This window comes from Colius striatus, chromosome 4 (genome assembly GCF_028858725.1).
Source record: "Colius striatus isolate bColStr4 chromosome 4, bColStr4.1.hap1, whole genome shotgun sequence".
NCBI classification, from domain to species: domain Eukaryota; kingdom Metazoa; phylum Chordata; class Aves; order Coliiformes; family Coliidae; genus Colius; species Colius striatus.
This window is the reverse complement of record NC_084762.1, coordinates 94,185,360-95,338,792: the sequence shown is the minus strand read 5'-3', so window position 1 is coordinate 95,338,792 and position 1,153,433 is coordinate 94,185,360. Positions and strand designations below refer to the sequence as shown.

The window sequence follows — 1,153,433 nt, the reverse complement described above, 5'->3', positions numbered from 1 at the left end:
TGTGTGTGTGTGTGTGTGTGTCTCACACTGATCTCTACACAGCCTAAAGGCTAATTTTCTCCTACATTGTGAAGCAAAGTGCTGATAAATGGCATTTGCCAAGGGGAGGACATTAGGAGCTCGTTGCCTCCCCAGCCATTGCCTCCAGCCCTGGGAAGGTGCCACAGAAGCAGCAAAGACATTCCACCCCCCCACCCCCGCCTAAAAAAAAAAGTCTCCAAGGAAAATGAGGAAGGCAAGGAGCTGGGCTGGGGGCTGATTCGTGCCTGGGGCAAGCAGCTGGTCATCCCTCTGAGACTTTGCCAACATTGCAGGCTGAGGAGTCCCGGACCCCAGGGCTGCCCGCGAAGGCACCGCAGCTTCGCAGCACTTTGCAGTTCAGCCCCGACTGGCTCTGCAGCTCTCCCGTCACGATTCCCAGCTCCTCTTCCCTCGCCTGGCTGCCTTCTCCCGTCGGAAACAACCCAGTCCCCAGCTCTTTTCCCCAGCACACGAATGCATTTCACCCCTCCGCATCCTGCAGGCATCAATATTTTCCACCGCCGCTTGCTGTTTGCCCACAGGACCCGCATGCACGAAAGTTAAAACTTCCCATGGCAGGGAGTGATTATGCTTCATCAGTCCAAACTGCAGAGCAGAGGGGGTAAAAACATCCTCTGGGTGTTGTTTCCAGGGGTAAAAGCAGAGGAGAGGGTACCCACAGCTGCCCCCATCCCTATCTCCCCCGGGGATGGAGAGAGAATCCCCCCCTCCTGCACTCAAGGCAAAGCGCAGCCTGGAGAAGTCGTGTCCCTCCTCTCCCTTCCCTCCGAGGAAGAAGGAAAGGTGGCCAGGAGCCCCTTACCTTGCAGAGCTCCTCAGGTTTTATATCCTCCTTCTTCCCTTCGTCAAATTCCAAATGGAAACCAGCAACATATCCAGGGGTAACCAGCCCAACATTGGGCAGCGCGTGAAGTCCAAAAGGATGACAGAGCTCCCTCTCCCTTCGCTCCCTCCACTCTTGCCTTTACATCTATATATACATACACACTTATAGATATAGATGTATATACTACACAGAAAAAAGGGGAGGGGGGGGGGAAGAAACCCTAAAAGAAACAGGGGTGGGGAGGGAGAGGTAAAAAGAACCTTTGGTGTCTCTGCAGACAGGCAGGTGGGAGAGAGCAGCTGAAAAGAATGAAGCCGTTTTTTGAGGAATCCTTAGGAGAGGGGGCACACGCCGTGAAAAGCCAGGAAATCATTAGATCCAAGCACACAATCAAGTCTTCTCCTTTTAAAAAACAAAACACACTGAAAAGAGAATGGACAGCAGGGTCGAGAGTAGCTTTCCCGGCAGCAAGGAGTGAGAACGGTCTTCTTCAGAAAGATGTGGTTGTTTCAAATCCACTCGGCTGCTTTTCCTTCTTTCCCTCTCTTCTCCCCCCACTTTTTTTTTGTTCTCTCCTTAAATTCTGCTTCTGAATCTCTCTCTGTGAAACTAGATCCAGTCTTTGTAGCCAGGGGCTGCATTAAGGATTACATCAGGCTTTTATAAGCTTTCCAGATCACACATTAGAGTGAGAGAGAGAGAGAGGGAGGGAGGGAGAGAGGGAGGGATAGGAGGGAGGGATAAAATGCACACACACACATACACACGCACACGCACGGATCGGAGCTCGGTAAAACAGGCAGCTATAGGCAAGGACCCTGACTGCCACCGCATCGCATCGGGCGTGCTCAGCCAGCCTATAGCAGGAGAGGATGGATGGATGGATGGATGGATGGATGGATGGATGGAGCAGAGGAGCCAGCGAGAGCCGGAGTGCGTTTGGCGGCTGGGCAGCACAGCCTCGCCGGGACAGCTTAGCCCTAAAGCGGGGAGCCAGGAGGTGAAGAGGGAGCCGGGATGGGGAATGGTAGGGATGGCAAAGGCTCTGCTATCCCTTTCCTCCCCTCCCTACCCGAAAAAAACCAAGCCCCGAACCTGCGGGGCTCGAGCGCGGGCGAGGTGCCGGTCGCCCGCAGAGGGATGCGCAGGGACGCGGCTCGCCGTTCCTCGGGTGCCGGCAGCGAGAAGGGGCTGCTGGGGCTCCCTAACAGCCAGCCTCCCCCTTCCACCCCCCCTCATGCAGGAGAGACGGGACAGGACGGCGGGGAGCCCCCGGGGCAGCGGCTCCCCCTGCCCCCCATCCCGGCAGGCGGAGGGAGGCTGGAGGTCCCCGCGCATCCCGGCTTTGCACCAGCTGTGCCCAGGCAGGAGACAGTAACAGCCATTAACCCTTTCATCTTTCAGTCTTTTTTTTACCTCTTTCCCAGCATCCCCCCCCCTCCACTCCATCAACTCACACACGGGGGGGATTGGAGGGGGGTGGGGGAGGGATTCTCACCCCAGTGCGACAGCCCGGAGTGGGATGGAGAAGGGAGAATTTGAGCAGCTGGGAGAGAAGGACATGGGCTGGGGTAAAAGGTACCTGCTGCATCCCAGCAGCTTTGGGGTAAAGGTGCTGCCTACAGATTTGCAGCCCCCGGGAAGGTCTTGTGGTAATGAGGAGCCCTGGAAGGGGACAGAGGGGAGAGGAATGTGGCTGGAGAAGGAGGGGAGAAGAGGGGGACTTCAGCATTTAGCCAGACTTCAGGACCTGCCCCTTGTCTTTAACCCTTTCTACTTGACAGGGAGGAAACAGCCCCAAAGCACCTCCCTCCTTTCTGGGGGCTGCTGCCCTCCTAGCAGTGGAGAGGCACAGATCTGCCCCAAGGAGCAGATGGAAAAATCCCACTTTCCCTCACCCTCTGTCTCTCTGCTTCAGGAAGGGTGAGGAGCATCCCGTTCCTCCCTCCAGGGTCTCTCCAGGGCATCTCCAACCCCTTCCCTTGGCCTTCTTCCCCTTTACTCCCTTCCTTTTACCCCATCCACCCTTTTTACCCCCATTTCCACACCTCCCAGCCTCTTCTTCCCCCTGAAAAGAGAAAAAAAACCTTCTAGTGGGTGGGGAAAATGAAGAAAATGCCTCATTTAGGGGAAATGAACAGCAAGTGCAGGCTGTGATGGAGCACAGAGAGCCAGCCTCTCCTCATCCCCAGCCAGCACTGCAGCATTGCTGGCCAAAGGCATCTGTGACATCTCCAGTTTAGCAGGGACTGGAGCAGAGGGGCAGCTGGGGCCTGAAATGCGTGTGTGTAGCCGACAGGCGGCTGTGCTGGATCAGCACCGTGCGTGCTCCCAATGGCAATCGCTCCCTTTCTCTCTCTCCAGCCTCTCCAGAGTTTGTTTAGCTGGTTTGTTTCCCTCCAGGAAGGTTTCTTTGCTCTTCAGAGTCCCTCGGGGATTTCTCCTCTGCTTCTCTTCCTCCAGTTTCTGTTTTCCTCCCAGTTCTCTCAAGCAGGAGAGTGGGGGGAGGCTCGTCTTCCTTGCCTTGTGACTGGGGAGGTGAGGCAGAGCAGGGTGCAGCCAGCATCTCTCCTGTGTTACAAGGAAGTTCAGCACAAGCTGAGCACAGCACAAGTTCCCTTCAGCACAAGGATGAAGTATCAGAAAGTGCCACTGACAAAACTAACCCCGTTTCCAACCCCCACTGCTGCAACGGGGTGTGATGGGAACTGCATCTTTGTAGGAACAGGGAAATGGGCTCCATGCAATGGGCTCCACTGCAGCCCTTTTCGATGCTTTTCTGGGTAGAGAAGGTGCATGAATCCCCAGACTCTCTTCTAATGGGTGTAAAACTGACCTACATCTCAAAAACACAGAGAAGAGACACCTGACCTCCCTGTTTCTCACTGTGTGCTCTCTCCAGGGAGAACTGGGGCTGAGCTGCAGCAGTGAACAGGGAGTGGGAGGATTTTGGATGTGCAATTGGCTGAGGTAACCAAATGCAACCACTCACCTGCTCTCTTTGGTTTTGCACATGTGTGAAGCCATTAAGAGGAAATAACTTCACCCTAAAGCCCAGGGGTCTGTGGAACTCACTGCTGCAGGATACCTCTGAGGGCAGAGAAGTCCATTTTTAGGGCAGGAGGTGCTGTCAGAACATCAGATCTTTTAAAGTTTGAGTCTGGGGAGATGTATATCCTTCCTTGCATCCTGACAACACAGGAAAAATATGTAATTCTTGAGGGAAATGTCCTATTTTATACCATTCTACCTCCAAGTCAGTTGGTTTGACCAGTCCTGAGGTCATTTTGCATCCTGAGCCACACACGTGGTGAAGAAAAGCAGCAGAGAAGTGAGTTACAATGCTGGAGAGAAGGCCTGGATGGGCAGCCATGCCATGGAAAGGGATGGAGAAGTTGCATTAACAGGGTTTTTTTCCCTCACCAGTCTCCATAGTTCCCAAAGGTGCCTCCAAAGGCAACCACTGAGCTGACAGCACTGAAACACGTTGAGATACAAACACCCTTTTGTGTTGGTGGTTGTCCCTCCCACTCCCCATCTACAAACCTTACTGGGACCATGCTGCCCAGCCCTAGGGCAGTACCATTTATTTATGATGCACAAAGCCCTGCAGCACAGATCCCAACCCCTGTTGGCTTGAAACTATGCCAAAGTCACTGAAAGACCTGAGCTCAGCCCAATCTGTCAGCTCCTGTCCCATCACGAGACAGTGTGAGGACTCCTGGAGTTCCTCAGGGCAGATGCAGAAGCCCTCAGGACTTTCCAGTGTCAGTGCCAAAGGAAAGGGAAGCAGACAAAAGTAGTAAAACCAGATGTTACAAGGCACAACATCTGGGATACACCATCCCCAGCACATCATGATGGTACTAAGGCCAACCCAAGCCTAGCAATTCTGAGAGATGCTGGGTGGGGTTTATGACAAACATCAAGAGACAAGGATTGTTTCCCTCTCCACTGGACTCCTGATGCTTTTGCCCCTGGTTTGTTTTCCATCTGGGCTTTGCAGATGGCAGGGCTGTAAGGATGGATCCAGCTGTAAGTCTCTGCTTCTCTGTGACAAAGTAAAAGAGCAAACAATAGAGATAAGCAATGCCTCTACCCTTACCCACCCTTTGAATGTAGACTGCTTGCTCGTGGCACAAAATGCCTCTCACTGTCAGAGGCAGAACTGGTCGAGATCAAAAAGAGATGGGATATGTCTGTGGTTAAATGAAGCATCCCTGGGAATCCTCAAAGAGATTTTGGGAGGGGGAATAAGCTGCACACTTCAGGGGCCTAAGCTGATCTCAGGCTACAAAGTACATGAAGGAGATACAAAATACAGACAAAAACATCTCCAGCCTTCCCAGTTCCTGCACCTTCTTCTGAAGCACCTGATATTAGTGGGAATAGGCTGTTGGAGCTGGTTTGGATTTAACTCTGCCTTCCCACATTGGGAAGGTAGGAATCTGGTCCCATTGGGTTAACAGGTCTATCCCTAAATCTGCTGGAAGCAGAAGTGTAATGTTTGTAGGAAGAGTCTCCTCCTGGCAGTGGTAGCCCCAGCTATCAGAGGGGCAAATGAGGATGGTAAGGAAGAAAAAGGCAATGTCTGGGCTTCCCAGGAGATTGGGGATATCTGTAAAGCAGGACAGCTTGTACATAATCAGTTTACTGGCTCTCCAGCAACAGATACCACTGTGTTTACATCTAGAACATCTTGCATTGTGTCTAGCTTGAAAGATCTGCTTGAAAACTTCCAATTTCCAGCCAGCCACATCCTTCTGCTGAAGGCTGACAAGGAATAACTCAGCTGGATGCAGGGCTGGAAAGGGATTTCCCTGTGCCTTTCCCTCACATGGCTCCTGGTTTGTGGCTTCTACATCACTTTTGTTGTTGTCATTGGGTCTTTTTTCTTCTTTTAAATGAATTTCCATTCCTGTTACCAGCTGTAGTGTCTGCTGGCAGGGGCTGCTCAGTGTTAATGCTCATATCATCACACATCCTCCTCACATGGGCTGTACTGATCAAGTGAAAGAATTGTCTCTGTTCAAGGAGTGGGTTTACTCAAAGCCCTCCATTCTTGGACAAGGTGCCAAGACACTTCTATACCAGGAATTTAGTGTTAAACCCATTTTATAGAGATGTAAAGTGAGACAAGACATCAGCCTCAGCTTCCAGAGTGATCATATGGGAAGTCCTAACTCCAGCCCTCTCCCCTAACAAGTCAGCTTTTCAAACCACAGCCAGGGGATAACTTCATGGAGCCCAAAAGAAGAATCCTAGTGAGCCAAACACCAGCACATCCATGGTCATGGACAGAGATAAGGGCTGGAGTTTAAATGAGTGACAGCACTGTTGGTGAGAAAGCCAAGCCATCACCAGGGTCCCAAAGCTCTTGGATCATCAGGGAAGGGATTAGAATCCCTCTCTGAAAGCATTTGTGATGCTGGGCTTGGCAGTATGAAAGAATGTTGGAGCCTCAAACTTAGATGTTCACAACTCCTCTCTTCTTCCCCAGAGGTTTGCACTGATCCTGGTTTGCATTCTTCCCTGCTCCTGCTTAAGAAGGGAAAGAGTGGAGAGGAGATGATGATGAAGTCCTCCTGCTGCCTTCCCACTCCACACTGACCACTGAGAAGCCTCCATTCCTCTTTCCCCTCTTCACCACAGCTCCTCTACGTGCCTATTCCCTTAACACAGATAACCTTATGGGGATCACATGAGCTTTACACATTACTCTTGGCCAGAGTACAGAGGCAGAGGCATCCACCATCTTCTAAAAAGCTGGTGGAGAGCTGAGAATCAGAGGCTGAGAACCAGTAATCTGAGGATAAAAGCAAAGTTCTTTCTTGGGGTGGGTTTTTTAGGGGAGGAGGAGGGGGGAAGCAGATTATCTTCACAAGTAGGAAGCTGTGCAATTTGTCCCAGAGAGAGCTGCAAGGTGTGTGCCTGCATTACACTGGGGCACAGGTTATTGCCAGTGAAGCCAAACCCAAAGCATCCCACACAGTGAGGTGAAAGGAACCTCTCTACCAAATTCCCAGCTATCCCTTGTTTGGAAACCTTCACAAGAGGGAAAGTGCTGAACACCTTAAAAAGAGCAACAGGCATAACAATTGCAGCTGCTATTTCCCCACAACAGCTGTTGGAAAGCCTTGGGTAGCACAAGAGGTTTCTTTGGTGGTGTAAAAGCAGCTTTCACACGCAGGGCTTTAGCCTTGCAAACGTGTTTTTCTCGAGCAGAGCCGTAGATGGCAGCACGTGGCATTTACGGAGTTGTTTTCCCCAAGTAAATCTCCTTGTTTTAGCAGGAAGAGAGAGAGGGATTCAGAGAGAGGATTTCATCTCCTTGCAGTTGCATCAGGCTGGGAATGAAAGCACCTGAACCAGTGGGGGAAGTGGAAGTGCACAGCAAGAAAAGCCTCCTTGCACAGGGGGATGGCACCAAGAGAATCAAACGGGAAAACAACTTTCTGGGCTGGCAAAAAATGATTTAAGGTGTTTCAACTGGCTGTCACATAAACCTGAAGTGAGCTCAGAATCCTGGGGTTGCTTTCACAAGCACTGAAGTTCCCTTTGAGTCCCCCCCCCTTCCTCCCCAAAATGACTGTGTTTCAGCTCTCAGATCTGCTAATTGGATGGAGTGGAGGTGAGCTCATATGTTCAGCCTTGCAGCAGAATTGATGACCATTGTGCCTGAAGTTAAATCAGAGACTCTGAAACAGAGGGAAAACAAAGCTCTCCTGGAGGAATACTGTCATCTTCTCACATTTCATATTCCCCATAGCAATGAGCCAACTAAAAGTGGCATCTCCTCCAGTCACTTCTAAACAATCCCAGCAAGCAAATGACCAAACAGGCTGAGGATTGACCTGCTGGAGAGCAGATCTGCAGAGACACACCTGGCAGTGCTGGGGGGGAATCAACTGAACATGGGCCAGCAATGTGCCCTCGTGGGCAAGAAGCCAATGGCAGCCTGGGGGCATTGAGCAGAGTGTGGGCAGCAGGGCCAGGGAGGTTGTGCTGCCCCTCTGCTCTGCCAGAGCTGCTGAGGTTCAGCTGGAGTCCTGTGGCCAGTGCTGGGCTGCCCAGCTCAGCAGAGACAGGGAAGTGCTGCAGAGAGGCCAGTGCAGGGCTGCCAAGGTGCTGAGGGCACTGGAGCATCTTCCTTGTGAGGAAAGGCTGTGGCACCTGGGGCTGTTGAGTCTGGAGAAGAGGAGCCTGAGCTCAGGGGGAGCTCATGAATAGTGACAAATATCTCCCTGGTGGGTGTCAGGAGGTTGGGGCAGCACTTTGTTCTGTGGTATCCAGCAACAGGACAAGGGGTGATGGGATGACAATGGAACACAAAATGTTCCATTGAAACATAAGAAAAGACTATTTCACTATGAGACAGCCCTGGCCCAGGCTGCCCAGTGTGTGGAGGCTCCTTCTTGAGGGGTCTTCAAGGCTCACCTGGACACTTTCCTGTGTGACCTGCTCTAGGTGGGAGCTGCTTTTGCAGGGATGTTGGACTGGATGAGCTCTAAAGGTCCCTTCCAACCCTACCATTCAGTGATTCTATGAAAACTATGGGTCACCTTCTTCCCCTTGTGTTCCAAGCACCCAGGGACTACATCTCAGATGTTCACATACAAGGCTCCAAGTCAGCTTTTCACTGGTGTCAGAAAAGAGACACAAAATTAAATCTCCAGAGTTTCACACAATGGCATGTTTCCAGCTTTGTTTTGCTGATTCAAGCAATTCAAATCATCTCCCAAGTCTAATTCTTGCAAGGCCACGTGCTTCCAGGCTACCACAGGAATTAATGGAGCTGGAGAGTGCTCAGCACCTTTTAGGTTTTCTTCCTCTGATGCTCACAGGAATGAAAATCCATGGTTTTCCCACAGCTGTACTTGACCCAAGATTGTTTTCTATCTACTGAAATCAAAGGCTGACCCTGTATAGCTCATTAGTGTGAGGGTGATGAGATCCTTGCCCAAGAGAGGTTGTGGCTGCTCCATCCCTGGAAGTGTTTAAGGTCAGGTTGAATGAGTCTGGGAGCAACCTGGTCTGGTGGCAGATGTCACTGTCCATGGCACGGGATTGGAATGAGATGTGCTTTAAGTTCCTGAGTTAGTATCCAGCAACAGGACAAGGGGTGATGGGATGAAGCTGGAACACAAACAGTTCCATTGAAACATAAGAAAAAGCTATTTCAATGTTTGAGTGAGGGAGCCCTGGCCCAGGCTGCCCAGGGAGGGTGTGGAGGCTCCTTCCTTGGAGGGCTTCAAGACCCAGCTGGGCACGTTCCTGTGTGAGCTGCTCTAAGTGGGAGCTGCTTCTGCAGGGGGGTTGGACTGGATGATCTCTAAAGCTCCCTTTCAACCCCTGCCATTCTGTGATTCTGTGATACTATGATTCCCTTCCAACCCAAAGCATTCTATGAGTCTATGGTATGATCTATGCATATACTCTATGTGCTGCAATAAAAGGTTGATCCCATAATGTAGAGCTTATTGATCTAACTTTGCAAGTCTATCAGAAGGTGGGATTAATCCTGAATAAAGGAAGAAGAAATAATGACCTTGAGACTCAATAAAAGCATTCATTCAGACTCAGCCCCATAACCTTTGTCTTTGGTTTCTTTCTCCCCTCAGGATGCAATTATAATGTATGCTGGACGATGTCTGTTTATGATAATGGAGAAGCCATTTATCAGATGGCTTATCAGTGTCTGCTGCCATAAATCATTGAGATCAATTGGAAAAGCCAGACTGTTGAGCCGTTGGCTACCAGTGTACAATTCATTCCTCGATGCTACATGTGTTCATAAAATACACTGCAGAGACTTCCAGGAAGGTTTAAAACTTGAGCAGGTGCAATGTTGGTTCTAAATGCAGTGACCTGGGCTCAATACCACTTTTTGATGGCCATGTGTTGTTTTAGAATTAGGCCACCCCCCTCATTGATTTTCCTGTGTGACCTGATCTAGGTGGGAGCTGCTTCTGCAGAGGGGTTGGACTGGATGAGCTCTAAAGGTCCCTTCTAACCCCCACCATTCTATGATTCTATGATTTAATTTCAGAGGCCAACTGTTTGTGTTTGGCAGCACTTTGCTTTTTTAACAGTGCCTTTGCAGCCAAATTCTCTGGTCTCAGAACACCCCCATTCCTACACCTCACTCTAGCAAAGGAGAAGGGCAGCACATCAATAGATGCCTTGCCCTGGGTCGTGTGGGAAGTCTGTGGCAGAGGAGGCAACTGAATCCAGACTTTCCCAGTCTTACTTTCATCACAAAGAGTTGGAAGAAATATTATAATGATGGACTTTATTACCTTCATTTTCCTCTGAAGCATGCCATGAGGCAGGAGTCTTTCTCTGCTTTCTCTGTCTTACCATCCTAAGGCTTTAAGGTCCTTCCCTTTGAAGGGAGTTCAGTGACCATTCTGTTGTTGGTGATCTCCTAGGGGAGAGTGACTTTTCTGCCTTCTCACAGCTGCTTCCTTTAATCTGGAAATAAGTCACCTCAGACAGAAAGAACATGTTTTTCTCCCTCTGAGTGCTGAACATAACATCATGTCTTGTGCATAAAGCCCTGTTTCAATTACAAGGAACTTTCTTCTGTCCTGTTAAACCTAAACCTCTGTGAAATCCATATGTAGCTGGGGACAGAACAAGAGAACAAAATTAAATGTTTAAATAAGCTTAAGGGACACAGTCAAGTCATATCAAACTCAAACTATACAAGCAATGCAACTGCTGTCTGAGGATTTATCTTCTGTTTGGTTGGGTTTCTCCTGGTTCTTATTCTGACTGACCCTCAAGTTTTGTAGCCCACTGTACTTCAAAGAAATGAATACAACTGCTGCAGTTGGAGTGAAAACTAACTCATTATTACAGAGCTGGTGGAAAAGAGGAGAGTGACTGATGTCATCTACCCATTGCTGTGTAAAATATCATCTCACAGAACATCCTTGTCTCTGAACTGGACAGACATGAGTTTAATGGATGGAGCAGTGGATGGACGAGGAGTTGGCTGCATGGTTACAAAAAGTTGAAGTCAACAGCTCGGTGTCTTTGTGGAGAGCAGTGACAAGTGATGTTCCTCAGGGGCTGATATTGGGACTGGTGCTGCTTAGTGTTTTGTCAGTGACATGGACAGGGGGAGTGAGTGCAGCCTCTGTAAGTCATTGTGCTAGAGGGAAGGGATGACATGAGAGGGACCTGGACAGGCTTGAGAGGTGGACCTGTGAGAACCCTCTAAAGGTCAACAAGGCCAAATGCAAGGTCCTGCACACAAGTTGGAGCAAAAATGATCCAGGGACTGGAGCATCTTTCTTATGAGAAAAGGCTGTGGGATCTGGGACTGTTCTGCCTGGAGAAGAGAAACTGAGGGGGGATCTCAAGTGGATGTGTCAGCCCTCATTTCTGTAGTGTCCAGTGACAGGACAAGGGGTAAAAGACAAAAACTGGAACACCAAAAGTTCCACTTGAACATAAGTAAAAGCTTCTTTACTGTTGAGGTGGGAGAGCCCTGGCCCAGGCTGCCCAGGGAGGGTGTGGAGGCTCCTTCTCTGGAGGTTTCCAAACCCACTTGGACACATTTCTGTGTGACTTGATCTAGGTGGACCCTCTTGAGCAGAGGGGTTGGACTGGATGATCTTTAGATCTTCCAAATCTTACTATCCTGTGATTCTGTGATCCTAAGCACAAATGTAGGCTGAGCAGAGAATGGATTGAGGGCAGCCCTGAGGAGAAGGATTTGTGATTCCTAATGGATACCAGGGATGTCTATGCCCAGAGGAGGCTGTAACTGTAGGCAGATGGTGTTGGATGGCACATCTGGAATAGTACCAACCATGGAGAAGACCCACACTAGAGAAGCTTGTGAGGAGCTGCTGCCTAAAGGAAGGAAGAGGTTCATTAGGGACTGTCTCACATGGGAGGGACTTCATACTGGAGCAGGGGAAGAATGTGAGGAATCTTTCCTCCTCTGAGGGAAAGGAGCAGCAGAGACCATCTGTGATGAACTGACCACATCTCCCATTCCCCATATCCTTGCATTGCTGAGGGGGAGAAGGTAGAGATATCAGGAGGAGGGAGCTGAGCTCAGGGAGAAGGGTCAGGGAAGGTGTTCTTAAAGAGCTGGTTGTATTTTCTCATCATCCTACACTTTTTAGGTTTTTGGTTTGTTTCCTTTGGCTGGTGATGGATTTAAATGGTTTTACTTTCTTCCCCAAGTCATCAAGTCTGTTTTACCCCTGTCCATAATTGGCAAGTGAGTCCTCCCTGTCCTGTTCTTGTCTCGATCCACCATGGGAGCAGGGGAGATAGAGGAATGAGCAAGGGGCTGCCTGATGCTTTCTTCCTGGCTAAGCTTAAACCACAACAGCTCTCAGCCTAGAAACCAACCACACCCTGGGCTGCATCGAGAGAACTGTGGCCAGCAAACTGAAGGAAGTGATTCTTTCCCTCTATTCAACTCTCTGCTGTGCCTATCTCTGGGGCTTCCAGCATAAGGAGGACGGGGACATGTAGGAGTCCACAGAGAGGATCAGAGGGCTGAAGCACCTCTGTTGTCAAGATAAGCTGAGAGACTTGGGAGTGTTCAGCCTGGAGAAGAGAAGGCTCCAGGGAAACCTTAAAGCAGCCTTCCAGTATCTGAAGAGGCCAACAAGAAAGATGGAAAGGTACCTGTTACAAGGGCATGTCAGGATAGGTTAAGGAGTAATGACTTTAAACTGAAAGATGGTAGATTTAGATTAGATGTAAGGAAGAAATTCTTCCCTGTGAGAGTGGTGAAGCATTGGCATAGGCTGCCCAGTGTTCAAGGGCAGGTTGGATGGGACTGGGAGAAACCTGGTCTGCTGAAAGCTGCCCCTGACCACGGCAGTGACTTTGAGCTATGTGATCTATAAGGTCCTTCCAACCCAAATTAGTCTATGGTCCCATGACTATTTCCATTATTTACTTTAATGGGAAGCAAGACTATTTGCACTCAAGGACCTTCCTCCTCCTCCTCCCAGCATTTCCCAGCCCACCCAAGGGGGACTGTAGACTCTAGAAACCATGTCCTGGTTAGAGAGGTCTTTGGGGTTTAGATGCAGCCTTTGGATGCTGCTGGAAAATTGAAAAGGCAAGCCAGGAGGCACATAAGAACCACTGATGTGCCATTTATTCAGGGAAAAGCTGCTTATCTGCTTTGGAAAACATGGGCCTAAGGAGATTAAGACAGAGAGAACAATAGTGGTCCAGAAGCGTGGGGATGGAGCAGATGATCCTGGGGCCATTTCCAGCACCAGCTGCATCTCCAATCCTGCCTCACCTTGATCAAACTTGGCAGCACAACCTAGCAGCCCATGTGCTGGTTCCATTTGTCCTTTCCCTCTTCATAAATGACATTTGCTTTCTCCATTGCCTTTGAAGCAGGCTGTACTGTTCAGGGGCTCAATTAATATATAATCAACTATATTGGTTTGCTTATTTGCTTGTTTGCTTTCTAATAAGAATGCTTTGACATCAGGAAAAAACATTTACAGTCAGACACTGCTAATTTCCTTCCCAGTCTTCCCATTCCTCTACATACAAAAGCTTGAGGTGTTCACCTCTACATACAAAAGCTTTGAAGGCTGAGGTGTTCATTGGTGCTGGAACCATGAGAAAGCAAAGCAGGCTTTGTTTTAATTTACTTGTTTGAAGCAGAGGGTGAGAAAAATTCCCCACATCGAGGGACACACAAATCTGTGCTTTGACAGGCACAGGCTTGGTGCTCTGCACATGTAGGCACACTCTTGTGTGGATGTTTTGTCCCAAGCACCACCCCAGTTTTACTTCAACTCCTCCAGACTTTATCACTGACTCCAAAGCAAACCTGTCAGAGAAAGCCCAGGAGCTTATAAAAGGGTTGCTGAAATGGGAATAAAGTTCTCCAGGGATGTTAAAATCCACAAAATCAGCAGCTTCACAGGAGTGAAGGAATGACTTGAAATAATTGGAAGAGACTGAGAACGTCCTACTCAATACAGCTGCATATTCTTCCCCTGAATCTGCTTTCTTTTTGCTTAGTGAGCTGATTTACTTCAAGCTGCATGGAGAACTCTTGGAAATCACAATGCCTTTCCCTTTGTTGCTAAAACATACTATCCAATGGCACAAGTGTAACCCTTTTACATGCATGACAAAGTGTGGAAGTCAGTCAGTGGTGTCAAACACTGCACACTGTAAATGATTTGGAGTAGACTCTCTTTCTGCACTGCCTTTCTTGAAGCTGTGCTGAAGGAGGCTGTAGACATGGCAGTTCATCTAATATCTTGCTATTTTAATAATGCATAACTTGTCTCCTGAATATAGTGTGTTCCCCCCAGGAGAGCTCAAAGCAGTGTTGGCCATGACCTGTTGGTCACTGACAGAAATGTTGATGAAGGCAGAAGAGCAGGAGCCTTCATCTTCAGAGCAAATACATTTTCATTCCATCTTTTTGCAGAATAAACCTGATTGTGCTGCACAGCTAGAAAAAAAACCCAATACCCAACACCATAATCTGCAAACAAATAGTGTTGCTACAGCAATGCTCCCACATGAGCACAAACTTACCTTTAGGCAAATATTCTCATGTTGGCATGAGAGCTGATAATGGGTTTAATCTTAGGCTTGTGCACCTTCCCTGCTTTAGTGCATGGATGTCTTTTACTTGACAGTAATTCAGACAACTCATCCTGAATGTTATCACTGAACACATGAAGGAAAAGATGGTTATCAGGGGGAGTCTACATGGATTCACCAAGGGGAAATCATATTTAACCTATCTGATGCCTTCTATGAGTGTATAACTGCCTGGCTGGATGAGGGGAGAGCAGTAAATGGCATCTACCTTGACTTCAGCAAGGCTTTGGAACCTGTCTCCCATCACATCCTCATCAGAAAGCTCAGGCAGTGTGGCTGGATGAGTGGGCAGTGAGGTGGATGGAGAGCTGCTGAGTGACAGAGCCCAGAGGGGGCTGAGCAATGGCACAGAGTCAAGTTGGAGGCCTGTGGCCAGTGGAGTTCCACAGGGATGGGTTCTGGGGCCAGTCTTGGTCAACATCTTCATCAACCACCTGGGTGAGGGCACAGAGGGACCCTCAGTGAGTTCCCTGCTGGCTCCAAACTGGGAGCAGGGGCTGATTCCCAGAGGCTGAGCTGCCAGTCAGCGGGATCTCGAGCGGCTGCAGAGTTGGGCACAGAGGAACCTGCTGAGGTTCAACAAGGACAAGGGCAGAGTCCTGCAGCTGGGAAGGAACAACCCCCTGCAGCAGCACAGGCTGGGGATTGACCTGCTGGAGAGCAGCTCTGCACAGACACACCTGGCAGTGCTGGGGGAGAATCAACTGCCCATGAGCAGCAACGTGGGCTCGTGGGCAAGAAGCCAATGGCAGCCTGGGGGCATTGAGGAGAGTGTGGGCAGCAGGTCAAGGGAGGTTCTGCTCCCTCTCTACTCTGCCCTGGTGAGGCCTCATCTGGAGTCCTGTGTCCATTTCTGGGCTCCTCAGCTCAGGAGGGACAGGAAAGTGCTGCAGGGAGGCCAGTGCAGGGCCACCAAGATGATCAGGGGACTGGAGCATCTTTCATACGAGGAAAGGCTGCAGGACCTGGGGCTGTTTAGTCTGGAGAAGAGGAGACTGAGGGGGGATCTTATTAACATTTATAAATATCTAAAGGGTGGATGTCAGGAGGTTGGGACATCCCTTTTCTCTATAGTATCCAGCAACAGGACAAGGGGTGATGGGATGAAGCTGAAACAAAAAAAGTTCCACTTAAACATAAGGCAAAACTGTTGGGGTGTTTGAGTGAGGGAGCCCTGGCCCAGGCTGCCCAGGGAGGGTGTGGAGGCTCCTTCCTTGGAGGTTTTCAAGATCCACCTGGACAGGTTCCTTTGCCACCTGATCTAGATGAACCTGCTTCAGCAGGGGAGTTGGACTAGATGATATCTAAAGGTCCCTTCCCACTCTACCACTCTGTGATCGTATGATTCTATGAATTCAGACAAATCCATGAAGAGCAAATTCACCAGTGCTTATTAAAAGAGTATCTTCAGTACAGAAAGTGTGAAATCTTCTGGCTGCATACAGCTGAGATCTCACACAGACCTTCTTCTGCAGAAGGAGAAACGTCTGCCTCTGGCATTTACTTGCAAAGGGGTGTCTTTTAAAAGAAAAGACTGATCATTAAACCAGATGAGAACCCACAAACCAGCTTGAGCTCAGAAGAAATTTCAAGCAAGCACAGAACTGTTTTGATTTCATTTGGGACCTTTTATACAGATATTCAGTGACTCCATCAGAACAGTGAATATCTGCAAAGAGAAATCATTCTTACCTGTTGAGTCAAACACTTTGAGGCAAAATATGATGGTGAAACACATACATAGTATTAAGTATGCAGTGAAAATGTCTCCAGAGAAGGAAAACACAGGGGAAAAGCCAAACCAGTTAGTGACAAGCTGGTTTTGACATGTGCTGGTAGGGTCAGAGCTTGTTTCTTCTCCTAGCTTGAGAATGCCAGCAGCACTCAGGACAGGGATGTGTGGAAGAACCTCTGCAAGAACATGACCTTGTAGCAAAAGTTTATAGACAAGTTGGCAGCTGTATAATTAGCTGGTGTAAAATACACTAAGACTCTGATAACAGTCTGTCTTCTGGTGCTACCTGTCTCTAGCTGCTTGTTCAAAGGAAAGAAACACAGGAATGAAAAGGAAAAACAAAACCCCAAAACAACCCACATGAGATTAAGAGAGTTACATCTCCTGCCCAGAGGGAAGGAGGAAAAAGAGATTGTTACTTCTCTTAAACTCCCTTGTTATTCTCATGGGCAGGGGGAACATGCATAGATGCTGTGATGGAGCTTGTTTTTCAGTTAAGTGAAGATGCTGTTGTTTGTCAGGCATGATAGCACAGACAAATGAAGTTGCAGAAGGTGCTTCCATACCCCTGCAGGCACTGTTCCAGAAGAAATATGCTCAGCTTACCAAACTACCCTGCTCCTAATAAAACCTTAGCTCCAGCATCAACCAGTTTTGATGCATTTGCAGCAGAGATTTCAGCACACAGGTTCTGAATATTCCTCTTCCCCAAGATCAGAATAGAAAGGTATTGTCCAGAAGACATATGTGCGTGGGTTTGAAGGATGTCTGATGTGAGAGATCATGCTCTGTCCCTGGTTCTAGCAGAAAGCAAATTCCAGACCTCCTGCTCATCTATCTACTGATGCTGAACTGGTTTTACACAGCTTAGCAGAGGTACATGGGTTCCTCTGGTTGGATTTCAGAGGTTTGGTTCAATCAAGAAGGCTGTCAGTCAATGTTTGAGATGCAGTATGAACCCAAGAAATGGTTCAATCTACCTCTAAGAGACTCATAGGATAATGCCTGTTTTCCTGACAGTGGATGAAACCCTTCCAACACTAAGATCCATGATTAAGAACCATGGCCTGGTTGTTGCAACCCACTAGTAGCCGAAACGGATTGGAAATCACCTGCAGCATATCAACTCAGGCACAGGTGCCTGTGATCCTACAGGTGAGATAAGCTCAGCAGCAAGTGCTCCTTGCTTGGTTTGCAGAGCAGCTTCCCTGGAAGCTTCTCGGGCATCTCCCACTCTCTGCTCCAGACTTGGGGACAACGATGACACCAGAGAGCAGCTTTCAGCAGAGGTCTTTGCTGGATGCTCTGTGGTTGATGACTGCAAGGTCTGAGAAGGCCAGAAACATATTAAGGTAGGAGCAATAAGTGAAACTGATATTCACTTCATGGAGATTTTAGAAGAGGCATTGAGTTGAGGTTTCATTTGTTCACACTCAGTGTGGAAAATCCAGTGAGCACCATTAACCCTCAACTGCTTAAATACGTCCTATTATTGTTATTATCCCTCTGTTGTTATTTCTATTATGTGTGTTATTTATTCTCAACTATATTAAAATGTTTTCTGGCAATCTAGAGCAATTTTTAGACCCCTCCTAGGTACAGATAGTGACATTCTATTTGCTAAACTGAGATGTGGGAATAACCAGGTGGGATTTTACTGTCAATCCCACGAGGTAAGCAAAGAAATAAAGAGTTGGAGGCAGATCTGAAATGAAACTAAAACAAGAAGAAGAAAATCAGCTGGCTGAAGATGGAAAACAAACAGACAGACTAACAAACCCAGCACATCTGAGTTGAAATGAATGTTGTCTTTCACCCACAACGTGTTGTTTTCAAGCTTTATTGTGGATTTCCTTAGCACAGTAGAGGAAAATATCTAAATGAAACATCAGTTCAAATTAAAAGAAAGCAAAAATAAAAAGGCAATGTCATTTTTTTTAAGCAGAAAATCAAAGGAACATGTTTTGATTGTCTTTGTCTGGTTTTTTGAAGATTAAAAAACTGAATCTGCCTCTTTTATCAAAAATTCAGATGGAGTTCCTGTCAGTTTGGAACCTGCTTTATGCAACACAATTCTTTCAGATGGGAATCTTTGACTGACTTATGGCAACTGTCAAAATAAGGGACTCTGTGTTTGGAGAGATGGAATTGCAGACCTGTATTTCAGAGCAACAGTCCCCTTGCTTTAGTCACCATTCCAAGCTTGGAGTCACTAGCAAAGTGGCACGTAATAAAGAAACTACTTGCTCTGGAATTACCTAAAATCAGAGAAAAGTAACTTTTTTTTTAAGCAGTGTGACTGGGGGTTGAACTGCTGGAGAGCAGCTCTGCAGAGAGACATGGGAGTCCTGATAGATAATAAGCTAAACATGAGCCAGCAATGTGCCCTCATGGCCAAGAAGCCAATGGCAGCCTGGGGGGGGCATCAAGAAAGTGTGGCCAGCAGGTCAAGGGAGGTTCTTCTCCCTCTCTACTCTGCCCTAGTGAGGCCTCATCTGGAGTCCTCTGTCCAGTTCTCGGCTCTTCAGCTCAAGAGGGACAGGGAAGTGCTGCAGAGAGGCCAGTGCAGGGCCACCAAGATGATCAGGGGACTGGAGCATCTTTCATATGAGGAAAGGCTGTGGGACCTGGGGCTGTTCAGTCTGGAGAAGAGGAGACTGAGGGGGGATCTTATTAACATTTATAAATATCTAAAGGGTGGGTGTCAGGAGGTTGGGACATCCCTTTTTTCTATAGTAGCCAGCAACAGGACAAGGGGTGATGGGATGAAGCTGGAACATAAACAGTTCCACTTAAATCTAAGAGAAAACTATTTCCCTGTCCAGGTGAAGGAGCCCTGGCACAGGATGCCCAGAGGGGTTGTGGATTCTCCTTCCTTGGAGATCTTCAAGACCCACCTGGACATGTTCCTGTGTGACCTGATCTAGGTGACCCTGCTTCTGCAGGGGGGTTGGACTGGATGATCTCTAAAGGTCCCTTCCAACCCCTACCATTCTGTGATTCTAGTGGGATGCAAAGTGCATCCAATTGTAAATTCAGCTTTAATTTCTACATGTTACTGGATATCGTGTGTTTCTGTGACTGTCAGGTGCACTGTAACTTCAGGGAGATGCATGATTCCAATGTGAATCATAGACCTTTAAGATCATCGAATCCATGAGTGCCACAGTGTTCATTAATAATGTAGATTAATAATTAAGTATTCAAGGATCTCTAACAGAGGAGTCCTTGTCTGAAGCAGCAAATTAATCTTGTCAGGACTCTACTTTTAAACTTTCTATGTTGATGTGCCTTTCTCACTAACATCTGTTGGGTGAGGGGCACTGGAGGATAGGAAACTGTCACATCAACAACCAAGCAGCAACATATGACAGGGAGAGAAAGCTTTGATTGCTTTCTTATGCAAGAAGTGCAGAGAGAAAGTTTTGAACAAGTTACCAATCATGGAACACTCTACAGAAGGTATCTCATGGATAAATGCTCACTAGAGGATCCTTTCAAGGTCAATGAGAAGCAGCTCACCTCTGCTGTGTTAGCATGGGTTGGGTCATAATCAAGAAGACCAGATCCCTATGATCTCTACATCTATGATCTCTCTCAGTTGCTTTCAAAACAAACTGAGACCAAACCTTTTCCTCTGGTCATTATCATGTCAGGCAGGTAAGATGGATCCTGTCTCCTCTTTATACACAGTTTCTTGCTTCTAAACAGTTCTGCTTCAGTTTTGTTCCTTCCTTGAAGTGCTGAGACACCTGAAGAGGCATCATCTCCTGCACTGAATCTTTCCCCACCTAGGTTTATTCACTTATCAAAACAAAGGTATGCTCCTAAATGCAAAATCTTCCCATTTTCTACTCAACAAAGGATAGATGAGCTGTGTTTCTGTATCTTTCTGGGAGCTGCCTTGGGCTACCTATGAATTTTGCAAAGTGAGGCAGCACAGATGATCACAGACTCAACTGGGAACATCACCCATAGCAGAGCAGGGCCAGGGACATCTGCTTCCACCTGAGAGGATTGCCCATGAGAAACAGCTTCTGCTTGAAGGCAAAACTCATCTTCTCGCCCCGTGTGGGCAGAGCCCTTCGCTTGCAATATTCTTTCTAGGTCTTTGGAGGAGAGAAACAATAAAGAAGATTGAGTGTAAAACTTGGACAGACAAAGCTGTAATGTGGACTAGTTGAAGGTTGCACTTAAGGCTTGGGATAAGGGGTATCCAGGAGAATAATCTATGAAAGGAGACCCAGGGTAAGAGATAATCTGATTGTCAAGGAGGTCAGAAAAGAAGAACTCGCATCAATGTCCCATAAAATGGTGCCTGTGATATACCTGGCTGTCCCCAGGAGGTATGTTGTCTCCCTTCTTCCTTTGCTGCTTGCTGTGTGGTCTCATCAAACAGTCCACAACGGTGGATTCCCACTTTGATCTTCCTGATAGCCCTTTTGCAGCTTCAGTTGAGCCCAGAGAGGCAGGTTACATAGAACTGGCCAACTAAAACATGACCAAGAATGAAGACAACATCTCAGGATTGTTTGCATTTTGACCTTAGAAACCAGTTTTCCATCTCATACCAAGTCCTCGATCTTTGAGTTGCTTTATAAATATTTAGTAAGTCTGAGCACAAATCCAAGGGATTGCCCAGTCTCCTCTCAGTGCAATGGGGGTCCTGCTCAAAGTGTGAAAACAACAGACTACAACCTCCATCTCCTCACTGATGTCAGGAGGTTGGGACATCCCTTTTTTTTCTGTGATATCTAGCAATAGGACAAGGGGTGATGGGCTGAAGCTGGAACACAACCAGTTCCACTGAAACATAAGGAGAAACTGTTTGAATGAGGGAGCCCTGGCCCAGGCTGCCCAGGGAGGGTGTGGAGGCTCCTTCCTTGGAGGGCTTCAAGACCCACCTGGACACGTTCCTTTGTGAGCTGCTCTAGGTGGGAGCTGCTTCTGCAGGAGGGTTGGACTGGGTGATATCTAAGAGTTCCTTTCAACCCCTTTCTGGGATTCTATGATGTATTTCCCATAAAAACCCTTTAAAGCCTTCCACAGTCTTCAGCAGTCCAAGAAAACAGGGTCAATAAAAAGAGATAGGGTTGTCTGCAGAACATGCAATCACTATTGCTGCTCAGGGGCCAACAAAAGACCAGGATAAACCACCTCAAGGGTTTTACCATAGAATCATAGAATGGTAGGGGTTCGAAGGGACTTTTAGAGATCATCTACTCCAACCCCCCTGCAGAAGCAGGGTCACCTAGATCAGGTCACATGGGAACGTGTCCAGGCGGGTCTTGAAGACCTCCAAGGAAGGAGACTCCACACCCTCCCTGGGCAGCCTGGGCGAGGGCTCCCTCACTCTCACGGTGAAATAGTTTTTTCTTATGTTTAAGTGGAACTGTTTGTGTTCCAGCTTCATCCCATCACCCCTTGTCCTGTTGCTGGCTACTATAGAAAAAAGGGATGTCCCAACCTCCTGACACCCACCCTTTAGATATTTATAAATGTTAATAAGATCTCCTCTTCTCCAGACTAAACAGCCCCAGGTCCCACAGCCTTTCCTCATATGAAAGATGCTCCAGTGCCCTGATCATCTTGGTGGCCCTGCACTGGCCTCTCTCCAGCACTTCCCTGTCCGTCTTGAGCTGAGGAGCCCAGAACTGGACACAGGACTCCAGATGAGGCCTCAGCAGGGCAGAGTAGAGAGGGAGAAGAACCTCCCTTGACCTGCTGCCCACACTCTTCTTGATGCCCCCAGGCTGCCCTTGGCTTCTTGGCCATGAGGGCACATTGCTGGCTCATATTTAGTTTATCAGGACTCCCAGGTCTCTCTGTGCAGAACTGCTCTCCAACAAGTCAGTCCCCAGCTTGTCCTGATTCATTGAGTTTTCCTTCCCAGCTGTAGGACTCTGCCCTTGTCCTGGTTGAACCTCAGCAGGTTCCTCTGTGCCCAACTCTCCAGCTGGTCGAGATCCCACTGAATGGCAGCACAGCCTCTGGGGAATCAGCCAGTGCTCCCAGTTTGGTGTCATCTCTGTCTACACCCAGCAGCTGCATCACCAGCTGGTGTTGGGGAAAGAAGAAGAGAAAATCAACAGAAAAGATAAAACCCCAACTCATAACCCTAATATTTACTGCCAAGAGTTCAAATTTCTCCAGAAAACAAATAGGCACAAAGAAATTCCACTGGTGTTAGCGAGTGACAGGCTCAGGGAAGAGGATCAACCTCTCCCGAGCACTAATTGAAAGCAGCCAGGTTACTGCTGCTATCACAGCAGCTCTCTTTATTGATTTCCTAATGGGAATGCTTGTCTCCTGAGCAAGGCTTTTGTGGAGATAATAAGGCTGCTTAGGAAAATGCAAAACTGAAAAGTAAGAATTGCCTCTCTGAGCCCTCATTTTCCTTCTCATTCCAAGTGCAATTGCAGATCTTTCCGATAGCATAAGAATTTAACGGTCATTTATGTACAGTTTAGGGTCCATTGTTAGCGACTTCGTAGTGAATAAGCCAATTAGATTAGCTGGATCATGCCTTCATGTAAAACAAATACATATCAAAGCTATTAAATGTGCAGTTTAATCTCTCCCAGAACTATGGAGAAGACAGTTGCCTGAAGGTCTCAGCTCTTTTTGTGCCTCCACTCTTCCAGCTCCTGACATCGATGTTTGCTGGCTAGGTTTGGGAAGGCTTATTCACACAAGTGAATTACTGACCTCAGTATTTCCCACGCAAGGAGGCTGCTGCCCTGAGGGGAGAGAGGTCACTGCAAGATGGTGAAGGTGGTAGCGAGACAAGGAGCATCTTTAATTTCTCCTCGTTGCCCACCTGTACTTGTGCCCTTGAGGATCTGTGTTCCCTCCCAGCCTTCTCCCACACAGATGATTTACTGCTGCTTAGCAGTGCTAAGGGCTGGCATGGCTATATTCTGACAAGCACAGCATAGGAGGCTACAAAACATTTCCATTTGGAATCAGCAGTTGCTACTCTGAGAAATGAGGGGGTGATCTTGTCCACCCTCTGGCAGAGACCTTGGAGGGAGAGGAGTCTTGAGGAGGGTGTCTATTGCTTCTTGCTGACACAGGAGTGGTCCAGATAGATTTAGAACCTTCTATCCAGGTCTCAGAATCACAGAATCTCAAGGGTTGGAAGGGACCTGGAAAGCTCATCCAGCACAACCCCCCTGCCAGAGCAGCAGCACCTAGAGCAGGGCACACAGGGACTCATCCAGCTGGGTTGGGATGTCTCCAGAGAAGGAGCCTCCACAGCCCATCTGGGCAGCCCCTGCCAGTGCTCCCTCACCTCAGCAGGGAACAAATTCTTCCTTATGTTGCTTTGGAAGCTCTTCTGTTGCAGCTTGTCCCCATTGCCCCTTGTCCTGTCATTGGCCATCCCTGAGCACAACCTGGCTCCAGCCTCCTCACACCCATTCTTGCTGTATTTATAAACATGAATGAGCTCACCCTTCAGTCTCCTCTTCTCCAAGCTCAAGAGCCCAGGCTCCCTCAGCCTTTCTTCAGAACGGAGATGCTCCATTCCATCATCTTTGTGCCCTGAATCATCATTATGGCCCTATGTCTGGTCACAGCCAAGGAGACCAATTCCTCTTCTTGAGCAAACCCAGGGCCACCTCTGTCCTCCTGCAGGGCCAACAGACAGCTCTGCATTACTTGGCACTGATTGTTTCCTCTAGCATGAAGCCACCCTTGATTTAATGCTTCCTCTGCTCAGCCCTGGTCATCCATTTCCATTCTCATTATGTGGCTGAAGGAACTGATCCAGGTCGACATTATAACAAGCCTTTATGCAAGGGTAGCAAGTTACTCTGGCTGCCTGCTGATGTCTTATCTCCTAGTTGAATGTACACCAGAAGATACAAGGAAAGTTGCACCCTTCCTAGAGGGAAACATCCCTGAAGATGCCTCTGCACTTGTGGGAGAAGCTATGGTGTATATCAGAGGAGGAACAGCATATTCAACAAAAAGCACTCCATTTTATAGCAGGAACACCTCATTCCATCACTTGAGCCATGTAGTAGCCCTGGCTACTCTTCTGCACAGGGCAGGGAGATTAAATTGCCTTCCTTCTCAGGTGAGACATCGCCTTTGGTGAGCTTTCATGGTCAGAATATGCACCAGCTGCATTGCAGAGAACTGAGATCTCAGATTCAGGTGATGGTGGTGGGACTTTTAGCATGGAGTTCATAGTTTCTTACTTAGTATCTTACCACAAATGAACTCTCTGGTGAGAAGATGGAGGCTGAAACTTCCAGAGGATGACTCTTTCGATGCTGTAGTCACTTACCTTGCTGTGAAATGAGTCTTCATGCTCAGATAGTTAAATGATGGGGGAAACAGCACAGAAAGTGGTGCTGAGGGAAGGTATCAGATCCCTGGATGTTTAAATAGGGCCATTTAAAGAAGAAGGAGAGTCTTTAGAGAAACAACAAAGTTACACTTGGTTTTTTCTTTACTAAGAGATTACCCAACCCAAGGACACTGTGAAATCTGCTGGGGCATGTTTCACTGATGGTCCTCTCCTACACAGCCACACAAAGTGGGGTTGCTCCTCCCTGTGTGTTTGTGTGTGTGCTTTTGCATCTGCAAATACTGCAGCCAGATCCTCCTCAGACACCTCTCTGTTCTTCAGCTCTAATTCCTCTCTCAGATGAAGCTGAGCCCTAGAACAGTTCTGTTCTTTTTTACTGATGGCATCTGCCCAGCTTTGCTCAGGATGTAAAACCCAGAGGTACCAAATCAAACAACCTTTCACAGCAAAATCCAGGCAACAAGCAGCTTTCTGCAAGTCTTGCAAATCAAGTCCAAATGACTGATTTTTGGAACAGCATTATGTCAAGCATTGTCCTATTTGTACAAGGCTTTTAAGGAGCTGTCAACTTTCTCCTTTCTCTTTTGCACAGTCTTTCCAACACTGTCAGTTCAGTCGAGCCTGGAAGCATGGAAATGCCAGGCAGCAGCATTAGCGATTGTACCACTGCAAGTGCAAAACTCATCACTGCACCAAGAGTAAAGAGCAGGGCACAGCCATGACACCAACAGCAAATTTAAAGCTTGGGAGAGATATTAAAACAAAGTGTTAAAACGTGCATTTGAGTCACTGTTTAAGGACTAGTCTTATTCTTGCAATTATGCAGATGATTCTGTCTGACTGAAACACTTAAAATGCCTCTTTTCCCTCTCCAGACAGTATTTTCAAAGTCAGCTCCCCTGTATGTCCCTGTTTACCAACTGCAAAACTTTCCAATGCTGCTTCTTTGGATGCTTCACTCCCAGCATGAGGAAAAACTACAAGATAGATATTGAAGTTCTGGAGCGTGTCCAGAGCTGGGCAATGGAACTGGGGAAAGGTCTGGAGCACAAATGCTGTGAGGAGTGGCTCATGGCCTCAGGGGTGTTTAGTCTGGAGAAAAGAAGGCTGAGAGAAAACAGGATCTCTCTTTAAAACTCCCAGAGAGGAGTTGCAAGTCAGTCTCTTCTCCCAGGTAACAAGTGATAGGACAAGAGGAAAGGGGCTCAAGCTGCCCCAGGGGAGGCTGGAGCTGAGGCTGAACTGTTTCCCTGAGAGGGGTGTCAGCCCCTGTGCCAGGCTGCCCAGGGAGCTGGGGGAGTGCCCAGCCCTGGAGGGATCCAAAGCCATGGGGCTGAGGTGCTGAGGGCTGTGGGTTAGTAATGGGTTTGGCACTGTGAAGTGGACTCAATCATCTTAAAGGTCTTTTCCAACCAAAATGACTCTATGAAAACAGTTTGAACAAGACACCATCCCTACAGGTGATGAGCCACAGTACAACAGCAATGACAACATACATTTCCATAGCAGCTTCCACCCAAGGGGCTTCAGAGAGCCAGTTTGTATTTTAGTGTTAACCTCTCTGCTTGTGTTCACTCCAAATTGTCAATTCTCTCTGTGAAAAGAGCTCTGAGGGATGACTCCAGGCTTGGGTAGCAAATCTCCAAGCACATGCTATAGTCTGGTTAGGATTCTCAAGCCCTGTCACCCAGGGCCCTTCCAGCTCAGGGGAGATAAGGTGCTGTAGTAGAAACTGAAATATCCCATGTTCAGGAGCCTGTTCTGCAACTGATTTAGAGAACATCACTTCCTTGCTGGTTTTCCCTTTGGCAAACTGGGAGGTGGATGTTGGTTTCCTCAGCAAAGGTGCTTTGAGAAGCAAGTGCAAAATGTGCTGTGTGAAAGCTTGGTGTTAGTATTTGTGTTACTTCATGTCTAGGAAGGGCTTAAGATCTAGGCCAGTAGCTGGTGGGAGTTTGGAGATGTGCCCTCTAATCAGTGCTGGTGAGCTACAGCTGGAGTCCTGTGTCCAGTTCTGGGCTCCTCATTACAAGAGAAACATGGGCACTGCAGAGAGTCCATCAAAGGCCATCAAGATGTTGAAGGAACTGGAATATTTCTCCCATGAAGAAAAGGTGAGAGAGCTGGGATTGTTTGCCTAGAGAACAGAAAGCTCAGGGAGAATCTTATTAGTGCAAATATAGACCTGAAGTGAGGGTGCAGAGATGATGCAGCCAGACTCTTTTCAGTGGTGCCCAGTGACAAGACCAGAAGTGATGGGCATAAGCTGAAACACAGGAACTTCCCTCTGAACATCAACAAACACCTTGTGTGAGAGTGACTGAGCACTGTCAGAACTTACCCTGAGAGTCTGTGAATATCTCCACCCTTGGAGACATTCAAAAGCCATCTGAACATGGTCCTGGACCATGTTCTCTCCAGAGATGTCCTTTCAATGTCAGCTGTTGCATATAACAAGTGCATAACTCAAGCTTCTTGCCCCAACCGGTTGGTTGATTCCTTCCTTCCTTCCTTCCTTCCTTCCTTCCTTCCTTCCTTCCTTCCTTCCTTCCTTCCTTCCTTCCTTCCTTCCTTCCTTCCTTCCTTCCTTCCCCCTTCCCCCTTCCCCCTTCCCCCTTCCCCCTTCCCCTTTCCCCTTCCCCTGCATTAATGCAGTTGTAGGTCAGGGACGGGACTACACAGTTCACTCTTATTCTCAAGCACCATCTCTCAGTGCTCAGCACTAGGAGTGTTACCCAGGGGTTTTTCTTACACAGAGAATCATGTAACAAGTCAAAATGCAGGTCAGCTAAAAATGATGTGAAACTTGGCAAGCACTTTATTAACTGTTACTCTCTGGCTTCGAGATGGCTTGGGGATTTAATAAGTGGGTTAAGGAGTTTTCCCATCAAGGTCAGTGGCAGGAATCTGGTGCAAAGTGGTAGTAACCACAAGGTTTTTCTGCCCTGCAGGGAATTCGGTGAGTCTGGATCTAAACTCCTGCTGCAGGGATAGTAACATTGCAAAACCCCTTCTAATAAGCATGGAAGGGGGCTGTTGTGGGGTTTTTTATCCTTTCTATTTTGCCCTAGATAGGAAAAGGTGTGAATGAATACAAACAGAACTGCCTTCTCCAAAGCAGGCTATGGAAAATAAAGGAGAGGACTTTAGAGGGCTCTATCCTGATGAAATGGTGTTTGCATGTTGTCTAGTGCCATGGGGCAGTGGTGTCTGCATGCTGTCCCTCACCTTTGCAAAGTCCCTGTGGCTATGAATGATCATGAGGTCCAAAGTGTGTGTCCTGCCATCACTTGGGTGACTTTTAATACTGGATCCTTCTTCTGTTAGAGAATCTGTGGAAAAAGAAGCATTCCCAGAACTGGATATTGAGGTTTTAGAGTGACCTCAGTGCTAAGAGATGCTTTTCCAAACAGAGGTGTGATGAAACTTGTTTCAAGACCTAATTCAACTCAGCTAACCCTGGTTGTCTAAAACTAAGCCATTTAGCCAATGCTAAGACAGGCAGACACCTTCATTAGATGGTTGATGACTTGATGGTTGATTATTTAGATGTTTATCATGGGATGGGACTAATTACACTCTAAGATGTCTTCACAGAGAAACTGTTAGCAAGTATTTCAGAATCTCAAGGGCTGGAAGGGACCTGGAAAGCTCATCCAGCAATCCCCCTGCCAGAGCAGCACCACCTAGAGTAGTTCACACAGGAATTCATCCAGGTGGGCTTTGTTTCCATTAGCTGGCTTGTAGACAACTTGTCTGGGATTCACCCTTCTAATTTTAGCTGTCCATATGTAGTATTTCCATCAGATGCCCGTTGTAGGAGTGGAGAATTAGTCAATGCCCTCAGTGAGGGCAGGGATATGATTCATTGGACCTGAGAGAGGCATTTTCTTTAGCATCAAACAAATCCTGTCCTGAGCTTTGTCAGTACCACTGACTCACTCTCCTCTGAGAAGAAAGAGAGACTGGGATGAATTGTTCAGTAGTTACTTCCCTTGTGGAAACAAACAAATAGTGGGATAAATCCCATCCCTAAAGACAAATCCCTAATGTATGAGATGAGGTCAGTCTTCACTGCCTGGCCACAGAGCTGTTACCAATCTGATACCCAAAAAAGCTCTATAATATCTATGTGCCCATGCTGGTTTTCACTGGGATAAAGCTAATGTTCTTCATAGTAGCTGTTATGGGACTGTATTTTGGATTTGGGTTGAAAACAGTGTTGATAACACAGGGATGCTTTCACTATTGCAGTGGTTAAACAGAGTCAAGGCCTTTTCTGCCTCTCACCTTATCCCACCAGTGATCAGGCTGACTCATTTGAGAGGTCTGACCTGATCTACAAGGTCCTGATTGTTACAGCTCCTTAAATCTTTAGATGCCATTCTTATATGTCCATCATCACAACAGAGAGATGAACATGAGTTGACTGCCCATGCAACTGGAAGAGAGAAGAAGGTTGGTCTCAGAGGTTCCCTTCTGTGCCCAGCATTTGTATGGCCCAGATTATCTTGCATCTGTGGACCTGTCAGACCTGCAGCAAAGCTCACCAGCTTGACATGGGTTGGCACACCAGCAAGGCATGGGGCTAGAATTTAGAATGCTCTCGTGTGAGTGTCTTGTTTTCTTGTTCCTCTGATTTACTCCAGGGTCACATATGGCTCGGCTAAACGACATACCAACATTAATTGTTCTTTTCAGGCCTTGGCTAATTCCTCTTTAGTAGAAAAATACAACTTAAGCAGTGATTAATTCTTGGTTTATGCCCACAAATTGAGGCTGTGAACTCAACCTTGGATTGTTACTGTCCATTTACAGATGATCAGTCAGAAAGGAGAGGCACCCAAGTGCTCCTGCCAGCAATATGCTGATGAGTTCCACTGCCTTGCAGTGATGCTTCCAACCCCACTTGCAATCTGTCAGGATGCCTACAAGGAAAAGCATCTGGCTCAGCCTCAGCCTAATGAGACTGAATGTATCCTAGCTTAGGAAAAGAACCTCAAATAAAACTTGAGAAACTCCCTTTGTCACTGAGTTTTAGCAACTTTGTCACTGTGTACCAAGGACTTGCTTGTATTTCTTACATTCAATCAGCCCTGGACAAGCTGAAGGTTGGGCAGGGAGACATCTAATGAAACTCAACAAGGGCAAGTGTAGAGTGTTGCATCTGGGAAAGAAAAAGCCCATGGACCAGCACAGGCTGGGGAATGAACTGTTAGAGTCGTGTAGGGACCTAGGGGACCTGATGGGCAGCAGGATGAGCATGAGCCAGCAATGTGTCCTCGTGGCCAAGAAGGCCAATGGCATCCTGGGATGGGTTAGAAGGGCTGTGGGCAGTAGGTGGAGAGAGGTTCTGCTCCCTCTCTCCTCTGCCCTTGTGAGACCACTTCTGGAATATTGTGTCCTGTTCTGGGCTCCTCAGTTCAAGGAGGACAGGGAGCTGCTGGAGGGAGTTCAATGCAGGGACACCAAGATGATGGAGTGGAGCATCTCCCTTGTGATGAAAGGCTGAGGGAGCTGGGGCTCTGCAGCTTGGAGAAGAGACTGAGGGGTGAGCTCATTCATATTACAAATCCATCAAGGGTGGGTGTGAGGAGGATGGAGCCAGGCTGTGCTCAGTGATGGCCAAGGATAGCACAAGGGGCAATGGGGACCAGTTGGAGTATAAGAAATTCCAAAGAAACATCAGGAAGAATTTGTTCCCTGTTGAGGTGAGGGAGCACTGGCAGGGGCTGCCCAGATGGGCTGTGGAGGCTCCTTCTCTGGAGACATTCCAGCCCAGCTGGATGAGTTGCTGTGTGGCCTACTCTTGATGGGACCTGTTCTGGCAGGGGGGTTGCACTGGATGATCTCTAAAGGTCCCTTCCAACCCCAACCATTCTATGATTCAAGCTGGTCATCAAGCTAATATCAGCTGTGCAGTCTTTTTCATCAGAGATGAAATGCAACTATTTTTTCTATCTTTCCCCTCCTCTCTCTCCCTTTTTTGTCTTGTTTGTGGGTTTTTTTCAATAAATCAATAGTCCACAAACAGTAAGAGTAGGAATTAAGTAACTGGACTGATGGCAAAAGTAAAATCTCCACAGTTCCATACTCTTGAAGGAGAGAACAAGTCACATTTAACCCATTTGATGATCTTTTTTAATCTACTTTCTTACTCAGGGGAAGGAAAGATGGCTGTTGCTGGCATGTTTCTCTGATGAATTTCTTTTCTTGAATGACTTCTGCATCAAAAGCAACAGTATTTCCTTTATGAGCATAGCACTAACTTTGGGAATTAGTTATTGAAGTGTTAAACACATCTTGGCCTTTCTCTGTATGCCCCACATTCTCACCTATGCTAAAGTCAAAAGAAGTTTGGGTATGCTCTTCGTATCCTAAATCCTGTCTAAGAAAAGGAATCTTAATGTTCCCCTTTGGTCCCTCCAGGCTGTAAGGGTCTGTGTTCTAACTCTGATGTCCCACTGCCTTACTTCTCCCTGTATGATGCTATTCCTGTGCCTGAGTGCCTTTGAAAAACAGGGCTTTGTGATACAGGTAGGAACAGAGGAAATTAGGTTACTGTTTAACTCCCATTCTCTTTCACTACTTTTAGAGATGACAAACTGCTTTTGCTCATTCATAAACCCACCAAGGTATCTTTTTAAATACTCTTGGAAACCTGACCTTTACTTTCTATGTCTTTCAAGTGAGAAATTCAAAGGATTTCAAAGCCACTCACATCAACCTGATGCAAGAAATAGTGTCCATTGCAGGGGTCAAGCATCAGTTCCTTGTCATTGCTGGTGGCAAATGTTTTCCCACTGATCCATGGCAAGTTGGAGACATCCTGCTCAATGTCTATGCACCAGGTCCTTGTAACTGGAACAGCACTGGCAAAGGATCTTCCCAGGACAGTTTCAAAAGCCACAGATTTTGTGGTTTTCCATGTTTCAGGAAGGGAGGCAAGAGAAAGGTCAGCTTTTTCCTTGTATACTCCCATCCCTGTGCCTGACCTTTTGGGGGAGAAGAAGAAGTCAAGTCTCTAAGACCTTTTCAGTTCTTGTTTTTTTCTCCTGAGACTGTCAAATAAGAATTCAGATGTCAGGCACCTCCAGAGAAGAACCAGCAGGAGTGTAATCATGTCCTGGCAAGGTATGGATGCTACCCTGGCTGAGGGCTGTTCACTCTGTGATCAAATGCCACGTCATCATCAGCCCTCAGTTAGAAATGATCTGGAGTTGTTATTGATCAAAGGCTGGGACTGAACAAGGAACCAAAAAAGAGTCAACATCACAGAGGTCTGATTGCCTCAAAATGATAACCAGATTGTTGTGATGATTGCTCAGGAGGCATCATTGTGGAGGTCACCTTCCTTCAGCAGTCTTCTCTTCTCAACAGGTCAAAGGAATTTCTGCTACTGTGTGTGGAATTGCCACCAAAGCTAATGCAGTGTCGTGTCTACATTTGCAAAGAGACTGGAAAGAAAGTAAAACACAATAGAAGCAAAGAATCAGACAAAATTAAAACATCCTGAGACTCATTGCACCTGTCTGTCTCATACTTATTATCTGTAAAATAACCCAAGATTATTAAAGAGAAGAGGAATATAATTTGACATTATTAATATCATCAATCAAACTTCACCTCTGCTGAGATGCACAAATCCTCATGTTCCTAAAGACAGGAATGTGCTTAAGTGCTTTGCTGCATTAGGTATGTGAAGGCAAGTGACTGTATGCATTAGCAAAGCCCTGTTACCTGAATTTCCCATTCTGTTACTCATTAACATGTTTCAGGAGGAGAGGATAGAGCATGGAGTATCAATCAGAGAGCTCTGGAAACACTTCATCAAGAAACACAAGCTTTAAAGGTAGAATATCTGTTTTTCTGGATTTTAGCAAAGAAGTTAGAGAATCCTTCAGAGAGAATCATTGTCACACTCCAGTATCTGATGGACAAAAAGCCAAAGCACCAGTTACCCTGCAACAGCAATGAGGGAGAGGGTGAATTAACTTGCTTCTTTTTCTGATAACATTCCAGGCTGACAATATCTTCAACTTCTGCTTCTACCTTTCATTACATCTCACTTTCATCTCTCCCCTAGCCCCAAGATGAAGGTCTAATCCCTAGGCCATCTTGCCAAATCCTTGAAAAGACAAAACAAGATGAAAAGATGAGACAAGAAACAACAGATGGATGTAAACTGACAATGTATTGCAGAGAAGTCATGAGACAATCTGGTGTGGCCATACTCAAGTTATCCCTCCTTGCAGTTTCCTGCAGGCACTAATTTCTGTACACAGCTGCTTGGGAAAGGTTTTCAGAGGTAGGTGTGCCAGAACACCCACAGCTTGGAAATCTATGGGCTTGAGGAAAGAGGATATTCCCCCCCCTCACACCCCTTATGTTCCAGAGCTCAGTGAAGTCCTACATCCTACACAGCATAAATCTCTACTGAGATGTTTCTCTATACCTACCTGCAGTCTGTCTCCATTTCCCTCCAGCTCCAGCACTAGCAAAGTAAGCTGGAACTCACACTAGTAACATTGCCACCACAAACAGCTATGGGAACCTCCCAGAGAAAACACGCTCCATCTGCAACAAAGAATACCTGGCTAGAAGTAATGAAAGGTCTGCAGCAAGGACAGTGGTCAGTCTAAGGCCATGCTGAGAAAGGAGGGTTCAATCAGAAACCACTGATCCATCCCTACTTGTGTCACAGTGTGATTGTGACTGTAAAATGCACAGTAACATCAGTCAGTGCAACAAAAAAGGAGAGCTGCAAATGTTCCATGAGCCTCATGACAGTCATCTCTGCATTAAACATGGTTTGCTTGGGCTGAAAATACAGCTTGGAAATCCTCCATGGGTTGGTATCCCTTCTGTCCACCAGCACCAGGGGAACAGTGACACATGATTTGGAATGGTGTCAGTCTTTCAGTGAGTGATAGGAACCAAGTTGATGAAAAGATACAGTTCCTCCACCTCCAAAAGTTCTTCTTGAGGTTGTAATCAACTGCCCCTTCCCTCATCTTTTGATCTGTGGGGACCTTCAGAGCTCGTGGGAGATGGTGGGCATGCCTTCTGCTTTCCATTCAGGATGAAGGCTGAGGCTGTTTGCTGTTTTCCAAACTGATGACAGGTGAAGCCACAGAAGGTGCTTTATGATGGTTGTCCCATCCTAGCAAAGCTGAAGGTCAAGTTTAACTCTGGATGCTCAGAGCTTTCCCTGGAAAATGAGGAACAACACAATGGTAGAGAATGGCTTGAATCACTGCTCAGTGCCTGGCTGGAGCAGAAAACAAAGCCAAAAGTAGTCATAAGAAGCAGAGAAAATCAGGGGGAAGCTGGTACCATGGTCTTGTGAAGGAGCTAAGAGAGAGGAACAAAAAGCTGCTGTTTATTCAAGTTCTACGTGGAAGTTGGATAAAAAATTCATTATTCTTAGCTCTTGGTTCCATTCCTTGAAAATACAGCTGAAAATACACCCCATCTCACTAGAAACAGTCTGGCAAAAGTCCCAAATACCATCTCACTGGTAGGGTCAAGAGAGGTTATATGGAGCTCTTAGGAAGAAAAGGAACGTGGCAAGCATTTCCTTCAGCTCAAACATGGCTTGAATTTGCTTCATAGGCAGGGGAGTATCTGTTCACAGCTCGTTATAGTTTCAGGCCATTGTGCAGGCAGGCAGAAGCGTGCACACCACTACAAATTCACAGGAGGAGGTATTCCTTCCTTACACAAGGGACTCCTGCTTGATTGCAGTCCAACTGCAAGCCTAGAAAAAACACCCAGAAGGTAATTTCCCATGTTAACAGAGCAATGGCTTCCACTGAAAGTGTTAGGTTTTTGCAGGGAGGTTGGGATGAGGAAGGTAAGTGAACTATTTCAGATGGCTAATGTTCATGAGACACAAAGATCAGCCCATCAGGAGCTATCTATTCACAAGCATTCATGGGAGATCTACCTGTCTGCACTTATCTCTGAGTTAATGATTAAACGTCCAGATTAGAATACAGGAGCTGTAATGCAAGAATGAATTAATGCTTCACCAAAGGAGGTTTTCAGCAGCAGGCAACAGCTGCAATATCAAGAAAGCAGAGTGTCTTTATTTTCCCTCTTTTTCTGACATTTTCTTACTCATTTCCATATCTACAGGCTGATGACCCACTTCATTCTTGTAAAAAACATAAGGATTTTCTTCTTGGCCCACTCTGCCTTAGAGATGCTCCTGGGAAGGGCGAAACACCAAACAGCTTTCTGTGCTGGTTCTTTTCCTGCTTTCATAACCTGACACCTTTATGAGAGGTGCAAAATCCCAGAGGGTGTTAAGATTCATTTGAAATGCTTGCTAAAGGCTTGCAGAGGTGCTTAAGTGAGAGGAACCACTGCTGTATTTGCCACAGCTGTACTCAGTTCTCACCACTGATAACCACTCCTTTGCCTTTCGAAACAGCAACAGCAGTTGAATTCCTTCAGTTCAAAGGGTGGAGAGGCATTGACTGAAGACTAAGTGAATGGTGAAACTGAAATGCAAAAGGAATCTAGAAACTTGAAGAGACACTAAAGGGAGTTGAGCAAAAAAACCTCTAACAAAAACCATGAGAAGTGATGCTGGGAGAAGCAAGAAGAGGCAATGTCCTTGTGTAAAAGAACCTTTATCCCATTTGTGGAACAGATGTCAAAGCCTTCAGGACTTGTTCACTGGACAGAGGCAGCCAAGACAGCATTGAAGTCTAGACAGGTCTTTTTTGACTGGTAAAGTTGGACCTTCCTGTTTGGTATTAACATTTTTTTCCATCCTAGGATGAACAACACTTTTTCACTGTATAGCTGAAGAAGAGACTTGTGTGGACACCACAAAGCACTTGCAAAGTGTTCTTCTCCCCCTTTGAACGAGCCACTGGATACACATCAGGCCCAAACGTGATCCCTTTGCTAAAAAAACAGTGGGAAACTTACACCTTTGCTCTTCTGGTCATTGGTGAGACAAACCCATCTCTTTGGAAATTTGGTGTTGTATCTCAAAACTAGTTGAAATGGAAAAGTTGCAGGGAAAGGTTCATAATCGTGAGGGAAAATAGACAATCTCTCAGATTGTCAGAGCAATCCAAAGTGTGACAGACAAGAGGACAATGACCTCGAGTTGCACCAGGAGAGGTTTAGACTGGAGATGAGGCAGAACTTTTTCCCTGAGAGGGTTGTCAGCCCCTGTGCCAGGCTGCCCAGGGAGCTGGGGGAGTCCCCAGCCCTGGAGATATGTAGAAGATGCAGAGATGAGATGCTGAGGGCCATGGGTTAGTGGTGGGCTTGGCAGCTTGAAGTTTGAGGTTGGACTCCATGATCTTAAAAGCCTTTTCTAACTAATCTAAACTATCTCCTTTCTTAAGAAAAGCAACAGCTGAGGGAACTGGGAGTGTACAGCCTGGAGAAGAGGAGCCTGAGGGAAGACAGGAGCACTCTCTGCAGCTCCCTAACAGGAGGCTGTGGGGAGGTGGAGGTTGGTCTCTTCTCGTCAGTAAGGAATGACAGGAGAGGAGGAAAGGGGCTGCAGTTGCCTCAGGGAAGGTTGAGGTTGGAGCTGAGGCTGAACTGTTTCCCTGAGAGGGATGTCAGCCCCTGTGCCAGGCTGCCCAGGGAGCTGGGGGAGTGCCCAGCCCTGGAGGGATCCCAAAGCCCTGGAGCTGAGCTGATGAGGGCTGTGGCTTAGTGGTGGCTGTGGCACTGTGAGGTGAGGGCTTGGATTTAATGATCTTAAAGATCTTTTCCAACCAAAACAGTTCTATGATTCTATGACAAGAAATTAAGGAATTTATCAATCTTTATAGTGAAGATAAGGTTACTATTCAAAGCTTTTCTTCCCCAGCACAATATAGAAGCCTGAAATCTTCACATCTTCAGGAGAAGTCTTTAAAGATTTGGGTCAACCAGTTGACCTTGGGTGAAACTACAGGGAGATGCATTGTCAGTAATATGTGAGGAAAGACACTGAGTACTTTGTTTTGATTCCTGTAGCATGCATGGCAAATGAGCAACAACCTAAACCTTTCCTGGGTGAGTAACTGCCCAAGAAATGCTACCGAGGGTGTTTTGAATTCTGAACACAGGCCAGAGTCTGGAGAACTTCAGGGTAGTCCTGAGGCTCTGAAGATGATAACCAGAGCCAATAAAAGTATTTAAAAGTGTAATTCCAAAGAATCAATGTCAGGGGAATGAAGCCAAAGGGTAAAATGAAAGATTCATTTCTCTTTTCCTCTGGCCTCGTGGCTTTGGAGGACTACTAGAATACACCTTTGGGCTGCAGTTGGGTAAGAAATGAATGACAGGAGCCCTAAAGGTCCCTCCCAAACCCCTACCATTCTATTATTTTCTGAAGCCCACTTTGAGGGAACAACAGAAAACAGGAGAAGGCAGTTTTCTTTAAGCACCATCAGAAGGGCAGGCATTGTCTGCAAGAGAAACTATTTTCTATGCCAAATTTGAATGTGGGACGTAACGTCAGCAGGACTCTATGATGAGAATGCTTCATAATTGATGTCCTTCTTCTGTTTCACAGTGCACCCTCGTTCAATCCAGCTGTTCCTTCATTAGACCAACTGGTGGTGCAAATCTCTGTGGATGGGCTACATCTGGTGTATGAATATGTAATTATATTTCTCTGCAAGCACCATATGAATGTCCAGGTAACTATGACATTTGGTATCTAAGAAGAAGGTGTGTTATCTAGGTCAAGTTAAAAAGAAGCATCAAAAGAAAAGAAAAAGAGCTCCTTCTAGAATCAAAATGAGAATGTGCTCAGTTCTTCAAGTGTTTGGAGGATGTATTTTCATTGTATTCACCTTACCCAGCTTGCTGTTAGGAAAGAAGAGAGAAAAAGCAATAAATGCATGTACCTTCAGCAAGTTGGCTGCTGGCACCAAACTGGGAGCACTGGCTGATTCCCAGAGGCTGAGCTGCCAGGCAGCGGGATCTCGAGCGGCTGCAGAGTTGGGCACAGAGGAACCTGCTGAGGTTCAACAAGGACAAGGGCAGAGTCCTGCAGCTGGGAAGGAACAACCCCCTGCAGCAGCACAGGCTGGGGATTGACCTGCTGGAGAGCAGCTCTGCAGAGAGACACCTGCGAGTGCTGATTGATAATAAGCTAAACATGAGCCAGCAATGTGCCCTCGTGGCCAAGAAGCCAATGGCAGCCTGGGATGCATCAAGAAGAGTGTGGGCAGCAGGGCCAGGGAGGTTCTCCTCTACTCTGCCCTGGTGAGGCCTCATCTGGAGTCCTGTGTCCAGTTCTGGGCTCCTCAGCTCAAGAGGGACAGGGAAGTGCTGGAGAGAGGCCAGTGCAGGGCCACCAAGATGATCAGGGGACTGGAACATCTTTCATATGAGGAAAGGCTGTGGGACCTGGGGCTGTTTAGTCTGGAGAAGAGGAGACTGAGGAGTGATCTTACTAACATTTACAAACATCTAAAGGGTGGGTGTCAGGAGGCTGGGACATCCCTCTTTTTTCTGTAGTAGGCAGCAACAGGACAAGGGCTGAACCTGGAACACAACCAGTTGCATTGAAACATCAGGAGAAAGTGTTGGAGTGTTTGAGTGAGGGAGCCCTGGCCCAGGCTGCCCAGGGAGGGTGTGGAGGCTCCTTCCTTGGAGGGCTTCAAGACCCAGCTGGACACGTTCCTGTGTGACCTGATCTAGGTGGGAGCTGCTTCTACAGGGGAGTTTGACTGGATGATCTCCAAAGGTCCCTTCCAACCCCACCATTCTATGATTCTATAAAAGTGTTCTCAGAAGTGATCCATAGAGAGAAATTTCTTAGGGGATCATGAGAACATTTTAAAATCCATCACATTTATCAGTTTCAAATCAATCTACTTCACACTTGGAACTATTACTTTCATTAATTCACAGAGAAATAATAGCAAAGAAAACGACATCTTGAAAATGTTTAGGCATTAACTTCTAAATTGTGTCAACATTATGATTAAACCCCTCCATGGGACACTTCATAAACCCCACAAAACTCAGAAAGTTAAAAAAAAAGTCCAAATAATCATCAATTCAGTTGGACTGGATGATCTCTAAAGGTCCCTTCCAACCCCTACCATCCTGTGATTCTGTGATTCAGCCTCGGGTGTCTTCTCTGAAGAGAACAAAACAAGAATCCCAAATTCAGGCACCTCAAGATTTTAGAGGAATTCCATTCCAGAGCTGCCATTTGCAATTCTGACCCAGGTTTGCATTCTTCAGAACAGCATGGTCTGAATTTTATGCAAAGCACAATGCCCCAAGCAGGCTGAGCTCCATTCCGAAGAGCTCTGCTCTGCACTATGGGAGAAAAAAAGGTTTCAGGCAAAATAAGAGTCTGAACTTCTGCCTGAAATTCAGTCTTAACTTTGCTTGAGGTCCTGAAGTTCACTCTCATTTCCCTCTCATGTACATGTGTGTTTTTAATTTGGAAAGAAAGGGTGCCTGTACTGCTGAGATCTGGAGCTAAATTAGCTGAGTTTAACTCATCTAATCAGCCTTATTTTTCTGCACAACATCAAATTATCTGTTCTGGTTTGCTATATTCTTACCATCTGCCCCTCTGGTAAGTATATTATGTTCACTACCATCCCTTTAATGATGTGTAAGGACTCGTGGTCTGGGTGTCTGGAGTTATGACATTTGTTTCTCCTCTGCACCAGTAACTCTGGGTGTGTACTACCAAGTTCTTCTGTACAGCAATGTGGGGAGGATGGAGGGATGGAAGGACGGATGGATGCTTGTGTGACATTGTGCTGGGGTCACTGCAATTTACTGGGCAAGCTCATGAGAGGTAACTCAAGTCTGATTTTACTTTTGTGATATCAAATACCCATTTAATGATGACTCTCTATTATTCAGGCAGCACCTTCTGCTCACAGGCATACATGAGGTTTCAGAGCTACTCTGCAGAAGTAGGTATGTGAGTTATCTGGCTGCATGAGACCAGGAATCTGCCCACCAAGTGAAATGAATGGAAGTGCAAAGGCTTCTGAAATGCAGCTGGGAGTTGTTCAAGAGCAAGCTGGTGAGTAAAGAGGCAGATACAGTCCTTGTTAGACTGGTGGGGTGACAGGGACACATGGATATAAGCAATGCTGTCTCCTGACTTTAATAAATATATCAAGGCTCCCAAGGACATAATTTCCTTCCCTCCTTAAATCAATGACTAGAGAAAGTGGATCCATCAACATCAGGAAATGAAACCTTAAATATCCCCCCTACTCTTTATTGCACAACGCTGGATCCACCCATCAGCTGCTTTGCCAGGGACTTCCCCAGCCCTTTCATTCTCTTCCCTGTACCGAAACACATTCATTTATACCCTTGCTCATTACCAGCCTGACTTACCCCAGTGTTTGTGTCACTTGCAGCTTTGACCTTTCCAATGGTTTCAAAATGTGTGGCCTTTTCTTCCATTAGAAGTTCCACAATCCCCTTCTCAGTCCCATGCTCACTTGCCTTTGTCCTCTCCTAGGCTTTGATTCTCCTAACAATCATGCCAAAAGGGGTCAACAATCCCAACCCTGAGTTAACCTCTTGTAAAGGACTCACAGTTGTTCCACCTTTACAGTTTCATTGATCTCTATAAAAAGCTCAGCAGCTCTGTTAAGGGTGTTAAGTGGATGAATGCACACAAATTATGATTCCAGCCAAAGGAGGGAGGGGGGAAAAACCTGAAAGGGAAATGTTGGATGTTTTTTAACTGTTTAATGGGTAAAAATCAGGCATAAAATCAGAACTGTGCATTTGCATCCCAACACACAGTCTCTTGCCGCTGTCTTTTGATATCTGTCCCTGCTCCTCTTGGGAGTGATTTGGTTGGTGGTTCAAGAAGGAGATTTGAAGGTGTTTAAGATACATGGGGAGGCCTGGAGGAAATTTCAGCTCTGTTTTCATCTTACATAACCGAGCTGCACACAAATATTAAAGACCCAGTCTTTAAAGGTACATCTGGAAATGTCTATGGGAGGAACCACATCAGCTTTGGCTTTTTCTCTGTTCCACAGAGAGAGATGGGCATGAGAAGTGACTCAGATCTAAGCTGGGCTGAGTCATCCCTGAAAGATGCTGACCTTTTCTACTGAAAACCTCAAATCCTCATCACAAAAAGGATAATAAGCTTCCCATCCTTGCTTCTCTGTGTGTTCATCTTGTCTCCTCCGATTGCAGGTTCCTTGGGAAGGAATTATCTCTGACTAAGTATTTTTAAGTGGCACAAAGAATATCAGAGTCACATTTCATTCAATAATACAAATTAGAAAAATAGCAACAAACACCCTGGAAGTTTAATAGTTGGGTTTGTGTCTTGAAAAGCTTGGCCTGAAAAGCTGCTTGTCAGGATTAGGGAAGTTTGGGTGAAGGTTTTAATTCACCCAATCCTACACACAACAAAAGTACCCTCTTCCAGATCATGGGGTTCTTTTATTGCTGCATTTTAGTAACACACAGAAGCTGACTGCAAAATAACAGAGAAAGTCATTCAGGTGGGTGCATTTGAGATGAAAGAGTAGAGGAAAAACAAATACATAACAGGTCAGTAAAGACACAACCAAAGGAACAAACTGAAAGGAAGCAGATGTAGGTCCACTGCTGAGCTGGGCTCAGAAGCCACTCAACAGCTCTCCCATAGTCATGGTACTCACTGGAGCACGGTATTATTCAGTAAAAGCATGCATTAGACTGTTGTCACCAATAAGTGAGGTTAGGTGAGCTGTGTGTTACAATAACAGGCTGCCCAGATGGGTTGTGGAGGCTCCTTCCTTGGAGGGCTTCAAGCCCCAGCTGGCCACGTTCCTGTGTGAGCTGCTCTAGGTGGGAGCTGCTTCTGCAGGGGGGTTGCACTGGATGAGCTCTAAAGGTCCCTTCCAACCCTACCATTCTGTGATTCTATGATGAAAAAAATCCCACCTGTCATTCAGGAATGGACACAGAAAACGTTCCGTTAGGACATTCCTCTTGCTTTGGACAGTTTAACAGATACAGAAGTTAGTAATTTAAACAAAATAACAATTGCCCTTTATAATCTCTACCCTGGAATAAAAAGCAAATCAATACACAATTAACTGAAAATACACTGTCATAAAAATCACTCTTCACAGCACTAGAAAAACTTCAAGTGTAAATTTTTGCCTAGAATGAACCCAAAAGCTTAAAAATTATACCAACCCTTCTTAGCATCCAGTAAGCAGCTTCCTTATGGAAGGTCAGGTGTTTGCTGCTCCTCATTCCTTTTAATTACACCTCCTACAGTCTTCAAACCCTTTATTCCACAGCAGCCAGTGAAACTCACACCATTTTATTGTCCCCTTCTTCCTCTGAATGACTCCTGTGGTCACTGTCACACACAGTCCTTGTTGTCCTTTTTACCAGGTCCACTACACTCTATTCATATTTCTCTCTGTCCACTTTTCTAGCCTCATCTTTGCAGGGAAATCCAGCTCATGCTGTGATTGTTTCTGTCTGTTCACCTCCTCAACAGCTTCTCGACTCTGACTAATTTCAGACAACTCTCAATGAACACATACAGTTGAGGGAAGAGTCACTGCTCCCATCCAAAGAAATGGCTGTTACATGTCAGCTTTTATTAGATAACAAGGAGCCCACATCAGAGAGGTATTATCAGAATGAAAACTGACAGGTTCCTGCCAGCTCTGGACAATGATTGCTCTCCTTTTGCTGAAAAATGTGGGTTTTTACATGCACAAGGAAAGTGGTGGGAAGAAATGCTTGAAGGCAGAGCCAGTCCACAAGAATGAGCATTAATGTGATGGCAAGACCAGAGACATTTCCTAACTTCTCTCTCTCTGCTTCCTATCTACACCAACCTCCCCTCTGGTTCCTGTGAGGAGATTGCCCCAGTGCTGGATTTGGCACCCATCAAAGGTGTCTCCAGCTTGCTCACCCCATGGGCACCACACAGGCTTCAAGGTCATGGTGAACACCACTGATGTTTCAGTTGGCATACATGACCTGAAGTGCAAGGGAGACCACCACTGTGTGTCAAAGGAATTATTGGCATGGAAAAATATGATGTCTCAGGGAAACATGAGCAGGCTACAAACTCAGGAGGGGCCAAGAAACATTGGATAAGGGGATGATGATTTACTATCACTTCTAGTACAAGAGGATAAGGAAACCACCACAAACACTTTGCTGCTTGCACGGTTTTAATTAAGGTTTGGATAAAATCATAGAAGAAAAATCAGTGAAATAGAATAGAGTCAGTATCATAGAATCATTTTGGTTGGAAAAGACCTTTAAGATCAAGTCCCAGCCCTCCCCTCACAGTGTCACGGCCACCACTGACCCACAGCCCTCAGCACCTCAGCTCCAGGGCTTTGGGATCCCTCCAGGGCTGGGCACTCCCCCAGCTCCCTGGGCAGCCTGGCACAGGGGCTGACACCCCTCTCAGGGAAACAGTTCTGCCTCAGCTCCAGCCTCAACCTCCCCTGGGGCAACTCCAGCCCCTCTCCTCTTGTCCTGTCATTCCTTACTGGGGAGTGAGCCCTATCTCACCAAACCCTCCTGTGAGGGAGCTGCAGAGAGCTGCTGTGTGCCTTCAGGCTCCTCTTCTCCAGGCTCAACACCCCCATTCCCTCAGCTGCTCTTCACAGCACTTGTGCTCCAGCCCCTTCCCCAGCTCTGGCCATGCTGCAGCCCCTCAGTGTCCCTGTGGCAGGGAGTGAGGGGCCCAGCACTGAGCACAGCCCTGGAGCTGCAGCCCCTCAGTGTCCCTGTGGCAGTGAGTGAGGGGCCCAGCACCGAGCACAGCCCTGGAGCTGCAGCCCCTCAGTGTCCCTGTGGCAGGGAGTGAGGGGCCCAGCACTGAGCACAGCCCTGGAGCTGCAGCCCCTCAGTGTCCCTGTGGCAGTGAGTGAGGGGCCCAGCACTGAGCACAGCCCTGGAGCTGCAGCCCCTCAGTGTCCCTGTGGCAGGGAGTGAGGGGCCCAGCACTCAGCACAGCCCTGGAGCTGCAGCCCCTCAGTGTCCCTGTGGCAGGGAGTGAGGGGCCCAGCACTGAGCACAGCCCTGGAGCTGCAGCCCCTCAGTGTCCCTGTGGCAGTGAGTGAGGGGCCCAGCACTGACACAGCCCTGGAGCTGCAGCCTCCCCAGGGCCCAGCACAGGGGGACAATCCCTGCCCTGGGGCTGCTGCCACCCCACTGCTGAGCCCAGCCAGGCTGCCACTGGCCTTCTTGCCCCCCTGGGCACGCTGCTGGCTCCTGCTCAGCCGCTGTTGGTACCAGCTCCCAAGTCCTTTCCCTTCAGATATCTTTCCAGCCTTGTATCCCCAAGCCTGCAGCATTGCCCAGGGCTGTTGAGGTCCAAGTGCAGGTCCTAGTCTACATGGTGCTGCCTGGTACCATCATATCAGCTCTTATGTGAAGTTCCCTGAGCCTTGCTGAGGTTGGGGTACCCCAGGAACATATTCCAATGAATTTAGTCTGCTCTTGCTCTCTCCTTGACCTCTGCTTTCGCTTCTCAGGGCTGCACTGCCTTTCCATAACCCACTACTGCAGTTGTGCCATCCCAGAGACAGTCTCTTTCTGAGGGATCACAGAGGAGGAACTGGTTGATTTTCTATTCCATGACATCCCCCAACAAGCTTTGGGCTGTCCTCTTCCCCTTGGCACTACTCTTGGCTCTCTCCCCTCTCCCCAGGGCTCTCTTTCCCTTTCTCTTGCTGGCAGTGATACTCCAATTCCCTCCTCTACACCCTGCCTTGTCCTCCCCTTCCCTCCCCTCCTTCCCTCACTCCTTTTCTTGCTGCTGTCATGTTTTCCACAGCATGCAGCCCACCTCAGCAAAGAGAGGCAAACAAAGGGGCTGACGTTATGCTTGTTGCCCGCCAGCTTCTCCAAGTGCTCCCAGGACCTCGGCACTGCAGCTGCTGTGATTCTTCTTATTCCTTCCTCAACCCCTCCAGCTTTTGTTGAACAATTGTCATGGAAGGGGAAAGAACTTGGTCTCTATTTAAGAGCTCTGTGCATCAGAAAGGAAAGTTAAAATTCAGAGTGGAGCTGTCTCCCCTCTTCTTTTCTTTCCCCTTCTTGTCCCTATTCCTGCCCTTTAATGCAGCTGGTGAGGCTTTCTCAGCCAAGGCAAGAAAGAACTGCAAGACTCATACAAGGATGCAGCTAATCTGCCCCACATAGCTTGTGCCCACTGGCATCACCACCACCAGCTCTCCCATCACCCCACAAAATGACAAAGGAACTTTGATTACTGACTCACCGTGCCAGCTGAAGGGGGAAGGGGGGAGGAGAGGAGGGGAAAATAATGCACTGCATTCGTTTATAATAGTGGGCTCTGAGTCTGCTGGGAGATTGGCTGGCATTTCAGCAGCTGAGGGGGCTGCCCCGTGTCTGAGCTGTCACACTGACTCACCTGCCACAGCAGCAGCTCTGAAAGGCACCTCGGGAGGAGTGGGAGAGGGAGAGGCAGGGGATGGAGAGAGATGCACACCCCACAGACACTCAGACCTTCCTCTCCCATATTGTGACTTTCAGGTACCACTGGCTCCCTGAATTCATTCAGCAGCAGCAGCACAAAGGCTCAGCTTACTCCTCAGCACCTCTCAGCCTCCCATCCGTGTTTGTCACAGCATAATAAAGCATGAGTAAGTCCAAAGTGAGGAAGACAATTGTCCTATATGACCTGCTGCCTCAGGTCACCAAAGCATCACTTTTTGGGGGGAAAAGGACCTGTGCAGGAGCCCACAACACTGTTTTTTTTGGTTACTGGAGCACTTTGCCTTCAGTGGGGCTGACCTTGACCATCCCTGGTCAGTGACTGCAGTCCCTCACCACGAACATGGAGGCAGGAGACAAGTGAAGGCTGTTCCTACAGGAGCTTCAAAGTGCCTTTCCAGTATTCATGAGTGAATCAGGCATATGATGAAGAAAACCAGTGTTCATTGAATTACCAACAACCTGTTTTTCCTTGTCTTTTTTAGAACCACAGGGAAATGGGTGGCAGGATGTTAAGTTCCTCTTTCTACCTTGGAAGACATCTTTTTCCTGACATCTTATTCCTCTTTTTGTCCCCCTGTATTACTTTTCATCCCATGTCTGGCCACTCCTCTTCCATATATTCTTCCCTCCATCCTTGCTGCTTCCTTCTGCCTTTGCAAGTCCCCTGAAGGAATGTTTTCACCTGCTTATCTGCCCTTTTCATTAACTAATCATCTGAAAGTCAATGGGACAAAGGGTGATTAGTCCCATGTTTCCCACCCCTCTCTTCATGAGCTTCTGCATTAAAACTTTTTCCACTGATCAGAGCCCAGTCAGCCCCTCTCTCTAGTAATGGCATCCTCAAAGGGTTCAGTTTCTGCTCTGAGGTGTCTGAATGAAGCACTGAGTGGAAAGGGAGTGCTTTGATAAGGAATTATCAAGAAATCAGTAAGGGAGGATGAGGTGAAATGCATCTGAGACCAGAGAAAGGAACATCAGTGGTGCAGAGGGGTGATAGGTAAGAGGTAATTAGCAGGAAGATGTGATGATGTATTCCAGCACCTGTCTGGCTGCAGCACCTATTGCTCCTGCAGTGAGCCCTTGGACTGCAGCCTGGGGTCCCACAGTGAGGTTTTCATGTGTGTTTGCAGCTCCTAAATGCTTCCAGATTAATAAGAGTTAGGAACTATTATTGGTAATTGTCATACACTGTAATAAATCTCCTTTTATTTCCAGTCCTCCTACAATCCAGAAAGCATCAGAATCCCAAAGGCATTACTATTCAGGACATTAAATCCCTAAAGAAGAAATCCAATAGTATACAAGCTACACACCACAGGACACCCATCTGATGCAAACAAAACCTCAATGAGAGGGAAGTGAGAGAAACCACTAGTTCCAGGGAGTTTTATTCCCCCTTCCACCACTGTGAGCACATGCTGAAGCTGTTTTCTTTCTCCTTACATAGAGGACTTCAGTGTTTGATTTATACCCCGAGGCCTTGTTTGCTGCCTTGCTTCTGAATCTGACTTGAATGGCACAAGACTGATGGGTGAAAGCTTTGCAGTTGTTTCACTCCTGGCAAAAGGAAAAGGAAGGGAAAGAAAAAAAAAAGAAAAGAAAAGGAAGGAAGGGAACACCACAAATAAGCCCAAAAGTTTGGAGGATTGTTGGGAGCTTTATGTTCATTTCCAGGGGTTGCTCCTTTCATCACTAATAAGTACTGAGCTAGAAATAAATCCACAGGATTGATGTGCACGTTACATTGAGGCATTTCATTTTAACTTGTACTGGAAATTCACTTCAAAGGTGTTTTCTGGTGGCTGGTATTGTTCCCTCCACCTCTGACACCCTGGGTTTGGCTGGGAAGCTCTGCACAGAAGAGAGGAACAGACTTAAAAGCATCACAGAAAAGTTAAAGTACAGGGTAACCCTTCAAAAAGAAGGGACGGGGAAAGGCAACCACAGAGGGAAGGGAGAAAGGAGATGGTTCCAAGCTGAGGAGTGTGATTCAGTGGCCAGAAGTCATCTGGTTTTCACTCAGGTCTGCTTTTATTTCTGGCTGATCTTTTCCACAAGTGTTGCTGTCTCTGATTTGCTGGGTGATGACTTGAATCCTTTCCTCTCCAGGCCCCATTCTATCTTCTCCAATCAAGGCAGATGGGAGCTGCCCATACTATCCTGTGCTAGCTCCATGGTTTATACTGTATAGGAGGAGCCCAGTATCCCCATCTCAGCATTTCAAATCCTTTCTCTGCTATGAAGGGTTGTTCTTATTATCTGGGAGCAGGTTGACTTGCTTCTGCAGGGGGGTTGGACTGGATGATCTCTAAAGGTCCCTTCCAACCACTACCATTCTATGATTCTATGATAGTTGACCTTAATTAGCTCCTCATTCAGACAGCCAAATTTGCTAAGCAGAGTTGTGCTTTCCTCAAGGAGTCACAGGTCCAGCATTTTCCTGGTGTGTCACCAGGATGATAAGAAAGGAATTGTGATGCACGTGAAAAACAAAGGTCCACAAAGAGGGGTCAGTGAAGCGAGATGGTCTTCCCTTTCCCTTTCTCTTTGACACAACTCTGGAGCTGTGGGACCAAACCACATTGCTATCCATCCTTGCCTACAGATCTCCTTTAATGTGTCTTCTTTCCTTAATTCTCCTTTGAGAACACATTTGAATTTATTCCTTGTTATCTCCCCAAACACAACTTCACTTTGGTCTTTTCTGCCACCAGTTCTAAATCCTGAACCTTCTCATCTTTTTTCAACCCTTAGTGCTTCAGGCACCTTTAAAAAAGAAGTCATTAATATGTCACAAGCTCACTTTATAACTAAGGTAATTAAAGCCTCCATGGGTTCTGTCTCTATTCCATTCTCTATGCTATGTCTGACCTTCTGCTTGCAGTTTTTCACCTGGTTTCCAGTCCACACAATCAGTGGAAACAAATCTGAACTTCCCTAAACTAATTCTTCAAGGAAGTTTCAGGAGACACACAGAATTTTCGACCTTTCCTGTGTTTGGATTAACCCTTCATGCAGCAGAAAAAGATCTAGCTTGCTGGATATAATCAGGCTGGATGTGAGGAGGGATTTCTTTGCTGCCAGGGCTGTCAGGCATTGGAACAGCTGCCCGGGGAGGTGCTGGAGTCACCGTCCCTGGAGGGGTTTCAGAGCCTGCTGGATGTTGCACTGAGGGCAAGGGGATGGTGGGTGATAAGGTTGGGACAGAGGCTGTACTCCATGAGCTTAAAGGTGTCTCCCAGCTGAAACCATTCCATGGGGTTGGGCTAGATGATCTGTAAAGGTCCCTTCCAACTCTACCATTCTATGATTCTATGATTTCTGGTCCTCCTTCTTTTGACCTTTGTTGATTTATGGATCTTGTGGTGTTTCAGGTTTCTTTGGTTTCCTGCTGGATTTAGAGCTTGCTCCAGAGGAAACCCAAGATATGAATGATGTGTCAATCAGCTTCCCCACCAGCTGGCTTCTGCATAATCAAAGCTTTAGCCATGCATAACATGCATAACACTTGACAAGGATGTCCCAGACAGGCACACCAACAGAAAGACTACCAACTCACTCCCTAACTCTTGCACTAAGCCTCCAAGAAGCCAATAAATCCTATGTTAGCCACCATGGAAGCAGCTACCAAAGGAGGCAAGAAGCTGACCTTCTTGTCTTTGCTGGTGTCAGTAGGAACATAAGAAGTTTCTCTCCCACACACAGTGTTCAACTCTCCGCTCCTTATCCCACTGGGAATGCAGGCACAGCACACGCCCCCACACGCATTGCAGGCACTAAAACACACCAGGCAAGATGCTGTTACCTAGGCAATGGTTGTCACAAGGCTTTGGAAAGGGAGTGGGGGGAGAGGTACAAGACAATGAGGGCTTGGAGAAGGAGAAAATGAAGCCACCAGAATGTTAGGCCTGAAACACTGTGATAGTGGCAGCCTCTGGTACTGGACATGGGGTGGCAGGTCTTTTTATTTAATGACAGAATGGTGGGGTTGGAGGGAGCTCTAGAGCTCATCCAGCCCAACTCCTCTGACAAAGTAGATTGCTCTCAATCAGGGGGCACAGGAATGTGTCCAAGAGGTTTTGGAAGCCTCCCAAGAAGGAGCCTCCACACCTTCCCTGGGCAGCCTGGGCCAGGGCTCCCTCACCTCTGCACCAAAGGACTCTCTCCTCCTGGGCCGGTGGAACTTTCTGTGGTACAACTTGTACCCATTACCCATTGTCCTGGGGTAGTTGCCACTGCAGGAAAAAGATTGGCTCCATTCTCTTGATACCCACCTAAGTGTCTATAAGCATTGATAAGGTCTCCCCTCAGTCTTCTCCAGACTAAACAGCCCCAGGTCCCACAGCCTTTCCTCACAAGGAAGATGCTGCAGTGCCTTGATCATCTTGGTGGCCCTGTGCTGGACTTTCTCCAGCAGTTCCCTGTCCCTCTTGAGCTGAGGAGCCCAGAACTGGCCACAGGACTCCAGATGAGGCCTCAGCAGGGCAGAGCAGAGGGGCAGCACAACCTCCCTGGCCCTGCTGCCCACACTCTCCTCAATGCCCCCAGGCTGCCATTGGCTTCTTGCCCACGAGCCCACGTTGCTGCTCATGGGCAGTTGATTCTCCCCCAGCACTGCCAGGTGTGTCTGTGCAGAGCTGCTCTCCAGCAGGTCAATCCCCAGCCTGTGCTGCTGCAGGGGGTTGTTCCTTCCCAGGTCAGGACATAAATATTTAACTCTAATGTGTAACTCTAATATTTGACTCTAATGTTTAATGTTAGATGCTTAACTCTATGTTAAAAGCAGTTCTGTGACAGGCAGGAAGATTTGGGCTCTTTGATTTCTTACCTGCCTGAGAAATGCTGCCAGCTTGTATGATTGTGACCTAACCTTTGCAGAAGGTCAAGCTGCTGGGCAGACTCCCTATGGTGCCATGGCTGGCCAAGATTTCAGAGCAAGGCCTGTGTTTCACACATATGAACATGATCAATGTCCCTAAGGAGGTGTAGCCTGAAGGTCTCTCATAGTAGAGATGTTTCCTCTCTTGCTGTTCTTCACCTCAGATGGAGTCTCTCTAAATTATCCCTGTTTTCTGAGACAGAAACTTACCTGGAAGTAATCCCAAGGCTTGCAGGCTCTCACCTCCACACTGCCCACTAATATGTGTTTCCAGTGTAGCTCCTCTCCCCAGTCATTGATGCCAGACCTAATGTCAGAAAAGCTGAGCCCAGACATCAGCAGGGAGAACTTCTCACACAGGAAGAACTCAAGAGCTAATGAACACTTCTGTGAAGCCTCCAAGCCTTTTGGAGGCAAGATCTGAACTACTTAGTGGCAAGTTTTCATGCATGTAAAAAGCATTCTGTACTGAAATCATGAGGAAACAGCCCTGCTGCAGCAAAACCACATGGCCAAGATATGACCAGCTGCAAACTCAGTTCCTGTGAGATGTCATGTTACCTGATGTCATTTCATTAACTTTTGCTGGGCTTGTGCTTGGCAATGTTCTGGAAGTCAACAAATTCAATAGTCCTCTCTTGGTATATGGGATGTAGAAAAAATCCCACTTGCAGCATTAACCCCTCCAAAAACCCCCGTTAGCTCCCCTTGTGCTCATCCTTCCTTCATCCTGTGGATGTAGAAGACACAAGATGAAATCTTTCTCCTTCCTCTTCAAGCATTGCAAAGAGTGAAGGTCCTGAAAATGAAGGAAAGGAAAACTTGGGAAGTTGGGGGTTGAGGGGGGAGACAATGCTCTGCTTTCAGGTTTCATTCTCAGTTGCTTTCAAATCAGCAAGAAGGGAAATGTGGAAAGCAGGACCTTTACAAATGTAAGAAAAGGGAAAAAACCCCACAAAAACCAATACATCCCCCTCTACACACATGAAAAATGCCAATACCTCCCCTCCTCAGCAGCTCAAGCCTCACAGGGAGGGGATGGATTTTGCTTGCTCGCAGCATTTCCTGTGTCTGCCTCCCCACAGGGTCTTTGTGGCTTTGTGAAAGGGAAAGGACGTTGTGTACAAAAGGGACAGAGCTGCCTGGGTGGAAAAGGGATGGGGGAGGATCAGAGAGAGGGGAAAAAGAGAAGGGAATAATAAAGGACAAACAAATATCTTGCACTAAGTAGAGGAGTTTGGAGCATTTAAGTATTTAAGCTCCTTGTTGGGTAGTTTGTTCTTTGCTAAGACAAAGTTACTGATTGGTGGCCAAAATGACATTTTGATGGTTACTAAAGTGGTGGAGAGAGGGAGATGGGAGGAAATGATGTATTTTCTATGCATGGCTTGGAGGGAAAAGCAGCACAGCAGAATAAAAGGAGGCCTTGTTAACACAGCAGTGGAGTTGTCCTTGTGATGGACAAGACTCCTTGGCGTGGGTGAAGGGCACCTGTGCTTTGCTGTGCAGTGGGTGTGCTCCAAGTACCCTGGACAGAGCACTGGGATCCCTCCTGGAGTAAAAATGAGCACAGACCAATTCACAGCCTGAGAGATTTTGGGGGAAAGGAGTTGCTTAAAGTCAGGAGAACTGCTATAATCAGAGTCTGCTCCATGGGAGTTCATCTCACCCTCATCTTTTAAATAGCAATGGTGGATGTAAAAGCAGTGTGACTGAGTACAGGGGTTGGATTTGTGTTGTATCACCTGAACCAGGCTTTGGACACATGTCCCACCCTTCAAGCTGTCTAGAAACCTCCACCCATTTCTGAGAGATATAAAGGTTTCCTAGGACTTTTACAGCTTCTGTATCATGCCTTTTAGACTGTGGTGATTTAAGAGCTTCTATTCTATGCCACAAGTCACTTAGCAAGGAAAACTCTCTTGAAATATGTCCCTTAATTTCAATTCTAGGTTTAAAGCCTAGCTGTCCTTAACTCCATCTGCAGTCCACAGAAGATTTACTTCACTCAAGAGAAGGCTGAAGATCTTCTTTAGGCAGCAGTGTAATGTGTGTGTGTGGGAAGCATGTAGTTCAGCCCTCTCTGTGTTTAGCACATGTACCATCAACCTCAAATGAACTGCCTCAAGGCCAGCTCATTGGATAGTTGTGGTGGCTTAGCCCAGGCTGGGTGCCAGATGCCCACCAAAGCTGTTCTGTCACTCCTTCTCCCCAACTGGAAAGGGGAATGAGAAATATAAAGAAAGGCTCGTGGATTAAGGATGGGGAGATCACTCAGCAACTAGAGTCACAGGCAAAACAGACTCAGTGTGGGGGGAAATGGTTGGATTTATGAACAATCAAAAGCAAGTAGGGAAATGAGACATAAAAGCTGAATCTTAAAACACCCCCCACCACCTGCCCTTCCTCACAGGATTCTCCCTCTGCCCCCTTGAGCAGCACAGAAGCATGAGGAAGGGGGGTTCATCACAGATGGACTTTGCTGCTGCTTCTTCTCAGGCCTCAAAATGGGTTGCACCATGGGCTGTAGGGGAACCTCTGCTCTAGTGTCTCGGCACCTCCTCTTCTCCACTCACCTTGGTGTCTGTAGAGATGTTCTCACATTCTCACTCCCTTCTTCTGCCCCTTTCCCCAACACACTAATCATAAAGGTATTACCCCCATCACTAGTTGGCTCAGCCTTGGTCAGCTGTGGGTCCATCTCAGAGCTGACTGGCACTGGCCCTGTCAGATGCAGGGGAAGCTTCCAGCAGCTTTCACAGAAGCCACCTCTGTAGTCCCCTGCTACCAAAACCTGCCCACACAAACCCCTACAGTACTATTTGCCTATTGATTTCTTTATGTAACATAGTACAAAGCATGCAGGACAGGGCAGGAGAAAGAGATGTGCTCAAATAGCTTGTCCTAAGAGCTGCTCCAAGCCCTTAACCTTGATACATGCCACCGCTCTTGACAAATCCTTACGTGTCACCATTACTCATTCTGAGGCAACCCAGGAGTTGTCATCCCACCATTAACCCTGGACTGTGGCTTCTTTGATATTCTTGCAGAGCCCTTAAAGAGCAAGAGATGCTGCATCTATTCAAATGCCTCCAACAAAGAGCTGTGAATAAGCAGCCTCCTGTCCTTGCAGATTTTCAGACAGTGAGTCTTCAAACACCTAATTTATGGAGAGGGATTTTGTCATAACTATTATCATCATCTTTGCTGAGCACAGGCAAATAGGGAAGCAGAAGTTGGGTGCAAACACAAAAACATCTCCAAAAATAAAGAAATAAATGACCAATAATAGCAACCAATGTTAATGACCAGGGAGTGGGTGAAGAATTTCATGTAGAAGCAAAATCCTGGAAGATTAAAGGAAGAACACCTCCCTGCCAACATCTGCCAGGCTTTCCAGGCAATCCTAGAAGAGTTATAAAAGTAAGACAGGGGAGTATGAAACCTTTACAACAATAAGGCCAAGTGATTAGGTTTCAAGCTGTTAGAAGCCAACAATTTGCAGACATAGCGGTTAAATGAGTTACATCAGGAGCATTTATCATCATCAGCTGTGGAGTGTTAGCAGTCCTTCAGGAGGAGCACAAAGTAGCAAAAAGAAGTATGATGTCTGGTTTTTTTTCTTTAAGAATGTTCAGAAATCCAGCTGCTGAGACAACTCCACACCCAGGGGGACAAAGGCAGAAGGAAACTCAGAAAGGCTGAGGTTGGGTGTAAATACCAGCTCCAGCTCTCATCAAAAAAGAGTTTCCCAAAACCAGACAGGCTGCCAGTTATCAGCAAGTCTCAGTTCTCATAGAATCAGAATGGTAGGGGTTGGAAGGGACCTTCAGAGATCATCCAGTGCAACCCCCCTGCAGAAGCAGCTCCCACCTAGAGCAGCTCACACAGGAACGTGTCCAGGTGGGTCTTGAAGCCCTCCAAGGAAGGAGCCTCCACACCCTCCCTGGGCAGCCTGGGCCAGGGCTCCCTCACTTCAGTACTAAAAGTGTTTTTCTTTATGTTTCAATGGAACTTTTTGTGTTCCAGCTTCATCCCATCACCCCTTGTCCTGTCGCTGGATACCGTTGAAAAAAGGGATATCCCGAGTTGACTAACATCCAACGACTTCCCTTTTAGCAAAACTCTGTCTGGATGTGGGATGAATCTGTTCCTTCCAGGTTAACATTTGGTGAAAATTCCTTATTCACATCTATCTGATTAAAATATCTGCTTCTGCAGGGGGATTGGACTGGATGATCTCTAAAGGTCCCTTCCAACCCCACCATTCTGTGATTTGAAAAGAAATGAAACAAAACAGACCTCAGAGAAAACTCTTTTCCCCTCCTCTTTGTAGAAACTGTTTTCCTTTCAATTAAACACTAATAAAAAAGCCACTGCCCTAAATACCAAAGCTTTGACTGGAGCTTCATGATGACACCAATTTGCTTTCCACCACGTGCCAACCACATCCCCCTTGCCCAGGAGCAACACACCTGGAGTTTCCAACCCTCCTGCTCCTATTTCTCTGACTGAAATCTCAACTCACTAAGAGGATTGATTCAGTGTACACATCTTTATATATGTATTTTTTTTTGCTGATGTTGTTTTATCCCTTGTCTCTAGTGGGGATGTATTATCTTTATCTCTTCTCAGAGCGCTCAAGATTGAGGGGAAAGCTGTTGAAAATAAATTAGACTAAAATAAACTCCGATTGGAAATGCTAAGTACTGCATGTTCCTGCTTTAGGAAAATGAAATACTTCATTCACATTCCTGAAACAGGACTTGGGACAGTTTCAAGTGTTGTGACTTTTTTTAAACCCTCCAAAAATAGTGGGTGAGTGTTATAAATTCTTACTTCTCTCATATGGGAGGCAATGCTTTCATTACTAATGTAGAGCAAAGCTTTCCTCCCTAACTCTGCATTTAGTCAGGACTGGGCCTCATTAGCTAATATATCAGCATATTACAACTGAGGACATGGGCTCAAGTTGCATCAGGGGAGGTTTAGGTTGGACACTAGGAAGAATTGTTTCACCAAGGGGTTATTAAGCATTGGAACAGGCTGCCCAGGGAGGTGGTGGAGTCACCGTCCCTTGAGATATTCAGAAGATGTGTAGATGAGATGCTGAAGGCTGTGGGTTAGTGGTGGGCTTGGCAGTGTGAGTTGAGGGATTGGGCTTGATGATCTTAAAGTTCTTTTCCAAGCAAAATGATTCCATGATTCTATGTGTCTCATTTGCAGTCCCATATTTACTTGGGTTAGGGAGCTCCTGTTCCTAGTGCCTTGTTTTCAAGGGATGATCTCCATGTAGATGGATCTCAGGCAAAACTGTAGAGCATAAGAATATTTCTTGCTGCTAAGACTCTTACCTCAAGGAATTACCTTCCAGTACCAGCCATTCAGCAAGGGAAAAATCTTGGTGTATGAAGACAGAGGGTGAGTTTTCCTGGGGTTATATATGTTCAAGACAAGTCGAATGACTTGACTTTATTTGCCCCATGGAGTTTATCCTTCTTCCCCTCCATTTTCCCTACCCCATCTACTCCCCTTAGAACTTTATCCTAAGTAATTCCTCCATCCCATTTCTTTCTTCTTCACCTTAAAATCCATGACTAGTATCTCTTTCCAGATCACATCCCCCCTCAAATTTGTTCTTCTCCAAAGTTCCCCAGCTGGTACTTGTGATCTCTGTCCCTCTTTATATCTAATTCTCTGTGTCCTTGTCCTGACTAAAAGGCTTGAGGATGACCAAGAGCTGCTGTCTCTTCTTAGAGCATCCTAAGACCTTGAAGCAGAAAGCTTTGTAAAGGGAACAGGGACAACTTGTCTGTTTTAACGTTGCCTCTCAGGGGAGGTAGGGAGTGAATGGAGATATGAGAGAGCAGAAAGAACCCCTGGCACAAAAACTCTTTGCCCCTTATGACTTTTCCCTCTCCTTCCTAAGGCTCCTTTACTCCTTTCTTACAAGACAAAATGGAGAAGTGTAATTGGGGTCACTGTAGATGAATCATGTCCAGCTCCATAGCTTGATAATACCTGTAAGAAGGGAAAGAATGATGCACACAGAGGGGATTTCTGGTGAGATTTTGCCTTGTCACTCAGCATACTTGGCACAAGCTTAATGACAGGTCTGAGAACCTGTCAGGGATGATTAAAGTGTAATAAATAATGCTAAGAAAAGGAAGGCTGTAGCTGGTTTGAATCAGTTGTATTCTAGGAGTTATTTGTTAAAAAGAGGTGAAATTGTTAATAAATGGTTAAAATGAAGTGACCACTTGTATCAGCCCTTTGGGATATTCTGCTTGGATGCCCCCTCTCCCCACTTTAGAAGGCTGATGAAGGTGATTAAGTATAGATAAGGAAAACACCCTAGGGAATACTGTAAAGTATTCCTTTTGTATCTCATCACACAGCTTCTGTTGTGGTACTCACAAGTTACTCCCATCTGCTACACTTTTTCGTAAATGACAAGCTTTGACCTTTGAGTTTCTGATAAGCTCCATTTGTTTCATTGATATCCAGGCAAACCTACCTAATTTTTCACTTTGGACCAGCTGACAGGTCCTGTTTAGTCTGTGGCTGGGGAGCACTCCAGGTTCTCAGACCTGTCAAGTCATATATTGAATAAGAGAGTCATACTGCTGACTCTCACCTCGTGTTACCCAGCAGCCTGGCTGGTGTACAGCTCATTTCCAGCACTGTCCTGCCTCTGCACTGCAGCCATCCTTGAGCCCTCAACTGAGAGTGCAGACCAGGAGACAGCACTGGGTACTGCAACCAGTGCAATGCCAACTGGGCAGGACATGATGCTTGGAAGAGCTGTGCTATGAGGACTCCACTTCCATGATGCTGCTGAGATCAAGCCTTCTCATCTACATGCACAAATGTGGCCTTCTATCTTTCCCAAAGGAGGAGAATGAGATGGACAACAGGAACCATCAAACTCTGTGGGGTCATCAATGCAGGCACAGCCACAGTGACCTGATCTGTTTCTGTGACAATGTGACTGTCTCAGTGGACGAGGAAAAGGCTGTGGATGTGGTGTCCCTGGACTTTAAGAAAGCCTTTGACATCATTTCCCACGGCATCCTCCTGGAACAACTTAGATGGACATACTCTTTGTTGAGTGGAAAGCTGGCTGGATGGGCTGGCCCAGAGTGGTGGGGAATGGAGTTAAATCCAGTTGGGAGATGGTCACCAGTGGTGTTCCCCAGGGTTCAGTGCTGGGGCCTGTTCTGTTTAATATCTTTATCCATGATCTGGATGAAGGGACCAAGTGCACCCTCAGGATGTTTGCAGATGACATGAACCTGGGTGGGTTCATAGATCTGCTTGAGGGCAGGAAGGCTCTTCAGAGGGATCTGGATGGGCTGGAGCAATAGGCCAAGGTTGATTGATTGAGATTCAACAAAGCCAAGTGCCAGGTCCTGCACTTGGGCTACAACAACCCCAGGCAATGCTACTCAGCACTGGGGAGGCTGCAGCTCGAGGGCTGTGTTCAGTGCTGGGCCCTTCACTCACTGCCAGAGGGACACTGAGAAGCTGCAGCAGGGCCAGAGGTGGGAAACAAAACTGGGGAAGGTTCTGGAGATCAAGCTTGATGAGGAGCAGCTGAGGGCCCTCATGGTATTTAGTCTGTAGAAGAGGAGCCTGAGGGCAGACAGGAGCACTCTCTGCAACTCCCTGACAGGAGACTAGCCAGGGAAGGGGTCAGTCACTTTTCCCAAGTGACAGGACAAGAGGAAAAGGGGTTCACATTGCCCAAGGGGAGGTTGAGGTTGGAGCTGAGGCAGAACTGTTTCCCTGAGAGGGGTGTCAGCCCCTGTGCCAGGCTGCCCAGGGAGCTGGGGGAGTGCCCAGCCCTGGAGGGATCCCAAAGCCCTGGGGCTGAGGTGCTGAGGGCTGTGGCTCAGTGGTGGCTGTGGCACTGTGAGGGGAGAGCTTGGACTTGGTAATCTTAAAGGTCTTTTCCAACAAAAATGGTTCTCTGATCACTACTGAGCAGCACCCAACAGATTGGCCAAAGAGTCTCCCCTTTATCTCCTCCCTGCAGCAGTGGCTGTTACATTCACTTCTCCTGTCCCTTTAAACAGTAGAGAAGAGCCTCATCACTCAGGGCTGCTCCTCTCAGCCCTCTATCCCTGTTGTCCTCTGTTTCTTTCCTTGGCAGCCTTTTTTCAGCCCTTCTTAGCCTTTGCCATTCAGAATAACAACCTCTGCTTTTGTTTACAGTGCCGAGAAAGAGCTGTCTCTGCCATCACTCTTTGCAGTGGCTGGAGCTGTGATGATTTAGAGAGAAAGCCTGAGTACCAGGAAAGGTAAGTCACCTCCTGAGAATGGGCCATTAACCCTTCATTTCTACAAGCCTTTATTTTTTCTTGGGGAATGCACTATCTGAGGTCACTGGACAAACCTCATTTCATATCAAGGCAAATCCTGAAGCCCTCTATTAATTTTTGATCAGTCTCTATTCCAGTAGACTGGATTGTCTCTCTTTCCAAAGCAGCACTCTGTATATTTAAACAGACTCTTAAAGACAGCTCCAAAAACAAATGGTTGGTTAAATTAAATACGATGAAATAAACAAAAGAAACAAAGGGAAAGCACAGCTAAGAATTTGGCTCTGTGACTGGTGTTATTAGGAGGGGAAAAACAGTTCATTTAAATTTTAAGAAGGATGCAATTTGTCAGGGTGGTTTCATTTGAACAGATCTATTTTGTCCGTGACACGTTGCCAGATCTCCTTTTCGTGAAGCCAACAGGGAAAATCAATCTGATTTTACCAGCCCTGTGCTGTGGTGAGATTGAGATGTATTGACACGAAGTTTTCCTACCAGAGAGAGAACTCTGGGCCTTATTTATTTGGTCATGCAAGCAGTTTTATATATGGGTAGCCCACTGAAGCCTGCTGAAGCCCCTTTAATCTTGATGTCCAAGGGTGTCCATGTCAGGATGTCACAGGACCAGAGATTTATCACTTAGAACACCAAATCCCCAGAAGAGCTTTCACTGGTGCATGTCAAGAGGCAGTCAGGGATCAAGGGAAGCACTAGCTGAGCTGTACAGGTTCACTCCAGCCCTACAATTCCTGCTTTTCTCAGCATCCCTGGTATCTTAATGTGTCTTCTCCATGATGACCCTGAAAAGTTTCTTCTCTTTTCTGAATGACAACAAGGGTCTCTCTGAGGGGCTTCATTGTGGTGTGTCCCCCCACCACTATTTCTGGTTTCCAAGCCTGACTTTGTTCACTTCATAGACAAATGTTACTAGTGTTCCATGCATGCTTTTCTTTCTCCAGCCCATCAATATTAATTAAGGAGGAACCTACCACTATTGACTAGAAAAACACATTAACTGCACAAATGGACACCAAAGGAGAAATGGAAAATGATCAGTCCTGTGGACCAGGGTGTAACTGTCACCATAGTGTTCAGCTCTGAAAAGGGAACAGCAAATATTCCTGACTCTAAGCCACTTAAATATTGTTCTTAAGCAGTAGAATTCAATGAAAATCCCCAAATCCCTTCATCTTTTCCTGATAACCCCTGAACTGCCACCCATACTGTCTCTAGCTCCTCTCATGTCCCCTCATCACCAGCTCAGCAAAAAGCAGGAGAGTCAGCAGTGCCTTCAGGGTGCACACACATTGATGTGTCACCAAACCAAAAGGAACAGGTAATTCTGCTTTTTGTGCTGGGAACCTGCCCTCCATAGGCCATAAAACATTGTCTTCTGTACATTTCTAAGAAGAAATTCTTGTGACTGTGAGTCATTCTTTCAATCTCATTGAAACTGGCAAGCAGATGGTAACAGTATTAGGAGGGAGAAGCAGGTCTGACAGCTAAGACAGATGGACAGTTACAGTATGATCACTTTAAAAATGAGAATCAAGGTAAGGAATCATTTCTGAAGTGCATCCAAAGGTTTAGCTACCTGTCAGTCCATGTTTAAGTGCAGTTAAATGGTTCTGAACCAGTGCAACTTCCAGCGGGACTGTATGATGGGATACAACTGCAACTGCAGGCAATGGGGAGCAGAGCCTTGTGCAGCCCTTTCCAGTCTTCTCCCAGTTGAAGGATGAACCTCTGTGGGTCTCAAAGGTAAGCAGGGATGTAAGAAAAAGCAGCATTTCACAGCTTGAAGTCGTCCAGGTGGCTATTAGTTCTACTTACTGACTTAGTATTTTGCATGGTGTCAGAGCAAGAGGCCACCTCAAGAGGTCACTTGCATTTGCAGCCACTCGTGTCTGAGCTCTGTGAGGTTTCCAGGTCCAGGTAAGCATCTCATCAGTACTCCAGTAAACATCAGGGTGAAAACTGTCACCCTGAATAAGGACAAGTGCAGAGTCCAGAAGCTGGAGAGGAACAATCCCCTGCAGCAGCACAGGCTGGGGATTGACCTGCTGGAGAGCAGCTCTGCACAGACACACCTGGCAGTGCTGGGGGAGAATCAACTGCCCATGAGCAGCAACATGGGCTCATGGGCAAGAAGCCAATGGCAGCCTGGGGGCATTGAGGAGAGTGTGGGCAGCAGGGCCAGGGAGGTTGTGCTGCCCCTCTGCTCTGCCCTGCTGAGGCCTCATCTGGAGTCCTGTGGCCAGTTCTGGGCTCCTCAGCTCAAGAGGGACAGGGAAGCTCTGCAGAGAGGCCAGTGCAGGGCTGCCAAGATGCTGAGGGCACTGGAGCATCTTCCTTGTGAGGAAAGGCTGTGGGACCTGGGGCTGTTTAAACTGGAGGAGACTGAGCAGGTACCTCATTAGTATTTATAAGTATATAAACGATGGGTGTCAGGAGGTTGGGGCAGCACTTTCTTCTGTTGTGTTCAGTGACAGGACAAGGGGTGATGGGCTGAAGCTGGAACACAACCAGTTCCATTGGAACATCAGGAGAAAGTGTTGGAGTGTTTGAGTGAGGGAGCCCTGGCCCAGGCTGCCCAGGGAGGATGTGGAGGCTCCTTCCTTGGAGCTCTTCAAGACCCAGCTGGACACGTTCCTGTGTGACATGATGTAGGTGGGAGCTGCTTCTGCAGGGGGGTTGAACTGGATGAGCTCTAAAGATCCCTTCCAACCCCCACCATTCTATGATTCCATGATTTGCTTCACAGGGTTTTAGCAAAACACTTTTCCATCACGATTCGCAGAGTCATCAGAATCTCAGCCTTCTTGAAGAACGTACTGATTTTGACTCAATGTTGCTTAAAAAAAGCTTTTACATAATGCATTTGAGCGTTGAGTTGTCAGAGTTACTCCACTGGAAATGTGGGTTTAGGATACATTGTTTATTCTGATGGATTCCCCGTGATTTATCACATTCTCTTTCATTCCCCGTTTATGTTCATGTTTAATTTTATATTCACTTCCTTATTTTAATTTCATGTTCTGCAGTTTTATATCTAGTAAAAAATGAAATACTGGAAGCCAAACCCAAATAAATATTGATATAGTTTTAGTGATATATTCTCATTGACCCAAAACGTGATGCTTTTCTAAATGCACACGAGAGGCAAAGAATCCAAACGCAGCGTTTGTGTTTCAGACTGCAATGAAAAAAACCCATCCCAGCCACTGAATGTTCCATAAAGCTGAGACTCACCAGCTCTATGAGCTCACTAGTCATCCTGATAGATTTATTTAATCACCCAAATTTAAAAAGTCTCTTTTTTTTCCCCTCCCCTAACACTGACATCAGTTATGTCATTAAAAATTCATTTACAAATATTTTTGCTTTGGTGAATAAACACTCCATTTCCCTGTGACATTTGAATGATATCAGTATTATGCCTGAGCATTTGATGTTGAATGTTTACACTGACTGTTTCTGAGTCTTCGGTCTCATTCTAGATACATCCTGCTTCTCGTCAGAAGAACTAAAGAGCACACAGATCCTGCAGAAGCATATGTGGCATTTGCTATTCCTTATCCTCAGGCTGAAAACATTGATTTCCTCAGCAAGGGAGAAGCAGCAGAACAATGCAGATTTTGCTAATTAGCTCTACACTGCAAATTCAGAAGAAGAAATAAAGGTCTGAGAACAACCACGCGCCGACAACTGCGTGAGATCTTTGCCTGCGACCGTTCAGCGAGCATTTAGTTGACAAATGCATTTAGTGGGAGCCAGGATTCATGCATCACTAGTGTTCTAACCAAAACATGTGTAGCAAACCCATCTCCAGCCTTTCCTTCCTTATGCTGCCTGCTCAGACAAAACCCTTGCAAGTACAGTAATCTGCCTTCCTATATCCCAAGCAACAGGGCATTAGGTAGAGATCTGCTTTTGTTTATGATTGCTTTTTAATGTCTTTCCAGTCCAGCAGATAGACCTGACGTCATTAAGCCCGTTGTTATTATGTTGTGAGAGGATTACTAAACACATAATTGATATCAGTTTCCCTTCCGTTATAGATTTGCAAAGTTTGGTGGTATTTATATAAGCAGCTTCTCAAAATGTTCTGTGAGATGAGAGAGCAAAACTGTCTCGTTTCATTACCTTAGGCAAGGCTGATGTGTGCTTTGGTTTGCTTTCTTTCTCTTTCTGGATACAGAACATTGTTTCATGAAACACTAAACTTTATGCAGATATTGGAAAGCTCATCAAGTTGAATGCTGAGGAGAAGCGGTGCAGAAAGTTGTCAAGGAAAGCCACTTCCAGCTGACAGGCAAGGGCTCTCCTGGTGTCACTCACATTTCACATGCACTGTTGAATCACAGGATCTCAAGGGTTGGAAGGGACCTTTAGAGATCATCCAGTGCAACCCCCCTGCCAGAGCAGCAGCACCTAGAGCAGGGCACACAGACCTCAACCAGCTGGGTTGGGATGGCCCCAGAGAAGGAGCCTCCACAGCCCATCTGGGCAGCCCCTGCCAGTGCTCCCTCACCTCAGTAGGGAACAAATTCTTCCTTTTACTTCTTTGAAACCTCTTCTGTTGCAGCTTGTACTCGTTGCCCCTTGTCCCATCATTGTCCATCCCTGAGCACAGCCTGGCTCCAGCCTCCTCACACCCACCCTTAATGTATTTGTAACATGAATGAGCTCACCCCTCAGTCTCCTCTTCTCCAAGCTCCAAAGCCCCAGCTCCCTCAGCCTTTCATCACAAGGGAGATGCTCCACTCCCTTCAGCATCTCTGTGGCCCTGCAGTGAACTCTCTCCAGCAGCTCCCTGTCCTTCTGGAACTGAGGGGCCCACAACTGGACACAATATTCCAGATGTGTTCTCACGAGGGCAGAGCAGAGGGGGAGGAAAATCTCTCTCTTATCTACTCCCCACAGCCCTTCTAATCCACCCCAGAATGCCATTGGCTTTCTTGGCCATGAGGGCACATTGCTGACTTATTGTCAGCTAATCATAGAATCCTCTCTTTCTTTTCTTCCATCAGACCTCCCTTGAAACACCCAGTTTCCCAAAAGCAGAGAGCCCATCCAGCCACTCCTACCTGGCTACAATGGGGATCTCAGGCAGACACAGATGGACAGACAACAACCATGGACATTTTGTATGAATATACACCACAGTCTCACAGATCTTTCCATGCAACGTGGTAAAGAAGCAGCAGGTAAAGCTAGTCCTGACTTATTTCAGTGCCTGTACCACAGTTGCCACACCCTGGGGAAAGGGAATTAGCTGGTTGAGAGGACAAGCATGAGAAATATGTTGGATGAGAGGGAAGTGGGATCTGTTGCATTCACAGTATGTGAATACTGTACATTTCTAAGTATGTTTGGAGGTGGCTTCTCCACTTCCCCAGCAAAGGCCACTCCTCCACACAGGGGTATAACTTACAATGCGAAGGAAGCAGCGTGGTGAATGGCAAAGCTCACCCGCGGCAAAAACATCCATGTTCTGCTAGATCCCTTCTCAGAGTCATTTGGAAAACTGTGCCTCTTTATATTACACAAAACAGAAATAGGGAAAGACAGCAAAAATCATAAAAACAAGCACCAAACCCTCAAGGCAGCACAGTTATTGCACAGGAGGCACAGTGCTCACTGCAGAAACGTCTCTCCACAGCTCTGAGGCTCAGCAAAGACTGTCTAATGGAAGCAGCAGGGGCTTCCAACAGCAACAAGGGCAGTTTAATGCAAAGGTTATTTGTGTCTCCTCTTCCAGTCTCATTTTCCAGCCTGGGGAGTGAACTCCCAAAAGGGTCTTTGACAAGGTTTCCGTTTCCATTTCTCAAAGCCAAGCTTTGCACACCAGCTGCTCTTTGCTCCATCTAATCTAGTAGCAATATTTCCCCAGGACAATGTGGAGTCACCTACCCACAATAGCCCAGGAGGAGTCCTCACAAAAAGCACTCGAGTGTGCAGTAATTTGTGGGGACTGAGCACTTGGGTCCCACACTGGTGCAGGCTGGTGCCCTCAACTGTGAAAGACCAGAAGTATTAACACTGATTTACATCCTGCCTCACCTAGCTGAGCTGCATATTTATATTCACCTCAGCACAGTGGAAAGTCTCCTGTGCTCTGAATCATACTCACCTATTTTTCACAGGAATGCTGAGCATACTTTTAAATTTACCACAGTGATAATTTCCCATTTGCTTTTATTTGGTAGGGTGGAGGCTGCTCAGAAGTGTTTTCATTGCACTGAGTGCATACATACCCTTTTGCCATCTCCTTCTCCTTTGCTTTGGTTTCTCTCATCTTTCAGAGTATTTGGATCACATCACAGAATCACAGAACGCTGCAGTTTGGAAGAGACTTCTAGAGATCATCCTGTCCAACCCCCTGCTAAAGCAGGTGTCCCTCAACCAGGAGGCACAGGAATGCATCCAAGTGGGTTTTGAAAACCTCTTGATAAAGAGCCTCCACACCCTCCCTGGGCAGCCTGGGACAGGGCTCCCTCATCTCAACACCAAACAAGTTTCTCCTCCTGGTCCAGTGACACTTGTTGTGTTCCAGCTTGTGCCTATTACCTCTTGTCCTGTCACTGCCCACCATAGAACAAAGACTGGCCTCATCCTCTCAACCTCTGTCCTTCAAGTATCTGTCAACATTGATGAGTTCACTCCTGAACCTTCTCTTCTCCAGGCTTAACAGCTCCAGGTCCCAGAACTGGACACAGGACTCCAGATGAGGCCTCACCAGGGCAGAGCAGAGAGGGAGCAGAATCTCCTTTGACCTGCTGCCCACGCTCTTCTTCATGCCTTCAGGCTGTTATTGGCTTCTTGCCCACGAGGACACATTGCTGCTCATGTTCATATTATCAACCAGCACTCCTAGATCTCTCTCCTAGAGCTGCTCTCCAACAAGTCAGTCCCCAGCTTGTCCTGGTGCATGGGGTTGTTCCTTCCCAGCTGCAGGACTCTGCACTTGTCCTTGTTGAACCTCAGCAGGTTCCTCTCTGCCCAACTCTCAGCCTGTCCAGATCTCGCTGAATGGCAGCACGACCTTCCACTGAATCAACCACTCCCAGTTTGGTGCCATCAGGGAACTTGCTGAGGGTCCCTCTGCCCCCTCATCCAAGTGGTTGATGAAGATATTGAATACAACTGGCCCCAGAACTGACTCCTCTGGTACCCCACTGGCCACAGGAATGTGTTAACAGACATGACAGTCAAAGTGTGGTTGTCTTGTCTTTCACATCAAAGGCAGCCCAGGCAGATGCTTCTCCCATCTCACTGCTGCTCCACATCCACTGAACACAGGGCTGAGCTTCTCTACTGCGTTTTTCTTCAAGAAGTAAAAATGATTGGAGATGCCAACTGAAGCAATAACCTTCCTGCAGAAACCCCAGCAAGGCAAAGGGCCACATGCAGAAGCTGAAATGACTGTTAGATACCTGGAGATTTTAATTTGCTCCAGCCTTGGCCTTCTCCAGTCCATCTTGGCAGGGAACAAGAGTTCTGTGAAAAAAAAATTGATATGAACAGTTTCATTTCACATCTCACAGGAAAAGAGAAAATGTCTGAGGTTTACAGTGTTGTTTTCTCAAGGCAAAACCTTTCCCCTGTGAGACAGTGAGGACAGGAGAAGCCTTTGCATTCCATACACTTTGCATCCAGCTAGCTTCACATCTTTTTTCTGAACAGTTACTGTGAGTCCTGCCCCACATTCTGTGCCAATGTTGGTTGAATTGGTAAATCTCTTGAGATCACAAAGGCTTTCTGCCCCATCAAATAACTGAGCTCTTCAGATTACTCACAAGTCCTGCTGTCTCTAAATCTTGCTCTTGGGTACTCTCCCTGGAAGGCAGCCCACCTATTGCCTCCCAAAACAAGACTTGCAAAACCTCCCTCAACAGCATGATGAGGCTGCAGCATGGGTCTTTCCATGAGACAGGTGAATTTGAAAGTGGAAGACATCAGCAACATCCAGGAGCTGCTTTCCATCAGTTCATTCTGCAGGAAACCACACTCCTTCCCTGAGTGTCTGTCCCTGCTGCTCCTCATTACCTGCTGCTCAATTGCTTTGGAAACAAAACAGCAGTTTTTTAATGCCCCATCTCCCCTTTTCTGCTGCATGTGTCTGAAATTAAATCCAGATTTAAAATCACAGGATGATTTATTGCCATGTGCTAATGGTCAGCCTCCCCCTGCTTAAATAGATGGTTTACCACTAGCTTCACACTTCAGGGCATGAAAGTCTAGTGCATTGAATGAATGATACCAGGGTCTTTGTTAGGAGGTGGTGGGCAGTGGAAAAGTCCCTGACTCACGGGATTTAAAACTCAACATGTGTGCCATTTAAGGGAATTCTCACTTCTTTCCAAAGGTGTCACAGATTATCTCCACCAGTAGCTATTTTCCCAGTGCTGGATTAGGGCCTCATTGTGATCCAGGGAAGTGGTTGTCACCACATCTGGAGGCAATTAAAAGACAGGTAGCTGTGATATTTAATGATATGTTTTAGTGGTGGACTTGGCAATGTTTACAGTTGGACCTTAAAGGTCTTTTTTGACCTAAATGAAACAGGCTGCCCAGGGAGAGTGTGGAGGCTCCTTCCTTGGAGGGCTTCAAGACTCTCCTGGACACGTTCCTGTGTGAGCTGCTCTAGGTGGGACCTGCTTCTGTAGGGGGGTTGCACTGGATGAGCTCTAAAGGTCCCTTCCAACCCCTACCATTCATTGTATAAAGAGTATAAGAGTTCAGTTACATGAGTTCAGTATAAGAGATCAGTTACTTGACAGACATTACCTGGGTTTCTCCAGGACCAAGTACTCTGTCCAGTTCTGGGCTTCCCAGTTCAAGAGTGATAGTGAATCATAGAATTGTAGCATCATAGAATCACTTTAATTGGAAAAGACCTTTAAGATCCTGAAGTCCAACTGTAAACCTAACATTGCCAAGTCTACCACTAACCCATGTCCCTCAGCATCTCAGCTCCACAGCTTTCACATATGTCCAGAGATGGAGACTTCCCATTTCCCTGGGTAACTTGTGCTGGTGTCTAGCAACTCTTTCAGGGAAAAGGTTCTTCCTCATTTCCAGTCTAAACCATCTGTGCTGTAACTTGAGGCCATTTCCTCTTCTCCTATCTATTGTTACTGGAGAGAAGAGACCGACCCCCAACTCACTACAACCTCCTTTCAGGTACTTACAGAGAGTGATCATGTCTCCCCACAGCTTCCTCATCATACTTGTGCTCCAGCCCCTTCACCAGCTCCACTGTCCATGTCTGGACATGCTCCAACACCTCAGTCTCCTTGTAGTGAGGGCTCCACCAGTGAACACAGCACTTGAGGTGCAGCCTCACCAGGGTCTGGTACAGGGGGACAATCACTTCCTTGGTCCTACTGGCCACAGTTTCTGACACAAGCCAGAATGCCACTGGCCTTCTTGGCCACTTGAGCACATTACTGGCTCATGCTCAGCTGCTGTTGATTAACACCTCCCATATTCTTTCCCTCCAGCAGCTTTCCAGCCCCTCTGTCCCATTCTGGAGATTTGCCTGGGGTTCTTGTGGCCCAAGTGCAGGACCTGGCACTTGCCCTTGTTAAACCTCATACAATTGGCCTTGGTCTGTCTATCCAGCCTGGCCAGGTCCTTCTGAAGAGCCTTCCTGCCCTCAGCTTCTGAAGAGAGTCCAGTGGAGAGCTACCAAGATGACGAGGGGACTGGAGCATCTCTCTGATGAGGAAAGGCTGTGACACTCGGAGCTGTGTAGCCTGAAGAAGAAAAGACTGACTTAGCAGGGGGTTGAAGTGGATGATCTGCAGAGGTCCCACCCAATCCTCATCATCCTGTGATTCCCCTTTTCTAGCCCCACTGCTGCATGAACCGCTTCCATCCAAGCAAACCAACAGGAGCTTCTGCTTCATGCATTGACACCAACTAGGGGGGAAGCTTCTGTGCTCAGCAACTTCCCACTCATACCATGTCTGAAGCTGTCTGTGTATTACTCCTTTAAGCAGAAGGAATGTTCCCATATATCTAAATTCAGCTCAGAGCTTTCTGTGGCCTGTGCAGCGATTAATGGCAGGCCTGAGCTTATTTCGTGCTGCCAGCATTGTAATCAGTTTGCTTGGGGATTCTCTTCTGGGATTAACAATTCCACAGAAATCCCTTATGTCAGAGACATTTCCCAGGGGTACAAATGTCGTTTTTGACATGATTAACTGAGGAAAGTTGCAATTATAAATAGACATACATGAGGCTGGCAGGAACTAAGGAACCGAGTTGCAAAGGGGTGTTCAAAGCTTGTTTTTACCACGAGTGACTGACAGCTTCTGTCACTCTCCCAAGCCTCGTGTTCCTTGAGCCCATCATTCAGCTGAACTTCTGGGACAGGTCTTTTTTGCTAGTGTAAATTGAAATCTGTGCCCAGTTTGCACTGGGAAAGGCCAGCTGATGTCTTCACACCAAAACATTGCACGGTGCTTTGCAAACCGCCTGACACTTTAAGCAGAGATGAACTACAACTTATTCCATTGCTGTTACACCCACTTTCATGTGGTGTGAAGTGCAGCAGATTTCAGGATGTTTCATTTCTGAGGACTGAATTTTAATGAGAGTATCTGTTAACCTCTAGAGTCCCAGCTGTATCAGACACACTGCAATTCAATACAAAGCCAATCTTACAACTCTCTGGTCCCTCCAAAGAAATCCCTGCCTAGTGAGAGGTCTAAGATGGCTGTAACATCTCCTACGTTGTTCCTCAAGCAACACATAAAGGACTCTTTCTGTGCTGCTTGCTGGATGACTCTGTGCCTCTGGAGACAGAGGATAGATGCTCTGAATTCTATAGAGAAGTTAGTCTTTCTCACACACCTCAATTAATTTCTATTTGCACCTGGTTCAGATCCTTTGCTGATAGCACTAGACAAACCATGTGTTTCAGCTGAATGAGCCTTTAGAGGTGCACAACTTGCTAGGGAGGAAACCTAGAGAACCATCTCAAATATATAGAGGTAATTTTCAGTGTTTCACAGAATCTTAAGGGTTGGAAAAGATCTGGGAAGCTCAAGCAGCTCAACCCCCCTGCCAGAGCAGCAGCACCTAGAGCAGGGCACACAGGGACTCATCCAGCTGGGTTGGGATGTCTCCAGAGAAGGAGCCTCCACAGCCCATCTGGGCAGCCCCTGCCAGTGCTCCCTCACCTCAACAGGGAACAAATTCTGCCTTGTGTTTCTTTGGAACCTCTTATGCTCCAATGTGTACCCATTGCCCCTTGTCCTATCATTGGCCATTACTGAAAACATTCTGGCTCCATCCTCCCCACACCCTGCCTTTGCATATTGGTAACATGAATGAGGTCACCTCTCAGTTTCCTTCAAGCTACAGAGCCTCAACTCCTTCAGCCTTTCATCAGAAGGGAGATGCTCCACTCCATCATCTTGATGTCCCTGCATGAACTCTCTCCAGCAGCTCCCTGTCCTTCTGGAACTGAGGGGCCCAGAACTGGACACAATATTCCTGATGTGGTCTCACAAGGGCAAATGAGTAAGATGTGATCCATATCACAGGAAAGGAATTGCCCTCCAAGACATAGACAGTCCCTTTGTGCCCCTAAAGCTGGGCTCAGCACACCCTTCAACTGTAGTTACCTACCCAGAATTCAGAACATCACCAGAGTGGTCTCCTACATCCTTCCCAAAAGGTCATGGTAAGGTTTGAGAGATGTCATTCCATCAAGCCATCTCTGAGAGCCCTCTCTGCCACAGAAAATGTCTGCTGTCATGTATTTATGAAGAAAACCCACATCACATATTAGATCAGAGTGTCAGATGAGCTGCTTCTGCAAACAGAAATAATAGCACCTTACACACAGATAAAAGGAAATGTAAGAGTAAAGAGCCCAGCCCATGGCTGAGATACAACAATTTCACAGAGCCTTTTTTCTTACTGTTTCACTTCCAGGTCACTTCCTGGACCTTTATGCACATTTTCTTCCATCAGTTTTTGCTTCAGTCACAAGAAAAAAGAGTGTACAAACAGAATTCGATGGCCAGGGTGATGCTGCTGAGCAGAGCACCCCCCTCCCCCCGACAGCCTGCTATTTTTGGCTAGATCCTTTTAAACTTGTGGATGGCTCTGTAAACCTTATTTACACTTATTTACTAAACTCCATCTGACAGACATAAAAAAAGAAAAGCAGCAGCTTTTTTCCCTTCCTCTCCATCACTCTGCAGGAGGACTCGTGCAGGCAGAACCACAGTGCCCACTGAAAGGCAGAAAATGTGATGGGAAAGAGTGTGAATCCTTGCTGTTAGAGGAAAGGGAGAGAAAAAGGAGCAATGCACGTGCAGAAATTTTCAGGGAGACCTCTGTAAGAGACCCCTGAAAGCTCAGATGAGGACAGCAATGCCTCACACTGGGTGAATTCAGAACCCTCTTCTGATTTGGGCTTTTTTTCCTAGAGTGGAGGGTGGCCTGTTTGGCAGTGGAACAGAGCAGCTGTTTAGCAACACAAAGCAACACCAAAAAACACAGTGGCAGGCAGTGAAATTCTGCACAGAAGTGAAATGGCTGGGAAAACTGAAGCAGGTAGGATATAATTTCTCAGCAGTGTGCAATCATAGCACCTGCAGGAGCACCATTAATCCAATAAACCCCACCACCTGCTTTGCTGGACTCAAGAGCACCTTGAGCAGCGTGAGGTCTCCAGAGACTTTGCTGCAAAAAGTATATGAAGGTGGTGCATGCCTGGACAGGTCCTAGAGCATCTGTGCCTCCAAATCTTTAGGTTTCCCTCTGCAGAGTTCATCCTGTGTGGCTTGGATGAGCTCCTACAATATGCCAGTCAACAAGCTCTTATGTGATATATGCTCTTCCAAACTACAGCAGAGACCTTCTGGCTCTTTCAGCTTTAAGAGACAAGCATGGCATGATCCAAGCAAACCCACAAAGGGCAACATGTACCACCACTAAGCCTATAAAAGCCATGAAGAATTTCATGGGTTCATCATGTCTTTTCCTTTACAGGACACCAAACTCCACACAATTACTCCCACAAGGGAGATCTTTTCCACTGAGAGATCACTAAAAGCCTTTTGAAGTTACTATATCACTAAGGCTGCTTAGAATTCAGGTCAAGGGTGGAGAAAATGTGCAGAGCACAGACGGATGTCTTTGTTGGGTACCTTTCCCAATGTAGGTTGCACTATCTTACCCCAAGAGTGACATCTAAACCCAGCAAAAATGTTTGGCATATAGTTTTGTCATAATCAGACCCCTCCCACAAGGCATTGATAATTAATAAGCAAATAAATAACTAACTATTAATCGGCTGCAACAGAGCAGCCCTTCTGCTGCTTGGTTCAAGGGATGCACTGCAGACACTAATGAAATACCTCAGTGTGATTTACAAGCACAAATGCACTTAAAACTGGGTTTGTAGATGATCTTTTGAGGTTCTTTCCAACCCTTGAGATTCTCTGTGTGTGTGTGTGTGTCTGATTTTGTGCAGAAACAAAAGACAACAGACATACTGCTGATTGTGGTTCCAGTTCCTGACAGAACACCTTCAGCAATGATGTCATTACACACTAATTTGAGGCTCACACACACTTGCTCTTCCCCAGGTAGGTTTTTCCTTCCTCCTCCAAATTTTGTCAGGGTAAAATTTCAAGTCTTTTCTGCATGAGCTGCTTCTCAGATCGAGGAATCTCTCCAGCCAAACATGGAGAAAGACTCAGGTCTGGATGCATCAGAATTATCACTGTGGTTTCCTTCTCAGTGTGCCTGATCATTGAAGTTTCACCCAGAGCTGGTGTTTACCTGCAGTTAAAAAACATTACTGCTTCTGGTGTATGGGGCTTTGGGGGTTTCAGTGCAGCTTTTGAAATCAGGAGGATGTCCTTGCCTTCACAGTACAGTGGCTTTCAAAGCAAAACAGTGGCTAGTGCATTTTGAAACAACCCCACAGCACACGTTGTAGCTCCACAGAACTCACACAAGGATGGGAGAGTTGGCTGTATACTGATACATTAACCAATGTAGGGAATACTGAAGGACATTGAAACATCTTCATATGTGTTACTGGGTCACTACAATGGTCCCTGGCATGGCTTTTGCCCTCTGGTAATTACCAGCACCTCTCAAAGGTCATTCTGCAGGGGGGTTGGACTAGATGATCTCTAAAGCTCCCTTCCAACCCCTACCATTCTGTGATTCTTTGCACCTGGTGCTTCTTCTAAGGGATAATGTGACAGCAGGACTCGAAGACTCAGGAGCTTCCTCTGCTCTCATAGCCCACATCCACTTGGCCAAGCCATAGGAGTTTCAAGCATCCATCACAAGTCATCTTCACAGTCAGATCCCTGAGGAAAGCAGGCAATGGATTTCATCTGAAAGCAATGCTGTACAGCTCTTTAATCACCAATAACTAATGAAAGGTGCACTGGGCAGGGCAACTGTGAAGATACAGAAATCACTGGAATGAATAAATAAAAAGCCCCTTTTCAGTGGAAGATTTTCTGTAGTGAAATGAACTGCAGGGAGATGCAAACCAATCTTGCCAGTAATGGATTGCATTTATCACATTCACAGATTCATGGAGCCATTCTGCACACCTGAGGTTGCTAACAATGTGGGGGACAGGGAGGGGAGTTACACTAAAGGCCAACATATGGCAGTAAATCTGGAACAGCTGAACACTGTGATAAACTCCCAGTAATAGTTCAAGATGCTTCTAGAAAGTTCTTGGGGCTGAGCCTTCCCAGTTGCCCTGTAGAGAGGCATCAAGGCAGAGGATTAAAAGCCTCTCCTTGACAATGATTTATATACAAGAAGCATGAAATGAAGCTTTCAAAGCCGATTTCTTGTAGCTCATTCTAAAAATTAGGCACCTACTGTATGCCAGGCTTCTACAACACTCACCAGAGACAGGCAAGCACCTCAGAAGAAAGGTGACCCATCTCTGGAGAAGCTTTGTTGCTTCCACTGATCACGTAGGGAAAGTAAGCTGTGTGAGCATCCTGAAGCTTGAAAAGGACAGAGTATTTCAATTACAAGGGAAAATTGATGTTTTAATTTTTAGCTTACTGATTATTTTCACTGGAACTCTGTTTGCCTCATTCCTGCAACCCTCAAAGGCATGTGAGGAAATAAGGCATAATCTCTTTTGCTTGGTAAAATATGGAGCAATAAATGGCTGTTAAGATTGATTAGGGGCTGAAGGAAAGCACAAGCCTGGGGTAGTTTTCACCTTGCTGTTGCTCAGGATGATGCCAAGAAATTGAAGTTGGACCTTTTGCAGGCAAATCACATCCCAAACTGGGGAAAATGAGCTCTATGCCCCATTTTTTAGGGGGGTAAATCTGAATGCTTCTGTAATGTTTCTGCTTCGTGTTGCTCGGAAGAACTGGGCCAAAATCTGTTTCCTTGAGTGGGTGATCACTCTTAAAAGGAAAATATAACTGAAAACCCAAGGTGAAATATTCATATACAGTGAAATATATTCTTTTCTGACCCATTTAACAGTCTGGAAAACCCCTTCTGTCTGCCCCAAAGCATCACCAAAGAGTTGTGGGGCAAAAATTAATGCTGGAAATCAATAAAGAGGTTTGAGTGCCTGGCTGAAGTGTGAGGAGGTCATGACAAATCCATGTAGGATGGAGAGGACAAAAGGAAGATTGTCCATTGCAGAAATGGTTGACAAACAGCTGAAACCAGTAAAAATGGCAAAAATCCCTTCTCCAGAAAGATGCTACATCTTGTACCATCTTCAAGTAACCCTTTCCTTTCCTTTCCTTTCCTTTCCTTTCCTTTCCTTTCCTTTCCTTTCCTTTCCTTTCCTTTCCTTTCCTTTCCTTTCCTTTCCTTTCCTTCACAGAGTTACTGTGTTAGTTCATCAGCTGCCTGCCCACATGGCTGAATACCTGCTTACCTGCCTTCTCTTCCCACTCTTGGGTCAGCTCTTGCTGCTCAACTATCTGCCTGAAGTGACAAAGACTGTGGAGGCTGTTAAGCAAGAACCATCACTTCAGTTTTTCCTGACAGACAAACCATGTTTTTGCTGCAAAAACAGGTGTGAGAAACAGTCACATGATCATTTCAGTGCTGTATAAAATCATTCCAGCTAAGGTTTCCCCCCATTACACTGATCACAGGGACTGATTGCTCCTGAAGGCAGAGGCAGCTGCAAGACTACCTGAGACTAGATTTATAAATAGGGGATGCAGGAGTCAAATCTGCATGTGAGCATCAGTGTGGCTGTACATTCACAGTCCCATGGCTGACAGTGACTGCTGTATGTCTCTACCTCCAGGCATACTTGTTTAAAACATTCTGTATCATGATTCATCTGGAATCTTGTGTCCAGTTCTAGACTCTCAGTTAAAGGACAGGGAGCTGCTGGAGAGAGTTCAGTGCAGAGACAGAAAGATGATGGAGTGGAGCATCTTTCTTGTGATGAAAGGCTGAGGGAGCTGGGGCTCTGCAGCTTGGAGAAGAGACTGAGGGGTGAGCTCAGTCATGTTCCAAACCCATCAAGGGTGGGTGTCAGGAGGCTGGAGCCAGGCTGTGCTCAGGGATGGCCAATGACAGGACAAGGGGCAATGGGGACAAGCTGCAACAGAAGAGGTTCCAAAGAAACACAAGGCAGAATTTGTTCCCTGCTGAGGTGAGGGAGCACTGGCAGGGGCTGCCCAGATGGGCTGTGGAGGCTCCTTCTCTGCAGACATTCCAACCCAGCTGGATGAGTCCCTGTGTGCCCTGCTCTAGGTGCTGCTGCTCTGGCAGGGGGGTTGCACTGGATGAGCTTCCCAGCTCCCTTCCAGCCCTTGAGATTCTGTGCTTCTGTGATTCCCATTCTGTGATATTGATCCTCCATGATCCCCAAGCTCACAGTTAGAAGTCTGAAGGACTCTGATGGCAACAAAGTGAACAGTGAAGAGTAAAGTGCCATGAATGTCAATTCTGACAGAAGCCAAGTTGTGCTGCTAGAGCAATATCAGTATGTGGCAGAGGTCTGCTGGTCTGAAAAGGGATCATGCACCAAACAGTCACAGTCTGTCTTTCTCCCTTCTTTATCCCCCAACAACTATAAAATGTACTCCCTGGAATGATTTTTCCCTTTTACTTGTGGAAGGAGTGGGTGACATCTAAATCCCAAGAAAGGAGCTGCTCTGGCAGGTGAATATTCCTTAAAAGCCTTTCTATGGCTTCACATTTTTCTCCCTTGCATTCTGGTCACGTTTCCCTTCTTATCTGTATCTCACTCTGTAATTACCTGTATCTGGACCTGTTCCTTGCAGGTTGGGACAAAGGAGGAAGGTGAAAAGAAGATGTACAAAATAAACTAACTTTGCAAAATGTGTCCCACATCTAAATGTATGAAGACACCTACAACAGGGAGGCTCAGCTTGAAGATTTCCTGGAGATTGATGGAAGCAATCATGAAGAAATCACTTGGATTTGATCAGTGGCAACTTAGAGATCTCCAAACTCAATCAAACCCTTGCTGTTTTCTTGATTTTTACTTCTTTCTCCTCCTCCTCCCTTCCTGATTCCCATGAGAAGCCCACCAGTAGCTCAACCTGCAGCTGATGTAACTCAGCTTCATCCCATAGGTCTGAGGGGATCTGACCTTAGTTGCCATCATGAGGTTGGGCTGCACTAACTACATGCAGAGGAGAAGGCTCAGGCAGTCTGAGCTGATGCAATTTACTCCTTGAGAGGAGTAAGAAGGCTTGACAAAGGGTGTGGAGAGGTTATTACAACTTGAGGCTTTCTCCACACTCCTGCCAGCCACAGCTATTGCTTCACTGAGCTGAGCTGTCTTACTTTAAAATGCTTTAGACTCAATGGTCTTTTAGTCCATCGAGTGTAATTTAGCATTGACTTCCATTAACTTCAGGGGAGCTACACAAATCCTACCAGCTGAGATCTGGCCTTCAATAGTCCATTAGACCCACTAACCCAGGTAAGAAACTACTGTGTACATCAGACCCTCCTTCACTATGCTCCTTCTCCTCTAACCTTCTATACAACACCTCCTCCTGTACTGAAGTTGTCCTGGACTTACACCACTGTGGCAGAGAAGGCAAAATCCAACTCTCCATTTGAAAACTAGGATTTGTTTTCTCTCCTACTTTTCTTTCCCTTGAAGACCCAACATTACCCTGGCTTTCTGAATTGAGGACAAAACAAAAGCAACTGGGGAATAGGATGCATGAGGAAAAGGCAGGAAACCTGCAGAGGATCAGAGAGATCATTTCTCACACAAGTGTCTACTGAAACCAGAGGTAATGAGCCGAGCCTTCCTCAACAGCTTTTCATCATACAAAGCATTGGGCAGCTGGTCAGGTGGAGAAAAAAACCCCTCAACCAACCAACCCTCCTTTTTAACTTCTTTCCTTTTATTTTTAGCTAGAAAACGTGTTTAGTCCAGGGTGAGGAAATCTGTCATGTTGGTTAGAGTCTCCTTACCACAGCAACACTCCGAAAAGGACAGCTACTCCAAATGGGTCACTTCTCCCATCAACCACAGGGTGAGCACAGCAGTGGCTGATTAACAGCATGGGGTAAAAGCCATATAGCACAAGGATGAGGCAAAAACCTTGCTCAGAAATGAAGCTGTGGGAGAAATTAAATGGGTTGATTGTAATTTCCCAGGAGCCTGCAGCCACGACCACAGCAATGTGAGTTCACAGTTCTGTGTTATGTTTCTGTTCTACTTGCAATGCTGGTCACATCTATGCCCTTACACAGTCCAGATAAGAGGCTCACAGTTATGTTCAGACAGTCTGTGAGGGTGGCAGGGAATGAGAAACACATCACTTGAATTGAGAGTCTACAGAGAGAAGGATGTCTCTGCAGTGGTCACCACACCAGAGATTTAGCCATGTGGTTGGCAGCTGATGGAATTGTATTCATATCTCTCACCTTTAAGTATTTGCATAGAATGATTTGTGTTGAAAGGCATCTTAAAGATCATCTTGTTCCAACCCCACTGCCATGGACAAAGACACCTTCCACTAGACCAGGTTGCTCAAAACCCCATCCAACCTGCCCTTGAACACTTCTAGGGATGGGGAAGCCACAGCCTCTCTAAGCAACTTGTTCCAGTGTCTCACCACCACCTGTTGACCTGAAATCCCTGCAGCTGATTAGATTCATCTTCTCTGTCTTTAGATGTCTACATCAACACTGTTCTTCTGGCCTCCTACTAGTGGAGATCTTTTCAACAGAGTCAGCAAAGGTAATGTCACAAGTCTGCCCATACTAGGGTAGATGCCTACTTTTTGTCAGATAAACCATGCCCTGAACTTGTCTCAGTGAAGAGAACCTGGGGTGATTGATTCAGATGAAGATACTTGTGTTGTCATCCTAAGTCAGATGGTTTTTCACCTTTAGAAGGTTATATGGAGAAGGCATCTTGCCTGGGTGTGCTCTATCTTTCCAAAGAAGCCTTAGTTCACCCCAGCACCTCCAAAGAAGACCTTGGGTGAGCAGTTGCCTGATACAAGTTCTGATCACAGAACTGTGCATGCCAACATCAGTTTAAAATCAGGGCTATCCCTCTGACACCTGATCTAACACAGGCCACCAAACACCACTCAGTCATGACCTTTCTGGGGAAAATTGTTACAGCTTTCTCCTTGCAGAGGGAAATGGCTGTACTACTTCATCTCTGAGGTGTCTGCCACAACACCTTAAAAGCTCACAGACTCACAGATCCAACAGGAATGGTTTTTCTTCCTGAAATAAGACCTTTTCTTCCTTTTTTAACTAGACATAAAATGGGTTCCAGTATGACCCAACTACTCATCACTCAATGGAGTAAGAGGAGCAAGTATAACCATCAAAAGACAACCTATGAAAGACCAGTAAAAGAAAACCAGAGGAGAGATCCAACACAAAATTAAACTCTGAAATTTCAAGTCACATAAGAACCTCAAGGTATCCTGCCACTAGATCTTGCCTACCTTGAAAGGGCGATTTCAACTTGCAGCCTTTATTTACAAGCACTGTACACTAATGTCCAGCAAGTGAGAAGTGGACTCATGCTTATGAGCTGCCTGGCAAATATGCACCTCCCACAAAAAACCTCTAATTAAATGTTAATTAAATGCAACACATTAGGCTTAGCAGACACTCTGCTGCTGAGTTATATACATACTCTGCAGACACCCTAATGAAATACTTGACTTTGATTTACGAACATGAATGCAGCTACAACTGGGTTTTGCGCTCAGTATCTAATGCTGGGCAAAACAAAAGAGGCCGCCGTGCCTCTGCTAATGCTTCCAGCTATTTAATGAATACTTCCCACGATGATGTGATTGCACAGTAACTTACAGGCAAGGGAATGACACAAGCAGAGAAGTGCCTTGCATGAAGAGAACCTCCTCCTCCGGCAGTGGGAAAAGGGGTTTGTCGAGTCTCCAGCAGCAAATGCCCTTCAGCCACCTCGTTGCTCTTGCTGCCATCACAAAACCTATACTTGATCTAAAGGGAAAGGAACAGCAGGTGTAGCTTCTGTGGTGTCATGCCAGTTACAGTCAAGATGATGAAAGGCCACAGGTGAAAATCATCAAGAGGGAAATTAGAGGTGTCACACTTCAGGATTAAACCCATTTATGCAGATGACTCCTGATAGAGCTCCTCGATGCCATATCCACTCATTATACAGACAAATTCATGAACATATCATTAACTTTTATTCAACTTGAAAGTAAGGAAACAGACCTAATTCTGGTCCAAGTGCAATCTCAAGATGGCCTCTTTCTCTTTTTTTTTCCCACTGACCCCTTCCAGTACAGACACTGGCTGGCAACTTGAGAAAAGAAACTCTGAAGTACTTCTCCTTATTCCCATCAAGCAATGTGTAGCCTGGTATATGGGGCAATTGAAATTCTACAAGATATATAATATTAATAATATTCCCCTGGGATTTTCTGTGGAACCCTCCTTCAGTATCCAGAAAGGGAGGTAGATTCTGTAACGCCACGTGTCACAGCTCAACGACAAACAGCACCCAGCACAGTGTATGCATCCAATATGGTACCCACTGTCAACACAAAATGCACTGGGAGAGGAACAGTCTTTTTTATAAGCTTCATATAAAAAGCCTTCTAGACCTCTGAGCCTCCTGGAATGTATCCACCTCCCAGAGAAGCCTCCCTTTCTCCTTCTCAAAGACTATTCAAGACCCTCTTGGACATGTTCCTATGCAACCAGATCTAGGTGACCCTGCTTCTGCAGGGGGGTTGGACTGGATGATCTCTAAAGGTCCCTTCCAACCCCACCATTCTATCATTCTATGATTCTTGTGCAATGACCCATTTAGTAAAAATGCAGACCAAAATGCCCCATGCCAAATTTGTGAGGCTTTAGACCCAGATATAATGAGCTCAAGCAGACTTTGTGCTGCTGCATTGCTGTCAGTAAGTGGGTTGATACTTGTAGCTCAGGTATCTCCTCCCTCCACTGTGACTATTTTCTTTTTCAAGCCTCTAACTCTTTTTTTTCCCTTGAAAATAAATGTCTCATTCCTCAGTGTGGAGAAGAATATTGTTTCCAAGCAAGCCCAGCAATATGGACAAGAGAAACTTGAAAATAACAACCCCTGCTGAAGTGGTAGGAGGCTGAAGTCAGTCATGTTGCACGGTACTTTGAGACTTCCAGAATGGAAAACATGGCTAAAATGCACATTTCTGTGTCAGGGACAAAGAGATCAGATGAAATAATGATAAGAAAAGGCAAAATAAATGAGTTCCTTGCCTCCCTGAGGGGAGTCTGTGCTGATTTTGTGAATGTGAGAACCTATTCTTGGCCTTACATGGGCATCTGTGAAAGATGTGTCCCTGTTGCATCTCTGTATGTGTATCCTGTCAAAAAGAGTGAGCGTGGGGAAATGTAGTGCACCTGACACATCCTGCAGAAAGGCTCGTGGAATCGACCATATCTTTCTGGAGGGCTCTGTGAACACTGCAGCTAACTAAAGGACCAGCAAGGTCAGAGACTACCTTGGATGTAGTCCTAGAAAACCATCCAGGCGCACTAAATAAAACAGAAGCCAGTAAGCATCTGGGGAGAAGTGATCTTAATGCATTTGGATCAGAGATGTCACCAGCAGAAGGCTCAAGCAGCAAAGCTTGGAAGATAGGACCATAGGAAGCTTTACCTTAAACAGAGGTCCTTACCTCTGGGGAAACAAAAACAGATACTGAAAACATGTAATTATTTGAGCCTTTCTATAATGCTAAGTGAAAAACAGAGAGTGTTCCTTGGGAGGACTCATCTCTAGCAAAATAAGATGCTGTTGTATGAAGAAGGAAGGAAAATGCCTGGTAAAAACTAGTAGATGTTGTATTGGCAATGCTGTCCTAGGATCACAGAGTTCCAGAGTGGTGGGGATTTGAAGGGACCTCTAGAACTCATCCAGCCCAACCTTCTGCTAAAGCAGGTTCCCCTCAATCAGGGAGCACAAGAATATGTCCAGGTGGATCTTGAAAACCTCCAAGGAAGGAGCCTCCACAGCTTCCCTGGGCAGCCTGTGCCAGGGCTCCCTCACCTCAGCACCAAAGGACTTTCTCCTCCTGTGCCAGGGGCATTTTCTGTGTTCCTGTGCCTGTTAGCTCTTGTCCTGTCACTGCCCACCATAGAACAAAGACTGGCCTCATCATCTGGACACCCACTCTTTAGGTGTTTATCAGTGCTTATGAGTTCCCTTCTCAGCCTTCTCTTCTCCAGACTGAACAGTCCGATGTCTTTTCACCTCAGAGAGATGTTCCAGTCCCCTCATCATCTCGATAGGCCTCCACTGGACTCTCTCCAGCAATTCCCTATCCCTCTTGAGCTGGAGAGTTTGGATTTGGACACAGAACTCCAGACATGACCTCACTAGAACAGAATAGAGAGGGAAGAGAACCTTCTTTGACCTGCTGCTCATAATCTTCTTGATGCCCCCCAGGATGCCATTGGCCTCCTTGCCCATGAGTGCACATTGTTGGCTCATGTTTAGTTCAGACACATTACTAGTTATCATGGAGCTGTGAGCTCACAAGATGTGTGTAGATTGCAAGAGATCAGACCACTCCATACCAAGGGAAAGTAACTATTTTTATGGTGTTTGATGACCTACTGTAGAAATCTCCTCTAGGATGAGAAGGTTCACACCAGACCAGTACCTCTACACTTTGTTGAGAGGGAAGACAGATGTTACCCTCAGCTTCTCTAAATCACTCCCTTTCTTTTTAGCAAGACTACAGGAAACTTAAAAGATTTTAATTCTTCAAGAGACACCATACACCAGTTTTAGCTCCAAAAAGAAACACAGTGCTTAATTTGGGAGGCTAAAAAATACAGTTCTAATGAGCTGTAGTCAGTCAGCAGTAGAACATACCATTGAACTCAACTCCTGAGCTCCACTGACCTGTTACCAAATGATGCTGGTTATTTAGAAACGTGAGAGAGTTCTTGTCTCATGCTAGCTTTTGTGTGTTAAACCTTCCACTGCCTGGAAGTCCACCCATTGTGAGAATTTACCTAAGCTTGTGAGAATTTAATGTTTTGCTTCTGTCAGATTTCACCTAAATTGGCAAATGGACTCAAATTCATGGGAAGGGAACAACTGAAAGGCTTTGGTAGCAGTCTCAGTTGATTAAATCTGGCTGAGCAGAACCCATCAATGGGGAGTTATGACACCCAGAGCTGCAGAGGCTGCCAGGACAAGAAAGAAGCATTGAGCCAGAGCTCATACTTGGAAGAGAAAAGTCAGAACAGAAGTAACTGTGTAAGTAGACTGAGGTACAGGGAGAGTCCTTAAGAAGAGATAAGTTTGAAGAAGGCACAAATCTGAGAGCAATGGCTGATACACCAGAGGATTGTGCTGCCATCCAGAGAGATCTGGACAGACTGTAGAAATGGGCTGAGAGGAGCTTCATGATGTTCAAGGAGGGGAAGTGAAGGGTCCTGCCTCTGGAGAGGAACAACCCCATGCACCAGCACAGACTGGAGACCACCTAACTGGAAAGCAGCTTGGCAGAAAACCACTTGAGGGTTTGGTGGACACCAAGTCCAACATGAGCAAGCAATGTGTCCTTGCAGCAGAGGAGGCAAGTAATATCCTCTGCTTCAGCACATAAAAGCATTACCAGCAGGTTAAGGAGGGTAGTTCTTTCCTTCTACCCAGCACTGGTGAGGCTACCCAGAGTCTTTTGTTCAGTTCTGAGCTCCTTGGTACAGGAGAGACAGGGACGTAGAGGAGAGAGTCTGCAAAAGATTGCTTCTCTTAGAAATATTCAGAAGCCATCTGGGCATGGTCCTGGGCAAGTGGATCTAATCAACCCTTCTTGAGCAGGGGGGTTAGACCAGTTGACCTCCAGAGATCCTTTCCCACCCCAAACATTCTGTATCTGAGATTCTGTAAGGAGGAAGCCAGAGGTTCAATTTTGAAGAGACAGATTGGCTGGAGAACCCTAGCAGCCACAAAAAGTGGAGAAAGTCTAGTTGGTAGTGCAAAGGTACTGCCATAAACCAAAGAGAAGGTGATTGGAGCATGGGCTGGAGTCTGGACTGTGGTGGAGAGAGATTTTCTGTTGGAAGGATTTAGAACTAAAGGAAGAATGAGAAACAACCCTTTTCAATAGAGGTGGTCAGTGAGGGGGAAAATAGCCACACTGTTTTTCAGGGAGAGGAAGGGGTTAGAGAAGATGGTTCATAACAGTAAAGCCTGTGTTAGTCAGCTTTGTGATATGTTCAGATAACATTGAGGAAGGGACCTGAGTTCCCAGGAAGCACAATGGAACACGGTTAATTTTTGGGATGGAAATAACTTGGCACTTAGTCAGGATGCCCAGCACAACTACTTAAAGAACCCACACGACCACTACTCAACAAACCACCAAAGAAGGAGATGTCTCGTGGGGAAAAGAGAGGCAGGGGAATTTTTGTGGGTGTTAAAATTGACTTTTTACATTTTAAGGGAGTAACCAGTGGTTGGTTCTAACAATAACACCGTGAAACTTTCTTGTTGTCCACAACCAATTATGCCCAGAAGCTGGATGTGCTGTGACCAGTTTAATAACAGAGGTGTCAGTTACCTGCAGACAACCCGTGATTAGGCTTGGCTTTGTCACACCTACCTACAAATTGGGCATCCACTAAGCTAGCTGGTCTTGGCTCCTTCCTCACTCAACAGAACAAGATCAGCACCTATACAGGTGATTCATTTTCCTGTCTCCCCACGTCTGATCTCTCTTCCAGCTTACGATGGGATGAATCATCCTACAGAGATATCATTCAACCTCTAATAGATGTTGAGGAAATCTACTTGACTGTCTTGGCAAATGGTATAATTTAGTTGTCTAAAAGTATCACTCCATCTTAGATGATGAGTTGGTTGCTGTGGTGGCTTCTCTTCACCTGGGGCATGAGTTTACTGGGTTTATGGGACAGAGATTATCTCCTCAAAGCACTATCCCAAGTGACAGGAGCAACCTTCAATCCAAACAGAATCTCATCCCCACCAGAAGAGCACCACTTTATCCAACTCCAGCTTGCAGCTCAGATCTCTTGATACTGCCAGGATACCACTTAGGGCTACAGGGAAGAGGAGTCCATCAACTTTTAGATAGAGAGAGCCAGTGGGTTCCTTGTTTATCCAGTGGTCACTGGGGTGTGTGCCACAGGGCTATCAAATCTTGGGGGATGAGAGGAGACACAGAAGGCTTCAGAGACTCATCTGTAATTTAAAGATACTCTACATGAGTAAACGACCTTGAGGAAAATATTAATAAGATGGTAATGAATCATTTGCATACACTGCTGAATACATTGTCAGTTCAAAAAAGGGGTTTGTCCAGAGCTCTTTGTCAGCAAATGGAGAAGCAGAATGAGCTCAGCAAGTAACTCTTACAGTGAAAATCCCAGCTGATACCTGAAAACATTGGCAACAAGCTTCACTGTCTTGCAAGGTTTGACTTTGAATGCCAGATCCCAATGAGAGGCAGCGGGACTTGAGTGCTCTAAAAACGTTACTCCGTGTTCAGAGCTGAATTTCACTCTGGTTTCATCTTTCTCCTCCTGATGTTTTCCTGTAACATCTCCTAAACATCATTAAAAAAGCAGGTTTCCTGATCCTGAGGATGTGAACGTGACAAATACATTCCAGTTGTGCTTTCTTTAAAACCCCACTAACATCTGAACTTAATTGTTAGCAATTAGTAACACGTAACAGAGCAAAACATCAAATCAGACTTGCCTGCACAGTTTTAGGTATTTTAGCTGTATTTTAACCTCCCTCTACAAGTTCCCTATAATCATTTCTTAGAGTGATTAGGAACTTTTGAAACTTACATCCCAAGATGAAAAAAACAACGCCATGCTGTAGACCTATAATTTCCTTCCTCCTCCTTGGTATAACTTTCCCCGTGGTGATTGCATTTATTATGGGCATAGAAAGGACAGTTTCAAACATGAAATATGTGCTTTGTTCACTAAAAAGGGCTAATTTCTCAAAGCTGAGAGAAAAAAAACCAGAGAAACTGACATCAGTGTAGACAGGAAATTGTGAATGAAAATTGAGAGCCTTTTAGGAAGAATTTATTAGCTGGCCAAAAGCCAAGCATCCACAATCAAGGCAGAGGATAACTTTGACTAAGAAAAGCCATTATGTTTTTCTGACCAAGTGAAAACATCAAGTGGAAATATATAGATATAGATATAGATATAGATATAGATATAGATATAGATATAGATATAGATATAGATATAGATATAGATATAGATAGATATCTATAGGTGTGTTATCTTTCATAGAATCATAGAACTACTTGGGTTGGGAGGGACCTTAAAGATCTTATTGTCTAACCCACTGTGGGTAGGGACATCATTGACTGGGCCAGGTTGCTGAAAGCTTCCTCCAGCCTGTTCATGAACACTTCCAGGGATGGGGTAGTCAGAGTCTCTCTAGGAAACTTGTTCTAGTGCTTCATCACCCTCACAAGAAAGAATTTCTTCCTTACACCTAATCTGAATCTACTCTCAGATTAAAGCCATTACACCTTGTCCTGTCACTATATACCCTTGTAAAAAGCTTTCTTTCTTCTAGTAGCCCCTTTGGCTACTAGAAGGCTGTTACAAGATCACAGAATCACAGAATCACAGAATGGTTTGGGTTGGAGGGGACCTTAAAGATCACCTAATCCCAACTTCCTTCCATGGGCAGAGACAACCTCCACTAGACCAGATTGCTCAAAGCCACCATCCAACCTGCCCTTGAACATTGCCAGGGACAGGACATCCACAAGGTCTCTGGGTTATCCAGAGACATCAATAATATCCAGAGACATCTAATCTAAATACATCCTCTTTCAATTTAAAGCCACAACCCCTTGTCCTATCACTACAGACACCTGTAAAACGTCTCTCTCTGACTCTACTGTAGCTCCTTTAAGGACTGGAAGGCTGCTCTAAGGTCCCCCTAGAGCCTTCACTTCCCTTCTCCAGGCTGAACAGCCCCAACTCTCTCAGTCTGTCTCCATAGAAGAGGTTCTCCAGCCCTCTGACTGTTTTCATGACCCTCCTCTGGATCCAGTCCAACAACTCCACATCCTTCTTGTTCTGTGCTCCCCAGAGCTGGACACAGCACTGGAGGAGTCTCATGAGAATGGAGTACAGGGGAAGAATCCCTCTCACTCTACCTTTTGATGCAGCTCAGGGTATGGTTGGCTTTCTGGGCTGCAAGTACACATTGTCACTTTGTGCCCAAATTCTCATCCACCAGTGTCTCCAAGTGCTTCTCACAGGGCTGTTCTCAACCCTTTCATAACCTTGCACATATAGATACTGAGGAATGCTCTTGACCTGGCTACAGAACCTTGCACTTGGCCTTTTTATGTGCTCTTTTTCTTTACCTCATCTTTTGTTTACTGCAACTTGGCCTTTATTTATTTACTTATAAATTCCAGGTCACAGAGGGCAAAGGACACTTAAAGTTTTCAGAAAGAATGAATGAAGTGAGGAAGTTCCAAACTGGCAGGAGTTAAGGATTGTGGAAGGAAGATTTTTAAACATATCAGAATAAGAATGAAGCCAAGAATGACAAAGAACAACGAATTAACCACCTCCAACTAATGGCATTGCAATAAACATTTCTGTTCTGTACTAGGACATCTCAGCCCTTGTTGAGATTTTCAGCCTTGGTTAATGTTAAGTTTTCATACACCTTGGAATCTCAGAGATATTTCAGAAGGCTCAGTAAGAGTTATGACTATTCTCACACCATAAAAGGGAAACCATGAGATAATAGACTGCCCAATGTGGCATCAGTCTCAAATACAACACTGAAATAGAGCTGTTAGTTGGTAAAGAACAGAAGGATGGGCATATAACTAGTGTAGGTCAGCATGGTTTTGTGGGAAAGCAGCATTGCAAAAAACTCAGTCTGATTTTACTCTTTCAGGGCATTTGCTAGAGTAATTTGGGAGGAAGTATGGGCATCTATAAGGAATTTGTCTCAGTAATCACAGAATGAGAGTCACTGAAGTCGGAAAGGATCACTTGACATCATTTATTCCACCCAAGCAGAGTCAGCTGGAGCACTTTGCCCTGGACCACGTCCCATAAGGTTTTTAAAACCTCTGTGGATGAAGACTCAAGTGATGGATGACAATGACATTAAAAACCAGACCCAAACAGTATCATTCCCACGTTAAATGACTGTAAGAAAGTTGACTGACAGACAGTACGAAATCACTGTTTGACAGATCTGCTCCTTAACAGCATTCTGCAGGGATCAGTCTTAGGCCTGCACTGATCCTGTATTTTCATCAGTAGTCTGAAAATCGATATAAAATGAATTATGATCAAATTTGCAGACAACAGGAAGCTGAGAAAGAGTGATGGGTAATGGGGTTGAGGCATCCAGCTCTACTCATTCCAGTAAAATGCAGCTGCATCCAACCAAATGCCAAGACCAAGGAGCATGGGCTGTGCCTACAGAGGAGAATGTGATTTTCTGGTTGCAAACAGTGTTTTGGGAGCTGAATGCCATTCAGCCATGACACAATATCATGGCAAGAGAAGCCTTTGGTTGGATGACCAAGGGAGAAGTCATGGGGAGAGAAAAGCAATGCTGCATTTACAGACACGAATTGGTCAACTTGGAACTGCTGAATCTGTGCCACTTTACCCATCCTTTTCAAAAGGTCACTGGAAGTTCTGGAAAATACTGCACTGTAAGTTAAGCTGTAGAGAAAGTTTCCTTATTAAATGAGACATAAAGAGGTCATACTGTTTATCAAGAAAAAACAACCCCAAAATGCAGTACCTAGGTGGTAGAGTAGATGTACTTGCATCAGAGGGTACTCAAGCTTCTTTAATCTACCAGATAAAGGCAAAGCAAATACCAAAAGCAAAAAGCTGAAGGCACAGAAGCCCAAATTAGAGGAAAGGCACACATTATTAATGGTGATTAGTCACTGAAACGAACCATCTAGGGAAGAGGCAGAATCTCCTCTCCTGATGTTTTCGGAGCAAATGTATTTGCTTTCTCAGGCTGGATGCTTTCAGTAAACATATGCTATTGGGCTTGATACAAAATGAACCAGTAAAACTTAAGAAAGAGTTCAAAAATGACCTGATGACCCTCATTCTCTTTTGTTTTCTTCTAAGGCTCATATAACTCTGTGAATCTTCACCTAATTGGCGTTATTCAGTCGTTACAGAGGTAATGAGAACATCTTGGCTGCATCAGAATCAAGATACATTTGCATAAGACACCTCCAAACAAGAGCAAAAATCTTCCAGACAAAAAAATGGAGTATTAATTGACAAACAAAGGAGGAAAAAGATATCCTTTTGCCATGTCACATTGATCCTCACTCTCATTTTGTCTCAGAGAGTTTGCCCTGAGCTGGATGTCTTTAATCTGAGATGCTGTGTGTTTCCACACCTGTCATTTTGCTTGCAAAGCTTCTCAAATATTGATATCCACTCAAATGTAAGTGAGATCTCCTCAGCTGGCTGTTTATTGCAGAAGCTGGATGCAATATCTGACTCGGTTTTTCAGTCTGAGTGCTCAGCATTGCTTATAAACCTCACTTTGAAGATGTCCCAGATGGTCACCCCAAGGTAGTGGAAATGTTTAGGTAAAGAGAGACTTATCTTGGTGGTTTTGATAGCAGCACAAATATGAAGGGCTGTCATATAATATCTGTGCATGAGTTGGTTTATGTTAACGTGATCTCAGAGAAAACTGTAGAAAGCTAAAAATTATAGCAACATTCTTACTATTATGATATTATTAAATCATGCCAAAATTAGCATTTTTAACAATATATAATGCCAAGACTGGCAGGCTGGGAACAGGATGATTCTGAGGGCTGGAGCGTTGGTTAAGGGCAACTGGATTCTGATTTAATCCATTCCTATTACTCAACACAGCTTAGGTGCTAGCTGTCTGATTCAGATTCTGTTTTTACCTCAGTTCCTTTGGCTTGTTAGTAGAGCATCCAGGATTCCTAAGCAGTCTCTCAGCCAGGCCTTGGGTTCAGATCCAAGAGCAGATGAAAGCAGCACAGTCCTTCCAAAACGGGCATAGGCCAAAACATTCAGTGCTGACAGCCAGCTGCTCATGAGCTCTCTACAACCCAAGGGTTACTGGCAGGCAGAGTAAGGCGAATATGTTGCTCTTCAGAAAGCTCTGATCTCTTTATGGGTCACTTTTAAGTAGATAAACTGACCAAATGGTTTGTTATGAATTATACACTCCATTTCTATATGCCACCAGATGTGTTTCAGTGTAAAATCACTGGTCTGTAATGATGAGTTAGCAAGCTGGATGTGAGGACAGCTTGGATGGGCATTTTCAGCTAGCTGGTTTTTAAACCTTTGCCAAGCTAAATGAAATTATGCCCAGGTATCCAACTGTGCCTAATAAATATCATTGCTGATAATGAGCACCTGTATTTTTCACTGATTTATCTCAGAGTTACAACAAAGATTCATCGTGAAGAGTAATTAGGGTGAGTGAGCATAACAGTGACTGTTACAATTGCTCTAGTAATTGCCAGCCACTTGGTGCTACTGATGGCAAAACAGATAAGAAGGAGTGGCAGAAGATTGCCATTGTGCTAAACACAGATCCAGGCTCAAGTTGTCCCAGGGGAGGCTGAGGCTGGAGCTGAGGCAGAACTGTTTCCCTGAGAAGGGTGTGAGCCCCTGTGCCAGGCTGCCCAGGGAGCTGGGGCAGTGCCCAGCCCTGGAGGCATCCCAAAGCCATGGGGCTGAGGTGCTGAGGGCCATGGGTCAGTGGTGGGTTGGTCAGGGTGAACTGAGGGGTTGAACTCAATGATCTTAAAGATCTTTTCCAACCTAATTTCTTCTAATTCCATGTTTTATTGTTCTCTTCAGGTTTAACTGAGCGTGGTATAAGTTTAAGCAAAAGCTGGACACTCCTCTATACAGAGGATTCCTTCACTGAGATAATTTTTTCCTGAATAGCACAGAGGCCATAAGAAACCTTGAAATAATTAGAAAACTGGAGAAGAGGGGTTTGTGCATCCAATAACTCAGAAAGTTATGTTGACCTGTCAGGGCTGCCCAAAGTAGCAGCAACAGATTGCCAAGGAGATCTTCCAACCCTTCAGTCAACACCTCAACAACAAACACTACTGGTCCTTACCTGGACAGAGATGCACAGTGTTCCTTGAAAGGATGGGGCTACCTCCAAGGGTGGATGATCACCAGTCCCAGGCATATCACATATAGCCTTGGCAGCTCAGTGAGGGGAACACTGGAGAACTCAGTCCCTACAAAGCCAACTGTATAGAACACAAGAATATAAACCCTCCCAACATCCACTCACTCTCATGTCATACTTTCTACTGGAGTAGCAGGTTGATTGATGCTGGAGTGTTCACCCAGGCTGGAAGGTGAACTTTGTCTCTGTGCTTGTATAGCCTGGTTTTAATTTAAGGTTCTTCTTTCTCCCTTAGGGGTTCCTCTCCCTGCCCTGCTCTGTGAGTTCACTGGATTTTATGAGTTTGCTAATCAGTCTGCTGTGTCTTTGCTAATTCATCATCTGAGCTTCAGCAGATGGATATAGTTGGATGTCTGTGTTCCTCACTCCATACTCCACAGCCTCCAGCAGTCTGAAGGAAGAGGGTGGTGGGCAGAGCTAGACCTGCTAGGCAAAGGGGAGGGGGGACTACTTGGCCAAATAGAAAGAGCAAAGAGATGCTCATTTCTCTCCATCATCTTGGAAGTGACTCACTTCTCTCCTTGTAACTTCTCCTCAAGACACAAGAAACCTGCTGAAGTCCAGTTTAAGGATGGAGTGCCGAGGAGCTTGTGAGAGCAGCATCAAGTGTCAATAAGCTGTCAGGAGCAAGCCTTATGCATCAAGGTTATTGGGTAACTGCCAAGGACTCTACAGTAATTTGGTTGAATTTCTCTGCTAAATAAGTATACAATGATAATAATATTTAATATTAATAATGGGATCTCATTAGGTTGGGATTCATTTACATTCTTGAAGATGTGTTCCCTTCTGGAAGACTTTGGAAAGATTGGGGTGGATGGGAAAACCAATGTCCAAATTCATTCACATTCCTAAATACTTCCAATAAGGTAAAGGTTTTAGAGCCTTTTATTGGTTTGATTTTTCATCTACATTGTTCTTTGTGTATTGTGGATTGATTTTCTACATTGACAGTAAAACCAGTGTTGTCTAGTCAAAAGTGCTCTCAAGAAAGATGATATTAAGGTTAGAAATTGAATCACAGAATCACAGAGTCATAGAATGGTAGGGGTTGGAAGGGACCTTTAGAGATCATGTAGTTCAACCCCCCTGCAAAAGAAGGGTCACCTAGAACAGGTCACACAGGAATGTGTCCAGGTGGGTCTTGAAGCCCTCCAAGGAAGGAGCCTCCACACCCTCCCTGGGCAGCCTGTGCCAGGGCTCCCTCACCTCAACAGGGAAATAGTTTTTTCTTATATTTAAGTGGAACTGTTTATGTTCCAACTTCATCCCATCACCCCTTGTCCTGTTGCTGGCTACTATAGAAAAAAGGGATGTCCCAACCTCCTGACACCCACCCTTTAGATATTTATAAATGTTAATAAGATACCCCCTCAGTCTCCTCTTCTCCAGACTAAACAGCCCCAGTTCCCGCAGCCTTTCCTCATATGAAAGATGCTCCAGTCCCCTGATCATCTTGGTGGCCCTGCACTGGCCTCTCTCCAGCACTTCCCTGTCCCTCTTGAGCTGAGGAGCCCAGAACTGGACACAGGACTCCAGATGAGGCCTCAGCAGAGCAGAGTAGAGAGGGAGAAGAACCTTCCTTGACCTGCTGCCCACACTCTTCTTGATGCCCCCAGGCTGCCATTGGCTTCTTGCCCACAAGGGCACATTGCTGGCTCATGTTTAGCTTATTATCAATCAGCACTGTCAGGTGTGTCTGTGCAGAGCTGCTCTCCAGCAGGTCAATCCCCAGCCTGTGCTGCTGCAGGGGGTTGTTCCTTCCCAGCTGCAGGACTCTGCCCTTGTCCTTGTTGAACCTCAGCAGGTTCCTCTGTGCCCAACTCTGCAGCCGCTCGAGATCCCGCTGACTGGCAGCTCAGCCTCTGGGAATCAGCCAGTGCTCCCAGTTTGGTGCCAGCAGGGAACTCACTGAGGGTCCCTCTGTGCCCTCACCCAGGTGGTTGATGAAGATGTTGACCAAGACTGGCCCCAGAACCCATCCCTGTGGAACTCCACTGGCCACAGGCCTCCAACTCGACTCTGTGCCATTGCTCACCCCCCTCTGGGCTCTGTCACTCAGCAGCTCTCCAGCCACCTCACTGCCCACTCATCCCAGCCACACTGCCTGAGCTTTCTGATGAGGATGTGATGGGAGACAGTGTCAAAAAACAGATATCAAAATGTCCAGAATCATCATTATTACTATCCAAGAATCAGGTGATGGACATGTAATAATTCCCTCCAAATAAACCCACCTTATACCAGAGCACTAGGAACCTGCCTGTGTGAGATAAGCTGTACTGATAGCACTGGTAGCTGTCCTCTCAATGCTCCAGTTATTGAAAAGAGGAGTTGTAGAGAGAAAGGGTATTCATGCTGTTTGTTTTGAGATCCTCTACTCCTCCTGAAAGAGATCCTCTACTTTATTTTCATTAAATTATAGATCTCCCCATGTGAAACCTTCTTTTTTGCCTGATACAGGACACACAAAAACCATCTTATGACATTTTCAATGGGGAACAGCAGTACCAGGGCACTGAATTGTTCAAGAAGTGAAGGTGTTACCGTGAGCCATGATACTCCAGAAGATCCACTGTAGCAAACTGAAGTAGAGACTTAAATTAAAACTTACTTTCTAAACCAAATACCTCAAAATATATCTCTGTGCTTCTTGTTCTCACTGGCTTCTTAGGTGAAGGTAGCCAGATCATCACAGAATGACAGGGGTTGGAAAGGACCTTTAGAGATCATCATTTCTTTTTTAGGGAGAAATTAGGGACCGGGATAAATTCACACAACAGTTATTTGGGCTCTCTGGCAGAAAAAGCAGACTGAAATTATTATCTTGGATACATGATATCCCTGTTATTGGAATCACTGACTGCAGGCATTTGTGGTGCTGAATTGTCCCTACCTACTGTAGGATAAAATGATGGATCATAGAGTCAGAAACACAGAATGGTAGGGGTTGGAAGGGACTGTTAGAGATCATCTAGTCCAACCCCCCTGCAGAAGCAGCTCCCACCTAGATCAGGTCACACAGCAACGTGTCCAGGTGGGTCTTGAAGCCCTCCAAGGAAGGAGCCTCCACACCCTCTCTGGGCAGCCTGTGCCAGGGCTCCCTCATCTCAGCACTGAAATAGTCTTTTCTTATGTTTAAAAGAAACTTTTTCTGTTCCAGCTTCTTCCCATCACCCCTTGTCACATCACTGAACACTAGAGAAAAAAATGCTGCTCCATCCTCTTGGCATACCTTTAAAATACGTTTGTTAATGAAGTCCCCCCTCAGGCTCCTCTTCTCCAGACTAAACAGCCCCAGGTCCCACAGCCTTTCCTCACAAGGAAGATGCTCCAATCCCCCGATCATCTTGGTGGCCCTGCACTGGCCTCTCTGCAGCACTTCCCTGTCTCTCCTGAGCTGAGGAGTCCAGAACTGGACACAAGACTCCAGATGAGGTCTTACCAGGCCAGAGCAGAAGGACAGTAGAACCTCTCTCAACTTACTGCCCACACTCTCCTCAATGCCCCCAGGATTCCATTGGCTTCTTGCCCACGAGGGCACATTGCTGCTCATGGGCAGTTTCTGATGAACCAGCACTCCTAGGTCTCTCTCTGCAGAGCTGCTGTCCAGCAGGTCAGTCCTGAAGAGCATTCCTCCCCAGATGCAGGACTCTGCACTTGTCCTTGTTCCTATGAAGCTCCTCTCCTTAGTATTAAGTGCAACTTGATTCTCTGGGCAAATGAGAAGCTTTTGCAGGATTTTCTTGGCAGATTAGTGCACAAGACATCAACTTGCACTCGTGTGCTCCCTGATAGACTCTTCACCAAATCTCTTCCCATTCACAGCACTTCTCAATACCTGTAAAATGACCCTTTCTCCTAGAAGCTCATACTGCAGGCAACAGGAAAATCCCTGATTTCACAAGGAATTCCTTTCCTTTAAGGAAATGTTTACTTCCCTCTCTGAAACAAAAATACATCTCAGTAAAAACTGAAATTTCAACTTTATCATCTTTAAAAGAAACCATTCTGTGTTGCATGGTGCTGAGAATCATTTTGAATACCAAAGATTTCACAGATTTCTGCATTAGAATGTGAAAAAAAAAAGGTGCAGACAAAAGAGAGGATATTTGTAATGAAACACCTTATTCAATACAACTACTCCCACGTTTTTCATCACAAATTCCACATGCAATGTTTTCATTGCCAGCTGTAGTTTACCTCTAATACCAGACTAAAATCCCTGTGATGCTAAAAACCTCCACATCCTCAGAGCTCATATTTCATGCCATTTTTGCACCAGAAGAGTGAATAATTCAGCAGATTGGAGTAATGAATCATTTTCTCATCCCAAGGTGGCTGCTGCTCACGATGATTAATACTGATTTATTTATTACTCATGACAGTCTTAACCAGGTCAGGGCTTCACTGTGTGACATACTGTATGGGATACACTGAATAAACTTCCTGCCCCAAAGAGCTAGTAGTGTAAGTTGTTCTTTGGGTTTTTGCTAGTGCCTGACTACCCTTAGTGAGCAGCCACTCTTATCCTCATCAGCCACTGAGAATAAAATTGGGATGGAATGGAATGGGATGGAATGGAATGGGATGGAATGGAATGGGATGGAATGGAATGGGATGGAATAGAATGGGATGGAATAGAATAGAATAGAATAGAATAGAATAGAATAGAATAGAATAGAATAGAATAGAATAGAATAGAATAGAATAGAATAGATAAATGGTTATCAGTGAAGGAGAAGATAATCTCCTAGCACAGAAACCTTGACAGTTTATCCTACCTTTGATAAATACCACAATCTTACTCTTTTTTTCAGCAGCCTCACCTCATGTCACCTGGTAAAAACTGGATGATGTGATGTTTTTGCAAGGAAGGATCACAGAAAGAGGCATTTAGAGGCTTCCTGACAGTGTTGCTAGGAGTTGCAGTTACATTATTCAGCTACCCATGCCTGGATGTGTTTAGGTTTTTTGACAGGCTGAAGTCCCTGGCCAACAAGGAACACAAAGTTGGAACACAGGCTGTGTGCAATCCCATTTCTCCATGTTTATTAATCCTTTTAAAGAAAGACACAGTATGTTACCTCTCTATATATCTCTCTGTATATATTTATATACACTGGTGGGATATACAGTCCCACCAATCCACACAAACACTGTCAACTACATTATAGCTTCTTTGCAAACAGTTTGCACTCAGCAAGAAAGGAGAGCACTGAACAACTGCAAAGGAATCAGAATCACTTCAGCTTCTCAAAACAGCACAATGGGCTGCACCTTCAGTGGGCTGTTTAGGAAAAAAAACAAAATAAACCAGAAAACCAGGGAAAAAAAAGCCATTTATTTGCTTCTAGGTGGAAAGTATGGCTTAAGAGCTCAGATGTGCTCACAAACACTGAAGAAGCCTGTTGTTCTTACTATTACTGTGATCATCATTATTATGATGTTACTATTATTGCCAGGAATTAATGGTATTAACATTATTAAATTGAGCATTATTATTATTGTTCTCTCCAAAGCAGAGATTAAATGGGCTGCTGTCAAATGCAAATGAGAAGGATACAAAAAAAAGAGGAAGCCTGTCTTTGTCCCCTGGTCCCTATGGTCCATAACACACTTCTGCACTGATCTCCCTGGCATCTTCCCAGCCCAGCCAGATGCTCTTTCTACACCAAAGCAGGGGAAGGATGGAGTGGCTGGGATCTTTTAGATACGTGCTGCTTTGCTGCTCATCATGATATTGCACTCAGCTCTATCTCTTAACTCATCCAGCCTCATTCATGATGCTCTTAGTGCTGTACTGAGCAGTGTGTGGTACTGTTTTACTCAGTTTCATCCTCCTTCCATATTTGACAGGTTCTTTTATCTAGTCATCTTTAGGGAGGTGGAGGGAGAAAGAAGTTCACCTAAATTCAAGCCACCAGAGTTTACCCACAATACTTTTTCTTATCCCTGTCACTCCATAATGAAGAATGGGATTTCTTTTCAGGAATCCTTAGTGATTTTGTCCTTGAAAGAGAAAATTATCTCAAGGGAGACTGACTCACACGTGCTCAGCTCATGTGTAAGTGAAGCAGCATCTACAGGGATCAAGCCTCACCTTCAAAATAGGATGGTTTACCTGTGGAATGAAGAAGTCCTCTTGTCTTTGGGTGATACCCCTGTAACGACATCACCCAGGAGGAGAAAACCATATAATTCAAGAGTATCTCTCAAAAAGTATTCAGGAACTATATGGGGTTCCTGTATACATGGCTACTACCCAGTGATGCATTGATACTGGCAGTGTGTCTCCTCCACAGTTTCCTACTCAAACAAGCATCACTCATCATGTTGTCCTAAACTAGGGAGGGACAACTCAGCACCACAAATGCCTCTAGTCAGTGATTACAATAACAGGGATATTATGGCTCAAAGAAAGTAATTTCAGCCTGCTTTTTTCTGCCAGAGAGCCCAAATAGCTGTTGTGTCAATTTACCCAGGTCTCTAATTTCTCCCTAAAAAAGAAATGCTGTTTGAAGTTCTTGTTCATACTCTAAGCTTGGTGTATCCTGTATCTTTAGGGAAATGATAGATCTGGGACTGCCTCTTTGTTGTTGTTCATCTCATTCATCTCCTTTCTGCACTATTTACTAATGCAGGGTTAAGAACTTGTTCTGTTTTTGTTCCTGCTTTGGTTTCTGTTGGTTGCCTCAATTTCTTTGTCTTGTTAGTAAAGCATCCAATTTCTAGACACTGAGCTCCATTCCAAATGGGTATCTCATCCTTTCTCTTTGTCATCAGCACATAAATGTCCCATTGGCTACTCAAATTAAGCTCATTTTGATTCTTTGTCCCAGGGCTTCCTTCCCTTCTTGTAAACCTCAGCTTAAAGCCCCAAATACCAGCAAACCAACACAGTATTTCCTAATATCTCCTTACTTAATGTCTGTGGCAAACATCATTTTCTCAACTGTCATATAGACCCTGAATGTGTATCAGCTTCAGACTGGATCTGTCTCTGATCCACTCATCCAAGCTGTGCTTTGGTTTTGCAGATTCACCTGGAATAACAACTGTAAAATCTCACCTTTTTGGCCCCTGCAGCTAAACTGGTGAGCCAAGGTCTCTCACATCTTCCCCAGGGCATTTATCTGTGCTTCCACTACATGTAACTCTGTGCATGTCACTGCTTTAACATATCTCTGTTGACTCCACCAGTTCTCTTTCACTGTACATAAAATCTACTGTGCAATGTGTTAAACACTGTCCTGCTCCTCGCCTCCCTGATCTTCTGCTGTCAGCTCTTTGGCAAGGTGCAAATCTGCTTCCTCACAGACAAGATTTCTCCATACCCAGTAGCCCTGTGTCCCTCTCTGCTGTGAGCATCACTTGGAGAGCCCAGGAGTTACTGAGTCCTGGTATGTAGGGCAGGATGCACCTGACCCATCTAGTGAAGCTTGGAATATAACCATCCATACCACATTGCTCATTGCTTAGAGGTTCCCTGTATAGTCAGTGGGATAAAAAAATAGACACTCTGGGGTCCAACTGACCCATTTTATTTGTGAGATGTCTATTCTTAACGACCAGAGGAGTTCTACCCAGCTCTATCACACTCCACTGACTATATTGACTATCTCCCTGAATTACAGTGGAGATGAGGGCAACTGTTTCTTGCAAAGACATCACACATAGATGAAAGCTGCTTATATTACCAAGTGTAAAAAGAATTTGTTGCTGTCAAGTGCAGAACGTGGTTTGTGGGGTTTATTTTTTCCACTGTGAGGTGAAAGCATTTAAGTTCCTTGCAGGAAGAAGCCACTGGCAAAGTGTAAGCTCTGAATACCAATCCAGAAATAACACTCAAAGAACTGACTGCTTCCTTGGGAATGAAAGTGCAGACAGAACATTTATGTGCATTCAGCCTGGGCCTTTTATTCAGAGTCCACACCAATTTTCACACAGGACATTTTGGGTTAATTAGGTCAGCTCAGATTAGTCACAGCTCTCTTAATGAATATTTTTAAATAGGTTTCTCTTCTTAGGGCTGTATGGAGTTAGTAAGAGACTGGTCAAAATACATGCACATAACAGCCCTTTCTGGGCTAGGGCTTTAGAAAGTTTATTTAGAGAAAGCCATTAAAAAGAGCTGAGCACTAGTTCAGCTCTCCCTGAGCACAAGGAAATAAATAGTGTCCCTGTAGTGCTAAGATGTGTCTCTGGAAGTAAACAAAACAAGGAATACTTGCCCTCTCTGCCCTTTGACTTCAGACCTCCAGACCAGACTGATGGCTGGTTGCCCATACACTCAATAAAATGTGTCCATTATTATAGGCTGTAAAACAGAGCACTAAGGTCATACTGTCCTACAGAAAATACACAGAGGAGGGAAAACAAGATCTTTTTTGTCTGCTTTTTTTAAACCTGAATGCTGTTTCTTGTCACCCATGTCAGCCTTGACCCTTCATCCCTTGTCTCCAGCCATCATGTTGACCACTGCAACTCAAGAAACAGCCTGGACTGATGAAAAAGCTTTTGTGGGATATTATAAACCCATATCTAGATCCAATCCTTGTGTGTGTCCCAGTGCCACGACCCACAGATCATAGAATCACAGAATGGTGGGTGTTGGAAAGGACTTTCAGAGCTCATCCAGTGCAACCCCCCTGCAGAAGCAGCTCCCACCTAGAGCAGCTCACACAGGAACGTGGCCAGCTGGGTCTTGAAGCCCTCCAAGGAAGGAGCCTCCACACCCTCCCTGGGCAGCCTGTTCCAGTGCTCTGAGGATACAGCTAATCCAAAATCCTTTAGAAGCCTCTCCTAGATATCTGCAGGAGATCAGTGGTTGTTGTGTTCACAGCAGGTTACTGACACTGTTAGAAGGCCTGAAGGATACTCCTGTCCTCCGGATCTGGCTTCTATCAAGACAGTGTCATCAAAGACCCTCACTATCAACAGTCCTCCTACTCCTTTAGTTGACCTTGCAGGTGTTTCAGCATGAGCAAGAGTTTGTCATGTGCACATTAAGGCTGGGTGAGGTTGTTGCCCCCATGGGCACACTCTCTCTAGCTGGATATGATGATGGACATGCCAGCTGTAGCTCTTGTGCTGTGGTGAATCTGCAGAGAAAGCTGGACAGAGTGCTCTCATTCCTTGTTGCACTTTGCCTTATTCCCACATCAGGCAAATGATGCTCAAGGTCATGGTGGCTGCTGGCATTTTATGAGGATGTAAATGAGGAGGTATAGCTGTCCATCAAACCATCACTTCTCCTAGGGTCTGTCTACCCACCAGCAGTGACACAACATCCTTCTGTAGGAGGAGATCCCTCAACCTGGCTAACTGTGGCCTCATTGTAAGTCTCTATCAGATCTTTCACTTAATCCATGTGCTGGTTGCAATCATGCCAAAGCATAACTTAATGTGTAGGAGTGGTTACAAGTTCTCTTTCAGTAACTATCATCCTGTGCATAGTTTGTTCTTTCCAAGTGGAGAGGAGGAGATAAGTATCCTCCTTCCAGTTGCAGCCTGGATTCCAACTTGTCTGGTAGATATGCTATGTTGATGTTGCTTAATCTGGGGTTGTTCAGTTTGGAGAAGAGGAGGCTGAGAGGAGATATGGAATCATAGAATCATTTCAGCTACAACTATCTGAAAGGAGGTTGAAGTGACGTGGGGCTTGGTCTCTTCTCCCACGTAATGAAAAATAGTACGAGAGGAAATGCCAGAGGGGGGTGAGCAATGGCACAGAGTGGAGTTGGAGGCCTGTGGCCAGTGGAGTTCCACAGGGATGGGTTCTGGGGCCAGTCTTGGTCAACATCTTCATCAACCACCTGGGTGAGGGCACAGAGGGACCCTCAGTGAGTTCCCTGCTGGCACCAAACTGGGAGCACTGGCTGATTCCCAGAGGCTGAGCTGCCAGTCAGCGGGATCTCGAGCGGCTGCAGAGTTGGGCACAGAGGAACCTGCTGAGGTTCAACAAGGACAAGGGCAGAGTCCTGCAGCTGGGAAGGAACAACCCCCTGCAGCAGCACAGGCTGGGGATTGACCTGCTGGAGAGCAGCTCTGCACAGACACCTGGCAGTGCTGATTGATAATAAGCTAAATATGAGCCAGCAATGTGCCCTTGTGGCCAAGAAGCCAATGGCAGCCTGGGGGCATCAAGAAGAGTGTGGGCAGCAGGTCAAGGGAGGTTCTTCTCCCTCTCTACTCTGCCCTGGTGAGGCCTCATCTGGAGTCCTGTGTCCAGTTCTGGGCTCCTCAGCTCAAGAGGGACAGGGAAGTGCTGGAGAGATGCCAGTGCAGGGCCACCAAGATGATCAGGGGACTGGAACATCTTTCATACGAGGAAAGGCTGTGGGACCTGGGGCTGTTTAGTCTGGAGAAGAGGAGACTGAGGGGGGATCTTATTAACATTTATAAATATCTACAGGGTGGGTGTCAGGAGGCTGGGACATCCTTTTGTTCTATGGTATCCAGCAACAGGACAAGGGGTGATGGGATGAAGCTGGAACACAAAAAGTTCCATTTAAATATAAGAAAAAGCTGTTCAGGTGAGGGAGCCCTGGCCCAGGCTGCCTAGGGAGGGTGTGGAGGCTCCTTCCTTGGAGGTCTTCAAGACCCACCTGGACACGTTCTTGTGTGACCTGATCTATGTTACCTTGCAGGAGGTTGGACTGGATGATCTGTAGAGGTCCCTTCCAACCCCTCTCATTTTGTGATTCTATGATTTTGTGATTCTATGATTTTGTGATTCTATGATTTTGTGATTCTATGAAATGTCCTCAGGTTACTCAAAGGTTGTTTAAGTTTGAGCTAGGGAAGAACTTTTTCCTCGAGAGGATTGTCAGCCCCTGTCCCAATTTGCTCAAGGAGGTGATGGAGTCCTCATCCCTGCAGAAACTGCAAAGCCATGGAGCTGAGGTGCTGAGGGCCATGGGTTAGTGGTGGCTGTGGCATTGAGAGGAGGGGTTGGACTTGATGATCTTAAAGGTTTTTTCCAACTAACTGAAACTTTTCTATGATTGTTTTAAAAGAAATTTGTTGCTATTAGTGTGAAGATTTGAGGTGACCAATTTTGAACAGAGTCAGGCTCATTATTTCCCATGAACAACAGGCTCCTGGGACAGAGAAGGGCAATGTAAATAGAAATGATCCCAAATGGAGGTCTGCCTTAATACACTGGTGAGCTCAGTGGATGAACTCATGTGCAACAGGGAAACAAAACCCGAAGCCTTATTTCTGCTGGGACTCTCTCCCAGTCTAGAGTAAAAGCATTCTTGAGATCAGCACTGCAAGTGTTGTAGAGGATAATGGTCTGGGATTGCACAGCTGCAACTCTCAATAGTCTCTACAATGAACACCTCAGACCCCTGTCCATCTTGTGTTCATCTGAAGATAACTTCTCAAACCTCAAACCCTTCTGAACCCTGTAGACAGGTAGGTGTAGTGCCTCTCTCAAAGCATTTAAACCTGACACAGAAGAGTGAGTGGTCTACCAAAAATCCCCTATCACTCCAAATGGGTGTGATGGAGACAGAAGGAGAAGAGTGAATGTCCTTCCATCCTCACTCCTGAGATGTATGAAACAACCCAAGGTCAAAAAAAATGCTTTTAAAATAGCCCTTTCAGTCTGATTCATGGCAGCAGGGAAAGGGACCATCTGTCTGGAACTGACATTCCTCCCAAATCCCTGACACACTTTGGGAGTCATTTTCACAGGAGGGAGTCAAAGAGGTCAGATACCTTCATGTCTGCCTTGTGCAACCACTCCAGGTATGTTCAGCACAGTGAAATAACACCAGCTAAAATCAGAAAGCAAAATGCACAAACAAGATGCACAAGAGGTAACATGGCAAGAACTGATGCAGTTCTAAAAATGACAGTCACTGCTAATGAGGGATGAAGCTCCCTGAATTCAGTTTTACATCTACCTTGTTCATACCTCCTGGTAATAGTGCACAGTCCACAATGCCATCATAAAACAAACTGGGAGGGAGTCCCAGGAAGAAGAAGGTGGGAATAAAAGTAGGATTTCTCTTGTGTACACCAGGCACAGGGAAGTACTGGAGCCTTCTGGTAACTTCTGACAAACAGAAACCTTTTAGCTTCCAGAATACATTTCTTCCTGTCTCACTGGATCATGCACTGACATGAAATTGTGCAGGTTTAGTGCTGGGTAAGCACAGACAAGATACAATAGTTCAGCAGCTATGTGTGAATCCCTGGGTGACAGGTACTCAAGTGTCCAGGAAAGATCTTCCGAAGCAGACTCCCACCCGAGCTCTGCAAAGCCCATCTGAAGCTGCTAAAGGGGTCAGGCACTGAATACAAGTGAGTTGCACAAGCATCTTTCCAGCTCCTGCTGTTAACATGACACCTCCACCCCGTTTCAGACCTTGTGTTCTCAGACACGGCAGGGTGCAGTGTCACCACGAATGACAGCTCTGGGACACCTCAAGAAACCAGCTGGAAACATCTCAGGTGTATAATTTTAGCATGCTACATCTACACTGTCAGCACTGGGCTTTACTACTGGAAAAGCAAAGGAAGACTGGGAGCTGGGAGACAGGGAAGTTGTCCTTGCAAGCAAATGATCACTATCATGACCTGAGCCTGTGCCCCAGCTTCAACCTCTTTCTCCCTTCTCACATCAGCAGAAATAAGGGAAGGACTAAAGTAATCTTCATGGTTGTTGGAGAGAGAAATGGAAGTTCTCTGGGGAGAGATGCACTTCCCTCATATTCCCTCATAAACTCATTCTGACTTTTCCACCCAGACTTCTGCAAAGGGCATTAAGTGCTTCACTCAACAAGTGAGACTTTCTGGCCCTCCCTCTGTTTGCCATCATCATTATTTATAAAGGGAGCCTTCAGAACCATGTAGAAATACAGCTTGTCACCAAAAACCCTCCAGACAACAACATTTGGATGGTTTGTAGCCTGGGACTGATGTGATTTGAAAGTCTGTGGGTCCTTTACACAATGGAGTGAGATGTCAGTCGTTAAGAGAACAGTATAGGAACACAGGAGAAGTGCAGGAGTGTAGGGAAAGGATGAACGTCTTTCATTGTCTGCAGCTAGTACATAGAATAACCTTCATTATTTTATGCAAATGCAGAAATGGCCACAGACTACCAGGCTGTGGAACAGAGCTGATGGATCAATGGGAGCCATGGACCAGCACAGATGTGACTCGGGACAAAAACTTGTCTTCTCCATCAATGCCTACCCACAGATCTTCTGAAGTTCTTAACTCTTCTGGTAATGCTTTTAGAGGGTCATAAATTATCCCTCCCCTGGAGCTTTGTGTTTTCCCCTGGGATGAAACAGCCAGCAGCCTGTGACACCCCTTGGGATGTACATCCAGGAGTCTGAAGTCTCAGCTGGAAGATGAAAGCTAGGGAGAGACATCTAAGAAAAGTCTTGATGTTGAGCTGGTAAAGCCTTTGAGCTTGTTAAAAACTGAAGAAAAAGTGTCTTGAAACAGTCAGAAACAGAAGGTTTTTGGTGGTGGTTCATGGGTATTGGTACAGCCAGAAGAACAGTTGTTAGGGGGCTTATTTCAAGTGGGTGGGATAAAGCCAGTGATGGAGATAAGGCACGAGGAGGGGTGGGAATAGCAGTCTCAGGGGGGGTTCTGCAGAGGAAGGTTGGACTAGGTGATCTCCAAAGGCCCCTTCCAATCCTAGCATTCTATGATTCTCAGAGGTAAATAGTCCATGAGAGACACTTGGGAAGTAAGTCTAGTCAGTGGCACTACTACAACCCACCCCTGAAAGCAAGCTGTTCCTCGACCTTGAGAAAAACACCCTTCAGAGCCCCCCATCTTCCACTCTGCCCCCACTTCTCCTTGACTATCAACCACCCCCAGAGAATTTGGGAAATCCTCTGAATACCTGGAACCTCAGGCAGAGAATTTCAGAGTTTTTGCATGTGTTAAAAAGAAAGTGACAGGAGGGGTGTGAAAGTGAGCAACACATGTTCCTCTGCTGGCTGGGACTCGATGTGCCTTGGATTCAGAAGCTGTCCTGATTAATACTCATCCTTGCATTTGCAAAATTAAATTAGGCTGCTTAAAATCAAAAATATATATTTATTTTAACCAGCCTGGGTGTTCTGAACCAACCAAAAAGGGAGGAAAAAACCCAGGATGGAATATTACAAATGAGATGATTAAGCAAAGCGAGTAGGAGAAACTGTATAAATTACAGTGCTGTGATGGAACGGTGCTTTGATGCAAGAGAAGGGACTGGGAAGGGCTCCAGACACCAGAGATGGAAAGTGTTGAGGAAAGGTGGTGAGAAATGAGTTAAAGAAGAGAGAAATTAACTTTGAGAAAATCCATTAGTGTTGATTTAAGGAGGCAATCAAGGGGAAGTGGTCTCAAACGGACAGGATGGAGTGGTGACAGTAACACGAGTGCTGTGATGCTCAGGGACTCACACAGCTCTTTCAACTGCAGAACTTCACTTCTGGGAGAGCTTTGGTCCAACTCTTGAATCTGCTGACCTGGTCAGAATCACAGAATCTCAAGGGCTGGAAGAGACCTCAAAACATCATCTAGTCCCATCTGCCAGGTGTGATGAAGCTCCTGGGTGTGAAACAGGATTGAATCAGACCTGATAACTCTTCTCTTGGACAGTGTTCAGAATGGAACCACAAGCAAATGGAAAGAGCAGGAGTGAAGGTGACTCACAGAATTCCAGAGTGTTGGTGGATGGAAGGCAACTGCAGAGCTCATCCAGCCCAACACCCTGCTAAATCAGATTCCCCTGGCTCAGGGGGCAAAGGAATGTGTCCAGGTGGGGTTGGAAACCTCCCAAGAAGGAGCCTCCACACCCTCCCTGGGCAGCCTGGGCCAGGGCTCCCTCACCTCAGCACCAAAGGACTTGCTCCTCCTGGGCCAGGGGCACTGTCTGTGTTTCAGCCTGTGTCTGGTTCCCCTTGTCCTGCCACTGGCCACCACACAACAAACACTGGCCCCAGCCTCTGGTCACCTGCCCTTTAGGGACTGAGCAGCACTGAGAAGCCTTCTCCAGGCTGAGGTCCTGCACTCTTTCCTCCTCAGAGAGATTCTCCAGTCCCTTTATCATCTTGGTGGCCCTGCACTAGCCTCTCTCCAATAGTTCCTTGTCTCTCTTGGACCAAGGAGCTTAGAACTGGACACGGGACTCCAGATATTCAATGGTTTAGTGGTGGGCTTGTTTTAGTGGTGGTCTTGGCAGCATGAGGTTAGTGGTTGGACTTGATGATCTTAAAGGTCTTTTCCAGCTGACATGGTTCTATAATTCTATGTGGCCTTACCAGGGCAGAGCAAAGGGTGAGAAGAACCTCCCTTGACCTGGCCAAAGTCGTCTTCATGCCCCCCAGGATACTATCGGACTTCTTGGCCAAATTGCTGCAATTGGAAGCAAGTCAATGGGAGAAGCAACCCAGCAGCTTCGCGACCTGCACCAATATGCTTTTTGGGAACAAGTAAAATTCCCAGCAAAACCAAAAGTAAACTGAAGAACACACCAGTCCCTCTCACCTGCAGGGATCACAGATCCCCATCACACTGAATCATCTGTGCAGGAAAATACCCCCAGGAAACATGCAGCGTTTCCAAGGAACAATAACAACCCATCGACTTTTCTATATGACATTTAGGACTGTCTGCCTTTCCCAAAGGAAGATAAAGCTGGCCATGGAGAGTGTTCACAGCTTTCTGGAGACTAGACATGCTCAACACATTGCAGAATCAAACCCCAGACATTTGAACACAAATACAAAGTAAAATAGCTTTTCACTTGAATACACAGAAAGGGTTTCCCTTGCTTTTCTACAACGAAGAAAATGCCACAGTGCTCTTGCAGGAGTGCAGGCATAAACCTTGACATAACCCTTTAATATATATAGGTATATATATACATACTTCTGTTGCACAAAGAGCTCTGAAGTACACACATTTTACTGCCATTAAATGGTCCTGCTCTCTGTGGAGTTCAAGTCCTCATAAAAGGGAAGTCAGAGAGTATGGAGAGGGCCTAGATCAGTCAGTTTAGCTCAACTGGCAGCACAGCCTCTGAGGAATTCCTCTGGGGAATCTCCTCTCACCAAACTGAGAGCACTGGCTGATTCCCAGAGGCTGTGCTGCCATTCAGTGGGACCTCGACCAGCTGGAGAGCTGGGCACAGAGGAACCTGCTGAGGTTCAACAAGGACAAGGGCAGAGTCCTGCAGCTGGGAAGGAACAACCCCCTGCAGCAGCACAGGCTGGGCATTGACCTGCTGGAGAGCAGCTCTGCACAGACACACCTGGGAGTCCTGGTTGATAATAAGCTAAATATGAGCCAGCAATGTGGCCTCGTGGGCAAGAAGCCAATGGCAGCCTGGGGGCATCAAGAAGAGTGTGGGCAGCAGGTCAAGGGAGGTTCTTCTCCCTCTACTCTGCCCTGCTGAGGCCTCATCTGGAGTCCTGTGTCCAGTTCTGGGCTCCTCAGCTCAGGAGAGACAGGGAAGTGCTGGAGAGAGGCCAGTGCAGGGCTGCCAAGATGATCAGGGGACTGACCATCTTTCATACGAGGAAAGGCTGCGGTAGCTAGTAACAGGACAAGGGGTGATGGGATGAAGCTGGAACACAAAAAGTTCCACTTAAATATAAGAAAAAACTATTTCACTGTTTCAGTGAGGGAGCCCTGGCACAGGCTGCCCAGGGGGGTTGTGGAGGCTCCTTCCTTGGAGGTCTTCAAGATCCACCTGGACATGTTCCTGTGTGACCTGATGTAGGTGAACCTGCTTCTGCAGGGGTGTTGCACTGGATGATCTCTAAAGGTCCCTTCCAACCCTTACCATTCTGTGATTCTATGAATCAGCCAGTGCTCCCAGTTTGGTGCCAGCAGGGAACTCACTGAGGGTCCCTCTGTGCCCTCATCCAAGTCGTTGATGAAGATGTTGAACAAGACTGGCTCCAGAACCCATCCCTGTGGAACTCCACTGGCCACAGGCCTCCAACTCGACTCTGTGCCATTGCTCACCCCCCTCTGGGCTTTGTCATTCAGCCAGCTCTTGATCTACCTCACTTCCACTCATCCCAGCCACACTGCCTGAGCTTTCTGATGAGGATGTGATGGGAGACAGTGTCAAAAGCCCTGCTGAAGTCAGGGTAGATCGCAATCCTTTACTTGTTTAATCTTTCTATATTTGTTCTAGTTTGAATTTTTGAGGAGTTTTGTTATCCTTTGAAGCAGTGACTTGGGAAGTAGATTCTATTACCTCTGTGTTACAGCTGATGGGGCATTTAAATGTTCTTTCTGTTTCTATTGATATACACTGTAGGTGTGATCTACTTGATCACTGAATATCAGCCCTGTTGAACACAATATTTGTTTTGTTTCAGAGGTTTCTGCAAAACCCAGCTTAGCTGTCTACTGCAGAAATGTAGATATAAATACATATATAACCACTACATAAATGTAAAGTGGTGTTATTAAGGGGAGAAGAGAATTGCCATATCAATCTAAATAATATGCTCTTAACTGTCAAAGAGCAAGCACACATTCTGCTAACAGGTTTGTCTAATTCTAGAGGAAGAATAACAAGGCTGGAGGCTGGAAGACATTCAGCACCAAATATGAAAATGAGTTTGTTTGTTGTCATTCTTTGTTCCTTTAAGCTCTCAGTGCTTTGCTGCAATGCCTGCTTTACAAAGCTGCAAAGCACTTTCACCCTACAGCAAGCTCTCAACGAGATTTCATGTGGCCAGTAGATCTGAGGGAAGGAGTGAAGGGGAAAGAGATTGACTTTTCCATATAAGAAAATGGAACATGGCATGGAGAGACCTGTGAGACATGAACCAAGAATGCAGTTGCAGGTCCATATTTCCTAAGGGCCTGGCTTTCCTCTCTTTAGTTGGTTTGTGCTGGTACATATTGATTTGGGTATCTTTTTAGGTCAAATCCTCTGTGTAACAAAACCCTGTTTGCTTTGATGGGTTTCTGCCCACTCCTCATGCCAACAGAAGGTAGAGATCCTCCACGCTGCTTTGTCTTTACCAACTGAAAGCCAACACAGTGCTATGGTCCAACAAACATCCTTCTGGCCTAACCTTTATGTCTGCATTGCAGCCTCCTATTTGGAGATCAAATTTCCTCTCTCCAAAGCCTGACATGGTGTTGATTAACACTTTTGTGTTACTTATATAGAGTATCCATGAACAACACAAACTCCATGAACAACAGCAGCAGCTGAATCAGCACTCTAAACAATCAATGGGTGTTCTCTGTGATTGAATTGCTGCATGCCTAGCTTCATGTCAGAGTACCATAAAGAAACAATAATGATGGGAAGGAACTAAAGAGATATCCAGCTCAGACAAAGAGATGTGGTCAGTTTTGTGCCTCAGCTAACAACCTCTGACTCTTCTCAGGCTATTCTGGTCTCCTCAGCATCTCTTCTCCATGTTTAAACATCTTCCTATTATCTCAAGCAGGGATATCCCATCTTTATACCCTGATAGGCAAAGAGCTAGAGAAGTAAGACAAATGTCATCTCATGCTCTTTGCTACGTGGTGTGATTTGCAGGGATGTGCAGTGTAGTCTCTGTGTATAGAAAATGGACAGGTTCCTTATGAGAACTCAAACACTGTGATGTGAGGACCTGAAAGGTCCAAGGTGATGGTGATGCTCATGTTTCAAATCTAGAGGATACCCATCTGTAGATGTTGATACTCATCATTAAAAAACAGTGAATGAGGAGAGTTGTGGCTGAGGGAGATTAAAGGCTTTGTTTTGGTCATGTTAAACTGATTTTAATGGTTTAGATTGGAGATTATCAGAAACTTCTCCACTAAGAGAGTTGTCAGACACTGGTCCAGGCTGCCCTGGGAGGTGGTAGAGCCACTATCCATGGAGATACTTCTTTTAAGTATAGATAAGGTGCTGAGGTATATGGTTTAGAGCTGGGCTTGGTAGTGGTTGGATTTGATGATATTAAAGGCCTTTTCCAACCAAAACCATTCTATGGTGCCATGAGTCTATGGTTTGAGGTTAGCTGCAAGGAGATGTTGGGGAGACTGCATGTGTTACTAGTTTGGACAGACACTTCAGCACTCATCTTGTTTTACTTAACATATCTGTACTAGAGATTGTACCCTCTCAGGTAATCATTCAGGATCCCTATACTTGATGGAGAGACACAAGTATTTCTTAAGTGCTTTTCATCACCTCCTTAGGGACAGCTCTGAAGTATGTCTGAAGGTCTGTGTTCCAAAAGTATCTGTTTGCTCCCCCTGACTGCAAAAAGCATTTTCATTGACAGCTGAGATGCAGAAGTGTCTCTTGGATCTGTATAAAACCAGTCCAGATTAATCCCACTTCAGGAGACCATCTGAAGAAAGAGAAATTCTTGAAGCAGCTACACAGGGATGGTAACCAAAATGGCAGATGAAAGTAGCAGGGCCACTAGCTGGTGAAAATCCCCAAACAGTTGGAGGATAAGGAGACTCCTTCACAAGAGGAGTAGAAGACAACAGTCATGGGAATGAATAGAGGGGAAGGAGAATCCATAACAAATGAAGAGTAAGCTGCAGTGCTGAGTCTTAGCTTGGGCTTGGGAAAGGTCGTTGGAGACTTCTGAAAAAGTCATTTCAGTACTTGGGGCAACATTGCTCCAAGAGTCTTGGAGCTCCACATATTGAAAACTCATGTTCAGAAAGGCTGGAGATGAGCAGGAACAAATGAGACACTTTTTCCTTTCAGAAAAGAATCCCTCAAATACAATAAAGCATGTTTGTTATCATAAGTGCATATCTAAGTAAATACACTAAAAATAGTGCAGTCAGATACAGGCATCATCTTCCTTTTCTGTCACAGAATCACAGCATCTCAAGGGCTGGAAGAGACCTCAAAAGCTCATCCAGTGCAACCCCCCTGCCAGAGCAAGACCACCTAGAGTAGGGCACACAGCAACTCATCCAGATGAGTTTCCACCTTTTAACAATCACTGATACAGTAGAATTGTGCCAGACTCTGGAACGATGCTGGACTTGGGCAAAGGACAAGGTAGAAATTTCCCCTCAAATGTAAGATGGATTTTTCAGATGTACCAGCATCCTTTTGTCCTCAACACCAACCTAATTGGTTAGATTTTAAGTAGCTTTGGAAACAGTTGTTAACAATTTTCTTGCCTTGATCAAGAGTAATAAAATGTGAATCCACTTATTGTCTGAGACACCAATTCTCTCTGTAGTATCAGCTTAAGAAAATCTCTCTGCCTCAGTTTCCAAATCCTAAACAAGTGCAAAACTATGTCTTTGTCCTGCTTGTTCTGACCAGAAATGCTCTGTGTTGCTTCAGTGTGCAGAGCAGTGCAATCTTCATCTCATTTGGGGTCCTGGAAACACCATGTTGCAAATAACAACTATAACCAATTTCCTGAAAAGTTTTTTCTCCTTCTGTCTATCTCCATATACATATGTCTGAATATTAATCCTGCCAAAAGAAGAGAGGGGGGAAAGAAAAAGGCAGAGAGGTGGGTAATAAAAATTCAGTACATCAAACTGGCTTTTCTTGATTTACAATAGGTAATTATCATTCTTCATGCATGGCTGGGCTCCCATTGTATGAAAGCAGAGCAGGTGGAGCACTGCTTGTCCAATATCCTTCCTCCCAATCACTTCCACCTCCAAGCTCCACATGCACTTGCATGAGAGAGACATTGCCAGGACCAGACAGAAGGATGGGTGAGAAAGATAGATGGAGTCAGCTGGAAAAGTTGGGTTTGCCCATGCTTGGGTAGACTTGATATCTCCCTTAGCATCCCCTTTCTTAACTTGCAGTGGCAATGGCTCTATCTTTTAACTGTGGGGTTAAAAAAAGAAGCAGCAGCAGTAAAATTAAAGGTCAGAAATGTGGAATGGTAATTGGAATTATTCAGGTAATGGATTAAAATTATTACAAGTACCATGATCTAAATCTGAATGGTGGGGGAGGGGGAAGAGGGGAGTAAACTAATAGAACTTGGAATTGATTTTCAAAGAATACTGGAAATTATTACCAGTAAAATTTACAAGCCCTGTAGATCACCCTCACCGCTGCCTTGTTTGTAACAGGAATATCCAACTCCAGAATGAATTGGTCTGTGCTAAAACTAACTCTTGCTGATGGTGGCAAGTTGTTAATTAAATGACACTTCTGTGCTGTTCATTTGGAAAGTCTCTGGAAAGATAACCTGAAGTTCTCAGCTTTTGAAATGGTTGGGAAGAGTTTTAAAGGCTCCAGGGGAAGAAGGAGAAAAAAACCCATCCCTTCAGGAAAATCATAGAATCATAGGATGGTAGGGGTTGGAAAGGACCTTTAGAGATCATCTAGTCCAACCCCCCAGCAGAAGCAGCTCCCACCTAGATCACGTCACACAGGAACTTGTCCAGGCAGGTCTTGAAGACCTGCAAGAAAGGAGCCCCCAAAATAGTCACCAAGGTAGGATTTTATCACATAGCCAATGTCAAGCAGAGGTTAAATGTTTAGAAGGGAAACAAATGGAGGTACTAGGGGTAGTATTCACAGCCAGACCTGCATGGTCTCTCCACATAGCAAGTTATGTCAGCAGAAGAGGTAATTTGTGAGTAGTTCACAGAGGATTCTGAGTGCCTATGGGCTGGAATGGTTGGTTTTTCCACTGACTGTGGGGTGTAGGATTCTTCCTAAATCCCAAGGAGGCTATACACAACCACAGAAACATAGAATGCTTTGAACCTTTCAGGATCATCTAATCCAACCCCTGTGTCATGAGCAGGGACATCTGCAGCTGGAGCAGGTTGCTCGGAGCACCATCCAACCTGATCTTGAATGGTTCTAGGGATGAGGCATCTACTACTTCTCTGGGCAACTTGTGCCAGTGTTTCAGCATCCTCATTGTAAAAAATGGCTTCCTTACGTCTAGTCTGAATCTCCCCCTCAGTTAGTTTATAGCTGTTACCCCTTGTCCTGTCACAACATCACAACAACAACAAGATACTTCACCATCTTCCTTACAGACCTCCTTTCGATCCTGAATAAGTTCTCCATGGAGCCTTCTCTTCTCCAGGCTGAAAAACCCCAACTTTCTCAGTCTTACTTCATAGAAGAGCTGCTCCAGCCCTTTGATCATCTTTGTAGCCTTCCTCTGGCCTTGCCCCAACAGGTCTTTCCTATGCTGATGAATCCAAACTTGGCTGCAGCACTGCAGGTGGGATCTCACTAGAGTGGAGCAGAGTGGGAGATCCCTCTCCTTTGACCTGTTGCTTGTGATGATGTCCAAGACACAGTTGCCTTTCTGGACTGTGATCACACATTGCCAGCTCATGCCCAACTTTTCATTCACCAAGACCCCCAAGTCCTCCTCCAAAGGGCTGGATGTGTGTAAAGCCGTGGTTGAAGGAAGGTCTAGATGTCCTGGTGTCAAAACCACCTCCACATCAGTTAATTATATTATGCCTTGGTAAATCCACTGTGCTTTTCACCAGATATCTCTGTTTGAACTGATAAATCTGTGCCTACATGACTGTGGGTGCTCTGGATGACCTTTTAACTATGAGCTTCCATGGTGGGGATGAGCAGTAAGTTTTACAGAGAGGATTCAGAAGACATGGAGACCAGTCATGCATAAAACCTGTCTCAAAATGGACTTGAGCCTGTCTCCAAAGAGTAAGCTCAAGATCTTGAATCTGCCCACAGACTTCAGTATATTTCCAGCCCCAACTGTCTTCCTCTGTCCTTAGAATGGACCTTTTATGGCTGCCAAACCTTACATGCTGACTTTGACACCCTGCCCCAGCTCTCTTTTCTGCAGTGCACACAGGGAAGAGTGAAATATAGTTGGTGAGGTTCAGCTTACGAAGTAGCTTGGTCCTCACAGGTATTTTTGACAGTGGAGATCTCATTTTCCTGCCTTTATTCATTTATTTCATATGATGGTGCAGGTTTTTTACTCCTTTGGGGTTCTTTGATGTGTGCAGGGAGGTTGTTTTAGTGATGACAGCAAGAACAGGAGGACCTTTGCTAGGAATAAGAGGGAAGCTATCAGCTGGGACACCTGTCTCTCCATTTTTCATCTCATATAATAGGTGATAAAACCTCTCTAATCTGTGCTCTCTCTGGCTTGGAATTTACTCAAGGGCTTACCATCAGACCTTCCAGTTTGCTATACAGTAGAGGAAGATAGAATTAGAAGCCACTTAAGTAAATGGGATATCCACAATGCAACTGAAGGTGCTGAGCAAGCTCACCACTGTCACGGTGAGGCCACTCTCTAGCACACATGAAAGGTCAAGGCAATCAAAGGATTTTCTGGTGTCTGGAAAAAGGCAAATGTCACAACCAGCTTAAAGAGTGGCAAAAAAGAAGGATCTAGGTAGCTGCAGGCCTGTCACCTTACCCTCACTCTGTAAAGGCTGCAGAGCAAATCCTCCTGGAAACTGTGGGCACATGAAAGACAAAAGTGTCCAAGAACAACCAGAATGAATTTATCAAGGGCAAGCCATGCATGACCAACATGATTACTTTCTATCAAGATATAACTGGCTCCAAGAAAACAGAGAACAATGAGTGTCTATTACCTTGTCTTTACAGTCTCTCACATAATACTCTTGCAGGTGTATTGTAGAGATATGGGCTACATAAGTGACCTAAGAGGTAGGTAGAAAATTGACAACATCATTGGGCTCAAAGGGTACTGGTCGGTTCATAGAATCATAGAATGGTAGGGTTGGAAGGGATCTTTAGAGATCACCCAGTCCAACCCCCTTGCAGAAGCAGGTCAACCTAGATCAGGTTGCACAGGAATGTTGTCCAAGTGGGTCCAATTGTATGAAATCCACTTGCTGGACAGTTGGATTCTTCTCCTCTAATGCAGTAAATCACATGTGGATTATCATGTCAAATGTGGCATTTCTCAGCTCAAGGCATGTAGATACTTGTGCAGTACAGATCCTCAACATGGTCAAGGGGATGGAGCACGATAGTCATGCAGATACTGGGATAACTCATTTTGTGCAACCTGAAAAAGAGAAGGTAAAGGGAATATTGATGTTTTGAACTACTTAAATATGGAATCAAGTTGGAGGTCTGTTACCAGTGGAGTTCCATAGGGATGGGTTCTGGGGCCAGTCTTGTTCAACATCTTCATCAACCACCTGGGTGAGGGCACAGAGGGACCCTCAGCAAGTTCCCTGCTGGCACCAAACTGGGAGCACTGGCTGATTCCCAGAGGCTGAGCTGCCAGTCAGCGGGATCTCGAGCGGCTGCAGAGTTGGGCACAGAGGAACCTGCTGAGGTTCAACAAGGACAAGGGCAGAGTCCTGCAGCTGGGAAGGAACAACCCCCTGCAGCAGCACAGGCTGGGGATTGACCTGCTGGAGAGCAGCTCTGCACAGACACACCTGGCAGTGCTGGGTGAGAATAAACTGAACCTGAGCCAGCAATGTAATCTCATGGGCAAGAAGCCAATGGCAGCCTGGGGGCATCAAGAAGAGTGTGGCCAGCAGGTTGAGGAAGGTTCTTCTCCCCTCTGCTTTGCCTTGATGAGATCTCATTTGGAGTCCTGTGTCCAGTTCTGGGCTCCTCAGCTCAAGAGGGACAGGGAAGTGCTGGAGAGAGGCCAGCTCAGGGCCACCAAGATGATCAGGGGACTGGAGCATCTTTCATACGAGGAAAGGCTGCAGGACCTGGGGCTGTTTAGTCTGGAGAAGAGGAGACTGAGGGGAGATCTTAGTAATATTTATAAATATCTAAAGGGTGGGTGTCAGGAGTTTGGGACATCCTTTTTTATGATGATATCCATCAACAGGACAAGGGGTGATGGGATGAAGCTGGAAAACAAAAAGTTCCATCGAAACATAAGGAGAAAGTGTTGGAGTGTTTGAGTGAGGGAGCCCTGGCCCAGGCTGCCCAGGGAGGGTGTGGAGGCTCCTTCTCTGGAGGGCTTCAAGACTCACTTGGACACGTTCCTGTGTGATGGAAGCTGCTTCTGCAGGGGGTTGGACTGGATGAGCTCTAAAGGTCCCTTCCAACCCCTTCCATTCTGTGATTCTATGATTCTAACAGAGGATTATAGCATAGATAGGGCCAGACTCTCCTCCAAGGTTCAATACAAAAGAATGTTTTGAAACAAGGAAATTTGGATTACTATGAACAAAAACATCACCATAAGAGCTGACAGACATTGGAATGGACTCACAGCAACATTGTGAAATCCACAGTTTTGGAGAGTTAAAAGATCAACTGGATGAGCTCAGAATTGAAAACTCAGACAAGGGCTTGAAGTCAAGTATACAAAATGTTCTTTTAAGATTTCACTCCAAAATAGTGTTGATCTTACTATAATATGAACATCTCCAGTTTCCCAGACCTCTATATCCCCAAACTGGCATGGCTGCAATATTTCATCCATCTAGAACTAAAAAAAAGAAATCTCAAAACCCAAACTCCAGATATCCACAGAAAAACCTTCACCAAAACCCAACAAGACAGAGAATATCCAATGTCTGGGGCAGGGTGGCAGTTTCTGCACAGGGATCTGAACTGCATCATTCAAAAGAACCAGATTCAAAGATTCTCCAATGTTCAGAACACATTCAGGAGGGGTAGAATGTTCATCTCAGATGTTTTCAGCTCCCTCAGACAAAAAGGTAAAGACAAATAGGTAAGAAAGTGTCTGTGGGATGTTCAAACACATGAAGCTGTGCTATCCCAGGCACCATCTACCAGTTGCAATCGCTCTGCACTTCCTCAGCTTGAAGAAGTAACCAACCAGCTTGAGCCTGGCTCAGGCCATGTAGCTGCAGATGTCTACAGAACTGAGGCTGAATGTGTCAAAGCAAACTGTCTTCATCATTAATGAAGAGATTTTTCAGGAGTGAGTCACCTGACCTTCCTTATAAATCTGCTTCAGCATCAGATGACTCATGTCCTGAACTCCACTGTCTGTGCTGACTAGCTCTCCATTTACTGACTCAATTTATTCCCCATTTGTTTTGACAAAGATATTTATTTAATCAGATGTATACCAGCCCAGGAAATGTAAGAAATCACCTCTTTAGACCTCCCATTTCATACCCTCACCCTAAGCATTCAGAGCTCAGGCTGTCAGGGACAGGGCAGTTGGGCTGATGGACAGAATGATCCACTGGAGCTGGTCTGACAAGTCTCTTAAAAATGATGTTCCTTCACCAACTCCTCTACATCCAAATGCAAATACAAACTGGGTTTACAACAGCTAATCAAAGACTCTTCCAACAACAGCTGTAGGTTTCCTGAGTGCTGATCACACATTCACTAAACTATCTCTTCTTGCTTTTCCCGATGGCATGAGCACAGCAAGGTCACCTACCCAGAAAGGCTTTACTGCAACTAGGATAAATCCTTTGGGAATTTGCTACTATCTTTAGAGAATCTGTGCCTAAAGGTCCCAGCTGTTGGCAATAGGGATGTGGGATCTTCCACCACATGGAAGAAATCTGTGTGGGAATTCTCCTCATTTCCAGTCACCTACTTTGATCTCCAAAGTGGGATTGGAAAGATCTTAATGTGTCTTCTAATGATCACAATTCCTAATCCTTCAGATGTCTTCCTCCTTCCCAGGACACATATTCCCTGGCTGAACAGTCAAATCACAGCATCACAGGATCTCAAGGGTTGGAAGGGACCTGGGAAGCTCATCCAGTGCAGCCCCCCTGCCAGAGCAGCAGCACCTAGAGCAGGGCACACAGGGACTCATCCAGCTGGGTTGGGATGTCTCCAGAGAAGGAGCCTCCACAGCCCATCTGGGCAGCCCCTGCCAGTGCTCCCTCACCTCAACAGGGAACAAATTCTTCCTTGTGTCTCTTTGGAACCTCTTCTGTTGCAGCTTGTGCCTGTTGCCCCTTGTCCTGTCATTGTCCATCACTGAGCACAGCCTGGCTCCATCCTACTCACACCCACCCTTGATGTATTCGTAAACATTAATAAGATCACTCCTCAGTCTCCTCTTCTCCAAGCTGAACAGCCCCAGCTTCCTCACTCTTTCAAAGATCAAAAGGAGTCCAGGAGCTGGACCCAACTCAGAGCTGAAGCCTCCTCAAGACATGGGGCTGAGAAGGAAGAAGGAGGCAGATTCACTCATCAATAGGCCACACTATGATTATTCTGTTGCCAGGACCAATTCATCCTTTCTGATGAAAGCCTCATGCTCAGAAATGCTGGGTGGTGGAAATAAAGCCACCATAAAATGCACCACGTTACGAGTGGCGAGCAGCAGGGAATGGATGCAAAGGGGTGTGAGGAATTATAGCATGAAAAATGGCATTCTTTGACAGAATTATAAAATTAGTGGGTGAAAGGAAATGTGCAGATTTAATATGCCAGTTAATGATGTGGCATTTGAAACGGTTTCTCACAAAGTGCTGCTCGCGATATTAATTGATATTGTCTCTGTGAGGACTGCTGAGTTTAAAATTGGTGGATGCATAGGAAACAAAGAATAACCTTTCTCCAGGCTACTGCATACCCCCAGAGGGCTCTGAATAAATCTGAGTTGTGGTAAGAAGCATTAATAATGTCCTTGATTAAGTAATAAAGAAAAGGAAGTTGTTTTGCCTTTTTTTTTTTAGAACAGAACACACCAAAAAAATAAAGTAATTTGCTCCTGAAGTAATTCACACTGCAAAGTTCACCCCTTCTGAGGCAACAGTGACAGCAGAAGGCTGTTGGAGAGCCCTAACTCTGGTCCTGTTTGCTCTAGTGACTGAATGAGGTGCTGCACACAGGTACCTGAGAAACCAGAGGACAGTGAAACATCTGGATTGCCACACATAGAGTCAACTCCAGAGTGACCAGGGGGGTCAGTCGACCATACACTCCACTTCTCAGTGTAAATATGTTTATGTGGCCACAAGCAACATAAGGATGTCCTGAAAGCTCACCCTGCAGAAGGGAGCTGTTGTTAGCTCTCCTATACCAAGGGACAAAATAGTTCCAAGGAAATAAGTTCCCTCTGCAAACACATCAGAAGCTAATAAGAGAGATGGACAAACTTCAGATCTCCACAATCCAAATTCAGGGCTTTAATAGCATCATGTCCTGCTTTGGGGTATAAGGTACATGTGAGTCACAAGGAGGTGTCACTTGGATCATGATCAGTGTCAGATCAATCTGCTTAATGTCCTTCTTAGCAACAAGGAAGAAAGAGGTTGGAGAATGGGGGTAGACCTGCTGGAGAGTAGCACTGCAGAGAGAGATCTGAGAGTGCTGGTTGATGATAAACTGAGCATGAGCCAGCAACGTGGGCTCGTGGGCAAGAAGCCAATGGCAGCCTGGGGGCATTGAGGAGAGTGTGGGCAGCAGGGCCAGGGAGGTTGTGCTGCCCCTCTGCTCTGCCAGAGCTGCTGAGGCTCAGCTGGAGTCCTGTGGCCAGTGCTGGGCTGCCCAGCTCAGCAGAGACAGGGAAGTGCTGCAGAGAGGCCAGTGCAGGGCTGCCAAGGTGCTGAGGGCACTGGAGCATCTTCCTTGTGAGGAAAGGCTGTGGCACCTGGGGCTGTTGAGTCTGGAGAAGAGGAGCCTGAGCTCATGGGGAGCTCATGAATGGTGACAAATATCTCCCTGGTGGGTGTCAGGAGGTTGGGGCAGCACTTTGTTCTGTGGTATCCAGCAACGGGACAAGGGGTGATGGGCTGAAGCTGGAACACAACCAGTTCCAGACCAGAAACCAGTTCCAACCAGAAACATCAGGAGAAACTGTTGAAGTGTTTGAGTGAAGGAGCCCTGGCCCAGGCTGCCCAGGGAGGGTGTGGAGGCTCCTTCTTGGGAGGTCTTCAAAACCCACCTGGACATGTTCCTGTGTGATTTGATCTAGGTGGGAGCTGCTTCTGCAGGCAGGGAGGTTGGACTGGGTGATCTTCAGTGGCCCCTTTTAAACCTACCATTCTTAGATTCTATGAGATTCTGTGAATCCTAATAGATACTGTGGATTGGAGACTGGCAAAGAAACCAGTAACAACATTGCATACAAAGAAGGAAAAGACAAATTGGGGTTAACTTCTCAGGCACTAAAGAAGATGTGTGAGAAAACACAGTCCCTGGTGCTCCGCAGGAGCATTACAGCTGAGGTGCTGAGCTCAGGTGAATAAAAGACCTGGGATGAAGAGCTCAGCTGAAATATCTCTGCAGAGCATCACCAGAGCTTCCCTTTGGAGGAGGCAGAGAGCAGGCCATGAAGGATTCCAGAGCAGTGAGTCAGGATCAATCCTAAGTGCAGGACAGGTTAGGAAATGGTTTATTCTTTTCCCCCCAGTGACTCAGGACAGTAAAAATCAGTGTTACTGCACTGGCTGTTTGGTGAAACACTAAACACCTCTCATTGTGAGCTACCTGAAAGTGCTGATTAGAACCTCCAAAGCAGTGTAACAACTTGTGATGAAAAGGGAAATCGATAGCAAGTGAGCTGAACAGTGACATCTGAAGTGTTGAGAAGACATACAGGGAAAACTGAAGGCATCAATTAAAAGGTCATGCCCTTTGGGACAGAAAGGAACAAAACAGCAGTGATATGAGGCCCAGTGTTAGACAGAGAGAGCCTAAGAAAAAGAGTTTTCTCTGTTTATCTTTACCCCTTTGGAATGAAAATAACTGGGGAAAATGAATATCAACTTTGGGAGTCAAAGCCTTCTGCAGTCATTCAGAAACCAAGAGCATTGCAGTGCATATCTACTGATAGAAATCCATGGCATGCTTAGGCAGAGAGACTTCTGCCCTGAAATTCTGAAAGACAGGGCAAATGACTGCAATATCTTTTGGGGTCAGCTCTTGAGATATCTCCAAACGTGAGAGGAGATGCAGAATGTGTGGGAGTGTGGGTGTCACACGCCTGCTGAACTGGAATGAAACTGATCTGGTGTTGCTCAGCTGCTTTGTGCATCCTTCTGTCCTTACTACAGAGCAGCAAAGCTTCCCAAAGCATTTGATTTAATAGTGATTACCAAATTAGCAGCTGGAGATATTGGTAAAGCACATGGTAAAATGAGGACAAGCTGAATGAGTAACTATTACTCATCAATGGGGAAAAGAAATGTTTCTAGTGGGATACAGGGGGTGATTTCTACACCTGAACTGCCTCTACCAACAGCACTAATAAAAATGCATGATTCAGTGAACTGGGAAATCAAGAAGGGTATGTCCAGCCTTGGAGAAAGCTGTCTTCATCCCTGGCTGAGCCAATGAACATGAGCTCCCAGTGCAATGCTGTGGCAAAGAGGCTTAATTCAGTCCTTGGTTTTGCAGAGTGGTGAATATGAATTCACCTTTTTATGGATGTCCTCTGTGTCAGCAGGCAAAGAGAAGTGCAGAAAAACAGAAACAGGGAAAGGACAGCACATCTGCAGGTGGAATGCTGATGGATTCTTCTAAAGGCTCCTCTAGATATCAGTAAAACCAGGAATATGTGAAAATGACAAACCATGGGGGTTTATTTGAAGAAAGAAATGAGGTTTTATCTGAAAGAAAACTCTTAAAGAACATATTGCAAATAGCTCCACTTAGTACTCTGGATGCAAGACTGAACTTCACGCCAAGGAAGGCTCTGTAGAAAGCAAATGAGGCACCAAAAGACTGTATAATTGCCCCATTAGCCTTCTTTCATCTTTTACATCTATGGCACAGTCACCACAGGCACCTCAAGAGTCTGAGAGAAACAGTTTTGAGTCACTTGCAGGACGATGCTATTAACTAGCTATAGGACAAGCTATCTGATTTGCACTGAACTCTCCCAGCCCAGTTAATTGCTGCTGCAATGAGACAGACAGCAGCAGCCTCAAAGGAATTTATCATTCCTTTCCTTCCATCCAGGGAAATACTGGAATGAAGGGCACAGAGTCACTGCCAAGGAGTTGCATGGTTGTCATTTAAATTGCAATTCACCCACAGCCTATGGAGGAGCATCAGCCTTGTTGGGCCTGGTGTTGCAGGATTAATAGGGCTGGAGCAGAAGCTTTTTACATGCAGTTCAGGAAATGTCTAGACTTTGTGAGAAACCTGTTAAATTAGAGTGACAGGATGCTGGGAACAGGGAAGCTCTCCTTGCTCTTGGCAAGAGGATCAGTTAGTGGAAGGGAGGGAGCAGCAGTAGGATGGATTGCTGGGGAGTGTGTGGTTGGTGCAATTTGGAGAGTGATGGAGTAGTTGGCAAGGCAAAATACTATCTGACTCAAGACTCCTGTCTCTAAATAAAGGTTGGGCATGGCTAGAAGGGAAATCATTTTTAGGCATCTCATGAAATTGTAGCCTCATGGCAAAACTGTTGATCCCAGCAACAGCTGAGGTTGGAGGAAGAAGGACTGGTCAGTTCCATCAGGCAAAGAAATTGTTTTAGGGTTTCCCTTTCAGAACACACCCATCCTGCCTTACCTTGATTTCTGTTCAAGCTTTCCCCTGCTGAGGCTTTCTAACAACCACAAGAAAACCTCCCTGCCCAGGGAGGGTGTGGAGGCTCCTTCCTTGGAGGGCTTCAAGACCCACCTGGACAAGTTTCTGTGTGACCTGATCTAGGTGGGAGCTGCTTCTGCAGGGGGGTTGGACTGGATGAGCTCTAAAGGTCCCTTCCAACCCCCACCATGCTGTGATTTTATGAAAAGCAAGTCAGCAAAAAGCAGCTAGACTAAGGAACCAGCAAATCTGGTTGCTTCATGTGATCTGGTGGTGGTCCCTGTGACTCTGTTGAAGACAACATGTGTAGAAACTTTCCAGCTGCCCAAGGATTTTGGCTGTTTCAGCTTGTCCTTGCTACTTGAAATCCCTTGATGTTTCCTTTCATCCCTGCTTAGCTCCCAGACTTGTGTTATTATCTTGGATCTTGTGCTAGCTCCAAATCTTCAGTTTATTAGAGGCAATGATGCCAGACTATTACAGTTGTTTTCCCAAGACAGGGCAATGGGTCTTGTGAAGAGAAGCAGCAGAGTTTACATGCTGGCATCAGAAAGGCTCTGCTCAGTGTTTCATGTGACCTTTTCCTAAGCAAGATGAGGAAGAATGATGAAGATGGATGTGAAATAGTGAGTACTCCAGAGTGATGAGTGTCACACTGCCAAAATGAACCTGCAGGAGCCTGCTCAGGTAGGTATACATCCAGAGGTACAGATTAAAAGACACACACTCACCTTTGCCCAAGGCTACTGATCCATTTTCTTTGGAGCCCCAGCAAGGTCTCTCACCTAGCTGTGATTTTGAGGATCATGCTTCAAAGAATGTGGACTCTTGGCTAAAAATGGTTGAGGGAGAGCAGAGGGCAGAGTTAAGTTGTCTTCAAGGTGTCTGGGTCAAGTGATGCTTTGCCTTCTAATAGTGTTACCTTGATGTAAAAGCACCAGTGCTCCCACGATCTCCATGAAGAGCTCAGTCCTGCTTTAAGAAGGAATGTCTTACATCAAAGAGTTTCATCCAGACACATTTTTGAGCCCTTTTGAAGCCCTTCTCCATCTGTAGCTTACAAAACATCACCCAGGGAAGCCCAAGCCCCTAAAGAAATGTTTCCAGAATCAAAGAGATGAAGGGAGATCTTGGGGAAATGTTCCCAGAAACTCTGCTCTTCAGATTTGGTCCTTGCATGGCCAAAAAACAGAAAGAAGGACTATGTTAAAAGAATAATCCTGCAGTCCTAGTCTCTTAAACATATTTAACTGAATATTTAAACAGTACATATTGTCCCCTAGGGCAACAGATCCAAAACTGCAAGTAAAGAGGCCAACTAATTAGGTAGAAGCTTTCCAGGAGACAAGTGACATCCCTCTGACAAAGGGCAAGTGTTTTAGGGATGAACCAGGGATGACCCTGTAGTTGCCATATCTCCTTTCTCTAGGGGATGGAAAATGAAGTGAAAGAGGAACCAGGAGTGGAAGAGTTCCACAGAGCTTTAGAAAACAGAGGGAAAGATGCTGTTAACACTCATCCTGGCTCCTCTGCACAATTAGTGCTCTGGCTGGGGATGGGGGCTCAAGTAATGTAGAGATTCAAGCTGGCAGATAGGGAGGGGAACATCTGAGGGCCTGACACACCCACATAGTCTGGTCTGCCAAATCAAACAGGCCATTTCCTAAATCTTTTATAGAAGACAGCAGGGAATGGGCCTCTTTCTTTACCACCTGCTCTCATTCTGTCACTGCTCTTTTAATTTTCTTTATCTATAACATTAATAATCCTCAAGGTATTTTTAGTGAGTTCCCTAGGAGATATATCTCTTCCAGTCTATGTGATTCCTTGAATATCAACAGTTGAATATCCTGATATCATGATTATGTGCTAAAATGAAGTCTTTTGTAATACAGTTTCCCACTAAAAATACCCAATAAAACTTGTTTTCTAAATTGCCTCCATCCTGTGAAAGTGCCTGTGACAGAAAATAGTTTTCCAAATGACATTTATTGCTGATAAATCTCCAAATTAACTGCAAGTTTAATGAGAATTATGGTCCCAGACAATCCCATATGAGAGCTTCCAAACTTTTATCTGTTGATATTTGCCAGCTACGATCATCTTTCATAAATCAGAATGCAGAACCATTCAGTTGTGTCAAGTGTGAAAGCTCCTTCTCTCGTTTGTTTACCAAAAAACACACCCCAATATTAAAGAAAAGCCTCTTTTTACTGAATAAGCATTTCTTCAGCAAAGCATTCAAACCTCTGCTGGTCTTTGCAGCTTCCTCCTCGTGACTAATTTGAACAACCATGTGTCAGGTGCATGTTTTGTCATATTGCAGCTACCTGGGCTTTTTTATCCAGGCCATACACATCATCTATGTTCTTGAAACCAACCCCTTGTTAACACAGCACTCACAGCTGCACACATCCATCTGACTTCAGCCTTTTAAGCATCTCTGAGCCCGTGATGGCTCTGCAGCACTTTGCCCATGGCCATGCACTTTCTCAATAGCCTCGTGCAGGACGTTATCTCAGGTCTTTTCTGGTGATGCACATAAACCCAACAATATTTCTCCTCATAGCCCTTTGCAATGGATTCTCCTTCGTTGTTGAGATACAGTTTTTCAGGCTCATTTGATGCCTTTATAAAGCTACACCTTGGTACTGAGGGTGCATGTTTCTATGCCAGGAGAACTGTGTTTAGTAATTCCACTACTCTAGAAATATTCTTCCAATATACTGTGCATGAAAACAAAAGTGTATTGCATCACATTCCTCATACATTAATCCATTGCTTTCAGACTGCAGCAGCATCCAGATACTATATCAACATACTGCTAAAGGACAAAGCCTTCCCCAAAGAGCTTAATACTGTACCAGTTTTATCATTTTGCTGAACATCATTTATGCTCCAGCTGCTCTCTCCACAAAGGTAATAACTACTTTCTGTCCAGACAAGGGTCCCAGGCAACTTTCTCATATCTATAATAAAAAGTCTTTAGAATACTGATCTGATTCCAGATTATCCCAGGACTGGGGAAGCATTGACCTTGCCCTTTTAGGGTTTGGCATAAGGAAGAGTGTGAAATAGCATCTTTAAAACTCATTCTCCAGGGAGAACATATATTTGCTCTTCCCCCAACCCCCTTCAGGAAAGTTTTCTCCACCTGATATTTCCTGGGAAGGTGAAGAGTTTCAGGAGAAGAGAGTGGGGACAGGCAGAGCAGAGAAAATAAGATAAGGAGGGATATAAAATGAAGTTACAAGGTGCCCCCAGCACTGCATAATCAATGTCCTAAATCAGCCAAAACATCCTGCCTGGGCTCAGAAAAAGCAGCACTTTCAGGAGGTGTTTTGTTTGCCTACTGCTTGGCCAGAGAGAAACTTGACAGTTCAGGCAGTAGCTCAAACTAACAAGTGTCTGTGTCCTCACTCTGCAGGAGAGGAAACAAGCAGGGAGAGAATTTATGTGCTGGTGAAAATCACCTTATTATTTTCAGCAGTAAATTAAACCCTGCAGACTAAGCACTGACGTGCTTTTGCTCACCAGCACGCTCGTGTGTCAGGGCCCCTGCACATCGATACCAAACCAGTCCATAAGAACACATACAAGCCCCAAGAATTGCATCCACAAGGTCACATGCAAGTAAGGATAAAACCCTGGAGACAGGCATAAATCAGTGATGTGGAATCTCAGGCATCTGCTGTGCAGCTGCATGGCTGTGTGGAAACACCTTTAGTAATAAGCAAGTCAATGACTTCCTCGGAATTCCTGATTCCTTCAAACACGAGGGAGCTGCTTTCAAGGAAGCTGATATTTATTCTAACAACTGGTCAGGCTGATTCCTTCAGATATCTATTAATTCCAGACTTGCTAGGCTAGAAATAAGCTAATGCTCATCTATTGCCAGCCCTGGCTGAGATAATTCCTTCAACCCACTTAAATCCATTTAACCCATTAAAAGAACTGCTTTCTCCCCTCTCTTTTTGTTAAGGAACATGAGGCTCAGAGCTGTGATCCTTTCAGCATGTTCCCACCTGTCAGCTGGGCTGTGGTAACTGTCAGGCTGTATGCTTCCCATGTTCCCTGTGGCTCAAGCTAAATCAATGTAAATCCCAGTGGGACTGAGCTAAGAACACACTGAAAAACAGTTGCTGCATCTGAGCTCGTAGGCTCATTGCTCCCCTGGGTGTCAGGACCAGGCCTATTCAGAGATCTCTGCTGTCCCTGTGGATACATACTCATATGGATTTGCAGGAGATGCTGAGATGTGCCTCAGTTAAGGAATCAGTGGTTCCTATGCACAAGGTCCCATTATATTTACCAGCACTCAATTCATTCAGCAATACCAAAAGACCTAAAATGAGCTGGTAGCTGCAGAAGGCCATATTAGCATCAATATGTTGGCTTTAACTGCATCCTTTTTTTGTTGTTTTGCACCAAAATAGCTTGCCTACATATGGTTGAGATCATCCCAATGATTTATCCAGCTCATTGACTTCCCAGTTCCCCAGCTGACGAAGATGTGGGGAGGAAGTTCATGTAAAGCATCAGAAAGAGGCAAATTGGGTTTTCATGGCCCCATGCTACTTTCTCCAATTATGCTTTCCCATGTGAGGGCATCCCACTGGGGTCTCACCCTTGGATTCACTCTTCTTAATGACATTCAATCATTTTGTGCTGAAGACAGTCATTTTCATAGCTGCTTGCATAATACACTCACGGAGCTGTATGCTCACTGGTTCTCTAATTATACCCCATTCCTGTAAAACAAAATGATTAAACACAAGTTCCAAGTGAAAAACGTTATAAGTCAGCAGTTTTGTTTCCCTGATAAAGTTGGAATGCATTTGATCTTGTTTGGCATTTTCTTTTGCAAATTGGGAGCTGGGTGTGTTGAAAGGTGAGAACTGAGGAAATGATTGGGCTAGTGGATAATTGTCACAGAATCACAGAGTCTCAAGGGTTGGAAGGGACTTGGAAAGCTCAGCCAGTGCAGCCAGAGCAGCACCACCTAGAATAGGGCACACAGGGACTCATCCAGATGGGTTTGGAATGTCTCCAGAGAAGGAGCCTCCACAGCCCATCCGGGCAGCCCCTGCCAGTGCTCCCTCATCTCATAGTGAAGAAGGCTCATGCTCAGCCAACTGGCATCAGCCTCCCCAAGATCCTTTCCCTCTGGGCAGCTTTCCAGCCTCTTTGCCCCACTCTGGAGCAATGCCTGAGGTTGGTGTGGCCCAAGTGCAGGACTTGGCTCTTGTCCTTTTTAAACCTCCTACAATTGGCCTTGGCTCATTGATCCAGCCTGTCTAGATCCTTCTGAAGAGCCCTCCAGCAGATTTATGCTCACGTACAGGTTTGTATCCTCAAATCCCCTCATCTAGATCAGTGATAAAGACACTAAACACAACAAGCCCAGCACTGAGCCCTGGGGAACACCACTGGTGACCATCCACCAACTGAATTTAACTCCATTCCCCACCACTCTCTGGGCTTGGGCCCATCCTGACAGTTTTCCATCCAAAGAAGAGTGAGTTCATCCAAGCCATAGGCAGCCAGTTTCTCCAGGAGGATGCTGTGGGTCACTTTGCTACACTCCTCTGCAGTGGCAGCAGAGCACACTTGTCTTAAAGTGGGATTCATCTCACCCAATGTATGGAATAGATTTTGTCTGATCAAGTAAAGATGGAGATGAGATGACTAATGTCCTAAAAACCACTGGCTTCACTGACTCACTCTTCCTTGGCCATAAAAGGCACCAGCAGTGATGGCCTCTGATATTGGCACTTACAAAATAGATACCCATGCTTAGTCATGCAAAAACTGCCCTAAGCAAGCTCAATTCCCTTAACCTGGTTCTTTTTTCACACCCACACAGTAAATACCTGCCCTTATGCACCCATTTTGCTTCTCTCAGCCTTGGCAAAGACATGCTTTGCATGGTTATTACGGTAGATATTAACAGAGGGAAAAGCCCACCTCCTACTCCTGCTGTCAGAATATGTCATAACATAGTAGGGTCCCCATGAGTTGAGGTTGTGCTCTTTAACCTTGTGATGCATGGCAGCTCAGACCACATACTGCCTGGCAGAGCTTGGTTTATGCAATCTGCATTCTCATCCATCTTGTATGGACTCTATGAGCATAGAATGAGGTTAGTAAGCCTGATATAGCCCAGGTAAACAGGTAAAGCAGTAGGAGTTTGTCTTCTGGGATTGCAGAGGGTATGTCTGCTGTGGGAACACCACTTTTAGGCTGATGTAACCAGTGGTTTCAATGGTTTTCACGTCCCTTCCATGCCTCGTTGCAAATCTTCTCTCTAAATGTCATACTTCAAGCTCCTTCATTTTTAAGACCCTACTGGCAAGGTCCTTAGTCCTTGTGGGCATGTCAATAAATGAACAAAGTTAATTGTGATCATGACTGTGTGGATAGAGGGTCTATGCCATCACTGTTTGTTTCCTACTGCTGGCTTCTGTCACCCCCTCATCCCTCATCTTTGTTGCCTTTCGACATCGTAAATTCTTCACAGCGCAGAACTCGCTCTCTAATCCCTCTGTTAAATATCTAGTCTACAAATTAGCCTCAGCCATCCACATTAACAATAGCTTGTACTTATTCCTTCAGAAAATGATGGATGAAAAGCTCTATAACAGTGCAAAAAAAAAAGAGGAGTATTATTTCCCCCAAGAGGAAGGTTTGCAATGTCATTGCTCAGAGAAAGGCAGCAGACTTTCCTCCCATCTAACTGAGATCCACTACAGCACAACTCTGTTGCCAGAAGCATGTTTTGTTTTCCTCTCTCTTTCTCCTCTCTCTCTCTCTTTTTTTTAATGTTACTTTATCTTCTGATTGATTCACTTATGAAATTGAAGGAGATTATGATTTTAACTCTTTGGTTTTAGAGCCATGAGCAGCAAAAGATACTAGCACTGCCATCTGCAAATTGCAAGAGACATAAAACATTGTGAAAGAGGGGGAAAAAAAGCCAAGCATTTTCCACTTAGCAGTATATTTCAGCAGCAGATTAATTTGCTGTCTGACACTTGATGCTTATTGTTTGCAAACTCCAGATCTGCAACTGCATATCAAGATGAAAAGCATCATCTAATCAAAGACAGGGTAAAGGAAGGAGAGAACCATGGAATCATAGAACGGTAGGGGTTGGAAGGGACCTTTGGAGATCATGCAGGCCAATTCCCTTGCAGAAGCAGGTCCCATCTAGGTTAGGTCATACTCACATGTGTCTTCCTTTCAGGTGATCCATGCACATACACACTGAAATTGTTGCAAGAACAGAGGTGCACTAACCTGGGTCCACATCTGTGACAATAACAGCATCCTCAGAGAAACTGGGATCCACTGACCTTTATTTTAGTTGAGACAAAGAAGTGCTACTGTGTCTAGTTCTGGGTTCCCCAGCTGAACAGGGACAGGGAAGTGCTGCAGAGAGGCCAGTGCAGGGACACCAAGATGATCAGGGGACTGGAGCATCTTCCTTGTGAGGAAAGGCTGTGGGACCTGGGGCTGTTTAGTCTGGAGAAGAGGAGACTGAGGGGGGTTCTCATTAATATTTATCAATATCTGCAGGATGTCAGGAGGTTGGGGCAGCACTTTTTTCTGTTGTAGCTAACAACAGGACAAGGGGTGATGGGATGAAGCTGGAACACAAAAAGTTCCACTTAAATATAAGAAAACTGAGTGTTTGAGTGAGGGAGCCCTGGCCCAGGCTGCCCAGGGAGGGTGTGGAGGCTCCTTCCCTGGAGGGCTTCAAGACCCACCTGGACACGTTCCTGTGTGACCTGATGTAGGTGGGAGCTGCTTCTGCAAGGGAATTGGACTGGATGAGCTCTAAAGGTCCCTTTCAACTCCTACCACTCTATGATTGTATGAGCACAGCTCTGCCAAGTCCTGTTCCAGAAAGAGGCATTCCAATGGGAATCAACAAGAAGGTCAAAAAGATGAAGCAAGTGCAAAAGACATCATTTGGGTCACAACATGCCCGACTCTTCAGATGTGGTGCTTCAGGTGAGAAGTTGACATAACAGCCCAGGAAATTCCCCTTCCCTACCTTCTAATACATGTAAGACATTATCAAAAGGGTAAAGCAGCAGCACAGCCTGGAGTACACTGCAGAAAAAGAGTACATTTGCCTAAAATCTACATTTGTTTGAACTCCATTAAATCTTTGCTTCGCTGGTTCTGAGCCTGTCCAAGCCAACCTGAATGATTATTGTTATTATTAACGGAGCTCCAAGTGAGAAAAGGGAGGGGTGGTTTATTCAAATAGGTTATTCTTCCTGCAGCTGGCTGTGCTGCAGAGGCCTGGCAACAGTTCATATTACAGGCATTACCAATTCCTTAGAGCTTTTCATGGGAGAAGCTTACTTTGACATTCTCATCAACTCTTCTCTCCCCTATTTATTGTCCAATGATGGGATGACGCCTCATAGCAATAATTGCATTTTTAGAAGCTACCTGTGCAGTTCTACCCTTGTGTTAGGATTTTTCTGTGCTATCTGTGCAGTTCTAGCTCCATGTACAGATTTTTCTGTGCTATTTCTGTTTCCTGCTGTTTACCAAATAAATGATTTTTGTTGCTTCAACAAGACTTTCCTACTTAGCAGAGAAAAGTCAGCTGTAGATGGAGGAATCTGAAATAATTCAGTGTGAAAACCTTAAATAAAAGTATGCTGTAATGAAACCACTGGGTCTGATCAAAATAACCCCAATTTCAGCCCATGTCCTGGCTGAGAGTGGTTAGAGAGGAGTACAAAAAGCAAAGTAGGCAAACACTGGCAGTGTCTGGTATATTAATAACCCTCAAAGGATTTTTTTTCCCCCATGAATTTTTCCCTACAAACAGCATTGTCCTGCTGGGCAAACAGTACCCCAGCTCAACCCCATGCTGCTTGTGAAGAACCTGCTCCATTCCTCATCACTGCTCCCACATCCATCATGACTTCAGCCTGACAAACCTCCTCCCCCAAACGGCTCTTTTCACGACTGAAATGTGCACATCAATTTAATCCTTTCCTGCTCTACTGCAGCTTTTCCTCACCATCCCTCTGTCATCTTCTCTGAGCCTTTTTCCAGGGTTGATGGAGCTTTTTGAGAAGGAAGGGCAAGAACTGCACACAGTATTCAAATAGCAGGTCCAAAAGGTATTTGTTCAGTGATATGATGATGCTTTCTCTTTGGCTTGCTATTGCCTCCTTAATAATCCTTAACATTGCATTTCCTTTTTTGATTGCCATAGAGCAATGAGCTCACAACTTCATTCAACTGTCCGTTATGAGCCCCAAATGTCATTCCTCAGTAGGGATAATCAGCTCAGAGCCCAGCCCTGTGCACACAGAGTTAGAACTGTTGCTTTCCTTGTGTGCAATGTCCCTGTTTCATGCCACTGAATTTCAGCTGATGTTCTATTACCCAGTACAGTAAGATAATGCCAAAACACAGGTGGTGTCAGGAAGCCACAAGTGTAAAGCTGATCCATAAGGGAAAGTGAGTTGAAACACAAGGGCAACAATAAGGCAAGGAGAGATCTGACCAGAAAGCTGTAGCAATTCCCTTATATGTGAGCTTTTCTTTGTAAAATCCACCATCCCTTCACTGTTCCCTTAGAGAGGAGAGCTGCAATTTGTTTCTTTCTGGCCCAAACACATCACTCCTTCATAAAAGCTTCACGTGGTGTCTGCAAAGCTGGTAGGTGAGACAGCTGTAGATGTCAAAAGCAAGATACAACCAAACTTCCCCTTGTGATTAGCAGCTAGGACAACAACTCCCAGGTCCCCAAGACGTCTTCCACAGAGATCTCTGCTGTTGGGAGAGATAGTGCCACAATTTGGGGGCCAGTTTGCACATCAGTTTGGTCACAGCTATTTGAGCGATGTGCTGAGAAGCCATAGAATCATAGAATCAATTTGGTTGGAAAAGCACCAAATTTAAGGCCATGAGGTGCCTTTCAACACCTCATCTACATAGCTTTGCAGTATCTCCAGGGATGGGGACTCCCCCATCTACCTGGGCAGCCTGAGACAGTGTCCAACAACCCTTTCAGTGAAAAAGCTCTTCCTCAGCTGCGATCTGAACCTCCCCTGGTGCAACTTGAGGCCATTAAAGTCAGTTTAGTATAACCAAACCAAAGCTTTTAATCTCCCTCAGCCACAACCCTCCTCTCTTACTAGCTTTTCATGATGGGTATCAACATCCTGCATATCCTCTAGATCTAGAATATGAGCATCACCATCAGCTTGGAGCTTTCAGATCCTCACATCACGGTATCTAAGTTCTCCTGATGAACTTTTTTCTATACAGAGAGATTAAACCTCCCCCAGCACAAGTTGAGGCTATTCCCTCTCACCCTATCCTTTGTTTCTCCTGACCTGAGAAGTGCTTCTTCTCAGATACCCTTAGTTGATGCCAAAAATTCAGGACAGAGTTATGGTTGCATAAACAAGAAGAGACAGCTAAAGGGGGCTGAATTTACTACACCTGCCCAGTGCAGTCTTTGTGTTGATTGCTTTAGTGGGTGAAGGTGTTCACAGGGCTTCCCTTTTGTGGAGGGATTACAGAACAGCTCTCCACACAGCAGGTCACTGAAAAGCTTTGGTTCACAGAGCAGGAGGCACACATACTCAAAGAGCAATGGTCAGAGCATCCTCCACGGGGAAGATGTGCCTCTGAGATCTGCTTGTGTCAAAGACCACGTTATCTTTATATTGTTCCTCATTTAGTTGCAAGGCCCAACCCAGGGGAAGGAGAAGAACATTGCCCCAGCAGGGCTTCAAGGGATTTGGAAGAACAGGTAGGAAAACTGTTCTTGCTATAAGAAAGTGCACACAGAGATGGGTGTTTGGATATGTGCTGCAAGCTGGGTTATTACAGTGCTGTTACTAATGACTCCAGTGCATCATTTTAACTTGGGGATTTTTCTCTCTCAATTTCCAGATGATCTGGCTGTTGCTTATCCTCCACTTACTCTGGGAGCAAACAGAGACATCCTATGCCTGAGCTGCTGAAAAAAAGTTACTTCCAGCAGCAATTGACTCCTGAGGGTTTTATCTCTCTTTCCCAGAAAAGACAATCTCTCCCATTTACCTTTCTGCTTTACCTTTTCCATCTTATCTTTCCATTTCCTTTCTCAATTTTACCTTTGTAACACCTCAGTGATTGATGGAAGTATTACCTCTGCTCCAGGAAGAAAGGAAATAGTGACAAAGAGGGGTTGGAATGACTTGCATAAAGTCTCAGGGAAAGTTTCTGAGAGGTCTCAAAGGAAAAGCTGCTTCTTTGGAGTCCCAGCTCTCAGCATTCAGTCTCCTTCCTTGGAGGGCTTCAAGACCCACCTGGACATGTTCCTGTGTGACCTGCTCTAGGTGGGAGCTGCTTCTGCAGAGGGGTTGAACTGGATGAGCTCTAAAGGTCCTTTCTAACCCCCACCATTCTACTATTCTATGAATGGGCTCAGACTAGATTCCAGTAAGAGGGTTTTTTTCCTCTCATGTTATGGAGATCCCAGGTATAGGAAGCTTCTCTCATTGCTACTTGAGATCTGGCTTTCCTTGTCCTCCCTCCCAGCCTCTTGGAGAAGTCCTGTCATGCACTAGCTACAAAAACTGTATGCAACACTTTGCTAGATGAATAGCTCAAGACAACATAGACAAATCTCCCAGAAAGCCCCAGTAGAGTCCAAGAGTCTTGGCAAGAGTGCCCAAAGGCCCTCTGTTACAAAATACAAAAGACCTGGAGCTGTCTGCCAACTCTTCCCTTCTTTGCTTTGGAAGTCATCCCCTTTTGTCACACTCACACAGGCTCTGAGGGAGCAGCTCTGTTTTGATAGGGCCATGAATCCGTCACACCCATCAGTCTTCAAGAGGAAAATAATCAACAGATGGTCATTAAACGTCACCTGGTTTCACTCAGGTCAGGAGGAGCATCAGACAAGGAGCTCTCTTCTCCTCTTGGTTATGCTTCTTCCAGTAGTTCAGCTGCATCCAGCCTAACAAGAAACACATGACAGTACCAATACTTTGTGTACCACACCAAAACCAGTACATAAATCCCCAGCCTCAGCCAGAGAAGGGTATTTCCACCTACTAACCAGAAGGAGAAAGACAGGAGTGTATGTGAGATCGATACTAGATTGCTGGGCCCTAGATAGAGTTTGGTCTCTATGCTTGGTGGGTAACCTGCAGTGGTCTCTCAACCTGACATCTCCCATTCAAACCACAACAAGGCACATCCATTTTTAATGCCATCAGGTGTGAGGGAGAAGCCTCCAAATGCAAATGAGACATCTCTTACTCAGATACTCTCATCTGAGCTTGCAGCAAGCCTTGGAGGTGTCAACTATCCACTCATCACAGCAAGGGATTCACAACAAATGTGAATTTTAACTACTTTTGCTTCAAGCAGCTTATTTTTTAAGCCTAGAAGGACAGATTTTGTCTTTGACCATCTATTACTCTCCTTTGGTTTATGTTTATACTATAGGCTTATGGACCCAGCCAAGATGGGAAGCCAGAGGTCACCAGAACTTGCACCCTGATTCCCTTTAGAGCCTGCCCGAACTCAAGTTGCAAATGATCCCTTGCTATCCTAGAGAAACATGGTTTAGGGACCTTTTTAAGTCAGAGTATCCAGGTTGAGTGAAATGACATCATCCTCCATGCCAGCTAGAAGGTGTTTGATGCTTATCCAACAGCTAAGAATTGAACTGATTAGAGAATGATGTCCCTTTGCTGATAAAAGTCTCCCAAAGGTAAGGAGAGACTTGAAGCAAGTCTTTCTGTTTGGTTGGTGTTTGGTTGCATTTTTGTCTTGGTAAAAAAATAAAAGTCATTGCAAGCATTATTTTCACTCAAAATATCTCTTTAAAGATCTCTTTGTGGCTGATGTCTAAGGAAGGGAGTTCATGGTCTGGAACCTACAGATGAGGTCCTGTAAAATCTTTTCACTGCAAAGTTCTTACTGTTGGGGGGGGGGGGGAATCCAACATCACTACATACCCCCCCAAAAAAAGCAAAACCAAAACCATATAAAACATCAAGCAGGGCAGAAAGTGAGCTGAAGAATTATTTCTTTAGGGGAAGCAAAGCATTTCAGGGGATATTTGAGTATTGTATTGTATTTCTATTATCGTAGAAAATAATTAATGTGCCCCATATTCATCTGCACAGTCCATCATTCATTCTTCTGTTCTTAGAGGAGGAACACGCTGTATTTCTGAGGCTGGGAGGTATGTTTCTGTCTTTAGATTCCTTTTTTTTTTTCCCTCTAATACATGCTTAAGGACTGGCTTGCTTTTTAATCTCTGCCTCATACCTACAAAGTGTGTGCTTGTCTTAAAAATGGATATCACCAGATGAAGCAAAATGCAAAGGGTGAGGAGCATCAAAGCAAAGAACCATAGAATCACAGAATGGTGGGGGTTGGAAGGGACCTCTGAAGATCATCCAGCCCAATCTCTCTGCCAAAGCAGGTTCACCAAAATCAGGTCACACAGGAACATGTCCAGATGGGTTTGGAAACCTCCTGAGAAGGAGCATCCACACCCTCCCTAGTCAGCCTGTGCCAAGGCTCCCTCACCTCAGCAGTAGAGAAGTTTTTCCTTATGTTTAAGTGGAACTTTTTGTGTTCCAGCTTTTGTCCACCATCCCTTGTCCTGTCACTGGACATTATATAAAAAAAGTGTTGCCTCATCCTCTTAACAAAGACTTTTCAAATACTTGTCACTATTCATGAGCTCCCCCTGAGCTCAGCCTCCTCTTCTGCAGACTGAACAGCCCCAGGTCCCACAGCCTTTCCTCACAAGGAAGATGCTCCAGTGCCCTCAGCACCTTGGCAGCCCTGCCCTGGCCTCTCTGCAGCACTTCCCTGTCCCTCTTGAGCTGAGGAACCCAGAACTGGACACAGGACTCCACATGAAGACTCACCAGGGCAGAGTAGAGGGGGAGCACAACCTCCTTCAACCTGCTGGCCACACTCTTCTTGATGCATCCCAGGCTGCCATTGACTTCTTGCCCACGAGGGCACATTGCTGGCTCATATTTAACTTATTATCAATCAGCACTGCCAGGTGTGTCTGTGCAGAGCTGCTCTCCAGCAGGTCAATGCCCAGCCTGTGCTGGTGCATGGGGTTATTCCTTCCCAGCTGCAGGACTCTGCCCTTGCCCTTGTTGAACCTCATGAGGTTCCTCTCTGCCCAGTGAGGAGTGTTTCATGTTCCATCATTGTAGCTTGGCAGTTTGTTTCAGTCAGATTTTAATGCCTGAGTATGGAAAGCCTTCATGTTGCAAATATTTCAGCTGCAACTTGCTCTTCCCATACCAGTGGGATGAGCACTCACATTGCACAGTCCCTTGAGGGTCATGGTAAAGCATGGAGTAGTGTTCCCATCATTTTTGTCCTGCCCTTGAGAATGATGCTTCTGTTTTCTTCATGCTTTCTCTGCTCCCAGTGGCTCTCCACTTCAAAATGTATATTGGGTCAGGGAAAAAGAAATCATTTCAGATAATCACTGCCAGTTCCCAAAGCCCACCTGAATCACCTCAGCATCAGTGTCTGTCATGAGTAATGCATGGGATGGAACCACACACAGTCTGTTCAAGTCATTGAAACCATGGAAACAGTCCTGACAAGAGCTGCTCCTTGGGATGATCATAGGAAAGAGTGGCTGAAGGAAGTTTGTCTTGTCAACCTCTATTGCCCAAAGACAGATCATTATGTAACATGAGGGATTTCAGGTGTCAGCCTTCACCCCCATAGTTTTGCTGACAGTTCCCATTGACAGAAACACTTAAACAAGGCCAGAAATGGGCAATCATGGAGTTTTTCTCCATGAGCTGTAAACACTCTGAAGTGGGAACAAGGCTCTCAGCTGTGACTCCATGAGACCAAACCACCTTCACAACCTTTGTCTGCCTTTAGAGGCCAACCCAGATGTGAAAGAAGGAGAGTTCACTTCAATTTCATCCTCTAGTGTGGACAGTGAGATGACCAGGACTGAGGACTTTACCAGACCCCAGTCTAGGGCTGCTTCTTCAGAGCTTAGACACAGTCTGGGCTTAAAAGACCCTTTAAAGGGCCAAGAAAGAGGACAAAGGTTATAACAAAAGCTCTATTCCATTTCTGCAATCAGCCTTTTCAAGAAGGCACCCATAGCCCTCCAGAAGCAAGCTGGGCAGTAACTTCTTGCTTCTAGGGAAGTTCATTTGCCCTGCAATGAATCCAATGGTTAAAACAGGTTGTAGGTTTTCAGTAGAATCACTTGGTGGGTTTGAATCTCTGTATTATCCTCCTTACCCTCACCCATCCTTGGAAAGACTGTCCAAATCTGGGCATTCATGACTGTCAGCTGTAATACTAATGTGGGAAGAGATTGAAGAGCATCAACAATTACCTAGCCTCCAGTCAGTGTCCTGTGTTCTTTAACCCTCCTGTTCAAGCATTTTAGTGACAGCAGAAACTAGAATGGATAGAGGAGAGACCTTTTCTTTTCACTTTGCTTTCTTGTCATGCTTGTGACAGACCAGAAACAGGAATGGTTTAAGTGTAAATCCCACTCCTCATTGTCTGATTCCATACAGTCTCAAAACCAGCCTTTCCATTGTGCCTTCTCCCCTTAACATCAGCTTTTCCATGCTCTGATCAGAATATCCACTTCCACAGCACCTGATACCTCTCCAATCTATTTGGAAGCTTTTACAGATCTCCTCTATATGGGAATCATAGGTAGGGTTGGAAGGGACCTTTAGAGATCATCTAGTCCACATTTAAATGACACAGAGCAGCCAATGCATCTAAAATACACAACCTCTGGTGCAGAAGAAGCAACTAAAACTGAGCTGCAGAGTGAAAGTGTAGGAGGGAGAGAATCTCAAGGTAGTTACCTAGTTATTTTACAGCTTCTTGAGTCACCCATGTAGAAGAAAGCAGCTGCTGGGCAGCACAGTTATACATACATTGCACTGGAAAGACACTGGTGCCAACAATAGCTCATAAGCACAGAGCACCTCTCATGATTCAGCTTCAGAAAGTAGCAAGATGTAGGGCACATGCTTGGAGTGTTTCATCCACCTCTGCAGCAATGTGGAAGAAAGGTCAGGTGAAGAGATTCCCAAAACATCTGCAAGCTCTGAAGAAGGACATTCCTGTTCCACAGGCCTCAAAAAAAAACCCCTTGCAGCATCACCAAAGCCTGAAGCTGTGAACTCTTCAGTCACTTTCCTCAATAGGTCCAGAAAAAGTCAATAAAGAGCTTGAAATAAACATGCTTTTAGATTATTGGCTCTCAAAAACTTCCTCACCTGTGCAATCTGGTTACGTGTCTGAGCTTAGATAGGAATAGACCCCAAATCTGGATGTGAACCAGAGCTTAGTCAATACTCCAGAGTTGTGTTTCATGTCTCACATCTTTCCTTGCCTTCTGTTGCTGGGGAGCATAAACAGCACATTCTGATTCCTGATCTCAGTTTCATTCCAGCAAAGAATCACAGAAGCACAGAAGAATCTTCAGGGTTGGAAGCAGGAAACAAAACAAACAAGACACAACCCCACTGACTAATGGCCATGGCTGAAGTTTCTGTTCCTATGTAGTTACTTTCCTCCCCCAAATCACTGTTCTTCATCAGGAGAGGCAGCCAAAACTGGGCTGCAAACTATCCCACCATAAAGATGTTTGCTAGGTAATTACTGCTATTTCAATTCTGGTGCATATACCACGTAGCATGAATGGCAGACATTAAAATGCAGAGATGACTTAATAAATTACAGTTATCCAGATGTGTCATTCTTCTAATCAGATGGCAGAAAAAAACCCCCACTCTGTTATATTTCAGACTTACCAGGTGTACAGTAAATAGAATTAGTGTATGATGTTCCAAAATCCCTGTAAGCAATCTTGTCTCTGTTAGAATGAAGATAAATGACACCAATAAAATAAGCAGGTTAGGAGATATCATTTCTTTAGGTGTTGAATCAGAAGGGCATGTAACTTGTTGATATGCACATTAGAATCAGTGTGAGTGAAAAAAACCCCACACAAATAATCCTATTAAAAGGAATGATTAAGAGGTAAAATCAGAGTGAAGGAGAGCTGAGAAGCTCCAAGAGGAAGGGGCAAATAATTTCTACTACCTGAGTTTCTAATCAGGATGCACAGTAAATATTTGCTCAACAGGGAATGTAGCTGCTGCTCAGATACACTCTAACTGACACACCTCAAGCAAAACAAACATGATACCCAGGGGTGTAAGGGCATTTTGAGACAATCTTGCAGCCAGTGCTCAGCAGTTGTCCTTCTTCATCAGTTACGAACACAAGGAGAACACAGGATTGCTTTGGATCCTTGTGATGAGAGTGAAGCTGGTGAATAACCAGGCAGGCTGGGCTTATCCCACTGCAATGTGTCTCAATTTGTCTCAGTGCAAGGTCTGGTTTGAAGAAGGAGTGGAAATTAGAGAGAGGGAAGGGGACTGAGCCTCCCAAAACACATTCAGCACGGTCCTGATGAGCAGTAGCTAAAAGAGGAAACACAGTCTTGTGTGTCTGGGAGAGTGGAGATAGATAATAATGTAACCAGCTCTAAACCAGCTCTGCTCCTGCTGTCCCCACTGTAGAGGGGAGCTGAGCACCTGGAATGGGTTCACAGCAGACCAAGAAGAATAAGCCAGGACCTGAAAAGCTGTAGGGATCAAGGAAGTTGAAAGAAAAGGTCAATTGGATCATCATGTTGATGTGTGTCAAACAAACCACCCTGCAAGTAAACCACCTCTTCAGGATGAGATAAAGAAACTGCTCCCTACAGGCAGCTCACTGTTAAACATTTCAAGCTAGAGCTACTGCCAGGAGTGTAGATGTTCACCTCTGGTTTGATGATGGTTCGGCAGAGGAGTCAGAGAATCACAGAGTCTCAAAGGTTGGAAGGGAGCTGGGAAGCTCAGCCAGTGCAACCCCCCTGCCAGAGCAGCAGCACCTAGAGCAGGGCACACAGGGACTCATCCAGCTGGGTTGGGATGTCTCCAGAGAAGGAGCCTCCACAGCCCATCTGGGCAGCCCCTGCCAGTGCTCCCTCACCTCAACAGGGAACAAATTCTGCCTTGTGTTTCTTTGGAACCTCTTCTGTTGCAGCTTGTGCCCGTTGCCCCTTGTCCTGTCATTGACCATTACTGAGCACAGCCTGGCTCCAGCCTCCTAACACCCACCCTTGATGGGTTTGTGACATGACTGAGCTCATCCCTCAGTCTCCTCTTCTCCAAGCTACAGAGCCCCAGCTCCCTCAGCTTTTCATCACAAGGCAGATGCTCCACTCCAGCATCTCTGTGTCCCTGCACTGAACTCTCTCCAGCAGCTCCCTGTCCTTCTGCAACTGAGGGGCCCAGAGCTGGACACAAGATTCCAGATGTGGCCTCACAAGGGCAGAGCAGAGGGGCAGTAGAACCTCCCTGCTCTACTGCCCACAGCCCTTCCAACCCACCCCAGGATGCCATTGGCCTCTTGGCCAGGAGGGCACGTTGCTGGCTCCTGCTCATCCTGCTGCCCACCAGCACCCCCAGCTCCCTTTCCCTCTCTGCTCCCTATCAGTTCATTCCCCAGCCTGTGCTGCTCCATGGGCTTGTTTTTTCCCAGATGCAGCACTCCACACTTGCCCTTGTTGAATTCCAGACTGCTCAACCAGTCCTCATCAACCAAACACAACTCCTGCTTTAACCTGACCTCCTCTGGAGTCTGGGGCTCCTGAGGACAGTAATGTCTCCAATTCAACATGTGCATGGGTATAATAATTGAGTTTTCTTCTACTTCTCTGTGTGTTTGGTACAGTCAGGGATATGGTTGCTTTTGGAAAGCTGGATTCTGTCATGCTATGAGGAAGAGTGAGATTTCACAGCAACATCAGTTCTCTTTAATGTGCACTGGTTTAGAAATGAGAAAAAGGAAACTAAATGAGAGATGGAATTGGAATTGCTTCCTGCAATTACTTTCCCAGAGGAAATTGTGTTTCTGGAATATCAACCCTTTTCCTATAGGAAAAGCACCGAATTTGGCTTTCATTCAGGATTTTCAGGACTGCTTAGGCTCCTATTTTTTTTTCCTAGAGCTGTCAGGCTGGGTTTCAGGCTCCTCAGTGAGCTTCAGACACGATTTAAAGGGAATCCCTTCACAACTTCATCTAAACCGAGCGTGAGAGCTCCCATTCCACAGGAGAGCTGAGCTCCCTTCCCTCTCAGAATAATCAGCTCTGAAAAGAAAACAGAGGGCATTTTTTTTTCCCTATGGAATTCCCAGGATTTTCCAGTTTTGAGCCAAATCTATAGATAGATGTAGTTTATTCTGTGCTCAGAAATAAACTGTGAATCTTTCTAGCCAGTATGGAGGATCCCTCAAGTCTACGGCTCCATACAGGAGTCCAGAGAGGACAGAAATAGATGGGGTTGCTTCCCTCACTTTGGCAGAGATCCCACCCTTAATCCAACTGTATTTGCAGCAAACCCACCCCTTTCTAGATTGCATCCTCCTGGGGATGGCAGAGCAGTGTAGTCTGAAAAGAGGTTGTGGATATGCACCTACATTTCTACTGTTTTCAGCATCTCTCTTGGTTTAATAAAGGATATTGCCTCCACCTACAACTCATGTCTTGCCTACCACATGGATAAGGGTACCCCAGTGCTGCTGAGATGTCCCAGAAGTACTATCCTTTAGCTATGGGGCTAACATGACATGGGGAAGAACGGAGCAAGTGGACGAGTGCCAATTACTTCTTAAACTCAGGCGTGGAGCGTCGTGCTCTCTGCTGGTTGTATGGCTTGGAAATTTGCTGCTTCAGCCTCAGATCTGAAGGAGAGCTGGTGGGCACTAAAGCCTGAAGTCCCAGACGTGGCAATCAGCATTGCAAATCTGAATCCTCTGTCCTGAAGCCAATGATTTTAGGCTTCAGTCCAAGTCCAGTCAAGAAGCTGCAGTCAAGAGAAGCCCTTAAGGCAGAAGTCAAGATTTTATGCCCCTAAGCCTTTACCATTACAAAGCACCACTAATAAACTAATGAATCATTACATTTAAGTCCCTAACACCTCTACATAGACAAATCTCTGGATGGTTGGAGCTGGGTATGCCAGACAGCCAGAACTTATGGTTGAGGGAACACAGCATCTCTACCTGTATTTAAAGATGGTGAGGGATTCCTTCATCCCTGACAACTGCCTAGCCCTGCACTGTGGGTGAGTTTTGAGGCTTGGCTCAGGGTAAATAGACCCAAAGGGATGGAGATCACCATGCTGATGATGTTCCATGCCTCCTCCATGGTGGTTTGCACAATGTATGAGGCTGTGCAGGTCTGCTTCTGTGTGTAGGTATGTCCTGGGACAGTTCAATGCCTCTGTGTGTCCTGGATTCCAGCTCCTCTATGCCCTGTCTTGCTTAGTCCTCTGAGGGTCTTCCAGCCCATTTGTTGCCTCTTAGCAAGCTCATTTGTATCTCTGCCTCAGGCAACAGCAACTTCTGCTTTCCCTTCAGCCTTGGTTCAGCTCTTTGGTTCCTTCAAAGAAGGCATTGTCACAAGAAAGCCAAGCAAATCAACTGGGGTTCAGTTCACCTCTGCAAGAACCCCACCTGGCTGCTTCTCCTCTGCCTCCTGATCCACATTAAACACCAGAATAAAATGCCACTCTTCCTTGCACACAGGCAGCAGGCTGGAGTCACGTGGACATGCCTGTTCCCAGAGGCAGTGCCTGGATGGGATGCAGAAACACAAACAATCCCTCTGTACTGTATGATAATCAACAAAAATTAGCTGCCTAAGGGAACCAGGAAAGTCTGCCATGAATGCAGTTAGAGACTGAGCCTATTTATTTAACAGGTGTCCCCTGAGCTGGGATGCCAGGTTGTTTGCCAAATCTGCACAGAGAGGAAGACAGCATGAATAAATACAGGCAGGAGGGAAACAGTCCTGAAGACATCTCTCTCTCTTGTTTTTTTGTGGGTTGTTCCTTCTTTTTCAACAACTGTTTTATTGCAAGAAGGTATGTACTTGTCCATATGCAGAAAGAAGGAGCTGTGTGAATATCCAGTTTCCCTCCATATGGAGGCACAAGAATGTGTCCAGGTGGGGTTGGAAACCTCCTGAGCAGGAGCCTCCACACCCTCCCTGGGCAGCCTGGGCCAGGGCTCCCTCCCCTCAGCACCAAAGGACTTGCTCCTCCTCTTCCAGGGGCAGTTCCACTATTCCAGCCTGCTACCCCTTATCCTTTCACAGGCCACCACAGAACAAAGACTGGCCCCATTCTATTGCCACCTGCCCTTTAGGTATTTATCAGCCTTGATAAGATTCTCTCTCAGCCTTTTCTATGTCCTTACCAGGGCAGAGCAGGTGAGGAGGATAACCTCCTTCCCTGATTCATTTCTTCAGTCTAATTAAAATACAGTATGGGGTACATTTTGGATGTGAAATGAACCCATGAAAGGCTGTCAGGGACCCAGAGCTAACAATGGCAGGATGCTGTGTCTAAATGATCTCCTTCCCCACTCCTGTGCAATGGAAATGTGCCTCCAAACACAAACTTGCTTTGTTAGGGCTGCAGGATCAAGAAGCCTTGGGATGGATCTGAAGACACAGCACTGAGCTTTCCATGCACAGTGTCTGGATGCTCTGGTTTTTGAGTGTTTTCACTCACTCTAGAGGCAAGAGGTGGATAATGGCAGAGAGGAACTGCTGCTGACATTTATTTACATCAGCTTTCAAACACAGGACAAAGCCAAGCAGCTCAGAAAGAGGTTTTGGGGCTATCCAGAAGGAGGAAGACCAAGTGAATCCTTAACTTTGATCTCATCAGGTCTCTCCAGGCAACTCTTTCATCATGTATCCACTTAAGTCAGGCCAAAAAGCCAAAGCAAGGTGGAAGAATCACCAGAAACACATCATGCAAAGGAGATGGGAGCAGCCCTGGCAGGAGCTGGAGGCAGTGAGTAAACAATATGCTCACCTGGTGAACAATTCTCAGATCACACCCCAACCAACCTCCCCAAAACACAGAAGGGGAAAAAAGCTTTCTCCAACCAGACACTTCTGCCTAAGAGAAAATGAATGCCCAGGGGCTGTAGGAACTGTTACTGACTGCTCCCTACAAGCTGTGGTAAATGTTTGCCTACTGCAGTGCTGGGTTGAGAGATAATCTCATCAATATACAAGATGACATCTAGTCTCCAGTTGTTTTTCACCTGGTTTGAGTGTGGAAGGCACTGGCCTCGTGATATCAGTCAAAGTACAGAGATTTCCTGGCTGATGACAGCATTAAGTCATTTTGTGCTGATTTCAGTCATCAACAGAGCTGACATTTACATCTCCTACAGCCAGAGCAGACACCTGGGAGATGTTCATCTCCATGGTAAGACAGAGGAGTGAAGATCTCATCTGTGCCTCCTTATTCCCGCAGCTGTGAGCTGAAAAACAGGACAACAGCATGAGCCAAAAGCTGCCCAAGGCATTGCTTGGCTGTGTCTTGCAGTAGCCATAAGTGCATGATAAGGAGCAGATCACCTGAGCCCTATATCACAAACAATTTTGCCCCCTGGTCATCCACAAGAAAGGAGAATCCAAAGGTAATTGCAGTGGTGCAGAATGAAGTAAGAGGAGCTTCTGTCTTTCAGCTTTGCAGGTGCACAAGGCTGAATTCCCTCTCAAAAGCTCTTTGTGGGTGATGATGAAATCTCTGTCTGCTCAAAGTCATCTCAGCTACCTCATGTAGAAGAAACAGAAGCTAGGATGGGGAAACTAGACACCATGCTTAAAGAAAGCTCTAAGGTTGGTCAAACAGGACTTCCCCTTGGTAAGGCCATGTTGACTGCTCCTAATGACCCTCTTGTCCTCTAAATGCCTGGAGAGAGCAGCCAGGATAAGTCATTCCATCACCTACCCAGGGATGGAGGTGAGGCTGACCAGTCTGTAGTTACCCAGCTCCTCCTTCTTACCCTTTCTGCAGACTGGAGTGACATTTGCTCTCCTCCAGTCCTCAGGCACCTCTCCTGTTCTCCACAACTTACTGAAAATGATGGAGAGTGGTTCAGCAATGAGTCAACAGGGATTTAGGGGAAGTTTAAAAACAAATAGAAAGTGAATCTCGTGTGTTTCTCTCTCCCTTGCCTCTGTGCTCAGAGGGCTTCCTACACTGCTCTGGGTTAGGTGTTTAGCTGCTAACCCTGAGCTGCTTCTCTACTGTCTGTTCTAAACTCTTTATGAAAAGATGTGGTTTTAACCCTCATGATTTGTCTAAAGGAGCTTCTTTCTACTTGCTTTAAACCTGATCATTTCACTAATGCCCCTGGGGTCTCAGAGTGTGAGAATTAATGAATAACCATTGCTTATTCACCCTCGCCATACTCGTCATCGCTTTGGGGACGTCAGCTGGTACACAGAATGACTCTCTGCTGCAATGAGAATTCCTGCTTCTCCATTCCTCACAGCAAAACTATTCCACATCTCCCATGACCCTTCTCTTTTTACCTTTTCTAAAGTAACTACCACCATTTCTTTGTATTTGGCATGAATGGAAGCACACACAGTGCCCCAGATTTAGGTGCACTCGGGATTTCTACACACAGTTCTGAGGGGAAGCTCTGCTTTCTATCTATTTCTCAGTAAGTTCTAGGGTTTTACTCACTTTTTCACTTGTACTGAGCACTTGCATGGTATATAAAAGCATTATTTGCAATGGTTCCAAGATCTCTTTCCTAGTGGTTCAGTGCTAATTTAAAATGAGGCACTGTGTATTTGCCTCCTGGCTGTTCCTCAGCTTTAGCTCAGGCTTTGAGGGTTTGTATGTGGTGTTCTGAGTCCCTAAAACTCCTGAGTCCTCACTCAAAAAAATCTCATGTCCCAGCTAGAGCTTCCTGGTTTACTATTCAGTCTCTGCTGAAAGGATAGACATGCCTGGGGCTTGTGGGGTTCCGTGGGGATCGGTTCTGGGGCCAGTCTTGTTCAACATCTTCGTCAATAACAAAGATGAAGAGACAGAGGGATCCCCAGTGAGTTCCCTGATAGCACCAAACTGGGAGCACTGGCTGATTCCCCAGAGGCTGTGCTGCTATTCAGTGGCATCTCAACCAGCTGGAGAGTTGGGCACAGAGGAACCTGCTGAGGTTCAACAAGGACAAGGGCAGTCCTGCAGCTGGGAAGGAACAACCCCCTGCAGCAGCACAGGCTGGGGATTGACCTGCAGAGACACACCTGGGGGTGCTGGTTGACTAAACTCACCATGAGCAGCAATGTGCCCTCGTGGCCAAAAGCCAATGGCAGCCTGGGATGCATCAAGAAGAGTGTGGGCAGCAGGTCAAGGGAGGTTCTTCTCCCTCTCTCTTCTCCTCTGGTAAGGCCTCATCTGGAGTCCTGTGTCCAGTGCTGGGCTCCTCAGCTCAAGAGGGACAGGGAAGTGCTGGAGAGAGGCCATTGCTGGGCCACCCAGATGCTGAGGGGGCTGGAGCATCTTCCTTATGAGGAAAGGCTGTGGGACCTGGGGCTGTTTAGTCTGGAGAAGAGGAGACTGAGGGGGGATTTCATTAACACAAGTATTTAAAAGGTGTTTTTCAAAAGTATAGTAAGTATATAAATGGTGGGTGTCAGGAGGTTGGGGCAGCACTTTTTTCTATAGTAGCCAGCAACAGGACAAGGGCTGATGGGCTGAAGCTGGAACACAAAACGTTCCATTTAAACATAAGGGAAAACTTTTTCAATGCTGAGGTGAGGGAGCCCTGGCCCAGGCTGCCCAGGGAGGGTGTGGAGGCTCCTTCCTTGGAGGGCTTCAAGACCCAGCTGGACACGTTCCTATGTGAGCTGATCTAGGTGGGAGCTGCTTCTGCAGGGGGGTTGCACTGGGGCTGTTTAGTCTGGAGAAGAGGAGACTGAGGGGAGATCTTATTAACATTTATAAATATCTAAAGGGTGGGTGTCAGGAGGTTGGGACATCCCTGTTTTCTGTTGTATCTAGCAACAGGACAAGGGGTGATGGGATGAAGCTGGAACACAACAAGTTCCAGTTAAACATAAGAAAAAACTATTTCAGTATGAGGTGAGGGAGCCCTGGCCCAGGCTGCCCAGAGGGGTTGTGGAGGCTCCTTCCTTGGAGGGCTTCAAGACCTGCCTGGACATGTTCCTATGTGATCTGATCTATGTGGGAGCTGCTTCTGCAGGGGGGTTGGACTGGATGATCTTCAGAGGTCTCTTCCAAACCCCACTATCCTGTGATCCTGTGACACGCTTGGGTGCTTATGTACACCCCATTTTTTGTCCCATTAATGGAAGCTAACACCCATAAATGTGTCTTTCCACAGTCCATGCCTCTGGTCAAAACGTGATTAATTCTGTCTAATTTCACCAAGAGGTAAAACTGCTGTTATCATCTACATTTTATGAGAGAGGCAGGAGAAATCCCATCATCTACTATGTCTTCTAGACCAGCCACCACTTCATAAGACTGGGAAACACAGCAGGAATAAGCACAGCAAAGAGCCCCAGGGATCTGAATCCCGTGTATGCTGGAGGTCTGCTCTTCCTACTTCAAATCAAAAATGGGGAAAAAAAGGTGATATGTATTCCCTCAGTTCATTATAGTGTCAGTCAAAGCCTGCAGAGGTGAGAAACTAGCTGTTAGATAAGATTATTTCACCTCTCAAAAGTTAGGAGGGAAGGAGAGCTAAGGAAGGTCACATTTACCCAGCAGTGGCTCAGCCACAGCCCAACAACCAGGATCACCAAGTCCTAGACAATTCCATAGCTGCTCCTTTTCCTCCAATTCTTTCCTCTCCCATAAGGAATTTGAGACAAGATGGATATGTCCTTTAACATTCCAAGCTATCAGCCTTGGAAACTTCACCATGAGTTGCTTCCAAGCTCACAAGCCCATCTGAGAGCACAAGGGCTGCTCACATCCCTGGAAGTTCATTGATCATCAGGAGAAGAACAATTAGTCCCACTAATGGTGCAATGTATCCTCTCTCACCAAAGTGACCTGGCCATGCTGTTGCTATGGGTCTGTGCACCTGTGCACTGGAGCTGGAGACAGGGCTGGGGGACAGAATGAGGCCCCTTTAGTCCAAGGGGAAATGGTGTGTGACCTGCTGCTCCACCTTGATGCACAAAAGCCAATGGAGTTGGATGGAATCCACTCGAGGGTGCTGAGGAAGCTGATGGAATGCTCAGCAGCCACCCTCCATCACCTACCAGCAGTCCTGGCTCACTGGGGAGGTCCCAGAGGACTCAAGGATGGCTAATGTGACCAGAAGGGCTGGAAGGAGGATCCTGGGAACTACAGCCTGTCCTTGGTGTTGGGAAAGGTTATGGAACAGACTATGCTGAGTGCCATCCTGAAGCACATTCCAGACAATCAAGGGTTCAGGCCCAGACAACATGGCTTTATGAAAGGCAGGTCCTGTTTGACCAATCTCATCTCTTCCTATGACAGGATGACCTGCTTAGTGGATGAGGCTGTGGATGTGTCTTCCTGGACTTCAGTAAGGTCTTTGACACAGCCTCCCACAGCACCCTCCTGGAGAAACTGGATGTTCATGGCTTGGATGGACCTACTGTGAGATGGATGGAAAACTGGCTGGATGGCCAGGCCCAGAGAGTGGTGGGGAATGGAGTTAAATCCAGCTGGTGACTGGTCACCAGTGTGTTCCCAAGGGCTCAGTGCTGGGGCTTGATCTGTTTAACATCCCTATCAGTGATCTGGATGAGAGCTGTAGTGAGGTGAGGGTCAGTCTCTTCTCCCGATTAATGAGTGATAGGACAAGAGGAAATGGTCAATCCCTTATCTCCAGTAATGAATGACAAGACATGAGGACAGGGGCTCAGGTTGCACCAGGGGAGGTTTAGGTTGGACACTAGGAAGAACTGTTTCACCAAGGGGTTATTAAGCATTGGAACAGGCTGCCCAGGGAGGTGGTGGAGTCTCCATCCCTGGAGATATTCAGAAGACGTGTAGATGAGATGCTGCAGGCTGTGGGTTAGTGATGGGTTTGGCAGTCTGAGGTGAGGGGCTGGACTTGATCTTAAAGGTCTTTTACAAGCATAATGATTCTATACCCAAGGAGTGGACAAGGGCTACACTAAGATGGACATACAGGACCTCAACCTGCCTATGGGACCATAAAATCCAAGTCTCTCTGGGTGTATCGAGGTGACTGCTAAATGGCACTTCTCAACCAAGTTCTAGTGTTACAGACTCATGCTGCTTCATCTTACTGCCTGAAAGCCAGTTCAGTCTCCATTATTACATTCCCATCACAGCTGCTGCCAGCAATGGCAGGAGTTCCTTTCTCCATCCACCCTTGATTGCTGCTCTGGACCTCCTTAGAGTGGAGGAGAGGAGCTGAATCCCATCTAGGGATGTTCTCTGTAATTCTGAGCACTTTTTGCATAGCCAGCATTGGGAAAGCACACAGGAAAGTGTCTGACATTTCCAATATCCTTTGTTTAGCTGTTGGGAATCCCACTGTAAGGACAAATCTCAGACCTAGCACAGGGGGCCATAATGCCACTGCTTTTTTCATAGTCCTTTCTATACTTTTGCATCCAGCCTTTGGCTTCTGACTTGAAACAGATGGCAAAACCAAAAATGTCTCTCACAGATGTGTTCATACAGAAAAGCAACAAGTCCCAATGCAGCCAAAGCTTCTCTTGTTCAACTGCATCCACATTGTGTGAGCCTGCTATGCCCATTTATGAGACCGCTCTCCAAGCACGAGCTTCCAAATGTCAACACACAATGCACGGCAGTTCAGAGGATGCTGAGCATCCTTCAATGCCCTGGCTTTTTGAATCTCAACTGGGACATTCATAACTTTGTTTGCTTTTAGAGAGGGGGGTATTTCTAGCCAGGGTTCCTGTGACTCCACAGAGAGAGGAGGTCTAAGGAAATAGCTGTATGACTTAGGAATAGAAAGTCGTATGGTTCGAGCAAGAGGCTCAACAGATAACCTGAGGCCAAAAGAAACCCACAACTTTGGCTCTGAAAGAGTGCAGAGACACTGCAGGATTATATTCTCTGAGCAGATCAGAGCTCAGCAGAGAGAGGGTGGCAGGAGTGTCCCAGAGAGACAGGAGGGGATAAAATACGCAGGAGTGTGACTGAGTACTTGAGATGGGAAAGTGATAATCGGGTGATCTAGCATCTCTTCCTAAATCTGCCATGACAAGAGCTGGAGTTAATCAGTCAGGGTATTCACCCCTCCTGTGCCTCTGCTCCCCTGCCTGGCAAAGAGGGATGGACACAGTTTTGCAGGGACTTTCCCTTGCTCCCATTCCCCAGGATGAAAAGGCCTTTCAACAGGCTCGATGGGATACTGAGTGCCAACCTTCCTCCTGCTATGCTGGACCTGCTGCCTTGAAAGCTCTGGTGTGCATATTTGCAGCTACTCTGTTCCAGCTGATGGGCTGTGTGATTTCTTTTTCTGTTTCTTTTTATTTTTTAAAAGGACAAGCATACCATTCACCCTGAAAAATCACTGTGACAGAAGGCAGCAGCAGCAGAGAAAACCATCATGATTTCCAGGCTGAACCCAAAGAAAGAAACAGTTAGAGGTGTGCAAGTGAAGAGATGTGGCTTTCTAGAGGTGAAAACTCACTTGAAACACTTGTAGCTTCTAAAAAGCCTTTTCTTCCTCACCCATGCTCTGTAGAAACCTACATCCAGGTGTCTCAAAAGGTCAATTTAATGGGGCTCTATGTTATAGAAACCTGAGTGCACGTGCACGTGGGTGTGTGGATGTAGGTGGTAATTTGAGGGTCTCACCATAACCAACCCTTCTGGGAAAAATTAAAACCCTATCCTCCTGTGGATGGGGATTTGAGGACCTTCTCCTGGCAAATGACAGAGCCCAGAGGGGGGTGAGCAATGGCACAGAGTCGAGTTGGAGGCCTGTGGGCAGTGGAGTTCCACAGGGATGGGTTCTGGGGCCAGGCTTGCTCAACATCTTCATCAACCACCTGGGTGAGGGCACAGAGGGACCCTCAGTGAGTTCCCTGCTGGCACCAAACTGGGAGCACTGGCTGATTCCCAGAGGCTGAGCTGCCAGTCAGCGGGATCTCGAGCGGCTGCAGAGTTGGGCACAGAGGAACCTGCTGAGGTTCAACAAGGACAAGGGCAGAGTCCTGCAGCTGGGAAGGAACAACCCCCTGCAGCAGCACAGGCTGGGGATTGACCTGCTGGAGAGCAGCTATGCACAGACACACCTGGCAGTGCTGATTGATAATAAGCTAAATATGAGCCAGCAACGTGCCCTTGTGGGCAAGAAGCCAATGGCAACCTGGGGGCATTGAGGAGAGTGTGGGCAGCAGGTCAAGGGAGGTTCTTCTCCCCCTCTGCTCTGCCCTGCTGAGGCTCAGCTGGAGTCCTGTGTCCAGTTCTGGGCTCCTCAGCTCAAGAGGGACAGGGAAGTGCTGGAGAGAGGCCAGTGCAGGGACACCAAGATGACCAAGGGTATGGAACATCTTTCATAGGAGGAAAGGCTGAGGGAGCTGGGGCTGTTTAGTCTGGACAAGAGGAGACTGAGAGGGGATCTTATTAACATTTATAAATATCTAAAGGGTGGGTGTCAGGAGGCTGGGACATCCCTTTTTTCTATAGTAGATAGTAACAGGACAAGGGGTGATGGGATGAAGCTGGAACACAAACAGTTCCACTTCAATATTTGAAAAAACTGTTTCAGTGTTTGAGTGAGGGAGCCCTGGCCCAGGCTGCCCACAGGGGTTGTGGAGGCTCCTTCCTTGGAGGTCTTCAAGACCCAGCTGCACACGTTCCTGTGTGACCTGCTCTAGGTGAACCTGCTTCTGCAGGGGGGTTGGACTGGATGATCTCTAAAGGTCCCTTCCAACCCTACCATTCTATGATTCTATGAAATTAGAAGCTTGTTTTTCTTCTCAGTGCACATGTGGGTGGTGAAACTGGGCTCACCTTCAGCAGCTTCAGTGTAAAAATAAAGCTTGTAAGACATTGAAATCTTCAGAGAGGATCTGAGACCTTCCTGCAGACAAATTAGCAACGACTATCTTACACATCTGTGGAATACACAGAGGGGTAGAGATTATTATTAGCATGATATTAACACCTCTGGAGATCCAGACTTAGACAGAGGTGTGGTGTGTAGGACACTGCAGGCACTGCAAGTGGGGTTTAGCCAATTTTCCTTTTAATTTAATCTTTTCTCAGGTTTTTAAGTCACTAATTGACTTTTTGCTTGTTCTTCATCCTCTTTAATGCATTACCCAATGTCCTTTGGTTACACTGAGAAGACTGAGGAATCTTGGTCAAAGTTCCAGGTGAATTGTAAGTAAAATAAATAAGTAAATTAGAAGATAATGGAACTGCCAGTCCTCTGTTCAGCAGCTCACTGGAAGGGAAAGGTCCTCACTGTCTGATCATGGGACATTTCACTCACCAGTGCAAAGTTAGATCTCCTTTAGGTCTTGAGGTGGTTGTATACATGGCCCAACAAGATGTATAAAGCCCAGATGATGAGAGTTGGGCAGAGAGAAACCTCATGAGTTTGAAAAGGGGCAGGTGCAGAGTCCTGCAGCTGGGAAGGAACAACCCCCTGCAGCAGCACAGGCTGGGGATTGACCTGCTGGAGAGCAGCTCTGCACAGACACACCTGGCAGTGCTGGTTGATAATAAACTAAACATGAGCCAGCAACGTGCCCTCGTGGGCAAGAATCCAATGGCATCTTGAGATGCATCAAGAAGAGTGTGGCCAGCAGGTCGAGGGAGGTTCTGCTTCCCCTCTGCTCTCTCCTGCTGAAGCCTCATCTGGAGTCCTGTGACCAGTTCATTGACCAGAGGTGAGCTGGAATGTTTGAGCTGTTCTCTTATTCCAGAGATGATCTAGTTGAACTCAGATGAGCTTCACCCTTGGATGGAAAGCTGCCAGTGCTTCTGTCTTACTTTGTGTCAGCCCTTGCTGGGATTTCTCTTAGATGCTTTATCTCTTTAATACTCCCTTTTCTTTCATTGTTTTTTTCAACTCAGAGATGTTTTCCAGTGAGACCTGCAGATCCTGATGAGCAGAAACAAACAGTGGTGAGACCATCATTTATACCTTTAGCCTGCTCAGCTCTCCTCCTGGAACACAAATGTCCTCTAGCTATATGATGAAGCAGAACGCCTGAGCCTGAGTACCCAAGGTGACTCCCAGCTTCATGAGGTTAAGTTCATTTCAAAGCAGAAGGCTTGCTTAACATTCCTGTGAACTCAGAAGTTTGAAGCCAGAAAAGAAAGGGAAGGCACTTGCTTGAATTTCAATGGACACACTGTTAGCTCAAGAGTTTCTCCTGGAGGATTGGCAAGATTCACTGTCTTTGAGGTTCAGAAGAACGTCAGTGCATCAGCTCTGTCCCCATAATGTAGCTTCCAGTAAAATCAGCTTGAAAGTCAGGCATGCATGGCATGATAAAGCCCATTTCTCACAGTTTGTTTTATTTCCAGATACATTTCTGGCAAATAAAATAAATCAGCTCCTCTTAACAAAGAGAAATATCATTAATGAAGGCAGTAACGACAACTGGAGGGCGAAAATGGCATTTCAGAGACTTTCATTTCATTGTCACAAAAAGAAATGAGGCAAATCAGAAGACACTGACAGAAACAACGTGTCAGCATTTGGGAAGGGGAGTGTAGGGAAAGGTGGGGAAGGAGGAAGCAAAAGACAGCATTGGCTCTAGGGGACAATAACACGTCCTGGAGAAGGAAAAGAAGGAGACTATTCCAAGCAGATGGCTTGGAAATGAGAATCATTAGTAACCTTGCTTAACTTTAGCCCTGTTGTATATAAGCATTACTTAACTACTTTAATCATTGTCTAGTCACTGCTCCCTTGCTTTCCTGGACTGTTTGAACTAGCTCTCAACAATCTGTCCTGCTGCATCTAGATGAGAAACTCCTGAAGCGGGATCTTGACCAGCTGCAGAGTTGGGCACAGAGGAACCTGCTGAGGTTCAACAAGGACAAGGGCAGAGTCCTGCAGCTGGGAAGGAACAACCCCCTGCAGCAGCACAGGCTGGGCATTGACCTGCTGGAGAGCAGCTCTGCACAGACACACCTGGCAGTGCTGGGGGAGAATCAACTGCCCATGAGCAGCAACGTGGGCTCGTGGGCAAGAAGCCAATGGCAGCCTGGGGGCATTGAGGAGAGTGTGGGCAGCAGGGCCAGGGAGCTTGTGCTGCCCCTCTGCTCTGCCAGAGCTGCTGAGGCTCAGCTGGAGTCCTGTGGCCAGTGCTGGGCTGCCCAGCTCAGCAGAGACAGGGAAGTGCTGCAGAGAGGCCAGTGCAGGGCTGCCAAGGTGCTGAGGGCACTGGAGCATCTTCCTTGTGAGGAAAGGCTGTGGCACCTGGGGCTGTTCAGTCTGGAGAAGAGGAGCCTGAGCTCAGGGGGAGCTCATGGATAGTGACAAATATCTCCCTGGTGGGTGTCAGGAGGTTGGGGCAGCACTTTGTTCTGTGGTATCCAGCAACAGGACAAGGGGTGAATGGATGAAGCTGGAACAAAAATAGTTCCACTTAAATATAAGAAAACTGTTGGAGTGTTTGAGTGAGGGAGCCCTGGCCCAGGCTGCCCAGGGAGGGTGTGGAGGCTCCTTCCTTGGAAGGCATCAAGACCCACCTGGACACGTTCCTGTTTGACCTGATATAGGTGGGAGCTGCTTCTGCAGGGGGGTTGCACTGGATGAGCTCTAAAGGTCCCTTCCAACCTCTACCATTCTATGATTCTATGAGAACTAGGACCACCACTCTGTTTTCTGAGCATGCCACTGCTTGTTTATGGGATCCCTTACATACCTGGTTTCTAGAAAAAATATATGGAAAACATTAAGCAATAATAAAGATGCTTAGGAGTTGTTACTCTCCAGGAGCTGTTACAGACAAACATACATTTGTACCTACTCAAATCAGGCAAGACAGGAAAAGACTGAGCTAACGAGCAGGACTGGAAGTATATTGAAAAGCTGTTAAATCATTTTTGAGGTTTCACTTTCTCACAACTGCATTAATTTAGGATGCTTCACATCAGTCACCTAAAAAAGGTGTTCCAAAAAAACCTAAGCATTTCTTAAATGGCTGAAAATCATTTGGACAACCCACTGCAAGTCAAAGTTACAGGCAGGAGAGATACCATGGAGTTTGCTCAAGACATAAGCTGTAGGAAAAAGAAATGGGAAGCATGGCTGTACATTTCATTCATGCTGCTTAGTGCATTCTGAAGAAGTTAATCTACAACAGGAATATTTTCATTTCCTCTTTTGGCAGCTTTCCTGGTTAGAAATTGTTTCTTGCCACGTGTCTGTCCTCTCAGCACAACAATCCCTTGCCATGGGGTTGGGAAATGTGGTCATAGAGTCACAGAATCTCAAGGACTGGAAGGGATCTGGAAAGCTCATCCAGTGCAACCCCCCTGCCAGAGCAGCAGCACCTAGAGCAGGGCACACAGGGACTCATCCAGCTGGGTTGGGATGTCTCCAGAGAAGGAGCCTCCACAGCCCATCTGGGCAGCCCCTGCCAGTGCTCCCTCACCTCAACAGGGAATAAATTCTTCCTTGTGTTTCTTTGGAACCTCTTCTGTTGCAGTTTGTCCCCGTTGCCCCTTGTCCTATCATTGGCCATCACTGGCCAATGCCTGGCTCCAGCCTCCTGACAACAACCACGTTCAGTGGCAGAGCTTCATCCACACTGACTGTAAGAAACGACCCTGATGATCATGGTTTAGCAGACAAGGTGCTAAAATTCATGGAAAGATACAGACACAACAGGGCCCACCTGTATGATTTTACAAGGCTGCTCATTATTTACCATCTTTCCTTCCTCATTAGCAGGACTGTGTGTAGACAGCCCATCTATTGGTGACAGCTCCTATGGAGCCTGTTTCCATTAATGATTTCAGCAAAGCTTTTCTGTAATTACATGTACTAATCAATGATTGAGGCAAAGCATCCAGAAAAAGAGACAATACTTTATTACAAGGAGTATTTTAGGGAAAATAACTGTTTCTGTTAACATATCATGTCTTTTTCTCTAAAGTGAGCCTCATAGTGCCCTCAAATATAGCACTGAACTGTTACAAGCTTCGGTTTGCTGTGTAACAAAAGGTCTCTCTCTAAAATATCTAATAAAACATTAATTTTAAAATCAATGAAAACATTTTACAGATAACAGGGATTTAACCTTAATACAATCAGTATATATCAGCTTCTGGAACTTGTTTGTTTATACAAAGAGAAGGTTATTTTCATAGCTGCCTTGAAAATAGAAATGGATGTAACAAATACTTCCATGTCTGAATGACTCCAAAATGCTTTATGCATCAAGATAGCATGAAGGGAGGGTGTGGAGGCTCCTTCCTTGGAGGGCTTCAAGACCCACCTGGACATGTTCCTGTGTGACCTGCTCTAGGTGAACCTGCTTCTGCAGGGGGGTTGGACTAGATGAGCTGTAAAGGTCCCTTCCAACCCCACCATGCTGTGATTTTATGAATTCCACAAAATCTTACAAAATGGGGAAAAGAATTTCATAGAGTCAGAGTGGTAGGGTTTGGAAGGGACCTTTAGAGCTCATCCAGTCCAACCCCCCTGCTCAAGTAGGGTCACCTAGATCAGGTTGCATAGGAACATGTCCAGGTGGGTCCCAAAGATCTCCAAGGAAGGAGCCTCCACAACCTCCCTGGGCAGCCTGTGCCAGGGCTCCCTCACCTCACAGGGAAAGAGTTTTTTCTTATGTTTAAGTGGAACTTTTTGTGTTCCAGCTTCATCCCATCACCCCTTGTCCTGTTACTATTTACTATAGAAAAAAGGGATGTCCCAACCTCCTGACACTCACCCTTTATATATTCATAAATGTTAATAAGATTCCCCCTCAGTCTCCTCTTTTCCAGGCTAAACAGCCCCAGATTTGAAGTAAACAATCTGATCACTTCTGAATGCATCATTATTGAGGCATGCAAACACACTGCACTCCACCTTTCACTTCATTCTGCCCTCTTGCTGATCCCATTTATTTCACAACGTTTATGACATCCTGGAAAAGTTCACTTTTTTATTTCTTTTAGAGCATGAATAAATTAGATTCAGAACATATTCCATGAAAGCAAACATCAGGGATTTCAGAAGTAGTTCATGCTGCTGAATTAAACTTGTTTCTTGTTTCTGCTCTGTTATCACATACTGTCTAGGTAAGAGATAAATGTATGACTAATTTACTCTAATTTTTCTTTTGGTTACTTTGTTATTCCTAAACCTCAGTGCAAGGGATTATTCTAAGCTTTAACATTCATAGAATCACAGAATGGTGGGGGTTGGAAGGGACCTTTAGAGCTCATCCAGTCCAACCCCCCTGCAGAAGCAGGGTCACCTAGATCAGGTCACACAGGAACGTGTCCAGGTGGGTCTTGAAGACCATTCTAAGCTTTAACATTTAAATCATAACAGACAGACAGACTTCTAACACAGTCCAAAGGACACATTAACACTCAATGATTATGACTCTGTCCTCAGTTTTGTCTTCTTTATAGAACTTAAGAGTTACATTGAGCAACATTCCTCTAAACATACCAAAGAAGGGGGTTTTGGCAGGAAAACACATTAAAATGTACATCTACTTTCTGTCTATGTGCATTGACATATTCCTGGTCCCAAGAATCACATGATGAAATATGTCCTGTAAATTTTAAACTCCTTTTGGAGGATTAAGAAAGGTCATTCAGCAATTCTGCACAGCAATCAAGGGCTGATTGATGTGATTGTGAGGCTTTTGCTCATTATCCTTGATAATAAGCAGATCCCTGATGACTGGGAAAAGGTTGATCTTAAAAAAAAATAATGTCTTTGTTAAAAAAAACTCAAAACCAAAAGCAAGCAAAAGCCAACAAAATGACTCAATCAGTAATGAGTCTTTAAGATGGTTGAGTCCAACCACTCATCTCACAATGCCATGGCCACCACTAAATCATGTCCCTCAGCACCTCATCTACATGGCTTTTAAGTATCTCCAGGGGATGGGGACTCAATCACCTCCCTGAGCAGCCTGGGACAGTGTTTAACCACTGGCTCAGTGAAGAAGTTTCTCCTAATTTCCAAGCTAAACCTGCCCTGGTGCAACTTGTGGCCATAGAACCACAGAGTCATGACAGTTGGGAAAGACCTTTAAGATCGTCGAGTCCAACCACTCACCTCACACTGTCAAGCCCACCACTAAACTAAACCACATCCCTCAGCACCTCATCTACACATCTTTTGTATATCTCCAGGGATGGTGACTTCACCAGCTCCCTGGGCAGCCTGTTCCAATGCTCAATAACCCTCTTGGTAAAGCAGTTCTTCCTAATGTCCAGTGAAAACCTCCCCTTATGCAACTTGAGCCCATTTCTTCGTGTCCTGTCATTCATTACTGGGGAGAAGAGATTGACCTCTTCATCTTGTCCTATCACTCATTAATCAGGAGAAGAGACTGACCCTCATCACGCTACAACCTGTTGTCAGGTAGCTGCACACAGTGATGTCTCTGCTCAGCCTCCCCTTCTCCAGACTCCCAAGTCCTTCAGCTGCTCCTCACAGCACTTGTGCTCCAAAACCTTCATCTGCTTTGCTGCCCATAACAATACTGTCCTCCATCATCCTCATTGACCTGAATGATGACACAGTTCCCTCTCAGCAAGTTTATGGATGGCACTAAGCTGAGGGAGTGTTGACATGCTGTGATGTGGCAGAGCCTTGACCCAAAGGAAATGCAATAAACTTACAGACCAGATCAACACCATGAGGTTCAGGATGGAGGAGCGTAAAGTTCTGCATTTTGGACAAAATCACTCCATATGTCAGCACAGACAGGAACTTGCCTGGCTGGGTACAGCCCTGTTCAAAAGAACCAAGGAGTTATGATGGACATCAAGTTGAACATCAGTTACTGAGCACTCTGACTGCAATTAGTCAAATTGTGTCCTGCACCAAATTGAAAAGAATCTGACCAGCAGGACAAAGGGGAGTTCTTATCCCTCTCTCCCTGGCATTGGTAACACTGTACCCAAATTACTACATCCAGTTTTGGATTCTCCATTCAAAAGTATGTGGAGCCACTGGAGAGACTCCAGCAGACAGCTTCTGTAACAGTAAGGACATGGATCCTATGAAAAGAGATTGACAGCTCTCTCAAAAAAATACTCTTGGGATGAGATTAATGAATGTATGAATAAATAGTGACTGTTCAGTAGAAACATCACACTATTTGTTGTCTATATCTTTACAGGTTTCACTTTTCCATCTCCTCATTCAGGAGATGGTGGCCACTTTATCCCCTGCTCCACATACCACTCCAGCTCCACACACACTTGCTGGCTTTTCTTTGGTCAATTGGTCAACGTGAGTGAGTTTAACTTTGAGTACTAAATTCTTCACTTCTATTTAGCTTGGAAGGCTGCTGATCCTACTCTGTAGCTGAAGAAGACTTTCATAGAATCATAGAATCACAGAATGGTGGGGTTGGAAGGGACCTTTAGAGCTCATCCAGTGCAACCCTACTGCAGAAGCAGCTCCCACCTAGAGCAGGTCACACAGGAACGTGTCCAGGTAGGTCTTGAAGCCCTCCAAGGAAGGAGCCTCCACATCCTCCCTGGGCAGCCTGGGCCAGGGTTCCCTCACTCAAACACTCCAACAGTTTTGCCTTATGTTTAAAAGGATTTTTTTGTGTTCCAGCTTCATCTCATTACCTGTAACTAGATACAACAGAAAAAAGTGCTGCCCCAACCTCCTGACACCCACCAGTGAGATATTTGTAACTATTAATGAGCCCACAGCAGGTCCCACAGCCTTTCCTCATATGAAAGATGCTCCAGTCCCCGGATCATCTTGGCAGACCTGCCCTGGCCTCTCTCCAGCAGTTCCCTGTCCCTCTTGAGCTGAGGAGCCCAGCACTGGACACAGGACTCCAGATGAAGCCTCAGTAGAGCAGAGCAGACAGGGAGAAGAACCTCCCTTGACCTGCTGGCCACACTCTTCTTGATGCCCCCAGGCTGCCATTGGCTTCTTGCCCACGAGCCCACGTTGCTGCTCATGGGCAGTTGATTCTCCCCCAGCACTGCCAGGTGTGTCTGTGCAGAGCTGCTCTCCAGCAGGTCAATCCCCAGCCTGTGCTGCTGCAGGGGGTTGTTCCTTCCCAGCTGCAGGACTCTGCCCTTGTCCTTGTTGAACCTCAGCAGGTTCCTCTGTGCCCAACTCTGCAGCCGCTCGAGATCCCGCTGACTGGCAGCTCAGCCTCTGGGAATCAGCCCCTGCTCCCAGTTTGGTGCCAGCAGGGAACTCACTGAGGGTCCCTCTGTGCCCTCACCCAGGTGGTTGATGAAGATGTTGACCAAGCCTGGCCCCAGAACCCATCCCTGTGGAACTCCACTGGCCACAGGCGTCCAACTCGACTCTGTGCCATTGCTCACCCCCCTCTGGGCTCTATCATTCAACCAGTAAACTCACAGGGTTTTGTTGTTTTTTTTCTCAATTCTGTCAGAATATCCAAAAGAAAGAGATATTATCTCTCACTAAAAGCTTTGCTAACACCACATTTCAGGTGAGCACAGACCAGCAGCGCTGCTTGTGCCATGACAGTCAGCATTAGTTTGTCATCTGTGAACGACCACACGTCATGAAGTCGATTGACTTTAATACATTTCTTGCATTTTCAAGCATTCCTAACGAATTTTTACTCATGTATAGGAAATAATTAAGCAGACAATATATCACTTCTCTTTCTACTATACAGGAATGAGCATCTGCCAGTAACATTTTTAACTTTTCCACTGTTTAAAGCACCAGTGGCCACAGAGAAAAATAAACCCTTTTCAACCAAGCCTTTAATGATTCTTTTGATTGAAAATGGAGCTAGCACATTACCAGAAATATGTAATGCTTTTGTTCTACCAAGATATATTATTTAACAATGGGTGAATTTTGCAGAACAACTCTATTTAATTTGTTCTTTCAATCTAATGACCCGTATGAATGTAGAGACTATTGTGGCACAGAAGTTGCTTCTGTCAGAGCCAGAATGTGTAATTTTCTTCACATCTTCATCAGGGAAAAACATTTTTGAGTGCTTAGATCCTGTACAAAAATTGTTTCACAAGTTACTTTATATGCTGCCTTGCATTTGATGGTCAAGTATGGACAATTAAGAAAAGCCTCTGCATCAGCCACAGTGATAGTAATAATTGCTCCCACTGATGATCCATGCAGATTTGTATCTGTGGTGAGTGCAAAGTCTCTTCTTTATAGATGCTGAACCTTTTGTTGCTGCAGCAGTGTTACCACCTAAAGCACTGTCAAGTCATGGTGCATAGAATTCATCAAAATCCACACATCAGTAATAATTAAACATTGCTGTTGACAAGGATCACGTCGTCAGCCTTGGAACAGCTCTTGTTGAGTCCCTACATACACCAGTGGATCCTGTTGTTCCTGGCCAGCTTTGTCTGGGGCCTTCTCTCACACATCTTGCCATTGCCTTAAGAGCTGTCTGAGATAGAAAGTCGGTGTTGAGCTGGGCACCTCACTACTCCTGCCTTATGATTATGGTCCTGCTTAGTGATCTGGACTCTCAGCTGAAACTAGTGACTCTCCTCAGTAGCCCTTTTCATTGAGTCCTGTGGGTCTGAACTGCCTGTTGAAAAGGGCTCTGCTTGTCTTGCTCTAAGCCTCCAATTTGCCTTTCTTCAGAGAACAACCCTAGTCTTGCTGCTACCCTGATACCTCTGAGACTCTAGAGTCCTGAGCCAAGCATGGTGGAGCTTGGCTCCCAATCTGTGCAGGATCTTACCCCTACAAGACACCCCTCTAGCCTCACATTGAACTTCACATCCTGCAAGAGACGACAGCATATAAAGGCAAGTCTAGAGCTCACTCAGCCCAATCCTCTGCTAAAGAACATTCCCCTCAATCAGGAGGCACAGGAATGTGGGCCGGTGGGTCTGGAAACCTTCCGAGAAGGAGCCTCCACACCCTCCCTGGGCAGCTTGGGCCAGGGCTCCCTCACTGAAACACCAAACAAGTTTCTCCTCCTGTTCAAGAAGATTTTCCTGTGTTCCAGCTTGTGCCTGTTACCTCTTGTCCTGGCACTGGCCATCACAGAAAAGCGAGTGGCCCCATCCTCTGGACAACTGCCCTTTAGGTATTTAGAAATGTTGATAAGATCCCCCCTCAGGCTCCTCTTCTCCAGCCTAAACAGCCCCAGGTCCCGCAGCCTTTCCTCACAAGGAAGATGCTCCATTACCCTGATCATCTTGGCAGCCCTGCCCTGGCCTCTCTCCAGCAGTTCCCTGTCTCTCCTGAGCTGGGGAGCCCAGCACTGGACACAGGACTCCAGATGAGGCCTCACCAGGGTAAAGTAGAGAGAGAGAAGAACCTTCCTTCACGTGCTGGCCACTCTCTTCTTGATGCCCCCAGGCTGCCATTGGCTTCTTGCCCACGAGCCCACGTTGCTGCTCATGGGCAGTTGATTCTCCCCCAGCACTGCCAGGTGTGTCTGTGCAGAGCTGCTCTCCAGCAGGTCAATGCCCAGCCTGTGCTGCTGCAGGGGGTTGTTCCTTCCCAGCTGCAGGACTCTGCCCTTGTCCTTGTTGAACCTCAGCAGGTTCCTCTGTGCCCAACTCTGCAGCCGCTCGAGATCCCGCTGACTGGCAGCTCAGCCTCTGGGGAATCAGCCAGTGCTCCCAGTTTGGTGCCAGCAGGGAACTCACTGAGGGTGCCTCTGTCCCCTCATCCAGGTCATTGATGATGATGTTGAATTAGACTGGCTCGAGAACTGACTCCTAAAGATCTCCACTGGCCAGGCTTCCATCTTGGCTCAGCTTCTTGTGCTTCAGTTGTTCAATTCCATTGTGCTTCTCTCCACTGTGAGAAGACTTTACACTGAAAAGAGTCTCAGGCAGCCCCAGGTCCTGCAGCCTTTCCTCCTCAAAGATGTGCTCCAATCCCCTCAGCATCTTGGTGTCCCTGCACTGGCCTCTCTCCAGCACTTCCCTGTCTCTCCTGAGCTGAGGAGCCCAGAACTAGACACAGAACTCCAGATGAGGCCTCACCAGGGCAAAGGGGAAGGAGAACTTTCCTTGACCTGCTGCCCACACTCTTCTTGATGCTCCCCCAAGTGTAAATGTGCCATGAGGGCACATTGCTGGCTCATATTGAGTTTGTTGCCCACCAGAGCTCTCAGGTTTCTCTCTTGGAGCTGCTCCCCCAGCCTGTACTGACAGATATTCCACCTCAGTTGTCCTGTAGTTGCTCACATCCCAGTTCACTGTTCCTTTTGGAGGGTACTGAGGACCTCCTTAAACATTCCTCTTTAGCAGTTGCTTCTCCCACATCCCCTTTAGTAGCAGGAAAATAGGGTCAATGAACCTCTCAGTAAGAAACTAAATCACAGATGCAGCCCTGTTTTTATGTCAGAATTTCCTGTTATGATTCCCTGGCACCACTGACACTGGGATGGGTTCATCTGTCTGTCTGCTGCCATATGCCACAGGGCCTTGCAGACCACCTACAGACATTGCCATGTTCCTCTTGGGACTGACCTTTAGAGGAAGGTGGGAGGGAGACTGGAATGACGTGAAGCATTTGTGACTTCCAGCCAACAAGTTTAAAACCCCATGATCAAAACACAACAAAGATCAATTCTATTCTTCAAATCCTGGGTTTTTGGCTTTTAGATGACTTCTGGTCTCTCTTTCAAGACTCTTTTCCCCTTAAAAAATGGGATTTTGGTGCTTGTTTTATTCAACAGAAGCTGAGACTTGTAGGTAATAATTTTGTCTTCAAACCTCACAAGAGGCAGGATTTTCCCCATGACACTTTGATAAAAACCCCCTGTACTCAATGGCAATCTTCAGAGTGTTTTGCATCACATCCCAAATGTGAAAACTTAAATTACAGGACATTTAAACTTTTATTATCTTAACAGTACAACCGGCTCAAATGAGCTAAGAAACAGTGTCCTGGTTCTTGTTTTTCTAATGGCTGTTTAAATGTCTTTTTGATGAAAGGATAAAAACTGAATGGCTTCTTCACATTGCAGTTAATGAATATTGTAGGTGGAATGGTTTGGCTTGGCTTCATGGGTTTTTTTCCTTCCTCTGTCAACAAACCAGCTCATACACCAACTATGACTCCCTTTAACAGACTAAAATAGAAGCAAAGACACTGCTATCACACACTGCTTTCGTTCTGAACATGTATAACACAGCCTTTCACCTGTGGGGTTTGAATGTCTCCCATGTACAAATGAGCACTTAAGGAAGCTTAAATTTTTCATCGGGATGCCCCTTTATTGTGGTCACATTCTGAAAAGGTACCTAAAATAAAATGCACTGAATACCTATGAAGCACAAGCATGTCTCAGTATGCAAATCTCCCTTATCTTCCTTCCATGCCATTTAACCTGTGCATTCAGAGAAATACTGAATGGATGCATGCCTTTCTATTTTAACCTATCTGTTAGAGGGGGTGAGTGTCAGGAGGATGGAGCCAGGGACTTTGCTTCTTATTCTGAGTTAATGAAGCAACAGACCAGGTGCAGATACAACCTGCTCTTTAGAAAGACATCTTTTTGGTTACTCCTTAAAATGCCCAGTTTTTGTTTTCTCTTTTATTTTTCCCCCCACTTGTAGTACCTCCAGAACCTCTGGACTTGTCTCTCCATGGTCTCTCGTGAGTGTTCTGTGGAGAGAAGGGGATGTGCTGATGGGAAGGCTTTTCCTTTTAGTACTATTGCATAGAGCAAGCCTAGAAGATGCCACTGAGAGTAAGCAATAAGGGATGAAGAAGAGTAAGCAATAAGGAATGAAGTAAGCAATAGGAATGCAGGGACAAATATTGGGTGTTGTTGATGATCAAGCTTCCCTACTGGTATGTGCTGGTGAGCTCTAGGGGCTGTTCTGCTTGGAGAAGAGGAGACTGAGGGGTGACCTCATTCATCTTTACAAATACATCAAGGGTGGGTGTCAGGAGGCTGGAGCCAGGCTGTGCTCAGTGATGGCCAATGATAGGACAAGGGGCAATGGGGACAAGCTGCAACAGAAGAGGTTCCAAATAAATATAAGGATTTGTTCCCTGTTGAGGTGAGGGAGCACTGGCAGGGGCTGCCCAGATGGGCTGTGGAGGCTCCTTCTCTGGAGACATCCCAACCCAGCTGGATGAGTCCCTGTGTGCCCTGCTCTAGGTGCTGCTGCTCTGGCAGGGGGGTTGCACTGGGTGAGCTTTCCAGGTCCCTTCCAGCCCTTGAGATTCTGTGATGCCCAGAAGATACACAGCTCTCCTTAAGAATCTGTCTGCTTATGTTTCAAACCACAGATAATGTATTCAGGTAATGAGTGTTTATTAAAAAGTCTGTAAACCAGGATGTGTTGGGCACAATTCTCTCATTTATACCCTGAAAGAGAAAGACCTGACTTCTTGTGGTTTCTGTGTCTTTCTGGATGTCAAATCAGGATGAAAACTCCCCACTTTGGAAAAAAAAGAAGCGATGCCTCTAGCAGATTGATATTGTGACACCTGGACTTGGACAGATCTTACTGGGTCAAGATTTCCTCATCTATCTGAAATGACTGTGAGGGAAAGGAAGCAAGGCAATGTAGAGTTTGATGTGTCAGGCATCAAGACTGGTATAAAAGGTGTAATCACACTCCAGGTAAAGCTGATATCCAGGTAACAAATAATTCTGATGAGAAATAAAAAGACTGTCAGGTGATGGAAAAGCTCTACTTGTATGGGACACAATGGATTTGATTGGAACATCTCAGATCATCAAGTCCTGCAGAAGCACAGCGAGAATGTGAGTTGTAAAGATGAAAACATGTGTTCCCTGAGTTTTTCCTAGCTGACTTCACCCTGCCATTGAATATGTCATCATGATCTATATCACCATCTATCTGTGTTCTCTCAAGTGAGGATTGTCCACAGAAACCCCCAAGAGATTGATCTTTTTCTAAAGAAGCACAGAAGGAGAGAGAATTTAGAGCATAAGTTCAGTTGCTACTGGATTTCCACCCACCTAGTTATGTGGAAAAAGACAACCTGGACTGGAGGGTCAACAGTGACTAAACAGTGTGATAACACTAACATGAGTCAAGGCCAGTAGCACAATGGGATAACCTTATCATAGAATAGTAGGGGTTGGAAGAGACCTTTAGAGATCATCTAGTCCAACCCCCCTGCAGAAGCAGGTTCACCTAGATCAGGTCACACAGGAACATGTCCAGGAGAGTCTTGAAGACCTCCAAGGAAGGAGACTCCACAACCCCTCTGGGCAGCCTGTTCCATTGCTACTAAATAGAACTGATACTATCAGTTCTATTTAGTAGCACTAAACACTGCCAACTAAACACTGCTACTAAATAGAACTGATACCAAAGAGAACTCTGCTTTATATTAAGCTTGACCAATACAGCTTCCTTAATCTCTTTTTTTCCTTGATGTGAGTTTGCCTGAGCAGATGAAACATGAAATGAGTGACTGGTCTTTTCTCTGGTGACCTCAGATGGAAGGGGATTGTGAAAAAGAGCTCACCAAAATGAGGATGATGGTGATTTGTCAGGAAATGGTACGTGCTGGAATGAAATCCTTTGCTTGTTGCTACAGTTGTAAAGATGAACAAGAGGTCGGGACAGTATTTGTGGATGTCTGTGTAGCAGCACATTGAACTGCCAGGGAATGGCCTCAGGCATCAGAACATGATCTATCTGTATTAGCAAAAAGTTGGAGAGGTCTTGGTGTGTGTTTGATATGTGCCAACGTGCATCTCAAAACACATCCCGTGCTGAGGCATAAGTGTGTTCCAGGGTTAGCATCCATTTGACAGTTTGCATGCAGCCACCCTCCATCTAAACAGGTTCCTAGCACAGAGATAGCTTCTGATGTGCCAGTTGCCCTTATTGCCCAGGAATTTTGCCAAGTACGTTTAATTTTTGAGTGCAGAGATAGTCTCCCAGGGAAAAAACCCACAAACCATGTTACATCTGCAGCTTCTATCTCTGCAAGCTGATGGGAATTTCTGCCCTTGCTTTGCTGGTTGCAATAGTCTGTAAAGGGCCTTAATTCAGAAATGCAGGTGTTTGTGTGCATTGCTAAATCATAGCCCATACAGCTGAAAACTCTTAAGTCTTACCTGACTTTCTTTCACCCTTTAATCACAGAATCTCAAGGGCTGGAAGGAACCTGGAAAGCTCATCCAGTGCAACCCCCCTGCCAGAGCAGCAGCACCTAGAGCAGGGCACACAGGGACTCATCCAGCTGGGTTGGGATGTCTCCAGAGAAGGAGCCTCCACAGCCCATCTGGGCAGCCCCTGCCAGTGCTCCCTCATCTCAACAGGGAAGAAGCTTTTCTTTGTATTTCTTTGGAACCTCTTCTGTTCCAGCTTGTGCCTGTTGCCCCTTGTCCTGTCATTGGCCATCCCTGAGCACAGCCTGGCTCCAGCCTCCTCACACCCACCCTTGATGCATTTCTAACATGAATGAGGTCACCCCTCAGTCTCCTCCAAGCTGAAGAGTCCCAGCTCCCTCAGCCTTTCATGACAAGGGAGATGCTCCACTCCATCATCTTTTTGGTCCTGCACTGAATGTCTTCCTGAATTATCCTTTTCCCCCTACAAAAGCTGCCAGTAGAAAAATGGAGGTTTCAGTCTGAGGATGATGGGCTCAAAGGGCACTTACAGCTATGTCTCTTATTTTACCTTCCCCAGTGTATGACAATAAAGCCTCAAATTCTAATCCTGTCCTGAGGCTGAGTGGGACTTGAATGACTTCAGTGAGTCTGGTAGGGATAAAAAGTGCCATTCAATGGATCACTGTACATAGTAAAAATAGAGAGCAGGTATTTCTGTCCCAGGGCAGGCATATTGAAGACATCTTCAGAAGTAGGTACCTAGCACTGTTAGAGTCCTAGGCTGCATCCTGACAGAGCCTGGTAGTTGCAGCTGTGATTCACACACACAATAGGTTGCAAGACCTCTGAAAATAGATGCTGAGGTATAACGGGCTGCACTAGTAACCCCCTCAAGTTAACGAGGGAGCTTCGTTCAGTGTGTGTAACGTTTCTTGTTCTCTGATTAAAGGAATGATTTGGCAGTAAACGTGCTATGAATGAGCTGACAGGACTCTATGCACCAACCAGCAAATGACTGCTGGTTTTATTAGAGCATGTATCAGCAATGAATGTTTATTGAGAAGGGGAATTCCAAGAGAGATGCAATGGACCTAAAGGCCATCGACTCCTGAAGCTTTTGGACTTTTTCATACTGAGCTATCTTTCTTTCCTACAAGAGGTGAGCAACTCCTGTTTCACTCCTCCTCCCAAATTGCCTTGAAAGGTATTTGTTTCTCCTCTTGCTGTCCATGTTGGTACACAGAAAAAAGTGGTGGTGAGGTTTGCTTTGGGTTTTTTTCTACACAGCTTTGAAGAAGCAGCCTTTGGGGATACAAACAGCAAGAGAACAAGAGAGACACCAAGGCTGAAAGTCATTTTTCTGGGCCTTCTCACCTTCTCAGGTACGTTATTTGTCCCCAGTTTGTAAACCTTTGCCCTAGTCCTTTCCTCTGCACTACGGCAGAATCAAGGATACCAACACTCTGGAGCATGTTTGCCTCAGGTCTTGTAATAAACATCCAAGGAGTTTTCACAGCCTCTCCAGACAACATTCACTCTTCATTTTCTTTTACAGCATTTAATTTCTCTTCTTTGCTGGAAGTTGAACAGGTTTCTTGTTATTCTAGTCACCAAGGGCACAGAACTATTGATCTTCATACTCTCCCTCTCCTTTGTTGGAAGAACATGTACCTGGCTTCCTTTAGGTTTCTCCTTCCAAGGCTAAACAAATCCAACCACTTTGCTTTTTCTTCACTTGTTGTTTTCACATCCTCTTCTCATTCTCACTGTTATTCTCCAGGGGTTTTTCTGTGTGTGTGGACTCTCTGTATTTCTACTGTGTCTTTTATTTTTTCAGGCAATTGCCACTGCTGAAATTAATCAGATTATTGAAGTCTGTGGCTTTCTGTTATCCAGTGAAAGAAGGCAAAAAGGGATGCTGACCTCCAGAGAATCCTGAAGCTTAACTCCTAGAAATCACTCTTAAGGAAAGAGCAGATAATTTCATCTCATTGGCCTAACTGCTCCTTTATCTATTTGCTCAGACTGCTGAAAAGCCTGAAAAATGATCAAAGCTTCTTAGTAGGGATTGAGACCATGGAGAAATGAATCTCCAAACTCACTAGAAATCAACTTGTCTTGGGTAAATTCTTTGTCCTTCTCCAGCCAGGAACTTGAGTAAAGCTGGGAGGTGGACAGACTCCCCCACCCCACGGATGGGCAGTACCCAGTGTGCACCACAATGGTCTTGCTCTCCCAGTGCCCTATGTGCTCAGTAAGTGGGATGGCAATTCTGATCCTCCTCTTGCTTAATCATAGAATCATAGAATGGTAGGGGTTGGAAGGGACTTTTAGAGCTCATCCAGTCCAACTCCCCTGCAGAAGCAGCTCCCACCTAGAGCAGCTCACACAGGAACGTGGCCAGCTGGGTCTTGAAGCCCTCCAAGGAAGGAGCCTCCACACCCTCCCTGGGCAGCCTGGGCCAGGGCTCCCTCACTCAAACACTGAAATAGTTCTTCCTTATGTTAAAATGGAACTGTTTGTGTTCATCCCATCATTCCTTGTCCTGTTGCTAGATACCATCAAAAACAGTGCTGCCCCAACCTCCTGACACCCACCATTGAGATATTTGTAAATATTAATGAGAACTCCCCTCAGTCTCCTCTTTTTTTCTTAAGTCCTTCAGGGCCTCTGTGTAGAGACTTTTTGGCCTCAAGAAAGATCATCTTTGCTAAGGGAGATGCAGGATTTACCAAGTCAATGGCCTGTGGTCTTAGGCTGCCCTGAGGTGGATCTCGTGAAATGGAGGAGTCATCAGGGCCATCAGGCAAATTAACACAAGGAATTATTCTGCATTTTAATGATCAGGTCAATAGCTGCATTGAGACATGAATATTGGTCTTCATAACACCAGTTTATAGCTTAAAGTTCCCTACTTGGTGATGGCAAACTTCAGGTAGAAGGGAAAGTTACTTGGCACTCCAGCCCAGATCCATTTCTATTTCTAGACCATGCAGTCAGCCTACAAGCTATGGGAAGAAAAGTCATTGTCTTGCCTATTTGAAGCACAGTGATTCCAGTTCTGGGCTCCCCAGCTCAATAAGGACAGAGAACTTCTGGAGAGAGGCCAGTGCAGGGCCGCCAAGATGATCAGGGGACTGGAACATCTTTCTTGTGAGGAAAGGCTGTGGGACCTGGGGCTGTTCAGTCTGGAGGAGACTGAGGGGGTAACTCATTAATAGTTACAAGTATTTGAAAGGTGTGTGTAAAGAAGATGGGGCAACACTTTTCTCTATTGTCTCAAGTGACAGGACAAAGGGTGATGGGATGAAGCTGGAACACAAACAGTTCCATTTAAACATAAGAAAAAACTGTTTCAGTGTTTGAGTGAGGGAGCCCTGGCCCAGGCTGCCCAGGGAGGGTGTGGAGGCTCCTTCTCCAGAGGTTTCCAAACCCTCCTGGACACGTTCCTGTGTGACCTGATGTAGGTGGACGCTGCTTCTGTGGGGGGGTTGGACTGGATGAGCTCTAAAGGTTCCTTCCAACCCCCACCATTCTGTGATTCTGAGAAATTCCAAATGCAATACCCTGTCACTGCCAAAACCAGAAACACTCCCATTCATTGCCCTAGTGCTAACAGAAGTGTTGTCTGACAGTGAGCTCAGGCAAGCTGTATGGCAGGGAAATAAAGGCTTTCCTTAGCAATCCAAGTTTAGAAGAGGACATAAGAAAATTTTGAAGACAAAAATAGAAGAGTTTTTTTTTGCAAGAGAAGCATCTTTCCTATTGCATCCTGTTTAGTGCTGCCTTTGAGATAGAACAGAGGAAGATGTGACCACATAGTCAATGGTCAAAGCCCTGAATGCCTTTTGCAGGTTGCTGTCTCAAGCCGACCCCTTGTTCTCAGTGTCTTTTGTGAGTTAGAACAACTTACGTAAGAGGAGGCTGGTTTGAGGAGAGAGGTTTTCAAATACAGCCTCTACCCTCAGGAAGAAAAAAAGAAACAACAAAAAACTTGTCAGAAAAATCTGACCATGGATGGCATGAAGCTTTTTCTCAGTGATCTGGAAAAAAGTAGGAAAACAAACAAAAATCAGTTGTCCCAGGTGTTTTAAGGCATCAATCCAATCCTGAGTGCCATCAGGAGGCACATATAGGTTAACCAAGGGTTCAGGCCCAGCCAACATGGCTTTATGAAAGGCAGGTCCTGTTTGACCAATCTCATCTCTTTCTATGACAAGATGACCTGCTTAGTGGATGAGGCTGTAGATGTGTCTTCCTGGACTTCAGTAAGGTCTTTGACACAGTCTCCCACAGCACTCTCCTGGAGAAACTGGATGTTCATGGCTTGGATGGACCTACTGTGAGATGAGTGGAAAACTGGCTGGATGGTCAGGCCCAGAGAGTGGTGGGGAATGGAGTTAAATCCAGCTGGTGACTGATCACCAGTGTGTACCTGTTCTATTTAACACCTTTATCAATTATTTGGATGAGGAGATAGAGTACACCCTCAGTAACTTTGCAGATGACATGAAGATAGGCGAAGTATTGATCTGCTTGAGGGCAGGAAAACACTTCAGAGGGACCTGGCAAGGCTGGAGCAATGGGCTGAGGCAAACTGCATGAAGTTCAACAAAGCCAAGTGCCAGATCCTGCAGTTGGGCCACAACAACCCCAGGCTCCGCTCCCCAGACTGGGGCAGAGGAGCTGGAAAGATGCCCAGAGGGAAAAGACATGGCTGTTAATTGACAGCAGCTGAACAGGAGCCAGCAGTGTGCCCAGGTGGCCAAGAGGCCAGTGGCATCCTGGCTTGGATCAGAAATAGTGTGACCAGCAGGACCAAGGAAATGCTTGTCCCCCTCTGCTTGGTGCTGGTGAGGTTGCACTTTGAATAGTGTGTGCAGTTTAAGGCTCCTCACTACAAGAAGGACATCATGGTGCTGGAGGGTGTCTGGAGATGGGCAACAAGGCTGGTGAAGGGTCTAGAGAACAGGTTTGATGAGGAGCAGCTGAGGGAGCTGGGGATGTTTAGCCTTAAGAAGAGGAGGCTGATGGGAGACATGATCACTCTCTACAGCTACCAGAAGGGGAGAGGTGGAGGCTGGTCTCTCCTCTCTAGTTAGGAACGATAGGATGCAAAGAAATGGATTTAAGTCGTCTCAGGGAAGGTTTAGATTAGACATTTGGAAGATTTTCACCAAGAGGTTTATCAAGCATTGGAAGGGGCTGCCCAGGGAGGTGGTGGAGGCATCATCCCTAGAGACAGTGAAAAGATGCACAGATGAGGTGCTAAGGGTTTAGTTTAGTGATGGGCTTGGCAATGTGAAGTGACTGGTCAGACTCCATGATCCTCAGATACTCAAATGCCAACATTAAGGAATTTCCTTCCCCAGGTAAGCTTTTTTTACTCTGATTTCCTCCAACTTGAGAGAGGATTTCTCCTTAATAAGTCCCTCACACTGTGTGCCATAAGCCAAGTAAAGCCAGACAGCCCACAGGTATGCCAAGTAGGAATAGCTGCTCTGTGAAACTGCCTGCACAGGCAGCAAACCACAACGGTGATGTAGTGTGCCAAAGTCTGGGATATTATTATTCCTTTAATTAAATTCAAGTCTGCTCTGCAGATACTATTTACATTCTCTGATTACTGCACACAGACTTGTATCTAAGGCATTAGGAAGTACTAAGTGGGGATGGTTACCAGCACCACTATTTAAGCCAACAGGGAACATCTGGATCATGAAAGATTTAGAGAGATAAAGATCATGAAAAGTGACAGGGTTGGAAGATAAGTCTATATCCCAAATTCAGAGAGGACAACTCTTATTTCACTGCAAGGCTGTGATTCATGAAGACATAGGGAGATGGTTTAACCCTTTAGAGGATGTGAGGGAGGTAGAACTGTGAATTAGCCACTGCTGCTCCCTACTTTTCAAACAATTGGGCAGTAGGTCACCCTTTGGGGCTATAAAATCTGATCATATCAGCTATGCATAAGGACTGGTACACAAAGCAGGGGCTGGAGAAATGATGCACACTTTCTAGTAGAGAGTAGGTTACAATGGCAACAAAGCAAACCCAAAAGGAAGGCATGCAGAGATCCCAGGACAAGGTTACATCTCAACTTAATAAAATGTACCAAGGATCATCAGACCTGATCCTCACCTTGTCCTGGAGATTGGCTTCCCAGTTCATTGGATCTGCCTCATCTCCATGAACTTGCTTGGTGAGCTGTCCTGTTCATTCTGCTCAGGGATGGGGCTGCTGGAGCTGCTGCCTGGCCAGTCATGTCACAGAGCTCAGTTGCAGCTCCCCATACCTCAGAAAGAGGCTGATCCTTGCTGCTCCCTGACATCCCTGTGGAGTGAGTGTCTGAGGGATGGTAAAAAGGAAGGCACAGATGCAACAAATTTCACTTAATCAGCCACTAAGAGTCAGATAAGAATTTCAGCCAAGATGCATGGCTGAAACAGCAGAGCTTGCACTGTTCCTGGAAGAAATACAGTTGGAGCAGTGAACAGGCTTCTGCATCTCAGTGATGGATGCCCAGAGGAAGACAGCAGGAGCTGCTGCCTTCTTACAGGAAAACCCATCACTCATAGCCTTGTGCACAGAGGAGGTTTCACAGCCCTCTCCCTCTCCTGCCCACAGGGTAGGACCTCCTTCACTGATTATTACTTGCCCATTAACTCATCCAGCTGGGTTTGAAATGTCTCCAGAGAATGAGACTCCACAGCCCATCTGGGCAGCCCCTGTCAGTGCTCCCTCACCTCAACAGGGAACAAATTCTTCCTTGTGTTTCTTTGGAGGCTCTTCTGTTCCAGCTTGTACCCATTGCCCCTTGTCCTATCATTGGCCATCACTGAGTACAGCCTGAATCCATCCTCCTGACACCCACCCTTGATGTATTTGTAAACATGAATGAGCTCACCCTTCAGTCTCCTCCAAGCTGAACAGTCCCTAGAGCTCACCAGCACATACCAGTAGGGAAGCTTGATCATCAACAACACCCAATATTTGTCCCTGCATTCCTACTGCTTACTTTTCTTCATTCCTTATTGCTTACTCTTCTTCATCCCTTATTGCTTACTCTCAGTGGCATCTTCAGGGCTTGCTCTATCCAGTAGTACTAAAAGGAAAAGCCTTCCCATCAGCACATCCCCTTCTCTCCACAGAACACTCACGAGAGACCATGAGGCTATACAAGTCCAGAGGTTCTGGAGGCACTACAAGTGGGGGGATAAATAAAAGAGGAAACAAAAACTGAGCATTTTAAGGAGTAACCAAAAAGATGTCTTTCTAAAGAGCAGGTTGTATCTGCACCTGGTCTGTTGCTTCATTAACTCTGAATAAGAAGCAAAGTGCATGTGTTGTACATCTGTCAGAATCTGACTGTAGAACCCTGGAATGCTTCTCTTCATCTTTATGGCATTGCCCACAAAATCCTTTCCCTGAAACAAAAGCTCTATTTCAGTTCAGGATGTCATTTTCGTTTTGGGTAACTTAGACTGAGCAATGAACTTTTACTGGGAATCTAGAAACAGCCTAGAAGTGAAGCCAAAAAGGTGGTTGTTTCGGGAACACTTCCTACTGACCTCGTAATTAATAAAGCCAAGAAAAACACAATTGAAGTCAAGCACTTCTGCCCCCTTATGGAGCATGGACACTGTTATTATAACTAAAGACTAAGTCTTAAGCTTTCCAACAAACATACAATAAATCAATGTCCTTTCCCTTCTTTTAATTTCACACACAAGATTTATGAACCTGTATATTTAGGCTGTTTATTTAGAGCTCTGGAGTGCAGGCTACTCTTGGCACAATAAAAGAGCTTTCTCTGAATCCATGCTCTGATGCTGTTTTGATTTGGCTTTATTTTAGTGATTTAAATGAAAGAATCCATCACTGCCTCCCAAAGATCAGCCCAAAGTTAGCAAGGTCAAAGGCATGTTTTGTGTCAGTCTCCTTTTCGTTGGAAGCAGCATGTTTGAACTGCATCTGATTCCATGAATGACAAAGTCTCTCCTTTCTTTGTAACATCCCTTTGGTTCCTTCATTCAATCTCAACCTTTTGTTGGTCTTCTGCATCCCCCCTGCTGCTCTGTGCTCTTATTTCTTCTCTTCTGCACAGAATTCTTGGCTTGTACCCAGATGCCACCTTGGAGCTGAACTAGGGGAGAAGACAGTTGTGCTCTTCAAGTCCCCAAAACAAAGATCATCCTTTGTCTTCAGAATAAATGCAGGTGTGTGTTGAATTCCTTTTGAATTGCTACCTTTCCCTTTAAACTACTGAACCTCTGTCATAGCAGCTCATAGCCTTTTGTATATCAGGAATATTCCTTGCTTACATACACCAAGGAGTGTTCTCTCTTATTATTATGGGAATAGAAGGGAGCTCTGGTGGTTTTCTCTTCCACATTCCTTTTTCCTCAAAAAAGAACTGATGTTCTGCAATTTTTATCACTCTGACTGTTCAGTGGATCACTTCCTTCCACACAACACGACCCATGTGCTGAGAGAATTTCATATCACTGACTATCACTTGAGTGTGGGTGTCTGAAAAACATTAATCACATGTAAACAGTTACGTTGATTACTTGGTGGGCAGCAGGATGAGCATAAGCCAGCAATGTGCCCCTGTGGCCAAGAAGGCCAATGGCATCCTGGGATGTATTTCAAGAGGGCAATGAGCAGGTTAAACACGGTTCTAGACAAGATGTTTAACCTTGTATTTCAATCCCAGTAAACTGAGAAAGGAGTTGAGTAAATTATCCCTTACAAGAGTGCAAAGGCATCGCTGAGTAAGGTCTCCTGACTGGTTCTGAACATTTCCTTTGGATATATCCTGTGAGTGAGCATGTCAATTGTTCAGTGCAAGTACAGCAGGTTGGACTTGTACTGAAAAAACTTCTCGTTCTGCTGAAATGTTTAGTCAGAGAAACTGGAAAAGGAAAGGACAGCTCAACAAGGACATGACGTCCTCACTTCTTGCTTGACACACATCCTTTGATTGCAACTGTGCTTGCTCAGTTTCAGTCCAGTAGGTAGAAATGCAAAATACAAACAAAAGATTTTTCTCCTCACTTGTGCAGACCCAGCCTGGGCATTAATCTTTGCTTAGATTCACCTTTGCTCATTTTTGATCTGATAATGGTGTTTTAACTAAAATCAGGATCACCTTGAGCTCCAAAGTGTCTCCATGTAGCAAGAGAGTTGCCTTCAGAGCATGACTTAAGCTCACAGACACCTCCTACACCTAAAGCAGAATCAGTAGAATCTTTCCTGCCTGGAAGACCTCAAAGTCTCACTCATGACCTGGCTAAGATAGGTTTGCACCATGCAACAGAGAATAATGCAGAGAGGTCAAGCTCTCAGAGACACAGTTCAGTAAATGCATCATTATGAAGACATGAAGGTGACACAACTGAACTCAGAGTACCCAGAAACTTTCTGGGCAAACAAAATCCATTCTGTACTATGGCTGGTGTCATATCTGCTGATATCTTTCAGTTTGTTAACAAATCTACCTGAAAGTAAGGTCTCTCATTCCCATTCTCAGGATTAGGACACTGTCCCAGACACTTCCACATTAATTCTGAACACATCCCAGACTAAACTCGTCCCTGTCCAATGTATTCCAATTTATTCTTTCAACAGTGTTCCCCTTCTGGTTAAAGAACCCTTCTCTGTTCCTTGAGTTCACTTAAAGAACAATTATACTCCCTCTCAGCTTTCATTTTCCCAGGCTATACAAAACTCCCAGGCTTTCTGAATCTGGTAATGTCTCCATGTCACTGATGGTCCTGGGTGAACTCCATGGCATCAGCCTCAAGTGACATTTTTTGTGTGTGGGAGCCGAGGGTTCTGTACACTTCAGTCTCATCAAAGACCACTCCTCAGCTGAGGCATCCCTAGGATATTTGCTTTTTCAGGGTTGTATCATTCTGTGAGCAGCAAACACAAACATGCCCTTTTCACTCCCTCATTTTCCACTGACAAGCTCTGGCTTTGTAGCCGATTCTCTTGTTATTAATCCCCACATGCACGACCTTGCTGTTTGTACCATTCCATTTTTCAATTCTCCATCGAATTCACCTCTCTAACACACCAATCCTCTCTTGAATTGCCTATACCTCCCAGCTTTGTGCTGTCTATGAAACTCAGGAGTAAATCTCTGGTTTTTAAGCCAGGGTCACCAACGGAAACATTAAATCAGATTAGTCCAAAGAGAGAGCATTGTGAAACTCCACTAAAAACTACCCTTCAGACTACAAGTTCTCTTCTCTACAGACTCCCCAGGTCATTTCTCTTTAGTAGTTACTTACCACATTAGTATGTTGGAAATGATCCACGTTTTCTCCAGTTAACAATATCCCATGTGGCACAATATTGATATTGCTTCATTGAAGTCTAAGTGGATTATGTCTAAAGTATTTTTCCCTTCCATGAGAACTGGTTATCCTTCTTAAGGAAAGATATCAGGCACAAACAGCCTTTGATGAATCTGTGTTTCTTCCCATCTTGATTTATTTTCACCTCCTTGTGGTCGTTTGTTTTCTTTAATTATTCATTCATTTTTGCTTTGCTGAAGATTTATTCTAAACTTTGCACATTTGTGGGGTCGGGTGGTTGCTTCTCTGCACTCAAATATGGACACAACATCCATTATTTGACATACAGATGGAAGCACCCCCAAACTTCATACATTTATTAAAGAGCTTGGAGATGGAGCACTGATTTCCTGAGCCAGCTCTTTCCAACATCAAGAATGCTGATTACCCAGCTCCATATCTCCTCCCTTTTCCCTAGCTAAATGAAACTAGTTTAGAGAGTTTTGTTTCCACTTTGGTAATAGAAATTTCCATGTTCACAGCCCTCTTACCATTAATCATCTTGTCTTTCCTTAGCAGGTTCTACATCACAGTCCTTAAAGAAACCCAGGCTGAAGGAGACCTTTAACTGCACGGTCATATTTCCATTCTCTTTAATGTCTGCCCTGTATTTCTTAGTCCACATTTCCCTTCTGTCTTCATGGTTAAATACTGAAGAAATCCTTGCTCTGTATTTTAACTCTCTTTGCCAGGATTCATCTGAATTGACTCTTTGCAATGCCTGTGCTGCCCCTTCATTTTTAGAGCTATAAAATGCAGGTTCCTCTATTGCTCTTTTTGCTGTTTGTAAGGTCTCTGCTTACTCCCTCTTTTCTATTAAGGTGATTTCAGGTGGAGAAATCTCCCTTCTGAGGAGCCAAATGAATTTCATCTTTGCAAAGCACCTATGGTTGGGTTTTTTGAACCTGATGGGAGACAGAGATTTACTGGCCCTTGTAACTGTTGGCCTAAAATGGGACACATCTCCATCCTCTCCTGATCTACTACCTCCTATGTTGCACTAAAGTCACAGAATCACAGAATCTCAAGTGCTGGAAGGGACCTCAAAAACTCACCCAGTGCAACCCCCTTGTCAGAGCAGGACCACCTAGAGTAGGGCACACAGGAACTCTAATACAAATGTTTAAGATTGTTATTTCAGCAGCAGATATCATCTTGGGGACAGGAAGAAAGCAACCACTGCTCATACTTATGAACACATCGCTTCTTATTGCTTCTGAAATCAATGACCACCACTGCACCATCTTCTAATTATTGAAGTTTCCATGACAACATGAGCCCATTGTGCCACTCAGAAATAAATCCCCAATGTTAGGGTATAGTTTCACGCTGTGCCTAACTTGATCTAGCTTCAGGTGGCTGCTGAAGAGGTGATTCCAGGCACAGGAATACGCAGCCAGGGTCAGCTGAAAAGTGGAAGGAACAAAACCAGCAATTCTTCTGGTGGCAGCCAACACTGGGGTCAGATTATATGATATTACTTTAAGGTCAGGAGATCTGTCTGACTCAAGTTCATCAATATCTTAAGCTGCTGGACTATGTAAAACATTTTGCTAAGTTAATAACTCTCTTTCTCTGTGTATATCATTCTGAGGAATGGATGTATTCTTCCTACCATCTCTCTTCCTGTCCCTAGTGCCAGTACTGTATTATCTCAATGGCCTGCAGGTGTGTAGGTTTGCCTCTCATTTTATGTGAGAAAGATGAAGTGGAGACACTAACTTGTTAAAATGAAGGAGTCAGCCTTGCTCTGATTTCACATTCTTTAACCTTGCTGATCAATAGGTTTCAGCTCCAATCTCCAAAAAGATAACTTAGTAAAATAAATCCAAAACAGAAAGGTTTCATCTTATGATATGCAAGTAAATGAAAACACTAATTTCTATTTCTATAAAGCCTTCAGCATAAATTATTCAACAGCACTTTGAACTGATGTAGGAAATCGATCCAAAGCCCATTGACTCGGCAGAAGTCCTCCCATTGACTTCACATGAACTTTGGACCAGGATGAAATGCAGCTGACCCATTGCTGATGTATAGCCACATCAGTGGTGGAGGGGCTATCTGACAGCACATCAACACCAGTCACCATGTAAAACTTTCAGACGTTACCTAAACTAGGCACATTGTTCATTTGAATCCTTGGTGAAGTTTAGGCAGGTAGAACATAACCCTTTGTCTAGTTACATAGCTTAAAACCACCTGTCCTGTCTTAACCATCCTTCTGTGTTTTTCTTGACTGCAAGTGATAAAGAGTTTTAACTAATTCAGGAGAGAAACTCTCCATAACTTGGTATCCTCCTGGACAAAAAGTAATAGGAAAGTTTGCTTTGTGGGTGTCTCGCTGTAGCATCCAGCCTCTTCCTTGGACATCTGCCATCAATGATAGCTTTGACATCGCTGGTGAAGGGTCTGGAGAACAAGTCTGAAGAGAAGCAGCTGAGGGAACTGGGGGTGTTTGGTTTAAGGAGGATGAGGAGAGAAATGATAGCTCTCTGCAGCTCCCTGAAAGAAGGTTCTGGGCTAGGGAGTCAGTCTCCCAAGTAATACGACGAGAGGTAACAGCCTCCAGTTGTACCAGAAGTTTAGACTGGCTATTAGGAGAAAATGTTTTCACCAAAACCAGTTGTCAAGCCCTGGCACAGGCTGCCTAGGGAAGAGGTGGAATCAGCATCCCCAGAGGGATTTAAAAGTCGTGACACTTAGTGACGTGGTTTAGTGGTGGAATGGCACCAAACTGGGAGCACTGGCTGATTCCCAGAGGCTGAGCTGCCAGTCAGCGGGATCTCAACCAGCTGGACAGTTGGGCACAGAGGAACCTGCTGAGGTTCAACAAGGACAAGGGCAGAGTCCTGCAGCTGGGAAGGAACAACCCCCTGCACCAGCACAGGCTGGGGATTGACCTGCTGCAGAGCAGCTCTGCAGAGACACACCTGGGAGTGATGGTTGATAATAAGCTAAACATGAGCCAGCAATGTGCCCTCGTGGGCAGGAAGCCAATGGCAGCCTGGGATGCATCAAGAAGAGTGTGGCCAGCAGGTCAAGGGAGGTTCTGCTCCCTCTACTCTGCCCTGGTGAGGCCTCATCTGGAGTCCTGTGTCCAGTTCTGGGCTCCTCAGCTCAAGAGGGACAGGGAACTGCTAGAGAGAGGCCAGTGCAGGGTCACCAAGATGATCAGGGGCCTGGAGCATCTTTCATATAAGGAAAGGCTGCAGGAACTGGGGCTGTTCAGTCTGGAGGAGACTGAGGGGGGATCTTATTAACATTTATAAATAAAGGGGGAGTGTCAGGAGGTTGGGACATCCCTTTTTTCTATAGTAGCCAGCAACAGGACAAGGGGTGATGGAATGAAGCTGGAACACAAAAAGTCCCACTTAAATATAAGAAAAAACTATTTCACTGTTCAGGTGAGGGAGCCCTGGCACAGGCTGCCCAGAGGGGTTGTGGAGGCTCCTTCCTTGGAGATCTTCAAGACCTGCCTGGACATGTTCCTGTTTGATCTGATCTAGGTGACCTTGCTTCTGCGGGGGTTGGACTGGATGACCTCTAAAGGTCCCTTCCAACCCCTGCCATTCTATGATTATATGATTGGAGTCAATTACTGTAAAGGTCTTTTTCAACTTAAATAACTCTGAAATTCTATGAACTCAAGAAAGCAAACTTAGTACATGTTGGTATGAGGGATGAAAGATGCCCAGGTGCTGTGGCATAAATCCAGGTCTAATGTTCCAGAGTTACAAGGCCATGGTTCAGTGCTGTGTTCCCTCTCCAGTTAGACACACTACACAGGTCTGTACTCATCTCTCCCATTCACATAACAATGAGTACAAAGCTGTCATGATGAGAGGCAGAGTCTATTTGCATTTAGTATTTAATTCATTTATTAAAAGGATGTTTGGCCTGAAGAGAATTAGTGATAAAACCTGTCCTATAAAACACACAGCTGTAGCTCACTGCAATAGGTAGTAAAAACTCAGTTTTAAGAGGAAAGGGAAAGTAATTTTACTGTACCTTGGCAATTTATTCAAGAGCAAGGATGAAGTGCAGCAACATTGCAAAGGGCATCCACTGAGGAAGGCAATCTCCTTTCTTTGGTGGGACACAATCTCCAGGGAAAAAAGTCTTTACCAAATGACAATGAGGGAAAATCAAGCAAATTGCACCCATTGCTTCCCTCTTCTTTATCATGTCAAACATGAGTGTTTAGCTTTAAAGGTCCTCTGCAGTACATCCTTACACTCCCTTCTACTCTCTCTTCCAAGAGATTAATAGGATCCCCCTCTGATGAGCTACAACGTTATGTTTCTTTTTGTCCCTTCCTTTCTTGTCTTTATGAAGCTTAAAGGCCTTTTTATTGCCCAAAGGCACAGATTTGCTGAGCAGGATAGAAACGAGCTTTAACTCAGTTGCATGATTAGCACATTTTTTTTCTAGGACATGGGAATAGTAGATTGGAAACCTCCCAACCTGAGATGCTTGAGTCCAAGCCACCCACTTCCTAAGCAAGCAAGCTAATTCCTATTATATTACAAAAAGGAAAGACTTTGCATTACTAGACAGTCAGCAGTGTGACTGGTCATCAGCACATGCACACAGAACATGCTTTTGAGATGATCTTCACTGAGGTGCTTGAGAAAAGAGTGATAGTGTCGTGAATCTCACAAAGTGCTGAGAAGAAAGTGCTCAGCTCCAGGATATGCACAGGAGAAAATGTCAGATAGCTAACATTTAACAGCAAAAGCACCAGCATTTATGGACATGGGTGCCTAAAAAGCTTAAGAAATCCTTTTGCAGGCAGTTTTGTAGAGTAACCACCTCAACCTTCCTTATGAAACAGGACCTAACTGCTAAAATTCCCTAACGTGGCTCTCTTCTCCAGGGCTAGAGGCAACCAGAGCTCCAATCAGTATTTGCAACCTGTACTACGAGCACCTTGTTAGCCAAAGTGCTCTGTGTGGGTCTGTGTGATATCTTGTTGTCTTCTTTCTGGCTCCCACTATTGCTACATGCAGTCACGACACTGAGAAATTTTCAGAGGGATTTAGTAACATAAATAAGGGCAGAGGAAAGCATATTCCCACCATCACAGACTATCTGCCAGCCATTCAGATGGGAGGGGAGGAGTTGATTTAAGCTGCTAAATTTAATTAAAGCATATGGTCTTGGGCTTTGCAGATGAATCTCCTTAGATCTCCCTCACTTTCTCTCCTTTTCAGGTCATCATGAAGTTTAAATCACATTGAAAGGTTCTTGTTTCATTATCACAGAATCTTAAGGGTTGGAAGAGACCTGGGAAGCTCATCCAGTGCAACCCCCCTGCCAGAGCAGCAGCACCTAGAGCAGGGCACACAGGGACTCATCCAGCTGGGTTGGGATGTCTCCAGAGAAGGAGCCTCCACAGCCCATCTGGGCAGCCCCTGCCAGTGCTCCCTCACCTCAACAGGGAACAAATTCTTCCTTGTGTTGCTTTGGAAGCTCTTCTATTCCAGCTTGTACCCCTTACCCTTGTCCTATCATTGGACATCATTTTTTGCCTCCCTCTACACTTCCTCCAAAGAAATCCTATGGAAACCCTTATCAATGAGGTATTAAGACCATCTTCAAGAGGATGGCAAAATTCCAATGCTCAGAGTATCAACCAGGAAATAAGTTAACACCCATTACAGATATTAAAAAATAGAAGACAACATAATTCATTGTTATAACATGTAAAGGAACTTGGAAGATTAGAAGCAAGCGATGAGTGGTCTGTGGTTGTGGACAAATAAGTATCAATGAGACAAGCAAGGGCAGTGCTGTGTGTGGAGGCAAAATTAAGGCTCCTGGAAAAGGAAACCAAAGACAAGAACCTCTATGGTAGTGTTTTCTGAAATGCTTCCTTATCTCTTGTAAGTTCTGGGAGTGTGGTGGAGACATAGAGCAAGAATTTCAGATAGCTTCAGGCTCCTCTGACATATGTAGAAGATTGAAAGCTACTACAGGAGAGACAGAGTTCATCTGAGGCATTGCCACTTAAAGCAAAGGAGGCTGTGAGTGTGCTATTAAAGTGAGGAGAGAGGGAAGCCAACCGGAGCAGAAGAGCATATGGTTTGGGATGACATTTCTAAAGATGAAGACACAAACATAGGTACTCCTCAACAAAGAATAGGTCACAGGAAGTAAATAATCAAACAGAAAATGGAAAACAAATAGATTGACATTTGAAAAGGTTGTCAAGGCAGGAACTAAAGTGGTGGCACATGTGTTACTAAACAAATGATGGAAACCTCCAAAACAAAGACGTCTGGATTGGCCTTTTTGAGCCCAAATGAAGAGATGGATACACACGTATCAAAAAAAATAGTGGAAGGAAGCCAAAGGGACACTACCAGGTGAGATATATGCTGCAAAGAGAGAGCAAAACACCTCATCAAGAATATCTCTGAATTAAATCTCCAGGCTAAGAAGGAACAAAGCAGCATTGGGTCAGCAGATCTCACTGCTCACCAGCACAGAGGCACTGGCTGCTGTTAACAGCAAAACAAAACTAAATAACAGAGAGAGGTGGGAAAGGCAGGAAATAAAAGCAGATTGGGTGACTGGAGTCCCACACAGAAGGACATGGACCTGTTGGAGAGAGATCAGAGGAGAGCCACAAAGATGAATCTCTGCTATGGAGCCAGGCTGAGAGAGTTGGGGATGTTCAGCCTAGAGAAGAGAAAGCTCCATGGAAAACTTACAGCCACCTTCCAGCACATAAAGGGGCCAACATGAAACCTTCCCATAAGGACCTGGAGTGATAGGACAAGGGGTAATGGCTTCAAACTGAAAGAGGGAGATTTAGACTAGATATTAGGAAGAAGTTCTTCCCTTTGAGGGGGATGGAACTGGAACTGGTTGTCCAGAGAGGTGGTGGGACACGCCATCCCTCAATGTGTTCAAGGTCAGGTTGGATGGGGCTTGAAGCAACCTGGAAGTCATCCCTGCCACAGCAAGTTGTTGGATCTAAATGTTTTTTAAGGTCCTTTCCAATCTAAAACATTCTAGGATTCTATGATGAGCTCAGTTACCTCCATGGAGACTGAGCAAAGGTCACATTTGAGTCTGAAGTAGCAGCTGCTTACTGATCCCAGAGAAATACATGTAACCCCTGGGTCGTTAGAAAAAGCTAGTCTGAAGTCTCATCATGAAGTCAACATCCTGCAGCAAATTCCACAACACACCTTACACCAACATCCCTAAGGAAGCCAACAGGGGCTGAGCAGTTCACCAAAGCTTTGCCCAAATTCAGCAGCAGGACCATCTAAAAATAAGCTCTCAAAAAGTGAAAAGGGGAAGCTAGAGGAATTAAACCCTTTCAGGTGTTGACAGTACTGAAGGGTGTTGAGTAGGAAATATACCAGTGCTGTATCACCTTTTTCTCTCTTAGAAAAGCCTGGAGAAAAATGTATGCCAGCATGGCTGAGCAGAAGTGTAAAGGCTGCTATTAGAATTAAGAAGGTATCCTTCAAAAAGCTAATGCTGTATCCAAATATAAAGCAAACAGAGTCAGGAACTCTAGCAGATTAAAAGTAAAATGAGGCAGGGCCAAAGGAGATCAAGGAGCAACACATGAAAGCAAATAACAACAATACTTAATTTTTCTTTCAACACACCAGAAAGGAAAAGCCTGCCTGTAAGACCAACTGATAGCAACTGTGTATAAGAATCATTCACAGAGAAAAAGGGCACTGTGGAGTACTCCAGTGAATTCTTTGCACTGATGTTTGCTACAAAAGAAACGGGGGTGATAAACAGCCCAAGTGTTCTTTGAGGACAGGATTCAGCAAAGAGCCTGACTGAAATGGAACTAAAGGTACAGCTTAAAAAGACAGGATAAGCACAGACAAAACAGCAGGGCTGGGTATATTTACCCAAGAGTTGTACAGACAATCAAAAATTAATTATCTGAATTATTAACACCAATGTGCAACGTTCCCCTGAAAAATTCCCTGGGATGTGGAGACTGGAGAGGATCCAGGAGAGATCAAGGGAACTACAAACTTACAAACCTGACATCTGAACCAAACAAATCAGCTGAAACTTCAATGAAAGAAAGTAGAAAGGTTTCACTTCTGGTGCATTGCACCTTACAGATCTCTTGATTTTGTTGAATGGGTTCATTTGCTTGTGGGTATCAATAACCCAGGAAGAAAATGTTCTTGGATTTCCCCCCCTAAAAATAATTACCAAAAGGTGTTTAAAGGAAATAAGCACCCATGGGAGAACATTACCCTTTTATCTGCTCCTGACCAATATAAATAAGCTTTGAAAGATAGGAAGCAGAAGGTAGGAGTGACAGGTTCTTCTAGGGTGATGATAGAAGGAGATGGGCTAAATGGGTCTGAAATAGCAGTGCAGGGCCACAAAGATGATGGAGTGGAGCATCTCCCTTGTGATGAAAGGCTGAGGTAGCTGGGGCTTGGAGAAGAGGAGACTGAGGGGTGACCTCATTCATGTTTACAAACACATAAAGGGTGGGTGTGAGGAGGCTGGAGCCAGGCTGTGCTCAGTGATGGTCAAGGATAGGACAAGGGGCAATGGGTACAAACTGGAACAGAAGAGCTTCCAAAGAAATACAAGGGAAAACTTCTTCCCTGTTGAGGTGAGGGAGCACTGGCAGGGGCTGCCCAGATGGGCTGTGGAGGCTCCTTCTCTGGAGACATCCCAACCCAGCTGGATGAGTCCCTGTGTGCCCTGCTCTAGGTGCTGCTGCTCTGGCAGGGGGGTTGCACTGGATTTGCTTTCCAAGTCTCTTCCAACCCTTATGATTCTGTGATTCCTGTGTTAAAACAGGCTTTAATTTCCTACAGGCTTAATCAATACAGTTCTTCCTCTTAATGCTGTTCCAATCACAGAATATATAGGGCTGGGAGAGGTTTTAGTAATCATTTGGTTCATCCCCCAAAACATCACCATGTAAAACACTTCTACAGGTAATTTGTGATTCAATCAGGTTTTTAAAACTTCCAGCAGCAGAAAGTCCAGCTTTACCATCCTTAATACTGGATAGCACTTTTTCATATCTAAATTGAATCTCCTCCCTGCAATCCAAGCCAATCCAAGCCAATGGCTTCTTGACCTGTTCTCAGCGAGTGTGGAGAAACAGCTTTTACTGTTTCTTTTTGCAGCATATCTGAAAAGTTACTCCCATTTCCCCACAGCTTCTATTTTCTAGATTCAACAGGCTCATCTCTTTTAATCTCTGTTCATAATGACATCATCAAAGTCCTGAATCTTTCTTGCTTTGTGGACTTTCTCTTGCTGTCTTATAGCTTGGATGGAAACCTTGACAAAGCTGAGTCCTTACAAGCATTGGAAAAAGCACATTTACCTTTGTCAGCAGATCTTCAAAACCTTGTGTTCATCTTTGGACCTTTTTAAGTGTTTCTTCCTGAGGTGGAAGATTTTATGACATTTCTCAGGACAGTGTTATTGTTTAAAAAGGATTGTGCAGTGGCACCTGCTGACTGAACAAATGGGAATCTGTTGGGAGAGGTGTAGAAAAAATGTGCAGAAAAAAGACGACTTTTCCTCAGAAATGTGTCCTTTGGGATAAAACCACATTAATTGTGTGAGGACAGAGGGAGAAAGGACAGTTTTTGACTAGTCAGTGGTAGCAACTGCAGCTGTAAGAACAGTAAGTAAATAGAGACGTGATTCTAATGGAGGGAATTTGGCCTTAAAACCAGGTTATTTGGGGTTTTTTTAGAATGAAATCAGAAATAAACATTTGAGACCTGGATGATTTTCTCCTTTTCTAGGTATCTGTGTATCTACTGGTATTTCAGGGTTCCTTGTTTTGGATGACGTGCTTACTCGTTTCACAAGCACATCACAAAACGGAGTTACGCTTTGGGTCAAAGACTCACAGAATCCTTAGGTTGGAAAAGACCTTGAAGAACATCAAGTCCAACTGTTCCCTCAGCATTGCCATGGCCACCACTAAACCATGTCCCTTAGTCCCATACCTACACAGCTTTTAAATACTTCCAGGGATGAGGATTCCACCACTTCCCTGGGCTGCCTGGGACAGGGTTTGACAACACTTTCAGTGAAGAAGTTTTTCCTAATCTCCAATCTAAACCTCCCCTGGTGCAACTTGAGGCTGTTCTCTTTTGTCCTATAACTTGTTGCTGAGGAGAAGAGACTTGTGTGTAAATCATTCCCCAGCTCTGCACATAGTCCAGCACATCAGTGTCCCTCTTGTAGTGATGGGCTCAACTCCAAACACAGCATTTGACATGTGGCCTCACTAGTGTCAAGTACAGGGGGACAATCACTTCCCCAGTCCTGATGGCCACACTACACCTGATATAAGCCAGGATGCTGTTGGCTTTCTCAGAATCACAGAATCTTAAGGGCTGGAAGGGACCTTGAAAGCTCATCCAGTGCAAACCCCTGTCAGAGCAGGACCACCTAGAGGAACTCATCCAGCTGGGTTGGAATGTCTCCAGAGAAGGAGATTTGCCAAATCAGTCAACTGTAAGGATCGTAGGAACAAATAGAAGTTGGTCTGAATTCTTCAGAACAAGAAGTCTGGTTCTTATTTCCAGAGATCTGTTACAGTGACCTGAGATTCCCTGAAAACAGTACAGCTCACAGAGCTCATCACAGCATATCTGTATGTTGTTACCTGTGAGCAGTTTAATAAAAAAGATATTACAGCAACAATAAAAGGAGGCTGGAGAATGCCAGCTAATCCCTGCACAATCTTATTTCAGTCTATTTAAAGTCCAAGAGAGACTTGAATTCTGGGACCCAGCAGATTCTGACATAAAACAGATGTTTCCATCATCTGCAGTGGCAGCTGTACATGTCCCAAGCTGGTGACTATCTGGCAGGACCTGTACGTCACAAAGAGGAATCACGAGCTATAAAGAGATGATTTTCGATACTTTGCACTCTGTTCCTGCATCAATTACACCTGGGTCTATCTGCAATAGCTGCAGATTCAGTGGCATTATGCCTGGATTTATCTTACCATCACTAAGCTCGACCCCTCCTTTCCTAGAAGCACGTTACTGTGTGTGGATTAGGAAAATAAAAGCCCTAAGCCGATACATAAAAACCCCCCCTTTGTATCCGAGGCAGTGATAAGTCAATCACCTCATCAACAAAGTGTGGCCAGGGCTCTCAGTAATCCTAGTGATGAGTTTTGTTTATGAAAGGTAGAGGTATTAAAGCAAGCTCCTCACTGCTCTGAGCAGGGATGACAAGTGGCGGTGGAAACGAGTGTTGACAGAACTAAAGGAGGAACATGCTGAGCACAACAGACGTAACACAACGGAGAGGGAACAAGGCTAAACTGAAGCTGGTAGGGAGGAAAATTTGAAGGTTGGAACAAATCCCTCATTCCAGTTAATGACAAAACACCATGGATGATTTGCTTGGTTCAGTAATGCAGTTCCTGCTGCACCTGTATAATACAGAGGAAACAGCGGCTGCTGCAGAGGAGCCATGGTACAGGAGTCATAGATACAAAGGATGTAAGGAGACTGAACTGAGGAAAGACTCAGCTCTCCAATTCTTAGTACCTAGTTCTTCCCTCCTAAAAGTATCACAGCACTGTGTCTTTTATCAGCACTACTGTGGCCAGCAGGACCAGGGCAGTGATTGTCTCCCTCTGCTCGGGAGTGGTGAGGCTGCACCTCGAGTGTTGTGCTCAGTTTTAGGCCTGTCACTCCCAGAGAGATGTTGAGGGACTGGAGTGTGTCCAGAGACAGGCAACAGAGCTGGTGAAGGGGCTGGAGAACAAGCGCTGTGAGGGGTGTCTGAGGGAACTGGGGGTGTTCAGTCTGGAGGAGGCTGAGAGGAGACAGGAGGACTCTCTGTAGCTCCATGACAAGAGGCTGTGGCGAGGTGGGGATCAGTCTCTTCTCCCAAGTACTGGGACAAGAGGAGGAGGGGAGGTTGAGATTGGAGATTAGAACAAATTTCTTCATCAAAAGGATTGTCAAGCCCTCACACAGATTTAAAAGACACATAGATGAAGTGCTGAGGGACATGGTTTAGTGATGGACGTGGCAGTGCTGGGAGAACAGTTGGACTTGATGATCTTAAAGATCTTTTCCAGCCCAAACAACTCTGTGACTATGATATTCTTTATCAGATGTCAAACAAAGAACCTCATTTAGCAACATAAAGAAAAGGCAGTGGCACTAGAGGCTGATGAAAAGCCAGGAGGTATAGCTTACAGCAAAACCAAATCAACACAGCTCAGGAAAATGTAACCAAGATGACAACAGGATTACCTTTCTATAAATACTTCAATAGCAGAGCTATTAAAAGGTTATGATTTCAGATGATTCACAAAGCAAACCAGTGAGCCAAGGGGAAACTCCTTCCAAACACTGGAAGAAATCCCCTAAAGACATAGTTGGCCTAACAGGATCATCATCTCAGCAGGGGAGATGAAAGCATCGTTCCTGAAGTGATTTAAATTCAGGTAGAGATCCTCTGATGCATCCAATTTCATCTGTGTAGAGGAAGCAGGGCAGTTTTCCAAAGCAGAAACACACCAACAACTTCATCCCCTGAGTCATCTTTGCCAGACTCCTCCAGGAATGAAGCTCTGACCTCCATGAGCTTTGTTAACCCTGGAATGAAATCATGGCTTCCACCTTGGGAAACGCTACGCAGCAGCTGGCAAATGGGCAACCTCCTCCCAGGAAGATGCCAAACAAGATTAAACTGTTTAAATAAACTTATGGCCTGTGGGCTTTTTGGTCCCCATACAGCTGATGGGAAATGTTTCAGATTTATAGATGCTTTTGCTATGGGATGGAAGAAGGCTGGACATGTTCCTATGCAACCTGATCTAGGTTACCCTGCTCCTACAGGATGATGGACTGGATGATCTCTCAAGGTCCCTTCCAACCCCTACCATTCTATGATTCTATGAAGGTTGATTTGGGGTTGTTTTTTTTCCTTCAATCCAAAGACTCCTCTTAGATGATGTAAAATGCTTTTCCTGAACATCCAGATTCCCACATCATGCCAAGATCCTTTTTCTTGCTACAACAGATCAATAAGCAGCTGGAAGTAACAGTCCTGACAGCCACCCTAGGAAGCTTTGCAAAAGCCCAAACCCCTCAGAATAAAAAAGTCCCAAGAGAGCACATGCTATTATTGTTGTATGGATAAAACACTTATTGATTAAGCAGCATTTCTTCAGCTACGAAATGCCAAAGCAGCAAGCTGCAGACTGCAAACCAAAGCAGCCACGTGAGGTTTTATCTCACTGTAATTTTTATGATTGCAGTCCCTTGGAATATTTTGCCTTATATTGGTGCATATTTATGTATTACTCTTCTTATTTACTTCCATGAGGCTCACACTGAAAGCAAATATGATTTGCACTGAAGATTTTGGACTGTCATCTGTGCTTCTTGCAGGATTAACCTGCTCTTCCTTCCTTCCTAATTACCCCCCCCACAAAACACTCATTAAGACACAGGATATTTCAGACAAGCAGGACAGATGTATTTTGTTATCAATCCACTTCTCTGACCCTTTGCCTAAGGGACTTTCTTTAGAGTTCACAGAAATAAATGATTTACCAGTGCAGCAAAAGACTGAGGAAACTGCTCTGATAGAGGTTTGGTGCTGTAAAAGCCCTGAAGTTTATGGAGGCTCAGGTGGCCCCTCAGCCCTTTTAAAACTTTTTTTGGCAGGGTTACAGAACCACATTTCTGAAAAAGCAGCTGGCTTGTCAACCCCTTGTTAAAATGAATTGTTGTTTAAAGGCCCTATCAAGAAAATCTTTGCTTTACAACTGCCTTTTTTTTTTTTTGGCAAAGCCAGCCACCAAGTACAGCTGCTGTCACTTCACAAATAAAAAGCAAATCCCTTCCAGGTACAGTGGTGAGTTGGACCAAATGCCCTGTGAGTCAGACTGTTCTATCAAAGCACTTTCATGGTGGACTTCCACTCTACAGTTTGTGGTGTTTGGAACAGGGTGAGTAGCTTCAGTAAGCAGTGAGTTGGTGATTGCTATTTATTTATTTATTTGCCTGTGTGGGATGTGCCAGGCAGAGTGTGACTGCAAAGGAGGGCACAAACCTGTCCTCAGAAAGCTTCTGCTGCTCTCAAGAGTAACAGTGTGTATCTGTTAACAATTAAAGGAGAATCAGCTCGAGAGCTGGAGGCGGAAGGACTGCTCAGCTGATGAAATCAAAGAGGAACCACATCACTCCCAGTCCCACCCATATCAAAGGCTAACCACATCACTCACAGCTGTACCCTAGGGCTCCTCACTGAGTAGGTGTCTGTGGCTGGATGCCCAAGGAGGTATTTGAGATGTTCACAGAATCTCAGAATGATGAGTCTTGGAAGGGATCCCCAGAGATTACCCAGCCCAGCCCCTGCTCAAGCAGGTTCCCCTGGCTCAGGGGGCACAGCAATGTGTCCAGGCAGGTTTGGAAACCTCCCGAGGAGCCTCCACACCCTTCCTGGGCAGCCTGGGCCAGGGTTCCCTCACCTCAGCACCAAAGGACTTGCTCCTCCTGTGCCAGGGGCACTGCCTGTGTGCCAGCCTGTGTCTGTTACCCCTTGTTACTGGCCACCATAGAACAAAGACAGGCCCCAGCTTCTTGATAGTCACCCTTCCGGGATTTTGCAGCATTTAAAAGGTTCCTCCTCAGCCTTCTCTTCTCCAAGCTGAATAACCCCAGGACCTGCAGCCTTTTAGAGTCACAGAATCTCAAAGGCTGGAAGGGACCTTAAAAGATCTCCGAGTCCAACCCTCCTGCTACAGCAGAGGCACAGAATAAGCCACACAGAAACACACCCAGGTGGGTTTTGAATGTCTCCATGGAATCAGAAAGATGCTCCAGTGCCTCCAGCATCTTGGTAGACATCTGCTGGACTCTCTCCAGCAGTCACTGTCTCTCTTGACCTGGAGAGCCTCGAACCATACCCAGGACTCCAGATGAGGAGCGGGGCAGGGCAGAGGAGCAGCGCAGGGCAGAGGAGCAGGGCAGGGCAGAGGGGCAGCAGAACCTCCCTCGACCTGCTGCCCACACTCTTCCTGAAGCCCCCCTGGATACCATTGGCCTTGGCTATCGAGGGCACATTGCTGGGTCACGGTTAGTTTACTGCCCGCCAGAACTTCTAGGTCACTAATTTTAGTGACGACATAGCGGAGGGGCGTAGCGGGGCTGGGGGATACGGCAGGACTCAAGCAGTGGGGAGGTAACGGCAGAGCCAGGAGCAGCCGGTGTGTGAGCGGCCACGGCCGCGCCCGGCGGTGGGAGGCGCTGAGGGGCGGGCGCTGAGGGGCGGGCTGTACCCGCCACGCGATTGGTCAGCGTTGACAAGGGGGCGTGGCTTCCTCGGCGCGGTGCCTCCTGGGAGCCGTAGTCCGTGGCGGCACCTGCGGGGCTCTGGGCTCCGGTGGGGGCGGAGCGGGGCGGGCACGTGGTCAGGGCGGGGCCCGCCGCGGTCACGTGATGTTTGGGTGCCCGGCGGCACGGCGCAGCCTCCCGGCGACGGGCGCGCGGCGGCAGGTGAGGGGCGCGCGCTGCGCCTTCCCCGCCCCCCCCCCCCCCCCCCCACCCCCCACACCAAGCGGGCATGGCGGGGCGGGCGGCTGGCGCGGCGGGGACGTGGCCTGGGGACACGGCTGGGCTGGCACAGCGGGTGTGTGACGGCTGGGGGCACGGCTGGCCTGGCATAGGGGCGGGATGTGTGTGTGGGTATATGTTTTGGGGACATGGCTGGAATGGCACAGGGGGTGTGTGTGAGGTCTGGGCACAGGGCTGGCTTGGCAGAAGGGTTATGTGTGGTTTGGGGACAGGGCTGGCTTGGAACAGGGGTGTGTGGGGTTTGGGGACAGGGCTAGGCTGGCACAGGGAGTTTGTGGTGTTTGGGGACAGGGCTGGCTCGGCAGAAGGGTTATGTGTGGTTTGGGGACAGGACTGGCTTAGCAAAAGGGTTATGTGTGGTTTGGGGACAGGACTGGCTTAGCAAAAGGGTTATGTGTGGTTTGGGGACAGGACTGGCCTGGCACAGAGGTATGTGGGGTTTGGGAACAGGGCTGGCTTGGCAGAAGGGTTATATGTGGTTTGGGGACAGGACTGGGTTGGCACAGGGGTGTGTGGGTTTTGGGAACAGGGCTAGGCTGGCACAGGGGGTGTGTGGTGTTTTGGGACAGGGCTGGCTTGGCAGAAGGGTTATATGTGGTTTGGGGACAGGGCTGGGCTGGCACAGGGATGTGTGGTTTGGGGACAGGGCTGCTCCGGCCCAGGGGCTGTGTGAGATTTGGGTATAGGGATGGCCTGGCACAGGAGTGTGTGTGGTTTGGGGACAGGGCTGGCTTGGCAAAAGGGTTATATGTGGTTTGGGGACAAGACTGGCCTGGCACAGGGGTGTGTGGGGTTTGGGAACAGGGCTAGTCTGGCACAGGGGGTGTGTGGTGTTTGGGGACAGGGCTGGTCTGGCAGAGGAGCGGTGTGTGGTTTGGGGCCATGGTTGGCCAGGTACAGGTGGTGTATATAGTTTGGGGACAGGGCTATCTTGGCACAGGGTGTGTGTGAGATTTCGGGCTGGGGCTGTCTTGGCACAGGGGGTATGTGAGGTTTGGGGACAGGACTGACTTGGCAGAAGGGTTATGTGTGGCTTGGGGACAGGGCTGGACTTGTACAGAGGGTGTGTGAGGTTTGGGGACACGGCTGGCCTGGCATAGGGGTGGGGTGTGTGGGTGGACGGGTGGGTGGAAGGTTTGGAGACACGGCTGGAATGGCACAGGGGGTGTGTGTGAGGTCTGGGGACAGGGCTGGCTTGGCAGAAGGGTTATGTGTGGTTTGGGGACAGGGCTGGGCTGGCACAGGAGCTGTGTATAGTTTGGGGATATGACTGGCCTACCTTAGGGGGTGCATGTGTGATTGGGGGACAGGGCTGGCTTAGCAGAAGGATTACATGTGGGGACAGGGCTGGCCTAGAACAGGGGGTGTGTGTGCAACTTGAGGACAGGGCTGGTTTGGCATGGGGAATGTGTGTGTGCAACTTGAGGACAGGGCTGACTTGGCACTGGGAGTGTGTGTGCTTTGGGGATAGGGCTGGAATGGCACAGGGGGTGTGTGTGAGGTCTGGGGACAGGGCTGGCTTGGCAGAAGGGTTATGTGTGGTTTGGGAACAGGGCTGGCTTGGCAGAGGGGTGTGCGGGGTTTGGGAACAGGGCTAGGCTGGCATAGGGATGGTTTGGAAACGGGTGGCCTGGCACAGGGGATGTGTTTACAGCCTTGTGACAAGGATGGCCTTGCATGGTTGTGTGTGTGTGTTGTTTTGGGGCACATCTTGTACCCAGAGGTCTGTGTTTGCAGCCTGTGAGCATGGTGGGCCTGGCATAGAGGGTGATGTGTGCAAACTTGAGACTGTAGCTGCCTTTGCATGGGATTGCACACGTACAAGCAGGTACAAGTGGAGAGAACCAGTGCTGCCCAGGGCTGTGAGAAGGAGGGACACATGTGCTGAGGGTGCTATGCTCTCCCAAGAACCATGCTTGTGTTCCACATGGTGACTAAGTGAAGATGGGAGGTCTCAGCTCTTGCTTCACCCCCGACAGTCACCGTGACCCTGTCCCATGTTGGCTTCACACAGTGATGATGTGTTGAGCTCTGGCGTGATGGCAACATTGGCAACTGTCCCATGACCCATGTTGCAGTCAAGTAACACACTTTAGCTCAGTTTTAACCTCATACAGGGTATAATGGTATTTATTTGGTAGTAGTTTCTCTTTCCAGGCTAAGTCAGGAAGCATTAGCCATAAATGAGTCAGTCAGATGGACTTGCAAGTGCAGGGAGAGGAAGTAAAACTACCTCTAAATGTATAAAGCACTATTTTTTGCAATAGTACTGGTCTGACTTTAAAAACTTGGTGGGTTTTTTTTGTGTGGCTTTTGTGCTCCAAAGTGTTTGTGGTTCAAAGCTTGTGCAGAAAGCTCGCCCTAGCTGTGTGGTACAATTAACCTGTGGCACCTGGCACCGGAGTGGACTTTGCTGGGGAGATCTTGCCTTTCCACTGAACTGCTCGCTGTCTTTGTGTACATATCAAAAACCAGAGGGCTTGCAAACCTGAAATAATGCTTTCATTCTTCCACCACCACACTCAGTAGTTTGCATTTGAAGTATCTGTGATATTTGCAGCTCGAGCTGTGTCCTTGTGCTGGGAGCTCTGTGTGAACAAGCCACTGTCTGTTTGCAAACCCGGGCGTGGGGTGGAGGCCTGAAGTTTTGCTCTGCAAACTCTTACATTTTTACTAGCTGTATGTTGTGTGGAGTGGATCTTGGAAAGCTGGACTAAACTATTTGTTGTTTTTTTCCCCTTTTTCCTTTCATCCAATAGCAATAAGGTACATATTTACCTCTTTCTTTTCCAGGCTGGTATTTCCCCAATACCCTCCCTGTATCTGTATCACTTTGGTCTAGGAATCAATGCAAATGGTTCAAGTCTTTAAATCAGCAATGCCTGAAGCCAGCTGCTATCTGATCTGGCACCTTGATGCCTTCCTGCTCCACCTTCTCCAGCTGCAATGTCCTCCCTCATCCCATCTCACCTCTAGGTCCATGTCTGGCCTCTTTCTGGGGTGCTAATGTTGTGTTGATTCCTTGTTTCTAGCCATTAAATAACAATAACCCCTTTTGCAGTCTCTCAAGCCTCTCACCTGATGATTTGCTTGTATATTAATGCAGTAATAACAAAAAAGCTCCAACCTTGGAACTTTAAGGAACAGTGGTGAGGCTGAGCAGTGCAGCCACGTGTCCTGCAGCAATCCGGGCCCTTCAGTGAGATCTCCATCTCTGTTACCTCCTTCCATTGTGTCTAAAATGAGACTGAGCTTTCAGATATGATCTGAAGTCTTTTATTCCATCCTCTCTTGTGTAAGAAACCTTATTCCCTTTCTCAGAACTCTCATTTATTTACTTCTAAACCATTATTTTAAACTTCTTGGCACATGCTCCTCACCACAGGACTCTCCACCATGGCCAGGTCTTCTTAACCTGCTCTGAGGCTGCACAGTCTTTACTGAGAGTGGAGGAGAAAATGATGCTTCTGTGTCTTGATAAATTGATGCATCCAAATGGAACCTCCTGAGGTTCCACAAGGACAAGTGCAGAGTCCTGCAGCTGGGAAGGAACAACCCCCTGCACCAGCACAGGCTGGGTATTAACCTGCTGGAGAGCAGCTCTGCACAGACACACCTGGGAGTCCTGATTGATAATAAGCTAAACATGAGCCAGCAATGTGCCCTCGTGGGCAAGAACCCAATGGCAGCCTGGGATACATCAAGAAGAGTGTGGGCAGCAGGTCAAGGGAGGTTCTTCTCCCTCTCTTTTCTGCCCTGGTGAGGCCTCATCTGGAGTCCTGTGTCCAGTTCTGGGCTGCCCAGCTCAGGAGGGACAGGGGAGTGCTGCAGAGAGGCCAGGGCAGGGCCACCAAGATGATCAGGGGACTGGAGCATCTTTCATATGAGGAAGGGCTGCGGGACCTGGGGCTGTTTAGTCTGGAGAAGAGGAGACTGAGGGGTGATCTTATTAACATTTATAAATATCTCCCTGGTGGGTATCAGGGGGTTGGGACATCCCTTTTTTCTATAGTAGATAGTAACAGGACAAGGGGTGATGGGATGAAGCTGGAAAACAAAAAGTTCCACTTAAACATAAGAAAAAACTCTGTCACTGTTCAGGTGAGGGAGCCCTGGCCCAGGCTGCCCAGGGGGGTTGTGGAGGCTCCTTCCTTGGAGGGCTTCAAGACCTGCCTGTACATGTTCCTATGCAACCTGATCTAAGTGACCCTGCTTCTGAAGGGGTGTTGGACTGGAGGAGCTCTAAAGGTCCGTTCCAACCCCTACCATTCTGTGATTCTATGACATCACTCAAGAGTAGATTTTTAAGTTATCAAGCTGCAAATGAATGAGTCTGTGCTTCCCCTCGCTGATAAATATATATCAAATGGTATTTTGAGTTGCTGGTTCTTCTGGGAATTGAAGGATATTTAAATAGCAAGTGTGAAAGGGTAAATAATATCAAGATAAAAATAATACCTTTGATTCCTTGCCTCTTCCATAAACACATTCTGCTAGATGAAAATGGAAAGAACTTTTCTGTGAAATAATCTGATTTACTTTCCCTGTCTTTGTTATTTAACACTTCAGTTAGTTTGGGCAGCGGGTGAGTGGGTGATTCTCGCTTCTAAGGACATTTTGGGCACTGCTGGTGCTGCAGGGCACCGTGGAAATCTGTGATACCTGTGACCTGATGGTCTTGTGTGGGTTGGAGGAGACTGTGGTTGATGTATGAGTGGAGGTGAAGGCTGCTTGTGCATCTGTGTGAGACTGAATGAATGGATTGATGGATGGAGAACTGGTTCCTTCCACCTCAGCCATGGTTGATAGTGTCTCCTTGGCCATAAGAGCAGATCCAGGGGATCATGTCTACATCTCTCTGACAAGACTGAGAGACTTGGTGCTCTTTACCCTGGAGAAGACTGAGAGGGGCCCTTATCAATGCTGGTCAATACCTAAAGGGTGGGTGTTGAGAGGCTGGGTTGAGTCTTTTTCTCTGGTGCCCAGTGACAGGACAAAGGGTAACAGGTACAAGCTGAAACAGAGGAAGTTCTACTTGAACAAGAGGAGAAAGTCCTTTGGTGCTGAGGTGAGGGAGCCCTGGCCCACCCAGGGAGGGTGTGGAAGCTCCTTCATGGGAGGTTTCCAAACCCGCCTGGACACGTTCCTGTGCCCCCTGAGCCAGGGGAACCTGCTTTAGCAGGGGCTGGGGCTGGATGAGCTCTGCAGCTCCCTTCCAACTCCCATAATTCTGAGCTTCTGTGAACATCCATTTGGTTTAAATTTCATCCAGATATTGAAGCACAAGTTTAATTCCCAAAATGAAGTGTAAAGTGCTTGCACACTGGGGTTTGGTAGGGAAATAATGCACAATGTGTCCTTCAGCAGCATCACCAACCCTGCAAATGGCAAGTGATTTTCTTAGCATACTTTTTGACACGTGCAAATAAAATCTGGGCACAAACTTGTATTGTTTGTGCTTTCCCAGCAATGATGTCACACAGTGTAAAGATGAAGGGAAGCTTGTGCCTGACCAATACTAAACTGGGGGGAGTGGCTGACACACCTGGACAGGCTGAGGATTGGGCAGGGAGAAATCTAAGGAAATTCAACAGGGGCAAGTGTAGAGTGTTGCATCAGGGAAAGAACAACCTCATGTACCAGCACAGGCTGGGGAATGAACTGTTAAGAGAGTAGAGGAGGGGAAAGGGACCTAGGTGTGCTGGTGGGCAGCAGGATGAGCATGAGCCAGCAACGTGCGCTCGTGGCCAAGAAGGCCAATGGCATCCTGGGCTGGATTAGAAGGGCAGTAGGTGCAGAGAGGGTCTGCTCCCCCTCTCCTCTGCCCTTGTGAGACCACAGCTGGAATATTGTGTCCAGCTCTGGGCCTCTCAGTTCCAGAAGGACAGGGAGCTGCTGGAGAGAGTTCAGCACGGGGCCACAAAGATGATGGAGTGGAGCATCTGCCTTGTGCTGAAAGGCTGTGGGAGCTGGGGATCTGTAGCTTGGAGAAGAGAGTGAGGGGTGAGCTCATTCATATTACAAATCAATCAAGGGTGGGTGTGAGGAGGCTGGAGCCAGGCTGTGCTCAGGGATGGTCAATGATATGACAAGGGGCAATGAGGACAAGCTGCAACAGAAGAGGTTCCACAGAAACACAAGCAAATCTTCTTCCCTGCTGAGGTGAGGGAGCACTGGCAGGGGCTGCCCAGATGGGCTGTGGAGGCTCCTTCTCTGGAGACATCCCAACCCAGCTGGATGAGTCCCTGTGTGCCCTGCTCTAGGTGCTGCTGCTCTGGCAGGGGGGTTGCACTGGATGAGCTTTTGAAGTCCTTTCCAACCTTTAAGATGTTGCAAAAACATCTATAAAATTATGTATAAAATTCATGCTCCCAGCAAAGGAGGTGGAAGTGTGTGTCTTTTGCTGTCAGAAAGGTTATTTGTGTTTTTTAATAACACACCCTGTTTCCACAGGACTATTGTCAAGATAAGGATCCTACTCTCTTTTATGTTTTTTTTTTTCTGCTTGCCTTGCAAATGATGGTATGTGAGATTAAAATAATGCAAAAGAGTTAAATTAATCTGATTTAACACTTGCAGGGAGGTTTCTATTTAAAACTCTTCTTTCTCTTCATAGTGTCACTAGTCAGGAAATTCAGTAGGCAGGTGCCACCTCTGTTGCAGCACATGGGCATGTCTCTACTTTTAAGTGTTTCTGATGAGGGCAAAAATAGCATTTAACTCAGAAGAAAAGGGGCAGGATGGGGTTTTCTTTTGTTCTTTATCCACATTCATTTTTCTTTCAGCACCATTAGAAGAATGTGAAGATTGCATTGGTGATCAGTTGCTTTTAATATATATTCTGGAGGGAAAAGCTTTCCTAAGGGCAGTTTAGGTGTGTTGGCTGCTCATCTCCAGGGACACTGCAAGCCAAACCTGCAAAGCATTTTCCAGCTTCTTGAATGAAGTCAAACTCAGCTGCAATACCTACACTTGCTTTTTCTTTAGCAAATTAACTTTTATGTTGTTGTTCTCTAAAGTGAGTGCTCATGTTGGGTTAGGCTGTGCAATTCCTTTGCTATCTTTGTCACCTCTTCCCTAAAGAAAAGCACAAAATAACTGCAAAATGTTTTCTACTCTTCGTTGTGTGCTGCTGGTTTGGGTCTTGTTCCATTATCACTCCCCCCCTGCAAAGCCACATGTTACCAAAAAAAAAGGGATTTTCTATTTTTGGAGGTTTTTGGGCACTTTATTTGTCTGCCTTCCCCCAGTGCATACATTTCTTATGATTGTAGTCTTGAATAACTTGGCCATGTATTTCTTTTTTCCCTGTAGGACTCATCTGGTGCATGGAGTAAGGAGTGCAGGAGACAGCCATGCTGTAGGATTTTTCCCCCCTCTTGTGCTGTAGGTTACCACAGTCCTTATATCTGTAAAATAAAACATTTCTTCTTCCACGAGAGTCTTTGATCGTGCTCATTGCTGAGGCTTGTTCCTTTTTTCCCTTTGTTCAGTTTATAATGAATCTTCTTGTGATGATTCTGCATGGAGGAGGGAGATGGTCCCAGTTTTCTGCATGGGGAAAAAGGGCAGATTGGGATGGATTGTGACACAAGTTTTTGGATGAACCTGTTGTTGGTAGGTGCAGAGAGGTTCTCCTCCCCCTCTCCTCTGCCCTTGTGAGACCACAGCTGGAATATTGTGTCCAGCTCTGGGCGCCTCAGTTCCAGAAAAACAGGGAGCTGCTGCAGAGAGTTCAGCACAGGGCCACCAAGATGATGATGGAGTGCAGCATCTTCCTTGTGATAAAAGACTGAGGGTGCTGGGGCTCTTCAGCTTGGAGAAGAGGAGACTGAGGGGTGAGCTCATTCATGTTTACAAATCCATCAAGGATGGGTGTGAGGAGGCTGCAGCCAGGCTGTGCTCAGGGATGGGCAATGACAGGACAAGGGGCAACAGGGACAAGCTGCAACAGAAGACATATAAGACATACATTCCAAAGAAAGGAAGAATTTGTTCCCTGATGAGGTGAGGGAGCACTGGAAGGGGCTGCCCAGATGGGCTGTGGAGGCTCCTTCTCTGGAGACATCCCAACCCAGCTGGATGAGTCCCTGTGTGCCCTGCTCTAGGTGCTGCTGCTCTGGCAGGGGGGTTGCACTGGATGAGCTTCCCAGGTCCTTTCCAGCCCTTGAGATTCTGTTGCTGTGCAAGATGTCAGAGTCAGATGATATGAGGAAACTCCCTAACTTGTTAATGACTGCTTTGAAAAAAGCCTCACATGATCAGATAGCTCAGCTCTGTGATGGAGGCATCACAGTCATGAATGCTGGTTTTCTTAATCCTCCTTTTTCCCCTGAAATTCCCTTATTGATCAGCATGTGATGCTTTGTGGGTGTAGCCACAGACCTTGAGCAATGTTGCTCCCTGTTCAGCTCATGTGCCCTGATTTTAGGGTGTCTTGGTGGAGAAAAATCCTCCCAGGCTGATGTCTCACTGGCTCTGTGAGCTGGGCAATGGTGACTTCCAGTTTAGGCAAAACTAACTGTAGGGAAGCTCCAGCCTGTACTCTGCAAAGGTGTAGTATTTCTTCCAAAGCCACTGCTTTTGGCCAAAACTTCCCCTTCAGCTTTAGAATCATGAAATCCTTTTGCTTGGAAAAGACTTTTAAGGCCATCAAGTCCAAGGCTACTAAATGCTGAGGGGACTGGAGCATCTTCCTTGTGAGGAAAGGCTGTGGGACCTGGGGCTGTTCAGTCTGGAGAAGAGGAGCCTGAGCTCAGGGGGAGCTCATGAATAGTGACAAATATCTCCCTGGTGGGTGTCAGGAGGTTGGGGCAGCACTTTGTTCTGTTGTATCTAGTGACAGGTAATGGGATGAAGCTGGAACACAAAAAGTTCCTTTTAAACATAAGGCAAAACTGTTTCAGTAAGGGAGCCCTGGCCCAGGCTGCCCAGGGAGGGTGTGGAGGCTCCTTCCTTCGAGGGCTTCAGGACCCACCTGGACACGTTCCTGTGTGACCTGATCTAAGTGAACCTGCTTCTGCAGGGGGGTTGGACTGGATGATCTCTAAAGGTCCCTTCCAATCCCACTCATTCTGTGATTAGCAGAAAAAAAGAAGCTTTTTATCACAGTGGTTGCAACTAACTAAATAATTGCAGGTACATTTGAGCTGAATTATTAGCAGATACTTTGCAGCTTTCCCTGAACCAGTCTGGAGATGTTTTTTATGCTCTGAGTTCTTCTCATTTTGGAGAGGAGAGATAAAAGTGTGTCTTACATCTGTCTGGTGGTAGGGAAGGGTGATGATGCTGCAGGAGCTGTGCTGACTTTGAGGGAAACACCTTACTTGAAATAATGCTGTACAGGACAGATTGTCTTTGTTTGCTATTTATTGTGCTTCATCTGCCAGGAAATGAAAGCTGCAGACAGTGATCCCTTGAGTTTGTGTCATTTTGCCATTCCTAAAACCACAGAAGTGGTTTGGTTGGAAGAGACTTTAAAGATTATGTAGTTCCAATCTACTGCCATGGGCAGGGACACCTTCCACTAGACCTGGTTGCTCTAAGCCCCATCCAACCTGCCCTTGAGCACGTCCAGGTACAGGACCTTGAATTTGGCTCCAATGAACTACAGTTTTTTGTTCCCAGCTAAAAAGTCATGTGGCTATATGAGACCAGGTGCTGTGCACTGAGGTGTGGATTGATCTACGTTGGTTTCTTACCATCTTCCATCTTTTGCCATCCTTCTAGTCAAAGCTGCTGATCTCCAGCTTTTCCTTCTTGTGAAGCAAGAGCTAAGACTTACTACAGCTTTTTGCTTTGTCTCCCCACAAAACAATTGATTGATCCCTTGTGACACTCTTATCTCTCTAAACTCTCATGAGAGCCTCCTAATTTCTAAACCACCTGATTTACACCCATTTAAACATTCTGTTAAAGAACTTGATATGGGATTTATCTTTCCCAATGTTTCCATGTCTTCTGTCTGCCTGCTGCATGCCCAGCTGCCCTCTTACTATGACTGCTGGAGAGACACTAATGTCATTCTCATCAAATATTCTCTTGTAGGTAGTGACCAGGAGTGGATGCTCTGAAAAAAAGGATGGGAAGTTAAACCTTTAAACCTATCTATATAATTAAATAACAATTTCTATAGGTAGAGCATAAGACCACATACAATTCACACACATATATAATATTAGTGCATAGTTTAGTTTGCTTTTATGCTCTGGGTTTGTGTTTGCTTTTTAACTAATTGCATCCTTCTGTCCTTTCTCTTCTGAAGCCACTGGTGGACAGAGCAGTGGGATCAATGTGGGCAGGATCAGGCCATGGTGAATATGTGTAGCTGTGGTCAAGGTGGTGTGCCCAGCCTCTTAATGCTCACCATCCTCTTACAAATCTTGTAGAGGTTGCAAAGCTCTCTAGATTTGTAGTGATGGTGAAGAGTCAAGTCAAGAATCAAGAACTGCTTCTCTTAATGATAAATAAGGTGACAATAAATAGGTGGCACTTGTGTTAAGGCCACTGCTGGATTTCTCAGTGTCAGGGACCTCAGCTTCCATTTAGTGGCAGTGGGTGGTAAAATGTGGGTGTTGAAGCCTCAGAAACGCTGTCCTAAGCTGTTTGACACTTCTATTTTGAAAGTAGATGCTTTCCAAAGCCCTCTGAAATATTGATCATGGACCACAGGGAAGGTTTGTAGCTGTGGGTTGTTTTTCCTAAAAACTGAGGGGATTGCTGTCACAGCCAAGTGCCAAAACTGATCCCTTGGAGATGCACCTGAGAGACTGGTGCAAACAGTGCTGCAGTATTTCAGTACAACGGGATGCTGAGACTGACTTGCCCTTGAGTTTGAGAGACTGCCAGTCTCACTACAGATATTTTCCTGATTATCATCTTTAGAGCTTCAGGCAGATGAGTTGCTTCTCCCTTTTTTAGCCCAAACACAGGGCAATGGAAAAGATGTAAATGATGTAGTTTGCTTTGTTTTTTCTCCCTCCATGGAAATACCTGCAGGCTAATTGTAAAGAACCTCTTCTCAGTGTGTGGAAACAAAGCTGTGCTTAGTTTTCCTCTTTGCATGTTACTTGGACATATCCTTGTTTCCTTTTGTGTGTAGAGGTGTCCCATGGACTCTGAGGTCTATAGATTTGCTTTTCTCTCTTTGTGCACTTACTTCCCTAATGCATTTTGTTTGCCATCCTTTTTAAATGAGTGGCAATGCAGCAGAATCCCAGAGCTGGAAACAGGGCTGTGGGTCCTCGTCCTGTTTGTGAGGTGTTTGGATAATGAATACACAGCGTGCAAAAAGCAGTCTGGAGGTTCTCCTGTCCCCAGGGTGCTCACCTCCTGCCTCCCTTCACCTCTTGGCTTTGACTATCCCTTTTCCTTTGGTTCCTGGTAAGACCAGGCAGAGCTTTTGCTTTTTTCTTGGCAGTTGCCTCATGGGCTGGAGATGCTGTTGGCTTCTTCAGCCTCGTTGGGTTTCAACATCCTGCTGCTGGGAGAGTTCAGCTTGTGCTGCTTTTCTCTGCTGGCTGAAGGAAGAGCAAGAACCTAAAGCTTGTCTCTTTGCAGACAAACTGCTTTTCAAAATCTGTGGTTCTTCCAGAGTTGAGGCAATAATCAAACTCCTTGGAAGCAGGTAGAGTAAGGCAGTGGGTGGTCTTGATCAGTCAGTTACATGCAGATGGAGCCCCTCATCTGCTTCCTTCTACAAGACCCTTGATGGAGGAAGACTTGGGGACCTGATGTCACTCTTGCATAGCCCAGAGCAGCAGGTAGCTGTCATGGCCAGTTAAGGGCTGAGTGGACATCATCTCAGTGCACGTCATCTCAAAGCCTGTGGGCCTCATGATAGTGATAGGTGGTTTATTCTGCTCCATTTCCATTACTTGCCTTCCTGGGCAGACTGAGTCCTGATTGATAATAAGCTAAATATGAGCCAGCAATGTGCCCTCGTGGGCAAGAAGCCAATGGCAGCCTGGGATGCATCAAGAAGAGTGTGGGCAGCAGGTCAAGGGAGGTTCTTCTCCCTCTCTACTCTGCCCTAGTGAGGCCTCATCTGGAGTCCTGTGTCCAGTTCTGGGCTCCTCAGCTCAAGAGGGACAGGGAAGTGCTGGAGAGAGGCCAGTGCAGGGCCACCAAGATGATCAGAGGACTGGAGCATCTTCCTTATGAGGAAAGGCTGTGGGACCTGGGGCTGTTTAGTCTGGAGAAGAGGAGACTGAGGGGGGATCTTATTAACATTTATAAATATCTAAAGGGTGGGTGTCAGGGGGTTGGGACATCCCTCTTTTCTATAGTAGCCAGCAACAGGACAAGGGGTGATGGGATGAAGCTGGAACACAAAAAGTTCCACTTAAACATAAGAAAAAACTCTGTCACTGTTCAGGTGAGGGAGCCCTGGCACAGGCTGCCCAGAGGGGTTGTGGAGGCTCCTTCCTTGGAGGTCTTCAAGACCCACCTGGACATGTTCCTATTCAACTTGATCTAGGTGACCCTGCTTGAGCAGGGGGGTTGGACTGGATGAGCTCTAAAGGTCTCTTCCAACCCCTACCATTCTATGATTCTATTTTACCTGTCTGGCTGCACACCACTTTGCAAAGTTTCTTTCCTAAGCAGATGAGGGTGACCTTGCACTTGCTGATTTGGGTAACCGGGCTCTGATGCTGGCTCCCCGCCCTGCATCTCATAAATAACTCTGTCTCTCATTTCCAGTTTCATTTCCCAGACCTGTTTGCACCTTGCCAAAAATAATTACAAGAGAAACCCTCATAGATGGGGTTTGCTGTGTGGAGGGGAGGTGGGCACACAATAACCTGCAATCCATGCTTCTTTTTGGGTGCTTTCAGCAATGTAGTGCTGCCAGTGGGACTGGGATATCCCTTCTGGAGCATGAATCAGGCTGCTCTCGCCCAGCATCACTTCTGTTCTGTGCATGAGGTTTCTTTCCATTCCTCTCTTCAGCATCATCTTAAATTCATGTCCTGGGTGGTGCCTCCCTCACCTGCTTTATTACTTCTTAATGTGTTTTCCCAGCTATGACTTGTGCCTCGATAAGCCTCCCCTGCTTGTCTTGACCGCAAAGCCGCATCTCTCTGGGGTCCATCTGCTGCGTGCATCCTTCCTCCATCCGTGCAGAGGCACTTTTCAGCTTCTGAGCATGGTTTTCTGAGCCTTTTGGAGCCTCTGCATTCCCTTCAAGAGGTGGATTGATGCCACAGCTCCTGGTTTCGCATCCGAGGCGGCGTTCGCTGTGGTCATGTGCGAAAGCCGGTGGGGAAGGCAGGAATATTTTTAGCGTGTGCTTCTGTGCTCTGCTCGGGGGGCCGCCCACAGTTGAGTATTAAAATAATAGCAGGGACATTGGGTAAGCTCTGCAGCAAAATGTTGATATTCAAATTGCCATCTTAAGAGCAAACCTCAGAGCGATTTCTTTTGGCAATGCACGCAAGGCTCCGGAGCGCTGTGGTTTGAATAAAGATTACAGCGAGGGATTTCGCCCAGAGGGCACGCTCAGCTCATTTATTCTGCAGCTTAGCAGAGCTAGGAATTCAGTGTTGGTAGCCAACAGGGTGAAGTGTGTGCACCTCTAAAAAGGTATTAGGTTAGCATTGGCAAAACAAAATGTAATGTCACCTCTGTAACTTGGATTTCCAGCCTTGCAGAAGCTTTAAATCTGGTTGTGTTTCATTTGCAAGTAGTTCCTGGGCACTGAGTGGAGGAAGAGGTGGTTCTGATAGATGCAGATGGGGTTCTGGAGGTTTGGAGGCATTATCACAGAATCACAGAATGGTAGGGGTTGGAAGGGACCTCCAGAGATCATCCAGTGCAACCCCCCTGTAGAAGCAAGGTCACTTAGATCAGGTCACATAGGAACATGTCCAGACAGGTCTTGAAGACCTCCAAGGAAGGAGATTGCACAACCCCTCTGGGCAGCCTGGTACTAAATGAGCTTGACTCAAAGCTGCTTTGATTTTGATCTTCAAGTTGGTGCTAGGCAGCTTGACTGTTTGAAACCTTTGGTAGGAAATTGGATAAAAGTTGGATGAGGGACTAGTTTTTGTTTGTTTTGGTTTATTTTCCTGGTTACTGAGTTCATGGTGGCACTGCTGGGAGGGAAACAGCAGTAAAACTGGAGAACCAAAGCAATGGTTTGATGGTTCCTTCCTGACTGTCCAAGCTGCTCCTGTGTCCATCAGTACAAGTCACAGATTCCATTTCTTCTTTTGCCCACAGGCTCAGTAGTATTCATCAGCTGCAGCTGGACAGCTGTGGTGAATTTTCAGGTAGGTAAAGCAGATACAGAACTACAGAATCCCATAATGGTCGGGCTTAGAAGGGCCCTCTGGAGCTCATCCAGTCCAACACCCTGCTAAAGCAGGTTCTCTTTGATCAGGGGGCACAGGAACATGTCCAGGTGGGTTTGGAAACCTTCCGAGAAGGAGCCTCCACACCCTCCCTGGGCAGCCTGGGCCAGGGCTCCCTCACCTCAGCACCAAAGGACTTGCTCCTCCTGTGCCAGGGGCACTGCCTGTGTGCCAGCCTGTGCCTGTTACCCCTTGTCCTGCCACTGACAACCACACAACAAACACTGGCCCCATCTTGTTGACACCTGTCCTTTAGAGCCACAGAATCATTATAGTTGGAAAAGAGCTTTAAGATCATCGAGTCCAACCACTCACCTCACACTGCCAAACCCATCACTAAACCACATCCCTCAGCCCTTCACCTACATGTCCCTTGAATATCTCCAGGCATGGGGACTCCACCCCCTCCCTGGGCAGCCCGTTCCAATGCTTAATAACCTTTGTGAGTGTCCAGTCTGTCCATTTATCAAGCTAGTTGAGATCCTCCTGAATGGCAGCACAGGCTTCCAGTGTATCAGTTATCCTGTGTCAGTAAGGCTGAGGAGCACTGAGGGAAAAGCTGTTACATGACAGAATCACAGAATAGTAGGGGTTGGAAGGGGACCTCTAAAGATCATCTGATCCAACCCCCCTGCTAAAGCAGGACTGCCTAGATCGCAGGAATGTGTCCAGGCAGGCTTGGATAACGTCCAGAGAGGGAGATTCTGCTCCCTCCCTGGACTCAGCAGAACTTGCCCTATTTAATATTTGAGGACTGAAAAGCAGGTGGCAGTTTTAGCCTCTTGGCAGTACCTTCTGCACTGGCATATCTTCATTTCTTACCCACTCTTGCATAATATTCCAGTGTTCCTGCTTTTGAACCTTATTTGACTTGTGGGGAAGAAGTTACTGCACAGCTGCTAAACTGCAGCGGCAACAGGGAGTGGGAATGTGAGAACACCTCTGCAGACACCAAGATCAGTGCAGAAGGAGGGGAGGAGGTGCCCAGGCACTGGAAGAAAGATTCCCCTGTGCTGCAGCCCATGGTGAGGCAGCTGTGCCCCTGCAGCCCATGGAGGTGACAGGGGAGCAGAGACACACTCACAGCCCATGGAGGAGCCCACGCTGGAGCGGGTGGATGCCTGAAGGAGGCTGTGACTCCGTGGGAAGCTCACCCTGGAGCAAGTTCCTGGCAGGACCTGGGAGTCTGTGGGGAGAGTGGGACCCAGGCCAGAGCAGGTTTGCTGTCAGGACTTGTGACCCTGTGAAGGACTCAGGCTGGAGCAGTCTGTCCCTGAAGGACTGTTCTCCCCATGGAGAAAAAAGCCACCACAGGTTATAACTACAGTCACTTAGCAGTTCCTGTGTGCTGAGTGTGAGTTTAATTCAGTAGATGTTTTCTGGACAGAATTGACCAAATATTTTTGCCTGTGGATCATTACAGCATTCACAGTAATCAATCAGGAAGGCTGGAAGTCTCAAGGACTTAATCAGACCTGAGCTGTGTTGGTTTGATGGGGTGTAAAAGTCCGTGATGGGCCACGGTTAGACTTGAGTGAGGTCAATGTGCCCAACAGAATGGTGGGAGAATGTGCCCTGGAGCTTGGTTTTCCTCATTGTACATCACATTGATGTTAGCTTTTTAGAAGTCTTGGTTGCCTCCTTAAGAGAACAGTTGAAAGCTTTGGTTGAAATTGAGCAATCTGTGTCCAAACCTTCCATGTTTTGTATAATGAATAGATTTCATAGAGGTTTAGTTTAATTACTTGCAAATTGAGAGTTTTAAGAGGCAGAGCTCAGTGGGCTTACCCCAGTGAGGTGACCACCTATGAGGTGGATTTGAGTCCTTCCATTTGTTCCAGTTCTTGAGGAGCGAGTACTGTGACTCTTTAAGAAATACTAATTTGTAGGTATTTTCATTATGAATCCTGGGCATGGCTGGGGGAAAGAGAAGTTTGGATCACAATAAATATGTAGCTGTAGGATTGGAAACTGGCAGTAAATGAGGCAACTTCTTGTGAGTTTTGGGGTTGGGTTGGTTTGTTTCTTAATTTAATCTCTTTGGGGTTGGTACCAGTCTGTGCCGTCTAAAGGCTGGAGATGGATGCTCTTCACTTGGAAAAGAAATGGTAGAGGATTTTTCTTTCAATGTAGTATGGAAGGACCAGGTGGCTGAGACTTTGTAGGAACATGTGCTCCTGAATTTGATAGTGTTTTATGTTGATCAGCTTTTGGTTCACTTGTGTCCTTTTACTTTAATTATACATTCCAACAACGTAAGACTTTGATATTTAAAAGTTGGAGGGTTTTCTCTGCCAGAACGGCATGGTTTAGGTGCAGATCCTGTTGGCAGGCATCTCAGAAGCTGTTGACTTCCCTCCTTTGTAACCCCATCCTCTCTTGCCTAGATTTTCCCTCCTTAAAAGTCAAACAGCATTTGATAAAATAGCAGAGCCCTTAAAAACATGAAAAGCAAGTACACAGAAACTCAGAAAGTGGTGGTCTCATGAATGTGTAGCCCTGTGAAGATCACTGTGTCCTCCTTGACAGTGCTGAGCAAGTAAAAGAAAAACACCTTCCTGGCTTGGATCAGGCATTCAATCAATCTTCTGACTATCCTTTGCTGTATCCTGCATCTCTATGGCATTAAGCACAAGCTGCTGGTTTTATCTTCCAGAGCCCTACTTGCGCTGCCTTATGCCTCGTTGAGTTGTTGACTTTTCCCTTCAAGATCATGAATCTCTGTACTCTGAAATGCTCCCAAGTCTCTGTTGCTCTGTACTTCTTCCCTCTTGATAATGTCACCCATGAACATTGGTAGGGTTGCTCTTAATTTCCCCCAAACCTTGGGTTTTTAGGATGGAATATCTTTGTGGAACGTCACAGCAGACTGTCATGATGATGTTTCTGTCTCCAGTTTGCCTCTGCATTCTCTGATGTTTCCTAATCTAGGTTTGAATCTGGCTGCACTCAGTCTCCTATTTTAAGGTCTTTAACACAAGAATCATCTCCTTACTCTGTATTTATACAACGTTTAATGTGATGCAGATGTGATTCCAAGGCGATGCCTTCCAATTGTTGTGGTAGTTAACAATCTTGGGGATGCTTTCCTTTTATATATATATAAAGATATGTCTGTATATATAAATATCTATTGAACAGGGACAAAAGTGAAGATATTGTAGCATGTGAACATTTGAAAACCTTCCAAATAACTAAAACCATGTCTTTTTGTTCTGTCCTTACCTTGTCTCATTTGGTAGTTATCACCTACTTTGTGTGGGGAAACTGGAATGCTGAACTCTGATCTCCCTGTGTAAGAAACATTTCTGCAAAGCTGTGCATTTAGACTAATTCTGTCTGCCATGCAGGCATTTGACAGATCTTAACTAGTTACGCTGTGTCTTGTCAATCAAAATTAAACGCCTACCTCACTCCTTCCTACTTTCTCTCTCTCTCCCAGCTTTTTTTATTTAGGTTGGTCATTAAAATTGCTTATAACCATAGAAACGAGGAAAACCCACCCCTTGCATTCCAGATCTTTAGTGTGATATTCCTGTACTGACATCATGTGAGTTATATACATGATGGCTTAAAAAAAAGCCTCCAAAACCCCTGCAATTAGGCAGAGTTATCATTAATTCCTCCCTATAACAGGGTCATTCCTACTGATGCCAACTTGAGATCGTGTCCCTCTTGCATCGCAGTATGGTGTCCAGCAGAAGGGGAGACTTTGCTGGGGAGAAACTGCCTGACAAGATAAGAGCTGGAGAAGAAAACAGATAGATCTGTGGGATGGGAAGGGTGGGAGGATAAGGAGAAGTCGCATGCGCAACGTGGTGCGTGTTGATAATGTCAGTGTTGGTTTCCATCCTCCCAGGGCTGCCTGCACCATGGAGTGCTCTGAGAAATGGGCATAATATTGGATACTTCTGTAAAGCTGGGCTGCCAGGTTTCTGTGCTGAAGGGCCTGACTCCCCAGTTGGCAGAGGGGGATGTGTGATGGCTTAGCTTGTTCTGAGGAGTGAAGATGAGTACTGATTCTTGTGTGTACAGGCAGTTTAAAAACGCTTGACCCAAGGCCGTGTGAAGGTGATGGAAGCTCTTACCTTGGGAGCCATCAGCATCTTGAGATTTCAGTGCTGGACTCTGTGTGCTGGATAAATAATGCTGCTTACATTTGGAGCAGGATTGTTACATGTGAGATTGCTTTAGACAAGGTTTCTGATGACTTCTCCCCACCTGAAGTTGCACTAAATCACACAAATATTAGTTTGTTTGTTTGTTTGTAGAGATGGAAGGAGTAGTTGATCAGATGATATTCATTAACTGCCAGTATTGCACACTAACTCACTCAGTTTTACTCCTTTTATGAACTATGGGAACTTGGTAGCACACAGAAAGTCATACAGGTGATCAAGGAGTGACTTTCTTGGGTCTGTGATGGCAGTGCTGGAGGGATCCTCTGCCTCTTTCACTTACTGGGACATCTAATAGCACTGGGACATGGTATGCACTCTTGAGACTGTTAAATATTAATACATAGACTTACTGTGTAGTTGCCACCATGGACCTGTGAATCAGTAGACAGTGCTACTTCATACTGACACCTCCTTAGATGTGTTCCAGGAGGAATAAGACTTGTTCAAGGAACCTTACACCTCTGTGGTGACAATGCACGTGCTTTGTGTGTCACTGTGAAGTGACAACAGAGAAGGAAGTCTGCCTCCTTGAGAAATTACAGCGTGTCTTGATATGTGGAAGGTCTCCAGGATGCACAAGTGGATTATTCCTGAGGATGTGGGAGTTCCATGGCTCTGTCTATAGGAAGGCTTGTCTCTTGGGAAGGTGGATTTTGACCTTTAGTCAGAGAAATAACGAGAAAGAAGTGTTGTGTGATGTAGTATGACAAGGTGTTGCTGAGCAACATCTTAAAATGTAAAGGTCTTACTTATTTACCTTGTCTTTGAAAGCCAGTGCCAGATACTCTATCTTAAAGGCTCTTAATGATTAATTTTTTTCACGTGTTGGAGCTTCTGTTGTTGGGTTTTGAAGGTGTTGATTGTGTTGATCAAATAAGAAGAAAGGGTGATTGTGTGGGTTTTTTTCTAAAGGAATGAAAACTCAGGGCAGGAGCTTCTTCAGCACCTCTAAAGGTCCCTTCCAACCCTACCATTCTATGAACCTTTTGCTGCTCTCTCCAGCCACAGTGTCATCTCATGTGATGTGGCTTTCTCCACCATCCCTTCATAAGGAGGGAGAAGAAAACTTTGAGCCCTGCATGATAATTCTCCTCCTGCTTAAAACAAACCCACCAGCCAAAATTTTCAGCAGCTCAATAAAAATACTTTCTTTGAGGAAGGATTACTACAAAAACAATGTAATACTTCTACATCCTTAACTTTACCCAGTGTGAAAGAGCCTCTACTAGAGTTGCCTAAGCCATTCTTTTCCTTGTTTTCTGTTTTATTCCATATTCAAATGTAATAAACTGGTTTAAAACCATGTTAAATTATTTCTGAAGCATTAGTTTCCAAGACTGGGACAAAATAATTCAGTTGTTAAAGTGTATGTGTGTGGGAAATGGGTTTATCAACCTCGGAGACTAGTTAAGGATGTGTCTGAGCTGTCCTGTCTTTATGGATGCTGTTCTAAAACACTCAGTTGTGCATCTGTCTATATAAACAGGTGCTCTCTGCCTATTGCTCTATACACAAGCATGTGCACAGGCACTCTTGGATGAATAATCCTCCCCAAAGTAATTTTTACATCTTTCTATGTGTTTTTAGTTAACAATCAATTATTAAAATGCCATAATGATTTTTCCCTCTCCTGACAACAGTTTGGCTGCTGTTATAAAACCATACAAAGGTTTTGCTCTTCTGTGCTGATACCTCTTCCAGTGCTGGGTCCACTTGATTGCCTCAGTTGTGTGCTTCTAGCTCAGCCACCCTTTTTGTTGTGTGGCCTTTCTTATTGTAGGAAATGTAGGAAAAATACTGACAGATCCTGCTTAACTAAGACTTGAAATATGAGATCATTAAGCAGGGAGAAATGACAGTTATGTGAAATCACAAATTGCAGAAAATGACTTGCTGTATCTCACTGGGCATCCCCTGATGCTCACACTCTGAAATTAAAGGGGAAGAGTGGGGGTTTTTGTGTGTGTGTGTTACATTGTCAAGAGATATTGTGTAGGCCAAAAGCAAAGCTTGCTTAATATATATATATATATTGTTTTCTTTAATAGATTCACAGGGTGTGAAAACACCCAAAGGCAGCTGAATCTAAAGATACAGCTACAACCTCTGTCTTGGGAATGCCTGTGCTTCAGGCCAGGGAAAACAGAGCAGATAAAAATTTAGATGAACTTTTCAGTTCTGCTTTTCATTGTTTTTTTCCCCTTCCCTGAACAGAGATGATTCTGCTGAGACAGGCCTTGGGTCCACTGGGCTGTTGCTACCTACTGCTGAACAAGTGGCTCCAAAACACGAGGGAATAAAATTGTGGATGACATGATGTGGGGTTTTTTTGCTTTTTTTCCTTTCTTTGACAATTCTTCCTGTTTCACAATCTTTTTTTTTGGTTGTTTTGATCTTTATCCCTTCAACTTGTTGGATATGAGACTACTTCTTTGTATTCTCAACCTCCACAGTAGATGTTTAGGAAGACTACAGGCTCAGAGCTTGCAGGTGTTCTCTGGATGTCATTTTCTGCTCTTGCAGTGGTTTCCCTGCTTAATATTGAGTGATCTCCATCCAAATTCTTCCTCTGACAGGTGATCTTGCCTGACTTGTCTGGCTCATTAAGCTCTGGGATGGCCCACACTCACGCTGCCATAAGTTGAGTTGAGCTTTCTGGCCAAAGCGGGTGTTAATGGGTGCTCTCTGCTAGGAACAGATGGTCAGTGATGGTTTCATTTTTCAAGGCATAATGGACTGTATTTGTAAATCCTATGGGGTTTTTATATCAGCAGAAATAGTTTTCTTAAACTACATCTGCTTTTCCCACCTGGATTACCATTAACTGTAATTTGTACCGTGGCTAGAACAGTTGTTTAATGTACTCCAACTTAATAGTAGGAAATAAATCTTTTCTTGGGAATTCTTGGTTTGGTGTCTGTTTCTTCTTTATAGAATACTTCACAAAGCATTCTGTAATTAGAAGAAATGAAGGGGTTTATATATTTATCTGAATCAATTGGTTATCTTGTACTTTTGATCCAGAAAACATGGTCTTTGAAACCAAGCCCTTAAAAAGGATTTGATTTCTCTACCTCAGTTTCCCATAGCATGGGGAGCATTGGCATGTTCCAGCCCTGTTTTGTACACAGAGCTAAACAGGTTTGTAACATTCAGCAAATAGCATGCAGAAAGTATGCCCATTAACATCCTGAGTAATCACCAACAACAGAGTAAATATGAGGTTAATGAGATTAACGTGAAAGAGGGAAGGGAAGCGGTTGAGTGCACCTCCCCATGGACCCTTAGCTGGTGGCAGCCCTGTTGCTGTTGACGAGCCCAGCATGGCTATAGAGGGTAACAATGATTTTGCTGCTGTTCCCAATGCAATGCTTAATGAGTTCCCACTGCTGGCATTTTTCTTTAGGTACTATATAATATGTATAATATGATTAAATCCTACTCCTTGCAAATGGATTTGATCGTTTGCTTCTTCTTTAGGAAATCTTTATTGGCATTTGATCACTGGTTTGTTTCTAGTGCTGGGACACAGTGGTAAAACATATGATTAGTTTGTCTTCTGAAGTCTTCTTCCAGGTATCTGGTACCTTCCCAGCTGTCTCCTTCAAGGCCACCAGATGAACTGGCCCAAGTCTTTTCTGTGAAACATGCTCCCATCAGGATATTGTGCTCAGAAATGCATTGAGATTTAACACTTATTTTCTTATCTCAAGCTACATCTTAACATGATTTCGTTTGTCTTTCTTCTTCCAAGTGCTCTGTATCACCTGCTCTTCATCAAATCCAAGATATTTCCAAGCAAAAACATGCTTTTTTTTCCTTTTCTCTACTGTAGTAGGTGAGTTACTTTTCTGGACGTGATGCTCCCTGTCCATCTCCCTCTAGAATCTCCTGACAGTCATTTTCTCATTGTCACTACGACAGGATTGTTTATTTGAGTTTTCTCCACCCAAAACTGCGTATAGGTGGTTGGCTCAAAGCTCTAGGCACCGACTCCCCTTACTGGCCAGTTGACAAACTGCAACCCATTGGGGTTTTTTCTTTTTTTAAGTGAAAATGCCTTACCAAGAAACCTATTATGTTTACTCAAGATAAATCTTGTACTTATGACCCTAACTTTCCTTTTTGTGGTGATTCTGATTAAACCAATAACCTTCAACTTAGTTCAGGTAGAGGATGGGCACTGTGTGTGGCCTTTATGAATGATTTGCCTCCTAGCTTTTGTTTTTATTTGTTGGCTTTCTTGTATTGGTTTTTTTTGGGTGTTTTCTGTTGTTGTTGGCTTTTTTTGTTGTGCCCAAGAGGGCAAGAAGGCCAGTGGCATCTTGGCTGGGCTCAGCAGTGGGGTGGCAGCAGCAGGGCAGGGATTGTCCCCCTGTGCTGGGCCCTGGGGAGGCTGCAGCTCCAGGGCTGTGCTCAGTGCTGGGCCCCTCACTCCCTGCCACAGGGACACTGAGGGGCTGCAGCTCCAGGGCTGTGCTCGGTGCTGGGCCCCTCACTCCCTGCCACAGGGACACTGAGGGGCTGCAGCTCCAGGGCTGTGCTCGGCGCTAGGCCCCTCACTCCCTGCCACAGGGACACTGAGGGGCTGCAGCTCCAGGGCTGTGCTCGGCGCTAGGCCCCTCACTCCCTGCCACAGGGACACTGAGGGGCTGCAGCTCCAGGGCTGTGCTCGGTGCTGGGCCCCTCACTCCCTGCCACAGGGACACTGAGGGGCTGCAGCTCCAGGGCTGTGCTCGGTGCTGGGCCCCTCACTCCCTGCCACAGGGACACTGAGGGGCTGCAGCTCCAGGGCTGTGCTCAGTGCTGGGCCCCTCACTCCCTGCCACAGGGACACTGAGGGGCTGCAGCTCCAGGGCTGTGCTCAGGGCTGGGCCCCTCACTCCCTGCCACAGGGACACTGAGGGGCCGCAGCTCCAGGGCTGTGCTCAGTGCTGGGCCCCTCACTCCCTGCCACAGGGACACTGAGGGGCCGCAGCTCCAGGGCTGTGCTCAGTGCTGGGCCCCTCACTCCCTGCCACAGGGACACTGAGGGGCTGCAGCGGGGCCAGAGCCGGGCACTGAGCTGGGGAAGGGGCTGGAGCACAAGTGCTGTGAGGAGCAGCTGAGGGAATGGGGGTGTTGAGCCTGGAGAAGAGGAGCCTGAGGGCAGACAGGAGCTCTCTCTGCAACTCCCTCACAGGAGGTTGTGTTAAGATGGGGAACGGTCTCATCCCAAGTAATGAGTGATAAGCCAAGAGAAAATGAGTTCATGTTGCCCCAGGGGAGGTTGAGATTGGAGATTAGGAGAAATTTCTTTCCTGAAAAGTTTGTCAAGCTGTGGCACAGGCTGCCCATGGAAATGGTGGAGTCATCACCTCTGGAGGGCTTCCAAAGCCATGTAGATGTGGTGCTGAGGGACATGGTTTAGTGGTGGATGTGGCAGTGCTGAGGTAACGGTTGGACTTGGTCTTGAAGGCCTTTTCCAACCTAAACAATTCTATGAGTGTCCCCTATCGTTGCTTTGCCTGGAGCTGAGATTTCCTTTCCAGACTGTGTTTCTGGAAGTCAGCCCAGCATCTTGGCATTGGCTGGGCAAAACAGAAAAGCTCTGAAGTGCTTCACCGGTGCTGTGGGAGGGAAGAGACATAATTCCACCAAATTGCTGTCCAACAGCACAGCTTGCAAAGGTCTTCTGGGTTCGTCTTGACATCATGATGTAATGGTTTGCTGCTCTCTAGAAAACTACGAATGATAGAACCTTAGAGTTGTTTGGATTGGAAGGGACCTTTGAAAGTCATCTTGTCCAACTTCCCTGCAATAAACAGGGATGTCTTCAACTAGATCAGGTTGCTCAGAGCCCTGTCCAAGCTGACCTTGAATGTTTCCAGGAATGGGTTATCTACCACCTCTCTGGGCAACCCACTCCAGTGTTTCACCGTCCTCATAGTAAAGAAATTCTCCCTTAGAAACTATCAAGTTGGACTTTTGTTGAGAAGAGTTCTTTCCTTGCCTTGTGACCACAGGATATAGAATCATTTTGGTTGGAGATCATTAAGTCCATATAGAGCAATCTGAAGGAGAAGTAGGTCTTGAGTTTGCTGGTGGGTTAATCTCTCTCCCCTCCCCCTCAGTTCCCATTATGGCTGGTAACTGGGAGACCAGTTGAACTCAATGATGATCTCTCTGTGCTGAGGCTTTGGTCATCAGTCACATTATTGGTCAGCAAGCAGAGATCTCATACTGATGCTTCCAGATGTTGCAGCGTAGCTGGACAAAGAGGTTGCTGGTATGCAGGACAGCAAGACCTTCCACGAGGGAAAAAAGGTGTTAAAAGCCACAGCATGATTGCTTATAGTTTGATTTTGATTTCTTTGCCGTTAGAGAAGTGATAGAAACAGCAAACATGTATGTAAGTGGAAGGGAGGGAGCTGCATGTATTCCTATGTGAGGGCAGGAGGAACTAATCAGCTTGCTGCAGCATGTTGCTAATATTTGTTTATGAGTGCTTAAAATTTTGCAGGGGACATTAAGATTTGAGAAATCTGCTTTGTTACCTCGTAAGTGGGTGATTCTTTTTCACTGTGGGATCCTTTAAGTCGTTAGGCTTGTTTTCTTTAGGAATCATATTAAAAGCAAAGAGTGGCTTCATCATTTATTTATTTATTTATTGATGGGAAGTGCTCCTTGCCTGTTGTATGCAAAAGCACTTCATTTGATCTTTCAGGCGCTTGAGAAGAGGGCAGAGAAGAAAATATTTAATGCAATGTGTAGCTCTTTCCAGTTTTGCCTCAAAATGAGAAGGCACTTTGCTAAGATTTATGTATCTAAACACATTTCATGCCCACGGTGCAGCTGTGTTTTATCTGCCTCCTGCAGCAGGCTGATGCAAAGAAATGCCTTGATCAATGGTATGAACTGGTTCAGGATGACTCCCAAACTGTTGCAGTGATAAATGCTGTGCCAGTTTCTTTCCACCTTGATTATAATGGTTGTATCTTTTTACATATGTGATTTATGAAGAAAAAACTCATCTACTTGAAGGTTAAAAGTTAAAATGCTGCAAACTCATTTGTTTCTGTGCTAGGATGAAGTAGAACAACACCCCACTAAACCAAGAGCCTTTCCTGTGCGTTTTGCAGGGCTTTGCAGGCAGGTGAGATGACTGTGCCTTGTCTTTTAATTCTCCTAGATACTCAATACAACATTACAGAGTTTATTGAAGGCTGGCAACTGAACACAGATTGTGTGAACAATAAACCATTACGTCAGTCAGCGTCAGCACCTCCCCTCTGTCTATTTAAGGTGAAACAACTTTGGAGGTTTGATGCTGTTGTACATTTGCCCTCGAGGTTTGAAGTCTGAGCTGCTGTATGCTGGCTGAGTTGGGAATATGTATGGATAGGAATCACCTTGGTTTGTCTCGCTTGTATCATAGAATGGTAGGGGTTGGAAGGGACCTTTAGAGTTCATCTAGTCCAACCCCCCTGCAGAAGAAGGTTCACCTAGATCAGGTCGCATAGGAACATGTCCAAGTGGGTCTTAAAGACCTCCAAGGAAGGAGACTCCACAACCCCCCTGGGCAGCCTGTGCCACTGCTTGTAGTCAAAGGTCAGATAAAATAGTGTGTATCAGCTCTCGTTTTGGATTTGTTGTGGCTGAGATGTGTTAATGCACACCTCAGTGGTTTGCCCTTTCAATACTGAACATTTCTGGACTTAACTGGAGATAGTCTTGAAGAGTCATCTGAGAGATGGTGTCTGAAAGCTCTCCCTGAAATTATGAGCTGTATCCCTTCATGATGGACTAAAGCAGGAGCTTGGTGGAGGTGTGTGTCAGGAAGCCATGAGAATGGTGGAGAAAGGACTGAGCTTGAATACCTCATCAGAAGCCTCCTTGCTGCATGTAGACAGAGCCACACAAATATATGTCCTGCTGTTGAAAGTACAGGTGGAAATCACTGAGTCTGAGTATTGCTGTGGCATATAGGTATTGTGAGCTGGAATCTGTGTAAGTGCAAGACAAGAGGGTTAGTTCCTGATTTGGATACCTTCAAATTTATTGGAGAGTAAAAGGAAGCAAGGAGATGGTGATTGACATCAAGAGCTGGTCACAGAATCCCAGAATGTTAAGGGTTGGAAGGGACCTCAAAAGCTCATCCAGTGCAACCCCCCTGCCAGAGCAGCAGCACCTAGAGCAGGGCACACAGGAACTCATCCAGCTGGGTTTGAATGTCTCCAGAGGAGACTCCACAGTCCATCTGGGCAGCCCCTGCCAGTGCTCCCTCACCTCAACAGGGAACAAATTTCTCCTTGTGTTTCTTTGGAACCTCTTCTGTTGTAGTTTGTAAGGAGGCTGAAAGCAAAAGCCAGCCCACAGCAAGGGTGTTTCAGGGCAGAAGGTTCTGAAGAAGTGTGATATGCCACAGAGATGCCTTTGAAAAGTCCTCTGGAGCTTGGGAAGACTGTGGAGGTGCAGCTGTGGGGTTGTTGGCACCTTCTCATGCTGGTGAATTTTTCCATGCAATTGAGTTAAAATACCTGGAAGTCACATGAATGCCTCAAGTAAGCAAAACCCCTGATTGAAATCAAGCTTTTTGTAGTTTGGAAGTTGAAATACGTTGTGTGCCATGTCCTAAGAGTGCAGTTTCAATATATTTTTGAGTCCCTCTTAGTTAATGTTGAGTTTGAGAAAAAACAACCTCTGAAAAAAACAAAAAAGGAAAAAAAGTGAGAAGTAAGCTAAAAGAGCTTGTTCTGAGACCTAAAGTCACTTAGAAATGGCTGGTTTAGAAAGGCTTATCCTTAGATGCTCATTCTGTACTTTTATTGCAAAGAAAGTGTTATACTGCTGTAGTATATCAGAGAACTGTGGAACAGCAGCTCCTCTGTCCTGAACAGCTGTCTAGAGCTGTAGGTTTTTGTGTTTAACCTGATGAATATTTTACCTTGCTGTCTCCTGGGGTAAAAATACAGGAGTAAGGGGATTAATATGGAGTGAATGAGATGGGAGGCGAGATGCTGCAGTGAGTCTGCCTGTTGCAGATCCACTTACTGAGGGACCAGGCTGCTGTGGGTGAAACACTGGTCTGATGTAGGTGTGGCGACATCCACCTGGACTGTAGAATGGAAACAGCTGGTTATTTGTTTAATGAGTGCTTAGATAGAGTTAGAGCAAGGAGATGCCCAAGGACTAGCTAGCAAGGAGATGCCCAAGAGCTAGCTAGCAAGCAGAGGATGACTGTGTCCTCTGAATGTGTTGCTCCTGCAGTGTCACCACACAGGTCCAGGAGCCAAGCAACATCTTTGATGTAGGTATCTGCTACCTAGGGGTATTAAGACCCAGTTTCCCACTATCAGAGTTATTCTGGTGACCCAGCAACGCCCTTGTTCTGTTGGCTGGGCTTGGTGCTGGTGTTTTGCCACCTTCTCAGAAATCACTCTCAACTCAGATGGCTTTTTTTTGGAAACGTGCTTTCATCATTTGTAATACTAAAGGCTCTCCTGCAATGGGGGAGTTTTTGGCTGTTATTTTTAACTGAATGTTTCATTGATGTGATTTACAGCGTGAGCTGGCGGCTGCTGTATTAGCGAGGGTGAGGACAGGCAGCCGTGGTGTGGGCTGGGAAAGGAGCAGTGTGGGGAGGTCTTGAGTTATCTCCCTTGTCAGAGCTAATGCATCATAGAGCTGTAGCCCAAAGATGCCTTTTTGCATCATTTTAAGCCAATAAAATGGGCTCCACTCTCTTTTAAGTGGATCTATGGACTTGAGCCCTAGCCAAACACTTTGGCGTTGGTGTACTGGTGCCTGCGTGGTGAGCCAGTTCAAAAGCCTGATTCATTCAAAATGAAACCCTACCAAAGAGAAAAGAAGTGACTTTGGTTTTGAGCAGATGAGATGTAGTCTAAACTCAAAAAGGTGGCTTGCTGCTCTTGCTTGGGTTTAATTAATCTTACTTGCATCCCCACCTGAAGAAGGTGAGTGCCAGCCATCAGGGTGCGGTGGGACCTTGGTTGGTGTGGTAGAGTGGAAGATGCTTTCTTCTAGGCAGTGCCATTGTCTGTGATGTGGGATGCAAAGCCTCCATTACTTATGCTTTGCTTACATGGTCAGTGTAAAACAGAACTAGGAGCACCTGAAACCTTCAGTGACAGGTCTGAGTGTTCAGCTGAGTCCTAACCAAGCTGGAAACCTGAGGAATGGGTTATTTTTTCTACTTGGTGAACCAGAAAATGAAATACAAATACACTGTTGGAGGCATGGGTGTGAAAGTGAGAACAGATGAGAGCTATTAAGTTGTTTTCAGAGGTGTAATTACTTTGGTCTGAAGTCTCTTACTTCCTTTGAGGCTTTCTCCTGTCACTGTCTTCTGCCTCTTCCACTTTAGTAGCTTGGTTGAGTTAATCACATGAGAGAAAAGAGTACACTTCACTGATTTGGGCTTTTCTCCTCTACCCAACCAGCAATGAATGTGTTCATGAAGCACATAAGGACTTAATAGCTCAAGGTCCTCAAGGGAAACACTAAAATTTAGCTATTACCTATATTTTTCTGGTATCATCCAACCAGTTAGCCCACACCCAGGTCTAGGTTTACCCATGTATGCTCCTTGCTGCCTCTCTGGTACTTGGGAGGATGCTTTGGAGAACAAATTGTGACATAGATTAGGCTTGAAATTTATTCCAGAGTGAGCTTCCCACAGAGTCACAGCCTCCTTCAGGCATCCACCCACTCCAGTGTGGGCTCCTCCACGGGCTGTGAGTGTGTCTCTGCTCTCCTGTGACCTCCATGGGCTGCAGGGGCACAGCTGCCTCACCATGGGCTGCACCACAGGGCACAGGGGAATCTTTCTTCCAGTGCTTGAGCACCTCCTCCCATCCTTCTCCACTGACCTTGTGTGCAGAGATGTTGTTCTCACCTTCTCACTCCCTGTTGCTGCTGCAGTTTTGCAGCTGTGCAGTAACTTCTTCCCCTTCTCCAATCTGTTAATCACAGAGGTGTTACCTCAGCCACTAACTGGCCAGATCTTGGTCAGCTCTGGGTCCCTCTCAGAACTGACTGGCATTAGCCCTGTCAGCTACAGGGGAAGCTTCTGGCAGCTCTTTGTTTAAAGAAGCCACCCCTGTAGCCCCCTGCTACCAAAACCTGGCCCAGGCAAACCCACTGTAGTGGACTTGGAGACTCTTCAGTTGAAAGGAAGCGTGCCATCTTTCAAGGTACTGTTCCAGAAGTTGAACATTTAGAGCATTTTCTTTAGCCTTCCTGATCCAAAATAACTGAATTGACTGATATTCAAGATACTTGATGTCTTCCCTGTCTTCCCCTAAAATGAAACCAAAGACATGGTAATGTCAAGGAACCTGATTATGCAAAGCAGTGCTCCTGTGAGTTCAGGGTGACCACCTTTGTGTTGGAGATCCTGAGTTGTTTGTGTCTATGTGGATGGTCCAAAGTAAGAAAGGAAGGTACAATGAGATTCAGCCTGTCCTCCTTAGGTTGAGTGTGTTCATATTTGCCTGTTGTCTCCTTTGGCCTCAGCATGAAGCTCCCAACTGGGGTTTTGCCCATGAAGTCAATGACAAAGTGCTGTGTGTCAGTTGTCTGCTGGTTTGGGTGCACAGGGTGCTGGGCCATCTTGTGTAGACCATGCATTTGCCAAGAAAGGTTGGGCAGGATGATCCTTGAGGTCCCTCCCAACCTGGTATTCTGATTCCACAGTGACATGCAATGCAGACCCCTCCATATTGTTATGCCTACAATACCACATAGTTTCTCCTTTACTTGAGAAACTGTTTGCATTCAGTGATAGTGTTCAGAGGGGAAAAAAAAGTGAACTCTACAGTCCTTGTCTCCTGTAACATTTGCAAAAAGGCTGAATGTTTAAGTCTAGCTACCTCAGGACTGCAATCCTGTGCACTTTGCTGAAGAGAGATCCTGGCTACTGAGACTTCTGTGCTGAAAGGAATGAGCCAGCTGGGAAATGGGAGATGACTCCAAACTGTTCTTTGTGTGGGTATGTATGGCGTTGCCAAGGAGGAGGTTCCTGTCACACTGAGTGCTACTATTGATGGCACTAATACAGATCTCATGTGCTTCATCACAGGATGTTCTGGGCCTCTGAAGATGAAGCTCATGCCTGGGGTGAGAGGCTCTTGCATACCCAGTCTTGCTCTGTGGTTGCTCTTTTCCCTGAATGCCCAAATTAGCTCCCTTTTTTCTGTTGAGATGTTGTTTGTAAACGTTTCTATTACCTTCTGCTTGCTTCCATTTACCAGTGACCTTTCTTGCAGCCTGAATGCAGGGTTCTGGCACCATGAGCAATAGAAACTGTCTGAAATTATACCTCTCACCCTCCATCCATCTCAGTTTAGTTTTGTTGGAGGATCATGCATTATCACTTGGAGTTTGCTTTCAGAATTGGGGATGGTGATAAATGCTGGGGGTAGAAACGAGAGAACATGGGCTGCTTTAGCTGGCTCCATGTGTGGAAAAGAAAGAAGAATGGATTTTTAGGGTTTTTCATTCTTTCCATATGCCTTGGATAGATCTTCAGCCTACATTTGCTGGGACTGTAGGCAGAGGAGCTTATGTCAGCTGATATTTTTCCCATCTCACAACTGGAAATGCCATTTAAGGTTATTGCAATAAAGGCAGCTGTGACTTTGTTAGAAGCTGGACTAATGCAAACTCATGTGCTTGCCTTTGTATGCTTCCTCTGCACCTGGAATTGCTTCCATCTCCACGAGATGACTTTTGATTGGAAACCTACAGGTGTGTTGCTGTATTTTTCTTAGTAATCTCTGGCACTCCCTTAATTTTTATGCTGCAGTTTAGTGGAAAGGCTGTTGAGATCCAGCTGTGTTGGCATTCATCAATTTGGCTCTGACTTGACTGCAAACAAGACTGTGTGTTAGGTGGCAAAACAGAAAAGCAAATGCATGCAATGAAGGATGTAGATGTAGTTTTTGGAGCAAAGTGACAAATAATCAGGTCATTGTTTTAACTCAAGTACACTTTTCTGATGGTTCCCTGCTCTACTTAAATCTCAATCTCTTGAACAAATGGGAGAGTAGTATGAGTGGATGCCAGAGCACGGTGGATGCTGGAAGCACACTGTGCAATTTGCTGGTTGGGCAATGTATGTTTGGGGAGCAAGAATGGAGTCTTGAGGTTGTGAAACATCAGCTCCTCATGGGAGGGTTTTGGGCAGCAGTATACTGATCCTCTGGTTCATACCAGACTATGAATATGTGAGGAAATCCAGGTTGCTGAAATGATTTTGAGGCTGGAGCAGTAGTGACTGGCTACACTACTGTTGGCTGCACCACTGAGATTGGCCTTGCTGTTGGTGGGATCACCAACCAGGATGTCACCAAAGACATGTCTAAAATAAAAGCCTCAGAAGGAAGATCTCCATCTGCTGTCCATGCTCTAATGTGCTTCAGACCAAGTAGAAGGGGCTTAGTTTCCTACAGATGTGCTTTTTCTGTCCTCACACATCTTCTGCCACTTGCCCTCTCTAGTTGTTACACCAACCACAAAGTAAATCATAAGTGGGTGGTTGCCCATTTGTTTACTCGTAGATAACCCACATGTAGTTGCTGCAAGTGTTGTGTTTTGATTTACTTCTCCACACTGCTGGTCACTGGTCTCTCTTTCCTTGATTCAGCCCTTAATATTTCACTCAACTGTAAGGGTGGTAATTATGTTTTAGAGTTCTTTCTTTGTTTTTCCTCTTCAATTTGTCTGAGGCTGGCCAACAGTTCCAGGAGCAGCTGAAAGGGAAGGAGAATGAGTCTAGTAAACAGGAAAGTCAGTGTAGACCTATGATGCTTCTTGCATGGCTCTAATTCTTTGTGGTGATCATCACTGTGTTGCTGGGAAAGGCTGAGAAAGTGGCATCTGTCACTCCATGACCATGAGAGGCTGGCCATTTTGTTTGCAAATATGGAAAAAGTAGAGGGTAAGTGTCTGGAAGCAATGCCATGCTAAAAGACTTCTCTCTCTGCTGCAGAACATCTGGTGGGGAATGTCAAGAAATGCATCTCCTGTGACTTCTGCATCCCTTGTGACAACAGCAACTCTCTTGACTTTTGGTAGCCTATTTGTGGAGGTATTCAGGGAACATATTCTCCTACATATTCTCCCATCTGTCTTTTTTTTCCCAAATTCAGTGGCCTTGGTGTGTGCTTAAGAATAGACTTGCTTGCTGTGTTATGTTCAGAAGGCAGTTAAGAATTTATTTTTTGACCTTCCTGTGTTTAGATGATGATATTTTTAGATTCTTACACGATGGCTGTTTCTGAGTTGAGTTGTAGTTTGGACTTTCTTTTAAATGCAGAGGTGGAAAGCATGATCAATGTCTTAATCCAAAAGATATTTAAGGGCTTCTTTTACCTGGACCAGGTTGTACAAGAGCCTTTTGCATGGTTCTTAATTACCCTTTTACATTGTTTGTAAAAGACTTTTCCAAGAATGGATGAACTGGTCTTGCAGCTACAAGAAGGTACAGCAAGCACCTTTAGTGAGTTTGCAGATGACACCAAGCTGGATGGAAGTTCTGATCTGCTTGAGGGTAGGGAAGTTTTACAGAGAGATCTACACAGGCTGGATGGCTGGGCCAAGGCCAATGCCATGAGTTTCAATAAGGCCAAGGGCTGGGTGCTGCACTTGGGCCACAACAAACCCCAGCAGTGCTACAGGAGGAGTGGCTGGAAAGCTGCCAGGCACAGAGGGACTTGGGAGTGTTGGTTGGCAGCAGCTGAACATGAGCCATCAGTGTGCCCAGGTGGGCAAGAAGGCCAAGGGCATCCTGGCCTGGATCAGGAGCAGTGTTGTCAGCAGGAGCAGGGAGATGATCATTGCCCTGGACTCGGCTTTGGTGAGGCTGCACCTCCAATACTGTGTCCAGTTTTGGGTCCCTCTCTACAAGAAGGACATTGAGGTGCTGGAGATGATCCAGAGGCTGGGCTACCAAGCTAGGAAAGGATTTGGAGCACATCTCAGATGTGGAAGGGCTGAGGGATCTGGGGCTGCTGAGCCTGGAGAAAAGAAGGCTGAGGGGAGACCTTCTCACTCTCTACAACTACCTGAAAGGAAGCTGCAGTCAGTTGGGGGTTGGTCTGTTCTTCCTAATAACAAGAGATAGAACAGGAGGAAATGGCCTCAAGTTGCCCCAGGGGATGTTCAGGCTGGATCTGAAGAGGAATTGCTTTGCTGAAAGGGTTGTCAGGCATTGGAACAGCTGCCCAGGGAGCTGCTGGAGTCACCATCCCTGGAGGGGTTTCAGAGCCAAGTGGATGTTCCACTGAGGGCAATGGGCTGGTGGGTGATGGGGCTGGGACAGAGGCTGCACCCCATGGGCTTAAAGGGCTCTTCCAGCCAAAATGGTTCTATGATTCCATGATTTGACTGTACAGGAAAGCATTGGAAAAGGGAGCCCAAAAGATGACCCTTCCCTCCTCAAAACAGTGTGAAATAGGGAAGAAGGGATTGTTTCTCTATGTAAATAGTTTTAAATTACTTCTCAGGTTCTTTTAATTGGCTTCCCCAATGGGCTTTCTTCTTCTGTTTGCCACTTATCCCATCTGAAGCTTGCTTCAGGTAACTAGGGGCAGTCTGTCATTTTCTAAACAAAAAGATAAAGTCAAGAGCATCTCAAAGGATCTTAAGATTGTAAGAAAAAGCTTCCTATAAGATTGTATCCATTTAAGGATGTGCTGTGTCTCTATAGTGCAGTGTAATTGGAGCAGGTTCAATGGTGGGACTTTTGACATGGCTTGGCATCTGGTTCTCTGAACACTTAATGGTGCTTTTAATTAGAAGTAGTCTAGGAATTGCCTAGTGAGACACCAGCTTCATTTAGCTCAAGAATCTCTCTTTTGGATGCTGACCAGTAATAGTGTGCCTAAGAGAAGAGGGAAGTAATGTCCTGACGTGCATATTGGTGATAATTTCTCCCTCGGTTTCTCCTGATGGTTAATCATTAAGGCTGGCTTAAGTATTTGTGTTACAACTTAGTTATAACAACTTTGGCTGGTCTTGTTATGTACTTCCCTGTGCCTTTGGGTGCTTGAGTTCCTTTGCTCTACAACCTTTTCTACAGTTGAATTACTCAAAAGATTTCACTTACCTCTTGAGAATTTCCCTGCCTTCATTTTTTTTGTGGGAGATTTCCCATTGGCTTTTCTGGACACGTGGTAGGAAGCACAGAGGTTGAGATGTCTTCTCTAGATTGTTCCTTATTGAGTTTGTTTCTTCTGTGTTTAGTGTCAGTCTCCTAACTAAATCAAACCCATTCCATTGCTGTGTCTCCTCCCTTCTCCCCTGTCACCATGAGGCAAAGACCTGCTCATCTCTTCTCTACTTTATGATCTCCTTCTCTGTTGAACAAGATCCAAAAGACACTGCACCACTTTATAATTTCACATAACTTATAATAGTCATATTTGACATTAATCTCCTGTTATTCTGTTTTCTTTCCTATACATCCTAATGTTCATCTGAAAGTAACAGCCTTGGGCAAAGTTGCTTTCTGAGGAGTCGGTGATGACAAGATCCACTTCTTTTGACTCCAGTTTGTGTTAGAAGGGGGCATGTTGTAACATTTCCTCTCCATCTTTGCTTTCTGTGCATGGCATAGCTAATTCTAACACATAACAAAGTACATTTCCCAAATGCTTTATGTAAGAGGGGAAAAAACCCAACTTGCATGCTCAAGGAAGCAGTGAATTGGCATTTTGGGGTCCATGAGCTGATGTGAGAGGCTTGGTGTGTTGTTCCCTTCCTTGCTCATCAAGTGATGTCCCCAGTGATCCTGGGAGGGTTGTGTTTGCTTCTGTGGTCAGGCTCAGGTATGGCACTGGTGCCAAGGGATTGAAGATGATACTGGAGACCCATGACTCCTTCCATTATCAGTGAAACTCCTTTGGGGAGGCTCCAGTCTCCTTCACTCGACTGTAGAGAAGCCAAACTCAATTCTTAGACGCAGCACTTCAGTTACATGAGTGATCTTGGCTGCACAATGGCTTCTTTCTCTCTTCTCTTTTCCTCAACACATTCCAGACATTTAAATGGAATTCATCTTAGTGTGTTTGCCACTTCTAGATGTGCTTTCTCAGCACTCTGGCTACTGTTCATACCTCTGCAAGCCTCTTCCTTGCACATCCCAATCCTTTCAACGATCCAAAAGCATTGACAAAGCTTTTAATTAGCTGTGTTACTGTCTTGCTGCCTGGACTTGCCAGTATTCATGGATCTGCTTATGTTTGCTTTCTCCTGAGCTGAAGTCCTGGCCAGAAAGGGTGACTGGGGTTATCAGTCACAGATCGAAGCTCGCTGGTTGTGAGCCTGGGACCTGGAGTCCCTCTGAGCTCATGCATCATCCATAGAGCTGTTGCAAACTTTCATCTCTGCTATTCCTGATGGTTTACCTACATTACAGAAACTCAGTGTAAAACTATGTGATGTTGGTATCTCTCAAATAGAGCCAGCAGCATTAAGTGCATTCAAAACTATTACTTTGAGCAGGCCACCATCACTTAAAACCCTACTTGTTGCATTTCTTTGCAGAAAGCATCTCATAGGTACTCCAAAGCCAGATCCTGGCTAGAAGTTGCAACCATTAAGGTCATATTTTAATTTGGGAAGATGGATCCTTGCTGTTTCTTCACAGAATCACAGAATGGTAGGGGTTGAGAGACCTTTACAGCTCATCCAGTCCAACCCCCCTGCAGAAGCAGCTCCCACCTAGATCAGGTCACACAGGAACATGTCCAGGTAGGACTGGAAGCCCTCCAAGGAAGGAGCCTCCACACCCTCCCTGGGCAGCCTGGGCCAGGGCTCCCTCACTCCAACACTCCAACAGTTTTTCTTATGTTTAAATGGAACTTTTTGTGTTCCATCTTCATCCCATCACCCCTTTTACTGTCAATGGATACAACAGAAAAAAAGGGATGCCCCAACCTCCTGACACCCACCATTTAGATGTAAATATTAATAAGATCTCCCCTCAGTCTCCTCTTCTCCAGACTAAACAGCCCCAGGTCCCACAGCCTTTCCTCATATGAAAGATGTTCCAGTCCCCTGATCATCTTGGCAGCCCTGCACTGGCCTCTCTCCAGCACTTCCCTGTCCGTCTTGATCTGGGCAGCCCATTTTGGACACAGGACTCCAGATGAGGCTTCACTGAGGCAGAGTAGAGAGGGACAAGAACCTCCCTTGACCTGCTGCCCCCACTCTTCTTGATGCATCCCAGGCTGCCATTGGCCTTCTTGGCCACGAGGGCACATTGCTGGCTCATATTTAGCTCTCCCAAATCTCTCTCTGCAGAGCTGCTCTCCAGCAGGTCAATCCCCAGCCTGTGCTGCTGCAGGGGGTTGTTCCTTCCCAGCTGCAGGACTCTGCCCTTGTCCTTGTTGAACCTCAGCAGGTTCCTCTGTGCCCAACTCTGCAGCCGCTCGAGATCCCGCTGACTGGCAGCTCAGCCTCTGGGAATCAGCCAGTGCTCCCAGTTTGGTGCCAGCAGGGAACTCACTGAGGGTCCCTCTGTCCCCTCACCCAGGTGGTTGATGAAGATGTTGACCAAGACTGGCCCCAGAACCCATCCCTGTGGAACTCCACTGGCCACAGGCCTCCAACTCCATTCTGTGCCATTGATCACCCCTCTCTGGACTCTATAGATCATCTAGTCCAACCCTCCTGCCAGAGCAAGATCTAGATTTCTTCTTTCCTTCCAAATAAGCCTGTTTCATTACCTTATATCCTTCCATTTCCCCCACCCCTCTTTAAGTAATCCTAAAATCTGGTTACAAGTTGTTTCCCTCTGCCCACACTCTGGATAAAACATCTCTTGCCAAAAACAGCAGAATGATGTTACCTGTTATTTGTCATAGGAAGAAAAACAGCAAGCTGGAGGTGAAAGTTATTTGAGAAGATAGGAATTGCTTTTGGGTTTTTTTTCCCCTCCTGTCTTATGGATTTTTTTCTGTTGTCAGTTCTGTACCAACTGTGACTGTGACCTGGTGATGGTGTGCAGGTGCTGCAGCTATTACTGGGAGAGTGAAGGAACAACAGAGAAAGGGCTTGTGAGAGCATGAGCAGAGCATTTCTGCCTTTTGAGAGGCTGCAGAGTTCACTTCCCCATCAAAGCAGGGCTGCAAGGAATGAATGCTGTTAAAAGGACCATTTCTGATGATTTTCACAATCAATCTGGAAAATATCGGAATGCCCTTCCATCCAGCTGAGGTAAAATAAAGGCAGTTCCAGGCAGCTTGAGTCTCTCTCTTCTCAGAGATTTTCATCAGATGTTCTGTTTTAAAACCTGGTGATCTTCATGGTTATTTGGAGCTGGATGTACAGTACCTGCTGCTGAATGGAGGAGCTCAGACGTAGCACTGGCTGCGTTTTCTTCAGTGTGGTGTTCCTCATCCTATTTTCAGGGGAGGAAGATACTCTTCACAGTCTCAGAGGGATTCTGGAATAGATAAAGTGTTCCTGTATGATAATTTCTGTGCTCCAGAGTTATGAGGAACCTTTGATCAGCCCCATGTATCATTATCTTAACATCACCAAGGCTGATGATGGAAATGAAGGTTTCAATCTTGACCTGATTCATAAACAGGATAAGTTAAGATGATGAATGTCATTGAGTTATTTTTCCCCAGCTGCTTCCAGGGCTGGATTGATTTGAGATTCTGCTGACAAGGTGTTCATACTGCAGGGAAAGGCATCCCTGAGCTTATTAACAATGCTAGGGAAGGAGGAGTGTGGCTTGATCGTAGAATGGTAGGGGTTGGAAAGGATCTCGAGAGATCATTCAGTCCAACCACTCTGCTAAAGCAAGTCCACCTTGATCAGAGAGCACAGGATCAGAGAGCCTGTTCCAAAGGGTGGGCTGGCTGGGCTCTGGAGCCTTGCTCTAATCACAGAATCTCAAGGGCTGGAAGGGACCTGGAAAGCTCATCCAGTGCAACCCCCCTGCCAGAGCAGCACCACCTAGAGTAGGTCACACAGGGACTCATCCAGCTGGGTTTGGAATGTCTCCAGAGAAGGAGACTCAGATCTTCTGCAATAATTTGGTCTGCTTTTAGCAAAAATAGTCAAAGACATACAATATTTTTTCCTGGATGGTGTGTTTCTGGTACTGCTGCAGTTGGTGCATCTCAGTGTCTGGGTTTCTTTGCATGGTACTGCAGGGTGAAGTATTTTCAGGGAAAAAATAGAATGTGAGCATTTAAATGCTGTTTTCTTGAATAAGCCTTCTCTTTGGTTTATTTGTGTGTTCTGACAACATTTCTATTGGCAAAAGTTTTCCCAGTCCATGGTGAGGTTCTGTCTCAAACCCAGATGCTGTGAAATGCTCATCTGTGAAGTGCAGGACCCAAATTGCTTTGGAAATCTCTCTTCTGCATCTCTGTTGCATCTCTGAATATTGGACTCCAATTGGTTTTCATTCTCCTGTCTTAAAATCACACCTAAGTCTAACTTCCATTCTAGTTTAAATTGGGTCTGAAAGCTTTGGCATCACAGAAATTCATGGTTGTGAACCTGCCAGGAGGATCTTTTGCCTTCTGGCTTTTGCTGTTGATGAGGAAGGAGCATCTCAGCAAGGATAACTATACTGAGTAGGATAGAGGATGCTGTCTTGACAGGTCCATTATGTACTTTACATGCTTGCACACACCTTTTGGAGTCCAGACCCAGATCTGTTTTCAGCCCATCTTGGTTTATCCTCTTTTCCATGTAAAGCAGATGCTCCACTGATCCACTAAATACTCTTATATCACTAGCCAGGTTTCCTTCAGCACATCCATAATATTCCTTTAAAAACAAGATATGTCATCTTAGCTAGAGGGTGAGAAGAGTCTTTCCATGATATATGCACGGCCCTGACCTCCATCCCTGGATGGGGTTGGTGCTGATACCACTGCTGATCTTGACAGCCTTTGAAATCTCCCTGAGCTGATGAGACCTTGGAGCTAATAACATTTAGATCTGTGTTTATAGGATGCTTTAAGTGAAAAGGTTTATATTCTTTTTCACAAGGACAATGTAGAATGTGGAAAAAGAGTATCAATATGCCAGATATATAATATATATATGTGTGTATATATATTCTATATAAATATATAAACAACTTACAATGCTGGGGCCTTTTTGCATTGCCAAGTTAATATAGCAACAGGGGGAAATTGCCTGAAGTAGAGTAGCACTAAATGAAATTGGTTTTTGCCACTTCCTACCCATTTTAAGCCCAATCTAACTCACTCAGCTCCAGCCTTTGCTCTGAACCAGCCACCTGAGTGCAGGATCCACGATGAACAAGTTGTGGGTAAGACTTAATTGTTGCAGCTCGCTTAGGTACAAGTGTGAGAGGCTTTGGACACAGAGGCAAACATATCCTGAAAGCCTTACAAACAGAAAGCCCCAAAGGATCTGGCTTACTGGTTTATTGATTCTGCTGTAGCTGGATATGTTGTTACATAAAAAAACCCAGCATCTCCCATTGTCAGTTTGCAAAGAAGATGGTCCATTTCTGGACTGGATCACAGGGGATACCAGCTTTTGTCTGTCTGATCACAGCTGAGTAAGGGCTCAAAACATGTCATTTGCTACTCTTTATTTTTGTCATCATTACTATTTCAGTGTTGGGGTGAGGGAGCCCTGGCCCAGGCTGCCCAGGGAGGGTGTGGAGGCTCCTTCTTGGGAGGTTTCCAAACCCAGCTGCACACGTTCCTGTGGGACCTGCTTCTGCGGGGAGGTTGGACTGGATGATCTCTAAAGGTCCCTTCCAACCCCTACTATTCTATGATGATTCTATGATGATTCTGTGATGATTCTTGCATTCCCAGCTTGTCCTTTAGATACCACATTTGTGTATCTGTTTTGACATAAGCCTCGTGCAGACACGTGCCCACAGAACTGCGCCGTGTTTGCTCTGTAAGAATTCATCCCCATCCTCATGTCTCATCTACCACCTCTGCTTTGCTAAACCTACAAAGAATTAAAGCACTTACAGGCTAGAAGCTGTGGCAACATGAATTAAAAGCCTTTTATAAATCAGTATTCAGTAGTCTTCATGTGCTGTGTAAAGGTAGATAGCTGCTGCTTCTCCCTCTCTGGCTGCTTCATGGCTACATCCTTGTGTTAACCTCCTTCTTCTTGCATTTCCTCTGTAAATCCTGCAGGTTGTAACAGGCTTCTAAATCTTGCAGTTTGGTGCAGAAAATATCTGCTATGTTTACTTGCTTGTTACTTTTGAGAGAGTCATTTGTATTTGACCAGCTTTGCACAGCTCTCTCTATATATATAATTACATCTCTTCTTTTTATTCTTTGCACAGCTCCTTCTCTCTCTCTGTGTATATATTCCTTTGTTTAAGATGAATTCCAAAAAGCTGGTCCCATGCTAGGCAAGTTGCCTTCACCTGTTGTGAAGCAATGCCTCATTTTTAGCAGAGACACAGGATTTAAATGCACAGTCAACACACCCTGCAGTTCAATGCACTGCTGCAGAGACCTTGCCATAACTGCTCCCATTGCTGCCTGACATCACCTGTTGGTGAAGACAGCAACCCTGGCTCAGCATTGATTTGCAAGACTGAGGTTTACTTGGTGCTTTAACTTAGGGAGGGGGCTGTTACAGCATCACAGAATCTCAAGGGCTGGAAGGGACCTTGAAAGATCAACTAGTCCAACCCTCCTGCCAGAGCATCCACACTTCTGTATTTATTATAGAACAGAGGTTTGTTATTCCTCTTCCCCCCCAATCACTCTCCAGGACTGCTGCTGTTTCTGGGACTTATTAAAACAAAGAAATAAATAGCAAATTTCTTCCTACTCAAAAATCAGAGTGGTATGTGGTGCTGGGAAGGCCTTTTACAAACACTGTGCAGTGCTGCTTGCTGGGAACAGCCTCCCATAGCAACCTGCAGCTTGGAAGCTGAAATCACGTCCCCTCCATCTGACAGCCTTATGATGAGATGGGCATGTGAACCCTTTTGGAATCAGTCTAGGTGGTGGGGAAAAAGTTCCTCTGAATTCTGTCTTTAGTGTTGGGGTTTTTTTTGTTACAGTTTGTGGAGTTTCCTTTATCACTTTGAGTTTAGGTTTTGTTCATTATTTACTCAGACTTAGTGTTAGACAGGTGAGAGATGCTCTTCTAGCTAAGACAGATCTCTGCCATGACGTGACACATAATCCCAACCATCAGAGAAGCAATTTGAAGTCTTCCACTGCTACACATGAACAAGACAAAGCCCTTGCTGGAAGGCCATGGCAGTAGTGGAGCCCAGCTCAGAGTGTGCTTTTGGGGGGATTTGAGTTTATTACAGTTGTTCCAGAGAGCTTTAAAGAGTAAGGGTCCTTCTCACTTGAGGAACCAAGCAAATGGGTGGCAAGAGCTTGAGGGGAATGCATTTGCTATCAGCACAGCAGCCATCTGACAGTTAGCAGGTAGCTTTTGAAGACATGAAGATGGATGGTGCAACTTTGCCTGCCACTGTCCATGGACACTGGGTGCTGTGGAGGTGCCCAGGCAAGGGGTCTGGGTCATTTGGTCAAAGTCTATCTAAACCATTTGTTGGTGGGACTGCAGAGTAGCTGTTGTGCTGTCACCATCCCCTAAGGAGTTGGCAAACAGGTTGTTTCTTGCAAGCTTCATGGAGTGGATGAGCTTGGCCCCAGGTGGGTCTGGAGTGTGGTTCTGAGATTTGCTAGGGTGGCCTCTCCCTTTGCTTTTGTGGTGGAAGTTATTCTGCCCCTAATCCATCAGCACTCAACATAAATCAAGACTGTGCTGACACACATACCATTCCTCTTCTCCAGCCTTTCTGCAAACTCATGTCACATCTCCATGCTGGCTTTGCTTCCTCAAAGCTTCTAGTGCTGAAGGGAAGGCTTGAAGGGTGGGTGAAGGCTCTGGAGAGCCAGGAAGGACTCCTGAGAGCTATTGTGGGGCCAAAACAGGACATTCCAGATAGAGTCTGAGATAAAGCTGGTGATGGGAGAGTTTGTCTTTGGGGCCTTTCGTTGAGTTTGGCATTACTGATCTGATGGACTCTTCCTTCCCACCAGCAAACCAACTGCTAAATGGCTGCTTGCAGTCTTCACCCACCTACATGGTGGCTGCCAGGGCCTGCAAAGATAAGAGAGACACAAAGCCTCGTGCTGTTGATGATACCAACTTACAGGATGGCCTTTGGTGATATTTCCCTGGTGCAGAGATAGTCCCATCTGTATTTGTGAACCACCGAGACCATGGGAGGAGCAACATCCCTTTGACAACCAGAGCTCCCAATTTCTCTTTTGGGAAGGAAGAAAGCTCAGCAAGTTGTTTTTGGGTGAAGGAGAGGGAGTGGCTTTCTGTGCTGGCTCTAAGCAAGGACACAGCCAGCCTCAGACCCTGGGAAAGCTGTGGTGATAGAGGAAAGGTTTTGGAGTTCGTGTGAGGAGCTGCCTTTCTTTATCTGTGGCTCCCTCAAAAGCTTTTCAAGCTTTTCTAACAGGCTTTGTGAATGTCTCCATCCTCTTCTTAAATCCTGTTCCTCTCCATCCCTTTTGCACTTTATAGAGGAGCAAGGAGTGACTCATTACACAGCCTATGAGGAAACTTTACTGAATAAATGTGTTTTAAGAGAAGAAAAGATAAAAACAAGAGTTCTGTCTGGGGCAGGGTGATGCTTTTGCTGTCTTGAACTCTGAAAGAATGTTAGGCTGCTTCTTTTTATTAGCTTTTAATTAATTGAGCTACAATAGTGTTGCTGTGAAGATTAACAGGACTTTGTTGGGGTTTGCTGGGCTTTGTTTATGACGTGGCTTTAATTTGCTCGAAACGTCAATAGCAAGATTAGCAAATGTCCCAGCTGTTTCCCTTCTTCTCTCTTCAAACCTCCTTGGCACTGGCAGCATCCCACGGGGAGGAGGAGCAGTTCAATGCTCTTTCTGGGCACCTTTGGCATTAATCAGAGGAAAGTGGTGTCTTCTGAGGCACCCACAATGTTTGGGAGGTTGTTGGGAGCTTCTTGTCTTTCCCAGGATCTATGCTTTTCTCTCCAGTCTCTGCCAGAAATATGTTGCTTTAGCTTTCTTCCTTTGCTGCTCTGATGGAAGGAGCCTCAATGATGCTTTTCAGTTTCTTCAGTAATACAGTAAACACTTGTACCTGCAGTTTTAGGAAGAAACCCCGTGCATCCCCTTTCTTGTGTCAGCATCTTCCCTTCTGGTTGGGGTCTCTGTGTTTGGGACTCCTGATCCCAGAGGGAGATGACACTGTGTACACACATTGATGTAATTAATGCAATGTAGGAATTCTGTACATGGAATGAATTTATACAATGACATAGTTTCTGTAAGTCATGCAGTGCATGGATTCTGGAGTATGCAGGAGCAAGAGGGTCGGTCAGCTGGAGCTGATGGCAACAACTGGGACTTTCACTTGGTTTTATTTGAAGGTGGTTCTTTCTTTCAAAGGTTCTCCTTGAATCCAGAAGCTCTTCTGCTTCTCCATAAGCTCCAAGCCTCTTCTCTTTGTTTAAATACAGGAAAGCAATGTTTTCAAAGGGAGGGAAGAGAGTGAGAAAGGAGTGTGGGTGCTCCTCTGAGATCGAGCCGATCCATTTTTATCTCGTTATATATCATTTTTGCTTAATGCTGTTACATTATTTCAGCTGTGCTTGGTTTTCAGATTCCATGCAGATATGAAGTTGCTATAACAACATGATGATTCATACAATGCCAGCAACAATCTGCTGGGATTTATCTTTCCATCATGACGACTCAGAATGTTTTTGGTGGGGATTTCTGTCTATTTTCAGATAGACGAGGCCATTAGCTCTCTGCAGTGATTTGCTTTGGATTACTTGGACTCAAGGTAACACCACCTACACTTCTGTAACAGACCTAGAGATCTCGAAGCACTTCACAAAGGTCAGTGCTGTCATGCCAGATTTGGGATGGGAGAGCCCTCAGATGTGCAACCACAACATCTGACACCTTGTACCTGTGCTGAGGTGATTCGCCAGCTCATTCCTTCTTCCAGAGGTAGAGCTGATAAACCAATGACTTCCAAGAGCCTCCTGATCCGTGTTGTTTCAAAAGAGAGAGGCACAAGCTAAAAAAGCTCCTGAATTTCTCCTGGAAACATGTTGTCAAGATGTTTGTTACCCCCTAAAGGTCCTCTGAATTCACTGGGGGGTTATGGGGTGGATCTAGAGGATTGGATTAATCTGCTCCTGCCTTATAAGTATGACTCAGTATTTAAATTGCAGCCTGCTATAATAAAAATGCCTTTTTTCAGGGGAGGGTCTTTCAGTAGACAAAAATAATGCCCAGAATTAGAGATGACTGATTTTTCTGATGGCAGATTTATCTACTGAATGCTGGGCATGAAGCTGCTTCTTTGCAAAGAGCAGTCGTGGTGGGAAGTGTTTCAAGTCTAAAGACTTTGTCAGCTTCTCAGTTCAAATCTGAAACTTAAGCAGTGGAAGTAAATGCCTTCAGCATCCCAAAGCTTCATGCTGAGAGCTGCCTCCTCTCTCCCCTGATGCTGAGAATTTCAGATAACACATCTGCAATATGCCCTGGCACCTTTCTTGGAGTTTTGGGTTTTTTCTGGTCTTAAAGATGAGACTTTTTTTCTTTTCTTCTCAGTGAAAACTTTTGCTTTCCTGCTGACAAATCCAAGATTACTCCATGGATGGGTGTTTTTGTTGCTTTTCTGTTTTTCCCCTCCATGGAGAGCTGAAGCAGGGTGCTGTGCCTTAGAAGAAAGTGTTGCTCCTCTTTGCAGAGTCCCATGGTAATCCACAAACCACCCAGAAGTGCTAATGTGCTTTTGGCCAGCCTGCCTGTTGAGCTGCCAACCCTTTTATCTTCCCCAACAACTGGAATGCAGCTGATCCTGTAAAAAGGTCTGGGATTTCTGTTCCTGCCTAATTGTGCTAAATGGCATTTAGCATAGGGACTGGGAAAGGATGTTGCAACCTTATATGCATGTTTAAATTGGTAAATGCCATCAGTGGAGTCTAAAGCATCAGATAACTGACTCTAAAGGCCTTGCTGAAGTGTGCTGATGTCTTTATGTCTCCCAGAGTCCTCTTCCCCTGCACTGAATCTCCATCCAGATCCTGCAGGTGTTGTCTGTCAGCTGTATCAGGAGTAAGGAGGAATCAATCATAGCTGAGAAAACAGCCATGGGAGCTGTAGTGTCTGTACAGGGGGTCACATTCTGACACCTGGCATTGCTGCTGTGGTAGGGCTTTTGCTGTTTACACCACTCTCCTCCTGCATCAGAGGAAACATCCTCTCCTGGTGCCCCTGCACGTGCCTTACCAATCCCCACTTTGCTTTTTCAACAGTTGAATATTTGGGCACCGTGATAAACATGCAGCAAAAATGGAGGCAATGGAAAACATGTCATTAAATTACAATTGGACATTAGGAAGAACTTTTTTTTACTGAAAGGGTTATTAAGCATTGGAACAGGCTGCCCAAGGAGATGGGGGAGTTCCCATCCCTGCTGATATTTAAAAGACATGTAGATGTATTGGTGAGGGATGTGGTTAAGTGATGGGCTTGGCAGTGTTAGATTAGTAGTTGAACTTGATGATCTTAAGTCATAGAATCATAGAATGGTTGGAGTTGGAAGGGACCTTTAGAGATCATCTAGTCCAATGCCCCTGAAGAAGCAGATTCACCTAGATCAGGTTGCATAGGACCGTGTCCAGGTGGGTGTTAAAGACCTCCAAGGAAGGAGCCTCCACAACCCCTCTGGGCAGCCTGGGCCAGGGCTCCCTCACCTCACAGTGAAATAGTTTTTTCTTATGTTTAAGTGGAACTTTTTGTGTTCCAGCTTCATCCCATCACCCCTTGTCCTGTTGCTGGCTACTATAGAAAAAAGGGATGTCCCAACCTCCTGACATCCACCATTTATATACTTATAAATACTAATGAGCTACCCCCTCAGTCTCCTCTCCTCCAGACAAAACAGCCCCAGGTCCCACAGCCTTTCCTCATAAAGAAGATGTTCCATAACCCTGATCATCTTGGCAGCCCTGCACTGGCCTCTCTCCAGCAATTCCCTGTCCCTCTTGAGTTGAGGAGCCCAGAACTTGACACAGGACTCCAGATGAGGCCTCACCAGGGCAGAGTAGAGAGGGAGAAGAACCTCCCTTGACCTGCTGCCCACACTCTTCTTGATGCATCCCAGGCTGCCATTGGCTTCCTGGCCACGAGGGCACGTTGCTGGCTCATGGTCAGTTTATTATCAATCAGCACTCCCAAGTCTCTCTCTGCAGAGCTGCTCTCCAGCAGGTCAATCCCCAGCCTGTGCTGCTGCAGGGGGTTGTTCCTTCCCAGCTGCAGGACTCTGCCCTTGTCCTTGTTGAACCTCAGCAGGTTCCTCTGTGCCCAACTCTGCAGCCGCTCGAGATCCCGCTGACTGGCAGCTCAGCCTCTGGGAATCAGCCCCTGCTCCCAGTTTGGTGCCAGCAGGGAACTCACTGAGGGTCCCTCTGTCCCCTCACCCAGGTGGTTGATGAAGATGTTGACCAAGCCTGGCCCCAGAACCCATCCCTGTGGAACTCCACTGGCCACAGGCCTCCAACTCCATTCTGTGCCAAAGGCCTTTTCCAACCAGAATTAATGTGTTCCTAAAGCTTATGAAGCAAGTAAGCCAGCATAGTAGATGAGATACTCCAGGCATCACTAAAGGTGTTGCCTTGACTTTGTTCCTAGATACAGCCTTTATCTCTTGACCACAGTGATCATTCTGATCTGATCCTACCCAGGCTCACCCATCCTCCCATGATGTCCTCTGCACAGGGGGATGAGAACCTTCATGTTGGGCATGGTGACTCCTTGCATGCTGCCTGGAACAGTGGAAACCCTCTTCTGTTCATCACAGCTGTCCTACAGTTTTAGCTTCTGCTTTTTGGGACTGTTGCTGCTTCTTGCCTCGTCTGTGTTTTCTCATGGGCACGTTACAGAGCTGTGCTGCTGGTGGTTAGTGTGATGCCAGTGGCCTGGGACAGAAGACAGTGTCTCATCCAGCTACTTGGCTGCATGTATGTGTTTCTGTGATGGTAGAAGATGACTCTCCCTCTGAGTCACACAATATAGGCTGATCAAATCAGTTGAGGGACAGGGAGGGAAGAAATGGAAAGTTTCTCTGGATTTCAAGAGGGGAAAAATAACAACCACTCCTCTGTGACAGTTATTTTAGCAGCAGTTTGCATCTCAATTTCAGCCCCAAAATGCAGGCAGCTGTGTATGCTGAGCCAGAAGGTGTCTGAGGTGGTGTCAGGTTCTTTTAGCTGTGGTCCTCATAGTGTGAGAAGCCATGAAGGAGATGTTAACTGTGGGCATGAAGGAGGTCATTTGAAAAGAAGGAGAAAACTCTGTTTGGGGTTTGCAGCAAGACCTTGGCAATGCCTTGGCTTGTCATTATGGTGCCTGGCTGCTTAACAGGGTGTTCACAATGGAGCCCTGACTGCCTTGAGATGCTCCCTGTTACAGAGGTGCTTATCTCAGCTGGAGATGCAGAGTCCTAAGACTGGGTGTAGCATGGATGAGGGGTTTGCTCTGGCCTGGCAGTGCCATGTTACATCTTTACCAGAAACCTGTCTGCAGAGTAAGCAGTTGATGTGTGCAGTGGGTGCAGAAGCATTGACATTTCATTCACAGAAGCTCTTTCTTCTGCCATACGTTGTGTCATGTCAGTATAACTCCCAAACTCTATGCTTGCTCCCACATGCTCTTTGGGGTTTTTACTAAGGTCTTTTCCATTTTCTCTTCTTCTCATACAGAGTCAGAGAATCACTGTAGTTGGAAAAGATCCTTAAGATCATGTAATCTCATCTCACACTGCCAAGCCCACCACTAACCCATGTCCTTCAACACCTCAACACCTGGCTTTGCAATATCTCAAGGGATGGAGACTCCCCCACCTCCCTGGGCAGCCTGTGTCTAGTTCTGGGCTCCCCAGCTCAAGAGGGACAGGGAAGTGCTGAAGAGAGGCCAGTGCAGGGCCACCAAGGTAATCAAGGGACTGGAGCATCTTCCTTCTGAGGAAAGGCTGTGGGACCTGGGGCTGTTCAGCCTGGAGAAGAGGAGACTGAGAGGGGAGCTCATTAATACTTACAAGTATTTAAAAGGTGTTTGTCAAGAGGATGGGGTAACACTTTTCTCTGTAGTGTCCAGTGACAGGACAAGGGGTGATGGACAAAAGCTGGAACACAGAAAGTTCCACTTAAACTTAAGGAAGAACTTCTTTACTGTGAGGCTGAGGGAGCCCTGGCCCAGGCTGCCCAGGGAGTGTGTGGAGGCTCCTTCTTAGGAGGTTTCCAAAATCCACCTGGACAAGTTCCTGTGTGACCTGATCCAGGTGGGACCTGCTTGAGCAGCAAGGTTGGACTGGATGAGCTCTAGGAGTCCCTTACTGAGATCATACCACAGCTCCTCTCAGCTTCCTCTTCTCCATACTAAACACTCCATGCTCCCTCAGCTGCTTCTCATCAGAGTTGTGCTCCAGCCCCTTCCCCAGCTCTGATGCCCATCTCTGGACACTCTCCAGCACCTCAATGTCTTTCTTGTAGTGATGGGCCCAACACTGAACACAGTATCCAAGTATCCTCACCAGTGCTGAGTACTTGTGTCAATGTGGTGGCAAAGCCAGAACATGCATGAAACCTTCAGCAATGGGTTTCTGAGAAAACACTCATGGTTGCTGTTAGGAAATGTGTGTTCCCCTGATCCTCCCACGTCCATTTGTACTGGGGGATGACCGTCATCCCTGTGTGTGAAGGAAAGAGTGCCTTGCTTTGTCTCAAGCAGCAGCTGCTCTGCTGGAACAGGCATGGTTTGGAGCTGGAGCCCTGCTTTGAAGTCTGGTAGCATCAGAGCAATGCTCTTGCTGCTGCAAATGGAGCTTCCAGTTCTCTTTCAGCTGCCAGGAGTCTCTTGCTGTGACGTGGGGAAGTTTCCTCGTGATGAGTTTCGGGGACTGAGGCGAGGGTGGGTGTACATGTTAATTTTAGATCTGCATGACAGGAGGTGCTTGTGTGCCCATCATACTCATTTCAAAAGCTCTTTGGCATTATGGCTGTTTTGCTGGAGTAATACAGTGGGTTGATTGGGGAATAAGTAAGCAAAGCAGGGATTTGGGCAACAATAAGACCAAGCCTGCAGATATAAGTTAGTAACCACCTGCACATCTTCCTTGACCCTGTTCCTACCCCTAGGAAAGAGGTTCTGACCCTGAAGGACCTTTGCATCTTCAGTCTTTTGGACTGTAGTTACTGGATTGGAAAGAGACCAGTTGTCCAGCTCTCTAGCTCAGCCATTTTCCACTAGTCCCATCTGCTAATTCATCCTCCAGGAGAAACAGAGTGGATGTCATGCCAGCAGGAACTGTCGTAAGCTATTTTCATGTCTAGTGTCTGGGCATGGCATAGGGGAAGGCATGGAGAATTCCCAGCAAGGCACTTGAGTAATGGAACATGATGGGTCCAGATGGAGCAGAGACATCTTTAGTAAAGGGCCCCTCTTCCTCCCCTCCAGTCTCCATGCAACTTAGCTTTGGCAGCATTAAAACTTCAGGTAACTTCCTTGTGAAAGCCTTTCCTTGCTCTAAAGGGGGAGATGACTGCAATCTCCTTCTACCATTTGAAGCTGTGAGGAATGAGCACAATGTAGAACCAAGCACAGAGGTGTGAGGTGACCCAGCAGCAAGGATGTGAATGCTGGAGGGAGGCAGCCTGGACTTTTCCACATAAAAAGTGTTGTTAGTTGCAGAAGTGCACAGGGCTGTTGATTTGCCTTGCTGCTGTCCTGATTTCACATCTTGATTGTGTTTCTAGGGGATGGTTCTGGAGAAGCCACCAGGCAAACTCCTCTAGTTAGCAGCAGTGTTGGGCATTGTACACGTGAGGCACAATCTGTGCCTCCACCTCACGGGTTTTGGTTTGGGTTTTTTTTCCCCTTCTTCAAATAAATACTGTGTTTGTGTGCTTGGATGGCATTTTCCATTCAAAAGGGGAGGGAAGGAATGAACGTGTCACCCACACCCAAGGTGCTGGGCACATAACTCAAGAGAATTACTCATAAAACTGCAACCTCATTATCCAGCTATGAAGGATTTCTCCCACCAATTTCCTCAGTCTGGCCACAATCCTGAAATTAATCTCATGTAAACAGTCAGTAGCATTTCCTCTGTCAGTGCAGGCAGAAATCGTTTAGTTTAGTGGCTGAATACTTGAGATGAAGGAAACAGGAGGAGGGGGAAAAAATGCTGAAAGTGTAACACTTCTGTGGGTGCATTCACTGTGGGTTTTAGGAAAAGGTGCACTGCAAGCAGAGGGTGGAGGGCACCTCCTGGAAGTCCTGGATGGGTTGCTATAATGTTCACAGAATCACAGAATGAGGGGATTGGAAGGGATCTCTAGAGCTCATCCAGCCCAACCTCCTGCTCAGGATCCCCTTGCTCAGGGGGCACAGGAACATGTCCAGATGAATTTGGAAACCTCCTGAGCAGGAGCCTCCACAACCTCCCTGGGCAGCTGGAGCCAGGGCTCCCTCACCTCAGCACCAAAGGACTTTCTTTTCCAGTGACACTTCCAGTGTTGCACCTTGTGCCTGTTACCCCTTGTCCTGCCACTGGCCACCACAGAAGAAAAGCCTGGCCTCATCCTCTCAACACCCACCCTTTAGGTATTTATAAGCACTGGTAGGTTCCCTCTCAGTCTTCCCTAGGCTAAACAGCCCCAGGTCTCACAGCCTTTAACTCCTCAGAGAGATGTTCCAGTCCTCTCAGCCTCTTGGTAGCCCCAATCACATCATCATAGTGTGTACCAGCACGTAGGACTTGAACCTGTTGTGACTTTTTGGCCTCATTAGAGCCTCTTTTCCTCTTGCCATCTCAAGCTTTGCTGTGTGGTTCTTCAACCCTCTCTGCCTTTCTTGTTGAACATGTTTCTGTCTGTCATCTCCCTCACAAGGTTTCCTGTTCCCAGTCCTTGGCTACCACCATGCACAGCTGCCATTGCCCTTGGGTATGCTCATCCTGCCTGAACGGTGCCATGCTTTTCACAACGTTTGCTTTCCAGATGGATCTCCCCTCTCCAAGTCTGCTGTTTTGCTCTGCTGAGGAAAACACAGCTGCCCTGGGGTTTGTTTTGCATGTGCAAGTGTAGGTGGAGCAGATTGGAGAAGACTCAAAGCACCTGGGTGATTCGTGAGCTGGTTGGTTGTGGTGGTTTCCCCTTTGTAAACATCTTGGGAGGAGGGGATTACTTACCCTTCTGGGGAGCAGATGGGCTCTGGAGTTACTGTTGCCCTTGCAGGCACTGCTAGGATAAGCTGATTTTTGGATCTTGGTGATGGGGAGAGCCAGTGTGAGGCTTCAGGCTCCCTTAAGTGCATGCACCACTATTTCTTCCTACTGCTGGAGAACCAGATGGGCTTTAGCTGCACTTAGCAATGTCTGCAGTGAGCAGGGATAGTGAGCATGTGATGGTTGAAATCCACACCTAAGTGCATCTCTCACTGACACTGAGATTCAGAAGCCCAGAGGTCTCTTACATGCTCTTCATCACACTCTTCCTTTGTTTGTTTTTCTGGAGCAGAAGAGGCTGGCAGTTCAAATCAGAGATTCCCAGCTCTCAGCCCCTGCTGCTTGTTTTCCTTTCTAAGGAAAAGGGATGAAGGTCCTTGAGGATGCCTAGCAGAAAAAAGCATCTTTAACCAGGGAGCAGTGATGATATTGCTCAGTAAGCAGTTGAAACTAGTGTGTCCTGGGCAACACCAGGCAAACTGGCAGGCTGCACATCTCCTTGTCCTTCCTGTGAGTCTCTATGAAGCTGGTAATATTCCTTCTGTCAGCTACTACCTATGGCTGTAGGCTTTTGAATGGTTTGCTTTTGCCCCGTAGGCTTGTTTTACCTTGCTAGGAGGACACGAGAGTACTGCTGGGCATGTCCTAGGTGTAGGATGCTGAAGGAAGAGGTGGATTGCCACTCATCTGCTAATGAAGACTGTGATAACAAGAGGGGATGGAAGAGGATGGTTGAACTGAGTTGCATGATGGTGATTTTCATAGGTTAAACAAGCAGGTAGTTGGGAATTACATCCTGTAGCTGTAACATCTCAGTAAGATCAATGTTTACAAAACACCTCGCACAATTTGATCCAAATCTTGATTAAACCTCTAGGCTGGTTGTCCTTAGCCTGCTTTTGCTAACACTTGTATTTGTTGTGCTGCTTTCTGATGTTTCTCACAGCCAGCAACAAGAAGCTGCTGATCCAGGAGGGGAAAAGTCTGCTGTCACAGTGTGTAATTGGATTGGTGTGTTTGCAGAGAGGTCACGGGAGGTTGGGATTGCTGCTCCGGGCAGATACAAATCATTGCTGCAGTTTTATCTCTGGAGTTCTTCTGGCTGGGAAGATTGCATCCAGTTTTGTTTAGTGAGCTCTGTATATAGGAAGTATATGGCATTTAATAGGAAGTCTTTATTAACACCTTATAAATGCTATTTCATTCAGCATAGGCTAGGCAGGGCAATGTGGGAGCTACACACAGGGTGTGAAGAGCTTCCTCCTTGGCTTTTATTGAACAAAGCAAGGAGGTACATTAATTAAAAGGCCTTTTTGTGATAAGAGCCTGATGAATGGACACTGCATTTTCTTTGTAATGGAGAAAATGAGGAAATACTGCATGCTTAATCACTGTTGCAAGGTAGATGGATGCATTAAGGAGTGTACCATTCATCTGGCTAATGCTCATCTTGCACCATCTGAGTGGCTGTGGGTGAAACCATGTAGCTCTCTCCTTGCAAGGAGAATTGGGTGCTTTTATAGGCAAGAGGTGTTGCTTCTAGCAGCAAAGTCCTTGGAAGAAAAGCTAAAGATGGAAGTTCTTGCAAGGTAGGGAGGTGTGTATGTGTGTGCAAGCATGAGAGAGAAACAGCCTACTGGTGAGAAATGCAGGGATCTTGGATCAGCAGGGCTCTCCCTGTTCCCTCAAATCTCACATCAACTGAAATGCTTGGCTGGATGGTGGCCAGTGTGTTCCTCCCACAGCACCTTCAGAACTTTAGACAAGGTGGGACAGTTAAGTAAGTGGTTCCCCTTTGCCATTGCAGGTTTTAATTTGTTATTTTTTTTGCAGGTAGCTTGCAACCAATTGTAACTGTCAAGAAGGACAGGGAGCTGCTGGACAGAGTTCAGTGCAGGGACATCAAGACAATTGAGTGGAGCATCTCTCTTTTGATGAAAGGCTGAGGGAGCTGGGGCTCTTTAGCTTGGAGGAGACTGAGGGGTGACCTCATTCATGTTACATACATTAAGGGTGGGTGTGAGGAGGCTGGAGCCAGGCTGTTCTCACTGATGGCCAATGATAGGACAAGGGGCAATCAGGGACAAGCTGCAACAGAAGAGGTTCCAAAGACACACAAGAAAGAATTTGTTGCCTGTTGAGGTGAGGGAGCACTGGCAGGGGCTGCCCAGATAGGCTGTGGAGGCTCCTTCTCTGGAGACATTCCAAACCCAGCTGGATGAGTCCCTGTGTGCCCTGCTCTAGGTGCTGCTGCTCTGGCAGGGGGGTTGCACTGGATGAGCCTTGCAGCTCCCTTCCAGCCCTTGAGATTCTGAGAAATCCCTTCACTTTTGCTAATCTGGACATCTTAAAACCCTTTAGCAGTTGCAGGTGCTTTGTATCCCCTTTCTTTTTGAAAGAGAGAATTCTGTTCCCATATTCATCAGTGATCTTTTGATGAATCAACCCTTGTTACTGTTCATACAGCCCAGCTCAGAGGCTGCAGGTTGTTGCTGGACACCAGAGCTCTTGGCTCTGATGACACCCATGTCTTCAGTTATGACAGTGAAATAGTTTTTTTCCCAGGACTAACCAGTTATCTTTCTCTTCCTTCCAGATTAGAAGAAAATCTTGTGTGACCAGGGGAACAGGACTTAGGAAGCAGTTGGTAAGAGCATCTCTGCAGGAGAGGGTCATCTGCACGTGGAAGGATGAGGCTTGGGCAGATGCAAATAAAATTTAGCCTTTGATAACGTTTTTTTTCCCCCCTGACTTTCATTTATAGGAGTTTCAGCTTCTTTTAGACTGACTTGCAAAAAGGAAGAGCTGCCTTGTGACAGTTTTGATGGTGAGGCTGGGGAGGGAGTCCCTGTTTGTCATGCCTTAGCTTCACTTCTATGGAGACAGCCTTCTCCAAGGTCTCTTGGATCTTTGGCCATATTTTCATGTTCTCCCCATGCCACTGTGCTGGTCTTTTGATGGTTTCATGTCATAGAATCATAGAATGGTTTCAGCTGGAAAAGACCTTTAAGATCAAGTCCAGACTTTGTCCCAGCCCTGTCAACCACTAGACCATGTCTTTGATGTCTAGAGCTAGCTATGGACAGAAAAAAATGAAGCATGGGGAATGTCTGTGTTAAGAAACACAGGTAATTCTGCCATGCAGATTTGGAATCATAGAATGGGTTGGGTTGGAAGGAACCTTTGAAGTTCATCTAGTGCAATGAGCAGGGATATCAACTAGATCGCTCAGAGCCTCATCCAACCTCACCATGAATGTTCCCAGGGATGAGGCATCTCCCACCTCTCTGGGCAACCTGGGCAGATGTTTCACCTTTTTCATTATAAAAAAAGTCTTCCTTTTATTTAGTCTGAATCCACTCTCTTTTAGTTTCAAACCATTACCCCTTGTCCTATTAAAAAGTCTGTCCCCAAAGCCATGAAATCACTGAAGACTGTATTGTTCTGTAGATCTTTGGGTTTAACTTAACATGGAAACTCTTGCCAGGGTGAGTAAAGCCTTGCAGTGTGAAAGGCAAGCAGGGGAGTGCTGTTCCTATGGCCACTCTGGTGAGATGTGCATGCATCCCATGACTGCTCACTGCTCCACTCCCAGCAGACTTGCTCCCTGCTCCAGCAGCAGATTCACAGGTGGTAGCTTTGTTCTTGGGCAAGGCAGCCAAAGACAAGCTCCACTGGCTTTCTCTGGGGCTATTCTTTTGTTTTCCCTTCCATGTGGTTCACCTTCACTTGGAGTTGCTGTGGATTGACATGACTCCTCCTTGATACAGCGACTCTGACTCATCACCTACAAGACTCATGGGTGAGGAGAGAGCAGAGCTCTGTGTGATTTTCACATGAGCTGTGGCAGCACCGGTGCTGAATCAGTGGGACAGGTGCCCCTTTTGATACAGGTGATGTTTCCTTAAATACCAGTGTTCCCTGTCCCTGGATCTCCTTGTAGCAAGCCTGAGCAAAGAGCATTAGTGTTGTTGCTACTCTTCTGAACATTCCCCCAGCACCACGTTTGACTGGAGAGAGATAACATCCTCCATCCTCCTTCAAGGGATGGGCTGAAAACTAGAGGATTGGGCTTTCAGTATGAACTAGTTGTGCCTTAAAACAGTTTTTGCTGAAGGCAAGTATTTTCTCAGCTCTGTAGCTTTTCCTTTCCATCTCTTGCTTTGGCATGCAGTTTCTCCTGTGTGACAGACAGGACTGACTGATTGGGAATGTGGCCTCTAGGAGCTGCCTGGCCTCATGGCTTAGAAAGCTCTACTTGATGAGGTGGTGGGACAGATTGTTTTAGCAGTGAGAGGGGAAATAACTCTTGTGGCATCTCTGTACCTCTGACCTATCTTGCTTTTGCTGGACCTAAAGTCTTGAGCCTGGTGCAGGATGTTGATGGTGCGAATGATAAAGAATGCCAAAGGGAATGAATGTGAAAGTCCCGCTGTACCATGAGAGATCACAGAATGATGAGGGTTGGAGGAGACCTCCAGAGCTGCTCCAGCCCAACCCACTGCTAAAGCAGGTTCTCCTCGATCCAGGGGTCACAGGAATGTGTCCAAGTGGGTTTGGAAACCTCCTGAGAAGAAGCCTCCACACCCTCCCTGGGCAGCCTGGGCCAGTTGATGGAAGGTAAAGATACAACAGTTGATGGAAGATAGAGGTCTTGACCCCACCTTGGCTGACACCCACCAACACATCTCTGCAGTACGTCCTGGGATGTATCAAGAAGAGCATGGACAGAAGGTCAAAGGAGGTTCTCCTCCCCCTCTATTCTGCCCTTGTGAGGCCTCATCTGGAGTCCTGTGTCTGATGCTGGGCTTCCCAGCTCAAGAGGGACAGGGAACTGCTAGAGAGAGGCCAGTGCAGGGCCACCAAGATGCTGAGGGGATGGAACATATGTGTGAGGAGGAAAGGCTGTGAGGCCTGGGGCTATTTAACCTAGAGAAGAGAAGGCTGAGTGAGAACCTTCTCAGTGCTTATAAATATCTAAAGGGTGGGTGTCAAGAGGATGGGGCCAATCTTTGTTGTGTGATGGACAGTGCCAGGACAAGGGATAATGGGCACAAGCTGGCACACAGGCAGAGTCCCTGGCACAGGAGGAGAAAGTCCTTTGGTGCTGAGGTGAGGGAGCCCTGGCCCAGACTGCCCAGGGAGGGTGTGAAGACTCCTTCTCAGGAGGTTTCCAAACCTGCCTGGACACATTCCTGTGCCCCCTGAGCCAGGGGAACCTGCTTGGGCAGGGGCTGTGGCTGCAGCAGCTCTGCAGGGCCCTTCCAGACCCCACCATGCTGGGATGCTGTGAAACGCTGCCTCCAGATAACCAGGGATCTGCACAAATTCCCTGGTCTTCCCCAGAGAGGTAGGAAGGTGTTCTCCCACGTTGGCAGTGTGGTTTGAGCTTGGCAGAGCACAGCCTACAGCTGCAGGGAAAGCTTTCCACACTGGGAAAAAGTTTCTTGTGTTTCAAGTGTTCTCCTCAGATCTTAACCTGGATCTTAACGCTTATCTCAGGAGTTTTTTGGGATGTGGGGGAATACAGGGAAGTGCAATTACAGCTATTGCAGTAGCTGTTGCTGAAGACAGCTCCTGGATGTTTGTCAACTTTAAAAATGAGCTTAATCTCCACCACCTATGAAGGGATTGATGAGAGCTGTCTTGTGCTGTGCGGGTGTTTGAACCAAACACTGGCACCTGAAAACACGTCAGCTATGGATATTCAACGGTGTTGCCACTTCTCACCCCCCTCTGGCATCATGAGGTTTCCAGACTCATCTCATGATGGCTGCTGCCATCACCTGTTTTCCAGACTCTTTTCTCTTTCAGCTTGATTGGGATGGGGGAAAGATGAGATTGCCCTTGCCCTCTGTCCATCAGATGACAACCAGCTTCAGGTTGGGATGCTGGGACGGGTTTGGTGATTTGGTTTTCTTTTCATATTTATGTGTTTTTGAAGGAACAGGAGGGATTTAGTTTATATTTCTCTTCTGGCCTGGAATTTCCAAACACTCAGGCCCCACAATCCAGAGTGGCTGCCTCCTTGTCTCCACTTCTAAGACATCTGTGCAACCACCTTATTTTCTGCAGCAAGCTGGCAATCAATCTGTCCCGTGTCAGGCCAAACTTCTTGGCTGCAGCTTCTCTTTTTCAGGGTACATCAGAGTTATTTTGCATTATCTAGATCCCCCAGGCCTTACAACTTTCCTCTTCTCTCCCTGTTGCCAGCTTTGGAATTTTTCTGTGTGTTTTAAAAACACCTCCTCCACTCATGGGCAGGTTTCTGGGCTGGTTTGGGACAGCAGCCAGCACTTGTACAGCTGGTGTCTTGAGCATCATGTGAGATTTCTGCAAAGGAGGCAAATCCAGATGTCCTGCTTTCTAAGCAGCAAGGAAGAAGTTGGTGTGAGTTACTCCTGCTATTTAGAGATCCAACAGGCCAAATGTATTTAGCTTTTAGCTGAATGGGGTGGCAGCTCTCCAACCTGCTTGCTGCAAATTCAAGGTTATTTTCTGGAGCTGTGGTGTGGATCTTTCCTCCCTTTTTTGTTCTCTTCTGCTGCAGTATGTAAGGATGGAAATATCTTGTGCTGGGTGGTGTTAGGTACTCTGGGGGATGTGAGCTGTAGGGATGAACTGTGCATAGGTTTGGAAGAGGATTTTCTTGGCAACTATACAGCAGAGGAAGGGAGACAGGCCAGGAATGCCCAGGAATGGTCTCCAGCATCAAACAAGGAAACACTGTGGCACTATCCAAATCCATTGTTACCCTAATGCAAGGGAAAGGACATTGCTCCTTTTCTGAAAGGACAATTTGTCTATGAAACTCGAAATGCTGATGAAATCCCAACTCAACTCCTCTTCTCCCATTCTTCTTCCAGCCAGGTACAACCTATAGCAGGGAAGGAGCTCATAAAATCAAGCAGGGCCAAGATAATGAAGAGGAGAGGCAGCAGCATCATGTCTGCCCTGGAGGAAGAGCATTTCTTCATTTGAAGATGGTTTGAATCAATGTTGGCTGTTTTAAGGTGGTTCTGCAGGATGGCTCACATCATCATGTCACACTGAGGGATGTGGTTTGGTTTGGTTTAGTGATGGGCCTGGCAGTGTGAGGTGAGTGGTTGGACCTGGTGATCTTAAAGCTCTTTCCCAACCATTCTGATTCTATGATCAGCCCTCAGCAATATAATTGGTTGAGGTATAATTGTCTCCTCAGCAATACAATTGATTGAGATGATCTGCTCTGGCTCAAGTTGGTATTCTGGGAAGGATCTTGTCTTGGAAGCTTTTGAGTTAGAGGTGTATTTTGAATTAGGAAAAAGGAGGAAGGTTTTGTTTTGAGAGAGCAGCTGGGAAGCAGAACAACAAAATTCTTCAGTATTTTTTGAAAAGGAACAAAAAAAGATAGATAAACATAGAAAGAAATAAAGCAAACCCTCATTCAGAGTGTTGAAGAAGCTCAAATTCAGTGCTGCTGCATGTGGATATTATTCTGCAGCCCTCTCTGGCATCAAAAGCATCTTTGCTGAACAAAGAATATTGTCTCTATCCATCAGCCTCGCTGATTCTCAACGAGGTGCATTTTGTCTGTAAGTAGTTACAATTTGGGGTGGAAATATCTAGAAGTGATTAAAAAGTAATTTAAAATATCTGTGCTTTCCCATTAAGCTTTTGCCAGTGGCATTAAACAGCCTGTTTCTTCCCCTGTGCTTATGACAAGCCTATTGTCACGCTGGAGGCATTTTTTTGTGATAAAAAAATAACGTTGTGTATCGACCGAAGCTCAGTTAACAAAAGCAAATGGAACACCTCCCTGGGCAAACAACAGCCTGCCCCTGGGAATGTTGATTTCTCTAGGGATGAGTAAATTTGGCACATCAATGTGTTTTTAAATAGCTCCATACCCTCACAGTGCCAGTTGGAATCGTAGAATCGTACAGTCATTTGGATTGGAAAAGATCATGGAATCCAATCCTTCCACTCACAGTGACAAGGGCAACACTAACCCACGGCCCTCAGCACCTCAGCTCCACGGCTTTGGGATCCCTCCAGGGCTGGGGACTCCCCCACCAACCTTGGCAGCCTGGCACAGGGGCTGACAACCCTCTCAGGGAAACAGTTCTACCTCAACTCCAATCTGAACCTCCCTTGGTGCAGCTTAAGGCTGTTTCTTTTTGTCCTAACACCAGTTACTTGGGAGCAGAGACCAACGTGTCAGGAGGTTGGGACATCCCTTTTTTCTATAGTATCTAGCAACAGGACAAGGGGTGATGGGATGAAGCTGGAACACAGTTCCAGTTAAATGTAAGAAAACACTATTTCACTGTGAGGTGAGGGAGCCCTGGCACAGGCTGCCCAGGGGGGGTGTGGAGGCTCCTTCCTTGGAGGATTTCAAGACCCACCTGGACATGTTCCTATGTGACCTGATCTAGGTGAACCTGCTTCTGTAGAGGGGTTGGACTGGATGAGCCCTAAAGGTCCCTTCCAACCCTCACCATTCTATGATTTGTAGAGAGTGATAATGTCCTCTTTGAACCTTCCTTTTCTGAACAACATCTTCCCTTTAGGGCAAAGGTGTTATCCCCATTCTTTCTCTGCCTCTGAAATTGGACCAGTAAAGCCATGTGTTATAATGTCTTTTTACTTCCACTTTCAATACAGCAACAATTAAAAAGAAGGCAGTAAGCACTTGTGGAGTTGAGACAATAAAGATGTACTAATGCTTTTCTGGGTCTCAAAAATACCCACTTTGACCCTTATAGCAAAACCAATGTTGCAGCTCCAAAAGCTTTTGCCATGTGTTGCAGACACGTAATAAAGTCAGTGGTGTAAGTTACAGTACAAGAGCTTTCAGGAGGAGCTTGAAAATGGTCAAAAGCCCTCTGGATGGGGCCTGGAGATGCTGCTTTCATTGAGTGCAGCTTTTGGTTCACAGCCCCCTTGGCCTTTGCTAGGTGTTGGGAGTGCTTTTCCAAACCACACTTTAACTCGATGGAGTTTCAGTGGAGTGAATGGTTTCTTGGTCAGTTAGATCTTGTTGGTGAGGTTGGACTTGTTTAGACATGAGGAATGAACTGGATAAAACAGTACTGGGCATATGAGAGTAATCCCCAGTGAGCTGCTGTCTTGAATCTAGAGAGGACTCTGGACTCCAGCTCCATGGGAATCCTTGGACCTGCATGCATTGAACCTCTCCTGTTGAGAAAAGTTGGCTGAAGGCAGAGATGAATCATCATAAGCATTGACATCCCTGCTGGCTGTAATGATAAACAGATATTTTCCAGATATCTGATTTTCAGATATCATTCCAAAGCCTTGTTTTTTAATCTTCTCTCTTTACTTCCCTCAATAACAACTGAAGGAAGAGAAGAGATGAAAGAAAGGGAAGGAGAACAGTGTTCAGGATGACTGAGATGAACCTCCCTGCATCCCACAGGAGATGGTTATTGAGGGACTCAACACAGATTCACCAAGGGGAAATCCTGTTTGACCAATCTGATGCCTTCTACAAGGGCATAAGTGGCTTGCCAGATGAGGGGAGAGCAGTGGATGGCATCTACCTTGGCTTCAGCAAGGCTTTGGACACTGTCTCCCATGACATCCTCATCAGAAAGCTCAGGCAGTGTGGCTTGGATGAGTGGCCAGTGAGGTGGATGGAGAGCTGCTGAGTGACAGAGCCCAGAGAGGGGTGAGCAATGGCACAGAGTCGAGTTGGAGGCCTGTGGCCAGTGCAGTTCCACAGGGATGGGTTCTGGGGCCAGTCTTGGTCAATATCTTCATCAACCACCTCGATAAGATACAGAGGGACCCTCATCAAGTTCCCTGCTGGCACCAAACTGGGAGCACTGGCTGATTCTGCCATTCAGTGAGATCTCAGCCTTGGCTGGGCTAAGTGTTCTAGTTGATGCAATTTCTCTTTTCCCTCACAACCACTCCCATGCATGACATCTCTGATAAAGAGCTCAAATTGTCCTCTAAGAACTCTATTTAGAATAAACTATGTAATCTCTGTTGCTGCCATGGGGTGGCCGTAATTAAAAGCAAACCATGGGAGCTTACTGCCTAAATTAGTAGCTAATTACACAAGGTGAAAGAGGAATGGGAGTGAGGGGAGGAGAACCTGTAAGCTGATGGGTTATTTACAATATACTGTAATTTTTGTAATCTAATTATAAGGGAACAAGGGGAGGAAAAAAGTTGAGTAGTAATCAGAGGAGCTGACTCATGGCATTGAGTCAGGATAAACTGGATATAAATTGGATAAACAATTTTCACCCTCCAAAAAAAATATAGAAGTGTGTTTTGAATCAGCTTTTGAAAGTTGGTATTTGCAGGACTGAAAGCTGATAGACTTTCCATTCTGTCATAACTAATCTTGGTGGCAAAGAGCTTTCTGACTGTCACACCCGGTTAAATCAGATTTGGCAGAGCTGTGATAGGGTTTGTAAGCGTCTCATGGCAGCCAAGGAGAAGTGCAATGGCAGAGACTCGCTCTGTGAACCCACCTTTAGTTTTCCCATGTTTCTGCATTTTGTATCTCCCTCTAATGAGCATCAACCAAGCAAAATCCCAACCTCTGAAAAGTCACAACCTGGATAAAGCTAACCTTGACTTTTCTGCCTTTTATGGTTAAGTTCTTCTGTGGCTTTTTTGTCCTGTTTGGCACAGAATCACAGAATGCTAAGGGTTGGAAGAGACCTCTAGAGATCATCCAGTCCAACCCCTCTGTCTAAGCAGGATCACCTAGATCAGGTCACACGGGAACATGTCCAGGTGGATTTGGAAACCTCCAGAGAAGGAGCCTCCACTGAGGACTGGTATAAAATACAACCCCATATTTGTCTAAAAACGCTAAATCTGCTGACTTTAAAGTAATTACATGTTTATTTTTGCAGGTTAAATATCCAGCAGACCTTTATCATAGAATCATAGAATGGTAGATAACACAGTAGCCTTATTGATGACCCTTGATCTCAATGTGGAGCAGAAGTGGGAGCTGTGGGGCTGCTTTCTAAGTGCAACAGGTTGTATGAGCTTTTCAATCCCACTGCTCAACTGGAAGGGTTTGGCTTCTATGGAAAGACATCAGTGAACACGTGAGGAAAAGAGTCTGAGGTGGTTTAGAGAGTATCCACTCTTTTATTTCATAGAATCATCATAGAGTGGTAAGGTTGGAAGGGATCTTTAGAGACCATCCAGTCCAACCCCCCTGCAGAAGCAGGTTCACCTAGATCAGGTTCAGCTGGCATGAGTTTGACACTGTTGTGGATCTTCTCGTTAGTGAATTTTTAAACTCATGGGCAAAGTCTCATTTTCCTATGTCTTGGGTATCTTCTGATTGGGGTTATAATCAAGGCAGAGCTGTTTCAGGTTATGGCTTTGTCCCTTTGAATTGGGCTGCTCAGGGAGGTGATGAAGTCACTGTCCCTGGTGATATTGCAAAGCTGTGGTGCTGAGGGCCATGGGTTAGTGATGGGCTTGGCAGGGTGAGGTGAGGGGATGGACTTGATCTTAAAAGTCTTTTCCAACCAAAAAGATTCTACAATTGCCTCTACAGGTCCAGATCTTTGTGCTCTTCTTGTGGAACTAGCCCAGCTCATGGGAAGTAACTGAAGTGTTAATAATGTGTTCATTCACCAAGTACATGTCCATCCACCCACTGGTGCTTCAACATGTCATCACTACTGCTAAGCTGAAAGCATCGCTATTGCAGCACCGAGAAAATCTCTTAGTGAAAAGGTGTCTTGGTCTCTTCCATGTTGGTGATGGACATGGGTCCATTGCTTGTTGAGTGTAAAGGAGCCTTGCTGCTTCTCAGCCTGCAAAGAAGCTCCATTGCTGACCTAGAACTGCAGCCCTTCCATTAGCCATTCACCACACGTAGTCTGATGAGGTGCATTAAAAACTACACACAACTTTAATCAGTTTTTAAGCACTGTAGCTCTTTGCCAGCCCTGCACTCAGGATGAGGGAAGCAGCTCTTGGCAGTAGTGGATGAGGGCAGCTGTTTTGCCTGGATGTCTGTGGCAAAGTGCTGTTTTATGAACTGCTTTGCTTTTGATGAGCATCAGTGCATGCTCTGTGAGTTTCATCTTGCTCAGCCTCTGCCGTGTGCTGAACCTGGTGTCGCTTGGATCCGTGTCTGAGGTGTTCTTATGTTATCCAGATGAGGAAGAACGGGTTCAGTGAAGTGGTTGGAGATGATGAGGGAGATAGAATCGTAGAAGCATTTGGATTGGAAAAGACCTTTAAGCTCATTGAGTCCCAGCCCTCCCCTCACAGTGCCCTGGCCACTACTAACCCACAGCCCTCAGCACCTCAGGGCTTTGGGATCCCATCAGGGCTGGGCACTCCCCCAGCTCCCTGGGCAGCCTGGCACAGGGGCTGACACCCCTCTCAGGGAAACAGCTCTGCCTCAGCTCCAGCCTCAACCTCCCCTGGGGCAACTTGAGGCCATTTCTTTGTGTTCTATCATTAATTACTAGAGAGAAGAGCTCGACCTCCACCTCACTACAACTCCCCTTCAGGTATTTGCAAAGAGTGACCATACATCTTCTCAGCCTCCTCTTCTTTAGGCTGAACATCTCCAGCCTTTCCTCACAGCACTTGTGCTGCAGCCCCTTCCCCAGCTCAGTGCCCGGCTCTGGCCCCGCTGCAGCCCCTCAGTGTCCCTGTGGCAGGGAGTGAGGGGCCCAGCACTGAGCACAGCCCTGGAGCTGCAGCCCCTCAGTGTCCCTGTGGCAGGGAGTGAGGGGCCCAGCACTGAGCACAGCCCTGGAGCTGCAGCCCCTCAGTGTCCCTGTGGCAGGGAGTGAGGGGCCCAGCACTGAGCACAGCCCTGGAGCTGCAGCCTCCCCAGGGCCCAGCACAGGGGACAATCCCTGCCCTGGGGCTGCTGCCACCCCACTGCTGAGCCCAGCCAGGCTGCCACTGGCTTTCTTGCCCCCCTGGGCACGCTGCTGGCTCCTGTTCAGCTGCTGGCACCTGCCCCCCCAGGCCCTTTCCCTGCAGCAGTTTCCAGCCCCTCTGCCCCCGGCCTTGTTAAACCTCATACAATTGGCCTCAGCCCATCGATCCAGCTCTGAGCTGGATGTGCAACTGAAGCCACAACTTGCAGTTGGACATGCAGGCATCTGCTTATTGCCTGTGTGAGCCAAGAAGGACTCTGAGCCCTTACATTTTCCTCCAGACAGAGGCACAATGCACAGTGATGTCTTGTTGTCTCTAGCTGCATAACACAACTTGGCCAGTGCTGCCTAGCAGTTGGACACAAGGTAAATTTATTTAGAAGAAAAAAGAGCTCAGCTCCTGTGGGAGAGCTAAGGCTGTGGATTCTTCTCTTTCAACAGCAAATTCAGCAAGAAGAACACATTTCTGGTTTGCAGGCCTCTAGCCATTGTCCACTCTTCTCTGTGTGCTCAGTAGAGATGTCTGGGCAATAAACCTTGTTTTCCTTGGCTCTTTGCCCATAGTAATTCATGGGCCTCTAGGGTGTCTGGGAAAGAGGAGCTGGAAACTACTATCCTAAGTTTCAGTGCCCAAAAGCTGGGGAAATGCTGCTGTTTTGGGTCTGGTGTGATTATGTGCAGGCATGCTTTGGTGCATCTACAGTATTGCCTTGGCTGTTGCCTCTGTGGTCCAACTCCGTCACCTGGGCATGGTGATGCCCATCCTTAATGTTCATCATCTCCCATTGGTTTAATCTGCATGTTGCATCTCCTGCTGAGTTGGGGTATGGTGGTTTGCTGGCCCTTGACATGTGGGAGCACCTGTAGCAGGACTATTTTTGGATGTTGGATGATTGCCCATGGTTGAGCATTGCTCTAGCTGTGAGTATGATGAGCTGCAGAGAGCTGTGTGAAGTGGCAGCCAGCAGCTTTGGTGTTTTCTCCTCCTGGAGGCTTATTTGAGACTTTTCTTGAAGGATTTTGGGCCTTTGGGCAAGCTGAGGACTTGCTGCTATAGCTGTGCCATGCAGCTGTAGCCTTGGCTATAGGGAACAGCTGTGGGAGGGGACCTTTTGAAATACATTTAATAGCAATTCAAGGTATAGCTGAGCTCTGAAATGCTGTGGAGAACCTACATAGTGGAGTGGCAACATAGCTAAAAGGTTTTGGCTCATGTTCTTATTGAGCTGTTTGGCTTTTGTATATTGACTGGTCTGCTTGCTTGGACTGCTGCCAGTCACCTTCCCTCTTGAGAAGGTGTGGTGGAAATGTCAATCCTGACTATGGTCACAGTGCAAAGAATGATCTTCTGGTAAAAGCACATATAGAAGCCATCTGACAGGTCTCTTCAGGTCTGAAGAACAAATGCTGGTCATGTTATGCTACGAAGTCCCAGCCCACCAGGCTGTGGAAGCTCCACATGTTGTCTCCTCCATCTGCAGAACCTGCACAAGACAATTCCAGAGGATCCTCCTCTTTCTTAGCTTGTGGAACAGGGCTCCCATTAGAATCAAGAGGATAGCAGTGATCATATGTGGTGTGTGGGAAGAATGGCCTGGTTCTACCACATCTCCAGTCTGGGCTAATCACCATCCCCTTGTTTGAATTTGTCAAAGGCCATGGACCTCTCTGAGTTATCTCTTAACCAATTGGATCATAGAAATTTTGTCTATTGACCTTTATTTCCAGGCCATAACTGTGTTGGATCTAAGCCATAATCACAATTCTTTGAAGTTATAAACATCTCTCTCATTCTGCCTGATCTCCTGTAGACTCTGTCACATCTGCCTGTCGGGATGTTCCTTATTGAACCGAGGCTCTACGTTGCTACAAGATTTTCTGGTCTCCTTTCAAAGCCTTGTCCTCTTCTCCTCTCTTACCTTCCACTTCCATCACCTTAAAGCTGTTTCTTGTTTTGGTGGCTTTTCTGAGAGCTTGAACTCACCTTTGTTCTTCTTTCAAGTCCAATTCAACTCCATGTGAGGCAGAGCTGGAGGCAAAGTTGCTGTCATTTTCTGACGTTTGTCCTTTGTGTTCAGGACACATTTGTAAAGGGTGACATTTTGCTGGCTCCCTGCTATATGGTGAGCAGCAGAGCTGTCCTGCCTGCAGGACTGTCTATGCAAACTCAGCAACATCCTGCTAGACCTATCCTGGCATCATTTTCCTGTTAAAAGCAGTTTGGGAATAGCTGTGTGGTCTGTAGGGCAATACTTTGCTGGAGGATAAAAGCATTGATGGATGGCAGAGATTCTTGTGCCAAGAAGGGATAAAAACCCCTCCAAGCAGTGTCTTGCAGTTCTCTAGGGTAGGTTTTCTGTTAGTGCATCTAGTGAGGCTGAAAGAAATGGTTTTGGTTACTGAAGTGATGGTCCATTCTGATGAGATCTGCCATAAGAAAGGGAACAGGGGCCTGACTTCTGTGAGGGACAACACCTGGAGTTACTGCTTCTTGCTTGGATGGACTGAAGGATAAATGGATTGATGGGGTGCTCTTCAAGTCAGCAGTGAACTTGGAATAGTACAGTAGGTTTGGGTACCTACTTCTGTGAGTCCTGGGGTTGGAAGGAAGGATCAGATTGGAAGAACTCAATTCTGAATGTCACTCCAGTTGGATGATGCTCTGACTCTTGAGTGGTGCTTCAACTCTGGTTCTTCTACCACAAAGGAGGAGACAGCCTATAACACTGTCCTGAGCATGTCTGAGTAGTGCTCTGGGAAAACAGATCAGGTTCATGATGGCACGTTTGATGTGTACATGTGATGCTGTCCATCTGACCTCTACTTCTCTTCTGCAGAAAAATCCTGTCAGGGTGCTTTTCTCCTCCTCCCCCCTCCCATATTTTCGTGCACAATGTGTGAACTTCACAGGCATTTGATTGAATGATAAGATTTACCTCAGAGATGGAGCTTTTGTGTATGAACAAACCTCTGTTGGGATAGTTGGAAGAAAAGATCATAATACCACCAAACCCTTTAAAACTATGAAGCTGCGATCCTCCCCTCACCTCAATTTCTCAGGTGTGACAAGCTTGAAAGCTAAAATCCTGTCTCTCACTGCACAGTACACAGCATAGTAGATATATTTTTGGCAAATGAAGAACAATTGGGTTTTTACTGAAGGGAAAATCCTACTGATGCTACATCACAGAAGGAAATCCCACTGTTGCTTCCTTCTTCCACCCCAAAGCTACTGAATGTACTGCACTGTTCCTGTGCTGAAAGGCAATGGTAATAAATTAGTCTCTGTCGCCAATCATACTTGTAGTACAGAAGTGCTCCTATTTATGAGAGTGGTCCAACATGCAATAGTGTCCAGAGATGTATGGCAGTGTTTATTGCCATGCATAGCCCTGTGTGATTTATCACAGTGCACTACATAAGCAGGCCAGAATGTGCATTGTAATTAGTGTAATGTACCTTGTAATAGCTGTGAAATAAATCCTGCACTGGAGCTTTTGGCCCCAAAACACAACATCTAAGGCAGATTCCATGAAGACAGAGGGGGAGAAAAATACCATCTAACATCAGAAGTCTGGAGTCAATGCATAGACAATCCACAGGCTTCAACTTTGTGGGCAAAATGTCTGTAGCCTTTGCATTGGGCATCTTGTTTCTCTGACTCATAGGCTCATTCTACCTGTGCCAACCCAGGTAGGACTGGGAAGTGTTTATTGGTTCATTAATTATCCAACCCCACATTATTTGTTTGCATCTTCTTAGTGTGGCTCTTTATAAGGCTTGTTAGTTTTGGAGAGAGGATGACTGAAGATCACTTTTCAAAGCTCTGTGGGCATCTTTTAGTTCCTTATCTCTGTTCCAGCTGGTGTTTGAGTTTCCTTTTCAGGTGGGAGTGGGTCTGCACATGGACTTCTAGAACATCTTACGATGTATTGCTGAATGATGCAGCCAAAATGAGCATTTTGGGGTTTTCTACTCTCATAAAGGTCTTGTATGAGTGTCAGATACTAATATTCCCAGATCACAGACAAGGAAACTGGCTTCTGAAGGGCTTTCACTGTGAAGTGGTGTTAAGAAGGACTAAGCTGAGATCTTTGAGCTTTGCTTCCCAGCTGAAGTGCCTGCTGAGTGCTTGGGGAAGGAGTTTCCTAACTGATCTGTGATGGAATTTATTTCATTACTTGCTATCTTTCTATCTAACATAAAGGCATGCTTCATTTTTTACAAGAAGCCTTTATTATTCAGATCCTTATTAGGATAGACTTTCATTTTTGGGGGCAAGTGCTACACTGTGTATCTTTATTCTTCTCTCCCTATCTGGCTTTCACTCCATAGATCATGAGGATTTGATTGGGGGAGGAAGAGTCAAACCAAAGCAAATCTATTTCGTCTGTCAGACTTCCTCTTTGTAATATTCTTCTCCATGTAAAAGATGACACAAAATCAATCTCCTGGTGAGCTTGGCTGGGCAGCTCTTGCTCCGTGATCGTTACTTTTTTTGTTTGGTTGCATTTTATTCCTTAATGTGTTTTCAGATACATCATCAACTAACAATACTTGTGAAGAAGGAGATCCTCCTTCCATTTGAAAGGCTTGAGTGCAGATGTGAATTCACACAGCCCCTTTTCCTAACCTTTTGTGATCATGTTGCACTGTGTTTTTTAGGAAGGGACACGTTGGGATGGAGTTGAGTGACAGTCAAGAATGAAGAACAAGGATAATATATTGTAGAGTGAAAGGTGGCTTCTATGTACTTTTTCAAGCAATAAATCTCTGAAAGCTGCTTCCAAATGCCCTTTACTTTGTGCTCCAGTACTCTTAACTTTTCTTTCCCATCCCACTGCTCTTCTGCTTCTGTTGACTTTGTGATGGACTGTGAAAGCAGTTACGTGGTTGCCAGTAAAGTAAGTGAACCAAGACATGAACTCTTACAACTACTGTTCCTCTGAAGTGATTCATTTATTTTCCTGCATGTTTTAATCCAATATGAGTTCTTCCATACTACCATTTCTAATTTTACTGGGCTTTTTGAGAGCTTTTGGATTTGTAGTTTGTGATTCAGGAAAAACAACAGGAAAAGAGAGAGAAAGAAAACAATGGAGCTATCACTGAGTTTCTAACCTAAACTGAAGGAACTGTCTTCTTCTGAGAGATTTTGTAGTCAGGATTCTGCAGGACCTTTTTGTTTCCCTCCTGAGCACTAAAAGTGAACTCTGTGATCAGAGCTATTGATCTGTAAAGACTGAAAAATCTGTGATTTTTTTCTTGAGAGAGTATTGGAGAACTGACTGATGGCAAAGGGTGGTGAACAGGAGGGCTGAGAGCCAAAGTGAGCCCCACCAGCAAAAAGACACAGAGGCTGGTGATGTAGCCCCAGCTTGGTTTACTGGAAGGTCATTCTTCTCATAAAAGTCCAAACCAGTGGATTTTAAGCCCAAACTTATTGAAGAACCTAAATATGAGTCTGAATGTGAGTCAGCAGGGTATCATTGTGCCAGAGAAGGTGAGCAAGTTCTGTGTTATTAAAAGCAGAGCCATCAGACGTGAGGAAATGATCCTTCCCTTCTTTCTGATGCTTTTGTGAGACTACCTTTGGGATAGCATCCAATTTTGGGCTTCCCAGAACCTAAAGACAATGGGATGTTGAAGCACCTCTAGAGGAGGCTGCCAAGGTGTCTGAAAGTTGGGGCTCAGCACATATGAGGAGTGGGGAGAATAGGGTTTGTTCAGCCTGAGGAAGAGACAACAGAGGAGAGACCTTGGTTCTGCCTTCAGCTCACTATGACTGTGAAGAGAGGATCGCGGACTTGGAGAGCACATGAAATATCCATCCTTGGAGGTACTCAGTCTTTAACTGGACAAGGCCTGAGCAACTCTAACTAGATCTACTTCAAGGAGAAGGGTAGACATAGAGACTTACAGACCTAAGTTATTCTCTGGCTCTAAGTTTGTCTTATTTCAAGCACAAATGTCAGGATGTTCCCATCCCATAGGGTGAACCTGCAGAAACATACCCGATGTTCAGTAGGAAATTGCTGCTCCCTGGAACTCCTTTGATGGCAACTGTGAAATTATCCCTCTTTCAGTTGTTGCCTTAAGCTATTGAAGAGATTTATTTCTTGAACAGAGTATTCCCAGCCTGGGAGTTTGAGCTCTCTAAAGTAGGATTGGGAGCTGGGTGAAAATGCGTCTGTTGGGGTGACGAGACAGCAGTCAGAAAATGGGTTAGCAACACCAAAGAGACTTCTTCTGCAGTGCTGATGAAGCACAGGGACGTTCATTCCCTCACTCCAAGACTTTTGCAGTCAAGTTATATTTAGCACTGTCTTCAGAGGTGTCCCACTGATCTTTTTTGGGCGAGTGCTGGTTGCATTTGAGTTTGTAGGTCTAAAAAGGCTTCTCGTGATGGGTTTGTGGATGTTTGCTGGGGTTTTGTTTCTTTCCCCTTAACGTGAAGGGTTGTACCAGTTTCTGCAAAATGACAGGCTAAAAATCTTACCAGTAACCAGCTTTTCAGGACATCTCAGCTCTTATGGAGATGAACTGCTCTTCTAAAGGTGTTACAATTCATTTCTGAAACTGGAAGCCAGGAGATTTTCTTCAGATTCCTCCCTTTTCCCAGCAGTGATTAATTACTGCTGCTGTAACCAAATGGATTGAATGGCCTGATGTAAATCCAAACACGTGGAGACCTTTGCTCATCTTTAATCATCTGCTGTCCAATTCTGTGGTGGAATAAATTATTATTGCTGCTATAAAAGCTACAATTCATCTTTCTTTTGACCAAGCCTCATAGCCAATTTCTTTTTCCCCCTTGAGACATAGTTTCTGGTTGCTTTTTCTCTACCAATCTAAAGGAAATTAAGAGGTTTTTTGGTGGTACTGTAGCCATACAGTTAGTGCTCATGGCAATCTACTTGCAGTGGCTTCTATTCATAATAACCCAAAATATTTAGCTCTGTGCATGCTTCCTTTTGCTCTTGAATATTTGATTTTTTTAAGTAGACAGTCCTCTTTCCCCCCTTCTTCATGTTGCTTCACTTGCTGCCCTGGCAAGAGCTGGTATGAACACACAGGTATTTTGTCCTGACGAGATATTTGGCAGATCTTTATTATCCTTTCAGTGTCATTCTCCTGATGCGAGCTGAGGATCAGAAGCTGAGTTATTTTAGAGGGGCTTATAAGACAAAATATAAGCTGCTTCAGTTGCCTTTCTTCCTCTGTGTATGCACAGGCTACCCTGTGGAAGCCTCTGGAATTCTATCTCTTTACAATTTAGCCTTTCATCTTTTTCAGGCTGTAATATATATATAATCTGACTGGCTGGTTTATTACATTTTTGTAGCTGTCAGGTTTTTTTCTTCTCTGAAGTTTAGACTGGGAGGAAAAATGCCTTCAAGAGTGAGAGATCTGTGAAGGTGTGAAATAGTCTCTGAGGAGAGGTACTGGAAGTACCTGGGTTTGAGTTATTGCAAAGCCAACGGTTCAAAGGCAAAATAGCCTCTAGGGCCACTGATGTCTGGGCTGCCTGACTGGAATGTATGAGGAGGTGATCCTCTGCAGATTCAGGTGCCCACAGGATGGATGAGTTCTGCTGGAAGGACAATTGGCTATTGCCAAGAAGTCTGGTGGATTCACAACGTCTTTGAGATGTGTTTCCTGTAAAACAACTTAAGCCTCTTTGTGCAACTGACTGCTGGGTGCACTCCCACTTATTGATGGCTTCTAAATGATTAGTTACTGATATTTCCTTGCTTGTTTAAAGGATTTAATTGCTTTTCCTCTAGGGAGACATTATTGTAGCCTTTGAGGTAGCTGGGACTCTTTAGCTTGGAGGAGACTGAGGGGTGACCTCATTCGTGTTTACATAAAGGATGGATGTCAGGAGGCTGGAGCCAGGCTGTGCTCAGTAATGGCAGTGATAGGACAAGGGGCAACGGGGACAAACTGGAACAGAAGAGGTTCCAAAGAGACACAAAGAAGAATTTGTTCCCTGCTGAGGTGAGGGAGCACTGGCAGGGGCTGCCCAGATGGGCTGTGGAGGCTCCTTCTCTGGAGACATTCCAACCCAGCTGGATGAGTCCCTGTGTGCCCTGCTCTAGGTGCTGCTGCTCTGGCAGGGGGGTTGCACTGGATGAGCTTTGGAGGTCCCTTCCAACCCTTAAGATTCTGTGTTTCTGTGAAAGGGGGCTTGTGAGAAAGACAGGGACAGACTTTTGATCTGATGTCAGTTTGACAGGGGGTCATGGTTTTAAACTAAAAGGGGCTAGAGTCAGAATCATAGAATCATGTAATGGTAGTGGTTGGAAGGGACCTTTAGAGATCATCTAGTCTAACCACCAGACTAGATATAAGGAAGGAAACTTTTTAGGATGAGCATAGTGAGACACTGGAACAGATTTTCCAAAGGGATGTTGGATGCCCCATCCCTGGAAACATTCAAGTTCAGGTTGGACAGGGCTCTGAGCCACCTGATGTAGCTGAAGATGTCCCTGCTCATGGCAGAGGGGCTGGGCTGGACTAGGTGACTTTTAAAGGTCCTTCCCAACCTAAACTATTTGATGATTCTGTGATTCTCTGTACTATTCCCACGTGGCTCAGTGCAGTCTTCACCCATTTCTCAAGTAGGCAGCCGAGACAGGTTTTGCTGAAAGGTGAGTGTTTGGTAGCAGAGCTGGTGTGGGTAGCACATCCTCACCCCTCCCCTGCCAAGGCAAATGAGTTGGTGTGCAAATGAGCTGGGCAGTATTTATTCTTCTTCCTAATAGCACAGCCTGGATGAGCATCAGTAGGAGCTCTGATAACCTATTGTTAAATGTTTGCTAATAGCTCAACTGGTTTTAAATAGGGTTTCTCTCTCTGCTGAAGGACAGTTCAAGGCAGGGTGGGCTCCTGGGGGTGTTTTGTCTGCCCTTTTTTGTGTCTGAATAAGACTTCTGAAGAGACTGGAGGGGTTGTGCAGGTGATGATCTTATGGCCAAAATAGAAGGACAATTTCTGATTGGTACAGGATAAGTCTTAGAAGCTAATGATTGTTTTTCCCCCTTGCAAGGCTTTCCTGGAGGACAGGAAACCTTTTAACCCTGTTTTTGTGCAATCTGTGTGGGCACGCTCAGATTCTGCTTACCAAAGCCCCTTCCCTGCAAAGACTGACTTTCTTTTTTCCATTTTGAGGAGAGAATGTCTTTTCATAGATGATGGGGATGTGGGGAATAAATGCTGCAGCAGAAGATCTGCAAGCTTGTCTCTATAAATGGTAAGGGCAAATTCAGCAGTTGATTTTTAAATAACTTTAATGTACATCTCAGTGGAGGCTGGAGCTTCATTTGTGTGGTTGTACAAATGCAAGCAAGCAGCCATGTCATTTCCAAACAACTCAATAGCCAAGCTTTGCTTTACACTAGCAAAACTAAATATATGGTGCAGTGTCCAAGCCTTCTTTTCCACTGCACCAGAGAATCTTCTGTTCCTTTATGCATGGCTCCACTTAACCCCAGAGGACTTCCTTTGAATCACACCATACCTCATTAATCCCTTCTTCCCATATAGGTGTGAATCCTGACTGGATTGATTCATCCCTATATTTCAGAGCAAAGAAATCGAGCTCCATGCATGAGGATTTTCCAGAGACAGTCCTTACCATGTAAAAAAAGGAAAGCTCATTTTGCTGGTTTGATAATTAAAGATCTGGGCCACCCTTTGCAAGAGGATGTCCCAAATGCTTTTTAAAACCGTATCTTCCCCCAAATAAAGTTGTCTAGCTCTCTTCATTGTCTGATCTCTTATCTGTAACCTTCACTGTGGAAAGTGCATTGCTGCACTTCAGTGATAACCTTATTCCTGTCTATCTGAAGCAATATTGCTTTAGGTTTCTGGAGTGCCTTTCATTGTAGCATCTCCAGCAGCTTTGCAAAGTGTGCTGGAAAGTAGGTCAGTGTTATTCTCGTTTATAATATAGAGGATGAGTCTTCAGGTTTCTCTGTAACCAATTTTTCTGTTGTTTGCAAGTGGCTGTGGACAAGTTGCTGAATTCTCAGCTTCAGTTTGCAGTTAGGAACCTGCCTCTCCTTTCCCCTCTGCAATTGCAAAGGGCTTCTGAGAAGCCTCCTGTTCTATCAGCTGGTACCCGACTTGCACATTGCTGTTTTGGGTCTGGTTTTCTTTTTGTTGTTCACTACAAAATCCCTTCTTTGTTGTCTCCAAGAGTGCTCAGCACTGCATAGAGTGGGAAGTAGAAGGTGAAAAATACCTCAAATGCAGCAATTAAACTTGACCTTTCCTTTCTTTGTGTTTTTAATTATGTTTTAAGTTCTCAGTTGCCCAGGAGAGGCTGATCCTTCAGCAGGAGGTGAGGAGCAGTCCTGCAGCAGGGCCTGTATCAGTCCCTGTTATAACTCATGCTCTTCTCAAATTCATTGCCCTTACCAAAATCTTCCAAAAATCGTTTTGAATGGGTTACTTATAGAATCACAGAATGGTATGGTTGCAAGAGACCTTTAGAGCTCATCCAGTGCAACCCCCTGCAGAAGCAGCTCCCACCTAGAGCAGCTCACACAGGAACGTGTCCAGCTGGGTCTTGAAGCCCTCCAAGGAAGGAGCCTCCACACCCTCCCTAGGCAGCCTGGGCCAGGGCTCCCTCAAACACTCCAACAGTTTCTCCTTATGTTAAATGGAACTTTTTTGTGTTCCAGCTTCATCCCATCACCCCTTGTCCCTGTTGCCATCTACAATAGAAAAAAGTGCTGCCCCAACCTCCTGACACCCACCAGGGAGATATTTGTAACTATTAATGAGCTCCCCCCTCAGTCTCCTCTTCTCCAGACTGAACAGCCCCAGGTCCCACAGCCTTTCCTCACAAGGAAGATGCTCCAGTGCCCTCAGCACCTTGGCAGCCCTGCACTGGCCTCTCTCCAGCAGTTCCCTGTCCCTCTGGAGCTGAGGAGCCCAGAACTGGACACAGGACTCCAGATGAGGCCTCAGAAGGGCAGAGGAGAGAGGGAGAAGAATCTCCCTTGACCTGCTGCCCACACTCTTCTTGATGCCCCCAGGCTGCCATTGGCTTCTTGGCCACGAGGGCACGTTGCTGCTCATGTTTAGCTTCTTATCAATGACGACTCCTAGGTCTCTCTCTGTAGAGCTACTCTCCAGCAGTTTGATCCCCAACCTGTGCTGGTACATGGGAGTGTTCTTTCCCAGCTGCAGGACTCTGCACTTTTCCTTTCATTCCTATGTCCTTCCATTCCTATATACTTCCATTGTGGTCACATGTGAAGTGCCCTAATCCTTCTTGACTTCTTTTGCCTCTAAATTCAGCTGACCTCCTACCTCTCTGCACACATCCTACCTATCAAACCTCCTCTTTCCTTTGCAGATCAGAAAGGTCTTCAGCAGAAGTCACCTGTCCCTGGAGTTCACTGGTCAAGTATTGGAGAATAACCTGCATATGAGAGATATCATTGCAGAAGGATGGGTATTGTTCATAGACTCAGAATAATTTGGGTTGGAAAAGACCTTTAAGATCATCAAGTCCAACCACTCCCCTCACAGTGTCAACCCCACCACTAACCCATATCCCACAGACAGCTCCAATGGTTTGCAGTATCACCAGGGATGGGGACTGCCCAACCTCCCTGCTCTGTTTTCACCCTGTGCACTTCTGACCACCCAGTTACCCTTGAAAGGAACAGGAAGAATATTTCTGAGGGTCCAATGTCTGTGTGATAACAGAGATTTTGTTAGATGAAAACATCCAAATGAATTTAGGATGTGGATTGTACAAGCAGTCTGTCCATTTTGTGGTGTCTCTGAAATGACTGACTAAATCTGGCAACCAGAGAGGATTTACAAGATTGAATAAGACCACTCTTAATGTTTACATATATGTAAAGGGTGAGTGTCAGGAGGCTGGAGCCAGGCTGTGCTCAGTGATGGCCAATGATAGGACAAGGGGCAATGGGGATAAGCTGGAGCATAAGAGCTTCCAAAGAAACACAAGGCAGAATTTGTTCCCTGTTGAGGTGAGGGAGCACTGGCAGGGGCTGCCCAGATGGGCTGTGGAGGCTCCTTCTCTGGAGACATTCCAACCCAGCTGGATGAGTCCCTGTGTGCCCTGCTCTAGGTGCTGCTCTGGCAGGGGGGTTGCACTGGATGAGCTTTCCAGGTCCCTGGAACTCCTTTGAACTTCCTTTAAGATTTCACTTTTTATTGCTAGGCAGAATGACTTGATGTCATGGTGTTTTCAGTAAAAGACAAAGTAGTCCACAGAGCCCAGGGTGAAAAATACTGAGCTGAAGGAATTTGAAGTGGAGTGGAAAGCATCTAATGCTCTCAGATAATTTTTGGTATAGGCCCCTGTTCCCTGTAAATAGCTGCATGCCACTGCTTACAGCTAGGTTGGAAAGTTGGACTCCAAACACATTCCTGAGAAGCAATCTGCTTCATTTTCTTGGCCAAAAGATATCAACGTCTATTCCATTTTTGGTCCAGTTCTGCTGCTTCTAGAAGTGGTGATGATGCATTGCTTCCTCAAACATGCACTTACTGCAGATTGTAAATGCCTGACATGTGCTGATGCATCAAAATGTCCCTGTTAAACATTGAAACAAGCTTTGGATGTGCATATTCAAATCAGTCTTCTCCCCTTTTCCCCCCCAAGATCAAAAACCTCCAGAGAGTTACAGGGCTGTAAACAACTCCAATCCAGTTCAGAAACTGAATGGTGAATAACTGAATGTAGACAGGTTTGCTTTTCCCTGGCAGGGGGTTGGAGTTGCTTTAGGAGTGGGAAGTAAGAGCAGTGTAAATCAATAGATTCACTAGTTAGATCTAACTTATTTGGAAAATTAATGCATGCAAATCAAAAGTGGAAGCAGCAAACTCTTTAGAGGTATGAACTACCTACAGTTTTTGGCCAAAAAGGCCAATGGCATCCTGAGAGCATCAAGAGTGTGGCCAGCAAGTCAAGGGAGGTTCTGCTCCCCCTCTACTCTGCCCTGATGAGGCCTCATCTGGAGTCCTGTGTCCAGTTCTGGGCTCCTCAGCTCAGGAGAGACAGGGAAGTGCTGAAGAGAGTCCAGTGAAGGGCTGCCAAGATGCTGAGGGGACTGGAGCATCTTCCTTATGAGGAAAGGCTGTGGGACCTGGGGCTGTTCAGTCTGGAGAAGAGGAGACTGAGGGGGGATCTCATTAATATTTGCAAGTATCTCAATGGTGGGTATCAGGAGGTTGGGGCAGCACTTTTTTCTGTTGTATCTAGCAACAGGACAAGGGGTGATGGGCTGAAGCTGGAACACAACCAGTTCCATTGAAACATCAGGAGAAAGTGTTGGAGTGTTTGAGTGAGGGAGCCCTGGCCCAGGCTGCCCAGGGAGGGTGTGGAGGCTCCTTCCTTGGAGGGCTTCAAGACCCCCCTGGACACGTTCCTGTTTGACCTGATGTAGGTGGGAGCTGCTTCTGCAGGGGAGTTGGACTGGATGATCTCTAAAGATCCCTTCCAACCCCTACCATTCTTTGGTTATGTCCCTCCTTTGTCTGGAGTTACTGTCTTGGACACAAATAGTTATCCAGAGTGGTACATCTCAGCAACAAGTCTAATAAGGGTGTTTAATGACCCTAATACTGCACATGTGATGGTCAGCAGTGCTGTACTGGAAAGAATACAGATCGTGCTGTTTAAAGAGGCTGCGAGACAGGTTGCAAACTACCAGTCAGATTTATTTCTTTGAACATAATTATCATCCTTGCAGGCAAGAGAAGATGCCTGCAGAGAGCCCTGTCCACAGCAGACTTGCTGTTTTAAAGGCTCTGCATTCACTTTAAATAACGTTATTTCCATGCCAAAAAAAAAACCCCTCTTGCTCTTCTCAGTTCAAAAGTTGATTTTTTTCCCCTTTTTTTCCCTAAATAAATAAAATCAATTAGCAGAATAAAAATGTCACTGCTATATATAGGCTGTAGGAACTCAGTCTTAGTTAGTTTTCGACAGGATGTTCTTCTAAGAGACCACAGCTAAGGACAGAGCTGCTGAAGGAGGCTGGTGGATGCTGAGCTGCCTTTTGGACATTGCCAAATTCAGCCTCTGATGATTATTTTTCACTGTGTTACATCATTGCTCCCCAAACTTCAGCTCCTCTGTCCTTTGTGTGCTGTGGATTGTGACTGGATTTAAATAGCATCCTCTTTGTGCTTGGGGAAAGGGGGAGGTTGAGAGATTCCCCTCAGACTTGCTTCAGTTGTGCGGGGTTTTTCAGAGCATGAAGAATGCTCAGCCCAGGGATGTCTGTTGGCAAGGAGTGGTTTTGGGAACTGAGTATTGAATGCTTTTGTTTTAATATCTTTGGTTTGTTCATTCCTACTACAAAAGGCTTGTTCCAAAACATGACATGGCTCTTTGGCAGCACGGCTGCCTTCATGTGACAGCATGCAGATGAGCTCCAGGGCAGGTAGTGAAGGTTTAATGCAAGCAGATACTGCTCCCAGCTCCCCAGAATGTTCTCATCCTCTATATAATCCACGTTTTTCTTTTGCTACTCATGGAAAAGTCCATCTTTTCCCTGTCCCTTTTATCTTTCCCTATGAGTACTTGCATCTCTCCTCCGGATTGCCCAACACACTGCAGAGTGTCAGACATCTACACAGCATAAAACATCTTGTTTGCCTTTGGTGAGCCTTCCCTTGGGTTTATCTTGCTAGCTGGTGCCTTAAGAAGCAAAACTGGACAGATGTGGGACATCTTTGTACCTCAGAAGGAGATGCTACTCAGAGTAGTCAATTAGGATTAGCCTGTCTGCCACTGAAAACTTGTTACTAGGAGCAGGTTATTCCTGGAGGAGATGAATGAGGGAGGGAATACTTACATAGAGAACACAGCAAGAAGATCTAGTGATTGCACAAAGCCCCTGGTAACAAGGATTCTGATCACTGGAGGTTGAAGCTTGGGTGTGGAAGTCTTGGAGCAGCCAGAGGTAAGCAGTGATTTGCTGGGCACACCAAGGTGAAGGCTGTTTTCTGTGTTCATTTGGGTTGGTTTAGGTTTTTTTACCAGTTTGAGACTTCATTGAGAACTCTTCCTTGTATCCCAAACACCGTGTTTGCTGGGCAGCATCGCTGCTGGGGCAACCTGCAGGTGTGACTTCACACCTGGAGATCTCTGTTGCTGTGTGTTTACATGCAGAGGCTTCGTTCCTCCTGAAAATGTGGTTGTGGATCTGCATGATTTCAAATGGCTCTGGGCAAGATTTTATTTGCTGTTTGAAAAAGAGGTGATTTCTGCTGAAGAAGTCAAACCGTTGATGTGACTGCCTTGCAACCGGTGAAGCTCTCAGATGCTTCACCTCCAACGGCACCATCCCTGTGCCTCTTGTCCTTTTGCTTTCTTAATATCTAAAAGTAGGGAAGTATAAAAATCTCAGAAATAATTAAAACAGTTTGCTAGGAAATAGCCAGCTGTTACCCACAAGTACATCTGGCTTTTAGTCCCTCTGTGCTCTGGAAAAGGATTAATTTCATCCCAAAGCAGCCACCCGGAATAAGGTGCTTGACTCCATCAAAGGTTGCAACCAGTGGAACAAAACAAGAAAGCCAAGATTTAAACTACCTGATATTATTCACCTTCTGCTTCTGTAGTGATAGGCTAATGTATTCATCTCTTTTGTGTGGTGAGGTGAGCGAGAGGGGTTATTCTGTGAAATAGTTTCTCCTTACGAAGAGGAAAATCTATACGATGAGAATGTGTTAATGCTGTTTCCATCTGGGATGTCTTTATGGTTATCCCACCCCCAGCAGGACACACATGCAGAGCCTCAGCCAAACAAGGAAAACAGTTGTTTTTTTTCAGTGCAGAAGTCAAAGCAGGGTTTATCCATTCTTTAGGGATAAGGAATTTGCTGTTCTGATTTTGGATGTTTCTGTTGCATCAGCACCCTTGTTACCCCGAGAGCTGAGATCCAAGTGAGAGTCAACATAAGAGGATAAGGAAAAAAAAGAGATAAAAAAGAGGTTTTAGTCTGTATATTTAAGTGGTGGAACTGATATCTTGATGGGAAGGTTAAAATGATTCCAGGACACCTAATGCAAGCCTTTGAGGTGGGTGTCAGTGCCAGGGACCGTCCTTGTGAATAAATATGACTCTTGTTATAAATGAGGTTTTACTGTGAGACTTCTGTAAAAGTTTGGTTGTTCTGTGGTTTGAGTGTTGATGCTTCCTGTCTCTGTATCCCCAGCCAGTGTTTGGGGAGATGTTTGCAATGTGAGGGCAGTGGTTTGTGTACACTGTGTTCCCAATGCGGATGGCTGCCCAGGTTGCAGCCTTGTCTCTTTACCCCACCAGCTCCCATGGTAGTACAAAGCTTCTTCACTAGACCAGCTTGACAAAATGCTACATTGCTCTTGGGATTAAAAGATGCAGTTCCTCTGGTTTGTCTTTTAAAAGAGACATACCCACGTGAAAACTTCTCAAATCCTGCTGCATCAAAGGTTTGATCTTTTCCTTCCCTCTGTGAGACTCTGTTCATTGTGGAATATCTCCATATGTTCTTGGGTTTGTTATTTTTCCCCTCACTCATCTCCCTCAGTGCTGCTCTGTACTACATCTGCTCTGGACTGTGCAAACTGCTCTTCAGCTGAAAGAGCACCAGATGAGACTCATGCCCATAAGAGTCGTCTGCTGCAGCTCTCAGCTCTGCCATTTCCATAACACCACTGGTCCCAAAAGCCAAGAAATGTCACTGAGTGTGCCTCTCCTGCTTGCCAGAGCTTTTTCAGCTGAGTGGTGCCTCAGCTTTTCTCTGGGGAACCTTGCAGCTTGGTTTCTGCTCGCTGGGGTCAGTTTTACAACTGCCAGGTTGTGATGGTGACACTGAGGGTCTCAGCCAGCAGAGCTGTGGAATGGCCCTTTGAGTAAAACATGTCCAGGGAGAAGTGCCTTGAGATGGAGACAAGTTTAGAGGTGAGAAGGTCCATTTGGAGAAATGTGCCCTGGTAGACCTCATACTCTTGTTGAGATGCATGCACAATGCCTACTTGTCTGGTCATTCCCATGAGTAGTGCCATATCCCCAAAGGCACCTTGTATCTTGTCTTTCAACCCACCTTGCAGGCCTTAATTGGAGCAAGATGATGTTAATTGCTGGAGAACTATGTAATCTCATGGGATTTTGTTGCTCAAGTCAAATTAGACAAAGGTAGTGAGGGTGCTTGACTGGGCCAGAGTTCAGTAATTCATAATTTATGGCTTGTTTGGTGTCTTCCTGAATGTGAATTAGCAGGATTTTTCTTTAAACCCTGTTTGAACTTGCTTATCCTCAATTGCTTCCTCTAAAAATGTCTCTGAGCTTGTATCAGGATGGATTATTCACAAGAAGTTCACTGCCAGTAGCAGCTATCTGAAAATGGAAACGTTTTGCCCTAAAATGCAAGTGATGCTGTACACTTGTGTTGCCTGGCTGGATAGATGTGAATTGCAGTTCTAGATTGCTCTTAACCATGTGGTAAGATGTGCCTTGTTGTTTAGTGAACTTCTGGATGCTGTTATGAATGATCCTGATAGTAGATGAGTTTGGGAGTGTCACAGAAGGCAGGGAATCACAGATTCACAGAATCTTAAGGGCTGGAAAGGACCTCCAGAGATCATCTGGTCCAACCCCCCTGCCAGAGCTGCACCACCTAGAGTAGGACACACAGGAACTCATCCAGCTCGGTTGGGATGTCTCCAGAGAAGGAGACTCCACAGCCCATCTGGGCAGCCCCTGCCAGTGCTCCCTCACCTCAACAGGGAACAAATTCTTCCTTGTATTTCTTTGGAAACTCTTCTGTTGCAGCTTGTCCCTGATTGCCCCTTGTCCTGTCATTGGCATCACTGAGCACAGCCTGGCTCCAGCCTCCTCACACCCACCCTTGAGGGACTTGTAAACATGAATGAGCTCACCCCTTAGTCCCCTCTTCTCCAAGCTGCAGAGCCCCAGCTCCTTCAGCCTTTCATCACAAGGCAGATGCTCCACTCCATCATCTTAGTGTCCCTGCACTGAACTCTCTGCAGCAGCTCCCTGTCCTTCTGGAACTGAGAGGCCCAGAACTGGACACAAGCAAGAAGGCTTCCAGAGCAAGGCAAGAGCCCTGTGGGTATTTGCTCAGAAGTTTTGTCCTTGCCTTGCTATCCTTGGTGACTTGTTCAAGCCTATGCTTTTATTCTGCTCAAAGTTCATTGAAGGCTTTGCTGGAAGAGCCCCTTCAGCCATAACCTTTAAAACTGCCATCTAAAGTGTGGTGGTAGTTGTTTCTCTGGAAGCAACACGGTGGCACTCGGTTGAGGATTTCATCCCCCTCTGGTGTCCAACTGGCCCTTATTTGTGTAATGAAAATCTGAATTTCATTTGTATTCCCTCCCTTTTTTTAAAATGTCAGTGCTCCACATCCACCCCGAGATCTTGGCACTTCTGATGAAGTTCAAGGCAAAGCAGGCTCCTGTCTCTGCTGTGCACTCACTTTTTTCCCTGCCAACAGGAGCAAGTGCCATTTTTTTTGTAGAAAGAACTGAATGGCTCTGACTCAGAGGAAGCAGAGACGTTTGACAAATGGTGTTTTACACAGTCTGGCTTTTGCTGCAAGAAACCACCTGCAGCAGTGGCCTCAGATGTCCAGCAGTGGAGGCAGATGTAGCACCAGCATCTGAGTGGCCCTGTGTCCTCACCTTTGCAGAAAAAACCCAGCCCTTGCTGTACTCGTCAGTTCTTCTCTAATGAAGGCTCTGCTGTGTTTCATCTGCCTCATACTTGACCAGGTTCTCTCCATTGTCCCTTTGCTGTAAGTCATGATGCTCAGGACAGGCAGCTCCCACTCCTGATGCTGAAGGTGTTGGAGGATGGAACTGTGCTGGAGAAGCACACAGGAGGAACAGGATTCATTTAAAACAGGCACGTGCTGACAAGTACCTGATCTTTCTGTCCTTATGCCCTGCAGCTCTGTAATAAATTGGCTCAGGTGTTATAATGGCATTACACCTCCCTCCCTCTTTGAGGTTGTAGTGAGATGTGGATCCGTCTCTTCTCCTATGTAATGAGTCATAAGCCAAGAGGAAACAACCTCAAGTTGCCCCAGGGGAGATTAAGAGTGGAGCTGAGGCAGAACTGTTTCCCTGAGAGGGGTGTCAGCCCCTGTGCCAGGCTGCCCAGGGAGCTGGGGGAGTGCCCAGCCCTGGAGGGATCCCAAAGCCCTGGAGCTGAGGTGCTGAGATAAGTTAATGGTGGCTGTGGCAGGGTGAGGGGAGAGGTTGGACTTGATGATCTTAAAGTTCTTTTCCAACCAAAATGATTCTATGTTTCTACGATTCTCTTTCCCTGCTCCTTCCATCTTCAATATTTAATATAAGCAAGTTCTGCTGCAAAGGAAACAGCTTTTAAATACCAACCCAAACTGATAGAGGGGAAATGATAGAGGGAAATCCCATTGCTATTTGCATCATTCCCACCCCTTTCTCAGGAAGGGCTGGAAAACAAATCTCCCTGCAACTAACACATCTTTAGTTGTGAAATAGGGCTGTGTAAATGCAGCCAGTGAATGGGGCAGGAAGAGAGCTGGGATGTTGCCTCACTCTGCTCCAGTATCCCAGGTGACCAAAGATGAGGGTGAGTGAAGAGCAGAGGGTCTGTCTGTTTGACCTGCTGGTGCCACTAAGCCAAACAGTGTGAGATTACCCAAAAATCAGTGCACATATTGTGCTCATTACAATGTATTTATGGATAGGATAGACATTTTTATACATTATATTTGCACACACTTCTTTACTTACTCATTTTTACTCCCCTTCCCTGTTGATTTGAATCTACTTTCACGTTGGTGCTACTTGGTCCTTGTTGTTTCTGTGCAGCCCTGCATGAGGCAATGCACGTTGAGCTTGGAAATATATCCCTGGGAGGGTAATTGGTGCCAAAAGAAAATCACAGGTGATTGCTCAGTGCAGCCTGACTGCCTGGGAAATCCAACCCTCCTTGGTTTTTGGTGGTTCGTTTGTCGCCATTAGTTTTGCTTTGTGGTTTGGTTTTCCAAGGGAAAACTTTCCAGGGAAGTGCAGCTCCTGTAAACATGAACAAATCCCAAGGAGTTTTCCAGGAGGGAAAAGAAACACTGATGTTTGCCAGCACCTGCCATCATCTGAGGGTGCTCCATAGGCCACAACGTGACTGACTCTGTTGCTTCTGTCTCATCGGCAGGTTTTTAATTAATATGGAAAATGTCCTAGAGAAAGCTTTTTTTCCCTTCTCTTTCTTTTGTTTGGTCTTCTGTTTTCACTCCCCATCTGTCAATATAGAACTGGTGAAAGCTTCAGGCCATGAAACATGCCCTGAAGATTGGGATGGCAGCCAGGCCAAGGGTAGGAGTTGCCTCTCTTAACGGCTTCTTTCCCGTCTCCCATTCTTTACCCCTCGCTCCAGCACCTTTAAGAAACTCCCACTGCAGTGTGTTGAATTTTAACTCAGAATTCTCTTCAACATTCCCTGCATTTTGTATTTATATGACTTGGATGTTTTTTTTACACCTGGCAGCCTTCTGTAATTCACCCATCACACAGAAAAAAAAGAGCAATTCTGTCCAGAAGAAACAACACAGGAAAAGCTGGAGCTTCTCTTTAATTGAGGTTTCTAACCTTAATTACAGCAGGCTGTTGGTCCAGCAAACTTTTTGCTTGAGGAAGAAATCCATCGACAGCATTTTCACCTCGCTTGAAAGACATAAAAAGGAAACCCTGGACGTTTTGCTCGTTTGCTAATGCAGAGAAATAGCAATTTGGAGTATGAATAATGTAAAAGGGCTGCGGTGGTTTGTGGGAGAAGCCAGCCAGTTCTGCTTGCTGAAGCAGGCTGAAAGTTCACTCAGAAAGATGCACCCCTTGCCATGAACAAACTGAGGAGAAAAAAAACCCCATGTGTGGTGTTTTATTGTCTAATAACAGGCATGACATTTGGGAGCTCCTGGATGGCCATGTGGGAATCCAAGGCGTACCCAGAGCGACTGTAAAACAGAACTCTTGGCTAATAACAAGCAGTATTAGAGGTGATCTTCCCTTCTAAAGAGGCTCTTCTGGAAGTGAAAGAGGGGGATTTGGGCTTTTCTGATAACTCAGTATACCCACAACCTCATCATCCCACTGAAACAGGAAGGTTGTGTTTTCTGAGCAGCTGTGGAATGGTACTTAGGCTGATAGTATTCTAAATCATGAATTTCATAGAGTCATAGAATCACAGAATGGAAGGGGTTGGAAGGGACCTTTAGAGATCATCCAGTCTAACTCTTATGCAGAAGCAAGTCCACACTCTTCTTGATGCCCCCAGGATAATTCTTGGCCATGAGGGTACGTTGCTGGTTCATGTTCAGTTTATTATCAACTATCACTCCCAGGTGTGTCTGTGCAGAGCTGCTCTCCAGCAGGTCAATCCCCAGCCTGTGCTGCTGCAGGGGGTTGTTCCTTCCCAGCTGCAGGACTCTGCCCTTGTCCTTGTTGAACCTCAGCAGGTTCCTCTGTGCCCAACTCTGCAGCTGCTCGAGATCCCACTGACTGGCAGCTCAGCCTCTGGGAATCAGCCCCTGCTCCCAGTTTGGTGCCAGCAGGGAACTCACTGAGGTGGTGCCCTCACCCAGGTGGTTGATGAAGATGTTGACCAAGACTGGCCCCAGAACCCATCCCTGTGGAACTCCACTGGCCACAGGCCTCCAACTTGATTCTGTGCCATTGATCACCACCCTCTGGGCTCTGTCATTCAGCAGCTCTCCATCCACCTCACTGTCCACTCATCCAAGCCACACTGCCTGAGCTTTCTGATGAGGATGTTGTGGGAGATAGTGTCAAAAGCCTTGCTGAAGTCAAGGTAGATGCCATCCACTGCTCTCCCCTCATCTAGCCAGCTGGTTATGCACTCATAGAAGGATATCAGGTTGGTCATTTTGTTGAATATGGCTAAAACTTGGTTTTTTTACAGGGACAGAGAGAAATGAGGGACATTACAGAACAACCTGTGGAGGCTGGAAGGTTCCATTTCTTGTATTCTTTCTTTCTTTCTTTCTTTCTCTCTTTCTTTCTTTCTCTCTTTCTTTCTCTCTTTCTTTCTTTCTCTCTTTCTTTCTTTCTTTCTCTCTTTCTTTCTTTCTCTCTTTCTTTCTCTCTTTCTCTCTTTCTTTCTTTCTCTTTCTTTCTTTCTTTCTCTCTTTCTTTCTTTCTTTCTCTCTTTCTTTCTTTCTTTCTCTCTTTCTTTCTTTCTTTCTTTCTTTCTTTCTTTCTTTCTTTCTTTCTTTCTTTCTTTCTTTCTTTCTTTCTTTTATTTCCCTAAATTACACTTTCACCCTGTCTCTGCTTCCTCAAAGATGTAGTCAGTGCTTGGTCTTTGGGTTCATTTTGCTGCCTGGGAAATCACTGGCATCTCTGAGCACCTTTAGTGAGCGGTGTATCGGGTGTGCAGCTGCTCAGCATGCATTAAATATAGCAGCAAACTGAGACTCTTGACGAGTCAGTTACTGCTTGTCTGGAGCATTGTGAGTTGAGGCAGTGTCTTGCTGCAGATTTAAAATGCTCAGTTTAGTTGAGCACTTAGCTTCCATAATGGCCTCTTGGGTTTGGCTGCTTCTCTTTTTTTTTGAGCATTAAAGGATGGTAAAACTCGTCATTTTTATGCATTTGCTTAATTATTTGAACTTTTGCAAATGAATTTAGTTTTGCATGAAATGATGTTGCACACAGAGTATTGATTGGCAGCATCTTAATGACTTGGGATTCTGTTGAATCCCCTTTTCCTTTCTCTGCCACCTGGTTAGTGGCTCTGGAGTGGGCAGTGCTGTTTGCATAGACGAGGCTGTTCGTGGTGCAAACATGGGCAATGGCTGTAGGGCAAAGTGGGAAAGTAGATAAATATCCTTAAGGAAATTTCACCTTGCTTTTCATAGAATCATAGAATGGTAGGGGTTGGAAGGGACCTTTAGAGATCATCCAGTCCAACCGCCCTACAGAAGCAGGTTCACCTAGATCAGGTCACACAGGAACACCTCCAGGCAGATCTTGAAGACCTCCTTTATTTTCTCCTTTTCTTTTTCATCCTTTCTTTTCCTTCACAGGAAACCAGATTTAGATGGAAAGGGATATGCACTTAGAGCATGGTGGTGTACAAGGCATAGGTTGGAACCATGCATTGTGTTCTGCCCTCAGGTCTGCACTATCTTGCTCTTCAGTATATTGGCACAGCAAGGAGCTGATGATGCAGCCCATGGGGATGCTTCACCACTCCCTGTGTTGTTTGCTTCTTGCTTTGCTGTTCTCTTGCAGGCTGGAAAAAAGAGCCTTAGGTGGGGTAGCTCTCTGGCCAGAAATAGTATGTGTGCATCTGGACCTTCATCCTCACTGCTCCATCAGCAGCTCCCTGCATACATTTTCAATGCCCTCCTTCCCCAGTCCCCTACCTCCAGTCATCTTCACTGCTGATAAAAATGAATTACTGCTTAAAATGTAAAGCTTTATCTGTCACAACATGGTGTTGTATGGGAGCTAAATGTGGAGAAGAGGAGGACTTGGGGGAATTCTGCTTCTGAGAAGAAATTGGGTAGGACTGGTGGTAGTGAATGAGTCCCCTGATGTGGGTGTTAAAACCACTGGCACTGACTGAGTTAGCAAAGAGGAAGCTGGAAGGTACAGTGTGTCAGAGAAGTCAGTACTCTCAGTGGAGTTTGAGCTGAAGATTACAAGATCTGGATTGCTAAACCCAAACCCAAATCTTCTTGCAGCCAATGATAATTCCCACTGGATTCTGCAGCCTGTAGGCTACCACATTTAATAGGGAAAGTGTGTTACAATCCACACAAGATGGCTGTGCACCTCCTCATGCTAGACACATGATCTAGCATAAAATTATCCAGAAAAGTCAGGGGAACAAGGCAACAGTGACATGTTGGAACAGGAAGAGAGTAGATTCACAGGAGAGAGAAGATGTGTGTGTGTGTTTACCTCTAGCAATGGATGTTACAACCAGCAAGGACAAGCTGCAGAAGGAATTAGTGAATTCAATAATTGTTGCTACTCTTGCCACGGGGCTGTACTTTTTCTTTGGCAGATATATTGTGTTCACACAAACGAGTTAAAGGGTAGTAAATGGGAAATGGACAACCTTTTAATGCTCTAGAAGAGGTCAAACTAAACTGTCTATTTTACATTGAAGTTTGTGAAATCTTGGAGTGAAACTGCTCAGACTAATTTCACTGGGCCAAGGGAAGTTGTGCTGCATGTAGTTGGATTGGCACTTGAATAACTCATTAAATATCCATGTCTTAAGCATCAAAAGTGGTAATTTTATGTGCATTTGTATCATGGCCCATACAGTCACTTACAGGTAAACACAACGTTGATGAATAGAAAATTTTTCTTATTAACTTGCTTTTAAGGTGGATAAATGTGAACCTGAGCAATTTGCAGCAGAGCAGGTCTGAGCAGCCATCATTTGCACATTAACAGCCGAAATTGAAGCCGAGGTGAATGCAGATTCATGGACTTTTAGGTTGTTGCTGTTGTATCTCTGCTGTTTTGTCCTGTTATGGTCTTTCAGTATTGTTTTTAATGTGCTATTCTGAGTAGCTTCATTCTGGTTTTTAAAAGCAGCTTGGGAATCCCAGGTCCTGTGTAAACACAGGAGAGAAAAAAGGCAGCTTCTGTGTGACTTTTCATTTCAGAGGAAGGTTTTAAAGGGTACTTATATGTTGGATACTTGATGCAAAAGACAAAGGGACGGGTTGCATAGGGAACCCAAATAGACACTGTAGGAGTTGCCCAGATTCCAGCTAGAACTGGGAACAGGCCCATGAGGGAGGACTCGAGGACAAACTTCCTTGGATCTCGGGTAACATTTGAGATTAATAGGAGCCAGCAGCCTGCCCAGGGGGGCAAGAAGGCCAGTGGCAGCCTGGCTGGGCTCAGCAGTGGGGTGGCAGCAGCCCCAGGGCAGGGATTGTCCCCTGTGCTGGGCCCTGGGGAGGCTGCAGCTCCAGGGCTGTGCTCAGTGCTGGGCCCCTCACTCCCTGCCACAGGGACACTGAGGGGCTGCAGCTCCAGGGCTGTGCTCAGTGCTGGGCCCCTCACTCCCTGCCACAGGGACACTGAGGGGCTGCAGCTCCAGGGCTGTGCTCAGTGCTGGGCCCCTCACTCCCTGCCACAGGGACACTGAGGGGCTGCAGCTCCAGGGCTGTGCTCAGTGCTGGGCCCCTCACTCGCTGCCACAGGGACACTGAGGGGCTGCAGCTCCAGAGCCGGGCACTGAGCTGGGGAAGGGGCTGGAGCACAAGTGCTGTGAGGAGCAGCTGAGGGAATGGGGGTGTTGAGCCTGCAGAAGAGGAGCCTGAGGGCACACAGGAGCTCTCTGCAGCTCCCTCATGGGAGGTTGTGGCTGGTGGGGGAGTCAGCCTCAGCTCCTGAATTACGAGTGGCAAAAGAGAAACAGCTTTAAGTTGCACCAGGGAAGGTTTAGATTGGAGATGTGGAAAAATTTCTTCCCTGAAAGGGTGTCTAGGCCTGAAACAAGCTGCCCAGGGAGATGGTGGAGCCCTCATGCCTGGAAGTATTTAAAAGCCACGTAGATGTGGTGCTGAGGGACATGGGATAGTGATGGGCTTGGCACTGTGAGTTTGCGGTTGGACTTGATCATCTTCAAGGGATTTTCTAATCTGAATGATGACATGATATATTCTATAAAGGTCACATAGGTCACAAGTCCAGGTGGGTCTTGAAGACCTCCAAGGAAGGAGCCTCCACAACCCCTCTGGGCAGCCTGTGCCAGGGCTCCCTCACCTCACGGTGAAATAGTTTTTTCTTATATTTAAGTGGAACTTTTTATATTCCAGCTTCACCCCATCACCCCTTGTCCTGTTGCTGGCTACTACAGAAAAAAGGGATGTCCCAACCTCCTGACACCCACCCTTTAGATATTTATAAATGTTAATAAGATCTCCCCTCAGTCTCCTCCAGACTAAACAGCCCCAGGTCCCACAGCCTTTCCTCATATGAAAGATGCTCCAGTCCCCTGATCATCTTGGCAGCCCTGCCCTGGCCTCTCTGCAGCACTTCCCTGTCCCTCTGGAGCTGAGGAGCCCAGCACTGGACACAGGACTCCAGATGAGGCCTCAGCAGGTCAGAGCAGAGAGGGAGAAGAACCTCCCTTGACCTGCTGCCCACTCTTCTTGCTGCCCCCAGGCTGCCATTGGCTTCTTGCCCACGAGGGCACATTGCTGGCTCATGTTTAGTTTATTATCAACCAGCATTTCCAGGTCTCTCCCTGCAGAGCTGCTCTCCAGCAGGTCAATCCCCAGCCTGTGCTGCTGCAGGGGGTTGTTCCTTCCCAGCTGCAGGACTCTGCCCTTGTCCTTGTTGAACCTCAGCAGGTTCCTCTGTGCCCAACTCTGCAGCCGCTCGAGATCCCGCTGACTGGCAGCTCAGCCTCTGGGAATCAGCCCCTGCTCCCAGTTTGGTGCCAGCAGGGAACTCACTGAGGGTCCCTCTGTGTCCTCACCCAGGTGATTGATGAAGATGTTGACCAAGACTGGCCCCAGAACCCATCCCTGTGGAACTCCACTGGCCACAGGCCTCCAACTCGACTCTGTGCCAATGAAGAGAACCAGAAGTCCATGACTCAAAATAGTATCTGCCTTTCCAAGTTTTCTAAGTTTCTGGACATGTAAATCCCCCTTTTTATTGCATCTATTGTGCTTTATTTCCTTTTAAAAAAACCCCTTCTGTATTTTTTCCCCTCCTAGTACTGTATTTAGATAAGGTTTAGTGTCTTGTATATTCTTGTATAAGAGATTTTTGTTTCTAGTTGTGCTTTCCTGGAAGAAACACTCTTACTATTTGAGGCCCAAGGATTTTGTACACTCTCATTATCAAACAAATTTTGTCCAAAGACAGGAAAGATGTATGTTTGTAATACAGTCATTGAAGCAGAGCAGCACTAATGTGGAGTTGAAGACTTTTCTTTGCACTCTGTTTCTGAATTTAAAAAAAACAAAAAGGATCAAACAGCAAAAAACACCAAAGAAACAAAAACCAACCCCAACCTTTTAATATTTAATGGAGAAAAGTAAGGATGGGATTTATTTGTGTAATTTAAATGTTAAAGACAAAAGCAAGGGTAGACTGTAAATAGCTACTGGGGAAGAGAATGATTTCTTTCTCAGACAGAAAAGCTGGGATGTTGGTAGGCACTGATGTTAACTCCAACCACCAGTTCAAGACAAGCCTCTAGAAGAGAGCTTTATGGATCCAGAGTGTGTAGCTTGGGAATCCTGACAAGCTTTAGTGGCAAAGATGACTTTTTTTCCCCCCTGGATTCATGTTGACATAAGCTCATTGTTTTCTGCTGAATATCAGTTTGTCACTTAAGTTTTCTCTCCTGCTGCCTTCTGGGTGTGAGTGGAGTAGGAAGGCTGTGCTAGAAGGCTGTGCATGCTGTGTGATTTGGGGTTTTGGGGGGGATCTAGGGGAAGGTGATGGCTTCTTTCTTTTAGGAGCTTCAGTTTTTACATTCCAAAGGAACAAATTCCCAAATGTGGCACCTAATCTGAGTTAACCTTTTATCTCTTCTTGTTGACTGGAGACTTTACAGAAGTAGATAAGAAGTAGAAGAGGTAATGGGATGAAGCTGGAACACAAACAGTTCCACTTAAGGAGAAACTGTTGGAGTGTTTGAGGGAGCCCTGGCCCAGGCTGCCCAGGGAGGGTGTGGAGGCTCCTTCCTTGGAGGGCTTCAAGAACCGCCTGGACACGTTCCTGTGTGACTTGCTCTAGGTGGGAGCTGCTTCTGCAGGGGGGTTGCACTGGATGAGCTCTAAAGGTCCTTTCCAACCCCACCATTCTATGATTCTAAGTCTTCAGTGGTTTAATGTCTGGCCTGTGATTCTTACTTTTCATTGAGGGGAGGAATGGAAATGCATTTGGAACAGAGCAGCTCTGTCCCACCTGGGCCCAAGGGATACAGTGATTTTGCAAAGGAAGAGGACTTAGCAATTGCCTCCAAATTAATTTGGACTGAAAAGGTTTCCTTGACAGCCTTTCCATACTGGGATGTGCTCAGGACCCAGTGCTCGTGACCTTCCTGACTTAGATGACTGAACTCCGAGACTGGATTTAAAAAGCATCATAAAACAGAGTTGGAAGATAATGCTATAAAAAGGAAGGGTGAAGAGGAGTAGAGGAAGAGGTAGCATCCTCTCAAAAGACTTTTGATTTCCTTTTCATGGATATTTGTAATTCAGTTAAAAATGAGAAGTTAGAATCACAGAATCATCGAATGGTGGGGGTTGGAAGGGACCTTTACAGATCATCTAGTCCAAGATTTTGAAGTTAATGGGAGGGGATTTATCAAAAGGTGAGGGTTAGGGGGCTTCTTGAGACAGGTGGTTGCTTCAAGGGTTTCTTTTTTATTAGTATTTTATAGTTTTATTACTTGATAAAATACTTCAGGTGTGTTCACGTGTAGTTTCTGTGCACCAAAGTGAGGTCTGTCAATGTAAGCTCAGGGCTATAATATGCTTTGCCCTCAGAAATTACCTCAAAGGAGACACCTGAATTATAGCAAAGGATGGGAAGGGGGAGGAGAAGCAAATTAACTCAGCGAAGTGAAATGGGTGGACAAAATAGGGGGAAAGCTGCTTGTCACTGTTACAATCAGCCTAATGTGCTGCAAAGAGAATTAAATACAGGAGAAACTTGATCCCCAAAGTGTTGTTTACTCCTCAAATCCATTTGTTTCATTCAAAACAACGTTGGCCTACTAGAGAATAAAAAAAGTCAGCTAAGGTTTGATCAGTAACATCCTGATGAGAACCACTGTCCTAGAAAATGTTGTTAAAGTAGCACCCAGATGCTAATGAACATGATGCTACTGAAGACGATGCTACACACTTTGCAGCCATGGAAGGGTTGGCTGCTTGAAGCCAACCCATAGCCTTTCTCTCTCCTCTCCCAAAAAGCCATCAAGGCAGTTATGGTCCTTGCATGTCTGTGTCTGCTGAGCTTTGCCACTGAGAGTAGCTCCAGTGATTTCAGTGGCAGCTGAGAAACATATTATAAAGCTGGAAGGAATCATTCTTATTATATAGTCTGACTTTTTGTGTAGCAAATACCTTCTCTTTTTTTCTCTTCATTTTGTTTTTCCTCTGAACTAAGGCATATCTTTTAAGTGTGTGTAAATCTAAACTTAGATTCTCTCTCATTGCTTTTAAACTTCTTTACATCTCCACACTAGATTTTTCCAGTGCTAACCATCCCTCTTGGGTGGAAGTTTTCAGCTGGTTTCTAGTTTGTAACCAAGTTTAAAGATCAATCCATGGTGAGTTGGCTTCTTTGGCTGATCAAAGTGTCAGTTTATATATCCACAACAATGGTGGATACATGAACTTCTAGATTAAGTTGCACCAAAATGTACTTTTGGTTAAGCTAAACATATCACAGTCCTGGAAAACATGTGCATTTCCAGTTGCTGACTTCCCTGTTGGCACAACATTTTTAACCAGTTCAACTGATCCTTGTGTGACCTTAAATTGTTTCTACAAAGTCATTGATAAAAAACAACTCAGGGCCAAGCAAGAATCCATCCCCAATTGGACTGTTCTGGAAACATGTCCCATCTCTGGTAATTGCATGCATAAAGTTGTAGCCTGTTGTCTTTGTGCTTCATGAGGTTTTTAGTCTGGAATGTGTTGGTTTACTTTGGTCACTCAAGATCATGCTCTGTCTCCCAGGCTTCAGTGTTTGTAGAGTCACAGAATGGTAGGGTTGGAAGGGATCTTTAGAAATCATCTAGTCCAACCCCCCTGCAGAAGCAGGGTCACCTAGATCAGGTCACACAGGAACGTGTCCAGATGAGTCTTGAAGACCTCCAAGGAAGGAGCCTCCACACCCTCCCTGGGCAGCCTGGGCCAGGGCTCCCTCGCTCAAACACTCAAACAATTTTTCCTTATATGTAAATGGAACTTTTTGTGTTCCAGCTCCATCCCATCACCCCTTCTACTTCTTATCTACTTCTGTAAAGTTTCCAGTCAAAAAGAAGAGATAAAAAGTTAACTCAGATGGTATCCTGTTGCTAGATACCATCGAAAAAAGTGCTGTCCCAACCTGCTGACACCCACCTTTGAGATATTTCTAACTATTAATGAGCTCCCCACTAAGTCTCCTCTTCTCCAGACTAAACAGCCCCAGGTCCCTCAGCCTTTCCTCACAAGGAAGATGTTCCAGTCCCCTGATCATCTTGGTGGCCCTGTGCTGGCCTCTCTCCAGCACTTCTGTATCCCTCTTGAGCTGAGGAGCCCAGAGAACTCCAGATGAGGCCTCACCAGGGCAGAGTAGAGGGGGAACAGAACCTCCGTGGCCCTGCTGCCCACACTCTTCCTGATGTCCTCAGGATGCCATTGGCCTTCTTGGCCATGAGGGCACGTTGCTGGCTCATGGTCAGTTGATTCTCCCCCAGCACTGCCAGGTGTGTCTGTGCAGAGCTGCTCTCCAGCAGGTCAATCCCCAGCCTGTGCTGCTGCAGGGGGTTGTTCCTTCCCAGCTGCAGGACTCTGCCCTTGTCCTTGTTGAACCTCAGCAGGTTCCTCTGTGCCCAACTCTGCAGCTGCTCGAGATCCCGCTGACTGGCAGCTCAGCCTCTGGGAATCAGCCAGTGCTCCCAGTTTGGTACCAGCAGGGAACTCACTGAGGGTCCCTCTGTGCCCTCACCCAGGTGGTTGATGAAGATGTTGACCAAGCCTGGCCCCAGAACCCATCCCTGTGGAACTCCACTGGCCACAGGCCTCCAACTCCACTCTGTGCCATTGCTCACGCCCCTCTGGGCTCTGTCATTCAGCAGCTCTCCATCCACCTCAAGGTATTGTCACCCTTTTCACTGTGACTTGTAATCTTTTTGATGAAACGATGTCACTGAGTTCAATAACCATAGTTTCCATAAATCCATAGTGATTTGATTGTTTAACAACCGTTTCTCATGGCTGAACATTGACTTACCACTAGTTGAGCCAATGCATCGAGCTTTGCTGCAGAGAAAGCAAGGGTAAAATTGCCCATTGAATCAGGAAATGAAAATACCTTGCTTTAATAATCGAGTCCAATATCATCTTCTCTTTCTTTTTTCTTTCTTTTTTTTCCCCCCTCCTTCCTTTTTTCTTTCCCTGGATTTGTTGTGAAGCTGGCAGGCTATTAATGAGCACTGCATTATCTCTTTTACCCTTTAGCTTTGATTCAACGTTAGCTTTTCTTCTGGAATTCCCTTGATTTTTTCCAAATGGTGTCACAAATCAGAACTAATGAGCCAAATCACAGCTTGCCCTGCTCTTTCATTGGTATTGGTGCTTATGTTACTAAGGCTTGCTGGATTTAATCACATCTAAGCTGCTATTTTTGAACTTTCCTGAGCGACAACTGGTGGGGTAGACAATCATTTCCACTGGCTTTCAGTGAAACTTTCTATTTTAATATATTCCAGATATTTTCCAAAGGGGAGAAAAGTTACAAACATTCCTGATTTTATGCAATTATATCTGAGTTCAGTCTGTCCCCTCCTGTACCAGCTCCACTGTGAGACTTTGGATTTCCTTTCCCCCCCCCAAGATTTCATAAATGAGCATATGCAACAGGACAAGGGGTGATGGGATGAAGCTGGAACACAAAAAGTTCCATTTATACATAAGAAAAAGCTATTTCACTGTTGAGGTGAGGGAGACCTGGCACAGGCTGCCCAGGGAGGATGTGGAGGCTCCTTCATGGGAGGTCTTCAAGACCCATCTCAATACGTTCCTGAGTGACCTGATGTAGGTGGGAGCAGCTTTTGCAGGGGGGTTGGACTGGGTGATCTCTAAAGATCCCTTCCAACCCCCACCATTCTGTGATTCTATGATATGGTTTTGGAGTATTTTGTACAGTTCTTTACCTAAGGAGGCATGACCATCTCCCCTAACTGAGAACTGTTGCTATCCAGAAAGGGATACCTGTGATTTCCTTAGACATTGTTGATATTTGCATCACCTCTTACACATCCAGTTAGCCTCCTCTTTTTCTACATATGTGCCTTTGTAAAACAGGCCTTTGAAGCCCAGCAAGGGTTGATATTACAGCTCTGGATGTTTTTTTTAATACTCTTTTTTTTTTAGTGAACAAGACATGATTACCCAATTTTCAGTTCTTTGATCAATTCCTCTCTATCAAGATGAGGTCTAACACAAAACTCCCTTGAGCGCTGCTCAGCGCTTTCTGAGGTAGGAAACTTGTCAGCTCTAATATTAAATAATTCTGGGGATGTTTTAGTTCTGCCAGAAGGAGATTTCAAGCATATGCCAGTCAGGCTGAAGTCTCTTAAGAGAACATTTTTTCCTTACACTTAATAAGCAAGGGCTGGTCTTCTCTGGTGTGTTGTCTTATTCTGCACGCTGCTTGGTTTGTGAGGGGTGTGGAAATACCATCACATGTGGTTTGGAGTGCTCTTGCTCTGTTGGTCACTCTTGAAGAGGTCATAGCCTGGAGAAGTCATGTCCTGAGGATGCAAAGGCCTTTCCACATCCTGATGGTATCCATCCATACAGGGCTGTCAGAGCTTCCCTAATGGGAGAGCTGACCTTCACTGCAGAGCATGAACAGAAATTGTGACCAGCTGATTGCTCTTTTGAGGAGCTGATGGGGCAAAATAACTCAGTCCTGTCTAAAAGGTTGATGATGATCTACTGAACCAACCTTTTCTATGAAGTTCTTTCCTTTGCTGATGCTTGTACTGAGCTGTAATGAAGCTTGCATCCCCATCTGCAATGTTGGCTGGAAAGGTCTTGGTTGATTTAGTCATGTCACACGTCAAAAAATTATCCAAGTGCTTTAGAATTTCACTTCATTAAGTGGAAAACTTTGACAGATTTCTGCAAAGGATGGTGGAGGAGTTTTCTGGTGTCTCTCATGGGTAAAATAGCAGGAGAGGTTGGACTGGGCTATGACAGTGGAGAATTGTGACAGAATTAAGAAAGAAAGAAGCTTTCTGGAGACCACAGCTTGAAATCACAGAGGCTTAGGGGTCATGGATGATGGAGCTTGTTTTGATTTGGGATTCCTGTGCCTGTCTTTGGTTTATTATAGGCTTGTTTCAGAGAAGAACAAATCCATACTGCATTGAGAATAACCTATTGAGATGTACAGCAGAAATACAGATGTTTGGATATGAAAGGTGTCTTAATTTGGGGGGTTATTTTAAATGTCATTTAGCTTATAAAATTGAAGCTAATGTTTCTGTGTTGTAATACTAAATGCATAGATGTTGAAACCCAAAGCATTTTACACTGAAGGAGAAAGCTTCGTGTGCAGAACAACTAGAGAAGAGCTAGAGAATGAAACGCCTCAAAGCCAAACAAGTACACCCTTCAGAAAATGCAGCTTTCAGACCATTCAGGTTTTGCTGACTCGAGTTTCCAGATCATGAGAGTCCTGACAGAGAGATGAGGTGTATGTGAGCTTGTTGTTTCAACTAATGCCTGTTCAGAGCAGCATCTGGATGCTACAGCAGTGTTGAGATGGTGTGTGAAGCTTCTTAAAGTGAGTAGATGCAGGGAGGAATTAAAATAAAACCATATTCTATGAGGATCTGTTGTCTCCCTGGATCTTAAGACAGAGTGAGATGTTTACACTGACAAGACTTTTAACCCTGCAGATTGAAAAGATAGATTTTCACAGAATGGTAGGGGTTGGAAGGGACCTTTAGAGATCATCCAGTCCAACCCCCTTGCAGAAGCAGCTCCCACCTAGAAAGAGTCACACGGGAATTTGTCCAAAAAAACCCTCTTGAAAACCTCCAAGAAAGGAGCCTCCACACCTTCCCTGGACAGCCTGGGCCAGGGCTCCCTCACTGAAACTGTAAAAGAGTTTGCATTATGTTTCAACAACTATTTGTGTACCAGCTTCATCCCATCACCCCTTGTCCTGTCACTAGATACAACAGATAAAAGTGCTGCCCCAACCTCCTGACACCCACCATTGAGATATTTGTAACTGTTAATGAGCTCTCCCCTCAGTCTCCTCTTCTCCAGACTGAACAGCCCCAGGTCCCACAGCCTTTCCTCACAAGGAAGATGCTCCAGTGCCCTCAGCACCTTGGCAGCCCTGCACTGGCCTCTCTGCAGCACTTCCCTGTCTCTCCTGAGCTGGGCAGCCCAGCACTGGCCACAGAACTCCAGATGAGCCTCAGCAGGGCAGAGCAGAGGGGCAGCACAACCTCCCTAGCCCTGCTGCCCACACTCTCCTCAATGACCCCAGGCTGCCATTGGCTTCTTGCCCACGAGCCCACGTTGCTGCTCATGGGCAGTTGATTCTCCCCCAGCACTGCCAGGTGTGTCTGTGCAGAGCTGCTCTCCAGCAGGTCAGTCCCCAGCCTGTGCTGCTGCAGGGGGTTGTTCCTTCCCAGCTGCAGGACTCTGCCCTTGTCCTTGTTGAACCTCAGAAGGTTCCTCTGTGTCCAACTCTCCAGCCAGTTTTGTGTTCTTGTGGCTTTTGTAGTTTTTAATGACTTGAACCTTGAATTCTCAGAAGCCTCAGTTGAGCTCAAAGAGTTTTCTGTTGTACATTTCAGGCACTGTTAGCTCTTGTACCTTTTCAAAGAAGTTAAATAGCCACTAAAGGAAGGCTGTTCACACTTGCAGTCTGCTGAGTGTAACAGAGCACCTTGTTCTTCTGCTCTTGTTTGGTCCAGCACAGAGAGAATGTCTTGAGGGTTTATCCTTGTTCTTTTTCTTCCATATTCATAAATCTGTACACAACCAGGAAGGAGGAAAGAGAAATGAGGTTTGCAAGACAGTGAACTAGATTACTTTAAAATGATGCCATGGAGGAACACGAAGAGACACAGCAAGGGTCAGCCTGACTTAATGAAATACACCCTTTGAGGCTGTTGTTTTCAGAGCTGTTCCATCTCGTCCTGCCTCAGCCTCACACTGTTAAGTCAGGGAAGGTGAATGGGTAACGTGCTCTGAGACAATATCCTGATGTAGGAGGGATACCTTAATGGTTAAGTTTAACTCATACCAGCAGCTGCTGTTACAGTTTGACATCTAACAGGCTGTTTGCTGAGCTCTTTGTTCCCTTAGCTAGGGGAATGTAATGAACAGCGTGGCTGTGGTGGGACTGTGCTGGTCATCGAAGTCTTTTTAACCATGGCCATTGGTTTTGGGAGTTGCATCATTAGAATCATGGAATAGTTTCAGGTGGAAGACACATTTAAGCTCATGTAGTGCAGCCTCTGTCCCAGCCCCATCACCCACCAGCCCATTGCCCTCAGTGCAACACCCACCCAGCTCTGAAACCCCTCCAGGGACGGTGACTCCAGCAGCTCCCTGGGCAGCTGTTCCAATGCCTGACAGCCCTGGCAGCAAAGCAATCCCTCCTCACATCCAGCCTGAACCTCTCCTGGGGCAACTTGAAGCCATTTCCTCGTATGCTAAACATTCATGAAGTGCTTATCCAGACTAACTCATTTCTTTCTTTCTTTCTTTCTTGTATTTCTTTCCTGTTTTTAATGAGTGCTGGTTTGTGAGGAAGCACACTTCAATTTGGTTGCCATGGCATGTTTCTGAGGTCTAGTACAGCTCCTAGAAAGCACAGCCTTGACTTGAAGGCTGGATTTTACAGCTGAGATCCTGGATAGCTGATGACACTCCTCATCTGTCTGCATCATCAGTGAGGAGCAGGATACTCTCTTAAGGAGATGGTGCATACCACAGTGACATAAGGAGTAGCTCTGTGCTTTGCAGAGTGTATCTAACACGTAGAGACATCTCTATTGCTCTGTAATCTCTTTGCCTGCAACGCTGGACAAATTTGCTCTGCCATATGCTTGTGGAGGAGTATTTTTCAGAAGCTTTTATGTATGACTGGTAATCATAGATTGGTTTAGAGAGACATTTCTGAAAGTGTGAAGGGAAAGGAAGGGCAACATGCTAATTTGAATTAATTGTAGTGCTTATCAAGGCAACATCCAGTGGAGACCAATTCGTTATGTAGTCTCTTCTTTTGCTTGTGAAAAGCATAAATGCTGCCTTGAACAACAAATCCAAGGTCAGCTTAAAACACCTCTAACATCTAATGTGTTGTAAACTCTCATCTGGTAATATGTGAAATGGGTTTAGAAGCAGACCACAGGATGGGCTTGTTTGTTTGTTTTCCCTTTTTAATCTGTAAATGTATGACAGGAAATAGTTCTTTGTGTTGCATAGAGAGAGCTGAGACCACCCATTAGAGATCAAAATGCTGGTTTAACGCTCTGCTGGGTTTGCATGACGAGGTCTTTGTGGCAGAGGAAGGTGGCTACAGAGGTGGCTTCTGTGAGAAGCTGCTAGAAGCTTCCCTTATATCTCAGAGGGCTGATCCCAGACAGCTCTGAGATGGACCCACCACCAAGGCTGAACCAAATACTGGTGGTGGTAATATGTTTGAGCAGGAGCAAACTGCAGCAGGAGAGAGGAGTGAGAATGGGAGAGAAACAACTCCACAGACACCCAGGTCAGTGCAGAAGAGGTGCCCAGACACTGGAGCAGATGTCTGTCCACAGCCTATGGTGCAGCCCATGGTGAGGCAGCTGAGCCCCTGCAGCCCATGGAGGTTACAGGGGAGTACAGATCCTCTCACAGCTCGTGGAGGAGCCCACACCAGAACGAGTTGATGCTCGAAGGAGGCTGTGACTCTGTGAGAAGCTCACACTGGAGCAAGTTCCTGGCAGGATCTGTGACCCCGTGGAGAGAGGAGTCTACACTGGAACAGGTTTGTTGTCAGGACTTGTGACCTCATGGGGGACCCACACTGGAGCAGTATCCTGGGGGTAGGACCCAAGTTGGAGAAGTTTTTGTGTCCCATGGGAGGGACCCCACAATGTAGCAGTGGGAAGTGTGAGGAGTCCTCCCCATGAGAGGAAGCAGTGGCAGAGTCCATCTGTGATGAAATGACCATAACCCCCTTCCCCCTGCACTGCTGAGGAGGAGGCAGAGACCCAGGAAGAAGGGAGAGTTGGGTCAAGGTGTTTTAATATTGAATTTTTACATCTCATTACCATTCTCTGCTGTAATTGGTAATAAATTAGTTCTCCCCAAGTCAAGTCTGGTTTGCTTGTGACAGTAATTGCTGAGTGATCTCCCTGTCCTTACCTCAACCCACGAGCCTTTCCTTATATTTCCTCTCTCCTGTCCAGCTGAGGAGGGGGAGTGATAGAACAGCTTTGATGGGTGCCTGGAGTTTAGCCAGGGTCAGCCCACTGCATCTTAACATCACTTCCTACAAAACTGAAAGTGCTCTTAATTTCTCTTCTGCTTTGGATTCATGACAAGTGTTGATAGGTTTGGGAAAAGAGAGGTTATTAACCAGTACAGCACAAGTCTAGCCATTAATCCAACACTGCCTCTCCAGCTGAGGAGAGAGAGTGATATTCTGGCTTTGGTGGTTAAACAAACACATGCATGATTGTGTAAGGAATTCATGTCTTTTTGGCTCCCTTACTGGGGACAGGGAGAAGAACAAAGATGCATAGCCTTGAGCAAGAAATCCGAGTACCGTGACCTGGGCCCTTCATCCTCTGGTTTCAATCCAGTGCCTTCACCTTGTTACCTTTTCCATCAAATCCACAGGTACCAAGCACTGACTGCACACACTCTGAAGTAAAAAGGCTGAATTACTGAGTTGTTGAGTCTCCTCTGGAGACATTCCAAACCCAGCTGGATGAGTTCCTGTGTGCCCTACTCTAGGTGGTGCTGCTCTGGCAGGGGGGTTGCACTGGATGAGCTTTCCAGGTCCCTTCCAACCCTTAACATTCTGGGATGCTGTATTGCTGCTGTTGCTCAGTCACATCCTGTTCCAAAAGTCCTGTCAGGACCAATGGGGTTGTTTGCAGTTGAAAAGTCTGCTCTGTGTTCATCTTCTCTATCACCTGCAGCACCACAACAAATACAAAGCTGATCAGTTATATGGTTATAAAAGCTGCTCCTTCCTTCTTGGGCAGCCAAGGTCCTGCAATCTGGATGGTGGCAAATGGAACATAACATTTTTTAGGAGCAGAAAACTGAGAACTTCCACTGAGCTTAAATGAAAAAGTGGATGCTTTACCTTTATGACACATGATGAAGTATCTTTTGATATCTAGAAGACAGCACTGTCACGGGACTAGGCTGTTAATTCATTATGTGAGTGATGGTGGTATCAGCCTGTGCTTATCCCAGCTAAGTCTATTTTAATGAACAAATTCTTGAACTTGGAATTTGGGCAACAACTTCCAGCTAAATTAAGCAGAAGGACAGTATCTCTTTTGCGTGGAATTTGAGAATCAACATTGATTAATTGGAGTCTCAGTAATTACAGCTGAGATTTAAATCTGTTGTGGGTAGCTTTGGGGTGGGTTTTTTTCTATATAACATTATTATATCTTTGGTGAGGGTTTTCTTGTTTTTAAAGCAAAAAGACAGGTGGAGAGCCATTGGTTTCCACCTCATCAAAAGGGAACTTGAGCTTTGGTGACAGAAGATCTGTAAATATTTTATAGACTTCACCCAGGAATCCATCTGGACCACATTTCTTTATTTAGCCTTTCCTTCTTTTATAGTTTCCCTTCACTGGATCTGCAGAGAGCAGCTATCTCAGCTTCTTGAATTGACTATTTCAGAACATATCCCTGCAAAACAATCATAGAATGGTAGGGGTTGGAAGGGACCTTTAGAGATCATCCAGTCCAACCACTAACAGCCTGGTAGAGTCATATATTTCCATAGAGCAATTTAAAGTGGGACTACACATCCCTGCTGGTGCTTACACACACACTGTTTTGCAAAGAAACAGTTTATTCTGGAGCATCTGCAATATGTACAGTGCCTGGCAAAATTTAAGTGATGCCCTTGTTGATGATACTTAGTTGAAATAGGAGCAATATCTTCTGATTTTTATGAGCAAGTGATCATTAAGGGCCAGATTCTCATACCTTGCATGGGTAACTAATTTAAGCCTTGCATTAAAGCAGCATATAGAGGGAGGTACTGTTCATAGATCCATAGAATGGTAGGGGTTGGAAGGCACCTTTAGAGCTCACCCAGTGCAACCCCCCTGCAGAAGTAGCTCCCACCTAGAGTAGGTCACACAGGAACGTGTCCAGGCGAGTGTTGAAGCCCTCCAAGGAAGGAGCCTCCACACCCTCCCTGGGCATCTCCTTCCTTACAACATAGTGAGGTTGGGTTTTGGTTTTAAAACTACAACAGATCAGCTCTTCTGTCTTCTTTAAATTTAAAGCCAAAGTGCTCATCTTTGCAGAGCTGACTTGTATTTTAAAGCTTTATTTGTTTCAATTTAAATGTGATTTAATCAGGTTATTTACCAAGGGGAATAGAAATGCTGGAGAAGAGGAGCCATGAGCCTTGGGAGTGCTTCTGGAAACTGAGAACTGTTCTTGAACTTTCTGTGATGGGTCTTCTGAAGAGCTTTATGTGCTTTAGGACTAACCAGCCACCATCTTCCCTTCCCCCAGGGCTCTCCTAAGAGATACAACTCTTTAAGGGAGGTTGGAGGGCACGTGGACCTTGTGCTCCTCAGGAAGATCTATGTTGGGAGCCGTGCCCCACAGCTATGATCAGTTCACCCAAGGGTTTTTGTCTGATCTGGAGCCACATAAGGCCCATACAGTCTCCAGGTCTCCCTTGCTTTCATCAATTTGGACTTCCCTGTGATTTGTTCACAGAGAGAGAGGAAAGTGGCTAAACCCATTAGACATCTTTTAGATTCTCAGAGATAAGAATGAAATAAACCCCAGATTGTGTGGAAGGGACAGAAATTGCTCCAACATTTAATGGAATCACATTTGTCTATCTCATTATTTTCCCTTTTCCATTCTTTCATTCCATTTGTCACTGTTTTGGTGGGTGGGAGTGGTGTCAAATCTCCTGTTCACCCTTTCTTGAACATTTCTCTTCCTGTACAAGCTATTCCATCCTTTCCAACTCATTCTTGAGTTTTCAGTTTTATTTTCCAATCAAAGCACTGGGTTATTTTGCTGTCACTGGCACCTTGCAGCTGTAATTTCCATGGATTATTCTGTGTTTGTATAGGTTTGGATGACTTCCCAAAGCTTTGAATGTAACACAAGCAAACGGTGCAATACAACATTTGAAATACAAGTTCTTTTGGTCCATGTCCCAACTCCATTACAGACTCTCCTTCCTTTTATGTTTTATTTATTTGATTTTCAGAATGGTGCTTTCTTCAGGCTGACAAAGTTTGTGAGAAGAATAACACAAGCTAGAGACACAAAGAGCAAGAGGAAACAGTTCTCCTCAAATGTGAATCCTGTCCTTTACATAGAAGCAAGCCACTAAAAAAACAAGCAAACAATAAAAAAATGAGGCCAGCAAGATTAGGCAAGCTTCAATAGAGAGAGAAAAAACACCCAAGGTGTGAGAATATGTGTTTCTACTCAATATTGCAGTTGTGTGTAACGACATTGTAAAGGCAATGCCTGTGTGATGAAAGTGCTCTGGGCGCTACCGTCGCCGGTTGAGAGCAGCTACAGCAGAACAGGGGCTGCCTCTTGCCTCACCTTATTTCAGACTTAAATCTTTCTGTGCCTTATAACCACCTTGATTCACATGCATCCTTTATAGGTGTGAAATTATACAGCATAATTACAGTGCTCCTGTTAAGAGCAGTAAAGCGAAGCACAACACAGATGCATCTTTTGCACACTTTTCATCAGATGAGAACTTAACATCTGTTAGTTCCTCGTGCCCATCCTGACTTTAGTCTCCAGAGACTGTTTACCTTCATAAATGCACAGCTCAATTTAGGTTTGAGCCTGCCTGAGCTCACAGGGATGCTCAGCCACCAGCCCTTGGTCTTTGCTCCCAAGTAACTGGTGTTAGGAGAAGAAGAAATGTCCTTAAGCTGCACCAAGGGAGGTTGAGGTTGTAGCTGAGGCAGAACTGTTTCCCTGAGAGGGATGTCAGCCCCTGTGCCAGGCTGCCCAGGGAGCTGGGGGAGTCCCCAGCCCTGGAGGGATCCCAAAGCCCTGGGGCTGAGGTGCTGAGATGGGTTAATGGTGGGCTTGGCAGGGTGAGGTGAGGGGTTGGACTGAATGATCTTAAAAGGTTTTTTCAAACTAAACAATTCTATGATTCTAAGAATTTCAAATGTTCTGGCAGCTCTTGAAGTGTCCAGTTTTGTGTTTGCCTGAAGAGTTTCCTTCTGGTATCATCCTGTGAAGAGACAAACTGAGTCAGGACAGAGATGTGTCTGTAGAAGGTTGACTAAATGAAGCCTAGTTATGTGATTAGCTTGTGGCTTATTTGTTGAAAAGCTTGAGAACAGGGCAAACAGAGGAGATCTCCCTGATTTTTTTCCCATGTTCTCATGGGTCAGAGGTGCTACATTTCTTTGATATAGTCCTGTTGTATTTTTAAGCCTGTGTAAGGTGTTAAAATCCACAGCAACCTGTGGCATGGAGCTCTTGCTTACTGAAGGAGTGTCTCCTTTCTCTTCCAGTCTCCTACTGAGTTTGCTTCATTACTTCCCAGTTGCTGCAGTGGTAAAAGAGGAGGGGTGACTTTCCTTTCCCAGGTGACTCAGAACTTCATTGGATGATATTTTGGAGGCTTTTTCCCCACCTCATATTTTCTTTCTCAGCATGAAGAAACCTCACCTTTTTAGTTCTTCTGCTCTGTTAGGAGGAAAGTTATAGACAAAGCTCAGAAGAGAGGGGTGAGGATTTTAAAAGGTAATGAATTCCAAAGGAAAATGATAATTTTAAAGGTCATTTTTTGAGTGTATTTTTTAATCTATTGTATTTTTCCCAGGAGCTACCATTCTTACTCCACTCCCTTGCTCCATTCACTTTACCGAATGTAGACACCTCCTATGTATTTTGACTTACTCCCTGGTCTTGACTGATTTAAGTCTCTACCAGTAGCCATGGGCACTCAGATACCTTTTGCACACACTGAAGTTTAGATGCTTTAATTTGGAGCTGATTCCCACTCTTCTGCTAGCCCAGAAAACTCTGTATCACCACTCAGGTCTACCAGCCCCACATGTGCCTCACAGGACATCTCAGATGGTACATGGCACCTCTAGCTAATTGCATCCCACACTGTGTCTTGTCTTCATCAGGCTCTTCTATGTGGCTAATTGTATACAAAACAAATACAAATTGGAGTGTTTTTCTTGTGGAAAAAATGGAGGTCTGTGTGTTTAAGGGCAACTTTGGGCTTGCATTCAGGGTTTGATATTCAGCTGTTTTGCTTTGGCTCCTTCAGGGCTTGGCGTTCTCCTGGCATGAGTCACACGCTGAAGCTGTTTGTTCTCCTTGGTATTTGCACTTGGTTCCCTTTGGTGCCATCATGTGCTGCAGGAGCTTATCAGCAGGAAGGAGGAGTCCCAAAGCATCCAACCAACAATACTAACAACTGGGAAATGAGCTGAGATTAAGCTTTTTGTGGTCTCTGGTTCATAAATGATTGGAGGCTGTGTCAGAGCAGACCTCACCCATACAGTTTACTCAGCAGGATGGTGGATGTACCCCAAAATATATCTGTGATCAGGGTACAAGAGAGATGGGAAGGTGCTGAGTTTAGCTCTCCACAGACTGCTTTGTGGTGTTAGCCATCTCTGCTGTCTCAGCAAACACTTGGAGGGCTGGTCTGAAGAAGACAAGCTCCTTTGACAGCATCTATTTACACATCTGGATGCTTTGTTTGTGCTTGCTTGTCATTGGTGCCTGGAAGCCTTCAAACAGGGTGAAATCTCTTTTCTCCTGCTATGCTAATGCTGCACTTTGCCTAACACGCTCCGCTGCAGGCAGGAGACTCTGCTCCATCGTGGAGACCCTCCCTTCCCTGGCTGACGAGAGCTGGTTGTTAGCATGTTTTCCTAGGATTTAGGCAAATTTGTTGCTGTGTTTTTTTTCTGCTACATCCCTCTGTGGTGAAAAACATCTCTATTACTTGTTCCTCTTCAGTCCATGTCACTTAATTGTCATCCCATTGCCTTGCTACAAGCAACCCCAGCAATTCCTTGCCTGCCTGGGACTTTGCACCTGAAGAGCATCCCTTGCTTTAAAAACTTCTCTCTTTCTTTGATGGCTTTTATTTGGAGAGGGGGGAAATTGAAATAAAGCCAGTCAAGGTGCTCACTTCTCCTGTTGGAGAAATTGTGTTGTGGTTTAAAGACAGAGGCAGAAAGTCATTGTGTGAACAGCAGATTGGTGTGGCATTAAGGACCACTTGAAATAATAAAGGGATCAGCCACGGTCTCCATCAGTGAGGGGTCTTGGCAAAGGTGAATGAGTTGGAAAATTGAACACACGTGGTGGGTTTTTTTTCCCTCTCCAATATGTTCAGCTGCACAGTGCAGGTTCAATGGAGGTTTTTCAGCAAATTCACTCTTAATTTGGCAGGAAAATTGCCTCACAGCCATTGCTGACCTCAGGCTTTGATCTGTGATAGACTGACACAGTGCATTTCTGAGCATCTTCTGGTTTACTTTTTCTTCTAATTCTTCTGGAAACATTCAGAACCCACCTGGACAAGTTCCTGTGTTACCTACTCTATATGATCCTGCTCTGGCAGGGAGGTTGCACTGGATGAGCTTTGGAGGTCCCTTCCAACCCTTAAGATTCTGTGACTCTGTGATTCCCATCCCACTGGGAAGGGGAGGAATGAGTGAGTAGCTGAGTGGTGCTTAGTTGCTAGTGGAGGATGTGTATTTTTGCCACTTGGTTTTACTTTATCTCACTATTATTTGGAAGTCTTTTGTAGTCTTGTGTGAAGATACACAGTTGGTGTAACCATAGAAGCACAGTGGGCAGAGCAAGGAATAGAAATGCCACAGAAATCTCTTGTGAGCAGAAGCCAGTGGTGTATACAATCTGGGTCTCCCTGCCTCTTCATGAGCTAGGCCATTTGTATAAAGAGGGAGAGGTGATGAGTATTTACTTGGATGAACTATTCCTAAGGTGTTTTGCATGGGTGTGTGAGTCAACGTGGCCAATGTGGAGGTGGATGAAGCTCAGTCTTGAATGATCTCTAAAGATCCCTTCCAGCCCCTGCCATTCTATGATTCTATGATTCTTGGGGAAAGGCAAGGACTAATGACTTCATAGTTATGTGATGGTTACATAGTACTTGGCTTCATGCCTGTGTTGTAGATATTGATTGCTTGAGGTTGCGTTGAACTCTATTTCTCACCTTGGCTGTGTGTGTTTGTGGCTCCCTCTTGCTGTCTTTTCAAAGGTGGCCTTTGTTTCCAGAGCATTCTGGGTAAGTCCCAAGACACCCTTTGGCTCCTGTCAAGAATCAGCATCTTGAGTTGATGCTGACCTGGGCTGCTCACGTTCACTGATTTTTGAGCCTGTTTCATTTTGCCTTCCTGAGTGCTGACTTCTCACTGGGAAGAAACTTTGAACCTGCTTCACAGCAGCTCATTGGCTTTCTTTCAATTCCCAGTTAAAAAAGAAAACACCACAAAACACAAAAAAACCCCCAGACAGACCATGACTCCCCCCTAGTCTTTTTCTTCCCCAGATATCAATCTTTTGAGCCTACTATCCATCACATGGCCAGTGTGAGAGTTTGTTAATTCTCTCCTCTCCACAGCCATCTGCTGATTGATTTTCACCATGCTTCTCTGACTTCTGTCATGGTCTTGGTAAGAAACCCAAGATGAAGATGCCAAGTTGTTTTCTGTTTCTTTAACAAATCTCTACCAAAGGTAGAAGTAGATCCTTGAATTTCCCACTGTGTACTGTGCCATAGAATCATAGAAGGATAGGGGTTGGAAGGGGCCTTTAGAGCTCATCCAGTCCAACCCCCCTGCAGAAGCAGCTCCCACCTAGATCAGGTCACACAGGAACGTGTCCAGATGGGTTTTGAAGACCTCCAAGGAAGGAGCCTCCACACCCTCCCTGGGCAGCCTGGGCCAGGGCTCCCTCACTCAAACACTACAACAGTTTCTCCTTATGTTAAAATGGAACTTTACTTTTTGCTAAATCATGTTGTTTTATTATTTAGCCTTCTGCAGGATTTCTTTATAATAAATGTGTGATGTTGGGCTATGGGGAAGCAGGATCTTGGGATTTAGGGATCTATTGCTTGATTAATTCACATCCTTTCTTTTACCCAGCATCTCCTTCCCCTACAGCATTGCAGGTCTGTCAATCAACATGTTCCTGTGGGCTCAAAAGTAGACACCATTCTCAGATATATTTCTCCCTGTTCTGTTAAAATTCAGTATAAATTTATAAGTGCCATTCCTGATTTTGTTAAGCTGCCTTAGTGTGTTGCAGTTGGTCTTTGTCCATTCGTGCATGGACGTGTGTTATAATGAATCAGTTTAGTCTTAACATCACAGGAGCAAACTAGACACTGGTTCCTTCTTCTCTGTGTTCCTCCTCCTTGGGTTGGGAGGGTTTTTATTGCAGTGAATAGTCATGAATATTGATCTTTTGTAGCCAGTGAAGAGGCAGGTGAAACTCGGATTTCTGAACTGCCTGGCAGTTTAATTTTGCTGTTCACTGAAATATGTAATACTCCTCTGTTTGTTTAGCATAGGGGTAGATTAAGGCTGTTCTACATGCAGAGCTCACAAAACACTAGACAACGTGGCACAAGACAGCAAGTAGAAGATGGCAATGCAGGAAAGGAGAGAAAGAAGAAAATCCATGGTGGTTTAGAGCAGGCACTGCTTGAGAGCATTTGCACTGGGGAAATTCAGGGCTGAAAGCCATCTAGATCGTGTTCTTCTGCAAGAGCTGGAAGAAATGTTGTTTAACCATTATTTTAACGTCACTTGAAAAAGAAAATAGGAAGGGTGACATCACATTTCAATCAAACTGAGCTAACAATGACCTAGCACTAAGTCATCTGAGCACTGCTATCCATATAGCCCAGAGCTGAACAGAGGAAAACGTTACATAAACTCAGTGGCAACAGACTCCAAAACATCTTGGGTCTCCCAAAGACAATCTTTCTTCTCTCTTGATCTAAATACCTCAGTATCAAGGAAGCCTGATTGCTTCTCCAGGTGAAAAGAAGTTTGGGTCCTCAGGGCTGACCTTGCTCTTGCAAACACTTTGTCATTTATAGCACTTGGCTGCTGCCTTTGGGATCCAAACTGTTTCAGCATGTGCTGCCTTGTGCTTTGAAGATGGAAGGCATCCATCTTTCCGTGGCATCTGTGATCCTTTTGATGGAAGACCTTTTCTAGCAGCCCTAAATACTTACTTTTCCTCTCAAGAAGTTTATACAGCTTAAACAGAGCATCTAGGAATCTGAGGTTCCCAAGCTAAACAAAATATACCCAGTCCTTGTTCTTGGCATTTGCCTAGGGCCAAACCTGTCTCTGATGCCACTTAGGAGGATTTGAAGGCTGTCTTCAGTCCTTTTGTGAGAAGACACGCAGTCAGGTTGACGTGGAGGAAAAGTCTGTGTATTGAAGTGGCAACTGGGACTGACATGAAAGGAGAACAACAGGCTTCCAGATTGCTTGCCTTACCTCTGTTCTTTGTGTCTGACACGCAGGCATTCGTGTAACGTGAGATGTGTGCAGATGACTTGCAGGCGCTCGTTCCTTCCCGTCTCTGTTGCTTGTGATTCCCTTCTCCTTTATGTCTCGTGACAGTCCGTCAGATCTGAAGTCTTCTAACGTCAAAGTGAGGTCTTTGATGGAGCCTTCATGGGCTTGGTGGGGATGGAGGTGCCTTGTGACTGACAGGAAAAGGTCTGCTGTACCTGATGGGTGCTGTTAGCTGCAAATGTTGGAAATGACTGACTGATTAGGCAGAAACTGTTCGTGTTGGATCTTCACACTGTTGCTGAGCTGGTGGAAAAAATGAGACTAAGTGAAGGTTGCAATCAAGTGTGCCGAGGCCATCCACTGCAATGAGGCCAGGCAGAGCTCTCAGTGTCATCCCAATGAGAAGCACAGAGAACCAGCTGTCTCTGTGGCTCAGTATAGATCTCTATGAAATGTCATGAATGTCTTATCTTGCCACCTCTGACTTCCCAAGCTGAGCTGATGGTATCTGTTTCCCAGACAAACTGCTTTGCTTCTGGAGACATCTACGATGGTGCTGGAGTCACCATCCCTGGAGGAGTTTAAGAGAAGGTTGGATGTTGCACTGAGGGAAATGGGCTGGTGGTTGATAGGGCTGGGAAAAAGGCTGGACTTGAGGACCTTAAAGGTTTCTTCCAGCTCAGACGATTCTATGGAAGAGAAATTTAACGTCTTAGAAAGCAATCAGGTGCTTTCCCAGAATAAGGCTTTGATGAGGAAGAATGCAAGAGGAGAATTTTTCTCATTGTTTCTTAGCAAATCTCCAGAGTAGCAGAAGCAGCTAATTTTCTGAGATGCTGTTTTCACTTTGCACCTACTCCACGATGCCTTGGGGCTGTGGGCGGCCGTTTCGCTCTGTAGTACACTTCAGCTGGAGGAGGGTAGACAAGAGCCTGCTTCAACGTGTTGAATCAGGTTGTTTACAGTCCTGAGTGACGTTGTGCCTGTCAAGTACTACATAGTTTTCTCTAGAAGTCTCTGGAAGCCAGTTCATTTTGAGCAAGGTGTTGTTATAGATATAACATCCTGGGTTTCTTTGAATGTTATTGCTGCCATATTTTTGTACCATGTCAGCTTAGGCTAGACAGCCTTCTCCTCAGGCCATGAGGACAGAGATGATTTCACCCTACAAGGGCCTTCCATCAGCATTAAAACTTAATTGGGAAGCAAAATGAGAGGAAGCATCTGTGTTGCTGTATTCCTGGCCCCACTGCACACAGGGCATGGCTCCTGGACTGCTCTCACAGAATCTCAAGGGTTGGAAGGGACCTGGAAAGCTCATCCAGTGCAACCCCCCTGCCAGAGCAGCACCACCTAGAGCAGGGCACACAGGGACTCATCCAGCTGGGTTGGGATGTCTCCAGAGAAGGAGCCTCCACAGCCCATCTGGGCAGCCCCTGCCAGTGCTCCCTCACCTCAACAGGGAAGAAGTTTTTCCTTGTGTTTCCTTGGAACCTCTTCTGTTCCAGCTTGTCCCCATTGCCCCTTGTCCTGTCATTATTTCTTCAGCTCATGGGCACTGCTTTCCTCGCTTTGCCTGCCCAAAGCCACCTGAGAACACGACGTTAATATTACAAACATCACAAAAGATCCTGAGGAGCATAAATTACCTCAAAGGCACAGACTGAAAAAGAAGAAAGTCATCCCCTACAGCTATTCTGATTGACCTCTGACAGTCGTGTTACGAGGCTCAGCAAGCACTTGGGGATTTGTGCAATTACACCAACTCCATGTTAAAACCATTGGTAGAAAAAAACCCGTGTTTCAACAGCAGAGCTTGCTGATGAATTCAGTGCTCTCTGAGAAAGAGGAAAGAGGCATTTTTCCAGGTGAACAGCATAAAGGTTTATTGAGTTTTGGTTTTAGTAATTGCAGGAAAACCTTGGGAAGAGAAGCTAAGAAGGGACATGTCTGTGACAGGAGTGACGGAGTCGAGGCTGGGGAACAAACTCTTAGAGTGGATCTGGTAAAAGCATCACACTGAAAATATGCTCTTTCATCTCATGACTTCAAAAACTTCTGTATTAACCAAGTTAGTCCTGGTACTCTGCAAATAGGAGGGTTCTCTCTCTGTGTTTCTCCATTTTCCAGGCAGGGAAATGGAGGCAGTTGTATGGAAAGTGAGAAAATGGTGAGTATTCTCCCTTCTTGTGATTTGTGTGTGCTGGTAAACAGGTCTCTTAAGAGAGACATGAAAGGAGGTCAGTTTGTTCAGTTCATCTGAGAGAAGGTTGAGAGAGAACAGAGAGATCAAACAGCAAAGTTCAAGAGGTGAGAAGATGCAGCTCTCCTAACAGAGTGGCTGGGGCTCATCCTTCATTAACTGGAGCCTCAGAAAAGCTCTTATGAAGAAAGAAGTGACCTGGTCTGACCAGAGGCTCTAGGAGATGATGCGTAAAGATGATTTGTGTGAAATTATCTGCTCTCTCTTTATGAAGAAGGTCAGGCTGGTTGGTACAAGGATTTTATCTGGGTTAAAAGGCTCAGAGAAATATATCTCTAGTTGATCATCCAGAAACGGAGGTGTCGTCATCACTAATCACTTCTGAAGCCCCCAGTGAAGGCAATTCTGCATCAGCAACATCAGTGGTAGAGCTGGGAATAGAGTACAAGAGTGCTGTGCTCTCACCACCCCCTACATAGTGGCAGATAATCATTTTCCAAACTGTCTGGTTTAATTTTCCTACAATCAACAGTTTTCCTTGTAGTAGCAATGCCATTCCCCAGGCAGGAGAAATCCTGGCGAGGGGTCCAGCAGTACCAACAGCCCAGGGCAAGGAATTCATCTGAATGCCTAGTCTTTGCTGCAGATGAGAATCAGCCTGCCAGAAGTTCCCACTGAATCCATGGCCAAGTTCCTAATGCTCTTTCCTGAGGAATCTGGAAATGCCCAGGGAGGGTGTGGAGGCTCCTTCCTTGGAGGTCTTCAAGACCCATCTGGACACGTTCCTGTGTGACCTGATCTAGGTGGGAGCTGCTTCTGTAGGGGGGTTGGACTGGATGATCCCTAAAGGTCTCTTCCAACTCCTACTGTTCTATGATTATATGTGATAGACCTGTCCTGAAAATAGGGGATGCTCAGCCTAGGATGCATGAAAATGCAAGAGTGGAAGTTGCTTGTGAGTCTGGAGGTTCTGTGTTTGTGATTGCTTCTGCAACAGATCACATTGCCTGTGTGACTGATCTCTTCCTCCCCTCCCATTGAACAGACACCACCTGCTCTTTGATGATGTGCCTTGGTCAGACATCAAGGAGGGACTACAGTTTGTGGATGTCAGATGCCAGAGGTTTCCCACAGAGACTGTGTAGTCTCCATCCTTGGAGGTATTAAAAACCCAACTGCACACAATTGTGAGCACATAAACCTTCTCTAGCACCTCCTGCTTCAAGCAGGAGGAGAGTGGCCTAGAGGTTTTCCTCAACTCTTGTGTGATGAATCACTCTGCCCAGTATGATCCAGGTCATGGATGAGAATGTTAAACAGGACTGCACCAAGGCCCCTGACCAGAGCTGGCAACTCTTACCACACCCAGATGTAAGAAACCCTTCCCGCTGTTGCCTGTTCCCAGAGGTGCTCTATCCTTCCTCACAGCCTCTCCCAATGTCCCACTTCATCCTTCCTGCTTTGGTTTACAGCTATTGTCTTGTTCCACACAAATGAGTGAATAGAATGTTTTCCTCCCTGTCTTTTGGCAGCAGCTCTGCACAGATTTGAAGGCTCAGATTTTCCCATCAATCCCCTCCTCTATAGGCAAAGCAATCCCATTTACTCAGTCTGTCCTAGCAGGTCATGTTTTCTTGACCTGTTGTCATTCTCCAAGTTCCCTCTAGATTCTCTTCAGTCTCTGGCAAAATCTTTGCTGGAGCCTGTTGCCTGCAGCTGAGATCTCAGCAGTGTGAGGTCAAGCAAAAGGTTTACTTCACCTGTCTATATGATTGTCATCCTATTTATACATCCCACGATGACGCCTGCCACTTTTACAGGAGTGTCACTGCAGACGTGTGCTCAGCCTGCAGTCTAGAGCATCCCCTCATCCTTCTCTGCAGCACTGGCCAGTTGTTCCCCATCCTCCATTCATGCATTTGTTTGCTGCTTCTAAATTCAGGCCCCTGCAGTTGACCTGAATTATGTAGTGTCTTCTTTGCTTTGTCAAACATCACTTCTGCTTTGTTAGGCTTATTCTGGACGCTGAAGCTGTCACCCAACCTCCCTGTTTGGTGTCGTGTGTGTGTTTAATGAGGCTAATCCCTGTTCCATCACCCAGCTCACAATACAAATGGAGAGAGCAGAGCCTGATGGACCCCACACAATTTCTTCTTTGGTTGTGACAAACAGATCACTGGGAGCATTTTTCTAATTGGATAAAAACAAAATCACCTGTGTCTCCAATCCATTTCTTCTGCCATGCAAGGAAGCCCCTAATTGCATACAGCTTGTAATATCTGCTGGTTTTCTGCTAACTCCCCTGCCTGCTGACTTGTTGCATGAAGAAGTTAACTTTGGTTTGATCTGACAATGCCAGATACATGCTGGCTGTAATTCAGTTTTGTACCATTCACTTTCAGTGAATTTATTCCAGTGTTTTTTCAGGAGATGGGAATGAAGCTCATGGGTTTGCAATTGTCTTGCTCTTCCTTTCTCCATCCATTTAGTGAATAGGCACACTATGAGCTCTCCAGTCTGCCAAGGGGTCCTTGAATGGCTCTCAAGCATCATAGGAGGAAAACCCCAGAATCCCAGAACTGAGATGGGAAGGAGCATCTGGAGGTCATGTTGTCAAACCTCCCTCCTCAGAGCAAGGTCAGCTGGAGCCCGTTGCTCAGACTCACTTTCAGTCAAGGCTTGAATATGTCCAAAGTTGGGGCCTCCACAATCTCTCTGCACAGCCTGTGCTGGTGTTTCACTACCCTCACCATAAAAACCCTGCAAACAAAAGAAATATTGTGTGGTTTTTTTACTTTTTAATGTGAAATTTGCTGTTATTTCAGTTCATCCCCACTGACTCTTGTCCTGTCACTGAACACCACCGAGAAGAGCCTGGGGCCATCATCATTACTTCCCCCATCAGATATTTAAACACATTAGTAACCCTCCTCTGAGTCTTCTCCAGGCTGAACAGACACAACTCCCTCAGAATCTTAAGGGTTGGAAGGGACCTTGAAAGATCCAGTGCCACCCCAAGCCTCTCCTCGTGTGTCAGATGCTCTCATTCTCTAATCATCCTACAACTGCATTCACTCCAATATATCCATGTCTTTCTTCCTTTTCCATTTCTTTCCAGTATACTCCTGCCTTTCTCAGTCCAACTCAACTTCAGAAACATCTGACTTGTCTGAAGTACTCTCTAACATATTTCTTCCACACTGGAATCTTACCTTTCATTCCAACTCCTAATTTTACTGACCATCTGAAGTGGAGAACACCTGAAGTGTCCCTCTAAGTGGAGACTGGTGTTTATAGGAGAGCTCTTTAAATACTTTTACCTCCTTGGTCTTACCTGCCAGTATCTTTCCCAGTCCAAGCGACATGGACCAGCCCTTTCTTTGAGATTCTACATCCTGCTATTATATTCACTGCATGATTCTACAGGATCTACAAAGCAAGAAGTAGTTGTGTGTGTTATTGAAATACAAATCCATGCCTCTGGCAGGATGGTTGTCCTTTTAATCTGACTTTGCTGTGGTTGTTCCTTCATTTGTATTTTAGATGATGAGGAGAAAGCTGTGATAAAATCTTTTTCTTGTGGTTTTTAACTCCTTTACTTCTTTTTTCCCTCCTGTATCTAGGATGTTAGAATTGGACAAGTCTCCCTGAGGAGCAGCAGACAAAAGACTTGGGAGGTGCCACAGGGATGGGGATGGAAATGCTTTTATTGCCAATCAAATTAAAGGCATTTAGATCTACTGTTCAATTTTCCTGTCAATATATTAGTGTGGGGTAGGAGTGTGGCTCCAGAGCTGTGTGAATAAAGGGTATTTCCACGGTTTAGTAGGATGGGGTGGGAGGTTGTTGTTTCTAAAAAGGTTGTTAAAAGTAAAACAAAATCTTGCATTCTCAGTTCCTTTTTTTTTTCTTTCTCCCTTTACAGGGAGTAAAAGTTTTAAAATGGAAACATGCTTTGAAAATGATAAATCAATATGAAACATTTGGAGTGCTGTAAAAGCTTTCCTTCTCTCCCCCTTTCACACCGCTCTGTTGGGGGAAAAAATAGAAGCATTCACTGTTTGCCAAAGAAACACTTGCCCAGTTGTAATCAAGTCATTTGACAACAGGGTTGTAGACTTTCACTCTGTGTTTGTTGTCTGTGGCCTTGGGGAAGTCTTGGCAACAAATGCTTCCACTTGTGTATCTCTGAAAAGAAAGGATGGGTCAGGACCAACCTCTCTTGATCTGTTCAAGCTTTTTTGTTGTCCCATCTCCCTGCTCACAGAGGCTTTAATCTGTAGCCATGCTGGGAGGTAAAGAAAATCAGATAACCTCTCATTCCTGCCCAGATTGTTTTCCTGTAACTGTCTTTTATGTGCCCTTATTTTCCCAAGTAAGGATCTCACTCAGCCTTGGAGATTGTGTCACTGTGGTAGCTGTGGGCAAGATTTGTTCCCAAGTCCATTGTAGGCTCCCAAGAAGAATCTTCCTCTGTTCCTTGTAGTGTTTAGTGGTTGCAAAGAATTCCTGTGAAGACATCATAGGTTATGTTTCTGTGATGCTAATAGTTATTCCATGCTTGATGTGTTTGGTTGTTGTGTCGTTGAGTGTCCTGGAAATGCTCAGTTTGCAGATGGCTTCTTTACCTTTTCCTCTCGTTCCCTTCCCGTTTTTCTGCCTCCCCCTGCAAATACAGGCTCTCATCCACTCTCTGTGTGGGCTGCTGCAGGTTGGCTGCCAAAGTCTTGCATTGAAGGCTGTTTTCTGAAAATGGTTTATTGCATGGGGGTACCTGCAGCCTCAGATGCCAGTTATGTGTGTATGTGGTACACAGGCAGGGTGGGGAAGTCACACTAGAATTATTCCCACTTTTAATGGGTTTAGCTTCCATCCTTTGCACTCTCAAGGCTTTCATCCTCTTTCTTGTGTCTGGCCAAATTAAGGGAGAATAGTGAGTGATTTCCTTTTGTCCCAGAGTTTCTCTGTCTGACAAATCTCTGCAGCAGTTTCTTTGTTTGGTTTCAAAACTTTGAAAGATAAGAGAATGAAGTAAAAGATGTTCTTTGCTCCATGTGAAGGAAAACCCAAAGGAGTAGTTGGAAGTAGACTGCTTTGTCAGTGCACCCCAAAAGAGACTTCATCCCTCTGCTGAGCCTTTTATCAATGCACACATCAGGACATTGTATCACAGAATTACACAGCATCACAGAATGGTGAGGTTGGAAAGGAGCTCTAGAGACCATCCAGCCCCCAAAAGCAGGTTCTCCTCAATCAGGGGGCGCAGGAACGTGTCCAAGTGGGTTTGGAAACCTCCCAAGAAGGAGCCTCCACACTCTCCCTGGGCAGCCTGGGCCAGGGCTCCCTCACCTCATCACCAAAGGACTTTCTCCTTCTGTTCAAGTGGAAATTCCAGTGTTCCAGCTTGTGCCCCATTACCCCTTCTCCTGTCACTGGGCATCACAGGAAAAAGACTGGCCCGATTCTCTCAACACCTGCACTTTAGGATCAGCATTATTAGAATCACCACTCAGTCTTCTCCAAGCTAAATAGCACGTGGCCATGGATCAAAAAGTTGTCACAAGCTGGAGGCCTTTCCCAGCTTGTCACATGTCACAGGGAAAGTGGCCAGTCCAAGCCATGTGCAGTTGGAGCATCCAAGCCCAAGACAGAGCATTGCATCCCACGTCATCCAGCCTCCCTTATCCCCTTTCTCAGGGCAAGAAAGACAAGAACCTGTTGGAGCAGGTCCAGTGGAGGCCATAAAATCATCAGAGGGCCAGGACACCTTTGCTGTAAGGAAAGACTGAGGTTGTTCATCCTGGAGAAGAGAAGGCTCTGGAGACACCTTATTGCAGCCTTTCAATACTTAAAGGAAGCTGATGAGAAAGATGAGGACAGACATTTTAGTAGAGTCTGTAGGGACAGGACAAGGGAGAGTGGTTTTAATCTAGAAGTGGGGAGATCTATCTAAATTGGGAGATTCACACTAGATATAAGAGAAAGAAATGACACTGAAGGCAGTGAAACACTCGAGCAGGTTAACCAAAGAGGTGCTAGATGCCCATCCCTTGAAACATTCACCATCAGGTTGTCTGGGAGTCTGAGCAGCCTGTTCTGGTGGAAGATGTCCCTCTGATGGCAGAGGGTTGGACTAGATGACCTTTAAAGTTCCCTTCCAACCCAAACTGTTGTATGATACTGCCATCACTCTGAAGGGTTGCACATGCTTTGTTAGAGAGAATGGTTTACTAGCCCAGTGATTTTGATTGCCCTTCAGTTACCAAATGACATCTATAAAAGGAAGTGCAGTGGTACTTCAGTCATCTCAAGGCAGTATGTCCTGTCCACTGGACTCTCCCAAGATGCTGTACTGCACCATCACTACATCCCTTCTTGAGGAAGGCCAGTGAGCAGTGTTGGCTTCTACCTTTTCTTGGGAATAAGTCTCTCTCCTCAGCCTCCAGTTTTTCCCTGTTTGGGACATTTGTTCATAGTGTTGGTGAAAGGAATCAGCAGCTGGATTTAGTCCTGCATCACACCCCAACTGATGCAGAACCTTTATCTCTTCCCTTGCTGCCATCATCACATAATCATCTGATCGTCTCATCATGTGCCATTGTGTCAGGAGGTTGGAGCATCCCTTTTTTTTATGGTATCCAGCAACAGGACAAGGGGTGATGGGCTGAAGCTGGAACACAAACAGTTCCATTTAAACATAAGAAAAACTCTTTCAGTGTTTGAATGAGGGAGCCCTGGCCCAGGCTGCCCAGGGAGGGTGTGGAGGCTCCTTCCTTGGAGGGCTTCCAGACCAACCTGGACACGTTCCTGTGTGAGCTGCTCTAGGTGGGAGCTGCTTCTGCAGGGGGGTTGCACTGGATGAGCTCTAAAGGTCCCTTCCAACCCCACCATGCTGTGATTCTGTGATTCTATGATCTCATTCCTTAGGGTTGGACTATTTTCGATATCAAAGTTATGGGACCCCACTGATATGCTGGGGGCTGCCTGAGGCCCATGCAGAGACAACACAAGCAGATGGGGAGCCAGGAAGGGAGAAGTATTCTTTCTTTGACAGTGCTGTATTGATTCATTCTGCTGCTACCTTAGGCCTTGCAGCTTTTTGCCTCCTTGGGTTTTTTCCCCCCTTTCTTTTTGTTTTAAACCAGCAAGGAACAATAACTCTTGCTACAATATTTATACTAGAGGCCCAGGAGCTTATAATATAGTAGTAAACTGTCTCTTTTGAGAGCTCATCAAGACTGCAGTATGATGGATAGACTCCTAGCCAGCTGCATTGTGGTAATGTTCCAGAAGACAGCATTACCCTTTTTTTTTGATGGAATGCCTAGACTTTGCCTTCCAGCTCAGGATCTCAAAGCACTTCATGAATAGTGAGGAATTAAAAGTCTTGCTATTGCTGAAACAGATAAATGGCTTCCCTTTATCACCAGAGACAATAAAGAAACAGGGAGGTCAAATGACTTGTTTGCCCCCCCAAATCAGCTGTGTCTTGGTGCTTTTATTTTGCACAGTGAGCATCTTGAAGTTTGGAGGTAGTCCTGTGGGTTTTTTTTTTTGTTTCCCTTACTTTTCTCCTTTTTTTTTGCATAGAATACTAGAAGGGCTGTGGGCAGTGGGTGGAGAGAAGTTCTGCTCCCCCTCTACTCTGCCCTTCTGAGACCACATCTGAAATCTTGTGTCCAGTTCTGGGCACCTCAGTTCCAGAAGGACAGGGAGCTGCTGGAGAGAGTTCAGCACAGGGACACTAAGATGATGGAGTGAAGCATCTGCCTGGTGCTGAAAGGCTGAGGGAGCTGGGGCTCTGCAGTTTGGAGAAGAGGAGAGTGAGGGGTGAGCTCAGTCATGTTTACAAATCCATAAAGGATGAGTGTGAGGAGGATGGAGCCAGGCTGTGCTCAGTGATGGCCAAGGATAGGACAATGGGCAACAAGTACAAGCTGGAACAGAAGAGCTTCCAAAGAAACACAAGGAAAAGATTCTTCCCTGTTGAGATGAGGGAGCACTGGCAGGGGCTGCCCAGATGGGCTGTGGAGGCTCCTTCTCTGCAGACATCCCAACCCAGCTGGGTGAGTCCCTGTGTGCCCTGCTCTAGGTGCTGCTGCTCTGGCAGGGGGATTGCACTGGATGAGCTTTTGAAGTCCCTTCCAACCCTTGAGATTCTCTGCTTCAGTCATTTACTTGTGACTTAACCCTATTGTATCTCTCTTTTTCTGTTTCCCTAGGTCTGAAGTGTAACCCTGCATCCCTTGCTATCTAGAAAATGTCTTATGGATCCATTGATGGGAGTGGCTTTGGGAGCAGGAATCCTTTTGGAGGCCCTTCGAGACAAGGCTATCAACCTCTTGGTAAACTATTGATCCCTTGCTGAAATCTCTTCTACTTTACTCCCTGGTGACTGAAGTTTTCCTTGCTCATGTTCAGCATGGCTGGTGTATAAATATCACTCTCTCTATAGAGCTCATTCAAATGATTTTCAAAGGTGAAACCCACACTTTTATTGGGGGGGATTTGATTTACATGATGAGGGACCACGTCTGACTATGCTGTGGTGAGTTGATGCTGGCTGGATGCTGGATGTTCACCAGGCTGCTTCATCACTCCTTTTTTTTAACAGCAATAGAGTAGGGGAGAAAATAAGATGGAAAAAAGGCTTGTGGGTCAAGATAAAGGGAGATTAGTGGAGCAAAAGGAAAGCTCTATGTGGAAGCAAATGAAAACAGAAGGTTTATGATCTCCTTCCCATCTGTAGGTGATGTTCAGCTGCCTCTCAGGTAGGTGCACCTTATGCCCCTGTGTTGGGCTCTGGTATGGCCTATCCCTCTGGTCAGTTTGGATCATCTGTCTATGTCCCCTCCTGAAACTAACACCTTCTCTACCAATACAAAGCACAGCACCATGTGTTAACTCCATCTCAGCCAGATCCAATGGCCATGCTCAGAGCCTGAGGCTGCAATATGGAAGAGCAACACTGATGATGTATTTTGGTGGAGTGGGATAAGAAATAAGGAATGTTCTCTAGATATGCATATGTGCTTTATCTCCCCAGCACCTTTGCAAGAAGTCTGTCCAAATGGTCACTCTATGGCTGGCTGTAGATGCTCTGATGATGTGAGTAGCTCTGAACATGTGTACAGGGCAGCAGCTTGTCCTTCCATAGAGGGTGACTTAACTGCTGCAGGGGCTGTTTGAATCTGGGATAAGAATTTGGATGTGGCAACAGGGTCAAACCATGAATAGTGGTCTGCTAATAGCTGTGGATTCTTGTTTAGTGGCGTGTTTGTAAGCAAACACCAGATGTACTTTCCTTACCTGTTTCCTCTTTGCCTCAAAAGACTCTAGAAACTTTAAAATAGAAAGAGAGAAGCATCCAGATGCCAACCTGTGTATGTGAAATGCTCCCAAACGTGCAAGTCAAAGCTGCACTTCGTAAAAGCAAATTCATGATACACCTGTCATAACGTGGAGCACAGATAATGAGGAAAACCTGCTGCTTTTTTTGTCTTGGTGTTGAATCTGCTGTGTCCTCTTCTTGACACAGGCAAGTTGTGGGAAGTATCTATTGCCAGAAGAAATGTAATGATGGTCCTGGGGCTGGCTTGTATGTGAAGGTGGAAGATGGGTCTCATCTTGCCCAATTCTTGAGCAGATAAGACCACATCTCCAGCTGCCCAATTGTGTGCCACATCCCAGATTTGTGTGCTGGGTCTGGTTAATCTCATCTGGCTTTCAGCCAGCCTTGTGAGCTGGAGCATATTCTTGTGTTTAATGTTGGGCCTGGATCTGGCTTTCACTGCAGGGTAAGGCTGCTGTGGTGTGTAGACACGATTGGGAGTTCAGCCATCTGCAAAAACCATCAGGAAAGGGGACTTTGTAACATGGCAAAGGGCTGTTTAACTGTTTTGCAATGGGGAAGAACATCACCCCTCTCTGCAAAAGCCTTTGATTTTGGCTGGGAAGCGAGTTGCAAATGCTCTTTGGGAAACAAGAACTCTTCTGCCTGGATGGAAATATAAAAGAAGGCCATTGGCATCCTGGGGTGGGTTAGAAGGGCTGTGGGCAGTAGGTGGAGAGAGGTTCTCCTCCACCTCTACTCTGCCCATGTGAGACCACTTCTGGAATACTGTGTGAAGTTCTGGGCCCCTCAGTTCAAGGACAGGGAGCTGCTGGAGGGAGTTCAGTGCAGGGACACCAAGATGATGGAGTGGAGCATCTGCCTTGTGATGAAAGGCTGAGGGAACTGGGGCTCTCCAGCTTGGAGGAGATTGAGGGGTGAGCTCATTCATGTTTATAAACACATAAAGGGTGGGTGGAAGGAGGATGGAGCCAGGCTGTGCTCAGGGATGGGCAATGATAGGACAAGGGGCAACAGGGACAAGCTGGAACAGAAGAGGTTCCAAAGAAACACAAGGCAGAATTTGTTCCCTGTTGAGGTGAGGGAGCACTGGCAGGAGCTGCCCAGATGGGCTGTGGAGGCTCCTTCTCTGGAGACATCCCAACCCAGCTGGATGAGTCCCTGTGTTCCCTACTCTAGGTGGTGCTGCTCTGGCAGGGGGGTTGCACTGGATGAGCTTTCCAGGTCCCTTCCAGCCTTGAGATTCTGTGACGTTTATTTTAGTTTTCTATTTTCTTACAACTTTTGAGTATAATTATGATGATTTTATGATGATGATGATTATTTTTTAACAGGGAGAAGATATTGCAGTAAGTGTGTGAGTTGTTTGTTCTGCTGTAAATAGTGATTTTTAGGCTGCTCCACCAGGCAAAAGCAAAGACACAAAAGCAAGGGAAAAAGAGATAGTTGGGAACAATGAATGAACCATAAGAAAAGGGAGTTGAAATGTGGACTAGACAGGTGATGAATCTCAGTTCATTGTGCTGAATACCTATTGTGCTGTATGAAAGGACCATTATTTTTAATGTAAATGCACAAATGAAGTCAAAATATCTGCAATCTCTAAATATTTGAAGAGATGCCTCATGGTGGCCAGCTTGCCCATTGTTGGGCTGGTACCAAGGTGATGCTGAAGCCACTCTCAGCAGATTGCAAAAAGCAGCTGAGGTAGAAACATCAGCTTTCTTGAGACAACCATCATCTGTTGGCTGCCCAGCCAGAGGTTCTTAATAGTTACATCTTGGAGTTGTGCTGGTTCCCTTTCCGTGCATGTGCAGCATCATCTCAGGTGACATTGCAATGAACACATCTCTAAGGCCCTTCAAGGTTATTTTCCCAGCAAGCCTGAATTGGTTGTAGACTTGCTCAATACTTGGTCTCTTGGTTAGATGCAAGGAAGGGAACCTGCATTGGCCAAGAGCAGCTTGGAGAAACTCTTCTCCTTTCTGTGTGTCTCAGAGAAGTTCAACTGAACTTGAGTAGCTCCCCATGGCCCTGCACCACGGGAGACTGAGTAACACTTGCCACTTGTCCTTTGTTGCAGCATCCTCGAATATTGTCATTAACTGTCAGGAGAGGGTAATGCAACACTAAATGTCTGCCTTCTGCATCTGAAAGATGGATGACTGCCTTGCTAAGAAAAACTGCTCACTATATTAGATCATGATATGGCTGGAACAAAAGAGCGTGGCCTTCCTGCTGGTGTCCATGTGTCTGCTCACAGGGTAGGCAGACCTAGATGGAAGTGTTCTGCTTCTGCTCTAAACCCCTTCTTTTTATATCTAATAAATAAATGAAACCAGGTGCCAGCATATCTGCACATAGTCACTCTCCAATAGTAGAGTGAGTTAATGTCCAGGCATCCCACAGAACACCCTGTGATCCTACAGCCATGCAGGTGATGGGGTGGATTAATAGCTTTTCAGTAATAAATTGCCATGGAAGTCATAGACAAAGAACAAGCAGGATTTGTCAATCCCAGCTCCCCCCAGCAGCTGGAGGCTTGTCACAGCAAGTGGTGATACAATGGGATGAGGGAAAAAAGATCTACTGGGAATCTTTTCTGAGAAAAGGAGGCTTGTGTTTTGTCTCTTTGGGTTTTTATTAATAGAGAATGACACTACTTAATCCCTGTCTGTCTGTCCTGGCTTTGCTCCCTCCATACTCAATCTGAATGCAATCACCAGGCTGGGGGAGGTTCATTACCTGAAGGTGCTTCCCTTGTCCCTGATTCAATGATGGATGGACTCACAGCCCCTCATCAGGCCATGTGGCAGTTGCTGTAGCTGATCAGCCCAATTGGAGAGATCCACAGGCTTCCTTGGCAGCAGGCTTTGAGGAATCCCACAGGCAGATTTTTTGGGAAGTTGATTTGCCTGGGACTCCTGGGTGTCACAGAATCACAGAAACTCAAGGGCTGGGAGGGACCTGGAAAGCTCATCCAGTGCAACTCCCTTGCCAGAGAAGGACCACCTAGAGCAGGGCACACAGGAGCTCTTCCAGGTGAGTTTTGAATGTCTCCAGAGAAGGAGACTCCACAGCCCATCTGTGCAGCCCCTGCCAGTGCTCCCTCACCTCAACAGGGAAGAAATTCTTCCTTGTATTTCTTTGCAACCTCTTCTGTTCCAGTTTGTCCCCATTGCCCCTTGTCCTATCATTGGCATCACTGAGCACAGCCTGGCTCCATCCTCCTCACACCCACCCTTTATATGTTTGTAAACATGAATGAGGTCACCCCTCTGTCTTCTCCAAGCTGCAGAGCCCCAGCTCCCTCAGCCTTTCATCACAAGGAAGATACTCCACTCCATTATCTTTGTGGCCCTGCACTGAACTCTCTCCAGCAGCTCCCTGTCCTTCTGGAACTGAGGGGCCCATCACACATGTATAGAATCAATATCATAGAATTGTTTGGGTTGGAAAAGAGCTTTAAGAGCAAGTCCAACCACTAACCTCACATTGCCAAGCCCATGACTAAACACATCCCTCAGCGCCACATCTACACAGCTTTTAAATCCTCCCAAGCGTGGGGACTCCACCAGCTCCCTGGACAGCCTGTTTAGGTCTGGAAAACCCTTTTGGGGAGGAAGTTTTTGCTATTTTCCAATCTAAACCTCCCCTGTTGCAAGTTCAGGCTGTTTCTCTTGTCCTGTCCCTTGTAGCTTGGGAGAAGAGACCAACCCCCATTTCACTACAACCTCCTGTCAGGGAGCTGCAGAGTGTGCTTATATCTGCCCTCAGCCTCCTCCAGGCTGAACACCCCCATTCCCTCAGCTGCTCCCCATCAGACCTGTGCTCCAGCCCCTTCTCCAGCTTTGTTGCCCTGCTCTAGACACGTTCCAGCACAACATTGTTTTTCTGTGAGGGGTCCAAAACTGAGCACAGCATACGAGGTGCATCTTGTCATCGAATGAAATGAGATTGGTCCATGCAAGTTGTTCTTGGCAGTGTTCACTGGGTATATATCACCTAATTACCATTTTGGTACTTAGCAATTGTTAAATGATTTGTTCTAACATTTTTTTTGCAGGAGTCAGGTGTATAATTTTCCTTGCCCTCCCCTGTCTATCACCTCCCTGCCTCGTGGTGCTCCAACCAGGCTGGAAAGTCGTGTATAAGTGCTGACATCACTGTCTCTGTTCTGTCATAGCAGTTGAACCATCTTTCTCTCCTCTACAATCCTATTTTGCTCTTTTCCAAGCAGTTTTGGGAAGTGATTTGTCCTCAAAAAAAACTCCATCATGGGGTTTATTGCTGCTTCTAGGTTGGCAAAGTCACAGAGCTCACATGCTGCAGGGAAGGGAGACGTTCAGCCCCAGTTTTTTGGGCTGAGGATGGCAGGAGCTCTGCTTGAGATCCAGGTGCAGTGGCTAAAGCTGAGACAGATGTTCTGCAGACACAATCCACTCAAAAGCTCATGTATGAACCAGTACACTGCCATGACCACCACATGGTCTTGTTGCAGCTCTGGGTCTGATGGCAAACCATGGGAAGGAATCTGCTGCCAGCTTCCCTTCTTGATGCTGCAAGGTGCTGAAGCACATAGCGAGCTCTTAAGTACACAAGGAGTCCCTCAGAGGTTAATTAACATTAAGCAGGTGGTTAATCCTTTTGCTGTATCAGAACCTGAATACTGCTTTGTTTTTGCCTTAACTTACTTCCAATGCTTTATTAAAGGGACACTGACATGCTTGGTCATTGCAACGTGTGAGGTGTTTTCCGAAGGGTCTCTAGGGATGGTTGTGACAACTATTTGTCACTGGAACAATGGAGGACCCACCTGTACACTTAAATGTCCTTAGTATAGAGTGATAGAAAGGGTTAAAAGCAGTGAAAGAAAGCAAGAACAAAACCTTTGAATCTTTTAGGGAGATTCAAAGCTGCTCTGCAACAGTTGGGGTGGTTTTTCTTCAACACTTAAAGCCTTTAAAACTGAAGAATTGGGCCATATCTTGGTGACATTCAGTGAATAACCAAAGTGTGCTTTTGGGATGGAGTCCCATCAAGTGTAGGATGGAAGGAAGGACTTCAAGTGCATCGTTCTGTAGCACCTTTTGTCTGCTCTGAATAGATGGGTTCACAAATATTACTTCAAGGTCACCACCTGGACTATAGAGAAAGTGGTCTTGCCTCTTTCATACAGCACTAAAGAATAAAATGGCTTGCCAAATGCTGTGTGAAGGATTTGAGAGTCTTAATGACTGACTTTTGCTTTGAAGTCTTGAGTCCTGTCATGTTTCCTTCAATTGATGAGGACACAGAAGTTGAGGGCTTGAGTGTCACATTAAATAAGTCATTAATTGGCCTGGAATAAAGTACAGGTCAAAGCTGAGATGCAAACAATGCCAAAAAAAATAGTAATAAGGTGATCTCTCCCAATAGACACCCTCAACAAGCTTTTTGTGGCAGCTGCAGAGGGATTATATCATCTTGCTCCTTTGCTGTTGTGCAAGCCTTCCAGACATTATCAATTTATTTCCTTGGTCCAGTTTCGCTAAATTTACAGGATAGTCTGTATTTTGCATCCAGTTATTAAAGATCTTAGCAGTGATTTAATGAATTAATAAGCCTAAATATAAGAAAACATATTAAAGAATAATGAACAGCGTGTTTTATAGCAAAAGCAATTGCCAGGAGAATTGACTTTCATACACAAATTAACTTTGAAACTGTTTTTAAAACCTCTGCCCTATCCCTTCTGGCACTTTTAACATTCTAATCAATGTTTAGCTATAATCCCAGTATTTCAGGGAAGTTAAGTGGTTATGTGTTTATTTATAGAACCAGGAAAATGAGAACACACCATTGGAATAAACAAGTGTTTGAATGAAATATGTGAGGGTGAGCTGACAATTTCTTAGCATTTAAACCCCCCTCTCCCCCCTAAAACAGCACAAACCAAACCAAAGCATAATCTTCTTGGGTCAAGATAAACTTCTTTTTGCTTTCTCTACCAATTTGATTTGCTACTCTTGGTCATGCAAAGCCATGCTTTAGTGTAGACATATCAAAATCATGCTGCTGCTCTCAATCTTTTAACAGAGAAATCAGAAAGCAAAAGTGCTGGTCTCTCCTTGGGCATCATTCAGCCAGAAATGCATTTAAACCTCTCCTGCTCTTGGAAAAGCTTCCTCCATTCTCCACTGAACTGCAGTCAAATTAGGAGTTACAAGAAGATCCTCTCACCACGGTCTGCTCATGGTATTCATAGAGATAACTTGATAGGAAAAGAAGAGACAATGAACCTGCTGGTGTTTTCATAGAATCACAGAATGGTAGGGGTTGGAAGGGACCTTTAGAGATCATCCAGTCCAATCCCTGCAGAAGCAGGTTCACCTAGATCAGGTTGCATATGAACATGTCCAGGCAGGTCTTGAAGACCTCCAAGGAAGGAGCCTCCACAACCCCTCTGGGCAGCCTGTGCCAGGGCTCCCTCACTCAAACACTGAAACAGTTATTTCTTAAGTGGAACTTTTTGTGTTCCAGCTTCATCCCATCACCCCTTGTCCTGTTGCTGGCTACTATAGAAAAAAGGGATGTCCCAACCTCCTGACACCCACCCTTTAGATAGTTATAAATGTTAATAAGATCCCCCCTCAGTCTCCTCTTCTCCAGACTAAACAGCCCCAGGTCCCACAGCCTTTCCTCATATGAAAGATGTTCCATTCCCCTGATCATCTTGGTGTCCCTGCACTGGCCTCTCTGCAGCACTTCCCTGTCCCTCTTGAGCTGAGGAGCCCAGCACTGGACACAGGACTCCAGATGAGGCCTCACCAGGGCAGAGGAGAGAGGGAGAAGAACCTCCCTTGACCTGCTGCCCACACTCTTCTTGATGCCCCCAGGCTGCCATTGGCTTCTTGCCTATGAGGGCACATTGCTGGCTCATGTTTAGCTTATTATCAATCACGACTCCCAGGTGTGTCTGTGCAGAGCTGCTCTCCAGCAGGTCAATCCCCAGCCTGTGCTGCTGCAGGGGGTTGTTCCTTCCCAGCTGCAGGACTCTGCCCTTGTCCTTGTTGAACCTCAGCAGGTTCCTCTGTGCCCAACTCTGCAGCCGCTCGAGATCCCGCTGACTGGCAGCTCAGCCTCTGGGAATCAGCCAGTGCTCCCAGTTTGGTGCCAGCAGGGAACTCACTGAGGGTCCCTCTGTGCCCTCACCCAGGTGGTTGATGAAGATGTTGAGCAAGACTGGCCCCAGAACCCATCCCTGTGGAACTCCACTGGCCACAGGCCTCCAACTCGACTCTGTGCCATTGCTCACCCCCCTCTGGGCTCTGTCACTCAGCAGCTCTCCATCCACCTCACTGTCCACCCATCCCAGCCACACTGCCTGAGCTTTCTGATGAGGATGTGATGGGAGACAGTGTCCAAAGCCTTGCTGAAGTCAAGGTAGATGCCATCCACTGCTCTCCTCTCATCCAGCCAGCCGGTTCTGCACTCATAGAAGGATATCACTTTGGTTTCTTCCTGAGTGCCTGGCCATGGATCCCAGACCTGAGGATGTCTTTCCAGGTGGATGTGTTTCCCTAAAGGAGAAGAGGTTGTTCTGGGCTTTAGTTTCAGTTCCTGCAATTAATATAGCTCAGTGCTTTCTGCTTCTGGCTGCTTTTGCAGCTGGCTGATCTCTGGCAGAGCCAGTAAGCAAAGGCTTTTCCTTGGCTCAGCTGCAAAGCAAGAAGAATTAAGTTTTATTAAAACACTAGAACTCAGCCATTGGCTCACACAAAGCTTGTATCAGTTTGTGGGAGGGTGTTGGAGGCTTTTTTTGCTCCTCTTTTTGATTTGTGTCATTGTTTCAAGATTTCTATATGAGATTTTGTCTCTAAGAGTCAACAGATCAAAATAATCTGCAGCCTAGCATGAAGTTTAGGAAGGGAAAAGTTGCCCTCTCCTGCCTGTGCTGCCTTTGCTAATTTGGGATGTATTTACATCCAGTGTTAATGGCAAAAACAACTTGAATAAACCAGTAAAAGCCCTGTACATAAATGTAGGCTGTAGCCCAGCAAGTCACTGACTTTTTGGAGAGCACAGATGCTCAGTCACTCCTGCTCCATTCTCTAGCTCTGTGACCCTCCAAAGAGGGGAGATTTTTTCTCCTTGTTTACTTGCACATAGAATGATAGGGTTGGAAGGGATCTTTAGAGATCATCCAGTCCCTCTGAGTCACCTCCTCCTCTTAAAGAATGACAAGGTTATGTACTTCTTTACCTGTCTGTAAGACAGAACTAAGGTGTGCGCTTTTAAATGCATGAACACAAATGTGCTTCAGGACTGGGTGATGTCTAAAAGCCAGTGTGTTGTAAAGTCTCTTATGCTGGGATTAATTCCTGTTTGACACATATCTTGCTCTTTCCTTTCTGAAAGCATGTCCAAAACACAAGACTGGAAGCTGCAGGCCACTGGTTTTTAGTACCAAATGAGGAACATTTTGGCTGGGGAGGAAAGTCCTTTTAATTCTTAAGGCTCTGGAATTGAAAGTTCCAAGTCTTGGTCACCTCTACCACTGCTCCATAGTGTGGCCTTGTGCATATCTCTTAACTTCTCTGTTTTCATGTTTTCTTTCTCTCCTGCTGCCTAGTTATTTAAATCCTTGAAGATGGAGAATGTCTTAGTTGATTAGGAAGAATAGAGTTCAGCATCCTTTGTGTACATATGTCTTTCTCTTTGAAGACACAAATGGAGTTTTGTAATATTTGTTCCTGCCAACAAAGCAGGAATGGAGATTTTTATAGGTGCTGAAACACTGTGGTGGTGGATTGCTGCTCTGAAACCTGACTATAAGAATGTATTTATTTGCAGAAAGTACATAAACTCACTTCTATGCACTGTGAAGGGCAGATAAAGACAACCTAAAATGTATGTTACACAGATAGAATATGGGTTAGGCAGAAAAAAAGAGACTAAAGCTTTTATCCATGCTTTCAGTTGAGAAGTATAATTTCTAACTCTTTTCTTCCAGGTTGACATTTGCTTGGAGACAGACACTGGCAGCTAGAAGTGGGCAGGGATTAAAGATCAACAGTGAGGAAGGACTCAACAGATGTAAGCAGGTAGATTGGGGATTAGGTTGAATTACTCTGGATGGAAAGCACTTAGGAGCAAGGAGGGATTTTAAATTGCATGTCAGGATGTACATGTGCAGATCTGCTGTGAATTTCTCTGTTAAGCTTGGATATTAATGGTTGGGATTCTTGAGCACGTTTAGTAGCTGTTGATGTGGCTGAAGGTAATGACAGTCCTGCAGATGGTGGGAGTGGAGTGGAAGAAGCAGCTTGCATAGGTCTTGAAATGTGCAAGTAATTATATGGGTGTTTCTAAAACCAATTTCTTATTGCTTCCTGATTCCAAGCTGGAAAAGACAGAGTGAAGAAGGAGGAATAAATCAAAGCCTTGCTGATTTGAGCACCAAAGACCAAATGCAGTGAGCCTAGACAGGGAAATAGCACAAGGTTGGTTACACTTGACAGCTCTCCTCACTCCTTGTACTGCTGAACAATGGCAATGGGAAGGGCAAGTGGAAAGCTCAAGGGCTCTTGCCCTTGCAGCAGCTGGAGGACAGCTCTGTCCTGTCCCATCCCAGCAGCATGTCATCCCTGCAGAAAATGAGTTTTAGTCTCTTGATGGATGAGAGGTTTGGGTTGTGGAAGGATTTCTGCTCACAAACCAAACCCGTTGCCTACTCGGTTTCCCTCGGGGATTATATCCTAGGGTTTTAAGCAAGCATTATTTCCATGGGAAAGGCTTTCACCTCCCCATTCCTGAGCCACAAGGTTTTCCTTAGCCAGACTCTCTTACTGTTCAATCTCTTCATCATGGTCACATTGACTTTCCTGCAACTTATTCCCTTGGCTGAGATGGAAATGAAGCAGCTGGAGACTGAAATAGGGCAGAGTTTGCCCTTTGGTGTACTGCTTCTGCATACATGGATGTCAGTGCTGAAGAAACCAGGTCTTGAAGACTTGAAGACAGTATTGAAGAACTTTAGATCATACTTTAGTAATGGCTCTTTAAGCTATGAAGAGCAGGGCCTGTCACAGCCTTGAGCTGTGACATCCCAAGCAGTGCATGCATTTTATTGTCTGGTTTCCACGCCTTTCTGCAATGCATGTGCTTTCTTGCCCCAAATAACTCATTTCTCTTAGAGAAGGTCAGAGTCAGAGATTGACACTTGCTGTTCAAGACTATTTGTTGTTGTCATCCATGTCCCAGTTCATGGAGTAACAGGGGATGGGTAGGATGGCTCTGGTCTGGTGACAGTGGGGAATGTCTCCAGTTATTTCCAATCACAGAGAAGCTTCCTTGAGCTGAGGTGCTATTTTTAGTTTTAATTGAGCTTATTCTATCTGAAAAACCTTGATCCTTTTGTCCCTGGCAAGGGCCCATGTGTCTAGCAGCTGGGCATGATGCCATCTCACCAGATGGCCAGCAATACAGTGGCCACCACAGCTGTGTCACATCTCCTCGCTCGGTAGCACGCGTTCCCAGGTGACAGCCACCATCCAGCTTCAAACCAGCTTTAAATCCAGCCCCACAGAGCAGTAACTTCATTGAACATCCCAGTGAGAAGTAATGGCCATAAGTGGGCAAGAGGGACTTGCTGAGAAGGTCCCTTTGGCATGTGCTGGGTGAACAGGAGGCTGGTTTTGGCATGTCCTCTCATCCAGACCTCAGGCTGGTTTCGTGCAACATCTTTAGATGAACTAAGTGGAAAGACACTATTGGGATATGTCTTGTTTCTTACCTTTCTCTGGCTGCTGAGGGCTGCATGAACACATCCTAAGTACATCAAAGATGCTTTAATCCCTTCTAAACCCAGTGTTTTTAATGGGAATTAAGCCTGCAGCACACTGAAGTGGTATCCAGGTGATAATTCTTGAGAGGTACATACCAGGATTAAAATATGTTCAGTGGGCTTTTTCTTTGCAGCCTACATCCCATTTTCAGAAGCTCTATTAAGGTCAGGTCTCACAGATCTCCAGGTACTTGATGATGCAGGTGAGGACGTGGGAGTGAAGAGTCCAAGGCCTCTTTCTGCTTTGCAATCCTTTTAAGGATCTCTTGAAATACTGTCTTTCAACCAAAGGCTCTTTTATAGCCACTCAAGCAAACCTGAGAGCTCCCAAATCCCTCAGTGCCCAGAAATGTGCTGAAACAGGATCTTTCACAGAAATAGTTCTGTGTATTTGGCCATTCCTTGCTTTGAAAGCATCACTGGGAAGGATTTTGGAGTGGGTTTTCAGAGAGATAGAGATTTTCCCATAGATGCAGATGTTCATGCCTGTTGTGCAGACCTGACATGAAAAGACTTTGTTTGCTTAGGTAGGGAATTTTAGTTTATTGTCTTCCCAAAATGATTTGCTCAAGTCCTTAGTGGAGAGTAGAAGAGAACTGAAGACCTGACCATAGCCACAATGCTATATATCCTCTATTCCTTCTTGTCTCCTAATACAGATACAGAAATGGCAACAGACAAAGTAGAGGGGAAGAAGCTATGTAAAGAAGATTTCTAAAAGTCATAAATCCATCTTTGTGGGCTGGGAAAGGCAAATGCCATCGACTTGAGTGTGAAATGGGGAAGCTGTGTGGAGGCAAGACAGCTGGGAGTGCTGCTCCTCAGGAAAAAAAAAGGGACTTTGAAGGGGAAAATCAGTCCTGAGTGCCTGAAGATTTCAGGCTTGTGCACATTTATGGAGGCAATCAAAGGGATGAGCTGAATGGAGCATCTCCCACGTGATGAAAGGCTGAGGGAGCTGGGGCTCTTGAGCTTGGAGAAGATGAGACTCAGGGATGACCTCATTCATGTTTACAAATACATAAAGGATGGGTGTGAGGAGGCTGGAGCCAGGCTGTGCTTAGTGATGACCAATGATAGGACAAAGGGCAACGAGGACAAGCTGGAACAGAAGAGGTTCCAAAGAGACACAAGGAAGAGTTTCTTCCCTGTTGAGGTGAGGGAGCACTGGCAGGGGCTGCCCAGATGGGCTGTGGAGGCTCCTTCTCTGAAGACATTCCAACCCAGCTGGATGAGTCCCTGTGTGCCGTGTTCTAGGTGGTGCTGCTCTTGCAGGGGGGTTGCACTGGATCAGCTTTTGAGGTCCCTTCCAGCTCTTGAGATTCTGTGATGCTGTGAGTAAAATGAGACTGTTGTATCACTTCCTCCCACTCATCCCCCAGACCTTTTATTATTATGACTACCATTATTATTTCCACTTCTGTAAGATGATATGAAGCAGGGATTTATAAAGTGGGTTTGCTGTAAAGTGCAGGTGCCAAAGAACTTGGGTGTATGACAAAACGTTGCAAAAAACCCCTTGGTTGCCATCATGTTGAACTAGATTTATTTCAGGTATTGCAAGAGTTAAACCAGCTGGGAGACAGGAGTTATCTGCTGCTTTTCCTGAAGTTCTTTACCAGATGCTGTGCCTTTGAACAATACATAGATAATACTAACCCAGGATCCAATAACAATAAAATCACTGAAACTATATAGGATGTGCATACCTAGGGGGTGTGGATGCACAGTATAGGTGTGTGCAAGCATGTTTTTGAAATGGAATTTGGAGGTTTCAGTCTTGCTATCATTTCTACCTCTCCTTTTATGGTCTTGCTGCTAAAACAAAGTGCTGTGTATTCAGATTTTTAAGTGTTGGAATTTGTTAACAGGATTTCAGTGTTTTCACAGAGATTTGCTTTGTTTTCCTTCATGGGATTTTCACACTTGTTGCTTGCCTGGGAAGAACCAGGCCCTGTTGACATCCCAACAGGAAGAAAAATACATGCTTATGTCCAAGATTACTAAGAGAACGAGCCAATGTTGCAAACAACACTTTTCTATTGAGAGATTTTGCTTTCTGGAGATCAGAGAGGTTGGACTGCCTTGGGTTCGGGGAATACCTGATGTCCCCTCCACAACATGATGGAGAGTTGTTAACTGTATTGTTAGTGTGTCTTATGGCAATGCTGGGTCTTTCCCTCCATACTCCCAGAACAATCTTGTTAAGGATCCAGCCTTTCCTTTCCTTTCCTTTCCTTTCCTTTCCTTTCCTTTCCTTTCCTTTCCTTTCCTTTCCTTTCCTTTCCTTTCCTTTCCTTTCCTTTCCTTTCCTTTCCTTTCCTTTCCTTTCCTTTCCTTTCCTTTCCTTTCCTTTCCTTTCCTTTCCTTTCCTTTCCTTTCCTTTCCTTCCCTTCCCTTCCCTTCCCTTCCCTTCCCTTCCCTTCCCTTCCCTTCCCTTCCCTTCCCTTCCCTTCCCTTCCCTTCCCTTCCCTTCCCTTCCCTTGATGTCTAGTTGATAGGAGGAGGGCTGCATGTCTTGGTGCCACTCTCCAACTCTTTGGTTTCTGATTGAACACTCTATACTGTTTAATCCATTGTCTCCTTTTTTGTTATTGCTGTGTTTTACTTCTTTGAGGTAAGTCTGAGACCTCTTCAAAGCTGAGCCAAGAGGAGACAGGGAGTGGGCCAGTGTTTCAGCATCATGCTAGACGGTGTCAGTGCCTGTCTGCCATAGAAAGCCTGACAAGCACTCCTTGTGACATCTCTCCTGCTTGGCATTTGCATCAGGGTGGCTGTGAGTCAGGCAGAAGGGATTCCCTGCCACAGGCTGGGGGCACATATTGAATTCCTCTTGGCTGAAAACAAAAGCCAACCTGCTTTCAGGGAGAAGTGCTGGGTATTCTGATTACCTAAAAATCCCACCCCTTTTGTATCTATTGGTTTAAGCACAACAGGGACTCAAATGGGGGGATTTTCCCTGAAAAGAAAAGCTATTCCAATGATGGCCAATGATAGGACAAGGGGCAACAGGGACCAGCTGGGACAGAAGAGGTTCCAAAGAAACACAAGGAAGAGTTTGTTCCCTGTTGAGGTGAAGGAGCACTGGCAGGGCTGCCCAGATGGGCTGTGGAGGCTCCTTCTCTGGAGACATCCCAGCCCAGCTGGATGAGTCCCTGTGTGCCCTGCTCTAGGTGCTGCTGCTCTGGCAGGGGGGTTGCACTGCATGAGCTTTCCAGGTCCCTTCCAACCCTTGAGATCCTGTGATTCCTTTTTTTTAATACCTCCTTCTCTCATTCCCTTTCTCCCCACTTGTACATGCAGCTTTTCTTGGCCAGATTTCCCAAAGCAAGGGCACTGACATTGTTTTACAGTGCTGTATAAATACTTCCCCTAGTTGGGCACGAGCATATTTATGTCCGAGTCCCCGTCGGTGCAGGCTGCAGAACAGCTTTGTACTCAAACCCAACCATTAATCTGAGATCCCTGGGAGCAGGATCCAGCTCTGAGCCTGCTGAAATGGGCAACTTGGCTTGGTCAGGTTTAGAAAGCCCATGCCATCTTCCCATCTAAGATGAGGAGTGTTACTGATAGGCTCAGATGGACTCTCTGGCGTTAAGCTGTGTGTGGGGATGTGTTGCTGTCATCCCTTGAAGCTCTTGACAAAAGGTGTTGTGTGGCCTTGGTATTCTTGTAAGCTGCATTTTTAGCACAGTAGCTAAATTTCTCTCCTTTGTCTACCTGCTGAAGGATATGGGTACTGCTGTCCTTCAGAGAGGGTCCTCATGGCCAAGGCTGCCATAATCATGAAACCATAGAAACTCTAAACATGATATTTACCAAGTAGTTCGTTCACTTGTGTTTTCAAACCTATGTCCCTGTGGCAGGGAGTGAGGGGCCCAGCACCGAGCACAGCCCTGGAGCTGCAGCCCCTCAGTGTCCCTGTGGCAGGGAGTGAGGGGCCCAGCACCGAGCACAGCCCTGGAGCTGCAGCCCCTCAGTGTCCCTGTGGCAGGGAGTGAGGGGCCCAGCACTGAGCACAGCCCTGGAGCTGCAGCCCCTCAGTGTCCCTGTGGCAGGGAGTGAGGGGCCCAGCACTGAGCACAGCCCTGGAGCTGCAGCCCCTCAGTGTCCCTGTGGCAGGGAGTGAGGGGCCCAGCACTGAGCACAGCCCTGGAGCTGCAGCCTCCCCAGAGCCCAGCACAGGGGCACAATCCCTGCCCTGGGGCTGCTGCCACCCCACTGCTGAGCCCAGCCAGGCTGCCACTGGCCTTTTTGCCCCCCTGGGCACGCTTCTGGCTCCTATACAGCTGCTGGCACCAACCCCCCCAGGGCCTTTCCCTGCAGCAGCTTTGCAGCCCCTCTGCCCCAGCCTGGAGCACGTACTGGGGTTGATGTGGCCCAGGTGAAGGAACCAGCACTTGGTCTTGTTAAACCTCATACAATTGTCCTCCCTCCATTGATCCAGCCTGTCCAAGTTCCTCTTAAAAGCCTTTCTGCCTTCAGCCAGATCCCACCTGGAAACTTACTGAGGGTGCAGTCCATCTCCTCATCCAGATCATTGATAAAGTGAGACCAGATGAAGAGTTAGGAGACTGTACACTGTAACATTGCTTCTGCTGCTCTTCTTAAAGGCATATTTATTCACCTTTGAGCAGTGACTGTGTCAGAGCTCCTATGTTAACCAGGAAAGGAGAGGAAGCCTCTACAGAGAGTCAGAAAATGAAGGTGATTTAGTGGCTGCTGCTCCTAATGAGTTGCAACGCAGAGGTCCTGACAAACATTTAAAGGAGCAAAGATGTCAGATTCCAGCATGAGAAATAGCTCTGTTCCTGGGAGGAGGCTCTACCAGGCCTTTTAATGACCCCCAGTGGCCAAGATCAGTTTTATCTCATCTGCAGCTTGGCAAAAACACGCAGCCATGGAGGAAAGGCTTTGCAGCAAAAGCCACAAACACAGCTTGCCTATACGGGTACCAAACTCTGAGAAGTAATGTGATGATTAGAGAAGTGTTGAGACCCAACCAGTTTCCTTGTAGCAGCACTAGTTACCGGGCTGTGGTGTGTGAATGCTTCCCTCTGCTTCCCTCTGGGCTCCAGCTCAGCTTCCTCTGTCTGTGCCTGGATTTAGAAGATCAAAAAATAGATCAGGATATTGGCTGAGCCTTCTGGGAGGAGCCTCACCAGGTTTGGAGATGCAATCATTTAAAAATAAAGAATTGAAGGTTGCTATGCTCTAATACAGGAGCTATTCTGAGGCTCTTTATTACATTTTCTTTCCTTTTTTTTTGCTATACATGATAACTAATCTTCAAACTTCAGTGCTTCAGAGGACAACTGAAAGTGATTTTGCCTTTGGATGTTCTGCCAGGCTAAATGCTTTGAATCATAGAATCATAGAATCACAGAATGGTAGGGATTGGAAGGGACCTTTAGAGATCATCCAGTCCAGGCCCCCTGCAGAAGCAGGTTCCACCTAGATCAGGTCACATAGAAACACGTCCAGGCGGGTATTGAAGACCTCCAAGGAAGGAGCCTCCACACCCTCCCTGGGCAGCCTGGGCCAGGGCTCCCTCACCTCAATAGTGAAATAGTTTTCGCTTACGTTTAAGTGGAACTTTTTGTGTTCCAGCTTCATCCCATCACCCCTTGTCCTGTTGCTGGCTACTATAGAAAAAAAGGATGTCCCAACCTCCTGACACCCACCCTTTAGATATTTATAAATGTTATTAAGATCCCCCCTCAGTCTCCTCTTCTCCAGACTAAACAGCCCCAGTTCCCGCAGCCTTCCCTCATATGAAAGATGTTCCAGTCCCCTGATCATCTTGGTGGCCCTGTGCTGGCCTCTTTCCAGCACTTCCCTGTCCCTCCTGATCTGAGGAGCCCAGAACTGGACACAGGACTCCAGATGAGGCCTCAGCAGGGCAGAGTAGAGAGGAAGCAGAACCTCCCTTGACTTGCTGCCCACACTCCTCTTGATGCATCCCAGGCTGCCATTGGCTTCTTGGCGACGAGGCCACGTTGCTGACTCATAGTTAGTTTATTCTCCCCCAGGACTCCCAGGTGTGTCTGTGCAGAGCTGCTCTCCAGCAGGTCAATCCCCAGCCTGTGCTGGTGCAGGGGGTTGTTCCTTCCCACCTGCAGGACTCTGCCCTTGTCCTTGTTGAACCTCAGCAGGTTCCTCTGTGCCCAGCTCTCTTTGCTTTTTGTTTTCCTGAGGTCAAGGTGAGGGACAGCACAGCTGACAGGACAGTAACAGTGGTTTTGGTGACTTTTTATTGTGTAACCAAGTTGTTGCATTGGCAAGAAAACCACCTTGAGCGTGATATGGGGATGTGGAGCAGAAGGAAGTAAATTGAAGTAGCTTTCTTGGGACACCCTACTTTTTGCTTTGCCCCAAAGCTCCTTGCAGAGGTGGAAATGGCAGCAAACACATCAACTTACCTCCGTTTGCATTTATTTCACAACCCAATGGTGCGAGATGGTGCTTACCCACTGTAGGGGAAGAGAGTTGTGCCCAGTGGGACAGGGATTATTCACTAGTTGCTGTTGTCTCTCTGTCCTCTGCAGATGCCATTCCCTGCTGAAATAGATAGCAAACTTGTGATGGCTCTGCTGACACATAACTTGTAAAACTTGCTTCTAGAGGCATCAGGAAGGACAGACTTTTGAGCTGGAGCAGAGAGAATGGAGAAATAGGGGGAAGTGCTTGAGTGTGTTCGTAGAGACAATGTTTTTTCCTTGTGATTTGCACACATGAGGCTTCTTAAAACACAAGGCTCTACATAATCTAATGTTACACCACGGGAACAGCTTCTTTTTTATGCTTTGGTATATAGCTGTCAGGGAGATTTTTTTAGTTGATTGGTCCAGAGTTGCTTACAGAAGACTCAATCTACCCATCAATGTGCAAAGCTTGCTGTGGGAAGACATCACCATGGCTTGAAGCTCATCTGAGCACAAAGAGGCACAAACTATTTCCAGAGCACCAAAGAATATACACAATTGTAACAGTGAATATTTAAGGATAAGAAGATCAGACCTTTCTGCTTCAAGGTATCAAAAACCTCCTAAAAAAGGAAGGCTTTGAAGGACCATTCCTGTTTAGGTTATCTCTTCATTTCTATAACTTCTCCAGAGGTCCTGGAGGCAGGTGCTGAAACATGTGAATTTCTGATCTGATCCATTGCCTCAGATCTTAAATAATACCTGTGCTTGCCTTGGGAAAAGTTTTCCTCAGGGAAAAAGTCTCTGCTGGAAGATACTTTAGAAGGGCAAGGAGATGCCAGGATGAAAAAAACCCCAAACCTGTATGTCTGCAGGACAACACTGTAGAAACTGGGGAGGTTTGGGGTGAAGAAAGAGAAAAAGAGTCTTTTACAGAAGTTATTACAATGTCTGTCTTGGAGCTTATCAATGAATAATGAAGCAGGTTGCAGAGGATCTTCTCTGCTCCTCCATCAGAGATTTATCTTCTGGTAGTTTATGAGACCCACTGGTATGCTCATGAGGAGGTTTAGAAAGGATTTCACATTAGTGCTGTGTGTGCAAAAGGAAAGAAATAGAGTGAGAGGAGAAAGGTGGAGGGAATGGGGATGGCAAACCCATAGTATGGAGCAGCCAGAAAATGGTTGGGAAATGGGACTGTTGTCCTCAAGGCAACTTTACCAAAGTAAAGTTGCAGCCTCACTTGTGTAAAACTAACTTTCCTGGACAAGCTCTGCAAACATTGCCCAGTGTTAGTGCAACTACCTGGAAGATGAGAGGAGAAATCTTCTGTGCACAGTGAGTTTACAGCCCTGACATTGGAGAAAAAGAAAGCCCTCATTTTGCTAATAGGAAATCAAATGGGATAAAGCAGAGTGCTCGTTTAGGTGTGATCTCCTGATGCTCCTGGTGGTTGCATTTTATACAGGATCAAATACTGAAAACCTTCTGAAGCTTTCTTAATAATTCTTCAAGGTCAACTTCTTCTTGTGTCCAGAAAGGACCTAGCTGAATGGGAAATCTTGCTTGATTGAAATCTGCAAAGCATGACCCATGTCCTTGCATCTGCAAGTGGCATAATTTTGCTCTGGGATTTTGAAGCAAGCACACACAAGTAGGTTGTAATATAGCAGGCATGTTTGATGTCCTATCTTAAATCCCAAACTATTAACTTAATTAATACTATGGGCTCTTAACACCTTTCCCTCCTCACGAGCTGCTTTGCCTGAGATGGGAAAATGATGCAGCTTCATCTTTCCTGGCCTTGTAGAGGCAGAAATGTGTGCCATTTGGTCTGTGTTAATTATTTCACTCTCAAGGTCCTGATCAGTCTTTGACAGACAGCTTTGACAGAGAGCTTTCAGCTCTGGGCCAGCTGCACAGTGTAGGTAGTGGTAAATTTCTACATACACAAGACCAATCCTCACTTTCTAACTGTTGCAAGTGTATTTTAAAGGGTAAATGTGAGATTTTCCCCCACTATAAAGGTGAACAATATAATTCTGTACTTTTTTTAAACTAGAGTAGTGCAGTCCTCTGGCATAACCAGCCTAGTAATGTGCAAGTGAGCGTGTGAGTGTTGATTTTCTTAGGGACATGCTGGTACAGAAGAAGATGAAAAGTTACAAATGATTGGCTGTTTATGTGGGCAAGAGAGAGAGAATGAGATGGTTAAGCTGCTGTCTGACGTGGAGATAACATTCAGTTTAAACAGCACAGTCTCTGAAGATAAACTATTTTGATTCCTTAACCTGCTGCTCTTATGAGCCTCCAGAATGTTCAGTTTAGGTCTAACAGCTTGTTTGAAAATATTTAGTGCCTGGAAGAAGGCTCTCCATTTTTCATTAAGCAGGTCTCCATATTTTACTCCACTGGGAGACTAAGGAGGGGATGAGATGTGTAGAAACTTGATTTGTCTAGCATTCAGGACAAGACTGAAGGATTGGATATCCCAAGGTCTTGGCTCAGCTTTTACACTCCCTCACCGTTTCTGGGCAAAGAAAATGAAGCAGCACTTCTTTCCCTAATGGTGTTGATAACTCATGTTGCACGTTGCTCTTTCATTTGTAATTTTGAAGCATATTGAGGATCTTACTGTGATTATGAAAATTGCAAAGAAATATTTACATGTTTCCAAGCTGTCAGACTGTCAGGCAACAGGGAAGGAGGAATAAAACTACCTTATTCTCATTTAGGATCTCATGGGTGGTAGAGGATGGGGGTAAAACTGAGGTGTCTGTTCTCCTGCTGGACATTTACCTCTTGTTAATTCCCTCACTCCCGAGTGCATTTCATCATCATAAAGGTCTCGTTGCAGATTTTGCTTTGAGTGCTAAAAGCCTTGTTCCTCTCTGCCTTCTTCTGTGATTTAAAAGCCACAGATGCTGATACATCTCCAGGACAGAATCTATTACGTTTTTCCTGCCAAGCAGAGCTATGGCACTTGCTTTATTTCCCTCCCCCTAACACTCAATTTGTTCTTTGTTGGTGCTCAGCTGGCTGCATTGCTGAGCACCAGCAGGGCTCCTTCCATGCACTAGTTCCTATTAGCTTTCCCCTTCTTAATTTCATTATCCATTTCTAATGGCTTTTTAATGTCTGAGCTGAATTTACAGCACCAAGGACTTGGTGTGCCTTCTGTTTCTCCAGAAGTGGTCGAGGGAGGGCATGATTGACCATCCACTCGTGCCTTAGAGAAGAGCTGGTCTCTAGGGTTGGAAATGGCATTTATTCAAACATTCACACATGTGTGTCCTAAGCTTCCTACCAGTTTGTGGCAATGGCTGATTTTCCTCCTTTGTGTCTCAAACTACCAACCACATTGCATGCATGTTCAGGAAGTCTTTATACACTTCTGTCTATTCAGGAGGGCTTACTCTATTTAAGGACTTGGTCTAATGGGCTTGAAAGTGTTAATGCAGTGGTTGGACTCCATGATCTCAATGGTCTTTTCCAACCAAACAATTCTATGATTCCAGGTGTAAGTAGCATGTTTCTTAGACTGCTCAACAAGCATTCCTTGCAAAGGTTGCATCCTTTACCTTTTCCTTGGTTTCTCCTTATAAGTAAAGAATTCAGTAGTGGAAACTCAGTTCCCACTTTTTGGTTTTATTTTCTTTCCCTGTTTATTCCACTGCTCTTTCTCTGGGCACCCTTTGATCCTTATCCCAACTGTAGAATGAGGCAACAAGTTACCCCTTGGCCTGGAGAGTCCAACAGCAGTAGAGTTGAGGCATTCCACATTTTAAAGGTAATTAAAGACTGAGTGCTTCATAAAGCATGACGCAGCCTGTGGGGTCCTGGCAAGGTACTGAGTGTTGCAGAAGGACACCAGATGTTGATGAGGAAACCAAGTTCTTTCCCTTCCCATGCTCTTCTAGATTTCAGTGAGAGCTGAAATGAGGCCTGACAACATGGCTGTGACAGCAGGTGATAAGTACAGGAGTGACCAGGAGTAGCCCTGTGCTCCATCCCCACTGAAGTTGTCCATCGGGCTTCTACATGTTACTCATCATCAGCCTTCAGTTGCTTTGCCAGGGAGTTCAGTTCAGAACTCAGCCTTGAGAAATGCTTCCTGAAGTATAACCCAATCTTTCATTTTTTCTTTTCCAGTATTTACTGTTCCTTGCCCTGATCCTTCCCCAGGTTTCTTCTCCTGCATAATGTTGGCCTAGCAAAGCGTGGCTAAACACAGGTCTTGGGAGTCACCTTTTGTCTCTAATGACATTAACCTGAACTACCTTTGCTGCAGAAAATGAGAGTAGCCATGCCATGGTAAGAAGAATAAATGTGATAGTTGTATGGCATGACACAGGGATGACCATGCCTGGGGATCTTAATGGAAAACAGAGAAATCTTCCACATTTTGAAAGAAGAGACAAACACAGCAAGACCTGCTGCTGCTGGATGTGTGACATGGTGAGAAAGACACCCTCACAGTACATCATCTCTTCTCTCTGCCATCTTTTGTCTCCTGTGAAGTGAGAGCAATGGCAAGCCCATAGTTTCTCAGGCATGAAAACGTTGTGTGCCTATATTTTATAGGATTAAAACAAACAAAGACATGAAAACCCCAACCAGAGCTACTTAGTTTCTAGGAAACCTCTTTCTTTTGCTTTACAAGCTCTAGCTGGGAAATTTGGGTGTAGTTTTGAAAGAGGAAAAGCAATTTCCTCAAAGGGTCAGCTGCCATAAAGTGGGAAATGAGGAAATGAACACTGTTAATATTTATGTGAACACCAGTGACCAAAGTTAACAAGGGAGGATCAGTATGAATTCACTGGAAAACAGAGACTGTAGATGCCTCGATCTTCCTCTTTCTGCTGAGCTTATGGTGCATTTATTCATTGCTTTATATTCTCAGCAAAGACACTTGCAAGTTGTGTTTTCCCAACACAGAGGGACAGGCAGTGAAAACAGAGTAGGATGAGTTCGTGCTGCCTTTTGGAAAGGCAAATACAGAGAAGACCTTGCTGGTGCTTAAGTTGTGCTGTTGTGATGTTGAGGTTTGTAAAAGCAAAGTAGTATGTGTGATCAGGTATTTCCCAGGCCATAAAGTAGATTTAGCTGAATTCCTTTGGAGGGAACTGCTATTTTTTTTCCCCCAGTGTAACTGATACCCATGTGCTGAAAATAAGTCTTCCTTATTTTCAAGGAGAGCTGCAGTAAAGGGAGCTTTGGGATGAATTTCCCCTTGCAGTGCCTGCAGTGCTGCTCCACAGCAAGATGAGAGGGAAGAGGATGTGTGTATTTTTTAAGCACTGATTATCAAGATTCTCAGCAGCATTTATTAACTCTTAAGAAATCCACATGTGCATAGTGCTTGACCAAAGCACTGTGTAGCAAATGCATCTTACCCCCAGGGAGAGGAAAACAGGTGTAAGTGGCTTTATGAGGAGAATTTGCTTGCTTCACTGGAGGGTTGCTCTGAGAAACTACAGAGCATACAGCCCTCAGCTCTCATTTTACATGTCTTTAGCCATTGGAAAGGCTAATTTGAGATGTTCTCCTAATGGGGCAAAACACACTGTGAACCACCAGCTTAGCTGCTTGTTTGGAATGTTTGCATTTAATTTAGTGCTGCTCCTAAGCTAATACAAGCAGAGATGTTTAGTTTGGGCTTGATGTTCTAATGTGGCTACAAGCCTTAAGTCTACATCTGTCGGGTTTGTGTCTCTTTGATGAAGAGGAGACTACTTTCAGGTCCTGTCTGCCCATCAGCATTGGTAATATTTATGTTTATCAGATCATTGAGACCAATGAGACATTCAGATGGGTTTGAAAATAGTAGAAAGATGATGGATCAGAGCCATTCACTCCAGGTAGTCCTGCTCTGGCAGGGGGGTTGCACTGGATGATCTTTTGAGGTCCCTTCCAACCCTTAAGATTCTGTGATTCATCATGTATGGTAAAGGAGAGAGAGGGGAGGGGCTAAGTGGCTCAAGAAGGACAGAGAACTGGAGAGAGTCCAGCACAGGGTTACCAAAATGACTAGGGGACTGGAACATCTTCCTCATGAGGAAATGCTGTGGGAACTGGGGCTGGAGAAGAGGAGATTGAGGGGGGAGCTCATTAATAGTTACAAATATCTCAATGGTGGGTGTCAGGAGGTTGGGGCAGCACTTTGTTCTATGGTCTCTAGCAACAGGACAAGGGGTGATGGGATGAAGCTGCAACACAAACACTTCCATTTAAACATAAGGCAAAACTCTTTGAGTGTTTGAGTGAGGGAGCCCTGGCCCAGGCTGCCCAGGGAGGGTGTGGAGGCTCCTTCCTTGGAGGGCTTCAAGACCCGCCTGGACACGTTCCTGTGTGACCTGATCTAGGTGGGAGCTGCTTCTGCAGGGGGGTTGCACTGGATGAGCTCTGAAGGTCCCTTCCAACCCCCATCATTCTGTGATCCTGTGTTTCAAATAAATGCATATATTTGGGTGTATCAGCTATTCAGCTTTCTTCTTTGCTTAGAAGGACTGACAGGAATTGAATGTCCTCAGAAAATGTGATCTCTAGAGGTCCCTCCCAACCCCTACCATTGTGTGATTCTGTGAAAAAGAGATTACTCGTTTCTTCAAAACTGTGGTTTCTAGGAGAATGTAGTGTGTGTCCCTCTCTCAACAACACCATCATGGTGTGAGTATAATTTCCATTTTGAGGAAGTAGATTTCATAGATTGGACAGAAAAAGATAGTCCTGGCTGCCTAAAAAACATATCAATTATGGAATGCCTCCCTTTAATCCCATCTGTTTGTGTTGGGGCTCCAGTCTCGCTTCACACTCGATTGAGCTTGTTATTCATGGAGGAACTGTTAATAGACATATTGTCTGTGGGATCACTCCCCTCTCCCTCCCCCCCACCCCAAAAAAGCAGATTTAATTATACGCATGGCAAGCTCGTGGAGCTGCTTGAACAAAGGCACATCCAGGGTAAGCTCTTGTGGGGAGGAAGCGTTTAATCATGCGTGTTTTGTGCAGCGCTCAGCATGATGGAACGTCAGGGAGCAATTCACACCCTGCACCGGTGCAAAAATGGTGATTAATCAAATTATAACCATTTATCCTTCTAATACTAGGTTTTAACCACTCTGGTTGTGTCTTTCCCTGATTCGGGAGGTAGTACAATTGTTTTCATGTACGTGACGCTCTCATAGTATAGCTCAAATGCTTACTCTCTAGTTGCTGATTTAATTATATGAAATGTCAGATTAGTTTGAAGAAATACTTGGGGAAAGCCCTACCTCTCTCATCAACCAAGAATATGCCAACTTGCACCTTGGTATTTAAAAGGAATCAGACCAGGAAGCAACATGTGTGCAATGGCACTGCGTGAGGCATCTTGAATATTAGAGCAAAACTGAAACAATCAGTAGAATCATCGAATCACAGAATGGTAGGGGTTGGAAGGGACTTTTAGAGCTCATCTAGTGCAACCCCCCTGCAGAAGCAGGTCCCACCTAGATCAGGTCACACAGGAACGTGTCCAGCTGGGACTTGAAGAGCTCCAAGGAAGGAGCCTCCACACCCTCCCTGGGCAGCCTGGGCCAGGGCTCCATCACAATAGATACAGATTTCTTGTGTGTGTTGAAAGGTGGCTAAAACAGCTTTATGTAGCACATGGTGTATCTCACAGATTCTTTTCAAAACACAGTGAACAAATCCAGGACTTCATTTGAGGGGAAAAAGCGTTGACTCAGCGCTTAGTTAACTTCAACAACGCGGATGTGTGTGATCTCTGCCTCAAGAAAATAGATCTAGAAGGAAGGTCTGAGTGTATAAAAGCAATGGATACACTCTATGATTAGCTTCAAGATTGTAAGGTTTTGGTTTTGGTTTTTTCCCTTGTGCTCTGAAGGCTTTGAAGCCCATGAAAGCCACATCAGTTTAACAAGTTGCCATTTGTTAGCGGGACTGTGGTTTGTCTGCTGAACCTGATGCAAATACGAGAGCAAACACGCCTCAGTCTTTCACATGGGTGTAAGCAAGTCTCATTTATCTTTGTTTACTCTTGGCTAAAAGCACACATACTGTTAGTTGCATCAGCTCAGTGATACAACTTTGTGGTGGATTTAAGTCACAGTCCTAACTACTGACAGCGATTGCTCTCGTTTCTCACAAAGAGCTCAGTTTAAAGCTGCATGGGCTGTTCTGCAAATACCCCTGCTGATTCTGATTTGCCTTTTAAGAGTGATTATTAAATGTCAGATGTGTCTTTATGCTTGGACATAGCCTCCTGCAAGATGTGGATGGTGTGTGGGTCACATCCCTCTTCCAGAAGCCAGGCGATTCGATCAGCCTTCGGAACTTTGCTTTGGTGTAAAGTGCTTTTGAGGTGAAAAGTGGTTGGAAATCTCTTCTGAGCACGAGACTGAATTTAGTAACATCCTTTTGGTGTTATTGGGTAAACAAACATGTTATATGCCAATATCATGAGTGTTTGAAGAAATAATTGGTTACTATTTTAGGGTACAGCTTAAATAGAGAAATAGCAGTACGAGGTGAGGAACTTTCTCACTGCTTAAGAATACCTTGCTAGACTTGGGAGGGTAATTGTTAAGAGGAACAGGCAATAGCTTCCTTTACTAATTAAGGACAAAGACTACCTGAACTTTAAGGCCTTATAGAAAACTGAAAGACTTTTACATGGGCATTAAGGGTAATTTTGGCACTCTCTGAGTGAAAGTTTTGCCACCTCTGTGATATCTTGCAGATTGGTGATCTCTGGGTGGAGGCTAAACACAAGGAGTGGTTTCAACATGATTAGCAGTGGAATTCTACATATGTCCTGCCTCGAGAGAAAAATGATTACAAGGCTCTTCAGCCTCCATTGCTGTTCTCTGTGTGGTATTAATGATACTAAGGCCAGTTCTTGATGGATATTTTAGTCCAGCCGAACCTCTGAAAAAGATGTCAATCGTCAGTACTGATAAGAGATGTATTTCTTACAATAAGCCAGTGATACCGTTACTGCTCCTCCAAAGGCACAGATTTATTTTGGGGAGCTGAGCCCTAGTTTCTTTTTGTCAGATCTGTGGTATTCATCATTTTAGGAAGTTCTGAAAGAGCTGTAATGGAAAGGATCAACAGCCTCTTCTAGTTTAAAATACCGGGTTGTTTGATGTAACATTGAAAGTTCTGGTGAGTTGTTTGAGGTTGTTTAATAACATCCTGGACTTTTGAATGTGTTTGAATTGGAACTTCAATTCCATAACTCAGGGTTTATTTGATCCATTTATGAGAAAATAAGTTATTTGTAGCAGCATAATGTACCTCAGCCCTGCTTTTGCTTGCAGAAAGAGTTCCCAGCAGAAGAGACCCAGAGCAATTACACAGTGCACAAGTCAATGTGATTGTCATTGAGAACTGCTGTAGGTCATCTGTGCTGTTGTGTGTCTGTGTGTAGATGTGCGATGCTAGCTGTCCTCCCCTTCTACTTTGCCCTAGTGAAGTCTCATCTGGAGTCCAGTTCTGGGCTCCCCAGCTCAAGAGGGAAAGGGAACTGCTGGAGAGAGTCTAGTGCAGGGCCACCAAGATCATCAGGGAACTGGAGCATCTTCCTTATGAGGAAAGGCTGTGGGACTTCGGGCCCTTCAGCCTAGAGAAGACTAGAAGGAGATCTAACAGACTAAGAGAAGGCTAAGGGATACACTTAAAAGTATTTAGAAGGTGGATCAAGAGGATGGGACAGCTCTTATCTCTGTTGTCTCCAGTGACAAGATAAAGGGTAAATGGCTTATGCTGGAACACAAAAAGTTCCACTTAAACATAAGGAAAAAGCTCTTTCCTGTAAGAGTGAGGAAGCCCTGGCCCAGGCTGCCCAGGGAGGGTGTGGAGGCTTCTTCTCAAGAGGTCTTCAAAACCCATTTGAACATGTTCCTGTGTGACCTGATCAAGGTGGTCACTGGCCTAAATGGGGCTGGACAAGACAATCTCTAAAGGTCCCTCCAACCCCTATCATTCTATGATTCTATGGAGGTTGTTGCTCTCTAATAGATGGAAGACGTTGAGAAGCTGTTCCCCAAATCATCCTTATGAAGCATTTCTGTGTGTACCTGATCATGTAAGATCCCTGTGTGTATTTTTCCTCTATTTGTCATACATTTTATCTTCTTTTTTTTTTCCTTTGTGAATTTGTTTAGGGTGCAGTTGCCTGGAATCCTATATTAAAGCTCCTGTTTCTAGTCCTGCACACCCTGGAGGGACTTGTGACTGATCATTTGGCTGGAGCACGGGCTGAGTCATCCTCTCAGCCTGTGCTTCTGACCAGCATTGCAGAAGTCAGCTTATTTGTACAAGCAGCTTTGGAGAGATAAAAGCAATGGAAGAACTCTACAAAGGAGAGAGGGGGAAAAAAGCCTTTTTTTAAAGTCTTAAGTGATGACAAAACCTCTCAGAAAGATGTATTTTTCTAGTCTGAAGCGATATGAAATCATGTAAAAAAAGCCATTATTTTATACTTAGGTTGTAGGTAGAAAGTTATTTTATAAGTAGTCACCTAAGTTCAATCAAGAAAACACAAAAAAGCTCCCTAAAACATCTATTATCTCCATGCCCTCAGTCCCCTTTTACTTTTTCCCCCCATCAGGCCAGTTTTGACCATCGCTGAGAACCTGGTTAATATCTTTAGGTTTTGCAAGCTAAGTTTAGGGCCTTGGATGTGTCAAACATTTCTGCTCCTGCAGCTATGGAGACTTGAGGGTTTGCTTTTGTTCCTGGTGAGTGCTTCCATGGACTTGAAGTGCATTTTGGACAAACCTGCAAAGCCTCAGAGAAGCCTGGAAACTTGGTGTCCTCATCAGTGCCATAGTCAATATTTCATTGCATGGTTTCACCCACATCATTTTGGGCTCAGACTGACCCCCTGAGAAATTTTATCGTGTTTTAATGAGTGATTGGCTGCAGGTGTCCAGCTTAGCTCTGGAGGTTGTAATCTCTCAAGTGAGCATTATAGTATGTGGTTTGCACCTGAGTGTCTTCTTAAAGCACCAAGAAAAGTGTGGTTTTGTGAATATTTTGGGCAGTGACTGGCACTGCCCATCTGTCCAAGGAGGAAGCCACACTGGTGGGGCAAACAATTACTGGGATAAAACAGTGTATGCCCCTGCTGCTGTTTGCTTTAGTGCCTGTGAGTCAGAGCCTTTAATTCTCTCTGCTACAGTTCCTTCAGTAAATCAGGGATAATTATTGCCTTCCTCGCAATTCTGAGGTACATTAGAAAGTGAAGCTTGGAAATACATTTTGATTTTCAGACCCAGATGTTATAAGATTAGAACTTACTCCTACTCTTTTTCTTGTCATTCCTGCAATTATTGCTACAAAGTATTGCTCTGTCTGGTAGCCACCCTGGCAGTCTCTGCAGCTTCTGCATCTCATGGCTTTTGTTGTTTGTGGAAGGATTTCTTCCTTTAAGGGAGAGATTTCTGGAAGGGCTTTGGGAAGAATCAGAATCCCAGAATGGATTGGAAGAGGGTTGGAAGGGACCTCTAGAGCTCATCCAGCACAACCTCCTGCTAAGGCAGGTTCCCTTGATCAGGAAGCACAGGAACGTGTTCAAGTGTGTTTGAAAAGGAAAAGGAGCTTCCACACTCACCGTGTGCAGCCTGGGCCAGGGCTCCCTCATCTCAGCACAAAAGGAGTTTCTCCTCCTGTTCCAGTGGCATTTCCCATGTTTCAGTTTCTGCCTGTTACCCCTTGTCCTGTCCCTGGCCACCACAAAAAAAAAAGACTGATCCCATCCTCTTTAGACATTTGTAAGTGCTGATGAGTTCCCTTCTCAGCTTTCATTTCTCCAGACTAAACAGCCCCAGGTCTTACAGCCTTTTCTCATTAGAAAGATGTTCTTGTACATTTATCTTGGCAGCCCTGCACTGGACTCTCTCCAGCAGTTCCCTGTCCCTCTTGAGCTGAGGAGCCCAGAACTGGACACAGGACTCCAGATGAGGCCTCACCAGGGCAGAGTAGAGGAGGAGCAGAACCTCCTTTGACCTGCTGCCCACACTCTTCTTGATGCATCCCAGAATGTCATTGGCTTCTTGCCTATGAGGACACATTGCTGACTCATGTTTGCTGCCCACCAGCACTCCCAGGTCCCTCTCCGTGGAGCTTCTCTCCAGCAGAAGGGGAAAGGCTGCACTCACTTTCTCTGGTTGGTGGTAGCACAGGCAGAAGTCAAAACTGAAGTGTTTTTGTTTGATGTACACTTTATGTGAAGCTTATGACAGCTGACAGCGAACCAGAAGCTTTTCCTTTCAAATAGTTACAAATTCATTAGGTGTTCCAGAAGGCTGAGCTGCCAGTCAGTGGGATCTCGACTGGCTGAGAGTTGGGCACAGAGGAACCTGCTGAGGTTCAACAAGGACAAGGGCAGAGTCTTGCAGCTGGGAAGGAACAACCCCCTGCAGCAGCACAGGCTGGGGATTGACCTGCTGGAGAGCAGCTCTGCACAGACACACCTGGGAGTCCTGATTGATAATAAGCTAAACATGAGCCAGCAATGTGGGCTCGTGGCCAAGAAGCCAATGGCAGCCTGGGGGCATCAAGAAGAGTGTGGGCAGCAGGTCAAGGGAGGTTCTGCTCCCTCTCTACTCTGCTCTGCTGAGGCCTCATCTGGAGTCCTGTGTCCAGTTCTGGGCTCCTCAGTTCAAGAGGGACAGGGAAGTGCTGCAGAGAGGCCAGTGCAGGGACACCAAGATGATGAGGGGACTGGAGCATCTTTCATACAAGGAAAGGCTGCGGGAACTGGGGCTGTTTAGTCTGGAGAAGAGGAGACTGAGGGGGGATCTTATTAACATTTATAAATCTCTAACGGGTGGGTGTCAGGAGGTTGGGGCAGCACTTTTTTCTATAGTAGCCAGCAATAGGACAAGGGGTGATGAGATGAAGCTGGAACACAAACAGTTCCACTTAAACATAAGAAGAAACTCTTTCCCTGTTGAGGTGAGGGAGCCCTGGCACAGGCTGCCCAGAGGGGTTGTGGAGGCTCCTTCCTTGGAGGTCTTCAAGACCCTCCTGGACATGTTCCTGTGTGACCTGATCTAGGTGGGAGCTGCTTCTGCAGGGGGGTTAGACTGGATGATCTCTAAAGGTCCCTTCCAACCCCTTTCATTCTATGATTCTATGATTCTAGGTGTTGCTATTTAGTTAAGTAGTCAATAATGAAATTAGTGTTGAAAGAGGTTTTCCTTGGAGGGGAACATGCCCCAGATAGAGAAGTGGAAGGCTGAAAACTTTTGCTGCTGATCAAGCTATCAGTCAAAGTGTAGAGTTTCAGCAAATCTTCTGAACTTGGTCATCCTTTGGTGAGATTTATGGCTAAACACGTACACACTGATAAAGATGAGGCAATGATGCTGTCTGCTTCAGTGATTGTAAGCATTTAATTAAGAGATTTTAAATGCTTTATTGATAGAGACAAATAAGCCTTTCCTTGATGTTGCCACTTTGCTTCTCTTGTGGCAGCACAATCCTCAACTTGTCTGTTTTGTTTTCAAATATGTAAAGACTGAAGTTTTGACTTCAATGTTTCCTCTTTGGATCCAGTATATTAGCAGCAAGTTCACCTCAATCTGTCAGATAAAGGCTTCTCTGAGGGACCCAGTTAGAAAGAAGATGAGCGTGTCAGAGGAATTCAGTGAGGATGAGCTGGATCCAGCCCATACCCTTCAGCAGGGAGAAGCAACAGCTTCAGTCCTGGAGGGTTCATCATCCCCAGGAAGAGGGGAGGGATGGGGTAAGGTGGTCTTAAAAGGCTGGTTGTGCTCTTCATCATCATACCAGTCTGTGTTGTTTTCTGTTTGTTGTGGTTTGATTTGGTGGTGGATTGAATTGTTTTTGGTTTTCTTCCTCAAGCTGAGTACTTCTCTGTTTTGCCTGGTACTGTAAGTGGTGAGTGAGCCCTCCCTGTCTTTTGGGGGTCCCAAAGGCCCTCAGTACTTGTCTCTTCCCCATCCTATTTAGGGCAGGAGGGAGTGAACAAGTGAGTGATCATGATCCTTTGTTCCTGGGTGGTGTATCCTGTGTTTCCCTCTTCAAACTGATGCGTTGAGAGTTCAGTTTTATTTTAGACCTTGCTCAATAAAATACAAATAAACATCTGGGAGATGTTCAACAGAGGGAAGAAAAACTGGGCATTGCTGATCTGCATTTGGTGAGCCTGGGGAGTGGCAGAGTGGATGATGATATGCTTTATCAGGAAGAGGCCTCCAGACAAGAGCAGGAAGGGTACTGCATGCCATTAGAACCAACTCCAACTAATGCCATGCTACACAGTCTGATTTTTTTCCCTTGCTTTCAGGGCTTTTTTTTCTGCCACCCACTCAGTGTCCTTCAAATGCTGACTGCCAGGAGCTGACTAATGCAGTGGTGTTTATCCTTTACTATGTCATAATGAAAAGTAGCTTCACTTCATTGAATCTGGAAGTCAAGTTCTCATCAGAGACCTGAGTGGGCTCAGCCTCAAAGGTCTTCTCGTTTGCTACAACTCAAGTTTGTGTGTTGGTTTGAATAAATAGCAGCAGAGCCTGGAGTCCTGTAGAGCAGGCTGATGTTTTACCCAAGGCTACAATCCCCTGTGCAGGAGAAGAGGTAAAGATTGACTACACAATGTGGTCGTGTTGCAGGAGATGGTGGAAACGCTGCACGGAGAGGAAAGGACCTGCCATCTTTCATAAGGCCAGAGATCTATCTAGTCTGGGAAGACCTTTGACTCTGAGAATGTCTGACCAAAGAGGATATGGAATCTCTGTCATTACAGTTATTCAAAAGCTGCCTGAACATGGTCCTGGGCAACCTGCTGTATTTGGCCCTTCTTGGGCACAGGAGTTTGAGCAGATGACCTCCAGAAGTCCCTTGTCATCTCAACCATTCTGTGCATGTGTGATTCTGCTCTTTTGACATTGTTCCTGTGGTATCTTGGCAGAGGGTACAAAAAGCTGGCTTTATGCCTTGTGGAGAGAGGTTTTGATGGTGAATTGTGACCAGGTTGGGAATCACATTTCTGTGGCCAGTTTTGTATCTACTGCCTCTTGCACTCTGTGAGGATCTTCTTTTGTCTGTGGAACCACACAAAACTTGACTGAAAACAATGTGAAGGCAAGTTTCCCAATGCTATGCAATAAACCAGTGGCTGAGCAGTAACTGGTGTGGGAGTTTCAGGCTTTGCATATTCTCTTCAGTAACATGATGACGGTTTTTTCCTTTGTGCCTGGTTTTGTGTCTCTCCTAACTTTCCCATAAGAGCTGAAATGCATCTGTATGTCAAATGTTATCTTACCATTCTGCATTAAACCATGCTTCTTCTACTGGGAAAGCAGATTGAGGGCAGCATGTTTTTCTTCCTTGCTTTCTGTTTCAGCAAGTGTTTCAGATTCTGTGCTGAGCACATGGAGGATCTGGGCACGGAAAGAGTTAGGTTTGCCTATACTTACTCTAGAACTTCAAGTAGAGTTAATGAAGCTGTGATCTGCCCCCCTGAGAATAAATAATAGTTTTCCCATGGTTAATGCCTTTGTTTCCAAAGCCACTCTACAAACATTAATGAATTTAACCTCCATGCCACCCCGGAGTAGTCCCATGTTTATTGTTGCTGTTTTATGGATGCAGTAGCCAACTCACAGAGAAGTGAATCAATTTTCCTGAGGTGCTATCAGACAGGAGTAAAATATGGGACTTTTTGGCTTATAGGTCTATGGACTTACTACATTTTCCTTCTTTCTCTGTGAGACATTCAGAAGGGGGCTCACTAGTTTGTATATATTGTGATCTCTGTTTTCAGGTCTTCACTGTGAAAGAAAGGTGCCTGTGAAGTCTTTCAGAGAGGATGCATCTAAACTACTAAGTGGGCCATAGCAGACCTCCAAACAAGAGCTTGTAAGGAGTTAAAAGTTGTAGCACAAGTTGGTTTTATTTTGGAGTAACACCACAATTAAGATGTTAAGGCCAATTAATAAAAAAGGCCCTCAAGCAAACTTGGGCTTCTGTGGAGACATCAGTGTAATTCTCCCTTCTGCTGTGATAATAGATCACCACTGGGATGTGTTCCACTGGAATAGTCTTCTTCAGAAATTAAGGACTAGATTTGCTGCTTCAATAGCATTAAAATGAGAATAGGCAATAAGAGAAAGTATGTGGAGAGGCATTTCTGTTTTGTCTTCCTGCTTGGGAAGGAACTAGCTGGAGAGCCTCCTTACAGTTTTATGATTCATCGAGTAGGTTGCTCAGTTGGGATTTGCACTGTTGAGCTGTTGAATCACCTGTTGAAAAGATGTTGAATCATCTTCCTTCAGGTGATTGGCTCACTCTACAAGCATGTGGCACGGTGTGATAGAACTAGTTGAAACCTCTCAAAAGCTACAAAGAACCCTTCAAGTTGCAAACCTTTTTCTTTCATTCTTTCCTTCATTTCTTGCTGAGGATTTAGAGCTACAGGGTTTGTGGCAAGGATATTTCACTCTAAAAGTGGTTCTCTGCACAGTTTTTGGGTAACCGCTTCATCCTTGTTCTGATATTGAGTCCAGCTCCTGGCTGTGAAAACTAGGAGTTGTGTTTGGTCTTCATACATCATATGAAGGTAGCAGATGTCACATTCACAACAAACAGAAGGAGAGGAGCCTCAGTCAGCTGCAATGATGTCATTGACACGCTTGTTATAGTTTGTTACAGGTCCTGAGAGTGTATGTGGCTTTGACTAATCACTGTAGGGTGCTCCACAGGAAACATTTTTGCTCCAGATGTCCCCGAGGTTCAAGTGGTCAGTAGCTGGTAAGATGCTTGTGCAGTATCATGTGTGCTTTCCACCTTCTTACCCTTTCTAGGCATCTGCTCTTCCCCATTGCTGTAGACCTTTGATCTTTCCCAATGTACCTGTTGTTATTTTGTAGGTCAGTTCCCACTTACTCATGCTCAAAGGCAACCAGTTGTGTTGTGAACGTTACTGATGTGGATGCACAACCCACAAGCAGCTGATGCAGTAGCATGAGTACAGCACTGACAAGGGGATGTAGCATCAGCAGAAAAAGGTGCAGAACTGGTTCTAAAGAAACATAAGGAAGAATTTCTTCCCTGTTGAGGTGAGGGAGCACTGGAAGGGGCTGCCCAGATGGGATGTGGAGGCTCCTTCTCTGGAGACATCCAAACCCAGCTGAATGAGTTCCTGTGTGATCTGCTCTAGGTGCTGCTGCTCTGGCAGGGGGCTTGAAATAAATGATCTTTTGAGGTCCTTTCCAACCCTTAACATTCTAAATTCTAGGGAAGGTCTGAGTCAGCCAAATGAACATTTTAGTGCAGCTGTTTCTCTTTTACTGCTTGTCCACTTGCTCTTTGCACATGAGAGAATGCAGAGTAAAAAAAGCCTTTCCCAGTAAAGGGACAGAGAGGAAAATACTTAATTAGCAAGAGAGTATGCCCTGGAGGTTGCTGCAGTAGAATGTTAATTGAGCAAGCCTTCTTCAGCAATGGTACAGATTTAGTTAAATGTTTAGTACTCTGTGTTTTTGCACCGGTTAATGACGTTCAGTCTCATGCTGGCAGTAATAAGACTTCTTAGCATGATTTTTCAAGCAAGCCAAATGGAGAGATGTTGGTCTTGTCTGCAAGCACAGGTCATTACCATGTGTGCCTTCGTACCTCCATAGTAAGGACCTGCAGGACAAATGTGCCCTCATGGCCAAGAAGGCCAATGGCATTCTGGGATGCATCAAGAAGAGTGTGGGCAGTAGATTGAGGGAGGTTCTGCTCCCCCTCTACTCTGCCCTGCTGAGGCCTCATCTGGAGTCCTGTGCCCACTTCTGGGATCCTCAGCTCAAGAGGGACGGGGTTGAGAGAGAGGCCAGTGCAGGGCCACCAAGATGATCAGGGGATTGGAGCATCTTCCTTGTGAGGAAAGGCTGTGGGACCTGGGGCTGTTTAGTCTGGAGAAGAGGAGCCTGAGGGGGGAGCTCATTAATAGTTACAAATATCTAAATGATGGGTGTCAAGAGGTTGGGGCAGCACTTTTTTTGAAGGTATCTAGCAACAGGACAAGGGGTGATGGGATAAAGCTGGAACACAAACAATTCCATTGAAACATAAGGAAAACTGTTTCAGTGCTGAGGTGAGGGAGCCCTGACCCAGGCTGCCCAGGGAGGGTGTGGAGGCTCCTTCTTTGGAGATCTTCAAGACTCACCTGGACACTTTTCTGTGTCACCTGATCTAGGTGACCCTGCTTCTGCAGGAGGATTGGACTGGATGAGCTCTAAAGGTCCCTTCCAACCACTACCATTTTTTGATCATATGATTATATAACTCCTAGCCACAGGCCGTGGTGTTGATTTTGGCAGCAGAGGTTTGTGCAGCAGAAAATGGGAACACTCTTCAGGTTGTTCTATTTCTCCATGCTTGGGGTAGATGACCTTCCCTCTCAGCACCCCTACTTTAACTTTGCACAGAGCTCCAATCTCGCATAGAGAGTTAACACTTGCATAGAACAGAGGTGGAAGGGGGAGGCTTTTATAAGTTGTCCAATTGCTAAATAGAGCTAAGAAGGTCTAAATTTTTATCTCTCTTCTTGACAGGTTCCAACATGGTAGAAACTTCCCCTCCACTTGCTTTTCTGTTGTAATTTTTACAAAGGCACTATTGTTTTGCCATACAATGGCACGAGTGGGAAGGAAGAAAGTGTTTCAGACAGCTCAGAAAAGGAAGATTAGCTTTGCAGAATGCTTATTATTTTATTATTTACCCAAGCAAGGGCTGTCATTTGGGAGGCAGGGCAGAGGAAAGAGAGAGATGTTATCAACAAAACTGATTCTCTTTCTTCTTTTTCCTTTTAGCCTCTCCCCTGTCAGAGTAAAATAAATTTCTCTTGATTTCTAGAGGATAAACTTGGAGTTTAATTAGATTCAGTGGTGCAGTATTACTTCTCATCTGCTGATCACTTTAATTAAATTATTGCAAGGATCAGAAAGTATTAATCTAGTGGTTGGAGAACTGAGCAAGAGCTTGGGAAGTTTTGCTCAGTGATTCTTACCTTGAAACAAATTCTCTATAACCACACATGGCTCCATGGTTCTGTTTTCCTTCCTGCTTGCTCAAATAATCTGTTTCCCTAGCAGTCTCCTTCCTTGGAGGTCTTCAAGACCTGCCTGGACATGTTCCTATGTGACCTGATCTAGGTGGAACCTGCTTTTGCAGGGGGGTTGAACTGGATGAGCTCTGAAGGTCCCTTCCAACCCCACCATTCAATGATACTGTGATATCAAGGAAGTGGTATAATAATACCTAGAAGTGCATCAAACATGTGAGATGTTACAGAAATGGTGTCCTACATTGATCAAAATGGCACGTGCATTAAAAACTCAACAATTTCATTAGCAGCACACTTTGGGTTCTCAGGAGAACTTTGGAGGTTTTAGCAAAGATTTAATGGAAGATGCTCTTGATGTGCTCTCATTCAAGGACATCTCAGGAAAACATTTGCAATGATAAAGTGATGTGCTATAAAACCTGTTTTACATGTATCTGGGTGTATTCATAGCCATGTGACATGCATACAACTACCTTAAGATAAAGAATAACCCCTAATATCCTAACGTTAACAAATGATTAGGAATTGAGACTTTCTTTAATTTACTACCTTGGTCTAAAGTTCATATTATAAAGCGTTGGGTTGGATTTGAGGAGTTCTTTGGGTTTTAAAGCAGTGGGAGATGAACAGCTCCTTAATTCATAGTAATGAAGTTTCAGTCCATATGGGCCAATACTGTTATGATGGATCCTGCTGTTGAATGCTGTTGTTGAGTGCATCCTGCTGTTGCTGAAACTAAGCGTGAGCCAGCACTCTTCTTTCTTAATATCCAACCTAAACCCGCCTTGCTGCAACTTGAGCCCATTTCCTCTTGTCCTCTCACTCATTACTTAAGAGGAGACTTGTCCATCTCAACACATCCTCCTATCAGGGAGTTATTGAGTGTGCTCCTCTCTGTCCTCAATCTCCTCCAGGCTCAACACCCCCATTCCCTCAGCTGCTCCTCACAGCACTTGTGCTCCAGCCCCTTCCCCAGCTCAGTGCCCAGCTCTGGCCCCGCTGCAGCCCCTCAGTGTCCCTGTGGCAGGGAGTGAGGGGCCCAGCACTGAGCACAGCCCTGGAGCTGCAGCCCCTCAGTGTCCCTGTGGCAGGGAGTGAGGGGCCCAGCACTGAGCACAGCCCTGGAGCTGCAGCCCCTCAGTGTCCCTGTGGCAGGGAGTGAGGGGCCCAGCACTGAGCACAGCCCTGGAGCTGCAGCCCCTCAGTGTCCCTGTGGCAGGGAGTGAGGGGCCCAGCACTGAGCACAGCCCTGGAGCTGCAGCCCCTCAGTGTCCCTGTGGCAGGGAGTGAGGGGCCCAGCACTGAGCACAGCCCTGGAGCTGCAGCCCCTCAGTGTCCCTGTGGCAGGGAGTGAGGGGCCCAGCCCTGAGCACAGCCCTGGAGCTGCAGCCCCTCAGTGTCCCTGTGGCAGGGAGTGAGGGGCCCAGCACTGAGCACAGCCCTGGAGCTGCAGCCCCTCAGTGTCCCTGTGGCAGGGAGTGAGGGGCCCAGCACTGAGCACAGCCCTGGAGCTGCAGCCCCTCAGTGTCCCTGTGGCAGGGAGTGAGGGGCCCAGCACTGAGCACAGCCCTGGAGCTGCAGCCCCTCAGTGTCCCTGTGGCAGGGAGTGAGGGGCCCAGCACTGAGCACAGCCCTGGAGCTGCAGCCCCTCAGTGTCCCTGTGGCAGGGAGTGAGGGGCCCAGCACTGAGCACAGCCCTGGAGCTGCAGCCCCTCAGTGTCCCTGTGGCAGGGAGTGAGGGGCCCAGCACTGAGCACAGCCCTGGAGCTGCAGCCCCTCAGTGTCCCTGTGGCAGGGAGTGAGGGGCCCAGCCCTGAGCACAGCCCTGGAGCTGCAGCCCCTCAGTGTCCCTGTGGCAGGGAGTGAGGGGCCCAGCACTGAGCACAGCCCTGGAGCTGCAGCCCCTCAGTGTCCCTGTGGCAGGGAGTGAGGGGCCCAGCACTGAGCACAGCCCTGGAGCTGCAGCCCCTCAGTGTCCCTGTGGCAGGGAGTGAGGGGCCCAGCACTGAGCACAGCCCTGGAGCTGCAGCCCCTCAGTGTCCCTGTGGCAGGGAGTGAGGGGCCCAGCACTGAGCACAGCCCTGGAACTGCAGCCTCCCCAGAGCCCAGCACAGGGGGACAATGCCTGCCCTGGAGCTGCTGTCACACCACTGCTGAGCCCAGCCAGGCTGCCACTGGCCTTCTTGTCCCCCTGGGCACGCTGCTGGCTCCTGTTCACCCTGGTTTACCCCAACTGTTATGAGCTGCTCCATGTTGTAGTAGAAGGAGAATTTCTCCATCCCAGAGGATACTGTAGCTTGACAAAAAAGCAAGACCTTCTCATGTCTCAAGGAAAGGCAGCTGCACCCGTAAACCAGATTAATTATTTTTTTATCTGTCGATGTTGGGTGCCAGGAAATATGTTTATTAGTATTGATTTGGAGTACAACCATCTGCAATGTTTATTCCTTCTCTGCCCTTTGTTGTTGCCTGTTGTCAGAGACAGATTGCTTAAGCATCCTATCCGGTGTGGTTTCTCCTTACCCAAGCTGGAGTGACAAGCTGTACGACAGTCAGCACGGGGAAGTTATCTTCTCTCTGCTTCAGCTTTAATTAGCTCACTCTCTTGAGCTGATTGCCTGACAGCAAATCTCATACATGTGCTTGCCTTCCAAGTTGTATTTGTATGGACATGATGAGCAGATGTGCTTGGCACAGTAGCACCTTTCCAGCAAGGTGGCCAGTTGTTGCTGTAGAGTGTAATTGAGCCATTGCAATAAGGGGCTGTGTTTGTCCGTGATTGAAGCTGCCTAATGTAGGAAAAGCATGAATGTGATCTTTACTTAATACTCTTTTTGGCACATGAAGGATCATTTCCCTCAACACGTGGCAGACAGGCAGTGGCCTTTCCTCTGCTCCCACCCAGAGGTCACCCTGGCAGGGCTGGCACCTGCATCTCAGACAGATTGATTGGTCTGTCCCGTCATCAAATCAAGCTCTAGTCAAAGTTGCTTTATTGACTTAACTGAAATGCAAGTATTGCCAAATCTAATACATGGGAATTAAATGGCAATTATCCATTTATTTGAGCTGGCTTCTTCCCCCCTCTGTGTTTCAGCTTTCTTCTGGCTTACAGGCTGCTTTCCTCATTGAATACTCCTCAGTGCAGAGCTCCCAGCTCTGGCTATGGGGTGGGACAGAGGCAGACCTTGAACCCCAATGATAGAGAGAAGACTTCTCATGCCAAGCTGAAAGCACAGTTGCTTGGAGAGCTTCCAGAGGCACCTGCTATCTGCAGCTCAGATGTGTCTTCCATCCTCTGTTTGACTGGGCTGGTTTCTTCAAGAATTGCCTTCCATGAGATGGATGAAAAGGAGGCACAGTCAAATGATAGCTAAGCAAGGGACAGGAAATCTTTGCAGGTGTTTTTGGGGGAGAGATCTTTATGCATTTGCTCTAAAAAAGACCATATATATGTTCATGTGCTGGAGCCTGGGCTGTACCACATCACTGTACAATAGGTTGTCTGAGCTTGACATAACTAACATCTAACCTAGGTTCAGATGCCAGCCAGGGTTAAAGAGCTCTTCTGTCTCATCTTGTGCCTTGGAGCTCTCCAACTGCTGGGAGTTCTTTTCTAGTAATACCAGAATGCACCCAAGGAAAGTAGAAACTAGGACTGTGGCTCCTTCATGTGTGCAGCAAACATATTTCTTCCCTGGTATAGCTTTTTCCTTTTCAATAAGCTGTTCTCCAGGCAGTGCCTCACCAGCATATAATCATTTTGACCATAGGTGATTTTTGCTGTAGCCACTATTTTAGCTTTTCACTGTTTAGAATAGAAGCACTGCCTGTTTAGTCTTTTCTCCACACCCTACCACTCCTGTCCATGTCCCAGGGTTTATTTAGCATTAGTGCAAGAAAAAAGGAATTGTGTTGCAGCTGTAAAAATTGATGTAATTGATTGCCAGCAAAGGAGCATCCCCTGGGATCTTTTGGAGGATCTTCAACACAGATGTCACATCCCATGGGCTCAATTTGAAGAGAAACAGGTTAATCTGTTCCCCCACTAGTGTGATGCTATGTGCACTGCTGGTGTGTACTGGGTCTATGAATCCCTTTCCTGTGAGAAAAGGGATTTTTGATGATTCCTCACAGTTGCTGTGTAGTAGGGGAGTACACAAAACTTTAGGAGAATTTCACCCTCTCTGTGTGAAGTATCATAAGTAATGACATGATGGGAGCTCAGCATTCAAATAGAAATAGGATTGCACAACACTAATACCTGTGCTTCATTTGTTGTGTGCAAACCACTACTCTGTAGCAGTCAGGTGAATCTTGATGGCCATAGAATCACAGAATCTTAAGGGCTGGAAGGGAACTGGAAAGCTCATCCAGTCCAACTCCTATGCCAGAGCAGCACCACCTAGAGTATGGCACACAGGGACTCATCCAGCTGGGTTTGAATGTCTCCAGAGAAGGAGACTCCACAATCCATCTAGGCAGCCCCTTCCAGTGCTCCCTCACCCTTACAGTGAAGAAAATTTTCCTTGTATTTCTTTGGAACCTCTTGTGTTCCAGTTTATACCCATTTCCCCTTGTCCTATCACTGGTCATCATTGAGAAGAGCCTGGCTCCATCCTTCTGACACCAGCATTCAGCATCCCATTGCTGATTAAAACCAGAACAACTGTAATAAGCCTTTGAATTAACAAGATTAAAAAGTATATGAGGGATAGAATATGCATATACCAGTGCATGGATAGCCTTTATTTTTAAAAGAAACCAAAAACCAATTGGGAAATCTCAGCCTCCAGCTTATTAATGAAGGCACAAGAATTTTATCTTTCCTTATGTGTTAAGCTTGAGTTTTTAATTTATGTTTTTGTTGTTACTTTGTTTTAAGACAATGACAGGGAAGTCCCCAGATATAATCCCAGCTCATTTAGGCAAAGCATGCTTTTAATGATGCTCCTGGAAGATGCTCCTTTTTTAAGTGTTGGCATCCACCTACTCATGCAGCTTAGAAGGCACAAGAGTTTATTGGAAGTTTTGAAATTCTGTTAGTTAGCCCTGATCTTGGGTGAAAATATGTCTAGTCTTGACATTAACAGTAAGCAGCACTGTGATTTGTTCTGGCATGCCTTTCAGCCCTCACAACCATGCATTTTAAAGCTACAAGGGATATAGAGATTATGATGCTGGAAAGCTGCCCAACAGAAAAGGACTTGAAGGTAGTGGTCAAGAGCAGGATGAACATGAGCCAGCAGTGTGCCCAGGTGGGCAAGAAGGCCAGTGGCATCCTGGCTGGGATCAGCAGAGGAGTGGCAGCAGACCCAGGGCAGGGTTTGTCCTCCTGTGCTGTGTTCAGTGTTGGGTCCCTGACTCCCCGGGGGACACTGATGGGCTGAAGCTTTTCCAAATGTATCGAGTTTGCATGGCAGGGTTTTGGTAGCAAGGGTTCTTCAGGAGTGACTTTTGTTAGAAGCTTCTAGAAGCTTCCTCTATACCTGACAGTGCCAGTTTACTCACTGCTGGCCAAGCCCAAATGTGTTACCCTCTAACTCTTTCAGGCATTGATCAGAGTGATTTTCCCCCCTCCAACCTCCATAGAGACGTGAGACAGGACTCACTAGAGAGCTTCAGATGTTGCATGTTATCCATGCAGGGCTGGGACCAGGACTAGGACCAGGAGTGGCACCATCACACTGCCCTTGCCTACAACTTGCACAGACCTGAAGTCTGGCGTGGTCTTGTGCTCCTTCTACTTGCAAAAATAACTCCAAATCTGATCTGTTACGGCCCAGACACTTCAGTGATTCTGCTTCAAGTTACCATGGGTGCCTGGCGTGGGTCTGCTATAGGAAAGGGGACACAAAAAACCCCCGATGACTCAAAGTAAGATACCAGTCACATTTGTGCATGTGCATTTTAGCTGCATCCAACCCAGCAATCAAGCAGTCTTGAGTTGGGCAAGAGTAGAAGCATTTTAACGGATGCAAATCCCCAGCAAGCACATCTTGTCTTGTTTAAATGTTTGGGAACAGAAGAGGTTTGGGATTTAATAGACCAAAATGTTCTTGCTTTGGAGCAACACTGATACCAGCATGGGCCAGAGCACTGCTTGCTATGCTGTTAGTAAAGCACAGAATCACAGAATGGTAGGGGTTGGAAGGGGCCTCTAAAGATCATCTAGTCCAACCTCCTTACACAAGCAGGTCCCACCTAGATAAGGTCACTCAGAACATGTCTGAGTTTTGAAAACCTCCAGAGATGGAGACTATATCTTAACCTATATAAATTTACCCCAGGTTTTGTTCCCATAGGTCTCATGCCTTTGCACTATAAACAGATCCAGTGTCTAAAAAGACTGTTCCTGGCATGTTAGCTAGTATTTTGGCTATTTCATATGTATGATGTCTTTGATTAAGCACAAGTGGCCAAGGTGTGTGTGCATGTCTGCACCTGTATGTGTGTGTGTATGTGTTTTTTCTTCCCTTTTTATGACTTGAGACTGTAAGACAAAACCAATTAGATTTCTAGTTAATGCCTAGTGGCATCATTACAGAGGTTTTCCTCCTGAATATGCAAGCTTTTCCCCCTAGACATGCAGGCAACACCTTTCTGAGAAAGATGCAGCTTAGAGATGTCATTCTCCTTACAAATTACTTCTCTCTTGGTGTGCTCTAATTATAGAAGCTGCAGCAGCGTGTGTTGCATGCACGAAGGCAGCAGCAGGAGTTTCAGATGAAATCAATTCACTTACACTAACTGACGTTAACTGCTTGGGCTGCTCGTTACAGTGAACTCGTAGAGAAGCACTGATTGAACTCCTCAGATCTCTAGGGGCTGTTAAACCATCTCAAGTGTGGAATGAGCACAGTGCAGGGAATGGGACAGGAGTGAGAGTGACTGCCAAACTCTGATTTCTGCCTGGTTTAAAGGAAGTTATCAGATGATATACTTTCCAACCAAACCACAAACTCATTGGAACTGAATGAGGGCCTAGGAGCAAATCCCTACCTTCTAGACATTCCTTTAAGACCTTCAAGACTTCTTTTCTTTACATCTAGCAGGAAGTCTTTTCTGTTTGCAGGGAGAATTGGCTACTATGAATTTTGTGTGCCCTGTGTAGTCTTTTCCACACTGTCCTGAACTTCATTCATCCAGTGCTGACCAGCAGCAGAGAAGTCATTCCAAATCATCTCAGTTCCCAGTGGTACATGTGCCCTGCCTGATCTAAATGATCTGTCTGGTGGTCACACAGTGGGGCTGGTGCAAGGGTAATATCTGGGAGCTGCAAGATGGTGAAGAATCTATGGGAGGCAAATTTTCACCACTTAAGGATTGCTTGAGTCTTCAGCAGTGTTTCTTTCGAGGAAGAAGATAAATGGCTTCTTGAGGAGGCACAGAATGGTTGAGGTTGGAAGGGACCTCTGGAGGTCATCTAGTCCATGCTCCTTTCTCAGGCAAGGTCAGGTTAGTCAAGACTGTGTCCAGATGTGGAAGGATAGGCCAAAGCTTACTGCAGCTGAATGTGGCTACCAAGGATGCACCATCCTGGCAAAAGAGACAGAGGGAGTTTTGGAGGGATTTCAATTTCAATTTCCTCTTTTAGAGGAGCAATGAGGAGAGGATTTTGCCCAAAGAGGGTTGTGGAACATCTCAGTCTCCCTGATGGAATTCATGAGATCTGCATGGCAATGACTGCTGCTGACTTTACAAGTGGTGGGTGGAAAAAACTTTCAATAGGAGGCCAAGGGAGATAAGGAGAGGAAGAGAAGGCAAAAGATAACAGGGAGGAGGAGGAGGGTTTTGGGTGGATAAAGCCACTGCCTCAGACAGACTAAGCACAGGCTCTAGCTGTGGCTGCCCAGTCATTTAATGCTGGTAGATGCAACAGCAGCATGAAGGAAAATGGGGCAGCAGGGGTTTGAAAGGAGTCCTGTTTTCTTCTGCAAGAACATTCCATTTTCTTGCTGTAGTCATGACGTGGATGAAAATCCAGAGAGTCATTGCTGGCAACAGGCTGCTAACATGTTCAGGTTTCCCATTAATAATGACAACGGTTGTACGTGTGCAGAAAATCAGGGTGTTAACCCTTGTATAGTGTTTGAGAGGGAGTGCACGTGGAGAACAGTTTCTTTCACCGCAGCTGCAGCAATACATCACAGAAAGTGTCAGCAAATGATAGCAGCACTTTGCAAGGGTGTTGAAGAGAAGCTATCAGAGGAGGAAGGACATGGTAGAGTTCAAAATAGTGTTTCTTGGGTTTGCTAAAAGAGTGACTGCTGCAGCCCTCAAATGAGTGTCTGCTTTGGGATTCCTTGTCCAAAGAGAGTAAAGGTTTAGCTCCTGTGGAGATTGTGCATCTCCAGCGGTTCAACCCATGCAACCAAAACCTTTAAGATGTAGTTTGTTTTTCCCCACTTTGATTTGTCTAATATGTGCATTTCTCTCTGCATGAGCAGTGGTGCTGGTACTCAGTGGGAGGATGTAAATAATGTATTTCTATGTACTTTTAGCTTTTTCCCTCCCTATGGCTGATAGATATGTTTAGATTTATGTGAAAATGGGAAAAAAAAAAGAAACCAAAGAAGAGATGAGCGGAGTGAAATACTTGGGGAAACAAAACCTCTTTTTCCCCACATTTTTTTTAGGGTTTCTTGTTATTTTAAGGGTTTAAACAAGGGCAAATTTTGAGAGCACACAGTATTTTGGTTCAAAATGTCAAAACAGTTTCATCTGAAAGCTTGTGTTTGTCTGCTTCAACTGCAATGGAGAGCAAGACAAAAAGCAGCTTACCAAGTGTGGCATTTGGATCCATTGACCTAAACCAGAACGTTTTAGCTAATAAACACATGGTCCAAAACTTGTAATTCAGCTTTTTCTTCCTCAGTTTCCTGTCTCTTCCACTTTCTCATACTCATCAGTATCGCAGTGCCAGGATTTTGTTTCTTTTCTCTTTTTTCTTAGGCAGATACTTCAACTGATGTCTCAGTTTTATTTTGGAAGAAAGGGAGAAAGTCTGTGTTCAAGTACATAATAGATTCTTTTCGATTAAGATGAAGAGCAAAATCTGGTCTGCAGATATTTAATGAGTCATGCTGAGAATGAGAAAGAGACCAAAGTTCTGCTGAATTAAACAGCAAAAGGCCAGTTTTTTTGTCTCACAACCGGCTGCACAGATGGGCCTGAAGATGGATGAGTCCTCCTGCACATTAGGGCTGAGACCCACTGTGTTACACATGCTACTGTTTTCCCCATAGGGAAGGGATATTCTTGCTTTTATAAAAGTGCAGAGGGTGGTTTAATAATATCTAATAAACCTCAACACCCACACAGTCTTGTTTGGTTGTTTTTTGCTGGGTTTTTTTAATGTGTGTAAGCGTTGCTTTAAAGTTCATTGTCCAAATCACATAGCACATGGAGCAACTACATTTCTTCTGTAGCTTTACACAAGCTCCTAATGAGCTTCTCTTTTGTTTTTATTCTATCTTTTAGCAGTGTCATAGGCTATGTTGTCATGCATAGGTCAGAGGTTGCCCTGTGCATTCACAGGTCCATAAGAAACTGACTTTAAAAACAGCAAAATGTGTTTTTCTGATAAAAAAATAGCAGTAAGATGTTGTTTCCCTCTACTTCTCAGTAGAAGAGGAAGGGCCATTGCTGAGTGTGCCTCTGTATATGAAAAATAAATGTCTAATATTGTAATGTTTTCGCACATCTCATTAGTGATGAACAATATGAGGGTTTGCCAGTAACTTGGAGAGGGGCAGAGAACTTAGAATCTGGTCCATATGAATCCCAGGGAGAGACAATTGAACTTGTGCCTTTCTTATTAGTCTTTCCTTTCTAGTGAATAAATACAGTAGTAGCTGTGTAACAAGAAATAGGCTGTTTTATGACTGTTGCTACAGCCTCTGCTGATCACTTGCAGATCCCACAAGCTGTGGAGGACCAGATCTGCACACAATGTCCCACAGAGAATCATAGAATCATTTCAGTCAGGAAAGACCTTTAAGATCGTCAAGTTCAACCGCTATCCCAACACTGACAAGCCACTAACCCATGTCTCTCAGCACCTCATCTATATGTCTTTTAAATACCTCCAAGGATGAGGACTCCATCATCTCCCTGAGCAGAGGAGCACAGAAAGAGGAAACAAACCCAGAAGAGTTTCAGAAATTACAGCAGATTGTATTTCATCTTCCTCCCTGAATGCCCTATAGGGGTTTGTACTTACAGATTTTAAAACTCTGCATGAGTTTTATGATGTCTTCCAAAAGAGCTGGTTCCTTGGGCAAGGTGGTTTCTATTGTGGTTGAATTTAGACAGGCAAAAGCCATTTTTCATCCTCCATTCAGTAAGTTTTGGGAAGGTGCATGAATTGTCATGTAGAAAGTATCGGAATAGCTTTCTTGTTTCAATATGTAGATATGTAGTAAATATGTAGATATATAGATAAATGGCAAAAGTTGCATTGCACACTGCTCACTTCTCTCGAGGACATCTAATAACTTACCTTGCTGCTTTTTTTATTGCTTCAGAGTTCAAGTTCTCCTGAAGAGAAAGGTACATTGTTTGGTGCTTTCACTCTGAACTTGGAAAGCTGCTGCAGCACTTACAATACCATCCATACACAAACCACTCTTTCTTTTCCACCCTATCCATGGGTAGATGCCAGCTGTTACATTGCTTGGTTACTGTTTCCCACTGCATCCACTTTGTCTCTGTTTTGGGAATTTCTGCTATCCTGTCATCCCAGATCTCACTTCATCTCTCTGGGGCTTCTGGTCTGTAAAAACTCTTCATGCAGATCTCAGTGACACTGCAAGGGCTCTCCAAGAATGTTGTATTTCATAGTATCATAGAAAAATAGGGGTTGGAAGGGACCTTTAGAGATCATCCAGTCCAATCCCCCTGCTGAAGCAGGTCCCACCTAGGTCAGGTCACATAGGAACGTGTCCAGGCAGGTCTTGAAGCCCTCCAAGGAAGGAGCCTCCACACCCTCCCTGGGCAGCCTGGGCCAGGGCTGAAACGCTGAAACAGTTTTCCTTATGTTTCAATGGAACTGTTTGTGTTCCAGCTTCATCCCATCACCCTTTATCCTGTTCCTAGGTACCATCAAAAAAAGTGCTGCCCCAACCTCCTGACACCCACCATTGAGATATTTGTAAATATTAATGAGCTCCCCCCTCAGTCTCCTCTTCTCCAGATTAAACAGTCCCAGGTTCCACAGCCTTTCCTCAAGGGAAGATGCTTCAGTCCCCTGATCATCTTGGTGGCTCTATTTCCTTACTGCAGGGACAAATTATCTTCTGTATCCTTGAGATGGTCTGAAATTTTAGTCCAACAAAAAGGAAGTGATGAGGAAGGAAAATAACGTGTTTTCTACACTAGAACTTCTTCAACCTTGTGCTGGAACAAGCTTGGTGACTCTAAAGCAATCTTGGGAGTCCTGCAGAGCTCTCGTGTGTGCTTTCATGTCCTACAGCGCTTCTCAATGGAATTACAAATGCCAAGGGGCTGGGGAGATGCTGATAGACTTGACTGAGTGCCAGTGTCCAAACCAAAAAGGAGAGAACTCCCTTCTCCCACCTCACCTGATTGGAACAACTAGTCATGCACTGACTCTCATCTCTGTTGTTGTTCCTGTTAGATTAGTGCCTCATCCCAACCCTAGAACCTCTCTGCTATGGCAGTAGTAAGGATAATCTTGTGAATCATACATATTCTCTGCTGACATCAAATTCTTATTCATTTTCTTTATTAATCCTTTATGCAAGGTACTTCCAGTGTGGTTTTGGATTTGAGTTTACATTTCAGGATATTGTTTATAGAATCCATAGTTCACAAGGAGGAGTGAAAAATATCCCATTTTCATGGATGTTTTAAGCTGGAAAGCTGTGGTAAGATCATACTTTTAAAGGTTTCTCCCTTTCATTCATGTGGCTGAGTTTTCTGATCCCGTTTCCTCACATCACATGGACTTAATCAGGGAAAAAAAAAACCCAAATCATCTCCATTTTGTCATTAATAGCCTGGATCTTTTAAAAGATATTTTCTAAGGCAATTAGTGCTGAGTGCATTATTAAGACCAGAAGAGAGACTGATTAAGAGCTAGTTTAAAAATAAAAACAGTATTTTGTAATTTATATCACCAATACATCTTTAAATAACCATGTTTCAAAAATATTGGGATTCTTCATCTTTTCTGTTGGCTGTTTTCACATCACAGTTCCAACAGCTCGGGCAGTGAGTGTAAGATTAATCCTTTCCACTTGTCAATTCCTTTGCATTTTCCCATATTTGATGCTGGTCTCTGTGTTTGCGTTAGCACAGAGCTTCAGATCATCGTAGGGATATAGCAGCACGAACAAACCACTTGATTTCACTCAGGTTTTATTTATATACTCATACCACATCATCAGATAAAGAAAACAAACACAAAAACCTGCCAAACATCTTAAATTGACTCTTTGTTTTTTCAAATGACTTGGGTATACTTTTAACTATAAGGCAAGAATTGCTTTAACACTTCCTTCTGCTGCTGCTTTGAAGCATGAAGAGGGGAACATGATTAGACTTTCCATCATGGAAAGCAGGAAGAAATGGGATTAGATAGGGAAATTTTGCAAATGAATTGGGTTTTTTACAGTACATTGATTTATTTCAATCAAAAATGAATTGTCTTTTTAACTCTCTCCTAATCCACTACCGGCACAAAACCCCAAACCTATCAAAGTGCTTTGTTTTACTTAAAAGCTCCTTAACTGTGACTTGGTAATGTATCTGAATTATGCAAAACCTTTTAAATTTTGCCTCCCTTTTGCTTGAAAGTGGAGAAAAACTCTTAATTGTAAAACTGTCCAACCAAAGCCAAAATTGCACACTCTGATGGAATTAGCAGCTGCTTAATCCATTGCGTGGTTCCACTCGCACTTATTCGTCAGAAAATATGACTTAAAATGTTAAGTCTACTTTGCAGTTGGCCATCATGGAAAGCCTTTACAAGAGCAGCTCTGCATGCTGGATTCCTGTGTCCTGGCTGATAATAAACTAACCATGAGCCAGCCATGTGCCCTCATGGCCAAGAAGACAAATGGCATCCTGTGGGCAACAAGAAGAGTGTGGGACAGCAGGGCCAGGGAGGTTCCCCGATACTCCCCTCTACTCTGCCCTGCTGAGGCCTCATCTGGAGTCCTGTGTCCAGTTCTGGGCTCCTCAGCTCAAGAGGGACAGGGAACTGCTGGAAAGAGGCCAGTGCAGGGCCACCAAGATGATCTGGGGACTGGAGTATCTTTCATACAAGGAAAGGCTGCAGGACCTGGGGCTGTTTAGTCTGTAGAAGAGGAGACTGAAGGGGGAGCTCATTAATAGTTACAAATATCTCAATGATGGGTGTCAGGAGGTTGGGACAGCACTTTTTTCTATTGTACCTAGGAACAGAATAAGGGGTGATGGAAAGAAGCTGGAGCACAAAAAGTTTGGTTCAAACATAAGAAAAAACTCTTTCCCTGTTGAGGTGAAAGCGCCCTGGCCCAGGCTGCCCAGAGGGGTTATTGGAGGTCTTCCAGACCTGCCTGGACACGTTCCTATGTGACCTGATCTAGATGACCCTGCTTCTGCAAAGGAGTTGGACTAGATGATCTCTAAAGGTCCTTTCCGACCCCTACCATTCTATGATTCTATGAATATCTGTGGTGAGAGTCTCCAATGTTCTCTGAATTCCTTTATTAATTATATAGAGATTTGAGTGGGTGAAGCAAGACTGAGGGTCCCATCATCTCATTTCCTATGGGCTGCCAAGGTTGCCTGACCGATGGCTAACACTCTTAGCTGTCATGTTGCCACCATGAAGTGATGGGCTTTTTGTTCTAGGAATTATTTTGTGAGTCTTTGGCCTTTCCTTCTACTAAATCAAAAAGAATCATAGAATCACAGAATGGTAGAGGTTGGAAGGGACCTTTAGACATCATCCAGTCCAATCACCCTGCAGAAGCGTCTCCCACCTAGATCAGGTCACATAGGGATGCATCCAGGCAAGTTTTGAAGAGCTCCAGAGAAGGAGACTCAACACCTTCCCTGGGCAGCCTGGGCCAGGGCTCCCTCACCCTTACAGTAAAGAAGTTTTTACTTATGTTTAGATGGAACTGTTTGTGTTCCAGTTTCTTTCCATCACCCCTTGTCCTGTCACTGGAAAAGAACTTGTAGTATTTTGAAGGAAGTGTTGGTTGCTTGATTTGAGATTTTGTTTGCTTAGTTGGTTGAGTTTATTTAACTTTTTTTTCCCCCACTCTCTACCTTTAGAGGTAGAATGAGAACAAGTTTTTCTAGCAATAGTATGGTTTGATGCAGATGCAGAGAACATCAGTTGGATCCTGCAAACCACTGTTAACATCCTAGCACCTTAAACTTCAGAAGAGAAGACTGATAACCACAAACTGTAATGTGAGCTGGAAAAGACCTGACATATTTCTAGTGTCCTTGCAAAAGGATAATAATTGACTAAAGTAAACTGTTAGGGTTGGTTAGTTGGGACTTTTTTGTTGAGTTTTGTTGGGTATTCCCTACACATACCATGAGCTTGAAGCAGCCTCTATTCAGCATCTCTGCTTCATCTCACCCCTTTTGTTTTACTTTGTGGTGTATCCCATCTTCTGGGCAACACTTCATGGCAACAACATCTGTAATGCTGTTTTTCATTCTGCCTGGGTGTCTCTGCCCTCTGTCAAGCTCTTGGTCAAGAGTCAGTGTTCAGTGGGGGCAAAATGAGTGAATGTGTCTCCAGAGAGCTTGGGCTACTTTGATATTTCTGTTGCTTGCCTTAATAACGTGTGAGTGCGTTTGGGGGATGTTTTCATCGATCACTGCTAAGAAAATGGTGGTGAAATACCCTTCTGGGACATGGGTTCAAAGCTGAACAATGCATTGCCAACACAGCTACAGATCTGCTCATCCAGGCTGATGTACTGACACTACCTGCAGCCATATTCTCCTGGGCACAAGGTGAACTACAATGCTGAGAAAATACCAGCAGTAAGTCTGTACCTGGAGTGTTTCTTTGCTTTCTTCTTCAGCAGTTTCTTATTAGCATTTATGCTAAAGAAGGAAACAAAAGAGAATAAAAAACATCTTAACTAGAAATAATGCAAAGCAGATCTGATTGAATCTTGATTGCACTGTTAAAAAGATAACTAATGTTTCCTATTTCTCTGTGAACTGCCTCTTCTGTGTACACAGATTTTCATTTGTGTCACTGAGGGCTTGGTGCTGTATTTGGAGTTGCAGGGGGAGGTTTCCCTCATGGTAGGACAGGGAGGGTGGTAATATGGTAAAGGAACCCCTGGGTATAATGCTCCATGCAAGCGACTTAGGAAAAACCACTTTTCTTTCAGCTGATTTCAAATGGAAATGCACAGATTGCATGCAGCCCCTTTCCTCAGGAGATACCATCTTAATTCTAGATCTTCTTTCTTTTCTGAGGTTGACTTTCACTGCAAGTTAATACTCACTCTTTACCTTCTCTTGATTTCTCTAAGAGATGCTTCTCCATGCCTAGGCTCTCTCTTGCAATGCCTCCTGTGCCACCAGGCACTTGCCAAGCTGCAAAGTTTTGATCCCTCTGCCTTAGACCTACATGGGAAGCTTTTCTCTCAAGATCTGAATAGCCTTTTTGCTTGACTTCTTAGGCTTTCTGTGGGATGAGCTCTGTATTTCTTATACCTTTCAGAGGTATATGTTATAAATATATTTATAGCTTCATATTTTTTCCTTAGGATCTTCCAAGCAAGCTGTGCTGAAGTCCACTTAAAACGTAACTACCTCCATCAGGAACGCTTGCATACACGACAGTTACTTCTCTGGGGACATGTTCACTAAAGCACAAATCTCAGAGGCTTTAAAAACATTAATATATTGAAACTCTGCTTCAGAGAAACCAAGATTTTTTTCTGCTAGTGAATCTGGTGAGGAAGTAAAGTGGGAGTAAGCTACTTCTTGAGAGCAAGGCTGTAAGGAGATACCTCCAGACTTCTTGGTTTTCTCTTGAGGAGGCAGAGGCAGGTACTTCACCATCTAAATATATCTCCCTTTCATATGGGTGGGACAAAATGGGTTCTTCTAGCTGAGATGCCTCTAGGAAAAGCTTAATGTCTAAAACTAGGGAATTTCTAAAACCAGGAAGGCAATTTCCATAACAATGAGCAGGAGTTTTAACATAACAGAGGCTCTGAGGTAACCCATAGGTTATTGGGTTCTTGAATACACTGATCCCACTGTGTGAGAATGGAAGAGGATTGGTGCCAAGACTGGCTTCATCCCATTTGTTATCCCAAGGGTGCTGTCTCTGTGTGCTGTGGCCATGCCACACAGACCCACATCTTTTATGCAAGCCACTGCATAAATCCATAGCAAAGAGCCTCAGAGCATTGCCATGTGAAACAGTGTCATGTTTTCTGATGCTGATGAAATGCAATGTTGCCTGATGAGTGTGATTTTTGCTTACATTATCCTTTTATCACTTGTTTCACTCAGACTCCAACAGGAGGAAATAAAAACCTCCTCTGCTGGCATGCCAGGAACAACTTCACAACTTATAGACAAAATACTGCTTCTTTCATTCCCTTCCATTTCCATTTGTATCTTAAACTCTTTCCCTTGTGGAAAGGAGCCTTGCCCAAACATGCTCTTGGCCAATCATTTCTCTGCTGGTATTTGCTGAGGGCTTTTTTTGACCACTTTCAACAGAAGAGCAGAGGTTTCTATGCAACCTGATCTGGGTGGGACCTGCTTCTGCAGGGGAGTTGGACTACATGAGCTCTAAAGGTCCCTTCCAACCCTCACCATTCTATGATCCTATGATTCTATGAAGATAAGTGAGGTTTGAAATGGAAAAACAGGTGAAGACCAAAAACAATGTTCTCACTGTCGAAGAGACTGAGGGCTGGTATGAAGCATAGTCTCAGAAACCAGGGAGTCCATAGAGAGAAGCACCCTGGGAAGCTGTTGTGTACTGGTGACTAAAGGACTCATCTGGTGTGAGTGTAAGGTGTCTCTGCATAGTTTTTCTTGTCTGCTTCCTATAGCATTTTCTTTCACCCATGCCAAACTACTTGTCTTTACTCTTTCTTTTTCCCTTTTGCCTCTTTCATCTTCTTCCACCTCTTCATTTTTACATCAGTTGTTGTGGAAAAGCTAAAACAAAGACATGAATTTAGTGTTTTGCTCCAGAGCAAATCTCTTACCCAGGTGTTAAAAGCCAGAAGAGAAATCAATCTTTTTCTCTCACTTGAGTTTGATTTCCCAGTGCCAGAAGCAAATGGCTGCTGCTGTGGAGCATGATCTTCTATAAGGAGTTACTCTCTCAGATAACTTAGGTCAACACTGTGAATAGGCTTCAAGAGGGGAACTGAAGCTCTGCAGTGGGTCCCCTCACCTGGGGAGAAACAAGTTTCTCAGTGGGTGACATTTGAAGGGGTTAAGCCACAGGTCTTGAGTGCAGTTGTGCTCAGTCCTTACTGGTAGAGGTAGAATGAGAATTTAGGGTGGATGGTTTGAAATCACAGTGAACAGATTGCTCCCTACCTTGCAGGGGTTTGAGTGTACAAAAGAAGAGTTTGGATAAAAACTAACTTTCTGCTGCAAGGTGGGAGGTGTTTTTCAGCAAAGGATGGTGGGATAACTGCAGTTAACATTTTCAGGTGAGCAAAAGTGCAGATGCAGGGAATCTGTGAGTGGCTTTTACAGAGCTCAGTCATGGCTTGCAGTGGTACAGGTGACACAATGCTGAGGTATTGAGCTGCTTTACTGCCAGCCACATCAAGTATTGTAAGTAGAAGGATTGAATGGTGTTCCTGAGTTTCCTCTTTCTCCTTTTTATTGGAGTTTCTGCAATTATTGCCTCTTCTTTTCTGCAACTTTCGAGTTATTTTGAGTTTGCTGAGAAAAATTGAGTTCAGGAAGGCAATTGACTTCACCTGGCTGCAGAAAAGCCATTAGGAGTTTCAAATTAGTGTGAAATAATTAATAGGCAAAGAAGATTAACGTGAGGAGCATGGGCAGTTTCCATTAACATTGAGCTAAAGGATGTTTCTGTAGATACCTTTACCATGTGTGTTGTCCTGGACCTCTAGTCATTCCCTTTGGATGTTAATTATAATGAAATCACTAGAGACAAGACCTTATAATCCTCCTCAGGCTTTGCATTTGGCTTGTCTGGAAGAGGAACTGAAAGAGATTTCTGCTTGCCAGCTTATTTGGATTTCTCCTTCTGCCACAACTGCTGTCAGTGGTGGTTGGAGCTGATGACTGTCTCAGTGCCTTAGAGCCCCAGGGATGCTCACATGCATCAGCAGCATTTTCTCCCTCCTGAGCAGGACGAGGGGAAGCAGACCACAAGCTCACATGTTATATTTTGCTTCAGGCACTAACACCACATCCCTCCACTGACCAGTCCTCATCTCCATCACCTCCTGTAGACAGAGGTGTGATGAGTTAATCATTGCAGTGAAATGTGGAAAGCAATGGACTCTGAGTCTCCACTGAAATAATGGTTGCAGAAGTCATGTGTGAGGCTTGTATGGATTTTTAAGGAGCTCAGCCAGTCTCTACAGCTACCTGAAAAGAGACTGTGATAGTGTTAGTCTCTTCTCCCAAGTAAAAAGTGATAAGACAAGAGGAAATGGCCTCAGGTTGTGCCAGCAGAAGATTAGATTGGATATTAGGAAAAAATTCTTCACCAAGAGAGTTATTAAGCACTGGCACAGGCTGCCCAGGAAAGTGGTGGAGTCAACATCCCTGGAGATATTTAAAAGATGTGTAGACATGGCTCTGCATCTGTAGAATATGAGAAAATAAACCTGTTTTCCTGATAGAAAACACACAGCAATCCTGGGTAAGAAGGTGCACAGCACTTGTGCCCAGGTGACCAAGAAGGCCAATGGCATTCTGGTCTGTATCAAATAGTGTGACCAGCAGGACCAAGGGGCTTATTATCCCCTTATATTCAGCAGTGGTGAGGCTGCAGCTCAAATACTGTGCTTACATTTGGTTCCATCACTACAGGAGGGACATTGAGGTGCTGGAGTGTGTCCAGAGATGGGCAAGGAAGCTCGTGAAGGGTCTAGAGAACAGGTCTGATGAGGAGCAGCTGAAGGAGCTGGAGTTGTTCAGCCTAGAGAAGAGGAGGCTGAGAAGAGACATGATCACTCTTTACAACTACTTGAAGGGGAGTTGTAGTGAGGTGGAAGGTCAATTTCTTCTCTCCAGTAATGAATGATAGAACACAAGGAAATGGGTTCAGGTTGCACCAGGGGAGGTTTAGATTGGACATTAGGAAGAACTTTTTCACCAAGAGGGTTATTAAACATTGGAACAGGCTCCCAGGGAGATGGAGGAGTGCCCATCCCTAGAGATATTCAACAGGCACATAGGTGAGGTGCTGAGGGGATATGGTTTAGTGATGGCCTTGACAATGTGAGATGACTGGTTGGACTCAGTGATCTTATAGGTCTTTTCCAACTGCAATGATTCTGTGGTTCTGTGGTTCATATTCCTTTTGTGGTTTATTATGAGGCAATTTGCTGGGATGAGATGAGAAGAGTTAACAGCAGAGAGAAGGCAGCAAAGTCTGGTGAAAGGGACTGTTTGGCTGTAATGATGTCCCCTCCTCCTCCCTCTCTGTCCCGCACTTAGCATCGAGAATGAATCTCTCACACTGTGCACATGCAGTTATCATGTGATGACATGCAATGATTTTTCTTGTGAAGGGTGCAAAAATAGGCACACAATCAACACCAGCAAAGAGATAACCCAATACCTGCCCTTCCAGGAGTTCAGCAACATGGGTTATGAGGCAGAGGCTCTATCTCAAGCTGCACACTGGCAGCCAAAGTCTCCCATTGCAGTTGGCCAAGGAGCACTTTGCTTTCACAGAGCATTTACTTAAAAGCTTGTCCTTTCCATTTACTCCACCCACCTGTAGCTTTGCAGGCAAAAGAGAGAAGAATTAAGAAAATGTCAGAAGTGCCAGTGGTAGCTGCTGCTGCTGCTTTAGCAGTTGCAATAAATATAACAAGTCATCACTATTTACCTGGTGGGTACAAGGTTGAGCTGATAGAGGACGCTGGGTTGTGTTGTCTCCTGCCAAGGGGCTTCTGCTGGAAAGCAAATATCAAAAAGTAACTGGAAACTGTAAAAATGGTTTTGAAAATATCCAGTTAAGGAAGTGGAAGAGAAAAAATTTGCATGTAGGAATCTTTAAGGTATCCACTGTAAACTCTTCACAGCTTTCAGGACCCACAGTGTAAGTAAAAGTTGCTTTTAACCCAGCTGTGGCCCTGAACTCTGTCAACATCAGAGCAGGCAAAGTATTTACTGGATATCAACAACCTCATGCTCCTTGAGGAATCATATTTTAGGATTTGCTTCATGTCATCAAGACATTTAAGACATTCCCTTTCTCTCACAGTCTTGGTATCTCTTCAGTCAGCTTGGCAGTACAGATGAATTTTTGCTTTGCTTTCTGCTGCTGCTTTTTAATCGTTTTGCTTGTCTGCTTCAACTGCTGAGTCTTCCATGAGTAGTTACAACATCTCTGCTTGATATATGGAAGCTTGAAACTGGAGCAGTTAAACCAACCTCCCTGTTATCCCTTTCCTTTCCTTTCCTTTCCTTTCCTTTCCTTTCCTTTCCTTTCCTTTCCTTTCCTTTCCTTTCCTTTCCTTTCCTTTCCTTTCCTTTCCTTTCCTTTCCTTTCCTTTCCTTTCCTTTCCTTTCCTTTCCTTTCCTTTCCTTTCCCTTTCCCTTTCCTGAAACTAAACCAAAAGCAAACCAGAACTGGCAGCATACTGTAAGATGAAATAACAGTCCAGGAGGGACAGAGAGTTGCAAGCCAGATTCAATGCAGTTTTCTCAGATAAACTCTTTTCCCAGTGTTGCATTTTCAAAGTAATTGCTTGGAAATTCTGGCCAAAGGTTGCATCTGCCTTTGGTTCTTCATTTGTTTGCCATTTGCTTGAGGTGAGGGGTTGTTGTGACGATGTCTGATATTTATGGATCGAGATTTCAAGCCTTTCAGGGGCTTTGAGAAGGAGTTCATCCTCTCATTGCATTTAGCTAAGGTAAAAATGCTGAGGCTTAAAAAGTTAAATATTTCCATCTCTTCAAAATATGATCCTGGTGTGTTTTGCCTCTTTTCCATTAGAGAAATGCAGTACAGGGTGAGTAACTTGGCCTCCCCATGGCTAACCAGGGGAAGCTGCATAAATCCCACCCTCCCCAACAAACATCTGAATTTCTGAGTTCTTTTTAGGTTTATGGGCCAATTCTGTAGACATGATGTTGCTCGATGTGTTTCAGGGACTCAAGATGCAGGTGTGCACAGTCCATGCAATGAAATTGATGCTTCTCTTGCCTTTGGCAAAATTTGGGGTATTTCATCTTTGCTTTTAGGGTGGTTTTGGCATTTTAAATGATTCCTCAGAATGCTGTGAATCTGCAGGTGTGTCTCCCATGTACAAACACCTTGCAGTCTTCAGTCTATACTGTTTGGGAAGTTTATTGCAACACTGTTCCAGCTGGGTGTCTGTAATTGAAGAGTTGAAGGTGTTTCCAGCCTCAGTTCATCTGAGGCTTCATTTAGTGATGTACTCAAGTGCATATGGACTCAGTGTCACTGAGCCAGGCTAAAAGTCTGTTGAGGCAAATGCAGATTTCCACAAAAGGAGTGCACAAGCCCTCTCACCATATGCAATTAGGAATTTAACCAAGCTGAAGCCATGTCCTAGCTACCCATCCTCCCATGTTATCAACCCACAGCATGTCAGCACACTGATAATCCTCGAAAAACCTCCTGAAACTGAGGTCAGTGCAGTCTGTAAAGATCTAAAAGTCTTATCTTGTGCTGCTCTTCTTTTTTTTGATGATGATTTAATGGAATCTGGATCTTGTTATTAACAAGTGAAATTCCTGAGAGACAGGTAAGCACAAGCTAATTCCTAGTGCTATATAGCCTCATATATAAAGCAAAGGAAAGGAGTGCCTGGGACAGCTGATTTAGGAGGAACTGCAGGAGGAGAGGGGAAATCTCTAGCAATGAGCCCCTGTGCATTTGGATTACATACCATTTAATGCCCTGGATTTGTGTCAACATGCCAGACTGATCCAAGACTTTATTTATGGCTGGTACACGGCTGAGTCGTCTCACGTGAGTGCTGCTGAGGGTGAGACGTGTGAAAAGCAGTGGAAAATCCCCTGATTGCACTGTTTGGATGTGGAGCTTGTGCTCAAACACATGGACCTGCATCCTCAGGACTAACCTGAGCAGTACATCAAGAGGGCTTCTCGTTTTGTTCAATATTCTTGGGCTTCTTGCTCTTCCAAATTAAGTTTGGACACGTGGGGTTTTAACAGCTTAGGGAAATCAGGTTAAGGGATTCAGAATATGTCATAGCTACACTCTGCTGACTTAGAAATATGAATCCCAGCTCCTGTTTGAGTTTCTATAATGCTTTGGCTCAGAGGAGCCGCTTGCTAATAGCAGCTGTTTGAATGTGCTGCAGTGTGTGGGGTGGACAAGCCCTGTGTGGCTTCTGGACTTCCAGGTAGAGCAGCTTCTTGGAAACCACAGAATCGCAGAATGGTGGGGATTGGAAGGGACATCTAGAGATGATTCAGCCCAACCCCTTGCTAAAGCAGGTTCCCTTTGATCAAGGGGCACAGGAACGTGCCCAGATGAGCTTGGTTCCAGCTTGTGCCCGTTATCCTTTGTCCTGTTACTGACCACCACAGAACAAAGACTGTCCTCATCCTCATGACACTCGTCCTTTAGGTATTTACCAGCATTGATAAAGTCCCCTCTCAGCCTTCTCCAGGCAAAACAGCCCTAGGTCTCATGGCCTTTCCTCATCAGAGAGATTTTCCAGTCCCCTCATCATCTGGATAACCCTAAACCTGCAAAAGCTGACCCAGACAGAATAGGTTAAAACCACACGAAAATCTGCTGTGAAACTGCTGCCATAGAGCTGTAACCAAAGACATAGGTATAAATGAGTGTTTCTCTGGTGGCTATTATCAATCTAAAACCAAACACCCATTCAAAGCTCATTTAAACAATGTGTCCTTTCTCTGTAACATAGCCCAGTCTGACCTCACATCACTTCTCCAGGATAATGAAGCTGCGGAGGAGCTGGGGATAGTTGCAGGGGATTTAAAGCTGGCAAATGAAGCTAACACAACCCCCCCACCACCAAACCTAAACACCACCAAACCTGAACATCCCAAACATTCAAATCTTCATTTCAGTATTCCTTATAGGGCAGATCCTTGGCCAAAGTGAGACCGTGGGAATGGAGCTGAGAGAAGTCATCTGGGCAACAGCACGAGCAGTTCCTGGCACTGATTCTCTGGACCTTGCAGTTGGGCTATGAGGAAGAAATAGGAAGGAGAGCCTGTCTTGGGGGCTGGAAGATTAATGTGTGAGGGTCCCATCTGCACTCCCATTTCCCTCCTGCCCCTAAATCTCTGATTCACTCTGTTCACTGTTTCCTCCCCTTTTCTGAGACAGGACCTGCTTGTGTGCACTCCTGCTCTGAAAAGCCACAGTTAACCATGCTGTTATGCTTACAGTTTCTCATGCATTTGTTACTCTGAGATTTCCTTATATATTAACGATATTCTGAGCTAAATGAGCAAAAAGTATTTACTGTTAATAATTCCTACAAACACTATCTCAATCCACTGGGCCTTGTGTGACATTTTGCAGTGGGATCTTTGCTGTCCTGATGGTCAAGGGATGGGAGCATCTCTCTTATGAGGAAAGGTTGTGAGATCTGGGACTGTTCAGCCTGGAGAGGGGGAGACTGAGGGGGGACCTCATTAATACTTGCAAGTATTTTAAAGGTGTTTGTCAAGAGGATGAGGCAACACTTTTTTCTGTAGTGTCCAGTGACAGGACAAGGGGTGATGGGAAGAGGCTGGAACACAAAAAGTTCCACTTAAACTTAAGGAAAATTTTCTTTGCTCTAAGAGTGAGGGAGCCCTTGTACAGGCTGCCCAGGGAGGGTGGGGAGGCTCCTTCTTGGGAGATTTCCAAACCCACCTAGACACGTTCTTGTGTGACCTGATCTAGGTGGATCTACTTGAGCAGAGGAGAGGACTAGATGACCTTTAGAAGTCCTTTCCAACCCTGTGTGCTGGTACAGGTATTTCCTCATCCAGTGCAAGCTGCATGATCAGACACTGTGTAAAATAACATCAAAGCACATACTTGGGCTAAATTTCTACAGTGAAGAGGAACCTGCATCCTTCTTCAAAGGACTTGGACAAGTTCCTGTGTGACCTACTCTAGGTGTTCCTGCTCTGGCAGTGGGGTTGCACTGGATGAGCTTTTGAGGTCCCTTCCAGTGATTCTGTGATCTTGAATGTGAGCCCCTTTCAAAGTGGTCAGTGGTCTCCAGTATTAATATATCATCTCCCTTTTTTTGTCTTCACAGCCACCCAGATTGATCCCAGTGAACTACAGGAACTTTTTCAGGAGACTTCAGCCAATGTCTTCAGAATTAACTCCAATGGTGCGTATAATGAAAGGTTTCCTAGTCAATTGTGTGCTGTCCTGCTGATGACTTGTGTGCGTGTACATGATGCTTGGCAGCTCCTGTTGTCAGAGAGCAAATATTAATGCAGCATTTCTGCTGCTACATCTCACGAGCAACAGCACATGTCCAATACACAGTTCTTTATAAGATGTAAAAATATTCCACCATATGTTCCATTAAACAGGCACAGATATATTCCAATCCTTGCTGAGACCACATCCTTTTCTATTTTTAATTGTGTCATCTGTTACAATAGAGTTACAGCACAGAAAGGTGAAACAAGCCAGACTCATTTTCTAATGTGTTGCAGCACTTCTGTGTTCAGAGCCTGTCATATGAGCTTGCAAAACATTTATCTCCCTTATAAAAACACCAACACCAAAACTCTCCTGTTTTTCTTCACTCTGCAGTTAGAGCAGAGATGCTCTTCCCACTCGAGTCTTGCTGGACCCTAGAGATGCAGAGTGTTTCCCTCCTTTGGAGACAGACTCTGACTCATTATTGGGATTGGGCTGGAGGGATGTATTTTGCAAACAGATGTAAACTAACATTACAGAGTGGTAGTTAATATCATGGTATCCCAGTATGAAAGCACACTGGAGTCAGGCAAGGGTATAAAATTACAGGGTGCTGATTTCACAGTGGACATTGACATTGCTTCTGAATCCCCAGACAGCTTCTCTGTCTGGTCTGGTCTGTATCTATGGGGGTTGCTTAGCAGAGTGGGGCTGGTCTTGGTATAAAGGAAGGATTTTAAAGCCTCTTTATTTCTGTAATTTATTCCCCCATATGTCCCAAGAGTAAGGTCTCAATCCTTGTAGCAAGGAATCCTTGCTGGAAGGATGGGAAGTAATGTAAGCTCTGAGTAGGCTCCACAAAGTTATCCAAGTGGCCAGCTTGCTGTAAAATTAGAAGGAAAATAATTATCCACATTTTCCATTGTGCCTTGGAATGGAATAACCCTATAGAACAGGACACCATGGGTGCTGGATGTCTGCAAAGACATTGTGAAGAAAAGATCTGGGAGAACAGGTCAATCACAAGTTAAACATGAATTAACAGGAATCATGTTCTTCTCTGTAATTACCAAGAAGGCCAATGGCATCTTGGGATGCATAAAGAAGAGTGTGAGCAGCAGGTCAAGGGAGGTTCTGTTCCCCCTCTGCTCTGCCCTGCTGAGGCCTCATCTGGAGTCCTGTATCCAGTTCTGGGCTCCTCAGCTCAAGAGGGACAGGGAAGTGCTGGAGAGAGGCCAGTGCAGGGCTGCCAAAACAATCAGGGAACTGGAGCATCTTCCTTACAAGGAAAGGCTGTGGGACCTGGGGCTGTTTAGTCTGGAGAAGAGGAGACTGAGGGGGGAGCTCATTAATAGTGACAAATATCTCCCTGGTGGGTGTCAGGAGGTTGGGGCAGCACTTTTTTTGATGCTATCCAGCAACAGGACAAGGGGTGATGGGCTGAAGCTGGAACACAAACAGTTGCATTGAAACATAAGGAGAAAGTGTTGGAGTGTTTGAGTGAGGGAGCCCTGGCCCAGGCTGCCCAGGGAGGGTGTGGAGGCTCCTTCCTTGGAGGGCTTCCAGACCGACCTGGACATGTTCCTTTGTGACCTGATCTAGGTGGGAGCTGCTTCTTCAGGGGAGTTGGACTGGATGAGCTCTAAAGGTCCCTTCCAACCCCCACCATGCTGTGATTCTATGAGTAGCATAAATCTTGGTTTCTCAAGCACTAATAATTCTGACCCTGCTGACTGGCAGCTCAGCCTCTGGGAATCAGCCAGTGCTCCCAGTTTGGTGCCAGCAGGGAACTCACTGAGGTCCCTCTGTGCCCTCACCCAGGTGGTTGATGAAGATGTTGACCAAGACTGGCCCCAGAACCCATCCCTGTGGAACTCCACTGGCCACAGGCCTCCAACTCGACTCTGTGCCATTGATCACCCCCCTCTGGGCTCTGTCACTCAGCAGCTCTCCATCCACCTCACTGCCCACTCATCCCAGCCACACTGCCTGAGCTTTCTGATGAGGATGTGATGGGAGACAGTGTCAAAATTCTTTGTTTGAATTGCATGAATACATTCCTTTAGATTTCGAGCAACTTGTGATGCTCTTTGTTTCTTCTCTTGAGATGGTGTAGAGTGTGTGACGATGTGCTTTCTGGTAAGAGTTGCTTGTGTTTAGTGAAGCAGGTAATGATAGCATCTATACTTAAAACTGCCTTGCAAAATTGGGGAGGGTACAGAGAAGAGCTGTGACAACTGTTTGAAATCTGCAAATCAGTCCTTAAAATACATGCTATCCAAACTTCTGTTTGAGACTTCTAAGAAGACTTGATCATGGTGTGTAAGTACCTCTCTGGGAAGACAGACATCAAATAGATAACATAGGGCTCATTAATCTAACATTCTTGCACATAACGAGATCAGGAGATAGGAGTCAAAGCTAGACAAATTCAATCTTTCTGTATGAGGATAAGTGGCCATTAGAAGTGCTTATGGAGGGGATGTGATGGATTTCACATTGCTTTGAGCCTTTAAATCAGGATTCCAATGTCTTTTTTGTAAGGTACTTTAGCCCAGCTACAGTCTAAGGTCTTGATGTAGGAGTGATGGGACAAAATTTGATGGTAGAAAATCAGATTGGATAATCAGAATTGCTCTCTCTGGCCTTTCAAATCTATGAATCTATGAATTTATAATGCTTTTTAAAGTGCTTTTAGGTTGAAGAAATGCCCATAAGATACTCTACGGTTGTTACTCTGTTCACCACCCATATTATTTTTGGCCTGCTAAACTCAGTTTCATTCAGTTTGTGTGTGACTTCTTCATAGCCTTTTCCACAAGAGTGAGTGCAGCTTTTCAGGAGAGGGATGCTGAGTGTACTGCCAAGATTTTGCAGAGCTAATCCACGCTAGGTAAAGAACTTTGCAGGGTTATAAAACAAGAAAGCATGCCCACCATCCCTTCTGTCCTATACAGCTGTACCATATGGTCTCTTCAGGAAACCCAGCAAGCTCCATCTCAGAGCATGTAGCAAAAGTCAGTGCTGTTGTTTGTGTACCACCACGCAAGCACCTGAGCAAGGAACGAGCGTCTGCATTGCAGATGCTCACCAGATGATGGTTTGTACTCCTCTCGTGCTGGGCATGGTGCATTGAACATCCTACAGAGTTCCATAAATCCAGTCACAGCTCCTCTTTTCCTGTTTTGCCCCAGCCTCTTTTGGGTTTTCCACATTCCCCATTGCATTTGTAGACCAATCCATGCAACTGAAGTGTTCTTCTCCCTCCCAGGATGCTAAAGATGTTATGAGCTCCCCATGCTATTCCTCTGTTGTTTAGAGTCCCAAAGTGTCAGCTTGTGGGCAGTCTTGCCTGTATTTTTTCTTTCTCTGGAGAATGACTATTTTTAATGAAACAAGAAGTCAACTTTGTGCTGGGGTTTTAAAGCACCATTGATTTTTATTGAGTAACACTACAGAAGTAATAAACACTGGATGCTTTGTCCCTTTTTTACTCTCCTTACTCTTTTCACAGTCTGAGTCTTTGAGGTGATTTAAATCCTTCTTGGGCAGATCAGGACTTGACTCCTGACCAAGTGGGATCTTTACAGCTCTGAGCTGATCTTAGCTGTCCTCACCTATAAATGCCTTCTGCTCCTTTTTTTGCTGCTATGAAAATGGAAGCCTTCCTCATGCATTGAGCAAGGTTCTTAGCCAGGACAGTTGGTTCTGTTTATGTGCTACTGGATCACTCTCGTGCCAGATCATGAGCTTACAGACTTTTTATTTAATCCCATCTCTTACAGAGGAGTGAAGGAGCAGAAGGAGCTTTTTCCTACTCCTCCCATCTGTTCTCTTCCTCTAATTCTTTGGGAGGTGTCTGTCTGGAGCATAGGGAAGGTCAACTGATAGTGCTTTGACTTACACAATTTTGTGGCAGTTTTTGTTTAGTCATTTGTTTGTTTGTTTCAGGGGGGAGAAAAAAGACAAAAAGAATCTCAAATATTGACTCAATTTGTCTTAGTGGTGGCTTTTTTTTCTACTTCTTTTGATTAAGGCTGTTTCAGTGTACAGCTTTTAGCTGCCTCTCAGTAAATGCCTTACAAATAAGTAAAATAAATAACACTCATAAAAGGAGTTGGCTTGGTACATCTTGTCTAGAGGGTTGATCAGTGAAGGTTAAACTGGAGGAATCAGGCTTGTTCTGGACAGATGGAGAACCTGAGTGCTTTAATGGGTCTCTTCCCTCTCTGCTTCCTGTTACTTGCTCATTAATGACTCACTGTGACAGGTTGGTGCCCTGTGCAATCCCATTACCTTCATCTGAGAGGCTGAGCAAAGGATTTTTCAACATCCCCCAGGTGTGATAAAGTCTCCATTGCCATCTCTGGATGGTTTCTTATCCCCAGTTGATTTTAAGGATTGCAACAGCAGAGACAACTGGTGCCAAACTCTCAGTTTATGTAAACTGGTGCAGCTCCAACAGCAGTGATCTCTTCTGAGGGAGCCTCATCCTAGAGAACTAGTGTATGCCTTTGAAAAATTCAGTGTACAAGACCTTTAAAGATGACTGTTTTAACTCTGGCTTCACAACATCTCTGCAGCACAGCTTGATGTGTTGCTCCTTTGGTTAAGTTACCACTTTCATGGTCAGAACTGATAAAGTGAGAGGGATTTCCCACATCCAACACAGGAACTATATAGGTTTTGATAGAGTGCTTCTTGGTCAAGGCAAGTCAGAATTACCCCCAAATAGCACATTGTCCCTGAGATCTCGAGTTGGAGTCTCAGTCATGCTATTTCCCAGGTAAGAGCCATATCAAATGCCAACTTTCAGCTGTTCCAGAGTGTGCATCTTGTCCTTTTGGGATAACTGACCTTTATGTAAGTGTGCAAATATTACACTTGAATTAGAATATTAGATAAAACGTTGGGATAAGGACTTAAACCTGAGGCATTTTCTCACCCAAAGAGTGCTTTCCTCCTCTCTCACACTCCTATCTCTGATTCTTTTGCCTTTATGTGTGTTTTCCAAAACATTTAACTAATGTGAAAGCCCTTGGGTTTCCCTCAGTGTAAAATGCTGTGTATGTGAAGTCTTGAAACAGGAAAACTGCTTCCTACTCTGATCTTCTCCAAGGCAGGGAGTAGCAAAGATCTGGACTGCTTTTGCAGGGAATTGCCTGCATATCAGCTCTGTCTTCCATCAGCTTCATCTCCATTTGCAGGCAGATTAGCTTTCACTTTGAATTGTTCTGATTTTGCAACTTGATTAGCAAGGTGCCTGAGTGCTGTAGCTGCTGGTTTCACTTCTGGAGTTGCACACATGGCATTAACACGTTCTTAGGAATTCGGTACCCACAGAAATGCTTTCTCTACCTTGACTTGTCTGTTCTCCAAGGACCACACTCTGCTTTATCCTGAAGGGCAGATGGGCCTAGAAGTATCTTTAGATGATGAAAGATTTTGTCTTTGAAAGGGACAGTATATAGATTAAAGAGAGCAGTTTGTTAGGATTGTGGAAGTGGGGGAAAGAGAGGGAATTATAGTATCTGTGAGATCTCTGCAGGACCACTGCTTTTCTCCTAAGGAAGCAAATGGTTATTAATGAACACTTTCAATTTATTCTTTAAAACATTGTGCATCCAGCAAAGGATAATAATTATTATCTCAGTTACAGACAATTCCTTGAGGCTTTATCTTGCCGAATCACCAACCTCTGCACTAAAATCTGTTATTGAGATGTGGCAAATGAAGTGGAAATTTACAGTGGTATTCAAGTTTGTTTTGAACATTCCTGTTGTCCAGGCATTTGAGTTATATTTTATACTAAAAAGAGAGAGGAGAAGAGAGGAGAGGAGAGGAGAGGAGAGGAGAGGAGAGAAGAGAAGAGAAGAGAAGAGAAGAGAAGAGAAGAGAAGAGAAGAGAAGAGAAGAGAAGAGAAGAGAAGAGAAGAGAAGAGAAGAGAAGAGAAGAGAAGAGAAGAGAAGAATTTTGTCTGTCAGTGGAGCAGTAATTAGGTGACTTGTTCAAAGTTACAGGCCAAGTCCCAATCTGCAGAGGCATTAAAAGAGAGGATTTCTTAAATTTCTATGGAAATAATTGAGCCATGTTTCTAATCTGTTCTTTTCTCCTTCCTTAAATACTGAAGCGTGACAATGGGTTATGAGTTTTTACAACTGGAAGCATCCTGAGAAAATCCCACATGTAAATATCAAGAATGCAATTTCTTTAGCATCTTTCATTGTGGAAGATCTTGAAGTGTTGCGTGCTCGAAACATCAAGTCCCAAAGTAGTGACCTGCTGTTAATCAGAATGAATGTGAGACAGTGAACATTCAAGGGTGTTAAAAGGAAACAGTACTCCTAGATAGAACTGCAGCTTTTTATAGACACACACACATATATATGTTTCTTAAATCTGAAGTTACTGTGTATTGCAAATCAAACCATGTTTCCAGCTTCCAGTTGCTCTTACTGTATTTTCCTCTCCTGATGGAAAAGCCCATGAAGTTCTCTGTCTCAAACAGAGGAGATGATCACAGTGGAGCACTTTATTTTATCTGAGGCAAAATATATGTGGTGGTTTAGCCCTGGCTGGGAGCCAGATGCCCACCAAGTTATTCTATCACTTCCCTTTCCTAAACTGGAAAGAGGAGAGGGAAATATAACGAGAGGCTTGTGAGTCGAGATAAGGACAGAGAGATCACTCAGCAATTAGTGTCACGGGCAAAACAGACTCAACTTGAGGAGAAGAAGGTTTGATTTATTAATAAACTATAGAACAGGGAGATGAGAAAACTGAATCTTAAAACACCTCCCCCTACCCCTCCCTCTGCCCAGGACTCCCCTTCCTTCCCTCCAGCAGTGCAGGGGATGGGGGTTGTGGTCAGTTCATTACAGATGGACTTTGCTGGTGCTTCTTCTCAGGGAGAGGCCTCCTCACACTTCTCACTGCTACACTGTGTGGTCCTTCCCATGGGACACAGTCCCTCAGTTTTCCCTCTCTCCCCTCCTTCCCCAGTTTTTCCTCTGACAAACTGTATTTCTTCATCTTTTCTTTCTCTGCTGTTGACAGTGACCTCTCTGGAAAGAAGCCTTCGATCTCTGGGGACCTCAAATGATACTGAAGAGCTGCGGGATGGACTGTGAGTTAGTTTTGAATTTCTTCTCATCTGTCTTCACTCTTCCTGCTGTTCCTTTTTCACAGCTGGACACTTTTTTTTTGTCAGGCTTACCTCATGTTTTCCCTTTCTATCTGTGATTAACGATGGTAGAACACATATTGATTGCCTCAAGCTTTGCTTGTGCTGGTTTCAGGTGGCAGAGAAAGGTAGGTAGATAACACAAAGTGATGACACAGTGAGAGAAGGTTTTCTATGGTTGTGTGTGTGTTGTTAGTTTTTGTTATTCAGTGTTTTTGTTGTTGGGGTTTTTGGTTTATCTTCCAAGCCAAGCCAGAGCAGGAGTTTCCCTCCTCTCTCTTTGCCAAAGACGCAAGAGAAAAAAAGCAAGAAGATGTTTTATGGGTGGAAAAGTGTGTTGTGGTGTTGAAACCTGCCTGCCTTTGAGGAGAAAAGGAAACTTTGGCTTCACTTGCAGTGGATACAGTTCATTAAACTCTCTCTTCTGGATGTGTGTGTACACAAACACGCACAGTTAGTTTTCATTGTACGCATGCTAATTAGAGAATTAAAATGGCTTTGCCAAATGTAGCACAATTTATTAAAGCTGCTTCCTCTAATGCAGCTTGCATGCAAAAAAAAAATCAAGTGCTTAGGATGTGGCTCTGATTTCATGCAAATGACTGCAGTTCCTGTTGAGATTCAGCTGTGAACAAAGGGGAGAATTTGGTTTCTATTTCATTATACTGGCTTTATGCACTGTAATTTGCCTGATGGACTTGACTGACCTCCTCCATGCAATAGAAACTCTCAGGGTGGTTTGCACAGTCTCTTTCCTTCTCTCCCCAACCCGTTGCTTTCATCAGATCTGCCCTAATTCACATAGACTCTGTTTTGCAAACTTGAGGATTAAAAATAGGAATAGTAATAATAGAAGATTTGGAACTAAATTTAGGAGACTGGAGAGGATGTTAGTAAAACAGTGAGTCTGTGGAGACCAATGCAATCAGGGAGGATGTTTACATGTACAAAATTATTTCTAGCATAAACCACCTTGGTAACTGCTGGAGATCCTTAACCCAGGAAAGCCTTTCTGTCATGCAGAGTAACTATTGTGCTTGCACTCCTAGACTATTCTTTTTTCATTTAAGAATCAATTCCTTGACTCTTCAGAGCACTTGAAAAAACATTGCTAGATGATTTCCTTCTTTCCTGAGCAGTTACATAAATAGATGCATAATGTACTAATTGCAGGAATTATTTTTGATCTCAGAATTATCATTAATTGTCCAAGTAGCTAAATGCAGCTTATTTTTATTTTAACTGTGCTTCCCTGCCCTTTTTGTAAGCCCCAGAATTCCTCCAGCTGGCTCCTTCCACCCTCCTGGTTCATCCCCTCTGCCTAAGCTCTAGCAGGAGGTCTCTACTGATTTCTCCCATTTGGCTCATTACATCTCCAGACCAAACCATTTCAGGGTGCCAAGATGAGGAGGACTAGGAAGCAGCTGTGTTCCTTTCAATCCTCCCATTCTTTCCTCCTGTCCTAACACTAATGTGTCCTTCACATCGCCCCCTATTTCATTGCCAGACGCTTACAAGTAGCCTTGAATGCTCTGCAAGCATCTTTACCTGTCTCTTGTGAGAGCTGCACCAGCAAAAAGCAGCATGCCATGAATCACAAGAACTGGCAGTGCTGCATATATCTCCAGCTTCAGGAAGAAGCTGAGGGTCAGCTCTTCAGGTGAGACCTTTAGGGCAGTGTTTGCTGCTTCCCCAGCTGCAAATCATGGCTTAATCTTCCTTCTTTGCCACTTGCCCCCTCTCCTTCAAAAGCTGATGCATGTCTCTCCTTGAACATCCTCTAACTTGGAAGATGGTTGGGGAACAATGTGTGAACATCTGGTAAGTTTACAGCCTTGCCTATGAGGGAAATGATAGTGTTGGTGGGTAAGTAGTGAAAATGCCTCCCTTTCTGCTTTCGTGCTAACTGGGTGACTGTCACTCTGCCTAAAATGAGACTGTTGAGCAGCTGAGGAGAGGTAGAGTATTTGGCAAGTAGGGATTCATGGTGAATAGTGCTCATACCACATTATAGTCCATAAACTGTGAAAGTATTTGCTTACCTGGCTGCAGGTTCCTGCTAAAACAGAAACAAACCCAAAGTTGTCTGACTCCTCCCCAAATTCCTGCAGCCTTTCTGCTTTTTGTGCACAAGACTTATAAAGACAATGACAAGGGCAGGATTTTTACTGTCAAATTGGGCTTTTCCTCTCTCTGAAACAGTTTGTCTCCCTTTGATAGCTGAGTCATTCAGAATAAGTACTGCATCTGTGGCAAATGAATCTGGGAGAGTTCATCCCAAATGGAGTGCCAGCTCTAGTCAGCAAGGCAGACTTGACTGCTGATGTGTGAGTAGGGTGTATTTGAGACTCAACAGTGAATAATCTTGGCCAAAGCTCTTCCCAGAGCCAGCACAAATATTTGTTTGCTACATGCTTGGAGCTGGAAGTCTTGGCAAGTGAAACATAAATGAGAAGCTCTGGATGGAGTCTGACGAATGCGATTGACCCTCAATTAATTGGGAAGGGGATGGGAGCAAAGGGGAAAAGGATGCATGGAGCTGGCATGAGGAGCTAAAGCCAGTAGGCAATGCTGAAACCTTCCATCAGTAATACTTGGCTACAAACACCTTGTTAAGTACTGATTATTTATTTATTTTGGCTTCTTGTTTTGGGTTTTTCCCCCTGACTTTTGGTTTAATAATCCAAGCTCCTATGGTAATTATCAGCTTCCTTAGCCAGAGGCTGTGAGATGAGTGGATTCTCCAATGTTAGGCACTGAAAGTAACGAGGTTTTCATTTTAGACCAAAAAAACTCCCCTAAAAAGCCAAAGTAAAGCACTGACTCCAAGAGACACTGTAAAACAGTCTCTACACATATCCACTCACAAGAATAATCAGTCTCCCAACACCCTCAAAAAAGAGGCTGGAAATGAAAGCATCCCTGCAACCCAGGCAATGTTCTCTGAGGAGCATGATATGCTCCCCTCTGTCAGTCTTGCCCTTGTTTGTTCATTACTGACTCAACAGATAAAGGGTGAAGGATGCCTTTGACCATCTGAAAACACAGTCTGGAGTCCAGAGTCATTCCTTTCTGTACCCATTGCCCCTTGTCCTATCATTGGCCATCCCTGAGCACAGCCTGGCTCCAGCATCCTCACACCCACCCTTGATGGATTTGTAACATGAATGAGGTCACCCCTCAGTCTCCTCTTCTCCAAGCTACAGAGCCCCAGCTCCCCCAGCCTTTCATCACAAGGGAAATGCTCCCCTCATAACCCTGGACTGTTTTTCTGTGAGTTGTGGGGTCATTTGTGCCTTTAGCTGGACTGAGATTACCTTTGAATATACCCAGCTTCCACTGTGTGTGCTCTGGGGAGGCTGAATCATTGTCCTCCTGCCTGGGAGCCTCACCAACCTGATGGGAAGGTGAATGAATCCATTCCTCTCAGCTTTTCTGAACAGACTTAAAACAATAAAGGCTTTTTTTTCCCCCCCTCAGTTCATTTTATCATTTATGCATATTGTTTCCTTTTTCCTCTCCTATCCCACCTTTATGTTTGGGAAGTTGGAGGAATAGCTTAACTTTATTTTAATATTTGTTTTTGCTTAAAAAGCTTCTGTTAAAAAGGTTTTAATTCCCCTGGAATGCAGATCCATTCACAGCAGAAAGATAGTTTAAAGTCGTAATTTACCGAGAGAAGATTTTGCTGTTTTATTAAGTAAATCAGACAGAAGCTTTTAAGTGTCAGCATGTTTAATTGAGGGTAGGATTTAATGGCATTATAGCTGGTTTTGTTATACTGCTTGTATAAGCTTTGAAGGGGGAAAAAAAAAAACCCTACATTTCCATAAATGTTTGGAAATGTCGTTTTGATTCTGTTAATATGTTAAACCCTTCAAAGTAATACCTTCCCCGTTCGACTCAGAGAGGATGGATTAACTTTATCTATCCTCCTTTTATCGCTGCTGGCATCAATTTCTGACATGAAAAAGCCCCCGACTTTCTAGGTTTTGGCAGTTAAAAACGGGTTTGCCACATTGCAACATTTGCATGTAACTGTCTAATCCACTTGCTGCGTTAATAACTGTATTGATGTGGCAGAGCTCACCCTTAAGAATCCCCGAGCTCCAGATATGTGACATCTCTGTGATAAATTGCAAAAGCTGGTGATGAACTGCAGAACTCTCCAATGATGATGAATTCATCTGCTTTTGACCATCTTCACTGCTCAGAGAGGTCCTTGGAGTATCCCTTGGCATGCTTGAACAGTTTATAATGGTCACTACAAATCACTCTGTCAGATGAGGTTTTCTTTTCAGTGTTTTCCTCCCAAATTGCCTTTACCAGAGCTTTGAGATGGCCAGAAACCTTGGCTAAAACAATAGCATCTTTGCACATCAAGATAGCCTTGGGAACTAGTTTTAAGCCACAAAGTGATGGAGCAGTGATTAGTTATTTGTGGCAAGTGGTGGATGCTCCAGGAGATGCAAGCATAGGGATGAGGAAAGAAGGCATCTGGGGGATAACCAACTGTCTCCTCTTGAAGTTCTCTTGCTGCCACTGCTTCTTATGTAATTATTTCACTCTTTCATGTCTCAGATTGCAGTTTTTGATCACTCCTTGGTGTTATGATGGGTCAAGGAAACAAGGCCATGGGAGCCTGCTCATTACTGGTGTCTCTACAGTTGAAAACTGAGTGGCATGGGAGCCCCAGCCTTCCCACAAACCCTTGTTCCCATCTGCAGTTTGCATTGTTGCCCAGCAGCTTTAGGTCCAGCTGGTTAAACACCATGGCTGTAACACCTTCAAGGGAAGGTGAGGCCCAGGAGAAGTTGGTTATCACAAGATGAGGACATTGCACATTCGCTCCAAGGGCACAGGGTCTGCAGTAACATCTCGCAGTCTTTATGCCATTCAAGGCACCGATGCAGTTTAACGGAGAGATGACTGTTGCCTTCTGCCAGTGACTAGATATTGTAAAGAGAAGCCTTCTCCCCACCCCATGCACTCTTTTTGATTCAGTGCCTCAGGTGAAAAGTGGACAAGGCTCCCATTTTGGAAGCCAACCACATCCCCCAGTGAGGACTCTGCAGCAAGAACATTTTACACCAGCAGAAGCGTAGCTGGATGTTCCTGCATGCAGAAATACTATCATGCTTGAGTTTTCTTCATAAATTCATTCTAAGATGTTTATTTGGGAAATGCTAAACTCACACTGATGCTATTTTAGTTTTTGGTTTATGGGTGACAGCAGGAGGGATAAATACACAGAATTAACTGCTCCCTTCCTTTCCACCTCGTGGGCCACCATCATTAATATTTTTACTGGTTTATCAGATGCCTTTTTGAGCTTAATAATTGAAAACTGTGCAGATCTCCCCTCCTATTATTAGCCAAAATGCTAGCTTTTTAATTTTGGGTTTACTTCCTTTGCTGTTCTCATGTGTTAGAAATGAAATGTGTTATTTGACTATGTTAAAGAAAGGCGTTTTGAATCAACAGAGCAGAATTCATCCTCCCTCACCTCAATAAACAAACCAACCTCCAGTCTTTTACCTCTTTCCTCCCACAGAGTTGGAGGTAGTGAAAAGACAAACTCACATTTTGTTACCATGGCCTGCACAGGGCAAAGAATTCTTTTGATTTGGGTCAAAATATCCAAGGGGCAGAAAGTTTATCTAATGTCTTGAGTTCCTGATTGGAGTGCCTTGCCTCTGGATTTGTAAGTACAAGTTTTGTTAAAGTTTTATTTTAGCCCAAAATAAAAGATTCCTGGAGGGGGGACAGGATGGCTGTGTGTTTATGGTAAGTTTTTATGTCTATAGTTACACATTCAGTGATGCAGTTTGTATTGATCAACCAGAGGGACCCGTGGGATGAAGTTTGTTAAATCATTCATGTATATGGGTGAGGAGTTGTCAGGGCTGACCATCCATTCTGCCATGGAGTCCTTCAGGGGTCTGACATGCTAATCCAAACATGCTAATATTCATTGGAATGCTTCTATTGGCTTTGTTTAAGGTCTCATTTAATTCCCTGAGTCTTACCCAGGCCATAAAGCCAGGAGCAATGATCCCGTCAACAAGAATGACGTTTGTTGTGACCTGTGGCTTTGTCTGATCCATTCAGTCGTGTTTCTGCAGGCTATCTGTGGAAGCAATTAGCATCCTCTGGAAGTTTTGCTGGGTTTGAGGGGGGCAAAGAAAGAAAGAAGAAAAAAAGCAGAGCCCAGTCTTAGAGAAGACTGCGAGGATCTGCTGAGCCATTGCTTGCTGGAGAAGTCACTCTGGCTGGCCAGCATCACTGTATTTGTTCACTGCACTGCTCCAATGAATGATCCCTTTTGCATTGTGATCATTCAGAACCATAATAAAACAGAGTCCCCCATCCATCTCTCCATTGCAGAAGGTGCCACCAGGGGTTAATCAAATCTCTGGGCTCATTGGATGTTTTAATTGAATAACAAGATGGGTTTTTTTGGTGAATAACGCTTCCATAGGGCACCAATTGGGAAGCAGAAGGAAATCTCATAGGGGGTTGGGTTTAAACCCATTTCCTTACCTTGAGTGAAGAGGAACTAGATAAGCCAGGTGAGGATGCTTTATGGGAAAATGGCTTGAAAGAGGAGAATTGGATAATGCCAGATGAAAAGAAAAGCAAAGAGAAGGGAGGCTGCTTTAAAGAAGTGATGACTTTAATACAGCGTTGAGTGGCTGCTAGTAATGCCACAGCTTTTGGAATTCAGATTTTGTCCAGAAAATGCTTCTAATCAACCATCACAACCTCCTTTTGAATAACAAAGCTGAAGGTCATTTGGCAAACATGCATGTTTTATTTTAAAGGAAGTTAAACCTCAAGGGGATTACACATGTTTCCCAGGACATTATTTTATCGCTGTCTCCTTATATTGTCTCTCTACTCACAAAACACAGATGCAATTTGTACATGGAGAGCTTGCCTGTTCTCATCCTGTGATCTTCATGCATTCAGCCTTGTTGTTCAGTCTTGCAGAATAATGAACAAGTAATGTCATGCTTCTTTCTACGATTGCAAAGTCACATAATGGGGTTTTTCTTTCTAAATTTAAGATAGTGGTGGGGGGAGAAGAAATCTTAGTTCCCCAGTACATCTTCTTTAACCCCTTTAGGGGTTAAACTAGCTGAGGAGGAATTTTGATCCTCTTTTAAAAGTTGTTTTGTTAATATTAATATACTAAATAAGTCCAGAAGATTAAGACTGTACATGTGACACTCCTGTCCTTACCCCTGCACTTTGCAACAGTAAATAGTTCAGTAAAGTTTGAGTGTTTGAACACCACGAGTGCTGTGCCACTTAGTCCCATGGCAACAATCACATTACAAAAGGTGCAGACAAAGAAAGTAAACTTATTGAAGTGTTCAAAAGGTAGAGCATTGAATGGGTGGGGATTTTTTCAACTGTATTCCTCCTTTTCTTTCTCTTAAGCAGCAGGAAATGGTAACTTGTGCACCAAAGTGTTGTCTAACATCCTTTTAGATGATGTTAAAAGATGATCTCTTTCCTTTTGGGTGAAAAATGGAGAAATCTGTTTATTTGAGAAGTGATGGTGGCTGGAGGCAAAAGCTGGCATGGAGGAGAAATGCAAACATAGGGAGGGGAGGAGCAGCAGCTTTTGTTTCTGGTGCAAAATTCCAAGAGATGCAAAGTGAAAAATCTTGGGTCTGCCTCAAAATAGTACTTACATGATCTATGCAGTCTGGTAAGCTTACAACACCCTTACTCCAAAATGCAACTCCCAAATGCCTTTTTGAGCATGATTTTATGCAGGACTTCAGAGGAAGCTAATTGAGGTGGCAAAGCAAAAGATATAAATGGGAAGGAGTGATACAGGTTGCTGTAAGTTTGATCAACACAAATGATGCTGCCTGTAGAATGGAGGGAGGTGAATTGGTGTGACTTATTCAGGTGAACCTGGCCCTATGGAGGGGAGGCCTCCAGGTTTGGTCCCCTCACTCCCAGAGGGACACTGAGGGGCTGGAGCATGTCCAGAGACAGGCACTAGAGCTGGAGAAGGGTTTGAAGCACAAGTGCTGTGAGGAGCAGCTGAGGGAGTCTAGAGAAAAAGAGGTTGAGGGGAGACCTTACTGCTCTCCTCAACTACTTCCCAAGTATTGAGAGATGGGACAAGAAAAAAACCAGACTCAAGTGGCACCAGGGGAGGTTTAGATTGGGCATGAGGACAAAATTCTTCCTCAAAAGGGTTGTCAATCATGGGAACAGGTTTCCTAGGGAAATGGAGTCAACATCCCTGGAGGTATTAGAAAGACCTGTAGATGTGATGCTGAGGGACATATGGATGCCATTTGTGGGTGTCAAGAGGTTGGGACATCCCTTTTTTCTATAGTAGATAGTAACAGGACAAGGGATGATGGGATGAAGCTGGAAAACAAACAGTTCCACTTAAACATAAGAAAAAACTATAACACTGTGAGATGAGGGAGCCCTGGCACAGGCTGCCCAGAGGGGTTGTGGAGGCTCCTTCCTTGGAGGTCTTCAAGACTCACTTGGACACGTTCCTATGCGACCTGATCTAGGTGATCCTGCTTCTGCAGGGGGGTTGGACTGGATGATCTCTAAAGGTCCCTTCCAACCCCCACCATTCTATGATTCTATGTTTTAGTGATGGACATGGCAGGGCTATGTATTGGACTCAATATTTTTGTAAAAGTCTTTTCCAACCTAAATGATTCTATGAAAGTGCAAACTCAGACGAAGCAGGAGAAGTTGGGGTTGTATTGGTAGAGAGTGGTGCTAATTTGGACTGGGTACTCTTAAAACTATTGTCTGTGGATGGACTCCCAAGAAATGAAAGGGAATAATAGAATCCTAGAATGGTAGGAATTGGAAGAGACCTTTAGAGATCATCTAGTTCAACCCCCAAGAGGTTTGTAAAACTGATGCTTTGAGGGCTTCATGCTTGTGTACAGGATTGCAGTGTTTTCCTCACATGAAGCTCTAAGTGCATTTGTTTCCTTTCAGTATAATTACCCAGTAACAAAGTCTGATGCCTGACATTTTTACTGTGTGTTTATGGTACTGCACATGATCACAGTTGTGTTATTATAAGGCAGGGTTAGAGACAAAATCATCTCAGGTGGTTCAGCTGGTGCCGATGGATCGTTTCTGTACAGCGACCATTTAACAGTCTGAGCTAGCAGATTGCAAATGGGATTTAATATGGGTTAGTATTAGCTGCTGAGATGTTGGAGAAGGTAGGCAAAACAGCTGAGGGATTTGCCAAAAAGCAGGTTACAGCAGCAAGTTGACAGGAGATTTAGATCATAGTATTGATAAAGCTCCTCAGCTTCTCCTGCTTCATTTGCATCTGGAGTAGAGGGAAAATCCAGCTCTGTCACTTGTCTGAAGAATATAAATGAAAGAAAGTAAGATTATTGAATTGCCAAGCATGGCAAATTCCCCCAAGCTCGAGAGAATAATATATTTCACTGCTGCTGTACAGTTTATAAAGGTCAGTTTGCACTTCAATTACAAATCTAGGTTTAAAGGTTTTAAAGGACACAGGAAAGAAAAAAAAGAGTTAATTCTCTTTTCCTTTTCCTTTTGTAATTACCTCTTGGAATGCTGATAATATTTCAGACTCATTTGTACAAAGATTTCACAGTACTATAGCAACAGGCATTTGAAAAGCCTCAGTAGAAATGCTGGAAATCTAGGTCCTAGTTTTATTTCTGCATTCTGCAGATGGACAAAATAAGCCTTGTGAATTTTTACAGTGAATTAATCACAAAGTTGGGAAGCAGTCTTGTATGAAAGGTTCAGTCAAATAATGGCAAAGCAAGTTTAATTAAAAAGAAGCCACTTTAAAGGAAAAAAAACAAACCCAAATTATCCTTTTTAACCAACATTCTGGTTATTAATCTTCTTTATTGAAGATGACTTCACACAGAGCTGGGTCTTGGCATACTTGTGAAATCTAAGTTTGACTGGGACAAATAGAGAAAAGGTTTCCAGCAATGAGGACATTACCAGAAAGACGGAATAGCCTTTTCTCTCCTGTGTAGACATGAATGAAACAGGACAGGAAATGTTAGTTTTAAGTAGGTGAATAGACACCTGTGTGTTTTACCCAGATGCTCCTTTACCAAGAGGCCAACTGTCCCAAAGCTCCATATGTTATTTTCTTGGCTTTGCCTGAGTGACCATGCTGCTAAAAAGCTATGAACAGAGAAAGTCACAGGGTAAAGGGTTCTGCTTTGCAGGACCATACCATGATAGCGCTGAATTTGAGTGGGTCCAGCTTCATTATTGCATTTCTAGGGCTGCTAGAGGGAAGGTTTTTTTCCCTCTCACAGCAGCCAAGGAAAACTTTCTCCCTTGCCATGTGTGCTGCAGTCTATTATACTTGTGTCTTCTTTCAACCACTTATGCCTGAGAGGTGGACAATTAAAGAAGCATCTGTTTTTTGGCAAGGGCATTGCTGCCTGTTGCATTTTACATGCCATAGTGGTTTTATGCACAGGGGAGGAAGATGAGGGAGGGGAAAAAGGGGTCAGAAGGAAATAAAATAGAAAAGAGAAGAAAACTTGGAAGATCATAGAGTCATAGAATGGTGGGGGTTGGAAGGGACCTTTAGAGATCATCTAGTCCAACCCCCCAGCAGAAGCAGATCTAGATCACCCCTCAGTCTCCTCTTTTACAAACTAAACAGCCCCAGTTCCCGCAGCCTTTCCTCATATGAAAGATGTTCCAGTCCCCTGATCACCTGGGTGGTCCTGTGCTGGACTCACTCCAGAAGTTCTCTGTCCCTCTTCTAAAAGCTGTCAGTTCTGCATGTGCTTCCAGAGCTGCCTGGCTTTGTCTAAAAACCAAAACATTTGACAACTGGATTGACAACAGGACTGAAGGGAAGCTGATCTCTACAATTTACTGCTGATGCTGTCAGGGCAAGTGTTTGGCTCATGGCACTACAAAGGGTTTTGAGCATCAGGCTGGCCGTGGATCACCCAACATGAATCCCACAGCAGGCACACAGACTCTGAGAGGAGTTAGGATGCTTTTGTCCACTCTGGCAAAATAAAAGGTGAATGAATGCTTTGGGTGGAGGTGATAGGCATCGGGACTCACTGTGTTTTTCTCCACTTTGCCTTGTAGGAAATGTCACATGGCTCATTGCTGGGGTAGAAGCCATGAGATGTAAGGCAATATGTGCCATGTGTTTTCATGTCTCCAGGTCATTTTACTTGGGGACTGGCACCTGGGACAGCTTAGTGCCAGGAACTGATCCCAGCTTTGAGAATTGAAGCTAGGCAAAAGTCATGGCTAAAAGTACCCATTTCCTATAACATATCTCTTCAAGACCCACCTGGATATGTTCCTATGTGACCTGATCTAGGTGGATCTGCTCCTGCAGCGGGGTTGGACTAGATGATCTCTAAAGGTCCCTTCCAAACCTACCATTCTATGATTCTGTCTACAGCACATCCCTTCTTCCTGTGGGTTCCTCTTTATAGACAACTGTGGGCTTTTGGATCACATCTCTTCCCAAACTTAAGCCCACTTGCATACTGAGACAGAGGAATTAGGGAGACAGGGTATGATGTTGCCGCCCAGTAATCCAAGTCACACTCATACTGCTGTGGCCGTTGCACGTCATATATGCTGGTTAGTGCTCATTAGTCACAGCCAAGGAAATGTCAGCTATATTTTGTCCTAATTATCGTGCATCCACAGGGGCTCACTTTCTTTCTGCTCAAGCAGTGTAACCAACAAGCATTATTTTAGCACTTAATTCTTTTCCTAGTGTATAACCACAGATAAATTATGTATGAAAGTGTATCTATGTATGTATATATATATGTATGCCTGTGTACACTGTGTAGACATCCTTAGCTAGATATGCAAACCACTTGATTAGCTATGTATGATAATCATTTTGCTGTGTCGGTGGCATGAGGAGTATCTGCCAGACACACACGTGAATTGTGACGTGGAAGGAGATGAGATGAAATGACAAAAAAGCTAGGACTTTCATTTATTTAACTTCCCATTCAGTAGCTGTCATTTAAGGGACACAGTCTTGAAGCCAAAGGAGCAGTTGCAGTGTCTGATCCTGCCACAATACTCTCTGCTGCCATGGAGAAGGTTTCATCCTGCTCTGTTTTGCAACATAGAGGTAACATATATGAGAATAAGATTACAGATCAGCTTATGTTACATAGGATGAACAGTCAGAGTTATATACTTCCTCTTCCCTTTCAAATGTGTAAAATTCATTAAATACTGAGTAGTTTAGTATTGGCATCTTCTCTCATTGAAGAGTACTGACCCTCTTTTTATTTTGGTGGTTGCTCAGAAATGAAATGAGTATGTACAGTATTCTTCCCACACTTGTCAACTGGCAAGATGATGGGTAAAGAGGGAAGAAGAGATACTTGTGCTTGTCAGTGATGTTTATATCCTGTAAAACACATATATATTTGCTTGTGAAGATATTCCTTAATCCAACTGCTAGATCATTGTGTAGCTCTTAGAAAGCCAGAGCATCTTTTATTGCATTTGTCCAGATTTCCTTTTCAGAGAAAACACATTTTCCCTAGACTGGTCAGAACAACTTCTCTAATCTACCCATCCAAATAATATACATAAAACCATAAATGCACCTGCTTCTCTCATGGTGTTCAGCGGGGGCTGTGAGACAGGGAGTGCTGGGAAGATCTGGTTTATGCATGAGCTGCTGTGCCTGCTCAGCAAAAGATTATTCCTGTGCAGATGGGTAGTGTTACTGAAAAAGTGCACCTTGGTGGCCTGGCTCTCTGGTCCTTTCCCTTGGTATTTTGCAGGACTCGAGGCGAATGACAAGTACCCCTGAGCAATCACGTTGCCTTGTAATTGCATGGAGTGTAGCTCTTCTGCTTAGAGTTTTGCTGCTCGGGAGAAATTTGGCTTGAACTATGTTAAAAAAAGGAGTTTTTGGGGTAATTCTCAAGCTCAAGACTTATCTTTGTTGTCTCAGCCCTAACTTCTTGCTTCTCCTAAGGCATTAAGGATTTTTTCAGTGCTGATTAGGGTTAACAAAAGGAGCAATGAGAACAAAGACATGATCCAAAGAGTTGGTTCTTCTGTTGTGTAATGCGGGATGCTGTGAACAGTTCACCAGAAGCAGACCTTGCTGGGTCATGGTCAAATCTGCTGCTTTTGCATGTTGATTAACACATGAGCAGGAGCACTTATAGAGTCAGGAAGAGAATGTGAAAGAGAAGGAGTTACGAGCAGGCAAACTCACCAGCTCCGTAGTGCCTTATATGTGACTATTACCCTAGAAATGAGACTTCACTTGAGTCTCCCATGAGAGACCCCACGGTTTCTGATGTGACATTCCTCTCTAAGGTTTCTCTGTACAGACAGTGCCTTATTAACATTAGTGTGAGCTGTTGGACCTATCGAGAAAATGTGGTGGCTTAATAAATGATGATACAGGCAGCATTTTATTCATAAATGATGGTGCGGATGGAGGCACAAAGAAGGGAGTAGGAGCTGAAGGAGGCATTAAATCTGGCATTTGTAGAGTGGGAAAATCATCAGCATGAGGGGGAGCAGGAACATGATGGACTGTTTATTGTGAGAGAGGAGAGATTTATGACGAGCGTGAGAACGGCTCACTGTTTTCCTCATCGCCTCCTGTTTTCATGGAGGAATAGAGTTTCTAGCTGGAATCAAAGATTGCCTAAGAAAGAACAAAACACTCTTCAGAGCATCCAGGTAAAATAAATAACCTTAGCAGAGAACCTCGTGTTACATTTTAAACTACCCTTGGCACGGTGTAAGATGATTGTAAAGTTGCAAAGATGCCTAGAAAACACAAACTCCGGGTGAGATGAAGAGCAGGATTGACTTCAAAAGAATGCTACACATAATAAAGTCAGATAAAATACAGAAAGCTGACTCCATCCTCTCATATGCACCCATAAGCATTCACATTTGCTTTTTTCATGCTCTTCTTCACACCCTCTTTGGTTGGCTTAAGGAAAATTGCCCCCTTTCTTGCCTTAGGCAAATTTGACTGCATAGCTTTTATACCCCCATGCCTTCCACCTTGGTGGATGGAGTAACACATCTGTGCTCTGATCAACCTGCCTTATCATTTATATCCTTGTGCAGCCTTTTTGATAGTTTTCTGGCTCAAAGATTTAATAAAATCACCTCTTATGGCTTTCTTAATTAAAAGCTGATTTCACACATAGGTTAGTTGGTTCCCACTGAGCACTAATGACTAGTTTTATAAATGGTTCATTTAACTAAAGCTTTAAGATCTGGTCATAGCATATGCATATAGGTAGGTGTCTCTTCAGCCAGGGATTGTCTTGTGTTTAACCATTTGTATATATGAGATTGTTGTGTATTTAAAGGGATGGTGATCAGTATATAAGTGTCTAAAGGCTTGGGAAGGATGTGCACTGTTTGTAGTGAGCTGTGTTTTCCTTTAGCTGTGGGTTAGGGGTGTTTTTGTGGGTTTGTTCGGTGGTTTTTTTCAGGACTGAGGTAGTTTTTAATCCAATTTACTTGCCACAGCTGTGATTACTCAATAAAGGGGAAAAAACCACAATGAACAGGTTATTTTTAATCCTTTTTTTAGTCATTTCCCCTTCTTTAGTTTCATGCTGTCAACACGTGGCTGTAGGGTGTGAGCTGTGGGTACCATAGAGCATTTAACTCTGACTTTTGAAATCTAGGTTGGTGAGAATAAGGACAAACAAACAAACAGAACATATGCAATACTTTCTGATTACCTACCAATCCTGCAGACTGGCCTCCAGCCCATCCCAATCCCCGTTTTATTCAGGGGAGATGTGTTAAGGAAAAGAAATGGTTTGTACCCCTATGGTACAGAAGGGAAGTAAAGCAGCTCTTCTCTGAAATCTCTTAACCTGACAGTTTAGTGAATCCCAAATTCACTACCCACCACCTTCTTGCCCTTGAGTTTTCAAGGAGAGAAACAGAGGAGCCCCTATGACCCTCATCCTCTAACAAAGCACATGGCACCGACACTAATTCCATCTTTAAGCTTTTAGATGATCTTGAAGTTTCCCTTTTTGTAAAGATATTGGTAAAATAGTTTATCCTGCTTTAGCCATTCACTGTCCAAGCCCCTTTGTAAGGGGAAAACGGGAAGGCATGGGTAAAGGGAGACTGTCCTCATTCCCCAGCCCCAGATTTGAGCTTTTTACTTTCTGGCAAGACTGTGCTTTCAGTAATATTATTGTAAGTTAACTAAGAGCCTCTTTTGCCCTGCTGTGTCAGATGTTTCTTGGTTAGAAATGCTACAGGAGGATGTTCATTGTGTGTTGCTACACACTCCAGCAGTGATGTGCGTGGTGGGTGTGCAGCACTCCTTAATGTGGTAATTAGGGGATGCCTGATTTAAACATGCTAAAAAGGCCTGCTGCCATTTATTTCCTTGTTTATTTGGGAACTTTGTTTGTTTGTTTGCTTTGGTAAATAACCTGACTAATTTGAAAATGTGTGCAGCAAAAAGCCTCTATGGCTCCAGTCCCTTTCAGTTGTCTCTGCCCCCATCATGGCTCTCAGATAAAAAACTCTTGTTGACAGAGAGTTTATTGTGTAAATGTGTATTGAAAAAAACACCCCAAACACCAAAGAACATTTCACTTGAGATAAATTATATAGTAACATGGCAACAAACGTTCCATAAAAATGAATTGGGTCTACCCTTCAGCCTGGTGAAGTAGCCAGGCTTCAATTTGGTCTTTGACTTGAGTCCTTGGCTAAAGCCACAGTTTCTGGGTGAACTATTGCAAGTCGAATTCCAGGCCTAAAATAATTCATCACAGCCTGAGCATTTGGTTTTGGCACATACCTAAATTTATCTTTACCCTGCTTTCATTGTGCTGATGTCCAAGCTCCTGGTATTTATTACATTTTTAGTCAGCAGTCCTTTGAATATCAAAATAAGGCTTGTAAAACTCCTACACTGCTTATTTCACCGGGACAGCAGCTGTGCTAGAAGCAGTTGTAGTAGCAAGAAGAATGAGAAAGATTGCTGTGAGGTATTTTGGTCACTATCAGAATCAGTATTTCACTTAAGAAACAGGACTGTGTCTCTCAGGTCAACACTAAAGCAATAGTCCAGGGACTGAAGGATGTAGCAGAATATATCAAGCCCATCAATCTGTCTAGTGACCCCAACCTTCCAACACCTCCATATTCTGCATTTTGTTAGTCCCCCAAGCCTTACTGAGGCAAAAAGGAGCTATGGTTTTGTTGCTAGTTGATGTTTTAATAGTCTGATTGTCCAAAATAGCTAATTAGTACAGAAAAAAATCATTACTAATACAGTTCTAATTGTTGTTACTTGTACTTTTGCCTTGTTGGTTCCCAGTCATTCAGGTTTGATGTTGTCTTTTGTCTGTCTAAAGTTGACTTTACCTGGTTCACAAGCTAGTGCTGATGTCATCACCACTGATGAACCATGATGAATTGTTCCTACAGACTAGGATGTCTGGTATGGTCTCATGTTTGCATTCCTCCATATCTTGATTTACTTTAGAGTCATAGACAGAACAGCTACTTATAAAATGACGCTAAAGTGGAACAAATGTGGACGTTTGCAATTGTCTAGACAATTGTTATTGCAGCTAAAATAAGCTCAGATGAGCTCAGGTCAAGACAAGCTCAGACAAGTCCTTAAGACCCTGCACTGTGAGGTCAGGCCAAAGCCTGTGCCTTTTTAACTAATGGCAGAATCATATTCTCTGACTACCTTTCTAGTCAGACCAACAAGCAGAAACAACAAATGATGGTGTGACTAATAAAAAGCATGTGAACTGTTTGTTCGTAGCTAGCAGGCAAAGTACAGTAACCAAGATTATCCCAGAAAACAGGGTTGAGGCTCCTTTTGAGGCTCTGTTAAGACTTAAGGTCACTATAATAAATTACACTGTGTTACATCTAGTCCTTTCAGATTTGGGAGCTTATGTTTAAATAGGGAATGAATGACTCTCTGTGACCTGCTAATTAGAAATGTCTTGTGAGAACCAAGCATTAGAGTTGTTCAAAAGTGTAATGCTGTTGACAAATCTGGAGTGTAGCCCCCTTTTTCCAAGGTGATTCATTAACTCTGAGGTCAAGAAACAAACGGCACTTGCTATTCAATATGTGGCACAAGCAACCCAAAAGCCTTCTATCGCTTCCTTTGTTGTCAAAAACTCTTCAGTGGGTGTGAGAAATATTGCACATGGATTTATCACTGAACAAAAAGCAGCAGAACAAAGAAAATCTGGAGGACCTGCATTGCTTAATTAAGTCTGGAAACTGGAGTGGAGGCAATGCTCATCGTTTCTGCATATCTGATAAATGTCAAATGATTCCCACTAAAAATAAATATGTCAAAGGGAAACAGAAAATTACACTTTTTTCATGCTGGGATTCCCCTCATCCTGCCTGTTCTCTTTTCTCTGTGTTAGCTGGATTTAGATATACCCTCAGTCTGGCATAGTGATGAAGGAAAGATGGGCTATAAACCTCAGTCTGTACTTGTGGTTACAACGCTTGAACTTGATTATTCTGTGCTCTGTTTATATTTAGGTCATTTAAACTATGTGACTAGGTAGAGAGAGGGGAGGAAGTGTGGAGGGAGAAGAGAAAGCAGGAGATGGACAATGGTGTACTGACCAGAATATCTGATAGCTGTAGCTGATGCAGGGCTGTGGTTTGGATTAAGTGTGAGAATAATGTTGATAACACACTGATGTTCTAGTTGGTTTTAAGGAGTGCTCATTGTAAGTCAACAACCTGTCAGTTTTCCATGTTCTGCCAATAAGGAGATGCACAAGAAGCTGGGATGGAGCATGGCCAGGAGAGCTGACTCCAACTAACCAAAAGCATGTGCCACACCTTAAGATATGCTCAGTATATAAACTGGGCAAGGTGGTGGGGAGGGGCAGATTGCTTGGTCAGCAGATGGTGAGCACTTGTATTGGGCATCACTTGTGTTTATTCCTTGAGGTTTATTTACCTCTCTTTTTGTTGTGTTCCTTTTCATTACAATTATTACTCTATACTTTGTTGTTGTTGCTGGCTGAGGTTAAATCTTGACAAAGGATTATACTGATCAGTCATGTCTGAGGCATGTAAGTGAAGTTGCAGCCAGAATTTTGTGGGTGATTAGAGATCATTTGGCACTTTTAACTCTAATCTTTGCAAATCTATCCAGTGCTCCTGAATAAGTTAATGTGCCTCATCACTGTGCTGTCTAACCCTTGTTACAATTCTCACTGTGTGTGAATGAGGATTGGGGAGGTAGTTGAAGCACCTTAATATGGTACACAGGCTGCATTGGTTTGATGGGTTGTTAAACACTGTCCCAGGCTGCCCAGGGAGGTGGGAGAGTCTCCATCCCTGTAGATATTGCAGAGCTGAGGTGCTGAGGGACATGGGTTAGTGATGTACAGTGTGAGGTTGAACTCGATGATCTCAAAGGTCTTTACCAACCAAAACAATTCTGTGATGACAAATTTCACTCCAGATTTACCCAGATGATGTGAGTAGGACAGGTTTTTTTAAATGGTTTGGTCTTTTTTTCTTACACATGGATCAGAACAACAGCGACAGGGGAACTCTAAAAAGTTTTAGTGATGCATGTGGTGAAACCTTGGGTGTTTGAAGGTAGGGTGATGAAAGAAAAGACAGTCATGTACAACTTGCAGTAGTACAGATTCAGTCTATTTTAGTATCAAAGCAACTTGCTGGGTTTGTATGTTTTGTCTCACCTTCCTCCCCTGAGTTTTGCCTTTGCTTTCAGAAGTGGTAAGTGGGCAGAAAATGATGGAGTGGATTGGTGGAGATATTTGGGCTTTAGGTAGATGCTCACACACTGCTTCTCATTCATCTCTGCTTCTCTAAAACATCATTCACTAGAGAAAGAAGAGGCAGTCCTTGGTCTCTCTTCTGCCACCACCACGAGCTGATGCTTGTGGCCTGGAGACTGACTTTCCCATGCCCTTAGGCTACTGGAAGAAAGTACCACACCTTTTTCTGTCAAAAGTGGTCTTTCCACCATTGTATGTGAGATCACAACAATCAGTGTTTCTCAAGGATGCTCACACATTGGTTTGTGGAGTATTGAGTCCAACAACTAATAAATGCTCTCTGGGGGTGTGGGTTGCTGGGAAGATGAAGCATTGGGGGGGCTCTTTCAGAACATGGTGTGATATTTGCTAATGCTTGTTTGGAGATGTTTTGGTTTGTTGTTTTTTTCCTTCTAGGAATCTTCTGAAGTACCCTTCCTTTTTTGATGCTTCTTCAATTCCCTCCTGTGTTCCTTGATTGACTACAAAGGATGTTTCAGTGCCTTCTCCTGGGACTTTTGATTGCCCTGGCACTGAACTAAACTATTAGGAAGTTATTAAACTAATGGGAATTAAACATTTTGTCTTTCTCTGCCTGGCAGGGTGGTATTCAAACTCTGAATAATCATCTGCACACACTGAATCTTAAATTTCATATAAAACTATAAGTTGTTAATTAGACTTTCTCTGTCACGTACATTAGACTAATGCTTGTGGCTCATTACTCATCTGAGGACAGCCTGGGTGGTGATCAATCACTTTGGGATACAAATGGGTTTGTGATGACTGACTTCCATAATCCAGTCTTTGAGGGATATGGGAGGAGAAGGCTCTTCCTCTCTGGGAGCTGCTTTAAAGCAAACTGTGAGCTAATACGGTGCCAGCCTGAGAGCCCTGGTGTGTATTCACAAAAGACAAATAGGATGATGTTGATCTCTGAAGAGGAGGGTAAAGGGACACTTGTGAGTAAAGGGACACTTCTGTGACCCAGTTAGTCACTGTAGCTTTTTCCATGAAGAAAGCTCTCTTACTGAAATCATGGACTGATAAAAGACAGCTTCAGCCATGGGAAGGTTGAGTTGCACCCAAAACAAGCCTTGTGGCTGAATGCAGCTACTCATGGAGTACAAAGCTTGTTTGATTTGAGAGGAGTGATGAGGATCCAGCCTCTGAGGATCTAATATGTTCAGAGAGGTGAATACAGAAAAGAAAAATCAACAGGGTTAAAGCAACCAACCTTCCTTGCTGAGTGACTAGACATTTCTGTGCTCCTTCATCCTCCATCTCTCACCATCATCCACTTCCTTGAGGGTTGTGAGATGCCACGGACAGTCCAGAAGGCATTAATTTGGGGGCTTATCTGAAATACCAAGACTTTATGACCTTATCTGACTTGCAGAGACCAAATTTGAGGTCCTTAGCACACCATTCCCCTTCTCTCCCCGTCAGGCATGGCTGGGTTGTATTGGTGTCCACAATCCTTGTCTTGCCAGCCTCCTGTGTAGACTGAAGTGAGAAGGCAGTGAGAGGAGACCTGCCAGCATTACAAAGGAACTTCCTCAAGTTAGAGGCAGATTCTCTTTTTACATTAATTTTCTTGTATTAATGGAAAGGAAAAGAGTATTTGTGATACTGTGTGTGTTAGCAGCCTTAATGCTGGGTTTGCAAAGCAAGTCAGAGAAGTAGTACTTTGTGCTTAACATGTGGGGGTAAAAAATGAGGAGGAGGATTGTGGTAGCAGCCCAAGCTTAGGCTTTGCCTTGTAAAGGCAAATATTTCAGTACTGTGCTGTTCAGCAGCACCTGGTCTAGCTCAGGCTGTGTGTTAAAGAGCTTGTGTTGCTTTCATTGGGCTTATAGGTAGAGTTAACATCATTTATTAGACCAAGTGTTAAAGTTGGAAAAATAGATGAGATTACTTCAGATGCACAAGAATTGTCTTGTAGACCTAAAGCTTCTTCCAGCTCTACCACTCATTTTGATTAAAGATATCTCTGCCTTAAAATGTTGTGTTACATGTATTCTTAGACCACCACAAATTATTCCTTGTTACCTTGGGAAAGAAGGGAGATTGTCCAGAGTATTTTGAAAGGAAAAACCTCCTTTTTCTACAGGTGGTTGTGGCTGTTGGATTTCCTGTGTGGGACTGTGTTGCAGTGCCACTGAGGCTTCAGGACATCCCTATGGGAATCCTGTGCTTGCTAAGTGCTCTGCAAATACATCCTTCATATGAAATGTAACTTACAGTAGGGAAAAACTAAAGGTTAGTTTTAGGTTATAAAGCTCTGAGCCTAGCAACTGAAGCATTGCATGACTCTATTGTCTGGGACTGCTTGGTTGAAGCCATGAGGAGGAGTAGGACAGTAAGTTACTAGGGAGCATAGATTATCTGAGGGAGGACAGGAGATTGTCTCGTGTTAAATGGCAGAGAGAAAAAAAAATAACAGCTAATCTTTGCTGTATTGAGCAGAGACACCTAAGGTCTGTTTACAGGGAGTGCTGACAAGTATAATAACCAGTTACAGCACACTCCCAGGTATGAATCCCTCAGTCTAACATCACTGGGATATGAAACTGTGGAAGAAATAATGGTAACCATAGGATGTCATCATGTGAATCTCATGCAGCACTTTCCAAAGCCCTTTCCCCTTCCCTTCTTTTCCCCTCTCTCTCCTTTTCCCTTTCTCTTTCTTCTTCCCCTTTCCTTTGCCCTTTCTATCTCATTTAAAAAGCTATCAGGAATGTCAAAAAGCTGTCCTAGCTCTCCTTAAGCACCATATGATGGGAGAAGCAAATTAGTAACCTTAACATTGTCCTTGAATTGAGCAGCAAATTGCTAGCTAAAGGCTCTGTGTGTGGACTCACAGGTCAGTGACATTAGCACTAATGTGCCTCTGCACACCCACCCCAGCAGAGAGCAGAGGTGGCACTTGTGTGGGTGGTGATTGCCACTGTAAAAGGAAGAGCAGATGACACAGGAGCTCATTTTGCCTCTAGCAAAGCTTGGAGGTTTAAGGTGGTGAGACAAGGGAAACAGTATTGGAGTTGTTATTTGGAAAAGTGGAGGGACTGCAAGCTTTGGGGTTTGGTAGCTGATGTTTCACGTCGCTGCCCCGTGTCTCCCTGGCTGGGGTCAAAGCTAGCAGAGGAAAATATTTTTGCTGCTGTTGCAGTTCATCACACAGCCCTTTACTCTGTTTTTAGTTTAATTCATAGAATCATAGACTGGTAGGGGTTGGAAGGGACCTGTAGGGACCACCTACTCATGCAGGTCCCATCTAGATCAGATCACACAGGAATGTTTCCAGGTGGGTTTGGAAACCTCCCAAGAAGGAGCCTCCACACCCTCCCTGGGCAGCTTGGGCCAGATCTCTCTCACCTCAACAGGGAAAGAGTTTTTCCCCTATGTTTTAATGGAACTTTTTGTGTTCCAGCTTCTTCCCATGACCCTTTGTCCTATCACTGGATACAACAGGAAAAAAGTGATGCCCTATCTGTCTGTTAACTGAATTTTCTGCCTTCCAACTGAATCCTGGAGATGCTTTGCTCTCTGCTACCACAGTGACCTTCCACAGGAGTGTGCAGGGGATAGTTAGGGTCACAAACAAGGTGAACCTGTGGAGTTGATCTGTCTGATTTGTTCATCAGGCTCCTCCTGTGGTCTTCCATTATCCTTTATCACTTTCTGTTTACCTTCTGCAGTTATTGGGAAATTCCACAGGTAGCATTTGCTTGGTTTCTGTGAGGACATCACAACGTGAAGACTCTCTAAAACACTGTATTTGCCTAAAAAAAAAAGCAACCTGCAATAAAAAAATCCAGCAGAGATGTTCTTTATCTTCATTCTGTGGGGGATTGAAAAACCCTACTGATGTTGCCAGGGCTATTTTAAGCTATGAGAACACAATACATTTGAAAGTTTAATTGCTTGCTGAATAATGTAAGCTGTCAAAATAAATACTCAAGGTCTTGCATAAGGGAACATTACCCCCCAAAAAAAATAAAGAATAAAATAAGACAAGGCAGAAATGTGAAGTCAATGAGAAGTGGAATCACACTTTACTCCAGCATTAGCAGCACCTTTGTTTCTGCAGGCAGTAGTTGCAGCAACAAAGAGCCAGGGAAGATTTTTAGAGGTAAGAATCTTCATTTTCTGAAGTGTTTAGAAACCTGCTGACTGGCTGCTGTAAGTGTAACTGCTCAGTGATAACCTCCCTTTCCCAAAGCTGACAGGGATACAGGCTGCCTTCTCTTCTGGCTAGCCAGAAGGAACAGTTAAGCTCCATTATGCAGATGATAAAAGCTCTCACCCTGCAGAATGCAAAAGAAAGGCAACTGGAGGGGTGGCCCTGGAAACACTCAGATGGACAGGAGACTTTGAGCAGCAGAGCTTGCCAGAGAGGCAGCTTGAAAAGAAAAACTGATGGCTGGGTCAGTGTTGGGGTTTGGGTTTTTTTTCCTCATTTTATTGCATTTGAGGAACGGGTCTTTGTGCATGTTCTTTCTAAAGAGACAGGATTGCATCAGCAGCATACTGGCTCTTAAAACAAATGCTTTTCAGTAAGCACAAACTGAAAAACCTCTCTTTTTCCCTGCAAAATCCAGAGAAACACACACATTGAAGGCTTTTTTTTGGCAGGTCACTCCAATTTAGGTGGAGGTTGGTGAAGAGGCATAGCAAAGCTGGACATGTCTCAGCTAATAGGAAGCCAAGCTCAGAAACACTTAATAAGAAACATGGGATAAATAAAGAATATTTACCTCTTCTTTTTTTGTTCTGCAAATGGATTTTAATACCTAAGGGTTTGAGTGATGTTAATTAAGACTCTTAAATTCCTTTAATTAAGCTGTGTCTGTGGGTTGGGCTGGTGGTCTATAATAATAGCTCTTTTTAACAGTGTGTTGTGCAGAAGGGGATGAGTTGTTTTCCCATGTGCTGTGGCTGCCTACAGCAGGCACTTCCACTTATCTCATTAGTACCAAGAATGATACTCATATGTGGAAGGGACAAAGTGCCATATGTTGCTCTCTTCAAGCTGCAGGTAACGATGTGCTACACAGGTGTCAAATCCCTGACTCTGTTGGAGGCAGAAGATGATTTCTGAGAAGCTGAGCATTTAGGGGAGAATGTTCAGACTCTCTCACACCTGGAAAGAGTCATTTAGGGGCTGTAAGGGTGTTTGGCCCTCATGATGCAAGCTGTGTGAATATGCAGCAGCAGTCTGGTGTGGCTTCTGCTAGATAGATAGATAATAGATAGATGATTAATAAAAGATGATTCTAGGGAGAATTATCTATTAACTGAATTTTATGGCACTTTTTTGTACATGTAAGGAACTAATTTGTAAGTAATTATATTGTTCAGGGATGAAATTTAGGGAAGTTTTTTGAGTTTTGGGGTTTTCTTATGTTTTGGTTTTTTAAATTCCAAGTGAACTGAGGGTTTTCTCTTTTAGGGAGCAGCTAGGAGAGGTTTGCATTGCCTGTTTCTTTCAGTAGGTCTGTGACAGCTCATGTGTGCTGGTCTGCCAGCAAAAGAGCTTCTTCTGCATTTCTCTTCCACTCCTAACAGAATCATAGAATCATTTTGGTTGGAAAAGACCTTTAAACTCATCAAGTCCATCCTCTCACCTCACAGTGCCACGGCCACCACTAAGCTATGGCCTTCAGCACCTCAGCTCCATGGCTTTGGGGTCCCTCCAGGGCTGGGCACTGCCCCAGCTCCCTGGGCAGCCTGGCACAGGGGCTGACACCCCTCTCAGGGAAACAGTTCTGCCTCAGCTCCAGTCTAAACCCCCCTGGTGCAACTTGGGGCCATTTTTTCTTGTCCTATCATTAATTACTAGAGAGAAGAAACCAAGCTCAGCCTCACTACAACCTCCTTTCAAGTAGTTGTAGAGAGTGACTATGTCTCCCCTCAGCCTCTTCCCAGATTAAACATTTCCAGATCTCTCAGCTGCTTCTTATCAAATGTGTGCTCCAGAACCTTCTCCAGTTCTGATGCCCATCTCTAGACATGCTGCAGCACCTTAGTGTCTTTCTTGTAGTGAGGGGCCCAAAACTGAACACAGTGTTTGAGGTAGAGCCTCAGAGGCACAATCACTTCCCTGGTGTAACATCTCATCTTCCCTTCCTTAAGTCCCACTGAAAGCCCAGATGAACTTCACTGATGTGGAGCACTGTGAGGCTGGGTGAGGGTCCATCTGATTATATCTAGGGAGAAATTGCTGGCATACATTCCCTCCTTGTCCAGGTTGACATCTATCTAGCATATACATCTTTGACTTATACTGCCTTCTTCTCTTTACATGAAAGAGGCAGCTCAAGAGAGGATGTTAAACGCCCAGATCTCACTGATGAAGAACTAAATGCTCCCTTGTCACCTAAAAACCTTATCTGTATTTCCCAAATCTCTCTACCTCTTCTCCTCCAATATACACAGAGACACCTACACCCAAGAGTTTTCCTCCATGGTCTACTGAGTTTGAAAAGCAGGATAAGAACTGTGACAGCTCTCTGCAGAATTAACAGGAATCAAACCTGAGCATTTCTAATGGCTTTATTCTGTGTTTGCTATCAGGCCTGATCCTAATAAGTGATTTCACTAGACAGCACTAAGTGCCTGTAAAAATATTTCTATTAAAAGTCAGAGCTGGCACAAAGATCTGTGAAGCTGCTGAGGAGGCTGGAGGAGCTGTGCACGGCGTTAGGCTGATCCCTTTCTAGCAGCGTGTCTCTGGGTGGACAAACACAAAGTTATTGCTTGGAGAAAGCAATGTGAACCGTGCTTGTGAAAGAGAGATACACACTGCAGACCTAAAATGAGTCAAGGAACTCAGCAGGAATTCCCAGGGATGACATTCACAGGTGTATGAACATTTAAATAGTGAGTTTGGAAGGTGATTTTAATCTCTCTCTGTATAACCGAAGGAACTGTGCACTGGGACATGGCATTCTCAGTGTTCTCAAAGATTTGTGGCAAAACTGAAGGAAAAAGAAAACTATCTGAAGGAAACACGAGAAATTAGTGAGATCTAAAGGACAAAAAGGTTGTTTCTCACTGAGCCTTGTAGCACAGTCTGTTTAGTTCATCAGAAATGAGGCTGAGAAGTGACTGGATTTACAGAGCACAAGCACCTTCAAAGGGAAAAAATAGTGGCATCTAAAGTGCTCTTAAACCTATCAGGAAGAGAGGAGTGATAAGAAGAGACAGTGAGAAGTCAACACCAGAAACATTAGAGGAAAAAAAAACGCAATTAAAAAGTAGTCTTGAGTGTGTTTAACCAGGGGAACTTGCCACCAAGGGTTTGGTGTGCTACATTCGACTCCACTTGTGAAATGAGAGAGGTTGAGCAGGTATCTGAAAGGCTTTTGAACTACTTTTTTTTTTCCAAGGAGATGTTTGCAGAACAGAAGGGAATGCTCCAACCCTGCAAAGATGAGCAGGTGCTGGAGGTGAGCAGGTCTCTCCTCTCACCGGGAGGGATTCACATATTTCAGCAGAGGTGTTTTCACTGAGCTGGTCACACATAAACACTCTTTAGTCAAACCAAGAGAAACAGACATTTCCATGACGTATACTTGCCTGTACTTGATTGGCTTATTCCCATTTAGTGACTGTATCCAGGGATATTCAGTCCTGTATTTTATCCTTCCCCTTTCTTTTTCACTTGCAAAGTCAATCCATCACTACACTGACAGGGTTAGAAAATGGTTCTCACTAGTGGGCTGAACTGGAAGCCCATCTCCTACCTCTTGTTTTCTGATGACCCATCAGATCACCAGTTACAGTTCCTCACCCAGACTGAACTAAACTGGATGATGTAAAATGGCCCTTTATCTTTCTTCTAAGCCACAAATTTCCCACTGTGCCTCTTTAAATCTTCCTTTTAATAGCCACAAGGTGGGTCACGGGAAGCTATAATTAAGACAGAACACAAATTTCAGGAGGTTAAAGTGGAAGTTATATGCAGAGAACACCTGGAAATGAGTATGAAAAATTGTAGCAAGGCCAGAAAAGCAGGTACTGGAGAACCCTGTCCCCTTTTGTTCTCAGGCATCTTGGATTATAAATAGAAGATAATGGAATGCAGCGTCCTGCAGGAACGGTGAATAATTAGATGGCTGATGTACAAGAGCAAGTGGAGGTCACACAGATAAACTAAAATAATGCTCAAATTTATTGGGGAGGGGAGGAAAAAAAAAGGACTTGGAAATGACTTTGCCTGGCCTCTTGTTTTAATGGTAGGAAAACAAGATATATAAATCCTGAAAAGCAAAAGCTCAATTCAAGACACCGGTGCAAATCGAGAGTAATTCCATTAAAGCTAATGGAATTATGTCAGTGTAAGACCGGAGGTAAGTTCAGACCCAATTACATCTTGGTCCCAAAATGAGATTTCAATATTGTTTGCAAGTATTTGTATGGCAGTGAGAGCCCAAATGAGAGCATCATTTTGCTGTACCAGGTGATGCTCCCAAGAACATCCAGTCTCAGTGGACAAGGTACATAGCATAAGAGACAAGAAGCAGAAATTAGTTCTGTGTGTAACAGAATTGGGAACTGAGTCACAGATGAGGCCAAAATGATAATACAGAAACAATCTGGAGCCTTAATGCATTTTAAAAAAATAGTATTGAATGAAGTAGATAAAAATGCCTTGATTGCTGTGGGAGCAGTGTCCACCTGGTCAGTGACAGCACTGAGGGGAAAAGCTTGTCCTTGAAGTCAATTAGGAATCAGAAAAGAGAAAGGCAGTATAGGAAGGGGCATCTGGGAGTGCTGGTTGACAATAAGCTAACCATGAGCCAGCAATGTGTCCTCTTGGCCAAGACGGCCAATGGCATCCTGGAGGCATCAGGAAGAGTGTGGGCAGCAGGTCAAGGGAAGTTCTGTTCCCCCTCTACTCTGCCCTGGTGAGGCCTCATCTGGAGTCCTGTGTCCGGTTCTGGGCTCCCCAGCTGAAGACGGACAGGGAACTGCTGCAGAGAGGCCAGTGCAGGGCCACCAAGATGATCAGGGGTATGGAACATCTTCCTTATGAGGAAAGGCTGCAGGAGCTGGGGCTGTTTAGTCTGGAGAAGAGGAGACTGAGGGATGATCTCATTAATAGTGACAAATATCTAAATAGTGGGTGTCAGGCGGTTGGGGCAGCACTTTTTTCAGTGGCATCTAGCAACAGGACAAGGGGTGATGGGATTAAGCTGAAATACAAAAAGTTAAACATAAGGAAAACTCTTTCAGTGTGAGGTGAGGGAGCCCTGACCCAGGCTGCCCAGGGAGGGTGTGGAGGCTCCTTTCTTGGAGGTCTTCAAGAGCCATCTGGACACGTTCCTGTGTGACCCGATCTAGGTGGGAGCTGCTTCTGCAAGGGAATTGGACTGGATGATCTCTAAAGGTCCCTTCCAACCCCTACCATTCTATGATTCTATGATCTGATGCTGTGGCTGGAACGTACCAGCTTTTAGTGACCTGGGTTTTTTGATCTTTATATAAAAAAGAGACTAACAGAAAATGAAAGGTATGCAAACATCTCCTTTTTAAGGTTATTTCCTCAATCTTTTACATATCTTATTGTTCCTTCAGTCACCTTGTGAAGGAATGCTTACATCAGCTGGTAAAATCACTGTGTTAAAATTCATCTGCAGGTAAGGAATGGTTACTTTTACACAAGAAATTGATTTTGCTGCATAGTGGACATGGAAAAGGCCAACGCCTATGAAAGAGGTTTTGTTGTGGTCAATGCTTTCTCCTGAAACACAGTTTTATTACTTTTTTATTGTTATAAGTTAACATCTGTGTGGCTTCAGAGGGACAATTCAGATGTTCTGCGTTTTTAACAATGAACTGAAATACCTTAAATCTCCCTCAACCATCCCATCTACAAACAGATTTTCTCAAGATTCCATGACAGCTGTTACTGAGCTGTTGGACTCTCCTTAAGAGAATGTTGTCTAAACTCTGATAAACTTTTTATAATTTCTAATTTACTGCCCTGGACAGTGCCAGGTTGGCTGGGCACTAATGAAGAACTATCAGAGCTCTCAGTGGGATACAGGAAACATAACAAGATGTTTTAGTCTGATTTAATACTAGAATTATGGACTTCCCTTAGCACAGTATCACTGTTTCTTGATGACTGAATCCCAGCTACATAGAGGTAGCAACTTGGGGGCTCTTCACCTTGGAGAAGAGGAGACTGAGGGGCGACCTCATTCATGTTTACAAATCCATCAAGGGTGAGTGTCAGGAGGATGCAGCCAGGCTGTGCTCAGTGGTGGCCAATGACAGGACAAGGGGCAACAGGTACAAGCTGGAATAGAAGAGGTTCCAAAGAAACACAAGGCAGAATTTGTTCCCTGTTGAGGTGAGGGAGCACTGGCAGGGGCTGCCCAGATGGGCTGTGGAGGCTCCTTCTCTGGAGACATCCCAACCCAGCTGGATGAGTCCCTGTGTGCCCTGCTCTAGGTGCTGCTGCTCTGGCAGGGGATTGCACTGGATCACTTTTCCAGGTCCCTTCCAGCCCTTTAGATTCTGTGACTAAAGTCTGATGGTGAGGAATGGGAAGTGTAGTCAAACAGGTGAAAATTTGGGCAAGTGTCAGCTTGCCATGACAGGTAATGGACCTGGAGTCATGAGCCGAGGAGACCTGAAGACATACTGTCTTTGATATCAAGAAGGGAGTTGGTAAATTAACTGAATAGCCTGTTTTAAAGACTTATTCTATTTTGGTCCTGGGAGAGTAGGCAATTTGAATGGTAGATTAACTGATCTTTTCCAAGTAATTAGTAATTGGACTTGATGATCTTAAAAGTCTTTTCCAACCAGGACTGTTCTATGATTCTAGTTTTGCTTTCTTTTTCACAGCCACTTTGAGCTAGCACATCATCACTGAGGGTGTGACAAAGGCAACCATCCAGGGAGGGGAGGCAGAAGGGAAAAATAATATCTCTGCAATATTTTTCTCTCCATTAAGCAGAAAATCCCTAAAATGACATAATGACTGGTTGAGAAGTTGGGATTGAAATCTTCTTCCCCTGGCTTTATTTTCTGTTCTCAGGGATACAATCCCAAAGACCTTTCTTTGTAGTTTTCTCTGACATCTTTGAACCTCCCAAAAAAATAACAATAAAGAACGCTTCCAAAGTGACATTAATTTAATACATTAATGTAAGAGATTGATACTCAGTAATCAAATAGATCTGATTCAGCAAGTTCCTTTTATGGACAATTTTAGGGCATATCAGATTTCTCACTGATATAAATTTTTTATCTTCTGTAAGAGATAGTAAAAGAGTTCTTTTCTTTAAATCTGTTTGGTAGGGAATGTATTTTAGAACTAAAAAATCAGATTCTACCAGTGGGACAGGGAAGATGCTGTGTCAGAGAGGCACATCCAACCATCAGTCTGGGAGTGAGGTGGGACTGGTTGCATGAGGATCCATTGAGATGTGGGCTAAGTGCACTCTTTGATAGCCACTGCAGAAAAAGTATCCTTGTGGCTGGAGAGAAGATGAAGGGGTGATGCAGTACCAAACTGTACCATGTCTTCAGATGAATGGTGATAAGGATGCATCTGGATGAGAAACAGGAGCACAAATTATGAGACACCTCCATGCCAGTCATATCTCACCAAGGGTGTAAAAATTGCCAAAATCCTTCTGAGCCATTGAGATTACCTGTGATAACAAAGTCCCAGTAATGTGCTGAGTTGTGAGGAGCTGCAGCTGTGTTCAGGACCACCATGGGCTAGTGCAGGACTGTAAGGTGTGCATAAAGACTTGGATCTGGCAATGCATTTGATGTAACAAAGCATAAGCCCATGGTCTGATGCAGTTGCTCAGACGAGCCTACAACCACGAAAATACCCATCTAATGTTGGGCTAAATGGGATGAAATGTATGGGCCAAATATCTGTGTTTGGCATGGGCAGCTAAAAATATCCAGTGTTCTTGGCTGTTCCATGTAGCAATGACTGTATTTGTTGTTCTTATTTTTGTCATTAATATGGTAAATAAGAATCAGGAAGCAGCTGTAGGGTTTTTTAATGGCATGATTGGTTCAGGGATTTCCAGACATCTGATAAACTCTGTTGACTGACCAGAGGCAAGCCTCAGGGACTGGAAATTCTCCTTGGACCAATGCAGTTGGGAAGAAGAGTGATAATTTTTGGGAAAAGCAACAGTCTGGTGAACTGAACAGAGCTCAACAAGTAACAGACAGTCTTGATTGAAGTGTTCTGGGTATCTTCTGGTCCAAGCCCGTGCCCAAGAGTAAGGCCAACTCTGAGCAGGTTGCTGGGCATCTTGTTAGGTGACACACATCTTGGTTGAGGAATGTAGTGTTCATTAATGTCTTCTACTTTACTCCTGCTGATGTCATGCCTCCAACTGGCTTACAGTCACATCTTCTAAACAACTTTAGGATAGAGGAGAGAGTCCCAGATGAATACACCTTATCACTTATGGGGTGGCAGCAGCAGAACTGTATTGGGGATTTCTCTGTGCAGGAACATGTCAGTCTAGGTAACAAAAGAGCTTTAAGAGCAGGAGATTTCTCTGTCTCCGTTGAGCAGGTATTTCCAAACCTGTGGAAGGAACAGAGAGTAAGTTCCTAGAGGCTTTTAATAAATGGAAACCCTCTCTCTGCCTTTTGGTACCTGCAGAGTGACTCAGTCCAGGATGATGAGTGATTTGATGACTGGCTTGGTTGTCACATATGTTAGTAATTATGAATCTGGATGTCATCTAACCTTTGTGTATTGAACACTTGGACAGAGTCCTAAAAATAGACCCAAGAACTATTTAGGGATATCTGATTTGTTGTCAGTGAAAGAGTTAACACGAGATAGTAATGAGTCCCATTTGAGATAACACCAAAATGACTTAGAATCCAGTATATCAGGGATCCTCAGGCCTCAAAAAGACAAGGGACTTAATGAAGGCTTCCTAATCTAATGGAATGTCCTCACCTTTTGATTTACATGGTTTTTATTTGGACAGCTATGGGATTATTAATTCAGATCATTCAAAAGCAATCCAGAAGTTTAGATTTGGCTTCTCAGCTGAACAAACTCTTCTGTCCATTTGGGAAAGAAAGAGACAATATTATATTTAGGATGTCTCCCCTTAGCTTCTTGCATTTCAATCTGTCCCTGTTCTGATGTAAGAACCTTTTATTTTAACAGGAAAAGTCAGTCACATGCTTCAGTAACACCTCTCCTGTGGTACATTGGACCTTTGATGGGTATTGCTGCTGTATTCGTTTAAGTAACTTATCAGCTGGATCCATGTGCACAACCTTTTGGCAGCTATTGCATAAACTTTAAGATACTCACACAGTTTGGCATGAAAGTCTGGTTTTGAGCACAAAGACTGCAAGGAAACATTGGTCTGAGTGTGACTTTCTCTGATTTCTTTACCTTTTGTCCCCTGCACAAATGCAATTTTTCACAACATGATTGCAAATGTATAATTTCCTAGCTTAGTTACATTTACAATAGCTTGCATTGAAGCAAGGAGACAGAGAACCAGTCCCTGGAATATTTTATTGTGCACATAAGCCTCAGTTCATGGAGAGGAGAAATATTATTGATCTTTCATCAGGTAATTTTCTTCTTTCAAGTACCTGTATTGGACTCTTAACAGTGGTTCTTAAGCTGAATCTATTTTCCCCCTGGAGAATAAATTTGCTATCAACAGCAGAGCTTTCTGATAACAGCACTTACAGTTTTCACATTTGAATGGATTGAAACAATTGGGTATTTCCATTGTCCCTCACTGTAAACAGAGAGTTGCTATATCTGGGTTCATTATATGCTTGGTCCATTGCTTTCTGCCAGCAGAAAGAGAGTCTTGGCTTACCTGAAACAAACCTCGGAGCCTGTTGATTTATAACGAACTTCCTCAGATCTTCTATTCTGTTTGTTTGTCCTTCTATTGGAAGTTTAATTTTTTGGACCATTGGCAGTTCATTTTAATTGTCTCTCTCCCTCTGGACGTACACACCCTTCTGGCCACAGGCTAAGACCCTTGGTCATGGAGCATGGATGGTGGTCTGCACAATTCCTGTAACAGCAACTCCTTTTGGGTGCTAGTGCAAAATTTATTGCCCCACGAAATGGGGTCTTCATTCACATGGCAGCTCTTGCTAGTGTTTTATTGGGCAATAAAGTGCCTTGTGTTTTTGTAATGTAACTGCTGGGCTGCTTTATGATCTGATGTCAGCTGGAGGGTGGTGGGGAGGAGCGACTCGTGGTACATTGGGAATTACGTATTATTGTCACTCGAGAGCCTGAAGGATCTTTAAATTGATGAAATGTGGGGCTGCTGAGCAGAGAAGCATCTCCAGCAGCATTTCTTTTTAAGATTTTGTCTCTTTTTTTGTAAAATTAATCATTCCTAAAGAGAGACAGAGACATCTTTCTGCCTGCTAAATTAAAGTGTTGCTGGAAAGGCAACACAAGGCAGGGGAAAACGTAAGTTGAATGGGAAAGACGATGAAGGAGATAGGAAGAAAAGTATTTAGAGATCAAGAACTCTGTATTTTGAGTGTATTGCACTCTGTGCAGGATAAATATATTAATTTCCCTTGCTCTTCACAGCTTGCCCTTATGTTCAGAAACTTGCAGAGATGTCAGATTTAAAGAGGCACATGAAGTATATGGGATAGAGCAATAGGTGGTTAAGTAGGCTGCTGAGATCCATTTCTCTTCCCAGCACAATTTCTTCTAGTCATCTCTGTGCTCTTTGAGAACAAGTGTAATATGAAAACAAATAAAGCCACAACAACAAAAAAATCCTGCTCTCAAGCAGACATATTTAAAAGCTGTTTTCTGCCATATACTTTTCTTCTGTCTCATGCTTAGAAAAAAAGAAGAGAAAAAATAGATCTTGGCACAAGTGTCTCAAGGGAGTGTGTTCAGAAAACACCAGCACTGTTACCAACTTCACTTTGTACTTGAAAGCATCTCTGTCTTCCAGCTGGCTTCTTTATCTTGTTTATCACCATACTCCCAAATCCCTTCTAGGACAGGAACAGGAGGAGAGAGAGGAAAGGAGATCCAGTTGTGCAGCACTTCACACTTCTGTGTTTGTTAATGGAGCTGGTCACAAAGGTACAACATACCCAGTATCATCAGAAATGCCTTTACTTAGAGCAGAGGTCCCCAACCCATGATGTGTGAAGCACTCAGATGTCATATTCAGCAGAAGTGACCATAGGAGCTGAAAAGGTACCTTTTATTTTTGTCTGAAGCAACTGCAGTTTGCAGCTTCCCAGTCTGGTCCCAGTATCATTGTACTATGAAGGCTGAGAGCTCTGCTTTTGGCTCAGGAGCAGATGTAAACGTGAGATGAATTATTTTTAGGTGGATGAAGAGGTGGTTTGGGAATCCCCTAATCCCTATATGTGATGAGAGAACAAGAATGATAAGTCCTGATACTTGGTCTCAGTTGCTGGGGTTGTGCAGATGAACATTTCAAGTGGCTAAGCTTTATAAGTTCATGGAGACATAATGGGGCAGGAGATCATGTGCTAGTTCAAAGTATGTGGTCAATCTTATAGTGTGGGAACATATGGATTTGCAAGAGGGCATTGGAGTTTATGCACAAGGGTATTGAGTAGAAGTATAGTAGTAAACTGTTGGTGTGGAGTTGTTTTTTGTTTAGGAATTAGGGAACATGGGGATTATGTTTGATTTTAATGAAGAGCATGTTGTTGGGGGTATGGAAATGGTGGGGAAAGAAAGCTTAGTTCTTGTGTGATCTGCTCTAGGTGGTCCTGCTCTGACAGGGGAGTTGGACTGGATGATCTTTTGAGGTCCCTTCCAACCCTTCAGATTCTGTGATTCTCTGTAGGACACATAGGAGTGATAGTTGGGAACAGGGAGGTAAGATGTGGGACATGTTATAGGGTCTAGTCTGGGAACATGAGCATGTTTGAGCACATGAAAGAACCATATTAATATCATGTGGTTTTTTTGTGGACAGAAGTGTGTGTGTCTGTGCACTATGTGATACATGAGAGGTCCAGAAAATGCTTGTCTGGTTAGAAGGATATTGTCTCATTGCACGTGGACTCTATAGATAGGAGTAGTTTGAAGCAGACTTGTCTGGGAAGATGCACTGAAATCCCAGGTGACTAAACCCAAAATCACCATGTCCCATCTGAGTGGAATTTCCAGATGGAAAAGAAAGAGATGCCAAGAGAAACCCAGCTTGTGGGATCCATACACATCTGCCTTGGAAACTAAAAGGTATGCCACTGCCTCTGATGGTACTGAAGCAAATGAAATAGATGGGGAAGCTGTTAGATGTTCAATTGCTTTGCATGATACTTCACTGTAAGTGGATTTTACATCTGTCTTCAACATCTGTTGTACAAGCCATTCCATTTTCATAGTTCACACAGCTGAACTAATTGATATTTACAGTGTAGCATTTATTAACATAGGTATGAAAGTTTATGAAAGCTGTCTTCAGTGCCTAAAAGGTGTCTTTCTAACAAAACTGATGTCCCACTGGCTTCTAGTGCTGTTCTTTTGAAGTACTGCCTTCACATTACCTATTAAGGATATCAGCATCTATCAAACCTTCCTCCAAGCTTGTCTGTGAGCTTTATGATGACATCTCTAAAGGTTCCTTCCAACCTCTACCGTTCTATGAATCTGTTTGCTGACCTGCTTCACTCTAAAACACATAGCACTCAATTCCTGCCATGGTTGAACACAAAGCCTTTGTGTATGTGCAATGCTTTGTGGATGTTTGTCTGTGGTTTTTTAGAGCTGAGCTTTTTGGAGGTGACAAACCACCCGGTTTTGTGTACTGTGGACTGTAAAAAAGTTGCTTGGTCACTGCCTTTCTTTTTAGAGTTCTTGCTAGTCATAGGATGGACATTTTTCTTTGGTTTATGAGACAGCCTGTTTGCCACACATTGCCAGCTCCGGGGGTACAATCGCTGCTAATGCCTTTTCTTTCTCATTTAAATCCTGATGGAGGAACTGGGTTTAGGCACATGACTTAATTTAAGTATACACACAGGAGCATTTGTGCTTTAATGCCCCTAACTAGATATACACAAATAACAAGAGCAAGCTGAGAGGTTTGTCGAGCTGTTTGTTTGCCTTTGATTTCTTGCTCACTTCACAAAATAACAAAACACCTCGCAGTCGGTTGAGTGAAAGGGATTCATTTTTCAATTAAAATTGCCTGGCTTTTAAGCAAAGTTGGCTTTTTGTGTGTGTTTTAATGAAATGTCTTTTCTGGGGTGAAAATGCCTCTGTATCAGAAATTTGTTGTGATTTATTCCCTTGTTGCAGATGTTTGCTCTGGATGTTCTCACCACCGAAAAACTTGGTGGCAAGAAAACACATGAAACAGCAAAAGCAACTCCTGAAATCAGAATAAAGCCTCAAAAGTTCTACTTGTCTGCTCACTAAAACTTCTCATACTTCAAGGTTCAAAGTGCTGGCTGTTTCATTAGTGACAGTATCAGCGTAGTTTCTGAAGGAGAACTAAAGCAATCGATCACTCGTTCGCATCAGTAAAGTGCTCTACAGCTTTGCTTTTCACAGTGCCATACCTGGTGTTAAATGCTAAAACCAAGAAAGGGAGTGTGGAAAGGATAATAGGGCTCAATTAGTCTGCAATGCAAATTACCTCCTGTCCATTTATCTCGTTTAACACTACCTGTGACCCTAAAACTGTGTAGGACTGCTAGCTAGACATTGGGATGTAGGGACTGGGATTAAGGTTAAAATACCATACACCTGGCACCTCCACCAGTGACATGCAGAGGTTGGGCAACTCCTTGGCTCAGCCCCACACTCTGTAAGCTCTTGCCATAGAGGGTTTTATGGCTGGGAAGTTCCTAATAGAGAGTCTCAGCCTTGTTTTGTTTCTGATTCTACTCTGAAATGCAGAAGCTAATTTCTAGAGGAGCATCAATTGTGAGAATGTGCATTTAACCAAATACATCCGTCGTCTTTTTTTTAATCTTCACGAAGTCCTTGGGATTTTATCTTGTTTATTGTGTTTTGGTTCTGGTTAGTAGGTGGAGAGAGATTCTCCTCCCCATCTACTCTGCCCTTGTGAGACCACATCTGGAATCTTGTCTCCAGTTCTGAGCCCCTCAGTTCCAGAAGGACAGGGAGCTGCTGGAGAGAGTTCAGTGCAGGGACACCAAGATGATGAAGGGAGTGGAGCATTTCCCTTATGATGAAAGGCTGAGAGAGCTGGGGCTCTGTAGCTTGGAGGAGACTGAGGGGTGACCTCATTCGTGTATACAAATCCATAAAGGGTGGGTGTGAGGAGGCTGGAGCCAGGCTGTGCTCAGTGATGGCCAATGATAAGACAAGGGGTAATGGGTGCCAGCTGGAACAGAAGAGGTTCCAAAGAAACAGAAGGAAGAATTTCTTCCCTGTTGAGGTGAGGGAGCACTGGCAGGGGCTGCCCAGATGAGCTGTGGAGTCTCCTCTGGAGACATTCAAACCCAGCTGGATGAGTTCCTCTGTGATCTACTCATGATTTTCCAGCCCATATTCTTCAATAGACAAGTTACAAGAGGAAGTTTGCATATATTGGGATCCACATACATAGTGCTTCCAAACAGATTTAGAAATTAGAAAGACAAGACAACATCCACATCCCTGCAAATTTCAGAGAAAGGAGACAGTTTCTAACACTCTTTTACACTATTTAAAATGTTTTCTGTGTTTCTGGACTAAATACAGGACTCACAGCATCACAGAATCTCAAGAGTAGAAGGGACCTGGAAAGCTCATCCAGTGCAACCCCCCTGTCAGAGCAGCAGCACCTAGAGCAGGGCACACAGGGACTCATCCAGCTGGGTTTGAGTGTCTCCAGAGAAGGAGCCTCCACAGCCCATCTGGGCAGCCCCTTCCAGTGCTCCCTCACCTCAACAGGGAACAAATTATTCCTTGTATTTCTTTGGAACCCCTTATGTCCCATTGCCCCTTGTCCTATCATTAGCCATCACTGAGAACAATCTGGCTCCATCCTTCTGACTTCCCCTCTCTCCCTGCAATTCATCTCCAGTCTCCAGTAACTGCTAGAGACCTAAACACAGCAACCTTGAACCTTAGATGGGCATAACCCTTCTAAAAAACCTGTGAAGAGCTGTAGTAAGTTACTGGGAGAAAGGTGTGATAACAACTATATGTAGGTTGTATGTCAGTTAATTGCTTTCTGGTGTTGTTACAGGCACCTTTGGCTGTGCTACTGAGAATTGCTGCAGGGATGCATCCCAATAACCTTTCTGTGACAGATCTTAAGCTGTGGCCCACTCACTAATGTAGAAATGCAGAAAGGCAGGACAGAATTAGATAGCACAGGCAAAGCAATCAATATAGTCACCGTTTGATGCCATTCATCTTAGGAGACTAAAAAGATTATTGAAGCAATACCAGAAACATTGGTGAATATGAAGAGCTCACAGAAGGCATCTGAGGTCCTCAGGCTGGAAAGGGAAAGGGCTGGAAAGGGCTTTCTGTGGAAATGGGATAGAGGAAGATGTTCTGCTTCTCCACAACCTAAGTTACAGGAAGGGTTAAAAAGAAATAAGCAGTTTATCAGCACCTGGAGGGTAGAAAAAAAATGCCTATCATGATCAGTAGAGTTCATCCAAATGAAATTATGATGAATTAAATGAATTTCTGTCTCTGGTAAGCTAAGAGGCTTACTGGATAATGAGAGAGATGTAATATAGCTCGGTGCTAGCAAGGCATTTACAAATGATCCAAGGGGCTCTTTATTGGGAAATAAAGTAAAACTTGTAACACTGAAAACTTACTTGGGAATGGTATGGGTGGGAGAAGGAAAAATAACTTGAGAGGTGACTAATGGCAGTGACATTAAGCTGTTTCCCATGAGGTCCTGCTTTGAGAGCTCTCTGAGCTGTCAGTAATGACTTGACAGATGGAGTCTGAGGCAGTGCTGAACAAATCTGTAGGTGGTGTGGGGTCAAGAGAGGGTCTTACACACTGTCCTGGAGATAATTTAGTTGAAAATCACCAACCTGAATTTCTGGCAGCAGGTCAATCAGTAACTAGCTTCTTATAAAGACTGGTTGAATTCTGAAGGGGAGCAAGCAATTCTTCTCCTTTTAGTAATAACTGCTTCTTCAGTTCTCATTATTTATTGATTTTAAGAAGCAATGGTAGCAGGGGTGGGAAGTGGGGAAGGTACCTGATAGATATTGAAAATACCATGGAATGTTTTGCTAAGGTTTTCACTTCTGTGATGAAATTTCATAGAATCACAGAATGATAGGTGTTGGAAGCAACCTTTAGGGAGCATCCAGTGCAACCCCCCTGCAGAAACAGCTCCCACCTAGATCAGGTCACACAGGAACGTGTCCAGGTGGGTCTTGAAGACCTCCAAGGAAGGAGCCTCCACACCCTCCCTGGGCAGCCTGGGCCAGGGCTCCCTCACTCAAACACTCCAACAGTTTCTCCTGATGTTTGAATGGAACTGTTTGTGTTCCAGCTTCAGCCCATCACCCCTTATCCTGTTGCTAGATACCATTGAAAAAAAGGGATGTCCCAACCTCCTGACATCCACCATTGAGATATTTGTAACTATTAATGAGATTCCCCCCTCAGTCTCCTCTTCTCCAGACTAAACAGCCCCAGTTCCTGCACCCTTTCCTTATATGAAAGATGTTCCAGTCCCCTGATCATCTTGGTGGCCCTGCACTGGCCTCTCTCCAGCACTTCTCTTTCCCTCTTGAGCTGTGGGAGCCCAGAACTGGACACAGGACTCCAGATGAGGCCTCAGCAGGGCAGAATAGAAGCACAACCTCCCTTGACCTGCTGCCCACACTCTTGATTCACTTTTTTGTGAGGAGTGCTGTCTGACTCCAATTCATGTGTTTGAAAACAGAACTCAGAAGTATCAGTCTGTTATTCTCCTGATTTTACTCTGCTGATGATTTACAGCCATGCAAAAGGGTTTGCTGGCAGGCCAGAATTAGAGCTCTTATTTTACTCTGTTGTAAATGATTTCTGAATATGCACTGAAATCCCAGGTGACTAAACCCAAAATCATCACGTCCCATCTGAGTGGAATTTCCAGATGGAAAAGAAAGAAATGTCAAGATTGTGAGCATCAGTTTGGAAGCAGAACAAGTGGATTTAGCCTTTCTTCCTTTGGTGACTGTGACAACACAGTGAAGATGCTCTAGGACTCAGTGAAACAACTTGTCCTCCTAGCTCATCTTTCTGCTTTGTTTACATCTACAGTAAATACTTATTGGTGAGAGATGCCTTGATTCCTCCCTGCATGTGGAAGCAGTGCCAGCAACCCTGAAAGACAAGATGTGAGGCTGCTTATGGGCAATCAGTTTTAGGGGCCTAATGCAGTTTGCTAACACAACTGTCCAACATATCTTCTGGAAATAAATACCCTTAGCTCTACTGTAAGATCGTCCTGGCTGTGGAGCAAACAAAGTGATGAGTAACTGCTGAGAGGTGGACTTCTCTGCAGGGCCTTTGGAGGTGCTGCTCTCCACAGATCATGGGGAATCACTCTTGACTTTGCTTTAAAGTTGAGCACTTCAGTTAGGCAGAGAAAGGTGGAATAGGAGCCTCAAGGACTGAGTGCCCCTTGCTGCACCATGGCTGTGCCTGTAGCCAATGCATAAAGTTTTACATACACATGTTTATAATTTGTTGAGGCCCATCATCAGCTCATGCAGTCATTATTCCTCCACAAAATCCAGCTCTAAGACATTGAAGAAATTTGGTAAAGCCTTATGGTGTGAACAATTTCCTTATGCATGCTTGATGCACCCTTACATATTTATGTCTGCAATAGCAATGGGATATATGTAAATACAGATACTCAACCTATTTCTGCTTAAGCCACAAGTCATGCAGCTTAGTACTTTGCTCTGCATACTGTATTTTTTAACTCTCTTTGTACAAGAACACAGCAGTGAGTGGTAAACATTACAGGAAAAACTTCTTCTCAGTTCAGATGATGTAGCTGTGGAAGGGGCTGCCCAGATGGGTTGTGGAGTCTGCTTCTCTGGAGACATCCCAAACCCACCTGGATGAGTTCCTGTGTGACCTACTCTGGGTGGTCCTGCTCTGGGAGAGGGGTTGGACTGAATGAGCTTTCTTCCAACCCTTAAGATTTTGGGATTCTGTGAAGTGATTCTGCACTATCTGGCTTAACAGTAGCCAAACCTACTTGACCACTCAGCTCCTAAATGCATAAAGCTACTCGATTGCTTAGTTGCCTTATACTAGGAGATGTGGATTCTAATGGAGTTTAAGGCAGTACACTAAAGGTATCCTTGATCTGTACCTGGAAAACTTATAATTGCTCTTATATTGGGGATCAGATGAAAGTAGAATAAGCCATATCCTGTATTATAAGTGGAAATGCCCTTTCTCCTGTTGGAACTACAATACAAAGCCCTTTGGGATTATTGTGTGGCAGCAGGCACGGGGAGGCAGAGAAAGTCTTTCTCTTGTCAGTCTGGGGGTCTGATTACTCTTTGTTGACTTGGTCATTCATCAAGAGTCTCAAAGAAACAGCACAAACAGTAGTTAATCTCCTTCATCCTGCCTCTGCAGAAAAGGGAAGCAGCCGTCATCACATCTGTCTCTTTGCTATGCTCATTTTAGGAGTAGATAAATAAATTAGAGATAGGATCGTTCAAAGAACAAACTGGAAGCAGCTGCACGCTGGGGATTATGGATTCAGTGGACTGTGCTTCTCTGGTAAGGAAAACAGCAGCCATAGGAAACTCTGAGGCAGCAGCGTGGCATCTCTTGTATTATTTAGTTCATTGTCTTTGCAATCTTTGTGCCTACAGAAAAGCACAGTGAGGGATGTTATTCTTCCTAAGAGGTGCTCTTTTTGGTTTTTTTTTACTCTTAGAGTGCTTATTTTCAGAGTAGTGCTGTAGAGAGAGAAGCTTTTTTACAGCCTTTATATTTTAGGTGGTCTGTATCTCCCCAGACTGAGCATTTAACTTACTGTTGTGTGGAGGATTTCTCCAGAAGCAAATTGTATTCGTCGGAGACACCCCTTTAATTAACTTCCATGATTCCATGGGGAGAGGGATATAAAGAAAGCTAATAATAATAATAAAAATAATAGTGACATATCTTGTTACCATCACAGATTAAAATGCTGCAGGGAGTGGAGTTTCAAGGCCTCTTTTTTTTTTTAATGAAGATCTTAATAACGTTTAATGTAAATTAAATATAATCACTGTCTGGTTCCTGAGCATATCTCTGAGGCTGAAGAGTAAGTTAATTGTGCTGACAACATGGTGGGAAGTGCCAAAATACAAGCAGCAGAATGTTGGTTAAAGTGTGTTTTGAATTGAGAGGTGGAAAAGAGAACTTTTGAGTTTTGTGCTGGCGCTCCCAGTTATTTTGCAGCAGTTCAGTGCAAACTTTGTGTGCAGGGTGGATTTATTACATAAGGTATCCAACATAGCATTTACATTAGAATGCAAATAAAGGAGACTTTATTTAACTTTAGAGATTGGGAAGGATCAGATGCATGAGCCTGACAAGCCATTTTACTTTGGGGATGGGGAATTGCTGGTATGTAAATCCCTGAGTCGTTCTGTGGGCAGATAATTTAATGAGGTCTGCAAAATGACTGGACGTCAGCTCCGGTGCCTTGCCTTGCATTGAAAGGAGTTAGTTGTGGAAATCTCAGTCTGAAGCTGCTGCTTATGGAATTCATGCACTTGGTAGCAAGATTTGCTTGATTAAAGGAGTGAGGATCAGGCTGTGTACTCCTCAAAGCAGGCAATGTGACAGCATTCTATTCCCAGCTCCCTCTCTTGCCATGACAGTGTGTTGTACCTGTCTGTGGTAGGTATGACCTCTTCCATCTCAAATGAAAAGTGATGTATTTAGTCAGCTGGTGCAGTGGGTATTGGGATCATAAATAAACCAAATGCATTTTGATATGGGAATACAGAAATGGTGTTTTAATTTAACTAGGGAGAGATGAGAATAACTAGTTATTGGATCCAGTCTTGTCTTCATATGAGATTATTTGTCTTTCCTGTGTGGTGCCAAAGGAGTCCATGCCTTCTGTGTGCTTGTTCAACCCTTAACACACATCTGAATTACTGTTTTGCACCTAAGAGATTTTATCTTCATGGAACACTAAGCTTTCACTTGGATACCTGGTAGGTACAATGCATAAAATTAAATGTACATTTTATCCTAGACAGCTTTCCCACCTGAGCTGTCTGCACAGGGATCTTGAGTGAAAAAAGAACCCTGCCAAACTTTGCTATGGGTGTGAATACTGCAGTTTGTAGTGCCTATGTCCATCTTCCCTGACTAGATGGAAGTGGAATGCTTGTTGAGAGGTCTCCCTTTATTAATGGTTTTGGTTGAGTTTGCTAAAGACTCTTGCCTGACCTTGTTCCTCAAAGATGATGCTGAAAGAGTTGTGAGTCTTGAAAGAGCTGGTGTCTCTATCAGAACTAACACAGAAGCAGGAAGGAGATGAAGAACCAGGATAGGCCATGGGATAGAGAGGCCAAAAATAGTAATCCTAGCATTTTTTTAATCAAAGAACTTCCATTCCATCCACATCCCAACCACTCTGAAAAAAAGAACACTGACAAATGAATCTTTTCAATACAACCATGGCTCATTAAATGCGTCCTCTAAGGGAGAGAGAAAGATCATTTTCTCCAGGTCTTTTTGAGTCTTTCTGTAGTTTATGCCTGAAGCATTATGGAAAACATCATCTTCTGACTAAAGAGATGTGAAGTGTTCCTTGGTGAAGCTTAGAGACTAAAAATGCCCTGTTGGTCTTACAAAGCTTGAGAACTACTGGAATGAACTAATAAATACCTTTGGGCAGCATTTATGTCTCTTTCACCTACTTTGTATGGTCCCAAACAACCAAGCCAGCAATCAATGCTTACAAGAAGTAATGGTACTTGAACCAGGGATGTAAACCAAAGTGAATGGAGAGGGGACTGGTTTGGCTCCCTCGTTGCCTGTTTCAGTGCTTGGAAAGCAGCACAATGTTCACAGTGCCTTGCTGGATGTCATATGTCATTAGCAAGTAGATGATCACGGTAAGTAAATTCATCCTGCTCAATTTCTATCTCCAAATTTCTCTTCTGAGTACAAACCTTTCCTGGGCAAGCCATCAGGTAACTTACCAGGCCCATCTGTTTTTGATGCACAACCGTTCTTTCAACAGTTTTAGTTGCAGTACCAACCATCTCTGATGGCCTTGTTACCTGTCCCTTCCTATCTCCCTTTATATATCCCCCCTTGACTTTGCAGGTCCACAGCCATTGCCTTTATGTTGAGCAGGGGAAGAACATTTTGGGAAGCTCCTTGCTACTATTTCCTACAGCCTTTTACCTCTGACTGCTGGTCAAGACCCTAGACTCATGTAATCCTTCTATGGCTCTGTGCTGTGTGTTGTGTTGTCTCAATTGCTTTGCAGCTTGATAAATTTCTCTAAGTGTCTCATTATGCAATTAATTTCAATTGCAATTCCCATCATCTCTTCTCTTCTGCAGGCATGCAACCCAGCAGGAGACTAATAAAACCATCACGACTAGCACCAAAGCCATCAAGCAGCTGTCTGAGGTTGTCAGAGGCTCATCCAGGGTATGTGTCATTCAAGATGCAGTTGGGGGAAGAGAGATGGGTCTTATGGAGGGAGGAATAATGTAAAAAACTAGTGGTAATGGGTGCTTTAAAGCTGTTGAGCTCCATGTGTTGTTATAACTTCCTTTCCTGTTATGCAATAAGCAGAGCTTGCATTTCTAAATAACCAATGGATAAACAGCTGCAGAAAGGAGTTCTTCTCACCTGACTGGATCATATGGAATTGGAAACCAAGAACCCAGCAGCAAAGCTTTGACTAGCTCAAACCTATCTCCATCTCACTCAGTCTGGGGTGAAACTGCTGCAGAAATCATATGTCTCCTCATGAGTTTGGCATTGGTTAAGGGCTCCGTTGTGCAGTGGGTGCACTGAGTAGAGATGGATTTGGAAGTGTGTTGTTGATGAAATGTCTGTAAAGAGCAAAGCAGGGGAATGTGTCTGGATGTGACATTCCTTCAGTACTGTTTGCTAGTGCAAAGGCAGCAGTGGGGATAGGTATTACAGGCTGTGGCCAGATCAAAGCAAGACTTTGAAAGACAATTCACACCACAGCAAACCCATCTGCTGTGCAGACAGACAGGGCTTCTGTCATCAATCGGTTCAACTCATGTGAATGTCATTGTCATGGTGGTATGAAAAAACCCCATCTCCTGATCTCCAGTTCAGCACTGGACAGACTGTTTTGTTACCTTTTCACAAAGACCTTTCTACCCTGTATGTTCCTGCTCACTTTTGCATTGTGGGGAAGAACAGAAACATACTATAGGGGGCAAACTCCAGCTCGTGTGAGAGTTGAGGGGAAATTTTGCTTATGTAAGAGATGATTCAGCAACTGAATTGAGAACAAGGATGATTCTTTTCTACTTGATTCTGCCTAGCAGTTTTCTCTTATGTTCTTGCTTCCATAATCCTTATAGTTTCTGAGTCAGGAACTTACCTGAATTGGTGTTTTATCCTCACCCACTTCCTCCCATTTTCCAGAGTCCTGCATTACTTCAAGTCCATTCTGTCTTTCCATCTAGAAGAAACACTCCTCTAAACACACAACTCCTCTCTGTCCAAGTGGCTTTTGTAGCCTGGATTTATGCCACTTGCCAACAGGCATATGAGATGAGGATTTAAGAGCTGAATCACCTCAAGCTACTTTTATAACCTAAGGAGAACCATGTACAATTCAGCCCACCTAAACAAATGAATAGGTGATGGTCTACTCCAGAGAATGGGGAAGGAAGCCTGGAATGGCTTTTTTCCATGTGTAGACATCAACCTTAAGGCTTTGATATGTTTGACTTCGTTGCTTTGATTAGTGATGGTCTGCAAGGACATTTTTTTCCCCTTTTTCCTTGCATCCTCTGAGAATAATTATAACAGAGCTTGATGAAACAGAAGATGCTTTCTTGGAGATATGGGGATCTGGGCTTCTTTGTGCTGATCTCCTGGCTCTGTTTGGTGACATAAATTAGGTCCAAAGGGAAATCCGGCAAGGTCACGTCACAACCAATTACAGTGCCACACAATAATGTCATTATTTTCCCTTGAAGCCCATGTAGTGTCCAGTGAGGGCTCTCAGGAGACTGTCATGGGGAGAAACATCACTAAATTAGAGAGAATACATAAGAGCTGAAGGAAATAGACACAGAAACAATTACAGTCACATGAGGAATAAACTTGCTACTCCCCACTGGCAGCACATAGTAACTTTTTGGTCTCACAGGTCAATTAATTTGACAGATTTCATTTTATTAACTCTTCTCACAGTGTGAAATTTAAGTAATTAAACCTAAACATTTTGATATAAAGCCCATAAGTCTTCATCCCTTAAATAGAATAAGTACTTCTGGTGGGTATTGGCTGCTGGTGGGTAAATGCCTCCTGGGGATCTTGGTAGCATTGCACACTTTCCTCCCATAACATTTCTCACAGTATGAAGACTCTTCCATTAATTTAGAGCTTTCTAATCAGTCCTTTCTGATCCATCATTCTGTGTGGACAAAGAAATATGTTTTCTTTTCTTTCTTCCTTTTTTTTCCCCCCCCCCACCACTAATGCACAGCCAACAAGGTGCACAGAGGGAGTTTCTCTGGCATCCCTTGAAGCTCCAAGTGCTACTGGAACTGGTGGAGTCAGGATGGTCAACTGAGCAAACTGATAACATTTCAGGAGCAAAGATATTGCTGATAGTGGCTCAGGAGACTGATGTAAAAGAGCACGTGGCTATTTTAGGACTTTCTTTCAAACTAGCCTCAAAGGGGTTAAATAGAGAGGCCTATGTGGAATTCCACATTTTTGTATGATGGCTGCTGGAGCATTAAACCACCTCTTCAGGGTTGCAATCTTGCCTTATTTTGCTTGTGTAACAAACATAAGGTTTATAGACCTGTATAATGATACTTGCCCTGTTCTAAAAATGGGTTTAAATCTCTGGATGAAGAAATGTCAGGCAGGGATATTTTTCTGTGTATGAAACTACTACCATTACACATTCAAGATGTTCCTTTATAAATGTTACTTTTTTTACTCTTAAGCAGTTTTCTGAAACAGCTGAAACTGCCCAACATTGAACATTTCTCCTTAGTAGATTTAGTGTAGATTGGGTTTAGTTTGGTGTTTGTTTTCTAAGGTGACACTCCCCTGCATTCCTTCCCCTCTGCAGAACCTGGACATGTGAGCTCTCGCTCACCTGAAGTCTGAGATCCAGGGGGCAGAATAGTTCCAGGAGAACTTCCATTGCCTGACAGTGTTTGGGTTTGGTCACTCCATCTGAGGGCAGTGATTTTGCAGCATGTTGGATAGTTATGTCAGGCTAGATTTGGTGTTATCCTTCTAGAACCACTTTTGCTTAAAACATTGATTGATATCTTGCCAGGGCAAGCTCCAGACAAAAAGGCAGTGACATTTGAGTACTTGTTTTAGAAAACACAGAGATAAGTTGATTTCTGTCAATCAGGCCCTAGGACAAGCAGAAGGAAGGTTATTGTAGCTGATGGACCTCTTAAGTTCAGTAAATCACTTATTGCCACCAAATGTGGTGATGAAGTCTGCCATGAGGTATCACCCAAATAAAGGATTTTATATAGGAGAAGCCCTTGGGTTATCATCTCCAGCAAGCAGACCCCACACTAGTCATGACTTGAGTTCTGTTCTGAATATCCAAGGTGACATTGTTTTTAATTGCATTCAGCTGAAAGCCCAAAACACCCCGTGCTCCCTCCCTGAAACAAACCCTCATGGCATCCCAGCAGCCCCAGGGAAACTGAACTTTTAGGATGCTATTTGTGCCTACTTTGTTTACTTGGTATCTCCCACCAGGACTGTTTCTAGTGGTCACAGAGTCTACTACTTGATTTATCTCTGCAGATCTACTCACCAACCCTCTATTTTTCCAAAACAGCAGGAGCGACTTCAACTGGACAGGCTGAAAAACCAACTGTCTGATGCCATCCAGAGATACGGAGCTGTGCAGAAGGTGATGATCTCTCTTGCTTCCACTCTTCTGTCTGTGAGTTTTGGGATAAGAGTGGCTCCCAGGAGCACGGAGAATCTCCACAGAGCTGCTCACATGTAGTTTCCTCCCTCTTTTCTTACTTTATCAGTCAAGCAGTGTTTTGCTACGTTGGAATATGCTTGTGCATGCAGCTGCAGAGCAACTCAGCAACAATGGAAAAGGGGAAAAAAAGGTGCTTTTGTCACCTCTGTGTCTAGTAGGATCAGCAATGGCATCCCTGGGTTAGACAAGACTTTATTACTTGGATGCATCAAGAAGAGTGTGGGCAGCAGGTCAAGGGAGGTTCTTCTCCCTTTCTACTCTGCCCTGCTGAGGCCTCATCTGGAGTCCTGTGTCCAGTTCTGGGCTCCTCAGCTCAAGAGGGACAGGGAAGTGCTGCAGAGAGGCCAGTGCAGGGCCACCAAGATGATCAGGGGACTGGAGCATCTTTCATAAGAGGAAAGGCTGCAGGAACTGGGGCTGTTTAGTCTGGAGGAGACTGAGGGGAGATCTTATTAATATTTATAAATCTCTAAAGGGTGGGTGTCAGGGGGTTGGGACATCCCTCTTTTCTATAGTAGCCAGCAACAGGGCAAGGGGTGATGGGATGAAGCTGGAACACAAAATGTTCCACTTAAATATAAGAAAAAACTATTTCACTGTTTCAGTGAGGGAGCCCTGGCCCAGGCTGCCCAGGGGGGTTGTGGAGGCTCCTTCCTTGGAGGTCTTCAAGACCCACCTGGACATGTTCCTGTGTGACCTGATCTAGGTGACGCTGCTTCTTCAGGAGGGGGTTGTACTGGATGATCTCCCTTCCAACTCCTACCATTCTGTGATTCTATGATTCTATTTCATTGTGCCTCTGCTGTCAGGATAGAAGGAGAAATGATCACAGAGTGCCCCTTTCACCTTGACTGCTTACAGAAAATGTGCAGGCAGCATTGCTAATTTAAATGGTAACCCAGCTTGTGTCTCTGCTGTGTTACATGGCTTCTCCAGAACACATTTCTGAACACATCTTGTGGGTTGGACCTGTCTACCAAGATCAAACTGTTTAATAAAACAAACATAATGTGAACTTCAGCTCCTTCATTTGCTTCTTGCTCTCGTGCTTTACCCTGGGGAAGCTCTAGTGTTGAGCAGATTTGCTTTGCTTTTAAACACTGTAGTAACGATTTAAATTTACCATCCTCCAACTGCTTCTCTCCCCTGCAGTAAACAAGTTTGCACATATATCTGGATTAATTGAAATACAACCTGGACAAACTATTCTTGCTTTCCTTAAACTGCTTTGGGGAGTTTGACCCATGCCTGCAACAAATACTGTAATTATAGAGGTCTAGTGAAATTTGACTGTCAACATGCACCCAATAATGTATCTCTATTATAAACACTCTGGGCAGATTGATTTATGGAATATTGTGTCCAGTTCTGAGACCCTCAGTTGCAGGAGGACAGGGAGCTGCTGGAGAGAGTTCAGCACAGGGTCACAAAGATGATGGAGTGGAGCATCTTCCTTGTGATGAAAGGCTGAGGAAGCTGGGGCTCTTGAGCTTGGAGAAGAGGAGACTGAGGGGTGACTACATTCGTGTTTAGAAATATGTAAAGGTTGACTGTCAGGAGGATGGAGCCAGGCTGTTCTCAGTGATGTCCAGTGATACAAGGGGCAATGGGTACAAGCTGGAACAGAAGAGGTTCCAGAAAAGAAAGACAAGGAAAAACTTCTTCCCTGTTGAGGTGAGGGAGCACTGGCAGGGGCTGCCCAGATGGGCTGTGGAGTCTCCTTCTCTGGAGACATTTCAACCCAGCTGGATGAGTCCCTGTGTGCCCTGCTCTAGGTGCTGCTGCTCTGGCATGGGGTTTGCACTGGATGAGCTTTCCATGTCCCTTCTGACCCTTAAGAATCTGTGATTTCCCAACACTTGCCAGTGGTGGTCCAAATAAAGAAATAAATAAATAGAAGCACAGAAAATGGCACTTCAGCAGCATGTGCATTATGTAACAGCATTACATTATCTACTGCTGTCTCGTGTCCTATTCAAACGACAAAGTGAGAGGGTCTTGAAATGAAATGACTTCAGCCCTTCCATGAGAAGTTGAAAGGGCTCCACTTGTGTGTGCACACACTTTTTAATGCTTTGCTTTTTAAAATGTTCATTAGTACAATCCATCTTGACTGGACATGTGGGGTGGGTTTTTTGCTCTTCTCTTTAAAAACTAAACTCAACAAAACCATCATCAATTCAGCGGTGCCAGAATTAGCCACTGCAGTTTGTGAATGCCCAGCTACGTCAAGGAAACCAATCTGAGTGGGAAATTGCTACTTGTCCACGTCCTGGCTGTCACTTCTCAAATGCATGGTTTTGGTTCTGATAACCTTGTCGTTCTGGAATGCTTTTGCTTTCTGCAAGAGCAGACTTTTCAGTGTGGTTATACTCCCTTTCTTTGTTTTCCCAACTAATATGAGTTTTCTCTATGTCCTTTTCTTTAAAAAGAAGAAATAGCTTCATATTATTCCTTCCCTAAATACTTGGACTCTGTTTTCTCAGCCATTTTCCCTCTTTATCTGTTTTTTTAACAGAAAATAGCAGAGAAATCCAAAGCTTTGCTTCCTACTGGGCAGAGAAGTGCCAAACAGGTAAGTTCATGTGTGTCTGCATTTGACAGTAAGTACATGCTAAAAAAGGGCTGTTTTCTAACCCAGTAATGATGCTGAAGAGCGTGATGCTCTCCCACTGCCTACATTGACGCCACTGAGGTGGGTTTAAAATAGAGATGTGGAAATGGAAGGTACAAGACCAAAGGAAAAATAGATTTGTTTAGGACCTGTTTAATTTTTCTCTGCTTTTCTGTTCTCATGAGGCTGTTTTTCCATTCTTAATGGGAGTTTTTTCTAGTCTGTAATGTATCAAAGAGCAGTCCTGTACTCTCTTCCCTGGGAGATGGGCTCATAACAAGTCAATGCAACCAATGCTAATAGGATGAAGAGGGCTAATTATTGCCTAGCTGTTGTGCATCCCTGCACCTGGAATAAGCCTGGATGCAGTCAGCTGTTTGAGTATGTTGAAAATGGTCGATGATTCCAAAAACTACCTTCTTGTGCAAATGAGAAGAGTTTCAATAGAGGAAAAAACAAAAGTTGGACAAGAGTACCCAAGTCTTGGAGGCAAGTGATGATGGAGTTGGCAGTAAAGGGAGGCTGGAACAGGACAGAGATGAACCCCTTTGCTTTAAAACAAGTAAATCTCCAACCATTAGGAGGCTGTAGCTGCAACAATTTGATGTGGTCAGGCAGCATCAGCAGCAATTGTGTTAAATGGGATGAGCTGCAGATTGTTTCTCCTTGTAACTATCACTTGCAAGTGAATGTTGGTGCTTGGCTTTGATGCTTATGAAGAAGAAGGCTGTAGTATGTCCTTGGTGAGATGTTTCTAACTCAGAAACAGGCTTGATCATGCCCAAGAGCACATACTTTCTACACAGTGACACTTTGTTGGGCTGAAGACACCAGAGCACAAAGGATGTGTTAATTCACATCTGTTGCAGCTTTCCTAACCATTTGCAGCCTCGCACGTTATCTTCCTTCCTTCCTTTCTTCTCCAAGTACAAGAGAGAAATTAAACAACTGAAACCTGCTCAGGGAACACAGTGGTGTGATTGATTTTTACTTATTATTATTTTTCCAGCTGCAGGTTGGTCGGGACATGCAAAATTATGGTTCCCACAGCCACTGTAACCTGACCACTGTGTGCCAATATTCAAGCACTAAAGTTAACAACCTATACAGTATTGCAAAATACCACATATGTTCAGGGCACTTGATTTATGGCTCATGTGAGGCTACATCGTGAACTTCCTGGCTTGGTGCAGATCCAGTCTTGATTCAAGTACTGTTTGCATTCAGGGCTTTGTTTTCATTTATCTATATTTTCATTTATTAAGGCAAATTGAAGGTGATTTGAAAGATGCTGCTTTTACTGTCCCTGTAGTTCTTCTTTACCATTTGTGTTTGGGAAAGTTAAGAGGTCTGGTAACATAAACTAATAATTTCCCTTTAGGGAATAATTGATTCTGTAGACTCACGTAACAGGTAAAAATTGGAAAGGGAAGCTTTGGGACAATGATTCTCCTGCCCATTGTGGTTTGCTGTAAGTACTGTTTAATTGAGTTAATTTGTTTATAGAAGCAAAATAAAGGCATTGATCCAAAACTCCTTGAAGCCTGAAGTTATATAAATTCTTAATCAAATATGTGTTTGTAGGAATGTATTTGTGTGTAGACAAATCGATGGAGTTCTGGAGGTGCATTACTGCATGTACTGAAAGACACAAATATTTACTATGCTAAACAATAGGACATGAGAAAATGGTCTCAAGTTGCACCAGAGAAGGTTTAGATTGGGGATTGGGATTTTTTTTCTCACTAAAATGGATTGTTAAACACTGTGCCAGGCTGCCCAGGGAGCTGAGGGAGTCCTCATCCCTGGAGATATTGCAAAGCTGTGGAGCTGAGGGACATGGGTTAGTGGTGACTATGGCAGTACTGAGCTAGTGATTGGACTTGGTGATCTTAAAGGTCTTTTCTGACCTAAACAATTCAGTGTTTCTATGACCATTGCTGAAAATGGGTTGTGGCAACTATATATATAAATATACATATATAAAGCACTTTCCCTTGAATCTGTGAAAGCAATTATAAATATTCACCCTGTAGCCAAAATGAGGCTTCAGAGGTTTCATTCAGGGAGTGCACAGGGGAATCCTGGAAAGCAGCTTTCCATTTATGAAGCCTGCTGTTGCAGCACACAGTGGGGACAGTGAAGGTATTTGGTGATATAGTTGCCTCTTGTTCCTGCCTATATGTCATAGAATCATAGAATGGTGGGGTTCGAAGGGACTTTTAGAGATCATCCAGTCCAACCCCACTGCAGAAGCAGCTCCCACCTAGATCAGGTCACACAGGAACGTATCCAGGCAGGTTTGGAAAGCTGCAGAGAAGGAGCCTCCACACCCTCCCTGGGCAGCCTGGGCCAGGGCTCCCTCACCCCAACAGTAAAATAATTTTTTCTTGTTATTTAAATGGAACTGTTTGTGTTCCAGCTTCACCCCATCACCCCCTGTCCTATTGCCAGCTACTACAGAAAAAAGAGATGTCCCAACCTCCTGACACCCACCATTTAGATATATGTAAATGTTAATAAGATCTCCCCTCAGTCTCCTCTTCTCCAGACTAAACAGCCCCAGGTCCCACAGCCTTTCCTCATATGAAAGATGCTCCAGTCCCCTGCACTGGCCTCTCTCCAGCACTTCCCTGTCCCTCTTGAGCTGAGGAGCCCAGAACTGGGCACAGGACTCCAGATGAGGCCTCAGCAGGGCAGAGTAGAGAGGGAGAAGAACCTTCCTTGACCTACTGGCCACACTCTTCTTGATGCATCCAAGATGTGTGTCAAATCCCATCTTCTCCCCCTGCACAGATACCCCTTGGTGCAAAGCAGCTGTTCCTCCTTCCAGGCAGAGAGTCTATTGCAGGAAAGAGAATATTTCAGGTGTTCCTCATATAAGTTATGCTGAGTCTGGGACAGTAGGATCAGTGATAGGAGAGGCTGGATAGCTGAGTAGACCTCTCCTGTTGGGTTAAGTCCATCCCAAAGTGCAAGAGGAGAGTTTAATAAAATGTGATAATGTTCTAACAACACAGAATAGATTGTCCATAATATTAAAAGAATAAATGATAGCCTGAAGAAAATCCACAAAATAGCCAATAATCTCTTTGAGAAGAGGAGATGAAAAGAATCCTTCTTCTTATTTCTTTTTAATTATTGTGCATCTAAAATCATCTGCTTCCCATAGAAAGAAGAATATGTTATTGTGCCCATGATTTAATAAGTTCAAATGAAATTAAACCCAACAGCAGGCTAGGCTGAGAAGCTGAAGGCTCCTAAGTATCCATCCCTGGCAGTGATATCCAGTGCAATGGTTACAAGCTGGAACAGAAGAGGTTCCAGAAAAGAAAGACAAGGAAAAACTACTTCCCTATTGAGGTGAGGGAGCACTGGCAGGGGCTGCCCAGATGGGCTGTGGAGTCTCCTTCTCTGGAGACATTCCAAACCCAGCTGGATGAGTTCCTGTGTGACCTACTCTAGGTGTTGCTGCTCTGACAGGGGGGTTGCACTGGAAGAGCTTTTGAGATCCCTTCCAACCCTTAAGATTCTGTGATTCTGTGATCTGCAACATGTTCTTGGGCCACCTTCACCTTTCCTGAAGCCTCATTGACCTCATTAATCATCTCTCTTCTCAACTAATGGGGAAGAAAATAGACTTTCTCACCACGTTAGATTTTGTGAGTCGTTCCCCAAAGGGAGTGGGAGAAGGGGAAGCACAGCTCTGTTTTAGCTGAGGAGTGAGTTTTAAACTTAAAACACACCTCAAAAAAATCCAAGCAGACATTATTTTCTTTTTTAGAGGAAACTTTCCTGGCAATTTTTAGAAATTAAGATTACAGTAATTGTCACAGTGTAATGGCACCCCTCTTCATTTCCTGCTGCTCACGGGGAGAGGGAAGGATAATTACTGCTCTGACACGTGGCAGTTTCCAAAAGAGATGCTTTTGCTTCTTACTCCATATGCCTACTTGACCCGTCTCTCAAAGGTCAGAAAATGATGTTTCTTAGGAGCACAAAAATGGGTAATAAACCTCTATTTGCATATACAGGCTCTTTTTCTTTTTTTTTTTGGTCTTCTTTCTGCATCAATTTATTGCAGCTTTAAATGGACTTGCCTCTGCCAGGAAGCATCGTTTCTCCCTTTCTCCCTGTGTTTATGAACTTGTTCTTTTTATGTGATTAGAGTAAAAGTCTCATTTTGGGGCAGTGAGATCTAATCCTTGTCTTTATGGCAGAATAATTTTTTGGCAATAATATCTGCATAAACTGCATATATGTATGTGTGTGTGTGTGTAATGACTCTAGTTATCTAGGCTTCTATTTTTACAGGATCCTTATCATGGTAGATGCTGTATAAGCACAGCTATTAGATTGTGCCACCCTGAGGAACTGGCAGGCTAAGCAAACACCACCAGGCTATTTCAAGTGATAATTAACGATGAGTTTTTAATGCAGAAGGTACTCTTCATGCTAGCAAGTCCAAAGCTCAGTTCCTAACTGGCTTCAGCATTTGGGGAAGGTTGTGGTGTGTAGTTTTCTGAGATGCAAAGCTGAATTTCTCTCCATCAAAAGACAGCTTTTGCCCCGACAAATGGAGCTTTTCTTCTTTCTGCATTTATTTTATTGACTCTAACATCTTATCTTCAAACTCATTCGAGTTCCTAATGTTCCAGTCTGGCTGGTATATCTTAGAGAATCAAGCTTTAGCTTTGGTGATAATGTGTCTTGCATGCATGGTAGTAATTGCTGTGTCCTTTCAAGGTCACTTGGTATGAAGCTCGTTCTGGAAAACGTGTTCTTTCAATAATGTCAACTTTGTTTTAAATGACTGTGCATCCATTAAAAGCCATATTCTAATCAGCCCACTCCTCTGTTCCCAGGGCTGTCAATATGGAGCATTTAAATCACAAGGCTATTTTTTTCTTGACTTTATTTAAGTGTAGGCTTTTGTTTGTTTTGTGAGGTTTTTTCAAGGTGGTCATTAAAGCAATTTTCCTAAGACAATCTTTATTTTCTTTCTTGTTCTGCCTGTTTGGGGGGAGGGAAATAGGTTTTGATCTTTCAATATTGGCTGGAAATAGATTCAGTTCTGATTTTCTCTCTCTTTTCCCTCTATTCCCAAAAGGGAGGTGGATTTTACTCTGAATGGCCCAAAGTACTGCCCTTGCCCTGCTTCCAATGAGTCTGAGAAGGGAAAATCTTTTCTGCTCTGCATGCCTACAGTCTTGCAAAGAAATGCCAGTGGGGTCTACAGATTCAGTACTGCACTCACTAACCATCAGACTCCCTCTCTGATGTGTCAGGGATGCAGCATTGCAACTGGAAGAGTTAAAATGCAGAATCTCCATCCTTAAGGGCAATAAAACCTGCACTGCAGCCCTTGGGAAGATGCCCGTGTTCCTTGTGCTGCTCTTGGCTGTGTGCAGGTTTTGTGGGGCAACAGGGGTGCTCAGGACCTCAGTGGTGGAAGAAAATCCCTACAATCCTACTCTATCTGGAGGCAATTTGCAAAGGCTAGAGATGTGAGCTCCCAATAACACAGAGCCCTTTATTCTGCAAAAGGAGAAAAGAAGACAAGACCAAATCTATATAAAGACTAAATCTGTATGAGAAGGTTTGGGGTGAAACTTGCATTTCCTACCTCACCCAAACAACTTCAGCACCGTGGTTTTTCCTTAGCAATCCCCTATAAAGCACCTGTCTCAGGATAAACCCACTTTGCTTGCCAGTGTCTGCTCATGTTGCTGGAAACTGCAGCTGCCTGTATCAGCACCTGAGCAAAGGGGTTTGTATTCATTAGCTGGCTTTTCTGTTTGCTTTGAGGTTCTGTTTGTTTGTTTGTTTATTTCTTGGTGGGTTTTTCTTTTTCTCTGTTTTTTTTTTCCCCCTTCCCTTTTGTTTGAGTGAGAAAGGACAGAGGTTTCTATGTGGGTAGAGTATGAAGGCAGAGGAAGGGTTTCTTTTGTATGAAGCCTCCTCCACAGCAGCTCACCGGCTTCACACGCCGTGCTGCTGCCTCTCTCCTCTGCTCCAGCTCTGAGTCACTCCTGGAGCCGTCTCACAATCCAAAGGGCTGTTTTGTCTGGAACGAGTCAGCCTCACCTCCCAGCTCTGCAAGCACTTGCTTTTATGCTCCCAAATCCTCGGGGGGCCACTTTCTCTCACTCCACACTGGTGAAAACCCTGCCAGGAGGGCTGTGGGTAGGAAATGGTGATGCTGTGGCTGCGTGGAGGTGTTTGAGGTCATAGGATGAAGCAATGGCATGAATGTGCCTTGTTAATAGGAGAGAGTGCTTTGGCAGAGAGCAAATCTATAATGTGCCCAGAGGCTTGGGCTGATAGTATAACTCAGCTGGTACCTACATTGTTATTCTCCCAAAGCCAACAACAGCTCTGCAAGTATTTTTCACCGTTGCTTGTGATAGCTGCCTGGGTAGTTGCAGCAATGTTTTTAAAGACAACTGTTAATATTAATAGAAATTAATATAGTGACAGATTTGGCCAGCTGGATGGATGCTCACCTCAGTTGAAAAGCTTTGTCCTTGCATGCAGCTTTTCTAGGCAGTAAGGGTCACCTTTGGCAGTGCTGTCAGAGCTGTGCTGACAGCAGTGTAAGAGGAGACCAAATGCAGGCCAAGATCCCAGAGCTGATGAAACGTGGGCTGGGTCTGAAGGGTACATGTGGCCACGATGGCTGTAGTCTAATTAGAAACAATGAACCTCTGCATCAGTCTGCAAGCTTGGATTTTGTTCACTCTTTGGGAATTTCTCCCCTATACATTAGTGTTTCTTTTCCTGTGCAGGAGCTTGATGATCTAGTGAGAGGTTTTACCCACTGTAAGTGGAAGTGGGATGCTCATAAGACCTCACCCACCTCCTCTCCTTCAACCCCACCTTGCAGAATCTGCACTGCAAGACTCTAAATTGACTTCTGCCCTGGCAAATGTCACAAAGTAACTGGAGAAACAAATGTGAAACCTTAGTGAGTGTGTCACCTTGCTCCAAAGTGAATGCAGTGTTATTTAATACATTTAAACTCCTCTGTGGAGATGGATTATTGATAGGAAGGGGATTGTATTCTTCTAAACCCACTTGGATAGCTGCATTTATCACATGATTAAGTGTGGACAGTGGTAGTGTTTTCCCATGAAAAAAGAAGTATTTGGAGATAAGTTAACCCTTACTTCACCAAGGTGAAGGTAAAAACCCATTTCCAGGGCTCCATCTGATTTGTTTTCAGAATCTCAATGATCAATGCTATATCCACTGTATAATTCAAAGATATTTAATCCCTCTCACTTCTGTGTAGAGAGCACTGCTGTTACCTCCCCTATACTGTATATCATTGTGAAATGCCATGGGATGCTATGGCTGTTGCACATAGCAGTCTGCAAATGGACCTGGCATAGCAAGACATATTTGCCATCTCAGACCCTGTCAGCTGATCACAATTATCCCTGATTTACTACAAACACAAGGAAACACAAGGACAAGGCTTCCTATTTGGATTCTTTATTCTGTTACTTAGGTCTGGTGCCCAGCTGAAAACTGTTCTCCAAATTTGTGTTATTTTGCCAAATTAAGCTTCCACTGGTGTTTCAGTTTCTTATGGAGATTCATCTTCATTTTAATGACAACCTGATGTTCAGGTATCTTTGGAGTTAAAGCATAAAGCTGGACATATATCAGAGAGGTAGTTTATACATAGTTTCTCTATAAAGTATACCAGGAACTGTAGGATAAGACATGTGCAGATGATGCTTCAAGCAGTTATTTTGATGGCAATAATCTGTGTGATAAATAAAATACATGTGTTCACCTAAACACAGATGGTGGTTCTTCCTTACATCTCTTACAAATGTCTCAATTTGAGAAGATGCCTTTGTGGCAATTAACTCCCTGACGTTCTTCAGCTATGTCTGCCTGTCCCAGATCTGAAATCAGGTGGTGGTTCATAACATATGCCATGGGCAAACCCTGCTGAAATTTCTAGGATATGCTGCCATAGATGGGAATGGAATGAGAGTTGGACTTGATGATCCCTATGAGTCCCCTCCAACTTGAGATATTCTATGATTTCTCTAAATGAAAAGACTGAGTGTGATTCATCACTGTTACTGTCAGGAGCAAATCAACACTGCATGGCTGGTTCCTGCTTGGCATCACGGATTTGCCTCTTCTTGCCTGTAAACCGTGGATGTATCAACACTGGGGTTCCACTGAGGTCAGTTCTGGAGCCAGTCTTATTCAACATCTTCATCAATGACCTGGATAAGGGTCCCTGATGGCAAGTTCCCTGCTGGCACCAAACTGGGAGCACTGGCTGATTCCCAGAGGCTGAGCTGCCAGTCAGCGGGATCTCGAGCGGCTGCAGAGTTGGGCACAGAGGAACCTGCTGAGGTTCAACAAGGACAAGGGCAGAGTCCTGCAGCTGGGAAGGAACAACCCCCTGCAGCAGCACAGGCTGGGCATTGACCTGCTGGAGAGCAGCTCTGCACAGACACACCTGGCAGTGCTGATGGACAGCACATTACACATGGATGAGGAATATGCCCTTTTGGTCAAGAAGGCCAATGGTATCTGGGGTACATCAAGAAGAGCATGGCCAAGGAGGTTTTCCTCTCCCTCTAATCTGCTGTGGTGAGGCCTCACCTAGTGTTCTGTGTCGAGATCTGGGCTCTCGAGTTTAAGGGTGATAAAGGATTTCTGGAGAGAGTCCAGAGCAGGGCTACCAAGATGATCAGGGCACTGAAACATCTGACAGGGAAAGACTGAGGCTTGGGGAACCTATCAAAGCTGATAAATACCTAAAGAGTGGTTTGGAGAGGCTGGGGCCTGTGTATGTTGTGTGGTGGCCAGTGGCAGGACAAGGGGTAACAGGCACAGGCTGGCACACAGGCAGTGCCCCTGGCACAGGAGGAGAAAGTCCTTTGGTGTTGAGGGGAGGGAGCCCTGGCCCAGGCTGCCCAGGGAGAGTGTAGAGACTCCTTTTTGGGAGGTTTCCAAACCCATCTGGACACATTCCTTTGCCCTCTGAGCGAGGGGAACCTGCTTTAGCAGGGGCTTGGGCTGGATGAACTCTAGAGCTCCCTTGCAACCCCCACCATTCTGTGGTTCTCTAATCCTGGAGGAAGGGTTTCAGCCAGGCTCTTATGGATATTCTCCCCTTGTGAGTGTTTAAACAGACAATTTTTCATTTTGGCAGCAGGATGGCAAGAATGCATCCTACTGTTTCCCTTGCAGTAAAACACAGTAGCTCTTTTCAGTGTCCTCTTCTTTAATCCCACTTTAATTAAAGCTATATTACCTTGTCATACATTGGAATGAGCATAAAGCAGTCGGTCGCTCCAGCCAGCTTTCCATCAAATGGGTTTTGACTTTTTCCCTGCTCCCTAAATCAGCTCAGACCTCAATCTCCTCTCTTGTCTCTCTGTGCTCAGCTTGAGTATTTGTCTTCTTCAGATGCTGGAAAGGAGCTATAAATGGCAGAACAAAGGAGGATTTTCCTCATGGCTCATTTTCCCACATTGATCATAAAACCATCTTAACACAAGTGCAGTATTTCCCATGATGAAAGAAAAATAAGTTATTACACCTTTTAATATCATATTTCTTTATACATTCATAATGGATCAGAGCCTTTTGAAAACAGACAGCTGTGTTGTGTTCAGTGCAGCACTGCCAAGGGGTACTGAGCAAAGGAACAATGACTTTCTGCCTGTTTATGCAACTTCCCAAAGCAAAACTCACACCACAGACACGAAGTTTTCAAGGTCCTCCTTGACATAGAGACTGAGACATGAAGGAACCTATAGAAGCTAAACTTCTGCTTGAAGAAACTGGCTGGAAATAGGACCATGAAAGGCTTATTTCCACCAGTTCCATCAGCCCAGTTTTCCATGAGGCAAAGCTGAAGATCCTGCTTCCAATCTCTGCAAGCCCCAGATCTGTTGTGAGTTGTGCTTTGCATACCTCCCTCAGATGAAATGAAAAAACTTCAGTGTTTTATCTTCTACTTCTGATCAGCCTGTAAGCTGAAGGAAATAAAACTATTGAGATGGCTTTTAGAACCTTAACTCAGTATTACACTTCATACAACTGAATGTCTTGATCTGCAGTTTCTTGCTTGAAAGAGATCTCCCCTTCCCCTTCCCCTTCCCCTTCCCCTTCCCCTTCCCCTTCCCCTTCCCCTTCCCCTTCCCCTTCCCCTTCCCCTTCCATTTTTGGTTCTGTATGGGAGTACATTTGCATGAAGCTCTTAGTAGTGGCATGCAGTGAAACCCTAATGATTACTCTAGAAAAAATCCTTCCAGCAAACAAAAATAAGTAACCAAAGCATCTGCTTGCAAGCACAAGCGATTTCTGGTGAGCCAGGAAGGTGTTTTCTCCCTTTCTGTGCCCAGCAGTTTGTAACTGCTCAGATGATTTAAGCAAAGCGAGTGGGAATGTGGCTTTCTGTGCAGCAGGACACACTGACCTCTTCTGGAAGCTGAGGATGGGGAAGTTTGATGGCCCTATAGTGTGAGTTACTTTGTTGACCCCAGTATTTAAGTATGATTAAAAGCACCACTGAAGAGCCAGACAGAGGGGAAAAAAACAAGAAGGCTTCTATTTTTTCCCCAGGAGTTGCTGGGATGTGGGAAGCTGGGGATGCTGCACACTTCTGAGTGCCATCTGCTGGCACAGGGCTCTGTCAGATACAGCAGCCTTGTCTTACAGCAGTGGGAACCATCAATGCTTGTTGTCAATGTCTCTGAGATGAGGATAAAATCTGTACAGGGTTGTGGTGGAACAGGATGTTTGATGCTTCTGTTGAATGCAGAGTCCCTGCTTACTGGATGGAGGGAAAATGCACTAACCACTTGCTACATCTTGTCTCTCTGTACTAGGTAGAACATACATACCACATTCTATTCAGATTAATATGAATGCTTTTGTGTGTATACTACATAATTTTTCATGTTGCTAAGGTGGAGACATTTTAGCTTTAGGTCACATCTGGTGAAGCAATGGGGAGTTTGACAATTTTTAGTCCAATGTTCATCTGTGGTGGAGTACACAGAGCTGTACAGAGTCTCTCTCTCTCTCCCCTGTTCACACCAATTTGGCATCCCAGAGGTGAGAGTATGAGATGCCCATCAGTACATCTTGCTTAGGCCACAATAGAGTCTGGCAGGACTGTGTGTGCCAGGTACAGAGGAGAGTGAGGCATGGTGACCTATCACTGGTGCACCATAGGGTAGTGCTAATCTGCTATCTGTGAGTTTAAAAGGTCAAAAACCTTCTAAATTAACAAGGAACCTCAGCTCATATGTGTGAGTACACATAATGGTGATATCAGGTGGTGTTCACTTGTTGGACACCTGCCTGCAACCCTGGTCAGAGCTGCCAGACAGTCTCAGGCTGGGAAAAGGTGAGCCACGAGGGAGGGTTTTGTGGAAAAATAGAAGAGGAAAGCACATTTTCTTTACAGAGAAACACATTTTTTTGCTTAAAAATGCTGAGTTTGGGGTCTGCATTTTTTCTGGTTTTATGTTTTGTCCCTCATTTTATAAAGATGAATCCTTTGCATAAGGGATGTCATTTGTGTTCTTGTCCCATACCAGTCCTGCTTATTTTGAGATGCATTTTATTCTGAGCTTGATGATATCCAATATTATAAAACTTTTTCCTCTTCCTTGCAATGCTTGTTGTTGCTAACCTACAGGTATTGTCCCCCTGTAGAGATCTGAGTTCACACAAAATCCCTTTAATCACCTTTTTGCCTTGTTGACTCTCCCCTCTCCTGCCTTCTTGAGTTGCTAGTGGTGTTTCTTCCCTTTCACATCTGTAAAAGCCTGGAAAACATTACAGAATACAAATTGTCCACCAGAAGAAAAGGATAGGTTTAAAGAAGTGTGGTGTGAAGGTGTGTGGGTTGTATTTTTTGGAAATGCTATATTAGACTTCTTTGTTTGCAAACATGAGTTCCTGTGTGACCTACTCTAGGTGTTCCTGCTCTGGTAGGGGGGTTGCACTGGTTGATCTTTCGAGGTCCCTTCCAACCCTTAAGATTCTGTGATACTGTGATATGACCTAGGGGAGATAAGTTGGGGAACTTTCCCAATGCTGAGTTATAGTTGATGCCTCTGCAGACTGAAAACACTTCACAAATTGAGGTATTTCAACTACGCTGGAGAAAGAACCCATCCCCATTTTACAGAGAAGACAAGAGTTTGCCTTTGTCACTGTTGTAAACACAGTGTTTGTTCCCAAAGTAACCCATGCCATGGGTTATCTCTTTTATGTCTTAGGTGTGGGGTTTTTTCCTTTGTTTTCTTTTTTTTTTGTTGTTTTCATGATGTTTTTGGTGGGTCTAGAGGTGTGAACAAAGAGGACTAGGTTGAGTAGCTGGCAAATGAAGGACTTTTGACATGCAAGGAGTCTACAGCATTTATGTGTTTCATGGAACTGTTTATCCACTGTTTAACACCAGAGTATTGGATGTGGAACTGGGGTCCAGTCAAGTAGGCCCTCTAAACGAGTTTGAAAGCTCTTGTCTATAAGAGTAGAGGAACTGAGCCATGGTATCTTCATGATTGGGGATTAGAGGAAGATATCCTGTTGCCTTCAGTAGGTTTGTGTTGTTATTACCTTGTTTACAGAGCTGGAAAGATGGGAGGGAGAATGAAGGTGTGTCAATGAGATCCATCTCACATGACTTCTTCATGAAAGTCATGTAATCATTGTAGGTATTAACAGGAAGGCATTTTGCCACCTTGCTCTGTTAATTTCCTTGAGTTTCTGAAGATCCAAGGAATGAGTCTGGGGCTCTTGAGCCTGGAGAAAAGAAGGCTCAGAGGAGACCTTCTCATTCTCTACAACTACCTGAAAGGAAGATGCAGTGAGGTGGAGGTCTGTCTGTTCTCGCCAGTAACAAGCAATAGAACAAGAGGAAATGGCCTCAAGTTGCACCAGGGGAGGTTCAGACTGGATGTGACGAGGAATTGCTTTGCTGCCAGGGCTGTCAGGCATTGGAACAGCTGCCCAGGGAGCTGCTGGAGTCACTGTCCCTGAAGGGGTTTCAGAGCTGGGTGGGTGTTGCACTGAGGGCAATGGGCTGGTGGTTGATAGAGCTGGGACAGAGGCTGCACTCCATGAGCCTCAAGGGCTCTTCCAGCTGAAACCATTCTATGGTTCTATGATTCCATGAATGAGGTATTTCATATTTATTCAACACCATAACATTTAACATCTCAGAGCTTTCTTTTTGATATCCACTATTAATTCCCAACATCGCAGCAAGAAACAAATCAATCTCCTTGTTCCCTGGTGCAAATATTTGGTGATAAGGTTACTCAGGAGCTCTAAATCAGCTTTCATAGTTTCCAAAAGCAAAGTTATACATAAACTTCCTTACATACCATGGCAACTGGTTCCTCTTGGCAGGTTGCTCCACTGAGTACGATAAAGATGACTTTGGCTTTATTTAAGGACAAGTGATGTGAGAAGACTGCTTGCCTGCAAAATCTTTCCTGTCAGGAAAATTCCTTGCTCTATGATTCACTCATGCCATATGTGGGGGAATTAAATTCTGGGTGAGATGCATGAAGGAAACCCCACAGGAGAAGAAATGATTTGACAGCTGATCCATAGAGCTCTTTCAGCCACCTCTAAAGAAAATGCTGTGATGCCAGTATCAGTTTCATTACACATCTGGGCTTGACTCATCTGCTACAGTGAAAGAAGGAAGAAACCCAAAGAAATAATTAAAGTTCATTATTGCATGTATATGAAACAGCATTATTAAAGTATCTACCCCACATTTATTTATAACCCTTCTTCCTGACAGAGCCTGACATGTTTCGCAAACACCACTGAATGATTATATATTCTTTGCCCAAAACCTGAGGATGTTGCTCTGCATTTTATTCATCACTTGTTCAGTCAAAATTTATGTTCCTGCACAATCCCTACGTTTTGCAAGATCTCTTTATGTAGGTACATTACTCATGAGACCTACCAGGCAGATTTAGAATAAGTCAAGGTGGAAGAACTCGAATTTCTTTCTCAGAATGTCAACATTTTCTGAGGAGTGCCAGATGCATTGCCACGGCATGACAGAGTGAGACTGGAGGAGAATAATACCACCATTGTCACTACAAACCAAATAGGTATGTTTTAGTTAGCAGGATGAAGTTATCAATGACACTTATCCAGGACAACTAGCTAACATGACTTCTCCTAGAGCTCTAGGGGGTATCCATTGCTCAGAACCTTTTGTAAAACTCAATCAAATGTAGTTTCCTACAAAATTAAAGACTGCCCCAGGACATACCTCAAGGGCTGGTCTCTTAGTTATGATCAGACAGGTCTCATCCCCTTCCATTTGCCAATTGAGACCTGAAAATGGACAAAAAATGTAGGGCTCAGATAGACTTTGGCCTATTATTTGAGCTAAACAGTAGTAGAGGTAAAAGCAGTGATAGTGGAAGCAAAGAGAAAGCCTCCAGTAGAAAGGTAATGTAAACCCATCAAGGATTTTAAAACACTGAGCCAGACTGGTGGTCCTTTACTGATAGAATGTGTCACCTCCCTCAGCAGAAAATGTCCATGACTTGTAGAGAGCTTGACATGGAGAAAGTTGTGTGCAGTGATATGAACTCAGTCAGCTTCTGCAATTTGGTAACTAAGCAAACAATTTCCTCAGTCTAATCTCAGATCAGTTGAGAGTTTAGTATTTACCTAGAAAGACAAGCTTTTTCAATGCTTTTCTTTTAACTGGTTTTTAAACCCTGTTACTCAAATCCTCTGTGGCAAGAAAGCTTCCTTTCCAGAAGGTGGGCACGGTGTTGGTTTGTCTTCAGAAATTAGCAGCAAATACTTCTTCAGGAGAAGACAGGGATTGCTGTCTATAAGGGGGATTTACTGCACAACCACTGTGGGCTTTATTCCCCAGTAGCTGGCACAGGTGTGGTAACTAAGGAGTAACAACAGTTAACACGTTGGCTTTTCTAATGTCTAAACTCGCTTGCTAAAGATTCCCTGCTTTCCTTCTCCCATCTTTGCTTCTGAAAGATATCAGCACTGCTGAGGCTTTCATTCCCTGTGGGGAAGACCTGCAGATGGTTCTGTCTCAGACCTTGTCTTACCTGAGTGAGAGATCTGTGCATTTTGGAAGCATCGTGGATCTGCCTTTGGCTTCCTTTCAAATCCATGCTTCTTGCCTCTTTGTTCCAATCTCCTCCTTTCTGAGCATCTTCTGTGTTCTTCATTCACTCTTGCTGTTTCCTGCTCTGTTTTTGCATAGTTGTCCTTCTCCTCTTTCACTATCTTTCTTTCGCCCTCATCTTTTGCTCATTCCATTCCCCTCTGTAGAAGTTGTGACAAAGACTTGAGAGCAAAGAGCACTGAAGCCATTTCCTTGACATGTACATCCCTTTTACAGCATGAGATATGATCAGTTGCATTTCTGCCCATAACCATGCTATTAATGTTTAAATTGTGCTTATTGACATAATGATACCTATTGTGAGACTAACAATATAAATATGCTTGGAACAACTAGGAAAACAAGATAAGAGAGTCTCAATGCCCAGGGGACATACACAGGATGGAGAGTAATAGGGAACATTATGTACTTTGCTCATCACCAATTTTTCAATGAAAGAGGCTTTAAAACCTGCAGCAGCTTTCAGCATATTAAGTGTGTGTCACCGAAGCGAGTTGAGATCGGCTTCTGTAGTGACTCTTTTCTATGTTGAAGCAAACTACTTGTGACTCAAGCTTCGTTTATGAAGTTCCTCTCTTCCATGGAGCCTGTGGAGGTCCAAAATTTTCTCTGCAGATAACATATTTGAAAGCTTGAAGGGGTATGAAATGGAGTTGATCCACAACAGGGAGTTTGAATGGCAATACACGTTCCTATGTGACCTGATCTAGGTGGGACCTGCTTTGGTAGGAGAGTTGGACTGGATGATCTCTAAAAGTCCCTTCCAACCCCTACCATGGTTCTGATGCTTCTATGATTCTATGAATGCAGAGCCTACTTCAGCCTGGTTTCTACACTGTCCTTTAGGAGAACAGGCTAGCCTGTTCAAAGAGGAGAGTAGCAACCTTTGTACCTCACAAGAACAGTTGTATATCATACTTGAGAATAACCAACTGAAATGAAACAAACGGGTTCAATACAGGTATTTTGCATAGTTAAATATCATAAAGCTAAATAGAAGTGGTAAATAACTACTGAGGAGTCATCATTGGAAGATAAAGGATCGTAGAACCATAGAATGTTAGGGGTTGGAAGGGACCTTTAGAGATCATCCAGTCCAAGCACTCTGCAGAAGCAGCTCCCACCTAGATCAGGTCACACAGGAACGTGTCCAGGCAGGTCTTGAAGACCTCCAAGGAAGGAGACTGAAAAAAGCCCCATAGATATCTATGAGAATTTTGCAATAACCTTCACTAGGATCAAAATTCAACCCTCAGCAGTTGAATCCCAGGAATTATAACTTGCTGATATTCTTTTTCTGATCAGGGTCCCTCAGTGCTGTAACACGAAAGCTCAGCCTGAAGCCTGGGAGAGAGGAAGGTGAAGTTTGTGAGGATGCAAACTTTAGCACAGTGACTTCCCCACTGCAGTATATCTTTCTTGGTCCATATTGGGGCTCCTTTGATTGATTTAAGGTGACCTTCAGTCTTCTTCCTGCCTCTTGTATCATTCAGAGCATTTAAATACTGGAGAAGAAAAGACCTCTTGTCTGACCTGAACACATTTCATGGATAATCTCTTTGTCTGTTCTGTAGACTCTATAATACTTTCAAAAGACACAGCACTGAGCATCTGGTTTCTCCTCTTTCCCCATCCCTGGTTTGTTTTTAAGGAAGTATTTATTAAGAGAATGATATTTGCAGGCAGAGAAGGAGATAATTCATGTGAGCAATCAGCTCTGGGTTAACTGGAGAGTGAAAATGTCTTGGACTGTAGCAAAAACTTGTAATCCAAAGGCTCCCCAGCTATCCATCAAACAATCAATTACTGTATCCATTAGTCCCCTTTCACCACACATTAGAACAATTTACTAGACATGCTAATGTTCGGGTCATTGCTCCTTAAGGATGAGCAAATAGCAGAGGCATCCATCAAAGTTTTGATGCAGCGTGATCTCATACAGTGTGAATATATAGCTTGGATCACTTCATATCCTCAGGGTATTATTAGGTCTATTAAGGACCTCGTCTGTGAGGGAGATGCTGGTTACCTCCAGATCTCACCAGCTGGAGGAAACTTGTCAAGAGAAATTCATCATTTCATATGGTTCTTCCTTCTGTGTGGTGAGATGGAAGGTCATTATGTGTCAAACACGGATAAACAGACAGCACATCAGTATGACAGTGGTGTTTTTGTCACTCCTTGGTTATACTGGACAGATAATTGCAAATATGTGTTCTACTCTTAAATGTGCCATCAGGGGGAAGACAGAATTTCTCCATGAAGAGGGAATCCAAGCAGATTCTAGGGCACCACTATAAGATCTGTCTTGCCTCCCTATCCTCATCCAGTACTAGAAAACTAGTGAAATCTCCACTTCCATTCATGCTGAGGGAATCTCTGTTAATTATTCTGCAGTATAGGTTTCTACCTCTGAAGGCAAAAAGGCTCTACTTGCAGTTGAGAGAAGCAAGACACACCTTAGTGTATTCTAAGAAGGATTAATTGTTCTCTAGGAAAAAAACCCTACAGTAAAGTCAGTGCTGCTCTTTTTATTGGTTTCTTTTAATTTGTTATTTTTGTTTAAATAGTTTTTCTTAACCACATCTGGGCACGTGAAGTGTGGTTTTCTACTTCTGAGCCTGACATTCAGGGCTCCCTTTATAGTCTACGACACAATCTCATGTTAAGTAGCTGTCAATCTTTTTAATCTGGAGAACAGGGCTCTTATCTCCATTGACTTTATTGACCATGTCTCCATTGAATAGAATGGGAGTCTTAATAAGGAGCATGGAGGTCAGTGCTTCCACTATGAGTATGTAAAGCTTGAGGAGGTGGATTTCTGGCAGTTCAATTTGGCTGATGAATTCAAACGAAGATATCTACTCTGCAAACATCTCAAATTAGTGTTAAGAGGGATTCCACTTACGTGTCTATAACTCTAGTTCTGAACCAGCTTCTGATTCATTTATTCCTCTTTTTTAGGAAGCTTGATATCTGATGGGACAAACTGCAATCTAACTGGTAACAGCATATAGCTCCTTGGCTCTTTTAGCAGTTTATAACTCCTTAGAAAATCAGTGGAGAAAAGGGAAAAAAAGAATGAAGCAAGGTCATAACTTCATTGGGTTGAATTACCTGCTGGAGAAGCCATTTTCATCTTTTGGAGCAGACAGGGGTCAGAAGGAAATAAAGTCCCTACAAACACCCCTCCTGTGGTTTTCTGTGTTCCCTTTCTCCCCCCAAAATTCATTTCTCCTTGGAAAAAGAGGGAGGATGGTGCCAATGTGTGTATGCCTGCATCCATGCACACACCCATATGTATTAGTGAGGAGCTTCTTGGGCTTGATGCTAAAGATCTTTTCCAAGCTCAGTGATTCTATGATTCTTGTGTAAAGTCTTAGTTGTGTGATGAAAAGCTCGTTACACACACAGGCACACACACAAAGGAGGACTGAGGAACTCACCACTGCATTCACACCTGCTGTATGACTTGGAGCGTCTCATTGATGAGACCTTAGGTCCTGATTTGGAAATAAAAAAAGACTAAATGAAAAAAGAGAGCATTTTAAGTAATAAGTAGTTATTTCCTATGGCATTGTGGAGCTTGAGGTGTAATCTAGTCTTCAAAGGAATAGCAGAAAGCTGTCATCTTTCCACTGAGAGGATCCTATTCCGCTGAGGTTTTGGAGCCAGAGAACTATTCTGGGGAGTGAAATATGATTTTAATTCAGTGACTATGTCCCAGCCTTTCAGAATCAGTTAATTTCTCCTTTATTACTGTATGAATGGAAAATGTCCAGATTTGAGTCCTTTGAGACTAGTTCTAATAGGAAAATTACCATGAGGCAACCAATCAACCAACCTACCAAAGCCCCATACAGCAGTTTGCAGAGTAATCTTTGACATGTGACAAAATTTCTCCTGTGTTTGCCTGGAAGTTTCCAACAGCAATGTATTTTTAACAGCACAAGCCATGAAGTCTTGGAGTTTATGGGCTTGGGGAGGGTATTGCTATATACAGAGAGACTAAAAGAGAATACAAACAGAACAAGTGAAATAACACAAGGTCTATAGTCTATAAACATCAGATGAGAAAATGAGGAAGCTGAATTAAGTAGTCTAGAAAAAAAAGATGTCAGTAGAGACATGATTACAGTCTATAAATACTTTCAAGGTGAAGATACAAATGAAGACCAGGTGAATTATTCACTGAGTTAAAATGTTAGAAGTCAGAGTGGCCTGATGTTAGGAAAGAAACACGTAGGTTAAGTGCTGAAGCTAATAAAGAACAGTGGATGGTTAATGCTCCATCAATTTGGAAAGTCAATAGCACAGTTAAAACATAAGCAAAATAAATAATCATAACAGCCCATTAAAAATGTGTGGTGGAAGTTATCTGAATACTTATCTGTGTCCTCTCCTGCCTCTGACAGAGTTAAGGCATTGTCCTGATGTTAACTTGAAAAATGCAGAGATTTGGGACAATTTTGTTCCTTGTCACGTTCCAGAAGCACTGAGCTGAAAACCTTTCAGCATTTATTTTTATCTTAATCCTTTCCCTGAATGTTTTGTTCTACAAACATTTTAGGTAGCTTTTCAATCCTCATGAAAGCCTTCATCAAGCCTGTATGCTAATCGTGCGGTATGGGACCGAATGCTCCAGCTAAAGAAAGGTTGGCATCTCTGTAAACGTATATCACAGAGACAGCATGGAGCACATGAGGGTAATAAAGCTGGTCTGCGTTGCTTTCCTTTGCTGGCACTTCTTATTTCTTGTCACTGTTTGGAAGGTTAAATTCAATTCTTCTTGCCCTGTGAAGAGCTTGTACAGGATAAATTAGCAAACTGACGAATTCTTCCCGTTTCATTCTCCCTGGACAAAGTAAATCAGAACCAAGATTTTGTTCCCTTTAGCAATATTTATGCTCACCATTTTCCTTATTTCACTTAGCAGGCATTTTGGTCACATTTATGACTAAATCTACCTAATATCTTTAGTTTCTCTTTCTTGAGACCTTGTTTAAATCTTTAATAACAACATCACTGTTCTTGAGGAAGAACGTAATTTTCTTGCTGCTGTTCTTGTGTTTTCCTTGAAATTCAAGTTGTCACTCTTCATTTTTCTTCAGATTGAAGGTCACATCCCCCAAACAGAGTTGACTAGTTGTTAAATATTTCCAGTAAAACGGTGTCCTCTGACCCACGTCACTTCTTGCTGTCACAGCACACAGAAATCAGGGCAAGAATTTAATTCCCTTCAATCGAGCCTATTTTGCTTTAAGATCATTTACATTTTGGGAGATTAGACAGGGACTGTCACTGTCCTGCAAGAATGTGTCTAGGACAGATAGGAGGAAAAGTGTCAGTGACAAAGTCCCCATTTCTGGACTTTGGAGTACTATGAGAGGGACAGAAGGCAGTTCACCACTTTGATCAGTAGTGTGATCTCTGTTTCACTGAGTGGCTCTTTAGTAACAAATGCTACAGAACTTTTGACTGCAAGTGTCCCTGACTAACTAGGTTCTGCTGTGCCTTGCTCTGCCATGATTATACACTTAAGACCATGACAGTAGAATAACATGCTAATTTTCAATTATCTTCCTTTTCTCCATGTGTTGCCATTTGATGCTCGTGTCCCATGAGCTGGAACATATCATGTTTGGAAGGAAAGTAAGAAAAAAAACCCGAACTAAAAGGTAGACAGCATGGGGAGATAATAAAAGGGATTTCTGTTTGTTAGGTGATACACTTTCATCACACTCCTTGATAGCTTGAGCAGTTATGTCACTTAAAAAAGACCAAGGAACTTGCTCCCTAAGCAGTTCTTGATTGCAGCACGCAGAAACAGCAAGTAACAATGGAAAAAAGGCTGCTTAGTCTTGTGTCCTTGTTTCAGCTGGGACAGAGCTCATTTTCTTTGTAATAGCTGGTGCAGTGCTATGTTTTGGATTTAGTATGAGAACAACGTTAGATAAGACAGTGATGTTTTGATTGTTGCTCCATAGTGCTTATCCTAAGGGGAAGAGTTTCCATTTTCCCATTCTCTGCTAGTGAGTTGCACAAGGACCTGGGAAGGAGCATGGATGGGACAGCTGACCCCAACTAGCCAAAGGTCTATTCCACATCACAAGACACCATGCTCAGTATGTAAACTGGGAGGAGTTGTCTGGAAGGGAAGGATCATTGCTCAATCAGCAGGCGGTGAGCAACTGTATTGTGCATCACTTGCTTTGTTCCCTTGGGTTTTATTTCCCTCTCCTTTTGTTATATTCCTTTTCATTACAGCTGTTATCACTAGTATACATTTTATTATTATTATTATATTCTATTTAATTTTAGCTGTGAAACTATTCTTATCTCAGCTGATTTCTCCATTCCACATCAGAACCTCTGCAATAAGAATAACAAATGCATTCTTCCAGGTCCAGCTGAGATTGCTGAAAACACAACCTATTCAAGCTCTTTTGAGATTGCCTTCGTGGCTTTCTCAACAGTATGAGGTTTGTGATTTCTCCCAGGTCCATCTTGAGGAAAATCAGTGGAGAATCCTAAAATAGCTTTGGTTGGAAGGGACCTTCAAGTACTAGCTGGTTCTAACCCCTTGCCGTGGGCAGGGACACTTTCCACTATACCAGGTTCCTCCAAGCCCCATCCAAACTGCTCTTGGACACTTCCAGGGATGAGGCATCCACAGCCTCTCTGGGCAACCTGTTCCAGTTCCTCACCACCCTCACAGGGAAGAACATCTTCCTAATATCCAATCTAAATCTCTTTCAGTTTGAAGCCATTACCCCTTGTCCTGTCACTTCATGGCCTTGTAAAACATCCCTGTCCAACTTTCTTGTAGCCCCTTTGGGGGACTGGAAGGATGCTCTGAGGTCTCCCCAGAACCTTCTCTTCTCCAGGCTGAACAACCCCAACTCTCTCAGCTTATCCTCATAGCAGAGGTGCTCTAGCCCTCTGAGCATCTTCATGGCCTCCTCTGGACTTTCTCCAAGAGCTCCATGTCTTTCTTATGTTGGAGGCCTCAGAGCTAGATGCAGCACTGAGGTGGGTGTCTCATGAGAGCAGAGTAAAGGGAGAGAAACCCTCTCTTGACCTACTGCCCACTCTGCTTTGGGTGCAGCCCAGGATACAATTGGCTTTCTGGGCTGCCAGTGCACATTGACAGGTCACGTTGAGCTTCTCATCATCCATATATTATCCATCCACCTGTTTTTAGGATCACCTACAGGTATAACTGACATGGGAAGAGAGGCTTTCACAAAAACTACATGCCAGGATCATTTGTCTGGATTTGTGCTTTGTTGAATAATCTAAAAAGAGACCCTAGAAAAATACTCTCTGTTGTAAAAGCAGCCCAAAATAATGATCTAGTCTTTTTTTAAGACAATTTCTTTCCTCCATCATCCTCATGGTGCCTTTGCTTTCCTAAATGACATTTCCTTTGAAGTGTCCATGACACCTTCAATTCTGGGTGATCTTGGTTAAAAAGCTCAGTCTAATTAGATCTCTCTAGACCATAAAGTTTGCAAAGAATCTGTTGAAAAGAGAAAGCAGGGTGAGCCCTTTACAGGTTGTCTAGTCACTGGGAATGGGCTCACCAGGGGCTGATCACTTGTTCTGGAGCAGTGCTGCTAGATAGTCCCATCTTTTCATTTCAACTGATGTCTCTTGTCTCACTACAGATGTTTGTCATTTTGTACCTTTTAAACGGCTTGATTACCTTTCTTTGTATCTTAATTAAAACCAAAAATGGCCTGAAGAAAAACAGATAAGAGTCTGTGTGTAGTATTGGTGTAATACTTAACAAGCAGCTGCCTGCAATCACACTTGGATCAATAGGCTTTATTGTAGCAAATTCAGAGGTAAATTAAGAAGAAGAAAAGGTTTACATGGCATTGAGGAAGCGTGAACTTTTGTTCCCTTTACTCCCATCACTACTGTGCACATGCAAAGGGGCTGACAAAGACACTTCTCTTCTTGAACTTCCAAACTTCTGGGTTTGATCTGTTTGGTTTCTCTGCTGACAACATGCCATGCAGTGTGTACTGCTGACTTCACACTTACTTGGAGTGGCTTTTTCAGATGGGACAAATCCTGCCCTAAACTCCTTTGACTTGCTTTTCTCTCTGTTGAGAGGCTGCTTTCTCAGTGGAGATGCCACACAGGAATCACCAATCGATTATTCAGATGGACTCTGCCTGGCTCTTTCAGCTGATTGTTTTGGGTGAATCACTTTGATTTTATGTTTTCAGGTTCCCAGCCTGTGATAACCCCCCTGTTTTGTTCTGAGGTAGTGCTGAAAAAACACTGAACTGGACTAAAAGGCTGAGTATCCTTTGCATCAGAAGACACACCATTTATGTCTTGGTACCTTATCTTGAAATTCAATGGATAATAGGACACTTCTGAGAAAAGCCTGTAAGTGCAAATAGGTTATGTTTTCTTGCAGAGGTATTGCTGTTGTCCCAGTGCAAAGCTAGTCATTTCTGTGCTGCAAAATCTTGCTGTTTTCTCAATACAATATTGATGTTATTTAAGAGGGGGCTTTTCTGTGGATGGTGCCAGAAGTTGTGGTGGGATGAATGAGTATTGTATCATCCTGTCACTCAAAGCTCTACCCCTACTTTATTCTCCCAAAAAGTTGGACCTCACTCTCATAAAGAGGCAGGAACCTTGCCTAGACACCCCATCCTCATCCTCATCAACTGACCAGCTACCCTGACAAGGCTCAGCAAAGTTCCTCCAGAGGACTGGTGAAATGTTACCTCTGATTTTTGTCCTACTTTGGGATTTTGAGCAGCATGTGAAGTATTGTGAATGCAGGTGCAGGGGCTCTAAAATGTGCAGACATTTTTGTAGAATAGTCAACTTCTTGAGAGAAAAAACTATGCTTTTTATTTACAGCATCTTCCAACTTTTCCACAGCTCCACGGTGCACAGTGCCCATGGTAGGAGTTGTCTCTGCTGCAGAAAATCAGGCTGAATTTAACAGAATCATGGAATCATAGAATGGTAGGGGTTGGAAGGGAACTTTAGAGATCATCCAGTCCAATTCCCCTGCAGAAGCAGCTCCCACCTAGATCAGATCACACAGGAACGTGTCCAGGTGGGTTTGGAAACCTGCAGAGAAGGAGCCTCCACACCTCCCTGGGCAGCCTGGGTGAGGGCTCCATCACCTCAGTAGTAAAAGAATTTTTCCTTATGTCCAAATGGAACTGTTTGTGTTCCAGCTTCATCCCATCACCCCTTGTCCTGTTGCTAGATACCATAGAAAAAGTCCTGCCCCAACCTCCTGCCACTCACCCTATTTGTAACTATTAATGAGATCCCCCCTCAGTCTCCTCCAGACCAAACAACCCCAGGTCCCACAGCCTTTCCTCACAAGGAAGTTGGTCCAGTCAGTTTGGCTCTTGCCTCTATGTGAACTCAGGAAAAAGACTTCAGTGACTCATTCTCCTTGTTTGCTTTTCTAGCAGGAACCTGCTCATCAGCTGGGCATCACATCCATCAAGAGGCAGGGATAACACAGTCCTTTCCAGAGTGTCTGGCTGTGACTGTGAGCTCTTGCAGGCCTGTTGCATTTACATAAACACTGGGTGCTGCAGATCTTCAGCAAGGGAGCTGTAAGCAGAAGAGTTTTCTACCAAGCATCAAGATGCAGGGACAACATAAAGTACAACTCTCAGACAGCAGTGCCAGGCAAAATATGGTCCCAGCAGAGTTGTGCAGAGATGGAGAATTATGAGAATATAACTCAGAAAAGGGCAGGAACAGCTTTGGGAATGTGAGGTGATGCTGTATAAATACTGGTGAATGCTCTTGTTCATGACAGTCTTAAAGGAATGTTTAGTGACTTGCTTTGCCTGTATAGAGAAGCTACTTGAAGCTAGTGATAACACAGGCAGTTGGCTTTGAGGAGGATCTGTGTTGACACGTGCAATTAGATTTCAGTCATTCAATGGAATGCAAGAAAAGCATGAGCCAGCAAGTGCCCTCATGGGCAAGAAGCCAATGGCATCCTGGGGTGCATCAAGAAGAAAGTGGGCAGCTGGTCAAGGGAGGTTCTGCTCCCCCTCTACTCTGTCCTGGTGAGGCCTCATCTGGAGTCCTGTGTACAGTTTTGGGCTCCTCAGTTCCAAAGCAACAGGGAACTACTGGAGAGTCCAGTGGAGGACTACCAAGATGAAGAGGGGACTGAGACATCTTTCATATGAGGAAAGGCTGTGGGACCTGGGGCTCTTTAGCCTGAAGAATAGAGGATTGAGAGGAGATCTTATCAACACTTATAAATACTTAAAGGGCAGATGTCAAGAAGATGGAGACAGTTTTTTGTGTAGAGTTCTGTGAAGATGGGTAATGTGCACAAACACAGAAAGTTCCACTGAACAGGAGGAGAAACTTGTTTGGTGCTGAGGTGAGGGAGCCCTGGCCCAGGCTGCCCAGGGAGGGTGTGGAGGCTCCTTCTCAGGAGGTTTCCAAACCCATCTGGACACATTCTTGTGTCCCCTGATCCAATGGAACCTGCTTTAGCAGGGGGTTGGGCTGGATGATCTCTGGAGATCCCTTCCAAACCCCACCATGCTGTGATTCTGTGGTTATGTAAAAAGGATGTTAGATCACAGAGATGAGAACTGAGATCAAACATTTTCATGGTAGGTAAAATTGCCAAATCAAGAGAAAAAAAAAGAGGACTGTAAAGAGGAATGGGACAAACTCTTTTTCCTTTCCTCATTAGTCACCTGTAAGAATTGTGGAGGGTGGAAATGCATGACAAAACGTAGCCCTCATGACCAACTAAAGTTTGCCCTAGAAGCTGAAGTTCTCCATGAACAAAATATCAGTGCCAGCCCCATCATCTAAACCTGGTAGGAAGGACATTCCTCTTAAATTTGGTCTTCACCTTGGGGTGAAAATATGTCGTACTTCTTAAAGGCCTATTTGTTATCAGAGAGCTAAACCTCAGGGCTTTGGCTTATTTTCTTTTTCTTCATATACCACAGCCATGTCATTTAATTCTCTCTCCCTGAGTACAGTAAGATCTACTCTGAACTAGAGCAGCCCTAGGTGATGAGGTCAGTATTGCTCAGAATGAATTTGGTGAGGTAATGAAGTCTTGAAGGAAAAATAAAGAAGAAGAAAACAGTAGGAGGCATGAGCTAGGTACTCTCTTACTAAATCTTTTCTAGTTCCAGGAAACTAAATGGATTTTCTTAGTCTTCATGACTACAGAGACTTGAGTGATTAAATTTATAAAGGCTGAAAGGTGAACTAGCAAAGTTTCTACTAGTAAATCCTCTCTAAAATTAGTAATTTCTTGAGATTCTGTATCAGGGAGCTGGTAGAAATGGTGATTTTCTTGCTTGATTTCAGGTCCACATCGTTCAAAAGTAACCAATTTGATCAAGAGCCAGAAACACATGAGAGATTCCAGTTAATTTAAATAAAAATGCACTTCAACCCTTCCCTTTATGTTCATTTCCCCATGTTGTTTTTTTTCTCATGCTACATTGGTGCAGGGTAATCAAATTTACATAACTTGAAGAAAATACCAAATGCATTTCTGTATTTGCCCATGTTAGTGATACATACAGGAAAAATGGATAATATCCCACTTAAAAGTTGTCCTTGTTACAATAGCTTTAAATATGCTCATGTTTGAATGTAAAAGAAGAGCAAGCAATGGTTAAGTTATGACTGCATTTCTTCCCCCCTTGTGGGAAGCCTCTTTTTTTTGTGAAATAACACAGCTCAGATTACCAATCACTGCTGTGATCTTCTGTGTGAAAGATAATGCAAAGTTGTAATATCACTATTTCACTCCTCTAAAAGATTTAGATGTCCCAAGCTGCTTGTTCTGTGGCTGCCTGAGGCCTTTCTACCTGTAATTGCTTTGGGCTTTTGCTTGGTGAGATACAGCTCTGAATCTCATTGAGTCTGCAAGGTTAGTTGTTTTGGAAGAATGGTTTGAGAGAGATCATCTAATCTGATTGATCTCTTTTCTTAACCTAGCTGTAAGTTGTAGATAGGCAAGCCAAACTGCCTGCTCTGGGCCATTTTTGTCCTGGACAGCTTGCAGTACCAACATACTTTTAAAAATGTGTCAGGCACAGGCAGGCAGTGTAACTGCAGCAGTATTCTGCACAGTGGCCCTCCATGTAAAGTATTTTATTGATCTTTAATACAGGCACTCTGGCCTCATTATTCTACACGCAATAAAATGTGAATCTCTAAGCCTGGATGCTAGTGAGAATAGGATATTCTCATAAAGTGTAGCCTGGCTGTTTATATGTCTGTACATACTATAAAGCAAGAGATAAACATCTCTGAATTTGCATTTTGTTTGAAAGCTAGAGCCAAAATGTTACCCAAGGAGATGTGATAGTTTGCAGGAGGTGTGGGAGGTGTGTTGATTATTGCTTGAGCTGGCCATATCCCTGCTAGAGGTGCAGAAGGCTTCTGGAGATTGGAGAAGAGAGAGCAACCTTCCTTGGCTTAATACCAGAGTCATGTAATACCTCTAAAAGACTCTATTTTCATGGTTGCAGATGGCTTCCTGGGAACAACCTGCAGTACGTAGTACAAAATTAGCTGATGTGAGTGGGATTTCTTTTACCTGTGCTCATATAAACTCAGAGGTAACAATGAGTTTGTCGACTGTGTTGTATATCTCCAAAGCAATCTCAAGGGTCTTACAGCCAAGTGATGATGAGGACAGCCCCAAGTGCTTGAAATGGAAGTGAAGAAGTGGTCAGAAAAGAAGGAACTTGCTTTCCTTATTGTCTAGAATTAGGTTTTCATTCACAGAATCACTTAATTACAAGGGTTAGAAGGGACCTCAAAAGCTCATCCAGTCCACCCCCCGTGCCAGAACAGGACCACCTAGAGTAGGTCACACAGGAACTCATCCAGGTGGGTTTGGAATGTCTCCAGAGAAGATGATTCAACAACCCATCTGGGCAGCCGGTTCCAGTTAGGAGACTTACTTTCTCCACTTTGACAGTGCCAAACAGCTCTGTCATATTCACCCTAAGATACTCTGATGGAAGCCTCTATGTTTTCACATACAGTCAGAAATGAAACCCTTTTCTCCAGGACACAACTTTTCTTTGAAACTGGAGTGGATAGAGATAGTTGGGAAATGGCTTCACATTGTCTAATTCCAGCCACTGAGCTCAATCAAGTCTCCTTTTCAACTGCTGAAGTTGTAAGTAGTAGTGTGTGAACGTCCTCCTCAGCAATTCATCCTCCTGTGCCTGTAGTGTGATGCTCATCTGGTGGACAGTGTGTAAACTCAGCTCTTATGCATCTTCATTATATAAATCAACTCTTTTTGGAGAGACCATGAGAGACTCACCTTTTTGAAGCTCTCATTAGGCACCTTCATTATCTGACTTGTAACTAACCTGAACTGGAGGGACTGAATGTGTGGGCCCCCTTCTCTCTCTCTCTTGTATAGATTTTCTTCATGTTTTGATGAGATGTGGAAAAGAAGTTTTCCTTTGAAATAACTAAACATTTCACTGGAAGTAAGAGCCATTTCTCATCCATTTCTTATCCACTTCCAGATAACATTTTGTGTCCTTAGGTTCTGATAAGGGAAAAACCTTGTAATGAGCAATCAGAAATGGCATCGTTAAAATCCGAAATGTAAAAGGGAACTACAGGACTGTGACAGTACCAGAACACATCTTACTGCTACAGGGGATTCCCTTCACTCTCTGAAGATGAACCTTGAAGGCTGTTTGATGTCATATTAGGTGGAGTTCGTGTTAGATTTCTGCTCCTGGGTGGGATAAAGACCATATGAGAACTAGAAAAAAGGCCATATCAGTCCCTTGCTTGATGATTTTATGTGACATGGGTTGTAAAACTTGTGATGTTGCTGTGTACAAGGAGAAGAAAATGTGTGTATTAACAGTCCCCTTCTGTCCCTTCCAGTATCCAAACAGGGAGTCAGGCAGACACAGGGCTGGGAGGGGGTGATCTTTGGAGGAATCTCAAACATGCAACTTCTGATGCAAAGATTTTACTGCTAGGAAAGTGCACATTCAGTCAGAAGTTGCCACCATCCAGATAAAACCTCTTTTTTTAAGCTTCTTTTTTTCCTTTCCCCTATCAGCAGATGCATAAAGCATCTTCCCACTGGTAGAATAAATCTGATAAATAAATGTAATTGTAAGCAGAAACGATTTTATCCTAGTGAAAAGATTTTATCCAACAGAAGAAAAAGACGTTGTGCCTGGGCATAATTCTTCACATTTGATGAATAACATCATAGGATGACCCTTATTCCTAAGAATTTCATTTTAAAAGAACTACTGAGCATATCAGATATACTCCATTTTTTCTCTATCATTTGCTTCTTTTCACAGGCAGAGTTTGGTTTTATAGATACATCTTGACAAAAATCTGCCACAGGCAAATTTCAACAAAAGAACAACTTCAAACACATCCAATTAACAATTTATGAAAGGAAATCCAGCAGAAGATTACACAGAGATTTGCAGGCCATAAAATTTGGCACTAAATCAAACTTTATGTGGAAATGCCTTTATAGGGAGTTATGACCCCTTCCAGTACATTGTCAAAAGGAACTTATCAGTGGAGGCTCAGGGAGCACCTTGCATCACATCTGCTCTTGCTATAAGTAAAATGTTTTGTCAGATATAGCAATGAGTGCAGCTCAAAAGGGAATGAAGAGCACTGATAAACCAAGCTATGTGCAGTTTTCAATCAGAAGTATTAAAAGCCACTGGATTTCTTCTCACTTTGGAATCTAGGATTTGTTCACCTTATCAGAGAAAGGAGAGGCTCTGTACCATCAAGAAACACACAATCACTTTTGATTTCTGATGGACAACCACCATATGTACCCTGATAGCAGGGCAAGGTGACTATGTTTAATATTACTCTGGAGCCATTTTTATGCCTGGAAGGAGATTTCAGCCCCCTTGCATCCCATTGTTTCCCGATTCACTCATTCAACACCCACAGTTGGATTTACTTGGAAGATGTTAAGGATACAAACTCACATAATTGCCTTCAGCAGCTCTGAAATTAACTTAAGCCACTACTTTGTTTAGAGAAAAACATCTGTGTCTAGACCATTATCTATTTAAACAGATGAATAGCCAGCTTTTGTAAGAGATGAGTGAGCAGCATCACTTGCATTGCACTGTCTGGATTATTTGAGAGAGGTGTCTTATTTACAGATACCAGGAGCAACAAGTGAGGATGACTAATACAGTTGATAAAGGCCAAGACCAAGCCTATTTGTGATACAGCTGTGGTATTACGTGGACTGATATAATCTGAAGAGCTGGTTGCAGTGTTGCTGGCTCTCCTGTTAATCAGAGAATCACAGAACCTTAAGGGTTGGAAGGGATCTCAAAAGATCATCCAGTCCAACCCCCCTGCCAGAGCAGCAGCACCTAGAGCAGGGCATACAGGGACTCATCCAGCTGGATTGGAATGTCTCCTGAGAAGTAGACTCCACAGACCATCTGGGCAGCCCCTGCCAGTGCTCCCTCACCTCAACAGGGAACAAATTCTTCCTTATGTTTCTTCCTAATCTCTCAGATAGGACCAGAAAGCTAGTATATTTGTTATCTTCCACTGAAATACATATCTGTACAGGACAGCATGGCTTCAAGTATTCTCCTGCTTTTGGCTGAGATGCTTAATTTTCTTTCTAGTAGCTGGTACAGTGCTGTATTTTGCATTTAATATGAGAATAAAGTTGATAACACACTGATGTTTTAATTGTTGCCAAGCAGTGCTTACCCTAAGGGAAGGACTTCTCAGTTTCTTGTGCTCTGCCAGCAAGGAGGTGCACAAGAAGCTGGGAGGGAGCATAGCCAGGATAGCTGACCTGGACTAGGCAAAGGGCTATTCCCTACCATAGGACATCATGCCCAGGATATAAACTGGGGTGAGCTGGCTGGAAGAGGCAGATCATTGTTCAGGGACTGTCTGCAAATCTGTCAGCAGATGGTCTGCAATTGCATTGTGCATCACTTGTTTTTCTTGGGTTTTATTTCTCCCCCTTTTATTATCTTCCTTTTCACTATTAATATTACCATTATATTCTCCTCCCCATCTCAGTGGGGTTTGGGGGGAGGGAGCAAGCAGCTGTGTGGTTTCTAGTTGCCAGCTGAGCTTGAACCATGACAATGTCCATTCCTGTGCATTTAGGTCCATGGCACAGTGTCCTTGCTGTGACTGTAGTATAAGAGTTTCCTTAGATTTTCCTGCATCTGCAGAGGGCAGACACTTGGGTCGTCCAGCCTCCTTAGCATTGTGCAGTATAACTGCCTCTGCATATCCTGGTTAGCTCACTAGTGGAGATGAGAAGTCACCTCTGTCACTATAAAACAAGCATTAGAATACCCCATGGGTTTTTTTTCTTGAGTCCATTAATACATGCTTTTGGCACTGAAACACTCTACCAGATAAGTTAGTGTCCAAGGCACGTAATAATTAGTGGATAAAATAACCCCAGAGTATCTTAATCCTGTTAAAATGTGTCTTTTAGAGTGCAAATGATTTTTTAACCTAATTTTAAATGATGATTTTCTTCCTGTAACACACCCTTCCTCTGTTGATAACACATCCCAGAGAAGCAGAAGGTGAAACAAAGACATTAATCACAGAATCACAGAATCTCAAGGGTTGGAAGAGACCTTGAAAGCTCATCCAGAGAGACTCCTCTGCCAGAGCAGGACCACCTAGAGTAGGTCACATAGGAACTTGTCCAGCTGGGTTTGGAATGTCTCCAGAGAAGGAGCCTTCACAGCCCATCTGGGCAGCCCCTGCCAGTGCTCCCTCACCTCAACAGGGAAGAGTTTCTTCCTTGTGTTTCTTTGGAACCTCTTGTGTTCCAGCTTGTTTTTGAAAGGTACCTGGCAGTTTGCTCCTGATTTTCCTCTATATCCCTACTTCTTCTATCACCCCATTTCCTTCCTCACATGGTATAAGGTGGTGGTGATAGTAAGAATGAATTGATTTTGTAAGGCAAAGTTGATATTTAGGCAACTGCAAAAATCCTTTAGATTTTAAATGCAGAAATTGTGCACTGTTTAAAGAAATAACAAAGGTTAGAAGTGTTTCCAGATCCCTGATGTTGTTCCAAATCTCTCCAGCCAGAGTGCCTCAATGAGACTGCTGGAGTTAACAATTAACTATTTTCTTTACGCCCCCTTCATGGTTTCTCCAAGCCAGATCTCTAAGCAAACAAGCAAGAAATAAAACACATCATAAGTGACTTTTCTTCATTCCTCTGCCTCCCTCGTGCATCCTTGTTCAGGCTTCTCATTCTTGCCATTGTGATTTGACATCATTTCTACCAACCTCCCCTCAGGTCCTCACAATCCATCCCATTCTCTAGTCCTTCTTTGCCCTTCCAGCAAGCTGCCTGGTGGTCTTGCTTCCTATTCACTCCATGGCAATTCAGGGCATTTAATATCTTGCCACAGCAAGACAGCAAAGACCTTTATTTCTGTGGTGCAACTTACTGCACAGCTCCAGTGTTTATGCTCCAGATACGTCCAGATTTAGAGAACTGAACATCCCCCTGAATTCTTGTGCTTATTTTCTCCTGTAGGTTTCAGAGACACCTTGGGGACATTCAGGTCAAGAATGTTCTGTAAGGACTGTCATTTCTTCTTTCAACTTCAGAGTATCAGAAGCACTTGGATTGTCTTTTTACTGTAACTTTTGATTAGGAGTCAAACTTAAGACCAAGACTGGTTTAAAGGGCTGTGTGCATTGTCTGAAGTGCAGTTGTAGGACTGGAGTCTTTAGCAGTGCATCTGAGTTTAGAACTTGAGCTCAGCCTCCTGATTCTCCAAACCAATCTTCTTTCAGTTCATTCCCCAAGTCCAAACTAGAGTGAACCTAACATCTCTGTAGGCACAAAGATAAAGGCTAGGAGGAGAAGACCTTGTTAAACCTCTGCCCCTACCTGCAGTGTAAATGAAACTGAATCATGAACAGGATCTTAAAAACTGGATCTTGATACAAGCACAGGTACACATTTGTCTCTTAAAAAGATAAGATAGGATCCTTTGTTGTGTTGAGTATTGCAAGCTGGATCATAAACCCTTCAAGACGAATCTATAGGCTTTATGTCTGCCTGAGAAAGTATTGAATCCCAGGCGAATTTGCAGGAAAATCATCAAGATATATGTGTCATTTTTCAAATGCAAGTAAATGTTTGGTTCTGTCACAACTGTTGGAAAGTTGAGGCTGGCTGCTGGGACTCGGGTAGCTGGGGAGAACTGGTTTCAACACTTCCTTCAAGATTTGATATGTTTCTTCTCATGTAACTTACTCTTTTCATTTTATTTTTGCCACTGTTTATGAAATCTATTATATTAATGTGTGTCCAGTTCTATGTCCAGTTCTGGGCTCCTCAGCTCAAGAGAGACAGGGAACTACTGGAGAGAGGCCAGTGCAGGGCCACTAAGATGATCAGGGGACTGGAACATCTCCTTTGTGAAGAAAGACTGCGGGTCTGGGGCTGTTTAGTCTGGAGGAGACTGAGAGGGGATCTCATTAATAGTTAATGGTGGATGTCAGAAGGTTGGGACATCCCTTTTTTCTGTTGTATCTACCAACAGGACAAGGGGTAATAGGGTGAAGCTGAAACACAAAAGGTTCCACTTCAACATAAGAAAAAACTCTTTCACTATGAAGTGAGGGAGCCCTGGCACAGGCTGCCCAGGAGGCTCCTTCCTTGGAGGTCTTCAATACCCACCTGGACACGTTCCTGTGTGATCTGATGTAGGTGGGAGCTGCTTCTGCAGGAGGGTTGGAGTGGATGATCTCTAAAGGTGCCTTCCAATCCCCACCATTCTATGATTCTATGATAATGCTTTTTCCCTATAAGAAATCTGTGTATAACTGGACAACATTTACTTTTCCTTTGCTTTCTTTCCATTCTCCTATCTCAGCAGAGTCCTAAGGCTCCTTTCTCTGACTTACCTGATGGTGAGAAGATCTTTAATGGAGGAGATGGCACATGGCAGAACCAGAGCCAGGATCAAGCCTTGCTCTCAGAAATTACAGAAGAGGATCTGGAGGCCATCCGTCAGCGGGAAGAGGCCATTCAGCAGATTGAGGTAAGTAGCCTTCTCCCCTCATGGGCTGGTGTGCTGGAAGGGTTGGTTCCTTGTGCCATATGTTTCTCAACATGATGAAGAAAGAAATGCTGATTCACGTTGCTGCCAGGACAGAATCACTACAAATGGGTGAGACTGTCAAGTGTTTCTAAAAATGGAAATCAGGGGCTGAAGGAAGAATTAGAAATCCATATGACCTGTAATGAAAGTGACAAGAATTAATTACTGTTCATGGGCTCATGTTGTGAGGGTTTTTTTTTTCCAGTGAGCCTTTCATAACAGAGTCTATAATGAGGTCATTTAATTGAGCTTGGTTCTGCAGCAAATCAACTTTCTTGGTGCATGCAAAACTAACATTGGAATTTGTCAGAGATGGAAAATGTTCAGCTTTACCATTAGAGAGAATAATAGGTAGACAAAAGGAAACAACTTGTTACCTTTTTCAAATAATTCAATATTTTTGCTTCATCAAAGTATTTGGATGCTCTTAATGCAGTTAAAAGGAGACACACTATTTTTATTCCTTTTTTTTTAAGAAGTGTTATAAATAAAACATGAAAAAAATAAAAGGAACAAAGAGAGGTCTGAGTAAGTTTAACATCCCACATTTATCTTTTTATACTTCTTTTTATGCTTTTGGGAAACTCTTGTTACTGAAATTTAAGCAATAAATGAGTAAAACCAGAACCTTTTAGATGTTTCTAATTTGGATGCTTTTACAGGTCTAAACTCAAGATGAACCAAAAAAAAGAAAAGAGGGCTTCAGAATAATCAGAACATTTAATTAAGGGCTATACTTTGTCCTTTAATTGAATGGAGCTAATTTTATCAGAATAGATTCTGGTTGTGGTGTAGCAGGAATTGTGATTGAGTTAACAGTGCGGAAAGAGGACAGACTTTCCTGCTGGAGACTGGTGCTTTGAGGCTTTGACCTCTCTTTGCAAACAGGGATAGCTGTAAGTAAGAAATCTTGATAGTTTTAGAGGAGAATCTCTTTGCATCCTCCAGGATAAGCTGTAGGAAACCCCAAGCCAGCCTCAAGCACATTAACTTGGGGTAATCAAGAGGTGCAGCTGTGTCTCTATACAGAGATTGTTATTTTACTGGTGAAATGCTGTCTCTGAGCCCCAATCTGGTGTGTCCACATCTTTCTACTCTGAACCATGCACTTGGACCACAATAACCCCACATAATGCTCCAAGCTTGGGGCAGAGTGTCTGGAAAGATGTCCAGAGAGAAAGGACCTGAGGGTGTTAATCGACAGCAGCTGAACGTGAACCAGCAGCATGTCCAGGTGGGTAAGAAGGCCAGTGGCATCCTGGCTGGGCTCAGCAGTGGGGTGGCAGCAGCCCCAGGGCAGGGATTGTCCCCCTGTGCTGGGCCCTGGGGAGGCTGCAGCTCCAGGGCTGTGCTCAGTGCTGGCCCCTCACTCCCTGCCACAGGGACACTGAGGGGCTGCAGCTCCAGGGCTGTGCTCAGTGCTGGGCCCCTCACTCCCTGCCACAGGGACACTGAGGGGCTGCAGCTCCAGGGCTGTGTCAATGCTGGGCCCCTCACTCCCTGCCACAGGGACACTAAGGGGCCGCAGCTCCAGGGCTGTGCTCAGTGCTGGGCCCCTCACTCCCTGCCACAGGGACACTGAGGGGCTGCAGCTCCAGGGCTGTGCTCAGGGCTGGGCCCCTCACTCCCTGCCACAGGGACACTGAGGGGCTGCAGCTCCAGGGCTGTGCTCAGTGCTGGGCCCCTCACTCCCTGCCACAGGGACACTGAGGGGCCGCAGCTCCAGGGCTGTGCTCAGTGCTGGGCCCCTCACTCCCTGCCACAGGGACACTGAGGGGCTGCAGCTCCAGGGCTGTGCTCAGTGCTGGGCCCCTCACTCCCTGCCACAGGGACACTGAGGGGCCGCAGCTCCAGGGCTGTGCTCAGGGCTGGGCCCCTCACTCCCTGCCACAGGGACACTGAGGGGCTGCAGCGGGGCCAGAGCCAGGCACTGAGCTGGGGAAGGGGCTGGAGCACAAGTGTGATGAAGAACAGCTGAGGGAATGGGGGTGTTGAGCCTGGAGAAGAGGAGCCTGAGGGCACACAGGAGCAGTCTCTGCAACTCCCTGACAGGAGGTTGTAGTGAAGTAGGAGTTAGTCTCTTCTCTCTATTGAGAGAAGACAAGAGGAAATGGCCTCAAGTTGTGGAGGGGAGGTTGAGATTGGAGATGAGGCAGAACTTTTCCCCTGAGAGGGTTGTCAGCCCCTGTGCCAGGCTGCCCAGGGAGATGAGGGAGTCCCCAGCACTGAAGCTGTGGAGCTGAGGTGCTGAGGGACATGTGTTAGTGACGGGCTTGGCAGTGTGAGGTGAGGAGTTAGACTGATTTATCTTAAATGACTTTTCCAAGCGAAATGATTCTATGATTGTGTGGTGGGGTATTTCAGGCAAGTTAAGTGAATGCAGTCCCAGCTCGACATCACTTCTAAACAAATGCAGCACTCCTGTATTGTGCAGGTTGTGTACCTAGTGATTTGATACATCCTAAGTTTCTACCTAACACGAATTTACCTCTGAATAACTTAATCGACTTTTACAGTGAATAATTTATTCACTGTGAGCAGTTGATGTTGCTCAGCTTTCTGCTTCCAAAGAATGTGTGTGCTTTCTTGTTACCTATTTTTTCCTCATCGTCCTCATCCATTTTGCTCTGCTCTCTGAGATCCACGTTTATCCTTCAAGGTCAGTATTCCACATGTATTTTTTCCAATGTAGCTTAAACATTTGTCTTCAGGAGGAAAGTATTTAGGACCAAAAATGTTTTCTTCCATTTTTATTCATCTGTTTTCAAAGAAATATAATGAAAATGAAATGGATGTTTGGACTGCATTGTACCTCTCCCCAGCTTTGTTTGAATAAGCAGATGATGCTTTTAAATCATCTCCACTGGGTTTTGTTTTACTGTTTGTTGGTCACATGAACCTATTTCTTGTGAAAGGATTTGTTTTGCACATCAAAAGTTCCCTGATTTCATTAGTTGTGAGTAGTGAACTCAGTTACCCTTCCAAATGTTTCTCCAAGAAGTGACCAAGAAGGTTAAAAACATTATTCCTAACTGTCAAACCCAACAAAGGAACTAAATGCATTGGCACACTGATGTCCAGTATTTGTTCTCCTTTGCTCTTTGAGGATAAGAATGAAGAATACAGCTGTGCAAAATGTGTCTGATGCAAGTAGATTGCTCTTGCTAGGATTTTCACATGTCTGCATGTCCAGCACGAGGAATATCTTTAGCAGCACAGAAGAGGTCACAGAGTATTGCTAGAGCATCATATTTCCTGGACCACATTGATTGGACACATCTTTGGAGGAACTCATGGTGCTGGTAGCAGGAATGGGCCTTTTTTTTTTAAGGAGACATTGAATTTGCCCTCTTTGCAAGAGCAGATATAAAACCTCTTTTCATTGCTAAAGAAATGAGGAAATAAATTCTCCTTCCCGTCTTGTGTCCTGAAAAACACATATAAAATTGTGCCCATAATAGACATCTTCTTAATGTTCCAATGACTCTTTCCCACTTGTGTGTTTTCCACATCTCCAAAACCTCTTTAGAGGTTCAGGTTAATGGGACATTGTTCTCTATCATGAGCATCCCTTGAGGCACTTTTCAGCATTCACAGTTTCCACCTAGAAAGATAAAAGCCATGTCAAAAGTTCAGCTGGCTGTTCACTTTGTTTAAATGTTCTTCTTTTGCTCTTGCTTGCAGATTAAAAATAGAGAAGTCTTCAAGGGAGATGTCTTGCCAAAACCTTACATTTTGGATAAAGATCTTTATTGCTTGGAAATGTCAAAATCTGGTAGGACACAGCAGCCTTGACACAAGTGTTATTTCTTAAAATATTACTTTGAACTGTTATATAAAACCTATTTTAACTTGAACTGTATTGGCAGTGAATAATAGATGCCATAACAACTTTATATATAGCACTGTAAAATGTGCCATCAGAAATACATGAGCTGAACTGTAATGTGCATTGTCAGTGCTCAGTGCTGGCACAAGCTCTGTCATAGCAATTAGGTGTAATTTAGCACCCCCTGTGCCTTTCATTGGCACCTGTGGTCACGTGCAAGATGGAAGGAGATAAAACTTTGAGAAGAAATGGATAACTATTGAGTGGAGAACTTCAGAACTTCATCTAGTGACTAGACAGAGATGTAAAAAAGAGGATGCTAAATGGTATATTGATTCAGAAAGCCTGCATTGATCCTTCCCATGCAGACAGCTTCTCCAGATGTGATGAGAAAGGAAGATCATAGAATGGTAGGGTTGGAAGGGACCTTTAGAGATCATCTAGTCCAAACCCCCTGCAGGAGGTCAACCTACTTGAGACTAGGTTGAGACTAACCCCTAGGTAGTCTCTAGACTAGGTATGAAACTAACTCCTCCCAGACCCTACCACTGTTTCCTTGGAGTTACCACCAGATCATCTCATCTCCTCTCCTCTACAACCCTCTTTTCTTATACTAATCTTTCATCCCACTTGTGTGCTTCCTGGGCTGCTTACAAAGCAGTGGGCATTCTACTGCCATGAAGTATACAAGGGAAAGTGCAGATCTGGAGAGCAGGTCGTGCTACTGGTATTGGGAATGGTTGTCTCTGAGATAGCAAGGTTCACACCATCTGTCTTGATTTCCCAACACCCCTTTTTCTCTCTGCTCTCACAGGAGGAGCAGCAGCAATGAGGTGGATGTAGGCAGCTGCCCTATTGTCAGCTACTAAACCTGAATAACCACATCACCTCTCAGCCCTGACAACTAGCAGATGCCATTCAGTTTATACAGGTAATTGCAATTACCAAATGACGTAGCAGTCAGGAAGTTAAGTCATTCAGATCAAATGAATACAAGGTAAGTCTTGATGAAACACAGTGTAATGATTAATTGCTACTGAAAGGACAAGCACTGGAAGCTGGAGACCATCAGCTGCAGGTGCCTGTGCAGCCATGGAGAGTCCCACAGTGGAAGGGTGCCAAGGAAAGCATTTGGACAAATTAGTTCAAGCATCAGCTCTGCCATCAACCTCTTATGTACCCTGGGTACTGACCATACTGACCTTAAGTCACTTACCTGTAAAATGAGGCTGAAAGCTTTATCCTACATCTCAGTGGAAACTGGGAGAGGTTGTTTAACGTGGTACTTCCCCATTTCAGTCAGAAGACATAATAAATAGCATGAAGGATCCTCCTTGCTCCCAGGATATTTCTACAGGTTTTCTTACTTTCTGTATTTATGTAGAACACAGGCTGAAGCAAGAAGGTGAAGATTTTCCTCCAGTAATACATGGTCATCAGAGCATGAGAGCCAGTGCTGACTGCTGATGCTTTGCTAACTGTTGTCAAGTGAGTGTGTGGCGAGAACACCTCCATCCAGTTACTAATGATCAGTGCAGGATACCCTGAAGAAAGCAAAACACATCATCAGAGCTTCATTTTAGTTGACGTTTCTCTTGGCAAAAGAGAAGGAGAGCTGGATTTGGTGTGGCAACAGGTGAGAGGGAAATGCTTTTATTTTTAGGAGAGGTTGTTCCCTCTGGTCGGTGTTGAAGAATGTTGATGTTCATTCCCCATCTGTTTTGATGAGAAGTGATAGATGCCAGCCTCCACGCCTGTCAGTCAAGCAAATGTGAGCAGACAGAAAATGGAATACAATGAAAATAAAACAAAACAAGCCCCACAGAGTCTGTCAGAGTGTGTCTGCTAGTTCAAATGCGTTCCTTCTTCACTCATTACTACGTATCATTCCTTGCTGAGGAGTATTGTCTGTAAAATCTCACACTGATGCTGGCAGTTAAGAAGGTTTAATGCAAGCTATTTTGTATCTCTCATCAGCTTCAATAGTCCAGAGTTTTGACTTATGAGGGCTCTACCTGCCACTTCACAGAGACTTTTCAACTCAGAGTAACGTATAAATAACACGATATCACGACAAACACCCTCAGTGAAAGATCTGGTGCCAAAGGAGTGTCAAACAGTGCTCTTTTTCATGGCAAAATCTAATTACCATGAGCACAGCTGCCTCCAAGGTTGACATGGCCATCCCTGGGACTCTGTATTGAGTTGTTCCCTAAAGAATCCACTCAAGTATTGTAGCCAGTCTAATTTAAAGTGACCCGAGCTGCAGGACTGCCACCATTTATTTCAGGAGACTATTTCATGGTCCAGCAGGCTTCGGTGTCGATGAAATGCTTCCCTCTAAGATCCCTTTCTCATTCTTAGCTCTTTACATCCAGTGAAACTCTACTGGACCTTGCAAATAATTCTTCTTCCACTTCTGCTTTTAGACTCCTCAAGTGCCAACAGTTATCCTCCTCTTCACAAGTCAGCCTCTCTTGCCTTTCAGTCACTCAGGTGCTCTATTCTCCATTATTTCCCATTTTTTAGTTGCTTACTCATACAGCAGCAGACCATATATCAGATCTTGGTGTTGTACCAAAGCTGAACAGAAGAAATGTGTAAAGGGGTCCATGGATCCAGTTCAGAGCTTAAAAGTGCAGATGGCAAAGTTCTAGATAATTTCTACACTGGTAAATTAACCAGTACCAAGGGCACTTAGAACTGACTCACTACAGTTCTAAATTGTTACAGCATATACAGGGCTCTCTCACCTTCACAGTAAAATAGTTTTTCCTTATGTTTCAACAGAACTTTTTGTGTTCCAACTTCCTCCCATTAACCCTTGTCTTGTTACTAGATACAATAGAAAAAAGGGATGCCCCAATTTCCTCTTGTTCTTTCCCTTGTTACTTGGAAGAAGAGACCAACCCACACCTTGCCACAACTTCCTTTAGGTAGAGTGATCATATCTCCCTTCTACCTCCTTTTCTCCAGACAAAACACCTCCAGGGTCCTCAACCACTACTGATGGTCTCTGACCAATACTAGACATCCAGTCCATAGGTCCAGTGTGAAGCTATTGTGCAGCAAGACTTCACAGGGACTTTGGATATTAGGTGCCCAGCACTAGCTGTCTTTCTCTGTACATCTGCACCTGCTGCTGTGAAGTATTTATCAGTGCATGTATAGACTTAGTTCTTTCCAGTACAACTGAGAGATAATCTTCTAGATGTTCTCCAAAAAGCCAGTGTAACTACATATTAAGTTTGGCTTTTGCCATCCAGAACAGTTCTCACTGCTGCTTGAAAGGGACATGTACTGGTTTTTTAATCTTGTCCTAGAGTCTAGAGCATCATTATGCCAGAGGATTTACACTGTCGTGCTAGAAGAAAATTGCTCCAACAAGCTGTAACACAAGTCTGTGGTGATATCTACCACTTTGCACATTTCAGAGCTAAAGCAGCATCACATGGCACCCAAAGGAGATCCAAGTGAAGCACACTGTGATGTGAGCATAGCTAGGCAGATCTGATAGCCTTATACCCTATGGTGTTCAAATGGACCATGCCAAATGGATGTGAAGTCATGATCCTTTCCCTGATGCAACTCACAGAGTATGACAGCTCAGTAACAACCCGGAGAACAGTATAAATGGCAGTTACATATTAAACTGGCAAACATCAAAGTCACATGCACCCACAGAATTTCCTTCTCTCTCCATTTCCACTATTTATGAAATGCAACTATTATGTTGGTGTACATCCATCTGGCCCATAAACCAAATACATCCAGAGGCAGGAGATGAGATAGCACCAGGAAATACATTGTGAAGGTTCTCTCATCATCTCCTTTCTGCTCACATATCACATTTTCCAGGACTACTTGCAAAAGTCCAAACTTACTTATTGTCTCTGTTATTGTCTTAACTTATGTATTGGCTGGTTATAGCTGTATTTCTTCCTCTCCTCACCGAAATGGTTATTTGCAAGCAGTATTTCATCAGGGATATGTGTACAACTAGGATCCCACTTTGCAAGACACAGAGGATTCAGGAATACATAACATTTCTTTTTAGCCCTAGACATTTCTTATGTCTTAGGTGTAATCTAATGATGCTACTGTGTGAGCTGAAGTGCTTTTAACTAAATTGAAGAGGTTTCTGCGGTATGCTAGAGGTAATTTTCTGTTTCTAACTTAGATTCTCAGTGCCTCATCCAAAGACTGTTAGTGTCAGAGAGTCTTGCCCTAAACCCTTTTCCTCATTCACTCTTCCTTTCAGTGATTTTGCATGAAGAAGCTACTAACGAAAGCCTTGATTCAGCAAATCACTTCAGTGTGTCTTAAGAGGTTTGCTGAATAGAGATGGACTTTAGCACCTACTAAAAGTGAAGTATTTCCGCTGCAGAAGGAGAAAATTGTGCTGACACACACATTATTTGCTAATAATCCAAATTTTAGGCAGGCACATCTGCATATATATATCTGCAGAGCTTGAGCTAAGGACTGTCAATGTGCATTGATAAGAAGGAGAGCTGGAGAGAGATCTCTAGTGCCTGTGATGAAATAGTGTTTACTTTCTGCAAATCCTCTTGCTTAAGTCTTAGCATTGCCTTTGTTACAAGGATGTGTTGCTTTCCTCCTCCACTTACTGCAATTTTGCCTATTTTTGATTGGCAGATGTTGGCTGTCTCAGTAAAGGTAATACCTTGCTCCTATTTCTGGTAGCACAGACAGTGCAAGCAGCATATGCCTCATGGATACAGCTATTTTTGTGTGTATGTTTTGCTCCCCAAAGGGGAATTACCACTCTCACCTATTACTTAGGTTAGAGCAGTTCACTCTCTAGGTCTCAGGTGCTGATTAATAACAATGTAGATCAATAGCCCATCAACAAGCCAAGAGCTGTTACTGGAGACTTGACTTGTTGCTTTCCTGGATTGAGTGCTGTGCCTTCTTTTTTTATTCCTGTTTGGTAGAGAAATGAAGATTTTCCCCAATGCAGATGTAGAGAATAACAACAGGTTATTCTTATGCCATGAATAGATAGAAGGTGATGTGGCAAAGCCCTGGAGCATCCCATCCAGACCCTGTTGATTGGAGAGGGAGTCAGCCCCCACTGAACAGCTCAGGAGAGAGAAAAGTGAACCAAGTATATTGGAAAGACTCTAAAGAGATAACGAGGGAAGAGATCACTGAGGTGATTGAAATCCACATTTCACAGCAAGACTGATTCACATTTCCTCCTATTTACCAAAAAGGGCCTAGTTCTTTATAAATTATCCTTGACAGTAATATTATCCCATATCCTCACAGAAATTAGACTGCAAATCACAATATTAACAGTATTAGTTATGGATGTCAAATTTTAGAGGCTGATGCCAAAGACAGTATTAGTTTATGCCTCCTGCACTATGCAGTATCATCTTCTTCAGGTATTCTTTGACACTTTTAATTCCTCCTTTATACAGAGGATTTTGCAGAGCTGTATTTCCCCACCATCCTGTTCACCATGTATCTTCCCAGTGTGTCTTCTCTAGTTGTCATTTCCTACCCTGAAGTCTCCTGTTCCCCTTTGTATTGAGTGAGGCTACCAGACAGCACCCTTGAGGCAGCAAGACTGTTAAGACTCACCTAAGTGTTGTGGAGAAATGCATCTCTTAATGTAAATACTGTCATGCATTTTATTTTCAATGACAATTTTTAGCTAGACCCCTGAGCAACCTGGTCTGACCTCATAGCTGATCCTGCTGTGAGTGAGAGGCTGGACTAAGGCTCTCCTGTGGCCCCTTCAAACCTGAATTATCCTGTAATCCTGTGATGCCACTATCTCTTCATCTTCACTGACTGCACCACTGAGGGCTACCAAAAGTTCATGTGTTAATCTTGCTTCAGTCTAAAGCCAAGTCATCTCTATTTCTCTGCCTGTATGAGGTCCCAAGTCATTCTCATTCTCCCTCCCCTTCCATTTATTGCCACTGCAGATAGGGATACATGATTTTCTTCCCCTTTCACACCACATTTGTCATGAATTTGGGAGAACAGGATATTAGGATCTCGGCATTCTTTCCTCCTTCATATGGATGGTAAAAGTCAGCAAAGACTGGTGTGGGGGACAATGCCCATGCCTATGTCTGCACCTCCCTGGAAGAGAAACATCTGAAAGTGTGGCTGTGAAGATGAAATGGTGGATGCTTCATGGTGGCATTCATAAGACCAGATGCAGATATCTTAAGAGTAGGCATTTATGCATAAACTATTGCTTAGAGTCTTTATATTCAAAGGAGGGAAATAAGGATTAGGAGTGAATAGAAATAGTGTTGGATTAGGCTCTAGGAAAATCCTGAATGCAAGACCAGAAGTTGGAGTTTTCTGAGCTGGTGTTTGTTGATTGTGAGTCACTGTGTACTTTCAAAGGACACTGAAACACTGCCACATTCTCCTTCTTTTCTAAAGTGTTATGTGTGTTCTTTCCATTTCTTACCCTTTTGCCAACTCTTAGTTTTACTGGACTCTGTGCCTCTTGTGCAACTTTCTCCCCCATGCTCCTGCATCTCCTACACAGAGGAGCATGAACTTGCTCAATCTCTGCCCTCAGCTGGCAAGATCACAGTCCCATACATCACACTCACCATAGCACCATGAGCCCTTAGTAAGGGAAGAGATATATTAACCAAACATCAGCAGACTGTTAGTATGGTACCATCACTGTTGGATTTGCTGGATTAGCCCAAATAAGTGCATCCTTTCTGAGCACTTCTTTAAACACTTTTTTTTCCCCTGTGCAGTATTCCTTTTTGATGGATAGATCCCAGCAGGGTATGTAGGAATCATTGCTTTCCTACCATGTTCATTAATTCACTAGCCAAGTAGAGTCCCTTCCAACCCTTAAGATTCTGGGATTCTATGAATGTATAGCATAAAAGCTGCCTGAGAAGCCTGAATTAGTCAAGGTCCCACAAAACCATTTCTAGTGCTCAGTGGGGTGTTGCTATTCTCATAAAACTTGTAGAAGCCCATTATTTAGCCTGAAATGTTAAACCACAAACATCAAACCACAATTGCTTCCAAGTGTTCCTTCCCTTTCTGGACATGTAGGAAACAGAGAATTACCTGAGTTGATGCAGTCAGAATCATAGAATCACAGAATGGTGGGGGTTGGAAGGGACCTTTAGAGCTCATCCAGTCCAACCCCCCTGCAGAAGCAGCTCCCAACTAGAGCAGGTCACATAGGAACATGTCTTGAAGACCTCCAAGGAAGAGACTCTTCAGAGTCCTCCCCTATGTATTTCCCATACATATTGGAAGTTCATCATGAGTGAAGGAGAGGATTCCTTTGGTTCAGACTGCTTAAGCACTTACAACCAGGGTTACATTTTCAGAAGAACTCCCATCTGTCTTCTCCAGCAACAGGAGGAATGTAGATGTGGTGGGGTCAACCATATAGTGAAAGTTTGGTTTCTTTTTTTTTATGAAAGCAACTGGAAACTAATGCTTAAATCTATTTGCTCACATAGGCACCACAACCAACAGTGCTTTTTAAAATGTAGTTTCTTGCTGATATATAGAAAGCTGGATTATCTTCTGATTTAAGGGTGAAGGATTTCTGTTGAAGGATGAGAAGTGGGAGGGCTTTGGGTCAAAGATCAAAACATATTCAGCTAGTATTTTGTAATGTTACTCTCAGCATCTTCAACTGAGCTGTCAGGGACTAAAAGGACTTTTCTGGATCGCTATAAGCATTCTCATGAATGGTTAAGATGCCCTTCTTTCCAGACACCTGTAGCAGGCAGTGCTGCTACAGCAGCAAACATCTGCTTGCCTTTAGCTCTGCCTTAGGTGGTGTCGATTTTTTGGAGCCAAAGTTCCCAAGTCCCATCTTTCCTTGTCAGTTCTTGCCTCACAGCACAGGAGGGATCAAAGCTGCTGCAGATTTCTTACTGTGCTCCTATCCCCATTTCACAGCTGGGGAAATGGAGAAGTTAGAGATTGTTTCTCTGCCAGTGGAGCTCCATAGATATGTAAATGCTTTGCCTAAGACCTGGGAAAGAGTATGAGTGCCAGGATTAAAATGCTGCTTGTTCTGTACTTCCACACTGAATTCCCTTCAGAGAGTGTTGAGATGAGAGATCCAAATACAAGATCTGGCATATCTGGCTTTTAATTTTTCTCCCCTTATTTGAATTGTGAGGCAGATGGAACGTGCTCCCGCTCACAAAACACACTATCCAGCTTGGATGAAGCTCAAGGAAAATGCTAATCATCATTTGTAACTGAAGGCAGATCTCCCCTTCAGGGGGAGCTTGCTGTGCTCAGAAGTTTCACCCATGATATCATGACTTTATCAAAAGAAGCTAAATGGCAGCCCATCCCTCTGAGAGAGCAAAGCAGATTGCACTGTCAAAGACAGAGATAGCTTCTTGCCCCCTGCAAAATCTTGAGATATAAAGATGAAGATACAGGAGGAAGGGCAGGGAGGAAAAGAGATGCTCTGGTACTTGTACACATAAAGCACACCTGGGAGAAAACTTACAGGAGGATGGGGTATGTCTGACCACATGGTGTTAAGCTCTGAAATGATGAATAACCACCTGAGCGTCGTGGGACTGACAGACAGATGTCTATGGAGGATTCAGGTACCGTGCTCAGAGCTGAGTGCTGGAAACTCCCATTAGCATGTGTTGATTTTATGAGTGATGGGTTGCTGCTGCCTGCATTCACAAAAGGTCTGTGTTCAAAGCCCTTGTATGTACAGGGGCATTTTCATAGAATCATAGAATGGTAGGGTTGGAAGGGACCTTTAGAGATCATCCAGTCCAACCCCCCTGCAGAAGCAGCTCCCACCTAGAGCAGGTCGCATAGGAACACATCGGGTCTTGAAGACCTCCAAGGAAAGAGACTCCACAACCCCTCTGGGCAGCCTGTGCCAGGGCTCCTTCACCTCACAGTGAAATAGCTTTTTCTTATATTTAAATGGAACTGTTTGTGTTTCAGCTTCATCCCATCACCCCTTGTCCTGTTGCTGGCTACTATAGAAAAAAGGGATGTCCCAACCTCCTGACACCCACCATTGAGATATTTGTCAGTATTAATGAGCTCCCCCTTCAGTCTTCTCTTCTCCAGACTAAATAGCCCCAGGTCCCACAGCCTTTCCTCATAAGGAAGATGCTCCTGTCCCCTGATATCTTGATGGCCCTGCACTGGCCTCTCTCCAGCAGTTCCCTGTCCCTCTTGAGCTGAGGAGCCCAGAACTGGACACAGGACTCCAGATGAGGCCTCAGCAGGGCAGAGTAGAGGGGGAACAAAACCTCCCTGGCCCTGCTGCCCACACTCTCCTCAATGTCCCCAGGATGTCGTTGGCTTCTTGCCCATGAGACCACATTGCTGGCTCATGTTTAGTTTATTATTAACCAGAACTCCCAAGTTTCTGTCTGCAGAGCTGCTCTCCAGCAGGTCAATCCCCAGCCTGTGCTGCTGCAGGGGGTTGTTCCTTCCCAGCTGCAGGACTCTGCCCTTGTCCTTGTTGAACCTCAGCAGGTTCCTCTGTGCCCAGCTCTCCAGACGGTTTTTGCTCTTGTCAAGCTTCTTGGCAAACACCCTTCTCCCCTGAATATTATGACAGCCCAGAGGAGGAGGAGGAACAACAACTACAAGTCTCATATAGTGCTGAGAGCTCTTGTCCTGTCTTTAAGAAGAAATCTGCTATTTTCTCACATAAGGTAAAACTTGTCTTAATGTGCGAGACAGTTTTTATTTTAGGAGAGCAGTTACTGTCTCTTTGCCTGGCCAGTTTTAGGTATTGGCCATAATTTCAGAGGTTTTGAGGAATTATGAATGTTTTCAGCATCTGTGCTGACCAGGTTTGAGGTGAACCAAAGTGCCTTTGGAAAGCTTCAATTTGTCAGGCAAGGAAATGAATTTGCTGGCTCGGTGTCAGCCAGGAAATTTGCTGTACCCAATCATTGCAGAAAGGACTTGCACAAAGTAATGTATGTGGTCTCCCCATTGCCCAAAACAAACACAACCACTGCTCCTGGAAAGTCTCCATCGCTATGGGTTTCAAGGATTTGGATCTCTTGACAAAACTCAGATGAGAGCAGAAGTGCCTCTTTATTCTTGGTATTTGTTTCATGGGGTAGGAGCAGTGAGGAGTGCTATTGAGGGGAGGCTGGGAAACTAGTAAGGAGTCCAAGTGAAGGATGCCTAGATGTGCAATGATTCAGCAGAATGTCATCTTTAGTCTCATTTTGACAGTCCCTATAAACATACTGCCATGCAAATTTCAGCTCCTCAACCTGAGTTGATTAGCAGGTGCTGCCAGCAGCAGCAGCCCGAAAGTCACTCCATTAGCATCAGTCCACGTATTTGGCTTTATCCTTTAAAAGAGACCTAAAGATGAAGTCTCTAAAGCATTTTGCTTGTGACAGGAGGCATTTCTCTGCTTCCTTGTTCATTACTAAATGCAACTGAGCATTAAAAAGAGGGCAAAAAATGAAGAGCTAGCCCCATGACTTCTTTGCCTCTCTGATTTCAGCTCATGCTTACAAATATGAGTCTCAGGGTCAGGATGCAAGGACTTCTGGGCTTAAGTCCTCCCACCCCAACTGTACCTGGAGGAAATGAAAGGAAGTCTTGCACCTTTGCAGTTATTCCTTAAGGGGAATCATCTCTCCCTGGGATAAGCCACCTTCCTTCAGTTGTTTCCTCTCTTCTTCTTTCCAATTGATATCCCTGTGAAGGGTTAAGGAAGGTGACTTCAGGTGTTGCCATTAGAAATTCAAACTGCAAAAATAAAGCATTAAAAATAAATGCCACAGTGGAATTGCTGAGCCAGTGAATAAAGAGCTTTAAATGCAAACAGGGAACTGGCTGTGCATTTCTCCACCAGTCACCTGTCTAAGGATTAAGGACTCTGTGTCTTTTAGTCTTAAGTCTTTCCATTTAACTCCAGGTGCTGCTGAAAGTCACAGCTTTTTACAACTCGCCTGTTAAGATTTAAAGGAGCTTCCTTCCTTTTATTTGGGCCACAGTAGGAAGATTATTACTTCTTCAGAGATGTCACCTCGTAGGAAAGAGACCCAAGGAGACTCTGTCATAAATCAGTGGGATTTAAATATAGGAAGCCTTCCCCTCTACACACTTCAGCAATTTGGTGAGTGAGCTGATTTACTTACAGGATAGATCCCCAGCTATTGGAAACTGGTATGGATCAACTGATTTCAGTGCTGATTTCTATAAGCTGTAAATGAACCTATGTCTCATTTTGAATGACTTTCAAACACCTCCAAAGAAAAGCATGACCAGCATTTCTTTCATGCACACCTTTCCTCTCCCCTGAGTGTTTTTGCAGAAGCACAAGATATTTTACAACCACGCTCCAACAGATCCTGCCACTCTAGTTCATCTTTCAGCATTTTTCTCCCCTTGTCCCTCCCTCAAGACACCATGTTATCCCCCCATACCTCAGGGTGCAGCAATCTTTGCCTGTTGTCCCAATCTCACGTCTGTGACAATGGTACTTTACTTTACACCTTTGCTAGGAGTAGGGAAGCAGTCAGAGGGAGCGTTCCTGGTTCATTCCTGCTGTGTGCTGCTGGGGCTGGGAGGAGCTCATGGAATCACAGTCTGTGGGCAGAGAGCTGTAAAGCAATTCAGGTCTGGGCCAGGCTGTCTCCAATACCACAGTAGCATCATCACCTCCTAAGCACAGTGCCATATCATGCATGTACAAGTTTTTGTGTCCCTGGGACACCAGTGCAATCCTCATAAGGCACATATAGTTATTATACTATGGTGAATAGTCCTGGCTTCAAATCTAACTCTGTCTGAGGTTTCTTGTCTTCTCCATCCTTCCTTTCCCTTTAAACAGCTACACTAATTAATTTTGGAGCTCTCTGTGTGGGAGTGGTGAGGTTTGGGTCAAGTGATGTTATATTAATACCTCTCCCTAATGTTTTTATCTTGATGCCTGTGGAGTTAGAGCATCTACTGTTATGTGCCATCAAAACTACTGCCACAATAGCTTTGGCAGGGTTGTGAGGAGCCAGGGCTTTGTTTCACAGGTGGGTTTTCTCTATGGGAGTCAGGACAGCACTGTGTGTCAAGCCAAGGGGGTGGCTGAGCAGATGGCTTTGTACCACAGACTCTCTGATGCTTGGTGACCTTCAAACAAGGTGAGACAGGACCCCATCCTCTGAGATCCAGGGACAGGAGTGCCACTGAAGTGCCACTTACCTCTGCCACAGTGTCCCTATCTACAACAAAGGCATTGGCACTCTCTGTTGTATTAGCACAGAGATAAATTAGTCCCTTCCTTCTAAGTGAGGTTGGATCTGGTAAGTGGTGCCAGACTGGCAAGCTTGTGTTATTTATTGTCCAGTTCATTGTGCTTCCTAATATCTTGTTTGCTATTTTGGAAGGCATCAATGCATTAAGCAGTGGTTTTCCCTGGCCTGCTCAAAGTCTGTCTGTGGAACTCGTGTGCCAAATGTAGAGTCCTGTGACCTGTACAAGCCATTTTAATTTTCCCCTCTTACACATGCATTCATCAGTGTTGAACATCATTCACTGTCATATTACTGAAAGTGCTTAGGTCTTTCTGACGTTTGTAACAGCCCTTTGCAGTCTTGGCAAGCCTGACTAGAGAAGTACAGTCTGTTTCTGTCCTGCAAATTGCTCCCAGTGCTTGACTTCTACATCTTTTGTGTGCCACACCTATGTTATTCATTACTCCATCTTTTCTAAACTGTCTCCTCTCTGCCCTACACATTGGGCATTGCACTCTGGGTGCAATCTGGCTTTACTGTCCAGCTGATCTGTCCTACAGGGTCCATGCTGAGCTGCCCAACTTCAGTCTCGTTAGACTTGGTGACTTCTTAGGGTATTCAAGACCCAGTTTTGATTAGCCAGGTCCTCCCCAGTGTCTGCAGACACCCTACTTCTCACTACACAGTCAGTTTCATTTCTCTGAATAGGTTTTCCAATCCTCCAGTCTCAAGGCTTAGCTGAAGGTTTTGGCAGAGTGCTCAGGGTAGTCAGTGGCTCAACCTGTAACCCACATAGAGCCACGTGTAGCTGGATAGCTACAGCTACTCCACTTGTGTACATCTCTAGGTGAGGTTGTTCAAATGGTCCTTGGCTTGTGGATAGTTCTGTATCGGATTTCTGCCCAGGGTGGCTGACCAAAGGTTACAGACTTTGGCATCTGAATAGAGCTTTCATGTTCATGTGGGATTTGAACCTGCTTCTACAGAGGGATTGGGCTAGATGATCTCTGGAGGTCCCTTCCCACCCTACCATTCTATGATTCTATGATCATGATAACAGATTGAGATTTTTTGGTCTTAGTTGTTAGGGTTTCTGCTTTTTAAGCTCCTCCACCATTGGTTTCCCTTCCTGCAACACTAGTAAATACATTTAACACCATGGCATCCAGCAAAGTGCTTGGAGGTAGCTGACTTTAACTTTTTGTCATGATGAAAACTTACCTACATTTAGTTTTGAACTGGTTTGGGATATTTAACTTTAATTGTGGGGGTTTTTGGGGGGTCAGGGATGTTCCTCCTCCTTTTTCCTTTCCTGCTTTTGCACCTGGCATTCTTTTGCACCTCACTTCATTGTAGTTACCTTCTGCAGTCAACCCAGGAGTGATAACATCACAAACCTTTACAAGCTGAAAAACAATTAACTGGTTTACAGTTCCTTTTCATTTTCACTGAGCTATTGACTCATTTAAGGAATTGGAAGGAATAAGTGAGCTGTGATTTTCCTTACAAGCACCAGGCTATCACAGCCTTGCATGTGTTTTGTTGTTTCATTCTGTTTTAGCCATTTTACCATGATGTGTACAGTTTTATTACTCTATTCATCATTTAAACAGCCAAGACTTTTTGTAAAGCTCAGTTACTTCTAACCAGCAATCTACAACATGGGTTGTTCTTAATTAGAGATCAGATGTTCCTGTTAGCAAGTCAGCTGTTGGATAATCCAGGTCATTAGGAATTCTTGTCACCTGGAGCAAGGTTTCTCTTCCCTAGCTGTAGGTTTCCAGGATGTACATGTCCATTCTTGGCTTTAAAGTCTCAAAATAAATCTATGAGAAGACACTTTGAGAATATAGTTCAGCCAATGTGATTTTAGACATCTGTTCTACCATGAGCTGACCAGTAATCATTCTGTTTCTCTTCATTTACTAGAAGCTCAGGTATAGTTGCAGAGTCACTGATACCTGTGGTTTTCTTCTTGAACAGACTGTATGGACAAAACACTATTATTACAGATTTTCTTTCCTTTTATTTGAATGTCAGGGCTGCATCCCTGCTTCTGTCATCCCATTTCTTATATCACCTTCTTACTTTGAATCTAAGTTAAGAAGCTATTGTCACCTGAAGCTTTTGTATTTATTCTGGCATCTTTGAGCATTTTTGCTTTTCAGACACCAATATTAACCTTTTCATTTACTCCCAACTCTTGTGAGTATGGCATAGTATTTTAATATCAGCATTGTTTGATTTGCCCAACACTTTTCTTATGGTGGGTCTTCTGTAGTTAGAGAGAAGAGGCATGATATTCTCCTGATAATCATAGACTGAGGACCACATGAGTAAATACATTTATGAGCCATCAGTCTGGATAATGAAATGAAAGAAAAACAATGATTTTGGTGCTTGCTTTTAATGGAACTAATGAAGAGCTTTTCATTTAGGCATGCCAGGGTTATCTAAGTAATATGCTGGCAAGTTGCCCCTTTCACCAATGTGACAGGATGTTCCAGCAATGAAATAGGAGAAAAGTCATTGGAAAAACCCCAATAATTGAATCCAATGCTAATTGCAGATCAGAAGAAGTTTATTTTTGTAGCTTAGGAAAACTAAGTGAAGGTGTGAGTAACCAAATGATTAGACCACTTCAAGATCAAATTCGTATCTTGTTCTTTGTTGGAGAATGATGTGACACATCTTTTGATATGACCTTGCAAACTAGTGACAGTGTCTAGAAACAGGCTGAAATTTCTAGAGCTGATAAAACATATTTTCCTACTGTAGCTTTGATATCTAAAAGACTTGTACCCTAAAGGAATTGCACAGTTCACTTCAGCAAATGAAAGATCAGTCTGTTCACTTGCAGATCTGAAGAATGTGTATATATCCAAAATCTGGGAGATATACTGGGGAGGAAGAAACCCATGCACCAGCACAGACTAGGGGTTGATCTGCTGGAGAGCAGCTCTGCCGAGAGAGACCTGGGAGTCCTGGTTGATAATAAGCTGAACATGAGCAGCAACGTGCCCTTGTGGGCAAGAAGCCAATGGCAGCCTGGGGACATCAAGAAAAGTGTGGGCAGCAGGTCAAGGGAGGTTGTGCTGCCGCTCTACTCTGCCCTGGTGAGGCCTCATCTGGAGTCCTGTGTCCAGTTCTGGCTCCTCAGCTCAAGAGGGACAGGGAAGTGCTGGAGAGAGTCCAGTGCAGGGCCACCAAGATGATCAGGGACTGGAGCATCTTTCATATGAGCAAATTCTGGAGAAGAGGAGACTGAGGGGGGATCTCATTAGTATTTATAAATATATGAATGGTGGGTGTCAGGAGATTGGAGCATCCTTTTTTCAATGATATCTAGCAACAGGACAAGGGGTGATGGGATGAAGCTGGAACACAAAAAGTTCCTTTTAAACATAAGAAAAAATTATTTTACTATAAGGATGAGGGAGCCCTGGCCCAGGCTGCCCAAGAAGGATGTGGAGGCTCCTTCTCTGGAGGTTTCCAAAGCTGCCTGGACATGTTCCTGTGTGACTTAATCTAGGTGGGACCTGCTTCTGCCGGGGTTTGGACTGGAAGATCTCTAAAAGTCTCTTTCAACCCTTACCATTCTATGATTCTATGATTCTGTGATATAGGAGATACCTGTGTGTAGTTTGCAAGGGATGTGTCAAGCATGGAAAGGCAAATACAAAGTGGCACCTCTGGTCCTGCCCTCACACCCAGATTTGTCTGAGCCATTATGGGACAGTTTTTGCAAACCAGTCTGTATGAATAATGTCTACTACACGGTTCAAAGGTCAGCTTCTGAGCATCATTCACTTGCATGGTAGGTAGCACATTTATACCAAGCCAGGATGTGGTGTTCTGTGGACTCACTTCTCCAAAGGATTGAGTTTTTATTATCTTCTAAGTCTTACAAAGGTTCCTGGTGGCGATGCTATCTTACTACTTACAAATATCTTTGCTACACTGTTGAGCAAACAGGGAATTACCATTTAGTGGTTGGACTTGATCTTAAAGGTCTTTCCCAACCAAAATGAATCTGATTAAGGCATGAGCAAAGCTCACTCTGAGAAAACAGTATAAAATATTTAGCCTCAGTGGAGTTTAATCCTGTGGCTTCTCTCATGTTGTAGCTCTTGCTTGTTGCCCAGGAGGCAGCAAAACATTACAGCTGTAACAGTGAAATATCTCTGTGTGGCTGCTGGAAAACCAGCTTGTGTCTGGACATTTCTGTCTCAGGGGAGAGAGGGAGTGTGGGGAGAAGCTTTCTGAAACTAATTGAAATGTGGCTGTCAGCTTCAATAGGGATCAGGTTTGGGTTCCCAGTCTTTTGATGAGAACACAAAAACATCTTGTGTTTGTGGTATATTTTTTGGATGGAAATCTACGTGTTGGGGCAAGGAGGGAACTGACTCAAGGTGGGCCAATAGATGTGTATAATTCCTTGGGTACAACTCCCCTTCTCCTATGGCTTGAGCTGGATTGTGGTCTATTCAGGTTTGATTCAGGTAATTCTGGATGGTGGGAGAATCACACCAAGAAAGAATGTAAAGTACCTTCCCTGGGAGATGAACAATCCAATTTCTACACAGCAGGGAAATTTAAACCCAGTGGCATTAATGGAGAGTTTATCAGAATGAAGTGAAATGTCTAATAGCCAACTGAAATGCAGCTACACTTTCCTGAAGTTTTCAGTGTTACATTATGGGATAATAATGTCTCTGTGTTAGAAAGAGAGGAAATGTTCATCTTCTGTTGCATTTGTTGAACTTCCCATTCTTCCCACAGCCCCCAAGACCTTAGGAGTAAAGGGAAACAAATAGGGAAGAGGGGCAAAAAAAAACTGAAAGGAAAGGAAGAAAATTAAGATTGGAATGAAGCCTTGAAATTGGCAGCTGTCAGCAGCCCTCAGGACAAGTGATAAAATGCTACATTAAAGGAGCTACAGTGTGAAATGCCATTGACAGAATAACGAGGATGGGAAATCACTTTATAAATGTGCTTACCAGGATAAACAGATGTGACTGGGGGCAACTCCATTCTGTCACTAAACACTTGAAAGGGCAAAATTTATGGAATCTATTTTCTGTTTCAAAAAAAAACCCCATCCAATGAAAAGATGCAAAACTGAACCCAAAGAGGCTTCAGACAGAGGTGAGGGTTCAGTGCACATGTAAGGGTGGGAATCAGGGCAGAAACACTCTCCTGTAATAAACCATTTTGAGAGTCCAATAAATCGAAATGTGGTGATGCTTAATGATGCTGAGAAAAAAGGGGGCTGGTTCCTCATGGTATAAGCTTTGCAAAGGCAGGAGCCACTCCACAGGCATGACTTGGGGGTCTTTCAGAGGCAAAATAAGCAAAGGGAAAAGTAATTTGGTTTTCTGCTGAGCTGAGGCTGGCTGGACAGTAGCTGCTTGTGGAGACAGTCCAAATCTAAAGGATCCTTTGGGCTCTGATGAGAAGCTGAAGGACTATTTGTGCCATCAGGGACCTGCACTCACTAATGAAAGGTTTCTAAGCACTTTCATGTGTTTTGACAGCTGGGGGGGATAAGCTGCAATGGGCAAGGTGTCTCTACTGCCTTCTCATCACCATGTCACAGAAGAGATCTGGTATGGGTGCAAGTGAGAAAAACTCAGTGAGATTCACGTGCAGAAGGCTGCAGTAGAAAAGCAGTAAATCACAGCACATGGACAGTGTTTAAAGAGGATAGCTCAGGTGCAGAAAGGTGGAGATGCACATCCTTGGTGTGTGGGACAGCAAACAGGATCTGTTATTGATGTTCAATGAGAGCCAAGGTCTTATCCAGTGTCCTGGTGGAAAGCTGTGATAGGCCAAAGTGCCTTGAGGAAGGAATGGGTTGGGCTTTGCAGGGTCTCTGTAAGAGATTTCATCAGATAAATGAGTCTGCTGCCAGTATCCATAAACATCCATAACAAACAAATGCATTTCATGTTTGTCTGTCTTGCTTAAGGAAACTAAAACTTGGTTCTGTTTTTCTTCTAAACTGCCTGCTCCTGTTAGCAACTGAGGACATGCTGCAGTTGTGTTCGACTGTTAGTGTAGCCCATCAGTCCCTCTGGCAGGAGGAGAGCAGTGGTTGGTGAGAACAGGGTAGAGAGTTTAATCCATCATTTTATGCTGAGTAGTCATCAAACAATGAGAATTTATTTTCACCACCCCAAAAAAGATTAACCAATGACTCTGTTTCCTCTTTTAGAAGTGTTTGAACTCCTAAAATTGGCTTTTCAGCATTGTTCACCAAGGCCTGATATAAGTATGTTTATGTTACTTAGTATTAATAAAGGGTCATATATATGTTTATCTATATCATAGCCTACATTATAATATGGTAGGTACAGTGTTTAAAGTCCTCTGTGCTGGGAAATGATTTGTTTTGTCAATCTGCCTTGAATGGGTAAAAGAAATTGTCTGCAAGCTATCTTTATTATTTATCTTTCTTTTATTAACTTTTCAAGGTATATTCATACTGAAAGCAGCCTCTCTGTTCTTCTACTTCTCATTCCACTCCCCAGATCCATCCAGCTTTGCCAGTGCTTCGTTCTTTGAGCCAGAGGCACCTGTGTTTTGCAGGGAAGGAGCTGAGCCATCTCCCATTCAAGCCTAGACTCTCACCTGCCTCATTTGCAAGTTGAAACAGATTTAAAACAGTCCATTGAAAGCCAGATCGGAATTCAGAGAGCACAAGCTGAGCATGATTGAATATAACTGCTTAAAACTTTCTAATAAACTGAAGAGATTAATCCAAATTCTTCTAAATGAGCATTTCCTTGGTGAGGGGGAGGAGCTGCAATGCAGGTGGGGATGAAGGCAGGATAACTCGCTTCTCTGCTAAGTGACTGGTCGTTTCATGAGAGCAGGAGTATCTGCTGTGTCACTGTAGGCATGCTTGATGGTTTCTAAACACAGCCTTTGGGACAGGGGTTGGTTGTGGTTTGTTTTTACATGCAGCTGATAGATGGCACACTGCTGTAAAGATTCCCTGCCTGCGGATGCTGTTGTAAAGAGGAGATGCTGGTGTCTGATTGTTATCTGTCCCTATTTAATGGCAGAAAATGTCTTTGTTGCTATTGATAAGTTGGTTAAAGCTTATTGAGTTTTGCCTTTTGTTTTGGTGGACAGGGTTGTTTATCAGAGCAGAGATTTGCTGAATGTATCTTAGTGTGTAAAAGCTGAGGGAGAAGTGCGTGCTTTAATCGGTTTAGTGACTGGAGTTGATGAGAAGTTTGTGGCTGCTGTCTGAAATGGTTCATCCCTCTCTGATTTCAAGGGTTCTTATTGATTGCATGGACTATTAGACAAGCAGAGTTAAGAGCAATCTTTAAACATCACCAAATCTGTCTCTCAGCTCTAAGACAGGATCAACTACCCAAATCACTGACTTCTTGTATGAACATCTTCCGTTGCAATTTAAGCCCAGGAATTTCTGCCATATGGATGGTGGATATGTAGAACAGGTTATTCCCTTCCTATTTGCAGCAGTTGCACTTGTTTGAAAGTGCAACTTTGTGTGTGTGTTCCCACCACCACCCCCTCTTTCAACATTGGAAAACACCTTTCTTTTTTTTCCTATCAAGCTGTGTATCTGACACCTAAGATCGTTCCCATGGTTTCTCCTATCAAACTGTGGTTCTCACACCTAAGTTCATTCCCATGGTTTTTCCTATCAAACTGTGTTTCTCACATTTAAGATCATTCCCATGGTTTTTCTATGAACTTTCTCCAGGTGGTCCACCTGGGAATTATTGCTCAAAATTGGACACAGTACTTCACAGTACTTTGTCCCCAGCAGCCCTCAACACCCTCTTTTGATGCTTTTTAGGACTTCTGCCTGGAAAATTGTTTCTTATTCTTTTTGTCTAACTGTAGAACTCTGTATTTTCTGTATTTGACTTCATCCTTCTTTTCTCAGTGTTTCCCTAATTTAGCAAGATCACATTGAATTCAAACTGTGACTCCTGACAAGCTCAAAATATTTCTGAGCTTCGTTGCACCTTCATATTTAGTAACTGTTCTTTCTACTCCATCACCTAAACCACTACTGAAAAATATTGATTAGTCCCAGTTCCAGCAGAAAAATAAGAACTCAGGGAATCATAAAATCACATAATGGTTTGGTTTGGAAGGGACCTTCAAGGGCCATTTAGTTCCAAACTCCCTGCCACTACATCAGATTGCTCAAAGCCTTGTCCCACCTGACCTTACACACTTCCACTTGTGAGGCATCCACAGCTTCTCTGGGAAACCTGTTCTGGTGTCTCATCATCAAAAAATTTCTTTCTTATGTCCAATCTCAATCTATCCTGTTCTAGTTTAAAATGGTTATTCCTTGTTCTATCACTACAAGTCTCTCTACATCTTTCTTATAAGTTCCCTTTATGTGTTGAGAAGCTGCAGTACAGCCTCCCTGGAGCTATCTCTTCTCCAGCCTGAACAACCCCAACTGTCTCACCCTGTCCTCACAATAGAAGTGTTCCAGCCCTCTGGCCACTTTAGTGTCCCTCCTCTTGACCAACTCAAAAAGGTCCATGTCTTTTTTATGCTGAGCATCCCAGAGCTGGATGCAGCACTGCAGATGGGATCTCACAAGAGCAAAGAGGGAGAATCCCCTCTCTTGACCTGCTGCCCATGCTGCTTTTATGAAGACCAAGATATCACTGGCTTTCTGAGTGGAAAACACTCATTTTTGGCTCATCTCCAGTTTTTTTCATCCAACAGATATAACCCAAGTCCCTCTGTGCAAGACTGCTCTCCAAATTGCATCCCTCAATCTATTCTGATGCTGGAGGTTCTTCCAGCCCAGGTGTTGAACCTTACATTTGGCCTTGTTGAATTTCATGAGGTTGAACTCCTTTCAGTGCAGTCTTCCACTCTACTGACTAAGAGAATTACTGATGGAGAATTAGTTTTTGCATATGATTTCCCAGGCAATTTTATATATTGTTTTTTTCATCTAGACTGTGTTTGCCCTACTTGTGTATTTGTCATCTGCTGCTTTTCCCCTTTCTCAGGTCTGTTCCCCTGCCCTAGGAAGATACTGGGTAGCTTTTGCCAAATGTGTTCTTGTTCCTGCTCATTCTCCTGCTGTGTTTTGTGCAACTGAAAATCACCCATCAGATCCTCAGTGTCATTGAGGACTGCACAGGCATGACAAGCTGACCAGACTTTGATTCTCAGACTTCAGGATTTTGCTCTGTTCGGATTGTACACTCTCTTTTCTAGTCCTGAAATCCACCCGACTCCCCCATGAATTTTCAGAGTTAACAGTTTTAAGGTCGTTTCACCTATTTCCATAAAGAAAAATTAGGCTAGTATTTATGAGTCCCAGACAGTTTGAAAATATCTAACCCTTAATCTAACTCCTCAAGCCCACTGTTTGCTCTCTATTTACTCTGAAGGGAGCCCAAGGCAATTTGCTGAGCAGTAAATGCAGGTGTAGCAGACGTTGACTTGTAATCCACCAGCCCTACTCTATAAATAGTAACTCTTTCCTTTAGACACTTGAATGACCTGGACTGTTTTTATTCTGAGAGCATCTCCCCCATCTACCCATGACACATAAGCAAAACTGACAAAGTAAAATGAATTGATTCATTGTTTGAATGATAGCTGCTTTGGTCAGAGAGCAAGCTGTTTGTTGTCCACAACTGTCATTTTAATTACTGGATAGTGTTGTAATTCACAGTGCTGACCTGAGATGAACATAAGATTTCTGGATTTGGGATGTCAGACACCATCTAATGTTGTACTAGTAATCTGAAGGCATAAGAGCTCCAATGCAGTTGGAAAACTGTGCTATAGTTGCAGTCATGGGAACCTCGTGGGTTGACTTGCACAACTGGAGTGCTGCAAAGGATGGCTATAAACTCTTCAGAAGTGATAGGCAAAGGAGAGGAGGTGGTGTGCTTAGTGAGAAAGTCAAAGGCACTTTTTTCCTTTGTGACTCTGTCATTGTGAGACCTAAGGGTCTGCACCTTTCTAAATCTCCTTCTACAGACACACAAGTCTTGCCGTGGGATTCTCAAAACTACTGCAACAGCTCACCTTAAACAATTTTTCTTGACTGTTCAAACTATGCCACCTAGAAAAACAGGAAGAGAAAGGCTCAGTGTGCCACAATGCTGCTGGATTTTTATCAACCAGGAAGTAAATACAGGCAGTTGGAAAGTAAAGAGAAGTTTCATACAGTCTTTAGTGTCTGCCATTGACACTTCTTCTCTGATAGGAAGGTGTGTAAGAAATGAAAGCTTTTTAGCCTGCTTTTTCTATTAGAAATTTGGAGGTGATCCAGAAGGGAAGAAATGAGGAAGATGTATTAAGTATAATTTATGGAGAGAGATTACAGGAATTTACCAACTGCAGGCTCAGAAAGTGCAGGAGTGATTAGTTGAGCCATGATGACTATGTAGAAACACTTGATGTGGAAGAGCATTGAAAGAAGGGTGGAATAATTTAAAATATTGAAGGTTGAAGGTAGTAGCAAATTACCAAGTGGTAACTAAGGACAGATAGATATAAATTGAACATTAAGGAAAATAATACTTGAACAATGAGATTAATCATTTTGGATATAATGGATACCTTTTTTTCTTAAAGAAAGCTCTCCCATGCACAGAACAGAGAATAAAACCATGTGAGGGTTGTTTTGAAGAGTCAGCTCCAGCAAGCCTGATTTTTACAGGACATGATAGATATCAAAGCTTTCTTTTATAGGCCTTTTAGCTGTAGTTGTAATTAATTGCCCCTCAGATGCCTTTACTCAGCATTTGTGCCTTTTAGGTAACCTGCATTACCAACTGAAAATGTATGAGGTAAGTATCAAGAGCATAGTCTGCAGTCCACAGAGCAAAAACATGGAACACTCTACAAAGAACATAGTATTTGGGTTTGAAACACATAGGGATATAGATAGGAGAGTCTTAATTTTTTTTTTCTCCCATTTTATGGAGCATGTGTCTTCTCTTTGCCCAGTTCATACCATTAATGAGCATTTGAACCTTGGATAGACTTAGGATACGCAGTTTCTCCCAGAGCTGGCTCTATCTGTTGCCTTTGGAGACCTGGACACCCATATCCCATCTTTTTACTGTGTCCCTTGAGTCTTCTGAAGACAGAGAACAAGAGCTGCTGACCTTCAATGACCTCTTTAAGAGATTATAACTTCCTCTCTGCACCAAATCCAAGGACTCTCCTTGTAACGTGGACTGACTTGTCTCCAGGCTCGGTACAGAGTGCAGTAGTTGCAGCTATTACTAAACTGAGAATTGACAACAGACAACCATCCAAAGATACTACATATTTACAGTTTTCTCCCCTACCTTGCCTCTTTGTCTTACCCCTTTCATTTGAAGTTAGATATTCTAATTTCTCACGAATAAACAGTGCACCCAAATGAATCACTCAGTTGCTAGCTGCAGATCAGACACTGCAATCAGCCTTTTATTTAAGCAAAATAATTGAGTGGCAATTGATAAGACATGACAGCTTAAGGTAACTCTAATAGCTTGGTTTCCCAGAACACTCCTAAAAAAGAAAATGAATTTCCCCATTGTATTTTTCTGGTTACATGACCCTCATGGAAATAAATCCAGATCGAAGAATTAATAGTGCTGCAAACAAAGTGTGGAAAGGGTTGAAGTTTTTGTCATAATCTGTGCAGAGTTTCTATTTTTGAAGATAACATACTGCCTGCAATAAACTACCTTTCCTGGGGCTGGTATCAGTCAGTGTGATAGATTACAACTACTTCCCTCACTACTCGTATTAGTTTATACACTGCAGCCTGGGGCAGAAAGGAGGAGATGGGAAAGGAAAAGTCGGTGTCTAAGATACTGAGTTTGGAATTTGCTTATGGATTTCCATATCTGTGTTAACTTGATACTCAAGAGACTTTCTTCTGCTGAACAGCTGCGAAAATATGTGCCTGTAAATGTTAAATGCACTTGATTTTCTCTTCTTAAAAAAGACAAAGTATCCCCAACAAGCATTCCTAGTGTGTGTGTGTATATATATATAAAATAAATAATGTAGAAAAAACCTTTTTCATAGGTTGCTGTAAGAACTCATATATCTTACTTTCTGTAGTTTGTTGCTGAGGAGAGCCCCATGGCTTATTGAAGTGGTTTGGAAGCTGATACAAAATAAATGGGTAATATGGACTAATAGTTCCTGGAGGGCAGGTGCCCACATCATGAACCAGTCCATGGCAATTGCCTCTAATCGGTGTGTTTATTGACCAGCTCTTGCAGAAAGATTCCAGTGACTTATTGCTCATAAAAGCTGTTTCTCAGACAAGGCTATGGATAAGTGTGAGTGGACATTTCTTCTCTGGTTGGCATGGCTTTTGGTTTTGCATTCTGTGTTGTATCTTTTGCTCTTGGGGTGTCAGGCAAGCAAATTTCACACACCCTAAGCTATAACTTGTATTCTGAATACTAATGGCTCTTCTCTATAGGGAGAACCTTTCTTCTTCAACTGAGCATATTTGTTTTAAGAATGTGAAGGCCATGATGTCAGACCTTCCATTATCTCCATTTGTATTGATTTTTTGAGGGTCTTTCATGCATTTATTCTCATGCCATTTGAGTACCCCTTAAATGTACACGAATTTACCTCAGAATGGACTCTTACTTCAACTCCAGGAAGCTGAGCAGATAAGTTGGGCAAAATTCCAACCAAAATCTTTCTAGCATAGCAGCAAACAGAGGCAATATTTCTAGCCTGCAATTCTCTTTCATATACATTTTTCTTTAGAGGCAGAGTAGCTAAGAACTTGGTCACAGGACATCTAAGTGTTGAATATGTAGTGTGGGTGCAGATGCTTTCTTCTGCAGTCTCAACAAAATAAATGGAGAACGTAAGAAGTGAAAAGCACAAGTAGCAGGTGTGACCAGTCTAATGCATGTTTGGTGTTACTGCTTACAAAAGTGTATTATAACATCCCAGAAACTTGCACTAGTTGTGTCAACAAGGTGCAGTAACATCAGACATTGAGTAAAGGGAAACAAAATTGTGTCATGCCATCTCTTGGGGGGCAGAGCTGATGTTCTCCCTCACACTTGAGAAAGTAATGAAATCAGTTCCCTCTTCATTTACTTGGCTTGTAGATCTCCCTCCAGCTTTCCCTCTTTGTCAGCAATTTGCTTTCAGGGGCTTTATGAGTGTCTACACAAAGAGGAGAGCAGTGGAGATGAAGGAAAGGACTGCAGAATAGGTAAATGCCCTCGTGGGCAAGAAGGCCAATGGCATCCTGGGATGAATCAAGAAGAGTGTGGGCAGCAGGTTGAGGAAGGTTCTGCTCCCCCTCTGCTCTGCCCTGGTGAGGCCTCATCTGGAGTCCTGTGTCCAGTTCTGGGCTCCCCAACTCATGAGGGACAGAGATCTGCTGGAGAGAGTCCATCTGTCATATGAGGAAAGGCTGTGGGACCTGGGGCTGTTTAGTCTTTAGGAGACTGAGGGGGGATCTCATTAATATTGACAAATATCTCAATGGTGGGTGTCAGGAGGTTGGGGCAGAACTTTTTCCTATGGTATCTAGGTGACAAGGGGTGATGGGATGAAGCTGGAACACAAAAAGTTCAATTTAAACATAAGGAGAAACTATTTCAGTGTTGAGGTGAGGGAGCCCTGGCCCGGGCTGCCCAGGGAGGGTGTGGAGGCTCCTTCCTTCGAGGAGGGAAGAGGACCCACCTGGACACATTCCTGTGTGACCTGATCTAGGTGCGAGCTGCTTCTGCAGGAGGTTGGACTGGATGATCTCTAAAGTTCCCTTCCAACTCCTACCATTCTATGATTCTATAAAATGCCCATGCTCCCTTTCATCATGCATGATTTTTAAAGCATTTCTCCATTTGCTCTGCACATTCACTTCTTGCATAACTCCTTTGTTCCTCATGAAAGCGTTGCCTCTCAGTTTTCTGATGAGTGCCATTCTTACCCTTGCTCTGACTGATAGCAATCTGTCATGTCATTAACTTGAAGGCAAAATGGAATCAATGCATCTTTTTTTTTGGTCAAAACTAAGCAGGGCAGACCAATTTTTATTTGATTTTTTTTTTGTTTGCTTGCCTGTTATCAGAAAGCATCAGTGTTCATGTACCACAATGTTTAACCAGGAAAAAAAGTAGCAGCTTGAGATATAAGGTCTGTTTTGTGCTACTGTAGACAGAAATAAGCTGTGTTTGTATCTCTGCAATCTGCTAAGCCTCAAATACTTATTTAGCACCTGGTGTATATTCAGGGCAAGTTAGATGTTGGAAATATTGGTGCATCTGTATATAAAGTTACTATTTATAGAGGTGAGTGTGTTTGTGATGCAGAACAATACATGTCTATACATGCCTGGATAAATACTCACATGCACATACCTGTGGAAAGTCACCTACTTTTGCAAACTGCTGAATGAATTTTGGATGTAAATGAATTTAAAGTTCTAAATTGTGGTTAGGAGCAAAAGCTTTTTAGGTGATCTTTCATACTTTATTGTATGCCACATTTTGCCAAATGTAAAAACAGAGCTACTGATGACCTCTCCCATTAACACTCTCCTGTTTCCAGATCTAAAGTGTTTTAAAAAGGCAAAATATCTCTTCCTGTAATTGGTATTATTATATTTGCCTTAGGCTACAGTCCAGTTCTGACCTTCATCACAGACTTGGAACTGATAAAGTTCCCATGGAAGAAAACATCTGCCTTAAACAATCTTTGATCTCCAGAAAGGCAACTACTGATAGATATAGAGCACATGGGAGATGGTGATGGCCACGTGTGTGTGCAAGCTGATCTAGATGTATAGTTATTAAGCTTCAGAGAAAAAACATGGCTAAAAAGTGGTAAAAGGTATTACCAAAGCTCACAGTGACATGCTGTTGCCCCCACGTGCCTCTCACACATTTTAGATAGTATTGGAGATAATGATGCTTATCATTAACATCCACTGTCAAAATGTCTTCAAATGAAGTTTGATGGCTGAGAGAAGAGTTTTCTAAGGGAACTGCCCATCATACCCAGACAGGTTGCTGCTGATGGGAAGACATACACTGGGGATGATAGAGAAGATGAGTTGGAGGTAGGTTGAACATGTCATTGAGTCGTAGAATCATAGAATGATAGGGTTGGAAGGGACCTTTAGAGATCATCCAGTCCACCCTTCCTGCTAAAGCAGGTCCACCTAGAGTAATTTCTCACTTGTATCTGGTTTGTGTGGCAAAGTTTTGGTAGTGACAGGGGACTAGAGGGGTAGCTTCTGTGAGGAGCTACTAGAAGCTTCCCCCATGTCCAATAGAGCCAATGCCAACTGGCTCGTAGATGGACCCATCAGTGTCCAAGGCCAAGCCAATCAGACTTGGAGGTAACACCTCTTCAATAGCATAGTTAAGAAAGGGAAAAAAATACTGCTTAAGGTGAATTGCAGCCAGTGAGAGAAAACTCTGCAGACACTAATGTCAGTGCAGGTGGAGGGAAGAAGGTGCTCCAGACACCAAAGAAAAGGTTCCATTGCAGCCTGTGATGCAGCGTGTGGTGAAGCAGAGATCCATCTGCAGCCTGAGGAGGACATAACACCAGAGCAAGTGGTATGTGCCCAGAGGAGGCTGTGACCCCCACAGAGAGCATGTGTGGGAGCTGGGTCCTGGCATGGCTTGTGGACTCCTGGTCAGAGAGGAGCCCATGCTGGAGCAGGTTTACAGTCACGACTTTTAACTCTATGGAGGACTCACACTGGAGAAACTTGTGAAGAGCTATAGTCTGTGGGAAGGATTCATGTTGGAGAAGTTTGTGGAAAACTGTCTTCTGTGGGGATACCTCCATGCTGGAGCAAGGGAAAAACATGATTGTGGAGGAAAGGCAGAAATAATCTGGAATGACCTGACCACAACCCATTTCCCATTGCCTTACACCTCTCGGGGGAAGGAAGCAAAGAAATAGAGAGTGAATTTGAGCCTGACCAGGAGGGATGGGTAGGGAGAAGATGTTTTAAGATCTGGTTTTATTTTTCATTATCTGATTTGATTGGTAACAAATTAAACTAATTTCCACAAGTCAAGTCTGTTTTACCCAGGACAGTAATTGGTGAATGATCTGCCTGTCCTTATCTTGACCCATGAGCCATTCATGACATTTTCTCTCCCTTGTTCAGTTGAGACAGGGAGTGATAAAGTGGCTTTGGTGAGCACTTAGCATCCAGGTCGGGTCCACCCACCTACAGGCAAAATGACTAAAGTTACTAGTTGGCCGGTTTCAGGGTTTCTCTTTATTCATCCCAATTGAAGTGCCCTATGCAATGTTCTCACCTCTGCCTTGAAGCATCTCATCTTCTACAGTCTCTCCATTTGGCTCTTGTTGGACAGAGACAATCTTCACATTGTGTTTCTTGAGCTTGCTGTCTCTAGGTAGATGCTGGATTAACATGCTGAAGCTCAGCACAACTACTTTAATTATACAGTGTGATGCTACAGTTCATGAGACGACATAGACCACTAAGACAACAAAATAGAGAGGAAGCGTGCACACGGGAGCAAGAGTGAGAGAGAAACTCCCCACACTGGCCGTTGTTCAGTCCCAGAGGAGATCTAACTCAGTCTGCAATTGCTGTTCTGGATAACTCCTGCCCTCAAAACAATTTTCTGCTGGTCTGCTGTTGCTTAGGCTGAATCAGTTTGATTTATAGAATGTCATTTTTTTTCTCCACGGCCACAGACAAGAGAAAAATATTTGTTGAAAAAGTGTTGCAGCAAGATTTACTTTTTTCCCATCTAACATCACAGAAGCTTGGCTATTTTTTATATATTGTTTTTTCTTTCCCTTTCCCTTCCTTCCTCTATCCTGCAGAAGGGAATGAGGAGAGATGAACACTCTGCTTTGATTAGTCTGTGTACTCTGGATCTGTGGTTCACACACGGTAGAACACAGAATGGGAGATGCCCCAAGGATGTTGCAGGTGGGGCAATAAAAAAGGAACAAATCAGCATCACTTTGGTAAAACACAGAGTCATAGAGTGGTAGGAGTTGGAAGGGACCTTTAGAGATCATCCAGTCCAACACCCCTGCAGAAGCAGGTCCAGCTAGATCAGGTCACACAGGAACATATCCAGGAGGGTCTTGAAGACCTCCAAGGAAGGAGCCTTCACACCCTCCCTGGGCAGCCTGTGCCAGGGCTCCCTCACCCCAACAGTAAAGTAGTTTTTCTGTATGTTTAAATGGAACTTTCTGTGTTCCAGCTTCATCCCATCACGCCTTGTTCTGTTGCTAGATACTATAGAAAAATGGTATGTCCCAACCTCCTGACACCCACCTTTTATATACTTATAAATATTTATGAGATCCCCCCTCAGTCTCCTCTTCTCCAGACTGAACAGCCCCAGGTCCCACAGCCTTTCCTCATATGAAAGATGCTCCAGTCCCCTGATAATCTTGGTGGCCCTGCACTGGCCCCTCTCTAGCACTTCCCTGTCCTTCTTGAGCTGAGGAGCCCAGAAGTGGACACAGGACTCCAGATGAGGCCTCAGCAGGGCAGAGGAAAGGGGGAGAAGAACCTCCCTTGACCTGCTGCCCACACTCTTCTTGATGCATCCCAGGATGCCATTGGCACATTGCTGACTCCTGTTCAGTTTGTTATCAACCAGCTCTCCCAAATCTCTCTCTGCAGAGCTGCTCTCCAGCAGGTCAATCCCCAGCCTGTGCTGCTGCAGGGGGTTGTTCCTTCCCAGCTGCAGGACTCTGCCCTTGTCCTTGTTGAACCTCAGCAGGTTCCTCTGTGCCCAACTCTGCAGCCGCTCGAGATCCCGCTGACTGGCAGCTCAGCCTCTGGGGAATCAGCCAGTGCTCCCAGTTTGGTGCCAGCAGGGAACTCACTGAGGGTCCCTCTGTGCCCTCATCCAGGTGGTTGAGGAAGATGTTGAACAAAACAAGCCAGACACTACAAAGAGTTTGGTTCTTTTTTCTGTGTGCTTTTTTCCTTCATAGAGAGCAAGCACTAGGGTTTTGATTTGCTTTATTTTGATTTGGAGTGTTTCCATATACAGAAATACACACATGGACCTTATTCTACATCTCTCAGAATCTCCTTGAGGTTTATTTTATAGCTCTCCTGGTTACTTGTTGCAGGGTGGATGGTGGGGCAGAATGAGACCTGAGTTGTAGAATTCAGCATTTCCTGAACATTGAGTCAGCAGTTAATCAAAATGCTCATTTTTAGTCCTTTTATTAATAAATGGGTGAGTGGTTTGTGTTTACACACAAAAGCCCATGTGCTAAATAGCAGACCACTGACATTTCTGCTACTGTCTTCTGCACTAACCCAAGGCAAATATACTTCGAAATAAGTGTGAATCTTCCCTTGAGGACCTGAACTGACATTGATAAAGGATGCTGGGACCTGGCTAAATGTGGGAGAGGAATTATTGACAGCATGTGCTTGTTCTGTGTCCTTTTGGGGAGAACATGTTTCCCCTCTTTGCTTTATGTAACACCATTCTCATGGCTGGAATGCAGAAGCGTCCTCAGGATATCATTAAGGTCAGAGCTATGTTAGAAGTTTTCACTGTGGATAAATCTTCCTTTGCTAAACATGAGAGTGGAAGCAAGAGGAAGTTTACTCATTTGCTGTCTTGGCAAATACCTTAGCAATGTTCATTCCATGGGGAAATGGGCTGCTGGGATTTATGATTGTGTTGTTCCCATCTTGGTAGCAATGTCTGGGTTTTACAACCCAATTTGCTCCCAGATTAATTTTAAAAATGTTGTAATTGTGTCCTTGTTAAAGTGAAAAATGGGAAATGGAAATTTCTGGTTTATCTGCAAAATCATATTTCCAACGTTTCTGTGACAAGGGCTGGAATTTCAGATCTTTTTTTTTTTTGCTAAATCTCAGTTCTTTGCAGTGACATTATTCACTTAGTGACCAGGTTAAACAGCTCAAATGGCCCTGCCATCTTAGCCTAGTATTTTCTGTTAAGTAAATAAACTCATTTACCCTACTGAGTGTTATATCTCCAGACTTTTACAGTCCCAAACTGTCATTTTCATGGTTTTCTCATGTGCATGACTTGTTTATTGCACTTCTCTGCTTTTTTTTGGTCATCTGCTCTGCCCTTGTGAGATCACATCTGGAATATTGTGTCCACTTCTGGGGTCCTCAGTTCAAGCAGGACCACAAAGGTCATGGAGTGGAGCATCTCCCTTATGATGAAAGGCTGAGAGAGCTTGGGCTCTTCAGCTTGGAGAAGAGGAGACTGAGGGGTGACCTCATTCATGTTACAAATCCATAAAGGGTGGGTGTGAGGAGGCTGGAGCCAGGCTGTGCTCAGTGATGGCCAATGATAGGACAAGGGGCAATGGGGACAAGCTGGAATAGAAGAGGTTCCAATGAAACACAAGGAAGAATTTGTTCCCTGTTGAGGTGAGGGAGCACTGGCAGGGGCTGCCCAGATGGGCTGTGGAGGCTCCTTCTCTGGAGACACTCAAACCCAGCTGGATGAGTCCCTGTGTGCCCTGCTCTAGGTGATGCTGCTCTGGCAGGGGAGTTGCACTAAATGAGCTTTTAAGATCCCTTAACATTCTGTGATCTCTAGCTACTGCCATTTCCTTACATCATCTCTGAGTTTATTGTTGGGTAGTTTAATTTCTCTATTGTTCCAGCATAGGTGGCATTAAATCCTGCCTGCACTAATCTTAGCAACGGATTTCTCCTTAAAAAAAGAGATAATTTAGATGAAGCAATTTAAATCTGTCTCCCTCTCGCTGCAGAATGTAATGAGTGAATTGTTGCCAGACAGGAAAGGCTGTTGTTGATTAAAACCCAAGAAAGCCCAGCCTAGGTAGCTGGCAAGGAGACAGCATTTCTGGATTGGAGGCTGGCTGTTGTGCTCCTGGTTTCTGTGGAGTCGAAGAGATTTATGAGAAGCTGTATTTCACCGTGAATTCCTCATAGGATGTGCAAATGTGGGAAACCAAAGGCAATCTGGTTTTGCTAACAAACTCTGATGCCTGGCAAATTCAGAGGTACTTTGTGATAGAGCTGACCTGGCAAGGAGGAATAGGAACATAGCTCCTGGCTATATTCCATTATGGAAGATCTTTATTTCTGGCTATTTTTCTTCCTTCTGGTTTTTTTCTTCTTCTTTTGTTTTGTTTACATATATCAGGGACTTTGAAACTTCACATTGCCAGGTTAAATTATTCAACAGATTCCTTGCTTCAGGTCAGATCGCTTTGTGCTCTGTGCTTTACAACTTCTCCCTGTTTGTTTTTCCTTAAATACTGTAGTCACAGGTTTTTTTTTTCCTTCCTAACAACTCAGCAGCTGGCTTTAACTAATGCATATTTGCAAAACAATAATTTTAAGTGTTGTTACAATGTTATGAAAAGGATCTATACTCTGCAGCAGCAGATGGTTGTTTTCATCCCAAGTCCCTGAATACAAATGGCAAATCCAAACCAGCACTGCTCATATACAATATTGAATTCCCTTTCTCTTTCTTTCTTTCTTGGCATAATATCTGGGGATGAGGAGGCAGACAGCTCAACTCCTTCTGGTTCAATTAGCTGAGGAGGACCCTATGAGGTGCCAGTAGATTATCTTTCTTAGACTGAATTGCCCACTTGTTTTATTCCAATGGAAATACTTGGGGGGCTTGTATAATTCAATATATTGCAATAACTTCTGTCTAACCAAATGTATCTGTGAAAACACGCTTGTAGGTTTTAAGCTGCATTCACTTAAAGTGCTGTGAAAGAAGCAGAACAGAACAAAACAAGCTGACTGAAAGGGTAGAAAGAATCTTGTTTATAAGTAACAGAAACCAAAGACTGGTATCAGTAGCAATTTAAGCCAAGAGAGATAAATGGGGATTACAAGGGAGTTTTTAATATTATAGTTTTGTTGAATGTTTTGTTAATCATATTTTACTGAACAATTACATGAAAGCAGAACAACACATTGAAGTTAAATCTCAGTTCTTCACATTTTGCTAAACTTCAGCTTACTCCTTTCAAAGAGTTTCATAAAAACCCCCCAAAACCTCCCCCACCCAAAAATGAAATCACAACTAATTTCTCCCCATTTCCTGGCAATGATTTACTACCACAGTGCTCAAGTACAATCTCAAGTTACTTAAATTTCATTGCCTTTACAAAATATGCTGCAGTATTTACAAGTTTGAATAATACCATACATAATTAAAGCTTCTTTATTCTTGACAAGTGAATGAATGAAGTGCATTTTGTGATGCATTACCCAGTCTTTGGCTGGGGGGAGGGGGTTGTTTTTTTGTTTATTATGATTTCTCACAGCTTTTTAAACCTTTTCTCCTACTTCTTCAATTATTCAACAATTTGATGCATTCTGGAATTCACAATGGGTCTCCCAGACTTCTTTGCAAATGAATGTGATTCTTTTACATGCTGTAATTATTTTACACCACTTATATTCTCTGTAATAAACTCCAGTGGAAAGGCTTGGATTCATTTTGAACCATTTCCTAAATTTACCAGTAGGGAGGTTGAGGTCTTTAAAACTGAGGTGGAAGCAATGGGACCTTTTGGCATGATGGACTGAAGCTGCAACAGGACCCAAAGAGATAAATGAATTGCTGTGCTATTTGCCTCAGAAGCAGCAGATTCTTAGGAGTTGTTTTCAACACCCAGTGCTGGATTCCCCACTACAAGGGAGACACGGATATGCTGCTGTCCAGATAGTCTGTGGAGTCTTTGTACACAGAGTTATACAAAAAAACAAGTGGATGTGGCCCTGAGCAATTTGTTTTAATTGACTGCTCTGAGTAGAAGTGTTGGACTGAATGATTTTGAGAGTTTCTTGCCTCTGTGATTTGTACAGCTTAACAAAATGCATCCTGTTTGAGTGCCCTTTTTTTCCCTGCTCTAAGTTGCCTTACTGGTAGTGCATTTAGCAGTATCTGTATTAATATGTCTATTATTGCTAGATTAATTCTTTTTATAAGAGACAGCATCATATGAAGTCAACATATGCTCACATTTGCTTTTGTATACAGTAAGTGTTCAGAAATGAAGGAAATAAAATCAGTGGTAATTTACTGTGTTTTAACTGAGAGAATTTCAGTGCTGAACCAAGTTACTTGTTTGGTTTTTTTAACACTAGAAAATGTAGAAATAAATCTATCCATCAAATAGATCTTTCCTTATTGCCTTACCAACGAGGAGATATCAAATCCAGTGAGGTTTTGCCCCATTCATCATTAATGCTGGACTTTCTGTCTTTTCAGAGCGACATGTTGGATGTGAACCAGATCATTAAAGACCTGGCCTCCATGGTGCATGAGCAAGGAGATGCTATAGGTAAGTATCACATTTGAAGTATGGGCTGCATTGCCCTCCTTCACCATGCCAATGTGATGTGTGATGCCTCGTGAGCAGCTGTTTGTTGGTGCTGTGATTACCATTCCAGCATTTGGGGCATTTTGTGCATCTAGTGATGTTTTAATCTGACAAGCTGCTTTGTACAACAGGGTTCTTGTATTAAGGATAGTTATCTGGTATATTTAGCATAAAATAGAATTTACAAGGAGATTAATCCATTCCACTTTGACTGTAAAAAGGAAGCTTGAGAGTACATCACATTAACTGGAAAGGGATTCAATTTTTCCTTTCTACCTGGAACTGTAATTAAAACCCAATAGTAGGAGCAATAATTGTTATTACTATTGATGGTGCTGGAGAAAATGAAACAGCTTGCTCCTCCTAAATGGAATTTTCATTCCACATTGCAGGATGGGTCTGATTAAATTTACAATAGCCTAAGATCACAATGGGCACAGTCTGAAGTTTCTGCCCATTAGCTGACCTCCTCTTGCTCTCCAGCTACCAGTGGCTAGGAGAAAACTTGGGAGGGGAGATGAGAATAACCCCTAATATTATCTTTAAGAGCAGTCCATCACTAACAGCCACCACTTTTTGTGAGTAGAGGGATAAGACATAGTGGATCTGTTCCTTTTAAATTCCCTCTGACCCTTGTCTTTGTCACTGTTGCCTTCTCTTGCTGCTAAGAACAACCAGACTTCTTTTTTTTTTTGTCTGTATCTCTTATTTTCTGTGTGATAATATGGTGCAATGCTTCAGAAGCAACTGTCTGCTTTCAAATTTGAGAGCTAATAGTCCTAAAGCCACGCTGAAAGACCTAAACTCCAAAGCAGCAAGATTTGTAGAGGTATTTCTTAGCTGCAACACTCAACTGGAGTTCTCACCAGAGCTGGGAGTTGGATCAAGTCCTAAGGCAGCCATATGTAGATCATAAAAGAAGAAACTCTTCTCTGCTGTTTATTAATCACTCTGGATTTCTTTGCCAAGCTCATACCTTTGCAAGTTTCCATTAGCATAAGATGCCCCTTTTCACGCTGGAATGAGCTCATTGCATCCCTCTGAGAAGCACCACTAAAGTTCACAGGTGCAGAAAAACATCAAGATGATATTTAAATCCAACTTTTTACTATTCCTTTTTCTTCCTTTTTTTTTTTCCTTTTCTAATTTATGCCTGTTTGGAAGCTTATTTTTGTACATGGATAGCTTTGGAGACTGATTCATCTCCTAAAAGCACATCAGATGTTAATGCCTTGAGGGACATGACAGCATACATCAGCTAGCTTCAAGATCCTTGTAACTCTTTTTCTTAAGGCAATATGTATTATTTTAAGATGTTGCCCATGCACAGAAGCGACCCAAGTATTCACTTGCCTGTGAGAAACAGACTAAGTAGGCTGCTTTGTCTTTGAACCAGCGTAACATTTCTGCTCCTTTTCTATCTGGAGTGTTCTTTCTTCTTCCCAATTCACTGCAGGAGATTTTTAATAGTTTCTTTAGGAGTATTTTTTCAGCCTGGCAGCCAGTCAAGGTATCTTCCTAACCAATCGCTGAAAGGTCCCACTGTTTATCTTTTGACATTCATATTACACAGAAGTAAGTGAGATTAAGAATCGAGAGGCAAAGGGAGTCGAAACCCCCACAGTGAGAATTCAAAAGCAATGATGATAAAAGACAATTCTCTTGGCACTTGTTGTGTTTTTTGCAATACATTTCACTTGTATGGATGAAATGAAATCTCTGTGTGTGCTTATGTAGAAAACACAGGGAAAATACATATCCAGGGAATGTGAGGTGCACCACTCAGCAAAAAGCTCTCAGGTCTCTAGGAGAAACCACTCTCTGGTTCACCTGCATTGGGGGAAATGAATGGGAAGAGCTTGCCTGGTTTATGCATGGCACAGGCAGAGTAACCCAACACTTCTTACACAAAACTGAAAGTGGTTTTGCTAACATGTCCCTGATGAATACATTCATAACACTCCTTAGGGTACAGAGCAATTTCTGTCATGCAAGGATGAAATGGATGAGAGGAAATGTAGATTCCAGGAAGCACAACTGTTATTTTTTGTGTTCTGCAAGTAAACTCCACACTTGTGTTCCTAGTCCTGGCATCTCTTTGTTATGAATATTTAACTAAGCAATAGTGTATCAGTGAGTCCAAGCTCTTGAAGCCAAAACAAATTAGTGGCCTTTGAATCAACAAGACAAGTTTTTTCAACACAGTCTTACAGGAGCTCTTGGCAAAAGCATCCCCATGTAGCTTCATAGCACAGTGTGCTGGTGAGGGGAAAGGATGCAAGAAGGAGGGCATTAATAGAAGAAATCAATAGTTGGATAGTTGGCTGTGGAATTGGTGTGGGCGACGTGGGTTTGGGTTTTAGAACCACAGGATCCTGTTTGTAGATCAGTATCTACTTGGAAGAGGTGAGGCCCACCTCACTAGACAGGGTAAAGCTACTTTTGCTGATGTGATGGCTGACCTCATAAAGAAGGCTTTTAACTAGGAATAATGGTGGAGGGTGAGAGTGGCCAGCAGTCCTGTGAGGGATGTGATGGAAAGGATTGCTGAATAAAGGACAGGGGATATGGTGGTAGGAAGGACTCACAAAGTCATCAAAATGAGGCTTGGGCTGGATCATCTCTGTCACTTGCATGTGGACAGCAAGCTGCCTACAAGGCACCATTATGGACAGACACCCCAAACTCTCTCTAGAAGCTCAACATGCTGAGGTGTATCTCTAAAGTGACTGTGCACTAATGCATACAGTATGGGGAATGAAAATGAAGAGTTTGGAGTCTGCATGTAGCTTTAGGACTGTGGTTTTGTTGGGATTGTGGAGACATGGTATGGCTCTCTTGGCTGAAGTGTTGCATTGGAAGGATACAGGCTCTTTAGGAAAAAGAGAATAAGAAGATGATGAGGAGTAGTTGTCTCATGAAAAGAGCAGCTGGAGTGCCTGGAGCTCTGCCTGGGGACGGATGAGTAACCAATGGGGAGCTTATGTGTTAGGATCAAAAAGAGGATGGGCAAAGGGGGCATTGTACTGAGTGTCTGCTACAGACCATCTAATCAGGAAGAACAAGTGAATGAGGCCCTCTACAGATAGATAGGGGCAGGCCCTGGTCTTCATGGGGGACTTCAAGCTCCCCAGTGCTTGCTGGAGGGACAACATAGCAGGGCATAAACAATCCAGGAGGCTCTGGAGTGCATTGATAATAACTTTGGGCATCTGATGCACAAATGGCAACATCTCCACCTGGCTTGAAGGGAGCCACCTCCAATGCTAAACTTTACTCATGGTAGTAGAAGGGTTCTTCATCCAAAACCATCCAAGGATTAAGGACTTGGCAGTGTGACAGGTTTAGGAGTTGATTGCTTGAGCAACAGTCATTTATTTCTATGCTCATAGATGACCACTCAGCTGAACTGCAAGTGCCTCAACAGCTTGAAACATTCCCAGTGTTTCATACACTTATTTCACATGTGCAAGCTTTTTTTCTTCCATTTGCTATGCTGGGATAACTTGACATAGTTCCATGAAACAGATTTTGTAACTGGTGTTGAGGAGAAGCAAATCTTTAAGTCCCCAGTTCCTCTGAGGGAAGTGTCAACAATGCAGCTGCCAGTATTTGCATTAGCACCTCATGAAGACAAGTGCATATTTGTCCACCTCTCTAGCTTTCTGTTTGTGTTGTAAGAGCAAATAAAGATGACCTGAATAATACATTATTGCTTTTTTTTTTGCCTAAGGCAAAAGAAAATGCTGTTCTAATTTTGGTTTAGAATAGCTCCTTCCCCATCCTACCTATGTATATAAACTTAGTAGTTATGCCAAAGTAACGTGCAAGATCTACATGCCTAAACTGCTCTAATTCAACTTTCACCTCTTGAATCACCAGTTGCAACCTCATCACATTTCTCAAAGGAACAAGGAAAGACCCACATGGTTCTGAAAACATTTTACACTTTTAAGAGTCACATTTCTTCCTCTACTGGACAGTTTTAGAACCAACCTTCTACCAGTGTATCTGCAACCTCCCCAACTACCTAAAATGGGAAGAGATCCAAAGGTCACACACTTGAAGATTTCAGTAGCAGAGACACAGCAACTAATTTACCAGTCCTCTACCTCTTTGTCCAAACCAAATGTGTACAAATCTATGTACAAATCTATGTATATGCAGCAAATCCCACTTGCTGGAAGAAGATATCACTGGAACAGGCTGGTCAGGTTGTGGAGTCTCCTTCCTTGGAGGTCTTCAAGACCCACTTGATCATGTTCCTAGGTGACCAGATCTAGGGGGACCTGCTTCTGCAGAGGGGTTGGACTGGATGATCTTGGTTGGTCCTTTCCAACCTCTACCATTCTATGATTCTATGATCACTGCATTAAGCAAAAGACATTCTCAGCCTTTCTTTTTATTCCATTACTTACCCAGGTTTAGACCTTGGTGCTACTAACCTTTCATTTTACTCTCAAAGCCTGGGAATTTTATAGTTGAAAAGAACAGGGAGAAGAAATTTCATAACATGATCTAAAGTGGGTGCTTCCTCACTTTACAAACATCACTACATGGTATCTCTGAGCTTAGAGCCCACGGACCTGCCAAGATAAATATAAACATGGCAGCTGGAGCTTTCCTTCAGTCTCAGAAGAATTTCCTGATGGTGTCAATATGTTCAGTCCTCGGGTAATGCTGACGTCCACTGACATGCCACATTGTCACCAGTTGCCTAATGATAATAATAAACCTCCTTCAAAGTAAGATATGTTTACATTAATGCAAATGCATTGCTTATTTTGGAAGCTTTTGAATGTGAGGAGGATTTTTGTAGGTTTGAGAGGGTTTTGTTGTTTTTTTCTGCCTGTGATCAGCTCAGTTTTGTTGCCTGTTTTGTCACTGTTGCCTGTCTGACCTGAAGCCTTGTTTAACATGTAGACACAGTCAGGAGTCAAGAGAGTCCATTAGCACCCTTCCACACATGTCCTCCTCCAGTCTGACTGCCTGAATGGCACAGCCAAGAGTCTGTTGTCAGATGCTCCAATGCAGACCAAGCTAGGAAATCATTCAACTGTATCCTTAACACTCTCCTGAGTTACATGTCTCAGCTGGGACATCTGCTGAAAATGAACATATCTTAAGAATGGTCCCAGAATACCTGAATGTAACAGTTTTGATTCCTACATTCAATTGAATGTGGTCTGCAAAGTCTCTCATTGAGTTGAGTTGAGTTTCCTAAAGTGATCTCAGAGGAGGCTATTGTGTGAATGGGTACGTTTATGTTCCTATTGATTCCTGATGAACTGAGAAATCTTCTCTTGTCTTGCTTTCAGGCACTTGTTGAGACATGGAGCTACATGTCAGTACAGAGCACAGCCTATATAGAAAGGGTACACTGGGGTCTTTCTGAATCAGTGACAATCTATGCCCCTTCCCACTCACTTTCCAAGAAACCTCCCATTTTTTGTGCATCTTAGGTGTACACCCTGTTCTGTTACCTAAGTTTAATGAAGCTGTATTATAAACTACCCCAGCTGCTGAAATTGCATTGTATTACTACCCTTAACTACTTTGTAGGCAAAAATTTAAGGTCACTGTTTTGTGTGCCACTGATGCTGCACTCCTTGTTTATCTGGACTACAGCAGTGCTGGCCTCCACTATGGCTTGTCCCATGTCTTTGACTCTGGACTGGACTGAACAGTCTGCAAGGTGCTTGGCTTCTTATTAGACACAGGTTGATGGCCTGTGCTCCAGCTGAATTATTGCAGTCAGGTGTGGGCTACATGATCTTCCACCAGCTTATTTTACTCAAGATAGGAGGAAACACAAGAAATGCATGAGCTGTTGTGCTTCTTTCCTGTTTCTGCTCTCTGTGAGAGTGAGTTTTTGTGTCTTCCCTTGTTGTATGTGGAGTTTTACATTTAACTCTAGTGCTGACAGTGCTGGTAAGACAGCACATGCTAGTTCATAAGGAAAAGAGTAATGGCTGACTCAACACTTGCAAATTTACTAAACACTTGAAGATTTGTCTGCTGTTCTGTGTTTGACCCTCCTAATCTGATTGGGCTGGTATACTTTGTACAAGAAACAAGTCTCTTCCTTTTATGAGGTTTATTGCCACCAGTAGGATTCTTCTCACACCAATTGATCCAAAGTCATTTTTGGGAAGTTGGAAGCGCTGTGCTTGCAGGTTTTAGTAATGCACCAATTGAGCAGTAAATGTCATAAAGGTAAAGCTGCACAGGTTGTTGGTTTATTTCTACTGGGAGGTGTTACACTCTGCCACAGACAGGCTGTGGTTTGGGAGGCTGTGGCTTGAGTGAGTTAAGTAAATCAAATAAGCCATGTAAATCAAGCGAACTGTAAATATCAGTGACTTTACTTTGTAGGTAAAATATATGATCTTTCCAAGACAGCAAGCAGAAATAAAATCTATTTCTTTCTATTAATCAACACTCCCATCATCTTCATTTATTTTTGTGACAAGCTCAGATTGACACTTCTTTCATCTGTTGGCTGAGTTATAGAACTCGATATCTTATGCACTCAGCTGCGTGATGGAAGGTGAGTGTTGTGTTAATTGTAGACAGAAATGGACTTCTGAAAGATCACAGAATGGTCAGCTTGCAAAAGACCTCTAGAGATCTAGTCCAACCCCCTGCTATAGCAGTTGCCCCCCTGCTAAAGCAGGTAATGGTGCATACAAATGAAATTAAGACATTTATCCAAACCTTGTCAGTTCATCAGCTGGATATGGAAAAAACAAGTATTATTGTTTTGATATTTTCTTTTTCATTTTAAGGAAACATCTTTTATTTCAATTTGCAATGACATTTTCTTTAACTTGGATGCCTTATAGAGTTTTTTAAAACCTGTTGAGTTTAGATCACAAGGAGAAAGAGAGTGTGTGAGAGATAAATAGCTAGGATACCCCCATCCAAGCTAGATTGTCCTCCTGTGTGCAAATTATGTAAGATTAAAAATAGAGCCCTGAATTACCCAAAACCATATGAGAGCATAGCATGGGAACTGTGGATGCCTCAGATAGACAGGTAAATATGTATACCAGGCAATGAAGGCAGAGGCCATATCGTCCTCAGGAAACTCTTCATATTCTGACTCTTCTCCTGTGGTAAATATCAGTAATTTGAGACCACTTGTCTCTGTTAGAAAGAACCACAAATTGCTTTACATCTGCCAAAGTGGTGGTACTCCTCCACACTGCCATTTAGCACAGAGCAAATGATACGAGGTACCTTATTCTCTGGTGGAAGGTGTTATTTTCCAATAGATATACGTAGGATAATGTTTGAATTTCAAATCCCTGGAAGCTGTATCCTGGAAGACATGGCAAACCTCTGGCAGGGCAATACCAGTTTTTAGCATATACATATGTAACAGATACTTGACATTTCCAAGATGCATTTCAAGGACAATATAAATCACTCAGGGGCTGAAGTGTTGTAAATTTATGCTGGTATTTGCCATTGCCTTATAGCCACTTTTATTCATATAGACTCTGGTTTTGGGCTGTTGGATGAAGCAGCCCAGCAGTAAGAGCTGGTTATGACGTTTTAGGGTAGTTTAAAGAGTCTTTCCAGGCCTGTCTGGGAAATTAACATGAGTAGTTGTCCAGTGCCTCAGTCTTTACCTCTGAGGGTTGTGATGTGTTACAGTGTAGAAGAGTTTGAGCCCTGCTCTAATCAAATAGAAAGCTAGGTTCTATCTATCTGGCTTTTGTTGGAGTCAATAACCATATCTCCTGATGACTCATGGAGCTGCAAATTGTATTTCATTGCACCAATCCAAGCCAGTGTGACCCATTTAGCCTTAATTTACCACAAGGGTGTGATTATTTTATACATTTATAACTTGATGTTTACATTGAAGTTTGTGAATGACTAACCCTAAGCCATTTTAAACTTTACTCCCAAAGAACCGACATAGTTTTCCTTCCCTTTAACATTCACAGTTGTGCCTGCAAAGAGCCTCAGAGTGGAATGACACTCACTGAAAACTCTCCCAGGACATGGCAATTAGAATGGTCAAAGCTGTTTTTCACACTAAAAGCAATTTCACTCCAAACTTGGCTTTTAATTAGGAAAGAAACCTCTACACATCACCAAAATTCTCCTTTTATTTTTGTTATTGTGCTTCTCAGTGTGTTATATTGATTATTTTTAGTCAGAAGTCATGGTGATGAAAGAGGGTTAAGCTTATTAAAGTGCTAAAAAGAAATGCATACTATGAAACCTGAAAGAGCCCATTTTGGTTACTGCCAAGTGGGAGCGTTTTAAGTTTCTCGTTCACGAGCTCACTTTCATGTCTTTCAAACAGTTTCTCTGAAAATACTGCCTTGTGAAACCAGTCCATTTTTGCTGCTATAAAGACTCAGGTCATGTGGGTGATTCCTTGATATGTTAGAACCAAAAAAAAACCCTCCACTCCAGCCACTGTCACTGCAGTAATTTCACATCTAAGACTCCTGTAGGACATTAAGCTTGACTAGACCCCAGAAGGCAGGTAAATAGAAAGGATTGAAGGATACCTCTTGCAGTCGTCATGATTTCTATCTGTTTGACAAGCGTGCCATAAAATCACATCAAATTGCATTTAAAACCTCATTAGCTCTGCCACCTTCCCTCCTCCTATCAAAAGAACAGACTTTGGCCATAAAATTAGAAAGCTTTTCCTAATTCCTTGGTGTGTTTGTTTGCAACCATCATCTGCCTTGGTGCAGCTCTGTCCCTCGGTTTAATGGAGCATCAATAACATCGCCTTAAGGTTTTTGTTCTCTTTCAAACTGTGTCATAAATTTGACATTGCAAACTGAGGACAGAAAATTGTTGTGGGATTCACGCTCTTTGGAAAATCCCAGACCCAAGGCTGGGTTGTCTCAGTTATTTGGCAACAGAGGCACCGTTCCTTCATACCAAAGGCAAAAGAGAAAGGAAAAGACAGACCCCAACAGCAGGTTTCTTTCAGTCTGCCTAGAATCCTGCTTTCCCTCTGTAAATACTTGCCTCTCCATCCCCAAGCAAGGTACTTTAGCAACAAGGCTGCAAGTGAGCAAAGTCAAGCTGTGAAAGATCACCAGCATTCAGTAAAGATGCTCTGAATTAGATGTGAGTGACATGTTCATCAGTGACATATTAACATCACTTCCTTCTGATTTGGCCCCAGTTCTCTTTCTTTCCCTTGCTTTCATGTTTTAATCAGCTGAAATATCTGGTTAGGTTGTCTTACATATTTATGTCTCATTTTTATAGTTTTAGAGATGTTTTAGTGGGTATCTTTTTGTAATTTCCCCCCTGTGTCTCAGAATTACTTCAAAAAACAATTTCAATGGGAGGTTTGCTTCTTCCAAGACTGGTATTCCCCTATTAGGGGAACAAATGAGAAGAAACAGTGCCACCAGGGTCCAGCTCCCTCCTTTAACAACTCATCAACTCATATAGGACACGTAGCACACGTCCATCCTCCTTGTGAAAGCCTGTGGTGGGACAGCATAATGTATGCTTAGCCCATTCCATACAGCACTAAAGGGGTGTTCATAGTGTTTAATTTTGTCTAACAAAGGCAAATCTCCTTAAGCTTTCCCTGCAGAAAGTACTGGGTTCCTCTGGAGGGATATTTAAGGAAGCTAATTTAAGCTCCTTCTGTGATTTCCCACTGCCCCAAGAGGAGCACAGACAGATTACTCTTGTTTTGGTAAAGAGTCCTTCCTAAATTTCTCCTCTGTGGATCTTCTATGCCTAAATGATTAATTTCTCAGGACAATCAGCCTCTAAGACTGTTTGAAGGGGTTTCTGAGCTAAGATCCTGGGAAACCTCAGATACAGGAGCTAGTTCTGTTACTTGAGTGGTTGTGAAGGTGTTCAATGCATTTCTCCCACCCTGTCCAAATATCCCAAATCCCACCACCCCTTCCAAATCCCATCACAAAACATCTTAAAACATGAAGGTGCTTTCCTAAGTAAGGTTGCATTTTGTAACTCAAAACCATAATCAGACTTTGTACTTCTAAAACTAACAGATGCCCCAGCAGGATGCTTTCCTTGTTTTGGTTCAGGTTTTCTTACCTGATCTTTGTCCTCTTTTCTCCACATAGAATCATAGAATGGTTTCAGCTGGCAGAGACCTTTAAGATCATTGAGTCCAGCCTCTGTCCCAGCCCTATCAACCACTAGACCATTGCCCTCAGTGCAACATCCACCCAGATCTGAAACCCCTACAGGGACGGTGACTCCAGCACTTCCCTGGGCAGCTGTTCCAATGCCTGACAGCCCTGGCAGCAAAGAAATTCCTGCTCACATCTAGCCTGAACCTCCCCTGGTGCAACTTGAGGCCATTCCCTCTTGTTCTGTTGCTTGTTACTGGGGAGAACAGACCAATCCCTACCTCACTGCAGCTTCCTTTCAGGTTGTTGTAGAGAGTGAGGTCTCCCCTGAGCCTTCTTTTCTCCAGGCTCAACAGCCCCAGATCCTTCAGCTGTTCCTAATATGAGATGTGCTCCAAATTCTTTCCTAGCTTGGTAGCCTAGCCTCTGGGTCCTCTCCAGCACCTCAATGTCCTTCTTGTAGAGAGAGACCCAAAACTGGACACGGTGTTGGAGGTTCAGCCTCACCAAAGCCGAGTCACAGCTTGGCTGTAGGAAAACTGTGGCATGTTGGACATTTGAGTGTTCAGGATCTGAATTTCAATAGATGCACACTGGTGATGTCTCAGTGTCTAGTTCTTATGGATTTCTACAGAACATATACAAGATTTTTTAGGCAACTCCAGTCTTTAACCAGATGCATCATGTAGCCATAACTATGCCTCACGTAGTCATATTTAACCGTAGAAGTAAATACTTGTCAACAACTGGGCAACTAAGAATTTGTCACTTTTGGTGAGTGATGAGTTATCCTGACTGATGCTTTCTGTTTGTGTTAATAACACAGTAACTCTCTTAGTTTCTCTGCCTCATGCCCTTTTGTTTCCATCTGCAGAGAGGCTCATATACACAGCTCTGTAAATTGGACTGGGGCTTGTAGTTGACAATTACGCAGTACTGTCTCAACATGCAAGCACAGAAAGAAAGTGCTTCTGTGTCCTGCAGAGCCCATCTAGTCCATAGATCTACCAGTTTTCAGCGATTTCTCAATTCTAACCAGAAAACATTTCTCTACTGCTACTCCTATAAAGTGTGTAGAATGACCAGTTACTGATTCGTGAGTCAGCCTAACTGTCTGATTTGTGGGTCAGCCTAAATGTCTATCTGGACTATCTATCTGGTTCAGCCCTGGAATTGAGACATCTATTCTTTTTAAACAGAAGTGTGATACCAGATGACAATGATAACACTCGTGGAGCTGTGATACTAGGGTCTACCCTTGTAAACCCACCTAGGATCTTGTTATTATCAAGTGAAGGGTTGAAATCTGTCAACAATATTTCACTCACAAGAAACACTTTGTTTCCCAAGCCTACCTGATTGAGGTAGATCCACTCACATGGCAAAAGTGCTGCTCACTGCAGTGTGCTGTTGTGCTATTCATCATTTTTGGCAATTCAACACTATTTCTTTCTACTGGTGTTCAAAAGAATAATCTGATGCTTTCCCAGAAATGCCTTCAGCTCAGTGCACTACTGCCTGTAAATTCTTCAAGGCTGTCACACTGATGTGTGCCTGTGTGTGGACACAGCCCTTCTAAGGCTCTGTGGAAGAAAACATGATATTTCTTCATACACAGAGGCTGAGTTCCTCAGAAGCCTTGTGATCTCTTCCTGCCAAGTCCTGAATGCAAGGAAAACATTTGGGCAGAGATCAGTGGTGCCACCCAAGGTCCACGATGTTAAAGCCTTAATAAAGATGGTTTGAGAAGCCTTGGATACAACCAGTAAAATTAAGCTACATCAATCTAGAAAAGTACTGACCTTGTAGTTTTTTTCCTTCTTGTGGGTTACAGCATGCATAATCTGAAATGAAAGGAAGGGAAAACCATCACTCCCAGGTATAACACAAGACTCCTAACAGGTCTCCAACTATCAAGTTGAAGTTTGTTTGTTACATGGTTCTGTTGGTTTGCAGGTTTTTTGGCTCTTTTGTTTTGTTTTGAAGTTGAGCTATCAGAAATGTAGAGTTACATTAGCAGACTTGCAACACTGTTTTGCTTGAAAACTATAAAATCTGAACACAATCACTTTCAACAGTTTATCTGCAAACCCTCATTTCTTTACCCATCACAAAAGTGGCCAGACTTAAGTTTTTTCCTTCAAAACCAAAAGAAGAAATTGCTTAAACCTCTGTGGCATGTCTTTGTACAACTCCTAATACCAAGGGTTGAAGAATTTCCATTAGTTTTATTAAGGATTAGAGTAATCCCTGGAACATTGTTGTCAAATATCTACCTGTCATTTAATTCCTCCTTGCCATTTCCATATACTCCATGGTGTAAAATCTACTCAAAACCACACAGAAGCAGACCAAGTACACATACTCTTTCATTGCCATCAGAAATCATTGGCTGCACATCTCTTAGGGATCAACTCAGTTAAGATTTCTCAGATTTCTGCTGGAAAAGCAAGCCCCTATTTGCAGGTTTTGCTTTCTAAGCCCAGCTGTGGTGTCAAAGTTCATACTAGTCTTTGATGGGAGTGCTGAGCTGCCAGCTGCAATGTGTAGCTGATAATCTTTCTTTTCTAGTCTCATTTTCATTCTCTGTGGTTTGTTCAGCTTCCCCCAACATCAGACCTAGCAATCTAGGGTGAGATTTGTCTCCCTGAATCTTTAGGAACCTGCAATGTGTCTCAACCTGAGCCATCTGTACAGACTTACCTTGCAGGTTGGAAATGTGATTAATCTAACCTAACCAGCAGCAGGCAGCTAGTGTAGATTGGGATGAGTTGCACAATGTGGACTTGCTTTGTGTTGGCTGTGATAGTGTCTGAGGTGACTTGTTCAGATACAGATACCTGAGAATGGTCAATAACCCACATATACTCAGATGAATCTTATCCCTGAGCTCTAATACTTTCAAATGCAATCTGCCACATTCCTTCTGTCAACTCTAGTAAATTTGATTTGCTTTCCTTGGAATCCCCTATCGGTCTTGACATTGATTTCAGTGGGAATGGGATGGGCTGCTAACCTCCATCCTGCCTGGGGATACATGAAGATCTACCAGTCATACAGCTTCTGACTGATGGGTTAGGTGTTCATCAGAGTGAGTGATGTTCCTTCTGTCCTCTAGTACTACAGTTTGCAAACACTGAGGCTGCTCATCTCCTTATGCTCATGAGTAAATGATTGAATTGCTGTTGGTATGAAGTCTTTGGTTTAGATTTGTATCCTATAATTCACTTGTTTTAGATTTGTATCCTATAATTCTCTTCTATTATCTTTATTTGCAGATAGTATTGAAGCCAACATTGAGACTGCATCTTCTAATGTAGAATCAGCCAATGAGCAGTTGGCAAAAGCCAGTCAGCACCAAGTAAGTGAGTCTCAAAAACCTTATGGATACATTCGATAACTATTTAAAATAGAGAGAACACTTGGCTGTGAACCACATGGCACATGGGCTGCGTCGGAGTTGGGCTACCTGGAAAGATGATAAAGCACATTCTTACACATAGGGTTAAATTACTGTAGCATCAACAATTTACATTAGCTTAGTCATGAAGAGATTGGCACGTTAAAGAGACATTTCCCAGTAGGAAACTCAACAATTAGCTACTGTTGCTCTTGGAAAGACATCACTAAAAGTGTATCATTTGAGTGTATATGTGCTTCTTACTGGAGTGCTTCTGTGTAATCAGGCTGCAGTGCTTTTCAGAAGCAACTGAGTTGTCAAAAGACTTGATGTGTTTGATGAATAATGGCTATGGGAATGGTATTCAGCACTTTTTGGAGCCAATTTGAGGGTAGGGGTTTTGATATTTTTTTTTTTTCCTTCTTTTTCTCCACTGGAACAAGAATAAAACACACACACAGACACAAAGAAATATTACTCTTTTTGAAAATAACTTGACTAGAAGGAACTCTTCGATGAGTATAGTGAGCACTTTCTTTCTAGGGATGAAGGAGGACATGGGGGAAAGCAAACAAAAAAGACATTGTTATTGCTTACATTGGACTGACAGGACAAAAGCAATCAGTATTTTTTTCTCCTTGATCAGAAATTGATTTGTTGAAGTGCAAAGTGAGTTTCTGGAGTCCTCTTATAACAAAATGTAGCTGATGTGGATGTGAGTACATAGCACCTCCTTCTTGGTCCTTGAACACAATGAATTCTGAAGGTTTGGGGTAAACCTGCAGACCAAAGGAGTAAGAGCCAAAGGCATTTTACTCCACTGAAAAGGAGCAATGTGATTTTTAAATCATCTACAGCTCATTTTCTGATGAAAATGACTTTGACAACTGTGGGTAATAAGAATAACTTGAGTAGGACTTTGATATTGCAGAAACTAAGTGTGGTCTTCCATCACGTTTTGGTTTTAAACTCATCTATATTTGAGATAATGTGTGTCACCCAGCATGCAATCCTGCATTTGCTTTGAAAATAGTCTGTTGCATTTTTACTGCATGAAATTTAAAATGAGAGTAGAATAAATTTAATACTTGGCAGTAGAGACGATCGTGAAGCTGCAAATGAGTTAATGACAATTTTGACTAAGAAGGTCAAAGAGTATCCAGGCAGAAAATGAACACAGCACAGTGTAAAGGATCAGCTTTCTTCAGACAGCAGGAGCTGCTGAAACAACCTGCCCAGTTAGAACATCCTTTATTCCTCAAGTCTGTTGATCAATATGAAGATATAGCCAATTTTAGCAAGTCAACTGCCGCTAAGGACTCAAATGTGTACTGGCTGGTATTTATGGGGAAACACTTCAGAGTCTCCCTTGCCCTTGAAACAAGACTTTGTAGACACTTAGAAAAATTCTGCTGCCAAAGAAAATGTGCAATTCAGATCTCTAGAGGACAGGTAGCTATCCTGAGCACTGTTGGATGAGGATCACCAAGACAAACACGTGCCACCCCAGGTTGCTCTCTGTCACCTCTTCCATGAGGTTCCCTGAGATCTGGACAGAAAATGAGGTGAAGTTTTCGTGGTTCAATTGCTGGCTTGCAGTCTGGAGTCTGCCAAATGGCATATGACATCTCTGTCATGTGCCATGATATCTGCTCTCATACATCCAGGAAGAGATTGTCTCCATAATTTGACAAGAAGGGTCTTGTTCACACAGCCCTCAAGGGCTTTTGCAGGAAGCAGTGTTGATGCCACTTGTGTATCTCTGGATAATGTAGTGTGAGTATAGGTCGTCCTTCCAGGTTGCATGTGCTGCTTTAGAAATATCTGCCATGCATTTGGGAGAATGATCAGCCAGATGGCTTTGTGGGTGAACTGCTTTCAAGAGAGCTGCCATAGTTTCACACACTTTAAATTCCCTCTGTACTCATCTTTGCTTCTCAGAGATCAGAAGCACAGGCTGGTTTTTAAATCATCATGAGTAGTTTTCTTCCTTTTGTTAAACTGCCAATTCATTAATTAATGTATTTGGCTGTTACCTATGACTTCTAGTACAGTGTAATTGTCCTGTAAATGCAGACTGACTTACATACATCTGTTATTCATTACTATTTATATGTATCTATATAAATGTGTGTGTGTGTATGTATGTAGCATTTTTATGAGTCTATCCATAAACATTTACATAAATTGAGAAATCAGGAGTGTCAACATGGGTGAAATATTCAAGCTTTAGACTTCAATGAATGGATTTCTGTTAGGAATAAAGTCTAAGTGACTGGTTATTCAAGGTATAATTCCATGCAGTCCGTTCAACAATGCCACTTGGAGCACCAGTCACAACCTGTACATTATCATAACAAAGCATCAGTAAAAAGCTTTTCTTTAATAGTAAAAAATAAGGTATTTGTGTTCCCTGAAATGATAGAAATGTTTGAACTAATGTAAATACCTTCCTGCTGAGCTCCTTTGTCTCCATTTTACATTTTCTAAGGTGTTCCTTGTCTTGAGAAGTATGTGCTAACAGTAGCTTTTTTTACTTTGTGTAAACTCTCTGTCTCCCATCTCAACTCTTCATTCCCTCATAAAAAAAAACCACCAACACCCACAAGAACATATGAGGGAAATATATGGCAAGTAAGTTAGAGGTGCTGTGGAGTGGCACAGTGCATTTTTACAGGTTACAATTAAGCTGAGTCAATGCATTATCTGTAGGAACATGTATAGAATCATAGAATGGTAGAGGTTGGAAGGGATCTTTAGAGATCATCTAGTCCTACCTCCCTGCCAAAGCAGGTCCCACCTAGATCAGGTCACACAGGAATGTGTCTAGGCAGGTTTTGAAGTCCTCCAGAGGAGACTCCACAATCTCCTAGAAGGAGACTCCACAACCTTCACATACCTCTTGGATCTAAAGCAGAAATGATGATTCTTGTCATTTAATACCAGTTGTCCAGTCAAACTGCTGGAGAGCAGCTCTGCAGAGACACACCTGGAAGTCCTGACTGATAATAAACTGAACATGAGCCAGCAACGTGCCCTTGTGGCCAAGAAGCCAATGGTAGCCTGGGATGCATCAAGAAGAGTGTGGGCAGCAGGTGAAGGGAGGTTCTTCTCCTCTACTCTACCCTGGTGAGGCCTCATCTGGAGTCCTGTGTCCAGTGCTGGGCTCCTCAGCTCAAGAGGGACAGGGAAGTGCTGGAGAGAGGCCAGTGCAGGGCCACCAAGATGATCAGGGGACTGGAACATCTTTCATATGAGGAAAGGCTGTGGGACCTGGGGCTGTTTAGTCTGGAGAAGAGGAGACTGAGGGGAGATCTTATTAACATCTATAAATATCTAAAGGGTGGGTCTCAATAGGATGGGGCAGCACTTTTTTCTATAGTAGCTAGTAACAAGACAAGGGGTGATGGGATGAAGCTGGAACACAAAAAGTTCCATTTAAACATAAGGAGAAACTGTTTTACTGTGAGGTGAGGGAGCCCTGGCACAGGCTGCCCAGGGAGGGTGTGGAGGCTCCTTCCTTGGAGGTCTCCAAGACCTGCCTGGACACGTTCCTATGTGACCTGATCTAGATGGGACCTGCTTTAGCAGAGGGATTGGACTGGATGATGTCTAAAAGTCCCTTCCAACCTCTACCATTCTATGATTCTGTGATTCTATGATCTCCTGAAATGTCATTGTCCTTGCCCCTGGAAAAAAATGATTCATCCTACCAATCTTAAAACACTCATCTTAACGTGAGTCAAACTGCTTTCTGGAAGATAGGAATTTATTTGACCAAATATGAGTGTGTTTGGTGGAGACTTGTATGTCTGAGTCAGATGTCTGGACCTCCTTTACACTAGCCAGTAGAAGCAATTGCTTCTAACACACATCTTATCCCATCTCACAGATGTCTGACAGAGGTCTGATGACTGCTTCTCTGGAAACATCTGTTCTCTCTTTTGTCTATAAAGTCCAGATCATAGAATGATATCAATTACAAATTATATCAATTACATCACAAATGATTTGGGAGAAAATTAATCCCATACCTATACCTTTATCCCTTTATTGGAGGAGATCTAGATGCTCAATAGTCTCAGTACCTGTCTTTGAGATTAGCTGAGGTGGGCTGGACATCATGCATGGGGGCTGGCTGTGGTTAGATGAGCAGTTTCACTTTGCTCAGTTTGTTCATGGCTTCCTGCAGATGGATTGAGAGGAAGAAAAAGAAACAAATGCAGACTCCACGGGTACATATTAAACCAGTTACTCTTTTTGACGCAAAGTTTGGCCTAAATTCAGCTTGGCCACACTGACTGAGGGACTCTGTGTGCTGACTGTTGAGGCTAATTTGTTTTGGAAGAGCTGCTTGTGTTGCTCTGATTAATGCTGGTTGCTTTCCTTCCCTATATCCTCTGTGGAAGTCAAGCTAATTTGGATTCACTGGCACCTCAAAGGCAAGCAACAGTTCAGTGACCCACTTGTGTAGCCTAAGAACAATGAGGTTTTTTTCCCTGTAAAGAAGCAATTCCTGGGTCTGGCTTTCAGGGATACACAGAGGGGCACTTTGAAGGCTGGAGCTTTAAGGAAAGAAAGCTTAATAAACCTGTGACATTTGCATAGATTGCCTGGGGACCACCAATAAAGGACTATCTTCAACTTTTGCATAAATAACTGATTGGTGTTCTAAAAACAAAAGAAAATCTGATTTTCAAATATCACCTTCTCAGAGCCTTTGAAATTCCCTGGCATGCCAGCATCTTTAAGTACTTGCTACCTATAAATACTGTGATAATGAAGATTGTCTTCTCCTCTTCCTTATGGGTATGCCCTAAGATCCTGGTTTACACTGCCATTACATTGTTTTGAAGCTTATTAAAGAAAAAACACACAACCAAAGCTACAGTGTACAGCCAGCTAACACCACAGTACAATGGGATTGCACCCTGACATCTCCTGCAGCAGCCACTGAACATACTGTGAAGCCACAGTGGACTGGCATGATTGGGGTATCTTGATAAGAACCCAGCTTTGTAACTGCTTGATCTCCTAGGACAAGATGAGCTTAGATGCTGGTAAAACAGATCAGTGACCAAGATGTAATGACAATATACAGTCTCATTGCTCAACTGTGTTTGTTGCCAGTGTGATCATGGCTGGGTTTGCTTCTGCTTTGGGTAATTAGCACTTGGAAGTTTTATTTGGGGGATTATGAAGCTGTTTTTTCTTCTGGCAGTTTCTGCCTGTGAAAGTGATGGGAGCTGAATTAAAGCTGTAACAGGAACTCCAAGCAAAAGCCATTACTGAAGTGACTGTGTAATTACATGACTGAGCCTTAATCCCCTTCTTTAGCAGCAGAAGGAAACTTTGCCATCATCCAGAGTCCTCACAATTCCGTGCCATGATCTTCAGTTAGTGAAAAAAGCCCTCCCCAAATTGCCTGAATCTCTCAGTTTTTCAGCCCTTTCCACTTTCTGTTTCTTGGTTCACAGCAGCACACTCACATCAACTCACTTCAGAAACTTCTCCCTGGGCTTCCCACTCAGAACTGATTTCTTCAACTTCAAAGCAATTTCTCCTCCACAGCACTTGTTTTCCTGCCACTCCTTTCCTCTCCCAATAAGCCACATCTTTTCATTTTCACTCTCAGTTCCAGTCTCTCAGCCCTCACCCATCGATGCATGGCTGCCAGCGATGCTGCTCAAACAGTCCATTGCCTTATAATGGTGCCACTAATTTGCTTGCCCAGCTTGTTGAAAACCTACTACACAGGGATGTTTGCCTCTCAGATGTGTACCTGCATGGTCTGTATTGCTACAGAGCTTTGAAGCATCTCCTTGCTGTATGCCTGCCCCTGCTTTCAGACTCTTTTTGTCTTGGCAGGGTGCTGTGGCCAGACAGCAAGACTATCCAGGGCAGAGCTTTAAGCAATTAGATTAAATTGTTTTGTCCTATAGTTTCCCTTGACAAATAGGCAGCAATAGAAAGAGGTGGTTGGGATAAAACTTATGCATTCTTTTTGCTTTGGTTCACTGGCTCCCTATGAAAGCCAGTTGGAGTTTTCAGATTTAAGAGTGTTTTATTTTAAGGCAACTTCTGTTTGTGCACGTTTTTTTTACTGTATTTTAATGCATCCCATTACAAAACAGCTGCTTACCATAGGAAACAGTGTTCAAGTCAGTGGCAGTCCAAGTGATAAATGAGCTGCCTGAATGCAGCAACTTAACCTCAGTGAGGTCTGAGCCATAACATTTGTTTAAACCTATCTTTGTTTTCTGCAAATAATGAATCTGTGTGATCAAATATTTATTGAGAAAGGGTTTGTTTAGAGCTTTTGGATGCCATGCAGTTGGGTGGTCTTGCTTGTGAAGGTAAAATCTTTCAGGCTATTTGTAATCACAACTGAGTATCTCTGCATTTGTACCATCAAAGAGAGGTGACTCAGACAGGTGGTAGCTTAATCTTTCTATCTTTTACTAGGAGCTATGCCCAGTAGAATTTTTTGGAAGAAAAAAGAAAATAACTTTAAATTGACCCTTTTCAAAGTTGCTCTTTTTAATTAAGCACAAATCACTCGAGGAGGAAATGGAAAGGGCAAGAGTGGAGGAGATAGGAAGGATATGACAGAGGAGTTGAGAGCAAATTTAGCGGTGAGGCATAGCTGATGAAGCTGCTTTGGATGGTAAGAAGTCTTTACAGACTCTTCATCTTGGTGGTGTGCATCCCTGGGACTGTCTCAAGTCAAGATGTAAGGATTCTGTTTACATTATGCATGACAGTCTGGATTCAGAATTTCAAAGGCAAGGATTTTGTGTGTGAAAGATGAACAAGTCTCATCAAGTGTGATCTGTGACAAATGAGAGATGGCAGAAGGAAATCTCATACTGTCTGTTGTTTTTCTGTCTCATTTGTTTAACAAAAATCTCTTTCCAGGGTACAATTTCATTTTGAGAGGTCAGAGATTAAAAAGCAATTTTCCCTTATCGACAGCAGCATAAAAACAATGAGTTACATTTTTCTTAATGGTCTCATTTAACAGGTGAATGGAAATCCTTGATTATTGAGTGGAAAACCACACTTAGAGTCATCCTTGTGCCCAGTGGTGGCATATATATAATCTATTGCATTGCTCACAGGTCAGAGCTCTGAGAAATTGTATTAAATTTGCCTCTTAATAGGCTAGGAATTCCAGGAAGTTAGGAATATTAGCACTGGACATGTATACTTAACCTGAATCTGATGAAAGCCAGGAGCAAAACACAAAATATTGCAGTTTGAGTCCCAGCTGTATAGCCTGAAGCAGTATTATGCTGGGCTGTGAGCTTGTCAGATCTCATCAAGCAGCAAAATGGTTGAGCTTCATCAGTCTTCATATCAGAAACTTCTACTGGAAATCATCACATGCAAGCAAGCAGTGTTTTTCTGATCACTCTCTGAGTGACTCCTTTCTGGCACAGGGACACTGTCCAAACAGTGACACCTTTCCTGTGGCATTTCATCGTGTTTTGATAACTAGTGTCAGTAAAAATGCCACATTGGTGTCCAAAGCCACAGTAAAAGTACAGTTGAATTACAGTATGGGGATTTCTATTCTGATTTCTGAGGGACATGGTTTAGTGATGGATTTGGCAGTGTTAGGTTGATGTTTGGACATGATCTTGCAGGCTTTTTCCAACCAAAATGGTTCTATGATTTATTTGATTCCTGTAATCATCAGTTTATCAGCTCATCTTTTTCACTGGAACAGTGTAGGGACCTATAGTCACTATAGTGTGATCTCACCTGACTTCATACTTGAAATTTAGACAGCTAATAAAAGACAAACAAAGCTTCCTCTGCCCATACCTCTAGAAGACAGTTCATCCTGCTTCTCTTGGATATTGTTATCATGTCAAAAACGTTGTTTGTGTGATTTCTAGCTCTTGGTGTGATGCAAGTTTTGTTCTCTGGGTGCTCAAAATGTTCATCAATGGGTTTGGAGGGAGGTCTGTCAACACAATTGATGCAAAAGGCTTTATCTTATCATTCACTGAAAATGTGGAAGTTTTAAAAAAGGAAACATTCTAAAATGATGCCAAATGATAGGACAAGTTGCAGTGGGGACAAGTTAGAGCAAAAGAGGTTCCAAGGAAACATAAGGAAAAACTTCTTCCTTGTTGAGGTGAGGGAGCACTGGAAGGGGCTGCCCAAATGGGCTATGGAGGCTCCTTCTCTGGAGACATTCCAACCCATCTGGACAAGTTCCTGTGTTACCTGCTCTAGATGGTCCTGCTCTGGCAGGGGGTTTGCACTGGATGAGCTTTTAAGATCCCATCCAACCCTTAACATTCTGTGGTTCTGTGATTGTATCTAAGGCTGCTCTTAATAGTGCCTCAGAGGTGAACATCTTGTCTTCATGCTGATAGACAAGTACCTTCAAAAGCACTTAACTACTAGGCAACTACAGTTTGATTTCTTTGCCTAAAAATATATGTCTAATATCCTTTTGTGCTGAGCAGAGAATCCTGCTGTGTTTCTGATTTCCACTGTGGAAATCCGTTGTTCCCCCCAAAATCACAAGTCATCTCTGCCAGCTGTGTTTGAATGTTACAGAGAACCTGGGGCATCTCAAATGCTCAGAAGTAGCTGAGAAAGTAAATCCTTATTCCTCTGCTGTGTTTTAATAACTGTATTGATCATGAAGGGAAAACTATATGTAAGGAGAAAGAAGTAACAGAAAATTAAATTGCTTTTATTTCCATTTTGAAAAGGAAAATAAAATGAAGCACTTTAATCAAAGATATTTTCCATGTTCCTGAGATAAATGAGGGGCCTGGTAGGACACATTTGTAGCACAAATATCAGGTCATGGCCTGGCACTATCAGAGTCAGAGAAGAGGAATTGTAAAGTACAATGTACGTTCAAGAGGAGAAAAGAGAGTGAATTAGACTCTCACAGACTCTGACCTAAGCAGCATGCAAAGCTCTTGAAGACATTTGGAAATGAAGAGTTAAAAGCCTGGAGCTCAGTGGAGAGTGGGACAAACTGGGATTTCATTTTGCTTTGAAAAAGTAATTGCATATATTCCTCAGTGAGGATAAAGGATTTCCTTAGGCAAAGGTGATGAGAAAGACTTGACTTCCTGGTCTTCAGAGAAACGTTTTCTACTGTTAAACCTCATAGGGATCATCCTTGGTTAGAAGATTCAAAGAAAAAGAGGTGCTGCTGCTCGGTCATGGCTTGTTCTTGCATGGTCATCTCTGATGTCTCTTCAGTTTGTTCTACATCACACACTGAGTTCAGACTGGGCAGCTCAACCCTGTCTTTGACAGTGTTCAGTCATATTATTCATCACGTTTTTATTGGACTCTGATACCAAGCAAGCTATTTATTTTCATTATTCTTGATAGTTAGAAAGCATCAGGAGAACTGATTTTACTTAGCTATTGATGATAATCCAATAAACATTATTTACCAGTGGGATAAAATTTGAGTGAAACTCTTATAATTGCTCTCTTTTGTGTATGTAAAATCTGGGGTATGACTAAAGCTCGAAATCAGTGACTTAGATTTATTTGTAATCTTCTTTAACATACACCAGGTAATTTGGACAAAGGATTGTCTGACACAGGGACAGCTTGCTGTAGGTTTTTTCACCTTACAGAAGAGTATAGTTTGGGTTGTAGATTCCCTATGGACCCTTTGGTCAACAAAACAGACTGACATCTGTAGAGAGAGATCCAAATCTTTGTAGGCTGTTAAAACAGCATAAGCTGGAAAACATTCAGCTGAGTCTTGCATCTGTAGTTTTGTAGGAAATTAATATTTGATTGGTTTTGGTGCAGTTGCTTCCTTTTTTGCACTATGTTCAGGCTAAGAGAGGAATGTGTGTTGAGTCCATTGATTCAGGCTATGAAACCTATGGATTTATTAGGTCCTAGTGCTTTTCTGAGTGTTGCACCTGTTTGCTACAGGATAACATCATTTAATGGACAAAATACTGGGTTTTTTTTGGAAGCAGCACTGTCCAATATATCACTCATATACTATTAGGCAGCCATAAGTACAGGCAGTACTGCCCAGTAAGCCAGATGTCAGTTCTGTCTTAGCAAGCACTCCAATAGTTTCTCTGTCATTACTGTTGTTTGTATTTCTTGATTGACAAATCACTAGCCAGCAAGTTCTGCAGCCTTAGTTCCTACAGTACAATTAACTTTGATGTAATGAAAAATTACATCAGTGATCTCAGTGCAATTAAACTAAATCTAAAGCTGTAGGAGTCTGAGGTTGCACTTGAAAAGTCTCATTATCATTCTAGGTAAATGGGGAGATGTTTTTTTCAGGCACTCACCCAAATGCAAATCTTCTGCCAGTAAGTGTTGTGGCTTTTTTTTTCCTTGGGAGCATATGAAAAGCTGAATCTGGAAAGTACACTTTGCCTAGTTCTGCTCAGACATCCCCCAGGTTGAGTCTTTTCATTTCTATTTGAATTGTTTCAGTGGAAGCAGAAAATCTATCTCTGGGCTTGTTTTAACCTCAGGTAGTATAAATGTGTGCAGTTATCTGGAATTAAGATTTTTACACCAAGTAAGAAATGGCCCTTTTTCCATTACAGTTACAACTCAGTAGTATTGGTTGTCATGGCTTATCTTCTCATTTGTGGACTATGGAGGCTATCAGCAATTAACATCAGCATCAGTGTGTCTGCTTCTATATTCCTGTGTACTGTTTGTAAGTATTTATAAGGACTCTTTTGTCAACATCAGGAAGCCACATGGATTTCATTACATTATTTCTAAGTTCTAGGGAGAATCCATCATCTACATCAGGAAGCCACACGTGTGTCATTACATTATTTCTAGGCTCTGGTGAGAATCCATCATGACACTGTCTTTTCCTGTTGCATCTATTCACAAGAGGAACTGATTTAAATTGGTGGATGGTTTGCCAGGGAGAAGAGCAACCTTAGCTCTGCAGAACTGAAAATTGTGTTGTCAGAAGTGAATAAAAACCATGCAGATTTCTGTGGACAGACTCTGCAATGGTCTTTAGAAGATATAGAGCTTGAGGAGCCCTATCCAGGAACTCAGAAGTTTCTCTTTTGATGAGGAGAGGCAGACAAGGAAAAGCTGATGGAAAAAGGTGCTTCCTAGGGAGAGCAGTGGATGATGCAGATGCAGACTGAGGAGTCATTTGCTGGACAGGAGGAGGCTACTAAAGAGACTGAGGTCCTGATGGCAGTAGAGGCAGACAGTGGTGGTTGTGGTTAGGATGTGGATGCTTAGAGTATTGCCCCAACGACAGCTTTGGAGATTGGCCCAGGTAAAGACAATCCCAATCATCCCTACTACACATCATCAGTCAAGCAAAGGCCATAAAGAAGGGGAAGTGATGAGTCTTTCTTGGTAAAATAACCTCTAAGGAAGGTAGACAACTGTCCAATACAACGTTGGACTACTGACAGCCTTATGGCTCACAATTCAGTGTGACTATTGCATAGAATAACATCAATTACAGTCAATATTAATCAATATTAAGACAATCAATATTAATAGGGCAAGGATGTCTCTTTTACATGTATTCTCCAAGCTGCTTGAACAACACTGGTTCTGCAAAGAAAAAGATCCATACACAGATAAGAAGCAGCTTTTAAGCTCCAGGGTTTTATGTCATCACAGCATGTGAAATGAAGTAGGTATTCCAAAGGCAAAGAAAGACCCTTAGTGCACAGTATAAAACTTTAAGAGACATTTGTATCCATAAATAGCCCAAGGAAAAACACAGCTCTCAAATGTTTTTCCTAAGTTCTCGGGTACAGTGGCAAAGCAAGCACTGCTCCTTGAGCGCTCTGCTACCAGGGTCATCCTTTTATCTTGCTAAAACAGAGAATTAATCTTCTGATACTATGGTTGCCCTCCATGGACAAGGAAAACAAAGTGCTTCTTGCACACAATTGCCTGTGAAGTCAAGTATGATGTCTGTGCCAGCTGGGATGGCAGTGTTAGGAGCTAAGGGTGCCACAGACTAGTTTTGGCTTCCTCCTCTCTTCCTCCTCACAAGCTCAGTCTCTGAGAGGTGGTCACACTGAACTACCCAGCAATCCAAGCATGATGTTTCCAAGTTTGAGAAACATGTTAGACGCCCACCTCCAGTCGAGTACTCTCACGTCCTCCTGGTACCAACATCAGAGCTCTCCTTAGTCCAACTGAAGCTCATCCTGGAGGGCTCAGTGACATAGAAAATGTCAACAAATAATCTGGAGTCCCTTGAGCAGGCACTGGGGAGGCTGGTGATTTCCTGACCCTCATGCAAGGAGTCAGTTTCAGTGCAAAGTTGCATTACTGCTCTCCAGATACCTTGCTAGTTAGGCACTGGGGATGTTGTGGAACAGACTGGGATTGAGGACTGCTGTAGAAGACTAGGAACCTCTAAAGGAACCATGCCCTGTTCATAAACCACAACTTCATTATTACATTTCTTAAGATGACTCTTTAGAAAAAAAAGACACCTCACACAATGGCTCAAAAGCTCATTGGGTTTTTTTAATGTCAGTAAATATTGCACTAGCTCCATTTTTAGTGGGTCCATCTTAAGTATTCTTTATAGCCTGCTTTTTTGGCATAGGGACTGACAGCATAATCATTTTTTTTAGTAGAAAACAGTGCTGTCCATTTATGAAAAGCAGTTCTTGCATTGGGTCTTTATGCTGTAGAAGACACTATTCTTACACATATCTGAGACATATAAAGAAGTAAAATAAACTCTATTCGTATTTATCTTTGCTCTTTAGAGTCTGTCTCAGTGGATATTACTCTTTTCATGAGTTTTGGTTTCTTTTAAAGGAGTTTAAAGAAAAGGAAGTCATCTGTAACTTCAGGCTTTCACTGATGCCAAAGGCTCAGTTCTCATTGTCATTAGTGGAAGCAGAAAAGAGCTGTGTGCACTATACTGTGCAATATACAGGTCATACTTGCTGATTTATTAGTCCTGGGGAGAATTCATGAACATGCAGGTAGGTCTATTATTTTCTAAGCAGAGAAATATTAAATTCTACTCAGAGTTTCCAGACTTTCCCTGACTATCTCCTCAGTTGTGTCTTTAAAAGACAGATGATATGTTATTGGAGAGTATAAGGATGTGACAACAATTGATTTCAGCTATTACTAATATCATTGCAAAATGCCATGGTCACATTTTTCTTGAAGTTTAATTTTGTTTGACCTAAAATGCCATGTATTCAAATAGCTGAATATACCTTACTGTCTTCTTTCTTTCTTACTACTGGGAAACCACACAGTGCATATATCTCCAAGACTCAGAAACCACAGATCAAATGGTACCCTCCTACCTTTGAGTCCCATCTTCCCAAGGCATTCTGTCATGTTGATGTTATGTGGGCTTAACACCATTATCTGGAGGTGTTTGTTTGTCTCTTGTTTCTGGAGGGTGTGTAGAACAACTGGCTTTCTGTTCTGAGCTCCTGAAGATCAGTAGAATACCTCTGAACACCAATGCTTCAGACAAAGATCTAAGACTTGTTCAAGTAGACAGAAGTGTAGTACTATGTAGTTCTTTTTAGTTACTTTCATTTCGACTTTGAAGATTCAGGTTTCTCTTTGGTTCCAGCTCTTCTTCAGTAATATTCATGTTCATGCAACCACACAGCCATGGACATAAACCAAAAACTCTGTTTGCTTCATGTTCCAGATCAAGTCAACACTGTCATGTCCAATACTACGATACATCATCATTCTTTTTGTTAATTTTTTCTCCTAATGAATCAACTTTCTGCTTCAGAATACTCTTTTATGTTAAAGCATATTTTGTTCAATTGTATTGTGTCAGCTGCACAATCTAATCCAAGAGATTGAGATTTTGCAGATACTGAGCCTTTTTTCTCTCTGGCCATGCAAAACATAAAGAGATCTGAAGCCAGTGAAGAAATAATTGAACTTAATTTGTGGTGGCTATCAGGATGGCTCAGTTACCCATGTTATGTATTTGTAAAGTGGGAAATCAAGACTGAAAATCAAAACTAGTCTATTGCTGCTTGGTGAATGAATGCATGTCAGCTCTAAGCAGAATCACCAAGCATGCTCTCAGCTTTCTAAGTACAGGATCACATGTCTTAACCATGTTTCCTTACATCTCAAGCAAAAGAAAATCCAAGTACTGTGTATCTTTGCCACAAGCAGAGAATATGAAGATAACATTTGTTATAGATCAGCTGTTGCATGGGATAAGAGTCATGCCAACTAACTTTGGATGGACCCAGATTAGGAATACATGGTATTCCTATATATATATAAAGATTCTTACTGTGACAGAGTCTCAAACATGGCCTGTGCCACATCACTCAGGTCCATGTGGATGTGTCACATACCAGAGAGACATATCATATCATAGAATCATAGAATGATAGGGGTTGGAAGGGACTTTAGAGATGAGTCCAACCCCTCTGCAGAAGCAGGTCAACCTAGATCAGGTCGCATAGGAACGTGTCCAGGTGGTTCTTGAAGACCTCCAAGGAAGGAGCCTCCACAACTCCTCTGGGCAGCCTGGGCCAGGGCTCCCTCACCTCAACAGTGAAAGAGTTTTTTTCTTATGTTTAAATGGAGCTTTTTGTGTTCCAGTTTCATCCCATCACCCCTTGTCCTGTTGCTAGGTACCATAGAAAAAAGTGCTGCCCCAAACTCCTGACACCCACCATTGAGATATTTGTAACTATTAATGAGCTCCCCCCTCAGTCTCTTCCAGACTGAACAGCCCCAGGTCCCGCAGCCTTTCCTCATAAGGAAGATGCTCCAGTCCCCTCATCATCTTGATGGCCCTGCGCTGGCCTCTCTCCAGAAGTTCCCTGTCCCTCTTGAGCTGAGGAGCCCAGAACTGGACACAGGACTCCAGATGAGGCCTCAGCAGGGCAGATGTGTTTAGGCAGCTGGATTATGAGCCACAATTACCTGGACAGATCCCCTTGAAGGGCAGGTCATTATGCCATGTCGTTGTTTGAGTTGTTACTTCAGTGATAGGTGTGCTTGGGTTGAGACCATATGCTTTAGATTCCTTAAAAAAATATTCTTTAATGTGGCTTTAGTGTGAGTCTTCATCATGTTTGACTAGGACAATTTAATCTACTGTCTGATGCTGGGCACTCACTTTGAGAAATAGGCCAGTTACTGAGAGTTTATGGGAGAGCAGCAGGAGTGATCTGAGAGCTCACAAGCTTGACTGCAGAGGAAAGATTACAACAAGAGAGTTGACTAAGCTAAAAAAGGGAAGATGGAGGTGAAGATAACAGTCAATTGGTACATAAAAGTCTGCTGCAAAGAGGAAAAGAGTTATCACTGCTTTTTTGTTTATTACAGATGCAGGGTACAAGAAGTAATGGACTTAAATTGCAGTAAGAAAGAATCAGGGAAGATATTAAGAAAAACTGTCTAATGATAAGGAGCTTGAAACACTTTCTGGGGAGTCTCTAGTACTGGATATCTGTATCAGGTGGAATATATTTCAGGAATGGTGTTTGTATAATTGCTTTTATTGTTGCCTGTCAGATCATGCTGCAAGGTGCAATGTAAACAGGGCATGTTCGTATTGTACCACAAACCATTATTGCTTAATCAGAAAATGTTGCAGCCACAAATCATTCTTTGACTTTCTTTTTCATCCTTTCCTCCTCCCCTACCTCCTGCCCTCAGAAAAGAGTGTGTTCCTTTTAGGCACCTGCATTAGGGATCAAAATCACTAATTTAATTTGACAGAGGTGATGAGACTCAGTGTTTTCTGTCACCTTTGGTAACAGTGGCTGTCAGGAATAAATCCTATCAATTGCTTTGCTTTATCCAAATACTTTCTATCTTGGCTTTTAGATGTCTTGGACTTGCTTTGCAATCACCATTTGTTTCCCAAATTATCTCTGCAAAAGAGCAGTCAATAAAATTAGGTGTCCTTGGTAGTGCTTTGGGTGAGGTGGTTGCCCCACACAGGCATTGAACGTGAGGTGTGTGGGAGCTGGGTTGGCATTACACTCTCCTTCAAGAATAACAGATAGTCATCATATTCCACTTTAAGGAGCTGTTGAATGTCTGACTCCTGGTTAGGTTTGATTAGCATCAGGGCTGGAAATAAGGAGGATGTATAGGAAGTGGGAAAATTAATATAGTGGTAGAATTCAGGAGGGAATGTGGCTATACTGCTGAATAAATAAGGCCAGGCATTGTCCTCTGTATCTGAGGCTTGATCATGGCCCCATGGTTAAATGACAGAGTCAGAATCATAGGATATTTTGGGTTGGAAAAGATCTTTGAAGATCATCTGGTCCAACCTTCCTGCAATGTCCCTCCTTTGTGGAAAGAAGATGACAGCATCCAAAAAGTCCATTAGAAATGGTCATTGACATGTGCTATGCTGGACCTGGGTCATTCTTTGGTAGAATAGGACAGAGCTGCATCAAAAGCATACATCAAAAAGCAGCATTAGTGCCTGTGCCTCATCCGACTGTTAATTATGAGTATGTACATAGCTGCCTCATGCCCAAGGTTACACCTTGCCTGAGTGTACTGACACTATCTTCCCCTTGCCTCAGTGGAAGGACTGCCCATGATTTAGCCCAGCTCTGATACATATCACTCTGTATCCTTGTATTACAATGCTGGGAGAAAAAGTTGTGAGATGCATCCACAGGAGCAGCACCCCTTTGCTTGGGAGATGCACTGAAGCTCAGTCCCTTGCTCTTGGTCCCTGCCTGAGCTATGCTGTAAATCTACCCTACCTGGCCATGTGCCATGGTGAACCTGAGCCAGCTCACTGGTTCAGTCACTGGCTTGACTTTCTGGCAAGGCCTTGGATCTGCCTTACTTCTACAAATGTGTCTGGAGGTCACTGACCCTTTGACTGACCCTAATTACTGTCACTAGAGCTGCTCTGCTCTTACCTGAGTACTGTGGGACTGAGCCCTTGTTGGTGAGGGTGCTGTCCCAGCTTATCTTTCTGTCACCCTCTCTCCTGGCTTGCCCTCCCCATGAGAGAAGCTTCTTCTTGTTGCTCCCTGACAACTGAATGAATAACTTTCATTAACACTTAGAATGGAGCCCAGTGTTCACTGGGATGCAAATGTATCAGTGCAGTTCACCACTTCCAGCAGTTGTGCTGGAAGACACGTGTGTCACGAGATACCTACATTTTCTTCTTCATGGTCCAGTCAGAGACAAACTTTGTGTGCTCCTTGGGGTCTTGTTTGATTCGGTGTTCTCTTTTTGTTTTATCTGGTTTGCTTTTTTTTTGAGATGTATTTATAAACAGAAGGAACATTTTTTGACCTATTGATTACAAAATAGTTGCAGTGTGGTCTGTAGGGATATTGCATAGTTGGCTTACTACTGATGTTACTTTTTCATGGCCTTAAAGCAATTCTTGATTTGATAAGGTGGGAGGTTTTTTTCAGTGCTAAAAGAGATAATGGAGTCAGCATGAAGAGGTAACTGAGGTACAACTTTGACCCTTAGACTCTGATAGAGACTAATCCCAAGTAACACATGGAAACAAACTTTTTCCACCATGACCTTAGAGATGATGCCTGTTAATTGGCTCTAAGGCCCTAAAATGACAGCTGAAGTTTACAGGTTTTAGGAACAGATATGCTGGAGGGCAGAGAAAGGAAGGGATGACGTATTTCTGTATCTACCTGGAAACTCACTTTAGAGAGAGAAAGAATGCTGAATATAGATACTGCATGCATAAAGCCAAATTGTGTTGGCAGACAGGACATTAAAATCTGGGTATTACGCTTAGAGAAGGTTTAAACATAGCAGAGGATCAGCAGCATGCAATAAAGTAAGACCTAAAGTGCAAGGATTTAGAAATGAGAGCAGCATGGCCAAGAACAGGTAGCAGATGATCGATCTGTGCAGTAGGAAATGAGACCACAGAGCAATACAAAGCAGCAGAAGGGGTTGAGAGACAAAGTCCAGAAGATAAGGGCTTACATTTTTTTTCTTGGAAAATTTACATTTCTCTTTAATTCTTTGGAGTACTTTCCAGCATTTGGCAAAGGAGCCATAAAGTCAGAGTCTGCTCTTGGTATCATTGTCATGAATCCAGAGAACTGTAGTGGAATTAGGCCAGAAATAATCTGCTATAAAGGGAGCAGAATATACCCCACACTCTGACAATGCTACTTCTGGACCAGGTGAGGGATGCTTTCTGCTTGCTCATCCCTTGCTGAATAAAGCTGTAGTGAAATGCCTGCAGTGTTTGCTGGCTGCAGCATGCTGTGCTGCACAGCAGCCTGCTGCATCAATAACCATTACCATATAAACCCAGTGGCTACCAGGAATTACATTACTTCTGCAACATGTATCCTCAGTCTTCTTCAGCAGCATTACTGGTGGGGTTATTGTTTTATTGTTTTACTCTGGCCTCCCTTACATTTTAACACACAAAGCTAATTAGGATTGAACAATAGAAAGAGGATGTTGAGTGATTGTCCTCAGATCATAAAATTCCGGTGCACATGCTTTGTTTGCAGAAGTGAATGAAATGTTGGCCACCCTGTAGCCATCCACAGATGGCTCTTCAGTCAGAAACAGGCATAAACTTGTAGTGCAAAACTTTACCTCATGACTGCAAGTTTCATAGCATGGTAGAGGTTGGAAGGGACCTTTAGAGATCATCTGGTTCAACCCTCCTGCACAAGCAGGTCCCACCTAGATCAGGTCGCCTAGGAACATGTCCAAATCTGTTTCCTAATCTGTTGTCTAAATACTTTGCCTGAACATCTGGTAAGGAGTCATCAGCCTTTCCTCATAATAATTGCAGAAGGCAAAGAAGAACTTTCATTTCAGATCTAATAGAAGGACTCATCTTCACAAGGTAGAAGGGGAGAGATATTCTTGGCTCTGCTTTCTGATGCTCTTTTCACCCACTGTTTTAATAACATATCACACACAGATTCGTACACGGATTCACACACAGAATCTCAAGGGCTGCAAGGAATCTCAGAAGATCATCTGGTCCAACCCCTCTGCCAGAGCAGCTCCACCTAGACTAGGGCACACAGGAACTCATCCAGCTGGGTTTGGAATGTCTCCAGAGAAGGAGCCTCCACAGCCCATCTGGGCAGCCCCTGCCAGTGCTCCCTCACCTCAACAGGGAAAAAAATTCTTCCTTGTGTTTCTTCGGAACCTCTTCTGTTCCAGTTTGTACCCATTGCCCCTTGTCCTGTCATTGACCATCCCTGAGCACAGCCTGGCTCCATCCTCCTCACACCCACCCTTGATGTATTTGTAAACATGAATGAGGTCACCTGTCAGTCTCCTCTTGTCCAAGCTCAAGAGCCCCAGCTCCCTCAGCCTTTCATCACAAGGGAGATGCTCCACTCCCTTCATCGTCTTGGTGGTCCTGTGCTGAATTCTCTGCAGCAGCTCCTTGTCCTTCTGGAACTGAGGAGCCCAGAACACAATATTCCAGGTGTGAACGTAGCCCTTTGATTTGCTCAGTGCCCCATAATCAACTAATTGTCATCTGTCACATCTTTCAAGTGTGTCTTAGTCCTCTTTTAATGTCTACAAAGAAGGAGAGGAGGAACAATAAAATCTTTGAAGCACCATTTCTGACTGAGCCTGGGTTCATCCCACTGAGAGCCAAGATAGCCACAGATTCCTTGACATCCCCAACCTCTTACATGGTTGAACCTGCCAGTGGTAAGGTGAAAGATGGGAAGGGGGTATGTCAGGGGTAGAGCAGCATCAGGAAACAACTTGAGTACAGGCCTGTGAAATCTGAGTCACTGCCTCTACCTACACAACATATAACAATGTGATGTAGAAGTGCTTCAGCACAAGTACTCAGAGCACTGTAACCTCTTTGGCACAGTGCTCACTGCAGGTTCATTAAGTCTGCTAACACAATAAATCTGCTTGCAGTTAAGTTGTACCTTGCTGCAGCTGAGCTGGCTCTTACTTGACACCTCGCTGACAAAAAGTACCAGTGTACTAGTACTTGAAAGCACTGTCAGATGTCAGCCTGGTAAAAGCTGCAGATTGATTGAGCTCTGACGAATCTAGCTGTGGCATCATCACACATTACTGTTCTCAATGTAGATGTCCCCACTGGCAGTGACTGCTGGCAGAGCAGAGTCTGTGGGAGAAAGTGGATAAATGGATGTCTGCACCCCAAAGGCAGCAAGTAGTGGGAAGTTCACGCTGTGCCTGTGTTACCATGGATCATCCTTGCTGGATGTTAGTATCAGTCAAGATACAGCACTCTCAACAAAACCCCAAATTTACAAAACCTTCTGAGAGAATTTGTGAGAAGAAAAGAACAATATTAAACAGTCAGACTGACCCAGTCATTTTTGGGTTGGATTTATTGTCCAGATGCATTCAAAAGACATCCATAGTTTTCTTAAGATACCTGTCGCTTTAGAACTAAAGCTGAGAAGCACTGAGCCACCTCACACACTGTGATTTGAGAAAGGGAAAAGCTCTAGGCACATCTCATAACTATGCACCTCTGCTCTGTTGGTTCTGTAGCCAAATGAGGATGACTAATTTTCATGGATGACTATCCCAGATGTTGCTGAGGTGGGTGATGGACAGTCTGGGAAAGGCCTATGTCACCCTGAGCTGGGAATAGTTCAGGAGGACCCAAATATTTTAGTTGGCATCTTTATCTTTTCTTTATTTTAGCTATTTTGATGTGATTTTTTTCGTGTGTCATAGAGTTAAATACCAGAATTTTATATAGTCCCCATGAAGATTATTCTTCATTCCTCTCTGGCAGGCTGATCAATTGCTTGAATGGCTTTTTGAGAGTGTTCTTTGTGAAGCATTAAATATTCCCTGCCATGATGTTAGTCTAACACTACTTGGTTTGACTTCAGTAACAAATAAAACAAATATCTCTTTTTTTTAATTGGCTTGCTTTTCTGTTCATAGTCAATTAACCACTTTCCCTAGGCCATATTTTCTTCTAGTCTTTTCTTAAGCTTTTCATCTCTAATAGATCTTGTTCACAAAACCTTTTCCTAAGTGTGTGTGGTTCCCTCCAAACTCATTTGTCTATGTACAAAGCAAGTCAACCTGTGACTTGTTGATACTCAAAAAGAAAGTAGAAGAAAGAAGGAAATCCATCATGCCAGTTTTGCATGAAGGCAGCAGATGCAGAAAGAACAGAATCGTGGCATGGGACACTGTCTTGCCACATACACCATGTGAAACAGGAATGGCTATTGTTACACAGACATGGGCAGATTAAAGCAAAGTGGTAGATAATCATCCCCAAATCCAAAATCATTTCAGCACACAAATGTTGAATTATGTTGTATTTCTTTCATTACCATTGTTGTTTTAAGTCAAGAGCTGTTTCCTAAAAGGTTTAGCAATGCCTTTCATCTCCAGGATAGGGGAGGAGAGAATGACTGACACTGGTAGCTCTTCCTTTATTTGAGCAGACTCTTGCCTCTGCTCAGCTCTCAACACCTTTAGGAGGTTGTCTAAAATGAACAAATTTATTCAATTCCTTTGTGGAATTCTCTTTCCTGGACAAATGCATGAAAATCCATTGAGATTCATGTGTACATGTCCATGGCTAGAGCCCTGATGGGGAAGATATCTTCATGACCTCAGCTGGTGAATATCCAGTACCCAGAAGTGTGGGGTATGGGTAGCCCTTGTAATTCTTGTTCTGCTTGCACAACAGCAGATGCTGCTCTTGACAACACGCCAGTCTTCTGTTGAAGCTCACTCCTGTTTGTTTGCCTTCTTTTGCTTTCTTTCTCCTCCATAGCACTCTCCATCAGAGCGCATCAGTGGTTCATTTGAAATCTTTCATTCCCAGGCCTGTGAGGTCTCTTGGTCTGAACTTGTACATGGCTTTATTTCTCACTCCTTTTTTTGTGGGGTTTTTTCCCTTTCTTTTTCCCAATCAAACAGAAAATTGCTTTTCAGGGTGAAAAACTACCTTGCCCTTGTGCTTTTACTCTCAAATCTACTTCAGACTGAGGAATGAACATGATGAATCAATGGCAAAATGTGTCTTTTTGAAGTGCTTAGGAAGAAGGAAGTTTCTTGATGTCATTTAATCACTTAAGGGTTTTTTTTCCTCACATTCACAATTGACATTTCCTGTTCTTTCTTTAGTGAAGTTCTACAGATGTTTATCACATAGTGAGGGAAAGTGCAGGAGTGCTAAATGTGAAAATCAATGTGTTTCACCTTTGAAATCCAATGTTTAGTTGGACAGGAAAGTGCAATTCAGGAGCTTCCAATCCTCCACATAGTCATGAAAAATTAAGAACATCCTATACCAAACAATGTCCAGAGTGTGAAACAATTAGAAATGGGAGAACTGTTTTCTGTGGACATGGGAGTCTTTTCTGGGTCTTAGTAAACCAATGGTTAATCTAGACTGAATTAGTCCCTCTCCTTGCATGAAACTCTCACAAAATCATAGAATCTTAATGGCTGGAAGAGACCTCGACAGATCATCCAGTGCAACCCGTCTACCAGAGCAAGACCATGAAGAGTAGGTCACACAGGAGCTCATCCAGGTGGGTTTGGAATGTCTCCAGAGAAGGAGACTCCACAGCCCATCTGGGCAGCCCCTGCCAGTGCTCCCTCACCTCAACAGGGAAGAAATTCTTCCTTGTGTTTCTTTGGAACCTCTTGTGTTCCAGTTTATACCCATTGCCTCTTGTCCTATCTTTGGAGCTCTCCATGCTTCATTTTTCTCATGGTCCAAAATTCATCAATGAACTTTGCAAATAATGCAACAAAATAATCTTCACTTTCCCCCAGCATCCTCCTGAATGTTTCACTGATCATAAACAGGCAGCTGCCTCTTCTTCTTTAAGCCAGGTGCCCACGGACCCTTCAGCCAACCAACACCAATCCTTGTTACAGCTACGATTCACTGGAAGAAGTCTGGCTTATCAAAGCTAGTGGTTGAGCTTCAGCAAATCTTCCTTCCTCTTTCTGCAGAGAGACACATTCAAGCCTTCTCTTCACAAAGAGGAAGAGTGTCACAGTGCTTTCTGGCAGGCCATAAACAAGTCTGTTTTTGCATTCTCTGAAAATGATTCCTCTGTTTGCGTTGCTGCCTCTATTCAGAAGAATACTGATGATTTGGGGTAGTTTTTTTCCTTAAATGACATAATCAGATCTTGTGACATCCTACCTGCACTCCTGTTCTGCATTTCTCTCACAAAAATTACAAAGAACCTAATTCCTGTTGGATTAAGTGGGACAGAAAGACCAGTGCAAAACTCAATGTCATGTCTAGTATGCTAACAGGTAGTACCACAGGGAGAAGTGCCTTTGAGTCAAGCAGCTTGAAACACAGCCTAATTGAAATATAAGTTTCTTTAATTGCATTAATCAGGCTCTTAATAGGATTAAAACAAGCGCTCCTTTCTCTTTTATCCTGCAGCTCCTTTCTTTCCTCGCATAAATTCCATATTTCTATCTGCTTGTGCTTATTTCCACTTACAATCATGTCTACAAAGCAAAGCCTGATTATTTCCAGATGAGCTCACCTCCCAACAAAGAATGGTCCAGAAAAAGCAAGCTTCAAAAATATTTCCTTGTCTTTATTTGAAGAGGTGTTTGCTGTTTTGCACACAGATTTACTGACCTGTGGATGGTTTCTATAGCTATGTTTAGAGCTGAACAAAGATACATTTTTTGTCTCAGGTTTCCCAGTTTCAATCTGGAGTAAATCCAAGTAACAAGGGTACTCTGTTCATTTGCTTTGGTTTGCTGGTTTTTGATAATGCATTTTTTGGAGGGAAGGGAGACTGAAGAAAGAGGAGGAGGTTTAATTTACAGTTGAGCTGTAACAAATTTGGCTCCAACTTCCTCCACCATAAAGCTGGACTAAGTGCTGAAGTTAGTACTTACTCCAACTGTTTCTTCAGGGCAGGGAAAGCAGGACTTCACCTATTGTAGCTAGCAACAACCACCCCCCAAAAGTGCTTACACTTTTAATTTTCAGGTGCATTAGATCAAATTATAGGGGACTGTATTTCATTAAAAGCTGCAAAGGGCTTAACAACTCAGAACACCCCTGAAGGCAGCATTCTTGCAAATTGTCATTCAGTTGATCAGATTGTTATAAATTTGTACTTTTGTGGCATAATGTACCATCCCTGCTGTGCTTCTGGGAACTGTACATTCAGTCGTTGATTTTCCCTCTTTAATAACAGACTGCTTGTTTTCTGTCAAATCCCTCTACATCTATGTGCCTTTTGCCCCTCTGGTCTCTCATACAGTAGTTGGATGTTTCTGTTAAATGCTAATATTAATGCAAAATAGGAAAATGACCTTGAACAAAAAATTTAAGCCAGTAGGTTCTTTCACTATAATTATAAGGATAAAGTGGGAAAGGAATGTCTGAGCTGTTGCAAAGTGTTTCATGAAAAAAGAGATCTTTCCAAGCAAAATCTAAGTTTATTGTACATCAGTTTTCAACTTTGTGTCACACCAGCCTGACAATCACACATGAAGGTATAGATATATTCCCTTCAAAACTCATTATAACTGCACAAGGATGAAATAATCTGAAGGAGGTCACTGTCTCTTTGAAAAATTTGCTATGCATCCTATACTTGAGTATCCCTAGTCCCACCACAATGGATGACATTTTCTAAGACCATGAACAGTTGTAAGAAGAGAGGTTTAATGTTTTATTACAAGCACTGTGGTGGGCCACATAACAAAGTACCAGAAGACATCAACATGTTGATAGCTTCCTTCTGAGAACAGGAGAAAATACTATTTCTCACATCACAGAGACAGAAAACTGGCATACAAAGGTGAAGTTCACCTAGTCATAGAATCACAGAATGGTAGGGTTGGAATGGACCTTTAGAGATCATCTAGTCCAAACTCCCTGCAGAAGCAGGTTTACCTAGATCAGGTCACACAGGAATGAGTCCATGTAGGACTTGAAGCCCTCCAAGGAAGGAGCCTCCACAACCCCTCTGGGCAGCCTGTGCCAGGGCTCCCTCACCTCACAGTGAAATAGCTTTTTCTTATGTTTAAATGGAACTTTTTGTGTTCCAGCTTCATCCCATCACTCCTTGTCCTGTTGCTGGATACTATAGAAAAAAAGGGATGTCCCAACCTCCTGACACCCACCCTTTACATATTTATAAATGTTAATAAGATCACCCCTCAGTCTCCTCTTCTCCAGACTAAACAGCCCCAGTTCCTGCAGCCTTTCATCATAAGGAAGATGCTCCAGTCCCCTGATCATCTTCGTCACCCTGTGCTGGACTCTCTCCAGCACTTCCCTGTCCCTCTTGAGCTGGGGAGCCCAGAACTGGACACAGGACTCCAGATGAGGCCTCACCAGGGCAGAGTAGAGGGGGAGCAGAACCTTCCTTGACAACCTAAGCTTGGGTTTTCTTTTTTGTAGAGGATGAATGGAATTAACCTGATGAAAAGCAGATACTCTGGTTGGTATCTCTGTCTGCAATGGTTATCTCCTCCTAATTTCTAATCAATGGACAGAAACAGCACAATTTGTAGGAAATCGGTGCAACAAAACATGAAAGGGATATTTCTTTTAAACAAAATTGATCTCTCACAGTCACTGTGTCCAAGATTTGCTCACACTTGCACACCTACACATCATAATACATGTAACCATATACAATAACCACTGAGCAGTGTCAAGTAATACATCCAGAATGACTTGTGTGTGACAAGAGAAGCAGCACTACCTCAAATACTTGTTGTGTCTCATGTTCCTTTACAAGACAACTTGCAATCTTTTTTAGCATAAAGACACATTCACTGATCTTCATGACATTATCTTTATCTCATTATTATCTTAACAAAAGGCTTCCCAGATGGGGTGTGGAGTCTCCTTCTCTGGAGATATTCCAAACCCAACTGGATGACTTCCTGTGTGCCCTACTCTAGATGGTCTTGCTCTGACAGGGGGGTTGCACTAGATGAGCTTTTGAGGTCTCTTCCAGCCCTCGAGATTCTGTGATTCCATTGTGTTCTTGGTTATCAGTGTGTGCCATTTCTGTAATCCTTCCTCTGTTTCTCTCAACAACAGAAGTTTTCACTCATACACTTTTGAAACCACTCAATATTTCTGTTACAAAGCTCTACAAGTTCACCTCATCCTACAGCAGGCATCTAAAATTTATAACTGAGAAAGATCAGGGCCTTCAGAAGATGAGTCATGCTTACTCATTTGAAGAATCCACTTCAGTATTCAATGACTTGCTCTCCTGAGGATAATTACTTTGGTTAATCACCTGGATTGTGGACTTCTAAAGTCAAGTGAGTTGAATCTTACTCAAGTAAGATTCGCTTGCCATACCCCAAATTGCATTTGGTAACACAAATCAATTTGCAGATGCCCACATTCATCCTTGTGCCGGAGGCAGAGGAACAAGATCAGTGCAACTGGTTGTGCTCAGGCTTTTCTGATATGCCTGACAAGGTACCTTGCTATGTCTCTTGACACAGCTGTTTTACCTCTTGAATCTGGCTAATATCTCTGCGCTGTGGATCTCACAAAAGACCTGCAAGCGAGGAAAGGCTGTGGGAACTGGGGCTGTTTAGTCTGGAGAAGAGAAGACTGAGGGGAGATATTATCATCATTTATAAATATCTAAAGGGTGGGTGTCAGGAGGTTGGGACATCCCTTTTTTCTATAGTAGATAGTAACAGGACAAGGGGTGATGGGATGAAGCTGGAACTCAAACAGTTCCATTTAAACATAAGAAAAAACTATTTCACTGTTTCAGTGAGGAAGCCCTGGCCCAGGCTGCCCAGAGGGGTTGTGGAGTCTCCTTCCTTGGAGGTCTTCAAGACCCACCTGAACATGTTCCTATGAGACCTGATCTAGGCGACCCTGCTTCTGCAGGGTGGTTGGACTAGACAATCTCTAAAGGTCCCTTCCAACCCCTGCCATTCTATGATTCTTTGAAGCTAATGATCTCTTCCAAGGAAATATCTTAGTGATCAGAGTTGTTCTTCTCTACTCACAAGAGAACACAGCAATAGACAGTCAATGCTGTGACCAAATAAATCAGGCTTAATCATGGAGATTTTTGTCCTGAAGGTCTGAGGAGATGAGGGGAAATGAAGGACTGTTGTAAATATATACCTTTCCTTAACAGACAAATAAGACTAGGTGCAGAAGATTTTAAACATTTCCTCTCTCCGAACAGGGTCATGATTATGGTCAAGATTGAGAATTAGTAAACTTGTTTTTCATGGCTTTACTGATAATGTGACTGACAAACTTCAAGAACGTTAAGGTGTTAGTAATGATCTCCACAGTAAATTTTGTGTTCAATTCTTTCACTTGTCTCTTTTCAGATAAATAGCCCCGTCTTGTGTCCTAAGATTTCTATAGAAATTGATTTGACCTTTACTTTTCAATAGTATTCAGCTGATGAATATTGAGTCTTGCTGATGACCACTGAAGATTTAAAATTAGAAGTCTCAGTTGCCAGATTCCCACCAAGTAATTAGGACATTGACAAATGACCATGTCCTCTGGCTGCTTAATATTCTTGCCACGTGGACCATGGTCCTAAACAATGTGTTGTGGTTTAAGCCCATCTGACAACAGCCACTCGCTCACCCATCTCCTCACCACCACTTTCAGTAGGATGGTGAGGGACCCAGAAAGATGGGAGAAGAAAAGATGACCAAGAGCTTGTGGATAGAGACAAGGGCAGGGATGCCTCACTGGCAGTTACAGTTTTGAGCAAAACAGAATCAACTACTTGACTTAGGGAAGGACACAAGAATAGTTTAATCTACTACCAACTAGAAACAAAACAGACAGAAAGGAAAACCAGAACAGGAGGATGATAAAATTACAACCAGCACTTTAATATCTACTTCCCTCATCTCTCCCTTCTTCCCAGGCTCAGCTTCCTGCTCCCAATATCTCTACCTCCTTTCCCTCAGTGATACAGTGGGACAGGGAATGGGGGAAAAAGTATAAATGCTCTTTTGTTCATAGCTACTTTCATTTGTAAGAGTTGCAAATGTCTTATTTCCCTTATTTAACTGGCCTCACTTCATAATAACATCCAAAGAGCTTTTCTTTGAGAAAGCAAACAAGGAAGAAAGCAGATAAATAATTCCATGGTAAGTTTTGGGGGTTTAACTCAAATACTTTCTGTGCTACAGACTTTTTCACCTTAGTGACATGAGAGAAATCCTCACTGGAAAGGATAGTTAATGAAGATGCTGGTGTATGTTTATACTTGTTTGAAGGTAGGAAAATGAATGTGGGTTGGAATAGGTGGTTATACTCAAAACATTTCTTTGGTGAAGTGTATCTCATAGCCACAGAACATATACTTTCTGTGCCTAGTTGTTTCCCAAGTGATATAATTAGTGCTATTATTTAGTTAGTTTCAATACAGATGTATCTGCAGGAAGGCTTTCACCAGTATCTATATAGCCCCAAGAATAATGACCTAAGTGGCATTATTTTACAGAAAAACTATTTCAGCACAGGTCAGATCTCCCTTCTTAATGATATATTACCCCATCTCCCTAAAAATAATGAGCTTGTGAGTAATTCAAGTGTTGTAGGAGCAAGATCTATATAAGTATGTTAGATAGACTGCCATGTTCTTCTCCTCTTGGGATGTGTTTGGACATCACCTTCAGGAAATATACAGCATGATGAGCTTTAGCAAAATCTACTTCCTTTTGATGTATATGAAATGATAGTATCATAGGGGTCTTTTCTGTCAAGCTGAAACTATACAGCTGCTCCCTGTGATGTTTAGTTCTTTTTATGTAATTGACCTGCAGAAGGAAATGTATGTATCTATTCCACCATGAATGGACATTTCAGCAGGTGTCAGGTCATAAAACCACTTTACGCTACTTCTCGGAGGCAGTTTATGATCATTGGATATTGTGCCTTTGGTCCACGATATGGGGCATTGCAATATTGATTAAATGCCTTAGACTGTTACAGGGGAAAAAATAAGGATATTTAATCAATAGACTTGCACTTTAGTTACTGTTCCTGTCAGGCTGGAACAGAAATAGTTCAAGAAAGGGGCATTTTCTCATGTACCTTGAGAGAGTTAAGGTTTGAAGAAAGCTAAAGAATGCCTTTCTAGACCTGTGTGGGATGCTAATCAACTCAGCAATTGCAGGGAAGGAGATTGAGTTACCAGACCAATCTGGTTTAAGACTTTACAAAGGCTGAGTAGGAACTTTGGGCCTTAGAAGGCAACTCAGAAGAAACTGTGCCTTACACATGAGTGGAATAAATGCTGATGTCCTAATCCTGAATGTTACATCTATGAGGGTTAGTTACCTGTCAGTTAAAGTATTTCTTTTAGTGAGATAGATCAAGGGACAAGTGGCTCCTCATCTGTGCTGCAGTATGAGAGAAGAAGCAGTTTTCCCAAGACTGACTACATTTGTTATTGAATCTTATGACTCTGGTGTTTTCTTTCCATTGTTAACCTGTTGTTGTGCTATTGTAAGTCAAGAACTAGATGTATTCACTTTAGGTGTACTCACTTTACTGTCAAGTGGGTACTATTTCTCTCGCTGATTTTAAATGCCTTCTTTGTAAATGTACATTTACATTTACAGTCAGTGCTTTTGTTACAGTTAATGCACAGAAACAGGCACTTTTAGGACACAGCCTGTCCAGCCCACTTTCAACGTTGATCCTTGTCTGAGAGGGTCCACAACAATCTTATCCTACTATTGCCTGTCTCTTCCCACTGACAAAATAACGAGCCAAGTTTCACTGGTTCTGAAGAAGACATCCTCCCAGTAGAAATTTAGGACAGATGTGTCTTCCTTAGGATGTAGGTTTTAATTCTGCATTGGAATGCTCAAGTGGAATGGTCAGTCTCTTCCTGCTACATTTTAAAGTAGATATGGGAAAATTCCAAGTTGGAATCAATACCATATATGAGAGAGGTAGGAGTGTATATGGATTATCAGAATGAACACTTAGATTTATTACATTATACTCATCCTATCCTTGCAGGAAAATAGTGAGCATTCCCTGTTGATGCTGAGGGTTCTCAAATGTAGCAGAGAAAAAACTTAACAAGAATCAATGCTTAGAAGCTGGAGACAGACACTTTCTGGGTGGAGGGAAGACATTTACTTCATTATTTCTAACAGCAAGGGTGAAAAAACTGGTAGAAATTACTAAAGAAGCAGTAAGTTTTTAATCTTCTGATGAAAAGTGTGGTTGAAAAGGGTCCAGGGTGGTTGCCATACTCAGTGATAGCTTTTTCTAAGGAATTGATTTATACCTGCTGTGTAGGAAACATGTGATGCAAAGGCAGACAGCCTAGACTTAATTAAGATGTTCTAATTGTCCCTTCTTGTCCCCAGTCTGTGGTAATTCATGACCAAAAAAACACCATTGTTTCTTCCTAGAAAAGTAACACAAAACTATCTAATTCTCTTTGTGCAAACACAAATCTTACATGAGGTGTACTTGATAATTACTGCCTGCCTTTATTTATCAGCTTTACTAGAGCATAAGAAAGGAATTGACTCTTAAGTAGGGTTCTTGGAGCTTGGTACACTCCAGTCATTGCTGCTTGGGGTGCAAAAGACTGATGTAGGTATTCAAGAACAAAGACAGTTTGACAACATACAAGCTGTTAAGACAACTTGACCTTTGTGTGTCTACTCTTATGAACAGTAAGCTCAATTAGCTGTAATGCTTCTAGGTCATAGAATCATAGAATGGTAGGAGTTGGAAGGGACCTTTAGAGATCATCTAGTCCAACTCCCCTGAAGAAGCAGGTTCACCTAGGTCAGATCACATAGGAACATGTCCAGGCGGGTCTTGAAGCCCTCCAAGTAAGGAGACTCCACAACCCCTCTGGGCAGGTTGTTCCACTGCTCTGTCACCCTCACAGTGAAATAGTTTTTTCTTATATTTAAGTGGAACTTTTTGTGTTCCAGCTTCATCCCATCATTCCTTGTCCTGTTGCTGGATACTATAGAAAAAAAGGGATGTCCCAACCTCCTGACACCCACCCTTTAGATATTAATAAATGTTAATAAGATCTCCCCTCAGTCTCCTCTTCTCCAGACTAAACAGCCCCAGGTCCTGCAGCCTTTCATCGTATGAAAGATGTTCCATTCCCCTGAGCATCTTGGTAGCCCTGTGCTGGACTCTCTCCAGCACTTCCCTGTCCCTCTTGAGCTGAGGTCCTGTACCACCATTAGAAAATGCCTTATTCAGCTAAAGCTGGGATTTTCCTTTTCTATTACATTTTTTTTCTGTTGGTCAATGTAAGAAGCACTAAAAGATCCATTGTAAATACTACCAGCAATAAGGGGAAGATTGTTGCATTAAGTAAGGTCTAAAAATGAATTAGTTTTATTCCCTAAATTCACAGCCAAAAGCTTCAGGGCTGAGTTGGGTTCAAGCCGAGATGAGAGCTCTGACTTCTGATGGAAAGATTTTGTTGTAGAGTTTGAGCTGGTACGTCTCCCTTTAGAGATCAGCTGAAATCAGCAACTATCTGCCAAGACAAGGCAAGTGTCAGGAAAAAAAAGGTGAAAATATAGAACAGTGGGCAGTGAGTCTAGAGTATATATGGTCTGTCACTAGCTTATGTGTCCTCATATCATAGAATCACAGAACGATGGTGGTTGGAAGGGACCTTTAGAGATCTTCCAGTCCAACCTCCCTGCAGAAACAGGTCCCACCTAGAGCAGATCACACAGGACCGAGTCCAGGCAGGTCTTGAAGACCTCCAAGGAAGGCACCTCCACACCCTCCCTGGACAGCCTGTGCCAGGGCTCCCTCACCTCACAGTGAAACAGCTTTTTCTTATGTTTAAATGGAACTTTTTGAGTTCCAGCTTCATCTCATTACCCCTTGTCCTGTGGTTAGATAAAATACTGGGATTACTCTAACAATTTCATTCTCAATGAATGAACAGTTGCAGAGCAGTGCTGGGGCATTGGATAGTTTACTGGTACTAATGTAGCCACTGGATCCTTGTTCTGGGCTTCCACTGGATGTTCAGCCTTTATTTTTCCTTCCCGTGCTTGTGCTGAGCTTGTTTGTTTGTTTTGTTGGTTATTTTGGGTGTGTTGGATTTTTGTATTATGGTTTTGGTTTTTCTTTTTCTAGTTTGCTTCGAAAACTGGGAATATCACGAGAGATAGTGACATTTAATGCTAATCATTATGTCTCATCAGTATTAGACCAGTTTGGGATACGATTGCTGAAGATCTGTTCAGATCCTAAACAAAAACTTTAAGACAGCTTGAGACATTTCAATGGTTTCAAGATACCCCAAATTATAACCATCAGTGTCAGGTGAGATATAGGACCTAGGGTAGACTCCTGCCTTTCTGACTGGCACTTCAAATGACTCTAGACTCCTAGGCATCTGAACCGAGCCCCCAGATTCAAACTGTGCTCTCTCCTCTTTTGCTCCTGCCTGAGGGGTTTGCTACCCAGACATATGCTGTTCCTCACAACTTCCTAACCAATACCTTGCCAAGGAAAGACTACAGTTGCCTTGTCCTGGCATTCTAGTGTTGACAGTTTTCAATGGCATAGCTAGCTACTTTTTTGTGTACTAGATTCCTGAGGTTTTACGTTGTGTTCTCTCTACCCGTCGTATCTTTCTCAATGCTTAATTTTCTTCACTTGGCACCTAAATACCTTTTGAAGTCTTGGCTTAAATTGGCATCCTATCTTCTCAGTATGAGAAAAGAGATTAACTCAGTTTTAAGAGCTGCCCTTCAGTCGCTCTGCATCGATTTGTGTAGAACGGTCCTTTTAACTCTGCTTTCTGCCTGACTTCTCATAGCCTTCTGATGAATGCCAGTCTTCAAATGCAGGGTTGGATTTACATTGATTATTCCCTTTGTTGTCTTTCTGTGACCCCTTTTGAACTATGAACTCAGAGTTGTGTGATGGCTGTGAGGGGCTTTTATTAATAACCACACTGACAATAACTGTGGGTTAAACCATTGAACGCAACAGGCATCTATCCGATCTTGCTCCTGTGGAAAGAAGGAAAACAAACCTCCCATCTTACAGACTACAGGTTGTTTCTATGCAAGAATTTTATTAACAATTGACAACAAACTGTTTGCATTTAGTGACTCTGGGATGAGAGAGGTGAGCCAAAGATTCTCATGCCTTATTTGACACTGTTTGGGTGATTGTACAGGCAGAGATCTGTGAGTCTCATATTCTAGATATATTAGTGTTGTCATAAAGAAGCATTTGCTGCTGTATGTGTTGTAAAACCATCCTTGTTGCCTTTCAAAGTGAGAATGTGTGGTAAACTCTTTTATATTCTATCTCAGTGACAGGCACTTTGCAGGTGATTGGTAACAGTTAAACATGGTTTTACCAGGGATAAATTATGCCCCACCACCTGGATAGCCTGTTATGATAAAATAACTGGATTTTGGGGTGAGAGGGCAGCAGTGGATGTTGCTTCTCTCAACTCTAGCCAGGCTTTCTTAGATACAATGTCTTTGTATTCAAGTTAGGATGTTGCAATCTGGATAGGTAGACCTGGGAGGGAATTAACCCTCATCAACAGAACATGCTGTCACTGAGTGGCTGAGGAGCAGCTCTAGGGAAAACACCCTGGGGTGCTGGTAGAAAGTGATCTGAGCATGAACAAGCAGTGTGCCTTGGCAGCAAAGAAGGTATCCTGGGCTGTGTAAGCAGGAGCACAACCAGAAGAACAAGAGCAGTGATAATCTCCCTCTACTTAACAATTGTTATACTGTATCTAAATAGTCCATTCAGATTATGAATCATCACTACAAGACATTGATCAAATGGAGGAAGTTTAGGAGAAGCCATCAAGATGGTTCCTGGTATGGGATGGGGCTTTTTCATCCTGTAGAAAGGATGGCTTTGAAGAGACCTAGTAGCAGCTCCCTGTATCTATGCAACTCCCTGTGTCTGTGGGAAAGATCATCAAGGAGACTGAGACAGGTTCTTGAGAGGTTCATGGTGGGAAAATGAGAGACAACAGCTACTAACTGAAATAAGATGCATTCAGACTGCATCTAAGAACTTCTCCTCCTAAGGACAGTCAAAAGCTGGAAGAGGCTGCCTAGAGAGGCTGTGCAGCGTCTGTTCTTGAGAGTTTCAAGACTCAAATGGAGAAAGCCTCCAACAATCTCATCTGACCCCATAGATGACCCTGCTTTCAGCAGGAGGACAGACTACAGCCTCCTGGGGTTTCTTCCAGCCTAGATTCTTTGGTGATCCTATGTATGGCTTCTGCATGGGTGAAGCTTTACAGGATGCTCTGCAATGATCCAAGTATGAAACACCACGTGAAAGAAAAATGATACCATTAAGCTCTATAAAGATTATCTGGGGAATAGTTTTGATTAGTTTTGTGGCCTTGGTAAGTACCTTGTTCATCTGTTCAATCCATTTTTGGCAGATACACAAAGTGTTAATTCCTCTATTAGTGTTTTTCTTTGCAACACAAACAGTAAGTCCTAATAATCTGTGCCTAAATGCAATTACAGCTGGTAAATCAAGATCTTATTTTTCCAGTTTTTATATACTTGTTATTTTCTCCTGGCTCTTCTACCTTTCCTTTTTCTTCGTCTGTGACCTCACATACATGTTTTCTCTTTGGATAACCCAGAAATCTTTGGAAACTTTTGCTTTGAGTCCAAGGAATCCAGATTCAGCATGTAATTCTGGTTTTCAGCAGGAGCAAGAGCAAGTTATCAGGTTATAAAAAAACCCAATCCTACTTTTCTTAGCAGTAGAATAATTCATATGTGTCATTTACTGAATCTTTGGAAGATCAGCAGGATGCAGTCAGGACTGTATTGTATGACCTTCGTCAGTATTAACTGTTTCTGAACTCAGACTGCTAGTGCATTTGAACAGATGGTTTCTACTTGTTGAATACTGTTGACATTTTCATAGCTATGTAAGATTTATGTTATTTTTTGGGGGAAAAGGAAAATAGACATAAGTATTCTTTTGTGTTTCCAGTATCCAGTCCAGCTCTGAGTGCCTATTAGCTTTAAGAGTGATACATCATCACACAAGGGTCTGAGACTCACCTTGGATCCATAGGACTGTCGTAGTTTTAGGAGCTTTGGATCTGAAAGAGTATCCTGTTCTGTAATGCACTAGAGTCATATTATTGACTTCAACTCAGTTAGGCTCCAGGACAATAAAAAAATCAGTGCAAGAGTAAACATAGCAGGTTGAAAACATCTCTACTGTATGCCATTATTATGTTTTACATAATACAAAAGATATCATCTGATCAGCTTGTCCATCTGCACATAACCACAGCTGTTTAGAGAGGTATGCCAAGAAAATCCCAGTTATTTCCACTAACTTCTCTTCATTTGGATTTCAGTGCTGTGACAATGATTTTGTATGGCCATGAAAATGGCCATTGGACTTGTATCACAATATTCATCTTGCATTTACCAATAGGGATGCACTGCCCAGCTGTAGTGTGGTTGTTGCAACTCCTGAAGCTCCTTTTTGCTGCTGAAAGCCCTGACTGTCTCGCAGACTCTGCCCTATTTAAAGTTCTTGCCCTCTGGGTTACATAATATAGATGACATAAAAAACAGGAGAGAGAAATGAAGACCTGAAAAGTACCAGAGCAGTCAGGATCATGAAGGATCTAGGTGGACCCTCTTTAGCAAGGGGGAGTAGAGTAGATGATCCCTTCCAACCCCTACCATTCTGTGATTCTGTGAATACTAGATGCCATGATCACTAACACATGGTGCTTTTGAAAGGTAATGATCATAGAATCACAGAATCATAGAATCATTTAGGTTGGAAAAGACTTTTCAGATCATCAAGTCTCTGAACCTAAAACTCCCCACTAAACCATGTCTTTGAATGCCACATCTACATGTCTTTTAAGTTCCTCCAGGGATGATGATTTCATCACTCCCCTGGGAAGCCTGTGCCATGACTTGACAAACCTTTTGGTGTAGAGTATTTTCTTATATCCAATCTAAACCTCTTCTGGTGCAATTTGAGGCCATTTCCTCTTGTCCTATCACTTGTTACCTCTCTGAGTCCAGTCCACACCTCACTACAACCTCATTTCAGGAAGCTGTGGAGAGTGATCTTGTCTCCCCTCAGCCTCCTCTTCTCTAGACTAAACACCCCCAGCTCTCTCAGCCTCTCCTTGTCAGACCTGTGCTCCAGACCTTTCCCCAGCTCCAGTGCCCATCTCTGGACCCGCTCCAGCACCTCAATGTCCTCCTTGTAGTGAGGGGTTCAACACTGAACACAGCACTCGAGGTTTGCCCTTACCACGGCCGAGCACAGGGCGACAATCACTTCCTTGGCCCTTCTGGTCATACTACTGGCTTGGCCTTGGCCTTCTTTACCACCTAGGCATGCTGCTGGCTCATGGTTAGCTGATGTTGATCAACCCTCTCTAGGTCCCTTCCCTCTGGGCATCTTTCCAGCCCCTCTCCCCCAGCCTAGAGCATTGCCTGGGGTTGTTGTGGCCCAAGTGCAGGAATTGGCACTTGGCCTTGTTGAACCTCATACAATTGGCCTCAGCCCATGGCTCCAGCTGCCCAGGTCCCTCTGAAGAGCCTTCCTGCCCTCAAGCAGATCTACACACCTGGCCATCTTCATATCATCTGCAAACATACTGAGTGTATACTTGATATCCTCATCTAGATCATTGATATAAATGATGAACAGAATTGTCCCCAGTACTGAGCTCTGGGGATAATCAGTCTGTACAGATGGCTTTCTGAAAGACACCAACAGCAGTTAGTGGTGTTTGCCAGCTGTCTTCTGCCTCCTTGTATAATTGAGATCAAAGGAATGATTTCATTTCACATAGCAAGTTGGGTGGTTTCATCCTTGTTATCCTTTCCACTTCCCAAGAGCTGTTTACCTGAGCCTTTGTGAATCTTGAAGCTACAGCAGTTGCAGCACAGATACTGCAAGGCTGAGAAACCACAAACAGATATAACTGTGAGGAGGATGTCGAAATGACTTCAACGATTCCTTCTGGCCCATGCTGAGAGAAGTGAAAATTTAAGTATACCATAAATAGTATATGTACACTATATAATATAGATTTACAAAATGCCCACTTGTATTTTGATCAGTTGATAAGTTGTGCTTTAAAAAGAGATAAGTAACATATGGTGATTATGTCAATGTTGTTTTAATGACGCTTTAATTGAAGTGAGTTGCTGTACTGTGAGGAGAAAGGCTAACAAGCAAGATCAAATGAGCAGGAACAGAAACCAGTGTTCTTGGAGCTGAGGACTGTATTTTACCATTAAAGCTAGAGACACTGAGTGAGTTTTAAAGGAAAGTTTTAATTTTCAAGGACTAGCAAGTGTAAGATTTTCAACTCTTCAAACAGATTTAAGCAAATGAAGCAGCATGTCAGGTTTGACATCCTCGCCACTATCCCTTCACACATAATGAAATGTCACTTGAATCTATAAGATAAAGTAATATTTCATCCTGGACCTGAAGCTTGCTCCCCTTGGACTGAGTTTTCAGCTGCAAAAACTGGCAATGACTCAGCCTGTGGCACTACATCAACTTCCACCGCTTGATGGTCTCGTCCTTTGTTGACTGATTTCACTGAAGTGCATTTGTTTTCTTCTCACTCCTTTTAGCTTGGGAGGCTGTGATGGAGCTATGCTACAGCAAGGTGGATGTTGTAGTATTCTCTCTTGTGCATCAACAACAGTCATTTAATACATTCTTATAATCTCTGTGACTGATGAGGAAAAGTGAAGGAGAAAGGACAGACATCTAGATGATAAATCCCTGGTGAAGTTTATGACATTGTTAGGAAAAGAAGTTCTGCCATATACAGTGGTAGAATTTGGCCTAGGCAAAGAAAGGAATGTGGGAAGTAAAATGATTATGTTCATGGTCAATATTTTGATTGCAACAGCAAGAAGAGAGAGAACCACTAAAAATAACCTTCTATATAGGAAATCAGTCTAACCAGAGCCAAATACATTATGCATTTTCTTTCCAAACACACTGAACGGGCATTTGAATCTATTAGGGATGGCATGAATCTCTTGCCATCATCACAGTTCAGTCTGTGTAGCAATAACCTTAAATTCCCATTTTCTAGAAGGGAAAAGAGGATAATCACCATACTTTTTCTCTCAGTGTAAAAATACCAAGCCAAACAGCATGAAAGAAACCTCCATTCTAACATCAAGTTTGATCTTAACTTGTTAAGTTTGAACTTAACATCAAGTTTGATAAAAACTTTGGACTGACTGAAAAAAAATGACTCTGCAAGGAAAGCATTGTTCACTCACATATCTAATGTTTCCATGTGTTGGGAAAATGAAGCTTTTTTCAGTTATGAGACACTACAGTGAAGGTATACCTTAACAACAGTTAACCATGTTGGTCCAAGCTGATTCTGGAAGGAATACAGGCAAGGTAAACATCCTAAGAGACATGAAAGGAACTTCAGCCTTTCATCACTTCCTTAAGAAAAGGCCACAGGACTTTGTTGTCCTCTCTGCCGCTATGAGATGAAATGCTCTACAAGTCCACAGAAGCAATTAGATCACAGAATGATAGGGTTGGAAGGGACCTTTAGAGATCATCCAGTCCAATCCCCTGCAGAGTCAGGTCCCACCTAGATCAGGTCACACAGGAACGTGTCCAGGTAGGTTTTGAAAGCCTCCAGAGAAGGAGCCTCCACAACAATCCCTTAATCCTTGTGGTCAAGACAGAGTTTCAAGTGGGCAAGGAAAAATGGAAAGACCTCTCTCCTATGACCTTTTCCAACCAGTTTGCCTTTTGATATTTGAATTTCTAGAAATGAGTGATTCTTTTAAGCCTCCCTCCTTCTCTTTTCCACCTATGTCTACAGACATATTTTTATGCCCATGCTATTTGAGCGTGTTCCATCCGTGTGTCCTGTCTGCATTGTATCAATTTACAACGATTTAGGTGGTTTCTATCAAAATGGCCAAAATGGAAGTCTTGTGTTTTACATTCATACAAAGTTTTGCAAAAACCTGTACCCAGGTAGAGGAGAAATACTATGAATACCTCCACCAAGGGAATGGCTACAGGGCAAGTTAATTCCCTGTTAGATGTGATATAACACACACATCAGAAGACTTGCAAAAAACAGCTTTAACAGTGTTGTTGCACACTTAGCAATTAAATTCTGAAGCAAGCTTCAAAATGACCCACCATTACTACAGCAAAGAACAAAACAAATGGACTGACCACATACATGTGATTCTGCACTAGATGTGTTGTGGTTGTGGTGCTCTGAGATAAAAGCCAGACAGGCTTTGTAGTGAAGGTCATGTCTTTTATTAGGCTGACCCATATGTCTGGGGAAAAACCCTCAAGACTCTTAGAAGCACAGACCCTTAGAGTGGCCTCAGAATGGCTCATGTGTCTGAAAGCTTTCTGCCTCTTCCTTCTATTTCCATTGCTCTAATAAAATATATATGCTCTTCCTACAAAGCTTGTTTGTCTGATATCACACTGATCTAAATTCAGAGAAAGATGAAGGGAAAACACTGTCCAGACAGGGAAAAAGAACAACAGAAGTTATTTAGTTATTTCAGAATCAGTGTGCTGGGGTTATTTTAAATGTTTAAATCTCAGATGATGATGATGTTGCACGCAGCATTGACAGATAGACAGCTTTGAGCTTTGAGAATAGTCAGGTTTATAGATATAATACTTTTCTCCTCACCTTCAAAAGATCCTCAGCTCTCTGATTGATCACACATGCAAATAGAAGCTGTACAAATGAGGAGGTGGCTGTAGAGGTAATGTGTAGGTACCAAGAGATTATCCATTTAATAAAGTCAAACACCTGGCTATTTAATAGAGGTCACCAGTTAAATCAGTTAGAAACAGCTTAGGTAGACATGTGGAAGCAGGGCCGAATTAGAAATAAGTGAATCCTAGCTTTGGCCACAAATGTGTGGAAAATGAAACTAAATTAAGTTGCTTCAGCCCTTTCACTGGCATAAACTGATATAAATTGGTTTCATTAAAAAACCCTAACATATTTTAAGGCTGCAGTCCTAACCTATTACATTTTGTGTGGTTGCCGAGAGCAAGTAGCTTAGTGGCATTTTATGTAGAAAATGAACAGGGGACAAATAGAATTTTATTACTTTCTAAATGAAAAGGCTGGGAAGTTTTAGAATAAAATTGATTTTCACATCTGGAAAAGTTTGCCTTATCATTAGCTCTGTGCTGGCTCCCTCTTCCTCTACTTTATTTTTCACTCCATTGTTCTCTACTTATTTCACAAGGCAGCCCTGTAATTTCCATCCTCATTCATTCATGTTCCCAAATTGTGTTTTTCTTTTCCAAGTGCAACATTTGAAAATGTTTGCAAAGGGGCTGCTCAGATCAGCTGTTACTTGGGTGAAGTGGGACCAGGCAGCAGTGGTATCTTATAGAATCACAGAATGGTAGGGCTTGGAAGGGACCTTTAGAGCTCATCCAGTGCAACCCCCCTGCAGAAGCAGCTCCCATCTAGATCAAGTCACACAGGAACGTGTCCACATGGGTCTTGACCTCCAAGGAAGGAGACTCCACACCCTCCCTGGGCAGCCTGGGCCAGGGCTCCCTCACCTCACACTGAAACAGTTCCTCCTTATGTTTCAATGGAACTGTTTGTGTTCCAGCTTCAGCCCATCACCCCTTGTCCTGTTGCTGGATACCATCAAAAAAAGTGCTCCCCCAACCTCCTGACACCCACCAGTGAGATATTTGTAACTATTAATGAGCTCCCCCCTCAGTCTCCTCTTCTCCAGACTAAACAGCCCCAGATCCCGCAGCCTTTCCTTGTAAGGAAGATGCTCCAGTTCCCTGATCATCTTGGTGTCCCTGCACTGGACTCTCTCCAGCACTTCCCTGTCCCTCTTGAGCTGAGGAGCCCAGAACTGGACACAGGACTCTGGATGAGGCCTCAGCAGGGCAGAGCAGAGGGGCAGTAGAACCTCCCATGACCTGCTGCCCACACTCTTCTTGATACACCCCAGGATGCCATTGGCTTCTTGCCCACCAGGGCACATTGCTGACTTTTTTCTCTTATTGCTGGCTGTTTTCACTGATGTGTCTCATATTTCTTCTAGCAACAAGTGGGGCAATATGTCCACCAGGTATTACTGGCATGACATTTTCAGATCTGAGGATGTCCCTCAGCTGTATTCTGTGATCAAATTCCTCTCCCACGGAGATGCACACTGTGGTACCTCCATGAGGTAAGATGTTTGGGAAGATAGCTTGGTGAAAGTACTGGTTCATACCTGTGTTTAATCTGGAGATGCCGAGAAGTTCATTTTTCATCAATGCCGACTATTTTGATTGTGATGCTTTATGTACCTTATTGAACCATGCAGAGCTTGCTAGAGTTTAATTTCTCACCAGTTCCAATGCTTTTTAGAAACTGGGAGAGAAAACCATGTGTCTGAAAGCAGGGTCCATGTTGATAAACCCTATCACTTTTAATGGCTTTCCTTGGCTATGATAAAGGAAATAGGATGAAGCTGTAACACAAAAAGTTCCATTTAAACATAAGGAGAAACTGTTTTACTGTTGAGGTGAGGGAGCCCTGGCCCAGGCTGCCCAGGGAGGGTGTGGAGGCTCCTTCCTTGGAGGTCTTCAAGACCTACCTGGACATGTTCCTGTGTGACCTGATCTAGGTGGGACCTTCTTCTGCAGGGGGGTTGAACTAGATGATCACTAAAGGTCCTTTCCAACCCCTACCATTCTATGAACTGTCTATGAAAAGTTCAAACTATCATTTTACCCTTGGACATCATCTCTCTGAGTAGCATTGGAGATGTCTTATGGAAATGTGTGTTTGCAGGAGATGGTGCTGCACCTGCCCACTTCACTGTTTCTGCATCTGCTGTCAGTAATTCCTTTCTTATTAAAAAGAGCAAATTCTTCACTCAACCACAAAAAAAAAGCCTTATCACAGCAGTCAGCTGTGAGTTCAGGCTAGTGACTATAGAGTAATCCTGGGTTTATTAAGGCCTTATAGATATTCTAAAACCTGTGAACTCTCACACCTTCCCTTTTGCTTTGGGCTGCTAAGTCACATTAGGCACACACCATTTTTCTAGCAAAGACAGGACTCTCAGAAGTTTTGTCTCCAGGCTGGTTACCATTTACTAGCACTGAATGCAATTACAAGTGAATAAATTCAGTAAGATGTTTTGCCAAGAATTACTCACCTCCTCGTGCCAAAATGTGAATCGATAACGTCTCTTTAAAATTTCTCTTCACTCCAATCATTTTTATGGCCTTGCAATTTACTGCGTGGAAGCAGGGTAGTTAAAGATAAAAAACATCTGTTAACTCATATTATTATTAATATTTATCTGTCATTTGCAGAGTTCCAAAAGGTGTGCACAGCACTTTCCTGTTGGTCAGAGTGCCAGACAGCACAGCCGCTTTCCCAAGGACTGCAGATGTGAATAGGTACAGAACAAAGAGATGCTGTAGTCAGAGAAATGTTTTCAATAAATCCCATGGAGCTTTCTGCCCAGTATGTCCTGATTAGCCTTTTAAGGCTTTTAAAATGGAAAAGGGGAATGCCTGAATTTGTAGGAAGACAATACAAGATCCAGTCCTTGAGCAAAGGGAGATTAATTTAGAAAGAAAAAGTAAAACCAGGTGATGTAAAGGTGTGTGCAGGACAGAGAGCTCTGAATTACACCTGAGCAATATATTGTTTTGTATTGTTTTGTTTTGTTTTTCCCTCAGAAACTTCCCAAGATTTTATTTATTATTCTCAAATTGCTCTGGAGCAAATCTGAAATATTTATGCTTTTGCTTTCTGCTTCCCTGCAATGAATATACTTATTTTGCAAAAAACATGTTTCTCAACAACAAAATGCACAAGAGGCTTGTGCCCAGAACACTCTCAGATCTGTGCTGGTGGTCCAGGGTCTATCATTGCTTCTCATTCCTGTGTATCCCAAGGAAGAGACTAATCAGCAGGGCTGGTTGCTACCCTAGGGAGAGGTCTTGGTAAGGAATTCAATATTCATTAGTGATGGACTTATATGAAGAACTCTTTCTTTGAGAGGGGTGTCAGCCCCTGTGCCAGGCTGCCCAGGAAGGTGGGGGAGCCCCCATCCCTGGAGGGATCTCAAAGCCATGGAGCTGAGGTACTGAGGGCCGTGGGTTAGTGGTGACTGTGGCACTGTGAGGAGAAGGCTTGGGCTTGATGACCTTGAATCATTTCAGTTGGACAAGACCTTTATCTGTGAGTTGGACCTGAATCTCCCATAGTCTGAGTGCTACACTGATGCAAAGTGTTAAAGAGGAAGGCAAAACAGCTCTCCTGGAAGAGCTGTGAGTCTGCATTTGACAAATTCATGAGGAGCCATCATTTCAAGGCTTGATGCTGGACCGAGGATGGGGATATTGTCATGGACCATTTGCTTACAGCATATTCTTCTAGAGTCTCTTGTCATGTGATGCAGGACATAAGCCACATGCTTGAGCTGCAGGGGTTCAGTCAGTTACAGATAAATCTGTAACCTATCTAGGTGAACCTGCTTCTGCAGGAGGGTTGGACCAGATGATCTCCAAAGATCCCTTCCAACCCTACCATTCTGTGATTCTATGATTCTATATTAAATCTGGTGATGGGTCTGCACTGGAGGAAGATGAAGAGGATAAGTAGAAGCTGTACTGATAAAGGAAAATATCTAGACCATGGTGATATATTTTGATAAATCATCCTGAGGAAGGTCCTCTTCATTGGCCCATATATAGAGCCAAGGTGTGACTGTATTCCTCAACACCATTCCCCAGTGAATTGAACTTCATGAATAAGGAAACTGCACACAATATTTGCTCCCACATCCTGCTCTATAATGGAGATAATTGTACTCAGTAGTGAAAGAAGTATGTAATTCAGCATGTAGGCAATTCCAGTAAGAGAGTTTGGAGAAAAAGCAGTCTTCAGGCTTCAGTGATTTTCAGACATTGAAAAGAGCACAAATATGTTTTTATAACTGTTTCAAATACTAGTAATTACGCTGATTATGTAGTGGATGTCTTGTTTTCATCTTTTATAAATCCTTTATTCCCTTACCATTGTAAATGGACTAGAGGTTTTGCTTTCCTCTGATAAAATATTGTGGGAACAGAATCTCATTAGTTACTACCTACGAGCAGGAGGAGGAAAGCAGTCAGTGCTTGACTGGGGAAATCAAGGTGTCAGATGCTGTAAGAAGGCACAGTAGTATCCTGTGTCCAGACGTTGGAAATAAAGGCATGATAGATAGGTACCACCTTGGAAATGCCAGTCAGTCTTGGTCTTCCCAGGCTGCATTTTATGAGCTTGCTGGTGATCTAGTAACATCTCCCCTTCCCCAAGCACCCAGATTGAGTTGTGAGCCTTGATAGATATTTCAATCACAGCCAGATTTTAGACAAGATAGTTTCTCTTTTTCCCTCTCTGTATTATCTGTTATTTAAGAGATGTTTTGTGTTGTTTTTTTTTTAATACAAAGATGTGATGCTTCTGTTTGAGAAATATTTGTAGGAACTTTGTTTACACCAATGTGGTTGTGAATTTATGCTTTTGCAAACCTTGCTACATTACAAAAAAGAAGCCTGAAAGCTTCAAGGAAAGAATCCCATGGTCATCTTTTTTTCCACACTGGGTGAGTTACTCTTCCACAGAGGACAATATGAGGAGCATTTGAAAGGCACTGTTTAGTCACAGTTGCAGCTGGGTTTAAAATGAGAAGCAGCAATATTGTACTTGAACCCTTCTCCACTTTGGCAGATGTCATGGCTGTTGCTTGCACAGCTCATTTGCACTAACGCTGGAATAAGAGCTGATATCTCTTGGAACAGGAAAAGCACATGAACAGTAGGTCCATATCTCTTGGGAAGAGCATTGGAGGGATAAACTTGAATATCTGAGTATGAAGGAAAAGTATTTAAACCTTAAATCACGTTCCTGAGCTTTCAGCACCATGGAGAGATGTATTGTGGCTGTGCTGGGCTCGGGGGCTTTGCTGATGCAAGCTGAGAATATCATAGTCACAGAATGGTTTGAGTTGGAAGGGATCTTAAATATCATCCAGCTCTAACCTCCCTTCCATGGGCAGGGACACCTTCCACTAGGCCAGGGGACCATCTCAGACAAGGGGACTTGAGATAAGGACAAGTGCACACTCACAAACCACAACAAGGAGGATACAGGCAGACCTGAGGACACTCATATGGGAGAAACTTTGGCTAATTTCTTTCTGAGAATGTGAAATTGGGGTATAAACCTCTGCCCTCAGGTACAAGTGGGACATCACTTCTTGCCCTCACTTCCCACCAACTTCTTTGAGAGTGGCCAGCAAAGGAGCTGCCGTTTGCCTTTGCAACTTGGAGGGCCTTAAATTACTTTGTAAGGAACCTTGAAGTGCAGTGTGCTGGTGTGGCTCTGAAATCCTGAAGAGATTGTAAGAAAGTGGATTTCTGTGAGTAAGTTGTGAATGAGTAGTTTTCTCTGAACAGTTCTTTAATTGAGCTGCAGCTGGAGCTGATTATGTTTGTTTTTCCTTTAGTGCCTCTCATTTCCTTTCGTTTCCGTTAATTCCTGCTTTCATTGGGTAGCTGTTGCTGTACAAAATTTAAAGACCAGTAAAAAAAACAAAACAAGGGGGGGGAAAAAGTGCATATTTTGGGAGCTTTTTATGACAGTTGTTCCTGAGGACACCTGTAAACTATTGAGCTGAATTGAACTGCAGCTGCTGCTGACTATACGGGGTGTGATGGAGAAGGGGTGTGACTCATTCTTCTGCTTGTTCCACCACCTTCTTCTTTGGTTGATGAGGTGGCTGTCATAGAAATCATAGAATCACAGAATCATAGAAGCATTTTGGTTTGAAAGGAGTTTTAAGATCAAGTCCAACTGTAAACTTAACGTTACCATTAGCACTAATGTCCAGCACTAAACCGTGTCCCTCAGCACCACATCTACATGACTTTTAGATACCTCCAGTGATGAAGATTCAACCACTTTCCTGGTGCTGTGGTTTAACCTTTGGACATGTCAGGCCATATGTGATGTGATGTCTTTTCAGTTGAGTCTCTGGGCCAAGAAAATCTTAGACTGATGATCCTAGACTGATGGAGGCTGCAGACAAGGGTTGATTGAGGGGAATCACAGTCATACCTCAGCTTGGGCAGAGACAGGGCAGCGATATAGATGGGGGTTATACATTATGGCATGTTAGGAGGCATCTATGGTATCATTGCTGTATATGAGGTCTGCCATATGTCCTGGACAGACAATGAGCTGGGAGAATAGAATTAATTATCTATCTTATTTCCTAATCATAGAATCATAGAATGGTAGGGGTTGGAAGGGACCTTTAGAAGGTAGAGATCACCAAGATGGGTTGACAGCAACCTCGTGAACTTCAGCAGAGAGACATGCCAAATCCTGCAGCTGGGAAGGAACAACCCCATGTACCAATACATGCTGGGGGCCACACAGCTGCAAATCAGCATAGCAGAAAAGGACCTGAGGATCCTGTTGGACACCAAGCTGAACATGAGCCAGCAATGTGCTCTTGCCACAAAGGTGGTAAGTGATAACTTTGGCTGCGTTAGACTAAGTATTGCCAGTATGTTGAGGGAGATTGTCCTTCCTCCCTACTAAGCACCGATGAATCCACACCTGAAATACTTTTCCCAGTTCTGAGCTCTGCAATATAAGAGAGACATGGACATAGAGAGAGTCTAGCAATGAAGGGTCTGGAGAGTCTCTCTCATGAGGAAAGACTGAGAGAGTTGGAGCTTTTCAGCTTGGAGAAGAGAAGGCTGAGGGAAAATCTTATGAGTGCATATAAATACCTGAAGGGAAGGTGGAAATAGGACAGATCCAGGCTCTTTTCAGTGGTGCCCAGTGACAGGACAAGAGATAACAGGCACAAACTGAAACAGAGGATGTTCTCTCTGAACATCAGAAAACAGTTTCACTGTAAGGATGATCTCACACTGGCACAAGTTGCACAGCAAGCTGGTGCAGTCCCACCCTTTGGAGACATTCAAAATCATCTGGACATGGTCCTGGGTAAGTGGCTCTAGGTTGCCCTGCTGGGGCAGTGGGAACTGGACCAGATGACCTTCAAATCCCTCCCAAATTCAGCCATTCCATGACTTTGTGATATCTGTCAATGGCAAGGATCTTAGGCTCTTTTGGTTGTTTGGTGTTTTTTTGTCTTATGTACTGTCTCTTCTGCTTTGCTTATGTTACAGAACAGATGCTGTGGAAAGAAATCATGTTACACTGGAACTGCTAGGGCTGCTAGGTCAAATCTGTTGTACAGTGCTCTCCCAAGAAAGCTTAACAGGAAAAAAACAGAGGGCATGTTGTGGTTTTCTACAGGGCAACATCTTTTATCTTTGAAGGTTAAGTTAATTTCTTTCTTCAACTCTTTTTTTGATTCTGTGTCATACCCAAGGGAATAATCTTTGACTATATATGACATTCAAAGCTACATGACCAGTTGAAACCCCAATCTTCCTTGACTACAGCTCATTTTGTAAAGAAAGGGAGAAAAATCCTCCAGAGATCTTCGGAGATATGACCAAAAAAAGAGAGATCCTGTCTCATCTGAAATAAATAAATAAATAAGCATTGATATTCACATACTTCCAGTCATTGATTCTCATTTAGACTGCACAGGAGTTTTGTTTGGAGAAAAAAAGTCCATTGTTCATTTGTTCTGCATCACTTCACTTCTCCATCAAAACCACCTTGGCATCTGTTAGCTTTGGAGGGCCATAATCAGCTGGCAGTCTTCTTCTTGTGCTGTTTAACTGTTACTTTACAGCAAGACAAACATGGATGTCTCTACTACTTTTCTGTAGGGTACTTCATTTCCCATTCTAAAAAGTGCTTTTTTTTCTCTTCCACTTGAGATATCCTTGATGTCTTCATCTGTTTTGAATGCTCTGCCTGAACTGGGTTTGTGTGGCAAGGTTTTGGTAGTGGGGGGGTTTACAGGAGTGGCTTCTATGGGAAGCAGCAGCTTCTGAAACTTCTTCTATGTTTGACAGAGCCAATGCTACCTGTCTCCAAGATGGACCTACCACTGGCAAAGGCCAAGCCAATCAGAGATGGTGGTAATGAGTCTGCTGTGACATATTTAAGAAGGGGGAAAAGTAACTGTAACTGTACAACTGGGCAGCTGTGGCTCTATTCTTTATGTATTTGTAAACATGAATGAGATCACCTCTCAGTCTCCTCTTCTCCAAGCTAAAGAGCCCCAGCTCCCCCAGCCTTTCATCAGAAGGGAGATGCTCCACTCTGTCATCTTTGTGGCCCTGTCCTGAACTCTCTCCAGCAATTCCTTCTGGAACTGAGGGGCACAACATTCCTGATGCGGTCTCATGATCAGGACTTGTGACCCCATGGAGGACCCAAGGTGGAGAAGTCTGTTCCTGAAGAACTGCACCCCATGGAAGGGAAGGGACTCCATGCTGGAGCAGGGGAAAGATATGAAGAGGGAGGAGAGGCAGAGACCATCTGTAATGATCTGAGTGCAACTTCAATTCCCCATTGACCTGCACGACTTGAGGGGAGAAGGGAGAGAAATAGAGAGTGAATTTGAGCCTGGCAAGAAGCAAGGGGTGGGAGGAAGGTGTTTTAAGGTTTGGTTTTATTTCTCATTATCCTACTCTGATTTGATTGGTAATAAATTAAACCAATTTTCACAAGTCAAGTCTGTTTTACCCAGGACAGTAATTAGTGAATGATCTCCCTGTCCTTATCTCGACCCCTGAGCTTTCATTATATTTTCTGTCTCCTCTCCAGCTGAGGAGGGGAGTGATAAAGTGGCTTTGTGGGCACCTGGCACCCAGCCAGGCTCAACTCACCGCACTGCCTCTGAACAAGTTTTGTCAGCTTGTGGCTTTCTCTTCAGCATTGCAGAAATACCCTGTAACTGGCTTCCCAAGATCACCTCTGTGCAGGGTAGTCACACAGCCATTCTGTACATTAAGTACTTTCTCTATCAACAGCTGTTTGTAAAGAACTCCAGGGTCACTGAATGTATTAGAACACACAAAACCAAAATGGGCTCAGTTTTCCCCTGGTATTTTCTCAGTCCTGCTTTTCTTGGTCATGCAATGCTGGATGGATAACCAGTGTTTATGGTATTTCACCATGCCGCATTGCCACATGGGAGCATGACAGCCTTTTGGAAAGATGTCCTGTTTTAGCATTGCAGCTGTGACTGTATGCCATGTCTTTTAACCAATCTTTAATAGCATAGGCATTCACTAAAAGGTGTTTCTGCAGGGAGGTTGGACTAGGTGATCTCTAAAGGTCCCTTGCAGCCCCTACCATTCTATGATTCTATGATTTTATGAATGTTTCCTTATTTAAGAAAAAAACCTGCTTTAAAGACAGCTTTTCTGCCACTCTACAGTTATTTCCCAGTGGAGTATCACTGACTCTTTGCATGGAATTAAAAAGACAAGGCAGAATTAGCCCTAAAATTAGAAGCAACCAGAAATGAAGCAAATGGACTCATCAGCCTGTCCGTTCAGTTGTCGATTGCCTCATCCACATGGGGAAGGGTTGTTCTCTGGGAGCATTATATGGACCATGTTTTGGAGCAACCCCTTGTTTAAATATCACTTACCAGCTGTCACAGCAGTGTAAAGTCTCAACTAATTGGCAACACAAAGGAAAAAAACCCAGTGTGTTTTATAATGCTCCATTGGGAGCCAGAAATGGACAGGGTTAATTTGTGACTTTTGTCTGGGCTAGAGCAAAATCTTGTTTAGCTTTCTTTATGAGAGAGAAGCCAGTGCATCAATCCATAGCACCTCCTAGTCTGCTTGACATCCTGCTTTTTGTAATGAATACATTTCCTGCACTGCTGCATGCTTCTCCCAGTGTAGATACCTGTGATTAATATGCCTTGTCTTTTATAAACAAACCTAATGCAAAGCCAATAATGTGAGTCTCATTTCTTTACTGCCAGCCCACAGCTCAGCTTTGCTTGGATATATGTGTAAAGGAAGAAAGATGAATGTTCACTCAAGCTTGGGAGCTGGAACCATAACAAATTTATGGGATGAAAAACACACATCAGTGTGAGGCAAATATGGCCTGGGAAGGTCTATTTTGCTCCCTGCCTTAATTTTACTTTTAAATAGCAAGGATATGGTCTGGTGCACCCAGCCAACAGATGCCATGCAGTGCAGGCACATTGCAAGGGGAGCCAACATATTGAAGTACCTAGGAAGCTTTCCTCAGTGACTAGATTCAATCACGGTGTCACAAGTGATGAAAGCAACAGGAACTGCTGTGATCACAGTAACTGGCTATTAGCAACTGATTTTCCCCCAAATCAGGTTTAACTTGAACAAGTTCACCTCAGTGAAAGAGAAGAGGTAGAGGAATTAGCTTTAAATTTTGAAGGATGAACAGGCTGACCACAACCTGCATCCTGCTTGTGTCATGGTAATACCCTTCAGGGCTCAAAATCCACAGTCTTTCCAAAGGGAATTTGTCCATGTTATGGGTCCTACCATGGGATTATACTTTTCCCTTTTCATGCTAGATCAAAGTCCCCATTAACAAAGTCATATTCCCCAAGCAGCCATGTCCTCAGGTCATGGGAGATCTCAGTTTGTCTTTGATAAGGAAGCATGATGCAACTGCCAGAGCCCCAATCTCTTCCACACAGATACTGGATATCTGACTTTGTGGGATTTTTTTGTTTCTCTTTTTTTTTCTGTCTCAATCTTTCAGTTACTCAAATTTTCTGGACTCTTTCCTCTTTGTCCATCTCTTTCATGGCTCATGAATCACACACACAGGTCTCAGCTCTTCAGTAATGAGCGCTGAAAGCAAACTCTTCTCATCCTTACTTGGGAGAACCACATTTCTTTTGGCAGCTCCTATTGACTTGGTCATCCATGCTACTCCCCAAGCCTTTTTAGAGCCACACAGGCAAGAATCCTCATCATGACCCAACCTATCAGTACAGCCTGAATTCTTTGTTCATTCTTGATTGGATTTACAATGGGCCCCATTGACTGCTTTCATCTTATCATAGAATCTTAGAATGATAGGGTTGGAAGGGACCTTTAAAACTCATCCAGTCCAACCCCCCTGCAGAAGCAGGTTCACCTTGATCAGGTCACATAGGAACATGTCCAGGAGGGTCTTGCAGACCTCCAAGGAAGGAGACTCCACAACCCCTCTGGGCAGCCTGTTCCTATGGAGGACTCTTGATACCTCTGTAACAAGGATCCCACAAGGACTGAACTTCGATGTGATACATTGGTCATGTTACTAATAGAAATACTCAGTGGGGCAGTTTGTGTGTGGTAGAATCATATAAACACTCTCTCCTGGGATATCTTCGTAGTTACTGGAACAGGCAGAGTCCAGAGTGCTTGGCCATCCTTTGATTCATATCCTATGTGTCCTGAAGACGTGTTGCACCAGTCCAAGGCACTAATTTTACATAATTAGCTTCATCACAAAAACTAATACTGTCCCCACCAAAAGGGATGTAACATTCAGTTCATGAGATCTGTCCTCCAGAAGCCAGCAGTTATTAACACTGATTTCTATCCATTTTCTTTAATTCTTTATTAGTAGAGTCCTGTATCAGTTGCTCCATTACTTTGACCAAGATTAATGTTAGATTGGCAGGACTGTAATCACCTGGGTCATCCCTTTATGATTTGACTGTATCATTCAGCTTCTTCCCAAGTAATGGACAAAAGCAATGTCATTTTTTTGCGTTCACCTCCCCCCTTGCCCTCCTACCCAACTCCAGGTTTATTATTAGTACTCTTTTATTTTACCTGTTTAGGATGCATTTGTTTTTTATTACACCTGGAAAATCTTTCTTTACTGTCCCTACTCTGCCAGTCACAGGTTTTAGTTCTGTGCCCTGTAGCTCACCTGATGTATTTTCTTCAATTCCCATGCTCTGATTTAAATCATATTCTTCTTTTTCCTATTTTCAAAACTCCTGAGGGTTTTTACTGATCAAGCACTACAGAAAAAAAACAGACATGGAAAATCAGTCCTTTTAAAGCTAGGGTCAAAATTATTGAGTATAAAGACACAATTTATTTACATTTTATGTTCCTACATTCAAGAATGAAGTTTAGGAACGTTAATGTTACATGCTTAGGTATTTCTGTCTCTTTTATTGTCAGAACATGTTTGCTTCTTGTATTGCCACAATTTGATTTCAGAATCAGAGTTTTACACTCCAGCGAGGAGTTTACTGATCATTAATACTAGTGGCTTTTGGATGGGCATCTCATTCAAATCCAGAGGATAAATGTTTAGGCACAAAAACTGGAAGGGGGAAATGCCAGTGTGGAAATAATAATTCCTTTACCATGGAGGACTTTCCAACCCCGCTGAGGTTTTTAAGTCCATATCCTTTCTGATGTACACGGCAGGAAATAAGCAGATACTCTAACTGAATTAAGCAAGTGACTGGACAGTAAATCATTTGCACAGTTGAGATGGAAACCTGACTTGTCCATGTCCAGAAGGCTACATTTCTTGCTGAGAATGAAAAGATTGCAGATGAAGAAGTGTTTGCACGCAGCTGATGTCTTTCTACTGCATTTAGCAAGAATTTGGGGTAGGAAATATATTGGTTTTAAATGTGTATGATGCTTTTGGAGAGTTGTCTCTGCATTAGAGAAGCTTACGATCAGTGGGAAGGGGATTATAATAGTGGATTGAGTAAATACTTTGAGTTTACAGTAACTCAAAGTGGTTGTTCTGAAATTGTTAGAAATTTATGTCAAATTACCTGTATTCTGGGTTTGTAAAGGAAAATAAGCTCTCATAGGGAGTAAAAGTGGAAATAGAAGACAGTTTATATATAATGTGGACAAGAATGATGGGAGAAACATGACTTCATGTAATTTGTTGTTTCTTTTATGTTTTTATAATACTCCTGAAGTGCCAGTTCTTGGAATCTCCTCCCCTTGAGGAGCTCTTATTATTATAAATGAAAAGGCTATTGCATCGATGCAAGGGCAGAAAAGTATTATATATTAATTACTTTGGCTAAAGGAGTTTGGAAAGTGCTGCTTTGTGTGATGATGTTCCAGATTTGGGACTGTTTAGTCCAGAAAAGAGGAGACTGAGGTGGGATCTCATTAATATTTACAAATATCTAAATGATGGGTGTCAGGAGGTTGGGGCAGCACTTTTTCCTATGGTATGTAGCAACAGGACAAGAAGTGATGGGATGAAGCTGGAACACAAACAGTTCCATTTAAGCATAAGAAAATACTATTTCAGTGCTGAAGTAAGGGAGCCCTGGCCCAGGCTGCCCAGGGAGAGTGTGGAGGCTCCTTCCTTGGAGGGCTTCAAGACCCACGTGGACACGTTCCTGTGTGACCTGATCTAGGTAAGACTTGCTTCTGCAGGGGGGCTGGATTGGATTATCTCTGAAGATCCCTTCCAACCCCTACCATTATTATTATTATTATTATTTCTTGCAAGCACCCTTGCAAAGAAATAACCTTTTCTGAAGGTTTTGCTGAAGGAGAAAGGCCACTGTATATGACTCTAGGAAGGACATTTTGGGATGAAGTTACATCACTTGACTTTGTGCATTTAGTGGAGGTAGCCAAATTAGGGCTGAGACCTTTGTAGTATCAAATTATCTACAGGAGTTTCTTTTGGTTGAGGAGGAAGTCTTGATAAAGGTAGGTCTAATTAAGATGTTTGAGTTTGATTCTTCTAGTTAAGAGGTGTGATTCACCCTTTGCTCCAGTCAGGTCTAACAAGAGGCATGGATGAGTGTCCAGAGGTGATTAGGTTAGCAGCTGGCAGAAAGAAACCTCAGCCTATAAAGGGCAAAGCAAGCCAAGGGAATCAAAAATTAAATGAGACACTGGCAGGGGAGTGTGGAGAAGCAGTGAATGCAAACCTCTTTAGAAAGCAACAAGAAGTAAATTTGTCCACCTTTAAGGTCTTCAAGGAAGAAGTCAGGATGGTCAAAACATCAGGTATGAGAGCTGAGCATCACTTTTGTCTTTGGGAATCAGAGAAGTGGTTGTAGTAGTCAAAAGAAACGGGTTATTTATCCACCCTCTCCTGATATATCGAGTGTTCAAAGACTTTTGTCATTCTTGTGGCTCTAATAGCACTATTACCAGTTTATGACTACAATTTGTAAAGTGCAGTGTCCAAAGTCAGCTGTAGCACTTTACCTTGCTGCCACTGAGTTCACTTGAAAAGTCTGCTCTGCCTTACTTATAACAGTCCCATCAACACATTCCAAAACTAGGTTTCTTTTCCCTGTACAGCATCACGTCATTGGTTTGTGTGGAGTTTGAGGTCTCCTTTCAGCACTCTTTCAGAATCTTTTCTAATATCCTACTGACCAGATAAGCATTTCTGTATTTGTGCATTTAACTTCTTCATTCCTGGCACAGCATATTGACTCTGACTGTACATTAAATTTCTTCCTTGTGATTTCACATGCCTCTCCACTTTTTCACCTCTGCTTTCCAAAGTGCTTGTACATTTACTCAAGCCTGCTGTCATTCACAAGCATTTAGTTATATTTTAATTCAAACAAGTCAGTGCCTGTATTTTGAGTAGAACCAGGCCTAAGAAACATCACTGAGACATCTGATTTAAGATCCCCTTCTACTGTGATGCTATGAAGCCTCTGACAGTTATCCTTCAATCACTTCTATCGTATTACAATTTCATCTTCCTAAACTTTCTGTCAAAAACCTTTTTCTAGCATCAAACAGCATCTTTTACCATCTTTTACCTTCTCACCTGGATTTTTACTAAGGCAGAAATTAAAATCAATTACTTGGAATGATTTCCTACGTCAAGATCACATTTGATTTCTTCCTTTCTTTGTAATAGGGTGATTAACGTCCAGGCATTTGCAAATATCTACTTAAGAGTTTCTTCTGGCATCTGCCCACAGGTTGAAGTTAGGCCTACCAGTCTTTAATTTCTCAGCCATCAACTCTGTTTTTCATTGGCAGGTTCTATATTTGCCTCGCTTCAGTCCTCTGCTACTTCTGAATCCTCCACAAACTCTTGAAGATAATCAGTAATGACTCAATTTGCTTCAGTTAGTTTCCTGCAAAATCTTCAAAACCCAACTGACTCAGACATCTCTGCCATCACAAAATCCTTTAAAAACATTCTTCCTGTGAGGAAACCTCAGCCCATTCTCTTGTGTTAGGATTAACTCCATTGATGTCTAGTCATAGGTTACCTTCTTTGCCATGACAAGAGAAACATCCCTGGGATACTTCAGCCGTCTTCTATGTCTTTTACTTATCCTTCCTCTGTATTTTTTTTCTGACTTATAAAACCATTGTAATCCTTCTGATGGTAAAGCTGAAGCATAGGAGTCACTCTCCATTCCCTTTGCCATTCAGCGGGATCTCGACCGGCTGGAGAGTTGGGCACAGAGGAACCTCACGAGGTTCAACAAGGACAAGGGCAGAGTCCTGCAGCTGGGAAGGAACAACCCCCTGCAGCAGCACAGGCTGGGGATTGACCTGCTGGAGAGCAGCTCTGCAGAGAGAAACCTGGGAGTGCTGGGTGATAATAAACTGAACAGGAGCCAACAATGTGCCCTCATGGCCAAGAAGGCCAATGGCATCTTGGGGGCATTGAGGAAAGGTTGGCCAGCAGGTAGAGTATGGTTCTGCTTCCCCTCTACTCTGCCCTGGTGAGGCTTCATCTGGAGTTCTGTGTCCACTTCTGGGCTTCTCAGCTCAAGAGAGACAGAGAACTGCTGGAAAGAGGCCAGTGCAGAGCTGCCAAGATGATCAGGGGACTGGAACATCTTTCATATGAGGAAAGGCTGCAGGAACTGGAGCTGGAGAAGAGGAGACTGAGGGAGAAACTCATTAATAGTGATAAATATCTAAATGGTGGTTGTCAGGAAGTTGGGGCATCCTTTTGTTTTTCTATTGTATCCAGGAACAGGACAAGAGGTGATGGGATGAAGCTGGAACACAAAAAGTTCCATTTAAACATAAGGATAAACTGTCTCACCATGAGGTGAGGGAGCCCTGGCACAGGCTGCCCATGGAGGGTGTGGAGGTTCCTTGGAGGTCTTCAAGACCCACCTGGACACATTCCTGTGTGACCTGATCTAGGTGGGACCTGCTTTTGCAAAGGAGTTGGACTAGATGATCTCTGAAGATCCCTTCCAACCCCTACTATTTTATGATTCTATGAATACAGTGGGCTTCACTGGGGCTCCTGTGTGGTTCTGCTCTCTAACTCATTGCAATAAGCAATGCAGTGGCAAAATGGCCTCATCCTTATTGTTGTGCAATGGCTCTTTCATCACACTGACAGCAAAGAAAGAAAGCAGAAAAAAGAATACTGCTTTACCCACCACCCTTGTATAATTTCATGGATTCTTTCAGATCATATGTGTAGGCACAGCAGAGTGAAGCTACATGTGATGAAGTGCATCCAGATGAACATGTTACTGTCTTTAGAAGGGAGAGGAGACTCTATTCTTTTCCTTAAGTCTCATACTTCATCTTGCTTTCATTGTCTCTGGTGTTTGCCCAGCACTGTAGCAAGCCAGTTCAGCTTACTAAACTGGCAGAGGAATAACTCAAAAAGCAAGAAAAGGAGTTGTTCACACCAGTGAATTCAGATAGTACCAAAAAGTCAATCCAGCACTAGAGCTGGCACACACTGACACATTGGGCAGGTAAGGAGGAACAAGGGTTATAAAGAGCAAGACATCGCTCTCTTGGGTGATATATTTTTACATCAGCTGAACCAAGTTACACAGCTTCCCCCTGAAGGAAGGAAACTCGTTCATCTGAGGAGGAAACTCATTCACTTGCCTTCATGCTCATCCCCCAGCCCCTTTTATTCCTTTAAATATTAAAGATTACATTCAATGCTAAGAAGCAGCTAAATCTTTCCTGCCCCTCTTTCCTGTCCACCCTCAAGCCAACAAAAAGCTTCCTTCTATCTCCCACTCTGCTCCCTGTCAAAGAATCACCTTTGCTCCTCTCTCCCACCACTCTCCTCTCCCTTTTATTCAGCATCTTACAGGTCACACTCTTCACCTGGAACACATTTGTTAAAAGTCATCTGATTAATTGTTGGTATCTGCAGTGTGGGTGTCTGCATCTGGGCAAATTGCCCTAGACTCATTGTCAATGGAGAGTGAGTCAGCAGAGTCAGTGGAGCTTAGGGTGTGAGTTCATATCCTAAAATAGGCATCCACATTTGGTCAGATGACTCACACTCTGAACTCTGTTGACTATATTTACTATACCTTCAGTGTCTTCAATGGAAGACTAGAGAAGAAACTTAGGTGGAACACATGTATCTGTGTCAGATCCTTAAAGTGAGATTAAATTAATCTCGCCCTTCCTGTGAGCTAATACATCAACTCATTGCATATATCATATCCACCTCCTTCTTTTCTGAAGTCTTGGTGTCTACAGGGAATGAGCAGAGTAATAAAGGATAGTGATGTGGAAAGACAATGGTAGGTCATAGTAGAAAGTCAGGGCAAACCTCAGGCTGGATAAATTGGAGCAGTTTTCTTGAATCCAGTAGAATCTTTCTACTTCATGTAAGAATTTTGCTGAATAGAATAAAAGAAGAAAGAAAGAAGAACTAAGTATCCCTCTGAACTGTCAAGCCATGTTCTAGCCAATATCTTTTCATGTGAATTTATGTATCATTATATTTTCTTTCCAAGTTCAGTGTCTGGATTAGGAGACCTCACAGATTTCTTCTTGTAAAGACTTAGTGGAGAACTACTGGGATCTCTGCATGACTGCAGGCCGAGTCCAGTCTTTAGCAATGTGAGATCACATGTCAAGCATCCTTCACCTGCTTTGCAATACAAACTCACCATAGTCATTGTGTGCCCCATCTAGAGATGCTAAACTTTGCTAACTTCTAACTTCTCTGATAGATTAGGAATTGGTGAGTTCCCTGTGGGCTGACTCTGAAACTTCTGTTTTACAGAAATTAGCCATCAATTTAAAATGTGTTTACCCCAAACAGAGTGATTGGACAGCCTGGAAATTCCCAACACAGGCAAAAAAATCCATGTCAGTGTAGCTTATCCAAGCAGGGAGCAGCGTGGCAGGAAGAGCAGTTATGAAATAGATGTGTAAGAATCAGTGTGGAACACGTCAAAATTGAGAGTAATAATAATAAATTGAATTTAATTAGTTCTCCTCTGGTCTTTATTACTGTTATTGCCATCTTTTGCTATTCCAGTTCATCTGGCAAAAGCACAAATGCTATTGCTACTTTCTACATATTTAAAAGACAAAGACCACCCTCTCCTCATCCTCATCTTAACTCCCTCATTCATTACACTATTCAGTTTAAAATTACCCTTCTGTGCTATAAAACCCACCATAAAGGGAGACCAGTGACTGCCACAATGTTCCCCTCTCTCTTTCTTTATTAACAGGCATTTCCTGGGGTATTTCTGCAGTTGGTGAGCCTTACAGCTGTGACTTTATCCCTGTGCCCCGTTTGTTCTGACTCATTTCAAACATAAGCTGAAAACAGCTCATCTCTCCCTAGCTTCTGCCTCTTAATTTCTCCTTCCCTCTGTCATTATTTAGCTATAACCATATTACTTAACTCTAGACCATTTCATGGGTATAATTGGTATGAAAGGTTGTGCATAAAGTATTGTAGCAGGTAGACAATTTGTCATGTAGTACAATAGCTAACGAGCATTTTAGATCTGGGTGGTCTGAGTTGCCAAAACCAGACTCTAAACCAAACCTCTCATTTTATGGAGATTGAATAACATGTTTGTTTACTCCACTGGAGAAAATGCTAAGAAACCAAACTGCCTTGTTGCCTTTCTTCCTCTTCTCTGTGCATGTAGGTTTTCAAGCATATGGCATCTCCTCAAAGACACAAATCATGGAACAATATAAAAACCTTCCATAATGAAGCCCTGAGATCTGTCGCTGGTGAAGGTTGAAGTGTCACTCAGGGACTCGTTGACAACCTTTAAAGCAAGAGATTGATCCTTGAGAGTGAAAGAGCTAACATCTATCAGGCATAATTGAGCAAATTAATAGCTTTGTGAAATCTCTTCTTTGGTTAGCATCCCATGAAATGACAATAAATGTGGCAGTTTCACTTACAGCCTCTGCTTGCTTTTTTTCCCTTTCCTTTTCACTGTTGTCTTGTGTATGGTGTGTAACAACACTGAAAGAAAGGGGCTTCCTCTACAAAGCCAGCAGTAATTTTAGCACTGAAACAAAGATGCAAAAGGTGAAGACTGAGGAGTGTTTGTCTTCCTCTCTGAAGAAGGGAGGGAGGAACTTTGAAGGAAGATTTCTTTGCATTTAGACACCAGTTTTACCTCAGGCATTTGTCTCTGTCACAGGAGGAATCAGTAGGGAGCCAGCACTGGGACCTGGAAGTCCTGACTTTTACTCCTTCATCTTTGAGTGTCCATAAAAAGCACTTTATGGTCCTCTTCTTCCTCCTATTTCTGGATATCAGTGGCTATACTGCTGCACTTGCTGCAGAAAAAAAACCACACTGCACATTTTCTTTGAAACAGGGCTTTTGCTCTGTGCTTGTTACCAGAAGGAAATCTTAGGAATGAAGTGCAATAGCCTTCGCTGGAAGAACTAGTAAGAGGATGCTCTCCAGTCCTGTTACCAGAGGAAGAGAAAAGCAGTTTAGATAACCACAATAGTGTCAGTTCTCTGTATTTTGGATGGCTCAATACTCTTGCTTTTTTAATGGTCTTAAGTGTAAATGTGGCAGTACATTGTTGGCATCAATGTCTGTCTAAAGGACACAGAAGCAGTTCATGATACAGCCAGCACAAAGCTGCTGCTGCAGGAAGGATTGGGTCGTTGCTATTTAGAGCAAAGCAGTACATCACAATACTCATCAAACTGACTGTTATAAGTAAACAGAGATGAGAAAGTAGAGCCTGAATACAGATCTAGAAGCACTAATTCCTAGTATGGCACAGTATTCTGTGACTCCCAGGCACATACTTTAACCTCTTCTGTTTTCTTCTGAAACAAAAAGCCATCCTAAATAATCTTCTTGTAAGAGTGTTCCTTGTCATGGAACTTGCTTGGCTTGTTTTTAAGGATCTTCTTCTGAGGAAGATGGAAAAAGATATCTCAATATTTTACCATTTTCCCAACAGAACCAACTATTTCTCATATGTCTGTCACATGTCAGTGGGTTTGATCTGTGTGCATTGTGTACTTAGTTTCTAGTTGTCAGGACAAATGAAACATCCACAGTCAGAGCTTCAGGGTCCTTGTGTGTGTGAGGGCTTTAATCTTAATTGAGTTCCCAGTTCTTCCGGGGTTAGAGGATGCTTTGTTCTCTAATTTTTCTATATGCTTTCATTTTTGTTTTGCTTTCCTCACCTCAGATTTATTATTGATGGAGGTATTTCTTTATTGATCCTCTGAAGGAAAAATGTTGAAAATAAGCCAGTTTAAATAAATGAAGCCATGCTTGTAGCCTGAAGTTTGTTTACTAGCAGGTAGAGGAGAGCTAATTGATACCTAGCCCCTACAGCCAGCATTATTTATTCATTATTTAGGAACATAAATGCATCAATTTCTGTCTTCACACCCATCAGTTTGTTGCTTCCCCCACCACTCTGGCTGTTCCAGAGCTTCACAACTCTTATGTTGACAGCCTTCTTCTCTTTTCCAGTCTGTATGACATTATGGATAGTTTTACAACCATTTGTCCTTGTGACAACTTTTTCAGTTAGTTTAACCTGCTTGTCTGCCTCCCTGCTGTTTACTCCCCTGCTTTATTTATAGAGGTTGGTCATAGCCTTTCTCAGCCTTTATTCTCGTAGTTTAAACCATAATATACCACATTGTTCACAAATACACATACACAAAATGAAAGACACCATGTTTCTCATGGTATTTGAACTTGATTTGGGTGGAACAAACATCATAGTGAAAATTTCCCAAGCCAGAGACCAGCCTTAAAACTTCACAGTCCTGCTTTGTGAAAGTGATGCTCCTTTCAGGCCTTCAGAAGCAGTGGCAGCTTTTAAAGAGTTTATTGGAATGTTTTCTCTTAACATCAGTTTAAACTGGATCAGTCTGGCTGATTTCACAAGGCTAAGCCCTAGGGTAGGTTGTCATGCAGGATCTGCCTCCTTCCTCCTTGCTTATGGGGTATGTTATGATAATTTAAGTCTTGGCACAGGTGATAAAAGAATGTGATGGTGCAGAAGTTTATCCATTGATGTCTTCCTCTATTGTCTCTTATGTTGTAGAATTGCATTAGTAAATTGCTAATTGCATTGCTAATTGCTAAATATTCTGGAGTAGAGCTGGCCTTGCCTGGCATCCTCATCTCATGTCTTCTCCTTTTCTCAGTCCAGGTGGAGTCACCCCTTCCAGAGGAGGGCTGTTGCTCATTCTCCTTTGGGTGTCAGATCTGTGCACTCGTGGTTCAAAGATAAGATGGCATTCACATTTCATTCATTACAGCAGCCCCAAGGAAGGTGATATTCTGGACCAGACTGGCCTTGCTAATATGACTAATGTTACACTTTTGTACTATCTATAAGCTAGTGCTAAGCTGCAGGCCATCGTTTCCTCTGAAACCTGACAAGTTTCCTCTATTCTCCCAGCTTCCCTGTCAGCTTGCTTTTGGCAAAGTTAGAATGCATGAAGAAGACTTTCTGATTATATCCTCACTGTGTGATGCTCAGGGGACAAACACATATCTTATGGATTAGGATTCAGAAACCTGCTTTGCACCTTTTTATTTACTAGCTTCTGAATTACCTGTAGTACTCTGCCAGTTAAAGGAGAAACAGATATGAATGTGGATTATGGTCCAATGCAAAATGTGTTTGGGCAGTACTTCAGGGTGAAAGCTTCCTCTCACCAAAGGACTAGAAAGCTTACTAGTAGCTCAGTTTTGTCCTTGTGAAGAAAATTCAGTGGCTTGATTTGATCACAAGGTTATTGGTGACTAAAAGGGGTCTGCTGCCCAAAACTAGATTTTATTTAGATGTGTCTTATTCGTGAATCAGAATCAAAAGAAAAATCCCATTTCCTTTGATTTATGTTCATTGTTTGCTTTTGTCTTCCAAAAACAGTACACTGAATCCAGAAATCTTCTCAGCATTGAAGGAAGGTGACATGTAGGAATCTACTAGGAGCTCTTGAGTCAACATGACCTTTCTTTGATATCAGAGACTTCAACAAAAACCCTTTTCTATGTCTGTTTTTCTGACCTCCTTTAGGAAGCATCCCCTAATGTGATCCATGTCTCAACACTCTGTACAAAGCAGACAAGTTCAAACAGTCACCTTGAAGCTCACCAGTGCCTTCGTGGGAAGGGGCTGGTTGCTTCTGATCTGGGAGTAAACCCTGCGCTATGGACAATGGGAAGACTAAAACACTGGGGTGAACCCTAAAGCCAAAGTTGCTGCACTTACAGTGAGATGCTGACACTGCTGAAACAACAGAACAGAGACATATTTTGTCACACCTCTATTCGTCCTTTCATGAGCAGATTTCCTACATCAAGCTAGAAGCAATCATCTGGCACCAGGGCTGTATAAATGGCAGAGAAATTCCCCATCAGCTATTTTTGGGGAAAGAAATCAGTTCTCTCTATATTCAAGAAGCTCTGGGCTTGCTAAGCTCCCTACCTTTTAACTGCAAATTGCTCTAAATATTTTCCCCTTATCATCAATACAGCACAGGGAAGCAAATCCAGTTTGAGGCTGAGCAGGTATATTTTCAGGCCAGTTTAAGCTAGCTGCTTGAGTAATTTATTTTTCTCTCTGTGTGCAAAAGCTTTCCTCTCTTGAAAGCTCTGAAAGTCCTGCTTTGATGCTGTGAAGAACAGCCCAGCCCAGAAAGGTCCAAACCAAACCAAGTGGTGAATGTTTATGCCACCTACTGTATTCACAGGGAGACAGGGTCAGGAGTAGGAGGTTTTGACTTCAAACTTGAGCAAGTTAGAAGGAATGCAGGCCAAAAGATTCTTTATAATCAATGGGTAAGATTTTAACATCCACTTTGCTCAAACTTGGCCAAACTCAACCAGCAGGGTTGCATCTCCTGGGAAATGGTTGTCAGGGAGTAAACCACCAGTAACTGCTGTTGCAAAGTCCATCAGGCAGGCCTTGTATGAACTGCTTGGCACTGCACAAGGCACAAAATGGCTTGCCTTCAAACTACCATTGTAATTTTCATCAAAACTGTGCTTCTGACTCAACATACTGTACTTAACACAATTTATGACAATATTTCTCCCTCAATAGCTTTTTGTAGAGTGTGTACAACCTATTCTGCAGACTGCTGGTTTTCTTACTTAGCATCTATTTTATGGTCTGCATTTTAAATTCCTTTAAGTGCAGGCAGTTGAGGAACAAGTTTCTGAGAGAGAGAGAGAGAGAGAGAGAGAGGAAGAGATCACTGCTCAATCCCAATTCCCTCATGCAGTGTCTGTAAACTCTTTGTAGGCTAGTACCTTCTTCCCCAGAGACTGCAGCACTTTGGGAGCAGACAGAACAATCCCAGTCTATGTAAATCACTTAAAATGATAATGTTCTGTGAGATTCTTCCATGTATAAGATGGAGTGTTGATATTGATGACAATAACTTTTAGCTGAGATCACAGACCTCTCATACTAGGCATTACCCAAATCCATAGGGAGAATTTGTTCCTGCTTCAGAAAGCTTGCAGTGTAAATAGCTGTATGAGATAAAGGATAGAGGAATAAACAAAGGTAACCACAGAAGATACATCTACATTGTCAAATAACTCCCACCTGGTCCCCTGATGGTCCATGTTCCATAAATACTAATTCTCTAGTCCATTCTTTTGGGAATCAAGCAACTAGTCCACTTCAAAATGAAACATGGACGTTTGTGTGTTCAACCACCTCTATCTGAATGTAATCTCACCAGGTTTAGCTCCCTATATCATCCAGGGTTCTCCAACACTCCATTGGACTTGCACTGTCAACCTCCAATGTTCTGTGTGTTCTAATCTCTAATCATGCCACAAAACCCCACTCTGATGGGCAGCAGCAAAGTTTTCATGTGTTTTAAGCTGCTTTGATGGGTGGAAAAAAAGGGGGAAGGGCAAAAAACTTGATAATTTATCTAAGAGCTACAGAGGCACTTTTGTAAGTCCAGAACCATATGTTATGACCTCCCAATCTCTTTCAGAGGAACCAGTCCAGGACACAGTAGATACAGATACTCTGTACCACGTAGTTAAAATCCCAGAGTAGATGTTTTTTAGCAGTGTAAATACAGGCATAAGATAGTCCTGCAGCAGAAAAGTTTCTTAATCTCCTGTTGTCCTTGTCCCAGCTCCAGCTTTCTTGCCACTTAGGGAAAGGGGGATGGAGGGAAGATATGTCTAACATCTTCCCAAGGGGATGATCACAAAATGAAATGCCACCAGGATTAGCACTGAAGGAGAAAAGCAGCCACACTGATGATATCTGCCAATATCAGGTACAGCAAAAGTCAAATATGTCGAAGCATATCTTCAGACCCTTGAAGTACTCTAACTTGTGCATCACTGATCACTTTCAGAGCTGAAAATCTGTATTATGTTATGTTATGACATTAGCAGAAGTTCAGGTTCATAAATCAATGGATGGCTGTTGTGCAGGTGAAGTCCGGTGGTCATGCAGCAGACACAAGACTGAATCCTTTGGTTGAAGTATCAACCGTGTCCTAATCAGAGCCTGTTGATTAGCAGAGGTGATGGAAGCAATGGGAACATGAAAATAACAGATTAAAAAGGAGGCAAAAAGATTTCCACGTGACATATATGCCCTCAGCACCAAGGTTTTGTTATTCTGTGTGCATGGAGGGTTGGACTAGATGATCTTTAAAGGTTCCTTCCACTCCCTACCATTCTGTGATTCTATGATTAAGAGTGAAGCATTCACTTCTGATCAGATGGTCCTCTGCAAAGTCTAGAAATCACTTAAATCTCTCCAAACTCCTGTGTAATGCATTAAATTTTCCCAGCTCTCTATACACAGCAGCTTGCTGTAGATCTTGGCTTGGAGACATTAAGGGCTTTAAGGGGTGTTCTGTGATGTGATGATCTGTATTGTGTGACGTCTTCCCTTAAACTCTTGAAATACTTTAACATGCAACACCAGCAAAAGAGAAAACTTAGTTGGATGGCCTAGGAATAAAATCTTATTCTGGTAGTTTCAAAAACCTACTGGGAACCCTGGGAGATCTCATGGTCAGAAGTCTTCAGGTTAATTGTGTGTCTCAGGATGCTACGTTATGACTTGTAATAAAACTTTATTTCAGCCATAGATGTATGAGAATGATGGAGCCATCCATGTACATGAGATAGATGCTTCTCTTCCTTACCATTCATTTAATTGCATTAATTTCACTTGTCTTTTCTTAAAGGAAGAATTCACACTTGTAAAACATCTTCTATCTCACCTACTTATTTAAGATGCAGAGGGACAAAAGGTTTTCAGACTTTTACAAAACGAAAGCATCAGCTGTAATTTAGGAAATCTACTCGGTAGTCTATGGCACAAAATGCTCATCTTTTCTGTCCCTTGTCTTCCTCTCACTGTGCTATCCTGTCTTAGCTCTCCCAGCTTCCTTTCCCCCAGTCCTTCCTCACTCCCTCTTGCTTACCTGACCTTCCCTATCCTAAACTGTTGTGCTCTTGCTCAAAATGAAGTAGTCTCTTCTCTTCTCTTCTCTTCTCTTCTCTTCTCTTCTCTTCTCTTCTCTTCTCTTCTCTTCTCTTCTCTTCTCTTCTCTTCTCTTCTCTTCTCTTCTCTTCTCCTCTCCTCTCCTCTCCTCTCCTCTCCTCTCCTCTCCTCTCCTCTCCTCTCCTCTCAATTTAACTGTTGTCTTTTCATGAAAAGGATATTTGTATTAAGTGGGGGGGAAAATGCATTTCAACAGCTACTTGAGTTACACACAGTGAGGCAGAGTCAAGTATGTGTTTAGCCCAGAGCTCTCCATTCCCCAGCAGTCCTTGGGCTCTGATCCCTGCCTCATCCACTCCTGTTCGACCTATTTCTGATTCCTCCCTATCTTTGTACCTCCTTTTGTCTCAGTTGTGTGAAAGTGAGGGTTATCTGATGATATATTTGCCAAATACCCCTATTTTTAGACTAGTGTGGACTATCTAAGCTAAGCATGTGAAAGTGCAGCTGTGTGTGTGTACAAGGCAGAACAGTGATATGATATCATCTTGTTTATCCAGCTCCTGCTGAAATAGGTAATAGCTCTATTGGAAGTTCCTGGTTAGTATAGGAAATGGAATACTGGGAAGAAAGAGGTTGTTAAACCACAGGTTGCTTCACTCACTGATTTCTTGTCTTCATCTTCATTTAGCTCTGAAAAAACAGGCAATTTTTCTAACTTCCTGGAGATTTTGCTTTAATACTCAAATTCTTCAGCCCAGACCCTTAAGTTTTACAAGATATAAAAGTTGTTTTATACCCAACTGCTTACACATTTAAGCCTCTGAATCCCTCAGCTGGTTTTAGTGCCACTCTGACAATGAAAAGGGCTAATTCAAGATCTATTCTTACATTTATAGCATCATAAAGAATGTTCAGAGTAAAGACTTCATTTGCATACATCATAAAAATAAACAAAATAATTTGCATAGAAGACTGTGCATAAAGCAGTGCTTTGACTGAATGAAGAATCTTGGGAAATGTGTTTGTAAGATGAGGAAGAGAGGGGGAAGGAAGGAGATAGCTTATCAAATGTTGGAAGACTTTCAAAGGGGGTGGGATGCTCTGCTTCTTTATATTTCTAAATCCTTTGATATTCTGTCGTTTTGAGGCAGATGTGAGCTGTAAAGATCCCTGGGAATCCCTTGAGGGGTGCTAGGTGATGTGTGTCTGCTTCAGATATTCTCTGGGTTGAAATTGGTGATCAAGTGCTTTTCCCAGTCAGGTCTAGGATTGTACTGGTCCTGCCAAAGCTTGAGAGAGATCCCAGTGATTGGTTATGGATATTTAGCACACATCATTTGGCACTTGTGGCTGCATCCCAGATTTCTCTCTGGTGTGAGTCAGTATTGCTGAAGTCAGTAGCCTGCTTTGGAAGCACTCTGATTTATCATGCAAAGGAAGAGTCTGGGTTGGTGACAGAGTTTTATGACATCATGTGGTGCTCTTTTAGGATTTTTCAGGAATTTTACATCAAGCCCATGGAATATAAACCTGACAGCTTACACTGATGGTGTTCATCTTGGCCATGGTTGCAGCACTTTAGACTGCCATATTTTCCTTATTTTAGAATACTGTTTTGCTTTACATTTTGATGACTTCTATTGGTAAGTATTGTCCTCTGTGATGCTCGAAGCAAATCCGAGAACAAAAGAGCATTAATTTAAAAGATACTAACAAGAACCAGCTTCCTACAGCTTTTTAAAGTACTTGGCCACTTTACTGCTATGTGGCTTTGAATATATCACTCCAGATCTTCCCAGCTCCCTGAGACTTTCAGATAGGGTTTAGGTTTCTGTGACCCAGTTTTCTCCCACATAAAATGAGACTTGTCAGAGACTCTACTGCATTCAGAAACAGTGTGAAAGGTGCTGTGTAAAGAGTACAGAAATGCAGGTCTTGAGAGCTAAGCAAGAGCTTAAAGAGTGATGTGACAGGTTGTGTCTGTCCTGTAGTCTCTGCTCATCCAGCTAATGAATGCAAAGCAAAGTGGAAGAGCCTCAGGAAATGTTTGAATCCAATGCTTGGGTAGCTATGTGTAAAGCTGGGCAGATTAGCTGGTGCTATGGGGAAAACCACTCAATACACATCAGGATTTCATGACTCTCTCTGATCCTGCCCTCATGTAAAAGTTAATGGATCCATGAATTGCTGGAGCACATAGACCTTACCCATGGGCCTTACTGACAAGGCAGCCTGTGAGGATTGCAGGTCTGGTACCTGTCTGTCCACCAGACCACTGCCACTACAGGAAAAGTCTCCCTGTGGATTCAAGGGAAGGAAGACTGCTGCCTGCATCATCATTAGCTGAAATTTTCACCTGTATTTCATAGGCTTCATTCATAATACAGGCTGTGATTGTGTCTTCATAGTTCAGCAGTTTCAGAAGACTCTGTGTTATTAGGCCTTATAAATCCCACAGAAAGCAATTTGCAAGATTTGGAGTTTCTGCTTGTCTTGGCCCAAATTTTCAAGTAGAGACTCTCTCCTTCCCATCCTTTGTCTTGCAAGTTAAAGGACAAGAAATATGATGTGCTTCACACAGGGGGAAGCATGCAATTTTAGCTATACACACAGAGACACAGGGACAGCAGTGCTTCGACAGAGAAGTAAAACATATATGGCTTGGCATTCAGTTTTAACCTGTTGGTATAAAACAGCTCATTTTGCACTGTAGCATGATTGCAGCACAACTGTGGCTGCAGCAGCTGAGACTGGCAGATTTTGTAGCTCAACAGTTGAGACTAGAAGAGCATAGAGAAATGATGGGATGTTGTCACTTGATTCTGCTTCCCAGTGTCAGACCTGGGTCCTGGGTCTCCCTAACAGCACAGATCCAAGCTCTAGAGTCCAAGATTGATGCAAACCAAAGAGCATCTTTCCTGACCTGTTGTTTCTCCCTGCTCTCAGCATCTGAGATCTTGGTGCTGTTGAGAGGAACCGCCATGAAAACGGACAAAGAAAAAGGGATGAAGGGAGAAGGGATTGCAAAGGGCAGTTGTGTTTTGTGAGCTCTGATAATTCATAAGACTTGTGAAAAATCTCATGCCATGCATCACAAGCTTAGTTTGCTCTCTGGTGCAGATAACTGTCTTTATATTGGCCAGCAACTTCCTTCCTGTTAATTGAAATGTTGGACACTTTTAGGATACTTTGGGTTTTTTTTGGCCAGCCTTGGTATCTTTTCAGCTTTGAAACAGAATCTTCTTTAATTGATGACAAGTTTGGGTGTGATGCTGGTGACACCAACCAGTAATTTATACCATATTACACAGCAGGGCAGGATTAACTAATGAAGTGCAACTTAAGTAAATAGTCATTTGTGTGGCTCCGATTAAACCATTGGAAGTGTTTCCAGCAGAGCACAGAGCGCTAATGAATCCCATTGTTACAAATTGCCAAGCAGAGCCAAGCATATGGGGAAGACCTTGCCAGTCAGCCCTCTGAGGCCACAAATCTTGCAGCCATAACTTAGCATGGACACAGCTTGCACCACGAAGAGGAAGGATTCCTCCAGGTGCAGTCTGCTCAGATGCGGTGCTCCTCTGCTGCCTGTCATCCTCAATATCTCCATCCTCCAGCTTTCTTCTCTTTCTCCTCAACCTCACTTTTACCATCTATTTTTACATTCTTTTCTCTCCAGCATTAGCTCTTTGATTTTTGTTTCCCCCCTTCTCTATATCAACTGAATCCCTCCAGAGTAACAGACAACAAGAATATCCAAAACAATAGAGATCATTCCTTGTCCAGCTCTACTGGCTCCTTTCCTAGAGATAATGCAGAAATGATCAAGCCAAATAAAATCAGTCTGTGAGGTTTCTAGCCTTTTTTTTTTCCTCTTCTTCACCTTATTAATATTGCAGCTGTCTCACTCTATAATCTCAGGCATTAGCTTTACCCAGGCACACAGCTCTGTGTTGATTCGTTTATTTTAATCAAAGTTTCGCCTCCTGATATTTTTCCCTGTCCAGGCTGGAACAGAGAAAATGAAATTTCAACAGAGAAAAAAACCCCACAAATCATTAATATTTGACCTCTAGAAATAACTCATTTATTAAACATATTTTTTTTATCCCTTTAGGGTATTCAGAGACACAGTTTCTTTGTGTGTTACTTTAGCAGTAATACTAGAGCATTTCCCCATGGGCTTCTCTAAGTGATCTCAAGTGTACTCTAATAGCCTTCTGCCTTTGGCTTTCATGAGTATAACACACACTTAGTCATAGGATCCCCTTGAGTGATGTGAAGGTTTTTTAGATGTGGGGTTGGTTTTGTTTTGTTTTCTTTCTGGGGTTTTCTGTTGTTTTTTTGAGGAGAGGTTGGGTTTTGATGGCTTGGTTGTTTTTTTACAGCTTACAAGAAAACGGTTTGTTATCATTTCAGTATGACATATAGGAGCCTTCTACTGCAGTTCTGGAGTTTTAACAGATGGAGAATATTAAACCTTCATATACATGCGTATATTTCAGAGTATAAAAGGATTGATTGCCACAGAGCGTGACACTAAAAGCTGGTTGTTGGTTCTTTCTCATACTGAAGCATGTTTCCCTCTCGATGGTAAATAGCTCCAGAAAGACATTGACATACTGATCATCTACTCATATCATTCTGGGTGGCAGACACCCTTATAGACAATTTAGAGATTGAAGGCCCTGGAAGTACATATTAAAGAAAATTAAAAATCCAATCAAAACAACATAATAAAAACAGGAACCAGAACTGCAATTGCTGCACTAAGCACTAAATCTTCAATGGGGGTGTTTCAACAAGCTGTTTGTCAAACCTAAACAGAAGAAATGTTTTCCATTCCTGGGTGGAAAAAGATATATTTCTGATGAAAGAAGCTGTGGGATCATGTGGTGAGCTGGAGTTGGGCTCCTCTGGCCAAATTGCAAGTTTCCTGGAGCAGTGAGAATTTGAAAGTGTTAGAAATGGTATCATAGAATAATAGAATCATAGAATGGTAAGAGTTGGAAGGGAACTTTAGAGATCATCTGGTCCAACCCCTTTGCAGAAGCAGGTCAACCTAGATCAGGTTGCATAGGAATAAGTCCAGACAGGTCCTGAAACTCTCCAAGGAAGGAGCCTCCACACCCTCCCTGGGCAGCCTGGGCCAGGGCTCCCTCACCTGAACAGTAAAATAGTTTTTCCTTATGTTCAAATAGAACTTTTTGTATTCCAGCTTCATCCCATCACCCCTTGTCGTGTCACTAGATACAATAGAAAAAGTGCTGCCCCAACCTCCTGACACCCACCCTTTAGATATTTGTAAATATTAATGAGATCCCCCCTCAGTCTCCTCTTTTCTAGACTAAACAGCCTCAATAGTAGCAAGAGTAGTTTCCACAGTTTGAAGGTGAAGCACAGACTGTGGAGCAGTCTCTGGTCTTCACAGCAGCATGGGATGTGGGACATTTCTAGTACCTGGGTGTCAGATGGTGCCAGAAGACTTTTTGCACTGGGGAGGAGGAAGATGTGGGTCATCTTGATTTCGATTTACATCCTCTTATCTGTTCCTCTCAAAATCTATATGCTTCCATTATACAGAGATGAGGCAGAACATTTTCCTTGAGAGGGTGGTCAGCCGCTGTGCCAGGCTGCCCAGGGAAGTGGGGGAGTCCCCAGCCCTGGAGGGTTCCCAAAGCCATGGAGCTGAGGTCCTGAGAGCTGTGGGTTAGTGGTGGGCTTGGCATTGTGAGGGGATGTGTTGGATTTGATGATCTCAAAAGATGATCTTAAAAGCCTTTCCCAACCATTCTGTGATTCTATGATCTGCACTTTACTTTCACTGCCTGAGTTACGAGGCATTTGCTGGGGACTGAAGTCAGTGTGTTCTCCTTTTCAGAGCTGCCCAGCCATGCACATGTCATGTCTTTAAGGGGCACAGGAGCAGGAGATCTGTGTGCAGCACCAGGATGATGAAGCAGTGATTTGCCATGATTTCTAAGTTTTCATGATAAAGCTCTCACTGTATCTCACCAGCTCACTCTTTCCCTCAACAGGCAGTTCTTTCTCAAGATCTATTAATATCCTGTGATTTACTTACATATAGAGTATGTTACTTTCTGATTCCCACTGGGCATATGGAACAGATGTCCCCTTTCAAGGGATTTAGCAGCAATTACAAATAGTGCAGTGTAAATAAGTTTTCCAAGACCTTCAGTTATGCTTATTAGCTTCAAGCTAATGACACGTGGGATCAAATTTAAATCTACCAGCCTATAAATTTAGGGACAAAGAGGTTTGCTTAGGTCTACAGCTTTAACAACTGAATGTGAAGCTAGTACAACAAGGGACTCAAGATATTTGTGGCAAAGCTCGTTAGGAATTTACTAGGAACTTTGCATGCACTAGGATCATGATTCAAGGTCTCATGTTTTCACACCAGACATTACCCAACTTAGTCTTGTTTGTTCCTTTAAAGGGCCTGGTCATTTAAATACACAAGAGAATAAAGCTTTTAAGGATCACTTTCTTCAAGGGAAATCACAGGGCAACACAAATGTTAAGGTTCTGCTTTTGGGGAGAGATGATATTTGTAGCTGTGGGCTACTCAGGTGTTTTTAGTTGCACATACATCCGGTGCTTTAGATAAGAGTACACCTGAAGGCTGCAGGTTCTCCTTAGAGCCCTCCTGGTTAAAGTTGGTTAAAAATAGCCCAACTAACAAAAAACTCAAACATATTACCCCCCACCCCAAAACAGAAGGTGTCACCCATGTCTATATTAGTACTTCTTCAAGCTGATCTTTGCAATGCCATTTCTTCCTTCTACTCCCCCTAGGAAAGTCTCAAATTCCTATCAAACACTTATACCCATATACATACACACACACATGTATTTTCTGCCATAGATTCTTTGCCTTAAAGATTAGAAGTAGCTCATGAGAACAGTTTCATCCATGGCTGGCTATTAGTAAGAACAGGAGAGAAAAAGGAGCTGATGGGCAAAATACTACTTTGTTAGCCTTCTCAATTTCTCATCTTCAAGGAAGACATGTCTACTACTCAGGGGTAGTCAACTTGACTGACATGTATTACTTAATATGCTGATTTTCTGTTGTTGGCTCTTGGCTGAAGTTACAGAGGAGATGAGACAGGATTAAATACATACCAGAGAGATAAAAAAAGGTATGTCTAGTGCAGGAATGTGAGGCAGCCTTTGAAGTCTGTGGGAGGTATGACTGTTACCTCCAGCTCAGAATTTGTATCAGATTATTTAATTCTTCTTAGAGCTGTATATTAGCAGACTGTTAAAACAGTACAGCTTTAAGCAAGTAAGTCAATGTGCAGTCTGTAGCAGAACTAGTGTGTAATACTTCTGCAGTCTATGTCATGGTCAATAATAGATCACCAACTCCACTGCCAAGTGTAAAGTGAAAGTACATTTCTCCCTAAAGACAATTTGTCTAAAACAGGAAAATCACTTTTTTCCCCCTTTTCTGTCTTTGATATGTATTTAGAATAGATAGACAGATAGGTAGATTCTGTTTTGGTAGAATGAAGCCACTCCATCCATCTGTAACAGATATAAAAGTGAACAAAGGCATGTTAATTCAGGAGGACAATCTGTGGTCATGTCAAAGAATGAAAGGCATCCTGTAAAATTCCAAAATGGGGTTTTAAATATCATCATCCAGTGCAAGGTGCCCAAATTGACTTTAGAAGTGCATTGTTGTTATTAGGAGTTACTATAATAAGCAGAACCAACCATCAGCTATTTTCTAATGGGGTTTTATAATTGCCTGTTGGATATTTCTGGGTTTTGGCTCAGAGCCTTTTCATTCTTGTTGCTAACAGAAAAAGTGTAATAACCAGTAACTGCAGCCTACTGTGGAGGACACTATCCAAGTTAGGAGAATATGTAATGAGCAGTTTTGAGTCACATTCTCTTACTCTTTAGAAAAGAATTCTAGTCTTTAAAAGGCTCCATGCACCACTTAACTCAGTAATTGGCAAGAGGGGATGGAAATACAACACTCTGCAAGCAAAGTTGCACATTTCAGATTACTCTGTGAGAAGAGCAGGCACTCTGGCACATATTCATAACTTCTTCCCAGTACTCAATAAGCATTTGATATCAGGCAGTCTGCAGAGTCTTGCTCTGCCTCACATGGAAGGATGCTGCTGGCTTCGGGCTCTCTGGAGTATGTTACAGGCACAATTACTTGGGGATCTTCCACATCACATTTTAAAAGCTAGGCTGGGCAGGGATTTAATGATTACAGAATAGGGTAGCACAGATGCTTTTCCATCCACAGGGAAGAGATTTCCACATGAAGGTGCTCCCTGGCTGGAAAGGTCACAAAGAAAGGGGCTATTGTCAGTACAGCTCCCACCTACCAGATGGTGCAGCAGTCTTCAGAAGAAAACATTATGAATAGGGCATAGCTCACCTAACTTTAGGTGTTTACAGTGTTTGTTTCTGTACTTGGTGCCCGTAGGTGTCTAGGTTATTATTGAAGTCACTGACGTTTGAGATGAAGGTCATCTAATGAAATATAAGCATCTGTGGTAGGATGAGGAGGCTCATGGTCTAAACTCCTGTATTCACTAGATTGTCACTGGGTATTAGTTATATATAATTGAGAGGAGGAGGGAAGGGAAGGGAAGGGAAGGGAAGGGAAGGGAAGGGAAGGGAAGGGAAGGGAAGGGAAGGGAAGGGAAGGGAAGGGAAGGGAAGGGAAGGGAAGGGAAGGAAAAGACATAATGTAGTGTAGCTTTAGCTGTCATCATTTTTTTATCTCAGACACAGGATTTAAAGCCAAAATGCAAAGCACAGCAGATCCTCATTTGTGTGTGCTTCCAGCTGCTTTCTGCTTTTTCTGAGAGGCTTAAATTCAAAAGAAATCATCTGACCTTAAATGTTTTGTTGCGGTCTGTGAATCTCAACGCTGTGTTTTCACTAAAACTCCCAGGTATTGAAAGCAAAGCCCCTGTAGAACTGACAGCCTCTCTCAGTTTGCTTAACCTTCTGTAGGCATCCAGGAGTTTAAGCTCCAACAAGAGTATTTTTAAGTTACGAAATCTCGCTTTCTAGTTCACTGAACACATGGAGAGCCATTTGTTGACGTTATCTGCGCTGTATCTTCAGGGAAGACGGGGTTTATAAGTGAAGATGTCTGTGAAATTCATGTCTGAAAGTCAGGGAAGCAAACAAGCAGAGACATAAAACATTCCTGACAGGACTAAGTTCAATATTGCAAAATGGAGAGGAACAAAAAAAATTCAGAGGGAATGCAAGCATCAGGGAATTTAACACTGGAATTAATTTCTCCACTACTTGCAAATTCTTTATGGACAGTTCTATTATGGAGAGATGATTAATTTTTTAAGTGATTAATGTATGATTATATTAGAAGTGACAGAGTTCTCATTACAAATATCATGCTTTATCTCTGCCATCTACAATTTCAAATCTTGGAAGGTGTAAATTCTATTTTTCCTGCAGGAAAGGGGAAATGTCTATTCATAGAATCATAGAATCATTGAATGGTAGGGTTTGGAAGGGATCTTTAGAGATCATCCAGTCCAACTCCCCTGCAGAAGCAGGTTCACCTAAATCAGGTCTCATAGGAACATGTCCAGGCAGGTCTTGAAGACCTCCAAAGGAAGGAGACTCCACAACCCCTCTGGGCAGCCTGTGCCAGGGCTCCCTCACCTGAACAGTGAAATAGTTTTGTCTTATGTTTAAGTGGAACTTTTTGTGTTCCAGCTTCACCTCATCACCCCTCGTCCTGTTACTATCTACTTTAGAAAAAAGGGATGTCCCAACCTCCTGACACCCACCCTTTAGATATTTATAAATGTTAATGAGATCCCCCCTCAGTCTCCTCTTCTCCAGACTAAACAGCCCCAGTTCCCACAGCCTTTCCTCATATGAAAAATGCTCCAGTTCCCTGATCATCTTGGTGGCCCTGTGCTGGCCTCTTTCCAGCACTTCCCTGACCCTCTTGAGCTGAGGAGCCCAGAACTGGACATAGGACTCCAGATGAGGCCTCACCAGGGCAGAGTAGATGGGGAGAAGAACTTCCTTTGACCACACTCCCTAGAATGTGGCAAACTTCAGCCCTTATGGAACCATGGTTCACTTATAGATTGCCTCCTGATTAAAATTTGTGACTAAGTTTTCCAAGAAAACTCCATGAGCTTCAACTCATGAAGTTGTCTCAGTGTCATCAAAATGTCAGGATTTGCCCTTGTCAGGAAATGCCTAATCCCTTGATGTTGTGAGACCTGCCATGGACAGGCAATGCAAAAGTAAGAAAGTAAGTAAGTAAGTAAAGTAAAGTAAAGTAAAAGAAAAGAAAGTAAAGTAAGTAAAGAAAGTAAAAAGTAAGAAAGACTTGATATACTGTCTGGGGGATGCCAAAGCTTTGTCTTTAATGGCCATACAGTATCCCAAATTTTGCTTGAGATTTAGGAGGTGTTTAGTTTGGGGCTGTTTAGTCTGGAGACGAGGAGACTGAGGGGAGATCTTATTAACTTTTACAAATATCTAAAGGGTGGGTGTCAGGAGGTTGGGACATCCCTCTTTTCTATAGTAGCCAGCAACAGGATGAGGGGTGATGGGATGAAGCTGGAACACAAAATATTCCACTTAAATATAAGAAAAAACTATTTCACTGTTTGAGTGAGGGAGCCCTGGCACAGGCTGCCCAGAGGGGTTGTGGAGGCTCCTTCCTTGGAGGTCTTCAAGACCCTCCTGGACATGTTCCTGTGTGACCTGATCTAGGTGGGAGCTGCTTCTGCGGGGGGGTTGGACTAGATGATCTCTAAAGGTCCCTTCCAATCCCTACCATTCTATGATTCTAGGTGATTTTTAATATAGGAAGGCTCGAGTAACTGTAGGAATTCTTCTAAGGAGACTCTGCATCCCAGAACATGCTGCTACACAGAGAAAATTGCAAGTACTTGAGAAACTTGGGTAAGAGAGGCGACATAGTACAGGAGAGCTCACTCACCTTTGTGTCCCATCATCACACCCCACTTCTCTGAAGAAGTAACATGATTCAGGAATACAACCATCATTCAGGGTCAATGGAGTTCAGTCAGTAAGGTTCAGTCAAAGGAAAAAAATCAGAGACAGAGGAGCATCCATAAGATACCACAATCAATCTCAACCTAAATACTGGAGGCAGTGGGGAAAAACTCCCTCTGGTTCTATCCATTTCTCGCTTGTCTTGGTCTGTACTGGAGTAGTTTCACATTTTCATAATCTGGTTAAGTTCCTACCTGAACAATGGCCTCCATGAAGCCATCAATATTTCTTCCCTATCTTAAATCAAAGAATTTAGCCCAGGTTATTATCATTAAGAAGTTTTTGCAGTGAAATATTCCTCAAGGTTGTTTGTCCTTTTCTGAGATAAAGACCAGAGATTGTTTTGTTAGAATTCCTTTTCCTCACAAATCAGCCTCATCTATTTTGAGTTTTAGTTGTGGGTTTCTATTTTTAGAAAAGGGCTTCTGATGTTAATTTTTCATCACATCCATTTGCAGAATTACTCCACTTTCCGTGCACTTTACTGTCTTAAAAACTGGCCAGATTCCTCACTGATGTATGTATTTAAGCTGACTGCATAAAGAAACAGAAAGAATAAATATGATAAGTATTGAGTGGTGTATTTTTGGCTTTTAATCTGGCATTGATTTAAGCCTCACAATGAAAATAGAACTGAAGAAACACAAATGAATTTGCTTACATAAAACACACTTCATGTTAAATGTGATAAGCAAGGTATAGGAGAAACATTTCTGCAATGCCTCTTCTTTGATTATTTCTTGCCAGGGTAGGCAGGACATCTTGTAAGTGACTGCCAGAGCCTTAGCAGCCTGTCAGTGAGAGAAGACAGAAAACACATGGGCACTTTATAAGAGGTAGGTCCACGTGTCCCACGACAAGTCTGAGACCTGCCTGGCACCATGCAGAGCGTAGCAAAGGGATCCCCCGTGGTTGGTTTGCTCTCCAACGTGGCATTATGACTTCCACCAGTACTGAGGAGGGAAGTGATGGTGAGCTTTATTCTCCCATACACCAAGCTGTTCTTTCCCACTCTGCTGATTTCACTTACTTCATTGAAAGCAGCAACTCTCCTTTAGTAAAGGACTGACAGTATTTGTACAGTGCCTGCAATCCCATATTCCTTTTTCTAAGTACTACCATAAGCATGATTAACAATATTTATTATAAGTGCATATTATATTAAGCATTTTATGAGGCTTCTACAAATCCACAGTCTTTAAAACATGCATTTCAACGAAAATTCCACCCAAGCTAGAACAACCTGAGAATTATTACACTGCAACACCAACAAAAAAAAAGCAAGAAAAGGGATTTTATTTTTCAATAACACTTTATTTTCTACAGATGGAGTCACAAAGGATCTTTTTATTTGGCTACAACTGCTTTCACTATAACTTTCCAATCATCTGTCTTCCCAGGGGTCATATTCAGATTGTATGTGCAAGGATTGGACCCCTCGCTTGTGATATCCAGCCACTTCTAGGGTGGAAACCAGAAGGTTTTAATTTGCATGGCATTGGAATTACACACTGGAAACTATAGGTCAAAATTCTGAGGGGGTATGCTATCTATTTCCAGGTAATCTATTTTAAGAGACCAACACACAATTGTGAAGTCAGCTACTAAAGTGTTTGTTTTTATGATAACATTCAAGAGGTTTCAGATAAGGAAATTAAGATGATGGCAGACATGTAAAAATCAGTAAGCTCTTTGATATATTATCATGAGGAAAGTGAATACTTCATTTGAAAAAGCTAGAGATTACAGAAGACAGTTAAGACTGGGTAACACTGATTTAAGGGAAGATGTTGAGATAGGATCATTAGGTGATGGATTTGAATTGGCAGTATAAAAGGATTAAAATTATTTAGTATTTTCATAATATGTTATTTTACCATGGTGCACAGTCAGGACTTTTGAGATTTAAGAGGAAGAAAAGGGTATCACTGAGGAAGAATAGTTTTAAACCCGTGTTAGTGAAGCAGCAAATACATTTCCTAACAGGAAGTACCAGTTTATTCACTTAGGGACTGATAATTTCCACTGGAAAATCATAGAATCTTAGAATGGTAGGGGTTGGAAGGGACTTTTAGAGATCATCTAGTCTAATCCCCCTGCAGAAGCAGGTCTGCCTAGATCAGGTCGCATAGGAACATGTCCAGGTGGGTCTTGAAGACCTCCAAGGAAGGAGACTCCACAACCCCTCTGGGCAGCCTGTGCCAGGGCTTCCTCACCTCAATAGTGAAAGAGTTTTTCCTTATGTTTAAATGGAGCTGTTTGTATTCCAGCTTCATCCCATCACCATCCAGTTGCTAGCTACTATAGAAAAAAGGGATGTCCCAACCTCCTGACACCCACCCTTTAGATATTTATAAATGTTAATAAGATCCTCCCTCAGACTCCTCTTCTCCAGACTAAACAGCCCCAGGTCCCACAGCCTTTCCTCATATGAAAGATGTTCCAGTCCCCTGATCATCTTGGTGTCCCTGCACTGGCCTCTCTCCAGCACTTCCCTGTCCCTCTGGAGCTGAGGAGCCCAGAACTGGACACATGACTCCAAATGAGACCTCACCAGGGCAGAGCAGAGGGGCAGCTCAACCTCCCTGGCCCTGCTGCCCACGTTCTTCTTGATGCATCCCAGGATGCCATTGGCCTTCTTTGCACATTACTGTATCATGGTCAGTTTATCCTCAGCCAGCACTCCCAGGTCTCTCTCTGCAGAGCTGCTCTCCAGCAGGTCAATCCCCAGCCTGTGCTGCTGCAGGGGGTTGTTCCTTCCCAACTGCAGGACTCTGCCCTTGTCCTTGTTGAACCTCAGCAGGTTCCTCTGTGCCCAACTCTGCAGCCGCTCGAGATCCCGCTGACTGGCAGCTCAGCCTCTGGGAATCAGCCAGTGCTCCCAGTTTGGTGCCAGCAGGGAACTCACTGAGGGTCCCTCTGTGCCCTCACCCAGGTGGTTGATGAAGATGTTGACCAAGACTGGCCCCAGAACCCATCCCTGTGGAACTCCACTGGCCACAGGCCTCCAACTCGACTCTGTGCCAAAATGGTATCACATCAGCTGAAAGTGAGAAAGAAGAAAGCTTGTACATTCCAGGGTGAGAATAAATGATTAATATGCAGGATCTTGAAAAGGTGCATGTAGCCATGAGATCTGATACGCAAGATATTTCTAGTGCTAGGGAGAAACTACTGCCATTCTATACATACTGTAGGGATTTCACTTTAAGTATTGTATACCATTCTGAGCAACAAAAGTGAGTTCAAGTAAAAGTAGAGCTTAACAGAGCTACTGATATGATGAGGAGAGGGGAGATATTACCTGAAGAGAGACATTTATACCTGCTGTAATCTGCAGTTTAGTGTTGGAACACGCTAGCTGGCTTCTAATGGACTAGTTCAGATCATGGAATAATGACAGTTCATGGATGAAATTCCAGCAAAGAAATTCACCTGTTTGCTTTCCAGAGTAAAATGCCAAAACCAGAAATCCTATGTCTGATGAGTCACTAACAGCTGAGATTGTCTCTATATGACGTGGTGGCATAGAAAAATAAAGGCTGAGAGGAACTGTTTATCTCTAAGATGAATGATATTGGAAGAACAAACACTTATAAAATGCTAATTAATATATTAATGTTCAACTTGGATTAATACTGGCAAGGGAGAGCATCTGAGGAGCAAGCTGACAATAGCAGGGGATGGGGTAGCAATACAGAGATCCTTTTCAGTGTGTGCTCCTAAATAGATGATAGGAACAAATACATTTCAAAAGAAATATCTCAGCCTTACCTTTCCAAGTCTTATTTCTACTGGACTTGAAGCTGCTCCTGTGACAGCACACCCCATGTAGTTTTAGTGGCATTTGGGACCTGGTGTGGAGTAATTTTTTATCACTTTCTTTTCATTCTGCATTTGGACTAACAATCTCTCATTATAAGTACAGAAGAACAGCCAAGAGATATGATTGCATAGCACAGTTTTTTTCAAGAAGAGGTGATTGGACCCAAAAATTCAGGAAGGTACATTCTTCCTAATGGAGTTTGAACTGTTCACAGCTGCTGGGAATTATGAACCTGTTGTGCCACCAGCCCAGGAAAACATGGCACATCTATATGAGCTTTAGACTCTGTTTGATTTGTTTCTTTATGTGATACAAATCCAGTACTTTTAGCAAAACTATCTGACAGCTTTTTCTTCTTTGCATAAATCATTACTTTTAAATTCATCTTCCTTTCAAGGCAGTCATACCTGAGTGGCTTTTGTTTAAGATAGTTATCTCTGTGTGTTTTCCCAGCCTCTCATAGTATGATTTGTTAGGATTTCAGTACATCTTACCTCAGATTTCCTGCACAAAACTTAGAAGAAGGTCATTTATTTTATTTAATGTGCAATTACCAAGGTATCTTGCTTATTACATTAGTGCCCACATCCACATCAGGTAAATTAGCATCATTTGTCTCATTCGGGACCTGTAACTTTATGCCTCAATTATTCTGTACTATTGCACAAGTAACATTACCAGGATCTCTCTTAGATGGGGACACCAGGTGACTTAAGGAAATTTAATACCCTGGCATTTTCAGATGCAGAGCACTTGGTCTTATTATTAATCAAGGATTCAGAGCCTTATTCATCTCCTGATTAAAGACTTCAACAGAAGGGAATCATGCAAGCTTTAAGTACAGTATTTTTAATTAGGGACAAATTCAGAGTATCACTATGCATTGCTTCTTTAGGAGGTGTAATTAAAGACCTGATCTGTAACGAGCCCACTTGGAAAAATACTCATCTTTAAATCCTAGCAGCCTGCTCTTAAAAAACAGACCAAAAGAAATGGAGCATGAAATCTGTCCCTCAGAAATCTGGATAGGAAATGTCCTGTGGTCATTGTTGCCACCTGAAGGCTGAATATCTTTGAGGAAGGCAGATTTGGTCACACTACATCATATGCAAAGGCATATTCAAACAATCTTCATGCAAACTAACAGTATGTGTAGCAGTTTATGAAACAGCTTATGAATTATGTGCAAAAAGCAGTAAGTTTTGGCTGCAGATACCTTTAGCCATCTAAATATTACATATCTAGTTTAAACCAAGTCATCTAGGCTCCTAGAGGGAAGAGAGACTCCTCCAATTAGGGATTCACCCTATGATAACAGATTGGTTATTAATGCAGACTGTGACGTACCACACATGGCAATTAGGCTACCCTAGGACATTTGATGAGGCAAAGAAGGGAAAGTCTATATAATCAGAAAAGTTAAATGACTGAGTGCTTTAGAAAGTCAGTAAAGAAATTTGTTCCATCTACAATCAGAAGCTCCTTTGGCTTGCATGTATTAATAATTTCTGCAGTGGCTACTATAGCTTTCTTTGGGCTAATGCTTTCCTCAGCTCTCCCTCTTCTCATCAGAAGCTGCTTCTACTGAAAAAACCTCAAACTTCTTCAAAGATTAACCATGTTGGTTTGGTAAAGCTTCTGGGGTGATATGAATATCACCATGGAATAAAACTGCAAGTGAAGGGACCACAGTACTAAACTGAGATGGAAACTTTCTCCAAAGTGGTATGGATTTTAGTTAGGATAATGTATTTAAACATTACATGCCTGTTATTATAGGAAACTTGTGTACCAAAACAATGCTACTTTGCTAACTTGGCTTCTGTTCCTCACCACAAATTGTTTTTCCATGACCTACTTGGAGCTGACAGATATAACCATGAGCTTTAGAAACCATCACAGAAGCTTTAAATCCCATCCAATACAAAGTTCAAGAACCCTCCACTGCTAGAGGAAATACTGGTTTAATACAGTCTTGCAGTCAGGTTGGAGCAGTTGAAAAAGCTACCACACCTCAGCTTCCAATTAACACTTTTCAGATGAGATGCAATAAATGAAGTCGTTAGTGTTGCGACTTCATTCCAGCATGAAGAGCATCAGGGACTGCATCTTTGCTGAGGCACTAAGTAAGACCCAAGGAAGAGTAAACTCCCTGGTTTCTTTGCATACAAGGTATCTAACAACAGATATAACTGTTTCTTAATAGATGCTCCTAGGGTAGCTGGGATGTGTGAAGGTAATGGTTCAGAGTCGATGGAGAACACCAGACTAGCTCTATGGGATGTAAATTCACACCATGTAAATATTATAGCAAAACTGGGGAAAGCTTACCTGGGAATTAGTCACTACTGTCATTATTTGCAGTGAGTCCTTGGAAGCAAAATGAATACATGGATGAGCTTCAGAGAATGGGAACATACACAAAATCTCAGGCTGTCTTTGACAATTGTGTTTTAAACTATTGCTATAAAACTGTAAAAGCTGTGTCAATGCAAGACAGTGTACTGATTGTCTGAAAGCAATCATCTGGTTAAAGTTTGTTTGCTGGAGTTACTTTACCATGACAAACTATGTCAGCCAGGGCTTGTCCAGCCCTGTTATGTCAAGTTGCTGTTACAGCAGACAGCCCATGAAGACACCGTGAACTCTGTTTCATTGAATAGTTCCACAGAGACATGATTGCACGTTTAAACTTGATCAGTGGGTAGTGACCCAGTAGTTCAGATCAAGTCTTGAGGACTGGAGGATCAAGTCAGGTGTTTCTTTCCTCATCAATGGCCAAAGGAGGCTCTACTGGAAGGCTGAAGAGCACCCTGAGTATTGCTGAAGACATAGATGGAAGAGAGGTGGGTCATAGACATAAACCAACTTCATTATACCAAACACTTGCATGCTGGCAGCAGCTGCTGAGCCTCACACCCTAAATTTCTTTGGGAGCATTGTCCCTACAGCTGTGGAAAATGATAATTAAATTTATTTTTTTTTTTCTTCAGTTTAGAAAGGTAAATAATTCAAATGAACTAAATGCTTTTAATGAAATCCAACAGCACATTAAAGTAAAGGGAAAAACATTACTTACCTCACTAGGAAAAGTGCCTTCAAAGGCAATGATGCCTTTTCAATTAAGCAAAATTACTTTAGGGAATTAGGATGACAGCTGCAGGAAATAAAACAAGGGTAAGAATGTACTGAGAGAAAACAGTAGTAGATCAGGAACTATATCAAATTTGGATGGTTTGTGTAGGGATTCTGGATAGGGATTTACTATATATGGCTTTGACAACTTTCCTTTCTTCATATAATTTTAGTCTTACTGAAGCACAACAACAGTGACAGGCATGTCATAATACATCTCTAACGTTACTTTCCCAGTCTTCAGTGCTCTCTCTAGAATCAAAGAATGGCAGAGGTTGGAAGGGCTCCCTAAAGATCGTCTAGTCCACCCCCCTGCTAAAGCAGGTCTTCCTAGATCAGGTCAAACAGGAATGTGTCCAGGCAGGTCTTGAAGACCTCCAGGGAAGGAGCCTCCACACCCTCCCTGGGCAGCCTGGGCCAGGGCTCCCTCACCTCACACTGAAACAGTTTTCCTTATGTTTGAATGGAACTTTTTGTGTTCCAGCTTTTGACCATTATTCCTAGTTCTATCGCTGGACACTACAGAAAAAAAGTGTTGCCCCATCCTCTTGACATACACCTTTTAAAAACTGTAAGTATTTGTGAAGTCCCCCCTCAGTCTCCTCTTCTCCAGACTAAGCAGCCCCAGGTCCCGCAGCCTTTCATCATATGAAAGATGCTCCAGTCCCCTGATCATCTTGGTGGCCCTGCACTGGCCTCTCTCCAGCAGTTCCTCTTGAGCTGAGGAGCCCAGAAGTGGACACAGGACTCCAGATGAGGCCTCACCAGGGCAGAGCAGAGGGGCAGCACAACCTCCCTGGCCCTACCGGCCACACCTGCTGCCCATCCCTTGGATGCCATTGGCCTTCTTGGCCACGAGGGCACATTGCTGGCTCCTGTTCAGTTTGTTATCACCCAGCACTCCCAGGTATGTCTCTGCAGAGCTGCTCCCCAGCAGGTCAATCCCCAGCCTGTGCTGGTGCAGGGGGTTGTTCCTTCCCAGCTGCAGGACTCTGCCCTTGTCCTTGTTGAACCTCAGCAGGTTCCTCTGTGCCCAACTCTGCAGCCGCTCGAGGTCCCGCTGAATGGCAGCTCAGCCTCTGGGAGTCAGCCAGTGCTCCCAGTTTGGTGCCATCAGGGAACTTGCTGAGGGTACACTCTGTCCCCTCATCCAAGTCATTGATGAAGATGTTGAACAAAACTGGCCCCAGAACCCACCCCTGTGGAACTCCACTGGCCACAGGCCTCCAACTCGACTCTGTGCCATTGCTCACCCCCCTCTGGGCTCTGTCACTCAGCAGTTCTCCATCCACCTCACTGTCCACTCATCCAAGCCACACTGCTCGTGTTTTCTGATGAGGATGTTACGGGAGACAGTACCAAAAGCTTTGCTGAAGTCAAGGCAGATGCCATCCACTGCTCTCCCCTCATCCAGCCAGCTGGTTCTGCACTCATAGAAGGCACCAGGTTGGTCAAACAGGATTTCCCCTTGGTGAAGCCATGTTGACTCCCCCTGATAACCATCTTATCCTTCATATGTTCAGTGATAACATTCAGGATGAGCTGTTCCATCACTTTTCCAGGGATGGAGGTGAGGCTGACCGGCCTGGAGTTTCCTGGGTCATCCTTCTTGCCCTTTTTGCAGACTGGTGTGACATTGGCCTTTCTCCAGTCCTCAGGCACCTCACTTGTCCTCCATGATTGTTCAAAAATGATGGAGAGAGGCTTAGCAATCACATCAGCCAGCTCCTTCAGCACTCTACGATTCATCTCATTGGGACCCATCAGGACTTACGAGACTTGAGCTTGGGCAACAAGTCTTTAACTTCTTCCACATTTCCTTAAGACAGAGATTTTGCTGCCCCTGCTCAATGGTATGTGTTTGAATTTTGCACTGTATACTCATGCAACAACATGACTCAGGCAATTATCCCAGAGCTGTTGCATGAATGGGAGCTAGACCTTAGGTGCTACTGATGTTTGCCCATCACATAAAGGCAGGAGGTAACATCAGTGCAGAAGGGGAAAAAAAAAAGAGTGATCCAGAGGACAAGAAAGACAACAAATGTAATATGCAACACCATGCATTTTGGGATGAATATTTTAAAAAATGATCCTACTATGATACAATTTAGCCCATATTGTCAGAGACAGCAAGAGGGATATGAGCCAAGGATTAAGATGCTGCAGAGCTGAGTTCCAATCTTGTCTCTGCAAATGGCTTGATGTATGCCCTTAGGTAAATTCTCTACCTTCTCTCTTATAGCTTCTCTTTCTGCATTAACAGGATAATAATATTTAGATGAGCTTTGCAAGGACTAATTAGTTAATGATTATAAAGTGCTTGAATATGTAAAGTGCAATGCAAGTGCTAGGGATTATTATCAGCTTTGAAATAATGAAGAATGTTTATTAGTTAGTTATTGTGATTATTTCTCTTAAACCTCTTTATTACTAAGTGTCTAAGAGGATGTCATCCATAAAGTGGGTTTTACAAAGGGATTTAAAAGAGAAAGGGTGGAGAAATGGTTAGGAGGCACAGACATAGTTTTAACACAGTGTTTTAACACTGTAAGCATCCCAGTTCCCACCTTAATATGGCAGGTGGTAGTTTAGACTGGGAAAGAGTGAACAGTATTTGTAACCCCCAGTCAGTGTTTTGCTACTTCTGCTCTGTGACCTTACCCTGCTTGCTTGTTGTGTATAACTGCTCTTTAACTGTGCAGTGCTTTACATACTGCTCCTTTACAATCAGCTTTGGGCCATTGTAGTAAGAGGACAGAGAAATAACAAAGATCTGGAACTGGAACTGCACTGGCACAGGCTGCCCAGGGGGATTGTGGAGTCTCCTTCCTTGGAGGTCTTCAAGACCTGCCTGGACACGTTCCTGTGTGACCTGATCTTCTGCAGGGGGATTGGACTAGATGATCTCTAAATGTCCCTTCCAACCCTATGATTCTATGATAAATAATTTGGAAAAGGACTACAAAGTCTGTGTTTGTCTGGGAGCTGGGTAGAGATGCATGTCAGGAGATTCTACTGGCAGAAGCAACAGAATAACTGTGATTGTGGCATCCCAACCCTCTGCTTGATGTAAGATCAGCTGGAGGAGGTTACTCAGGGTCATGTTCAGCTGGGGTTTGAATAACCAGGAAGGATGGAAGCTCCACAACCTCTCTGGGCAAGCTGTTCTCCTATCTGAGCATCAGCACTAAATAAAACCAGCAAGAATATTAATTTCTTGCATTTAAATGGATTTTCCTGTATTTAAATTTGTGCTCAGTGCCTCTTGTTCTGTCACTGGGCACCACAGAGAAAAGCCTGGCTCCATTCTCTGTTTCTGCCCTTCAGCTATTTGTAGACATGGGTGAAATATCCCTGAGCCTTCCCTTCTTCAGGCTTGAACAATCCCAACTTCCTCAGCCTCTCCCTGTGTGAGTCAGTCCACTCCCTGAATGAACTTAGTAGCCCTATGCTGAACCTGTTCCAGTATGTCCATGCCCATCTTTTCCTGGGGGAGGCCAGTACTGCTCACAGCACTCCAGAGGCTTGTCATCGGGACTCACTATAGGGGAAAGATCAACCTCCCTTGACCTACTATCCATGCTTATGTGCTCAATGTTTCCCAGGAGATAGTTGGTCTTTGCTGCAAGGGAACATTGCTAGGTTCATGTGCATTAGGCATCCACCCAGGACCACAATGCCCTTCTTTGCAAAGCTGCTTTGTGGTCAGTCAGCACCTAGTCCATACTGGTGTATGAGGTTATTCCTCCCCAGATGGAGGACTATAGACCAGGGACACAGAAATTTTGAGCAGTAAATAAAAGGATATCTTCATTTTCAAGACTGCTTGGGTCTTAATGTTGACTTGGTAGGTAAAATGCACAGTGATGACTGGTTACCAGGAACATAACATAAGATTATATAATTATTCAGGCTGGAAGGGACCTCAACAGGTCTGAAGTTCACCCTCCTGCTCAAAGCCTGCTGTTTCTACCCTCTGAATATTGCCTTTTAGTGTTATAGCCCTGACATAGACTTTCTTCATAGCCAAGCTTATCTCCTGCTAAGTTTAGCTGTTTTACTGAGTGTCGGGATGCACCATTCCTGTGCTTGGAGGAATGCTGTCTTTAAAACTTTGTTAGCTTTTCTGAACTCCATTGTCTTCTCAGAGCAGCCTTGCATGGGATCCAACTGGTTCCCTTAGCAAGTTAAAACCTCCAGAGTCTGCACTGGGCTTCTCTTCATCTTTATCCCCTCAGGATCTTGAACTACACTGGTTAATGCTAGTTACCCAAGCCAACTATTGATAATCAATCTGTTTCACTCAGCTAGGTCCACCTGCTCCATAGCTGCAGCTCAAATTGTGCTAGGAATTGCCCATCAAGCTGTACAATGGACACTTTGAATCTGAACACCTGCTTCCAGGCTATTAAGGCAAAGCTCATTTATTGCAGTTGTCTTTGCTGGGCTCTTTAGGTGGAGGATGGCACCAGGCAGTGTAACTCCTGGTGTGAGCTGACACTGCAGCACATTGAGCAGGTTTCTTCTCTCCAGCACAGGACCTGTGCAGTGCTTTCCACAGTACGAGGTAGACATGTTCTACATTTCCCCTAACATCCTAATCCTTCTAGAGCACTTTGCTATCAAAGCCCTTAAAAGTATGTTAATACTGAACCTGTAAAAGCTCTACTTATCTTCCTCCTGCCCTCCCACTGTCCCAAATCCCAAATTGCTGACAAGTCTCAGGATGAGATAAACTGGCTCATGAGGGTGAAGAGAAGGGAAGAGAGTTAATCTGACAGCCTCAATCTCCTCCTGCAATCCTTTTGCTCCAGCCAGCCCTTCAGAGCTCCAGTACAAGCTGCATGTGGAACAACTTTTACATGATGATGTTTGTGCTGCCATATCCCTCCGATGAGCTTCTTAGGGAGGAAACTGGATTTACCTCCATTTCTCTGAACTTCTCTTCTGGCAGTGCAGCCCAGCTCTCTGCTCTCCTGCACACCCTGTCAAATGGTGATGGCATGATCTAAAGGCAGCTTCTGAGGGGGAGACTAAGCTTATAAGTGCCTTAAAATTTCACATGGAGATGGGTTTTCCATTGTAAGGAGAGCTGACGGTACCTTTTTATAATCAAAATGCAAACTCCCTTCCACTCCTCACTGCTCAGGAGTACAATTGAGAGTGACAGAATTCATTACACAACAGAGACAGATGGAGGACTTTAAAAAGAACCATGCATCAAGAGCAGAGGTCTGTGAGTGTGTAGATAGTGGGCAAAAAAAAAAAAGCTTCAGAAACTTCAATCCCCTCCATGCTGCTGAAAATTACCAATCTTCTTATCTTGGCAAAACCTTATTATGCAAATAGTTGTCAAGTGGAACACTCAAATTGGCAAAATTACTTTATTGTAGCACTTTTTACACTCCTTCCAAGAAAAGTCTGGTTTGCTTCTGTGATAAGTAAATGATTGATTACTCTTGCTGTTTCAGAATAGCAGAGTGGAAAATGATGTAGTAACACCATCAGTGGCACAGGCTCCATTTAAGCAGAGGGATGCTGCCATTTTTGGAAAGGTTTGTGCCACTTGAAAATGGCCCAGGGAGTACCTCTTCCTTCATAGAATCATAGAATGGTAGGGTTGGAAGGGACTTTTAGAGATCATCTAGTCCAACCCCCCTGCAGAAGCAGGTCCCACCTGTTCCTTGTCCTTCTTAATGATTCTGCATGACGACAGATGAGTCAACAGAGGTTTTTCAGACACCAAATGATTCTTCCCTTTTGTTTTGCACCCTTGTGGACTTTTGTTGCTTTCAAACAAAATGTGGAACTTTCCAGCAACCCTTCCCTGGTCAGAGTAGTAGAGATTTTAGTTATTTTCTTCCTCTCAGAAGTTGTTTTGTTTTTCTGTGTTGCAATGTGGAATAGTTAAGATTCTCAGTTGTGAACTCAGTGATGAAATATGCATGTTACCTCCACTTTAAGAGTATTATTGTCTTGGATTTTTTCTTGAGAAGGCAAGAACTAGAAATGTCTAATGGAGCAGAGTGGGATACTCTGTTCAGTCCTCCTCATCAGAGCTAATTAGAACTGACTATTGAGTTGTGGGCTCAATATTAGGTAACTATCAGGTACACTGTGGTCAGGCTTCTTGTCACTTGCTTAATATTGAATAATAAATGACACCAAAGAGGAACCAGATGTAATGTAAAACTACCTGAAACAGACATTGCATTATAAAAGTGATTCTATATCATAGATAGGATTTGGTTAGAAAGGACTTTTGAAGATCATCTAGTGCAAATCCCCTGCCATGAGCAGGAACATCCTTCACTAAGCCAGGTGACACAAACCCGCCTCCATTCTCACTTTGAATGCTTCTCTAGGAAACCTGTTCCACTGTACTATCACTGTCATTGAAAAAAAATATTGCTTCTGCCCAGGAGTAATCTATCCTTTTTTAGGTTAAAACCATTTCCCCATCGTCATGTCACTACAGACCCTGATAAAAGGTCTTTCTCCATCTTTCCTGTGAGTCCTCTTTAAGTACTGAAAGGCCAGAATAAGGTCTCCTTGGAGCCTTCTCTTCTCCAGTCCGAACAACTCCAGCTATCTCAATCTTTCTTCATAGGAGAGGTGTTCCATCATTCCAGTCATTTTTGTGGCCCTCCTCTGGACCTGCTCTGACAGGTAAATGTCTTTTATTGGGAACTCCAGAGCTCGATTGTACTCCAGATGGGGCTTCTCATAAGAACAGAGGAGTAGAATCCTCTCCCTTGACCTGCTGGCCACACTTATTTGGATGCAGCCCAGGATACATTTAACTTTCTGGTCTGCAGGTGGATATTGTTGGCTCATATCCAGCTTTTCATTTACCAGGATCCCCAAGTCCTTCTCCTCAGGGCTGCTCTCAGTCATCCATCCTCTAGTCTGCATTGATGTTGGGGACTGGCTGCACCCAGCTACAGGAGTTTGCACTTGGCCTTGTTGAACATCATGAGGTTTGCTTGGGCCCCCTCCTCAATTACTTATGATAGGAGTCAATGCTTGCAAAAAGCCATGTTTTTGTGGCAGGTAGTCTAGCCATCATACAAAGCTGTCTGTGAGCAGATGGGATATACTGGTGATACAGGTGCAGAAAGATTCCAGGTGCCTCCCAGGGCTGTAAGGATTCCTGGTGGTGCTGTTGGGAGCAATTTGGAATGCAGATCACTGTTGAAAGTTTGCAGCCAGCTCTGGAGCAAACAGATGCCTTCTTGCCTCCAAGTGATTACTGAAGAACGAGAAGAGGGGAAAAGGGGCTTGTTTTTCTCCTTACATTTTTCTCCTTACATCCAACTTGCGTTGCTGTTGGTGACACTAAAATGAGTGGAAAAGAAATCATGCTATTCTTTCTCAGAGGAGAGAATGGAATAGCAACTAAAACATGCCCATAGGCTGACATTACAACAGCATTCTGGAGAGCAAGCAATGACCATTCATCTCCAGACATGCCTTCACAGGAAGAGAAATTCAGATTGCTTGCTTGTTCGTGGAGTTGTTTGCAAGTTGCTGTTGCTGATTTCCCTGTCAATCATTTTTTCTTCTCTCCCAGTGTTATAAAACCAGAAGAGTATCTACAGATGTTTTCTGGGCTGGACCAGCCTGACCAGTAGCTGTAGTAGTAGCAGGGACTTTGTGGGATGCTTTGTGGCTTGTTAGACAGTGAAGTATCCTCATTGAAATGAACTGAGTTCCACTTGCTTTTTTGTCTGCTCTTTATCAGTCTTAAAGTAGCAAACATTACCAGAAAGAATTCTAATTCAGACAGCATGTCTGTCTTTTTTAAAGCTGATTCTCATTTTGGTAGATCTCTCCTTACTGATGCTGCATCTGCGTTTTCTTCTCCATCTGTTATGAAAGTCATTTCAAAAGCCTTGGTGGGCATGGAGGATCTTAAAGCCCCAAATGTTACATCCACACTGTCAGAGCAGTCTCAAATACTCAAGCCCAGTGTGCTCAGCATTTCCACTGTCTTCAGATACTGTTTTGATCTGTGAGTGGTAGAGGACTGTAGTGACTTGATTTTGGCCAGCTGCCCAATGCACATCCAGCTGCTCTCTCACTCCCCTTTCTAAACAGGGCAGGGCAGCAAAATAGATAGAAAAGCTTATGGGTTCAGATAAAGCTTTGACTCGGGGAAAGATTTACTAACACAGTAGAGTCAGAAAGTTGGAAACAATGACAAATAATGAAAAAATACACCTTCCTCCCATACTTTTCCTCAGGCCCAAGGTCCCCTTTGCTCCCAGCTCTTCTTCCCCCATGGGGAGCAATACTAGGGATATTCCTAGGCCCTTGGGCTTAATTGCTTGTATTACTGTACTGTTAGAATGGCCCTGGGCATCACTTTGGTCTAAGTCAACCTACGCTTTTCCAAACAGTCTTTAACATCTTTTAGTCGACAATAAACTAACCCTGAGCCAGCAACATACCTTCGTGGCCAAGAAGCCAATGGTATCCTGGGATGCATCAAGAAGAGTGTGGGCAGCAGGTCGAGGGAGGTTCTGCTCCCACTCTCTGAAGTCCTGTGTCCAGTTCTGGGCTCCCCAGCTCAAGAGGGACAGAGAATTGCTGGAGAGAGTCCAGCACAGGGCCACCAAGATGATCAGGGGACTGGAACATCTTCCTTCTGAGGAAAGGCTGTGGGACCTGGGGCTGTTTAGTCAGGAGAAGCGAGACTGAGGAGGAATCTCATTAATAGTGACAGATATCTTAAATGGTGGGTGTAAGGAGGTCAGGACATCCCTTTTTTCTATAGTAGCTAGCAACAGGACAAGGGGTGATGGGATGAAGCTGGAACACAAACAGTTCCACTTAAACATAAGAAAAAGCTATTTCAATGTTGAAGTGAGGGAGCCCTGGCCCAGGCTGCCCAGGGAGGATGTGGAGGCTCCTTCCTTGGAGCTCTTCAAGACCCTCCTGGACACGTTCCTGTGTGACTTGATCTAGGTGGACCTGCTTCTGCAGAGGGGTTGAACTGGATGAGCTCTAAAGGTCCCTTCCAACCCCTACCATTCTGTGATTTGATGACCTTCAGGGATAGAGACCCTACCACTTCCTTGGGCAGACTCCACCTCTTTGGGTGACCCTACAGCCTCCCTGGGTGACTCTATCACCTCCCTGGGCAGCAACTTGAAGATACACAAAGCCTTATTTCCAAGGTCTTTTACAAGGGAGTGCAGATCTGGGTCAGTGGATCTTTGTGTGGATGAAGCACATGAAATAGGTACTTCGCCTAGCAACCTTTACTGGAGAACTAATAAATGCTTTCTCTGATTCAAATTCCTCAATGAATGAGTTCAGTTCTTTACACATCTACATGGTTTTGTAATCACTCCACATTCCAATGCATCCTTTCTTAAAACATAGCATTGCAGGCAGGAACACTTCAGAAAGAAATACACTTCAGATGAACCTAAATTGCATAATTCTAGGGTACTTTATCTGAAATGTAATCTAAATATAAACAAACAGCTTTCTATCAAAAGACATATTTTGTGACTATAGTCACATAGAATGCATTTACACAGTTTTGATAAGTCTATTTGAATCACAGAATGGTAGGGTTGGAAGCGACTTCTAGAGATCATCTTGTCCAGCCCTCCTGCAGAAGCAGGTCAATCTAGATCAGGTGGCATAGGGACATGTCTGTTGTGTTCAGGACAAGTGGAACCCCTGGGAAATGCAGAATCCCTCCACTTTGCACAAGCACACAACCTGCTGCCACCTCAAATGCTCTTCTTTGAGTGAAAATGATGGAATCTGCTCTTCTGAAACTTCACAGGATTTTGTAGATGACATTAATAATGCATCAATTTTCATAAATAATTAGATGATCTGTCTGCTTATGTATCAACTCAATTACTTGTCCATTGAGTCTCATAACTGTGTGTTTTAAAAGCATCTATTACACTAAAATCTAGGCTTAACTAGAAGATCAGACTCCAGTGTTATACCATTTGTTCCAGTGGTTAACCAACCTCACAAGCATTGTACCTTCTTTCTAATTAAAATGTAACTGATGTCTCCTACTAACTGCACGCTCTTTTCAGATCTTTTCCATCATGTTAAAGAGCCTTTTCATAGATGGGGTTGGAGGGTTTTTTCTTTTCTTTGCAAATATTTACAGATTATCATTTTCTCTCCTTCACTGAAAAACAGTTTTCCAAACCTTAAATAATTTCTTTCATGATCCATACTGTGCAATTTAGCATCCATTTAAAACCATGGCTACTTTAAATGTATTCAACATTTTAGTACCAATCTCAATGTCATAGAGTCATGAAATCTTCTCCCAATCCAAGTTGCTACAGTACATGGCCAAGTTTTCCCTTAGACCTATTGATGTATGATTGCACCAGTAGCTCAACATGAGGTGTTTATTTGCTTTAAGTCCTCTGCTTTTTAAAAGACAATTTCACATTTCCAATGTGTGTATTTGCCATTTTCAGATGTTTAGGTCTAAATTTATCTCCATTGAAATGCATTCATTTCTTTGAATGGATTTATTTTGTCATGTCTATTGATTCGGGTTCGTTGGCAAACTTCAGATCGGTGGTGCATAGATCAGAAAAGTAAGATCCAGTGGCTGTTCCTGAGAACCAGGTTAGAAATTGCTCTATTCAATGTATTTCCTCAACAACAGCATGAAGAAATGGAAAGCTTTGTGAATAAGATCATCTCCTAGAAGTTATAGATGGATCTTGCCTTATCTGAACTTGATTTATTAGTGATGCCCATGTTAGAAATCACAGAATCATAGAATGGTAGGGGTTGGAAGGGATCTCTAGAGATCATCCAACCCAAGCCGTTGCTAAATCAGGTTCCCCTCGATCAGAGAGCACAGGAACATGTTCAGGTGGGTTTGGAAATATCTAGAGAAGGAGACTCCACAATTTCTCTGGGCAGCCTCTGCCAGGGCTCCCTACCCTGAACAGCAAAGGAGTTTCTCCTCCTGTTCAAGTGGAACTTCCTATGTTCCAGCTTGTGCCCATCACTCCTTGTTCTGTCACTGGGCACTACAGAAAGAGGGCTAATACACAGAGACACACCTGGGAGTCCTGATTGATAATAAATTAAATATGAGCCTGCAATGTACCCTCATGGCCAAGAAGCCAATGGCAGCCTGGGATGCATTAAGAAGAGTGTGGGCAGCAGGTCAAGGGAGGTTCTGCTCCTCCTCTACTCTGCCCTGGTGAGGCCTCATCTGGAGTCCTGTGTCCAGTTCTGGGCTCCTCAGCTCAAGAGGGACAGGGAAGTGCTGGAGAGAGGCCAGTGCAGGGCCACCAAGATGATCAGGGGACTGGAGCATCTTTCATATGAGGAAAGGCTGTGGGACCTGGGGCTGTTTAGTCTGGAGAAGAGGAGACTGAGGGGAGATCTTATTAACGTTTATAAATATCTAAAGGGTGGGTCTCAAGAGGATGGGGCAGCACTTTTTTTCTATAGTAGATAGTAACAGGACAAGGGGTGATGGGATGAAGCTGGAACACAAACAATTCCACTTAAACATAAGAAAAAACTATTTCACTGTTTGAGTGAGGGAGCCCTGGCACAGGCTGCCCAGAGGGGTTGTGGAGGCTCCTTCCTTGGAGGTCTTCAAAACCCGCCTGGACATGTTCCTATGAGACCTGATCTAGGTGACCCTGCTTCTGCAGGGGCTTTGGACGAGATGATCTCTGAAGGTCCCTTCCAACCCCTATGATTCTATGATATTTCTTAGTGCTATATTTTCCATCAGTGTTACAGACTGTGGAAGTCAAACACTATATTGACTAGTTGCCTTCAGCAATTAGTTATCCAACTTTTCAAGATGTAATCCAATTAATTAAAGTATTTCAGGTTACAAATAAATAGATGGATAAATAGACAGAATGATACTGGGTCCAGCCTAATACTTCAGTTCATTCTTAGTTGAGTTGTGTGCTGTATTCTTCTGAGATCAAACTGTCTGTTGTAGTTTGTGTGTTGCCATTCTTGCATTTCTTTGAGAAGAGATGTAACATAAGCATCATTTTGGAATTTCTCCTGTAGCCCAGGATTTAGTATCATTTGAAACATCCGTGAGATGGGTGTACTTGGCTGTCTCTTTAGGAGCCCTTGGGAACAGGCAGTTCAGACTCGCTGATGAAAGATTGAAGCTGTTTAAAGTCCCTGTGTGTTTATAATATAATCTACCAAGGGACAGAAACACAACATCCTTCATTATGCAAATATGCAACAGAAGTGTTTATTGAATGTTTTTGTATTTTTGTGTTCCTGCACCCTAATTTGTCTGTGACATTCCTTGGATTTCTCTTCTCTCTCCTCCAATTCCACAAAACTTCTTTCTTTAGCCTGGCCAGGAATTGTTTCTACAGGTGCCTTTAGCTTCTGTTTGTAACATGTAGCTGAAGTTCCATTCTGTCTACATTACATTTCTATTTTTAAGCTTCATCTCTTAAGTAAAAGAGACACATTTAATTAATCTGTCCATCAGCATCTATCATCACTGAGGCTTGGGGATATTGCAGATTAAGATGGATTTTACATGTCCCTCATGGGGATTCAGGCCTATGGATATGCCATTGGTGATACCATTTTAAGAGCTGTGGTTACTAATGCAGGGATACATACAATCTGCTGGATATAAAGCTAGAGTGTTACAGAGGGCATTCATCCCACATTTACAGTACAACTCCTTCGGTTTCTAATTGCTGCCTAAACTTTATCACTGAATTGGGATGAAGTTTTAACTAAAACTCTCCACTTTTTAATTGTGAGATGAGGGCATGCTGGCCAGTTAATAGGCTGTTCTTTTGAGTTCTCTCAATTTTCTCTCTCATTTTTCTATTCACACGTTTTCTGACATGGATTTTCCTCATAATTTTCTCAGTTTTGGCAGACGTGCCTTTTTGAGACACCAATTATATACATATGATGTTAGTGATTGAGAATTGATTCCGTTTTTCTTATTGAGTGTAATCAAACCATGATCACTCATCCTCTGGAAACTACAGATTTACTCTAGTGAGTAATTCATCATAATCAGGTACAACCAATGTATATCGTGGTGTAGTGGGCTTGTGTGGGCAGGTGTTGGTAGCAGAGAGGCTACAGGAGTGGCTTCTGTGAAAAGCTGCTGGAAGCTTCCCCTGTATCTGACAGGGCTCATGCCAGTCAGCTCTGAGATGGACCCACAGCTGACCAAGGCTGAGGCAATTATTGATGGAGGTAATGCCTCTGTGATTAACACATTTAAGAAAGGAAAGAAGTTACTGTGCAGATGCTAAACTGCAGCAGCAGAAGAGGGGAGTGAGAATGTGAGAACAACATGTCTGCAGATATCAAGGTTAGGGGAGAAGAGGGTAAGAGATGCTCCAAGCACTGGAGCAGAGGTTCCCCTACAGCCCATGATGCAGCTCATGGTGAGTCCCTGCCCCAGCAGCCATGGAGGTCACAGGGGAGCAGAGACCCACCCACAGCCAGGGAGGATCCAGCACTGGAGCAGGTGGATGCCCAAAGGAGGCTGTGACCTTGTGAAGTGCTTCTATATGAGCTGGTTCTTGACAGGGCTTGTGGACCAATGGAGAGAGAGGAGCCCATGCTGGAGCAGGTTTGCTGTCAGGACTTACAACTCTGTGGCAGGCCCCATGCTGGAGCAGTTCATGAGGAACTGCAGCCCATGGGAAGGATCCTTGCTGGAGAAGTTGGTGGAGGACTGTGTCCCATGGGAGGGACCCCACACTGTAGCAGTGGGAAGAGTGAGGATGCCTCTCCCTGAGAGGAAGCAGTGATAGAGACCATCTGTGATGAACTAACCACAACCTCATTCAGAGTTTTAAAACTCTGGGTTTATTTCTGAGTTTTGATTATTAATAAGTCCAACCATTTCTCTCCATGTCGAGTCTGTTTTGCCTGTGATACTAATTGCTGAGTGATCTCCCTGACCTTATCTCAACTCCCAAGCATTTCCTTATATTTCTCTCTCACCTGTCTAGCTGAGGAGGGGGAATGATAGAATGGCTTTGGTGGGCACCTGGTACCTGCCTTGTGGTTAAATCACCACATTTGGCTATACTAGCCTGACATAAAAAAGCAGCAGTTGCAATCTTTATGCATTAGTGGTAGTTGCTATCAACCTTAATCAGATTCCTCACCAACTGAAATTTCCCTTCACAACATAGATTCTGTTTTTAATTTTTAATCTTCTCTCATCAACAGGCAGGTGCTTAAGGAGCAACTTCATTTTCTCTGTTTTCTTTTGGTAGTTAAACAAATGCTCACCACTGTGTCTGCTCCCAGGCTTTACTTATTAACTCTGGATATTCAAAGTTCTGCACTGTTGGCTTAGAAATAATTCTGCTATTCTGAATTATCAATAATTCTTTAATAAGAAAGAGTGTCTTTGACAAAGTTTTATTGTCTCTTTCTCTATCCTCTCACCTTGTTGGGCCTTGATAAAAAAGAAAGTATTTAGCACGAGAAATGGTTTATTTCTGGTCTGCTGAAAAGGACATGTTCCTATGTGACCTGATCTAGGTTAACCTGCTTCTGCAGGGGGATTGGACTAGATGATCTCTAAAGGTCCCTTCCAACCCCTACCATTCTATGATTTCCTAATTTCACTTAGGTATATGTTTTCATCTGCAACAATATCCAGTTTCTTTGGCTTGTGTTTTGGACTTTCAGCAGAAGCATACAAACAAGTTGAAGGCATTCTTTGTCACATCACATTGATCAGTTCAGCACTGAAGAGTTAAACCTTGGAGCACATCTGCCTTTTACACATTCTGTCCTTGCATTTTGAGCATGGTTGGCCAAACAGCATTCAACTAGAAAAGATTAGTTTTCCTCTTTGTGTGTTGGGTATGCTTTTAAAAGTAAAAACACAAAGATGCAATGAAACCAAGGGATGTTTGTAAAGCCAAATACAAACTTTCTGGGAAAGCTGAGGGACAAAACCCTTAAAATGTAGTTTCTCCTCACCAATTGTCAGATAGAGATGATTAAGTCTATTGCCCTCCTCTCCTCATAGGCTACCTTCTCACCTTCCAATGAAAGGTCTCATGGCAGATATGTTTGTACATGCACAATAGACACACAACAGTATGTATTTGTTCTGGTATTAGACCTCTGACACATCTCTGCCCTTTTATTGACGTGACTCTGTCACCCAATGAGATGCATTTCAAAATCTAATATTGCTATTTTGTCTTGAATCAGCTGAGCTGCTGGGGAAAAGATAGACACAAACAAGTGGTAAAGCTAGTTCCTTAACCAGGAAAATCTGCTTAAGAACAGCATCAGCATCTTTATTACCTGTCCTGGTGAACATCAGGCATTAAATAGGCCACAGGTTCAGATCATCTGTTCTTTGCTGTGCAATTCTCTTGCAACGCAACCTGAGCTGAGGTAGGAGATGATGGATAGGTGGAAATGCTGTTGCCTGTATTGTAGGGTTTTCTTCTTCTGGAAGACTTGGATTTTTGGAGCCTGCTTACCCAGAACTTCTATGTTTTTCTAAAAACTGTCTGAACACTTGAATCATCCACTTCAAGAAGAAGTAAAGAAAAAAAAATGAAGAAAAACCAAGAAACTTTCTTTAGAAAACATGTAATTTCTCACTTCTCTTTTACCACCACACCCACACCTGCATTTATTAATTCATGGCAATTCAAGACCACAATCAGCAGATCAACACCTGAGCTCAGCTAATGAGATATACAGAACTAAGTGCCAAGTTCTAGGTCCCTACTCAGCTCTCCTTCTTGTAAGCTGTTGTTAAAAGGAGTGTCATTCTGTCTTTTCGGTATACAGTAGTACCCAGGTAATTGGTACCTGTAAATTTAGGAGATACATTCACATCTTTTACAAAGAATAAGCAACATCAGATGAACTAGATGATCTCTAAAAGTCCCTTCCAACCACTACCATTCTATGCTTCTAAGATTCTATGATCAGATAATATTCCTACAGAAACATCCAAGGAGAAGCACTTTGGTTTTTTTCCTGCTATCAAACCTCTGAGGTCTTTTGATTTGTGATTAATGATGATGTGCTCTGAGGGATTAAGCCATGAGTGCAGACAATTATTAAAAAATATACATATTGAGCTCTCCTGGTGTTTGTCTGTGTGAAACAAACAGTGGAAATTTCCCCCTCTAAACTATTAATATCATTTCTGTTCCACTGAACAGGTGGAGCAAAAGGTATGGGTATACTTTCCTTCTTGGAAATATCATCTGTATGTCTTTCCAAGATGAGAAAATAACAACATTGCTCTCACCTGCCTGCCATCTGGATCATCTTCTGAGCCTTATTTCAACAAAAATATGAAAACACTTCCAAGACTTTTGCATGAAAACAATGAGTGGGGAAAAAAAACCCCTCACAAAATTTGGCAAGGACCAAAGTGTATGGATTAATGCCCAGAACAGCATTGGATTTACAGCTTCAGCTTCATTGGGTATACCTTTCTCCCACCTCTTGGCACCAGTGCCTATGGATGGTTTTAAAGATTGACATCCCTTTGTGATATTGGCATGGCCTACAGGTGTCTTGAAGCATGAAAGTTAAGTTAGTAGACAGTTGAAAGACAACAGTCTAAATCTTTACAGTTCCATTGGGCTTGCTTCATATCCACTCACCCATTGCTGGAACAGACTCCCAGGGTTCACATGATGAGTGCAATTTAACTCCTCTATTTTCTTAGACTTTTTCTCCTATTTTTTTCAAAGGCATTTACTCATTTAAGAGGTTCTGAAAGACAGTGGAGAAGAAAATCCTCTGTTCAAGGGCAAAACCTCCAATGCAGAAATACTGGCCTGTGGAGCCAAGTTTTGCTTCCACTGTCTTTCATTTTTTTTTGTTATGTCTGGAGATGATCAGTTCAGTCTTTGGCCTCCTTTATTGCTAAATGGCTGTTAGCAGTGTTTGTTGTCTAACCAATGCCTCATATAGTGACTCGTCTGCTTTACAGAGAGGCATAGATTTTGGTTTTTGCTTTGTCACATATTTCCCGGTTAAAGAACTTATTTGAGACCAGATAAAGAGAATGAAAACAGATAATTATTCTATCATATCTCTGCCAGCTATAGGCTCTTCCTCAAATATTACCATTGCCACCTGCTGAGCCTTTTGGCCCCACAGTAGTTTTGATGGGTAATAGGCAATTACATTTCACTGTATCACAGAAGCGCTTTCTGAAATTCTTGGAGTGAAAACCAAGTTTTTCTGCAAGCCAAAGAATTAATAGTGTCTAATTTGCTGTCAGCTGTGGCCACCATCACCCTGAGTTTATCTTTTTCTCACATCTCTCCCCTTTGCTTAAACCTCACTATACATAAAATGAAAAAAACCCCAAAGCAAAGGCTTTTCCAGAAACTCCACCTTTTGCTGTTTGATCAGTTAACTGTTGCCAAACCAAAGAAGCAAGTGTCTTCTCTACTGTGTTCTCTTCTACTGTATCTACTTGTACTGTGTCCGGTTCTGGGCTCCTCAGCTCAAGAGGGACAGGGAACTTCTGGAGAGAGGCCAGCACAGGGCCACCAAGATGATCAGGGGACTGGAGCATTTTCTAAGGATGAGGAAAGGCTGTGGGAACTGGGGCTGTTTAGTCTGGAGAAGAGGAGACTGAGGGGGGATCTCATTAATAGTTACAAATATCTCAATGGTGAGTGTCAGGAGGTTGGGGCAGCACTTTTTTCTATGGTACCTAGCAACAGGACAAGGGGTGATGGGGTGAAGCTGGAAAACAAAAAGCTTCCATAAGGAAAAACTCTTTCAGTGCTGAGGTGAGGGAGCCCTGGCCGCCTAGGGAGGATGTGGAGGCTCCTGTGGGACCTGCTTCTGCAGGGGGGATTGGACTAGATGATCTCTAAAGGTCCCTTCCAACCTCATTCTTTAATTCTATGATTCTCTACAAGACACTGGGAACATAAGTATTGTAGAGGCTTCTTTGCCTTTCTCAGATGTGACTGAATTTGACGAAGTTCAGAGCTCTTGGGAGCAACGAGAGAGACTGACAAACCAAATACCTGCTTTCTTGCAAGTTAGAAGGCTAATGACAGCACATCAATCCTACTTTAAGAGGATGTCTTCGGAAGGAAAAAAAGAGATTTTAAAAACATGGAGGTTTGGATTCAATTTGATCTGTCAGCAATGATCACAGGGATGATCTGTTAAGTGTAAACTGCTTGTAATGTACATTTGTAACAGCAGCATTTTAGTTCTTTTATTTGGGAACTCCTTAGTTATAGGACTAATTTACACCCCCAATTTAGTAAAGTGTAAGGTAAGATTTAGTAGGATTGTGGATTAAAAACCAGTGAACAAACCAAAACAGTTTACTGCCATTCTCTATCAGCTCTCTTTTAAATAGCAACTGCCTACTGTATGGCTGGACACAATTTGAATCAAAGACTTTAAACACAAGAAAGCCATGTGTTGAGATGGCTTTGCCTGTCACTCAGATTAGGTTCTGTTTCAGCAAGGATTCTCCTAGTTACAAAAAGACTGCTGGATTAGCACCTTAACAGAGAAGCCTGTTCTAAAAACAGGAATTTCTCAAGAAAAAGAAGACAAAGGAGACAACCAGGTCTCAGCTATAATCAAAGGTAAAAAGCTAGAGATGTTCACTGAATTGAGACCCCCACAGGATATGAACTTCATGTGTGTTGCTCACATGTATCTGCAGCACTGTCAGACCTGACGAGAGGTCATAACAACTGGCTTCCTCTTTCTCACTTTGGTCAATGGATGCTTCTGCCTAATTGGGCTTCTCTGACTGACAGCAATGAAACACCTTCAAAGTGGGAATTTGTGCTATGTGCTGCTTGAATAGTGCACATGCTTTTTGCTAAAAAAGGGGGAGCCAAATTAATCATCCAGGTTGTCTGATTTGCCTTTGGAAATTTGATTCTGAGTACTCCATCCATCTAGAAAAGGTTTCTGGTAGTTACACAATAAATTCATCCTATGTCTGTGTAGAAAATATTCCCAGTCCAGCTATCAAAGTAGTGTTGCCACTTCTGGTATGATTTTTTAGCACTCTGTCATGAATAATCTAAAATTGTACTTTAATTTAAAATATATATGTATTTTTTCCCCCTTGGGGAATAATTACATAGTCTAATAGAACTTGGTGTTAAGGCTTTCACTTTCCTTAAGTTTAAATTGCCTTTTTTTTCTCTTTCTCCTCAGAAACATAATATATTCCTACTACTTCTTATGGAAAACTCTACATTATTTTCATCTTATACTTTAATTTTTAGCTTTCCCCCCCCCCAACATTTCCCCACAACATTTTCATTGCCTTTTTTTCTTATTTTTCTCAAGTTATTAATAAATAAAGACGTGGCTTCATAAGTTCCTTGACATTTTTGCAGACATTCTAGCAACAGATTGAATAAATTATATTATCAGATGTTAACCAAAGTAATGGCCCATTATGAATGGAGAAAAGAAAATAACACTAGATCAAGCTTGGCATTTCAGCTCTTACAGCATGTGAACTGTTGTATTATTGGATCCTTTGTTGCTGTAGCAATAGCCAAAGAATAACTGTGTACCTGAAGGCGACAGTGGAACATGAACATCCCTCTGACCTTTTGTAGCACTATTTCAATGGGAAGGGCTGTTTCTTTCTCCAGCCCACTCTTTTTCTCTCTGCATGTGTGCAAAAGTCAACAAATATCACTGTCTTAACATATTATGTAGCACGTTTTGGGTCTCAACATGCAGTGGTGGCAGAATAATCTCTACAAAAACAACCAGCTTTCCTACTCAATAGGCCTACAGCAGTCACCAACTTTTTCAAGCATCACCACACCATCAGCTGTCAACCCATGGCATCCAATAAAGTCATCCATGCTTAATTATTCTTAAATGACAGCAGCATATTGAAACAAGCCGATAGCTGCTGACAGTGGAAATCCAATTAACCTGAATTACTATCTTGATTGTTGCCCAATTAATGTCAGCTGCACCATGTCAGAAGTGAAGGCTTGGCTAATATAATTGTGTAATTAATTCACTGCAGAGATTAGTTGATGTGGGACTGCCCTTATGCTGTCTTATTTTCTTCCTTCCCCCACTCAACCCCAGATGAACATTAGATTTGAGAAAGAAGGGTAAGCAGCTTGCTGTCTACAGCTTTTTTGCTGTAAGTGGGTAAAGGAAGTTCTATCTTTAAATAGCATTGGAAAGATCACAGAGGGAATAGTAGAGCTGCTAAACTTTTGCTAAGAGTCTGTTGTTGCCCCTTGCTTCAGTGAATTTTATTGTGTTCCATAGCTGAGATGCAAGGGGATCATGATGACTTTTCTTTGACGTGTTCAACCTGAGATATGATGTTGCTTTGCATTAATGGTTTCTGTGTTTTTTCTGAAGTACATATAGTGATCAGCAGAAAGGCTGTTAATGGTGAGGAGTGTATTTATTTATCTTTAGAAATAGAAACTTGAGTCAGAGGTGACTGGAAGTTGGTTGCTCATGATGTAATATCTGCTTGGTGTCTTGAGATTAGTTCATGTTCTCAGGTCTCTTATGCAAAGACAATCTTGCATGTCAAATAATTAAGGCTAGTAGGAAATGCATTAGGGCCAATTTTAGAAATGACTCACTAAAGATAAGAGTCTCTTCGTGGTCCTTTCAATTGGAGCACATTCCAGTAGCTGTTACAAACTTTATCATATCTATTTTAATTCCTCTAGCATTTCTGCTGGTCAACTTTTGACAGTCATAATGCATTTCAAAGAAAAACAACATTTCCAGTCACAAAGAGCAATACAGGAATGGAGAAGTGCCACAAAATGACTGTAGCCTAAGTGACGCACTGAGCCACTGACTAATAATAAGTTGGAGTTTGTGAAGTAGAGCAAGAGAAAACTTTCTCCTTGATCTCCACCAGAAACTTTAAAATGTTCTTAAAACGTGCAGACAGACTCAGACTGATTACCAAATAAGAGGATTATAATGTAAAAAAAGGAGCTCTAATGTCTTAAAGGAGCTAGCATTAAAAGTTAAACTCAGTAAATTGATGTTAAGTACAGAGACTTTGACAAGCAGAAAGGGGAAAATATACACAAAACCATACAGATATCTATATGGGTTTTTTCCCATGTGGAGCTCAAGTATTTAAGCTCTTGTCATAGATACCAGGAGAAAAGGAATGCAGACTTAAAAGCTTTGATCAGCTATATGTAAAAAAAAAAGCTGGGGCATTTAACAAGTTCAGAGGTTCCCTTTGCTTCTTCAGAGCCCTCAAAAATATCTGGTTTCTTGAATGTCATCCTCAAATAATTACACAAGTGGGACATCTCTGGAGATCTCTGCCTTTGAATTGTTCTCCAAATAGCACCAGCACATAATCTCCCATGGAGGTTTCAGTTTAGGTGGAAGCGCTCAGAACTACTTTAGAAACTTTCTCAGAGCTTCAAACCACTCGTTCAGTTGAGTTTTCTGGAGTTTAGGAGGATCTGTAGGTAAGTTTAGGAGGACAAGCCTCATCCTAGAAACTAGCTGTCATCTTCATAACACGTCATAACAAGCTGAACAGACTAAAATCTTTTTAAACTTAGCCTAGTTGACAGTGTATTAATTTATTGACTGTGCATCTCTACAAATGGAGTTGAATGACATGTCTTTTGGCTAAATGCCCCTCTTCCATATGCTGGAGAATCCCATTTCTTTGCTGTCCTGTTTGTTGAAGGAAAAGTTTACAGTTTCTTTTCTGCTTACACAGCAGAAATGAATGGAATAGATGTACTTTCTAATGTGAATCTTGAAAACTGGCTACAAATCAACACCACGACCAAATTCATAGAATGGCAGGGGTTGGAAGTGACCTTTAGAGATCATCTGGTCCAACCCCCAAACCATATGCATACATACAAAAATATGATGGATTTAATACACTTCATTGCTTACTGTCCCTTCCATCCTTGCAGTGAGATCAAGGACTCAAACATGAAAGCTATTTTTGCTTTTGCACTTGAAGACATGTAATTTCATTTAATTCATTTGCAGATCATCACCTCATTGCTGCTAGTAACGGACAAACTATTGGCACTCTGTGACATTCACAGAGCTTTGTTATGTTGTCTGTCACAGTTAAATTACTACTACAGGCTTCATATAAGAAGTTGTCTGTGTTGGCAGTGCTGACTAGACTGTGCCTGGACCTGGGGGTTATGATTTTGAGCAACAGGGTCAGACTCCAAGGCCATTTGTAAAGCACTGCTGACATTCCATTCTTTGCAATAATGACCTCTTATTCAGAACATATTACAGTTTGTAAATACACAAGGATTTGGATTCACAGCTTTAGCAGTGAATAATGCAGCATGCTTCTGAATAGTGTATTGTTGCCAGGAACTGATGAACAGTAAAACGTTTAGACTTGGGATGGTTTTCAATGTGATTTTAGCCATTGTTCACCATAGCTTAGTTCAGAGTAAAACACAGGTTAGGACATGTATTTATAGATAATGCTGCAGAGGGCTCCAAATGGTTGGTTGAGAGATGAAGGAAGGGACTACATATTGTTCCTCTGCAATATGAGCTCCAGAGCTATATCCATAAATCTGTTGTGTGACTACATAATTAAAGAGAAGTCCTGTCAACCAGGAAGATGTAAAAGCTTCTAGTCTTAGAAATGGCTGAACATGTTTACCTAAAACAAAAACAAAGAACTATCCACATACAAACTGGATATTAAAAAACCACTCACAGTGCTTCTGTGTTGATCTTAGCAAATAATGAGATCCATCATCAAAGGTGTCCCTGCTTTTGTTCTATTTATTTAATAAAGTAACATCCCTAATTTTATAAAAGGGGAAATTAAGGAGTGAGGACTTTAAATTAATTATGAAGGATCACACAACAATTTAATGAGAAAAGGAGGCATAGGTGTTATATCTGGCTGTACAATTCCCCACATTACTTCCCATTCTGAGATATGATTTTTTACTTTGTCTTTATTTTTGAACCCTGTTCCTACAAGTCCTAAACTCTGCTCTTTGTTTGGCTCAACTTGGGTCTTCATCTGCAAAACTGTGCAGGAGAATACTATCTCACACATACTCTGTGCTTTCTCATAGAGGAGTTACCTCCTGGCATTGATGCATTTAATCCATCAGAAATACAAAATCTCATAGGCCAATGTGAAACAGCAATAGTGTGTAAAAATAGTACCCAAAGCTTGAAAAGCTTGTTTGGGTTTAAACAAAAGCTTAGATCAGGAATTCTGATAGACTAACCAATTCTCCATGGCTTTTACAGACACTCATGTAGCCTCAAATTTAATTCTGTCCCATAAAATAAAATGATATGGAGGCACTGCTATTTCTTCTTAGTTTTACTGCTGTTATGCTACATGTGGCTTTATCTATTTCTTGTGACAGGCATTAGTAAGCAGTAGAAAAGAAATATCCTTTTGTCCTTTAATGATGCTGATCTGGCAATTCTTAGAGACTCTCAGCCTGTATCTGTGCGATCTACTTTGAGTAGGTGAATACCTAACTACAGGTCTTTATGGGGTTAAGAAGCTGCAAAATGACTTTTAATCTGCCTGTATATCTATTGTATGTTAGGCAAAGTGTGGAGGTTTCCATCCTTTGAGTTCTGAGAGCAAAACTTGTCCCTATTCACAATTAAGGCTGTCATGCATAGTCTCATAGAATGGTAGGATTAGAAGGAACCTTTAGAGATCATCCAATCCAAACCCCCTGCAGAAGCAGATCCACCTAGATCAGGTCTCAATTTAATTTACTCACTGTTACTTATCACTTTGTTCTCAAGTAGTCTGCATTACTGCAAAGGAGCAGCACTGACTTGGTGGGTGCCTGTAAACTGGTGAAATAGAGCATACCTGGGAGGAAAAATCAGTCTTGAGCTTAAGTAGTATTCTTGACTGCATAACCTGGTAGTTCTCTTGATGTTTCTTTTTTAAGAAACATTACCTTAATCTTGTTATTAGAACATTTTTTTTTCCTCTATCCTTTTTGGACTTCAATATGAGAAAAGCACTGTTTACCATGTTTAGAGACCTATTTAAAGTTCAATGCAGCAAAACTCAGCTCTGTTCTACAACAGGCTGGAGTCAATGATCTTAAAGGTCTCTTCCAGCTGAAATAATTCTATGACTCTATAGTTTGTCCCTGTCAACTACTGCTTGACCTGCTAATGATGGTGGTGTTTCAGCTGTAATAGACATACTTCTAGGATAACAGTGATGTTAGTCGCGGTCTAGAGATAATCAGAGATAATGTCCTGTCAGAGATTAAGTCAGCAGACACAGTAGATTAAAAGGGGACTGATCAAGGGACTGGAACATCTTTCATACGAGGAAAGACTATGGGACCTGGGGCTGTTTAGGCTGGAGAAGAGGAGACTGAGGGGGATCTTATTAGTATTTACAGACATCTCAATGATGGGTGTCAGGAGGTTGAGGCAGCACTTTTTTCTATGGTCTCTAGCAACAGGACAAGGGGTGATGGGATGAAGCTGGAACACAAAAAGTTCCATTTAAACATAAGGGGAAACTATTTCAGTGTTTGAGTGAGGGAGCCCTGGCCCAGGCTGCCCAGGGAGGGTGTGGAGGCTCCTTCCTTGGAGGGCTTCAAGACCTGTCTGGACATATTCCTGTGTGATCTGATCTATGTGTGACCCTGCTTCTGCAGAGGAGTTGGACTAGATGATCTCTAAAGGTCCCTTCCAACCCCTACCATTCTATGATTCTGTGAAAAAGATAGACTTTGAAACAAGTAAACTAAATCTTTTCTGCTTTTTGGATTGTTTTTGTTTCCACATATCAATTGATCTAATGAAAATACAAACATAGAAAACTGCATGCTACAGTTCTGTGGCATTTTCATGCTGGAGATTCAGCAGCAGCAAACACTGGCTTTCTGAGGCTCTGCTGGCACAGCACTTCCTGGAACCCCTTCCAAAAATTGGCTTTACTTCTGATTCAGAGGTCTGGGAGGAGCTTTTTGTGGATCAGTTACTGTAATGTACTGACTGTTAATATGTACAGCTGCCTTTCGGTGATAGAATCAGACCAGCTTTAACATTCGGTTTGTTCTTTGGTGCCTGAAGACATACACCGAGAGTAATTTGTCTTAATTATTACTGAGATCTGAAAGCAAGTCTTATTTCAAGAACATTGTGCTTTGAAGACAGAAAATCCCTTTTTTCAGTCCAAATGTGAAATGTATTATATTATATGCTTTTATATTATATATATATTATATTATTATATGCTTTTCCCGCCTCTATCCCCAGAACTGCCTTGATTTTCTTTCTCAGACACTTGCATTTGTTTGAAGGTCCTTCATGGCTGATGCTTCACCCTTTACAAAGCCTTTTATTTCTATTAGAACTTTCAAATATGTCTATACACGTGGCACTAAGCAGAAGTTATTAACTTTTTTGGACCAGAATCCCATAAGAGTATATGGAGTAGTTCCATTCACATCAATGCAGTTGAGCCAGACTGTATACTTTCTTTGGCTCTGGTGACTATAAGCTTGTGTAAAGTTTGATCTAGTTGTTATTGTCATAAGGAGCCAACTTGGGGAGCTCAGACATTTTTCAGGACAGAGAATGAGCCAAATCTTTCTTCAGGTGATTCTACAGTTAAGACATTCTGCAGTGGCTCCCATAACACCTTATAGAAAATCTGATGATGTACAGACTACAAAAGTGAGGTGGGATGAAAGCTATCTGAACTGCTGGGCTCAAAGGATTGAGATCAGCAGCACAGTGACCCAGAGACTGTAATTTCCAATCCAACCAAGTAGTCCTATTCATACAATAATGTAATCTAACTAATAAACATGGCTCAGCAAGAAGCCTTTCTCTGAGCACAGCACTGCTTCATGTGGCTGAATCATTCTTTGTTCTACCCCCTTGCAACCATGTCTCTGGGCTTGAATTGTTGGGGGAGTTGAGGTCTCTGTGAATCTGCCTGTGTGGGGCTGTGAAGAGTCTCAAGTTGGTTTCTGTATAAGGGCATTTGCTTTGCCACCTTGGGCAAATTCTGCTTTGGGAAAACGCAGGCTCTCTGGTGTTTTGGGTACACACAACTGTCATTACCTGCTTTAAACTGCTGGCTAGATTTGCTATGTAGAATTTAAAAGGCTGCCAGAGGTAGGTGGCTTCATTCCAGTGCTGGGAAAAAAATAATCCTCTTTATGGTGAATTTGTAAATCACATTGGAGGCCTGCTGCCTTGAAAGACATGATAGAAATGTAAGCCATTATCATGTGTTATTACAAATGATGTCTCAGCCATTAAAAACCCAAGTATATTAAGGGAATATTAAGATTGCTAATTCAAGCATTCAGAAGTTGGAAAATGCAGCAATTAAATCTGCATGTATGGGCTTAACATCAGCTCCTGTCTGCTTTTAGGCAAACTAACACAGGAAACATTATGATCCTCTCCTCGTCCTACTAGGAGGCGGTTGCAAGTGGTGAAAATTAGATCTGAGATTTCGAACTAGTCATGAGTGTATATCAGCTAGGGTTTGAAAGAAGACATATCTTTCCCAAGCTAAACCAAATTTCCTAGAAAGACTAAAAAGTGCATCCTCACTGACAAAGTAATTTCTCCTTACTCCTCCTCCTCATATTACCCTTCTTTCTCCAGTGCGTGAAGGAACACATAAAAAAGCTTTAAGTTATCATTTTCAGGGTGGGACATTTGGACATTTTTCATAGAATCATAATATGGTAGGGGTTGGAAGGGACCTTTAGAGATCATCTAGTCCAACCCCTCTGCAGAAGCAGGTCACACATAGATCAGATCACACAGGAACATGTCCAGACAGGTCTTGAAGCCCTCCAAGGAAGGAGCCTCCACACCCTCCCTGGGCAGCCTGGGCCAGGGCTCCCTCACCTCAGCACGGAAAGAGTTTTCCTTATATTTAAATGGAATTTTTTGTGTTCCAGCTTCATCCCATCACCCCTTGTCCTGTTGCTAGGTACCACAGAAAAAAGTGCTGCCCCAACCTCCTGGCACCCACCATTGAGATATTTGTAACTATTAATGAGCTCCACCCTCAGTCTCCTCTTCTCCAGACTAAACAGCCCCAGGTCCTGCAGCCTTCCATCATAAGGAAGATGCTCCAGTCCCCTGATAATCTTGGTGGCCCTGTGCTGGACTCTCTCTAGAAGTTCTCTATCCCTCTTGAGCTGAGGAGCCCAGAACTGGACACAGGACTCCAGATGAGGCCTCACCAGGGCAGAGTAGAGGGGGAGAAGAACCTCCCTTGACCTGCTGCCCACACTCTTCTTGATGCCCCCAGAGTGCCATTGGCTTCTTGCCCACGAGGGCACATTGCTGGCTCATATTTAGTTTATTATCAACCAGCACTCCCAGGTGTCTCTGCAGAGCTGCTCTCCAGCAGGTCAATCCCCAGCCTGTGCTGCTGCAGGGGGTTGTTCCTTCCCAGCTGCAGGACTCTGCCCTTGTCCTTGTTGAATTTTCTCCTCTCATTTTGTTGCAATATTTTAATGTGAATGAAACAGCTTGAAGTAGATTGCAAGCATAGCAAATGTAATCCTAAACGGCTGTCACTAATAGGTATGCAGCAGAAAATCATCTTAAAGTAGGATATGCTGAGGAACCATACCTACTGATGGCAGTTGGCTTCACCTGAGCTACATATCCAGAGATATACATCCAGATGACAGGGAAGTAAAGGCACAAAAAGCAATGTGTCAAAGCAAAGTAATATTTCTTTGCTGGTGTAGATTGGCCTTTTCTTGTTGCTCTCATCTCTCATGGGTTTTACTCACGAAACTTGTCTCCTCATTCTCATTTAACAACGCTGAAAGTGCTTACTAATATTAGTGGCCTTTTCTAGCCCGTCTGCAGAAGCAGTGATATTTAATAGCAAATTCACTCTTACTCTATAAGGAAGCTTTACCATAAAGGTCACCAAATTTGGTCAGTGCATTTTAATTTGTACACACGTTAAAGGTCATATTCCTCACTTCCATTGCAATAACACAATGTGTTTACTCTCTCAACAGAGATGATTGTGTATGACTTGGCTAAGGGATCTTATCAATGCAAATGGAATATAAACCAAAAATAATAATAAGGAAAACACTGGTTCAAGTGTAAGGGGATTTTATTCTCCCTCCTCTGTATGTTTACACAATGCTTGGAGGTAAACACACATCTACAAGGTCTGATCTTTCCTTTTTTTCTCCCCTGAGAACTGCACAGCCTTCAGCAGAGTTTCTGCTGGTGCCTATTGGAATGACAGTAGTTTCAGATTCATAATATCATCTCTGTATAAACACGTCCAAACGTAATTAAGGACCCAGGCTCTCAATCCAGCAGACCTCAAATCAGCTTTAAAAATGCATATTAAGGGAATAGACAAATGCTTTTGTGCAATTCTAAATGACCTCTGAGGGCAGGGTGAACAAAATTGTATGAACCTCTTTAATGTCACAAAACTCTCTCTACAGAGATTTGCATATAAAGTGTACCATTTTATGTCAAATGGATTTGTTAATCTTACAATGAAGGAAACAGTACTTGAAAATTAATCAAGGTGGGTTTTCATTGCCCAACATAGGCCCTTAAAAGGACCTGACCTGATAACTGGAGGCTGTTATTGTGTGGTTTCTGAATTCAGACATTTTGGGGTTTTCTTTGCTGCATGGGTTTGCAGGAAATAAATCTCCATTGCAGATAAACCTTCAATGTTTTCTTTGCTTGAACAGTAGAATTGTACTTTCAGAAGTCCTCATAACCCTGGCTCTGTTTAAACTTGTGCATAATTCATTTGGGTAGGTAAAAATTAGTAAACTTACTCAGTATTTTGGATTAAGTATAGAGTAGCCTTTATGCTTGCTTACCATAATAAACTATGTAAGAAAGGGTGCCTGAAAAATGGATCTCCTTTCCTTGAAGACAAGTTCTTGCCCATACAACCTAACTGAAAAGCATAGAGTATGCCAAGTGCTTATATTATTTGGCACTGCAAGAGAGAAGGACAGAGACACATGATCTTGGTTTAACCATCTTGGGAAATGCTCTTTCTCTGCTGTCGTCATCCTTATCCTAGTCAAAGGGCTAAGAACAGGGAAAAATGGAATAAGAAAATGTGATATTGATCAGACCAGTTTAGCTAATGATATCAACCTGCCCAAAGTTTTGGTCCTAAAGGAGTCTTAGGAAATGCCACAACCATGGAGTTGTTGCCCATGTCTCTACTCTGAAGCAATGTCAGATGTTCTGACCTTCCCAGAATAGGGTAGCTTTTCGAGTACAGATCCCTGCCTTAACTAAAATGCCTGTTTCTAGGGTTTTTCAGCACTTTAGTAGAGCCAGCTGTGAAATCTTGACCTTCCTGCCTTGCAGTATATGGTCTAGCCAATCCACAGAGGGTAGAGAAGCATGACGCTGCTTTTCTATAAGTAAATCAAACGTTTATTGGTTTGACTCTTTTTTTTCTCTTCTGTATAAGTACTAGAAAAACAGTTCATTCTGATCTCTTCTATTATTTATGCTTTACCTGAGATACCTCTTGAATCCTTGGCAAGAAAACGTTTCTTTCCTCCTTGTAACTGCATTTGCTTAGGAATTTCCAAGATGAAATTTGCTTTTCTGGGCCTGGGGCTGTCATGGGCTTTAATAGTTTTTAATTACTTAGTTATCTATTGTGACATAATTAAAATGTCTTTCATCATTTCAGATTTCACCCCCAAGAAACAAATATCTTCCAGGCTGTAAAATATGACTTGCAGCTTCTTTTTATGAAACAATGAGGGAAAGGTTTCTTCCAGGCTCAGTCACATCCAGTTTGTCTCTTAGTAGAAAGTGTTTCTCAGCTGTGTCCCTAAATAGCCTGGCTTGTTCCTTCCCTGCTTTTCACTCCTATTTCACGAATGTGTTCAAAGAATCCTTGTCAGGATGAAAATATAACTTTACCCATACTATTTTACTTAAAAAAACCCCTTGAAACCCTAGCAAAAATAACTGTTCAAAAGTCATTGCTTCTACTACAGGATTAGGGTTGGGGTTCCTTTTTTTGTCCTGTTATTTCACCTTGGGAAAATTTGTACAATGAAAATAGATGAGCTTCAATGTAATCAACCAATTCAAAGTGTTATGGGAAATAGGCTTACAACAAGCTGGGACAGAGCTATGAAACCAGAGCAGTACAACAGCCTACCATTCCAGGTTCAAAATTAGCTAATATAATTAAAATGAAACCAGATAGTGCTGCTTATAATTATTTCTCATGTGTTTTCTAGTAGAAGATAATGCTTTCTGGTAGCTTTAAACTTTTCCCAAATTCAGCCTGAAATTTTGCTTAATGTCTTGATTTCTCTCTCCCTCTTTAGATATTCATTTTAAGTGAGAGTTAACGGCAGCCAATGTTTTCCAAAATGGAGCTTTAGGAAGCATATTTCCCTAGGAGGAATGTGCTTTTTAGGAGGTTTTGTTCTATTCTAGTGCTTCCTCTATGTGGCAATTTAACAGAGGGAAAAAAATGGAGAAAAAAAAACCCATAGTTTTTTGTCTCCAGGAGTGTTTGGTCAAACCTCCAAATGTCTGGAAGAAAAACCGAACACTATTCCCACAGATTTTCTTGATGCTTCTTAAGAATAGAGTAGAACAACCCCAAAATTCAGTTTATACCAAGAGTATACTTCAACTGTTGATATCTCTGCTGTGATAATAGTCCTAGATGTAGCTTTTCTTTGGTTAAGCAACAAATATGATTCAATTACAAATAGAAGGTGCTGGGCAAAAATATCTTACAATTGCTTCTGAAAGCAGTTGTGGATGTTGGTTGCAGGAGCTAAGAGGAGTCACACTGGCTGTGTAGAGGCCAGGAAAGTCAAGGATAATAGGGAATAGCAATTTAACATATAAGGTGAAAGAAAGATCTTCAGCAGTTGAAGGAGAAAGAGCTGGAAAAAGATGAGTGAAATCAACTGTGGATTAGTCGGATGCGTGGGAAATGCTGTGAAAATGCAAAGCTCCCTGAAGAATTATGTCATGAAATAAATGATTCATTTTACAGGCAGTTAGGTTATTTGATTTTTTTGGTTTGTTTTTTATTTTATCCTTAAACTTTCTGTGACTATTCTGAGACTACTAGTTTTAGGGTAGAAACCTGACAGTGTCTGTCTCAGAGCAGCAGAGAGCTTCCCTTGGTGAGAAATGAGACCACTACAGGTTTATAAAGGGTTTACCATTTCCATCGAAGTCTAGTTTAATATTAATTCAAATGATGTCCTCATTAATCACATTTTTTCTTCTTTTTTTTCTTTGGAGAATTATTATTCATTTGAAATCAGCTACATTTCCACCTTTGTCATATTTATCCACTTCCTTGGCTTAAAATGGACATAAACCCATCATTGCCACTGATATTTGGGATGGAAAGCATTAATTGTATGATTCTGCTGTCATAGAACTCACATGGGAAAATTAGAGTGTTAGTTATAAGTGAAATGTTTGCATTGTCTCACGTGAACATGGCTTTGAATGAACGTAGAATCATAGAATGGTAGTGGTTGGAAAGCACCTTTAGAAATCATTCAGTCCAATTCCCCTGCAGAAACAGGTCCATGTAGATCAGGTCATACAGGAACATGTACAGGCAGGTCTTGAAGACCTCCAAGGAAGAAGCCTCCACACCCTCCCTGGGCAGCCTGGGCCAGGGCTCCCTCACCTCACAGTGAAAAAGTTTTTTCTTAATATTTAAATGGAACTTTTTGTGTTCCAGCTTCATCCCATCACCCCTTGTCCTGTTGCTGGATACTACAGAAAAAAGAGATGCCCCAATCTCTTGACACCCACCATTTAGATATTGGTGAATATTAATGGGACCTCCCTCAGTCTCCTCTTCTCCAGACTAAACAGCCCCAGTTACTGCAGCCTTTCCTCACAAGGAAGATGCTCCAGTCCCCTGATCATCTTGGTGGCCCTGCACTGGCCTCTCTGCAGCACTTCCCTGTCCCTCTTGAGCTGAGGAGCCCAGAAGTGGACACAGGACTCCAGATGAGGCCTCACCAGGGCAGAGTAGAGGGGGAGCAGAACCTCCCTTGACGTGCTGGCCACACTCTTCTTGATGTATCCCAGGCTGCCATTGGCTTCTTGCCCACGAGGGCACATTGCTGGCTCATGTTTAGTTTATTATCAACCAGCACTCCCAGGTCTCTCTCTGCAGAGCTGCTCTTCAGCAGTTTGACCCCCAGCCTGTGCTGGTGCAGGGGGTTGTTCCTTCCCAGCTGCAGGACTCTGCCCTTGTCCTTGTTGAACCTCATGAGGTTCCTCTGTGCCCAGCTCTCCAGCCAGTCGAGATCCCACTGAATGGCAGCACAGAAAATGCCAAGAAAATTTTAGTAGATAAGTAACATTTGTAAACTTCTGTGAAGTACATAACATAATAATTATCCATTTGCTGAATAAGGCAGAGATTGTGCTTGGCAAAGGGGAAAAAACACTAACTGTACATACATACCTGGGAACCTAAACTGTAGTACTTCCTACTTGCCGAGGGCTGAAATTTATGATACTGATGTACTTCCAGTGTGTGCTGGTGCTTTGAGTTATTAAAGACATAGACATGTATTTCATTTTTTCTCTCATCTTTCCTCAAGAATGACAGTAGTGATATTGAGACACTGTTTATAGTTTCAATTTTCAGTTCAGATTCTGCTCATCTAGACCAGAGATAGTATCCAAAGTTTGTTATATGTAATATTGGTATGAATGCTGGTTATTATTGTGTATTTATGTAATACTCAGATGAGAGAGAGCCCATATCATGGTCTGCAGGTCCTATATGGTAAACAGAACGATCTATTTGATCTGCTCTGTGCTAACATCTTCTTGCTCTGATAAGGACAGGGAGTGGATCATAAGAACTCACCAAACCACAGGCTTGCAAACTCCATGGGATGTTAAGTCATATGGGAAAAGATGCTTCTGTAGCCTTTCCAGAAACAATGTGGTATCCATACCTTGAGGGGAACTGCTGCCTTTTGCTTATATATCAGTAGTTTTCCACCTAAATGACAAAAAGCAGCTGGAGCATACAGCCACTCTTTCTTAGTGTGTGTAGAAAAGGTTGCGTGATCAGGCAGGACTCAGGAGTTGTGTTTCTACTGCTCCTCCAGCATGTGGAAATTTATTACTGGAGACTAAAGTGACTCAAAGAACTGAACATTTTCCTTATTGAAATATAAAGGAAAGAAAGAACTAGGATTTAACAGGAGAATCCTGCAACAGATTATATGACTGTGACGGACAGTAATAATCCACTCAGAGATGTAAACAGAGCAGGAATCATTATCCTGACTTACCAGCCAGGATAAGGTCATAAAATATGAAACAAACACTGGAATAAAGGCTTGGCTGCACCTCTTCTACCCTCTGATTAGTCTGTTAGTCTCTTTATGATTCAGTTTTATGTTTGTTTATGTTAGTTAAAGAACAAGAAAAAAAAGGAAGGCAGGGGAAGAGACCACGTAAAGTCCAAAATAAGAGTGAAGAGGACTTTGCAATGCTACAAATAGCAAAACAAGGGAATCTCTCTGCAACGAGACTGATGGAAAAGTCATCTGAAATGATATCTATACAGTCATTGAAACTCTCAGTAGGAACATTTGAGAATGCGACTGGAAGCTAAATGACCCATTAGCATCCTCTGCTGACCAAACAAAGGCTCTAACGTTTTGGAAGTGGAGGAGGACAAGTTTTAAGCAGCTGTTTCCTGATTTCACTTGGAGTTGATCAAGGTTGAGAGAGGATGCTGTAGTAGAACTACTGCTTTATGCACTCAACTTTCCTAATGTGTTGTAGTTACCCCTCTGGAAGAGAAGCCTGCAAGTGCAGAGCCACTATGAAGAAACATCACTTTGTGGGTGAAATAAATCCTTAGAGACATAGCCCTGTATTCTTCCCCAGCAGTCACAAGAAACTGATTGAAAGTAATGAGCAAATGGGTGCCTTCAAGTAAGATTTGGGGGAGAAAAATGTCTCCATACACACATTCTTTCCTAGAATACCTGACCAGAAAAAATCCTTCTTAACATGTGCACATGGAATGATAGATTTAAAGCACCTATTTTTTTTTCCAAACCCAATGAAAATATTTCTGTGTAACTGCAAAGCAAATGGAGAGCTGAAATGAATCACTGATTATCTGCTGTGGAGGTAGGATAATGCAGAGTTTCAATTTGTTAAAACATGATAACCAGGGAATCCACACTTTAATAAGAACCACCAGTGTGATTGCTGATTGATTCTGGAGGAGAGGACAGGTCATATATCACAGTTCCCTGCTGGAAGTGCCTCTCCAGCCCTGCACAGGGGAATGGATGAATCCTGAGAGGGTTACAAGGGAAGGAAGCACTGGAGCATTGATGGAAGAGATGAGTCTCTGTCACTTGCAGTGTCAGAGGCCAAAATAGCTTGAGAACTGTGACTCTATGGGAAATGCCGTTCAGCAGGGAGAGGTGTAAACCGGTTAGGAAGAGATTTGAAGCAGACTTGGAGGGCTGATTACAGCAGTTAGGGAAAGAAAGGGAAGAATGGATAGCAGCAGTAATGTTAACATAATCTCTTTTGCTTCAGTTATAAGAAAGGTAAAGAACTGGACAAATGCAATGGATTTATCAAGTCAGGTTGGTGTTATCAAGTCTAGTGGTTGGAGGACTGGTTGATCTGATCTCAAGGAAAATGTCTGAGCTAACTCTGTTTCATTGGAGTTAATTCTTTTGGGTGTGTACGTTGAGTAAGAGGATTACTGACACTGCAGGATCATGGAAACACCCTTCTTCTAATCCATCCAGAAGGGAGGAAGAGGAATTGAACTATCTACAAAAGATCTTACAAGGGAACAAACAACACTATGTCCAGGGATGTCACAGGAATGCTGATGAGTTTAGGCAGAAACAGTCATCAAAATTAAAACCTGGTAGAATATCTTTTACCATATCTTAATTTGAACGAAATTAGGGTAGTTAATGCTGGAGTTACATTTACTTACCTTCTAAATGGCCTGACTTATTGGTTGGCTAAATTTCATTGCACTGCAGGGTGGAGAGAGACCTCTTTATCGACAGTCTTCTCCTGGCAGCCAGAAAGCAGAACCAAACTGAACAGCCATACTCACACCCAGCCTTCCAAGCACAGTCAGGAAAATTAGTGTGGCACAATGATTTAAGCAGGAAAAAAGTAGTGTAAATAAGGTGTTTGTATTTAAGTGGGATTTTCATTGTAAAGGATGAACCTGGATTGTCTAGAAGGATGAGTCAGTACAAAACAAATAGCCAAATTCTCCGTGTTATATCGACCTGTTTCCAACAGTCCTACCAGTGGGAAAATAGCAACATTGCTTCATGGATTTAATCTCCATCTTCCCATTAAACTTCCATGTATTTATTTCTTTGTCTTTCTCCATTTAGCTACGAGCCAGGAAGATGAAGTGCTGCCTTCTCTCTGTCGCATTGGCTGTCCTGCTGTTCATTGTCATAATCATCACGGTCTCGGTCAAGCACTGATCTGGCTGCAGTTTCCACAGGTAAAGCTCTTTAACTAAGACCTTTACTGGGAGACAGTTTAGGAGGCTGATTATAGTAAACAAAATCTTAGCTTGAAGATTCAAGTCTGGCCTATGAAAGTGATTTCCTTTAAAGGATATTTGAGCTCAGAAAAAACATCTGTAGTGGATCCTTCAACATAAGCCAAGGAGATGTTCAAACAAAACATCTCATTACTCTTTTCTGTGCTGTTTGTGTTGCCTTTGATTTTACATGTATCTCATAGAATAATAGAATCACAGAATGGTAGGGGATGGAAGGGACCTTTAGAGATCATCCAGTTCAACCCCCCTGCAGAAGCAGCGCCCACCTAGATCATGTCCAATTGAGGAAGGTCTCAGAGCTATTTAATGAATCCCAAATCCACATGAAACAGTGATGCTGAACCTCAGCCTGAAGCAGAGTCAGAGGCAATCCAGCATCCCACAGATATGCTGAGATGTTCCAAAGTGTACTTACCCTCTGAGATCTTCCAGAGACCTTGGAGACAAGCCTTCTAGAGGAAGACAAGCAACTGTAGATTGTAGTACAGATGAAAATAAAAGTAACTTTCCAGTGATCTTTGCCCTGGATCCAGCTCTAAAGGTAATACTGATCTGTAGTAAGGTTACTGGGCTTTAACCTTAGTGAGATAAGCGAGACATCAAAGCAACTTTCTCTCACTAGTCAAGTTTAAGTTATAGTATGTTTTCTGTCTAAAGAATCCACGTCAAATGTAAAGCGAAAGACACAAAAGAAGTTTATATTTTCCTCTTTTTTTGGCTTCATTATCCTAGGATTATTCATTATTCATACTCCTTTATTCATAAGTTATTTTTTATAACCTCTGTAATACAAAGTATTTCTGTGTGTGTGTTTCTTTAGAAGGTCACTAGGCCATTACTCAAGGAAAGATGATCAAATCAGATTTGCAGAATTTCTACCACTCAAAGGGCTCTGGCACTCCAGGTCTGTGTGCCTGCTGCCCCAGCAGAGTGAAAGTGAGAACAGAGTCTCAGTGAGACTTTTCCTGCAGACAGCAAGTAGGAACCCTGAGGCAAAAAGTGATGGAGAGTGGGAACAAGTTTTGGTTGAGAGACCTCTCATGTCCCACAGAAAATTGCATAAAGCATCTATAAGTCCCATACTTCATAGATACTGCATTATACCAAGGCTCACTGGGACCTTATACAGTAATTTAAGTGAAGATTTGTCAGCCTGAATTGTCCTCTGGAGCTACCCTAGAACAAGCAGGAAGGATTGACAGATTTTGTTTGTTGTTTTGTTTTACAAGAGTTCAGTTTTACTTGGCAATCCTATCCTTCCACCTGAGGATGAAGTCATTGCCCTCTAATGTACCTTCTCTCCACATCATGCTTTGAACTGAAACTAGCAGGTGTTGCTTTAAAACACTGATAGGCAAATCTTCACTTAAGGTATATTTAAGCTTTGGAACTCCTTCTGATATAACAATGTGGATGTTAAAACTTTGGTGCAAGAAGAAATTGTTCAAATCCATGAAAGAAAAAGATCTGTTGAAGGATGTCATGTACCATCCCACTGATTTTGAGTGAGGATTATCATAAGCCTTACATTACTACTAGGAGAAATAGCTGTCAATATTTTTCTACACTTGCATGCTTACTAAGGTGTTTGGCCAGCACTGAAGTGAGGACAATATGAGTGTGATAGAGCTTTGGATTGATTAAATATGGATGTTCTCATGGCACACACACAGACACAGAGATATATATATACATATATAGACGTTCTACATATATTTTTATCCCTCTTATTATTTTTATCCCTGCTTATGAGTGCAGATAGTGTTCTGTCCTGCTGATTTAAAACTAGAGTAACTACAGTATTTTTAGTTGCATTACTCTGGTTTTACTCTAGATTAGTCTGGTTTGAAAATGTGATCCATCTTGATAATCTATAATATGATAAAATGTCTTTTATGTATAGTTAAATGTTCCTGTCTACTAGAAATCACAAATCTTATCAACACTTGACTACATCTAGACACATTTTTATGTAAATTGCTTAAGTGGAGAAAGTCAGAGAACCAAAATATTCTTACAGTAAAACTCCTTTGGAATAATAGAGTTTATCTTCTGTTGAGAGCGCCATATCTTGAGGGAAGTGAACCTAGAGATACTTCATGAAAGCCCTAGGAAAAACATAATGCCCTACTTCTCATCATCACTTGTGAAACTAATTATTAAGCTCCTAAAACACGAGTTACTCTCCAGCAGGATCTATGGAGGCAAAGCCTGCTTTGGTTTATATTGGAATGAATATGCTTTCTGATCATTATAAACTGTTCTTAATGTAAGTTGGCTTCTACATGGTGTGCAGCAGATAAGATTTCTGGAACAGAATGTTTTTGGAATCTCCATGTCCCAGTGAATGGTTTTTTTCTGCTCTGAATTGCAATGGGAATGGAATTCAAAACATCAGAGGATTTGAAGTTTCCTCTACCTCAACAAACAGTTCCATATAAAACTGTCTTATATACTGGGTTTTAATGTGTAACAGCTCTACATGACCATTCAGAGAAAGCAAAGGGAAGAAGGCAAACTAAGGAACCAGTTACAAAATGCTCTGATTGGCACAGGGCATGTAACTGAATAAAATCCCCAGTTTAATTATTACTGGACCGAGCTTCCATTTAACATGTCATCAAAGAGTTTGCTCTGTGCTGGATCAGTAAGGAGACAAAAGAAACTGCACCAGCCACTCTATTGAAATCATTGAAGTCTGCTTTACATGATGCTCAAGGTCAGCTTCTTTAGCTTTCATGAGTGCACCCACAATAAGAAATAGGAAGGTCACTATTCAGTTAAGGAAATGATGCTGTTAGTATCTATGATCACTAAAGACTGTTGTGATCATTAACATATAAAGTCTCTCTCCTGTTTTTTTGTTTCTCCTGTTTCTATTTTTGCAATAATGATCCTGATTCAACAGTTCTCAAAAGCAACAAAACCAAAGCACTTCTCTTTCCCCAACACAAGCCTAATTCAGATAGACAAGCCCATTCCTTTCATTGGAAAAGTCACTTTATGAATCTTGAAAATTCAAAACTCCTTTTTTTTCCCCTGCAAGTTTCTTCAGCAGTGGTGGCATCATTGGCTGCTGGCTCAGTGTGTGCAGGGAGACCAGGTGTTCAGGAGCTCTCTGAGCCTTGACTTCTGCTTGTCTAAGCCCTTGCCATAAGTATGTCACTGCTCCCTTGGGGCAGTTTTGTTTAGCAGAGAGAGAGAAGAGCATCTATGGGGGATGCAGAGAAACTCCTGAGGACTTATGTCTGTATGTTTGTTTGTTTGTTGGCACCTGAGGATAATAGCCCAGGAACCTTTGAGTCACATTACTCATGTTTTAGCAACGCTGCAGCTGCTCTTTTTGCTTTTATGACACAATATCAGTAACCATTTAAAAGGACAGTATCACAGTCTGAAGAGATCCCTGCTTTAAACTGTGTTTCTATAGAGTGAAGATTTCTTAGCCTAGATATCCCTTCTATGTTCTTCTTTTGACTAATTTGGATGACTACACAACTACACAAAGTGATAACCAGGACTGTTGGTATCCTAAGTCTTAAGTATGCTCTATAGAAAAAAAAGAGGTGACAAATTGTGATGCTACATGTATTTGGTGATTGGAAAATATGCTTTCCAATGACAACTGAACTACTTCAATCTAGTCAGCCAAAAAAAGAAAGAACAAAGAGTGACTTGACTATTCTGTGCCCTTTTCTTGGAAGAAAACATTGCAGCAGAACATTCCTTGCCCATTTACAAGACAGACATCAGTCAGACACAGATTACTGGACTGAGAACATAGACTTGTTATAGAGATTCCTTAGAACCTATGGAATGACTATTCTTTGTAGCCTTAGAATCTGTAAGAGCCCACAAGAGTGAAGCAGTGTTTCCCTTATTGGTAGCTGATGCAATGGTTGACAGTGATGCTCAACTGTGGAAGAGTGAAGTGTACAAGTAATCATTCAGTAGAATATTCTCTTAGCCCTCAATGACCTTATGAAGCTTATTGATATGGGAAGTAGTTCTTTACTCTTCAACATCCAGTGATTAACTCCTATCTTATTAATTAGACCAGTTGCATTTTGTACTAGCTTAAACTTTTAAAATGTGAAAAATCCTGAGTAAGGAGTTCCATTCTGATTACAGCCAACAAGTAACCTTATTATACAGCTAAAAATCTATCATGGCTAGAATTTACAGCTAAAAATCTATCTTGGCTAGAATTTCCACAATAGGCTGTAGTCCATATGAAAAAGCAATAACCAGGCTCCAAGTATCTACTTCCTGAATATGCAACTGTCTCATTTTGAATTTAAATTGAATTAATTCTTGTAGAAAACTAGAAAATATTATTTTGATTTGGATTCTTTTTTCCATCCTTTGCAATCAGTTCTCCTTGCCTAATTCATTTACAGGTTCATTATGTGGTTAAATGTTTTCTGTAAGCTGACCAATGAGGACAGCTGTCTTTGGTGTTTGTTTTTTCCTTACTTATAGACCTTAACTTTTTTTGCACTAGGGTTGGCTTTTTTCAGTGCCTTATGTACTAAGGTGTCTCTGCTGTACTTCTGCTTCCTTGCAATGCAGCAGGAATCATAAAACCTGTACTTGTAGTCACTGTGTGTGCTTGGAGGAATGTTCTTTCAAGGGATGTGGTTCAGGGAAGTAAAGAGTATATCCACCTAAGAGTTTTAAACCTCCAAGTTTGAAACCAGAACAGCTGAATAGCTTCCTGCAAAATGACCTCAGCCCCATCATGAATGCTACACCTTTCCCTCATAGCAGCAGATGAACAGGTAGAGCATGAAGTACCACATGGAGCCAGCAGGAAGCTCTTCGAAGACGTATCACATCAATAACCCATCAACAAATGCAATCTGAGTCCATAGCTGTCGAGGTCATGAGGACTGTAGGTGAAAGACTGACAAGTGGCTTTGTGGTACTTGGCATTTACAGTAGTGTGCTTGTCTCCTTCTCAGCAGGAGACAAGTGTAGGTACCCTCGCCTGATATACACAATAACAATTCTGACATTTGCCCAGTGCATCCCTTTCCTTGCAAAGTCAGTTTGTAAAAGCACTGAGCAATTCTACTGGGTGTTGATAATGCAGTAATTCAACCTAGTCAACATTGTAAATAAGGGGAAATCAGGCAGGTTGGTTTCATGGTATTGCTTTTGCCTTTAAATTGATATCACAGGGCTGGCTTTACTTAATGTCTCTCTTTTTACCACACATCTGTATATGGCTTAATAACTACGTGAGTGGTTTCATTTTCAAGCTTGTCTCAATCTCTCAAGCCCTGTAAGGGTCACAATATCTTTGGCAGCTGTCATTCAAATTCTGGAACAATTCCCCCCTCTGCCCTGGCTGTGGCATTTCTGCCATGTTTGCTCTGCAGCACAATCAGGAACCAATAGCTCTGCAATATCCTTCCTGTTTCCTATTTTTTTGAAAAGGTTCCTGCATTTATAGCCAGGTGTCAGTTCTTGTAAACTTGATTCTTGTCTTTCAGTCTGTAATTAATTGCTAGGATCCTGGTATCCTTGCTCAGTTTTTGCCCTTCCAAGATACATCCTGTTTCTACAGTAACTTCCTTGCTTCAAATTTAAACAAGTGAAAAATTTTCACTGATTAATATATAATGGGTCTGGTTTTAAGATATGGCCCAATTTCTTGAATTAGGTAAACATTCATATTCTTGAAAGGCTTTCCTGAGTCCAAGCTGTGATACAAATGTGTAGAAGAAGAAACTTTAAGAGAAAAGAGTCTGCTTTATGCAAAAAATAATCCTTTAATAACAGATCAAGAAAGGCAGAAGTGCCAGGGAATAGGTAGATGAATTTCTAAGTTGTCTGAGTCTCCACCATTTATACACATCTCTTCCAACTCTTTAAACAGGTGAATGTTTTGATGGGATATCACACGATCAGGTTACCGTGATTGAATGCAGTTCAGGTTGACCTTGATTGTTGCACATCTGCATTCTTTTTGGTCTTTATAAGCATCACTTAATGCCAGGTCATTAATTCTACTCTGAAAGAGATCTAAGAGGAGGGAGAATGTATTATGTTGCCTTTGCTTTAGCTCGAGAGTCCACATATAGAAAGTTCTGCAGCTCAATTAATGAGCAGTAACTTGAATATATTGATCTGAATACAAAGTCTGTAGGACTTTTGAGCAGTCAGGCTTAGGTTTCTGCACTGTTTCTTTGCAATTAGTAGGAAAACAGAGCACTCTCACGGAGTGACTGTGCAAAGTGCTGTCTCTTTAGATGGAAGTCTTTGATCTGAGTTTCTCAAAGCAATCTGCAAACATTATTCATGCTTTGTAATGCCTCTAAACTTTAGCTGTGATGACGCACCTCTGAGGACCTGGCACAAGCCACTGACCTTTAACACATTCAGTCTGAACTGCTAGAAACAACATAAAAATGTCCATACTGATGCAGACCAATGCTCTCTGGCCTTGTATATTGTCATTCACAGATAGGGAGAAAGACCACATGAAAAGAAGAATAACAGCTAAAATTGTGGACAGAACCAAGCCATTCCTTTAGGTGCTTAAAATTAAGTTTCTACTTGGAAAAGATTGTTATGAAGTATACATTTAAATCTTTGAATGAATCAGTGGCAAACGTCTTCTTTCCTAGGGATAAGATCATTCCTTCAAGAGTACTGATGTCTGATGGAGTGAGCAGTTGGTGTTTGCAGTATGATTCACATCTCAGAAGGATTCTGAGGTGAAAATCAGTAGCCTCTAGGAGGAAACAGGGTTAAGCACTTTTAAGAGTGACATAGAGTTAAAAACTACTCTCCCATTGCCACTGTTAGCTGACACATTCCATGGGCAGTGCATGAATTATCTACCTCATCAATCTTCCAAAATATATTGAGAGTTTGGTGTTGTGAGAGGGACAGGAATAGAGGAGACTAGCCCAAGGGAATCCATTGTTCATCCTAGTGCCCCTTGGCTCTAGAGCAAGCGGACTTTCAATAATGCCAGTTTGGGAAGGTGTGTGGTTCTTTTTGATAAGGTTAAACCAGCTTAATCTTCCCTGGAGAGCAACTCATCTTGACCTGGGAATAATGGGAAGATGGGTAAGGTTGCTGCTGCCAAGTACAGAGCTCGGTGTGTAAGGGAATAGGAGGTCCTGAGTGGCCAATTCTGTGCTGGCATGTATTGCTCCAACAAAAGCCACAAATTCTGTATGTCATCACAAATTCAGTCTCAGCTGGTTCTGTGATATTTACAGCTTTTGTATGTGAAAGGAAAAGTTGGAAAAGAGATCTCTGGTGCTGGCAAATAGTAAACAGAGCTTCACTTTACTCATAACATTAAAGTACTGTTGTTGTTGGTCTTTTCTTCTGAAGTGATTTAGGAATGAGATCTTAATAAACTTGTTTTTCTGCTGGAACAACACAGCTACTGGAGTTATGGCAATGTTCTGTCTCCAAAATCAGCAGCAGAGACAGAACCTGTGTGTTGCTTCTGTGAACATGCACGCAGTAGTATTACACAGAAGCTCTGAGGACATCAGGTTTTCATGAACTTGGATTTTAAATGTAGCTGCTCTTGAGATGTAAATGTGAAAAAATAGTCTCTTCAGCCAGGAAATTTGTATTGGGTTTTGCATAAATGGAGTTAATTTTCCCCATAGCAGCTCTCATAGTGCTGTGCATTTTACTGGTAGCTAGAAAGGTGTTGATAACACTCCAGTGTTTTGGCTACTGCTGAGTAGTGCTTGCCTCAAAGCTGTCTCTCCAACATTTTGTCACCTTCAAAGGCCAGAAGGCTGGGAGTGGGCAAGATCTTTGGATGAGACATAGACAGAGCTGACCCAAACTGACCAAAGGGATATTCCATGCTGTATGATGTCTGTTCAGCAGTAAAAGCTAAGAGAAAGGAGGAGGAAGGGGGCATTTTTTTTAATTACAATGATTATCTTCCAGAGCAACCACTACATGTACTGATGCCCTGCTTCCTGAGAAGTGGCTGAACATCACCTACTGATGGGAAGCAGAGAATAAATGGTTTGTTTACCTTCACTTCCATGCCCAGCCTTTGTTTTTCTTCATTAAGCTGCCTTTATCTTCACCCACAAGCTCTTTTCCATGTTATATTATCCTCCACCATCCTACCAAAGAGAGGAGTGATAGAGTGGCTTGGTGGGCACCCAGCATCCAGCCAACTTCAGTCCATCACAGAGTCTCACAGGTTTTCTTGGGAATAGGGCAACACATAATCACAGCTAGTCACTAAATGCCAGGATATGATTCTCATTGGTATACAAACTGCTTCAAACTTTTACATGTCTATTATCCTTGGCTGTACTGTCAAAGCAAAGTAATTTTGCATCAGCGTTCTCTCAAACAAAACCTAAAAAGCAGCACAGGGGGATTTCTTCAGTAATAGGGTATTAAAGAAGATGTATTTTGTCAGTTTAGCTAGAGAAACTAGTGTCCCAGCAGGAAAGACTCTGTAGAAGAGCAGTACATCTGTGACTATCTCTTCATGAAGAGATGTGTTTTGATGGCATAGTGTGTCTAGTGTTAGTTGTGCCTCTCAGACTGGTCATGTGCCATGACGTAGATGGGAAGATTTTTCTGCCTCTTCAGTGAATAAAGCTCAAATTCTGTCTTGGGGAACTGCAGCCTAAACAATTTGGTGTTCAACAGGTTGGTGTGCTTTTTAATGCTGTAAGAAAACCATTACAAGTGGTAAAATACACTCACTGAAGTGCTATGCTTTCTCCCAGCTGTTTGCACTGAAGCCCTGGTGGTGGTCAACCTAGTTGGAAGATGGCTTCATCTCATGATGTGCCATACCTTGTTATGTTTTCCTTTGCAACCAAATTACTGCCTCCAAGCAACTGTAATCATAGAATCATAGAATGGTAGAGTTGGAAGGGATCTTTAGAGATCATCTAGACAAAGGTAGAGGGCTTATTCGAGGTTGTTTCTGTGGCTTTCTTTCCTTCCTAAGCCTTCATTAACATGAAAATAAAGAATAAAAAGAAATAGCTAAAAAATCTCATATAGCTTCAGACCTGAATGAGTTATATTGTAATGATTGCCATGTTTTTATTAGCTATCCACCTCCTTGGGTAGATCTTAGAATTATCCACATTTTGGTAATATATACTCTGTTCACTATATAAATAATAAACTCCTAATTGCCTTTATCCCTCTGATGTGAGATTTTCAAACCATCTTTAAAAACAGAATTAGAATTCCACCATACTCAGTGAATATTCTGAAATATCCCTTGTAGTTTCATTAGGCTTTAATAGGAGTTGGGATCTGCTTCACAACAGCCTCTCATTTACAGAATGCCTCAGCTCTCAAAATAGGCTTTTTAGATGTATCTGGAAAAGGAATCTTTCGTCTTTAGCAGTCATTAAAGAAATAATTGTCTTTATTTCCTAAAAAAGCTGCCTGAGAGATTGCTTTTTTACTTCTGAGTTTGGTAAGGAAGTTGCTTAAGCTTTGACAGATTATTAATTCCCCAATTAATAGCTGTATTTTAACATTGGAATGGGCTTTTTCCATTACAGTGTTGGATGGCTTTGCTACATAGTGCATAAACCATTTCATTTCTCTCACAAGTAGGTCATCAGGAATTGCTATGTTGAGGGCATGTACAAAGAGACACCGTTATTTACAACAGTGCATCTCAAATGAATCTTATCATCCCAACTCAGAAGGTGGGCAAAGTTTCTTGTCACTGAAATGATGGGCAAGGTGGAGTGGAGGTAGATAATTTCAATTTTCACTTTACTGTGTTTGATTAAATTACCTCTTGTTAGCTGAATGTGTCTAGCTGTCCATGTACAGCCTGCTGAGAGTGCAGAGTAAAATGCATTAGTTTGATGTCATGTCATCAAAACATGCTAAGAATAACATCCCATCCATTGCTGCTTCTCAGCTGACAAGCAGTAACTCATTAAGCAGCAGTAATTTGATCCCTTCTGATTGTCTGCCTAGTCTTTAGATTAAAAAAAAGCTGTCTCATCTGTGGAATATTTTGAAGGCATCTGCCTTTTCTTCTTAAAGTTTGAGACTTCTAGAGTGCTTACAGAAGTAGAGGCATGCAAAAGCAGTATCTCGAACACAGCTTGCACAGCTTTGAATTGGAAGGACTTTTGGAATCGGGGGTAGAAGAAGGCTTACCCAATTTCAGGCTCTGGTGATAAATGTCCACATTGCACTTTTACTTTTTGGTTGTGCATCTCTAACTCAATAAAAGCCAAACTTCCAAATTGCAAATGCTTTATAGAATCAGGCTGGTAGGGACTTCTAGATGCGAGCTGAGTCACACTCGGGGCTGTGTTTGGTCAGCTCTTGAGCACCTCTGAGGGTGGAGACTTCCCAAACTATCTGAGGAACACATTCCAATGTTTGACCACCCTCACAATGAAAATGAGTTTCTTTCTTATGTAGAAGTGTTAATAGGCAAAAATATGAGCCAGCAATGTGCCCTCGTGGCCAAGAAGCCAATGGCAGCCTGGGATGCATTAAGAAGAGTGTGGGCAGCAGGTCAAGGGATGTTCTTCTCCCCCTCTACTCTGCTGTGGTGAGACCTCATCTGGAGTACTGTGTCCAGCTCTGGGCTCCTCAGCTCAAGAGGGACAGGGAAGTGCTGGAGAGAGGCCAGTGCAGGGCCACCAAGATGATCAGGGGAATGGAACATCTTCCTTACAAGGAAAGGCTGCGGGAATTGGGGCTGTTTAGTCTGGAGAAGAGGAGACTGAGGGGAGATCTTATTAACAGTTATAAATATCTAAAGGGTGGGTGTCAGGAGATTGGGACATCCCTTTTTTCTATAGTAGATAGTAACAGGACAAGGGGTGATGGGATGAAGCTGGAACACAAACAGTTCCACTTAAACATAAGAAAAAACTATTTCACTGTTTCAGTGAGGGAGCCCTGGCCCAGGCTGCCCAGAGGGGTTGTGGAGGCTCCTTCCTTGGAGGTCTTCAAGACTCTCCTGGACATGTTCCTATGTGATCTGATCTAGGTGACCCTGCTTCTGCAGGGGGGTTGGACTGGATGAGCTCTAAAGGTCCCTTCCAACCCCTACCATTCTGTGATTCTATGATTCTAATTCCTGCAAAGACTGGGGTTTTTTTTGATGTCTAGCATCCTGCCTCGTAAAAGTTTGCTGTGTGAATAGACATCCTTGTTGATTATTTTCAACAAAATTGTTCTTAGTTTTACAACTACCATTGTATTATGTTTACAACATGCAATTAAGGCTTCCTATTAAATGTTCTGTACAAGGCAGACCTCAATGGCCAATATTTATTTACTTTTTTTTTCTCCAGAACACAATGTTATAAGACTTTAGAGAAGAAATGTAATGCAAGAGAGAAGCTATAAAAACTGCATTTCAGCTTGTATGAACAAATATGAGTATTTATTGGCCTAGAAAAATTTCTCCTTTATCACTCAAATGTTGCTGTGGGGTGACAAACACACAAACTTCTTGGACTCCTTTTCATTTGTAGTAACTTCTCCTTTATTAAATGATATATTCCAAATGATATCTTGTTAATGACCAGTATATAATAAATACATTCTCCAAGCTTATTAGCACAGAAATAATTGTAAGTGGCTGCTATAGTTCATTAAGGCTTATTTATTTTATAGTTCATTAAGGCTAATTTTATAACATATATTTTAATAGACCTTTTTTTGCTTCTATTTGTTATGTTTCTCTGCCATCTACTGCTAACAAAACCTTCTGATTTTCTTCTTTGGTCCTAGATAATTTGCCACTCTGTTTACTGTGAACTACTTAGTGAGGGCTTTTAATCAACAGTTCTCTGGACAGCAGCAGATGCTAATCTTCAGTCTGGCATTAATTCATTTATATATGCTTTTCTGGGTGAAAAAAGGGACAGTTAATGTGATCTCTGATTTCTTGATGCAGCACATCAGCAGTTCACTTTCCTTATGGACAGAAATTTCTCTTGGTGTATACACATGATCAAAAACTTGGTTCAGTGAGTGCCCCAAAGACCAGAATAGGATTGATTTAGACATCAAAAGTTGTACCACGGGAGTAAAAAGGAATGTGTGGAGTTTTCTTTTTGGTTTGGGGTTTAATTTTTATTGATAGCATAATAATATTGCTAAAACTCTGTAAAATATGTTCTACAACTGTTAAGCTATAGTTTATTGGTTAATATCATCAAAGCATATCACAGTAGTTGAACATACAGTTAAACTCACCAGTCTGGAGAGCTAATTTTCAAGAGCTAGATATTCTTTTGTTGTTGTTTGTAATGAGCTGCTACCATAGTTTCCTTCTGCCCTTTGCTCAGTATCAAACTGACCCAGAGGGTACCTGGCTTATCCATGGCAGATAAGGGCTCAGTAAGTACTGCATTGCCACAGTCAGGTTTTCCATAGCTCAAGTTTTCTAACAGATCAGGAGGGAACATTCTCTGTCTCTAATGCATATTTGATTTTGATGTGAAGAGAAGAAATAGAAGAAGAACTTTACCTTGAACCTAATCAAATTATCTCAGAGAGGGACTGATACACAGCTTCTTAAAGGGAACATCCAAAGCAGCACAGCCATGGGGAAGAGGGAGCAATGTTTCTTTTTCTTATGCTGTTTTCACTTTTAATGACTACTTAAGCATTTATTGATGAAAAGACCAGAATTGCAGCACATTGCCTCTCATTCCTGTGTCTTTACTGTCAAGCAATGGAACTGTGCCTGTTTGGTGTCTGTCTCAGCAATCATTTACACATTTGAAACCATGATAAATAGATTAGATGATGACCCCTTCTGCATGTCTCATCCTCTCCTAACTTACGGTAGAAATCCACGGTTCCAATCATTATCGCAGGTTTAGTTCAAAATCTGGGTTTGAATTCTCATCTAATGATACATGACTAAAGCCAGACAGAATACTATGAGGGATAAACTCTTTTCTTCCCCTGTGGAACCAGTGAGGCAGTATTTAGAAGTACTCAAAGGCAGACATCATTCTGTCATTCATTTGCACAGGGACACAGTAAAATTTGAGTCTCATTCAACTGTTGACAAATGTAGGCGAGGAAAGGCAGTCATCTTAGGAAACTCTTTTTTCCTATAAATTTGTTGATGTACTGAATTTTGCAATCTGCTGAAATCTTTGGTTTTCTATACTGTGTTCTATAGGTAATTTCAATACCATTCTCTGTTGTGAGAGTTTCACATTTATCCTTTGCTGAAGCACTCATAGACCAAAAGAAGAAGAAAACCCTTGAACTTGGATGGGTGGAACAATCACACTAGAATTATTACAGTCAGGGATAAAAAGAGTGACTGTTTCAATTAAGAAGAGGAACAAAAGAGGGTCAGGTTCATCAGCAGCCAGACTTCTTCATTTTCTCGGAACTGAATCACAGAATCTCAAAGGTTGGAAGGGACCTGGAAAGCTCATCTAGTGCAACCCCTCTGTCAGAGCAGCACCACCTAGAGCAGGGCACACAGGAACTTGTCCAGCTGAGTTTTGAATGTCTCTAGAGACTTCACAACCCCTCTGGGCAGCCTGGGCCAGGGCTCCCTCACTGAAACAGTGAAATAGTTTTTTCTTATGTTTAAGTGGAACTGTTTGTGTCCCAGCTTCATCCCATCACCCCTTGTCCTGTTTCTAATTACTATAGAAAAAAGGGATGTCATAACCTCCTGACACCCACCCTTTAGATATTTATAAATGTTAATAAGATCTCCCCTCAGTCTCCTCTTCTCCAGACTAAACAGCCCCAGGTCCCGCAGCCTTTCCTCATATGAAAGATGCTCCAGTCCCTTGATCATGGTGGCCCAGCACTGGCCTCTCTCCAGCAGTTCCCTGTCCCTCTTGAGCTGAGGAGCCCAGAAGTGGACACAGGACTCCAGATGAGGCCTCAGCAGGGCAGAGTAGATGGGAAGAAGAACCTCCCTTGGCCTGTTGGCCACACTCTTCTTGATGCATCCCAGGCTGCCATTGGCTTTCTTGGACACAAGGGCACAATATTCTAGATGTGGTCTCATGAGGGCAGAGTAGAGGGGGAGGAGAACCTCTCTCGACCTACTAATCATACCTCTTCTGACAGTTTTTAACATTAGGTGCATGTATTTGTGTGCATATTCGATGTATGTGTTTTTCTATTCACATGTGCATCATCACCTCTGCTGAAAACAGTTCAGTTTCACTATGAAATATCTTACCAAGTGGATGCTATTGGTTTCAATTGCTTAATACAAAACAAAGGGCTTTAAGATTACTTTCTATTGTGGTTAAGCCCTGAATATTTTCCCTTTTCACTGGAAACATTTTTATGAAACAAAGACATGGCCATTCTTTTTGTTTGTATTATTTGTAATTCGTGGTCACAAGCTCTTCTTTTGTCTAAACACCGAGGATGTTAATGAGCTTACTTCCATGGGAACAGAAAATCTCACTGTGACTCTATATAATGCTTTTATTTTTTTCCTGGTAAGATCCTGGTGCCTACAGACACAGAAGAAAAAAGCTCCTCAGTAGCCAGGAAAGCATATTTCCATCTTCCATGTCACTCTGCCACTTTTCTTCTCCAAGGTTGAAATTCAAGACTAAGACAGGTATTTTTGGATGTCAATGTACCCCACTGAGAGCCAGTTATTCTGAACTCCCCTTAGAGCCAATGGAGATCTGGACAATGAAGCCTGGATAGCAGTTCATCTGTCCACTTCAAAGGGACCAGTGTACTTGTCCACATATATATGTTTATTGTCATTCGAGTTTACCAAGGCTGTGTTATCTTGATTCCAGTTGTCAGTCCAGAAGGGCTTGGATGTCACTTGTCACAGCTCCTTGTCCCACATAGATATCTTGTATAGCCTAGCAAGTCCCAACTTGAGCAAGATGGTTGTCTGCAGGCAACTGAATTGAGCCCTGAAGGTCTGCTATGGAGAAATTAACTATGTGGGCTTCACAGACGGTGCATCTGGCTATGCTGTGACTGTAAGGGGAGATTGCACACCCACTGCACATGGAGACAGAGACATGCTGATGCCTGAAATGGATGCCTTAATTCTGAGCTCAATTGTCAGTCTCAAGTGGAAGTGCCATTTGAATTTAGCAATATGAAAATGATCTGAAACCTGATCTGGAGGTAGAGGTCCATAGAAATGTCCATATGGGTGTTTGCTGTGGCTGTGCATGTGCTGGACTGAAGGTGTGCTAGACTGAGAAGGGTAATACATGTCCTCTGCAAGTCTTCTGAAGAATACACACTGCTTCCAGGCTCCAGAATTGTATGCTGAGGAAGAGTGGAAACATTTCAGCTGATCTTAGCCAAAGTAGAACAGAAAAGGATTTGTATCCTGGTGCTGCATCTAATATGACATTAACTCATCTGGCAGCCCTGATACACAGTTTTTTCCTTGCAGCAGGAATCCAGAGTATGTGAGTCTATTGTTATAGCAGGATTGACTAATCTTTTTTGTCATGTAAGCAACATAATGTTTCAGTATAGTCAAAAACCACACTATGCATACCATATGGCTTGCAGACAGTAGCCAGCATTGCCTTCCCAGGTATTCCTGAGACTTGGTTTGCTTTCTCCAACAGCTGTCAATAAAGACTATAAAAAACCCCATGTGCTAGCAGAGTTCTATATGAAAATTGCTTGGGCATCATATATTTTGCCTTGTTAGATTCCCTCTTTCTTGCATCTTACTTCTCTATAGTCAGAATTTCATTTACCCATGAAAGGGCAGAGGATGATGTCAGTAACAGCCACAGGTAATGGGAAAAGGTGGTACTGAGAGATTAATCCACACACCTTCCTTTGCTTTGTGCTACCTACCATGCAAGTGTTGCTAGATACCATAGAAAAAAGACATGCCCCAACCTCCTGATACCTCCTAATACAGCAGGACACATTAGTTGCCTAGAAAGGATAGGAGTATATCTTAATTTCAGATGATGAGCTTAATTTACCTGATGAATTTCAGTAATCCACCCAGCTGAACTCGTGTTCAGCGTTTCCTTAGTGTGATCCCATTGGATTAACTTGTTCAGATCTTTACAGTAGGTTCTGCTGATTCAGTGGGTGATCTGGCTCCTATCCCAAGGCACATCAGGTGTTCAAGGAAAAGGCCAGTGACAGCCTTTCCAAAAAAAGCAAAGAACCCATTACTGTTTCTCATGCTTTCTCATTGTAAAGCATCTGAGCAATGAACCTCAATTTAATGCAGGATTACTACAAAACCCAGCAAAACAAGATGCTACCTTACTTCAGCCTGTATGAAAACTAAGCATTTAAATCATGGAGGCCATGGTGATCCACTCATCAGTGGTAGAAATTAACCACAGGCACCAGTTAACTCACTCCCTTCTGTCTTTAACTCTCACATTATTGTTGAGAACTTGTGCTCTGGATGTGTTTCTATAGAGAGACAGCAGCTGAGATCAGTGAAGGTAATGCTGGCTTTAACATTCATGATGTTTTTTATGTGTTTTTTGAGCAATACATACAGAAATGTAATGAATATATTGTGTTTACCTACCTGAATACACAGATGAGGCAAAAACCTCCACATTTAGGGGAGCTCAAGCAGAGCCTTGAGCACACGTGTAATGAGGAGCAGCTGCAACCCTCCTGTCTTGAAGGAGTTGGTGAAGCTTCTCTTGAGTTTTAGGTGCCTGTTTCACTGCAAGGACTTTGGTGAATCAGAAACAGAGTGTGTATGTCAATGAACTGGGAATAAACCCCATGTTTTTGCTCTATTATATCAGCACTTCTGTGTAGGGACACACTGCAGTTTTATCAAGCAACCCTGTTCATGAGAGTGTTCTCCCTCCTCTCTGGCTACTGATAAATACTTCACAAGCCACCTCCTCCCCTCAAAAAACTCCAGACAAGGTATTAGGCTTGATGCTGCAACTCAGATACCCAAACCCCTTGCTGAAAATGTGCTGGAAAATTTTAAGCCTGCCAGAAATATTTTGTCAGCCTGTTTCTGGCTTTCCAGTGAAAGACAGGGTTTTGCACTCTGTCAGATTTTTATTTGCTTTTAATCTTCTTTTGCTGAGCTTTCTATTGGGGTTTTTTTAGCTGCTTAGAGAGGAAAGTTAATTTTTTTTAATTGCAATTTCCAACAACAGCAAAAACCCAAACCCAACCCACCCATCACTTCAGAAATCTTGCTTTCATTTTTACTCCTGCTGTTGCTTTTACTCTTGACATTCAGCCTACTCAACAAGTGCTGATATGACACTCTATAAAATCTTTATCCTGTCAAAGCCCTGCTGTGAGCATTGCCCAGTGCTTTTCAGAATTTGCATTTAGCATCCATTCATCTGACTGTATTGGTGGGGTTTTCTTATCATTGAGTAGCCCTCCAGCTTTATATGAAAGGGCACAAAGTTAATGAAAGCAGCATTAAAACTCTATTAGCATTTAGTGAGATTACTAAGCCTTGTTCTGAGCTTAATATTAGTTTCTTAACTCGCAGTACCTAGAAACTGAGACAGCTGAAAGAGTCCTCTCATTGGGCCTGGTTTTCAGTTGAGGATGTTATTTCAGGAAATAAAATGAAGGCTTTGATTTTTAAAGGGATTTTTTGAGTGTTTTAGGATCATTTTTCATGTGGAGGGAGGTTTCTCCTTTTTTCTATTGAAGGAAGAGCCACTTATTGGAGTTTGTGTTTCTTCCTGTACCTTTCAACTTGAATTCCTGTAGAAATGAATTCCTGAGCTGAGAAAGAGCTCCTTGAAATGTCACATTACAACCCTACTCCTTTCAAAATGTAAACGAGGATTTTCCTTCAGACACAAGCTTTGTTTACTGTTGCTTTTCTTGAGGAAGAGAAAAAGAGAAGAGACCAAAACACAATGTGATAGTGATACAGAAAGGAAAGTTGCCTACCATGCAAGTGAAAACAGACTGAGGTATGCTTCAATCAAGGTACCCATATGCTTCCATCCAAAGCCCTGGCTGTAGCTCAAGCTAGACCTTCAGGTGTCTCGAGTGTATTGCTTATTTTAAAAGTACAAAGAGATTATCTCTAGCCTAAAGGCCAAGTTAAAGTCCATTTTTCTTAAGCATAATCTACGATCTTGCAGAGTAGCATCTCATATAGTTTGATTCTGCATCTTCTCGGTGCCCTGTGTGTTTCACTTGAGGTCCTAACACATGATTATACCCTTTTTTTTTTGCTGTGATTTTGACTCTGAAAGTACCCATTTTACTACACTCTACTAAGGAAGACTGGAGCTTGAGCTGTGTCACACAACTTGCTAATTAAAATAGAGAGCTTTTTTAGCTTTGGTCACTAAACTTTTTGGCATAGCTGTGACAGACTCTGTAAACCTCTATGTTTGAGGCATCCACAGAGACAGCAAGTAGATGTGGATTTGTGGTAAAGTTTCTCAAAGGCATGCTGGTGCTGGTAGTGTTCAGCAAAGGGATAGAAGGAAAATGGTGGATTCTGCCTGAGAATGTCAATTTTATCCCAGGGAAACCTTCAGGTAACACAGATGTGACATATCTGACTACTCTTTTATTAGGGAGGACAGTCAGCATTGCTGGTGGTTCTAGTGTGAGACAGAAAGAAATGAGAATACTTGTCAAAGAAGAATAACTCCAGCTGAGATACTTCACTGTGTCTCTCTCTATTGAAGGAAAAGCCCAAGAAACAATTAAGCTGTTATGTTCCAGAATGCTCAAACCCTGCATTTATTTTCAGTCTTTGTAACAAAGGACTGATTTGATGGCTGATAGGGAACTAAACAGAGAAGTGACAATCTTGATTTTCAAACATGTCTTTTCCCATGGGAAAAACTTCAGTCCCTTTTCCCAAATTTGGATAATGGCATTTGAACTGTCTGTCTTGATTCTACATTAATTTGAGTCACTTCTTCTGCTCAAAATAGATAGAAAACTTCTCTAACTCAAGTTCGGTTTCAAGGGCAAACTCTCCAAGTGTTTCCATCCCCATAGATACCAGAGTAACGCTAAGGAAGGGCATATAAGGACTTTGGCTGATAAAAGGACCTTAGGAGAAGAACTGGGCAGAATAATCTCCTGTCATGTGTTGAGTCAGCTAATAAAAAAGGTAGTTACTTAAAATGTCCACAGGCATCGAAGCGTAACGGAAGCCTTAGACAAAGGAAACTAATTTAAATTGCTGTGGACATAATGAGAAATATGCTATCAGGTTTTACAAAGGCTTAGGCTAAGGCCTTGATTCTCAAGCTATAAACAGTAGAATTGCATGTTCCCCAGTACAAAAAAAATATCTCAAACTTGAAATAGTTTATAGGAGTATCATAGAATCATAGAATGTTATGTTTAAATGGGATTTTCTGTGTTCCAGCTTCATCCCATCACCCCTTGTCCTGTTGCTAGATACCATGAAAAAAAGTGCTGCCCCAACCTCCTGACACCCACCATTGAGATATTTCTAAATATTAATGAGATCCCCCCTCAATCTCCTCTTCTCCAGACTAAACAGCCCCAGGTCCTGCAGCCTTTCCTCATAAGGAAGATGCTCCAGTCCCCTGATCATCTTGGTGACCCTGTGCTGGACTCTCTCCAGAAGTTCTCCGTCCCTCTTGAGCTGAGGAGCCCAGAACTGGACACAGGACTCCAGATGAGGCCTCACCAGGGCAGAGCAGAGGGGGAGCAGAGCCTCCCTGGCCCTGCTACCCACATTCGATGCCCCCAGGCTGCCATTGGCTTCTTGGCCACAAAGTCACATTTCTGGCTCATGTTCAGTTTGTTATCAATCAGGACTCCCAGGTGTGTCTCTGCAGAGCTGTTCTCCAGCAGGTCAATCCCCAGCCTGTGCTGGTGCAGGGAGTTGTTCCTTCCCAGCTGCAGGACTCTGCCCTTGTCCTTGTTGAACCTCAGCAGGTTCCTCTGTGCCCAATTCTTCAGCCAGTTGAGATCTCACTGAATGGCAGCACAGCCTCTGGGGAATCAGCCAGTGCTCCCAGTTTGTTGCCAGCAGGGAACTTGCTGATGTTATGGAGGATGGAATGAAGTGAACCCAGCTTGTCAGTTCTAGCACTCTATTCTCATTAGAATGGACAGAATATTGAAGCATTTAGTGCTAAATATTGTTATATGCCTCCTATTCCTCTCACAATGGAGTGTAGACAGTGTGCTAAACTGAAGATGTTATAATACAGGTATTAATAAAAACTCTGAGCATCTTTCATCCAGCAGATCTTAACTTCCCACTCTGAGCACCCCTCTGAGATGTAGAGCTATCAATACCCTTGTTTTAAAGGCAGCAAAATTGAGATATAAAGAGGTTAAGTAACTTGTTGGAGGCTGAGGAGAACAATTGTGTCAGCTGCTCCCAATCTCTCACCTTTCAAGCTCAAAGACATTTTTGTTTTCAAAGTATGTGTTTAGGTATATGAAGCAAAAATAACTATGGCATATATATGCCACTTTCAATAGAAGAGCTGTGGAGATTGTTTTGATCTGCTAATTTCTTGGCAGATACCAGGAACTCAGCTGTGTGTATTTAAAGAACACTGATCCCACCTCTTGGGCCTGCTGTGTAATTGATTGTGTTGGGTTACAGTAAGTCATCTGTCCTCATGTTGATAATTTCTTTTGCTTTTAGTAGCATTCCATTATTCTCCACTCCATTACATTCTTCACTGTCGAAGGAATTTCAGGTGAAAGCATATCCTCCTCCCCCAACAACCTCCACTAATAATTTCACTATTGTGTCTGTGTCAAATACTCAGAGTGGCTCACCCCTGAGTGAGGAAGGTGCTAATGTTTAACAGCAACAGATTTTCTTTCTCATACCTCTTTTCATGCAAAAAAATCCCTGTGTGAGCCAGCTGTAAGGATTCCCAAAGAAGAAGCAGACTGAAGTAAAATGAAGAAAAGCAGATTCATCTGAGGTCATTCATCTGAAAGTTAGATTTTCAGTCTAAGTGAGCTCTCTGCACTCTACCTCTAGACAGCAAAAACGATAGGTATCACCTGATTATGAGCAGTCCTGCCTCTCTTTTAATATTGTCTCAAAGGATGAAGCACCTTTGTGAACTGGCTGCTGCTTTCTACTGGCTGTGCCAAGCCTGGGTAACTGTTCCTTGGAGTGGAGAGGGAAGGGAGAGGGAAAAGGAGAGGGAAACAAGAAAAAGGAAAAGACCACCCAGTCCACTGCCCTCATTTTGGATGGGAACTATTTAGGGATGTTGAAAATGGTTGAGAAGAAACACACAATGCATTTCGAGCAGCAAATTGGAGTATTGCAAGGTCTAAAATAAGGTCCATGCTTCACTCATCTTTGTGTGTTTGCTGCCACTAACTGACCTAACTGGACAGTGAGCATGATGAGAAGCATCAAGCTACCATAGATCCTCCCAGGCCTTTGGGAAGAACTCAGTGCTGAAACAGGGCAAAATAGAGAGTGGAACAAACTGGTCATGGATGTAAGCAGGAGAACAGTTGCACAATAACAAAAAGGACTGCATACTTTATTGATATTTGCAAACTGTTGGTCACTTTTCTTAGCCCCAGTGTCCTAGTCAAGGTAGAAGCTAAACAAACTTAATAATTACTGTAAAATAGCCCTTAAATAACTGCAACGTGACAATGAGAAAGTTGAGATTTGCGGTGTGCTTTCTTCCAGAACTGTGTGTTCATTTCTTTCTGGCTTTGCTTAGAGATTAGGAACAATATTCTAGTACCCACTAAACTGGCTTCAAGATAACTAAATGCTTAAATATTTTGCAGAATCCAGCTCCATATTCAGGGAGTCTGTACTTGAGACTAGAACTGCTGTCTTTTTCACTGTAATGTGATTCACAGCTACAAAGAATCTGCTCAAGAGAATGAGCAGGAGTCCAGCCTCGTAAGAAGCAAATGGTAATTCTACAGAAAAGTGGGTTTAGTTTTGTCTCTTATATTAAAAAGATAAAAATGAGGCAAATATTAGACTAAGGTGTTTAAAAATAAATTCCCATTTATGCTTCAGACCTCTTTCTTTGAACTTTAGCTTGAAAATACAGCTGAGATGACATCAGATGTAACTTATTTTCAGCTGCTGGAAGCAGCATATTGTGTGTTCTGAGAATTCTTTTTCAATCATCTGCATTTCAAACTAATTCTGATATTCATGTGAGATACTAATTATGCCATTTATTTATTTCTTGTGTTGCATGGTTCCAGGAATATCTATTTTCCTTCCCAAATGATACTGGAATCTACAGAGAAGGAAATAATCCTGTTTCTGTCCTTTTTTTAGACCGTAATAATAGCAGTCAACAGGAGTAGTATTCTGTCTAGCTCTGTAGCACAATTTGTCACCTAGAGCTCTCCAAATGCTTTTGAAAGCTCATGATATTAACTGAATAGGAACAGCAGCACATAGTTACCCGATTTTCTGAGCATCACAGTGAAATACCACACTAGAGCAAAGCACAGGACCACACCTCCTCCTGTTTTATTCCCCTGTGAACAGCTCTTCTGTAACCTCTCCATCGTTTCTATCTCGTGTTAGTTGAATTTCCTGCACCCAGTTGCACTTGGTTAGATGGATTTAATGATGAATCTGTCTTTTACCATTACTGAGATGACAAGAGAGAATTAAGCTTTTTCCAACTGAGCATGGTTTTCACATGTAATATACCCACTAAGGGGAGGAGTTGTCTGAGATGCCGAGGGATGAAACTTGATTGAACCAGGTTGTTGTCTTTCTGATGGGGTTCCTGTGCTGTACTTACAGTTTCTCAGCACAAGCAGAGAGTTACTTGCTGGAAGGTCAGTGGGTATTTGAGAGGCTGTAAATGATATATGGCAGAGGGTCCTATCTCTTGTAGGTCATTAAAATGCTCATAATAATGAGGCCTGTACTAATGAAGGACACATAACTCCACAGTGACTGTGCCACTCTGCCATTTCTCTCACCACATTGTAGGACCCAAGCACAGAAGATGTGTATTTGAATTAATCCTGTTGAGTACTGAAACGTGCTACACAAGGAGCACTGAAACTACAGAGGGAAAAAAAACCAACCCAAACCAACCTGAAAATCCCTGAGACTTCAGTTTTAAAGGGGATATTGTGAAAGCTGCAGCATGTTCATTTAGCTAGCCCAATTGTCATAATATTTGCACATACAGCCCATTCCTAAGAAGCCTGAATGCCTCACGTGGAAGTCCAGCCACCCACTTTGTCAGCTTTCAAGTGTCATATGATTAATTTTACAGGTCCACCTTCCCTTGGGTAGCTTGCTATTTAACTGATGTACCTTTTTAATCGTTTTGGTGGCACAAAAGCTCTGCAGGAAGAAACTGTGTGTTAATATCACTGGAAAATAGGCCTGAAGAATTAGCTGTAGCACCAATGAAGAGGGTATTTTTCGTCTAATTCTTGGTGGTCAGCCTTACAAATCCCTTATTATTCATTCATGAAAGAGTCACATTTAAAATGCAAATTCCTTCCCATCCTCTTCTCCCATCTCAATTTGTTCTCTTTGAAGTATCCCTGGAGCTCTGAGGGGCCATCCACAATGGGTTCACTACGATCAGCCAGCTTGCAAAATGAGTGCCCTGCACCAGCTCAGGTGAATTCAGCTGAGTCTTCCTTAGCAGTTGCCAGCTTGCAAAAGGCATCTGAACTTTATGGCAGTGGAATGGAAGGGTAAAATGAAGGGTAACAGGTATACTGCTCTCAATGCAAACATACACATTTCTTGGTTCTTTTTTTTGTTTAGTACTGCTATTATAACCAATGTCTTTACTCAGCCAGTGTTGCTCCTCCTGAGGCACATCACAGACTCAAATCTTCCATCAGCAGAATCTGTGGTGTGACAATGCAGTCAATAATATAAATGGGCCTCTGTTTTGCCTTGTATCTGTTTTGCCTTGCACATGTTCTCCTGGGTTTGCCTTCCAGATTCAGAAGAGAAAATCATGCCAAGGGTCAACTGCCATGGAGTTTCTATATCCACCTGCAGTGTGATTCATTGTCCTGGTCCTTGCTAGCATCCAGCTATAGTTATGAGTTCTTCTAGGCAGTACTGGCCAACCCAGGCCAAAATTGTGCTAGGAATAGTTCTATGAATTGAGAAAGCTTACTGTGTTCCACTGCAGTACCTGTGGTCCCTGAAGGCTTGGGAAACACATTGGAGGAAAAGATTGTGTTTTCAGGTAGAGCCCATCTTAGGAAATACCTTATCCATGGTTCTAAATTCTAGGAGCAACATAAATACTGATAATAATGACCATAATAGCATGGTAAATCATATTATCAGTAATGGCTAAATAGTTTAATAATCTCCATCAAATGACTAATTACCTTATCCAGCAGCTAGACTTGCTGTCTCCTGTGTGCTAATGCAGCCAGTAGTTAAAACTGGGAGCAATGTAATTTTGAGTATAAACCATACTACTTGAGTTAAAAACGAATTTTTATCCATTTGATGTGGTTTGTGGGGAGAGCTCATGCAAACTAATGAACCCCTGAAAACCTCTGGCTACAAAGTGATAGTTTAAAATTTATCAAAGCCTAGATAATATGAACGTGGTCCCTCTAAGGATAATCTCAAATGCAATGCTGCTTCTCACTATGAGTACAAAAAGGTGTGGTATTCTTAGTCAAGTGTGTTTTCCTAAACTGGTAAATCAAAACTGTATATACACTGCTGGAGATTCACAAGTCATGCATATACACTGATTTAATGAGTAGGTAATGATCCACATCCATAAAACAACCATCCTATTGACTGTCACACAGTTGTCCTCCAATTTTGCTTGGGATCCATCAGATGCATTCCACACAGCTTGATGCCCACACATGATATACACCTTGGCTTTTCCAATCTGGAACCCATGTATTGCATCTTTCCTAGTTTTTAACCAAGGTCTGGATAGCCTGGAGGGAACTATTGTCCCTTTCAGGAAAACCCAGTCCTTCTACCTATGAAATGAAAAAGCTAACCCTAAAGTAGCCTGGAAAAGTGTCTGAGGGTTCTGGTGGACAGCAAGTTGAACATGAGCCAGGAAAAACACCTTGCTGAAAAGATGGCAAATGACATCCTCAGCTGCGTTAGACAAAGTATTGCCAGAAGACTGAGGGAGATGTTTCTTCTCCTCTACACAGCATTGTTAAGGCTCCACCTGGAGTGTCCAACTCTAGACTCCTCAGCATGAGAGACGTGTATGCACTGGAAAGAGTGCAGCAAAGGGCAACAAAAATGATTAAGGGTCTGGATCACGTGTCCTGTGAGGAAAGTCCAGGAGAACTGTGACTGTTTAGCCTGGAAAAGAGAAGACTGAGGAGGATCTTACTAATGTCTTTAAATACTTGGACCAAAGAATCACACAGAATGACAGAATGGTAGGGGTTGGAAGGGACCTCCAGGGTTATCTATTCCAGTCCTTCTGCTTTAGCAGGTTCTCCTCAATCAGGTCACTCAGGAACAAGTCAGGTGGGTTTTGAAATCCTCCAGAGAAGGAGCCTCCACACCCTCCCTGGGCAGCCTGGGCCAGGGCTCCCTCACACTTATACTAAAGTAATTTTTCCTTATGTTTAAGTGGATGTTTCTGTACTCCAACTTTTATTCATTACCCCTTGCCCTATCACTGGACACTACAGAAAAAAGAGAGCAAAGGTGTAGCCAGGCTCTTGTCAATGGTGTCCAGTGACAGGAACAGAGGGCATAAACTGGAATTCAAGAGGCCCCCACTGTGAAGGTGATTGAGCATTGGCACAGGTTACCCAGTGAGTTGGTGGAGTATCACTGCTTGGGGGAATTCAAAAGCCATATGGACATAGTCCTGGAAAGCCAGCTGTAGGTGGCTTTCCTTGAACAGGGGGAGCGGACAACACGACCTCATAGAACAATTTGGTTTGGAAGAGACCTTTGAAGGACAGGATGGACAGGACCATCCTTTACTAGGTCAGGTTCCTCAGAGTCCCAACCAACCTGACCTCCAGCACTCCCTTTCCACTTAAACCATTCCATGGTTCTAGGATTGCAAATACCAATAATTAGAGAGAGAAAAATGGGCTTATGATTACCTGGAAAAGCCAAACATCCTCAAACAGGAATGTGATCAAGTTTGCAGCTCCTCACAAATTTTATTAGCAAGTAGGTAGTGAGTGACATGAACTTCCTTTTCCAAATTCCTTTATCTGTGTTTGGCTTTGGTGCTCTGTATTTGGTTCCATGAGTATCTGGGAGACCTACTGCTACTTTTAAACTGATTTGTAATTTTATTAAATGGATTTAGGAGTTAATTGTGTTGAGATGGTTCTGCCTGCCAACAGGAAACCAGGACAGTATTTTCAATGCCTTTCAGCCCATATAATCTAAATAAATTCATGAATGCACAGAAATGATTCCACCTCATTCCTCTTTCCCAGCAACATGTGTTGGCTCAAAGAGCTCAGATTTGCTGTAATCGCCTTTTCCTCTCCAGTGACTTCTTAGAAGTCAGCCGTCTCCTTCAGATAACTCTACAACTTCCATCAATTTCTTATTATGAAGTTTTGAATTTTGGTTATTTTGTGTAGCTTGAAAGAGCAATCAGTAATTTGGGAGTGAGGAAGTCACCCCAGCCCAAATATTGGGAGGATACACTCGTCAATTACGTATCTGTGGAAGTCAGGAATGCTTTTGAATTCAGTCGTTAATTTTTCTTTTTGCTGCTGCAAGTCATGAGCCTCTTAAACAGGGTTATTAAAGAAATAAGAATTTAGGGGGCAAAAGTAAGACTCTAAAGTGATAAAACATGGGTTTCATAATGGCTGAGGACAGAGCCTTTTGTGTATTTCCAAAATGTCTCTTAATTTTTTTAATAAGAAACAGTGATAACTATATAAACTTAAATACCTTTATAATCCTATTGTAGATTGGCTTTGTCTTAAAACTGCATTTCCATATGAGATAGGTGTACTCTACTAGATGTTCCATTACTTACAAGCCATCTTTTTGCCAGTTTTGAAAAGGCATCAAAGGTGAAAAAAGAACATCTATTCCATTACGTTTTAAAATATAAGGTTGTTTTTACTGACTATTCAGTCCAGTCTTATGGAAATAAGCAGAGTGTTGCACTGTTTTTGTTAAGAGATAAGTCCTTGCTCCTTTTGGCTAAACATTTAGGGTTTGTCCACTTGTAGTGTCTAGTCTTTTGTTGTGATCACTGCCATTCTATCAGAGCCATCAGCACAATTCTACCTTGTCCTACAAAAGAAGCTCTGGATTCAGGTCTTGGAATATTAAAAACCAGTTTTGATCATGTTTGCACAAAGATTCACTATTTTGGGGTATGTTTTACCAGAAAAACTCAGTAATACTTTCTTTTTAATGAAGAGCTTCATAAATATCTTTAGTATTATTGTGAAAAATGACATCAGTTTCTGACTTGCTTCAGAATTAGTGACATCTTACTGCTATTTCTTGGAAGGTAAGAGAATGGATTTGCATGTTGCTAAAATCATCCCTCTTACTTTTTGGATCTCAAAGAACTCATTTGTTTGTATGGTGGCCATCTGTTTATTCTAAAATATTTGTAACTGTGCAACTTATGATTGTGAGTCCTCGATGATAGTAAATAATAGCTGGGAGTGCTGGTTGATAATAAACTGAGCATGAACAGCAATGTGCCCTCTTAGGGAAGAAAGCCAATGGCATCCTGGGATGCATCAAGAAGAGTGTGGCCAGCAGGTCAAGGGAGGTTCTGCTCCTCCTCTACTCTGCCCTGGTGAGGCCTCATCTGGAGTCCTGTGTCCAGTTCAGGGTTCCCCAGCTCACGAGAGACAGGGAAGTGCTGGAGAGAGGCCAGTGCAGGGTCACCAAGATGATCAGGGGACTGGAGCATCTTTCATATGAGGAAAGGCTGCGGGAACTGGGGCTGTTTAGTCTGGAGAAGAGGAGACTGAGGGGGGATCTCATGAGTATTGATACATATCTAAATGGTGGATGTCAGGAGGTTGGGACATCCAGTTGTATCTAGTGACAGGACAAGGGGTGATGGGATGAAGCTGGAACACAAAAAGTTACACTTAAACTTGAGGAAAAAAACCTATTTATTCTGAGGGTGAGGGAGCCCTGGCCCAGACTGCCCAGGGAGGGTGTGGAGACTCCTCTGGAAGTTTTCAAAACCCACCTGGATGTGTTCCTGTGTAACCTGATCTAAGGAGACCTGCTTCTGCAGGGAGATTGGACTGGATGACCTCTAAATGTCCCTTCCAACCCTACCATTCTGTGATTCTATGATATGTGTTCAGTGTAGGTACCTTTTACCTCCTCTACCTTTACAATATACGTCTCAATCTCTCCTTCTTCATACAACATGTTTTCTACTCTCAATCTCACTTTAATATTAAAGTGTTAAAAGGGGTTAATTAGAATAAAGTAAAACTCTTAATTAATATTTAATCAGGACATCAAGATTAATGGTTTTTTAGCATTTTTCTTGACATTCCTGTTCACAAGAGCAGTTGTTTCTTCGGTACTAAAACGAGTTTAACATCATGTTGCAGCGAAATCCAAAGATAGCAAATCTCCATTGGAAAGAGAAAGGAAAATCACTCCTACAAAATGAACTGACATCTCTGCCTGTCAGCTGAAAGTTTTGTTATTCAATACAGACCAGATCATGCCTGGTGTGTGACAATCCACCTATTCTTTCTGAATCACATATCAGTGCTAATAGTACATCCTGTCACAGGTACTCAGGTAAAATATATAGTGCAGTATATAGAAGGCAAAATAGAATTCATCTGATTTTCTTTACAGTGATACTTAAGAGAAATGGAGCTTATTTTTTTTGAGCAAAATGCAAAGACACTCAGAGAAATGATACGACTCCTTCTTCCATTATCCAGGGACCCAACTGATGGGAGAGTGGCTGTGAGGCACTGATGTCGTGTGCCTATGAGGGGTTTATCAACTAATCCATTTCCAGTTGAGATGATACACAAACAATAATGACATTGCACAAGCAATGACAGGATTTCCCTCTGGAATGCAGCATATACTTCTGGTTAAGAGAAATAAACTAAAGCTGGGAAAGTGAAGGATGCATAGAAATAGATTGCTAAGAGGATTAAAATAGTGGAGACCTTGTTTTACAAAAGGAGATTAATGAGGTTCTTCCAGCATGCAGCTGGAGCTGTAGAAGAATCCAAGTTGACTGAAAGTGGCCATGAACAGTGATATATTTCATTCCTGGGCTGAGGCACTTGATCTGACTTATGATGTAGGTCACTCTTGCAATGGTTTTCCCAAATGATTGAGTCCAGCAGTTCCATTTTCTTGTATGCAAGGAAATCTGACAAAACCCACAAAGCACTTGTGTTGTTTCATTTTGCAAAAGGGAGTCTGAGACCAGATACAACTACTCTCTGTAAATCCATCAAGAAGATGGATTCCTTTCCAATGGAGGTTCCAGCTGATAAAGATTTGCAGTATAACTGTGAATAAATTAATGCATTTAGCCTAAATACAAGTTCTCCTTTGCATATAATTTCTTCTCCTTTCCCTTTAATGTGCTTGTTACAGACCACTAGACAGTCCTTGAATTGGGCTCTGCCTTCAAACAGACTGTGTAAATCTTTCTCTTCTTTCCTGCTTTTCAGTCCTTTTTCAAAAGAGCTGAATGAGACCAGCAATGGGTTAAACCAGCTTGTAGGGGACAGTGGAGCACACGCAGATCGTGAAGGATTAAATCTCTAAATGTCAAAGGGAGAGAAAGGAAGAGTTTGCCTTGCAATCTTGACTGAATGTCCCATCCTTCCTCCACATTAATGCTGGTGAAACAGAGATTAGAAAATCTGCTATTGAACTAAGTGGAGACTGCAGCAGGGAGATAAGTGAAGCAGAATATCTATTCAGAGCTCATTTGTTCATCCTCACTCATTCAGAACCTTTCTGATGGAGAAACACAGGTCTGAATACAAAATTCACAGCTTGTTCAGTTCTGCCATCACTTTCCAAACCGTTCTCATGAGTGAAGATCTATTCTCTGTCATGTGAATGGAAGGCTTCAGGGGATGGTTTCTTAGGTTAAAGCATGCAACTGGGTTTGCACCATGGAGTTACTCAGTGCTGCCTCAGGTTAGATCTTATTTTTCTGTTCCTTGCTGTTGTCAGCCAGAAAGCCTTGAGGAGAATAGATAGAAAAGTATTGGTTTTGATTAAAAATATCGTATTTTTCCTTCTGAAGCAATATTAACTGAATGGTCTCAGAAACATGGCTGTTGCAAATTCAGTTGTCAAACAGTTAGTCATTAAAAGATCCCAGAGCATTTTTTCAGGGATCAAATTTGGGGACAGATAATTATATTCTACTTATCTCTTTTTTTCTCCCACCCTGTCAGATCTTCTTAACATTTTCTTTTAAGTTCTGTGATATGATCCAAGCCCCCTAGTAACAGAAAATCTACAGACAATTCAAATCTGGACTGATAAATTGAATAGTAAGCAGGGCATATGCATAGAAAAGTAGAAAAAATACATGAAACTATGTGAAGAAGACTGAAGATGACATTAAAGGAGAGCAAATATGTTATCACACAGACAGTAAAATATTCTCCTTTGCTCCTCTAAATGTGTTTTCTATTCCACTGGGAAGGGGTTTGCATTTTTGCAATGAGCATAGTGATATTCTGTACAGTCTGTCACTTGGATGACAGTGGTGATTAATTGATAGCATTGAGTTCTAAACCATTGAGAAAAATACTTGAGGGCATGAAGTACCAGCTCCTCTCCAATCTAGATGTGGTTTGGATGTTGCTTTGCAGATGCCTTTGAGATGCTGTCTGCACAGAATCAAATAATTCAGTTTGAAAGAGAGAGAGGGGACAATTTGATTTCATTTTAGTATTATTCAGTGTCATCCTAAGTCCAGGTATTTATGTGTGGGAATTGCTGTGTTAGTACCTTCAGAATCCTGGTTTCAAGGGTGATAGCAGGTTAGGAAAAAAACGTTTAGGGCTTGGTGTAAGAGTGAAGCAACAATCCACCATTAAGAATCCAAACCCCTTGTGTTTCAAGGATGATTTCCAAAAACCCTAAAAGGTTTCTAGGCTTTAGGAAATGCAATTTTCTAATAGACTGTAGTATAACGATTAAGGGGAAGCGGTTGTAATTGTAAATTACCATGTGCCTCGTGGAAGGCACTAATACAGTTAAAACACAATAGCATATACATCTATGGCTTGTAATGAAGGTGATAATCACCTTATACTCACAAAGGAAATGATGTAATAAATCCCATATAATGCAGTTTACAGGTTACCTTGGCAAGGGCACTTGAATCAACAAGCAAAGAACAGGCAGTCCAATAGCTGCAGTATATATTATAATTAGGAGCATAAAATTCTAATGAAATGATGTCCTAAGTAATATTGATTCCAATTTGGTTGGGTAAGAGTACAATGATGTAATGGCATTCAACTAGGTTGGTTCCCTGAGGAATTAAACACCCATACTACCCTTGATGGGGCCCTTTCAACAAGACTTTCACCTTTACCTTTTGTAAAACCTGCTACTTTCTGACTGTAAAGAAAAGAAAGAAACAGTGGAAAAAGGATCCTGCAAATACTCGATTGCAGCAAAAGCAATTCTTCATCTTTGATTAGCATAAATTTAACATCTCATGCAAAAAGGTGGAGTTGCAGAGCATATAAACTGAACAGACACTCCCCAAAGTGTTCTTCACATCTTGGAGCTGGAGAAGTTATGCCAACGGGAGCAGCATAATATCAAATATGGGCTTGTTTTATTAGTACTCTAATAGAAGTGGAAAAAAATGATAATGAGGAGAATCACAAGGAAAGACTGAAGGAGTTAAGCCTTCTCTTCCTGGAGAAGAGAAGGCTCTCCACAGCATTCCAGTGCTTAAAGGGTGGCTACAAAAAGAATGGAGTCTCTCACAAGAAGCCACATGGAGAAGACAGGGGCCAACACATACAAGTTACACCAGCCAAGGTTTCATCTTGATATAAGGAAGACATTTTTTTACAGTGAGAACAATAAACAACCTGGGGACTAACAGCTTCCCCAGGGATGTGATAGAGTCTCCATTGATGGAAGTTTTCAAGCTCTGATTAGACAGGGTGATAAATGATCCCATCTAGGCTCCTTTTGCTGGAAAAGGTTGAACCAGGTGTTCTTTTCAGATTCCTTCCAACCCAGACTGTTCTTTGATTCTGTGATTCTAATGACACATGAAGATGATTTCTGGTCCTTGATACAGACCTGTTCAAAAAACATTCACTTTGAGGCACTATAATTGCTCAACTTCAGACTTTTAAGTGAGTTCATATTAATTACTTTCATACCAACTTTCTCTACATATTTTTGATCCCAAGGTAAAAAATCATATGAATTTTCATGTTTTCAAAGATGTGAACACAACTGCAAACATGACAAACTTAAGAGATTGATCATGTACTTTTCTGTTCCCACAACAGTCTGGTAAAAAATGTCAAAAGCACAAAGAGCTGAAGGTGCAGGTAATTATCCTGTGCTCATTGTCAAATAGAGTTGGGAAGCCCTATTCAAGATTGTAGTTATTTTTGCACGTGCCTATACACAAATAACTTGTTAATACTTGGACAAGAAGCAAAGGCTTCTTCAGGAAGCCTGAGCCCTCTTTCTCTGAAGTTGATGGTTTCCTCTGAACCTGATGATTACTTTTATTTTTAGTCAGACAAATCTTTTTCTACACCAAGACACATTCATATTGTTTTAGCTAAGCAGGTATCCAGATTGTGAATAAACAGGGGGATAACAATACAGCTACCCTTTATTTGCAGTACTATACCTTCAGCAGAATAGCTCTGCACTCTTGAAAATTCAAATTAAAACATTTTGGAAGTGAATGCATATGTTGTTAGGAATGGAGGAGTGCAGATGTTAAGTCTCAGTGACTTCCCTTTTAAAGGATGAGTCGTATGTTGTTCACCATGCTGCACTAAAGAAATTCTTGTATCATTTATAGCACTGAGACAATGAGAAGATCTCACTGACTTGGTCAGTCCCCATATTGTAGGATCATAGAATAATTACAGAATGGTTTAGGTGGGAAGGGACCTTAAAGATCTTTTAATTCCAACTCCCCACTGTGGGCTTCCAACTTGGACTAGACCAGATTTATCCAAGCCCCATCCAACCTGTCCTTGAACACCTCTAGGGATGAAGCAGCCACAGCCTTTCTGGGCAACCTGTACCCAGACTTGAGCACCCTCAAAGGGAAGAACATCTAATATCTAATCTAAATATATCCTCTCTCAGTTTAAAGCTATTACCCCTTGTCCTATCACTACATGCCCTTACAAAAAGGGCACAACTCAGTTTGTTAGACTACAGAAAAGACTCCTTCATAGGAAACAGATAAACCCAGCTTGATGTTGTATAGAATCATAGAATGGTAGGTTTGGAAGGGACCTTTAGAGATAATCTAGTCCAACCCCCCTGCAGAAGCAGGTCAACCATCAGATGTTTTAAGACAAGATTTGGATGAGCAAAACAATGTATTTTTCAGATAGCTGTGACTGGATGCAAGTGTAAGCAGAATGCCCTACAGAACTAGAGATCATACCCTTGGAGGTTTACTGAATATGCTTCCTTGCTTATTTAGCTGTTTATTTAAACACAAGCTTGCAATTCTATCTACTATTTGTTAACTGGGGTTTTGTCATACTGTCTGTATTGCTTCTGCACTGTCCGTGTCTATTCTCCTTTCACAAGTCTTCCTCAGCCTGGCTGGCATAATTTCAGTGTTACAATCTTTAAATGACAATCCAGTAGTATAATGTCTCAAAGGAATCCTCAGAAGTGCTGGCTAAATGAAGCACAGCAAAGGAGGCTTTTAAGAAACTGAGTGGAAAGTCAGATCAAGAGAATCACAGCCCAAAATACACAGTTAAAAACAAGTGATCAGCACAGACTATTTTGATTCCCATAGTGCCCTGCACCAAAGAAATGCTACAACACCTAAGTTAAAGTTGTTAAAGAAAAGGTTGGTAACTAATAGTGAGAAAAAGATCAGAAACAGAAGAGATCAGAAACAAGGTGATGAATTTTCATGATGAGGGAAGTTATTAGCAGGAGCCTCAGTGTGCAGGGGTTGAACTTATGGTCTGGACAAATTATTGCTGGCTGAGAATTTTTCAGATTATTTAGAATTAAAGTCTTTCAAGGGGTCTCAGTGACTGCACAAAAGAATAACATTATCTGTTGACAAAAATACATCCAGGTGCACTGTGAAAAGCAATGGAAACCCTATGTACTCCTTGTCAGAATTCAAATGATCTGTTCCTGCTTGGGAATGAGCTTGTACAGTCATCACCTGAAAATACCAGCACAGAGCTTGGTGGAAGCCAAAAGGGCAAATAAAATGATAGATACTGTTAGAAAATGACTTGAGAACAAAGCAGAAAGCATCAGGAAGCTAGCCTGTGAATTCACAATATTCATTCATACAGAAAGCTGGATGCCAGTCTAATTGTTCTGCTTCTGAAAGTTATGGCAACATGAAACAAAATGTAAAGAAAGGCAACGATGCTGATCACAGATATGGAATGATAGCTGTGCAAAAACCTTTTGATGATGAAGCTGCTTCCTCAGATTCAGGCCTGAGTAAGGCTGCTCTCCATACTCACCACCTGATCTACAACATGTTACATGTGTTATCCAAAGACAGACAGGAAAATGAGTGACTTGAACATTATAGTGTGTATTTGAGTCAAATAGCAGGACTCTGAAGTAGAATTAACTGTAAGATTAGTTAGTTTCCTAAGATTAGTAAGATTAGTAAGATTAGTTAGATTCCTTTTACTGCTGCACATTTTTTATCCTTCTTCAAGTGAAGCAGAAAGGGACAAAATTGAAATGTCCCTCTTAGTTCAGGAAAACTGCCAGTACTCAGATCCTTGCTGGGAAAAATGCCAGCACTCCACTCATGCAATATCTTTATCACTTTAAGCACACTCTTTAGGAACTGAGGGAAGAGTGCAAACCAATGAATGCCCAATACAGGACAGTATGCTGTGCATCATATTTATGCATTGGAAGAATAAAGGGAAGGGAAAAAAAGGGCAAAATACATAAATTCCTGGAGTTTGCTAAGTGATATAGGGGAACTCTTATTTCTCCAGGATTATGATTTTTGCCAGAAAAAAAGTGCTCTCTTCACGTAACTTCGTAGCTCTCCATCACTGGTTATTACTGCTGTGCTACCTGCAAAGTTAGCTTTAATTCATAAATACCTCAGGTGGGAATGGAAACCTGGAAGGATATTGCAGCCCAAAAGGCTTTGCAGTTCAGGAGGGATCACATGGTCTTTTTCACTGTCAGTCTAGAGTGAGGCATTTGCCTAGATGATGTTTGACATATGCTGGTGGTCTCAAGAAAACACTTGGATTCCCAGTTATTTTGGCAGATGCATATACATGAACTTGTCCACCCATGTGGATTTCTGATGTGTTTTGGGGCTTATTTGAGTAAGAAATCTGCAGACTGAGTCAACAGGAAGAGAATTGTTTCAACAAAGAGCCCTTCAAAGATTCAAAGCAGGTATAAAACATTATGTCCCATTGGCTTCAGTAGTAAGGAGGCTGATTTTGTACCTTTGAAAATCTTCCTCCAAACACCTAATGCCACTGTCATAGTCGTCATCAGCTGATCATCAGTCTAACATTTTGGGTTTATCTGAGAGTTCAATGAGCAGTGGATAACCTGCCATGAAATGGCCAAGGCATAGTGAATCTTTAAAGCACTTAGGAATCACGTTGGTCTCCAGCCCCAACCCTTGACCTGGAAATGCTGCTGCTGTATATTTAGTGGAGCCAACTGTGACAGATACTATGTTTAAGGACCTAAGGTTTAAAGGAGAAACACTTTGGAAAGGATACTAATGAGGACTTCCCAGAAATGCCTTGATTTTAGGGCACAATAGCTTTTTGCTATGGATCAGATGTCACCCTGAATGAGATCTGCATGTTTAAGCTTCCAGCCCACATCTTGTGGCCATGGAAAATAAACGACAAAGCCCACAGTGATTTCACCAGGAAGACAGCTAGGAAAAAAGTACCCTGATGTCTAAAGCAGGATGCTGTGGAGAAAAGATGTCAACTTTTTTAATTATGAAGATAGTTTGTAGGGCATCTGGAGTAGTTTGGGAGGTGTCAAGAGGAGTTCTGTGGCAAATACTTATTGAAATGATTCCTGATAACACTGGAGTTGACACATCAAACTATAGATTTAATCTCATGCACATGAGAAGATACATCTATCTGCAGCAATTCCAATGAGTGCAGAAATAAGTAACAGAGATTATAGCTACAAAATGTTGTAATGCAGTGAATTTAAAACTGGGGATCATGCACAGGTCGGTTTAGAGGACTGGCCTCAAGAAAATTCCCACCTCTATCACTAGAATTGTATCATATATTTTGCACTTCAATATATAATGGTTAATCATGTTTGTATCTGGTCTGGTTTTAAATGACTAAAACGATGGTGGGTTTTTAGTACCTGTAGGAATCTGTCACCCAGACACATTGTGGTGTGAAAGGTCAGAAGAAAAGTACTGTTTTCATTATTTAATTCCTTATTCAACTTTATTTAATTACTCACAAGCAAAGGTATTTTCTTGGCATAGAATCTTTCCGATCCCACTATTTAATAGTCTATTACTTTTACCTATTGTTATTCCAACATTCAAGCAAATCCTGGACATTTTTAATGTCAGATCTAAAAAAAAATAAACAGAAAACTGCATTTTAAAAAGCCAAATAAAGGGTTGTTTTAAAAAAAGCTATTAGAAGACTACAAGATAAATATAAAAGTTAAACTCAAGCTAAATTATTATATTTCATTTTCATTTATTTCATTTCTTCTCTTTGAAATTTTAAATGGAAATAAAGTTGATTAACTTTCCCAGGCCATCTGCTTGCTTTTGAAAAGCATAGGTATTTGTCCTCCTACTTATCTTCCTTGTTATTTGGCAAAAAAAAAACAAGTTTCTTTTTTGGGGTGATGCTAACAGATCTTGATTTTTTTCTCATCCACAAATTCTGAAGAAAAAATACCTTTCAAGCTCAGTGGCAATCTTTAGATTTGTCTTCCTGTTTATATATGTCCTTCAGATATAAGGAGATAAGCATTTTCTCATGAAACATTTTATCCTTCTCCAGCCAAAGGAAAGGATGAGAAAAAAACCCTCCACAACTATGTAACCTGCAAAATTTAATATTATAAAAGTTCATGTTTAGTGACTAAAAATGCAGACAGACTGTTGTCAGAACTTCAGGGAAGAACTTCAGGGAAAAAGTATTCTTATGTAGAAAAAACAAAGCCACAGCTATGAAGATGAGATATAGTGAAGTCCACCAGCCAGACAACTCTGACACATCCTAGAATGTGTTTTTGTTCTCTCTCCTGTCTGCAGATACTAAGATGAAACTTTGACATAACATCATAGAATGATAGAATCATAGAATGGTGGGAGTTGGAAGGGACTTCTAGAGATCATCTAGTCCAGCCCTCCTGTTAAAGCAGGTTCCACCCAATCAGGTCACTCAAGAACATGTCCAGGTAGGTTTGAAAACCTCCTGAGAAGGAGCCTCCACACCCTCCCTGGGCAGCCTGGGCCAGGGCTCCCTCACCTGCACAGTAAAGTCATTTTTCCTTGAGTTCAGGTGGAACTTTTTTTCCAGTTTATGCCCATTTCCCCTTTTCCTATCAATTAAGACAACAGAAGAAGTATTGCCCCATCCTCTTGACATCTGACTTTTAAATACTTGTAGGTGTTAATGAGATCCTCTCTCAGCCATCTCTTCTTCAGGCTGAACAGCCCCAGGTCTTGCAGCCTTTCCTCATAGGAGAGATATTCCAGTCCCCTGATCACCTTGGTGGCCCTGCACTGGACTGTCTCTAAAAGTTCCTTATCTCATCTCAACTGTCATCTTAACTGACATCTTATAGTTGACATCTTAGCTGTCATTACCTGTTTTCTTATTTAACAGTGCAGTCATTCACCAGAATAGATTATTCAGCTCTTCCCTCTTCTTCAGTGTCTCAGAAGAAGATAAATCTTGAGGAGATCTAAGCTGTGCCATTGGGACAGCTGTAATGAGAGGCATAACTATGAGGTTAGTTTAGACTGTAACTTCCCATGCAAAATAAATTTAAGCATTAACTAAGAGACATCTAGGAGTTTTCCCAGGTTTGATCAGAAGGGAAGGCAGAGAAAGAAGAATCAAAGGGTTTTTTTGACTTTATTAATTTGGTAAACCTAGCTTTTTGTTTGTGCCTGCCAAAACCCCATGCATTGGTCATAGATGCAGCATTGGTTTTAATGGGCAACTGTGATAAGATCCTATGCCCAGCACATGGGAGGAGTAGGAAAGAACCTCCTGATGCCTTTTTCTGCAGCAGCATGTCCTGAGCAATCAGCTCAGCTCCACCTACAGTTGTGCAGCTTCCATGGCTGCTACTATCTACAGCCTGCAAAAGAGGGTACCCTGAAACTGTCCCTGTGCACAATGAGAGCAGCTAAGGTCTCCCCAGGCTCCTTGACAGTGACATAGAGTAGAATGAAGTAATGGGTTAGAAAAAATGCTATATGGAGAGGAAGGAAAAGTGAAGAATGAGGAGAAAGTACATTTTTTTTTGAGGCTGAGGAAAGAATATTGCTCCAGATCCCAGTTCAAGATATAAAAAGTGTGTCTTTCTAAAGGACTTCTGTCCCATCCTCATTCACATCCTCCCCATTTCACATCCTGAATTTGAACTAGTAATTTATATAAGGTAAAATTGCCCCTATATATATGTGTGTGTGTATGTGCATATTTCCTCTGTGAGGAAGAAAGTGTCACCAAAGCTCAAGAAACTCATGAGACGATGAAGTGCCTCACCTAAGATCATGCAAAACTCCATGCTGCCTCTCAGTCAGGTACTAAGACGTTTGATACATAAAGGATTTAGCACCTGGCATCTCTCCAGACACTATTAGCAGCATGGATATGTCATCAGTAGCTTTAACCATCAAGGTCTCCCAGGAATGGTGATGAAACCATTGACTTGCCTTGGAGAGGCTGCAAAGTGACTGACACCAAATTGGACTTTCCAGCAAGGAGAAAGTGATATTGCTTTCATCTAAAACTCTGCAGAGAGACTTGTGTTGAGCATCTTTAGAAGTGCTGCTAACTTTCTACTCACTTACCTATCTGTCAGGAGATAGATGAAAGAACCTCTTTATATAGAAGAAGCATTTGAAGGCTATTGTTAGCCCTCGGGCCCTCCTGTCTGTGACAGGTTCTCAGTTGCTCTACTCTAAAAATCTGCTATAATGGATTAACTTTCACTTGAATTTCCTCACATAGTTCATCCTGCTGTGGGCTATTCCTTACACCTAGAGCTGTAATGGATGAAGTAGTCTGAGAAAAGGGCATGGTGTGGTCCTGTCCCTGCTGGCTTACTACTTAGCAGTCCTCCCTTGAGGATGCTGGTAGGTCTGTATCCCAGAGAGTGAGAGGCATATGGGCGTGTCAATCTGTCCTGTTGCTTTGTTAAAAAAGGTCTGTATATGTATCAAAACAAAACTAAACAACCTTTGTGATATTTGTTGGAATACTGAGGTATACATACATACTGACATTTGGACACCAAAGTGTGCATTGTATGTTCAGAACAGCTTTTGGTAGCAGATATGCATGTCCAGAAGCTTTGGAAAAAGCCAGAGGTTTAGATTGAGTGGAAGGCAAAGGAAGAATGGAAGAGGTATTCCCTTTGCCTACGTTTCCTGTGAGCTTGTGGGATGAAGGATGGGTGAAGAACTGGATGAACCATATTTCTAACTCCTTTTGAACTCCTGAAGAATTTATAAGTGTACATTTTACAGTGAGCATAGACAAATATGGCCTCAAATCTTGGCCAAATCTGTTTTTCTGATGAATGACAAGAGCCATTGCCAGTATCAGTTCCCTATTTGAGAAAGGGTTACATTAGAATTTCTCAGCAAAGCATAGATAAAGCATTTTTGTACTGGGGGGAAAAAAGTGGTAAAGTTTCCTTAGTTTCCTGAGTTTGCATCTCAATAAGGAGATCTCTAGTAATCAACAAGCAAAGAATGACCCTTATTGAAAGGGAGGTGTGATGATTCAAGCATATTTGGCAGCTAGTAATTCTGGGTAAGCTCATTTAAATAGTTATGGGCCCCACTTATGGCATCATCAGTGATGCTATTAAAGCAAAGGTTATTTAGAGCAATAGATCCACTGGCACATTACAGACTTGGAAGAAGAAGAGAAGGGGGGAAAATAGCAAAACGGAGAGGAAAAGAAAAAGGTAAAAAATGCCAAGACTTTGACAGAGCAAATTCATTCCTCCTGCTGTTCAGAGATAACCAGTGATCGAACAGCTACGATAAACTGTGTGACAATGGAGATAAATCCTTGGGGAGCAGAAACATGCTTGAGAAAAATATAGACAACTTCGGCACAAAAGGTGGGAACACTCTACTGCCTAATTATAGACTAAATACGTGCAAAACAAATGGTACTAAAATGCATGGGTCACTGTCTTCAACAGCTGTTTAAACAGAAGTTTGAGCTTTGTTATAGCTACTTCTGTGGTAAAAAAATAATTGTGTCATCTGCCTGTTGTGCAGCTCTTCATGAGCCATTTGAACTTCTCATGCCTCAGTTCTCTGTCTTCAAAATGCTTATAAGGACTCTTAAATCATCTCTTACATTAGTTGCCTGAAACCAAAAACACTGCAAAATTCTCCTGGGATGAAAGACTGAGTATGTTATTCCCTAAATCAAGCAAGGTTTTTATTGACCACTCATTGTACCTAGAATAATACGTTAATTATGGGAGCAGGAATGTGGAGGAGACCTTTAGGCCTCTATTGGAACAGAGGCTACTGTTTCTGGGTTTAAGAAATTCACCTCTATTTTTTACAAACTCCTTGGACTGAGAAAATACAATTGAATTTACAGCCTTCCCTTAAACTGTGACTCCCATTCAGGGTTGAGCATCATTTCAGAGTAAAGATTACATAATATCTGACTTGCCCAGGCCTGCATGAGACAAACATGTAAGGCTAAATGATATTAAAAATGTATACATTTTAAGAATGTATACAAACGTCACAAAGGTGAAAAATGTTCTATAAGTCCATCATGCTGCCTCAGTAAAGTCATTCTGCATGATGGTACAGAGAGTCTCCCGTCTTACTGACGTGCTACTGGGTAGTGATTTGTCTAGTTCTGTTATAAATGTATCTTGCTGCAGGATTTTCACCTTTCCCCTCTTCTAGAGCACTACTGATTTACATGTCAAGTTCTATTCTTACTCTTTAGCCCATAACCTCCTTGGTTCAGGTTGGACTGGAAACACAGAAGCGTGTTCCTGAGCTGTGATGCAGACATTCAGAGTAAAATGCAGGTTACTCTAAATATAAGATGAAAGTACTTTCTCCCTGGCCCTGGACAAATGATCATTTCATACTAAACTCTAATTCTCAAAGCTGAGTTTTAAAACTATTAACAATAAAGTTGTGGCATTCTTTCAATGTTCTTTGGAATGTTTTTGCATTAAGATGGATAACATTATTATCAACTCCTCTAGCCAATTGCTCTGCTAAGACCTGAATGGCATTACAGGGCTGTGGGTTTCACAGTCCAAATGTAGGCATGCAGTCATTTTGAATATGGCTTTTCAATATAACCACATTTATTCTTACTCTGTATTTCTACACAATTCTGAACTAATGCTGAGTTATCAACTTTAGTAAAATGTGATTATTTTACATGCTTTTTAACTACATTAATGTTCCATTGAATTTGCATAATTAACCTCACAGTCTTAGTCTTCTATTTGGTAGAGCATTGTCCTCTTACCAGTCATTCCATCACCACACACCTCTTTATCACATTGTGATTTGTGCACTAAATGATCAACTCTGACACTCCTACCTTTACATTTGTCTGTTGTTGCAAATTCTTCACAGAAAGACCACTCTTCTCTAGTAATCAACTACAGAAATGATTCCTGAAACTGTGACCACTTGACAAAATTAAAGGCATTAAACCTTTCACCTTTTTTTTCACCATGAGTCAGTCCCTCAGTCTTCCTTCAATATTTGTTGTCCTTGTTTTGACACTTGTACACTTACTTTTGTGCAAAGAGGAAAAGGGATTTGAACTTTCAAAGAGGACATGTGTCAGTCCCACTAAATGAATACTGTAGGTCCTTTCCTACTGAAATATTATTCTATTCTATTCTATTCTATTCCATTCCATTCCATTCATCTCTCATTATGTCATATATATTTAAGGTAAATTGCTCCCTCAATCTCAGACTGGCCTCACAAATAAATGTCTGTTTGAGGTTTTTACTAATGTAAAGTTGTAAAGCACTCATGGAATTGCTGGTTTGCTCTCTCAATTCCAAACAAATGAAAGGCATTTCTCCTACTTATACTTCTGTAGTTTAGCTTCAAAAACCACACAGTGACTTCCTTTCCTCTTAACCTTTTGTTATGCTCCAGTGCCTCAAGTGGTTAGGACCACAACTTCAGCTGATTTGTAGTACCCCAGAGTAATTTGTGTCCATTTGTCATTTCTGGACAGCTTTTCAACAGTGTAAAGTATTCAAAAGCAATTCTGCAGCCTTCATGTCTTTGGGAAGTTTGCATAGGTCTGTGCTTAGTCCTTTAGGTGCCAAAGTACCTTCAGAAACTTCAGCAGGATTTCTGCTGAAATTGATGTGTCGGCTGCTACAGAGTTTCATGGCTGAATGCTCATAGCATATCAAGACAACTTCAAGAGCCTCAGAGCTGAAAAAAACCCTGAAAGCAATTAGATGAAGGGAATATCATAGCTTTGCCATTAACACAACCTCTGCTATTCTTAGTACGTTTCTATTTTGCACAGTGAGTCACGCAAATGCAGTGAGAAACAACAAAGAGGACGTCAAGTTCCATTACTGTAGTATGATGGTGGATGACAAGGGCATCTGGTTGATAGAACAGAACAGAAAATTGCACTTTGTCTGGCAATTAAGGGAACAAAACGGAAAAAAAATGTCACTGTCCTATTTCTGTTTAACTTCAAAAAATACATATGATTTCTGTCTGGGGAAGTTCTGTAGGTGGCTGCCTGCCTTCTAGTTCTGCTTAAGCAACATTTTGTGTTCAAAGTGGAGGAGGAAACCAGGTGATGAAATATTCATCTGACTAAATTCCTGTCTTTTGGGTTTTTTTGGTTTTACTGAAAAAAAGATACAGTCTCATTTCAGCTCAGGTGTTGATGGAAACACTCAAGATAGGAGAATGGTTTTTAATAAACCTTACAGCTAGCTGGTGTTTGACACCAGAAGGATTGACTGATGTTGTAGACATAGTAAACCTAGAGTCTTTTTCCTTGGAGGTCTTCAAGACCCACCTGGACACGTTCCTGTGTGACCTGATCTAGGTGAGCCTGCTTTTGCAGGGGGATTGGACTGAATGATATCTAAAAGTCCCTTCCAACCCCTACCCTTCTATGTTCTATGATTCTATGAAGTGGAAAGCTGAACTTTAATACTGCTCTTAAATGACGTAAAGCAACCACAGATCTGTGTCCTATGCTCCACCAAAGCTGATTGATGTACCTTCAGCTACCAGAATAAGAATAAAAAAAGATATTAGTTTTGTGACACATTTTACAAATTCACTGACACAATAGTCAAAAGAGACTTTGGATTAATTATCCCAAACAATTTCATTTTGAGCTATATTTAATGTTTTAGGTCTTTTTTTCCTTTTTCTTATTTGTCATATTGAAAAACATGACTTGCTTCTCTGATCTGAACACAAACCAAAATCTTTATCTAAACTCATCCCATTATCAATGGGATTGAATAGTAAAATACAATGAATTTCCATTTGTTCTCACAAATGAAGTAGAATTCATGGTAAGTCTTGACTACCCAATGCCAATGTAGAGGTCACACAGACCCTACAGTCTGCTGTGCTGCACCTACACAAAGCAATAACAGCAGTAGATCTCTGTGGATTGGGACCCAAATTATATAGATTACACATTTCCCATACTTTCTCAGGTGTCTAATTATATTATTAAAATGTTCAGTGTTACCACTTAATTGTTCTCAATGACTTTAGATTTAACAAAACTGCAAAAAGAGAAAAGAGACACTCTCTTCTCTCCTCCTTCCAAATGTTGTCTAAAAAGAAAAGGAAAGCATTCCACAGTCTGTACTTAAAAGCCCAAACATTCTCAAGGAGACACTGGGAGCCACAACACATCCTCATTCAGCAGGTTTTTGGAGGTTTTCCAGTAGCATAAAAGAGGTTTTCAGACACTTATATCTTTGGAATAAAGCTTTGAGGAATGTGGGCTTGAGGATCTATTTCAAAGGGTCCAAGAGTTAGTTACTCCAGTTCTTCATCTTCACTTTTGATCTGTAAATTTCTGGCCCATGTGGATTTGACATTACTGTGCCCAGCTCTGTTTTCACATCACATGGTTGAAATCATTATCTAGAACCGGGTGTAACTGCTTGTATTGTTCCCCTGTTGCTTGATGGCAAGTTGAATATGAGTCAGTAACATGCACAGGCAGTCGAAAGGTGTCAACTGTGTCTTGGAATGAATCAAACACAGCATAACTGGCTGATTGAGGGAGATGATTGTCCCACTCTCACTGCACTGGTGAGGCCCCACTTCAAGTGCTGTTTGCAGTTCAGTGCCTTAATATAAGGACATCAAACTGTTAGAGTATGTCCAGAGGAGGATGACCAGGATGATGAGAAGTCCTGAGGGCAAGGCTTATGAGGTTTCTTGGTTTGTTCAGTGTAGAGAAGATAAGGCTGTAGGGGGTGAACCTCATTACAGTCTACAACTTTCTCAAGAAGAGCAGAGGAGGAGGTGCTGATCTCTCATGGTGACCAGTGATAGGACACAAGGAAATGGGATGAAGCACCATCAGGGGAAGTTCAGATTGGAGATTAGGAAGAGATTCTTCACTGAGAGGATACTCAGTCACTAGAACAGTCTTCCCACAGAAGTAATCATAGCACAAATCCTGTCATAGTTCAAGAAGCTTCTGTATGATGCTCTTAGTCATATGAATTAGTTTTAGATAGTCCTGAGAGGAGAAAGGCATCCGTCTTGATGATCCCTATGGGTCTCTTCCAACTTGAGATATTCCTTGATTCTGTGTTTGTAATTTTAGGGAGCAGTCAATACACTACTAAAGCTTTTTTATCACAGTAACTGTTCCCTATTTAAAACCTTATGTGAGGCCTGGGTTCCCCAGTCTCAAGCTTGTGACTCCAGGTTCCACGAGGTCCTTGTGGTTTTGGTATCCCATTTCATCCATAAAACAAGACTAATAGATTGGGAGTTATATTCCCGAGGCATAAAGCAACAGCCAGACTTCTCTCCAACCACTTAGACCAGTGAGTTTCCATTTATGTTCAAACATGGCTTGTATAAATGGTAAAATGAAGTATATATTTAGTCCATGGGTTAAAAAATGCTTGTGATATCAAGGCTTCATGGCATAGCAAAAGCAGTGCAGGAAAGCAAATCAAAGTAGCAAAAAACACACCCCTCAACTCCAAATGAACTGTCAGCTCCACAAAGCCACTTCTAGCATGTTACACCAGAGCCCATGACAGATGTTTCTCTTTCAAGATGTCTCTTCTGAGGTCTCTTACTGAAATAAGATAAGAAGGCAACACAGTAGAAGGCTTTCAAATGCAAATACGAGGAGAGAAATGTCATCTGGTGGAACAAGATGGATGTGCTGGTGAAGGAATATTTAGTTTTCTTTTGTATAATATTTCATGAATATGTCAAAGTGTGATGCTTTGGTGATGTTGCTAAGGGCAGCCCATGTAGTTGTGAATTCTTCAATGGATAATTTGCTTCAGTGAACTGTCACTTCTTTTTTTTTAAGGAGTGTGGTTTTACAGGGTTTAGAAATCCCTCTATTCACTTGAGAAACAGATTCTACAAAGGAAATGTAGTTGTTCCACTGACAAGACTTGAAAAAATATGGAAAGCATCAGGCAAATGTATGGCATTACTAGGAATTTTTGTCATCCTAGCTGTGAAGTTTGAAAAATTAGAAGCTACCAAGTTACAAACCTGCTTCTGCAGGGGGTTGGACTGGATGATCTCTAAAGGTCCCTTCCAACCCCTACCATTCTGTGATTCTGTGATTTCTGGGGCTCATTCACATACATAGGAGAGGAGCAAATTATATCAACTTCTAAATAGAAACTGTAATCGCCAACCTTTGTGTTTCCATGCGTGAAGTGCACATTAGCATCAGTACAGAATTTCTTCTGACTTAATCCCCAGACAAGGAAGAAAAAGGATTTTTTTCCCCTCCTTTTTCTTCACAGAATCACGGAATCTTAAGGGTTGGAAGGGACCTTGAAGGATCATCCAGTTCAACCCGCCTGCCAGAGTAGGAAATCATCCTCTGTAATGCCTATCCAGAAAAATTAACCCAAGCTAAATTAGTGTATTTATGTATATTTTGAATGGTTTTCATGGGTAGTGAATCAGAATTACTTGGGTTTCCAAAATATCTATTCTTTTTTAAGGGCTTATACCAAAGCTTTTGTATGATTCTCCTTCCTTGGAGGTCTTCAAGACCAGCCTGTACATGTTCCTATGCGACCTGATCTAGGTGGAGCTGCTTCTACAGGGGGGTTGGACTAGATGATCTCTAAAGGTCCCTTCCAACTCCTCCCATTCTGTGATTCTATGATTTTTCTGTACTACGCTTCAGAGGTCAATTTGTCAATATGGTCTTTTCTTTCCTGTTGGGATTGCTGTGTTTTTTCCTCTATGTTAAAGATGTCTCAAGCCTAGGGCATATAATTTTATCACTGAGCTGTGCAGAGATCCCCACATGATATATATTCTAACACTGATTGTCATTTCAAATTAATAGTCTGTCCTAGAAAGTTTTATTTCAATGAGATTTTATACCATATAGTCATCTTAAATATCTAACAAATTTACAAAAAGTAGGAGTATACAGCTGTCTGTACAGATTAGTACATCACTTTTACTGTTTTATTTGAGTGTTACTCTGTTAAACTGAACTTTGAACACATTTTTCAAGAAATATTCCAAAAGTCTTGAGTAACTCAAGTTTTATTTGTTGTCCTTTGCCTGTAAGTCATACATGGTGATAAGGAAACTTCTTCCCTGTTGAAGTGAGGGAGCACTGGAAGGGGCTGCCCAGATTGGTTGTGGAGCCTCCTCTGGATATATTCAAACCCACCAGAACGAATTCCTATGTGACCTACTCTAGGTGATCCTGCTCTGGCAGAGAGATTGGACTGGATAAGGTTTGGAAGGGATGCTGAAAAGTCAAGATTCTGTGAAATAAAGTTTTCTTTGGTTTTATTTTGGTCTAATTTGGTTGTAAAAGTGTTTATTTTTAGTAGGAAAATGCAATGATATCTGCAGAGATATCACTGTGTTGCAACTACTCTTTTGTAGTCATACAGACTCTCACTCCTCGAAACAGCAGGATTGTCTCAATGCATTTCTGTTATTGGATTTGTGTTATATTTCTCTCCAGCCTTATGGAGGTATAATACTTCTGCAAAATACAGCTTTGAGAGTACCTGAGAGATCTGGGTATTTGTTATAGTGTAACTGTTGAAATGATGACATATCAGCAATTTGGAATTTCTTTTTTAATACTTTCCTTTGGGCTCCAACCAATTTTGGAGACAGAAAGCCAAAGACTACCATAATAATAAATAAAATCCTTACTTAAGCAGAAATAGAGACTTTTCATCACAAACAATCAGATGGCTCACAAGTCTTTAAAAAGCTTATTACAGCTGAACATAAAGGAAATCTCTGGTTCTGTTTTCCCCAAGCATTTCTCCCATGCAAGGGCAAACATTTTCTGCCAGCATTTTGAAACAGATTCATGATGCATTATTTAGATTTAGCATTGTTACCCTTGATTCATTTTTTTTACTGGCAGAAGAAATGTAAAATGAGGCTCATGAAAACTTTTTACCTTTTGAATAAGATGTTGCTAATTTGAAATGATTGAAAGATGTGGATTTAGAGAAAGTACTAAATCAACATCTAAATTTAAAGGGAGAAACTAATCCTACTTGCAGTTCAGAGTTAGGGCTTAGACCCTGTAACAACTGCTGCATTGCATTTCTCTTGGATGGATGGATGGATGGTTGGATGGATGGATGGATGGATTTGACCAAGGATTTATTCATAATGTCTCTGTGCTGCCTTTTAAACATGGCTGTAAAACAACAGAAGTATTTTCAAGCAGTGTAGAAAGCAAATATTAAAATCCCTTGGCCTGATTCTCATTAACTTTACTGCCACTTTACACCACTCTTGCAGTGCATTGGGGCCATAAACAGAATTACATGAAGCGTAAAATGTTTCTAGTGTGAGAAGCAGACCCTTTGTATTCACAGCAGCGTTACAATCAACCTCAGATGGTACAATGCTTCCAGTAATAATATTTGCTTTCCAGTTTTTAATGAAGGGTCATCACAGCAGTTTACTGGCTTTCAGCTTGAACATGCTTCTTGCTTTCAGTTTGTGCAATGTTGAACAAGTTAGAAAAGACCTATGAGAAGAATCCTGCAAAGAATATTAATTGCATTTATAAGGCAAAAAAAAGCAAATGTGTTGCTGAAACTGTGTATTGGCTTTAGAGATATCCTACTCCTGTGTATGGATGATCCATGACAATTTTTTCTCAATTATGAAGTGCAACTTAATCAGAACATGACTGGCCTAGTTGCCATTCAAGGACACACTGCTATTGCTTTCCATGTGGAGACATAGGAGATAAATCCCACATATTTCAGAAAAGACTGAAATATGAGTGCCCCTTGTGTCATTGTGCAAATTTACAATCTAATATCTACCTAATATCTATCTAATATCTAATATCATCAGATTTGTTTGAATATCCTGGAAGCAATGAAGAGCATGTTACATTTCATTATTTCCTTTTATCTGCAAAATCAATGATTTTTCCATCTATTAGCAAAGTCTTATCTCAGGCAAAGTAATGGATCTAGGGTGAGGTGAAGGAAGACAGAAAATAATCATAGAAACATAAAATGGTAGGGGTTGGAAGGGACCTTTAGAGATCATTCAATCCAACCCCACTGCAGAACCAGGTTCACCTAGATCAGATTGCATAAGAACGTGTCCAGACAGGTCTTGAAGACCTCCAAGAAAAGAGGCTCCACAAGTCGTATATGTTCTTATACACAAATGATACCCCTTTCAAAAGCTAGTGTAAATAAATCTGTCAGAAAATAGTGAATGTTTGTGAGAGAAACTCTAGATTAGTCACCAACACAAATTAATAAAACAAAGCAAACCAACTAAACTATCTAGCTCCAGTTCAAACTCTTCTCAGTGTTAGTAAAAGGTGATTTTAATGTAAGATTTGTTAATGACCGAAGGATATAATTTGCTAACTTGTGTAGCATGACCTACTGGGCCTATTAAGAGAGTTGATGACAGATCTAATTTGCCCACACGGGCATTCATTTCTGAGATAGATCTACAAGTAGTTTGGGAAATAAAATTGAAAATAACACCCCACCATATTACTTCATTTCCATTTGTTATTTCTTGGAATTAAAATTCAGTAGAATCCACTATGAACGTTTTGCTTTGATGGAAACATCCTTTGCCTTCTTTAAAATACCAAACTATTGCAGAGAGTAATGAATAATAATGAAAAAAGCCCCTCACATTAATTAAAATTGCCTTCCTAAGGAATTCAGATGAAGGATTAAAGCGACAAGTGAGTTTCTCAATAAAGGAATGAATGCTGTGAAAATTACATTCACAGGACATTGGTTTTTTTATGGTATGCAAATGGACATCAGAGGTTGGAACAAACAGTATAAAAATCACTGATTAAGTAATTATTTAATACATCTTGTGGATTCACAGTTTCTATAGAAGATAATAGACACTGTATTTAATCAAGAGAACATACAGCATGCTTTGCATGTTGTGAATCCTTGCAGTAAGGATATCTGAGCTGCTATAGGTACATAACCTTGGGTGATACTGTCTCAGAATCAGTACTGTAATGTTAGTAGAGCAAATTGTCTAAAGTGCCATGTTAAATGCTACAGCCACACTGCTAATTGCAAACCTCCTTCATTCAGTGCAAAACCCGGTGGCTCTGCATGCTGTGCTTTCACATTGCCCTAGACTGAGAATCTTATCAGTCCCTGGGGGATAAAAGACTGACACCAAGTTCCCACAGGCATTTTGAGACAAATTAAACTTACCCTGTGAAGTGGGAAACAAAGACATATGATGAAAGGGATGGTATTTATGGAAGTACTGTAAGGCAAAGATATGAAGGTGTGACAGATACCACATACCATTTTGGCTTAAGCACCAAAGCTATGATCATCTTGTATCCTTGACACTTGCTTCAAAAGAAGAAATGGCAGCCATCCAAACAAATCTCTGAAACATTAAACAATATGGCAGCTATACTGTAAATGGAACCATATTGCTTTAGCCCTACAGTTCCTCTGGCTGTTAGTCTTGTTTTGAGAAAGCAATACCTGCAATGGAAAATGCAGTTTTATCAGATCAGAAAGTTAGATATTCCAATAAATTGCTTGTTTTCAAATAAACCTCTTTACATGGAGTCTATATTTACCATGTTTACTCTCAACATGTTCTGACTTTCTCTTCTGAGGTCTTCTAGCCATTTTTTGATACAGCAGAGAATTGTAATACATTCTGGAGGGGGAAAGTACAACTGAAGAAACACTATAGAAATGTGAACCCTACTCTTAAACTTGTGCAACTATTGGTTGGGATGGCAAACTCTGAAAGTGGACATGGTATTTCTGATGTAGGGACAACTCCTCACACAGCAGCTCTGCTGTGAAAAGGTTTGTGATCAGTGAATCTGAGTCCAAGAGTTTAGAAACAGCAGAAACTTCTTTCTAGGAATGAAACAAGACCTCCAGCTGTTGTGAGCAGAAATTGAAGAGTTCAATAAGAACTCGTCTTTTGAACTTTGTCTTACTTTCTTTATTCCCTTTCCTTACATTTTCTTTTATTCTCCCCTCTGCTCCAACCCCAGTATCTGGCATGCACCCATCTGTTAAAATACAAAAGGGCTCCCTCTGCTAGTATCTATTAAAGTGCCATATGGCTGAGGTATAGCCTTAGGTGGTGAGCATCACAGAGTGCATCTCTGAGTGAACAGAGATTTCTGCATTTGAGTTTTAATTAGGTAAGTGCTTTTTAAGTAGCATCAGTTTCCCTTTAAATATTTACTGTTCCTCACCAAAGAAAAGAAAGAAGATGAAGCTGGTCTAAAATACAGCCTGGCATGTATCAATGAGTGTTCTCATCCTTCTCATAATGATTTACACATCCTTCATCTTCACTGTTGGGAATAATGGGCAAAGTGGTCTCCTGAGTGTGCATGATCCCTCCCACCCTGGTCTGTCAAGCTTTCCTACTTCATTACTGCTGCTACAGATATGCTTGTACTCTGGGTTCCACAGCACCATCTGTTACAGAGGAGGAATGAGTTGTTTATTTCAAGATGCAGCTGCAATATAGCATTCTCAAGGGGGAAGAGTTAGAGGAACTGTGTGCTTTTAGATGTCACTTAAACTGATGGACTGGGGTGTCATGCTGCAGAAATCTATTGCCTCTAAAGAAGTAGGAATCCAGTGCAGCGATGGCAAAAGACTTCTAAAGAGACACAACAAACATAATTTGAGATTATTCTGATCCTCCCAACTGCAGATCAAGAACAAAGCAGAGAACTGACTATAACTATTATAGATTTGTTTCTGTCTTTGCTTGTTTGTTTTTTCAGTGCCTCAGTCATTCTTGTCAATGGTGAATTTTGGTGAGAAATTCACTCAGAATCTCCTGAGAATGTCACTGAGAGCCAATCTCCTGCTTGGTGCATGTGAGGATGTGTAGGCTTCTGCTCAGTCATGCTAAATATGATGTCCAGGAACAGCAGGCAGTGCCAAAATTCACTGTTGGTTGTTACTGTCTGGGAGATCCCAGTTGTGCCAATGGAGAAGACTGTACAGTCACTATCCCAATTATTCTGCTGTTCAAATAATTGTAGACACATAAAGATAACTCAAAACTCTCTTTCCATTCCATGAGTTCATAGCAATTCCCTACAGTTTACTCTTCTATGTTTGTCTAGACTAGTTGTTCACTTTTATGTTAAGTGTGCCAAGACCTCAGTCACTGTGGTATTTGAGATCTGTCAGAAATATCTACATGGATATAGTTTTTTTTCTTCCTCTGCCTTTTGTTTAACTGAATTTAGCTGTAAAACACCTTTTGATAATCTAAAGTTCTCTTGATGTCTTCTGGAGCCCTTAAATTCTTTGTCTTCCCTCTTTTGTCTGTTAAACCCTTATAACCCTACATGTTAAAGAGTAAGTAATATCTGTGAATTTCCATTCACATAAATGGAACCAGAGGCACAAGGCAGAATATACAATCTGTAACTGGCACTTCAGTGACCACTCATGGTTATCTTCCCTCCCCAACAAACATCTGTTTCTTTTCAAAAGAAAATAAAGACACTTCTGGAGGTTTACATGAATCACTTCAGTGATGCTGTTTACAGTAGAGGTAATAGAGAGGAGTCAAATAGATGCAGCACCCTAATAAACCTGAGCTGATGTCAAGGATGTGAGGACACACTCTTTCTGCAACAAAAGGAGTCTTCCACTCATTTATTACCATCAGCAGCACCCATTAGCAGACACCAAGATGATCAGGGGATTGGAATGTCTTTCATATGAGGAAAGGCTGCGGGAACTGGGGCTGTTTGGGCTAGAGAAGAGGAGATTGAGGGGGGATCTTATTAATATTTACAGATATCTCACTGGTGGGTGTCAGGAGGTTGGGGCAGCGCTTTTTTGATGGTATCCAGCAACAGGACAAGGGGTGATGGGATGAAGCTGGAACACAAAAAGTTCCATTTAAACATAAGAAAAAGCTTTCAGTGTTCCAGTGAGGGAGCCCTGGCCCAGGATGGCCAGGGAGGCTGTGGAGGCTCCTTCCTTGGAGGGCTTCAAGACCCACCTGGACACGTTCCTGTGTGACCTGATCAAGGTTGGCCTGCTTCTGCAGAGGGGTTGGACTGGATGATCTCTAAAGGTCCCTTCCAACCCCACCATTCTGTGATTCTCTGGACACTCAATGAAGGGTAATAACAAAGATGTACATAGGATATTCCCTCAGGCACTCTACAAGTCTCTGATTAGTTACCATTCTATGATTATATGATTCCTGCTCAGGGACTTCTAACACCATTGTTTGCTTACTAACTCAGACATCTGTCTTTGAAATATTTTTTCCTTTCTTCCCTTCAATCTGTGAAGGTTTTTTTGGTTTTTTTTTCCCTTTTCATTTTTGGTGAAGATTACAAGAGAACATAAATATTAGGGGAAAGAGTTGCTCTTCTGTGTATGAAGAACATTACAGGCAAGACAAGATGGAAGTCATAGCCACACAGTAAGCAAAAGATTTATGAGGCTTTTGTTAGATGGCTTTCAGTAGTATCTAATATGAAGCTTAATTCATATGCATATTTCCAGTAATGCTGCCCAAGGAAATTAGGATCATCTAGTCTCCATTTGGAAAAGGGAACACTTTGTCTGTATTAAAAAACAACATAAAGGAAGAAACAAAAACGCACTTCCAGGGCATGTTTTTATGAAGACAGGCTTCTTTCCTTATACTAGTGGTTGCAATGCTAGTTCATCATCTGGTCCCTAAAGATTTATTTATACAGAATACACACAAGATGTCAGAACTTCTGCACAGAATCAAATCACATGAAAATATTTCTTTCATAAGTAAAATATGAACCAAGCAGGGTTGGAATTCATGTCACTGATGTTTAGACAACTAAACTTTAAAGTCACCTGATGTTCCCTTTTGGGCTAATGTATAAATACAGACATGTTTAATGGCATTTTCTCTGGTCTGTTGAAGGAGAGCTGGACTGTCCTCCAAAAGTTCTCTGTCTGTCTACTCCTTAAAGCAAAATGAGGAAATCATGTTGATCGGGAGCATTTGCATTCTGATGTAGAGCTCCATATTTTCTTTTCTGGGACAGTAGAAGAACCAGCAACAGACCGACCAAACGTTTCACCCACCTGTACTAAGAAGGATGCTGAGGAAGATCAAAGAGAAAGTCATCTCAGTTACTAGACGATCTCTAAAGGTCCCTTCCAACCCTGCCATTCTATGATTCTATGATTCTTGTCCTCATTTAAGAGCAGCTAAGACTAAATGGGGAGGTATCTAAAAGACACATCAAGTTTATGTACAAATACCAGAGTGAATTCCCTGACATATTTGCATTTTCCTGCCAGAAGCTTTTGTTCTGATGCAGGGACAGACTGCTTTAGTCTCCTTGGTGTCTACTAAATTATCCCCTTCCTGGTGGGATTAGATTTTGCATTAATTTAGTACTTATTGCTAGAGCATTAGTGAAGCAACCATGTGAAGCATACTTCCACTCAGTGCTTCAGCCCTGGCACCATCTGTATGAATAACACCAACATATGTATATAAAACCAGCATCACCCAGAGTTAACAACAGCTAGTGTTCAGATGGATTCAAAAAAATGCATTATATTTACATCTGTGGAATTTATTAGCTCCTTTTTAATTAGTTCTCGGTGCACCGATTTATTTCCAGTGCTACTCTTAATGAAAACATTATAAGTTGCTGTTCCAATTCTAGCACTGGGAGCTTTATCCCTTCCATCTCTGTCCTCATTGACTAAAATCAGTTCTGTTCCCTTCATAGTTAAACAGCTTTTTTTCAAAGAAAAGAAAAACATTTTAACATCTGAGATAGGTACTTATTACATTTAAAAATACAGAGCTGCTGCACTGAAATATCCATCAGTGCATAAGACACTAACACAGCTCTGCAATGTACCCAGTGTCCTGCTGTGGTTTTCTTTCCTGATAGGTGAGATTTTCAGCTCTCATTTTCTCTAGTTCTGCATAAACCATGTGATTCTTCCACCAGTTACCTTTAAGTGAAACATGGAACATACAATTCCTGCTCCTTTAGTTGAAATAGCAGGAGTCTAAGGCTAACCGTGTTGTGTGTCTTCTGTGGGCTTTTTTGGAGGTTTATCAGCTCTATTGCTGGTAACACTTGAATGAGAATTTAAAGGTTTCTGTCACCTTTACAGCCCTGATTTGCTTGCTCTGTAGTTAAATGCTGCTGCAAGGTGAAAGTCTGGTATTTCCCCATGACTCTTGGCAGAATCTCAGGGATGGGGAAGCGATAATGATGCACTGAATGGGCACTGAGTGATTTGCACACTGGGTATCCTTGCCTACATTCTCTAGTGCTTAAGCATCCATCTCCTTGAAATTGTCTTATCCTGCAACCAGACATATTTTAATCTGAGTCAGCATTCTTCTTCCTGATAGTTAAGCCAAGCTGAAAGTCAAATGCCAGTAGTTCTGCATGTTCCCAAAGGAACGAAAGATGTGCCACATTGGTGCAAACTGATGGCTCATCAGATCTGCTGTCCTACCTCTGTTAGTGTCCAGCACACGATGTCTTATCTGGCCAGTGTTTTATGTCTCTCTTTTTGTGTGTTTCCCAGTGCTTCTCAGAATAAATCACCATGTCCATACAGTTGATTTTCTCTCTCCTTCCTCCCCTCACACAACAGGAATTGTTAAATGTGAATCTGTGAGCCCTGTTTTTCCAGGGAAGGAGGGACTGTGTCTGCACAGACCAAAAGAGTCGTGGCCTGTTTCAAGGCAAGCAAGACTCTAGTCACTTGTCCATAAAGTTTGAAGAATAAAGATGTGTACTGTCTGGCTCAAATGTTAATTTGCACCTGAGGACACATGGGTTAAAGGACATTAAGAAAAGGAAAAAAGAAAAGAAAGATGAATGTTCAGAGTGCCTTGGAGCACTCTGAAAGTGAGGTAAGAGGGAGGAAAATAGACTGTGTAAGTGATGGTGCCTCTATCTTTTAAGATAACCTCTTCAAATTGCTTCCATTACTGTAGAAGTCTGATTAAAGAGGTGCAGTGGGAGCACTGTCCCTGCTGTTCTCTGCTAGCAGCTTTTAGCTCACAACCATACCACTTGCAAAAAGATGAACAAAATCATCGACCATTTTTTTTTTACAAGTGGCAAAAGGAGGAAATATCCTGCCCAGAAATGCCAGCAAACCTGGCATCTCTGTGCCGTGTTCTCCTCTTCACCCCCCCCCCCCCATGAGAAACAGCATTTCTCACTCTTAACCAAACAATGTCTCCCCTCTCAAAGCTCTCCCAATTCTGAAAATAAGGAGATAAATGCAAGAAAAAGTAGTTGAGCAAAGTTAATGCAGCTTAAAGCACAAAGTGAGCTCATGGATGGAGAAAGACCGATGCTATTTTCTTGGTCATTCAGTGCCTCTGTTTAATGTCACTGAGATTTAGGTCACGCATTGCTGGCAAATTTTAACCTTTGTTTCAAAGCAACAAAATGAAGTCATAACCCTTCTACACCTTAAGCCTGGCTCTTCCACACTTCATTCTTCTGAAGAAGATGAGTACAGATAACTTTCTGTTGGAATGTTATAGAATCAGAGAATGGTAGGGGTTGGAAGGGATCTTTAGAGATCGTCTAGTCCAACCCCTCTTCAGAAGCAGGTTGAGGGAAATCCCAATTGACAGGCATGTGTGTTTTTAGAAGGCAGCTGACAATGGTTCTAAGAGAAAGATAATATGAAGGGAAAAATATTACATATGCTTTGGAAGAAGCATCTTTCATTGCTTATGACCTTGAGAAGAACAACAGAACCTCAAGGGCTTGAAGGGACCTCGAAAGATCATCCATTCCAACCTCCCTGCCAGAGCAGCACCACCTAGAGCAGGGCACACAGGGACTCATCCAGCTGGGTTGGGATGTCTCCAGAGAAGGAGACTCCACAGCCCATCTGGGCAGCCCCTGCCAGTGCTCCCTCACCTCAACAGGGAAGAAGTTCTTCCTTGTATTTCTTTGGAATCTGTTCTGTTCCAGCTTGTCTCTTGTCCTGTCGTTGGCCATCACTGAGAACAGCCTGTCTCCATCCTCCTGACACCCACCCTTTATGTATCTGTAAACATTAATGAGGTCAACCTTCAGACTCCTTCAAGCCAATTTTGATCCTTCTCTCTCTTAACTTGCTTTAACATAGGCATGATTTTTTTCCTTTAAGCTCAGCTTATTCAGAGGATGGAATTGCTTATTTACTTATTTCCATATGTCAGCACTGAGCACATCTTCTTTTTCCCTATCTTTTCACCATTCTTATGTTTTCATTCATGCATTGAAATAACACTGTGTGGCTGCATTCACTTTTTCACCAATGTATTGCCATAGCACTCTGTGGGTATCTTGGTGGACCCTGGGCTGAGACAACATAAGTGGAGACAACCCATATATAAGGTGGTGATGCATTTGAAGTAAAGTCAGCATTAATAGTTGAAATCAAGAGGTACAGAAAAATGACTGGAGGTGTAGAAGCTCTGTGGACCAAAACAACTGACAGAGAGCAAGCTAAAATATCATTGAGGGTTTGGTGAGTTACATTAGCTTGTAAGTTTGTGCTTCAAGTAGCTCCTGGGTAATCCTGACAGAACTTATCCAAAGAACTTGTCATAACCTAAGCTTTATACCTCACATAACCTCAAAAAATATATTCAGGGCTTATGTCAACTGTATGATTCAATACAAAGTTACTAGAGGCTGAAAAGGATCTGTGTCTTGCATTAAACATTGTCATGTTAAAGAACTATGTAATGACTTTTCAATCATACACAACTCTACCATGCATTGTGTGCCAAGAGGGAAAAAAAGAGATCAGTTCATTCATAAATAAGAGATTTTCCCCTTGTTTTAATGTGATAAGACAAGGCTGCTGAGATTTGCTGTTCACTTGCCATTTAATCAGAGTTGAGCTAGTGATGTCCTTATCTGATGTTGCACATGTTCAGCATCTGATAATTTAAAAATCCTTATACACATAGTCTTGCTACTTCTGTAGCAGCATTTGTTTTCAGGAGGTCAGCCAAAATTACTACCCTCTGTTGCCCCTTTCCTATCTCATTCATTATGTGTCACCTCCTGGCCTATGGACATTCCACCTTTGTGAAAGGGATTTTTTTCTGTGAGTGATATTCAATCATGAAATGTGATATCACATAAGATCATCTTTCTTGACATAGTCTTGTCATATTTTGCAGTTTTGGCCCCTATGTGCAGATGCTGGTACTACTAGAGATCTTTTCTGTAAGTCTACATGACCTAATGACATGTTTCTTAAAACTTGCCATGTACTGTGACATTGAACAGGGAATGCATTGCCAAGACAATTCCTTACAGCTCACACATAGAAGTGGTGGGGGGTAAATTCCTACTAGGCACAAGTAGGAAGCACGAAGATAGAAAATGGTTGGAACGTCTTTTAGTGTAGTGAATCTCAAGGAGTTGCCTTTAGAAACAAATCATCTTTCTCAGATGATGTAGCATGGGCTTGGGATTTGTTCTTATTGGGTTTTTAGTTTGGTTTTGGTCTTTTTTTTTCCCCCAATATCATCTCATTTCTTGATTTAATCTTGCTTTAGGATCAACCCATACTATCCATAAGATATAACCTATGTCTTAAACTTCTAGTGGTCACCATACACTACATTAACATCTGCCTCTGAAACTCCTGTAGTACCAATGATCTGCAGCTGCCAAATTAGAAGCCAGTGATGTCAGGGCCAGAAGTTCTCTAAACTTCCAAAGGATCAGGATTTCTACTGGGGCATTTTTCTACCCTGAAAATGAAATTATTTCAGTGAAGTTGAATCAAAGGTGGTTTCTGGGCCACACTGATGCAGTTAAGAGAATGCACAAGAGAAATAAATGACTGGGTGATTATGGAGCAATATTGCATGGAGGATATGATCACCCTGCAATCTCATTTTTTTTTCTGACAGAAAGCTCTTGGGTTATTAGGTCTGTCCTATTTTGAGAAGCTGTTGTTAAAACTCCAGTATAAGCAGAAATGGCTACTGTGAATGAGTAAGAACGGCAGCTTTTTTGCTGTGCCTGTTTGTTCACTAGGGAGATGTCTAACATATCTGTAGCAAACAGTAGATATTTACTTCCCTAGAAAATTAGTGGAAAGGATGATTTCAAAAGAAATAACGTCAACTAATTAAAAATGAGGCTTTAGTGAAGGCAAATTCTCATCTTCATGTAGTACTTTTGAGCAAAGGTCCTCAAAGACAATTCCCCACCATCACAGGTGGAAGGGATTCAGTTCAAATTACATTTCAGTTCAGATTTAACTGATGACTTGCACCCTAATTGCAGAAGAAGGTTATGTGTCATAGGGATATATTTGGTGCTCAAAGCTCAGATATAGAAATGTATGGTGATAAATTCCTACACAGGAGTAGTTTGTGAATAACTTGTAGTATTTTGTGAATAACTTGTGTCCCATGGAGAGGACACAAGTTGGAGAAGTTAGAATCATAGGATCATAGAATCATACTTCATGGAAGACTGTCTCCTGTGGGAGGGACCCCATGCTGGAGAAGGGGAAGAGACCAAGGAAGAAAGGGCAGACAAACATGAGATGAGCTGACCACAGCCCCCATTCCCAGCTGCCTGCATCGCTCAGTGAGGAGGAGGTAGAGAAATCAAGAGCAAAGCTCAGCACAGGAAGAACATGGAGGGAAGAGAACTTAGTTTTATTTCTCATTATCCTACTATGATTTAGTTGGCAATACATTAAATTAATTTCCTAGACTTGAGTCTGGTTTGTCCATGATGGTAACTGGTGAGTGAGCTCTCTATCCTTATCTGAACCCATGAGTCTTTCATTATATTTTGTCTCTCCTGCTTATTTGAGTAGGGAGAGTGATAGAATGGCATAGTGAGCACCTGGCATCCAGCCAAAGTCACCCACCACACATCTGGAAAATCAGTGAGATTTCTCTACCTCTTAGAACTACCATACTCTGCACACTTACCTCAGTTCTCTGGTATGTCACAAAAGAAGGAATATTAGCAAATACAAGTGACTAGGGGCAGAAATCTGTAAACAACCAGAGATTTCTACTTTCCTTTCAACATTGCCTTGAAGGTTTTCAGAAACAGAAAATTTAGTTCCTCATTTCTTCATGAAGACAGATATTGTCGTCATTATAAGCCTTATAGATGAGTTTAGGTTCTCTATCATGATAAGATGGTGTTGCAGGGCTGCATCTCTATCATATTTGGTAGCTATTTTGCAACTTAAATCTGAGAGTGGTATAAACAACAGTTTCAGAGGAAAGCAGATAAATGCAATATACTGTGACAGGATATGGGCTTAAACAGTGTAGATTTGCATGTGTGAAAGGTTCAGTCTGAAAACATCAAAAATTTGTGCCTTGAAAACAAGTTCATTAAAAGATCAATCTGAACAATGATTAATCTTCCTCCCCTGCTTTCAAAGCCTCAAACAAAACTACCCCTCTGAATTAAGCAAAATGATAAACACAAGACAAGGCTCTAACATTACCTTTGTGTGGGCTGCAGATCAGGATACCTGCATTGATGGGAACAACTCCATGCACCAGTACAGGCTGGGGGTCAAACTGCTGAAGAGCAGCTCTGCAGAGTCCTGATTGATAATACCTGGGAGTCCTGATTAATAATAAGCTAAACATGAGCCAGCAATGTGCCCTTGTGGCCAAGAAGCCAATGGCAGCCTGGGATGCATCAAGAAGAGTGTGGCCAGCAGGTCAAGGGAGGTTCTTCTCCCTCTCTACTCTGCCCTAGTGAGGACTCATCTAGAGTACAGTTCTGGGCTCGTCAGTTCAAGAGGGACAGGGAAATGCTGGAGAGAGTTCAGCACAGGGATACCAAGATGATCAGGGAACTGGAGCATCTTTTGTAAGAGGAAAGGCTGCGGGACCTGGGGCTGTTTAGTCTGGAGAAGAGGAGACTGAGGGGGGATCTTATTAACATTTACTAATACCTAAAGGGTGGATGTCAGGAGGTTGAGACATCCCTTTTTTCTATAGTAGCTAGCAACAGGACAAGGGGTGATGGGATGAAGCTGGAACACAAACTGTTCCATTTAAACATAAGAAAAAGCTATTTCACTGTGAGGATGATGGAGCCCTGGCACAGGCTGCCCAGAGGGGTTTTGGAGGCTCCTTTTTTAGAGGTCTTCAAGACCTGCCTGGACATGTTCCTATGCGACCTGATCTAGGTGACCCTGCTTCTGCAGGAGGGTTGGATTAGATGATCTCTAAAGGTCTCTTCCAACCCTACCATTCAATGATTCTATAATTGACATGTGCTCACTCCCTGAGTGAGTTTGATGTATTGAGAAAGTGGCTATAAACATTCCTGAAGAACTGTTTCCATGTCCATGTTTTCAATACTCAGTACCAAAATCCATCTGTTCATTCTGTTCTATATTCTCCATTCTTTGGACAATCCATCAGACTTCTTTCAACAATGTGGATTTACAGACTATGACTTTGCAGAGTATCTATAAGAACTTTCATAGAAGCCTGATGCAAAGCTAGAGAAAGTTAGTGAGAGTGATTGCACTGACTTCAGTGGGATTTGAGTCAACTCTCCTCTTTCAAGCGATGCAGATTTTCCCTTGATAATTTCACAGGCCTTCCTTGGTCATCTCAATGAGCTTGTAATAAACACTGTTGTTTCATGCTTTCAAATAATCATTCAACTAGTCAAAAATCTCTGCATATGTAATAGACAACTGCTGTTAATAATGGACTAAAATGTTTGTGGATGAGCCCTCCTCAACAGAGAAGTTCATGGAGGTTAATGTCTATGAAAATGCAATCTGCAAAATCAGAAATTGTATCACCAGAACTTAAACAGGATGATGTTTGCCATCACATTTGCTTAGAGGTAAGACAAATCTCACTTAATTCAAGATAACATCAGGTGAGGTCAAATTGGTTTATTGTTTTAAAGAGTTCATTTTGCCATGAGAGTAGCTCTTTAATTCACAGGCAGAAAAAGCTAGACCAAATAAATGATCAGAGTCTACATGGTAAAACCCAAAGGGAGACCAATCCTCCTCTGAAGCCAGGGAGGGCTGTAGGATGGATCCACAGCTCAGATTCCTATTGTAACTTTGAGCTATCACTAAACTTAAGCATCTCTTTTCAGTCTGTTTTTGCAGTTCACAGTAAAAACTCTGTCAGACAGAACACAGGAGAGTAATCTCAGTAGCCTGATAGCAGCAGGATCTTTTCTTCATCTGCCCCTTCCTCTCCTGCCCTCTGACACTATGCATGAGAAAAAAAAATCAAGATAAGTAAGGATGTTTTCTTTCTTTGACTATGAAGGTAATAGAAATGACTCACTGAAATACGGATGGTCAAAGCCTTGAGTCATCCAGGTTTTGTACTGGTAAGGTTCCCCAGATATAATAACCACAAAGATCTGCCCAAACAGAATTTATTGCATTTTTTCTTCTAATAATTGTAATTTAGTTTTGATATTAGACTGGATTTAGTTCTGATATTAGACTGGTGTAAATGCAAGACTGGTCCATGACTAGAACTGCTAAACTCAGCATAACTGTTACTTCAGCAAACAGTAAAAACCCTTTTTAATCAAAGGAATCCAAACTCTTTTTCAGTGACTAACTCATTTTTATCCTCAAGTAAAACAGAAACATATATTAAGTCATTTGACTTGTTGGCCCAATATATCCTGTAGTTAGATTGTGTCTGGAGAATCTCTGTTGTTATGCTCAAGAGCCAAGTCTGCAGATTATCTATATTTCTAATGTAAAAGGCTTTTGCAATGTTGAATATTTTTCCTGCCTGCAAATCGAGATTCATAATCCCCAGTAGCTGTAGAGCTTGCCAAGAGTAATGGCTTGTGCTAGTCATAGGGTTTGCTTTCATGTCAAGCATATGGTGCCCTTCATCCTAGTCCTTGGAGAAAAAACCTGTCCAAAGTCCACAGGGTCTGATTAAATTGCATTCTTTCTCCCTTGTTCATAGGTACGTGTGTGCTCACACATAAGCTCCTTCTCACTCACACACATACATATATATGTGCATACATGCACACATCAGGTAGCACAGGAACACATCCAGACGTGTTTTCCTACTTACAGTAGGCTATATGCTGTATTTTCTTTATAAATGTGTTCTGTCTATGCTCTCAGCCTCCTCACTACTTCCACAATTACCTTAGACTGGAATCAGTGAAAATATGCTTTTCTGAGATGGCATCTACTCCACTGTTGACTGTAACCACTATAACATCAGTAACAAGGTCACATGCCTCTGGGAATCCTGTAAATACTTACCAGTTCTTCTTCCTTTTGCAGAGCCTGTGATCACCCTGTTGAAGTGGAATGGACTCTCAAGGCATTTCACATTCAGACCCTACATCGATGTCTGCTTTACTGATCACGCTGTATTAAAACTGCTATAGTCAACAAACGCTGATTGTATGAAAGAAAAGCTAAGTTTTATACTATGTGTTAGCATAATTGTGAATAATTTTTCCTTTTTTATTTCTCTTCATTTGCAGATATGTTTTACTTTATGTCACAAGTTTTAATTATGTCCCCTGTGTATCTGGGGAAAGCTATTTTTTTGCCTCCAGATTTGGCATACAGTGTGCTGTAAGATCTGTAGTTGTTCATTGATCTTTGCTGTTTGTGTTTTTAACATGCTCCCTGATCTACAGTTCTGCTCACTTAAAACCATGAAAATTTGATTATTTTCTGTTGTTGTTTTTTATAGTTTTTAAAACAACTCAGCTCAGATTCTCATCCCATACACTGCTGCTTTACTGCTTGCTCTGAGCTGAGCAATTGCACAACTCTATGTCATTCACAAACACATCAATTAGATGCTGATTTGATCCCATTGTTTGTGTAGAACACCACATTTATTTATGAGAACCACTAGTGAAAGAGCAGGACAAATAAGACACTGTTGTAACCATCTTTTGAAACAGAGAGCACCTTTTTATCACTTAGAAAAAAACAAGGTGTCTCATTAAAACTGACAAATTTTGCATTAGATTTCATTTCATAGGTTCCAGTGCAACAGCATTTGGGGATTTTGTTCTGTTTGCACACACAATATTTTCTGCTGAAAACAGAATTAAGAGTACCACTTAAATTCATCTCTACATGTGTCATGTACTATAAATGCAGTTTTCCTCCAGTAAATAAAGCATTTCAAAAACGATTTTAATTAAAATGTCACAGGAATTCATGAAGAGAAGTTCACAAAAAATATCTTTTTCTATTTTTCATGACAAATGACATCTTTTATTAAAACATTTCTCACCAGAAAAAAAAAGAACAAGGCTACCTCTAGATGTTACAGATTTTTGGTTAATGTGAAGTTCTAGAAAATAATAACAAATACTAAACTGGATTCTCCATGATTTGCATTACATGATTCCTTTCCAAAAAGCTTACACAGTCATTTGTTGGTAAAGGTGAAGCACAGAAAATGCACAGAGAAAATCTTGCAGGTATTTAGGCTCATTCAGGGTCAAAACTTCAGAAATCAATGAATATGTTCACTGAATATGAACATGAATATATGAATATGTTCACTGAACGTATGAAGGATAAGGTGGTTATCAGGGGGAGTCAACATGGCTTCACCAAGGGGAAATCCTGTTTGACCAACCTGATGCCTTCTATGAGTGCAGAACCGTCTGGCTGGATGCGGTGAGAGCAGTGGATGTCATCTACTGTGACTTCAGCAAGGCTTTGGACACTATTTCCCATCACATCCTCATCAGAAAGCTCAGGCAGTGTGGCTTGGATAAATGGACAGTGAGGTGGATGGAGAGCTGCTGAGTGACAGAGCCCAGAAGGGGGTGAGCAATGGCACAGAGTCGAGTTGGAGGCCTGTGGCCAGTGGAGTTCTACAGGGATGGGTTCTGGGACCAGTCTTGGTCAACATCTTCATCAACCACCTGGATGAGGGGACAGAGTGTACCTTCACTTAAACATAAGAAAAAACTATTTCACTGTTGAGGTGAGGGAGCCCTGGCACAGGCTGCCCAGGGAAGGTGTGGAGTCTCCTTCCTTGGAGATCTTCAAGACCCACCTGGACATGTTCCTATGCCACCTGATCTATGTGAACCTGCTTCTGCAGGGGGGTTGGACTGGATGATCTCTAAAGGTCCCTTCCAACCCCCACCATTCTATGATTCTATGATTCAATGCAGTTAGGTCTGGTGAAGAAATAGAAGTCAGAGTTTCTGGTTGTTTCTCATTAGATCTGTCTTACAAAATCTACATAACTGCGTTATTATATTTAATATTAAATATTCATAGTTGGAATCATAGAATCACAGAATCATAGGCTGGTAGGGTTGGAAGGGACCTTTAGAGATCATCTGGTCCAACCCCCCTGCAGAAGCAAGTCCCACCTAGATCAGGTCACACAGTAACATATCTGGGCAGGTCTTGAAGACCTCCAAGGAAGGAAAAGCTAATTAATAGAACACGACTTTTTTTTTCTTCCAACCAAGCTTAGTGCTGGCATGAAATTGCAAATTATGATACCTACTGCTTTATGTTACTACAGAGAGTTTACCTCAGAAATAGAGATCCACATATATCCACTACAAACTGCAGACTGGCTCTATCAGCATTTTTGGCAAATCCTGTGGTGAGGAAAATGATTTTCATCTAGTTAGTATGAGCTGAAATGAACCCAGCTTATAGCTGATTGCAAGCAAATATTTTGAGAGCTTCGAGTTGCATTTGAACAAGGGATCCAGAACAAATAATCCTTGCCCATTCACTAATCCCATTCATTAGAAGCTCAGTGATTACCTCATTAGTGAGATGCAGCACAGAGATAGACTGATGGGGCTTTCAGTGAGCCAGCTAACACAGCAGATGGGTTTGGCACCAATGACCCAGGTGAAGTATTTCTCTACTGAAACAAGAAGCTGCCTGGCTTACAGCAAGGGCACAATCTCCATGTATTGTAACAGATACACATTCCTTGTTGTGTTTTATAGATTTGGTTATAATGGCAAGTGGTATTTAAAAACAAACAAACCATCATTCCGTGATGTTGCTATAAAAGAGTATATTCACACTAAATCATAGAATGGTTTGAATTGGAAGGGACCTTCAAGGACCATGTAGTCCAAATCCCCTATAATTGCTAAGGACATCTTAACACTCGATCAGGAAGCTCAAAGCCCTCTCCATCCACTGCTTCTCTGGGAAACCTGGTCCAGTGTGTCAACAGCTCATTGTAAAAAATGTCTTCCATGTAGCTAGTCTGAATCTGACCTCTTTTAGTTTAAAACTGTTACCCTTTGTCCTATCACTAAGTGCCCCGCTAAAACATCTGCCCTCATCTTTCTTGTAGCCATCTTAAAGTATTCAGATGTCTTCATAAGGAGCCTTCCTTTCTCCAGGCTGAACAACCTCAATTCTCTCAGCCTTTCTTCATAGAAGAGGTGTTTCATCTCTCTGACCATTGTCATGGATCTCTTCTGCACCTGCTCGACCAGATCTACACATTTCTTGCCTTGGAGTCTCTAGTTTGATGCAGTACTTCAGGTGGGGTCCCAAAAAAGCAAGGGGAGGATCACTCCTTTAACCTGCTGGCCACATTTCTTTTTATGCAGCCTGGGATATGATTGGTTTTCTGGGCTGCAAGTGCACATTGCCAGCTCCTGATCCATTTTCCATCCACCAGATTCCCTATGTCCTTCTCTGCATATGTACTCTCAACCTGTTCATCATCTGATCTGTACTGATACTGGGGATTGCCCCAGTGCATGTGTAGAACCTTGCACTTGGCCTTGTTGAGTTTTGGGAGATTCTCACTGGCTCACTCCTCAAACCTATCAAGACCCTCTGCATTACATCCTCTTCCTCTAATGTATCAACTGGACCACTCAGCTTCAAGTCATCCACAAACTTGCTAAAGGGTGGACTCAATCTCACGGTCTATGTCATTGACAAAGATATTGAACAGTAATGATCTCAGCATGGATCACTGAGAGACATCCCTTGTTATTGATCTTGTTGCAGCCCTGACTGCAATATTGACTGCAGCTTCAGTTAAGACTACAACTGGAGACATATTTTCTATTGCTTCACTCACTTCATGGACACATTTGCCTTCTCCTTCCTCATGGAAAGTGTATCTAACAATGCCATTAAACAGCTGTTTATGCTACTGGTGCATTGGATGGGAATACTGGCATAGTATTTTCTTCTTTACTATACCACAGGCAGAGACACTCAAAGGCTCAAAGCCTTCCAACAGCAGGTGATTCAATCCTGGAAGCTACCATGTGCTAGAGGGTTAATGAAAGAACAGCATATGACAGGGGAAAATCTAATAAACTTTTTTATTTCATGGACATCATGAGGAGCTAGAGCATTCTGGCAACAGTGGAAGTAAAGTTAAAACATCCCAACAAAATAGAGTCACATCAGAAACACAGTGAGCTGAGTAAGTACCCAATTCCTCTATTATGTTGTCAGGTTCTCTTACTCAAGAGTGGAAAAGGAAGCAGTTTTTGTCTCTGTTGCCTTAAGGACAAGTGTGGATATTCAAAAGCAAACTCATTGTGCAGGTCTCTTGCTGTCACTTAGAGAAGCCATTCAAAAGCCAGTGGAATTTCTTAGATTTGAGCTCTTTGCAAATGGAGATTCCCCAAAGTTTGGTCTACAAAAGGGTATGTGTCAAAACTGATAATTTTGGACATTCCATCTACTATTGAACTTTTTTTTTTAACCTTTTGGCCTCTTCTAAAATACATGTAAGAACTTTTATGGGCTATATAAGTCTACTGTACTGGGAAGATGGCTGCTTGAGGTAACCAAGAAGAAGTCCTGAGGAGTGTTCTGTGCTTTAATCACCACAAAGTTGGACATAAAAGCAATTCTACTCATTCATCTTAACACACTCTATCACTTGGTATTCTGTCTAACCAGCACTGACAATAAACAATTACCTAGGGGACAGAACTCCAGGGCCTTTTTTTTGGAACTGAATTTTGCTTCTACTGCTGTAATTTGTTATCCACTTTTACCTTCGATCAAAAAAGATGGTTAATGTTCTATCTCAATATATCCTTTTCATCTCATCATGACCTTGCAACTTTTGTTATGTACCCCCTAGGTTTTCTCTTTTCTAGTGTGAGTAGAATCATAGAATCACAGAATGGTAGGGTTGGAAGGGACCTTTAGAGATCATCCAGTCCAACCCCCGTTCAGAAGCAGCTCCCACCTAGATCAGGTCACACAGGAACGAGTCCAGGTGGGTCTTGAAGCCCTCCAAGGAAGGAGCCTCCCTCCACACCTTCCCTGGGCAGCCTGGGCCAGGGCTCTCTCAGCCTCACAGTGAAATAGTTTTTCCTTATATTTAAATGGAACTTGTGTTCCAGCTTCATCCCAAAAGCTCAGAAAAGCTGAGTAGGCTCAGATGAATTGCCTTTTCTTTTACACTTAGATAATTTACTTAGTCTGCATGACTTACCCTTTCACTTGGCTAAAAGGATATCCTAAATAGTAGCTTTAGGCTACATGCCTGACTTGTAGGTAGCTACAGCTAGCTGAAAGGACTTCAGTCTTTTATCTAATCTGTTTTGTGCTAGCAAAGCATCTATTATCTCCTCTGCATGGTGCATTTTGATCCAAAGTCAAATGAACTTATTGGACACATCAGGAACTGCATTTTGCTATTCAACAATTCTGATCATTTTTTTAGACAAGTGCCAGAGAAAACAACAAAACTGAAATGACAGATTGACACATTTATACACTTTAGCATTTTATGCCTCCAAGAGTATATGGAGTGAAAGTGAAGAACAATTGAGGGAAGGTCAACAGATCACTCTCTAACAACTTATTAATCTGCAGTTCTGTTGGTCTAAAGGGCCTTGAAACACTGAAAATGGCTGCAATTCATCCATTTAGCTAAGTGCATTAACCCACATAATTAAGTGCAGCCTCTTCCAAAGCAGCAGCCCAGAGCATATTAATGATCCCTCACGTGGAGTCTGAACTGTGTTTCTCATGTGTTCACTCGTTATAGGCTTCCACACACTGGAACTGTGTTGAACCTAATTAGACCACAAAGAAAGTTGGTTATAATTGGTCTGGAGCATCTTAGTGAAATTTAATAAGGCAGTTTAATTGGCTTCTTCTTTGTATTACTGATTCTAGAATTTATTTGTACAGTGGATCAGCCCCACCTTGCCATGGAAAGCAGATGAGTTATGATGAGTGGTAATTTGACTGATGATTATACACAGAAGTAGTAGAAAATGATGAGTTTCCTAGTAGGAGTCAGGAATTCCTGATCCTTGGATATCTCTTTTCCTGAACTGGAATCCCTGTTTTAACACTGTTAGATGCCATTTAGGAAAGAAGATGAGCCATTGCTGCTTTGTAATTGTTGCAATTACTACCAAAGCTAAAATCCTTATCATGGCATTTAACTATAAGCATATATGTAAATTAAGACCTTTCACCAAGCTAAACATGTTAGGGTTTTTGTTTCATATAAACAGGGCAACAAAACCCCTGTGGTGAGATTTAGGGAAAAGGTGTAGGAAAATTAACATTTAAAAGGTTTATTCTACTAATTTCCTTCCTTCCTTCCTTCCTTCCTTCCTTCCTTCCTTCCTTCCTTCCTTCCTTCCTTCCTTCCTTCCTTCCACTGTAGAAGTTAAAAGTGATATCCTTTTGCCCCTGAAGTGGACTAGTTGAAGAACCAGAAATAGACACTATTGAAAAGGAACACTTTTGACTATGCAGTATCAGGATCACTACTTCAGTTAGAAGGTGGGCTCTGGACTAAAATGAGGTCCGTTGAGGTTTCTGTGTCAGAACACCGTAAGAATCAGGGGAAAAGAACTTCAAAGAAGCCTTTTGGGTTTCCATACTTCATGGGTGCATTTATCTTGTTTCTCAACTTCTCAAGGTGCACAAAGTACAGCACAAAACAGAGAAATAATTGGTGTTTTCAGAGGTGTGGGGAATAGGACTTCTTAAAATATAGTAGGAACTTGCATGGATTTAAGGCACAGATGAGAGGGAGAAAGTGGTAAAGAAAAGGAAGAGGAGAGAGAAATTCATACCTGCATTATTGAACAGGTTATAGACCTGACCTAGGCTTGTTGGTAGCTTTTACAAAGACTGTAGATGCTCAAGGTTGCAGAAGCTCAATGAACTACAAGAAAGGAATGACAAATAAAGGCATGAGATTGCATTAAAAGCAGATTGATGAATATGTACACTTGAACATTTCTAATATATCTGACTTTATGTAAGTGCTTATATTCTCTTTTTAACCACATGGAGACAATCAGTTTCACTGTTATCAGCTACTGGTGCTGCACTTTCTCCCACCATCCCTGATGGTCAGGATCTCTACTTTCTTTTACTTTTAAGAAAATGCATGAGTCAAGTTCCTTGATGCCTATGAGTGGCACCCATAGTATTTTCACAAGGGCACATATAAGGAAACAAAAAACAACATAGAACAAAACTGGAAGCAAGAAAACAAGGCAGGTGTTCCCAAAACTGCCATCCATCCTCAGTATCTTCTTATGAGAGATGAAGCTTCTAAGCTAAATGTAAACCCAGAGAACTGTTTGAATCCCAAACCTGCCTCCATCTCTTTTCTGGACTTACAAAGAATCATAGAATTGATTGGTTGGAAAAAACCTTTAAGATCACCAAGTCCAACCCCTCACTCACCCTGCAAAACCAATCACTAACCCATGGCCCTCAGCATCTCAGTTCCATGGCTTTGCAATATCTCCAGGGATAAGGACTCCATCACCTCCCCAGGCAGCCTGTGGTAGCGTTTAGCAACACTTTCAGTGAAGTTTTTGCTAATGTGCAGTTTAAACTTTCTCTGACACAACTTGAGGCCATTTCCTTTTCTTCTATCACTTGGGAGCAGAGAACCACCCTCACCTCACTACAACCTCTTGTCAGGGAGTTGCAGAGAGTGCTCCTGTGTGCCCTCAGCCTTCTCTTCTCCAGGCTGAACACCCCCATTCCCTCAGCTGCTCTGCACAGCACTCAGGCTCCAGCCCCTTCCCCAGCTCAGTGCCCAGCTCTGGAAGCACTCCAGCACCTCAATGTCTTTTTTGTAAAGAAGGACCCAAGACTGAACACAGCTCTGGAGCTGCAGCCTCCCCAGGGCCCAGCACAGGGGAACAATCCCTGCCCTGAGCCAGCTGCCACTCCACTGCTGAGCCCAGCCAGGATGCCACTGGCCTTCTTGCCCCCCACTCCTGGCTCCTGTTCAGCCACGGTCAATCAACACTTCCAGATCCTTTCCTGCCAGACAAGTTACCAGGTCTCTTCACCTCACTGTACCCTCATATACCATCCTTCCATCTGGTGCAGCCTTTAGGGAACAATAAGGATGTTTTCAAACAGGCTATAAAACATGACAGATGGGATTAAGACTTCTATCACTTATACTGTGATGCACAATACAGACTCAACACATCAACTTGAGTCACCCTTCCATTTGCAGGTGACATGCTGTTTGAGTATTCTGAACTGCAGACTCTAATCCTTCAGACATGCATTGCTATCTTTTTGTCTGTGTCAACAGGATCAATAAAATCTGCCTTGGAGATCCTAGAGGAAAAAAAGCAACTTTTTCAATGAAGGTATTCAGAGTTTTAAACTGATTTGTTGGAACTCAGAGTCTGTGAGATTGCTACTGTCACCTTAATGCCATCACAATGGTGGAGTTCCTCCCACCCAGCTTGTCTACATATTAAAATGAATTTTCCCCTTTCAAGCACATCCAGTGAGGGAGCTTCCCTGAATCCCTGAGAAAATTCCTCTATACCTTACTTAAAATCACTTTTTAAAATGTTTTCCTTGCATTATCAGTTTTCTTAGTGGAACTCCTGCGTGGTGGCTTTGCAGCCTTTCACAACCTAATTTGGTCTCTCTCTGCTCAGGAGTAACAGCAGGACAGCAAGTAGGAGTGAATAGTCCCTGTATTGTGTCTCTGTTTTTCTCAGGACAGAAAGCCAAAAAGTTCACACCAGGCAAAGGTGGAGCCTTCTTTTCCCTCCTTTCTTCACAGAGCTAGCAGATATAAACTAAAGGCTGTAGCAGGCATCCACGGGATAAACACCAGATGCATTTATAGTGTATCTCATTATATAAGAAGGCATTTCTCTTGAACATAATAAACTGTGCAAGATAACATGCAGAGCTGACAAAATGCAAGAGAAATTTCTTTGAATAGAAAGATGCAGGTGTGAGAGAAACAAGAGGGAAACCTCTTGGGACAGTGCACACAAGAGGTCATCCATGTCAACCCCAGAGAAACTGCTTGAGCATAGTGTGTCTGAGGGAATAGATGTGAGATGTAGTTGAAGACATGGTCAACACATTATACAGCATGTGAATGTAGTTGCTTAGGTACCATAGACTGCTTCCATGCTGTGTGTAGCAACATCTCTACAGGACATTAACCTTGGAGTAGAAATGAAGTTGTCAGAGAGACAAGCTGGTGAGCAGGGTGTACTCTGTCTGGCCTGGATGATGCTGACTGAAGATAAAGAATAAATATGAGGTCATGAAAGGTGATTGCTGAGAAGAGGATTACTGCAATTGTCTATCTAGCTACTAACATCATAGAATCATAGAATGGTTTGGAAGGGACCTTTAAAAGCCATCTAGTCCAACACCCCAGCAATGAGGAGGGACAATGTCAGCTACATCAGGTTGCTCAAAGCCCTACACAACCCAGCCTTGAATGTTTCCAATTTCCAGGTTCTTAGTAGCCAACTTGCTGTCACACTAGTTAAAGAAACAAAGGAAACAGGAACCCCAGGAACCCCATGGAGTATGTTGACATACTGAAACAGCTTTTGCAATGCATGGCAAACAGGCAATTAGCAAAATGCAGAAGCATGCAGTGACTTCTGACAGCAGCAGGAAGGAAGGAGTCAGACAAGTGTGTGATTGCATCGTTCTTTATCTTCTCTTTCCCTGCTTCATGTCTCCACTGGGGTTTTTCTGACATGCTCAGTGGTAATGCTAACTGCTGGAAAGCCTGTGCTGGGATCCTCATGTTCTGTGCATTCAGAACACAGACTCAGCAGTTCTTCAATCTACTAGGTGGTTTTAGAGCTCGTTTTCTTTACAGATAAGTTGAATTCACTGCTGAGCTTTATGGACTCCATGGATCTAAAAAAGAAGCATAGCCACTTTCAGCTCCTTTTACAGTCAGTGGAAAGAGACCTTGGGATAGCCTGTACTACCCTCTAGAGATGCTTATGTTTCCCAAGAGTTGCTGTGTTTTAGAGCAGTTGAGTTTGGTGAGTCTGAGTGTCCCTTCACAGTGCTCCAATACAAAACTACTCTCTCATGGGCTATAAAAGTTTCATCAGGGCTGTTTTCTCTCACTTTTCCAAATCCCATATGGAACTTTCTTAGACTTTTAAGTGTTACTAACCTTCTGAACCTGCATCTTCATTTGACATAAGACCAAATAAAATCCTGTACAGAAAGGTAAGGAAGGCAGAAGGAGGCAACCTTTGCAAATACTTGCAAGTTCTTGCAATATTTATAGTCTCTGAATGACAAAATGTAAGCACAGTGCAAAGGCAGAATAAAAGTCTCTCTGCAATCCTTCAGGCAATCAGAGGATTCATAAATGTATTCATATATTACTCAAAATCAGAACATTTTGGTATGAAAAGCTTTGAAGGAGATGATGTCAGAGAATCAGAGAATCACAGAAACACAGAGGGAATGGATTGGAAGGGACCATTAGAGATCTAGTCCAGCACCCTGCTAAAGCAGGTCGATCAGGGGGCACAGGAACATGTCCAGGTGGGTTTGAAAGCCTCCAGAGAAGGAGCCTTCACACCCTCCCTGGGAAGCCTGGGTCAGGGCTCCCTCACCCTTACAGTAAAGTTTTCCCTTAAGTTATGGGGTATCAATGGGTTAAGGACACAAAAGTGTAGAACTGGTTGATATGAAAAGACTTACTGGGTCTCTGAAATGACAGATACATCTGTGTGGAGAAAATTGAACACTGAAGTGAAATAAGATTATGTTGATATCTTGTAAAGACAAACAGCTTGGACTTTTCCCATGTTTGGAGTCACATAAAAGGGAGTTTGGGATAAAAACTGCTCTAAAGTCTTTGGTTGATGTGTCTGGTTCTTCCAAGCCAGTTAAGTCCCAGGTATAAACCGGGTTAAATTTGTCCTCATATGAATAGGAATCAATTCCTGAGCCTTGATCTTGCTAAGAAATGACAGCACATATCTCCAATCAGTCTGTACTGTAACACGTGTGAGGTGCAAATACTCTTCTGACAGTCAATAACCCTTCTTCAACAGTTCTGTGTATCCCAGGCTAAAAATCTTCTTTGAAATTTCTCTTGTGTAAGAAGCTGAAGGATCACCTCATATTTGTCAGCTTATCATCTAAGGTAAACATTTCTGCCTTTGTCCTAACTACACCACTCTTCAACTTGGATTTTACCTTCTTCCAAAGGCCAAGGGCAATTTCCAAAGACTGAAAAGCAACATCCAAGCACTGAAAACCTGCACTGCACCTCACACTATCACAGTATTCTGTTATTCTTCTCAAGTGGTGAACCATTGGTAATAAACTAGTTTGATTTTACCTGCTTCACTGGTCAAAATGGGAGTGGTTCTTTCTTTTTCATCAAATTTACTGATGTGAAGAAATTAAAGGTGTGTAATTCAATCAGAAAGGGCATTGCTCTCTCAGCTGTGATAAAAAGATAGCTCTGAGGCTGCCCCAAACGGCAGAATACCTGGCTGACATCTCCTGGGATCTTTTTTCTCATTTCCAGTCTTTAAAGGCAGTGTATGTGTATGTATGAGCTGCTGGACTACCAGGGAAAGAATGTGGAGATGGTTCCAGGCCTCTGAGAAATACAGGTAAACAGCAGAGGGAGAACAGAGAGAGGAGATAAGAGTTTGGAAGATGATCCAGTGAGATTTGAAGGTAGGAGGAGATTTGGAAAGGTTTGAAAAGTCACCTCTCTGGAAAAGAATATGTCTTCTCACTCTCCCATAGATTTTCCCCAAGCTTGTGATTGTATAATCAGTGACTTGATCTGTGCAATCAAGAACACAGATGCTCATTTTTGGAGCAGAGCTTTCTGTTTACATGTGGCTGAGAGGCTATCCTGGCACTGGCTTCTGATCTCATTAATTCCTGACTTGATCAGGAGTAAAGACTTGCCACTGATTTATGGGTTGTTTGGTTTGGACTCAGACTGTGTTGAGACTAAATGACTTAGGGATTGTATTAAATCTCCCAATAAACCTCTTTATAACTAGAGGGCCAAAATACATTAGAGAACTTAGAAACACACTGCTGTCCTACTCTCAGCAGTCCCTCCCACATGTTATTAAACACAGTTCTCAACAAACAACTGTGATGTGTTTACATTTTTGCCCTCTACACAGTGGCATTATAAGATACAGTCTCCCTCCCAGGACTCAAAGTCCCTGCAGTAAATAATCACATTGCTCTTGGTTTTAACAGTCTTCAATTCATACCCCGATTTGTTATTCATTTGACCATGCTCCCTCCTCATACTTTGTACCACATGGAAACTTTCGAATTCTTCTCCAGAAAATTACTTCTGTCTCTGTAAAACCTCTTGAGATATGGCAGGCACTAAAATCAAGAGCTGAAGCTAAGAATAGAAAAGCGAGATGGTAATCATGGCAATAAAATCTCCCAGATCGCCAGTCAGAGAAAACATTTCCATACACCTTTGGAGAGTTAATGTTCCCCAACCACAACCCAATTATAAGTTACATGGAGGCAGGAGGTTAGGAGTGGGAGAATGGTCTCTTATTGGTCTCTATCACAGCCAATAACTATAATATAAAACAAACATAAACCAGGGGAACTGGCTGGGCCATGTCAGCAGGTCTGAAGGGATGATTGCAGGTGATGTAAGCCTGTGGAGTGGGTCACAAGATCAGCAGAAAGAGATGTAATTTAGTTGGTAAACCACAAAAGTCTCAGAAGTGTTGGTGAAAGTCTTTTAGTGGTTCCTCCTGACCACACAGCTATTGCTTGTGTATAATGAAGACCTTATTTGCTCTCTAAACTCCATTACTGGCTTAACCTCCCTGGTTTTGCAGTATCTGTAACCAATGCTGTGCTACAACAGGTTTATAAAGTAAAGTTTTGTAAAGAACACTTCTCTTTGGTTTGGTTTTGTTTTGCTTTTGATTTTAACAGACATTTATAGAATCCTTGAGGTGAGACCCAGCACAAAACTGAGCACAACTGTTAAGGTCCCTGTCAATTTTGCTGCTTAACAAACCTTGACATCTGAGCTTCATAGGGAGAAAGTCTGGAAAGAGAGATGCTATAAAGTTCAGATGTTGAAGGCAGAACTCTACAGGGTAAATTGACCCCAAATGAGCAAGGATCAGATATGTGGGGATGAAGAGATGTGAGTGAAAAGTAAAATGAGACAGGAAGGCACTGAAAATACAGCTCACAAGAAAACGTCACGTGTGACACTGTGAAACTGTGGTGTCTCTTCTTTACTTTGCCCTTTTACATCTGTTTCTTGGGATATGCAAGCACTGAGTGTAAGGCCAGTTGCAGGATCCCAAAATAACACACATCCTCCCTTGTGTTTGGTTTGTGGTGGTATCCAGTTTCTGAGAATTTGGGAACTGTAACACAGAGATTGTACTTGTTTTCTCTATGCTGTACACATTCCCAGGGCCTGACAAGAGGCTTGCTTCTTCTCAGCAAGCTGTGTCCTGGTGTTCTCTCACTGGTACTAACCTGGATTTTAAACTCCATGAAAGTGGTTATCCACTATGGTAAATTATTTCAGAGGATAAATTCCTCCGAATGTATCCTCTGGGCTGCCCAGGGGGGTGGTGGAGTTGCCATCCCTGGAGATATTCAAAAGACAGATAGATTGTAGGCACAAATGTGGCTTGGACCAGCCAGCTTGAATAAAGATGGTAGGGACAAGTGAATGCAGCTGGCAAGATACTTCCAATTATCAGAAACAGGTGCTCCAAGTTAATCAATTGGGCCCTGGGTGATCACATGGGCAGAAGCAGCATATAAGGAGGTAGCTAGCAAGGGGAGGGTGGCTGTGAGTTGACTCTGTTGGTTGCACTATGTTGCCTGTGTACATCACCTTGATTCTCTACATCGATGAATGAATTTTGCTTGCACCACTACAACAACGGATGAAGCACTGAGGGATGTGGTTTGGTTTAGTGATGGATTTGGCAGTGTGAGGTGAGTGGTTGGACTTGATGATCTTAAAAGTCTTTTCCAATTGTAATGATTCTGTGATTCACTTAACAAACCCCAACTTTACCAAGTTCTGTCCTGCTTCTACTTGGTATTATTATACTTAGCCGGACTATAATTTTATTATCATGCTTTGAAAAATGAGTGATCAGCTCTTCCATAAGATGGGTAAAACAAATCCTTTGCATTCCTCTTTTTAAGTTCTGTTTTCCCTCCTTGTAGCCCTTTGACCTGTTTTGTAGGACAAAAAGGGATATCAAGGGTATGTGTGATAACCAAAAAGCATTAAAGGATGAGGAGTAGTAAAGAAGGTGTTTGAAAACTTATGCATTGTAATCCAGGCACTGCCACACACTGCATTGTTTAGATTGCTCCTAGTATCTGCATCCTTTTCAGGGGATTTTTTGGATGGCAAGAAGATCTTTAACTGTGTTTGCAATGAAATGGGATGTTTACATAGGGAATGGCATGATGCTTTTCTTGGTCACTGAAACTGCCTATTGGTTTTCATGAAGCACAGCATACTATTTTCACAATGCTGGCATTGCTTTAATATCACACTCCAGTTTATTTCCACAGGTCCCAGCTGAGGGGAGCACTTGCCACATCTGTGTTGGGTGCCTGGCTTAGTGGTTTAGTTGCCATGGGAAATCCTTTTGGTCAAAGTCAGGAGCTCCAAAGGGCAAAGACAAGAGGAGGAACTGTCCTCTGTAGAACATATGTTCTCTCTTTCCATCAGTCATGTTAGGTACTTAGAGCAAACTGAGATACCAGGGATGAACTAAATTAACAATTTGATTTTTACTTAAACAATTTGGTATTTTTGGTACTTAGAAACTTCCTTTGTTTGGGATGGAAACAATGAAAGACATAGAGAAAATCCCATACAGACATAAAGACAGGAATATATGAACAATCATGCTGGGACACAGCAGTTTCTACCTAACATAATGTGTCCAATAGCACCCATCAGTGTATGTGCATGGAGGGTTGTAAGAGAGGAGCAAGCAGGGATGATAACTCCTGAGAATAATGTCTCAACTTCCATTGGCTTCCTGGTCCACGGGATCTATTTTTGTGTAGAGTTGATGGATTTTTCTCTCACAAATTTTATTCAATGTCGTCTTCTTTGCCAAGGGCATTTTAATGATTTTCAAGGTGATCATTGTTTGAATATGTTTAGATGGTGCCAGATCTGCATGTTATGAACCAGTGTGAGCATATTTTTTAGAGGGGAAAAAAAGCTTAGAAGTAAAACAGATTTTTAAGTTGTGATGGTTTTGACTGGGATCAAATTAATTTTTCCACAGTAAATTGTATGGAACCATGTTTTGGATTAGTGCTGAAAACAGTCTTGATAATACAGGGGGTTGTTTTACTTATTACCACAAGCAGTGCTGGCAAAGAGCCAAGGCCTTTTCTTCTCACCCCAGCAGTGAGTGTGCTGAGGGTGCACAAGGAGTTGGGAAGGGACACAGTCAGGACAGATGATTCCAACTGAGCAAAGGGGTATTCCAGGGCATATGACACCATGCACAGCAATATAAAGAGGGGGGAAGAAGAAAGAAGGTCAGGGATGCTTGGAGGGAATTTTGTCTTCCCAAGTAACCATTGTGAGTGATGGAGCTCTGTTCTCCTTGAAATGGCTGAACAACTGCTTGCCCATGGGAAGGGGTGATTGAATTCCTTGGTTTCCTCAACTTGTGTACATGATTTTTGCTTTACATATTAAACTGTCTTCATCTCATTCCATGACTTTTCTCACTTTTACCACTCTGATTCTCTCCCCCATCCCATTAATGGGGAGTGAGCGAATGTCTGTGTGGGCCTTAAGTTCTATCTGGGGTTAAACCATGGGAGAAGTACATTAGTGATTTCATGATACTCTGTTCAAGATAACAACTCTCTCTTTGACACTCTCCTAGCCATGAATAAACTTGTTATCAGACAGAAATGAGTTGTCTGGGTTAATTAAAGTAAATATGGTGTAGAGTCTTTCCATGATATAATGATATTACATCACAGAGTATGATAATGCAGTCTGAAAGCTAAAGGAAAAAATGGCAATATTACTGGAAATACTGGAAAATGTTACTGTAATTCTGTCTCTGAGATACATTAGAATCTTCCTCTTTACATGCGTGCTCTTTTTCTTCTAAAATAGAATCATAGAATGGTAGGGGTTGGAAGGGACCTTTAGAGATCATCCAGTCCAACCGCCCAGCAGAAGCAGGGTCACCTAGATCAGGTCTCATAGGAACATGTCCAGATGAGTCTTGAAGACCTCCAAGGAAGGAGACTCCACAATCCCTCTGGGCAGCCTGTGCCAAGGCTCCCTCACCCTCACAGTAAAATAGTTTTTTCTTAGATTTAAGTGGAACTTTTTGTGTTCCAGCTTCATCCCATCACCCCTTGTCCTGTTGCTGGCTACTATAGAAAAAAGGGATGTCCCAACCTCCTGACATCCACCCTTTAGATATTTATAAATGTTAATAAGATCTCCCCTCAGTCTCCTCTTCTCCAGACTAAACAGCCCCAGGTCCCACAGCCTTTCCTCATATGAAAGATGCTCCAGTCCCCTGATCATCTTGGCAGCCCTGCACTGGCCTCTCTCCAGCACTTCCCTGTCCCTCTTGAGCTGAGGAGCCCAGCACTGGACACAGGACTCCAGATGAGGCCTCAGCAGGGCAGAGTAGAGAGGGAGAAGAACCTTCCTTGACCTACTGGCCACACTCTTCTTGATGCATCTCAAGCTGCCATTGGTGTCTTGGCCACGAGGGCACATTGCTGGCTCATGTTTACCTTATTATTAATCAGCACTCCCAGGTCTCTCTCTGCAGAGCTGCTCTCCAGCAGTTTGACCCCAGCCCTTACTGGTGTGTTGGGCTTTTCCTTCCCAGAAGCAGGACTCTGCCCTTATCCTTGTTGAACCTCATGAGGTTCCTCTCTGCCCAGTTCTCCAGCCAGTTGAGATCTCACTGAATGGCAGCACAGCCTCTAGGGAATCAGCCAGTGCTCCCAGTTTGGTGCCATCAAGGAGCTTGCTGAGGGTACACTCTGTCCCCTCACCCAGGTGGTTGATGAAGATGTTGAACCAGACTGGCCCCAGAACCCATCCCTGTGGAACTGCACTGGCCACAGGCCTCCAACTCGACTCTGTGCCATTGCTCACCACCCTCTGGGCTCTGTCATTCAGCAGCTCTCCAGCCACCTCACTGTCCACTCATCCCAGCCACACTGCCTGAGCTTTCTGATGAGGATGTCATGGGACACAGTGTCAAAAGCCTTATTGATGTCAAGGTAGATGACATCTGCTGTTCTCCCCTCGTCCAGCCAGCCGGTTCTGCACTCATAGAAGGCATCAGATTGGTCAAACAGGATTTCCCCTTGGTGAAGCCACATTGACTCCCCCTAATAACCATCTTATTTTGTTGATGTTAAAGACTGTCTTTGGCCTTTAGAGCCTTTGTATATGGCTGTCAAGAATACAGTGTAAGAGTAAACTGCTTTTTAAGCAGTGATTTAAAAACAGATTTCTGCTTTTCTCTACTTGTGAAATGAAGTGAATTTACCTGCAAAGAACATAACCCATGGGTTTCAGATGGCTTTATATAGACACTCTCAATAGAAACACCATATTTGTCCTATAGATCAAAACATCAACAACACAGTCATTTATCTTCAGTTCTCCCAGGAGCAGAATGGTTATTGTTTCTCTCATTAAGAAAGTTGGTATATCCCAAGGGAGGCTGGGGATTATGGTTTCAACTGATACTCATTTGTCATATATCTATTGCTGGTTAGAGGCATATATATTTAGGTAAAGAATAATCATTGCTGCCTAAAGTCAGTATCATACTTCTCTTAAGAGAATTAGAGGTTCATGAGGAAAAAAGGCATCCTTTAGGGGGGAAAAAAGATGAAGATCAAGCTCTTTTTTAACTTAATGTGTTGGAGTACTATTTCCATCAGGAAAGGTATCACAGGGTGGAATTACTTGTAAACTTCCTCATCAACTGAGCCAAGGTCTCCAAAACAAGGAGAGAAAACCCAAGTCATGGAAAACTGCCTTAGAAGAACATAATCTGTTCCACTTACTTCAAGGAGATGTTGGCTGACTATCAATGTATTTACATCAATATGCTGATGTATTGTTCACATTTTGAACTATTCCACTGCTGATAAGAAAGTAAACAAGGGAAATGAAGCTGTATGTCTTCAAGAGCTCACACTTTTTGTGAAACACAAATGTCTGGTGTAGAAGGGACAGGGTAAGGTGGAAACTGTCACCAAGAGCATTGCAGAATGTGAAATCAGATGCAAAAGCAACAGAAGCAGCTCCATAATGAAAGACCCCCAGCCTGATTCTGCAGTGATGCAGTGGAGTATTTCACTTCAATAGCTGATGCAGATAACAATGCCAAGGTAACCTGAATAGCTGTGAAGTTAAGTGATCATGGTGGTTTAAATGGTTAAAAAGTTAGGTGAGTCTAGTGGTTTTCATCATAACATTCATTAGCATTTTGGAAACGTGTCTTTTGGGAAAGGATGAATGTCAATCTTCAAAACTCATCTTGAACCGTCAGATCCCATCTTTAACAAGCTTCAGGATCTATTTAAGTATTTTTAATTTTTGTGTGGATCCCGGCACCAGTAACAGCCAACTTCACTGACTTCATGGATCACCACCAATATATGGAGCATCACTGAGATATCATAGCACTCACTGCATGCTGGCAGCTTGAAGGTATTTCCATAAACTGTTACTGATTTCTAGTATTCAACTACCACTGTTTATTACCCCCTTCTTCAACATATAGCAAATGTTGCTCAAGCAAATCTATAGTGAGGGCAACTGGCAGATGGTAGTAGATGGTACCAAGAGGCTATTGATGAGCTGTGCAACTTTCCAGTCACCTTTTCTTATTTGTCTTGGTATAGTAGTACCTAAAATTCATTTTTTATTTGCTGGCTCCACTAAAATCCACTTGGTGGGTTTAATCCAGTTATGAGTAGTTATTCCTCAAAACACCATTTCTTCAGATGCAGGGTCACCAAGATGATCAAGGGAATAGAGCATCTTCCTTACGAGGAAAGGCTGAAGGAATTGGGGCTGCTTAGTCTGGAGAAGACTGAGAGGGAATCTCATTAACACTTGCAAGTATTTCAGAGGAGGATGAGGTGACACTTTTTTCTATAGTGTCCAGTGACAGGACAGGGGGTAATGGACAAAAACTGGAACACTGAAAGTTCCACTTAAACACAGGGAAAGACTTTTTTGCTGTAAGGATGAAGGAGCCCTGGCACAGGCTGCCCAGGGAGGCTGTGGAGGCTTTGCCTGGATATGCTTCAAAACCTGCCTGGATGTGTTCCTGAGTCACCTGATCTAGGTGGACCTGCTTCTGCAGGGGAGTCAGACTAGATGATCTCTAAAGATCCCTTCCAACTCCTGCCATTTTGTGATTCTGTGAATGGTCTGATATGTATCACTGTTTAAAAGTGAACCACTAATTGCTCTGGTATTCCTATGTTCCATCATCATCTCTAAAGAGAGAAAATTAAGATATGATATTTAACTTCAACTGCAGGGACTCTTTTAGCCTACATTAGAAAACCACAAACCAAGATTGAAAGCTCCAAGTAATCTAAGGATAAAAGAAGTGAGCTTTAAAAGGATAACATAGAAAGATATCTCCATGAAATAATATTTTTAAAAGAATGGTGTAAAACACTCAGACCAGTAGACAGTTTATTTCACTCTGTTCCCAAAACTAACAAGCATCTCCTCCCATCTTTTCCACTTTGGATAAGGAGGCAGTGACTTCAACAACCTTCAGAGTAGAGAGGCTGCAAATATCTTCCTGATGGCACAGATGTTCTCCGTGTCTTCAATCTATTGATAGATCAGTGTAAAAACGATCAGATCTTGATTTACTTCCCATTACTCTCACTGGGCAGACATCCTGTCTTTAAAATCCCATCTCCATTGGATGAAGTCGGGTTCACATTTGAATCCAAACATCCCAATGCAAGAAAACCAGTAATTTCTGCTGAATACAGAAGCACTGGTGGGCAGGGATGTGTTTGAAGCTCAAATCTTAAAGCAAACCTTAAGAGGGACAAGGAAAGCATTGTCATATAGTTTGAAAAGCATTCACAGGCAAACCCTGAGTTCTGACATGGACAATTAAGGTGTGATATGTTTGTAAGAAAGCAGAAGAGGCTATGTCAGGAAGAATTAATGTCCTCACAATGAGATTATAGAGTATCACAGAATAACTCTGTACGTGTTTAGTAGCATAAAAGTCAAAAGCCTTTTTAGAAGTAATATTAGGTAATAATCAGGGCTGTGTAATTAGTCAAAGATCATTGAACAGTTTTCAAAGTATACCATGGAGAGAAAGAGAATAAACTATTCCTCTTTCACCATAGGTAGAAAGCAACACACACTTTCCAGGAAGGAACTTTTACACCTGATTTTACATTAGAGAAACTTTGATATGAGGGATAGTGAAGCTTTGGAAGATGCTGTGTACCCATGGTAGTATAAAGGCAGCCCTTGTCTTTGGGTGACTTCAAGAATAGCAAACACTGGCAGAAAGACATGTGTCTGGTTGACTCCGTAAGGGACTGACCAAATGACCCTCTAGATCCTTCTGAAGTTTGTTCTATAGCTCTGCAGTCCTCTGACATCTCTCAAAACCAACCACATCTGCTTGGGTTTCAGAATATCCTACAGGAAGAGAATAAAAGGCATTTCTCTCCCTTTCCCTCTGCTGCTGCATTGCATATGGCTTCAGGACCCATCCCTCAGACAAGACATTTATCAGGAAGATCTTTAACCATGACAGAGAAGCAGAAAACAGTACTGAAAAAAAAGATATGTAATGGAAACACATGTATGGATTTCCAGGGATGCATTCAGCAGTTTCTGTCATAGGAAGGCAACTTCACAATTTAAAAAATAGTTCTGAGCAATGTTTTATTTGTGGGAGCCTGAGAGAGATTTCAGCAAGCCAATGGCATTGTCCAAGAGACACAGTTGGGAAGGCTGGTTTGCTTCAACACAATCCCAGTTTAATCCAAACCAAATCTAAAATTGGTGGCATCAGCTGGGAGAGTTTGCTGAAGATAACTGTGCCTGAGGCCAAATAAGCACTTACACTTGTGTTTTTCCACCCAGCTGGTGGAAATAACTAGTTTTTGGTGGAATAGTTTGAGATGGCTCCACGATGTGGTCTGCTCCCATACCTCTGTGAACATTCAGGATGCTGAAAGCTCATGAGAGGATGTCCATTTGGTTTCACCTCAGCAGTCTTCTGAAACTTAAGGGGAAAGGAAAGCAACAGATCCCAATTCTTCCTATATTTATATTCTTAGTCCTAAAATGATTAACATGATAAGATGATTATTAGGCTACTTGGTGGTTTCTGAGTCGAGATAAGGACAGGGAGATCACTCAACAATTAGCATCACAGGCAACACAGACTCAACTGGGGAGAATTAGTTTGATTTATTAACAGTCAAAACTGAGTAAGGAAATGAGAAATAAAACCTGAATCTTAAAACACCTCCCCCCACCCTTCCCTCTTCCTGAGACTCTCCCTTCTCCCCCCCAGCAGCACAGGGGATGGGAGTTATGATCAGTTCATTACAGATGGACTTTGCTGCTGCTTTATCTCAGAGAGAACTTCTCACACTTTTTAAAGGAGCCATCCCTATAGCTCCCCACTACCAAAACCTGGCACCACAAATTCACTACAGGCTAAAAAAGATTAAACGTAAAGAGTCCACTTATTCACTACATATTTCCATCCCTCTTCTAAGAAGAAACTATTGAATCTAGTCACTGACTCAAATATGTGTATACATCCAGCTGCTGTATGGACAGATGTAAGGACAGATGACAGCTCAAGGGAACAAGACTTTATCACCATAAATACTTCCCTTCTTTCCCAAAACACCCCTGCCATTGTTCATCAATTTCTGTTAATTTGTCTTAGTCCCTCCTCTTCCACAGAAACTGTGGATTCTCCTTCTTTGGAGACATACCAAACCCACCTGGATGAGTTGCTGTGTGACCTACTTTAGGTGGTCCTGCTCTGGCAGGGGAGATGGACTGGATGATCTTTGGAGGTCCATTCCAGCCCTTAAGATTCTGTGTGATTTTGTAGCTCTCTCTCTCCATCGTATAGGTGGAAACTTTAGTAAATTGCTGAGGCTCACGTGTACATCACTTGAGGCAGATGAGATAGATCTTTCTAAAAGTATCTAGTGTCCCACAAGAAAAGCTCATCGAGGTTGTGCAGGGGAAATACACAGCAGTAGAACTGACTTCAATGCCATGCCAAGTAGTATGCACCCACATACCTTCCAGAACACACTGGGCCAGTGCAAAAACACAGTAAAATACAGTAGCCTGAAGGATTTACCAGATAAGTGTGGGGAAAGGTAAGATCTGAGTCCATGTTATTTCCTCTGAGTGACAAGATTCAGTGAACTCCCCACAGAAACCTTTTGCAAAGTTGTCCTTCCATTCCACATCTCCTATTGGTAACCAACTATTGAAGCAGCCAATGCTATTCATGGGCCATTGCACTTGCACCACGTGAGCCACACTCCTGACCCTGTAATTTTGCTGATTGCAAGATACTTAACAGTATGCTATGGCTTTTTTAAAGTCTACATTTTCTGGCTTTCTTTGCATGAAAATCAGAGCAAGGTGGAGATGACTGCTTTTACTCACAAACCATCCTGGCACAGCTGTGAAATGCGACAATGGTAAACCCTCAAAAAAAGAGTCTTACACTGCAAACACCCTTAGAAAATGAGTCTCTTTGGTTCAGATTGGATTCCTAGTTCTGTTCCTATCTAATAACATTCAAAGTCAATACAATTTCTCGTGGGTGAAGGAACCCACAGTCACCAACCTAAAGAGAATTTGTAACTGGAACTTGTGAATTGGTACAGCCCTCTTAGGTATCCACCACCACAGACTGTGTGACTATCATCAGTGATTGGAAAACATGAGATGTGCAGTGTCTCCTCAAGGCACAGTTCATTTGCTTTCTCATTTTTTTGGCCTGATGTTACTTATGAGCACTTTATGTGGATTTGAAGGGTAAAATTCCCTGCGTGCACCAAACAAAACAGCCTCCAATTTTGAATTACTCTGGAGCTGGGGAGAAAAAGGATTTGTCAGAACTAATAACGGGTGAATCCCAAAATGGGCTGTGAAAAGAAATTTTCTAATCTTAGTCATTTCCCTTGACAGCCAGCTCCATTTTTGCCTGGAAATATTTTAGTCAATAACATGTTTTGTCTATATGGACCTATTTCAATACAATACCACTCTTGGAGACCCATCTGAAGAATTGCAGCTCCACATGTCAACCATTAGATAGTCAAGCATGAGAATGTTAATTTTGGCTTTGATGTATCCTCTATTTTTACTTTAGTTTGAGGAAATCCCCAAATCAATTAGCTAGAAAGCACTTCCCCACGGTGGAGGCTGGAGGTTTTTAATGGAAAGGGCTTTAGTAACAAGCAATAAATCATCACAATAATAAAGAACTGAAGAGTAATACAAAGGTAAAAGAAAGTACACAGCAAGATTCTTCCTAAACTAGATCACTTCTCATCATTGTGCAAGATGCATTAGTATCTTTAATATCATGTTAAGAAACAGAGTTTGTTTCTTTTTAGGGAGTAGACCTAATTCATCAGAGAAGCCATATGTCTTCCCATATGATTGAGCATCTGTGTCTCCATGGTGTAAAACACTATTGGAGGTAAGAATTAATGTCTTAGTTCCACCCCACTAAGAGCTATTACTTATTGCAGTGTATTCCCACAGTGCCTTTACTTTTCTGAGAGGTATATACATCTCTTGCTGGTCACAAAGTGCCTACACAGAGTCCTTAGGTTTCAGATGGAAACTCTCTTTTAGCCAGGGAAAATAGCTCCTTAATTGTGTAGCTAGGACTGCCTAGCTGTTTCAGTAATTAAGTCTCGGACCACATGGTTGGCTGGACCTCTCCAAAACTGTGTTTATGCTGTAAAACAACTCATGTGAGGCAAAATCTTCCACATTCGAGCATTTTGCCTTCAGGCTAATGCTGTAATTATGCAAAAAACACACTGTATCCCTAAGGGTGGATCTTTTTATTCACAGAGCAAAGAAACCCATTTATTTATTTATTTATTTATTTATTTCACTTGAGGCAAACAAAAATAAAACATTGCTCTCTATTTATTGTATTTTAAGTAACATGCTTGAGGCACATTGTTTGAATGAGGTACAAGTCAGGTTACTTGCCCATGAAATGTAAAGTAATATTTACATCATAAAAACTAAAGTATTCCATTTCTTTATGATATTTATTGGAATTTTGATGTGCTGAATGTGGTGATAATCTATTCTACAGTGGCTTAAATATATGAATTCAATTTGTGCCCATTAAATGTACATTAACAGTAGATGAGGTGGTTCAACCAAAACAATCCAATCTAACTCCAACCTGAAGGTTAGATTTGCAGTTTAAAAGGAGGATGAGAATCACAGAGTTGAAGCAATTCCTTAATGTCACAAAAGGAACTTGAATTTGCTTTGCTTTAATTACCCTTTCTTTAGTACTAAGATCATTTCTTTACCTCCCTGCAGACTATAGAGGATGAATGTGTTAAATGTGGCAAAGTCATTAAGCAGTCAAATAATGGGAACAAATGATCATGAAGTGATAAACATTTGTTAAAGACAAAGGGCAAGTAAATGATTGCTGTCAGAATCATTTTATCTCTTTTTCCTACTGAAATCCACTCTGGTTTGTCCTCTTCCATTAAGATTTCCTTTATGAACTCTTTCTGTTCACTTTGTCACAGATAGAGTCTTCAAACAACGATGTTATGAGAAATGTGTTTCATCAGCCCCGTCTGATCCATAAACATATTTTCCTGCCAAGGCTGCTGGCTTTGCCACTCACCAAACACCAGGAAGCTGTACACTTGTCTTCTTTAGGTATAGGTTATTGTTTCTCCCTTTATGTGTCAAGATTGGATGACTAAAACGTGATAACTGGAAATAGAAAGACAGTGAGTAGCTGTGCATATTTTTCTATCCAGACTTGTTACAGCATCTCTGCTCCTGACTCTGCAGAAACGAAGTATTACAAGCAGGTCACTCAGCAGAAGGCAGCTGTAATATTCCAGGAGCTGTAGATGATAAAAAATTTGAACATTTTAGTTTTCTGGTTTGGGATGTCTGAAAAATATGAGACTAAATATCCTCCTTTTCCCACACGTCTTCTCTCCTTTTCCTCACTCCCCACCTGCCACTCCTCCAGAGAAAGTAAAAGGGCTTAAAACTGTCAGCTATCAAGTGACCTGAGAACCTGGGGTAGGAGGGAAATTTCTAAATGAAGAAGGTGAAATCATTCAATTTCTCTGTAAAAATCAAAGAAAACAGCTGAAAACACACAATTCAGTCCCTGAAGCTCTTATGGATGAAAACATTAAGTTCTTTGATAGACTACAATGTGGTCCCACATAAAAGAACTAAACATAGATTCTTCTACTCTATTTTGGAAGTGCATAATTCAGTCACTTCCATATGAGCTGGAGGTTTAGTTTCTCATTATAATAAACAGGCAATAGATTCTATAGTCAGTGGAGTCAATAGAAGTAAAGATGTGACTCATCCTCACAAACTTAAGCATCTTCTTTTAAGATGAGATGCATTTCACCTGCTGTCTATGTGGGCTCTCCCTCCATGGGTGTCAGGAAGACCAGGATGAGATGCACACCTAGGGTGGGACAAAAGTACAGTGCAGACAGCTACAATTAAACATATCATTTAGGATTTATCTGCTGTTGATGAGTACAGATTTTATCTGTCTGGAGCCTAATTAATTACCTCTTGTCTCTCACTATGGCTTTGCATTCATTACCATCCTGGCTCAAGAGGGACAGGGAAGTGCTGGAGAGAGTCCAGCACAGGGTCACCAAGATGATCAGGGGACTGGAACATCTTCCTTATGAAGAAAGGCTGTGGGACCTGGGGCTGTTCAGTCTGGAGAAGAGGAGACTGAGTGGGGACCTCATTAATACTTACAAGTATTTAAAAAATGTTTGTCAAGAGGGTGGGGCAACACTTTTCTCTGCAGTGTCCAGTGATAGGACAAAGGGTAATGGACAAAAGCTGGAACACAAAAAGTTCCACTTAAGGAAAAACTTTACTGTAAGGGCGAGGGAGTCCTAGCACAGGCTGCCCAGGGAAGGTGTGGAGTCTCCTTCCTTGATGTTTTCAAAGCCTGCCTGGATGTGCTTCTGTGTGACTTGATCTAGGTGGACTCTCCTTAGCAGGGGGATTTGGATTAAATGGTCTTTAGGGATCCCTTCCAACCCCTACCATTCTGTGATCTGCATCAATACTGACACACTTTCAAAATGACATTCAACTCAGGAAATGTAGAGATGTAAAGTTTGGTTGGGTTATATGCAGGATTTGACAGCAGGAAACTTGGATTTGATCCCCAGGGAAGATGAGCTGAGGATTGTATCAAATTCACCTGTCCTTGCACGGTCACTTTTTTCATCCATTCCTCCTTGCTTTACTTGCACAGGACAATCCTTAGGGCTGAAGTTGCCTTTTAGAATCTTCAACTGGTAGCACAACAGAGTTCTGATCTCAGTGGAGAGTGCCAGCTGCTATCATCATAATAACAAAAAGCTGTAGAGGGAAACAGGGAAGCTCTTATGAGTCTGCTACCAGGAATATAAAAATAGCGGGAAACAAGTAGAGAGACAGATGGTAGAAACAACAGACAGGATAAATAGCATGAATCTAATATGCTCTAGCAGTATAAAAGTTGAGTTTATAACCTAAACCAGTTCTTCAGTGGACAACTGAAACTGACTGGGGCCTCCAGAAAGCAAATCTTTCTGCTTTAAAATAGGAAATAGATTATATGTGCTTCAGTAACAACTTACCTAAAATTCAACCTGTAATCTTATCCCCCTCAAGTGCATCTTGATTCCTTTTCCAAATGCAAGGGCTAAACACCGTGTGGTTTTAGATTGTTCCACAAGACAGTTGCCAAACTCAAAATCTTGAGTTGAAACTAAAACTACTTTTGAATTCAGGAATGTTTTAACATGATATGCTGACATGTTAGCCAACAGGACTATTTTATTAGATACAACCTAGTTTATAATGTATGTTTTCTTCTTTAATAAAAACAAGGTATTTCCTTACTACTCATCAGGGAAAAGAGCTTTAAAATGTTAATGATAAAAACCTCAAAAAGTTGCCACTGTTCTTCCCTCATTCTACCTTTATACTGCCTGTAAATCAGATGCAGTAATAACTTCTGAGAAGCTGGAAAGAGCCTATTTATCTCCCTGGGAAACTTATGAGGATGACAGCTCGGTACTTCAGCAACGTCAGAGCTGTTACATTTCCATTCATTAACTTTCCCTTTTTCTATATAAAACCACATAATTGGGACTTCCCTTAGTGGAAACATTTAGTGCATCTTTAATGGGCAACTCAGGATCAGAGCACTTTAAATCTGAATCTAAGAGTTATTGAGTACTTCCTGAGAGCTGCCAAATGCTGCATGTTCTCCCAGGCTCAGCATCTTGCAGGACTAGATTCTCATAATATTTTTAGTGTTAATAATGTCAGATCCTCAGTAATACTTTTGTAATCTATTTACAAAAATGTCACATGCAGAACTTCTCCAAAACTATTTGACTATTCATTTTTTTTCAAGAACATTTTGTCCAAGCCTAAAGTTTTTATAGTAATGTCATTTTCCCCCCTCTTCCTCCAGATGAAGTTTCTGGTTGAAATGAAAGAGAAATAAGTGCTCATTCTAATTGCTTCTGGTGAGGTCAAGAGTAAAATCTAACCTGAAGCAAAGTAATTTGGTAAGATTTTCAGTTTCATACCTATAACATAATTTGTTGATTTGTTTAAGATTCCCTGCCCAAGCAGCCTTCAGAAAAGAGGAGTGGATCAGAGATAGAGCACAACTCAATTGAACACTGATCTTTTTCTTGTGTCATTCTGTCATGGGCTTCCTGAACAACTCAGTCTTAAAGCTCAGCACCCATAAAAGGAGGTGCTTATTAGAAATGAAATGCAGAACATACATGGAGTAGGTATTACAGGAGAAACAATCTGCCATCACCACAAGTGAATCAAAACCTGTCCAGAAAAAAAACGAACGCAATTTGTCTTAGAAAGGAAGCCACTCTCTGCTTTCTCATGGTTTCTTTCCTGACAAACTTCACATCCCTCAAAGGCTACAGTGAATGCCAGAGATGCAACCTCCTCCTTACATGACCCTGCTACATCCCCAGTTTGGGAATTCTTCATTTAATAAAATGTGACACCATGGTGCCTGAGAAATGTTGCTCTGTGTGCTTGATGCTGCAGCCAGGCTGTTCTCAGTGACATCCAATGGTAGGACAGGGGGCAACGGGTACAAGCTGGAACATAAGAAATTCCAAAGAGACATAAAGAAAAACTTCTTCACTGTGAGGGTGACAGAGGACTGGAACAGGCTGCTCAGATGAATTGTGGATTCTCTTTCTCTGGAGACATTAAAAACCCACCTGAATGAGTTCCTGTGTGACCTATTCTAGGTGGTCCTGCTCTGGCAAGGGAGTTGGACTGGTTGAGCTTTGGAGGTCCCTTCCAACCCTTGAGATTCTGTGATTCTGTGCTGCAGCCCTGAAAAAACATGAACATAAATTTCCTCCTCCTACAATAAAACATGTCAACCTGCCTGTTACTAAAAGCTGTTATTCCAGTATAATTTTTCCTTAAGTAAATTATTCCTTTGCAATTACATCCCCAATCACTGTGTGAGCACTGAGCCAAGTGAGTGTGAGTGTTTTCTGTTTCTAAGAGCAATCAACCAAATTTAAACCTCAGTCACTTTACTGTGATATTTTGTTTTATTTATGTTTTCTATAGCTCTTGGTCATCAGACCCATCCCACATACCCAGATGTGGGTGTGCTGCCCCTTGGACATCACAGCCAGCACACATAAAAGTCCAGGACAATAGTATTAAACAAAGGATTATCACTACGGACTACTCAAGTTCCTGAACTGAGGAAGATCTCTTAATTAGGACATGTGGTACACCTTTAGCCACTTAAACACTATAGAAAAGAATGGAGACAAAGGAAGCACCTTGCTTTGCTTACAGGAAGCACAAATACATTCTTTTCCTTCTATATTTATTTCTTTTACTCTATAAGCTCCTCAGCCTCAAGTATCCTCACTTTCCCTCTGTACTACCTGCAGCTCTGGAGGCACATAAGTGAAGGCAGCAGATACTCCTGGAGATGACACAGTTTGACTTGAAAGATGTTTTCCTTTCAAGTCCCCTACTTTCACAGAAAAAACAACTAAAAGTAGGAGTCTATTTGAAAGTCTAGACCATATTGTCTTTAAAGTTTTCTGATGGACTATTCAGCACGTCCCTGAGGCTCACACACTGAATTTGATGTTTGCTGTTCATGAAGTGCTTGCAAATTACTGTGGAAATGGGGTTAGAAACTTCAGGTCACATCTTCCTTAGGATCTACAAAGCATCAGGGATCTGCTCCTGTAAAGAACAAGGGAATAGTAAATCCAGAGCAAAGATTCATGTCAGAATTGTACATCAGGATGGACTTTGCTGTGGTACATTTAGTGTGACATAGTCGGTATTAATTCAACCCCAGCTACTCTGGTCCTTAGATGACTAACCCATCTAATTCACAGTGAAGGGGAATACAGTCCTCTAGTTATAGGAGTGTAGACCTGGGAGCATCAGTATAAACTGGAAATTTAGCAAACTATTCTAAACTCTGGAGAAGTAAAATTCTAGGATAACCTCTGGTGAGAGGCATGGCAGAAAATAATCTGACTGCCTTGAGACAGATGTAAAGAGTTGTTAACAAGGTCATATGAGATAGTTGTCTGCAATAATTGGGTCTAGATTTGATGACACTGGCAATTTCTCCAGCCTTATGCTTCTAATTAATGCTGAGTCCCATGAAAGACATATAATGAAGAAGATTGGAAATGTTTTATATAAGAAATTGATTGTTATTTGATCAGGATAGATACCAGATTTTGAAATGGCTGGAGAGAAACATTTCTCAGCACTGATGACATTTGAAATGGTTCAGGCAAAATATACCTAAAATGGTATTAATAGCTGTTTCTGCAGTCTGCACACAAGTAGCAATGCTATTTTTGAAGTGTGTGATTCAAAGACCAGATGTCTTCTGTTGTATTATTGCAGCATATTTATTTGTTTTTAAAGATCAATCTATCTTTAGACACCTAATGAAGAAATGGGTGCCTAATCATCCCATGCTCCCTTTCTAGGTTTTTGGAAAGGCACAATGAAAGGATGAGTCTAGTCACTCTAAAATTGGGATTATCCTTGGGAGATACTCCTCTCCATCAAAATTCAAGCAAAAATACTGATTGAAACACAGTTATTCCAAACTCCCTAAGAGAGATGTGTTCAAAAGATTCCTGTTTAATTTTCTAATTATGAGTTCTGAGAATTAATGATTTTAATATTGTGACTACTAGATGTTATGACCTGACTTCTTGAGTCAAATTCTTTGCTCTAATAAGTGTTATGGGTTCAGATTTCTAAGACACAGCTCCTGGGATTCATTTTTATCATTGTGCCAAGAGGTTAAAAACAGTAGTGCATCACAGTTGGATTTTGCAGAAAGAGAAACTGCTTCAAAAATAAGAAGCTCAAATTAGACACTGTTTCTAATTTCTTGCTTTGGAGTGTGTGATGAGGGTATTTTGTCACTAGAAGTCATGAAAGAAAAGCCATCAGACTCACTTTGCTTAGCCAATGCCTTTTATCACTGTCCAAGATAAAAGTGACCAAGAAAAGAAAACTAAGTTCCATGATATTTTCAGGAATAATGTAGGAGAGCTCACGATTCTTCCTACTCTAATAGGAATCATCTAACAGTGATGACTGATAAAACTATGGAGCTAAAAATAAACTACTTTGCAATTTTGGCACATTAGGTCACAGTTTTATTCATCCTCCCTTGTACATTGCCAGTGCCATGTATCAGTCTCCATGCAGCACAGTGGCTCTTACAGATGGTCACCTTGTTACCACACTTATTTACTCTTTTACTGCAGCCTGACTTTACTTAAATTACTGCTGGATAGAATATTTTGTGCTGTTCTCAGCCTCATTCAGCTAAATACCACCCCTGAAAATTATCTGTCATATTTTTACCTGTTATGGTTTAAGGCAATGTGAAAGATGAGCTTATTTTCCCAGGTTCATTAGTAATATTGGTACTAATTTGCTGAATTTTGATTTAGGATTATTCAAAACAATTTGTAGTTATTCTTTACACTTCCTACAAACCTTGCAAGTAAGATTAGCTTTATTTCAGAGATGGCAAGTTTGAAAGGTAGAGAAGTTCAATGTTTAACCAAGACTCTGACACGAAGAAGATAGCAAATCTAATTCCCAAACTGTTAATCTGGACACAGGACAGTTTGGTGGTTTGTACACTGGTAGATCATCAGGAGCTAGGTTGAACTTTCACTCAGAAGATATTATCAATTTCTTACCTTGTTTTCTACATGAAAGACAAAATAGGAGAATAAGCTTTCTGGACTCATCCACAGCTAAATTAATCTGGTGGAATGTTTTCTGAGAAGCTTTGTATTTGGACTTTGATTTCCATTTGATGCTACTCTTTGCCTCTTAAGATGGCTATTTTTGGCATTAAAAGCACTCATAGAAAGTTCAAAGTTTCCTGACACTCTTATTTTCATGACATATATTAGCAATTAAATGTAATAGTTTGGAAAGAAATGGAACACTTACTAATACATGCCCTAAAATTAATGACCACATTATGATGACTCTTCTAGTCACCTTATTTAGACACATACTTAAGCAATAAATGTTCATGAAAGAAGGTAACATGAAACAGATTAAAATGTTTAGGACATATATGAATGAGATCATTTTAATAATTTATCTGTTTTCAATAAGCAAAATCTCTTTATGAAATGAAAGTATTTAGTACAAGGATCAGGACATCAAATTTTCCTTTTGTAGGTGTCTGAGCTATAGCTACCTATTTTATTCTACACTAAGCAGTTATTTTCTCCTATAAGAAGTTGACTGGGGATTTTTCTTCTGCAACTCAGAGGTTTTTCCTCTGGCTGTGGAGGGAAGTTGGCCAAATGTCCAAATAGCTGGACTAATCATGAGTCTACTAAACTAAAGGCAAGCAGCACAAAGATTACAGCTCAAGACCTAAAGTCCAGATATGAGGGTTTTCCCCTGTGACCTCAGTGGGTAGATTCTCATATCTCTCTATTGATATACTACAATATTTCTCAATAACCCAAGACCAAAGAATATAACATCCATTTGACATTTCAAAGAGAATTTAAGCAGGATAAAGTGCAAATAGCTGTGTTTGGCCAGAAGGACCCAATTCAGCAATGCTATATTTGCAAAGACTGCAGGAAACTTTTCATTTCATGGGAAAAAGATTAAAAAACTAAAATCCCAATTTCTTATTGACATCTTCTGTCCAGAACAATCTTAGTGATGCAGTTCTGTGTTGCTCTTATACCTGACTTGATTAACTTCCTGATCTGTAAAACTACCACTGACCTCTGGATCTGCTGAAGAGGTTTCCCATCCAAACACAGCCCGACTACAGCCTTTACCGTGTTCTGATTCAGTCAACTTTACTGCATTGAAACTCCTTCTGCTCTCTGCTGCTTGCTGCAGTGAGCAAAGGGGTTAAGAAGCTAACTGTAGCTGTTTCATGGGGTTATAATGGAAACTTCTGAGTAATGTGATGAGATATGTTCCAATATACCCTGAGCCCTCTAGTGCCATAACCGTGATGAGTGAACAAGTTGAAATTTGAGGCTAAATTGTGTGACTAATTCTGAGTTTATTGAAATGAACAAGGACAAATGAGGTGCTGCTTTCTCTCCCAGATACACAATCAATTTTAGAAGTGCTCCAGCACCTTTATAATAATTTTTAAGCTGTAAATTACATCAGAGATTAGACTTTTTGCTTTGACTATTGCTACTGTTAGGCACTTTGACTCCTTGTGTAGACAGTAAAAGAAAAGAAAGCAATTGCATTTTCACACAGTCTGCTGCTACTTAAGAAACAGAAATAGTCTGAGGTTTTGGCACCAGGATACTCTTATAGCACGTTTCTAAGTATGCTTCCAATCATCAATCATACTCTTATGTTTTATTTGTTTGTTTCTGACCTCACATAGCTAGCTCAGTCACATAACCTACCTAAAATGTTGGGAGATGCTTTTGATGAGAATATTCTTTAGCCTGGAGGGCAATTCATCCTTTTAGGACTTAGGAGAAATGTTTTTAAACACCTGAAGCCAAGGAAGTCAATATATATCTCTCATTTCCTGAGTGAAGATGCCATTGACTTTGCAAGAAAGCATGTCTCTCACTACTAGGTTCTGATTTAATAAGGAATTCAAGTTGGGCTCAATCCTAAGTGAATTTGGTCCCTTTACTCTCACTGGCAAGGTACAGTCTTAAAAAGACTGAGCCTACAGATGGAAGTCTTCTATCAACTTATTGAATTTATGTGGAGTTTGTTATAAAATAATTTTCCTCTCTCAAAATTTACTTGGGGGGTTTTACATCAAAAACACAGGCAAAATGGTGTTTAAATAAGAAAGGCTAGAAATTCTCAGATACTCACGACCTCTGTGTTTAAAAGCTGGTGACTTAAGTGATTTCTTAGTTTACTGGCTCCCTTTTCTGCATGCAAGTCCAACAACTATCAGGATTAAGCCCACTTAGTTTCACTAGAAGTCTTGGTGTGGCTTGTCTGGTGATATCTGAACAATACTTCATTCTCTGAATTATCTCAGGTTATATATCTCACTGAAAAGAAAAACTCCTTGAAGACTTAATTTGTTTAAAATATAAAGAACCAAGACTATGCATGAATCAGCTTCAGGAACTGTTCAGAGCAGTTCTTCATGTACTAGTTCATTTTAGATTCATTTTGTCCACTAAAACTTATGCTAGCAGGCCCCAAAGCAGCAGGAATCTTTTTGGTATAAACAGTTTTTGGTTCTTCAATGTCCCAAAAACTTCAGAAGTTGTGTAGTTTTGAAGGGTTCAGTATAAAAAACCACTAGCAACAGACTCTAGCCATGAGAAATTTCATGATACATTTGTTTAGGGGAAACACTGAAAGGAATTGCTCTTGTCTCTGTCATGAAGTTGAATGTTTTGAATGTTTGTTCATGTCAAATTTTCACTTGATAATCACTCTCAGTAAGAAATAATAAGTTCTGTTCAGACATTACAAGAAACCCCCACAGTTTTAATCTAATGCACTTTATGAAAATCTAATAATTTCAAATATTAATGAGGTGATGGAGGGTGTCCCAAGAAGAGGAATGAAGCTGGGGAAGGCTCTGGAGCACAAGTGTGATGAGGAGGGGTGTTTAGTCTGGAGAAGAGGAGGCTGAGGGGAGACCTTCTGTCTCTTCACCTCTACCTGAAAGGAAATTGTGTTGAGATGGATGTTGATCTCTTCTCCCAAGGTACAAGTGACAAGATGAAAGGAAATGGCCACAAATTGGCCCAGAGAAGGTTTCAATTAGACATTAGGAAAAATTTCTTCCCTGAAAGGGTTGTAAAGCCCTGTCCCAGGCTGCCTATGGATCTGATGGAGTCTCCATCCCTGGGAGGTATTTAAAAGCCACGTGGGTCCAAGGAATATGATTTAGTAGTGGCCATGGCAGTGCTGGTGTAATAGTTGGACTTGATGATCTAAAAGGACTTTTTGAACCTAAATGATTCTGTGAATATCAGTCTTTGGGTTGAATCCATGTATTTTTAATTTCCTTATGAACTTTTCTCATAATTCAGGGACAAAATGGACTTTAAGAGATCATATGCCTCATCTGGTGTAAATTCATTCAATTATGCTGATAAAATGTAGTCCTTTTCAAAAGCAAATTTGGAAAAAGTTAATACTTTTGGGATTCTATTTATACTAATTATTTTCACAAAAGATTTACTGAACATACTGGTGTTGCTGCATTACTGTTACTGTATTGTTATGATTAACTGAATATAGAAAAATGAACATAAATTTTGCATTTTAAACCTGCAATTTTTAATTGAGAAAGAAAGAAAAAATATTTGAGTCAAGATTTTTTTGTTATTAAAAGAAAAAGACCCTCTTGCATCAGCCTTAAATGAGTATTCTGACACATTTGTAAGTAGGTCTGCTCTCATCAACCTTTAACTAAAACTAACTGCAAAAGGGAACTGCAGTTAGGGATACTGTCTGAATTTTGTTTTCTTCCTGAATGGTCATCATGGCAGATTGGGTAAAAATGAGATAGGTAAATAAGGAAGTTGCTTTGGACAGAATTCAATGGTCCCTCCTCCTAGGCATAGGAGGGATATATTTCAATAACATGAAATATCTAAGAGGCAGAAATTGTATCCTAGGACAAAAATGTTGGGAATAGTCTCTGTCAGCCTTTGAAAGCAGCAGATAAGAACCTACTTCATTTTAGAGAATACAGAGAACAGTGGGCCAGAACAAGCATGACAAATCAATCAAAATGACAGACTGGAGCAATGATGTTCACAGGAATGAGGCAAGATTTTATTCCTCAAGTCCACCAACAGAACACTTGGAAGGAAAAAATCAAGGAAATAAATTAAACTGCAGTGAATATGTGTGATCTTTTTTGCTATCTCCTGTGAACTAGGAGCAGCTCTAAAACCAGAGAAGGGATGTACTCAAAAATGACCTGGAAGAAATGCACGGATTGGTGATAACCACGTGTGCTGAACTCAGAAATGTCACATTAACAGACCCAAACACCATCATATGGGTAGCACGTAGGCTGAGCTTTGTGAAAGACACTTACACTGTTGCTGCCTGCTCTGTATCTCTTTTTAGATAGAGAAATTCGATTTCCACACTTGTCAATGCAGTGTTGTTCCTCAGCCTCTAACCACACACACATAAATGCAGTGTAATCACTTTTTGAAAGATGTTACACGTAAACTGTCAGAAGGAGCTTTGGTATATCACTGATTTTTGAGCAGACTTTGCATGTTTAAAGCAATAAATAAATACAACAGAACTGACTGCAAAAACTGCAATTAAGAGAGAAGCTGCAATAAGACTTGATAAAAAAGAATGAATATACAAAATGCCTGAAAATGTGTCATGTATATAGTAGGCTCTTTCTGAAATACACCAGAAGATAAAAACAGCTTAATTCTCAATTGCTAGCACATACATTACACTTCTGAGATAAATTGGTATGTCTACATGCACAATACAACCTCAAACACAGGAGTTCCTTCAATTATCCCAAGTCTGTCCTGTGGATATGAAGGAAGGTGAAAAAAAAGTGTATGGTAAAGTCTAGCCCCAACTTTGACTTAAAGAAAAGGAGGAATCAGGTTTTAGAGAGTGAAACATTGGCATATGTCTATTGAACTAACAATACTAAACTCGATTGCAGCAACAGCTGTCAGAAGAGGCTCATGGAGAGCCCATCTCACCTTGGGGCTGCTGGATGAGGTTCATGTCCTGGTTTCTACAATGCTGTTGTTGTCTTCAGTGGCCGAAAGCTTGTAATTCTTGTAGCAAAAAGAGGAGTTGTTACATTATGACTGCTTTTTATTTTGGGTTACAGTTGCAATCAAAGCCAAATTCATTCAAATGAATTCAAATTGAAATTACTATTCATGAGAACTGAATCCTTCCTACCCTCAATAAATCCATATGCATGCCTAAAAGCTCACTGTGATAGATAACATCACTTAGCAATTGCAGAAACATCAAACTTTATACTTAACTTTCCAACTGGCCAAAATGCTGGACTTCCTTATAGATATAATCCCAACCTATGACAGAGACAGGTTGTTTTAAGAACATCCCAACCAAAACCTACACAGACAAGCTGAAGGGAGTAATATCAATATACATACCACATGCTCTAAAAGGCACTGGTGTGATGTGATAGAGTCAGTTGTAGCTCACAATGACATCAAGTGCAATTGTTGATGCTGGGTTATATACGTGCTTGAAAGCTGTGTAGCACTGGCCTGGTATCCCTGATGGTGTTTGTACCTTGAAAGTAATAAGAGGTATTTATTTCAAGCAGTTTGTGGCAGGGTAATGAGAGGCTTGGGAGCACAAAATTCAATTATGTGAAGTATGTTATGTATGTGTGTTTTCATGATTTGTATTGATTCACGTGCATGACAGATTGGTTATGAATTGGCTAATATATGGGCTTGTAAATGAAATATATTGGATTGCAGGAGCAGATTAGGTGGTATATTGAATTCTCAGGGCCACTATGACATTTTATTTGTGGATGTAAAGAATCTCTCTTATGGTATGTGTGTGTGTGTCTGGTATAATTGCTTCACAGGGGTGATACCTGGGTCATTTATGGAAATATATTGGCACCACAGCGTGTCAGATCACAGAGTGCCCTTGCCATCATTGAAATGAAAGGATGAGTCTGTCAGAGAGCAAAGAGTCTCCTCCTAAATCCACGATCATATCTAACACAGCCTTGCCAATCACACAAGGAAGATATCTGCTGGTGTATAAGTTGGCATTGATGCCGTGAAAGTGCAATTCAAAACTCAATAGCTGATGTGACTATCAAGCAGATATTCTTTATTGCAGCACTGAGCATGCAAGGGATTGCTCTGTGTGATGTGTGCTAAACTTTCCACATTTATACAGAGCAGATGTGCATATTCATTACATTCCTTAGAAGAGGCAGGGTCGTACATATTAGTTCCAGTGAGACATTTACATTAGCTACTCCCAGATAGAGCACATGCAATGACATTGGAAAGGCCTTTCGGTGATCTTCAGGGATGAATCATAGAATGGTAAGGTTGGAAGGGATCTTTAGAGATCATCCAGTCCAACTCCCCTGCAGAAGCAGCTCCCATCTAGATCAGGTCACACAGGAAAACGTTCAAACAGGTCTTGAAGACCTCCAAGGAAGGAGCCTCCACACCCTCCCTGGGCAGCCTGTGCCAGGGCTCCCTCACCTCACACTGAAAGAGTTTTTCCTTATGTTTAAATGGAACTTTTTGTGTTCCAGCTTCATCCCATCACCCCTTGTCCTGTTGCTAGATACCATCGAAAAAAGGGATGTCCCAGTCTCCTGACACCCACCATTTAGATATTTGTAACTATTAACTATGAAGGCCTCATGTTTTCCTCACACTGAACTTTTTACCTCCCCTCTCAGTACATGCTCCTTAGGCTGTTTTACACAGATTCATAAATATCATCTCGCCTGAACCAATCCTCTTCCTGTTATCTTCACTAACAAGGATGTCTCTTGCAGGCTTATGGGCCGTGCAGACATCTGATCACCATGGTATTGAAGGAGCTTTAAAACTTCAGATAAGTTCACAGAAACTGTTTCACTCCACAAGCAGACACAATTTGCAAGCTAGCAGACACAGTTCAGTTAATGTCTAAATGGGTTCACTTCAGAGCAGACACAGTGTACAAGTTAGCATCAGCAAGCTGGCAGGAGCAGTTTGGTTAGTAATTTGTTTCAAGATACCAAATTCCTTTCAAGTCTAAATCTAAATTGTATTCTTTTTAGAGGACATCAAAACCACAACCATAAAAACAAGCAAAAAACCCAAAAAACCCCAAGCACTCCCCTAAAAATCCCCCAATACTTCTAAATGTAACTATTGAGTGTAGTAGTACTTACACATGGACATCCCTCTGAAGAATAAATGCAAAGGATCAAATTCTACTAAAAACTGTGTAGGAAATAGGGAATTTCAAAGGCATAAATGTGGAAAAAATATACTTACTTTCAAAAAAAATCCCTCTATGGTCTGCAGGTCCATTAAGACAACATTTTATCTGTTTGCATTGATGATTTTTGCCTGGCAGAAATGCAGAGGCAAACGCTAAAAAGTTTATTTCTTCTAGAATGTGAACTGGAAAGAAGATTTATTTCCCCTTATTATTTATACTACTTCTTATAGTTGCAAAAGTATTTCAATAATCTTTATAGAGCTCAATTATACCATAGCCAATTGATATGAACGATTCCAGTACTTTTTAATATGCTGTTTAAAATCTCCAGTGTAAGATATTCTTAATGCATGACATAAAATATATAGCAATCTCTTTTAATGTAACTAAGTCCTGGCTTTATTTTGTAGCTAAAATGCAGAAAGTATAAAGATTGAGTTTGTATTAGTCTACAGAGATGTTTACCTCACTTCAGATGAAGTTCTGTCAGTATTTCCACTTCTAATTTGGCAACGAGGTCTTGCACTGATCTTGTTTACTTATGTTTCAGGGAATAATTATTTCTTCTGTTCCTCATTTTTAGCTATTCTTGTCTGTGTTAAATTCTGTGATTTGTACTGTGCTGGAGGTTAGGTATGTTGATCAAAGTACTTTCTCTTAGCTTTAGCTTCTGAGGATCAGGTATTCAGTTAAGTGACAGTAGTGTGCAAGTGGTAGTTATCCATGTTATGGGAATCTTATGCATTCCTTATGGGAATAACTTCAGATGGAAATTTATCACCTCCAAAATGTTCTTTGTGACTCAGTTCTTGTCATCAGTGTTTACCTACCTGGTATCTCCTTTGCAACTTGTCTTTTACACAAGCTTAAGTGGAAGAACAGGCAACATTTGTGCTAGATGTTCCTTGTTTTAATCAAATGTGTTTGTGAGTTTCCAAAAATGTGGTGTAGAACACTTTACAGTACAAGGGGTAACAGAAAAAAGCTGGAACATAGAAAGTTCCATTTAAACATAAGGAAAAACTATTTCACTGTAAGGGTGCGGGAGCCCTGGCCCAGGCTGCCCAGGGAGAGTGTGGGGGCTCCTTCTTGAGAGGTTTCCAAACCCACCTGGGCACGTTCCTGTGTGACCTGATCTAGGCGGGACCTGCTTCTGCAGAGGAGTTGAGCTGGATGATCTCTAAAGATCCCTTCCAACTCCCACCACTCTATGATTCTGTGATATGTTTTGATATAACAGTTGGAAACAATCATAGTGTAAGTTGAAGAGGTACAATTTTTTCTCTGTAGAGGAAATGCTGAATCTAGGTCTCAAGACATAAAGCTTCCAAAAATGAAGGACAAATTAAAAAAAGCACAACAAAGTAATTATCAGGTCAAGTGTAAAGATATTTAGGAAAAATAGTACATCCATATAGAACTGAATAATAACCTCTAGAGGTGTTATTTTCCCAGATTAGTCCCAAGCTGCAAGGCTGCTTGAACAATTATGATTAGCCATGATGACATCACTGTCTCTTCTCCTAGGTCTCTTAGAGTTTCACTACATAGATTCTCCTTACAGCTCAGTCTGAGGTTTTGTGGCTTCTTTGTATTGTTTTCCTCTGCTCTGTAGATCTCCACCAGACACTGTGCATACCAACTCTCTAAAGATGAAAGACACTTTGACTTTTGTGGTAAATCCATCCCTCCTGTCTTCAGTACTGTCACTCTTGAAATTTCATCCAGAGGTGTTCAAAACTTGTGGTATACAACTGCTGAGAAAAACAACATGACAACACAGGATTCTTGTGGTTGCACCAGAAGCTGATGCCAGACTCTGACATTGTTTGCATCTCTCCTGAGTCGTATGTAGAAAGGAAAGTAATAGTCGTGATAAAATAGCATCTCATGGCAGTGGTGTATAACTTCACTATCAGGCTTAAGTGTGCTTAGCAGTCTAACAGTTTCTGAAATAAGATTTCTTCAGATTAACAGTATTTTCACAGACAAGCAGAAAGGAAGATGGACAGCCTGATGTTTTTGCAGTGAATTAAAAGCCAAGTAGTCTTTAGGATGTAAATATTCACCTACATAAACACAGTGAAATGAAATGCTCATAGTATTATTATTTTGTCTGAGACAACTAACCAAAGTTCTGCACATTTTATATGAGTATGAAGATGTTCCTAAAGATTTTCCTGCCAGGCCACCAGGACCAGGTATGAGAACAGTAGGAAAAACCACAAGGAAGGAGCACTGATAAGGTACATATTCTTCAGTGAATACGAAACATCTGCATAACATACATACTGAATATTTGACCAGTGTGTTTTTTTCCTGAACAGGGAAGGAGTGTCACCATATCTTCCCTTTGCACCTCCCTTACCCCTCTGTTCTATCTACTTTGCATCTGGTCAAGGTGCACTACAGCATGAGATTTTCCATCTGACAACTCTTTTCACTTGTGTCTTTCAGAGTTCATTAAAGCACCATTTGACATTTTCCCACTCTAAGAATAATTGTCCCATCATATAGTCCTGGCTGCACTAAGACACACTGTGAGCGTGTTGAATGATTTTGTGGGTAAGGGTGGACAATTTGCTTACATTGCTAATATATACTTTAAAATTTCCTAATTTATGGGATTCTTCTCCCAGAAGTTCAATAAAAAACACATTCCAAAATGGAAGAAAGAATTAAAATTTGGTCATTTTTCTAGTGCATTCCCAGTGGAAAACATATTGATTTCTTTTTTACTTTGCAGTTTTATGGTAAGTAATTTCTGAGTTCCTGCTTACCTGCAGTATTCAATTCCCTTCATTCTCTGTGAAAACATCTTTAAAAGTCAAAAATGAACTTCATATCGTAAGTAGAAATGGATCTGTTGGATATAAGATATTAGGATACTTTGACATGTTGTGGCCATTGAGTCTTGGTGTGGAAGGATTGCTGTATCCTTGCAATATATTTCTAAATGTTTCAGGCTAGGAACTGAGAAATGTCAGATGTTAAAAGCAGCATCATAATTTATGACTTTCACACTACAAAGCAAAAGCCAGTAACAGTGTCTTTTCCTCGAGTGATTTTCTAACAGTGTTTGTGAAGGGAGTGGATAATTCTGGGAGTAAAAAGCTGGTTTATCTCTCCATCACCATTTGCTACAAGTAAGGTGAATTCTATCTTTTAATTTGAGAGCTACTTTGGTCCTGGATTTAGAGGTAGTTTTTCAATTTAGCTCTAAACTTGCAGCAGGGACTTTCATAGAACTTCTCTCCAATATCTCTAATATATGGCAGTTATTTTTCAAAACCATCTCAATCGAGCACTGCTTTGTCAGAGGAATGAAAACTTACCAGTTTTCCCTCAACTGATTCACACAGAGTCAGCATCATGCATTTTATATGTTAGTGTCCTTCTCATCCTTTCCCTGCTCACAGCGAGATGCAGCATTGGAAGTTAGTATCAGTTTGCATTGAATGTTTTATCTTGTAAAGCATATTCTTAGCAATTACTTTGGACTCTAATTGAGCTGAACTAAATAATGATGTGTTAACGTGATTTGTTTGCTATGACTCAAGGATTTATAAAAGATAACCTATTTAGGGGTTAAGGTCCCTGTGCTAATTGTCTGCCTGAACAATACATCTTTCAATCACCTTTTCCATTATAAATGTAGATTAACTGCATTGTCTTTGAAAATAATTGACACTGCTCTTCATTCTTCTTTCATCTCCTAATGATGTCAGCGTAAATACAACAAGAGGTAATGAAATCAGCAAAGGGAACAAATTCTGCATGCTGTGTAAACATGAAAATAAAAAATCCAAGGGGATTTAGTCACTAGCATCATGAGCTTGATCATATCAGAAGACACAATAGTAGGGATGTTATCCAGCTTTGTTTATGATTTATTTTCCACGACTTCTCAAGAGTGGAAAATGGTTGCCCATAGGTACCAAACTGTGGTAACTGATAAACCAAGGCACTTGTTTATACCTAAACCTTGGTTTACTGTAGGTAATGGTTCATAAATATTAATCATAGAATGGTAGGAGTTGGAAGGGACCTTTAGAGATCATCTAGTCCAACCCCCCTGCAGAAGCAGGACAACAACCAACCAACCCACTGGACCACATTGTCAGATAAAGAAGGAACTATTTCTGTTCAAATTAATTCCACTTTTTCTCCATCATGAGCTATACAGGTGATGTTCACAGGAAGGAGCAGGAAAATCTTTTAAGACCTTTCAAGATTTTCTTTGGTAGGATCTGTCTAAAATGAGTTTATAAACAGTAATTAAGACTTGAACTAACTTTGTCCATTCTCTACTTATCATCTCGCCTGGAAACCACACAGAAAGAACATATTGTTTAATCAAACTGCCTCAGTTTTCAGGCATAATTTCTCCTTAGACTCTGATCTATGAGTGTAGGAATTTTGTGTTAGTCTTTGTGCAACGTTTGATACCAAAGGGCTCAAAGTGCAGACCAGAGTCTTTAGAATGTATTGGAATATAAATAACTCATTGATAAGAACATTGATTAAAACTAAAAGCTAAAAATCTCTGCATCAATTCAACAGAGAGGAACTATAAACAGATGGGGTTTTTCCCAGGTTGTACTTACTATAATATATCAATCATGCGCTCTGTTATCCTATTCCCAAAAGTTTTGACACATTTTTTGGAAGACAGAGTCACTCAGAACTTCTGAGACACCCAATGCTACCTTTAGATGGTTGAAACTGAATTTCATGTACACAACAAAAATCTATAGGTTTTACATTTTTGGCCTAAATGGCTTTTCCAACGTGAGAAAATAAGTCAGGAAATCAGCTAAATATCTAGGAGAGCAAATGAAGAAACACAGTTTCTGGTCAATAGTACAGATTCCTGAGGGAATTAGGTCTAACAAGGTCTTTACAAATATTTTTCAGAGTTAAAATAGCAACAGTATAATGGCTCTGTATAAATATTTTGAGTCATAAGGTTCATCTTCATGTGGCTGTAGAGCAGGTTAATTTGTGACTGATGAAGGAGTTTTTGGTTTTTAATTGGTAGAAATGTAAAACTTCAAGCAATAATGAGCTCTTAGATCAGAAACTAATTATTAGAACTAAAGGATACAACTGAATATTATTTTTATCATCAGCTTCACATCTAATCTTATCCTACTTAATCTTATCGACTCTCATTTTGACAGCAAAGAAATTCCATATAGATAAATGTTTTTGTTAAAAGCAGTGGACATTTGTCTGCTAGATTCTCTTATAAACACAGTCTAAGGGTAGGCAGCATCATTCAAGGAACTGAGACTTGTCAGAGATGCCTATTGTCCTTTTACTCCTAGAGAAACAGCAGAGACTGCCAGGTCTACCCAGCTCTCATGAACTGTACCAATGCAATAGTATTTTGTAACCTCATCTAGGTTACTACAGAAGAAGAGCTGTGCTGCTACCAAATGTTCTTATTTTTCTGGAGTGACTAATTTTCTCAGCTGTGTCATGTATGACCTGAGATAAATATAATAACCTTCAAGAGTATTTGTTTATTGTTCTTCCACCTTTGATGACGCAACATAATTGTCATTACAGGAAAACTGATTCACCTTACTGAGAAGAAATAAAAATGCCTTTTTAGAATTAGAGCTAATCTGACTTTAAGCAGAGACTTTCTCATGCTTCAGTGCTACAGAACACTGGAACAGGCTGACCAGGGAGGGTGTGGAGGCTCCTTCCTTGGAGGTCTTCAAGACCCATCTGGACACATTCCTGTGTGACCTGCTTCTGCAGGGGGATTGGACTGGATGATCTCTAAAGGTCCCTTCCAACCCCTACCATTCTACAATTCTATGATTCTATGATTCATTCTTATCATATTTAATTTCAAACAATTAAAATAATGACAAGACATTCTGCATGATACTGTGTCTACTCTTTAAAGACGTGCTTGAGAATGAACCTGCTGATTTTTGCCATTTTCTTAGAAACATCTAAATGCAATATTTTTTTGACAATACAAAAGTCCCTGTTCTTCAAGGAACTTATTGTATAAAGTCTTCTTGCTAAAAACATTGCAAAACAATAGTTTCACGTGTGTTTCTCTGGCTGATGTCAGTTTAATCACCTTCCAAATCAAATCACTTTTTCTTGTACCTGTTTCATCAACAGTTTGTGCAACCAGGTCATATTGTATATTACAAACTAATGTAGAATAAAACAATTCACCAGAACTATATTCTTCACCTTAAATGTAAATATAAATGAATATTGTATTAATTCAGTTCTCTGAATGGCTGTCCATACAGTCATTCCAACACAATACTTGCAGTTGGAACAACCAGCTGAAAACTTGTGGGACAGAGAAGAACTGAAAGGCAATTGCTTAAGTTAGCTTCAGCAGCAGTACCATTGAATGTGCAAGCATGGAAATAGTTTCATTTTGCTCTGAATATTAACTTCTTTATATGGAAAATATATGCAAATGAACCAGATGTACTGAGAGGGGAAAACATAGAAGCCTTGATTTAGCAAAGTACTTAAGCACACTCTTAAAGTTAATCATGTGCTTAAGTCTATTCACTGAAGCACTTGACACACGTGCATGCTTTTGCTGAGTTAATGTAATAAAGCAGAGACCATAATGATAGTTCTAGGATAAACAGACAGGCTGAGTTGTTAAAATCAAAGTATGTGTGAGCTTCTGTTTCCTATACCCCATCCTAAAATAGTCCTGTAACACAGAGATGAATCTCACAGTGCAGGCACTTCTCTCTTTCCATTCCGTAGTGAGGGAATTCAATGATTAGTTTAGACTAGACAGCAAAGATTCACATGGCCCAGATTCAGTGGCATGACTTGTGCACCATAGACTGAAAGCTCTTTTGCTTTCAAACTGTAACCTACCCTTCTGGCCAGAGGTCCTGGAAGTTTTCTGGGAGAAGTATGCAAAAAGAGTGACACCTGATAAGAAAATACAATCCAACATTCCTAGGGAGGTGTCCAACCGAGTGTTCCTTCCACTACTGAGTCCTTAATAAAAAGTAACAAGCAACTGCTTTTTGCTTATTACCTTCTAACAAAAAACATATACAGAAGCTGATTTTCACACTACAAGCTACTGTTCCTGGGATGAATCCAGACCTCTTAACTCAAGGAAGCAGTGCTGATCCAGACAGGCATGAGTATCACCAAACTTTCCTTTCAGAAGGACAGGAAATCTAGTTTTCATAATGACCATGTAGATAGAGTGTACAACCATTAACTAATGGTGAGAGTGAATTATTGGTTCCTAGGGGACTGGAACATCTCCCTTATGAGGAAAGGCTGTGAGACCTGAAGCTTTTAGCCTGGAGAAGAGAAGGCTGACCTTATCAATGCTTATTAATACTCTAATGGCTGGGTATTGAGAGGATGGTGCCAAGGTTTTTTCTGTAGTGTCCAGTGACAATACAAGGGATAATGGGAACAAGATGAAGCACAGATAGTTCTACTTAAACACAAGGAAGAACTTCTTTGCTGTTGAGGTGAGGGATCCCTGGGCCAGGCTGTCCAGGGAGGGTGTGGAGACTCCTTCTCAGGAGGTTTCCAAATCTGCCTGGACGTGTCCCTGTGCCCCCTGATCAAGGGGAACTTGCTTTGGCAGGGGGTTAGGAATTCCCAGAATTCCCATTCCCAGAATTCCAGGATTCTGTGATTCTGTAAATTTAGGCTTTTGCTTATAAGTGACTAGATGTGCATAATGTGTCAAAGCTCCTGTGATATTCAGAGTAGAACTGGGTTTATGTTCTCACTTGAGCCTAGAAAGCCAAACAGCTCATCCTAAAACAGATAGCAAGTGGTTGTTCCAGCTAAATTCTTTCTTGTATTTGTTTATGGTAGAGTTTATCTTTCCTGATTATCATGGAGAATCTGTTCACATACAAGTACTTACACTTCAGCATTTAAATCTGGAAAGGAATCTCTCCCTACCCTGGGTGAGATAAACTGCTCAACTCTCTCCTGTGAAACAGTACACAGAAAGTTCAAGTGGTAGACAACTTGTTTACCCTCTTCCCCTTGGAAGCTGATACTTTTAAAGACAGGACTCCGAGCAAGGTGGATCCTTATTCTGATCAACTCTGGCTTTTCCTCATGGATTTTTTATTCTGATACACAGATATTGTTTACTTACTCAATGGCCAATGGTGGGGCTTGAAGCTTTTTTTATTTCATGGTTTTATCAGTATTTCAGTTGTTTTCTCCCTATCCCCAGCAACCCATCAGTTTCCTTTCTAACACATTGCTTCATGCAGGAGTTTACTCACTTGGTATTTTTTACCTGTTTTTCATGGCTCTTAACAACTGAAGCCTATCATAGACTTGAAAACTCATGCAAAGACATTCACAAAACTCGTGCAAAGAGATTCTGGGATGTGAGCCAACTATAGTTTCTAGTTTAGATGTCACTTAATGTTCTTTCAAACTCTTATTTTTTTTCCCTTCTTTACAACTATAGCACTGTCTATTCTAGGACTTAATATTCCACCTGCTGTGCGACGAAGGTATTGTACTCACTCATAGCTCATTGTGGAGTACAATTCATATGCCCATTAAATTCTCACATTCATTTTACTAGAGTGAGTAAAGTCAGGTGTGATTATCATCAATTATTGTCACAAGAAAAAAAAAGGTATAGATCTGCTTTGGTGCAAAGAAAGGCCAATAAGAGGGTTCAACATATTTGTCAGAAGACCACTACATAAAAATGGACCAAATTAATATAAAAGCATGTTGATATTTTTCTGTGTGGAGAGACAAATTTTGAAAAATAGTCTATGGATTGACAAGTAGCCTTTACTACTCCTCTTCAACACATCAGATTTCTCAGAAGCACATTGTAATAACAAATGCACAAGCTACATATTAATGATTATGGGCATTCACTTGTCAAACTGATATGTAAGTTAAATTCAAATGGAGATGAAGATGGCAAAAATAGATTTCATGTTTATAAATAACACCTAAATCGACATGAGGTGTGGCCTGCTAAAAGTTCTGTTGTAACTGATGTGAATTTACAGTATGGAGCAAATGTATGTGGATTACATTTGCCATTTGTGCTCATTTTCCATGAGATCTCCCAAATATTTTATGTAACTACAATTGCATTCGATTTTGACTGGACACTATAAACTTCAGGACAACATAAAATCAGATGACTCCTTTTATTCACTCCTTTACTCATTAGTCTATTTATACTCCTTTTTTTCTCACAAGAACAAAAAAGGACCATCAATGTACAAAACACACAAAAAGTTTATTCTTGCAGTTTCCATCCCTTCATAAATTTTACACTGTTGTGTCTCTATTGACTGAGGAGAGTTAGTACTGACTTAATGAGTGATCAGAAACAGGCCTTTTTTAATACAGCTCACAAGGCAATCTTGTAGGACTGATGGCTGCACTGGCCACAAGATGTGTATGCTGAATATTAATGTTGGACACTGAGATGTTTTGTTTAGTACAGATATAAATGGATGCAACTGCATTGACTTCTGCAACATATATCTTGCAGAGCAAACTTTACTATGTCTGCTGTATGTTAATTACCCATTAATAACTTGTGCATGGAGGAGCTGTGAGCTGAAACCTGTCTGGGTCTTGTAATTGCTAAGAGTGGAAGAAAGGGCTTTAATGAGAAATTGATACTACTGTGAAACATACTAAATTAGGATTTTCAAGAGTTAGTATCTACAGTGTACATCTGAGAAAAATCACCCTGGGTTCCTGTCATAGATAACAGAGAGCTCGTTTGTGAAGTCAATGACTTCAGGATGCGATTTATCTCCTTAAACAGGCATCTACATTTGACTCAATATAAATTCTGTTGACCAGTTCTTCATTGACTATAATAAGAGCCTGAAGAACAAGCTCTGATGCAGACATCCCATTGTCTTTAGGTGAGGTGAATTCATCATCGTTACAGGTCTTTCATTTGAGGATACAAACCTGACACTACTGCTGTGTGCATGTTTGGCTCAAATTAGGGGTTGCAGAAGTGATGAAAGATCCCTAAGAAAAACAAGTACCTTTTACCACAGGAAATAAATACTGTTCAATATGTGAACTGTGACATTTCACCTTTTGCTTCCTTTATATTCGACCCATCCAAGGCATGTTGCTTCTATGGCAAGACTTCTGTGTCTTTCTTCAACTCAAACTCTACAGTAGTTTATATGGAGCTAAGAGGTCAAAGTTTGTTTATACTGTTACTCTCAGCCATTTGTGCTTTTGGACTTTCTTTAGCATACCTTTTTGAGCAATCATACCTCCTTTCCTCACACTCCACCAGAGTGTAGGATCATGCCCTGCATTCAAATACTTTCAATCTATTAAAACCAGACTTTCAGTAATAATGTCTCTCTGAAAATGCAGCAAAATTGCTTTGTGATTTTATCACTGCTTGTCCTGTCATAACATGGACAAGTGTGAAAGTATCTCTGGTGAAAATCCACCCTTCAAATGTTCCTTTTAAAAATATCTCAGTTTTGCACTGGTGGATCATTGAAATACAAATATCTTGGATATGATCTTGGATCACGCTCCTTCAATAAACTTTCCATAGTTTGCGGTATTTTTTTAGATGAGTGTCAATATCTCTTCATCCATGTTGAGTTGATACTGCTGAACAGGGAAGGTGAATGAGTTTATGGATGTTTAAAAGTTAAGTTGTATTAAAGAAGATAACCTACAGAGTCTGCTTGACATTTAAGGTCAGATTTTTCTTAAAGTTACTCCGAGGTAAGCTGTAGAAAGACAAAGGTTTTTTTGATGCACAGCTGAATGTTTTGTTTGCAACGACAAAGCAATGAACAATTACTGATGTGGAAATATTCCTGTGTAAATTATGTGGTTTAGGACAATGTCAGTGTAGGAAAACAAATTCTTATACTCTAAGTTGCAGATCACCCTGTGCAGATTTTTTGAGTAAGATGGCAAAAACTGATGAATTCTCAAAACAGAGCTTAGTCTGACAATGACTGCACAAGAGAAAGGACGTCAGACAGAACTTTGATAGTATTTATTCTGACAGACATTCCAGCATGAAAAAGAGAAAGACTGGTTTGGGGCATAGCTATCATATTTTCTGTCTGGAAAATCCATATCAATATTCCCAGGTCCTATCAGTAAGTAGACATGAAATGCTAGGAAAGATTCCTTATTTACCTCTGTGACTGCAGATTATCATCAAATACCTCAATGCTTCCACTATCTATATGTTAGAGGTAAATGTTTTCTACTATCCCTTTCCTTCTCCATCTTGCTTGCAGATTATTTCTCCTGTATTCATTCCTTCATGCAGCTCCTAGCACAGTCTGCTGGCTGGGGACTCTAACATGTCAGTATTGCAGAACCACCAATAACCTTAATTTACTTGAATGACTGCTGAATCAAACTCTGTAGTCGCAATTACACCTCTGTGTATATGCCTGTGCCATGAAAGGGGACTTTTATTTCCTTGTAAATGAAAGGCCCCTCTATATGTGAAATACTATTATTACTTCAAAGCACGATCCTTAATTTAGAGATCTGAAGTTATTACAAAAACAAGACACATTTGTCATTCGCTGTGGATATTACTTTAAAAATTTATGCTTTACTGTTTTAAATATGCATTCAAAACACTAAAGTCTTTTTGTTCAGACATTAAGATTGGAGTATTACATTGAAATTACTAAGAAGTAATTAATTTTATGATACCAGCAGTTAAGCTACTTGGGCCAAGTGCTGAGGGAGGCATAGGAGATGCAGAAGTTGGCTCACTGTTGATTAATATTTTGTAGTTTCTTGTCATTTATGTCAGTTTGCGTCAGACTTTTATGTCAACCTGATCTGCCTCCAAGTCACCTGGATTGCCACATTAAGGGGACAGAGGATGACAGTACCAAATCTATTTGATGTTTAAAGGGACAGGCTTGATCCTCTCTTGTTTTGTGTAGCTATTATACTTGCATGAGGTGGATCTTGGCTTGTTGTCTTGTAGGGTTCATATCACTGTAGTCACGCCTTCACTCCTTACTGAATAATGTGAGTTGTGTTGGCAGGCTGAAGGACTCTGATCTATATGTTCTTTTGACATTGGTGTCAGAAAAAGGTTTGATGATTCAATAGTGATTTCACTGATCTAACTGAAGCATTGCTACATTTTCTGCAAAGCATTTATCTGATATTTTTAGTTTGTTTAGATTCTTTCATTTGTTTATGTTTTCCTTTTCAATGCAGTATCAGTGTCTTAAAAATGTCAGATAAGACTCTAAATTAGAAAGGGAGGTTTATAAGATTTTATTTTTGGCATGCTTTCAATCTGCTTTATAATTAGAGCTCTAGCAAAAAATTGCTAGAACAATTTTTTTAACTCAGTAATCTCCAGGATTCTTCAAGCACAGCAAAGAAAATACCTCATTAGGCATTTGTAAGCTGCAACTCAAAAGTTTCTCATTGTTTATGGAAGTGACTGTCGTGTTTCCATGTGACTGAAGTCAACTCTAGATCGTGTCAGCCATCATGAAAGATGAGACTATAAGCAAAAATAGAAGACAGTTTGGGTTTTCGTAGCATCCCTCATATTCAATGCATGTCAAAGGGCTGTATAAAGCAGAAGAGAGGTTAAAAAAATGCCTGTAACAGGGAAATGGAGCAATTGTCCGCATCTTGCTTAGCCTTGGGCACTGACAATCTACTCTTTTTTCTAAAGGTAGATACCACAATGGAGACACTTTATAAACAGTTTGGACAGGAAGAACAGAGGATGATCACTGTAGGAAATGATAAGTAGATGGACCAAGAAGATGAGAGCACTATATACAGACACGTAGACAGACAGAACAGGAGCCACAGAGCTGGCAAGTATTAGGCAGATATGTAAGGAAGTACACAGACTACAGACAACCTGCACGTACTTTCTCTTAACAATTTGCTGCCTTTTCTAAAAAGAGTTCACACATAGTCAGGCAACCCAAATAAAGACTAGCACAATGAGACACTACTGGGGAAAAAAATGGAAAAGAACAAGTATGAATGGCAGTGCACAGATTTTGCAGTCACTCAGCTTACACTGCGTTTGAGCTGGTAAGCGAGCAATCAGACGTTCTGCAGCTCACTTCCAAAACAACAGAGGAAGAGATGTGTATCTTCAGTACTATAAACAACAGCACAGAGAGCAAGGCTGGGAGAAACATGGAATGTCAACTAGTCCTTCTTTCTGCCTTAAGGTAGCATAAGCCCTGCTGCATCTTTTCATCACTGAGTAGCTTGACTAACCACTTCTTTAGGAACATGCTACCGTGAAATCCTACTGTCATCTCTGTCACATCCTCTGTGCACCTTCACCTTCCACACAAGAAGGGTTCCCTTAAAGCCTGCTAAAACTTAGCTTTCTGGGCATGTCAAGTTCAATTACTGAAGTCCAGGCATTTAGCACCATTTGAGGTATCCTGAGATGTCCAAGATATTCACATAGGCTGATAGATATGACACAGAAGCCACAGAAGACTCACATCCCTCTGTAAAGTGGATGGATGTCAACTGTTGAGTTGCTCTGAAGAATGGAAGCACGACTCCAGATGAACAATACCCATGGCTTCCCTTACAGTCAGTGGACTTCTAGCTCGTATGGCTGAAGGAGCCAGTCCTTCAAATGATCAGAGTAAAGACCTGCTTTAGGCTGACATGTTGTGCTCTCTATACTCCTCAACTGTGTGATCTAGCTCTCTTTTACATCAAATAAAAACAGAAACTAAATGAACATGAAGACATCTACATGAATTAGACAGAGTTTCCACTACAAGAAACCTCTTTCTGCCAGTTGTGGCCAAAAATTCATAGAATCATAGAATGGTAGGGATTGGAAGGGACCTTTAGAGATCATCTAGTTCAATCCCCTTGCAGTAGCAGGTCAATGTAGGTCAGGTCACGTATCTAACAGAGCATGTCATGCTTCTTGAAATACTTCTGCATGGTGCTTCTCTTTTTCTTTTTTAACTAAAATCACATTCAGCTTGTGAAGAAATAAACATCTGTGTCCTCTGCTACAGAATGACTGCCCAGTCGACCATTTCTAACCCGTACCTAGTCTTACCATTTCTCATCTGTACCTAACAAGGTGGTTATTCACACACATTTACTCTCATTGAATTGCAATGTAATTTTTTTGAGACTATCACTCCAGTTTATCAAGATAATTTTGTCAAGTTGATGCTAATCATGGTGTTCCACCATGTTATCCCAGCAGCTCTACCTAGCATAGTGACATCTACAAATCACATATCTTCTAGTTTACAGTCTAACTCCCTATACTCTGAAGACTAGTAAGTCCCTGACAGTTCAGTGGGGGATTCCTATGACCATGATTCATTGATAATCACACTATACACATGGTATTTCTACCAGTTATTCACCTATATCTCAGTAGTTCAGTTTAGATAATATTCCTCCAAAAGAATACCATAAGGAATCATGTCAAAAGTCTTCCTAAATCTAATAGAGATGACATCTATTGTTTTTCCATATCTGCAAGACCTTTACACTACCATAGAATGATTTTTGAGGGCTTGGCACAATTTTCTTTCAACAAATCTGTTTTGGCTGTAACTCATCCTTTCGTTATCTTCTAAGTACTTACAGTTTGATTGATTATTTGTTCCTATATTGTTCCAGGAACTGAATTTAAGCTGTCTGATCTAGAGCTCCTTGGGATTTCTCTTCTCTCTGACTTTTAAAGAGAAATATTAAGATTTTCTTCTGCCAGTTGTCTAGAAACTCATTTGCATTTCATAGGTTCTCAAAAATACCCACTAGGAAATCTGCAGTTACTTCAGTTTTCAGTCTAAGCATCTAGTCATGAAATTCATGAGACCTAAAAGATTTGAAACCCCTGTTTTCTAAGTGTTCTGGTTTAGCAAGGAGCAGCTTTTGGCTTAGTAACAGGGGGAGCGGGTTGCAGTGAAGACCCGGTAAAGAGTTTGCGGACCCTCCCCCGGCTCCTGGGTTCACACCCACCTCCGGCCTGGCTGGGCCAATCTGGCGCCTCTGCGATCACTATTTAGGGGACGGGAATTTGAAATACGAGTCAGGAGGTGTAAGAGGGATACAAGATGGAGGCGACCACGCGGACCCTTCAGCCAGAGGAGGAAGGAAGGAGGAGCAGTGGAGCGGAGACCCTTCTGCAGGCCGTGGCGAGAATGCAAGCTGTGTCCCTGAAACCTGTGGAGATCCGTGGCAGGACTGAGAGCCACCAGCAGCTCCATGTGAGTGAGCCCGGACGGGCGAGGGACTGTGTGGGGAGACGGCCATGGCCCAGGCCGTGTTGGAGAGCCTGCACGCCACAGAGCAGCCCCACACGAGAAGCAGAGAGGAGCTGCAGCCTTTGGACTGGGTGCACGTCGGAGCAGCCCGTGCAGGGCTGCCACGTGTGTGAGCTACCCCACGGACTTGCAGGGAGGACTGGTGTGGAGTTGGCACGTCCTGAGGAGGGACAGACGGCAGAAGCTATTGGGAGCAGACTGACTGAGACCTCCACTGCCTGCCCCCCCGAACCGTTCGGGGGGGGCAAGGTAAAAACCCCGGGATCAGGGCTCTGAGCCCGGGAAGAGGGGAGGTGTGGCGGGAAGGTGTTCTTAAAAAGGCTGGTTGGACTCTTCATTGACGTATTCCTCTGTGTTGTTTCGTTTTGGTTATGTTTTGGGTTTTTGTGGGTATGTTTTAGTTGATGTTGCATTAAATTATTTTCTGGTTTTTTTTCTTCCCCAAACCGAGTGGCCTGGTCTGCTTTGTCCTGAACCTTAAGCGGCAATTAAGCCCTCCCTGCCCTCGAGCAATTCTCAGCCTCTTCGGTACTTGAGGCTAATCGTGGTCTTTTGTTCCCTGATGGGCCTAAACCACGACATTTTTGGCGCCCAACGTGGGGCCTTGAGCTGCTGGAGATTGGAATTTGTGATAAGGATGGTGAATTGGGAGTGGTAAAGGACAAAACAGACGTCTGGGTGAGGCTACCTTGTGTCTAGGGGTGGATTTTTATTTATGTGTATTTATTGTGTTATGTGTATATCATTTATTTTCACGGGGAAGTGTTTGGTTCTGTTTGATCTTAGTTACTATATGTTGATTTGTGAAGGTGGTTCAGATTCCCTTATGTTTTCTTGAATAAGTGATTCGCAGAGGCGAGGGGTGGAATGTTCTGGTTTAGCAAGGAGCAGCTTTTGGCTTAGTAACAGGGGGAGCGGGTTGCAGTGAAGACCCGGTAAAGAGTTTGCGGACCCTCCCCCGGCTCCTGGGTTCACACCCACCTCCGGCCTGGCTGGGCCAATCTGGTGCCTCTGCGATCACTATTTAGGGGACGGGAATTTGAAATACGAGTCAGGAGGTGTAAGAGGGATACAAGATGGAGGCGACCACGCGGACCCTTCAGCCAGAGGAGGAAGGAAGGAGGAGCAGTGGAGCGGAGACCCTTCTGCAGGCCGTGGCGAGAATGCAAGCTGTGTCCCTGAAACCTGTGGAGATCCGTGGCAGGACTGAGAGCCACCAGCAGCTCCATGTGAGTGAGCCCGGACGGGCGAGGGACTGTGTGGGGAGACGGCCATGGCCCAGGCCGTGTTGGAGAGCCTGCACGCCACAGAGCAGCCCCACACGAGAAGCAGAGAGGAGCTGCAGCCTTTGGACTGGGTGCACGTCGGAGCAGCCCGTGCAGGGCTGCCACGTGTGTGAGCTACCCCACGGACTTGCAGGGAGGACTGGTGTGGAGTTGGCACGTCCTGAGGAGGGACAGACGGCAGAAGCTATTGGGAGCAGACTGACTGAGACCTCCACTGCCTGCCCCCCCGAACCGTTCGGGGGGGGCAAGGTAAAAACCCCGGGATCAGGGCTCTGAGCCCGGGAAGAGGGGAGGTGTGGCGGGAAGGTGTTCTTAAAAAGGCTGGTTGGACTCTTCATTGACGTATTCCTCTGTGTTGTTTCGTTTTGGTTATGTTTTGGGTTTTTGTGGGTATGTTTTAGTTGATGTTGCATTAAATTATTTTCTGGTTTTTTTTCTTCCCCAAACCGAGTGGCCTGGTCTGCTTTGTCCTGAACCTTAAGCGGCAATTAAGCCCTCCCTGCCCTCGAGCAATTCTCAGCCTCTTCGGTACTTGAGGCTAATCGTGGTCTTTTGTTCCCTGATGGGCCTAAACCACGACACTAAGTATGGTAACTTCTGTGGGTTTTTTCCAATTCTGGCTCTCAAATTTTCTTTGCAAAGATATCTGGTGGTGTGGGGTTTTTCTTTCTTCAAACAAAATGCATGGTGTAATTTCTTTTCAGTTCTGTTTACCTTCACAACTCAAATAAAAATCCCCTTTTCAAAACTGGCCTTGACCTCGTATTTCACAACAACAAGATATAGCCTAATCATGAATTTCAGAGTATTGTACTATTTTCTTTGCTGATGTTTATGTTCTTACCAGGAACTCAGAAAAGTTTCTGCCGGGTTTTTAAGGAATGAGTGGTTGTTCAGAGTTTAACAGATGTATATGAAAATCTTAACTATTTCTTAAACATTTTCTCCTTCTCCAGAAACTATTTGTAAAGTAGCTCTTTTTTTGGAACTCTTTGAACCCTTACATAAAAGGGTTTTTTATCTGGGGAAATTATCAGAAGTATCTCAAGTGTGTCAATGTCTGTGGACCTATTTCGTATAGTTTCAACTTATTTTAATCAGATAGGGATTTCTCTGAGTCACAGAACTCGTTTTGATTTGCACCCAGCTTCCAGTTGCTAAAAGTAAATGGTCTTGAAAAGTGACACTTGACTGGGGAGTTTTTGTAGAGTTACTACAAAATAGAATTAATAAATTACAGAACTTCCACCAGCATGGGTAAAAAGACCATTTAATGGACATCAGTGTGTTACGTTTACATCTTCTCCTGATATCCATCTTTACATTTAGAATAAGATTAATCTCATTATGCTACTCCATTCTATAATGTTCTACTTCTACCCTCCATACTTTCAGTCTACATATATTTTCCAGTGATTCCTAAGTGCAACCCTAAAAAGCTACATTCATTCTAGACATATTTTCTAGGTAAATGGAATGAAGAAAGACAGTCTGGGTCTGGATCTGTTCTTTTATAAATTCCTTTTAACCCTCACAGCGTTTCTCCTGCTGCTCTGCTTACAGCATCCCTATTATTGTGAAACTAAAAGCTGAATCATTGAAAAATGATTCCACTTGAGTGTTGAGACATCATAGATCAAAGATTGTGAAATCATAGAATGGTTTGGATTGGAAGTTACCTTTAAGATCGTCTAGTTCCAACCTGTCTGCCACAGGAAAGGATACCTTCCACAAGACCAAGTCTCTCCAAGTCCTATCCAACCTGACCTTGAACACTTACAGGGACGTAGCACCCACATCCTCTTTGAGCAATCTGTTTCAGTATCTCACCACCCTCCCAGGGAAGAACTTCTCATCTAATCTAAATTTATCCTCTTTCAGATTAAAACCTTTATCCTTATCGTATCACCATGCTCCCTGATAGAGTCCTGCCCCATCTTTCCTGTAGGCCTCCTTTCAGTGCTAGAAGGCTGTTATAAGGTCTCTCTGGAGATTTTCTTCTTTAGGCTAAACAACCCCAACTCTCTCAGCCTTTCTTCATAGTGGAGGCTGTAGCATCTGACTTGTTACTCATGCTAAAAAAACTCACAAACATCCTAAAAATTTTCTGCCCCAGGGAAACACAAATTCTTTAAATGTAAACCATAGGCAAGACAGAAAAAAGATCAAGTGAATTGGCCAAAGTTGCATGCAGGAAACTTTTTGTCAGGGGTTCAGGGATGGACTTGAGATCAAGTGTTTGATATATCATTTCCTCAGCTATCACTTCTGCTATTTCTACAAGTTCAAATCACTGTAGTTAGAATACAGCAGAAGAAAAATAACAATGTCATTTTCTGATGCCCATCATACATTTGGGGGCTACCTGGATTTCAGGTGGAAGAAGCTCTCCATGTAAATCAGAGCCTGCAAACATACTCAGAATTGCACTAATGACCAGCCTGAAATTTGCTTGTAGAAGATTCAGTGATATTGTAGAAACTCCACCTGTAATCTTCCACTGCCATAGGTACAGGGTATGTAATTAGTTACTAAAAATAATTGCAATCTTGCAAGTGCAAGCCAGGCTTGTAAAATGTGCAAGTATCCAGCTTTGTCTGACACAGCATCATTAATAAAATGCATAATCCCTTCCCCAGGAATGTAGGCAGAGTACAGGTAAGCTGTAGCGTGAATAGCGGATGGTTAAATCAAGAGGGATTGTCAGCAAAGATAAGAATAAAGATTTGTGCACACAGGATATATCTATATTAATAAAACTTTAATTTTTAATGGAGTTCTCTCTGCCAATTCAATTTCCTTTTTCCTTTCCTCTCTCTTGATTCCTGCCTTTTCAAAGAAATTCCATCTTTTCTCAAAGCATCAGAAATGAGGTCGAATTGGAAAAGCACTTTTCCTTTTCAGATTTACAACCTTCTGGAAGAAAACTAGGAATAATATCTGGCAAGACAAAGTGCAAGTAAGGAGCAGTGTGCATATGCTAGGAGTACACACACTGTCTAGTAGTGGACTCCAAAAAGAGCTTTAAACGAAAGACTTAGGGGAAGAATGAACAGCAGAAGGCAATTATAATGCCAAAGGATGAATTTTCAAAGATCCTTCTGGGAATTTGTTGCTGAATTTCTGTTACAGTTAAATATTGTGCAGGTGCAAACCCTGTCTGAGGATCACTTATTTTAAGGAGGAAGAATCAGTGGGCTATACAGAAAGTCAGGGAAGGGCAATATTTTCCCATAAAACACAGGGAAAAAAGCCATTTGAAGAAACGAGTATGTATGAAGTACAGGGATGTATGAGAATGGTTTCTCAGGTGAGAAAAATGGTGTATTGCATCTGTGGCAGTTATACACACCAACTGAAACGATAAAGCAAGCAATAAAAGCATTTTAACGTTTATGAAAACAAGGATATATTACAATAGTAATAGAATCAGCTAGTAAAAATCAGCATACACTCATTCAAGTTAAATTGGTAACTACTGGCAGGAGTATCTGCCTCACTTTAACAAAACAGTTATTTTTCACATTTACCCTGATCATCCTTTGAGGAGGCAATGACACTTTCTTACTACACAATGCATTATTCCAAGAAATCAACAATATTTACAGTTTTTGTGGGTGATAACATATTTTATAACTGGTTTGGGATGAAGAAAAATCCCTGCTGGCAACTGACTTCTTGGTAAAATGCATCAGAAAAACTCTGCACACCCCCCCAAAAAAAAGCAATATAATATTCTAGGGATATAAATACATATAGAAGCACACACAAAGTGCTTAGGATGGCAAGCTAAAGCAAAAGTTATCATACGTGGTCTGGACACTTCCCTTAATAATTCTGTAAACACTGAAATAATTGACACTTTTGACATTTTCCCTGATTTCTATACCTAGTGATTTCCCAGCTGACTTGAAGCACTCAATGCAAATTCAAAGGCCCTCTCCATCTTTGTGCAACTATTGTAAGCCCATCAAAATGGACAAGTGTTTTGGATAAAGCCTTGGCCCAACTGAAATCAGTTGGAAAACTACCCTTGACTTCAGCGGGGTCAAAATTTCACCTTCAGCATTCTTCTCCTCTCCTCATAGAGGGAGGTTATTTTTAAAGCCTCCCTGCCATGCTTTGTGCCTATTTATGAAGCAAAGATGTCAAAGTGTACCTCTTCACTCCTTTCATGTAGCCATTGGGTTATTTTGCCTGGCAAAGGTCTTCTCAGTCAGGACACTAAAGGCAATGGTTTCATTAGCAAGGGTGAACCAGCAATCAAGAGGTCAGCACCCCGTGGGTTCTGAAAACCTTCCATTTTCCAAAGCAGAACATATCCCAGTAGGATATGAGGGACTACTGTCTTCAACTCCCCTGTATGTTTTACAGCTCTTTTGTACAGAATGACTTTATTTTAAGAGGCTAGGGAATGAAAGTAGATATCAGCAGGTCTCCAGGTGGTTTATCCGAGGTCTCAGGCCCATTCTGATGATGACTGGTTATAAAAGAGGATGTTGGTGAGCATCGTTAGAATTGCCCCCCACATATCAATAGCCAATTAGGAAACATAACTCAGTTTGATCCACTGCATACAGAGGAAGAGTAAATGGCTTTATATGAATAAATCAGTTAAAGAGAATTATTTCCCCCTCTTAAGAAATTATAAATGGTTCTATCAAGTACCATTATGGGCTGTAGCGGAAATAAAACCTGACATTTGTCTCTAGAGCCTTTTACATTAAAGAATGATTTTTACAATTACATTCTCGAAACATTTAGTTCACTAATGGCAAAAAAGGAGGCATAAGGGCAGCAGTCAGCAAAGAAATGAGGCTCATTCTCATGCACAAGAAAATTAAAGGGGTACTTAGGAAAATTCAGGAACTAGGAAAGGTTATATCCCAATCTTAAAGGCTCTGGAGGTAGACAACATTTTTAAAGTAAATGCTCACTTCCCTGTAGTTAATGAGAGTATTTGATTACATTTGTGAAGAAGAGAAGAAGGCTCCTGGAGATAGTTGGATTTAAAAGTCATAGGACCTTTAAAAGGCTTTATTGTAGGTAAGATATTATAATTAGGCCACTTTTAGACGTCACACTTCTATGTGAACTATGTGAAACTGGCCATGGTTCTGAAAAAGGTCCTGCAGCAATTGCATGGTTACTCCAAGCCACTCTGATGGTTCTGATGCTTTTCATTCATATCTATTTGCGGCAAAAAAAAGGTTACTGTCTGTTTGAGTTCCATTCCAAAAGGTAAATTTGATTTAAAATTCAGCCTTATTATTACATCTAAATCAATCTGATCTACCTTTATAATGAGCGTGGGAGTCGGTCAAAGCAGTGAAGCTCTCCATTAGGTTGCAAAGGCATCAGTAACAAGCATTGTAGCACATCACTCTTCCTTCAAGCCTGCAGTGAAGAGCAGAAAAACAACCTTCCCTGGAGTGGTTTAGGAAGAAGTGTGAATTTCTTCTATAGCTTGACCTACAGCCTCTGTAGTGCTGGTTGGGCTCATTTGATGACCATATGGAGAGAGAATGGCCAGGAACTGCACAGACTGGAGATCTGGCAACAGAATAGCTGTTGGCATCCATGACCTTCAATGCCACTGCCAACTTCTCTGAAAATAGAGATTATTCAAGGCAGATTGCTTTGAATATGTTCAAATTATCTGCCTGCTTGCTGGCTTATAGGTGCATTGTAAAAACATATTAAAATCTTTGGTCAATGTCTTTAGTCGTTTCCCTTCTCAGGCATTTCAATAAATACTTAATTGTTTTTCTATATTTAGCTAAAATACAGGCCTTATTATTTCATAAGTGTATTTTAGTTACAAGTAAACACTTCCAGACACTCCTACTGGAACAAGAAGCTTCTGTAGGTGTCATCCTTATAGTTACCTGGGACAAATCCCAAACGTCAATATCTAAGTGCATTTGCTAATACTAAAGGCTCTACCAGCGCACCTCCAGGAACAAGCACAAGGGGTCAGCAGACCTTGTAGTGAATTCTTATCATTGGATAACACTTCATCTTCTCTCTAATTAACACTAGAAAACTACTCGGAACAGATCGGTTTTACATAAAAAAAAGAACCCCTGATAGAGATTGGCATTTATAATTAATAGGTAGCTAGCTCAAGTGCTAGCTCTTCACTTTTAAGTGCTCCATTATTATAATTTCTGCTGAAATCCATTGTAATAACACTGATCACAAAGAGACCATTCATCTTTGATTTAAAGAGATGTTGTCAATGACAACAACGCAAAGATCTGACCTACATAAGAATATAAGGACGAGGGCATTGCTCTAGCACTGGGATGTGTAGAGTTACAACAGACTTGTTCATCATGATGACAGCACTCGTGTATACAGTTGACATAAAGGAGATGTTTAAACTTCCCACAGAAGCTCCACTTAATAGTGTTGCACTAGAACCATTTCAAAGCTTGCGTATCTCATTTATACCCAGGCATTTTGGTTTAAGGAAACACTGAGGCATTTTGTGTAAAGAAAAACTCAGAAGCTTCTGTGATCTTCAAATCACTTACCAGCAATGGGGAAATTAGCTAGTCCTCCACCCTGCTATTGACATCCACCCACTCCTGCAGGTTGCTTATGATTGGTGTGAGTTGATTTTGGTCTCCTCAAATTGTGAGGTGATGGATTTGAATCACCTGGTTTTCTACCTGGTTTTTTGTCACTGGCTACAAAGCCTCAAACGACTGATGGAAGCAGTCAGCAGTTGTCTCTGAAGTGTGTAATCTACTCTCTTCAAGACAAATAGCCATAGCAGCTTTCAACACTCAAAGGTAACTCTCCACAGTATTTTGCAACCCGAACAGACTCTCCACACTGCTAATGTGATCTATCTCTCAATATATGCCACTGTTTACAGTTTACTGAGCTAATAAAGCCTGCTGGGAGAAAGTGTTGCTGATAAGTACAACAGCATGAGACATTTAGGTTTCTGTCTTACACCAATGATTCACTAGACTTAAGAAAACATAACATGTAAAAAGTATAAACCATTAAGTGTACAAAGTAGTTAAACATTGGATAGGACACTCTTTCATCTTATAATCTTTGATTAGAAGTTATGGCCAATAAAGTTAAAGGTTAATTAAAGAGCAAAATAGCCTATTTGTAAAATAAAATTACCTGTTTAAAAATCCTATCATTAAGAAAATCATCTAATAATGGTTCCTGGCCAGAGGCTGAAATAGATTTCTGACCTAAGCTCAATTTCAAGCTAAGGGAAATATCTGACCCAACTCACATACCTACATGGTGAAAGGTTTCAAATAATAATGTACTCCCAAGGTGAAAAGAGACTCCAATCTCTTTTAGCACAGCTACAGACCTCTCAGAGATACCTAAGCAATAGAACCAACCTCATAAAACCAATGTCCAATTTAGTTACACTTCCTGAGGGAGTTTCCTCAGAGCTTCAGCAAAATGTATGTTACATGTTCCTCCATCACTTCAGTCTTGGTGGATTAGAAATTATGGGAGGTCGAGGGCTGAAATGCCCTCAGATTAGTTTTCTTTTCCCTAAAGCTCCCATTCAAAATCAAAACAAGTAGAGAGAAAAATGTGGATCTGGAGTAAGATTCTTTCTGCTGGTTTCCTTAGAGCTGAAGATAAAAGATTAAACTGAGTAATATATATTATCCATTTAATTGGCCTAGAAACTAATCCATAGGCTTTTATATGCTCTTATAGACCATTCCACTACAAATAATGGTCATTTTGTGACTGTGCTAAAACTGGGCTGAGTCCTGTCATATAATATCCACAATCCTGAAATATTTCAGAATTCCTCTGCCTTAGAAGTAATTCAAAATCTTTAGTACAAACTGTATTTTTCCTTTGTGTAACAACTTCTACTCAAAGATCTCAAAATATATTCCCAAATAAGATTCAAAATTCATGTAAATTAATAGCTAGTCTGTGTTTTGCAAGGGCAAATGGAGATATCAAGTAATTTATTTAGTTGACATTGGAAAGGCATTGACTTAGCTGAAAATAGAAGCTAGATCTCCTGATTCGTAGCCCTGTGCTGGAGAGACCGTACTATTGTTCATAAACAACCTCCCAAGAAGCCCATAAAATTCCTAAGTGGCAGCTCTACATATAATGCTGATTCAACATTTGTTGTGGGTAAGGTTTTACAGTATGTCTGTTGCAAATCATTTCTTTTAAAGCATTCCTCTGGTTTTACCCGGAGATTTATTCAGTCTTTGTTACCTGATGTGAATCTTCCTCAAAAAGACCCAGTATGCAAATATCTAAAAGTGTAACTTCAGTGGGGTTTTTGTGTTTGTTTTTTGGAGTTTTTTTGTATTATTTTATTTAAATCATAAATCTTTGCATTGGGGAATGAACATTAAGAATCCTGGAGCCAACACTTCCTACACTAATTCATCTTAGCTTACAAATGCTGTATTTTTCCTCCCTTTCAGATAGTTCCATAGCCCTGGAAATGACAAATGGAAAAGTTGCCAAGAATGTTTTTAAGACAATGCTTGGAAATGGGAGGCTGGAGAGGAAAGTGGTTTCCATCTGATTCCAGTATTTGAAGGTTAGTGCACCTGCCTATTGCCCACGTTAAGACAATAATAACCCAAACAACTTGGATTTCCAAGTGGAACCACTCAAGAAAAGTTGTTTTTGAATGAGCAGCGTGGAGAGAGACATTGCTTCAGAAAGCTTGGAAGCTAAATTGACAAGACAAATTATCCCTGTCCTAAAGCATGGAGCCTGAAAGAATAAGCAGTTTTATTGGGTAATGATGGAATATATGGCAAAGACTAGAACTGAATCCCAACCCACCCGTAGCATAATCAATTGAATTAACTTAATATGAGTCATCCAAAAGCCAAGAGTCAAGTTTTAAATTAAGCACTGCAGCCTGGACATCAAAAGGGAATGAGTGATTCATCAGTCCTAAAATAATTGTCTGAGATAAGTAGTGTAAGGATACTGTCTCTGAGATAACAGTGTAAAGTTCTTTGTAGATGCTTATTACTTTTGGTTGTAGAGGATGTAATCTAGACAATTACTTTGTACCAGAGGAAATATCTAGCTTTAAAACAGATAATATTCATCTCAAAGATGGTGAATGATCATCAGGCAGGCCTTAGATTTACTCTTTGGAAGTGCTTCCAGCCTTTCTGGAGTTGGTAATGCCAGCTTCTCAGGAGTCCTCACTAACTTTTGTCTTCTGGCTTGGACTTCAGACAGTGACCAGGACACACAGGATATTCTTAAAAGAATGGCTGGATTCCACCTTGACAGATCTAACAGAGAGGTAACACTTTCACTTCAGCTTGAAGCTTTTCTTCCTATCCCATTTCTGAGTTACCCCTCTCACCTTTGATGCCTAACTTTTGGAACTAGACTGTATTTTTTCTCTATGCTAACTTTCACACTAGCTCACTTTTCCCTTCCAGATTACTACAAATTCTTCTTTGCTATGATCTTATTAGAAAGGTGGATGAGAGTTAGGTGTCTGATGGCTCAAAATCTGCCACCTTCATGCAAAACATTATCAGCCCCTTGGAATTTTAGACTCAGAGGTAGACTTTTCTGTTGAGAGCTGCGTAAAAGTGCTGCAAAGAACATGTGCTCTTTGCATTTCTGTTGGAATTCTGCAGATATGGAGTTTTCATTTCTTTCTTTTTCCTGCAGTTCAGATTCTGGATAAGTCCACACTTTGTATCTCATCTCTTTTTGAAGACTGAGTGCTTTGAGGGTAAAACCTTTCTTTCCTCCTGTTTGGATTGTGTCAAGCTGATACATCACTAAGGCATCTAAACCTCAGTTTTATGTAAACAAGCTGGTGTTGCATGTACTTAGTAAAGCATTTTCTCCCCTCATCCTCTCCATTCCAATCTAATAACTATTGCTAGTTGCCCAAGCTTTCATTTTCCCAGGGTGTCAACAGTTTTCTCCAGCCTGGGATGCTTGCTTTTTGCATTGCAACAGTGGAGATGATGTAATTAGCTAGGTATTCAGTAATATACCCTTGGAGTAACTTTAACTTTTTGGGATTGTCTTTTAGGAGAAATGGAGGTTACCTTTGCAAAGTCTGCAATAAAGAGTTTCCATTTTCTACCCTGTATCTCAGTGATTTATCTATGATTTATGCCTGGCCAATTGCTCCTTTTCTATGAAATTTTAATTCTATCGTGTCATATGATTTATAAAGATAACAATGTCCTTGATTATGAGGGATCAGACACCTCAGCACTGAAGACCATGGCACTAGATTAAAAGGAGCTGCCACAACAGCCCTGCAAGGCAACTCTGTGAAGGAGTTCAGACTGGACTGTCCAAATGTGTCTGGAGAACGAAAGTGGGGAAATCTCTTTCTTTTTTTTCAGTCAACCATCAAAATGGACTTTGTGACAAGACTAGAAAGTACAGAAATGTAACTCACCCAAAGCCTGAACATCTCAAGCAGACAATAACAGTGGTGGGAAAGGAGAGTTTGCTGGATTAACACTCACAATGAAAGCCTGATACTTTTCTATTCTTTGATCTTAAGGTATTTTGATGTCCTGCTTTCTACATGTTCATGCTCCATTGGTCTTTTATTCATTGATGGCTCTCCTTGAAAAAGAATTCCTCTCACTGCATCCTTCAGAAAAAGTAAAAGGGAAAGGAAGAAGAAAAGACTGACTAGTAAGAAGCTGACTGAGTATCTCAGAGCACCTCAGCCTTTAAATATAAGCCAAAGTCAATGCACAGATCCCTGCTAAGCATCAGAACTAGGCTGGTAGTTCTGAGAAACTCCTGTGTCTGTATTTTGTGTGTAGCCCAATTCTGTATGGTTTAGAAACAGACACACCAATCCCATGTCACCTAAACCTTCATCTAGGAGGTCTAGAAACACCCATACATGAATAAGAGATGAGCTGAGCTATGTCTTGACACGGATAATCAGGAAAAAAGGCTCTCTGGACATGCCATAATATAAAATCACAGGTCACAGAGTTTAGATTCAGACATTGTGATTAAGCTAAACATCACTTTCAGATAATTACTCTTATCCTTGACTCCAGCACTCCCAAGGTAGTGCTGCTCTTGAAGATGACACTAGTGCAGAAATAGCAATTTAATTACTGCTATAGACTACTATTATCTTAATTTTAAAATGAGAGGTTATGTGTTGTAGGCATCCCTTTGTGCTCAGGGGAAGATTAAAGATTCCTGGGATCTGCTCCTGGCTTTTTAAATTTTCTTCTCCAGTTACTATGCTCTCCCCCTCTCAGTTTTGACCACAGTTTCTCTGAGTTTCAGTTTTTGTACAGTGCCTGGGACTATTCACTCATATTCTCCTTCTAAGAATGAACAATGAAAAAGCAATCCCAAATTATTTGTTCTGTCCTCTTCACACCAATGTGAAGGACCATACAGGTGATGTGGGCCCCCATCTCATCCTGCACGGGGTCTGAAGTCAATTATTTGATCAAATTTGCCTGCAACTGTTAATTTTAACCTTTTCTTTTGAATACATGGTGGCCTAGCCCTTAGCTCTTTATTTTTGACCTTGCTAAGCAGTTCACTTGGTGTCATTGTGCCTCAGTTTACGCATTTTTCATTTAGGAATGATAGTACTAAATGATCTGCATCTCTCTGGGATACACAAGAAATCAATTAATTAATGTGGCTTGAAACTGCCATCTGAGAAAGAGTGGGAGAAATGCTGGTCTTGGTTATATAACTCAAGAGGCCCCAGGAAATGAGAGCTTAATTTTTTAAGTGGGAGTTGGTTATTAATATTTGAGGATTTCATGAAGCTTGGTTTTAAAATATGTATTTTGGACACTTGTCTCCTCAGAACAGCCTGCCAAAGCATTTGATGCAGAAGAACAATGAGAAATGACTGTCAAATGAACCTGTATGTCATTAAATAGGAGAGCAAATTTAATGCTGTGACTCAGAGACAATACCGAAATAGTCCGTCACAGCAGCCCAGGGCAAGTGTCTCCTCTTCCTGGCAGCACAAAGCCCAGTTGATTGATCCCAAGGCCTTCTGCCTTCATCAGAAAAGCTCCCAAGCTACCTCAGACTAATTAGCTCTTCTGTCAGTCTAAATACTGTCAGTCACAAGAGACTTTAACATCCCTGGCAGGGATAGCAATATATTGAACCTTCCCAACCCACCCAAAATATCCTGGAGTCCTGAAGCAATGGTTGGTTTTACAGCCAAGTGTTGCATGAATTATAACTTTATCAAAGATAGAAAGCTGCATATGGTGTGACTGTGTTAACATCAGAGAAGTGAAGGTTGGTAGAATATATGTGAATTATGTTAATGTATGTAAAAACTTCTTGATTGTCTTTTCTGTAAAAGTTGCTCAGTGCCTGGAGGGAGCCTGAAAACTCCTCCTGAGAAGCTTGTCAGAAGACCCACAACCACTGAGTTGGTTTTGGTCACTGATGCTTCCTCTGGAATCAGTGGCTTTCTCTGTCCTCTGCTACAATTACATAGCTTCAACCAAGGCTTGGGCTGCAAAATCCCCCTTGGCTGCAAAATCCTACAGGCAAACTAGTGCATAAAACTCTAAAGTACAGTTCAACATCCTGGTCTGCCTGTTGGAAGCAAGGCAGTTTAGTTACCTATGCCTCATCTTCCCCATGTCCTGGTGTGTCTTTTCATCCATTTTTCATTCACCTTCTCTGTTCCGGCCATTGGCATGTTGACACCATGACCATTTCTTACTTCTGTCTGGTATGACAGTTCCTAATGCATTTCCTCTCCCACCCAGGGTATTTCCATAAAAGCAATGGATCCACAAACTTACTTTGTTTTACATTTTTCAGTGCACAAACACATACAGGTAAGTGTTTGAAGAAGGGACCTTTGGTACACTGCTAGGTCAAGGATTCTCAGCATTGCTTTTAAAGGCAGGAGGATTCTCTTTTGTAAAACCTCCTTGCTGTCTTGCATCTTTGCTATTGTCTGATTATAATACTACCTTATTGTTCTGCCACCTTTCACAGCATCTGTGAGACAAATTCCAAGCAGTTTAAAATGATACTTCTTCACTGAAGTTGACAGAACAATGGCAATACACATTATACAAACATCTACCTTATTAAGCATTATTTATTAGTATCATCACTATATGTTATTAGTTTGTAATTCACTATTATTACTATTATTTATTATAGGGCTTATTTCCTCAGACATTATGAATCCTGCCTGCAGAAATAGCTCTGGAGACTCACATTATGCCCTCAAGGCAGCAAAATGGAAATATGAAGAAGCATAGACGACATTTCCAAGACACCTCATTAGTTCACATCTGAAAAGCTGTAGTATAATTAATTTGTTGTGTATCTTTGACTGATAGTGAGGCAGTGCCACACTGAGAATAATGACTGAGACCCATCTGGAGCATAGGGAGGTGGTTGTAAACTGGAGCTGTCTTGTGATGGAGCAACTGCCAGTTGTGATGCAAAAACTCATGTTATATCAGTAGTTGATGGGGGATTCAGGTGCACAAATCTCTGGTTGAAAGGATGAGATCTGACCTCTTAAATCAGTCAAAAGCTGATTTTCAGGAGCTTTCTCTGACCGTAACTTGAGGCATGAGTACAAGTATGAGCTGTGACACTTATGACTTGTACATAATGGATTGGGAGGAGGCACAGGGAGATAGCAAGAGGGGAGAGGTGTTTGTGAATAATGACTTGATAGACATTTCTTAACAAGCACTAAGAAAAGCTGGAAGGAGTCTATCAGCAGGTGTCACTGTAGCTGCTATATCATGCTGCCTTCTGGAGGCAAGGAGATCATCACTTTTAAGTTCCTGGGACCATTTTATATGAGCTGGAAGGGATAAGCTGTTTCTCTGTGCCTACAGACAAGAACCAATGACTACCCACTGAGCTATGGCCTAATTTTCCACTCTATAACCTGTCCCAATCATTTATTCATCATGGATACATGGAAATACTGCCACATTATCAGAGCATGATGGACATCATGGCCAGTAACTCTTTGTTTTCATGGGTAATGAGCAGAAGTGGCCTCTACATAATGCTGACCTTCTATAACAATGGTAAGGAGCTGAGACATGCCTAAGTAATGTTCTTCCATAATGTTATTTAGCAGGAATCGATGCTCACACTGGTTTATTTCTCTTTCAGACACAAATGAAAACAGTGTGCACGATTAATATAGTTAAATTGAAAAATTGCACGGTATCGATTAGCCAGCTTTCCATTACGCTGTACAACATCACTCAATCTCTCCTAGACACCAGGAGAAACCTAATGGGCTTTTATTTATCAAAGCCTATGAAACCCCCATGGCAAACTTCTTCAACTCAAAACAGTAAATCAGGAATTTTGTTTCATCCCACATCTGAGTATCTTTGCTGAGTGGACCATAACTTAAGGTCACATCCCAAATGTCAGCACTTTTGTTTGAAAACACTCAGTTCCCAGAGACCTGACAGTCTTGTTAGATCATTGGCCTCAACTGCTGTACTTTGAGGTATGTTGTGCATAAAGCTTCTGTCCAATTCCTTTTCCTATTCAAACTGTTAGAGCTCTAGCTCTACGCAGCTATCTCATCTGTCATAAATCTAAATCCCCAGATGGAGATGGTCAGAGACAGGGCTGATTGGACTTCAAATGGAAAGTGAAACAAATTACAGCACAGATGTATTCAAAAAGCTGTTCTTAGTTATATCTTAGCTTCAATCTGCTGCTGGCTTTGCTTATTTTGACACCAGCATTGGGTAGAATTACAGCTGCAATCCCACAGCCTTTTCATGAGTGAATAGAAGGCTTTGGTAAGAAGTTATTGTGCAGGCCTACTAATATCCTCATTAACAGGAGAGTTCAGTCCAGCTGATAACATGAATGAGAAAATGTCAAAAGGTTCAAAGAACATATTAGAATTGCAATTTCACCACAGAAACTTATATAACCACTTAGGATGAAGATCTCATACAATGTTTTGTAGAACATTCTGAATTGAAAGGGACCCAATAGGATTATTGGGTTAAGCTCCTGGCACCACACAGTGTGCTATAAATGTCAAACCATACATCTAATAATGTTTCCCAAACACATCTTGAACACTGACAGGGTGAAGATCATGACCACTTCCCTGTGGAGCTTGTTCTAGTGCTTGACCAAGCTCTCAGTGAAAACTTCTTTGATACTATCCAATCTGAACATCGCCTGATACAACTTTAAGACATTCCCTCATGTCCTGTTATTGAAGAGATCAGCACCTCCTTCTCTGCTGCCCCCATGAGAAACTCATAGACACCAAAGAGTTCATCAATGAGGTCAGCCTCCTCTAAAATAAACAAACCTAGTATCATCAGTTGGTCATCATTAGTCATGCTGTTCAGCTCTTTCCCTGCCTATCCTTCTAATACTGTGGAGTCCAAAACTGTACCTACTACTTGAGTTGAGGCTGCACCAATGCTGAATACAGCGGGGCAATCACTTCTGCAGCATAGTCTGTAGCTTGATGAGTCTCATAAACTACAAGGACCTTCTACTATCTCAGTCCACCTACAAATTGGTTTGAAATGTTATTTTTTAAAGTCTTTCTGATACTTCTATAAGAATACTCAGCCTTTAGCAGGTGTGTAATAATGTTCTCATTTTTCAGTCATGTATAAAAATAAAAAGAGAACTATAAATATCCAGTTGTTTTCAATGAAAAAAAACCCCAATTAGCAGTTAATTAGCAGTGGTTTGTAAGTATTTTTTAAGCATGTGACAATACATACTTAAGACATCCTTAAAGGGACACAAACTCTAGGAGAAGATATTCAGGAATCCACAAACTAAAATGGGTTGAGAAACAGTGGCAAAAGGTCTTGAAGTTTTACAGCAATTCCATTACTACACACGAAGCTTTTGTGGGTTTAAGAAGTCTCATAAATGTGCTTTACCATATTACAAAGAAACTAAAATGTAAAGGCCCAGTCTAAACTCCCCGTGCTCATGTTGGAATTTATTAGCTAAAAGTGAGTGGTTTAGTGAAGATTTACAATCTCAATCTTATTTAGAATTCATTGGTTTGCCATAGATTTTGTTACTGTATGTTCCTCAGATGCTAAGCTTTCATTTCTAGAGTAAGGAAAGTCCATGATGTTTGATTGCTCAAATAGCCTTCTGAAGAACAGATACAGAAAGGGAAAGCTGCCTGGGTTTGCAAAGAAAGGATTATATTGGGCAAATTGGATTCATTTTCCTAGATTTTAAGATGAAAAGGATGAAGTGAGTACATGTTACAGGGGTTCATAAGCTTCACATGAAGAATTAACCAAGTTCCTTTGGCCAGTGTCCCACATCACATGGACTGCGAACATTGTGGTGAGGGATAATGCTGAAGAGGAGATGCAGGTAATCTTGATCCCTCGTGCATATAAATGACAGAAATGAACACAAATTTCTGAGACTGCCAACACTGAACACTGCACTGACTTCTCCATCTCAAATAAGACAGGATTTTTTTATTGACAGTGTAGTGCCATATTCCTTCTCCTGCCAGCTGAATGTAGGGGTAACATTGCAGGTCAGCAGGTGCTTCAATTTGCCCTTACAATGCCTCTTTGCATGGGGGTGGCATGACATGCAGGGAGAAAGAGGTAGCAACATCTTGCTGTTCCTCTGAGGTCAGGGAGTTTGTGGAGTCTCCTTCCTTGGAGGTCTTCAACATCTGCCTGGACATGCTCCTATGTGACCTGATCTAGGTGGACCTGCTTCTGCAGGGGGGTTGGACTAGATGATCTCTAAAGGTCCCTTACAACCTCCACCATTCTATGATTCCATGATACCGTCTCACCATGTGTTGACATCCAAGACAGAAGGCCTTTTCTGTGCTGTGACCAGCACAGTGTTTTCCCTTACGTCACAGCTAAGGGAATTGCAGGACTCAGTGAAGGTCAAGCAGTCTTAAAAAAGGCCAGACAAAAAGGTGATACTTTATTTTATGAGCATTCATACGGCAAAGAAGCACAAACTGGTGATAATACAAGGCACAGGTCTCGCCAACAGACAATAGTAACTCATCAGTCCTACTTCTGCCACTCACTCAAAAGAATGGGAACCATTATTCCTAATTACAGAGGAGCTGAAACACAGTTTATCAATTTACTCTGAGATAGAGGACTTGTTCCCAGGTGCAGAGAATTAATTATCTTACAGTAATGCCTGGGAAGGCAGAAGATTGGTTCTGGTTGATTTACAGCGTCAGCGTTTTTTTATTATTATTTCATGAACAACCTCCATTTAATCAAAAGGCATCTAGAAATTGAATACAAAAGGAGACTTTTCATTATTCATAGATAGTATCTTCCCCAATTGCTGACTTCTTTGGTTAATAATATGTGTTGGGGGAAAAAAAAAGCGCATCTTTGTTCAGGTTAGCCTCATAGGGTACCTTATTTATTTCCTATTTACTTTTAATACCTAAAAAGATGCTGGAGATGAGCAAAATTCTCCCCTGCTGCTTTTAGTTGGATAGAAATATGAATTCATTCTTTTTTCAGATTATCTTCGCTTCAACATGTGAAAGTTTGATTCTGCGTTTAAAAGTGGGTGCTATAAATGGGATGAAGTCGTCTCTGACCCCTGCAGGGCTCTGCAAGGTCTCATTGCTGCTCAGTAAGGTCGTGCATGACCCAGACCTGGGCCAAGACTAACCTATGTCGTAGACATAGTTAAGTACTTTATGACAGAATCACAGAACCTTAAGCGTTGGAAGAGACCTGGAAAGCACATCCAGTGCAACCCCCCCGCCAGAGCAGCACCACCTAGAGCAGGTCACATCGGAGCTCATCCAGCTGGGTTTGGAATGTCTCCAGAGAAGGAGCCTCCAGAGCTCATCTGGGCAGCCCCTTCAAGTGCTCCCTCACCTCAACAGGGAAGAAATTATTCCTTGTGTTTCTTTGGAATTTCTTGTGTTCTACTTTGTACCCATTGCCCCTTGTCCTGTCATTGGCCATCACTGAGCACAGCCTGGCTCCATCCTCCTGACACCCACTCTGTACGTATTTATAACATTATTGTGATCACCTCTTAGTCTGCTGTTCTCCAAGTTAAAGAGCCCCAGCTCCTTCTGCCTTTCATCAGAAGGGAGCTATAAAAAAAGGAAGTTTCAGTATAATACAGGTTTTAACTCCTATATGTCAATTTGCTTTTATTTTTGTGTGTTTCCAGGGTCTTGTTGGAGAAGCCTGTAAATTCCGAAGGAAAAAAATCTTCTGCTATTCTGCAATTTCTGTCAGCAGTGGCTGATAGCTCTAGGTCATTTTACACATACATATACAGCTAGTCAAAGCCAAATTTGTCCTGACAAAAAAATAAAAAGAGAGATATCCCACGTATGTCCCACTTCTAGGGAAGTAAAATAAGAACTAAAAGCTTTTTTCTACTTTTCATGACTTAGACAATGGTCTTTGAATATTAGAAATGGATGGCTGAATCTTCAGATGAATGGAAACAAAGATTTTAAAAGCTTTCAGTTCTTCTTACTTAAAAATTATTATCAAAACTTTTTTCCAGGTACTGTGAGATTACACAAATCATATGACATCCTGCTTAGTAATAAAGATAACTGTGTTTCAAATCAACCATATCAAATCAACCGTGGCAAATCAACTATATTCTTCATCAAAAGGTCAAGCCCTGGAACAGGCTGCGCAGGGAAATGTGGAGTGATTATCCCTGGAGGTATTTAAAAGACATATACATGTAGTGCTTATGGACTTGATAATTCACTAAGGATTGAACTTGATGATCTCAAGGGTTTTTTCTTAGCCTAAATAATTCTATGATTCTATTATTCTGTCTATAATGATTTCCATGGATTTGTATGGGACTCTTAGTACAAATAAACATTTAAAGAAAGAGTTGCTTTCTCCAATTGCATAGAACAGATAATGGCCTTAACTTTCTGCCTGGGATGCTGGGAAAGCTAATTTGCTAATGCTTGTAAAGTGCTTTAAAATCTTCAGCTATAAGACAAGTAAAATGTAACAATTACTTTTTAATGAACTAGAAATAACAAGCATTCAGTCTTAGGGCTTTTTTTTCCCCCAAAGAATGTTTTCTGTTAAAATATGTATTTAATTCCTTCTATACATCTACCTGGATAATCTTTTGTTCTCTAACATACACATCACCATTTTATCTTGGCACTGAGACAGAAGCACAGAGTTTGCTTGTTTCTTTCCCTGACAACTTCTTAAGCTTGTTACTATTGATTTATTAAGTATCAAAGATAAATTAAGAAGTAGAGTTTGCAAGCACTAAGGTACCTCCAAGGGCTTCATGCCATGGGATAAACCATCTGCAAAGCAGCAGGTAGAAGCAGAGATGTTTCATGCGCTCATTTTGCAGGAACACTTACATTCCTCTAGAAGACCACAAATGTCAAAGGCATAGTTTCTCCACTGCAAGCAGAAACAGCTCCCTGAGCTTGTCTATTCGAGGTGTACCCCATTTGAACACCCCATTTCACAAACCACCACTCCTCATATGGATTCAACAGGACTAGAGACTTGTGAATTGTATTATTTGAACATCAAATCATTTTGAGTTGCTATTGATTCCACGTGTATGCTAAAGTCTATTTGTAATTCCAAAAGACTCCTTAATTCTCTCGCTTCATGGCAACTTTCCTAAGCAGAGAGTCAATGCCAGGTTTTGGAGCAAGTGAGGAAATAAAGACTAAATCTGATCAGCATCTCAGAAGACAGCATAGTGCTTTATATCATTGTCATCTTAGAAATAGCTTAAAATCCAATTTTTTGTGTGTGCTTTGCATACCTGTGATTCTATAACAACAAATAATGGTTATAGTAAGAGTAATTAAGAACTGCAAATAATTTGTATAACTGCAAAGACTCCCTCACATTATTTTTTCTAATGAGAACAGGTGCTACTCCCTTGAGAAACTCAACTACTCAAGCCAGTTATGTCTGTGTAAGACCAGAATCTTAACATCTTTATACATTTTGGACTAGATGATCTCTAAAGGTCTCTTCCAACCCCTAACATTCTATGATTCTATGATTCTATGATTCTATGAAAGGGGTTCAGATAGGAGCAGGATTTAAAGTGGACTGTTTCCTACTGGTAGCTTCAGTCTCTGGAGGTCACATCTATGAATCTGCTTTGAGGTACTTTTCCTGTGCTTTGAACATAAAGATTTTATTTCATTGTGGAGCACCAACAATCTAATGACCCCATTACAGAATCACAGAATCTTAAGGGTTGGAAGTGACCTCGAAAGATCACCTAATGCAACCCCCCCCTGCCAGAGCAGGATCACCTAGAATAGGTCACAAAGGACCTCATCCAGCTGGGTTTGGAATGTCTCCAGAGAATGAGACTCCACAGCCCATCTGGGCAGCCCCTTCCAGTGCTCCCTCACCTCAACAGCGAAGAAATTCTTCCTTATATTTCTTTGGAACTTCTTGTGTTTATAACCATTACCCCTTGCCCTATCATTGGCCATCACTGAGCACAGCCTGGCTCCATCCTCCTGACACCCACCCTTTATGTATTTGTAAACATTTATGAGATCACACCTCAGTCTCCTCCAATCTGAAGAGCCCAAGCTCCTTCAGCCTTTTATCAGAAGGGAGATACTCCACTCCATCACCTTTGTGGCCCTGTGCTGAACTCTCCAGCAGCTCCCTGTCCCTCTGGAACTGAGGGGTCCAGAACTGGACACAGTAATCCAGGTGTGTGTCCATGTTACGTTATGCAGGTGTCCTTGTTGCAGTTTCTGTGTTACCTTTATATGAATGAAAGTGTTATCTTAAGCACCAAATAGGGATAAAAATGCTGTTCTTCTTCAAATGTCTGCTGTGAGAATAAAGACATCAAAATTTTTTAGGTGATCAGACTCTGTGATGACAGAGCCCTGAGATATCTCTTGGTCAAGTAAACCCAAGTTCCCGTAAAAAAACACTGTTTGGTTTAATTACTGTTGAGCAGTCATGCTGCAACTGGAAGCAGATGTTTCCCTTCAGGTTGCAATTAATTAAATAAATAAAAGAGACTTATTTTAAGCATTGCTTTTCTGAGGTTGAAATATGCTTTGCAAATCACGAGCAAACTGTTGGAGCGAAAATGTTCAAATGTCCTAAAATACCTGCAAGTCTTTTTAAATTTATGGTAGCTCAAATCATCCTGCGGATTAATAGCACTGACTTAGAGGAATTGAGGGTATGGAAAAGAGTTTCTCCCAGTAATTACCAAGGGAATGCTACTATTTGCAGCATGTTCCATAAATCCACCAGAGTATTGAGGTATTGGCATTGCCATCAGGATAATAAAAGAGCAAGCAACACACCTCAGCAGCAAAATCCACGAGAAGGTATATTAAACTGAGAAGCAGCTGGGTGTATGAAGCACAGAAAGTCAGAGAAAGTAGAAAAGCTCATGCAAACTCTTGAGGATGGGAGCATATAAAGCCAAACAGAGTAAAGACAGAAGGATAAAAAGATCACACCGTTTATGTTCTTTTTAGATGAAAGATTCCATTAAGATAAGTCAATGTAACATAGGTATGAAGTTGGGATTTTTTTGGTTGCATTGCAAGGATGTTGCTTGTAGTAACATCACAGAAGGCATTTCAATTGATTTCCTAGGATTTCCTCAGATGTACATAGCCCTGGTTGAACACCTGGGAAAGATTTCATCCTGGGAAGGTTTTCTTCCACTTAAATGTTTCAGTTTTGCATTCCCAAAGCATGTTTAACAGTTAACAACAGGTTGAGACATTTTGTCAAGTATATTTGTGTTTTTCATCCATTTCACTTATATAGGAAGAAAAGTCTGCCTATAAGGTGGTCTAAAAGGGAGAGGTAAGAGTTTTATCCAAGAAAATTTGCTAATCCCCTTGAAAAAAAAAAAAAAGAATAAAAAATTCTTCACTGTACAGCAAAGAAATAAAAAATTGTTCCTTTGAGAGAGTCCTCTCAGGCTGGGGATTGACCTGCTGAAGAGCAGCTTTGCAGATAGAGACCTGGGAGTCCTGATTGATAATGAACTAAACATGAGCCAGCAATGTATCCTTGTGGCCAAGAAGTCAAATGGCATCTTGAGATGCATCAGGAAGAGTGTGGCCAGCAGGTGAAGGGAGGTTCTGCTCCCTCTCTACTCTGCCCTGATGAGGCCTCATCTGGAGTCCTGTGTCCAGTTCTGGGCTCCTCAACTCGAGGGACAGGGAACTGCTGAAGAGAGGCCAGTGCAGGGACACCAAGATGATCAGGGGACTGGAACATCTTTCATATGAGGAAAGGCTGCAGGAGTTGGGGCTGTTTAGTCTGGAGAAGAGGAGCCTGAGGGGGGATCTTATTAACATTTACAAATATCTAAAGAGTGCATGTCAGGAGGTTGGGACATCCCTTTTTTCTATAGTAGCCAGCAACAGGACAAGGGGTGATGGGATGAAGCTGAAACACAAACAGTTCCACTTAAATATAAGAAAAAACTATCTCACTGTTGAGGTGAGGGAGCCCTGGCACAGGCTGCCCAGAGGAGTTGTGGAATCTCCTTCCTTGGAGGTCTTCAAGACCTGCCTGGACATGTTCCTGTGTGACCTGATCTAGGTGAACCTGCTTCTGCAGGGGGTTGAACTGGATGATCTCTAAAGGTTCCTTCCAATCCTTACCATTCTATGTTTCTATGAAAAAGAAGTAGCATTACAACATGTTTTCCTTAAAAAGGCGCTCCAATTTTCAAAGAAACAAGGAGTAGACTTTCCATACAGGATTTAAGGTTATCAATCTCTAAGACTCATAAATGCCAGCCCTAACTTGTGAGTCACTTATTTTTTCCAGAGTCCCCCTTTCTGACTTGTCTCTTGACATCTCCCTTCTCAACAAGAGTGTTTTTGGATAACTTTATCATGTACCACAGGGTGGGAAGTTTGGCTGCTATTATGACAAGATCCTTAAAGTCTGGGAGAAAGCAGATGCTGTATGTTCTGTATTTGCAAGGCTTTGCTATCCTCTTATTTTAGGGAAGATTTAACCAAATGAAATGGTTTTGCCTACATGAGAAATACACAGAATCCCAGAAGTTTGTGCAGTCCAGTTTTGCTCCGGGTTTCCAACACTACGTCCTGAACCCATCATGGACCACCACCTTTGACTGCTGTGGAGCAATGGCCATTCAGTGTTGTGGTGGTGCTAGCCCTGGCTGGGTGCTAGGTGCCCATCAAGTCATTCTATCACTCCCCCTCCTAAACTGGACAGGGGAGAGAGAAATATAACAAGAAGTTTTTGAGTCAAGATAAAGACAGGAAGATCACTCAGCAATTAGTGTCAAGGGCTAAATTGGCTCAACTTAGAGACAAAAGGGTTTGCTTTATTCATTCAGAACAGAGTAGGGAGATGGGAAATAAAACTGAATCTTAAAACACCTCCCCTCGTCCTTCCCTCTTCCCAGGACTCTCCTTCCTTCCCCCACAGCAGCAACCACATTACAGATGGACTTTACTGCTGCCACTTCTCAGGGAGAAGCCTCCTCACACTTCCCACTGCTACACTGTGGGGTCCCTTCACAGTCCCTCCCCAACTTCTCTAGCGTGGATCCTTCCCATGGAATACAGTTCCCACAGTTCCTGCTCCAGCATGGGGCCTGTCACAGGGCAGCACCTCACATACTTAAGCTGCCTCACCATGGGCTGCACCACAGGTCACAGGGGACCTAAGCACCCTCCTCCCCTCCTTCTCCACCGACTTTGGTGTCTGCAGAGACATTCTCATATTCTCACTCCCTCTAATGCTGCAGTTTAGCAACTGTACAGCAACTTGTTCTCTTTCTCCAACACATTAATCACAGAGGTGTTACCTCAATTAGTAATTGACGAGGCCTGGGTCAGCTGCAGGTCCACCTTAGAACTGATTGAAATCACTCCTATCAGCTACAGGGGAAGCTTCTGGCAGATCTTCATTGAAAGAAGCCACCCCTGTATGTGCCCTCAACCAAAACTTGATGTAGACAAAACCACTACAAGTGTTTTTTAGCAGTCTTCTACTACGTCAAGCCCTGCTGCAGAGATGATGGCAGAGTTATTGTTGTAGCTGATTAACTCTTGCTCCACTCTGAGTGCTATTTTTGCAAGGCCATGGTAATCTCTAAATCACAGTCCTCAATGTGCACTCAACAATGGAAGAGCATTACCTGCAATTTCCCAAGCATTTCATTTCCTTGGAAGATTTATTTGTAAACAAACATGAGCTTTACTGTTGCTTGTTGAAGACAAGCAGTAAATTAGTTTCTCCACGCTGAAATGCAGCAACATAAAATTCTCACTTGAGGAAAGTACTAACTGACATTATGGCATTACTTTGCTAATTATACCGGCACATACACTACTGCTCTTTAAATTAATCCTGTACACCAGAAGCACTTTATACCTAACGATTTCCTGGACTTTTTGTATATTAATTCATGCTTAATCTAATTTAAATCATTATCAAAGTGACAAATACCAGGAAGATACAGAGAGCATTTAAAGCAATAGGACTCGAGAGAGGTTCTCCTCCTCGTCTACTCTGGAATCTTGTCTCCAGTTCTGGCCCCTCAGTTCCAGAAGGACAGGGAGCTTCTGGAGAGAGTTCAGCACAGGGCCACAAAGATGATTAAAGGAGTGGAGCATCTCCCTTCTGATGAAAGGCTGAGGGAGCTGGGGCTCTGAAGCTTGGAGGAGACTGAGGAGTGACCTCATTCATGTTTACAAATACATAAAAGGTGGGTGTCAGGAGGCTGGAGCCAGGCTGTGCTCAGTGATGGCCAATGATAGGACAAGGTACAATGGGTACAAGCCTCACCTGTTGTGACGAAGGAGCACTAGAAGGGGCTGCCCAGATGGGTTGTGGAGTCTCCTCTCTGGAGACATTCAAACACACCTGGATGAGCTCCTGTGTGACCTACTTTAGGTGGTCCTCCTCTGGCAGAGGGGTTGCACTGGATGAGCTTTCCAGGTCCCTTCCAGCCCTTGAGATTCTGTAATTCTGTGACTCCCCAGTCAATAAGTCATCGTCATAGAAGCTGTCATGGTGTGGTCACTGGTAAAGATTCATTTGAATACCTTGAGTTTGGCTTTGGTATGTTTGACAACTTTCTGAGTCTTCCTGTTCTGTCTGAGCTGTTACTTTTTAACAGATAAGATTTTTCCATTTGGTCCCCTTCTCTTCCAATTCACTTAATTTTTGGTTGTTGACTCTTAATGGTATCTAATAAGATTATGAGTTTGGAAGATTCTGATGATTAAGTTTATTTAGGTTATCATTTGTAACAAGGGAGGCTGTCACTAATCCATTACATAAATTATATTCTCCAACATTCTTTGACCCTGCAGCATTCTTAATGGAAAACAGCCATATTCCAAGATTTCTTCCATACTATTTAGAGTAACAGTTCTGTTACTGCATGTGAAATATCTTACAAAATCAATTTGTGTCATTTTATCATCTCACTTCAAGCAGAGCTTTCCAAAAGTGTAATAAGTGTAATTATTATCTTTTATTATATATAGGTATCTGCTATAGTGGTTACCACACAACTTTTACCATCTCCTGAGCACAGAAAGGTGCATGAAAGTACCTTGACAACACCTGAGAGTGTCTCTGGATCTCTTGAAATTTTAATTCAGCAGTTGAGTTTCTGCTTTCTGTAGATACTTGTTCACTGCTTCAATCAGGAGTCTTACATTTATAGGAACTAAGCCCTTAGTATTTAGCACTTTTTCCTTGTAAATACTAAATGGACAGAAAAAGTTTCCAGATTTCTCTCTGGAAAGAAGCATCTTGCCAAAGTAGTTTCCATTAACTGGAAGGAGTGTTTCTCTGCTCTGCAAAGATCAAATCCAGTGGGATATCTGAGCTCTCCTGAATAAACACGCATGTAGTTGCTTACAAACATGGGACACACACACAAAAAAGAGAACATCTGCAGAGGGAAGATGGAAAAGAGAAAAAGCAAAACACAGGTGTGTGTTTTCAGTTCTTTACCGCTCTGTTTATGTGTGCTACTGTCATGGCACTGAATGTCTCTGTCAAAACTGGAGCACAGACTGTTTTGACTTTTAAAATTTGGCCTGAGGAAGAAATAATGACAATGGTGCTGGAGGTAAAGTGCACAATAATTATGAAAATGACCATTTACATGTAAATGTACAGCTGGTTTATTTCATCCCACATGAGTGCTGCATCCACAAGGTTATTCAAACTTGCTCTTACCTGTTATTACAATTAAGCCAAATCAGTCATCACTAAACACTGAAAATTCTGCTTTGGATAGTCAACACCTTCATAGGGAGAAGTTGCAAACTATGACATGGACCTGTTAGAGTGGGTATAGAGGAGGGCCATGGAGATCATCAGAGGGCTGAAGCCCCTCTCCTATGAAAACAGCCTCACAGAGTTGGGACTGTTCAGCCTGGAAAATAGAAGGCTCCAGAAAGACCTTGTAGCAACCTTCCAGTACCTAAAGGAACTGAAAAGAAAGTCAGAGAGGGATTTTTTTTAGTAGGACTTGCAGTGATAGGACAAGGGGTAATGTCTTTAAATTGGAAGAGGGCAGATTTAGAATCACAGAATCATAGAATGGTGGGATTGGAAGGGACCTTCAGAGATCTTCCAGTCCAACCCCCCTGCAGAAGCAGCTCCCACCTAGATCAGGTCACACAGGAATGTGTCCAGTCAGGTCTTGAAGATTCCCCAAGAGGGAGCTTCCACACCCTCCCTGGGCAGTATTTAGATTAGATATTGGGAAGAAACTCTTCACTGTGAGTTGACAAGACAGTGGATCAATTTTCCCAAAGAGGCTATGGATACCTCGTCCCTGGAAGAATTTAAGATTGGATGGGTATTAAATGGAATAGCTAATCTAGTGGAAGATGTCCCTGCCCATGGTATGGAACTGGAATGAGATGATCTTTTTGGTCCATTTCAAACCAAACCATGCTATGATTCTCTGTCTTGCAACTTCATTATTCAACAGAAAATTACATGAAGAATGGAGTTTTCAATCCATGACCTCAGTACAGACACTGTGGGAAAAAGTCTCTAAGTATGTGTTGTCACTTGTGAGATGGGCCTTCTTTCTATGTAAAGTGTAAGTATATAATTACTTCTAATACAATAACTTTATGCCCACAGCTCCTACTTTGCATTATCATTTTTTTCCTGTGATCATTATGTTTTTCTCCCACAACTTTCCAAGAGCTTTAAACTATTTTTAAATTGCTATCTATTTTATTTTAATTGTGATCTCCCATCCCTTTTATAGTTCCTTGCTATATTTCCCTCTGGTTTTCCTTTAGCATCTAATTTCCTTTTCCCTGGGTTCATTATTTTCATGATAAGACTTTGAGTACTGTTTTCCCACATGTAGTTCTTTTGTTGTAGCTCTGGATTGTTACTTACATTTTGAAACAGAAGCCTGGATGCCTTCATCTACTTGATGCCTCTATCTTGTAGGTATTGTGTTATCATGTAGTGCAAAATAATCCATCTCAATTGTGAATTTCTTCAACTGTGAATCCCTCTGGGAAGATGCTGAGTGTGCACAAAGAGTAGGAGCTGAGTTCCCATCCAAGTTGATAACAGAACTTGCTGCAGTCTGTTACAAAACCTTTGTGCTTTAGCTGGAGCAGTGATAGCAATCAATTCAGGCATAAGGATTTTCTCTGGGATTATGATTATACAGGTACTCAATGAATCCTTAAACTTTAAAAAGGGCTTAACACCTGGGTCTCCAGTGTACTTCAAACCCAACACATGAGACCTCACCCTCCAGCAGTGTCGGGGCAGCTGTTAAAACCAGAGATGGACCACTAGAAGTAGTGCTAAAATCAGCCAAGACTGAAGGTTTGAGCAGGAGTTTTTTCCTTGTCTGACTGTATTTATACAAAACTTTGCTATGTTTTAGAGTTGATGAACTGTTTTGGTTTTTTTTACTTCATGTTTTGGATGTTTTTCCTAAAGACCAGTCAATGAAACTGGTTGTGCATAGCACTATGTCATGAAAGTTTAGTATGTAAACTAGAATTTCTGCTGTATGTCTTTGGGGGGAAATTAGGGAAGCCATTGGATCAATGGGTAATGTTGAATTTCCTTCCCTCTACCTCCTCTTCTTGAACAAAAGCCTGGACAGTGAAAATACTTACAAATTGCCCTTGTTCTTCTCTCCTTTCTGCACCATAGCTATCCTTATAGTACAATTAATAACTAAATGTATTTAAAATAGTAATTTCACAGCATGTGAACATGTTTAGCAGCAAAACTGCAGTCTCTCTTTGTTTCTTCCCTATCCCTTCACCCCCACCTTTTCCTCCTTGAAAATATATGTGCTATTGTTCATCAGCAGTATCTTTATAAGACTGCCAAATAGACTGATCAGGAACCTGATGTAGAGAAAGGAGTGAAAATGAAAAGAGATTCATTATGCAAAGTCTGGATATAAGGCTGGCAGTTCTGATCTTGGTCACAAAACACAGATCTCACTGAGTATCACAGTTTAATCCCAGACAGTAAATGTAGGGTTTAAACCCCACATAGCCACTTGTTCACTTTCCCTTCTGTGGGATGAGGGAAAGTGTAGTTTAGAAAGGCAAAACTCATGGATCTCTGAAATTGTGATCAGCTGTCCTGACTTTATCCCCTCACAGCTCCCTGTGCACCCCCAGCTCACTCACTGGTGGGGAGGAGTGAGAGGCAGAAATTCCCTTAACTCTGTGTAAGCAATGCTCAGCAATAATAATCTCTCTATTACCAACCCTGGTTTCATCACAAATCCAAAACACAGTCTTACATTAGCTACTATGAAGAAGATGAACTTCATCCCATCCCAACCTAGCACAAGAGATATAAACACAGTGACAGCCTTATGTGTGGGGTTGGAAGGCAAAGTCAAGTTCAGGAGTTCCAACCAACTTGAATTCAGGTAAAAAATGAAATAGGCACTAGTCCCTATAACCTGTTTCTTACAGCACTTCAGTAGGTCACTTTTGTTGTTACAGCCTCTCTCTCTTTACATAGAACTCTGCCTGCCTTTGTGTACAACATTTGTCTTATCACTTAAAGAACTTTGATCTGTAGTCAAAAATCTCTTGGCAGCACTAAGATCTTTTATATTAAAGTTTATTGAGTTCCCCTAAACTCAGGAGATATTCAGACTTTTTCTTTGAGGAAGGGAAGATAGGGATTGGAGACAAGACTGACCCTTTCCTTTATGATCTACAGAGAAAAGAAAAGAAAAGAAAAGAAAAGAAAAGAAAAGAAAAGAAAAGAAAAGAAAAGAAAAGAAAAGAAAAGAAAAGAAAAGAAAAGAAAAGAAAAGAAAAGAAAAGAAAAGAAAAGAAAAGAAAAGAAAAGAAAAGAAAAGAAAAGAAAAGAGAAAGGAAAGGAAAGAAAAGGGAAAGGAAATGGAAGGAAGGGAAAGGGAAAGGGAAAGGGAAAGGGAAAGGAAAGGAAAGGAAAGGAAAGGAAAGGAAAGGAAAGGAAAGGAAAGGAAAGGAAAGGAAAGGAAAGGAAAGGAAAGGAAAGGAAAGGAAAGGAAAGGAAAGGAAAGGAAAGGAAAGGAAAGGAAAGGAAAGGAGGAAATGGAGAAAAACCTTCAAAAAGTGGAGGAAAAGTCTGATAAAAGGATCTTTGTTAAAGTGATGGTCCTGGCTGCCAGAAATTCATTGCAATTATCACTGTAGAATATTGCTTGTGTTTTACATATATTCAGAGCTATTCTTTGAGGGCAAACCTGGAAATTCATTCTGCAAATTCTATTAGCTATGGTCCCAATCTGAAATATAGACATTTTTGTATAAATACATGAAAAAAATAGTCAGAAATGTTGAACACTTGATGTGGATTCTGGGTTTTTTGCACTGCCAGGCTGCAACTTCACCTGGGTATCAACCCCCCCTTCTTTTGTACAGTTAAGTGCTTTGCCATAGAGTTGCCAATAAATCAGTGACAGAGAATGGGTAGAATTAGAATCCTCCACATAACTCCTTAATACAGGATGAGAGATACATAATAGAGAAAGCTGAACTGTTGAGAATTGGACTTTCTAATGAGACCACATCTAGAATTGAAGCCTTTTTATTATGTGGAGGTTTTAAAAATATATTTCTTTTGGCTTCATTTATGAAGTGACATCCTGAAGCAAGCAAGGATGAGAATGAAATTTAGTTATCAGTGGTAAAAATCTACAATTACTTATACCATAGTCAGTTACTTATGTGTAATGAAGAAGACTTCTCCTACCATAAGCAATCCCCCACCTGAGTCATGGAAAATCCACAGCCATCTTCATTTTACACTGTTTTCTTGAGGTTACAAGGTACATTATTAAACCTCTGTTTCATACAAAACAGATGTTAAAATCACCTTTACAACTGCTTCTCATTTTCAGCATGTCTAGAGATCTGGTGTGTTTACTTTGAAAACAAAATAGTTCCTATATTCCTATTCATATCACAGCTTATCTTCCACCTTCTGTACCCTTTTGGAATTCATTAATGTGGCTCTCAGTGTCACAACTGTAACAGAGTTCTGGCTTGCTTTATTCCACATATTACAATGCTAACACATTTCTAAATATTCTCAGCTATGCGCGAGAATACCCTATAGAAGGGGATATAAACATAATTTGATGCTAAACTGCTAGCTTCACACATCTCTAGAGATTCTCTAACCAATATCTACTCATTTGTATGCCTCCTGCCAATATTTATTTATTTTTAATGTAAAAAAAGCTGCTTGCTAGATATTCTTTGATATTTCTGAAAGCCAATGTTGAAAGCAGCCCACACTCAAGGCCTGAGTGCTGCTTTTAAAACTATTTGTTTTCAATGTGCTTGTATTGTATTGGCTAGCTGGGGTTTTTTTTTTGGAGGGGAGGGTGTGTTGTAATGTCCAGAGTTCCATCAGTATCCACACTTGATATTTTTCATCCTGAGCTAGGTCAGATATGGAGAGGTAGAGCGTGGTGTCTTGGAAAGTGCAGAAACTCATTGAGGGGGGAAAAAAAAGAATAAAAAGAACAAAAAATGGTATATTTAAAATAAAAGAGGGGAGATATGTGCTTTTTATCAAAATAATTCTTTTTGACACTCTAGTATAGAAATCTACAGGATATTCAGTGAATATGTCTTTCCTAGACATGTGTGACAGTAGCATATTCTCCTGGACAAGAGAGAAGATATACGTAAGGAAAGTGAAAGGGGCTGCCAATTTAGAATCATAGAATCATAGAGATTGGAATGGGCCTTTAGAGATCATCCAGTCCAGTCCCCCTCTACAGAAGCAGGTCCCACCTTGATTAGGTAACACAGACAGGTTTGGAAACCTCCCAAGAAGAAGTCTCCACACCCTCCCTGGGCAGCCTGGGCCAGGGCTCCATCACCTGAGCCATGTGCTCAGATGGGCTGTGTGGTGCTCATGTAGGTCAGATGTATTCTTACATAGAATCATAAAATGGTAGGGGTTGGAAGGGACCTTTAGAGATCATCTAGTCCAACCCCCCTGCCAAAGCAGCTCCCACCTAGATCAAGTCACATAGGAATGTGTCGAGGAGGGTCTTGAAGATCTCCAAGGAAGGAGCCTCCACACCCTCCCTGGGCAGCCTGTGCCAGGGCTCCCTCACTGAAACAGTGAAATAGTTTCTTATGTTTAAATGGAACTTTTTGTGTTCCACCTTCAACCCGTCACCCCTTGTCCTGTTACTTTCTACTATATAAAAGAGGGATGTCCCAACCTCCTGACACCCACCCTTTAGATATAAATGTTAATAAGATCCCCCCTCAGTCTCCTCCAGACTAAACAGCCCCAGTTCCTGCAGCCTTTCCTCATATGAAAGATATTCCAGTCCCAGCTTAGTCAATGATGCTTACTTGAGAATATTTTTAAGTGATTTAGCAGCAGTTTTACCTTGATACCTTGATGTCTTGTGGAACAAAATTCATTCATGAGAAATTTCTCAGGTGAAAGAACCACACAGAAGACATTTCGTCTCATTCTCCCAACATGTTTGACTGAACTGCTCACTTAAAAATTGTTACACAATCAAGATGGCAGATTGCCCTTTGGGTTGAAACAATATTGCTGTGATTTTTTTTGCCTTCACCAGAGGACAAAATAAGAAATGTAACATATGATGCTGCTTTTTTAATTTAAACTCAGGTTAAAAGTCCTGAACAGGCAGGCAGGAATCCCCCTGTTAATAGACCATTGCTTAATTATCTGACTTTAAAATACATTTAGTTGCTCTTTTTGATTTACTGGTACTGCCTGATAATTAGCTCTCTTTCTTTTCCCTCACTGACTTTGTTTGATAAGGTTTTTATAGAGTGTTGGCGTGCGTAATTTAGTAAGTCCCATTTGTAATGCAGCACATCTCTCTCTCTCTCTGCTCTGTCCCAGGCTTGAAGCACAGAAGAGTTTAATTGGCACTGTTTACAAATCATTGCACTTGGGAAGAGCTGTGTCTTTGTTTGATAAGTAAAGATGTGTGAGACAAGAAGATTATAACTAATTCATGCTTTAAGCCATCTATGAGTTAAAAAAAAGAGAGGAGAAGACAGGAAAAGAAGTAAAAGAGAAGCAGGTGTATTTGGAAGTCAAATAGATTATATTGCAAAGAAAGCATTGGGAGTATTTATTGGAGATGGGTTGGGAGTAGCTGATGATTTACAAGGTGCTTTGGAGCTATAATAAAAGGTCATGATGAGGGGTGGAGAGGTTAAAAGGAAAATGAAGTGTTTTCAGGAAGCAAAGGCCCATTTTTAATTATCAACAATAGTTTTTAAGACAAATCAGAACTTGGAGTACATGAATGAAAACTGCATCTCTGCCCCAGAAAGCTTGTCTTCTAATTTTTGAGGCCACTTTTTAACTTTGATGTGCTTTGAGGCCAAATTAGGTGTGCTATAGATGACACAATCCTTAAGTAAGGTTTACTACCCTTAAGGTACTGGCTGGAGGTGAAGGAGAGAACAAGGTTGAAAAGAGGGAAGTTATAGAGTTTGGATGGGGAAAGGGGATGGAGAAGTGGTGTAGAAAAATGTGTTTATGAAAGTCAGGTGCATTGAAGAGGTCCCAGAAAGAAAAAGTGAAACAATGCTCTCGGATGGTGATGGCAAGACAGGAGAAGTTTAAACTGGAACAATGTTCTTCCAGGGTGTTTATATATTAAATACAGCACAAAAAAACAATGAGGCAAAAGCTAATGTATCTGAAAATGAGCTGCATGTTCCCCCTTGCACATTTACTATTCCAGGGTGTGAAGGCAAACACAAAACTGCTTTCTCAAAGGCTTCTCTGAGACAATCTAGGGTGAATTAGTGCAACCAGAGAGAGAAATGTCAACCCACTGTGCATTTATCAGCAGTAACACAATCAATGCTGATTCAAGACTGGAAATTTCCAACCACCTGCTGCTTAGAAAATGGCAAAAGCTATCCCTCTAAGTGGTTATTGTGGCTTGAGACTGACATCCCAACCGTCACACAGGTCTTGTTGCAAAAGACTATGGTGTCAATTGACAACTGGCTGGGAACTGATGTGGGCTGACTTTGCCCATGGCCATACAACATAGTAGTGCCAGCAGCAGAATGAACTGGATTTCTTGAGCCTCATGCTCTGTTACTTGAGGTGATTTGGAAGAAAAAAAGAAAAGCTTTGCTAGGTGATAGCAACTGGTTAAAATGAGGGTTTGAAATTTTTATTATCACAAATTACTTAATTAAGGGACATAAGGAGCAAGATAAAGAGATAGATGAATAGGTGGTTGGGAGGAAATCTGTTAGAAAGAAGAATTTCCCTGCTACAGCTTAGCTTGTCACAATTATGTAACAATCACAGTAAATACAGAGATCAGTGGATTATTTGCTTAATGTTGAATGACTTATGTGGTGTGTCAGCAAAACACCCAGGAGAATCAAACACACCAGAAACTGCTCTCTAATTACTCTTTTCAGATGGAGTAATGATCTTTAATGTGCAGTGGATCTCATTAATTAACTCTCAGATTTTAATTAACTCTTTGCCTAATCCACGTGCCATAATAAATTATCACAAATGTCAACAGTTTTTTCCTCCTTTGAAGCAGGGAAATGGGAAACTATGTGTTCATAAGTGTTTTCAGTTTCCTCTTTTCTAGTGCCCCTTCTGGTAACGAGTAACTTCCCTAACATAGAAATTTGGAGTAGGAACCTATCAAAACATGCAATGTATTTCGTTGCCTAAATCTAATCAACTCAAGAGGAGATAGATTTCTGATTATAAGAAAGGCATTCAGGTGCTGGAGAGTGTCCAGAGATAGTCAATGAAGCTGGTGAAGTGTCTAGAGCAGAAGCCTTGAAAGGACATTGTAGTGAGATGGGAGTCAGTCTTTTCTACTAGGTAACAAGAGACAAGACAAGAGGAAATGGCCTCAAGCTGTGCCAGGGCAGGTTTAGGTTGGAGATTAGGAAGATCTTTTCCACTGAGAGGGTTGTTAGACACTGTCCCAAGCTGCCAAGGGGCAATCATCATCCCTCAATGATATTTATAATGCTGAAGGACATGGTTTAGTGATGGACTTGCCAGTGTGAGATGAGTGGTTGGACTTGATCTTAAGGGTCATTTCCAATGGAAATTATTCTATTGCCCTACATGTTAGGACACTTTATAGATGTAGTGTTGTGGTTTATCTCCAGCAAGAAACTAAGCTCCACATGCTGAGATGAGGTAGAGTCAGAGAGGTGAAAGTGAGAAAACTCATGAGCTGAAATGTAGATAATTAGTAAATAAAACAAAAGCCATACACACAAGCAAAGCAAGTAAAGGAACTCATTCACCACTTCCCATGGGCAGGTAGATGTTCAGCCACCTCCAGGAGAGCAAGGATACTTCATAGACAACTGTTACTTGGTAAGAGAAAAAACATTACTCTGAATTCAGCCTCCCTCTTCCTTCTTCCCTCCCAGCTTTGTATGCTGATAGTGATGTCATTTGGTATGAAATGTCCCTTTGGTCAGTTGGGATCAGCTGTCCCAGCTGTGTCCATTCCCAACTGCTTGTGCACTCCCAACCCACTCTCTGCTGGGGTGGGGAGAGAGGCAGAAAAAGCTTTGACTCTGTGTCAAGACCTGCTCAGCAGCAATGAAAACATCCCCATGATATCAAGACTGTTTTCCTCACAGATCCAAAGCACAGCCCCATACTAGCTACTATGAAGAAATGTGAAGCAGCAAAACTGTGGGAGTAAGTTTGTGATGTCTCAGGTCTGCTATACTAACCAGTAAAAGAAATGTACTCTAATTCTTATTTATTATTGACAACTACCCCCCTAAACACTGGATATTTTTACTGTCCCATAAAAAGAAACACCTGCATCCTCCCTACACACTTTAAAATTGTTTTAATCTAGGTAGTTTAACTAAAAATAAATAAATCCTCCCAGAGTAGCCTGGGGCAGTATTCCCATTGAATGATGTATCCTCATAGCATGAAGATCTTCTTCACTATTAGTGCTACCACTACCAATAAGCCAAAAGGAAACCTTGTTATAGTAACCAATGTATTTGCATGCTGTTCCATTCCTTTCCATATGCGTTTCTCCCATTCTGAAACAGATTTATTCTTGTTTCTCCTTCACAGGGAAGACTGATGGAGTCAGTATTTCATCACAGTAGAGGACACAGACAGCACAAGGTTTTCCTTTAGGAAGTCAAAGTGACGGTTACCTCAGATTTCTTTCTCTTTCACTGCTCTCCTGTAAGATTGGAGACCAAATTATCCCACCTCTTAGTGTTTACAGATGAACTCCTGATTTTTATTCTTGTCTTCAACACTAAGTTCCTGTGAAATTCTCGTTTCTCCCATTCCCTTCCCAGCCTTCACACATCTCCCACATTTAACCCCACTTTGTACCCTCACCTCTCCAAACAGCAGCTTCTTTGGGGGAAAAAAAAGCTTTCTCACTCTGCTTGTGAGATAGTTTCTGTTTCATGTAGGTGCTTAAGTAGTAGAGAAAAATTAATATCTTTCTTACACTGACATTTTTGTTTTCAATTTGTAAAAGATCTATTGCTTTCTCTCCCCTCTAGTATTTCTCAGCATTGCTAAGGCATACTGATGGATATTTTTAAGCAAATCTCAATGGAAAGATGTTCTGTTTATAGTCAAGCACTTATGAAGATGAATATGCTGTAAACACTTGATGGTGATCATGCCCTGATCTAACATTTATTGATGTATGAAATTAGAGACTTGTGTTAAGCTGAACCAATTGCTACAACTACTACTGCAGGCAACTGAGACACATTAATTACCTACAAAATAAGTGTTCTCGTTTGTTTCAGGGAGATTAGATTGTGTCAGATCCTCCTTACTCCATAACCCCCACATACACTCACCCACATTGCTTTTACTTGATGTATCCTATGTTGGAAGAGAAGTTTTTCACCAAACATGACATATTTCTGGAATGTGGAACATGGAAGGAGTCCTGTCAAGCATAAAGAGATGACAGGCCATGTGTAGGGTCACTTTTTTGGGGTTTCACTGTTATGTACAAGTCAGAGAGGTGAAACCTCTTCTCCATATGGAGCACTGGTTTATTCCTCCTGTTTTCAAGACAATTATTTCACCTGAAATAAAAGCAATGGTTAGGTAAGAAGTAATGTTGAATTTATATTAGGCACTTTGTGGTTCTTCTGCACAGGCTTCCTACACAACATGATTTTGCAATAACAAAAATAAAAGACCATTAATAATTATGATATTTTCCTTTTCCTCTTCTGCTTTCTATATATACATTTGCTGTAGATGTAAGATTTGAAAAGGAAACAGCAGGAGGTGAAGAACTAGTGAATGCTTTTCAATCACAGGGAAAAAGAAAGCAGAAACATTCAGGTAGTCTCTAAAACAACATCCAGCCAAACCTACTCGAGTTGGCTCCTTCAGAGTGAAGTGTAACTGAAGAGGATTGGCCAGATACAGACAGAGATGGAAAACTGATGATGAATTCAGTTCTGACACAGAAAATAAATAGCTATGAAGGTCTTTATCTGGTCATCTTGCTCTCAGGTGTTTGAAAATCTCACACGAAAATCACACATGAAAATTAGACGTGAAAATTATCTCTTTGTTATTTATGTAAGAAAATATTTTAAGCAAGCCCATACTTTGTTTGTTCTTCTATGGATTCTTCTTAACTTTTTACTGAGTTTCTTTTTCTTTTTATTAGTTTTATTGTTCTGCATTTGTTCTAGGTGATATTTCACCCGCATAAGACACAGTCTGAGAGCTCCTTGAAGAGCCTCATTTACGGCAAACACTGAGCACTTTCCCTTCTGGGAATCAATTCCTCCTTGGATGTCCTATGCATTTCTGTCTAAATTGGTTAAGATGTCTATGTCATAATATTAATAGCAATGAGGATATGCAGAAGAGTGTGGGCAGCAGGTCAAGGGAGGTCCTGCTCTGCCTCTACTCTGCCCTGGTGAGGCCTCATCTGGAGTCCTGTGTCCAGTTCTGGGCTCCCCAGCTCAAGAGGGACAGAGAACTGCTGGAGACAGGCCAGTGTAGGACGACCAAGATGATCAGGGGACTGGAGCATCTTCCTTATGAGGAAAGGCTGTGGGACCTGGTGCTGTTTAGTCTGGAGGAGAGGAGACTGAGGGGCGATCTCATTAATATTTACAAGTATATAAATGTAAGATGTCAGGATCCTGGGACATATTTTTTCCCTATTGTATCTAGCAACAGGACAAGGGGTAATGGGATGAAGCTGGAACACAAAAAGTTCTATTTAAGCATAAGAAATAAACTATTTCAGTGTTGAGGTGAGGGAGCCCTGGCCCAGGCTGCCCAGGGAGGAGGTGGAGGCTCCTTCCATGCAGGTCTTCAAGACCCATCTGGACACATTCCTGTGTGACCTGATATAGGTGGAGCTGCTTCTGCAGGGGGGTTGGACTAGATGGTCTCTAAAGGTCCTTTCCAACTCTCACCATTCTATGATTCTATGATTTGCCATTCATCACATGATACTCTGCTTTTTCTATTAAATGGGGAAAAAACAGATGAGCAAAAGTCTTTATATTTCCATAATAAAAGACCATAAGTGACTAAGATACTACATCCAATTTGTAGTTTTACATCACAAACAGGCTTCAGGGAGCAGCTCAGACCCCACCTGCATGGCTACCACTTTGTAGGCTGCTGTGAGCATCCTGTCATTCCTGTGTGAGATGTCACATCGCTTAGCACATCTGAAGACACATGGCAGCTTTCATGGTTTGTGTCTCACTCTGCTGGAGTTTACTGCTCCTGCACTAAAAACTGTAAGATCAAACATTGCCCCTACTAAAACTTCTCCAATTCACCTTGCAGCATCTTACCCATCTTCAATGGTTTTATAAATCAACGTGTAAAGCTGAATTACTGATTCTCTCTGTCTTCCTCTTCTTCCTCAGGGGAAAGAACATCACTGGGTCTCCTGTAGATGAACAATATGGAAACTGTTTTGAGTGGGGCTTTTTTGTGGGACTTTGTTTATTGGTTTGTTTGCATCCTGTAATTTCTTTTCATTTGGATCTCACCTGTACCTAAGCCATGACTGTAGGTTGCTTCAGTTTTATCAAACCTTAATCAGACATTCAGAAAGCCATGTCTCATTCAAAGTGATGATAAATGGCTCTGGTTTTGTTTTTCTACTGTTTTTCATTGGATGTGATTTGACCAGTGTTACCAGTATTGTAATCATAGATGGCAAGAAAGCCTTCATTAGAAGGAAAGACAATTACTTTACCATTTAATCCTTTAATATAACCCTAAAAGATAAGAAAAAAAATGACATTAAACACTCTATACAGATACACAGAGTCTCTTGCAATCCAGAATTTCACATCCTGATCATCTGTTAGTGCTCTTCTAGTCTTAACAGCCTCAGATGACCCATTACATATCTGTCTCAACATCCTTCTCTTCCTCTGTTGGAGTATCCTGCACTGGAAACCTCCTGGGTCACATATCAGATTGGCCAGATACAAATGAAGAGTGGAGAGAAACCAAGTGATAAGTCTTTGAGTTTGTGACATAATGGTCCTGGACGAGTTCCTGTGTGACCTGCTCTAGATGGTCCTGCTCTGGCCAGGGGGGTGGGACTGGGTCATCTTTTGAGATCCCTTCCAGCCCTTGAGATTCTATGATTCTGTGATAAGGATTACATGGCAGCCTTGAGAACCTCATCCTCAGAGCAAGAGGTATATTTATTCACAATGAAGCATGTTTTCCTATCTATGATATCCTCTTCCTTATGTCCAGCCCCTTGTTTTGTAGCACTGCAGATCTAGAATTTTACTTCCAATCTCCACTAGTTGATTGATTTCCCCTAATTTTTCTCTATTACTTACAGTGGTGCAATGCCTAGTGGTAAGGCAGTTGTTTCTTTGTCACTACTGTGACACACAGAGTCTTAAGGGCTGAAAGGCACCTTCAAAGCTCATCCAGTGCAACATCCCTGACAGAGCAGGACCACCTAGAGCAGGGCACACAGGGACTCATCCAGCTGGGTTGGGATGTCTGCAGAGAAGGAGCCTCCACAGCTCATCTGGGCAGCCCCTGCCAGTGCTCCCTCACCTCAACAGGGAACAAATTCCTCCTTGTGTTTCTTTGGAATCTCTTCTGCTCCAGCTTGTACCCATTTCCCCTTGTTCTATCATTGGCCATCCCTGAGAACAGCCTGGCTCCATCCTCCTAACAATCACCCTTTATATATCTGTAAACATTGCTGAGATAACAGACACTGTCACATATGTTTCACTGTCACATATGTTTTCTGATTCAACCCAATACACCCCATCTACAATGAGAAGATGGGACTTCAATTTCCCCAAAATCTAGTTGTCTGAATTTGACAGGGATTTGCTGGGGTTAAATTTTTCTTATCTTTTTTTTTAAAAAAAGAAAGTTCTTTTAGATGATTTGGAACACTGGGTTTTAATGTGGCTTGCTGACACTCATTATATGTTACAGTATCATCACTCTATTTATATTCAAATGAGAGAAGCTTACTTGATGTTGCCTAAAATAGCCAAGCTTGGATTTCTGGCTTCAAAAGGGACCTTATATGTTTTCCAATCATTCCCTATAGTTTTCTAACACACTGTATTATCTTGAAAGCTCATAACAAGGCTGGAATAACTCCTTTGCTGACAATTCATTGACAATTAGTTCTAATCCCAGAATGACTGTTTAGTTATGATATTACTTTTAGTGTTGCATTTAAGCCCTCACTGGTGAAGTCTCCCTAGTTTTGCAAAGCATGCTTTGTACTGCTTATGGTGACAACTGTAAGCTGGGCTTTTCTGCATCAACTCCTTAAGCAATGACTACATTCTTTTCTCTGAAATGAGGCTGTTTTACCTCTCCTTAACTATTAGAAACCTATAGCCAAAATTTTCTTCTTCATTTCATATCTCTTCTCTCAACTGCCTTCTAAAGAAGTCCAATTATTGGGATATCTTCTGTGTTTGGAGTCTAACAGCTTATTGTTGTATAGGTTATGATATTTTCTTACAAGTACTCCCTTTTGAATAGTCATATAAGGGGTTTTTTTGATGTATAAAGAAGACATTGGAAGATTTTTTTGCTTTTCAGTTGTTTTTCAGATGTTTTGTATGCTGAAAGACTTAATCAGACATAAAGAATTGAAGCTGTTTATTTTAAAAAAGGACAATCAAGAGGTGACTATTGTGGTCTAAATATCTCCACAGGGAGAAATATCAGGTAGTAAAGCAATCTTTAATTTAGTGGAGAAAGACATAACAAGAAACTCAGCCCAGAAGCAAAAACCATATAAATTCAAATTAGAAACAAGACATGAATTTTAAATATATGGAAAAAATTAACAGACTAAAACTACCAATGGTTCAGGTGGATGCTCCAACCTCCAAAGCTTTACAGGCCATATACTAATGTTTTCTTCTGGAAGGGATGTTTCACAAATACACATTATGGATTCATCACAGGAGAAACAGGACAAATTTCTTGGGCTTGTATTCTTCAAAAAGCCAGATAAGATGTTTTAATAATCCTCTTGGGCCTCAAAACTTGTGAAATATTTGATTGACAAGACAATATTGTTGCTATGGATATTAGGAGAAAAACTGACAAGAGCAGGATGGGAGCTTAGTTGTGAGACAGATAGCTTGATGTATAAAGGGTCACAGCAAATCTAATTTCTATGTGACACATGCACATACAACCTGTCTTCTCTAACAGAAATATATAGAAACAGACACACTGAGGAGAAAAAAAGCATCTCACAAAAGCATATGGGCCATCCTGCTCCCACATCTCACTCTGGATATGGAGTGGGTGAAAGAAAAAATAGTGTAGGATAGATATTAGTTCACTTACTCTTAGAAAAACCTAGATTGGAAGGGACTTTGAAAGACCATCTGGTACAACTTTTCATGGGAAATGGGGCTTAAATGAGCTCATTTAGAATCCTGACCAGTCTCATCTTGAACACCTCCAGTGATCAGGACTCTACCACATCATTGATTGATTGTTCTCACCATAAAAAAAAAAAAAACCCTTATATCAAGATGCAAACTCTCATAGTGATTTGTACCTGTTGCCCTTTGTCTTGTCCTTGCAGCTCCTTGTGAACAAAACCTCTGTTCTCTTTGAAGCTGCTCTTTAGGTGATATATTGCAATAAGATCTTCCTGAAACTTCTGTAGGTGGAAGAGATCTAACTCCTTCAGTTTTTCCTCACAAGGCAGGTTCTCCAGCCTGTGATCATTGATCATTGTTGTGGCCTTCCTTTTGGACCCTTTCCATTCTTTTTACATATTACTTGGATTGTGAGCACCAGACTCAGACACGTGCCACATGTGGCCTTACAATGACTGAGTAGGATGATCACATCTTTGTCTCTGCTAGTAACATCCTTGCAGATGTAGCCCAGAATCAATTTAGCTTTGTTGCTGGAGCAACATGTTGCTGACTCCTGCTCAGCTTATTGTCCACCTGAATCCTCAGGTAGGTGCCTTTCAGCAAGGCTGTTCCCCAGCCACACAGATATCCTAGCTTGATTTGGTCTTCTTGGTTATGTCATCCCAGGTGCTGGACATCATACTTTGTTAAACTTCACGCAGTTTTTGCCAGCCCACTCTTCCAGTCTGTCCAGATTCTTCTATAAGACAGCTAGCTCTGCCTTCTTACATGTCCACCTCACTTCCCAGCTTAGTGTCATCAGCAGACTTGGTGTAAGTGCTTTCAATTCCATCATCCAGTATATGGATGTTGAACAGTGTAAGGCCCTGTGTAGAGGACAATGCCTTGGAAATCCCACTAGTGACAGGCTAGAAATCTGAGTAAAAACCACCCTCTGCATGCAACCTGTTAGCCAATTTCCTACTTATCTCACAGCCCACCCATTCGGTCTGTATCTTGTCACTTCATCCAGGAGAAAGCTGTAGGAAATGCTTTGCTGAAATCCAAGTAAACCCCACCACAATTGTACCCATGTCAACAGATAATGTTCTTTTACTGTAGAAGGTGATCAGGTTAGTCTGGTATGATTTACTCTTGGTAAATCCATGTGGGTGTAATTGTTTCTAGGAGGACTTATACCATTACTTTCCCAGGGATTGAAGTAAGACTAATGGATGTATAGTTTCCTGAGTATGTTTGGAGTCCTTGTAGATGGGTATGTCTTTTGCCCTCTTTATGTAGTGAAGGATATGCCCTGATCTCCATGTCTTCAAAGATTACAGACTGTGACTTTGCAACCATTATATGCCAGCCATTGCTCTCTGGTGTGATTCATCCTGATGCATGGATTTATGTGGGTTGCAAGAGGCTACAGACCAGCATTTCTTCCACTACTGGTGGGACAACATATGCATGATCACATCTACCTAATCCTGTGATCAAGATTGTGGGTATGCCCTCATTCTCCACCTGATCTCTGCTTGTATTGCTTAAATGCTGGATGAAAGCTTTCAGATGGTGTAGGTTAGAGAAAGCGTAATAAACCAGCAGAAGCCTTATCAGAGTACTTGAGAACATGTCAGTGGTGAAGAATGAACCAGATAGTAGAAAATGTACATCTTCTGAGATAGATTCTTGCAGCTTTCTATTCCTCAGGTCATGGGGGAAAAAAAGTGTTAAAAAGTGAAAAAAATAACTGGAAAGATTTTGCATGGGCTGGGGACAGAATCTTAAGAAGGGAAAAAAGACAGTCTGAGGTACCAAAAGCCACAAACTCCTTCATCCTTCTGACATTGGGGGAAATAAATGGGATAAACTGGGAAAATCTGCACCTCTAGAATCCTTTTTTTTTGGTCAACAGACTACATCTCCCATTCTGCTTTACACTGTCTGTTATCTTTTTGTTGTGCCCCATGTGTGGTATTTAACCAATGCAACCAATATATCACTATAATTGACACTGATACCTTACACTCCATCATATGTCAGCTCTTTCCCTCCTGTTCTACGGCATTTCCAGTTCTCCTCAATGCCCAAATTCTGTGTCAGGTTGTATTTTCTATAGAAGAGCTTTTCATTTTGTTTCAAGACACCCACTCAGTTTCAGCCCCACATGTTAACTTCCCAAGATCATTTTGATTTTTAATCCCATCTTTTAAAATCTTTCAACTGTCTCTTTCTATGTAATGCCTGGAGTGCTTTTCCTATACCATCTTCTGCATTCCTAGTGAAAATACTGAATATATAAAATCCAGCAACTGTTGCTGCTTAGCTTTTCCACTAAATTCCTCAGGATCATTACATCCAGCTGCACACTTATTTTGTAGTAACCACAAGAAAGTACATATTCTCAGACTTTAAAACTTTGTCAGGACTCTAGGGATGAAGGGATGTGTTCCTGGCTACCTACCTAGTAAGTTAGACATATTCTGCTAAAAGTGACAAAGAGAAAAGGAAGAACAACATTTTGCACTGAAGATGCTTAACAATACAGTGCATCAAGATCTCAGTGAGTAAACTCTTGACTGAAACTGCACGTTTTTTTACGTTAAAACTATAAATATGCCCTTTTCATTCAAGGTTGAAAAATCTGGGTAAATCAGGAGCTTCCCCAGATTTAGAATGCAGTGTTTTGCTATAAAATGCAAAGAGATTACATGATTTTGCTCACAAGCTTATCTTGTGACCTGGTACAAAGGCAGTTGTTGTAGGATAAATGACCCAATAAAAGCCTCGATCTGTCTTAACTTTCTTTTCTTTCCTTTGACACATGTCACATAGAAAGAAATGCAGACTGACCCTGTCAGTATTGCTCCCTAAATTGGTCACATGCAATTTTATGCATTCTGTTTCCTTTTGCTCTGTTTTCGTCACCCTGTAGCTCCTTCCCACCCTACAAAGGAAAAGAAAATTAAACCCTTAATACTCAGGCCACAAGCTCACAACAAAAATCTATGACTCTAAGACTTTCTTTTCTCCCTTTCTGAATTTTGCTCTTCAGGGTGGCTTTTGTCACAGTAGACATTCCCTGGGACAATACTGATAAATCAAGAACTACTTTTTGTTCAGATTCACTTCCATTTCCCAGGATTTTGCACTGCTGTTGCCAATCATTTGATGTATCACATGATCTTTTGAGATAAAAACCTCCAGAGTACATGATCTGCAAGTGGAAGAAACAGCAATGTGGTGATCCATGATTAATCTCATGGATCAAAACATCTCAGGACAAAAGCATTTTATTCTAGTAAGAAGACTAGTGCAGAGCACAAAAAGTTCTGCTTAAACACAAGGAAAAACTTGTCTCCTTTGAGGATGAGGGAGCCCTGACACAGGCAGCCCAGGGAAGTTGTGGAGTCTCCTTCTCTGGAGCTTCCTGATCAAGAGGAACCTGCTTTAGCAAGGAGTTGGACTAGATCATCTCTAGAAGTCTCTTCCAACCTCACCACTCTGTGATTCTGTGATGCTTCTGAGTTACACATGCAATTATTACTGTTTAAACACAGAAAGATATTCTTACAGAAATGGCTAGCTGCAGTTCTAACATGCTTTGCATAGATATTTCTCTTATTTGAAAAGAGAATGGCAGTCATTATGCATTAAACTCTCCCAGGACACAGTGAACACATTTTCCCTGAATAACTATATGTAGATGGCTCTGAAAAATTGATCTTGGAGTGCCTGCAGCAATAGATACATTCATCATAAGAGCACTACCAAAATGCTATATTTAAACTTATCTAAGACTCTGAGAAAGTGGGAGCCTTATTAATGCAATTGTATTTGCAAACACAATCTAGTTACAGAAGGAATATAGATTACTCATCCCCAGGGAGAGAACAATTTTCTCCAGAGGCTAATGAAGAAATGATCTACATTCAAGAGATTATTTTTCTAACTTAGCTACACTCTAAAAATAATAAGATTAGTATTTAATACAGTATTAATTGAGAGGGAAAACACTTTCAACGTATCAGACGTGTAATATGTTTTTCTCCAAACCTATATTGTAATAGAGATTTAATTAATGTCTATTTGTTTGCAGAAGTGTTCCTATCATTTATTTTAATGACATTCATCATGGAAAAACCATCTGCTATTCACAGGGACGTTATTTATATTTCTATAATGATCCCATTTAAGAGTAGGATTATCAAGTTGTTATCAGATGCTAAAAATTGCTGATTTCCTCTTAATTTATTTGAAATAAAAGCTGTTGAAGGTCTGATAATTAGAACTTTGATTTAAGGGCGCAAAGGCAAAGAAATGTATTCTTTCAATTTCTTTTACATGAGATACAGATGATACTTCCATCAATAAAGGTACAAATCCAACAGGAACTCAGAGTTGCAGTAAAAGCCTCTTACACACTTTCCTGCCTACAGATGTTTATCATTTTGGACTGGTTACTGAGTCTGCCCCAAGCCACAGAGGTGTATTTAGACTCCTAAATATTCTTTAGTTCAGAAGAAGGCAGTGTGTAAAAATGGAAGGTACCTAAGCTACACCTTTAAAAACATATGTCAGAACTATAAGAACTGAATAACTTTGTCTCCTATAGCCCTTGTACATATTTTAAAGAATATGACACATCATTTTCTTCCACCAGGTAAATAACATAACTATGTAGACATTTCTATGGTGATGATATCGGAGATTTTCAGACTAAAATGTATCATAGGAAGCATTTAGAATCACAGGATCTATTTGAAGTGTCTGTACAGCATGAGACTTGGCTCAACATCGAAGCAATAAAATTCAAGTTGAGTATTAACCGAGAGCATATGACAAGAGAAACTAGCTCAAACTAGAAAGAAGAAGATAGGATATCCAGGATCTCATTTCTACTTCTGATATTTAAATTTCTTATTCATGTTTCACTGGAAAAGATTCTTGTGTGATGTAGAGTGTACAGCAAACCGAGTGAAGATATTATCAGGGATTGTTCAACACATTCATCTGCCTATATAGATACATCTATCTCTGTGTTTGCACACTAGAGGCCTAGAATAACTCTCAAGTCATGAATTCCTTTTAAAAACCAAATAGGAAAAAAAGCAAGGGAGAAGAAAATATGACCTCTGCCAGACAGAATATTGCAAGCATCACTGTGAAAATTCTAGACTGCGTGGAATAATGACAAGTAAGGAGTCCTTAGTGGCTCCAGATTTGTTACAATCTCACTCATCTGGAGAATCTACTTGACATTTCCTCTGTGCTTACTTCACTTTTTACAGTTTGGACTGTGCTCATGTCATCTAAAGCAAAGGATGTCCCCTCAGGCAAAGACTTTCCTCAGAAGCAGGAATATAAACTGTGTCTGCTTGTTCTGTAACTCTCCTAGACACAAACATTTCTTCCTCCTTGTTATAGTTTAATCCTATGCTGATGAGGTATAATATTTCTGATTATTTTATTCTTTGCTCTTTCACAAGGAAGAGTTAAGGAATGAGACTTCAAGACAGTGAGATCAATAAGAAAATCCTAATGCAACATCTTTTCCTGCACAATTTCTAAGTAAATCAGTATGCTACAGGATCTTGACAAGATTTCTCTCAGAAAAGTCTGAACTTCATGTTTCCTGTGATCACAGCCAACTGGCCTTCCATCAGACGCTGTGCCTGTGCTCATGTTAATGAAATGATGGACTGGAGGTTATAAATCCTATTTTGAGTCTAGGGTTTATCAGTTTGAGTACTGCCATGTGATAATCTTTTTTGAACAGCTTGGTTATATCTTAGTGGCCTTGAGGACAGAAAAAGCCAGCTCAGAGCTTTTTGCAAATATCTGTTTGAATTTTTCATGCATCATCTATTTTTCTCTTTGAATGCCATTTTTCAGTATTATCACTCTAGATGATAGCCTAATGTTCTCTTCTGTTTCCAGTCCAAAATATTTCAAGTTTTTAGAACAAAAGTTGAAAGAAAAATGATATTAATAGCAGATCTTCAGTGTTGTCCAACTCAATTAAAACAGATTTCCTTGGGGAGTGGGAGGTTACCCCTATGATAAAAATCTGTATGACATGGGACTAAATAGACACACAAGAGTTGGGACTAAATAGATACACAAGAGTTGGGAATAAAGAAGCATCCAGCTGCTATAAAGGAGACCAGAGTTTCTACCAGCAAATCTCTGTGATGGATGCCCAGGGAGGCAGAAGATTTGGGAGGAAATAACTCTTCTCAAAGACTTAAATTTCATGAGGACTAGAGCAGAATCACAGAATGGTGAGGGTTGGAAGGGACCTCTAGAGGTCATCCAGCCCAACCCCCTGCTAAAGCAGATTCAACTCAGTCAGGAGGCACAGGAATGTGTCCAGGAGAGTTTGGAAACCTCCAGAAGAGGAGATTCCACAACCTCTCCAGGTCTGTACGAGGGCTTCTTCAGTCTCACAACAAGGAAGTTTCTCCTTGTGCTAAAGTGGAACTTCTTGTGTTTCAGCCTTTACCCATTGCCTCTAGTCCTATCACTAGCTACCACAGAAGAAAGACTGGCCCCATCCTCTTGACCCATCTTAGCTATTTCTTCTTCAGGCTAAACAGCCTCAGATCTCCCAGCCTCTCCCTGTAAGGGACATACTCCAGTCCCCTGATCATCTTTGTAGACCTCTGCTGGACTCTCTCTAGAAACTCCCTGTCTTTCTTGAACTGGGGAGCCCAGAACTGGACACAGTACTCCAGATGTCTTCATACTTCACACTTCACATACACAAAACATGGAGCAGGCAAAGGAAGAGGAAGCCAAGGAGGGAGCAGCAGCAAAGGGATTCTGAGGGCAGAGGAGGGCAGGAGGAGGTGCAGTTCTGGAGGAGGGATCCTTGCAGCCCTGGAGAGACCCTGTGGGAGCACAGACCCACCCTGTAGCCCAGGGAGGGCCCCAGGCTGCAGCAGGGGGAGATTTCCTCCTGCAGGATCTGTGGCCAGGGAGAGCCCCAGCAGGAGCAGGTAGGCCCTGAAGAATGCAGCCCAGGGAAGGGCCTGTACTGGAGCAGGGAGAGGAGGAGGAGGGAGGAGCAGCCCAGAGGGGCTGCCATGGACCCACCATAACCCCCAGCCCACCCTGTACCCCTCAGAGGAGAGAATTCAGCAGTGAAGAGTTGACCTTGGACCTGAGATCAAAAGGAGAGTGGGAGTCAAAGACGCTGTTCTACTGGTTGTCTTTGTTTTTCACTATCCAAAACCTTCCAAACTGGCAATATACAGAAGTATCATCTTTATTGCCTGTCATGATAATTGGCAACTTATCTCCCTGTCTTTTCCCATGAGCTTTCTCACCTTATTTTCTTTCCCTATCCACTGAGGAGCAGGGAATGAGTGAGCAATTGGATGGGCAGCTGTTAGCTGGCCAAGGTTAACCCACCACACCAGTACAGCACCTCAGCTTTAAATACATTCACAATTCCCAAAGTGAGGGTTCTGGCCCCATGGTAGTTTATTTGCTGTCAATTATAAGAACTGTATGGAACTGGAAGAAATTGAAGCCAAAGAAATTGAAGCCAAAGAAATTGAAGCCCAAGGAAATTCAAAGGACAACTTCCAGTTAACCTGAGAGTAAATCCTGTACTTCTTTCTACCTACGCTTTAAATAAATGCTCTGTATATTACTCCTGGGGTTCTGAGAATGATTAATCAGGACTTAATGCTTTGATGGTGTGGCTGATACATTTAATCACTAAAGCAGAATAACAAAGTGCAATCAATATTATAATGGAGGTGGGTTTTTTTTTAGCCCTCTGGATATGAGCTACAAGGCAGTTTAGGGGGGGTAAAGAAGGGAATGTTCTGCTTCAGTACTTGTGTGCTGCATTTGTGAACATTATTTTTTCCCTGTGTAATGTATAAATCAAAATCAAACTCACAGATCCTCTCAGATTAACGCTGAGAAGAAAAATATTTTCACCCATAATTACTTTTTTGTTTATTGGTTGTTCATGGTATACTGTTACTTCTCCAGTATATCTGTTTTCCTTCACAAATACATTTCTCCATGATCTCTGGGGGAACTGTGATGAGGAAATCAATGTTTAGAAGGAGAAACAACACCTTTTATTAACAAAACAGCGCTGATTATGAGTAAAATTAAATGAAATATCTTACTTCTATTCACAGAAATGTATTGTCACACTGTAAATTTCATATGCAGAGTCGAGTGCAGGGCCACCAAGATGGTCAGGGGACTGGAGCATCTTCCTTATGAGGAAAGGCTGTGGGAACTGGGGCTGTTTAGTCTGGATAAGAGGAGACTGAGCGGGGATCTCATTTATATTGACAAATATCTCAATGGTGGATGTCAGGAGGTTGGGGCAGCACTTTTTTCTGTTGTATCTAGCAAAAGGACAAAGGATAATGGGATGAAGCTGGAACACAAAAAGTTCCATTGAAACATAAGAAGAAGCTATTTCCCTGTTGAGGTGATGGAGCCCTGGCCCAGGCTGCCCAGGGAGTGTGTGGAGACTCCTACTCTGGAGTCTTCAAATCTCACCTGGACACGTTCCTGTGTGATCTGATCTAGGTGGGAGCTGCTTTAGCAGTGGGGCTGGACTAGATGATCACTAAAGGTCCCTTTCAACCCTCATCATTCTGTGAGCCTGTGATTCTTTGATTCTGAGATTCTGTGATTCCATGACAATACTACTCCTGAGATGGAAATATAAACCAGAAAAAAACTGTTGAAGATCTCTGGTTCTGAGCCTGATTCTGTAACCATGTTCGCTGATACAGCTCTGTGTAAGGTTATAGCTATGCTTTTGTCCTCTTAAGCACCTCGTAACCATGGTATTGTTTAAACTACCTGCACCAGAGATGACCATTTCTTTGTGCTGTTAGAGATTTACTTTTATCAGCATTTTACTTTTCTGCCCTGCTGAGGCCTCATCTGGAGTCCTGTGTCCAGTTCTGGGCTCCCCAGCTCAAGGGGGACAGGGAACTGCTGCAGAGAGTTGTTATGCTTGTCTGCTCAGCAAAGAACCACTTTAAATCATCAGTGAAAAAAGCACTTTAATAGGACTCTAAAAATTAAATGATGGCCTAAACAAATGAATGTCTAACTAGTCTTTCTAGATGCACTCTATTGGAATTTAAAGTATGGTTGTATGTTTAGAGAAACTATGAGTTCTGGTTACTTTTAGCTCTGTTTTGTGGGTTCTCCACTGTCTATTGAGATGATTGGTCTCAGTATATTGAGGACTTTTATTTGGGTCTCTTATTGAGTTCAATAATCCATTTTCATTGATTATAGTCCGTGTTCATTAATTTTATATGTGTATCTATATATATTTTACCTTCATGAGCTCCATCTGCTGAATAACCAGAGTAAAACATTATTAGGATGGACTGACAGACAACATAGCTCTGTCTATATATACTTTCATCAGAAAGAAGGTGGAAAAATAGTTCCTTGCAGATATACTTGGCCCAGCCTCCCTAGCCAAAGGGTGAACTCACTAAGTTGAAGAAAGGTTTAAAGAAACCACATTCTTTCATATGGAAAATTGTTAGCTATTTGGAGCTTCCTCTTATCTGGGAACAAATAACACTGGGAGCTCCCAGGGCTATGAAGAATGGAAATAGAAAAAGTGAAGAAGTTTTTCTGGAGAAAATGGAAAACATCTGATGGGTAAAGTGAGGAGCAGAGCACAGTTTCAAAATATTTTCTGAATCTCTTATCTGCCAGAGATGGCGCTGATCTTGATTTTTGTTAAGTCCAGACCTTTGGGAGGTAAGAACTAGCATCTTTGTCTGCAATTCTTTATAATACCTGTCTACTTACAGAAAATTGAACTGGGTGTTTCTTTAAATATTGAAGCACTTCAGGTACAGGCCTTGGGAGCTGTTGAGAGATAGGAAGGAGAGCTGTAGAATGTTGCTGGTGTAATTCTGGTGGCTGCTTCAAAAACATTCAGGAAACAGCTCATGATGAAAGAGAATCCAAAACAAGATTTATGTTTAAGATTTCTCTATCAACTCTCTATCCATTTCTGAGTCCATCCTAAGCATTTGCAGGGAATAATACAATCATCAAATCATTTAGGTTGGAAAAGACCTTTAAGGTCATCAAGGACAACTGCTAACCAAGTACTGCATCAGCCACCAGTAAAACCACATCACTCAATGCCACATCTACACAATTTTGCAGTACCTCCAGGGATGGAGACTCCATCATTTCTGTGGGCAGCCTGTGCCAACACCTGACAACCCTTTTGGTGAAGAATCTTTTCCTAATATCCAACCTAACCCTCCCCTGTCACAACTTGAGGCCGTTTCATCCTGTCACTTATAACTTGTGAGACCGATCCTCACTTTGCTACAGCTTCCTTTCAGGTAGTTGTAGAGAGTGATCACATATCCCTTCAAGCCCACTTTTCTCCAGTATGAGCAACCCCAGTTCCCTCAGCTGCTTCCCATCAGACTAGTGCTCCAGACCCTTCAGTGGCTTCATTGCTTTTCTTGGGACATACACTCATTTAGGTCCATTCAGGAACCTATAGAGAAACACTGAATGATAACAATTGCTGCAAGTCTGATTTCATACACATCTCTGGACAAAAACACACACCCCTGTGTTTTAGGAATTAAGGCCCATACAACAGCTCATGCTTGTAGCATTATGACACAGATTGAAATACTAAAAAGCTATCTTCCTACTGATATAAATTCTGGAAAGCTGTGCTTTCACTCCTGGGAATTTGGAGGAATCTTATCTGCATACAGAACTATTTCATTATTGTAATTTTAATAATATGTTACATTGTCTCCTTAGTGTTTAGAACATTTAATTCAACAATAGAAGTCATGGATATGTTTGAGTTTTAATGACTTACAGTCTCTATGCGTTCAAAAGAGAGTTTTCCTCTGTGACACCTATCAGATGAGGACTCCACCTAAAGCTCAAGAGCTCTCTAGAGTAAAACAAGTGCCTGTAACCAAATTTGGGAGCAATAGGATCAGGCCTTAGCAGTTACCCAAAATTATTGGCACATCTTTTCCCTAGTAGAGCCACAGTTGTAGACATATGGATGCTTTTGTGGTGCTTCTGAAGGGTCGAAGAAGCCTTTTGTGCAGTTCTTTTGATTCATGTGACACCAAATGGAAATAGCCACTGATTCTTGTGGACAATGATTAATGTGGACCATGTTAAATGTCCAAAATGTAAAGTGAGCTCACTCAGTAGGGTGATGGTTGTGATGTATCTCTTTTTGAAACAATTATTAAACAACCTTACTCTTTTTTTCTTCCTTTCCATATTATTAACTGATCCTGCTATATTAAGGGACAGAAAGAAGTTAAGACCTGAAGGAAAGAAGAAGTTTTATCTGTCTCCTGTATAAAACTGAACTAACATATCACTTGTTTCACTGAACACCTACATTACCTAATATTGGGAGCTATGAACAACCTATAAAGTCATTAGGAAAGTCACTAGGATATAGAATCCACTATTTACTCTCTTGGAAGGTAGAGAGTACTCCAATTCTGTTTTGTGTCCCAGAAACAGTTTAATTTGTAAGTGTGAACTGGAATATTTCAGAAATATTTGAATCAAGGGCAAAGAGGCAGCTGATTGTCACAAAACTATTTTGATGTACAGAAGGAAAAATCTGGTTTTGAAGGTCGTGTCTGCATTTATTCTAGACCTATGATATGACCCATTGGATAAAAGGAGGTAATCACTGTCTACTTTACTTCAATCTCCTTTAGAATTATAAAAAAGCAATACACTAATAATTTTAAAACTCTAAGTGCCTTTCAGTTGATGGTCAGGAAATGAAAGTTCAAGAAAGGCCACATTGATTTTTAGTCAGTACTGACAGGAAAATGAGGGTAAGCTATACAAGGATGAAAATTTGTGGATAGAAGCAGAAATATGTATCCATAAACAAATGGAAAGAAGAAAGAGTTATAGCAATTAATATAATTCAGAAGCAGGAAAAGAGAAGAATAGTAAGAGAAACAAAATACACAGGGAAACAGAACCACAGGTTAGACATGAGATATTCTTCTTGCCTATACAAGAAATCAAAATAAATGTAGGCAGTATTAATGAACCTTTTATGAATGAAAGTGGTAAAATTGACTGTAAAATAAAGAAAGACTGGCTGTAAAAATAAAGAAAGATTGACTATAAAAATAAAGCAGGTTTTGGGAAAAAAATCCCTAAATAATGTAGATAGCAGTTAAAGATGAGAAAGTACTCCCCATTCTATTCCAGTAGTGACTGGAGTAGATACTCAGCAGCTATTGTAAACATGGAAAGGTCCTAATAACTTTAATTAGAATGTTTTAAGAAAGGCACCTGAGAAGCCTGATGAGAAGTTGCTATTTTCAGCAAACCCTGATGAAATGTGCTAACCAGTATTTTTACTGAGAATTGCTACTGATCAGTAGTGTTACTGAGAATATTCTGTGGGATCTGAGAGAATGCTTAGCCCTTATGTCAGCCTGAGCTTTAATAAAAGGTTAATGCTGTTGTGGTTTCATCCTGATAGGCAGCTAAGCTCTGCACAGCCACTCACCCAGCTCCCCATCCAGGAATACAACCAAATTCTTCTCAGAGGTCCATAGTGAAAGATGAAGTGGTAACACACATGATGCACAGCAAGAAATACTCCTGTTGGGAATAAGGATGAAGAAGTTGGAGCAAAGCACTGAAAGAAGTTCCCCAGAGATGTTATGCAACTTCCACTCTTGGAAAACTTGATCTAGTTCAGAATTTGGGCCTCCTTTGTGTAGAATTTTGGACCAGATACATCCAGAGGTCTCCTCCAAATCATAATACTGTATGATATGCTCACCTTGTTTGTCCACCAATTTCCAAACCTGAAAACAGGTTACTCTAAGAGACAGAGTGCAGTGTCTTTAGGTGTAGACATCAGTGCAGATGCCTTTGGGTGTAGCAAACTTAAACTAATACATCTTGCTCTCAAACTTAAGAGTTTTTAAATAAAGGTAATGATGATGATAATATTATTTGCTCTAAGGTGTTTCTTGAATGCTTTGTTAGCCTTTGGGAAAGGTTCCCCCACTCTTTGAAGGAACAGTTTGATACATAAAAAGGTTTAAATTCAATCCCAGATGTATTTCTTGCCTTCTCTCTTGTGCAACTGTTTCTTCTGTGCTTTGGGTCCACTCTAGTCAAAGCATTCACCAGCTCTTCTGTAAAACCTATTCCTCTGTAAGGATGAATTTATAAAAGGATGTGAGATAATAGTAAGACAGTGCTTCTACATACATCAGAGAAATTACAGTAAACAACACACAGTCACTGTCACACACATTAGGCATCATTCTCTGTCACAATCTTTCTCTTGAAACACAGGTATAATTACTTTTATCTCCCTCTGTGCTTTGAAATCTACTGATACCTGGAAATGTACAGATATTTCAGGGACAGATAGCATTCGGACTTGAAAAGGAGTCAGTTTAGGAATAACTTATAGGACTATAGCTCAACTGCAAATGTTTTGATGAAAAAGTGCTGGAGAAGCAACGAAGGCACTATTTGATTAATGTAGGAATTTAAGTCCAGAAGTGTCAGAGCTTTATGTGTTGTCATCACAATGAAAAGATAATGGATGTGATTGAGGAATGTCATTCATCTTCTGTTTGTTGTATACTGAATTTAAACCAAAGGCTTCTGTGGACTTATTTATTTATTTTTCTTCCTATTCTCATTAATTTTTAAGAAGTAATTTCCTTAGAATTCAAACGGAGGGGAATGTGAAGAAAAAGTCTTTGAGATCAGGAATTGGGACTCACCCCTGAGAAAAGCAAGAGTGTATTGAAAATGTTGGGTAGTAAAGTTGTCTTTGATTAACCAAGAAAATTCAGAAGAGGTAAGAGGTCCAGGAAGGATGAGAGGACCTTTGAAAGAAAGGGGCAAGAAAAGACACTTCTTTCAAAGTTTCTCTCATAATTACAGATTAAGTACACTCTTTACTCTGTAAATGCTGGAGGTCATTAAGCCTGGTTTATAAGCTTGATTTGGGTTCTAAACAACCTGATTGAGTTGAAGATGTCCATGCACCTTGCAGGAGGTTGGGCTCTATGATCTTTGAGGTCCTTTCCAACTCAAACAATTCAGTGATTCTTTGAATAACAGCTATTTATATTCAAAATAATAATATAGATACATACATGTGAATCCTTCTGAGAGTTCTCTGATCTCTCAGAAGGTGTGTACTCATGTTATGATTTTTACCTTGGTGGGGCACTTTTAATTTCTCAGTTCCATTAGCTATCTATTTTTTATAACATTCTAATGATAAAAATTCTGAATATCTCCCAGTTTGCTTGCTTTTTTGAAACAGACTGTTAGTTAAAAGTTTTTGGAAGCCACATGCAAAGAGATACTTGGGATATTGATGATCTTTAGAGGTCCCTTCCAATCCCTACCATTCTGTTATTCTATGATATTCCAAATCTTATTTCCAAAAGATAAATGAAAGAGGAAAAGAAAAGGTAACAGCACTTCTCATACTCCGTCATTCATGTCACTGTCATTGCCAGAATTTCTGTGTCTTGTTCAAATTCTGCTGCTTTAATTACTGTTATGAACAAAAAGTTCCACTTAAACATAAGAAAAAACGATCTCACTGTGAGGGTGAGGGAGCCCTGGCACAGGCTGCTCAGAGGGGTTGTGGAGTCTCCTTCCTTGGAGGTCTTCAAGACTCACCTGGACATGTTCCTGTGTGACCTGATCTAGGTGAATCTGCTTCTGCAGGGGGGGTTGGACTAGATGAGCTCTAAAGATCCCTTCCAACCCCTACCATTCTGTGATTCTGTGATGTGATCACAAGTTCCCATATACAATAATATGCGTTGCCATTGGTTTACTGATACTCAATCATATTCATTTGCTGATTCTATGCTATGTTCCCTTTCAGCTTTTTAGTTTCAGAGATGAGTCTATGCATTATGTGTTTTTTTTCTTTTTACTTTAAGAAACAGAGAAACAGATTAATAGAATTTATTTCTCCATAAATGATATGTTATCCAGGATATACACTAGGTCAAACTTCCAGTGAGGAAAATAAACCATCCTGAATCACACTCTTGTTTGACTAATATGTCAGAAATCTTATGTTATGAATAAACTCATTACTATTACCACCTATTACCCAAGTAATTGGCTTTTCATCTCAGATAAAGGAGGTGGGAGGACATTTGGGAAAGGAATTAGGTCATTTGGGGGACTCACTAACAGCCAGCTCAAGCTTCATCTTCTTATATTTACTCTCTCTATAGGAAGCTAATTCCTTGTAATGAAGATGAAAATACTGGTAAGGGCTGGAAGCAATCAACCCCTCAGTTGTAATTCATTGATTCTTAGATGCTGGTGATGACTTCCTGCAGCTGAGATGTGTCTTAGAGATGCAAGAATTTCACATGTGTTTCTCTAGTCATTTAAATTCTAAAACAGGCCACTGGAATGTTCAGGAAAGCAAACAGTTTATTCCACTTTGGCATGCACTGAAGCACACACTTGATGAGTTACCATGTGCAGCTGATGGGTGTTGTCTGGCTGTGGAGTAGTAATTTTACACATAGTTCAGCTTTATGCAACTGTTTGACCATGTTTGTAACACATTTACTATGGTCTTCTTTATTACAGCTATATCTACATGGACTTGGCAACATAATGCCCTTTTGCTGGACTTTTGTTGCACTCTTGTTCCCAGATCAAGTGTTACCTCTTCAAATTCCTACTAAGTCGATGCCTCTCAGGCATCTTTACTTTCACCAATAGAGAAGATGCCGTTTGTCATTGTTTGTGACAGGCAAGATATCAACATCACAAAGCCTGAGGGGAATAAAAGAATAAACAATTGATAAGAGTATGATTTAAGATTAATAGCTACCTGGTGAAGATTCATGATAAAACTTCCCATAGAGACATTGCTTTCCCACAGTGCAGAATTGCTTTAGCAGTCACAACTGGAGGAAATAAAGCAGAAAGAGGAAGACTCATTTCAGAGGAAGCTTAATCTCATTTACAGCCCTACCTCTGCTCCAGACATCTGGTTAAAAAATGGAAACTGTCATTTTGCATTATTTGGTAAGATGAAGAAAGATCTTTCGTGAGCAGTAGTTGGTCTTATGGTAATATAGGACCAAGCAGAGGAGAAATATTAATAGATATTACTACTTAAATGAAATATTCATATATATGTATATGACTGTGTTCTGTGATAAACCATTTTTTACTTACTTTCTGGGTTTATGTTTGCAAATAGAAACACCAAAACTCCACAGATATCTGTCTGCTTCTGCTGTCAGTTGTGGTTCTCAATGGCAGCTGCAACAGATACATCTGAAGAAAAAAACCCCAACCTTAGTACATTAGACATAGGAAAATGTCTTTAGTAATCAAGAAATGATTACACTCAGATGATTGTGTCTGCTGGCAAATGAAAGTGATTAACACCAGGCCAGTGCTTCTCAAAATTTTGGAAGTACAAACTTTTGGTTCCTCTGTGTCTGTGCAGCAAACACAGAAGCAGCTCTGTTTCTTCAAGACTCAGGAAGAGAAGCAATTATAATTGATTTCTGCAAGCATTGACACTCATTCCCACCCACAAGGAACTGAGCTGCTGCCAGAAAGTAAAAGTGATATAAAATTTTGCAGACCATAATCACAGCCTACACTTGCTCTTCTCTTACATCTGGTCCTCCTTGGAGAAACTGAGAAGCTGTTGATCATTGTATCTGAGGCTTTAGATTCCTTTTGAACTCTTTAGTCATGTCTTAAGATGTAGGATGAAGAAGGAGAGGCAGTGCTACTGCCATATTTTCATCTTGATCTGAAAAATGCCAATCCTGGACTACTGTTGTTTCTATTTCTCAAAAGGATTCAGCTGAACTTCATTGAGACCTAAACTACTGGAAAAATCCTGAACCCATTTGTCTCTTTCCTCTGATGGCATTTTGAAAAAGCCTTTACAGATAGATTATGAACTAAGTAAGAAGCTGACAAAGGGTTTCACTGCCTTTAAAACTGCTCAGTTATCTTTGAAACTACAGAATTACAGAATCTTGAGGGTTGGAAGAGACCTTGAAAGCTCATCCAGTGCAACCCCCCTGCCAGAGCAGGAACACCTAGAGTAGGGCACACAGGAACTCATCAAGATGGGTTTGGAATGTCTCCAGAGAAGGAGCCTCCACAGCCCATCTGGGCAGCCCCTGCCAGTACTCCCTCACCTCAACAGGGAATAAATTCTTCCTTGTATTTCTTTGGAACCTCTTGTGTTCTGGTTTATAGACATTGCCTCTTGTCCTGTCATTGGCCATCCCTGAGAACTGCCTGGCTCCATCCTCCTGACACCCATGCTTTATGTATTTATAAACCCCTTTGTCTCCTCTTCTCCAAGCTGAAGAACCCCAGCTGCCTCAGCCTTTCATCACAAGGGAGATGCTCCACTCCATCATCTTGATGGCCTGCACTGAACTCTCTCCAGCAGCTCCCTGTCCTTCTGGAACTAAGGGGTCCAGAACCAGACACAATATTCCAGATGCAGTCTCAGGGGCAGAGTAGGTGGGGAGTATATGTCATAGCAAATGTTCTTTGAGATAGCATGTGAAGCTTTTATCCTCATTTCCCTGCACTGTGTCTGTCTGGTCAACTTGAGTAGTGTTCTCATTACCTTTGGACTCCAATGTTCTAAATCAAAGGTGTGATAATGTTTTAACATGCACCAAGCCACATCAATGCATTTGAGGCTATGAAAGAGCTTCTGTGGTTACAGTTCAGCAAGTACTTGGATCCAATGACATCTAAAAGGCTAAAAAAGTGCTTAATCAGGGATTTGAAGTGGGTGTGACCAAAATATCCTATTTCTTGAAAAAGAGAAACTTCCCACAACTCTAATACACTCTGAGTTTTAGAGTTCTGACCATTTATTTCTAATATGTCTTAAGACAGCTTCGTTCTGATTTAATTTCTGCTCTAAGAACTGGATAAAGTAATAATTTCCATAAACACCAACTCGGGAAAAAAAAATGATGGTGCTATCACCTTCTCTAATTTGGCTATTATCTCTGAGAATTATGTGCAAATGATACATTTATATGCAGTTCACAAATGGTTCTGCTAATTCCAACCACTCAATGTGTCCTACATATGCCCCGTATGGTGTCTGTGGGCGAAGCAGATAAACAGTTGAGCTTCTGCAAATATAGCGTTAGGATCAGCATTTTGCTAAAATATTGCTTTTTCAAGGAGTATGAATTAGCCTGTTTATTCCAGCACAGTAGCAAAAGAAGTGAAGATTTCACTTTATTTGGAAGGGATCATAAAAAACGAGTTTACATCTAATTTAAATGCTGCTGGCAAACACATATTTTTTTGAGTAAAATTATGTTTTGTGAGACATGAAGATGCTGTACGGTCAGATACTGGTCAAAGAAAGTATATCTATTTAAAATATTCTTATAAAGTGCTGTTTAAAACACTAAAATGAACACTACTGAGATTTCAATCATACCCTTAATAGCATTTAAAATATGGACCATTTTTTTAGTGTCTGTGCTAAACAACTTTCAACAAAACGACTTCCTGAAAGAGGTTTTATTTATTTATTCATTTATTAATATATCTCTTAACCACTGAAGCAATGAATGGAATTCAAGAGATCTTAGCTCAGTTAGATTTTCTGTGTTGTTATGTATAAATGACTCAGTCTCTCCTAACCTCAGTTTTATTAGCTGTAAAAGAGTGGTGAAATTATTTCTTTTATCTAACCCCTGTTCTTGACAACTTTTAGTGGAAGTGTTGCAATCAGGCTGCAGTAAATGGGACTTTTGTTTGGATAAGAAAAGCCTTTTTTATGATGAAAAAAATGAGTCATTTATCAGCTGGATTTTGGCATTACAACTCTCAAGTAAATGTTATGATTGTGGCAAAATGAAAAATAAAATTAGAGGGGTTTTTTTCCCCCCAATTTTTAATCATAATAATAAGAGAATCCATGTCTCTTCTCCATGTAGTGGTTCTTGGATCATAGAATCATAGAATGGTAGGGTTGGAAGGAACCTTTAGAGACCATCTGTGTCCTCAGCTCAAGAGGGACAGGGAAGTGCTGGAGTCCAGTGCAGGGCTACCAAGATGATCAGGGGACTGTAACATCTTTCACAGGCTGTGGGAACTGGGGCTGTTTAGTCTGGAGAAGAGGAGATTGGGGGGGGTCTTATTAACATTTATAAATATCTAAAGAGTGGGTGTCAGGAGCTTGGGGCATCCCTTTTTTCTATAGTAGCCAGCAACAGGACAAGGGGTGATGGAATCAAGCTGGAACACAAAAAGTTCCACTTAAATATAAGAAAAAACTATTTCACTGTTGAGGTGAGGGAGCCCTGGCACAGGCTGCCCAGGGGGGTTGTGGAGGCTCCTTCCTTGGAGGGCTTCAAGACCCATCTGGACATGTTCCTAGGCAACCTGATCTAGGTGACCCTGCTTCTGCAGGGGGTTGGACTGGATGAGCTCTAAAGGTGCCTTCCAACCCCTACCATTCTATGACTCTATGATCTAGTCCAACCCCCTGCAGAAGAAAGTTCACCTAGATCAAGTCTCACAGGAACGTGTCCAGGTGGGTTTTGAAGACCTCTAAGGAAGGAGACTCCACAACCTCAGAGGACTGGAAATATTCCCCGTTTTACTATACTTGTATGGTTAATCCAAGAGTGCTGTAAGGCGTTATGTAGTCACAACAAGTGTCAATTTTTGACTTCTCTATCCATAGACTATAACCACATTAGGACAAATGTATTTATATTTTTTAAGTGTTTGCTTCACGTAGTGACACATGCTAACATCCAACTTTTGTGATTATCATCTCAAAAATTGTTCCCCTTTACTTATATCCACCTGCTCTAGGTGGACCTGCTCTGGGAGAGGAGTTGGAGTAGATAATCCCTAAAGTACCCTTCCAACCCCTACCATTCTGTCATTCTATGAGTCTATGATAACAAACTTGCCTAAATTATTTTTCTTACGTGTTAGCTGTCTCAGGAGCATTAACACATTCTTTCTTGGCTATGGAATTAGCAAAACTCCACAAACCTCTGTTGTAACTCACAGATTATGGGAGTTACAGATTATTTGTATGATAGAGAGCTTCCTTTCATACATTACAATCCTTTAATTATATATATAGCCAAATCCCTTAAATTGCCACAAATACATATACCTGAATATTTATAATTCAGCTGTGAACTAAGGTATGATGGAACTATGTCACAGTGAAACTATGACAGCTTGTCTTTAACAGTGTTTTCACAGTGGTGATGAGCTTTTCTTTCCCAGTTCCTGTAACAAAATTGCTAATGGTAAAATTTCTGTAGCTTATAATCTCTCTACTGGACTTGTGAACAAGGAAAGTTATAAGGATCAATACTTCACTTTTGAATGGGGTAATGTTCAGTGCCATGAAAATACACCTAAGTTTTTCACCTGGTTCCTCATCCTTGCTTCAGAAGTGCTGAAGTCTCTTTAAGTCCTATTTTTTTCCTTAAATTGTAAGGCATTTATTTTGTTTAGCTGCTTAGCAGCACAGAGACAAATACGAACAGAGTCAAATACCACTGAAAGCTGTCTTTTAAGATCAATTTTAAAGCCACTGAGCTCATTCTCACAGCTTTGTCCTTAAGGATCAGTTCCCCATACAAGCTCACCAGCTGTAATTCAAAGAAACACGTAAGGTTAAAGAGGAAAGGCTGCCTTTGTTGTTATTACAGAGAGAAGAAAATGCCTCTCACTGATTCGACTGACATTTCTTCCCTAAAGCTATTCTAATGTCTGGTAAAACATATATTTATTAGAGTTTAAACCAACAGAAGTACAAGGAATCAGCAGGAATCCCGTTTAACTTCATTTATGGGCACTTTCAGCAGAGGTATTAGGCATATTGAGTCCTAATGAATTATTTAAGATAACAGTAGATGTTAAATGCTTTGAATTGTGGGCAAACAGCCAAATAAATGCTGTTCTGAATTCTTATTTTCTCATAGGAGCCCCAGGACATTTTAGTTAATAAATGAATGTGTCCTCACAGCAATACTGTTTTTATAAAGGGATCTATCTCTGAAGGTAAAAATGGGCATCCCAGGAAAGAAATGGACATCCTATAGCAAAGAAACAATGGTGGAAGATAGCTGGAGAGAACTGATGCCTCCAGACCTGCTCAAACCTCCTATGTAGTTTTGTCACTCATTGAACCTCTCTGCTCCTGGAGATGATAACAGTAGTGATAGAATGAAGGTTTCATCAGCTAGGAGATAGCAATATAACAATCCAGCAAGGACAAAAGGAACATGAAATAGAGCTATTGTGTTTAATCCACAATTCCAGTACTTTTGAGTCCTGGGTAGCTAGCTACATTTCAGCAAGCTGACCATTTAGCTGAAGTTTATATTCTAGATCGAGCTGTACTGAAGACATGTCATGGGGCTGGAACTACTCTATAGACACTGTCAGACATCAAAGCTTTATAGTTGCTGCTGAAGTGTTGCTGTCTAACCTCAGAAATAATATGACTCAAATCCTATTTGAAAGAACCTATCCAATAAGTAGGGAAGGTTAAATCATCTTCATCTCTATAGTTTTGCAAGAATAGATGGTGTCTTCAGTTCTTATTTCTACCATCAAAAAAATATGTACAGTCCTGAAGAAAACAGATCAGAAATAGACTCAAGTGTCAGTAAAAATAAGTGCAGAGAAGATGAGATCATCTTAGACAAGAAAAAAACCCAAAAAACCTCTAGCAAAAGCCAGACCCTCAAAGGGGAGTCATGAAACAATAGAAAACATTTTGAAGAGTTCATGTTTTTCTTGTATATAACCAACGCTGGTTAGGGGATATCCTGATTCTTTAACATATCTTTGTAATGAAAAGTGATTTTGCAGTTCCTCTTTGCCCTTACACATCTTATTCCAGTGTCTGACTGCTTAGTACTGGCAGGACTTCATGACATGGTTTAACCTCAAATGGCAGCTAAGTACCAAACAGCTGATTACTCATTCTTCCCCAAGTGGGATGGGGGAGAAAATCAGAAGGGTAAAAGTAGGAAAACTAGTGGGATGAGATAAGAAGAGCTTAATAATCAAAGAATAACAATAATGATGAATTGCAATGCAAAGGAAAATAACCAAAAAAAGGTAATAATAAATAAACCCCAAGTAAACACGACAATATCCACACTTTATTCTATACAATCTACATCAAGCCCAGGCCTCACACTTTCTAATACATCCCCAGGAATCATCATGACCTTTCCTGTCTTTTGATATATAAACACAGATATCATTCCCAAACACCATGGGCCATCCCTCTAAAATATCTGTTAAGTTCATTTAGTCCATGACTTTGGACTCCATCGATCATAACAGTCCTTTGGGGAAAGAGAGATGGTGTGTGGTGCTGGGTTGTTGCATGTTGAAGCCAGTTCTGGTTCAAGAAAAATTAATTCTCCCCTTATTTGAGTGATTCTTACTGTAATAGTACTGGTGGGTTGCAACCATAGTAGTAGTGACATACAGGATTTTATAGCAACACCATTCAGTTCAAATAATTGACTATTCTCACCCAAAATCCAGTCTCCTTGAGGTACCCGTTGAACTTGCACACCCTTCCACATTCTCCACCAAGTACATCGAGATCCATGAGCAAAAGCAATCCCACAGAAGGGTTTACCTTTACTGGAGGCAGGAATAACCCAGGCTATCTTGCCCAGCATATTTTTGTGCACACTACAGGGACTTTATCCCCTTCTACAGTATGTAAAAGATCTGATTGGGCAGAGCCAGCTTGACTGGCAGATCCCCCAGTGTAGACTAACCAGGTGGCTTTTGCTAAATGTGTATCCCAAAGTTTGAATGTCCCAACACTTGTTGCTCTCAGTGTAGTCTATAACAGTCCATCCTTCAATTTTTCTGGAGGCAGGTGTATGATAAGAGATGTGATAGACCTACATATTGCTGGACTCTTTGGCCTGAGTCTTGTGAGGTTGTTGCAGAAACAAGTCCCATTGTCTGATTTGATCCCTTCTGGGGTGCCATGTCACTGTAAGAGTTGATTTTCAAGGTCCAGGATAGTGTTCTGGGTGATGGCATGGAGCAGAGGGTATGTTTCCAGCTATCCATTGCATGCTTCTTGTCCCTCCCAGCACTCCCAGCTTCCCTGCTGGCATGGCAGCATGAGAATCTAAAAAATCCTTTACTTAGTGTAAGCACTGCTCAGCAACAACTAAAACATCAGTGTTCTGTCAAAATTATTCTCATCCTAAATCCAAAACACAGCACTATAGCTGCTATTTGGAAGAAAAGTAACTCTGTCCCAGCCAAAAGCAGGGAACTTCACAAGGCAAAGAAGTATCTTCACGTCAGAGGTAAATCAGTTCTCTTGCTTTAAGTTGTTGATTGGTTTGTGTAAAAGTCTGATTTAGTGACAACTTCAGGGTCTGGAGGTTATGGTATGAGTACCTGAAGGATACAAATACCAATCTAAACAAGAATTTAATGGCATAGAAAGAACATAAACCCCAAAGCAAAGAATGGTTCTGATTATTAAATGGGTTATAATGAAAATAAAAAGAAAAGACAACTATATCCCAATGCTGAACTCCATTAGGGAAGGGATTACTTTCCTCTGGGCTGGACAGGAAGGTCCACAAATCATTATTAGGTCTATTAAATCCAGAATGGATTAAGTCTCCAGGAATGTAGTGTAAAATAATGTTCTTAATAGAGTTTGAATCCTGGGGTCCAGCACTACCCCTGAAGAACTCAAAATCAACAGTTCCATTCATTTCAGAAGACGGTGGCTGATCAGATATTTTTTCCCTATATTTGATGTCACTTAGACATTTTGATTGTTTTTCAGTCAATTAAAAGCACACTGTAAGAATGAATGTGTATGCATGCAGCATTTGTTCTCCCAAGTGTGCTTGTGCTGGAGTCTCATAGAAGCAATAGCTGTCAGACAGGCACTTATGTTAAGTACCATGTTGACATTAAAGGAATTGGGAAAAGTGCCCTGAAGAGTATTCCTCTCCCAACTGTCCTCCCAGCAGAAGGTAACATTTACTCCTCAGCCTAGGATAAATTACCATATTAATTATTCAAAATACTTAATGCTATCAAACAGGAATGAATTTACCAGATGCAATCAAGAGCCAGACACAAGAAATCAATGGAGTTTAAAGGCCACAGCTCTCCATGAATAATTAACTGAGTGTTCTCACGAGGTGCAGGTAGTGAAGAGTGTATGAATTGCCTGAGGAGGGAGGAGATGAGGTCAGCCCAAATTGCAGCTCCCACTAAGAGTGAATTCTCTCTTCTCCAACAGCCCACACCTATAATAAAGTCGACACTTAAGGGAATGCTTTAAGAGTGTGATGGACTGACAAAGAGCTCTGTGAACAAGATGCAGCTGTGCTTCAAACCAACAGAGTAAATGTGCCATGCTCTGGTAATTGCATGATGACACCAGTACAGGTAGGCTTTATTTTTTTAGAAGCCACTGCCACCTCACAACTCTGTTGTTCAGGGAACGTTCCTCTTGACACTCAGACGAATCCATGACAATGGAAACCCAGCCTGAGTGTGAAGATATGTCTTAAGTCAATGGTGATCCAGAGGGCAGAGTTCAGCCTCTATTATTCCCCTTTCACTGGCTACCACTCCCATACCTGTTATGATACAGAAATCGAGTGTTTCTTCATGTCTTTTTTCTTGATATTTCCTAGTTTTGATGTGACAGTATGTGGCAGTTTGCTTTTGCTGGCTTAGAGGTAGGAAGTTGGGTGGCTTAAAGCCTGCTTGTATACAAAATCTATACTGGTTAAACTGCCATTCATGCCTTATCCTCACAGAAGCAGTGCAGTGAAACAAGATGTAGAAATACAAAGTAAAATTTGCAATACAAATCAATATAAGATATTGTACTTGGCTTGCACAGACAAGTCTTGATAGCAGGGAGCTACAGGGGTGGCTTCTCTAAAAAGCTGCTGGAAACTTCCTTAAGTTGAGTGTTTTCTCCCTGACAGTGACTCCCTGTCCTTATCTTGACCAATGAGCCTTTCATTATATTTCTCTCTCTCTTGTCTGATTTAGCAGGGGAGTGAGAGGAGCTTTGTTGAGTACCTGGCACCTATCCAGGGTTAAACCACCACAAACATATCTAGACTAGAATCTGTTTTGCTTTCTGTAGTCTGGGGATGGGTGACTCTGCAGCTGAGTGGTTAATGCATTTTGCTTAATAAAGCCTTTTGGCTTGGGCTTGCCTTGACAGTTAATACAGTTAATACTGGGTAGACAGTAGAAAGAAATGCAGATGTAGGGAGTGAAATTCAGGTTCTGGCCTTTCCTAGCTCAGTTCTTTCCCAGCAAAATATCAGTCAGAGACTGTGGTTGTTGTTCTCATTGTTTTGACAACTTGCACTGGCTCTCTGTGGCTAGCTGTTGGCAGTTAGAGCTACAGGATGGCCTCTGTGAGGAGAAACTGAAGCTGCCTTATGCTGGACACAGATATTTCCATCCTTTATATCAACCTTTTCTTATTTCCCTCCCAACCTGTTGAAGCACCAAAACCAAGTCATAAATGAGGCACCTCTGTCTAGATTCCTTCTCTTCCCCAGGCCAACAATGTCAGAACGAAGCAGAAACACCTCATGGGAAAGACATTCCCAAGGAAATGAGTGGTGCTAAGCTGGTGTGATGGTGGAAGTAAACACATACCCCTTCCATCTTTTAGTTCCTTCTCATGCTGATTTTAAAGCACCATAATATAACCTGTGGTGAACATCTTCAACCCCTTCTATGAATGAGAAGTGACATCCTCTTATCAAGGAGACAAGATGCAGTCTGAGGAAATGAGTGCTCCCCCTTAGTTATCTCCTGCCTGATGCTCACTTACTGCTTGTCACCAAGATCTATTTAATTCCTTCCCTTTCTGCTCTTCAGTTTTCTGCATCCAGTCCTCTTTTGCTTATCTGCTCACTTCTGTAAATGACAAAAAATCACTTTGCCATGAGCTGAGGGAAAGGGGAAAAATTAAGAAGCAACAGAAGTTTGCAAGACAGTACAGCATGAATGCAACGCCCTGGGCCTGAATTACTGCAAAGTGTGAACAGATGTTCAAAACTGCATCAGGAATACATTCCTTTGGGATCAGCTACTGGAGACCAGTGTCTCCAAAACACTTTAAAAGAAAAAACATCTAAAGATCAGAATTAGAGCAAAATATCAGACTAAAAATGAGTCATTCTTTCCTATAAACTAGTGAGTATGAGATGAAGAAAAAGCCTGAGTCTGGAAGCTAAATATGAGGGATGAGATGGAGTTCTGTGACAGCTCTGGAGTTAAATCAGCTGTGGAATTTTCCATGTTCACAACTGCTAGTGGGGTTCAGGAGAGCTTTATTTGGATTTAGACCTGTTTGATAGTGGGTAGTTCTGTTACAATCAAATTAACTCTTTTGCTCTGCTCATTGCACATCCTATTCACACTGTATCTGTGTGATATGTTGTGTCTTTGGAGATCTTTCACTCCTTTCCAATCTTGCAGTGGATTTTGGGGAAGGACATGAAGATCTAGGTTCTCAAGGACCTAGACAATAGCAAGAAAGAATGAGTAAACCTTTTCCCTTCCCAGATAAGTTGAGACATTTATGACAGAGACAAAAATAGTCAACACTTTTTTTTCTTGAACAATGATTGACTTTTCACTTTCCTTATAAACTAATTTAATGTGAAAATGCATCAGGTTCTCCTCAGACAAAACAGATCTTCTAAGAACAACTTTGAATCAATTAGAAATATTCCTTCTGTCAAAAGATTACAGGGAGAAAAAAAAAATCTACTTTTGTGATTGTTTTTTGCAAGGGTCCCTGATGGAGTGAGAGGGATGTGAGACACGATTTATTAGCACAATAGAATCACAAAATCTGAATTGGATGTTATTGTGCTGAGTGCCACAGGAAAACACTATAAAGATCAGTTGGAAGCATATCACTCGCTCTTTCTGAACACCATTCTCTATAGAATGATATACTTAATCCAAGCCCTGCTGAGAAATGAAATAAGATGGAAATGGTTATATGGACATTATATTTCATAATACATAGTCGTTTGTAGAGTTTTGCAGAACCTCTTTTGCTGGGTCAGGAAAAATGAATATTTATTATTAATAATAGTACAATAACATGGAAAAATAAGAATATATGAAATTATTGGAATGTTTGTAATTCATCAAGGACTAATAAACACAAAGGTATAACCTCTGGCTCAGGGAGTCCATGAGCTGCAAATTGCTGGATTTTGGGACCAGTTTTTGAGGAAATATCACAGCATACTTGTCGTTCTAGAAGCATCCACATTAGATGATTATATGGTCTGATCTGATCCGGCTGGTTTTACGTTCTGTACACTTTGAAAACCCATCACTAGCTGTATCTTCTCAAGCTGAGCTTACAGATTATCTGACAGTTGGCTTCATGGGTTTTATTTTATCATTATAACACCTGGAATCTCTGTCTATGGCCTAGTTTGTTACAGTTCTATTTGCTATACAAATTATCAATACTAAAATGAACACCCCAAGTACTGTACTGTCCTGGGAAGATCTTTCCCAAATATAATACCTCAGGTACCAATTTTCCTTCCCTGTAAATGAAGGAAAAGGTAGAGATAGACTGTACTTGGAGGTCATATCATGACTCAAGATCGGAGTTTGGAGCATCAAGTTTCTCAGATAATAAAAGCTTCTATATTCTGCTGCAGATGCTTGATAATGAATTCAGTCCTCAGTGAAATTCATTCTTCAGGGGGGTGATTAGACAAATCACATCCCATCTTCTGATCAGCTCAGCTCTGAAGAGACTTTCAATCAAACCACTCCATGAACGTAATTAATTACAATGCAAACACAGGCAAAATAGATATTTATATGTTTCTGTCTGGTGATGGGCTCATACTTCTTCTATGGTCCACGAGGACGACAGTACTGCTGTGCAAATTCAATACTCCTCAACTGTCTTAGTCTTAGGAAAGAGCTCTATTTTTCAGGTAAAGTATCATAGAATCAGAGAATGGTAGAGGTTGGAAGGGACCTTCAGAGATCATTTAGTCCAACCCCCCTGTAGAAGCAGGTCCACAAAAAAACATTGTCACTCTGTATATCTTGGTATTCAATTTCTATAGGAATAGAAAATGCCAGTAAAAGTCTTCCACAACTAATTCTGCCACTTCATTCCTGGATGAATAACCTGATAATTATAAGTAATATGATGGAACTAATCGAGGTCCAGTCAAGAGCTTATGGATACATAACTAGTCACAGCAGAAAGAACAACAAAGACACAATCTAGCTTTGTGAGATTTATGAAGCACAGTATAAGACAAAAAATATTGTGAGACAATGCTGAGAATCAGAGTCAGTATAATTTGAGCATAGATTGAGTTAAAATGTGAAAGGCTCGGGGTTAGAATGAGCTCTTTTACCCATCATGGGGAAATGGGAAACTTCTGTGACTGCAACACTAGCAAGAACAAGAAAAAGGTAAGAGCTCAGTGGGCTCAGACCACTCCATGGCATGGAAAAATGGCCAGTAGATAATGTCAGAGTGTTACCTTCTTATATGTTATCAGTCTTCACAAAAAAAATAAACTGTGAGGAGTGACTAGTCCAATAAATACCAATATGAAAACCCAAACTCTAATAGAAAAGAACTTTCAAGACTAATTAAAAAAAGTTGTGGGTTTATTGTTTGTTGTTTTTTTGTTTTTGTAAATTAGCTGGATGTGTTAAACTTCACAGAATAACAGAATCTTAAAGGTTGGAAGAGACTTTGAAAGCTCATCCAGTGCAATCCCTCTTCCAGAGCAGGATCGCCTAGAGTAAGTCACATAGGAACTAGTCCAGGTGGGTTCAAATATCTCCAGAGAAGGAGACTCCACAGCCCATCTGGGCAGCCCCTTCCAGTGCTCGCTCACCCTCACAATGAAAAAATTCTTCCTTGTGTTTCTTTGGAACCTCTTGTATTCCAGTTTACAGCTGTTGCCCCTTGTCCTGTCATTGGCCATCACTGAGCACAGCCTGGCTCCATCCTCCTGACACCCACCCTTTATGTATTTGTAAACATGAATGAGGTCACCCCTCAGTCTCCTTCAAGCTGAAGAGCCCCAGCTCCCTCAGCCTTTCATCAGAAGGGAGATGCTCCACTCCATCATCTTGATGGCCCTGCATTGAACTCTCTCCATCAACTCCATGTCTTTCTGGAACTGAGGGGCCCAGAACTGGACACAAGATTTCAAATGCAGTCTCACAAGGGCAGAGTAGAGGGGGAGCAGAATCTCTCTCAGCCTACTGCCCACAGCCCTTCTAATCCAGCCCAGGATGCCATTGGCCTTCTTGTCCATGAGGGCACCTTGCTGGCTCATGCTCATTCTGCTGTGCACCAGCACACTCAGGTCCCTTTCCCCTCCTCTACTCTCTTTACAGTTCATTCCTCAGCCTGTGCTGATACATGGACTTGTTCTTTCCCAGATGCAAGACTCTACACTTGTCCTTACTGAATTTCATTAGATTTCTCTCAACTTGACCCTTCAGCCTGTCCAGGTCTGGTTGAATGGTAGCACAGCCTCTGGGGTGCCAGCCACTGCCCCCATTTTAGTATCATCCTCACCCCAAGTAATTTTTTTCATTGGTTGCTGTTAGCTGAAACCTTCAAGACCTTGTGGACAAAAAAAAGAGACTAGAAAAGAAAAAAACACAAAGCCTGTCTTTATAATTAAAATATCCATCCCCAGCAAACATCCAAGAGAATAATATCATACAGACAATGTCTTCAGTACACAGGATGATAAGAAGTTGGATTTGTCAAGAATAAACCAATGTAGCGTTCTTGTGTGGCAAAACAAGAAATATTGCAGAGCCTTGTAAATGGAGGAAAAGCCTTCAATACTTACGTGGAGCTTTGTCACTGTATGACATGAGAATCTCATCAGTAAGATAGAGCAGCATGAGCTAAAGTAAATTACACTAAGAGAAGGCAAATCTGACTAAAACTTCTGTGCAGAGTAGATGACAAAGTTGTACTGACAAGTGGATGATTGTCTTGAATAAGAATCTTCAGACATCTGTGCTGGACAGAGCTCAGTGCTGATGTTCATGGTCTGGATGGTGGAACTGAGACTCGGTTTATTGAGTGTGGGAAGGATGGTTAATATGTTGTGGCATATAATCTTGGCAAAGGTGAGAAAAGGCTTGAAAAAAAGATGTGGCTGCATATTATTCTAGATCAGCATATATCTTCAATTTCAGTAAAACTAATTGACAAGATGCCAGCTAGGGAACTGTTGGCAAAATACAAGGTTTTTCTACAAAGAATCTGGGGATTATAGTAGATCTAAGACTAAATACAAGTAAAAAAATTCATACTTTAAGAAAAAAAAATGACAAGCGTTTTACTAATACATGTGAAAAGAACCAGGACTTGAAAAAGAATGAGTTCCTGGTTTGTTGAGCACTGTTCAGCCTTAAAATACTGAGTCAGTTTGGTCTTTCTTTTTTAAGACAGATAATAATAGACTGAAGATATGACAGGCAAAATGCACTGAGTAATTTGAGACAGATCACTAGCATAGGCTCTGTAAGCTTTCAGAGAAAAATCTGGGAGTCACTCTAAGTACTTTTTAGGGGACTGACAAATCCAGCAGCCCAAAAGAGGTGATGCATGCACCTAAGTCCAGCCAGCAGTGAAACTGAGTATGTATTCCCAGGAGGTACATACACAGAACACAAATACATAACTAATAAATTCATATATACATGGCTGCCTACACAGATCCAGACAGATACACTCTTACTCATAGCTTTGTTCTTTTGCTGTCTTTTGGCAGCTCAGGATGAAAGTCTGTTAGTAGGAGCTATGGGGTTTTTATTATTTATTCACTTATTTATTTAAATGTATATTTAGCAATATCTATGTTTAAATATATATATGAAAAAGTAGAGCATGAATCCAACTCTCCTGGATCTCAGTCTCCCCAGCTGTTGATATTTGGCAAGAGGATCCCTCAAGGGCTACACACACACTGTGAGTTGTGCACTAATGTAGACACACCTTTCCATTCCCTTATCCCTTTATTTTCCAGTTCTTGCTCCTTCCCAAATCATCTTGACCTATTTCTTTCCTTACTGCTACTTTCTCTCCTAGACATCCCAAAAGAAGCCTCAAACTTCACTTTTCCTGCATCCCTCAAGGATGTACCCTCAAAGCAGTGACCATCCTTGATCTGTGAGGTGACCCTCTCCCATTGACCCATTGAGTCTGTGCCCCAGAGATCCATAGGGCTGAGGCTGTCTTGGGACAGCCCTGGGGGTCCCCAAACAAGGGCTCATGTCTCTGGCTCAGTCCCTGGGATCTTCTTCACTGCTCTTTTTCTTCTTGAGTCCTCTGTTTGGAGGAAGATTGTCCTATGAGAGCTAATAGCTCCTGTGATAAGCCTGAGAGCGGGCAGGGCAGAGTATTTTGGAGGATCATCTGTGGTCTGTTGTGGGTGTGAAGATAATATTTTCAAGCACATTATTTAGCAGTACCAACTGAATACTCATATGCACTTACAGACTTACCTGAATGGAGCTTGAAATTGTCTCCTTTTATAGAAAAAAAAGAAGAGAGAACATTAGCTTTCCCACTTATTTTTTGGAAATACTCAGTTTAGGGGGAAAAAAAGAGAAAGGTTTTGAATTAGCAGCTGTTAAAGAATGTGCAGATGCTGGAAACAGCTGGCAAGCTACTATCCCAATGTGTACAGGAAACTCAAACAACTGTTCATTTTGCATCTTGCACTACTTATACTTTTGCTGCTGTATAAGACACAGACACAAAATAGCTGTTTGTGGTTACCATAAATACCCACAGTGCAACCAGTTTTTCCCCTCTGTCCTCCTCTGTTAGCTGTAGCTCCAGCACATCTGCAGACAGCATTTCCAAGAGAACTTGCATGTCTCATGAACAAATGAAATGAGTGTGTACAAACCTGACAAAAAAATCCATCCAGCATCACTCTTTAGCGTTCCAGGAGGATCAAGACAGCAATTAAGAGCAGTGTCCTGTCAGTCCTCACAGGTTTATAAAAAAATAGGAGTATTGAATACATGCCCAAGTGCCACAGCAGCTGAACATGAGCCAGCAGTGTCCCAGGTGGCCAAGAAGGCCAATGGCATCCTGGTCTGTATCAGCAATAGTGTGACCAACAGGCATACAGCAGGACCAGGACATTTTGCCCTTGTGCTGTCCCTGGGGAGGCTGCAGCTCGAGGGCTGTGTTCAGTGTTGAGCTCCTCACTCACTGCCAGAGGGACATTGATGGGCTGCAGCGGGGCCAGAGCCTGGCACTGAGCTGGGGAAGGGGCTGGAGCACAAGTGCTGTGAGGAGCAGGTGAAGGAACAGGGATGTTCAGCCTGGAGAAGGCTGAAAGGAGACTTTCTGACTCTCTACAACTACCTAAAAGGAAGTTGTAGTGAAGTGGGGATGGGTCTCTGCTTCCAAGTAATGAACAATAGCACAAGAAAATATGGCCTCAAGTTGCACCAGAAGACATTTAGATTGGATGTTAGAAAGAACTTTTTCACTGAGAGAGTTTTTAGACACTGACTCAAGCTGCCCAGGGAGTGGGAGGAGTCCGCATTCCCAGACATACTTAAAAGCCCCATAGATGAGGTGCTGAAGGATATGGGTTAGTGGTGGGCTTGGCAGTGTGATGTTATTGGCTCAACCTGATGACCTTAAAGGTCAAAAAATGATCAAAAAGTTCTATGATTCTATGATTTAGATTTTCCCAGGCAGTGAATCATCTTGCAAGCAGTATCCCCTATAGTTCTGTTCCATCTAGAGTTTGGGGCAAGCAGAAGTGCTCGGCTCAGGACAACTCTTTACAGAATGGAGTACATAGCTGGGTCTAATTGGATATATTTCTGGTCATAAGGGAAGAAGTGTTGCAAGGTTAGGGCTTCATTATATTGCCTAGGACATAAAATGTCAGCAGTTTGTATCAGTGTCAGGTCTTCATCCTTTCTCAGGAGGGCAATGTTGCCTCTGGTTGCACACAACGTCAGACCACAGTGTAAGCTATCTTGTGATTTGCTTCTCAAGGGCAGGAGGGCCTGCCTGACAGAACAATCCTCCCAGAACTAATTTAGCAGATGTTTAATGCACTTAAATATATATGAACTTACTAGGAGCTGACAGTGCAGTCACACCAGGCTCAACTCTCACAAAGGGACTCCATGTCCTTTAGCAGCAGAGAAGCTGAGTCAGGAGAAATTCCCAGGCCAGACTGTCCTACTGAACATCATCTCAAACTGCTTTGATAATTTCTCAGGAGATAAAAGTGACTTGTCTTTCTACCTCAGTTAAGAAATGCGTGTGAGCACGTGAGACAAGTGGTAAGAGAAACGGTTCCTTCTGAATCTTTGAAATCTTTGCACCTAAAGCAGAGAGAGAAGCCAAGAAACCAGGACTCCTGGAAACAAACTTCAGCAATAGGAATGGTGCTGGGAAGACATAATAAAATCCATCTAAGTTATATATGACATCTCCTTGGCTTGAGTTATTTACAGAGAGCCTATTCACTGACCCTCAGTCTTCTGGTTTTGATTTGCCATCACTGCCACTGGCCTCTAGGCTGTGCTTTCTGCTGTTGTGTCTTGCTTCGGAAGGAACTAGGTTCAGCCTTCAGGAGTTCAAGTGCCATGAATTGGAAAAGAATTACATTAATTGCTGTCACTAAAAGTGGCAATGCCTCTTTCTTCTCCTTTGTCTCTGCAATCCCTTGGCCTTTTTTGTGTGGCAAGTTTATGACATGTACAAAACTATCTCAAAGTACTCAAGCCCTTGTTTGCCAGATACTGAAGTCCTCAAATACCCTTTCTGCTCCAACCAGATGAATATTTGGTTGTACTAATTACACTCAATTATTAAAACATAACCTGGATTTGTTGGGAAATCATCATCCTGGGAAATTCATCTGCTTTTTGACATTGATTCCTTATACAGACAAATAACCTTCTCTAATGTGTCTATTAGGAACTAATTATTGGACAAATCTAAGCATTAATCAAGCATGATTATGAGATCTATTGGTTTTGGCCAGGATACAGTTGAATTTCTTCATAGTATCTTGTATGGGGTTGTGTTCTGGATTTGTGCTGGAAACAGTGTTGATAGCACAGGGGAGTTTTCATTGCTGCTGAGAAGTGCTGACACAGAGTTAAAGCCATTTCTGCCTCTCATCCCACCCCATCAGTGAGTGGGCTGGTGGTGCACAGAAAGTTGTATGGGGATACAGCTGGGACAGCTGATCCCAACTGACCCCAGGGATATCTCAGACCACATGGCATCATGCTCAGCACATAAAGCTGGGGAAAGAAGGAGGGAATGCTCAAAGTGATGGTGTTTGCCTTCCCAAGTTACTATTAAAAGTGATGGAGCCCTGCTTTCCTGGAGATGGATGACCACCTGCCTGCCCATGGGAAGCTGTGAATGTGAATTCCTTGCTTTACTTAGCATGCCTGCATTTTATTTTACATATTAAACTGTCTTGACTCACAAGTTTTCTCAGTTTTATTCTCCCGATTTTCTCCTGCGTCCCAGTGCTGGGGGTAACATGAGTGAGAGGCTGTGTGGGGCTCAGCTGCCCACTGGGGTTAAACACCAACATGGCAGGATAAAATGTACAAGAAGGAAAGTGAAAGAATATGATATATTTTAGTTCAGGGATCCAGCAGAATGTCTGTCTAGTTCAGATAACATTATACAGTGTTGTGGGTTTAATGTCTGAGGAAGAGAAGTCTTGTTCTCTCCAGAGTACTGCAAGTGAGATTCTAGTGTAGCATATTTATATTTGCAGAAGAAAAGATTGCTTATTTGAATATCAGATATAAGTAAAGATGTACATGTGACAAAACTAAACTATCCATCAGCAAGCCTGACTGAAATGTTGAGCTTCTTGAAAATATGGAGGTCAACCTTGGTATTGATTTATGAAGTTTTTGTGTATACAGATATTCTACTACTGATCAAAGTCAAACAAAAGACTTGAGGATACACCTTAATAGTTGATTATGCTTCAAAAATTTCTTCTGCTGTCTCTGTGGTTGAGAGAAAAAAGAATCAGCTGTGACCATCTAACCAATCAGACATGTTTATGTCTAATTACTAATGGCAGGTTTTCCATCAAAAGTTGCAGCTTGCATCCAGTTGTTGTAAAGGACACAGAGAAGAGCACAGAGAATCCAGGGAGGTTGTTTAGAGCATCTGCATCTCCAAACTGTGTCTTCAAAGAATGGGCACAGAGATGGTCAGAGTACAGTGACCTCACTTTCCAGCATTGTTTGTAGATGTTATATTTCTTCCTGTTTCTTTTCACTGAAAACCATAATAATAGCTGCACCTGGGGAAAGAATTCTGCTTGGTGCAACAGGTAGCTTCAAGTCCCTGGTGTTTTTCTTGCAGAAAAAAATCACTCTGTTTCAGAAAGTCAAGTGAGATTTTGAATCTCAGGTAGTGGACTTTCTCTGGTTGACTACCAGTAAACCTGACTTGAGCCAGCCCTAAAATGATAAGAAGCCCAAAACTCTCACTCTGTTAAAGTTGTGACTTCACTCAGAATAAATACATTAGATAACTTTGGAAAAAATGTACCTTCAGTCACAGATCTTGTTAGCAAGTCACAGCATTAGGTCTAGGAAACTTAGCAAACCATAAATGACCTGGGGGATGAAACCTCTGGCTGATGAACACTCCTTCCAGAACCATTTACTCCAGGACCAGCACAATCTACTCCCTGAGTTCACAAATTTTCTGGGATCTTAGTGAAAAAACACTTTGTAGCTCCCATCCTAATTGCAGAATCAATCAGTTTCAAGTAGTGAGAGGTATTCTTCAGCCTTCAGAGAGAAGATAAGAATAATGTAGCAACACAGGGCAAGCTGACTCATGATTTGCTAACAAGAGGAGAAGGAATTACTGAACAGCAAGTGCCTTGAACTACAAAACAGACACTAAACTCTTGTAGATGTACAAGAACAGACACCAAGATCTGACACTGTAGTTACATTGGTTTCTCCTACACAGACAAGCTTGATCAGGAGAACTACCTGAGCCAAAAAAGTCCTGCTGGCCCTCCCCTTTTGCTTTTGAGGTAACTGATGAACTGAGCAGAGGAAAATGCAATCCACTCTGTTGCCTGTAGAAATGGCTTAAAAACCAGCTAAAATACAAGATAATGGAACTTATCTGTTGGGAAGTGGCATGAATAAAACATGTTTTTCTCTGTGCATGCATTTCTCCTAGATGCCCTTCAAAAAAGATCCCTGTTACACATGACTATTTGGAGAGCATAAAAACAGACCTGGATGACCTTGTTCTGCTGGGAGCAGCCGCAGACAACCCTTCTTCTAAATAAAACAAGACTATGCCTGATGCATAGGACAAAGTTCAAAGACTTTCAAACACATTTAAGCTGTCAAATCCTGTCTAAATGCAGAAGCCACTGAAATTAATGGGAGTTAATTAAAAAACAGGTTTGTAAATATAAATCAGTTATTGGATATTTTATGGAGTAAGGACTTGTTTTGAAGATGTTAATTCTGTGCTCCCCACTCCTGAAAGCCTGCTTATTTAATTCCTGATCAAATTATTTCATTGGAACAGAAGAAAATGTTAAAAACATTGGAAATATAAGAAGTTAAAACATTTTGTTTCATTATTGCTGGAGAAAAAAATTCAAATTTCTGTTTCCCAGAGAGGATCCTTCCCAAAGTTTACCTAAATGTAATAATAAGAAGAAATAGAAATTATTATTAAAAAATCCCTGGAAATGAAACATTTAGTTGGATTTTTACAAAAGTCTTTATTTGAGGGATATGCTATTGGGGAAAAAATTTTGCAGATTGGCCTTGAAAGAATGAAAAAAAAAATCATAGAATCATAGAATCAAAGAATGGTAGGGGTTAGAAGGGAACTTTAGAGATCATCTAGTCCAATTCCCCTGCAGAAGCAGGGTCAGCTAGATCAAGTCACACAGGAAAATGTCCAGGTGGTCTTGAAGCCCTCCAAGGAAGGAGCCTCCACACCCTCCCTGGGCAGCCTGTGCCAGGGCTCCCTCACCTCACAGTAAAATAGTTTTTTCTTATGTTTAATTGGAACTTTTTGTGTTCCAGCTTGATCCCATCACCCCTTGTCCTGTTGCTAGATACAATAGAAAAAAGGGATGTCCCAACCTCCTGACATTTACCATTTAGATATTTGTAACTATTAATGAGATTCCTCCTCAGTCTTCTCCAGATTAAACAGACGCAGTTCCCGCAGCCTTTCCTCATAAGGAAGATTTTCCAGTCCCTGATCATCTTGGCAGCCGTGCACTGGCCTCTCTCCAGCTGTTCTCTGTCCCTCTTGAGCTGGGGAGCCCAGAACAGCACACAGGACTCCAGATGACGCCTCACCAGGGCAGAGTAGAGGGGGAGCAGAATCTCCCTTGATCTATTGCCCACACTCTTGTTGATGCATCTCAGGATATCATGTTCCTGTGTGACCTGATCTAGGTGACCCTGCTTCTGCAGGGGGGTTGGACTAGATTATCTCTAAAGGTCCCTTCCAATCCCTATGATCCTATGATTCTATGATGTTAGCAAACCACCTTTAAAAAGACACATTGTAAGCACCTGTGAAAAACCGTACTCAATATTTAACATAACTCAGGAGCATCTGTTGATGTCAGGACAACAAACCACTTAATAGTTCAGAGTGTCTTTCATTGGAAAAACAGTGCCTTATAATGTTTTGCAATGTATTTAGTAACTGCATGTCTGAGCCAGTCCAAACCTCTTCTATTTGTGCCTTTATGATCATTATGAAACTCAAACATACAGTCTGATTTTGCCCTCCTGAAGCAATGGCAGATTTCTTTGTTTGCTATTTTTTTGCTGTTGAAGTTTTACAAAGGCAAGGATCTATTTGTGGCTTATACGAGATAAATATGCATTAAAATGTGTCCTATGGCAATTTAAATCAAAGGCCATCAGAGTTCCAAAGATGTCATAAGGTGCTCAAAAACATTTGGAAGCAGATGAGACGTGTTGTTCGTAACATATGAAAATGATGGGGGTCACATTAGACAGAGTGTTTGAAAAAACACTGAAAAAAACAAATGAAAACAAGATATATAGATTAAATCAACAAGTTTCATAATGAAAACATGCTTTTAGCTTGAAGTAAACACAAACTTAGCTTTGAGAAATAAGAAACAGCATAACATAGTGGCATGCTTTGTTTGTTTTTCATTGTCTTTTCTTCATTTTCATTACCTTATTTTTCATTATTTCAGCATGAAATAGATGAGTTGAACATTAACAATTGAATCCAAACTGATTTCCATTGTTTTGTGTATATGAGGGGAGTGTGGAGGGTTTTAGGTGGGGTTTTGTCCTTATTTTGTCCACCAAAACAGAAATCCCATTAGCTGCACAGTTCTTATCTTGGAGTCATGCAGCAGCTTGGGAGATACTACCTCACTTTTTCTGCTTCTTTCTTAATCTCCTTAGACTGTAAGATCTTGGGATCAGAGTTGATTTGTTATGAATTTGTACCATTCCCAGCAAACATGTGTTCCTAATCTCAAGTAGAACCTTTAACAACTTCTGCAACAATAATAGTAAAACATTAAAAGTAACAATGACAACCACAGTGCCTGGGAATCAAACTCAATTGGGAGACATCACTCAGTGTCACCGATCACTTGCCCTTCACCCTAAATGGATGTAGATTGTCCTCAACATATGTATTTCTCAGTCTCTTATTGGTCTGAGGCACAGCTGATAGGTGAAAGTTGCTGCTAGAAAGCTGTAATTTCAATGTGCTGACATTGCAATGGGAGGCATGGTCCTTGTGTGGCTCAAGCATTTAGATTTGTGCAATCTCGTGGAGGGCTTTATGAGCTTGGCAGTGACAACTGTTGGGGATTGCAGCAGGAGAAAATATGGGGTAAGCTGAATGACTAAGAGGTTGCTGTAAGGCCCTGTATTTATTGAGTCTTCAAGTAAATAGCATTAAATTATAAAATATGCCTCTAATCTGAAAAACTTTGACCTTTTTCCAGGACTGGAAATCTTTAGGATGCTTCCTTCACACCTCCTATGGATTTTGTGAGGATGATGACATAGACCTACTGACACAAAGAGAAAGGGCTTCTCACACAGCTGCTCAATGCACCACCGAAAATGGCATATTTTTGATCCGTTTTCCCAGTTAGAAACTATTTCACCTCAGTTCTCATCCTGAAGATGGACAAGTAATAAGGACAAAGACAGAATTTAGCTTGAACTCCAGCCTTGGGGTAACTTCTGTTGACTCTACAGAGAGGGAAAGACATCATCTACTTCAGAAGGGTAAAAGGGAGAAATTGTGTTCCAGGGAATAATAAAGCCAAGAACATCACCTTTATCCTTGCCAGTGTGTGCTGCCAAGCTGTACTCCACCCTGATCGATTGTAAGTCAGGACTCTTTCATTCAAATTAAAATTCATAATGATCCAAAATGGCAAAAGCCTCAACATTACTGAGTAAGGGACAGGAGCATTCTGACATTTGCCCATTTCTTGTTACACGCTCTGTATCAATCTTTTTTCTGCATAAGTTACAGAGCATCTTGCTGGTTTGTGCATGGTTCTGAGAAACAGATTGTTTCACAGACACTATCTCTAACCTTGTTGGTAGCAGCTCCAGGGCAAAGAAGCACAACTCTTTTGAGTTGAAGTTGCAAGCAGCCGTATTAACAAGCATATGATTACAGTACAATTTGCCCTGAATAATTCAAAAGAAGTTTTATCCAAAGTTTGATGGTAATCACAGCCTGGGAGGATACTATTAAAAATGAAACCTGCTGTCTGGGGCAAGGATTGGTTTTCTTCTATTTTTTTTCACTATCCTCTCCTTCCCTCCCCTCTCTCCAATGTTGCCAGGAGGGAATTAGAAATCAGAGAAGCCTCTACTCAGTTCACTATGTGATTCTTGTCACTGTTGCTTGCTAAACCCAAAATAACTGAAACAAATGCTGGCAGTCACCAAAGCAATTGTTTCTCTTAAAAAAAGAAACATTGATTTGTGCCTGTGGATATAGACATGGGACTGCTAGAGCAAACCTCATCTGAATATCAGATCTCATGTTGAATGCAGCAAGTCTCTCAGGTATTTGCTACATGTCCTCCTTTTCTCTTTTTTTCTTCCCTCTTTTTAAAAAGGAACGAATCTATTTAGGGATACAGAAAAGCAAGGCATTGTCATCCCCAGGGAAAGGAGTATTTATTTACCCACAGCACAGACATGGCACATCAGCGTCATGGACCATGATGCCATGGGTCCTTTGCTGGTCCCAGTGTTTGAGAGGTAGCAGAGCAACACAGTCATTGCTGACTCTCACACAGATAAAACGATCATTAGTGATAACCAGTTGCAAAATGAGCACTGGTGTGTTAGGAGTTGGGCTGAGGCCATCAGCAGCAGGAGGGCTGAGATATCAGTGGATTGGGCTGTCCAGGGATGCAAAAAAAAAGCTCTGATGTGCTCAGGGTGGGACAGTGAAATAGTGCTTTGGAAACCACGGGTCTGTTTTCAGCTCTGCTGCTGATCAGCCGTGTGTGAGCTGGGGTGAGTCACAGTGTCACCGTTGCCTTGTTCACCATCTGTGCCTGTCTATTTGTGTTGAAAACTCTTTAGGGACAGAGCTGTCTTTTATTTTTTTCTTTCCTTCTTTGTGCTGCACTTATCAGTAGAAAGCCCAGGGGCTCAAAGAGGATTCTGGGGAAGCATCTGTGCTGTAAAAATAAGTATATTCCTTGTAAAAGGCAAACAAGCCACAGAAATGCTATCTGACAACACTACAGACCTGTCACTGAATCTTTTAGACCTCTTGGACAACATCAAGATTACCTTAGGAGAGTCACACACAGACATTTGCTAGGTCTCCAGATACCTCCCTCATAAGAAGCCAGTGCTCAGCACAGCTTGGACACTCTGTGACACTCAAATGGTGCTCAAACTGTTTCTGGTGAAATGCTATTCTTACCACAGTGGCTCCTCTGACATCTTTTTGTCCTCTATACCAAATATCTCACATCTACAAGTATGAGAACTAGCTGTTTTTTTTTTTTTTTCAGAATGTTGACTGACAGGTGCACTGATGGATTTTTGAGTCCTTGACATAAATGTGGAAGGGGAAGGAATAAAGGGAGGGAAACAGAAAACAGCTGAATGAGTATGTTTGCAAAGAAAGTGCCAAGCACCACAGCATGAAAGAAAGTTTTGACAACCTGAACTGATGGTAGGAAAATGGAAACAAATGTGTCTGTATTTGTGAAGAGTGATAGCTGCTATAGGCAGACAAGCAGACCTAAGCAGGCTTCATTCAATGATTAGAACAGGATATCCTTTCTGCTCTGCATTTCACATACAGCTGTATGTTTTGATTGCCAACAAGGCAGAGCACTGAGTGCTGGAGCTGTTAAGAAAAGAAATAGTTTTATAATTCTAATTATTCTCCTTCAGTTGGAGTTTCTCATTTTCATATTGCATTTCCTTTAGCTTGGAGTGTGAAACAAGACACAATTTGGTTGGCTTCTTTTTTCTGCTTTGTGGCCAGTTTCACTTTCATGTCCTCAAACATGGACACTGCAGTATTGAGTTGTTAAAGCTGAGAAGACTACCTAAATAACCCCTTATTCGTTGATTTGCCTTGAGTAGAAACACTCAGATTGATCTTATTCCCTGAATTTTCCAATTACAATTTAATTTCACAGTAACCACTTTTCTAGCCATTCCTCTCCACTGGAGTTAATGTCAAAGGCTCAGTTTAGGCTAGCTTAGCTCCACGCATTACCTACAGCTTCTCAGAGCCACTTTGAGACTCAAAACATTCATCAGGAATGGAAACTGTCGTCCCACTCAGCCAAAACTGACCAACTTTTAAGTACAAAGGATAGCTTCTTTCCTCAGTCAAAGGGTAAAACCTATTAAGGGCAAAACACAAACCTGCATGACCAATTTTAGTTGGAATGTCTTGAGCAACTGTTACATTCAGAGTTGAGAAATCACCTCTGGAGTTCTAAAGCACATTTTTTTAAAAGAAGGTTTTAAAACTATGCAAGGCTCACATCAAATTACATCCTGATTTAAAGTCTTGATTAAATTTCTTTCAATAATCATTACCACTTCTGAAATGTAAAAGAACTCCTCTGGACACAAGGACCTCATAACTGCCCCAGTGTATCCAACAACGGATTGAGTCCAGTGTCTTCTTCAAGGTTAGATACCTTATTGAGAGGGACAGAAACTCTTCAGTTATCAATCAGTGTTCTGGACAATTCCCCTGGAAAGACATTTTTAAGTAATATTTCAGGTCAGTTTTGCTACTGATAAATTTTCTACTCTTGTGATTCATTCACTCACTCTGACAAATCATCCTTACGTTCCATTCTTTGTTTACAAGTCTCTTGTTTGTTTGCAATGTATTTCATTTGGAAGGATCTTTTTTAAAAAGAGGGTGATCTGTTATAATGCAATGCCAGATCAAATACCAGGAAGATTCTGTGATTCTGTGAAAAAAAAAACCACAAAAAACCAAAACCAAAATACCTTGTTTGAATTCTGTAAAGTGCAATCTCTTTGATCTTGGTCATTTCTTCTTCCAAATCACAAAAAAAATTGTATTAAGCAACATTAACTACGTTGTGTGCTTGTCATCTAAGAAAAAAATATTTAAAAGATGACATTTTAGAAAGCCCTAACCTTTTTATTTATTCTCTCTTGGCCTCTTCCAGATCCCATCAAATGGATTAGGAAGATCAGTAGGGATTTTCCTGTGTTAAGTGAAGATTCTGAGGTCACTCACTTTTGTTGGATTGATGGGCTGAGGCCAATTGTATTAAGTTTATCAAGGCCAAGAGCTGGGTCCTGCACTTGGGCCAAAACAAGCCCAGGAAATACTAAAGGCCTAGGGGTGAGTGACTGGAAAGCTGCCCAGAGGGAAGGGACCTGGATGTGTTAATCAACAGCAGCTGAACAGGTGACAGCAGCATGCCCAGGTGGCCAAGAAAGCCAAGGGCATCCTGGCTGGGCTCAGCAGTGGGGTGGCAGCAGCCCCAGAGCAGGGATTGTCCCCTGTGCTGGGCCCTGGGGAGGCTGCAGCTGGAGGGCTGTGTTCAGTGTTGAGCCCCTCACTCACTGCCACAGGGACACTGAGGGGCTGCAGAGGGGCCAGAGATGGGAAACAGAGATGGTGAAGGGTCTGGAGACCACGTTTGATGAGGAGCAGCTGAGGGATGTTCAGTCTGTAGAAGAGGAGCCTGAGGGCAGACAGGAGCTCTCTGCAGCTCCCTCACAGGAGGATGTGGAGAAATGCAAGTTGGTTTCCAAAGCTGCAAGTGACAAGATGAGAGGAAATGATTTCAAATTGTACCAGAGGAGGTTTAGATTAGATATTAGGAAGATTTTTTTCCCTGACACGATTGTCAAGCCCTGACACAGGTTGCCCTTTGCTAAAAAAAGCAGAGTCCTCATCCCTGGAGATGTTTAAAGCCCTGTAGATGAAGTGCCAAGGGACATGGTTTAGTGGTGGGCTTGGCAGTGTGAAGTTGGTGGATGGACTTGATAATCTTAAAGGTCTTTTCCAGCCAAAATTATTCTATGATTCTATATTTACTTTCATGCCAAAATCCATTGGGTTACCTATCAGAGACTATAATGCCTCTTATGATGGGTTGAAGAAGGGTAGTGGTGAGACATCTGTTGTGGTCCTTATCTCTTCTACCAGTGGTCTTTAGAAATAATAAAATCACTAGGAGTGATGAAGGGGTACACAGACTACCATAGCAGTCCATCCTCAGCCACCTTACTTGTCCCTTCTCACCTGTTCTGGGATTCAAGACATACTTTCTCAGAGATGGAAAAGCTGAAATTTAAACTGATTGAAATTTTTTCTTTTTCTTAATGGCTTATTGTGAGCAGTTGTGTTCAAGTTTGGATGAGAACCCAGAGAAATAAGAAACAAGCAGACCTGATTGTGGGGAAAAGCCCATGGAAAAGGCAAGAAGCCTTCTTTGGTAAATGAATGTTAGATGTCCTGGTATCCACATGATGTGATGCACTGCCAAATACATGACATTGATGGACCACTTTAGACAAAAAGAAGAGAAGAGGAGTTGAAGTTTTTTGCACAAAGGTTACCATCAGCCTGCAAAGAGAGGACCAGAACCAGCTTCTTCCTCTTTTAAGTAAGGAAAAATGTTGTCTTGACTAGGAAATCACAGAATCTTCAGGGTTGGAAGGGACCCTGAAAGATCACCCAGTCCAACCTTCCTGCCAGAGCAGGACCACTTAGAGTAGGTCACACAGGAACTCATCCAGGTGGGTTTGGAATGTCTCCAGAGAAGGAGACTCCACAACTCATACAGGCAGCCCATTCCAGAGCTCCATTTCTTTGGAACCTCTTATGTTATAGCTCGTATCTGTTGCCCCTTGTCTTATAATTGGCCATCACTGAGAACAACCTGGCTCCATCCTCCTGACACCTGCTCTTTATGTATTTGTAAACATGAATGAGGTCACCCCTCAGCCTCCTCTTCTCTAAGCTAAAGAGTCCCAGCTCCCTCAGCCTTTCATCAGGAGGGAGATGCTCCAGTCTCTTTATCATCTTTGTGGCCCTGTGCTGAACTCCCTCCAGCAGCTCCCTGTCCTTCTGGGACTGAGGGGCCCAGAACTAGACACAATATTCCAGATGTGGTCTCACAAGGGCAGAGTAGAGGGGGAGGAGAACCTCTTTCAACCTGCCCACACCCCTTCTAATACATTCCAGGATACTATTGTGCTTTTTGGCCATGAGGGCACATTGCTGGGTCATGGTCATCACCTCTGACTTGAAGTCACAACAAAGAGAGGGAGATTAAATTGCATACCCAGACTTGTTATAAATAGTGGTCCATAATTATTTGCAAAGTCCTTCTGAAGAAAAGTGAGACTTACTTTGAACAAAGGAGACATGTTCACTCAGACTTTTTATTTCTTCTAATAATCAATTGATGTAAATTTAAGTACATTGCATATGCATGTTTAATTTTGCTGTTCATAATGATGACAATCACAATTAAGCTCCTTGTTCTCTTGGCAGCAGCAATAAGAGAGAACAAAAATAAATAAATAATGCTAATTTATGTTTCCTATGACCTTTTAAAAACTTGCTGGTAAACTGGAAAATTGATCTTTTAAAAATCTGATTTTGGTAACATTTTAACAAACACATCCATTTATTAAAGTGTTTATGTGTTGCCTTGGGGAAAATAAAGAGGGGTTAAACATCTGAGAAACCTATTCACAAAGAGAAGGATTAACTGTGAAAACAAAACATCTTCCATGGTTTTAATTATAATGACTCCAAAAGGTTGATTCTTTGATTATCAATGAAAGTAAACTTCTGCATTTAAGGCAATGATGCAGAAGGAGGAGATATTTTGTCTTACTTTTAGCCAGGAAAGTTCATCTTTCAAATGCACTTGTATGCAGAAAAGGGAGTAAAACCTAATTAAGTTGAATAGGTGTGTTTACAGTCATGGGTCTATGGTTGGAAACACAGAGTGCTTGGATTCATACATGTTAAAGTGTTTATGTAAATGCATGTGTCAGAAAAAGAACAGGATTAGGAAGTGAAGGGGAAAGAAGAGAAGAAGGGACAAACCAGTCACAGATGGTAGAAGTTCTCTTCTACCAGGCCCATGCTGAGCAGGGAACAGGAGGAAAGTGCCCCTCTCCACCCAATAAATGCCACAGTCATGACTTTCCTTCATCTCCAGCTCCTTTACTCCTAACTGTAGCTGTCTCTGATGCAGATCATCAGCTGGCCACACACATTCCTTGAGTTAAAGCCTCTCAGACATCCTGTTGATAAAATTCCTTCGCAGTCCATCCAACCAGTTGTTTCTCCATCCTGTCACCATTCCATTTCTGTTTCCCAGAGCAGCACGTTAATGAATATTCACCTTTTTGGAACATAAATGAGGTGATTTTTCTCTTGGATACCTTCTCACAGATTCAAAATGAATCTTTTGTAGATCCAAACTTGACTGAGCTTCTGCTGAATAAATAAAGACATTGGCCAATTTGTGCAGCCTGTTCTGTAGCCACTTCCAAGACAGCTGGATGTGCCTGGGAGTAGTATATTTTGGGTCAGATCCTTGGTCTGATATAAATGGAAAAGTGGATGTTCTTACTCAGGAATTTGTCCTATTGGTTCCAGATATTTCATACCATGTATTTTTGCCTAGGAGATAGACACAAGCATTCCAAAAAACCAAACTTTTTTCTTTTGCATTAGGCAAGCTGCGTTACATCCTCTAATAGAAACAAATCTGTTGAAATGAGAGGAACGAGACTGCCTCATTGATTCCTCATCTACCTGCTGACATGGAAAATTACCCATTTCCAGCAGATCTTTCATCTGCTAATTATCCACATTGATTTTGGATGAGGAAATGTAGAGGCTGAATTCAGCTCTGTTCTACAGCATGTTCTGCCAGCTGGGACATGTTTGCACTCTTGACGTGAAAAACAAAGGGCAAAAAAGCACCAGGAATTCAATTCCCCCCCCCATCCTTCATGACCTTTCCCTAGGATATCTGGAATACTTTTCCATCTGACTCATAGCAAGTAGTGATTCTTTTTAATTGCAAGAAGAATTATTTCTTGATGAAATTCATGGATTGCATATGGCACTGATAGAGCTGGAAAGATCCAATGGTCAACTTGCAGTTAAACGAGAGGAGAGGCAGCTAAAGTGGGGAGAAAACAGCAAGGTGAGGTGTAGATAAGGAACAGATAGTTTAAACAATATTGAATAGTTTCACCAGGCTGCTCCAACTGAAAAGAGAAAACAAGAAACCATTAAATTAGCAATGTCATTTTATTTTATACTGCATGTTTTAGGACAAAAGTGACCCAAATTCTTTCTGAGCTACAGTAACGTAGCTCAGAATGAGATAACCACTCCTACAGGTGCAGAAAGCAGCACTATGCGAAGCAGAGTGAAAGAATGTTGTTATTTTGCATTAGTTAATATTGAATTTATTGGTAAGGGAACTTCATTAACAAAAACCCAAACTCTGTCTCTTGAGCAACATACAAGTGCCAAACAGAGTGGATCTAGTGTAGCCAACCCATTAGGAAAGTATCATCTCCTGAGCTTTATGGCTACCACAATTGAGAATTAGTACCATTCATTAGCTCAAGCTATTTGTTTAACAAATTACAAATGCATGTCTAATTTTGGTAACTTTGTGTCCCTAAGGAGTTACTGTAGCAGAGAGAGCCACAGTAGAAGCAGATTAAATGGACTTAACATCTAGGAGCATGGAAGGGGAAAAAAAAGCACAAGCTCTTATTTTTATTTCCCCTCACTGCCTTTTTCAGTCTGAGATGAAGAGAACAGAACTTCACATCTGCTTTCTTTAAGCCATTATTTGTTTTTATATATTTCTACTGCATTCAGTACTTTTTTATGGTGGCATTTTTATTTTTTCCCCTCACCTGTAGTATGCAAGTGCTTTTACACTCCTTTAATTATTCCCACTGGTTAAATCCAGTTCCCTCTCTTTATTTCTGTCTTCAGCTTGGTTTAATCAGTTGAAAGATCTGTCTTGAGGAAGCTGCATTACTGATTTGCATGAGAGCATCACTCTCTATTCCACTCTTTGTGACTATTATTATCCTGTTAGAATTCTTGACTTCTAAAATGGGGTTTACTATTATTGCCTTTACACAGCCTTTAGTGACCTCAGTCAGAGATAACCATCATAGCTCATGTTACAGGAAAGAGAGATCTAGTCAATCCTAAACCACTTCTGCTGACTAACTTTGGGAAGTGCTGAATTTTTCACACAGTCCGTGGAGTTTCTATCCTTAGAGATTTTCAAAACATCACTCTACACAGTCTTGGGCAACCTACTCTAGCTGGCCTTGCTTTGAGCAGAGTGATTGGAACAGACAGAGCTATCTGGCAACCACATTATTTCTGTGATCTAATAATCTTTTTTGTGTGACTTGACAAAGGTCCTTTGGAAACCAAAATGCCTGATACTATGAGACTTCTAGTAATGTTTTCCTGGTATATTCAAAGAGCTTTAAAGGCTCTGATGCATGCTGAGGAAGCCACTCGTTACTTGCTGACAGTTTTGTGGTGTTCATCTGCCTGTGAGCCCTTTATCCAGGGCAAATATAAAATCATTCTTCCCCAGTGTAAAAGGTCTCAAGTAGCTTGAATTAGCTATCTTTTGGAAGGATATATGAGTGCCCAGGAACAGGTATTATGGATCAGCTTACTTGTCACTCATAATGTGAGCAAAGGTTACAAGACTAATAGGTTACCACTGCCCTTAGAGAATGAAACTGATAGCACATAATATACTTTTTAATGCATTTGTTTTCCTCTGTTCAATGATTATTTCAAACAAGGTGCTAGATAGAGCCCTGGGGATTGCTGGTTTTTTAGTTTCCAGAATCTGAATTCAGTGTAGAAGCTAAAAAAACCAGTGCAAGTGCATTCAGGAGTTAAATAGAGATTTATATCTACGTTACAAGATCTGCAGTGACAAGACACTAAAAACAAATTCTAATGGAAAAGATATAGTGTCAAGACTCAGGAAATCTGGAACTTATTTTCAGTTGGTCACTGACTTCTTGTCTGACCTTTAAGTTTCACATAACCTTCGAGTTCTTTATCTGTTAAGACTATATATTTCATTCCATTTTATCCATTACTGGATAGGATGTTGGATTGGAAGAATATCTTATATGATCCAAGTATCTTTAATCAGAAACAAATCACCATCCTGGCATCAAGTCTCTCCTATTAAACTTATTTCAATAAAGCCTTTTGCTTTAATAAGGTATTGTGTAATATTTCTTTTACACGTCTGTATAAGGAAGTCAACAAGTTCCCTGGACACATTAGGAAAAGATATTATTTCATGGAAGAATAGTAATATTCTTAAGCTGGTTTATAACCTGGTTTTTATTAGTAAATTCCTAGCCTTGGTGTCCACTTAAAAGTGATTTGCTATCAGAACACAGTCCATAGAACAGGAGAGAACATCTGAAACCTTGGACATCTATTGAACAGAGACAACACTCCACATCTGTTTCAATAAATGATGTATGACTTAGCCACATACTGTATATTCCTAAAGAACAACTTCAGTGTTGTCATACACTTGTGGAAAACTGCTGTTAGCAATAGTTTGTTGTTGGGTGAACATGATCTTTTCATGTCTGACCACATAACCCAGGTGTTAAAAGAGCAGAGAACATAGTTAATTTGTATTTGAAAGAGTTAGAGACAGACTCTTTTCAGTGATGAACAATAATAGGACAAGGAATAATGGGTACAAGCTGGAACAGAAGAGGTTCCAAAGAAACACAAGGAAGAATTTCTTCCCTATTGAGGTGAGGGAGCACTGGAAGGGGCTGCCCAGATGGGCTGTGGAGTCTCCTTCTCTGGATATATTCAAACCCACCTGGATGAGTTCCTGTGTGACATACTCTAGGTGGTCCTTCTCTGGCAAGGTAGTTGGACTGGATGATCTTTTGAGGTCCCTTCCAACCCTTTTGATTCTGTGATTCTGTGATTCTGTGCTTTTCTTTCACCTCATGTACATAATGGCAAACAAATCATTGAGTGTGGGCATGTGATAAATGAATGCAAAGACAGGAGTTTTCTCTGTTAACATATTGCATCTATGCTGAAAGTAGAGTATATGTCTGAAGAGGCATTAAAATATCTCATCAAAAATGCAGAAATATAAGTCTGAATCAGAGAGCCACAGTATTAACATCTTTAAGTGGCACCCTAGGAACCCAAAACAGATGGTCACATCACTTCCTTGGTGTTGAAAATGACACAATTCACTATTTTTTTGCCGCTTAGACCTTGATGAAATTTTATCCTTGATTCTACAAGACCAAATTCCACAGACACATTCCATTCTCTTATTTTGCATGTCTTTAAATATCTTTCAAAAATATTTAATGTATTTTAATAATGCTTGTTATTCTTTTCATTACAAAGAACTTGGGGTTTTTGTCTGTTCTTGTACAGATTTAATATTAGAGTGGAAAGTGAGATGTGAAAGAATAAGAAACAATTCTTCATGGTCTCAATTTCTAAATATTTGTTAAATGTTATAACTCCAGAGCAGAGTTGACAAGGTTTATCTGACACTTATTGGCTTTAAAAATACTGGTTGTATAGAAAATTCCATAACTTTTTTTATGTTCTTTGTTAAAAATTTATTGAAAGCAGAGTATTGGGGTATTTTTTTCCTACTTTAAACCCAAGGCTATTTCTGTAAACAAAATCTATTTTTTTTTTCCTCTGAAAGGATTGTGGAAAATACCATTTTATGACAAATGTATTTGACAAAAGGCATATACAGTCAAAGTGCTGAAATATGCCTGCAGACATAGGCTCAGCTAAGATTCATATTTTAATCTGAAATGTATCAGAGAAGAGCTTTTTGCTATCACATGCAGGAAAACTGCAGAAAGAAAAAGATGTCATTTAGGATTAAAGATGTTACTCAAAAAGTATGTTACTTAGTGTCAGGAATAGTGCCATGGATTTGGTACTTGCCCTACAGAAGACCCCAACTCTGAATAGGGTATGTGCATAGCTCTGTGTTTCAGCAGTAATTATAGTGGTGGTGAAATTAAGCCACAGTTGTTTTGTGGTGTTGCTAACACATAGTGTGAGAATACTTCAAATTATAGATTGATAGGTAACACATATTTCTGTTTTCAGGTCACAGGGGATCATTTTGATCCAAATTGATTTTTCCTATATAACACAAGCCATAATAGTCATATTCTACCATTTCTGCTCCCGAGAGAGTGCAGTTACCAACCCTTGTCTTAATGTAAAGGTGAGTTGATGGCATCTCTGCATGTGGTTGTTTTCCCTGCTGAATATTTGCTTGGAGTTTTTTTATTAGTATTATCTGGATTTGCCTTGTTTCAAATAACAGCTCCTGCATTTGGCCATTTCATTGAATTTTGTGTTCTCCAGGATATCAAGCCATCAGCTATGAGAAATCTTTTTTCCTATCAGCAAAGAAATCTGAAAACATGCTTACAAACCTTAACCAAGTTACTTGCTAATCTTCTCTTCAACGAGTTCAATGAATTTTACATGCTAAGGAAGCTGAATTGTTGCTTTCTAAGCTCTTTCTAGTAATCTTTTTGTTTTCAGGGTGGATTTTAGGACATGTTTTCACTGATACCATTTACTATCTTTGTATTACTAATAGCTTTTTGCCATCTGACATCTTCAGTGATTATATTTATCACCATATTGCAGTCTGGCTTGAGGAACTGTTGTAGTAGTGCAAGTAATATTCATTGAAAGACATAGAGGATCTAACTAATGCACGTGCAGAGACGTACACAGGCGACATACACAGGCGACATAGTACAGGCGACATAGTACAGGCGACATAGTACAGGCAACAGAGTTGACTCAAAGCCACCCTTCCTTTGCTAGCTACTTCCTTACATGCTGCTCTGCCTATGTGATCACCCAGGGCTCAATTGATTAACTTACAGCACCTGTTTCTGTTAATTGGAAGTATCTTGCCAGCTGCATTCACTTGTCCCTACCATCTTTATTCAAACTGGTTAGTCCAAGCCACATTTGTGCCTATAAGGAACTGTGGTAAATAACCTACCAATGATCAGGGCTAAGCTCCAGGTTGATTTCTCCAATCCTGTATTATCACAACATCTTAAAACACCCATGATACATTAAATATGTCCTCACATACTTAGACTTTGCAATCTTTGTGACAGTCCCACGAGATAGGGTGATACTCACTTTTGCTAAGACAGGATAGAGATACAAGGAAGCTGAAAAAGGACTTTAATCCCTCAAAAGGCATTAAAGGAGATAAAAGACATCATGTTGGAAAATTTAATATTCAAGATACTGTTAACTCTATGGTGGAGAACTGGTACATAACTCAATGTACAGTGCTATATAATCATGAAAGAAAAAGAGCACGGTGATAAGAGCAGTAATGGAAAAAATATTGCATAGATTACGTATTTAATTCTGTATTTTCATTCAGAAAATGAAAATTTTTCTGCTTCTAATGGAACAATCATTGTGCTTCTAATGAAACAATCATTGTGCTTCTCTTCCACTACTGAGGCTGCATCTCGAGTGCTCTATTCAGTTTTGGGGTCCTTACTCCAAGAAAGACATTGACGTGATAGAGCTTGTTGAGATGAGCAACAAAGCTGGTGAAAGGTCTGGAGAACAAGTCTGATGAGGAGTGTTTGAGAGAACTGGGGGTGTTTAGTCTGGAGAAGGTTGAGGGGATCACTCTCTACAACTACCTGAAAGGGGAATGTTGTGGTGAGGTGTGAGTCTGTCTCTTCTCCCAAATACTGAGTGCTAGGACAAGTGAAAATGACCCCATATTGTGACAGGGGAGGTTTAGATTGGATATTAGGAAGAACTTTTTCATTGAGAGGATTGTTAGATGCTGACCTAGGCTGCCCAGGGAAGTGATGGAGTCCCCATCCCTGGAGATATTGCAAAGCTCTATAGCTGAGGTGCTGAGGGCCGTGGGTTAGTGGTGGCTGTGGCAGTGTGAGGTGAGGGGTTGGCTCCCCTGTGATATGTGATGAGGACCATGGTGAAGCAAGTTGTCTCCCTGCAGTCCATGGAGGCCACAGGGGAGCAGAGACCTACTCACAGCCCGTGGAGGAGCCCACACCAGAGCAGGTGGATGCCTGAAGGAGGCTGTGATTCCGTGAGAAGCTCATCCTGGAGCAAGTTCCTGGCAGGACCTGGGAGTCTGTGGGAGAAGAGCCCAGGCCAGAGCAGGTTTACTGTCAGGACTTGTGATCTGTGAGGGACTCAGGCTGGAGCAGTCGGTACCTGAAGGACTGTTCTCCCCATGGGTGACCCACGCTGGGGCAGGGTGTGAGGAGCTGCCCCGTGGCAGGCCCATGCTGGAGCAGTTCATGAGGAACTGCAGCCCATGGAAAGGACTCACATTGGAGAAGTTCATGAGGGACTGTCTCCTGTGGGAAGGACCCCACAGTGTAGCAGTGGGAAGTGTGAGGAGGCCTCCCCCTGAGCTGAAGCAGTGGCAAAGTCCATCTGTAATGAAATAACCAAAACCCCCATCCCCTGTGCTATTGTGGGAGGAAGGAAAGGGAGTCCCAGGAAGAGGATGGGTGGGGAGAGGTGTTTTTAAGATGGTTTTATTTCTCATCTCCCTGGTCTTATTGTTTCTTTAATAAATCAAACCTTTTTCTCCTTGAGTCTGTTTTGCCCATGACGCTAATTGCGGAGTGATCTCTCCGTCCTTGTCCCAACTCACAAGCCGTTTGTATATTTCTCTCTCTCTTCTGTCCAGTTTAGGAGGGGGAGTGATTTTATGACTGGATGGACATCAAGCTAAACCACCACAATACCAATGAATGCATAAAAGTCACATTCCCTCACTGGATTATGTCTTGACACAGATTTTGTGCTCATATCATTTAGTTTTAGTTTTCTTAAGTAGTCCCAGAGGAAATGGGATGTGTTTAAGTTTTATATATGATCTCGAAAGCAAGAGGCTAATTTTCTTCTGTGACCTTAACAAATATGCCTCTGATAGTGTGCAACAGTCAGACTTCTGTGGATAAGCATGAAGTTTCTTCAAATCTATACACCATAATGTTATAAATTTTTCATAATAATTAATATATGAACATATTCCAAAGAACAGCACTAAATTCACTCTCCTTTTTAAACAAGGAATCTATATTTGACTGGTAGTAAGATATCACAGTGCACTTGTCAGTGGTGATGATCACAGCTGGGCAGCAAACATACTGTTAAATGATTTACAAATAGCTAAAAAGCTACAGTGCCTGGCTGGTAAAAAGAATAGAAAAGGATCATGAAAGCTTTAGGGTTCAATTCTCCACGGTCTCTAAGATATGATGTTAATTCAATATAGTACAAATTACTATTCAAATTCATTAGCATCAAACTAAGCAATATGCAATCACAGCCAAGTTCACAATTAGCATTAATGATATTCTCAAAGTGGGGAGAAAAAAATGAGGATTGAGTTTTACATTACAGACAAGATAATAAAAGGAAAATAATACCAGGGATTAGTGTCTAAGATGGGAATTTAGTTCCAGCATGTTTATAAGTCCTAGAGCCTGAAGTTGGTGCAGAGATGGGACAATTCTATCTGCAAATATTCACATCCAGGTCTCCCAGTTTCACCTGGTCCTTGGTAAGTACAGTTTAAGTAGAACTGAGGACAAAGCTGGTGTTCCTATAAATTAACTTTGCCTTGTCTTATACTCCAGCTCCTCACCACAGCTTTATTAGGAGCTTTTTGGAGACTATTCATGTTCTGGATGTACCTGGACACCTATTCAGACTATAGACAGTCTGACATAATTTCTCATAGATTAAACAGTGAAATATATTTAGCTGCAGCTGATTAAAAGCATTCTTTTATCAGTGTCAGCAATTGTTAAAGAAGTATTAATAGATTTTTAAGATGCAACAGATTATTGTAGTCCTTGTAATTTAGCTGCCTTTATTAGAGGAAAAGTGTTATGCTTCAAAACGGGTAATGCTGGAACACCCTTCCCTATGAGGATGGGGTGAGAGAACTGGGATTGTTCAGCCTTGAGAACAGAACACTCCAGGTACACCTTAGAGCAGTCTTCCAGTACTTAAAGGAACAGGAAAATGGGAAGAGACTTTTTACAAGGGCATGGAGTGATAGGATGATGGTGACAGTTTTAAGCTGAAAAAAAAGAGGGGACATTTAGATTAGATATTAGGAAGAAGTTCTTCACTGTGAGGGTGGTGAGATACTGGAACAGGTTGCCCAGAGAAGTTGTAGCTGCCCCATCCCTGGAAGTGTTCAAGGACAGATTGGACAAGGTGTTGAAAAACCTGGTCTAGTGAAAGATGTCCCTGACCATGACAGGGGGATTAAACCTTGATAATCATCAAGATCCTTTTCCAAACCATCCTATGAAAATCAGCTTCACTAATACAAAGGTTGATGAGTTTTGAAACAATGAACTATGCAGTTCAGTCCTCATTTGAAGACATTTAGTCAGTTAAGGTTTTATTATATCCCATGATATATCAATGACTGATTGCTTTCCCTCTTACAGTGGGGAGTTTGATTCAATTTTAATTGATTTTCACCTTTAATTTCAAACTAATTACTCTTTTATTCCTTTTGAGGACTTTTCTTCTTGTCTGGTCTAATTTTATATCTTGTATAATTTGGTAGCTCACATCCTGAACTGCACTGTATAGTCCAGAATTTGTCTCTGTCATGCCACATACTCAGATAGCATTAACTTCCCTTTCCCTGTTCCAGATCACTGTGGTATTGACTGGTGAGGTGTCACCTACCTCATGGGGGATGAGGAGTTTTATGTGAGTAGAGATATATTGAAGAAACATGGTCCTTTCTGCCATGTGAAGCATCACATTGGAGATAATTACACACTTTGACCATGAGGATTTGTATTTTATAGACATTAATTACTGTAGAATTTCTGCCTTTCAGTCTGCCAGCATCTATACATTATTTACATACTTTTCCTTAGGTAAAGCCATTCATCTTTTCCAAACACTTCTAGATGATTGTTTGGCAAAGCTTGTGATTGCACAGAAAATACAAAGAACACATATTTGCTGACAACACAGTGTTCCAACTAGACACAAGATCTGCATGATTAGATGATTAATGTGATGCTTAGATTAGCATAACACTATTTAGAGTTTCAGAGAAGACTGTCATCTTGGACACAGCATCACACAATGCAGCTCTATGGCATTTGGATAGGAAGTAGATGGATTTGTAGGAAGAGTCTTACAAGACTTTTGCAAGATGTCACAAGTTCTAATTCTTTTTGCATGACCACTGAGAGACACTGCTGTTCAGTTTGATGTTATGCACCCCAAACAACCTGCTTTGAGAGTTGCAAAGCTCAAAACCAAGGAGATGTCATCTTCTAACAAGGACTGTCTATTCCAATTTAGTGATGAGACAGTTTGGAGACTCCAGCAGGTGGATGGAAACACAACAAACAGCATAAGGTCAAAAGAAATAGTATAAAAACCTGTGTTATTCTACTGCATAATGATGCATAAATTCTGACCAAATGCCACTTAACCAAACGTTTATGTAGCTGCAGTGTATGTTCAATTAATTCAATGTCATTGTTGGTCTGTGTTTGAGGGACCAGAGTTGAGTCCACTGAAGAAATTCCCTTTATTGACTTGCATTATTGATAAATTGCAACTGCCCTCAATAGATATGTAAGAGATGGAACAACCAAACTATGTCACCATGGACACTATTTAAAAATTACTTTTACATGAATCAATGCAAGACTTTAGTCTGCAAAGAAAATCTTCTAATATTATTCTTTTTCAATTAATGCAAATCTTCCATTTCCTGGATGAAGGGACAGAGGGATCCTCAGCAAGTTCCCTGATGACACCAAACTGGGAGGACTGGCTGATTCCCCAGAAGACTGTGCTGTCATTCAGTGAGATCTTGACCAGCCTGAGAGTTGGGCAGGGAGGAACCTCCTGAGGTTCAACAAGGACAAGTGCAGAGTTCTGCAGCTGGGAAGGAACAACCACATGTGTGGAGGTTCCTTCCTTGGAGGTCTTCAAAACCCACCTGGACATGTTCCTGTGTGACCTGATCTAGGTGACCCTGCTTCTGCAGGGGGGTTGGACTAGATGATCTCTAATGGCCCCTTCTAACCCCTATCATTTTGTGATTCCATGATACTATGATTTCATACTCCGACATATAACTGCTCTTTTATAGTGACAAAATCTGATCTTCTTTTTCATTGTAAAGAAAAAACGAAATCCTAAGAACACTGTGGTATGAAACTGTGGATATCTGTGTCACACTCTTATAATTTTCTATTTAATTATTATTAGATGGCTGAATCTATTTTTAGAGATTTTAAAAAGAGTAAAAGAATTTCTGAGTGAACAACTCTCTCAAGTATAAAATTAATATGGACATCTACAATCAACTACTAGGAAAACTGTTAAGACCTATGGCATAAAATATTTGTTTCTGACAAATCCACACTCATATGTAATTTTCATTCCATAAACTTAGTATTTAATAGTTTTGAAAGTGCTAAACACTGATTTTTCTTTGCAGTCCTCCCATCTTCCTTGCTGAGAATTCATTGTTCTGGGAAAAATGTCTTAGTTACAACTTTTTTATCTCCAGTAAGTCAAAATGTTTATGGTTGCAAAGGAAATAATTATTCCCAGTGATTCAATCCACCTTCACGACTTCTTGCTAAGAAGATGAACTGAGAAATCAATATTCTGTGGCATCTTTCTCAGATCTATTTGCCTTTACCCACTTCCTCTGTGTAAGATGGACAGAATCACCTTCCAGGAATGTCATTTTTTATCTCAATATGCCTTGGACCCAGACAGCAGTTTAATATTCATAGAAAATCATAGAAATCCAACGGTAGAAATTTAGATTCATAGATACAGCTCTCTGGAAGAAAACTCAAAAGACCATCTCTTCCATATTTCTGACCTAAGGCAGGGTGAAACTTTATCTAAACCGTTCTTGACATGTGATTGACTATCCCATTCTTAAAACCTGCAGGGAGGGCAGAAGGACATTTCATGCTCACAGAAATAAGTCTAGTGCAGTGGGTAACTATCCTTGCTGGTTGAAAATGGTTTTATTCTGATGTCTAACCTAACAAGTATTCATTGAACCAAAAAATTGTCTGCTGAAAAGGCATCGAGAAATCCAAGTACAATGACAACCTTTGTTATGCAGATAGAGGAGAAACTTGACTGAACCTACTGTGTCCTTAGATGGGCTCTGGATTTGAAGGTTTACACTGTACTTCCACTACAGGACAATTTACTGAAGAGGAAGATGGGGGAAAAAAAGTATATACACATTTATATCTCTGAAATGTTTACATATCTATTTGTCTTAGCTTTTAAACCACATATCTATCAATGCAGTGTTCCTATAGATATATGATGATATAGACTACATTCTCTGGATATCTTCCTGCTTTCCTGTATTGAATTGGTATTGTCCCTAACACTAGCAACACCTGAGAAGCAAAGAGCACTTCTCATTTGAACCTCACAGCGGTGAGGCTGCACCTTAACTGTTGTGTACAGCATTGAGCCCCTCACTACAAGAAAGACGCTGAGGTGCTGGAGTGTGTCCAGAGATGGGCACTGGAGTTGGGAAAGGGTCTGCAGCACAAGTCTGATGAGGAGATGCTGAGAGATGTTTAGTCTGGAGGAGGCTGAGGGCAGACTGGATCACTCTCTACAAGTACCTGAAGAGAGGTTGTGAGGAAGTAACTGTTGGTCTTTTCTCCCAAGTAATGAGTAACAGAAAAAAAGGAAACACCCTCAGGTTGGCACCAGGGTAGGTTTAGACTGGATATTAGGGAGAAAGTCTCCACTAAATGGGTAGTCAAACATTGCAAAAGGTTGCCAATGAAAATGGTGTAGTCCTTACTTAAAAGACAAAGAGACTGTGCTTAGAGACATAGTGTAGAGGGTAGTTGACAGTGTTGGGTTTATGGTTGGATTCAATGATGTTAAAGGTCTTTTCCAACCTAAATGATTCTGTTTCTTGAAGAAATTTATAGCTGTGGACCTATGAGGGCTGCTAGTCTAACAGCTCACTTGAAATGGGAATAGTGCCAGGACTAGGTTAAAACAAAAAATTGTTTTATCTAGACACGCCTTAAAAACCTTCCAGGATGGGTTTTCCATTGCCTTTTCAGATGCCCTGATCCAGGGCCATCATCCTTCCTGGGAAATCAGTTTCTTTCTAATGTCCATTCTGAACCTCCTAACTTGTAACTTGGAGTTATTTACCCTTGATTTACCTTCTGTCACTAACAAGCGTGTTTGCCTCCACTCCCTCTTTAATTTTCTCTCCAATAATTGAAGGCCACAATAGCATTCATCCTTTATGTCCTTCCTTCTACTTCCAGAGCTCTCTCACCTCAACAGGGAAGAAGTTTTTCCTGATGTTTCTTTGGAACCTCTTCTGTTCCAGCTTGTGCCCATTGCCCCTTGTCCTATCATTGGCCATTACTGAGAACAGCCTGGCTCCATCCTCCTGACACTCACCCTTTATGTATTTGTAAACATTTATGAGATCACTCCTCAGTCTCCTCTTCTCCAAGCTAAAGAGCCCCAGCTCCCCCAGCCTTTTATCAGAAGGGAGAAGTTCCACTCCATCATCTAGGTGTCCCTGTGCTGGACTCTCTCAAGCAAGAATCTTCAGCACTCGTATACCTGAGATCAGAAGTGATGTAATCACTCCTTTTTGTTTTCCAAAATGAAAGACAAGTAGCAATAAAACCATATTTGCTTTCACAAACATACTTTTAAAAAATAAATCATTATATGCTCTAATTATTACCCTTTTATCTGTCCTTACTTGCACTTTTGCTTGAGGCTTTTGACAGATGAAATCAAGTGAATGGAGAAATATATTTTAGCTAACAAGCTTCCTAGTCTAAAAATTCCTCTTGTGTGCATGATTCAAGCAAACTAAAAAACAGTGAGAGAGGAGGAGAAAAATCAAATGGAAGACGATTGCCTTGATAATTTAATACTTTTGGTACACAATTAGTACATATCAGACTAGTCAATAGGAGGTTTTCCTGCATGTCAAGTTTCTGCAGAGCAATGTGATTTGAATGGCTCGTTGAACTGTTGGTGGGGTCTGCTCCCATAGTCAGGAAGCACTCCACACAGTTTGCACCTGACAGCTTGCCAGAGATTAGCTGTCAGGAAAATGCCACTCGGAATTTCCTCTTTCTGTGATGGCTTTTATTATCTGGTAAACAGCAGCCAAAATGTGTTATCCTGTAACCCTCTCTCATCCTCCGAATGATTTTTCAGGTTAGTGGTTTGGCAGGCTGGATGCTGAACAAGGATTATTCATTCTCTGGTAGGTATGGAATAAACAACCCCAAACACCTCCAGCATTTTGTGCATCCTTGCAATAGAGTAGAAAAATTGATGAATGGCTACTGAAAGCACATCCTCACATCATTCATGCTAGAGACAGTAGGCTGGACAGTGAAATCCTGTGTGGAATTGAAAACAGCTGGTTGATGTGACTTGCTCAAAATTCAACTGCTACTTAGATTTGGGGTCAGAAGAGAATGTGAGTGTTCCCTCCAGGCTAAATTGGCAGGCATGATTGTTTGTTTGCTTTTAGGTCTTCCTCTTCAGGCAGTGCATTGTCAGCTTTCAGTAATCAGCTTTTTCTCTTGAGTTGTTTAATTGATTAACAGAATTAAGTTGTCACAATTTATTCTTTACCCTGAAGTTTGCTGCTTCTGCTTCAAGCCTAAAAAAGGGAACATGCAAAAAGTCTTTCTCTATCTGATGTCCTAATAAAAGCTTTTCCCTCACCTTACACATTCAATGTTACTGTGATGTGGTACTGTAGACCCTTAATATGTTCGTAGACACATAGATGTCTTCATCTCAAAATGAATTACATTGTTAAAATTAGTTTCAATAAATTGTGCAGTGAAGAAGTCTACATCTGAACAGTCAGCTTCAGTTCCTTTTATGGAATCAGAGGATAGGAACAGACGTAACACATTTGATCTATTTTGGTTGTCTACTTTAGTCAGATATATCACATCCCAAAAATGCCTGTGTCTTTCTGGTAATTCATTTAATTCTGGGGGGAGGAGGAGTTGGAAATCTGGTTTTATAGCTCAGAAGAACGTAATTGTATTTAAACAGCAAAAAAAAAAAAAAGTCAAAACCATTACTAATGACTTTACAAGTAGTTTTGCCTCATTAACAACTTACTCTGCTGGTTTATTTTACATATATGCCAATAATAGCTTCAGACTTTTAGCAGCTGCTGGGTTGAAATACTCTACAGAGCAGAGCATTCTGGAAAATTTAGAAGCTCTCACCAGGCTTCCAAACTATACTGAAACCTTTGTTTCTCCCAAAGATAGTGATGTTTTATCAAATATAGTATCAGTGAAAAGACTGATGCAGGAAAAGGAGATGGAATGGCTTTGGATAATTCCTTTCTGTTATCATGGAACCACCTGAACTTTGGGGACATCAGTAGCCAGATAACTTGCAAGTAGAATAATACAATCATTGAATGATAGGGGTTGGAAGGGATCTTTAGAGATCCTCTGGTCCAACTCCCCTGCAGAAGCAGACCCCACCTAGATCAGATCGCAAAGGAACATGTCCAGGGGTCTGGAAGACCTCCAAGGAAGGAGCCTCCACACCCTCCTTGGGTGACCTGGGCCAGGACTCCCTCATCTCACACTGAAAGAGGCTTTTTTATGTTTAAATGGAACATTTTGTGTTCCAGCTGTTTTTCCAGTAATGTTTCTGGTGCTTGAAGAGGGATTGAGGGGACCAAAGGAATTAAATACATGATACTAGAGTAAGTGATTACAATAAGAACTTAAGTAATAATAATAAACCCTAACAAATTAAATAAACCTCACCTTACTGCAAGATTAAATATGCACAGTGCAAAAATAATTGGGTAATAATTGGGTTTTCTTCTCTTTTAGAGAAAAAAACATTGAAACTAATGTGAAATTAATTACCTTGCAGTTCCAGTTATCAGAAAACATTGATAGATTCTTTTTCTTCAAACCACTTTAGTATCTAAAAGACATCTTCAAAACATAAATTGAGTTTAATGATAAGAAAAACACTTACTTTAATAACAAGTTTAGTGAAGAGCAGAATAATCATGACAGAGTTCTGCTTGACTTTTACATTTAGAATTAAAAATGTTCTGCCTTCTTTTTGTACATGTCAGAGAAATGGGATGCACAATGTCATGGAACTCTAACAAGTCTAGCTAGTTGTACAAGGCATCTACCCTGAAACTGTCTCAGTCTGCAAAAGGAAAATAAAGAAATAAAGTACTGCTCTAGAATTTGATCCCTGTACATTGTATTTCTCACAACTGCAGAAGAAAAATCAACCTCTTACCAACAGCAACAACAGCAAAAAAGCCCTTACATTTGAACACCATAGGAGCATTTTTCTTCAGATTCAATGCATACTACCCACTTTCTGATCTCCAACTGGAAGCGCAGAAAAAAAGCAAGTATGTAGCATAATCTTATCTAACTAAACAAACCTAACTGGTTCCCAAATATTAGAGTCTAGAAGTGATTTGTCTGTACAAAGGATACAGCTGCAGGAAACTCATCTTTGCTTTTTCAGTACATTATTCTCATTATTGTGTCCTACTCTGAATCTGTAATCCTGAAGGTATTTTCTTGCATAAGAAAACGTCTTCAATTGGAGATATGATCTGAAATTCTAGGCAAAAGAATGTAGATCAGAACAGAAGCACTCCTCAGAATGACTGAATGCTGTATGTCCTTAGTCAATGGGAAACACAGGAAACTCTTTCAGTGCTGTTTTGTTATCCTAGTACCATCAAACATACCAGTAAGATACTGATGCTGATACCCAAATTGAAGAGTTGGATGGATTTCACACTCTTTCTGAAAATGAGATCTCTCTAAATTGCTTTAGGTTACACATTACAACACAATAAAATACAATCAGAAGCACAACAAATCAGCAGTCAAAGAATCTTCAAAGAATCTTTCATATGACCTTCACGCACCTAGTTGATGGATTGCTATTTTTGGCAAAGAGACATTTTCTCACTACCATGAGCTTTGTTTAAGCACCTCAAAAATTATTCAGTATATTTTTCGGGGTGTCATAATTGCTGAAAGCATATACAAGACAATGCAAGTGAAAAGACAAGTTTAAACTTGTTCATTTCCAATGAGAGTTTTGAGGCACAGACTTAAATGAATATAGTAATGACTTGGAAAAACAAACAAACAAACACATAAAATACATAGAGGTGTTCCAAAAGTTACCAACAAAAAGATCATCAATTTCCAAAACATACCTAGAACCAAAGCACTTCTGATAAACTCATTAACTAGAACCATCAACAGCTATTGTCCTAAGCTGTAGGCCATTAGGAGATTGTTCTGGGAAGTATCTTCATACATTTCTGTTGCCCTCACAGTGTTTGTGGATATGTTTAATTGTCTATTGTCAGTAATAGAAAAATATCTAGAGAGAGCTCTGATCTGACTTAACAGAGAACTTGTTAAGTTTGAGAATGTAGCCTCACGGTTATGGCACAGTTATCAGAAGACAATAATCGAGTTCCTCTCTCTGCTTGAGGTTCTGTATGGGACTCTGTCTGTGCATGCCTGTGGTATCTAAGTTCACAGTGATTTATGGTTCAATGCAGAAGCTCACACATACATGTCTAAAACCATTACAGAGTATCAGAGGTCAACATGAGTCTGGTAGATAAAGGAACAGCGGTGAATCTGTGTCGAGCTTGAGCTGGGTGGGTAAGTTACCCAAAGGGTATAATGTGTTGCCAGGTAATCATCTTTTGCACATTGTATTTCTCACAACTGCAGAAGAAAAATCAACCTCTTACCAACAGCAACAACAGCAAAAAAGCCCTTACATTTGAACACCATAGGAGCATTTTTCTGCAGATTCAATGCATACTACCCACTTTCTGATCTCCAACTGGAAGCACAGAAAAAAAGCAAGTATGTAGCATAATCTTATCTAACTAAACAAACCTAACTGGTTCCCAAATATTAGAGTCTAGAAGTGATTTGTCTGTACAAAGGATACAGCTGCAGGAAACTCATCTTTGCTTTTTCAGTACATTATTCTCATTATTGTGTCCTGCTCCGAACCTGTAATCCTGAAGGTATTTTCTTGCATAAGAAAATGTCTTCAATTTGAGATATGATCTGAAATTCTAGGCAAAAGAATGTAGATCAGAACAGAAGCACTCCTCAGAATGACTGAATGCTGTATGTCCTTAGTTAATGGGAAATACAGGAAACTTGAACTAGTAGTAAAAATATTCAGTGGAGACTAAAGAATTGCACTTACCATTGAATAAACACCTGCGGGTTTGTCAGCTAAATCACTTTTAGATTACATTGACTATACTGACTAGATCTCCATCTATTGCAATGGGAGGCTGAACACCTCACACAGATGGAGGTAACCACACATGCATCTACATTTAAATGTCTTAGAATTGCATCCTAATATAAGATCTTAATTCCTCTTCCTAATCAAAAGTGTCTAGCACTAATTTAGACAGCCACAATGTCTCCATAGAGTGAGTAAACAAGACAGTGGGCCCCAAAGTGGACTACTTCTTTATGGAGCAGTGGCTGGAGGTCAGGTGGAACACCTTACCTTCCTTCAAATAGCATCTGGTAGCTGGAAGTCTTCCATGGATTCCTCCATGTGGGTCATCCCATCCTTTTCCAACCTCTGTTTTTCTATATCATTTTCCCTTATGAGAGAGGATTTTGTGTTACTCTATTAGATCACAATATCTAACACAATGAAACTTCCTTGGGTGGATCTGTGTGTCCAAACACAACAGTAATTTTAAAGAACATGGAGAGAATAAGACAATGCAAGGATCTGAAACAGAAAGTAGCTGAAATTCTTAGTGAATATGCAATTTAAAATATATTTCATACTATATTTTTATTGTAATTATTAGATTATTATAAAACATTGACATATATGAGTAATTGGCATAAAACAAAGAAGGTGAGCCTTCCAAATTCTCATCAATAAGAACAGTCCTAGAAAGAAAATGAGAAAGGAAGTCTTCAGCATTACTGATTTTCATCATTGACTAGGGAAATGTGCATGACTCAAAATGGAGACCTTTGAGAGATGAATATTTCCAAGGCTCCAGAGTCTCTGCAAGGAGGATACTTTGAGGACATCTTACTCTAACAAAACTTTAACCTTAAAGGATCTTTAGCTTGGGAATAAAGACTTCCAACTTATTTACAATGACATTAGACAATAATAACATGCATAATAAAGAATTCTCTTTAGCCTTTGGCTTGTGACTGTGTCTTACTGTCTCCAGGAAAACAAAAGTAGACACGTGGAAATATTCAGTGTTTGTAATTCAATTATCCCTGAAGATGCTGTTTTGTAAAGATTGCAACATATAATGGTAAAAACTCCTATAAGAATAAAAGGCAAAGTCCAATAGTAGTAGTGAAGCTCCTATACACTGAAGACAATGCTGCTAATTTGATTTATTATTGTCATGGTTTAGGCTCAGTCAGCAATGAAGCACCACGCACCTCACTGCCCCTCTCATCCACCTCCACCCTCGTTAGGATGGAGAAGACCCCAGTGAGATGGGAGGAAAAAAGATAACCAAGGATGTTGTGGATTGAGACAAGGGCAGGGAGGGCTTGCTGCCAGTTACAGTTCTGGGTAAAACAGACTTCAGTACTCGACTTAGAGAGGAAAGTAAGGAAAGGTTATTCTACTACCTACAAGAAATAGAACAGGCAGAAAGCAGAAACAGAGAAGGAAAGTCTCTTACAGGAGCCATCTTTACAGCCCCTTCTGCATTATCAGAAACAGCTCCACACAGACCCATGACAATTACCATTTACAGGTGTTCAGGAGAAACACCTGGGAAATGTTGGTGAGTCCTGGACAAGTGTCGGAGGAAGGATGGGATGCAATTGATGGGACAGAGCCTTTGTTCCTGTGGAAGAATCTTGTGACTTACAACAATTTTATAGGGTTTCTTGACTAAATAACTATACAGAAATTAAAGTGTTTGAAAGGGAACCTCACAAGGGAAAACTCTTTTGGACTATAAAGATAATTTACATCCTTCATGACCCCTACAATACAAGTGATAGATAGTAAGGAAGGAATAAGGTTGCACTGTCTTTAAACTTATTTTCTAGTTGGGTTTTAAAGGCTTGTCTTTGACTTTTCTTCAAGACATCATATATATCCTGAACTATGATTTTGTGTTAAAAGATAGCCATTTGTTTAAACAGAGCCTTTATGGTTTAAATCACTGCTGGTATTACGCCCCGTAGTCTTCCCTGCAATTAAGTATATGATGCTAAATATTTACATATAGTAACAACCACTGGAAAGAAAATAAAAAGGAGTGTGACAGAGAACAGATTCTACATTCCAGTTTGCTTTCTCCAGTCCCAATAGCAAGTTTGTCTAAGAACTCAACTTCAGAGATAAAAGTCTTAACTGTTTGACCAGTTTCTAATTCTCTTAATAGACATTGAATGTATTAGTAGAGATGGAATGTTTTTTTTCCTTTCCTTTAATAAAGTGGAGTGGATTATCCGAGTCTGGAAGTCAGACTAGGCTCCAAATCACAACAAAGTAGAGATTGACATTTTCCTTATCCTTCCTGTAATTTAGGAAAAGTTGGAAGTGCAATTGGGGTCTTGGCTAGTCAAGCTGCCTTGCTGATATGTTAGCAGTTCTTAAGGACAGAGCTCAGGGTCCAGGGTAATCTCATTGATCCATGCAAACTGGTCTGTGACATTTTACAAAGTTCTCTCCAACTTGCCAGTTTCTTTAGGACAGGTCCTCAGATAAATGAGTTGAGGGAAATAGTTCCATAGCCATCATATATTTCCTTTGCTTCCCAAGTAATATCAAAGTGATCTTTGCTGTTAAGAATGTGCAACAAAAAAACCACTGTTTCTAAAGATTCTAAAGCAGATCAAGTTATTTCAGCATAACATTTATTTCTTACTCTCTGACTCATGAAGCTCCAAAGCCCTTAAAGTAGGTTTTGATCAGAATCTTGCTAAACATCCAGCTTCCAATAAGTTGACCAAACAACCAGACTACAAGGCAATTTCTTTTCACTGCAGAGAGCTAAAAGCACTATGAGTTAATATAATCATGTAAATATGAAATCTATACAGCACTAAAGGGCAGGGAAAGAAAAAATGTAAGTGCTATAAACTTGAAAAAGACTCTGTCTAAATAATTTGATCAAAAATCAGAATATCATAAAAACCAATTTGATAAATATTTCTGTAGTGAGATGTGGACAGTTATGTGGAATAGTCATAAAGAAGTATTAATGTATCTGATGTGTTAGTGCATGTGTACATGGTTTTATACTTGAGTAAGTATCTATGTTCAGGTGCACTCACTCCAAATGTAAAACAGGACACGGTATCCACCTCCTTGCAGGTCTGCAGGAACACTCCAGCAAAACAACGTTCTGTACCAAATGTTATATTTTGAGCAAGTCTGTGATCCTTTGAAGACTCATTTCTGATGTTACTCGTGAGAAATATGAGCTCAGTCACTAGAACATAACAACTTTCTCAGTTTGTGGGTTAATGGTATTACTTCATGGGCTGAAGAGACACACTGGATGTTGCAATGACCCATGGTACAGGAGGAAAGTTCCCTGTATGGGCTAACAACTATGAAAACTTTCTCCCTATTGCAGAAACTGCTGACATTTGCTGCTTCTTTGGCAGATAAAGGAGGGAATGGAGGATGACCCAAAGGGCAAGTGAAAAGAATAAATGAAGTACAGAAAAAGATCTGAAAGAAATGTCATGTTCTCTTTGTTGGGTTACGTGATTAAGGGCGAATCTCTCTGAACACAAAGACCCAGGGAGGCCAAGGAATCCCTGTAAACTAATCAGTGAGTTGCTCCTGGTAGATGAGTCAAAGACATTTTTTTCTCAGGAATACCCTGCAAACTGGAGAGCTTATTGCCCAGAGGGACTTAGGAATTTGGAGATTGTTTGAACGTTGCTACAGGAGGTTTTAAGGAGATGGAGGGAATATGCAAGACTGCTGATGGGAACGTGCAATACTGTTGGTAGGATGTTTAGCAGAAGGATCAAAGACAGTGGAAGGAAGGAAGAGATTCAGGTGGATCAGGAAGGAGAAAAGAGTGGGAAAACATTATGAGTAAATAGTCTGCCAGTCACTTTGCTTGTCAGGCTGAGCTCTTTCTTTGAGTAAGATGGGAGGTCTGGTGTCAGCTGATGAACTGCACTTACCAGCTTCAGGGGCTTGATGTTCCTGGTACGGTCCTCTGGGAGGGATTGGGATCTAGGGACCAGCTACTGGATGAATTAAGTCCAGTTACTAGTCATATCTATATTGAGTGTGTATATCCCTGTAGCAACTTCAATCCAGATGGGCTGGGAAGGATGAAGACAATGGAGTTCTCTGTGCTTTTAATGTTTATCTGAGTACTCTGTGTCTTTATGCAGTGGTGGAAAATGTGCTGCTCTCTGTGTTCGTCTTTGTGGCTGATCATGTGCATACTATGTGTGTATGTTTATGTGTGTGGACCTAACTGGGAAGACACATTCAACTTTGCTGCTGGCGAGACCTGCAGACAGAGAGCCATGACAGCCTCACAGCTATCACGTTGGGAGAGGAGGAACCTCCCGGGTCCTGAACTTCAATTTTGCTACCTTTAACATGTACAGCTTCACAAAGTGCAGGAAACAAGATATGTAACAGTCAAGCCAAGGTACACACTACCTTGTGTACATCACTACTTGTGATGTACTGACTGCTGTGACATGCCCTCACATGGTCACAAGTCGAAGATGTTCATTGCTTTTTTGTTGGAGAACATAATTTAAGAAGAGTAAAAGCCAAATCATCCAGAAGGGGGACTATGCTGTAGGAATTGTACCACTTACCCCATGGATACAAGGCACTACCTCAGTAACTTGGCACTGTATTCACAGTTGCAATGGAGATGTACCAATTTACCCCACTTCCCAAGTGGAAAAGTATCTTGCTTTTTTTTTCAAATCTGCAGTTACAGGTGCTGTACATCATGCTTTGTCTATTATCCACTTTTTGCTTTACTCTCCTCCATGTTTTATTACTGTGTCTTTGATGTTGTACGAAATCAATTTTGCAAGGCTTTAAAAGGCAGTTACATGGTGAAACATAATTGATTTTTCCCCCTCTATAAAGGCAAGTAACAGGACAATACACTTCCTTAGCAATGATCATTACATTCTGGGAGTGTTAATGCCATTCCTTTGCCTACATATAATATGATTATCTAATTGGTTTCCATTTACATTTGGTAATAAAAGCCAGTCTAAATATTTTTAATACAATGTGCGTCCTGCTCATGACCTTTCTGCTGACTTTCAGAACCTCTTGACCCACAATAAAACAAGGAACCTAGCAGAAATATAGATGGCTTGTTTTGCCCTTGACATTGGGTTTTATTTGGCCACAGGATAGAGCTTTTACATATTGCTTTGCCTCCTTTACCTTCCCCTGTAAAGGGCTATACCTTGTAGATTTTATTTCCTTTTTTCTGCAGGAACACTTTCAGAATAAAGTCCTCTTTTTTTTTGCTACAGTTGCATGTTTTGATTTTAACATGTCTAATCCTGGTTGTCAGCAATTTTACAGGCTCATATTGAAGCTGAATTTGCCTTCATCTACCTTTACTATCTAAAAGCTGAATACTTAATCTGAGTCAGTTGTCTAAACTTCCTGTATATTTATTAGAGACATCTCAGATCTGTCTCAAAATGGGATGAAGCACCTTCTGGTGCTGAATCTGTCAGTCCAGCAGCTATAGAGGGAGTCAAGCTGACTAACTTAGACTGGGCACATTACTCACAGGCAGTTACAATAAATGAAAAAAATTCTCTTTCTTGACACATAGCTCTAGCAGTAATTGCTGCAACTTATCCAAGTTCATTCAAAGCAATTTCAGTGCCCTGTAAGGAGGTGTAAGTGCAGATATTTTGTATTTGGGAACCCATAATGTGCACAGAAGCATTAGAGCACAGGAAAAATAGGGTCTATGTGATGTGGTGCCTACAGGGAGAGACTAAACTTGGCTCATCCCTTCCAGTTCTACAGACTCAAGTAACAAATATATTGTGTAAGCATCTGATGATGGGGCATATAAATGGAGTTTATGGCCTCAGTTCAGATTTGAGTGATCAACAAAAGTCAATGCCATAAGCTGGGAGATGACAGATATCGTGAACATTGACATGCTGTCTTGCTCCTGTGTCTAAAATAGGTTTTCAGAGAAGTAATCAGAGAAAACTGAATTTTTTCTTTCTCTTATGCAGATAAGACTTAATCACTAAGAATATGAAGCTTATGGAGTCTCCTTCTCTGGAGACGTTCCAAACCCACCTGGATGAGTTCCTGTGTGAACTCTAGGTGGTCCTACTCTGCAGGGGGTTGGACTCAATGATCTTTCAAGGTCTCTTCCAACCCTTAAGATTCTGTGATTCTGTGATAATGCAAACCCTCATCTCTGTCCCATAAAAAAAAAACTCTTGGTATTTTAAAGTAATAACACTTTTAAGGTTCACCTGACTAAATAATGTGCTGTGCAGATATACAGTGTCTGTTTAGAGCTGACTGTGACAGCAAGATGTGCAGACAATCATAGGAAAGCAGTTTTCCAGTACTCCAAGTTGCACCTTTTTAATCAGGATATCAATTTTTACATAGTTTTTACCTAAAAAAGTTAAGTGTGATCTAGCTGGTTGTTTCAAGTGACAGTTAAACACCTTCTGTTAGCTTCATGTGATTGTGTATCATTCATAAAAAGCTATTTAAGCTATTTTTTTAAGCTAATCAGAAAGCTATTTTGTTTTACTTTGGAGGGCAGTGCTCACAGAGCAAGGAGTGTGCAAGGTGATGGGGTTTTTTCTCCTGTGTAGAATATCCAGAAGTTTCAACCAATCTCTAATGGAAGGGTCATCTTTTCTTCAGGAAGCTGAAGAGGCAAAAAGTGTAGCTGCATTGCAATAGCCCTGTTTGGAGGAGATATGTAGGTCATTCAATTGTCTGAAGCTTTTCAGGACACATAAACTTCAGCAGTGATGGGGCAGTGCACTTCGTAGGCTCTAAATATAACCTTGTACCTCAACATCTTCCGAATGGGAAGGAAATGGGACATGAGAATGTGATTCCTTTGACCCATTTAGGTATCTAGGCATAGAGATAAAACAGACCTGCCCTCAAAGCACCTGATTCTTTCCATCAACTGTAACAGAAGCCTAACGAAACTTTATCTTCTTGACATCACCGGGTGAACCACAAATGACAACTAGGGGAATGCATCTTCCCATTGTGTCTTCACATCCATGGGCTTCTACAGGGCCTTCCAGTAAATATAGAAGCAGAGATGGCCACAAGCCTCTGATGTAAACTTCCATGTATTTAAGATGCACTAGGGTTTTGGGGGCTAGATTAATCTCTGCTCATTTCATATTACTCAGGAAAAAAAATGGTTGAGTTTCAGGCTCTAAAGAGCCACGGACATCCCATAGGGCCAGAAATACAAAAGTTGAAGGGCTGAAAGACTGTTCATTCTCACAACTTATTAGCTTTAACTAAATGCCAAGCAGATTTGCTTTAAGATTTTGAAATCTTTCATCTTTGTCTTGAGCAGGATGCTTTCGAGTAATGTGCGCTCTGGGGCCGAGCGATTTGCAGTGTTATGGCTGTTTGCTGGAAACATGCATTTTTACTCAGATCTCATAATTGAAATTCAAGCTGCACATGATGTAATTTGACATTAATTTCAGTTATTTGTGTCTGAGGTTGGCCCCATCCAACAAGAGCCGACAGTAAAGAAGAGCACTGGAAATGGAAATACACAGTGCCATTAGATGCTAGGCCTGATTTGTAAATCACTTAGATAGCAATAAAACTGGGGATGGAAATAAAAGTGGCAAAGCTCAGCTTTCTAAATGCTAAATAATTCAAGGAGGAAAGGGTGAGGGGAAAAAGAAAAAGTACAGAGCAAGAGCTTTGTGTGTGAAAACAATGGCATCTGAGCTAATCAGAAATTTCAAGCTCTGACTAAATGTAATTTCAATTCAATTAAAGCATAACATCAAGATTGTGGGCTGCTTAAATCCAGCATAGAGCATATCATTGCTGTGTATAGTTCCAAAAGATTTACAGCAGAATCTGATTCTAGGAAAGATATTGTCTGAAATGGTGCCACAGGGCTCTTTACTGAGCAGACAGCTATTTTACAGAACTGGGCTGTAGGAAGTCAGAGCCAGAAAACTTCAAGATAAAGATTAATTTGTAATATTTTCTTACTTATTTTCATGTTTGGGAAGAGTGAAAGGAAATTGGCCACAGGAACAGATTCCTCGTGAAAGAGGGGAAATTTTCTTGTCATCTGAACTTTACAAATTTGGAGTTGAAGGATTTGGTGGTGTTACCTTCTTTTTGTTCTAGAGATGGACTGTGGTCCAATAACAGGCTCCTGATTTTAGCACAAGAACTGCTGAATGTAATTTCATGGATTTTCTCTAGCAGGATGCTATTTCAACACAAGATGGAAGGAGAAGGGAAGGTGGGCAACAAGAAATATGTAGACTACATACAACCAAGTAGATGTTATTGTCTACTTCCCTACTCTATCCCCAGCAGAGACTGGAATAAGTCTTTAGGCATCAAATCCTGCCCTAATAGCAAAACAGTGCTCATGAAGAATCGGATAGGAAGTTGAGGGATGTCTTTATCACAAGATCTTAATGAAATAAAGACTTGGGAATGGAGATAAAAGATCACAGAATCACAGGGACCTCGAAAGCTCATCCAGTCCAAGCCCCTGCCAGAGCAGGACCACAGAGAGTAGGGCATATAGGAACTCATCCAGGTGTGTTTGGAATGTTTCCAGAGAAGGAGACTCCACATCCCATCTGGGCAGCCCCTTCCAGTGCTCCCTCACCTCAACAGGGAAGAAATTTCTTTGGAACCTCTTGTGTTCCAGTTTATACCCATTGCCCCTTGTCCAGCTGTGATCGTGTTCCTGCTATTGTGGCCAGTCCTAGAGGGCTCTGAAACTTGGCCTGATTTTCAACCACACTTGTAGTATTAATAGTTTCTCTGGAGTTTCAAACGTGATATTCTGTACTGCATGGGAGGGAGCCCATCTAACCTCTGTATGCCACAGGATTACACTGTGGCATACAAGGAACAAGTGAGGCAACCATCACAGAGAAACACCAATGATATGAGAAAGACAGAGAAAGGAAATACATTTGGATGGCATCTTGGTAACTCCTTCAGCTACATTACAGTACTTGTTACCAGTAGGGCATGAATGATCCATACAACATTGCTGAGATTACTTGGGAAAGTAGCTCTCCCATGGAGTTGAATACATTGGCATACACGGCATGTGTTGAATGGAGTCTGTCTGATATTTGTCATTAGCAAGAGTTCTCAGCATTTCCTTTTAAGTAGACAGTGAAATGATATTTATCATTTGTTCAACAGTAACAAAATCTATAAAACAAAAAAAAAACCCCTTCTTATTGTTATCTCAACTCAGAAAGTAAAACACGGACACAGTGACTTTTTTGAGTTCTCTAGTGTGATCACTGAACAAATACAGAAAACACAAGTGTGAAGGGATGAGTAGTCACCTAAGTACCTATGTAGCATGGCAGTCTTTAGCTTTTTTTCCATCTTGACCTCTACATCTGATGTAGTCCTCTGAAGTCCCTCTACAATGAATGGCAAATAATAAGACCCATCAAGCATGACTCATCTCACCCCAAACCAGACATATAATTCAGAAGACTTTTGCTCTGAAGTCCCATCCTTTCTGCTTTGTCCATGAGAGAATTCAGCTCTGATGGAAACATCAACGCACTAGAATTACAAAGTAAAGAAAGATGTAGTTTGAAAATTGTAGTAAACAAAGAAAACTAAAGGTAGTACAAAGAGAAAGATCCAAGCACTGAAACATCAAGCCATTTGCCTTTGGTCTCAAAAGAGAAATATATCTTCACCCCAAAGTTTTTACAATGGAAAAACTATTGAGTATCGTGTCCCTCTCCAGGTATGTTGTACAATTATACAGGAAAGCCTCAGACACACTGAGAAATAAAAGGCCAAATGAAATTCAGAACTACTGGGTTTTTAAGCTGGATTTTATCTTGAAGGCTGTTGTTTCTATCTAAGATCTGAAGAAAATGGCTTAAAAGCATCAGTGGTTTTTTTTTCAAGGATATCATAAAAGATATTTCCTATTTCTACCGACCTTCCCTCACCTCTGTTCACAGCTACAAAAAGACCAGCATAGCTCCAGAGGGAGGAAGTGTCAGAACAGTTGTTTTTCTTTGCAATATCTATGCCATTTTTCCTCTCCAGCAATAACAATAGCTGAAAGTAAATATTCTGATAGAAAATTTGTGGAAAGTGACAATTCTGTTGTGATTGAAGCCACTTGTTGTGAAATGTGAAAATATTTGCTTCAAACCGTTTTGGATAAGCTTATAATAACTAAGGGCACAGCTAAACCTGAAATTGAGCTTGCACTCAAAGAAAGTATTCTCCAAGTCCTTGTGCTTGTTTGGTCATTTAATATCTCACACCTGAGCACCTCAAATAATTATCTGAGAAAAAAAAAACCCTGAAGAAACAGAAGGACATGTTACATTATTTCCTGGTTGTTTCCTTGTCTATTTTGTAGTCTGTAAAAACCTTAGGAGGTTACAATTTCCAAACAACTCTAGGGAAATTAGCCACACAAGCCCTAATTCATTCAGAAAGATTAATTCAATCACATTCTTACTCCAGACAAAAAAAAACACACACCTTTCTCAAAGTCATTACAGATCTGCTGTGTTCAGCTATTGGTTGAGCACTGATTAGACACCTAAGAACAAAATAGATTTTGTAGAAACACATCAAATATGCGTGGACAACTGTCTTATGTTCTTCTCAGTCTAGGAAATTTCTTTCCAGAAATGATAATCAGGTATTGCATCTACTTTTCATTTATTTACTTAGGTAATTATTTCTTTTTTACACATGATCATGTCTGTTTATGATCATAGAATCGTAGAATCATAGATTCTTAGAATGGTAGGGGTTGGAAGGGACCTTTAGTGATCATCTAGTCCAATTCCCTTGCAGAAGCAGGTTCACCTAGATCAGGTCACACAGGAACATGTCCAGGCAGGTCTTGAAGACCTCCAAGGAAGGAGACTCCACACTATCCCTGGGCAGCCTGGGCCAGGGCTCCCTCACCTCAAAGCTAAAACAGTTTTTCCTTATGTTTAAATGGAACTTTTTGTATTCCAGCTTCTTTCTGTTACCCCTTATCTTGTTACTAGATACAACAGAAAAAAGGGATGTCCCAACCTCCTGACATCCACCATTTAGATATTTGTAAATGTTAATAAGATCTCCTCTCAGTCTCCTCCTCTCCAGACTAAACAGCCCCAGTTCCCACAATCTTTCCTCATAAGGAAGATGCTCTAGTTCCCTGATTGTCTTGGTGGCCCTGTGCTGGATTCTCTCCAGCATTGGACAAAAGACTCCAGATGAGGCCTCACCAGGGCAGAGCAGAGGTGGAGCAGAACCTCCCTTGACCTGCTGCCCACACTCTTCTTGATGCATCCAGGATGCCATTGGCTTCTTAGCCGTGAGGGCACATTGCTGGCTCTTAAACTCTTAAACTTACTGTGTTGGAATAGACTGATGCCAGATAGTATTTATTGACTGAATCTTGAAGAAATTTTCTTGGAGTTGGCTACACTATGTACCAAGTAGCTTCTGCCATTCTGTAGTTTGTACAGATTCTCTTCCATACAAGGTTATTGACAAGCACTGATTTTTCTGTATCTATATTTTACCTAATCCCTCCAAAAGAAAAGAAAGCATTTATTGGTTGGGTATTTAGTTTTACAAACCTCTGCTACTTAAATAAATTTTAGAATATTAACTTTAAGAATGAATCATCTACGTGCATTGAGTAAGTAGAACATTACCTGAGTAAAAACAGGGCTTTCAAAGCATCAATTAAATTAGAAAGTCCTTTTTATAAACTAAACTAAACTAAAATAAACAATATGCATTTTAAATTTCTCCTAGCAACACACGTCTGCCAAACAGTACAACCAACATATAATATCTTCAACTACTTCCCTGTAAAATGTCATAGCCTTCAGAGCAGGGGAGGATATATCTCACTGACTGATAGAATAAGAATGCCTGAAGTCATCTATTGTCTGAAACACACACACATCTTCTGAGTCTGTTAAAATATGTAAACTTCAGAGAAGAAAACAGCAACACTAAATAAAATTTCTCAGCTCTGCCAAGGTCAATAGCACTACAAAAATGCCCCTGGAGCTCAGGAAACAAAGCAGACAGAGTGGTATTATATCATATTCTCCCACACTGACAACTACCTCACTGTGAATGATAGACATAAATTGGAGCTATTTGTTGAGCAAGTCTGCTTCTCAGTCTGAATAAAGAAAGGGACAAGTTGATTTCTGGAAGCAGTAGTTTTGATCTGTCTGTTTTTGAGGGAACAAATAAAACAAAGTGAATTCATTTCTTGTATTGGTTGAGAAAACATTCAGGTGACCTTGGAAAGAATGAGTAAAATGAAGAAATGACTCAAGGAAAAATGGACAACTAAAGAACCAGTGTGTGTAGAAAAATAAAAAACTGGCTTTGCAAGGAATTTATTATCTTGAGACAACATGAATAAATTCTGGAGCATCCAGAAGATTGTTTCCAATGTTGTTTATGAATGAGGAAGGGTGGTTTTTTTTTCTTTTAGTTTTGATCTTCCAAAATCTCATTAAGATGCAGGAGCAAAGTCTTTTCAGGCAGCTCTGAGTAGACAGAATTTCCCAAGTTACTGTGACCAAATTGTCCCACAGAGTTGTAAGTCTCCATCAACACTATTTATATATCACTACCAAAGTAACTAGGTAGTGATGACTCATCAGTTTCTTCTGGCTACCTTTGTGCATTGGTTTTTGTTCACTAGTGAGCACTGTGTCTGGAATAAGGTATAAAAATGATGGATGAAGCATTCAACCAAGTATGAAATTAATCTTTGTTTTTTTAAAAGAAAGCTAATTAGACAGGTTCAGAGTTCCTGGAATGAAGTATCAAATCTGAGCTAATTAACTTGTTTGTTAACTGAAAAGAAAATAAATGATTGAAAGCATCAAATATCTGGAACTGCCAGAATAGTAATTAGTGAAATCACTCACACTAGGACTGATCAGACATCATTCCTCTATTTCTCTGTCTAAATACTGAATGGGCATTAAGTTTCTCCTTTACAATGTTAATTTGTGCCTTGACAAGGGAGAACTATATTTAAAATATGTAAAAGTTATTGATGGTTGTTACTTTGCTGCAACATGACTTGAAAACAACCTAATGGGAGATAAGCATAAGCATTTCATGATTAAATGAGACACATGTCCATCATTTGCAGAGCTAAGGGAATAGCAAATAGCTTACAGGAAGGTAAAGGAGAGGAAATAAATTAACATAGTGTTAACAACTAATAGAAAATCATCACACAGCACATGACCTCTCTCACAATCTCCTTTGTCAGTGAAAAGTCCTTTAAATTTCTTTTCATTTGCATTATCACAACATCAAACATATGCAATATGAATGATTTTCTTTTTCTCTCTTTTCCCCTAAGTCTTCCCCAATTTTTTTCTCTTTATTACCTATAAGACATAACACATTCAAAGCTGGGGCCGTGGCTAAGTGGCTACCCATAATCAGCAGTGTGCATAAAATAATTAGAGGTGCTGGAATTAAAAATGGACTGGCACCACGGTGGGACTGACAGACTGTAATAAATCAATACTTACAAATATCCAAATGGTGGCAGTTGGGGCATCACATCTAGTGACAGGAAAAGAGGTAATGGAAAGAATCTGGAACAACAAAGTTCTATTTAAACATAAAGAAGAGCTATTTCAATGTTGAGGTGAGGGAGCCCTGGCACAGGCTTCCCAGGGAGGGTGTGGAGGCTCCTGCTCTGGAGGTCTTCAAAATCCTCCAGGATGCATTCCTGTGTGACTTGATGTAGGTGGATCTGCTTTAGCAGGGGGGGTTGGACTAGATGATCTCTATAGGTCCCTTCCAACCCCTTCTGTGATTCTGTGATAAATTAGATTACCCATCAACAGTGGAAAAGCAGAGCACATTCAGTCTTTAGAAAACACTGAAAGCCAGTGATAAACAAACAATGCTCAATTTTTGACATCTTTAAGCATATTCCAGGACATCGTATAAATATATTTTGATGAATGGTTGATTTAAAGCACATCAGACATGATTCCAATTATGTAACATTGTACCACCTTGCAATTTTTAATATAATTACCTTCCTAGCATTTTTCTGAGACTATATAGTGCTTTTAATATCAGTCTATTAGGGAAGACTTAAGACTCAAAAGACTGATGGTTAAGTACTTGAATTAAGAGCCTCCTAATTTATGATTTGTTACTAACAGATCCTGAAAGATTTTACAGCTTTCAAAATCATGAGATGTAGGATATTCTTTTCCTCAAGTCTTGTTCAACATCTTAATCAACCACCTGGATGAGGGTACAGAGTGTACCCTCAGCAAGTTCACTGATGAAACCAAACTGGGAGCACTGGCCCAGAGGCTGTGCTGCCATTCAGTGGGATCTCGACTGGCTGGAGAGTTGGGCAGAGAGGAACCTGCTGAGGTTCAACAAGGACAAGTGCAGAGTCCTGCAGCTGGGAAGGAACAATCCCATGTACCAGTACAGGCTGGGGGGTCAAACTGCTGAAGAAGAGCAGCTCTGCAGAGACACACCTGGGAGTCCTGATTGATAATAAGCTAAACATGAGCCAGCAATGTGCCCTCGTGGCCAAGAAGCCAATGGCAGCCTGGGAGCATCAAGAAGAGTGTGGGCAGCAGGTCAAGGGAGGTTCTTCTCATCTACTCTGCCCTGGTGAGGCCTCATCTGGAGTCCTGTGTCCAGTTCTGGGCTCCTCAGCTCAAGAGGGACAGGGAACTGCTGCAAAGAGGCCAACGCAGGATCACCAAGATGATAAAGGGTATAGAACATCTTTCATATGAGGAAAGGCTGTGGGACCTGGGGCTGTTTTGTCTGGAGGAGATTGAGGGGTGATCTTATTAACATTTGTAAGTATCTAAAGGGTGTGTATCATGAGGCTGGGACATCCTTTTTTTCTATAGTAGCTAGCAACAGGACAAGGGGTGATGGGATGAAGCTGGAGCACAAAAACTGTAAGAATATAAGAATATATATATTTCTTAAATATAAGAAAAAACTATTTCACTGTGAGAGTGATGGAGCCATGGCACAGGCTGCCCAGAGGGGTTGTGGAGTCTCCTTCCTTGGAGGTCTTCAAGACCCACCTGGAAACGTTCCTATGTGACCTGCTCTAGGTGGGAGCTGCTTCTGCAGGGGGGTTGGACTAGATGATCTCTAAAGGTCCCTTCCAACCTCTACCATTCTATGATTCTAAGTGAGAGGTCTACTGAGCAGGAAGTATGCATCTGAGCTGATTGCTCAAATTGTTTTTGTAATGAATGAAAAAATATATTTAGACTGTGATTCATCTGATTTGCTTCAAACTTTCAATGAAAAGTCTTGTATAGAAGAGCCTGATGACAGTACTTCTTTTGTTACCCAGAGACTCAGTAAAACAGGTTCACCTGAGATGTCTGGATTAGACAAAAGGAGTGTGTCAGGTTTTAGGTTTCTCCAGAGACAGTCTGGAGGTCTGCAATATCTGAGCAGGTCCAGAATAATCTGAATGCTGTGAAAAATTGATTTGCATTAGTCTTGTCAATACCAATAATTCTTTCCCATCTGTAGGTTTTAGTGCCCAATCTGCATACTCTCTAGATTAAACAATTTAAGGGACATTATGCAAAACAATGCTGAAAGAGGAGCTGGTATTGTTTCTCTGACTTTAATATTTCAGCATTTATTGTTTTCTCAGTTCAGGATTGCTGAGATGCCACACAGAGTCATCAGGCAAGTCAGTCTTGGTTGACTAACCTGATCTATAACACGGTGACCCACTTAGCAGATGAAGGAAAGGCTGTTGATGTGGTCTACCTGGACTTTAGTAAAGCCTTCAACACAATTTCTCACAGTATCCTCCTGGAGAAACTGTCTGCCTGTGGCTTGGATGACCTGCTCTGTATAGGGTGGAAAACTGTCTAGATCGTCCCAGGCCCAAGAGTGGTGGTGAACGGAGTTGAATCTAGTTGTTAACTGGGCACCAGTGATGTTCCTCAGGGCTCCATGTTGGGCCTGTTCTGTTTAATATCTTTGTTAATGATCTGGATGAGGGGATCAAGTGCACCCTCAGTAAGCTTGCAGATGACATGAAGCTGCATGGGTGTGAAGATCTGCTTGAGCACAGGAAGGCTCTTCAGAGGGACCTGGACAGGCTGGAACCATGGGCCGAGGCCTGTTCTATGGAGTTTAACAAGGTCAAGAGTCTTGCACTTGGGCCATAACAACCCCAGGCAACCCTAAAGGCCTGGGTGTGAGTGATTGGAAAGCTGCCCAGAGGGAAAGGACCTGGATGTGTTGATGGACAGCAGCTGAACAGGAGGCAGCAGCGTGCCCAGGTAGCCAAGAGGCCAGTGGCAGCCTGGCTGGGCTCAGCAGTGGGGTGGCAGCAGCTCCAGGGCAGGCATTGTCCCCCTGTGCTGGGCTCTGGGGAGGCTGCAGCTCCAGGGCTGTGTCAGTGCTGGGCCCCTCACTCACTGCCACAGGGACACTGAGGGGCTGCAGCTCCAGGGCTGTGCTCAGTGCTGGGCCCCTCACTCACTGCCACAGGGACACTGAGGGGCTGCAGCTCCAGGGCTGTGCTCAGTGCTGGGCCCCTCACTCCCTGCCACAGGGACACTGAGGGGCTGCAGCAGGGCCAGAGCTGGGGAAGGGGCTGGAGCACAAGTGTGATGAGAAGCAGCTGAGGAAACAGTCTTCAGTCTAGAGAAGGCTGAAGGGATACATGATCAGTCTCTACCTGAAAGAAGGTTGTGGTGAGATAGGGATCAGTCTCTTTTCCCAGGTAATGAGGAACAGGACAAACAGCCTCAAGTTGTTCCAGGGTGGGTTTAGATTGGAGATTAGGAAGACATATTTCTCTGAGAGGGCAGTTAAACACTGTCCCAGGCTGCCCAGAGAGGTGGGAGAGTCCCCATCCCTGGAGATATTTAGAAGTCATGTAGCTGATGTGCTGAGGGACTTGGTTTAGTTGTGGGCTTTGCAGTGTTAGGTTTGTGGTTCAACTTAATGATCGTAAAGATCTTTTCCAACTAAACAGTTCTTCAAATCTATGGCTCCATGATTCAATAGTTTCAAGGGTTTTGTTCCAGCTTTGCTGAGAGTAGATGTAGTGTTTTCATAAGCTGCTCATGTTATCTCCACCACAATGGACTTTTTGCCTAACAAACACACAAGCAGCTCTGGGATATTAGGTTGGGAGGCAAGCTATTACTGGCAACACCCAATCACTAATTTTGAACAAGGATATTGATCCTGGTAACATAAATTGATCCTGGTGATTTGTCTCTGAAACAGTCTTGCTGATTTCCTCTTTAGTCTCTTTCTGTACATTAGCACTTCTGCGCAAACATTTATTTTCTTTTTTATTTTAATAGAATAATGAAATCTTTACAGAAACACTTTGAGTATGGAAAAAGAAAAAGGTTATAGCAGATATGAACATAACACACATGGGAACACCCTGGATCACTTGAGTTCAGTTTTCTGCTGTGGGAAAGAGTCTTATCAACAGAGATTTGCAATAATTACATTTTATGACTCAGTATACAGAAGCATCTGTCAGTTACAGAAAGAATTAGGAAAGTGGAAAAATAGTAGAAATTAGGAAAGAATAATGTACAGGGAAAGGTCCCAGTTCCCTAAAACCATACAGATATCAGACTGCATGGGAAAAAAGTTGAAAGATCAGAAGCTACTTGAACTTACGAGGCAGATAGAATTACCTAATGTTCTTACTTTACCAAGAGAAAGTTGTTTCCTTTAGAGACTCATTTTGCTTCTGGTGAATCGTCACTGGAAAGCAAAAATGAGCAGCAGGAATTGTAATGTAGACTATCTGCTTTCACAGCACTTTAACAGCAACATCCCAGATCTCCCACATCAAGATCAGTGGAGGTTTTGCCAACAACTTTCATGAAAACAGACACAAGCTCTATCATGAGTTGAAACTCTGTTTTGGCATGTTTCATTTTCTAAGAAGACTTCATCACCCTCTTTTTAAAGTAGTATGGATTCTTAACTGAGTGAAATTCTCCAAATTACCTTGTATTACATTGCAGGTAAAAAAGTAAAAATCTTCTCTCACCAAGCTCAATACTTCCATGAATGATAATGGAGTAAAATATCTGTCTCTCTGACAGATATCCTAAATTTGAAGGTCAATCAGGAAACCTCCTAGAATGCTGAGGCCAAGTAATCTCCAAATCCAAGAAGTCCTCAGAAAGAAGAAATAAGTATTGTAAGACTGATCTAAGGCAGACATTTCTTGAATCTCTTGTTTCTATGTTCCCTGCTGGGATGCATGGGAGCTGAAAAATAAGTTTTCCCTAAGGCTCTGACAAGATCCAATCTCTTTCTGGTAGAAACTGGTTGAAATAGATCATTTTACATCAGACTGGGTTTTTTTGGATGTGACTTTTTGGGGGGGAGAAAAAACCTAAAAATTCCTCTAGTTGCTGGGAACTCTACAGAAAATCCCAGACAAGTGGGAAAACAGACTTTAAATATCCCTAAAATGTACAAACCATGACATGAATAAACAAGCACACACAGTACTGTGTTCAGCTATAACATCACACACTAAAATATGAGTTTAGGTTTCCATCTATTTTGGCACCTTTGGCCTCTGTCTTTAATTCATTTTAAAAAGAAATTTGACTTTCTTTGGCTTGATTGCATCCTTTCTTGGTAAAGGGATAATCATCCAGGGGCACTTACTCTTTCCTGAGTGCATTTTGCTTCACATTCAGACTAACTGCCTGGCTGATGCAGAAACTCTGTGATTTTTTTTTTTTTGCATTATCAGAGAGCAATTGACTGGAAAGAAAGAGTAGAGCATGTTGTGACTCTTACCTATAGAATCCAGGTGTTGTGACATTCATTTTGTCCTCTGGAGTTTTAGGAGATGTGAAGGCTTTCATTAAGAGTAGGAAGGATGAGGTGAGGCAGTTGTGCACCCATTTAAAGGAAAATAATCATGTAGGCAACATTGACAAGGATGCAAATGAAAAGAATTAATCCTGGATGGATAGAGACAAGGCTGATTTGACAGTTTGATGCACACAGCTTTTTGTCTTGTTTTCTGGAGAAATTTATATGATCCTTTCCTCATTATGTTCATTGCAGCAGCATTCTGTTGTTCTCAGCATTATACTGATCAGGATAGAGCTATCAGGGAAAACAAAGATGCAGAGCTCAGTTCAGTTGCCTAGCTAGATGCGCCTAGTGTGATTTCAAATGCCACAAGGTAGCTGAAACATTCACATGAGTTTGGCAGGTATGATGAAGGTCCTATAAGATGTGTACATATTTTTGGAGCTGGAACTAAAACTGGCAGCCCCTACCCTAGAGTACTTCAGATGTCTCTAGATATCTGTGCTTAGGTACTAATATGAAAAAGATATAGCAGAATATTTTATTACTTTACCATTATACAGTTCAAAACTAACTTATAAATTAAATATAATGTAAAATTACATATGTAGCATAAGTAATTTTTAATGTGCTTGAGATTTGCCCACTATTACCCTTTAGACCAGTTTCAGAGACAAAAGCAGTGACCACTTTCTCCTGAGTGCAGCTTGAAAAGGACTCTGTCTCCACTGCATCCTCTACTGATCCTCGCCTGATCCTGTGCTGATCCACAGATATCTGGGGACAGGTAACACCAGAGTAAAGTACTGCCTCTGTTTAAAACAAAGTCAAGCAGAGGTGACTACTGAATGAATTGTGATGGTTTTCAGTGTTACCATGGAAATTTTGAGGGAATGTGTTATAAAACATGTGTAGAGGAAAAGGCTGGGAGCTGCTAGGTAGGGCATATAAAACATATAATTCTTCAGGAAACTCTATATAGCCAAACTTAGAGTGAATGGCTCTTCTCCTTTCCTGCTGTTCTCAGTTCTGAATGTGACAGAATTACAGCCTAGCACAGCTCTGTGTTTCCCAACACCTCCATCTAGACTCAGATCTGAACAAAAGCTTGTTGATGGTGTGAGCAGTGAAAAGATTTACAGCAACTTTCAGTTAAAACTTGCAAGTCCTTAAATAGTAGAAGTGGGGAGGAGGGAGTGTAAGCAGAAACATGAGCTGGTGTCATGTGTGTCATGGGGGCCAGAGGATGGAGAGGAATCCAGGCCTAGAATTTGCAGAGTTGTGTCCTCTAAGTGAAAGCTGTGCATCTTGCTGTCATCTCCTCCAGATGGAAAATCCTTGGGGTGAATTCACAGTTCTGTAATTGTGGTATCCTGTCCATTATGATGGTCTTGGCGAGGGGACAAACAACTAAAAAATGAAACCTTCCCCATCTGCAATGTTCTTGTTTTAAGGGTCACTTGACATCAGTTGTTCAGTAGCAGAAACATATCAATGATTAGATATAAATGTACTGCTGGCACTGGGAGTGAGAGGCAGCTGAACACTGCCATTAAGCTGGAAATGCAGTAGATTTACCAAAACCTCAGCATTTATGTTCTTCTTGCACATAGTTAAACTAGTAGACAGAAAAGTGTTTTGCAGAGTGTCTGTCCACATTCCATGCCTTTCAATGATCAGAATATGAAAGTGATTCTGGAGTGTCACATATTCCCTTTTTCACAGAATGTAGGAAAGATCTTGCTCCAGTACTGGGGGAAAACTAAAGCTTGGGGTTCTTTTTCCAGTTGAAGCAACTATGGGGCTTTTTCAACAGCAATAGAATAGTAAAGATAAAGCTTACTATTTCATAGAACAGAATTGCATATTTATTATTTACAGTTCACAACAGAAAGGCAACTCCATGAAAGACCTTAATCTCCTTATCATAGAACTGAATTGTAACATCTTGCTGTTCTGTGAAGGGAAACAAGACAAACGATGAGGAAATGAAGTTACGATGCTCTCATTTTAAGCTGCAGCAATAAGACACATAGAGAACATAGCGACTTACCCAAGGTCCCATGAATTGTCTGTGGCAGGGCCAGGAGCTGCAGTCACAACTCAGAATCCTAAACAGGGTTTTCTCAGATAATTTCAAGCATTGTTGAAATATGGTATATGCCTATCTCTTGCTTTTTCTGTCCTCCTGCATACAGTACATAGTATAGGATAAAAAAACCCAAAGGCTTATCTTTCTAGATGCTCCAGGAAATTTAATCTGAGGTTTTTTACTTATTGTGCTTAAATAAGTATGGTAGACTCTTCCTCGCACTTGTGTTTGTGTGCTGGTGTGTGTCCACAGCTCCCAGTACAGGGGTATCCCAGGCTTGAGCTGGAGGGCAAATATCAGGCTGTACCCACTGTGGGGTGACCACTTCAGCTGGGTGTCTGAATCTTCCCTGCATCGCTCTTCTTCTTTTCCAAGCCAGCCAGTCTGGCAGAAGTATATCCCAACAGAGCATGTGCCCCTACCTATTGAGTCCTGCCTTTGACAACTTCAAAGCTTTTACTTGAAAGCCAAATTCAGTTCTAGTCATAGTGATCACAAAATATGTTTTGAAAACCTGACCAGTGGGTACTCGGTATAGAAACTCAAGAGAGACTGAAATGCTATCTGGAAAATAAAACTACTGCATATATTCTCACTGGTGCTGAATTGATGAATGAGAGTGAGACGTTCAATGCCAAAACATTAAGTATTTCATTGCTCAGTCAAGTGACTAAGGGAAAACCAAAAATGTCACAAATAAAAGCAAGGATCAAATCAGGTCATTCTCTTTGCTGTCCAGGAGCAGGGTATGAGCTGAGATTCAGTTTTCAATTCCAGAACTAGAGATTAGCTTTCCAAACAAACTGAAATTCTGTTTTAATCCAAGTTTTGTATGTCAAGTCAGGGGATCGATGGATTGTGAAGCTTTGTGCAGAAAGATTTGCTCCAGTTCTAACCTCTAGCGTAAAAGGTAGACAGTAAGAAATGTCAAGTTCTCTTACTGTCCTGGTTTGGATGAAGCATTACAAATAACTGGGTTTTTCTTCCTCCTGTTTAGCTAGCAGCAGAGCAAATAACAGGTTTCTCCACTGCCTGTTCCTAGCAAGGAAGAATGTCTTTTGGATGATATTATACTCAGATGTGTTTCAAGGAAGTATTGTATGTATGTGCTCACCTTATTGGTCAGCAAAATGGAATGCACAGTGAAATACCACTGAAAAATTTATATAACCTATTTACTGACTGAAGAATAGGCACAGACCTATTTTGCATAATCCTCTACGCAAGAAATCTTTGAACAGAAAAACATTTGAATACAAATTATTCTGAGGCCTACCCAGTGCTATTGTTCAGAGCAACACTTTCACCTGCTTGCAATGAGGGGAGAACATTAATACCCACAAATCCATGGCTGACAATTTTTCTCTATCTTTGGCCATTTCATTTTCTCTTTCAGTCCTTGTTCTCACAGGAGAGATTATTATACTGGTGGCTGCATTTATTCTGGTGTGAAAATGTCTGGTTAGGAAAGAAACTGGTTTGTGTCATTTAGGAAAGTTTAAAAAGAAATAAACAATTAAGAATGATTCTGATTTCAGAATATGAGTCTTTATACGAGTATCTGGTTTAGAATCACTGATTCTGCTGTTTTCATAACAGAGTAGCCTGTATAGCTTCATGTGTCAAATTTAACTATGTTGGAGCATGGAATCATAGAATGATGGGGGTTGGAAGGGATCTTTAGAGATCATCCAGTCCAATTACCCTGCAGAAGCAGGTTCACCTAGGTCAGGTCGCATAGTCCAGGTGGGTCTTGAAGACCTCCAAGGAAGGAGCCTCCACACCCTCCCTGGGCAGCTTGGGCCAGGGCTCCCTCATCTCACACTGAAACTTTTTGTGTTCCAGCTTCATCCCATCACTCCTTGTCCTGTTGCTAGATACCATTGAAAAAAGTGCTGCCCCAACCTCTGGACACCCACCATTGAGATATCTGTACGTATTAAAGATATCTCCCTCAGTCTCCTCCAGACTAAACAGCCCCAGTTCCCACAGCCTTTCCTCATTTCCTCCAATCCCCTGATCATCTTGGTGGCCCTGCGCTGGACTTTCTCCAGCACTTCCCTGTCCCTCTTGAGCTGAGGAGCCCAGAACTCGACAGAAGTTCCTCTCTGCCCAACTCTCAAACTGGTCGAGATCCCACTCAATAGCAGCACAGCCTCTGGGGAATCAGCCAGTCCTCCCAGTTTGGTGTTATCGGTGAACTTGCTGAGGATGCACTCTGTTCCCTCATCCAGGTGGTTGATGAAGATGTTGAAGATGTAGGTCTTTGAAAAGAGCTACAGGCATAAAACTTGTGAAACTTCCAGAATTCTAAGTGCAGGAGTACTAGCTCTGGTGAAATATTAATTCCATCCAGGATTCCTGTCTCAGGCAGTGGGCATTACTGTGCATTTCTGCAAAAATAATGGTACTAAGAGTGAGATGCACATACTCATTGAATTATAACCAATAGCAAATGAGAAAAAGGATCAAACCTGGTATAATTGACAAGATCTCAACACAGGTCCTTGGACAACCATAGGAAATGGCATCCTGCTGGAAGGTACTTAAACCAACCCAGTAAAACTTTCTTACTGAGTGCAAAGCAGCTATTGGATCCTCACAAAACACTGCAGGAGGAAATTTTAAAATATGACAGAAAATGGAGTCCAGCTGTGCCAGCCAATACACAGGGAGAAGGAAAACATGGGACAGCTGCATTACAAATCCCAAGAAACTGTGTATCTGCCTTAAAGGCAAGGATTTAAAACACCAGCCACAGAGAAATTTTGTGCATTTTCCATAGAGATTAAAATGTTACCCATTCCAGTCTACATAGCAGATTCTAATAATTAACTATTTTGCTTCTGAAATCAATGAATATTTGGTGCCACAGGGCTTGAATGTTGATCTGTATTTGAGCCTTGAAAGTACTTGAGCCTTGGACATGCTCAGCATTCCTCAGGCTGCAAAGAATTCAGAAAGAATTCATTCATATTGAGCTCTGAAGTGAGCAAACTTAGTGAAAGTGTGAGATTCTAGTCTCCCAATCTGTCCATCAGTACTATTAATGTGACCAGGAGAAATCTTGAGGCCAATTGTCATTTCATGTAAATTGGACTGTGGCTAGTATTTTAGAAGCCTATTTGATCATCTGCATGAGCACTGGGTTTTCTCCCAGATATGAGAATGGAGGTGGAAACTTCTAGCCTAAGATCTCCTCAATAGCTCTTTCCAAGAGCTATGTAGCTAATCAGAATTTTGCAACAGATATTACAGAAATAATTGCATGTCAGGTTACATATGGGATGAGCCAGATAGTTTGTTCAATGAGGGAGATATCACCAAAGTCCTCATGACAATGAATTAAATATTTAGTGTCTTCTCCTGCTTTGAGCCACTGTATCAACAATTTAATCTCCCATTCCCTATTCAGATAACAATTTAGCTGGATTAAGAGAATTTCACTGATATGTAATGCAAACACAACTGTATCAAATAGATTTCTTGGCCACTTCAGCACGTGTATTCCAAAGCTAGTGGAATATAAAGCCTGAAAATATTTGTAAGCAAACATTTTCATCTACAGAAGAAAAACCCTGGCATTAATATTTCATATCACCAAATGAACACAGCAAATGCGAACATTTATTACTTAACAGTTTCTTCTCAGTGGAGAGATTATGACATGTTTATAAAACATCTTTGACAAAGGAAGTTTCAAGGTATTTTGCAAACAAAATCCTGGTACTGTTTGGCATTCAACATTCAGAAGCACTGCCAGCCTTTAGCTCAGGAAATGAAGTCGTTGTGGCCGACTGCATATTTAGGGTAGACGTGGATGCTCTACTTTCTGAGGACCACATCTGTGATGCCTGCTTTTTACCACTGAATTTGGTAGAATGAACATAATTTTTGCTCAGTCATTGTTCCTTCCTTTCTCTTTACAACGTTGAAAATTCAATCAAGCTTAGTGTCATTTTCTATTGATTGTTCTTTTTTTCTCATTTCAAGGAAATGTCTTCCTTTTTTTAAACACTTTCTGTAAATGATTGAGTATTTCTGGCAAAGAAACGATGTATGTATCCTCCTCCCATTGCATCTTTAGAAATAGCTCCTCTTTTCTTCAGCCCTATGGCAAAACAGTCATTTAGATCACTGAAGTCATAACAGTGATATTTGCCCCTTCCAAATAACTCCATCTTACAAATGTTTTCAGATAAGACTGAGGTCAAAGAGAAAGCATTTGCTAGAATGTTTTCAAGAGTTTGCATAGGGAATATGGTTCCTAACATGAAAGTGCTGCAGTGCAGATATTGTTCTGGAAACACTTAAAAACCTCTCAGAAACCTGTTTCTTTTGTGTTTTCCAAGCTCAAGTTTCATGACTAGAATACTGTGCTGCTTTGAAAACATCCATCTCTCTGGGAATAGTGAGAGGCTTATGGGAACCTGTGTCATGGCTGAAGTTCTGGCAGATGTACCACTTCCTACAGGGGTTCCCAGTATCAGCACAACCTCAAAGTGCTGGTGAAAGATGCCCCCATATATCAGTTTTCTGCTTGGGAAGTCTTTCTTGTCTCTACTCAGAGCACTACCTTCTAATTCCCAGCTTAGCAATTTTCCTCAGAAATAGAGGCATTTTCTACTTGAAGAAATAATTCAGACCAGCAGCCATGGATCTGCACTGAACAGTTGTCTAGGTGAACCTGCTCCTGCAGGGGGGTTGGACTAGATGATCTCTAAAGGTCCCTTCCAATCCCTACCATTCTATGATTCTTTACAGGCCAAATCAAAGCTTATCTTTACATGTCACCTAGAAATTACGACAAGATATGCAAGTCAGAATGAGAGCTATATTTAGGCAGGCTGAATTTGTTACATTCAAAATTGTGTTTATAGTCAGAGAAGAAATAAACCTGACATACACATTAAGTAAAACCACAAATTTATTGTTAGTATTATTTAAATCTTAACAGTCTAATTCAAGAATCATTAGCCTAGGTCTAAATATTAGACAACATCAAAGGTAATAATGTGGGTCAAGTACTTATGTATGCATTGCAATGATAGAATCATAGAATCCTAGAACATCTGGAGTTAGAAGGGAACCATAATGATCAGTCTTTACTCCTTACAGGACCCCATAAAAGTAAACTATGTGACCAAGAGCATTGTCCAGACACTCCTTGAACTCTGACAGTCTGGAGTTCTGTATCCCCAGGGAACCTGTTTCAGTGACTGACTACCCTCAGTGAAGAACGCTTTCCTAATGACCAATCTGAACTTCTCCTGATGCAGCTTCATAACAGTTCTAGCTGTTCTATTACTGATCACCAGAACCTCTCCTTCCACTGTCCTGTTTGAGGAGGTTGTAGGCTGTGATGACATCACTCCTCAGCCTTGTCTCCAAGTTGAGCAAACTATGTGAGATGAGCCACTACTTCCAAGTCTTGCCCCCCAGGCCTTTTACCATCTTGATCTCTTTCCTTTGAACATACTTTAACATGCCTCAATATGAGGCATCTGAAACTGTACACAGTGCTCAAAGTGAAGCCAGACAAGTGCAGTGTAACATGGGACCTGATCAGGTAGCTATGCTGTGCTTGATGCATCCCAGTCTTTCTGCTGCCAGAGCACACTGATGACGCACATTCAACTTGCCATCAGCTCAGGCACCTAGATCTCTCTCTGCAGGGCCACTCTCCAGCTTCTCATCCTCCAATAAACAGGTTAACCTCCTCTCCAGTGCAGAATGTTTTCTATCCAGATCTCTCTGTTGGGCTTCTATACCCTCAAGGCAATCCACAGCTCCTCCTAGTTTAGTACTGTTGAAAAACTTACTAAATGCATATTCAATTCCTGGATCCAGATCACTTACAAAAACATGACAGAGCACTTCTACCCCTTTTCCTGGCACTCTGCTAACCTTTCCATTGCTCCTCTGGAGAAATGTCAATAACTCTCAAGTCAATAACTCTCAACCTGTAACACCAGACATCTTTATTTCAAGAGTTAATCTCATAAGAGTCAGACCTTTCTAAAGAAACCGATAAGACAGAGCAATTGCATTTCCCAGGAGCTAAAGTCCATCACAGCTCCTTGCCTTACTCTGCCATGAGGCAGATAGGTTTACAAAAGCAATGCAATGGAAGAAAAATGGGATCAGTCACCTAATAGGTTGTAGCATGTCTTCTCCTCAGTGTGCCTTTTAGAAAGAAACTCAGAGTAGTGCATACAGGTAAAACAAGAATAAGATTAAAATAAAGTGAAACGCTGCAATGGATGGTTATTTTCTAGAGGAGACCTTCAGAAAGAGACCAACCATCACATGACAAATGTGAATGGCAACACGGAATGCATGGCTGGATGACTAAATGTCTATTTGAGCTAGGTCTGAATTATTCAAAGAAGCAGGATTGTCTATGTGTATGTTCATGCATGAGACAAGCATGATAAGCAGTCTTATTTCATGCTTAATAAAGTATCTCACTTATATTTAGAAACACATTCACACTGGCAAGTACCCAGTGTATCACATCATGAGGAGGCATCTGTTGAATAGAGCCCAAACTGCTGTTATGTCTTTTCTTATTAATTTTCTATTTTATTTGGTGAGGAACAGAGAGAACAGCAAATGATACAGTTATGTTGGTCAGTGGATTTACAGGAGGTGATCATGTAGCTTTTATTGGGACAGATGCACCATCAAGGAATTCAAAAGGTTAAGAAGGGAAAGCAAACAGCACATGTGGGAGTTTATAAGACCCCGAGGCAGCAACAAAAATAAGAGTAATTCAACAGTCAGATAGGGTTAGTAGATCATACTCTCATCATTAGTATGAGATCACATTATACTTTGATTTTCTTTTTTGCATTTTAACTTTGAATCATAGAATGGTAGGGTTGGAAGGGACCTTTAGAGATCATCTGGCCCAATCCCCCTGCAGAAGCAGGTTCACCTAGATCAAGTCACTTAGGAACGTGTCCAGATGGGTCTCAAAGACCTCCAAGGAAGGAGCCTCCACACCCTCCCTGGGCAGCCTATGCCAGGGCTCCCTCACCTCACAGTAAAATAGCTTTTTCTTATGTTTAAATGGAACTTTTTGTGTTCCAGCTTCGTCCCATTACCCCTTTTTCTGTTGCTAAATACCATTAAAAAAAGGGATGCTCCAACCTCCTGACATCCACCATTTATAAACTTGTAAATATTAATGAGATCCCCTCACAGTGTTCTCTTCTCCAGACTAAACAGTCCCAGATCCTGCAGCCTTTCCTCATGAACATAGGTTTAACATAGGAAAGGACAGCTTACTGAGCTTTTGAACAGATTTTCATGAGCGGAAACCTTGGTTAGAGGTAGAGATCTCTGCCTAGCAAAAAGTAAGTCCACAAAAAAGGAACTTTAGGAAAAAGCAAAGGAAAGAAAAAGGGATCAAAAAAACAAACAGAGGTTGACTCTTTGAGAAAAATGAAATTAATTCTTAGGTCAGAATACATTTTAACATAGGCTTGAAAGAAACTGTGTCTGCATTTCCAGATTTGGCAACTGTTCATGTTCTCATATGTAAGCAATAGCTTAACAGTTTAGCAAGATCGTGACCTGAGTATGTGTAATGGATTAATCAATCAAAAGGACTCAATTGAAAGGGGAATATACCAGAGAGAGAGACACAGGGGTGGTTTTTTTTTTGCTATATTAGAAAAAAACCCACCAAAACCACGCATTAGAAATAGGAGTCTGGAACAAATGAATGAATTTATAACAGAGAAAACATCATCTAAATTTTGGGAATTGTTCCCAGCTGGTAAGATCTGGCAGACTATAAAGCATCTTTGCTGGAGAAGCAGTGGTAGTGTTACTGCTCTGGAAACTTAAACAGAAGAGAATCCGTTCTGGGGAGATACAGGGAGATGATAGGAAAGGAGCAGCCTGACCTAAAAGGTCTTTTCTATCTAGTGCAGTCATGGCTCAATGTGACAGTCTTGCCAGCTTCTCAAAAGCAAAGCATTAGCTGAATCAAGCTCTCAATGCACTAATAATAGGTTTGGAAAAATTCTGAAACCACATTTCAAGGTGATATGAGTAGGAATAATATAATAGGGTGAATGCCAGGAGTCAGTTTCATGTGCTGAAGTACAGATTATAAAATGAATAGTTGGTTTGCACAGCAGTGTTACAGCCATCTACCTGCACCCGGGGGTGCAGATATTAGCAACATCAGCATGGCAACATGTTTGGCTCAATATACTTTCCTCAATAATGATAAAAATAACAACAACTATACAGCTTAACAGGGTGTTTCACCCAACTATGCCACTTCCATTTCTCAAGGTAGCCTGAGCTATATCCACGCTGAACAACAGACTGTGTTGGTGGGACAGGACAGCATGCAGTGTCAGTCCACAGAGCCCAGCTTTTGGTGTGAGCATAGCCATCTTTCTGCTTTACAGGTAAACTTCATATTGAGGTTTTGACCTCAGAAATAGAATTCAAACTGCACTAGTAGAAGTCAGCTAGCACCATGCTGTATGCCAAGTACAGAGTGTCTGAGTGGGATTTTAGGGGTGCTTTGAGGTTGTTGGAAGCATGGTGGTAGAGACCAGCAAAAGGCTGTATTCTGCAGCAGACAGGAATCAGCTACCTCACCAGGCTAGCCTGGGATGAGTAGGGGCAACCATCCAGAGGTCTTTAGATCAAGATTAAACAGATTATTATCATGGACCATCTTATGCTAGATAACTGTAACTGACCTCCCAATCAAGATAACAAGGCAAATGAAACCTTACCTGGCTGCTCGGGGAAGACTTGGGCCAACAGAACCTGCTTCTCATGAGTGATTTCGATTTACCTGGACATTTGTCGTGAAAACAAGACAAAGCCATCCCTCATGCTCCAAGAATGTATTGAGGATTGATTCCAGTTGTAGATGTTGGACCTGCCAAGTAGGAACAAGTCAGTGTTATGTGTTTTCTAGGAACAGCACAGTGCTAGATTTACTGCTCACAGAGAACACTCACTTGGCAAAGTAAGTACCAGTAGTAATGATGGATGCAATAATAATAACATCATGGAGTTTAAGATCCTGCTGAGCACAGTGAAGATCAATATTAGGATAAGGATTCTAGAGATTAGAAGAGACACTTTAAATATGCTGAGAGCCCAGTTCTAAGGGATTCCATGGGAAGCATTCCATGGAAGGCAACAGAATTTGTAAGTGCTGGGAGTTATTGAACAGCCTCTTGGAAGCAAAAGAACAATTTGCCCCGTACCGAGGGCAAGGAAAAAGGCAGAACAAGAGACTACCCTTGCTTAACAATGAGCTTTTGGGTGTCCTTAAAAGCAAAAGAGAAGCATACTGACTTTGGAAGTATATCAACATGTTCTTGCACCTGGTGAATAGTTTTCTGTTAAACCTCAACCATACTCCCAGTGTGAGAAGCAGAGACATTCTGACAGAAGGAGGAGCAATTAAAAACAAAAGAAAGGATGGGTAAGTTTGGATAAGGATCCCTCCAACACTGGATACCATCTAAAATCATGCTTAGAGTGAATATTGAGAAGAAAACATGAAAGCAAGAGGAACATTCCAAGAATACTTTCCCATTCTACAGTAAGTTTCAGATTCTGGACATTTTAAGACAGTCATATCTTCTGATTTTCCTCCATTGATATTTTCACTGCTTTTTGAATCTATAAATGTTCTTAACATTACAGTATCCAGGAGTGAGGAATTCCATGGCATATGTTAACATTGAATGAAAAAAATAATGGTTTACTTGCTATCTCCTCATTTTATCAGATTCTGTTGTGTTCTACAGAGAACATACACTTTGCAATTAGCTTCTACATGCTGCCAGTATCTATACAGACTTCTCTTACCTCCTCCTTCAATAATCTCCTCCTGATGGAAAAGCATCAGCCTACTTACTTGTTTATCCTATATGAGTTTTTGCAGATCTTCACTCATTCCTGCTCTTCCTAGTCTAGATCTTTGGAAGTTAGACATAACTTTCACTGAACATAAGGGAAAACAGGATGTATAGAATCATAGAATCATAGAATGGTTTCAGCTGGAAGAGCCCTTTAAGCTCATTGAGTGCAGCTTCTGCCCCAGCCCTATCAACCACCAGTCCATTGCTCTCAGTGCAACATCCACCCGGCTCTGAAACCCCTCCAGGGACAGTGACTCCAGCACCTCCCTGGGCAGCTGTTCCAATGCCTGACAACCCTTGCACTAAAGAAATCCCTCCTCTCATCCAGCTTGAACCTCCCCTGATGCAATTTCAGGCCATTTCCTCTTGTTCTAGAGTGTAAAGATCACTGGAGTTTGAGTGGGCTCATGGAAGTTGCTACAGTCCTCATTCTCCTTCTTCGTGTACACTAAATCACTCCCTAAATCAACACTGACAGAAAATGAGAAAAATTGGGAAGAAAAAAAAAGGAAGAAATATATTGATGTTACTCTTATTTCTTCCCAGTATCTCACAAATGTTGCAGAGCAGGTTACTGCTTCTTGTACAGCACTCTCCAGAGGTCTTTCTAAAGGAAAAATAGAAAAACTTTATTACTGAGAAAAGCTGGAGACCTGCCTTTGCTGTTTCTCCAAGATTCTATGGCCCCTTCCTATTTGTTCAGTGCATCACCTCCTCAACCTTGTCATGCTAGTTTGTCTCTCAGGATATATGATGCTTAGTATAGTCTTGGAAGATTTCTGATAGGAGTTTTTCTTTTTATCCAACAGCAAAAGCTGTTACTGATTTCATAAGCTTTTCTGAGAACAGCAGGTCCACCACCTTAACAATCTTTGGACATAGTTACACAGGGGAGTCCAATCTTCTGCATGGTAAGGGAATTCAGAATAGATATATTCAATGTAAAAAGAAATGCATTGTTCAGCCTTTTCCAAAAACAGTCATTTATATTTGTTCAGATATGGAGGCCAACTGAAGAGGAGAAATAAAACAGCTGTGTTCATGTTCAGCTGCAAAATTTACATTACCTTTGCTGAAAAAAAGAGTGAGAAATGCAGCTTGTGTTCATCCTTTAATTCCTGTTGTTATCTGAATAAACTCCAAAGACTAAGAGCAAAATGCTGGTCCTGTTAAATGCTCCTTCAGTATAAACTGAACTCGTCCCTCTAAATATTTTATAAGACATAAGTTTTTTTCTTTAATTTCTCTTCATCTTTCTCTTCACTTCATGATTTTTCTACTGAGAACAAATGCCAGGTTTGTTAGAAGTTATTGCTTTCCCTATGGGTCACCTCTAAGCCTTTTTAACGTGTACCTTTTCCTTATTCTGACAGAATATGAGGCACTATCAGATATGCCCTCTGCTTATTGAGTTCTGCCTGATACTCTAATTGTAATATGCATGAGCTAGTACTTCATGCTTACATTATGCCTTACATTCAAAGATCTAATAATAATTCAGAAAGAGGTATAAAGTATTAATGACCTGTGTAAATGAAAGGGAAATACAAAATGAAGAAAAGAGAAGAAAGGAAGTAAATTTTGAATCTTATTTTATTTTGCTTTATTGGAAAAACAAAGAGAATATTTCAATTCAGAGGAAGAAAACTAAAAAAATAATTTTAATGAAAAAAAGCAATTTTAAACTTGAAATACTTTTATGAAAACCTGGTTGGGAGCCTGCAACCATCTGTATTTATATATATATCATCCAATTCATTCCCAAAGCAACATTTTCAGACAAAACCAGTGTTATTCTTCATGTTTCAGAACTGAGCATATCAGACAATGCACACATTAATTGTGAGGAAAAACTGAGCAAAGAATGGAGGACTCCTGAACACAAAAATCAATTTATCTGTGTAGCATACAAGTTGACTCAGACATCATTTGCAGCAACCCCAAGAGACTATTCTAGTTATAGAGCAAAACTGGCAAGCTGGCTCTTGGATTTTCCTGCTTACAATCAATTATTTGGTATTTCCTTAAAAAAAACCAAAACAAAACACTTAAATATTGTGGTGGTTTAGTCCTGGCTGGGTGCCAGATGTCCACCAAGTCATTCTATCACTCCTCCTCCTCAACTGGACAGGGGAGAGAGAAATATAACAAGAGGTTCATGAGTTGAAATAAGGAGAGAGAGATCACTCAGCAATTAGTGTCATGGGCAAAACAGACTCAACATGGGGAGAAACAGAATCATAAGAGTGGTAGGGGTTGGAAAGGATCTTTAGAGATCATGTATTCCAACCACCCTTCAGAAGCAAGTCCACCTAGATCATGTCGCATAGGAACATGTCCAGGTAGGTCTTTGATTTATTAATGAACAATCAGAACAGAGCAGGGAAAGTAAGAAATAAAACCAAATCTTAAAACACCTCCCCCCATTCCTCCCTCTTCCCAAGACTCCCCTTCCTTCCCCCACAGCAGCACAGGGGATTGTAGTCAGTTCATTACAGATGGACTTTGCTGCTGCTTCTGCTCAGGGGGAGGTCTCCTCACACTTCCCACTGCTACACTTTGGGGTCCCTCCCATGGGATACAGTCCTTCATGAACTGCTCCAGTGTGGGTCCTTCCCATGAGCTGCAGCTCCTCACAAACTGCTCCAGCATGGGGCTGCCACAGGGCAGCTCCTCACACCCTGCCCCAACGTGGGTCATCCGTGGGGAGAACAGTCCTTCAGGTACCGACTGCTCAGCCTGAGCTCGTCACAGGGTCACAAGTCCTGACAGCAAACCTGCTCTGGCCTGAGCTCCTCTCTCCCCAGGGCCCCCAGGTCTTACCAGGACATTGCTCCAGGGTGAGCTTCACACGGAGTCACAGCCTCCTTCAGGCATCCACTCGCTCTGGTGTGGGCTCCAAGTGGGTCTCTGCTCCCCCATGGTCTCCATGGACTGCAAGGGCACAGCTGCCTTCACTATAGTCTTCGTCACAGGGCAATCTTTCTTCCAGTGCATGGGCATCTCCTTCCCCTCCTTCTCCACTGATCTTAATATCTGTGGAGATGTCGTTCTCACATTCTCACTCCCTACTGCTGCTGCTTCAGTTTAGCAACTGCACAGCAACTTCTTCCTCTTCTCAAATATGTTGTTGAGACGTTACCTCCATCAGTAATTGGTTAGGCCTTGGTCAGCTGTACGTCCAGCTTAGAAGTGACTGGCATTATCCCTGCCAGCTATAGGGGAAGCTTCCAGCAGCTTTTTGTTTAAAGAAGCGACTCTTATAGTCCCCTGCTCCCAAAACCTGGCCCAGGGAAAACCAATTTATTTGTGATGAGAAATAAAGCAAAAAATCTGAGGTATTTGTATGACCTCTTAAAATGTCTCCAGGAGTCCTTTGATAAACAGAAGACAACATTTACAAAGTATGATGATTGTTTCATTACAGACTGTATGTGTTGTTCTGGAGGACAAAAACCAAAGTATCGATAATGGACTGTCGATCTGTTTGTCATTATGTAAGATTTTTCCTTGATTTGGACTCAAAATCTAAGGCATGACTGCAAAAGCATTTCAACTGTTCAAGCCATCAATCAATAAGTTGTGGCTTTTTCTACACTCTTGACCACAGAGATGAAAATGTTTCGTACCACACAAGGTATTATTGAGGTGCTTTTGACAGCATTTCACACTTCATTTGCTGCCAAAGTTATTAGATTTTAGACAATGGTCAAAGAGTAAATTGATTCTAAAAGGTTCCTTTAAAGCACTGAGGCATGAGATTAGAACAATTTAGAAATTATCTGGATCTTTACTTCATCTTGTTCTCAAAGTAGAGGTGTACACCTCTTCTAGCTAACTTCATGCTTTTTTAAAAGGGAAACACCTAAGGTTAATATAAACTTTGAAATGGTGTCATTCGTATGTGGCTTCTGTTAGTTGAATTATTTGGAAGGGTACCTTTGATAAAGCATTTATTTGAATGTAGATTGGCTGTAACGACTTCCAGTGACAAAGAAACTGACCAATCTGCTCTGAAGGTTGATGAAAGATGTTAAGTGCCTTTTGTCCCAAGGACAAAATCAGTAAAACTCAAAGAACTTGTGAAAAGAACTAGTTAAAACATGTTAAAACTGAGTTCATGGAGACACATCTTGAAGACTCTCCTGTTAGCATCGTGGTCTGATGTCTCACATTTTTATACTTATGTAAAAGTACTATTGTGATCTCATAGCTCACTTCACAGGAAGAACACTGTGTTTCTTAACTCTTCTGCTCTTCCTCAGTAAAGAGGAAATGGCCTCAAGTTGCGCCAGGGGATGTTCAAGCTGGATGTGAGGAGGAATTTCTTTGGTGAAAGGTTTGTCAGGCACTGGAACAGGTTCCCCAGGGAGCTGCTGGAGTCACCATCCCCGAACTGGTTTCAGAGATGGGTGGATGTTGCACTGAGGGAAATGGGCTGGTGGTTGATAGAGCTGGGATAAAGACTGGACTCCATGAGCTTAAAAGTCTCTTCAAACTGAAATAATTCTGTGATTCTATTCAGAACTGCTGCTTCTAGATGAAGCATTTTCAGGTCACTTCAATCAGCTACTGTGAGGTCTATGGGAGAAAAAAAAGTTATTTCAACACGTTGCTTGCTGTTCTGAAGTTTGAATACATCTAGACTCAAGATTGCAAATGTCATCATTTATCTTTAAACATCCACAATACATATGCTGTATATTTAGGTGCCATAGAACAGAAATGGAAGTCTCACATCTCTCTGCTATTTGGTCTCTTTCTGAAGACTCACAGTGAGGACACACAGCAGCATCCTGGATCCTATAAATTGAGGAAAACATGTTAATTTAATCTACTTACACAAGGGGAAAATTAGGCCTTCAGTCTTCTTGCTTGTCTCCCTGCAGATACTTTATATTTCCTGGAGGAATTCCTCCAACTCAGGGAACTGTGTGTCAGCAATGACAAAGTCTCCACTGAAACCACTTAGCCTCTGGGAAGTTGTCACAACACTTAACTTGGTTTTATCTGTGTTACCTAAAAAAGAAGCTCTGAAGTAGCTAAAAAATGGCAGGGTACCCCATTTATCTTCTTCTTTGCACCACTGATCTGACATTTGAGGACACACTTGTACACACACAATCCCAAGTCACTTTCTAGGAAACACATTTCCCTGCCTGATGGTTTACTGATGGCAAAACGTCTTAGAATTATTCTGTAAAAGCTTCCCAGTTAAATTATTAGTTCTCTTCTTTGGCACTTCCCTTCCTTGGCACAAAGAAACCATTGGCAAATCATGATTGTCATTGTAAAAAAAAGAAATACTTTAAAAATCTCTTTTTTCCCCCTCTGCAACACAGTTGCAGGAAACTCTTTAGTTAAATCAATTGCCGGTAATTAGAGTACTACTTCTAACTGTGCCTAAATCATATTTGATTGGTGCTATTGTGTTAGCTCTTGCCATGAACTGTATTTCATTGCATCTGAATTATTCTAAGTGATCCTCTAATCCTCTCGCTTTCCTTCGATTCAAAGATGAATGTCTTAGCTTTACACTACTGTATTACCAAAACCTCCTCTCTAGACTAATGTGTTAGCAAGAGTCATTTTTCATTGAATGTTAGGCCTGACAGAGAATTATTATTCTAATGTGTTGGGGAGATTAGCTCTTTTTCACTCAAATTCTGCCTTCCCATTCATCACTCTCCTGCTGTTGCCACTTCCAAAATGATTTATTCAGGCAGAAAACTTAAGTATGGTGGAGGAGAGCTGAAAATACATAAATGGCATGGGAAATGTCATTCCTTTCCACTCTGCTCGACTAAACATGACTCTTGAATTGAGTATGTCTCTTCCTTTGAATTGCTATGAACTGTGATCTTAGACAAGTCTTGCTTCTTAGTCCTTCTCATCTTTACTGGTAGCATCTTCCTAATACTTATAAAATAGTTTCTGTCTTCCCTATCAGATCAATCCAAATCATCTTTTTACTGTCTTAGGTTGCTAACATCAGCCCATATTGCTGCTAACTCACTGTCTTCTAGTTAGATTAGTTTTTTCAGAGCTATGACAGAGCTCAAAATATGGCCCCATTTATCCCATGAATCATTTGGACAATAATACCATGAAGATGCTAAAACTATCAATAAAACTATTATATTTGTGTTTACTTAGAATGTCTAACAGAAACCCTTATGTTGTATTTATTTGCCCTGGTCAACAATACTATGTGCAAAGTGATGCAGTGAAAACCTTGCAGATGGAGCTCTTCATTGACAATGAACTCAGAGCTACAAACTGTAAGGAAGTCAAATCGAAAAGAAGTCATTTAGGATGATGGAGGAGCATAAGATAAAAGAGAAAAGGTTGACATAGTATGATCTAAACTAAAAAAGCCAGACAATGGAAAGAGGAATGGGTCAAAATGAGAGAGCAATGAGATAAAGAACTGAAACAAGTTGGAGAGGAAATCAGTGATAGAGTCCCAAAAAAACCTCAAAGTTCAGGGAAATTTAGTCAATAAACAAGATGGAAGTTTTCAGTAGTTGTTCAAAAAGGGATTATATAAGAAGGATGGCAAAAGACCAGCAAACCTTTCTTAAAATGCATGGGCTTTGAAATTTTGTCGTGTACAGAAAGGGAGCACAATTTATATACAGAACTATAAATATAAAGCAATTGATTGATGCTCTATCCATTGATAGTCTAAATGAAATATTAATCTAATCAAAATATTGTGATAGTTCACAGTATAGATGTCTGTCTCTGAGGTGCCAAACTGTCCAGTACTGATCTTGGTGACAGAATCTGTGTTATTTAAGCTTCATTTCAACTGACCAAGTGTAGATGTCTATATAAGGTGACACAAATCATGTCCTGAACTCCACTTACTCTATTGATTAGACTCTTACTGACTATAAAGAGAGCCCAAGGTGATCTGTTCAAGCATCTGTTATCAATGTCTTCATTAAACCAGTTGAATCTCACCCCTGAAGTAAGAGATGAATCCCACTCCAACTGAACAAGCATTCTTTCATCATCATCTTGACAATTTGTGACATTCTTTACTCCACACAGTACCTGATCCACTTTTTCCTGTACCAAACGTTCTCACATTCTTGTGCTTTGGAACAGGCTGTAGAGCTCACCTTTCTCCTGATCCTCTTACTTGCTTCCAAACTTACCATCTGCCCTACCTCTTGCTCCGGTGATTTAGGAGCAATGTTGTCACCTTTCATTAAGGTCTTTGCCTATGAGAGGACAAAATATTCATAAATTAATTGTGAGGAAGAGACTCCTTTAGAACAACTGTCTATTGCTATTTCTCATCTTTATTTTCCATGACTAACTCTGGTGACCTCCTCATTATAACCTACTGGCTTCCCTGTGCTAGGGAGAAAGCCCTGCCAACAAGAACCCGCAATTAGTATGTTACTATCTGCATATAGTTCTTCTTGAGGCCCAGACAGATTTGGAGGTATTTTCTAAAAGATTGATTAGATAAACCCAGATCAACATAGTATAGCTTCAAAGTTGCTCATACTTTAAGTAAATGTTAGCTTAGTTCACCTTGAGAGATTCCTTCCAACCTAAATCAAACAGCTAGAGGTAAGCACAAAAAGGACAAAACCCCATAGATTAGTATTTCTTGGGAAATTCAGAATTTAGTCATCCAAGAGTTACAGAGGAATCCCTCATAAGTAAAAAGGCACTTTTGTTTTTAGAAAGCACTATTTTGAAATTTGTACATTATCTGTTGCATTCTCTATTACACTGTCATCAGTTTTCTTCCAAGAACTCTCCATTTACCTTTGGACCTTGTTGCCACCAGCTATCATCAAAGTCCAGACAACATTCCCAAATAATTTCTGTAGAGCCAGAAAAGAAGATTTCTTTAAGACATTCCAATATCCAGAAGAATTATCATGAAGGCAATCTCTTCTTTAAAATTTCTATCTTGCAAAAAAAACTAGCATAAGCATGGCAGGCAGCACAGATTAGTTTGGAAAACTAAGTCAGTAGGAGTTACAACTGGTGCAGTGTTTACCATACTGCCTATTAGAAGGGTTCCCTGGGTCATATTCCACTAGCAGTATAGGCACTTCTTTGGGGGAAAATTAGCTTGTTTACTGCAAACAATAACTCAGAAGTAAACTCACATACAGCCAGTATATATGATGAGGAGACCAAGATCTGAGTGCGAGCAAAGAAAGTGTGGATCTATCCTCAATCTTGTGAAGTTTGTTAATCAAAACATTGGCTTCCTCCCACCAACACATAAAAAAGAGGCTAATGATGAGACACACCAGATGCATGCTGTGGTATTAAAGGAGGTGAGGTGATAACAACCAGTACTTGCCTGAAGGAAGAGGAATCTGAGACTTCATCTCCTGTTGACCTATGGATGCTATAGAAATGAACCCTTACTAAATGTTGCAAATTACATGTTCAAGCAATAATATATTTAATTTATTACAGTTATGACTAAGCCAAGATAGTAAATATCAGGTTGGGAGTTCATCATGGTCTTCTCAGGAAAACTGTGCAACCCCATTTCTGCTGAATATAGAATGGAAAATATATCAACTCTACTACACATCATTGTGAGAAAAATTGTCATGAACTGGAGCTTGAAACAATATGAATCTAGGCTAATTCTCATGGTTAGAGCTGAGGGCTCTGCTATACAGAGGTGAAAATAGCAGCAAGATCCATTTTAATGTGGCCTGGACAGAAACCTACATGTCTTCTGATCCTCACTAAACAAAATTGTAGTCAGACTCTGAGAGCTCTCACAGTGTGTTCCTTATCTGAAAGATATTTCTATTCATTCTACCCGATTCTCCTCCCCCTGCCCCACATTACCCCAACCTTTTTTCCCCAACAAAGAAAACCTTGCAATAACATCATGCACCAGGACATCTGGAAAGGGCTCTATCAGTTCAGATAGCATTCACCATCAGCTGAGAGAAAAAGGAGTTTACAGACTGAGTGTTTGTGGCAGGGATGTTCTCCTTCATCTTGCTTAGATTTAGCTGATTGCATCAGAGCACAAACAGAAGAAAGGGAGCACATACAGCCTGACCTTGTCATGCTAAGTGGTTGCGGCATTTCCAAGAATGCTCACCCTGCTCCTGTTCTTCATTTCTAGCTGCTTTTGCTTTGTCTTGAAAAGGGTTTCTGCAACAGTAAAAAAACAAAAAGACAAATAAATCCTATGGGAGAAGCCCCTCCAATAGCTACATTGCTCTTTAGCAGCCCTATTTTCATCACTAGCTTCTCTTAATACAAGAGATAAGTATTTCACTCCCTAGTGGAAATGTTCCTACTTGAAAAAAAAAAGCCATGACCATGTGCTACAGCCTATGAACCTGTACTCAAACCCACAGTAAGACAGAGAGCAAAGCTAGGGTCACAGATCACAACAAGGTGTTATACTAGGCTTTGAAGGCAGTATCTACGTTAAGATAACTTTAATGAAATCAAGTATTGGATATTTCATGGAATCACAGAATCATGGAATAGTTTCAGCTGGAAAAGATCTTTAAGATCATTCAGTCCAACCACTAATCTGATACTGCCAAACCTATCACTAAAATATGTCCGTCAGCACCACAGCTACACAGCTTTTAAATATCTCCATGGATGGGAGCTCTTCCACCTCCCTGGGCAGCCTGTGCCAGTGTTAACAACTGTCCGGTGAACAAGTTCTTCCTACTATCCAATCTAAATCTCCCCTGGCACAACTTGAGGTTGTTTCCTCTTGCTCTGTCATTCATTACTTGGGAGAAGAGGCCAACTCCCACCTCACTACGACCTCCTCTTGAGTAGTTGTAGACAGAGATCGTGTTTCTCCTCGGCCTCTTCTTCTCCAGATAAACATCCCCAGTTCCTTCAGCTGCTCAACATTAGACTTGTTCTCTAGACCCTTCCCCAATTCCAATGCTTGTCTTTGAACAAGTTCCAGCACCTCACTGTTCCACTTGTGTGAAGGGCCCAACCCTGAACATAGCACTCAAGGTGCGGCCTCACTGAGTACAGATATCAATCCCTGCCCTAGTCCTGTTGGTCACACTATTTCTGATAGAAGCCAGGATGTCATTAGCCTTCTTGGCCATCTGGGCACACTGTTGGCTCATTTTCAGGCAGCTGTTGATTAATACTCCCAGGTCCTTTCCCTCTGGGCAGTTTTTCAGCCTCTCTACCCAAAGCCTGTAGCATTGACTGGGCTTGTGTTCTGGTTTAGCAAGGAGCAGCTTTTGGCTTAGTAACAGGGGGAGCGGGTTGCAGTGAAGACCCGGTAAAGAGTTTGCGGACCCTCCCCCGGCTCCTGGGTTCACACCCACCTCCGGCCTGGCTGGGCCAATCTGGCGCCTCTGCCATCACTATTTAGGGGACGGGAATTTGAAATGCGAGTCAGGAGGTGTAAGAGGGATACAAGATGGAGGCGACCACGCGGACCCTTCGGCCAGAGAAGGAGGAAGGAAGGAGAAGCAGTAGACCGGAGACCCTTCTGCAGGCCGTGGCGAGAATGCAAGCTGTGCCCCTGAAACTTATGGAGATCCGTGGCAGGACTGAGAGCCACCAGCAGCTCCATGTGAGTGAGCCCGGACGGGCGAGGGACTGTGTGGGGAGACGGCCATGGCCCAGGCCGTGTTGGAGAGCCTGCACGCCGCAGAGCAGCCCCACACGAGAAGCAGAGAGGAGCTGCAGCCTTTGGACTGGGTGCACGTCGGAGCAGCCCGTGCAGGGCTGCCATGTGTGTGAGCTACCCCACGGACTTGCAGGGAGGACTGGTGTGGAGTTGGCACGTCCTGAGGAGGGACGAACGGCAGAAGCTATTGGGAGCAGACTGACTGAGACCTCCACTGCCTGCCCCTCCGAACCGTTCAGGGAGGGGCAAGGTAAAAACCCCGGGATCAGGGCTCTGAGCCCGGGAAGAGGGGAGGTGTGGCGGGAAGGTGTTCTTAAAAAGGCTGGTTGGACTCTTCATTGACGTATTCCTCTGTGTTGTTTCGTTTTGGTTATGTTTTGGGTTTTTGTGGGTATGTTTTAGTTGATGTTGCATTAAATTATTTTCTGGTTTTTTTTCCTTCCCCAAACCGAGTGGCCTGGTCTGCTTTGTCCTGAACCTTAAGCGGCAATTAAGCCCTCCCTGCCCTTGAGCAATTCTCAGCCTCCTCGGTACTCGAGGCTAATCGTGGTCTTTTGTTCCCTGATGGGCCTAAACCACGACATTTTTGGCGCCCAACGTGGGGCCTTGAGCTGCTGGAGATTGGAATTTGTGATAAGGATGGTGAATTGGGAGTGGTAAAGGACAAAACAGACGTCTGGGTGAGGCTACCTTGTGTCTAGGGGTGGATTTTTATTTATGTGTATTTATTGTGTTATGTGTATATCATTTATTTTCACGGGGAAGTGTTTGGTTCTGTTTGATCTTAGTTACTATATGTTGATTTGTGAAGGTGGTTCAGATTCCCTTTATGTTTTCTTGAATAAGTGATTCGCAGAGGCGAGGGGTGGAATGTTCTGGTTTAGCAAGGAGCAGCTTTTGGCTTAGTAACAGGGGGAGCGGGTTGCAGTGAAGACCCGGTAAAGAGTTTGCGGACCCTCCCCCGGCTCCTGGGTTCACACCCACCTCCGGCCTGGCTGGGCCAATCTGGCGCCTCTGCCATCACTATTTAGGGGACGGGAATTTGAAATGCGAGTCAGGAGGTGTAAGAGGGATACAAGATGGAGGCGACCACGCGGACCCTTCGGCCAGAGAAGGAGGAAGGAAGGAGAAGCAGTAGACCGGAGACCCTTCTGCAGGCCGTGGCGAGAATGCAAGCTGTGCCCCTGAAACTTATGGAGATCCGTGGCAGGACTGAGAGCCACCAGCAGCTCCATGTGAGTGAGCCCGGACGGGCGAGGGACTGTGTGGGGAGACGGCCATGGCCCAGGCCGTGTTGGAGAGCCTGCACGCCGCAGAGCAGCCCCACACGAGAAGCAGAGAGGAGCTGCAGCCTTTGGACTGGGTGCACGTCGGAGCAGCCCGTGCAGGGCTGCCATGTGTGTGAGCTACCCCACGGACTTGCAGGGAGGACTGGTGTGGAGTTGGCACGTCCTGAGGAGGGACGAACGGCAGAAGCTATTGGGAGCAGACTGACTGAGACCTCCACTGCCTGCCCCTCCGAACCGTTCAGGGAGGGGCAAGGTAAAAACCCCGGGATCAGGGCTCTGAGCCCGGGAAGAGGGGAGGTGTGGCGGGAAGGTGTTCTTAAAAAGGCTGGTTGGACTCTTCATTGACGTATTCCTCTGTGTTGTTTCGTTTTGGTTATGTTTTGGGTTTTTGTGGGTATGTTTTAGTTGATGTTGCATTAAATTATTTTCTGGTTTTTTTTCCTTCCCCAAACCGAGTGGCCTGGTCTGCTTTGTCCTGAACCTTAAGCGGCAATTAAGCCCTCCCTGCCCTTGAGCAATTCTCAGCCTCCTCGGTACTCGAGGCTAATCGTGGTCTTTTGTTCCCTGATGGGCCTAAACCACGACAGCTTGTTATGGCCCAATTGCAGGACCTAAACACTTGACCTCACTGAATCTCATGCAATTGGCCTTGGCCCATCGATCCAGTCTAACCAACTCCCTCTGAAGAGCTGTGCTGCCCTCAGGCAACAACAACGTTTAACTCGCTGGTCTCCACTGATGCTAAAAGGAGAAAGTTTTCTTTTTCAGGGAGTCCCCAGCAAATCTCCCTTTAGGGTTGTAACCCAAGCAAAGCCCTGGAAATGCTACAGTCCTCTGTCATACCTGATGTCCTCCAGCTGTGCAACAGGTTACCTACACCAAACAAACCAAGAAGTCCCAGTTCAAATGGTTTATTTCATGCTTAGATGTTAGTCCTTCCTTCCTTCCTTCCTTGCTTTCTTTCTTTCTTTCTTCCTTCCTTCCTTCTTTCCTTCCTTCTCATCTCAAGTGGTGAAATGTTCAAAGATATTCTACATTTGGAACAAGGTGCTTTATTAAGATTTGTAATAGGGCACTTGGCCCACTGGGGAGTATTACTGCAAGGGTTTCACATCTAATATCATGATGTCTGAATTTCTAACGAGACAAGGGTCACTTGTGGCATTTCTGTTCCCTAATTATGTCTGTGAATTGCAAATGCACATGCTGCTGAAGTAATGCAAATTCCACTTAAAATTCCTTGTTCTTTCATTTTTTTCTTATCATTTAAGCTGGAATCTGAGCTGAAAGTGGCATCAGCTCACAGCAAACGGGTTCAACGCTTCGAGATAATACTTATACAACATTTACCACATTATTTTCCCCGAGGCACTCTCAAATGGTCCATGACTTTATAATGTATGTAAAGTGGTTTGAACACATACACAGAGTGACTACTACTGCTGCCTTGTTATTAAATTTGCGTTGTTATTACCATAAGTGCTTGTATTGGTATTATTAGCAGTAGATGATAGAGCTTATTATGAAGAAATTGATAGAAGTTTTAGTAATTGTTAAAACTGCTCCCATAAGGTATTTTGTTCATCTGTCCATTTGTCTTAGGTCACATAACATTGCAAGTCATCAGTAGGTTTGGGGCTTTGTTTTCTGTTAAAAAAAAAAGAGAAGAAAAAAGAAGATCTCACTGACTCATGCTGAGGTGTAACAGAAGACTTAGACAAACACAGACGTTAAACTTTCTCCTGCATGCACACACTTTCGCATTTTTATGCTCCCATAGAGTTGTAAAACTGCATCCTTAAACATTTTTGGAGGGAGAAGAATGTCAGATAAGATGAAAGAAGTGATTTAGGTCAAAACACCTCTTGCAGTGGATAAACCTGTATTTAAAGTTTCGTATCAATTGTGTCAGTTCCCATTTCTCACCACCATTTAATTCCTAATGCTGTTCAATTTGCCACCACTATGCTCACTATGTATTTTTTTTTTCATCACAATGTTTTTACACCAAGCATGGAAATATAAGTTTGGTACTGAGATTGCATGTCACTTGTCTTACAGAAAACAATCTCTCCGTTGCTGTGCTTCATTACTTCTGATGAGACTTGGGCTGGAGTGAAACAACACCACTAGCATCTATTGCAGCATACTACATTTATATTTGTCCAGGATCATGGGTTAACTTAAGAGCGATTTAGATAACCAGTATCAAACAGCCAAGAGTTATTTGATCTTGGCAGAGTAGCCTTGGCCTTTGGAAGAAGTCATGTGGGAGTTAGTTTATACTAGTAAAGTCATAGCTATCTATGCCTTAGTAAAGAGACTTACATTCCTATATTAATTAATAATTATAAGAACAGCAAAACATTCCTTTTATTTGTTATGGCATTCATTCAAGAAAGTACCAATTAGGCATTTACCTGGTTCTATTGGCTTTAAAAAAGGTGCTCAAATGTAGATTGGAAGAGGGACGCTTTCTTGAATCCATTTATGTCTCTATTGTTCAAAGAAATCAGTTAGTTCTACTTCACTGTCTCCTGGACAAGAGAGAATTCAAAGCACAGAAAGATGCTAACTTAGATCCACAAAGTTATGGATGCTGTGTTTCTGTTAATAACACTTATAAAATCACCATATCTGGAAAAAAAAACCCCAAAAAAAACTAACTCTCCTCCCATATCTTGTATGTCACCTGAATTTTCAAGCTTCTACTAGCTAAGTATGAATACACTGATGAATTTTGCAGCACAGCTATTCATGGATGCTTCATCACAAGAGATCAGTGGTCATCTAGTAGATTACTACAAAGACACTTGTGGAAATTCTCTGATAGCCTTGTGGAGTGGTACTCTGATAACTTTTTAAGCACAGATAAATCCCCAGGAATGTTGTAGTAAATAATTACAGAAGCACTTTTCATGTAGAAGTGTATAACATCTATCCCTTCTTAGGGAATTAAGCTGGAGAGACGTGTAAAGACTGATTTCCAAAACTACATCCCAGTTTACTGGCCTCAGTGCTGTTGTTGTGTTATGTAGGAAGGGTGAAAAGAAAAACAGGGAGATACAAATCTGGAACTGGGAAGAACTGAGCCTCTCTGTTTTTTTACCTATGTTAACTTTACCAAATCTTTTTTACTTGCTTTTGTATGTGAGTTTATACATTATCTTCCTTGTAATATCACAGAACATTTTGTATTGTTGTTGCATAGCAGTTTGGACATAAAGTTCTGTATGGGTCTTACAAATTGGTACTAATTAAAATAAGGGAAAGGGAAAGAGAAAGGGAAAGGGAAAGGGAAAGGGAAAGGGAAAGGGAGTAAGGAAAAAGAGGAGGAGTGGAAGGAGAACAAAGAGAACAAAACAAGAAGGCAGGAAGGAAAGAACTTTAGTAATACAATTCTTCAGTAATTTACTTCTGAAATTATTTTTTCCTTCCAAAATGTACTTAGCAACTCCAAAACAACACTAAGCACAGATGCTTCTACTGGAATAATAATATAAAAGCCCTTGTTTTGTGAAACCAGAAAGCTCATTTTGTGGGACTATTTAACAGCAAAGTCTTTTCATTGCACAGGTCTATTTCAATATTGTTTCCTCTTTTCCTATATTTTGAGCTTGAATGGGGAAATTAAAACATCTGTACTCATTGAACTATATGACATTTTTGTGGTGCTCAGACAGAAAAATGAGAGTCTGTAAGACAGACTTTTTCTTACATTTTACCTCTCAATATGGAGTCTGTAATTTAAAATTTCACAGCTAGTACCTGGGAAAGTGTTTCTTTTTACTCCAGATGCAAGAGAACTCCATTTAGTCTTAATAAAACTGAAGTGTGCATTTCTACTCAAGTGCTTGGCTTTGCTAAGCAAATCTCAGCCCTCTAAACTTTAGAAACACTTCATGGTATCTCCATCATTACATGATGATAAGTTATAGGAAGGACTTAAGCTTCTACAGTACTGTTTTTGTGAAGAGTAAGACAATACTGTCCAACCTGTTTTAATTTCCCTTCCTCATTTATATGGCTGATTCATGCCTATCATGTCACTATAGAAAGTATTGTATTCTTTTTTTGCCCCACTGCCATTTTAACATCCTTGGTCACAGCAAAATCAATGACTGTCCAACAGACATCAGGGAGAACTTGAAACCTCTATTTGTTTGTCATAAACCAATAGTCTGGATATCATGAGAGGTACAAATAAGGATTGATGTGCTGTGCAGTATGGCACAAAAAGAAAAATGGCCTTGTATCAATAAGGGGAAAACATAGAGAGAAACAGAGCAGCAGGGGAGCCACTTTGTAGAGAACTGAGACTGCAAACACAATGCAGTATCGTTGTCACTCGGTTGCTTTGCCTTGGAGTTCTGGCCATTCAAAATATTGTCAATGAGGCTTTAGGAAAAATTGGGCTTTTTTTAATTGTCAGAAAATACAGTGGAGACATGGGGCAACAGGTTTTTTAGAGATATGTATTTACTTTTCTAAAAAATACAGTTCCATGTCTTATTCTTGCAGGTAGAGGTTCCTAAGTTTTATTTGTTTGTCCTTGTGGTGGTTTAGCCTGATGTCCACCCAGTCATAAAATCACTCCCCCTCCTAAGCTGGACAGGAGAGAGAGAGAAATATAACAAACGGCTTGTGAGTTGGGATAAGGATGGAGAGATCACTCAGCAATTAGTGTCATGGGCAAAACAGACTCAACTTAGGGTGAAAAAGGTTTGAGTTATTAAAGAAACAATAAGAGTAAGGAGATGAGAAATAAAACTGTCTTAAAAACACCACTCCCCACCCCTCCTCTTCCTGAGACTCGCTTTCCTTGCCTCTTCTACTGTGGGAGATAAGATGGGAGGAAAAAACACTTCTAGTACATAGAAATCTAACACTAAATCACAACAGGCATCTCATTTTCAGAGATTTATCTTCCATAGATACTTCAGCCGTAGAGTTTGGTGTCTTCAAAACCTCACATGATGAGAACTAGAGCTGAAGAGCTGAATGGAAACCCCCTTTGTACTACAAAGACAAAATATAGTGAGGGATTCACAATTAACTTGAAGACATTCTGCATGGACAATGCCTGTCCACCATAGTCTTGTTTTGTAAGACTTTAGGAAGCAATTGGAAATAAAGCTGTGCCAGTTCTGACTTTTAAACACATTCTGATGTTTAAAACACACACTGGTACACACATACCATTGAGAACGAGGCCATGAATCTTGTTTAGTGGGTGGTTATAGTTGTATGTAAAGAGTGGAGATTAAATTAAGCATTGCAGGAAGGTAGTGCATCTTTTCTGGGCAATTACACATACCTTGTATAATCTAATGAGCTGTTACTGGGCCCTAATGGAACATTTAAAGAGAGTTATTGTATTTTTTCACAGTTTGCTGGATTGGAGAAGTTAATTGATTTACCAGGGAAAATGCCTCACCCTTTCCCTAGACCCCCACCTTCTCTTAAAAACCATACAGAAATAGAAACACAGCAAGGAGAAAGACTAGAATAGGTAGTAATTGAGTACAACAGCTTTAAAAAAAAATACAAGTTCCACAGGATCTTCCCTGGTAGCAAACCACAGTGATAAAAGTAATGCTCAGCTCTGCAATAACTCTGTAAATCCTTAGATTCCAAAGTGTTTTGCACAGAAGAAAGTACAGAGTATTTCCTGCTCTCAGTCATTAAAAAAATACTAAAAAGGCCACTGTAATATTCACCTACAATGATCCCAATGTTTGGGGAAGGTTTATTACACTACTATTGGAGGTCTTACTTAAACCTCAGAATACTTTCAAGTTGTATTTCAAGTAAGAAGTTATGGAACCACATTTTTGCCTGATTATTTTCTCTACAACATGTACAAAATAAGGAGGTTCAGGTAGTTTTGTGAGAAGGATTTGGCCTAGGATAAATAAAGATCACCATTGGTTTTCAGTAACCCCTTGAACCACAGATTAATCACACACTGTTTAGCTAGGTATAAGCAACAACTTCCCCTGAGTGTAGAGGAGGGAACAAGAGCTGGATGCTGAATGCATCATTTTCCCAGATTGTGCAACTCTGCTCTGCTTATAGGGAACTTCATCAGGATGATCATTTCAGTCTAGAGGGTTTTTTGTGCTGGCTTCAGAACATGTTATCCAGATGGGATTCAGGGTGTCCCAGGGGTCTGCTGAGTCTGAGGGCATCTTCTCTTAGCACAGATAACACAAATCTGTGTGGTATCAAATAAAGAAATTCACATTCAAAGTTATCAGCTAAGTACCTCTTTTCCTGTCTTCTCTTTCTTTTGCCTGATTTCATTAAATCAGGTGGACAAAGGCCAGCAGCAGAGAGGTGTGACAGCTTTCAAACAGCCTGCTACAAAGGTGATCTCTCAGCTGCAAAGAACAGTTGGCATCACTCCAGACTAGTGTTAGTAGCTCTACAGAGAAATACCTCCTGGGGGGGCTGCCAGCACCTTAAAGCAAAACTAGAAAATAGAAAGTGTATTACAATGCTAGGTACATTCTTCAGATAAATGTTGTCCCTGAGAAGCACTGAATGTCAGAGCTGGAAACCAGCAGGTGAAGTGACTCATTTCTTTCCACTTCTTTTCACTGTGCAGGTTAAAGCAAAGGGGTGTTTCCAATGAGGCATCTTAGAGGTTGAAATTGAATTTGAAGTAACTTTGCTTCTTACAGGAGACAGAATGAGAACTGTTTCTGGGAAGGGCAGGACATCCTTCTGTCTGTCCTCATAGCATCCCTGATTTTGCTACTTCCTTTTCTACATGAAATTCTTACCAGAAACTGTGAAAATTGTTAAAGTACAGAAAAATACCTTTTCCATAGAAAATTGGAATTCTACCTATAATATGACAGCCTATCTCTTTGCATTTTTAAGTTATGTTTTAGGTTATTGATAACTTTATCTTAACTTTCTCATTTGCCAAACAGTTCCCTTAAAACATATCTACCTTCAGTAGTTCTTGAAGCTTTTTAATTCATAGAATCATAGAATTTTAGGGGTTGGAAGGGATCTTTAGAGATCATCCAGTCCAACCCCACTGCCAAAGAAGGTCCTACCTAGATCAGGTCACACAGGAGAGTGTCCAGGTGGGTTTTGAAGACTTTCAGAGAAGGAGCCTCCACACCCTCCTTGTTCCAGTGTTCATGTATTTCCAAGACACATGCTTATGTCAAGAAAAGCTTCTCTTTCTCTGAAACACAGCACTGTCACACTGTGCTGTTTGGCCCATGTGGATGGAAAAGAGCATGATTTGAAAATGCTCTGAAGAACATCTTCTCAGTCAGTTTAGGTCTGCAGACTTTATGTGTTCTGGCTTATTCTTGACTTGATGATCTATTCAGGATTACAGGATGAACTGACTGGACTTTTCTGAATGTGGTACTACAAGATTTCCTTTCACCTTCCCACCTATTGCAAGAGTGGTTAGTATCAAGAGACAACAATTATGAGCTTTTCTTGTTCTCTTGACACCCAGTCTACCACACTCCCATGAAATAATGAGGAAAAGACACAGAAAGGAGGAAAAATGTGATGTGTGAAAGAAAAAAAGAAGATAAATTGTGAGGAATAAAACTTAATACACACAGTAATAGATTAAAACACAATTTACTGATACACAAAGATGAGAACTGGAGACTATAAAATGAGTTGATGATGAAGGGAACGGTTAGTTAGGTGGATATATGAGGCTGGGGAAGACTAGAAGTGAAAACAGTTTTGGAAAGGATGAGTTGCAAATAACAGGTCCAATGGGAGCTACAATATCAGGGTGAAATAGCATCTGGTAGCAGAGAAGGAGCTAAGACAGATGGATAAAAGGGTGAGGGATGCTAGAGAAGCAGAAGAATTAAAATATGAGAAAAATAAATTGAAAGGAAAACATCAGAATGAGCAAAGGGACAGATTAAGCATTTGGTACGGAAATGTGGGATTTGATTTTGCAGAGAGATGAGGAACTGAGTCAGGAAGTAGAGGTCAAGACTGATTAAGAATAAAGACAAAGATTCAGCAAAGAAATCTGTCAAAGTAGTGCTGCAACTGATGAGCAGAATGTTTGGGAGTGAAATGATAGACAACCACAGAAGCAAATGAGACTCATGGGATTAAGTGAGAGAATTTGCAACTGTTGATATGTGTTCCCCTTCATAGACCTGGAGGCATTCCAAGGAGTCCAATGCTTTGTTTTTTTTCTCTGACATATCTGTGAAAATACCTCACCTCACTTGTGTGCTCTTCCCTGTGGCTGGCAATTAGCTCCATTTATCTGCTAGTACAAGAGACAGAGGCTAAAGCATTATCCCTGTAGTCAATGGATGATGGACCAGGTATTCCATGGGTTTAATTGATTGCATATCCTAATTTACAAAATATAAAAAAGAATATTTAAAAGACTCATTAAATTACTATAAATAAGGTAACTCTATCAACCATATCCTAGCCATCTTAATGAGATGGACCTCATCAGGTGACACTGTTAGGTATATCCATGCTATCCAGACATGTTTCTTGAATATATCTTCATTTTTTTTTGCCTTGTGCAGAAATTTTGTCCAGTGGGTATTTCAGAAGTTTGGTTATTTGGACATTTCCAGATGCTCATCAGAGTGGCTAGATAATTGAGGTAATAGCCACTGCATGAACTCATTATATCCAGCTCAGCCTGGACTCAACAAGTTCACTCTTCGTGTGCAACTCTGTGAACACCCACAGATTCTTTTCTCAGGCAGAAATGTGATGCCTCCATCTGTTCATTTACACAGAAGACCTATGAAGCGTGGAGTTTCATAGAATCACAGAATGGTAGGGGTTGGAAGGGACCTTTAGACATCATCTAGTCCAACCCCCCTGCAGAAGCAGGGTCACCTAAATCAGGTCACACAGGAATATGTCCAAGTAGGTCTTGAAGACCTCCAAGGAAGGAGCCTCCACAACCCCTCTGGGCAGCCTGTGCCAGGGCTCCCTCACCTCATAGTGAAATAGTTTTTTCTTATGTTTAAGTGGAACTTTTGTGTTCCAGCTTCATCCCATCACCCCTTGTCCTGTTACTATCTACTATAGAAAAAAGAGATGTCCCAACCTCCTGACACCCACCCTTTAGATATTTATAAATGCTAATAAGATCCCCCCTCAGTCTCCTCTTCTCCAGATTAAACATCCCCAGGTCCTGCAGCCTTTCCTCGTATGAAAGATGTTCCAGTCCCCTGATCATCTTGGTAAAGGATATTATTCTTTATACCATAAAATTGCCTTATCCTCAAATCAACTTTTTTCATTGCACTGAGACAATGGTCCTTCAGAAATGGAAAACTTGAGCATATAAGGAAAGAATATATCATGTTCCCTACAGACTGCAAGGGTAAATTGAAGTATTATTAGCAACCTTAGAATAATTCAGGCATTTTCAAACTTCAGGGGTTTAATTTTATGACATTTAAAATGTTACATTAGTATTGCATTTTGATGTTGTTGTTTGGAGAGTGTGGTTTGGGGTTTTTATTTGTATTTGGTTGCTTTGGTTTGTCTCGTTTTGTTTTCTTCCTGGGTACATGTGTATGAAGGAGATATAGCTGCATTTCTCTGTGTGTGTGTCAGTAGTTCATAGAAACAGTGCCATCTACTGACAGAAGAACTAGCCATCTTTTCCTTCAATTAGGATCTTTAAGGCACTGTTGGTGGACCCCTCTGGAAACTTTTTCACTATTCAGTTCTCAGGAATAGACCATGCTTCAGAGAATGAGAGTCTTTTGAGACAACTATTCCACCTGAATCTTCTCTTAGCCATGGAGAATCACTACTCAGCTTCCCAAACATTTTCCTGCTTCATCTCAAACTTTAATTCTCTCTCTCTTCTGTCTCTATGTCCAAGCTTTTTGTTTCAAAAGTTTCTGGAGACACATCTCAGTTTCCACTGCTACTGGCTTAAAAAAAATGGGGCATTACTTTTGCAGTTATGGTCAAACCAGTACTCTGTACAATGTTTGTTTTGGTTTTGTACTTAGTGAGACTCTGATTTGCAAGGAAGTAGGGAAGGAAAAGAGAGAAATAGATCACAAGCTAATCGTTCCAGCTCCTTCAGCTAAGGACAGAAGCGTAAAGACTCAATGACAATTTCCACCTTTGCCTGGCCAACATTTTCCCATCTGCCAGCAACAGTGAGGTCAATTCATAAACACAAGCTGGTAACTCAAGCTGATGCCAGCCTTACACTCAACCAGTCTGCAAAGAGAACATTCTTTTACTGTGATAATTCGATCAAACCTTGTATCACCATCCACCAGTCAGAGTGTCTGCATTCCTGATGTGAACTTTTCTGCTTTTTGAGTGCTTTCTTAAAGAAGTTAGAGAAATGGACCAATTCTTCCAAATTGAAATGAACAGGAAGAAGCTACAACATTGTTAAGTGTTGGCACTGAACAGAGAAACGTGTCAGAACTGTCCTTGTTACTGACCCCTGGTTTGTCACACAAATGAGCCTGTATTTGCATAAGCAATAAAAAATGTAATTAAAAATCAGCAACATATTAAACTCACATTGGAAACCTCAGGAACATTGCTGCCATTGGGTAAAGAAGAAACTACTATAACGAGATGCCAGTAGTTAAAAGCCAATTAAATATGCCTATTAGTTGTCCATTATCAGCACTGAGTTCTGTAAATAAAAAATACTAATTGCTATAGGCCATGTTGTTAACTGCCAAATAAATCCATAAATATTTTTTACAGCATTCAATGATAGTTAAGTATGCAGTTCATGGATTTACTTTGCTTGGTTTGTTTGGGTTTTTTTTTTTTTCCAAAGGCTTCTCATTACATTAATCCTGAAAAGCACTATAGAAAACCAGACTCCACTGTGCTCTTGTCATTTGCTTTGGGTTTTATTTCAGACAATTATATATCCTGGAACTGAGCTACTATTTGTCTGTTACTGAAATCTAGTTTGATTTTTCCCCCCTGGCTCCCACCCTGCATCTCTTGTTTCTTTTTTTAGCTCACTCTCTATGGAATGATTCATTCTCTGCTAATTAAAACTGGAGAATTCAGTATGAGTTAATTGCCTGTGGGTATCTCTGGTGATTTTTAAATATGACCTTTCATTTTTCATCTCTAACTTGGAACATCTTAAAAAGATCTTATTTACTTACAGCTACTGCGTGGTACCTTTTGGAAATGGAAATCCTGTCTGAATTTCCCACCTTACAAACGCAGGCACTTAAAATCATTAATGTCTTTCAGAAATCCTGGCTTCATTCATACTTAACAACCAATGTAAATCCTTCCAAAGGAATGCTCTCATTTCCCATTGCAGTGAGGGTTCAGCCATTCATTCATACAGCAGTGGTGAATGCCCAGCCTTTTGAAAATCAGGCCACGTATTTTAGGTGACTATAAAGAGATTTCAGAACCATTGAAGGAAATTTGGGCAAATTACTCTCTCCATTGAACAAAACACTTTTTAGGACTGGTAGTACAGTGCTCACGAACTACATTTAGAAATGCTTTAATTGTCTTCACCAGGACTTTGGGCTTTAAGAAATCAAATCATTAAAAACAACAGCAATGACAGTCACAACAAAGGCTCCTTTTACAACCTTTTTAACCCAGACATTTGCAAAGTCTGTCAGGTACTCTTTAACTGGGGAAAATGAACAACACAGTCTAAAGGATTTATGCAAGATGATCCAAGGAATCCTACATAAGATATTTATTACCTCCTTAGCCTTGGAGATTCGTGGCAAGTCTGAGCAAACCACCTAAGGTCTCTCTATTATCAGTTGACAGTACCAAGCACCCCTCAGGGAGAGGATGCCTATCCAAGGCAAACATCCAGGATAGATGAGATGCTTTTCATCCTCTCACTTGCACCTCAACCAAGGACTTTCCAGAGCTTATCCTACATCCCTGATATCCACTCAAACAGTCATATTGTATGGGAACCATTCAACTTTGTACTTTCCAGGTGGTGGCCACATCCAAACTACTCATTAGTCCTGGATTGGGCTTGAGCTGTGCCTTGCTGTTATTTTGGAAGCTCTAAGGTAAATGAGACCCAAAAGTTTCAAAAGACCATTCAGATAGCCTAACAGTGTCAATCACATACTTCATTTCCTTGAGTCTGTAATAAAACACCGTTAAATTTACACAGCCTTTGTGTCCAGACCAGTGTTATACCTAAGACTCTCTAAATCCTAAATTGCTTTAGACTACAGTGATAATAGAAAGCTAAGAACCAGTTTCTGACCATAAACCTGAGTGTTTCAACTATTAGAAGGTTTCTGGGTACTGCCTAGATATCTGGACTGCCTTTAGCTAAAGAGTAGAATCAAGAACAGTTTTGAGGTTAAACTCCATCTCAGAAGAGTGGGGTATCCATAGTCCTAAATACATGGTTACCTCTCACAGAAGAAACTGTTTGATTATGCAAAGCTATGAGAGGTTTCACAACTATGTCTGTTATATCTGCTTTAGCTTATTTAATTTTTTAAGCAGATTATCTGTCTAATGCTTGCATATGGTGAAATAACAGCATGTAGGGATTTCCTTTACACTTGCAAATGCTTGCAAATTGTTTTCAAATCTAAACCAGGGTGGATTCCATAACATCAAAAGATTTCTGGCCTAACAACAATAAAACACAAAAAAACCTAACCCCAAAATAAGGAAATCTGTCTGTGGGACTGGTGGGACATGCTCAGTGTTAATGATTTGAGATTATTTTGGAGAGATGGCAGAGAGGAACCTCATGAGTTTCAACAAGGACAAGTGCTGAGTCCTGCATCTGGGAAAGAACAACCCCAAGCACCAGGACAGTCTGGGAGTTGAACTGCTGAAGAGCAATTCTACAGAGAGAGACCTGGGAGTCCTGATTGATAATAAGCTAAACATGAGCCAGCAATGTGCCCTCTTGGCCAAGAAGGCCAATGGCATCCTGGGATGCATCAAGACTGTGGCCAGCAGGCTGCCCTGGTGAGGCTTCATCTGGAGTCCTGTGTCCAGTTCTGGGCTCCTCAGCTCAAGAGGAACAGAGAAGTTCTGCAGAGGCCAGAACATGTTTCATATGAGGAAAGACCGCGGGACCTGGTGCTGTTTAGTCTGGAGAAGAGGAGATTGAGGGGGGATCTTATTAATATTTACAAATATCAGGAGGTTGGGACATCCCTTTTTTCTACAGTAGCTAGTAACAGGACAAGGGGTGATGGGATGAAGGTGGAACACAAAAAGTTCCACTTAAATATAAGAAAAACCTATTTCACTGTTGAGGTGAGGGAGCCCTGGCACAGGCTGCCCAGAGGGGTTGTGGAGGCTCCTTCCTTGGAGGCCTTCAAGACCCACCTGGACATGTTCCTATGCAACCTGATCTAGGTGGGAGCTGCTTCTACAGGGGGGTTGGACTGGATGATCTCTAAAGGTCCCTTCCAACTCCTACCATTCTATGATTAAAGTTGGTATTATCTTATTTACAGCATTTATAAGGAAGAAAACATATTTAATATCATGAGTATATCTACAATACCCTAAAACCAGGTTAAATTAATCCATAGCATAGACAGATTTTTTTGTCCTGAGTGCTCTAGCTTATTTATCTCTAACTGATTCTGACAGTCTTGGTGTAGACATCCATTTTTCTGCTATTCAGAGCAGAGAACAAATGACAGACTTGAAGGGCTTTGTGTGGCATGCAGGGTAAGAGAAGGACAAGAAGACAAGGCAGAGGCATTGTTGTTCCTGGAAAACAAATAATTCAGGGAATTTTCTGTATGACATGCCAGATTGCCATGATGTGATGCTCATCAGCTCTTCATAACACAATGGTGAGAAATCTGACTGTACAGTTGATGTGTTGATGATTCAGGGAGCTGTCTTAAAGATGTGTTTGATACTCAGCTAATTCACTTCATTACTAATGGGCATGAGCAGTGAGTTATTATGGACTTTGCCTGTGGTCATTCCCAGTATATTTATTCTCTTCTCATTGGAGTTTATCATCCCATTGACTTTTCCTTCCCTTTAGAAAGATCTTTTATGAACAATTCACATGAATTCATATACATATTTTGCTCATAAAATTAGGAAGATGGACTACCAGCTTCTACTACTACTTCTTCACTGGAGGGTATGTATACCAAATGCCAGGTTACCCCAGTAAAATCCACTAATGAAATTAGACTATGTCTAACTAGAAAGTCTGAAAAGCTGCAATCATTCACAGGTCTTGTTAAAGATTTAGACCTTTATTCTTTTTTTTCTCTCATAAGTGATTTTTTTTCAATCTAAAATGTACCTGAGAGATTCCTAAGAAGTGCAAACAGACCTGCTGATAGCATTTGATGATAGATAAGTTTTCTGTCAGGATAATAAAAGAAAAAATACTCAGTTAATTTCTCTTCAAATATCCTATCTCACCTTTAATTGAAAACAAATATGTGTTTGCACATATGTTCATTAATTAAAACCCTATGGCTTTTCCTTATCTAATTAATGAAAAGAAAAAAAGAAAAACAGAAATTGCAAATTGGGCATAAAACCAAACAAAATTTCATTGGGGTTTTGTGTGTGTGTGTGTATGTGGGTGAAGATGATAAAATGTAGGAGAATCTGGTTAAAGTGGAATTTTAATAACTGCTTGTAGGTGTTTAAACTAAACTTAAATTTGTGAATTAAAATGTTACAAAGAAGATTTTAACAGTCATGTTACAAAATGGAAAGTCCATTGAAGAAATAATAAAAAAAAAAACCCAAATACCAATGCTTGGCAGCATTTGACCTTCAAGAGGAGGCTGATCAATTACAGCAGTTGTTTCTCTTTTCCTGATTTAGATAAATGAGTTATTTTACCATGATGACATTTACTTAACTTTTGCATGATTCTCAGTCCTCCTGAAGGCAACAAGACTAAAATATATGCATAAAATAACCCCCCATTAAATACTTTCCTAAAAAAGGATTTAAGCTTGTACTGAAGAATTTTTTTTCCCTTCATTTTGGAAAACATTTCTCAGGCAAGCAGCAGCAACAGACACATATTTATGTATTGAAGGGATTCACACACTCTTTTGTTTCTGCTGCTTAAGATGCAGGAGTTTGTTTGTGCTCCTTTCTGCACTGCAGTGCTATATTAGTATGTATGTTGTAATATCACTGTATTTTATGCATAATTAGTACTTTATTGTATAATTAGTGACTTAAACATCTAAATTTATCTATGTTTGTGTATATATACATATGTATGTGAGTGTATATATATTTATAAAGAAATATACTATGTAAAACAATGGATTCAGGCCCAGTAGAACTTGTATCTTTTTGGGGCTTCATATACAATAAGAGAAAATGCACTGCAGAGGAGAAAATCGATGCCCTAGTGCACTACAGTCCAAGTTCACAACGGGACCAAAGTGCTTGCATTTAGTTAGGACTAGTGGAAGTAGTCTAAAGGACTTGGAACTGGTCTAAACTGGATATTTATGTTCCATCTATTGTCAAGGAATTGTAATCATGTTTAGCTGTCCCACCCCTCAGACACCCTTCACCCTTGTTGGCATGAGACAGGTCATTCTGGTGGTTTCAGTTTCTCCCTATTGACTACAGAAGGACACAGGATGACTGTCTTGGACTAGAAGCTTATATTTTAGATGCTAAATTTGTTTCAAAAGAGTCCCCAGGATAACTATTTCTCTGAGTCTTGAGCATCCAACCAGAGAAGTCACATCAGAGCAAAAGAAAGTCGTGTTATCTTTTGCTGTTGAGGAGCCCTGAGGTACAAGGAATAAATCAATTGTTTAAATGCAGACACTGAACTCCTCGTTTAAGGTCTAATACTTTCCCCAGTTGAACAGCTTTCCTGTCTATAAATTATCCCACTGTCTCTCATTGAAGAAAACAGATTTTTTCAAAAAGTAAAAGAGTATTCATTATAAATAGCCTCTATGTGTGAAATACTGCAGAAGAGCTATAATTATACTACCTTTTCTAGATCAATTACTCTATTATATCATTCCAGAGGTGTTCAGATACCATGGTGATGAGTGTGATACTAATTATTTCATTGTATTTTTGAGATAGTTAATAATATATTTGTATGTCAATTTTCATACTAAAGGAGTCCCATGAGCTTCACATAATAATATATCCCATCTCCAACATAGATACTGTCTTTTTTTTTTGCTGCAAATGGGAGAAAGTTAATGAGTCTACTCATTAGTACTGCTTTTTAAAGAACTGCTGGACTTTCTCAGGCAGTCACTCACCAAAATAAGGCTTTCTTGCTTTGGAGATCCTGAGAAGACAGAGTGCCTAAGGACCTTCATATCACATATCTCCTTAGAAAGTGAGACCCTCATAATTCAGTGTGACCTCAGCTACCACACAGCAGTATCCACAGGATCATGGAGCAGGAGAAAAGCCAGAGTAAAAAGTGCATAGATGAGCAAATCTCATGTTCAGTGTGCAACAGTTTTTAAGGACAGAATTGTGTAAGTCTCTTTCAGAAGTGGAGATGAAGCCTGGATTCAAAGAATCATAGAATGGTAGGGGTTGGAAGGGACTTTTAGAGATTATCTAGTCCACCCCCCCTGCAGAAGGGGATTTCAGGCAGAACCTGGTAAAATATGGGCAACTCTATCATATTTGTATAGCAAGCTGCTTCACAGTTGCTGCACCATCATGTATCATTAAAGCCAGCCTCAGGCTATTGGTGTTCTAAACAGTCCAGAATTATTTCATGTGATTTAAGCAAAATCTCAACAAAGGTCAGATACATCAGGGAATAAACTTCTAAAATAAATCTAGCCTCTTCTTCTCAGTTGCAGCTTTAAATGACAGCAATATTCAACAGGATAAATATCCTGGGCACTACAATTTTCTTCTTGAGAAAGAATTTCAACTTCAATTTTTTAATTCTATCTCCTAAATTGGGTCAGAAATGGAGAAGCAAGACAGTAGCTTCAAATATTAATAAGCTTTTAAAAGAATGATATTGACAGAAGCTGAATATTGCATTTTAATGTAAACACATGATGTCAATTTTGTTTTTCTAAAAGAGAATTGAAAATATAGCAACACCGTATGTATGCAGATAAAAAATCATAATTACATATGAAAACAATGTTAAAGGGCAAGAGTTTCAGTTCCTGCAAATTTATTTACCACTATGAATTTGGTGCAGGCTTGCAGATTTGTACCATTTCTGTCAGCACCTTTCTGCATTGCAGCAATTAAACCCAACAACAATCAAAAAAAAAACCCTCTGTAAGCAAACAGGGGAGGGGGAATATTCCAAGACCTCAATAGAGAAGAGGAGACCGAGGAGAGATCTTATTAACATTTATAAATATCTAAAGGGTGGGTGTCAGGAGGTTGGAACATCCCTTTTTTCTATAGTAGCCAGCAACAGGACAAGGGGTGATGGGATGAAGCTGCAACACAGAAAGTTCAATTTTAACATAAGAAAGAACTATTTCACTGTTCAGGTGATGGAGCCCTGGCACAGGCTGCCCAGAGGGGTTGTGGAGGCTCCTTCCTTGGAGGTCTTTAAGACCTGCCTGGACATGTTCTTATGTGACCTGATCTAGATGACCCTGCTTCTGCAGGGCGGTTGGACTGGATGAGCTCTAAAGGTCCCTTCCAACCCCTACCATTCTGTGATTCTATGATTTCCTTTTCTATATTCACATCTGGACCACAAAATTCATCTTATGAATCCAACCTCAGCATAAGATCTACCATTAAGAGAGAAGAGCTAACTTACAAAAGCATAGAGTCCTAAGAGGTTTTCATGTGAGAAGTGGCTGGAGAGCAGCAAGAAGAGTAACTAACTGCAAAGAGAACACATGGAAGTCAACAAAAAACAACTGGATGGAGGGAAATTGTCCCATTACTTTTTATTGTTTGTCAGTAAGAAAAGTTAACGTGGAGTGCTACTTGAAACTTCAATGTTTTGAGCCAAAACTATAGAATCACAGAATTATATAATATCCTGAGTTGGAAGAGACTGACAAGGATTATTGAGTCCAACTCCTGACACCACAGAAGGAAATCTAAAATTTAAATCACACATTTAAGAGCATTGTCCAAGCTTTTCTTGAACACTAACAGGCCTGGGGCCATGATCACCTCCTTGGGGAGCTCGTTCAACTGCTTGACCACCTTCTCAGTGAAGGAATTTTTCCTTATATCCAATATGAACTTCTTATAATGCAGCTTTAAGCCATTCCTTTGTGTCCTATCACTGGACACCTGAGCAAAGAGATCAGCACTTCCCTGTTTCCCCTCATGAGGAGTCTGTAGGCAACAATGATGTCACCTGTCATCTCCTCTAAGCTGAACAAATCTAGTATCATCAGCTGGTCTTCCTGAGTCGTATCCTCTAGACCTTTCACCATCTTTATTGCCTTTCTCTGAACACATTCTGATATTTGGATATCCTTGTGCTATAGTGCACTCAGTACTTGAGATGAGACTGCACCAATGCTGAGTATAGTGGGACATTCTGTTCTTTTGACCAGTTAGCTATATAATGCTTAATGTACCCCAGTATACAATGCCAGGCATCAACAACTCCCAGATCCCTTCCTGTACAGCTGCATCCCAGCATTTCGACTCCCAATCCAATATGTACATCCAGGATAACACCATCCTAGGTGCAGAATCCAGCATTTGTCCTAGTTGAATTTCACAAGGTTGATGATTACCCAATGCTCTAATCAGCCAAGATCTCTGTAAGGACTGCATATCCTTTAGGGAATAAACACTCCCTCCTAATTTCATGTTGTTTGCAAACGTAATGTGCACGCAACTTCTAACTGATAAAGTATTAAACAGAAAATGGAAGAACTCACTGATACATAAAATACCAAGAAATTAGAAGGCTTTTGATGGTAGCCTCTGCAAATATATGTGTCTCTTCACACCAAAACTGGACTTGCTAGAATTATTCATGGTGGAAGATGCTGATGGTTATGCTAATAAAACCTGGTTTACAATGCTTATAACTTTCCAGGCTTTCAGCTGTTTGAATTGTGGATGTATTCCTCTTGACTTTAGGCATCAAGTAGCTAGTCCTTTATACTTGAGAGAACAGATGGTGATCCATCTCGAACAGCATAGCCACCTAAGTTGGTGAGTACTTTTGTCCCTCTCTCAAGGCTACATAGAGTTTAGGAGAATAATTTAGACTATGTATTGATATTTCTCTACCTACTAGAGAAAGCAGGTTTAATTCTATCCTGGCAACAAGACCTTCTGTTTCAGGCATCCAGTTTACAGTGTATGATTCTGAGAATTTGAGATAAAAAAGTTCAGATTCCTCACTGTGTAAGACCATGGAAATACATACATACCTGAAAATGTACTGTACTTTTTTAGATACTAAATATCAGGAAATATCTTTTCAGGCCTTTACAGAGCACTTCAAACTATTTTAGTGCCTCATTGGAAGAAGATCACAATCTGCTCATCTTTCGCTCATACACTTAAATGAAGTGTTAAAGAATTTTCTACAGTACTAGATTTAATGTGTGAACGTTTCCAAAAGTCAGAGTGAGATCATGAAGGTGACTTTCATTCTTCATTTTTATAGAATCATCATAGGATCAATAGGATAATGTCGGAAAGGAGTCATGGAGGATCTCCGGTTCAAGGTACTGCTCAACCGTGGTCAGCTATGAGATCAGGCCAGATTGCTCAGGACTTTGTGCAATCACATCTTGAAAACCTGTGACAGTGGTTGCATACCTTCTTTAAGCAACTTGTTCCTCTGCCTGACTGTTCTTATTGTAAAAGACTTTCTTCTTATACCTATACCATTCTTTTAAGCATAGAAGCACCAGGATTCGAACTTTCAAAGAAGTAACAACAACCTAAGAAGCTTCTGAATATTAGTTGAGTCTGTATAACTAATTAAACACACTCTTTGTTCCTTTTTAAAAGTGTGATGACTCACTGTATCTCTATTCTCTTTCACTGAGTGTCAAACTAATATGCTTTATTTCATATTTACTGGATGCTGAGAACATGCATGTGGTCATTTACTGCAGCTAAGCTGACAACTGCTGACTCTTTAAATCTCAATAACTGTGTTGTATCTAGGTCAAACAAAATTAACCATGAATGACTTGTACATGGAGGGTTTATATAGAGAAGAAAGTTTCCTAGACCACATCTTCAATGGAACTTTTACTTAGTTCACATAGTCTATTCCCAGTACATGCTCTCTTTGCTGTGTGAACGGCTTCAACAGCCAAAGGGATGTGGTTTTACTCTTGATTTGCTGATCAAGTCTTTTGAATTAGGAAAAAAAGATTATAGCAAGTACCTAGCAACTAATAAACACCATACAGTCTTAATCTCCCATGAGTTCATTATTTCTTATTAAGTCTACTTGCATTTGAGACAGCAAAGCACCACCCCAACTTACTTGACAAAGAACTTGAATGCAGGTTTATCTTTTTGTTCAAGTGTTACAGTTTTTAAATGAATGTTTAGATCTTTCAAAGACCAAGGCTGGGAGAGCAAAGGCTCTTGTGATTGTGCTATTTCTTTGCAAAGAGATATATTTTGTCTAGGATGGACCATACTGTCTTTAAAACTGGGAAACATGGCGTAAGAATTTGTGGTGAGAATCTACACACCTATACACATGCCCACATGCCAATCTCACTATGCATTATTATCTATTTATGGCAATTTAAAATATTTAGAGCCCAGAAGCCAACATATAAACTATTCAAAGAAATATGAGGTTACTGAAAGGTCAATGTGAGAGTTATCTGAGAGATAAATACACACATCACAAGGTATAATAAGCCTTTAACTTTGCCCTTTGAAGTGTGAAAGTTTTACACAAGACTAGTTATAATAAACATTCAAAAGCAATGGCAAGTAAAATATCAATGGATATTTTCAACTTTTGGAGCCCAAAGGCAAGCCCATGCTATTTTAAGGTAAGGAGAGAATTCAGCATTTAGATTGTCTACCTGGTTACTGCCTCCTCTGAACTCTGAGATAATAGACATTTCATCAGTCAGGCTATGGGCTACTGTGACTTCATCTGACCTGGTCTGATCAGATGTGGAAAATCTTATATTTCAGATATTTTAATGTTACATTTTAGAATACAATACATATTCCTTGAAGCTTAGGTGTTAGGAACCACACTGGAAACTGAAAGATATTAGAAGAAAATTAAGCCAGCAGGAAATTTTGTCCCCATAATTCTGACAGGTTAGAATCATAGAATGGTAGGGGTTGGAAGGGACCTTTAGAGACCATCCTGTCCAACCCCCCTGCAGAAGCAGGGTCACCTAGATCAGGTCGTATAGGAACATGTCCAGGCAGGTCTTGAAGACCTCCAAGGAAGGTCCTACATCCTCTCTGTCCTACAGATAACTTTTTTACTGTAGGGGAAGAAGACAGAACTTCCATTCCTCTTTCCCTCTCTAAAAGTCTGATTGTAATACAAGGACACATGTGTAGAGTTAAATTGACCTTTCCCTTTTTCTCAGCCTCTGAAATCCCAACCAATTGGTGCTTCAAGCTTCCAGTTGCACACAGGACTTTGTCTGATTCCCCACTTAATCCCTTTTCTCTGCTCCTGCTGGATATGTTGTCTCTGAATATCAAAGCAGGTACATCCAAACACTTGTAGTTTTTGCAGAAAGCAAGAGAAGATTATTTTAGCATTGCATGAATGGAATTTGTTTCCTTAGGCTACATATCCTTAGGTTAAGTGTATATTTCCTTAAGGTAAGTCTACATTCTCACTATTAAGTCTCCTGACTTTCTGGATTTCAAGGGAGTTATGTAGATTTCAATCAGTTTAAAAAATACCTGTTTGGAAACAGCTTTTCTGTATGTACTCTGGCTCAGTATGGGTACTGCAACTTGTTACTGGAGTCTTGCACTCACTGAATCCTAGCATTTGGGTTTAGTAAATATGATGATCTTCCTCTCTCCACAGACTACTATCTCACGACACCATCATAAAAGACATTTCATCTTGATATCTATTTGCTTTGCTTTTAATTCCCCCTGTCTCACTATTGTGTGTGTGTTTGGAGCTTCAGGGAATGTCAAGCTGTAGAGTTCACTGTCTTAACTTCACAGAGAAAAAAAATCCCTTATTTCCTTCTCAGGCACTAAGACTTTGAAAGATGCACAACTTGGTCACAGGAACAGTCTTCCACATCTTCACAGGTACTCCTACATCCCTCAAATCCTCTTCCACCACTACAATAACACAGGAAGTGCTTTGTAAGGAAATAAGTTTTGAAGGTTAAAAAGAGAGAAAGGATTGAAAAGACAGAAGCAGAAATCCTGGCTCAATGCCAGCCTGAGTCTTAGGTCAGTAAGCAAAGTAGAACAAAAGCTGTAACATTGCTGCAAACTTCCTACTACATTTTTATAAAATAAACATGAAAAGAAGTCACAGAATCAAAGAATGTTTTGAGTTGGAAGACAGAATTGTTGTATTATAGAACCATTTATATTGGAAAAGACATTTCAGATCAAGTCCAATAACCTCACACTGCCAAGCCCACCACTAACTCATGTCCCTCAGTACCACATCTACAGGTCTTTTAAATACCTCCAGGGATGGAGACTCCATCACTTCCCTGGGTAGCCTGTTCCAAAGCTTAGTAAGGCTCTAAAGCAAGTTGAGACTGTTTCCTCATATGCTGTCACTTGTTACTGAGGAAAAATACCAACTCCCACCTCCTTTCAAGCAATTGCAGAGAGCAAGAAGGTCTCCTCTCAGCCTCCTTTTCTTGATATTAAACAACCCCAGTTCTCTCAGGTACACCTTACAGCATTTGTTCTCTACACACTTCATCAGCTTTGTGATCCCTCTTTAGACTTGAAGATTATCTAGTCCAACCCTCCTGCCATGGCCAGGGACATATACCCCTATACCAGTTTGCTCAAACCTCCTTCCATCCTGACCTTGAACACTTCCAGAGCTGGCCATCCACAACTTCTCTGGGAAACCTGTTCCACTGGCTTTACAGCCCTCACTGTAAAAATTTCTTCCTTATATCCCATCTAAACCTACTTTCTTTCACTTTAAAATGATTGCCTCTTATCCTGTCACTACCGGCTTTGGGAAAAATTCCTTCAGGTAGAGACTAAATTTACTATATCTTTCATGCTTAACTAGAATAACTCAGTATTACTGACAGTAGCAGTGCAGTGGCAACAGAGAAAAACTCCATTGCTCCTTCTCAGAGAAACTCCAGTCCAGTTTTCTGCATGCTATCAAACATTTAGTAAGTAAAGACACAAAACCAAGCACGGCTAGGTGTAATAAAAAAATAATTGCTGTCATTAACTCTGTTTCACATTCAGGAAATTGAGTCACACAACAAAGAGACTTCTTTTGTGTCATTCATGTATTTATTGAATGGGCTTCAAGTTGTGCCAGAGGAGGTTTAGATTTGACATTAAGAAGAACTTTTTTCACTGAGAAGGTTATTGGAAGCACTGGACTGGGCTGCCAAGGGAGGTGGTGGAGTCCCAACCCCTAGAGATATTTAAGAGACATGTACATGAAGTGCTGAGGAACATGGTTTAGTTTAGTGATGGGTTTGGCAGTGTGAGGTTAGCGTTTGGGCTTGATGATCTGAGAGGTCTTTTCCAATCATAACATTTCTATGATTCTATAAGACAATACCTTCCTTGAGGACCTGTCTGACATCTCAAGAGTCAGGTCCCCTTTTCCATCAGCTGAAAGCTCCAGGTTGAACATTTCCCACTTTTCTGGTTTTCCTAATATCCTCATTTTCCCTGCAAACCAGGTCTGCACAGATCCATCTGACACTCCTGTCTTTTGTTCAGCTTGCCTTTCCTTTACTCTGATATAAACTCTGGCTTTGAATCTCTGATTATTTGTGAGTACCTTTAAGGAAGATGCACCTGGAGTTTGTTCCTGACAAGAACTAGCCTGAGGGTTTGCACAGTGAAAGATATTTAAAGAAAATACATGAAAGTAGGCACCACACATAGGAATAAAGTTTGCTGTTTAAATCAGAACTCTTGGTTGGGAGATGTAATCCATTTAAACCTTTATTTTCTGATGGCTGAAAGAATAAAAAAGAAACCATTTTGATAAATGTTTTGTGTCCTTGACATTTTCAATCAACTTTCTGAAGAGATTATAAACCAAAAAAAAAGGTTTGGATTGGATCTTAGGTTTAAAATGATAAGTAATGTTATGTGTATAATATATGTAATAAAACTCTACACATCCATAATATAGGAAAATATCAGGATCTTCTACATAAAAATTTCTGGACAAAGAGTATTCCAAAGCTGCTTACCAGGCTGATGAAAAAATAGGATGAGAGCTGACAAGAACTGGAAAGGAATTACAGAAAAGCAGATCCTGCACCCTCCATTTCTGTAGCTAAAGGATTTTTTCCAAGGTTGTTTGGAGATGCCGAGAGGACAATGAGGATAGATTCTTTGCAATGTTGTTTAAAACTTATTGGTTAACGGTTTTTTTCCTGGAAGTGTGTATGGTTTTCAAGGCTGGAAGGGGAACTAATATTACCAGCAGAGATTTGAGAAAAGTATTTGTATATAACACTCCATGAACCCTCTGTAAAATGTTTCAAAAAACAAGGCAGTATCTAAAGAGCAACTACAGACAGAAACTTTCACAGAATCATAGAATGGTAGGGGTTGGAAGGGATCTTTAGAGATCATCTAGTCCAATTCCCCTGCAGAAACAGGTCCACCTTTGTAAAGTGAAGGTATGCCAGCTGTTTATCCTTCACCGAGGAGTGAGGAGACTGTTTACTTCAAGTGTGGATGGTAAACTCCAAGGAGCTTTTCAAGTTGCTCTCCTTCCACATGCAACATTCTTCATTTCAAGTCAAAAGTGCAGACTAAAAAGGAGCAATAGCACTGCCACATCAATCTTAAGTGACTGGAAAAATATGTCTAAACAGTATCTCAGACTTTCTCTTCAACTCAACAGTTGTGAACACATCTGAGACAGAATTAAAGAGTCATTCCCTTTCCATATGAGTATGGCAGTCTGGAGAGCCTGTTCTCTGCTCAAGCCTGACACGCTCCTACGATAATCAAAGGACATCAACTACCCTAGTGATAGAGTAATACCAGGGATTCTGGGGAAGTCTGAGGATGTCACCAATCTAATCTCAGGGTATGGTTTATCTGCTTGTTTTCAGAAAGTGAATATAAGCATAAAGCATTTGTAGAAACATCATTTTCCAGCAAACTTTCCCAGTTCTTTGCAATAATTTTAACAGCTTTCAGAGTCATTTATTTTTAATCCCAGCAGTTATCTTAATAAATATAAGGAATAATTTCTATTCAGGTGAGGGAGCACTGGCAGGGGCTGCCCAGATGGGTTGTAGAGTCTCCTTCTCTGGGGACATTCCAAACCCAGCTGGATGAGTTCCTGTGTGACCTACTCTAGGTGGTGCTGCTCTGGCAGGGGGGTTGCACTGGATGAGCTTTAGAAGACTCTTCCAGCCTTTAAGATTCTATGATTCTGTGATTGTGTTGCTTTTTTCCTTCATATAAAAGTATAGATCAAAGTAGAGAGGTCAGAGAATCTGTGCTTTACATCACTTTATGAAAATATCCACAGAAGTTTGATGTGTGGCATCTGGTCCAGCACAGAGTGGTTGTTCTTTCCCTTGCCATCACAATCAGCCATTAATTACTTTCTTGCTCCTAGGCAATTCAGAGATCACTTAGGGGCAACACAATCTAGACATTGCTTTGATGTATTAGAGAAGGTTAAATATCTCCCTTTCAAACTATTTTTTGAAGTATTATTCCATAGAGATTTATCCATGCATTCATGTTTTGATTAATTATGTTAAACAAAAAGGTTAATGCTAATAAAGGTTAACAGATTTCAGTTAAATAACATGAATTAACTTAGTATCTAGGTCTCTCTCTTCAGTATCAGGTTTTAAGATAGAGAAATCCTCAGGTGTTAAGTATTTTTCTTTAAGAGGCAAATTAACTGTGTGCTTTTTGCAGGTTGAGGGAGTGTTGGAATTTTATCAGCAATTACATTCTCTGACCTATTTAACGAGCTCAGGTTATAATAAAATATATTTCTGTCCTACAATAAAAAATGGACTTAGAGCTAGTGGTAACCCCAGGAAGAAAGAATTGGGAGCAATAGAGTGTAGGAAGAAAAGAACAGAACAATTTTCTTTAAAAATAAAGAAAAAAGATGGAGTTTTCCTTGACTTTGCACAGTATGGTTTTCTCCCTCTTCCTTGTCAATCATACCTAATTCTCTTCCTCAGCTTGCCTGGTTTATGCATTCTCTGGCCCACTGCTTGTCTGCCATTAAAGTCTGATTCTTCCTTACTATTATAATTTGGAAGTGTCAATCATTAGCTCCTTCAAGTGCTCAGAAGATAGAATCCTGCATTTTTTTGACACTGGAATTAAAGCAATGTTTGACAATTCAAATAATCTTGTTTTTCACAACATTTTGGGTTTTTTTCTGACAGTTTTATTTTATTTGGAATAGACTCATTAAAGTATTGTGCTGTTGTCATGCTCTTTTTTAAACACATATGATAGTGACCTCCTGCTCCTGGTGGAAAGCCTGATCTAATTTCCCTTCTCTGTGAACACTTTCAACATCAGACATACCTAACAAAAGGTTGATTTCTCCACATTCAAAGTGATCTGGTATTCAACTGTTGATGACTGTAGTATATTGATCCTGGCTGGCTACCAGGTAACTACCAATCTGCTCTCTCATCCCAACTCCTTAACAGGACAGAGTAAGAAAACAAGAGTAAAAGCTTGTTGGTCAAGACAGAAACAGGGAGATCACTCACCAGAACAGGCTTGACTTGGGAAAGATTAATTTCTTGCAAATTAGAAACGGAGTAGGATAGTAAGTAAAACAAAACTAAATCCACCTTTCTCTTACTCCCCTGTTTCCCAGGGTCAACTTCACTACTTCATTCCCAATTCTTCATTTCCTGACTTATGGGGAGCTGGAGAATTGCCATCAGTTCATCTCTGCTGTTTTCCTCTTCACATTCTTCCTTTGTCCCACTATGGGGACCTTCCCACAAGATATAATCTTCACTATAGTCTTTTTCACTGACCTGCAGGATTGTTTCTCTTCCACTTTTCTCACTCCTTTCTCTCACAGTTGCAATGAGTGTGAAATACTCTGCAGCAATGTTTGCCTTTTCCTATGTTTGTTATCACTAGGTGCCACCAGAGTCACTAATGGTCTCAACTTTGGCCAGTATAGAAAGCTGTAGATGAAGTGATACATGAAAAGGGGCTTTACAGACACTGATGCTTTAAAAGGAGAGACCGTAATCCTAAGATCTTTCATTTTAGAATGGACAAGGCAGAGAAGGGAAAAGATTCAACTTTACAAAATAATAAAGATGGTGAATCAGATGAATGTAACAAATCCCACAATGTTGAAGAAAACAAGGTAAACAAAGTAAAACAAGCCATTGTTTTATGAAATGGATAGTGAAACTCTGTAGCTTGTTGTCATGGAGTAGAGGCAGAAAGAATCAGGAGTTCAAAATGAAATTAAAGAAATTGACGGACAGCAGGTCCATAAATGGATGCTAAAGGGATTAGGCTGAGACAGACCCTCTAGCATCCCTCATAAATCATGCTCAGAGAACACCAGGGAAATGATTGACAAAAAGTAACCAGACATATGTGTCTTTCAAGATATCATCTCCTATTGTCCTGCCTTTGAGAAAATGGGTATAGACAGGCTATTGATGTGAGCCAGAAGATGCTCTTGGGTTCATCTACATTGGCTTTGCATCACTGAGGCACCTGCAGCTGTACCTCTCAGCCAGCTCCAGCCTGTAATGTCTGCATAGAGCAGTGAAGTATGCATAGACACCCATGTGATTGCATGAGAACAGAGCAGTACTTTTGCTATTAAGTTATTACTCTCTAGTGGACTAATTAATGTGTTAATTGAGGTCAGTCTAGAACTTAAACTGACTCTCACAATTTAAAGACCTCTACACTATACTTTTCCAACCAATGAAGATAAAGTACTAAAACCACAGGGAAGACCAAAAAGAAATACTAGTCAATGTACATCAGCTATGAAAGCAAGCCACGTCGTTGACAATGACTCCACTGCCAAAAATACATGTCCATGGCCAGTTTCCCCTTAATTTGTATTTTGCTTTGTATTTTATCCAGTTCTGGCAACAGCAAGAGAAGGGATATCATCTTTCTTTTGCAATCCCAAGCTTTTTGTTTTCCCTTACTTTCATCTAAGCTTTTTTGATGTAAAATAAAATACACTTTCTGGCATCAGTAGTTTCCCATTTTCACATAGACTGGATTTCAGAATTATAAGAAAATACACGAGGTATTTGGCAACTGTATCTAAAAATGCATATATATGACAGCTGCATGAATTTATACTTTCATGTGTAAAACCCAAAATGTCAATTTTTGTCTCTAACATAGGCACTTTGTGCCTGTCAGAATTCTTGACATCATGGGCTATGAAAGTTCAATTTCAAAATGAGTTCTTAGTAAAAACAAATTTAACACAGTGTTTTAATAAAATTGTTCTCATGAACTTTAGAAGAAAAGAGAGTTTTGGAGTATTATTTTAATAAGTTCTGAATTATGAATACAGCAGATGATTTAAAAGAGAGTCAATGTAAAACCTAAAGCTATGAGCAACCAACCTGTGAGTGCATCACACGTTGAAGGAAAGTCAAGAATCAGACAGAAAAGCCAGAGGAATGCACAGTGTTGTATGAACTGATGCAGATTTATCAGTCTTTACCTGGATGCTCAGTAAAACCTTGTTAAAACCAGGGCAATGATATTGACTGCCTGAAGTTGTCTGTGAAATGTATGGGGACAGAAATATGTCTTTGAATGGTCATTTCATTTTGAAGGTTACTTAATCTGTCTGAAATTCACTTTGCACAGTAACTATTGCTTCCAATTAAAGGTATTAACTTATCCTAACATATAGAATTATACAATCTTTTCAGAGGTACTGACTCATGGACCTAACTGGACCAGGTCTCTGTTGAATGTATAGTTAAGTTCATATATTGGGCTGCTCAGGGCAGTATCAGTTCAGCTCCTAAAATCTCCAAGGAAAATGTCATCACAGTCTTCCATGTACTTTGTAGACAATTTTTCCCTTGTATCAAACAAATTTCTCCTGTGACCACTTGTGTCTGTTACCTCCAGTTCTTTCATAGTACATCCCTAAGTCTGGCTCCATTGTCTCGATAACTAAACATTAGATGACCGAAGAAAGCAATTAGATCAGCTCATCATCCCCAGAATGACTAAATCCAGCTGTTTAAGCTCTCCTCATGCAACTGATATTTCTTCTTTTTATTGTGAGGTCCCAAATCAGACATATTACTTCTCATAAGTGTCCTTGCAAGTGGCAAATGAAAGTGACTAATCACTTCCTTTGATCTATTAGTTAATCTTGTGATAATGTTGCCCCAAATGTTATTAGCCCCCCATCACCACAAGAGCACACTAGTGACTCACATCCAGCTCTTCACTCAGTCAGCAACCTGGGGAGTCCTCAGATTGATCCAAAGCAGCATGAAAAGTCTAGCTCAGTCATATAACCATCTGCCTAAACTTGCTGTCAAGAGCTTTCAGTTGTCAACCTGGAAAACCTTAGGTCCCTGCTAAAAGGTTGCTTTAGCCCAAGATCAATCATACTCTGGAAAAGGACCTCATTTGTTACCTAATTTCCTAAATAGTATGTTACAAATATGTCCAAAGGGATGGCTGAACATAAAGCTGAAACACTGCTGGGCTTGCTTTCCAGTCTGATGTGATAACTGTCCAGTATCCCTTCATTTACCAGTTCACTGAAACAACTTTACTTCCTTCCTTGGAGGTCTTCAAGACCCTCCTGGACATGTTCCTGTGCAAACTGATCTAGGCTGACCTACTTCCACAGAGGGGTTGGACTGGGTGGTCTCTAAAGGCCCCTTCCAACCCCTATCATTCCATGATTCTATGGAAGCAAATCCATCAACGTTCTCCTACAAGCACAGAGTATCTCTTGTCCAATCTCCAAGTCCAAGCAGAACAAATGTTTCCAAGAGAGTGTGATTCAACAGAAACCATTGCATGTCAGTAGCATGAATTTCCTGAACTTTAGCCTCAAAAGGGAGGTGAGGAAAAGTGTGTGTCAAAGTGATTGTGATCCTGGACGTATACTGCATACCATAGCACCTTTTATTTTCCCCTTTAGCATTTGCAAGAACATGAAAGTAAATTGCTGTGTTTGTTCAAATGGCACAGAATCTAAAAGCAATTTGTGGTGACAAGGTCACAAGGGGCAAGTGGAGGCTTTTTATAACTTTGCAGAGAACTAGCGAGTGTATCTATATTGCATATTCATAGGGGAAAATACAAAATGTTTTCCCATTAATAATATAGCCATAGGAAAAAAACCCCCGATTTCTAACTACAGAGAGTAATATGTGAAGCATTATTGAATTTTCTAGGCAACCTAAACACTTCCAGGCTTGTTAAATGGGGGCAGGAGTAGCAGAGGAAGAACACAGAATTTTTAAGAGATGAACAAGAGCAAGACACATGAGAAAAGATTTGTGCCTGATTGAATCATAGATTCTAAATCAAGCAGAAGACAGCAGGACTATTCCTAAGAAACAGTGATTTTTAATACTTACTAAAAGATGTCAGTTTTCATTTAGATGTTAATAATAACAATTTGCATGCACATTTATTCACTGTTGAAATAAAGTGACCTCAAGTTCCATAGAGCAATTTATAATGATTTTTGAGGGTTTTTAGTGAGACACCTGTTCAGTTAAAATGCTTTGCATGACTAGAAAAGGTTGTTGCAGCTGAGCTAGGACAGAGGTGAAATCTGGAGGAATAACACTAAAGTGGTACCTTAACTTCTGAAAAGACTCTCTCATGCCCTTCACACAACAGAAGCCAGACAGCACTTACCATTTACTTTAGCAATGGATCCCATAGATTCTAGCCCAAAAATGATACTATGCTTCAGTAAGACCAAGTTCTTAGTCAACACAACAGCTTTTAGACACGTTGTTCCAATACAAATAGATATCACAAGCTAGAATTATCTAATATTACCTCTTGCTCAGGAGAACTGGTCCCTGTGTAGGCACCATTAAGCCAGTTACAGTTAACAATCAACAATTAAGTGGCTGTGTTTCCTGGGGGATCCTAATTAGTAGTTCCTGCTTGACGCTGATATATGTATAAAGGTGATCATAGTCATAAATCAGACTCTTTGAAACCATGTCCATTGTGTTAATTTGTCCATCATATGTAAGTTGTCTAGAAGACTGGGCTACACCTCAGTTCTTATTTTAAGTCTGCACATCATGCAGCACAATTGTCTGCCAGGTTATGTCTAATGCTTCAGTTTTAGAGTAACATATGGTCTTAAAAATTCTAATCAAGTGTTATCACCTTCTTCTAGGAAGCTTTGCAGCCACTAAACCCAGTTAAAAATATATGAAGATATGTGAAAATATATACTGAAACTCAACACCATCCAGGTCACATCTTGTGACAAGAGATGAAATTCTTCTCTCTGGATGGAGAAAGTCCCCACAGTGCAGGAAGGTGGCTCAGGGGAAGGAAAGCTAAGCCAGGAAAAAAAGAAAACTCACCATCCAATTCAATGATCATGACACATTGGCATAGCACTTGCTGAGAATGAAGATCCAAAAAAACCAGGGTTGTTGTTCTTGCATGTTCTGTGGAGACTGTCAGGAGCAAACAAATACTGCAGTCATCTGCTTCTATCTTTTAAGGGTAATAGAGAACAGAGATCTTCTTTGGGATTCAGACAACCACTTTGTAGTGTGGGAAGGTGTTAATAGTAATGAACAGAGACCAGATATATTCAGAAAAGTTTGTAACCCACCTGCAGTATGGAAAAGAGGACTTCAGTAGGTGTAAATCAGCTAAGCATGACTGAAACCTCCACCAGCAACCAATTTGGCCCAGTGATTCTTGTTTGTGATTCATTAACACAAATTGGCAAGTTTGAAGGCTTTGTTTTGAAGCTGTGTCAGTAAGAAGAGGTAGTGAGTTTGTCTGATGCTCTGCAATTATTGACTAATTTTAGATGAAAAAAAGGCTTTTAGAGTAGATGTGAGTGCCATGATTTTGCATACACTTTTATTAATTTCAAAGTTTGGAAAGGCATTAAAGGCTTCAGCATATTCGAAGTTTATTTTAAAAATATCTCAGAATCCACGAATCCTCCTCCTCAGAACAGGATGAATTAAATGAATAAACTGTTGAGATTCCATCATTACATTCTTTTAGAGGGGGTAGTCAGTGCAATACATCTTTGGTTTCTAATTCTGTAATATTTGCATCCTCAAAATGTTCTAATACAGGATGAGGAAGCTTTTGACATTGTGGAACCTGAGTACTTCATTCATTGAAACTAAGAGATAGTGATGTCTATTAAATGAAAGAAAAGTAATATATTTACCATCTGTTCTTTATCTCTGGTCATAGCCTAACAGATAACAAAAAAAGGTAAGAACTAATTATCAAGTAAAGTTACTAAAAATAGGAGACCCCTTCCCCTGCAAAGAAAGGTGTAGATTGTGCTGGCTCCTGTTTGCATTTGTGAGCTTGCTTTTTAGTCCTGACATGATCAGGAATTGAATCAAATCTGGAAACAGCCAGAAAATGTTTCTCAGGATTGTATTCTGATGTAAAGCTAAGCTGTCCTGATCTTAGATGCAACCCTGATGACACTTCATACTTATTACTCAGTGTCTTAGATATCCTTTCTTGATCAAATTTGTTGCTTTTTTGGGAGAATCATAACATCACAGAATGGTTTTGGTTAGAAAAGACCTTCAAAGACTATGTAGTCTAACTCTATTGCCATGGGCAGGGCCATCTTTCACTACATTGGGTTGCTTAAAGCCCTGTCCAACTTGACCTTGAACACTTCCGATGATGGGACATTCATAACTTCTATAGGCAACCTGTTGCAGTGTTTCACCACCCTCATCATATCAAAAATCTTCTTTATCTTCAACCTAAATCTACTCTTTTTCACTTTAAAACCACTGTCCCTTAACCTGCCACTGCAGACTCTGGTAAAAAGTCTTGCTCTTAAGTTCCCTTCATATACTGAAAGGCCAAAACAAGATCTTCTTGGAAAACAAGAGTGGTTCAGAGAAGCCCTCTGTTATTGATAAGGCTGGGATTTTAAGACTGCTTTTTTCCCTAAGTTTTATACTTGTGTTGAAGCTTTTGTAGATCCTGCTTTGATTCCTTATGTTGATTCAAAAACAAGACTCATATTTCTTTCCTATTACTTTGATTAATGTTTTTCCTTCTTCAACATTTGAGCTTTGGCATTTAGGTTGCAAGCCATACACGAAGGCAAGAGAAGCTACATATTTTATACAACAGATGCTGATTTTAAAAGAGGAATGAGTAGGTTTAGAATAGATCTTTGGACATAGGGAGGAACCATGATTTAACTGCTACCTGAAATTTCTGTTCTGGAGTGGGCTGCAGGCCCAAGAGGAGTTCAGAAATTATCCCTTGGTGAAAATTAAACCACTGCTTCTCTTACAAGTTGTGCTCATTTAGTGCCTAACTATTTGCCTAACTAACTTCTCATCCTGGTAAATTTGGTCCAGGTTATGAAGCTGGTACTTGATTTAGAGGAAAATCAATTTAAACAGTCTTTCAATGGATGGCAGGTACAATTCATGATCACCTTTAAAGTGTCTGGAGTATTTGGAAGAGCAAAATTATAAAGGTCTCATTGTGCGTGAGAAAATCCATGAGTATATACTGCCATAGCTTTTTGAGTCTGACTTTCTACAACAACACTGGACTCATATGCAGCTGATTGTTTCATCTGTGTGTGCATTATATACATGTCAGGTTGTTGAAACATTCATTTATCACCCAAGTAATACAGTGCATTTCTTACCTGACAGGAATATGTACTCAAGGAGATTTGCTTTCTGTTGCTTTTAGGTTGTCCAGCACATATATGAAAAAGAAAAAAGCAGTTTCTATATGTTACAACAGATTTCTTTCTAAAGACAGCAGATGGTCACTTCCTTCTGGTGCTGATAATGCTTTCATCTAAGTTTTTCAGCTATGCTCACACATACATTAAGAAGACACACAATATAGACAGGTTATTCAGAGATCAGAGATGCTGCCATGCACCAGATGAAGTTGGGAAAGTGCTTAACAACTTCATTCCAGTTAACTGTGTCTCAACTATTTTAATTGCTGGGTTTTCTGATCTGGGCCTTTTGGACTGAACTGGTTGGAGAGTAACATCATTGGAAGTTCCACAGGCAAACCTGAAGGTGTAATAATTTCTAGCAAATAAGCACGATGTTAAGAAAGATGCTGTTAAGGAAGTGGTATGGAAGGAGGGATACTTCCTCTTAATCAGGCTCAGACAGGACTATATAACTGATTATAGTCCACCTTCTAGCTGAGACATGACCCAGCTAGCAGCACTTACTGTCTCTCATCTCGACCTGGAGCTGGCCATCTCATAGTGAAGGGTACACTTAAAGTCTTAGTATCCTATGTGATTAATTGTGTCCTATGTTTGAGACTATGTGTGCCTAGATGATCTCTAAAGGTCCCTTCCAACCCCTACCATTCTAATTGCTAGGACAATTGAAGCCAAGCAGACAGTGAAAGTCATAGTATCCAGGGCTGTCAGACATGGTGAAAAGGTTGATCTCACTGCTTTTAATTACAGTGTAGATTTCTATGCTTGAACCTTCTCTCTCTTATACAGCTCATGGAATGAAACAGGCTTGCTGAGGATGCAATCTGATCTATTTTATATAGCTATTTTAGCATGAGATGAATTATGGCTCAGCTTTTGCCAAGCTGGTTAACTTACTCTGCCTTCACTATGAAGAAAACTTTGGAGGGACATAGTTCATATGTAGACACCTACACTGTAAATATCTATGCTTCAGCAAATGAGTCCTCCACCTGGCTATGAAATTAGTAGAGAACTAGTTAGCACCCAAGGAAACACCTCTCATAGGTATTTAAGACCTCTTTAGTTCTGCTTCTAACACAAACCTGAATCAGGTAAACTAAGGATAATAAGTGGTCCAGGGGACTCAATTTACCTATCATCTAAAGAAAAAGTGAAATCTTTAGTCTACACTCACATCCTTTACACAGCCTTTATGTGCCATTCATATGTCTGCAGGTTTACACCATCTTTCCTTCATTTCCAGGTTGAAGAATGCCTAATTTGCTTAGTTCTTCTTCAGATCCAAGTAGTCCCTCAGATTTTACCATTCTGTTGTTCTGCTTTGAACATCTCCTAGTTTTAGTACAAATGGAATTACACAGTTCTGTCTAAAATCCCTTGCCTGTTCTCCCTGCTCCCTTTAGTCTCTTCTTTTGGAGACTCTTTTGAACTATCTACTTGTACATAGCCCACAGGGTAGTTTTACAGGGAATGTAAAGTGGCAAAAAGCCAATACACACGTTGGATGTCATCACACAAACAGAAATGTGGTTAGAAAAGTGTAATATATGGGTCCTAATAACTCTACTTGCATTCTTTCTCTAGCTTTGTATCTTGTCAGAATATACATAGTCAATATAGACTCCCAGTCAGAGACCTGGGATGATAAATTGGAGAGCCATTTCAGGAACATCTTGTTCATCTCTGAATATTCCCTTCATGATCATCAGGTTAATGGCTTTGGAATGGAGGTTTTTCCTACAGTAATGGAAGGATTAAAAGGAGATATTTCATAGATATAGATCCATGGCATCAAGCTGTTAAATCACCAGTTCATCAGTGACAGGTTCTGGGATGACAGGCACCAAAGTTAGCACGTTGTCTGCTTGAGAATAAAAAAGAACATGCTAAGGGAAAAATAACTGGGGAACAAGCTTATCTAAATATCCCTGATGTTTATATGGAGAGAACTGGTAAGACCAGAGGGAGTTTGTGATTGAGGACAGGATCAACATGTACCCCAGAGAGGAGTTCCTCATGGGAAATGGCAAAAAAGGGTGCAGAGGGAGTTATGCTTTCTATTGCCAGGGTTCTATGGGACTCAAAGACAAGTTCCAGCTGACAGACAAAATTGCAAATACAGTTTATTGCTCAGTGTGAGACAGGAGGTCCCAAACCAGCCTTCTCCATAGAGACATCTTGAAATGAGAAGCAGCTGTAATTTTTCTGAAAGCAGTGAATTGATTAGAAAGGGTTTTTAATGTGAAAATATAGTGATATGGCTTGCTACTGCATCCTCTCTTCCCTTTCAGCATTTTCCTCACCATCTCAGCACCAAACTTGTCCCACATAACCTACTAGAAGACAGAAAGCTCCCCTGAAAGGTATTTTACTGTTGGAAGATGTACAGACCTCCAGGAAACCTGCAGGATTTCTCTCATTAGCCTTGCCCTAAAGAAATAATTAAAAAGTATGAAATTTTTAGTTACCCAACTCTATAAAGCCAAAAGTAAACCCTTGTTTTCCAAAACATAGAAAAAAAAACTCCACCCCAAGTGTCATATATAACAGCTCTGATTGAATTGCAGTAAAACTTGGAAACAGCACAGAGCTACTGGAAGCAAGCTGGCACTTTGTTCAAGTTGTAAGTCAAATTATTGGAGGAAAATATATTTATGGGAAAGGAAATCAGAACATTTCCATTAGGAATTAAGATGGTGGAGTTAATAGCGGGGATAAGTAATGTCTCTTTGGTTTCATTTGCTTAGCAAAGAGCAGCAACTTCTATTTTATTTCATCACAGCAGGGTCATTAACAGTGACTTTTTAACTCTACTAAGGTTTCTATTAGACTGCTGAGACATCCTGAGGACTCGTAGCTATTTTCAAAATGATTTTGACTAATTGCATTAGGCCTCAATGTTGGAATCTTAAATATATTGTAAATTACTGGCATTTCCATGTAAGAGTATAACACACCACTGTTTCCAGACCTTATCTAAGGGCAGACGGTTGTTGATGTTTTATTAATAGCAGCAGCTGCAGCAGTAGTTCACTGATTCATCATGAATTCAAGAGACACAGTTGATGCATACAATCCGAGAGTTCTGCCTTCACCTTTTAGAAGATACCAACATCATCAGCCAGCTTATGTCCATTCTCAAACTTGGATCAATCCCTCTCTTTTGCTACCTGAGTTCAGGTACAGAGGTTAGCTGTGTAGAAAGATTCAAAGCCTCCTCCCAGCCCCTCTCATTGATGCAGTCTGGATGGGTCATCACAAGGTAGGTTTGCCATCCCATTCTCACAGAAGAAAGTCTTCCATTTTCTCCCAGAATTAATCCATTGGACTGGAGACTCAGAAAGGCTGACAGATAGCAATGAGATCAGCAGACACATGAGCTCAGTATCTCCAAAGCTGCTCTGATATTTACCCTTCTTTCAGAAGGAACACGTTTTCTGAATTCTTTTCAAAACACCAGAGAAAATAACAATCACTTTTCTCTCTCCATTTCTCCCTGTGGTGGTTTAGCCCTGGCTGGGTACCAGCTGCCCACCAAGACATTCTGTCACTCCCCCTCCTAAACTAGACAAGGGAGAGAGAAATATAACAAGAGAATCGTGAGTGAAGGACAGGGAGATCACTCAGCAGTTAGTGTCATGGGCAAAAACAGACTCAACTTGGGGAGAAAAGGTTTGATTTACCAATGAACAATCAAAATAGAGCAGGGGGATGAAACATAAAACTGAATCTTATAAAACCTCCCCCCACCCCTCCTCTTCCCAGGACTCTCCTTCCTTCCCCCACAGCAGCACAGGGGATGGGGGTTACAGTCAGTTCATTACAGATGGACTTTGCCACTGCTTCTTCTCAGGGGGAGGCCTCCTCACACTTCCCACTGCTACATTGTGGGGTCCCTCCCACAGGACACAGTCTCTCACCAACTTCTCCAGTGTGGGTCCTTCCCATGAGCTACAGCTCCTCATGAACTGCTCCAGCATGGGGCTGCCACAGGGCAGCTCCTCACACCCTGCCCCAATGTGGGTTACCATGGGGAGAACAGTCCTTCAGGTACCCACTGCTCCAGCCTGAGTCCCTCACAGGGTCACAAGTCCTGATAGCAAACCTGCTCTGGCCTGGGCATCTCTCTCTCCACAGGCTCCCAGGTCCTGCCAGGACCTTGCTCCAGGGTGAGCTTCCCACAGAGTCAAAGCCTCCTTCAGGCATCCACCCGCTCCAGCGTGGGCTCCTCCACGGGCTGTGAGTGGGTCTCTGCTCCCCTGTGGCCTCCATGGGCTGCAGGGGCACAGCTGCCTCACCGTGGGCTGCACCACAGGGCACAGGGGAATCTTTCTTCCAGTGCCTGGGCACCTCCTCTTCCTCCATCTCCACTGGCCTTGGTGTCTGCAGAGATGTTCTCACATTCTCACTCCCTGTTGCTGCTGCTTCAGTTTAGCAACTGCAAAGCAACTTCCTCCTCTTCTCAAATATGTTAACTAATTGGCCTGGCCTTGGCCAGCTGTGGGTCCATCTTAGAATTGACTGACATTAGCCCTGTCAGCTACAGACGAAGCTTCTGGCAGGTTTTTGTTTAAAGAAGCCACCTCTGTTGCCCTCCTCTACCAAAACTTGGCCTAGAGAAAACCACTACATCCCCATATTTTTTAGAATGCTTTTGACATAGGTTCCCTGATAGACACAGCATCCTGAAACAGGTCATATTTGCACAGTGCAATGTACAAGTTGGGTTTTCATCACAGGTAAGTCACATATGTTTTTCTGAAGTACTCTGAAGAACAGCAATGACTACCTTCATTTACTGTATGTTGGAAAGGATCTTACTAGTCCATGACAGGTTCACAGGGATGTTTTTTGTATAAATATAAGCACCTATGACAAAAAACACCCCATTTATGTACGTTGCAATAGTCTCTTGAATGATAGAGAACATGACAGCTTTGCATTTGTATGGCACACTTACATATGACCCTGTCCTCAGTCTCTCTTTCTCTTGAACTTTTAGGAATGGAGAAAACTGCCAGTGCAATTAAAAGTTTGGCTCCTGTGTCATTCCTGTTACTTTTCCAAGGGGTGCACCACTAGCTTAATCAGAATTCTGCCTGCTACTGCTATTGAAAACTTAATTTCATAAACAAGTCTCCTTCCCAGGAGAAAGAAGAAAAAGGCTGATGGGCTGCAGATATGTAAGGTCATCTCAATCAGCATTCCAGTGCACACGGGAAGCAGTGATCTTTTCAATAAGTCAAGGACTTTGAAAAGTGCTTTACCGTGCACCAGGAAGGGAATAGCTTTTGAAGCACAAATGCCTTGGTTATTCAGGAAAAAAAAGAAATCTTTCTGAAAATGCATTCCAGCTAAGCTTAAAAGCTCATTTCAGAAAGTCCTGCTGGTTAAACAAAAGTGGAAGCTCCTCACTTTCTGATCATCTCAGCTGGTACCATTTAAAACATTTGGAGAAGGTGGCCTTTCTCTCAGATTGTGATCAGTCTCAGTGGTGCTCAGGTTGAGAGAAAGGCTCATATTTATGATGGAAGAAGGGTTTTTGAGCTTTCTCTAGCTGCAAAATACCCTTACTTATCATTCATCTTGTTATAAAGGTCTTCTGAGTGACTCTTTCATCAGTCCCAGGTTCCAATTCTATATATGCTAAGATCTCCATCTCACATTGTCTCCAGTCACTCCGAGGTTCAGACCTGAAAGGCAGGGCTGTAATGCTTAAAGAGACACAGGCACAGAATGTGCAGCAATTGGGTAATTTACCATGAGATTTCAGCGTGTCCTGCACCTAATTCTCACTGGTGCAGTTTCTCAGCTCAAAAATTAAACAGAAGAAACTCCCAATTTTGCAAGTGAATGAGTGGCTACTCCTTATTAATCATTCTTCAGCCAAAATATCTTTTAGCTGTGGCAAATAGACTAGTTGGGAAATTCCTTCCCACCTGTGGCTACAATAAAATAAATTCCATCACTTTTGGCAGCACCAGTTTCACAGAAATCTGCAGGGGACAATTTTGATAACACCTTGCAAGATTGCATGATCACCTTCCACAGCAGCTGCCAAATTCCGAGGCTGCTTTGCTGCTACCTTGCCTTTTATCTGGCCTAGGAAGTGGTATTAATAGCTTTTACTCATCTCTGCAGATCCAAAGATTAAGATTAAGCTTGGGTGTAAGCAGTGGGAGCTGCAGGGTGGTTAATCTGGTTAAACTTGGTTTGACAAACAATCACTCTGGCATCACTAAGGTTACATTCATTAAAAAAAATGATTCACATCTTTGTTCTAAAGTCAAATAGATGGAGTTTCACACAGAGGAGACTGAGGAAGAGTCAACTTGATTAAATATATATTTCTTGTCTCATTAAGGATTTTAATGTTATGTTGTTGCCACAGTCACAGACATCCCAGTTGTCTGTCCTTGGTCTGGGAGGTACAAAGGGGTCTGAAGTGGTCACAGAGGTGACCTAAAATGTAGAAGGGAAGGTTATCATTCCACTGCTTTCAATGGACTTTGGATGAAATTCCCCTTCACATGCACAGATCTTCCCAGAGACGCCCATTGTTTTCCCAGGTGCTCGGCTGTATCTAGTAAAATATTGTCCTGCTTGAGGCCCCAAACATAATTAAGAATACTTATTTCATGGAGCCTTAGGAAAATGAAGAATTATACCCACATTCATCAGGGTTTGTAGGGAGAGCAAGACTCTTAATTTTCATCTTCTCATTAAATTTTTGTTTAAGTGTATTAAAAGTAATAAATGTACCTGGTTCTGCAGGGGGTTGGACTGGATGATCTCTACAGGTGCCTTCCAACCCTACCCTTCCTATGATTCTGTTTCATTGCATAACTAATGCTGGCCTTGAGCAAGACAGTTTGGGCAAGTTCTAGATTTCCCCACTGTACAAAAGGCATTGAAATTTCTGCTGGTAGAGCTTTTCAACTCCCACTTTCCAAGGCTACAGAAGAATCTCAGATGTGAATGTATTGACATATTTCTAACAGTTCTAATTGATGACTCTGTCTCCTCCTACACCACTCCTTTAAAGCAGTCTGATGTAATAGATGTGCTGCTGAAAACACAGACTTCTGATGATGCATTTACTTGCCCACTAAAGGATGTCATGAGAGGGCACTAGAAGAAATACTTTTGTAGTTCTCTTAAATAGCCATATTTTGGTTGGGTTCTCAAAGTCATTTGGTAGCATCCTTTCCCCTTCTTTATGAATTTATTTGTTTTAAAGAGACATCAGCATCAGCTGCCTTTTTTTAAAGACAAAACAGGCTAAAACACACAAACAAAAAACCCACAAAACTTTCTTATTAAATGGATTATAGGACTTGTTTTACTGCTTAACTGAATGCTTAGTGTGTTAGTTTGGGCTCCTTCCAGAACTTGGAGACAAACACAGTAATATTCTAGTCTCAGTGAGTGGGTTAGTTTAAATGTTGAGACAGAAGCTTTTGCTAATAGCCTTCAAATCCCCATCTTTGTCAGAGAAGTCCCTGGTTGCATAGCATCATGAAAAAAAAAAACAACAAAAAGAAACCACAAAAATTCACAAAAAATAATGCAGCAAATCTTACCTTTCAGTGAAACAGGTAGCTTTACAGATGTGAGGATTCAGAAATATATGTCAATATTCTTTTTCAGCACTTCAGGATTTTTATGTGACAAGGGAAGGCAAACCCCAGGCCTTTTTTAAAGCTACTATTTTTCTTCCTCTCCCACACTGTAAGTCTCCATCCAGCAATTACTTCAACTTCCAGAAATGGTTGTAGGAGGTGAATCTGTCAAGTCCAACTTTCATGCATGTGGTTAAGACAAACAGTATGAAGGTTCAGCATAACCACACAGCTACACTGTGAGATGTGCCAAGTTCATCTCTTCCCAAACGCAGCGTGGATGTTTTTATCCTGCGGCACAGGCAGCCTGAGCAACAGCAGTAGGACAGCAAGGCACAGAGAATGCAGATACATGGTACCATACTGTTAAACCCATCCTCAAAGATCCATCACATGGACCTGTTCTTTGAGGCCCAAAGATGGTTTGTTGTTTGAAGATCATAGAATCACAGAATGGTAGGGATTGGAAGGGACCTTTAGAAATCATCTAGACCAAGCCCCCTGCAGAAGCAAGTCAGCCTAGATCAGGTCGCAAAGATAAAGCTCAGGTTTGATAGTGACGTGCCTCTGTGTGTGCCCTGACATGGTGAGCAGCAGGTCACAGATTTTATCACTCAAATAGCAAGTTTCTTGGCAAACTGGTCCACGAACATCCTCTTAGAAAACTGCTGTGAATCTCAACAACTGCAGAGCAAAGAGTATGGCTCCACTTCTTTGTGAAGAGCAACTTGCACTGATTTATAAACTACCAGCTATCACAGAGGTGAGTAGATACAGAGACAATGAAGCAGAGAAGTATGTTCCTAAAGGATTTCCCACAGAGTCTGAAACGCTCTGAGCAATGGAAATTCCTTTGGTTATAAGAGAATTATAGCTTAACAGTTTTCAGTTCTGAGAACTAACCTCCTATTCAGCCCTCAGTAATTTGTTTTCTGGTGTCTTTCCTTCAGTGTAGAGTAAGAACTATACTCTTCACTAAATGTTTAGATAACATTACAAAAAAATATCTGAGCTCTTTTTTATCATTAAGAAATCACTAACAAGTTAATCTGTTAGTAGCAATTAGCCAACCAGACTGATTTCTCTTTTTTTCAAGTGATAGCATACCAGATGCTAAACTTTTACCAATTAGGTCTTATAATTAGTTTTCAAGATAGAAAAATAATAAAGAAGGTATTCTGGGCCACGTGCTAGAAATAGACAAAGTATTTAGACACTGCTATCTTTTCAACACATATAACTGGTTAACTCTTTGAAGGTGAATTCCTAAAACTGCTTCAGTCTGAACTGAGAAAAAAAATCCCCAAATATACAGCACACCGAGGATCAACATGACATAAACTTAATAACTTAGTATTATTGCACTGTTCTGATAATCATTTTACTAAAAAGTTTTTTATTAAGTGCTCCTAAAGTAGTTCATACTGAAGAGAGGAAAGAATTAATTTCTTGGAGGAAATAAAAGAAGACATTTGACTAAGTAGATATCCAGGAAAACCTGCAAAAATCCCCAGTGCTTTATGTCAGCTGCTGAGGTAAAAAACAGGAGGCTCACAATGTGGCAATTAAGACTTCAGGATCCCTCAAATATGTTGATTCTTGGACTCGATTCCCTGTAGCACAGAAGAAACCTTTGGTTCTGATAAATTTGTATCAAGAATGGCCTGTTAAAGAAAGGATATCAAGTAGCTAATCCTGAAAAGTGTAGTCTGAAACCTGTGTTTAGAAGGATGATGATTTGGAAAGGTAAATCTGGTTGCACAGTCAAAATAGATGTGCATGTTGTAGACATTCTTGGAAGAACTTTGTGCTTCATTCAGACTTTATTTTTAGTTGTGGGGATCCTTTTGGTCTACATGTTGGCTGGTGAAGTACTACAGTGGGGATCAATCACAGTCACTTCAAAAGCAGTGAAGAATTTTTTGCTATGCAAGTGTTGCTGAAATATTAATCACTTTGCACCTCCTTGAAATGTAGCTATGTCTTGTGTGTACCTTGGCTGTTCTTAAAATGCTTTACTTCAGAGGAGAGTGAAATAGTGAAGCTGCAGACAAGAGCTATGGCAGTACATGTGGACATATGACTCTTCCTGATAATATGATGTGCAAGAAGGTACAAATGGGTTCCATACTTCTTATAGATCTGAACTGCATCATACACATTGTTCCTCTTTTTTTTATCTGTAAAATAACATCACAGAGATCAAAGGAGTGCCTGATGAGCTGAGAACATTGTTTACTAATCAATGAAGGAGCTTTGATATCTGGAATAAAACCAGAAACCTCACAATCTTTCAGAATCCCTCATTTCACAAACACAAGGTTTGGACATCTGTGACCATAAATCAATCAGTAGCTTGTAACAGTAACAATAGCTCCTGTCTTCAGATTTCAGAGGCTGTAAAATATAAAGAATGCAAGCATTAGGTCATTTATTCTCCTCTCTTCATTTAGATTGGGAATCAGTCAGCGCCCTCCATCAGTCAATGCCCTTCATCTAGAAGAAGCTGAGTTGGACTACACTTTTTTCTTATCTCTCCTCCCAAAACAAAAACAGAAAGGAGTAGAAGTTGGTATGTAACTCGAGTCATTCACTGCCTGCAAAGGAGGCTGCAGAAAATAGAAGACATGAATTAAATCTACCTGTTACTGAAAGGATGTGTGCTCAGACCTCTGTGAAATTGCAGGGAAAATAATCTGTGATCTTTATCATGTTCTGCACAGAAAAAATGTTTCCCAAATTTAGATTTGACAAATAATTCAACCCTTTCCTGCTGTCAATGCATAGTAAATGCCAGCACCCTACAGGCATCTTATAGTACACCATTACATCTCCAGTTTTTAGATTACGAGTTTAGCTGCTCTGAATCGTGTTGGCTGAGATGGATTGTGATTATGCCTTCCTTTTGTCCTCTGTGTTCTGACATCAGTGTTTTTTAACAGCATGAATGTAGATCACAACAATCCAAAAAATCACTTTTTGACTAATGACATACATCTCAAGGCTCTGGGATGAGCATGAAATGTTGGGAAAATAAGTAAAAGTACTTGAGAAAGAGAGGAGGGTGTTTTGATAATCATAGAATCACAGAATGGTAGGGTTTGGAAGGGACCTTTAGAGATCATCTAGTCCAACCTCCTTGCCAAGATGCAAAGAGATCATGATACATTGATCATCAAGGAGAAGATAAGACTTCTTTGGATATTCCTCTCTTTTCCATTCTAGTAAAAGGAATAGATATACATCCTATTCAAGTACAAGAAGGCAGTGCAGTCATCATCTCCACTCTGGAACAGACAGAAATCTGTCAATGGAGAGAGGACAGATCTGAACTCAAGTGGAAGAAGACTGAAAAATGTGTTCTATACCTGATTTTACTCAGACTGATAGCAAATGAGAGAGGACAGAGAGATAGAATATACTTGTCAATCTTGTATAGAAGGTGACACAGGAAAATTTCCAGGAAATTGAAAGCTGAAACATTTAGAACTGATCAAACACTGTTTTTATCCAGTGCAGGACTGAGCTGTGGATTACACTATAGGAGATACTGACAGTGTAATCCACTTATTAAAACTCAAGAATCCTTTGGGATACTCTTAGTACCTACATACATATTTTATTTTATAACATTGCATGTTAACATTGTGCAAACAGTTTGTCAGAGATATAAAGTTTGAAATTGAATTGTGGTTAGTGTGTTAAACACACACAAAAATACACAGGAAAAGCTTATATCATTCACTTGATTTGGACCAAAATTTGAGGCAAGATATTTGAACAGCTAGACTAATCTAATCCTGAAACTTCCAGAGACTGTTTCCTTGTAAGCTTTGACAAAATCTATATTCTAGCATGTCTTTTTCAGCTTTGGGGATTACCACAATAAAATCAAGTTCAAAGTGGATAATAATATGAACCCAGGAAGGGTATTACTTTACCTTTTCCAGGGAAGGTGTTTCTTATCAGAGGAGCATAAAATACTAGAAGAAAAGATAGGTGGAAGTTTCTTCCATGACACGTGTTCTCATTTTGGTTTGGTTTAATTAGTTTAATCCTGTGTTAAAGGATAAATGCTTACCAGTACCACATAGCAGATATGCCCAGTTTAAACCATTCACCATGCTCCTAAATTGCTACCACTCTTCTATAGATTGCCCTTCTCTTTGGACAAGATACTTCAGCTGTATACAAAGACTTCAAAACCATTCAAAGATCAAACACCCATGTAACAACAACATTCATAATCTGTGATAATTTGCCACAAACTTTTCAATATGATTTTTAGATGTTAGGAAAATCCTTCTATCTTTACTCAGAACTGTGTTTTCACATGTTTTATTATATGCAGTATCTCAGGATGTTTAATGATGTTCTCTATTTAAATGATGCATGGAACCATAACTAAGTTTTAACAATTTAGGGAAGAAAAAGATTAAATAGCTTCTTAAAATACATACATACCTAGGATGTTACAAGTCACTTATCTGATGAATTGCATTACTGGTTTTAGTATGATTTCATCTAGTCTAAAGACATAGACCCCTCTAATAGGCTATGAAAAGAGGAGCTGATACTAAAAAATGTGTTGCTACTGATAAGTCCAAGTTCTATACATCTAGAATTTTATATATGTGCAGTCTAAGAAAGTTTCTATCTGCAGTCAATGCAGATAAAGATCAACATTTCCAGATGGCAGCTCATTCCAGTCTCAGGCAAGGTGTCTGTCTCTTCTCACTGACTGTAGAGAGCTTGAAGGTCAGGTTTAAAGTGGGTGTTTTCTGTGTGGGCATCTCCTTTTAAACAAGTTACACTGTGTTCTATTTTACAGTTTAGGAGAGAGAGTGATGAAGTTATTAAAGAGTATATGCAATGTATCTTATCTCACAGGGGATTTCTACATTTGGTCAGAGGAATCACTATCTAGATGTCCTGTGCCACCCTGCCTGGCTTCCCATCTTCTTGTCCACAAGGATATGAATTTCCAAAGGTCCTGGTCATATCTGCTTGTTCTGTGCAGATGCCCTGGATACAGTGTGATATTTCCAGTTTCATTAGATAGCCACATGTTCAATGAAATCCTTCTAGTAGGATTCAAGTGGGGATTAAGGCATCTAAATTTAAGGGTCTACTTGTGGACTACATGTTTGAGGTCCATTTTCTATAAAAGGTGGTACAACAAATAAAGTCCAGGGGGCACTTCAGCTCTGCTCAAGGTAGACAGTCTCTGCCTGTTCACCTGGACTGCTTTCTGGACTGGTTTGATGCACTGACATAGCTTCTGAGGGGGTGGAATGATGCTCTAAGATGTATTTGCTTTTCCCCTCTTACTTACCACTAATGCAGGCCTGATCACTTGAGAAGCACTCCCTAAATTATCCAACCTGCCAGGCTTTCTGAAGTTACTCCAAACCATTTCTACCAAGCAGCCATGGGGAAAGCAATTTGCAAAATCAGGAGGTTGAAAGCACCATCAGAGTCCCAGGGTAATTTTCACTGCAAGGGCTGCCCAAGAATTCATATAAATAGCCAACCTGTTAGTTCGAGGATGGTGCTCAGGATAAAAGCCATAGGTCTTCCTAAGTGTAGACACAATCTGTTCAGAGCATACATAAATTAGAAGTATCAGATGAGCACAGAGAATGATGAGTTTGAGACAAGTTCAATTCAGTGCTTCAGCCTAAACCTCAGCTAGCGACAGGACACGCAGCTAATCGGGTTAGCCCAAAGGTCAGCAAGGAGCATCCTGAGATCAATTGGGTACATCATTTCAATACTCACTGGAGAGAAAGGGAGTCAGTAAATTATGGATTCCTGTGCTGTCTGAGACATTGCACACTGCTGCTAATAAACATATTATGGTGTGAAATACTGTATGGCATGTGAATAATAATAACTTGGAGCAGAAGAGAGGCTATAAAAAGAGGGAAGTTGTTTTGGGAGAAGTGGCTTAAAAACCTAAGTTTTCTTCTTTTTGCATAAACTTTTTTTTTCAGGTAGACAAATGGATGCCATGTATTTGAACAAGTAGAAACGTATGTCTCAAAAAGAGCACTTTGTCGAGGTTAACAGAGACCATTGCCATAAATAGAACACTTTGGTATATCACACAACATAGAGACTTACATTATGGTTCTTGAATACAACCTACCAATATGATTTTATGGTGAAAGATATGTTTATTTTTCAGCAGAAAGACATACAATCCGTGTTTAAGGGCACAGAATAATACTGAAGTCCACAGCCTTTAAAAACCATCCTTACCAATACCATTGAAAACCAGCAACGTACATTTCCTTTCCATTTACCTTGTACTGTTTCAATTTCCTTGTTGTTGATGTGCATTCAGTGCAGTTTTTTGCTGCATTCTGTTAGATTAAACTGTGTTCTTACACTATGTATTTTCTCTTTGTAAATATAGTCAAAGACCATGACCAAACCATATCCTAAATCCTTTAAAGCTAAATGGCACCTATCTGTTTATGCCAGGAATAATACTCAGAAAGAATAAAACCCACCAAGTTTGTTTATTAAACCTGTTCAATATAGATTTTGAGTACCACAAGGATTAGAGGTCTTTTCCAATTTAGTTTTATATAGTTCATCTGTTGAAAAAACAAAAGCTCATGACTCCAAAGAAAACTATTCCAACATTTTATCTGCTTTATTCTTGTAGCAGCACAAATCTTAGACACATATACTAGTCTAGATTACAGAAGACCTCATGACATCATCTGTTCCAACCAACAAGGCAAAGCAGGATTGGCTAATATTAGATTAGGATGCTTGGCACCTGTATCATAGTCAGAGCAACAATGATGTTGCAAACTACATTGGTAATAACAAATGGCTTAAAGGGGTACATTTACAGATATGGATCCTTGTCATTTTCAAATGGAAGATTATCAGAATATTGTTAACTCCTTTTACTCATTTTCTCTTTTTTTACTGAATTGATGGTGAAAGCAAAAACATATAATATTAAAAAATTATGAAAATGGAGGAAAAAAACAAAAAACCTTTAAGAAAAGAAATGGTTTCAATGCTTAAACTTTCTTGAGTCAGTGAAAGTATCTAAGTAGAAGATATGCTGCATCTGGGACAGTTACCTGGTCATATACCTCTAGATTCAGAGGAAGGCAAACTCTGGCTACTACAGCTCATACTTACTCAAAAGAAATCATATTGAATATGAGTATGAAATGAGAAAGAGCAAATGGGTTCTCAGCCTTTCTCACAGCAGCATTCTATGCAAGCATTAATGTAGCTTATTATCGTATTTCATATCTGCAACTCTTTGGATGATGCAATGCTACTGCCATGTACACTGTACCAATAGAAGTAGTTTGTAACTGTTGCCTAAATGTGGTATAGATTTCTGTAAGAAAAAAAAAGAGGAACATTCCCATCTATGCCCAGGAGAACACACAAAATGACAGAAAGTCAGACAGAAAAGTCAATTATAAGAACGATGAATTCTTTCTGTAAGTATCACATGTTCCAAACACTCAATTAAGCTATTAGCTAGCAAATGTGGAACAGCTAACTGTAATTACCCTTGCTAAAGGCTTAGAATCTGTTTGCAGAATTCAGTGCCACAGGCTTCACTGCAGTGATGACTACGTTTAGCCTATTTAGAGGGAAAATATATGCTGGAAGTTAAGATCAGTGTTAGTATTATTTATTTTCATATATGTTTAAATGAAAAATAAAATGCCCAAAGGAAAATTGTCCAGAATTTAATTAACAAGAAACCAATAAAAATATTCTTTGTATTCCATATCCTTTAAGGAATATAGATTGCATAAACACATTTATAAAATAAGTACTTATATAACATATAACTGTACCATAAAAATTAAATCAAGTATTTATGTAGATTTACATGTAGCACATATTATATCTCATTATATAACATAAAAAATATGCACATATCTATTATCTCACCAAAAAAACCTTTGTTATGATATGTCAAAAACTGTGCTGAGGATGTATCATGTGATACAGATACCTGATCTTTTTCCTACAAATTGTGGCAAAGGTTCTGAACATACTGTAGTATGAACCAGGAATATCTTGTCTGTTTATCCAGCCCAAACAGTGAAGTGACTGTGATGTTTCACAAACCAGACTGCGTTTCCAGAGCTTGTCTGGGCATCTTGCATTCTAGCAGTTTATGCATCAGCATGTTCCAAACTACAAGAATAATTCATCACTGGCTATCTAGCTGTATAAGATTTTCTACTTCAGTGGCCAAGGAACAGTCATACTCCCTACTGCAGAACAGTGCAGAGACTGCTTTGTCTAATGCACAAAAGTAATGAGAAAATATTCCAATTGTTCAAGTTGCATATTTGAGCTGATACCTGCACCGAGCACAATGAGAAACACCTATGCAGCAGGATGTACTTGAGCCCATTCTCATTTCACATTGGAGTTCCCTTCAACTTTTCCAGCATCATGGAAGGACTATAAAAGCAGTAAATTAAGGGAATAAAGCATTCAGATGGGAAAAAAACCCACCAGTTTTTAATTCTAGTAATTCCCTATTCTGATTCATGAATCAGGATGGAGGAATAACAGAAGGAAGGGAAAGGAATTACTGACTGACTGCAATTATTTCATTTTCAGTCAACTCAAAAGTCTTAATCTTGATAGTATTCCCCGTGATAGTCACTTAAAACAAAGTACCAGTGATAGCTTTGGAAAGTACCTTTAAAACAGTATTTCCTTCAGATAAAAATCTGTACATATCTGAGCATCTATGACATTTTGAGGTGAACTGAGAGAAAAGAATGTTTAATTCAGTGGTTAAATGGATATCTGAATATTAAATATATTAAATATATCCAAAGAGAATTGACTGAACATTTTGACAGAAGTACTGCATATCAGCTTGATAAAATTTATCCTAGATCTGCAAGTTTTAAGGAGTAAAGTAAGGGTTCTTCTTCCATTGTCCATGTTTCTTCTCTGCCAGGTATTGCTGTCAAATCGGTCACTCGTGTTTCCTACAAGACCATTATCATGCTGTGCACATGTGTATTTGGGAGAAATTTAGTGTTTCTCCCAAAACCAGAAAGTTTTACTAGAAGAAAATACCTGGAATTAAGCCACTTGTAAGAAATCTGAAGAAAAGATGAAGACTTCATATGTTGCACTGAAAGCAGTACAATGACTTACACCTCTAGAGCAGAAATAGCTTACAACAAAGTCAAACCAAACCCAGTCCTGAAGCCACATGTCCCAGTAAATACCTGACCAGTCCTGTCATGAGACTTCCCATCTCTTTCAGGGCTGTTGAATCAACCATGATTAGAAGAAAAAACATGCAGGAAAACTTGGATATTTAAGATTGTTCTACATCCCTAGGAAAAAGAAATGGGGGGTGGACATGTCTCTTGTTACAACTTTCTCTACTCAGACAAACCCTTGCTAATTTGCTTTGGCACCCTGGAGAGGTTCTGAAGTGGGCTATATTAATCACAGTTTTGAATTATCTGGCAATACCCATAAAATATTATAAATAATAGCTGAACAACAGGGCCTTGATATATTACCTGAAATCCAGACAAAGTGACTTGTTCTCTGCTAAAACCCAGGCTGTTATTGCCTCATAAAATGGGGCATTCATCTCTTCTGTGTAATTTACTGACTATCTAAAAATGAATAATAGAACAACACTAACCTGGGGCTGCCGTCTGTGGGCCCAGTTCTGCAGCCCTTCTGGTGGCAGAGCTGCCATGGAAGCCATGATTAAGTATCACAAGAGAAGACCCCCACACTACTAAAATGAGATTTATTTTTATATGGCTGGTTTAAAATACATACGTTTGACAGTGCCAAGGCTATTATTTTCCCCATTAATGGAATATCATTGTTTATGGAGTGCTTAAAACCAGGGCATTATGTTTATGATATCCACCCTCCCCTGCACAAGAGCTGGCTGCAGTGAGACTACAGAACAAAGACCAAAAACATTTCTAGGATTTATCCTGGGGAGTCAACCTTTATTTCTTGTGTGATCAGCTTGAAGAAATGCCCTGCTGTCTTCAGAGCCCTGGATGAAACTGGTGCAGATTGGAAAGACCTGGCAATGAACCTTTGTCAAAATGAGTGTATGCTGTAGTCCTTTGCTGGGTCTGTCAGTTAACATTGGCCATTTGTAATGTTGGATAGTTAAAAATGGAGCATACTAAGCTCATAGACAATGCCAGATTAGAAATATCTTAGGGACCAGTATTACAATTCAAAATCACTTTGGCAAACCCATGCAAGAAAGAAAGAAAATGATTCAAGAAAGACAAGAAGAAAACAATATGCTGACTTTGGACTTATGTGGTAGTTTGAGCCTGGCTGGATGCCAGGTGCCCACCACACCGCTTTACCCCCCACCTCCTCAGCAAGCCAGGGAAGGGGAGAAAATAAGATGGGAATCTCGTGGGTTGAGATAAAAGCAGTTTAATAAATAAGCAGCAAAGCCGCGCGCGCGGGAAGCAAAGCAGAAGCAGATAAGCTGTTACTCTCTACTTCCCATCAGCAGCGATGTCCGGCCACCTCCCGAGAAGCAGGGCTTCAGTACGCGTAGCGGTTGCTTTGGGAAGCCAGAAATGAATCTCGCCTCCTCTTCCTGCTCCTTTCCCCCAGTTTATATTCCTGAGCTGACGTCATATGGTATGGAATATCTCCTTGGTCAGCCTGGGTCAGCTGTCCTGGCCATAGTCCCTCCCAAGATCATGCCCACTCACAGCTATTGGTGAAGGTGGGGGAAGGAATGCTGGAGGGACAGCCCTGATGCTGTGCAAGCGGTAGTCATAATATTGATATCAACAGTAAGCACAGCACTGCAGGAGCTGCTGTGGAAAATCACTACCGTCCCAGACCCACTACAGTCTCCACCCCTTATTCCATACCATTTATGTCATGCTCAGACAAACCATCTTAACAATCCATATACATTCTTATATACTCTCATTAACCAGTACCCCCACTCTTCAACAGACAAACATCATTCTTGTATTCCCTCTTGCATCTTGCATCAAACAAACAAACAACATTCTTATATCTTTCATTCTCTGTAGATGTTCACTGGAGCAGGTCATAACTTCTGTCTCATCCATCAAGATGAATATTCAGGCCAGGGGAAACAGTATGTTCAGTGTTGGGCACCAGCACCGGCTTGGTTTGTCCACTTGTTCGGTTTTTCTTGCAAAGTTCATCTACAACAGATAACTCACATAACAGGTTATTTTTCCCCCAAGGTTAAGTCTCCTTGAGGTACACATCGAGTTTCCCCATCCTTTCTCATCACCCACCAAGTACAGCCAGGCCCTTGAGCAAAGACAATCCCACGAATGGGTTTGCCTTTTCCCATGGGAGGTGCAACCCATACTGCCTTCCCCAGCCATTTCCCTGGGTGCACTACGGGGACCTTATCTCCTCCCACAGTATGTAGTGGTTTTGTTTGGGCAGGACCAGGACGGTTAGTTGAACCTCTGCTATTGACCAGCCAAGTGGCTTCTGCTAAATTTTTATCCCACTGCTTCCATGCCCCATTGCCCAGTGCTCTCAACATGGTCTTTAGTAACCCATTATATCTCTCAATCTTTCCAGAGGCTTGTGGGTGATAGGGGATGTGGTATATCCACTCAATGCCATGTTTCTTTGCCCAGGAGTTTATGAGATTATTTCGAAAATGAGTTCCATTATCTGATTCAATTCTTTCTGGAGTGCCGTGTCGCCACAAAACTTGCCTTTCAAGACCCAAGACAGTATTTCGGGCAGTGGCGTGGTTGACAGAGTATGTTTCCAACCAACCAGTAGTTGCTTCCACCATGGTGAGTATATACCGCTTGCCTTGATGTGTTCGTGGTAGTGGTCTAACATAGTCAATTTGCCAGGCCTCACCATACTGAAAACCCAGCCATCGGCCTCTGTTCCAGGGAGACTTGATTCGTGTGGCTCGCTTGATTGCGGCACATGTTTCACATTCATGGGTGACCTGTGTGATGGCTTCCATGGTCAAGTCCACCCCTCGATCACGAGCCCATCTATATGTTGCATCTCTTCCCAGATGTCCTGATGTTTCATGGGCCCATCGAGCTATAAATAGCTCACCTTTACGCTCCCAGTCTAGATCTACCTGAGCTAGTTCAATTTTAGCAGCTTTATCTACCTGTTGGTTATTCCATTGTTCTTCATTGGCACGGCTTTTTGGCACATGAGCATCTACATGACGTACTTTCAGAGTCATATTTTCCACCCGAGCAGCAATGTCTTGCCATAATGCAGCAGCCCAGATGGGTTTACCCTTGCGCTGCCAGTTGGTCTTCTTCCATTGCTGTAGCCATCCCCATAGAGCATTAGCCACCATCCAGGAGTCAGTGTAAAGATAGAGTACTGGCCACTTCTCTCGTTCTGCAATCTTTAGAGCTAGTTGGATAGCCTTCACTTCAGCAAACTGACTTGACTCACCTTCTCCTTCAGTGGCCTCAACAACTCGTCGTGTGGGACTCCACACAGCAGCTTTCCACTTACGATGATTTCCTACCACGCGGCAGGATCCATCAGTAAACAAAGCATAATGCCTCTCATCTTCTGATAGTTCATTATATGGTGGTGCCTCTTGGGCGCGAGCTACTTCCTCAGGCAATGCTCCAAAATCTCTGCCTTCTGGCCAGTCCATGATTTCTTCCAGGATTCCTGGGCGATTAGATTTCCCCAGCCGAGATCGTTGTGTAATCAACGCCATCCACTTACTCCATGTAGCGCTGGTTGCATGATGTATAGAAGGGGTTTTCCCTTTGAACATCCAGTGTAACACAGGCAGACGTGGTGCCAAGAGGAGATGAGCTTCTGTGCCAATGACTTCTGAAGCAGCTCGAAGTCCCTCATATGCTGCTAGTATTTCTTTTTCAGTTGGGGTGTAGTGGGCTTCCGATCCTCGATATCCTCGGCTCCAAAACCCTAATGGTCGACCTCGGGTTTCTCCAGATGTTTTCTGCCAGAGGCTCCAGGTGAGACCATGCTCTCCAGCGGCAGTGTAGAGGATATTCTGCACATCTGGTCCTGTACGGATGGGCCCAAGGGCGACTGCACGAGCTATTTCCTGTTTAATTTGTTGAAAAGCTTGTTGTTGCTCAAGGCCCCACTCAAAACAGTTCTTCTTTCTGGTGACTCTAAAGAGAGGGCTCACAAGCTGACTATAACCTGGGATATGCATCCTCCAGAATCCCACAAGGCCCAGGAAAGCTTGTGTTTCTTTCTTATTAGTCGGTTGAGACATAGTAGCTATTTTATTCACAATATCCATAGGCACATGCCGACGCCCATCTTGCCATTTTATGCCCAAAAACTGTATCTCTTGTGCAGGTCCCTTTACTTTGTTTCTTTTTATAGCAAAACCAGCTTTCAGGAGAATCTGTATTATTCTTTTCCCTTTCTCAAACACTTCTTCTGCCTTGTTGCCCCATACAATTATGTCATCAATGTACTGTAAATGTTCAGGGGCATCACCCGTTTCCAGCACAGTTTGGATTAGACCATGGCAAATAGTAGGACTATGTTTCCACCCCTGGGGCAATCGATTCCAGGTATATTGGACACCTCTCCATGTGAAGGCAAATTGTGGCCTGCACTCTGCTGCCAATGGAATTGAGAAGAATGCATTAGCGATGTCAATCGTAGCATACCACTTGGCTGCTTTTGACTCCAGTTCATACTGGAGCTCTAACATGTCTGGTACAGCAGCACTCAGTGGTGGTGTCACTTCGTTCAGGCCACGATAGTCTACTGTTAGCCTCCACCCTCCATCAGATTTTTTCACAGGCCATATGGGACTATTAAATGGAGAATGAGTTTTGCTAATTACTCCTTGAGCCTCCAGTTGATGAATCAACTCACGGATGGGAGCCAGGGAATCTCGGTTCGTGCGATATTGCCTCCGGTGCACTGTCCTGGTAGCAATTGGTACCTGTTGCTCTTGAACTTGCAGCAATCCCACAACAAAAGGGTCTTCTGAGAGGCCAGGTAAATTAGAGAGTTGTTTGATTTTCTCTGTATCTACAGTGGCTATACCAAAAGCCCATCGATACCCCTTGGGGTCTTTGAAGTACCCTCTCCTGAGGTAATCTATGCCAAGAATACAAGGGGCCTCTGGACCAGTCACAATGGGGTGTTTTTTCCATTTGTCCCCTGTTAAGCTCACTTCAGCCTCTAATACAGATAATTCTTCACATCCCCCTGTCACTCCAGAGATCCAGACAGAATCTGTGCCTCTATACCTTGATGGCATCAATGTACACTGTGCCCCTGTGTCTACTAAGGCTTTATACCTTTGTGGGTTTGATGTGCCAGGCCATCGAACCCACACAGTCCAGTAGATTCGGTCATCCCTTTCCTCCTCCTGGCTGGAGGCAGGGACCCTCTATTTCTGTTCTTCATCAGAGTATTCGCTATCTGATCCTTGCAATTGCAGACCTGAAGTCTCCTCATTGGCTTCGAAGGAAGTAGTTGCAGTTCTTCTATGTCTTGGAGATTGTTGATTGTCCTCTTTTGTTTTGGCAGCCACTCTGCTGACAGCCCTCTTGGGCGGTCCTTTTCTAACAGCTGCCTTCCCCCTTAGTTCACGTACACGCGCTTCTAGCTTAAAAGTGGGTTCACCATCCCACTTCCTCATATCCTCTCCTTGGCCACGCAAAAAGAGCCAGAGTTCATTTCGCGGTGTACTCCTGCGTCTGGGACTTCCCTTTCCCCTGGTCGGGACAGTGGATGACTGAATTCTTGAGGCAGATCTAACAATCAGGCCATCATCCCACACTGATGAGGAGGTGCAGAGGCTCTCTTCATAGTTCTGTAACCAAGAAGATACCCTCTCCACTGTTGGTATGTCCATGTCTGGATGATACACCATTGCCAGGATATTAGAATATGTAGCTGGGGCACTCTGGATCACTTTTCTCAACATGGCCCGTGTACACTGGACATCGTCTGGATCTGTGGAGGCCTCGACATTATCCAGATCACCATAGATGACTTCCAACACAGCTAATTCCCTTAGATATTGGATCCCTTCATCAGCTCTAGTCCACTTTCCTCGGGCATTTACAAGGTCTTCCTTGAATGGGTATCTTGCCCGTACACTTGAGAGGAGTCGTTTCCAGAGACTACAAACTGAGGTTTTCTTTCCAATGCCTTTATCAATTCCCCGGTCCCTAGCAAGAGATCCTAGCTGTTGGGCTTCTCTGCCTTCCAATTGTTGACTGTCAGCCCCGTTATCCCAGCATCGGAGCAGCCAGGCACCAATCCGCTCACCTGGCTGGCGACTGTAATCTTTTCGCATATCTCTAAGTTCTGTTGAGGTGAGGGACCGAGTAGTTTCCATTTCCTTTTCGATTTCTCTCACTTCTCCTGATCTCCTTACCGAAGGACCAGTTTCTTCTTCTAGCCTTTCCTCTTCCTCCTCGTCTGCCCTTACTAATCGATGATATGGACTTGACCTCCTTATCCACTGCTTCTTTTTCACTACTGGGGCAACCACTGTGGTTGTTGTTTGGTTCCCTGACTCAACCATGGTAGTCTCAGGTATAGTTTGAATTTCCACCTCGGCCATAGTTCTCTGAGAGGACTGGACTGCGACTGACTCAACTATGTTGGTCTCAGGTATAGTTTGAATTTCCACCTCGGCCATAGTTCTCTGAGAGGGCTGGACTGCGACTGACTCAACTATGTTGGTCTCAGGTACCGTTTGAGTTTCCATTTCAATCATAGTTCTCTGAGAGGACTGGAATGCAGCTCGGTAGGCAGAGGCTAGGCCCCAGTATAATGCCTGAACCTGATGGGCCTCATTAGGGTAGGTAAGACACCCTTCTATCAGGTAGCGTGTCAGTAAAGCAGGGTTTTTTATCTGTTCAGATGTAAAATCCCAGATTACAGGAGGTGATAACCGTCCTAGGAATTTGCCTAAATTCATCCACATACCCTGCCACCCAGGGACTGGCCGCTTCAGGGGGCATTTTAACATGTTTCCATCGCAAATTTGTACTCTCTGATACCCAGATGACTCCAGATTCCACAAGATATATAATATACCAACCATGTTAATTAGTAATATTAAAACTCTCGTATAAGGGTGACTAAGGACCTGGGAAGTCTGTGTAACAGAATTGTCTAGATCAGTCCGAGCTGAGGAGAAAGAGGTGCTTTGCCCCATGGCCTCCACAAGATAGCTCCCACAGCACACTAAATTCATCAGTAACAGAATGAGACTTGTTATTATTATTTGGGCCATCATGTTCCCAGGCCCTTTCATCCTCTTCACAAAATTATATAGCCAGCTTAGCAAAGCTATTAAGGTTAAAGCACAGCCGAGAGTCAATGTTAGGAGCATCATGTTCCCAAACATTAGAAAGTGTAAGATAAGCTGCATAACAGCAAGGCTCCGTGACCAGCACAGGAACTTTGCTCTCATTGGTTTACTGTAATTGCAATGCAGTTAATGTAAATCTGCTATTATCTCGCCCCACGTTGGGCGCCAAAAGGGCTGTGGTAGTTTGAGCCTGGCTGGATGCCAGGTGCCCACCACACCGCTTTACCCCCCACCTCCTCAGCAAGCCAGGGAAGGGGAGAAAATAAGATGGGAATCTCGTGGGTTGAGATAAAAGCAGTTTAATAAATAAGCAGCAAAGCCGCGCGCGCGGGAAGCAAAGCAGAAGCAGATAAGCTGTTACTCTCTACTTCCCATCAGCAGCGATGTCCGGCCACCTCCCGAGAAGCAGGGCTTCAGTACGCGTAGCGGTTGCTTTGGGAAGCCAGAAATGAATCTCGCCTCCTCTTCCTGCTCCTTTCCCCCAGTTTATATTCCTGAGCTGACGTCATATGGTATGGAATATCTCCTTGGTCAGCCTGGGTCAGCTGTCCTGGCCATAGTCCCTCCCAAGATCATGCCCACTCACAGCTATTGGTGAAGGTGGGGGAAGGAATGCTGGAGGGACAGCCCTGATGCTGTGCAAGCGGTAGTCATAATATTGATATCAACAGTAAGCACAGCACTGCAGGAGCTGCTGTGGAAAATCACTACCGTCCCAGACCCACTACAACTTAATTTGACCTTATCTGAACCACCAAAGCATTAAGTCTCTAGTCCAATTTGGTAATCTGGATCTCTTACAATTAGTGAATACTGATTCTTCAAGACAGTCAATCAACTTTCCTGCCTGGACACATTCCATTGGGATCTGATCTAGGTGGACCTGTTTCTGCAGGGCGGTTGGACTAGATGATCTCTAAAGGTCCCTTCCAATCCTACCATTCTATGATCTAAGATATCTGGAAGGAATAGCATTACCCTTTGAGATATTTAAGTCTTTCTGTGGTGATCACTAAGAGCAAGCATGTTACCCTGGAGCAGATGCTGGATTCGAGCTAATGTAGAGCTGATGGTGAGAGTGAACCATTTGCATCGTTTCGTAACTTTAGAGATATAAGTAAAGATGTGACACTGCAAAGAAGTCAGTAAAGGGTCTGGGGATTTGATTAGATCAATACTTTAAAAGGAATTAGAGTGTTGTGATGTCACAGGGAAGAGAGGATATCAGAACTAGTCCTTCCAATTCTCTTAGCACTGGAAGGCTGTCAAATGAACATCTACATTTATTTCTGGGCACTGAATGTCAATACAAATGTAAATCAGCCGGAGAGTGTGCAAAAGAGATTACTAGGAGTGAGTGATCAGAGGTCTGCAACACATGACCTCTACAGCAACATGGAAAGAGGAAGTAATGGACACAAGCTGGAATACAAGAAGTTCCACTTGAACATGAGGAGAAACTTCTTTGCTGTTGAGGTGAGGGAGCCCTGGCACAGGCTGCTCAGGGAGGATGTGGATGCATCTCCTCTGGAGGTTTCTAAACCCTCCTGGATGCATTTCTGTGTGACCCTATTGAGGCAAACATGCTTTAACAGGGAGGTTGGGCTGGATGATCTCTAGAGGTCCTTTCTAACCCCTCTCCTTCTCTGAATCTGTGATTCTGTGAAAAGCTAAACATGGACCCTGGCTCTTTGAGACAATTTTCACTCTAACAGTCTCTCACAGATGGTTAAATAGCAGGGAAAAATGCCTATTAGGCATCTGAATCTTGATCACTGTTGGTTTTGATAAGTTGGGTATCTACATATTCTTTATCCATGGATGATATAATTTCAAAAGGTGAAACAGTTCAGTGAAGTTTTTGAATAATTACCTTTTGGGAGGAATAGAAAAGAATTTATCTTGTGTTGTCAAAGATGCCTATTAATCAAATCAAATAAGTATGTGTTTGTAACAGAATGTTCATTCATGACTTTTAGACCCTTTACCTTCATTCTATTTGCTTCTTTCCTTGCATGCAATAATGTGTGCACTACTGTTTGAGCTCCTTGTGTTTTGGTTCACCTTCCAATTAACAAAATTCACAGAAGCCACAATGCAGAACTCTGGACTACATGATCTCTTGAACTGCCTTTTAGACATGTTGTACTGCAAGGTCACATTCAATGAAACGGAACAAGTGTTTTTCTGTCAGTGACATTGCACAGGTTCTTGAAGTTCACCACATGCTTGAGGACTTCACTCTATAGGAGACTAAAGCCTCAGTAATTGAGTTGTGAATCAGGCTTCACATTTTATCTGTATATATATATGTAGAAAAGGTGAGAGTAAAATTCCCTTCTCATGCCAAAAAAATTACTATTTCTGGACTTCTATTGCATTTTTAATCCGTCTAAATATTTCATCTTTATAGATTGTAGTATTTATATATTACAATCCTTGTTTTACCCTCCAGCTGTGTCAGGACACTACTTCTCCCTGTACAAAATAAATTGCTTATAAAATTTTTCTTCAGGGGAACTCAGACAAAAATAGAAATGTGCACTCCTTCTATGTCACAGATAACAGGTTGATAAATTGTTGTTCTTAGCACCTGTTTTGAATTTCTTGTCCTGAAGGATATGTATTCCTCTGCATAATACAAGCTGGCTCATTATAAAACACAGACAACTTCAGGACAGAGTTGTCTCATCTAACTTTGGACAATGAATTTTGATGTCCTCAGCTTGAACTAATTATCTAGGTTTCCCAATTACTCAGAGGAGAAAAACGAGTATTTCTACCAGGGGTTTTAACCCAACTGATCTGAATTATCCTCTGAAATGCCACAACCAACTTAGACATCTTACTTTATTTTCCAAAGTGCTATGGGAATGCAACAAAATCCTAAAGAAAAATTGCTCCCTAGCTTTGTCAGATGGCTAGGCATGTGGGAATTAGTGGTTACATTAAGGTTTCACAGCTAGCTGCTCTCAAACACCTAAGTTATCACCTGAGGAATCCAGCTCAGCCAACTTTCCTCTTCCATATCTTACTCTTGCTGGATCTCATGCATCAGTTCATGTCTCTGCTCCACTAAGGAAACAATTTTCAAAAGACAGATCTCCATAACTCAAGGAATTCCAACTCTAAGCTAGAAAAATGCCTTTAATTCTGCTATTTCACTCTTCCTGACCAATTTTCTTCCAGAATCATCAACTTTGGCCAGACATAATTGACAGACAGGGCAAAATCACCAAGTTAGGTCCTTTAAAAACCACAAGAGAACGTGACACAACATAAGAAGTTTCCTAGAAAAGCTTTTATTCAGAGAAAGATGCTATATCTAACATTCCTTGATTGGAGAATCCATACAGGGAAGGAACTTTATGAATTTCTCAAATCATAAAAAAAAAGACTTAATCGGTCCTTTGCTATATTAGGCAACAGAATCTAGGACCCAAATCAAGTAGAAAATAGGCTTCAACAGCTTCACTGCTCTAGGCATAACCTGTTTATGCATGTTTTCCACATTCATCCATGTATATAAATAACATTAATTCATCTTAGAGTGAACATAGCACCACACAGAGGTCCAGCTTCAGGTTTTGGCATGCTTTGAGACGTGAAAATTGCCTCTCTTTGAAAAATACTTTCAAGAAATTGGGATGCTGAGGCATGTTAAATCATGAAGGACAGATTAAAGCTGAATATCAATATGGAAAGTGTGACCGAGGACGAAAAAGAGAGAATTTGGGATAAGATAATAACAATCTTTTTCCTGCTGTTCTCATTGCAGAATGACCTTGATCACGAGAATGTAAAGCATACTAAAATTTAGGATGTTGGTTACCGAGTTGGGTTGGTTAGATGCCCCTGACTGATTTGGCCTCTGAGACCTCTCAGTCATGCTAATTCATCCAAAGTCAATTTAGCTTTGAATCTCCTTTGCCACCCAACATTGTTCCTCTTAATCCTACCCACCTCAAGTTTACTCTAAAACTCCATCTCAGCAAGAGTGCAGCGCAGCCATACTTCTTGTAATTCTTTGCTCATACAATATTACAAAGCTCTGGACAACATCCTAAAGTATGAGATTCAGTGAGTTTTGAAATGGATGCATTTGAGCCTGAACAGCTACTTAGATGGCTGCTTTGGACTTCTGGCTTTTGAAAACTTTGAGTTTGGAAATGTAAGAGGCTGTTAAAAATTCATTCTTTCTTAACAATTGTTTTCCTTAAAATTGTTACTTCTTGTCCTGTAACTAGAGGTCATGACAATAAGTCTCTATCTTTCTTATAAAACCCCTTTCTATATTGAAAGCCTTCAATAGAATCTCTCTGGAGCCTTCTCCAGGCTATAACACCAATTCTCTCAACTTGTCTTCATAGGACATCTGCTCCAGATGGATGTGGCCATGCAGACAATTCCTTACCACTCAAATACTCCATTTATCAAACCTCTGCCTCGCCAGTTTAATGACATGAATGTTGTGTGGGACTGTGTCAAACCCCTACAGAAGTCAAAATAGATGATTAAATAATTTGCTCTACCTTGGTCCACCGGTGCAGTCACTCTGTTGTAGAAGGTCACCAGATTACTCAGGCACTATTTGTCCTCTGTGAGGCTGTTGGCTCCAGTACATTCCTGTTGTCTGAAAACAGTGGTTATTTAATTTTTGTGTATCTTTTCAACATTCATTTGCAGAGAGGTGTGAGGTGTAATTTCACATGAAGAAATATATATGGTAGTTCCTCTGCTTTGGTTTGGTTTTCTTATTTTACGTAAGAAAAAACTTATTTATTTTGGGATAATATGTAGAATCTGGAAAATAACTATTTCACCAGTTCACTTGATTGAATTTCTTGTCTTTAATTAGCTTCTCACTGAAATGTGAACATTTAGTTACTAGGAAGCAAACAACAGAGCTCTTAATTTTCAGATTTTTAGTGGAATATGTTTCACAAATAGTTGTAGTGCTGCCATGCTGCCCCTGTTCATAGAATTGTTTACTTCTCTTATTTCCAAGGATTGTATTTGCAAATAAAACTAAGAACTGCTCAACTAGATCAGTCAGCAGTCCCTTTTGACCAATATTTAGTCTCTGAAAAAAAGAATGTAGCAGATATTGATGTAAATGGTACCAGGAACAAGGCAAGTATGGATTAATGTTACTCTATGTAGAAGTCAGATATTTAGACCTGTCCAAGAAGCTGATTGGGGCTGAACCATCATACCTCACAACTCACAACATGCCTTTTCTCTCTGAACTTATCCTAAGCCTTTCTGAGTCTTTCTACACATTTGCCTTCCATAAGAGCCTCTGATGATGGATTCCAAGGCAATCATGCATTTTGTGAAAAGCTATGCATTAACTTTATGTAAAACTGTGTAAAATTCTTCTATTTGTTTCAAGTCTGCTATCTAGTCACTTAGGAACCTGTGTAAAAGTTGGGTATAAACTTGGACAAGAAAGGAAGAGAACTGTGATCAAATACATGCAGAAAAGTTGGTTGATTCTTGCAGTGTCAAATTCTGCAATGGGGTTTCCTATGGCTATGCTGAAACATTTCCAGCTACCATGCATGAAACATGTTTTAAATTGTCCTTCATGTCATGCTTTTTCACCTACTCTCCTGTCTCATTGTCTTTCCCTCATCATTCTCAGGGTATTCCAGGAAATCTAGAAATGATCTGTTGAGTTTTATAACCTACCTTTTGAGGACAAAATACATTAGTCCAAATAGCCAAATATTTCTCACTTTCAGCAGTCTTTTGACCATCAGCCAACGTTTTTCTGTGGTTCATGACATACACCTCTAATGCATAGGTCTGGGCATCCTGGTGAGTCTGGAAGACCTGTAAATATTTGAAATGTTGTGGAGTTTATTTGATACCCCTGAGAATCATAGAATGGTATGGCACGAGGCTTACTTTGCTTTCCCTGTTGGACTTCTGAACGCTGTTTGCAAGATCAAAACTTTACAATTACTTTACCCTTTAACTTTACAGTTCAATTTTAATTATACTCTTCTGCAGCTGTGGAAAAGCAAATATGACTTTCCTAACTCTCAGGAATAGCCAGGCTGTCTGCTGTATAAATAGAAACAGCTAAGGGACTCTTTTGACTTACACTTTTTGGAAATGGTTCGTAAACCAACAAAGTGTCAAAGATTTCTTCTGGATTTATGGATCTTGAAGGGATCTCTTGATGTGGGCTAAGAATTCAGTTTATGGAGCAATTTCTGACTAAGAAGGAACATTATCACATCTCTCTCTTCCAATAGTTGTCTATTTTCACCAAGTATTTAAGAGCAGAGTGTTTCTGACTTATGCTTCTCTGTTAAATGTGTCTGAAATTGACCCATATTCCAAATATGGATGCAGTGGGTATGAACAACAATGCTACAGATTACTTTGAGACTGAGCTCCTGGTCCATGTGCAGACAGTATAAATTAGGAATTTGAGTTAGTATAGCTGACCTGGGTTAAAATTTAATGAGGATAGCTGCTGTGCAAATCTTTTATCACATCATGCAATTGAAGCTGTGTTACTATACAAGTAACAGTACTAAAAGCTATTCTGTCCAACTGAAATCCACATATATCCCACTGATATCCCTAAAGCTGGATAGCTGTGTGTGCAAAGGCTGGCTTGGGAACACATAGGTTAAAAAGATGAAAAGGAGTAGGAAAAACAGCCAGGAATAAAATTGACAAGGCAATTTTTCAGCAGAAAATGCAATTTAATCTAAACATTTCAAAGTAATGCACCCTGTTACAATGGCACTGTTAATGTGAAAGTGATAAAATGAACCATCATCACTTCATCTTTTAGTTTTGACAGAGTCAAAAAGGTTTGGTTTCAATAAAGAAAAAAACATTCTAATTTCCCTTTAAATTAATATCTTAATATTACCATTGCATGTAATCATTTCCATTGTGCAGAAAGTATTGAATAAAACAGATTGTATGCTGATAAAACTAAGCAGCATTTTTTATGTCATGGGAAAATATGTTCTCTCTTCTATTTTGTAAGAAATCCAACTTTACCACGTTGAAATTCTGGAGAAAAGGGCCTAGTTTTTGTCTTGCTTTTGGTGCTTGTATGAAATAACACACATCTGGGGAATACTAAGCAGCAGAAGCAGGACTCATATAAGGTATCACAGCTCAGAGCAGAAGGCTCGATCATTAGCATCAGAAAGTGAATGCCACATAGGCTGGGCTTCTTTGCTTCTCTACAGAAAGTGAGAGAGTAAAGACATTTCACCTAAGTCTTTTCAATGTGCACCCACGCTGTTATTCAGCCCTCTCCTTTCCTTCTGCCCCTGTTAATCCAAACCAATAATCAATGCAATCAAAATATGACCCCTACTAAAATGTTCCCAGCAGTTTAAAGAGAAAAATTAAGCAGCAAAGGCTTGCTTTGCTGGCTGTGTTTGAACAGCAAGACATCTTTAAAAATAAAATCATCCAGCCTCAGGCTGTTTATTTGAACATGATTGGAGCCAGGGCATTTGTATGGGTATCCACAGTTACCAAAAAAAACTGCACTGAGTTTTCAACACATTTCAGATTTTGTAGCCATAAAACTGATCCCAGAGCTCTTAGATAAGAGTGATGTTCTGATAGCCAGGGCTCTGACTGTATTTCCCATTTTGCCCTCATTATTTTTAGAGAAAACCCAAAGAAGACAATTGCAATAAATATGATGAAAAGTTTGAGATATAGCAGTGAAGTCAGCCTCTGAGTAGGCTGAGCATTTAACTAATGCTGGAGGAGATAATTGCTGAGAGTCAACTGGGTGAGAAGTTGGGCATAATTGCTGGGAATTATGAGTATTTTAAGAGGATTGACAGCGCTGGCGTGTGTAGTTCTGCTTTCACAGTATGCAGACCTTGCCTTGAAATCTCAGAGCTACCTGGCCAGCTGCCAAAAATAAGTGTTTTCATGGAAGATATTCTTTTACATATTTTCATTGAAGAAGACCAAAAAAAGAGTGAATAGCTGACTCTGCTATTTTAAACCTAACAGAAATATGTTGGACACAAATGGAAACAGGGTTGAAGGGACTGATCATTGTTTAGGAAATGTTTTGTGATTGTGGAGACACAGCTATGAAATCCCTGACCAAAGTACCTAAAGCTCTTGTAATTAAAGCAGTGAGATGGAAGATGAATATACTACAGTAACCACAGATAGCATTGACTGCCCTTGATCATGTTGCTTAGCTGCTCTGAGGTTCTTTTTTCTAGCCATTGTTTGGAGAACAATGCTCTGCAGAGTTGTGAGGGTGCTTTCCTACCTTATGTTTTAAGGTGCTACTATCTGAAGGCAACAAACAGTTGTGTGAGGGAGAAAATAAGTACTTGCAGGGTCCTCTCCTGAGAAACTTTCTACTTGTTTATGGACTGTAAAAAGATATGTATTTAGAAGAGAAAAACAGATGAGAAAATATCATCCATCACCCCACTGTAAGCAGAAACATGGTAAGGTAGAATTAAAGCCAAATCAGTCTTCTATGTAGCCTTTCCTGATTAAACTACTGGGCAAGGCATGGGCAGGATCACACACATCTCATCTGCTTCACTCTGGCACTCATTAATTTGTCTTTTTTCCCCACAAAATAATCAGAAGGCTCTTCTCTTCAGCACTACACTCATATTAAGTACTTATCTTTCAGTTCATTGGTGAACTGCACTATTATGAAGGCGAAAAAGGGGTTTATAGGTAATCTGTAGGATGGAGGAAGACTCAAACATACAGATAAAACCATGCAAAGCTCCAGGAGGGAGAATCAATTCACACTGAAGACTATTTGCTCATCCATCTATGTTTGCTAGGTAATTTAGACCTCGAAAGCAGTACAGTTAACACATTGAAGCAGCATTACTTGTTACTGTTCAAGGTGAATAATGTGGCCTTCTAAGGCCAGGGTCATTATCTGTCTGAGCTTGCTTGTGGCAAGGTAGAGGAAAGAAATATAGTGTCTATCTAAGAAGAGCAATATTTTCAATTCAGATGTGCTTTGTATGAAACAGAAGCTCAATATTTTATGGGGTATGGCATCATTTCCAGAGTTTCTTTTATAATGTTTACTTGGGGCTGGCAGAAAAACTGATACTATTGAAGCAAACCCTAGAATTGGACAAGTTAATCACAACAATGGTTACCCTTTTCCATATTAATCATAGGATATCCACCAAGGATAACAAACAATAGTAAAAACAATGGAGTCTAATAGAAGCAAGTTGGAGCCAGGATGATGGTGTTAGAGCTGAGCTTGCTCAGAACGGCATATTCAGAATGCTTAATTCAGTCTAAGCAGGATTCTTCCACACTAAATTCAGATGCCTGTGGTGTAGGTGTCTCTGATAAACCAAGTTATCTGAGATTGATCTGGAGGACATTGAGTCAACAGGATGGCAGGAGTATAATTCCCCCTATCTACATTAGGAAGACTTGAATTACAAGCTAAAATCTATTGTTTCTGTTTAACACAGATTCAATTGAGGTAGCTAAACAAAAGTACCCAGTGTTACTGAGATGCTACAGCATATCACTTTTGGAGTGCACTTGGAAGTCCAGAAGAGCTTGAGTGTCCCAAAGGTCTAGTGACCTATCTGTCTGATATCTCAGGTACCTTAAAGCATTTCACATATCACTGGATACCAGTGCTTACCCAACTGATTTAAGCCCCAGCTCTTCTCTGGCAACAAATGTAGTTTAGGCTGATGTTTTTATCAAATATAGACAGTTTTCAATAAGTCTCCAGAGTTCTCTGAAGAAGTCTTAAATACCACAGGCATTTCCACGTCTACCATCAGGGTATGACTGAAATCTTTGTCTCTTCCACTTCCCACAGTGATGCCATTTTCACTCTATCAAAGAAGGAAAAAACCCTGAAATATATAAATGAAATGGGTCACCTAATAAGGATGGTTATTTTGATGTTATTTACTACGGAGTGAAACTGAAAAAAAACTGCATTCTTTTTAAATGGTTTTAATAAAAAAGGCTACCATTCTCTCCCACTCCCTCCCCTGCACAAGGAGTCAAAGTTTGTCTCTCTTGTAGCAGACAGACTGATTTCTTATCACCTTCCTACTATGTCATTGTAATCACCATGAAGTGAAATGGTATTTCAAATGTGGCTCAAATTAGTTCTGTTCAATGAGGAAAAAAAGCCAGAGGTCCCTGTCTCCCAGTTTCCTTTTGTAGTAAGAAACAGTGGAGTGACCGAACCAGTATCGTGACTGTGTCATTGAAGAAATCATAGAATCATGGAATGGCAGGGTTGGAAGGGACCTTTAGAGATCATCTAGTCCACCTCCCCTATTATGAGTCATAATACAGATTCAGAAGAGAAATAATTTCTTACTACAGAAGCAATACTATTTCAGATTCTTCATGCCTACAGAGTGATTGGCTTGATGTTCCTTGATGTTCCTTTACAATAGGGCCACTATGAAGCTTATTTCCCTACAAAACCAGCCAATAAATAAAGTGAACGATTAGAGCTTTGCAGCTATTCCAAACATAGCAGGAGTCATCAAGAATCTTTAGATACTTCACTCCCCACAAATTAATCTTTCCCTGGAAGCAATGGAATAGTTGCTCTCTTTGTTGACTGCATGCTACTATAAGTCCATCTTACTGTAATGTACATCAAGCCCATCTCACTGTCCCAGACTCTTTACCTTCATTGATCTACTTCTAAGCCTGTCCCTGCCTCAAGGTTATCTCCTTTTGTCCTTATACCTGAAGGTCTTACAATTTAACCGTGTTTGCCAATTCATCATCTGGGAAAGGCAAATCTCTAACAGAGGTGACCCATTAGATTTCAAGTCTTCCCTCAAAAGAGTGGAAGAACTAAAATGCCTAAATCAAAACATACTTATGGAAATCAGACCTTTTTCATATCATTTATTTCTTAACAGAGGTGCATTAGGAGCAGTATTCCATAACCCTGTTCTTAGGAAAAGATTATTGAATTGAATGTGGCAACATTTCTATAGAAAGCTAAACAGAGGTTCCCAAACTGACAAGTCATAATTCTGTGTGACATTACTTGTGTCTTGAGTGCAATTAAGTGTCTTTGCACTTACATTACCGAAGCTCAGCTGCTGAGACTACTCCATGTGCTGTCAAGGTGCTGATTGTTCATTCCAGTTCCCAACCTTTGCAAAAAAAATAAGCCAGGAAGAATCTACTACTGTGAACATGGCTGATTTCCTTGAAATTTAGCTGCACACTCCAATCTGGCATAAACCCACTGAGGACTTGCTGTGCTTACAGCAAATCACTGTCACAGCCCATCTTAAAACCATTCCTATAGCTGTTTCAGCTCTGAATCATCCTCCATAGGTGATATCTGCCATGTGGTTTTCAGTCACATGACAATTTTGCTGTCTGGTTTGTGATGCCAGGATTATTAGCTGCTTTATCCCATAGTCATATCTTCATAGAAAAGTAATTTTTATTGCAACACAGTAGGATTCAGCTTTAAAACTGGATAATTTGGGATTTTGGGGCAGGCCAAACTATCACCCTAGCTTCACATCTGCCCTTTCAATGCTCTGTTGGGTTGGAAAAGGGCTAAATGACAGTCTGTATCATTTTGCCCCTTTTCCATTCAGCATGCACTGCATAAAAACCCTCACTTTGCATTCAGCACAAACACGTCTCCCTCAAAAGGACTGTGTCAGCAGCCTTAATTGCTTGGCTGGTGCCACAAGACTGATGGATTGTAGGCTCCTGCATTTCTAGAGGAAGGATGAGAACAGATGGGATTTTGCCAATTTAAACTTCTGTACATGTTTAATGTCCTATTTATCTCTTCCAGTGAGCCTGGAATAGTAATAAATGAACTAGATTTTTACTGGAATCTGTTAATGTCACAAGAAGTGTTTGTGAAGAACAAAAAGCTCTATTAGCTGGCATTGACCTGCAAATAAACAACAGGCTGTGAGGAGTGGTTAGGCGCTTTCTAATTTGCTTAATGGCCTTTTAATGAGTAGGCTTATGGCTGTACAGTAAATACACTGGTCTAGCACCCTAGAGGCCTCTAATCATGGTCTTCTCAGAAACTTTGAGACACCTCCTACTTTTATTTCTCCTTTATTTTTCACTCAGATGGGCCTAACAGTTCATACAACCAATCTTTAAGTTATTTTAGGGGCCAGAAATTGAATAATAGTACTAAGACATCCATATGATAAGTCAAAGATCCTCAGTGCCTCATTCATCTACCTACCAAGTCGAGTTTCCCTGTTTAAACCTAAGTACCTAAAGCGTATTTCACACTTCATGTAGAAATGAAGCTTATTTCTGCTGCTGCAGAGATTACAATTTACCAGAGCTCAGAGCTGTAGAAACTCTAACATAATAGAATAATTGTTTTCTGGGAAAACATGCAGAACAAGCTCCACACACCAGGAAGGCAAGGAGGGAAATAGTTGGGGTTACTTTTAAATTTGCAAGCTGAATCTGTAATTATTTGAAGTTTAGTACAGATACTCTCTGAAAGTAAGATGGTTGTTTATTTTAGCTTAAATCCTCTGGGCATAGAAATCACAACAGAACTATCTTTCCAATACTACTGGGTAATAAATTACTGGGAAATTATCCTCCTGTTTGGTCTATAGGGATATCTTCAAGAATCATAAACTCATTTACTTCCAAGAAGGAAAAATAACAGGAAAACAGCTTTAGATCAGGTTTCAAAGCTGAAAACATTTGGATGAATTCCAGACTGAGTTTTAAGTGATTGAAATGTTTTGGACATTGGTCATGTTTATAAGCAAATTGCAGCATACCTTCGGTTTTAGGGGTTTATGAGAGTATTACTGCTCATAGTGCACAGTCCTTATATGCTACAGGCACATCCAGAGACAAGCAAATAACATCAAATGGTCTCTTTGACTGAAAGTCACGTTCTTTTACTTGCGTTTTAAATGAGATAAGACCAGTAGCTTTTGAACCCCTGAAAACAAAGGCTTTAATTTAGAATCATAGAATGGTAGGGGTTGGAAGGGGCCTTTAGAGATCATCTAGTCCAACACCTCTGATCAAGCAGGTTCACCTAGATCAAGTCACATAGGAACTTGTCTTGAAGACCTCCAAGGAAGGAGCCTCCACACCCTCCCTGGGCAGCCTGTGCCAGGGCTCCCTCACCTCACAGTGACATCGTTTTTTCTTATATTTAAGTGGAACTTTTTGTGTTCCAGCTTCATCCCATCACCCCTTGTCCTGTTGCTAGATACTATAGAAAAAAGGGATGTCCCAACCTCCTGACACCCACCCTTTAGATATCTATAAATGTTAATAAGATCTCCCCTCAGTCTCCTCCAGACTAAACAGCCCCAGTTCCCGCAGCCTTTCCTCATGTGAAAGGTATTCCAGTGCCCTGATGATCTTGGTGGCCCTGTGCTGGACTCTCTCCAGCACTTCCCTGTCCCTGTTGAGCTGAGGAGCCCAGAACTGGACACAGGACTCCAGATGAGGCCTCATCAGGGCAGAGTAGAGGGGGAGAAGAACCTCCCTTGACCTGCTGCCCACACTCTTCTCGATGCATCCCAGGATGCCATTGGCCTTCTTGCCCATGAGGGCACATTGCTGGCTCATGTTCAGTTTATTATCAATCAAGACTCCCAGGTCCCTCTCTGCAGAGCTGCTCTCCAGCAGTTCGACCCCCAGCCTGTCCTGGTGCATGGGGTTGTTCCTTCCCAGAAGGAACTCTGCACTTGTCCTTGTTGAACCTCATGAGGTTCCTCTGTGCCCAACTCTCAATCCAGTCAAGATCCCTCTGAATGGCAGCACAGCCTCTTGGGAATCAGCCAGTGCTCCCAGTTTGGTGTCATCAGGAACTTGCTGAGGGTCCCTCTGTCCCCTCATCCAGGTCATTGATGAAGATGTTGAACAAAACATTTAGTCCCATAAATTAGAAAATGTGGACTCCAATAATTTCAGTAAGACCATATAATCAAACAGTGATGCTTTCAGGAATGAGTAAATTTCCTAAATCCCCCAGCTTAGCCCCACCTCCTCCACACAATGGAAGAGCATTAAAAAATATCATTCAAATTACCTCAACAGGTCTTCTGCTTCACCAGGCATTACTGAGCACCTTTGTTAATAATTAAATGCCTCAACACTAAAGCAAAAACACTTAGCAACAGCAAAAAGTCTGCAAATAAATTAAAGAATAGCAAGTTCCAGTCAGTCTCCAAATAGAGTCTGTGATTAAATGGTTTCTGTTTAAGCAGCAGCAATACCAAACTCTTTTATGCAAAATTGTAAAGGCTAATAGATTCAACAGGCATTAAACTAAAGAGAGAAAAGGAAGAAAGAGTTTTCCCACCTTAGATAAAATGACTTGTATTTCAAACGTCAGCGTACCAAATAGACTTTTTCCTTTTCCCTTTGCTGTCAGAACAAGGTAAATAGCAAAGTGTTAGCACTTATATGCTAATGGATAAGAACCAGGGAAAAAAGAGAGTAAAAAATATTGAAACTATTGCTATATGACAGAGATGTTGATCTAGAGGTCACTGATTTAATCTAGTTGAAGAATTTTTATAAACAAAATGCAGGTTTATAGGTAGATTCAATCTTTCTGTGAGAGATAGTGCTGGATGGAGAGGCAGAAGGATCACAGGATTTGACAGTGGTATTTAAAATATCACAAAATTACATCTTCACAATGAAGACTGTTAAGGAAAAAACTAGAAAGAAGAATATTAAAAAAAAAAAAGACAGCTTTGAGCTTCTTTCTTTCTTTGAAGTGTTTAAGGAAAAAGGGGCTGCATCATGTCTACACCAATATTTGCAAGGTCTGGAATCTATAGTGGGCTTTCAAAGGCATCTGGAGTCTTTGGAATTTCAGTGGCTTCTGAGATTCTTTTTTTCCTTCCAATGGTGTTATTGTTTTATATGGCAGTTGACAGGTAGAGTGAAATGATAAGACACTACAACAGTTGATGAAGTGGCATGAAGTTAAATTAATAATCAATAAATGCAGCTATTTTTAGAAACTGTGGTTCTTAAAAGATAGACATAGGACAGCTTGGGCAAGTAGAACTTGTGCAATCCATGGAGCTGATAGTTTAGTCCAAGCACAACTTAGAACTGATGTAGTTCACATCATAGAATGATAGAATTGTAAAATTGTTTTGGCTGGAAGAGACCTTTAAGCTCATGGAGTGCAGCCTCTGCAACAACCCTACCAGCCACCAGCCCATTTCCCTCAGTGCAACATCCTCCCAGCTCTGAAACCTCTCCAGGGATGGTGACTCCAGCACCTCCCTGGGCAGCTGTTCCAATATCTGACAGCCCTGTCAGCAAAGAAATTCCTCCTCACATTCAGCCTGAACCTCCCCTGGTGCAACTTGAGGCTGTTTCCTCTTGTTCTATTGCTGGTTAATAGGGAGAACAGATGGACCCCAGCCTTGCTACAGCTTCCTTTCAAGTAGTTGTAGAGAGGGAAAAGATCTCCCCTGAGCCTTCTTGTCTCCAGACTCAATAGCTGCAGATCCCTCAGCCCTTCCTCATCTGACACATGCTCCAAATCCTTTCCTAGCTTGGTAGCCCAGCCTCTAGATCCTCTCCAGCACCTCAGTGTCCTTCTTGTACAGAGAGGCCTAAAGCAACACAGGATTCGAGGTGCAGTCTCACCAAAGCCAAGTCCAGGGAGTGATCACCATTGAATTACACAATGAATTACCATTTCTTCAGGTGTCAGAGTTTATCAAGACGTCTTTAGAATAAAAATAGACCTAATGGTCAAAGGTCATATACTTTGATTGTTTATGTAACCTGACTATCCAATAACCTGTGCTTGGAAAATTATTAGCTCATGGAATATTATTCAGACATAGATTAATACCATTTAACTTTCAATAACTAACTAAATCACCTAGTGAGCAGGGATAGTGACCTATACTCCACCTAAATTTAAATGAGAAGAGTGATTCATATCTTATATACCTTCAGTGACACGTGAGAATAATCCAAATCTATCTCCACTGTCTGGAAAGGAAATAAAATAGAAGGAATCCTAAGGCTAGGTAGGATAAAACATGAAGGTGTAAAAAATGAAGGCTTTAATATTTTCTGATTAGTTTATTGTGTTATCTGAAGCTCATGAGTAAATTTTGTTTGCTGTTTGCCATCAAACACCAAATTTTGGACCTTTTAGATCAAGCAGAACTCACGCATTGAGTGTAAACCAAGACCTTGGAGTACACAAGAGCATTAACTCAAAGATCAGGTTAGCACTTGGCCAGTAATGGTCAGTAATACCTTGGCCAGTAAAGTGCATAGTTTTTCTAAGCTGAAGACACTCATCAGCAAAAAAAAACCCCAGTGTAATTAGAGCTGCAGTAGTGCAGAGAAGTCCATTTATGCACATATAAATACAGTAATCCTGAGTACTAAAAATGGAGAGATTTCAGAGATAAATCAGGAAATCCTGTCATTTGAGAAATGTCTTCACAGTCACAGGAACAGGGTGTCTAGTTGAAGATATTAAGAATTAAAATAGTAAAAAGATACATGTAATACTGCCATTAACAGAAAGTGTCCACTAAAATATATTTTACATAGTTAAACTAATATATATTGCTGTTATCTTTAAAGGATAAAGCCTGAGGGTGAAATTCACCCCATACTACTTTATTTGCACTAATTATTTTCACAGTCCGATAGAATACCTGAGGAAATGGGCTGTCATCTATTTGGATGACTGATAGCCTGTGATAACACAGAGCAATCACTTCATCCAGTAACTATCTAAATCAGTTCAAGCTCAGGTACTTTGTGAACATGAATCACTAATGAAGGAGTGCATGAGAATAATGCAAGAACAGAAGAGGGACTAACACTTTGGAATTAATTGCTGGCTTGGCATAATCCTTTAGTCTGTAGTGAATACTAAAGAATGCAAATAAATAAAAGGGAATTTTATGACCAACAGCATGAAAACTTTCCAATGGCTCCTTTCATTATTTGGCAGGAAAGCCTTTGCAGCCAAAAGGCTCATTTTTTAATTTGAATTTAAATTTGAATATGAAGGAACATGCAAGCAACTGGAAGTGATAGAAAAATAGACTAGATGCCAAAGCTCAGATTTCACAAATAGTCCTCGAAGTGAGGAACAAGTTTTGCTGACGTCCAGGACTTCTGGAGAAAGTTTGAGTTCTGAAGCCTTTTTACTTTTGTCTTTGACAAGTTAATTGTGTTCTCTAACAGCCTCTAGGTGAATATAAGAAAGTCACTCTATAAAAAAGCTCTGTTAAGACCTAGAATAGAAAAAGTGGCTGTGCATTTGTTGATGTTGCCTCAACACAGTAGAAGGATCCAAGGAGTTTCACTGGCATTGCTGTTCATTGGAAATTTTTAGCTCAGCTCTTCAACTGGAGAAATTTAATTTCTGAAATTGCATATGCTGGTGCAAGCTTTGCACTCCTTTTTGTGGGTAATTACACATTGACTGTAGAATAACAGAGTGAGGCTTAATGTAGTGAGATCCCTTGATTTGTAGGTAGATAGGTAAGTTTAGCTTAGGGAAGCTTGCTTATTAAAACTTCAAACATTAGTTAGAAAATTGCTCATATAGTTTTGTGAAACTCCTAGTCTTGTAAGCCCACAAATAAAGCTATTAGAAAGACACAGCTATTTCTTGTAACATACCTATTACTTAGCACTGATAGCTTCAAGGCTGGTATGTGCCTAAACGAAATTATTATGGTAAAGATATTACATTAGTTCTACATTTGAACATTTGGACAATATACACCACTGATAATTGCAAAGCCTACCTAGTCCTAAACAAAACTGTTATCTGGGATGGTAGAGGTTTTAAGTTAGTTTTCATCCTTTCCAAGGACCCATCACAAGGAAAGTTTGGATCTTAATCCAATAGCGATCCCTAACGACCACTGAAGGAAATGAGAGGACACCAAAAGAAACAAGACAGAGGTGGAACTTGGGTGGACCAAGACAGGACTATGGGTGGGCCCTTTCCTGGAAATGTGATGAATATTCATGTTTGTTGTAAATATAAGCTGAGAATCCAAAGGTTGACGTGAGCACGTTTGGTGGAGAAATCCCCAGTGTTCCCCAGTGCTGCAATAAAGAATTCCTGCTTCATAGTCTCATTGGCTATTGAGTCCTGTCTGGCTTCTTCATGGTATCACCCTCTTGTTCCTTTGTATACCCTTTAACTTCAAAATGAAAACCTGTGATAGTGTCTGCTGTCTGCCTATAAGCAAAGTGAAGGATTGGATGCTAATAAGACTATGCAAACCTACAGATCTTCTATAAAACCTTCTTATCATAGAATCATAGAATGGTAGGGGTTGGAAGGGACCTTTATTGATCATCTAGTCCAACCCCCCTGCAGAAGCAGGGTCACTTAGATCAGGTCACACAAGAAAATATACTCTTATATGAGGTCAGTTCAAGAAACTATTGCTCTTGAGCTCCTGGATATTGGGATGCAGAATTGTTTCAAGGAACTTCAGCAGTCTGAATTAGATGTCTAACCTATTTACTTAGTTTGGTCCCTTTTTAGCACTGGAGAGACATAACGCGTCTGATGGGTGATTCGTCCCACGTATGTAAGGCATCTGTCCTAGATTGAGATGAATCACCCTCTGGAACTATCAGCCCTTCTTGTGTGATCTCTGTGGAACTTTATATAACTGCTTAAGAGTTGTTGTCTACTCAGAGAGAAACTTTTATGGAGTGCAGTCCTATGTGTGTTATCCTACTGTTGACTGCAATCTTTCCAGGTTGATATAGGTTAAAGCAACTGCAAAGATCTAATTTTTTCCCCTATCATTTCTCATCCTCTGCTTAGAAATAAACTAATTGACCAAGAATGATAGCACTTGACAGATCACCAGAAAGGAAACCAGCAGACCTTGTTTGCATGACTACTTAAAGAGGTAAGAATTATCAGATAAGTAAAGCAGGGTCTATTAGGTTTTTCAGTTGATCCAAAATAATTTTCCCCTTTGGTCTTCCTGGAAGAAAACTGGATTGGAAATCCTAGAGAAAAATGTCTCACATAAATTCCCCTTGTGCAACAGAAATCAAACCTCCTCATTTATGCCCTACCAAAGTGCTTATCCTGTTCTGAACAAAGGTAACAAAACTTTGGTACAGTTTCTACAGTTAGAGTTAGGACTTCACCTATTTGCTGAGACTACCAAGAAGAGGACACCAATTGCAGTCTCAGCTTTTATGCCACGTAAACATCTCTCCTGCAGTTCCCTGGTTTGGTTGAAGATGAAAAGCTGATGTAGGCTGGCTTTTCATCACCTATCTGCCAGTGTGATTGCCTGTCTGTCAAGTAAGCTTCAGTCAGTGTTGCCCCCAGCATCAATATGATTGCAGTAGATGACTCAACTGAGGCCCCTCAAGCACCACCAACACACAAAAAAAATCCTGTTCCTAAAACAAACCTAAAAATATATTAGTTTATTTTAAAGACAAATAGAATTGTAAAGGAACAATATTTAAATACCTACATTAAATTTCAGCCCATGGTAGAAAAGTGTTAAGTGGTCAGCCTTCATTCAGTTAGGAGTTACTCTACTTAGCATTAAGTTTATTAAATTGTTTTCCATCTCATCCAATTTTAGTTGTTCAGCCTAAAGCCATGTAAGGAAAATAATTCTCAGGCTTTTGCTTCATCAAGGCAGCTCGAGATTGACCAAATGGTTTTACAGACTTGTACCTCTTTAGAGATAATTTCTTTCTAGTCTCATTTTCTTAATTTAATATGCTTCCATTTCACTTTTAAGATGAAGCTCAGTTCAGAAATAAGTATGAATAAAACAGGTATAAGAAAACGCCCTATATCTCCTTCTATGCCCCAGACTTAAGAAGGAGAGAACACTAATTTAAGACTAGACATTATTTATACATTTTACATGCTTTCCTGTTAATCATCATCAGAAAGATAGCAATTTGCAAAATTCATGTGGCATCTATTAAACATTTTCTTCCAAGTAAATGAAAGAGATTTACTAATTCTGGTACGCTTCATGGATTGGTAATGGGTGAGAATAAGAAACACAAAGGGACGTATTAAAACTGTACAAGATGCAAAATACTTCTCAGATCTCCACTACATTCATTTAATCCTTTTTTTTTTTGCATGTTTGAAGGCCCATTGGATTTTATAAATGTACATACAATATAGTGAAAGGAAACTGTTTATAGAGAAAGAATAAACATCACAGAGAAATCTCATTCAGCATGACTACAGTAACTGCACTGGAGTTAGACTTCGAAACATTCGTTGCTTTCACTTTGATTCCAAATCTAAAGAGCTAAAGGCAGTGGGGAGAATGGGAACCTGTAGGTTGGTTTATCATTGAAAAAGGCACTATTTCATGCACAAAGGCAATCTCTGGCTCTGTGATGGGACATGTTCTTCAGAGGGATAAAACATTTCTGATGAAATCCAAATATCGAGAAGTGCTTGACCAACTTTTGAACTTACCCTACTTTCAAACTTGCCCTATATGCATAAAATCAGCCAAATCTGGGTTCCACACAAGCCTTTAACGCTGTTCCCATAGATTTTGATCCAGTTCTGAATTCATTAGAAAGCATGGTAGAGTTTTCAGTTCTCCTGACTAGAAAAACTGCTGCTTAATTAAACACTTATGTCCATTTAGACCACTTGGTGACATCAACGTTAATGGAGAAGAAAATTCAATTCTTGCAAAGATAGTGAGAGCTTACTCACGCACAAAACAAACGTAGTAACACAACATCTTTACTAGAGGAAGACAAAGCAGGTATTACTTCCATCTGTCTCTCCAAGTTTTCCTCCATCCCAGTAGATGGATAGTTGAGTTACCACTGAGCCTGAACTGCCACAAGCTATAGCACAGTATTTGTGACCTGATCTAGGTGGACCTGCTTTAGCAGGGGTGTTGTACTAGATGGTGTCTAGAGGTCCCTTCTAACCCTACCATTCTATGGTTCTATGATTTCTAGACAATACAAAATCAGAGGAGGTATTCCTGGAATTTCTGATGGGATCTGAAGTCACTTAGAAATGACTGAGCTGTGCTGCACACAGGGAGGAAAGGGTAGATGACTGAAGCGTTGCATCTTATTAGTCATACCATGCTATAACTCTCTCTGTCAGAGCAGGATGGAACTCTCACATTGGTTTATGGAGATGACCATGAAATGATTTAGGGAAATGCCTGCTTTGAGGAAATAAACAAACAAACAAAAATCTATTTTCATTTTGCTTATAGTCTCCCAAACTTATTTAGCTTTAGCTGGCAAGAAATAGACCAAATGTAACAACCAGTTTTCCTTCATGATTCTCTTACTTGTGTTATTCAGCTCTGCAGTGTTGTGGAGCCAAAACATCATCTCAACTTATGCATTATTTACTAGCTAATATCTCAAAACAGATGTCTCTGAATATATTTTTTTCTCTTGCTGGTCTGCCTAAGGGCCAAATTTGAGGAACAGAAGCATCTCCTGGAAAATGTGCACTAGACTCAAATCACAAAGTGGGGATCACTGAATCCCTGTCAGAGTTGGACCCTGGGATATTGAAAAACATGTAGCAAAATCATAGAACTATAACATTGTTTTGGCTGGAAGAGACCTTTAAGCTCATGGAGTGCAGCCTTTGTCCCAGTCCTATCAACCACTAGAGACCATTTCCCTCAGTGCAACATCCTCCCAGCTCTGAAACCTCTCCAGGGATGGTGACTCCAGCAGCTCCCTGGGCAGCTGTTCCAATGCCTGACAACCCTTGCACCAAAGAAATTCCTCCTCACATCCAGCCTGAACCTCCCCTGGTGCAACTTGAGGCCGTTTCCTCTTGTCCTATTGCTTGTCACTAGGGAGAACAGTTCGACCCCTGCCTCGCTACAGCTTCCTTTCAGGTAGTTGCAGATATGTCTCTCCAAGTCAGTGACAGTATTTCCCAGTTCAGGAACCTCTTTATCTCTACACATCTGTTGAATTCAAGGATTATATATTTCTTGTAGATCTATGTGGCAGAAAGTCCATGTACCAAGTGATGATCTGGCTGAATCAGAAACACATATTCCCTGGAAGCAGGTGAGTACTCATAAGAGTAAGCACAACTTTGTATTTAGCCTAGTGGAATATGCATTAAACAGGTGAACCTACTTCTGCAGGGGGGTTGGACTAGATAATCTTTAAAGATCCCTTCCAAATCCTATCATACTATGATTCTATGAAATCAATGCACTTAACTATGTATTTAATGTATTAATATCACCTTACCTCTGTGTTTTTGAAGCCATTTCACTGAGGCCCAAAACATATTCAAGATGAGCCTTCATCTTGTTGACGTTGTTGATGAAGGGGTGGAGGATAGATCAATGAATTCTGGTAATGCCACTTTCTCTGCAGGTGGAAACTTTACCCTCAGCTTTAGCAAAATGTAAGAAGCACATATGTAAGTCAAAACACTGTAGCTGCCTATTATTACTTCTACACCTTCTGCCCACATATTAATTTTAAAATGGACATTTTAGGGACATTAAAAGAGTGCCAGAGAGAATCTAAAGATGGTCACTGGTAGTTTGGTTGCAGATATCATTTTTTAATGTATTTTTCCAGATCTGGAAGGCAAGAAATCTAGAAGCCTTTCTTTGTATATGTTCTTCATTTATCTATTATTCTTGTCATCACTTACCTTATATTCCCATAGCTTTCACAGGGAAAGTGTTTTTTTATAGCCTTCAATGGATGTATTAGAAGAGGGGTAAGTTTCTTAAGCAGAGAATCAAGGTCCCAAACTCTCTAATTTAATCTAAACAAAGCCCAAGGTAATTTTTTTGGGTGGTAGCAGGATGACAAGGTTTATACACTGTGTGCTAGAAAGAGGAAAAGACAAGCATCTACTGCAAAAAAAAATAGGAAGAAAATAAGATGAAGGCAGTGAAGACAGCATAGAAAAATATATACTTTATGATCTGCTGCTCTGGGTACAGAAGGAAGCCTGGAGTGATTAATTCACGTGCCAATAGTCACAAAGCAGACAGGAAGCAAGGTTAGGAAGAATACCCTGCTGAGTTCACAGCCAGAGCTGTAACCACAAAGCCATTCTCCTCACAGCTGTGCTCTGCATCTCACTATTTGCATACCTTCCCTATGGATTCACTTGCCCCTGCAACATTTGGCAAAGCAGGGGAAATTTCAGGGAAATTTGCAGAAGAAGCAATATGCAGCCGTTTCAGAGCTAAATAGCTAGATGGAAAGGGTGAAAAAGGAGTGAAAAAGAGAAACAATGGTCAGGGTACCTTATCACTAATAGCAAATTATCTAATTATAAAGGAGTTAAGACCAAAGTTAACTAATTTTCCACAGATTTGTCATCCTTACCCCTGCCAAACTCTAATATATATGCACCCAGAGCAATTACCTGGCAGTTATCCACAAGATTCACAAAATTAAGCAAATTACAAATGGGGCTGCTCTGGGCAGTGCATGCCAGGCTTGGCTCTCCAGTGAACCACATAATGCTCTGCAGCATTTGGCTTCTCTCAGCAGGTACATTAGGGTGTATGAACCTAATCAGTTGGAGTGAGTGCACACCAGTAAGCATGCTTGGAAGAGTGGAGACATTTGACTTTCATGAGAGATGAGGAGAAAGAGAAAGTCTGACTGCTCAGCTTTGGTTTCTCTCCCCTTTATCAGCATCTACGCAAAATTTAATCTTGTCTTTGGTCCGGTCCCATACAGTGTGATGTAGTCTCCTTAGGCTTCTGTCTTTGTCTCTATCATGCATTCCCAGAGTAAGAAAGATCCCTAGAATGGATTTAAAATAGAGTAAGGCAGTCACCAGGCATCCTCTGAAAAGACTGCTGAACCTTGAGAGGATGTTGTTGTCAGTTCTCAGTCAGCAACCAAGGACTGAAGTCAACTGTAGGGAGAAATGATCAGAAGCATTCAACTCATTTGAGAAAAGATGGATATGTCTGTGTCTTAAGGGCTGGATTTCAATATCCAGTCTCCACTGAGTCAGTTCAGTTTGATCTGCCTCTAAAAACCACATCTAGTTTATTCCTGAGCCAGCTATTAAAGATGTCTCTGTCAAACTTGAACGTCTAATATTTCTGGTGTCTTTTGAGAGCTGAGTTCTTACCTGGCCTTGCTAGTGGGTCCTATTCACATTCCTCTTGCTTTCATTCATTGAAAAAGTCAAAACATCATCAGAGGTGGTGACAAAAGATTAATCTCTGCTTGTAGTCTAGCTAAAAGAACTATGCAATTTCTGACTCTGACCTTATTACTTGGTCCTGTGTGATCACACTTCCAACTTCACCTACCAGAGAAGTCTTCAGCTAGGATGGTGTTTCATCCAGTGATGTGTTTATTTACCTTGTATGGACACTCATACTTCTCTGCCAAATGATTTAGGATTAGTCTCCACCAACTGGTACAGTTGGAGAAGAAAAGGAAAAAGTATTTGTATCTTTATGTTGTCTCATAAATACAGGATAATAGATTGAGAACCTCAGAGAAACCAACAGAATGTATGTAGCATATGCTGAGTATTTGTACTATATTATTCTGTAGCAATAGTTACATTGTCAACTAAAATTAACCATATATTAACATGAGATGTTATAGTCTTCAAATCTCCCTAGATCTGTTTTTTCAGGAGAGTTTTGAATTGTTTAGGAAAAAAAAACAAAGCTGCTATTCCTCTTTGGGGACAGATAATCCAGTCACTCTGAACATCAACATCTCTCTGACTGAAGTTCAGAGGGGAATGTATGAATTATCTGTATGCAAATCATTTAATTGTAAATATTATACTCAGGACTTACACCTGAAATGATGCAAGAAACAGATGGAAGGAAGTTCATGTAAGAAACCTTTATAGCTGCAAGGTAGAGTCTATGTTATGTATTGTTTTGTCTTGAAGTCAGGTGCTTACTGTTAGCTTGTCATCCAGAATCCTTCTATGGTCAATAGAGATGAATAGGCATCTACAGAGAGTGAGTCATCCAATCTATCTTAGGAAGGAGTGAATCACCCACTAAAAGTGCATTTCTTTCTCTACCTTTGGTTTCAGATCTGAAGAGAAGTGTGAGCAGCTGAAAGATGTGTTCAGGTTTTTCCAAACACACAATATGCCATAATAAAAATATTATCTCTCCCTACAAACTCTGTCTTGCTTATATCTTCAAACCATCATGACAACAACGATGCTACCCTCCTCTATAGAGAGAGTTTGGGTGAGCCTAGAGACACATCTTCCTGGTAGATAAAGTCAGGTGGTATGAATCCCATGCAAGCTGCTTGCAATCTTTTGTCTAAAAGTTACACATTCTTTTCCAGTTGCCATGAAATATGCTTTGAGCACTTGTGTTTTTCAGACACATCAAATGTTTATCTGGTTAGAAGATAGAAGTTCTCTTTCTTTGAAAGTTGTCTAGGGTACATTAACACTCCTTATCAAGCTTTGCATGCAACTGCCATAGGATTCAATCTGATTAAAAAGAAAATGTTTTGAAGAGCCTTTGCTTTGTTGTTCTTCCCTTCCTCCACAGAATCAAAATTGTTTTCTGGCCAGTTCTGAGGAAACAGTGTAAGAAATTCACCTCCACTGAAACATGATCTAGAGAAAGAGTTTGTTAATAAACCAGTATTATGTCCAGACACACCCTTTAATTTATTATCAGCTCTCTCAAACAGACTTAGGAGAAAACTGAAAAGACATGTTTCTAATTCAAATAATATGAAAGTTATCCTGAGCATGTTTACCACAGGGGGTCTAATTGAGTCAAATACTCTAAAGGGAGAATATTTTCTTCACTTCCAGAAATATAAGAGGACATTTCTAAAATCTGTTTTACACTGGAGCTCAAATCAGATAATTGTTGTTCCTTGTCATAAATCACATGACATGAAAATGGTGTCATGACATTTCTAGCCTGAGACTCAATCTTAAAGTTCTTGACACATAAATAAAGCTTCATGAAAGAAAAAAAACCATTCCAAACCTTATTTTCATAAATGAGAATGCATGTGGAATTTTTGGGAAACATCTAATTTAGCCAGAGTGAAATAATCCAACACTTCAGACTGGGGACTGATGTTTTAATTCTTTTTTCTAGTTTATTAAAATTGGCCCTAAATAATGTTGGTAAGCATGGTTATAACAGGAACTAGCATACACCTGCTTTTTCTTCTATGTGGTCACATTTTCCAGTGTTGGATGTTTTTATTAATTTATCTGTGTTAGCAATTGACCAGAAATTATAGGTCAACTCCTATAGTGAATAACCAGGAAGGGATATTAGATTAGAATTAATCCATAAACCTCAGTACATGCATGAGAGTACTATGTCTAATGATCAAAGTTTCAGATCTGTAAGCACATTCAGAGGAACTGCACAACACAATTGCAAGGCAATTCTCTATACAGTTATGAGTCTATTTCCTTAGTCCATTTATTCTACCATTAGACAAAAATGAAGACAGTGTGTACTAGTTGTACAGCTGAGTTTTTTTAGACTTGTTAGTGAAAAGCATGACAAGGTTCAGCTAGTGAAAAGTGACATATTTCAACCAGCTCTGTGGGTGTCACATCAACATGTACCAGATGAAATTCTGGTATAACAAACGGATATTAAGAGATGTCCTGCTCTTTCATGACAAAAGCCAGGGTACCAATCAGCTGAAAAACTGTGGAACAGCCATTAGAAAGCATTTTAGAAACCGAGACCACATTAAAAAGTTTAAGTGGACTAATTACTTAAATTACATTACATTACAAACCTAAGCTGGGTTTTACAGCCCTGTATTTCAGTCCTTGCTGTTTCTTGCTAATGAAGTTAGCTATAAAATAAGCAGGATGATACTCTGCTTTTTTACTGACCTGCCAGACATAAAGACTTTTTACTGCTCAGAGCAGGGGCAGAATGCAGGGAATACAGACTGACTTGACAAGCTCTGTAAAGACTTGCCTTCTCCAATCTGGAGGGAAGAGCAACATCTGTACATATTACAAAAGTTGGGTGCAGTAAAAACATGTCCATCCCCCAAACCAGGGAATGTGCAAGTCGTGTTTTGGAATTGTCCAGGTGCCAGATGGCGACACACGTGACAACACTAAAAAGCAGGATCGATGTGCTCTCTTAACAGCCAGCATGAGGAAGGCTTTTGTGTGACTGAGCAGTGGGACATTAAAGTTTGCTGTATCTGATAGTGCAGGCTGATGGAGGAAGTTCTATTTGTAACACTGATACTGTGACATTATGATACTCATGTAGCACTACAGATCATTGTGTATCTCCTGTTATTTTGATGATCAAGCGAGTATGTAAATAGAGCCAAGGTACTAAATTCTGCTCCTCAAAGCATAGCTCCATTTTTATCCAGCAATATTCTTCCAAATAAAAATTCTCATTAACATAGTAAAAAGCAAAACAGTGCCTCAGAAAGTCCAGGGTCCTTTTACTTGGGGCAAAGTGTGACTCTCATTCCTCAGGCTTTCAAAATAACAACTGCTGTCACCTTAGCTGCAAGCTATCAAGTAAGCCTGTTAATAAGCTGGGTAATATTTCTGTTTTACTCTGATAAACAGGCTGCAATTTTGTGAGTGGAGTTATTTTTTTAGAAACCAAAGAAACAAAAACCAACCCATCACCTGATGGAATCAGTTTAAATGGTGGGGAATCCACTGATATCAGTATGCATGTGCTGAGACATAGTCAGATCGTTTTACTACCACGACATTCATTCGCAGATTTGGAGCATTACTAGATTTGCATGGACAGAGTGACATTTATAACATATTGTTCATGGTAACTAGAGTCCTTTTCTCTTTAGGGAACAATAAGCTTTTCCTCTGGGCTCAGTGTAGCTGAGAGCAGTCTGCAACCTGTAGTTTTTGGATGATGCTCCCGACAACCACCTTAGACAAAATGCTGTGAAACTTTCTGTTGGCTTTTACTGAACTGCAATCATTAAAAATGCTGATATTCCAAAACCAGAGATCTGTATAGTAAACTATGACCAAACTGGCCTTTAGAGAGTCCCTAAGAGGAAATTCAAAGGTAATTTTCTCACTGTGATTTATCTGATTGTATCACAATTACATTTATTTATCTATTGTTTTTTTAAAAGCACTCAGGGCACTAATTCAAATCATTTGGCCAAGGCAGCTGAAACACACCACTGGATCCTTCATAGTAACCACTGACCTATCTATAGGGTGGATACTGCAGTACTGCATTGAGTACCTTGAAACCAAGTTTGTCTTATATGATTTCCATTACATTTTCTCCATGATGTATTTTGTCTTACTGCCAAATTTCTGATCGTTCCTTAGTGGTTTAGCGTAGATCTAAAGTTTATCTACTTGGCTTAGGAAGATATGAGTCTCCTAGTATTGTGTCAAGAACTTCAGATTTTACACTGAAGAGGAAAGGAAATGTTACTAGTCCTGTCCTACAGCAGAAGATTTGAGGTTTGGAGAGGCCAGACAATCATTATAATTTGCTGTTAGTATTTTTAATTCAATGGCCAGAGCTCCTGACACAGTTATCCAAACACTTAGGAGAGAGAAATTGTTGACCTCATATTCTGTATGAGATTTCCTCTATATTGGGGGTGCTGCTTCTTTACATAGCCATTTTCCTGGACCCTGTTCAGGGAGGTTTGTTTTCAGCAACAAAGCATTAAATTAGATGTAATGGGATTCAGAGCATTTGGTTTCATTTTCTTATTGATATTAACATCAAACCATCCTGCTATTTAATTAAAACAATATGAGATCAATGATATATAAGAAAAATAGATAGGATGTCACAAGAGAAATGGCAGCCAAAAGAACTTGTCCTGGAGAAAGAAATCAACTTAGAAAGCAATGACAATTGTTCATCTTCCAGTAAGGTTTGGAAATCAAGACCATGACATTCACTCTTGAATTTATAGGCAGCTCAGATGAAAGATCTAAATTGTTTATTAAAAATACAGAAAGAAAGAGAAATTTTATTTCACAGTCTCTCTGAATAGATGATTTAAGTTTGGGAAGGTATCCAAGACTTTATGCATCTTGCAGTTTTTGTGAAAGGAAATTTTCTCAAGATAGACTGCTTGTAGGATGAGAAACAATGTAATAGAATGGCTCTTGTAGTAAATTACAGGAGTGGTGTGCAGAAATTATCAGAGAGATTAACATGTGGATGGCTGTAAAAATGCATTCAAGGGCTATTTTTCTTCCTTGGACTGGAATGCATAGCACACACCAAAGCAGTCATGTCCTGACGTTCATTATTTGCAGACAGTTAATTTAGTTCAACTGCAGAAAGTAAAAGGCACTCCAAAACTGCAGAGGGGAAAAAAAAAGAAGGAAGAAAGATGGCTGTTACATGCTCTGTATTCACCAGTGAAACAGATACTACCTGGATCAATAAAGTTGAGCAACAGAGGGCTGGGTGATGTATAACCTTCCTATGTGTTTCCTACCTCTAGTAAAGGACATTGTCCTATGTATTTAATTGGATTGTTATATATTTTGTCATCTTACTTCACAGCTGTCTCACTGAACACAGAGCTACATGACTAAATTCTTCTCTGCCCAATGATCCTGTTGGGATCGGATTAAAAGAAGGTGTCTTTGGCAACATATTTGCAAATATTTAGGTAAGATATGCCTAAAGACATAGGCATGTTGATATTGGTCACTGTAAATATCATAATTGAGAAAAGCAAGGTAGTATGGACCGTCTTCTTGGAATTCCTAGCCTCCCAGTATTAAACCAAGATAGGAAGGGACTATTCACACTTTGAAGTGTCTTCTGAATTCCTGTAATCACAAAGCTCCCAGATTGTGTGTTTTGGCTTCAGGGCTGAACAAGCCTGTCCAACCACACCAATGCTGCATCTTGCTCTAGCTTTCAGCTGAGAGAAATTGGTGCTCTTGTCTTCAGGACTACTGAGATCCCAAAAGCAATAACATCCAAGAATGATTTCCTAGCATTAGTTTACCAGAAAGTACGGCCCTTGGGGTGCTATCATTGGAAGTAACATGTTCACGAGTAGATCATTTCAGGATTAGAAGGACAAGGCCTGTTTAAAAAGAGAGTTGATTTCAATACACAAAGGTTAAGAAACTTAAGTTTCATTTCTAATTTTTACAATCTCTTTTTTTCCAGGAAAACAGCTGCCACATAAACTCAGATAAGCAGCCCAAAAACTCTGATGATGTGTCTGAATAAACACTTCAGAGGACTGTGAAAAAGAAATAAAGACCTCAGAGTGAAAGCATTTGCCCTGCAGGAAAATAAAAGTTGGATAAAACATAAGCTTTAAAGTTTATGAGCTGATGGGTTTTTTTCTCAATATTTCCTATTTAAACACTGATTATTCCTTTCAACCATTTCAATGTTAATCCATTATTATATGGGTTAAAGAGGCACTGAAAAAATAATGACAGACTTTGTAACTGCCAAAATAAGACTCTCGGAAAGTGTTTTTAGAAGGAAAGAATCTAATTAGTTCATTGGTTAATGAAGTAAATCGAAGGAGATTGGCTATGGAACCAATTTCATTCATTGCTTTCACTAACTCCTAAAACAGGGTGGGATGTTTCAATTCATGGCCTGGTTATTGTCCCTGTGCAGAGCAAGAGGAGAAATATAATTAATGTCTGGATTAATTGATGACACATTTTGTGACACACTGCCCTGGCAGATACATTATGATATAGTATAATGTTGTATTATCACAACCATGGTATGACATAGACATTTATGTTAGAAAAGGGAAAAGGAGAAAATAATCCAGTTTCTATTGAACTCCAGTTATAAAAGATTGCTCAAAACACTATCCTATGATTATGTCTGAAATTGTTTTCTCTATCTGTGGTAAATTGTTTTCTCAATATGGATACTGCAGATTGACTGCTGGTCTACATTTCTGATAATTAAGCATTTGAATCAATCTTCAGGCTAAATATTTTTTATCATCTCAGCAGGCCTAAAGATAAAATAATTCAAGTAAGACCATATGAGGATTGGGTTCAACTTCATTTGCTTAAACAGTCTCTATTCAAACAGTGATCTTCCATCTGAAGAACTGTAACAAGCCACCCCCATCCCTGCAGTATTATAAATCTCTCATACATAAGCTAGTGGAAAAGCTGGTGTCATTATTTTTATCTTTCAGTTGAACTGGGCTAGGGAAAAACAGCACAAGAGATTGGTCAGAACCAGCTGCTAACTGGCACTGCACATATTTCAGTATGGATGGCAGAGAATGCCCAAGATGATGGATACAGCAGTAACCACATCACTGCCCTGTGAGCTACTGTATACAAAAATAATAGTCAGCTGTTACATAACACAATGTAAACAACATTTAAAAAGGACCTTTACTCCTTTTTTTTAAGCAAGACCTGCTTTCCAAGCACTTGGAACAAAACTCCATCAAATACAAAGTAATGTTTGCTGCTTGGGAGTGAACCTTCATATCACCAGCTTGGAGTTTCAGTCTGAATACAGATGTGGGTAGGATATTAATAGGTAAGTTTTTTATATAAATGACATGCACACTGGAAATTTGCAGCCTGGCCTCCAGAGGATTCATCAGATTTAAGTATTACTGCAGCATTGCATTTGAGTGAAAGGTCAAAGAAAGTGAGTGTTTATCTTACCAGGATATTGACTTTCTTGAAATATTGTTGTGCTGCTTTCTGGGGATGTAATAACACAATGTAGTGTTTGCATAGCAACAAGGTAAAGGTTTCTTTTCAGAGTGCATGGTTCTGCCCTGCAAAAGAAAACCCAACACCATGGCAACACACAGTCATTCCTTGATCAAATATACTTTTAAAAAGTGCTTGCTAGATTAGGAAACATTATTAAAAAGAGGAGAGGTATTAAGAAGCTTGCTTCTAGGGTTTTTTTGAATGCATATTCACAAGCATTATTACCTCCACCTTATTTATTAGCCAAGTATTTATAACTGCACAGACTCCTCCAGTATTCTTCCTGTTAACCCACCTGCTCTTCTACCATCTGTTACTTCAGTTGCAACAATAAAACTGAATTACTGGTTTTTAAGCCCGCCAAAATACTGTTAAAAGCAGACAGATTCCACCCATCTGAGCTTTTAGTTAAAAAGCATATGCAAGCATACCCAAGAATAAGGTAGATAATACGTGCACATCTGTATCAGGAAGAACAGTGATTCAGTAAGTGCTTCACCTTCCCACGCAATCTGTGTGAATGCAGAGTCTTCACTTCAGTTTGGAAAACGGAGATAAGAACTGCTGAGGAAAACCAAGTCTTTCAAAAGTCTGGATCTCCCTTCAGGTGACTGACTTCAGAAGCTAGCAAGACCAATGTATGTCAGATAATTCCACCCAGAAAAAAAGCAAACCCAAAACCAAACCCCAAAACCTCCAAAGAAGAAAATAAACAAAAGGATTCAGCTGGTCATTTTCTTTTCTATAATAAATGGAAAGAATAAGCCTAAACTCATCCTATGTATTTAAACTTTAATGGCAAATTACTTTCACGGGAGGTTTTTACCTTGTTTATCATGCTGTCTTGTTTAACAAGCACTTGTCCTTCCATTTGCATGTGAGAAGAAGTGCTTGAACCTCTATTTATTGATTGACTGATTTTGGCTGCTCTAGACTCCCTTTGAATCTCACTGGTTGGATATGATTGATTTTACATTCTGGTCAGCTGTGATGGAGAATCATACAGACAGGTGAAAAGCAGAACTGATGAAGAGAGGTTTCAACAGTGACCTCTCTGGCTAACTCTTAAAAAACGTGATCTCCTTCCAAATGATTTCCACCATCACCAGGTCAGAGCATTCATGTTGGTGACAGGTCAGTCACCTTTCAGGGTTTCATGATGATCTTGCAAACAGTTTCAGCTAGTCCATGCTGCAATCAGATCAATGCCACCTGCTGAATTCTGATCAATTTTTTGCTGACAAGTGATTAGGGACCAAAATCCACAGAGAGCAAATAAGAGGTCATTGAAAAATGCCCCTACTTATGACAGCATTTCCAAGTCTTTCAGGAGATCGTAACATGGTACTTATCTTTCCTTTGCCTTCTTCCCCCCTGTTTGCCAGTCTCAGCTTTGAATCACTGGCAAGGCAGAGAGAGGAAAACAGAAAAAAAACCCAAAGCAAGGCGCTTAAATCCACCACCAAACTGTCATTGTTTAACCTCATGCACCAGTAACTGCAGATGGAAAATGCTTGCAGCTGGGTTACTGCAAATGGCAGCTCACACCAAGGACCACAAGTGTCAGGTTGCCTGAAGATTGCACAGGGATCTTCTGATCATTTTTTTGATAATTTGCTTCTAACATCTGATTTTTAGAGTGAACTTAGTGCTGAGACTTTCAGCATGGATGCACACACTGCTCCATTCATGCTCTTTGACAACAGTAGACAGTCTGATAATGAATGATTTTTTGATTTTGCAGACCTGTCAGAAGAAATTTCCCTAAAACTATTAAAGGAAAATCTTTCCCCCTAAAAACTGAAGATCTGTGAAGCTAAGCAAGCCATGCAGGCAACACAGCATAGGAAGTGATCATAAATAAGTTGGGTTTTTCATATAATCCATTTAGAAAGATCTTTTGTGGAGCATTCCTATTGCTGCTTAGGGCCGTGGTTCTTCTGATAGGTATAGCTATAAAATACACACATAGTAAAAGCTAATGGACAGAATTATCTCTAATAATGAGTAGATTAATTGGCAGTTTCAGCCCTCATATGTGTACACGATCAACACTTCCAGCCAAGAGTGAGCAGGCAACACATCCAATTCAGTATCATTGGTCAAGTCCTACCAGTTATAAAATTTGGAGTGTTGGACTCAACTATTGCAAGGAACTTTGAAACTTCTGAACTTTTCAGAAGAAAATGAGTCTCCATATAAATTTGTCATACAGGAGGCAATTCCCCAGCTTTAACCCAAGCTGTATTAGCATTTGAATGCCCTTGTTGCAAATATATAATTCCCCAGAATTCACAAATTTGTGTGAAATGAAAGATTTGGCAGATTTCTAGAGGGAGTATTTCCATGGGGATCAGATTAAAACACTGCTTCCTGTAACACCTGGCTTTCTACTGAAAAAAAAAGTTTGCACCAAAGTACTGCATATTCAGTACATTTCTAATTTCTAATCATTGAGTTTTTCCTGTACTGAAGTTTTTACTCATCAAGAAGAAATGAGCGTGGGAGTTATAAGGAGGATTGAGCCAGTATTTTAAGTCTTGGTTGGAAAATATCATTCAGAGATTTTTAGGAGAAAATGTTATTCCAGAAAGTTTTTATTTGGTGATGCATTACTTCATTTCCTTCCCTCTGTCTTTGGATGTGAACCATCTTCCCCTTCTTCACATCACTTAAGCAAAACAGGCTCCAAAGAGTGCCTGTTATCTTGGAGTACCTTCACCAACCTCTTGACCTTGCCAACAGATTGCTCTTTTGACATGGCAAATGTCCCTAGCTGCCACTGACCCAAGTTCTCTGTAGAGAAGGTAACATGAGGAGAGAATACCTTGGATGGTAACTACAAGTTTAGCTGTAATGTAACCTGACTTGCATACAACACAGATATCTCCACTAGACCTAGTAATCCCAGGCTCACTTAATAAATCAGCAGAGAGAACTTTACTCTTTCAGGGTGCAATTCAGCTGAACTATTTTACACATCAGCTTTAAAGTAGGATGCATTGCATCTCGTTGCACCTTAGCTGGAATTAATTAAACCTCTCTGACCAAGAGGAGAATCAGATTCCACCTCACATGTTGAATTCCACTTTTAATAGTGTGAATGTGACTGCAGAGAGGAAAGGAATGACAGACAGAAAGCAATTTACAGCAATTCAGTGTGGAATTATAGCCTGTATGGGCCTTCTCCAGAAAGGATTCCTGTTGCTCTACAGTATGAAATAGGAAATGTTAAAAAGGGAGGAAGAGAGAATTATGTGAGCTGATTTACCTCTCTGCTTTAACCTGTGCCACTTCAGTCACATTGTGGTGCTGGAGCATGTCCAGAGACAGATAACAAAGCTGATGAAGGGTCTGGACAAAAAGTATGATAAGAAGTGGCTGAGGGAGCTATGAGTGTTCAGCCTCAGTCTATACAACTACCTTAGAGGAGGCTGTAGCAAGGTGAGGATCAGTCTCTTCTCCTAAGTAACAAGTAATAGGACAAGAGGAAACAGCCTCAAGTTGAACCAGGAGAGATTTAAGATTGGATATTAAGATAAACTTCTTCACAGAAAGGGTTGCATCTCTAGAGATGCTGCAATGCCAGGAAGCTGAGGTGCTGAGAAACATGGGTTAGTGGTGGTCATGGTAGTGTGAGGTGAGGGGTTGGGCTCAATGATCTTAAAGATCTTTCCAAAAAAATGATTCTATGATTCTATGAAATTAATTTCCAGGGTGAGGGAGCCCTGGCCCAGGCTGCCCAGGGAGCGTGTGGAGGCTTCTTCCTTGGAGGTCTTCAAGACCCAAATGGACACATTCCTGTGTGACCTGATCTAGGTGAGACTTCCTTTGGCAGGGGGGTTGGACTGGATGATCTCTAAAGGTCTTTTCCAACCCCTACCATTCTATGATTCTGTAGGGTTTGGTGGTTGTAAGCAACTCCTGGGACATGGAGGGGCAAGAAAGGTCTTTGCACAGTGCTTTCGAAGAGTAGTGCTGGCCTACACCAAAAAGATCATCCTTAATGTTCTTTTCTTCATACGAGTTTCACGGAAATAATCCTGACTTGAGTAATGAGAGAAGAATCAGGACCCTGGTTTATGAGTAGGAGTGTGTGCTGAAGCTATGAGTGCATCAGTATCTGGAGTCAGTACAAACTCTAAGATGTGATGACTGTCCTTCATATAGTTCCATGTGTCATAATCAAAGGGGAATTGGATCAGATATAGTGAAAAACACGTTAACTAATACTGGGCAGAATAGATACATTTCTATCTAAAACCAATACCATCCCAATATTTGGATTTCCATTAGAGAGGAAGCATGGATTCTCTGATGTAAAACAATGTCACTTCTTCCTCCTTCTTTCCTGCACAATAAAGAAGGTAATTTCTTACTTCATAGTTAATTTATTGGAGTCTTTTATTATTCTGCTTTGTCGTGATAAAATGGGTCTTTAAATATTTTCTTCTTTTTGCATCATCCATTGCCCATTCAGAAAATACAGTGCTGTATCTTTCTGAGCTTTATGCACTACTCTGTGGCACTCCTGATAATGTAAGTGTGGTTGTTGCTTTAACTATTGCCATCTAGTAGCAGAATGTGTATATATAGATCTACAAATATGCTAGTGGGTGCTAATAAAGCCCAACATAAACTTAGCTTCATGAGTCCTTTGGAAAAAAAAGGAAAACAAAACAAAACTGAGCTGTTCTTTCAAAGCATGTGCAAATATCAAATTACTGCACTTATTTCCCCATTTCAAACACTACTCCCATCCAAAATCAGTACCTAAGCGGGATATAATCTGCCTGACACTCTAAATAAGCAGAGCACCTCTATTCTGGCTGCCTTTCTGTGCTAGCAGGTTATTCAGCTCAGCTCTGCAGTGGTTTGCCTTTTAATTTCCAAACAAACAAGGTCAACAAAGCTGGCAGCTGGTAGTTAACTCAGTATAATAAGATTTTGATTGCTTTCCTAGAGCAGGGAGTATACAGGGAGACAAGTACATTATACTTTTGAGTGAAAGCACAAGACCTGTTTCAAGGTCTACTTTAAATATCTCTATCTTTAGGAATACTAAGTTATGAGTAAGCACCTTAACTTCACACAGTGAGCATTGAAAACAAGCAGACAGCAAGAGGGGTTACTGAGAAGTAGAGACTTTTGTTTTTAACAGGAGCTTGACTAGCATGCTTACTCTGGAACAAAGTATTGCAGAACAATGCCTTCCTTTGTCACCATAATTAAAAGTAAAGGTACTTTACCCTGCAGGTGAGAGGGGAAAGGCATGATCCTTACCTACATCTGACTCTATGCAAGGTCTTATCTTGTGACAATCATTGTATCCCAAGAGTTGTTAGTGAAGTAAACTTTGTCCGGTATCTTTATCACTGATAAAGATGAAAGCACTGGATGCACTCTCAACAAATTTATAGATTATATTAAACTAGGGGTAACAACTGACTGACCAAATAAGGTTTCAGTCATGAAGGACCTTGAAAAATTTGAGAATTGGTCTGACAGAAACTTCTTCAGGTTCAGAAAGGAGAAATACACAGGTCTTCAGCTGGGTGTGACAACCAGCTAAGCAGAGCTTCAGCATGTAACTTCATTCATGGTGGCTTGGGATGACAAATGGCATGCTGATGGACATTCCCCTTTCCTCCTTCTTTCATCCAGCTTTAGTGCTGAGCATCATGTTGTATAGTATGGAATATCCCTTCAGGTCCACTGTCCTGGCTGTGTCACCTTGTGAACTCCTAGTCCACTCACTGACAGGACAGCATGAGAAGCAGAAAAGGCCTTGACTCTGTCAGCAATAATGAAAGCATCATTTCATTATTGCTCAACAATAATGAAAACATCCCTGAATTCTCAACACTTTTTCCAGCACAAATTTCCATACAAGCTACTCTATAGAAAATTAACTTTATCCCAGCCAAATCCAGTACACCCATGCACCTAAACAGCCAAAACCAGCCCTGTAGAAAAGCACCTGGTGGCTGTAGTACACATGAGGTTTACTATGAGCCAACTCTGTGCTCTCGTAATCACGTGAAAACACATACTGGGACAAGTTGGGAGGCTTTCTAGGCAGCATGGAAGGTTGACATTGAACATAAGGAAGGAAAATCTTATTTGCTAAGAGGAAAGACAATAATGAAACAAATTGCCAGAGGGACAGTGGAATGTGCACCCTTGGAGGTTTTCAGGGCTCATCTGCACCAAGCCACCAGTGACCACATTTAGCATAGGCTACAATCCTATTTAAAACAGGAATAAGGATATTCAGAGGTTATCCCCAGGATTAATTCTGTAATCTAGATTTCTGAGCCCCAGTGACTCCCTCCTATGTTGTGATCTATAGCAGAATCAGCTCCATGTTGACAAGAGATAGCTTTATTTGGCTATTCAACTATTTCATTTCATTTCATTTCATTTCATTCAATTCATCTGCTATTAAACCACTGTCTTTGCAAGGATTTTTTGGATCCCAGTTTAGTTCCCAGGACAGACTAAATTCCTCCTTTGAAGGACAGGATACAATAAGACTGCTTGGAGGCACTTAATATGGATTATCTACATGTGAGGAAGACAATCATGCAGCATTTCTTTAAATCTTAGTGTGAACACTTCAATAGATGCTTCATCATTATTCATGGGAGTTTTTTCTGCTCCTCTATGTGCAACTTGGAAGTCCCAGAAGTGGAGGTATATTTGCTGCTACTCATCCATTTCCAAGGAATAGAGTAGAGTTTCTACTGTAGAATAGCAAATATTCCTTGGTTTGAGGTGGAGCCTTTCTGAATCAACATTTCCAGAGAGGTCATGCAATTTAACAGAAACAAGGTCCTTTCCCACAGCAGGCTTTTTCCTTGTTCAGCCAATACTTTCTGAATTTCCAAATAAGAAGGCACAATCCCAAGCAAGATACATTTGACAGCAGCTATAGACTTAACACCAAAAAGCTCAATGTTTTATTGTTTCTTTTCCTGTGGTTGCAGCAATTTTCTTTTGCAAAAGAGTTGAGAGTGCAGATCTTTTCCAAGCACTAATGACTCACAACAGCTCTATGCATCAAGTGGAGATGTGGTTGCTAATTTAAAAGCAGGAACCTGAGGCATGCGTAGGTGAAGAGACAGATAGAAGTGTTCCTCACAGATACTATCCTATACTAGGGCTGAAGTAGAAATATTACATCTTTAGGGAATTAAATAATATTTGCTTTAGCACAATGGACAGTTTGGGGGATTCATGTCAGATTTAGCTGACATGAAAAAGACCCCAGCAGAAGAAGGTTACTATTGCAACATATACTGGTGCCAGTCACACAGCACTCGTTACAGAAACTGATCAGCTTATACCTCAGAATAGAAATGGCTACATAAAATAGTTAAAATTCAAAGCAGTCATACACTTTATTTCTCTTAACAGCCTGGTAAAAGTAGGATATCATGATATCCAGACAAGATCTGAGAAAAAGATCAGAGATCATTCTTTTTCTACTCTATTTGGTTTTTTTAACACATTCATTTGTTAAGCAGGATTTATCCACTGGTTAATACAACTGAGTGTAGTTCCTATGGGTTACAGAAATCAAACATACATCAGCACTTAACATCATATATCCATGGTTTTCGTGTTATTATAGCTCAACTCTGTACTTTGCTACCGCTAAAATCAACCACAGCAAACTGTTCAGACTGTCTAAATAAGTCAATTTCATATCATCTTAGCCAACAAACAGGTTGTCTATATTCTTTCCTAATAAGTTACATACAATGCAATCTACTCCTGAATCTTTCATGCTTACATTACTGCAAAATTTGAAGGCAATTGTTCCATCAAAACTTGTGTTCTTGTCAATTCCCTTTTATGCCAATTGTAATATCTGCTGCAGAGACACCAGACAGGGTTTGTTTGTCAAGGGATGGTACTTTTCTCTTTTTTATCCACATTTTGCAGAGCATATTCCACCTGCTATTTTCAATCTGTGGACAACTGTGAAAAAATGCATGGCTTTGAGCTGATTTGGACTGGAGGAAGCGAGGAAGACAAGGAGACCTATGAACAAGGCATCCTGCCTTTCAAATCAGTTGACAAATGAGTGCAATATGCCTTGTGGCCTTCTTTGGAATAGCTTGCACCATTACACTTACTGAAGGAAGCAAAGGAGAAAGAAATAAATAAGTGAAATAACTTTGGTTTTATCCCAAATTGGCCTTTCTATATTTTGCAAGACAGGACCCAAATCAGACTATGAGAACTATAAAAAATCTTAGTTAATATCTATTGGAGTTCAGTTTTTACTCCCTGGAACGTTGCAAGATGACAGAGGAAGATTTAGGGCCGGACTCTGTTTTATCTTACACTGTTCAAAATACAAACTCACCCATCAGTCTTCCTTTAACTGAATTGCTAGTTAATAGAGAGTGCTGGATGTGTTAAAGGCTTGGGAAAGCCAGATGCAACAATTTCTGCTTTAGCTGCTCTTCTTTACTTGCCACCTAACCTTGAGAAAAGGGTTTCAGCTCCCTGTGACTCTATTTCTGCTCTTGGCAGTGCGATCTCTGTGAGGGAGGAGCTATTTTGTCCATATTTCTACAGCAGGCAGAGCAGTAATATCCCATTCCCATATCAAGCTTTTACTATTACACCATGGTGAATAATAGTGTGAGAGAAATCAGCCCTGAACATTTCTTCTTTAAGGAAAAAAAAAGCTTCAATTCCTCATTCTCATTTGTTTCTGCAATTTAAGAAACATACGTTCCACAGTGCACTGAGCTATTTCTAATATGCCCAGCTGTGCAGGTTGATAGGCTAGAGATAAAACGATGCTGCTAATGAAAAACAGCTGCTCATTAGTTAGGAGAAAACTGGGTAGGCTGTTTAGAGATACAATTATTTTTACTGTTCTTGTCCCTTTTACAGTTATACAGAAATTATATTATTATCAAATAGTGTTAGACGGCGTCTCAGGTTGAACATTCTTTAAATGGATGTGGTTCATTAACAACATGATGAATATTTAAGCAGAATTACAGAGCATAATGAACTTCCTTTAAATATTTTTTTTAAATAGAAAAAGACCAATAAATTTGCTAATATTTCACTGGTTTGTGTGGCAATTAAGTGTGCAGCATCTTTTCCCAGCTTTCTGAACATCTCTTGTTTTACTGCTGACTCTGAACATGTCTGCTGCAAAGGGCTGCAAAGCTGTTTGGGGTTTTTTTTTTCCTTGAACATTAATCAAAAACAGGTTGGTATCTTAAATCTAGTCTAGCAGCTTAAGGAGTCATAGAATCATAGAATCATAGAATAGTAGGGGTTGGAAGGGACCTTTAGAGCTCATCCAGTCCAACCCTCCTGCAGAACCAGGTCCCACCTAGATCAGTTCACACAGGAACGTATTCAGGGGGTCTTGAAGACCTCCAAGGAAGAAGCCTCCACACCCTCCCTGGGCAGCCTGGGCCAGGGCTCCCTCACCCTCACAGGAAAATAGGTTATTATGTTTAAATGGAACTGTTTGTGTTCCAGCTTCATCCCATCACCCCTTGTCCTGTTGATAGACACCATCGAAAAAAGTGCTGCCCCAACCTCCTGACACCCACCATTTAGATGTTTGTAAGATCCCCTCTCAGTCTCCTCTTCTCCAGATTAAACAGCCCCAGCTCCTTCAGCCTTTCCTCATAAGGAAGACAAGTCACCTCACCTACAAGCAACCTCTAGTAAAGGAGAGCGAATAGAGTCAGTTTGCTCTGATGCTTTGTTTCTCTAAAGTAAAGCAAAATTGAAACCTCATCCTCAGAGTAACCCTTTTTGTGATCTCATCACGTTTCTCACAAAATTGACTACAATTTCATAACTGCACAAGACTTTCATCTTCAAGATGCTTCTACTTTCTGAGAGAAAAAGACAAGAAAAATAAGTAGAAAAACAATTGAATTTCATTTTTGATAAAAAAAATCCTTTAAAAATTGAATTATTTCATAGCCAAAGCCACATTTACTCGGTGTCTAGACCCTTATGGTAGAAGGTTGGTTGGGGAAATTTCATTCTTTCTACCATGAGCAGGCTGTCCTCATTGCTTTTGAGTCTGCTCTGATCAGACAATCTTGAGCTCAATTTGCTCAGCAAGCAAAAGCAGCAAAACAAAACAAAAGAAAAAGGAGATGTAATGAGGATTTGACTAAGTTTTTGGGGCCTTATCCTTCTTTTTGCTCTCTCCCTTTCCACAATTACAGTTTGAAGGCAGAGACAGAGTTTTAGGGAGACTCATAAATCCTTATTGGATAGCTTAGTAGAAAGGTTTTAAAGAGGTAAGCCTGGGTGAAAATATCCTTATTAAAAATGAGGTTTTGAATAGCAAGCTGAGTAAAGCTAAAGTTGTCAGGTTGTGGTGGAAGGGGAGTGGAGAAACTCTTCACTGAGCTGCAGCTACCCAGACATACTGCAGTGCTATTTGAAAAGACTGACTTCTTGTAAAAGGCTGATTGAGCACTTTTGGGAGGGGGTGAAATCATGGGAGATGCACAGGGGAAAAAATCCCATGGCTAAATGTACATGAAAAGTTAAATTATATGTATTCAAGTGCTGTCTTGAATAAGAAGAATGTCCAGTAAAACATTCCAGAATGTCCAGTAAAACAGTCCGGTAAAACTAATAGACTGAATAGTTAATAAAGGACAAAATGGGGACTAGGTAATAATGAGAAGCTATTGCTTATCTGGAGATGGAAGACTTATACTGACAAACTACTTGATGCCACATTTTTTGAGTTGCAGAACAATGCAGAATTCTGAAGGATAAAGAGATTGGTTTGTAAGCACAGAGGAATATTTATTCCCCTCAAATGACAGACAACACAGAAGCAGTAGGCACAAATCTGAGATGGAAAGTAACATCTACATGGTGTTACTGAATTTTGTCATGGCTCTGGCTCAGACTAGCTCTGTGGCATCAAGCTGGACAATGCATTGCTCATATGTATGTGTCTGAAGTTCTGATCTTTGAGACCACCTCAGGTGTCTTTCTATAAGGTCCTAGTGCTCTTCCATAAACCACTTTGCTATGACATGGTGGTCATGGAACAATCCATCTTCCCATGATGGAGCCCTGGCCCAGGCTGCCCAGGGAGGGTGTGGAGGCTCCTTCCTTGGAGGGCTTCAAGACCCCCTGAACACGTTCCTGTGTGAGCTGATCTAGGTGGGAGCTGCTTCTGCAGGGGGGTTGCACTGGATGAGCTCTAAAGGTCCCTTCCAATTCTTACCATTCTATGGTTCTATGATTCTATGTACATATGGAGCTCAGAAATGCATCCACATCCATATACACACATGCATACATTACACATTTCCAGTACACATTAAAGCACATCCAAGATAAATTTTAAAAACTCCAATCTATTGGACTCACTCTTGGCATTACAGACCTCACCAGCACATGTCAGCTGAGTATCTGAAACATTGCACTGAGGAGACAATGCTGTTGTTGATATCAGTTTCCCTTCTAATCATTACTTGGAGATTACTTCTGGTCATTTCAACTTGGAGGAGACTGAGGGAAGACCTCATTAATACAAGTATTTAAAAGCTGGATGTCAAGAGGATGAGGTGATACTTTCCTCTGCAGTGTCCAGAGGTAATGGATCAAATGGATAAGGGACAAAAGTTAGAACACAAAAAGTTCCACTTAAACATAAGGAAAAACTTTTTTACTGTAAAAGTGAGGGAGCCCTGGCCCAGGCTACCCAGGGAGGGTGTGGAGGCTCCTTCTCTGGACCCCTTCAAAACCCACTTGATTTGTTCCTATGTGACCTGATTTAGGTGGATGTGTTTTTATCAGGGGAGTTGGACTGGATGATCTCTAGAGGTCCCTTCCAACTTCTACCATTCAGTGATTCTGTGATTGCCTCTGTGTCTTTGTTCCCAGATCCAGAGGACTCTGGGGAGTTATTGCAGTATTTCACTACATGTGCACAGCATGTCTCTAGCTCAGAGCTGTCAGCCCTGTCATGTAAACTGAAAAAGAAATCCCACTGGCCACCAACTCTAGTAGACTGTTATCATGTTGCTGAATCAGATAACAGAGATGCTCTGGCATGCAGTATCCTGTCACATAATAGCTGAAACAAAAAAAAACCCAAATAGACAAATGTACTTTTGCATTATGTCAACTTGAGCCACAATAGCTCAGAGAAGAGAGTTACTTACTGCTTTGCAACTTACTAAAAAACCTCATGTTATGTATAATGCTGAGTAAATAGTTAATTATAATGTACTCCAAGTCCATTCAGTCTTTCTCTCTCCAGATGGTCTTGTCTGTGCTGTAACCTAGAAGGGGAGACAGTCACCAAGAAGGAAACAGCACAGCAATGGCCAATTAGGAAAAAAGAAACAAATAATTTTGCTAACTTCTACTCTCCATAGGGTAGGAGGCTGCAGCTTCACATGGCAGAATTCTGCTGCTTAGTTGCGACAGGTTTCTTTCACCTTCTAAAGAGAGAGATAATCTTTACACTGTTTAAGGTAATAAGCAGTAGATTCCTCTGATTAAACACCTTAATGTCAACTGGGGAAAAAAAGAGAATAATTTTTGTAAGTGGACTTCAATATTTATTTTTGCAGATTTGTAATTGGGTAGAGAGCTGAATTTCTTTACAATTTCACTACTGCTTTAGCCCAGAGATCTTTGGGAGTTTTGCAGCTCAGTTGAATCCCTCATTATCAGTTATTATTATCAGTTATCTGCTGTTATTCTGTCCCAGGTTTCACGTCAAAGCTGTCTTCTGGTGCCTCAAGTCCATATTGTAATAGCATATTGACTTCTCTAGTCCTAGATCTTAGTCAGCTTTCAACTGACTCACGTCACGTTTTGCCAGTGCTTTAAGGATTAGAGTCAGGCCATCTAAAACTGCAACAAGGCCTTTGGGCTGCAGGAGATGCAGACTGAGGGTGAGAAAAAATGTTACCAGGCTCTGCAATATTTCAGGGAAATCGGCAGTGAAAGGTGGGACAAAAGTCCTGTGAAGGAATAAATATACCAACTGTAGAAGATGATTGTAAGAATGATTGAGCCCTGGAGAGGAGCTGGGAAAGGTCTGTTATTTTCTCTCTCTTCTTCTTTTCCATGCCAGAGATGAATTTTCATAGGTCGTGAATGCTATCAGGAGGGGAAAAAAAATCTTAACTGAAGCTAAAATAACCAGAGAGATCAGGTAACCTGAGTTTTCATTCCATCAGGCAGCTAAAATTCAACCTGATGCTTCCCACAGGCAATAGCTAGAACTGTTAGATTGAATTCAGATTTACTAGATTGGTGCCAGGATCACAGGCTTTTTTTTTCTTCTGGAAAGACTTCTATGATATTACTTTTCCCTATTCCTCCTTCCCCACAAACCACTGTCCAAAGGGGAAGGAAATGCAGGAACTTTGTTCTGTCCATGAAATGTTGTGGAAATTTCCTCTTCAGAAATCATTTTCTTCATTGTGAAGAAAATAATGCACTTTCAAAATGCTCTCTCAGTAATCACATTGGTAGGCAAGAAAAGGTCAGAGACAGAAAAGGAAAATATGAAGGGCATAAGGAGATAAAGGTTCCTGGTTTGTTTATTCACATATCTAAAATTTCAAACATGAATTGAAGACTTCATAAAATAACATAACTTGATCTGTAAAAGAAGTGGATTTTTGCAAATGGACTGCTAAACAAAGCTATCAATTGAAAACTTTTTCCCAAGTGGATTATATTCTCCATTTGTGCTCCCAGAAAAGGGAACAGAATAAACCAATCTCGACAAGCACACTTCAAATAAATGGTTTTCAATCAGGTTTTAAATACTTGCTCCTGAGGTAAAGTAAAACTATCTTGGATGACAAAACAGAGACATTTCAAGAGAAATGTAGGTTTTACTCTTTTCTGTAATAGTTGTTTTGATATAGTAATGTAAATGAAAGACCAAGAAAGAGAAGTTTGAATATAGAACAGTGGCTTGTATTTAGTGTAAGTCTGAAGTGCCCATTGTGTAAACATGAGGGCTATTTATTATAGCTTTAGTCTGCAATGCAAGGTCCACGTGGTTGAAATGACTAAATTTTACATTCAAAAGTTGCTTAGGACTAAACATTCAAAGGAAAAAAGAAAAGGTTTTGGCATGGAGTCTAGGCAGTTTTGACAAAAATACGATTTTAGGCAGTGAGGCATGAAATTCTCATTGGAATATTTTTAACTATAGATATGCACATAATAAGGATTCAGTGATAAGACAGACAGGATTAGAAGGAAAAGATACACATCTGAATTAATTTTGGAGGCTTATTATTTTCCCCAGGGAATGCCCAGGTTGTCTTGCTAACACGCAAAGGAAGAGTGTTGCTTCTGCCAACTGCTTTAGCAACGTGGCAGCTTTTCACTGCTAAAGCTCTCAGTGGGGATAACTCTTCAAGGAGCAGGGTCTTGTTGCTTTACCGTTTCTCTTCTTTGTTACACAACAATTTCCCTTCACAGCAGTGTCCAAAGAAAATGCATTTGGGTTCTGATCTCTGTCCTATCCCAACTGCAAGCTGAGAAGAGGAGCTTAATATGTCTTATGTTTGCCATCAAAGCTCCAAAAGTGCTCCAGGAAGCAGATGTCTCAAACCAGTTTCTTCCTTCAAGACCCACTCCACTCCATCATGCAAGCTTCATGCAGCAAGAATGCAGCTCTGGGATGGATGTTTTGCCCCTTGTTGGGCTTCTCTGAATTGCATTTAGGTTGCTTACAAACAGAGTCATTTTGGTAACTTCAAGTCTCATTCAATCCAACTGAGGAGCCTGCTGCAAGGACCTTTTCAGCCAAGGCACTCACCCTCATTTATGCAGCAACTGATCATCCTCTTTGAGAGAATAGATTTTCATAAGCTTTATCCTATGCCAAAATCATCCAAATTTAGAGAGTTTTTTTAAATAACCACTTTATTTGTGTCTGTGCAAGAAAATCTCTTTATAGCAACACTCCTATGATTCCTGTACTAGCACCATCAAAATCTTAGCAGATGGAATAAGGACCTGATCTAGGTGAGTCTGATTTTCGGGGATTGGAGTAGATGATCTCTAAAGGTCCCTTCCAACCCATACCATTCTGTGATTCTGTGTGATTTTAAGACAATAAGGGGTTAAATATTCCCACACCAGTACCAGTGGTGTTTCCCTGTTGAGAAGTTCAGGAAGAGGCCTTTGTTTCTAAACTAAATCTAATTGGAGTTTTTTTGGGATTCAGCTCTCCTACTGGCTTAACAAACTGCTGGAAAGTCTAATAAATATTGACATGATCTTTTTCCCTTTGGCAGGGCCTTGTAAGAACTCCACTTCACACAGCTCAATGATGCCTCCGTGTTGCTTGTGCCACAATGTACAGGGAAAAAACATGGTTAGCACCCAGTTCTACGTGGAGATTTAATGTATCTAAATCTTCTCCAATCAATTCAGCTGAAGCAGTTATGAACTTACTCTCAAGCAAAGAGAGATTCAAACACCACTTCATGGTGGGCATCTGGTACCTAATTGCTTTCACCTTCGCTAAAGGGGAGGAACTGGTGTAAATTACAGTTAAGAATTGCCATGGTTACTCTTTGCTCTGTGTCTTTTTTTGCTCCCTATTTTGTTAAAGCCCATTGGAATGAAAAGTTAAATTAACCCTAGTTATAGCAGATGAGAATACTGCTTGCCTTTGGGCAGGTTGCAAGGAATGGTGTGAGAGAACCCAGCAAAGGAGGAAGGCATGGGAGGGAGACAGCAGAGTTTGTTTTGAAGCTTAAGTGAGTTTTATTTGGTGATGTTTTGGGAGGTATAAAATACATCAACAAATAAATCCATAGATAGGAGTAAGTTCACACTTTCAGATAAAGATTATTTGCTGTCAGTTTTAAGGAGTGATTAAAAAAAACCCCACGGTATAATAAGAAACAATAAGTGGAATAAAATTGGGATGAGGGAAAACTTGGAAGAAAAACAGATACTGTATAATCTTAGATGATGATTTAAGGAGAACAAAAGGAAAAATTACATAACATTTTACAAGGTCTTGGTAATTCCACACTTCTGCTTTTATATGGATCCTGAGCATCACCCTCATGTTGCTTATTTCTTCACTTCTCTATCTGCCAAGCTCTCACTCAGCCCTGTGCCACCAGAACATGTCTTTGGGGTTCCACCTACGGGGCACATAAGTAACTGATTCCTTAGATATGATTGGAAGGAGATGAGGATGTCATCTGCACTTAAAAAATGGCAGGAGCACTGGAGTTGCTTGAGGAGCACCCGCAGCTCAGGCACAACTTCAGCCAGATCTTGCTTTGCTGCTGATTCAGCCACGGTCTTGATCTACATTGACTTGATCTACAGAGAAATAACTACTACAGGGCACATCAGCAGCACTTTGCCCCTTTGACATGTAGATGATTTTAGTGAGTGTGCTTTAGATTGGGAAGAGTGCCTATAGCAAATAACAGAATACATAAAGTCATATCTATAAATTGTATGTATAAAAATGATATACATTATATAAACAAAATCACAATAAATAAAGTTATGTTCTGCCCTATGCCTGTAAGCATTTAAAAGACATTTGGACAAAGCCTTTAATAATATGCTTTAAATTTTAGTCATCCCTAACATCATCAGGCAGTTTGCCTAGATGATCATTATAAATCGCTTACAACTGGAATGATTCTATCCCATTCCATTCCATTCCATTCCATTCCATTCCATTCCATTCCATTCCATATTTTAGAAGACACAACCTGTAGAAATGGTAGGAAGCCAGACACCGAAGTCCTGTAATCTGGGACTGAAGAATATAGCTTGGAAAGTACTCAGATACTAGAAAGAGAATGGTTTAGATGAAGCTAATATTTCTTTTTCATCTTTTTACCACTCTTTTTTTTCCCTATCCCTCTGTGTTTATGAAGTATCATCAAGACACTTTGCATGCTGCAAGTTAGCTTTTCAACAGGGCATATACAAGCAAAACTCCACCCCAAAGAAATCCACACAGCTGTCTTAGAGGGGCCTGACTATTCAGGGACAAACCCAAGTGCTTCTGCCTGTACATCACACCAGCCAAATGCACAACAGCTCTGATCTCACAGCAATGAAGTCCAACAGAGATGGTATGTTTTTGAGTCAAGAGACTCAGCGTTTCCACTACTGCATGATTTCTACACAGGAGCTGACATATGTCCACTCAGACTGGAGTGTGAAGGAGACAACAATAGGAGTTTGTCCTTTTAGCAGAAGGTATCTTATTGGAGGATACTTGTAGGTTATTATCAAACCAGTGGATGTTACATTGGGTATGGCATTGGAAATCGGGTTTTTAAACTATAAGAACAGTCACTAGCATGTTGTTGGCCTGGGCACTGTACAGAACAGCAGTGCATTTTTCAGCCCTTCCTACTCTTCTTTTCCCAAGCACATCAGCAACAGGAGTCATCACCTGGATTCCCAACAGCCTGTACATTATTTCCTAACACCTCACTGTTACTTAGCAAGTAGTATTAAAAATAAAGCCAGAAATACCATTTAGGTCCTTCTGACATGTCTGATTAAATATTTGATTTTAAAAACCACAATTTCCTACATCCAATTTTACTGTTGTAAAAACAGTAAATTTTACCGTTTTAGTAAAAACAATGTAAATTCTTCTGACAGGAGGAAAATGGAATTCACTGCCAAACCACCTGGTTCATATTCAAATAGTACTTTGGTAAGAGAGGTAGGTACAGGTTGTCAAATCTCTCAGGAGAAAAATTCCATTCCAAGACCTTTTATTGCATAAGGGAAGAAGCCCATGCCTTCAAAGAGTCTGGAGACCAGAGGGGCAATAAAGGGAAACAACTTATTACTCAGAAGTGTCTGCAAATAGGACATGTTACAAAGTTATCTTGTACCATCACTGTTTTGCAGCCTTTTAGCCCTTTATAACAAACTGTCAAGTTTTTGTGTTTTGACCTCCTAAGCACTATCCTTTGATCATGAGTTTCCAGCTGACAAGGTGCCCATGATAATCCAGCAACCCAGGCAAGAACTATTTGCCCATGAACACAGGCAGAATAGCCTGTCCAGTCTATGGATCAGACAGGATAGTTTATTATCCTCTCTTGAAATATTTAGTCTTCATGACTCTTGAACATTGCCAGAATATACAAGAGATGACCCAACAGAAGCAGCCAACTGCTAAAACAATAGTGCCACTGACAAGCTCAGCACTTTACCTTCTTCTCCCCACTTAAAGAGGGGACACATTGAAGTCCCTATTTCTGACCCCACTTCCATTTAGCCTTGTTATAACTAGCAGGACTCACCACTCTTCTCCTCATTATCACAATTTCCAATCCAGTAAGTCTGTCTGTCTTCCCTCTGTGTCCAGAAAACTCACAGTGAAAGGCTGGAGTCAGAGGGTACCTTCCTCTCTGCCCTATATACCAGAAAAAAACTGAAATCCCTGTGATGGACTGTTTGGTTTAATGTGAGTGTGAGGCATTTTGTTTTTCAAGTCCATGAAGTTAAGCACTATTAAAAGGCAGATGCTTATTGACAAGCTATCAAATAAATTTGGAATGCATCCTGCTGTGTAGCCATCTGATGAAGCTGAATGGGAAAGCTAATGACCCTAGTGATATACTTGCTATAAAATATGGCCTTTATTTCAGCACTTGAGGTTTATCCTTTAGTGGGGTAAGGAAGGCAAATGTTACGCATCCTATTTTCCTCCAGCATAGAATTGCACATGTACATATTGTTTACAAACCACTCAGATGACTCGCTCTTTATAGCCTGCCATGCACTCCTCCTGCAAGCTTCACAGCAAAACCAAGCTAGCAGTCTGTAGAAAGCAAAGCAGCTTATGATTTCCTTGACTTCCTGTTATTTGGAGTTATTCCTCAAATATGGAGTGGAACATCAGTTGGGGTATATCAGTTAATTAGCTCTGCCAGTTTTCTCCTGCTGAGAAGCTGACCCAGTTGTTACAAATAATTCAGAGGCTTTTCATGCTCCATGTGCTGCAGTGGTGTAACTATCTGTAGAGTTTTGCTGATAGTGACATCTCTTTAGAGTCATGTGACCAGCTGGGATAAAATCAGAGATTTATTTTGATTAGCACTGCAGTTTACATGGCATTGCTTCTGTCCTCTAATTGGATGAAAATAACTGAGAACATGATTTCCAATTGGGAAAATGCATTTGCAAATAATCTTCCTGGCAAAGACTTTTTTTCTCCTTCTTTGCCTGTATAGCACCCAACACAGCAGCAGCCTAGTCCCTGCCCATGTCTTTAGTGCAAGTCATCATTTCAAACTGAAATGCACCCAAATGCAGAGAGTAATCTGCTGTTTAAACTCTCAAAGTGAAGGATGTAGCCCGTTTGTTCTTGCGATGGGATAGATTACACACAGTGCAAACCTTCTCCACTATTTGCTGAAGTATTGACTGTTTTCTTTAACTGCTGCACAAGGTAAGAAGCAAATACAATGAAGGCATGAAGCACATTTTACTCATAGACACCTAACTTGAGCTGACAGCAAGAATAAACACTCTTGTATGTGTAAGCGTGCATCAGTCTCCAATCCCATAAACACAGTCAGTAAAACTGGCACTTAAGGCCATGCATTTCTGATTTCAGATGTCAGCTCAATGAAAGATCAACAAATCACACTTTCCATGTAATATGGCTCAACCAATGGACTTATTTGTATTGTTTATAAATAACAACTGATGAGAAGGCCCTGAAGGCAGCAGAGATGTCAAGTGCAGAAGTGAGATTTTGGGGAAACGTCATTTCTGTGTAGCAGAAAGAAAGATCAAATCCAAAATCTTTATTGGTCCAAAATCCCACTCACCCTTCTTAGCCACTTACCCTCCTCATATTGCCTCAAATCCACCTCAGCTTCCACCATTCACACAAACTTCTCACGCCTGCATGTTGCTGTGGCAGTATTCAGTGTTGCTATCCCCTGAATGAAGACACAACATAGTTTACCATGTATTTTTGGGAAGACAAGAATCAATTCACATCCATGGCTGGACGCAAGCACAGTGAAGGGAAAGGTCATTAGACTCCAGGTAGGAAGGAAATTACTATCTCCACATATCTCTAAGCCATTTGCATGCAAGAGCTGGAAGGCTTTACATCAAGGAAGGAATATGATATTCAAAACAAGCCTTGCTTCCTGTGCACTTTTCTCTAATTATCTATTATGAGCCACAGTCAGAGATGGGCTGAGTGCTGCACCCCATATGGCTACCCTGATGTCTTGTGTTCTCACATTATGTAGTCAACTTGGTACTGAATTCAGTGATAATTCAGCCTCTGTAAAATTCATCTCAGCTATGGCCATCTATGTAGGCTTTTAGGACCTTTCCTATTTCTCACATGACTACACATGAAAGCGTAGGCATCAGCATCCACAAGACACCTCAGGAACCTTCTAGAGCCAGCTGGAGAGTACTCCCTGTGTTACTAGAAACTAGAGAAAGATTCCTGATATCCCTAAGTAGTTCTGTGTGACTTTATCAAATACAAAAGCACATTGACTGTGACTAAATCTCTTATGACTGTAAAGAGAGCTTAGATTTAGACACTTAAATCAGGTGATGTGTGTTAATCTAGTCCAAGCAAGAGTGAAAGAGGTGTTTCCAGAGACCAAGACATTCTACTTTTGATGTCTTATGAAGGATAGAATATAGATGGCATATTTATTTGATATCCTAATAATCTAGACTCCTTTTTTGTGATTAATTATAGTCTTTTTAATGATTATCTGTTTTCCTTCTGCTTAAAATAAAGAGCATTAGGAGTTTTTTGTACAGAAAACAAAAGAGGTTAAAAACTGGACTACCCTTTAAAACCCTGGGTAACAGGATGACCAATGAGATCTTTCTCTGTCCATTGAACATCACATCTAAAATGAATGTATAAGCTTTTCTCTAAAAGTCTTGTTTTGGGCTGATTTAGGATTCTACTTCTTGGGAACTGAGCATCTATTTTGACTCCACTTCAGCACAGTCAAACACAAGTCAGCTATTTTCTGGGTCCCCTTCATGTTACTATCACTAAGCCCAAGTTAATAAGTTAAGCTTAATAAGCCAAGTTAATAAGCCTGGCTGCGAGGCTCATTTCTCTTGGGTAACAGGGCTTTAAGGGTGAGCACAGGGTGCACTGTGTCACTGGCCATCTCATCCCTGAAGACAACATGGACTGAAAATGACTGTCATTCTATTTCCATGCTGAGCTCTGGGTTGCACTACTCAGTGTCCCAGCATTCAATCTCAGTGCTGTAAATACATACACCCCCACACTTGGCTTTTATCTCCCAGCAGGCAGCTGCAGAACAGCAGCCCCTGAAGGAAGACCAGTTCCTAACATCCATCACTGGAGACTGACTTTTGCCACAAAGCAGGCACTTTACAATCCCTCCTGGTCACGAGGGGAGTGTTTTGTGTCTCTGCTTCGTGCCAGTTCCAGTTGTAATGGCTTTGCATACCCTAGTGCCAAGGGCTGTAGCTAGAACTGTGTCCTGCATGCATCTAAATTAGTAACCACATTTTTTCTGATAAGGCAACATCTCCACCAGTAAATTAAGGAAGGCTGAGAGCATTTTCCTGCACTGAGGCCAGCAATGACCCGTGTTTATGCAATTAAACTCTTGTAGTCTGTAAAGCTAAGTTGATGAGTCCAGTCTGCCTATTAAGAATGGATTTGGGGCTGTCCCAGCTACCAACTGGCTTCCAGAAATTCTAAGGACAGTGCCCAGGATAAAACAACACCAGTGATCATCATAAAAATGTTTATCAGCAATTTCCAGTGCCCACCAGTGATTCCTGACACTTTTATTTCCTAATATAGCAGTAGTCACTTACAGCCTCATTGTACACGACCTGGGTTCTGGACACCCTGGTAGCAGGTGATCTGTGACACTTGACATTTGTTTGAAAATAGATGTTACAGCAGTTGCAACAAGAAGCTAAGCTGCTATGCACAAAGACTGGTGCCTGCCTGTGAATCATGCAAAACTCGGGGTTTCAGGAGCACCTGGTGACTATAAATTCTGACAGGCAAATGAAGAACTTCTGAGGAGCGAGAGAGATGATTTTCTATTATAGATGTTTCATACACTGGGTGTTGCCTTCATAAAACACTCTTTTTCCCATTTAGAACATTAAGTGATCAAAGCAAATGGATTTGCAAGTACACCCAGTATGTTGCTATGCTATTAACATGCTGAAAGTCCTTTCTGTCATCAGTTTTGTTATAGCTGATTGGAATTAAAGCTCTAAAGAGTCAAACTTTGAAAGCAGGTGACTGTTTATTTAATTCCAACTATTTTTTACTCCACAAAGTTCTGTTCTAAAACCTCTCACAGTGATAATTGTTAAATAATAAAAATACATAATAGGAATTCTGCTCTCCCCTATGTCTGGAGCTATACATAGCACAACATTATGAATATTCAATGTGAAATATTCTTTTCAGTGTGATGGAAATGTGAAGTTATCTTAACAAAGTATAAAGAGTCACGCACTGTTATTTTTAACCTTTATGGGGAGGCAGAGCAAATAGCCCACCAGCTCAGAAGGAAATAACAATACTTCTTATTAAACATAATTGTTTCCATGGGATTGTAGGGCTGAGAGTATACAGACAATAAAGTCTCCAGCCAAAACGTCACTTCATCTCCTTGCTTTATAATCGCCCATTGTACAGCTGTTTCCCTCTCAATGTGGGTGGCAGATCTCTATAATAGGGCTTTAGAATCCCTAAATTTGCTAATGAAAAGTATTTAATCCCTACTTGCCAAGACAAATCTTTAATTGGTAAGTCTGCTGGTGCTGCTGTACTGCAAGCATTATGCAAGAAGCCAGGTTCTGCTCACACGCATTCGGACACCATGGTTACCAGCGATGCTATGCATGAGGGTGGGGAGAACAAACCATGAGCCTTCATCACCATGAGAACTCACAAGATAATCAATAATTTGTATCCCTGCTCCAGAAATATGCTTCCATCTCCTCAGAGAGGCAATTACTAAAATATCCGTAGAAATAGAGCCTGTTCACTCCTCAATTAGGTGCTCATCACTACACATGCCTTCTCCTGACTCCTCTTCTGCTGCCTTAGTCACACCATCAAAGGAGACAGGATGTTTACATCATGCTGGAAGTTAAAAATCCTGCTTGTGAAATGGGAATTATCTTGTGTTAGATTAGAAGGAACATGGATTTCCAGCAGCAGGATGAATTTGAAGGGGGAAGATTTCCACAGAGCAATTCGTAGGGGGAAACTGAGGAAACAAGCTCTCTAGATTCAAACCTAGTATGATTTCTTTCTAACAGGTCATATGCATCTTACACCAGCCATCCAGGGCTGTCTGTGGTTCATGAAATCACACAGGACATCAAGAGGTGGGAGAGGAAATCTTTAACTTATGCCTCCGTTAGTTCTCGTTTCCTTCTGATTGCTCAAAAAAGTCAGCTGCCTGGTAGTAACTGGTTGCTACCAGGATTAGTGGTTGAAAGTTAACAGGTCCTTGGATACGACACTGCTGCTAACCAGCCAACTCTGATGCTCCCAAAGACAACATCTTGCTTCCAGAACGAGTAGCATAGCCATCCATATGGTGAACTCAGATCTCAAAAGGTTTGAGAGCTACTTCTTGCAAAACTGGAGATCTCACGTGAGAACTGTGTAAGAAATCTCTTTAAGCTGGCTTCTCTGCTGAGTTCAGTAACAGCCCAACACCCAAACCCGAAGACACATCTTCAGTTTGAATTTCTATTCATCTCAATAAGAGGATATAACATACAACTAACCCTTTGCATTGTGTTTCAGGGTTAAAACCATCAGTGAGGAGCTGAAGCTCAAAGTGAGACACAGAGAATGAAAGACATGTATCTCTTTGCTCTAAATGCAAGAGTCTACTTCAACATTAAATGAGTTGCAATCCCTCAGGTCTATGGACTAGTTTTCTATCGAGAATCATAGAATAGTAGGCGTTGGAAGGGACCTCTAAAGGTCATCTAGTCCAAACTCCCTGCAGAAGCAGGGTCACCTAGATCAAGTTGCACAGGAATGTGTCCAGGTGGGTCTTGAGGACCTCCAAGGAAGGAGAATCCACACCCTCTCTGAGTAGCCTGTTCCACTGCTCCATCACTCTCACAGTGAAATAGTTTTTCTTATGTTTAAATGGAACTTTTTGTGTTCCAGCTTCATCCCATCACCCCTTGTCCTGTTCTACCTTCTATAGAAAAAGGGATGCTCCAACATTATAATGAAATCCTGGACAACTTAATCCAAATACAGACATTTACTGAACAGACACCCAAAACCAGGGAGGTGAATCCCATCCCCCATGGGATTTGCATCTTCAATGCAAAAGAAATTAACTAATTATGGAATTACAGACTCATTTCAGATGACTCCCTCTCTCTTACTTTTAGACTTGGTATCTGTTTAAATATCCTAAACAATGTGAAGCAGTTCTGCCAGGAAGGACTATGAGAGCAGTAGCATAAACTACTCATCAGCTTTGTGAGGATAGGTATCTCTTCAAAGCCAGACGTGAATTCAAGTTCCCACGGATAGAAAACAGTCTGAACCAACACCTACTGCACTCACCATGAACACCCAAATGAGTAAATTAGCAGCCACAGGAACCTCCAGATTTCACTGTTATCAAATAAAATCTGCCACGGTTACAACAGTTGCTTAATTTAAGATTCATTTATTTATACATTCCCTTTAGCATTTATTTACCCAGATGACTAGAATGTTAAATCCAGCTTTACATAATCTGGATGAAAAACAAGGTGATCAAAACCCAATGGATTCAGAAAATTTATGCTGAATTGACTGCCTAGGAATATTCAATATGCTGTCTATAGAGATGCAGTTACATTCATTCCCTTACCAAAAATTTTCAAGTGGAAAATAAGGCACACTTACTCTTCTCTCACACATAATATTTCCTTTCTCTCTCGTCAGAGCTCAAGAGAGTATTTCTGTGAATAAACTGGAAATGATAAAAAGTCCCTTTCACTCTCTGATTACTCTTTACTGACAGTGCATCTAATATAAAAATAACCCATAGCCATTATAAAATTCGACAAAGTGCAGTTTTTTGACAGCAATCATTTCTGGATTTAGTAATATTTTCTGTTATTTACAGTCAGGAGTGAAACAAGGCAGGCAAAAAACTCCACCAGTCCCTTTCATAAAACCCACAAGTTTCACTGTGTGTTGGATTTGTGTAGTTTGGGACTACAAAATTAAATGATGCAGATTTGACACGGGAGCAAAAGATGTGATAACAATATATGTGCAGTTTTGGGGATGGGGGAAATGAAAGAATGAGCTAATTACATTTTTATCTTAAAAAGAAGTTAATAAATTACCATTTCAAAGTGGGATTTACATATTCCATCACTTTACAAAGATTAGCTTTTTTCTTTGATAGTTTTTTCCCTTTCTCAGTTTATTATTCTGCCTTTTGGATGAGATACTCACAACAACAACAACAAAATTAAAAAGTCCAAAGCCCATTCCTTTGCAGTCATTAAAAAATCCTATGGCACTTTCCACAAGAGCTGAATGTATTTTAAACATCAGTGTCCTGGCAAAAGTCCAACTTGGGTAATTATATTCCATCCTGCCTTAAAGAAATCCTTTCCTCAAGCTATAATTTCATTTGGAGACATTGTTCCACACTTCTCTGCCTGGAAACGATTGCTCCGTGATCTCAGCTGCCACATTGCAGAGAGGCAGTAGCTGTGTTTTAGTGCAAGTGTTTTCTATAGATTCACTGTCATTCAGACTTCCACATTTTGTACCTGAGTCCAATACTCACTGTACAAGCTGCCTGCTCACAGTATGCACCTGGGTGAAGCTCTTCATCTTCTGTGTACAGTTGACTGCTATAGGAAGTACACAGAATATTGTGCTACAGTTCACAAGGCAGTAGCTGCAGTCATTTGTCTTTTGCTGTATATAGGCACCTTATGATTGCCACTCTTCCTAGCAAGAAGGTAAACTGAGTTGATTGTGTCCCTAATTTCCTTTGTGATAAAGCATTATAATGAATGATTCTGAAATCCAATATAGTCATAGAGACATCAGAGAAAAATGCTTTACTATAAACATAAAGCACACTACAACAATACCCTTGATTCCTATGAGAAGATTTGAGTCCTCTTCATGCAGACCATGATGAGAGGAGATTTCCCAGTGTCTTTTCAGATTGTCTCCATGGAATTCAAGGTGTATGTTCCTATTTGCATCATTTATTCTCTCATGAAGTGGGAGCATCCCTTCCAATTGTAGAAAATTTTAAGATCTACATCTAATCTAAGTTTCAAGATCCAGTCTCCATCAATGGCAAGTAAGAGTCCCATAGGAAAACCATCACTGCTTGAGATGGATACCTAAGAATATGAAGATATTTTCCAGCCCTTGAAGATACTATAGAATCATAGAATGGTAGGAATTGGAAGGGATCTTTAGAGATCACCCAATCCAACCCCCCTGCAGAAGCAGGTTCCACCTAGATCAGGTCACACAGGAATGTGTCCAGGTGAGTCTTGAAGATCTCCAAGGAAGGAGGCTCTACATAGGTGATGTTGTGTGAGATGTGTTGTAACCATAATGGAGAAAACTTGAACATGAATCAAAAAGTGAAAAGAGAACCTGCAGCAGCACAGCATGAGTAAATGGTGAAAGTTGTCTCCCAGCCTGAAGGCAGAAAACTACAACATGAATATAGTTCTGCCCTCTCCGGGTGGCTGAATCATAGTTCAGTTTGTATGAGTCTGCTTCAGGGAAATGTGTCTGCTGATTCAACAAGAAAAGCTTGTGCCCTCTCATGCCAAGGTATTACAGACATCTCAGAAGAACACCTCTGGCTACATCAATCTTCAGCTTCCAGAGATTTCAATAGGGGACTGATGTACTCACAGACAGAAAGGTTCAACATCTAAAGCAGCAAATATAAATAGAAAGATTTTCAATCTTCAAGAGGTGCTACATCAGGACCTAACTCTTAGCTTGATATCTTAAGAAGGAATTTTCCTTTTTATGGATGAGACTATGCCAGGAGGATTGAATTCTGACTTTGCCAATTTGGAAAGAGATTATGTCCTTGACTTGATGTCATTATTTTCTTTCCTCCTAATTAAAAAGAAAACTCATCACAGGGGTACGAATGAGAAAGAGACAAAGAGGGAGAGAGAAAAGAATTAAGGAGAAGCTGACCAGAAAAGCCAAGCAGTTCAAGTCTTTTAATTTAGTATTTAAAAGCTTTTCTGTGAGCCTGCTCCTCAGAGATATGACTGTTAAAGAAAATGGATTTTCCTCCTTCCAGCCAACCACAATATATGTACATACTTATATACACCCACAAGCACACACACATAAATGTGCAAGAGAGGAGGAGGAGAAAAATTTATCCTGGAAAAGATTTTGAAGTTGTATCAAAAGAATAAGAGGCAGAAATAAACTTTTTTTGAGGAAATCCATTTTGTGAATCCATGACTAATCCCTCCAGAGCACACATAGAGACACACACACAGAGAAAGGTAAAGAATGAATCAACACAGCTATGCATAAAAACATATTCATCTCTTGGTATACTCAGGATTCATCCACACTCAGGCTGGCAGCTAACCCCTCCAGTTTGTAAGCTGCCCATCCTTTTTTAAGCACATTTTAAACTAATGTGTTTTACCACTCTGGTAAGAAAACAAATAAATGAACATCTAAACTCTACTAAAAACCAACACAGGTATCTTGTGGAGGTGAGAGGAGCTAAAAGACCAGGTCAAGTTTTGTGAGGAATGAGGGCTCACTGTAGAGATTAATGAGACATTCATGGTGCCATATGCAGCTTGAATTTAAATGCAGCCTTAGGACTTTCCTCCCACTCTTTACAGAAAACATAATTGAAGGAGAAGGTGTGTTCAATGAGCAACGAGTGGAGAGGTGTCAGGGGAAAACAGATTTTGGGGTAATTAGTTGGCTAAGATTCAGATGCTCAGGCCACAAAGGTAGTGGGAGCCCAGAGTTACTTGTCAGTCCCTCCAGCCCATGCAGTCTCATAAATGTCCCTCTTGTCATCAATACAAATGGCATTGATCAAAAAAGAAAAAGGCAGGTAATCAAAGAACTTGGGTTGTAAGGGATTTCTGATGCAACCTGACACATGAAGAAGGGCCAGCCTCAAAGTTCTATGTATTTCACATTCCTCCTTGGTGCATCTTGGTTCCATGAGAAGACCTAAATAGAGGCAGGACAGAGTAATCTCTCAATTTGTCCTAAGGCACTCAGGTATTTAAGGCAGCTGGTTGACTGTGATGTTTTCAGCAGAGATTTTAAACAAATACATACTTACATGCAGATATAACTTTCTCTGTCTGAGGCTAGATGGACATGTATGCACAAATAATGAATGAACAAATAAATGTGATGCATGCTCATTTGTCCTTATACACACCAACAGAATCATTCAGGTTTCCACAGTTTGGTTTTCTGTACAAAAGAAACATATTGCTCAGATCAGAGAAATACTGTGGGACTGGATGAGGTGCTAGGTCACCAGCAGCAGACCAAAACCCTGGGGACTGATCAGATTCCCATTGGAACATTGGGGAAGACAGCACTGAGCCCAAGGGGGCCATAGGATGCCATCACCGCAACTACTCACACGTATGGCAAAAGGTCTCAGCCCAGTTTTTCCTCCTTTACAAAACTCACTGAGCTGTGGACATATTGCTCATCCCAGAGGGAGGGATCAGTCCTTAAATCCATATTTTGTCATCTAATCTAAACCAGCCCCATTTCCAGAAGAGATGAAAAGCAGAGAGTAAAAAATAAATACAGTACCTTCAGGAAAGAAGGATGCCAGGATCTGGAAAATGTGTTTTTTCAAACAGGTTTGAAAATGTAGGTCACCCAGTGCTGGGCTTGGATGGCTTCTATCCCAGCCTTTTTTTTTTTCTGCTAACTTTTTAGCTAGCCCTTTTCTTTCTCATTTTAGATCTTACTTTTTCAAGCTCCAGCCCGCCTCTTCCCAGCCAGCTGTGTATATGAAATGACTTCAGGACATGTTGGCAGGGAGTAGGTTTAAAAATAAACATGGTGATATTCACCAGGAAGACACTGCAGGCTGCAGACTCCTTTCTGGGTGATAAAGATTTAATTAGTGCATGCTGGCCCTCCTTATTCTTTTCTCAGCTGTAACAGGTGCCTGAGTTTCATCTTTCTTCCAGCTTTTTCTCAAGGTAATTAAATCTTTATCCTGGAGATAGGTATATGCAAGTATGTGAGTCTCTTGCTGCTTTAAAGGGAGACATTTTTATTTGTTATTAACTGTACTAATCAGCAGAGGAATTATATATAAACTAAGCTAGGGAGGCTACAGGGAATTCAAGGTTTTATATAGTACTGTGTTTGCCTGTCAAATAATCCCATTCTGGGGAAACCTGCTATGGTTTTGATTTTAAGCATAGGTTGTGTTCGCTCTGTGATCCTGATAACTTTATTCCACTCAGCCCTGGGATTTATTTCTAATCCTGAGCAAAAGGGTTTTTTCATGGGAGAGAAAGAGGAGGCAACAATGAGGACAAAGAGCTGTCCTGCAGCAGGATTTTTCCTCAGGCTCATTAAGTGACTTAGGGCATGACCCTCCATGGTACATTTTATAATGGATCTCAAGTCCCTTTGCAGTGTGATCAGATGCTCCTGTACTCCCTATCACCATTTGCACTACATGGTTTGTGAAGAAATATGGGACATAAATGGTGCCATTAAGACATCTCGACTCCAAAAATGTGAATTTCATATGTAACACTTTGAGGAGAATAAAAGTGAGTCTTTCTATACTCTCCAATGGTGAATGGCTGGAAAGAAGTTATTGGGAGATTCATGCTGAGAAACTCAGGGCAAAGACTGAAGTTGATATTTGGGCACTGTGTTACCTTAAACACATACTGTCCTTTTTACATAGGTGCATCATTCATCCAGGTAACAGTTCATATAGGATGTCATTGCAAAATATATATGAGCTTAAGCAGAAACTAAATATATGTATGAAAGAATAATACATTTTGAAGTAATAAATTGTAACAGAGATCACATTCAATCCAGAAAGTCCATGAGACACGAATGACGACTCCCTCAGAGGAAACAGCACATGAGCTTGTGCTCTTCTAATGCTGTCAGAGAGAAAAGAGCCAGTCAAGCTGATTTTGCTTGATATGTCCACTCTTGTGTGGCTTTGTAAACTTTACTATTAATGGCAATAAGGCAGTTATCTTTACATTATTTCCCCTGCATGAGAAAATAGAGGTGAGGTGATTTTTGACAGATCATAAGTTATACCTCAAAACCCAATATTTCATCTTCATGCTTTGAAAACCTGTGCTCAAATTGTTAAGGCACAGAGCAAATGAAGGCAAATGACACTTGTTTCTCCCCTACTATGCCATGCTTGGGAAAAGAAGCCATTGGTTTTAAAAAAATCATTGTTTTCAGCAGCAATTCGCTTGGGTAGGTAAATTATGAGATTCAGAGGTTTCACAGATAGAGCCGAGAAAGTTAATTTCTCCTCTGTACCAAGTCACCTTTGGTTCCTGTTGTTGCTGTACAAAGGTGCCATTGGTGCTGCCTACTGAATTAAGACAAGGCTGCAGATCAAGAAAGCTTCAAGGAAAAATGTTCTATATTTTTCTTCTCAATGCATTTGTTACCAGGTCTGAAAACTCTGAGGTTACAGAGTCGGATCCTCTGCTGTTGCAAACTGGCTGATGCAGATTGTTGCTTCTTACAGCCTCATGGAAATTTAGTTCAGCTGATGTACATTCAATATTGAGGTACCATATTGTACCACCTTGATTTGCTTCAAGAGATGTTTCCTGAAACCCTTGGGGTAACAAAATCCAGTTCTCTTATTGCAAGCCTATATCACCTGGCTCTTTGCAGACATTTATCAAGCTCCATGAAGCCCCATTTTGGCTTTTTTTTTTCCCATTGTTCCTACTGAAATCTGTTTCTGGTACATGAGTGTGTTAATGATTAGGAACATTCTTCTAATTGCCAGCCTAAATTTATTCATAGGCACTTTATTCCTCATTTGCTCTTCTACAAACATGTGTCTCTGCACTCATCTTCTTACTACTACCCCTTCTTGACTTTGTATGTAGTTCAGACCTCGTAATGAACACTCCCTCTGTTGTGTACATCAATTACAAAAAACTTCTGTGAGCAGGATTTCTACTTTGAGCATGCAACTGGGATTTCAGTAGGTGCTTAGGCATTTTCTGAATTGGAGCCTTAAATGGCAGGATTGTACCAATAAAGGTAAGAAATGCCCTCTACTAACTGTCTCACCCTGAAAGGGGGAAGAAAGTGAAATAAAACAATTGGAGCTTGGTGAAAGGAAGGAGGTGCTGAATTTCTTGTTGTTTCATTCCACTTACTTTCTCTTAGTTTAACTCTTGTGCAAGTCACTGATTGATGGAAGGTTAAAAATTGAGCTCTTCTATCCTTATCCTGTCTTCTGGACCCACTATTACTAGCTCATGTCAGAGAAAAGTTACCAGACTAGATGAACCTCTGATCTAACGTAAATATGGCCATTTTTGTGTTATTCACCTGTATCAGCTTACACAGTCAAACCAAACATGGGGAAATGACAACTCAATTCACAGCAGAGAAGGGATTTACTTTCAAAAAGAAACAGTAGTAAAAATAACCAGTTGGAAGTGAGTTGTCCACTTCCTAGGAAAAAAAGAGGCTTTTTTGTTGTTTGATGCTGTTTATGATTCCCAAAAGAATCACACTTTGTAGGCTTGGCCATAAACAGCACTCAGTTGGAAGTTTGATTACAGTACAGGGAAAGCTGTAGTTTTCACATGAGTTTTCCTGCAGAGGTGGCTGGGAAATGGAATTCCTGTCTTTTGGGAAATTCCAGCCTCTCAAAAAGTAGTTTTCATTTGTCAAAGACAATTTCAAAATTTACCACATGGTATAAATTGCTCATCAAAACCAACCCAAACATCAAACATTTGTACTTTGTGAAGCAGAATTTTACAGCCAATCCAGAAAAAGGAATGATGTTCAACACAATCTTGAGACAAAATCAGAACGATTAAAACAATATTGCAAAATGTGACAGCCCCTATGAAAAATGAATAGTGTTGGGTTTTGATCTGTTTTTACAGTTCATAACTACAGTATTTCAACAAAACTGCTTTTTAATGTAAGAATAAAACCTTTGAGCAAAACTTCTCAGCAAGTCCGTCTGTGCTTACAGGGATCAAGAGACAAATAGACGTATGCCAAGATGGGGCAGCACTAGAGATGGCCACTTACAGACAGATGCAGTTGACTTTGGCTGTGGCTTCATTTACAGTTTAACATCAGACCCTCAGGCCTATCAGTGGTGGGTGCTCATGTTCTCATCTCACAGGGTCAACTTTTTGCAGTGCACACCAGCTATGTCACGCTAAATGATGCTTCAGGTCTCCTCCAAGTCCTTTAATGGATTTCTTTGGTCTTAGGATCTATTATTATGTTTGATGCCATTTTACTCTCAGTCCAGAACATGTGAAATAGTTTAAGAGTTGTGCACACCACAGTCATATATTTCTAGCATAAAACTGAAAGTATGAGATAGGCAGTGTGACATCAACTGCTTCCAGGACACTTCTGGGTGACTCCTACATAATGTCTCCTACATAATCCTACATCATCCTCTCCCCAGACAAGCCCCAGATGCTGCCTGCATCCCTACAGGTCCTTACTCAGCCTCCATCAGACTCTCCCAGATAGTGTCCTCAGGCAAATATGTTTCATCTTCCAGATGTATCATTGTGGAATAAATCCTTCTGTCAGGCATCCTTCCCAGATAAACTTAGTAACCTTTTTTCTGCCCTTTATTTCTTCTTTCACAAAGCCCACACTGTATTGCTCTGCACTTGAATTCAGCAAATTCCTGTGAGATGATAGTTAACCATCAATGTATTTTTTCAACATTTGGGGATTTCACCTTTTTCCATGATCTGCTGCTTAAGTAGAGGCTGGGCTGCTTGAGGCAAAAATGATTACTGGCTTGAGGAGTAATATTGAATTGTAACACTAGCCCTCCAGCATTGGCAGAAGCTGATGGAAGAAGAGGCATGAACACAGCCTTCTCACAAATTAACATCTCTCTAACCCATATCTGTGATGTCTTGTTGTAAATAATAAAACCAACCTTGATAAATCTTGGCATACTTTTAAGAAAGACATCGACATTGTGATATTAATACCAATCTCTAACTCAAACCCATGTTTGATGGATGCAAGCATTTTGCATCCAGCAAAACACCACATGGAAAACCTTCAGGGAAGGTGTTTTCTAGACAATACTTCTGTAATTTTTATCCTAATATCTGAAAGATCATTTAAAGCTATGGGCAAAAGCATGAGCTCCTGAGTTCACAGAAATCAGGGTTTCTGAAAGAGGGGGGAAAAGAAAAGATCTCTTTAGTGTTATTTCTCAACTCAGTCTGCAACATGACTCTTAGTTCTGACCTGAGGACCAGCAGGAATATCATGTTTTGTGCCAATGTCTGCAGAAAACATGCAGGCAGGCAGGTGGCAGAACTTTCTCAAGGTCTTCTCATATGACCAGATCTTGCTTTTCCAGATTGCTACTCATGTCCTCTGAAACCATCTCTCACCTGTGTCTCTCCCTGTGGCTGCATTCAACTCTTCTGTTACAGAAATGGCTCCAGGCCTTAGTGCACATCTTGTCTTCCCCTGCCTTGATTTTAGATGTTCCTGATCATACTGGTGGCAATTCACTGCCTTTGAGCCAGTCCAATCCTTCCTCTTTCTAAATTATCTACCTTCATCTTTGCTCCTGTCATTTCAGGAGACAACCTGGGGTTTGGCCCTGTTCTTTCCTCCTCTGTGGCTGCTGCCTGGACTGGCACAGGGGAGGTCAACTTGGTAAAATGAATCGTTCTCCTCTCTCTTTTTCATTCTTGACTTGTAAATATTTGGATATGGTTACCTTACTACCTTTGAGTCACCAGTGAAAGCCAACAGCTGGATTTGGGTTGTTTCTCCACACACCCATCTGCATTCTGGTGCATATCCTCACTTCATAAACTACCACCCCAGAAAATGAGCCTTGGTATTGAGTTTGTCCAGAATTCTGTTTGAAATTCACAAAACTCACTGAAAATCTGGTCCTAAAACTATCCATAAGGGAATAAGTCTATTGACAGGTGTTTATTAGGAGCTGACCTAGATGTTTTGCCCAGAGTTTTATGGTACAGTTGCTTTAATATCCCTTATATCTGGGAAAGCAATTAAGAGCTAGAAAGCAGTCTTTAAATCCCAGAAGGATTAAAAAAAAAAAACCCAAAACAAACCCATCACAATCCTTTTAACTCTCAGCAGAGATCAGATTGTGGTAGAGTGACAGTGATGCTGCAAGGTAATGATCCCTGCCTCCGAAACCAGAGCAGATATCAGTGACATTTCCTCAGGTGGCATCAAGCATAGAGATTTCATTAGATCACTTCCACTACCCTCCTTTTTCAAGGAGAAGGTCTTGAGCTGTCACTTTGATGCCTCTGCCACAGCATTTTTTCTTTTACAAACCCTTTTCTTCTCTTGCACAGACCCATCCCATTTGTACAGGGGAGTCAGGCTTCCTCAGCAGAAACTGGAGGGGATGCAGCTTCTTCCAGCACAATCTACAGATGGGTTGTTCATAATTCATGACATTTCTGCCTATTTTCCTCCTATTGTATTATGCTGTTCTAGTCTGACAGAACTATTTGCAACTGCAGTGTGGGGAAGGTTCCCAAAAGTGAAGCTGTTGTTGCATTAGGAATGTTGCAGTGCCTGAGAGGAAGGTTGCTCTCTGTTACACCCTGTAACTACATGGATAAAGCACCCAGTAAGAAACAACAACTCTTTTTGGGACATAATAATTAAGAAAATAACCTTGTTGGTACTCATGTAATATGAGGTATCACTCAAGGTACAAAGTGACTTGGGCAAGGTTGCACAGTCTTCTATGGTAAAACAAATCACACTCAGATCTCCTTGGTTTTCAACAGAACCATTCAATCACCAGACACGTTTCCATCTCCATTACCTGCCTTGAATCTGACCTGACAAGTCTTGGAAAGGTTCAAATAATTTGATGAAAAGGAAAATGTATCCTTCTTCCATGTATATGCAACTAATGAGAGGCTGGCCCAAGATATATTAGCATTGTTTTAAGGAGCTTGAGGTATAATGCAGTAATTACCTCAGCTATACCTGCACTGCAGGCTACAAAGGCACTTTCTACACCCTGTCTTGAAACAGCAAGGCACGTGAGTATGATGCCTGAGTCCAGGTGAAGAAGCAACTACAGTCAGCATTGGACAGTGGGATGGAAAAACTTCTCCTATGAAGAAAAGCTGGGACAGTTGGGGTTGTTCAGCCTGGAGATGACAGATTCTGGGAAAGACTTTATTGCTGCCTTTCAATACTTAGAGAAAGTTGCTAGGAAAGGTGGGGACAGACTTTTTAGTAAGGCTAGTACTAATAGGACAAGAGGTAATGGCTTTAAACTAAAAGAGGGTAGATTTAGACAAGATATAAGGAAGATTTTTATTATGAGAGTAATGAAACACTGGCACAGGTTGTCCAGTGAGGCTGTAGATATCCCATACCTGCAAATACTCAAGGTCAGGTTGGACAGGAGTCTGAGCAACCTCACCTGGTTGAAGATGTCTCTGGTCATTGCAAGGGGAGTTTGGACTGCATGATCTTTAAAGATTTGTTTTAACACAAAACATAGTATGATTCTGTGAAAATTAAGGACAAGATGCCACAGCTGGCCTGAGCCACAGTCCTGGGATGAGTTGTGGGTGACTGGGGGTAGCCCAGCTCCCTCTTACTCTCCTAACAGGTTTGCATACAGTGTCAGCATCACGCTTTACAGTCAAGCTGATTAGAGTGGAAGCTAACAGTTTAAAAATACAATTCAGCAAGTGGAAGAGGCAGATGAAATAACTTAAATCTTAGCCATGCCACACTGCAAAGCCTGATTCAACAGACTCCTCCTTTCCTGAGGGACTCAAGATGCTACATGCAATTTCATGCACATTTGAATATTGAAAGGGAAGCTATCCTTCAAAAAATACACGTAGCAGAAACTTCAGCACTTTTGCCTGAGTAGAGAGTGTTGAAAGGCTAGTTGTACTCACTCCTCAGTCAAAATCATTTCTGTGAACTTTCTGGGGAAAAAGACTGCTTTTTCTGTCCCTAATTAACTTTCTGTCAACCACTGGCAAGGCAAAAGGATAAGTACACTTTTTTTTTCACCATAGATAAGGTTGAGAAGCTGAAAACACAGCGTATGCTGACAGGCATTAGGTGGTATTAGACTGATCTATCATCCTGAGTGATGATGGTCCCATGGAAGCAGTGAACACATCACCACATAAAGCATTTAAAACTGATCTGGACACAGCATCAGGGAATATCCTGGCAGAAGCAATCCCAGACTCAACTGGGATGATCTAGTAATATTGGTGTGGAGGTGTTTTGCTTTGAGGTAGGTTTTGTTTAATTTTTAGAGGTGTTCTCTTCTGTGTCTCTAAGTGCCAGGAGCCAAATCAAGAAAAATACTGAGCTCCTGCACCTTTCACAGAAAGAGAGGAAACACCATGAATTTGTAACAAGTCCATGAGCTGAGGAAACCCTCTAACTTGGAGCTAACTTCTAACATATCAGACATCCCAGTGGAAGATATCTTATTACCAGATTTAATTGAGTGTGTCACAGGGCATTTACTAAAGAAATTGAGAAGAACAGACAGATTAATCACTCCAATGATATTAGGGGATGGTTTACAAAGCATACTTTAAGATGTAAAAGCCCCACATGCGTTAATGCTTTCTAAGTATTAACATCCTTACATAATGCCATTTCCAGGTACAAAGCCCATCACCTGTATTGCAACTGGGATGTAAGTTTTAGGTTTAGCCTGGATAAAAAAGTTACAGATAGATAGGTATAACTGATACCAGTGTCTTAAAACACTATAAGCAAGGACAGCTATCAGGAGTACTGAATTTGTCAAGAATATTATGATTCTTTTAAAAGGAGTTGTAGAAAAACAATTCATAGACTCATAGAATGGTAGCGGTTGGAAGGGACCTTTAGAGATCATCCAGTCCAAGCTCCCTGCAGAAGCAGATCCCACCTAGATCAGGTCACACAGGTAGGTCTTGAAGACCTCCAAGGAAGGAGCCTCCACATCCTCCCTGGGCAGCCTGGACCAGGGCTCCCTCATCTCAACACTGAAAGAGTTTTTCTTTATGTTTAAATGGAACTTTTTGTGTTCCAGCTTCATCCAATCATCCTTTGTCCTGTTGCTAGATACCATAGAAAAAAGTGCTGCCCCAACCTCCTGACACCCACTATTTAGATATTGGTAACTATTAACAAGATCACCCTTCAGTCTCCTCTTCTCCAGACTAAACAGCTCCAGGTCCCACAGCGTTTCCTCATAAGGAAGATGCTCCAGTCCCCTGATCATCTTGGTGGCCCTGCACTGGTCTCTCTCCAGCACTTCCCTGTCCCTCTGGAACTGGGCAGCCCAGCACTGGACACAGGACTCCAGATGAGACCTCACCAGGGCAGAGTAGAGGGGGAGCAGAACCTCCCTCGACCTACTGCCCACATCCCAGAATGCTATTGGCTCTTGGCCATAAGGGCACATTGCTGGCTCATGTTCAGTTTATTATCAATCAGCACTCCAAGTCTTTTTCTGCAGAGCTTCTCTTCAGCAGGTCAATTCCCAGCCTGTCCTGGTGCGTGGGGTTGTTCCTTCCCAAATTTGGCTGTACCAGGATCAACTTTCCAACTTCATTTTGTTGAGCTCTATATTACTGCCTGAAAGAAAGGGAAAATGAAACAGGTTAAAGGGTTTATCTGGTGATGAGCTTTGCTTATGAAAGCAGACTGAGGTTGCCTGAGGGCAGCACAATACAACCCCATATAACATAATAGATGCTATTAAGGTAGGAAGACTTTTCCCTCGAATATTCACAAGTTTCTTTTGCTCAACAGTGATGAGACTGGATAAAGAGTTCACATATTTTACATCCTTTGACTTTATGGTGGTAGTGTTGGAGGAAGCCTCGTAAACAGAAGACGACAATGATCACTTTGCCAAAGACTTGACTGCCTTTTAGTCAGGTGAGAAGAAAAAATCGTCATGCACTGATGTTTCATTCATATGCTATCTAGGGATGGAGGAAAAACAGCTTCTTTTTGTGTTATTTATAGAAATACCTGGGCAACCTAAGTGGAGTGTGTGTGTGTGTTGCACCATGGGGGAATGAAAACTCTGAGAAAAGTGGTATTGGTCTGCTGGAAGACAGGTCAAAGTACAATTACACCTCTCAGAGATGTCAAAAGAGTCTGCCCAATTTACTGTCTGCAGGAGAAAGTCAAGTTGAATAAAGTTCATTGGGGATCTCATTAATATTTACAAGTATATAAAGGGTGGGTGTCAGGAGGTTGGGGCAGCACTTTTTTCTGTTGTATCTAGCAACAGGGCAAAGGATGATGGGATGAAGCTGGAACACTAAAAGTTCCTCTTAAGCATAAGAAAAAACTCTTTAAATGTTGGGGTGAAGGAGCCCTGGCCCAGGCTGCCCAGGGAGGGTGTGGAGGCTCCTTCCTTGGGGGTCTTCAAGACCCATCTGGACACGTTCCTGTGTGACCCGATCTAGATGGGAGCTGCTTCTGCAGGGAGATTGGACTGGATGCTCTCTAAAGGTCCCTTCCAACCCCTACCATTCTATGATTCTATGAAAGCTTCTGATAGTGGGGAGAAGAGTTTACATGACTATTTGCTGATGACCATGATTTTCCACTTTTTAGTTTAATTTCATAGGTCCTAATTCAGATTTTCCTTCAGTAGCTGCATACCTTCAGACATCCTGGCATGATTGTTGTTACACAAGTGTATAAATGCTTTCCTAAATCAGGATCAGAATTTAATTTACTATTGACCTATTGTACTCCTGTGGTTTTTTGGTTTTTGGTTTTTTTAAGCCCACTGTCAATCTCAGTCACAGTATTTTCAATACCAGCCATATAAAGTCTAAAACCCAAATTAGGTTTCCAGTGTCGTAAAATGAAGAAGGAGTCATGAATCACAACCACAACCCTAGGTGCTTCCTCTGCATAGGGCTGCAGGGCTGAACAAGATGATTTCATCATTCCTACGGCTGCACATTTCTATACTAGTTCCAGTAAAGGCAGCACATTGGGTCCTTCAGCCATGTGATGCTGCCAGGTTTAAGATGCCGACAGCAAGTTCCAGGACAAGTGCATAAGACCTTTCAGTTACTTTAAAGAAGTTGGTGGAAAAAAGAAATTTCTAGTATCCTCACTTTCTAAGCATCCTCATTTGTGCCATAGTTGTACAATGTGACACAAACTTACCTCTGTGCTTATTTTTAGTCCTTTCTTGGTGTGATTCATAATCCTAGGCACAGTTCTCTGGAGCCACTGAAAATGTTTAAGGTTATCTTTCCTGACACTCTTCTCATTGCTGCTCCAGACTTTTTCTTTCCTTTACATCCTCTGTTCTACCTGCCAGCCCTGCAGAGATGTCTCAAACACCCTAAAGTGACTCAAGCTGAATGCTGATTTTCAGACAGATGATTAAAGCTTCCTGAGGAAGGACTGGTAGGTCCTGAACTTATAAGAGTCTTGTAGAGGCACTGAGATTCCTATATGGAAAACCATAAAAACATCCATCAGAGACAATTTCCAACTTCTTTTCAGGGCTGTGTGCCAAAAGCAACACCTGGAAGGACGACAACTCAGATGCTATGTGCAGCAGCAAGGGTGAATGCTTGCCTGCATTGATTAGTCAGCTCACTAAGAGACATTGAGCTTTTTGCAAGCTCAGCAATTAAAGAAAATTGATCTTTCCACGTCTTCTGTTAACTGTGAGATAAAAAATGCAAAGGGAAACTCCTCTTACATGACACTGGGGGAAACTCCATTCAGTTCAGCAGCTCTCCTAGCAGTGGTTGCTGGTGCTGAGCTCACAGCCTGAAGCTGCTCCATATCCCAGTGGAAGATATCTTATTACCAGATTTAATTGAGTGTTTCACAGGGCATTTACTAAAGAAATTGAGAAGAACAGACAGATTAATCACTCCAATGATATTAGGGGATGGTTTACAAAGCATACTTTAAGATGTAAAAGCCCCACATGCGTTAATGCTTTCTAAGTATTAACATCCTTACATAATGCCATTTCCAGGTACAAAGCCCATCACCTGTATTGCAACTGGGATGTAAGTTTTAGGTTTAGCCTGGATAAAAAAGTTACAGATAGATAGGTATAACTGATACCAGTGTCTTAAAACACTATAAGCAAGGACAGCTATCAGGAGCACTGAATTTGTCAAGAATATTATGATTCTTTTAAAAGGAGTTGTAGAAAAACAATTCATAGACTCATAGAATGGTAGCGGTTGGAAGGGACCTTTAGAGATCATCCAGTCCAAGCTCCCTGCAGAAGCAGATCCCACCTAGATCAGGTCACACAGGTAGGTCTTGAAGACCTCCAAGGAAGGAGCCTCCACATCCTCCCTGGGCAGCCTGGACCAGGGCTCCCTCATCTCAACACTGAAAGAGTTTTTCTTTATGTTTAAATGGAACTTTTTGTGTTCCAGCTTCATCCAATCATCCTTTGTCCTGTTGCTAGATACCATAGAAAAAAGTGCTGCCCCAACCTCCTGACACCCACTATTTAGATATTGGTAACTATTAACAAGATCACCCTTCAGTCTCCTCTTCTCCAGACTAAACAGCTCCAGGTCCCACAGCGTTTCCTCATAAGGAAGATGCTCCAGTCCCCTGATCATCTTGGTGGCCCTGCACTGGTCTCTCTCCAGCACTTCCCTGTCCCTCTGGAACTGGGCAGCCCAGCACTGGACACAGGACTCCAGATGAGACCTCACCAGGGCAGAGTAGAGGGGGAGCAGAACCTCCCTCGACCTACTGCCCACATCCCAGAATGCTATTGGCTCTTGGCCATAAGGGCACATTGCTGGCTCATGTTCAGTTTATTATCAATCAGCACTCCAAGTCTTTTTCTGCAGAGCTTCTCTTCAGCAGGTCAATTCCCAGCCTGTCCTGGTGCGTGGGGTTGTTCCTTCCCAAATTTGGCTGTACCAGGATCAACTTTCCAACTTCATTTTGTTGAGCTCTATATTACTGCCTGAAAGAAAGGGAAAATGAAACAGGTTAAAGGGTTTATCTGGTGATGAGCTTTGCTTATGAAAGCAGACTGAGGTTGCCTGAGGGCAGCACAATACAACCCCATATAACATAATAGATGCTATTAAGGTAGGAAGACTTTTCCCTCGAATATTCACAAGTTTCTTTTGCTCAACAGTGATGAGACTGGATAAAGAGTTCACATATTTTACATCCTTTGACTTTATGGTGGTAGTGTTGGAGGAAGCCTCGTAAACAGAAGACGACAATGATCACTTTGCCAAAGACTTGACTGCCTTTTAGTCAGGTGAGAAGAAAAAATCGTCATGCACTGATGTTTCATTCATATGCTATCTAGGGATGGAGGAAAAACAGCTTCTTTTTGTGTTATTTATAGAAATACCTGGGCAACCTAAGTGGAGTGTGTGTGTGTGTTGCACCATGGGGGAATGAAAACTCTGAGAAAAGTGGTATTGGTCTGCTGGAAGACAGGTCAAAGTACAATTACACCTCTCAGAGATGTCAAAAGAGTCTGCCCAATTTACTGTCTGCAGGAGAAAGTCAAGTTGAATAAAGTTCATTGGGGATCTCATTAATATTTACAAGTATATAAAGGGTGGGTGTCAGGAGGTTGGGGCAGCACTTTTTTCTGTTGTATCTAGCAACAGGGCAAAGGATGATGGGATGAAGCTGGAACACAAAAAGTTCCATTTAAACATAAGAAAAAATTCTTTAAATGTTGGGGTGAGGGAGCCCTGGCCCAGGCTGCCCAGGGAGGGTGTGGAGGCTCCTTCCTTGGGGGTCTTCAAGACCCATCTGGCCACGTTCCTGTGTGACCCGATCTAGGTGGGAGCTGCTTCTGCAGGGAGATTGGACTGGATGCTCTCTAAAGGTCCCTTCCAACCCCTACCATTCTATGATTCTATGAAAGCTTCTGACAGTGGGGAGAAGAGTTTACATGACTATTTGCTGATGACCATGATTTTCCACTTTTTAGTTTAATTTCATAGGTCCTAATTCAGATTTTCCTTCAGCAGCTGCATACCTTCAGACATCCTGGCATGATTGTTTTTACACAAGTGTATAAATGCTTTCCTAAATCAGGATCAGAATTTAATTTACTATTGACATATTGTACTCCTGTGGTTTTTTGGTTTTTGTTTTTTTTAAGCCTACTGTCAGTCACAGTATTTTCAATACCAGCCATATAAAGTCTAAAACCCAAATTAGGTTTCCAGTGTCGTAAAAGAAGAAGGAGTCATGAATCACAACCACAAGCCTAGGTGCTTCCTCTGCATAGGGCTGCAGGGCTGAACAAGATGATTTCATCATTCCTACGGCTGCACATTTCTATACTAGTTCCAGTGAAGGCAGCACATGGGGTCCTTCAGCCATGTGATGCTGCCAGGTTTAAGATGCCGACAGCAAGTTCCAGGACAAGTGCATAAGACCTTTCAGTTACTTTAAAGAAGTTGGTGGAAAAAAGAAATTTCTAGTATCCTCACTTTCTAAGCATCCTCATTTGTGCCATAGTTGTACAATGTGACACAAACTTACCTCTGTGCTTATTTTTAGTCCTTTCTTGGTGTGATTCATAATCCTAGGCACAGTTCTCTGGAGCCACTGAAAATATTTAAGGTTATCTTTCCTGACACTCTTCTCATTGCTGCTCCAGACTTTTTCTTTCCTTTACATCCTCTGTTCTACCTGCCAGCCCTGCAGAGATGTCTCAAACACCCTAAAGTGACTCAAGCTGAATGCTGATTTTCAGACAGATGATTAAAGCTTCCTGAGGAAGGACTGGTAGGTCCTGAACTTATAAGAGTCTTGTAGAGGCACTGAGATTCCTATATGGAAAACCATAAAAACATCCATCAGAGCCAATTTCCAACTTCTTTTCAGGGCTGTGTGCCAAAAGCAACACCTGGAAGGACGACAACTCGGATGCTATGTGCAGCAGCAAGGGTGAATGCTTACCTGCATTGATTAGTCAGCTCACTAAGAGACATTGAGCTTTTTGCAAGCTCAGCAATTAAAGAAAATTGATCTTTCCACGTCTTCTGTTAACTGTGAGATAAAAAATGCAAAGGGAAACTCCTCTTACATGACACTAGGGGAAACTCCATTCAGTTCAGCAGCTCTCCTAGCAGTGGTTGTTGGTGCTGAGCTCACAGCCTGAAGCTGCTCCATATGTCAGAGAGAGGAGGCCACATATCCCTAGCTTCCCTTTATCCACTTTCTGTCCATGCTTTTGCCAGCACTAAAGCAAAGAAAGATTAAGTACAGTGTCAGCAAAAATCAGATTTGTTGGCCAAGAAGAGACACTTTTGGAACTGCCATGGAAACCAACAAACAAACAAATAAACAAAACCCCAAATGTAGAACTTCTTGATGTATTTAGAGGGTACAAGGCACAATGAAATGGTAATTTAATCTTGTGATGGCAATGACCTCTTCTCCAAACTGGAAGGCTGCAGATTTCCTTCAAATATTCCCAGAGAGGTGCTGCCTTGGAGGTGATCTTTGGCAGTACCCCTTTTGCCTGTGCTCCTCTGTATATTGACTTGAAAATATAGACTGTATTTAGCAAGCAGAGTATCCATAACTGCTCATAAGTTCCATAGTGTACCCACGTGGCTCTTTTTCACCAAAATAATAGAATCACAGAATGGTAGGGGTTGGAAGGGATGTCTAAAGATCATCTAGACCAACTCCCCTGCAGAAGCAGGTCCCACCTAGATTAGGTCACACAGGAATGTGTCCAGGTGGGTATTGAAGACTTCCAAGGAAGGAGCCTCCACACCCTCCCTGGGCAGCCTGGGCCAGGGCTCCCTCACCTCACAGTGAAATAGTTTTTACTTATATTTAAATGGAACTTTTGTGCTCCAGCTTCATCCCATTACCCCTTGTCCTGTTTCTAGGTACTATAGAAAAAAGGGATGTCCCAACCTCCTGACACTCACCATTTAGATATTTGTAAATGACTTCTTTCATGTCCTCAAGGGAGTCTAAACTTTTGCTCTTTCCTTTGCCATTTCCTCAGAACAACATGCCATGTCAGCCTTCCTTTCACTTGCTCTGACATTGTGAGAGAGTGTCTGGTTCTGCTGTTAGCATATAATTTACCTTTATCACTGAAAGAAGCTATGAGTGGAGATCCACACCTGACTAACTCTCATGTCAACTCGAGTTAAAGTCATGCAGCACCTGTAGTTAAAGACAGATAATAACAAGATTATAAATCTAGGGAAAAGAAATACCATCAATTTAATGGTTTATAGTGTGAGAAAACTAATAGGGCTTAACCTACAATACATGTTTAAAGAGCTTCTGCCACTGCCTCTGTTAAAGACACACTCCTGGGATAAAGGGTCCACCCTTGGTATCACCCTGTGGAACTTCTTTTCCACTTCTCATACCTAACTCCTGTAAGACATTTCTTTGTAACATTTGAATAAGTATGTGGAAAACTCAGAAATCCACATGACACAGATCAGATGGAGCAGTTGCTCCGTAGATATTGCAATTACATCTCAGGATACTGCAATTATAATGAAAGCTATTTTTAGCATGATATACTTCCAATGGAGTCTTAAAGACTTTTTCTTGCTCATTGTGCAGTGACCTGAAAGAAATCCTTACTGATAAGGCTGTCAGAAGACCCATGAAGAGGAAAGAATGAATAATGTGGACTCTTCCCAGGGAAGATGTGACTCTTAAAAAGCTTTGTCCCTACCTCATCTAAGGAAATAGTAACAAGGTCTAACCCTTGCCTGGCTTTTCCTTCAAAGAGGCAAACTTCACAAGACAGTTTATCCCACCATACATCTAGGATATGTTGAGAGTTTCCACTCCCTCTCCAAACTAAAGTATGATAGCTAAAAGGGCAAAGGGTTCCTTGAAAACTCAAAGGGGTTTTTACAGATAGAAAAGGTCTATAACCTATGAATTTTTACCTACTGTGGCTGCAACTGGAAAAAATCTTTTCCATTTACTGATAATTATGCTACAAGGATTTTGTCTAGTTACAGCAACCTAAAATATTCTGTGATTTAAACAAACAAAAGAAGGTTTCAGTGAGGAGCTTGATCTCTTTATTTTGTCAAGACAAGGTCAATAAATGGCGTAACAGGGCCATGCAAAAATTCAAATGGGGAAAGTAGTTTTAATGGCTATACAGTCTGCTACAGAAAGTACAATGTAACAGAATCCAGGGCCAGAAATGTAGACAAGACCAATATGGTCTTAAAATAATTGGCAACTGTAACAATGTAACCAATGCTCTCATTGTTAGATATTTTCATCTCTAAATCTGTTTATGAGTGTGTTATTTTTGGGGGGGATGGTTTTCCCCTAATGAATGTATCCTGCTTCAGGAAAACAAACAGTGTACTTGAATATTAAATTAACCTGGCTTAAGTCCAGGGCTAAGCCTTATGTTAGAGAGGTGGTCAGAAATGATAGCCATAGAAATTCATCCTGGCTTCTAAATAAAGTTGTTTTCTAACTCTCTTTCACCAGCTGCACCTCAAAGCACTCCATGAAGGAGGCTGGTTTCACTAGAAGTGAGGACATGCAAAGGAAAGGAGTTTATTCCACAACACTCAGTAATCTAGCAGTAAAACTGAGCACGTGCCCTCATCTTGTGCATCCTGTGTGAAGTCTTACTCCATTCTGTCTCCAGACTCCAGGCTGCTCATAAAAGGCCTTAGTTATGATACCAGATGCATGTCTTACTCTTGTACATTATTAACACCAGGAAAAACCTCTGCTCCAGATGCTGACAGCTGAACTGTAAGAGCAGAAGGTAGAAAGATCAACACTGCTTTGACAGGTCTTTGTACTCCTATGGAAAGCACATCTTCAAATGCTTTTCTGGCTTGCAGCACTTCCATGTTTATTTGCTTTAAAGACAGATTTACAGATTCAGGAGTTGAGGTTAAACACTCAAAAAGCTGAGTCTCGTACCAGAAGTAAAACTAGAGGCTGGTTGTTTAGCCCCACAAGAGACACATTTGCACAGAACTAGCACTTCATAAGACTAAAAGCTAAAATTTTCAGGAGCAGAATAAAACATTGAAATAAAAAAGACATATTCTTAAGAAGTGGCCAAATCAGGAGATGCAGATTACCTTCTCTTTTTTTCTCCTAGGACTAGAAATAACCATTACTGTTATGCAGTGTCCAGACCAAAAATAAGATGTGACATTTTGAAGTGCATACAATCTGGTAAAATATAAAATATTTAATAAATATGTAAATTGGTCAAGCTGCTTTCCCCAAGGAGGAAAGCTTCAGTCGTGCTTTACAGACCTCATTCACTTACGCAAATACTTTAAGAGGATCAAGGATGGATTTTAAATGAAGTTAAAGTTTAACGAGAAATATATAATCCTTCAAGGGAGAGATGTTGTAATCTTCATTTATAATTTCTTGCAAGTTTGAAAAGTAAGAAGTTGAAGGAATAGCTTTCTGAAGCTTTATGTGTGCAAACTAAGAACCGAAGCAGCCCACCTGAATCCGACAGGCAAGGATGGAACAAAACATTGGAAATTAATGAGTTTTTCTCTTTCTCAAAGAGTTCTGGATTTTCTTAAAGATAGATGTCTTTCTTAAAGATAGATGTCTGCCCTGGTGAGGCCTCATCTGGAGTCCTGTGTCCAGTGCTGGGCTCCTCAGCTCAAGAGGGACAGGGAACTTCTTCAGAGAGGCCAGTGCAGGGACACCAAGATGATCAGGGGACTGGAACATCTTTCATACGAGGAAAGGCTGCGGGAACTGGGGCTGTTTAGTCTGGAGAAGAGGAGACTGAGGGGAGATCTTATTAACATTTATAGATATCTAAATAGTGGGTGTCAGGAGGTTGGGACATCCCTTTTTTCTATAGTAGCTAGCAACAGGACAAGGGGTGATGGGATGTAGCTGGAACACAAAAAGTTCCACTTAAACATAAGAAAAACCTATTTCAGTGTTTCAGTGAGGGAGCCCTGGCACAGGCTGCCCAGAGGCGTTGTGGAGTCTCCTTCCTTGGAGGTCTTCAAGACCCACCTGGACATGTTCCTGTGTGACCTGATCTCGGTGACCCTGCTTCTGCAGGGGGGTTGGACTGGATGATCTCTAAAGGTCCCTTCCAACCCCTACCATTCTGTGATCCTATGATGTAGGTTCACATTTCAACTCATTCCCATTGGATTGACTGGCAACTCAAAGGGACATCCTAAGTCACCAAGATATATCATGTGTCTTAATATACCCTTTTGAAACTCCATCTTTGAGCATTGAAGTGTTTTGCTTTGCAAAGAAGCTGAATCTTGTTCCTCTAAAACCTCATCTCTTTAGCAGTTAGGAACTGAATTTAAATTTTGAGATCAAATTGATTCATTCCAAAAATACACCGAAATATGCATAAAACCTCTTTAAAAAGAAATATTTCTATGACAGAGAGAACACAGGAGAGATTAAAGTTTCCACATTCTTAAACCAGCTCTAACATTAGTCCTGCTTTAATGATGTGTTCAGTTCCTAGAAATTGCTTATGAGTTAAAGACAGTTTCATACAACATGTACAGTGACATGTTTTCATGATAGAGTTTTTTTTAAAAGCCAGTAACAGTCTTGAAAAACTGTGAATACTGAGGAAGCTACTGAAGAGAACAGAAAAGGCTAGGTAAAGAAAGTAAGAAAGAAAACAACTCAGACAGTGCCTTTGGAGTAGAGAAGATCAGTAAGGGGACATAGAATCACAGAATCATAAAATGGTAGTGATTGGAAGGGACCTTTAGAGATCATCTAGTCCAACACCCCTGCAGAAGCAGGTTCACCTCAATCAGGTCACATAGGAACATATCCAGGCAAGTCTTGAAGGAAGGAGACTCCACAACCTCTCTGAGCACTACATGCTACATTTACATTTTTTAACCTAATTCTGGGTTACAAGGAAGGACTGAAAAAATACAGACCGAGAATTATTGAAGCTGGAGAGTGTTTGCAAGTAATGAAAGGTCTGTTTAAGGGCTGGTATCAGAAGGCAGAAGTTTCCGTTGACACCTTCACCCTGTTGCTCTAAGTCGTTTCACACTAGAAATGATTGTTCTTCCAGCTTCATGTGCTCATACTTTGGATGCTGGAAAGTTTGAATTAATTTGCCAAAATACTCAAGAGTCTGTGGGGTTCCAATTTTACTTTTCTCCTTCCCAGGTAAACCATTATCTCACGCTTCAGTGATGTTTGCACAGAGACCAGGACTCTGCTACAGGTCCTCATCAATGTGATAAAGGTCCAAAGAGGTGTTGTGGTGATGAGGAAAGTGGAACAGAGTGACAATAACTTGTGTTATGTGAAAATCAAACTAAGCCAGCATTAGCACCACATGATTCACACAGCACACTAGTCAGATATTTCATATCTTCTCTGATTTCACCTTCAGTGCCCATGCTGGGAGGAGGATGAAGAGAAGGACTGTGTGAGAGAGGAAGATCTGAGGGACCACTGTTGTCTTGATCAGATTACTATAGTAAGGCTTTTTGGAGTGTGCCATATGTCTCATGGCAATCCACTGAATACCAATTTCTTGATGTCTCCACCACAGCCAGGATCACTGCTTCATCATCATGTAGACATGTTGCTCCTGTCTCACATTGAACTCAGTGAGCAGACACAATTTCTTCAACACAAGAGTGAAGATGAAGCTTGGCACTTCTCCAGGCTAATACTGCCAAATTCACTCTCCCTATACAGGTAGACAAGATTGACACAGATACTTAGGGAAAGTTTAATCTCCTTTCACTTTTGCAGTTAAATAATAATTAATAAAACATGTTTCAGCAACTAAACTCCCACAAGTGTCAGTGGACAGATACAATTGCTTCTGAAGCAGAGTGTCAGCAATAAGCAAATCATTTGCCTTGTGGACAACCATCTCAACCTTCATGGAGCTGCGGAGGATCAAACTACCACCTACATTACACCAGCTCACAGGCTTTTACATGGCCAGAGTTCAATGTAATTAATCAGAATGCAAGATATTCACCTGAAATTCAAAAAAGCACTCTGTTTAGGGCTAACATTCTCCTTCCCCCAGTCAATGGGGATGTGTGAGCAATTATTAAGATGATGTACTAGATATTCCTGTTTTGTTTGGAGTTATTATTATTATTGTATTCAAATTCCTATCTTTTCACACATTGTTTTCTCATAGGGAATGCAGGAACCTTCATCTCTGTGGTCATGGAATCATAGAATGGCAGCGGTTGGAAGGGACCATTAGATCTCATCCAGTCCAACTCCCCTGCAGAAGCAGGTCCCACTTAGATCAGGTGGCATAGGAATGTGTCCAGGAGGGTCTTGAAGACCTCCAAGGAAGGAGTCTCCACACCCTCCCTGGGCAGCCTGTTGCAGTGCTTGATGGTCACTTACCATCTCCCTGCCTCTCATCTGTGTCTGTGCAGAGCAGTACACAAGAATCATTCTTTGATGTAGTTGTAGGCAGAGAGCAAGGTGAAACTAGAGAGAGCTGTATATGTAAGCAGACACCTGCTGAAAACTAGTTACACAGTCTGGCAGTCAAGCAGTTAAACCAGGCATGGAAATGGTCTGCAGTCTGTTCCACCAGTCTCTCAAGTTTCCATTGTCAGAAACAGGGTTATTTTTCAGCAAAATGGCCACCCTCCAGTCCCAGCCTCGGGAATCAGTGTAATTAAAAACAACAACAACGAAGCTTTATTGTTTTTAAATATATCTCTAAGCCATGGGGGAAAGAGAAGGAGAAATCTATTGCAAATTAGAATATTTCTCCTAACTACTCACACTTACCAGTCTGTATCCAGCCATGAGCTGAAGAAGCTGGGTTTGATCTCTTGTACTTGACACAGTCTTTACTGTTTAAAAAGAAATATATGCTCGGTGTGTATTCATGGTGACAACAAAATGTTCTTCACTGCTGGGAAGAGCAGAAAGGGTGCAGCTTTCCTTGGTTGCAAGCCACTGCTTGGTGCTGATGGAGCAGAAATGTGGGGTTTATGCACAAAAAAAAAGCTTTTAATGAGTGTCTTGTATGACCTTCTTCAAGGACACCTCCTTGCAGAAGGCAGCAGGGATGCTGTTTTCCTGGTTTGCAGGGCGAAGGGTGCCTCTTAATGGGATTTCATGTCAGACCTAGAAGTCTGGGGGAGGTTTAATAAGTCTAAAAGTCTAACCTTCCCCTCTTTACCCTGAAATTCACATGCTCGGGAAAAGGGTAAACTGTGCCTCTGCTCTAGGTTAGCCTGAACACTCAAAACAATCAGGATGATGCTGTTGTGACAGTTAAGCCTCGTGTTTGAAAGAGAATTGGCTGTTTCCTAAACAAGCTAATGAAATCTGGCAAAGACAGAGAAAAAAAGTTCAAACTTCAGTTTTACTTCAGGCACCTTCCATCCCATGAAAACTTCTGCTGTGCAGACAGCTGAATGTTCCTTTTTACCATCTTTAATACCTGGCCTTAGAAAATGGGACAAATTAAAGTCCACTAAAATCCACAGGAAGCCTCTGTTCATATAAAAAGCCACAAGTCACTAGAGACTGTGAGGTTGGTATGAAGAAATAGCAGCTGACTGAACCCTGCTTATATTCCTGCTTAACCATCTGCAACTGGTCAACATTAGGAACAGGATGCTGAAGGACAAGATTTCAACAGTCTGACTCAGTCTTTCTTATGTTATTTTTCAATACCAACAGCTTCAGTGTGATGTTGATTTTTCTATTAGTTCTGCAGAAATGCAGCTACTGCCAGAAGGATATTTTAGGGCAGTCAGTAATGTCACAGCACAGCTTGAGTAGGAATCGAGGAATATTTTGATGCTGTTACAAGAGATAGGAAATCAGATAATCAAATCAAGCAAAATGGATTTAGTGAGGAGATGAAGGCTGCAGCTTTTATTTCCAACATGAACAGAGCATGAGTTTGAATGGCCAAGGTTATTGAGGTAAATCTTCCTGCTGCTGGGACCAGAATGTGACTTTGGTCCAAAAGGAAAAACAGAGAATAGAAAAGAAACCTGAACAATGCCTAAAAAACCCACCTGTGTCTCTGCACAAAAGAGCAGGGCAAAACAATTCAGCTGGTGGGGCCAGAAACATCCTGGAACAGCAGCTGGCAGCTGCTAGGAAGCCTTCAAGGTTATTGTCATTGGTCCATACCCAGTTAGCCATCTCTCCCTGATTGCCAGTGTCTTCATGTGTGTGTGTAGCACGGCAAGTCTACCAACCACTGAGTCATAGCAGATGTTTCCAGTATCCCATCCCTGCAGGACTGTCCATATCAGCATGTTTGGCAGCACAATCAGTGTCAAAAACTCTGATCTCCCTTCAGAGAGCAGGCAGTAGTTTAATTCCCTTTTCTTCATGAGGCCTTGTTGCAAACTGAATTAACCATGCATATGCAAGGGAGGAAAAACAAACAAAACTTCATAGAATCATAGAATCCCAGGTCTCATGGTCAGTTTATTATCAACCAGCACTCCCTTGTCTCTCTTTGCAGAGCTGCTCTACAGCACATCAATCTCCAATTCACCCTCCAAATCCCCTAAAATGCATCAATCTCTTAAAGCCAGCTTACTTCATTTACCTGTTTTATAGCTGACTTGACACAGATAAGGACAGCAACAAATGATTTGGGATGGGGATAGATGGAGAGCACTTGAATCCACTTTGCCACAGACAACTTGCAGGTGTGGAAGAAAGCCTAATGGAACATTCATACCCTTAAGTATGAAGTCCTTGTATTTATATATTACCTGCAGCAAAGTGTTGTTCTGGCTTTACAAAACAAACTTTTAAGGTAAATATTTTCCAAAAGAAACTGGGAGTATAACAGCCACTCACCCACTCTTCAATTTCTTCATGTAGTCATGTTTTTATCATGTGGGAACAACCCTGCTCCAATGTAATTTAAAGATTTATGAATCATGACTGCTCTCCTGACTCACCCTGATAATTTAGCTGCTCTCATAGCAGGAAAATATTGATGTGTACATCCTTCTGGATAATCTCACTCCCTAATCCAATCTCCATTTGGATACTGGTTCCAGTTTTAACTGTAGATCTGTTACCTCTAATCAAAGAGCAGGAGTAGCCAAGATTATTGCTGAAGCAGCTTGAAGGTGTTGGTGTTGTAGAATGGTTGGGAAAGAGATGCTTTTATTCTTGCCAAGATCCAAGCAGCCCTCAAACTATATATGTATGAAACAGAAATAATGATATATATTACATTATCTATAACCTATTTCTATCATGTCCCTGTGTATGTGCATACATTTATACACTAGTAGATCAATACATAAAACTTCAATAAAATTTAGGCATAAAAATACATAAAATTCAATACAATGGGAAATTCTCTGGGAGAATTGCCAGCATATTTTCTCATCATAGTGGCTTCAATCAAATGCATTTTATAATCCCTTCCTTTGACCTCTTCCAATGTTCCTTTCTCAAAGAAGCTGAAGAATACTCCCAGCCTGAAAGCTGAGCACTGCATGAAAGAAAACCTACATATCAGGAATTTACATATTGTTGTCCTGAGATTTAACTCTGAAAATCTGGGAATCCACAAACTTGATTCTTAGAGTATTTCTCAACATTTCTGGTTTCTGCTAATTGGCCTGAGCCTTTGGTTGGACACAAAGGCAAAAAGGAGGTACACTGTCAATCTGGTTTATGTCAGAGGACTGCAGCACAAGTCCCATGGATTAAAAATATGTGACATGGTTATAAGAGTTTTCTATCAAGGCAATACCCAAGGCCAGTCATAGAGCAGGTGTAAATCACCAGCTGATAATTTGGCCCTGCAGGTGCAAGTTAATATGTAATGCCAATATATAAAAGTATGTCATGATTGGCTCAACTAATTGCTAAGCTGTAAGTGAAAACTCAAAAGCAAAAGGAAACACAACTATAAAGCTTTGTTTTCCCTCTTCCCCCCCACCTTTTTTTTGAAGTGCTATGCAGGTGTTCCACTCTCCAGAGAAGAAAAATGTTTGACAGCAAATGGTAGTTGTGTTGACAGTATCAGTTGATCCATGTTTCAGGAGCCAAATTGAAAACATACTTTCACAAGGTACAGCTGTAGATCATTAGAAGAATCAACTTCTGTGGGTTGCACAAGTACATCTGAGAGAGAGGAGATGTGTAAATTAAAATACACCCCAAAATCTGACAGAAATGTGTTTGAAGATGGGAAAATTCAGTAAGGGCAGCAGTGTTGCTATCTCTGCTAATGGTCCAGAACTGGTTCTATCTACTGTAGTACATCATTATATGGTTGGGCTTTGGTGTGTCTCCTGCAGTGAACGTTCTACCTCACCTTTCTTCCCACTGCTTGATTTCCTGCTATTAATAAAGTATAATCTCATATCTCAGTATCTGGTCTCAAGGGTATATTGCAAGGCCCTCCCCCGGGATCTACGTCAACATAGACCCGAAATGACACAAGCCCTGAGAGAAAATGCAGACATGTGAGTCACTCATGAGTTTCCTAAGGGAATCCAAAACAGGACTATAAATCTTTGTTCCTTGTGAGTAAGCTCAACATGCTACAGCATGCAGTATTGTAAACAGCAAGATGAATGGTGCAGCTGATTTGCTGGAGGGAAGCAATGCCACACAGAAGATCTTGACTTGCTTAAACACTGGGTCCATGTACCGCTCATGAAGTTCAATGTGGCCAGGTGCAAGGTCCTTCGGTCCCCGGTATTGGCACAGATTGGGGCGTGAATGGATTAAAAACAATCTTTTCAAAGAAAGATTTTGAGATATTGGTGGATGAAAAACAGGATATGAGCCTGAACTGTGTTCTTGCAGCCAGAAAGCCAATTGTATCCTGGGCTGCATCCAAAGCAGCATCAGCAGAAGGTCAAGGGAAAGGATTGTCTCCCTCTACTTTGCTCTTATGATACCTCACCTGTAGTGCTGTTTTCAGCTCTGGGGCCTCCAGCATAAGAAAGACACGAAGCTGTTGGAGTGAGTCAGAGTTTGAAGTTTCAAATTCAAACACAAACTTGGAGTCAAACAACTCTGTGGTCGATTGTTTCTGGCCTGTACTTGTGCTGTTTCTTCATGAAAGTTTAAAAAGCATACCAGTAAGAGGAAATGCTGGCTAAAAAGTGATGTCAGAGAAGTAGAGCTCCTCTGTTGTAAAGACAGTCTAAGAGAGTCGAAGATGTTCAACCTGGAGCAGGCTCTGGGGACACCTTCCAATAGCTTTCCAGTACCTAGAGGGGACTACAAGAAAGCTGGAGTGGTAGGACAAGGTGTAATAGCTAACAACTGAAAGAGGGAAGATTTAGATCAACTATTAGGAAGGAGTTTTTCCCTGTGAGAGTGATGAGATACTGGTCCAGGGTTTCTGAGGCTGCCTCATCCCTAGAAGTTTTCAAGGTCAGGTTGGATGGGCTGACATCTTTCAGGATGAGAAATCTGATCTGGTGAAAGAGATGATCTTTAAAGATCACTTCCTATCCAAATGATTCTATGATTTCCAGCTGCCTTGAGAACTGAACAAGCTCACAGCCTGGGACTCAATCAGCATTTCCTGGTCAGTTAAGAGGCTTTATCATCTCCTCCCTGTGGATATGATCAGTCATTCTTCCTCTTCAAGTCTTCCTCCCTGCAAGAAGATTAAGTAAGCAAGATGCTAACCAGTGAGAGCTGAGGACTTGACCAAAACAAGTCACACTTCCATAAAAGCATGATTCATTCACAGTCTGAGATGAGAAAGGCACAGTAATGCATTGTTGCAGATGTTAGAAATCATTAGGAGTCACTACCACAAGCTTTCCCCCCTTGCAGACAAACCTCTTCTATTTTCTTCTCTCTCCAGAGATGGAATATGAGAGACTACTACTAGTGTTTTCTATGGGCAGAGGAAACACACCTCATATATAAACCCAAGGATCTATTGTGATGAGAATTGAAATCGTAGCAGTCCAATTCAAGGATCATTACTTGTCTAGATGTAACACAAGAAAGAAGTCTCCAAAATAGCAATAATGCAAATAAAAATGTAATCCTTGCAGTTCTCAGTTTCTATGCCTTTTTTCTTGGTGTTATGTTCATCCTTTCACTGTTCCCTCAGGTCTTAAAATTGTTAGCTTCAGGCTGCTGAGAGGAGTTGTTGCTATGATGCATCTGGAGGTCTTCAGGGGTCCTTCTTTGGGAGAGGTAGGATATTGATGGTTTCTTCTCCCTCACTCTAGGATTGATACAGGTTCTTTTTTACACACTTTCCATTATTTTTCCTCATTGCTTTACAGCTCTATGTTATAGAAAAATGAAGATGTTGATATATGTTGCCTCTGACGTAGGTGAGATGCTACTTTCTGTGTACTCCGTGTACTTTGTTTATTCTCATTCTACATGGAGTAATTCCTTGATATTGCTGTCTGTGTAAAACTGTGTTGCACCATACACACACAAACACAAGCAGAACCCAGCCATAGACATCTGATCAGTTAGAAAAATTGATGCTATAGTCAAACCATGGAAAACCAAGCTGCAGACAGGCCAAGAACATTTCAGAGAGCCTTACAAGGCTTTATAATCTCAGCAGAAATCTTATTGGCCATGACTACCACTGGCAATAGCTCATTGCAGGTCTACATACTCTCATACACATGCTTTGTTCTGTCCTGCATGACCTATGGTGATGAGCACCATGGTGACACTTGGTGGCCCAGAAGCTACTTCAGGTACCATCATTTTTCTCCCATAACATGGTCATGACAACAGAGCCACATCTGACATCAGGCACTGATTTTGCTGCAGAAAAACAACATTCTCATTAAGATAAATTACACATTTTCTAACACTGTGTAGGCAGATGCCTTATATCACTTTTTAACCTTATTATCCATTAGAAAATTTCTCAAGAATTCTGTTATATATGTCAGGAACAAATCTCTGAAGAGATTTGAAAGATTAAAATATGGCAAATGAAGGCTTCTTGTCATATCAAGAAAAGAGAAAAATAAGCATTAGATCCCTTCCAACCCCTACCATTCTATGATTCTATGATTACTAACACTGTAGAGTTCAAGCCATTCTTGACACAAGAATATGAACCTCCCTGGAATTATTTCCATTTGGTTTACAGGCTGGAAATTCACTTTTTTCTTTGAAAAAACATTGTTGCTTTTTTTTTTCTTCAAATCAAAAAGTAGTCTGTACTTCTTTAATAAGTTTTTTACATCTCTTTTTCTTATAGCAACATTTTCTTGATTATATTTCTTAATATGTTTCTTTATTGACCTATCACATACCTAACATAATATTCAGAATCCAATCCACTTTGCCGTGACTCTTAAGGTGCTTATCATAAGCCTTTAATACTATCAAGTTTTTTAAAGAGACTAATGAGGACAAAAAATCCCAAATACTCTGATTAAACATCTGTTTGACAGTTTTCTGAGTTTCAGATGGCCCTTGTTTGCTTTTAAAAACGAGATTGATTTGCCACAGTATTTCCAAACCGCAGCAAAAATCTATTAGATGTATGAGAAGGTTGATTGTTAATTATCATTGTTACCATTAATGAGAGTTAGAGTTATTAGATTCTGGGACTAGCTGGAAAAGAAACATTGGTCCATCCAATTAATAACTTCTGGATCAGAGAACTGCATTGATCAAAGTGCCATTTACTTTTAATTCTCTGGGAAAATATTTCATTGCATCTTAATCATAGATTCATAGAATCATAGAATGGTAGGGGTTGGAAAGGACCTTTAGAGATCATCTAGTTCAACCTCCCTGCATGTAACATTTAAACCTAACACTAAGAAATTTTTAACATTAGTTTTCCAGCTGATTTGTTTCTTCATAGTCATTTACATCTCTGGAACTTCCCACATTTCCCAGTTGAATAATAGGCTTTTGCTAATGGCAATCCCATAAGCAACACAGGGAAGATCCTCACTTAAAGTCCTTAAATTCTCTCTCAGTTTCTTTTTTGACAGGTTTTACTTTGTTACAGAGGTATTTATGCTTTGGGAAGTAGTTTATGTCTTACTATACTTACTATACCTATATTATGACATTAATTTGTGCCTCAATCTACATCCAAATTAGCTCAAGAACAATTCAGGAATCATCACGAGAGAGTCTGAAGGAGCTCATGGGTCCCAGGAAAAACCTTTGGCAGGGAAAAAGTAGGATAGGAGGAATAATGATTATAAGACAAATGTCCATAGCTTTCAATCATTTCTGTAAACCATATTTCATTTTGTGTCAGGCATCACCTGCTTCTGCAGGGGTATTGGGCTAGATGATCTCTAAAGGTCTCTTCCAACTCCTACCATTCTATGATTCTATGATCTCTGTTTCCTCCTGCATGCAAATGTAACACTCTTAATCGATTTTGTATAAATGGTGCAAAGTTTCCAAGACGGTGATTGCTCACAAACTCATCTCTGGTTTAGGAAGTTGCCTGTCTGACTGAGAACAAAGGGCTCTGCCACTAAATTACTTTCACACAAGGGACAATAGATGGCAGGAAAGCAAAGAAACAATGGCACAAGTAAAGGATACACAGTGCATAGCCTGGAGCCCTCAGTTGCTATTGTAATTTAAAGGACTAATTAATTTAAGCTGCTGTCCTCCCTTTGTGTTTTCAAAAAAGTCAAAACCCAAAGCAGCCTGAAGTAAACTCTGTCCATCATTTTGCAATACTCTTTTCAGTTCTTTAGCTATATACCACGGGTTTCTCTGTCTTGCTTTCCTTCTCTGCTGGAACACCAGTGTGAATGTGCATTTATTTCCATTTTTGGAACCTAATCTCCCTGCCTGGCTGTGATTTATCACTACAACTGGTCCAGCAATAATTGTTCTATTTCTTTTAAGCATACTTTTATCTCCAGTAGCATTCATTTAATGAAAGCAGAGACTTTAGGTTTTAAATATGTATGGGGGATGGATACATGGTGAATATTTATAGATATTTAAAATATTTAGAATGTTCAGATATATGTTTCTATTTTTTTTTTCCTCCTCTGCACAATTGCATTTTTATATTGTTTTCAATAGTAAAGCAGTTTTGCTCCACTTTGGCATTCATCTTGTTCTGTTGTCCTTTTCCACATATCTGTTTGACTAGACCTTTAAATAGTTCAAGTCTCAGACTTCTAAACAAAGCAGAAATGCTTCTCAGCTCACGGACTCTCCAGGAGGTAATAAAATCACACGGATATTGAAGTTTCTGTCTTGTTTTTCTTACAAAAGCATCTTGTTATTCTTAAGTAGAATCTCCACATATTTCCATAAATGCCCATGGAAACTTGTAGTTCTATAAACTGTAGCAGATACACAGTAAATATGGACTGAATTCCTTACAGAGAATAATGAACTCCAGGTAATATTACTCCACAGGTAATATGAGTCCTGGTAAGACCTCTGATCCAGAATTAACATTCTCAGGAGTTTAAAATGTTGTAGTGATTTTTAAGGCAGAGTCTAATTTTTAAACATTATCCTGACCTGACTTTTAACTTTGCCTTTCTTTTTTTTTTGCAAGTGAGCCACAGTACCACCAATGTCATAAACACTTAGAGCTATCCTGACAACCTTTTGATAAACACTCCCTGATTCAATACTAGTAGAAGTGCTTTTTAGATTGAAAAATGCATCACACTAACTAAATTTAAGTGAAATGCATTGTGGCTGCAGCACCTCAAGAAGTAATTTCTTTATATATTAATATATTTATGAATATTAATTTTGGCAACTGCATTAAGTATATATAGATTATACCCCCTACATTATATCAAATAATAAACACAGTCATTTAACTTATAAATATCTAATGTAGCTATGAATATAAACCTTAACATGTGTATATCTGATGCTGGCAGAGATACATGTCCGGTTACTGTAAGATTAGGTGCTGAGCTATTACTTTAATGTCATTATTTTGCCCTCAGTCCTCAAAGGATAAGTCCATCCTGTCATTGCTTCCATACTCTTTAGAAGATTATATAGTCCCAGCTTTGAAAACACATGACTTTTAAAGATCAAAAATTTAGTTATGTGGTTCTAACCATCAGTGAAATGTTTGATGGGGTTTTAAACACAACACTTGAGTCTTACTCTTGGAGTAAAGAGTGGACTTTTTAAAAGAGTACAAGTTTTCATACAATGGTAGAGGTTGGAAGGAACTTTTAGAGATCATTCAGTTCAAACCCCTGCAGAAGCAGGTCCACCTAGATCAGGTCACACAGGTACATGTCCAGGCAGGTTTGGAAACCTCCCAGGAAGGAGCCTCCACACCCTCCCTGGGCAGCCTATGCCAGGGCTCTCTCACTGAAACACTGAAAGAGTTTTTCCTTACATTTAAATGGAACCTTTTGTGTTCCAGCTTCATCCCATCACCCCTTGTCCTGTCACTAGATACAACAGAAAAAAAAGTGATGCCCCAACCTCCTGACACCCACCATTGAGATATTTGTAAATGTTAATGAGATCCCCCCTCAGTCTCCTCTTCTCCAGACTAAACAGCCCCAGTTCCAGCAGCCTTTCCCCGTATGAAAGATGTTCCAGTCCCCTGATCATCTTGGTGGCCCTGTGCTGGCCTCTCTCCAGCAGTTCCCCATCCTTCTTTTGCTGGGGAGCTGAATGAATGCTGCTGTCTCATCTCTGCCCATCACTGCTCATCATTTCAGCTGTAAAAGGAAGCAAACAGCCACCAGGCAGATGTAGTGACATCTCTGCACTGTGCAGCAGAGGAACAGTGAAATGCACAGAGGAGAGGATTTAGCCTGTAAGCTGTTTGTCTCTGTTGTCATTGCCATTAATCAATCCATGCTTAATGCCATTTCTTTCGATTCACTAACTGCAGCCAAGTCAGTATAACCCTGTTCTCACTTTCTGTCTCATGACTTCACCTCCTTCCTGCTGCCTACTCTTCCCTTGCTCCCCACCAGCCTCCAAAAAGCCATGTGGCTTGAGTTAATGAAAAGCTGAATATTTTATATAAGTATTTAAGGCATTGATCTGGATGGCTCCTTTGGGCATGGTACATATCTTCTTTTATGATCATCATCACAAAATCACCTTTGGCTTTATACTGTCCTGAAGCTGAAGCATTGGCCATTACTGTAGTAGTCACTGCAGCTTGTTAGAAACTGCCTGAGATTTCCCTTTGAAAAAAATTCTTCTATTGAAATATAAATGCTCACCACAAAGATTTGGGAAAGCCCCAATGAAGCAAATGATTAACAGTTTGGCTAGGATATAAGGCTTGAAAGAAGAATGACTGACCAGGACTACAGCTTCTGTGAAGATGATATCAGAGAGCAAATAACTATGGGATGGAAAATTTTGTTCTCAGTCAATTTTCTCAGAGCTTTTCACTCCATTGAAACCTTACAACATGTTGGCATTTTATTGTAGCTTGTGGTAAATGTAGTATATGGCAATACAATGGTTTTCCATAAATATATAGATCACAGTTTTTAAAATCAGTCCTAATTCAAAACCTGAAATTACACCCTCCCAATTTTCCATCATGAGCAGATTACTTAATCTATATACTGTAAAGCATGACTTCTCTATCCATTGATGACATTAATACATATTTGCTTGTGTTATAACATTCCACTTACCATAAAGCTGAGTTGCACTCAAGCAACAGAGCATTATCTGGGGATGTACCAGGATGTGCTATCTCTGTTTGCAATGGCACTTAAATAATTGCTTGTCATATTTAATCAAGGAGTCTGAACTGGTGATGTGGCTGTTACTATGGGTAGAGAGAAGGAATATTTATGTACAGAAGAGTAAAGAATGACTGACCAGTCAAATACATGTGCAGTCCTTGGAAGTGCACTGTGTACCATTGCAAAGAAAGCTGTAAAACTGCTTAATCTACTCTAATGAAGACCAAAATGCTTCTGAGGGAGCACATAATGATACAAGTGAATAGTTTGTTATGCAGAAAAGATAAGTATATCTGATTCTAAGGCACTCCCCTCATATCTATCTATCTATCTAACTATCTTTTATCTCACATATTGTTGTTCTTTTTCCCTGAAGCTGTCCAAAACATTGAAGTTTTTCTTTTGAGGTTTTACTTTTAACAAAGAATTCAAAAGAAACTGGGGACAACTCCCTACCTACTTATATCACAGAATCACAGAATCTTGAGGGTTGGAAGGGATCTTGAAAGCTCATCCAGTGCAATCCCCTTGCCAGAGCAGGACCACCTAGAGTAGGGCACACAGGAACTCAGTTTGGAGTGTCTCCAGAGAAGGGGATTCAATAGATCATCTGGACAGCCTGTTCCAGTGTAACCTCAGCTCAACAGGGAAGAAATTCTTCCTTGTGATTTTTGGAACTTCTTGTGTTCCAGTTTATACCCATTGCCTCTTGTCCTATCATTGGCCATCCCTGAGAACAGCCTGGCTGCATCCTCCTGATACCCACCCTTTACATACTTGTAAACACTTTTGAGGTTACACCTCAGTCTCCTCTTCTTCAAGAAGAAGGAAATGTCATCTTTGTTTTCAAGCCTAATTTATCAGTTCTGATCTGTTTCTTTCCTTAGAAAAGTCCAAAATCCAGCATATTGAAATGAAATTCACATCTAATGATATGAGATCTAAAAAGAACTTAAGAAAGTCAGCCAGTCTTTGTAGAAGTTTCCTGTTATTTCAAGTCAAGATGGCCATTGTTTTAATTTATGTAAATACCTTCAAAAGAGTAAATGGGATTAAATTTCCCTGGTGTCATTAGATTCATTGTAAGGACAAATAACACTAATAATGCTAAGGTAAATGAACAAAAAGCACAAAGAAAGAAAAACAAAACTCTGCACCTACACATTTCCTAGAATATGTAACAGATAGTACAGTAGTGAGATACAATGAAAGAACAAATTTTGGGTTTGTCAGTGTTCCTCTGTTCACTTACCTGTTAAGACAATGATAAATAATGGAAGAATTTACAAGCACAATAGAAATAGATTTTAAAAGAACAATGAAGCTCAAAGAAATTTTTATGTCCTTGATGGTAGAGCATCAAAAACTGTGCTGTGAAGATAAGAAAACAGAAACATCCTAACTAGAAGACCTATTCTAAAAAAAGAGGAAAGCTAAACTTTATAAATTACTAATGGCAATACCTGGAAGAAAATTCCTTTAGAAGTTTTTGTGGAGATGAGATGACAGGTGACCTTCACACAGATAAAACATCTTGGTCTGAAATTCTACCATCAGTAAATTTTGCTGAAATATATAGAAAAAGTGCAGCAGAGCTTCAGATTCCTTTCCAGTGTTCACGTTAGATGTCTATAACAATAGAAATTGTTTTTACAACATTTCTGATGACTGCAATGGGGACCTACTACTTATTTGTCCTTATGATGTTTAACTCTTCCAAAATCTCTCACTTGGGAGATTGGGGCTTTTGTGTCCTATCCTAATGTGAGGTGAGGGAGCCCTGGCACAGGCTGCCCAGGGAGGGTGTGGAGGTTCCTTCTCTGGAGGTCTTCAAAACCCATTTGGACACATTCCTGTGTGACCTGATCTAGGTGAGACCTGCTTCTGCAGGCGAATTGGACTGGATGAGCTCTAAAGGTCCTTTCCAATCCTACTATTCTATGATTCTATGATCCAGCTTAGTTTGTTGATTTTAGAGCATCTAGTTCTTGATGTCCTGTAGCCCACACATGAGTGGCTCAGAGGAAGGAGAAGGAAAGAGGTCTTTTCATCAAAGCAATGTTAACCCCTCAGGATGAGGATAAGAAGAAAATTGAGCAAGTAGGAGAGCAACATAAGCAATCTTTCCCTGGTGTGCTTTTGTTTGTTTATTTGACTGTTATTTCTTTCCACTTTTCTCCTGTCTATCTGTAGGATGCACCATAAATCTGAAGATTGCTCAGTGGAAGAGTAGTTGCCTTCTGTAGCAAGAAAAGCTCTGCAGAAGTGTACAGCTACAGAGGAGAGGGTTAAAAACAAACACCTCAATTCCCCCCTGTGAGGCATGTGATAACACTGACTTGTGCCTTTCTTCACCTGTAAATTGGAAATGAGAATTTGGTGTGTAGGGTTAATAATACCTCTTTAATTAATCCTGTTCATTAATACTCTGTCAAAAGGTGTTATGTCTAATTGCTGCTTTTTATTTTTTCTTCCTTTTTGCCTTTCTTGTTTGCATGTGTTTATTCACTGTTGACAGCACCAAACTCTCTTGCTTTTAGGAACACGTCCCTTCAAGTCAGCATCTGCTCAGTGTTTCATTTTTGACTTCAGAATACATCACTCTCCAAACACAAGCGATACCCCAACATCTGAATGTATTTGTGGAAAAACATGCTGTGAAATAAACCTCCAAGAACACCTTATTAAAAAACAAACTGGTGGGTTTTTCTCTCTTTCTCTTAAAATCACTCCAGGTTGGAAAGTGTTGTTGTTCCTCCTGGTCAGTAGGATGCTTGTTGTGTATCTCTGCTGATCTCCACCCTGATTAAACAGTATCCACTTTCACAAATACAATATTCATTAATACAATATCCACATGCATTAGCACTCCTTCCTCCCACACTGTTTTGATTTTGTACTTCTGTCACGTTTCTGATGACTAATTTCTCTAAATGTTGGAACTTCTTCCTCGACCAATGTTTAAATGAGTTACTGACTAATAATATGTGCCAAGGTCAACTAAGCACGGTGTGTGAGCAGGAGAGAGGGAAGCTGCTTCTGATGGTTTCAGTAGAGGTTACCATGTCAGCTTAGGAAAATTTCTCATCTGAACTTAGCACCCACACTACTGGCACACATGTGGCTGCTTAAAAAAAGCAGCTAATATGCAGTTTTTAAAATAAGTAAAAATGAGAACAGAAGAAAGAGATATATAAGGATGAAGCCAGAAAAAACATGTTACTTTGATTCTAATTTCTCTTTTTCAGCCACTCACTAGTCTTTTCTGGCCTGATATTTTTAGGTTGAGATCAGTATCTTAACAGGTTATCAGGGATTTAAAAGATCTGGTTTCAGTGACACAGATTGTGTTCTAACTTCTTAGGGAAGTTTAGTTAATTCATGTTACTGCTGAGCCTAGGAACTTCCACATGGGAAATGAGGACAAGAACTATGTCCCCCTTGTCTTTAAGACCCATCTGGATGCGTTCCTGTGTGACTTCATCTACGTGGACCTGCTTCTACAGGGGGGTTGGACTAGATGATCTCTAAAGGTCCCTTCCAACACCTACCATTCTATGATACTGTGTGATTCTGTGAGGTGGTGCCCAGATATTGAGGAACGTGCAGGGACCATAACTGCATTTCCTCCCTGCTGATCAAGACCTGGATTTATTCACGTCAGCAGTTGATGACAATATCCCTCTATCACCTTGTTTTGTCAAAAGACACAGAAAAAAAAATGCCTCAGTTCAAGATGAAGCCATTTAAATACAGACGCAGAGTACAGCCTGTGTATTGTCATGTTGACCAATAACAGACGTCAGAACATCTGCTCCAAGTTGCTGGGCTCTATTCCCCATCCATCACTCTTTCTGCCCCTCACGCCACTAATTAAACGAGTCACAAATCCTAGAATAGTAGGGGTTGGAAGGGACCTTTAGAGATCATCTAGTTCAATCCCCCTGCAGAAGAAGGTCCTCCTAGATCAAGTAATACAGGAGTGTATCCAGGCAGATCTTGAAGACCATCAAGGAAGGAGAATCCACAATTACATGTGATAGACAGTCTCCAACCCTCAGCACCACAGAAGACATTCAGTATCATATAATTCATGGGCTTCACTATCATGTCTGCTTTTCTATGTTCTCCAGACTCCTGGTTATGCCTTGAGATTGTACAGTTTCTCAGGCTTTAAGGAAACAATAGTGATTAAAAAATCTGACATTGTTTAGGTAGAATTTCCCTTGGGATTATATAATTGCTTCTGACAGTAAAGAGAAGGACACAATGACCTTTCCAGTTCTTTGTTCTTGAAATATTTGACAAGCAAACTGAATCAGTTCTAGCAACAGGAGGTTAAGATAAAAATAGAAAGTCTCTCTCTGTCTTTAACTATGAGGTGCTGAAGCATTTTCCCAGCATGGAAAATGGGATTTCTGTCAACAAAGTGTGACTTGTGTCTACCTTACTCCTTTAGAGAAAGTGAGCCCTTTAGAGCTCACTTAGAATAAAATGCTCAGATAGATGAAATTTCCAGAAGACATTCAATCCCCAAAATACTCAGTGGTGAAACTGACATATTCTGCTTATACATCCATCTTCCTGTCAACTGGGAGTCACCTGTAAACCCATTGATCTTTCTGCTTCCCACCATGAATCCCCAGATAACTACTGTGAGCTTCCTAACCCCGCTGAGCTATTGTGGAAGTCAGAGAAGAGTTCTTCTGTCTGAATGAAACAGAGACCATGTAAAATGCATCTGTTGTTGGCAGATTTCAGCAATGTAGAAAGATAGAGAGAAATATCCCTAATCAAAATGTGTATAGTCAGTTAAAAGTTTGGAACACAAGACAAACTATTTTGGTGTCCAGGGTTGGAGTTAATTAAGTAATGACATAGACAAATGTTTTTCCTTTCCTGGATATTTATCTTTATGCAAGTGGATGTATAGATGTTACAGTCAGTTCCTTGGGGATACTTCATGGAAGGAATCAACTCAATTGTTGCAAAATTTGTCCATGTTTTGATAGGATAGAAAGGAAAACAAGTGAAAAAAAATCTTGTCTTCTAATTGTCTCACCTTGCTTCATGTATATGTAGATGCCTATTTTATTCCCTAACCTTAGGTGAAGTCTGTGAGTGCATGAATCCATCGTATCTCTCAAAAATTTCTCTCAGCTTTTGTTCTCCTCCCTGTGCTGCTGATTAATTTCAATTAACTCAATCTGAGATAGTGAAACATTTAGAAGATATAGGTGGCATATCATTGTTATTAATGCTGTCGAGGCTAATCGGAGTGTTGTTGCATTCTAATATTGCCTTGAATTTGTCAGCTGCTTTCAAATCCAGATAAACAAGTGCATGGATTGGATTGCAGTACAGGTTAATGAAATAGCTTTTCAAATCATCTTTCCAAGCACGTTTTTTATCCTACCAACATTAATGATGTAAAAGGACCCACTCTAGGTGGTTCTGCTCTGGCAGCGGGCTTGGACTAGATGATGTTTTGAGGTCCCTTCCAACCCTTAAGATCCTGGGTTTCTGTGAAAAGGAGATCTTGGTTTTCTTTCTTTCTCTTTCTTCCTTCCTTCCTTTCTGCTTCAGTTGTTTTTAAAGCAGGCTTTTGTCTTTGGGATTCTTAGAAACATGAAGCTGGAAATGCCTTAGAGCCCAATGTTTTAAAGCAATGTTACATCTTACACACTGATAATTTATAATAGAGCCTCTCTCCTCCCCTTACCCTTTTCACAACTGCTAGTCATTTTACACACTGTAAAAAATTACATTTTTACTTTGCAATTCTGTACAAATAACCAAAGATTCAATTCAACACAACATACGAGCATCAGCTTATTTCACCTCCTTTGAGCACAATTACGCTTAGGATGCACTTAACTTTAAGAACTTTAAGTCTCACAGAGCACTTTGCTGCACAAGGGCCACAAAAAATTCTAAAAACAGGCTTAACAACAGAAAGATTTTTTTAAAAACATTGATCTAGATGTATGTACATCTCAGTTTTAATAAAAGAAGGAAAAAGTGGGAAAAGAAGGAAAAAGAAGGAAAAACTAGGAAAATTTTCCTCTTAGAAATTATACATCTCAGGCTCAGGCTATTTGATTACTTTTTTTTCCAGTGACCATGATGTCCAGTTGTCAGATGGGAAGATTTAATTTGATCTTTTTTACTTATTATTATTGTAGTAGTTAGTTATTTTGCTTCTGTGATGTTTGCTCAAAGAACACGAATTCATGAGTGTTTTTCACTACTTACATAGACAAGGCTGGAAGGGGAAGACTGGAATTCCATTACCATAACCAAGTGGTGTGGTTAGTAGGTTGAGAGAGGTTCTCCTCCCCTTCTACTCTGCCCTCATGAGACCACATCAGGAATATTGTGTGCAGTTGTTGGCCCCTCAGTTCCAGAAGGACAGGGAGCTGCTGGAGAGAGTTCAGTGCAAGGGCACCAAGATGATGGAGTGGAGCATCTCCCTTGTGATGAAAGGCTGAGGGAGCTGGGGCTCTTTAGCTTGGAGGAGACTGAGGAGTGGCCTCATTAATGTTTACAAATACATAAAGGGTGAGTGTCAGGAGGATGGAGTCAGGCTGTTCTCAGTGATGGCCAATGATAGGACAAGAGGCAATGGGTACAAGCTGGAACAGAATAGGTTCCAAAGAAACACAGGGAAGAATTTGTTCCCTGTGGAGGTGATGGAGCACTGGAAGGGGCTGCCCAGATGGGCTGTGGAGTCTCCTCTGGAGACATTCCAAATCCACCTGGACAAGTTCCTGTGTGACCTGCTCTAGGTGGTCCTGCTCTGACAGGGTGTTGGACTAGATGAGTTTTCAAGGTCCATTCCAATCCTTATGATTCTTTGATTCTATGTTGCTAACACCAAAGTTTGTCTTTAAATCACCTAATCTATGATGCATATTCTTTAAGCAGATGTCCCAAATTCATCTGGGATAGAGTCAAGCTTTTTCCTAGTAGCTGATATAATGATGGATTTTGGATATAGGAAGAGAAAAACATTTTATATAACACACTGGTGTTTTACATTGTTGAGCAGTGTTTACTCTGTCAAGGACTTTTCAGCTTCTCACATCACCCCACCAGTAAGAGTGGTATAGAGTACAAGAAGCTGTGAGGGAATGCAGCCAGAACAGCTGACCCAAACTAGTCAAAGAGGTATTCCATGACATACAATGTCATGCTTGGTCTTGGGGCCACTGCTTGGGTTGGCCATTGATTAGTATGTGGTGAGCAATTGCATTGTGCATCACTTGTTTTGTTTTTCCCTAATTCTTTTTGCATCAATATCATTCTCTTTCCTTCCTTTTCTGTCCTATTAAATTCTCTTTCTCTCAACCCACAAATTCTACTTTCCTTTTATTTTTCTCACTTCTCTTCCCCATCCCACTGACAGGAGGGGACTGAGAAAGCAGCTGTGTGATGTGAGATACTGGCAGATCTGACCAGAGCATGCTAAACCAAATTTCTTATGAGCATTCGTTGTTATTTTAACAGTTGCTGGTCACAGTGTTGATTTATTTTCTCTGTGAGTTGTTAAGCTTATACTGAGAGTTGTGTTCTGTAACATCTTACTTGCTGTGTAATGTTCCCTGTTCTACTGTTTATCACTTCTGGAGACTGGATTGAGGTTATCGTTTTGCTGCACTGTGTGACATTGGTTTATGATATGATAAAAATTACTGCTCATGAAACTAATCTGCTATTTGTACTGAGCATTGCCATCAACTCCCTACTTTGGGAACCATCTCTCAGAAATTATTCATAATTACACCCTTTTTCTCCTTGGAGAGCCAATCTATGGGTAAGATACCTTTCTCCATCTTCCCTTTCTCCTTCAGGCTAATGGTAACAGCTCTTGAGTATTTTAAATATCCTCAGGACATTCAAATTAGGATGTTGCTATTCCTATATGTCCTGAATGTGTTTCAGGTCTTGTTTGGAATTAACCAACTATTAAAGTATATTTGTCAAAGATCTGCCCCAAGGCTGGATAGTTATCAGTGGCAGGGTTTGTGGGATAACATGGGCAGAACTGCCTTAGGGGATGAGAAAGTCTCTGGATCTGATGACAAAAGGATAAATACAAACTGTGCAAACCCTAGCAACAGGCACTGCAGCTGAACTGAAGAATCAACCATTCTGGTACCAGTGACCCTGTCACACAAGAAGAAATACTCGAAGCAGAAGTCAGCTTGTTCAATAAGAAGTTGCTTCTAAGAGGGAGCAGAAGGAAGAAGACTAGTCCAAAACAGGGCCATCATGAGAACAGAACACAGGCAGGCACTGATCAGGGAAGAGGAAGAAATCATAAATGAGGCAGTAACCACCTGATCCTTATGCCTGAGTGAACTACAAAGCATGCAAAAATGTTTCAGCTGTTGTCCAGGCAAGCACCAAGCTGCTTTGATGCTGGAATAACGGGGCCAGTAACCTGGAAGAAAAGGTAAGGAAGCCAAACAGCTGTGGTCTCTTTCTAGGGAAAGATGCATTGACAAAACATACCAGCTACTAGGAAGAATATTAACTCTGTCCCAGCTGAACCCAGGACAGTAGAGTATGTCTTTCACAATCTGAGTAGGGAGAGAGATTGCAAAAAGAGAAATCAAGGAATAATAGCTTTGCCAAAGAAGAAACCAAGTCAGTCCAAGAAGTGGATCTCAGAGAAGAACCCAGTTCACCTGAACTCCAAATAATCACTCAATGCAAAACCCCTTTCTTTTTCAGGCCATTGCATATCCATTTCCCATTCAGTTATCTGTTCTGGTGGGATGAAAAGTACATATGAATTTCTTCTTTAACTGCAAGAATTAACTCCTTCTCCTTAAATGTGTGCTTTTTCAGCTGAAATTGTTAATGGAGTGCTACGTGCTTCATTTGGCTGCAGGGCTGATGTTCCTTGAAGATTTTATCATAATTTGGCCCAAGTGTATTTTTTATGCCCCAATGAACCCATTTGCACTGGCTAATATTTTACAACAGTATGCCATGGGAATGGAAATAATTACTTTTCTCCTCTACTTATCTTTCTTTTCTCTTAAGAAGCCTGAGAAAGCAAACTACTTGAATGTCCTTTGTTAGATAGAAGCACTTCTTGCAACTTTAGTTCTATCTCTGACTTCCAAAGAAATCATCCTTCCTCTGAAGGCAACAGGAGAAGCTCATTACCAGGGAATAAATCCCAAATCCAGAGCAGGAGCTTTATTTCTACCATTTATATCTACCACAGCAGTACTTGGAACAGGAAAAGGTTCCCCAGTATCCTAGATTAATCCAAACAGCTAATGCCCCAGAGACTACCAAAGGTAGTTACTAATTATTTTTGCACTTTCTCTTTCCTTGAGACTCCACTTTGCATCCAAACTCTGACTTCAAGTAATGAAAGCTAGGCCCAGCGACCTGCTGTACACAGGCAGATTTTAAATGAATAAAAGCCTGCTTAGATCTGTAATATCTTCTCAGAGCACCCAAGAAAGGCAGCAGCTCATCATTCTTACCCTTAAACGAGTTTTTCTTCAGAAAGATGAGTTGCTCCCTCTGACAAAGGCCATATGACACAAGAGCTGGGCCAGTGTTTCACTTCAGTAACCAAGAACATAACCATTCACAACTTTGGCTCATTTGACACACTGACAAAAACCATCAGGATGAATCAATTAAGCTGTTGCCATCAGCACCTGTGCAAGCTGCTCGTTCTCTCACCATCACTGCCTCAGTACTGTTCTACCAGCTCATCTAAATCCTTTTAAAGAAGTCATTTGCAGCAGATGCAGAAGGTGGTTAAATTTGACCCTATATTGCTGCTTTAATTTCCACGTACCATTAATTTATCTAATTTCCAATTTCCTTATTTTTGCAAGTAAGGGGTTTATGTTCTTTGACCAGTTTCTCTAAAAAAACCTAATTTTCCCCTCCTCAGGTCTTTGATTTTAGCTCATGCAAGCGGTTCCGAGGGGAAAAGGTTTGTTAAAGACATTAGATGATCTCAAGAAATCCCAAAGGACTTTCACCTCATATATTTATTTTAAAGGCATAAGGGAGCAAATGAGTCTGATATAATTGAAACATAAAATCAATGATAATTGCTTTGCACTTAAGAGCTTATCCCTGACATTTCACACGTGCCTAAAGTGATATTCTAGGGAATGCTCATTCTACTGCATCTTTTCTTCCATCTCTTTGTAAGGTGCTCAAAAGAATTATTTCAGCTAGGGGGTTGGCTGAGTTATTTTCTGTGGCATCAGATCCCTCTCCTTAGCCATCTTATTTAAGTTTATCTACTCAAAACCAGTAATTATATCCAGAAGGAAATATTTATCATTCTCCAGCAACCAGAAATATTTAAAATGCTTCATAACTGCAGGTTCTACCTCTTTTTTTTCTTTGTTTGTGGTGGAATTAATCTTTTCACTTGTTTTGAAAGGCTTCTGCAAGGGATTAGACTAGATGATCTCTAAAGGTCCCTTCCAACCCCTACCATTCTATGGTTCTATGATTCTTAGTTCTGAAATTGTTGTGATTTTTTTCTTTTGACCCTTAGTTTTGTTTAAGGTCTTTTCATACCAGCTTCACCATAACATTATAGAGATTATAGAATCATAGAATGGTAGGGGTTGGAAGGGACCTTTAGAGATCATCTAGTCCAACCCCCCTGCAGAAGTAGGTTCAAATAGATCAGGTCGCACAGGAACACGTCCAGATAAGTTCTGAAGACCTCCAAGGAAGGAGACTCCACAACCCCTCTGGGCAGCCTGGGCCAGGGCTCACTCACCTCAACAGTGAAATAGCTTTTTCTTATATTTAAGTGGAACGTTTTGTGTTCCAGCTTCATCTCATCACCCCTTGTCCTGTTGCTGGCTACTATAGAAAAAAAGGGATGTCCCAATCTCTTGACACTCACCTTTTAGATATTTGTAAATGTTAATAATTTTCCTCTTCTCCAGACTAAACAGCCCCAGCTCCCACAGTGTTTCCTTGTATGAAAGAAGTTCCAGTCCCCTGATCATCTTGGTGGCCCTGCACTGGCCTCTCTCCAGCACTTCCCTGTCCCTCTTGAGCTGAGGAGCCCAGAACTGGACACAGGACTCCAGATGAGGCCTCACCAGGGCAGAGTAGAGGGAGAAAAATCTCCCTTGACCTGCTGCCCACACTCTTTTTGATGCATCCCAGGCTGCCATTGGCCTTCTTGGCCACAAGGGCACCTTGCTGGCTCATATTTAGCTTATTTTCAATCAGGTCTCCCAGCTGCTCTAGAGCAGGTCAATCCCCAGCCTGTGCTGGTGCAGGTGGTTGTTCCTTCCCATCTGCAGGACTCTGCCCTTGTCCTTATTGAACCTCATGAGGTTCCTCTCTGCCCAACTCTCCAGCTGGTTGAGATCCCACTGAATGGCAGCACAGCCTCTGGGGAATATCAGGGTTCATGCAAACATCAATTGTCTCAGCATAATTGATGGCTTGAAGGGGCAGTAATTCAGCACTTGCCCAGGGCACAATCTATCACTCACCTACAGCAGAGCTTCTTGTGACATCTCAATGTACTTCATAAGACAAACCATTATCAACCAGAGTTTATTATAAATCTACCTGGCTACTAAACAAGAGAAGTGCTTAAGCAACTTCCCAACAGTTCAGCTTTACTTGTAGGAGAAGAAATACTTGGAGGAATCAAACACAATCTGCTCTGGCAGTCAATTTCTATATTTTCCATTCTTGTGTTGCTTTAGTTTTATTACAGTAGTACTGATAGTTTAAACCCAGCCTTTTGTGAGGTTGGCACACTGAGCAACTGTGGCTATGAAAGGAGATTTGCCTCGCCTGGATGAGATATGCACCACAAATTACACACTGCAAGCCTAAGTCTACTCAGGGTGACACAGTTGTCAACCATAAATGAAAGCCCATGTCCTCCAAACCAGGAAAGATCACATGGTACTCCAGTCCAGGTAAAGAGAACAAAGGGGTTTTCTTTTACTGCTTGGCTACATCTCTGTCTCTTTTCAGATCTTCCAACACTCATAACCCAAGGAAGAATGGGAAATTAGTTTCAATTGGGGGCAACAAAAGAACCGATGGAAATGACTATATGATGCTGAAGACATAAGCTTTACTTTCACAGAATTACAGAATCACAGAGTGGTAGGGGTTGGAAGAGACCTCTAGAGATCATCTAATCCACCTCCCCTGCTCAAGGAGGTTCATTTAGATCAGGTCACACAGGAAAACGTCCAGGTGGGTTTGGAAACCTCACAAGAAAGAGCCTTCACACCCTCCCTGAGCAGCCTGGGCCAGGCCTCCCTCACCTCAACAGTAAAGAAGTTGAGTTGGACTTTTTGTGTTCCAGCTTTTTTCCATTACCCCTTGTCCTATCACTAGACATCACAGAAGGAAGCATTGCCCCATCTCCTTGACATCCACCTTTCAAATACTTGTAAGTATTAATAAGGTCCCCATTCAGTCTCCTCTTCTCCAGATTAAACAGCCCCAGTTCCTGCAGCCTTTCCTCATAAGGATGATGGTCAAGTCCCATGATCATCTTGGTGGCCCTGTGCTGGACTCTCTCTAAAAGTTCCTTGTCCCTCTTGAGCTGTCCTGGATTAATACAGCTGTGAGCATCTTTCATGGAAGGTAGGATGAAAGTACACAGAACATTAATGGAGTTTGCCATAAACAATGTCATTTTGAAACTGTACTTGGGTTCATCAACTTCTGCAGACTAGCTGGATGGATAATTCCTTGTGCTGGGCACTCTGCTCCTTCTGTGAAAGGACTGTGATATTGCAAACATGCTCCTCCTCACGTGGAGTCAGGCAATTACCATTTTCCAGCTATGCTTGTCATCTCTGCTGAACCAATTTCTAAAGGAGAATCCACTTCTTCAGAACAACAATAGTTATAGAATGGAGTTATTGGAAACTTGTCCATCATCTCTGGTTTATCAAATACAACATTTTAGAAAGCAAGAGGATTGTGTCTTGTAAAGCATTTGTGCTCAATAAAGCATTTATATGTGGTTCCTCTTTCTGTAAATGAGAATGGACACTGTAATAATAATGCTGAGGCCTCAAGCTGATTGAGGACATCTGTATAAATCTACACAATCCTCTCAAGTATACATGCTTGGAGTTTACCTAAAACTGATATTTGACACATCGTCTGAATCCATTGCTCTGTCTTAATTTATTTGTTTGATACTTCAGTAGTTCCCTTGGAAAATTGCATGTTTAATGTCCCCTGCTTGATTCTACTTATACAGGAGAGAAAAATCTGACACAGACACCAGCTTCAGTTCGTCAGCTCAAGGGAAGAAGACACGAGTTTTCCACCCTGGAGATTGTTTCTGCCACAGCTACTCCATCTGTTCCTATTTCTCACCCTACAACCAGCTGTGGAGGAAGTGTCATGAACAGAATTTCACTGGCACTGCCTTTCAGGAAATGAAAGATTTTGAGGGCAGAGACAGCTCTTGCTGGAAGCCTTTCTAAACTGAAATCTTGGTAAAGTCAGGGAGCAGAGCTGCAGCCCTGGAGTAAATCTCCTGATAGTGTCTTGATTTATGGAAAAAATGTCATCAGATTTTGCATGTAGGAACGAATTAATCTGCTGCCTGGATTGAGTGATACAGGGAGCCTCAAGAGGGAAGCTGTAGAGCACAATAATAACAACAATAAACCTATTATAAAGAATCTGGGCCTCCTTTTGGTTAGCTTTGGAGACAGAGATACACAAAACTGTTATTATGAAGGTCAATACTGTAGCCTGCCATAGCGAGGCACAGTGAGCTAAGGGCCTCACATCACTGTGCATGGAACTTTTTCTGCTACAAAACACCTTTGACATACCCAAGGGCTTCATTTACTCACCTCATTCACCAAACAATGGAGCCTCTTCAGCTGATGTGTGAAGCAACTCATTTAAACAAACAGATACAGCTAGAAACTCCTTTCTTGTAGGGGGTAAATGGCTGCTTTCTGTAGTGGAAGAGAGTGATTTAAACCCAAGAAAAACATTGTCATGAGGTCAAAGGAGAATACAGTTGCTGAGGTGGTAAATGTCTCAGAAAAAGAAAAGCAAATAAATTCATAAATGCAGAAGTAGACAAGTATGACTACAGGCAAATGGAGGTAGAGAGCTAGTCTGAGGGCACTGCACCAGACACATCTTTGATTATTCAAACAAGGTTTCCCCATAGATTTCCAGCCCCAGACTTTCAGTTTTCTGCTGGTGCTCACTCAGTTTTGGAGGAGTTCATGTATTATGTATGCCATGGAAAGCTCTGAACACAGTAACCCAGAATTCACACTCTCTTTTCATCCTGTGGATCCTAAGCTTAACAAATTCTCAGAGCTACCTCTGCAAGGCTCATCTCCACTGCCACCAAGGAGATTTACCTTCCAGCTTTCACTTGCAGAGCCTCTGTGTCTCCCTTTGTACATGATGATCCAAAACCAGAAGCTGAACACTCAGATCACAGGGTGCCAAGTGCTTTAGAAACACAACACATAGAGATATATGTATCAATAAGAAGGCAAATAAGAAGATAAATTTGAGCAGGTGAATAACGACAGGCATATAGCTCTGCCTAAGTGCAGAGATTGAGATGGATTGAATTGTTTATCCTGTTAACCATTGCCTCCACAGTAATGGATATTCAGGTTTCTGAAAAGGCTATTTTATTAAATATCATCTGTCTATATTTTCCATATGGTTTTCTGTATTTGTCTTTTGACAACAGAGAAAGAGTATTTTGTACATCTAGAGGAAGTTTTGCCTTCTGTTTCCATCAAGCAACTGCAGCAATAAACCCAAGTAATTAACCAGCCCCACTATTGGCATCGTGTTGAAATCAAAGTGTTACCAAAAGTTGTAGCACAAACTAAAAAGCTTTCATCAGTATTACTTTAATTAGCCTTTAATTAGATGGCTCTTGGGACTAGTCAAAATGCAGTCTTTCCCAATATTATGCAAGATCAGACACTGGACCTTGGCAGGGTCTCAATTAAAGAAATGACTTAAATGCTTAATGGATTAAAGTTCTCCAAAGCTGAGAGGGATGGGATATTGGCATCTGATTTGAAGCTTATTTGTGGTTATAACTAACTGTAGCTGACCCCATGGCTGGGGTTTATTTGAATTCTTCCTCATAGGAACTAAGAAAATAAAAAAGAGGATTTCTTTCAGTCAGTTGGATTTCATGTTCAGAATAAGAGAATTCCATTTTTGATAGGATTTTGTTCTTTACATTTACCATTCCAGATGAAATCAAAATTGGTGTCCCAGTTGATTGCCTTTGAAACATCCCCACAAAACACATACTCTCAGACCCCTCTTTTCTCTAATACTCCTAGAACTGTGGTCTCTCCATTGACTGTGTCCTGTATATACACATTCACTCAGGAAGAAAATCAGGAATAGACTTGATATTCAGTGGGACAGATGACATTGGTCAGGTAGTGGATTTGGCCAGGTAGACTATGCAAACAGCCCTTTACCCTCATTTCCTCTCCATTCTCCTATGCTTTCTCTTCTCCATCCATCCTGATTCCTCCTCCTCTGACATTGTACCCTTCCAGATAAACCCACCCATAAATATTTTTCTCTATTTGTCCCAGTTTTCATATAGCCATACCCAAACTTAGTATTTCTGATACCATTATGTGTATAATCCCAGCCTTATTTAGTATTACCAATATGGTTATCTGGGCACTCTTGACCTTGTAAACCCTCAAAGGACCCCAGTGTTCCTCTTCAATTACTGATGAAGTTTGGTTGTCTTTCACATAAGTTCATCTGTGAAATCTGACCATTTATCATACTATCTGTAACTTTTATCAGCTTTTTATGCTTTTAATTGTTCACTTTTCCAATTTCTCATGTCATGCCCAAGTTTTTGAACAATTTCTTCAGTTAGCTTAACCTCAGAGCAGAGCCTAGCCATCTGCTCATATACCTTAATGTCTACCATCCTTATGGCTCTACCCAACAAAGAAAGGAATTTAAAAACACTAAAAAATAGAATATAAAAAGGAAAAAATGGAAGAAGTAAAGCAAAGAGTGAGCAAACCCTGGATAACACAACTGTGTGATCTCCTGCCAAAGTGATAAGATGGAGGAGAATAGATATTGCTTTACACAAAATCAGCTTTTGGAGATATTTGCTTCTGCTGCACCACTTTCCATGGATATAGAGTCTGTAGCCCCAGATCAGACAATGTTCAATGCCAGAAGGAATACACTGGGAGCATAATTTGGCCTCACATATCATACAGTACACAGCTTTGTACACAGTTTCTCCTACAGAAAAGCAACTGTGGCTGTTTGGCTACAGCATTGCCTCGTAGTAAAGCTGTGCACTTTTTGAAAAGATACCAAAAACCAGAAATTTCATTACTTTCTGTGGTGATTTAACCACTGGAACAAATCCTCCTCACTTCTTAAAATGAAGTGTGTATTGCTTTGTTGAACTTGTCTGACATTAAAACTGTGAACTATTCCACAGGTTCAAGCCTGGAGAAAAGAAGGCTCAGGGGAGACCTTCTCACTCTCTATAACTGCCTGAAAGGAAACTGTAAGTGAGATGAGGGTCGATCTGTTCTCCCCAGTAACAAGCAACAGAACAAGAGGAAACGGCCTCAAGTTGCACCAGGGGAGGTTCAGGCTGGATGTGAGGAGGAATTTCTTTGCTGCAAGGGTTGTCAGGCATTGATTGGAATGGGCTGCCCAGGGAGGTGCTGGAGTCACCGTCTCTGGAGGTGTTTCAGAGCTGGGTGGGGGTTGCACTGAGGGCAATGGGCTGGTGGTTGATAGGGCTAAGACAAAGGCTGCACTCCATGAGCTTAAAGGTCTCTTCCAGCTGAAACTATTCTATGGTCCTAAGCAGAGCCTGCTATTTGCTCCCCAATAGTTTCAAGTCAATTCTCTCCTTTTTTCAATAACCCAACTGTTATGTAAAGACCTTCTCTTTGAGAGAAACACCTTGTGACTCTTCCATGGCCTTCTCCTTAATTTGCTCATCGTTTATAACTAGTTGGCACTCCAGAACTGTTGTGGCATCCCGGTGCCTACAGTTTCATGGACTATAGGTAAGGTCCTCTGCCTACCCCAGCTCAGTAAACCTTTAGGAATAATCCCATGGGTGATGTTGCCTTTTGGCCACATCTGATTAGAAACTTAATTTTGTTCCAGCATTTCAGCAGATTTGTTATTTAGCAGATTTATAGTTCATTGCAGATTATCATCTATTCTTTTTTTCAGAAATACTGCTTCAGTCTTTCTAAGGTCCCCTGTCAAGTCAGTAAGGACTGCATTTGTTCTGCCTACATAAAGGATTTTGTGTTTGATGACCTTAAAGCACATCTTTTATATATAGTCCAGCTACCAATGGATCCATGTTACATAGCACGAATGTCCTATCCTGATCTTTATTTTCCTCTTACAAGTCTTTTGACTAATCACATGCTTCATGAGCAATAAGTTTTTAAGGTCTTGTTGAAGTCTACAACATTGCTGAAATCAGTGTTAATCTATACAAAGACAGAACATAATTCCAGGCATTGAATTAAGCATCTGAAATATTATACTGTATGTTTTTCTTCTTTTTAACCTTGAGTAGCCCATAAATCTCTCTTGAGACATGACTTTCCTTTCTTGCTAAGATGGCCAACAGTTTCATGTACTGGGCATGCATGTCCCTTTGCATTTGGCAATAAAATCCTGTCCTTATCCAAAGGTTTCCACATTAAGAGATTCCATATCCCATAAACAAATCATCTAATATTTTGCATCCCCATCAACCCACGCAGCATATCTAAACTATTAGCAGAAACAAGGCTGTAGTTTATTATCAGCACAAAAATTGGGTGACATTAGGTCAATAGCAATGGAAACCTATTAAAAACCCACTGTTAATTGTAGAGTCAGCTCTTGGCTTCTCATCATGGAAGTCCACTACCCAAAGCAGAAGACATTAGTCAATTATTCTGATTTCTTCACTAATATGGCTTGATGCTCTTATCAAAACTAGAATAACAAATAGTCTTTACCCTTACTCCCCTCTCTCAAAAGAAAATACTTTCTGCTGTTTTATTTCTCACAGCCAGAAAGTTAAAGAGCCTATCAAGAATACATTTATCTCTTTGCATTGGGCTGTCAGGCAGACTCAAAGGGTTTGGAAGTAGTATGATTTCACATTGATGGAATCATGCACTGGAAAATCTTCTCCAACTTTTACCTGAACAATTCTTACTCTGCTCATGTCTGGTTTATCTGCTTGTCAGCAATACTCTGCAGAATTGGAAGAGGAATAGAGGCAGTTCATTAACACAAAAGTATCAGGGGAATCTGGTCCAGCTTTATTGCATGAAGAAAAATAGATTTTAGATTACCAGGTGGGGTGCTTCCTCTCAGAGGTTGAGATCAGGCATATAAAATCACATTAGAGTAGACATTAATCAGAATGATTTTGTGTGAAGTAGGATAACTAAGTGGATGGGATGTTTCATGGGCATTGGCAGGGGAGCTGTGAGCTCTGGAACATAGATCAGACCTGGCTCTTAGGCATAGTCATCAAGGGATTTTCAGAGCAAACATTTTTGTTACTGACTTCTGAGTGGCAGCAATTCTACAAACTCCTTTTCTGTGGAATTTTGTTCTAGTTCTTCATTTTTTGAAGGCCATTGGCTTACTGCTTCCCCAGGCCCACATGGAGAAGAGGTAGAAGATTTGCATGGCTGCATATTGAGAAGAGAGCTATGTCACATTACGCAAAGAAAAGGATAAAAGAGATGCAAGTCACCTGCTAACTGTCACAGGAGGGAAAGACCTTATCCTCCCCATGTCAGTTTCTCTAACTCGATGCTGACAGCAAGAAGTGAGTTGCCATGTAGAAGTTTCTCCAGCTATTGCTCTTACATTTGTCTTGCAGCACCTCTCAGGAGATAAAGTGAGACAATTTGCCCTCACATTTCAGTGGGACACAATGCACCAGACTAAATCACTCTAACAAGACCAAAAGATGGAGAGTAGCTTGAGATAGTGAGGGATGTAGAAATCCCCATGCCTCAGAGAGCTGCAGGCAGGCAAATCTGAGCAACATCAGACCTTCATATTCTCAGAAAAAACAAATTACTCCAACCAAACCACTTCCTTGTCACTCCTCTCCCCAGCCCCAGACACAGACCTGCAGCATGATTCACTGAAACCAATGCCATGTTGGTACACATCATTCATTGCCCTGCTCCTACTCAGAAGACTGTCATCTGTGGGCCATAAATATTTCTAGTGAAGAGATAATGCTCTGGGTTTCTTCCCTTTTCAGTCAGTGAGGTCACCAAGAGCTGCTCTATTTATAACAAATATTTCAACTGCAATCCCTTTTGTTTACTGACCTTGAAACTATTTCACATGAATTCATCAGGAAGGTGTGTCCTTTGCTACTTTGGCATTTTCTTACTGTTAATAGGGTAAAGGTGTGATAAGTGCTTTTAAAAAAATCCATCCTCTTTCATACATTCATGGATAATAATTTTATTACAGGTCTCCCTCTTTCATCTGTGTTATCAGTTTTCCATGGACAGAGGCCCTTCATCAAACCAGATAATTTTATTTGCTGAAAGAAGCCTTTGTGAAAAACCTGATGCCTAATTTATGAGATAAGCTGGACTGACAACAAAATGACCTTCTCCTTCTATCTGGTTATTAAATTGTTTGTGATCTAATAAAATGCTGGTAATACACTCCGTTTCAGCAGGGCTTTAATTTCCTACCTGACATTTAGATTAAAAAGTGTATGGATTCAGGGAACAAATTTGTCATGGTCTGAAACAGACTTGAGCTCAAAAGCTGAGCTCTGCTACTCCCCAAATACCTCAGAGGGAAGAGTGATTTGCAGCCCATGCAAGGGCTTGGAGAATACAGCAGTGGTTGGTGTAGAGTCAGCATCAGAGGATTTCCCTCCTCCTGCACCGTTACACTCAGCTGCTGGATGTATAAACATGGTAAGGTTGCATGTGCACACATGCCATAAAGACATCTGCCCTGGTCCTGGCTGTAATTTTGACCTCAGCTATTTATGAGACAGAATAAAAACAAGTCATACTTCTTTCATTATTTATTTCTTCCACTAAAAGTGATTGTTGCTAAATAATTCTGGAGTAGGACTTCATTTGCCAACCAGAGGACAGTGCTACACGAGTCCTTAGTTCTGTCCTTCTCTGAGCATCATCTCATTGTGCAGCCTCTTTGATACATCAATACAGCCACAGAGGCAGAGGCTGGAGCTTGTTCTCAAAGCCAGACTCAACTGCCTTCCTTGCTCACTGTTCCCCAGACTATCAGAGGCTCAGGAAGGGAATTAGCTTACTGCTATCTCACAGCAATGCACATTTTTGTACAGTAAGAGGAAAATAAGACATGTCATCATACCACAATGCTTTTCTGTATAATACCAAGTCTTATCATCTTTCAGTAAAAGCAAAAATCTGTGTGCTGCACTTCTCAGTGTACTGAACAGGGATTCTCTCTAGAAGATCCAGATTTTCCTGGAAAATACAGAAAGAACATAACTGATTTTCATTGCAATGTCATGAAATTCTATTTGTAGCAAGAAAAACTCTCCACCAGGAAACACTGTGCTCTGAATCTATAAGGTACACTGAACAAAAAGATGTAAGACCTTCTAATAGTCTTAGCTTCTTAAGAGAGACTTGAAAATAGAGTCTTTTAGTAAATGTAGAGGAAAATTGAGTGGGAAACACTGAGAGGGAAGAAACCTCACTAACACAGAAATAGCATCATGTATCTCAATAACTGGAAACTTACCTCAGTAAAACCTTATATTTCTCTGTCTTCTTCAGTCTTCACTCAGCCACTCCTTCTATGTCACTTAATTAGGTATGTGGTGGTTTTTGGCAGGGAAAAAAAGAAGGGGGAAAAAAGATTTAGGAACATGTAACAAAGGCACTGTACAGGAGAAAAAGGAAAATTAAAGGGCAGTTGGGTCCTGCTCTAGGAAGATTATAAAGTTTGAAGTACTGTGGGAACACACAACGGCATAACTGAGCTGAGATTCCTAGAATCATAACGATGGTAGGGGTTGGAAGGAACCTTTAGAGATCATCCAGTCCAACTCCCCTGCAGAAGCAGGGTCACCTAGATCAGGTCACGTAGGAACATGCCCAGGCAGGTCTTGAAGACCTCCAAGGAAGGAGACTCCACAACCTCCCTGGGCAGCCTGTGCCAGGGCTATCAGAAGTGAATCAGAAGATTCATTTCTGATCATAAGATTCTTCCAGTGGGAGATCAGGGAAAGTGAATCAAAAATGTCTCTAAGATAGATCTTACTGTTGGCTTTTATAAAACTTTGATCAGGAATCATCTCCTTTCTAAGACTCTGGCTCCCTTTCTCAGGTCTGTTTTGAGTGGTTGCTGTACCTATGTATTTGGTTTAGATCAGGCATAACAATTTCTCTATGCATCAGAGAGCAGCAGGATTTTGTTTTATCTTGAAAGGAGAGACAACACCATTCAGATCTAATTTCCAAGTGTAAATTCAGAATTACAATACTGATGAAAGTAGGAAGGGATCATATGTGATAGGGATGAGTACATCACTGATATAAGGTAAAAAGAGTCTCAGAAAGGCCTTACAGGCAGCATACATCAAGAAAAACGATCCAAGGACCCTTTCAATCTTCAAGATGCCTCCACCAGTTTGTTCCTCACGTTAGTCGATCAGGTAGTCTCAGTTTCCCTGCATCATACAATTGTCCAGATAATGCAGCACTCATTACTCAACTCTCTAAAGTATGACACATGTCATAGTATCACAAACACAAGGGCATCTGCCCAAGCAGCACTGACATACCTCTTGACAACATCAGAGCACTTCTGAAATAATTACCTTGTGGTATGACAGAGAAGCTGAGGCATGTTTTAAACTGTCAGTTGACATCTGTCAGATGCAGAAATAAAGGCTGGTGTCCTGACATGTTCAAAAGTGAACTTTATGTCACCACTCATAGTACCAGTACAGTCATACTACAGAATCCCAGAATCTCAGAATAGCTGGGATTGGAAAGGATCTTTAGTGATCACCCAGCCTAACCCCCTGCTAAAGCAGGTTTCTCTCAAGCAAAAAGCACAGGAATGTGTCCAGATGTGTTTGGAAATCTCCAGAGAAGGAGCCTCCACACTCTCCCTGGGCCACCTGTGGCCCAGGGCTCTCTCATCTGAACAGCAAAGAAGTTTCTCCTCTTGTTCTAGTGGGACTTCCTGTGTTTCAGATTGTACCTGTTATCCTTTGTCCTGTCACTGAACACCACAGAAAAAAGACTGACCCCATGCTCTCAGAACCCATCCCTCAGGCATTTATCAGCATAGATAAGATCCCCTCTGTTTGAAGGACATGTGTGCGTCCTGACTCTGGCAGGGATACACAGATGAATAAAGGGGCAATACCTGTAGAAAGAAAAACAAGGGAGTAGGAGGAAGAAAGGCTGATGAAAGAAGCATTGATTAATTCCTTGAAGGCTGTTTTATGCCTTTTGTTTGGTCTTTTGTCAGTGTTCTTAACCTCAATGAAGCCAGAGGATGAACAGCACTGCAGGTGCAGAGCCCTGGAGCCATGCAGGTGCTCATGTGCTGGCCTTGCAGCTTTTACCCAGAAAAGTGACTAAGATATGAGTTTCCAGTGAAGACAACACTTCCAAATCCTGCTTTGTTACTGCTTCCCCCTGCCTGCAGCTCTATCTGTGTTAGGGAATGTGTGAAGCAAAGGAAGAGACTGGTAATTCATGCAAGGTTGCTTAGGGAGGCTGTAGCCACATGTAGCAGGATGTCACAGAAAGCCCCACTCAGATCTTCAGAGTGCTAGAGAGGTTCAAAGACTCACTGTGATGATGAAGGAAGCATTACAAGTATAAACATTACTTTATACATGTTTAGTGCTGCTTCACTTAAGTGGGAAGTAATACTATATGATGCCACTTATTCAGGTCTTGTCAGCATCGGGTCAATTGAGAGAGTTAATAGAAGAATGATGGAAATACAAAGAATGTGTGTAAGGCTCATATAATGCCAATGTGCTGTCTCATCTGCTTTGATAATGTAATAAAAACCAGAGATCAAGGAAACCTAATAGATGGTACAGGAGATGTCTGTAGCTTTATTGCCTGTAGGATATTGTATCCATCCTTACTGAAAGGTATCAAGCAATGGGCAGGTTTCTCCCTCTTTCCATGGTCAATTATTCCACGCAAGAGTAATGTGAGTCCTCACTGTTAGGGCATTTATCTATGATTCATCTCACTTAAGTTTAGATGCCTGTACTATAAAATCTGCTGCTGAGCTCGTCACCCTTGACTTCCTCTGTAGTAAATGGACAGAAATAGGTGTTATAAAGGCTTCATTCATCTGCCCTATGACCTCTGTTAGACCTTAGGAAGACGTGACTCTCATCCTTAGCTCTAGGGATTATATTAATTATCACTCCACTGACTGTCAGGAGAGCTTAGGTTAATGGGAATGTCAATGTTTAATGGTTTGAAGAATATTCTTTTCTAACTAAAGATGTCCTTTATTCCTCTCATCATATCATTATGACCTCAGATCCATATCATACACCAAAGAACACTGAAGACTGAAGAAGAGATGAAAAGAGGGGTCACCTTCTTCCTTAAGGCAAGAGCCACAACCTAAGACTAACTGTCCATTTTCCTCCTTACAGATCTCCAGTTACCAGGAATGGAAGTCCAAAAGAAACATACTCAGTCCTTCCTGCTTGCTTCCTTAGGTGTCTTGTTAACTATGTAGGTTTTTTGGGTTTGAAATATTTAAATGTATTGATTTCAGCTTGTCAAAGTACATTGGGGAAGCTGCTTTATGGCTTATTGCATTTGATTGTTCACACACTGGATTTTCTATATCCAACATCCATTGCGTGATTTCCATTGAGCAAAGGAGACAACTCAAAAGGCAGCATGGTCCCTTCTGCTGATAAGGTGTGAATAAACTCCAATTCCAGCTCCTAAACACACAGATTTTACCTCAGGCACCTGCCACCCAAAGTTCTGTACCCCAGGTATCCCATTTGTTCCACCAGTGCTGACAACATTTTCTTGCTCGCTTGTTATCCTCAGCTGCAAAGATCACACTGGGAAACACCCCTCCAGCCTTCTTGAAGTCAAGATATTCTGCCCTACCAAACCAAGTGCAGATACACTTAAAGCCATATTTGGTGACCTTTCTGAAGTCAGTGAGGAAAACAGCACTATTTCCATAGGATATTTATTCTGATGTCAGAATGCACAGGGAATTTATTCTTTTGTCAGTTTTATTCCTGTCAATCATTAAAGTCTAAGTGGTTTTCACAGGGTTATAACATTCCATGATTCTATGATTCTATGTTTGGCAGTTTGGTGTGCTATAAAATATCATTTCTTTGCACTCTAATTCTTTAAACAACTCAAATTTATCCATTTGTGTTCATTTTTCCAATTGTGGCTACACATATAGAAAGACTCTTCCTTCCTAACTTGAATCAGCTCATCTCCAAACACTAATTTGTACCATTTGGGGTTTTACTGTTTAGTTTGTAGACGAAGGAAGGAAAGAAAGAAAGAAAGAAAGAAAGAAAGAAAGAAAGAAAGAAAGAAAGAAAGAAAGAAAGAAAGAAAGAAAGAAAGAAAGAAAGAAAGAAATGTAATGCTGTTTAAAAGACATGAGCTTCATGACTCTGAAGGGAGAAGGCTGCTGTTTATCCACAACAATGGTACACTGCCAGAAGCTGTAGCCTGGTCTAATCTGGAAGGAACAACTGCAGAACAAGTGGAGATGCTGAGTTTTCAGATCTGTTACCATTTAGCCCACTAAAGCTACTGACAAGGTGATTCATTACTAAGACCCTTAAGAAGTACTAATTAATGATAATGATTATGATTTAGTTCCCAGTGACTGAAGAACTAGGGTTTCGTTTTGCTCAGTCTCATTTCTTTCCCATTCTTTTATGTATCAAAATATTTGTCATGTGTTTTGCTGTCATAGGAATGAAAGTTTAGTCTGCTCACTGCTGTTCCTCTCAGCATCACAGTTTAGTGGCTCAGGGACCATGGATGTACTACAGTTCCTAGCAGCAGCTGCTGAAGACCTCTGTCAGAAACTGAGAGTGCTTTGCCTCTGGCAAGGTGAGAACCTCACATGGGGAAAAATGAATTACATTAGAAAACAGAAAAAAGTATTTAATGGACCAATGTTCCAGCTAAGCATCATGCTTTCTCCAACAAAAGACAGGAATGGCTGTTTTGATAAAGCATTTTGTAAACAGGCAAATAATGGAGTAATCCTTCCTCTCACCTTCTGGCAGGTGACTCCTGTGTGCACAAGTCACAGGGAGAGATTTCAATGTTTAGCAGCCAGTCACACATTTATCCATTCTGAGTCTGTTCATTTCCTTGCAAGAGGTGTTTTTTTGTACTTTACTGCATTCTGTGGGAATGAGATGCATATGTCACTTGAGTGCTACCTGAGAAATTACTTCTCTTTGCTTGGTCTGATTGTTTCAGTGGCCAATTCTCAATTCTTGCACAAGCAAGACACTGAATGTTTTTTTTCCTCATCATATTATTTCCATCATTCATAAGTTTAGAAAACTCTGTCACATCCCTTGTTAATCATGTACTTTTCAGTTACTTCTGTTCAAGTAGAAAAAAACAGGAGTCTAGATTCATTCAGACTTTTCTATAAAGAAAAAAAAAGTATGCTGAGTATCTTCATTTGGGACAGGTTTTCTGGGGCAGAATCATCTCCAGACATCCTGTGTAGATGTCATTAGGTAACATGGACACTACGTGCAATGACAGTTGTGATGTAACATGGAGTCCTGAACAAGGACAAATAAAAAAGAAGTTCTGTGGAGAGGTTGGATATGCATCCTTCCCAGGCTAAAATTCATCCTATCATCCAGTGAAACCAATTCTTGAGTCCCCATCAGCCAAGCATAGAGCTGATAAGAGGTTATCATAGAATCATAGAATGGTAGGGGTTGGAAGGGACCTTTAGAGATCATCTAGTCCAACCCCCCTGCAGAAGCAGGTCCCATCAAGATCAAGTCATACAGGAATGTATTCATGTGGGTCTTGAAGATCTCAAAGGAATGAGTCTCCACACCCTCCTGGGCAGCCTGTGCCAGGGCTCCCTCACCTCAACAGTGAAAGATTTTTCTTATGTTTAAATGGAACTTTTTGTGTTCCAGCTTCATCCCATCACCCCTTGTCCTCTTGCTAGATACCATAGAAAAAAGGGATGTCCCAACATCCTGACACTCACCATTTAGATATTTACAACTATTAATGAGCTCACCCCTCAGTCTCCTCTTCTCCAGACTAAACAGCCCCAGTTCCCACAGCATTTCCTCATAAGGAAGATGCTCCAGTCCCCTGATCATCTTGGTGGTCCTGTGCTGGACTCTCTCCAGCAGTTCCCCATCCCTCTTGAGCTGGGGAGCCCAGAACTGGACACAGGACTCCAGAGGAGGCCTCACCAGGGCAGAGTAGAGGGGGAGCAGAACCTCCCTCACCCTGCTGCCCACACTCTCCTTGATGCATCCCAAGATGCCATTGGCCTTCTTGGCCAGGAGAGTACATTGCTGGCTCATCAAGCCATGTAAAGTGAGAGACGTGACCATGTGTATCACACCGCTACAGTACTACAGCAAAACACTCCAAAACACACACTGCTGATCAAAAATCTGTGTGTTTAAAATGTTCCCATAACTGCTAGGAGTCACTAGGAAGAGACAAAAAAAAAACAAAGCCACCAAATTCACATTGCTTTGTTTGCAATCTTTCAGATATCACTTGTTTGTTTCTTTCTAAATGCAGGAACACATGTTAAAAATGTAAAATTAGTTACTTTTTTTTCTTTTAAGGGGGGTTAATTTTATAGTGAAATTCACCTTCTCTTGGATGTTGAATTAAAACTTGAAATCCAGCTCTCCTTTTCTGTTATCAAGATTGCTAACTAGGATCTTAATGTTGCCATTTCTAAATTCAAAGGTAAACACTCACAGTTCTAACAGGATGCATGTATTTAGAGTACAGACTATTAGAGTGAATAGCATGTTTACTCCTAGTGATCAATCACTCTATTACATACAGAAACAAAGTAGTTCTCTTCCTTGTATGGAAGTTACTCAATAGAGAACCATCTGGGTTCAAATCCTAATGAAGATACAAATCTGAGATCAGATATGCCTGAAAGCAATTTTTGCTGCCTGAAAAATTGGAGGTCATTTGGGATACTTGTTGAAAAACATTTTCACTGATTTAAAACAGTAAGAAATTACTGTTCTCTGTTGTGAAATCAATGTCTTCCCATGACTTTGCTCTCCCGGATGAAATCTTAATCCAAGCCTCTGAGATGAGACAACATCCAAGGTGTATAAAGAAGGGGGGGAAAAAATAATATACAAGATATCCTGGTATATTAAAACCCTAGAAGGAAATATTTGTAATATCCTGTAGAGAATATCAGAATGTAAGATCAGTAGGTGTAAACTCAAGCTGCAAAGCCACATGCAGTAGTCTGGCATAGTATGTTCTTGCAGATAATACTCCTTTGTATCCCAGGGCTAAAGAACAAATGAAAGGCATGCTGAGATGGAGACATGCTTTTAAATGTTTGCCACTTTGAGCTCTTTATTCATGTTATTATGACTTCAGAACCACCTGCCACCCAAAAAACATGAAACAATGCCATGTACAGAGAGTTTGTTTATTTCCTTGCTTTTTAACCATAATGAGTTGTGATTCAGGTTTGAAGAGAGTTTAAAAGAGGGAGGGATCAAAATATGTCTGCACTGAGAAAGCTCAGAGAGGATCTTGTGTTTCTACATCCCTGTATCTCTCTGGTCCAGAGAATGACTTGATCTGTCCAATTTAACACAGTGATGCACATTTGCTTAGTGATTTATTTGCAACTCACAGTATACATGGAACATGGAAGCAACATGGAAGTGCTTATAGAGAGATAAGAGAATGAGACTGAAACATCCTTTCTCATTGAAGCTTTGGATTGGCCAGCAACCACATCACATCCTCAAAGGAGTTGCTTTGTTGCTAAACTGTAAGAGAGATGTGATCAAATGTGTAATCCTCACTTTGGCCAGAAAAGTATCACAAAGTTGTCAAGGGTTTTGCTTTGCCCATGTCCACTGTACCTCCATAAGCACATTTTCTCACCACAATCATGACCCTTTCTACCAGACTGTAAACCTCCACACTGCCCTCTGGCTATCCAGTGCTTTAGTGTAGCCCCATATTCATAGAATCACAGAATCATAGAGTAGTAGGAGTTTGAAGGGAGATCATCTAGTCCAACCCCTCTGCAGAAGCAGGTCCACTTAGACCAAGTCACACAGGAATGTGTCCAGGTGGATCTTGAAGACCTCCAAGGAAGGAGATTGTTAGGGAAACAGATTATTTGAGCAAGCAGGAAGGAAAACAGAATCATGGAGCCATCTGTGGTTACAGAGAATTTGTTTTACGGTAAGAATCACTGAGCAAAACAGAGAACAGTGCAATGGCCTGTTGTGAACAGTGGAAGAAAAAGTTCTTATAGTCCTAAAAGCAGATGATCTTTTCACTGAGATTTGCAGAGGAAGTCTATCTGTCACCAGTTGACCAGATTCTAGTAGGATCTGTAAAATCTTCCTCCTACTTCAACCCAAGTTACTTTCTGAAATGTGATATTTCTCAACCTCCTGGTATAGCATCCACCTCAAGAATCTGAAATTCCTCTCCTTGGTTAGCCTGCAAGTGGCCCACTTAGTGAAACACTCTGCAGATGTGGGGAAAATTTAGCCAATAGACTACCAGGGTAATAATTTCCCCTTGTCATAGAAACAAAGGCACGATTAAGGGAGGGGGAACATCCGAATTATTTGCTGATGATGAAAGGAGGAAAACTGAGTTCATGTTGTCCAACTTTGAATATGGGAAAATTATGTCAGGCTCCTTTCCCTGGGCCACACATCTTGGCTGTTTTCACTAGTCTTTTCATTCCTTCTTTTGTTGTCTCAAGAAGCTGCAAATTGTCTGCTCATCAGTTACTGCAATTAACCACAGCAGAGCCCTGACACAATAATAAATGACTGGAACTGTATGAAGTCATTCAGCTTTCTTGAGAGGCTGTAGAATGGCACTGAAGTTTAGGGAATTTTCTTCTGGAGTTAACAATTGGAGACACTAGAAAGTGAGGGTCTTCTCCAGAGAAAATCAAAGGAATGGAATAAAAAACCCCAAACTTTTCTCTGGGACTTCCTCAGAGTATTTTTCAAGTTCTGATTTGAAGGGAAAGAGATATGGAGCTGTAGATCACTAAAGAAACGAAGGGATGTGCCTATGTTTAAATGTTGTGTATAATCCATTAGGATTTATTGAAGACAGGAGAATGCAAACCCACAAATAGCATCCCAGTTCCTTTTCCCAGGAGTATAAGGCTGGCAGCTGCTTCTTACTTTCCATGAAGAAAGCTAATTCCAGAAATACAATGATGCTGTTTGGTGATTGTCAAGGGAAGAGGATTTCTATAGCACTTTCTGAAGACCAGCACCAAAAATAGTGACATAGTGGTTAAAGACAGAAAAAGTCTAATCTCAAATCTACATTACACTTGGTAGGAGGATGAAAATACATCTGAGGGAAGGAGAACAGTTGGTTTAGCCTTGGCTGCTTCTGTAGTAGATGGAGAAAACCTGTTCCTTACACGTCTGGTTCCATGTAGAAGGCAAGCTTCTGTGTTCTGACTGTCTGCAGAACTTTGTGTTTCCCCACAAACTATAAATAATGAAAATGTGTAGCCTAACACCCTGTTCAAAGCAGGATCAGCTGTGAGGTGAGACCCAGTTGCTTGCAGCTTTATTCAAGCCAGTCTTGAAACTCTCTGACAATGGAGGGACTGCACAGTTTCTTTACTCAACTTGTTCTCTGGCACTTGGATCCTAAATCACTTTCAAGCTGTTCAAAACCCTACCCAGTGGGAATTTTTTGTGGATCACTTTACCTATTGTATTGGAAGCCTCAGGGATGCTAGACAATACGACTCTGGAGATGCATCCATCATCCATCTGACATCAAAGAACTCCTGCAGAAGGCAGAAATTAGTATTTCTTCCAAAGCCTTTTCAGTTGCACAGTATCCTACCAGTAAAGTTCCTCTTCCCCTGCATTTCAAGGTCTTGACCAGAGTTTGGTATGACAAATAGCAAGTGTCAAGGTGTTGGCAATTTTCACTTCCAGTGTATAAATATTTCCCATTGGATGTGAGATTCATGGATAGAATCCCATTTGTTCTGCATATCAGAGAGCTTCCAGCATCTAGAAAACATCTTCTTCGGAAAAGAAGTCCTTAACTTGTGACACTAGTGATAGGTCTCCACATTACTCCTACAAATCAGAGAGAAAATAACTCTTTGGTTTTTAACTGGGGCACAGTAAGATTGTGATAAGAATCTTATTAGTTTGGTCTCTTGGCTGCAGTTATTGTCACAACACGAAAACTTGAATTCAGCACCCAAAAATTAGAAGAAATATTTGCCTTCAGTTTTGTGCATCAGATATCACCCAAATTGGCATGAAACCCAAAATAGACACAGTTTGAAAATTATCTCCTAAGTGCTGGCAAAACCCTCAGAAGACATAGTAAAGAACATAGAAGTAAGAACCCAAACTGTTATTTTCAGTTTCATCTTTAGAGTAAGGTGAGTAAGGTTCAAGAATAAACTTGCTGTCAGTCCCTGCATAGGAACCAAAACAAAAGCAACATATTGGTTGTCTTCTTTCTAAATTATCACTCTGTTCTGTGCACAAAATAAAGCATGAATTTGAGGGTTAATGCGATCATATAGTGTAAGGTTTCCTCAAAACGTGATGCCAGTCATGAGCTTTAATTTGCTTGGTATATGAGATATTTTTTGTCATTTACACATGCCCCAGTATTTGCCCAAAGGCAAAAGTCTGAGATTTAAGAGGTCTCAAAGTAGTTTGGGAATTTTTTGCCATCATTGGAGTGAGGATCTAATGACTGGAGAAAATGAAAAAATGAGGGTGGAGTAGAGATGGTGGGAAAACCATTATGAGACACGTTGCAGCTCCTGTCAGGATGAGTTAATAAAACAACTAAGTTTTAAAAACAAAAGACTTAAACTCTAATCTCATTAGAGATAACGAGGAAAACTCAAAATTGGTGGACTGCAGAAGGAGTCAATGTAGGGGTCCTTTATAACCCCTATTAGAGGGATTAGGAAATCAGAGCAATGAGCCATAAAGATATTTTGGGCAGAGGATCTAAGGAAAGTTGAGAGGACAAAGTATCAGAATGTTATCTCAAAGAGAAGACTAATTTAATGTAGTCATAAACCTAAATTTTCATGCCATAAGGAAACTCCAAGACTTTGCCACCTGTCCTGGCTGGGCATCAGGACGTGCAAAAAAGGTGTTGATAATATAGACAAAATTGTAAGGTTGGCAGAATGTGGTTTGGAAATATGAAAGTGTATCAAGAGATACTAGCAGATCATTCTGTCTTTCATTTGGATGAGGAAGAAGTAAGCCCTTTTGATACTGTCCTAATACACTAATGTACATTGCTCTCATCACAATATATAATGATAGCATTGCAATTGGATCAAGCGTGATACAGAAATCATAAGTGATAGCTCAGATAAATTCCTTCAACTTAGCAAAGTTAAAAGAAACAATGAACTGACTCATTTGAGCAGTTTCAAACTGAAATTTTCATTTCCTACAAAATAGTTTAGAAAATGTGCATTTTCTAACTGCAAATTCTGTTTACAACAGGCAAGATATTACTAGGTGAAAAAGGAAGGTGATATAGGCATGGAAGAAAGTCTGATTGTATAAGTGACCTCATCTTGGTTGACCTGCTTCTGCAGGGAGGTTGGACTAGATGATATCTAAAGGTCCCTTCCAACTCCTACCATTCTATGAGTCTATGAAATGCAACTTAGGAAATTATTTAAGAGGTTTTTCCTACTGTTTATTTTCCCAGAAAATTAATCAGAACTTAAATAATGAACTTGTTGGCTTGGATAACTATAATGTTGGTTTCGACAGTATTAGAAGGCATTCTTAACACCTCAGTAGAAAAAGGAAAGACCACAAACTGAGATTAATGATATTATTGCCCTAGTTGGCAGTTGAGAAGGAAATGTCAATGGTGGGCTGAGCTAAGGTTGGGCTGAACTGTGGGACAGTGTGGTGTTGAGACAGACCAGGAATAGTGGAGATGATTTTTTGAGTCATCATTGTCAACTAATAAAATAAGTAAAATATCCTGTGACTGGATAGGGGAAAAAGAATCAGAAGGATGAAACCTGTGAACTTTCTTGGACACTTGGGAGAACTCCTGAAGAATTATCTCCCTGCAACTCTGGGGTGCTCTGGTCATCCCATGGAGCTTAGACCCTCCAGCATGTGGAGCTTGAGATACAGCTGATCACTGAAAAAAGTGCATTCTTCTTCATCTGTTACTACTGATGCTGCCAAACAATGCTCTCATGGGCAGTCCTGGTGGGCAAAGGCAGCTCTTGGTGCCCAATTGCTGTGGCTTTTGTGGCCTTCCTGCAGCACACAGCACCAGCTTGACCAGGAGGTTCCTACAGATCGTCTAGGTGACCCTGCTTCTGCAGGGTGTTGGACTAGATGATCTCTAAGGATCCCTTCCAACCCCTACCATTCTATGATTCTATGAAGAAGAGATGATTTGCCCATCAAGTGAACTGGAAAATTATTAAGAGAGTTTTGAGAAGACAGAATTGCAAGAGCTGAAAGAGACCAGGATCTCAAGCATGAAATGAAAGAATACAGCCTGTGCAGCACATGAATCAAACAGTCTTTGTGCAAAATTTAGCCTTCATTCTTTGTACATTCCACTTTGTTGTTGTTGTAGTAAAGAAAATGATCTTCCAAGAAGTCATTACATTGATTCCCTGTCACATTAGTCCATGCTGAAAACTAAAGTCCTGCCAAGTAAAACGATAGAGATGAAAGATTTGAATTTGTTTTCAGTTCTAGTGTAAGCTATTCCAGCTCAGATGTCTTTGCTAACAATGAAATTTCACTCTAGGTGTTCTCATTATTAATTCTTTCTCATTTATCTGGTTCAGTGTTCTCCGTCAAACTTATTGGTATTTTCTAGAGCATGGATACAGCAACAAACCTTCACGGCACAAGCAATGGCCTAAGTGTCATCCATTGAGTATCCTGGAGTGAGGGAAGATGTTCAGACTCTTGACCTGTGGTAAGCAGGGTCATTGCAACAGAGACTCTGACATGAGACTTATCCTAACTAAAGATGGAGCACATCTACATCTGATATCTGAAGATCAAATCCCTTCAGTAGAGAAGCAATCATTTAAAATACAGACCCAGAAGAGATCTGTTTCCTGGCTTATGAAGGTAATGTCAGTTGTTATTTTTTCTCTCTTTTACTCTCTTTTTCTCTCTAAAAGGGGTTCCTTCATGGATCCATGTGTTGTTCTGGATGTCACTTCTCAAGTAACCCCTACACACCTGAACCCAAGCCCATGTGTTTTTCTACAGCTATGTCTTTCCCACTTTCTCTCTGGTGGCTGCACGTTACCTGAGGCTGTAACAGTTGAACTCTCTAGCAGGAGTTTTCTCTCTGTTCTCAGATACCAAGGGAACAGGCAATTTAGCAGTACAGCTGTTTGAAAACGCTGTGCTGGGAGATTTTCAGCTTTAACAGCTCATTGCAGGATTTGTTTGTTTTTGTTTTGTAATTACTTCTCATTTTGAAGTGTGTGCTGCTCATTACAACCCATCACACGTAAGGATATAATTTATCACGTTACAAAGTTGAAACTGAACAAAGGGGAAAAAAAAAGGGCTATACATTTTCAAAACTTTCCTTTTCCCTTTTGGATTTTTATACTTTCATTGTAAACATTCATTCCAATCTGGAATGATGATTTGCTTCAAACCAGATTAGCATGTATCATACAAAGGATATTACGAATTTCTCTCAGCTCTAATGAGAAGACTGAGAAATCAGTGATGACTCTTTAGTTTAAGAGGAAGCTGGATATTTTAATCAAGGGATGATACTCTTTTTTCAAACATCATTCTGAGTTGTAGTGTGATACTGTTGCAAGAAAAAGGATGTTTTTAAAGTTACATTCCCATTCTGTTGCCACTGAATATCTTATAAACATGTAGGAGGTTGCAGTGAGAAGGGAGTTGGATTCTTCTACCACGTAATGAGTGATAGGACAAAAGCAAATGGGCTTAAGTTATGCCAGGTGAGGTTTAGATTGGAGATTAGGAAGAACTTTTCCCCTGAGAGAGTTGTTAAACTGTGGCACAGGCTGCCCAGGGAGATGATGGAGTCTCTATCCCTGGAGATATGTAGCTGAGGTGCTGAAGGATATGGATTAGTGATGGGCTTGGCAGTGTGAGATGAGTGGCTGGACTTGATCCTAAAGCTCTTTTCCAACCAAAATGATTCTATGATTCTGTGATATCCATTACTTTCTGTAGAGAAGCTGCTGCAGGTGAGAGTGAAACACCTGGATTTTCACCTTTGAAAGTGTGTAAACCAATCTTGACTGATTTTCCTTCTAGGTCATCTCCTCCTTCCAGATCAGTGTCCTGTGTCAATCCTATTGTAGTGTCTACTCTTATCTGTTCTTCACTGCCATTCATTCTTCCCTTTGCTTACCAGTGATTTTGTCTGATGGAAGCGTAGCAAATGAACAATGTGCTTTCCCTGAGAAGATCATAGATGTTGAAAAACAAGCTTTGCCAGCTTTTTCTACAACAGCTTGTCACCACCTTGCTCTGCAAATCTGCAACAACAGAAGAGTTTACATCAAGGAGCACAGGTTTGTAGCACAACCCTTCTGTCCCAAGTCCATCCTCCAGGCTCCAGCCACTCATAAGCAGACAGCAAGGCAAAAATAAGACTTCATCACAGGCATAGGCATCCATCCTACTAACTGCCACAGAGATGATAGACGTGATTATAGACTGATAATTGACAGAGGTGACTTCTTCAATGACTGTGGCAAGATTAGCCCATGCTTCTTTGTCAGTTCTCTCCAACTGCAAGCAGAGAATGTTTTGTCAGGCAGCTGCCCCGATTGCTCACGCTCCGTCTCCCTCTCACACACAGAAACACACGTGTGTGTGCACAACCAGAAGCACTGGAAGAGTCACTAAGCAGATGCACATGTGACAGCTCCTAAGCTGTGGTGTTATTTTGCAGTCACAACAGTCAGCCCGCAGGAAATTACACATTGATCAAAATTATTGCACAATTTAGGCATGATAATGAGCATCCAATACTGCAGCTAATGTAATTACAGTGTAATATCACTTAAAGCTGTGCTGCTGGGTGATTAGGCAGGGTGCTGGAACAGAAGGGTATCTTTCATTCCAGTGCTCAGGCAACATTTTCCAAACTGCAGTTAAGGAAACCTGGGGAGGAACAAAAGAGAAAGCTAGAAATAGAAATGTCACTCGAAGTCCCATCAGTTCTCCATAAAAGTGGCTTTCCAAGGGATAGGCAGCAAAGCCCAGCCACCTTATCAGTTCACATCCAACCTTAGCTGACAAGAAGTTGAAAAGAACTATTTGATGACATGTTGCTGATCAGCTGAGCTGAGACCACGTGCTGTGTGACACCAAATACCTCACTGTGTCAGAGCGCTAATACTAATTTTCCTCAAATATACGTAGGTATGAAGCCAAGTGCAGTTAGTGACAGTTACAAGCCACCATAAATCAGAGAGAATCAGGTGTTGACACTCTCAAGTCTGGCATTAGAGGTGAATTTGGCTTATGTTTAAATACTCAACTAGTCCAAGGCAGATGCTCTGATTTGCTATTTGTGTCAAGCAAGAGTTCTCACAGGGGACAAGAACTGTGACAAGAAGGAAGAAAAGTATAATCTTTATGACAAAGCAATGTATGAGCTTATTTTATATCTTCATCATCACCCACCCAAGGCAACCAGAATTTTAGTATTTCAAAATGTAATGGGCTAAAATGGCAAGAGCAACACTGCAAATGGGAATTCCGAGTGCCCTGATGACTTTCTGTGCCCTAGGTTGTTCCGAAATGTTATATTTGAAGAAGGAATAGAGAAAGGGGCAGAGTTTGCTTCCAGGTAAATCAATTCAAATGTATTGGAACAAAAAAGAATAGGAAACTGAAGACAGCAGTCAGAATTCATCATGCTGGTAGAACACGGGAAACAGTTTTATTCTTGTCACTGGCCAGGCTTCCTTGGCTGTGGTTAAGGCTTGTTAGGATAGCAGCAATCAGCTTGTCTTACACATGTAAATACTGCATCAGCAAATATTTTAGAGTTCAAGTGGTAGTCTCAGGTTTATGTGCATAGCATAAGGAAGGCAGATTGGTTCTGCTAGTCATGCTTGTTTGAAAGTTAGGCACATATGTAGCAAAAAGTGCACGTACAAAGCTGTTTGCACTTCATTTGTAAATGAAAAGTGTATCTTCATTCCATATGTAGCATGCCAAATTGAGAGGATCCTAACAAAAACTGTGCCTGTCTTGCACCTCCAGTTTTGCAAGTGCTAAAAAAGTGTTGGACCTTATTTCAAATGTGGATCTAACTACCTACAGCAACATCCTTTCATGGAGCAGTATCGATGCAATGGAGGGTGACTCAAGATCCAAACACCATTTAAGGTGACAGATTTCTTCAAAATTACATTTCTATCTCCTCAAGGGGCAATAGCAGAGTTAAGACATGTAAACAAACACATTTACAAAGTGACTGTTTTACTAAGTTGAGTGTGTCTAAAAACCTGGTCCTGAAACTTTAAAGTGTTTCTTTAGCTATATAAAGAGCAGGAAACTATGTTGACCCAGTTACCTCTGTTGTGGTTCATGTCAGCTAATTTTCAGGAGTTAAATCCAGCTCTATACCACATAACTTAGACATGTACATGTAGATATGGATAGATGTATCAGTGCAGAGACTTTCAATGTAGTCAGTGGAGAACAAATCAGTACAGTTCACCACGTTTAGTCAGCTAATATTCTGAACAATCACTAGGGACATCATTGATTTGTATAAACACCTGCTTTGAGTGTGACTCAAGATGTCCCAACTTATGCTGCATAGCCTCCAACTGAGGCTCCAGAATAGCATGGACCTCCAAAGAGTGTTGGGTCATTTCCAGGTGAAAGTGAACAGCTCAGGTACTCAGGGTCTCTTAATTGGCTCTAGACCACTAGGTTTTGGCCACTGAAGTCCACCCTTGCTATCTACCTCAGGTTATCTGAAATGTTCTCTAAACCCCATCAGATTCAGTTATCTCAGCAAAGGTGTTATGTGAGATGCCCCAAGGTTTCTGTTGTGGGTGTCCACAGGGAACAACCCAGGTCCCAAGACATCAGTCCTTGTAGTGCCAGGCTGGATAGGTAAAGAAATACCTATGAAAGGCAGTTTCCCAGATTTCTACAGTAGTCAGTTGTGATTTTATGCATGTTTCAGTTGCATAAACATAGGGGTTTAGTGCCATTTTTGATACATTAGTGCATCCCTCCTGGATCCAGTTAGTAGTGCAGAAGAATTCCTGTGTTGTGTCTGCCAGTTTCCTGTGGAAGGTCAGGGTATCTCAGATGGCATCATATATCCATACTAATTAATATAGTGGAAATATAGGACTTAATTTAGGGTTGAAAAATTCACCTGCCACAATACAGGAGTTTGTTTTAGGATGAGATGAATGAACCTTAAAATTCACCCACATCATTCAATGTTTGTGCATTAATTATAAAGGCAACTCATGGAGACTTGCTTACCAATAGCCACCTATTCTAAATGCTGTTGAACTCTCAATTAATTAAATGAATCATACCATAAGTAGCAGACCTTTTTGTAGACAAATTACTGGTCTTTTTCTGTTTTGCTTTGGTCATTGCCTTGCTTTAGACAAATAGAGAGTTTTGCCTATACCAGGGATCCTTATAGATATTTCCTTGTCTCTAGGAGCCACAGAACACCAAAAAAAAGAAGTAAATTACTTCCTTGGAAGAAGCATACAGTTCTTTTTTTGACAACTCTTTTCTCACCTCATTATTTCTCCATCACAATAACTAAAGCTGTCAGATTTCTGACAGAAAGCTGCAAGAGAAGCATGTTGCAAGCAGCTGGTCTTCCCAGGGCTGTTGATTCCCCCTCTCCCCACCCCACTCCCAAATGTAGAATCCACAAGCAAAGCAAAACAAAGCAGAAAAGACACTTTCTTCCACCTGTGAAGGTTTGCCCAAGAAATAAGGAATTTCACTGACAAATTCACAGACGTGATACTAGATATTGAACTAATAAATTACTGGATGGTGTCATAATGTGAGTGGGCTTCCTGAGCTGGTATCTAAGGAAGGAATCATGTAATGGATGAGTTACCCATGGATGGGTTGCCCCTCCTTCCCTCCCTTGGCTTCTGGCTGTGCTTTGAGATTCACAGGTGGAAAGCCAGGAATTACACTGAATCTAGTAAAAAGTTAAATGTTAGGTGATAAAAAGGTCATCTCTACTCACAAAAGACAGAAGCAGAATAATTGCATATAGGGAAACTCAAACAGTGTTCAAACCCAGCTATTCCCAGGCCAAATACAGTAGTCATCACTCCAATTTAAAGCCCCATACACACAGAGAGAGAGAGAGGAATAAGTAGCAGGGCAACTCCAATACCCTAGTCATGGGCTGGGGAGACATTCACCTGAGGGATCAATGAGAGAGGTTTTCTGGGATTCTTTGTAGATCCAGGTGAATCACTGCTCAGGGGTATGGGACATATTGTGAGAGGTAAGGGAAGAGCATCGTTGGGGTGCCCAAGGCTTGTTGTAGTGTGTTTAGATGAGCAACAACTCATCTTAAGCAGGGAAAGATGGTTTGGGGAAGAATAGGTGTGGGGAAATAGAGATCTAAGGGGATAGAAAGGGTGGGTCACATGCAAAGAGTTTTCTTGTCAGGCACTACTCTGCACCTGATCAGCTCAGTCTGGTCCGTCCTCTCATTAATCCTCTCCAACTATTTCCCTGGGTGAAGGACTCAGGGTGGGGGAACTTTCAGAGCAGCAACCAGAGGAGGAGTCTATGTGACCACCATTCCAGTAACTGGTACAAGCTCTAGTGTGCAGGGGAGTATGTGAATGCCATCAAATCATCTGCCTTGGGCCAGACTGGGGATTTACTGGGAGGCCCATTTGTGTGTGTGTGAGGGACATAGACCAGGATCCATGGGCAGCTCCTGGGTCATCTGTGTCCAAATCCAAGTGTAAGAGGAATCCATGTTGTGCATGCGTGTATGTTTTTCCCACTAACAGACCTTCATCCTCATCAGTTAGAGAGGAAGAAGGCAAAGAGATCTGCTTGTTTTCTACCCACATCTTTCTTAGCACCTTATACCAGAGGTTCTACAATTGTATGGATCACATTGCCCTTACTTTGCACCCTTGACCATGAAGGCAGGTTGAGCGGGAAAAGAGACAGCAAGTAGCTCTGGTCTCACTACCAAGAATCCTCAAGCAAAAAGTCACACATAACCTGTTCAGAGAGCAAAATATTCCCTGGCAGCAGTGGCTTTCACCTGTTTACTATCTGTTTACCTCCTTCCCTGTGAATCTTGTCCCTTCCCTCCAAAAGGTTTAGAGATCTGGATTAATGGCATTAACTGTTTGGGATTTCTACCAAGAAGCAGTTATTACTAATGAACTGACAGCTTTTAGGCCAAAGTTTCCTCTTTGAAGAGGGAAAAAATAAAGATTTAATGTTAATATAGGGAAATCTGTAGCTATATAGCCATATAAATTGGACCACTTTTCACACCACTCACTCTTAAGGTGACCATTTGTTGCTAAGCCTTTCCAGTTCCTCCCTTTCCTCCTAAATAAGTAATGAACTGACCCCTGAAGCCGCTCCATAGGAACTGCAACTTTTACAAAGTTAATCACCAAGGTGTTGATGGTAATTGATATATGTTTAAGCTACCAATAAATCTTAGAGTTAAGCCCATAGCAAGGAGAAACCCATGCCAAAGCAATCAAGTCATTTAGGAAAGCAGTCACATTATCAACATATTAAACTATCAGGGCATCTCTTCTTGTTGGTCTTGGTATTCCTCTGATGTCATTATCAAGGTAGACATGACAAATAATATTTTATGTCTATGAATGATAATCAGCAGACTGCACAGCAGCTATCCTTATTGATTTGATTAAGGGCTTTGATCTGGGAAATTAGCAATTAATGCTATCTAAATTAGCCTCCGTGGGTTTGGACAAAGCAGCAGGAAAATAATTCTCTAGTAAAGCTGGTGATTGGACACAAAACTGATTTGTTTAATCATGCTAAAATCTGAAGAGAAAATATTCAATTTGGAGGTCTCCTGCAGGTCAGCTCTCAGTTCCTCATTAGTCATTAATGGCTGTACTCCAACCCCACTGTCTGAAATTACAGATGCATTTTACAGAGGGTTTATTTAAAAAGAAAAAAAGACCAAAAAAAAGTCTTCCCTAAACAAATGAGGCTCTGTGACAGCTGAATCTGCTTCAAAGAGCAAGGACAGACAAGAGCATTTTTGCCAAGAGACTTGCTAACTCGGCAAGGAGGACTTTGCAGAGGTGTAGAGAAAACAGCCAGGGGTAAGCAGAGGAGCATGGAAGAGGAAACAAGCAAAAGGGCAGGACAATACAGGATGATCTCTGATTCTCCCCTGACAAAGTGCATCTCAATACCTACACCTGAAGGCACCCAGCATGAGAAACAAACAAGAGGAATGAAAAACATATGTGTAGATGCAGAGCTATGACACTGGAGGAAACTCACATTGCTGGAGCACTGTGATGGACAGACCATTTTGGAAGCAGGGGTAGGAAGGATGGGTTTTCTTCTCTCCTGTGGGATTCTAGTGAGGAATAAGTCATAAATGGGTCAGTAGTGTAATCTTGCAGCAATGAAAACTGCATACTGGATCACAGTAGCAAAAGCATGGCCAGAAGGCTGAACACAGTGGTGATTCCTCTCCATTCAGCAGCAGCCAGGCTGCATCTGTAGTACTGTCTCGTAAGAAAAAGACATTGAAAAGGTTCAGTAGAGATCCACTAAAATGATAAGACAACTGGGGATTATGAGTGATGTGGAAAAGCTTAAAGACAGGTGCTTGTTTAGCCAGAAGGGAAGGCTAATGAGTAGTTAATTACGGTCTCCCAAAACATATGGGGGGCTGCAGGGAAAGTAGATACAGGCTATGCACTATGAAGGGACAAGAAGTAGTAGTCACAAATGTCAGCACTGTTTGGAAATCAGACAAGAATGTTCTCCATCACAAGAATGGTTAAACATATACAGAGGCTGGAGAGTCTGTGGCATCTGCACAAGGCCATGAGGAAGGAGTTTTATCCTGGAAATCAGTCCTGTTTTCAATAGAAGCCTGGGACTAGAGAACTCCAGATGTCCTTTCCAACCTTGATGATTCTCTGATCCTTCACCAGCCTGCAAAGTAAGTCAGCAAATAAAGGAGGAGCAGATAAAATTGCTAAGAGTTTGGCTTTCCATTCGTATCAGTGGCACCACTTGTCTGAAAGCTCTCCTAAAACATTTTTCTGATTGGAATCCTATGACTTGCAGCAATGACTAAACTACAGATGTTCCAGGACCTGGTGAATGAAGTGTCCAGGTATAAAGTTTTACTACAGATCCCAGTTTGACCTCTACAAGTTACTTGAAGTTACCTGAGGGATGGACTTTAGCCTGTATGATTGGAGTCTCCTCATTTTCCAAGGCCATAACAAAGGTATTGAAGGTAAGAACAAACAAAACTGTAGAGTTTTTTGTTGGAAGAAATCAAAATAGACATAAATTCCAAGATCATATGTTCCAAATGAAATCACATACCCTTGAGGGCTTATAATCTAACAGTAGAGCATCATTAAATGGTAAGTTGACTCATTAGCCAGATGTTCCTCCTAAGTATGAAAAAGATTGTTTGATGCTTTTCTCTCTTCGGCCCCATCCTGGAAGTCACTCTAAGAAGTGTAATTCACTGCAGAGCTTCTGTCAGTAAGGACTCTACATGAACTCAGTATGGCAAAGGATTTTTCTCTCCTGCATCACTTAATTAACTCAGAGCATTGGAATGGCTCAGTGCCTAGCACAAACCCCTTCCCTAACCTCAGTGAGAGACTAGTGAAGATCTAAGGCTTCTATCTGTTGATTCTGTTGTTTACTGCTGCTATTATGAGCTTGGAAGATGAAACACCAAATCCAAGTCTTTTAATGGCTGGCTTTAATTCCTACAAAATTCTATTCATCCCCTTGGCTGTTTGTGCTGAGAATATAGTGAATTGGTTGTGGGGGTATTTTTTGGAGGTGCTTGAAAGTGAGCCCAGTAGGAGCACATTGTTACAGTACAGTCATTCGTTAGCACAAATTACCTCTTGTCCTGACCACCTTCCCTCTTCAAAGCACCTACTGAGACAGGGAAGTGAAGATATGAGCTTTGCCATGGCAACCTAACACTTTCTAGTGAAATTAAAGCTCAAATGGAAAAGGATAGCAGGCTCAGTTGCAAACAAAAACCTCTCTTTTCCTTTCAGTTGAAGCTGATGAAAGTTTTAACTCCATCTTAAGTTATTAATAACTAGTCAGGATTTTTCTAGAGACAGTGAGATGAACAAAATAATTACAATACTAACAGTAACAGTGGTAATAAAAAGAACAGTTCTTCTTGAACTAGCAGCTATCATTAGCTTGGCTAAGGAGATCAGCATTTGGGCTTCACAGGCAGTTAGTCTCTAAAGCAGTGTCTCTAGCTCATACAGAGGCACTGTTTAGGTATTTAAATCTTTTAAATAACAGAAGAGTTTCCCTCTGGGGAAGGAAGTGTGTCAGTATTTTGGTTTAGAGGGTGCCATTCCAGACTCAGAGCCAGGGAAGATTGTACATTTTGCAGAGGAAAAAAAGAAAATGTATTTAAAAAACCAAAGTTGCTGCATCAAAGAAAGCAAAAATTAGACTGGAAAACAAGATGAGCTTTGGTGCAGCTGACTTCATATCTGTCAATCTACTGGTTGGAACACGAGATAGTATGAGAAAATGCAACTGTCTTGCTCCAGAGAATTTGTCATGAAATAATCTATGTTGTGGGTGGTTTGATTTGAAATCCTCATTTGGACAGCGTTTGAGCCGGGTTTGAGGAGAAAAGCAGTCTAGTTGCCAGGCTATGGATTTTTTTTCTGATTGTTCCCTGTCTCACACGTTCTTTTTTATGTGAATACAAGAAAAAAAAGAGAATTTGCTTAGAGAAAAATATACTGTAGTCACAGAATCTGTGGGTTGTTTTTTTCCTGAGATGGTTTTCTCTCCCTTTCTTAATTTAATTGAAATTCTATCCCAGACTGTCTAGCTTAATTCTATCCTATGTCATAGATGGAGGTTTTTTAGATAATTTTTACACGTCTTGATGAGAACTCTCCATTCTGATGAATTGCTGCTTTCAAATAAGCTTCTCATATGGTATAAAAATTCCTTCTTTGTTCTGCTAGTTCCTGGTTGAAGACTGATATGGTCTGTACCATTTTCATCATTGGAAACAACAGCAAGTTATAGCCAAAAATGTTTATATTTGGGCTTTGTCTTCTCTGACCATCCAGGAGTTGAATTCCTGTATCATGCCTCCTGTACTTAATGAGTGGTCAACAAATCCAAGATATTATAGGAAGATATTACTGAAAATCAACTTCTTAAACCAAATGCTGAGCTCTGATTTTGCCTAATGTCCAATCGAGGAAGGGAGTAATAGAATCATATACTCATAGAATTATAAAATCACAGAATGGTAGGGCTTGGAAGGGACCATTAGAGAGATCAACCAGTCTAAACCTCATGACAAACAATCAGGTCCACCTAGATCAGGTCACACAGGAATGTGTCCAGGTAGGTTTGGAAACTTCCCAAGAAGGAGCCTCCACACCCTCCCTGGGCAGCCTGTGCCAAGGCTCCCTCACCTCAACACTGAAAGAGTTTTTCCTTACATTTAAATGGAACCTTTTGTGTTCCAGCTTCATCCCATCACCCCTTGTCCTGTCACTAGATAAAACAGAAAAAAAAAGTGATGCCCCAACCTCCTGACACCCTCCATTGAGATATTTGTAAATGTTAATGAGATCCCCCCTCAATCTCTTCTCCAGACTAAACAGCCCCAGGTCTCTCAGCCTTTCCTCAGAAGGAAGATGCTCCAGTTCCCTGATCATCTTGGTGGCCCTGCACTGGCCTCTCTCCAGCAGTTCCCTGTCCCTTTTGAGCTGGGGAGTCCAGAACTGGACACAGGACTCCAGATTTTTTAGAGATATAACTTGAGTGACTTCTGGGTAGAAGCCCATTCTTGCAGATATTTTGCAGATTGGTGCCTACAGAAAGTATTTTTTTTCCCCTACTACTTGAATCCTCCTTTTATATCCTCCTGTTGTTGTAATCTTAGACATATTTTTTCCTGCATCTGAGTACTGCCTGTCAGCTGGCTGAACATAAAGCCATTAAACTCCACTATACTGCACAGCAGAACTTTTCAAACTCCAGAAAAGAATTGCACTCAAACATGACAACAATCTCTCTAGGTTACAGTACAAATAGTTGTACACAGTTGAAATACTTTGTTCAGCTAGAACCTTATTTCTGGAATCCCTATTAAAAAAAACCTCACTTCCTCTAAGAAGATAAATAACTCTAAACCATAGAATATGCCAATAAATGCTGCCAGATATGTCACAAAATGTGTTATGTGATTACAAGTGCATTTCTTCTTGATACCTCATTGTGATATCTACTTAAGGCATCTATAGTCACTGCTTCTCCAGTTATAGCTTCTGTTTCCAAAGATCATGAAAGCATCATAATAGTCTTAAATTTTTCTAGAGATTCAGGTGCATCTGGAGCAAAACTCTTCAGCACTAAGTACCTTTTTGGTATCTATAATAATAAATCTCAAATGGCTCTGCTTCACTCTTACCAAACAGTATCTTGGGAAAGGCTGCCAGCTCATTGCAGTTTGAAGTATATGGTTTCCATTTAAAGGTAAGTATGGTTGTATTCAAACATACAAGCACGTGGAAAATGCACATTCTGCCTTGCAAGTGTAGCCTTAAAATACAGATCAAAACAGTGAGAAATGGAAAACACACAAGAGACAAAGCATTTTACTTCTTTTCAGTCTCCTCTTCCATCCAACAAACAGGGTCACCTTGTATTCTGCTAAAGATCAAAGCTCCTGCCCTCAATTAAAGTGCCTGTGCATTTAGGCTTTCATTTCTCTTGTTAAAGAGCTTTCATGAGACACTATCTGTGTGAGAAATATCTGGCATTTATTATTTGTGACACACGTCACAGTCTACAATTTCTCTGGTAAAACACCACATAGAAAATGATTCAAGAGCTGAGGACCAGTCTTGAAGGTCTTTTGTATCCCCCCAAACATGGGCTTTAATCAAAGAAGCAGAATATTTTTGGTCTAAAGTCTACAGCTCTTGATTCTCACATTGACTTATATAGAGGGAGTCTTCTAGTCTAACACTAATATCAATAGAAACACAAGAACTCATCAAACACGTGTAATGCAAAACAAAATGGTATCTGGGACTGTGAGAGAAGTCCTGACTCTACAAAAATTATGATCTAGACTATAACAGCATGCCAAGTCTGAAGATTTAGGTTCTTGAATATCACTAAGATTATGAAGGTGCTGAGAAACTAAACTGTTGCAACACCTTCTTGTTCCTGCTGTAGTGTTTACCACCATCTCATGCAAAAATTGCATAGCTTGTTTTGCTCCAAAGTAACACTGAACATAGATTAAAATCTATTGAAAATAGATTGAAAAATCTAACCACAAATGTGCATTAGGTCTAGATGTTGACTTTCAGGGAGCTGCTCACATTAATACATACATATATATATATATATAACTGGGGAAAACAGGGATTGTACTTTGCTTTCCTAGTTCTATATTTATCTTCCTCAATATACAAGCTATTATTTCTAAGCAAAGATCAGTGTGAAACCTGTTGAAAATATTGAATATATGGTTTTTTTTACAATGTTATGTTAGGCCAAGATGGGAATTGAAACAAGTACACCAGAGTTTCCCAAAATCACAGATTCATCATAGGTAATGAAGTTGAGTTAGTTGCAATCCCAGGATATCTGCATGAAACCCCTCCTCCCCATTCTTGTGTGTCTCAACATGTAATGAACTATCACTTTCCTTCATTGTTCTCAAAGAGGAGTTGCAGCACAGCTTGACAAGAGAAGTTCTAGATTTCAAGAACTCCCTACATTCTCTGAGGTTAGTTAAAGGGATAGAGGAAACTGAAGGCTTTATGCCCAAAAGCATTAAGAGAGTACTCATTTATATCCATCACTCTCTCCTACTCCACTTTAGAGTTGTCCTTTGCAGTGGCACTGTTGAAATAACAAGTTCAGACTTCATTAGCTCCAGCCCTTGAATTTTGATGCCTAAAAGTTAGTAGAAAGCAATAAAAGAAGACCAGCACCTACTTTTCAGTTAACATGTCCTGAAATGTTTCGGTTTTACCTCTAGGACTTACTACTCCTTCCCACTGCAGGTTTTGTAAGCTAATTACTTAAAAATATATGCTGGCCATGAACTGTTTAGCTTTAATTGGGATTATCACCCTGAAGTACCTTCAATGCTGTTTATGAGGGGGATGTGTTTGCTTTTTACAGACTCTGTACCTCCAGGGAAATATCTTTTTTTTTCCAGCAGTAGGATCACTCAGTATTTATATTAGAGCCTCTGGAGGTTTGGTACAATTACTGTCACTACAGGGAAGTGATACCATGAGGCACACATTTCCCTTGCTGCTCTCCTCAGAAATCTCTGTGGTTAAGTAGGCTGCCATCACCAAATAGACAAAATTTGCACTGCATCAAGCTGCATTTGAGGATAATTGGAGACTAATTTTCTGTTGACAAATCTTTTTGGCAGCAAACCTCTACACTGAGCAAAGCAGAGGAAAGGATTTATCCAGCAGTGGTTGAACTAAGCAGTTGCAGGATGTGGGATAAGCTGAACAAACTTCCTTCTCTTTAGAGAAAAGTTCTGTAGTCTGCTGTGAGTGAGTGATCAAAAATTGTGGTGGACAGAGTTCTCTGCAAGACATCCAGAAGTAATATCTCGAGGTAACTCATCTTTGCATGCACAGTGTGCAGGGAAAGCTGACTGCAGGAGAGGTTCAGAAAGGACAAGAGGAATACATCTGCATGGTTCTGCTCCTGGGATATACGTCTCCAGTTTCTACCCACCCTGAAAAGATACCTCCAGGGATGGAAGCAGATTCTATCTTCAAGCACAGCCTGAAGTACCCAATGTCAGTATTTTTTGTGATACTGAGACCCCCTAGCTTAGGAAAAAGCTCCATTGCTTCACAGAAGTCACCGTGTCATCTAGCAATTGTGAAACTTTCAGGTTGCTTTCAGAGTTTTGGGCTTCAGGAAATCAAGCCTGTAACCTGTTAAACACTTCTCCACTAGGTTTCTGCATTTGATACCAGATTCTCATCAAACAAGACTTGATGCACATGTGCTGAAGAGAGACTTTTACTCACTCATAATAGGGTCACCCAGAATGGCACTGAGACGTCAGCCAGGGCTGCCAGAGAAATCTCTCACACAGAGCAGAAAAGCTGTTGCTTCTAAATTGTGTTCTGAAAAAGAACAAGCCAGAGATCAGACCAGCCTAGTTTCAATAATATTAACCATAACTTAGTTAGAGGAATATCCATAAATGTGATCTCTGTAGAAGGCCCTACATTGTACCCCTAAATTACAGTTTGGTTTTGGGGGGAATTACTTTTTATAAGTTTATGTGTTGTTTTTTTAAGTTATTAAAAAACCCCTAAAAATTCCTTAGGTAAGTCCAATGCAACATCTACTAACAGTCTATATTTCTGAGATAAGAGAATCCAGAATCAAAACCCCTTAGTTTCATTAATGGGGAGGAAAAAATAGCTCTCTATGTAGTATTAAAACCTCCAATCCCTCTCCTTGTAAAACTAAAATTAATGCAAAAGAGAACAGCAGATGTCTGCAAAAAATTCAGCTCAAACTCATTTAGACTTAGATTGTACTGAGATTGAAGAATATTACAGAACACTCGGGCTATATAAAGAGGAATTTTTTCACATAGGACTTCAATCTAGTTTCAAATTTACAGTATTCCCTGAAAAAGAATTAAGATACTTTCTCTTATTTTGTGTGTGCAAATGGCAGTTGAGAACCCATCTCTGCTTCTTGCATTAAGCATCGCCACACATCTGATAATAAAAAATGAGAAAGGCAAGTATCCAAGGTGACTGGCTGCCAGTGTCTGTAAATGAAAGTGGAATAAAAGAGACTTGAATTATTTCCCTAAAGAACAACCAGAAAAAAAGAAACAAAAAAGGGCAAAAAAAGAGAAAAATATTTAACAAAGCTTGCTAGCTGTCAAATCCTGTGAAGTCTGTTGTAGGTTCATGAGATTATTTAGCATATAGAAAGTGTGAAATCAGTGATACAGAGTGCGTATGCACCCATAAAAGTGGCAGATGACAAAGTTTATCATGCTTGGTAAAACACTTTTATAATTGATACAGCTTTGTATTAATTTTTAAAGCTGTGTATTTATGCCAGAATGCATTGTCTAAGTGTTAAAATTTGTGTTTCATACTTCATTGAAATGGGAATGGGAAAAGCCAATTCAATAAAGTGCTGTTTCTACTGCTTTCCCTCCCTGGATTCATTTCCCCAGGATGGCAGGGAATAGGACACCTTGCAATAAAAACAAATGATCTCAAGGTATTTTTTTTTATCTTCCCTGTTATATTCCTAATGTTTGATTGCTCCAGAAAAGATACATTTAGTCAAAGGTCACTGAGAAAGCACAAAAGAATAAAACCTCCACATTTATGAAAATCCCCACTGTGTAAAAGCCTGCTCTGAGCTTTACCCATCAGTGAAATGTAATTTTCTGGAGGGATTTAAAGTGATGCTAAGCCTTCAGCTGGCTTTTGGCCCTGTGGTGAGCTTTACTCTCATGGGAAAATGCCTTTGGCATCAGTGTGACTCAGCTGACAGATCTTAGTCCTTTTTTTAACTGTTACTTTTTGGACAGTATGACACAAAGTCTAAGGCACCTGTACTACTTGCACCAACTTAACTGATTACATTAGAATTGTAATTATTTAGATATATGCACATATAAAAATGAAATAGAACCATTCTGTTTGCTTGCATTATAGCTACACCTTTCTCCCTTCAGGCTTTACCTCCCATGTTTATTCTGTATTCACAACACACTTTAGATCTCAAATGGTAGTTATCAGTAGCTCAAGATGGGTCAAAAGGGGCAGAGTAACAACTGGGCAGGTATGGATAGTAGATAAGCAACAGTTAAAGTTGGCAAAAGCCTCTGCAGAGATGCAATATACTATGCAAAGGTGTCTTTTATTGACATAATCTCTTAAATGCATTATGGCAATCACTATACACCAAACGTTTTTGACACTGTCTCCCATAACATCCTCATCAGAAAGCTCAGGCAGTGTGGCTTGGATGAGTGGGCAGTGAGGTGGCTGGAGAGCTGCTGAGTGACAGAGCCCAGAGGGGGCTGAGCAATGGCACAGAGTCGAGTTGGAGGCCTGTGGCCAGTGGAATTCCACAGGGATGGGTTCTGGGGCCAGTCTTGGTCAACATCTTCATCAACCACCTGGGTGAGGGCACAGAGGGACCCTCAGTGAGTTCCCTGCTGGCACCAAACTGGGAGCACTGGCTGATTCCCAGAGGCTGAGCTGCCAGTCAGTGGGATCTCGAGTGGCTGCAGAGTTGGGCCCAGAGGAACCTGCTGAGGTTCAACAAGGACAAGGGCAGAGTCCTGCAGCTGGGAAGGAACAACCCCCTGCAGCAGCACAGGCTGGGGATTGACCTGCTGGAGAGCAGCTCTGCACAGACACACCTGGGAGTCCTGATTGATAATAAATAGAACATGAGCCAGCAATGTGCCCTCATGGCCAAGAAGCCAATGGCAGCCTGGGATGCATCAAGAAGAGTGTGGGCAGCAGGTCGAAGGAGGGTCTTCTCCCCTCTCTACTCTGCCCTGGTGAGGCCTCATCTGGAGTCCTGTGTCCAGTTCTGGGCTCCTCAGCTCAATAGGGACAGGGAACTGCTTGAGAGAGGCCAGTGCAGGGTCACCAAGATGATCAGGGGACTGAACGTCTTTCATATGAGGAAAGGCTGCGGGACCTGGGGCTGTTCAGTCTGGAGAAGAGGAGACTGAGGGGAAATCTTATTAACATTTATAAATATCTAAAGGGTGGGTGTCAGGAGGTTGAGACATTCCTTTTTTATGGCATCTAGCAACAGGACAAGGGGTGATGGGATGAAGCTGGAACACAAAAAGAACAGCAGTAACCTCCCTAACCTAGAGTACTCCAACTAAAAAGTGAGAGCTAATTTTCAATGAGTAAAACATGTATAGAGTTTAAAATGAGATTTAAACAAGAAAAGTAGATAGAATAAGTAAATATCAACAGTTGTAGCTGACCCAAAATCATTGTCTTTTCTCCTTTTTTTCCCTTTTTTTCTTCTTTCTATTTCAGATCTGTGCTGATAAAATCCACATGGACAGACAGTGCTGAGGAAAATCAGCCTTGTGGAGACTTGGACAAGAGTAGAATATCATAGTAAATACTGGATGCCCTAAGTGACGTTTTAGTAATCTCTGTAAGGCTGATGGATTTAAAGAGCATTTATTTGCTTCCAGTCCCCACGTGTTGACCGAGCCCCATACCTACTCAATATCATCCCAAACATTTTGAAAGCAAAATCTCAGTGTCCCAGAAGAGATCTTTTTCTCCATTTCAAGGGCAGCCATGAGAGAGGACACTTCCCTGAAGGAAAAGACTTTTTGATTGAGAAAGGCTTTTTACCAATACCTGTAGTGACAGGACAAGGGGCAACACTTTTAAACTAAAAGAGAGTAGGTTTGCATTGGATATAAGGAAGAAAATTTTTACCATGTGAGTGGTGAGACAGTGAAAGAGGTTACCCAGAGAAGTTGTAGATGTCCAGTGACTGGAAATGCTCAAAGTCAGGTTGGATGGGACTGTGAGCAACCCTCAAAGATCATTGGAAGATGTCCCTGCTCATGGCAGGGAGATTAGACTAGATGATCTTTGAAGGTCCCTTCTAATTCAAACCACTCTATGAATTTACAGTTTTAGGAGCCCTTGGTCTTTGGTTAACCCATGTAGCTTATTTGTCTCAGAGCTGTGTATATCTTATCAGCACAGTGATGAAGAAAACAGCAAAGTTTTCATGCAAACCCTGTCTTGAATTCAGCAAAGTTCATCAAGACTGACAAGATTCAGAGGTGCTGATGAATCTATGTTTTCCCTGAACCTTCTTAATAGAAACACTGGTAATGTACACAGAGGTCCTTATGGAATACATAGGCCTCTTTAGGAGTTCAGTAATGCCTTTTTTTGTGAAACAGAAAGATGTAACTTATTACTGACATAAATATTCAGTTGCCTTTGCAGTTCATTGAAGATCTGGCCTGTTATCTGGCCTGGATGGTAATGTCAAGTACCTCTTTTTATTTAGCTCTTCCAGCACTATTCTATTACACCCAAATCTGCTTGTCTATTCTTAAATATCACTGTCACCTTGCTGTGATCACTGGAGATGAAAGTTTATCCTGCAGGTTTATTATGCCTTGTGAAAACAAATTACTTCCTGACACTCAACCATCTCTCATTTTCAATATCCTTAGATGATTCTCTCCCTGGCTTCCTGATGTTCATCTTCTCAGCATCAACCTGAAGCTGACAGCCATCAGAAATTCAAAGAGATGCCACTTTTCCTGAAGACTGAGAGCTGGAAACTGATATTATAGCTCATTGTGATAGAGCATGAATGAGAGGAAATAATTTGCCTGAAAAAAACTTCACCAGCTGCAAACATACACATCTAGAAAGGACCATCAAATGCAGCCTTTTCACTCACCAGTTCAGAGCAAAGTGTGACATCCAGATGATAAACACAGAGAGATGCTAAGGGGGAAAAATAATAGAAGGCAAAGACATGAAATGCTGACACAGAAACAGAGACAAAATGTAAACTTTGAATAAAAGAACTAAATAATATCAAGGTTTCTCTTTTTTTCAGGTGATAATTGCATCCCTCCTTGCTTAAAGAGTTGAATCTGTTCCAACATTTCTGTGTGGCAGGTGGTAGGTTTTAAGGGAGATGAAGCAAATGGGTTAACAGGGAGATTAGTGTCTTGTTGAAGGTCATTTACAAAGCTTCAGATGGGAAACATCTAGCCCTAATTCACTACCCATAAGACCTCCATCTCTCTCTTCTTGTAGCTTCTTATACCTTCTTGAGTTAAACTGGTTCATATACACTGAGAATGGTGTAATACAGCATGAGACAGAAGGAAAGTGGTGTCGAAGATGGAATTGGTGAGTAAATTCTAGTAAATGGGGATTAGACTAAGTCACATGTGAGAAAGGCTTACTACAAACTGTGTATTGTTGGTCAAAGCAGAAGATAAATGTTAATTTAAAATCATATGAAGCCTACTGACTTTCTCCAGTTAGTCAGGACTTGCTGGCAACAGAGGAAGGGAATCATATTCCTAAGTCCATAAGGCAGCCCAAGTGAGAATTTAAAATGCTAATAATGAACTTGACCGATGCTACAAATCACAGGGAAACAGAAAATCAACCTGGAAACAACCTTGACAAGTCATCTAACCTTCTAGCCTGTTCCATGACCAGGGTCTTAAATGATGCATCCAACATGACTGAACCACTGCAATAATTTGCTTTCCTGTCTAGCAAGTTTATTTGCTTTCAATCTGCAAAATGCTAACACTGAGAAATGTCAAAAATATCTTCCTCTTGGTGATTAAGGGAGTGGAAACTGGTAAATATTCGTTTTTGTATGGTTCATTTTCACAGATTTTGTTCTAGCCCTAGTAGTTGGCTGAACTAAGGAGTCTTCCTGGAGTGGTCACTGTTTTGATTGTGGTTATTTTCTCTGTAATAGCAGTTGTATCATTAATCATAGGACTGACTAGTTTTATCCCTCTTATCCACTGAATTCTTGGTGAAAATGCTGAAATATCATTGCCAGAAATGCAGACTCCTCAGTGAGTTCAATGTCTCTGAAAAGTCTGGAGGATGTCAGCATGGGGGAGGGAGAGAGATGGCTGCTCTGTAGAATTTGCTCAGATGCTCCTAGGAACCTGAAAATCCCTTCCCACCCCACTGCAGATTTTTATGCTGTTCAGAAGCTCCCAGTCTTTCTCTGAAACAGAAGAAAGGAGTGAATGGTTCAGCAAAATGAACCGGGGCTAGAGGAACCCTGATGTACCCTAAAGTCTTTGAGCTGCTAAACTGGAGATAGTTTTCTTGACATAGCTAAAAAAAGTAACAGGTGGTTTCTGCACCACAAGAATAATTGACTGATATTACAGCTAGGGAAAGACTCTTCTGAGAAGTCTACTAAATGTTTGCATGTTTCCATTCAAAATCTCGGAGCATAATAGTTGTCCATGTACAACATTGTAACACAGCTGATAAGCTCAAGCACACCACCAGAAGGATGTGTAAGGTGAAAGCATGAGACTCATACCCATCAGTTTCAGGCTTTTTTGTCTTATTCTGCACATTTCCAGTTCCTTGGTTAACACAGGTGAGACAGCTCAAGCCTGTTTGCCCCATAATAGATACAGTTAGTTCTCCAGTCTTCATTTGCCATGGGCAGTGTATGTTGGGGTTGTAGTTTATTTCCCAGAGAAGCCTCTTCAGTAATATTCCCCTGGTTTATTTTTAATACCTCCTGTTGGCAGCACTCAAAGAAGTAACTCCAAACTGCACATACAGATTTCACTTGTAGCTTCTCAAATCAGCTGGGACAGTTTAGTCTCCTCTCTGTTTTAATTGAGCCACAGGTGCTTCTCCAAACCTCAGTAGGTGCTGGGATAGCAATGAGAACATACATAGAATCATAGAATGCTAGGGGTTGGAAGGGATCTTTAAAGCTCATCTAGTTCAACCCCCCTGCAGAAGCAGGTCCACCTAGGTCAGGTTGCACAGGAACATGCATCCTCATCCCAGAGCAGAAGAGATGCTCTGCCACACCTGCTGGGAGGTGACCTGCTATGGGCTCCTCCTACATCACCTTATCCAAGGAGACTTTTGTATATTAAGCTGGTGGCAACATTCATAGTAGTGCTACTGTCCTCATTTGTCATGTAGTCCACCAGAATGCAAAATATAGACTAGGAAACATTAGTTTGCAAGTGGTAGCTTTTAGAAATGCCAGCTTTAAAAATCCATTGCTGTGTGCTTTACCACTGAATTATTCCTGATGCTAGCAATATGCATAGACATCTCTGCAATGTAACACTTTTGACTTTCCAGGGCAATATACCTACTTTTCAGGTATTTCTGAACAGTAGTTCTTTATTTCCAAGCATGGGTAACAGTTGGTTTCCCACAAATTAAGACTAGACAGCAACTAATCACCACAAGGCTGCTTGTGCACTCCTTTTCCCTCCCCCAGTGTGATGGAGAGGAGAATCACAAGCAATAAGGTAGTAAGGAAATAAGGTAAAATTGTGAAGACAGAGATAACAATAGCTTGATAGGACAACACAAGGAGAAAATAAATGATAACAACAGTAATTCTAGTAAAAGAATATATGGAGTGATGCACAATGCAATCTCTCACAGCCCAGAACTCAATGACCAGCTTGTTCCCAAGCCATGATCCCTCCTCTCCCTGCAGCCTGCTCCCCTAGTTTGTATACTAAGCATGACAGCAGATGGTATCCAATATCCCTTTGTCTAGTTGAGGCTATCCCCTCTCAACTTCTTGTGAAAATTAACTCCATCCAGGCCAACCCCAGGGCAAGGCTGTAGATTTTTTTTGTCTTGTTTTGGTTCATTTCTGCTAGGGATGAACGAATTTAATGCTGTTTCTCTCTTGCTTCTCCTTTACTACGGGGACAGCTGCTGCTTCATGGTAAACAAGCATTCAGATGGCTTGGAGAACAAGTCTTCATGAAGGCAATGCTGTACAGTAATAAAAAATATGTAGCAACATGCAAGACATTCTTTCAGTCGCCAACCACTTCTCTCTGTTAACCAATTCAGAACACATTAAACCATTAAAGAAGAACATTAAGCTTAAGAGTAGATGGGAAATTTTATCTCTTGCCATTCTCTTCAACTTCCAAAGGAGGAAAACAAGAATGGAATAATAAAAACCAAACAAACAAACAACAAATAAAAACAGAACAAAGGAAAAGGCTCCAAGTTGTCAGGATACTTTATGTGCAATTTTCAGGGGAAATAAGCAAATTAATGCTTTGTCTTTTATGGGTAACCTGTGACAGAGTGAGTGATGAGACGGGGATTATACTTCACCTGGCAATCCAGTGTATGTGCTAAATATAGAGGAAAGCAGCCAACAAATAAGCACAATTATAACATATATATATATATATATTTATGTATATGTGTTTATACTTCAAATTCCACAGCTTGAGTTCCACGTGCCTTGAATAGCTGGAGATTTTAAATGGTGTTTTGATGAAAATTCCTGTCTCTCAGCTGTCAATGGATGCAGCTGGTTAAATCCCTAAGCAAGCACCAATGATAAACTTCATTTGTGAGAGCAAGGACAGGAGGAAAATATGAAGGGATCCTTAGATCCTTGAGTTAACTAAACAAGACATCACATAACATCTATTAGTGATGTTCCTAGAAGTAGTTGTGCCTTTTCTTTCTGAATTTTACTCACTTTTACCTTCCTTTAAAGGGAAGGTGTTTAGGGTGAATATTCACTAAAAGGGTTGGAAGGAGTTAGTTGTTATGTCAAAGCAACCAAGGGAAGGTGCATGACCTCCAAGTTAGCACATGGGATCCAGGTAGATTACAATACATCTTTCAATTTATTTTAATAGTACCTTCAAAATATAAGGAGGAATAATCACTGATTTACAGTCAGGATACTGAGACATATATTTATGTTGCATGGTACAAACCCTGAGCTGAGAAAGATAGAAAGTCAGTAATTTCATTTGCTGTGGAAAGCTCAGAAGTAGAAGTGTTGCTCTCAGATGCACACTAGCTACCAGTCACCTATGGATCTGGTACAACTGAGTCCCTTAGCATAAAACCCCCCTGTAACAGAGAAAACAAATATTTCTTTTGAATATAATAGCTATGTCTGGAAATTAAACTTGAATGGGACTCCTGGAACCCATCTTTTTGCAGGAAGCCACTGAGTAACACAGAATCATAGATTGATTGAGGTGAGCAGTCACCTCTGGAGATCATCTAGACCAAGTCCCTGCTCAGAGTAGGATCAGTCAAAGCAAGTTGCCCAGGGTTTTGTACAGTTTGGTTTGAATGTTTCCAAAGATGGTGACTCCACATTGTTTTTGGTCAACCCATTTCAGTGTTAAACCATAATAATGCTTTCTTTGAGTGTGTTTAAATGGAATCTCCCGGTTGATCCTCCATGTCCTTAGGTCCCCAGTCCACAGGTCTGGAATTATTCCTCTCTGGGTGTAGGAAACTGCATTTCCTTACTGAACTTCTTGTATGAACCCCTTCTGATTTTTCTTGTCTGTAAAGTCGTCAGGAGCCTCCTCTGACAGCCATAACCTTTCAAAGATATTTGAGAGTGGTCTATAATGACATCAGCCACCTCCCTCAGCACTTTTGGATAATGTCCTGACAGATCCCATGGATTTGGGTACACTCACTTTCTTTCAATGCTCTTCTGTGTTGGGGTTGCTTGATAAGATTTTGTCAGCTGAGAGGACAACAGGGGTGGCTTCTCCCATCTCCAGTACAGTCAATGCCAATCAGCTTCAAGATGGACAAATCCAAGCCAAGAAATGGTGGCAATGCCTCTGTGATTACATATTTGAGAAGGGAAAAAAAGATCCTGTGCAGTTATAAACTGTGGCAGGCACAAGGAATGAGAATGTGAGAGCAGTAGCTCTGCAGACAGCAAGGTCAGTGAAGAAAGGGGAGGATGTGCTCCAGGTGCCAGAGCAGAGATTTGCCTGCAGTTCGTGGTGCAGCCCATGGTGAGGTCCTGCCCCTAAGCCATGGAGGCCATGGTGAGGCAGAGATCCACCTGCAGCCTGGGGAGGACCCCACACCAGAATGGAGGGATGCCTGAAGGAGGCTGTGACCACACTGGAGTAGGTTTGTTGTCAGGACCTGTGACCCCGTGGGGAGCTCACACTGGAGCACTTAACTCTTGAAGAGCTGCACCCCATGGAAAGGACTCACACTGGAGCATTTTGTGAAGAACTGTAGCCTGATATGGATTCATGTTGGACAAATTTATGGAGGATTGTCTCCTGTGGAAGAAACCCCATGCTGTAGCAGGGGAAGCGTGAAGAATCCTCCTCCCTGAGGATAAAGAGGCATCAGAGATAATCTGTGATGAACTGCTCACAACCTCCAATCCCATCCTCCTTCAGGGAGGAAATAGAGACCCAAGAAGAAGGTTGTGACCATCAGTGACCTGAGCCTTCCTAGGAACTTCTAGCAACCCAGAAGGGTCTCTTACAGGGGTGCAGGGGCATTTCTGTTTCGGTCAACTTAATAGAAGTAAACTTTGATCAGTTAAAAGTGTTTTAAACAAGATGGAGAATTCAAGCTTCTCAGCTCAGAAAGGATGACAACATATCTGCAGATGGCAAGCAGCAGAAACTGAGGAACTGAGTAAATTATCCACTGGAAGAAGAAGACATGTGTAGCTTCACACTCCCAGATAACTATAGAGGCTAGATAGGTTATTTTGGATCATCCTTTTAAATCTGTACATATAAACTCTGTTGCCATAAGTGCAACGATAGATCTCTCCTCAGATCTCCACAAAGCCTTCATTCTATAATGACATAGGAAACAGATGTCTCTTTCAGCAGTTCTCCGGAGCTCTCAGTCACACAGAGCTGTGTCCTGCAAGTCCCTTTTTTGATGGCATCTAGCAACAGGATGCCATCAAAATGAGATGGGAAATGAGATGAAGCTGGTACACAGAAAGTTCCTTTTAAACATAAGAGGAAACTATTGTTAAGGTGAGGGAGCCCTGGCCTAGGCTAATCAGACAGGTTGTGGAATCTCCTTCCTTGGAGGTCTTCAAGACCTGCCTGGACATGTTCCTATGTGACCTGATCTAGGTTGACCTGCTTCTGCAGGGAGGTTGAACTGGATGATCTCTAAAGGTCCTTTCCAACCCCTACCATTCTATGATTCAAAGTCTCTCAGCTTTTCCCTGGAGCACATGGAATTCTTCTGATATTGATCAGAGGCTGAGGGGACTCTGTAGCAGCCAACTCTGGAGGTTAGAGTGCAGGAGAAGAGCCCTGTGGCTCCCCTCTTATTCACAGGAGCAAACTTAGAGACATTAATCTCTGGACAACTGCAGGCCTGTGAGCTAGGGTGATTTTTCCACAATGAGTGTACAGTGAATGACAACTTATTTTAAGGGAGAGAGGTGAGATCTTTATGTTCCTTTTCTCACCGAAGAACAACATAGTCCATGTGGCAAACCTCCTGCAGCACAATGTGTCATCTCCTAATAGGATGCAAAACACCTGCCTGGTGAGATCAGGATTATTTGAGCTGAGCTCATGCATGGGATGGCTTTTTTTCTAATGAATCCTTCTTTAGCATACATTTATGCCAGTTGACAAAGTGAAAGAAGTAATTTCCTGAAATATTGAGCATTCATACGTAAATTGCAGCCTAGTGGAATCTTCAATCCAAACGGAATCCTTTATCTATTTCTGTTACATAAGAAAAGCAAATCATTTCTTATCGGTCGACTTTGAAACGACAGACAAGTGTTCACTTGGAGTGTTATGAAGTGTCAGCTTTTCTACAGCATCTACTTTTCATGCTCTTAATTTCTCACTTCATTATCTTGCCTTATTCTCTTGCCTTGTCAGTATTTTGATTCGATGGCTTCCATGTGACAAGAGCTCTTGCTGTGTGAGCGATACAAATGCGGCTTTAAAAGTAGTACAACTTGCTATTAAGGCAGCTCCTTTCCTCAGGAATTTCTCAAAGCTGCAATGAGACAAGGCATACAAGAGAAACTTTGATATGCACAGCAGTCTGAGCCCTCCTGCAGTCCCTGCTATGGATTGCTCTGCAAAATCTGCCTTTGTTCCAGATTTGCAGAGGTTTGATCTGTTATTGACCTGGTAAAGGAGAAGTGATGCTTCACACTTTTATCTCTGAATGTTCACACATCAGCCAGTGTAATGTTTGCCAAGTTCTTAACCAAAACATATTATTGTTTTAATGCCCACAGAAAGGAGTGTAATCTTTACCTGGCTTTTCCTGGAGTAGGTCTCTACCTGAAACAGAACAAAAAGTACAGCTGGGGCAGAGTCTTGTTTCTGCCAATAATGGCCAACTTGAGGTCTCAGTCCTCAGAAGTAATCCAGGGAAAACACTAAAGTTGGTAGTGGTCATCAGGAGTCTCAAGCCCACATCTGCTGTTGTCAGGGGCAAGGTGGAAAAAAACCAGGCACTAGTAGGTCTTGAAAAAGCATAACAGAACATATAGCCTTCATCCAGCAAGGATGAGTCTGGCATCTCTGTGTTAGAGAGGAGAAAGGGATGAGTAAAAACAATTCAACTGATCCTCTGTGTATCATGATAAACAGACCAAGAGGAAGAAAGTCAAGTTAAGCCATTCCTTAACTCCTTTTACTGTACCAAGCAGAGAAAAGGAATGGCTTGCTGGACAAGCATTTGGTTTTTTCCTACTAGGTAGCAAAGACATATTAGCATAGCCAGTTGCAATCTGTCTCATTTCTGGCTTTATTCCCTTCCCACATAGTATCTTGGAAAGAAAATGCTACAAAACTTGACTCACTTGAGGAATGATCCTGCACACAAGTGAAGTGAGAAAAGGCTGTTCACGTGAATGATGCGAGATCCTGGAAACAGACCAGTCTGTAGTGCAAAGCAAGCTCCTGACCAAATGTATTGAATGGGAACAGGGTAGCTCTCATCTACACTACAACCCTCTTTGTAGGGATGGAAACATAAACTTACATCTCTTCAGATAGTAGGATTTCTTAAGATTAAACTTTAATTAGCATAATGGGAAATTGCACCACTGGAATGAGCAGAATCATTTGTGTACATTCCAGCTGTATTTATGCTGTGAACTGACTCACAACTCAGAGCAATTCAGCTTGAAGATCGCCTCTTTCATTTACCAGTCTAAAAGAGGAATTCTATATGCAGATGAGAAGGCTGGAAGTTTTCTTTCTATTCTATAGAGCCATTCTCATTGACAAAGGTTTGGAGCAACAAGAAGTAGGGTATCACGGTTGAGCGGTGGGTTTGAGAGAGATGAAACCTTTTAATCACATCAGAACTCCTTCCAAAATAGGAAGTTGTAGTGTTTCATTGGGGAGTGTGATGTAATTCAGGAGAGAAGGTAGGAAAAAAGGTTTGGTTGCAAAGAAGAAGCCAGTGAACCTTGTTAATTCATCCTTATGCTTTGCTCCCTTTCACATAAAGAAATTCCTGTTTATGGATCTCATTTGTATGAAAAGTGGAAAAAAATAGCAACTCTTGAATTTCTGCCAGTTCTTGTGTTTATGCCTGACCTACTGCTCTGGGGTGATTTCTAGTGTCAGCAACAGTCCTGGCCTTCAGAAATAGAAAGAGCAAAGGCTGTGATTAACCTCGTGTAGATGCACCTGACATGCAGACAAAGAATGAATTTTGATTCATCTGCAGCCCAGATGAATTTTTCCTGGCTCCAGATAGATAACTCCTATCACTGTGTACAACCTGTCTCCTCAACATACTCCCAGGCTATCCACTGACTTATTCCTGAATACTGATTTAAACTGCACTCAACATTCTTTGGCATGGATGGTGTTCTGCCAACTAAAATTTCTTCAGTGAAAGTTGCAGTTACGTATTTCCAAGCCTAACTTGTTATTCAAGACTCTTAGGAATGATGAAATTGAGATGGTGTTTCGTATCTTCCCTATGAGGAAAGGCTGCTGGAACTGGGGCTCTTTAGTCTAGAAAAGAGGACACGGAGTGGGGATCTCATTAACAGTTACAAATATCTAAATGGTGGGTGTCAGGAAGTTGAACACTTTTTTCACTTGTACCTAGCAACAGGACAAGGGGTGATGGGATGAAGCTGGAACACAAAAAGTTCCACTTAAACATAAGAAAAAACTGTTTCACTGTGAGGTGAGGGAGCCCTGGCACAGGCTGCCCAGAGGGGGTGTGGAGGCTCCTTCCTTGGAGATCTTCAAGACCCACCTGGACATGTTCCTGTGTGACCTGATCTAGGTGGGAGCTGCTTCTGCAGGGGGGTTGGACTGGATGAGTTCTAAAAGTCCCTTCCAACCCCTACCATTCTATGATTCTGTGAAATCCACCTTGAAAGGATGTTGCCTTCTTTCCCAGGGGAAAGAAAGAGGAGATGGAGGTGAGAGACTGGGTTTAAATCATATCTTCAGTACAGTTCTGTGGAATTTAACCACAGGAATTGGAAATGGAAGCATCTTGTACATTTATTTTGTGATAATTAGCCTGTTTTCATTTTTTCCGACACTGAAATTTATTTTAATTAAAACGACATGCTTTTTGATTTTTAAAAAACACAACAACAAACTGATTAAGTTAATCAAGGGCTGTTCAATTCAAGTGGCATTCTGGAAATTAACTTCGCAACCCTTCTGACTGAGTTCAAATACCAGCTCCCTGCCTTTCATTTTCTAAATCAACACATTTGGGAATGCATCCAGTAGATCTCTAAAGTCAGGCTACTTATGATTCTGGATTGAATTACTCAGAACTATTGACTGAAGAAATTCTGTGCATGGCTCAGTTCCTGTATGCAGCAGGAATATGGTCTCTTTCAAAACAAGATGGTGTTGGGTGTCAGGAGGTTGGGGCATCACTCTTTTCTGTTGTATCCAGTGACAAGACAAGGGGGAATGGAAAGAAGCTGGAACACAAAAGTTCCATTTAAACAGAAGGGAAAAGCTATTTCACTATTGAGGTGAGGGAGCCCTGGCCCAGGCTGCCCAGGGAGGGTGTGGAGGCTCCTTCTCTGGAGGTTGTCAAAACTCACCTGGACACATTCCTGAATGACCTGATCTAGGTGTACCTACACCTAGATAACCTCCAAAAGTCTCTTCCAACCCCCACCATTCTATGATTCTGTGGTTCTTTGAAATTTATTGATGGGAAGCAGGGATTAAGATCTCTTCTATGATCCAGGGAATTATCCTGTACACTGATCCTGTCCTACTTTGCCCTGCTTGTAAGGATATATAGGCATTCCCACAGGGACAAAAAATTGTTCATTTCTGGTCAATTTGAGCCACAATTGCTTATTTGTTTGTAGGTCAGTCAGTGAACTGAAATATCCCTTTGTTTGTGTAATTCTTGCTGTGCATAAAACTAAACTAGGGAGGAGATGGTTTTGATTTCACTGAAAAAGCCACATCATGCTGAAGCACCGACAAAAAATCTGAATAGGGTAAGTGGATAAAGATGTGACTGAGAAGATGCCTAGGACAAACATCAAGGGGTAATACACCATATAAGAATTTTGGCACTTAGCACTGGCTATTCTTTGGGTTGAATAACAATGGCAAAACAAGACCAGAAACATTGACATTTTTCTTTTCAGGTATTTTGAAGCTGTTGGAAAATAGCTGAAAAAATGGGAAAAGAAAAACAGGAAGGAAAAACAAAAAGCTAACAAATTCTGTCCCTCCCTACCTAAAAAAATGGTTATCTGGAATATCTGGTGCCTTGTTAGCATCTGGACACTAATTTCTGAATAATCTCTGCTTATTTGCTTCACTTATGTATCACTTCAGCACTTGTTTTCTCATATATGGTCTGAGCACTGGGAACTCATATTTGCCTGTAGGTTTGTGGGTCATGGATTGGAGATCTCCCAGTAATACAGAGTGTTTTCATACCCCTGAGAGATTCTTCTGGTCCACACATTTTTAAGGAGCTCAAGGCTTTTGGAGTTGTTCTCAGAAGCAGACACATAGGCAGGGTGTCTGTAATACACGCCAGGAAGCTGCTTCTTCATTCAATATTAAAAATGAGCAGGGAATATTTTAAGAAGGGTGAATTAAAAAGAAAGCTGTTACAGAGATTATGTTGCAGTGTTCATATGAGCCAATGCACTCAGTGCAGACTTTCACCAATATTAGTTATGTCTTTTGTTGGTAAGGCTTAGAGGTTAAATGATGAGTGTGATGTTCAGGAGCTTCAGAATTTGGTGCCTGTTATTTGTTTGTTGCTTTATCACTTTTTCACCCTGTAAAATAAGGAGGTGTTTTACAATCTGTTGTGAGCAGTGTGGAGGCTGCATTTACTTCTGGGGCTTCTGTTTTCTCATGTCCTTGTATTCTCCTCTACCAGATCTCCAGAGTTCTTCCTGGAGATAAAGATGAAATAGTAATAACAAGAATGACAACAAAGTCACCATAGAAAATTAATGTGAAACCCATGAAAGGAAACTGTGGACTGGAGCCTTAGTTATCTTTATTACATTGTGCAGTTAAGTCACTGAATGTCTGCTTTCAAATGAAGGTATGCAACATGGAATATCATGGGAATATTGTGATGAGAATATATACACAACCAAACCAAACTAAACTGCAGTGCTGATGGCCAGGGTTCATTTCCCATAAGTTTAACTGTCTGTGGCTGTGATTTAAACTAAGCAACTAAGCCCCACACAGCTGCTCACTCACTCCCTGCATAGTGGGAGAGAATAAGAAGGACAGAAGTGAGAAAACTCATGGGTTCAGATAAAGACAGTTTAATAATTAAATAAAAAGTTGTACGCTAAAAAAGAGCCAAATAGGGAATTCATTACTTCCCATTGTCAGGCATCTCCAGCAAAGCAGAGCTCCATCACATGTTACACTTGGGAAGACAAACACCATCACTCCAAACTTGTCCCCCTTTCTCCTTCTTTCTCCAGCTTTTTATTCCTGAGCATGATGTCACTTGAATTGGAATGTCCCTTTGGTCAGCTGGGATCAGTTATCCCTGCTGTGTCCACTCCCAACTCCCTGTGCACCACCAGCCCACTCACTGGTGGGGTGGGGTGAGAGGCAGAAAAGGCTTTGACTCTGTGTCAGCACTACTCAGCAACAACAAAAAACATCCCTGTGTTATCAACACCGCTTCCCAGCACAAATCCAAATCATAGCTACTTCCATACAAGCTACTATGAGGAAAGTTAACTCTAACACAGCCAAACATAATGCAGCAATTTCAAAGTCTATAGTCAAGGAAGTTATCTGGGTACAACTATAAAAACCAGATCTAAGCAATAAGCACATACAGGATGAGCAACATCAATAATTTAGATGAGGGCAAATCACTCCCTAAACTTCAATGAGTCCCTTCACTTGACCTACTCTAACCATACAAGGAGCTTGGTGTGGTTTGCTCAGATTGAGTCATCTCCACTATGCACAATAAAGTTTAGTGAAATGAATCCCCATCAAGTTGCTCAACACTATCACAGTCTCAGGAGCACTAGATTCACACCTCACTCTGTTCTGATCTGCAAGGCTCCTATTTGAGTTACTGAGCATCTCCCCTCACATCTCTGTTTTTTCCAAAAAATAGTTCCAAAATAGTTCCAAACATGAGGAACTCTTGATTTTTGGAAGATGGCTGAGATTCCTGTCTGAGGGAAGAAATGGTGCTGGAATATGGTTGTGTGCCTCCCTGTGGGACCAACATCCCTAATGCCATCCTCATCTGGAGCCTCAGTCATCATATGAAGTCCCTAGCTGCATAAAGGTGGACACAAGCTGTGCAAAGAGTATAGGAGAGAATGCAGAAGGACAAATAAAGATCCTTCCCTTAATCCACATTCCTGATGTCTCACTGACTCCACACTTCATCTCTTGAATGGCTTAATATTATTAGTGTAGCTGGTGTTTTCATGACTCTGGTTTCTGAAAGACTCAGCTGTAACTGCCCAAGCTCTGTTGCACAGTTACCCATGTTCCCACATGTGTAGATGCATGCTTTTTTATTCAAAATACATGTTCAAAGAAGCCATTGACACAATTCTCTTAATTTAGGGGAGAATCTTTCCTGTTTTCCTGCTGTTTTTCCACTCCCAGTGCCTCTGGGAATACACACAGCAGAGCCATGTTTTCCCTGTCACCTCTGACAACCAATATTTCTGCAATTTAAAGCTTAAAACTGGAATTGTGTTCCAAATAAAAGGCAGTATTGATCCCTGGAAGTTGCTACTCTGGCTGTCAGGGCCATGCTACTGTGATCCTGGTTCTACAGGAGAAAGATGAACTGTTTCCTAATTTTCCTAAGCTGAAAATGATTTGCACACTATGATGCTTCAAGCTCTGGACAGCTTTCTTTGGTTAGAGATGTGACTGCTTAGAAATGAGAGAGTAGTCTTGCCTGTCTGTAAAAGCCACTGGTTTATGCTCAATAGTGAACATTTCTCTCCCAGATTTGTCAGTCTTCAAATACATCCTATCAGAAAGGTTTGAAGGAGGCCTCTTTTGAAGGGTTGTTTTGACTACTGTTTTTTTCTAGTTTCTGGGGAAATTAGAGACCCTGAGCTTGTCAGATTCACCTGAGATTGCTTCTGACAGTGAACAAACATAAGGAAAAGATTTATCTTTGCCAAAAAAATGCTTTAGGAACACGATGGCAAAATTAGGGAAAAAAACTCACAGAGAAACATGAAAGACAACAAAAAGTGAAGTGAGATTATACTGTCTCCTTTTCTAGCTGCCACTTTGGATTTCTCTGTGGGACACCACTGTGTTGAGAACAAAGATCATGATCCAGTAACATTATTCCCATCCAAATGTTACTATTCAGATCAGGCAGCCACCCTAAACCTCTTCCTTCATTGACAGACAAGGGCTTTCTAGTGATGAGTAAGTTTCAGGGGGGTTGGACTACTTTCTAAGTCCCTTCCAACTCTTGAGCTTCTGTGATTCTGTGTTTCTCAGCAGGTATGAAGGATTCCTCAGGCTCTCTTGTGATTTAAGAAACTTTACTCTGCTGCAAAATTTTCTAGCTGCCTCCTGTCTGCCACAAAGGCAGATGTAGCACTTCTGGCTAAAGCAATGTTAGCTTCGTTTTCATATGCAGACATCACCCTTGGAAGAGCTGACTCATCCTCACTCAAGGAGTTTTACCTCCAGAAGTTAATAGAATTTCACCCTCCTTCTCTCACATTAGAAAATGAACATATCAAAGCTTACTTTGTAGCCCCCACCCTGGAAACACCGAAGAAAAACATGTGGGGCTTAAGAAAAAGCTGTTCAGACCAAACACTCTTCTCTCTGCATCACCCTCCCTCAGCCTCACTGTTGATTTTAGTGTTTATTGAGCAATACTTGAGCAGGGTTACTCCAGGGTTAGTAAAATCCTTGCTGTACATGTAACAATGCCATTGGTGCCACAAGGATATCCTGGAAGTGCTCTTCCTTTCTCAGTCTGATAGAGAACCAGACTGCACCCCATGAAGGAGCTTTCAACCATGACCACATTCAATCATTAAGTTTTCCAGGCAAAAGGACAGCTGATTGTGTTAAGTCCTCTGAGAACAATGAGGTGCTTTAACAGTCCAAACCTGCTTTATCTGTGGCTCAGAACAGGAAAAAAGGTTTCCAACTTCACTAGACACCAAAGAAGTATCCTGCCAGCTTCCTGGGAAGCATGATGTTAAGGAGAAGGTATGAGCTGAGGGAGAAATAGTTCACGTCTCATTGCAAACATGAGGTAGTTTTTCTCTACTCAAATGCAACTCATCCCTCGGCCACTCAGTGATAGAAGAAACCCTTGAAAACAGTCAGACTTCCATCAAATGTGCTGTTAGGCACACAAGTAAGGCTGGTAGGCAGAATGCCTGGGTTTTCCTTCTAGACCACCACTGCTTTGCAAAATCCAACTGTGTGTCTCATCACCTCTCTTTGTCTACGTTTCAAATATGTGTGCAGAAGGTGAATATTCTTTATTAACTTCTGACACACTTAAAATGGCAGATTCCTGTCCTGGTTGGGTGTCCTCTAAATGTACATGACAAGAACAATCTTTACTTGACTACAGCCTTATTATTCCTTTGACTTGAACACATACCAGACACAAAGCTGTCTCTTTGTTAGCACTTTGCTCCCTCTTTACTGAGGGATAATGCAATGTGATTTCTCATTTGGGAGCTTGAGCATAGTGGACTGTAGAAGATGTATTACAATGAGGATCATTATTTATTTACTAGATAAGTTTTTCAAATAGGAGAATAAAAACCTTGTTTTCCTCTGCACACTATGGAGCAAAGGATTTAGATCAACAAGAATGAGCATCATCCAACACCTCTCATTCCTCCTGTTTGCCCCTCTGCCTACACTGTAGTTACATGCCAAAAATATAACAATAAAAACACATTGATGTGGTCACTGTCACATGCTCCGAGCTTTGGCAACACTACAATGAATCTTAACTGTTAATGCACTGTTAATCCAACATAGCACCATAATTGAGATGCTGTGTGCCTTTATGTTATTATTTACATAGTCTTTAATCATATATAATTTTTATCTTTGAGATACTCTACCAGGAAGCTTCATTGTCATTTGATGATGGAAGGAGAACAGTGAGACTTAGAGTCATATTTTTCTCATATCAGGATCTAAAGGTGTGGCAAGCCCTTGCAAGTGCCCAAAATGATCCCTTACTCCTCACTAGCCCTACCTTATGAATAGTAATTAAGGCTCTTCATCTTGAATATCCAACCTGCTGTAGCCCAGAAGTATTATTCAAAAGAAAATCCTTCTCAGCTTTTGGCTGGAAGACTTCCAGAACAGACAGTATATTTAGGAATTTCATTGCTAGAGTTAGGCAGATCTCCAAGGACTGGCACCTTGTTCAGATTTAGGTTGTTTTTTGGGGGATGGAAAAGGTCTTTCAAAATGTTCACTGGAAGTAAAAGGAATAGAAAAGCTCCCAGGATTTTTAAGAAACATTGAAACAACTGAAACACTTTACTGATCTCACCCCTGAAAATGGCCAAACTCATTTGGGTTACATTTTCTAAAAAGAAAAACAAGTAAGGTGTGATCTTCTAAGGCAGATATTAAGGGGAAGGAACGTTAGCACAAGCAAGAGTTGTAGTACATAGAAAGGTTGTAGTACATAGTAAGTATCAGTGTTTATAATGCAAGACTTCTGCAAGCCTTACCCTCTGATAACAATGCTCTTCTGTCATGCTCACACTTGTTGCAGGTCAAGTAACTTTAACAAAGAAGAAGGTCCTGATGAGTGGTGATTCCAATCTATTCGTCCTCACTCACCAGCAACTACTTCTTGGTCACAAAAGTGGTGCTGTAAAGTCCTGGATAAAAAAAGGGAGAGAAATTAAAATGGATTTAAAGACTCAACAGCATTTATTCTGTATATCACAGAATTATCACAGTTTATTATTATCACATTATCATTATTATTACAGTATTATTAGTCTCATAATAGTGAATGAGATTAAAGGCTGTCAGCTTTCTGTTTTTTTATCTGCATATCTAAAATTGCAGGAGGGAGATCAGCAAATCCAGTACATGATAATATGGAACATAATACTTGCTGCTTAAGATTTCATCATGTAGGAAATAGAAGATCATTTCTACCTATAGGAAAGAGCATACAAACAGAAACTCAATTTACCCTCGTGCTGAGCTACTAACTTTAGGTCCTTCAAAGCTATTTGTGTTCCGTTCCAAGACTATTGATCCTTAGCAAGAGCCAGGCAGCAGGAGTCCAGATTGCTGTCCTGGTATGGCATGGGGTTGAGAAAGGCTGAATCTCCTCTAAACTTAATCAGAGATTTCAGAAGAGCTTGCAGAACGATCTCTAAGAAAACATAAGGATCCACACATGTATTACTCCAGATGTAGACCTCCTTCTAGATAAATACAGAAGAAAATCAGTCTAGCTCAAAAGGAAATTCTGTGCTGCCCATGCAATTCTTCTTAGAAAAGGACATTAGAAAGAAGGAGGCTAACATCACATGTATGTATAAGCCATATTGTTTAACACACTGCTGGGAGTTGTTCTGATGTTGTAACAATATGAACATTGAAAAAGATGAACGAATTTCCATGGGTTTAACTTCAGGAATTAAACTCTTTGCTAACTTCATCCTCCTTGAAATGTTCTTGCTGCAAGTATTGTAATCAGAGTAGCCTTAGCATTTCGGTTTCAGTCTCATTTCCAGTTGCTGGGCAGTTTTCTGATGGCTGTTGACATAATTTAACGCAACACTAAATTACAATCCAAGCTGTTCTCACTCTCAGTTGGTCCATAACCTGTACAGCAGAATATGAGGATTAGCTTTCTTAGGCCTGAACATCCCATGACTTCCCCCACACCTGGAAAAAGTAAGATAGTTTTATCAGCACCTGAGACAAAGTCACTATTTCAAGTTCATTTATTCCTCACAGCAAAGAGATAGTTGAGAGACGATGCACATTTCTTTCCTCTGGCTTGTCTCATCTCTTGTTTGATGCCAAGTTCCCAATGCAAATAAACTGTGATTTCAAGGGGAAAGCCAGAAAAGAAGTGTTGCTGAGTTGATGGATATTTACTTTGACTTTGTGGCTGGAGGCAGAACACAAAGCAGGGAATATCTGAACAACCTCGAAATGAATACACAGTTGTCATTTCTCCAGTCACTGGCCCAGGTGATCTCATTAACAGAAGCACACTTTATCAGTGGAAATTGTTTCCATAATGTCTCAATCAAAGTGAATGCATCACTGAGTATATACACAAAAGCAGAGCCAAGTATTCTAAACAACTTGGATGGGCTATGGTAGAGCTGAAAGAATTTTACCTTTCTCTGCATTATTAATATCTTTTCATCAGGCAATGTATTTTTCCTTCTGTGCACAGAGATGTCTCAGCAGGGAGCACAGACTTGCTGGAGCCTCGTAGGATGTTTAAAGTCATGTAGTTAGTTGAAGTGCTTCTTAAACATGCAGATGACTTGTAGTTGTCTGTCCCTCAGTGAGCAATACATCTCACTAGCCTAGATCACCTACAGTGAAGGAGTCTACATGGAAGCAGCAAGACACCCTGAGCTCCACTTGTAATTAGTAATCATCACTGAGTAAATCTGACTGGGGGAAGCACCATGAATCATAAAGCCAGCTCAGTTCTCATATTCTTTTCCACAAAAGTCATACTTACTGCAAGATAAGGATGGTTTAACTTAGATGAAGTTAAGATGACTTAACTAAGATGAAGGTTACCATACAAGAGTGGTGCAGTTGCTTTCCCTAGGTTCCACCTGCAGCACTAGACAATTCTGCTTTGATAGAATCACCAATTTCTTTAAGGTTATTTTGTTTTTCTTGTAGATAATTATGTTTTAATGACTGATGTAATTAGGAAAGGTTTATCTGTTTCATAGATTTCATTTCTGGAAGACAAGCCTAGATACACAGATTAGTCAATGGCTTAGGTGTTTGAGCACTGGCTGAAATGAAAGCCTCTGCTGCCCTGTCTTTAAGTCTCAAAAGGAGGTAGGAAGTAGCATTTTCTTGACAAACTGTCCTTTCTCTCCAAGATTGCAATTAGTGTTCATTTACTTTTAATACAAAACAAAACCAAACCTGAGAGCCTCCACCTTTTGACAGAGGAGAATTCTGCCTTTCTGGTCAGCATCTGGTCTTACAGAGGTTGGGAGAAAGAGTTCATGTGGCTTCTGTGAAATGTCTTTGCACAGCTATCTTTATAGCCAGCGTTGACCATGTAAGAAATGTCTTGTTCTTCTTCAGGTCAGAGCTTAGCCTTTTCATTTTGTGCTTTGACAAATGACTGGCTCAAATAATGTCTTAAAATCTGGATCAAAGGATATCAGTGAAGGACTGGGATCTAATAGCAGAAAAGCTCCTACCCAAATATCTCCCTTTACAGTATGTGGCTACATATAAGTCATTTGATTGTGCAGTGGCTGAAGAGGAGACAGAAGCCTGTTATGCTCCCCTCTTTCTGCAGCAGAATGGATTTAATGCAATTGTATTACTGCTGTGTTCAGACTCTCCACATCTTCTATTATTCTTATGTGATGACAACCTTATAGGAAGGTGTGTAAGGCATTTTTTGTCAAGAACTGGCACATGGCATTGGTGGGACATCCTCTCTTTCCATACCCACAAGAACCATTCTTACATACTGTCTTGTGTCCAGCAACCTCCAACATCAACTTGTGCATTGGGCTACACTGAAAAAGCAGTCAGATCTGCACTACCTGCAGCACTAGCTTGTGAGAGCTTTTCCTCCTGACATCTACAGGTCTTGTTTACACCAATTCACTACAAAGTCCATCTCAGTCTTGCAATTGTTAGTCTCTGACTCCAGGAAATCTCCTCCTCCCTCTACAAGTCAGCCTGTGGCATTTTTGTACCCACAGAAACACCTGAAGCCAAGATGTCAGTGTTCTCATTATGGATCCAATCAGGACACTGCCTCTTGGATTGCTGCCTATGATAAAGTGTCATTTCTTTTATTCAGTGCTTTGTATTTAGTTTACCATTCTGCTTTCTTTATTCCTCCATTTACTTCTGTGGTCAACACTTGAGGAAACCTGGCACAGAGGCAGATGGATTCTATTTCTGTCTGTATCACTTATTCTTCAGCACCTGAAAGCAAAATCTTGACTGTAAGAGCATGGGGGAGGGAGGAAAAATAGAACTTATTTTGGTTTATCTCTCATCTCTTAGAAATCTCCTCACTGTTTACTTGTTTCCAGTGCTCTCATCCCCAAAGGCTCTCTATTTGTCATCACTCAAATGATAATTTTGTTAGACTATGCTGCACATGGATATATACTCCAATATAGTCCATTTGCTGCTTGTTTACCCCATGTATGATCAGCCTTTCCCTCCAGATTCTTATATAACACTCAAAAGGGAAATATCAGAATATTTTGGGTGTTAGGGTGAATAATCCTCAAACTCCCCAAGGATATCATGACCATTTAATTATACAAACAGAGAAATGAGACCTGCAGGTTTCATTGCCCTTCTGCCAGGGAATTTGATTCCAGATAGATCAAGACCCTTGTGATGAGTTTGCTGTTTATGTGACCAAGATGGGAACTGAACCAACATTTCCTCAGGCTAAATCCTATGCTAATCCACAGGAACACTCTTTTTTTTTTCTCTCAGTGACTTAATGTGATGCAAAATGTGACATGATGGGTCTGTGAGAGATGAAAGAAAACATTCCCAAACACATGTATTAGAGTGTTGGTACAACATTAGTGAATCTTGGACTAGATGGACTTTGAAACTACACTCCAGTGGTTGTGGATGCTTACAAAAAAAAGCTGTTAGGAAACAGTGCTTGAAATTCTGTAGATGAAACAGAGCAAAAGATCTCCAGGTATAATAACTTTTGGCAGCCTTATGGATATCTAGAAGACTGCTTTCTCCTTCTTTAGTTGATGTGATGACAGAAGTGTGTTTCTCGAATGATCTTCCTTATTTTTCCTTTTAAAATTAAATGAGGAATGTAATTGGAATATCTTAATTCTTCCCTACCATATCTGACACCAATATGCTACAAAGCTCTCCATTCTTCAGTTCCATAGAGACTAAAATCAGAAGGAATCCTTATTCACTCATATGAGGATATAACAGTTGTATGTCAGCAAGGAGTCAAAATGCTGACCTGATTGACATGAGCAAAAAAGTTACTTTTTCAGCAAAAGTTTTGGCATCTAAAGAATGGTCCCTCGTAGAGCTTTAGCCTACCTCTGTCCTCTCCTTCTGGCTCCTGTTCCCCTAAATTCCTCATTGTGATCTTCTCCCAGATGAGTCCTTCTCTTTGGCTTTGTCAGTCTTCAACACTTCTGAAGATGAGGCAAACACGTTGGAGGAAAACACCTGAGGATGTAACTCACTGTGCTCTACTGCTGACACAAGATACACTAATGCCTTTAGAAGATCTACATCATAGAGAAGGGACCATGAGCATAACTGTCTCTTCCAAATCAAGCCAGCAAGTAGGACATTAGAACTGATCTAATTAGACAATCTGCCACAGCACTGATATAATTTCTCCCAGCACAGAATCGAAAGGCACAACCTGAAGAGACAAGTAAGTCTGCTGCATGCCTTACTCTGCTCAACTGGGCCACAGCCAACACTTCAAGAGTCCTAACATCATCTGACCACATGTAGAAACTGATGAGGTCCCCATTTATTACTTTGTGCTGCAGTTAAGAACATAAGAATATGTGAATATAAAACATATCCTACTAGATTAGGTCTGGCTGGACCAAAAACTTGCATCAAGAGGAGATGTTATTTAAGGAGATCAAACACACCTGGCCACTTTCTGCAGTCTTTTGCTCTTGTAGTCCCAGAATTTCCACAGTTTTCATACTAGAGATGGCAAACAGTATAACCTCTGACTATTCACTGCATTCCCACATATTTCATTACATGATTTGGGCCATGACATCTTATATTTTCAGTCTTCACAATTCCTGTGGCAGCAAAACTCCAAAAGTGAATTGCTTATCTGTTTAAACATATGTATATATATATATATGTACTTTCATTTGTTTTGTGCTTTAACTCAGTCTGCTGTGATTTCAATGAGTTTTCCCTAGTCAGTGGATTAATTTCATCCACCACTGTTGTTATTTCAATAACCTGAAGTATATCCCCCTCAGTCATTTCTTCTCCAACCTGAAGAGTCTCCAACTTTATATTCTCTCTCCATAAAGCAGCTTCTTTCTATCAGCACTGTGAATGGTCCATTTTTAGCGCTGCTTCTTTTTTCCCCCCTAACTTGAGCTGGTTTGTGTTTCTGCACAAAAAAAGCATGTTTTCCACAAAAATGTTCTGACTTGATTTGACAATAGCAAAAGATAGGGAACATGCAGCTTCCCTTGCTTGTTTGTTGCAGTGACTAATAGCCTCCACTGTTAAAAACATGCCAGTTATTAGTGTTTGCCTGGCTGTCACTGCCTAATGCTTCTTGCAATGTGTTTCCCTGGTATGTTAAAGAACTGTTTGCAGAAGCATTTTACACATTGGCATCAAAACACTTTCCAGTCTTTTTATTATTATTATTACCTCTTTTTTCTTTTCAAACCTAAAAAGACTGAGTTCTTTAAGTTGGCCACTGGTCAGTGTCACATGCAGACTGCAAATCCTGCCTGTGGGTCCCATGAAGAGCTGGTGTCCTGGTTGCCACAGACAGCTATGGGTTGGGAAACAACATCAGCTTCTAGTCACAAGACTCTTGTTTGTGCACCCAAGATCTCTCTAGCCCTCTTTGTCTGTGAACATTGAATGAGTAGCTCATCTACCATTACATGTAGATGCTTTCCAGTGCTTTTTTCTGCCTTTTAATTCACGTTGTGCTTTTTGTTCCTAAAAGTATAACTGTGCCTTTAGCAATCATAAATGTTAAGTGTTCTGAAAGGCACACATACAAGAAGCTCTAGGCAACTTGGGAATTTTAGTCTAAACAATCTACTATCTTCCTAATCAGCTGTGTCTAAGAGGCAAGTAATTAAATTATAACACTGGGAAGGTGCTCCCTTGGGAGGCTGGAGAGAAGGTGGTTTCTACTTCATGGGTGAGAACTCTGATAGCAGACATTGAGGAGTGGTTTTCAGACAAGCTTGGTTATTTGTCATAGTTTATTCCATGACTCCCAAGAGCAAGACAAGTCCCCTACAAGGTGAAAGTGCAAAACACTCATTTTTGAGATCCCACTTGTTATGAGTATGAACAGATGGATGAGGCATCCAGTAGAGTCAATGCTGCAGTGTTTTAGTGCGTGTCCAAACATCAGAATTTCAAGTGTTTATGTAGTTTTAGACATTGTCACGTGGTAACAATGATGCTTTGGCTTAGTGAGAGTATATAATACTCTTTGGTTTTTTGTTGAAATTCTACTTGTCATCTCCTTTTTATTTGATCCAGATTTTTCATCTCTTTGCCATTCTTTTAACTTAAACACTGAAAGTATATCCCTTGAATTTCTGAGAAGATACATCCCTTCTTGTCCCTCTCTATGTTATATAGGAACAAGATTGATGGTAAATTGCCAGTGCTGCTGAACAGAGATGAAGCTTTAGTCTTCATTTGTGTACATGCTTTTGTACAGTCCCATGCACTACTAGCATCACAGAAGATGAAAGTGGAGAAAAATATCACACAGTGTAGCCAAGAAACAAAAACTCTCAGTGGCACTCAGTTTAGGAGATATTTGTTTTGGCCTCCTTTGTAGTTTGTTTCATTTTGACTCTTTCTGTTGTTGCTGTTGTTCAATTTTCTGCAAGAAAGAGATTAAATTAATAAAAATTGATTGGTGTATCTACAGTTATGTACAGGGAGGTCTGGCTACAGTGGGCACATATATCACAGACCAAACTTTCCTGCTGTGGATTTTACTGAAACCATTTATTAAAGTCCACTTCTGCTTCACTTTGATCTGATTTCCACTCCTCCTCTCCCAAGTCCACTCTTCAGTCAGTTCTTTAGCTTTTCATTTTCAGTGGGAAAAAATAAAAAGTGTCAAGAGGAGACAGAATGGATGTAAGATATAATAAATTGTACGTAAAGAGACACTGTCTATTCCACTCCACAGCTTCAAGGAATGTTTTAATCAGTACCTCACGATACCCTTCAGGGTAGGGAACACTGCTGTCCTCAGAGAAATACATCTCTGAGGCCATGCTCAAAGGGCTATACCACTGTTGGTGTGAACCAACATTACAGTGAGACTACACTTTGCTGAGGTTCTCCTATAGAACTGAATTCCAGAGGCCAAACCAAGGCAAATCAAGGGCTGTTTGGCAGAGCAGAATAACTCCTCAATCAGCTACCTCCCACTTTTTCAGTAGATTGCCTAAGTCACATTAAACATAACACAGAATCATAGAACCACAGAATGGTAGCGGTTGGAATGAAGCTTTACTGATCATCTAGTCCAACCCCCTCCTGGCTCAAGGAAATCCATCTAGATCAGGTCACACAGGAGTGTTTCCACGTAGGTTTTGAAAACTTCCAAGACGGAGCCTCCACACCCTCCACAGGCAGCCAGGACTCTGTCACCCTTACAGTGAAAAAAGCTTTCCGTATGCTTAAGTGGAACTTCTTGTTTTCCAGCTTATGTCCACTACCCCCTGTTCTGTCACCGGACACTACAGAAAAAAGTGTCACCTCATACTCTTGACAAACAGTTTTTAAATACTTGTAAATGTTAATGAGATCCCCTCTCAGTCTTCTCCAGGGTGAACAGTCCAAGGTCCCACAGCCTTTCCTCATAGAAGAGAGATTCCTGCCCCTTCATCACTTTTGTGAACCCCCACTGGCCTCTCTCCAGCAGTTCTCTGTCCCTCTTGAGCTGAGGAGCCCAGAACTGGACACAGGACTCCAGATGAGGCCTCACCAGGGCAGAGGGGAGCAGAACCTCTCTTGACCTGCTGGCTACACTCTTGTGCATCACAAGATGCCATAGGCCTTCTTGGCCAAGAGGTCACATTGCTGGCCCATGGTCAGTTGATTCTCCCCGAGCACTGCCAGGTGTGTCTCTGCAGAGCTGCTCTCCAGCAGGTCAATCCCCAGCCTGTGCTGGTGTATGGGGCTGTTCCTCCCCATGTTCAGGACTCTAGAATCTTTGGCAACTCTGCTCAAAGGTTTCTCTGAGGAACTGCAGGTAAAATGTCCTTTCCTAACAAGCCCTGGTTAATTCTAAGGTACCACTAAGCCTGGCCTGAGATATCTGAGCATGAGTTGAGTAGAAGAAAGCAAAAGCTAGAAGAGGTTGTAGATGTAAACCTGTCAAACTCCATCTAGCCAGAGCTCTCCTAACCACACTGATCCAAAGAACTTCTTACTTCTGCCATGAAAATCAATAAGTATCTTCTGCTAGCAAGGCCTAGCAAGAAAGTCAGTTAAATCCCCAATCCATTGCTGTGGATCGTATCAATGGCTAATGTCTGTCAGCTAACCCTACCATTTCTGCTCCACTGCTCCTCTCTGGAAACGAGTTCCCAAAAATTACAGTCAAACCTGTGTCACAAATGTGATATGAGGACTTGTAAATTGATCTTTGTACAATGCCACAGACATAAGAATCATCTAATAATCAGTGACAGGTGTTGAAGTGTTTCTGAACTTGGCACAGATAGAATCTAGAGCTCAGGTCCACTGTGATACTCTACCCAGTTTTCACAAGGATTTGATGCAATCCCTTCCCTGACAAACAATTAGAGGAGCCACATGAGTGAATCCATGCACAGTCTGTTCCCTGCCAAGGCATTAAGTCAATTGCTAGTGCCACAAATCTTAGAAATGGCAGATTTCCTAATCCCTGAGTTTAATTCTTGGCAATTTTGAGAGGTTTCTAAGCGGGTGGCAAATAAGCTTGATCAGTCTTTCAAACTGACTGTGCCAGCAGCCAACATGCAGTCTTCATTTCAACATCCAAAATCTAAGGTAGCATCACAGGCATGAAAAGCAGGCCACATCCTGAAGGGCTTGGAAAAGAGGTGAGTACATTATAAATATTATTTTTTAAACATTTTGAGATTCTTGGGAAAGTTTCTTCCCATGGGTTTAAAAAGGGATAAAATTAGAATCATAGAATCACAGAATGGTAGGAGTTGGAAGGGGCCTTTAGAGATCATCCAGTCCAAACCCCCTGCAGAAGCAGGGTCACCTAGATCAGGTTGCATAGGAACATGTCCAGGGGGTCTTGAAGACCTCCAAGGAAGGAGACTCCACAACCCCTCTGGGCACCCTGTTCCACTGCTCATAGTGAAATAGTTTAAGTGGAACTTTTTTGTGTTCCAGCCTTATCCCATTACCCCTTGTCCTGTTGCTAGCTACTATAGAAAAAAGGGATGTCCCAACCTCCTGACACCCACATTAACATTTAGATAAAATATAAATATCTATCTAAATATAAATATCTAAATATAGATATTTATAAATGTTAATGAGATCACCCCTCAGTCTCCTCTCCTCCAGACTAAACAGCTCCAGCTCCTGCAGCCTTTCCTCATATGAAAGATGTTCCAGTCCCCTGATCATCTTGGTGATCCTGTGCTGGAGAGATTCCTGCCCCTTCATCACTTTTGTGAACCCCCACTGGCCTCTCAACAGCAGTTCTCTGTCCCTCTTGAGCTGAGGAGCACAGGACTGGACACAGGACTCCAGATGAGGCCTCACCACTGCAGAGCAGAGGAGTAGAAGAACCTCCTTTGACCTGCTGCCCACACTCTTCTTGATGCATCCCAGGCTGCCATTGGCTTCTTGGCCATGAGGGCACATTGCTGGCTCATGTTTAGCTTATTATCAGCACTCCCAGGTGTCTCTCTGCAGAGCTGCTCTTCAGCAGTTTGACCCCCAGCCTGTGCTGGTGCAGGGGGTTATTCCTTCCCAGATGTAAGACTCTGCCCTTGTCCTTGTTGAACCTCAGCAGGTTCCTCTCTGCCCAACTCTGCAGCCAGTTGAGATCCCACTGAATGGCAGCACAGCCTCTGGGGAATCAGCCAGTGCTCCCAGTTTGGTGCCAGCAGGGAACTTGCTGAGGGTACACTCTGCCCCCTCATCCAGGTTGTTGATGAAGATGTTGAACAAGACTGGCCCCAGAACCAATCCCTGAGGAACAACACTGGCCACAGGCCTCCAACTCGACTCTGTGCCACTGATCACCACACCTAGTGTTTTGCAGAGAGAGATGTCAGATGGCCAATGTATAAAACAGTTATCACAGCTACAGAAGCTTCATATGGCTCAATTTTCTTTTTACTGATGCTCTAAGAACAGCACAGGGTGGGAGTCTAGATTTCACAAGAGATGCAGAGCTTAATCATTTCTCCTGCACCCCACCTTGGCTTGCAACCCAAACTGTCACTATCCAAACCCTTCATTTTTTATTGTCATTGGTTACAGTAGGGAATGGGAAAGAAATGGGATTCAGCAGTGATATTCAGCACAGTATCAGAACATACTCAGTCATAACCCCACAGTGAGCTCAACCTAAATCACAAACTAGTCATATGGAAATATATTTTGTACTTTTGTCTCGAAAATACGCTAGACTGGTTTAAAGTATATATTCCTTACATGGCTCATGTTGACAGCAAAGGATTAGAAATCACACTCAAATAGCACATTTGTCAGAAAAGAGGAGAAGGCAAACTCTGGAAGCAGCTAAAGGCATTATCTTCTGCAATGGTGAAGCTGGAGCCAGAGAACACTGGCCAAGTGAAAGAACAATGTATGGTCTAAGTAAAAGAGTTTGCAATGCTAATACTGCCACATTGTTCAAGAGCAAGCAATAATGTGGGGGAAACAGAAGAAAACATATTTAATGAAGCTATAATCTTCATTAGAAGGGCTACACACAGAAATGTCTGCCCTGTGGCTACATGTTTTTCATATCCCATGAAATAAGAGTACAAGTTAGAAATGTTTCTTGTGTTGCTTCTGTGTTGGTTCATGTATATTGAATGCACTTTGTAGTTTTCCTTGAGAAGTGATAACAAGGTTCCTGGTTTTTATACTTAGGCATCTTTATTCATAAAGCTAGCAAGGAAATACTGAGAGAATTATGACATTTTGTGCTAAATACATGATACTTGATAATTCTGCACATGGCATACAACACTTCACGGGTCTGCACAGGGAGACTTAAAGAAGAAGAAAGGCCACAGAGGAAAGACAAGGCATCTGACACAGCATAAGGAAAGAGTGCAAGTGGAAAACCTTTTCTAGAGACTAAATAATTACAAAAACAAAACAAAAAAAGGAGAAATAAAGGTAGCTTTTCCTGCTTCAGTTTCATTTACACTCAAAACTTGGCCACATACACATAGCAGTGTAAGAGTTGAGTAAATGAAAGAGTTTGCATGCTTCATCAGTAACAGGATATGCAAGGTAAAGTCTCAGCCCCAAAGAGATCAAAGACATCTTTAATGCAATCAAGAGTTCCTCAAGGATGATGCACCATGACAGTAGAATCAGATCAGACGTGGGACCTGAGAAGACACAAACCAAAGACTGAACAGAAATAACCAAGAAGGGAACAAGGAGGGAACTTGAGGATTGACTTTGGAAAAGACCAGTGTGAAAAAATAAAAAGAAAAAAACCAGAGGAACTAGACTCTTTAACACCAAGAAATATAATGTGAAGCTTTGGTGTCAGAAATGATCTGAGATCTCAAATTATCAGTGTCAAAAAACTGTTATGATAAATTCCAGTGAATTATTGCTACAGATCTCCCATTTTGACCATTTTCAGAGATGCTACCAGAGGAAAAAAAAACAAATGCTGCTAATCAATGGTACATTGAACTATATTCACCATAACTTCCTTATAAACCAAGCTCTGGAAAGAGAAAACCAAGAGCACATTTATAGCAGGGGTCATAATTCACTGAAAGTGTGTAGAGATTAATAAAGGGAGTTAGTTAGGGATGGATTTATTTGCCATAATAAAGATGAGGCCAGACTTTGATTCTCCAGTTCTTCACATTTATTTTCAGAAGGAAATGTGCTCCTGTCAGCATGGGTAGCAGGTTTGTGGTTGAAAGGTGTAAACTGGTAAGCAAGGACTCGCTTCACACATGTATCAGGATGCCCAGATGAAGAGGGATACCCAAAAGGATGAACCTCAATCTGCCATCAGCATTTCCAAGTTGTATTTCTTGGAGAAGGCAGGTCTATACAGAGTCTGGGGTTTGCAAGAATATGCAACAAGGGCTCTAAGAAGAAGAGAGAGAAAGGAGTCCACAGTCTCCCTATCATTCCTCCATTTTGAGGTACTTCTATATTGAACCAAATTCTTTGGGAGTTGAATTGCTCTAATTCCAAAAGACACCTCAAAAAGCCATTGCACAGGCAGAAATAAATGTAACACAGACGAGACTGAGAAGCAATAAAGGCATAAGAAGACATAAAGACCTTTCTACCTATGGTTTGGTGATTGCCAATGGTCTTCAAAGAGCAGTTTCTGCTTCATTAAATTTGCTTCCTTCAATCTCTGGTGAGATTTGAGAACTTCTTTCTGGTAACTTACCTACTGGTCTGCCTTCACCACAAAGAAGCTTAATATTGAAGCTATTGAAGGTATATGCTTATCCAAAGGTTCCTTCCTTCTTCCTGGAATACAATAACATAGATTATTTCATCAAGAATAGAATAGGAGATATCAAGGCCAATTCATACTGTCTGAGCCAACACATTTTCCAAAAGTAGGGAAACCACAGCTGAGTGGAGATTTCATCAAAATGTGGGATCCAGGGATGAAAACATTCAATTTCTTGTCTTTGTACAAGGCAGAATAGCTCTTCCTTCTTTATCTTTGAATTATACCTTTTAAAATAATTGAACTAACATTGCAGGAGAAGTAAAATCTCTTGAAAAGCCACTTGGAAAGCCAGATCCACTAAACTTGCCAAAAATAGATTGCTGTTTATCCAGTTGTGTTCACATTTACAGATAAGATCCTAGGCTCTGCCCTGTTTCATATGCAAATTTGTTTTGAGCTCCAAAAATAAACGAGTAAACAAACCACAATTTATTCAAGGTGTTCAAAATACCAGAGGGCAGGGAGATCAGAAAGCAAACTGTTTCCTTCAGAGTCTACAGAAAGACTCTCAGGAAATGGGATCCTGTTGGAATTGGTCTGGGGCACACACTCTGCTTTATTCCACTTCTAAGCAATTGTACATCAATGAGGGGCTAATTCAAATCTATGTGTCAGTCCAGGCCTCTGTGTTTTAGAAAGTAGAGTCAAGGTTCACATATCATAGAATTATAGAATGGTAAGAGTTGGAAGGCACATGTAGAGATCACCCAGTCCAACCCACCTGCAGAAGCAGGTTCAAGTAGATCAGGTCACACAGGAACATGTCCAAGCAGGTCTTGACGACCTCCAAGGAAAGAGCCTCCACACCCTCTCTGGGCAGCCTGTGCCAGGGCTCCCTCACTGAAACACTGAAACAGTTTTTCCTTATGTTTAAATGGAACTTTTTATATTCCAGCTTCATCCCATCACCCCTTGTCCTGTTACTAGCTACTATAGAAAAAAGTGCTGCCCCAAGCCCTGGACACCCATCATTTAGATATTTGTAAATATTAATGAGATCCCCCTTCAATCTCCTCCAGACTAAACAGCCCCAGGCCCCACGGCCTTTCCTCATAACTAAGATCTTCCAATGCAGTGATCATCTTGGTGTCCCTGCACTGGCCTCTCTCCAGCACTTCCCTGTCTCTCTTGAGCTGGGGAGCCCAGAATTGGACACAGGACTCCAGATGAGGCCTCACCAGGGCAGAGTAGAGGGGAAGAAGAACCTCCCTTGACCTGCTGCCCACACTCTTCTTGATGCATCCCAGGATGCCATTGGCCTTCTTGGCCACGAGGGCACATTGCTGGCTCATATTTAGTTTATTATCAACCAGCACTCCCAGGTCTCTCCCTGCAGAGCTGCTCTTCAACAAGTCAATCCCCAGCCTGTACTAGTGCATGGGGTTGTTCCTTCCCAGCTGCAGGACTCTGCGCTTGTCCTTTTTTTAGGTTTTTAGAGGAAAATTTCATGTCTTATTTCCCTACAGTTTCCCAGCAGGACTATCCTCCTTGTGTTAACAGAAATAAAAGCAGGGAAAAAGAAAATAATAAGGAAAAACACAGACACGAGTGATTCATGTTACCAAGGGCCTTTCTGATTAGAATTCCTCAACTGATCAGATCTTTAGGCAATTTCTATAAGAAGCATCAGGGAGACCGCAAGTAGTTTCTCTCAGAAAAGGGACACTCTTGAGCATAACAGGGACTTCCTTGTAGTTACGAAAAGACTCATGCAGTGTTAGTAAGTAACAGAGGCACTAACCTTGTGAATTTTCATTTGGCTTTAGCTTTAGTATTTTTATAAATCTCCAGCTCCTATGAAAGAAATTACTCATAGAAGAATCTCATTGTTCTTTTAAAAATAGGAAGAAATATTTCAATAGTTCCCTGGTATATTGGGAAGGAAGAGCTGGGGTAAATTTCTCATATATAGCTGTGAAAGTGTCACTGCATGTACACACCTAACCAATAACTGATTGGTGTTTAGTTACTGAGGAAGGACTGGAAAAAAAGTAGGTGAATGTTGGAATAACATCAGCAAGACAAACATTTGTGATGAGATCAGACATAAGAATTTCTGTAATTCTAAAATGTTATTATCAGATACTTAGTTTGATAAAAATCAAATGGCAATAAAGAAGCTACTGTAGCAAGTGAAATGAAAAAGTCACACACATTGATTTTCCTGCTTATGCTCTTTCCATTTCCCTTTTAGTTTGAGTTCCTGAATTAGTGGGTTTAATGAGTTTCAGACTGAAACAAATTACAGATTGGAATTTACTTGTTGTCCAGAAAATCCTCCTAAACAATTCTCATGTTTATATTCATTTATATTGAGGGCAGTAATATTGTAGACATTGGAAAAGGAAGAAAGAGAATGGAGTTGGACAAGATTTTCCTCTTTTCATTCTTTATTAAACAGATGGAAAGCACTATGTGATCCCATCAATTCATCAAAACAGAATTCAGCAACCGGAAAAAGCCATTATTGAAACTTTACATTGTGTATGACAATATTCAGCTAAATTTTTCTCACAAAAGGCTTTTCACACATAGGACAGAATTTAAATAGAGGAGGATGCCAGCTAAGAAGAAAAAAATCAATAGCATTTTAAAATATGATAGCTTAGAGGTTAGCACAGGGAGAGCCACAGGTTCAAGAGCTTCTGTGATTCAAAGCAGGAATCTGAATTTGAGTTTTCCCCATAAGAGGTAAATGCCCCAACAGCAACAGAATCAATCGGTCTTTTCTGATGAAAAATTATAACAGAAAAAGTTGCCATCTGTTCAGATGCAAAATGAAAACAATCTGTGAGGCTTCAACTATTAAAAAAAAACCCTGGGAATTACTGTTTTCTAGCTCTGACTTTGTGGGTTTAATTTATTATATGATATGATTAAGTCAAAATGAAATATATCTATGTTATTGCAATATTTTACTAATATCCTGTCAACTTTAATCTAGTGGAGACATTCCCTTGAAGGATTCTCAGTTTTGGAACACGAAAAGTTCCACTTAAACGTTAAGAAAAAACCTATTTCAGTGTTGAGCTGCCCAGGGAGGGTGTGGAGGCTCCTTCCTTGGAGCTCTTCAAGACCCTCTTGGACACTTTCCTGTATGACCTGATCTAGGTGGAGCTGCTTCTGCAGGTGGGTTGGACTGGGTGAGCTCTAAAGGTCCCTTCCAACTCCTACCATTCTGTGATTCTATGACTCTATGATTTTCTAGAAACTGAAAGGAAACTGCTCTTTTGTGGCTTTTTTTTTTCCTCTCACTCAATTCATTTGGAGTATGACCAAGGTTGATTATCTTTTAATCCTCTGCTACACAAAGGCATGAAGAGTGATTGATAGTGGCCAGGAGATATAAACCACTGAGGGCTACCTCCTGTGTCAACTTGAATGGGCTTTACCAGAGATTTGTCCACTGAGTGTTGATTTAACTTTTTAACTTTTGATTTGACTGTAGTTTGGACTCATCTCTCTTGCCACTCCGTGATAATAAAGAATGGCTTCACCTTTACTGAGAGGAATCAGATTTAATGGCAAAAGAAGCAATGTTTGCGCCTTGTGAGTCTAATCTTGGCTGGTGTTAGTTTACAAGTTGTACTTGGCAAGGTGTTTAAAGCCTCCAGAAGAGGGTATATGAGTCCAGCTGGAAGCATGGAAGATTTGTCTCTGATTTTCATTAGACTGAGATTTCTTTTTCCATGAAATGGGAACCTTCTGATTCTGATCCATGATATCTTGATACTGTTGTGCCTCTTGCATTTATACTATGTATGAACAAATTGGTTTGAACTTACAGTCTGAGGGTTCTGAATAGTAGATGTATATTAGCTTCTTCAGACAATCATCTTCCTTAAATATCTAGAGACCATAGACAAGTGTATCATCTTCAGTAACATACATTCATGTAACTGAGACCTGTGGATGTAACCCAGATTTCTATGCACAAAACTGAGATCTGAATCTAATTTTGTCATTTTGGAATACTGCTAATTCAGCATTTTAATGAATAAAGGTTGCACTAGGATCATTTTTATAAAGAGAGATCTGTGGTTGGAATATCAATAACTCTTTCCTGGAAACATCCTGAACAGCTTCTTCTGGGTTGGACTAGATGATCTCTAAAGGTCCCTTCCAACCCCTACCATTCTATGATTCTATGATTCTGTGATGGTATGAGCAATGGGGACCTTTGGAAAGCCCAGCTACTTCAAACTTGCTTGTAATTTTTTACTTTCCTTTTCTCACAAGCAGTTCTCATCCCTAGCTGCAGGCACATCAACAAAGGACTGCAGCTGTGGGTGGCTTTGGGCAAAAAGGGAAAGCAGCTCATGTAAACAGAGGAGAATTGTTCATTAAGGAGAGGCTATCCACTAAGAAAGGTGTTAAAAAAAAGAGAGAGTAAGCTTAAGCACAGTAAGTTTTTCTTATGTTCACCAAAACCTAATGTAAATCTCTGAAGAAAATTACCCTTGTGCTCACTTGCCCTTAACAGGAGACTCTACCTCCATCCTCTAATGAGGGGACATTGTGTGTCTGTCCTCCTTTGACTAACAGGAGCTTCTGTTGCTATCCTTCATCATCTTGAAACCCTTGCACAAGTCCTGACTTAGGAAAAGGGTCAAGCACAGCTATACTGCTATAACCACACTGGATTCAGTAGGACTCAGTAGGATTCAGCTCGGACTGAGCTGAAGATATATTGCCTCAAAAAGAATTGTTGTGGAATGTTCAGTTACAGAGTACTACTGTATTAACCATTAAAGGATAATTGTAAATAAAACTCAGGAGAATCAATCCAGCTCAGCTCAATCAGCTTATTGATTTCAGCTATAAAAAGAAAACAGCACATAAACAGCACTCTTACATGTGACCCCATCACCAGTCCCTGCTGACTGACAACTCCCTGGCGCAAACAGCACATGAAATTTTAGCAGATGATTATTGCATCTATTTGAGTTTATAGGTAACTTCAGACTTTCCTTTAAATGACACAATCTTTCCCTGCCTGTCCTGAAAGGCAGGCCTCTTTGTCTGCATATAGGTCACCTATGCAACTTATTGCAATCATTTTTCACCACTGTCAATTATTCTGCAAAGTGGAAAATGGGAAACTCAAGCACCACAGAAATCACTGATACTTAATTAAAGGAGAGATTCATCAATGGCTGAAGAAAGAAAAGGAGGAAGCAATAACATAAGCTAATGAGCATGTTGATAAAGCCTAAAACTCAAGCACGAGCAAATCATAGGAGGTTTCCTTAGTGTCTGAGAGTATAAACCTTTCTTATAATCAGCATGCCCTCTAAAAGCAATATCTCAAGAACAGCCACTCTGCTAAAGCAGCACATGTGAGAGACAGAAGGACTCAGGCCTGAACTATTTAGCACAAATCTAATCCCATTTTGCCAGGAGTAAGGATTTTGATGTTGTTTTCTTGGTTTTTTCTTTCCCTAATGTAGTTACTTCTGCTCTGCAACCATGAGCACTGCAGAGACACTGCCCCAGCTCCTTATAGTAGGGAATTTTTTCTTGACCTAAGAGAAAATCTATAGAGGTAGAGAGAACAAAACAGAACTATCTAAACCCTGAAGAAGGGAGAGGAGGAACTACAGATTACAGCTTAGGGGAACTATGTACCAACCCCCAACAGTTAGGGGCCATTAGCTTTTAAATTCTGGGGTTTTAGCACATCTCTAACCCTGTCATTCAGGGGTGAGTTTGCCTGACAACAGACTCTGAAAGGTTACCCTCAGCTCCTACTGAGCTCAATGACACAAATTATATCTCCAGAGGGAAGTTTAGCTGAAGAATTTTTGTTACACTGGTTTGTTTTTTCCCCCATTAACTGTAGAAAGGATTAAATAGGCTGTAGAGGCAACTTAAGTGGGAAAGATTTCAACAACAGTGTCTGATTCTCCACCATTGACCACAGATCTGTGTCCAACACCACAGAGCTGGCTGTTGCCAGAGCAGTCCTGTGTCCAAGCAGTCTTCTTAAGTCAAGAATTTCCTTTTCTTTCCCATACTCTGATCCTTTATACTGGATCACACTTTACACTGGACAGAAAGAAATACAGCTTGTCACTATGCCTCTGCTAAATCTGTGGGTAAACCCAGGGATGTTTTTGTAGACAAATGTTTGGAACTGAGGTCCCAGCAGTTCTTACCACTTCAAAAAGATAGTGTCCATCAAGTAAGCAGGACAAGGGAGAAGCACAAATCTCAGCATCTACCTGGAGTCCTGATCCATCCTAAGAATCCACTGGGAAATGCATTATGAGTTTTTCAGGGCAAGTTGCACTCAGTCTGACCAGCTGAAGTTGGACCACTTTATAATCTGCTTTATCTTCAATCTAGAAAAGTTGTCTCTGTTTCTCAGGGTCAGTGGTCTCATACAGGACATGAGACATTTGAATTGAATGCCAATGGCCTCCTGCCATGAATTTTCTACTACCTGTGCAGAGAGGAGGTATTGTGTTGTTGACAATACTTCTCCAATATGTTAGCCATCAACCCTGAGAGGAAACTTATCCTACACATGCCTTCAGCATCATGTAAGCACACAAAGAGCTGAGGCAGAAGACATCATAAGGCTCAGAACCCCTTCATTGTGCTGTGAGCCAGCAGCAACTGACAATGGTGGTAATGAAAAGTGGGTTTTGGCTCATCCAGGAGCCTTCCAGCTAATCAAAGAATTTCTCACTGCAGCCATAGTCCAGATGGAGAGAAATGTCACAGAGTATACCAGGAACTGTGAGACATATCTGGTATTGGTTAGGTTTAGGAGTCTGAGGCTGTCTGCAAGAGCAAAAGGTGTTAATGTCACCAAAATGTGAATGGGGAAAGAAAGACTGGCTGCTCCTCACTGATGGGTAAAACATGATAAATTTGAAAGACATTCAATGTTATCACTCTTGAAATGCCAGCCAAGCAAAGGAGGCTGCTTTTGCTTCCATCCCTTAGTTGATATCAGCCATCAGGGCTCTGCTGAAAGCACTGCTGCTGGAGCTGGGCTGGCAGACACCTGCTGAGCCTCTGCTCCTTTCACCTGAAAAGCACCAACCTCAGCTGCAATCTCTCTTCTCATATCTTCCTTCCCAGGGGCTTGGAAGGACTCACCCTCAGCCTTCTGGAGACATAATGATGGGGGAATTAATGTGATAAAGAAGCCAGTGAGTCACAGAAATATGATGATCTTTCCATCTTTCAAGTCAGGGAATACCTTCCATGCAAATGATGATTGGTATTCACAACAGTTACCACTTGCAGATTAACTCATTTACTGCCCTGAATGGGAAATATCAGAGAAGATGATTTAATTGATTTAATGGATTATAATTAGAGGGTAATAGATCTGTATGTATATACAGTGAGTGCAGTAGACCAAAGATAAAAGGAAGATTTATCCTCACTAAGATCTCTTTGCTGATTAATAAACAGGGATAATGTTGGATGTTTTGTCTTGTTCATTTTCATTTAGTTTAGTTTATGTTGGTTTATTTTATTGGTTTTTATTGGTTTATTTTATTGTTTTTATCTTATTGCTTTTATTTTGTTGCCTTTATTTTAGTGTCTTTATTTTATGGTGCTTTATTATTTTCATGGATAAGAACATTTCTCTTTCACTTTTCAAATGAGCAGCTCCTAAGCAAGGTCATGAAATGTAAATTTTAGAAGCTGCTTGAGCTTACTTAATCCACTTTCACTCACATACACAATGTGTACAAGTGCATACAAGCACACACAAGTGTGTACCGTTGATCTAGGTGGGATTTGGCTCATACACTTTCAATAGGAACTGTAGTACAGCTTGCTCAGTTCCACTCTTAGCAGGTATTACAAGTTTTATCTTAGAATCCTCTTTGTTTGATTTGGTACAGTTTGGGAAACAAACTCTGAATCGTGAAAATGGTACAGGTAGAAATCCATTTGTATGAATATAAGAGAATGCCCCAGGCTGGGCACTACTCAAAGGGTCCAAAGACCAATATTCAGTACTCATTTCTTCTTGTTTGACATAGGGACATTAATCTGGTCCTCTTCAGTCTCATTTCATTTCATAACTCTTCCTTGGCTGTCACTGAACAGACATTCCAAGGGACAGATGTTGCCTTGATCATTACAGAGAAGAGTGCAGCAGAGCCTTGGTTGCACACTGGTCCCACTGCTCTGATACACTCATTCATGCTCAGGAATTTAATTTACATTGATCTGCTGCCTAAAGACTTGTGCAAGTTTCAAAACATTTGTTTTTGTGGACAACAAAATGTCCACAACCATGCTTGCATCCACTTTATTAACTATCAGACTGCTCACAGCATTGTATTATTAGATGCAAAATGAAGTAAAAGTTCATAACTGGGTTGCAGCTCTCTTACCAAGTTGCTCTATGGTAAGTACTAGAAGAAAGTTAATGATGGAGAAGGTCATAGCTGAACCTGAGTAGCACCTTTGTCTTCAACCATCATATTTTATCAGCAATAATTATTAAGTATTTTGTTTAGGAAGAAGGACCAACAATTAAGACTCATCTTTACCAAAGAAGGACTTGGGTCATAAGATTCTCGGGTGTTTTGGTGGCTTGGTTACACAATCAGATATGGATATGGGCTGAATACCCAGAGATAGCATGGCACGGCTTGACACAGAATCATAGAATGATAGAATGGTAGGGTTGGAAGGGACCTTTAGAGATCATCTAGTCCAACCCCCCTGCAGAAGCAGGGTCGTCTAGATCAGGTCACATAGGAACATGTCCAGGCAGGTCTTGAAGACCTCCAAGGAAGGAGACTTCACAACCCCCCTGGGCAGCCTGTGCCAGGGCTCCCTCACTGAAACAGTGAAATAGTTTTTTCTATATATTTAAATGGAACTTTTTGTGTTCCATCTTCTTCCCATCACCCCTTGTCCTGTTGCTAGTTACTATAGAAAAAAGGGATGTCCCAACATCCTGACACCCATCCGTTAGATATTTATAAGTGTTAATAAGATCTCCCCTCAGTCTCCTCTTCTCCAGAATAAACAGCCCCAGTTCCTGCAGCCTTTCCTCATAAGGAAGATGCTCCAGTCCCCTGATCATCTTAGTTGCCCTACACTGGACTCTCTCCAGCAGTTCCCTGTCCCTCTTGAGCTGAGGAGCCCAGAACTGGACACAGGACTCCAAATGAGGCCTCACCAGGGCAGAGTAGAGGGGGAGCAGAACCTCCCTTGACCTGCTGCCCAACCTCTTCTTGATGTATCCCAGGCTGCCATTGGCTTCTTGGCCACGAGGGCACGTTGCTGGCTCATGTTTAGCTTATTATCTATCAGGACTCCCAAGTCTTTCTCTGCAGAGCTGCTCTTCAGCATTTTGACCCCCAGTCTGTACTGGTGCACAGGGTTGTTCCTTCCAAGATGCAGGATGAAGTGATGTTTGGCTTACCATGTCAGCTGTGGTAGTGTGAAATATGCACCAAGAAATGGTACTACAAGCAAAAAAACCCCAAAAACATATCCAAACAAAACATTTTCCTTATCAAATCAAACAAGTTTCACAACTTCCTGGCAGCTCAATTAGGCATGTTCAGAAAACAAATAACTTTCTTAGGTTTGTAACCATGAAAGCAATATTATGATTTAAAACCATTCTCTTTATCTCAGAGGCTGTATCATCAAACATTTCTCCACCAGCTTCCATAGCAGTGCCTTATCAAATCATTCTAGGTCTCTCTTCTTTCAGATTTGGAAATACTTGGTATTAAGCCAACCTTGAACTGAGCTGTTTACCAAATTGTGGGTGGAAGCCCAACTGATATGGCAAATATAATGCACTCATCTCAGCATCCTTCTAAGAACATTCCAAGGGAGAGATCTCTGTCCTTGCTGGACAAGGTTGGGTAGAAAAACATGAAAAGCAGATGTTTGGGAACTTGTCAGAGGCACTGAGGAGATGCCCATAGGGCCACAGGAGTAGGTAAATCAAGTTAATTTTAAGACTTGCTGTTCTGTTCTACTTGATTGCCTCTCCAGCAAACAGCACACGTTCCTGCTGCTCAGACAGCACAGCAGCTATTTCAGTAAGCATGGCTTTGTGAATTGGGACAAGACTTTGGCTCCATTTTCCTGGACAACTGTGATGCAGACCAAATTTCTTTTCCCTAAAAAGGACATTTCTCCTTCCTTCCTCCTTTGTAATCTGTCTAAAAAGAGGATTTCTTTCCCTTCATAGACACCTTGATTTGAACACGAGCCCTCCACCTCTATGCATACATATGTCTTCCTTTTTTCTAACCTGATGATGAATCTAAATCAAGTTTGGTGCAGGGATGGAGACTTCAAAGATATTTTCTTACAAGATTCGTGAAAATAAGCAACCAAGTAGAGAAAAAAAGTCCTTATTGATTCCTGTAGGAAATGGTAAACTGTGAGCTCAACTCTTACTATACAGAGTTGACACAAGAGGTAGCTCTCAAGTCAGAAACCCATGGAAAGCCAAGCTCAAATGAAAAATGGAGCAACAGGAATAATAAAATAAGATAGTGTTGTAATATTGATGTGCCCTTCCTTGCTGGCAGAGCTGTACCTAGCTTCAGCAAGCTTTTCATTCATCCAAATGCCCAATACTTGAAGAGCGCCCAATTCAGACAGACCCTTCCAAAACTACCTTTCCTAGCCAGGATGAGTTAAATCAGAGATAATACTTTTCCCAGAACAGAGTTTCACGTGAGATTCCTACTATTGCAGTCCAAAATGAATACATAGCAAACAGCAAAGAAATGTTTATTCACAGGGAGTCCTGTTAACACTAGTCACATCTCATACCCTGAAAGCATTTTAAAAGCATTCCAGCAAAGTATGGGCAATGCTATTCCTCCCTTTTTGTTTTGCAGCAGAGGAACTGAGGCAGTTTCTGTGCACTGAAGAGAAGCTGAAACACTTATATTTACCAAGTTCACATAAGGTTTTTTTTGTGGGAGAGACAAGAACTGAATGTGGACAGTGTATCCCACTTGCAGATAGCAAAGTAGCCATCCCTTGATTAAAAAAACCCTTCACTGTCATCACAGAATCTCAAGGGTTGGAAGGGACCTTGAAAAATCATCCAATCCAACACCTTGCCAGAGCAGGACCACTCAGAGTAGATACTCTGTTCTCTTGAAAAGGGTAAACAACCCAGGGGTGTTGAGGGGCAGCATGGAGGTTTTGCTTTAAAACTCCACTCAAAGCTGTTTCCATGCTGCAGAGACATAGAAGGGAATGGACATTCACTGGATAATAAGACCTTTTTCCCAGAGAAACAGAGTAAAAATGATTCCTTTGCTCCCATGGGGTCTCACTGACATTGTTCATGTGTGGGCAGCCCAAGCTGTGTCAAGGCAACAAGAGGCAGACTGCAAGCAGGAAAGTGCCTTGGGGGATATTGTGCTAAATTTGGTGGCTTTGTTCCTGCCTTCATCATGACTCTTCATATCTGCAAGGGGAGATGGATGCATCAAAAGGGGAGGAGAAAGGAAAGAGGACCCTGAGAGAGAAACTGATGTTTGGGGTTACACTGTGCCTGTTCTCCCCAGTAATAAGCAATAGAACAAGAGGAAACGGCCTCAAGTTGCAGCAGGGGAGGTTCAGGCTGGATGTGAGGAGGAATTTCTTTGCTGCCAGGGCTGTCAGGCATTGGAACAGCTGCCCAGGGAGCTGCTGGAGTCACCGTCCCTGGAGGGGTTTCAGAACCAGGTGGATGTTGCACTGAGGGAAATGATCTAGTGGTTGGTAGGGCTGGAAAAAAGGCTGCACACCATGAGCTTAAAGGTCTCTTCCAGCTGAAACCATTCTATGATTCTAAGGAGATAACTGCAACAGAGACCTGGAGGACAGTGCCTGACCCTCCCTGGAGTCAGTGCAGCTCTTCTGTGGGTGGATGTCAAACCCAAAGGCTGCAGCCTCAAAGACCGAGCTCATAAGAGGTGAAGAATTAAAGGTACAACAGCAGACCAGCAAAAATATTGATTTTCCTTTTAGATTATGATAAATAATGGAAGCAAAACCTCAAAGAGATCAATCTTAATCTGTTCTACTAAAGGCATTTACAGTAAGCAAATCTGAGGCACAGACATGACAACTGGCCAATCTGAGCCAGCCAGCAGCAAAATAAGAACAGGAACCAGATCTCCTGACTCCCATGTATGATACTTGGGTCACTAAGGTGGCCTATACCACAATGAGCAAGGAGGAAGGGGTCTTTGCAGCCCCTTTGCACACCTCATCACTCTGTTAGTGGCAGGAGTAGTGTTTTCACACATGGCACTCCATGCTTCATTACAGAGCCAGCAAAATCCCCATGTCCTACTCCTTACCGTGCCAACAATCATGATCTCTAAAGGGACCTCCTAGGGCAGATTAGGGTCTGTTTCCTTCCTGCAGCATTCTTCTTTCTTTGTGAGAATGGCTGAAGAGGAGAGTTAACCCTGAGGATTTGCAAGCATTAAATTTTCATCTGATTATTAATATACTTCCAGCAGGTGTTGGACACTTTCTCTTTTAGTGGTCTGAGAGAATGCCAAAGGATATAAGAACCAATTATCTTTGTTTAAACCATTGTCTGATGAGGTTGGGAGGAGGAGAGAAGGGACTGAACACAACTCTGTAGCATGTTTGTAATGCTGTTTGCTTATAATTCTGTAACTGTGAAGCCTTTATCTTGTGATAGCCATGTCTGACTTTATTCCTTTCTCTCTTATCTCCAGCTTGCCTTTCTTTTTGCTCTTCTTCACGTGGTAAATGGGAAAAGCTGCCTTGTGTGAATTTATTCTGCAAGGCCTTGAAATGGGAAAACTGAGTTATATCTTTGGGAAATCTTGGGGAATCTGACAGTTCAGCTTACCTGACACCAATAGAAAAGCTGTTGACCCTAACCTGCTGTCACCTGTAAAAAGTGACTTGCTGAAATATGAGGAAGTACTGAAGACCTGCCAAAAGAGCTGCAGCCACAGGGATGTATCAATTGCCAGAGTAACCCTGCACAGAGGACCCTCCAGCTTCATACCTGCTCACTCTGCTTTGAATGAGGCAGCAGCTCCCTCATCCTAAGTGCAGCTTCAAGAAATATCTTCAGTACTACAAGTATCTTCAGTAAATACCTTCATATATATTGATTATGGATTATCTCCTTAATAACTCTTTTTCTGCTTTAAAAAAGTCTTCATTCAACTCATTGTAGAGCAGAAGCTATATGTAGTTTCAGTGGCCAAGGCAGACATCAAAGAGAATTGTGAGCTGATCCATGGCATGATTTAGGCTCTAAACCCAATACCAAGAAATAACCCCATCATTGGTATATAATGGTTGGTCCATACTGGGAAGATTAAGTCAGTTTGAGTAACTTAACTTGTAATACATAATTCTATTTGTTCCTGTCAAATGCCCCAAACTTCCAGGTCAGATTTATCTGCCAATGGCTTTTTGGTGAGCAAGAGCTGAGCTGGGGGCAGTTGTTTTAAGTTAGTCTTACCACCAAATTAGATCTTATTCTTAGACTTTGACTCTAACCACTGTAACCATCCTTATTTTCACCCTGATCTGGATGCATTTTTCTCAGCAATTTTCTGTCTTAAGCCTGTTTTGACACACAGGATTGATGTTTTCAGGAAGGCTCTAACAAATCTCATGCACCTCAGGTTCCTCCACACTCTGTTTCCTTCTCTTAGGCTGTTCCTTGGCTGTTTGAGTCTCCATTAGAAAGGAGACACTGAATTAAACCTGTCACAGTATTTTCCAGGCACATTCCTGACAGCAGTGTGACTCTTTTCTTTTGCCTGACACTAAACAAACTGCTCAGTATGCAAATGACAAGGTCCCTATTCATTTTGCCTTCCTTGCCTCACTGTGTGCACTGGATCCAAACATCTGTGCTTCAGGGATATCTGACAGATCTCAGAACCAGGCTTTGCATAACAGGTGAAGCCCTGAAGTAGGTCAGCACAGATAATCAACACAGAGCTTCTGTATCTCTGGCAAATCCTTTAAAAATCTTGCTTTGTGTCCATAAACTTTGTATATATTTAGTATCTACTTAAAAACGTTGGTTCTCGGAGAGTGGGGAGATTGATGCCTTTGGTTACAGACAGAAGGGCTAGTGAATATGCTGTGTTAAGACTACCACCAAGAGGCCAGCAAGGAGATGGCTGAGGAGATTTAATTGA

The 1,153,433-nt window shown here is 42.4% G+C and overlaps 1 protein-coding gene across 13 annotated transcripts; it reads left to right on the top strand.

The window, feature by feature from the left end:
- Nucleotides 1–192,335: 192,335 nt before the first annotated feature.
- Nucleotides 192,336–703,589, top strand: TSNARE1 (t-SNARE domain containing 1). Of its 13 annotated transcripts, XM_061995186.1 has the most exons (16): nucleotides 192,387–192,418; nucleotides 206,720–206,769; nucleotides 236,824–236,879; nucleotides 237,798–237,918; nucleotides 246,934–246,984; nucleotides 314,213–314,335; nucleotides 376,165–376,242; nucleotides 383,341–383,410; nucleotides 427,861–427,951; nucleotides 431,343–431,417; nucleotides 434,017–434,073; nucleotides 468,250–468,417; nucleotides 506,808–506,880; nucleotides 520,304–520,386; nucleotides 639,610–639,725; nucleotides 703,195–703,589. In XM_061995186.1, the coding sequence occupies exons 6-15, from the start codon at nucleotides 314,251–314,253 to the stop codon at nucleotides 639,703–639,705; spliced, it is 876 nt and encodes a 291-aa protein (XP_061851170.1). In that variant the 5' UTR covers nucleotides 192,387–192,418; nucleotides 206,720–206,769; nucleotides 236,824–236,879; nucleotides 237,798–237,918; nucleotides 246,934–246,984; nucleotides 314,213–314,250; the 3' UTR covers nucleotides 639,706–639,725; nucleotides 703,195–703,589. The 13 variants fall into 13 exon arrangements, with proteins under 13 accessions (XP_061851169.1, XP_061851181.1, XP_061851180.1 ...); XM_061995185.1 differs by lacking the exon at nucleotides 206,720–206,769 and having other exon boundaries at nucleotides 192,336–192,418; XM_061995197.1 differs by lacking the exons at nucleotides 206,720–206,769; nucleotides 237,798–237,918 and having other exon boundaries at nucleotides 192,336–192,418; nucleotides 431,346–431,417.
- The last annotated feature ends 449,844 nt before the right edge of the window (nucleotides 703,590–1,153,433 follow it).

Excerpts from the sequence above, each read along its gene's own strand:
- TSNARE1 (XM_061995192.1), top strand. The coding sequence starts at position 314,251 with ATGTCTTATGGATCCATTGATGGGAGTGGCTTTGGGAGCAGGAATCCT. Across the intron at positions 314,336-376,164 it reads ACAAGGCTATCAACCTCTTG|CCACCCAGATTGATCCCAGT; the intron begins GTAAACTATTGA and ends TTGTCTTCACAG. Across the intron at positions 506,881-520,303 it reads TGAGCAAGGAGATGCTATAG|ATAGTATTGAAGCCAACATT; the intron begins GTAAGTATCACA and ends CTTTATTTGCAG.